Raw genomic sequence first — 887,062 nt, forward strand, 5'->3', positions numbered from 1 at the left:
GGTATGTAGCTTTTTATCTCACTTGTTCACTTCATGGACCCGTTGCTAAATGGTATGGACCGTTCATGCTCCTTTCTGTTTGTAGTTCGGTTCACGGAGCCTGAACCCTTTCAGGACTACATTTCCTACATCATCGGCTGGCACCACAGGACTCCCAGAGCAGCACTCGTGCAAAGCCTGTTAGGGCCTGTTTGGGCATGGAGTGGTGTTTGGTGCAGCTCGTGTGTCTCCTTCCCAGCACTGGGATCGTGTTGCCCTTTAAGAGCATGCAACCGCCAGATGCTTAATCCAGGGAATTTCTCCATTTGTTGGTCAATCGTAAGAGCTCGACATCGGCGCATATATGCCATAAAATACTTCTACATTGCTCTTAGCCCGACATCTCCCTCCTCTCTGCTCCCCCTAGTGTCACCTCAATCAGTACTTGGAAACCCCCTACTTTCAGCGTGATCTCAGAGCACTGTTGCAGGCTTCCTAATACCAGACATGGGGTGGCCAGGTGGTGCCATTTAGCAGATACTGTCTCTGAGGCCATGTTAGATATGATTTTAATTAGGGACAACTGGTTTATGGATGGCTGTTCAGCAGTTGTCCAAGTGCTGGCCCCCGCGAAGGCCATACTTTGGGTTAATTGCGGTGCAGACAGGGAGATGGTGTGATTTTTTTTTTTAAACAATCTGAGGTTGCCTCCTTCCCTCACAAATTCTAGAACATATTGAAGCTCATGGAAATTCCACTTCACACATTAGATTGGCATATACATGTGAAACGGTAGCACTCATGCTTTTACATGGTCAGCTCAGGCCCTTTGCATGTTTTCTCTTGCCTTTCAGCCTATTATTGGCCCCAAGTGTCATGGCTCTCTGCCTCCTCAGCCTCGCACGCTGAACAGGAAGCTGCCATAAGCTGCCATTGGTGAACTATTCTCAGATCTTACTAATTCAGATAGCCTGTTATGTCCAGTGTTTTTGGCGTCCTACAATCTGCCATCTTGAAGGCTCCTCATCTGGTTTCTCTGGTCTCTATTAGTAATAGCAGAGTCTGTTCGGGCATGCTGAAGGAAGTCCTAAAACTCTTTGTTCAGTGCTAAGAGATGCCTACATGAAGTACAATTATGTACAGCTATTAACAAACTTTAGGATCTTTTTTTCAGGTGTCCAAAATGATGTGGCCCCCCAGCCCCAGCAGTGGTGCCCCAAGAGCATCTAAAAATTGCATGATGATCGTAACTCTATTTTTAACATCAAGGATATTCAATCAGATCTAGCTATGTCAGGTTGGCCCAAACCTTCAAAAGCCTTTTGGGATCCCATGAAATCACCTATTTCCATGAGCTGAAATCGATATTATTACACACAGGATGAAACCAGAGGAAAAAACAATTCAAACACTATCCTGCATGACATACACAATTAGGAATTTTGTTACTGGCCAGCACTCGTCACACAGTAAAGTCCACGATCCTGAAGTATTTGATGACTCTATTATTATTAAGCAAGGCTTCTTGCCATTGGTGATGTGGACCTCAACTTCCTAGAAGATCCTTGCTTGGACACAAGTGAAATCTTCTTTCAACATCAACAGTAATTATGGTGCTTCTCTCTTAACCAGTCATATTATTTGTTGTAATGAACTCTTGCATATTATTACAGAGGTTGTAAATATTTTTTATCTATGAGGAGCTCCTCACACAAACATGTTTTGAGATGTATTGTGCTTAACATCGAGCATGAGTTTTACCATCACTATTTGTTAATATGTTGGGATACAATGAAGATCTTAGTTCAGGGTTATTTCTTAGTCCAAGACAGTTGTCACATTCTATAATGGCAATATCACATGTATTGTCACTGTGATTATTCTTAGCAGCCTAGTTGCCAGGATATCGTAAATAGATTTGACAATTTTAGCGCATTAACCTTGAATGACATTGGTGGCTTGAATTGTGATGTCTTTTCCTAACTCTTAACCCACTCTCCTCCGTCTCTAAATGGTGTGTTTGCTGCTCATGACCATATGATTATACTCCTAGAAATGCATTCAATTGTCTTTCCTTCTTTTCAACTGCAGACACAATTTCAAAATTGATCGTCCCAGGCCATCAATTTGTGCAAGTAAAATGGACTTTGCACGTGTAAGCTAAAAGGGTCCTGAGAGTGTCCAGAATGTTGCTTCAATGTCGGCCATTGCTAGCATACCCCAGTAACCGGTCCTATGTAATAATATCCTGGGAACAGACGAAAACTCAATTGGTAAAAATGAAGAGGTAAAAGGAACATATTTCACAGTAAAAACAACTGACATTTTCATTGAAGAAATTACTTTCGCTCCAAATATATTCATTTGTTTTAAGAATTAGTTTTTGGGTTTTTATTGACTTACCACCATAGGGGAATCTACTTCAGCCCTCGGGTCAAATTACCCCTGTACCTTTAACAATTACCTATAATTGTCTGGGAAATTATCATTTCACACCAGTGTAAAGTCCTCCAGGGACTGCAAGCACACACCCAGCCCTCTGCCACACTCCTCACCTGCTCTACCAAACCGCTCCTGGCCAGAAGTGTTCTTTTGATCTATTTTATTACCCCTTAATTAAATAATGATGCTAGATTAGTCTAACCTTATTTTTAGTAAAAGTTATTTTTGTTTCATTACTTTCAGATATTTGTATTGACTACCGAGCGCTTGAAATTCACTACTTTTCTTAATTGATCACTCCATTTGTCAGCTCTATTACTCAAAATGCCGGTGTGAGATTAATTTCTGAGAAGTTTTTAATCCTTACACCATAAAGAGGAAATCCCTACCTCGATCATCTCAACCTGACTCCCAGTTAGTCCAATTTACTGAAGGAGCGGGTTGATTGCTGACCCAGATCAGAAAATGCAAGAACACAGACCACTATGGATATCAATATAATGAAAAGGCGCATGCCCAGTAGGTCGAAACCTAGTGGTTGCAGCAACCTCGTTGTGGTTTCACTTGCATAACAACGCATTGCAAAGAAAGGATACAGCTGTGCATCAGCGATGCCCCATGCTAATGACTAATAAAAGTTTGTTCTACTTTATCTCTGGCAGTGCATACAGAATGTGCTACATAATGTCTAATGTCAAAGACACTGATCCCGTTAAGATCTGGAATACTGGATCTACCCGCCCTGCAAAAGCAGCGAGGTAGGGGATGTGCAACGCTTGCATAAACAAGACACCACAACTAATGTTATTGCTGAATGTGACTTTGGCTCGGCCGACATAACCTACCACAGGCAGCCACAGATGCGTAGAAATTGGATAATGAGCAAGACAACAAAAAGATACCAGTTGTATGCGGGCTGTGCTCGGTGTTCATATTTAAGGGAAGAGTCAGGGTGGCAGCGCCATCATAAGTCAGTACCATCTGCAGCACGAGCCAGTGGTATTTGCCTCCCTATGAACCTACTTACCAACAGGCTCAAAAGGCACAAGCGAGAGAGACGTTAAATCCTGCTAACATTCATTATGTAAAAAGATGAAGAAAAAAATCTTCAGGCCAGCCAACGCAGCAGAGTTCCACAAGCCTGTAATGGTGTGGCGCTAGTCCACCGAGCTAGTAGCACTTTGGTACTTGTTTCAGTTGCCGTCTTGGAACTTTAGCAGTTTTCCAGCTAATCGAATCTCAGTGTCTAGAATTCTATATATTAGAAAAGTTGCAAACCCGAATCAAGACACAAGAAAGGAATACGAAACTAAAATATTTATTTGATTTACAATTGTAACATAGAAAGTATCCAGAATCCTCCAGAGCGATGGCAGTAAAAGAAAGCACGGGATATTGAATTTTGCGTAGAATAACATTGCCTTTGACAATTTCCTACAACCAATTCTGAGAATTTTAACAGCTTTCTTTCTGACAATACAGTTTTGTTGTGTTCTTAATGAAATTGAGCAGTTGTATAACAAGCAAATAAACACTTGATATAGTCTGTGCAGGATTGTTCTGTGAGATGATTTATGTAATTGGTATTAAGCATTAATGCAAGTACCATCTTTTCGTCTGATTTTCTCAATTTATTATGATACAAATATGAGTTATGAACATATCACTTAAATGGGTGTAACTGCAAGATGGACTAACTTCACCTTCTTTGTGGATGAATCAGTTTTGTATGGCTGTGAACATGTCTCTTCATGGCCACTTCAGAACTATTGTCAGAGCAGTGGCTGAAGGATATCGCTTATAGGACTCCACTGGACTCTTGTTAACCTCCAAAACCTTTCTCGATTGCATGCCTGACCCTCTACAACATCATTTTTCCCAGTGGCCCGGTTTTAATATGTGCAGCATTTCATTTAAACAAAAATATCTCAAACCATCAATGTGAGTAATTTCAATGTCATCTCCCTATGCTGATTGGAAACGACCTTGGGAATAATGCATGGCAGGCATTATTGAGGATGCTGCAGTTTCTGTGCATGTGCTTAGTGCATTTCTATGTATGTACATTATATATATAGTTTTAACCTAGATGGCAAGCAATTAGTGCTGTAGACAAAGGGGAGAATGCAGAGAAAAGGGGACGAGGGGACATCAGACGGTCAAAGAGTGACAGTTGAATGTCTTGAGTTCCTTCCTGAAGCGCAGGAGAGATGGGGCTAATCTGATGACTGCTGATATGTTATTCCAGAGTACGGGAGCCGGGCAGGAGAAAGCCTATTTTCTGTTTCTTTCTTTATTGCATCTCATAGGTTCCACTCTGGTGATGCCTCGACTTCTCGTGCTGCTGAGGCCTACAAACTTGGGAAGCTTTTCAGCCAGGCAAGATTGTTCGTCAATTTCTTGTATGTGATGCAGGTCATTTGAAGGTCGTGCAGTCTTGCGGGGGTAATCAATGTAATTGGTAATGTAAGGTAGGGGTTGCAGACTGTTGGGGTGTCAGGTTAAATGCAGACGTTTCAGAGCAGGAGCACCCCTGTGTTCTCTATGTTCAGCTGTGTCTACTTTGCCTTGTACACTTGCTTATATCATCGTGAAGCTGCTGTGAATGAGGCAGCTGCTTTGATCTCTAAGTTACACACATGTAGTTCTGGGTCCCCACAGGAGTGATGTTGTCTGTCATTACTTTCGATGCTGCCCAAGAGCTTATTGCTGGGGCGAGGGAGGGGGGGGGGGTGGACGCGGAGGGTAAACCACAAGAGGACAACTGTGAAACAAAGTAACCCATGAGATTGGCGGGACTCGGGGTTAGCTAACCTTTTGGATGTAGCCCCCGAACTTCTATCCGGGTCAACTAAAAGACCCAGGGCTATAGCCCCCTCCCACCCCCCCCAGGCCTCCACTAGCGACACCTCTGGTCTGATGCCACGAGGGAGTGAAACATTCACTGGGCTGTGTCCATGATACCAGTGGAGAAAATGTAAAGGTCAGTCGCAAACTCGAGTCTCGCCCAGCTGCACTTACTATTCTACTGTATGGAATCCCAATGATCTATCACCATGGTGGCCCACTACTCACCAATCATTACGTTGGAATTTGGTTGTCAATATTCAACTTACTTTCCCTTTGATGATTGGCTAAATGGCACCTTCAGCCTTTCCATTAGGACTGATGCTATAAGCAGATGCCCTAGGGTCCGGCCTCTCAAAAGAAGCAGAGGTATCTTTAGTAGAAGCACAATGTTTTTGGTTTTTGACAAGTTAAGGAACAGAATAACCACCTACCTGATTGTCAGTCTTTGAAATGACTCACCATTCACCCTAAAACTAGAACAGCATAGCCTTCTGAGTGACCAAGTGCTTGGTAGCACTCATGATGAGACTACTTTGCGCCCCGATGATTCACCTACAGGCATAGCCCTAACCCCTCATACACCCACAGAGTGATCATTGTGTGGTTTAAGTGTGCGTCCCTAAGTGAGCGAGAAGCTGCCCGGACAGTGTTGCCTTTCTCACTGTGACATGTCTGGGGTTGCTTGTGTTTCTGTGCAGAGAGGATGTGGCCTAGGGGTTTGGTTTGGACTTCTCCCATTGGTGGCAGGGCCAAGATTGATTTGAGTACAGCAGCTCCCCATCTGCAAATGCGGACACCAGCAACAATGCTATGGAAGTTTGCACAGAGAAATGCGATACCTTATGATTTACTTTTTTACTTGAAGTGTTACCTCGTCAAAACATCTGGAGATGTAACCATTGTGGTGAACACAATAAATACTACATCAAGGAGCATTAAAAGATCTGAATATTAAGTAAGCAATGTATATGCTGGGCCATCCATTACTCAATGCACTGATTGATCAATGCTCACATCCGGGTGTAGCTTGCAAGTCACAGGTTCGAGCCTGGCACACCCTCCCTATGAGCGTTGGGTGATAGCACCTGGTATCAAGCGAGATTTCCGTTTTTGATAAGTTATGTAAGTTTTTCACTTAAAAGAAAACACTCTTATGATGCCTGAACTCAATAACCCGTTGAGGGATTACACTTTCCTGATGTGTACCCAGTGTGATTATAGATGTCCCCCTTGCACTTAGGTTTATGGACATCCAATCAGTGATGTATTACTGCCAATAGACCCTACACTCCCATCCGCCCTCCCAGTCTTCATTCCGATAGGTCAGGATTGGAAATTCCAACACAAATGGCATGGAGGGTCATTTGGGTTTTAATTCCCGAATATGTAATAGGACGAATATCAAAAGAAAGGCACTAGGGACCATTTTAAGTGAAAATAAGAACCATCAAATGGGATTCAGGAACTGTTTTATGTCTCCCACCCTAGCAATGTGTCTCATCCCATCTAACCATACATACTTCTTTAAAGTGCTTTATCGCTGCCTCCCAATCTAAATGTCATGACTGTGTATCATGGAGGCACATATACAGGAGAACTAAGCATACGGTATAGGCTCTGTTGGCAGTAACCTTGGTAATTTACCACTGGTGTAACATCTGGTCTCTTGGCCTCGCTTAGGGCATAAGCGGAGACCATTTCAGTGCAGGCGGCCATGGTGTTGTGGTGAGGCAATGGAAGACAGCATCTAGGAAGGTGCAGTCCCATGGCTTTCCTGGATGGAGCCATAGGGTTTAAAAATGCAATCCAGCCCGGCCAAAGGTTTAGGGCCTCTGGTCAGGCATTGCCGCCACCTCTCCAAACTCTGGCAGGGATCAACAACAGCAATTATGGGATAATCCTGGAGTGGCAGAGTGAGGAGAGACAACGTGGGGTCTACATCAGGAATAGGTCATGCTTTCTCCTGACCTCTTTTCACTGCTCCAACTCAACCAAAGGAAGGTGTATGGGTTGATAAGGTTGAGAAATGAGAGGTGGGGGGTTAGAGCTGACACCCACACTGATCTTAACTTTCAGGATGGCAGAACGAGCCCGAAATGAGACCCTATTTCCAAAATCTCAGGGACATAGTAGACATCTGCCACTGGTCTTGTTGTTGGTACGCCATAAAAGCAGTGCTATGCCAAGCCTTGGTTTTGGAACACACCTCATTTTGTATGGAAAATAGTCACGGTTTGTCTATCATACGACCCCAAGTATGCAACAGCTGCGAACAATTGCACAGCATGTGAAAACGGGTGAAGTGGCTGTTAGCTTGTTTGGGAGGAGTCTGTGTGCAGTAGAGACGAATCCTGAAAGCCCACATCGCCGTTCGTCTTCTGGCTGAAGAGCCCGTTATTTTAAAAATGCACGTCTCGTGACACTCCAGTCTCTGCGTCACGAGTCTCTTTTCTGACTGACTAGCAGCTCATTCCATCCGCTAAAGCATGCCCCCGGGTTTCTGTCGATCCGCGTGCCGCATACTCTGCGGAAAGTTCAAGAAACAGTACATTTTTTGGAATCCGTGTCATTGGTGCTCTCGGACCGGAAGCTTTCTGCAAGAACAAAACGAAGCAATAGCTTAGTAAAAAGGAAAATCAACAAAGGCCAACTTTGTTATACAGTATGAACTGCATTCTCTAGATTACCATGTGCATGCGTAATTAAATATTTGGTGGATTGTGTTGCTAAAGCATTTCAGCACTAGCAGAATGAGTCCCAGGGGTGTTGCTAGGTCTGGAAAAGATCCGGGGCTATGCTAATGTCTGAACTGTTGGGACTGGGGGCTAGCTAGGCTTTTGGTTGCAGCTCCTGAGATTCTATCCGGGCGGGGGCTACAACCAAAAGGCCAGGGGCTATAGCCCCCTTAGCCCTCCCCTAGCAACGCCTCTAGCAGAATCCATAACAAATATGCAGCTTTGAATCATAAAATTATGTCTTCTTAATTGAAATATAACAACATGAAACCGTGGTAAATAAAAGGGTAAGATATGTTATGGTGATTTTTTTGAAGAACCACAGTAGATAAATATTTCGAGATTTACAATTACGGTTAAATTATACTAGGTAAGGAAAAAAAACGTATTTGTTAATATGAAATTACCACATGGAATGGAGTTGTTATGGGGCGTTTTTAATTAAGTAGGGAAGCATTCATTCACTTCAATGAAACGCAGGAGCCACCTATATCTTTAGTTTCTATATTCTTTCTGTCGCCTCCTTTTCCCTTCTCGTGCATCATTTCCTTTCCTTCACTGCCCTTCCAATCATGGTCATAGAAAGAAGACACGTCACCCCCCCCCCTTTTTAAACAATAACTTTGGTATTTAACCCAGTTCCTCAATCCATCGCTTGGGTCGTCTTACCATGCTGGAAGAGCCGCTCTATGACTTTAGCAGGATAGTAGGGTTTATTGTCACAACTGTCTTCGGTGTCAATGTCACGATCAGCCTCTTCCAAGCTGCTTAGGTCAAGTTTATCCAAGTGGGATTCTTCACTTGCAATATCGCCCCATAAGGGGGCTTTCCTTGAAGAAGAATTTATCGTAATCTACGGACCTTTCTCGCTCAGCAGAATGTCTGTTATAATCAAAGGAAATGGGCTAAAAGGTAGGTCTTGTCTTTTTCAGCTGAGGCTGCCCCCTAACATAGAATCACCTGCCATGAATGGGGCTGGCCTTGCTCCCCTCTTCCTGTCGGCATATCTTTTCATTTAGCCGTTGTTATTGCACGTCCTTTAGATGATTATCATTCATGTTGGTTCCAGGCATGAGACATCCTGATCTGAATGTTTCAATAAAACATCAGTTTAGAGGTACATGTTCCAGTTGTGATATGAGGGGTATTCCTGTAATCCCTGAGTAACTTACACAGGGCTTGCAAAAGAGAGTCTTTGGTGAGACGGCATATCTGTAGTATCTGACTTTTACCAAAAAGCAAACCGTTTTTTTGTGTCAAACAAGCAGACCTTAAAATATGCTTGCCTGAGACCTGCAACATCTGGTCTGCTCTCTTGTGTCTACCAACCCTTCCACCCAAATGGCCTAGATAAGAAGAAAGATCAAGTAATGGGCTAAACGATACCAGCAGCTTGTGAGAAGGCAAAACTCACAGAAGATAGCACAGTGATGCAAGATAAATTAGATGATTTGACCAGAATCACTGAATCGGCTGCTGGCACATCCAGGATACAAATATGAACGCTGTAGTTACATAGTCTTGAATTTGGATACTTATTCACCTCTTAGACAGTTTATGCCATCGTTGGAGGCGATTGCTTAGGTTTTACAACACTCCATCTGAACACACCAATTTCTAGACCTTCACCATACAGATGATATGTTAGTTTTTATAGCAACCCCTGTTCTGCAAAACCAAGTACATATGCAGTCAGGTTGATAAGCCAGCGTTGCTGGAATGTGATATTCTAATTTTGCATATGAACACATATCTGTGCAATGGGTGCTTCACACACTGAGCTAACTTCTGAACCATTGTGGCACTCATTTTATCAACAGGCATTTCACCATTACCTATTGCACATGATCAACATAATTCCCATAGGAAGGAAAGAATGCTACAGAGTGGTGCCATAAGGAACACACAAACTATGTATACCACAGTGAACCCAGAAAGCAATACATGACGAATTGATCAAGCAGAATGCACTTGCCAAAACAGAAAGGCAATGGGTTTAGAGCCTTAGCAGTACCCTATAAAATATCCTGCTGACGTGTGCTATTTAAGACTGATGAACAATGGAATCTTACTTCTTCAGATCAGCTAGCCTTGTGGGGCCCCCTTCAAGGTGGGGGCCCTGGGCAAGTGCCCCTTTTGCCCTCCCATCAAAACGTCTCTGGATATGCCATTTCTGCAACCACTCCTTCCCCCCTGAAGCACTCCCTTGTCCACCCTCTTCTTAAGAAACCTTCTGCCGACCCGTCCTGCCCAGCTAATTATTGCCCAATCTCCATCACTCCTCCTTTCTCGGGCAAACTCCTGGAAAAGCTGGCCATCTCCCAGCTTAATTTTCACACTGAATCTGTTTGTTGTTTCCATGACCATCAGTCTGGCTTCAGAGCTGCCAGAAGCACGGAAACTGCTCTCCTGAACAGCCGTGAAGACCTGCTTTCCAACCTCGAATCCAACACCCCCTGTGTCCAAATTTTACTTGATCTCTCTTCTGCCTTTGACACGGTCAACCATGCCATCCTGCTCAACCGTCTCTGTGATAACCTGGTTATCACCGATCAGGCCCTGGCCTGGCTGACCTCTTTCCTCTCTGATCGACCCTCCCAGGTCCAACTTGGGTCCTTCCTCTCCTCCATCTCTATCTCTACCTGTGGTGTTCCCCAGGGGCCTCCAAACTCGATTCCAACACCCCCTGTGTCCAAATTTTACTTAATCTCTTTTCTGCCTTTGACACGGTCAACCATGCCATCCTGCTCAACCGTCTCTGTGATAACCTGGTTATCACCGATCAGGCCCTGGCCTGGCTGACCTCTTTCCTCTCTGATCGACCCTCCCAGGTCCAACTTGGGTCCTTCCTCTCCTCCATCTCTATCTCTACCTGTCGTGTTTCCCAGGGGCCTAACTTCTCACCCTGGCTTTTCAACCAATACATGGCACTTCTTGCCCACTGCATTGCCGCTCTCTGCCCTAACTTTCAGTGCTATGTGGATGACACTCAACTCATTTTCAGACTCCCTTACGCCACCTCGTCTCCTTCTCTCATCTCTGACTGTCTGTCTGCTATCCAGGAGTGGTGTGCCGCCAATGATCTCTGCCTTAATGCCAGTAAGACAGAGATTCTCCTCATCAGCACACCTGCTCCCTCCTTTCCTGTCACTCTCTGGCTGGCCTCTCTTGGCCCTCTTCCTGCTCCCACCTATGAGGCTAAAAACCTCAGGGTCATCTTCGACTCCACACTCTCCTTCTCTCCTCACATTTCTAAAGTCTCTAAGAAGTCACACTACCAACTGCACCTCCTCAAAGGTAGTCTTCCTTTCCTCTCCTTCCCCCAGAAGCTCACTGTCTCCAGAGCTCTGGTTCTCTCTAGGCTGGACTACTGCAACAGCCTCTTGCTATATCTGCCTGCTTCTATTCTCCACCCTCTGCAACTCATCCAGAACAGGACTGCAAGACTTGTCCTTGGCCTCAAGCCCATAGATCGTCGTAACTCTCCAGGACTGAAATCTCTGCACTGCCGTCCAGTGGCTGCGAGGATCAAGTTCATAACGCTCTGCATTGTCCACAAGGCCTCCTGGGGCCTTAATACCTTCAAGTCTCTCTTCCTACATATCTTCCATCTCAAGGTCTTCACTCATCTGCCTCCAACTCCCTCAGGGTCCGTCGCTTCTCCAAGCAACAAGTTGGTGGTAGACCTCTTTCTTCGGCTGGGGCCTCCCTCTGGAACAGCCTCCCATCTGCTCTGAAACTTGAGGAGAACCATCTCTAGTTCTGGAAGCACCTCAAGACCTTCCTCTTTGCTTCTGTTTTCTCTCCTCCTCTCCCCTGCTGATCGCCTGGCTGAAACTGCACTGGTTACCTGGCTACCCCCTGTTCTCACCCCCAGGTCCCCTCCCTGCCAGTTGCACACCTGCACTGTCCCCCCTGGCAACCATGCACTCGGGAGCTGTTTTTCTGTTTCCCTGCACCCCCCTACCAGCACTTGACACCTGATGGCTATACGTACCTTGCACTTGCCACCAGCTGGCCGTACTTTTTATTTATTGTTTTATTTATTTTACTGTTATCCTATGAACTGGACTTCCCCTGCCCCTTTTCCCCCCACACTTTACCCCTTCCCCCTCCCCTGCACTTGTACGATCTCAGTGTCACCTGGTCTAGTTAGATCGTTGTGTCTGTCCTCCCTCTTTTCCCCCTCCCTTGCCTCCTCGCGCCTTGAATCACTTGTGTATAGGTGCGTTATAAATGCCATATCATATATTATATCATGCACACCAGACATCTTTTCCAGCACTGGAATTACCGCATGTGATGCGGTCGAAGATATTATTTGAAGTTCCGAATATATGGATATTTCATCTATGGCTATCAGCACACATGGGTGCCGTTTGGTAGAGACCCAAATAGACTGATTGCCACTTCATCCCACACAGCTGCTAGTGATTGTCATTTGTAGTGGTTTCGGGATGTATGAAGAGCTAAACATTTACATATGGAGAAATTATTTAGTACCTCCTCTGTAGGAGTGTCCATTTTGTGATACCATACTTTTTGCCGTAGCAGCCGTTTTGTGGATACAATCCCCTGGTGCCCTTCATGAGCCAGCTGAATAATGATTTTGTTCTGTAGAGCGGTAGGTATCAGATTTCTGTTGTGCTTTAAAAAGATGCCCTGTGCTATTATGGAGAGCTCATCCTTTACCAGTGCAAAGATTTTAATTCTTTTTGGTCAGCCTTGCATCATTGTACAGATGGACCAGGCATGTCCTTCCACCTTTCCGGATTTGATGCAATCCTTCAAAGTACAGAGCACAGAGTCTTGCAATGATTCTTCGGCAATAACATATATGGAGAGCGCCTGAGGGTGTGCGTGATGTATCACATAATTGATGTATTGGTCAGCTTCTAACACTTTTGCATGATTTGTTATAGATAGTGGGTGCCAAGAGAGAAAATCTACTACATTGTTGTCCTTCCCGGGCATATGAACAATGATATTCCTGTAGCCGCAGTCCCCATCGTGATATTCATGGTGGCATTGTTGCATTTTCCATAAACTGTCGTTAACTCTTGATGGTCAGTTAGAATAGTACATTTACTGTAATATAAGAATAAGTGGTATTGTTCACAATCCCATACCACTGCAAGGCTCTCTTTTTCTGCCTGTGAATAGCCTTGTTCTTACTGAGACTTAGACTTGCATAGCAAACTATTTGACGTGGTGAAGAGGAGTCAGTCTTGTTTTGGGGTAGGATGGCAATCTGGCCCACTGGGCTGGTGTCTACCATGAGCTATGTGTGCAAATCAGGATCTTAGTAAGCCATACATGGAGCTAGGATAATGCCATCCATCCTTTGTCAAACAGAATGCCTGTTGACACCCCGAAGTCCATGCAAATTCACTGCCAGTTTTTGTGAGTAGATACAGAGGCATGCTGATGGAAGCACAATCTTTTATCTATCTCATACAGCAGCTGGCAATTCCCAAGAAAGAACGCACAGCAGACACATTAGTTGGGCTCAGTCTCGAAACTAGCACCTGTATCTTTTCGGAATCAGGTTGTAATCCTTTAACTGAGAAGATGTGATCGAAAAAGCTTAAAAAAGGATTTACAGAACTCACATTGATCAGCAATTGGAGTCAGATGAGCTTCCTCTAGGGCCATGCACACCCTGTGTATAGTGGCTTCATGAGCTTCCTGTGTGGCACCAAGGACTAAGATGTTGTTGCTGTATTTGGGACAATGTGGAATATGCTGAATTATCTTGCGGGTCTCCACTTGAAAGCCGAGTCTTTTGTTTCTAAAAAGGCCTATATGGGCTGCAAATGTTGTGATGTATCGCGATGGGGGATGTATCTACAGTTGATGATAACCTTTTTAAGGTCAGGTTTTGAGAAGACTCTTGCACCATGTAACAGGTGCATCATATCTGTCTTTCTTGGTGCCAAATGTCTCTGTCTCTCTGGATGACTTGATTGAGACTGTGCGTGTCAACACCCAAATGAATATGGCCTCCTTTTTGGGTGGGGGGGCACTGGTACTATGGCTGACACCCAAGGTTTGGGGCCACAAACTGGTTTGGTAACGTTGTGATCCAATAAAGCTTGTAGTTCTCATTCAACTTGTAGTTGAAGGTTCAGAAGTATGCCACGGTAATGTTGTCCAATTGGCTTCATCAATGTGAGACTTAATTTGTCGGTACTTCGGTTTTCCAAAGCTATACATATGTTGGGGAATCATTTTCTGACCATAGCTTTCGTGTTTGTAGTGTATGCTGCCATGAGTCGGTATAAAATGTTTATTAATCCAATATCTATGGCAGATTTAAAGCTGAGGATGCAGCTCTCCGCGACTGGCAGTTTTATACCATAGACGTTAATCTGACTCTTGCAGTCTTTGTATTCACATGTTGCTGAGAAAACTCATTTGCATGTAAAGGCAGAAGTTAAGCAATATGGGAAAATGTCTATGTTGGCAGTCTTGAGGGAAGGGGCATGAGTCATGGACTTGTATGCATTCCCATTAAACTACGTATCTATTCTGTCAACAAAAAAAAGAACTTTCGACTCTGTGATGCAGAACTTTCTGGTCGAGACACCTTGCACCTACCTTAAGAATTTATGCAACGGTAAGGTGAGAAGATTCATAATCCAATTAAGATTAGAATTTCTGCCTACGTTAGCAAAAATTGGTGCATGGAAAGATATTGCACATCAGGAACGAGTATACTGCATCTGAAAAACGTGAGTCGAAACCCAGAGACGCTTGCTTACGGATTGCGCTGGGCTACACAACCTTCATAGCAAAAGTTTCCAAAATGTACGATATAAAGTTGAAAACTATAAATCAGACCAAGCCTGGGGTATTTTATATTCAGGCAATAGTATAATATTAAATGTTCTCATTATCATATTTTGTTGAAGATCGAGAAAAGACTAGGCTTGTGAAACAGTCTTGTTTTATTGACATTTTTTTCTTGGATTTTATATGATGAATAATATTCTATCGACTCCTATGATTATGAAGAATGATTTTTTTAAAGATAAATCTAGTAATTTTTCTATTCAACCTTTCTTAGCATAATTGTTTTATATTTGTAAAAGTCATGTATTGTACTATTGTTGAATGTGTTTTCCATTTGTCCTTAAATGCTTAAATTGTAGTGTTAAAAGGTTTAATTAACCATATAATACTTTAAATAAAAAAATGTAAAAAAAGATCACATTCACTGTAGTCCCCATGTCAATAAGGAATGTTAGCGGGTTTCCATTGAGCTGTAATAGTATAAGTAGGCTGTGTTCAATCGCTGTGGAGTTAACCAATGTGAATACAAAACCCCTCTTCTTTTCACTAGTTAATGAAGATTCGGATTCCTGACATTGACGTGGCATGATTTCGATATATTGGATCTTCGGATGTGACTAACCTGATTGTGCTATTTCAGGGGGTCAACTAGTAAGATTCTGGGATCTGCGTTGTAGGTCTGTAGAGCGATATGTATGTGTTGGAGATTAATTCTGTAATTCAGGCGAGCATTTGCATGATTTATATGATTGCATATGCGTAGGCCTGGTCGGACGACTGCCCCCTCCTTGCATGTGGGGAGTCATGTTATACTGTGGATTTAAAATGGTTTCTCGACCACAGGCATCACAAGTGTTCCCCACTGCAGGGCACGCATCGTCATGAGGGATCACATAACCGCACCAGTAACTGGTACAGTTGAAAGAGTTTTCCGGCTTAGATGTGGTGCTAACTTGGCATATAAGTGCTATAGGAGTCTGACTTATCTTCATCTTGTCCATTGCATTGGTGTGTACTCCAGCAGCAATCACTGTCCGAGCCATTGTGAGGATTGCTTCTAGTGTTGTGTTTTTTTAAAGTAACCCTCAAAAAGCCTCTTCATTTCAATATTTATCAAAATCACAGTTTCAAATGGATACATAATCACATAAGTTGTCAAAGGTTTCACTCTTGGCTTGGGTGGTGGAGTGAAATACATGTCTTTCATAGTCCACATTCTTGGAAGAACTAATACCGTACCATACAGAGCAACTAAAGGTTGTCAAGGCATAATGCTTACATATTTTGAGATTGTTATTATGCAAAGCATTTATTCGATGTTCTGTTCATGTCTGATAAACCTCTTAATAAAATATGATATTGCCTTACCACAAATCTGTCCCATGTCTGTACCCTACAGAGAAAAGCTACGCATCCCCAAACTAGTCAAGCTAAAAGGTGCAGGAAAGTTACATACGTAGTGTTACAAAGCACTTGTATTGGGCCAACCAGCATATCTGGCAGCTAAGCTACAGTTATCATCCGGGGTCAAAGGAACCCCAAAACCTGCTTTTTAATGAAAGTGTAAAATGGTGCTGATGTGCGACTACCCGCAGAAAGTTGTTTTGTTGGCATCTGTGCTATTTTGATACAGATTCTAGATGGAGCTGGAATCTGTTTTCCACAAGTCCCAGCTCTATTCAGGGAATCTTCATGTGTCTTCTTCTCCCGCCTCAGCATCCTGAGGCCAGTGGGTGCAGAGGGACATATCCCCATACAGCAGCACAAATAAAGAGCCAATGGCGTGGTTGCATAATTGAAATGAACCTGCTGCTGATATGAGTCTTTATTACTGCATTGCTGCTGGAAGTACTTGTATCTATTCCATTATTCTTTTTTGCCAAGTTTAGCGGGCTACTACCTTTTTAGGAATGTTTTATTTTAGTCATTTGTTTTCAGGGAGAGAGCAGCTTGGCAATCTTTAGGAGATCACGTACGGCACTATGACACTGATTCGCCTTCATTCTGGTGGCAGAGTGAGACACAGGTCCTACCCCCCTCACTTCTGCCATTTGTGTGGCCGTGAAGCAGGCGTGTCAGAGGCCTGCCGGACACGCACTGTAGACAAGTGGGACTGCACCCGTCCCACCCAGAATCGCTGATACTCTTCCTGCACCTAATAAGAATCTTTCCGGGGGGGGTGGGTCTTGTTAATGGGTTCCGAGCAGATATTTCTCTGCAAATAAGAGAACCATTTGACTCCATTGAGTATTCAGACTTGCTGAGAAACGAGCAAGGAGCAATTGGGAAGCTCAAACAGCTGAACAGGAGTGAAATGTTTCCTACTCAGTGAGATCAGCAGCTAAGAGCTACTTAGCCGTCTAAAATGCAATACCAGAAAAGAGCCTGCATGTTTCTGTGTTCAATAGAAACATGGCTTGCGGAACGTAATGTATCCCCGTTAAAGATTTGGTCCACCCCAACTTTATAATTCTGTCCCATTTTTGCTTTGAAAAAAGAAGTAGCTGGGAGAGGTTAAATGAGAGTCTAACACCGAAGATATGATGAATCCACTGGATGATCTAGGCCTAGCACGTTTGGATCACAGGTTTGGCGGAACGGTAATTCCCCATTCCCCATTGGGCCCAATGGGGAATTTTCGGTGCAAATGCCGTTGGCGGTATTACCGTGCGGTAATTGCACTGAAAATCTGCAAATTCCGGGCAAATTTACCACCCGGTTGAAGCTGGGGTAAATTAAGCCAAACCCGTGATGGACCCTTAAATGCGGTGGTAATAGCGTTACCGCCACATTTAGGGGTTATCGCCAAACTCATGATGAGGCTCTAAGTCTTTTCACGTGACCTACAGATTTCAGGGATGCCTCTTCATTGTTCCCATTATCAGATCACTTTGGCTTTCTCATTTCTATTGCGCTGCTAAACCTAATTAATATTGTAAACTACTTGGATAATGTGTGACTAAATAGCGCGATTGGAATAGGGAGACTAAGGAAGCAGGTAGCATGAAACTAGACCTTATTGATAGAAATCCTGCATTACTTAATAACCTCCCACAGTACAATTTCGCTGGAGACACAAGTCACTGATTTAATAAATTGGAAATCCCCTTTTAGAAATGGTAGTCTAAACAAATGGTTCTCCCAGGAACTGAACATATTGCTAACGGGAATCTGGAAAGGAAATGAGGGAAAACATGTGTCCCTGGGTACAACATCCTACTTGACAGATAGACGCACATTTACAAACCTAATATTTTGATTGAAAAGAAGAAATCTGTCAGTAAAAGAATACGCAATGTTTCAATCATGCCCAGGCAGCTTTTCTCTATAACGAAAGGCCTAGGCAAGCAGCAGTCAATGACTGCCACCATAAATTCTTTCCCATTGTTTAGTGAACAATATTTCCCATTATTTTTACATAAGAATACAACAATAAGAACAGATTTTGCATATCAGCCAAAGCTTTGCTCCACATAGAACCCTCCTGAGGCTACCCTTTCCACTCCGAATCTTGGTTCCTTTTTTTTTTAGCCCCGCACATGAGAAACTTGGAGTTATTGATTAACTCTGACAGGTTCTCTGGGTCCCGATTGAAGCCTTCCCTCAGAAAGTCTTTAGAAAAATATATCAAATTTAAGAAAAGTATAGTCTCTCCCCTGATTTTAAATAGGGTGGAGTGGTACATTACGGCTAAAGGCAGAGGAAGGGCATGTATTGGAGATCAGATGTTCGCCATCCATTCCTCTTCCATCCAGTCAGTGTGTTGTGTTGAGGGTATCATGCAGGCTTACACTGAGTGGATTGACACGGAATCTGTCTCGGGTTTGCACCTGGTCAAGACCAGGCAAATGTCATAGAAATCCATCATTAAATGCCATCGGCAAATGGAAGTAGCGGTTACTTTTCCATGAGGCACTTTGCTTATCCACGCCACCTCGTGGACCTCTAATATTGCATGTAAGGGACCCCACCGGACTTAAGTGATAACTTTGATGGTCCCGAGCATTCCATTTCGATTTCCTATAAAACTGACCCTCTTGTGGCCAACTCTTCCCTAAGACTGAGGCGAGTCCCCGATCCATGCTGAAAAAAACCCATCTTTGGATCTACGTAATATGAGTAGTTCTAAACCTACCTAATAACTCCCGCTTATAACAAAACTACCAGAACACACAGTTACTACCAGAACACACAGTTACTACCAGAACACATAGTTAACATAGTTACCAGAACACACACTACCCTACTACATGATTGGACACTACTGCCATCCTCAAATCACTCTGGGAAGAGATGGATTATGGCAAGGCCATGGCTCTAATACTACCTGACGTTTCAGTGGCTTTTGGCAATGCTGATCGCTCGGTCCTCTTGAATCGTATCGAGGTAGCCAGTCTGAGAGGGTTGTGCTCAGTTGGATACGTTATTTTCACCTGAGCATACATTAGGCATTGTAAGTTGCTTCGTTCAGATCTTCTTTCATGCCTGTAAGATGCAGAGTACGTGGGGGTCTATGCAATCTCCTCGTGTTGTTAATCTGTATGTACATCCCCTGCTAAATTTGAATGGACAAACAGGCTTTATTCTCATGAACTATGCAGATGATGCCCAAATCTTTGCAAAGCTGTCCGTCAATGGAGATCTTACATCTGTAAGTTGACACTGTCTCACATCAATAAAATGCTGCATGATGGGAAACTATCTGAAGATCAACCCAAGTATAATAGAAGTTCATACTGTCAATGCTACATACAGCCCTTGGAATTATGTGTTTTAGCCCAAATATTTTGGTCTTTGCCCATCCCCAGTTACCACTATTGAGAATGTGGACATTCTCATGGGTGTCAAACTTATTCCAGTTTCTCAGATTTCTTCAGTGATGAAATTGTGCTTTTTTCCTTTTGAGTTGTTGAGGGAGCTTTTTTACTGCTGCCCAATTTTCCCCACAAGGTGTTGACGACCTTTCTTTTGTGTTCTCATGCTTGAATTTTGGCAAAAATCTACAACTTTCTGTTAAACGTATGCATCGGTTGCAGAGAGTCCAAATCACACCTGTCAGGCCCCTGCTAAATCCCTGTTAACTGCCATCCCTTTTTTGGCTGTTTATTTAGGCATCCTCCCTTTCCTCACCTTCCCCCAGATGCTTAATGTCTCCAGACTATTGTAACAGCCTCTTACTTAATCTGCCTTCTTCTTCTCTCCACCTCCTCCAGCTAATCCAGAATAGGGCTGCAAGATTTATCCTTGGCCTCAAGCTCAGGGACCATAACTCTCCAGCCCTAAAATCTCTTCACTGGCTCCCGGTTGCTGCAAGGATCAAATTTAAATCCCTCTGCACCTTCCACAAGGCCGTCTGGGGTCAGGGACCATGCTATCTGCAACTCGCCCTCACTAAATACTCTCCTTCCAGATCCTCTGTTCATCCTGCCCCAACTCTCTGCTTGTGAAGCGTTTTTCTAAGCATAGAGCAGGCGGCCGATCTTTCTCAACGTCTGGCTCCCTCCTCTGGAACAGCCTCCCCTTTTCTCTCCGTCTTGAGCTGGATCACCTCAAGTTTCCGCAAGCACCTCAAGACTTTCCTCTTCCCCTTTTCCCTGCTAAACCCCACAGTCGCAGTGATTGGTGGCCTGGGCCCTTATGTGTCCTTCTGGGTCCTAGCCTTCTGTCCAATCGTCCTCAGCATCCTCCCTCCCCCGCACTTTCCTTCGGGCACCACTGGCATGTGCTGTGTCACTGGCCTGCGGTTATTGTATTGGCTGATGACCCCTCTTCCAGCAAGTGGTCACCTCCTGGCACTTACCTGTTGCCTTTGCAACAGGCTATCTGGCACTTATACTCTCATTGGAATCCTCTACCTTTTAGCCCCTTAATCTTCTAGCACTTGCCCCCTCCTCCATCCCTTCTCTCTCCCTCTCTGCACTTGCACGCTTTCGAATGTTCACAAGGCCTGGTAGGACCGCCTCTCTATTCTACTCATGTTTGTCATCATGTTCCAAAGTCTTGTTGTTTCCCTGTTCGCCTTCCCTTTGCCCTGTGGACACTTTGAAACACACTTTCTTGATGTATAAGCGCCTTACAAATTTACAATAACTAAAATAAATAAATAAATTGCAAACCAGATCACGTTAAAATCCTTCTGCCTTGACCAGAGTCCACAATTCTTTCACACAGACATAAGCATAACACCCTTACGAGACAATTAAGATCACAGCACATAATCTAGCTGTGCCAAGATACCGGAAAGTAAGTGGGACTGGTTGGGAAATGCTGCTCAGTTTTGGTTTCCAGGAAATGGAATGAGGAACGAACATGAGCACTTTCTGTTTGATGGAAATTGGAGGCTCTACTTTTTCAGAACACATATAACAATCCCTAAAATGACACGATGCCCTTGGGTGACTCAGGGATACAGTTGGGGTTTCTGCCTGGGGAGCAAGCAGGCACTGGAACACAGGATCCATCCATATACCCCTGCCTGTTTACACCAGATGTGGAAAAGGATGCAGATCTGTGAGCCAGTAGTGGGTAGTGGGTAGACGACACTGCTCGGGGCCCCACATCCAACACATGTGGTTAGATATCCTCAGTGTTCCTTCCACATGCATTCTTTCTGGGCTGATGCACCACGTGCTTGGAATTCATTGTATGGCCCCCTGCAGATATGTTCCATGCTTGCTCCGTTTTGGAAAGCTATAAAAACACATTGCCAAAGCACACACTACCTTCAAAAGATATGTTCTGCTGTTTCCGAAGTATGCTACTTATATATTTTTATTTTTATTGTATTTTGGTACACCATTATCTATTTTCCTTGATTTGCTGAAATAAATGTACCTACATTTTGTAGGTGTTTGTTCAGAGCCCTGCTGCCTCCCGAGGCCAACTACATAATGATAACAGAATGGTTTTGTAAACCTGCAGAATATTTAGCTGGCTCCTAAGCAGCAGTGGACAACCTTTAGAGATATTCTTCACCAAAGTGCACAATACTATTACTGCTGTCAAGCTACATAAAGCCAAAGTTCTGGAACATTCTTTACGTCAAGCCTCATACTGCAGGTTAGTTAGATTGGGTAGATGACAATAGTGTGCAAGCTATTCCCAGATGTTAAAATAAAAGTGCTTAAACCATCCAGGGCCATATAAGTTGAATGCATGTAATGCTAACAAATCTGGAAAGGCATTTCAACTATACCAGGAAGTCAAAATACCCCAAGCAACCCATTGTTGGTTCATAAACTAAGTTCTCAGAGTGTATTTATGTATTTGATGGGGGCAGGGATGAGTTTTGCAGTGCTATCCTGTGGACACTTGGAAGCACACAGCTGTAAGCAATCAGACGGATATACATTATTATGTTCATTATGGTCATTATTATCGGGCACATTAGTATGATGGAATATCACGATGAGGCAAACCGATGCCCAGAGTTTCCTATCTAGGCCTCTTGAACCAATAACACGTTTAGGTACTTTTGACTGTGATGCGCCCAGATGAGGAACCTAAGATTCCTGTCCGTGGTATTCCAGAGAGATGGGCCTTGGTTCTAATGGCCTTGCCTCAATGCTTCTTCTATTTGAACCTAGACTTCTGTAGCAATCTGGATTCACTTATAGTGGGAGTGAGGCGAGGATTACTTGGTAAGAGCTGACATGATTCTAAGAAGAGATACTCAAACATATTTGAGGCCCATTAAATCAGGCGCATGCCCACGTTGAAACTGTATAGACTTCAACTTGATATTTTTGTAAACTCTTTGATTGTTGCAATTCCTTCCCCATGAGGCTATCAAACGGGCCCCTGGGCCCCTAAGAGTAGGGGATCATTGAAGGATGGGGAGGGACTGAGGAGCCTGCGAGGTCCCCTATGTGACTCATCTGTGACCTACTTCACATAGCGAATGGTGCTCGCTGGCCCCCATGGTCTCCCCAGTCCCATTCTCTAGCTAACAAATTGGTTCTTCCTCACATAAATACTCCCTTTCAAATACACACCTCAGCTGCCCCTCTCCTCACCCCAGGACTGTCTATGGGTTGTCAGCTTAGGAATTCAACATTTGCCTGTGGTCAGCCTCCCCAAAGTATAACTTCAAAAGCATACATATGCAGAAAGCGCCCAAACTGGCACAGCTCAGATTTAAAACATAATTATGATCCACACCTGAGTGCAATTAGGCATGGGCAGTTTGGCCAAACCCCTATGGAGCCTGTCATCTGGGGAAAAAGGTCTGTAAGCATTTTGGGAAGAAGATGGAGCATTGGTGATGTTCATGGTGAGCAGAGAGGGTAGAGGCGGAGCAGAAGAGAAAGGCTATGGCTGTACCAAGGTGGCCTGAAGAAGTACAGGAGTGAGATGGAGAAGAAGGAGTGGGTGGTACAGAGGGACAGCAAAGGAGACAGATGGCAGGAGGAGGGATTAAGAGAGGACAGGACATGAAACACAGATAACATGAGGTGATGGGAGGAACATAATGAGCAGGCCGATGGAGGGACTATCAGATGGGGAAAGTAGGAGCCCATTAGCGAGGGGTTTGGAAAATACATCAAGCGGAAGGAGGTGAAGAACACTGAGGAGGAAGATACCCACAAAAGGGCTGGAGAGCAATCAGCTGGAAAGGGGGAGAAGGATGAGGGGGAGGAGAGGAGCACTAGCAGAGAAGAGAAGGAAAGGAGCAGGCACACTACAAGCCTAGAAGGAAAGAGATAAAGAAGGGTGGCAGCATGAGCACATGGCAGGGTACTGTGGTAGCCCAGGAAGAGGCGAAGAAGCGACATAGTGGAGAAGAGTGGACAGGAGTTGTAGGAAAGCTCCCCATCAGTACAAGACTGTTGTTATTCCTCGGGTAAGTGTATGAGGCAGGATGTTGGGTATCATAGAACGGTGTCCAAGGGAAGGAGGAGAAAAGTGTAGATGGCTTGACTCCTTACAGAATCTTTGGGCCCTGTTGCCATACAGCCCTGCCCCGGTACAACCAGGTCAAAGCAGTCAGTTTGCTACACTGGCCAGCTCCTTGGTGGAATCTTTGGGACACATCCGGCTGGCATCTAGCCCTAGAATGACCTGATGATGATGATATGGAATAACACAGGTACAAATTGCAGGAGTATGCTTGCTGCCCCAGGAAACTCCCAGACAGATTCACTGGATTCAAAATTAATTTGCTACTCACAAATCTCCATCAGCCCGTCTGTTAACTTTGCCAGTCAACCCTAGACATTGTAACTCAAACCGATAACTGCTATCAGTGTGCCCAGTAAAAGTGGCAGCCAAGAGGCACCCCTCACTCACCTGGAGGTAGCATGGATACAATCGTTTATTGGGCCTACTGTGGAGACTTCCAGATAGTTAATCTTTAATCACAATCCCTTGGCCCAACTGCCCGGCCCACCTAAACTCAAGAAAACAATACCTCCCCACCCAAACGGACCTCTATCAAGCGCTATGCTTGCAGGAAAATTAGACACTTTGCAAAAATGTTATCAACATTCGGCACCAGTAGCAATGCACACAAGCTACTGCATGCCAGCCAAACAGGGGAGTAAGGAGGATGCTTCGTGGGTACACTCAGAATCACAAGAGTATACAGAAGAAGCCACAAAGAGAAACATATTGGCCAAGGGAAAGGGAATCACAAATATCACCTGCCATTCGAACTATATGGACAACCAGTGCTGGCCTTGCTTGATTCTGCAAGTAGGCAGATGGCTGTCCAAGTGGACATGGTGTACCTGAAGCAATTGACGCCCAAAACGTTACTGCCCAAGACATGCAACAATGAAGACCAGGACATCTATCCAAAAGCCCAACTTAACCTTTACACAAGCTTGCAGCAGTTTGAGGCAGAAGTCTCTGTAATGGCTGAGTTGCCTGAAGATGTAATTCTACGGGCTGTCCTTCCCCAATTTGATGCATGGATCCACCAAAGTCAAGAAGAGAACAGCAAAGGAGAAAGAGTGGACAGACTGTCACCCCAATCCAGAAATGGGCTGTTGAATGGGGAAACCCATGGGAACTTGGCAAAGGACAGGCCATTTTGAGAACCTATTATTTATTTCTCCAAACCCTGCAGAAAACTGTAGTCCTACAGAGGAATTCCCTCACAATCTTGGAGGGCGATATGAAGTTGGGGATATATGTGACAAAGCCCTTTGCCTGACTCTCGGGGTAGAGGGCGGGGTGGCTATGGGCCTCCATGTCACTGCCTGCTATGCAATGTTGGGCTTAGAGGATGTTGGGTCAGGATTAATTGACTCAGCCCAACATGCTACCGTCGTTTGGCAAATGGCTTGTCACATTAGTCCACAGCATACACCCAACCCCTTAAGCAACTCTCCAAACAGGATTAAGGTCACCAACACACACGCATCCTTGTGGCGCCATGGCTGAAAGACTTTACCCCCTAAAATGATTATGCATTCCCCATCATCTCCGGGACATGTTGGTGTAGCGCTTCACAGTACAGAGAGTATGTTATCAAGACAGTTAAAGAGGGAGGGTCTGCTATGTTCAGATTGTGACAGGAATATTGCCACAAGAATGCTGGAGACCAGAGGGTTCAAAGTGTGTAGTAAAATATCCTCCCCTCAATTATGCAACATATGTGGGTGATCACACACACCAAGAAACTCTTATTCCCTTCAGTCGCAATTACTGCAGAGCACTGCCATACGCAGATTCGAACCACAAAGCTTGGATTGAACAATCCCGCAGCAGGGAAACGCCAAGTGGAAATCTAAGATGGTAGCTGGCCTTAATCAAGGCATGCACCACAACGCTGAGAAGCTAGAGGTGGAGAAGTGGGAGAGATGGAAAGCCCATCAAGCAGCACACCTAGGCCAATCGTAATTAAAACCTCAGTGTGACCAACATTTGAGAGGCATGGGCGGTCCCAACCCCCTGTACAACCCATAAGCTGAGCAAGAGGATTGTGGATGTTTTGGGAAGGGGATGGAGAATTGGTGGAAGTTTGTGGCTAACAGCGAAGGACGTTGAAAGTGGAGCACTAAGGTGAAGCCTATAGAGAGGTGGTCAGAAGGAGGGATGGAAGGAGTAAGATGGTGAAAAAGGGAGGAGGTGGTACAGAGGAACAGCAGATGCGGGATGGCAGGAGGAAGAATTAAGGGAGTAGAAGCGACACATCTTGTGGAGGGAGTTGGAGAAGATACTTAGAGGAGAGAGTAGGAACATATTGAGGTATCAGTTAGAGTGAATATCAGGAGAGAGAAGGAGCCCATGAAGGAGGGATTTGGAAGCAGCATCAAGAGGAATCAGGTGAAGAACATTGCGGAGGAGGACACTAAAGAGGGGGATGAAGGAGGAGGAGGGGTGGTAACAGAGAGGCAAAGGAACAGGTATGCTACAAGCCTGAATGAAAAGAGTTAAGGAAGAATGGAAGTATAATCACATGTAAAGGCATAAAGGAGGTCCAAGAATATATAGTGGAGAGATATAGTGGAGACGAGAGGGCAAAATGTGTATTGGAGAACACCTTAGGTATGAAACAGTTGAAACTCATTGAGGAGTTAGATAAGGGTGGGTTGTCAGGGAGTTTGGACAGGAGCACAAAACAGGAAGGAGGGAAGGGTAACCTGACCTGTCCCACCTAGGGGTTTAGCTAGCTGGTCACCAGGGTTGTTTTGAGGCCTGTTGCCATATCACCCTTACCTGGTCCAATCAGTCAGTATGCTCGTCTGGCCAGCTCCCTAGTAGATGCTTTAGGCTCATACTGCTGTCATCAGGCCCTAGCTTCCTCATATTAGCTTATAGCATGCAAGCACACATAGGGCCCAGAAATGCAAGCAAAAAGCCTCCCAGGAGTTAAGGACAAAAAGCAGATGACCTGTGCTTAAAGAAAGAAGTGTGGATAGACAAAAATTGCCAAGATTGCGAGTGATTGGATAGGGTATCAACTGTGGAATGTCCCCCCTGGATTAAGGATTATGAGAGTCCTTTCATTGGTTTGTTCCCAAGGTGAAGAAAACAGACTGTTGAGTGCTATTCTTCTTAGTTGATCCACCATGGATTAAGAGGTAATGACGATCAGAGGATTATTGCCCACGGATAAACCATCCTGAACTATTGTATTCGGTTTCATGACTAAGATACAAACTCTACCTTCTTGGCCCCAGAGTCAGTTACTGAGGGAAGGTTGTTGGGTAAAGAGGAAAAGATTTCTAAAGATATATAATTAAGTTGACCAACACGTTGAATTCCCTAAATAAACCTTGAATTTTATATTAATCTCTGAGCCCGTCCGCTGTTGCTATCCATGTGACAATATTTGTGACAATATTCAAGCTGCGCATGCCTTTGCAATGTTACATGGACCGCTTTAGCCTTGACTATACTGAGGTGAAGTCCCTTAGGAGCTGGAATTTCCCAAGTGGAATATATTTCCAGGATACAGTTACCCAGCCAGCTGGCAATAGTCTTCTTGTTGGCCCTGTGCCCTGGAGTAAGGTCATAAGGTCGCCATATGTGATAAAGAGACGGTTTGAGGACTGAATCTCCTTGGGACTTTCGAGGGAGAGCTAGACAGCTCGACTAACATCAACTAACATCCAGTCCTTTCAGCTTCTGTCAGTGGGCTTGAGAAAAAAGAAAGGCTGATTGATTTGCTTTGGCAGGTGGAACTGAGGTAAAATAGCTAGGGTAAGTCCAGAACCCTACCCTCCTTTAGAATATGAGAAACAGACTGTCACAGCAGGAGGCCTAAATCTCACTAATCATGGGCGATGATTTAGCAGATGGTTTGAATAGCCCTGTTAGGGAGCGAAGAGGACAATGTTAAGGTCCAACAGAGGATGGGGAGCCTAAACCTGTGGAAGAAATTCCTTAAGAGCAGCACAATGGCCATTAATTACTTACCCTAAGGAACAATGGGAGTCTAATTAGATGCCTGATTTAGCCTGATTATAGTTCAAAGGCAAGACCTAGTGCAAAAAGCAAGCTGGTGGATTTCTCTGCCAATTCAGCTAACAGTCACAGCAGCGGATCCTCTTATTGAAACATTGAGACCTAGCCGTGTCTATTCTGCAGGCCTTCATGATAGCCATGTTATATTTGGAAAGATCAGGCTGTCTATAGATCAGGTCCTCAGCACCTCAGGTACTTGACCGCTAAGGACATGGATTGAGAGGATGGGTGAAGAATGAGGACTCCTGTCGGTGGCAGGAAATCCATCCACTCATGGAGAGGTTGTGAAAGGCTGGTGGAGAAGTCCTGGAAAACGTTTGGCCACCAAGAAGCTATGAATTGGCTACAGAATTCTACTAGTTTGAGCATTTGTTTGCTCACTCGTGGATTACTGTAACAGTGTGTGTATGGGTTGTCCTGAAGCAATTACAACAGATTTTAAACCATGCAGTTGCACTAATCTTGGAACTTAAATGATGCAACCATCTTCCAGCTGCTCTGAGGTCTTTGTATTGGCTGTCTATGGAACAGAGGGCTGTCTTTCAATATGTGTAACCTACATAGTCTACTGACCATGTTGACCCATATACCTAAGCATGCTGACATGACATTACACTATAACAATGACACACAATTTAAGATCGGCATCTGGAGGTAGGATGTGTGCGCCACAAGCTAACAAAACACGTATTGGGAGACAAGGTTGTGGGCTTTAACGAACCGGAGGTTTGGAATGAACTGAGCCCATTTTTAATGATTTCTTCATTATGTAAGATGCTACAATGCAAAGTCAACATGCGGCTTCAGGGCGCTGGGGAAAAAGACGGGTTCTGTTACCCTGCAAATAGAGTTAGTATTTAGAGCCTCATTACGAGTTGCACGGAAATTCGTCTTTGGGTGCCCAAAAATCCGAATACAGGCTTTGTGAAAAATTGCAAGTTGTATTGAAAACAATCTGCACTTATTTCCTGGGTTTACCACCTTAAACTCATAATAATGTAGAGGCCCAGATATTTCTGGACGCAGGAATGGTATTTACGGGATGGGGCATCGTGTGGGCTTGAATCTACCAAACTCCTTCTGAGGCCATCAGTGCTGATTTTCCATGGAGACAAGGTTTGTAGCCTGCCTTTCCTATAAAGAGTTCTTGGAAAGAGAGGACTGATTGAGAGGACCTCTCAGCAGAAGCCTCTGCATTCTAAGTTTTAACACCCGTTCATCACCTTCTGCCAATACATGGGCAGTGGAGAGTGGCTACTTGCTCTCCTGATAACGAGACAAATTATGAGGCCCACAGTAACAGAGAAAAGGGCCAAATCCTTGGTCTACCACACCATAGCATGACCCTGCATTATTATCATTGTATTTATTGAGCGCGTCCCTAGCTTCGAGAAGCAACGGAGTGCTTTACAGAGGTATACCACAGTACAGATGCATAACAGAGCGCTTTTCAGAGATAACAACAGAGCAGATATGCAGTGGGTGGGTGGCAATGTAATGGTCCTCTTTCAGCCTCGCCCCCCCATCAGAGAGCTATGCAGCGCAGGGTAAAAGCAGGAATACCACTCTCCTCTCCCACTGTCAGTGGAGAGGAGCACTTGTGGAGCACTAGACAATTGCTGTTCCCGTGGTTCACCTGGCTGGGAGGCTTTGATGTCTCTCCTTGTAACAAGCCTGGGGAATTAGGAAGGACGACAGCATGTGACACTGCCATAGTTGCCCAGTGCTGGCACACAGGAATAGGGTGAGGGCAGCAGTGCCCCTGCTCTCCCACTGCCACCCATGGCGACTGGCATATGTGATTACCTGCCATATGATATAAATACATTGAATGATGTTAGCACCTGGATATTTACTGAGAATCACTGGCATGTGTTGTGAGCACCTGGCATATATCATCACATCACTAGGTGGCCTTTTATGTAGGAAACTGCACATGTGATGGAATACCGAGCACAGGATGTGCTTCATGGGTATTTGATGAGATAACCTGGTATATTCTCTGAGTAACTTGCATTTGCTCAGAACACCTTGAGTATGCTGTGAGTTCCAGTCATATGATGTCAAAAACTGGAATAGAAAGTGAGACTCCATCGAACAATTATCACATCAGCAAGCAACTTTTGAATTCCTAAGCCAACTCGCCATGTTGCCTGCCCGTGGTAATTGGTGAAATCTAAATTGTATGATTAGTTTTCTCACTGGAAACTTATACACCAATGAAAAATAAGCAATCGTTTCAGATACAATGTTAAAGCCCAACCTATTGGCTTTGCCAATGCTTGTTTTTCTAAAACAAGTATCATAACTACATAAAAAACATGACATGTTTCCTTCGCTGAATGCACATGTGTAAAAAGGAGTGTTTTATGTAGGTCTGGAGTTCAGATCTTGTGGCCCAGTCTGATACATTTCAGCACCCACCGGTAAATGTTCCCTTTTTCTTTTTATAAAAGAGTTTGAAGTGCTAGTTGTTAAGACCAGAATTGAGATACTAGGACTTGATGAGACATTAACCACATACAAATACTTTCTATAATGTGAATACTTCAATTGTAAAAGAGCCATTGGTGGTAGAAGTGACCAGAGTGTGTTGCAGTGACTGTGGAACGTGTCTTACCGGCTAGATGTGGGTATCCCAGGCGGACCAGATCCTGATATAGATGTTTGATGGGGTTCTCATTTGCAAGGAGGGCACCGTTCAGCCAGATGAGCAGCATCCTGTTGCCATGCTCCTTGTAGCTCTTCGTTCCTGCATGACAGAGGACATGTGGGTTAAGCCAGGATACGCTATCTTGTCTCCTTCCCCAGCACATTCTCAGATACAGGAGGAATCAATGTTTATATGTGTAACAAGTCAGGGTTTTCTAAGCAGTTATTGCTTTTGCGAAATGAAACGTTCCTCAAAAGTGTGTTTTTGTTGTTGCAGTTTCTCGCTGGTAGAACACTACATTTAAAAGATGCTTTACGGTTCACTACGGAGAAATACAAACAGGTGTGTCGTAAATACCGGTAGTATATAAAAGAAGGTGTAAAACATGACGCACAATATATCCACAGGAATTGCACCTACACGTAAATCCGTATATTCCTTTAAAACATGTCTTTATTTAATTCATTATAACACTCTTAAAATGATCATATTACATAAAATTCATCATCCAACACACAAGATATAAAACATAAAAAAAGACTCAACTTTACAACACATAACAATCCCAAAAAATCGGGTTAAATCTGCTGATTTTTACATTGACTCCGTGTGGGACTCCACACTGAAGAAATTTCTTTTCAATATCAGTTTTATTAGTATTTCCTCAATAACCCAACTTGTACAAGTTTCTGTCCTAAGAGCACGTATTACTGTGGGACATTCATCAGGGGTACAGAAATTAAACGTTCCTCAAAAGTGTGTTTTTGTTGTTGCAGTTTCTCGCTGGTAGAACACTACATTTAAAAGATGCTTTACGGTTCACTACGGAGAAATACAAACAGGTGTGTCGTAAATACCAACATTGTTTAACACACTGCAGTAAAATGCTGTGCACATGCAACAGCGTTTCATTATTTCCAATCTGTATCTAAGAGTTAATGCATCCAAAAATAGTGATAGGCGCCCCTCTGCAAGAACGAGCACGGCTAAATGACCCGTTCTTTGGGAAGGTACCCACTCGAGAGTCCGCAGCCACTCTTTAGCGCACTGTGCCTTTCACAGATGGGAAATATCCATTTTCATATTAGTCTTTGTCCCGCCCACATAGGCAGTCCAGCACCAAAATGCTATGGCAATTCTCTTCCAAACAAGATTACCAACAGGAAGCCTATATACGTGTTTCAGCCTTGTTGGGCCTCATCAGCGAGGAGGAGCTGTGCCTCGCTGAGCACAGTGAGCAAGGGGTCCACATCTGGATGACCCTAGGAAACCTAGGGTGACTAAACCTAAGTCCCTTAAACAATCAAATAAATAGTCATAGGCACCTCTCTGCGCGAACGAACAATGCTAAATTACCTTGTTTTTTGGCAAGGTATCCACTCGAGAGTTCGCAGCCACACTTTAGCTCACTGTACCTTTCACAGAAGGGAAATATCCATTTACATATCAGTCTTTGTCCCGACGACATGAGCAGTCCAGCACCAAAATGCTATGGCATTTCCCTTCTGAACAAGAGTACCATCAGCAACCCCATACACGTGTTTCAGCCTTTTGAGCCTCATCAGTGTGGTGGAGCTGTGCCTCTCTGAGTACAGTGAGCAAGGGTTCCACGTCTGGATGACCTAGGAAACTCAGGGTGACTAAACCTAAGTCCCTTAAACAATCAAATAAATAGTCATAGGAGCCCCTATGAGAGAACAAACATGGCCAAATCAACTATTCTTTGGAAAGGTACCCACTCTAGAGTCTGCAGCCACACTTTAGCTCACTGTACCTCTCACAGAAGGGAAATATAACCATTTGCATATCAGTCTTTGTCCCGCCCACATGAGCAGTCCAGCACTGAAATGCAATGGCAATTCTCTTCTGAACAATAGTGAGGTATTATCCCGGTGGTAGAAGACACTCCTTTTGTCTCTGCTACATTGTGCCAGACATATGAGCAGGTCCACTCAATGTGCGAAGGCGAACAATGCCTTGGATCGAGGCTCACTGCCAAGCTTAAAAGTCTTTGATGAGGTTGAGAGTCAAATGGGTCAGTTTGCTTGACCAGTATACAGTGTCAGGTGTTAGCTTGGAGCCCGAGGACAGTCTTATTATTTCAGGTCAATTGTGAAGAGCATGTAGGTGGACACGATCCAGGTGAGTAGGTTTCACACTCAGGAAGGCGCATAGCAGGTCTATTTACCTTCTTTTTGTGCCCTTTGAACAGCCATGTTTTTAGGGCTTTCCGGAAGGTCACACGTTTAACCAGTGTGCAAAGTTGCCTGCATATGGAGTTCCCTAAGTTGGTGGCTAAGGATTTCGAAGGAAGTCCTGCTCTGGCATTTTCTATTGAAATGTGGAACTGTTACTGAAAAGGACTGATGTGGTGTAGAGACTCCACCAATTCTATGAGAATACTGGAGGCGAGCATTATGCTTCAATTTCTTTTATTACTACTCCTCAGCAGTTTCAACAAACTAATAACAAACATTGTAAAAATGTCCAAACCGACTTTTCTTTCTTAGAAGTACAATCCCCATAGTCTCTGTAGTCCATCTCCATCCATGCTCAGCTATGACCACTTCCTGTCCCTGAGCTCCTCCTCTCTTCTTTTACTGCTCTTCAAGCAGATAAGTACTATTTGATCTCATCTCCGATTTTGTAGATTAACATGTTGTTAGAATGATAGCAGCATTAGAATCATAAGAACAGTCAGTGTTATGAGGTTTTGTACGTATATTTGCTGATAGGCAGCGTGGTTGCCATTGCTCAGAACGCGCGCTATATGTAATTTGATTATTCAGAATAGATGCGTGCGGTTGCTTATTAACGGCGGTGCCATTCCATTTTGTCAGTTTCGGGCTTCCGCGACGCATCCACCCCGTGCCGCATGACCCGCACCCTGGGGGTTTGCCCAGCGCCCGCGGATGCCCTGTCAGCCCTCGGGAGAGGAGCGCCACGGCCCCCCGACCCCCTCCTTTAGGGGGAGGAGCTGGGAACCAGAAGCCGATCTCTGAGTTGCATTTGGAATTGCGACGCAGAGATCTGAGCACATTGGAAGCCGGGCCCGGCGGTGATTAATTTCGTGCTACATCACGTAGCAAAAGAAAGATAAGTTGGGCCAAATTAGGATTTATAAACATAATGCCCTTGCATTCCGCCGCTCGCCGCTCCCTGGGGAGTCACAGGGCAGCCTGCTAGCCAGAGCGAACACGGAGCAGAGAAGCTCCTTTGTGTCTAAACAACAAGAGGTTTCACCTCGACAGAAATACCAAGCACCTACAGAGTGCATACTGAACTTGAAAGCCCATCACAGGTGTTATGAACAACAGTGAGTCCGGTGCAGCCACATTTTCCCCAATATATAAATAAATAAATAAATATAATAATTAATTGGGAAATAAAGGACATTAATCCTACAATTTCACTGGAAGCACCCAACTAGTGAAGAGGGCATGCTAGGACACCTGTTTCAGGTAGATCAGGCACACAGCATTCTCCCAAATAATGTCAGAATTTGAATGGAGTGAAGAGGTGCAGCCTTTGGACTTGACGGCCAGCATCAAGGAGGTGCTGGGGAATTCACTAGAAGATGCAGTGGCTCAAGAGGTTAAGCCCCTGCAAGACGGGCTGGAGACCTTGGAAGCAATCCTACACCAGCCCAAGGATAGCACCATAGGGACTGAGCGCACGCCCTCTGAACCCTCTGAAACAGGATTTAAGGGGAGTACTAAGGCCCATGAGAGGGAATCCTCTAGTGACCCACAGGGCCCTTCGGATGGGGTGAAAGGAAAGGCCCCGGAGGTGGTCGACGCTGTTGCAAAGCTTAGAGAAGCATACTTGCAGCACCAGACAGTGCCGAACCTCACAACCCCCACTCCAGGGGAAGACATGTGTGGAGATGATGACCCAGGCTTGGAAGAAGAGCCGATTGAAGGTGACCTGCCCTCCCATGACGAGGAGGAAGCAGGAGAGGAGGATTGGGCCAAGCCCAGCGGGGGTAAGAAAGCCTGCAAGGAGAAACACCTTGAGGAGGAGGAGGAGGAAGGTATGTTCGACCTGGACAGTATCCAGAACCCGAGGTCCTCGGACTGGCAACCATCGCCCAGAGTTGCGCAGTACATGACCATAAGATTAAGAAAGGCCCTCGACAAGGAGATCAGACACCGCCTTCGCACAGAGTGCCCAAGGCCAGACCTTCCAGGTAAAGTGTCAGAGACCCCGAGTTAGACCCCAAAATGCTCACCTTCATTTCCAAGTCCAGCAAGGACCCCCGGAAAGCGATTGACATATCTAGGAAGAGCTGCCAGGAGAATGTTCTGGATTTAGCGGGGTCTCTAGCTAAGATCATGGACCTAGCTGAGAGAGCTAAAGACACAGGGGAGGAAGTGGACCCCGAGGCCCTAGCTCGCTGGGCACAGAGATCACCCTGTTTACTGGGTAACGCCAACTGCGCCATTGTCTCAGAAAGGAGGAGAGGATTGCTACTGGAGATAGATCCTATGCTCAGCGACCTCGCAGCATACGAGGCGCAAGGTCTCCTGTTTGGCGAGACTTTCGGAAAAGAAATGGCCCATTTCGTCGGTACCTATACTTCATTAGAGAAGGCACAAGCTTCAATCCAGAAAATCTTCCCTAACCGAGTTTTTGGCAGGACCGGTCGCCCCAGGAGTCGTGCGGCTGGTCGAATTCAAGGAGGCAGAAGACCCCCTAATCCCAGAGCGCAATACTGGGAGAACAGGCAGCAGGACTCCTTCTTCCCGGCCAGGGGACGTTTCCCTAGGGGACGCAGAAGAAGAGGAACAGGCGGAGGGCAAGGATTCCCACAAGGTGAGAATGGCTTATTACCCTCTGATGGGAGGGAGGACTGGTATGTTCTAGGGAAACTGGCGCGCGCTTTCCAGCGATGCTTGGATATTGCAAAGCGTAAGAGGCCTGCAACTGGAATTCATAGAGCCACAAGTACAAGCACGCAGACCGCACCAACAGCTCCTTGCAAGCGCAGAACAGAGTTGCCAGGACCATGAGCTAGCGCAGCTCGCCCAGAAGAACGCCACAGAGAGATGCCCAGGGACTTCCAGTTTCGTGAGCGACATGTTCCTAGTACACAGGAAAGAGAAGGACAGACCAGTAATAATCCTGAAGGAACTAAACAGCTGGGTAGTCTACCACCATTTCAAGATGGAAGGCATCCACCAGCTCCAAGACTCCCTCAGGGAGAGAGACTGGCTGACGAGATTGGACCTGAAGGATGCTTACCTGATGGTGCCGGTATTAGAAGAGTACAGAACGTTCCTAGCTTTTTGTTGGAAAGGGCAGTATTGGCAATTCAAGACAATGCCCTTCGGTCTTGCATCAGCTCCCTGGGCCTTTACCAAGCTGATAAAACCAGTAGCAGCAGCGATCCGAGAAAAGGGCATAAGGTTGATCATATACCTAGATGACCTGCTACTGCTAGTCGAAGACCGAGAGACGCTGGTTTACCAGACGAAATGGGTGCAGGATCTGCTTGTGTCTTTAGGATTCCTGGTAAATGTGGAGAAGTCAGACACAACGCCAGCACAGAGACTGGACTTCCTGGGATTTATCCTAGAGACCAGGAAAGCCACACTAGAGTTGCCAGCGCGAAAAATACGAGACATCAAAAGAGAAATCAGGGGATGTCTGCAGAAGAAGGTAGTTTCTCTCAGGACACTAGCGAGGATAGTGGGACTGCTAGCAGCCTCCATTCAAGCCATATTTCTAGGGCCCTTACAATATTGGGCTCTACAGAGACAGAGGATAAGACACTTACAGCAGGGATTAAGATATCATCAATTAGTGCCTTTGGATCAAGAATCCGTGACAGAACTGGAATGGTGGTTGAAGAATATGGACGCCTGGAATGGGCGGGCCATTTTCGGAGATCGGCCAGAGTCAGACGCCAGCCGCCTAGGCTGGGGAGCCCGATGCGGGGATCTGCAGACAGGAGGAAAGTGGAGTGAAGAAGAGCTTTGCCTGCACATAAACTGCCTGGAGCTGTTAGCAGGGTCCTTCGCGATCAAAGCCTTCACGAAGGGGAGAATGAAATTGTGTGTGTTGCTGAAGATGGACAACATCTCAGCCGTCCGCTACATAAACCACCCAGGCGGTACGAAGTCCAAGATGCTATCAGAGCTAGCGAAGGATTTTTGGCATTTTTGTCTTCAGTCGGAAACATGAGTGACAGCGGAATACCTGCCCAGAGAGCTGAACGTAGTAGTGGATTGGAACTTGCGCTACCTCACGCATTCCAGCGATTGGAGGCTGGATCCGACAGTATTTCGGAAGCTGAATCAGAAGTGGGGTCCACTACACATAGAACTCTTCGCATCTCGCCTAAATGCACAGACAGCTGAGTACCTGAGCTGGAGACTAGATCCGGGGGCGCAAGGGACGGATGCTTTCCTGCAAGAATAGAATAGAGGGCCGCACTATGCTTTTCCCCCATTCATGATGCTGAACAGAGTTCTAGCAAAGTGGCGGGGGGAGAGAGCAGAACTACTGTTAGTCGCACCACTATGAAAGTCACAAGTATGGTTTCCGACACTAATGGAACTATCAGTGGATCTGCCGAGGGTACTGCCAGAAGGAGAGCAACTGCTCACGGACCCAGTTGGGTTGTATCATTCTCTGAGAGGGACTCTCCCGCTCACTGCGTGCAGGATATCAGGAGACGCTGGGTGCTGCCAGGCCTTTCGACGCAATCTGCAGAGCTTATCGCGGAATCCTGGGCTCCTTCCACTAGAAGGAGCTACGACGTGGCTTGGGCCAAATGGTCTAGCTGGCGCAAAGGGAGAGGTGTTCATCCCATTTCAGCCCCTGTAGTGGTGATCCTGAACTTCCTAGTGCAATTATTGCTAGACGACAGAGCGCTCTGCAAGATAGGACTATACAGAGTCAGCGGGGCATTTGCCGATCGAAGGTGTACCAGCTGGTGAACACCCAGCAGTGATGAGGCTCATTCGAATCGCCAAGTTTAAAGTTCCCCCGGAGCCTCGTTATAATACAGTTTGGGATGTGACAGCAGTCCTCCAGCTTCTAGAAAGCTGGCCTGCAGATAGATACTTGTCTCTTAAGCAGTTATCAGGGAAGTTAGCGATGCTGTTATGCCTAATATCTTGTAAGCGCGTATCAGAAGTCAAACCGGTTGAGACAAATACGAGAGCCTTTGGGTCAGAAGGAGTCACTTTCTCGATAGTCAGGACGACTAAGACAGGAACCTCCTCAGTACACTATCCGTATTTTCCAAGCAGATCCAAAAGGTGTGTAGTGAGCTGCATCAAAGAGTATGAGTGTAGGACAGCAGAGTACAGAGCAGCAGGTACCACGCAATCACTCATAGCCCGTAGAAAACCTTTTCAGGGCGTATTGCTAGATTGGTGAAAGAAATCATGCATGCAGCGAACACTGATTTAGGGAAGTACGGAGCACATTCTGTACGTGGCACAGCGGCATCTAAAGCCTTTACGACAGGAGTATCATTCAGAGAGATTGTTAGCGGCAGATTGGGCTAGCAATCGTACCTTTAAGAAGTTTTACTTTAAGCCGACCGAGAGTCTAGCGGTTGCTGTGTTGGGAAGCTTTGAAGAAGCATAATACTCGCCTCCAGTCTTGTCATAGAATAAAGATTACCCCTGCTAACTGCGCTGGGAGTATTAATTCTATTAAAGACTAGGAAGCGAACATTAAATTCACGCCCATTCATGTATTGCTAATGATGATGTTTTGTATAATAATTGCAAAACATGGACGCCACCCTGATTCTTCTGCTTTGTATTATCCGTAGAGGAAGAGCAGAAGAACAATTGAGAAGAAAGGCTAGCGACTATGGTCAGTGGATAGTGCAGAGGAGGTCCCAAATACAGCCCACACTCCAACCATCCATTTGGAAGCACCAAGAAAGTCCACAGTGAGATATGTGACGTATGATGAGCAAATAAACCAGCAGAGAGTCACGGTAGGGCTCTGTCCTGTGCCTATTAGAAAAACAATGCCTATCGAAGTACCAGTATCAAGGAAACCATGGATAGTAAGGTATCCATTGAGGAAACCCTATAAACAAATGAAGCGAAATGAAGATCGCCTGAGTACAGTCCCTGAAGAAACCAAAAAGGTCCTAATGGAAGACGAATGGTGACGTCACGAGAACCCGGACTGACTCACATGTAGAAGAAATTACGACCAGAGAATGACGCAAAGAGACAAAATGCCATGAACAAGAATATCGTGAACTTAGAGTGTGAAGGCGATGTCAAATGTAAGAAGCTTTAGCTGTAAGCATGGCAAAGATATTTGACCAGTTTACACGTGTACATATGCTTGGAACCGCAAGAAAGCTAAGAGAATCGTGTGGCTTGCTGTGCTTAGTAGAGGGATAGTGCGGCAAGCGCCATATACATATCTACCTCAAATAAAGTACTTTATATGTAGTATACATCCACTTTTCACTAAAAGCAGAATCAAAAAAACTTACTAAGGCCATTCGAGAAAGGTTTTGCATTCAACGAAATCAGGAGCTGAACGACAGAAACCAAACTCAGCAGAGGGAACCAAGGTTGTATCCATCAAAATGAACGAACAGTGGCTACAATTAACTGAAGCAAGGACCAGAGTATGCTGCTTTGAAGGGGCAAGATAAGAAGGTGAAGGCAGGTGGTGGGTGAACATAAAATCAAATACACAAAATGTTGAAGAAAAGGCAAATCCACGGTGTCTGAATCACTTGACCAGCCGAACGAACAGAGCAAGACCCCCATACCTACACATTGGTGTGAGCCAGGAGAAGATATCTAGACAGAAGATGCAGTCTCAAGGCCAACCACAGCGAACTAATTGACACATAGCCACTAAGGTGATGATTGATTGGAGGAAGGCCGGGTGAGTTGAGGGGCACCCTGCACCTGGCCGACCATTCTGCGTGCTGCTAAGCAAAGTGAGAAAGTATGCATGGGGTTGGTGCCAACCCAATCACAGTAGACCAAGTAATCTAGGGTCCTATAGTTAGTAGAACCAATGGGACGTCGTACTTTTAGTGACGTCTGCAGTAGTCATTTTTGAAGGAAGGGCTTAGATGCCCACCTGACAGTGTTTACCCAATCCCCTCACTTCGTTACCATATTCAGATTTAGTACCTATAGTAAAGTTTCCTTTTCCGAACCAATAGAATTGCATGTCAACTTTTGAGTGTTACACGTCAATGATGACGAGTTTTTAGTATACATTTAAGGATTTTTATGAAGTTCATTGGAGTTGAAGCGAGAAGGAAGATCGCACCATTGCTGATATTCATGGCTCCCCGTTTTTTGTACTTGTCATTAAACGGACTCCCTTTGCCAAACCGTTGAGTTGTCCTTATTGATTGGTGTTGAAGTATATATCTGCACCCCCATCCATCTCACAGGTGCTGCTATCTTGCCTTAAAGTGCTTCTGAGCAAACTCTGACTCTATGGGCCGGTCGGTGGTCTTGGAGAACAATGTCGAGGAAGATCGACGTCTCTGTTTGGAGTGGTTTAAGTATTCGCTTTGTTGGCAGGACATAGTGTGGAGTTTGCAAGTGACAGTTCAGAGCACGTAAAAGAGAGGAGGAGCTCAGGGACAGCAAGTGGTCATAGCTGAGCATGGATGGAGATGGACTACAGAGACAATGGGGATTGTAGTTCTAAGAAAGATAAGTCACTGTGGACATTTTTACAGTGTTTGTTATTAGTTTGTTGAAACTGCTGAGGAGTAGTAATAAAAGAAGTTGAAGCATAATGCTCGCCTCCTAGTCTATAATAGAATGAATACTCCCTGCGCAATTAGCAGGGCTAATCTTTATTGTCTAGTACACACTTCTTCAGGGAAGTATTCCCTAAAAATATGGTAGTGATACACTAATCCCTACTTGCACCCATGTTCACACACAGTAATCACATTGATTCATATACAAGTAACTGTTGCAGCCTCTACTGCTCCACAGATTTCCTATAATACCCTAGGCCACACATTTGAGGCCAACACCGAGCTGACACTCAGGAGGGTAAAGTAGTTCACATATTGGAATGTCACTGTGCAGGCACGGACTCCTGGTATGCAGATATCCTCACTTGGGCTAAGGACAGTGGAGAAAACTCTGACCTTGCATCATGGAAGAAAATTGAACAACGGAAGGGGCTAGATTTCCATGCATTCCTAGCCATTGTTTCGGTGCCCGTTTTCTGTATAATTGGGTATGGTAATCCAGTGTACTAAGAGGCCCTCTGCGTGTGGACTCCTGTGGCACATAACTGTAGCATTAGTTGCGCATGGTGGGCTGATCAGCTTCAAAACAGTTGCATAGTGCTGCAGCAGTAGCTGTGCACGGTGGGCTGATCAGCTTCAAAACAGTTGCATAGTACTGTAGCAATAACTGTGCATGGTGGGCTGATCAACTTTGAAACAGTTGCATAGTGGTGAAGCAATAGCTGTGCACGGTGGGCTGATCAACTTCAACACAGTTGCCTAGTACTGTAGCAGTAGCTGTGCATGGTGGGCTGATCAACTTCGAAACAGTTGCATAGTACTGTAGCAGTAGCTGTGCATGGTAGGCTGATCAGCTTCTAAACAGTTCCAGTTACCGGCAACATCCCAAGGCATCAGATGGATCTCTTCAAAGGCCCAGATACCCGCAGCTAAGTGGTTAATTTATCGTGGCGTTTAGGTGAAGAGTGAATAATTACCCTACCGTCTCATGTTGTGGCACTGTTACTGCTGGCTTGTTAGCAATTTTGGAAACGAGGAGGGAGGCTTACATTAACAAATACCTGTATCAATGAAGTGCATGCCTTAGCGATAAAGCATGCAGAAGTAGCCCCAAAGTGACAGTCAGGCTGCTAGATAAAACAACATAAATAAATTAAAAAACACAATATTTTTAGGCAGTGCAAATATATAACAGCACTAGTTCATATACAGAATTGCAAATAAACATATATTAATGCAAGGATGACACATTTATGAGTTCTACACATATGCTGTCCTGCAAGCAAGCTGCTGAAAATATGTATCAGTATTATGAAGGTAACCCCAAACAAGACTGCATATGGTTCTTAAAGAGTATGATAGAGTCTATGACCGCCTGCCGAGGGCTGAGATTCCATAAATGAGTTCCACAGCATTGCTGTATATTTAGTTTTCTCTTTTGCCACTGTTGGGCTAAGCTAACTGGACCTCCTAAAATGTATTGATACCAGTTGGTTTCCCTAAGAAAGTGGTCCTGAATAACAAAGTTTTTCCATGTGATAATTGGGACGTACACCTGGAAAGAAATGTTACTAATGGATTCTTAAATTTCATCTGAATCACAAGGGGACCTCTCCAACGGTTAAGCATAACTCAATCTGTACATACAAATGCGTATGCTGCAATTTATTACCAGGTTTAACGATAGTGGGTGATGACAAAGGTTTGTCATGGATGGGTAAATCAAGTTGTTGCCTACCCTGTCATTCACAAGCATCCTACATTGTCGCACACCTCATAGTCTAGTTGCGAGTGGTGCAGCTGTTTTTTACAAAGGTCACCAATTCATGTAAGCATGTGGAATGACAGTGGCTATGGTCATGGCACAGCTATTTGCAGCCAGTAGGAAAACCTTTAAACTCAATGTTTATATGGCAGCAGTGCATATGAACACTGTGGCAAAGACCCCTACCTTTCACTGGGAATGCTGGATTGGGTGATCATAGGGTCCAGGTGCCAACACCCACGGCAGGATGCTGCGTCTGGTGACGGTATATGAGGGATCCCCTGGACCATGCCACCAAGCCCTGTGGCAGAGGACTGTCACAGGGCGCGTGTTGTGCTGGTTTAAGGGATGCAGCAAAGTATAATTCATCCTGCTGTTGTAAAGTCTTAGTTACTTATCTGTAACTGTATTTTACCAGCATTGGTATCTTTCATAGATTCAGATGCTTGAATATTCCCCGTTGTCAGACTGGGAATCTTCGGTGATAAAAATAATATATATATTTTTTTAATATACACACATTGCTACATAGCAATGCATGTACATAGCCCATTATGGCCCATGAGCCATTCTATTGTGTAGTCCCTCCACCTCACTTTGGTCCTTTATGGCCCCAACCAATGAGATAGCAGGGCTTAAGCCCCACCCCCAGCAGCCATCTTCAGATTTTGAACCCTAGAGACTACAGTATGATGGAGGCTAAGCATAGGAGCAGCCTCTCAGGGGAGGCGGGTGGGCAGGCGCATGTGAATCTATGAAAGATACCAATGCTGGAGAAATACAGTTACAGGTAAGTAACTAAGACTTCTCCAGCATTGGATTTTTCATAGATTCAGATGCTTGAATAGAATACCAAGCAGTTAAAACATGCAACCATAATAAACATATATGCATAAATACAGAAAAAATATATTTCTGATCAAACCTTTACCATGCAGCAACACAACGGTTACATATGGCGGGAAAGGTGGGAAAAAAGGAGGCTGGTCCTACCTTATGCAAAGAGATGGCGAGCACTGCCTGTCCAACTGCAGTTTCTTTGTTGGTATCTTCAGCCAGGCAGTAGTGTTTCACGAACGTGTGCAGAGTGCTCCACATGGCGGCACTGCATATGTCCTTCAAGGCCACCCTTGCGTGGAATGCTGCTGACGCTGCCCTCCCTCTGGTGGAGTGCGCTGATGGCGGTCTAGTTAGAGGGCCGCCTTTCATCTGATGGCAATGGGTGATGCAGGACGAATCCCAGCGTGCCAGACTTTGTTTAGAAATATGCTGCCCTTGGTACGGCGAGAGAAAGCAATGAACAGTCGGTTTGAGGAGCGGATCTCCTTGGTTCTCTGCAAGTAAAACTTCAAAACTCTCGCAACGTCCAGAGAGTGTAATGCTCTTTCTGCTTCAGAAGTGTGATTCTGGAAAAAGGTTGGCAAAACAATGCGTTCAGTGAGTGTCATTTCCGACAGCACCTTGGGAAGGAACTTAGGATGTGGTCTTAAAATGACACGGTCCCTCTAGAACAAAGTAAACAGAGGTTCAGACGGCAAAGCTTGCAACTCACTGATCCTTCTGGCTGATGTGATGGCTATCAAAAAAGCTTTTTTCCGAGACAAGAACTTCACGTCGCATCTGTGTATGGGTTCGAAGGGAGGTTCCATGAGGGCTGTCAAGACGGTGTTCAGGCTCCAGTTCGGGAATGGCGTAGGCGTAAGAGGATAAGTACGCATCAGCCCTTTCAGAAAGACTTTAACCGCCGGCAAAGAGAGCAAGGATAGCATCTCTGGAGTTGATGTGTACGCCGCTATGGCTGACAGATGGACCTTGATTGAGGACAATGAAAGCCCTGTTTTAGCTAGGCACAATAAGTAGGGTAGAACTTGGCCAACCAAAACAGTGAGAGGATCGATGGCAGATCTCTCGCACCACTTGGAAAATCGAGTCCACTTCCTGGTGTAGGTGACTCGTGTCGACGGGGCTCTTGCGGCCCTGATGATATCGCAACATTCTGATGGTAGCTTAAGATTCATCAGTTTATGCTGCTCAGGAACCATGCCTTGAGAGATAGACTCCTCGGATCGTGGTGGAGGACCTTGCGGTTCTGTTGCGTCTACAGATATTGATGCGCTTTGAGGCGAATCAGGGGCCGTCGGGATAGATTCAGCGTCGAGTACAAGACTTGTTGCGCCCAATCCGGCGCAATTAGGATCATTGAACAATTCTGTTCCTTCAGTCTGCGTAGTACCCTCTCAATGAGGGGAATGGGGGGAAAGGCATAGAGGAACTTTCCTGTCCAAGCCACTGACAAAGTGTCTCCCAGTGATTGATACTCCGGGTACCTCGAGGCGAACCTTTGACACTTCTTGTAGTCCTTGGTGGCAAGGTCGATCTGCGGATGGCCCCATAAGGCAAAAATCCGTTGGGTTTCCTTTTTGTCCAGCTCCACTTGTGAGACGACGTGTATTCTCTGCTTAGCTTGTCCGCTAGGACATTGTCCACTCCCGGAAGATGCTCTGCTTTGATCTGCACCCTGTTGTGCAAGGCCCACGCCCATAGCCGTTGGGCTTCTTGTGACAGGATCTCTGACCTCGTGCCTCCCTGCTTGTTTGTGTAGTGCATGGAGGTAGTGTTGTCTGTCTGGACTGTAAGTACCTGTCCAGCTACCACCGGCAGGAAAGCCTTCAGCACCCACCTTATGGCCCTGAGCTCTAACACATTGATGTGGAGTTGGGACTCTTGTGCCGACCAAGTGCTCTTGGTTTGGAGGTCCGCAAGGTGAGTGCCCTAGCCTGATAATGACGCGTCCGTCCTCAGCAGAAGGTTTGATGTTGGTGCTTGAAACGGCATCCCTTCTAGAAAATTCTGCGGAACATTCCACCATTGAAGAGCCTTGTGTAACGTCGATGGAATCTGGACGACGTCCTCCCAACATCCGAGAGCTTGCTTCCATTGGTGGTCTAGAGCCTCCTGAATCGGTCTCATGCGAAGCCTGAAATTTGGTATGAGGAATATGCACAAGGACATCATGGCCAGAAGGGATTTGTAAGAGTGTACAGATGTTGTCTCTTTCTCCAGGAAGCACGAGGTTGAGCGTAGAATCGCTGCTACCCTTTCTGCCGATGGTCTCACCCTGGGAATGCTGGTATCGAACTCGGCGCCCAGGAAGAGAGCTGTCTTGCAGGGAACGGGGCAGGACTTTGTGTTGTTTATGGAAAAACCTAACTCTTTTAGGCGGTTGATAGTTCTTAAAACTGCTGAGCCAGCCCTTGCAGCGGAATCTGCTTTTATCAACCAGTCGTCCAAGTATGGGAAGAGTTTCCGTTCCTGTCCTCCTGAGTTTTGCAGCTACTGGTGCCAAGTATTTTGTGAAAATTCTCGACGCTGATTTCGGCCCGAACTGGAGCTCTCGAAACTGAAAATTAAACTCTCCGACCGTGAACCTGAGGAACTGCTGTGAGCTGGATGGATCGGTATATTGAAGTATGCGTCCTCCAAGTCTAAAGTGGCCAAGAGGTTGTGCTTGTTTAACGAAGGAAGAACTCCTTGCAATGCTACTATCTTGAATGTTATGCGTTTGATATATTTGTTGAGTGCCCTCAGGTCCAATATGGGTCTCCATTGACCGTTTTTCTTTTTGATGAGGAAGGAGCGGGAGTAGAAACCCTTTCCCCTTTGGAGGTACGGCACTGGCTCTACCGCTGCTTTCTGGAGCAATTTTTGAACTTCGGACATGACCTGCCTTAACATATGCACCCTGCGCGAAGTTGGAGGCAGGGAAGGAAGTTGGTCTAGAAATTCTAAGGTGTGACCCTCTCGGATCACCTGCAACACCCATTTGTCCGATGTAATTGGCTGCCAGCGTTGGAAGAACTGGCTTACCCTTCCCCCCACCGGGGTGTGACGTTGAGGGAAAAGAATCAGATAGTCAGTTTTGTTTGCTTTGTGACTTCCCCTGGGCAGAGCCACGCCTGCCTCTATGGGAGTATCTGTTGGAGGATTGATACTTGTTTTATTGGTACGTGCTACCTTGCGCCTTCTGAGCATAAGAGGAGCAGCCGTACCCCTGTACTTAGAAGATGAGCCTCTAAAGGGGCGAAAAGACTGACGGTCCTTATCCTTGTCCTTTAAAGAACTGATGGCTCATGCTGTGTCTGTGTCTGATTTGATTCCCTTCAGGTGGTCGTCTATTTTCTTTCCGAAGAGCTCTTGTCCATCAAAGGGCATGTCCAATATCTGCGCTTGGACTTCAGACCTGAAATTAGTAGCCTTCATCCAGGCCTGTCTTCTGAGCACTGACATGGGCCATCTGTCTGAAGCCTAATTCGGCCACATCAACCGCTGCGTTGATCATATGATCCGAGGTTGCTTCACCATCGGCGATCATAGAACTAGCCTCTTCTTGGAGCTCTGGTGGTAACTGCTTAGCCAATTTGGACATGCAGAGCCAAAGCTTGTGATCAAATCTCGAGGTCATGGCCAGCGCATTACCCGCTCTGATGGTAAGCGACGCCAACACTGATACCTTCCTGCCCATGGCTTCTAGCTTACGCCCGTCCTTGTCCGGTGGTGCTGACAGCGGCGAAGCGGAATTGGCAAGTTTCTTCCTAGCTGCAACTGTGATAACTGAGTCCGGTTTTGTATGACCTCTTAGACAAAGCGGTGCAGACTCGGGTTCTTTATATTTCTTCTGTGGTCTGGACACCAGAGCCGGAGTAGACAAGGGCGTAGACAAGATCTTGGATCCGGACTCCCAGATGGTGTCGAGGAGAGGAATGGTGGTCACCGTCCTCCTGCGTTTGTCCCTGTGCTCATAAAGCACTGATTTCTTTTCCTCTGATGTAACCTGAATTTTGAACAATCCTGCAGCCTTCCCTATTATGGTGTGGAAAGAAACCAGATCATCCGGAGGTGAAGCATCGCCTGGGGAATCTCTCCTCCTGGGCTTCTCGACGATGTACTCACCCCACTCACTGGCTGCGTCAGGCTCCTGTGTAATTTCGCCTTCTTCTGGATCAGAGAATTCTCTAAAAGGATCCTCCTGCCAATCTGAGACTGAAACGGTAGACAACACCATTGTTGGATCCCTATCCGGAGATCGAGGTCTATTCGATGATGGTAGTGATGGGACCCTTGTCGGTGAAGCACTGTGAGTCCTGCTCCTAGACCTTCGAGGAGGCTCAGGTGATTGTGCTCTCTTCTGAGGTATACTCCCATGAGGTGAACTTCTTGATGTGCCTGGAATTGGAGACGTGTCTCTCCGACGGTTTTCCGGTTCTATGGAATCAGCCGGCCTGCTTTGCTCCCTTTTGACACCTGTAGAACTCATACATGATCCTCTGTATGGACAACATCAGTATCGGGTCATGAGGATAGTCGCCCTCTTCCGTAGAGGGCTGCCAAGGGGGACTTTGTTGCTTAGGGGAAGGACAAGGTCATTCTTCCACCACTTCTGCATCTGAAAATTCCTCCTGGAGAATTCCATCAGGAAGCCCTGGCATGTCCCCCAAAGGAGAAATGTGTCCTACCATTGGTTCAGCAGCCTCAAGGAAACTGTCCTCAATGACAGATGTCACCCTGATGTGATCGGAAGGTGCCTCAGGCTCCAATTCCTCCATAGATGCAAAAACTTGCGGTGTCGCTGACGATGTTATGGTCGATGGTACCTTCGTCGACGAGCATCCCGCCAACGGTAGTTCCGTCGACAAATGTGTCTTGGATGATCGCTCTCCTGTCGACGAGTGTTTCATCGACAAATGTGTTTTGGATGGTCGCTCCCCCGTCGACGAGTGCTGATGACGAGGATCTTGCCGTAGACGATGTCTTATGTTTAATCGTCGTCGATGAGGGTTTCGTCGATGGTCTGGCCGACAACGGGCCTTTATCCTTCCCATCGCTCGTGGATGGTTTCCCTGTCGATGAATGCCCCCCCCCAACCTCTGTTTTTTTGCAAACTCCTCCTTACCTTTGGAGGTAGATTTTGCTGATGAATGTGACTTCCTCTGGCTCGAGGAGTCCAGTGGAGGTAGAAAGGGTATTAACTCCAGCTTCCTCTTTCTTTTGGCAATGGGACAGGAACTCCTTTCCACTGAAGAGGACCTTCTCTTCGAAGGTTGCCTCTCAGATGGAATGCTGGAGTGTACAGGAGCTGTTCTGACAGACTCTTTGTCCGAAGATTGATCCCTGGCTTCCAGATGTAAAATAAGTCTTCTGTGCCTGTCCTGAAGGGTCTTGTTGGAAAAAGTCTTGCAAATATCGCATTTCTGAATGTCATGCGGATACAAGCAGTAAATGAAATGTTCAAGGGGGTCCTTCATGTAGACTAATTTCTTCTTGCACCTCGTGCAGTCCCTGAACAGGGAAGGCTTCTTGACGCGAAAGAGTGCATATGAAAAAAAAGAGGTGCGTAGAATGGGATGAGCGCGTAGAAGGTGATGAGCACGTAGAGGGGATGAATGCGTAGAAGGGGATGAATGCGTAGAGGGGGATGCATGCGTAGAGGGGCTGAGTGTGTAGAGGGGGCGAGTGCTTAGAGGGGGCGAGTGTGCAAAACAGATGAATGCATAGTGCATGCGTGGGTCAGACTGGAGCGTGCGGAGCGGACTGGAGCGCATGAGTGTGTCAAGTGAACCGGAGTGTGTGGAGCAGATTGTGATGCATGGAGTGGATAGGAGTGCATGGAACGGACTGGAGCACATTGAATTGCGTGACGTATATAGTGTATTGTATGACTTAGAATGCAGAGAACGCTTTAAAAGAGCATACAACCCATCATATCACACCACCACGCTTACTCTCCCCTCTACACCACCACTTAACTAGAACACAGAGATACTATGACACCATTCGGTATAACTGTTCTCATACCAACATCCACCGCATACTCCACATCCCTATAAGTAAAACACTGCTGGTTACACAACCCCCAGCCAGGCGTTCTCCTGAGGCCTAACACAGCCACACTCGGTCTGGATAAATCCTGCCAGACCGAACACATACTCCTGATCTCTCAACCACCACACCTACTGCTAAGAAGCAGCTATTACACGAATACCGCACCAGCTGCACACATACCCGGTGCTCACACGCACCCTTGACTCTCTCTACTGACCTGAACTTCGGTTCCCAAGGGCGTTCAACCTATCAGCGCCTTCAGACCATACCAATGGTATAAAAGGCGCTATATTAATGCAAAATAACAATAACAATAACAACAATAACAGCCTGAGATGCAGCGATTCTGAAGAGAAGGTTTACACAACGATTTTCGGTCAAAAACCACAGCTATTTGTCCCAAAAATTATCTGAAACCAAAGCCCCTTAGCAGGGGAACAAAGTAGAATATATTTGAAAAATATATTCCACACAAAAAGTAGAAAAAGAATTGAAGAGCTCAGAGAGCTTGAGGATTCCCTATGTCTGTTAGACTGCGGTGAAAAATCTGAAGATGGCTGCCGGGGGCGGAGCTTAAACCCTGCCACCTCATTGGTTGGGGCCATAAAGTACCAAAGTGAGGTTGAGGGACTACACAATAGAATGGCTCATAGGCCATAACGGCTATCTACATGCATTGCTATGTAGCAATGTGTGTATATTAAAACATTTTAATAATTATTTATATCACCAAGGATTCCCAGTCTGACGACGGGGAATATTCAAGCATCTGAATCTATGAAAGATCCAATGCTGGAGAAGTCCACAATACTGTGCCTCCTGATATGGGAGCAATGTAAGATTTATTCTTAATAATGAGTTACTGATGCCAGGTCCAATGGTGTTCAGTGGAGCAGAGAAGCTGCATCAGCAGAGCATTGATTCGCTGCATGAGGGCTTCCCGGTCGGCAGTGTGCATAATACACACATCCAATTTAAGATGGCAGATGAGCCTTTCGTGAGCTCGATCCACATGCCCCAGCAGGCCTGGCTGGCTGAACTCACCACAGGACCAGCGAAGCAGAGTTGATAAATAGACCAATCTCCATCTAAGACCCATCTTCAAAAGCAGGACCACTTGCATAGGATGAGCATGCCCGAGGGGGAGGAGTCAAGCCCCAATAAAATCCATGAACCCTGCGGCTTCAGTGAGTGTGTTAGGGGCTGGTGAGAGAGGTGCAGAGATTGTGGGAGAGCGCAGATTATTGCTGAGAGCAGGAAGTAAGTGGAAGGATTGTTGCTAATGAAGAACTGATTGAACGCAGAAAAGAAATGAGGTGGCTTGTCCATAATTGGCAACAGGGAATCGACCCACCCATTTTGCACGAGCCTCAAGGCAGCCCAGTCTTAACACCAAGCCCTCTATCAGCAGCTGCGGAAAGCAGCTGAGGGAGCGCTCCTGGGCAAGCTGGAATTGTCTAAGAGAAACGCAGCTTGCCTTTGACAATTCATACCTCAGCATGCATGCCCAATAGGCTATGCAAGGCCAGGGGCATTTTACTTCCCCATCCTTGCATCCCACATTGGGGATGCAGGCTGGGATACTGCATCTCTGAACGTGCATATGGAACGCTCCTTTACCTCCCTGCTTCCTGTTAATGCTGCATAGGAACCAGAGAACTGTTGCAGGATCATTTCCTCCTTTTGGCAGCTGAGCAGATTCTGAACCTTGTATATCACCAGGAGTTCCGCCGGCAGGCGATCGCCGGCCCCATCTAGGGCCGCCGTATTTAAGGTACTTGCATCCAGCACCTATTTCTTTTTGTTTCCCTGCACCTTGGAGCCACACTTCTCCCTTGATGGTCCCTTAATCCTGCGACCGGAGAGGCCTTTCCATCATGGCTGCCCCGTGCGGTCCGGAACAACAGTTGATCCAGCTGATCAGCCTCCTGGACGCCCACCTTCTGCCCCCATTGGCTGGGCACCTTGTACATCACCAGGAGTTCTGCCGGTGCCAGAGGCAATCGCCGCCCCCATCAAAGGGCCTCCTTCTAAGGGCCATATATTTCCCTGTCTGGCCCTGTCCGGGCTTGGAGACATGTGGGCCTTTTCCTTGTCCGGCATGTTTCTCCTCCTGCGACTCGGTTGTGCCCCTAGTGCTTCGTCCTCCTGTAGTTCTGTCTAAGGTAAGAGCACTGTGTGGCTGCTGACTGGTTTGCCTGTTCCACTCTGACTCTGAGGCTCTGGTGGTCGTTCAGCACTCTGAGGTTGCCCCGTCTCCTTGTGACTTTTCATCATGAGGTTTTCACATCCATGCACCCTCCGTTTTTAACTCATATGCAGCCTTTGTGACCCCACCATCCTTCGTGCTCCATCTCACCATGCATTGGCTGGTGTACCCTGCTCCTAAAAAAACTTGGCTCCTGCACCCTCTCACCCTGTTAAGTATGTGAGCAAACTTTTTCTACTAGCTCCTCTGCTTACACCTGAATCTAGTATTGCATTGTGCCCATTGTGCCATTGTGTTTTAGTTTGAATCTAGTTGTGTCTTTTACATCACTGCATCCTTTCTGCATTGCATTGTGCCCTGTTTTAATTCGAATCTAGATGTTTGAGCCTCTTACATCACTGCATCCTTTCTACATTGCACTGTGTCCCGTTTCAGTTTGAATCTAGATGGTTGTGCCTTTACATCACTCTATCCTTTCTGCATTGCATTATTCCCTGTTTTAATTCGAATCTAGATGGTTGTGCCTTTTACATCACTGCATCCTTTCTGCATTGCCTTGTGCCCCATTTTAATTCGAATCTAGATGTTTGAGCCTCTTACATCACTGCATCCTTTCTACATTGCACTGTGTCCCGTTTCAGTTTGAATCTAGATGGTTGTGCCTTTACATCACTCTATCCTTTCTGAATTGCATTATTCCCTGTTTTAATTCGAATCTAGATGGTTGTGCCTTTTACATCACTGCATGCTTTCTGCATTGCATTGTGCACTGTTTTAATTCGAATCTAGGTGGCCAGGTCTGTTGTAGTGCAGTCCCCCCTTCTACTTTCCTTTCTACATCTGCAGCCTCCTTGTTGTGCCTAGTGTTCCTCTCCCTGCCCCCCCTCCTCCTCTCCTAAATGTCTGATGCACTTATATCTATCAAAAATGCTGAGAGGCACGTCTGATGGACCCATTGCCTTGCTCTTCCTTACCGGATCTATGTGATTACCATGACCCCCAGAATTCCGACAGCCGAAAATGCAATTTAATTTGAAAACATTTTTCAACCCCCTTTACACCACATACATGTGCAAGGGGAGACCCCCCACATATTATTATATCACATGTAAGGGGGGGTCGGAAAAAGTAAGAGTCGGAATTCTGGGGTCGACATTTTGAGCCATTAACGTCCTTACCCTATCCTCCCCCTCCCTTCTCTTCTTTTTTATGTATCGCTCTTGCATTATTGAAACGACTGACAGGCACGTACAATAATCATGCCATGCGTTGTAATAAGCTTCTTTGTTCTCCTCTTTGTTCTATGTTGTTCCTCCAAATACATAGCACTTGACCATTCTGAATGTTCCAATGCCTATTAAGAATGTCACTCTGTTTTGCTTACCTATTCAGCCTTCCTGTGTTGGAGCACTTTGAAACGCTTGTTAAAGTGTATAGGTGCTATATAAATGACCAATAAATAAATAAGAGAGTGGCCCTCATTACGACCCTGGCGGAAATCGAAAAACGATGGCGGAAATGCAATACCGCCATCGAATAGCGCTCGGTGCGATTATGACCCGTCACCGTAAAGTACGATGCCATTAGCGACACCGTAGTGAACGCCAACGCTAACTGCACCAAGTACGCGCGCGCGCGCCATGCCAAACCGTAATTAGCACCATGGCGCAAGGGTACGCGAATTCCGACCCTAGCGGACATGTACTTAACGCCATCAAGCACGGCGGAAAGTACCATTCCGCCATGGTGAGAAGTACGGCATCGCGAATCAACCGTAAACGGCCCCACTGAGTGCCTGTACACCGCTCCCTGGCCACATAGTACAACTCCCCGTAGGTGCAACGAAGTCACAATGCAACCAGTGAAATGTACAAGTCACCCATGCATGCCAACGAACAAAAGAATCACAAGAGGGGCCAATGGGAGCTGCAGGGCACAGATGGCACGAATACAGAAGCTATACCAATGGACATGACCTCAGTCTCCCACCAAGAAACGCACGCAAACACAGGCACCTGTGACCAGCAATATTCCGATAATCACATCATTCCACCAATCCACCTGGCTGACCGGCATCTGTTACACAAAACCTAATCCCCCGCCCCTGAGCATGACATCATTCAAACAGTCATATTGGCAGCCCTCACCCCTGACCTCACTGGGCTTCGTAGGCAAACGCGCCCAGCACAGTACCACGCAACCGAAAACAATTTCATTCTCTGAATGTACAAATGGTGTGTGACTCCAACAGGATCATTACACATTGTTGTGCCCGATTCCCTGGATCAACCCATGATTCTATGGTCTTGAGGAACTCAACAATACCACGCTACATGGAGCGACACGCAGGGAACAGATCCTGGCTACTCGGTGAGTCTCATTTCATGCATGATGATGTGGGGTATGTGATGCGGCAATGACCTGGCAGGAAGGGGGGGGGTGCGTACGTAGCAATGGCATTCCACATAATTCGTTTATCGTCCACATACAGGTGATGCCGGACATCCACTGAAGAGATGGCTCCTCACACCAGTCCGGAACCCACGGGACCAGCATGAGGAGGACTACAACCATGCCCACTCACGTACCCGTGTAGTCATTGAACAGGCATTCGGCCTACTGAAGACCCGTTTCCGGTGCCTCAGCAGGTCTGGCGGGGCACTCCTGTACCGCCATGAGAAGGTTGCAAAGATGGTGATGGCATGTGTCATGCTACACAACATGTGCGTACGTAGAAATGTGCCCATGCCCCCTGACGCAGAACTGCAAGCACCTGAAGATGGTCATGATGAGGGTGGAGATGTGGCAGCACCTCAAGGAGTCTGCGAGGCACAGGAGGGCCGTGAAATTCGTCAGCATCTCATAGATGCATGCTTCTAGCACTCACGCCTGGTGGCTGATACATGGACACGGGACTCGTGGCACTGTGTGTGTCTGGTACATGCACAATATGGACTGTACGCCTATGATGGCCTAGTACACGAAGATCATTGTCCACACATCTCATTGGTTGATCGTGCATTGTTTATGGCATATGTGATATCATGTTGAACACCCTATCGACCCGCCACCCAAGTGAGCCCAACACACCCCCTCCACCCTCCTACCTCCCCCCCGAACACCAGTGTCCAAAGATGCTCATTGTCAGTGGGCAGTCGCTATTGCAAGCCCCCTCTGCGGGTATCAGGGGCACCCCTGCCTGTGGAGCGCAGGTTCCTCCCAGATCTACGTTGGGGGCTGCCCTGGACGGAACTTGCAACGGATGATGTCTCTGCCTGCTCACGTCCATGCATGTCCCTAAGGGTTTGTGAGAGCTCAGTGAGCACACGGCGCACTGCGGCAAGTTCGGCACATACGTCTTTGGACGTCGCATGCAGTTCCCCCCTGAGGCTCTCGGTGCTTCTCTCCATTTGGACTCTCAGGCTCTCGGTGCTACTCTCCATTTGGACTCTCAGGCTCTCGGTGCTACTCTCCATTTGTGCCCTAAGTGTCTCAGTTGATGTTTCTATGTCTGCCTTAGTGCCCCCACATCCATCGGCATGGTCCTTGAGGAGCGTGGCCAGTTGCTGCTGTTGCACGATTAACTGGTCGAGGGACTGTTGCCTGTGCTGTGCCATGGCCATTTGCGGTGGTGTCACAGAGGGGCTGTTCGCCTCATGTTGCCCTGCCACAGGGCTTGTGGGGGATGGCCAGTCGTCGTCTTGTGGGTGCCCCTGCGTGGTATCCTCATGGTGTACGGGATGGAACAGACAGGGGGATTGGGACAGGTCATGGATGGATCTGACTTCGACATCCCCGTCTTCTGTGTCGGAGCATGCTGCCATTAATGGGGTGTCACCTATGGTGCTGCTGCCACCAGAGGCAGTACCTTCTGTGGCATCCATTGGGGGGACCTGTGGTGGTGCTGTTGTGGGCATGCTGGCTGCTGGGGTGCCTGTTGATGTTCCCTCCTGTGTGCTGCCACCTGATTTGTGCTGCTGCCGTGTCTTGATGCGTGCAGCTGAGGTGGAGGGTCTTTGGCCGTCGGTCTTGGCCCTCTTTGCAGGTGTGCTGGTAGGGGTGTCCTGGAGCTCGTCGTTTGGATCGGACCCTGTGGTGGAGTAAAGGAGGGTGAGCGTTATTAATGGGTCTGTGGGAATTGGAATGGCAATGTATCACATGCATTGGGGTGGTACCTGAGGGTGATTTGGGTCGGGGCCTTGGAGGTGCTTTCATTTGTGTGTGGAGTGAGGGTGCAGTTGTTTGGCAGCCTGCAGTTAGGGTGTGCCTGCTGCACGTGTAGTGGGTGTTTTTGGGGTTTTTACTTATTTATGTATTTATTGTGAGTTTTAAAGTGCGCTATCAGGCCAATGTGTGTGGACGTTCTCCTGGCCATGTGTTGCTGTTGCGCTATGTGGACACATGTGAATCACATGATTGGACATTGTGGATTTGGCATGGTTTTATTTGGGCCACCTACCTGATTCTCCGGATGTCTGCACTCCTTTCTCCATCCCTCCGACTCCCTCTATGCTCTCCATTCCAATGGTGGAGGCACAGATTTCTTCCCAGGGGGTCAACTTGATGGGTGATTCCGATCCTCCCCCGGTGGCTGTAGCAATGTTGCGGTTGGCAGAAAGTATGCTACGGACGCGTATCCGCAGGTCGTCCCACCGCTTCCTGCATTGCTGTGGGTTGCGGGGTGCGGTCCCCACCACACTTACCCGCTGTGCCACCAGGGCCCATATGGCCTTCTTGTTCGCAAGTGCCGTCCTGGTCATTTGCGTGGAGAAGACGGCGGCGGCATTCTCCTGGAGGGTCTCTGTAAGCACGGTGAGTTCCTCACGGGAGAAGTGGACCTGCCGCTTGCGGTCGCACGCTTTCTTCGCTACTTTTCCCATTTTTCTTGGTTTCACTAGGGTGGATGACGGGTTGGGATGTGTCTCAGGGTGGTGTTTTTAGTGGTTGTGTGTATTTTGTGGTTTTATAGGTGTACGGCGTGTTGTTTCCCGTTCCGGGCCCATGTTTTTACTTCCGTTTCCGTATATTTACGGTCACCATACTTTCCGGTTGGCGCTCACTGCGGTGTCCGCTATGATGGGTGGCGGTATTGCACCGAGGGCGCCGTACGGCGGCGGTGTGGGCCGTTTTGGGGTCATTTCCGCCATCGCGGACTTTGCACTTCCGCCATGCCGTGGTGCTCGTGCCTGATGGGTCGGAATGGGCCGCACTTTGCTCCATCGTGCAATGGCGGAAACGCTATTTACGCTGTGGCGGTCCGGTCGGTCACTTTCCGCCAGGGTCGTAATGAGGGCCAGTGTCTGTTATGAGTGTGTGGGTGAAAGAGTTATGAATATAAAAGGGTGCGTGAGTGAATGTGTGTCGTGAAAATAACACCGCCTCTCACCAGGGAGAGGGTGCATTTTATTGATACACATTCACATAAACCATGATGCCGGCATAAAAATGCAATGCCAGAGGCAAAAAAACATAACCATACTGGCTGCAGCAATGCAGCCCAGTCTAGTTACATAACAACACTTATCATGTTTACATGATAAGTGTTGTTACATGACTGGACTGCATTGCTACAGCCAGCACGCTTACGTTTTCTTACTGTGGCACTGGCATGGCTTTTTTAACTGGGCATCATCGGCCCTTCTTGATGGATCGTCAGCAAAGTGTTAAACTGGGTAATTTCATCTCCCCAGAAATAAATGTAGGATGCCGAGTGCCACAGGGATCTTCTTTGTCCCCAATTCTCTTCAATATCTATATGCAACCTATGATGTCAATTATCTTTAAATTCCAACTTTCACACCATAGATATGCTGACGATATCCAGCTATATATGCGGATCGAAGACCCCAATCTACCACTGGATAACATCATGAAAAGCACTGAAGAGATTGCACAATGGATGTCCTTAAGTATACCCCAACCTAATCCCACAAAGACAGAGATTATACTTCTGGGCCCAAAATATCTCTTAAAGAAAGCAGAAGCAGTGCCTCCTCCTCCACAACTGTTTGGCCTACCCTCAACATATGTCACTAGGGCTAAGAACGTGGGCTTTCATCAACAAAGCAATACTGCTATTCAATCGGTTTACTAAAATCTTCGGCTAATTCGAGTGGCCCTCCCATTTCTGGATGAAAGAGATGTCCCATTAGTTGTGGGATCACGGGTTAACTTGATGCTGGACTATGCTAACTGTGAGAAATCTGAAAGTGTCTCTCTAGCTAGTCCCCCGGGATCTGTCATCCAGGTGTCCAGGACATGGCCATCGCTATTGGATTCAGTTCCTGGGGGTGGACCAGTGAGGAAGGATCAGTGAGAGGGGTCCTTGGGGAGTGGGACACCGATGGGTGAGACGCGGTATCCCCCTTCCTTTGACATCTTTTCCCCATCTTCTCACGTAGGACATTAAAAACTACTGCCCCCCCCCTTTTCCAACACAAACACTTTCGTACAACAAAAAGGACAAGGGACTAACATCAGAGCCGTTTACCTGACATGGCCCAATACAAGGGTCAGGCAAAGTCAGGCAATTGACCAGAATCACACACACCTGACAGTCCTTTCTCTTCCCCACAGGGATAAAGGAGTCTGAGAGCACAGTACGATCACAGCAGACAGCACTACAAGATGGCTAACCAGGTACGGCAGTTCAAGAGAAGAAGAAAGGCAGTGGGAATCGAGAGGGCGGCGAGGAGAGAAGCGACCTTGCCCTTTTCGTCCCAAGTCCGCAAAACCTTCATGGAAGAGGACATAAAACCGCGAAAAATAGCACAAGTGTCTTGCAGCAGATGTCAACGGTACACAGAGCAAGTTTACGCCGATAAGCAGGAGGGTGGGAAGCTAGCTGCAGCGGAAAACCGGCACCACGTGGGTGCTAACTCAAGAGACTCTGGTCAATCTCCATCTGAGCAAAACTACAGATACCAAAAGGCCATAGGAGAGCCACAGAAATAGGTCAAAGTGGTCATACAGAGGGTCTAGCAAAATCCCTGTACAATCTAAAGTCTTTGATCTACAAACAGTTAAGAAAAGCAAGGGAAGTGAATCCTGCATTGTTAAAATTAAAAAGTGAAGTGAATCCCGCCAATGTTGAAAGTAATGAAATGGCAAGAGTGAAGCAGAATGAGGGATGCCAGTAAAGAGGTGCAAAGTCTGAGGTCCCAAGGAAGAGTGTGTTGACAGAAGTTGAACCCGGCCGAGGGATGTGCACTTGAACTGTTTAAAAAACCATTAAGATTTGTGAATAAGGAAAAGCCATAGTGAACCCGACCGAGGGAGGCCAAGATTCAAGAGGGGTCAGCGCCCGGAAGAGGGGGACCTGAGGGTGGAGAATCCTCACCCTAAGTAAAACCAAAAAACAAACTTTAATTTGTTGAAGGAACTTTTATTTTGTTATTTCAGAAGACATCAGGTCCTCGAAGGCAAGAGACTTTCAAGTGAAACGAGACTTGGCTATGGACGGCCCCGATAGTTGAAAGCTGAACTGTCATCTTGTGCTGGGAGAGCTTGAGAGTTTGCTGTACTTCACGATCCCACCTTACATTGTGCTTAAAATGTGGGGAAGGGAGACCCAGGCTACCGCATCCTGGCATATTGTTTGAGAACACTTCTTTCTTATGAAAACTATCCCACACCCTTTTTATATTAGTTGTAAGGTTTGGCAATAGGTTTCTTAGTATAGGCCCTTTTTGTTTTGACACAACACCACTAGAACTGCCTTATTTTCATTTGACGGTTGACGCTTGCTCCCATTTTAGATTTCGGTTTAGATTAGGTATACATTTTTCAATATACACCCTTCAACTGTGATCATTTGTATCTGTCTTACTTGTTGCCACCATGAGTTCCTTACATAACTCTATATGCTAATATGCATCCCTAAGTATCAGCTCCAGAGATTGCAGGTTACCCAAAATGCAGCTGTTAGAATGATCTAGAAAATATCAAAATGTACTCCTCTGACGAACTACCGAACCTTATTACACTGGTTGGCGGTGGGTCAACAAATTGATTTTACGGTCCTCTGATGTTTAAATGTGTGAATGGACTGGCTCCCTTGTTCCTTGACAATAACATCTCTGCTTATCTGCAAGATCACTCCAATCAAAAGATAAAAAATTGGTAAGGTACCACTATCCTGTTTTTCAGACTACGGGACGCGCCTTTGGAACTCTTCGCCTTTTGAGATAAGGGACATCTCTTCATTGTTTTTATTTTGTAAACCATTCAAAACGTATCTATTTCAATAATGTACCCAATATCACATTTTACCATGAAAGCTATTTTAAGATCAGTGCCCAAATGCAGTTGGGTTTGCCAGGTGCGCATTATATATCACAAATACAAAATGCAAATCATGGTTAAAGCAAAGATTACTGTTTGTATGTGGCTAGATGGTCCTACATTTCTGCAGCCAGTCTTTTTATGTTTTCTTCCTGTGGCATGGAATTCTTGACTGAGCATCAAGGCTAAACTAACCAGGATGAGCGTTATTACGTTGCTAGACTGGCCTACGTTGCAGCTAGTCTGGATATATTTTCTAACTATGGCATGGCGTTTTGTACTGGCAAAGCCAATTGTAGCATGTTCTTATATGGTAATTCGGCATGTATTGGTGTGGCCTGCATGGACCGTTATCAGCACAGCCAGCACGAAAATGTTTTTTTTTTATACTGGAACACATTTTGGGCAAAGTCATCGTGAAAATGTGTTAGAAAATGCTCTGTACATTGCTGGTGACTTGCATCTATTGGATCTTTACATTTGCTACCCAACAAAACCAAACTGTGTGACTTTTGACCCAATTATTCACTGAAAGTATGCTGCAAAATTCACCATTTTAATCGAATATTTTTTAAATGTTCTACGGGGTGCGGGAGGGCTCCCCCGAACAACTCTTTGTTGGTTTAGTCTCTGTCACTTCGCTCAATCACTTACACACTTTCCTGAGAAAGATGTATGTCCCTACAATTAAGAAATTCACCAGCTGCCACTGGAGAGGAGGAGGACAGTATACAAGGGGGAAGATTGATGGGAACAACAAGGGGAGGAGTGTCAGTTGTAAACGGGTTGGATGAAAGACAATTGGAGAGGAGGAGGCAAGGAGTTGTGAGGGAGTGGTGGAAACAGCTTTGGACTCATGGCAAGGAGTTGTGAGGAGGGTGGTTCAATGAACATTGGAGAGGAGACGAGAAAAGGTTGTGAGGAGGGTGGAAGGAGCGTTCCAGATGGGCTTGGCTGGAGCTGTAAAGAAGAAGGTAGGAGTTGAGAGAAAGAGGATGAGAGACCCCCAAGGAGTGGGTTGAGTGTAATATCAGGAGGGAGATAGAAAGAAGTACAATGTAGAAGGTGGTAGTAACCCATAAGAGTGAAGCTAATGAGAGACACGAGAAGGAGGTCAGCGTAATTGTCACACAAGAGGCTAGATGAAGAGCTAAGGAAGTAGATGAGGAGAAACATGGAAGTAGGTAGACAAGGTTCAGGCTTTGGGGGACAGAGAAATGACACACAGTGTAACAAAGGGGGGACTAGGATAGCAATGGTCTGTTGGACACTTTGTGGGGTTCTGCGCCTGTCCAAATCACAACCCCAGAGTGTTGCAGGTGAGTCCTCCAGGGAGGATTCTTCCCCTGTACCCAGACAAAAAGCACATGACTGGATCCCACCCCGTTTCTTTTTTTAAACCAAAGACTGTTATACTGTTGTATCCACATGTGTTTGCCACAATACTATTGCAGCACTGTGCCATACTTGCCTCATGGAAAAGAGAGAGGGGTTGGTGTGTGCAAAGTAGAAAAAGGCACTGTATGCAGGGAGACGTGGGACAAGGGTGTTTTGCAGGGGGAAGCAGTGAGACTGAGAGTGTGATGTGGGAACTCCCTCTTCAAACACAAAATGAGCTCAGACAGCCAAAGAAAAGCACAATGCCCACTGGAAACAAGCCCAAAACATTGGAGTGGGAACGTTTTAGACTTGTCTTGAGGCGACATTGAGCTTCTGTAGGGAACACAATGGAAAACAAGCACTGGCGCATTGAAATCCGTGATGCAAAAGCATTGCAGCAAAGACATGTACCCTGCAGAAGGGTGTGCTAAACACACGGAACCCCTGTTGGTATTGAATCATACTAAGCCGAGTTCAAGGGGATGTCAATCCTGTGGTAAGTGGAGGTCAAGGAGAAAATATCCTGTGGGTGTTGAGGGCACCCCTTATTAAGTTGAATTACAGGAGATGCCATCCTGTTTTGGTCAGTGAACATTGTTTAAAGTTATCTATTGTTGTTTAGTTGGGCCAACACAGTTAATGTCCCTAACTAAGACTGCTTGAAATATACATATATCTTTGTCTACCTGTTATTGATTTTGCTCACCCTTGTGACAAAAAACAAGCCCACATTTTCAGTTATAAGTATTTTCTTGTTATTACAACCTATTGCATGTGAAATGTATGACACGAATAAATTAAGCTTATATTGGACCTAATTCTTTTTGAATATCATAACCAATTAAAATGACACCCACATGTATAAGCCTTAATTTGTAAACTGACCCCATACTGCCAAGGATGCATTATCATAATTACTATGTAACGCTTCCAGTGAAGGCTTCAGTGGTTTTAAGGTAGTAAAAGTGATCCAGTTATTTCAAGGTTCTGATTTTATTTTTGTTCAGCGCATCAAGTTGCAGGCCTCTTGCATAAAGGAAAATAATATATAGAAATGTGTACAAGAAAACGATAAAAGCACATTTAATGCATTTTGTGTAACCAAAAAATACATTTTGAAAAACCTCATATCAGAACTGACCTAAAATCTCAAATGGCCCCCTACCAATACCTAAAGAGCAAACAGTGCTATACATGCAGAACACCCGACTCAAAAATGTCTTTAGGACAAACATATTTTCGAAGTGGCCACAAAGAATTTGCCGACCAAGGCTTTTACTGATCACATACTACCAATTTCTTTTTCACTCGCCTCTTCTATTTGTCTCTGTCTCTCTCTCTCTCTCTCTCTCTCTCTCTCTCTCTATCTCTCTCTCTTTCTCTCTCTCTCTCTCTCTCTCTCTCTCTCTCTCTATATATATATGTAGTGTGAAAAAACTTTAGTTAAGAGAGAGTTATGGCGATCTGATTTAATGTGAAAAAACATAGCAGCAAAACCTTTGAAATTCAGTGAAAAAACCGTGGTTAAGAGAGTGTTAAGGTCATCCGATTTAACGCAACAAAACCCTTGAAATTCAGCACTAGCATTTCAAGCAAGTCCGCCGTAACATTGCCCCCCCGTTGCGCAGCATATGACCACAATGATGACATCACTAATTACATCAAACATGACATCACTGATATCACTAGTTTGATTCATTACATTTTGAAATATGACAACACTACTTTGTTACATACCATATATACATATTTCACATTTACACAGTACATTGCAATCGACCATATTTCATTAAATGTAATGTGCAGTATACAGTTGTAAGCACACAGACATTATATCAAAGAATACTGTATAAGCGAGTTAGGGAGAATTTTAATTTCTGTACCAATTAATTCTCTTTAACCTTAAAGACCCCCACTCTTTTGCTGGACTCAGGGCTTTTTAATTTTTTACTACTGAGTGAGTGGGACTTTTTTGTCACTCACTCATGTGTTTTCGTGACTATGTTTTTCTGTGTTTCTTACTGTATTATGGAGTCTGGTAAACTACATATGCATCTATTTTTGCATTGTGACACACAGCACCTTTTGTGCAGTGCCACTAAGAAGTCCCTTGGACTTCTCTTAATGTTTAACTACATTTTCTTGGGTGAACTACTGTTCCCAAGAATAATAAGATGCACTGGCGTAACAGGGTCCCCTACAGCCCCCGCGGTGCAGGGGGCCCGCAACCACATGTCCTGGGAGGGGGCCCCATTTTGAGTTAAAAAAAAGAAAAAAAATGTTTCCAATGTATTTTATTTTTTTACATTTCTTTTTTAATTCACTCTGCATTTATAAAGACATCTTTATGAAGGCAGAGTGAATACAAAAATATATATATTTTTTTAAGTTCGGTGCCTACTCCCACCCCATGAGATTAAGAGTCTAGACCGGAGGCCTTCATGTCATGGGGTGGAGGCAGCCCTATGACTTCAAAAATAAATCGTTTATTTTTGAAATCACTCTGCCTTCATAAAGAAATTATTTCTGTTATGGTTCAGTCCTTAACGGAAATAATTTCTTTATGAAGTCAGAGTAACTTCAAAAAGAAACAATTTATTTTTGAAGTATTATGGCTCCCTTCAACCTCATGACGGGTGCGTGTGTAAGTGTATGGTGAAAGAGTGCACAGCGGCGGTTGCTGCGCAGGGTCCAGTCAAGAGCACCCAGCAACCACTGACGCAAGTCAGGGCTTCCGTCCTAGTTCCACCTGCCACTCCCTTGGTCCAGTCCACCAGCGCCACTGCCACTACTGATCAGGGTGGCATTTGCCAGTCAGGGTCCGGACCACTGTCCTAGAGGAGGAAGGTTGCTCCTGCAGGAGAGGCTGGGACCCAAGACACGGCTCCGGCCTCCGGCATGTCGAGGAAGAAGCCTTTCGGCAAGCAGGAACTGGACTTCCTTGTGGGCTACGTGTCGGGACATGAACGTGAGATGCTAGTGGTCCCAAATTGTCACACTACGGCTGCCCAGCGTTTGAACCACTGGAAGCATGTTGCGGAGGGTATTAGTGCATTCGGACATGAGGTGCGCACAGCTCAGGAGTGCAAAAAGCGTTGGGATGACCTACGACGCTGTGCTAAGCTAAAGCGTGCCTCCAATTATACCATGACTTGGGTGACTGGCAGTGGGCCACCACCTGAGGAGGAAGAACCCACTCTGCACGAGTTGATCGCTGCGGAGTTCATCCCGGCAGAATTGGTCGAAGGAGTGGGAGAGATGCTGGATTTTGATGCCCTGCCCAGTGAGTGTTGTTGCGTGTTTGTCCAGGCCATGTGCGGTTTTGCTTGTGTGATGTGTTGTGCTTGACTGCCATTACATGCTATGTGTACATGGGTCTCATGTGCGAGTCATGCAATGCTTCACTAATGCGTGCCTGCTGTGCAGCATGTTGGACATGTACAGCAGACGGGGACTGTCCTCATCACCACACTTGCACACTACTCACATGCTAGTCACCTGGCTGCCCCTACGGTCCATGTTCCAGCTCACTGGCCCTTATTCATGTAGCCTGGGGTGTCCTTCCACTCAGCACTTGGACTATGTCATTGCATGACTGACATGCATGTGTCTTCTGCCTGCATGCGAGTACTCCACGTTGGCATGCTCCCTTGCCCCTCCACCCCCCTGCACCACTATTACACCATTGCACTGATGGGTAACATGTTGGACTACTGCAATGGCATGTTCAACGCTCCTGTGTACATGCACACTTCCCCCTGCCAACCTGCCAGACACATACTGTGGGGTACATCCTGTGTCCTTGACGCAGGGTGTCTCACTCGGACTGTGCAGATGGCAGAAGCTCTGCAGGGACATGAGTGCCCATTCATGCTCCATGTGCATTCCATGCATGCCCCTATGTGTCCTTGGCAGGATGATCATTGTAGTACGTGTCCAGGATGACATACATTTAATGGCATTTGATCATCCATTCCATGCTCACTCTGGCTCAGTCCTGCATCACGCACATGTTTAGGGTGTCATAGTCTGTGTGGGGCACAGGTCTCCCCCTGTTTCAGGCCCCCCCCTGTTTCAGGCCCCTTGACTCTGTTGAACTGGTGTAGTGCCTTCTGCACAAATGGGTGTACTACAGAGGGTTCATCATGTGTTCTGCTTACTGTCCCATTCTCATCTGCTGTGTTGTCAATTGACTCAAATGATGCAATTGACGCTACTCAACACTGTCTGCCAATACACAGCTCCCTCGTCAACCTTTCACTGCCATGCAATGCCTCCCTGCATTTTCACTAAGGAGGTTTGGGGGGTTGCCTGTAGCCATGCAACCCATTGCATGTACATTGCACGTGATGCCTGACCTTGCTCTCACACTGCCTTCATGTTTATTGATTGACATCATAATGTACTTGTTGATGTAGATAGTCAATAACGTACACATTCTGCACTGCATCAACCCAATTCTGAGCCATGTTACACTGTTCTACATGCCTACTCACTGCTGCAATGTCAAAGTGACCTGGCATGTATGGTCAGATTGTCATCCCTTCACTGTCATGAAAGGCATGGGCACAGTTGCATCCTGTGACACATGTACTCAGTATTGGAAGACCCGGGGGGTGTTTAGCAAAGTTGATTGGTCAATCTGCGGCATATACTAACTGGTATAGGCCGCAGATTGACTATAGCCTGCCAATCGGGTTGTAATGACTGTGGAGCTGCCTGCACGTGTGTATGTGTACACTTTCACATACATCAAAGCAAGCAGCGTTGTAGCTGCTTGCTTTGCTGTATAGGATGCTGTTCATAATCGCCATACGGCTGTATATGGACACAGGTGTTTTTGAACACTTTCACATGTACATATGCAAGCAGCTTCAACGTTGTGTAGTGCAACATTGCAGCTACTCACTTATGTGTGTGTGAAAGTGTTCATTTACAATATGTCCTCTGCAGCTTTTTTGTTGAATGACTAATATGTAGTTGATTAACGTTAATGCTGCTGAGATTTCAGCATAGCGCCAGTTATGTTCAACTGGCACAATCCTGAAGGTGTACTGTTGTGCAGTATGTGTACGCCCAGGCCCACTTAGCTAATGTGGTGGGGCCTGGCCGTGATGATTTGACACACTGAATAATGTTTTAGGGCACAATCAATGCACAATGTGCTCAATCAGGCCCTGAGGGGTGTTCTGGAGGCTTCATGGCCGGCAGCTCGGACCGTACTGGGTGTTATGGTCCCTCATGCCTGGTTGCAGGCCCTCACTTTGCTCGGGACATTCACTATGTCTACATGGCCCATGACACCCGGTACGGGCAGAGCTGCAGATGGATGAAGCTATATTGGTGATGATGATTTAGTGATGCATGTGTACATGCATATTACGTGTGTCATGGTGTGTTTGGATTCACTTGCAGCTGTGGCCATTTGGCTGTTCAGACATGCTTATGGTATGTGCCATCTCTTTGTTGCCATCTGTCATTTCTGCCTGTGACATGTGCCTGACAGAGGTGGTGTGTGATGGAGGAGATATACTACAATCACACTCAGGAACACACAGTTTCTTTAATGGGGTGGGTTAGGAAGAGCACAAATCTTTGTCTGAGCTTACAAGTGCATGTGGGTGCACTCCAGCGTGCTAAAAACACATGTTAAGCCACTCCGGGCTGTCTATGTGTCTGCCAGTATTCGGATGAAATTCTTGAGACTTTAATAGGTTTTCTCTGTCAGGCAGGTGCAAGTATGTTTTTTAAAAAACTGGAGGGTGAACATTATATTCTCCAGTGTCAGTGGCAACCCGGCAAAAGTGGGGGCCGTGGGGTGGTAGGCCACGGGAACCCACTTGTGCTCCAGACCATCGTGTCCAGGGCTGGCAATCAGTCTAGCCCTGAGGATGACTCTGAGCACAATGTTGAGTTGGATGCACGTCCTGTCCGTTCGTCGACAGTGAGTGATCCTGATGTGGACGATCTTCTGTCCGTGACACCTGCACTGAGGGGCCAGACAGTGTTGGAACCTCCGCCTGTGGTGGATCGGGACACACGGTCACATTCCACACCAGTTGCTGATGTACCTGGGGTATCACGTCAACGGAGGGATGTAGTCCTGCACCCGCGGGCGGTGCCAATCCAGCAAAGACCACGGCTCCTTGGACCCGCGAGTGTCATGCCCGGCAACGCGGTGGCCGTGCGCCACCGGGGTATACTGACTGGGAGCAATCCATGTGTGCCAATTCAGAACAACAGAGGGCAGCTATTGATAAGATCGCTCAGAGCATGGAACGTGTGGCCCAATCCGTGCTCCCCCCTGCTAGGCAGGTGCTGCTCCAGCAGCGGGCAGCGCAGTCCACGGCCCGCTCACTCAGGCTGGGCATAGCGGCCTCAGACAGGGCAGAGGCACACATGGAGGCCCTGAGGGATGACCATCAATCCCTCAGATCTACTCTGGGTGTGTTCAACATGTCCCAGAGGCAGCGGACAGAGGAGAGGTTGGAGCAGCTTGAGAATACCATCTCGGCTGAGCTACGTGCATGCCAGGAGGTGCTCCAGATGTCATGCGAGGCCATGCAGCAGTACTCTGTGTTACACGTGCTACCTTGCAAGAGGGAGCACGCGTATCACGTGATGTGCTGCATGCTGACCTACATGCCATCGCCGCACAGGACCAGGTTTACCAGTCCCGCAGACTTGCTGCCGTCGAGGGGCTGGTCAGGCAACTGTGCTATGTCCACCTTCTGTTTTCCATCCAGAGGGTGAGCAGGACGATGAATTATCTCCCACACAGGTCGGGCCATGCAGGCGTTGAGCCCATGACGTTTTCTTTTTATCTCAACATCATTGCATGTGGGTGTTGAGGTGCACCCTGTACCTCACCCCTCCTGGGTGCCTCCTCCCCCCCGGGTTTTATGTGGCGATTTTCTATTTTATTAGTTTAAAATTGTTTGTCTATTGTGCATTCATGTGATGGTGTGGTGCTTTGTGGCTTTTGAAAGCATCCACTGTCTGTTCCAGCTGGGCCATTCAAGCTTGTCTCATGTTTAATGTTTTATTATTATTTTTGTTTTTTCCTTCTCGCTCCGCACTCTCCTTTTCTTCCCCCTTCCATGCACTTCTCCCCCTTCTCCCTCTACCCTGCACTTGCACGTTCTCAATGTCAGTGGGCCTAGTAAGATCGTTGTTTTTGTTCTCCCCTGTTCCCTTTCCCTTGCCGTGCTCTGAAACACTTGTGTATGAGCGCGATAGAAATAAAATATCAATATCAATCTATGTGTTTGTGGCTTGGGGTCCTGACACATATGCCACTACTGCTTCCCCTTTCCATGGGCTTGCAAGGATGGTTCGGTGTGACAACAATTTACACAAGGGAACTGGACTTTCATCTTATCTGTGGCCTGTCTGCTGCTGTACTACTTGTGTTTACACCGCTAGTGGGGGTTATGGATGTTTTCTCCACGGTATGTCTGCAATCAATTTTGGTGAGTACATTTTTAAACTGTACATTTATTGAAGTTGATTATGATGTATTTTCATTTCTTGCCTGTATACGTGCTTGATGCACTTCATGCTGTAGACGGTAGCCTGCACCCATTAGCTGTCAAAGTCAACTGATGGTGGGAGGGGGCCGGGTGGTGACAATGTCAAGTTGGTACGTGTTGAGTTCAGCCCCTGGGGATTGTGGTAAAGGAGGATGCATTAGGAACGTGATCCAAGAAGCACAACTCACGGTCCAGTCCTCACCTGAGATGTCCGCCTATACTACTACTCCTCTCCGTTCCGTTTGGACGGCACTTTGCATCTGTCTTCCCTCTTGGACTTCGCTGCTGCCTGACGGCGCACTTTTCCTACTGGACTACAGCTCTTTTTCTTGTTTTTCACACTCTGGTGCCTTTAGTCCCTGTTTTTCTTCCTGCTACTGTTCTTGTTGCAGATCTGTCCGCCGTCTCTCGGGCAGTTATTTCCACGTACTCTTACACTGCCTGGGTTTGCTTCAGTACACTTCTGTTCCACAGCATCTCTCTGTTGCTCCTCCTGTCTTTCATCTATTGCATCCATACCTTTATGTTGACTTTGGGCTTTTACCAATGCTATTCAACAGTTGTGGCTCTTAACTTGCTGTCAGATGTTTCCGACTATCTCACATTCACTGTGCCTTTCCAGACTTGTGCTGTCTCTGCCTTTCTTCGTTCACACTATCAAGGATTGATTGGGTTTCAGCTCAACCATCCAGTTGTGCCAACCTCCTTGGTTATTTTCTACTCAAGTTCCAGCTCTACCCATCAGTTGTGCCATCCTTATTGATTATTGTGTACTCAAATTGCTACCCATCCTGGTGAACCACTGTTCAAGTGTGCTGCCTTGGTAGTTCTTCTATCATTCAGCTTGGACATGTGCTTGGCCATATTCTGCAACTTCAAGACATCTACTGGAGACTCTTCTAGGGTTTTTTGGTGCCTAGAGGCTTTTTCCCTGGTTTGGAGGTTTGGCTCCTTGGAGTTTTCTGCAATTTGGTATTTTTACCAGTCTAGGTGGCCTCTGAGTGTGCTGGACCCTATTTACACAAAAGAAAAAACAAGGAAACCAAGGGCAAGGGGGATCCTGAAGCCGGGTAGACTAGATGGAAGAAGCCGACGGACCCCAGACACAGTTCTTCTGAAGGTCATGGTGATGAGGAAATGAGGGAGGGGCTTTTGTTGTCGGACAGTACACTCGGGCTACAGTGATTGGGCTCTCTCTGACATTGTCATTGTGGGGTACTATGTACATGATGTATTCTGCTGGGCAATGGCTGTTCCTGTGTTGGGTTTACTTTTCAGGTGTCAGGGGATTGTTGTGGTTTGACATACTGGGGTGTCCACATGGGCAATGTTCACATGTGATGTGTACAGGACACTGAGGGTCACTTCATTTCACATGCATGTATTGAGTGCATGTCCCTACTGACACACACACTTACCCAATGCACCACCACACATACAACCACCCTTCCATGCCCACATGTGCACACAGATTGCCTTCTCTGGCATGCTATCTCCCTGCAGCGCATGATCACTTACCATTTGGGGATCGTGTACATGCATCACTGGGTTATTTTTGTTGCTTGTCCTTTTTATATGATGCTCAAGGTGTATCCCCAACACAATGGCTGCTCACTGTGCTGTGTGCTGAGCGGTGTGTTGCAGGAGACACACACAGCACACGATTTTGGGATTTGCGGATTTGGATTGGCCAATGTGCATGGCAACAGACATTCTGTCTTTTGTTGATGGTACCGCTGGTGGCATGCATTTGTGTATAACTTTGTATGTGTGGGAGGTTGTTGGTCAGTCATTTCATCTGATTCCATGTCAGGTGTGATTGTCTCAGGCCTCTTTCCATTTATCACGTGTCACTTTGTATATAATTGGCCATGTGTTGTGCTTTTGGTTTGCTCTTTTGCTGTTGCATGCCATGTCATGGTGTGGCCAACACGGGTGATGGGGGTTGGGAGGGTTTGGGTGACATACCAGTGATTTTCATGGCATGTTTTGCAGAAGGGTGGTGTGATATACACCTTGCATCTGTTCCTTTTGGTCAAACAGGATTGGTTATGTTTAAGTAGCTAGGGATGCACACAATGTAGCACTTCCGTGGCAAAATTCTCAGGGTGGTAAGGTTGTGACAGTTGATTGTCTCTTTGTCATCATCGATTGTCACCTGGTATGTGCCAGGCCTGTGTGCACTCCGCAGGGGTGGGAGTTTAGGTAAAAAATGTGGTCACAAGCTGGGTCCGGGCTGTCTCACCACGTGCCCTTTCCCCTCCCATGAGCAGCGCCTGTGGTTGGGGATGTAGGGGCACCACCATGTCCACCGGTACGCCCCGCCATGTTGCAACATTGTGCAGGACACATGCTGCCACAATGATCCTGCACACTACTGGGGGTGCATATAGTAGCCACCCGCCAGAGCGGCCAAGGGAGAGGAAGCGTGACTTGAGCACTCCGAATGTACGCTCCATTATGCCCCTGGTTGCAATATGGGCTGAGTTGTATCTTAACTGGGGTGGTGTGGTGTGGTTCTGTATTGGCGTCATCATGTGGTTGCTCAGAGGGTAGGCACTGTCCCCTGGGAGGTGAGAATGGTTGTCATTAGTTGGGTTTGTGTATTTGTCTGTGTGTGACATCCATGCATGTTCACAGACATTTGTACTCACCAATGAGCCATGTGTCGCCATGCTTCCCAGCTTCCAGGTCCCGGCTCAGGGCAGACATTCTGTATATGAAACTGTCATGGGTAGACCCAGGATAGTTTGCATAGACAGAGGTGATGATTCCATGGGCATCGCATACAACCTGTACGTTGATGGAATGCCAGTGCTTGCGGTTGCGGTAGATGTTCTCAGTGGCCCTAGGTGGACGTAGCGTCACATGAGTGCAATCTATGGCACCAAGCACTTTGGGGAAGTGTGCCACCCTGTAAAAGTCCTGGACCACGGCCTGCCTTTCTGCAGGTGTTGTGGGCATGTATATGTGCCTGCGGACTGAGGAGCGCACAGTCATGATTACCAACACCTGGCGTAGGCAGTGTGACTGCGTGGGCTGTGAGACACCCCCAACTATGGCAGTTGTCCGCTGAAATGACCCAGTGGCCAAAAAATGCAGGACATTGAGCACTTTTTCCAAGGGGCTCAGTGCTTGGGAGCACATGGTGGGTGATGTGAGGTCATCCTCCCACTCAGTGATCAGGTCTAGGATGATACGAGGTGGAAACCTATACCTGCCATAGACCTGGTTATCAGGCATCCCAAAAGGGCTGGTCCTGGGCACAGAAATGCGGGGCCTGGCTATTCTCCTCCTCCCGCGATGTCCCACGATCAGTGCTGCGAGAAATAGGACATTCATCGTAGCTGTATATATGTGTTTGTTGTTTGCACACACTTTTATACTGCGCTGGGACGCTTCTGCCTGCCTTCGTGTGGCAGACGTGTTTACGCATGTGCGTGTCTTTTGGTGTGCGTGGGTTTCCCCTATTTGATTCCATGAATACGTGTAGTTCGCGTGCGTGTGGGCGTTCCGTGTATTTCCCAGCAGTACTTCCCCAGTTCCGCCCTCATTTTCACATGTTGTTCCCATTCCGCATGTTCCGCCCCCTTTTTGGTGTGTGCGCTACACGTTGTGCGCTTTCGCTGGGCGCATCGCTGATGGCGTTCGGGATGTCGCAGTGACGTGTGCGCCTGTGTGCGCCACGCACGGATTTGGCGCACATCCCGGGAAAAACACGCACAGGGCCTTCCATGAATCACACGCGTGCGCGTGCGCTAGCTTTTTGAGCAACACATTTTGGCGCACTTTTATTCCATGAATTACCCCCTTAATGTTGGGATAAAATACTGCATGCATCCCTTTGGGAGAATCTAACTGTTTTTATAGAATATCAGTCTGTTCTGATCTAACCCTAACCTTTCCCTCCTTAATAACTCAATACTGCAAAGGTGATACAAAATAAGTGTTATACTGACCTCAAATGACGTCTCCCTTATGTGTAACATATGAATGAATTAATCACATGCTTTATTGTTCACTTTTTTAATTAAATCCTAATTTTGGATTAATGTTACTGCTAGTCACTGCTTTTTGAAGAATGCTTTAAATATCTGTGTGCATAAATAAATAAATATGTATTGTATAATGGAAAATGAAAAAAGCTAATAACAAAGCCAACTAATTTCTGTTACTATATGTCATCGACGAAGATACTTGCGCCAACTATTTCAAGGTTTTATTCGCTGATCCTGGGAACAAACAAAAATTGCTAAAATTAGAAAACAACATGAAAGATCTTAAATTTGACCGGGATGACATCTTGTCCATAATAAAAAAGCTAAGCACGTCTCGCGCCCCTGTCCCGGACGGCATAACCAAAGCTGCATTAAAATTGTTCCCGGAAATATGGGCAGACATATTAAGCATTATATACAAAACATTCGAATGAACAGGAACAATACCAGTATCATGGCAACAATCTATATTGATCCCAATTTTTAAAAAGGTAGATAGGGAGGATCCATCTAACTATAGACCATTAGTTTTGCTAGATTCTCCTGGCAAAATATATGCAAAAATAGTCTTACACGATATGCACAAATGGCTTACTCAAACACTACGAATTGATGCCGTACAATCCGGATATATTCCTGGAATTGGAACCGGGTCGACTTTATTGACATGGTAAAAGAACAAGCGAGAAGATCCAAACATTCCTTGTATCTCGCCTTTGTCGACTTTAGACAAGTTTTTGATTCCATACCTTGGAACAGATTATGGCATAAACTGGAGATAGCTGGCTGCCCCCAGTACTTAATAAACATAATACAACAATTATACTCAAACACATTGATAAGAGTGACACTTGATAAGCGAGGCTTGCTAACACAACTGATTCCAACTTTCCGCGGTCTCAAACAAGGATGTATCCTTGCAGCCACCCTATTTCATTTTTACATCAGTGACATTGGAGAACACCTAAGAACTGTACGATCTTTCCCCCCAAAAATGGGCTCACAAATAATAAGGTGGCTACTGTATGCGGATGACTTAGTCATCGCTGACCAGACCCCGATTGGGCTCCAAAAACAACTTTCAGCCCTACAAGAATATGCATCTGTAAACAATCTTGTAATAAATGTGGACAAAACAAACATCATGGAACTAACGTTTGGGAAAAGAAGAGCCAACATATCCAAATTCAAGTGGCGCATAAACACAAAGCTGTTGATAGCTACCAACGAATATGAATACCTAGGCTGTAACATTAATAACAACAAAAATGACAGCCGGTATTAATCCGAAATAAAAGAAAAAATGTAATCCTTGTGCTCTCAAGTGAAAATCATCCACAACAAATATGGGAAGTTTTCTCTTGCTCCAGTGTTAATTTATTATAAACAAAAAGTTATTCCATCTATTACCTATGGTGCACAATCGAAATGAATACAACACCAACTAGAATGGGACTTTATCGAAAGGCTTATTTTGGAAAAAAAACTAATCCCAGTACCTCGCTCTTACCCAATAGCAATGTTACAACATTAACTCGGTTTAATCTCACTCAAAACAAAAGTCAAATGGAACACAATTGCCTTATATAGAAAATATGTTTCAAAGGATTTATACCAAAACACTATAATCCCCATCATTGCGAATGCAATATAGTATGGTATCCACCAACAAATAAATGAATGGAGTGAATTCTGCAAACAAACAATGGAAAAAGCCGATATTAATATAAATACGCTCATAAAGAACCCATGGATCCACGACTGGCTAGAGACAAGAGAGAAATGTGTTAGCTACCAAAAATGGGATCCAAAGAATCACCCTTTAAAAAGATTTGACCAAATCCCAAATTACATAATGAAATATCCTGACAAACAATACTTTGCAAAGATTTCGAGATTACCTATGGCAAACAAGAATCATCACTGCCAAATGACAAAAGGAAAAAACACTATCTTCAAAATGCAGATATTGTAATTCTGAAATGTTCGACCAATCATTGGTACATTCAATAATATATTGTCAACGTTTAACAGAACTACGCAAAGAAACGTATGTTTTTGTAAATTATCGCTAACTAGATCACAAATTAATGTGGTCCGAGATAATTTTTGCTAATCATTTAGCATTAAATTTAGCGACTATAAGATTCCTAGAGAAACTACAACTAGAGCTTTAAGGATCTCATGGAACAAAAGAAATTGGAACATCTTTTAACTTTATTCAAAATGATTTTATTGTACCAATATTGTTGTATATATGCAAATATGAAATGTAAAAATGTAATGTGTTTTTCCTTTTAATGTAATTAAACGCAAAAGGCTAATAATAAGCCAAACGCGTATAAAAAAATAAACATAATTATATAACTTTAAGTGTGTAAGTGTTTACTTGGATACCTGTATTTACTGACTTCACTGTACAGCTCCTCAGCTCACATTACCCCTCTTAAAATAAGCCTGCCTGCTCGGTCACACTACCAACTTGTGTAGTACAGGCCTATATTAAAAAGTGGGTTACCTAATCCCAAGAGATAAGTCTTGTGTAGCCCCACACCAGTTGGGCTGCACTCATTCTGATCTAACAAAGTGTTTATGTACTTTGGAAGGAAATCTGTTATATTTGAATGGAAATTCATAATTAATTTTCAAAAGAAATGACTAAGAATATTAGAAATACAATAGCTAGGTCTATAATTAAATATTTACTTTCACATCTTCATTTCTTTTCTATAAATTGAATTATGTAGTTTAAATAACTGATTTCTTTTGCATATAAACCAAACTTCGAATAAGTAGATTGTATACTTCTGCAATGTGCACGGACGCATACTTTCTTTTATATGAGATTATTTTGCATAGATCTATAAAAATCTGTTCATGTAATGTTATTACGGTAAGAATTGTAAATGTAAGTGTGAATATTGACAACTTTCATAACACTTAAGCAATAAGCCCTGAGATGTGGGGACATTACTGCATCAGATGCGCTAATGCCCCCCCCCATCAAGGGGCTTATTGTTATTAGTACCCTGACCCATTAGAAAGGGGTAGTAATACTGTGTTCATTCAGTTGCGAGACACTCTGGCATTTCGCAACCAAAAAAAGTAGTTCCTTCTCCATTTCCATGGTGGCGTTCTGCAGAACGGGAGCGGACACGATGGGGACAAAATGGACCAGAAAGGAGAAGGTAAGTGAGGCGGGAGGGATAGGGAGGGAACTCTGTGGCAAAAGGGGTTGGGGCTGGGCTGGGCTGGGATGCTGAAGCCACACCATCGCCGGGTACTTATTACTATTAAACATGTTTCTATGTCTGTCTATTCTTATTTTTTACGACATCTACCTACTATATTATCTTTGAAATATCTGAAATAGATTTATCTGGATCAGGTACTTTTCCCTGCAATGAAGTATTGCAATTGCTTACTAATATATGAAATTCAAACCATTTGTATACCTTGTGTATGACTGTATTGTACCATGTAATGTTATTATTGTTATATGTAATAAATTAAAATGTGTATCAAAAGTGGGCAACAGCCGCAACACAAATATTGGAACTTATATAATCAGTAATATATAATGATGTTATTATTCATCTAATCAATGATGATTTCATTAATGTCATCATCGAGGCCATCAGGGAAGTCACCAGAGATGTCATTGTGGTCATACATTGCGCAACAGGGGGCACAAAGTTGAGATGGACTTGCTTGAAATGCAAGTGCTGAATTTCAAGGGTTTTGTTGCGTTAAAACTGATGACCTTAACTCTCTCTTGATCAAGAGTTTGTTGCTATGTTTTTTTCACGTTAAATCACCTTAACTCTCTCTCAACTAAAGTTTTTTAATGTCATTTCAAGGGTTTTGTTATACTATAGTTTCTTTGGGGCCCACTAGCCATGGCCTTCAGCCCTGGCCACTATACCTATTTATTTAATTTAAATGTATTTATTTAATTGTTTTTTTATAACGCGACTAATACCGTACCTGAGTTCGGTTTCTATCTAGGATTCGAAACTCTGTTGCTCTGCGTGCTCTTGCTTCCAAGAATAGCGCGTTACCCCTGTGCTATCCTCCGTTCACTTGTTACTTGTTACACCAATACGTTTCTTTGGCCACAGCTCCTGTACCTGTTGCACCAATAGGTTTCTTTCGGCCCCATGCACCAAATGTTTCCTTGCGGCACAAAGCCATACTTTGGTCTTTGGCCATACTTTGGGGCCCACTAGCCATGAACTTCAGCCATGACCATTGTCCACAGCCTTTGGCTGTGGCCACTGTACATGTTGCACCAATAGGTTTCTTTGGGACCCTCAGCCATGGCCAGTGGCCACGATCGAGCTGTACATGTTGCACAGACAGGTTTCTTTGGGGCCCAACAGCCATGTCTCTCTCTTAACAAATGGTTTTTCACTGAATTTCAAGGGTTTTGCTATTCCTTAGTTTTCTCAGGGCCCACCAGCCATCGCCTTCTGCTGTGGGCTCTGTAAATATTGTCCCAATAATTTTCTTTTGGGCCCAGTAGCCATGGCCGAATATGTTGCATATTTTCTTGAGGTCTCACTAGCTATGGCCTTCCGCAGTGGCCTTTGTACGTGTTGCACCAATATCTTTCTCTAGGGTCTACTAGCCATGGCACTGACCAGGTCACACCATTGATTTGTTACAAAGCACCCATTGCCCCCTGCCCAGTAGATGTAGGCAATGCAGATGTTAAAACTTTTTTTCTAACTGCTTATTCCCGTGATCATTTTACAGTAATCATTTCCAATAACAGAAATTCCTGCAGTTCGGCGAATCCCGCAATAACAGGAAAATTGCTCAGAATTAAAAGGTCTTCCATGTCCAAACAGGCACTCGGCATGTGTCCCCCTTCTTTTTTCCAGGTCCCCTCAATCCACTCAAATTGTTTTTCCCCTCCATAACCCTCTCCCACTAGCCCCATCATTCATTGCTTCCTGTGACACACATTTATTTCTGAGCGCGTCTTGCGGCATTGCCGGTGTAATCTCGTGAGATTCACGCGGTCTTCCACTGATCAACTGAGACATTTCTACCCGTAACTGGCTTCCCCACCCTCCGTAAAATCTCCAACTTCACATGGTGCCTTCTTTTCCATTCCCAACCTCTAGCCTATATTCCCGACCTCTAGCCTGACGTGATTGTTATTGCTATTGGTATTTTAACGCCTATGGCAGGTCATCCAAGTGTTGTCGTTCAAAACAATCAGTGTTCCCCTAGGGAGTGACTACATAAACAGGAGGGTTTTGAGTCTCATTCTGTTGTCAAGAACGTCATTACACACTGTAAGGTCTTGGGGGGGAGTTCATTCCAAAGTTTGGTCCATATGTGTCCAGTGGTTTTCACTGGCTATGGCTGTTCAAAAACTGCTCTTTTTCTTTATGAGTAAATGAATGGGAGTAGGCTGAAAACTGGGTTTGTTTGTTTTTAATAACCTTTTCATTTTTTGATGAATTGTTCCCAAAATGTCTTGTTTGGGGGGGGCCTTTGACACAGTTTTTGTTCCTTAAAGTTCATCTAAATCCATCCAGCAAGCCAAAAGTTATTAACACCTCTGCTGCAAAGCACCAAGACTGATACAATTGTTTTAAGAGCACCCCCTTCCCTGTCAAATATTTTAAAAACTACTGGATGGATTTACCCCAAACCAGGCAAGGAAATTAAGTCTTCTTATTTGGTCCAAATCTACCCATAGGTTTTCAAGCTACTTTTTATCCATGGGAAAATGAATGGTCTGAAAACCGTGGTGTTTTGTTTTCTTAATAACTTTTTCATGTTTTAACATACTATTCCCAAATTTACATTTCCAGTTTGGGTAGGTGGCCCTTGACTAACGTTTGTTTTTGAAAATGTCATTCAAATCCATCCAGCAAGTATGAAGTTATTAGCAATAGAATTTTGGGGGATATGGCTGCTTTTTCATTTCTGAAAAGCCTCTCAGCCTCTCTGCTGCAAAGCACCATGGGAAAAATGTAGCTATAATTTCGAAAGAAGGGAACACCCCTTTCCCCATCAAATATTTTAATAACGACTGGACAGAATAAACCCAAGCCCCTCCCGGAAATTGAGTTAATGCATCGTGCCAAAGTTGTTTCTCATTTGGCCCAATTCCGTCCAGTGGTTTTTGCCCTGTGCTGCGCAAAAATGTGGACTTTTCTCAATGGGAAAATAAGTGGGAGTAGGCCAAAAACAGTGTTGTTTTGCTTTTTTCCAGTTTGGGATTAGGGGTGGGGCGAGGAGTGAGGTCCGTGACAACCTTTCTGTTTGCAAAATATCAGCCAAATCCATCATGCAAGTCCAAAGTTATTAGCAATTACATTTTCGGGTTTCCTATGGATCATGCTTCTCACGTTAAATATAGTGCGGCGACTGCAGCACTATTATATATGTTATGTATAGCACTTTAGCTAATACAGAATAGTGCTAAAGTGAAGCATTTTCATTGATCCTTTGATCCTGTGTTGATGCACTGCAAGGGGAACAGAGTGGCCGTTCCTTTTCCTGTGAAAAGCAGAGAAGAGGGTGGAACCTCCAAATGACAACCCTCTCGAAATCTCAGGTGGAGTGAAACAGTTCAGGGTATTGCATTTCTGTGCTGTCTCAGCAGTGCAGGAAATTCGCCTTCCAAGTGCCTCAACCATGCAGTCGTGCACACTGTGATCACATTTATTGTCCTCGCCCACATTCTATTGAAAATCAGCCTCTTTGCCTTTGAAGCATTGGTCATGTAAAGTCACCAAGAGGTTCACTTTCATTGTGACTATGTGTGAATCTCCAAGCAAGTTTGACAGACGTTCTGCCACCTCCTCCACTGCATCTGCCTCACCATTTGCAACAGGATCAGTGTGACCATGTTAATCCGTATCAGCACTTCAATATGTGGCACAGTGGCTAGATTTGCCAAATGAACGTAACACAGAATTGACATTAGTCAGCAAATGCCATGATTAATGTCCTATCCATTGCTCAGGTGTGACTGTCGCAGTAGTCAAGTGTTGTAATGTACTTTCTTCCTGCTTTGTCTTCTGTGTATGCCTGTTGATGTCACGAGGTTCTGTTAGTCGCATCTGGAGTGATTGCTGACTGCTCAGTATTCTATGTGTGATAGTTGGAGAGTGGCTGGCTGTGAGAGAGGGTGAGCCCTTTCTTTAATTTCTTCCTTCATATCCCCCTTGGTGGTGCAAGTGCAGCACCAGTGTTAGTGCTAGCCCTTTAATTTATTTCCTCCGTGGTGTTGCTGAAGGCTGGGCTACATGGGCTTGCCAGCCCAGTGCTCTGATGGGGCTTTGGAAACTCTCTGTTTCCTCTGTGGCGGTGCGTTAGTTAATTTCAGGCAGGGACCTTCCCTCATTGAACTCCGGCCAGGCAAGCCCACCGGGGATAGTCAGTGTTTTGCCAGCGTACATCGTGCTGAGCCCCGGCCGCATAGGACATTGCGGCTGGGGTGCCACGCAGGTTCTGCTATTTCTGCTCTCCCCGTTTGGCCTCGGGGAGAGCGAATTATCCGCAGATCCCCGGCAGTGCTGGCGGTCTCCCTGGCTCCTCACCGCTGCCGTCTGGGATCTTTTTTTCTTCACCGCCTCCCCCGCCTGGCCACGGGATAGGGGGTTTCCCATCACGGCCATGCTCTTCACACGGGCCACACCATGCATCTGGTCTGGGACTTCTCTCACCTCCGGGCTGCCCGGTAGCCATTAGGCCACACTCCAGTTCGGGCTGCTGCCACGTGCAGCCCCGGACTGGGGTGTTACTTTAACCCGGGCCATACAGCACATGCTTCCTGGGACTTTGATGTCTTCTGGCCCGCCGGACTGGCCCCGTTACCTCACAGACCACGCTTGTTTCCTGGGGACCACCCCGCACAGGCGGTCTGGGGCTCAACTTCTCGCCGGGCTGCAGCTGGCAGATGCAGTCCGACTCATTAAAGAATGCCCTGGGGGGCTGCTCGAGGCTGCAACCCCCCCCCCCCCTCCCAGGGACCACAGCGCTTTTCTTCTTTTCTTTCCTTTCTCCTTTTCCTCAGAATATATCTTTTCTTTTGCTTCCCCCTCCACCAACTGTCACCCTCTAAGGTTTTCTTTTCATTTCAGTCCATGGGCCTCATATGGGTCCGGCGGTAACTGTGCCGGTGCTACCGGCAGGTTGCCACCGGACCCGTAATGATTTACTGGTGCCTGACTTCCGGGTAACACCGGGGGATTACAACCCTGGCGGATTGGAAAGTCAGGTGCCAGTACATTTTAATTCCCCATTCCCATAGGACTCTATGGGAGTGGGGACCAAGGAAACACCGGCACCGTTAATAACGGTGCCGGTGCTTCCATGAAAACTCTGTGGGCGGGTGCCGTTCTGCCCGGTAGGTCTGACCTGCCAAGTGGGATGGCACCCGCCTTCAGAGTTGTAATATGCTGGTCCGTAAACAACAGTGCCGGTAAGCTTACAGGCACCGTTGTTTCCGGACCGGCAGGCTCACAATGAGCCCCCATGTCTCTGTTGGTTGGCAAGGGAGACCATTGTTTCACAGTTCAGTGTTCCATGTGTCCCCCATGGTGGGGAACGTGGTACAGTCAGGTAAGTCCAGTTAAAACACTTAAGCATAAACATTTAATAAAGCTCCTGTGTCCTGTGATTATTTCTACTTTCATATATGTATAACCCCCTAGCTAACAGGGCCGCGGGTTAAACATAAAGTGAGAAAGACAGCACACAGTGAGAGAGAGAGAGAGGGAGAGCAAGCACTAGATCAGCATATATGTCGGGTACAGCTAGTTGTTACACCTATTATAAATGATCACAGTCTTTACAATAAGCCACACATATATTTTGTGTATATTAGTTGGTTCCTGGCTACCTGCATTGACTACAGGAACCAGAATCCCCTGAGGCCATATTTGGTACTAACAAGTAACACCTGAACAGACTGCCTCCCTGATGAGTGCAAGAGTCATTAAAGAGCTTGGAGGAGAAGATTACCTGGACTGTGGAAGGTTACTGACCTGGGAACGAGAGTGCGCCCCTCGCCCCCACTAGCTTGAAAAAAAAAAAAAAAAAAATATATATATATATATATATATAAAAACCTCAGTTAAGTTGCAGTTAAGTTGTGCAGCTTTAACGCAACAAAACCCTTGACATTCAGTGGATGGTGGAAGTCATGACCAGTAAAATTGCTCTTTTCATTTGTATTAATCTCATTTTGTTAACTCTCTCTTTTTACATAAAATGTTTTTCCCATAACCGCTTTTATATTTGCAATGTACTACAAATAACCCTGGTTATCTTTAAACGCTTGCAAATAACCCTGCTTATTTTCGTGTGACTGACTTTCATTCCCGATCCCATTTTCTATTATAACCCTGGATAACCCCTGTACAACCCCGGTTATGCGAAAATGTTCGAGCTCTGAACTTGATCCTCAACCTCTCCCAACTTCTCATGGTGACCTTTTTCCGCCTACTCACCTCTAGCCTGATGCCATTTCATCCTTTTTCCTCCTCCAATTGGCATTTTTTCCGCTTTTCACTTTCGGCTATAGCCCCCGCTATAACCCTGGTTCTCTTTCGCATCAAATTATTTGATAAAATGGTGGGTTTTTCATTTCTGAAAAGACTTGCTGATGAATTTTGGGACAAATATATAGCTATAATTATGAGAGAAGGGGGCACCCCCTTTTCAGTCAAATATTTTAACAACTACTTGACGGAATAACCCCAGATCCTTCCTGGAAATCGAGTCAACGGTTCGTGCCCAAGTTGTTTTGTACCTGGTCTAATTCAATACAGCAATTTATGCTGTGCACTGCACAGAGATTTTGACTCTTTCAAGTTCAGAAAATGAATAGGAGCAGGCTGAAAAACAGTGTTTTTTCCTTCTTGAATACATTTTTCATTTTTTAATGAATTTTTCTGAAGATTTTCAGTCTCGGGGGGCCGTGACAAACTTCTTTTTTTTTCTCGAAATATCAGCCAAATCCGTCTTGCAATTCAAAACTTTTTAGGAATTACATTTTTAGGTTTCACTTTCCTACTTTTACATTTCAGGTGAAAGGGTTATTTTCAAACCTTTTTAAACCCAACATAACTTTCTTGGTGCTGTGAAAACATCGCCAAATGTTCCAATCACAAGGCTGTCAGGACTATACTGCACTGATGATACCTAGTATGGGTGAAACCAGGTATGCAGATGTCCTGGCAGCCGTGCAAATGTCTTTCTTGGGTTGATTAAGCTATGTATAAAGTAGCATTGCCCTCTTAGACAAAGACAATTTACTGGAGAAAAAGGTTTGCGTTGTATCGTGCTTGGTGTGAATGCAGGTGCTAGGAAATGCCTGAGAAAATGTTGGTGTGTCTGAGAGAATGTTTGGTTGTGAGTGCAGGAGTGCCTGTCGTGAAGGTTCCGGAGGGTGTCAGTTGGAGAGACCCAGTCTGGGTGATGGGACCCAGTGGTTCATGCTTACCATCTTCATTTAACTGGAATAAAGCCTACTTGTGGAACCTACCCAAGATGACTAAGGATCATTGATTATTACAGTTTGTATTTGAGCTAATTTGCATACCCACAATGTCTTGCTGTTGTGGCTCAGAATTCCAGCGATGCCTACTAGGTCGTGTTGTGGAGTGTGTGACTTGGCTCAAATGGACTTTCCTACTTTCACATTTCAGATGAATGGTTTTTTTCAAACCTTTTTAAACTCAGCATGACTTTTGTGGTGTTGTGAAAACATGGCCAAATGCTCCAACCACAAGGCTGTCAGGACTATACTGCACTGATGATCCCTAATAAGGATGAAACCAGGTATGTAGTTCGTCTGACAGCCGTGTGAATGTTGGTTTTGGGTTGACTGAGCTGTGTATAAAGTAACACTGCCTTCTTAGACGAAGACAATTTCCTGGAGAAAAGGGTTTGCAATGCCTTGCTGTTGTGGCTCAGAACTGGAGGTGAACTTCCAGTGATGGTTACTAGGTGGCATTGTGGAATGTGTGACTTGGCTCATATGTACTTTCCTACTTATATTTGCCATGGTCGTTTTCTTGCATGCATATGTGCTACATACATTTTGCCTCATACTAGGCCAGAGGCATATCTACTAGTGTTAGTGTGTGACAGAGAGTGAGGGAGAAGGGGGAGAGGGAAAGGAACATACAGAACACTAAACTACAGTACTAGGCCTGTCGACATTTCAGATTGCTTGGTGGTTGGTCATCCAATGCGCCTATACATGAATATTTCAGGCACGGCCAAGGCAGGGAGGGGAGACAGAGGGAGGGAGGACGGACAGACAGACTTGCTAGGCCTAGTACATTTAAGGTTGTGCAAGTGCACAGAACAGGAAATGCGAGGGACGGGGAGGAGGACATGTGCCTAGTCCAGCAGGGGCCTTGGTTAAGTGTGGAGTGGTTGCCCCTCTCATGGAGCATATGGCAGTAGTGCCAAGTGGAGGGCAGAGGCTCAGAGGCAAGTGCACGGCTGGCGGGGAGCCTGGGACCTGTGAGGCTCTGGAGGTGCACCAGGCGACCAGTAAGAGAACTGAGCAGGTTGGGGAAGAGAAAAAAGGAGGGAAAGAAGTGAAGAGAAAGGAGGTTAGCAGGGAAGAGGGAGAGAAAAAGAGGAAGGTCTTGAGGAGTTTCCAGAATTTAAGGAGGTCCAGCTCAAGACGGAGAGTCAGGGAGTCTGTTCCAGAGGGAGGCACCTGCAGAGCATAAGGATCTACCCCCAAATCTCTGTTTGGAAAAAAAGCTCACCCACAGAGAGTTGGAGGAGAGGAGGCTGAGTGGAGGGCTCTGGAAGGAGAGTATTTGGGAAGAGAGTGTTGTAGATAGTAAGGGCCCCGGCCCCAGAAAGCCTTGTGTACTATGCAGAGGGACTTGAACTTGATCCTTGCAGCCACCGGGAGCCAGTGGACAGATTTCAGTGCCAGAGAGATGCAGTCCCTGGGCTTGTGGCCAAGGATAAGTCTCGTGGTTCTGTGCTGGATAAGTCGAATAGGTTATAGAGTGGAAGTAGGAAGATTCAGAAAGAAACTGCTGCAGTAGTCCAGTCTGGAGTGAGCCTCTGGGGGAAGGTAAGAAAAGGTAGAATACCTCTGAGGAGGTGCAGCTGGTAGTGAGACTCTTTGGACATGTCCGAGATGTGAGAACAGAAGGAGAGAGTAGAGTCGAAGTTGACCCCCAGATGTTTTGCCTTACTGGTGGGTGGGGGCGCAGGACCAAAGCAGACCGTCCAGAGTGAGAGTGGGAAAGTGGGAGCAGGGGTCCCAATGAGGACAATCTCTGTCTTGCTGGCATTAAGGCAGATATCATTAGCAGCACACCAGGACTGAATTGCGGACAGACAGTCAGGAATGAGCGAGGAGGAAGAAGAGGCAGAGGGTAGCCTGAAAGAGAGCTGTCTGTCATTCGCATAACGCTGAAAGTTGGAGGTGAAGGCAGAGATCTTGTGGGCCATAGGGGCCATGTAGACATTGAAAAACCAGGGGGATAGATTAGATCCCTGGGGGACACCACAAGTAGAGAGAGTGACAGCGGAGAGAAAGGACCCAAGTTCCACCTTGGGAGGACGGTCAGAGAAAAAGGATGCAGGGCACACCAGCGCCTGATCTGTGATGCCCAGGGTATCACGGAGATGGGAGATCAGGATGTAGTGGTTTACTGTATCAAAAGCAGATGAGAGGTCAAAGAGAATGAGGACAGAGGCAGGGTTAGAGTCAAGGTTTGAGAGCAGGACTTCACAGGTGTTCAGAAGAGCAGTTTCTGTGCCTTCAAGTGAGAGGAGAGGAGAGAAGAGAGTGATCAGTCCATAAGGCTGAAGTAGTGAGCGGGATAGAGAGGGATGTCTGTGGAGATGAGAGCATCGAAGGTGTGGCCAGCACTGTACATCGGACCAGAGGGTAGAAGAGAGAGAGAGAGAGAGAGAGAGAGAGACACATAGTTTGCAGAAAGCTCCTGAAGAGTCAGGAGAGTAAAGATGGATGTTGAGATCGCCCAGCAGGAGTTGGGAGGCAGAGAAAAGGACAGAAGATGCCAGGACAGCCCATTCCGAGAGGAAGTGGGTGGAATGGCCTAGCAGCTGATAGTTGGTGGCCAGAGTAAGAGAGGAGACAGGAGAGAGAGAGAGCCTGTCACAGTCCCTGGAATATACTTTATGGACTGTATCAAATATATTGCCATTGTCTAGCAATTTTGTATCAGCATTTTAATTTAGTACATTAGTGATTTAAATATGGCTTAATATTGATTAATGCAGGACTCATCCAGCTTCTAAGCGCTGGGCCAGGGATCTAACCTGCACTGCCCCTGAGCTGTCCTTCCAGTTTACGCAAATGTCATTCTAGTGCTTGTGAATTGGTGCAAACGCATGTGCAACATTGCGCAGCAGGATTGAACTTTATTGGGCTTTATAGGATTCAGCCATCATCGTGCAAAATATGCATCTTTACCTGTCCACTGCCCTTCTATCGCTTTGATCTGCGCCTCCGTAAAGTTCCACAAATAGGCCAATTTCTTCCACTCCTGTGGCTTTAAGCGGGTGTAAGAGAGATTCCAAAGGGCGGAACGGATATGGGCAGTCTGCGCAGAGTGGTCTTGTTTAAAGGAGAGGAGGGTGTTTTCCTCAGCTTTCTCTGTGGATTCCAGATATCTCTGAGGGAAACAGAATGCAAGACTAAAGTTCAGACACGTACACTCCAACAATCTATTGCAGCCTCCTTTTACCACTACAAGTCAAAACATGCATGCAAACCAGTAGGGGTGTTAGGATGACACAGAAAACCTTTATGCAATGCAATGAATAGTGTTGATATGTCTACATGCGCCTGTGTGTAAATTAATGGTGATGAGGTGTGAACAGAACCTATGAGATGGGCATGTAGCATGTCATGACAGTTCTTTTTCATTGTCAGTATCATTTTGTATGCATGTTTCATAAATTGACTACATGTGGCATGTCATTGCCATGACAGTTCATTTTCATTGTTAGTATCATTTTGTATGTACGTTTCATAAATTGACTACCTGTGTATGATTCTATGGCAAGGCTGGAGGCAAGCATTATGCTTCAACTTCTTTATTCACTCTTCAGCAGTTTCAACTATAAACATAAGAAAAACTGAAAAAGTGACTTTCCCTTCAGCACTTTCCTTTTCTTTGTTTTAAACTACAAGTCCCATGGTTTCTGTAGTCCTTCTAACACTATTCCATGTTATGACCACATCCTCTCCTTAAGCTCCTTCTCTTCTTTTCCTGCTCTTCAAGCAGATAAGTACATAACTACTCGGAGACGCAAGGTTAAGCTAATGAAGTTAGACAGGACAAACTGTCAGACCTAGGAGTAGGGAGACATATATGTAAGAATGTTAGATTAACAATAATAGAAGTGTGTAAGCAGTGACTGACAGATACGCTTTTCAGCATATGCCGAGCGACTAGCAGAACTAGTGTTTATCTCCACGCAGGCAGTGCGCGGGAGAGCAGACTAAACATAGGCCATAGAACGGGCTTTCCGTCCAGACGAATGTCGTTGATAAGGCTGAGGGAGGCGAGCCCCGTGTCGTACTCTCGGCACGGAAACCACACTTGAGTTTTCCACATCAGGGCTATCAGAATTAGCTCCGCCTTCTCTCGACGGCACTTCGCCAGGACTCTGCTCAGCAACGCAAAGGAGGGAAATGCGTAAATTGCGGCAAATGGCCGTGAATACAAAATATGGCTGCAAAGATGCTGTGGCAACCACCGGAACCACAACCCCCGCTCCCCTTAAATGGTATAATGGGGTACACCTTGTTTTCTCGAGGAAGGTTTCTGAATGCGACCCGGAGATGGCGTCTTATTGAAAAAAGGTTTGTGCGTTCAAGAAAAATTAAGTGCATGAGTCTCTCTTGCTGCTGAAACTGCCAGATGCATTTATTTTTCTGTTTTTGAAAGATATGCTCTTAGTCGGTGTATGATAATGAAGATTACAGTAAAATGGACGCTCACTGCAATTCATGAATTTTGCCAGCAATACCCCATGTTTGTGTTCATGAAAAGCTTTGAGTTAAACACGGCAGTTTTGTTAGTATGTAAAGTGAGACATGTATAACCTCTGGGCGCCACGAGAGGGCGCCCTAGTGCTCCTGCTGCCCATACTTTCTAGCATAGAATTGTAAAACCATTGCTAGGCATTTAAGCACATGCGCATTTTTAATTTGGGCGGACAACACAATGGCCATACATTCAGCTTACTTGAAACGAGTTTGTGAAAGTCGCTTGCATACAAATAAAAACCAACATGCCAAACAACAAGTCTAAAAAATGGATGAGCTTTGAGTAGTTGTATTTATTTATAATATGTATATTGCGCACGCCACAACCTCAATGACGTGAAGGCGTAGTTTGGACAATAAGGTCCAACAAAGGTTCAACAAAAGACGCGGGAAAGGAGATCAGAGGTGGGGGGCAAGGGGGCATAGGCACCAGGGGCGATGATAAGAGGAGTCTGTATGCATTCAATGATGAGATTGATTGATGAAAGGAGAAGGTGGGGCTTGCCTTTAATGTTAGTTGGGAGTTGCATTTTTCTTTCCTAACAGAACCATTTTTTTGTAGTACAGATAAGGAGAAATGGTATGAGAAGTTACATGGGAATGGTTCCTAGGTTAGGATGACCCAGGAGTTTGGAAGAACCTCTTGTGAACAACTTGCATAAAGTTCATATATTCAATTTACCAGTTTTCAAAGACATTATACATAGGGCCTCATTACGAGTCAGGCGTTAAGGGGTTAACGGCGCCGTAAACGGCGCCGACCCTTAACGCCTGATTCCGAGGTCCCTTTGCGCCATGGTGAGTTTAACGCCTGCTTTTTGCAGGCGTTAAAATCCATGGCGCTAAGGGACCATGGTGCTAATTACGCCACCGTATGGTGGCGTAATTAGCGCCTTCCCCACTCCCATTATGCCCTATGGGGCAAAAATTGGAATGGGGAAGGGTAAATGGGAAATGGGGATTTACCGCCCCACTCACCTTGGAATGGGGTGGTAAATCCGCCATCCACCATGGTGTAAACGTAGTTTACACCATGGTGGTAAGGGTACGACCCAGGTGGTAACTTACCGCCTGGGTCGTAATGAGGCCCGTAAGGTTCAATATTCCATTCTGTGTTCTTTTTCACAATAGCAGCCCGCTGTGGTCCCTTATGAATTCACACACCTTCATAGCCAGGACATTAAAATTGGGACACAAGAGTCATCGCGTTCTGAATGTTGTTGAACGTAGAATTTTATATGGGGTATAAATATATTAAATTAGCACCTCACTTGATGTGAAAGGCTTTAAAGGGGGTATCTATTGGAGGAGCCTGGCCCTCCCAGTGAGGGCCGGGTCACTTCCAGAAGTGCCTTTGGAGAAAGCCACTTTAGCACATACATCTTTAAGTGAACAGATCAACATGTTTAGCTTTTTGTTCATTTTAGGATATCTATTATCCATCAAAGAATATGTTAAAACTGTTGTGAAGAATAATTGAAGCAAACGATATAATGGGCCCCATTACTCGGTAGGCGGTAAGGGTTTACCGGTACCGGTATTTTACAGGTACCGGTAAACCCTTACCGCCTTACTACGAGGTCCCTTTGCGGGTTGGGGAATTTAACGCCTGCTTTTTGCAGGCGTTAAAATCCAACCCGCAAAGGGACCCAGGGAGCTAATTACGGTACCGCAATTTGCGGTACCGTAATTAGCGCCTTCCCCATTCCCATTGAGCCCTATGGGGCAAAAATGGGAATGGGGAAGGGCAATGGGGGAAGGGGGAATTACCGCCCCACCAACCTTGGAATAGGGCGGTAATTCCCCTTTCCACCAAGGCGGTGCCGGTATTTAACCGGCATGGACCAAGGTGCTATTTAGCACCTTGGTCCACCGCCATCCGTGTAATGAGGCCCAATGTGTCGTTGACTAACATCATTTGGACGCAGCTGTAGTGTAGAGGCCTGTGTAATTGGATGAGTCTCTGATCTGTTGTGTCTGACATTTGACCCTAAACCTCCGACCAGTAACATGTCAGATGTAAAAGCCTTTTATATATGAAAAGACCAACCCCTAAAAACGGGGGTGAGCGATGAATCCAGGAAACACCGGACCCCAGCATGCATGCTGCGACCAGCCATCTATCAACGTCTCCCTTCCCAAACTGCCCTTGCACTTATAGTCACGCTCAACTAGCAACTACACATCTTGCTGACACAAATACCTGCCAAGAAACATGTCTGCATAGATCACTGCTTGCAACTAGCCTTGGAAAGATACTCTAAAATGAAGCTGTGCTGAGAATGGCTATGTGTATACAGTGGGTGCTAGGGCAGGAGGGAGCCTGCCCGCTCGGCAGTTCCACAACAGGGACCTGTGATACACCCCCATCCCTTCCCGGAGCAACCAAGGAGAGGGCAGCATGATGTTTTCATGCGGCTCGACAGTGAATGCAGCAGTCATCTTAAAAGGAATGTTTGTGATTCACTGCTACCCGTCTGTTACTAAAGAAAACGGAATGTTGACACTTAACACAAAAATCTTTGGAGCGGTTAACATGTTACAATTTGGAAACATGTTTTCACGAATACATATTCTCTTTGGAAAGGTAACCATTTTCAAAATATGATCAAAATGATTTCATAACACGTAATGAAAAAATTAACAACATTATTTGTACGCCCTACATTTCAAAACAAATGACTTAGTTTTGTGAATCAAGGATTTTCCTCACAAGCTAACAATTAAGTGCATCTCCAATATGGCCACCAGCATGGAAGAGCTCAGACCTCAAAGACTTCCCATGCAAAGAGCTTGAGGGCGAGGAAAGACAGCAATGGGGTGGGACTAGTCATAGGGATTAGCACGGCAATGGGCAAGGAATGTGTGGGTTTATAACCAAACAACAGTATATATCCCTGCACAAATGTCATTTCTCTGTGCCCTTCTTCAAAAGCCTTTCTCCCTATGTATACATGAATCAGTATTTTACTGCAATAGTTTATGCTCACAGACGACACCTATAGCCCAAACTAATGTGCAACTGATAAAAAAAGAGCATAAATGGTCTATGCAAGGTATCTCTTTATATGCTTTTAGGACAGGTGGGTTAGCGTACCATACTTTCTGAAAGTGTTGCCCACTCCACTTTTGGGATTAACATTAACCTGTGTATGCACGGGCCTGTTGATAGTGTATAAATATGCCTGGGGGTCGTGGGGAATGGGCTGCAGTTAGGTATGGACAGAGCCCTCTGCAGTATATAAATCCACCTAGGCGGTCATGGGGAATGGGCTCTGGGTAGGCTTAGAATGTGATGTTCTGGAAATATGCAGGCTCTACCGGTTTTATAAACTTCAGACTGTCCAATGAGAATGCTTTATGAATGTTATAAGGGATATCCTTGGCAAGATATCCTCTTTAAAAAGGCTATCCATTAAATCATGCCACAATAGGTTTAATAACAAAACCAGACATTATCAAACCAACAGCCATTTTGGAATTCCTGTGTTTGGTGGTTGTTAATGCAGATATATGGCTGAAGATAATCAAAGGTGTTTGTTTAGGTAAAAATGGGTGCTGGGTGCTAACCACCCACCCATCAAGTTACTCGAGGGCCCTTAAAAAGTGTGGTGGGCCATTATCATGTTCCTGTGTAAGGCAGGAAAATGTAAAAAGTCCTGAGGTTCTTGGCCGGTATCAGTATTTCATTGCCATAGACCGCAGGTATATATTGTTGAGCAATTAAAAGAAGCATCAGAGAGATGAGTGGACCACAATGGTGTATTCAAAACTCCTCAATACTAGTACGTGAAGCAGTTATCACCTTGCTGGGCTCCTAACGTACAGTCATCATATATCATAATCTTCTTCTTATTTAATTTGTAGGAGGATAGAACTGTAGTATAGCAGAAATATGTGGAATCACAATCCATCTCGTGCCAGATCACAGTCCGAAAAGTAAGCTGACCGTTTCAGTGGAACTAGGCAGATGAACCACTTTCTTCAGGGCTGGGGAAGGCAGCATTAAATCATCTATTGCCTCCATGAGTTCTACCACAGCATAATTGGGCTGTTCTCAGGAGCGCTGGCCTCATGGTTAATGTTTCCCCTTGATTCTATTTAGTGGTCTTTCATACAAGAAGCAAAGTGTCCGTCTTCTTGGGGTGGGTGACCTTGGATGAGCCAATTGTTGTTTTGACTGTTTTGCTTGTGGAGACGGAATCGCGAGAGGCATCTAATCCTGAAACCGGGATTGCTCAACAATATATACCTGCGGTCTTGTTACGCTCACCTGATCTCCACAGGGGCGCCGAACGGAGCTGGACGATCCGGTGATGAGTGGTGTCTTGTGCTCCCCTCTGGCTTCGTTACGAAAGCAGGCTTCCCTAGAAAGTTAAATCACAGGTTACCCAACCATTTGGATGAGGGCAACTCCTGCCTCCCGTGGCGTCCTCTTGCACCCCCACTGCTATATCTCACCTTTGAGTTATGAATAGCGGGCTCTCCGTCCTGCCACTATTCACAGGGGTGCGTAGTAGTTCAAGGATCTAGTTACTTCACTGATCCTATTAAGTTCCAGACAACTGTGACTCAATGGTAAGTCTTATTCCAAAGATATGGATAGCTAAAGAGTTCAAGTTGTAAAAGGTCACTCTGTACCTTTCTTTACAGGTTTCTTCTTCGTGCTTACGATGGAGCGAGGTCCTTGATAGCTGGCTTCCCAAGGTAAGATTTTCGCCAGTGCTATGCAAAAGTCTTTCCACCCGGTATAGTTTTCTGCACAACTAACCTGCTGCTTTTATATTCTGCAGGGACGGAATCTCCTGGACAAAGGTTGCGTGATGAAGAATTGTGAGGCCGTGAAGATTGCTGCCTTCAGGTGAGAGCTGCCTTGCGCAGGATTATAAGTCTAAATGAGGCCTTCCCCACTGCACCGCTAACCTGATGCCTTCTTTTTGTTTTACAGATGCGGCAGTTCCGGAGTGGCGATCGGAAGATGGAGCGGTGATCGTGTGATGATGTTCCGATGGTTCGCTGGTAAGTATTAGCGTGGCGCTGATCTGCAATGAAGATCGCGTGTCTGCAAGGCTAATCTGGTGTCCTTTCCCTTTCAGCTCTGAAGAAGCGTGGACACCCAGCGGCCGCGAAGAAGAGTCAGGTAAGTATCTTGTTCTGCTCTCCTTTCTAACTCTTCCTTGCAGGTAGCTCGAGACAACTGGACGGGCGTGGCTGATAGCTGGCATGAAGCTGCAGACACGGTGAGCGTTACGCTGCAGGAGTGCAGAATAATGCGAAGCATGTTCTGTATGAAGGGTGTGGCTTATATAGTCTTCTGAAAGTAGTCCCCAGGTAAAGTAGTTCCAGCAAACACACCCAAGCAAATAGTCCCACGGCAAATAATCCCTTCAGCCTGCCTCAAATTGGTTCACACGTGCCTCACTGGGCCTGAAACGTGCCATGTTGGCGATGGCAGTATGAGCCCGGCACCAACTGCACCAGGACTGAGTCCAGGAAGCCCCTGCGAGATTCCTTGGAGCCTTTAAGGCCCCCATGGGACCCAACGCCTTAGGCAGGTTGGTCTGTACCTGATGTTTGAGGGGATGGACCGTGATAGGTCTATGGCGATGAAATACTGATACCAGCCAAGAACTCCAGGAGTTTTTACATTTTCCTGCCTTCCATAGGAACCAAATAAAGAATTAATGCTCCACTTGGAAGGCATGTTTTAAGATATGGTACAGGGGCAACACCAATCCAATCCATTTATGGAATCAAAAATTACTGAATGAACGAAACATATCCGAATCAGAATGTGTTACCATTATGAATGAGGGAAGATTCGGGTAACAGATTACCCCTCAGGTCCAACACGTGGGCCATTATCATCCCAACAGAGACCGTCACCAAAGGCATTATTGCCTTTAACATCCGCAACAAGGGGTAGATTAATAGCAGCATTTATTTAGGAAAAAATGCTTGCCAGTTTTGTTTCGCAAAAGACAAAGATGGCCACTGGAGAAAATAGAAAAAGTGAGAGAAAAAAGACGCTTGCCTCTTTCCTTTGAAACTGATATGGGGCATCAGAGATACAAAGTTAAAAAGTAAATGCATAAGTGTGGCAGAGGGTGGAAGCTGAAAGTCGAAGAGGAATGGGGATACAAGATGATGGAAGGAGCCAAGGTGAATGAAGAGGCTTTTTGCAAACATGCACTCTAAAGACTGAAGGGTTGCTACCTGCTGACAGCTGTGCCCGGCAAACGGCCAACCATTTACTATCAAGAAGCTGGAGAAAGCATCACTCTCATGCAGTGACATCTTCACAATTTCAATGGCCGCACATACTAACAATTCCATTTGCAAACACTGGCCATGCCAGGGCATACTGGCAAGTAACATACATGTCACCGGTGGGCAGCAAGGGCCTTTGGGGGATTTTGGAGGTGGCTTGCTGCTGTGCTCGTAGCAGCTAGGGAGCATGGAATGAAGGCTTTTTATAAGCAGATAAAGCCTGCATTCTCTGCTCCCGCACATTAGAAGGTTGCTCATGTAACTAGAGCAGGCATACAAATGGGCTGTCCAGTGAATGATGTGCCAATAGTTTCTAGAACACAATGAGACATGATCAGGCAAATGTCCATTTTGAGATCTTTATTGATGGGGATAAATGGATAAAGAGAACTTGAGTTGTTTCTTTAAAAGGACTAGCCAGTAAACAAGGTTCCAATCAATCGATTTCAAAGCCCAAGCCGATACTAGGAGGTTGTTTATGATGCATGGCTGGGTAAGGAGAATTGGAACTGTTTTATTTTACTTAATATACTCTCCAAAAACTATACAGTGAGTGATGTCACAATAGATTCCAATACTCTTCCAAACATCATCAAACATGGACATTCTGGAAATATGTTTTGATGACTGCTGATGATGCAAGGATGGATTAAAATGTGTAACAGTTTATTGAGAGACCACCATCAACACAGGGAGTTCCTTCCCTCCCCACTCAAGGTGTCACACAACAAACTATTTAACAGATTATTTACTTCAGTCCTACTTCATACGCATATCATGCCCCTTGGTTCCCTCGACCTGAGCTAACAATGAGCCAAGAACCAGGCCGGCGTACAGGACATATATTGGTATTTATTTAAATTTAAAGTAATAGAAATTCACAAGAAAATGTCAAACACCACTTTATCCGTGGCATAACACAATCAACTTCTCCCAGCATGAATGAATCTCAAAAGTGAGTTGAAAAAAACACAATCACAATTCTTCACTTTCAGCAAAGTTCACTTGAAAAAATAATTACACTGATCAATAGTGAAAGCAATTATCATGTAGTGTTGTGTGATTTTGATTTTCCTGTGGGCTTAAAAGGCTAGCAGTAGGATTTCAAGATTGGTACAAATACATATGTCAGTTATGATTTTGCCCACACTTTTGTTTTAAAATAAACGCATGGTGATTTTCAGACTCCCCCCCCCCTACTTTGTTCTGTATTGAGGAAGTCAGACAGAAAAATTGGAATGATTTGGTGAATTTTGGATTTCAGGCCCCCTTCCACTGAAAGGCCTGTGTTGGGGAAGCTGGAAAAAAGGTGGGACTGATTTGAGAACAAAGACACCCCTCTTGCTTAAATAAGTAGGGGTCAACAGGACAAGGATTACCCAATTAAGTTATAGGCTATAGTTTTCACACACTAGGAAGTGAGCTTTGTTGATTGTGAATTTTAACAAAATTCACCTGTAGTGTTCTGTCAAATGGGGAATTAATTAAATTAATATTTTTAGTTAAATAGGCTAAGGATCGTCACAATCCCCCTCACCCCCGCCCACTATAAAGGGAAAGGATTTAAGACAAGCAGACTCCCCCACTGTTTGGGTTCCAAGGGTTCAGTTCTACTTACATAGAAAGCCTCTGTTTTAAGTTCAGCAAAGCCAGCTGCATCTCAGGACACTCTGGAAAGATAGGGCAGGGGTCTGTCACTCCTCTCTCAAAGATGGCCTTCCACCCCCCCATAGGACCCAGTCCGCTTTGAGGCCTTCCTAGAAATAGACAGCTCCACTCAGATGCACTCTCAGGAATCTCCTCTGGTGTTTCCTTACAGCTGTCAGATGGTAAGTTTCAGCAGCCTTCATTGTCTTGCTGTCTGTCCCTGTCTGTGTGTGTCTTCCTCCTCCTACTGCAGTCCCCCTTAGATAGCTTTGATGACACCACCAATTTTACCATCTTGGGGGAGAACCCTGCAATAATGCACGAAACTAGGATTGGACAGTTACCCTTCTCTATCCTCCCAAACCCAGCCTCCAAGTCAGGATTGGTTTAGGGATCTGCAGCAATATATAGCAATTCCCATTTGTAATCGCCATTTGTTCCCCTTTCAAATTTTTGGCAAAAACTAGTTATGCATCACAACTTCATAAATGTACCAGCAACTGCCATAATGTACATATTTTCGGATTCAGCTAATCATGGGAATTAGATAAGCTGGCCACCAGATATGTACCATGTAGCATGGCCATGTGGCACATTTCCGCTGAACAGAGGTCCTACCGTGTCTTGAGGAGAGGTCCTTGAGACAAAGTCCTTAAGGTGGGGTAGAGAAGAAGTATGGAAGATCTTCCTCACCACGAAAACGATTCTTCAATACCATGTGACAAAGAGCGCTGCAGGCCGCACATGAGTCCCAGCGGTGGTTGGGCCCCAAACACTGAAGATTGAGTGCATGGGAGTCCGAGGCCCGGAATGAGCGGTTGCAAGAGGCAGATCTCATTAATCCTCTTGTGGCAGACATATGCCGGGGAGGTGAGGCCCCAAAGGGAAGTGAAATAAGGATTGAAAAACAAACAGGGAGCATGCAGTAAGCTAAAAAAGTCTCTGCTCTGGCTACCAGGTCCGACACTGTCTGTGCGGAAAAAAGGACTGAGGTGAGGCGCCAGAGTGCGGGGCCTCGGCGGGGCATTCCAACGCCCAAGGCCAATCCCTGCATTCTATACAAAATTTAAAGGGAAAGCTACGTTTTTCACTGCCAACGGTTCTGGTACCGTCCCCAAGTTGAGGGACGCCCACAAGGATGGAGGAAAGGGGGCAGGACGTATGAGTACTAGATACTGGGGACCGCCAAGCACTTATTTTGTTAACCGCACCTATCTGGGAATGTATTTAGCAGAACTACCTACCGGAAATCTATCTAGCAGAACCACCAACACCAGCACTAATAGCACTTATGAACTTGATCATTTCTCTGCAAATGTGCACTACGCTATCAGTCCAGGAAATTCCCTCGCTTGCTAATCCTACACATCTGTAAATCCCTGAGCAGAACTATATACCGAGGACCATCTAGCAATTATTCTTTGCTAATCCTACCTATCTGCGAATGTACTTAGGAGAACTACCTATCGTGGAACCCATCTAGCAGAACTACAAACCGAGGACGTGTCTAGAACCTATGCAGTAGGTGTAGATCTGTCCCATTGACATGCATTGGGACAGATCTGCCTGTCACCACCTGTCAGTCTTCGCCAAAGCAATTTGACCCACCAAGACACAGGGGGGACCTCAGCCTAACAGCCAAAGTGAGATTCCAACCCCTCGACAGGCACTGGAAGCTCAACAGGAACGGGGTCCCCCTGGAAAGGGAACTGGCCAAAATGACTGAGCTTAAAAGCCTGACTGTGTGACTTGGCTGAATTTCGGCTATTTGAAAATTCCTAGCGGCCGAAAATGTCTACCACATCACGCATTCGGTGCTGTGCGCTGCAGGGGTGTCCCCTGCACCCCTGCTCACTTTATTGTGCAGCCATCCCCCCCAAAATAATTGAAGGACCCTGCGGTGCCGGTTCCCGATCGGAAGTGAAAGGGAACAGGTGTTGCAGGGACACAAGATAAGTAAGGGTGTGGGTGGGGGCGGGGGCCAGGTTGTAAATGTTCAGGGGAGAAAAGACTGCAGATTATTTTGGAACAATAATCTTCAGTCTTTCAGAAAAATAATCTTCGGTCTTTTCTCTGTCGAACCTTTGGATCACAGGCTTTCAACCCTGATCCCCTGGAAAGCACACAGACACTCAAACACACCATTATGCTCACTCTTTTCTCTGCACCAACTAGCAATAGAATGCAGCTATACCCCTTAATTAATTCGGCCTAGCTGAACACATATGTATACACCTCCATCTCACACAACCACTGCACGACACCTAGCACTAGCATGCAGCTGCACACCACTTATTCCACACTGGCTGCATATATACCGAGTGACCCAAGCACATTTTACTACATTACTCTCTCCACTGACCTGGACTGCGGTCTCTGAGGGTGTTCAGCCCACAGAGCTTTGGAATCACACCATTGGTAAAAGGCACTATACAAATGCCAAATAACATAACATAACAAAAATGTGTCCACTACCTCCTCCTCTTGTCCCCTTTCCTAACTGGTGTGGTTGCATGACTGGTGCAGTTCTGTGAGCGCCTTGGTGGCATACTCAGACAAAGTGCCATGGTCCAGCTGTGCAGGCTATTTGACGAGGCACCGCTTCAGAGAGCTTCAAAGAACATCTATTTATGTGAGTGCACTTAGCGAGAAAACAAGGGGGGATGCAGGGGAAAATATATTTTTAAATTTGGGGGATTGTGCAAGAGGTGTATGGAGTCAGAGATGTTGTTGAGGTTGTTGAGTTTTGTTCGGTGTTAGGAGGTTAATTGAAACCGAATGAAAGTGAAAGATTTGTCTTATGAGACTTATGGTTTGATGAATTGTTATATGTTGTAAGTCCTTTTTTCCATTTCTTTTTGTTTATTATTTTTGGTAGTCAAAATAGTGAGAGGCGATCTTACCGTAGTCGGGGAAAAGCAGTGTTGTAGTAAAAAGCATTGTACTAGTGATAAAGAAGAGAGAGAGTGGTGTTGAAGTGGAAAACATTGCTCTCCTGTAAGAACCCAAGTTGAAACCGATTGCAAGAGGGCCGTTTCTTGCCCTCTTGCAATCGGTTTGTGCCCTCTTGAAATCGGTTTCAACTTGGGTTCTTACATTCAGAGCCAGCCACTTTCACAGAAACTATAGAACATCCAATCCGCTGAGGATTCTTCCCGACAAACGATAATTTCGATCACCCTTTGCCATGATCCTTGAAAGAACAAGTGGCACTACGTCATAGTATTCACAACGTGATATCGAGCATGAAGTATTTTGGTGATTTGTGACACCCACGGTGCCCTACCAACATTTGATTTTCTCAAAGACCAGGCTTCTAGAAAGCATATCCCAGGAGCATTGAGGATAAACTCCACTGTTGACACCACTCCCAAAATTCGGTATAGGTGATTTGTGCTAGAAGACATCTTCCACCAGATGACACTCCAGGGATAGGCATTATTTAAATCCTACCCTCATCCTGAAGAAGGTAGCCAAAGATTAGGCTAAACAACCTGCCATCATCAGATGACCGAAACATATGTAGATGTTGTTAAATAAGCAGAATGCTATTTGATTTAAATACATACTTAGAGTGGATATAGGTGTGAGGCAATTATTTAGTGATTGGGGGTCATTACGAGTTGGGCGGTAAGGGTTTACCGGCACCGGTAAGGATGCCGGTGCTGGTAAACCCTTACCGCCCTATTTGGAGGTCCCTTAGCGGGTCCCAGCAGGAACGGCTGGTCTGACCAGCCGTTCTTTGCGGGACCCGTTAAGTGACCTTGGACCTAATAACAGGCCCGCAATTTGCGGTCCCGTAATTAGCGCCTTCCCCATTCCCATTGAGCCCTATGGGGGCTCAAATGGGAATGGGGAATGGTTTACTGAAGTCCCCATTCAGTGAGACCGGACCCATGCCTACCTCCAAACTCGTACTGACCCCCATTGACTTTTTAGGGTCCTCAAACAACCCATGTTGTGTATATGTGTGCATTGAATGTGTATGTTTGAAAGTTTATATGGATGGTGGAATGAACAAGTGGATGTGTAACAAATGTGAATTAGTTTATCCGCTTTATGATATGAACAAACACTGTTAGGAACTGCTGAATTGGTTTAAATCAAACAGCCTTTTTTTGATACTAGCGACGTACAACTCGTTATGTAAGAGTGTTTCTCTATTCTCATTTGCCAAGGTCCATTGCATTAGTTTTTCATTTTTTTAATGGTTGCTGGTAGCCTTCAAGACTCATTTTGAGAATCAATCTTGATGACATCGATGTGGTGATGTCGTGGAACACGAGAGGGAATTTGCACTACGTAAGTGAAAATGGAATGCTTGCAAACATTGACCATTTTTGTATAGTTGCCCTACAAGAAACGTGGCTCTATGACCAATGTGATATTGACGGCCGTTGCACAATAAATACAAAGCTTAGGAACCAAGGGACTCAGAGGCCTACCGAAAGGAGGCCTACTGACCTCCATTAGGCACCCTTGGATGGGCTCTAATACAATCTGGTCTACTACCATGGTACTAGCCGTGTCTATAAGTTGCATTCACCCTAAGCTCTCTTCTCTCTTAGTAGTGAATATATATAATCCTCTGACTGGTACATATAATAAGGTAAACATTGCTACTGCCAGTAGGATCTTCAAAGAAAATGATCCCAATATACCTATTATAATACTCAGAGACCTGAATGCCAAGATTGTGTATTCGAATGAGCATGCTCTAGAAAGACAAGTAATGTTCTGTTCCTATAGAGCATGATATGATATGATATGATAGATTATTTATAACGCGCTTAATACCCAGAGGTTTCTAAGCGCGACCCAGGGATCGAACCTGTGTTGCTCCGTGTTGTCTTGTTTCCAAGTCGAGCACGCTGCCGCTGAGCTATCCTCCTGGGACGGCTTTTCCAACACACAAGGCACACCCTGGGCGAATCTGTTCCGTAAACATCGATTGATTATGTTAAATGGGAACTCTGTAAGCAATTGTAATTGCAGTGCTACACGAGTAAGTGGGCTTAGTTTATCAACAATTGATTATATAGTTATTAATGAGAGTGCCAACTTAGTGGCGATAGATATGGCAGTAGGTTATCATGAAGAAAGTCACCACCTTCCTCTATACCTAGCGCTACCAACTCTCAAGGAGACATCACTATCAATTAAATGATAATATAGGCATTAATATCACAGGCAACCATATTATTTGGAACCCCATTAAACGAGACAAAGTCAAAATGGTGGCAGAATGCGAGTTAAGCACATTCATAGAAAATACAGTCTCACTAATAGACAACTGCAAAGACAAAATGACCCAAACATTTGAACAGATGGTTGGAACAATCAAAGCAGTAACAATACAAAAACGTAAATATAAAAGTAATAGTGAGAGATGGAATACCAGCCATGCTAAGAAGAATACCTTTGATAGTGCTATTCATGAAGCTAAAAAAACCATTAAGAATAACGATCAGGGACTTTAAGAACTCCAAAACCAGAGATGCTACATGGAAAATAAAAGTAGACAAAAAACAGTATCAATTGTGGCTATGTCAGCACCAAATATTTAAAGCAAATGAAACTTGACACACTGTAGCTTCATTTGCAAAGAATAATAATAATCAGGGTATATGGGCTGTCATTAATGGTACAAAAAAGAAAACATTGCCTTTTTATAGTGTAAAGGAACAAAAATTGATTCTTCATGTAAAAAAGACATTGGGTGTGCAAGTAATTGTTAAGGAAGCTTTGCCAATCAATGTGGCAATCTGGAGTGGCAGTTATACCTTAGATAGTCTCACAAAACCGATTATGAATTTGCATAGCTCTAGGGCTGTAGGCCCTGACAGCACTTGCTATGCGCTAGTTTGGCTATGCCCGGAGAAGTGGGCACAAGTGCTGAACATTCTATTTCAGTGGCTAGGAAAACATGGCTAGAAAGTGTCATCCTACCTGTTGTGTACGTGGTACACGAAGCGCGCATGCGCGGCCCGCGGGCCGGCGCATGCGCGCCAGTTAATAAAGGCGGCGCCCGGGGCAGTTCGCGCCGGAGCGGCGGAACAGGCGGACGTCTCCAGTGTTCGTTCTTGCGCGGCACACCCGCGCGCAGGGGCCCAGATCTGGGGAGGGCCCACACTCCACCACAGTGCCCCCCGGGTCACAACACTGGCGACGAGGAGGTACGGTCCACTTCCGTGCCCGACGACCTCGGAGAGACGGAAGTCTGCCGTATTACGGACCCACGGAGCGCCGGCGGCCATCTTCTCTTTCACTCGCTCCCCGTCACACGTGGCGACAGTGGTTGCGGCCCGACTGGGTGCTCGTGCGCCACTCGCCAACGGCGTCGGAGAACACCGAAGAGCAATTTTTGGAACGCCCACAGTCCTGCAGGCGCAGGGCTGTGGCAATTGAGAAGAAAGAAGTGGATTTCGCACCCAACCCTGCCACGAGGCCAGGGCAAGCCACCCTCTCCCGAGACAGCCAACTGTGAGTACGTGGCGCTGAGATGGGTGAAGGAGCTGACGATGAGGGTGCCGCCGCCCCAATCCCTCGCAGAGCTCGTAGCTCCCTAGCCCCCATGCCGGAATTCGATACTACTGGCCCCCCTTCCAAGCTGGGCCCGAAGTGGCTATTGTGGGTCAAAAGACTAGATATGTTCTTCAGGGCATCTGGGGTGGACGATGATGACGCCAAAATTGCAACCATGATCTATTCGGCAGGCGCAGAAGTCCACAAGATCTACGACTCCCTCGTCATCCCCGTGGTCACATATGACGCAGTCAAGCAGGCACTAAAAGACCATTTTCTCCCCATGGCTAACGTAGATTTTGACAGGTTTGTCATGGGCGCTGAGAGACAATTGGACGATGAGCCCCTAGACAAATTCTGCGCCCGCCTGAGACACCTGGCGACCTCCTGCAGATGGGCCAACGAGGAGGAAATGGTCCGCAACCAACTACTACAGGGGTGCAGCTCCGGAAAACTTCGGAGGCAAGTATTGAGGGAGCCTGGCCTGACCCTCCAGCAAATTCTAGACCTGGGCAGAGCACATGAGCTGGCGGATGCCAGAGGCGCGAAAATGGACGCTGCCTCGCGGCCAGGACATAACGAAGACGCATTTGCAGTAGGACGGTCGGCTGCGGGTAGGTCGAGATGGGCGCCGAAAAGGCCTGACGCCACGTCCATACCAAGCAATGCCCCATCGTGCTCGTACTGTGGGTATGACCTCCCCCACAGCGGTGACTGCCCGGCGAAGTCGAGAACATGCGCCCGGTGTGGCACACCGGGGCACTTTGCCAGGATGTGCCGTGCGGCTTCCCCCGTTGCAGCAGTGAGAGGACCAGAGAGAGTTGGACGAGGAGGTGCTCGCAGAGTGAGAGGCATCTCCTCGATTGATCAGGGCCTGCAGGACCTGGATCTCGCGGAAGAAGAAGAGGAGGAGGAAGAAGTTTTCTTCATCTCCAGCATCGCGAAGGGTCCCGGCACGAGGCGCCAACCCACATGCACCGTCAACATCAATGACGTTCCCACCCCCATTCTTATCGACACTGGAGCTTCAGTCTGCGTGCTAGCCACCAAACATTATGTAGCCCTACCAGGCCCACCGGAACTGTCAACATCCACAGCAAGAATATATGCATTCGGTGGAGAAACTCCCTTACCCATCCAGGGTGCGTTTGTCGCCCCAGTCTCTCATGGACAAAACTCCATCAAAGCAAGATTCTTCGTCACCGACGTCAGCCCACATTCCTTGTTGAGCTGTGCAGCGTCAGAAGCGCTCGACATTGTCCATTTCACATTTGGGGTATACCACGCCGATCTGAAAAGCATGCTACACAAGTTCGAGAGTCTCTTCAAGGGCATCGGCAAACTGAACGCAGACCCCATCCGCCTGCACATCGACAAGTCTGTAAGGCCGACAGCCCTCAAACACCGCCGAATCCCTTTTCACCTGAGGGCCCAAGTGGAGGAGGAGCTGCAACAGTTGGTCGACCGAGACATCATCGAAAGGGTGGAAGGCCCCACCCCTTGGGTTTCGCCCATCGTAGTAGCCCCAAAGCCGAAACAGCCGGGGGCTGTACGCATCTGCGTGGACATGAGGCTCCCAAATGCCGCCATCAAAAGGGAACGCCACCTTACAACCACCCTAGATGACATCGTCGGTGAACTTCAAGGCGCCAAAGTCTTCTCCAAACTGGACCTCAGATCCGGTTACCATCAGTTGGAACTGCACCCCGAGTCGAGGTACATTACGACGTTCACGACGCACGAGGGGTTGTACCAGTACAAGAGACTTAACTTTGGGATCTCGTCCGCGGCTGAGGTCTTCCAGAATGCCATAAGAGGAGCCTTGTCCGGTCTGAAGGGTGTCATTAACATGTCCGACGACATCTTAGTCTTCGCCAGGTCGGAAAGTGAACACCTTAAACGGCTAGAGCGCACGTTTGAGAGGCTCCAGGCTGTAGGCCTAACCCTGCACCAAGAAAAGTGCGAATTCCTCAAGGGCCGGCTGGAATTCTTCGGGTTCACTTTCCATGCGGGTGGCATATCCCCAGACCCTGGAAAAGTAAAAGACATAAGAGATGCGCCTCCACCCACATCACCAGCGGAGGTTCGGAGCTTCTTAGGGATGGTCAACTACTGCGGCCGATTCATCAAAGACCTGGCCTCCCTGTCAGAACCACGGAGGGCACTTACCATGAATGACGTGGCTTGGCAGTGGACAGTGACTGAACAAAGATCCTTCAATGCCATCAAAGAAGCCCTGTCAGAGCAGGAGACAATGGCCTACTTCCACCCCAGCCGGGAATCAGAGATTGTGGTCGATGCCAGCCCTGTCGGACTAGGGGCAGTCCTCATGCAGGCTGACGAACTAGGGGCCATGAGACCCATAGCATACGCCAGCAAGGCCCTCACCGACACGGAAAGGCGGTATTCACAAATTGAAAGAGAGGCCCTTGCCATCCTATGGGGGTGCAAACACTTCAGAATCTACATCCTCGGCAAACCTGTTGTCGTGGTCACAGATCATAAACCCCTGATTCCCATCCTGTCTGGCACATCTTCCAAGCCGCCTCCCCGTATCGAGAGATGGATGCTGTCCCTCATCGAATACGGCGTCAAGTTGGTGTACCGCCCGGGCACTCATAACCCCGCGGACTACCTGTCCCGCCACCCAGGCACGAGGAACGCCCAGAATCCTGTAGAGATGTCAGACGCTGGAGACGCGGTGCATCTCGTCGTTGAATCAGCCCTGCCAGTGGCCCTGTCAAGAGAGGACATTGCGGATGACTCGAACTCTGACGAGGCATTCCTACGAGTGAAAAGAGCGGTAGCCACGGGGGAGTGGCGGGACGTCCTCCTAAACAATGCCAGAAGAAACCCTGAGGTGCAGAGAGACCTACAACTGCTGTGGAAGGCTCGACACGAACTCTCAGTGACCACGGACAGCCTGCTGCTGCGTGGAGACCAGATCGTGATCCCCAGGTCCCTGGTCATGAGAGTCCTCCAGTTAGCCCACACAGGGCATCAAGGAATGGCGAAGATGAAGGCGCGCCTGAGGCTGAAGGTCTGGTTCCCCGACCTGGAACACAGGGTGGCCGAATTCGTGAGGACCTGCATCCCCTGCCAGGCCACGGGTCCGGCGGAAAAGAGCCCGCCCATTCAAGCCATGGAACGGAGCGACGTGCCGTGGGGTACAGTACACGCAGACTTCAGCTCGACCGGTAGAGGTCTATACTTCTTCGTAGTCACAGACCAGTGGTCGAGGTACCCGGAGGTAGAACTCGTGGAATCCACCGCCAGCGATCACACCATCCTGGCCATGGACAAGATCTTCGCCACCCATGGTTTCCCACTTGAGATCTGCTCGGACAATGGAGCGCCGTTCCAAGGGCAGCGCTTTGCCAGATACTGCGCGGAACGAGGCATCAAGCACCGAAAGGTGACCCCGCTGTGGCCGAGGGCCAATGGAGAGGTTGAGCGTTTCATGCGGACGCTTAACAACATTTTTCGTATCTCTGTCAATGGTGGGGAAGACCTGCGCCACAACTTAATCGACTTTCTCCGTGAGTACCGGTCCACTCCACATCGGTCCACCGGAATCGCGCCCGCCGAGGCGCTGTTCAGGCGAATACCCAGAGGGCTGATACCGGAAGCGGGAGAACGACGCCCAGGAATGATCGATGACGCACAGGTGGCAGCAGACAGAGCCGCGAGAAACGAGAGTGAGACAACAAGGCGGAGGCTGCCGGAGAAAGAGATAGCAGTAGGAGACACCGTCCTTGTCCGGAACAGGAAACCGGAAGGGAAACTCTCAATGACTTATGAAACCCAACCAATGGGAGTAACTCACGTCAAAGGCTCCATGGTCACGGCTGCGAACGCGCGTGGGACGGTGACCAGAAATGTGTCCTTCTTCAAGCGCATAGGACCAATGGCCACGGAAGAAGAACCCGATCCCGGCCAAGGGCTGGCGGCAGAGGCGCCGCCGGAAAGCGTTGAACCGCCCGAAGATCCTGGGAGGCCAGAGAACCTCGAGAGGAGCCCGCCCAGATACCCCCGCAGGGAGGGGCGCCGCCCCCCACAAAGGTTCCAAGACTTCATTATGGACTCGGCAGCCTGAGTAACCAAGTCTGTTAAGTATAAAATGTTTCGAGCCATGTTGGCTCCCCATGTTTAATGTATTTGTTGTTTGAGGGGGAAAAGGAGGGATGTTGTGTACGTGGTACACGAAGCGCGCATGCGCGGCCCGCGGGCTGGCGCATGCGCGCCAGTTAATAAAGGCGGCGCCCGGGGCAGTTCGCGCTGGAGCGCCGGAACAGGCGGACGTCTCCAGTGTTCGTTCTTGCGCGGCACACCTGCGCGCAGGGGCCCAGATCTGGGGAGGGCCCACACTCCACCACAGTGCCCCCCGGGTCACAACACTACCCATCCACAAAAAAGGCAACTGGAAAGATCCAGTTAACTATGGATGCTGGCAATGTTAGACATCCCTGCCAAAATATTTGCAAAAATTCTTCTTGCGGGACTGAATCATTGGTTAGCAGCTCATCTCATCCTACAAGCTAATCAATCGGGATTTCGGGCGAAATCATCCACCATGCACAATATTGCTAACTTGGTGGCCACAGTTGAATACTTGTGGAAAAGACGTAAATTATCTGTTTTTGCCACTTTTATAGACTTCAGTGCAGCGTTCAATACCATAGTGAGGGAAAAACTGTGGATTAAGCTAAAAACATGGGGTATACCGGCTGAGCTGCCATCCATGATACAACTTTTACATACAGATACATCCATGGGAGTGCGCTTAGATGAAGAAGGAAAATGATCTGAATCTATAACAACATTGCGAGGAGTCAAACAAGGCTGCATCTTGGCCGCTGCGCTATTTAACCTATATTTAGCTGACCTTCCAATTGGCCTATATTCAACACCTTCTGATGACATCAAAACAGGCAACTCAAAACTAGGCTGGTTGGGTTATGCGGATGACCTTCTGTGTTTAGACTATGCCCCCAAAGGCCTACAGACTAAATTAAATGCTTTAGAAACGTTTGCAGTCGCAAATGGTCTAAAAATTAATATTGGAAAAACTAAAGTTACTACATTACTAGTTAAAACTAAATGCTCTTACCCTAAAAATTCAAAGTGGTCCATTAATAATTAGCAGATTGAATTTGTAGAGTGTTATAAATACTTAGGTGTGTTAATAGACTATAATCTGTCCTGGGAACAGCACTGGAATGAAACTAAAATGAAATGTATAAAGATTCCTATGACATCGAGCCATTTCATCGGGCGTCAAGGGGGTTTCTTTGTCAGCACAATATTACTGCTTTATTCTACTAAAGTTTTACCATGCTTACTATATGCTGCTGAAAATTGGGGCAAACATTTTAAAAATGAAATGAATAAGCTTGAAGCTAGCATTTTAAGGATTTTATTCAGAATGAAAAAAACTCTTCCCTGTGGATATATTTGATTGGACTGTGATTTGGTGAGCAGTAGTGATATCTTAGAATACAAAACCGCAATGCTATTTGTTAAACTGAGCACATTAGATAATGATACTTTTATTATTGAGCTGATGAATTGTTTTACCAAAATGGAAAATCATCATGATCTATGTCTATTACATTCTATGAGTACTGTGTATTTCAAATGGGCAAATGAAAATGCCCACATACGGTTGGAATATTCTCAAGTAAAGGTCAAGCAACTATTGAAAGTCTCAATACTTGATTATGGGAAAGAACCAGATATGATTAATCTTGATACAAAAGTTAATAGCTATTTATTTTTGGAATACTGATCGTATGCTTCCAGCAAACCTCAATATCAAGCTGCATTCCCAGATAATAATACTATTAGGCGTTATCTACTTTTCAAATTAAATATGTGAGATACACTACAAATAACGGGTGCAAAATGTGGTATCACAAGGGATCAAAGATTTTGTAGATTGTGTGGTACATCTGCAATAGATTCTGCAGCACATATTGTCAATGTGAGAGTCTTAACGCATTAAGAACGAAGCATTTGAAAGCATATGAAAACACTAGCAATACAGAAAATATGAATGGAATATGGGAATCTCTTTTACATGGAAACAATTTGAATCTTATTTTTCACATGATAAAGTTTTATTTAATGTTATCTATTTTAAGGGAATTGTCTGTCGGCATCCTTTTTTTATAAGAATTGTTTTTAATTTTAATTAATGTAAATTTGATATTATGTCTCTTTTAACTCATATGTGAATTTGGATTGTCTGATATTGTCAAATATATATAAAGCCTTTGTTGGCTGTGAACATATTTCAATAAAATGAATAATCACAAGCCCCACCAAAGGACAGCAGGGACAACAAGGACAATTTGAATCAAGTTTTGTACAGGATGGATGGATGGATGGCTATACTCCAGATCGGAGGGAAATAGGAGGTTTTCCAAGGTTTCCCGAGAGGGGGAGGAGGTGCATTTGGTGGATTTGGGGGCATGAGGATTAGGTTTGGCGGACAGATGGGAGGCCAGTTTGGAGGACCATATGGAGTCCAGTGTTGGTCCTGCAGGAGGATGGGACATTTGTCACCAGACTGTAGAATTATGCCATCATATTTTTATGACCCACGTGCCAATCCCAATGGACCAGCAAGTAGGTTTGCGGGTTATCCCTCGCAACAGATGCAACCTCCAACCATGCCATATGTCCCAGGTTCTGTACAGCCACATCAAGCACGGGTAGGACAGAACCCGCAGCCTGAGGCTACACAGACTTATGTGTCACTGTCAGTTGTGCCGGCACAGGCACCGGTACAGCCATGGGATAGGAATCCTTTGACTCAAGGTACAGTCACACATTATACTGCATTTTGGGAGGAAGTCCTTTCTCACTACCTGGTGCAAGCACATATCCTGTGTTTTAGCAGCAAGTCCTTTCCAACTCCCGGGTGCAATCATATATCCACAATAGGACAGCTCATAGAGACCTCTGACATGTCCTGTCTGTCAGAAAAAATGATGGACGCACAGGGATTCTCTGGGGCTTACCTGTCGGCTCCCTACACAGAGGATGTACCTATTAAGGTATTTATACAGGATTTATCAGCTCCATTGTTGTACAGTATATATACCCCAGTGAATCTCCTGGGCAGGGATCCTTTGAGCAAGTTTAATATGACAATCTAATTCACAGAAGAAGGTATAGTATGCTCAACTCTGTGTTTGTATCTAGCTAGGACAATGGTGTTTTTGCAAGAATGCTTTAGAGACAGCGTGACAAGTGGGTGCCCGTACATTCAGATATGTTCCTCTACGGAGTGATGGTGGTACTGTGATGGGTGCCTGGGATTAGAAACAGAGCATGGCGGGTAAAAGCTGAATTTTTATTTCATCCCGCAATTCCACAAGAGGTTGCGCCAGGCACCATAGTTACCATACGTTTAGGAGTGGTAGTTATCAAAAAGGACAAATTGCTTCTCTCAAGCACTGGTGAGGAAGGAGACGAGTGGCATACAGTTCTGTGCATCAATCCAATACTATCATTAAGGGTGTGCCTGAAGAACACTTGTTCGAGGATGTCGAGGGCACAGGATAGATGGTTTTTGAGATTGGTGTACCTTGCCAGATAATGATAGAGCATAGGGAGATACCTCAGACTATGGGCCTCATTACAACTCCGGCAGTAGCCGTGCCGGTAACAACGGCAGGCTGCCACCGGAGTTGTGTATTTTTTCCGGCGTCGGAAAACAGTCACTCCCCATTCCCATTTGAGTCCCATAGGACTCAATAGGAACGGGGAGGTGCTACCATCAAAGTGTGCGAGCGGGTGCCTTTCCGCCTGCCAGGTTAGACCTGGTGGGCGGAAAGGCACCCGCCCCACAAACTTGTACTCTGCCGGTCCGGTAACAACGGTGCCGGTAAACCTGTTGTTACCAGACCAGCAGGGTTGTATTGAGGCGCTATGTCTTTTGTCAGAACTACATTGCCATATTGTAAGAAAGATTTGGGGAAGGTACCTAGTCACTTATGGACTAGTAATATTCATGATTTGGGGTTGATGAAAAGCATAGGAGTAGTGTGGCTAAAGTTGAAACCTGGTGCAATATTGCCTCGTGTAAGACAATAACCCATGTTTAGGGCGGCAGATGAGCGGGATCTATGAGACCATTATGGCATTGTGGAAGCAAGGTATAATCGAGACTTCTGTGAGCTCATGCAACACGGCTATCTATCCTGTGAAGAAGGCAAAAGGGTCCAATTGGAGGATGGTGCAGGCTTTGCGTCCTTTGCATAATATCGTTGAGGCGGAGTTCCCAGTGATTCAGATTCCTGCTACCATTCTCTGTAAAATCCCTACTGGTTCTACCCACTTTACTGTAATTCATCTGAAGAATTAATTTTTTTAAGTTCCTTTGCACCCCGATTCTCAGTACCTTACTGCATTTACATATTGTGGCCAAAGATTTTAGCACACAAGATTACCACATGGTTATTGTGAATCTGTGAGTATTTTTAACAGGGTGGTTCAGATGGATTTGGGGAATTTGCATGTGCCTAGCATAGTTATTCAGTACGTGGACAATTTGCTAGTCTGTACCACTTCAGAGGAGCAGTGTCGAAGAGATTCAATAAGGTTTCTCACCCTGATTGCAGAGAAGGGGTACAAGCTGGATAAGGAGAAATTACAGTATTAACCAGGCAGAGGTAGTGTACCTGGGGCGAGTAATATCATCTGCAGGAAGAAAAGTGATGCCTGAGAGAGCAATTGCAGTTCAGAGTACACCACAGCCAGTTACCGTAAAACAGATGCAGCAGTTGTTGGAACTATTGTAGGTCTTGGATTTTCGACTATTCTAGTTACACAAGGCCCCTATTGCAAGGACTCAAGGGAGCACCGAAAGTAAAAGGTCTGATTAAGTGGTCGGAAGAGATGGTAACTTGTTTCTGTGAGCTTAAGGCTGCGATCAGTAATGCTACAGTCCTGGTGACACACAAAGCCATTCTATTTGTTTTCTCATTCAAATGGGCAGAGGATGACGGCGATCCACAACCAGAGAACATTGATAGGCCATAAGCCTCTGGCTTATTATAGCGGACTCTTAGATCCAGTTATGCAGGCTCATTTACCATGCAAGCAAGCTCTGGTGGCAGCGGCTTTTGTTACTCAAAAGTCTTCAACTATTACTATGGGCTGCCTTGTGACATTGTGGCCCTGATTCACAGAGTGCTTTCCAGTGGGGTTTTGACATTATAAAATGCTTCTGTGACTTAGACCCTGTATGATGAACATGTTCATGAACATGCCGTTTTTGTAATTTTGGAAAAGTCCAAATCGACTCTCAACATACAAAGAGCTTCAGTATTTATGGTCATCTTATCAAACGCATCTTTTGTCACATTGTCAATCCCGCAACATTTGTAGCTGACCCAGTGAAACCTGATGAAGGCATACCTGAGTGTGCGACCTATGAAGGAAAAGGAGTTGTGAGTACAGATGTCGATGAAGATGCACTAGAGGAAGGAGAGGTACTCTTTGTTGACAGTGCATCTCCTGGGCTGGGATCCTTTGAGCAAGTTTAATATGACGTTCTCATTCTCAGAAGAAGGTATAGTATGCTCAACTCTGGGTTTGTATCTAGCTAGCACAATGGTACCCAATACATGGAATACTTTTGCACAGAGGCATACAGGGTGCAGCAGTTGTGTGCCTTGGGGACATTGAATAACAACTCAGTGTGAAGAACTGATTCCGTTCGCATTATCCAATGCAGGTGGCGGAATTGGCTGCCCTCAGAGGCGCTAGAGATGAGAAAGGGGAAGGCAGTCACTATTCACTCAGACTGTCATTATGTCACCTCCACCGTGCAGTCAGGGTTGTTAAGATGGCATAAGAGAGGGTTTAGAAGATCGAATACGGAAGCCTATCCAGCATGCTGCATTACTGTCCAGACTAATCGAAGCACTAACAATGCCAGCAGAGGTACCTAGCCATTATCAAATGCACTGTGTATAATAACCAGACTGACCAAATAGCGCTGGGTAATGATTCAGCTGATAGAGCGGCAAAGGAGGCCACCTATTTATAATTTACAGATTCACAAATCATAGAACCCGTGTCCCAGCAGGTACAGTTACTAGTTCTTTACACTGCAGTTCCCTTAATTCAGATTATGGAAATGCACGAGCAAGCACTGAAGGACGAGAAGGATCTGTGGGACAAAAGGGGGTGTTCCCTGTCGCCCATCGATTTATTGTGGAGACAGGAGCTTACAGGTAAAGTAGTAATGCCCCTAGAGTTACTTACCGTTGCTCTGGAGCAGCTGCATTATCAGTTGCATAATTCTCAATGACAAATAGCGGACAACCTCCAGGAAGACTGGCTCATCCTGAATTTACAGGAACAGGCAAGTGAGTCCTGAAATCTGATAATGGGACCCACTTTTTTAATAGGCCTTTTGCAGAAATGACTTCTCTATTGGGCATAAAGCACAGGTTGTGTTTGGTGTATCACCAACAAGCCAACAGGATCATGGAGTGCATAAATGGCCTATTAAAGAGCCATCTAGCTAAGCTGTGTTTTAATTTGGAGAAGAATTGGGTGCATTACCTTCCCCTGGCTCTGTTTTACATAAACCAGCCAGAGAAGGAGCACCACTTGACTCCCAATGAGATAGTGACAAGAAGAAGAATGCATACACCACTTTCATCTGCACGTGCAGCATAAGATGCTCTGAAGTCCTTAGAAATCCTAGGAGAGGTGTTTAGGGGCTGCCTTTGGGACTCAACTCATGCTGCCAGACTTATATCTTCACAGGTTGCTTCCTCTCATCAACAGCAGGCTACAGCACAGGGCATCGATCAAGAGGCTGAAGTTCTACAATGGCTGCAACTGTTCCTTGGGGACTCAGTGTATATTCAGTCTTTCGTCCGAAGTTGGGACGATCAATGCTTCCATGGCCCCTGCAAGGTTGTGCATGCAACTCCCAGTGCGTTGAAGGTGGAGGGCAACAGATGCTGGATACACCTGTCTGATATCAGGAAGGATAGCAGCACTCCCTCACCCACATGAGAACTAAGCACAAAGGGAGATCAGTCGATAAATACTTAAGTTATGTATGCCCTGGAAGTCATAGTCATTCCAATTAGGGCTTCGTTGTGAACGACAGACAGTGGGCCTCTTTATGACATCGTCGGTGTCATTTTTTTTCCCGTCACCCGCGAATGGGCAATTACCGGTCATTACGGCCCTGCTGGACCTGGTAATTTCCCATTTGCAGGCACCAGACAAAAGATGCTTCCCATTCCCATTCGGCCCCATAGGGTGGAATGGTAATGAGGAGGTCGGATGCACCGGCACCGTTTATAACGGTGCCGGTGCATCCGACATGCTGTGCTCACGGGTGCCTTTCTGCCCGCCAGGTACAACCTGGCAGGCAGAAAGGCACCCGCGAGCACAATTCGTAGTTTGCCGGTCCGGGAACTATGGTACCGGCATGCATACCGGTACCGTAGTTCCAGGACCGGCTTCTCATTCTATGGCTAATTTCCCTCACCTAGTGAGTCCCCCAGCAGCTTTGCTGGATTTCTGCAGTTTATTTTTTCCACTTGGTAAGAGTGTGCCTCTTTTTCCCACTCTTACCAGTGTTTTGTCATATGTATTTCTACTTGTTGTGTGATCTTGGACTCTGGAGCACAGCACTCCATTAGCCCAACTTGTTGTTTGTGTTACACAGCACCTTCAGTGCAGTAACACCGGGTTGTCTCTAAGACTTCCCAATGACTCCTTTTTCTGGGGCTGACCACTGTCCCTCAGAAAAAGGTAAAGTTGCCATTAACTTTACATAGTCACTTTTAACTACAGACCCAGTACAACCCATCTTACATGGAGTACTGGAAAGGGTTAAATCCTACCCCTTGTTGTCTGTGCCTCTCTGAGCTTTGTTTTGCTCTTTTAACATTTAGACTTGGCTGGTGGCAGTGGTATCTACCCTAACCATTCTACCGCGATTATACTATATAAACGTGGTGTTGTTTTAGGCTATTATATTAGCCTCAAACATAAACCCACTTGACCAAATACTCTTTCTTTTGGCTCCGGTCGGGTTTATTCGCCATTTCTTTGTTAAAGTCCTTCTTGTGTTTTACTTTGCGCAGCAAACCAGGTTTGCCATCTTTGTTCACCGTCTTTTGGCGGGCTTCTGCCAAGAAGCCCTCCTCTGGGCGCCTGGGTGTCTAGGTGGGCTGAATGTGAGGGAGGGGTGTAGTCACCCTCTGCACAGGGTATCCTAGAAAACCCAAGTCACACTTTGCCATGATTGGCTGAGGTGGTTGTCTGGGCTGGACAACCCCCCTGCTGCGAGATTGACAAGCAGGCTGTGTGAATGGGGGATTTTCGCATAAAAGGCAGGACTCTTGGGCTGGAAGTCAGAGTCGCCACTGTAACTACAAGGAACCGAAGAGAAGCAGAGAAGACGACTGCTGCAACTATCCCGTCCCGGTGAAGCCCTGCTGCAGTCCTGAGCTATCTACCCTTTGACGACCAGAGAAGATCCAGTCCGGAGTCTTCTTCCCTTGAGCCTGGTGAGGTCAACCAGCTTATCTTCCACAGCCAGAGGATCCTCTTCTTGGTTGAAATCGCTGCACACTGCTGTAGTGGTCCGGATAGCCATCTGAAGAGCCTCTCCTGTTTTAAAGGAGAGCACCTTTTATTCACCGTCGCTGCTGCTGGCTTCATCCCTGTGTGGTGCAGACCCCTCCAGACGTCCTCCTTCTTGCCAAAGCTCCAGGAACCGTGGGTTTACAGGAAACTACCAGGAACAACTGCTGTGGCACCAGCTTCTTCTTTGAATAAGGTACTGTGTTCTGCTTTGAGGAACTAGGGTGAATCCCTTTTATCCTCCTCCAAGGCTTGCCCTTGTCTTCCCTCCTTCTTATAACTTTTGCTTCCTCTGTTGACAATATCCAAGTACTCCTGGCAATGTTGAATCTTGAACTGTCTGACTGTGTGATCCTCGACAACAGGAAGCCGGTTCACTTGACACTATCTCCGGCCTATTGACTTTTGTATTTCTGTCAGCGAGTGTTCTCTGATTCTGTCTGCCTTGACAAAAGTATTGCCTATAATTTTTGCCCCCAACTCTCTCTGGTTAACCCAGGTGCTAAGTGTGTTTTGTCCCGGTAACATTTCTCACCACAGATACACGTGTCTTTAATACGACCGAACTGTCAAAAAGTGATCGCATATGTGTTCCCGGTAACGTCTTTTGTTTCACAACAACAGTCTGCCAAAACATAAGGTACTTACCTTGAGCTATTCTGTGCCGAGAGAATTGGTTGTTTGTAGTGTATTTTACGTGTGGTTTTGAATTAATAGAAGTGCTGTGTTTTACAGATGGTTTAAAAATAAATGTACTTATATTTTTTATCTGAAACCTTGAGTCAGTGTTTGCTTGAGTCACAGTAATTGTGGTCCCTTTGTGTAATCTCTGCTCATATACTCTTGAGATACGCCTGGCTGCTCCGCTACTGCTACCACTTTAACATAGTAATATAGGCTTGTACCAAAGGTGAACTTGTATTACCACTTGTAGTCATAATTGTGTGCAGTGGTCCCTAAGGGCACTGCACAGGATTCTGCCTAACACCGGCAAACTTATAATGAGGCCCAGTGACTCTTTTGTTAATATTGCAAAGATAGTGGGAAAATATGAGTGCTAGGATGTATATTTGTTTGGTGTTTCTCTCTGTTTTCTTCTCTCTGTGTTTAGGTGTAACGAGTAACATAAAGGTTGATAATTGATAAAGTTGATAATGTTGGATGTAGGATGGCACAGGGGCAATGCACTAGTATTGGAAGCAAGACCGTGCAGAGCAACAGTGGTTCGAATCCCAGATCTGTGCTTAGAAACCGAACTCAGGTACAGTATTAAGGGAGTTTAAAAAAAACACTAAAATAAATAAGGATAATGGGCCTCATTACACGTTGTCCGGTAAAAATCAGAATTTTTACTGCCTGGCGCTATTAGCGTGACCGCCCTCGCAAGAGGCCGCTAATAGCGTCCCATTACGAGTTTGCAGACATGAGCATAGCGCCATGCCGTAAAAGTCCGTACCGCCATGTCGCAAAAGTCCCCAAAATGCCCCTTACCGGCTTCGACCAAAGTGCTGATAGCATCTCCGCCCCCACGCTACATGCAAATAGCGGTCCCCGCTATTAGCGGTCACCATAAAAAAGCGGAACCGGAAATAGCGTCATCGCACAGGAACGGGAAAGAGCACGGGGGCCATCTTTAAAAACACAATCCATTGCCATCCTCTGCATCCAGGACCTCTTTCCGGAGAACTCCGACAAGAAATCATTCAGGAAAGCCGGAAGATGCCCAAGGCGCTAATAAAATCTTCAGATCGTCAGCGGAAAGAAAAATTCTCAAATGAGGAGCTGATCACGGGACACTTGCAGCTAATGCTGAAGTTGTTTTCGCCAATGATATGCGGCGGGAGGCCATCAATAACAAAAAGGCCATCTGGCCCGAAGTTGCCCGCAAAGTCAGTGTGGTGGGCACTACCATCCGCAGTATCAAGGACTGCCGCAAGAGGTGGGACGACCTCCGGGTCAGTGTGCAGAACATACTAACGGCCAACCGTAACCTGGCAATGGCCACAGGAGGTGGCGCAGATTCCCCTTTGAAGCTGAAGGAGTGGGAGGAGACATGTGCCTCCACAATTGGAGTTGAATCCATAGAGGGAGTCGGAGATATGGAGCATGGTGTGGCCATTTCATCCGATGGAGGTGAGTGTATACATCAAACAATGCACAGTGAAGGGTGAGGGGTCCCCCAAATATATGTCCATGACCAGGCCATTGATCCAGCCACACACATACATGCATGCATCACCATATGCACGTGCAACAGAGAGCCATCCACGCATGACCAACCCGACATCCCCATTACTAGAATCAATGATAAAGAGGCCCCAATGCATAGAGCAGCATGACGTGAACATTCTGCATAAGGCACCTAGAACCATTAACGTTGATATACCCTATTTTTGTCCTCTACAGGATCACCGACAGACACTGAAGGCACATGCACTGCAACACGTACCCCCACAGCAGCCAAAAAGGCCAGGATGAATGAGACAGGTGACACCGCCACCACCTCTAGGGGAACTGGGAGGAGTGTCCATCAGCAGAGGCCCAAAGGCACCAGGAGCACCAGTTCCACACAGCCTGAGGGCACGGCTGCTGTTATTGCTGAACCCACGCCAGTGTGCCCCATCATAGGTGAAATGGGCACGGAGGGCACGCACTCCGCTGCCACCAGTTCAACTGGTGAGGCAGCAGCCACCGCACTGCTCACTGACAAGGAGGAGGCAATTGACATTCTAGAACAAAGCCATTCCCCCAGCCCGACACATTCCATTGCGGAAAGTCCAAGGGCAACGTCCAGATCAGGTAGCCATGGAGCACATGACACCCACACCTTTGAAGGTGCATGGAGCCCTCAGGTGTCCTCACCTGACGCCGCAGGCACGGACCAGGACGCAGCAGCCAGCCCAACATCACATACCACCCAACCTGACCTTGCAACCATCAGCCGGAGGCAGGCAGACATTACTGCTCTGGTCGCCCAGCATGTGGCCGAGACAGGCCGTCTGAGGGATGACCTCAGCAAATATGCAGGCCAAACAAGGGAGGCCATTGAGGCCTGCACTGACAGGATCTGCCAGGAAATGGGCCAACTCCGCCAGGCCATTAACCGTATTGGGGACATCACGGAGCGGCAATACCAACCCCCAACACGGGATCAACCGGACACCTCCTTCTCCTCGGGTTCCCAGCAGACAAGCCCCCTGCGCTGCTCTCTGCGCAACCTGAGGCGCCCCACGTCACAACCACCCAATGGTGGAGGAGGCCCTGTGGCTTAGGTCCAGCAAGGACTAGGTGGCACATGTGGAGCAGGACACGTAGACACTATAAGGCTCACATGGGGGTGTTGTGGGGGGAGGGGGGAGAGGGTGTTTTTTGGGGTATTGTGGGGGTGGGGGGAGAGGGTGTTTTTGGGGGTGTTGTGGGGGGAGAGGGTGTATTTGGGGGTGTTGTGGGGGGAGGGGGGAAGGGGCGTTTGCAAAGTTGGGGTCATGCAGATTTTTATCACATTATGTTCACAATACACTGTTCTGAAGTTGAAAACCAGGCGTCGTCTCCATCATTGTGTATGCGTCATTTATTGTGGACAGGGTCCTTTGTGGGCCTCAAAACATGCACCAGGGCAACAATACCCATCTCCATCCATGTAATTTCACCTTTGCACCTGATGAAATTCCTGATTCAGATGCTGACGCACATCGTGTGCCTCCTTGACATCGCCTCTTGCATGTCCCGCCGGAGCATTTCACCCATACTCAGCCCCATCCACATCATCCCCATCTGGTGGTTGCATGTCAATGTCAAGTGGCATAGGCACATTCCATCAGATGCACACTTTGTGATGCTCTACACATGCCATGGTTGTCATTGGAAGGCCGAATGACAGCTCTATCACGACACGGGTACGGGTATGTGCAATATTGTAGTCCTCTTCCTGCTGGTTCTGTGGGTTCCATACAGGGGTTAGGAGCCACCTCTTCAGTGGATAGCTGGCATCGCCTGTATGGTGTGAGGAATGGGTACCTGTTACGGGTCACCTCTGGTGCGGCCTGTTGTTGTTGGTGCTGCACTGCAATCATGTACTGAAGCCCATGTCATGATGATGGTATTGGGACCATCTTGGTGTGGGAAGGGGTGTGGGAAGGGGTGTGGTGTGCTCTTTTGTGCTGCGTGTCTCCATTGCCTCCACCTGTGCTGATTGTGTCCATCTGTGACAGATGGGAACACTTCTCAGGTCTCTTAACGGGTGCTTTTAGATGCCGTTATTTGCGCCATGCCGGTAAGGGGTTTTGGGGTCTTTTCCATGCCGCTAATGCCATGTCCGCATGGCTTGTGATGGCGTGATATTAGCGCCATTGCGCTTTTTCCGGTATGGGGGTCGCGTTCCCACGGCTTTGCCGTTATTAGTGGCACCGTACTTACCGGGTCCGCTAATAGCGGTGGGTCAGGGTCATGATTGGCTTGGGAAATTACCAGTACCGGTAATTCTTTACCGGTACCGGTATTCCCTTACCAGACAACGTGTAATGAGGCCCAATGTACCTAGTGTTGTAGAGTTTTATATAATGTTAATGCCTAGACCAAAAAGGCATATTGACCATGATCTAATTGAAGATGAAGGGGTGGGTCTGGATAGTACTGTGGATGAGCATGGCTTTGCCGCAGATAATATGTGATATAGTCATATGAGTAGGGTGAGGAGAGAACGCTTTGCAGATCTATTATATCTGCTCTATTATCTCCCATGCTTCTGGCATTCCCACAATTTCTAGTCCAAGCGAAGTTTCACCAAAGATAGCACAGTGGTTTGTACACCTAGCCTTATGCAGAGTACCAGGGCAATTTACAGGAGAGTCAGTCCGGGCATCGCTCATGTCTGTTGATAAAGATGTGTGTTCTAAAAAAGAAAAGAAGGTGCATGAAAATGTACAATGTAACCTGAGAGCACAATTGAAAAGCACAGATTCTGTTTTTTCACATAACCTATAGGACCAGGGGTAATGAGTTGGAGAGTGGGAGGAATGAGAGGGCTCACAGAAGAAGTAGTGGCACAGATTAGCAATGATTGCACTGAGACATGGAATCTGTATGTGAAATTTCTTACGTGGCTCAAGGAGCCAGAGAAACCTGTTAAGATCCAGTTACTTAAAGGTTTTTCTGTGTGTTTTAAGAGTGAGGGTGCTGTGCCTGTCGGCACAAACATGGACTGTAGTTGAGTCCTTCATTTCGCTGATCTTGCTGGAGGGACGTCTGTACTGCTTCATCTTTACTGGTCTTGCGGGCTCTCTGCATATCTCCAACTTCTTCCAGCTTGGCAGGCAGTGTGCAGTATCATTACACTGCACTCGGCAATCATGGTAGTGCCTGAAGCCCATTTGACAGTCTCAAGTACACCCCCTCGAGCCACCTCTGTGCATTTTCTGGCCCCTGTGCCCCTTGCATCCCTTTTTTCATCTAATGTGAATGGACTTAAGACTCTGAATGGACAGAAGAGAATTCAGCTTTTGAGAAGACATAAGTGAAGCAACTATCTGTCATCAACTTGTTCAGAGGCCTTAAAGAACATTCCAGATAGGTTTTGTCTCTTCAACAGGGCCGACAGAATTATGATACAGTAATACCTCCAAATCACAGTAGTAACAGGAATTCTGCCGGAAATTGGCAGTTTTACCGTTGTTGTACTGTTTTGGGTGCTGCTTATGCCCGTCTACTCATGAGTCGGTGCAAATTCCACCGGGATGCTCGGTGATACTGGTAATTTCGCATGTCAGAATTACCACAATTTTTTCCAATGAACTTGTAATGAGGGCCAATGTAAGATTCTGGAAGTTGCTACTCTCAGCCTCGCCGAGGATAAATGCAGTTATCCAGGATTACATTCCTGAGAATAAATGGTATGATCACTTTGAAGACCTATGTAGTGATATAAGAACTTATAATACACCTGCACAAGTAACCTTAATGATGGGGTTACCTCAAAATATCGCAGATCATCACATTGAATCCAAAAATGTCAAATTTGTAAAGCCCCATTCCTCTGCATATATATGGGGGAAATGGGTTAAGTTGATAATACAGGTGGCTGCGGGGGGGAACGGGGGGGGCTATCCCTGCTTATATGCAGTGAGGTGGAGTAAAAGATAAAGAAAATTCAGTATTTTCAGTTTCCCTGTGTTTTTCCCCGATATTTTCACATAAATCCACTTATGAAGGACCTCCCCCAGATCCATTGGTCTTCACATTGAAAGAGGTTATTCATTCCATTGAAGTGCAAAAAAGACAATGTTCCTGGTCTGATAAAATCCCTATGGAATGATACAAAACTGAGCAGTTTATTTGCTACAATTGTTTAATGCAATCAACAGCATAGTCCCAAATTCCTTGACCGCCGCTGAGATTATACCACTTCATAAGAAGGGGGAACGCAAGAGCCCATCTAATTATCACACTATCTCGTAACTTGATTCTGCAGGAAATATTTTTGCGAGGGCAGTGCATGGCCATCTAAACATTTGGGTGGATAACAATAACCTTGTTAACCATCTCCAAGCATGAGTTCAGCAACGTATAGGTAAAATCGATCAAAACTTCAGATTAATTATGTTGGTCGAGAAATAGGTATCGCTTAGAAGTAATGTTTTTCAACCTCCAGGCTTCTTTTGATAGTGTGCAACGTGCAAAACTATGGGAGACAGTCCTTAGATCACTAACTCTAAGCAGGCTTAAAAAACAGTTCACCTTATTTCAACATTTTTGTAAAAATAAGGGCTTGAAAATCAATTGTGACAAAACCAAATCTATGGTCTTCACAAGATAAAGGCTGACTTCTGGTTAATTGTAGATGAGACTGACATTGAGCAAGTGAAGCATTGTTATTATTTCGGTACAAGATGTTCAAACGCAGGAGAAGGGATTGTCATCTGGATGTGTTAAGTTGTCATGGTACTGTGGTGCAATTGCACAATTCACGAAGGAGCAAGTGAATTCTTTTATTTATTTATTTTATTATTTAAAGCACAGACCTAGCTCGAGAGCAGCGGAGCACTGTACAGACTGTGGGTAGCCGTCTTTTGGGCTGGCATCTTTTAACAGCAGCACAGTACCCTGAGGTCTGTGCGTTGGTATGTGCGTCCAGTGGAATTAGTCCTTGGTCAGGTATTGAAAGAGCCATGTTTTGAGAAATTTGCAAAATTGGAGAATTGAGAGGGCATTCTGAGCCGACACCGGGTTTGAGTTCCAGAGAGTCGGTGCATGACATGAGAAGGATTGTTTGTGGGTCCTCTCTTTGCGGACTAATTATGATTCAAGCTGGCTGGTCGATTTGCTGCGCCAGGAGTGTGTGCCACCAGATATGTGGAGCTTAGCCGCCAGGTAGGCTGGTGTGCTACTCGTGACTGCTTTGTAGATGATACATGCAGTCTTGAACAGTATCTTGGATTGGAGTGGAAGCCAATGTAGTTCGCGTAGGATGAGGGTAATTCGGTCAAGTTTCCGTGCTCCTGTAATAAGACGTGCTGCAGTGTTGTGGACTGCTTTTAGGAGAGCCAAGTGAACAGCTCGGAGTCCTGACAGGAGGCTATTTCCCACATCGATGTGCAAGACCACAAGGGCTTGCCCTACGGTCAGTAAGTCCTGCGGTGGGATAAAAGGTTTCATTTTTCAAAGGGTAGAGATTCTGAGCCAGGGTTTTTGGGCCTCCTTGGCTATATGTTTCTGGAAGGACAGATTTCTATCAATGGTGAAGCCTAAGGATTTTGCAGAGCCTGGGAGTTGTTGATCAAATCTTTTGAGGCGCATTTCACTGAACCATTATTGGACGAGTTGTTTTTTAGTGGGCGGCCCGATGGGGACGAATTCAGTCTTGGATGGGTTTAGTTTGATGTAGGCAGTCGACATCCAGGAATGGATGATGGCTGGGTAATCATGGAAACAAATGATGTCCTGTGCGCTATTTACTCTCATGTACAACTGAGTATCGTCTGCGTATTGATGGAGGGCTACATTGGGATCTTTGAGGAGAGTGCCCAGAGCCTCCATGTAAAGGTTGAAAAGTATTGGTGAGAGGATGGGGTCTTGGGGGACTCCGCAAGAGACTCAGAGTCAGTTAGAACGCAACAAGTACATCTGGACGGCCTGGTGTCTGCCTGAGAGGTAGGAGGTAAACCAATTCAGGACAGTGCCAGAGAATCCCATCCTGTCCTAGAAGGTGGCTGTATCGATGCTACACTTTGGGTGGAACCCTGACTGACAGTCATTTAGGAGGTGAAGTTGATTCTGGTGAATATTTGTGTTGCAACTACTTTTATCATGATTTTGCCAATAAACGGGAGGTTCGTAATGGGCCTGTAGTTGGCCATGTCATCTGGATCTAGGGTTGTTTTTTTCAAAAGAGGTCGTATGAGACCAGTCTTGAGGGTGTTCAGGAATTATCCTTCTGCATTGATGATGATGAGGAGTCTACTGAGCACCGGGCCCGTCAATTGTTTAATGAACGAGGCCGGAATGATATCATCATAGTAACAACTCAGTTTGAGGGAGCCACTCATTTTTAAGAGATCCGGGGTAAAGAGAGGAGAGAATTCAGTCCAGAGGGGCAGTGTGCATGCCGGAATGCAGGAAATGCTATTGCAGTGAAAGGTTGATTTGATAGTCTCTCCGATTATGTCTATTTTTTCAATAAAAAGTGTTTTTTTTGATGGCTCCGATTGAGCATTTTTTTTGGAGGCTATCTCGGGGGTGTACCATGGGGTGGAGGGTTTGGTATTAGCCTGCCTAGATTTTAGGGGACATGAGTGACCACCAGTTTCATAGCAGAGTTTCTGAATAATTCCAAGATGCCTGAGGCATCCCTATGGCCAGGAAGTCTGCAAAGTTTGATTCTAGCTCATTCCCCAAGAAGATTTTGAATGAGTGGCGTTGAGTGCGCTGGCGTGAGCCATAGTCGAGTGGGTGACTGATAATGGGATGGCGGCATGGGCAGACGAGTCAAGTGGGACAGGGGCTGCACAGGTGATGCAGGGGGATGATGTGAAGACTAAGTCTAGGGTGTTGCCTTTGTTGTGCGTGGGGGAAAACACAATTTACTTAAGGTCCATGGAAGCGGTCAGTGCGAAATGGGGCTGTAAGACCCACCCTATAGACATATAAACTGCAAGCAAGGCAGGCTGCCCTTTATGGAGCAGCACTTTGGGGTTAACTGTATTGTGAATCATTGGGTGTAATGGAAAATGGTTTCCTAAAGAGAATCATTGGTCTCCCGAATAGCTCCCCAACAATCCCCATGTAGTAGGAGTTACATGTGTGTCACTTCTGCTATATTGTGTCTCAGAGGCCTTTTTATACTGGATTAGACTTTGGAGCTCCCCTGGGTTAGGTAAATATAGAGACTCGCTGATTGATCTCCTAGGGCAAGAAGGTGAGCCTTGATACCATGGTGTTCTCATGTTAAAAACTTGTTTTTATGGAATTGGACATGCAGAGCTCTGGACAAACCTAACAGAAATCAATATATCTACTAAATCAATTGTATTAAGAGATTCCCATGCTAAGAGGAAAGTCAAACAGTTGGATAAAATTGCGAGCAGTGTGTCTGGTGGAGAACTGGTGGACAGACCGCTGTGCTCTTGCTCCTTTTTGCTTCATGAGGATTGTGTTTCCAGTCCGCTTTCTACAGCAACTAAAAAGTTTCCAGTTTCCATCTCCAAAAACACTGCGCATGCGCAGAGCGCTGTGCGGTGTGCGAGCAGTGTGTCTGGTGTCCGGAGTCGGGAGAAGCGGTAAGCGGGTCCTACCCCCTTTTGGCTTCTCCCCTTGTGCAGTGAATTTACAACAGTACTGTCCAAATCATTTAACTCACACACGCCCGAGTATAGCCTGCCCAGGTCGTCTACGAAAATAAACACAGCGCAGCCTCGTACCTCGGACTTAGCTTCTCTCTACTTTTCCGGACTTGCCACTTTTAATATGGCGCTGCCCACTCCATCCGAGGCAACCCTTGAGAAACGGTGGCTTTGAAGTGAAACCGTCTCAAATGAATTTGGGGGTGAAAGTCTCTTGTCGGCTGTACCCCGGATTGCTTTGGCTAATGACTCGGAAATGAGCCCGACTGTGGCGAATCCACCCAAGATCACTGCGGCTCAAAAATCCTCATTGACAACAAAACGCCATCAAACAACTACATCATTCTGCACTCAATCAGGTGGCGAAGATAAAATGGGTCAAGCATCGGGGTGTGGAGTGGATATATCGGTCTAGGGGGGAATTCCGCCCCCCGTGGACCCCTGGCAGGCGGATGGTGAGGGCGACGGTAAGAGCAAAAGTCAAAACCAAACGGCCGTCACGGAAGAAGAGCGAGTGATCAATCAAATAGATCTACAGACCCCCATCCGTTCCACCGTATGTAGTGGTCTCTTGCCCGAGGCGGTCGGAGGACGGCCTCGGCAGGAACCTCAACGCCTGGGGTCAGAAAACATGTCTCTCGCTTCCGAAGACTCCCGGTTACATCAACCTCAAAACCCCCTGACTGTAGAAAACGGGGTGGAAAATAAAATTGGAGATACCGAGATTCAGGTACCTCCACGAATAAATGCCCAAACAACTGTACTGATTCACAGAAGCACCAATCTACACAGTGGAAACCAAATACTACTTTCTCCATCAAACCGGCCTCTAAGATTCGCCTCTAGCGTCTCTTTGGCCTCGGACCAAGAAGATTTATCTATAATTTACGATCTTAGGACCTCAGATGAGGAAGCGTTCGAAGCTTGTTCGTCAAAAAAAGAAAGACCCCTGGACCAACCTCCAGCACCGCACAGATGGTGAATCAGACCCAGAAACCTGAAGACTTGGCGAATGTGACCACCCCTAAAGGAAAAAACCCAATCTTGGTAATGGCTTCCCTAAAGGCTCAGGGAAACTGTAAACAAGTTGAAAACGAGCCCGCCGTCCCTGCAACAATGGAGCCAAACACAAAAGGACCGACAAAAATAAAGTCGACTCCAAATAAAATATACACAAAAAAACAAAGAAAATTGGGACCCAAAAATCAAGGGAGTGCAAAGTATCTTTCAACTCCTCTAATATCGTCCTCCCTTAAAGAATACTTTCTGAACCAACACAAAAGGAAGTTGGATCATGATTCAGAACTTTCTGACGGAGAGATCTTGGAGGCGGTACAAGACCCCTTGCCTGCAAGCAAAGCCAGAAAGACCAATCAAAGTTTTTCAAGGCCGGACCCAAAACCAAAGGCACTAGGCCAAAAGGAAATGATTGTTGAAAAAACGACAAGCACAACAGCCCAGGACCTTTGTGCAGAGCTGCCTCCTCAGCTGCCAGCTCCTTCAAGCCCTCATAGCAGCAGTGAGAGGCCTCCTAGGTTAGAAGCAAAGGAAACATTAGCGGCTCCCCGGACTCAGGGGGTAGCTAGTCTTCCTTTGCCAAACACTCCATTAGAAGTACGGTTTTCTCCAAAACAGGCAGCGGGACAAATGGAAGATAGACACGCATGGACTAAAGCCCATATACCAGAACCCCCGCAAGGCCGTAAAGCAGAGGAGGAACTTCGTGCACAAGATCTATTACTGTCCACAGATAGAAGAAGTACAGACAGAGTCTCTGTCCATACTGGTGACAAGGGTTTCCACACGCCGGTCTCTACTCGAAGACTTAGTGAAATATCAGCGCCGGCTCAGAAGGACTCCCCCAACAAAAAAATATATCTGCTGCAAATAATGTCATCATTTACAATCGCCTTAAACCCCTTTGCTAAGCTCTATGAGTACATCAACAAAACTCTCAAAGATAACACCTCCATGTCATCGACAATGCTGGCTAAATTGACCTTCATTGAAGGCTTTATAACAGCCCTGGACAGAAAAAGCACGTTATCACAGGCGACTATGGAGAAAAAAATTGCCAAATTAGAAGCCCAATTTATGGAAAAGCATAACTCTGCTCAAATCCCATTACCTTCAATCTCTATTGGCTTACAGACTGGTGAAGGGCCTAGCCATAAGGACTTGGCACCCATTTTTGGAATGAAACCATCATGGAACCCATCTGTAATATCTGAATCGAGGACCAAAAAAGAGCGAACAGAGCAGGTGTTGCAAAAAACTAAACCAACTCAAACTCAACAAGCTAAAAACGCATTGATACTTGAACCAAAGAAAACTGAAGAAAAGTCATCCCACCCACTGCTGGTTTTAGGTTCCGGAACAAAAGGAAAGAAGCATGAAGAGACTAAAAGTAAGGAAAACTGAACGCTCTCAAATTATTCCATCTGCTAAATCAGATCATCAGCTTTTGCCTACATCTCCAAAAACGATTGAGGAATTTCAAGAAAATAGTGACCTAATGAACCTGTCCCAGCACCACGATAATTTAGAAGATTCTCAAACCATGGCTATATCACCCCAACCAAAAGCCAAATCAGCTCTAGCTGCTGTGGCAAAAACTATCTTATCGAATGACTCTGAAGAAGTGGAGGATGATAAAGAAGCTCCCATACAAAGGCGCCGGAGAACCGAGGCTGTTGAGGACCAAACGGAACCCAAAACTAATCACAAAATGAGTCTTAGAGATCAAAGACAAAATAAGGCGATGATCTCAGAAAAACAAACTGAACAACGTGAGATCGCCTGAAGGTCCACGAAGCATGCAGAAAACTCATGGGCGTCAAAAGGATCCAAGGACCTTGATGGAAAACTCGCAGGAACTACAGTTTATAAAATTGAACAAACGTCATCTAAAGAAGGGTACATGGTCCTAAATAGAAAAATGGTTCTCAAAACCGTAGCAAAAATTAAGAATTTACAACATCTGACGACAAATGATGTCAAGTTGGTGGAACCTTATCACCGGGACCATAGAGCAAAAGCATTTATTCATATAAAAACGAAGCCCTTGCAGAAATCACCTCAGAAGTTTCCAAAGATTTACATAAATTAGGATTTAACTTGTTCTCAGTATCCAAACAGGCAAGAAAGCAACCAGAAAAAGAAATTCGGAAGAGGGCTTCTCCGGCAAGGGCCCATTACATTTCAAGAACTGAAGCATTGTATAATCAAAATCGCAGGCAAGACTCCTCGAGAAGCAAAATTATTAGGCATCGGTTGCCGAGCAATGGCCACAAACACACCGATTGGAGAAAAGAAGACAATAGGTTCGAATCCTCATCAAAATGGGAAAACTCCGGTCGGACCCCGCATCACCGAAACCACTACAAAACCACGCGGACTCCAAAAGACAGAAACAACCCTATAGACAAATGGGAAGACTCCACGAAAAATCAAATGTGCCAGCAAAAGCGAAAAGTCTTAGAGGGGCCATGGAAGTGGTTGGCGGACACGTTTGGTCGATCCCATAAGAAATAGCAGCGAACAAGAAGTCCTTTAGAGCCTCCGACGTCTACAGTGAAATTGACCCTTAAATCGGCCAATAAAGAACTGGTTATGGCATCGTGGAACACTAGAGGCTTCAATCATTTGACTCGTCCGAGCGACATAAACTTAGGGAGTTTCGATATCCTGTGTTTACAGGAAACCTGGCTAACAGACCCCCGACATTAGATGGATTTACAATCGAAATTTCTCCAGCCTGTAGATCACTATTGGGAAGACCATCTTCGGGCCTTTTAACGGCTATTCGCACAGGCTCAGGGATTATGCCGAAAACTAAAATCGTTGAAGCATATGGTATGCTCAGAACCCTGACTTCATGGCAGCGCTATGACCCTGGGCAGGCTGCATGGATCACTTCAGACCTTGCGATAATAAACCTATACTGGAACTCGGAGAGAACATCATCAAAATAAATTTGCAGCACAGTGGCTGAAGCCATCGACACCATCACCGCAGACTTTGACATTGATAATCTCATAGTTTGCGGTGACTTAAATGCTAAATGCAAAACTCCTGCAATATCTGAAAAACCACTATCGACCCACTCTCTGAGAGACAAAAGAGGTTCTGCATGGTCTAAGTTGATGAAATCAAGAAACCTTTTCAATGCAGCCACGTTAAAAGGCTACAAACCCCAGATTCCTACGTGGGAAAGAGATAAATCCTCTGCTACCTTGGACTATATCTTTGTAACTGAAGGTCTGATTCCCTTTGTTTCATCTTTCAAAGTTGTGAGAACTCTGGAAAGCGATCACAATCTGCTATAATTAGCTTGGGGAGCACATGTACCGGAAAGGCCCATATACGCTTCAGAAGTAGAGTCAAACAAGCAACAATCCTGATTGCGCCTTACGGCTGAGAACATCAGAGCCATAAAGGACAGGTTGAGTACGGATCCTCAGTTCAGAACAACTAGCTCAGTTGCTAAAAGACTAGATTACACACCCTTACTGTCACCCCACAGGGTGACCTTCTCAGGAACAAAGGGTAAGAAACCCGCACATAATCATATCTATGACCGGTTGGTGGTGACCAAGAGACGTGAAGTAAGAAATTTGAAAAACTTCGCAATAAGGCACCAAACAGCAGAGGCATGGTCGAATACCAAAAGGGTGCAATCCACTATAAATCGTGGATAAAACATCACGCGGCGAGTTTGTATCAGAAGGACGCAGAAGCCATGCAGAAGTCCGTCGCCTCAAAAAATACAAGAGACTTTTGGAATTTATTAAAAACTACCAACGGGCTAAGAGCACCCTCTATCGCAAATGCAGACTCGGAACAAAACTGGACGTCGTACTTCAGCGCCCTTTTTCAGCCACCACCTACATCCGGGGATAGGAAAATCCAGCAGTCAGATGATCATTGGATCCCGCTGACCGACGTGGAAGATATCTTGAGAGTAATAACACAACTAAAAACCTCAAGAGCCCCGGAACCTGATGATCTGTCCAACATTGACATCAAAAAACATCCGGAAGAATGGGCCGCAGGAAATCTTTACTTACTGCCACAAAACCAAACAGATCCCGGCATCCTGGACGGAGGCGGTACTGGTCCCAATTTTTAAAAATGGATCTTAGGAAAATCCGTCCAACTATAGACCTATTGCACTGTTGGATATTTTGGGGAAAATATTTGCGACTTTGTTACTCACACATTTTCAGAAGTGGGCAAGAGCCTCTCCTGCAACTGATATTTTCCAGACGGGTTTCCAGAAGGGTACAGGGACGACGATAAACATCTTTATTCTAGACATCATCAAAGCAAGGGTGAAATCAGTTGCCCCTAAAGTTCATTTGGCCCTGGTCGATTTATCAAAGGCTTTTGATATGGTGGATCGCGAGAAACTCTGGGAAAAACTGAGAACCTGGAACTGCCCGACCCCTATTTTGGATCCAATTATGGCCTTACACACTCAAACTTCCATGCGGGTTCGCCTGAGCCAGCAAGGCCACCTGTCAAACAAAATTCTCACCAATCGTGGGGTTAAGCAAGGTTGCCCACTGGCCCCGGCTCTGTTCATTGCCTTTATAGGCGACTTCCAGTACACCGAAGAAAAAATACGCTCATTTCCGCCAAAAGTGGGATTGTCAAAAGTACCCAGGCTATGGTACGGGGACGACCTGATCCTGATGCACCAGACAAAAATAGGCTTACAGCGGCAATTATCAAATCTCTCTGCCTATATGAAAGAAAATAACTTAGAAATCAACACTCAGAAAACAAAAATTTAGCTTTTTACCAAATCGATAGTCGACCGTAAAACCCCATCGGCCTGGTTCCTGGAAAACAACAAGTTGGAAGTGGTCAATGAATATAAATATCTTGGGGTGTGGATTGACAATTCCCTGAGAGAAAACACCACTATTGAGGCTCTGTGGGATAAAACAAGAAACCTGACAGCCCAATTAAAAGCTGTTGATAGAAAATTTGGAAAGTTCTCATGGACACCAGTTTTGAATTTTTATAAGTCAAAAATAGTCCCTGCTCTAGCTTATGGAATGTGCGCAAATTTAAACCTTCCGGAAGAACTATGGCAAAAATTGGAAGGTTTTGTGTGGAAGACGGTATTGGGCCTCCCTAAGTCAGCCCCCATGGCGGCGATCCAACGGGACCTTGGTCTTACGTCCCTTGCCTCAACAGTGGAGCAAGGGGCACTTCAACTCTTTAGAAAAATTGTTTCGCCAGACGCCCTCCCCATCTTTCAGGTGGTAGCAGAAGAAATCCAAAGAGGAGGGTGTAAACCTCTAACTGTTTGGGTCAAGAAACGGAAAGGCAAACTGGAAGAGATAGCCTGCACGGAAGAGCTTCTAATCTCAAATCCTGGCAGAGTGAAAGACAAAATAGTACAGCAAGACTGGATCTTGACAAATGGAAAAATTCTGTCACATAAACTATTGAAAGATCTCCCGCCTGGACACAATAAACCAAAAACCCCACTGAAATATTGCGAAAAATTCCCTGAAAAAGCTTTGAGAAAAATGTTCATGCGAGCTTGGTTAAATACCCTACATACAAGGGAAATTTTGTCTATTAGATCAAAATCTACAATAGCCTCATGCCGACTATGTGAGAATCCTGCCCAACTTGAAACTGTGAGACACCTTCTGACGTCCTGCCCTGTGCTGTCTTCAGAAAGAGAGGCGTACTTGGCACCGCTACTATCCCATACATCTGTATTAAGTGAAGAGACAGGCTGGTGTCGGCTTATTTCTGGCGACTCTGCTAGATGGTCGAGGGCGCAGCCAAACTTTTGGACATTGCTTTAAAAAAAGCAAACTTGGGAAACCTCATATGTCAAATGGTCATAGATCAGTCTGTTGACGATAGCGGAGAATCTGACTTTTGACTTTTGAAAGAAAGAAATCGAGAGCGGTGTCCCAAGTAGCCGCATCAGACCTTTTCAGTAAGAAAGCTAAAAGTCTTTTGTAAAAATCTTTTATTGATTAAATGCAAATAAAAATAAATAAATAAATAAATAAACTGCAAGGATATGAAAAATATCTGGATTTGATGAAACCCAAGTTAATGCGTTCATTGTACAGTAAGTTTAGATTTGGGATTTTACCTCTTGCACATCACATGAACAGATGGGATAACAACGCAGGTGATAAATGCCCCTATTGTAAAGTCGTGATCGAAACTGTGGAACATTTTATTCTTACTTGACTGTTATATTTACACTTTAGAAAATTGTACTTGATACCATGATGTGTTCTTTATGGAGAAAGACTTGTCATGGAAGCCATGTGGCTCTGCAGAAGAACGGACGAAGAAACCACTGTGTTTGCTGTTGCCAAATACTTGCATAGAGCTTGGCGAAGGAGAATCTAATTGTCCAAGAAATAATGCAGAGCTCTCAAAATCGTAGTATTCAATCATCATATTGTTTTAATGTATTTCCTCATGGTTTTATATACGCCTGATATAACATTCTATTATCGATATAGAGTGAAAATCACTCTTTAGTTTTACAGAAAAAAAAGAAATAGAATTAGAAAGACCGCTCCGAGACCTCCCCGAGCAGTCTTTCTAAATTGACCTGTCATGCCCCTGCCATACACGAGTACGCGCAAGGGCTTACAGGAGCAGACGGGCCAGAGGGGAAGACGGAGGTTATGGGCATTGAAGGTAAGTGTATGTGTGCGTGTCTGTATCTGTGTGAAAGTGGAGGGGAATATGTGGGTCGTGGATGGGAAGGGGGCAAGCGTAAATGTGTTTACTGGGGGTTGCGAAAGAGTGTTTCTTGGGTGTATGGGAGGGAGCGGGTGAGTGAGTTCATGTATGTGCTTGTGTTTGAGTCCGTGTTTGACTGGCCTCTTCTACAGCATACACATGTAAATTGATCAAAGTCTGCAAACCCTTTCCCTCCAAAGAAATCTGCACGATCCTAGCTAGATCCCTCATCCTCTCTAAACTGGATTATTGCAATGCATTGTACCTAGGTGCAAGCAAGTACATTGTTAACAAAATCCAAATCCTTCAAAACAATGCGCTCAGAACAGCACTTGGCATTCCAAGGAGAGAGCATATCTCGGAGTTAAGAAGACAGAACAATTGGCTCACCACCAAAGACAAAATTACACTGAAAACTGTCCCATTAACTCATAAATGTCTTAATCATGCTGCTGCAATCTATTTCTCTGAGAGAATCATCAAAAACTCCACCTTACGACCTACAAGGACAGTCAACTCATTCTGTCTGATCGTTCTAGATTCGAACAAAAAAAAGCAGGGGAGAGCAGTTCCCCTGTTATGGCGGTGCAAAGCTGGAACTCCCTCCCTCCCTAAGAGCTGACTAACCTTTTCATAGCTTTAGGCGAAACACTATAAATTGGCTTGTAGCTAATGACCAGTGATACAACTGTAGAGTCAGAGCCTCGCCCATGTGTGGGTAGATGACTCCCTGGTATTGCAACCATTTCTTCTTACTGGCAATGTATGATCCTCGGTACCTGTACTGTTTGTATATATTTCTTGTTTGTGTATATACTCCTTGTTTTATTAAGCACAATTAACTGTAAATTGTGTAACTTACTGCATGTACCGTAAACATTGCAACTCATGCTGAATGTATACTTGTAATCCTATGTAAAAAGCGCCCAGATACATCCGGGTTTGGTGCATCATATAAATCAATAAACAATCAATCTGAGAAGAGGAAGTAGACAGAACAATTATATCTATACAAATAATAAAGCCCGATGCCCTATGGATTCCTAGACCTTTGCTATGATGAATTTAAGCCACTTTTGTTGGCCCCACTGTCTTCACTCCATTTCTCATAAACATACCCAATATGGCTGCATATTCAACTACATTGCTCTTAAAACTGAAGGAGAAAGCCACTGATTGCAGATCCTAGGGCCCATTTAATTTTCTGACCGTGAATGTCAAGATATATTCTAAAACTATGGCGACCCGCTTAATCCTGCCCTCTCTAATTGGGAGTGACAAAAATTGTTTCTTACTGATCAAAATGCCCATGATCTTATCTCATTTTACAAATATTTGTAGAGCGCGACATAGGCCCGGAGACATCTTGGCACTGAAGCAGACAAGGCAAGGTCAACCCGGGCAAAACAACCAGCAACTAAAAGAGGAAGGTCTTCAGAGCCCCCCAAAATGGAAAGTGAGCCTTGATGTTATGCAAGGCAAGAGGAAGAGCATTCCAGGCCTTGGCAGCCGTTACAGCAAAAGCCTGGCCTCCTAAGCAGACAAACCTAGCCCTAGGGAGCTGAATGGTCCTCAAGGCTTAGGAGCGAAGTGACCTGGCCGGTTTATAAAAACCAAACTTGGTCTGAAGAAATTCTACACCCACCCCATGGAGAGCCTTGTGCACTAGGCACAGAGACTTGAATCTAATCTGCTGCTCCACTAGGAGCCAATGAAGTTGGCGTGGGGGTTCGGATATATGGGCTCCAAAAGGGGGGCGGAGAACAGTCCTCGCTGCCGAGTTCTGCAACAGCTCGAGACGCTGAAGCAAATGATCCGGCAGAGCAAGATAAAGAGCATTGCAGTAGTCAATGTTGGAAATGACTAATGAAGAAACCACTGGGGCATGGAACTTCTGGGGGATAAAAGGCAGAAATGTCTGCAATGTCCAGAGTTTATAATGGGTTCTTTGGCAGACAGAAGAGATCTGATTAGTCATTGATAACGAGGCCGCAAATTTTCACCCCAAGATCTTTAAATGAGGACACTGAGATGGGGCAAAGTTCAAGACTTTCCGGCCAACACTCTGGGTTCCAGAACAGCAAGGGAGATGAAGTTACCACGACCAACACCTCAGTTTTTCCACCATTCAGCTTCAGCCAGTTAGACGCCATCCAATCCCCAATGGCCTGAAGACAGTTTTTCAAATGAGCCGCAGTTTCAGGTTGGCTGAGATCCAGTCGTACAATTAACTGCGTCTCCTCCGCATAAGAATAACACAAGAATCCAAAGACATGGATGATACGCAGAAGCAGTTAAATATAAAGATTAAACAAAGTGGGAGAAAGTGAATAACCCTGTGGGATGCCACAAAGAAGAGAAACCAGCTGAGAGCAAAAAGGAGGTAAGTAGACAGACTGAGAGCGCCCCGTCAAAAAAGAAGTAAACCAAGCTAACACCTGGCCAGAGATACCTATCGGGGTAAGCCGGGAGATGAGGGTAGGGTGGTCTATGGTATCAAAGACAGCTGAAAGATATAACAAAATCAGGGCCGCTACCACACCCTGATCCACTAAACGAGTCAGATTGTCAACACAGAGACACCATGATAATCTCACACGTGTCCTAAACCTGATATCTGGGAAACATATGGTGATATTGGCCTGGGATACCAGCAATGCCTTTGATAGGGTCAAACGGCATTACATTCTGAATATACTCAATGCTTGTGGCTTTACTCCAGCCTTTATCATTCTGAAATTGCTCCCTCTCCAAAGGGCCTGTTCAGTTCTAATTTATTTGGGGAATCCTGTGGATTTCTAACCAAAGCCCTACCTTATGACTTCTCCCAGGGTGCCAAGAGAGGGCAGACACTTTCTGGTCCAAATCCTGGGGGTGGTGTACTGTGGGAGGATCTCCTGGGTGGAGACAGGGCCCAGGATAGTGAGGAGATTCCATGGGATGAGACAAGGTATTTTCCCCAGATAAGGATACTCTTAATACCATTCCGGGAGAGATTGTAGCCTGTTGCCATTCTAAAGGTTTCCAGCCTATGGTTCAAACTAAGGTAATAAAACATAGGATTAAAACATCTAAATCTATCCCATCAAAAGAACAAATCTTTTGTATCGCTAAATGTCCTCCTCAATATCAAAGGTACATTACAGGGAGTAGTGAAAGTGTTACACCTTCCGTCTCTATCCATAATCCCCCTTTGAGAAACACCAAGGGAATTAAAACCATCTTTAAAAGTGGAAAAGAAGTGGAAAAGCCTAATTGACTTAAAATTAACTACATGTCCAGGAATCCCTCAGGGACTGTGAGAAAGAAGAGGTTTGAGGAGGTATGCAGAAATAAAGGATATGCAAGCAGGCCCAACAGCCTTTGCCAGGGTCAGGCAATAAACACTAAGGGCCTGCACCTGAAGCCAGTTGACCCGCCTGAGAGGCATAAAAGGCTGCAGCAGGAAGGAGCAGTAGGAAGAAGCTGGAACAGGAGCTGGAAGGTCGGCGGTAGTACCAGAAGAAGAAGCAGAGCACGAGACTAGCAGATCACAAGAAAGTGTGACCACTTAAGGGGCGCTGGGATTAGAGAGGAGCAGATTTCATCTGTAGGTTCTAACTTGGTCCTCTGTTCACAAACTCTGGCTGTGGCTGCACTGGAAGAAACGATGGAGTTGATGGTTTCCACAGGTGCGCCTAATTGCTATGACTGTAGAGCTGAGGTCATTGAGCTACCCAAGGCCCGTGTGCAGAAGAAAGCCGGGGGGAGTAGGAGGGAAGAAGACACCCCCCGTGGTCGAAGCCGGATCGGAGACACCCATATTGCTGAGGGGTGTGGGTCCCAAGAGTGCCTGAAGTAGCAGTAGCAGGAACAAAAATTGGGAAGTTGAAGCAGCCCGCAACCACAGTGATTTGGAGCTGGTGAGTGAAGCTCCATACTCATTAAAACTTCTGGCTGGTAACTGTAACCAGTTCAAATTGACACTTGTGTAGAAGTGGAAACGAGGAAAAGTGGTTTGTTGCTTGGAAAGTATTCACAACAAAGGAAATGTATGCAGTGCATGTTTAGCACAAGTTAAAGTGCCTGCATATAAAGAAAACTATTATTTTCCATTGTTCTATTAAAAATACTTGTGAGGTTGCGTGTCTCCAATTAAGAGGGAGAAAGAACATTGTCAGTAATCACTCGAGAGGTAGCAGCTGATTTTCCCAAATTGTTACATGAATACTTACATCAAGGTTGTGTGTAAGTAATTGTGATTCCTGATCCAACCACACTGAAGCAGCAGTCTGTACGTATAAAAGGGAATGCAAGTCTTTAAGTTGTAATTCTTCATCAAAGAGTGGTTGGGTGTACCTAATTGTGTTCCGCTAGTGAAACCAGACTATTTTAACATTCAGAATAAATACTTTGTAATTGTAGAAGTTGCTGAAGTCACGAGAAGACCGCCATTACCCAAGCCAGTAGACAGATCCTTTCTAAGGGGAAACCAGTCCTATTTAAGCAATATCCCTCGAGTGGCGGGGGCATTACCGACTCAGGTAATGCCCCGGGGCCCATAGTTATAGGCCCCCGGGGCATTACCAGAGTCGGTAATGCCCCCGTCATGAGGAGCATATAGCTATTAGTACCCGGCCCGCAAAAACTGCGTGACCAGGGCACTAAGAAAAAAAAAAGACACCAAAGAAAATGGCCGCCAGGAAAGGGAAAACAGAGTCTGTTTTCCATTTCCATGGCAGCCATCGGGAGCGGATGCGCTGGAAACAGAAGCGTTTCAAGCGCGTACACTCCCGAAAAAAAGAAGGTAAGTGCGGTTGGGAGGGCGGAATGGCGGGGAGGGGGAAAAAAAAGAAAAAAAGAAAATGTACCTGGGTCCCCGGCGGGGGACGATGGAAGCCTCCAGCCGTGTGGTGGTTTGGAGCGGGGATGGCCCCGCTCCGAGTCTCCACACAGCAGGATGCTGCCATCGTCCCCCGCCGGGACCCAGAGATAGAAGGTAAGTGGGGTGGGGAGGGCAGGGAGGAAAGGGAAGGGGAGGGGAGGGGGAAAAAAAAGCCTTACCTCAGTCCCCGGTAGGGGGCAAAGGTAGTCTCTCAGCCGTGGGAAGGCTCTGAGCGGTGATGGCCCCGCTTCGAGCATCCTCATTGGCTGAGGGGCTGCCACGTCCCCCGCCGGGGACAAAGGTAGTGGAATCCCGACTGAGGGATTCCCGGCGTGGTAATGACTCAGCAAGGGCCAATCAGAATGGCTCTTTCATTGTGATTGCGCCCTCGCCAGGTACTAATAAGATATAACCACTGATGTGTTGACATAGTTGAAGCTGTTACAAATCCAGTGTCCTCTGATACAAGGGTGACAAGGTTATCCAAGAATGGAAGAGTGGCAATACAGCTTTGGGGTAACTGCTGGAATCAAGAGGGTGTGTAGGGAGCTGGGTGCTTGTTAAAAGAACTGATCAACAATCTGTGAAGCTGAGACAGTTGAAGCTGAGAGAAAGAAGCACTCTAGAAGCTAAGACAGATTCTAGTGGTAGCTGTAAAACAGACAGAAGAGGCAAAGAGGCTGCTCCTTACTTATGGCATAGGAAAGAAGAGTGCCTTGCCTACTTTATTTTACTTAATGTAATTAACATTAATTTTCATTGTTTTTTTATTATGTGCTTAATACCGGAGTTCGGTTTTTAAGCGCACATCTAGGATTCAAACCTTTGTTGCTCTGCGTGGTCTTGCTTCCAAGACCAGCACGTCGTCCCTGTGCTATCCTCCATTCACTACTTGTGGAGTTTGAAGAGTCTTGTCTAAGTTGCCTAATACATTTCTAAAGTGGCAAGTTGCAGCACAGCTAACAGAACTGTGGTTGTCTATCATTGTGTCAGAGAACAATATATTGAATGCGGTTGAAGCAGTAATAGACTGTGTCGCAAAGGAGCCTACTTTCACAGCGCCATTAGTGGAACGGAGATTCCAGGAAGACAGCAACCCCTTTGGAAGTAGCATCCTGACAAGTTATACCAAAGACCCTGCATAGGTTACAAAAAGAAGGACAGTTGCTGAAGCAGAAGTGGTACTTTTGTTTTGAACTTTGTGAAGCCTATCCTAGATGGAGGTTATCCAGGATTCCCACTGGTGCTGTTTTCTTTGTGGAGATTGAAAGGGAACTTTTCAATGAACGGTTAAAGAAATGTTACCATTGGATTTTTGTTTGGGTGAACTTTTGTTTCTTTTGGAACTTTTCAAGAACTAATTCAAGACTTTATTTTTCTTTGGGAGATTGACTTTGTACATTCATGGGAAGGAGATCTTCTCAGGACAAGTGGCAGTTATTCAAGTCACTGGTTATTTGATAATCATTTATTTATGTTGTTTATGATTTGCTTTGAATGTTTTTTTGTTTAGTGGCTAGTTTTGTGTATGCTAGGAGATTTTCCTTTAGACCATAGACTAGGTACAGAACTCCCTGGAATAGTAGGCTTAGTTAGGTATTCTTTTCATTTTCCTTTAATAATAAAATGTCAAATACTGAGAAAACTACAAGCAGTTGTCCGCCTTGCTTTACAGAACCCTCACACTTACCTCTACTTTTTTAGGGATTTCACGAATGACCTTGAGATTTGGAGTAATCAAGCGATTTCTTGGATGGGGCAAATCATAGCTTTTAAAATTAATCTGATGCCCAGACGCTCACACACCTTCGTGGCCCTCCCTGCTAGGAATCCAGGGGCCTGAGGAGATGGACACCAACAGGAATTGCCTACATTTACATGGGCCAAAAAGCCAAAAATGTCTGTATGGGTTCTGATGAAGGGAGACCTGGGTAGAGGATTTCGGGGTTTACCAATGTCTTGAGGATTAAACAGATATCACAACTTTCCGGCCTATTTGACAGGAGTGGCATTAAACATACAACAAGATGAGTGGTCATTAAACAGGGGCTACTGAGCTTCCTTTACCCAGCTCCCCTTTCTGAGCACCAATAGCAAATCATTGGGTTGTGGGCCTTGTCACCTCCATCTGCACCTTCTTATATTATTGGAATTGGAGGGGTGGGTGACTGGGTCTGGACCCTTCATCCCCTGTCTTGGGCAATATGGACTTCTCATCAAGTCTTTCAAAGAGGTGTCTTAAAGCATAGGAATTAGATGGACTTAAAATAGTATCTCAGTTGTTTAATCTGGGAATCCTATTGACATTGTACTGCGCTTGAGCCTGTGGTCATAACAGTGAGTGATGGTGAGGTTGGAACTTATCTGGCTACTTAGAGACTCCTGTTACACATTTGCTAGCAGTGGCCAAATTGTCACTAGTACATTCTTTGAAGAATCCTGAGCGATCTAGTTTGAATATGTGGTGGTTTAAGACTTGGGAAATGTTGGCCCCAGATAAAGCGACCGCCCTGTTTATTGACTTCTATAGAGAAAGTCCAGGTGCCTTCAGACCTATATTGTTAAAGCATTTCTAATGAGATATTCTGGTTGGCTGGCAAAGTGATGGGGAGAGGATCAGATGGCTGCAAAGTTGAAGGGATACCATTGCTTTTCCTTGTTTTGCATAATGATGAGGTCTTCGAATGAACAAAACTGACCTTGGAAATAATAAATAAAGGTTTTTAAAAAAAGACAATGCTAAAGATGTTACCTGTGGTTATGTATTTATCAGTTTTACAAGTGCAGACCTAGCTCACCCCGGGCAGTGGTGCACTGTACAAAAAGAATATGCAATAATACATAATCAATATTACATGATCTCATACATTTGAAGGGCTAATTGAGCACCTGCATACAATTATCATTATTTAAAAGCCTCACATAACATCAGAAACACCAATATAAATGGTTTCATAAAATTACTCTCATATATCCCCTCCTTCTCCACTGTGGTTACTAGATTGGCAGTTTCTGTGGTGTGAAACTGCCGAATTTTACAGGTTGAAGAAGATGAGGAAATGTACTTTTAGTTTAATCTTTAAAATAGACAGAGTGGCCTGATGGCAGTTTGCTCAGGGAAGCCATCCAGGTGATAGTTGGGCATGCATAAACAGTGGAAACTGGATGCCTATGGTAGGCACAGATCTGGAAACTAACCCATTGTGGGTACCTGTAGGGAGTTTGGCACATAGGGGTATTTTTGGGTCAATGAAAGAGAAGTGGAGAACCATTTTTGTTAAGTGCATGCAACCAGTTAGAAATAGGAGATACAAAGATATTTAATTGTGCTGATTCATGGTGCACCCTGTACAAAACTCATAATTAAGCAATACGACCCGAGCCGGGGGGACATTACCACTAAAGATAATGCCCCGGGGCCCATAGTTCACAAAGGCCTTAATGAAGGGCCAGGGGCATTACCTGACTTGGTAATGCCCCCCACAGCTAGGGGTTTAGTTCTATTATTACCCCGGCCTGTTAGAGCAGGGTACTAATAGTGTCTTTATTTTAATTGTAAACCTGCAGTGTTTCTCATCTGAAAACAGAAGAAGAAAAAAGATCCCTGCCATGGAATGGAGTGAAGGGATTATATGTAGTCCCTTCTCCCTTTCCATGGCAGCAATGCAAAAAGAAAAAAAAAGTAAACAAAGAAGATGGCCGTCATGGAAAGACGAGAAGGGACACGCAATTTCCGTGGCAGCCATTAAAATATGAGAAAAAAAGGAAAGAAAAGATGGCGGCCACGTAATATACATAGCCCATTCTCCCTTTCCATGGTGGCCAGTTGTGAAAGGAACACTGAGGGACGCGGCTGCGACCAGTGCTTTATCGGGCTGTTAAAGGACCTGGCGAGGGCCAATCAGATTGTTTGTAACAATCTTATTGTCCCTCGCCGGGTACTAATGACATTTATTTACTGTGAGAGGAATCTAACCACTACTGCTTACTGCACCAGGTGACATCAGTATGCACTATGGTGCATGAAACCAAGTCAGGGTAAGTGGTGGGTTGGAATGCTATATACCTGCATTTAGAAAAGTATACATGCTTAACACAACATCCTGCTTCCCAAGTTTATGCTCTAATTAACATTTTTACATGTGAAGATATCTTTATAAATATTCCACTTTAAATATTTTTCCAGGTAATATAGGGAGCCAGCTGCCAGGAGTTTTCTGTAGGCCTTAGGCTAGGTTCTGCGTATTGTTTATTTTTCCTGAGATTGTCAAACAGCTCCCTGCAACTTTCCATTGTCTTGCTCCTTGATGTATATGGTTAAGAAATGTGTGCGATAAGGCTCTTTGGAAGATGAGATACGGGGGAATGTGTTATCACACTGAAGAAAAGGGATGGCCAGATGCAGAATTGTTTGTATATAGGTCTGCTGCCTGCAGCTCACTAGATGTCTTGCAGTACAACTTCCATCATCTCTCAACTATGACTATGCTGGTTAAGGCCTGTTGGGAGTAGTAAGAGCCAAATGTTACAGACCCCTAGTTTAAATGCTTCAGAAAGCCTGAGTTCTGGAAAATTCTGTACTGTGTTCCAATGTTGTAGGTTGAAGGGTATTTCTTAATGGTTAGGGTAAGACTCACAGGCTCAATAGTGACGATCATTGTATAAACAGGGTAACATTGTCCCCTTGTCACTTGTACCACAATGATGGGTTACAAGGCCTTTGGGGTTTCAAGCTAACAAGGGCTCATCAACTGTGAAGGAAATGGTCCCGACAGTGAGCCTGGTTAACTTTGAGTCGATTGTGAGGTACACCGCTGCAATTTGGTGACCCTAAACTTTGTATTTGAGATAAGCAAGATTGTTGGGTCTTATCCCTGGAGCACAGCCATACTGTGCTTCCTGCAAATGATAGAATGCCACCAACCAGGGTGTGCTTCTCACATTGGTCCAGGTGGGAGTCCTCACAACAAGGCAGATGTCACAGCGTCTCCTCTTTGGAGCTGGGATCCTGGGAATGCACACCAGGGAGTATGCCCTGTATACACTCTAGGGATTAGAGCTTTTGAAGAGTAAATATCAACAACAACACTGTGAACCAATTAAGGAAATTTGAGAAATCCAGGGGGTTCTATGCTGATTTATCAACAGTCATGTTTTTGATGGGTTTTTTTGCCAACATTTCTTTAGTAGAAAAACAAAATTTAGGCATTGCTTGTTTTCTTTTGGGGTGGGCTCCCCCCCCAACCTTCCCCATCCTGTATTAATTCAACACTATTCCCGATGCCACCCCACCCCTTATATATTTACATATCTAGAAGAACTAATGTAACACTCCAAGTATTTCTATCCCTAAGGTGCATGATTTCGGGGAATTATTCAAAATCTACTTGACCAAAACTCACAATTTCAGAAAAAGGACTTTAAAGTGAACTTGTCTAACTTTCAAGTTTGTGGGGTTTTAGTCTGCATTTTTGATAATCGTCAAATTTCACAATAATATTTAGTGTTGGCTGCAACAGCTTTAATGAATTTATGTTTTCCTTTATTGTTTTTGGTTTATTTAAACCTTTACAAAAATTGTTAAAACATCAATAAAATAACTTCTTTGAGTACAGTAAGTACAACATATACAAAATCATAAAACTCAATTCCCTTTCCTTTAAGCAACAGAAGTAAATTTCAAGCATGTTATTCAATCAATTTTGGAAAGGCTGTTATTCTAAGTTAGAGATATTTTTTTTAAAAATGCATTCACACTTATTTTCAATGCAACCGATTTTCCGTGGAGCATTTCATACCACAATTTTTCTCTATTAACATTTGAGATGTTATTTACAAATTGCGAAAAATATTCTATTCTAATTAATATTTACTGCATATTGGCTATGAGGATAACAGTTATAAGTCACAAAAGTTCAGGACAGATATAGAAGCTTTGATGTTACCTTAAATACAGATGTGTTACTGATGAATGATATGATATATGATATGAAAAGAAAGTCTGATAGTCTATTGGGTGTCATCTAAACACTCTTCCGACATCAATTGGCATTAAATATCACAACATTTTATTTGTTAAGAATTGAAATACACTAATATAAAATAGGCTGAAAGTAGTGAAGCTTAGGAATCAAGGTGTGATATATACACACATCATTGTGATCCTTAAAGAACTATTATAACATTACTCATCTGTGGTGTTCCTACTTGTGTTGTTTTAACATATTGTATATGTCTTATGCACAATGATCATTTTTATGATTGTTTTATGAAATGTATTAATTCTTAACCAATACAATTTTGTGATATTTAATGCCAATTGATGTAGGAAGAGTGTTTAGATGACACCCAATAGACTATCAGACTTTCTTTCCGTATGAAAAAATATATGCTCACAGGGCAAGAAGTTTGTTGATCCCTATCTGTGACTCAGAACCGTTTTTTGAGAATAGAGAATGATATATGATATGCCATGATAGGGCATTTATAATGCGCATATCTCTAATATGGCATCATAAGATTGTTATTTCACAGAGGTTTTTTTATTAGAATGTCCCAAATGTGGATATCATTATTTGAATGATGTATATTAATGTAAAGTATTATTTGTTTTCCATCTTTAGAACAAGTAGTAGACTCGTATTAGAAACAGATATTTCAGTAAAACCTTCAGTTAAGTCCACTGGGCATGTTTTCTTTTTTTTCTGCAGATAATGCCTCTAGTAAGACTGGCTGCGTAGACTTTTAAGGGCCTAGCACAGACATAGAAACAATAGCAGTAACATTCCCCTGAACAGCTACTTCTGGTATTTGCCACAGTTGAAAGAAGGAGGAGGCACTACATTCTTTGCTCAGGCTGCTTAGCTGTGGAACTTCTTTCCAGAATCAATCTGATTCATTGATGACCATCTTGTCTTTCATTAACCTCTGAAGATGCACCTCTACCCAGTTTACTTTTGTCTGGCTTGCATTCTATCCATCTGTAGCACCCCAAGATACCCCTATAGTTTATGTGCCCGTGCTCTATCTACAAAAGAAAAAAGATCTTTGTGCCATCACTTACGCACCAACTTCTCGCAATTGCATTAAGAAGGTCTCTATAAAATGCACGCTTCCCCTTTTGCCTTTTGTGTGGCCCGATATATTACTTTTTCCCCCGCTACCAAAGAGGTTCGTTCTCATCTTCTTGAAAGAATATCCATTCACACTTCCCTTCTAAAATGAACCCCTACTCGACCCTTTCTGCATTGATAATTCACCTCTAACAGGACTCCTATGGAACTCTATGATCCTGGAGGATGTAGTTACTGCCAAAATCGTGGTTTTTCTGGATTCGTCAGAGATTCTTGAACTGTATCACTCTCGCTTTTACTCAAATCACTGGACTGAAATAACCCTTTTGTCATTTGGAATAAAACTCTTACTTTAGCTGACAAAGGCCATATATCTTGTAATCTTGCAGGCTGTTTTGGCATGCAGTACTTCAAACCACCAACTTCTTTTAAAATAGTTAATGGTAGTCATCCACGTCAAGGGAATTTCTTTTGACTAGCTATACTCATTTTTAGGCAGATGTAGACAGCAAGTCCAGCTTGGCTTCTTTTGCTCTCATGTTGAATCACCTCTTTCCCCAGTTCTCTTTAATGCCTATACATTCCCCTTGCAGAAACTCCTCAATACCTTATGCCTTATGTGCCATGCGTATCGAGATGGTATTCAGATCATGATTTGTGTAGCTGGCCCTCAGCATGACCTTCTTCACTTTAATTTGATTGTATCAAGTAAATCAATGATGAGAGCAAGTGGACAAAAACTGGAGTCCTAGAGACAGAACTACTTCTCGTGGGCCCTTTAGCAGTCTACCTGCCACTCCTAATAGTTTGGATCATCTGCCAAAATTCCTACCAGGGTGAAAAACTATTTGGGATGCATATTTTGGTCTTAAATTGCAGAATAGTTCAGTAGTCAAAGGATCTTTATTTTACATTCCTCAACTTCAACTGGCTCACCCATACATTCCAAGCGATATTCATAAGGCAGTTGTAGGGTCTTTCAAACTACATTTTGTGAAATCTATTCATGTGGGCATTACTAGATAACAATGGGCCTCATTGCAAGTATGCCAGTCCAGAAAAAGGGTTGCTGGTAGCTCCGTACCGGCACCTTTTTCCGGACCGGCATGTTCTGAATTGCGATGCCGGTAACACAGGCACCACAAATGACCCACCGCATCCGGCAACACCGTTGCCAACATCTGCGGAGAGACACGTCAGCCGTGCCTGAGATACGGCATGGCATTAGTAAGTGCACATTATGAGCTCCACGCACACGCAAATACAGGCATGGACATGCTGGTATCACTGTGAAAACTGTGCCGGAGAAAACGGCATTGTGGACCAGGCGTTAAGTAGACTCAGGCATGTAGAAACATGCCACAGGTGTCCAAATTCAGCACAGGTGGTCCCAATGAGCACTGCTACAGCACAAAAGGCCCACTCCCACACTCCACACCCCTTCCAACACTACCATTCTAGCAGTAGCATTAGCAATACTGGAGCTGGAGGCCCTGCCTGCCTGCAGGCCTACTACCTGAGCCAAAGCCAGATCCACACCCTGTACCGGCTAAACAGAGCACCATCACTGCAATAGTGGACCTGATCCATGACGACATGGTCAGCCTGGTAAATATCTGCACAGCCATCCCCCCTTGCTCAAGGTAGTTTCTGTGCTACACCTCCCAGACACAGGCACATAACAACACACTGTGGGTGAGCTGCATGGGGTATTGCAACCCTGTTTTTCACATGTCCTGTTCCAGGTCATTGATGCCCTCCTGCATCACGTTGGAGACCACATCAGCCTGCCCAGGACTGCTGACCAGGTCAATTACATAACAATTGCATTCCATGTCCTTGCAGGTATGCCAAACGTGATCAGTGCTTTGGACTTCACACATGTGGAGCTGGTGGCCAGGCATGCTGTGGCGGCAGTCTACCGGAACAGAAAACTGTATCACTCACTGAAAGTGCAGATGGTGTGTGATGCCTGACACCTCATTACCCACTGCACGCTGCTGCACATCTCCTCTCAGGGCTGCAGGTGGATAGGGATTGTACTGCGCCCCCTGTGGCCATACCCTGTCTGCGCTGGCCCAACAGGAGGTTGCACACCCTCAAGCGCAGGTCATCCCACCTCTTGTGGCAGTCACACACAGTGCGGGGGTTTATGCCAACTGCTGTCACTTTCTGGGCAACCTCCTCCCAGATGGTCTTCTTACGGAGCTGTGCCTGCCTGCGTTGGTCAGTGCAGAACAGTTCGTCTGCATGTTGGACAATGGTGTCCGCCAACATGTTTAGCTCCGCCTCGCTAAAGCATGGCTTGCGCCTCTGGGTTGTACAGACTCTTGATGTCATGTTGCTCTATCAAAATCTGTGCTCAGGATTTAGGTCTGTGTCCTGTGCTCTCAGGATTGCAATGGATCATATTTTAGCAATGGCTGCCGGTCGATTTCCTGTTCCGGCGATCAATGTATTTCCAGCCAGGGTAATTGCAGCACCGTTATTACCGGTACCGGTGGACCCGGGAGCGTGTTGATGGATTCGGAGTCACCGGCACTGAGGGCGCCGGTGTTGGCATTTTGGGGGGGGGATTGGAATTACCAGCATGCCGGTGCCACTGTATCTGGCATGCAGGAATGCACGTGCACGCCAACACGGAATCATCTGGTAGTTCTGGCAGCAGGAGTTGGCGGATATGGTGGCACCAGCATGCCGGTAATTAGGATTTCTTACCGGCAAACTCGCAATGAGGCCCAATGTCAGTGTTTACAATCAGTACAAGACGTGGCAGTTTATCTAATGTGTGGATTTTGCAAATTAGATTCTGTCTCATCATTTCGATGCCAGATGCATTGGCTTTTTGTTGAAAAATAGGCTATGTTACAACCATGTTGCCTGGTTCTTAGGTGACTCCATTACATAGCTCCTCAATTGCTTGAATCTAAGATTGTTCCCTATATTCCCCCCAAGACATTTGTGCTCTTCGTGCTGCTTTGCAGATTGTCCTCCACTTAACCTGTAAAAGTACAGTCTAGAGATGTTTTTCAGCACAAGGACCTAAACTTTTTTTTAAATGTATTTATTGGTGTATAGTTTGTTGCAAGCTTTTACCAAACACAATTCCATTCATCAGTTACGAAAACAAAAAAACCTACATGAGCTTAATTTACATCACATTTCAGAATCTCTCCTCAATGAATACACTTTTCATTTATCCTTAAAATTGCTTTGTCTCTGGAAAAATATCCGTTAAAAAGTTCACCAAACCAAAAATGTGTTTCAAATCATTTACAAAATAAAAACGCTCCCACCACTCCTCGACATCAATCCACGGGGGGTCTGATATTAAATAGCGCAAGTGTTTTGTTGAAACAACTCAAAAGAAGATGTTTCAAATTTTCTGTGTGCATGCAACAAAATCTACACCCTGAATCGAAAGTTCCTTCTTGTCTCCTTGCAAAGAGAACTTCTTTTGAGTGTATTACGTTCATCCTAAATTGGAGAAATAGATTGCTCTGCACAGGACACAGAAATATTGTCAGATACATAGGTATTGTATTTAACAGTCTGACGTTTATTCTTGCCAATCCCCCCAATTTAGACAATTCCATTTGCTTTTCAGTTTGGTTCCAATCGGCACACCACAGTTTGAGTTTCGTTTTATTGGGATTTGTCTTCAATTGTCTTTCACGAGAGTTAATATCCTGTAATATATGTTTACAGTTTGGAAACCATGCTGATAGCACTGCATCGTAGGTGAAGTTAGGTTTCTTTTTTAAGATCTCAAATTGAGACGGGCTGTCTTCCAGTATGGATTTCCTAAAGAGATTAAGAGAGTGCCGTATGACTCTCCCCTACATGGAAACTAAACCCAAATCCTATCTGATTGCGACTTTTGGGAAAGAATTCGGAAGGCTTAATATCTTTTTCCAGAAGCAGCCCTCCAGCAAGTCCCACATTTTCCAAGATATCCTGAGAGACGCTTCTGACCAAATGTCAAGACTGGAATGACTTTCATCCTGTAAAATTCAATCACCGGAGACAAAGAGAATTTCCCATATTTTTGGTGGAATGCTTGTGTGAATTTACAAACATGCCTGGATATTTTGTCACTTTCACTGTTTGCAGATAGTCATTGCCGAATCTCCAGCGAAATGTCTTCTTCTTTCTACCTTGCATGTTTTGAAACACACACATTTCAGATTTTTCTACGTTGATTTCAAGATCATTCAAATCAGTGTAAGTCTGCAAGATGGCCAGGCCTCTTTGCAGACCAATTGGCCGTTGGGATAGCAAGACGAGATCGGTGGCATAGATCACCCAACCTAGTGAATCCCCATTCAATCTTGGTGGACATGTTACAGGATCATTTAGTTCATGTTTTAGGTCGGATATATATACAGGCTGAACAGTTCTGATACCAAGGAGCAGTGAAAATCTGATTTGATAAATGACAGGAAGAATCTAAACGGATTTGTATCCTAGTGTCTGAATGCAGTTCGATGATCGGAGCCACAAGATCATCTGGACAATTCTAGACTCTTAATTTTTCCCAGAGAAAAGACCTATTGACACTGTCGAAAGCCTGTTTTAGGTCGACAAAGGCTAGATATAAAGGTCTTCCTCATGTCAACGCTCAAATCTTTAGTGTATAGAGAAATAGGAAATTCAAGTTACATCCTACGCCTTGCACAAAGCCGGTCTGCCGTTTTTCATAATCGTAAAACGTCCTTTCATTGCCGGATTTTTCAATGCCTGCCACTTCAACATGCACTAATGTTCATCGAATTTTTTAGGAGGAGTGGGAAAGGGCAGATAAGGGTTTGGGGGGTAAGGGAATAGGTAAAATAGTTGGTGGAGTGGGGGTCTGGTGGACCCCCCCCACAATTTCTTTTTTTAAATGTGATGAACATTTCTCCATTGAAATGCCAGACTTTGAAAATTCCGGTGATGAAATGAGATGGAACCATCATAATTACCAGATTTTGTGTCCCAATTTTTAAGATGTTTCAATAGGGTTGTGGCAAACAGTTTTCCCAACACATCCAGCAGTGCAATTGGGCGATAATTTACAGGGTTCACTCGCTCTCCTTTTTTGAAAATTGGCACCAAGATTGCACATTTCCATGATGGCGGTAGACAGGCATGTGATAATACGTGTTTAAAAAAGAAGAAACAAAAGTCAGTCCAGTGTTCTGGATTTGTTTTTAAGATGTAATTTGAGAGACCATCACGTCCTGCCGCTCGAGAAGCACTTGCACATTTTATCAGAACTACTAAGTCATCTCGGTCTATTGGTATATTACATGTGGAACCCCTAGACGTGGCATTCATCGGGTCAACAGGATGTGCATTGCTGAAGAGCTGGCTGAAGCAAGTCACCCAGACATCCTCAGAGATGGGGTTACATTGCAACGCTTTATCTTGTGCCCTACATTGTTGTTTATTGCTCAAAACTGTCTGGAGTTCTTTCCTAGTGTGAGCCGCAGCATGTTCACCCCGTCATTCTGCACAAGGGTTGATTTGTGCTGTTTCAGCTAATTTTGGTAATGTTGCTTACGTTTCTTTATCTCTTCTGTTCTCGTCAACTTTGGACAGCTTCTCAGGCTTCTTATATCGTTCTTCAGGGCTTTTCTTTGAGGAACTATTATTGAGTCGTATTTATGTTTGTTGCTGTACTGCAGTTTGCCCGCTCCCTGGCTCTGTATCCTGTAGCTCTGGACAAGCGGGATATAGTCTGCTTCCCCTGTATTTCAGTTGATCAAAACTGTTAAATTTCTCTTCAGTATAGTATTTTCAGTAGCTCTTATTCTTAATCTACTGTGACCAGGTTCCACTTCGATTCCACCGATGTTCATCAATGGTTTTCTTAACATGGAGTAGTTCCACATAACCTCTATAATATCATGATCACTATTATTAGTTGTCACGATTCTCATGGAGGATATCTCATCTAAGATATTTGATGAGAGGAAGCTGTAGTCCAAAGTGGCGGAGGAGTATCCGCGATGCCATGTCACAGCTCTGGGGATGTCTCCCTGGATGTTCCCATTGAGCATGTGAAGGTCACGTTCATCCATGACCTGCATCTGGCTCAAAATCCTATCCCTCTTTTGTTTATGCCATGCCGGTTGACAGGCACCTTCTTTCATCTGTTTATTAGATGCGTGTTCTAGGCAATCCATGCTCAGGTCTACACAAATGATGATCTTTAGGTTTTTTTTAAATTTCATTTTTGTGTTATCTATCAGATTACTTATTTGATCTAAAGATGTCAAAGTTCTTATATTGACAGGGTTCCAATAGGTGTTTATTACTAACACCCATTCACACAGGGCTGAAGCTCTCTCATCTAGTGCAATCATTAAACCGTCAATATATGCATTGGGATTATATATTCCAGTTATCGTCCAATTCAGGCTGTTACTTATGATTGTAAGAAGACCTGACTTTGGATGTCCTCTTGGGCCTTTAATGGCTGGATTGAGCAAAACTGAAAAACCGTTGATCACTGGTTTTTCTCTCACCCAGGTCTCCTGGAGGCAGATAATGCCAGAGCTCAACCACTCCCACTCTGAATTATAAAAGAGGTGTACAAAACCTCTGGTGCTCCACAATGTTAATTTAATATTCAACTTTTGTTGTTTCTCTGAGTGTTATTTCATGGAGTGAGACGCCAAACTCTTTGTCAACCAGTCCCACAAATTACAGTCTAGGTTGCTTCCATCTTGATTTTTTTTATTTGTAATTCACAAAGGGTACTTCTAACCCCGCTGACTGAGTTTAACTTGATCTTTAAGTGGTGTTTATCATCAGAAGTAGAATCCTCTTCTCTGTCACGCTTAGCTTCCGGCATCTTATGATTGCCGTGCACGGAGACATTAGTGTTCAGTTCAGAGCAATGGTTCTCCTCTGTCTTCATAGTGCTCGAGTTCACCACTTTCTCCAAGGCGAGTTTCGACTTATTCTGGTCAAAGAGTTCAAAACCTAACACTCTTAAGTCCTGTTGCGCTGCTAAAATGTGCTTAAACACCATGTTTGATGGAATGTGTATATTAATAGGGTCTCATTTTTCTTCACAATGGAATTCGAGTATTTTAATGTCTCGTGAAGAGAGTGTTTGCAGGTTTGGAATCTGATGGAATAGCCCGAGAATGTTGTGTCTCTTCAGAATTAAGCCGTCATCAATATTTAGCATTCGCTTGAGCTCTAAAACGTTGTATGAGCTTTCTTTAACTTCTTTGGATTCTCTGGAAGATTGCCAGACCCTTTTACTGTCGTTTTCATTTTTTCTTGAGTAAGATTGCTTGTCGGGCAATCTATGTTGTGGACTCTGGTCGATTTGTTGATCATCCTTGAGCTCTCCCACTTTGAAGGAAACTTGTCTGTGCAGTGTGCCTCTTTGTAGTCTAGGACCCAATTGGTAATTTTTTCCGCTCTTTCTCTTCTTTCGGCCATAGGAATGAACAGTGGACTCAGCCCTTCTGCGCTCAATCGAGGATGCCCTTTTGGGGACTTGAGTGCACTAATCGACTCTGAGGGGCCTCCACTTGCTTCTATGATGTTACTGCTGATGGATACACAATCTTTGCTGTCATACACTGAGAGATCCATCAAGTCTAATTCAGTGGTTGAGACTTATTCTTCTTGAAAGGTCGCTTCCTGCTCTACCGCAGACATTTCCATATTGTCGAAAGTTGCCTGCAGCCTCTCGTTTCGATCATATGTCGTTGACCTCTTTTTAATGACGGGCTTTGATTGGGAAATTTGTTCTTTCACATGTAGATTTCTCAAGAAACTCTTAGCATTATTTGTATTTGAGCGTCTAGATGTTTTTATAGTTTTTGGTTTTTTCTTGAGAACCATTGTTTTTTTTTTTTTATTAGAGCTGTTTTGTTTTGGCTTAGCACCAAATATTGCAAAGTTCAAGGCTGATTCCGAAGAGGTCTCGACAATCAGAGACACTGAGTCAGCCTCAATTTCTGAGTCGATTATTTCTATACACCTCCCATGAGAGGCTTACGGCAACGGAGGCCTTGCCGTCCTGCTACTTGCTACTTTAATCCCCTCAGGAACAGGATCAGTGTTTTGCAGAGACACCTCTTTCAAGGGTATTTGAGGATTCAAGCTTTCTGCCAACGCTCCAAGCACAGTGGGAATCTCAATTTCATACACTTCATTAGCCTGAGGTAAAGCAGGTCATACCTGTGTTTTATGTTGCGGCAGGGTCTCGACACAGACACTCTGTGAGTTTATAGAAGTTCCAGAGAACTGAGGCTGATGTTGCATTGGACCGTGGCCATTGATCTGAATAGTGGTTTTTAGAATGTCTTATGATAAATTCAACAATAATTATTTTTCTTCTCTCAACAGAGTTAAAAGTTAATTTCGGGTGCTGATCTCGGCACCCATGTTCTTTTCCCAAACACTCTTAATTGTGTTCATAAACGATTCAATGAAAATTTATTTTGAGTTCATCATGGCAATTAAGGTTAGTTGGTCTCTAAAGTTGTCATTTTGAGTTTCTTAGAGTTTTTAAAACAGGTTCAGGGAGATGTTGATTGATGACATAATGATGGCTTGAGATGTGGCTGAATAAGGCTGTCCTGAGCTTTCACGCCTTGGGTCTCGCATGAATTTAGTGCCATGGGCGTACTTCCAAGGCCTCTACTCTTCCATTCCTTCCATCAAATTTGCCTCCGAATCGGATGATGACTGAATTGCAGTTGGTGTCCTCGATAGGTTAAGCCTCTGGTTCAGATTAGGAGCGTGACTCACAAGACCTTTATTCAGACAGTGAGTATCCTGTGCAGTTATGAATTTGATTGAAGGAAAAGTTCCCCACATTCGCCGCTCGACTTTCGTCTCTGTGTATGGGGGCCGGGTCCACAATACAGTTTGTCATATTATCTGCCACAGTAAACTTCTCCTGTGATGGCCTGAATATGACTTCAGGGAGCCTACTGGTATTCTCCATGACAGGAAGGTCAACGATGGCGGGCTGATACACTTCTTTGTGAATCAAAGCTGGCACCTCCAGAGCCGGTTATGTACATGCGACGACCGCCGTTTTGTCACGTCCTGTAGTACAGGTCGCTACACGCGGAGACAAGGGTGTCGAGATATTGGCTGGGCTGATAGATTCACGCTCAAACTCTACAATCGGGCCATTGGCAGAGACTGACTCAACCTGTGACCTATCCTCAAATCAGTGATCCCCCTCCTTTATTCCATGTGAAATTGGCTCTTCAGTACTTAGCACTTGAATTTCTGTTATTATTTGCATGTGAGAGTCCAAGTTACCAGCACCATTGCATGGGGTAGACTGAAGGTTACCAAGAGGAAGTAAGAGACTCACAACACTAGCCCCCGATAGTATGTCGGCATCAGAGATCTCCCGCAACTTAAAATCGCTGGTTGTGCATAGCAAAATGGTTTTCTTCCATGGGGAAGCGGTGGACAGTGATTTTGATCGCTTCCCTGGAAAGAACTTGCGACCAACAAATGGACCTTTTTCTTGTGCTTTGGTAATCAATAGGCCAGCAGTTTTAAAAATCAGAGCAATGGTGCGGGCAATATTATTTTCATCAAACTGAACAGGAAGAGCCTCACGCTCAATATTACCCTGGGAGCCTGGGTTAACAGGGTTGCCGGGGATGCCCTTAACCGAGGTCTCGGAAGAGGTTGCTTCACACAGGACGACTCCTACATTTTCACATAAGGAATTCATTGTGGCGCCTTGCTGGGCCGGGCTCACTGTACCCACCCCACCCCACCCACTGTGTTAAATGACACTGGACACACATTGGGAATTAAAGGCAGTTCATTTGGTGGATTTGGTGTGCTTACATCAGCCTGACACGGACCTTGGGAGCTTTGCGGTGTCCGCTTACTTGAATCATCAGCCATTTCCACAAATATGCTTCCGCCAGCAGTAGTAAGCAGGTTTGGCTGCGGGTATGGGCCAATTCCATGCTAGACGGAAGGGCAAAGAATTACGCGTCAGGACAGCAAACCAACTACATACAGTAACACATAAGTTCTAAATCTGCCTACATAAGCTCCTGGAAGCACCAGGAAACACAGACAACACACTCACGACGCTCCACGTTGGATTGAGGTGTTTGTCGTGTGACTCCTCCTTGATTAGAAGAGTGCAAAGAAAGACTGGACACCGCACTGCACAGCAGCAGAAAGAGTTTCAGGCTCAGGCAACACACTCCCGACACTCTGCGGCGTTCCGCGTTGGATCGGGATGTTTGTAGTGTGACTCCTCCTTGATTAGTAGAGTGCAAGGAAAGACTACACACTGCACCACACAGCAGCAGAAAGAGTTTCAGGCTCAGGAAACACGCTCACAACACTCTGAAACACTCTGCGTTGGGTCAGGGTGTTGGCAGTGTGACTCCTCCTTGATTAGTAGAGTACAAAGAAAGACTGCATACCACACCGCACAGCAGCAGAAAGAGTTTCAGGCTCAGGCAACACACTCACAACACTCCGCCTAAATTTTGAAACTTTGAAACTCACTCCCCATAGAAACTCATGTCATGTCATGTCCAATTTTGTGGCCTTTCGCAAATGAGTTAAAGCAGTTTTGTTCTGTTAAATGTTATTATCATGGAAAGCTCTCCATGAGTTGTTACTTGGGGAGTAACCCTTTTACCGAGCCTAAAGGCAATTTGCTTTGCTCGGTTTTTCAATTCACAGTTTAATACAAAAACTTAAATTAAATAAAATCAATCAAAGGTCATCAAACCTATAATGACATGTTTAAGAGTGGATTCCGTAGGCTACGAAAAATACTGTGCAAAGTCCAAAAGTGGATTGCGTAAATTACGAATAATACTGTGCAAAGTCAAAGAGTGGATTGGTTTGGCTACGAACGATACCGCGCAAAGTCTAAGAGTGGATTGGTAAGGCTACGAATAATTCCATATGCAAAGTTTAAAGGTGGATTGCGTAGGCCACGAATAATACCGTGCAAAGTCTAAGAGTGAATTAGGTAGGCTACGAATGATACCGTGTTGTGTACAATCTGTGTGAACATTTCTGTTGAAATTCTCATGTGGCAACAACTGAAAAGAGCACTGCTTCCCAAGACCTCAATAATGTACAAGAAAAAAACAAATCTCCCAGTTTATATATTCATGTTACCAGGCAGAAACACCACAAGAGTGATTTACCTTGAAAATGAAGATAACACCTGTCAATCAGAGAAAACATATTTTTTCTGTAAATAGCTGACGTGGGCTTGCAGGGAGTGTTTGGAAAAGGGCAGAATGTTGTTCTTGTGGGAAAGGCTGCTAACAGGTTGTAGTTTAAAGGTGTTGCAGAAATCCTCAGAGAAGGTTTCTTACCTCCAGCCAGACATAATATCGCTGTGCTTTGATAATCATATCAACGATGAGGGTGTGGTTCCCTCTGGACGCCACGGCCAGTGCGGTTTTACCTTGCTGAAGAAAGAAAGACGGAAAGAGTGAGTCACCGGGGGTAGGGAGAAGCAGTACAGACATTAAAAAAATCAACACGCTCTCCATTCTAGTTTTGCTTGCACTGGGTTAATGTTACCAGAAACTTCTACGCAAATCCCTTCTCTGGGCAGAGGATGGGGGATCACATTACATGGGGGCGCAACAAAACATGGTGGTTGATGCCAAAAGAGGCAGTGGCGTAACAGAATGTGAAAAGAGTGACCCCTGCAAAATGCAATGAGCAGAATGTGAGATTCCTGCAACCCAGAGACATGAACAGTTCTTGGGAAAATGTGGGAGCCAGTGAATACTGCAGTCGGGCCTATGCTGCATGGATGCCAGTTATGCCCCTTATACGAGGGTATGCATCAGTCTTGTTTTGCTTGCTGTACACCAAACTCAAAATATCAAATAAAACAAGCATGGCAAATCCAACCGTATTTATTTTTGTATCAAAATTGGATAGACATTTGTCGAGCACTGACATCATAAGCCCAGTTACTGACACCATTTGGCAGCTGTTACCAGTGCCATGTTGCACTCATATGCAAAGGCCGTACCTCTGAACTCACACATTTGACAGGTGTCACCCACCATGGAACCACTTCACTCGCTTGTCAAGCCCCTTAGACATCAATAGACTTAATTTAGCCTTGGACTGGAAAACCATAAGTCTTTTTAGAAAATGCAATGACCCATCCCCCCCGCTTCTGATTAATGGGATGAAAAACAAAATGAGGGAAAAAAATAACACAATAAATAGGTGGAAGAAGAACTGTAACCAGCTACTTAAGACACAGATATTTGTTCTATTTAAAGCGCTTAAGCGTAAGTGCTATATAATAAGACATCATTATCATTTGGCCTTGGACGTCTGCTGGTATTCACAGTAATTTGGTAATATGGGCATGTACACAATGTTATTAACGATACACATGGTGATCCATTCTTGGATGAAATGCACATCACAGTGATATTTTTTGCAGTGTACTCGGAACAGTGCTATGTTTTGCTATGTGATGCCACTTCGTGTTTTGTCAAGGCGTGAAAGGTCATGTTCCTTCGCTTCCTGTGATGTAATTTCAGGGAGGGCTCAAATTACATCACTTCCTGTGCTGTGATCAGAGGCCAAGAGTCATGTGATGTCACATGCACTACCCCTGGCCTTTTGGTGAAATGACGTCCCTGGAGCAGGGAAAGTGTAAGAAGGGGGAGCAGGGAAAAGATACAAACAAAAACAAAATCGTTCCTACTACATTGTGAGATAGTTCAGTGCGGGCAAGTGCAGTAACAGAAAAAGAGGGGAGAGTGGGAGCAAGGTAGTTATGTTATGTTATTTTGCATTTATATAGCGCCTTATATACGATTGGTATGGTCTGAAGGCGCTGGTACGCTGAACGCCCTTGGGAACCGAAGTTCAGGTCAGTAGAGAGTGTAGAGAGAGTCAAAGGCGCATGTGTGCACCGGGTATGTGTGCAGCTGGTGCGGTATTCGTGTAGTAGCTGCTTCTTAGAGGTGGGTGTGGTGGTTGAGGGATCAGGAGTATGTGTTCGTTCTGGCAGGATTTATCCAGACCGAAATGTGGCTGCGTTAGGCCTGAGGAGAACGCCTAGCTGGGGGCTGGGGGGGGTGTGTAACCAGCAGTGTTTACTTAGAATGATGGGGACTGAGCCGCAGATGTTGGTATGAGAACAGTTATACAGAATGGTGTCATAGTATCTCTGTGTTCTAGTTGAGTGGTGGTGTAACGAAGAGTGTAAGCGTGGGGTGGGATATGATGGGTTATATGCTCTTTCAAACGTTCCCTGCATTCCAAACCATACTATGTACGTCACGCAATTCTATGCGCTGCAGTCCGTTCTATGCACATTTATTAATTCCATGCGTCCCTGTCTGCCCTACACACTCTGGTCTGCTCGACGCACTCATGCACTCCAGTCCGCCCCCCGTGCTCTAGTCTGCCCCGCGCGCTCCAGTCTGCCCCACGCATGCACTCTTGTCTGCCCCACACATGCACTCCTGTCTTCCCCACGCATGCACTCCTGTCTGCCCCACGCATGCACTCCTGTCTGCCCCATGCATGCACTCCTGTCTGCCCCATGCATGCACTCCTTTCCGTCACATGCACTCCTGTCCACCACTAGCACTCCTGTCCGCCACTCACACTCCTGTCTGCCACATTTACTCTGATCCGTTTCGTGTATTCTAAGTTGTTTTATGCACTCCGTCCACATATTTCATCGGTACCATTTAGTGTATTCTAAGTTGTTTTATGCACTCCGTCCACAAATTTCACCCGTAACATCTTCATAATTCATCCGTTCCACCCACCTATTTCACACATTTCATCCACTTACGTCACCCGTTTCATCCACATACGGCACGCGATCCATCCATATACGGCACCCGTTCTATCCACATATGTCAGCCGTTCCATCAGCGTACGTCACCCGTTCCATCCACGTCCGGCACCCGTTACATAGATGTATGTGATCAATTCCATTCACATATATCATTTGTTCTATCCTTATAGAATCCATCTACATACTTTACACGTTCCGTCCATTCTACGCATTCAGGAGCTCTACGTACCTATCCATTCTACGCACTCATCAATACTGCATGCAATCTGCGCTCATTCGTTCTACATACTTATTCGCTCTACGCAACCTGTCCGTTCCACTCTAGGCACTCGTTCGCTCCCCTCTGCGCACTCATCTCCTCTGTGCACTCATCCCCTCTGCGCACTCATCCCCTCTGCACACTCATCTCCTCTGCACACTCATCCCCTCTGCGCACTCATCCCGTCTGCGCACTCATCCCCTCTAGGCACTCATCCCATCTAGGCACCCCTCTTTTCATATGCACTCATTCGCTCATATGCACTCGTCTGTTCTATATACTTGTTGACTCTACCCAGTAGTCTGTTCTAAGCAGTCCTCCACTCTACACATTCTTCTGCTCAGCTCATCAATCCTGCTCTGCTCATCCATCCGTTCCCCGCACTCATCTGCTCTACGTATTCACCCACCCTACGCAGTCACTTGCTCCCCGCACTCACCCGCTCCCCGCACGCACCAGCTCCCCGCACTCATCAGCTCCTCACACTCACCAGCTCCCCGCACACACCTGCTCCCCGCACGCATCCGCTCTCCGCACTCCTCCGCTCGCCAAACTCCTCCGCTTGCCGCACTCCTCCGCTCACCGCACTCCCCTGCACTTATCGGCTTCCCGCACTCATCTGCTCCCTGCGCTCATCCGCTCCCCACACTCATCCGCTCCCCGTACTCATCTGCTCCCTGCACTCATCTGCTCTCCTCACTCCTCTGCGCTATGTGCTCACCCGCTCTATGCACTCATCCGGTCTATGCACTCATCCGGTCTATGCACTTGTGCTTTCCACACATTCAACTCATCCGCTCCCCGCACTCATTCACTCGCCTCACTCATCCGCTCCCCGTGCTCATCCGCTCCCCGCGCTCATCCGCTCCCCATACTCTTCCGCTCCCCTCACTCATCCGCTCCCCTCACTCATCTGCTCTATGTACTCATCCGCTCTATGCACTAGTGCTTTCCACGCATTCAACTCATCTGCTCCCCGCGCTCATCCGCTCCCCACACTCATCTGCTCTATGCACTCATCCGCTCCCCACACTCATCCACTCTTTGCACTCAACCGCTCTATGCACTCATGTTTTCCACGCATTCAACAGCAATATGCACTCATCAGCCCTAATACGCAGTAATCTTGTTCTATATATTCATTTGCTCGCTACACTCATCTGCTCTCTACACTCATCTGCTCTCTAGACTCATCCGCTCTCTACACTCATCCGGTCTATATGCTCATCCGCTCTATAACCTCATCCGCTCTATGCACTCATCCGCTCTGTACACTCATCCGCTCTCTACACTCATCCGCCCTGTACACTCATCTGCCCTGTACACTCATCCGCTTTATCCACTCATCTGCTCTATCCACTCATCTGCTCTATCCACTCATCCGGTCTATATGCTCATCCGCTCTATAACCTCATCCGCTCATCCAATCTACACACTCTCCGCACATCCGTACTCATCTGCTATCCACACTCATCCGCTCTACATACTCATCCGCTCTACATTCTCATCCGCTCTACATACTCATCTGCTCTACATACTCATCCGCTCTACATGCTCATCCGCTCTACACGCTCATCCGCTCTGTAGATTCATCAGTTCTGCGCACTCCTGCGTTCTACTTGCTTCTCTGTATTTACGCACTCATCCGCTCTACAAGCTCGTTCGCTCTACACACCCAACCACTCTACACAGTAGTGAAGGGAAGAAACAGGGAAGAAGACAAACAATGTTGCTACCAGATCAGGAGACAATGCAGAGCATGCAGGTGCAGTACAGAAAGAGAGGAGAGTGGGAGGAGGGGAGGTGAAGGACAGGGGTGAGCAGGAAAGAAGACATACAATAGCATTCATTCTAGGTCTTGAGACAATTCAGAGCGTGCAAGTGCAGTAACAGAGAAGGTGTAGGTAGGGGTGGAAGTAGTAATGTTTGGGCAGGTGGGAGGAAAAGGGTACATTAAGTTCAAAGTGAGCAGGTTCAAACACAACACAGGGCTCAACATGACGAAACGGCATTGGAGAGGGTGCTCACTTTGGAAAAGCCTCACCGCAAGGTTATGGGGCTACAACAATAGGCAGATACAGGATGGGTGCTACTACAAAAGGCAGATACACATGGCTATAATACAACATTAGGATGGGTGCTACAACAATAGGCAGATACACATGGGTAAACTGCAGCATTAGGATGGGTGCACAATTTGGGAAAGCCTCAAAACAAGGTTATGAGGGCTACATGAATAGGCAGGTACAGTAGGTAGTGCAGCGCAGTGCTGAGGGTGGCAATCCAGTGCAACAGGTAACAAATAGCTAAAATGTATCCTGCAAGAGAGGTACAAGATTCATGGGGTGGGATGGATCATTATTGATTGAATCAGAGACGGAGCACATGGCCGCAAGAACAGCTGATGTGTGGCACAGGTAGCAGTGGCTATGGTGACAAGAGGTCATCAGCAACAACAGGCAGAAGAGGTAAGGCGGTGGACAGCCACGAGAGAGAAAATGGAACAACGAGCATCAAGAGGTACATACCAGGTAGGTTCTGGCAGGGAGCACAGTACAAAGAGATGAATCACAGTCAGTGAAACTGAGAGGGAATTGAGGGTGTGGGGTCCGGGTGTAGGAGACAGCGCTGGTGAAAAAGGCAGGCTGTTACCACAACTCGCACACACCTGCTAGCTAGAATGAAATTCATCAGGAGAGAGCCTTGCCGTGTGATTGTGAAGGTAAACAAATAATGTAGAGGGAATGGTTGGCACACCGGCCATGGCTGGCCAGGCCAGATAGGAGAAGGCTTTAGTGGGGGCAAGCTTTGCCTGCCGGCTCCCATATTTGGAGCTTTAAATGGCACCAGGCGACAGATCAAGTGTGTGTGGAGGAGGACAGTCAGAGTTGCCAACCTGGCTGAAATGAACACGGCAAAGGCAGTGGCCATTTTTAAAAGGTATTTAGGTCCCAAGCCACAATGGTAGTAGATTTAGTAGTGGCCTCAAACCCAGTAGGGCTTACCGTGGTACTGCATCTACTCCTTAGAATAGCCCAATATACACACAGGGCATGATTGTTGCTGCATTCGCTGATGTTCCGATGGTGTGAGCGAGGCCACAAGCCCATCCAGTTGAGGAACACAACTAGGGCCAGATAGGAGAAGGCCTTGGTGTTGGGCCTTAGTGTGGGCCAGCTTCGCCTGCCAGTTCAGATCGGTGGAGATTTACATGGCACTAGGTGACCAATCGAGTGCATGCAGAGGCAGGCATTCATGCTTTGGCGGCCTGGGTGACACGAACACAGCAAAGACGGGGCCATTTAAAAAAAAAAAAATGTCTTTATTGATTTTTAACAGGGTTTCACAAGAATCCTAACCATGCAAATCCCAAACATCTTATCCCTCCCTACTCTCCCTCTTCCTAACCTCCCCGTCCCTCCGCCAGTGCCACTAGTCCCTGATTGTTCATCTCTCAATGTCCATGGGTTACTATGGGTCATAAATGTATGCCTTGCCCCTTCACACCAATATCCAGTTTGCTTGTGAACTTGCTCATGGGGGTTTTAAGTTTTGCGTGGATGCCAGTTAGTTCAGCAGTTGCGTTCTCCCCCTCGGGCTCTATGTTTGTTCAGGTAAACTGCTTCCGCAAAGCCCAACCTGCGTAAGTCCTGGAGTAATTACCTCTGTGATGGTCCCTCAGGCCTTTTCTAAGCGATCGCTATTCGTGTTCGGCTAGCCCCAGTAAGAATCTTGCTACTTTAGTCTGTGTTTTATATTTCTTCCCCCTGGTAACAAACCCACAGACACACCTCATACGAACATTCATACCTGCTCCCCAATAATGTGTTCAGTCGTTCCAGCGCATCCCCCCAATACTTTGCGATCATCAGGCATTTCCAGACCATGTACCAAAGACCTACGTGATCCCTTCTGCATCTCGGGCAGGCGTGAGATGAAGATCGATTTATGGAGTGCAGTCTTTCGGGCATCAGGTACGCCCTATGCAAGTAATAATACTGGGTTAATTGGAATCATGCATTCCTGGATGTTTTCTTGACCTGTTCCCACATTTTTGCCCATTTCTCCTCCGTGATGGTGTGGCAGCCATTTTAAAAGGGATTTAGGTCTCAAGCCACAATGTTAGAAGATGGTGGTAGTGGTCTTAAGCCCAGCAGGGCTTACCTTGGTGCTCATCCTTAGCATAGCCCGATATACATGCAGGGCACAATTGTTGCTGCATCCGCTGATGTGTTGATGGTGAGAGCGAGGCCTCCGAGCCCCTCCAGCTGAGGAACACAACTAGGGCTAGATGTAGGATGGGTGCTACCTCATCTGGGTTGACTGACAGTTTTTTGCAGTGGCCTGGAACGGACAAGAGTCTGTAGACCTGATCGTATTTGTCCACATCCCTCATCACAATACCTCCCCCTTTGTCTGCAGCCTTCATTCAAATTTTAGGATCTTTCCAAAATTAATCTCTGGCTTGAAATTCAGCCTGAGGCGAATTAGGGGAAGGGGTCCTACGATGGCACTGAGTGATGCGTTTAACATCTGATAGTACCAATTTCTTGGATATTAGTACCTCTGCCAGCATAGTTAGATGTAAACTTAAACTTAATTCTAAGTCCAGTATTATCATGATCTTGTTCATGGATCCTGCCTGCAAAAAAGCTTTCCAATCTTATTTTCCGTAGGAATGATATGACTTCTCCAGTCAGGGTCATGGCACTAGGATTCTGGCTTGGCACAAAACTGAGCCACCATTTAAGGACAGTTATTTCATCCTCACTTAGATCTCGTGCTGAGAGATTAAAGATAGGCAATTGGTCATTTATCTGCGGTATGTCTGCTGTCGGGTATGAAATTCCTGCAGTTCATGGTCTTGAAATGTTTGTCCTTGTTGAAAGACCCTGTGGCCACGTTGGTTGCCCCTCTCTGGAAAAGGTCGACCACACAAATTGTGTCTGGGGCCTGATTGGTTCCTTGTCTCCGCCTCAAAACGACTGGGGGAAATGACCAAGAACGTTACCCATTTTTTCTTTCTAGCAAAATTGCTGGTGTTGCCTGAATGATATTTCCAGTTAAACTAAAATCCTTTTTCAGTTTCTTCATTTTTTTATAAATAATCTCAGATTTAAATTCAGCAAGATGTATATTTATTGCCTCAAGTTTATTCTTAGCCTCAGTAATTAAGCTATTTGTCAGGCAAGTCTGTTCCTGAATTCCTAAGTCTTCTGCAATTTTAACACTGGACTCATTGTGCTGTGGTTATTGTGAAAACTAACAAATCACGGCTACACTTAGCAACCACCTGGCCAAAGGATGTTTTATATTCTGGAACGTCTAAGAAGAGACAAGGGATGATTTTAACTTGTAGCCCACCACAATAATATTAGGCTTTAAGTATTCCTTGAGCAGATGTCCAAGCAGTTCACTATATACTGTAGTATTCCCATTTGCTCGGAGATTAAAATTGTCAAAAAAGGAAGGGCCACTGAGGAGGTCGGCAATCTGAGCCTCTGTGTAAGCCAAGGTCTCAGTGTCAGCCATACCACAGACACATGGGAACAGAGTGAACCACCAATTGTGCAACCACCAAATTACTTCACCACAAAAAATTCAAAAGCTTCTTGGAAGAAAACCTGCACAGCCCAAGGGCTGTGTGAAAGGACAATGGAAAATCAGGCATTTAGTAGGAAGGTGCCATTTTGTGAGTGGTTCAGAGTAGAGGATCGACAAGGAGGATAACAAGAACAGGTTGCAAGACACAGCAAACAATGGATCAAGGCAGGAGGGCCTCATTATGAGTCTGGAGGTAATATGGCTGTAATACTGCCCAGCTGTGCCTGCCGTGGCATGCATCGGAATTAGTGCTGTATCCCAACATGTCGGGAACTGGCACAGACCTCCGACGGTAACAGTAATTCCGCCAGGCGAAAACATCTGGACAGCGGAAGGTGGCATTTGGGGCATTAATCAACCAGAAAGTGACGGCCATAGGCATGGTCCCTGGGATGCAGAAGACTGTCGTAAAAGGTGAAATGACCTTTGAGTCAGAGTGTGCAGCCTCCTCTCCCAACACAGACAGGAGGCAATGGCCACAGGAGGTGGCACCATGGAGCCCCTTGCCCTCACCCCATGGGAGAAGGTGAGTACCATCTTCGACATGGAGGGTATAGAGGGAGTCAGTGTAGCAGAGGCTGGTGCCAGCAGCCAAGAGGCAGGAGGTGGGTCAGATTAGCCCCATGCACAGTGCAAATGACCAACCAAAAAATGTGTCCCGAAGGCCGCAAAGTGTGGTCGCTAAGTGTAGTGTAGTCTGCAGTGGAGTCGTGCTGGTTCATTGCTGCTGGGTCTTTCTTCGCTGTTACTTGGTTCTTGCCGCTCCTCCCATCATCCAGTCTCAGTTCAAATTGACCTCCACACTGTGAAGTGGGCCGCGAAGTGTGGTCGCTAAGTGTGGTGCAGTCTACAGTGGCGTTGTGCTGGTCCATTGCTGCTGGGTCTATCTTCGCTGTTACTGGATACTTGCAGCTCCTCCCATCATCCAGTCTCAGTTCAAATTGGCCTTCACGCCACAAAGTGTGGTCGCTAAGTCTGGTGCAGTCTGACCGCATTGGATTTTGAAAGGTACACCCTGCGCAAACTCTCCAGATTCGGTCTGAGTTGATAAATGACTTGTTTAGCACTTTACACCTTGTGAGCTTCTCTCATCATACCTACATATGTGGTGATTACCATACCAGTATCTGGTGGTCAGTCAAATAGTTGGAAAAAAAAAGTTGAATGACAAAAATGTTGAAAAAAAAATATCGAAAAAAAAAAGTCGAATGTATTATTTTTTTATTCATATGTATTTTTTGGGTTTGGTAAGTAAATAAAAGGGGTAAAATAAAAAAAAATTAAAAAGGGGGTTTGGGGGTAACCCCCCATTTCGAAAAGAAAAACATATTGAAAAAGAAATTCGACTTTTTTTTCGAATTTCTTTTTTCTATATTTTGACTTTCGACATTATTTTTGTTCGACTAAATGACTATGAACCGCAGTATCTAGAGACTGTGGGGCTGAGCCCTTTGATCTACATATAGCCATACCTTAAAACCCTTAAGTGAACTGCAATATTCAACTAAGAGACTACCCTAAGATCCTTATCAAGAAAACGAAGAGTGGGCGCATGTGATCATTTCCTTTTGTCTTTTTTACGGCAAGTTCATGAGTATTCAGTTTGCCAAATATATTGAATGCACATACGCATGACTGATTAATCCTCCGGTTCCTTATGCCCTCAAATTACCTCTGCAGTGGCACATTGGTGAATGACCTGCATGTCCCAAAGGTGGATTGTGTAGTCATGGAAGGTGGAAGCCCGGGCGAGCAACTGTCACTGTCCTTGAGAACTCTTAACCGGGAGGCACAAAACAAGCCATTATGATGTACGCTCAAGTCCATGCACAGGAAATTGACAACACAGCCCAAAAGGAGGGAAGGACTCAAATGAAAGCGGCTGAGCCAGGCATACTTTGACAGCCACCAACATCAAGCAGAAAATTAGTGACTTCTTAGCCTTGAGAAAGTGTCAGAGTATGGGATATTTAGACACCATAATATTATCAGGGGGTTTTACCCCCTTTCGGCAAGAGGGCTCTGAGTTAGAAGGTCAGAGCAGTACAGGGGTTGATCCTCCCCAGGTGGGGAGGCAAACCCTGATAGCAGTGAGTTTGTTGATATGATCTCCTCTGGGGAGTCCTACTCTAGAACACACTGCCTCACCGGTATTACATCCAAGGCAGGAGATCCAGGCACAGGGATCCAGGAGGAACACGGGCCTAATCTGAGTGAATCTGCAGCAAGTGATTCAACCCTAGCGGCACTGAATTCTGTTCTAAACTCACTGATAACTGTATTTGAACTCTTGAAATCAGAAGTTTAGGTCCACTCAGGAATCCTATTGGAACTTACGAAGGAGGTAGGCGCATGTGAATCCTCAATGGTAGGCCTGGGGAATGCTATAAACACCATGATAGTGCCCTACTTGAAGTCGTTAGGGGAGGGGGCTTTGAGTCAATCCAAATCCAAACTCTGCCCAGGGGGAAATCGTGGAAGCAAAGGCCAAGAGTGATAAGATTTGGGGAGGAGTCGCTCGGCTGTTCGTTATTAGATGGCCGCTAGTCCCCAGGCAGAGTAGAAAGCTTTAGAGCCCACCGAAGTTAGTCTTTGCGACAATTATTGATGATACCCCTCTTTCGAAGTCTGTTTTAGAGGGGTTCAGAAGGCTTGCACCAATTGAAGAGGAGGAGGGTTCAATTTCAATAACTGAAATGATACCTCCGCAGAACATACCCACCCACAAAGAGATTCCATTTGAGGCGGAACCAGAAGGTGGGGAGTGTCTAAAGCAATGCAACAGGGTGAAAGCTAAAAGAAGAAAAAAGAAACAAACACGGGAAGCGGCTGTTGGAGCCCCCAATGGGGAGAAAAACAAAGAACCAAACAGTGGGCAAACTCAAGAAAGCAGGCACTGCCAGCTTTTTTTGCACCATTAATTCCCCCCGCCCCCTTTGTGTATACAAGGCGAGTTGTGAAAAATAGGGAGCACACCAGACCGGTGGGAATGCAGGTCCAAGAGAAGGATCTTTTGGAAACTATAACTCCAGGTAGAGAGCCACAGGTTAGGAATGCGGCAGGCAGGACATGAATCCAAAGGTCACCTGGGCGCAGGTGATCAGCGCAACCATAGGAGTACAGACAGAAATGAAGGAGGCTCAGACGTCCAGCTCAGCAAACTATGCTCCTTGTGTGGGCAATGGAGAAATTGATCGGTCACTGAAAAATATGTCACCTGGAAATTCCTTCTGGGTCCCCGCCCTGATGACCTACAAGGCAACAAAATGTGCCCCAATCTTCCTGCCGAGAAAAAAGGTGGCCCAACAGCCCATGGAAAATAAGAATATACCTTCCATAGGGCCAGTAAAGAAACCAATTAAATGGGCCCCTATTTTCCAGCAAGCAAGGGAAGACTTTGTTCGAGGGAGCTGCTCTGGGTGTCCTCTCATTAACGCAAACTGGAGCCTCGGGCGAATTGGAGGAGAGCAAAGGGGGCTGTCCCAACCTAGAAAGGCTGACTCTGGGAGCAAGCAGGAGGGAAGGGACTGCCTTACTGGACTCACAAATAATGAGCAATGGAACAGTGGCTGAAGGGGAGCAGGCTCAGGTCCAGGAGGTAATATCCTGGGAGGAAGATCTGCCACCATTTGCCATACCGACACTGTGGTTAAAACTCAGGGAAAGACATGGAACATAAATCTCTAATAAATCAGGGAGCAATTTTGGCCTTTTTCAAGAAGATTCGAGACTTGTATCTGTTTACATCACATGATATTGAATATGTCTCTTTCCCACTTGAAGGCAATGTTTCAATAACAGAGATTGGCCTAAAATACAGGCTGTGAGCAAAGGCCATTTTGGCAGTCTCCAGTGATCTTAAAAAGCATGGTCTGGAAGTTTATACAGCCCTGCCGGAGAGGGAAATGAAGGCAACCGATGGGAGGACCGGCATGAGGGGGGAGGCCAGCCTGGGTAAAATGGATAATTGTCCATATACAAGTGAAGAGGTGTCTGTAGGGGGATCCTATCTATCAGAAAGACATTCACCTGATGGCATGGGCCCTGGTTCCTGAAATTCTTACCCAGGTTCTTCAGAAGTTAGGGGGCAGGGTGGAGCCCCATTATCAAAAAGGAGTGGTCTTTAGTGAGGTGGAACTCTCAGGGATCAAACTCCTTCAGGTCTAGTGACATGAAGGAGGCTATTTTTGGAGGGAATGATTTGGTCCTCCTCCAGGAAACATGGTTGCTGAAAACACTTGAATTGGATGGGTTCTCTACACTACACCAGGTGGCTACACGAGTGGGGGGAGACGCTTGGGAGGTTTGATAACCGCATCCCAGAAATCAGTATTTGCAGAAATGGGGTTAATCCATGTGGAGACTAAGGGAAAATTGGCAATAAAATTGGCTATACAGGCCAGGCCACTGAGCCCTTATCTGATAGTTATTAACATATAATGGGACCCCGCCAGTTCCGACCTCACAACATTTGTAGAGTCTCTAGCAGATTTAAGGACCATGGTCAATTTAGATTACCCTAACGTAAACATTCTCCTGGCTGGGGATCGCAACTCCCAATGTATAGATATGCCATTCTGCCGAGACAGATTGGGCAAGAAGAGATCATATGCCGTTGAAAGATGTTGAATCTCATTCCTTAACAAATGGAATTTCAGTATGGCAAATGCAGCAATAGAGGGGATTACCACCCTCATTGACCTGGAGAAGAGGAGGGCCAGCTCAGTCATTGACTATATCTTTCTTACCCACCACCTCTCTGAGAGTTGCATTAACCTTCAGGTGGAAGACGGCGGATCTAGTGATCATGGCCGCCTAGAGGAAACCTTGAGGAGTGACCATCATAGGGAAGGGATGTGTACCACCCAAATAGTTGTTGGCAATAATGGTAGATATGATATATGATATGATATGATATGGCATTTATAACGCGCCTATACACAGGTGTTTCAGGCATGACGAGGCAAGGGAGGGGAACAGAGGGAAGACAGACACTGATCCTACTAGGCCAGGTGTCATTCAGATCGCGCAAGTGCATGGAGAGGCGAGGGGAGAGAAGTGCGGGGTGGGAAGCGGGAGAGGACAGTGCAGTACATGGGATAAGAAAATAAATAACAATAGGCCAGCAGGTGGCAAGTGCAAGGGTAAGTGCAGACAACAGGTGTCAAGTGCTGGTAGTGGGACTGTAGGGACACAGAAAACAGTCCTCAAGGGTGGGGTTTCCAGGAGGGCAGTGCAGGAGTGCGACTGGCGGGGGAGGGGACCTGGGCCCGAGATCAGAGGGCGGCCAGGCAACCAGTGCAAAGTCAGTGTCACCCAGGAAGTCAGCAAGGGAGAGGAGGAGAAAAGCAGAAGCAAAGAGAAACGTTTTGAGGTGCTTCCGGAACCGAAGATGATTCTCCTCAAGTTTCAGGGAGGCCCAAGCCGAAGAAAGAGATCTACCACCAACTTGTTGCTTGGAGAAGCGACTGGCCCTGAGGGAGTTTGAGGCAGATGAGCGAAGAGCTCGAGAAGGAAGGTATTTAGGAAGAGAGAGTTGAGGATATTGAGGCCCCAAGCCCCACAAGGCCTTGTGGACGATGCAGAAGGTTTTGAACTTAATCCTCGCAGCCACAGGGAGCCAGTGCAGAGATTTCAGTCCTGGAGAGATACGATCCCGGGGCTTGAGGCCAAGGACAAGTCTTGCAGTCCTGTTCTGGATAAGTTGCAGCGGGCGGAGAGTAGAAGGAAGCAGATTTAGAAAGAGGCTATTGCAGTAGTCCAGCCTAGAGAGAACCAGAGCTCTGGAGACAGTGAGCTTCTGGGGGAAGGAGAGGAATGGAAGAATACCTCTGGGGAGGTGCTGTTGGTAGTGTGAACTCTTAGAGACGTCAGAGATGTGAGGAGAGAAAGAGAGTGTAGAGTCGAAGGTGAACACAAGGTTTTTAGCCACACAGGTGGTAGCAGGAAGAGGGCCAAGACAGGCCGGCCAGAGAGCTACAGGAAAGGAGGGAGCAGGTGTGCCAATGAGGAGAATCTCATTCTTACTGGCATTAAGGCAGAGGTCATTGGCGGCACACCACTCCTGCATAGTAGACAGACAGTCAGAGATGAGGGAAGTAGAGGAGGAGGCCGAGGGTAGTCTGAAAATGAGCTGGGTGTTATCCGGATAACACTGAAAGTTGGGGCAGAGAGTGGTGATACAGTGGGCCAGGAGTGCCAGGTATTGGTTGAACAGCAGGGAGTGAGGTTAGACCCCTGGGGGACACCACAAGTAGAGAAAAAGATAGCGGAGAGGAAGGACCCAATTTGGACCTGAGAGGGTCGGGCGCAGAGGAAAGAAGTCAGCCACGCCAGAGCCTGACCGGTGATACCCAGGTTATCACAGAGATGGTTGAGCAGGATGGCATGGTTGACAGTGTCAAAGGCAGAAGAGAGATCAAGCAGGATGAGGACGCAAGGGGTGTTAGAGTCCAGATTGGAGATCAGGTCTTCACGGATGTTCAGGAGAGCAGTTTCCGTGCTTCTGGCAGCTCTGAAGCCAGACTGATGGTCATGGAGACAACCAACAGATTCAGTGTGGAGATTAAGCTGGGAGATGGCCAGTTTCTCCAGGAGCTTGCCCAGGAAGGGAGTGATGGAGATTGGGCGATAGTTGGCCGGGCAGGAGGGGTCGGCAGTGGGTTTCCTAAGAAGAGGGTGCACAAGGGAGTGCTTCAGGGGGGATGGGAAGACTCCAGTGGTGAAGGAGTGATTGCAGAAATCAGCCAGGGCAGGAGCCAGGGAGTCGATGTGGTCCTTGATAGTTTTAGAGGAACAGGGAGTGAACCTGTTTCGAAGAGACTTTCATAGATCGGACTTGTCTAGAAACCTTGTCTGTAGAGAACATGGGAAAGGCATAGAAGGAGGGAGGAGAGGTGGCTGCAGAATGGCCAGAGGAAGAGCAGGGAGTGGGGGGAGGGGGGGGATGGGAGGAGAGAGAGGATAGGATGTCCTGAGGTTTAGAGATGAAGTGAGACGCCAGTGCCATACAGAGGGCCTGGGAGGGGACAAGAGAGGTAGAGACTGCAGCAGGATTGGCCAGTTCCTTGCAAATTTTAAAGAGTTCAGCCGAGTTGTTAGATGCCGCAGAGACGTGGGCTTGGATATGCGCTCTCTTCTTGGTTAGGACAGAGAGCCGGTATTGCCTTTGCAGCAGTCGGCAGGCCAGTTTGTCAGAGGATGTACATGCAGAGACATCTTTATGGGAGGGCAAAAGGGGCACTTGCCCCGAGCCCCCACTTTGCAGGGGGACCCCACAAGGCTGCATTATATTTAGAAACCAGTTTCCATTGTTGAGCAAACATAAATGGCACACGTTGGGATAGTTTACGGGCTGCTGTTGCTGCGGCTAAACCTATTGCCTGTCTGTTGTTGACAAGAACATTCTGCTCAGATTATTTAATCCTTTAATGCTTTCTTTTTTCACTGTGTATACATAGTTTGTGCATCCACAATAGCACATCTCCTGTAGCATGTTTACCTTTATGTGGGAACCCTAATGATCATGTGCAACAGCCAAAGTTGAAATGCATATTGATACATTTGAGTGCTGCGGTGGTGCAGAAGATAGCTCAGCGTGTTAAGCACTCATTGCTGAGATCTCTGTTCATATGCAAGATTACAAAACCAAATTCCAGCAAGGTCGACTCAGCCTTTCCTATGTCTGAAGTTGATAAACCTGTATGTCTATGTACTTTGCTTTGTAGCACAACAGGTGCTAATAACAGCAATGACCCTGCACCAGATAGTGGTTGCTATTAAAACAAAAAGCATCAGTATGGTGGGGGTCTAGAAATCAGAAGTTGGTTTCTTCAGTAAAGGTCGTTGTAAAACCTAGGTAGCCACCCCAAATGATCAGCATAATGTGTTAATTCAAGAGTGTGAAACCAAGACGTTCATTCGAGTGTCCTGGCTTTGTCAGCAGATGATACAGTCATCCTGGACAAATCCTTTATATAACTGACAGTACTGTGCTGTCTTCTGTGGAAAGGTTTGCCTTATTACATGCTGGTAGCATTACCTGATCTTTTTATTTAGATCATTTGAGTAGAAGGGGATCTACACAGAAGAAAAGGTACCAGATATTGAAGGCCTCTGGCAAGCATCTTTTAAAGTCTGCTCAATTGACACAAAAAACGGTTTGCTTTTTTGTACAATGCAAAGGGTTATCTGTGCGTTTATAAATAAATAACACTTTCACAAGCCTGTGTTTTGGGAATATTTATTTAAAGCTTTAAAATACAACAGAGAAACCCAGATAAAATCTTTTAAGATCACATCAATTAGTATGCTGATACTTAAATACTTTCCTTGATGATGGAGGAAATTAAGGTAGAAGCATCCTCATTTTTCATTATACGCTGAAATAAAATGTAGTTTAAAAAAAAAAACTGTCATGTTGGGTTATGTGACTTGTGTACTTTCCAAGTTGCTTGTATAAAATTAGATTATTTTACTTCATGGTAAGATCTGTAAAAGAAACTAGCAGAAATTGCCGAATGGGAACGAATCCCAGCGTCACTGCTTAACCAATGTGTGATCCTCATCTCATTTAATCTCATATTGCCTAACTTGTCAAAATTACCAGTCCCCAAACCTTTCAAAATGTCACCGCTCAAAAGGATTTAGTTCTCAGTGTATGGTCTTCAGAAAAGCCTCACACATGCTTCCAGTGGCTACAGTGTTAATTCCCCTATAACAATAGTGAGCATTTATATATTGCACACCACAACAACTTGTTTCTTTGCTCTCCAATGGTAACACTACTAGAAAAATATGCCTTCTAATCTCAGCCTGTGTGGATATGGACCCCTTCCTAGTAGCTTCTTATCTTCATCCAGTATTTATGCAATGGTAGGTGGAGCTTTCTCTTTGCCTCGAGTTGGTCTCTTGTATCCATGCTTGATCTCTTTTTCATTCTGTGTTCTTACTAATCTAAGTAGTCTGTCTATTCTCGATTATGTGCACCTTTTTCATGGGATCTGTGTCCTGCATTCATACTATGGGCAGTATCGCTTCCTTGTGGCTGCTATTGATGAAAAGTGTCCTGTACCTATGCTACTACAGAAGTACCTTTATCGTGGACTGCTAAAGTTGTCCTTGAAATGCTACTTCTTTTTCATTCTGATTACAGCAAGAATGAAGAGGGCACTGTGACTGAAAGGTCTTACCTATGCTTAGTTTGCGGGACAACATATCAAGCGATGAGTGGTGATCGTGATGGGGGGGGGGGTGCAACCAGATATTCGTATCCCTTCATTCTTTTGGTTTGGTGGAAGGGGGCCCCACAGGTGTCTGTGCCCGGGCCCCAAAAGTGATTAAGATGGCCCTGTGCACACGAAGCACGCCATTTCCTCTCGGCCACCCTACACTTGCGTTTTAGGGTGACAAGGTCTGTGTCATACCAGGAGTTGCACTTGGCTTTGGGCTTCAGGCAGATCCTCATGACAGGGGCAAGGATATCAAGAGTATCAGAAATAGCAGAGTGGAGAGTGGAGAGGGCTGTGTCAGGATGAGAGTCAGCCAAGGGGGGAGAGGGGTGGGGGAGAAGGTGGCGGCGAAGGCCTCAGCTGACACGCGCTTCCTGGGTCGGATGACCGAGAAGGTGGCTGTCAGTGATGGAAGTGGCTTGGCCTGGGGGGTAGGGAGGGTGAGATGGGAGCAGAAAGTGATCACTCCAGGACAGAGGAGTGGTGAGAGGGACAGAGAATGGAAGGTCTGTAGGAATAGATTGGTCGAATATGTGAGGGCTGGTACAGATTTTAATAATGGGCACCGGGAACTTGAGGAGGAAAAGAGGAACCATATCCTGATGAGTGGCTGTTGCCCAGGGAACTTTCATGATTTCCTGCGGATGTTCGATCGCCCTGCCACAATAGGGTCTCAAGCCCGTCCTCCTCGTAGCCATGTGTTTTATGAGGTGACCTGGATAAGGAAAAGGGAATTGCGTAAAGCAGCGATGGACCTGGAGATGAAACAATTGGAAATAGAGGAGTATTAAATAAGACTTGGGGTCCTACGGAGACAGTACTGGAACTGGTCACGTGGTCAGAGAGCGCTTCGATTCCAAAAAGATAGGGAAACAGATGCTGATAGCATTGAGTAATAACAATTCTCATAATTTGTGGGCTCTCCTTAATCAGGGATCGTCCCCCCAGGCTAGCCTCCAGGCGAAATGGTGTCATCATTTTGGTTGACTTTATAAGGGGCCCCCACCCACACCAGTTGTGTGATCCCAGACACATCATGGGAGATGGATTGTTCAGAGAGCAAAATAGCAGAATTAATTTGTAGGTCCTCTTCTTTTAGGGCAGCTGGCCCCAATGGTTTGTCTTACCAGGTCTGAAGGGTAATGTTGATATGTGGGCAAGGATTTTGTCTCTCCTCTTTCGTAAGATTCTGAAACAAAAATTGTTTCTATTGTCCTGGAAAACCTCAATAGTGATCTCAATTTTCAAGGGGGAGATCGAACAAAACCAGTGTACTATCGTCTGATCTCTGTACTGGATGTGGAAAGCAAGATATTTATGGGGTTACTGTTGTGAGATCTAGAACAATGGTTTAGGCAAAACAACATTCTATGAAGGTTCCATACAGGTTTTCAGAAAGGGCGCTCAATGGTTTTGAACGTGGCAGTTCTGGACATCTTAAGCATAAATTCATGGACAAAAGGTGTCCCTTTGCTCCTCTGAGCCTAGATGGACCTATCAAAAGCATTTGATATGGTTAATACGGAACACCTCTGGGAAAAGATGGCAAACTGGGGGGATCCCAGGACACCTCTTGGTTATGCTGTCCGGTCTAAATGAGGACATCCACCTGAGAGTGAGGTTGAATGGCATGGGACATTTGTCTGAGGAGATCAAGGTTGAGAGGGGAGTGAGACAGGGGTGTTTGGTGGCACAACTCCTATTTAACCTCTATTTGGTGGATTTGGGGGAGCTTTGTGTTCATCAGGATTGGCTAGCCCAAAGATTGGTCTTAGGCACGTAAAATGACATTGTCCTCCTGGACCATACTGCCGTATGATCCAGGAGGACAAAGGCAAATGATCTATTAAACCCAGAGAAGTCGAAGATAATGATTTTTAGTAGTCCGGGAAGCCGGGTTGTAAACTTTAACTGGACTCTGGGAGAACATATAATCCCGGTGGTGTACTTGGGCTTTGTCCTGTATGCCCCCCATCGTTTGCTAAAATTAAAATAGACTTCAATGGGAAGATTGTATAATTAACAGCACAAATGCATAAGGTTCTGGACACATTCTGTAAGTTCTCCATTAGGTTCTACATTGGCAAAATTGTTCCGACAATCCTTTATGGAGTGGAGATTAAGCCATTAGCCCGTAAACTAGGCTGGTCGAGACTGGAGGGCCAAATATGGAAAAGGGTGCCTACCACAAAGCTTGCCTATCACAAGTCTGAGATACAAGTCGGGACTACAGTCCCTACGATCACACGCTGAATGGAGGTTGACCTCCCTCCTTGAATGGATACTGAAGCCCAAAGACAATTCACTGTATGAGGACATGGTTGTGCACTTGGAACAGTGCTCATCACTGTTCCTCTCAAAATTAAAATCTTCTGTAGGTTTTTTTAATAGTGTGTGAAAGCGACATTGTGATGTTCTTGACTAATCCATTGAAGACGAAGGAAGCTTTGAAGTGCACTGATTGGATTGAGACAAACGATAGTATGTATAAGCTGGTTTTGGCTAAATCGTTTTCCCCCTGTGACAAAAAGTGGGTTACCTGCCCCGGTATCTGAGGCACTTCCCGAGTTGGAGTTTGAGGCATGCCTTTTTAAGAGTTTGAGTGAACCTTCTCCAAACAGGGGAAGGTATTATTTTACTGGGATAAGGCTCAGGAACTCCAAACGTTTTGCACACATTGTGAGATTCCCAGTCTCCATATGATTAGACATTATTTAATCGAATGTAGGGATACCTGGGATTTGAGTGTGAAATTCTTGGGTCAATTTATGCAACGGGATGAATGGTTATTATATGAAATGTTCTTGGAGAGGTTAATAATTGGCCATGAGACCGTGTTAATGACCCATGCCATCCAATTCCTCCAGGCATACGGTAAAGATTGTCCCATCACCACCTCTCTGGGCCCTGGCACTCCTGGAGGAGAAAAGGAACTCCGAAGCAAATCAGGAAGCAGAGGCAGGATTTTCAAAGTCAGCAAGTTTATTTTCTTCTAAGCAGGACACATCAACATACAGTTTACAGGACATCTCTGGGACTCTGCTAAAATCACTAGGCTCACCCTCCTTATATACACTCTAGGAAGGTTAGGTGACAGCCTGATAAAAAGTACAACCCCTTTCCTGCCTGTGATTCGTTGACTTATATGGCATGATCAATGTGAAGTCCCTCTTCCTACTTGTGATTCGTCGGCCTATCTGCCGCTCAGAACTAGTTTGAACAGGTTTTACTCACTCATTCTCCCACCATTGTCACCTGCTTGAACTTTTATTAAAAAAAGACTGTCCACTGAGATCATAATGAGTTTGAGAATTGATCATTTTGTCTGCTCAACCAAGCATCCATTTTGGAGTGCCTGACCTTGTCCCAAACCCAAAATGGCAGATCACTTATGAAATGACCAACCCAAATTTTACCTAAAACTTGGGACCTGCTCTGATTTGGATCTAGATCCTTTAATAATATATCATAACATGTACTATCTGGTACATTCTCTACTGTACATGACATTCTGACTATATAAAAATAGATTGTCCTTTAAAGTGCTTTCCTGCAGAGCACTATATTTCTAATTTCTGCAACATTTAGAATCACTGATCACCCCAATAGTTTATCATCATTCAGTTTGAGGTAGAGGGGATCTATCTCCACTACAGTCAGTCTAATAGGGAGGGGGCACTCATTCCTTTACAATACGGTCTTATAAAGATCTAAAGCTTTGAGGGCACTCACTCCCAAGTTTTACTGAATGCATCGCAACTTTGCTTCCTTTTTCTTTTTAGGAAAATGTGGTTTTAAAAATGTGGTATTTTTCCGTGTTTCTTTTAAAATGGTACATTGTAGAGGATTTGTTTTACATTTTTTTTATTTTTGTATTTGTGAAAAGGCGATGAGCGGCAATAAAAAAAGAAAAAAAAAGAATGTGTCCCTGAGCTCAGATTCGCCCAATAAACAGGGATAGATGCCAGCAGAATCAGCATCAGGCCTGACAGTCTGGGCGACCAGCTGGGGTGCCCCGGCCATGCAAGACTGGGGGGAGACCTCCAAGGGCACCCCATAGCTGGTGTGGAGTATGTAGGTGCGGCATGTGCCCTATTACAATTAAATGCACCATGCTCACCTGCTTGGCATGCCAGAAGGAGTGCCGGGTGCAAGTAATAACGATACAGTGCGGCTGACAAACCAGTATGGGACGGCCTTTGAAATATTGAATTGCCCTGGATGCCAGCAGATATCCATTAGAATACACCACACAATGTATACTGAGCCAGTTGCACCTGTATAGACAGGTTGCCTTGGCAGCACAAGCGGCAAAGAGAACCTGGCCAAGGGTCAGGCACACCAACCCTGCTGTGGTCACATTCACATGCAATTCACATGCAATGGCCCATGTACAATCATACCCTTCTGCCCACATGTGTGGTGTGTCCCTCAAACAAATAGCAGGTGTGACTTGCAAGCCAATGCACAGGAACGCACAATGCCTGACAGCATGTAATTTGTTCCCCTACAGGCTCTTAGCCCAGGATGAGGCAGAGGAGGAGAAGGAGGGTGAAGGCCCATTGATGACAGGGGCCTCCAGGGCGTCAGCTTCAACCACAACCCCTGAAGGGTCAGCCTACAGGAGGGGCAGACGTAAGGGAACCCATGGAACACCAGAGTCTAGCAAAACCAGACCTACCGGTGCCAGCATAGGTTCTGCGCCAGTTCCACTGACTGCAGAAATGGCAACCCCATTTGCACCCCAACAGCAGTTGTGACAGGTGGCGCAGCTGCTGGCAGGCGGCTGAAGCCACTGAGGAACAACCTACCCGACAGGCCCATGACACACACACATTTCCTGGACATGACAGCATTCAACCTGGGCAGCAGGGACAGTCATCTGAGGAAAACTCAGACAACCCCTCCTGTGGGTCCCAATGTTTCAGCACAAGCCCTCCCCCTAGCCCCAACCCATCCCACAGGCCACACTGGATCCCCCAATCATGTTGAGGCTGAAGGCAATGGAAAGACGCCAGGTGCAAATGGCGCCAATTGCCAATACACAATCCCTCCACCTCCAGGCCATCCCGGACTGCATCCAGAGTGCAACACGCCAGATTGTGCGGCACATGGAGCGTGACCGGGCCCAGGCAGCTGCTACATCTGCTGCACTACCAGTCTACAGGCAGCGTGTACGTGAGCTTACTGAGTGCATCTCTGCCTTTGTGGAGGCCATGCAGCAAAACATGGAGCTCACAATGCAACACATCCAGGGGCCAGGGTCAGTTCAGTTCGGCAACCCCAATGGAGGGTTCCTTGCCGAGCACCACAAGGTGACGTTCTGAGCAAATTCTGGCCCAGAAGTCGCTGGGGGAAGCCACGAAGGGGAAGAGGCCATGCAAGTGACTCTGAATTTGCAGTTAGGCACTAGGCTGTGTTGGGGTGGTGTTGAGGGTGGGGGAGGAAAAATAGTGTGTTGGAATGGTGTTGGGGGATAGGGTGTTGGGGTGGTGTTGGAGGGTTGGGGAGGAGATGAGTAACCATTTACACAATAAACCTTTGTTCATCTGAAGAAATGCCAGGACATTTCTGATTGTGTCCATGTTTTTAATCATAACTGTGACAACACATATACAGTGGTGCATGGCATGTGAATAGTAATTCCCTCAAAAGTAATTGTTCATCAGTTCCTGGCGAGCCAATCGTCCTGCCCTGACGTCATCCTGGCAAATGCGTCCAGACGCCTCTGCCACAGGCTGTGTCTCCTCAACCTCAGGGGGGTGGCATGTCCACATCAGGGGGTAGAGGGACATTCCTCTGGAATCAGATATTGTGCAGCATAGCACAGACCAGTACATTTCTTCCTACCTTTTCTGGCCTATACATTACTGGCCCTCCAGTACCTTCTAGGCAGTGGAAACAGGCTTTCAGGAGGCCAAAGGTCTGATCTATACAGACCCTGGTCCTGATGTGTACGTAATTGTAGGCCTACGATTGTGGCGTCTGTGGATCCCGCAAAGGTGTAATGAGCCATAGCAGCTGCGGGTATCCAGAGTCTCCCGCAAGCAGAAAGGTGAAAGGTGTCGGTGTATTGTGTAGGTGTTGCCATTCACTACATCATGGCTATGGGCATTATGTGCATGCATTTGGGGCTTCATTGCAATGCATGTCTTGCTTTCACTCTATGTGCATTTTGTATCTAGCAGTATTTGCAGTGTTGTGTCATCACATGCACCCAACTCTCTTGCAGCAGTTGTCATTTCCAGGGTCTATAACGGTCATGGAAAGGTGACATGGTGTCTGTTTTGGGCCTGTAGCTCTCGTGCATGTGCCGTGATGAATGGTTACTTGCAACTCATTGGGTTTCTGGTGTCAGCGGTGTGAGTACTTAGCTGTAGAACTGCCATGGTCACTGGTGTAGGTTGTCATGTTGCATGTTGTGTTACAATAATTGGGGCTCTATCATGTTACATTGGGGTTCCTGTACTCATGTCTGTGTGTTGGTAGCCCATGGTGTCAATGTGCATTTGTGTATTCATACAGCTTTGTCCGGCATGTACTTCTGTGGGATGAACACTGTCATTTGTGTGGGAAGAGGGCAGGTCCTACATGTACATGGCCTTGACAGAGCATGCATTTTGCTGTTATGCCAATGCACCACCTCCCTCCAAATACGCTTTGCTGCATTGCATCACCTTGACGTATTGTGTGATGGCACTTGTACTCACCCACTATCCACGTCTGTTGTCCTCTGTGCCTCTCCATGTACCCAGGCAGTGTACTATTGTGTAGGACCATGGCATCGTGGGTGGAACCAGGGAAGCGGGCATAGAGGTGCGTGATGTACAGGTCGGGATTGCAGGTCACCTGGACACTCAGTGAGTGGTAGTGCTTCCTGTTGCAGTACACCGCTTCATGTGCCTGGGGAGGCCACCAACGCAACATGGGTGCAATTAAGGGCTACAATCACATTTGGCATGTGTGCTATAGCATGAAACTGTTCCGGGATGGTGGGCAGAGTGATGTACCGTGAAACATGGCACAGGAGAGCTTCCAGCATCTGGCCAAGCACAAGACAAAATGTTGGCTGTGACATGCCGTGCAACATGGCCATGGAGTGCTGAAAGGTGCCAGTTCCTAGGAATTGCAGGGTGGACACTAGCTTTATCTGTCCTGAGGTTTATCCTGCTCTCAATGTCACATTGGATTGTGTTGAGCAGCTCACTTATGGTCTCCCTGTTAAGCCGGTACAGGGTTAATAGCTGGCTGTCCGTGAGAGTCCAGGGTCGGGACCTGACCCTGGCTATAGGCATTACCTTACATGGCGTCTCCTCCTCCACCTCTCTGCACCCTGTGCCCAGGGCAGGTTTTCCTACCTCTGTACTTCCAGGTGCAGCATGCAAAGCTCCGTGTCCCATCTTGCAATGGCTAGTGGCAGCATGGTGTTGGGAAGTGTGTTAGGAAAAGGTATGTGCCTTATGTAGCGCTTTTGAGTGGATTGTGTTTACATGCGGCTTAATTTGTGGCACCTATATGCATTTACCTCTACCTGGGGGCTGGAGGTAATTGCACTGTGGTTCTCGGCAGTATTAGCACTGCGTTTCGGCAGTACTTCCACCGTTTCAGGACTTGTGATGGGACGGTAATCGTGCCTGGTGTTTCAGCAGAAATTCTGCCGGCTGTATTTCCGCCAGCTGTAATTCCACCAGCTGTATCACAGTCGGTGGAATTACCGCAGACTAATATTTTGGCTGTACTGTAATTGTGTTGGTAAATCCATTACAGCCACTTTTAAGGAAAACTAGTAATGACCCCCTTAGCAATTAGTAATTAACTTATCCAATAGAGTATTGGCAATTTCAGAAACGGCAATGCTTAATAAAAGGTTTTCTTTTGCACCCAAAATATGTGCTATCTATATCAATTTCCAGATAGATCCCATTAAGTTTACAAGAAAACTGAAACTCAAGACGTTTTTCCTCCAACAAGTTAGAACTTATAAACCTACAGAAGAACTTCTGCCTAAAAGTGACTTAACATTTTCTGACACAGAAAACACACATTTAATACTAACCCTAGAACAAGACTGAGACATCAGTCCTCAACACATTTGTGAGGAATTAGAGATAAAACTGATAAATGTAGAGTTACGTGAATTTAAATCTACATCTAAATGTACACAGCTGTCCCCAGTAGATAGTGTAATAGAGACATTTCAAAAGGCAGTGGTAATGGAAATCCACAAGCAAATTGATAATGTCAAGACCAGGTCACACTTAACCTCTCCAAATGTAACTAAAGATGAGGAACGAGTGCTTTCGAATTTGACAAAGGATAAAAACATAGTGATCAAAGAGGCAGATAAAGGTGGGAATATAGTAGTGATGAATAGGCAAGACTACATAGACATGGGTAATGCTCATCTGCAAACACCGACCTGTTGTAAGAAACTCAAGGCTAACCCCAGTAGAGAAGTGATTACAGAGCTACAGGAACTTATTTTGAAATGGTACAGGAGAGGACATCTAACAGATAAAGAAACACGTTTTCTAAGTGTATCAGCACCCACCATGCCCCCCATATATTTCCTTCTTATGGTACATAAGACATTTGACATTTTACCAGAGCTACGCCCAATCATGAATGGAATAGGTTGGGCAACAGAGAGCCTGTCAGAATATATAGACAATGCTATCAGCAAACAGGTCATACAATTGCCTTCTTACATAAAAGACTTGACACTTGTTTTACAGATCTTCCAGGACATTGGGTGGCAACCAGATTACCTATTGGCCACTTTAGATGTTAATTAGTTATATAGGTCCATAGACCATGATTTGGCAATAAAGTATATTGATTTCACCTTTCCTAAATTCTCAGCCTCGTATTTCAAACATATTGATATGATCAGGGAATTTCTAGTGTTCACATTGGAACATAACAACTTCTTGCTGAATGATGAATTTTGTTTGCACACTAAAGGAGTAGCTATTGGGGCCAAATATGCCCCTTCTTTAGCAAATGTATTAATGGGAAAGTTTGAAGAATCACACATTTTATCAAACAAAGATTTCATCGGAAATGCCATTCTTTGGTGAAGGTTTATTGATGATGTTATCATAATTTGGCAGGGAGATGCTCATAGACTTAGTGAATTTGTTTCACATATCAATAATAACACCTTTTGTCTAGAACTGACCAGCCATAGCGACCCGTCAGCAATCAACTATTTAGACATACACATTTATGTTGAGAATGGGCAAATCTATACAAGGACATACAGAAAACCTACAGAGGTAAATTCCACTCTATATGCCACCAGCTGTAATAGAAAGTGCACGATCAACAACATTCCAGTTGGCGAATTTTACAGAGCCAGACGGAACTGCAATGATAATAAGGTTTTTGAACAAGAGTGTCAACTGTTAAGTACAAAATTCAGTGATAGAGGATACTCTCGAGCATGTGTTACTAAAGCATGTGATAAGATTAAAGGTACAGCAAGAGAACTAACTTTAAACTGAAATACAAATTCGAGAAACACTCACCAACTTTCAAAATCATTACCAGGTACACCAGAGACAGCAACATACTATATAAAATGGTACAGAAACACTTCTATTTATTATTGATCGATCCAGTTTGTAGACCATAAACCAGGGTTCACATTTACAAGAGTGCCAACCATTAAGGGGAAATAAAGCCCATCCTTTCTGAAATGTACAGATGCTAAAAAAACAAGTGGTACAGATTGGTTGCAACCGTTGAAGAATGGTTTCCATAAACGCGGGACCTGTAGTCTGTGCAGGTATGTCCATACTATTACTGATGTGTTCATTGATGAATCATGGTTGCAAGTGCACATTAACACGTTCATCAGTTGCCGCTCTAAATTTGTTGTCTATGTGATTATTTGTGTTTGTACACTGATAGCACAATCTGAGAGCTCCAAACACGGATCAGGGAGCATATGTCAAATTTAAATAACCCAGACCCAAGACTACCTTTAGAAATCTACTGGCAGGAACTCCACCAAATGGAAGACAAGAAAGATATGAAATTCATTGGACTTCAGCATGTAACCTGTGGAAAAAGAGGTGGAGACCAGAAACTGCTGCTTTGACAGATGGAATCCAGGCTAATCTGCAGACTGCAAAGTCAATATGTCGGTTTGAATAAGGAACACAAAATTAATGTGGCTTTATAAATGCTTTAAGAATAATGGGACATTAACTGGACATCCATCTTGCATGGCATATTTTCATGACAGGTCTATAGTCTGGTGTTCAGAACAGACAATGTGACACCTGACTCTTCTCAAGGATGTACTTGGTGATTGCACCAATATCCATGATGAACATGATGTGAAATAGACACAAAAAGACATGGCACAATCAATAATGGAGAATTGTTAATGAATAATGAAGTTTGGTGCTTTGAACATACTGTATAATGAAGTGTGGTGAAGATAAAATATTGGGGTATTCAGTACCATTCATAGACTTGGCACCATTTGTCGAGGTGTTTTGCTGTGAGCCTATTTGGAAAGTTTCAATTGACACTAAACTTACTTGTGACAGACTGTGGAATCAATTCGAGTGGCTTCCAGAATGCAACAATGATGCTGTATGAAATGTCTAAAGTAATGGATGTATAACACTAATGTATTCAAGGTATTGTGGGTTTCTCTTGAATAATAGCAAAATGAGAAAACATGAAGAAATATTATAGATGGTTTCCTGGGCCTTTTTATCCAGTGTGGTATCTAGCAATCTTCTCCAGTGTGGAGCAGACTTGCAGGGCAAACCACTCTGGCTCTACAGAGGCTACCTTGTTAGGAGGAATTTTCAAGTATGGCTAATTTCCCTTACGTAGTGAGTCCCTCAGCAGGTTTGCTGGATTTCTAGGATTTATTTTTTTCACCTGGTAAGAGTGTGAGCCTTTTTTTCCCACTCTTACATGTGTTTTGCTGTGTGTGTTTAACATGTTTGTGTTCATGGACTGTGGAGCCTCACCTACTCCACAGGCATCATCTTTTTACTATGTGTTACACAGCACCCTCAGTGCAGTGACACTGGGTTGTCTTTTAGACTTCCCAACTCAGACTCCATTTTCTGGGGCTGACTACTGTCCCCCAGAACATGTAAAGTTGCCATTAACTTTACTAGTCTCTTTTAAATCCACACACCCAGTACACTCCATCTTACATGGAGTACTGGAAAGGGTTAATACGTATCCCTTTTTGTCTGTTTCCCTTGGAGAATTGTTTTGCTCCCTTTCCATTAAGACTTGGCTGGTGGCAGTGGTAACTACCCTATTTTTCCTAACACAGTTATCTTAGATAACCATGGTATTGTTTTAGGCTATCTTGGTAGCCTCGAACTTAAACCCGCTTGACCATATTGTTTTTAATATTGTCCCGGCTGGGTTTAGTCGCCATTTCTTTTTGGAAAAGTATTTCTCGTGTTCGTCTCTACACGCCAAACCAGGTTTGGTTCCTTTGTTTACCGTCTTTTCGCAGGCTTCTGCACAGAAGCCCTCCTTTAGGCACCTGAAAGTCTGGGTAGGCAGGATGTGAGGGAGGGGTTTTAGGACCCCTGCCATGGGTTCCCTTGGTAACCCAAGTCGCACTCCTGTTTGATTGGCTGGGTGACTGTCCCCGCCAGGACAGCCACCCTGCTGTGTGATTGACAGCCAGGCTGAGTGAATGGGTGAAAACTGCATAAAAAGCAGATCTCTGGGGCTGGAAGAGCAGAGTCGCCACTGGAACGAGAGAACCGAAGAGGAGCTGACGGAAGAGGACCCCTGCCATGACTAAACCGCCCGGTGAAGCCCTGCTGCAGGTCTGAATCTTCAGACTCCAACGACAGAGAGGATCTTCCTAGAATCGTCTTCCCTTGAGCTGGTGGGACCAACCAGTTCACCCAAACTCCAAGCCAGGATCCCCTCTTCTGGTCGAATTCACTGTACAGAGCTACAGTGGGCCGGATAGCCAGGAAATCGGACCCTGCTTGGGTTTTAAGGAGCGCACCTTTTATTCGTTGCTTTGCTCTGCTGCTGGTTTCTTCCCTGGGTAGTGCAGGGCCCTCCAGTCTTCTTACTTTGTGTCAGTCTGACAGTCGCTTCTGGAACCGTGAGCCTGCTGAAACTACCAGAAACGTCCGCCGCAGCTACAGCTTCTTCTCCATTTAAGGTACTGTTCAACATCCGGTTGTTCGTTTCGTCCAGCCACGGTGGAAGGGTGGGAAACCTTTCGCCAATCTGAGGGCTTGTCCTTCTCTCCTCTTTAAGCTAACTTTTCTGCCGACCAACTTCGTTCTGAACTCTTGGCAAAGACTCAACCGCGAACTACCCTGAACTGTGTGATCTTGAGCAAAAGACTTTTGTCCTATTGACTTTGGCCCTAAGCCTATTTGACTTGATTCCATCACTGTAGTTCCTCTTTCTAGATTGCCCTGCTTACTTACCTGTTGGTACTGCTCCCTTTCTACCTAATTTTGTCTTTCCCTCCCTTTTTAATTAACAGAGTGCCATTTTGCTCCCACTTCATTTTGTGAGCTTAACTTGTCTGGAAACTATTTGGAGTGTTGTGGTGTATTAAGAGTGTGATTTTTTAACTGCTTTACTTTAGTGAAATGTTATACAACTGAAGAGTAAATAAATGTATATTCTATTACTTGGAAACCTTGAGTCAGTGTTTGCTTGAATCATAGTAACTGCTGTCCTTTGTGTAACTATTTGGTACTGCTCACTTGCTCTTGAGATAGGTCTGGTTGCTCAGCCATTGCTACCACTTTACTGTGTATTACGGGCTTGTACCAAAGGTGAATTTGTGCTACCACTTGTAGTCCCAAAGGGTACTGCATATAATTCTGCCTAACACTGGTGTACAGCGGTGAGGATCAAATATAGTAATTACACTTAGAGTGCTGCTATTACCTTTGATCAACTAACCACAAAGCTAACATCAATAAAAAGCACCATTAATCATGTCTGATATGGAAAGCTACAGTCAGGAGACCCTCCTTAGTTACGCTGTGGATTATTTAAAAAATCTGTGTAGAGAAAGGACCCTCTCTGCCAAAGGCAAAAAGTCTGAATTGGTTGAAAAGTTGTTAAAGAACCAAAGTCTGGGGACTGGGTCTGAAATGCCTAGCTCTCCAGCAAATGTGGAAAATAATGAGGATGATAATGTGTCTATTATTGATGAGTTAGAGGAAGTAGATGTGTCTCCTAATGTAGGCCTCACTGCTCCCTTACCTGCTCAGCAACCTCACCCTTTGTCCACTGGGACCCCATCAGGTCCTACACTCAGTCCTGAATTCATTGCTCTAGAAAAGATGAGGCTTGAACTGGAATTCAAACGTTTAAATGCTCAAACTGAACAAATGCACCTAGAATTTAAGCTCAGAGAAATGGGGTTGAATCATGAACTAGATATGAAAAGATTGTCTCTTGAAAATACTTCTCTCCCAGAGTCTTCTAGGTCTTCCAGTCCTAAGAGACTCTGTATGCCTAAAGAAATTGTGGGTATGTATGAGGTTAAGCTTGATGTTTTGGATTGGTTGGCAATGTTTGGATATAACCATGGGATTCCAGGTCTCACAAGGAATCAGTTGCTTCCCTGGCTCTTCTCTAGGCTACCCCCTGTTTTATCTGATGGAGTTGGGGAGGTAGATAGGATGGATTATGAGTGTGTGAAGCTAGCTTTAATTGCTAGATTTGGGAAGGCCCCTTCCCAGTACCTTACAAGGTTTAGGACCCTCAAAAAGCACAATGGTACCCCTTGGGCTAACTGGGTATGTGAATGTTTGAAAAAAGTAGATGCTTGGGTTAAGGCTTACAGAGTGAACACTTATGAACGTATGAGGAATCTTGTTATGTTGGAGTCAATTTATGATGCCTGCTCTCCTGAGCTCAGACAGCACTTGGCTGATTCTAAGGAGATAGATCCAAAGAAGTTAGCTAAGACTGCTGACTTGTGGGTTGTCAACAGCAGGGCTACTCACAAGGATTCTGGGGCAACTCAGAAGAAGGATGAGGGAAAGCAGCAAAAGAAAGATAACAAAGAGAATTATAATACCTCCAATCCAAAAGAGGGCCACAAACAGCAACATAAGGGTAAACCCCATGGGAAACCAAATCAGGCTAGTGCACCATCTAGACCCAAACCAGATGGAGGTCAGAACAAACCCACATTCATTAAGACATTTGGGAAATGTTATGCGTGTGGGTCAACTGACCATGTGAAAGGGGATCCCAGATGTAAGGATAAACCTTCAGGGGTCCACACTGTCTCCTTAGCCTTCTCCCCAGAGGAAGAAGTACATATGGCCAGTGGAAACTTTCACCTACTGGCTGATGACCCCATGAGAGTCTCAGCTACTGTTTCTTTAGTGTCCTTGGGCTTGTGGGAACAACACAATTTAGGTGTCTATAATTCCATCCCAGATAATACTAAAGAGTATTATAAAGATAGTGTTCTTGTGAATGGCCAGGAGACCCCTGCCATCAGATACACTGGAGCCAGCATAACTGTGGTGGATGAATCATTTTTCAAGGTGGAGGATGTTGCTAAGGCACCCAAACGCCTCACCAAGTTAGCTGGAGGCCCTGTGCAAATGCTTCCCCAGTTACCAGCTCTCATCCAGTGTAATTATATGACTGTCAAACTACCTGTGAGTGTGCAGAGTGAAGTGTCTGGGAGAGTCCTGTTGGGTAATGACCTGAAAACTCTTGGAGCTGTGTCAAGCACCCCCAGGCCTCCCAGTAAAAGGAGACAGGAGCTCACCAGGCCTGCAAGGGAGGGGACCTTGAGAGGCTCTCCAGAGGAGGTGATAGAGAAACCTATCACTCCCACTCCACATTAGTTGCTCACTGCTATTTAAAAAAGAATGAGGCAAAGGGGAAACCCAAGACCTTAAGGAAAAAGTCAGACAGCACCTCTGTGCTACCAACAAGGACATTCCCAAGATTGTCCAAAGTCACACCTGTGATTCCTCCACCTGCTGAGGCAGAGTGTGAGGTGCAACCTTGTGTGGTTGAGCCAGTTTCTGAGGAATCAGATCTGGAAGAAAACACTGTCTTAGTTGGAGATCTTGACCCTGTTGACCATCATGAGCTGCAATCTTTACTGGTAGAAGGTTGACCCAACAGGGCAGACTTCAGCAGAGGACAGAGAGAGTGTCCTACTCTTGAAGGTCTTTGACAACAGGCTGCTAACCAACTTGATGAGCAAGAAGTTGGGAAGCACAGGTTAAGCTGGGAAGATGGCCTCTTCTACAGTGAACTGACTGAGTCTATCCCTGGGGACTGCAAATGAATTGTAGTGCCCCTTGCCAATAGACTCCAGTTCCTACAGTTAGCCCATGAGATACCTTTGGCTGGTCACTTGAGCTTAAGGCTGGTCACTTGAGCTTAAAGAAGACCTAGGAAAGGCTCTCCCTCTACTTCTACTGGCCTAACATGGGTGCAGAAGTCGACAAATTCTGTAGGAGCTGTCACACTTGCCAAACCTCTGGCAAGAGCGGAGCCAAGAATGTGGCACCCCTGGTGCCTCTCCCAGTGGTGGGAGTTCCTTTTGAGAGGGTGGGCATTGACATTGTTGGTCCCCTTGACCCTCCCACAACTTCAGGGAACAGGTTTATCCTGGTTGTAGTAGACCATGCTACAAGATATCCAGAAGCTATACCTTTGAGAACTGTTACGGCTCAGGCTGTGGCTAAGGCTCTACTTGGTATTTGTACCAGAGTAGGGTTTCCTAAGGAAGTGATATCTAACAAGGGATCCTATTTTATGTCCCACTACAAGCAAACCATGTGGAAAAACTGTGGTATCACTTACAAGTTCTCTACAGCCTACCATCCACAGACAAATGGACTGGTAGAGAGGTTTAATCGTACTATGAAGAGCATGATAGGTGCTTTAGAGGAACCCTTAGAAGAAAGTGGGACATTCTACTGCCATGCCTTCTCTTTGCTTATAGAGAAGTCCCTCAGGAGGGAGTTGGTTACAGTCCCTTTGAGCTTCTCTATGGCCATCCAGTCAGAGGTCCTTTGGCCCTGATTAAGGTGGGGTTGGAGAGTGCTCCTTCCCCCACAACAGTAAGAGTGACTGATTATGTGATAGGTCTCTGGAGGAGAATGTCACACATGATGGCAGAAGCTAGTGATAACTGGAAAGCAGGTCAGGCTCTGGTCAAACATTGGCATGACCAGAAGGCCAGCATGGTTGAGTTTACTCAAGACCAGCTTGTATTAGGTATGGTGTCAACAAGGCAGAGGGCCTTGCAGGACAAATGGATAGGACCCTCCAAGGTTGTGGGCAAACTTGGAGAGGTGAACTATTTTGTGGACTTAGGCAGACCTAAGGAGGCTCCCAGAGTCGTTCACACCAACTGTTTGAAGGCATATGTCTCGAGACTAGAAGTGGGAGCTTTGCTTCTAGCTTCAGCTCAAGAGGAGGAAGAAAGTGAACCTCTACCTGACCTCCTCGGGGGCCAACCTTTGGATGAGAAAATAGAAGGAGTTCATCTCTCTTCTCAGCTGACTTCTGAACAACAGGAGGAGTGCAAAATTCTGTTGAATCAGTTTGCCTCCCTGTTTGCACTTTCACCAGGCTTGACCCCTTGGGGCCAGCATGATATTCTCACTGGTGACTGTTTACCTGTGAAAAGCAGAGGTTACAGAATGTCAGAACATGTGAGATCCCACATCAAAGGAGAGGTCAACAAGATGCTTGTTCTCGGGGTTATAGAGCCCTCTACAAGTTCATGGCCTAGCCCAGATGTTCTAGTACCGGAGCAGGCTCCAAGGAGTTGAGATTCTGGACCATAGAGCTCTAAATGCAGTCACTAGGACTGATGCCCATCCTTTGCCAAGGACAGATGAGCTGGTAGATAGACTTGGTTCAGCCAGGTACCTCAGTACATTTGATCTCACTTCAGGCTATTGGCAAATAGCCCTGACAAACCATGCCAAGGAGAAAAATGCATTCTTAACCCCAGCAGGCCTCTACCAGTTTAAGGTTATGCCTTTTGGATTAAAGAATGCAGCTGCTACATTCCAATGGATGGTCAATCAAGTTCTGAATGGGATGGAGGACTTCTGCATGGCATACTTGGATGACATTGCAGTGTTCAGCCTTACATGGAAAGAACATATTGATCACTTAGGATATGTTTTGCAGGCTCTTGGGTGGGCCCATCTGACCATAAAGGCAAGTAAATGTCAGATTGGTCAGAGCAAAGTGGTCTACCTTGGTCATGTGGTAGGAGGGGGTGAGATAAGGCCATTGCCCAGCAAAGTACATGCTGTGCAAAACTGGGCCACCACTACTACTACTACACCCAAGTGAGAGCTTTCCTAGGTCTCACTGGGTACTACAGGAATTTTATAGAGAACTATGGGACGATAGCTTCTCCCTTGAATGTGGTCTCCTCTCCAAAATTCCCTAATGAATTTCCCTGGATGAGAAAGTTAGGGAACACTCCATTTGCTTCATCAGTAGGAAATTGAAGGAACCAGAAACAAGGTGGGCAACCATGGAGCGTGAATGTTTTGCCATTGTGTGGTCTTTGAAGAAGTTTAGACCATACTTGTATGGATCTACCTTTGTGATTCAAACCGACCACCAAACCTTGAGATGGTTAATGCAAATGAAAGGGGAGAACCAAAAACTTCTGAGATGGTCAATCTGCCTGCAAGGGTTTGATTTCACCATTGCGCACAGAGCAGGATGTCACCATCAAAATTCTGATGGTCTCTGTAGGATGTTTTTAACCGACTAGAAGTAGAGATTCATCCAGGAGTGGATTAAATATTCCTGTCCCTTAGTCTGGGGGGGGAGTATTAGGGAGAATTCTCAAGTATGGTAATTTCCCTTACATAGTGAGTCCCTCAGCAGCTTTGCTGGATTTCTCTGATTTATTTTTTTCATCTGGTAAGAGTGTGAGCCTTTTTTTCCCACTCTTACATGTGTTTTGCTGTGTGTATTTAACATTTTTGTGTTCATGGACTGTGAAGCCTCACCTACTCCACAGGCATCATCTTTTTACTATGTGTTACACAGCACCCTCAGTGCAGTGACACAGGGTTGTCTTTTAGACTTCCCAGCTCAGACTCCATTTTCTGGGCTGACTATTGTCCCCCAGAACATGTAAAGTTGCCATTAACTTTACTAGTCTCTTTCTTTTAAATCCACAGACCCAGTACACACCATCTTACATGGAGTACTGGAAAGGGTTAATACTTATCCCTTTTTGTCTGCTTCCCTTGGAGCATTGTTTTGCTCCCTTTCAATTAAGACTTGGCTGGTGGCAGTAGTAACTACCCTATTTTTCCTACCGCGGTTATCTTAAATAACCATGGTATTGTTTTAGGCTATCTTGGTAGCCTCAAACTTCAACCCACTTGACCATATTGTTTTTAATATTGTCCCGGCTGGGTTTAGTCGCCATTTCTTTTTGGAAAAGTATTTCTCGTGTTCGTCTCTACACGCCAAACCAGGTTTGGTTCCTTTGTTCACCGTCTTTTCACGGGCTTCTGCACAGAAGCCCTCCTTTAGGCGCCTGAAAGTCTGGGTAGGCAGGATGTGAGGGAGGGGTTTTAGGACCCCTGCCATGGGTTCCCTTGGTAACACAAGTCGCACTCCTGTTTGATTGGCTGGGTGACTGTCCCCGCCAGGACAGCCACCCTGCTGTGTGATTGACAGCCAGGCTGAGTGAATGGTGGGAAAACTGCATAAAAAGCAGGTGTCTGGGTCTGAAAGAGCAGAGTCGCCACTGGAATGAGAAAACCAAAGAGGAGCTGACAGAATAGGACCCCTACCATGACTGAACCGCCCGGTGAAGCCCTGCTGCAGGTCCGAATCTTCAGACTCCAACAACAGAGAGGATCTTCCAAGAATCTTCTTCCCTTGAGCTGGTGGGACCAACCAGTTCACCCAAACTCCAAGCCAGGACCTCCTCTTCTGGTCGAATTCACTGTACAGAGCTACAGTGGGCCGGATAGCCAGGAAGGTCGGACCCTGCTTGGGTTTTAAGGAGCGCACCTTTTATTTGTTGCTTTGCTCTGCTGCTGGTTTCTTCCCTGGGTAGTGCAGGACCCTCCAGTCTTCCTACTTCGTGTCAGTCCGACATTCGATTCAGGAACCGTGAGCCTGCTGGAACTGCCAGGAATGTCTGCCGCAGCTACAGCTTCTTCTCCATTTAAGGTACTGTTCAACATTCGGTTGTTTGTTTCGTCCAGCCGCAGTGGAAGGTTGTGAAACCTTTCGCCAATTTGAGGGCTTGTGTCGTGTACGAGGAGGAGTTGGATGCTCAGGAGCCAGGCGGTACAGCAGATATGTTTGATCCAGAAGCTATCAGACACCCTAAATCCTCTGAATGGGTTCTGTCGCCTAGAGTTGCCGCCTATATGGCTCAGCATATACGAAAGCCTCTGGATAGGGAAGTAAGATCGCGTATGCGTTCAGAGTGCTCTAGACCAGATTTGCCAGGGAAACTGGCAGAGACACCTGAACTAGACCCCAAGATGGTTACTTTTGTCACAAAGAGTGCAAGAGATATACGTAAAGCATAGACAGCGCCTGGCGAGGATGCCAAGATGAGCTCCTCGATATTGCTGGCCCATTAGCAAAAATAATGGACCTGGCAGAAAAGGCTCATGACACTGGAACCCCAGTAGACGCCTACGCCCTAGCCAAATGGGCGCAAAGAGCCGTCTGTATTATGGGGAACGCGAACTGTGCTCTGTCCTCAGAGAGAAAGAGGGGAGTGCTTTTAAAGATTGACAATAAGCTAAGCGATTTGGCCTCTTACAAAGCAAGAGAAGGAGCCAAAGGCCTGCTCTTTGGCGAGGCATTTGCTAAAGAAATGTCACAGTTCGTGGGCACTTATTCAGCGCTGGAAAGAGCGCAAAGCTCGATTAAGAAAATCTTCCCCACTCAAGTTTTTTCTGGGACCGGACGTTACAGGGGTCGTACGTCCGGTCGGTTTAATTACCAACGCAGACCTGAAGGGCTGCGCACCCAAAACTGGGAAGGGAAACAGCAAGACGCATTCTTCCCTATGAGATCCAGATTTCCCAGAAATCGAAGAGGTAGAGGCTCCTACCGGCAACGCAATGCCTCAGGAGGTGAGTGCAAGGATTGTACGCGTTGGAGGGAGAACTCTCCAATTTTTGTGCGCTTGGCGAGCGTTATCACGCGATGCATGGGTGCTGCAAGCAGTAGAGGGACTGCGACTAGATTTTGTAGGGGACCCTATTCAGAAAACAAAACCTCATTCCATTCAAGTGTCCCGAAAGGAGGCAACATTGCTACACAACGAGATTTTCAATTTGGTAGACAAAAACGCTATAGAGAAAGATACACGAGGAGCACCAGGTTTACTCAGCAATATATTCCTAGTACACAGGGGTGACAAAGTACGACCGGTCATAAATCTAAAGAACCTTAACGAATGGATTGTGTACAATCACTTCAAGATGGGGGGCGTGGCTAACCGCCATGGTGAGAAGTCGGGTCTCCCGTGAGCTCTGCTTGATGTGCCACTGATAAGCTGTTTTTCTTGGGCTCGAAGGCATCCTCGGACCCTGCGAGCCACACCACTTGTTGCGTATCCCATCCTGAAACCCAGAGATCCTTTTCCCACGTCAGGGAGAGCCTGCAAGTATTGTTCCCCGCGAGCTGCGAACTGCCGCACCAGAAGCCAAGATGGTGGCTCCCGCGCACTGATTCCCTGGAGGGGCTAGAGCACGCAGACGTTGCTGGGGTTGCCACTATGCAGAGCTGCCACGAATCGGCGAACTGACACAGTGCGCCGGTGAGCTTGAGCGGGCCTCGATCGCTCCGATCCCGGAGGACCTACCCGAAGTGGGTGAGCCGCTCGAACGCGGGCGCGCCTGCTGCTGGCCCCGCCGAGGGACGCCGAGGAGAAAGCTGGGAGGACTGAAGTCAGACCAGCACCCCGGAGGTGAGCGGGCGCAAGGGGGGATCGAGTTGAACATTCGGCACAATAAGCTTGACTTAATCTATGGAATTTTGGGGTAAGCTCCCTCTCTCGGTGGCTGGGCGGGCGGGTCTCCTCAAGATGGTGGCGCTCCCCAGATTACTAACCTATTTCACCAACGTCCCCTTTAACATCCCCCCTCCATTCTTCAGAGACATTAACAAACTCTGTAGGGGATTCCTATGGTAGGGAGGTAGGCATAGGGTAGCGCTGGAAATTCTCCAAAGACCATACGAGAGGGGTGGATTGAAAGTCCTTAACTTTGAGCTATACTACCTGGAAAGCCACCTGAGGCATGTGATACAATGGATGGCCGATGAGACCACCACAGACACTCGACTCCTCCAACCATCCCTGCCCCGACTGTTACTCCGAGACTTACTATGGGTCGAGAAGGAGGCCCTGCGACATTATCCATACCTGGTTAAGCTAGGGACCCAGCTCTAGAAAAGGGCCTGCAGAACAGTGGGGGCAACAGACCCGCTCTCCCCGCAGATTCCCATCGAGGCAATCATGCCAAAACTTTCATGGGGCCAAATAGAAATGTGTGCCCAGTGGGAACCCTGCGGTGTGGCAGTACTGGGAGACCTTACTCAGGAACAGGAGCTTATGTCATTCACTGAACTTACCAAAGCCACAGGCATACCCACAGGCCAGTTTTTGCTCCACAGAGCAGTGATACAGGCTATAGGAACAGATGGCCGGAGGCTGCCGACCAGGTCATAGAGAACGAGATCATTGAGACAATGTTAGACACCGCTGAAGGAGGCTATGAAACCTCCAGAATATACAAAGCCTTGATGCTGGGTACGACCGGGAACGAACTCAAAAGCAGGGGGAGGTGGGAGACTGAACTAGGCCTGGAATTCGAAGACAAAGCATGGGAGGCAATAACCCATTATCACAAGAAAATCTCTAGAAATGCCAGTCTACAACACATCCAACTATACATCACCAATAGGGCCTATCTTACACCCGAAGCCATATCAAGGTTCAAGGGGACTGCAATCCAGACATGCCCCAAATGCAACGAGCCGAAGGTGGGAATGACCCATATGTTCTGGGGCTGTCCGGTGATTCAAGGTTTTTGGGCCCAAGTGAGGGAAAGGGTGGCAAACGCGGAGATCGAAGTGGAAGTTCACGAACCGGCAGCCTGCATATTGGGAAGATACAGGCAAAGCAGCAAGAACAAGCCCTTAAACAAACTTCGAGACTTGATATACATAACGGCAAAAAGACGCATAGCCATGGGATGGAAAAGCGCCAGAGGCCTGAGTGAGGCCCTTTGGTGGGGAGATCTCAAAAGATGGATAGCCGCTGAGACTGCTGCATGGGAAACAGCAATTCAGGTACAGAGGCTGGACTCCAGCGAGGAACTACTCCGTTGGGTAGCGTTAACTGTACCACTGCTCCACCCCGCGGCGCCAGACAATGCCTCGGACAGTATAGGTAGCCCCGGCCCGTCAGACGGCCCAGAGAGGACAGAGGATTCAACTGTGGTCCCGGAGGGAGGGGCGAGGGGTGGGATGGAAGGGGAATGTTGTTCCTTTTTGGAATTAAGCACATTGCAATGATGAACCGTTGATTGTTTGTTACACCTTGTTAAAAACCAATAAAGAAATTAAAAAAAAAAAAATCACTTCAAGATGGAGGGTATCCATCTACTTCGAGATCTCCTCCGATCGGGGGACTGGTTAGCATGATTAGATCTCAAAGATGCTTACCTGACAATCCCGATAGCGCAAGAGTTTCGGAAATATCTGTGATTTCTATGGGAAGGAGAGACATAGTGTTTCACGTGCCTTCCGTTCGGCCTAGCGTCAGCGCCCTGGGCCTTCACCAAACTGATGAAGCCCGTAGCAGCGGCCATAAGGGAGAGAGGTATTCGCATAATCGTCTACCTAGACGACATTCTCGTCATGGGCTCAGACAAATTGACACTATCCAAGAACGTGCAATGGATATTCACGCTCTTGATGTCTCTAGGATTATTGGTGAACTTGGACAAATCCCAGCTAGTACCAGTCCAACACATAGAGTTCCTAGGTTTCAGTATAGATACAGTCAAGGCGACCCTCGAGCTTCCACATCACAAAGTGAAAGCGATAAAGAAGGAGCTCAGAATAGTCATAGCGAAGAGGACTATATCCCTTTGAGTTCTAGCGAGAGTAGTAGGTCTTCTAGCAGCCTCGATTCAAGCAATCTTTCCAGGTCCGCTCCATTATCGAGCGTTACAGAGGCTCAAAATGAAGCATCTACAAGGAGGGCTAGGTTACCACCAGCTAGTAACCCTGGACCAGGAAGCAATCTCAGAACTCCACTGGTGGCTCTACAACATGGAAGCCTGGAATGGCCGAGCAATCTTTGGAGACACTCCAGACATCGTTATAGAATGGGACGCGAGCAGATCCGGGTGGGGAGCCAGGTGCGAGAACGTAGAGACAGGAGGAAAGTGGTCAGAAGAAGAACTAAAAATGCACATAAACTGTCTAGAACTATTAGCAGGCTCTTTTGCTGTACAAGACTTTACAAAAGACAAAGTACGATGTTGCGTACTGCTCAAAATAGACAAAATCTCGGCAGTACGATATATCAACAAACTAGGGGGAACAAAGTCAAGAATGCTAGTAGAATTAGCAAAAGACTTCTGGCATTACTGCCTGCAGAATCAGATCGCAGTCAGAGCAGATTATCTGCCAGGGACGCTGAACAAGGTAGCAGATTGGAACTCACGATATCTTGTAGACTCCAGCGATTGGAAACTACACCCAAGCGTGTTCAAGAAATTACAGGACCTCTGGGGCCCGGTACACATAGGGCCTCATTACACGGACGGCGGTAAGGGTTAACGGTCACCGTTAATGGCAACGGTGACCGTTAACCCTTACCGCCTTACTACGAGGTCCCTTAGCGGGTTGGTGCTTTAACGCCTGCTTATTGCAGGCGTTAAAAACCAACCCGCTAAGGGACCTCGGAGCTAATTACGGCACCGCAAAATTGCGGTGGCGTAATTAGCGCCTTCCCCATTTCCATAGAGCCCTATGGGGCAGAAATGGGAATGGGGAAGGGCAATGGCGGAAAGGGGATTTACCGCCCCTTCAACCTTGAAATGGGACGGTAAATCCACTTTCCGCCAAGGCGGTGCCGGTATTTTACCGGCATGAGCCATGGCGCTAATAGCACCATGGCTCACCGCCTACCGTGTAATGAGGCCCATAGATCTATTTGCGTCCAGACTGAACGCGCAGACTCAGATATATTACAGTTGGAGAATAGACCTGGGTGCAGCTGGCATGGATGCTTTTCTCCAACCATGGAACGGAGAGCTGAATTATGCTTTCCATCTGTTTCTCATGATCACGAGAGTGTTAGCGAAGGTTCGCAGGGAGCAAGCAGACCTAATAATAGTACTCCCCCTCTGGAAATCTCAGCCCTGGTTTCCAGTAGTGATGGAACTTTCTACGGATTTTCCGAGAATAGTTCCCCAGCAACCGGACCTTCTGCTAGACCCAGTCGGCAGGGTTCACCCGCTCATAACAATGGGCACATTACAGTTGGTAGTCTGCAAGGTTTCAGGAGAAAGTGGGAGTTGCCAGGCATTTCGCAACCTGCTGCAAACTGCATCAGAGATTCCTGGGCGCCTTCCATCATCAGGAGATATAACGCGGCATGGAAGAGCTGGGCCCGCTGGTGCACAGACAATAGTTTGGATCCCATTTCTGCCCCTGTAGTGCAGTTATTAAACTTTTTAGCACTGAAGTTTCAAGAAGGCAGCGCCTTTAGAACAATAGGAGTGCTGCGGTCCGCGATCTCTGCCGGACATGATCAAGTAGAAGGCAACTCCATAGGAGAACACCCCGCAGTTCTTCAACTGTTGAGAGGAATGAAGTTGAGAAAACCCCCAGAGCCAAAGTATTCAACGTTATGGGTGTAAAAGAAGTTTTCCAACTGTTTCTTAGATGGCCAGACAATAGAGATCTATCCCGATCACAACTCTCAGGCAAACTGGCAATGTTGTTGTGTCTCACGTCATGCAGAAGAGTATCCAATGTTAAAGCACTAGAGATACACAGGAAAATATTGCATCCAGAAGGGGTAGCCTTTACCATAGCTAAGCGAACAAAATCAGATTCTCGAGTGATCTCATATCCCTATTTTACAGAAAATAAAAAACTATGTGTAGCACAATGTATCAAAGATTACAAGACTGCTACAGCGCAGTTGAGGCCACGAGGCGTAACACAATTGCTAATAGCACGTAGGAAACCTTATCATGCAGTAGCAACAGCGACAATTGCGAGATGGGTGCGCGAAGTGATGCAATGGGCAGGCATAGACTTGTCCCAGTTTGGTGCGCATTCAGCTTGGGGCACGATGGCTTCTAGGGCCTTTTCAGCAGGGGTGCCGCTGCAGGATATAATGAAAGCGGCCGATTGGTCCTCTGAGTCTATGTTTAAGACATTTTATTTAAAGCCAGTGTCAGACTTAACGAATAGGGTGGTGGTTAGCTTTGAACAAGCATAATGCAAGCCTCCTGTCTTGTCATAGAATAAAGATTGCCCACGCTTACAGCTCAGGAAGTCTTCATTCTATTAAAGACAAGGAGGCGAGCATTATATCCCACCCAGAAAAGACAAAAGAGGATCTTATGATGCATCTATCAAATGTTCAACTTTGTCTTGTCACCCACCCTTATGAGTATTTATCCGTTTTGTTCCTAGGAGATGACCGGAAAGCAGCCTGATTGCAGACAGTGAAACATCATGGCAAACACTGCTACTTCGCTCAGGGATTCAGGGCAGTTCTCAGGGACGTCATTTGGGGGTCGCCAGAGGTCGCAACTGTAACCTCTGAGGTCTCCCTTGCGACCTCTAGAAAAAGAAAGAAAAAAAAGAGAAAAAAAAGTTTTTTTTTTTTTTGTAATGTAAGCTCATGGCCTGTGGACGATTGTGGCTCTTTAGTTCTGGAGTGGCTGGCTTTCTTGTTAAAGCCCCTTAAAAAAAGAAGAAAAGGAGTGATACAAGTCTAACACTTTCAGCACTGACCCTAAATAAGAAAGATTAGAAATACCAAATAATGTGTCTTTCTGGAATTCTATACAATATTTGCTAGACTCATTAAAGGTTTATTTCAGGCACACTTCAGGGGGTGAGTCACTGATTTAGTCTGTTCTTAAACACCTGAACTCAGCCTTCCATCCTTCTGAGGTTGATAAATGAGTACCAACACAGGTTGGGTGATATTAGGTGCATATTTTTTCTATATAAAGCGCTTAAGCGTAAGTGCTATATAATAACACATCATTATCATTTGGTCATGGACGTCTGCTTGCATTCACAGTAATTTGGTAATATGGGCCTATATACACTGATCTTAACAATACATATGGCGATCCATTCTTGTATGAAATGTACATCACATTATAGCAATATCGTAACCATATTTTTTGTAGTGTACAATGCTATGTGATATCACTTCCTGTTTCGTCAACGGGTGAAAGGTCGTGTTCCATCGCATCCCGCGATATCACTTTGGGGTGGGGTCAAATGACATCACTTCCTGTGATGTCACCAGGGGTCAAGGGTTGTGTGATGTCACTTTCGCTGCCCCTGGCATTTTGGTGAAATGACGTCCCTGGCAGTTCTGTTTCAAGAACTCTGTTCACAGTTATGTTGGAAGTTTTATTGTTGACCGTTCATAACAGGGTTGAATTCGCTACGGAAGATCTCCAAGGCAAAGAAAGAGGAAAGGACCTGGGACTCAGGGTTCTTATAGGATGACCTATCACCGGATTGGAGCATGGGATAGGGTCAGAACTACTACACTCCTGGAGGTGCATGGGAGTTTTAGTTTAAATGGAACTTAAAGAAGTAAACTCTAGAGGGGGAACTTTTAAACCTCAGATCGGCTATTTTTTAGTTCTGGAAGGGAAAAAAGCGCAAATGTTGAAGTTTAAAAGTGATAAATTGAAAAGCTGTTGTGGCAGTATTAAAGAAAGTAAAGCATAATGCTCGCCTCCTTGTCTTTAATAGAATGAAGACTTCCTGAGCTGTAAGCGTGTGACGTCACTTTATATATTTAAACAGTTTTCAACATGGCGTCCACTGTGAAAACACGCGTTAAACTGAGTGAGGCAGGGTGCTCGTAACAAAGCATCCGATATATTGAACGAGGGTACGCAGGACAATAGTTGATAAGTTGTTTCAAGGGGTGCAAGCCCTCAAATTATTATACATATGAGAATATATTTTGATCAGATGATCTACTCTCTTGTAGAATTTACAGAGCAAAAGCGCAACATGATTTCTTTAGATGACAAATAATTGCCTCACACATTTTGGTGAGTATCGTGAAACACCAATTCCTGTGCGCATATATTTGTTAAGAGAACTCGCAAATACAGGCCAATAAATGGTAAGGACATGAGCTATACACACCCAGAGCGCCTGGGGACCACTTCCGTTGGTGACGGTGTGCTGTATAAGTACCTTTAACATTTAACTATTATCAGGTGAGGTGCAGTGCACTTTTCCATTGCATTTCTTATATTACTTTAAAACATTTCACACAAGAAACTGCGGGGGGATTCTCTTAGCCAATGACATACTGACAGAGACCTCACAGCGATACATTAGAACAATGATCTCCTGCCTCACATTTTGAAACAGACATTGCATTCATAGGATTAGAGGCCATCAATGATCCATACCAGACGTACCCGTTCGGTCTTTCTTCTACCAAAAAAGACCATACAGCACATTGCTGTCAGTTATTCATATCAGTCCCACTGGAGGTAATGAACCACTAATTATCCTGGCACAAAGCGACTTTGGCACTGCTTAGCGGTTGAACCCCAACACCCATATATGCATATTATGCCAACATATGGTTGGAACACTGTCATCTTTAGCCTCAATGCTGACAATAGTAATACTAAGAATAATAAGTGCCCATGTCAGATTGAGAAGTGGTGAAGGAGTGTCTTACATTCACTTTGGCAAAGACAGTATACTTTCTGATATATATATATATATATATATATATATATATATATATATATATAATTATTTTCTTTCATATCTCCTCATTGTGTTCCACATTTTTCTTCTCTCCCTTCTCTTGTCACCTCTCCTTATCTCTTTTTGGCTTTTCTTTTATTTTTGAGAAATCATTTTGTTTTTATTGTATTTACTTTTATCAATGTAGAGACTGGTGGCAACGTTCGAAGTTATATGTAACATGTATTAGACAGACTTGCCATTGTACAGCCATGAAAAAGACCCTGTGAGGGTCGAAACACGTGTCTGCTAAAGCATAATTATTGTTATTTTGATGAGGGCAAGAGTATAACTATCTGGTCACAATAAACTCAGATTGTTCACATGGCACAAGCGCAGATGGAATGGTGTATTTTATAGAAACGTGTACATGTTGGTTGGGAGTAGTGTTGGTCGTAGTGTCTTTGCTGGCACCTGATAGGGCATTCCTTGGGATGGTCTTGACGCCACGCTACAGAGCATCAGTACAGCTTTCTGTAAATGAGATGTGGCACCAGAGTAACATGGTGCAATGTGTTGGTTGGCTTCAAGGTAACTCAGTGTGTTGAGCATATGCTGCTGGAATGTGTGTGTGTGTCCCGTACCTCGAACACGGTGGGGGAGACTCGGTGTCTTATCCTTCTGAAGTCAAAGCATTGAATGGCAATGCATTCGGTAAGAATAACACCTGTTATATGTATGTTTAGTGCTTTTGAATGCCATACGCTTGCCCTTTTGATTTTGGACACAGCTAATGACTGTGTGTGTGTCCTTCATACTGCAGTGTGCTAAGCAGCCGTAAACATTATTGAAGGGGATGGCAGGGGAGCGAGCAACAGAAAAGGGAGAAATAACAATGGTTCAGTAATCTTTATACAAGACATGTGATCTAAAGGTGTTGTCGCCGCCATTCTGATCCCTAAGCATCCGTTATGTCCTCTGTTAGCAGCAGACACTCGCAATAACACCAGGAAGTGTGTGCACAGAGTGGAGTGCCCCTTGTGTGGCCCCTGCCTTAGTGTACTCGAGGATGTATCCAGAGGTGAAGAGAGGTGGGCAAGTATCTGCTCCACTCTGGTGTCCTTGGCGTTGAGTGGCCACTCTTCTTTAGGAGCCTGAACCTTGCATGGAATGTTTAGCTGGTAGAACTGCAAACTAACATTCAGCCGACTGCTGGCACACGGCATTGCCCTCGCAGGCTGTCTGTTCGTCAGTGGCATCCATTAGGTATACTTCCGGTTTGCACTTTTGTATGCACCCTCTATTTCTTGCAAACACATCTTACTATAACCTGGGCATTTGTCAATTAGCTATGCCATTTGTATCAAACATTTCTCATTTGCAAGCCCCTTTCCTTTCCCCTCCAGTAAGGTGCTTCATGAGACATTTCTTTTGTTTTGGCATAACAAGGCCGCAGATTTATTTTTACATGTACATAACCACTGCAAACAGGTATTAAAATTAGATCCAAAAGGTGTGGCGACTGCTCCTCGTCCTGCTTCCCCCTTTACCTCCATGTTGAATTGCAGGCACAACTCCCCCAAGGCCTTCGAGCCTGAGAAACTGCCTGCCCCTGCAGGTCTTTGCGGACTGGGGGAGCGCCGTTTGTTGGGGGGGAAGCTGAGCCCCAATTGCTACTGCCAGATACCCCCGCCGTTTAGGCTCCCAGGAGGCGCTGTCTAGAATGGGCGAAGCCCCTTCCGGTTTAGCAATGGCTCATTTGGAGTCTTTGTCTTATCCTAGGTTGCCACAACCCGCCACGCCAAAGGTGGGTTACCGCCCACCGTGGCTCCCCCCTTTCCGGGCTTATAACTCCAGTCATTTTGTGCAGATATTCCAGAAAAACAAATCCATTCCTTGCTCCGACAAATGCACTCCATCTTTCAAGTAGTATTCCCTGTTTTTCAAGTTGATCAAACCATGTCTGATATGCTGAAAGCCTCTCCCTTTGCAAAACTTAGAAATGGCCCAATTCAACTTCCTTCTTGAATTCTCCACGGCTGCCTGACTCTCAGCTCCCCTCCATTCGTGTCTCGAAATGATTTCTGACCACACGATTTCAGTTTCTCCCATTACCACCGATAGCTCCTGTAAAGAAGACATCATTTCCTTGAGCAAGATCCCCCTCCCCAGACCAGCCAAGTCATTGCCCCCGAGGTGCACCACCAATACGTCGGGCCTCCGATGTTCCCTCAGGAGTCTGCGCACGTGCCCCTGTAGCTGTGCCCCTTTCATACCCGGCACTCCGTGCCACTGCACCCTGAATTCCCCGGCGGTCAACACCTCCTGCTTGGCTGTCCAGCTTGCCCTGGCCCTTGACACAAAAGGAATGGCTCACCACCCAGGTGGACCGTCGCCTTCCCTTCTTCGATGCTATTGCGAGGAGATAGGAGGGAAGAACCTTTTTTTTTTTTTTTCTCCAGGCCTGACCTACCGCTTACAACAACCAGACCTCCAGCACCAATCTGCTTGATTGCCTCTGCTCCCAGACCCATCCCTGCCGCCAATGTGGCTGCCCCTATCCTGAAGGAATGCGTCCCCTAAACTCCTTTCGAGAACCCTGCCTCCACCAGCGTCATGTCCAACACCTTTTTAAACTGAAACAGACTTAACGCTGACCCATCGTTATGTACTAGAAAAGGGGCCTCCTCCCCCGTGTGAATCCTCCAACTCAAATACTTGCTTACGCCTCCTACTGGACAAACCGGACTGTCCCGTGTACCCCCTAACACAATGCTTCTGCCTTTCCCCGTCTGATCGGTCTTGGGTCTCCTCATAAATATGTATAACCTCTCTCCTTGTACCCCTATATCACAGCTCCTAAGGAAACTTACGCTTTTACCCATCTTGTTGGCAGGCACCAGCTCGCTCACCCTTAAGGCCCCAAAATTGCCAGTGAGAAGGCTGCTGCGCACAATGCCTTTTCATAATCATCCCTACACACCACCACCAAACTCCTGATCAATTCGTGCAACTTCCCCACATCTATGGGCCGCCTCTCGTCGGGTTTAACTGTCGTCTGTTTGGCCCAGCCCCTCATTGCCATAACAATGTAATGCTCTTTGGTGGGCCCGGGCCTGCCCCCCAATTTATAGAAATGCGCCACTGCTGCTAGGTGGTAAGCCACCCAAGACCTGGACCTTCCTTGGTGCCAACACCATCCCGCAAAGGCCCGCACTGGCCTTTCCTTCTCACTCTCGGGCAAGATGTTGCTTTGAAAGGCCATGAATTGCTCCCAGCACCCTCTATATCTCAGCATTGTGCCTGGTGCTAGTGCTGTGTCGCTCAGCGAGCTCAGATCTCCCCAACCAATACCACCATTGTGTCTGGAGGGGTGTCATCCTTGTGCTTGCCTCTGGATGATTTTCCCGGAACTTTCCCCACTGTAAACGAGAAGGAGAGTCAGCGGCCACATTCTTAACCCCGGGCCGCTCCCCCGTGGGAAACCTCCAACTCAAATACCTGTTTACGCATCCTACTGGACAAACCGAGCTGTCCTGGGTACCTCCCAACATAATGCTTCTGCCTTACTGCACATTATTAACCTGCCTTCTGTGAACCAGTAGTGACACTGCACAATATTGCCACAAAAAAGAAGAATCTTTTAGATGTACACTCGAATAATACTTTAGCCTTCCTATAGTGCTACGAACCTTCGGGTATCAGAGCGCTGCTTATTATTACCCACGGTGTGCGGTGCTCATTTATCGATCCTGGAAGGATGAAAGGCTGAGTTTTGGCCCCGCCGTGATTCGAACCTGATGTCAAAGTGAGTGCTCTACTTGCTGTGCCACTTGACCGGCTTTGCCTCCTCCTGGTGTCAAACAACTCCCCTTTCGTTATTATTCAACCCGGGGAATAGCCCTTTGCCACCATGGGCTCCTTTCCACTGGCAGCCAGAGGCGTTGCTAGGGGGGAGTGGGGGGTGAAGCCCCTGGCCTTGTGCCCGTAGGCCCGGATAGAAGTACAGGAGCCACAGCCAGAAGACCCCACCGTCCCGACAGTACCGCAATTAGCAGAACCCTGGTTCTTTTTCCTGACCTAGCATCACGCATGCCGTCGGCACCTCAATGCCCCATAGCCATCCCCCATCTAAACCTGTGAAAACCTGCATAAGACCATACCGCCATCCGCGCAACTTATGTGAAACGCGGCAGGACCCAGTTCCGCTATTCCGGCAACTCCCTCTTGGACGAGGGGGATGCTTGGCTATGGTCACCGTAAACCATGGAGCAATGCCCAAAGAGCCGTACCCCGCGTGCCTTTGCAGACCCTGCCCCGCAGCAACAGGGGCGCTATATGAGACGTACCTTCCAACAACCAGCATGCCCCGCGAGTTCTGCCGCAGGTCTAATATTGTCTGACATCTGACCACATTTCTGGCATTTATTTCTTAATAAGCAAGTCCCTCAAACAGTCGCTAAATCTTACGGAAATGCACCGCAACAAAAAGGTGCTATCTGCAAAGTAGCTTCCAAAACCCAGCATGCCCCACAAGTTCTGCCGCAGATCATAATATTGTCTCACATCTGAGCCCTTTTCTGCCCACTATTCCTTAGTAAGCATGTTCCTTAAACAATCGCTAACTGTTAACGAACTGCTCTGCAACACAAAGGCGCTATATGAAAAGAGTCTTCCCCAAACCAGCCTGCCCTCGTAGGTTCTACCGCAGATTTTAATATTGTTCGACATCTGACCATATTTCTGGCAGTTATTTCTTAATAAGCCTGTTCCTCAAACAATCGGTAAATGTTACCGAAATGCACCGCGCCAAACAGGCGCTATATTAAAAGTACCTTCCAAAAACCAGCATGCCCCGCAAGTACGCCGTAGCTCTTACTATTGTCTAACATCCGCCCATATTCCGGCAATTCTTTCTTACTAAGCATGCTCCTCGGCAATCGCTAAATGTTACCGTAATGCAGCCCGAGCCGGACGCCCCTGCGCCTTCGCAGACCCAACCCCGCAAACTTGGCGCCCTGTGAATTTTGTACTTCAAAAACCCAGCATGCCCTGCATGCTCTGCTACCACATACTATCATCTGCCATCATACCCCTTTTCTGGCAAGTGTTTCTTAATAGCATGCTCCCCAACGAATCGTCCCATGTTACCGAAATGCAGCTTGCGCTGGGCACTTGACTACCCTCTAGTCTGACAACCAAAGACAATATTTGATAATTTAATCCTACCACCAGCTGCCGGACGTAACCCGACACCAAAGGCATACTTTGCGACCTACACTTCAACAACCAGAATGCAACGCAAGCTCTGCTGTAGTTCATACTCTTGAACAACATCCACCCACCTTCTGGCAATTATCTTGGCCCATTAAAGGTACCCGCTACAACTAAACGTCCTTCCGGCCGTCATCCTAATGTGCCAATCAAATGCCTTATTTGAGCCTGCCTCGTGCCATGATGTATAAACGCCTGCTAGCAACTGTCTTTGGCCGACTATCTTCCTTTTGCCCCTTTATCTCGCTTGTGACCGACATCACCCTCGTGCATAGAAAACATCCCCAAGCAAATGCATTTTTTTTTTTTTTTGCCCGCATCGCGCTGTTATACATAAACGCACTGTACTTGGCAGACTATCTTCCTCTCGCCCATTTTATTTTATTTATTTATTTTTTATTTTTATTTGTGACCCCACATCACCCTTTGTGACGCGCTGCTCCATTGTGGCTGCCTACCCACAGAGCAGCCATGCAAGCACTTAACCTCTAGGCCACTGCCGTTCACTACCACAAAGCCTGCTATGGTCACCACCCTGCCTAAATACAATACCAAGGTGACACTTGTAACGCATAGATACCATTTCACCCCGCCTGGTGACTGCTCCGTTATAATTTAGTAGTTTCCTTGAACTTACTTAAACATTTTTAATGCATTCCATTCGAAAATAACAAACCCACGACGGCGTACACCCACATTTGCGAACGCCTCCCCTGCTTAGCAGCCAACATTTTCCCCTTAATTCAACTTTGCACAATGGGTCGCATGGAAACGCGTTTCCGTGACCGTTTCCTAGCTCTCGATTGGACCACATATGATGAAAGCAAGCCACGCATTCAGGCATCCTTTTACCGGCTTTTATAATAAAATGTCTCGCAAAGTCCACCTCGACATATGCCGGGTGTACCTCCCAACTCGATGTTGGTGCATTCCAAAGAACGCCATTCATAGCTTCCGGCCTCACCCCCACCCCAGTTCCCTGGAGTGCATAGCAGTAGGTGACTGCAGATGCGGCCCTCTCTGCACGCATCCTTAATTTCCTACGCCCGCCCCCGTGCAATTAATCTGCACGAAACGCAACCCCTACATGCCTGGCTATTTACCTCTTTCCTTGTTAACGCTGAGTAATCTACGATCTCCTCTCTCCTGAACTGGCCAACACCTTCTCTGGAACCTCTGGAACTTCCAGTACCGGACCCCTTCCTTCACTGCGACCACACGAACCTCCTCACATGGTCACCGCAACACGAACAGGAAAGGCAAAACGAACATCCTTCTTGAAAACGAAATCCTCCGATTTTTGGCGGGCGCCCGGCTGCTGGAAGAGCTGCAAGTGCTCCTGTGCCGGGCGCCCGCCGCTTATGTAGCCCAAGCTCCTCCTTCTTCCTTTCTTACCCTTCGCGGGCTTTTGCGGGCTTTTTGGCGCCCTTTCCTCTGTTCACCTTGCCGCCCTTTCCTCTGTTCACCTTGCCGCCCTCTCCCCTGCCCCTGTGGGGGGAGGGACGAGAGAGCGGAAGGAGGACGGCCCCTGCCCCGGTTATCGGGGTGCCTCCTCCATTCTCTTCGTTCACCCGTTCGTCACCTTCACAATAGTGTTTTTATCACTCCGGCTTAGTGCCCAGGGCTTAGCAACCGCTACACCTGAGTAGACGTGGAAGGCCATCTATTAGTGTAAAGCTATTGGGTATTACCATAAAATAGCGAAAATAAAATCATGAATAAGCTATTAGTGCGCATTCGGCTGAAACAAAAATCATGAATCCCATAATACCGAACAAGGGCAGAGGGACCCCACTATACCGTCTTTTTAAGGTATAATGAGGTCAGGGGTAGCGGGGGAGTCCCCTGCATGCATGGGGGATATTGCGGCGGAAAAAGAAGAATTGAAAAAAAAAAACGGAAAAAGGACCCTGCAATGGAAGTCCCTACCCACTTTTGAGACAGGAGGCTTCCGTTGCAGGGTTGACCGGCGAGTCGAGGCACTGGCGAGAAGGTAAGTGAGCAGACAAAGGGTAAGTAAGGTTTGGAGAGTAGTGGGTAGAGGGAATGCAGAAATGTATGATCTATGTGATCACTGCGCGCCACCGTTTTCGTATTCGACATTTTCATCTTTGAAATTACAGGGCACACAGTGATCACATAGATCCGGCTATTGCCGTAAAAGATCATTGCCATGCTGTGAATTAGTGAGACTTGTACCGGATCTATGTGATCACTGGGACCGTGATCATTGCGACTGCTGAAAATGACGTGCGGGGGAGACCCCCGCATCCCCTCATATTACTATAACATCACATACTGCCCCCCCCACATATATATGTGGTGTAAGATGGGTGTTTAAAAAAAAAAGTCCGAAATTTCAGCCCTTGCAATTATGAGGGTGACATTTTGGGCCATTACCCTTGTACCTTTTGGCTAGGGTCCTTCGAGACACTATGGGCCTCATTACAAGTCCGGCGGTAACCGAGGCGGTAAACCCACCTGGTTACCGCTGGGCTCGTATTACCATTCCGCCTCCGTGATTCCCGGAATTACCGGGGCATTACAACCCCGGTTTTCCGGGAATCACGGAGGCGGAATGGTGTTAATCCCCATTCCTATTGAGTCCAATGGGGATCATGGAAACACCGGCAGCATCTCGTAATGCTGCCGGTGTTTCCTCGTCCGCCTGCAGGCGGGCGGTGTTAAACCCGCCAGGTCCAACCTGGCGGGAACATCACCTCCCGCCTGCAGGAGTCAGGATCAGGCGGTCCGGAAACAACGGTGGCGGCGGGTTTATCGCCACCGTTATTTCCGGACCGCCTGATTTGTAATGAGGCCCCATGTCTGCATACTCATCGGGAAAAGCAGTTTGTGAGGGTTATGATTCGGGAGGATAGCTCAGGGGCAACGTGCTCGCCTTGGAAGCAAGGCGACACGGAGCACCACAGGTTCAATCCCCGGGTCCGCTCTTAGAAACCTCTGGGTATTAAGCGCGTTATAAATAACCGATCATATCATATATCATATGTTGTGAGAGCAGGGACTGGCACTGAAGCAGATAGGGCTGGACAGCACAGACTGGCGGGTGGGTGAATCACTGGACGGGAGCAGGACAGAATTGATGAGGTAGGGTAGACACTGATGGGGTTGGGCTACAAATACCTCTGAAAGCAGGCTGGGAAACTAGAGGAGGATGGCGCATCCTGACTGGCAGCAGGTCAGGACGCTGAAGGAAGACTAGGAGATGGGAAAAGGTGGGATCACTCAGGGGTCCATGTAGCCAAATTGACTTTGTCTATTCAACCTACATTGAAGAGAGTACATTGAAATGGCCCTGCATCGTAAGACGGTCCACAATAGAAAACAGTGAACTACCATGATGCTATTCCAGCGCCATGATGCTACAGAAGCTCACATAGAAAGCTACCTCGTGAAGGGATACTACAGATCTGCTTCAATCTGTCCCTTTGGCTATTGCATTCTGGCGTGGTTTACATTTACCAATAGTGATAAAGGTGCCCTTTATGAAATGTCGGTAAACAGGCGCTGACCTATCGGTAGTTGGGTCAAAGGTCCTGCAATGGTCCAAGCTAAATTTATAAATCTGGCATAACATCGTCAATTGTCTGATACCTTATCCAAAGCATACAGGTCACAGCCGGCCTTCAGCAGCATTTCCACCAGCTCAACATTCCGAAGATCGGCCGCCAGATGGAGCGGGGTCTGCAGTCTCTGTAGCAAAAAGAAGAAAAAGGTAGAGATTTGTCGAGCTGCCTAGGTTTACAAAAGCAGACACACATATACAATAGGAAGTGGACGCCTTAGAGCCTTGTTGGAACCTAGTTGCGTTATTTGGGAAAAATAATTAGCTCTGTCTGTTTGACAGAGCCACACACATCACAGATTATTCCTAAAACATGTGTAAGTCTTCTTAAAATAACAATTCACCAGTTTGGATTGTTGTTCTCAGAAACGATAGATGGTTTCAGGAATAAATTGCATTTCTGGAGCTTGTTCGCAAGCAAATGTTCTTTCGTATTTTGTTGCAAGCTAAAACATGTTAGCTATTTGGTGATTTTTCTATGAAGGAGTAACGTGTCATTTAGGAATTGCATGCCGCTATTTGGGAGGTTTGTTAGAGAGGGGATGTTTATTCACTGGCTTAAGGTGAGAGTGAATATAATTTGTCTGAGGTACCTGGGGTTAGTTAGGAAACAACACCATACGTTGGATAGTAATGGGAAGACTGAAGGTCCAGTCGTCAGGAGATCTTTAGCTACAGCTGCATCAAATACAGATGTGCTTTTGGAGGAAACTTCAGAAAAAACAATATCTGCTACCAGTCAGACTATGGTCAAAGAGTAGAACCGTCCTTGGTCATTATTCTGAAGTTGAGTATACCTCAGGAAAGCATTTTGTATTTCAATTGTTAAGAGGCACTGAATAGATATGACAGAAATATCCACTAGACGGTAGAACCTGAAGATGCAGGTTTTGGGCTAAAGGAAATAGCAGAGAAGAATGTATTCAATGATGGAAAATGCAGAATGCATGTGTTTCGGCCAAATCTTAGCTCCTCAATCCCAATCTGCTGTATCCAGCCCACTGACCCTTCATTTATCCCCTCCCATTCCACCCGCTGCAACCTGCCCATTTCACTTTGGAATCCACTCCTTAATGGCAGCTCAAGTCCCAAGCTTCCTTCTTCCTAGCTGTGTATCAGCTGCTCCTCACCCTTTGTGGCTTCTCTAAAAGGGGGTTTCAACCCCCATACTTCACCATCCACTGATTGTCTACCCTGCCCCTACCAACACAGCCCCCCAAAATGCCCACCGCTCACCTCCCTTACTTACCCTCCACTGGTCATCATCCACTGGTCCCAGCCTGAAATCTCAACTTCCCTGCCATGCCAGTGGTCAACGCTGCCCCTCAATGTCTGCGTAGGTCATCTGCCGGGCACTGTTTCTGTTGCCTTTCCCTCCCTCTCGCTGTCCCAATGCTGCCCCCTGTATGGCTCATTCCTCACCACCACTCCAAATCCATACAACACCTTTTTTCTGGTGCCCTTCCTGCTACTTTTCTGTTTTAAGCTGTACCCTGCATAGGTCCTCTCCCCTTTATTTATTTATTTTATACAGGAGGAACAAGGCAAATTACAGGAGGAATTTTTGCAAAATTAACCTTCATTGATATTTCAAATATTGCATTACAAACAATCGTAAGACATCTCCTCCAAAGCCAACCCCCGTAGCTACCCTCGCCATGCCTGTTTCCCTCCCACCCAACCACCCCCCATGCATTAGTGGACTCCAAGAGTTACAAACCAGGTTCTCCGAACAGACATTTCGAGGGCCCTAGGCCTGCATTTCAACCAATTCTCAGTGGATCACATTTCCCCTGTAAACGTCCAGAATGTCAGGTAAAACATAGCTTTGTCATAACCGATAAGATCATCACGAACCTTTCTCCTCAGGGTCTACTTCCCACTTCCCCCTCATCTTCCATACTTCTCAAATAAGGGAAGCCATAGGCCCTCGATGGTGGACCCGGACTCATCCAAAATGTGTGTGAAGTATTCCGTATCGTATATTGTTCTGATCTTGGCCACCCATTCCCTTTTCCACCGGAATGCATGGATTTTTCCAGCCCTGGGCTAGGCAACATCTTACTGCCACCAGCATGATCTGCAGCATGTGCCCCTGTTGCTGCTCAGTTTCTTCCTCCAGCCATACCCCAAAGAGGAGGAGCCATGGCGAGAACTCTCTCTGGATCCCGTCCACCCCTTTTATCCACGTTAAGACCTCCCTCCAATATAGTTGTACCTCAGGATAACACCACCACATGTGGACTTAGTCCCCCTTCTCCCAGTGGCAATTCCAGCAGTGAGGGTCATATCCCTTGCACATCTTTGCTCTTACAGCTGGCGGGTTTTGCCATCTCTGTATCAGCTGCAGGGCCTGATGCCTGTATTGCAGGGAGATCGTAGAGCGTGCCACCCTCCTGCACATCAGCGCCCATAATGCATCACCAATGTCCTTCCCTAAATCATGACCCCATTTGACCCTGGCCACGAGTGGGTCCCTGGGTTCCGCCAGTAGGATCGCCCTGTATAGCCCGGCGATAAGTCCCTTGGAGCCTCTCCACGTTATCAGGAGCCGCTCAAAACCTGTCAGTTCTGCCACAACGGGTTTACAGCAGTGCCCCTTTCAGCTGCAGGTACCGGAATGGCGACAGCTTTGTCAGGCCCAGAGCCCCCTCCAACTGGTTTAGCACAATGAAGACACCCCCGTCCCAAATTTGCCCAGCTCTACTGAACCCTGCCTCGTACCAGGGCTGGAATGCCAACGGTTCCTCAATCCTATCCCCCAGGGGAGGGGCCCAAATATAACTCAAAGGCGACAGCCAAGTAGTTAGCCACCTGTTCTCCCCTTCCTCCTTCCAAATGGTCCATATGACCTCCAAAACCGGGTGAAGTAGCACCCTCTTCGGGATGTGAGAACTAGGCCCCCACAGCCACTCGCCTAGGGAGACCGGGGCCAGGATAGCGTTATCCATCTGTACCCATTGCTTATCAGGGAGCGGGTCTAAGTGGTCAACCAGGATCCTGAGCTGAGTCACCTTGTAGTAAGTCTTGAGATCCGGGAGGCCGACACCCACTTCCTCTTTTGGTAATATCAGCGTCCTATATGCTACCCTGTGTTTTGACCCAGCCCATAGGAATTTCAGCATTGCCCTCTTCACTTCGGCGAGAAAGGATGGCGGGATCACCAAGGGAGCATTTGGAATAAGAATAGAAATGTAGGTAGCACCACCATCTTAATACAATTTAAGCGCGCCATCCACAATAGTCCCAACCTCGCCTACCTCTCCATATCCCTTTTCACTGTTGCCCATAATGGCAGTAAGTTTCCAGGGAAAAGATCACCATAGTGCCATGTTAACTGTATCGCTAGATAATGGAAACAGTCCTCTCGTACCTGAAATGGCAACCTCACAGTATATGCCTTCTCTGTCTCGGAGAGCCCCCCTACTTCATAGGCCATCGATTTCCCCATATTAATTTTAAAGCCAGATAGTTCCCCATATCGTGCCAGGCTCTCTAAGAGAGGGTGCGAAGGAGTTCGGGGGGGGCGATTGCTCTGGTTTTCTGATATATAGCAGGGCATCAACTGCGAAGAGGCTAACCTTGCACTCAACTCCCCCTAGTGAGACTCCCCTTATTTCCTCCTTTTCCCTAATCCCTGCTGCCCATGTTTCCATTACAAATGCATAAAGCAGTGGGGTGAACGGACATCCTTGTTGCGTGCCCCGCTGTAGCGGGAAGGCTTGTTAGACACTCCCGTTGACCACCACCCTAGCCGTTGGACCCCAGCATAGAGCTGCTATCCATCCCTTCCATTTCGGGCCCATACCTATGGTCGAGAGGACCTCCCCCATGACGGCCCAGTTCACTGTGTCAAAAGCATTCTCTGCATCGAACGCCAGCAGCAGCGCCTCAGCCTCCCTCACCTCGGGGGGCTTAAGGACATGGAGTGTCCTTCGCATGTTGTCAGTGCCCTGCCTGTGTATTACGAAGCCCGCCTGGTCTGGATGGATCAAATTGGGCAGACAGGATTCTAAACGGGACGCCAGTACTCTAGCAAAAATGTTTGTGTCTACGTTGAGCAGGGAGATCGGCCTGTATGAACCACGGTCAGCCATATCCTTCCCCGGCTTTGGGATAACCATTATCAAAGCCTGAAGAAACATTGGAGGCACCATGCCCTCCCCCACAATAGAGTTAAATAACTTTGCCAAGGGTGTCACCAGTAAGGATTTGTACTGCTTGTAAAAGTCTGCGGTAAACCCGTCCTCCACCGGGGCCTTCCGCAATGCTCTTTTGATTACAAAAGAATGTACCATACATACGAAATCAGATTTGACGGGAAGCAGTAAGCTTCTTACAATGGTGTGAGTTTGAGGGGAATTCTGACCAGGTTGTGGAGGGGAGTAAACGAAACAATCACCAGGGACAATACATAAGTCAACATATATAGATTAAGAACAACCAACATTGGACATTTTTAAGTACAGACAAGTGGTAGGGCCAGCTGTGCTCGAGATGTGACCATGATGGGTGAAGTGCTACAGTGGAGGCAGAGGAAGTGAGGCACTGAGGCAGTTTAGAGGCAAGGGAAAAAAAGTTAGCTAGCAGGCAGATGAGAGGTAGATTAAGAGAGTAACTCTCAGGCGAGGAGGTAGGATTTTATTTTGGTTTTGAACAAATCCATGAGGAATGTTTCTCGGTAAGAGAATTCCATGCAAGTGGAGCAAGAAGAGAGAAAGAGCAGAAGCTAGAGGAAGCACAGGGAGGGCAAGGAGCCACAAGGGTAGTCGAGGAGGCAGAGCAGAGATTACGCGAAGGCTTGTAGAGTTGGATAGAGGAGGATAGATACAGTGGTGTCTTACCCTGGACACATTTGTGAACCAGGAGAAGACATTTTAATATGGCACGGTTTTGCATCATCATCCATCCAGCCTGGTGACGGTACGGTGTGAAGTGAGGGAGTTGATAGAGAGTCCTGGTATTGAAATTAATGATCTTGTTGAGAGGACAGAAAGCATTTGTTGGTGTCATGACCACTGGCCCCAAGGTGTCAGACCTAGCCCAACATCCTTGGAAGCAGGGTCATGATCCTCATTCCAGGCACCAGCCGGCCCCCGTAGGGGCCTTTTGGACCTTGTCCTGGCGCCAGGCTCATGCTCATAAAGGGACCCAGTCCCGGCACTGGAAGCGCCGGGCTCATATAAAAGGGATTGGTGCTTGGGTGGACTTACCTGCTGCAGACCATGCTGCCTTCCTATCTGCAGGATGAACTCTTCATCCAGTCCTGCTGGGACTACTTTAACTGCTGGGTGGGGCCAGCACCCCTCCCAAGAACCACATACTGGAACTCTTTTCTTACCTCTGGAGGCTGTGGAAGAAGACGCCTAAGCACTACTGAAGGCTATTTAAACCACACCCGATTGGTTTCACGTGCTTTGCGTTATTCTGCAATAGCAGCAGGACGCTCACCGTGTCGGCTCCAGCTGATCTTCTTCTATTGCACCTGAAAACAGGACAATCTTCTACTTACCTTCCTGAAATCCAGCTCCAGCCTTCCGTGACATCTGAAAAGGAAAACGAGAACATTAGAGTAGCACGAGAAAATACCAGAGCTGCTCTTACCACCCGTCGGCGCCTTCCAAGGCCCCGTGCCGCGATTCTTCGTTCTCCAGCCATCTGCAACAACAAAGATTACAGGTTAGCGATAACTCCATGATATCTGCTTACCTGTGCCACGGTCTCCGCGAGCTCCGTTCTGCGCCATTTGTCCGCACCTGTAAAATACAAGAAGGACATTATTAGAGCTCAGGACTCCATTTCTACTCACGTGCCTCAAGTGGTCCTCCGGCACGATCCTTCGGCATCAGTCTTCATCGCCGGTTGCACCGCGACCTGAAAGAAAAGGGGAAAAAGACATTTAAAAGTGCATTTAACTTCAGATGAACCTTTTGCTTGCCTGCAAAAAACTCCGGACTTTTCCACTTACCGAATCAACATACCGGACCTGCAAAGAGGCAAGATTCTGAAAGGACAATAAAAGACTCAAATAAGGCACTTACCGTTCGTGCAGCTAACGACGGTCTTGCCTTCTGGACTCTACCTCCGCAATAAAAGGCTGAACTATCGTCCAGTGAAGTAACTGGCTACAGCGCCCCTGCACAGACGCAGGATGGAGAGCGCCGCATTTACTTACCTAAGGTGAGCACGTGCGGCCTAGGGGAGTCGTAGGAGTGTCAGGAAGGGGAAAGGGCCGAAACCCCGTCAGGCAGACGTTAACCCCTGTTTCCTCTTTGCCCGCAGACATCTCACTCTTCGGATTAAGATCACAGTAAGGAGGGGGCCCTTCCAGGGTGGTGCCAAAGACCTGCGAGTGACTCTGGAAGGTTCGGAGAACGCCCAGACCAGACCCGCGCCTCCGAGGGATTCAGGTGAGCGTTACAGTTGGGGAGAAAAAAGAGGATGTTGGCACAGTAGTCCAGTTTAGAGAAGAGAAGAGTGGTTAATAGATTTTTTGGCAGTGTTACAAGGAAGGAGGGGCCTGATTTTCCTAATATTTCGGAGGTTGAGCGGAGCTGCTGTTCCAGCTTTAGAGATGAAAGCAGAGAAGGTTTGAGAAGGGTCATAGATGACACCAAGGTTTATAGCTGATGAAGAGTAAGGGCGAGTGTCACGTGGGAACTGGAGGCAGAGAGAGCTTTTGCCAGGGAAGAAGAGCACCTCTGTTTTGGTAGAGTTGAACATCAGAGAATGCATAGCCATCCAATAATTAAGCAGAGAGACAGTTATAAATGTTGATAGTGAGATCAGAGGGTTCAGGAAAAGAGAAAAAGATTTGGGTGTCGTCCGCGAAGAATTGGTACGAGAACCCAAAGGAGATTAGTGCCCCAAGAGCAGAAGTGTAGAGTATAAAGAGGAGCGGGCACAAGACAGAGCCTTGTTAAACACCAACAGTTGGAGGAGCAAGGTGAACGTTTTCTATGCAACATATGAGGAGTAAAAAAATGACAGAAAATCATTAAGACCAGTTCTAAACCTATGGGATTTAAACGATTAGCAGAGTTTGAAAGGAACACATCAATCGATTGACACTCTGATTGAAAAAATTGGAAAAAAGATGCATATTTAACGACACCGGTAAATCAACAGGATTAGGGTTATCTTCCGATTAGGGTGGGAGGGAAAACATGGAGGTTCACATGTGTCCATTTCAGATTTTGATTTGCTCCTTGGTGTTTTCCAATGGTAATGAGGGACGGGGTCAAGTGGTTTTGTGCAATAGACGTTACGTTAGGAACAAGTTACTTACCTGTAACTGTTGTTCTCCAGCATGGGTCTGGAATGGATTCACATGCTCATGAATATTTCCTGTCATCAGGTTGGGAATCCTCGGTAAAGAAAAAATCAGTATCAGTTTAGTTTCTAATCTGTCTTTCTTAGTAGTAACCAATCACAGGTCTCTGGGTCATACTGCCCCCAGCCAATGACTGCCCTCTCCCTAAGCCCTGCCCCTGGCAGCCATCCTCAGATTTGGTAGCACGTAAAGTGGCAGTTTGACCAAGTGAAGAGCCGCAGAGGGGAAGGAGGGAGGGTTCGCATGTGAATCCATGCCAGACCCATGCTGGTGAACAACAGTTAAGGTAAGTAACTTGTTCCTTCTCCAGCATGGGGTCTGGCATGGATTCACATGCTTATGAATATAAGAATACATAGCAGTACACACATGCACAACCACGGGAGGTGGCTAGGCTCAACGTTAAGCATTATATAAAACTCAACATTAAGCATCTGTTACCTCCTCACCAGGCTCACCTTAAGCGCTGGCCGACTCTGGACTCCTCCCTGGAATCCCGGTCGACGCAGTAGAATCTCGTGAAGGTGTGCATCGACCTCCACGTACCAGCCCTGCAGATGTCCAGAAGGGGCACACCAGACAAGAACGCCATGGTAGCAGCGATCGCTCTGGTCGAATGGGCTCTCGGGCGGCCGGGCAAAGGTCGGTTTGCCAACCGATGACAGTGCATGATGCAGCCGGAGAGCCACCTGGAAATGGAAACCTTCGAGACAGCTTTCCCTTGGTTCACAGGTCCAAAGTTCAAAAACAGCTGTGATGTCTTCCGAAAACTCTTCGTTCGGTCCACGTAGAACTTCAGCGCTATAGCTATATCCAGCGAGTGCAAAGTCCTCTCGGCCGGCGACGAAGGCGACGGGAAAAAGACTGGTAACACCAAGGGCTCGTTGAGATGGAAATCCGACGGCACCTTGGGCATGAAGGAGGGGTGCGTCCTCAGCACCACCCTCGTCTCGTGGAAAGTCAAGTATGGAGGCTTGCAGGAAAGGGCCTGAATCCCTCCCACGTGTTGTGCAGAGGTTATGGCCACAAGGAACGCTGTCTTCCATGACAGGAACTTCAATGGAGCTGAATGCAAGGGCTCGAATGGCGGGCCCATGAGCCTGGTCAGCACCACGTTGAGCTCCCACGCCGGGGCTGGAGCCTTCATTGGCAGGAACGATCAGAACAGTCCTTTCATAAACTCCTTCACCAGGCAATGAGACCACAGGGACGACCGTCCTGCAGTTCTGGTGTATCGGGAAATTGCTGCCAGATGTATCTTGATGGAAGCGTGAGCTAGTCCAGCTTTGGCCAGCGACAGTAAGTACGGTAGCACTTGAGGGGCTGTAATCCGTAGAGGGTTAATCTTCTGTGCACGGCACCAGAAAGAGAACCTCTTCCACTTGTTTCCGTAGCACTTGAGAGTTGAGGACGCCCTGGCCTTTGCAAGAACCTCTCTGCAGTCAGCCGGGATATCGTACCCTCCAAACTCTAGTGCTAAAGGAGCCAGGCCTGCAAGTTCAGCGACTCCGGGTCGTGATGAAGAATGGCGCCTCCTTCTCTAGAGGGAAGATCTGCATCCATCGACAGTTTGACTGGTGGGGACGCTGACAAGTCCAGAAGGTCCGAGAACCATATCTGTCTCGGCCACCTCGGTGCGACGAGGATCATCCTGCACTGGGATCTCTTGAGTTGGTTGATGAGCCTGAGCAGCAACGGCAATGGCGGGAACGCATATCAGGAACAGGCCGTCGCAGGGGAACGAGAAAGCATCACCCATGCTCCTCGGCTGGGGGAACCTGCTGGTGAACCTCTGGCACTTGGAGTTCGTCACCGTCGCGAACAGGTCGATTTGGGGTTTGCCCCATCGCTGGAAGAGTTCACCCACTTGATCCTGGCGTAGTTCCCACTCGTGGCACGAGCGCAGCTCCCTGCTGAGTGAGTCGGCGATGGTGTTTTTTATCCCTGCTAGATGAAAAGGCACCAGAAACATCCCTTGGGCAACGGCCCAGTGCCACAGATCCTCGTCTTCCTTGGACAGGGCTGGGGATCTGGTTCCTCCCTGCTTCCAGATGTAGAACATTGTGGTGGTGTTGTCGGTGAAGATCCTCACCACCTTGCCCTTGAGGAATGGGAGGAATGACTTGAGGGCCCAGAACACTACTCGGAGCTCCAGTATGTTGATGTGGAGCGGCCTCTCCTCCGGGAGCCACAGGCCTCTCACGTGAAGATCTCCGGTGTGCGCTCCCCACCCCTCCAGGGAGGCATCCGTCGTCACCGTCACCTGGTATGCTGGGGTCTGAAAGTCCGTGCCCGCGGCGAGATGCGCGCGGTTGCCCCACCATCGAATTGCATGGTGAAATACTTCGTTGAGCGAGATCTTGTCCTCGAAGCTGTCCGTTGCTCGCGTCCAACGGGCGTCGAGGAACTCTGCAGAGGATGCATCCAAAGCCTGCACAGGCGCACCAGATAGATGCAAGAGGACATCATCCCGAGAAGGGACTTGATGGACCTCACTATGGCCACGTCCGTGGCAAGCAGACACTGTAGCTTGCCCAGGATGGCCTGCGTTCCTTCCTCCGACGGCGAGGCCAACTGCGCTACTGTATCGAGCATGGCTCCCAGAAAGAGCGCGACCTGCGACGGAACCAGGTGGGATTTGGGGAAGTTGATGGAGAATCCCAGGTCAGTGAGCAGCCGGACGGTTTTTGCTGTGTGTTCGATGGCGAGTTGCCTTGTCCCTGCTCGGATGAGCCAGTCGTCCAGGTAGGGGTAGACGTGGATCCCTGGTGCTAGGCACTTGGTGAACACCCTGGGCGCCGACTTCAATCCGAATGGGAGGGCCTTGAACTGGTAGTGCCGCCCTTGGACTACGAACCTGAGAAACTTTCAGTGTCCTTTTAGGATGGGGATGTGAAAGTATGCATCCTCCAGATCCAACGACGATAGGAAGTCGCCTTCCTCCAGCTGGCCCAGCACGTGCTGGAGGGTGACCATCCAGAACTTCTGTGCCTTGATGTATTTGTTTAGCCGACGCAAGTCCAGGATGGGACGCCAACGTCCTGTCTTCTTTCTGATGAGGAAGTATCTTGAGTATACTCCGGAGCCCCGGAGCCTCTTTGGGACGAGCTCGATGGCTCCTTTCTTGAGCATCGCCCTTACCTCTAACAGCAGTTGAGGGATGTGGTTTTCCTTCCTGGCCACGGGCGGAATTCGGGGGCACTTCTTTAGAAATTCCAGAGTGTGCCCGTGGGCCAGGGCATCCAGCACCCAACGGTCGATGGAGATGGACTCCCACATGCTGACGAACTTTATCAGCCGGCCTCCCACCGGGGTGCTTCGGTGGGGGCCCGACGCGACGGCCGGTTCAGTCTTGCTGGGAAGCAGCCATGCCGCCTTGGCCTCCCTGGCGACGATGGCGAGATCCACCTGACTTGCCTCGTACCCTGTAGGCTTCTTGTGACGAGGAGTGGGCCGCCTGACGGTAGGTCGAGGAGCCGCTGCCAAATCCTTTGGAGGCACCTTGCTTGCCTCCGGAGTTCCAAAAGGGCTGCCGCTGTTGCTGCAGAACTCCCAAGGCCCGAGCCATCTCCATGTCGGTCTTGATGGCCTGCAGCAACTCATCCACAGTCTTTCCAAACAGATTGTTCCCGTCGAAGGGCACGTCCAAAACCTTGGCTTGCACGTCCTGGTGGAAATCCGTCACCTTGAGCCACCCCTGCTGTCGAAGGCAAACGCCGTTACCCCACTGGTGGAAACCGGTGTCGGCAATGTCCGTGGCCACAGTAATGGCGTGGTCCGACGCCACCTCACCCTCCTGTAGGATTGCCAGGGCCTCTGCCCTCTTGTCGTCTGGGAGGAAGTCCACCAGGGGGGCGATCTTGTACCACAATTCCCTGTCGTAGCGGGCCACAATCGCTAGGGCGTTGGCCACCTTAATCGTCGTCGCCGCCGACGAGATGACTCGTCGTCCCACGGCATCCAGCTTCTTTCCCTCACCGTCCGGTGGGGAAGTTGAGGATGAAGCCGATGCTCCCCCCGCTTTCTTCTTGGCTGCTGCTGAGATGACCGAATCCGGGGACAGCTGCACCCTAAGGCACAACGGGGTGGCGTCGGGTACCCGGTACTTCTTCTCATACCGGTCCCTCTTGGCAGGTGTCGTGGACGGGTTCTTGAGGAGGGCAAGTCCCTCGTCCCAGATGTCATCCAGCAACGGCACCATGAGGACCATCTTCCTCTTGGCCTCGCGCCGTTGGTAGAGGAAGCCTTACTTCTTCTCCTCAGGGCAGAGCTGAAAAAGCTTGGATGCCCTGGCAATCATGGCGTGGAAGGTCCAATCTCGTAGGGCGGGGACGCCCGAGGAATCGGAGACGGGAGGCTAGTCCGTCGTCACCGTCGTCGTCATCCATCCCCGTCGTGGCCGTGTCCGTTCCCGTGTCGTCCCTCGGGATCGGGGAAGGCGACAAAGGCTGAGAAGCCCATGAGGGCTGAAGAGGCACTGGATGAATTCTCCTCCTCTTGTTCGGTGGGCTTCCCGACGGACCTGATACAGCTGGGTCGTCCGTCAGGGGTAGGGGCAGTCTCGTCCTTATCCCCGTGCATAAGGCTTGGATTGCCGTCAAAATGGCCGCCGAGTTGTCCTGAGGCTCGGGTTGCGACAGGCGTGCTGGGAGCGACGGTTGTTCCTCCACGGGAACCTCGTCATCATTGCCACCCTCGCTCTCGTCGTCCCTCTCCTCAGGATTCCTCCCGTGGGGCTGGGCCTCTTCCAAATTCTCGGCCAGTTCCTCCTCGGAGGTTGTGTCCGTGTCCGTAACGGTCACCGCCTCCCCTCTTTTCCACCGGGGTCTTCACGGGGGTCTTCTCGATGGGCTTAAAAGAGGATTCCCTCCGCGGAGGCAGGGAAACTCTGGGCCCCGAGGTCGTCTCCACTGGGATAGCCTCCACAGGCTTCGCCAGGGCCGCAGCGACTCCCTCGATAGAGGCCTTAGCCGGGTGGATCAAGGCCTTTGCCGCCTTGAGCGAGCTTGAGGCCTTCACCTTAGGGGGAGGGTCACTGCCTCGCTTCCCCTTGGCCGGTTCCTTCGAGATCGACCGGGGCCTCTCCAGAAGCTTAGCCGGGTTCTCGGATTTTCTCTTCGCCGAGCCAGAGCGTTGGCTCGCGGTTGATGGCGTCAGTGAAGGTGCGCCCTGCCTGGCAGCTGAGGAGGCCGACCGTTCGGCGCTCCCGGTGCCCGCGTACTCGCAGTGCTTTGCCTTCTCTTGGGCCCCCGTCGCCGGGGCGCCCTCACAGGACTTAGAAGACCGCTCTGACTTCTTCTTCTCACCTGCTGGGCTCTTGCCTTCCAGCCAGTTGGAGAGGCGGGTCCGGCGATCCCTCATAGTCCGATCCGACATGTTCATGCAAAACATACAGTCCTTCTCCACGTGCGTTTTGTCCTCGTGGAGGCAGTAAAGGCATTTCTAATGCTCATCCTCCTTGAACACATTTTGTAGGTTGCATCCAGGGCAGATCCTGAACAGTTTGCTGGGAGTCGAGCTTCCCTTCTCCTGGGCCATGTTCTTCTTGTCCACGAGGTAGGCCTCAGAAACTTCTGGAATCCTCCAAGAAGCGTAACTCGACGTAAACCTCATCCTTGAGGTGCGTAGATAAATCCGAAACGGGTGCCTGTTGATCGGAAGTAGAAACGGTGGAGCTTGAGGCTCGATTAAACTGAAAAAGGAGATCTCTTTAAAAAAGCGCAAAACGCAGTAAAAGCTCGAGAGCTATAGCACGAGGACTCCCAACACTTGATCGTGCGGTAAAAATCTGAGGATGGCTGCCAGGGGCAGGGCTTAGGGAGAGGGCAGTCATTGGCTGGGGGCAGTATGACCCAGAGACCAGTGATTGGTTACTACTAAGAAAGACAGATCAGAAACGAAACTGATACTGATTTTTTCTTTACCAAGGATTCCCAGCCTGACGACGGGAAATATTCATGAGCATGTGAATCCATGCCAGACCCCATGCTGGAGAAATAGTTCACTTTGATTGTATTTTAATGATGTCCCAGGGCAGGGATAGTTTATGGGATTAAAGATGGCAGTGAGGTTATTTCATAAATTAGGTTTTCTGGTTAACAAGGATACACCAGGCTTAATACTATCCAGGGGGACTTAGTTTAGGGGTTTTGCGTTTGATACTTAGTCATGCGTCCTGGAGTGGCAACGGGACCTGCGCATTATAGAGATGATTGTGACATGATCGTGTGTTTGCAAAACAAGGCACCATCAAGAATGTTTGTGTGAATTGTGTGAATTGTAGGTGTGTTATTGTCCGGGCATATTTGCATTGTTTTGTGGTATTAAGGTACTGTGAGGTTGACGGAAGAACCCTAGCGGGGACATTTTGTTCTGTTATAGCACATAGAATGGTTGCTTAATGTTTGCAAGCATGCCAGAAATAGTAAGCAAGTCCGATTTCAGTGGGAGATGCTATGGGAAAGATGTGGAGATGTCACGGGCCGTTTTAAGTGGTCAACGCTGGAGAAGAATCTGCTAGAATCTTTGTAGATCTAGGGGCATCTCATGATGTGCACCAAAAAAGGTTTTCAGAATCTGGCCCATTATTTTATTTTGAACAGATATTGAAAAACACTAGCTGCAAATTGTTTTTAAGGAAAATAATAATAGGGTTATTTTGTTAAAAGTACAAATTGCATTACAGGGGATCACCAACATTAGAACTTACGTTCTGGTGGGTCCCCTGTGTGCAATTTTCTACTTTTACAAAATAGAGCGGAAAATGAAAGTGGTAAATCAGGTGAAACACTGCTCTCACAAGTGCTCAATCCGAGGCCCATATAGAGTTCACTTTGCCAATCCAACACCATGCAACTAAGGGGCGCAGATGCGCGATAACACATCCCTCACACATCACTGTGCACTCAGCGCGGGCAAAATCCTGTGCATGGGCAGTGTAGTTTCTATCCAGCACCCACCGCACAATGGAAAGAATGCAGGAGTGTGGTAATTTACCCTTTAGGGATATCAGTGATGGGACAAAGAAATAAATCAAGCAGAGGTCACATGACGAAACAGCAGGTCTTGTATCAGGGAAAAAAGGGTGCATCATATGTCGGCCGATATTACCGCTCTGGAGAACAGGAACTGTGCCTTGGTATTGCAAAGGTGGCCTATTCTAGGGTCTTCCACACTTCACTGTAATGTAAATACTTTTAGGAAAGTATTCCTCTAACTTCAACCACAAATGCTGTGTTGCCCCACAGTGTTTTTTCATATGCACTAAATACCTCCGGCTCACCTCCAGCTGTGCAAGCCACGCACAATCACTTTGCCGTACAGGCTTGTAAGGTATTTAAGCAACGTCTGCTCACCAATACCTTTTAAAACAAAAAGGTTTTATTTAACCTGCTGCCTTTATTGACATGAGCTGTTGTACTCGTGCCGTTCTGAATTGTAATTAAGTCTGTAATGCGAGTGGTAAAAATAAAAATGAAATAAAAAATATGCCATTTCTACCAGTCTCCTCCTGATGTTCCACATCAGCTAAACCCATGACTGTCTTCCTAGCTATCATCTCACTTTTAGGCCTTATGACATATGGAGCGGCTTTACTTCACCTGCTGTGTTTGGGTATTGCGAAATATAGGGAAGAAATTACAGTTTTACCTTGAATCACTATGATACCTTGTAATGAAACCCTATTCTATAATAGCACGCCTGTGTTCTGTATGAATCTGCCATTCTGAGCAAATAGAGCACTCTTTACTTGATCCCCACACTTCTAAGCACTGTAATAAGATGTTTTATACTAAGTCATTCAATGGTACTATTGATGGAAATGATCATCTGAGCCTGGAATCGAACATAGGATATTTCATCTGAAGTTCAGGTAAGGCAATACTGGAGCAAAACATTCTAAAACCAATCTACAGTGCACCCAATGTCTTGGACCAGCCTAGCCCCATCCAAGGCAGCTCACGTTGCATTTAGCTAAACCAGTCTCATTGCGCATGCATTGGTAAAGCTTTGTTGAGTCATCTTACCTGATCCAAGGCGTTTGTGTCATATTTTGCTTCGAGGAGGAAATTTACGACCGGCAAATGATCATTGGCAATGGCTCGATGAAGAGGGGAATCTTTCTGCTGCACAGTGGAAAATAAGAGCAGTAAGGAGGAGGCATCATTGCGTGCACACAGTGTGTATTTCAACTCTTTTTATTGGTAAGACCACAATAAAAGAACAGACAATGCATTCCAGATACCGTTTTGTAACCATGAATCCGGCCCATCCCCCATGATACCCTCCCATCAAAGAGCTAACCGCAAACCTGAAAAGACAAATGGTAATACACATTTACAAGTAGGGTAACTAAAGGAATGTGTCATCAGAGGAGTTGTGTTCATCCCTTAACACCCTTGCATGTATGTTTGACCATTGTCACAATCCTTTTTTTCACAAATCCAATCAAATAAGTTTAAAGTTCTCAGTCCCGTTGGGCACACTAACATGCCCATTTCTCCTTGAGCATATTTCAGAAAGGGCGCCCATTGCTTTGTGAATTTCCAATTTGTTTTATTTATAGTAGCCGTTATGTTTTCCATAGCTACTATTTGACCCAGATCATGGGTACTTCCATGAGTAGCAGCAGAACACCTCAAGTGGATAGGCTGAGAGAAGCGTTATTTCTGTTAATCTCCACTAATAAAGGAAGACATGCGCTCTAGCTGTCAGAGTCTGGACAGATTACTCTACAATGACAAGCTGCACTGAAAGCACCGGCATTGTATAGGCCAGTGGGTAGTTCAGGCAAGTGTGAGATAAGTGAATCCTTCAAGATATTGTTGGGCTACTTGAGGAAACACTGGAGACTGGTGAGTAGCGATATGCATGTTTGTGAAAGGTTGTTGAATGAAAAAAGTTGAGACAAGGAGTCATTGCAAGGAAGCAGTCACAAATGTGAATAGCTACAACACAACGATGTGAATACTGCCCTCCATACCTCCATATAGTTGAGAGTGGATCACAAAAATATCACAGCATGCAGAGGTCAGGTAATCCATGATTGTGTGTCTATAAAAGACATGTAGCACCTCTTCCTTTATCCACTTTTCATAATCACACCACAATGATTTATGATATGATATGATAGGTTATTTATAACCTGCTGAACACCCACAGGTTTCTAAGCATGGGCCCGGGGACCGAATCTGTGTTGCTCCATGCCGTCTTGCTTCCAAGGCGAGCACGTTGCCGCTGAGCTATCCTCCAGAGACCAATTAATTTAACAGCATGAAGGATTCATTATTTAATTGCATTTTTTTTTTATTTTGAATGTAAAAAAGCACTCTGACAGTAAATGTGTTTCTGCAGACTGCAAATTGCCTGGTTAGATTTTTATTTCTCATGATCCAATGTTCCAATGAAGTCCTAAATATGATCTAAGAAGAAGGCTTGTGTGAAATTGAGAAAAAAGAAAAATCTGGCACACATAACGTAATCAGTGGATTACCACTGAAAGCCACAATTCTGCTCTTCAGAGCTTGCACATTACTCAATGGATCTTCACATGTTGTGAACTGTAGAATCTAGCCTATTAAATGGGATTTATTTGAAAAAGAGGACTTTACAGAACATTGTGAAATAGCACCCAACATACTTTCAGGTGGAAAATGTGGTCCTCCTCTATTTAGTGGTTGTCTGTACTCACATGAGGAAAGTTGAAATGGTTATTTTTTCAGTAATACTTAACTTAGGCAGAAAATAAGTACGTGATTATTAAATGTGTACTTTCCATTGCATTTTATGTTTCCATCTTTGTATGTTAATATTCCCTGATATTCCACAAAGCTAGGAAGGTGTGGGAAAACCTTTCCTTCATGTAAGCTACGGAATGCTCTTGGTTCAACCCTACTGTAAGCCTACCAGGGTTAGCATATACCCATGCTATTTGGAACCTGAAAAGCTTTGCTGGCAGCCTATTTCCTGCCCATGCGCAGTAAGTTGCTGGATCATATTTGGATCCGGGGAGCATGATTCAGAACTACTTGCAATATGACATATGAGTAATCAATCCAACTCACAGATGTTTTTACAAGAACTTGATTTACCGTAGGCCCTCCCTAAAATCTTCCCAGCTATGTCTCAGTTGAATTGTTATTAAATTACACCAAAGGGGTATAACCCAGAAATGTTACCACAGCTGAAGCAATCATGTGTTATTCACTTCTCAGAGAAACAAACCTGAGTGAGTTTTAAAGCACTTCATGCAATCATCTGGAAGCACCAATAACCCAAGAAGAAGTCAAACAGGCAATGCAGTCATTGAAAAACACTAAATGTTGAGGCCCCAATGGCCGATCAGCCCCTTTTTATAACAGCATGGCACCCTTGCTGATAAACCACTTGAATAATTATCCAAGAGAGGGGATTCCAAAGAAGAGGCAGAAATTGTTCTGAGCACTAAACCAGGGGAACATCCAAAAGTATGCCAATCATTTATACTGATTGTGCTCCTAGACCTAGACATAAAGCTATTGACATGCATTTTAGCAGACAGAATGGAGCAATCTCTCCCGTTTCTAATAGATACAGAGAAATCTGGTTTAATTTCCCATAGAAATACATCGGACAGCATTAGGAAAATCCAAAATGAATAACTAAAGTTTTAATTAATTGTCTTAGATGCTAAAAGGCCTTTGATAGGGTGGGACTGGAGGTTTTAGAGGAAACACTGAAAAAAAGCATTTTTGACCCATTGGCGATGAAGATGATATTGGCGAATTACAACGTACCCTAGGCAAGTGTTTACGTACATAAGAAACCATCTAAATATATAGAAAAGGCTAGAGGAATAAGACAAGGCTGCCCCCTGTGTCCACTGCTCTTTGCCCTAACTATAGAACCCCTGGCAGAAAAGATAAGATTAAACATGCGATAAAAGGAATAACAATAGGAAAAGCAGAACACAAAATCACTCTCTTTGTGGTTGATGTAATCCTTTCCCTTACCGAACCAACAACTTCACAACAGACACTTATGGAAGAATTAGGGCTCTTTAACAAGGTTTTGGAATTCAAAATAAATTTATCAGAGTCAGGGATCTTAAACCTAAACTTGAGATGAGACCCCCTACAGGCCCTAAAAGAACAAGCACCGTTTCTCTGGGCAGAGAAACATGTAAAATATTTGGAAACAAATTGGACGTGGAACCCTGTCACTATAATCACCCTAATAATAATCTCAGAAAGGCCGGTGGATTTCCTACATAGTGCAGAAAACCCTGTGGGGAAACTCCGGGTTGGACTTTCCTGCACAGGAGTCCCACACTGTGCAGTAAATAATTAAAAAAGGGATGGGTTTGACAAAAGGCCTAGAATGCCTTTTGCGTGTGTTTTGTCCACCCCACCAATATAAGGGTGTATTTATGGAATTTCTGTTTTAATGCTGTTCCACTTCAGCTGGCAGGAGCTTAACAATTATGTTTTATATAATGCAATGTCCATAGTAGCAGTACTTTAATGTATTAACTATTCAAACACAGACAATTCTTTTCATCTTCTTTTTTACTATGTTCAACATGTGAATAAAATGATTAATATCAGTATTGATGTAGCCGGTGAAGGAAAAGGGTAGCTGTGAGTTCTTAGTGCAGTAATGAAGAAGAGCAGAACTTTGCAGGAAACCCTATGAAGCCTTATTTGACCGAGGCGTGGGAAGCCATAAGGCGAGCGCTTGTTATCAATGACTCCATGTTAGTTATTGCGATGTAAACATAGCCATTGCCTCATTGAATCACTCTAGTAGACACACACACACACACACACACACCCTCCCCCCACTGGTCACTCACCCATACATCTCCTCTCACATTGATTCACACTGTATTCCCCACACAGGCACCACCCACTAAGAACATTCACACACACACACAAACACAATCACATTCAAGTCCATTCACCCACCAGGCACTCCCCCATATATCTCACTCACACTGGCACCCACCCACCCACCCAGAACATTCGCACACACAGTCATATTCCTACTCACTCACCCATGAACCATCTCCCACATCCACTCACTCTGCATTCTCCATACAGGCACCCACCCAGTACATTCAAACACACACTATCACATTCATACTCATTCACCCATCATTCACTCCCCCATAAACCTTCTCTCACATCCACTCACACTGTATTCTCCAGACAAGAACGCACCCACCTCACCCAAAACATTCAAACACACACTATCACATTCCTGCTCATTCAACCAACAGTCACTCACCCATCACCCTTCTCTCATGTCCACTCACACTGCACAGTCCACACAGGAATGCATCCACCAAACCAGAACATTCAAACACACACTGTCACATTCGTTCACCCACCCGTAATCCTCCTCTCACACCCACTCACAATGCGTTCTCCACACAGGCACACACTCACCCTCCCAGAACCTTTAAATACACACTATCACATTAATACCCGTTCTCCTTCCTCTCACGGAATGCCCTTTCTACTTATTATGAAGGCTAATAGATCGATAAACAGTCTCCTATGCAGGGGCGTTGCTTGGGGGGGGGGGGGGCTAAGGGGGCTATAGCCCCTGATCTTTTGGTTGTAGCCCTGGATAGAATCTCAGGAGCTACAGCCAAAAGACTAGCTAGCCCCCAGTCCCAACAGTTCCGACATCAGCTTAGCCCCAGGTCTTTTCCAGACCTAGCAACTCCCCTGCTCCTATGGAACGCACTGACCCAGTATGCATGTTTAGCTGTGCAGTAAAAAAGATTTCAAGGATTTTGTAATAAAGAAAATGTTGGAGATTTGTTTGATAATTTGCATGGGCTTTGCAATCCAGGTGTGTTTTTTTAATCAGGTCTGTAATCACCGATTTGTTATTTTGATAACTCTCTACTTTACATTTCAGCAAAGGTAAATTCTGACTGACAATTGCTAAATCAAAGGTATTGTTATGGTATTTTGTGTAGTATTGTTATGGTAGGGTTAAGACTGCATACTTTCCAATTGCCAGTCCTGGAAGCCAGCTCTCTCCAATACTATGTTCTAAGCATTTCTTGTTATTATTACTGTTTTCTACAGCTTTCCTGTATGCAAATGCCTCCTTCCCCAGATGCACAGCACAAAGACTGCCAATTGGTTCACTGATGGTTGCAGCAGGTACGTCATCGGCAGACTTCAAATAGATCTATTCAGCACCTGCATGTGCGGCTCTTAATGAAATGTCTTCTGGGCAGAACATGAAGCTCGTTTTGAACATTAGTGAGTCACCTTGCAGATCACAGCACAAAAAGAACTTTTGACTTTAGAGTGCCATCACCACTAGCTAGCTCCCTTGCTCTATGCAATAGGAAATCCTACTATTTCAAGCAGAAATGCTGGTTCCTAGAAGCCCATGGTCACAAAGGAAGAACCACCTCAGGCGTGTGTGGCATTACAGAAACCTCTGTGTCAAGTCTTCAATGGATCCCCTCCTTCTGGTGGCCTAGAGGGGTAAAAGGAGGCAATACGACTTCCCGGTGACTTGCCTACCATTTCAATTATTAATTTCCCCCATATTAATGCACATTCTACTGGCTCCAAGGGATTTTCTGAAAGCATCAATACATTAAAACAATCACAACATGTATATGACAATTTGTGAAGAGAATTTGTATTTTCAAACTTCAATCACACGTTTCCTTAAATATGCATTACTCGTTTTATACTTAAAGCGTCATTAGACTCAAACTGCATCAATATATTTCACTAAAATATGTGCGCTTTTGCATATGTGTAACTGCACTCGCGGACGAGCATTCCTTAGTGTACATTTTGCAGTTCATAGCAAGGACACAATCTTGCCTGACAATAGGGCCATATGCATGCACGTGATACTCACATTAGGCCTGGGAGTGATGTCAATATTTTTACTCAGAAGAAATCCGACCAAACGTGTGTAGCCGCCCTGTGCTGCTGCATGCAAAGCGCTGCTGCCATCCTGAGAAGAAAATACAACAGGAATGCTGATCAGTGGAGAAAGGCAAAGCATAGCTAAAAGCAGATCGGATTTTTCTTTTTTAAAATGATCTTCCGAAAGTGTACTGAGGATAGGGAAAAAGGACCCCTCTCTTCAGCTAAAGAAAGACTGGGAGAGAGATGGGGGGTTCCCCTATTCACATCACACAGTGGGTATTTTCCCCTAGCACCCAGAGTTGCCCAGTCACTCCCTGCTGCCTCGGGCCAAGTGACTGCCATATACCACCTCGCTTTCTACCTTTGTGTTGTCTTCTCAAGTAATCACCATCAGTCTGAAGCTCGCCCTTTCGATGTTCTACAGGAAAGACGTGCAGGTGAAGATCTAAAAAACGATGGCATGATCCGGCGTTACTACCTCTGTAAGGGGCCTGAGTCTATACCTTAATGGACTTTACTCCCAGCTATTACTAGGTAGACTACATGATGACCAAGCATTCCAGCTCCATGAATTGAATTGTATTTATTTGTATTTTACATATACACACATTGCATAGAGTAGTCCTGAGGGCAGAATGCAGGAGCATTGGTGCGCCCTGTTAGTTTGGATAAGTGTGTGGGGTTGGGGGGACTTCTTCCATGGCCAGCGCATGGAGATTGTATTTGTATTGTGTTTATTTAGTGTGCGCACCTGGCCCACAGGCATCTGGGCGCATTTCTTATGGAGGGTAAAAGGGGAGGTACAGGCAGAAATACATTTACAATAATAGTACAGTGCAGTATTGGTAAGCAAATGTGCACTTTTTACAGAGGCAATATATCAAGGAAGCATATTTACAACAGCGTTACTAGCCTAAAGGTATGTGTGGCAGTTACATAATGGCTGTGATGTGCTCCTGCTTAATGAGCCAAGTTTTGACATTATTCTTGAATGCCAGGTAAGATGGTTCCGCTCTCAAGTAATCATCATCTGTCTGATGAGACCTATTTGAAGTTTTCCACTGAAGAGATGGCTTTGATGGCTGTGTTAGAACATTTCAGTGGAGTGGGGCAAGATGTGAAAAGGAGAACATTCCGGAGGAGGCCCAGGGGTGTGGGAATGATAGGTTAAGAGACGAGGAGCAGAGAGTTTGGGAGAGAGATCACAGTGGTATGCGTTCAGTGGGGTAGTGTGGCCAATACAATTGATGGATTTTCTGACAAGTATCGGGAATTTAAAGGGGGAGTGATTTTGTAAGGAGAGCCATCCGGTCGGTATGGTGAATGTAGAAAGAAGTAGGCGAGGATCTGGGGTGGTTGAAAAGAGTGTATGTCACAATGTTGAGGACTTTGCTGAGGGAAGCAAAATAATAGTAGGGTAGAGCAGTAGCCTAGGTTGCTGAGCTCAAGAGTAGAAATACATGATATGATATGGCATTTATAAAGCACCTATACACAAGTGTTTCAAGGCGCGACGAGGCAAGGGAGGGGAAACAAGGGGAAGACAGAGACAACGATCCTACTAGGCCAGGTGACGTTGGGATCGCACAAGTGCAGGGTGACATGTTTTTGATGTGGGGTGTGTAAGTTGTGGTTGGATTTTTGTAATGTATAGGAAATTGAGTCGTACTGCGGTGGGAGTGGCTATGATGAACTGGTATAGTTTCAGGTTCCCAACAAATGAACCCCAAGGTTGCGAGCGATGGAAGGGTGAGAAGGCCAGGGTGGAAAGAGTTTGGAGAAAGGAGGGTGAGCTTGACATTAGAGGCAGGGAGAAAGATGACTTCTGGCTTTGAAGTGTTTAGCAAAGAAGCATGTGGTTAGGCAGTTGTCTTTGCGTTTGGAGATTGCAGGTTTGAAGGAGCGGATGGAGAAGATGAATATCTGAATATCTTCAGTTAAGAGGCAATAGTTAAAGCCAAAAGAGAAAATTAGTTTGCTGAGGTAGAAGATATATAGAGAAGTGTGCCTAGGACTGATTCTAGAGGAACACAGCAAAGTGTGTTGGGGAGGAGCTGCTCGAGACCCACGAGGCTAGGGCTTCAATATGTAAAAAAAAACATTAGAAAAAGACAATCCTTCAGAATGAACCCTGCCTAGAAGGAACAGGATGATGCAAAGCCTGTTTAGATAGGGTGAGGCACCCATGTTGATTTTAACACTGTTGCAAGTGTGCCTGGGCGGACCCCACCTGTGGGCCTCCTCAGTGAATAAGAGGGAGTAGAGGCTAGGCGGCAGGTGCATGTTCACTCTGTCCACAGGCAATGTACGCATTTCAGTGAGAGGTTCTCTGACCATGGATGAATGTTCTCTTAGAATCGTCAGCAGTTTATCATGATTCCGTGTTGCCCATGAAGTAAGTGTCCTATCTTTTCAGTGTGTCCTCAGTTTCAATTTGTACAAATGCTTCCCCAATTTTGTCATGAATTTCTCAATCACTAGTGAGTTCATTATGAAAAAAGTGCTTAATAGCACCCTGAATAGCACCCAGGGATGTAATTAAACGGTGTGAATAGTAATGACTGTTGGGTTGTTTGTGGTGCTGACATTCAAGCACAGCTGGCAAACACGCCCAGAAGAATGTTACATTTGTGTTTTCATTATTGGTAGAGTACTAACGGAGTCTGTGATAGTATTTCATTGTGTTATTCAGAAGACAGTTTATGTGAACAGCAAAAGTCACTCATACAGATCAACTATATATACACAAACAGACACAGTCTCATGAACATACAGGTACATCCTTCCACATATACTTTATATGCTGAACACATCCCTACAGTCACACAGGCCGAGACACACACACACACCTTCTTTGTAAACACAAATAAATACGATAGGTAAATCTTACTGGAATCACCCCCAAAAGACCATATTTAAAATCCTGAATGGGAGATTTAGCCGAATTTCGGCCGTTTGAAAATTCCGAATGGCCGAAATGTTTAACCAAGTCCCCCATTCGGTGGCAAGGGCTGCAGGGGTGTCCCCTGCACCCTTGTTCACTATACTGTGAGTGGAAGTTGCGGGGGTATCCACCACAGCCGTTCCCGTAAAAACTAAAAAAAGAAAAAAGGAAAGGACCCCGAAGCGCCGATTCCCGATCACGGAAGTGAAAGGGAAAAGGCGTTTCTGGAACACAGCGAGTCGGCGGCACACAGCAAAGTGTGCTGCCGCAAGGTAAGTAGGGGGGTTCGGGTGGGAGCAACGGCAAAGTCTGAAATGTTCAGGGGAGAGAAGTCAGAAATTTATTTTTGGAAAAATAACTTTCAGCCTTTTCTCCCTTGAACATTTCAGCCAAGGGCTTCCAACCCAAATCCAATCTTACTTCCTCTCCATCTCGTCTGCCCCCGCTAAATTGGAGTATGTTGACAACGTTCCAAGACAATGCAAATTGGAAGCATGAGGAAAGCCAATTACATTGTTCAAGTGCACACCCCAATGTCACAGTTACCAGCAGGGCCCTTGACAGAGCTCCTTGCCATGTCTGGCAGAGAATGACTGGGCATTCCAGGTGATCAACGGTCTGTAGGAGACATGTTGAATTCGGTCCATAAATTACAAAAGGAAAGCTATGTCAATTATTTCGACCACATATATTATTATTGTTTTTTTTTAGAATATGTTGACCAGATAGAAGCTGGTATTGAGTTTATTTGCACTGGAAGTTGGGGCTGCTGCTTTGTTGGCTTAGGCCACTACACCAAGGGCCACTAAATTGCACATGTCCACCTAGGCCAGAAAATGTGTCCTCACCAGCAAGTGAGTGTACCTTTAGGATAGTTGACTATGCGGTTGAAGACAACCCTCTTGAAGATTTTAGAGTGGTAGGGGAGGAAAGTGACAGGTCTATAGACTGAGTGGTTGATGGGGTTAGCAGTTGGTTTATTTAGAAGGCGTATGACTGCGGCTGTTTTAGAACAGACTGGGAAGATACTAATTGAGCGAGACAGGTTGAATAAGGTGAACTGGTTAGCAGAGATGACGGGTTCCTTCTCAAGTTGGGTGCAAAGGGGTCAATTGGAGCACAAGTTGGTTTGAAGAGTGAAGGATGGGAAAACATTCAGTGGAGGAGGTGAGGGAGAAGCTAGATAGAGCGGAGAGAGTAGGGAAGATGAGAGGAGCTGAGAATGGGAAAGGAGATGGGAAATATAGAAGGATGGATAAGGTGTCCTGTTTTTTGGTAATTTTAGTGAAGAATTAAAAGGCAAAGTAATTGGTGAAACAAGAGGAGGAAATGGAGTGGTTCTTAGAGGCGAAAACATAGCTTGGAGGGTCATAAAGAGTTTGAGAGGGTACAAGTAAAGAGAGGAAATATGATTACTGCAATAGGAGGATTTGATTGTGTCAAGAGTTGTGGTCAGAATCAGAAGAGAAAGATGGGTTCAACGCAACTCAGTTATTGTGCCCAATAAGCCACGCGGAACGCCGCATTTAAGGATCAGTTGGGTATCCATGGCTGTATCTGAATGGCCTTGAGATTAATAAATCTTGCTATTATCAAGAAATTGGCTAAACCAAGAGCATGAATGAAGATATAAAAGATTAAAGAGTCCAATGGACCCAATGAGGAATGGGGATTTACCAATAACGCCAGACCGGCTGGTGCTAACGCTATTACAGTTGGGCGGTATTTCAGCCGGGATACCGTCCAACTCGTGATGAGGCCCGAAGACCTTTGAAAATACACCATGATACTCAAAACAAGTATCACTGAAAAACTACACAGTGTTCCAAATACCGCTACCTTGATTTTCAAAGTTATCCCCTTTTCATTGCCTCCTTTCTTTTCTGAAGTTTTCATTTGTGGGGGGGTATATATTTCAGTGTACTGTTGGTTACTGTTTAAAGCCATTTTCAGCTATAGACAGAAATTACTACAATTCAGTTTTTTTCAGCAGTTTTCCTGTTGGTTATAGTTCATTGTTCGAAGGAAAACTACTAACAGACTGTCCTAATCAATTCTTCGGATGTGGTCGATTACTCCGCTCCAGGATGGTGCACTACGCTTCCCCCACACTTAATGTAACCTTAATTTGTCTAGCCACTCTTCTCCCCGACTAAGCTACTCTGCTCTAAGATATCCTAGTACCTTACCCTACACTCACAAGTCTCACCCATCGCAGTTTCCTAAGGTCTGTCAGTTAGCACCTCAACATTAATTCAGTTATTCCAAAGTTCACCTCTTTGGGTCTATCACAACACCCACATCAAAGGCTAAACCAGACCAAGAGCACTGTCATTTATCAGATCTCAGGCTCCACTCTCTGGATAAACATATTCCCAAGTGTCCCTGCCAAATCTACACCAGTCAGCACCACAGGCTCCACATATGTCTCTCCCACTACCATCTACATCCACCACCTCCCTCTTTTCTTACAGGAACACGTAAATGAAGGCCATCACAAATGGCAGAAGGACACTACACAAGACCACTTTATGTTACATTTCATATTCATTCCATGTACAAGTTTTAATCCCACAAACACATTTATTTTAAAATATATAGCCAAAACTGCATTTATTTCAAAGGTATACAGATCACATTTAATCATATTTTCCGCATGGAAACATCAGACCTTACCATTGCTCTTTTTGTACATTTCAATAAATGTCAATGACCATTGCTGAAGACATGTACACGCAGACTTACAATACATATAAATTCTCCACTGCGTTCAAACACATACACACTCTTTCACACTTATACTCTTAATTCTGTACATCTGTTATCCAACCTATAGGATCAACAGCTTCATATGTGGTTGTTAACTAACCATTTACCTTCAGGTGATGTGACTTTCTTTCTTAGTAGCCCAATATCAATCTTGGATGTTATTTTAAAAGAATTACATTCTTTATTATGTCCCGACTAGTTTGACTGTTGGGCATCATTTTTCTTTATATACCAGTCAACCTCATTGCGTTTTCCTTAATCCTAGAGGTAGCAAGGTACCATTTATGTGCAGCAGTCATTTGAAGCTCTAATAGCACCTAAGAGAGTGGCAGCAACCAATCAGGAGGCTCGGAAAGCAGGTGTGTACCGACAGTATCAGCTTACATTCCTTGGTATGTTCCTGTGTCACTCCACAGCTGCGGACATTTTTTTTCTGGGTCTTGTCATCTCCACCCTCCTCATTGTCTCTGCCTCCGTTACGTCCTTTTCTACTTTGTGTGGCAGCCATTCTGTTTTGTTCACAAGAAATCAGGATTGCCCTATCATGGATCACCCGATTCCTTTGGGGGAAAAACACTATTAGCACCCCTAGACAGCCCTGGGGTGCAAATAGCGTTAAGCACCAAGGAGAGGTTGCGGGCTTGGCTGGTAACTAGGGGTGTACCAAATAGCATATTTGGCTGAAACTGAATAGTTGTTTTATTTAGTAAATCAAGTTCCAAATGAAAGTAATATTTCGAAGTATGTGCTCCCATCCATCATTTGCTTCTCTTTATTTTAATCAGCATATCATCCATATTTAAAGCACACAATCCAGAAAAGTACGGGTTAAGAAAAAAGCCGGGCCTTATGTACATGAGCATGTTACATATGCAAACCAGTGTTACTGAAAGTAAAAAGTAAAACATCTTTAGAATTGCAAAGGGCTAGATTGCAATGAACAAGATGGACACTGCCTTTTACAAATGCCATTATGAACTGCAATGTAGCTTACATAGAAAAACGAATTTTGAACCTTCCTTCCAGCTCACATAAAAAGGTTTCTCTTTGCTCATGCAGAAGTCGAGGGCACATCTGAGGTGAGAGACTCCATCTCCCTACTATTTATAAAGCGAGGACTCCCTCCCCCATGCCAAAAAAGGGAAAGGACGCTCTCAAAGAGGCAGATAGGATTGGAGCAGTGGTAATCACAAGTTGATAAGCGTGACGTGGCCAGTTTACAGCTCCTGGAAAAGCTGGTCATCTCTCAGCTTAGTCTTCACACTGAATCTATTGGTTGTCTCCATGACCATCAGTCTGGCTTCAGAGCTGCCAGAAGCACGGAAACTGCCCTCCTGAACATCCGTGAAGACCTGCTCTCCAACCTCAATTCCAACACCCCCTGTGTCCTCATCTTACTGGATCTCTCTTCTGCCTTTGACACAGTCAACCACGCCATCCTGCTCAACCGTCTCTGTGATAACCTAAGTATCACCGATCGGGCCCTGGCTTGGCCGACCTCTTTCCACTCTGATCGACCCTCCCAGGTTCAACTTGGATCCTTCCTCTCCTCTATCTCTGCCTGTGGTATTCCTCAGGGGTCTAACCTCTCTCGCTGGCTGTTCATATACCTGGCACTTCTTGGCCACCGCATTGCCGCTCTCTGCCCAAACTTTCAGTGCCGTGCGGATGATACCCAACTCATTGTCAGGCTCCCGTCTGCCACTTCTTCTCCTTTGCTCATCTCTGACTGTCTGTCTGCTATCCAGGAGTGGTGTGCCGCCAATGATCTCTGCCTTACTGCTAGTAATTCTCCTCATCGGCACACCTGCACCCTCCGTTCCTGTCACACTCTGGCTGGCCTCTCTTGGTCCTCTTCCTGCTCCCACCTGTGAGGCTAAAAACCTCAGGGTCATCTTCGACTCCACACTCTCCTTCTCTCCTCACATCTCTGACATCTCTAAGAAGTCAAACTACCAGCTGCACCTCCTCAGAGGTATTCGTCCTTTCCTCTCCTTCCCCCAGAAGCTCACTGTCTCCAGAACTCTGGTTCTCTCTTGGCTGGTCTACTGAAACAGCCTCTTTCTAAATCTGCCTGCTTCCACTCTCCATCCTCTGCAACTCATCCAGAACAGGACTGCGAGACTTGTCCTTGGCCTCAAGCCCAGGGATCGTATCTCTCCAGGACTGAAATCTCTGCGCTGGCTCCCTGTGGCCGTGAGGATTAAGTTCAAAACTCTCTGCACTGTCCACAAGGTCTTCTGGGGCTGGGGACCTCAATACCTTCAACTCTCTCTTCCTAAATATCTTCCTTCTCAAGCTCTTCGCTCATACGCCTCCAACTCCCTCAGGTTCAGTCTCTTCTCCAAGCAACAGGTTGGTGGTAGATTTCTTTCTTAGACTAGGGCCTACCTCTGGAACAGCCTCCCTGCCTCCCTGAAACGTGAGGAGAACCATCTCTGGTTCCGGAAGCACCTCAAAACCTTCCTCTTTGCTTCTGGTTTCTCTCCTCCTCTCCACTGCTGACCTCCTGGCTGAAACTGCACTGGGCACCTGGCTACCCTCGGATCTCAGGCCCAGGTCCCCTCCCCCACCAGTTGCATCCCTGCACTGCCTCCCTGGCATCCCCTACACTTGGGGACTGTTTTTGTATCCGTAGAGCCCCCTACCAGCACTTAACACCTGAGGTCTGCACTTACCCTTGCACTTACCTTTACTTATTGCTTTATTTATTATATTTATTTAACTGTTGTTCCCATGTACTGCACTGCCCCCTCCACCTCTCCCCGCACTTTCCATTCCCCCTTCCCCTGCACTTGCGTGATCTCAATGTCACCTGGCCTAGTAAGATCGTTGTCTCTGTCGTTGTTTCTGTCTTCCCTCTGTTCCCCCTCCCTTGCCTCATCGCGCCTTGAAACACTTGTGTATAGGCACGTTATAAATGCCATATCGTATCATATCATAACATACAAGTTTTAAGAAGACCCTTGCCTGTTGGGCAGTCGCTTAAGTCCACCAAATCTCAATCAACGTCCACTTACCCCACCTTCTTCCCAACCACACTAGAGGCTGTAAGACACTATTGCTTTTTTGTCTCTCACTCTTCAACCCTTCACCCCCCGCCCCATAAACACCACAGGATTCAGTGTTCTCAATTACTCTCTGTCTTCTGTCATGCCTTTCCTGTTGGGACAGACTAACCCGTAATGCTGAGAGATTTCCTAATAAGCAAGTTCTCCCAAGAGACCAACATCAGTTGGGAAATATCAGATGCATCCTGCGCTGTCTGACTGACATATCTCCAGCCCTTATTGGCATAGAAGAGAAAGCCCACCTGTTGGGAAGTTATTTACAAACATCCTCCCCTCCTACCAATTTCACCAACAGAGCAGATAGCGCTTAACAAAAACAAATCAGTTGGTTTCCTATATTACGCTTCATGCCGGATTCCAGTACTGTGACTGGATACTGAACCCATGCTGCTCATTGTCGTCTTGTTTACAAGATGACAAGATGAGAACGTTGCCCTTGGGCTATCCTTCCCAGTTGAAAATATCCCATTCAGAGTCCTCACACCTATCTCTCTGTACACCCCATGGCAGACTGGCCCACAGGGATCTCGATAGATTTACCAACACAAAGTTCCCCAAAGTCCTCTTAAACAGGGGCAGGTTATCCTGCCTGACATATGGCTGACTCCCACAGTTTTACTGGTCGCCACTACCTGTTATGAATTCACCATAGGCCTTTCCCATAGGAACAAACCATTCTCACGTCTCACTCCTCCTCACCACTCATTCTCTCCATTACACAATAATATTTACCATAGTCTAATATTAATCTTTAAAAGATTCAATTTTAGAGGCGCTCGATTGGGATGACTCAACTCAGATTGGGCATTTTTTTGTGTGGAAGTCACCTACTAGCTCCATAAAATGTGTATTCGGCTATCATCCCCCAGGACCAGCCAAAGCCTTTTTTGAACATTTGGATCAGTTCCTGATAGAGTCGGGCACCAAGCATAGGGAATTACGTGCCTCAGGAACTTCAATATCTGGATAGACGATTGTTCCATGCCTGATTCGAAGGAGCTCTGGGACATTGCAATTAATCATGATCTGAAACCCTTGAAAGTATCTGCATCACATATTTGGGGGTACTGTTGTGATGTTCATTTATGTAGAGGGGTGAGCACTAAACCAAATTATACTTTATCCATCTCTTGTTCGGACCACTTTGCGAGGATGTTCACACTTGGACACCTCGCAAGAGGGGCCGTACCTACTGGGAATATCCTGCTTTTTCAATACCGTAAACCCAAAGATTTGGATAAGATATCAGGTAAGGATCTTAGAAAGTCTTTGAATACCGTAGACACATCATGGGACTGTGACGATTTCTTTGACAAGGGAGCAGAGATCATGGGTAACATCTGTTACAGAGTGGCCCCATTTAGGTACAGAAAGAGGAAAAGAATCTCTAAACCTTGGTACACTCTAGATCTTCTCCTACTACGCAAGCATTGCAGAGCCATGGAAAATGAGTGGAGGAAACTTAGAACCTCAACTGATGCTGATAGAGTAAAGCAGGCCCTAAAATAAAATACAAATGCTATATTTAGAGCTAAGTCTGAATTTGTGAGCAAAATACCTGAGGCTTCAAAAAATCAATCGAGAGAATTTTTCTCAATTATTAACAACTTTGTGCAGCTAAAATTTCTATTTTCACCTATGGAACCCTCAACGGAGCAGGCCAATGCTTTGAACTCTTTTTTGTTAATAAAAAGATTGAGCTGATTCAGGAAAATATCCTACTCAGTGGTCAGCTTCACTCTGATGGTATATCTTTTATAACGATTTGCCTGGAGTAAAGGAGGTACGACCTTCCCCGAAAGGGGAGCCTTTTTCCTTCTCAGCAGTTATGGAAGACATGGTACTGGCACAACTAGAAAATCTAAAAACCTACTAATGTCTCACTTTTTACTATTACGGCAAGTGTGGCAAAACAGCTAGTGCCAGAGATTTCACCCTTCATGACACATGTGTAAATAAATCTTTGTCAGTCGACTCTGTAACTTTGGTGCTAAAAAAGGCCATGGTCACACCCCTTTTAAAAAATTTTAATTCGGACCCCGGAAGCTTTCAGAATTACCGACTGGTGACAGGCCTTCCCTCGCTGGTCAAAATACTGCAGAGGATTGTTACATCACATCCACAAGAATACATACAGAGAGAATTCATATTGGACCCCCTCCAATCTGGTTTCCGACCAGGGTTTGGGACTAAGACCGCATTGATGGCAGTTTGGGATGACCTCCTTGAGGAGGCATATCAAGGAGAATTATCTCTACTAGTCATGTTGGATCTCTCTGCAGCTTTTGATATGGTGGATCACTGTATTCTATTTAGATGGCTCAGGAAGATTGAATCGATTTGCTTCCTTTCTCTCAGTGCGGTAGCAACAGGTGAAAGTGGATGGGTTCACCTTAGGATCTCTTCCACAGGAGTGCAGAGTACCCCAGGGCTCAACTCTTTCCCCCCTTCTGTTTAATCTATACTTGCACCCCCTGATGGATTTACTTAGGAAGCATGAGGTCAAATTCCACTCCTATGCGGATGTCAACCAGGTGTTTATCAAAATAGGGAATGTGGAAGAAGCTTTTCAGATGGTCGAACAGTGCTTGATGGAGGTCAAGGGATGGATGACCTCTAGCTGACTTCTACTGAATAACAGCAAAATTGAAGTAGCAATGTTCGTGCCTAAACACCTTCTTGATCAAAGTAGGTGTCCTGGTCCACCCCTTTTTCTGGGCTCAGACCTACTGTTTGCCTCTAAAATAAAAAACGTAGGCTGCGTCTGGCAGGAAAATCTGGGGTGCATAGCCCAGGTGAGCACCAAAGTGCAGTCAATATTTGGCACCTTGCGCCTCCTGCGACAGGCTCTTTTGTTCATCTCGGCTGAGGATCATTCAGTGGTTGTGGGAGCCCTGGTGAATTCTTGTCTTGATTATTGCAACGGGTTGTTGGCAGACATCCCACTCACACAAGTCCAGTGCCTGCAAAAAGCTCAAAATGCTGCAGTGAGGCTGATCTTTTTAGTAAGGAAGTTCTCCTCGTTTTCAAGTAGACAGTGTTCCTTACATTGGCTCACTGTTAAGGATCTAATTGATTTTAAAATTGTATGCCTAGTTTTTAAATGTGTAAACATTTTGGCCCCACCATATTTATCTAAATAAATCAGCTGGTATCATCCAACTCAACAGCTATGATCAAGTGACAAACTTCTACTGCAAATTCCCCTCTCCAACTATGTGTCCAGAGAGCACCACAGATTCGGAGTATATGAGCCAAATTGTGGAGCAGGCTCCCTTTGGAGATTCAGGCCCTTAAATCTCTTAATCAGTTTTGCAGGGCTTTAAAACATCACCTATTTAAGTAATCTGGATGGGTGGGAAATAATAATGGAGTTTGATCACTTGGTTTGGACTGACTTTCTGGTAATATGTTTATGACTCTCCTTTAATGTTGTCAATTTTTAATCTGCGCCTAGACACAATTTATTTCGTTAAGTGCGCTATACAAATGTTTTAAAATCAAAAATCAAATTTAATCGGGAATCTTTTGCAATTGCAATCTAAGCTGCATTTCTGGCTCTCTTGGCTCTCTTGACATGTTACTATGCATTGAAATGAGAAGACCAAGTATTCAAATGGAGGAGGATAGCAAGAAATTATTCTTCTGGACTGAAATAGCTATTTTTCATCTGGAATTGTGCCAAATCCTTAATCAAAGCCGAGGTTCAGTATACCCTTACTGATAATGGCCCAGAGCACTCAGACCCACCATGGCTTAGGCTAGCGGGCTGTTACTGGCAAAGCGCGACTCCCTCCTGGGTACTTAATATAATAATAGCTATCAACCTGCATTAGATCATAGCAATGTTTCCCATAATGGTAGATTACGTGGCAGATCAGTGGAATTGGAAAAAGCGGGTCATTGGGAGAAGGGCAAATTTGAGTTTGGTTCCTGTAACTGATGTCCCCCAAAGAGGCATATCACAGTGGGCAACCAGCTGTTTCTTTCATTTTAGGGTAAAACCAATGGTTGTCAGGCATAACCAGTTGAAGAGTTCCAGGGGCCCATTCCAAAATTATCTCTAGCGAATCCCTTGCCTTCAGCTAGGAAAACCCATCTGCACATGTCAGCAACAAAAAATAATTCTTGTTGTGTGGTTTAAGTTTTTTCAAAGCAAAAGGGTAGTGGAAAAAAGGTATGTATACTTTTTTTGCGGCAAAAGCAGCTTCAGTTAGTGGAGTTTTGTATCCCCGGTGCCCTTAACTAATCAATTACTATATTATAAAGTATGGGAAGAATTATTGTGAAATTATCTGGATTCCAGGTCTCCTTGATGAACACAAGGTTATGAAAATGTTGCTTCAGTTGGGAATATATGCATGCTGTTGTGGAGTAAAAAGTGGTCCTCCTTAAAACTACAGACTACCTTAGGGAGAAGAAGGACATGGGCACAGGGATGAGGGAGGAGGACAAGGGGCCACCAAGGCCAGGGGGCAGAATTGGAGAGGGATTAAAGAGAAGGTTCACATATACCTCGGCTCCTGGTGATCTATATGCATGGAAATGGAACGTGAGAGAATGGTACAAGTGCTGTCCATTCCGGTGTAAGACCGAACAAAACAACTAGCGACGAGGAGGAAGCAGTCCCATGCCAGAGAAAGGGGAATATAGACGGCAGTCTGCCTGAATTTGAGGAAAGGAAAGAGGAAGGCAATCCGCTGACACAGACGGCAATCCGCTGCGGTAGGAGGATCAGGGCAGTCTGCCCGAATTTGATGAAAGGAAAAGGAAGGCAACCCACCCACACAGATGGCAGTCCGCCTCATGAGCAGCATCATGGCGATTTGCCCAGTTACACAGCCGGACCTGGTTAAAAAAAAAAGGTGGGCAATTTCCCTGACCAAGAAGACAATCTTGGCCTTGGATGATACATAGGGGCAGTCCGCCCAAAGGAAGGGGCACTCTGCCCCAATAAGCAGCAGGTCCCAGTACTCTTGGTCATCACTACGTCCATAGGCGTGGGCTCATGAGGTAGGGACATTTTCCCCCTTGGATATCTGGACCATATCAGCACCTTGTCACCTACTTCAAGTGCTGTTCTCGTAAACCTCTCTTGACATTATCTCGCTCATTTGCTCTTCTCCTTCGCTCCCACACCATGTCATCATTGATTACACCTGGGCTCCGGATTGGATGATCTAGAAACAGTCCTCTTGGGCAATGCTGGAACAGGGCCCCAGCTGGTGATACCTCAGTTAGGCAGTGCGGGGTGGAGCGGTATTCCACCAGGAACTGGTATAAAGCTTGTCGCTCACACTCTCCTTGTCCATGAACAATGCAGATTACTTTATTTAGGGTCCTAATCATCCTCTCTGCCCCCCCGTTTGCTCTCGGCGACACTGGAGTGATCTTGCGACGGCAGACTCCTAAGCGCTGAAAATACTCAGAGAACACTCTGCTCTGAAAAGGCGGTCCGTTGTCCATGCACACCTCATCGGGGTGCCCATGGGTGGCAAAGATTTTCTCGACAGCTGGTATTACGTCTTCGATAGAGGTGGACTCTATGAACTCCACTTCTGGATATCGTGACCATTGATCAACGAGCACCATAAAATGAGTGCCCCGGCAGGTGGAGCCAAAGTCCATATTTACAGTCCCCCAAGGAATGTCACTCCGTTCCATGAATTCGATGTGGGGCTCCCTTTGGCATGGCAACACTACCTGACATCACACACAGGCTCGGACAAACTCCTCCACTTTTTCCTCAAGTCCTGGAAACCACACTTTCATCTGAAGCCGGGCCTTGGTCTTGGCCATGCCCTGATGTCCCTTGTGAGCCAATTCCAGCACCCTCTGCACCAGACTAGAGGGGATGGCCACTCTTGATCCTTTGAGGATCATCCCATTGTCCATGAATGTCAACTCAGATCGCACTCACCACATTTTCTCCAGAGTCCTCCTTGCGTCATGGGTGCGCTTGTTTAGTTTCTCCAGGGCACGTTTCCACTCCACTTGCATCCCTGCTGACTTGAGTAGATGGAAACAGTCATCGTTTGCCAATGCCTCTTGAATCTCCTCCAGAGACATTGATGGAGGCATAGCCGCCGACAGTAGGGTAAGTAGGAATTCCTCTATCTCCCTTTCCTCGTCGTCATCCCCTGCTACCCTTGCTTCCGCCGTGTGACAGGAAAGGAAATCGGTAGCGTTGCTGCTCCCCGGGCAGTACACTAGTTCCAGGTCATACTCCTGTAGGGCAGGCAACCACCTCTCAATCCGAGCTGGGGGTTTGGATGACGAGCCCACCATAATTGGGAGAAGAGGCTTGTGGTCAGTGACCACTGTCAACGACTTGCCATACACGTACAAGTGAAAATGTTTACAGCCCCAGAGCATGGCTAGAGCTTCACGCGGGGAGGTCCTGTCTTCTTGGAACAAAAACCTAAATAACTCAATTTTCCTTTGCATGAATGCACATTTGTCCTCATGCAGCGTGAGCCCCAGCTGCCGAATCTGCGTGAGGACGCGCCCAAGGCGGTCCAGGTGTTCCTGCTCCGAGCTGGAGCAGACCATGATATCATTGCTGATATTGATAGCTCCTTTCGGTCCCCCCAGTGCACTGCGGATCATGTTCTGAAACACTTCTACGGAAGAAGAGATACTGAAGTTGACACGCTTGTACCGATACAATCCCTGATGAGTGGTAAATGTCGTAATGTATCGGGACCCGGGGTCAAGCACCAACTGGTGGTAACCTGACCTCAGGTCTACCTTTGAGAAAAATGTCGCCCCTTGGATATCCTTCAGGATGTCATGAAGCGTTGGGGCGATATGCTTTTCCCTTTTGATAGCCCTGTTTGTGAGTCGCATGTCCACACAAATTCTAATTGAGTCCGGTTGTTTAGGTTTTCTGGTGATCACAATCGGAGAAACCTATGGGATGGGACCTTCCACCTCCTCGATGATGTCCATGCTCACTAGGATTTCGAGCTCCTTCTCAACCATCACCCTCAGGTGAAATGGTACCCGCCTGTGCTTCAGTGCAGTTGGCTGTACCGTTGGGTCGATTTGTATGTGGACTGGCTCTCCCGTGAACTACCCTATCCCTGTGAACACAGTTGCGTATTTAGTCAACAAGGACTGAACATCCTGTATGCACTCTTCAAATGCAAAATGCACAATATGCAGGGCATCCGCTGCAGCACACCCCAGCAGGGTAAATTTGCTCACTCTGTTGACAAATACATTTTTATCTGATGGTGGTGCTTTCGAAGTCAAGCTGTGCCATAAAAACACCTTGCAGTGGCAGTGGGACTTCTACCCCGAATGTGTAAATTCGTACTTGCGTCTCCTTCAACGGCGGAGCACCTGTCAGTGCATTATAATGCTTGTCAGCCACGATGTTAACAGACACCCCAGTATCGATCATCAATGGGACCTGGGAGCTGCAAATGTTGACTTCAAATTTGGGTTGGCGCTGTTTTATGACCTTCAATTTGGTCATACTGGAAATGAGGAATACATCTTCTTCATCCGTATCCTCTCTGATCAGCTGTACTTTCTCACAGGAGTTCTCAGGCGGTAACTGATCGACCAGCGCGACCTACCGCGATTGTCTCTGGTTTTGTTGTCTCAGGCCCACCTGACTCCACAGGTGGGTAGAAAGTGCAGGTACTCGGCTCACTTGGGCAAAATGGTTGGTCACACCACATCTCCCACAGGTGTGGCCTTTTGCCGGTCAGTCACTGGAGTGAACTAGGAGGTACCTATAGTTGAGACATGGTGTTATCTCTGTGCCTCACCCTTCCTTCTTGTTCCACGGGCGGTGTTTGTCCGTCATCCTGAACTGCTGATGACCCACGGCGCAAGTCTCTTCCAGCTTGATTGACTTCATGACGATGCACATTCTGTCAGCTCTGACATCCGCCAGCTTATGGGAGCGCCCCAGTTCTAGAATGCGTACTAGAGTAATGCCTGTTTCACGCAGTATCTGTCGTCTCAACTTGATGGAGGTTCATCCTTAAATGATCTGTTGACAAATCTCGTGTTCTTCATCCAGCCAAGCACAAGTCGTGGCCATCCGCCGTAGCTCCAGTGATAGGCCTCAAGGGTTCTCCTTCTTTCTGCAGTGCATTCCTCTTGAGGACCTCTTGTAGTCAAGATTCGCCATGGGCGCAAAGTGTTCTTGGAGGGCAGTCTTGGCTGCATTGAACGACATGTCAGTGGGCCGTATAGTCTCACAAATATTGCTGACGCAGGGCCAGACGAATAATAGCTCCAGGAGCTTCTCCCAGGCAGCCCATCTGGGGCCTAAAGCTGAGGGGGCCCTGGAGACATCGAATTCTTGCAGGGGTGCAAGGGTCATTGAAGGGCATGGCATCCTAGACCTGCCGGTGCACCATCGTTTTCATCCGCCATGATGACTTGCACAGTAAGTCACTGTTCTCACTGTGGAAATGATGGTTCTTCCCACCCCCACCATTGCTGCGAAGACGCAAGGCAAACAACACCCCAGGCGAGACGCAGGAATTTGGCTGGGGCTGTATCTGGGCATACAAGCATTCCCGGCAGGAGCTGCAACCCAGACAGGGATGGTTGTGAGGCTAATCAAAAGAATATATATTTTTTTCCTTTGATGCTGTTCGTGGTGGTGATATGTGAGGTGCATTGAGGATGGAGCGCACAAGCACTCCTAGAGGGAGCTGCAACCCCTATGCAAACACTGGTCAACACAAGAGTCTATGGACAATCAACTGGCAGCCTGTATGTCCCTTGCAGTAGGCCCTCTAGGCACGCTATCTAAAACTGGCACTGTAGGGCTTAATGTGCAGAAGTGCAGTTCTGAGGATGTGCATTTCACGTGTTCTACCCTGAGCACACCAGGATTGATGGCCCTGATGCTGCAGGAGGAAGTCTCAGGAGCCAGTGGGCCTGAAATTGCACACTAACTTTACTGAACACCGCCGGTGTCCGAGGCATCCCACAGTGAGAAATTCCATTAGCGGCCGCTAACAGCACACAGGCGAAGCAGCGCTCCGGCCGGGGTGAGCTCCCTGTCTATTCCTCACCAACAAGGGCACGTCGTCGAGACACGGCACAGCGTGTCAGCGGGTCTGTAGCCACATGGTTGATGACCTGCTGTGGAGAACTGCCTCGTCGCCAATGTTGTAGGGGGGTGAGGCCGTGTACAGATGGACGTCCACCCTCAGCAATAAATCACACGGACACCTTGTCTTTGTTCGGGTCTCCGGTTGCACTGCCCTCCTGCACCGGATGTCCCATATTTATTATCTTGGCCTCGTGACTGAACACATCACATGGTCTTAAAGAGACACACAACAAAAGGGGAGGGGCTGAGTGAGTGAGACCCACCCAAAAACAGCAAATGGCCCCTTAAAAGTCTGTATTGGCATTTACAGATTGCACTGTTGCAGCTGAGCATGAGGAGCCTCTCTCCAGCTCCTCACAGGCATGTCAGGAAACAGGAAGCTCTCTCGCTTCCTGTTTCCCGGCTGCATGGAGGACTGGAGCCAGACGCCCAGAGATCAGCTGAGAAGGCGGAATTGTGTCAAGTCTGGAGGGAAACAGGTAGAAAAAGAAGCATTTTAGTCTGTGTGTATACATGTGTGAAACAATTGTGTGTATGGATTTAAGTATGCGTGTAGGTATGAATACATGCGTGTGAGGGGTATCTGTAGGTGGGGATATGTATGTAGGTGTTTCTGTGTAAGTGTGTGCCTACGAATGAATGCATTGTGAATGAGAATGTGGTGTGAATCACAGAAGATGTATGCGTATACCATTCTTTCATTGACAGCTTTTTTTCGATGGGTGTTTTAACAAAAAATGTTTCCCCGAAAGAACCCATTGAAAAATATAGGGGTGTGAAAGGGCATATAAAGGGGGGGTCAGGAAAAGTCAAAAAAGGAGCCCCCCAAAAATAAAAAAATATATTTTCAGATGGGTTTTTTCAACAGAATATTTTTGTTAAAAAAAACATCAAAAAAACAGCCATCGATGAACGAACATAGAACGGATGTATGGATGCATGACGGATGTGTGTTTAGGCGATGCTGGGGCCCAGTAGGGCATTGGAGCAAAAGCATTATTTTACAGGGCAATGGCATGTTTTACTGGGGTTGCAAGCCAACTTGATAAGTCTTGTTACTTGGGGGGAGCATTTGTGTAGCCAGCAAGAAAATCCTTTGTTAGTGTGGCATGACATTTTTACTGGTGTTAGGGGGCAAATACACCATGTTGAGTGTTCTTATATGGGGATGGGGGACAGCTGTGTCACGAGCTATGTTTTCTTTTTGTGGCATGGCTTTTTTGACTGCCATTAAGGCAAGGCCAACAGGAGTATGTTCTGAAGTGGGGATATTGGCATATTTTGGCATACCCAGCATGAACACACTTTTTTATAATATCATTACTGGCATTATGTGTTTATGTTGGAATGCCGACATGTGTAGAAGCACCAGCATGAACATGTATGTGAACAACCCACATGAACATATTTTTACACTGGCAGAATACGGCCATTTAATGAGCAATCGCATCATGAAAATTGATTGGAAAATGCTTGTGTGCATTGTTGGTGACTTGGCATCTGATGGATTATTTTCATGTCTTACCCTACAACCCAATTGTAAATTGTGTGGCCCTTTACCTAATTTGTCACAGAAAGTGTGCTGTAACATGCACAATCAGAAACCATTATTTAAAGAACTTTCTCTGTAGGAGAACTCACCCAAACCATCTTTGGTGGCTTCATGTGCCCTCAGACCTGCACATTCGGCGGGGTGCATAAAAAACACCCTTCCCTAGGCGGGCTCCCATTGTGGTGGGCCGAACAACGTTAACCTTAGGCCACATTTATTCGACAATCCTGGCTGCGCCTCTGATGGGCGCAGGGGAAGGTAACATATGAAATGGATTTTGTGGGGGGCAGAAAGTGTGGTATGGGGTACGGCTACCATTAAAAAAAATATCACAGTTAAATGTGGTGAAATATCTCAGGCGGAAAGATGTACAAGATCCTTTCTATCTATCAAACATAAAGATGTATGAAAATAAGAGGCTGGTGCCTTGAAATGGCTGCTTCCTGTGTCACAGTGTTATACATTGAGAATCGTGTATCCTTACCCTACACGCTGAAGTAACAGTCCTCTGATAGACAGAACTGTACTGACACAGGATGTCAGTGGCCGACAACCAGGATCTGACGGGCCTCATCACGACTTGGGCAGTAACGGTAAGGCTATTAGCGCGGGCGGTATTAGCCCTACCGCCGAACTCCCCGGCGCTAATAGCGCCGGATCACGAGTTTGGCGGTAATGTAAGTCCCCATTCCCCACTGAGCCCATTCGGGAATGCCCCATTCCCCATTGGGCTCAATGGGGAATCTTTGCGCTAATACCGCCAGCGGTAATAGCGCAAATTTTTGGCGGATTTCCCCCCAGCTCAGAGCTGGGGCGAAATCCGCCGAAGCCGTGATTCGGCGGACCCTTAAATCCGGCGGTAATAGCGCTACCGCCGGATTTAAGGGTTACCGCCGAAGTCGTGATGAGGCCCTATGTAGTATGGAACGTGGGAGCAGTGGCGTCTGGTTAACTTTTAAATTGGAGGGGAGTAAATGTTTCCCCAGAATATGCGGAAGTGGCCGAGCCTAGCAAGGGAGATCGAACCAAGAAAAAGGCTTCAATTGGGGTCTAACCATTATAAAATTATTAGAATAGTGGGTTAAAATCATGCATTTTTAGCACACTTTCTGTGAAAAATTAAGTAAAAAACCAGTTTGCAATGGGTTTGGTAGGGTAACACATGAACATATCCAATAGATGCAAGTCATTAACATTGCACATGAGCATTTTCGAGCTCATTTTCATGATGCCGTTGCACCAAACATATGTAAGCATAAAAAACATGTTCCTGTTGTCTGTGCCCATACATGTCCATGGAGGCTGCACCAATATATGCCAGTGTTACCATATAAGAACTTACTCTGGTTGGCTTTACCTGTACAAAATGCAATGGTGCAGTGAGAAAATATGTCCAAACCTGCCCACCAATGTGGGCCAGTACCATGTAGAAACACTTATCATGCTGCCTTCACCCTTGATACCCATTAAGAAATGCCATGCTACATTAATGAAACTTGTCCAGACCACATAGGAACCCTCATCATGCTCTTTTTTCACACTTGATGCCCAGTAACAAATGCCCTGTGTGAGAAACCTGAAGGTGTCTGCCTGACTAGTCCCCAGGGTCTGTCACCCAAGTGGCCAGGATACAGCCATCGTTATTGGATCCAGTTCCTGGGGGTGGACCAGTGCGGGAGGAGTGGGACACCGTTGGGTGAGACACAGTATTCCCCTTCTTATAACACCTTTTCCCCAGCCTACCACGTAGGATACTCAGACACACTAACCCCCCTTTCCAACACAAACACTTTCGCATACCACAAAAGACAACAGACTAACACCAGAGCCATCCACCTGACATGTCCCAACACAAGGGTCAGGCAAAGTCAGGCAATTGACCAGAAACACACACACCTGATGGCCCTTTCCCTTCCCCACAGGGATAAAAGGTGGAGCACAAGGGCACACAGAGAGCAAGGCAGACCGCACGACGAGACAGCTATCCAAGCACAGCAATTCTAAAGGAGGAGAAAGGCAGTGAGAACCAAAAGGGGCACACAGAGAGAAGCAACCTTGCCCTTTCCGACCCAGACCAGCGAAGCCTCCCTGAAAGGAATCATAAGACTGCGAACAATAGCCAACTTGTGTTGCAGCAGATGTTAACGGTACACTGAGCACGCCTACACTGATAATCAGAACAGGGAGAGACGCTTGCTACTGTGGTACCGGCGTTGACTCCAGAGACAAGAAAAGCCAAGCAGTTCATCACAGCTGGTGAGTCGAGGGGAGAGCTGATACGAAACCGAACTGTGTTGAACGAAAGTTGAAAAAGACAAATTAAGGAAAGTTCAAAGAACTGTTAACATTAAGGGAAAACCAGCTGCAGAGGGGTCTGGCACCGCGTGGGTGCTCATTCGAGAGACTCTGGTTGATCCTACGTTGATTGAAACTACTAGAAGGCCCTAGGAGAGCCGCAAGGATAAGGTCAAAGTGGTCATACAGGGGTCTAGCAAAATCCCCTGTACAGTCGAAAGTCTATGACCTACACGAAAGCTAAGGGAGAGAAATTCTGAAAAATTTGAAAAGAGAAAGAACTGTGTAATTAGCAAAGATTTTCAAGAGTGAACCTGACAGAGGGATGCTGATGGAAAGGGGCGAAGTCTGAAGTCCTTATAAACAGTGTGTTGACAAGAGTGAACCTGACTGAGGGATGTCCACAGTGAACTGTTTAAAAAGACATTACGACTTGTGAAAGCCACAGGTGAAATCGTTTGGAAAAAGCCATAGTGAACCTGACGGAGAGAGGCTGATATTCGAGAGGGGTCTGAGTCCGGAAGAGGGGGTTCCAGGGGTGAAGAATCATCACCCAAGTACCATCAGAAAGAATCTTTTATTTATAATTTTGAACATACCAGACTCTCGGAAGCAAGACATCTAACCACCAAATGTCCTGATTTTACAAGGAACGTTTTGTGGATCTGAGCCCAGAAGAGGGGGATCTAGGAGTGAAAAGCCATCACCCAACATACATTGGAAAGGAACTTTTTGTTTGTTAATTTTGAACACATCAGGTCCTCGGAAGCAAGAGACGTTTTATAGAACTGAGACTTAAACCCGGAAGGTTCTGATACCAGAACTGTGCTGTCGTCTCTTGCTGAGACAGCTTGAGTGTGTGCGGTGCTCTCCGGAGTCCCGCCGTGTCCCGTGCTCAAAACGTAGGGAAGGGAGACCCCGGTTACTACATACTGACGTATTATTTCTGCACACTTCTTCTTTCTTGTGAACATTATCCCATTATCCCAATAGGTATAGGCCCTTTTATTTGATAAGACGCCACTAGGACAGCCTTTGTTTTCATTTAATGGTCGTAGCTTGTGCCCATCTTAGATTTAGGTTTAGATTAGACGTTTATCTCACCCATTTCTACGGTTTGTTAAACACCCTGGAACTGTGATCACTTGTGTCTGTCTTTACTGTTGCCACCATGAGTTCCTTACACCTGCCACTGTGACGATGTGTCTAGATGGGAACCACCAATGTGGGCCAGTACCATGTAGGAACAATAGGAACAATCATTAATGATGCCTTCACCCCTGGTGCCCACTAAAACACGCCATACCACAGTAATGAAATATGCCCTAACTGGACTCACCAATGTGGGACAGTACACTGTAGGAACACTCATTATGTTGCCTTCACCCTTCATGCCCAGTTATAAATGGCATGCAACAGTAAAGAAACATGTGCAGACTGTGGCCACCAATGTGGGCCAGCAACAGGTGGGAACACTCATGATGATAACTTCACACTGATACATAATACAAAATACCCATCATCAGCAAAAGATATGTCCAGACTGGACCCACCAATAGTGTAACATAATGAGAGTTCCTAAGTGGTACTGGCATACAATGTGGGCCAGTACCATGTCATATCCTGGCATCCTCCGACCCCATTCATATTACTATTATTATTAGGGTATTTATTGAGCACGGTCCACAGGGGTGTAGCTAGGTCTATAAAATATCCGGGGCTAGGCCAATGCCAGGACTCAGGGCTAGCTAGCCTTTTTGTTGAAGCCCCTGAGCGTCTATCAAGGACTGCAACCAAAAGACTCGGAGCTGTAGCCCCTCAACCCCCGACCCACCAGCAATGCCTCTGAGCAAAGACCTAGCTTCAGGAAACAATAGAGCGCTTTACAATCATAGGGGGAAGAACAAGGTTAGGGAGGAGAGAAGCAAGGGAGTGGTGATATAACAACAGGGGCAGGAGAAGGCCAACTGCAGAAATATATCTAAATGTAACGAGAAGGGGAAACAGTGGGGATCTCAACACCCGGTCTCAGGTATGGTGGGGATTGGACAGTGTATGGATCTAGGAGTTAGGGAGGAGCCATTTCTTAAAGAGGAGGGTCTTGAACTCCTTCCTGAACTGTAGAGGAGATGTAACGAGTCGGATGTTGGTTGAGAGGAGGTTCCAGAGTTTTGGGGTGTAGAAAGAGAAGGCCGGCCTTCTGTTTTTTACTTCCTGCACTAGTGAAGTTCAAGTCTCTACATGTCCTTACTTCTAGTGGATTTGAAGATTATACAGAGCCTGTGCGCTTCAGTGAGGGTTGGGCCGATGTGACCAAATGTGCAGGGTCCTTCGATGAATCATACTGCAGCATGCAGGATACATCTCAGGGGAGCCTGGGTAGGCAACGTAAGGTCTTCCATAAGAGTATTACCATCACCCAGGTGGGAGAGGGCCAAGGCTTGGGCAGCAGATCTGAAGTTGTTTTCTGGGATGAAGGGCTTGATTTTCTGCAGGAGATAAAGTTGGTACAAAGCCATTTGTTTCTTCCTTGCTATGTGCTATTTGAAAGAGAGGTGTCTGTCAATGTCAACCCCAAGGTGCTTGGCACATGTGGCCAGCTGGGATATGAAGCCCTCAAGGTGCATAGCAGAGAGCCAGGTCTGGATGTTCGGGTGTTCGGTGTTGTTGGTCAGCAGTGGGAATTCAGTCTTAGAAGGGTTGAGCTTCAGGTAAACACTGGACATCCACGACTAGATCAATGAGAGGCAGGCCTTGTGGATGTCTTCAATGGAGGGTATCTTGAGGTAGAGCTGTGTGTCATCTGTGTATTGGTGGATATGGATGGTGTGCATTGCGAGGACAGTTCCAAGCTGTTACATGTAAAGACTGAAGATCACAGGGGAGAGGATGGGTCCGTGTGGGACTTCACAGGAGATGGGTAGAGTGATCTGGAGGAATCCATTTGTACAAACTGGTGTTGATTAGTAAGGTACGATTTCAACCAGCTGTGGACGATCTCACTGATCCCAATGCGGCGATGTAGATTGTCGGTGAGTGTCTGATGGTCTACTGTGTCAAATGCTGCTGAGAGGCCAAGGAGAACCAAGTAAGGATGGCCATCCTCATGGATTTTAAGGACATCATCGATCACCTTGATGCTAGCCTTTTCTGTACTGCATCTGGATCTGAAGCCATATTGGTAGAGCTGAAAGAGGTTGTTGGCTTTTACCTAGGAAGGGAAGATGGGTGATGGGGCAGTAGTTGCCGAGGTCATCAGGATTCAGTGATTGTCTCTTGAGAAGTGGGAGGATTTGCCCGGTCTTGAGAGTTGAGGGGAAGTTCCCTTGAGTTAAGGAGCTGTTGATGATTGTCAGGTAAGGGATGAGTGCTTCACTCAGAAGTGTCTTGAGTACAGAGGTAGGAAGGATGTCGTTCACCTTGATGTGACCTTGAGGGATACTAGAATTGCAGTGAGGTCTTCCATAGGGATTGCCTTTAAAGTTGCCAGGTTAGTTGTGGTTTTGCGAGATGGGATATGTAGTGTGCTGTCAGTTGTAGCGTAGGGGCCTATGGGTTGGGGGATCATGCTGATCTGATACCCCTAGGGTGAGGTGGGGTGTGCCAGGACATGACATTGCAGCCTCACTCCCTTTCCTGCACAGACACGCATGCACTAATGTGCATTCATTAATTCATTTTGCTCATCCTAACCCACATTATATATCCATTCATTTCTCCATTTGCTTGCACACATACAACAGACACTCATTCACTCATGCACAATTACACAATTACAGATACAAGCATACATACAAACAGACATATATAAGTTAATTTAAAAAAACATTCTCCTTATCTGCTGCCCCGGTTCCCTCGTCGTCGTCCACGGATGCCCTCTGGCTCCTTTACAGTATTAACAGAAACCAGGAAGCAGAGAGCTTCCTGGTTCCTGAGGGCCAGCGCTGGGGAGCCGGGGCATCTCACAAAACAACACTCAGGGAGGCCTAAATGTGCAGAAAGGCACAGCAGCACCCCCCAGACATATTTAGGCCTGCAGTTACCCAGACTGGGCCAATCAAGGGAAGCAAAATGCCCCTGGCCTTGCATGGCCCATTGGGCATGCGCGCTAAGGGACTTAAACAAAGGGAATCCATGTTTCCCGTTAACACTAGGGGCACTAGGGAGCGCTTTCCTTGGGCTGGCTTTGGCTAATCCATGATGGGTGATGGGCAGGTCAGCACCAAGTTGCCTAGTATGGAGGAGCCGCCCTTGCGTGGGAGGGACGTGGCATGCTGGGATGGCATTCTAGATGCTGAGGCCGTGTGAATTGCTCGACTCGGTGCTGCATCTCCTTAAATGTAATGCTGTGCTTTATGGCCGGAATAAAATACACAGAACCAGTGCTGGTCATTGGGCCGGCTCTCGCCAGATCCAAGATCCGGCACGAGATGTGAAGCCGGATCTCGGGATCCGGCCAGAGTCAGCCGCCCAAACACCAAACCCATCCTCTCCAGCTGGTTTTCGAGGAGAGATAAAAAAAAAAACAATCCCGCAATGGCATGGCGTAGGGGGGCGGAGCAGCTCATTGCCGCCATTAGCGCTCTTCTGGCTTCGCCCCCCTACGTAGCCACAACAGCAGGACACGGGAACAGACCTTCTTAAGGAAGGCTGTCCTGCACTTTCACAACGAGTTCTTAATGCAGGCACCACAGCCGGGCCCGCGAAGGTGGGGGCTGTGACAGCCGCCACCCTCGTGGGCCCGGCAGATCTAATTTGCCCTGTGCGAGGACAGTGCACGCAGAGTAGATTACTATTTGTGCTCAGTGCTCGCACAGGGCATTGCTTTGAATGCAAAATTCAGCGTTCCTGTGCTTTTATTTTAAATGAAACCGCTCCAGAACGGTTTCATTTTAAAATAGTGTAGGATGAAGTCCAAACTTGCACTTTTAGTGCACTGCACTGAACGTTTCCCTAAACAGCAGGCAGTCAGGCACATGTGTTTTGGGGTTTGTATTGTGGGTGGGAAGGTGCGTGGGTGGTGGTGGGGTTTGTGGGGAGTGGTAATGATATCATATTTTGGGTGCACCAGTACCATGGAAGTGGTTTAAAGTGGAATTGATATATAGCTTGAAAAAGAAGTAGCATGAAAGAAAGTGTGCTGTTTTAAACTATTATTTTGGACATTTCCTTTGATCGGAGGTCACCTGCTGGCTCCGCCCCTCTAAACCCCGCCTCCTCAGACACTGCCCACCCCCAAAACTCCGCCCCCACCCCGGGCCTTGTGGGATCCCCCACCAAATTATTTCCATTTACAGCACTGCACAGAACCACAAGCCTTCAGTATCCAAAGCTTTATTTCAATCCATAAATGATTAAACCGAAAGTACCCAAATAAATCCCTTCTGGGTTTCGAAAGTAGAACCCGCATAGGATTTATGGTGCCACCTGCGTAACAGCTGCTGCAGTGCACGACTGATACCTCAGTGGCGTCATGGGCTGCACTGGTGTTTGAGAATTCCCTCCTCACGGCTCCCTTGTTGCGTGTCAGCTGTACACACAATCGTATCTTTAGTTCACACAAGCCAGCTATGACTAATTAGACACCACAGTTAGCAAATGTACCTGTTTGACCACCTGTTTGACCAGAGACGTGCTGACAGTTTTCTTTGAAAACAACTCGAACGTTAATAGCAACCAACAACATACCGACACGCAGTCATCCCTAAACCAAAACACGTATTCAAGCAATTCACTCACAGCTGCCAGCTAGCAAACACGTCTACTAAAAGAGACGGTTAAAGACCTAGATAATTGAGGAAACGCCTAAGGGTTTTCCACAAGCAGAACACCATCTGCTACCTGCTAATCAGCAACGCTACTCAGACTACACGACCTGAAAGGCACTCCACAAGAATGCCCACTGGAATACATCCGACACCGACTGTCTAAATTAAATACACATGGTTATTGGATTAGACCAAACCCCTCCCTGCACATTCTGCAAAAACATGGCAATTTTTATTCAGACCCCACTGTTTACATACCACCATGTGTCGGAGGAGAGGAAGGTAGCAACACCCAACCCTTTCCTCCCGGTCCTACTACAATTGGAGCTACAACTAGACAGTGGCAGTCGGCCAAAGAATCGAAATAGCAGCCTGCAGCAAGTGGTTATTTAAATGGCAAACGTTGCACTTGATACATTCTTCTTAACAAAATACAAAGGTTGCTATGAGAAACCATGCAAATTCACATTGGAAGCAACTGGGAATACACCTGCTGAGCTGCTTTCTATCACTTCTGTGTGCTCTGCTGTGCTCTGTGTAGGCATCATGAAGAAAGAGGCAGACAACAAATTCCAGAATCAAAATCAATAAATGTTATTAAATTAAATGTCAGGATGGAGAAGGTCCTTACTTGCCCTATGCTAAGGTGGGATTTCCCTACCTAAATAAAACTAAGGAAAGTCTGAGTCAAAGAGTTCAACTTCGGAATCTGTCTGTGTCCAAAACCTATGCTTGCCCTCACACCTATAACCATAAAATGTGTAGGGATGTCAGCAACCAAAGAGAAAACCAGTGTTAAACACAAAGTCCTGAGCTTCTTCGAGCTTGCAGTGTTCTTTCAGCTCCCTTCCCCAAGTATAAAATAGTTCAACAAAGTAATGTCTCAAAATTTCCTGTAGAATGCACCACTCTTTTCAGGTCTCACGGTCTCCTTCCCCAAGTTCGGAATCGGAGTGCCCTTCCCCAAATTCCAAGTCACATAATTCCAACAGCCTGGAAGTGAAATGTTCCTTGTCTGAACTCAGGCTATGGCGCGCTATACAAATAATAAACTAAACTAAACTAAAAACTAAACTAAACTAACCCCAAGCTCAAATTGCCACACTTCAAAAGAAATTGTCCTTCCACATTTTAGTTAAACGTTGTTGTCAAATACACAGTTTGAATAATATTGTAGCTTTCATACATGTTGAAATAATGTCACTGCAAATCAGGCTTTAGTATCCGTTGGTTGACTGTTCCTTTCAACTGATATTATATTTCAGCATACTGTTACGTCTCGTTTTTGCCAACACTTACTTTGGACCAGGTGAGGAGGATTTCCTCCTTGTATTTTGCTTTGTGTTCCTCCAACATGGCTGCTGAAGCGCCATGCACCGTTGTAGTTCGTCCTGTGGGGGTGTGCAAGGAGGAGACGTCGTTTTCACGTCATCGTTGTATGCAGAGCCAAATCTACTTGTGCAATGGAAACAGGAGCAGTGGCGCGTTGCTACTCTCAGCAAGACGCTCGTGAGTTCGATCCGATCCTGGTACTGGATTTTCATCTTTGTTCTGTTCATGCTCTCACTCTTTTCCTTTGCTAACCTTCTTTCGTGTCACCTAGAACTCGCCCCTCCTTGCCTGTCGCAAGACTGCCACGGACCTGCTCTCCCTGCCTGCAAAGCCGTGCTCATGGGTAACGCCTCTTTGACAAAGTAACCGCGGTAACGTGTATACATTCACTGCAGCAGTGTTAACCATCTGTCTCTTTTTCCAGCTCCCAGAGAGTGCATCGCACCATGTGTGAGCCTTGCACCGACTCGCTGGCAGAATTCCATCGCAGACAGCAGTAATTCAAAGGCTCATACCTGCCGCTGACTACAATATAGTAAAATATAGTAGAAGTCCACCTATGCCCACAACAGGGTTTTCTTCCCATTCCCACATATCTTTTGGGGCTCATCATTTTTCAATTTGTCTATCAATCTGGATGTTTTACTTGAAAGATATGGAATAAATCAGCGGTAATACCCGATTAATCCCCAAAAGGCTCTAAAATCTTTCTTTGTTTTGGGAGGTTTCTTTTCCGGGAGGCCCTTACTTTCTACTGTTGTGTTTGGGCAGTGCCATTACCCACACAAAACCCTAGATATTTTACCACTGATTGGGCCAGCTTACATTTTCTGGGATTAGCGGTTAACCCCGCTTTTCTTAACACGCTCATGATAGTATAGCAGTGGTATAGAAGATCTTCCCATATCCCATGTCTTATTATGAATTACAATGTCATCTATAGATGCTCTGTAAAATTATGAGTATAGCTGTAAGAGCTTATCCATAAGTCTTTGAAATGTTGCAGGAGCACCATGTAGCCCAAAAGGTAGTACTTTAAATTGAAACACCCCTTCGGGGGTAGCGAAAGCAGTTCTTTCTTTACCAGGTCCATGTAAAGGGACTTGCCAATATCCTTTTGTAAGATCAAGTGTTGACAGATAGACAGCATTACCTAGCCAATCTATTCGATCATCAATAAGAGGCATTGGGTAAGCACTTCGACTTCTCTCTCTCCTTCACCCACCATATTTCTCTTACCTCTCGCGCCTGTCGCTACCACCTCTTCAATATTCGTAAAATCCGTTCCTCCCTCACCTTCCATGCAACTAAACTCTTAATTTCCTCCCTTATTTTCTCTCGACTTTTCTATTGCTCTTCCCTCCTTTTTGGACTCCCTGCCTCTCATCTCACTCTCCTGAAATCCCTCTACCACTCTGCCATCTGTACCCTCTGTCTTCTTGCCCCTTACAACTCCATTTCCTCTTTGCTCTCTTACCTTGGCTGGCTTCCCTTTCACTCCCAACTTAAATTTCACTTCCTTTGTCTCGTCTTTAAATCTCTTCATGCTCTTGCTACCCCCTATCTTTCCTCTCTCCTCTCTTTCTAAACTTCATCCCGCTCCCTCCATTCAGCTGGTCTCTTCTTGCTTACTGTTTCTCCCTCCCCTTGTGCCTCTTCTCGTTTCTGTTCCATTCAACTCTTTGCCCCCCTACACTGGAACTCTCTAGTCCTCTCTATCTGCTCCATTACCTCCTACTTCTCCTTCCGTGCCTCCTTAAATTCTCTTCTCCTTTCCCCGACCTGATTTTCTTCTTCACTTCCCTTTCACCTCTCGCTCACACTTACCCTTGCTCACTTGAAATTCCATCTTTCCATCTCCTCCCCTCATCTCCCCCTCTCAACTACTCCCTCCTTCAATCATTCTTTATTCTAGGAAAATTGTTCTACTTACTGTTTTTTAAAGGCTTGTCTCATTTTTGCAAATATGCTTCTGGTTTATATATGCTATGTATTCTTGTTGTTATATTGTAAAGCGCTTTGGCGTAAAGTGCTATAAAAATACAAAATCAAAGGCAGAGATGGCATTCAATTAATGAAAATATATACAGAATCTCCAACTTCCATTGGGTTTGGCCACCAGCACGATGGGTGAGGTCCAACGACTTTTAGAAGGTTCAATGATGTTAGCCTCTAGCATGGTTTTGACTTCCTGAATTTAAGTTTCCTTTCTAGCCTCAGGTAATCAATATGGTTTTAGGTGTACCTACGGGAGTGTGGACATGGTGATAAACATCCTTCAATCTCCAAGGTTCTTCCTGGAATACATTATTTCATTTTAAAAATGTGCACCATCCATGCTTGTTTGCCGGCCCTGCGAAGCCTTTTACCTTCCCCTTGACGCTTGCTCTTCCCAGCTCTTGTCTCCCCCCCTTCCTGATTGGCTAGTAGACCCGGAAAGGCTTCCCTTTCCTTTAAACACATTTGAGCTTTATTTCTATTTTAAGGCCATGCTGTGTGCTGCCCAAGGTAAGTTGCCCATGCGGCCCCTTTCCTTTTAAAACTCTACGCCATACGGCACTTGTTTGCAGGCCCTCTGAAGCCTATTGCCTTCTCCTAGCCCCCTCTCCTCCTCGCTCTCGCCTCCCCCTCCCTGATTGGCTAGTAGACCCAGAAAGGCTTCCATTTCCTTTAAACACATTCAAACTTTATTTCCATTCTAGGGCCGTGCTCGTGTGCTGCCCTTTTGATGGCTTTCCTAGAGAAGAGGACACACATAATGGTAAGAGGTTGCAAGGGGATGAGGCCCACATCACTACGAAACACCCTTTTGCATTAATGCTTTATCTGTCTGTATGTTCTTGGCAAAAAGAAAGGACTAAATACATGATCTGGTGTCTTGGCTATTCCCTGGCATCCAGTGGTTAAATGGAAAAGAAAAGGCCCAATACTGCTGGTCTCAAAGGTGTCAGGAACAGAAGCTGGTATGTTAGAGAATCCTGTGGGAACGGATGCCATTTCTTTACTTGATGCCACAAGAAGTTCTGTCTTGTTGGGAGTTAACCCCAGACAGTGTCAGTCATCCAGTTTTCTACTGCATTGAAAATCCCCTGTATTCTTGTAATACTAGACAACGGGTCTTTCCCAAGTCTAAAAACAAGTTGAGTATCATCAGCAAAGTTTTGAAAGTTGATATCAAATTTCACTAAAAGATCACAAAGTGCTTTTAAACAGATATTAATTAGCAATGACGATAAGCTGGAACCTTGGGGAAGTCCCCATTCAAATATTTAATCTTTGGAGTGGTAGGCCCCTATTTGTACTCTGGAAGATCTGCATGTGATAAATGAATGTGAGCCACTTTGCGGCATCTTCTGCAACATGCGCTATCTCTTTAACACAGCTTTGTAAAATATTATGGTCCAGGTCGAATACTGCGGACAAGTCCTGGACCATAAGAAGATCCATCACTCTATTGTAAATGATGTCGAGCCGGGAGTCTTTAAAGTTCAAAAGTGCCATCTCAGTACTCCCGGCTGGTCTGAATCCAGAATGACAATCCCCAAGCAGATTTTGTTGTTCAACAAAGTTGCTTAGATCAATAGTTGCCGCCTTAGCTAACACCTTTAAAAGAAAAGAAATGTTAGAGATGTTGTTTCTTAAGGCGATGTGTAACCTAAGACATCTTTTAGGTATGGGGAACTACAGCTTTGTCGAACGAGAAGTGCATTAGTGTAGCCAATATCGGACTTAAGGTAATGGAAAACTACTTTATAAGTATTGAAGAGCATGGGTCATCTGGATAACTGGTGGGTTTTAGACTCGTTATGATTGCGGAAACCTTGTGACAGGAGATTTCCGTGAAAATGAAGCTAAGTTCTGAAAAACGGAAATCAACATTCTCTTGGGTCATGTGTAATGATGGAGGAGGCTTGAAGGTAGTTGATGGCAGTAACACTCTAGATTGGATGTTAGTAATTTGTAAATGATGGCCTAAAAAGAGAGTAGACTGAAATGTGATTGTAAGTAAATCTACACAGAAAGAGGAAAGTATACCAATGTAAGAGTACTCAGTCTAATACTCATCACAGAGGCCTGGTGTAGCTTAGAGAGATATTATTATGAATTATATGCTTGCTGTCAGAATGGAGAAACCTGGTACACTAAAGCTGTAGTATACTTGCAGGCTAGCTTTCTGCAGGCTCATCACATGTTTTGCAATCTTGCCTGCTCTGCTAGGAGTGTCAATGAATCTCGAGCTTATGCAACTGCCTAAATGGGTGTATGAATAATTATCGAAAATGAGTTGGCTGAAAGTCTTTTTTGCAACCACAACTGCTCGCCCCCACCTACTACTCAGCCCTTATTTTTCGCTATGAGCAGTTGTATATTGGTGGTCACAATATGAAACTTTGAGGTCTGCTCCAAAAATTAATCCCTATACAAACCCTAATACCCATTTCCCTCTCCCTCAATGCCCTCCCTGTTCTCTCCAGTCTATCACCCATTACTCCTGCTGTACTACACATTCATCTAACACCCCTGCCCCATATCCACCTGTGACCCCCAGCCTTCCTCCTGGTTCCCTACCCACATTATGAACATACCCCCACGAATGCATTCCCACACCCCTCGCCCAAACCTGCCCAACTTTCCACCATACTCCCACCATGCATTCTCCCTCATACCCAAGCCCCCTCTCACATTAACAGCATAACCTGCCCTGTATTCCCCCCCTGCTCTCACACCAGTCCCCTTTCCCCCTTCCAATAATGCCCCCACCATGCATGCTCCCATCCTCCTGAGTCTAGCCCCGTCTTGCCTTCTAGTCGTCCACCAATTGGACCGGTTGACTTATTTTAAAGGGTTAACTAATCCAAACAGGTCCTCACTTGTTACCGATTAATTGTGTCCTTGATCTGTTATGTTCTAGCAATGGACCCAATATAGCTTGTCATGAAATTAAATACTGCTTAGTGTTGGTGGATATTTTCTTTGAGTCGGTGGAGGCCTATCCGTGTCAAAGAGCTGATTCTGTCACTATTGATCAAAAGCTTCTTACTCAATCTATACATCAATTTGGAATTCATGGAGTGATTCTAAAGAAACCTCCTGCTGATCTATCCTCTGCTTCTAATTTCCACCCCATCTCGCTCTTGCCTTATCTTTATAACATTCTTGAACGTATTGTTTACTCTCAGGTTTCTCTTTTTGTCTCTTGTAACTCCATTCTTCCATGCTTTCCTGCTGGCTTTTGTCCTGGCTATTTCACTGAGACTGCTCTCCTCTCTGTTCTGGACTCCCTACACTCTGCACGTCACTCTGAACACTATTCTCGTCTCATTCTTCTGAATCCTTCTGCAGCTTTTGACACTGTTGACCACATGCTTCTATTGTCTGCCCTCTATTCTTTTGGTTTTTCTGGTTCTATTCTATCTTGGTTCGGGTCATACCTGTCCTAGAGGACTTTCTCAGTCTCTTGGGCCGGGCTTCTTCCAAAACATTCCCGCTTACCTATGGTGTTCCTCAAGACTCTATCCTTGGTCCCTTCATCTTTTCTCTGTATACATCTCCACTGGCCGGTGTCATTTCGTCTTTTGGGCTATCTCACCATTTCTACTCTGATGACCCTCAACTCTTTGTATCTTTGCCACACTTTACCGAAGATATTCACAATAAGCTTAGCGCCTGTTTCCTTGCTATTAAATCTTTGATGATGGACCACTTCTTGGTAACCAATGCTGCTAAAACTGAAGTTTTTTTCTTTACTTCGACCACCATACCACCTCGACTTCCCCCCCATTCATATAATTTCCCCCAACTCAGTTACCTACTCCTTCTACGGCCTGTAATCCGGGTCTTTACTTAGACTCAGATATAGCCTTTACTGATCACATCTCTCTATCTGCCCGTTCCTGTCGATTCCACCTACACAACATTCTGAAAGCTTATCCTTTCATGACTTTTAAGGCCACTCAACTCCTGATGTCTGCCTTAATCTTTTCCTGGCTGTTCTACTGTTCTTCTACCCTCTTTGGACTTCCTTTATCTCATCCAGCCCCTCTGAAATCTGTGTTCAATGCCTCTATTTGTGTTCCATTTCTCCTTGCTCCTTGTGACTCTATTTCATCCTCTCTGGTTGATCTGCGATGGCTATCTTTACATCACAGTTTAAAATTACATTTTCTGTGCCTAGGTTTTAAATCCCTCCATCGCCTTGCACCCCCATACCTACCTCTCCTCTCTTATCTCACTGTATATTCCTTCTCGCTCACTCCGCTCTTCTTCCCATTCCCTTTTTGTCATTCTGCGCCCTCCCTGTGCTCAGTCTCGTTTTTGCTTTACACTGGAATGCTCATCATCTGTCTCTTCGTTCTCTCTCTCTCTCTCTCTATTCTACTTTCTGGGTCTTTTTGAGATCTTGGGCCTCATTACGCGGTAGGCGGTAGCCATGGCGCTAATAGCGCCATGGCTACCCCCTTACCGCATTCCGGGTCCGGGTTCCCGAAATAGGCACTTACCGGGTCATTCCAACCTTGGAAGACCCGGTAAGTCCCCATTCCGGGAACCATTCCCCATTCCCATTCGGGCCGCCATAGGGCTCAATGGGAATGGGGATGGAGCTAATAACAGTACCTCAATTTACGGTACCATTATTAGCTCTGACGTCCCTTAACGGGTCCCTTCCATAATGCCTGGTAAAGCCAGGCATTAAGGAAGGGACCCGCTAAGGGACTTCGGAATAGGGTGGTAAGGGATTACCGGCACCGGTGTCCTTACCGGTGCCAGTAGTCCCTTACCACCTACCTCGTAATGAGGCCCCTTATATTCTTTCTACTGGGTAAGAAGATTAATGTAAACACATAACTCTGCTGTGTTTCTATTTTATCTCCATTTTAATGTAGGGTTCTGCTCTCATGTACAGCGATTTGGTGTAAAGCGCTATATAAAAATTAAATAAGTACAAATATACATTGACAGTGGCAGAGGAACGCGTTCACTTGCTAGCTGGTTAGAGCTACCTCTGAAGCTTTTAATATCTCTCAGCATAATTAATGTGACTAGCACCCCCAATCTGATGGAGCAGTAGAACATTCAGAGATTTTAAGAGCTGCTTCTCCAAAGTATTTTTAGAGACTAGCCTTAGATGGCCTGAAGCATTACAGCTGATTTTGCTGCATATGCGAAAATAATCTGAATAAGAAGCATTGGCCGCCCCGGACGAGATTTTGTGTGGGTACCCTGCACACATTGTCAGAGCCCCTCCTTTAACAGCATGATGTTTGGATTTGCTTTTGGAAGAGGACACAATGATGAACTTTTGTAAGTCCCGCGTGTAGGCTATCAGATCTCTCTATTCACTGAACAAGGAAACACTGCCAAAACCTGCTGCTGGCCCCTGCCATTCCCTTATACCCAGGGAGTGAGTCTAACTGTGAGTGCATTAGAGGAGGTTGGCGCTCGAGCTGCAGTGTTGAAGACAGTTCCAGATCCTTCTCACCAAGCAAGCAACAATAATTGTGAGGAGCGCAGGACATTGGTCCATGCCTCTAACTGCCGGAAGATACAGCCTCTTCCTGAAGCATCAGAGTGGACAGCAATGGTACCAGAGTCCTCTGCTTTGGTCAATCCTGGGAGGGGCGTATCAGCAGGCCTGTCTGGACCTATTTCTGCTTCTGTAAACATCACTACTGAGAAGGGAGAAAAGTCTATAATGCCCCTTTGGAATAATGCTATTGCTTCAACGCAGGTCCCGCAGATGAATCCGTCAGTTGTGCAGTGTCATCATCAGCTAGTGCTGACTCAATCTAAGAAAGGGAGCAGCCACAATTTGCTTAAAAAATCAGTGCCGGGGGGGTTTATAGAGTCTCACCAAGGATACCTGCATGTGGACTTTGAGAGCTTTCTGTGACCGAAGGGACCTGTAGAGTTATTGTTGGGGGCAGGGGGATTGTGTGCAACAAGGGGATGTTTTAACCAGAGAAGGGAGATTCTTCTAATTGCTGTAATCGTATTGAAAATATTAATAAAAAGGAGAGCTTAAAAAATACAAATCTGTGGCTATATATCACAACACTTACACTGGGTGGCCCCGCTGGTCCTGGTTGACCAGTTCGATTAGCTTGCTACGAGCATTCAGAATTCATGGAGTTCTGATGAGTTTTGCTATCTTTTTGGAAACGTATTGCAACATTTTTTAATCAAATGTGTTTTAAAATGTTTAGAAAAGATGATTATTAATATCGTGCAAGCTCATGAAAAGCTTTTACTTGTGAAAACCTTACCTTAGAAGAGGTGCTTGAGAATGACACAGGTTTTTTGAGTTGATACTGCAAGGAGGTGTAAGTATGGATAGTATTTCGAGGTGTTATGCTAATGGTCACTAACCACAAAGGGAGAAAATCAGTGGAAGCAAATTACAGTTATATGTAAATGATTACATGAAAATAACAGAGACTAAAATGTGATTGTGAGTAAATTTAAACAGAAATTAGAAAAGTAGAGTGATGTAAGGGAACTCCTTAGACTCATCGCATGTACCTGATGTAGCTTAGAAATACTCCATTTTGAGTCATATGCTAGCTCTCAGAATGGAGGAAATAAACTTGGCACACTAAAGCTGCTGTATACTTGCATGCTTGGGACAGGCCAATAGTTGGATCATTGTGACTTTACAAAGTGGAACAGGCTGTCTCCGGTCAGATCTATAACTGTACATGAGACAACTGCTCTGCTTACCGGGGTAAAAAATCATGATCATACTTGAGGGAGTGCCAAACCTCACATGTATTTCCAGGCCCTTTAGCATAGATACAGAGCCCAATCCAAGCAACTGTACCGGGAACCACAACTCTGGGCAAATGGTGCTTAATCAGAAAGATCCTACACATATATTTCCAAATTCCATGGAAAGGATGGAGGCAAGCGTCATGCTTCCATTTCTTTACTGTAAAGTTCAGTAGCAAGAACTCAAGCAAATAAAGACTCAACATTCCATATGAACAGTTCAGTACCCCCCTTCCTTCTTGATTCATTTCCTAGAGTGATTGTGCTATTTTAAGGAAGGGCAAGACCTAGGCTTTGGGGTTTTGTGTGCATTTTCTTTTTAACTGTTGCACTTTCTTCTATTTTTCCCTAACCAGAACTCTGACTTTTCCTGGCGTACACTGACTGGAAGAGATCACTACTTTCACAAGAGATCCTTTAATCTGGACAAAAGGAGGGCATATAGGGCCATGCTCGTGTGCTGCCCAGGATAAATTGCCTCGGCAGCCCCTTTCATTTTAAAAATGAAAGCCATCTGTGCTTGCTTGCCGGCCCTCCAAAGCCCATTGCCTTCCCCCTCAACCCTGTACCTCCCAGCTCCCACCGCCCCCCACCCTGATTGGCTAGTACGCTGGAAAGGCCTCCCTTTCCTTTAAACACATTCAAGCTTTATTTCTATTCTAGGGCCTTGCTCGTGTGCTGCCCAAGCTAAGATGCCTCTGCGGCCCCTTTCATTTAAAGAATTGGCACCATTAGTGCTTGTTTGCAGCCCTGGTGTCTTCCCCTGGATCCTCACTACTCCCTGCTACCACTCTACTCTCCCTGATTGGCTAGTAGACCCGGAAAGGCTTCCCTTTCCTTTAAACACATTTAACATTTATTTCCATTCTATGGCCATGCTCGTGAGCTTTCCAAGGTAAGTTGCCTCTGCAGCCCCTTTCATTTACAAAATCTGTGCCATCCGCACTTGTTTGCAGGCCCTCAGAAGCCTGTTGCCTTCCCCTCGACCCCCGCTCCTCCCCACTCCCACCTTCCCAGCACCCCCCCACCCCCTGATTGGCTACTAGACCCGGAAAGGCTTCCCTTTATTGCCATTCTAGGGCCATGGTTGTGTGCTGCCCAGGGTAAATTGCACACTGCAGCTCCTTTCATTCTAAAAATCTGTGACATTTGCGCTTGTTTGCAGGCCCTCCGAAGCCTGTTGGCTTCACCTTGACCCCATCTCCTCCACGCCACCCACCTCCCTGATTGGCTAGTAGACCCAGGAAGCTCTCCTAATACAGGAGTCCAGGGGGTGTCGCTGCCCAGGCAGTCATCGGCTAAGGGCCAGGGTCAAAGGGCAGCTCCTGACTGAGCAGCTCCACTCTGTGTTTGCCCGTGTTCGCCTGGGACGCCTGACCCAGACTACTTACAGTGGCTGCTAAGGTTAGTGTGGTGTGGGAGGGGAGTACGGCCATTACTGCACTTCAGTAAAACCCCACCACTTATCACCTAAATTATCATATATCGAGTAACATCTAACCTAATTGTGTACTATTACTTCATTAGACTACAAAGGTTGGAATTTCAGTGGGTTCACATCACATTGGAGAATATAAGTGAGTTTTACTTTCTAAGTGCACTTCCCTCTGCTGTGTGTTTTGAAGTCTAGGTGCATTTTCCCTCCGCTGTTATCTTTCAAATATAGGTGGTTATCCCCCAGGGTGTTTTCTTTTACATTTAGGTGCATTTTACATCTGCTGTGTTCTTTCAAACCTGGGTGCATTTTCCCACTGCTGTGTCTTTAAATCTGAGTGCATTTTCCCACTGAAAAAAAGTGTTTTTTTCCCTCGGTTGTGCTCTTTTACATCAAGACGCATTTTACATCTGCTGTGTTCTGTCACACCTAGGTGCATTTTCCCTCTGCTGTGTTCTTTCAAATCAAGGTGCATTTTCCCACTGCTGTGTGTTTAAATCTGAGTGTATTGTCCCATTGCCATGAGTTCTGAATCAATGTGCTTTTCCCCTCGGCCGTGCACTTTCACATATAGGTGCATTTTAAATCTGCTATGTTCTGTAACATCTAGGTGTATTTTCCCCTCTGCTGTGTTCTTTTAAATCAAGGTGCATTTTCCCACTGCTGTGCTCTTTGACGTCTAGGTGCATTTTACATCTGCTGTTTCCTGTTACATCTAGGTGCATTTCCCCTCTGCTGTTTTCTTGTAAATCTGGGTGCATTTACCCACTGATGTGAGTTCTAAATCGAGGTGCATTTTCCCCTTGGCTGTGTTCTTTTAAATCTAGGTACAATTTTGCCTCTGCTGTGTACCTCTTAAATCTGGGTGCAAGTTCCATTTGCTGTGTGTTTAAAACTGGATGCATTTCCCCACTGCAGTGAGTTGTAAATCGAGGTGCATTCACACTCTGCTGTGTTCTTTTATTTTTTATTTTTGGTGGCAGAGGTTCACAACAAACACGCACGTTAAAGTGAACAGTGCAATAATATATACATGAACAGTATTGCAGTAACCACAAAGGCAAAGGCACGACCCGTGGGGAATTAAAAAAACACAGTGTTCCATGGCGATCAGGTGTTTCTTAATGGGGCCGGAGATGAGCCACTTTCAGATGTTCCTGCCTCTTTGTTGTAGAGGTAGCTGTTAAATGCCGTCCCTATGTTCTTGGGGCGGGAGTTAGCAGGGAGCATGGTGATGTATTCTTCTTCACAGTTATGAGACCATGTGAGCAAGTTTAACCACTTCTGAAACGTCGGGGGAAAGGAACTCTTCCAGCTTTGAAGTAAACATTTTTTGGCCACTATGCAGCTTATGTTGAGAAATTTAGCCATGCGTTTAACATCATCGGTTTTCCATATTCCAAACAATATCCCCAGTGGGTCAGGGTCAATTACAGTGTCAATCACCTCGGCAAGTGTTTAGGATACTTCCCCAAAAATTCCCCAATTCTCTGCAAGTCCAGAACATATGCAAATGATCAGGTTTCTCCGCCTTGCAGCGGGCACAGGAATATGTGGTAGAGTGGGCAAACTTATAAATCCTGAGAGGGGTATAGTAAAGCCAGTTTAGCAGTTTGTACTGCATGGCTTGAAAGCAGAAGTTGAGGGAGACTTTTTTGGTTTGCATTCACATTTTCCCCCACATTTGGTCAGAGATCTCAAGGCCCAGTTCCTCTGCCCATTCGTCGCGTGCCCTGGACACCTGAATTGGGGCGCCCTCTAATAGAATCTTATATAGAGAGGAAATGACTCTGCATGTGGTGCCGAATGCTGCCCAGAGCCTATAATATTGCAGGGTCTCTAGCGCGGACCCGGTGTGACTTGGCCTACATATTTGTGGGTCGATGAACCTGCCATCAGGGTAGAAGTCTGTCAGTGCTTCGTAGCCTAGTGTCCCCCAATGTCGAGCCAGAGCAGTGTCGTGTGTAGGCTCCAGCCCGGGAAAGGCCCACACAGGGAGCAATTTATAGTATGGGGGGGATTCCGTTGTTGGGTATAGCAGTTGATTCCAGGCACGTATGGTGATTCCAATTGGATTGATGGGGGAGTCAGGTGCATAGTGTTGGTGCATAATGAGGGACATTATGTTAATACCAGCTGCTGCAAGGATCTCCAGCTTTACGTGCGGGCGGGTCGGGGAGCTGGGGTACCAGTGAGTGGCATACTGGGCCTGTGCCGCACTCCAATAGCATCTTAGGTCTGAGGCAGTAAAGCCCCCCTTCTTGTATGGGAGCGTCATATCGGCCCATTTCTTGCGGACCGCCCCGGAGTGCCACAAAAACTGTGCGCATGATTATGTAGGCGCGTGAAGTATTTCCCCCCGGGCCATATGGGTATGTTACTGAAAATGTATAACAGTTTGGGAAGTACTACCATCTTGATGAGAGAGAGTCTCCAGCAAATGACAGTGGGAGAGGACACCATCGTGCCATTTTTGATTCAGCCATCTGTGCTGCAGCCAAATAGTTGTCTGTGAGCAAGACGGTCCTGTTCAATGACACCTGAACTCCCAGATATCTAACTCCGCTAGGAGACCAGAGGAGGGTTATTCAGTGATGGGAGTGGAGCTAGTGAGTGGGAGTACCTCGGATTTAGAATAATTAATTGTGAACCCTGAGGGGGTGCCTATGCGTGTGATGTCGCGTGGTATGGGGTCAAGATCGGTGGCCGGGTCCCTAATGTATAAGAGTATGTCATCTCCGTACAGAGATATGATTTCCGGGGTGTTTTTCAGCCTTATCCCCTTTTGGGAATGGCGTACTCTGATGTGGTCCGCCATAGGTTCTATCGCTAGAGCAAAAATGATCGGGGAGAATGGGCAACCCTGTCGGGTTCCCCTGAAAAGTGTGAAGAGAGTGGATGTCAGAGAGTTAACCCGAACCCTAGCCACTGGGGAGATGTATAATAGTTTGATATAACCAATCATGTTGGGGCCAATACCCATTGTCTCCAGCACCAGCCACATATACTTCCATGACACCATATCAAACGCTTTTTGAGCATTGAGCGTGGCCACAACTGCGTGCGCATCCTGGTCGATCCGGGCAATCGCATTGAATAGCCGCCTGATGCTATGAGAAGTGAACCTCCCCGGTACAAAGCCTGCTTGATCTTCGTGGACCAGATGTGTCATGATTGGGAGAAAACGGTTCGTTATCACCTTGGCGAAGATCTTGGTGTCTAAGTTCATGAGGGAGAGGGGCCTATATGAACCACACTCATCGCCGGGTTTGCCAGGCTTGAGCAACACCGTAATAACGGCTTCACGCAGGGATGGGGGGAGGACAGACATGCGGCGCAATTCATCCCAGACTTCCATTAATTTGGGGGCTAATATGGTTATGTGTTCCTGATAGAATTCAACCCTTAGCCCATCGTGACCCCGCGCTTTACCTTTAGGCAGGTCCGAGATGGCCCTGACAATCTCGTCCAGGATGATCGAGGAGTTCAGCTGTTCTCTAGTCAAGGAGGAGACTCCGGTTGTGGGTATTTGATCAAGGAAATCTTGCATATGTTGTTCAGTATGTTCAGGGGGTTGGGAGTATAGGGTAGTATAGAATTCAGTGAATACATCCAGTATTTGCTGGTCCGACCACTGTGTGATGCCTTGGCCATCCTTAATAGAGGTGATCTGGGTCTGGCCCCATTCCCCCTGATTAGAGTAACTAATGTTTTGCCGGGTCTATCCCCTTCCACGTATTTCCGAGCCGTCTTTGGGCAGCTAAAATAGTGGACCACTCTGGTGGCATGTGAATTGAATGTTTGGAGTTCTTCGCTAATTAAAGCAAGTTTAGCGGGGTCAGTTGCTGATGTGCATTCCTGTTCCAACTCACGTAACTTGGTTTGTGATCGACTAAGGGCGGCTCTTATTGTCTTTAACACTCCCGCTTCTCTGGACATGGACATCCCCCTGATGTATGCTTTGAATGCATCCCATCGGACGCCAAAAGAAGTGGCCTAGGGGGTGTTGTGCTCAAAAAAGGACTCAATATCAGCTAGAATTTCAGCCTTGAATACAATGGGCCTCATTACACGGTAGGCAGAGAACCATGGCGCTATTAGCGCCATGGTTCATGCCGGTAAAATACCGGCACCGCCTTGGTGGAAAGGGGAATTACCACCCCATTCCAAGGTTGGCGGGGCGGTAATTCCCCCTTCCACCATTGCCCTTCCCCATTCCCATTTTTGCCCCATAGGGCTCTATGGGAATGGGGAAGGCGCTAATTACGGTACCGCAAATTGCGGTACCGTAATTAGCTCCACTGGTCCCTTTGCGGGTTGGTTTTTAACGCCTGCAAAAAGCAGTAAAATACCGGTACCAGTAAACCCTTACCGCCTACCATGTAATGAGGCCCAATGTCCCTAAGGGCAGCGGATTTGAAGCGCCATGTGCTGATGGTTGGTGTAGGTGTTCCTAGCTCCACAGAGAGGGTAATTGGGGCGTGGTCAGATAATGTGCTTGTTAGTATCTGTGCTCCCTCCACCCTGCCCAACACCACACTCGACACCAGAAATAGGTCAATTCTGGAGGAGCTGTCATGGACGGAGGAATAGTAGATATATTCGTGCCGTAGAGGGTGCAATGTCCTCCAGGCGTCTCGGATGTTGAGTGTTGAGCAGTAAGTACGTAGTCTGCGTGCAACACTGGACAGGAGCCTGTGTGCAGTCCCGGTCCTGTCTAGATGGATGTCCATTATAAAGTTCATGTCCCCCCCATATGATCTGAATTCCCACGTATCCCAGCAGTATGGCACTACAGTGTCAAAAAATTCAGGGGCATCAACGTTGGGACCGTAGGTGTTCACAAGAAGGTACTCCCTATTTACCATGGTACAGTGTAACACGACATATCTATCATCGGGATCTATGTAGCTTTTATGTAGAACGAATTTGATGGATTTGTGAATGAGTGGCAGCACACCTCTGGCCTGTGTGGAATAAGAGGTGAAATATCTGTTAGATCCCCATGATGGTGCCATGCGTTTCTTGCAGCAACAGGATTTTGCAACCGTGTCTATTGCCGTAGGCCATTATTTTACGGCTCTTAGTGTGATTGCTCAATCCCCGGATATTCCAGGACATTATGGTAGTGGGCATTTCATTCACCTAAGGTACATCCCAGCTCACCCATCGTGGTGTGCACATGCAGTCCGTGCAGTCACTTTTGAGACACTTGAACATAGCGCAATCTGCCGGTCTGCCTCTGTTTTTCCAATGTAGCTCAACCCTACCCTACCTCCCCCCACCCTCGCCAACCAGTAACGACCAGCAGCACCCTTGCCCTCCCTTCCCCTCCAGCCTCTAACAATAGCCTAAGATGGGCGCCAGTGGGCCGATCCCAACGTTTCCTGCCCAACGGGGGCTCGTGCCAAGCAAAACTTCCAACATAGCTTTGCGACTGCAGTGGGGCACACTGCTGTGGGCCCAACGGGGGCCAGGAGCTAGAACTTTCCCCTTGATAACTGTTGCAACCGCAGTGGGGAGTGCTGTTGCCGTGCATCCGACTATGATAATAGCAATGAGGCACCAAGAGTGGTACTACTGGTAGGCAGTATAACAAGGCAAACATGTTTTACCAATGCACCACCTGGGCGGTGACTACGAAGTAGACTTAGAGCAGCCACAGGCATTGGCAGACGCGTCCAAGTCTTATGGGTATTGCCAGTGATAATTGTGTACAAGAGCATAATGAGCGATACTATGGCTGGCATGTCATGGGGTGAGAACTTCTAATAACAGTACAGGTGTCAGAGCAAGCAGTGATCGAGACACTATCAATACTAGTGAAGGGGAGGCACTGTTCCCACCCCAATGTTCTTACGCGATTCTAGGGATTCGGAATGCCTGAACGTTCGGGGGTCTGGGAATGGTCAGATGATAGAGCAATCATTATACCTGGGATCGTCAACCCAGCTGTGGGCAGCAATCCCATCATTGCGAACCCCACCCCCATGCAGGAGATGGCTGAGGAACTGCCCTTACCCTGATCATGAGTCCCATCAAGCCAGCATTTCAAACCCGCACAGAGTTAAGGAACAGTGGGCATCAACGTTCAGACCATGAGCACCCGAGAGAAGTCCGGGCCCGGCTTAGTCATTGTCCCTGTGTTCTTTAGCTGGGTTGTGGAGAGGAATCTGCGATTCGATGAACTTTACGGCTTCATGCGGGACCGTGAAAAAGTATAGTTTCTGCCTGAAGGTGAATTTGAGGCGAGCCCAGAAAGTGACGCCACTCCTGTTGGACTCCTACAGAGAAGTATTGGAAGATACGTACGATCTGCGAGCCGAGTCGAAGCTCACCCTTCTCTCGTGACAGGTGGAGGATGTGATCCCTATCCCGATAATTGAGGATCCTGGTGATGATAGGTCTGGGAAAGTCGCCAGGTTTAGGTCGCAGTGAGAGAGCCCGGTGGGCGCGTTCGATCGTGAAGAAGGGTGACAGGTCAAGACTATCGAGCAGTTCCTTGAGTACATTTTCAACTGCCATCTCCATACATCCTTTGAGGGCATTTTCAGGGACCCCGATAATTCGAACATTGTTACGACTCCAAATAGTCGCATTTTGCTCTGACCATTTTCATATCGCGTGTAAGTGTAGCAACAGTGTCTTGGAGTGTATGTATGGCATCTTCATTAGTTCCAATTCTGGATTCTGCCTCGGTGATCCTGGTACCAGCCTGATCGATCTGAGTTTTGAGTGGCGCAACATTGGCATTTATGTCATCCAATTTTTCATGAAAAGAGGCAAAGTTTTCGGCCATGGTTTCCATCATCGTGGCAAGGTCTGGGGTCGGTATGCCTGGGCGCGAGTCAGTCTCTTCCTTGTTAGCAGATGTGTGCCCAAGCTCCGACCGGGGCGTTGCCTTTGCAAATTTGCCCATGGCCCCCACCTTACTCCTACCGCGGGCCCTGTTTGACATTGCAGTTTAGTCAGTAGTTCCCTGCAGACTCACTTTGTCAGGAGCGTGGTCCCGGTGGGGAGAGCGCTGGTCGAATATGAGGCGGACAGGCCGCTGGGCGGCAGCTCGGCCGAGCAGGAGAGTGTACTTGTAGGAACAGCTAGCCAGGGACCAAGCGGCCGTTGAGGAGGCCCCAGTATATGAGTGCTGGTCACACGATGAGCCGCGTTCTGGGTAATGCAGGGCCCACCAGTGTGATTAGGAGTGGCGGTGGTAATGATGATGGGTGTGCCAGTTAGTAGCTGTAGTAGAAAGTTGTGCACTGGGCAGTAAGTGCAGCGGGGGCTGCGCTCTCCAGATCAGTGTGGGCTTGTCAAATGCAGGCCAGTCAACGCGGCGGGGAGAACACCGCAGCAAGGGTGTAAGGCCCCCAGCATGAAGAAGGAATAAGGGGGGCCCTGACAGCAGTGACAGCTGTGGCACGGCGCTGTGGCGCAGCCAGCCCAGAGGAGAGGAGCAGAATTAAGTTAGGCTCGGAGCCACCCGGACCCCGGGGTCTCGGTGTGTGGGCTACCCACAGCCCCGTACCTGAGTCTTTTTTCAGGGTCTCATCAGCATCCGGGGCGCAGGAGGAAATCCACCTCCTCCCAGCAGGTCGCAGGGGCTCAGGGCCGCAGCGCTGGGGCAGACAGCCCGCTCCATCAGACCACGCAGCCGCAAGGGTGACCACATCCCGGCCCGCAAGGCACCCAGGAGCGGATCGCGTGCCTGGCAGGGCAGCGGTCACAAAAGAAGGGGACCAAGGAGCATAGAGCCGGCCGGTCTGGGAACCCCAAGAGCCAGAGCAATGGGTGAGTGGTGGCTCTCAGGGTCGCGGTATCCACACCGCGCCCCGAGCGCAGATAATGTTTGTTGCGCCCCCGGCACCTGAGGGCCAGCGCCACAGCCGCGGTCCCCACCACCACAGCAGCCACAGAGGGGGGGGGGGGGTCAGGACCCACCCCGGCGGCCAGTACAATAAGTCCGCAGTTAGGGGGCGGCCAGCAGATGGCGGCCCCTTCAGATCAGGACGTGGCCGAGGGCCTCCCGTGCAGCGCCGCCACGGCCAGACCCGGCCGGCAATCAGGCCATGCACGTCTCCAGGCTGGCAAGCAGCAGTTTTGGGGTTACACAAGTCCGATTTCATCCAGGGTTGCAGGAGGACGTAGCCCAAGCCAGCAGCTGCACAGGGTATTAAGATTCACGAGGGCATGGACGAGATATAAGCCGTTGATGCCGGATTTCGTGTCAGGAATGCACAGAGCTCAGAGGCTAGGCAGCCATTTTCTGGCTGCTCAACAGCGCCCCACCCTCTGCTGTGTTCTAATTGTGCAAATCAGCCACAGTTTGCATTTGGCCTGATTTTGTGGGTTGACTACAGTTTGTATTTTGCCCCGGTTCTGTGGGTTGGCCACGGTTTGCACTTGGCCTAACTGTCGTAGTTAGTTACAGTTTGCATTTGGCCCGGTCTCTGTGGGTTGGCCAAGGTTTGCATTGGGCCTAATTGTGTGAGCTGACCACCATTGAAATTAGACTGTGTCAAGTTGCAACAGCTGACATTTAGCCTAACTGTGTAAGGTGCCCACATGCCTACAAGTATGTTTGCCTGCTTTACATCTGGCACAATTATATAGGTTTGTCTGTGTGCCCACTGCCGCACCCTGGGATAGGCTTGTATGGCTTTTGTATTGTGTGGGGTTTATGTGGGCCGCAACACTCAAAAAACAGGTAGTGTGGCATAAATTACAGTCTGCTGGACGCTACTTTCTGCTACGCTCAGAGATAGGTAGTATTTGGGGACAACCTGCCCTTTTTTAAACTATCTGGGATAGCGAGTCTTGCTCCTGGATGCACACAGGGATAGCCACTTTGTGACTCGCTGACCTGTGACCTGCCCTGCCCAACTAGGACCTTCCTTGCCCCTTCCCCTATCTGATACAGGTAGTAAGGATCTTCGTGACACCCATACAATACTAAGAAAACTCACACAATATAAAAGATACCCGAACAAGATAAAGAAACTCCTAAAATACTACAGAACCCGTAAACCAAACAACCACTCAGGAACCAGCAACCACTAACAACAAGGTCAACAAAATTCACTCAACATCAAACGAAGTCTAACGCCTCTGTGATCCAATAACATATACATCAAAAACCCAACAAAAGGAACCTGAAAGAAGAAGAAAAGGAAAGAAGGAAATTAAACCATAGAAAGAATTTCACATCAACAACTACCACACTTGGAACAAAGCCACAAGACCCTGCAAATAAAGAATAAACCTCAGACTCACAGGTAGGCACATGCAACTGTGAACTACAACAACGCATCCAAGTACTGATAGGAAAACCTAAGGAGCGACACAGGGAAAACCTCAAATAAGCAGGTACCACCTTTGGCACAAAGCCACAAGCATACACTTCAATAAAATAGAAAGCCACAGATTCACAGGAAGGCACTCACAACTGTGAAATACAGCAACTCATCCAAGTATCCAAAGGAAAACCACTAGAAGACATAGAAACTCAGAATGTGCCATGCCACAGGAGAGGACGATGTGCAAGGAATAATGGAATAAGAACACCCAAAATGGAATCACACCAGAATACCACGCTAAGAAACATTAACATAGCAAGGGAACGCACACCCATGTGCCTCACTGAAACAAGAGCCACCACGAAAACCAGACAAAAATCACTCTGCCTAACGCCTTACCTGTCAACAGACCACCAGACAGAGCAACAATCAGGAACACTAGATATATCAGCAGGATATCGAGACCCCAAGGGGAAAGGTGAGAAATACATAGAACAAAAACAATAGGAAACAAGACCTGCACACCATAAATTACAAAAAAACAAGTGAACAATTGGCACCATCAACCTGAAAGAGAAGAGGATCCAGAGAAAGACAGGAACCCAGTAGGAAACTTAACTGAACTACTTAACAGACCCAATAGAACATAACCTGAACCCAGATGACAATAATGTGCGTTGTCAAGAAGACTACCAGAAGACACAATCAAAGACAAAACAGGCCACAATAAAGAAATTAATACACTGCAACCTAATCAACACCAGATCTATGTCCAAACACACAACAGAGATCTATGATCTACTTTGCGATGGGAAGATAGACATCCTATTCATCACAGAGACCTGGCTAACTCAAAACTACAAAGTCATACTATACAGCTGCCTGCCTGACAACTTTAAGTCCATACAGGCAAACAGTAAAGGAAAGACAGGAGGAGGACTCACCGTGGCATAAAAGGAACATCTCAAAATAAGAAGAGCCGATCCGCTGAAAATTCCGAACTGCGAATCCCTCATCCTGCACCTGACCTGAGACCCGCACACCAACCTCACTATTATACTTGTATACAGGCCGCCGACCTACGATGCAACCTTCATAGAGACTATAGTAGAAGCTGTCACTAACATGGGCATTAAGCAAGACCACCTGATCATTCTCGGCGACTTTAACATATGGGTAGAAGAAGAGAAAGTAAAATCACAGAAAACACTAACCAAACAATCTGAGACAATGCAACTATGCCAAATGGTGAAAAGAGCAACGCACACAGTGGGGCACACCCTAGATGCAATATTCGCCAACAAAGATCTGATCACAAAAACAGCCCCACCTATCCAAATACTCTGGAGCAACCACATCATTATACCCTTTGTAGTCCAAATACCATAAAAAGCATCTAACAAGCCCAGAAATAATCCCCCGATATGGAAAAGAAACTGGAGAATCATCAAAAGCAGTGACCTAGACGAAAAACTAGAATCCTCAACACCATCGATCAACACCCTAAACGCAACTGAGATAGATGAAAGAACAGACTTAATCCAGAACTGGATCACAAAAAAATAGATAAAATCTCACCAGAAAAAACAGTCATCTCATCAAGAAAGAAATCGGTGGCTAGATGGTTCATGTCCCACCTCAAAGCAATTAAAAAAACAAACTGGAAACTAGAACAAAAATGGAGGAGAAACTACGACCAACACAATAGAATAACATTCCAAAAACAAATATAATCATACAAGGCAGAAATTCCCAAAGCAAAAAAGAAATACTACAACGAACGGATCACGAAAGCCAACAACACTCAGAAAGAATTGTTAAATATCATACACGAGATGAGAAACCCCCGGGTGCAAAAACACACCAATCCCCTCGCAATAACAATGCAACAATTTCACAGATCACTTTAAGAATAAAATCAGCAATATACAACGGATGATACAAAGTAGAACGACCCACCCGGCCACTCACCTCAACCAACCAACTGCTGACCCCACAGACCAGGCTGAAACTCTTTTCCCAAATCTCAAGGGAAAACTAAATCAGCCTGGTGACCAAAAGCAACAAGGCAGGCTCCCCAGCTAATCCCTATCCACCAGACATCTACGAAGGGATCCTCACAAAGGGAACAGCATCAGAATACTACCTAAACCTCTTCATGTCACTTTCAACAGGAAAGGTAGCGCAAGCCTTCAAATCAGCCCATCATCAAACCTCTCCTCAAAGATACAACGGATTATATTGAAGACCTCTCAAACTACAGACTCATCTCAAAGATTCCATACTCGGCAAAACTAATAGAGACATATGTTTGCGAACAAATACTGGAATACGTCGAAAAAAAACAGGTATTAGATTAGGCACAAGTAGGCTTTAGACCCATGAGAGAACAGAGATAGCACCACTCTCTATATGGGATGACCTAAAGACCAGTGCAGACTGCAACACGAGCTTGGCACTGATACTACTCGATCTCTCTGCAGCCTTCGAAACAGTGAACACTAATACCCTCCTCAAAAGACTTGAAGACATAGGGATTGGCAACACAGTGCTACTTTGAACAAAATCTTTCCTATCCAGATGAACCAATAGGGCAACAACTATTCAAATTTACACTGCTGAACACCACTTGAGCAGTGCCACAGGGCTCTTCCCTTTCCCCACTATAGTTCAACATCTATTTGATACCCCTTATCAACCTCATCAACCTCATCAAAAAACACGGCCTCATATGCTACAATTATGCAGATGATATACAAATCATCTAAAAAATGAACGTCAATGAAGAGGAAAACAACACGCTAACAGACTGTCTCAAGGAACTCTACCAATGGATGAACATTAATAACCTTAAAATTGACCTAGACAAAATGGAAATCATAATCCCACCCAACAACCAAGGAAACAAGCTGTAACATCCCATGGCCCACAGAACTGGGAACCCCACCTGCATATTTCAAAGTAGTCAAACTCCTTGAAATCCTAATGGAAAACGAGCTAACACTAGAACATGAAGTTAACAAGATAATTAAGAAATGCTTTTTACATCTACATACTATCAAAAATATACTACCCTTCTTTTCCTTCATGCACAAAACACTTGCCATCATCTCCCTCATCATCTCCAGAGTAGACTAAGCCAACAGCATATACCTTGGATTGCCAAAATACTTGCTGAGAAAACTACAATGAATACATAATGCAGCCGCCAGACTTCTCAAACTCTGCCGAAGACACCACATCACGCCAGCGATAAGGATGCTACATTGGCTCCCAGTTGCAAAAAACAAATCAACTTCAACACAATGTGCATAACACACAGAGCAATCCACAGCCAGAGAGCAGAAGTCATACAAAAGAAAATCACCATCTATAAACCAGCAAGTACACCTATATCCAGCAACAACATGTCTATAACCCAAATACTACGTGAGAAAAAGACTTGGAGGAACAGCCTTCTCTTGCATAGCCGTACAGCTCTGGGACTCCTTCCCGAAAGAAATATGAACTACGGAGGGCCATCTAAAATTCTGAAAACTTTAAAAAAAAACTGGCTCTTAAGCCTTGAAGGGGAGGAAAACACCTGAATAACAGCTGTGGAGCACGTAGCAAACACACAGAAAGGAACCCCACGAAACGGGTTACTAACCGAATATACCCAACATGAACCGAGACCAACCTAAGTTACCTATCCCCAGCAACACAATACTGAACTTGCTAAACCATGCAAACTCCAGCAAGAGAAACCTACCAGAAAAGCTGAAAATACAGCAACTAATATCCTTGAGAAAACCACCAATCTAATTATCTGATATCATACACTCACCAGCACTTAGCCTACTACCATAGGTTAACCTTATCCGGCATGTAGCCCAACTGGATAAACTGGACACTTTCTACGCTCAACCTGTATATGCAGCTTAGCCACACCCTGCATCTCGTATAGTAACATAACTAAGCCTTATACTCCCTGCTGCGCACTGAGACAGGCACTATTTAACATCTGTAGCGTGCAGGGTTGAGATGTTTTGTTGGGATGTTAAATGCTTCGCACTTTGATAAACTGTTGGGGCATGAAATGTATCACACCTATATGGATTAGTTTAGAGATGGGAACTGTGTCGCAGCAGGATGGATTGCAGGAGGGTGGAAGATGTGTCACACTTGGATGGGCAGCTGGGGCTGGGACGTGTTCCACACTTGCATCTAGTGTTGGGTATGGGAAGTGTGTCAAACTTGGATGGTGAGAAACGTGTCACGCTTAGACGGATTGCCTAGGGGCAGAAACTGTGGAGCACTTGGTTGGAATGTTGGGGACTGGGAATGTGTCTCCCTTGAATGGACTGCGGGGGGTGGGGAAGGCATTGCAATTGTATGAACTGTTGAGGGTGGGAATTGTATCACAAGTAGAGGGACTGTTGGGTGTAAGAAATGTATTGCCACTAACCAACTGCACTAAAAAGTCACCTTTCTGCATACGCACCCTCAAACTCTGAACTAAACACAACCACTCCTCTACCGCTCCACAAACCGCATGCACTTCACAACACCTGACATGTAAACAAACCATACACAATCACTCCTCAACACCACATGACGGCTACTGATCGAAAACGCACTAACGCTCAGTGACCGGTTTCTCCGAACTGAAGCTGCCAACTGCACCTCAAAGGTCTCTTGCGCTTCTCCCTCTCTATCCAACAAACAGAACCCGAAATCCTCCTTCCTTTGCAGACCCACCAGAGCACCAAGAGACCAAGCAAGTGGCAACAATGTGCGGTACAAAACCCGTTAACATTAACAATATAAAGCTTGCAGATAAATGGCAAGCAGAAATGCCAGCTTGACTGTACTTTACGAGCAGAGCTGCTAGCGGCTGAGACCAATGGATTGTCGAGTCATTGAGCTCTGGAAGGCACCCCAAAAGCAGAGATGGCTATGTGCTCTGACGGAGTATCAATTAGATGCATAGTCCTAAAGTAGGAGAAGAAATCGTTTTAACGGCAACCACGTGGAGATGAGGAGTTGAGTATTGGTTTCTGACCTATTTACCTCTGTCGCGCTATTGTATTCCCTTATACATCTTAACCTGCAAATCCTAGGACCAAATGGAAAGCTTGGTCTGGTGCACATCGTGTCACCCTCTTGATGTCCCTATAAAAAATGCTAAACTTAAACTCAATCTGGAGAAAACAACTCACGTGTCGAATACTTGTCAAAGCCTTCATGCTAAGGTATCCATTAACTGATCATTCATTAAATAAATGAAGCCCCCAGTTAACAGCACACGTGTCAGGTAATGAGGGAACGCAGGGTGAATAAGTCTCCAACCTTTTAGTAGACAACATACATATGGATGGTCTTCCACCAGAGCACTTTTTTGCCACTCATGCCTCGCAGAATTAGCTGATCAAGGTACTCCATTAGAGAAAAATGCCTTACATTTAGCAACACCCAAAAATTAATGATTTCCCTCATGGGGATGAAATAGGTTCAATTTAACAGCCACACCAGTCCGTTTAAGCTCGTCTGTAGCTGCTTGTCATGGCGTAGGCCCAGGAATCTTCTCCAAAAGGCCAGTCACTTGCCAATGTGGCGTGTCACCAATCAACCCACCAAACTCAGCAATCCCTCTACCCCAACTGGGTGGGCTTTGACCGTTGGGTTTGAGAAGAATGTCGAATAGTGGGGAAAAATAGAAGACAATCCATATAAATGTCCAGAGGAACTGGAAACCAAGTTTACAACTTCAAAAAGCAAGAGACTAGCACTAGCCCCATAAAGCCTGGCTAAACCTGTGCCTGAGTCCTGGTGATAATCCCTGCTGCCGAATTTGAAAAAAGCTTTAAAGAAATTACCCAAAGACTCAAACAAAAAGATCGGGAACCTGGGCATTAAGAAAAGAGGCAAAGAGATGTGTCTGATACAGCCCTCACATTGTCACCAAAGCCTAAAAATCTCTGGGATCTAAGTGCCAGTCGCAGATATCCCGGAGGTATCACTAACTGCAGACTGCCATTACAATGTCTAACCTGGGGAGATAATGTGCCCTAACAGGCAACTTCCTATCCAGACAGCAGTGCCAACATCCAATGAATCAATTCTGCCAGGTTTCTGGATCTGGTACTTACTAGGTAGTTAATGTACCAGGACCACTGACATTGTCTATTTCCAGCATAATGCAATAGTCCATCTACTCCACTGAAAATACTTGATTGTTCCCTCCATGCCCCAGTGCAACCCCCACCCTCACCTCTCCATTAACCGTTTGGTGGCTGGAAGAGACCTGCAGCCTTTACAAATACGCATGTTTTATGTGGTAGATCACCATCTATCTCCTGGTTTGGCTTATGCTGATTGCGGTCTAGACAACCTCCTTTCAGAGATCTGCACTATTAGCAAAGACAAGCTTTAGGCATTCACAGCTGGGGAGATGTACACTGGGGATAGCCACATGCTCCACAGCTTGCCTGGGCGCAGACCTCAAAGGGCCAGACTTTGGTGCAGGTATCGATGCACGGTCAATTCCAGATATTTTTCCCATAAGCCGAATAGAAGTGTTAGCACAAGGAAGAAATTCATCAGGTAGATCTCTGCTACATTATCTGGCTAAGGACCCCAGTTATGTGTAGTTCAGCGAGTCCATTGTGACTCGCAACATATCAATAATCAATTGCAACAGATAATGTCTGCATATCCCAGCAGCCACTGAGATATAACAAATATCATATGCTGCAAACAAATACACATTATGCTCCGAAAGCTTCCACGAGGGCCTGAAAACACTCTGGCGAGCGAGTCTCGCGAGAGCCTGGGGTGAACGGGATCTCGCTAGACTCAGCCGGGACACACAGGGCGAGAGTGAGAGAGGCGCGCAGACTGCAGTGGGACTTCGCAAGGGCAAAGCCAGTGACAAGGCGTTCCTTCAAGAGACCCTCAAAGGTGCAGAACTTGCCCTAGCAGCTGCAGATTAAGAAGTCTTAAAGAAGAAGATTTAGGGCCTGATTCACAGAATTATTATATAATGGCGTTTGGGCCTGATTCACAGAAGTATTATATAATGGCGTTTGGGCCTGATTCACAGAAGTATTATATAATGGCGTTTGGGCCTGATTCACAGAATTATTATATAATGGCGTTTGGGCCTGATTCACAGAAGTATTATATAATGGCGCAATCCTGTAGGAAAATGCTCTGTGAATCAGGCCCCAAATGTTTATTCTCAATTAGGGCTGTAACTGGTTAGTTTGTCACTTTAAATTAAAGAGATTAAATCTCCAGACATCACTCAACAGGCGTGAGGTCTCTTATTTAGAACAAACGGTTTATTTCGAAATTTTTCCATCTAAAAAAAAATTCCATCTAATACATTTAAAAAAAAAATGTGGGGGGTATCCCCCCTCTATACCACTGTTTTTTATCCTTTAAAATGCACCTGAACAAAAATTATCCCTTTAACCGTCAAAAACATTGCATTAGATGGACATTTTTTTGATGGAAACATTTCAATGGAATGGCATTAGATGCAATGGTATTCGATGCAATGACCAGATACCACAACAAACACATACCTTATTTGTAATGTTGATGTCACTTCCGGCATTTAGTAACTGCTCTGCACACTCTTCATGTCCTCCTTCCACTGTCAGATAAAAGGCCGTTTCTCCATTCTAGAGTAACACAAAAATGAAAGAGTGCACGTCAGTAAAGCACACGCTTTCAAATCGCACCTATTGTAAGCAAAGACAGACCTATTTAAATTCTACTTAGAAAAGCTATCACTACTTCACAACGGGTCGACTTGTCACTGGCCTTCATTACGACCCTGGCGGAGATCCATGGTGCAATATGCACCATGGAGCATGGCGGAAAGCTGTCGATACCGCCATGGGGGTTGGCGGATTTACCGCCCCATTCCGACCTTGGCGGGGCGGTAAATCCCCAATCCCCATTTTACCCTTCCCCATTCCCATTTTTGCCCCATAGGGTATAATGGGAGTGGGGAAGGCGTTAATTACGCCACCGTAAATTACGGTGGCGTAATTAACATCAAGGTCCCGTAGCGCCATGGATTTCTCCGCCCGGAAAAACCAGGCGGAAAAAGGCTCCATGGCGCTACGGGAACTCGTAGTAAGGCGGACGGGTCGGCCACGATTACCGCTGGCGTAAACCCACTCCGCCAGGGTCGTAATGAGGCCCACAATGTTTTATGGTGTTAGAACGGAAAAGAGAAAATAGTAGGACCAATGGACAGTCTCTTGCCCTGCTTCTACAGGCCGAGGAGCCTCTCCACGGGGTGTGGGACGGACAGCACACTGCCCATGCCCTCACAGCAGTACCTTTTCTCCATAATACTGCACTGGAGCCTCAGGGACAGAAATGGCAAGGCCAGCCTATGCTTTTGCTGGGCGGGCGGAAGAGCATGTTCTATGTAATACATCTATGCACTGGCGTGTGGTGCTTTTATCTGTTTATTTACCAGGCATGTGCTGCCACACATAAATAGTATGGGGCCAGAGATCTCAGTTTGTAGCTGTTCCCAATAAACTGTTAGTGTATAGAAATGCAGCTTTGTGACAAATAGTGCATTGGGCTAGTAACATACCTCAGAACAAGCAGTTGCATATTACACTAAGCCATCAAACTGGCCCTTCTTTGTTTAAAAAAAATGGCCCACACGGGGCCAGGCTGGGGAGATAACAAGCACTGGCAATGTCAACAGTTGGGGCTTTTGTGTAGGCATGGGAAAAGCACTTGCCAGGCACAGCCATGGTGGTATTCACTCATTGTTGGTAGAAGGTGCACAATGGTGTGGGTACCTCGGCATCTAATAGCAGTGGCTAGCAAAAGCCAAAAAATATTAGCTTTGCCACTGCTTGTTTTAAACAGGATTTCAGTGGCTTTGCCAATGCTTGTTTATTAGCAGGACTTCAGTGAATGGCATGCAGAGTGCTTATAAATCGAGTGGCTGAAGACAAGCCTGGTAAGACCTTTTTATTACACCAGTATCATATTTACAGCTCCAATTAAGTAATTAACTATTAGAAGACTGCTCTGAACAAACACTGGCAGGCCCTTTGAGTACAAAGTTTGATGGTAAGGCTTGATTAAAGCGAGCTCAAATAGTCCCTATGAGGTGGTGTTTTGGACGGGGAGGGGCAGGAACTTGGTGGGATTGGCCATAGGGATTAGCAGGGCCATGGGCAATCAATGGGTGGGCAAATATCCAACAATGCCTACAAGCTTTGCATTCCTCCTCATTTGCCATTTCTCCCTATCTGTACTCCAATGCAATAGTTTCAGCTTATAAGTGTGGCAAGCAACACCTAATAGCCCAAACTCAAAATGGTGTAATGTCTATTTGCATATGGTTTTTGACGGACATGTGTTAAAGTGCCGCAGTGGCAAACTGAATCAGGCACGGTGTCAGTGATGTAGCATAAATATATATTTCTCTACTGTGCATCTTCGGTCTCGTGTGCACACAATTTTATGATAGATCTGTACATAATATGCACCCCAAGTGAATGACCAATGATATCACGTATTTGATTGCATATTGTATTCCCCTTCGGAACCGACTGGACATTTTAAGGCTTTCTGTTCAATTTCTCAAATAAAATGAGCTATTGAATGGACCAATTCATTCAATTTCTTTAAAACCAAGTCATGCAAGAGATCCCTGCCAACCCCTCTTGTTGGGTTCAGGTATCCATGCTTTGCCTGCTCGTTCACAGGACTCAGAGAAAATATTTCTGCCCCCCCCCACTTTGAACAGTGAGTAGCTACCACTGAGTGCCACCACCAGCCCATTGTTCTCAGGGCTGCAGACATGTTTGCACCTATGAACAACAGCCTTAGAATGGCACACACAGCCATTCAAATGAATCTGAATCAGTTGATAATTACTTAAGTAATTGATGGAGCATGCCATCAAAACCATGGGGAAAAAATAAAACATTCCAGTTAAACACAGCTAAGGCTTAATGTGGTCTCATAACTAGTACTTGATTTTTCTTTGTGAATTATTTGTTTGATTTAATATGGTGATTAGTATTAGGGATCACCTTGTTTCCACCATTTCGTTTTACCAGATAAATGAACGGAGTGCACTCTCTAAAATAAAGTGATTGCCCAGGATCACATACGTTTAGGCAAGCGGGAAACCAGGATTAGAACTCATGTTATTCGGTTGCAAAGTCCACAACATGCTTTCTAGGCCATGAGCTTGAAGGCATTGTGATACTAGGCATACACTTTCAGCTTTATGAGGCCAATGGTTCTAATATGGGACCACATTTTTCTATTTTTCCAGTCGATATTGAAATGTATTGGGGGCCTAAAGTGGAGTACATGTATGTGTGAATATACTGCATGAGATTAATGTCTATATTTATCCCATTCCATATTTTCTATTTACCCCTTGATGTATGTGAAATATTGTATGTGATTCCAACCTGTAAGTAGGTTGTATTTTAAAAATAGTGGGTATTAAAAATACACTTGCCCAAAATACCTTAAACTGTCCATACACTAGATGATGTATTATATTTGAGTAAACCACCGCCCACCGTTGTATGTGATAAGGCAATTGGAAGTCACGGAGGCCTTTCCTCATGGGGCCAGGGAACTCTGAGGTGTCTTTCCGCATCGCTGAGTACTTTATTTCTACCGCAATATGCAGCGCAGACCCAATACCTACACCCCTCCTTTACTGCTCAACTTCATTCGATCCTCAGCGGAAATAGACATCTTTGAGCAGTTATATAGAAATATGCGAACCTGTATGCTGGCACTATATCAACAAATAGGCAACCTGTAATTTGTGGTCAACTAATATTTTAAGCAGTTTGACAATCTGTTTCATCGCCAGCTGACCACCTATTTTAAAATGTACATCTATACGCAGGTGCTTATTTGTGTAAAAACTGCAGCAGTGCACTAATTGTACAAGGTGGTATGTTTGTGTTTTCTTATTAGTTAATGACTGTGAAGTTCAGGGAGAAAAGATACATGAAAATAATTTGAAAAAGCAACAGTATTTTTTCAATTCACTATTAAGTGTCAATTGCCGCTCATTGTGGCAGCTTAAAATGTGATGCCAGAACTCTTCTCCCCAAAGGTCCCTTTACTTTGTACTAGGAGAACTGTAAATCTCCAAGCTAGCTGCTGTGCCAGCCTCCTTCCAAATTTTTCAGGAGTTGCAACATTCCTCATCATGCTGCTGAGAGGATCACTTTTATTGCCGAAGTCCATAAAAAACAAGCTTTGGCAAAGCTAACAGTTTTAGGTTTGAGTAGGCATAGGATATGCATTTGCCAGGCACAGCCATAATGGTACTACATAGCCAGAAGGAGATACCAGCTGTAAGAGCATGTGAGTACCTGGGCATATGATAGCAGTGCCTGGCAAGTGTCTACCTAATACGTACACGCAAGTAAAAAAATATGTTTTTTAGGACTTCAGTGCAGAAAACAGATGCAAGGAGACTAATTCTGTTATAATTCAAGTGGCTGAAGGCTCTCATGTTTGGATATGAGTATTACAGCAGTAGTATATTCACATCTCAAATTAAGCTATTTGTTCTAAGAAGAATGCTTTGAAATAACACTGTCAGGCTATTTACAGCACATAGTTTGATGTTACTGCATGAAAGAGCTACCTCAAAGATGAGTTTATGGTAGGGAACGGCAGGTTGGGGGTGGGAATGGATATAGGGATTAGCATGGCCCTGGTTAATCAATGGGTGAGTCAATAAACAAACACTATCCACAAGCTGTGTATCCCTCCTCGCATCCCATTTCGCACCTCTCATATTCCAATGCCATAATTTTGGTTTATAGGTGGTGTGTGAGCACCACTTAATAGCCAAAACTAAAAAGTGTGTTGACAAATTAGCATAAGGACTGTATAATACCTCCGGGAATGACATGGGAGGACACAAACACACAGCAACATAATACCAGTCTTTTTTAGGACATATGCGTGTACTCAGCAGAAGCGATTAATTCACTTGATTGGCAGTAGAACATGTTTCTATTCTGCTATAGAGTCATAGTCTACTTGCAGTGTTAGTTTCCTTTTATAGCAGTATAAATAGTAGAATGCAAGGTGTTGTAAACCTCATAAACAAAGCTAGCTGAACACCTTACGCATGAAAAGGAACTACTTGAGATCTCTGCAAACTGGCTACTACCTAAACGTTTTTAAGACACTCCAAGGAAGCCTGCGGTGTAGCCCCTGTTCCTAATCATTCTTAATCCCAAAGATGCACGTTGCTGTTATTCTTGATGAGATTGCATCTGCATTTCAACAGCAGTCAAGCAAAACGTCATCATACAAATGAAATATACCTCTTTGAACCATTCACTTATTTTATTTATTTTTATTTTTCTAGATTTCAGATGAATATTGAGAAGCCGGTATTGGGCAGTGTGGGGTTTGCCTTTGTTATGCATAGGTGCAGATGATAAATGCAGCACAGCAGAAACAGAAACCAGATAAGAACAAGCAAGTGCAAGTCTGCGATGCAGTGCTCAGCTCCACAGGCTCTCACTCCAGCCTTTTGTCCTAGGGAGACGTGTCTCCTCTTCAAATAAAGGGAACGGGCCCTGAATTTTCCACCAAAGATATCATGTACATTTCAAAAGCAGAACTATAGCAGGCCCCTGTGACATAACACAACACCCCAGTGTTCTAAGTGACAGTTTAACATTCATCTGCATGTTGCTGCGGAGCACCCAAATCTATTAGTACAAGCCCCATAAATTGCATAAACACCCTCTATTGTTTCCTCAAGATGCTACTGCCTAGTAGAAGATTTGCAAGGTGTGCTATATAGCTTTACTAAAACATAAACCGTTATGCTTTATTACACTACATTTATGACGTGCTGCCAGTTTCCCGCATTGCATATAGGGAATCCGTACACATTTCCGCAAAATAAAAAACAAACAGGAGAAAATGCTGAATATGACATTGGAAAAAATAATGAATGAAAATAATTTCGATCCAGGGAAGCGGGGGTGTCCCCCCGCACGACTTCATCAACATTCTTGGACTTCGAGGGTGACCCCCTCTTCCATAAAAGAAGGGCGCCGGTTCCCTTCTTTGTGCATGAAGGTAACCAGCGTCGCAGAGGTATGGCGAGGCAGCGTCACACTTCACTGTGTACTGCCAGAAGGTAACCAGAAGGTAAATTGGGGGGTGAGGGTTGCTTAAAATGACGGTGGGAGGAAAAACCAAAAGTTATTTTTGAAAAAATAACTTTCAGTTTTTCTCCCTCGGCCATTTCAAATTTGGTATATAGCAGTGCCTGGCAAAGCTTAAAATGTATGCACAGGCCAAAAATGTTGGCTTTGCCAATGCTTGTTTTAAACAGGAGTTCAGTGGCTTTGCAAATGCTTGTTTATTAGCAGGACGTCAGTGAACGACATGCATAGTGCTTATAAACCGAGTGGCTGAATGCAGGGCTGGTAAGACAACGTGTTTACAACTCCAAATAAGTCATTGGGTCTCATTATAAGTTTGCAGGTACGGTAACTACGGTACTGGTAAACTTGCCAGTACTGTAGTTACCAGACCGGCAAACTACGAGGTCTGACCTGGCAGGCGTACCGGTACCCGTGAGCAGTGCATGTCGGATACACCAGCACCATTCACGAATGGTGCCGGTGCATCTGACCTCCCCATTCCCATTGAGCCCTGTGGGGCTCCAATGGGAATGGCATACATGGTTGATATTACTTCCAAGGTGCTCAGTTTCTCTTGAAGTGTATCCGAAGCAAGAATGGTGTCTAGGATCTGCTTCTCTCCACCCCTCTTCCAGGTCGGGTTAGGTGTAATGTCCCCGTTACTGACCCATTGAGTAGTTTGATGTTCCTCAACTCAAGTTCACTCCTCCAGGATAGACCTCTCAAGACTGGTTCGGACGAACTTGGTGCTGGGTCTTTTATCAAGGCTAGATTTTTGTCAAAGCAATGAATGTTGAGATCATCACAGACGATAATTTTTAGGTAAAGCCAGATACTCCTGGGGTCATCTACCTTGTCAATTACCGTCTTTACAAAATGCTGAGCCAATTTTCGTTCCAATATAAATTGCAAATCATCAGCCACCTTACTGGTTGTTCCGGAGAGCTAGTCTTTTATAGTACGACAACATGTATCAAGGGTGTAACATTTTTCACTGTAATCACCTTTAGCCCACTGGAGTTCTTAATTACAGTGAAAAGGCCCGCCATTGGGCGTCCCTTCAGTCCTTTCACTGCTGGATTCAAATGTAAGGTAAATCCTTCCAGGATCAGGACTTCCCATAACCAGCTTTCCTGTAGGCAGGTCACCTCATATTGCGGTCACTTTTTCCAAACAAGTGCGTGAAGCCTCTGGTGGTCCAGCTTCCAAATGCAATATCTCGAGGCTCCACGTCTTCTCCAGACTTTCGTCATTATGAGCGTGATCCCGGGGTGCCCTCTAGCCAACTCCATCTAGCGACCTTGTGATGGTCCCACCTTTCCTCTTTAGTTCTCCTCTTTTCCAGTATAAGTCCATTGTTCTCCACCATAATTCGGAGGTTGGATGACCTGTTGATCCATGAGTTTTGAGCTGATTTTGTGTCAACTACCTTCTGGTTGTCACGCTAACCCCCCCCCCCCCCCCCCCCGGGGTTATGCTGTTTACTTTTCCTTAGCGATTGGGCAGGCAGAGTCCTTGTTCTTTCCACCCTCGGGGACTCATTTATTCTTGCCTCTTGTGTGTCCACTTCCTTTACTGAAAAACCCATTGTTGTTAATTTCTAAGCTGCCCTCAATAAGAGGTGCTTAATCTCAGCCGACAAGAACTAGATCACCACTTTGTCTTGTCTGCACTCCTCCAGAAATTCAATGAGATGAAGATCTTTGGAGCGGTTCTCAGTTAGGGATGGGAGGCAGTGGAGGACTCTTAAAACATTTGCTCAGTTCAGGATAAGGTCATCCTTTATGCACAATATCCTTCCCAAGCACAGTCTGGTAGTATCTTCTCCTCTTTTGGTGACTCAAGTATTTAGTGGTTCACTCCACTTAACCCCTTTGTGACCGTCCAACGCTTTCCTACTCCCATTCTGGCGATCTTGTCCAGTGGGAATGTTTCTCTTCTGTTCTAACGTCTTAAATACCACTCTAGTGTTTTTGGATCGTTGCCCATGTTGGTATTCCGGACTGAACGTCCGTATGAGGTCCGGTGAACATGCCATCTCCCTTTCTTCAGGTCTCATATCTGTATTCCCTGATGGTTCCGGGGTATTATTTACTTCATACTCAAACTGCCCTCCTTCCTCCACCACCTCTTCGTCTGTACCAACTTCGCTTTGCATATCTTCTATCAATGTACATTCCTGATCCTCAAATTTGAGATCACCCAGGTTTTGTTGAGTAGTCAACGAGTTAGGTGTGTCCTCTACCTCTTCATGTGAATTTGTTGATAGGTCAAGCAATTCCTCAATCTCGTCAATCTCAGTGACTTTCTGAGTTTGGGAGACAACTCTGCACGTTCATCGGACACCGAACCCTTCTTCACACTGTGTGCTTCGGGGGGGTTTGTGTTTATCAGAATTGTTATGTACCCCAGGTGGTTTTTTAGAAGTTCCTCGTAAAAGACTCAGAGCCAAATTTCTTATAAGAGTAATCTTATTGCTTCTTAATGTTTGTTTAGTTGCCCTCTGGTTCTGGCCAGTTTTGGTTGGCTGTTGACCTTTTTTAATAGGGGCTTTTATTTTTTTGTTTTGTTTATTCGCCACTGCTGACTTTATGGTCTCTCTTTGTGATTGGAGTGATTCTTCTGCATCCCGGTTAGTCTTTAACCATTCTTGTAATTTAGAGAAGATCTCGAAAGTCTTATTAGTTTTTGAATGCAATGATTTCCCCGTGGGGACCGAAGATCGAGTACTCGAAACAACATTCGTCCCTATACTAGGACGTGATCGTTCTATAACCCCTCCATAGTTGGGCCTTTATAGGGACTTTCATCATCCGCCTCATCAATGGATATTTGCAGGTTTAGTTGATCATTTGTCCTTGCACCCCTGCCACTGTCAGTCTTCACAGTAGATTCTTTACTAGAATAAGAGCGATCCTTGGCCTCTAGAATTTCATCGACTACTTTCGGATGGGGACTGGTTTTACCAAACGGCCGTTCCGATGTAGTCGAGATCTGTTGGTTAAGTCGAGCGGACCTCCTTTTGTTTTTTTCATGAATTATTGGGTCAAGTATACTCTGCAAAATATTGGTAATTTGATCCAAATTGTTTTCCAAATTACCCTGCAGGGCAGTGATAAACCCTTCTACATAAAGCATTTTTGAATGAAGCATCACCGTGATTGTGGTCTGGTCTTTAATCTGATCGGCCAAGTTCTCGTATAATTTCATGAAAGGAGCCTTCGTTGTAGAGAATGCAGCTATCATGCCTGCATCTATCATGGGTTTCTGCGCCGACTGCTCTTTAATTCGAGATGCTGCTAGATCTAATATCAGACCTCATCTGATAATGTTTTCTCCATGGTTGTATTAGCATCTCCCATATTTGAGGATAGTCTAGGGAGTTTGTTACTGGTTTCCGGGCATGTAGAAATTCTCTGGTGAATGGCTCCATTCTTGATTGACTCTTATTCTATGCTGGGAGTTCTGTCCACAAGCATTGTTCTTTTTTTCGTGAGGCTTCAGTGTTTAGAGCCCTCAACTTCAGGGCGCTCGGCACCCCTTTGGATCGGATTATAGTTGAGTCACCTTCCGCCACATGTCCCAGACCCGATCGGACCCTCTTCTGTTGATCCTTAGGGTCATTCAGACTTGTTTTCCAGAGGTGTCTTTTTGCCCACCCAGGACAGGTCGATCTGCTTCCCCTGCCCCTGCCTCATGTTGTATACTTGTAGTCACCACCTCTTTGTTGAAAGTTGACGGGGTTGGCTGTGCAATTAAGGGAAACTCTTCATTAGCCAAGCTGTCTTCCCCTCTCTTTGCCTCATTACTTGAAACCGCTGGTGTGGCCTTTCGTGAGTAGAAGAATCGCTGCTTAGGCTGCAGTGCAATTGGTGTCAAGCCCTGAGGTTTCCATACCGCTGTGTGAGTAATTAGGCCTTGTTTTTCCGATAGGCCTTCGTTGAGTGATTTCCCGAAGGTATAGACTTTCGTCACCTCCAAGCCTGCAGTGGAAGTGCAAGGTGTGGAGGCCTCTCCAGGCGCCCTTGTGATCTCTGTAGCCGCTGTATCACAGTCCTGCCGTCTAGATATAGAATCCGGCTGTTCAGCCCCTGTGTTCTCTTCTATCCCTCTTAGGACCTCAGTTGGTGTACTAGCATTGACCATTTTGATAGTGGGCTGTGGATCTGGTAATTGGTTGGTGTGGGTTTCCAGAATGTTACGAATCTGTTTTGGCTCCAATTTCGACCCTCACATTTATGGGACAACTGAATTGGGACGGATTAGCCATGGGGATCGAGATGGCTAATACCATGTCATTTTCAGCCCCCAACGGCCCTGGTGTCGGCGCGCTGCCAGAGTCGGAACACATTCCTAAATGTACGCAACAACAATGTCTCAATCTCGCACAGCCTTTCCGAGATGTTGATATTCCAATCGTTGCCTCGTGGATCAAAGGGCTTACGCCCCACAGTCTCCACGCCTGGGTTGCGTATGAGCCGTTGATAACTCTTTTGTTGCCTGCACATCAATAGCGTTCAATAAGTATTGTGTGTATCATGTATATCATGAATGCGGGTAACAGTGACTTGATCCGTAGAGCTATCAATCAGTGTGTCCAGCAGACTTCCTTCACAGACTTCACAGAGTCAGTGGGGAGTGAGCGATAGAGTACAAGCAAACGTCCGACAGCAACTGAATATTATAATTGCAAAGCTTGCTCCCACTGCTCACCTGCAAACTGCAGACTGCTACACCACTTTGGACCCCTTCCTGCAAGGTCTTGTAGTGAAAGTGGGGGTGGACCCCTTCCGCTCAACACTGCGACCCCAGGCTGGTTTAAAGGAACAGCACAGAGTAATTCAAGCAGCACAAATCAAATTACTGCAAAAAGAAAAAAACACTTTTCCAATGTAGCACCTTCCAAAGCAGCGTCTCCTCCTGCCGAAAGCTTCACCACGTTGGACCGCTTCCAAACCTATTTCCTTCCCTTGCACTCTAAATCAAACTAAGTAAAGTGGTGATCTTCTTGCTTCAGAAGAATGTCTCCCTTCTCTTGGATGATAAACCAAAGTTCACTTTCAGACAGTGGCGTGTCGTTAATGAGGGCATCTGGGGCAGAGCCCCCCCTTTCTTTCCCTGCTCTCTCCCCCGTATCATATGCTGCAGACAAGGCTCTGCCACTTCCAGTCTGCAAAGCAGTTTGGAAGAGCTCGGCTCATTGACTGTGCATGTGTGGTTGGAAGGGCGTTTTTCTGAACAGCCTCTTAGCCCCAGCCCCACATGCAAGAATCAGATAGCTGGGTGACCCTGGACGTGCTAAATCATGTCTTAGTTGGCCGTTTCAAGGCCTTGCCCTATGTTGATGGGGGCGAGGCCTTGAATCGCGAATGAGTCATTGACTCCCCCTCTATCCTTGCCTAACCTAGTTGTTGTGTGGTCAAGAAGGTGCTAAACCCAACCCAGCATGTGAGGGGCAATGACAGAGGGCAGGGCCAAAACAATCAAGAGGCACGCCTTCTACAAAGCTTCCACGAGGCAGCAGCACAATTCTCGTCTCTCTCAACGTGCTGAAGGGGCCTCAGGGAGGAGCTGACACAGCAGGCCTAGCTGCTACTGTGACAGTGCTGTTCCCAGGCCACACAACTAGCCTGTTACAGGCTGGCTGGGGAGCTCAGGAAACCTTAAATGAAAATCATCTAATTATGAATACTCCGCCGCAATTCAATTGCGTGGCAATTCTATATTAATGAACTCGGGTTCTGCAAGTTCATTAATATAGAATTGTGGGGAGTATTCATTATTCCGAACGAAAACAAAACTAATGAAAATGCTGATTACACACCAAGGCTGAGGCTCCAGCCTGGTCCCTCTGGCCTTGTAGCACAGCCCATGCTGTCAGTCTGCTTCTCTTTTCAGTGGCAAATAATCTGCATGAGGACTCTTTGCAAATATAAACCGCATGCTAAAACCTTTGTATTAGGGAGTGGGTATCAAAAGTCACTTGCTCTGTAATGCAACAATTGACATAGTTCAAAGATTGAATGGCTCCTGAGCATTTAAAAGTAGGGTCTGGAGGGGGTGGCAGTAGTAATTCGAGGCAGTGCTTAATTTGTGGGGATGTTTGCCGGGGCTCTGCCCTAGGACTTATTTATGAGCCACGGCACTCATTGTCTCAGACTCAAATTGATTATTAAGTAATGATGCCATAGTATCCATCAATCCTAATGAGCAGGTGTGAGCTCTAGTTTAACCCTGAATGTGTCAACACTGTGGGGAGCAGCTGTGGGTGGTGGCAGCAATGGTGGGGAACTTCCTACCCGAGGTGTCACAATCGTGCTAGAAAATATCTGGGCCCTGGGACTTAATTTCTCACAAATTAAACACTGGTTGAGGCCCTCTGCCTCATGGAGAAACAGTCACCAGTCAGTGCCTTAATTCCGATACCGAACCCTTTGCTGCACATAAGAAAATGCCATCACTGTACTTAACAAAGAAATCCTTATCACTTCATCAAACTTTGATAAACTCCAAATCTTAGTACTATATGTCATGTCGGGTATTGTAGTTTGGGAGGGGGCGGGCCCAGGGGAGCGGGGCAGGATGTGACACAAGGGAAAGGGAAGCCAGCTTGTAATAAAGACATGTTTGGGACCAGCTCTGGCTCTGTGCCTTTTCCCTTGTGTGCAGAGTGGTGGTTGTCGGTCCAGCGGGTTCTCCCAGAGTGGAAGGAACCCGACATTGGTGACGAGGAGGTGTCGCCCCATGTAGTGTTGCTTGTCCGAAAAGGATCCGGTACACGGCGTGAAGCCTGGTGGCTGACACACCCGCAGGAAGCAGAGTGGAGCGCAGCAGGGTTCCTGGCCATCAGGACTTGTCGGCTTTCAGCCGCGTGCCATGGCGGTGAGTGGAGCAGGGAAGAAAAAAATCCCCAGCAGCGGTGCTCGTGCCTCGTTAGACAACCGCTGACAGGCCCCAGTTCCAGCAGAGCTTGTGCCGAGAGTGGCAGCCGCTGATACACTAGAGGGCCACGTGGGGCATGTCTGTCACACGTGAGGGTGTGCTGTAGATCAACATGGGAACCATCCAGCACCTGCAGACCCAGGAAGTGCGGCGAGTGGTGCACGATGGGAGAGTGATCCGGTGAACTGTTCAGTGGGGATTGGGAGTATCTAGTGAGATAGCATCATGTCAGACCCTGTCATTCCGGCCACACTCCCCATGAAGTCACAGGCGCAAGGCTCCCACTGGGTGCAGGAGTCACTTGCTGTCCAGCTACCAGGGACATTTGATGTCTCTGACACCAGCAACATGGGACCACGATAGGCAGGGTGGATAAGAGACTTTGATCTGTATGTTGGGGCTGCAGGGTCCCTGGAAGACACCCAACAGCAATGCTTGCTGAAACTGGCGGTAGGTCCAGCCACAAGGGATATCATAGACAAACTGTCTACTGACTCCATTGACACCATTCAAGAACTGAAAGAGGCGTTGGCTACATACTTCACTCCACATATAAATGTGGATTACGAGAGACACCTGTTTCACAGTACCAAACAGTCAAAGGGCGAGACCATGGATGCATTTGTCATGAGGCTAAGGATTAAAATGAAACACTGTGACTTTGGGAATTATTCCAACACTGAAGCGTTGAGGTCCCAGATTATTGCAGGATATGAATCTCAGTCATTTCGGCGCAAGCTATTGCAAAAGTCCAGGAATCTGGATGAAATCCTGATGTTGGCTTGAGCAGAGAGATGGCGGTGGACTCTCAAGTGGAGAGTTCCAACAGTCCCAACAGTGCCTCGAGCCATCCGGAGGTGGTTCAGATTACAGAGGGAGCCAAGGGCTCAGAATGAACAATTCTGCTATAAATGTGGACACAAGTTCCCACATGAAGGAATGTGCCCACCGATAGGTCAAAGATGTTTCGCATCTCGAGAAGAGGGACATTTTAAATCTGTATGTCGCCATGCAAGAGAGATGGGGAAGAGAGCCTCTGGCCACTCAAGGGTGAAAAGCAGCACAACGGCGACACAAGCTTTGCAGATGGCAGCTCAGATCCATGGCAGGCACAAGGAGGAAGGGAGACAGGACAGGGAATCAGAGGACGAGAGACCAAGAAGAGAGCGAAGAGAGAGGCAGAGATATAAAGGTGTCTACACATGTTTAGAGCATCGCTCGAGGCGACATGTCCAATACCTCGTGGAACAGTCCTGATCGGAGACAGAGGTGAGCTCATCTGAGGGGAAACAAAGAAAGAAGGGCTGCTTATATGCACTAGGGAAAAAGGTGGCAACTGAACACAGCCCTACCCTACTCATGAACCTGAATGAAAAACCGATGGAATTTCTCATAGACACCGGCTCCATAGTTAATTTTATTAGTGAACAAATTTACAAGGAATTGCCCAGTATGCCCTGACTTTGTTCAGCCAGTGGGACATCTATCCTTATGGAGCCAAGTTTCCTCTGAAGTGCATAGGACAATTTGAGGGGAAATGTAGGTACAAGACACAGGAGAAAACCATTCCCATCCACGTGATCTCCGCTGTCATGGAATGTGGTTGCATATTAAGTTTCAAAACAGCTTTGGACATGGGCCTGATCAATGTTCTGTACAAACTCATGGTTCATAAATACATGGAAATGATAGACCAAATCAGCCAACTACATCCACTGCTGTTCACGGGAATCGGGAAGCTACGAAATCGACAAATCAAGCTGCACATTGACGAGTGTTCAACCCGTAGCACAGCATTAGAGGGGAATCCCCATAAACATCCAGCGGCAAATAGAGGAGGAGCTCCACCACCCCCTTGTGCAGGACCATAGAGCCAGCAGTGGGTCCCACCGCATGGGTTTTCCCCATTGCACCCGTTCCAAAGAAAGGCTCTGAGGCCATTCGCCTATGTGTAGATATGCAGAGGCCAAACCAGGCCATTAAAAGAGATAGACATCTGGCTCTGCGCATCACTGATATGATTTACTTAGTGAATAGGGCCAAGGTCTTCTCGAAGCTTGACTTGCAAAAGGGATACCATCAACTGGTCCTAAACCCAGAGACCAGGAACATTACTACTTTCATGACACATCTGGGGCTCCACAGATACAAAAGGTTAAGCTTTGGTGTGTCCTCAGCAGCTGAAATATTCCAAGTGGAAATCCATAACATAATTAAACACATCCCAAACTGTATAAACTGCAGCGACGACTTCTTAGTGTTCGGAACAGATGTCGAGAGGCACAACGACACTCTCTATGGGTCTTGAGGTGGCTAATCTCACACTAAAATAAGAAAAGTGTAAACACTCTGTTTCTGTGGGCACATCTTTTCCGAACATGGTATGATGGTATGACTCCAGACCCTGAGAAGGTAACGTCAACAAAACGCCACCTCCATCCAATGTCTCTGAGCGCTGATCCTTTTTAGGACTACAAGATTTTGCCACCATCAGTGAGCCCCTCCATGCACTCACCAAGCAGAACACAGCATTCAAGTAGTCTGCCGAGAGTCAACAAGCATTTGCAAACATCATGTATCGCACTGTGCAAGCAGAAAATACGTCATATTTTGACACAGACCGACCTCAGAACTAATAGTGGATGCAAGCCCAGTTGGGTTATGGGCAATTCTGGCTCAGAAAGACAAGGACAACTCGACACATGGGCACATCGTTTCCTATGCAAGCAGGACCTTGACAGAGACGGAACAGGCCTACTCGCAGGCGGTGAAGGAGAGCCTGTTGGTCGTCTGCGCTAATGAACAGTTTCATTTATTTCTATACGGCAAGCCTTTTAAAATGATCACCTATCACCAGGCTCTGCTGTTCCGATATGGGAATCCGCAGTCAATGATGCCACCATGCATTGCCAGGTGGGGTCTGAGGTTACAGGACTACGCATTTGAAACTGTGCACCAACCAGGAAAAGACAAGAATCCTGCCAATTTGTTGTCAAGACATCCTAGAGCAGGAGAGACACTGGAGCCTTTGGTGGCAGACAGATATATAAAATACCTAATTCAGCAGACCATTCCCCAAGGAATTCACCCCACCATATTCACTGAAGCGGGAGATGCTGACCCAGCCTATCAGATAGTCATTGAATGATTGCGGTCAGGACGATGGAGGAGGGCAAAGGAAAGGGGACGCCTGGAAATGGAGGCAGTGTGGAAAGCTGTGGAAGGTTTGCTACAAGCCAGAGAGGAACTTGCCCTGTCAGAACAGAACGTACTGCTCGAAGGACACAAACTGGTTGTACCTGCTCAGCTGCGAAAGAAGATCTTGGACATAGCCCACGAGGGACACAGAGGAGTTGTTTCCACCTACTAGGGGATGCTGAGAGAAAAGGTGTGGTTCCCTGGTCTTGACACCATGGTTGAGGAACTGTTACGTGAGTGTCCTACATGCTGTTTGATCACCCCTAAACGGCACCCTGAGCCTGTGAGCATGTTGGAACTTCCAAGAAGGGTCTGGGAAGTGGTAGTAGCTGACTTCTTTGGACAATCACACTTGACTTCTTAACATGAATGAACCCAATTCCCTTCTGCATTGCACGTGTCCAGGAAGCTTGACACGTGCCATGCGGGCTGGCAGGCTCCCAGTAATCCTCTGCTTCAGCCATACATGTTGTGGTGGGAGCTGCAGCAGGTTCACGAGCCTTGCTACTGTTCGTATCGATCTCTTTGGAAAGAAAGGTGCATGCTTATGTTCTGTCTCCCCACTGTGTATAGAGCTATTTGTAGGTCTCCTGGGTGACAGATGAGCCCAGTTTAACATCAGCCAAAAGGTAAAGGCAGCCTTTAACAGTTATGCAGGCATTGCCTTTAATTACGCCATGCGGCAGAAAACATCCATACAGTCAATATTTCGTCAACCCGGTAATGATGTAAGGTTTGCTTTTTAGAAAGATGCTGCATATATGCAATACATAATGCGCAAATAATCACTTTACTGTATATTAAGGGACATCATACTGTGATGTCCACGTGACCTCTCAAGATAATGAAGGGAGGAGGAGCCCGCCAATTTGGCAGTTCCCGCTCCAGTCACCCACAGAGCTGTGTCCGCGTCTCATTCCAGCGCTGGGAGCCAGAGCCCGCGCAGCGCCACTCCTCCAGCCCGCCCCGCGGCCTGGAGGACACCTCAGACTGGCGACGAGGCAGAATTCCAGGACCTCCCAACGACCGCGCCTCCTGGGGAACCCCATGGCCTGCTGAGCTACCTCACACATACAACACCAGCAAGCCCTGCTGGCTATGAATAATGGCACCACTGTAGCAAGCAAGGCTAGAGAGTTCTGAAAAGGACACGTCAAAAGGTTAAACTAAACAGATGCAAATATCTATTATGATGTGATTAACAAGATAGCTTAGTGAGTGTAGTTGTGATGTGATGTTTGAGAAGACAAATAGTTTAAATTATGCAGCATTTTGCAAAGGTTTAGGATATGTGAACCCTCAAACATTCAGTCTGTTCAAAGTTCGAAACCCCTGTATATGCACTTCCAGCATCTCCAATGTTCCTAGGGAGCTCAACACTGCAAGCTGAGCCACTCATAAACACTGTCGGAAAGGCCCTATAATGGATTTGTATGCACTCCATCCTATAGAAGTACAGAGTCCGAAGTAATAAAAGGGTGGCGGTGGCCATACATCTGTAAGAAAACAATCTACTTTTGAGGTCACACAAAATGGTCTGGGAGCCCCTCTACCAAGTACAAACGTGGGCAAATAACCTATTCTATGGGAATGTGCCCCCTTGGGAGGGTCCACAACCACGTTTTAGCTCACTGTACCTTCCACGGAGAAGAAATATCAATTTTCTTATCAGTCTGGTCCCACCCACCAACGCAGTCCAGCACTGAAATGCTAGGCTATTCAATGGCATGTTCTATTTGCATTTTTTATTTGCATTGACAGTGTGATTTCTTTTGGGCTGCAATTTCTGTGATTCAGATAGTTAATTTCTTCCTTTGTTCCGTCTTGCAGTAACATCACTTTAGTGGGCTTTTTCGAATGGACGTCTGTGTCACCTGTGGTGGGGAAGCACGCACTGGTAGTACGTTACTGTAATCGGGCAAGAAAAGGCTGTCATTTGCCTCGAGTCATCTAGTGCCAGATACGATACAAATGTAATCTGACATTTTCCTCTCTTCAACTACCCAGAGTTCTACACTGAAGCTCCCTCAACAGGGTCTTTGCTGCGATCGAGAGAATTCAGTCAAGCCAAAGTAAGACATGAATGCAGATGCTGACACTGCCCTGAAGAGACCATGTCTGTGGTTGGGAAATCAAAATACTTAACCACAGGGAGTTAAATGTATAAGTAGAATATGTTTCAACAATTTTTGTATTTGAATGTACAGGACCTATGTAGTATGCTATCTATTTAAGTGCGGTGTGGGTTTTGTTTAAGTACCCGGTCTATAAAGTGCAGCCTGGCAGCAAACAAGTAAACTACAAGCATTAAGCTCTTTCTGAAAACAAGAGATAGTTGATCTGTTATGTGTGTGTGAGGGCCACTGTTGCCGATACATTAGTCAGGTACAAACATTGCAATTGCAAGGCATGTTTGTGATTGCTTGTGGCATTTTACAAAGTAATAATAAACTGAAGAGCCGGGAACCCCTGCACTCTGGATTGGGGAAATGCAAGACTAATATTCAGAAATGAAAGTTCAAAGGACACAATTATCAAAATTATTTATTTTAGTTGAGACAAAAATATTGACTAAATAATGAAGAAATCATAAAACAATTCAATGCAGGTAAATGAAAACATCACAACTCATTCTCACATCTGAACAAGGCAGTGTGCCCTAGTGCCGACACTCATACTCCCTTCCCTGGCCTTTCTCATACTTTGCTTCCAGTCAACCAAGTTCACTACCCTGTCAGGTTCTGTGACTATGAAGAAAAATGATGATTTTTGTAGTTTTATCTTCTTTGATAGACTTGGTTTTCTCTTCTGCCATGTACTCTCATACGACCCAATGGCTAACAAGGTTTCTTTATGACTGTCAGGGTCCCAGAGCCTGCATTCTTGGCTCCTCCCACCTCTTTTGGCTTGCCATGGCGTTCTCGGGTACCCAGCACTCTGGCAACCCACGTAACTGTATTCTTGGTCCATTATGGTTCCGGTTCCTCCTGGGCGCCTGCGCTCGGCTGCAGGATTCCTGTGGCATTGGGAGACTTCCTTTGGTCTGCAGCGGCTCTGCAGTACCAATCTTCCTCTTGGTGGTGTGGTACTCTCTCTCTCCATGCTTCCCGGGTTTTAGGAGCACCTGCAGCCTCTGTCCGCACATTCGCTGTCTGGTCCTTCTGTCAATGACCGGCTCCGGACCTTCCAGCTCTGCGCTGAGTGTCCTGGTCTGCTTCTGCTTTGTGCCTGCCCTTGTGGGTTCCACCTGGGAGGCCATGGCTCTATCATGAGTCCGTCCTTTGTTTTTATGCTCCCGCAATGTCTGAATAAACTAGTATGCTAACTGTGGTTCCGCTGGGTGCTCTTCATGGCTCTGCATATCTTCTTTGTCCCAGTATTAAAGTATTAATATGATCACTCTCTATTGGGTTTGCTGGACTCTTCCTCATGCCAGTTTTCCAGCATACTTCAGGCAAGTAGTCCCTACTCTTCCTCCTCTCAGCGGTTCTCACAGGGGTTGAGCTGTCTACTCTACACAAGTAGTGGATGATGTGACAAACCTTGCTTTGTGATGGCGCTGGCAGTTGGTTGTTTAAACAAAGGTTGTAGCCTTGGATCGCTTGAGTTGTTGGATTTATGAAATAATGGAGAAAAGGACGCACCGAGGTTGAAAATTCCAAATCACAGAGCGTCCTTTGCATTCCACAGATTGGCTTAACAGCCCACCGCCCACAATTATTGGGAGGCTCTCCAGGCGCTCCATTCCTATTCAGGATCATTTACCCTTCTTCTGCCTTGATAAAGACTATGGTCGAAACGTGCAATGGCTTTTGTTTCACCTTCACCTGGCATATCTTGCTAGACCAGTGATCTAAGTGTGTTACCACATTAAACCCTTATTGAAGACAAGTCCGGATTTCTTTCTCCATTATTTCATAAATCCAACAACTCAAGCGATCCAAGGCTACAACCTTTGGTTAAACAACCAACTGCCAGCGCCATTGCAAAGCAAGGTTTTTCACGTCATCCAATAACTAAACCTCTGAGAACATTGGAGTTTTGGTTCCCCGACAAACCATGTGCCAGGACACAGGTACTACTATACTCACCAACTAACACTTGCCATTAGCGTAGGGGACCGCCATCCTTACAACTGCAACCTTTTGAACCTACTCTACACAAGTACATGGGAGTGTGGGTGACTGGTGTCTGTGCCCAAGGAATGTGGGTGAGGGAGGTCGGGATGTATTGTGAACATACCGAGTTCTCCGCGAAGAGTCATCCCTAGTGCCATATGAGGGGTCCTTCCCCATGAGATACTCCTGCTGAGTACCACCCCAAGGGGGACAATCGGGTAGCAGCCTCACCTCCCTGGCCTCATGGGAAGGGGCTCCCCCTAGGGGAGAAGTGACAACATCCAAGGATTCATCACAGTACTCATTTCAACACAACCATCAGTGGACTCGAACAAGGTGGTGATAAACCTCTGCTGAGCAAGTGATATATATGGTCTACGAGGGCACACTGTAAGTTAGTGAGGATTGGGCTTGCATTGTCACACTATCAATTAAAGCTTAAAATTGGGGTGCTTGTGGGAGCTGTAATTCCTTGATTGGTCTGCTACCTTATGATTGGAGGCGTTCCTGGGGGGTCTAGCACTCTCCCTTTATTTATTCCTTTCAGAGTTGCTATGTTGTGTTGTTTTTCTAGTTTGAGATCTTAATTTTGGGGAGTCTAGGGTTTGGGTCTTGATTGGGTGGAGGGAGTGATAAAGTCTCTAGAGAGAAGTCCATAGCCATAACTAACTATCACGTAACACAGCATAAAGGCTGTTGAAAGCCTGAAGTTATATATTACCCTGTGCTATTGCTCCTATGTATGTATGTAGGGTATCATTGCTGAACATCCGGGGTCTAAAAGAAACCTATAAATGCATACGCCTGCTCCGCCCTAGTAGAAGAGCAGCAAATTCAGGTAGCATGTGTTGCAGAGATGCGGCTATTATATAAGTGACACCCAGAGACTTCCCTCAAAACATTTCCTGGCACAGCAATTTTCCTCTGCTAAAGAGACATAAGCATTGACAAAGCCAATAGTTTTGGCATTTACTGCTGTTCTTTGCATTTTGCATTTTGTAGGCACCAGGGTGCAAGGAGAAGAGTGCAAAGTTTCAGAGGAGGTTGCGATAAGGGGTGCAGGTGTGTAAGAGAATGTGAAGGAAGGAGAATAGAGCAAGGGAGGAAACAATTGAGAGAGGGTGCCATCGATGATGAGCAAGAGGAAATATAAGCGAGAATGGTTGAGAGTGAGAGGGTCTGAAATAAAACAAGAGTGTAAGAGGAAGTATCAGATGGGCAGAGAGTGGTGGTCGGGTTGTAGAAATAGTGGTAGGGTGGGTGGTCAGGTGGGGCTAGAGAGTGGTAGGGTGAATGCCGAAGAAAAAGGGGAAGGCTGGAAATGGAAAGAATGGGAAATGTACGGACTCGCATTGACATTAATACACATGCAAAGATGCCTACTGAAAATGATGGAAGGGGACCATGATGGGGGTCTTGGTAAGATATTGGAATGGAAAAGTGTGTAAACTACCGTCCCACCACGTCTCCACCCACGTGTTATAGTTTAAATGCATGCAATATGTTTACATGAAAAATCTACCTGCAAAGTTATCAAAATAAATGCCATAAAATGTCAATGAGCAATGTACATGTGGACTCGGACTGCACTTTTGATAGCACGCTTTCCTCTAAACTGCTGTCAGTTTGACACCGCTCGGATGTGCTGCATTCGAAGATTCCATTACAACAAAGCATTTAACTGCACTGTAATAAACCTCCCATTGGCCACACTCAAGAAAAGAAGAGTGGAATAAGTGAGGTTTCCCCAGAGCCACAGCTTCAAGTATTTTTTTACTGTGTGCAACGTCCATTTTCACACATATTCAGTCCTATTGTGCAAGGTTTCCACCTTTGCTCCATAGGGACATGTGTCCCGACCTGACTTCATCTGAACTAACGTCAGAAACAACAGTAGCCACACGTGGAGCGGTTGGCCTTCGTTATGCAATATATGTGGGTTTAAAAGAGAAAGTATGTACATTCTAGCAATCAGATGAAACTCTGCACTATCAGGATTAACAATTGTTTTTCTTCATAATGACACACAGAGGTACCTCAACTTGTGTTCCAAAACGCTCTCCTTTTCATCACCGAATATTTGGGGAAATTCATCGAACATGCACCATCATATCTTGTCCAGTTAGCGGTGCAGAAAAAGGGGATGAAGGGATTAGGGGGTGCAAAAACTCAGCCCGCACCGAAGACCGCTCGTTACAGTCCACTGAGTCCCAGATTCCCAGCTCTATGGCAGCATAGACACAAACAAAATATTTTATGCGGCCACGGGTGAGCAGCCAGAGTACACAGGAAGCAGCAGTGCTATTGTCAGTCTAGAAAATGGATACCTCTCATGATTGACGGCAAACGTATTTTGGTGGCCGAAGGCCAACCGTCTCATGCACGATACGATAGAAATACAGGTTTCTGAGTTTACCAATGAACGGCCATTTTGAAGTAACAAGGATCGCCATTTTGTTTTCTAACAATTGCTCATTGCTTTCTGTTCAAATTGCTTTGCAGCACATTTTCTGGTTACACTGCTCGACTGTTAATATTGTTGTCTGAACGTGACAGGACAAGGCCGCAGGGCCGCGAGGCTAATAAGAGTTTGTTGAAACACAACGTAGGCAGCGCCGGGAAGGAATGCCCGGCTCCCTCCCGAATGTAGCCTTGAAGCAGAGCCGCAGGGCATTTAATCATTTCACAGCTGCCAGCCAGTCTCGTTATATGGTAGAATATGTTAGAATAAAGCAGCTAAAGGCTTGAATTATGCTCTTCTTACGGCCCCCCTTTATCAAGCCCTGTAGAGCGTGTCGGCTCCCAGGACACGAATAGCACCTCATAGATAGCAAGGTCTGGAATGCGACTCTTCCCCCGTATGTAGCTTGGTTCCAAGAACAAGGAAAAGATGTCTCCGCACTTGCAAAGTTGCATATTGTTACTAGAATAGATATTTGAAGGTGTCATATTCGTCGAAAGTGTCCATCATCAAACGGAGTTCAAAGAAACCAAATAAAGGGGGGTGTTAAACATGTCACAGCTGATTGCATGATATGCATTTTGTATATATGTAACTGATGTACGTAATTCGCTCTCTTGCGTCCCTCGAGGTCTAGAGATACACGTCGCGGGGCGTGAGACCGAGTTGGCCAACTGAGACTATTTGCTTTGCAATAAACCCTAGCTTTGGGAATACAACCCCGTGTCTGGCGTATCTATCGTGTGTGGTGACTTGCCTTCTTTCCATAGACGTGAGGGACCCCCAGGGGCCCCTTTCAAGATGGCGCCTGAATAGGGACCCTCCCCCACTTGTTCCATTGTGTACCTTGTAATTGAGTAAAGGCGGAGAACGATGAGGACGGGACGATCGAGCCGGGATCAAGAGGTGTTCAGGGCGCCCTGTAGAAGTGATGAGAGATTCCTTTGCAGATCTGCACACACCTGATCCCTGATCGACATATCTGGCTAGAGAACAAGGAGGCGAGGGTCCAGAAACGAGGCGGAAGCCAAGAAACGCAGACACAACGTCATTGGTTGCGTCAGTATACAGACGAATTGTGTCCTGGAGGACAAATTGATTTATCAGGTGAGTCATTCCCCGATTCAAAGTAATCCTTATATTGGTTGAGAGTTGACTTTGCAAAATCAAACATCCTAGGTAAGGTTGATTAACCAGGGGGAAGGTTGAAACATGCCTGGGGTATTGTCCACCCTAGCAGGGGTTTTCCGCTGTGATAGACAATCTTTGGAAGATGGCCAAATTGCACCACCTGGGGGAACGCCGGCGTATGAGATGTATGTAAAGTATGGTGTGGGAGCGATAATATTCTGTGAAACTTGGCATAGGCAAACCAGAAAGCAACAAGACCATCAGTGGCCGATAAATGGTAGTTTTGAGATAGCGAGAATAGATCATTTGGAAAGAGTGTTGATAAGAAAGAAAGCGCGTCCCGCAACATTTGATATTGTTAAGGACTGGAGAAGGGAAGCAATGCTCCGATTTAGAAGTAGACTGAAGCATGCGCGCAGGCATAAATCAAAGGGTGAAGTAGCGGAAGAAAAGGAGGAGGAGGAGTGGACTGAGAGTCTAAGAAGGTCAGGTAGACGTGACCAGTTAAATATAGAAAAAATATACCCACAACGAGAATTGAACATAGCAGATGAAGTCATGGAAAACATATTGATCCATACGAAACAAGGCCCAAGATCAGAAGCGAGGCCAAACACGTCAGTAACTATTGCCCAAACCCCTCCCGAAGCTCAGACTCTCCCTCCTGCAGCTCAAGCCCTCCCACAACCACAGACCGCGCACGTAATAATTCCTATTAGCCAACCAGGCCCACAGCAGACTTTCCCCGGTCCCATTGTCCCATCCGCACCTCCCGCCTTAGATACAGACTCGGTACCGTCTGTCCCTCCAGGGGTTGAAGTTGAAACCGCGGGGGCGAAAGGCGGGACTGAACAAAGTGGATGCACAAGGGTAACTCGCAGTGCGATCAGCAAAGAAAGGAAGGTGGAATTGCAGCAACAGGCAGAATGTATATAGACGGGAATGATGGGACGGCAGCATTGGCTTCGATGTATGACTTCCAAAGGAGCAATGAAAGACTGGAATGTATGGGTGAATATTTGGTCGAGAGATGGAAACAGTGAATTGGGAAATTACCACCGCAGCGATTGTTACACTTTAGTACATTAGCACGTTGTCGACAAAGAGATGAAGAAATGAGGGTACATATGTATGGACTTTTTGAACTGAAAAATTAATTGGATAATGAATATGCTGAAATGTTTACTGCACCTGGGTACAGGGGTAAGGATATCGGGAGAAATAGAAAGGAGGCGGTAGAGCCATATATACAGCGATGACATTCGATGTCAGTACAGAGGGGCGACAAATTGAAAGTATGTATACGAGAAGCGTTCAGATGGATGTCGGATCTCAGTATTCCCACAATGGAGATACATGAGATATTTGATGAATATTCCATGCCTATGAAAAGAAAAGCACTGCAGTCGATGGCTGAACATTTACTAGACAAAGATATAAAAAACGACAAGGCCAGCCCACCCGAAATAATGGCAGTATATAAGAGAGCACTTGAGCGAGGGACAGGAGAGACAGCCCTATCGCTTGATCTGGGAATATTATTGCACATGAGAGAAGGGGGAGGGACAGTAAGTGGGACATTTCCTATGAGGGAGGTCCCACCTACCTTTGTGCCTAAAACAGAGGTTCCCGCAACAGGCAACGTAGCAGCGCAGGTAATGCAAGCCCATTATACCACCCAGTACGTGCATGTCCCCTTTTCCAGACAGGAGGTGAACAACATAAAGCAGACGATTCTCGATATAAGAAAGAATCCTGTAGGATTTTACAAGGAAATAGAGTCCTGCCTGCAATCATCCGTGCTTACCATGGGTGACATAGACCTAATAATCCCAGTGATCCTGCCAACAGACATATGGAAGCAAATAAGAAAGGTGGATGACGCAACGGCCTATGGCGCCACATGGGCGGACTTGGTAATAGAAGACAGGAATAAAGTGGTTGGAGGGACACCAGGAGCGAACATGGTAGCATTACCAGCACTCATAATACAGAAATGAAAAGAAATTGTCCCAGAGAAAAGAATTCAATGGGACAAGTTGACTGCATGTGTGCAAGGCAAGGATGAGTTAGCAACAGATTATTTCAATAGATTCGAGGAAGTATTCGCAGACTTCAGTGGGCAGGATGTGAGCTCGGAAGCGGGGAAGAGGCTATTTGTTGATAAATATGTGAGGGGGTTGAGACTTCCAATTCAGAACCTAATAATGACATCAGAAAGTGCATGGCAAGCAAAAACGCTGGGTGAAGTATTACACATGGCCCAATATTATGAGATGAGAGTGAATGTGGGAAAGGACCAGGAGGAGGAAGATAGAGTAAATCTGAAAACAAGGGTGTTACTGCAGCAAGTAGCAGGACATAATAGAGGAAGAGGGAACGCACATGGGAGGAGTAATTTGAATATGCATGGGGGCCCATTGGGACCAAATCAGTGTGCATACTGTAAGGAGGAAGGACACTGGCGAGCGCAATGTCCACATTTACAGAATAGAAATGGACCCGGTCAGAGAAGACAGCACAGAGGGCACCAAGTAGCGAATGGACCAAATCGGAATAGTATGCAGCAGCACCACAATAATGAAGGTAATCAAAACCAAGGCCAAAACCAAAGTGCTCCTAACCAGAGTCAGGGTCAGCAAAACCAACAATATGGGAATCAGAGTGGGGGAAATAGAGGAAAGAATGGGAACATTTTCAATACGCAGCCAAATACGTATTATAGTAATAGTAGTGACTGCACATCGGACGATGTGTTATTTCCCCAATAGGACAGCCCAGGGCAGGGGTCGGAACCAGTGTCCATTCCCGTGAATCAGAGAGGACCCTATGTAGAAATGGGAGTCGGGAATAAGGAGCACCGCTTCCTTATAGATACAGGAGCGCAAAAGTGTTCAATAGACCATACTTGGTTCCGGATATACCACTGTCAGGGCAAAAGAATGTTTCCGTAGGGTTCGCAGGTACACCAGTCATAAACCCAGTGTCCCGACCAGTCCCAGTTAGTATAGGACCATTCACTGAACATTGTCCTTTCCTTTTAACAGACAATTGTGGGGAGAACTTGTTGGGATTGAATTTATTGAAAAAGCTAGGTGCGATTATACATTGTACGTCAGACGGGGTGTTTCTAACGATTTGGCCACAAAATGCCCCTGTGTCAGAATTCATGTCAGAAACCTTGCCAGGAGAGTTAAGAGAAGTGCCAACCTGTATATGGGCGATGCATGACAACGATATAGGATGCTTGAAGATAGAGCCAGTGAGGATCATTTTGAAAGAAGGAGTTACACTGCCAAGAATTCCCCAGTATAAAATTTCGGCTAACGGAGAGAAAGGATTGAAAAGTATTGTTTCAGATTTGGTGAAATTAGGGGTAATTGAAGAAATTACAGGTAGTACATGTAACAGCCCGATTCTTCCAGTGTTTAAGAAAGGAGGCAATGAAGTACCATATTGTTTCATAATTGATTTGCGCGCACTAAACAAAGTAGTAGATCCACAATTTCCTTTGGTCCCAGACGTCACTACAATATTGACAATGATACCTGCCTCAGCAGAATACTTTAGCGTACTTGATCTAAAAAACGCTTTCGTTAGCATTCCGGTGGACAAGGACAGTAGATATTTGTTCGCGTTCACATTAGGGGGACGATCATTCACATTCATGCGCATTCCACAAGGTTATACGGAAAGTCAGAGTATTTACAGTAGAGCGTTAAAAGAGCAGCTAGACATGCTAGAATTACCAGTGGGGTGTGTACTATTGCAATATATAGATGATCTGTTGATCGCTGCTGATACAGAAGAGATTTGTAAAAAGAGCACCGTATTACTACTGTCACACCTAGCGGCACATGGCCATAAAGCTAGTTTGAAGAAGTTTCAATATAATCGAAAGGAGGTAGCTTATTTGGGCTACATACTTTCGAAAGAGGGGAGAAGGCTAACGCCAGAACGCATAGAAAGTATTTCTTGTATGCCTATTCCAAAGACACAGAAAGGAGTCAGAGCCATAATAGGCATGGCTTCTTATTGCCGGCAGTGGATCGGTAATTTTGCGTTAATTGTGAGGCCAATGGTGCTATTAACTAGGAAGGATGCAGTGATGCCTTTGCAATGGAATGAAGAATGTCAGAGAGCGTTTGATCAATTGAAAACTGCATTATGTTCTGCTCCAGTTTTGGGCACGCTAAATTATGAAAATGTTTTTAGATTATTTGTATGCGAGAATGAAGGATGTGCATTAGCTGTTTTGACACAGGAACAAGGTGGAAGAAATAGGCCGTGCGGCTATTTTTCTTCTGCGCTGGACCCTGTAGCGCGCGCACTACCAAGATGTTTGCGATCTGTCGCGGCGGCTGCTGCATCGGTGAAACAAACGGAAGGGATGGTATTGGGGCATACTTTCATTATGATGGTGCCACATGCCATAGATGTCCTATTAAATAGGACACAGACGTAACACCTGACCTCTGCTAGACTGACAAGATATGAAATTATCTTATTCGCGCCCCATATCCAAATTATGAGGTGTAGCGCTTTGAATCCTGCAGAATTAATGCCGCTGCCCATAAAAGAAATTGGTGACAACGAATCACCACCCCATGATTGCTTAATGGTCACTGAGGAAGAAATGAAGGGGAGAGTTGATTTAAGTGAGACCCCACAAAAAGAGCCAGATGGAGAGTTATTTTGTGACGGCTCTTGTTTTAAACTACCTGATGGCACGACAACTGCCGCTTACGCTATCACTACCCTAGAGAACGTTGTAGAAAGCAAAAGAATTCCCTACAACTCGGCACAAGCTGCAGAAATAATAGCATTGACCAGAGCCTGTGAGATTTCTGAAAATTTGAACGTGAATATCTATACTGATAGTCAGTATGCTTTTGGGGTGGTTCATAACTTTGGTCGACTCTGGGCTGAGAGAGGTTTCTTGACATCACATGGGGCCAGAATTGAACATGGCCCCTTGATTGTACGATTGCTGTCTGCACTTACGTTTCCAAAGCGCCTAGCAATAGTGAAATGCGAGGCACATAAAAAGGTAACATGCAAAGTGGGAGAGGGAAACGCATTTGCAGACAGAATTGCTAAACAAACTGCCACTGATTTGAATAATGAAATGATGACAGTTCAGACTGAGGAAGTACCCCTGTATGATAGAAGATGGAATTGCCACTGTCAAAGAAATGCAGGCCGACGCCACGGCCAATGAGATACAAGGGTGGGCAGAGGGCTCTGCTGAGTTAGATTTAGAGGGTTGTTTAGTGGACAAGGAAACTAAAAACTGGATGTTGCCAAATTCTTATGTGACTGCAATGGTCACAATGGCTCACAGCCCTACTCACATCTGTGCGAAAAAAAATAATACAGCTCCTATCTACGGTATGGCAGAATGCAAACATAAAGAAAAATGCAGAGAGGTTGGTGCAGAACTGTATAACGTGTTTACAACACAATGTAGGAAAGGGAACTGTGACTCCAATAGGCAGTTTTGACCCGCCCTCTATGCCTTGTGAGGTAATCCATTTTGATTTCATAGAGATGGAGAGGTGCCAAAACTTGAAATATGTCTTAGTGGTGATCTGTGCATTCAGCAAGTGAGTGGAGGCATATCCCTTAAAAGACTGCACAGCAATGAGTACGGCAAAAGTAATGCTTAAAGAATACTTTTCCCGTTTTGGCTTGCCCCGTGTCATATGGTCAGATAATGGTCCACATTTTGTGGGCGCAGTGGTGTTACAGATATGTGCGGGTCTTCAGATTGATAAGAGATTTCATAGTTCAAGGAATCCGAGTTCGGCCGGTCTTGTTGAGAGGCACAACGGAATCCTCAAGTCAAAAATTAGCAAGATATGTGCAGGGAGCAAGTTGAGTTGGGTGGATGCATTACCGATAGCGCTATTGTGCATGCATACGTCTGTACAGGCTAGAACTGGGCTCTCCCTATATGAGATCGTGATGGGAAGACCGGCGAATGTTTGGTGCGCACCTCAGTCAAGGCGACTGGGTGAAGTGGAACATCCTGTACTTAGCACTTATTGTGGCCTTTTAATGCAGAAATTGCGTTTGATTCATCAGCAGGTGCAGGATTCTCTACCCGTAAGATATACTGGTCCAGGGCACATGCTGGAGCCAGGCGACTGGGTGCTGCTAAAGAACTTTGAGAGAAAATCGTCGTTAGCACCCAGGTGGCGTGGCCCCTGTCAAGTGCTTCTGGCAACGCAGACGGCAATACGGGTGGATGGGAGGAAGTCGTGGATCCATGCCACCCATGCCAAAAAGATCCCATCTCCACTGAAAGATTTGCCCAATCCGGACGACCAAAAAGAGACAGCGGTCCCAGAAACGAAAGAAACTGCTGCCAGTCCACCGCCGCTAAAAGCGGAAAGCAGAAAGTGAGAATCGAAACAAAGCCTGAAGAGATTGCCAAATAGGGGGAAGGGCAAAGAGTGCCCCAACTTTGCCCAGCAGAACCTATATCACTGCTGGCCGATACTAAATTCCGCTCATGGACTGAGAAGGAACTAGAGGTGCAGAGGAGAGAAGCGTCAGAATTGGGCAAATCTGACAATTCGAGACTTGCGGCTCCTCGGTGCGATCATAAAAAGTACATGTGTCCTGAACCAGAGCGGACAAGCTGGGCGCAATGGTACTAGGGCAATAGAGAACTGTTCAGAGTATAAGGGAGAATAAGTGATCTTGCCTAGAACGAATAAGCAAACCAGGCTGCAAAAGGCTGGCAGACTAAACTGTTGACACTTCCTTTGAATTTATCGACATCCGGACAAGTGCGATGAAGAGAGATAGCCACGACAAACGTTGTCAGGAAGAAGAAGGACGGTGGAAAAATGTCGAGAAAGGTTTCAGTCTCCTCCTGCACCACGGCTGAGAATGAGTTAGTTATAAAGACTGTAAACTTAGGGAAAAATATGGTAAAAAAAATGGTATGCTGGCTTTGACGATAATAATGTGCTTCATGAGTGTGGTAGCACCAATAACGACAGCGTTGGTGTTATGATATGTGGAATCTATACACCCATTGGGAATGTTTTTACCAATAGTTAATATATCCACTAATGAAAGCCCGGTTCAGGTGATTACTTATACCTTGTCCCCAATGGAAGAAAGACACAGAGAAGGGTATGGGAACAATACGCTGTTACTCATCATGAATATGACGCATGCAATTCTAAAGAAAAATAATTGTTGGATATGCGCCCATTTACCGCGGCATGCAGGGAAAGGAATAGGGTCGTATGTACAACCATTGCCATTAAGTTCTGCATGCAGTGCATCTTTAAGTGCAATGTTCTATGGAAAGTGGAATAAGAGTAGTACGGGTCAATTAGACAGAACAAACATGAATGAGTTTGAGGAAATAATTATGAGGCCTGTCGGTTGTTCCATATTCCATAAAGCACCAGTGATGACCCCAGAACCTACGAGAAAAAGTACGCAAAAAATAACACAACAAAATAGACAAGATAGATTGTCCCCCCCCAGTTAAAACATCTGTGATGACGTTTCGTGTAAGAACAGACAGGAACAAAGATGCAGTTCCCCCTTCTTACACAGTGAATTATAACCCAAGAACTGTCCCTTTTTGTCTAAAAAAGAAAGGTTCCTATTCAGTAGGAACATTTACTGGATGCATGAATACAGTGGTATTAAAATGGGAAATAGAACCAGTATATGTGGGAGATCCAGTCTATTTTATATGTGGAGAGAAAGCATATCCTTGGTTGCCCAGAAACTGGGGAGGTACATGTTACCTAGGTCTACTGTTCCCGGGAGTGTTCCTCTTAGAAACAGCAGACATGGCCAGACTATCCAGATCTAGAACCAAAAGGAGTAGCAAAGGTGTTTTGATAGCGACTGACGTAGCAAAATCATTCATTCCATTCTTGTCCCAGATAGTGAACTCCGATAACATAAGGCAGATGTCCAGAATATTAAAAGATACCATAAACACAACGACAGATATACTATTTAACATGACGATGGAAGAAAAAGGAATCAGGTTAATGATGCTGCAAAATAGAATGGCTCTCGATGTGATCCTGGTTGATCGTGGGGGAATTTGCAAGATTGTGGGATCAGCGTGCGGTGTATTTGTAGATGACTATTCCCCTACGATTTTTGAAGCAATAAAGAAAATGCATGTCCTAAGCTCCGAACTCCCTACTGGAGAAGGGGGGCTAGGGAATAGAGTCCTGGTTTTGGGGAATACTGTGTTCTTGGGGATGGAAGTTGATCTCGATATTAGTAGTAGTGTTTGGAATATTCATAACGTGCTGTTGTTGCATACACTGCCTACCGTTAGTTTGCACTGAGGTAACTGAGGGATGTAAGAAGGGATGTATGCATATGAAAACAAAAAGAAAACAAACTTAAGGCCGGGATGACAGAGACGCACTTGAAATAAAAACAGTGAAAGAATGAATGGCTATAGATATTAATGAAGATGATGTTGCTTATAATAGCATGCAAGATTCCGACATAAGTGCTTCAGACTTATCGTCATCAGAGGAGGATACAATAGATGAATGAGACGTTTGGCATACGGCCAAAGGAGGGTTTGTCAGTCTAGAAAAATGGATACCGCTCATGATTGACGGCAAACGTATTTTGGTGGCCGAAGGCCAACCGTCTCATGCACGATACGATAGAAATGCAGGTTTCCGAGTTTACCAATGAACGGCCATTTTGAAGTAACAAGGATCGCCATTTTGTTTTCTAACAATTGCTCATTGCTTTGTGTTCAAATTGCTTTGCAGCACATTTTCTGCTTACACTGCTCGACTGTTAATAATGTTGTCTGAATGTGAAAGGACAAGGCCGCAGGGCCGCGAGGCTAATAAGAGTTCGTTGAAACACAACGTAGGCAGCGCCGGGAAGGAATGCCCGGCTCCCTCCCGAATGTAGCCTTGAAGCAGAGCCGCAGGGCATTAATCATTTCACAGCTGCCAGCCAGTCTCGTTATATGGTAGAATATGTTAGAATAAAGCAGCTAAAGGCTTGAATTATGCTCTTCTTACGGCCCCCCTTTACCGAGCCCTGTAGAGCGTGTCGGCTCTAGGGACACGAATAGCACCTCATAGATAGCAAGGTCTGGAATGTGGCTCTTCCCCCGTATGTAGCTTGCGTCCAAGAATAGAAGCACTGTGTTCTGTTCAACAAGGAAAAGATGTCTCTGCACTTGCAAGATGCATATTGTTACTAGAATAGATATTTGAAGGTGTCATATTCGTCGAAAGTGTCCATCATCAAACTGAGTTCAAAGAAACCCAATAAAGGGGGGTGTTAAACATGTCACAGCTGATTGCATGATATGCATTTTGTAAATATGTAACTGATGTATGTAATTCGCTCTCTTGCGTCCCTGGAGGTCTAGAGATACACGTCGCGGGGCGTGAGACCGAGTTGGCCAACTGAGACTATTTGCTTTGCAATAAACCCTAGCTTTGGGAATACAACCTCGTGTCTGGCGTATCTATCGTGTGTGGTGACTTGCCTTGTTTCCATAGAAGTGAGGGACCCCTGGGGGCCCCTTTCACTATCCCTAGATGGAGATGATGATACATCAAACAAGCATTTTACAGCAGTGAATTCTTCCAGCCTTATAAGGAGACCTGTGGAGAAATAACTATAATTTGTAAAGTTTTTAGTGATTATAAAATAAATATTGATAAATATATCCTTTTTATGGATAGAGTCCTCATGTTTTCATGATAAATATATTAGGGATTTTTAAAATGTGTGTAATGGATTCCTTTTTTACAACAAAATCAAAATAATGATATAAAATTGTACAATTTAATAGCTTACTTTTATCAAAACATAACATTCTAATGTGATATACCAACACAAAACTGTAAACAACTAAATTTCAAGATCGCGGCTCTGTAGAAAAGAAAATGGCTGACCACTTCAGCACAGTAAAGAGTGGAAAAAGGGTTGTGGTTTAAGTTGGAGATGGGTGGGAATCGGCAGAAAATCAAATAGATCTGACGTAGAGATGGGCGTTAAATAACATCACAATCCATCCTCATATGTCACCTCCATTGAAAAGCATTAGAGACCCTCATTCAAAGTCCCTATATGAAGCTCTTATGTTAAAGCTCTTATTTTAATGATATGATATGATATGATATGGCATTTGTAACGCGCCTATACACAAGTGTTTCAAGGCGCGACGAGGCAGGGAGGGGGGAACAAGGGGAAGACAACGATCCTACTAGGCCAGGTGTCATTCAGACCGCGCAAGTGCAGGGGTAGGGGGAAGGGAAAAAGTGCAAGGGGAAGGGGGAGGGGGGAGTGCAGTACAAATAAGTAGAATTGAAATAAAATAATAAATAAATAGGGCCAGCTGGTGGCAAGTGCAAGGTAAGTGCAGACAAGTGCTGGGGGGGGGGCTGTAGTGATACATAGACAGTCCCGCAGTGCAGGGGTTGCCAGGGAGGCAGTGCAAGTGAAGAGTGACTGGGCCCAGGACAGAGGTCGGTGAGAGTGGCCCAGTTGCAGAATCAGTGCAGTTTTGGTGAAGAATTTAGCAGGGGAGAGGGAGAGAGAAAGCAGAAGTGAAGAGGAAGGTTTTGAGGTGCTTCCGGAACCGGAGATGGTTCTCCTCAAGTTTCAGGGAGGCAGGAAGGCTGTTCCAGAGGGAGGCCCCTGCCGCGGAGAGAGATCTACCCCCAGCTCGTTGCTTCGAGAAGCGGCTGACCCTGAGGGAGTTGGAGACGGATGAGCGTAGGGCTCGGGAAGGAAGATATTTAGGAAGAGAGAGTTGAAGGTATTTAGGCCCCAGGCCCCAGAAGGCCTTGTGGACAATGCAGAGGGTTTTGAACTTAATCCTCGCAGCCACTGGGAGCCAGTTTAGAGATTTCAGTCCTGGAGAGATACGGTCCCTGGGCTTGAGGCCAAGGACAAGTCTCGCAGTTCTGTTCTGGATGAGTTGCAGAGGGCGGAGAGTGGAGGCAGGCAGATTAAGACAGAGGCTGTTACAGTAGTCCAGCTTCGAGAGAACCAGGGCTCGGGAGACAGTGAGCTTCTGGGGGAAGGAGAGGAAGGGAAGAATACCTCTGAGGAGGTGCAGCTGGTAATGTGACTTCTTAGAGACGTCAGATATATGAGGAGAGAAGGAGAGTGTGGAGTCGAAGATGACCCCGAGGTTTTTTGCCTTGCAGGTAGGAGCAGGAAGAGGGCCAAGGGAGGCCGGCCAGAGAGCTGCAGGGAAGGAGAGAGTGGGTGTGCCGATGAGTAGGATTTCAGTCTTACTAGCATTAAGGCAGAGGTCATTGGCAGCACACCATTCCTGGATAGCAGACAGATAGTCAGAGATGAGGGAGGGAGAGGAGGAGGCCGAGGGTACCCTGAAAATGAGCTGGGTATCGTCCGCATAGCACTGAAAGTTGGGGCAGAGGGCGGCGATGCGGTGGGCAAGGAGTGCCAGATACTGGTTGAAAAGCCAGGGAGAGAGATTAGATCCCTGGGGAACGCCACAGGTGGAGAAAAGGATGTCAGAGAGGAAGGACCCAAGTTGGACCTGGGAGGGTCGATTGGAAAGGAAAGAGGTCAGCCACGCCAGAGCCTGACCAGTGATACCCAGGTTATCACGGAGACGGTTGAGCAGGATGGCATGGTTGACAGTGTTAAAGGCAGAAGAGAGATCGAGCAGAATGAGAACACACGGAGTGTTGGAGTCGAGGTTCAAGAGCAGGTCCTCACGGATGTTCAGGAGAGCAGTTTCCGTGCTTCTGGCCGCTCTGGAGCCAGATTGATGGTCATGGAGACTATCAACAGCTTCAGCATGGAGGTTAAGCTGGGAGATGGCCAGTTTCTCCAGGAGCTTGCCCAGGAAGGGAGTGATGGAGATTGGGCGATAGTTAGCCGGACAGGAGGGGTCGGCAGAGGGTTTCTTAAGGAGAGGGTGCACAAGGGAGTGCTTGAGAGGGGATGGGAAGACTCCAGAGGCGAAGGAGTGGTTGCAAAAGTCAGCCAGGGCAGGAGCCAGGGAGTCAATGTGGTCCTTGATAGTTTTGGAGGAACAGGGGTGAATCTGTTTAGACGAGACTTTCATAGATCGGACTTGTCTGGAAACCTTGTCAGCAGAAAAAAGGAGAAAGGCAGAGAAGGAGGGAGGAGGGGTGGCTGCAGAAGGGCCAGAGGAAGAGCTGGGAAGAGAGGGGGGAGGTGATAGGAGGAGAGTGAGGACAGGATGTCCTGAGTTTTAGAGATGAAGTGGGAGGCCAGTGCAGTGCAGAGGGCCTGGGAGGGGACAGGAGAGGTAGAGACTGCAGCAGGGTTGGCAAGCTCCTTGCAGATTTTAAAGAGTTCAGCCGAGTTGTTAGATGCCGCAGAGATGCGGGCTTGGATAAGGGCTCTCTTCTTGGTGAGAACAGAGAGACGGTATTGCCTTTGGAGCAGGCGGCAGGCCAGTTTGTCAGAGGATGAACATGAAGCACGCCATTTCCTCTCTGCCACCCTGCACTTGCGTTTTAGGGTGACGAGATCCGAATCATACCAGGAGTTACATTTGGCTTTGGGCTTCAGGTGGATTTTCATGACAGGGGCAAGGATATCAAGAGTATCAGATATAGCAGAGTGGAGCAAGGAGAGGGCTGTGTCAGGGTGGGAGTCAGCCGAAGGGGGAGGGGGGGGCGAGAAGGTGGCAGCGAAAGCCGCAACTGACACGCGCTTCATGGGTCGGATGACCGAGAAGGTGGGTGGCAATGATGAGGGTGGCTTTGCCTGTGGGGTAGGGAGGGTGAGGTGGGAGGAGAGGAGAAAGTGATCACTCCAGGAGAGACAATAGTTTTGGCTTAAAGGTAGAGCTTTCAGTGCCACCTAATAATCAAAACTAAAAAGGAGGAGTTGGAATCCTATTGGCTGTGGGTTTTCCATTCGCTCTCAAAGAGCAAACCGTAGACAAACAGGGATGGTAGTTAATGTTGAGGGGGAATTGGAGGATGAGGATCTGACAGTGGCCACAGTATATGAACCAAAAGAGGGACCAAATGTCTTTTTTTAGGTGCTTCCTGCTCTCACTCCAGGATCCATCCACTTTAACACAGTGCTACGTGCATTCACATCCCACCCATTTCAGGATGGTAACATACCGTCTTTTTCATAGTAAATGCAATTTAGACATTTTTAAATTAAATAAGCAGCTTAAACATAGGGCCTCATTAGGACCCTGGCGGTAAGGGGTTTGCGCCAGCGTTAGCTGCGCCGACCCCTTACCGCCAACTACGAGTTCCCATAGCGCCATGGTCATTTTTCCGCCCGCTTTTTGCGGGCGTAAAAATCCATGGCGCTATGGGACCTTGGTGTTAATTACGCCACCGTAATTTACGGTGGCGTAATTAACTCCTTCCCCACTCCCATTATACCCTATGGGGCCGAAATGGGAATGGGGAAGGGTAAATGGGTCAATGGGGACTTACCGCCCCGCCGACCTCGGAATGGGGCGGTAAGTCCACCATCCGCCATGGCGTAAACGGACTTTACGCCATGGCCGGAAAGTCCGTCGATGGCGGAAAAAATCCGCCAGGGTCGTAATGAGGGCCATAGATGTTCAGACCTATTACAAACTTTGAGAAACTTTTTTTTTTGTCTACAACTCCGAAAGGGTTGATTTTCAACATTGACTGCATCATTTCTATTGAGAGGGATTTGAAACCAGATGCATTCATAGATGTTTGGCCTAGAGACTTGCAGCAGGCTTTATCGGATCTAGATTGGAAACACATTTGATTTAGGGTGCAGAGATCATCAGTAGGCATGCAACAGAAGTAACAACAATATAAAATTACTTAGAGGTGCTACCAGACTCCTGAAAATATGAAACCTTTTGATCATTCTAACAAGGGATTATGCTGGAGGAGTTGTGTGGGTTTGGGCTCCTTTCTCCACATATGGTGGACCTGTCCAAAGCAGGTTACATTTTGGGAATTAATCATAAAAGAAATACCTCCAATGGTAGGCAGAGGATCACAGTTTTATCCAGCGGTGCCCCTGTTGGCAGACCTGCAGATCTGATGATTTGGAGTACCCATTGGATAGTACTTTTGGAGATTTGGTCAATAAATGCTTATTAGCAGCTAAATTAGCGATTACATCCTGCTGGACATCTGAAAAGATCCCGGATGTGTACGTCGGGTTGGTACTTAAAGCTATGGTCTATTTGGGAAATAATAAAAAAAAATCCCCTTTATAATGTTGGGAAGCGTGGGGCGGGTCGTCCCAGGCCCCCAAGAGGTTTTAAATGCTGCAAAGGCCTAAGACGGTAAGGTTGATGCTTGGGGAGCATATAAAGGGGGGGGCGTGGATAGGAGTTATATTTGGGGATAGAGTATAGCAAGAATGGATGTATATTGTATAAGACACAAAATGCCTTCTTGGAATATAGCAGCCATCTTTAAATCGAGGCATGGTGCTGCGCTGCCGCCAGGACAGTAGGCCCAGGCACAGAACAAAGAGATTCATGTGTGAATGTGGGAGCGGGGTGCAGCTGAGGCAGGAGTGGGACAGGCCAGGCTGACACAGATTCATAAACCTCTCATTGTCTCAGATCGTTAGCACATGTAACCTAGAAGAAATTTTCCCTGCAAGGCCATGATGGGGCCAAGAGTTCCCGGCATACAGCTATCCCATGAGAAGGAGGGCACGAGCCTCTGCCACAGCCCAGCCCAAATCCAAAGTTATAGTGCCCAGATGCACTTTGAAAATGCTATTATTTTAGTCTGTACGTAAACATGGAAATTCCTTTTCGCAATCAGCGCCAAGATGCCCTCAGGCATATATGCGCTGAATACATTCTTTTAACATAACATAACATGTCCCTGTCCTGAGACCCTAACATTCCAGAGCCTCAGCCAGCCCAATAACCCAGACCATAAAACTATTTGACCATCCATTAGTTATAAAGATCACAGAAGAACATCCGAGGCCCCTGTGATTTGTGCTGCGAGGTGCCAGGGAAGGAAAGTAACAGATTTAAAGGCAAGGGTGGGAAGACTTGGAATGGTGCCGACGCGTCTGGCATCGAGCTGGGGTTTGCTGATATAAGACGACCTTGAATGTAGCCTCTGCGCCCATATAAGCGGTACCAGGTGCACATTAGGCCACTGATAGGGCAGACTGTGAATCTCACTCTTAATTGGTCTTTATCAAATCCGGCACCTGATGATGCCGCAAGAAGAACCCCATGTCAAAGAAGATGGACAATAGAAGCTGGGACCAATGACCTGGCATCCCATATGGAGCAGGCCGCCTATGTATAGGGTCGCACCAACCAGCTCCGTGGATTTGTACCCTATGTGATGTACATCATTATGATGCTTTTTGCTCTTATACGCTGCCATCCATGTTGGTTTCGTAAGAGCGCTCTGTGGCAGATTTTTGCTATCACGTACCTGACTTTTTATGAGAATAAACCTTGTTCTCCTTGCAAGAGGTGTGCCAGGCTTTTTTCCCTAGTGGGTTGTATTTTCTCTGGTGTGAGAGCTGAGGAGCTTCTCTACATTTCTGGTGACCCTGAGGTGATCCCAGATTCTTCACAAAAGACAGAGGCCTCCAGCCCGCATCTCTGGAGGGGCCGTGCCCACTTGCAGTGGCCAGTCCAAAGCGCGCAACCCGCAGTGGTGTACAGGAGCCGTTTTGAAAGAATTCCTATTTGCTCTTTAAACAGACCCTCCAGTTTATAGCAATTTTGCGATCCCGCAAAATGCCGTGAAAACGGCCGTTTTGCGCAAAATGCTGTGAAAACGGCCGTTTTGCGCAAAATGCTGCGAAAACGGCCGTTTTGTGCAAAAACAGCATCTTTAAAAAAAACATTTTTTTTTTTACATTTTATTTAAAGTAATTTGCAAAAATTACTGTTTTGAAAAAAATAATACTCAGGGTGCCAGGTTCTCAACTTTTTTTTACACAAGAAATGCGCTAACACATCTCATCACTTGAGCCCCAAAAAAGTGCTGCCCAATCCACAAGGGACACATGAATGGGCACATTTTATATGCGCACCCATTCAGATGACCTTTTTCACCTCCTTGATCAAATAAAGTGGCGTTTCTGTCAATTTAAAAGCGCATCCCTCATTTCCAAGCAAGATGCACTTTTAAATGTGCAGAAATTGTACGCGCACGGGATGTGGGGCTGCCACTGCATGACAGGGTCTTTCCTGATCCTGTCATGCATATCTTTTAAGGTATGAACCGCTGCTGTGTCGCTTTCATTTCTGTTCCTCAAACAGGATAAAAATGCATTTTTTGGGTCGCATTTTACAGCAGCAGGCACCTGGCGGGCCTGTCCCTGTGAAAGGCGCTGGGAGCTTGCAGAACACTGTCGGGAGAACGATTCTATTCAAAGTACTGCCCATTTTGATGACAAAAATCTAACGAATGTTACAATTTGACCTATTTCGTCCAGTACTATTCGATCGTTTTTTTATAAATATTGAACATGTGTTGCGGGGGTGTCACCCGCTCCCCATGTTCAGTATTTTTGGTCTAGGGTGGTTGCAGAAGTGTTTTGCCCTTTTTCCTCAAAATTGGAGGCAGGGACAGAAAAAAAAGAAAATAACAAAAAAGGGACCCTGCAGAGTCAGATCCGACCCACGTTAGAGGGACGGATCTGGCACCACAGGGCTGCAGGGGAAGCGGCAGCTACCAAGCAGTTAAGTAGGGGAGAGGGTGGGGTGGTGGTGAAAGGTACATTTTGGGTTGTTTGGCTGAAGTGCAAATTAATTTGCAGCAATTCCACTGCGAATAATTACACTTCGGTCAAACAACCCAGAACACCATTCAAGGCAGCTAGCCAGCGCACAATTTGTGCTACAGCTCAAGCCTGTGGAAATGCGCCGGTCACCTTTGAGAATAAGGTGACCTGCTCATTTCCAAAAATGGGTTGTCTAAAAATAGCACATCCTCAGTTCTTTTTTTAAATGCCCCATTATTTGAGGAACTGGGTCAAAATCTATATTTTTAAAAAAAATTAAAAAATTGTTACACTATGAGAGAGAGGGAGAGTGATGGGTGAGATGTGCAGTGATAGGCAAGAAAGCAGAGGGAGAGTAGTGGGTCAGGGGAGGAAGCGCTGCACAAGAGAGCAGAGGAAGCAGTGAGGCGGTGGGCCAGAAATCTGAGAGCGAGCAGAGGTACAGAAAGTAGAGGGAGCGTGTGGTCAGTGAGCCAGAAAGCAGAGAGGAAGCGGTTGGCCAGAAAGAGGCAGTGAGCTGCAGATTGGGAAAAAGGATGAGGGAAGAGTGCGATAGAATGGGAGAAAGGATGCAAGATGCAGAAGCAGCACAAAAGAATGAAGGACTGTATATTGCGGGAGGAATTGTAGAGTGTAAAGGTTTGAGTTGGGAGTATGATTTGGAGTATGGCAGGGGCTGGGCAGTGCAAATTGTGACTTGACAATGTGACATAGCACGTGAGTATTTGTATGACAGAGTGAGAGGTTAAGGAATGTAAGCTGTGATGGAGAGTTGGTGAGATGTGTGTTGGTGAGAGAGGTGTGTGGGTGTTTGGGGGATTGGAGAACATGGAAGGGGAATATTTTCAGCATTACAATTGATAATGATCAATTTAGTTAATACTATTAAATAGGCATGAACATTAAACCAGAAATGTAGCCAAATCAAACATTGTTCTGCCAAGCCAGAGACATCTGGGACTCTTCCTATTAAATTAATACAAAAGATACATAGTAATGATACCCTGGCTCTCTTGTAGCCTTGCACTCTGCCTATTTCCTGCAAAGTGGCAATCTTACACCCTCCAGTTAATACAAAATGTCCCTAAAAAATGCCGCAATAAATAAAGGTTTGTGCCGCAAAATTTGCCATTTCATGCCACAAAATTTGCCATTTCATGCCGCAAAATCCTGGAAGGTCTGTTTAAAGCGGGGTGTGGCTCCTAGGAAGGTGCAGGCCAATATTGGAGACCCCATGATGGAGGAGCTCGGGCGAACTCGCATATCTAAGTACAACTCTAGCGGGCGTCAACAACGAGGGGGCAAACTGGGAAATAGTGTGGGTGAAGTGTGCAAGAGAAGAGGAGCGAGGGCGAATAGTGAGTTGGTGTGCAATTGATTTGAGGAGTGTGTAATGGCCATGTGATGACTTTTTATGGTTTTATATTTATTGTTATAAGTATTCTGCTATAAGAATATGAGGGAAGAAATAAAAGTGTGGAATCCTTTCAGAGCTAGGAGAGAAGGTGGCACTATATCGTTTATTTGTGAAACGAAGATGCAATATTAGGGGCTCTGTATAAGTAGAGAGCTCGGATTCCTGTGCCGAGTATATATCGGGTGGCGGAATGAGATGAAGTAGTGGTTGTTGTTTTAGTGTATTGAATATTATTTGTGAAATAGGTGGAGGCTGAGGGAGGGCCTGCGGAAGTAGTGCGAGTGTGGAGAGTGAAGAGTGGGAGAGCGTGTGTTGGGGTGGGAGTGAAAACAGGGGCCGACTGGGGAGCAGGGACAGAGGACTGGTTGTTGCAGTTGGACAAATTGTGTATAACTCATAACGTAAAGAGATATTGAACGTAACGATCATTGCTATGGGGGAATGTCTCCACTGGAGTATATGTATAGTGCTTTGCCGATGTACAGGGGCAAAATCGAAAAATATCACAAACAATGGTTGTCAGAGACACAGGGAGGGCCAGAGCAGGGTACAAATGACAGCGGGTATTGGACCATATGCCCATGTTCCTAGCAGCCAAATACAAGGGTAAGAAGCTTCAGTGGAGAAAAGACATTTTAGATCTATGGAAAACAGTAGGGGACATAGAGGACATGGATGAGTGCAGGTCCCAGAGTGGCGACAGCCCTGCCCTAAGTACAGTTCAAGTCCCAGCCCCCGGGGCAGCAGAACAACACTTGGCTGGAAGGAGGAACTACCCACTTGCCACCCAACCAGCCACGGGGTACACAATCCCAACGTATGTACAGGCATCCGTCACGGTGCCAACCCCATACAACACAAATGACACGGCACCCAATACCGCAACACCACGAGACACTAAGCAGCAGAAGGATTTACAGGATGTATTAGAAGCGGTGCAAGTGGAGCTAGGAAGGTTGAGGGCCCTCAGGGAAGGGGAAGAAAACAAGGGTATGGGTTAGATGAATGGATGGCTGGTGATATTCTATTCAGGCTGGACAGCACTGCCATAAAAGACGTGCACATCGAGAAAGGGAAAAGTAATGAACGAGGAGCGGAGAGTGTAGGCTATGGGATGGTGAGGTCCGACATGGATGCAGGCGGCGAGTTGTTAGATGGGGAATGGGCACCACTAATTAGAGGATGAAGAAGAGACGCCAGCAACTACTCCATACGTGGAGAGTTTATGGCCTGAACAGGTGAGGAGCAGGTTTGGGCAGTTAGCAGAGGTTCGGAAAAAAGGACGTGAGAAGCAGAAAGTAAGGCGAGGAATGGGCACACAGCTGCTGCTGCCACCCAAAGGCTCTGGAGGGTGCAGTATGTGCGTGGGGCCAAATTGACAAGAACAACTTAATAAAAGTGCTCCTGCCCCTTACTTCAGGGGACGGGAAATGGATATATGCTTTTAAGAAGCACACTGCAGGGATTCCGTTGGCAGTGGGGTCATAAATACATTTGCATGTAGTTATTGTGGGAGATCGGCTTCAAACGTGTGGGTTAAGGCTGGATACACAGGAGTGAAATGGGGCTCCCTTTAACAACATCAGAGTACAGGTATGGGATGCCTTGTGGTGAACATATCCCAACACACAGGACTTACAGTCCATAATGCAATACACCATGGGGGATGATGAAGACCCCACGCAGTATATTTTAAAAGTGCTGGAGATATGGTGAGCAGAGACGGGAGACCAGTGGGACTGATAAGTTCCTCTTTTCTAATTTGTCATCAATAGGGGATTGCCCAAAGAGATAAAGAAGGCACTCGAAAAGATAGTGGGTATTTAGGCAAAGGGGTAAGTCGAAATACAAATTATAATTATACCCCCTTGAAAGAGGGTCAAAGAAAGGGAAAAAGAAACAGCACAGGAGGAAATGAAACTGGTACAAAAGGAATTGGCTAAAATAGCCGTAGAAGAGGTGTTGGCAGCAGTGACACAAACAGACTCTGCAGAGAAGGCAGCTGAGAGGGCGGATGTGAGGATAGCAGCATTTTGGCGCAGAGGGGGCCAAGGACAGTGCGGCAGTGGACCACAGCAACAGCACCGCGAATGGTATCAAGGAGCTCAGCAGCAGGGAACAGGAGGGTACCAAGGGGGAGGAAGGGGGCTCGGAGGTATGGGACCGAGAGGAGTCAGGGACAGTACAATGTTGGGCATGTGGGAAGTAGGGTCACTATGCCAGAGAGTGCAGGAACAGAATGGGGGCAGCGTACAATACATACACCCCTGCAGCCTCATGCCACAACCACCACCAGTTCAATTCCTGGCCCCAATGGCCATTTCCATCCCATACAAAATATATCAGGCATATACGCAGCTACCTCCAAGATCCCCACAAGCACAGCTGCTTGCCCCGCCCAAAGCCCAAATGCAAGCAACCCCATAACACCAATCATACGGAGGGCCAGCACCTCCAACCAACGCAGTTCCAAATGGGACAGTGGCACCATACAGGTGGGTGAGTGTGAGGAAACCCTTTCACCTTTCCAGGATCAAACAAATACCCTGACAAGGACAGCCCACATAGAGCTCTTGTGTGCCCAGTCCTGTCTATGACTACCCACCATGACGAGGAACCCTTGGGGGACGCTGAGATAAGTAACAAACAATTCACCTTTCTGGTCGACACAGGTGCCACTAAATCATGCATCAGTGAAGGAAACTTCCCATTATCAGGTGAAACTCTTGACACGTAGGGCTTCTCTGGGGCTGTCACCACAGTTCCATACACAGAAGAGGTAACAATCAAAATAGGAAGAGAAGTGGTGCATGCACCCTTGCTATATTCGGAAACCTCCCCAGTCATTTTGCTTGGGCCTGACCTCCTGAGCAAATAGAATATGACCATCTCATTCACAAATAGGGGGATAGTGTGCGCTACTCCAGGGATGTGCGCGATGAGAGCAATGGTGATAATACATGCAAGAGGAAGTGGTGGTTCGCAGCAACCCAGCTGACCCAGATATGTTTGTGTACAGAATTATGGTTTTGCTTGATGCAGTGCCCCAAATTGGTAAAGCATGTTGGTGAGTGCCGTCTGATTTCATCTTTAGGCCTGTTGTGACCCCAGAGCTTGTGGCAGGGATGATACTATATTTGGATTTGCAGGGTCTGGTGGTGTCTGCGAAAAGAATTGTTATCTGAACTGATTCAGATGGGTGCGAGTGGTGCACTGTGTGGGTGTATCGATCCTACTATGCCCCTCAGAGAGGTGACAGATGAAGAGTTGTTCGAGGACCGGGTTAATGTTGGAGAAATAGTGTTGGCAATTTGTATCCCTTTTGAAATCATGGTGCAATATCGTAGGGTGCAATGTTCTTTGATGGCCCGTGTTGCCCCGCCCACCTTCACTGACAAAGATCTAGAGCAGGTCTCCTAGCGACAGTGGACAACCAACACCCACAATGCAGGGCTGATGCAGGGAATGAACCCGATAAGAATAACGCTCAAACTAGGCACGGTGCTACCCCGAATAATGCAATATCCCCTGTCAAAAGAAGCAGAAGAAGGGATACGAGACACCATCACAGCACTTTTAATTAGGGGGATTATCGTACCTTCCACCTCCCCAAGTAACACAGCTATATACACAATATAAAAGCCAAATGGGGGGAGTTGGAGAATGGTTCAGGATCTCTGCCCCCTAAACAATATAGTACATGAGGAATTTCCTGTAGTTCCTAACCCTGTGACCATCTTGTGCAGCATCCCCAAACACGTGACACATTTCACATTGGTGGATCTGAAGAATGCTTTCTTCTCCATATCTCTGCAACCAGACTCACAACATCTCACCGCGTTCACGCATAGCGAAATGCACTTTGAACACACAAGACTGCCACAAGGATACTGCACGTCTCCCAGCACCCTCAACAGAATATTACACGCAGAGGTAGGAAAAATCAACATGCCCAGTACCATCATTCAATATGTGGGCAATCCGCTAGTGTGAAGTGATAATGAACAGCAGTGCAGAAGTGATTTGTTCACCCTCTTGCAGCTATTAGCATACAAGGAGTAAAAGGCGGACAGGGCCAAACTACAATACTGTCTCCAAGAGGTACTTTACCTAGCACAGTTGATATCAGTTCACTGGAAAAAGATCATACCAGAATGTGCTGCATCAGTTTGCAGTACCCCACAGTCCAGGATGGATAAAGAGATCCAGAAGTTCCTGGAGCTGTGTAACTATTGCAGGGCATGGAGTCTGGATTACCCTGCGTACACAAGACCACTATTGCAGGGCCTTAAGGAGGCACAAAAGGCAGACAAAAGGATTGTATGACAGAGGAAATGCTTACAAATTCCAAGGATCTGAAGGAGGTTATATGCAACGCATCAGTGTTAGTGACTCATCATTGCACTGTAGGGAAGGCATGGTATCAAAGTAAGACACACACAAGTGATCACAGTTCAAGGGTGTTTATTGAACTGTAAGCGATATTCAATCAACACCACAGCTAAGTCAATGCCTAGTCTGGGATGCTGAGGAAAACCCTTATTGATGTATTTTTATATCCAGTTCAGTACTCTGGATGACAACCCTTGTATAACACCCCCCTCTTAGAATCCCCCTGACCCCACTGAGCCAAGAAGTAGGTTTGTTTTGCAAATTAAAAGGTTTATTTGGACAATTCAACAATATATATCTATCACACTTTTATAATATATTAATATCTGATAGTACACTGAGACATATGATGTGGATCCACAATGGGTAATGTTACCATGGTACACTTGATTACTTAGGAGTAGTATAGAGGATGAGGTAGCTGAGAATGCTTTATGGTTTCAAGGAAATGCAATGAGGAATAAAATGCAGTACAGAAATACTTGATATGATTTTAGCAAAAGATAAGATAATCACTTTTTCTCTGGCAATTCACCCCCCTCCCCTATGCAATGTAAGAAATGGAAGGAGATGGAAAGAGGAGCACACAGTTCTCAGGAATGCAATCAAATACAATACAAAATCCAGTTCCCCCCTCAAGCTTTGGGAAAACAGGGATGAGTTTTAAACACAGGCGAATTACTTTAATGTGGTTTGCAAGGAAGTGAAAAGGTGCTAAAATTGCTTTTAATTCTCTCTAGAGGTTCAGGGTAGGTGATGGCTACTTTATATTAGTTCAGGCTCACTTTAACAATGCTCTGAGTTATTACCAAGTTGCAAACCGATTTTAACAAAAGAAAGAATGGAGCTGCTATTTTGACAAGTGGAGAAATTGAGCCAAAATCGCAAATCGCGGTAAATTTCGCGAGTGCGTAAATCGTGATTGCGGAAAAAGTATAAGGAGTAGGAAGTCTGTTCTGGACAAACGGTTCCAGAGATACGGACGATTAAATAAAGGTAGTTTTCGGATTTAAAGTAAACTCAAAATGACAGGTGACAGCTTGCAGCTGCAGAATTGACAGGTGACAGTTGTGCAGCTTTAAAAATGACAGATGACACGATTTCTAGGAGGCTGTTCTACTTAGGTTAAAATAGTTTGGATTAGATTATTTTAACTAAGAGATTGGTTCTGCACAGTTCTGCTAGGTACTCACAATATAAATTTGAACTAGGCCTCGTCACGGATCTGGTCAACACGTCCAGCTGCGGTTCTGTCTGCTCGACGGGTCAATCAGGCACCGGTTCTGCTCACAGCGATCTGGGTCAGCTCTGCTCTGCTGGTCTAGCCTCTCTGGATTCTGGATGTAACACTGCTTTCTGGGTACTGCTACAGGTTCTTGCAAAAATTCTCGGCAAAAATTCAAACAGCTTGCCCGGCTGTTGGATAGTTTGGTTAGTTTTGAGGCCTGCTGAAGAGGATTCAGCTGGTGGATTCAGGCCTCTCTGCTACAAATTCTGGAGTTAATTTCTGCTACAGGTTCTGGAGATTGATGGATTTGAAGTCTGGATCTCTGGATGTGAAGTCGTCGGTCAGCATGCTCCGCAGCAAATGGAATTGAATGTCTCTACCTGTCCCAGCAGTCTCTTTTTATGTGTTTTGAAAATGGGTGTGTGCCTGGGCCTAGCTAAGCCTGCCCCTCTCTACTTGTCATTGGCCCAATTCTCCCCTCTCGCATGATTGGGGGAAGGAAATGGATTGTCATCATGATGAGGTCTGTTTATGGGTCAGAGGATCCTCCCCTGGTCAGTTTGCCCACAAATCTATATTTGATTCAAATACATCTTTCCCAGATATACAATTTGTTGAAATTACATGTACACATTATATATTCCTTATGGTCCATGCTTGTCCGCCTCTGATCTTCCTGGGGGCTTGCATTAAAAAATGACAACATTTTGCACTTTTTAACTGGTTTTGCAATATCGGACATTTACCCAAAATTACACACATGTGCGCAAGGAGTATGGACATTAATTGATGAAGTGTCAGATTTTTAACATGCAGACATTTGGAGTAAGACCCTATTTTCCGCTAGCAACCCCCCAGAATACACCACAGGGTCCTAACGCCTCTTAAAATGTTCACAGAAAAATCACAAAAATAATGATATTACTTATATAATTCTGACAAGTACGCACTATGAGTTATCTATCTTTTTTAAATTATGCTCGCGTCAAAAAGGGGTGTGGCTTCCCACATCACAGGGTGGAATAACTGGTTTATCCACTTCCCCCAAGCCAGCTTGTTCACAGAGGCACAGCTGCCCCCAGTTTCTCCCAAGAGGAAGCTATTTTACGACGCCCCCAATATAACATTTGCCTGAGTCAAGGAAGTTGCATTGTTCTGTCCCCTCCAGTTCCCAGGTGCTCCACCCCTAATCTAATCAGAGAGGTGAACTTCTTTTGGCAAGGGGCAGCAGGATGCAGCTAGGCCTGGGAAGAGTGGCTGTTGATCCAGTTTCAACTTCTGTCGGGGGTAGTTGTCAGGCAGAATTCCGTTTCATTAAGCTAGGTTTCAGCTAAATGTCACTTTTTGTTCCCAGTTTTCTACATTCAAATCAAACTGACAATTTTAACCTATACATTAAATAATTACTTCCTTCAAGACATTTCAGAATATAGTTTTACATTGTGTCCACCTCTTAGCAAGTCTTTCCTTGGTCTGGTTTTGTTTCATTTGTTCAGTTTTACACAAATGTCTGGTGGTTTTAAAACGCCGGCTTTCTGATAGTGGTGAGTACTGGTAATGCAACCATTTTTGGGATTAAGAAAATGAATTCCCCACAGTTCTGAGTTGCTTTTTGGCAATCAGCATTGCCATTCCCAATGGTTTCAGGCTACTGTGTGTGTAGCCCAATGGTGGTTTTAGGCAGTGCCCTCCTGTGCTCACAACATAGGCAAAAACGGGTGGCAGCCTATTCTTCATGTTTTCCGTGTGCACTCTCTGGGGAGTTCTGGCCATCATGATGTTTTCCATGCCAGTACTGCACAGTTTTATGGTAGGGCTTGGATGCATGGGTAAAAACATCCCACAGAACTTTTATCTGTCATGGTGCGTGCTCCAAAACCCCTGGAACTGATGGGCCCACCCCATTCATTGACACCCAATAGGGCTTATCAAGCCCCAAAGGAGCGTCCCAGAACCTCCTGGACTCATTGGCGCCAGGCTCATAAGATGGTTTGAACCATATGGACTACTTACTCAGCCTATTGAGGCTGAGCCTTTCTGCATATCCAGGGCGTGACCGAGGGACTACTTTACCTGAAAAGCAGGATGTGGTAAAGGGACTACTTGCCTGGAACTACTTGCAAGGCTATTTAAGCCACACCCTGCAGGCAGAGCACGCTTCGCGTTATTCTGTACTCCTGCAGCGTAACGCTCACCGTGTCTGCTCTGTCCTCGAACTTCTACAGCCACGACCGTTCTGGGATTTCCATCCATCGGTGCCTGAAAGAAGAAAGAGAGAAGAACAGGTGTTATTACAGCGACAAAGGTCTTACCTGCAATTCTCATCCATCGGTCTCGCCTTCAGCTGATCTTCGGGTCGCCGTCCTTGTTGAGAAGAGGGCTTCCGCACAGGCCTCCAATACTCACCCGCGCATCTGCATTCCTCCGGAATACGTAGGAGCGGTTCTTCCATCCATCATCCTGGGGCCGCGCCGTGCCTGCATAGAAAGAACAGAAAACAGCAGGTTAGTCACGCACAAAACAAAAACGAACAATTATTCAGCCATCCAGCGCCACTCACCCACGCTAATGCTCACCTGGAGGTAACCTGCCCAGCATCCTACAAGAGTCAAATGTTCATCCAAACTTCCGTACGAATCCACGCCTGCAAGAAAGACGGTCCCAGACATGGCCTGCACCCCTGCCCTTCAATTTGAAGCACCAGTAAAGTACTTGCCAAGGTACGAGACGTATGAGGAGCAGATGAACCAATAAAGAGCTGCGCTGGGACTGTGCCCAGTGTACATTAGAAGAGCAGTACCTGTTGAAGCGCCCATAACCAGACAGCCCTGGGCTGCAAGGTACCCCATCAGACAACCATATCAGCCACTGATACAAAACGATGAGTATGTACAGAATGTACATGAAAAGACACAACGAACCCTGATGGAAGGCCAATGGTAATGAGACGAGGGCCTGGATAGACTCGAACATGGAAAAGGTTACATGCCAGTGCGAGCAGCCATTAAAATGGACACAAGAGACACGAAAGTGAAACAATGCAGAAAACGTAAAAGAATCATAGCCATGAACCCAGATGGAAGACTCAAACCAGCTAATGTGTGTAAATAGGCTTGAAACGCAAGATGCTAAGAAATCGATACTACTTGCAATGCTTAGTAGAAGAGTAGAGCGGCAAGCGCCAACTATATATCTACCTCAGTAAAGCACAATGTACACGTGCGACTCCATTTTGTAAAAGCAGAAGTACGCCCAGGCGGCTAAGGCCTAACTAGTCGGGTTTCACATCCGAGCCCAAGCCAGGGGACAGAGCGGAATCGAAACTCAACAAAGGACGGCTCAGGCCTGGGAAATGGAGGTCAACCCAAGAAAGGGAGGTGAGCTTCAGCTAAGGAGAATTGAAAATTCAGAGCATACCAGTCTGCCATGTGAAGGTCAAGATAAGGAGGCCCGGGCAGGTGGCGGGACTACAAGGAGAATTAAATACACGAAAAGCTGGAAAATAAAGCAGATTCATGGTGAAGTAACACGTGATCAGCCAGGCATCAAGATGTACCACCGCCTGATGTCCCGAGGATGCCATAACTTTTCCCGATAAGAGACTACAGTTTTGAGGCCATCCTCAGCCAACTAATTGACACATCGCCCTAAAACACTGATTGATGGAAAGGAGGCAGGGTGAATCCTGGGGCACTAGGCACCTGGGTGTCCATTCTGCATGCTGCAAATTAAAGTGGAGATTTATGCTTAGGGGTGTAACTTGCCCAATCCACATGCTCTGTTCCCATATACAGATATAACACCTATACTTAAGTTACCTTTCCTAACCAATTATATTGCATGATGATTTTTTATAGAATTAGACGAGTTTTGCCTATAACAATGACTGTTTGACTGAAGTTCGAGGAAGTCGGAGCGAGACAGGTGATCGCAATGCTGCTGATTTCCATTTGTTTCTCTATTTGATTAAACAGACTTCCCTTTGCCAAACTACTGAGTCCTCATTATTGAGTCGTGTTGGAGTAAGTGAATCCTGCACCCCGGACCTCACATGGTGCAGCTATCTTGTATTACAGGTACCAGAGGGTGCGTACTGATCTATGGGCCCGTCAGTGTAATTACGCCCCTCTGGACACCTATACCAAGCATCCATTGGCATAGAGACTTGCCTGTTTAATCCAGACATTCCAGACACAGCAACAGCCACTCTGGACCAGTGAAGTAACTGTGTCCGGGGAAAGACTGAGCTTACTGCGCCCCTGCTGAAAGTCAAGCAGGACAGAGAGCCAACCTCACAAAACTCAAAGGTGAGCCAGAAGAGGAGTTGGGCATCAGGAGGTTGAAGGAGGTGGGGCCAATCCAGCCCCACTCAATATATAATATCTTGTTTCAACATTGCAGACAAACGCCTCCTGGGGTGATAACAGGGGAGAGGACATCATCATACCAACAGACCTACGCCAGTGCAGACATCATTCGGATGGCTACGTGCTACGCCCCCGTGGAGACCAGGTGAGCGTGACAGAAAGCAAAGCCTTCTACAAAATCTCTACCTGGGCGTCATGGAAACCGATGAGACAGACCAACTAGCCCAGCTTTTGGGGGAACTCAGGGCCGAGGTACATTCGGCCCAGCAGGAGACCAATGCTTTAAGGAGAGAATTGATCGTGGCCAAAGATCATACCGATGAGCTCGCTAGACAATTGCTTCAATCCCAGGCGGGGCAAACACCGTTACCAGGATTGGGGTCAACGGTTCCGACTACACCCAGCAATCCAGTTCAAGTAGTCCTTCCAGGAGCCATACCTTTGGCACCTCCAGAACGCTTTGCAGGAGACCCAAAAAGGTATGAGGTCTTTATAAACCAGTGCCAACTACATTTCCTATGTAGGCCAGGGGCCTTTCCAAATGACCAATCTAAGGTAGCCTTTGTATTGTCGTATTTCAGTGGCAGTGCTGCGGACTGGTCGGTACCTCTAGTCAATCGGGACGATTGTTACGCTCACCTGGTTCCCACAGGGGCGTCGATCGGACCCGGACAGCTGCGGTCTCCACCAACGTGATGCGTAGTGAAGAGATGACAGTCTGGACTGGCCCACCTAATCTTGTCTGCTGGACTCGTAGAAGTATTCTCCTGCAAGTGGAGAAAGGGATTTAGCCACCTGTGGACTTTAGTGATGGCCCCCCAACAGTTCTCGTTCTCCCCACTAATCACCTCCGATATTCTCTTTTGGTAACCTCACCTTATGTTTTTAACTGATGAGCTCTCCATTCTGCATGGCATGCAGGGGCGCGTAGATACCAGTTACTTCACTGGGTTGAAGGTACCGGAAGAGTTCTGGAGGAATATTGACTCCAGTGTCTATAAAGTTCAAAGAGTTCAATATGTCCGATGTTCACTCTTGTTCCATTCCCTCGTTAGGTTGCAGCTGGAGGCATCTGATGGCGTTCAGGTCTGTATTACCAAACACTGTCCGGTAAAAGTTGCATGAGTTTAACTTGCTGTTTTCTCTCCCTTTATAGGTGCGGCATAGGAAGATGCGGCGAATTAAAGAATAATACCTCTGGTGGTAAAGCAGGTAAGCCTATGGTGGCAAAGAGATTGTCCTTGTTGGTTTTCTCGGCTCACCTTGTTATTCCTTTTGTTTTCCCCCCAGGTGCTGGGTTTCGATGAAGAAAATGACGGAAGCAGCGCCGAGTCGAAAGATCCGGTGGACTGGTGAGTATAACGCGGCGCTGCTGCTGGCGAAGCGACGCGTGCTGAAATAATGTCCTTTCCAGGCTCGGAGATGTGCTGGGTCCGGAATCAGGTAAGGAATCAAATAATGTCTGTGATCTAACCTCTTCTCCTTTCTTTGCCTTTTGTCTAGGAGCTCCGGATTCGAGGCGGACGTGGCAGAAGACTGGATGCTGACTTGCAGACACGGTGAGCACCACGCTGCTGGATGCAGAATAACGCAAAGCATGGGCTGCTGTTCGGGCGTGGTTTAAATAGCCTGCAAAGTAGTTCCAGGTAAGAAGTTCCCCAGAACCACACCCGAGTGAAAAATAGTCCCTGTAATAAAATAGTCCCATCCAGGCCTGACGTTGGCTTGGACTCATTTGCAGCATGGTCTGCATAAGGTTAGTAAAGTCTATGAGCCTGGTGCCAGACTGATTTCTATGATGAGCCTGGCGCCTAAGGTTGCCAGGACTGAATCCAAACAGCCCCCAGCTGGGACTGTTGGGGTTTTAATGAGTATCTGGATGCCTGCTCCCGGGGCTGATGGACTCGATCTGGATGCCTGGGGGTAGGCATCATGACAACGATCCCATCTTGCGAGACTTCCAGAGGTTCCAAATGAACATGGAGAAGTTGTTTGCCCGCCACTCTCAGGGTCAGGCATTGGATAATGAACTCTTGTCCCTAAGCCAAGGCAACCAAGATCTGTTGACGTACATCGCAACCTTTAATAGACTGATAGTAGAAACCGATTGGCCAGATGACAAAAGAACAACTCTGTTTTACTGTGGTTTAAGAGGGGAGTTAAAGGATGTTTTAGCTCAAGTGGTCAACCCTCCCAGTGATTGTGCGGAATACATAGATTTGGTGGTTCAGCTTGATCATAGACTACAGAACCGTAAGGCAGATCGAGCTAGAATGGACACTCGGGTTTTTGTGCGCCCAAAGGAGAATGCATCCAAAACCACCGACTTGGCCAAACCCATGCAGATTGGAGGAGTGCGTGGGCCGTTATCCAAGGCTGAAAGAGATAGAAGAAGACAACAACAGCTGTGTTTGTATTGCGGCTCAGCCGGCCATTTCCTCCGAGACTGCCTCGTAAAACCACCCAAGAGGGCAGTTGGGGTTGCTGGCAAAGTGGAAACGGAGCCGGAGTCGGAAAACTTCCTCGCCCGACAATCGTAGAAGTCCGCTTGTCGAGCGAAAAGAAGGACTCTCAGACCTCGCACCTAGTCTTGCCAATGATCCTCATAAATCACCAACAGCCGTCCCGAATGCATGCAGTCAGAGCATATATTGATAGTGGAGCCATTGGAAATTATATGGATCAAGAATTGGCTACAAGGATGAATCTTCCTCTGTGCGAAAAGGCAACAACAGATTTAGTCACCACTGTCGACGGAACTGAGATCGCTTCGGGTCCACTCAACAACAGAGATGACACTTTTGTGCCAAGACGGATATCGGGAAGACATTGTGTTCGATCTAATCAAGACTCCACAATTTCAAATAATTCTGGGAATGCCATGGCTAGAATCACACAATCCTTGCATCAACTGGCGTGCTAAGAGGCTGACCTTCTCAGTCGAATGTGCTTGTACCTGTTATCAAACAAAGGAACCTTTGGTTAAGGAAGTGACAACAATCATGAGTCTGACTAACCGCTACCTCCGGTATACCAAGACTATCAGGATGTTTTCCAGAAGGATCAAGCTAATACTCTTCCTCCCCATAGATCGTACGACTGTCAGATAGACCTGGCGCACAGATTCCATGTGGGCGAATCTATGCACTCACGGAACCTGAAAATCTGCATCTAAAAAAGTATCTGGACCAGTACCTGGCTAACGGCTTTATCCGCCCATCCAAGTCCCTGGCAGCCTCGCCCTTATTCTTCATGCCTAAAAAGTAAGGAGACCTTAGGACTTGCATTGATTACCGCGCATTGAACCAAGTCACAGTTAAAAACCGTTACCCCTTGCCACTAATTCCTGAACTATTGGACCAAGTTAAAGATGCCCGAATTTATACCAAGCTTGATCTTCAAGGGGCAAATCATCTGGTACGAATCAAGAAAGGGGACGAATGGAAGACCGCCTTCCGCACCAAATACGGGCTATTCGAATACCAAGTGATGCCCTTTGGCCTTTGTAACGCCCCTGCGGCGTTCCAGTATTTCATGAATGACGTCCTGCGAGAATTGATTGATGTGTGTGTCGTAGTATACATAGACGATATTTTGGTATATTGATCGTCTGAACAGGAACATGTGAACCACGTCCGTGCTGTTCTGGACAAACTTCGACAACACAGACTATTTGCAAAACTGGAAAAATGCTTCTTCCATGTTACGGAGGTCGAGTTCCTTGGGTTTGTCCTAACCCTACATGGTGTACGCATGGATTTGCGGAAGGCTGACGCCATTCTCAACTGGCCTTCTCCAACCCCAATTAAAGGAGTTCAGAGTATGCTCGGATTTGCGAACTTCTATCGTCGCTTCATTCCAGGCTTCTCACAGCTAGTACATCCCATCACCTCTCTACTGCGAAAGAACAAACATTTTCAATGGTCAGAGGAGGCAGAAAGAGCCTTTCAGGACTTAAAACAAAAATTCATCTCAGCCCGTTCCTGAAACACCCACGTCCAGACTTACCGTACGTGGTTGAGACCGACGCTTCCAGTTCGGCAATGGGAGCGGTCCTCTCATAAAAAGATCCTGAAACGGGTCAACTCCACCCAGTGGCCTTCTGGTCACGGAAATTCACGGCACCAGCATTGAATTATGCCATTACGGACAAGGAACTTCTGGCCATTAAGGCAGCCTTCAAGGCTTGGCAGCATTACCTTCTAGGAGCAAGACATACAATTACAGTAATCACTGATTACCGCAATCTACAGTACTTGAAGGTGGCAAAGGCTCAATCATCCCGCCAACTCCGATGGGCATTATTTTTTGCTGAATTCGACTTTGTGATTACTTACTGACCTGGTTGTGGAAATGGCAAGGCAGATGGGGAAGAAGAGAAATCCACCAACCCAGACCCAGTGCCCATCATTCCCGAAGTAAAAATCTTAGGAATAACAACGTCTCTAACCTTAGATGACATCCACGAAGAAATCACACATCTCATGGATGCTGACACTCTGAGAGATTGGCCTACCAAAAGTGTTCACCATTCAGTCTCAAACCACTTACCATATTTTCAGGGACGTCTCTACCTACCAAATAGAAAACTTCGGGAAAGGGTCATCTCAAACTACCACGAATCACTGGTGGAAGGTCATCCGGGGATAGCGAAGACCGAAGCTAAGATCAAGCGACAATTTTAGTGGCCAACTTGGCGTAGGGACATCAAACAATTTGTATAATCCTGTGGAGTTTGTGCACAAAACAAGGCCCTAAAGAAGAAATCTCCAGGTCAACTGCAACCATTGCAGTTGACCTGGCGATTCCACCTATGCATTGGCATACACTATCTCTTGACTTTATAACTGACCTTCCTCCTTGTAATGGGTTCAACACAATTTTGGTGGTGGTGGACTTGTTTTCTAAAATGGCTCATTTCATCCCACTAAAGGGGTTACCCTCAGCTTCATTCCTAGCTAACGAATTCTTAGAACAAATAGTCCGAATTCATGGATTCCCATCCATCCTGATTTCAGATCGTGGCAGCCAATTTATCTTACATTTTTGGAAAAAATGTTGCGAGCTAGCGCAAATTGACGTAAGACTCTCCACCAGCCACCATCCCCAGACTGACGGTCAGACTGAGAGGACCAACCAGACTTTAGAACAATACCTCAGATGTATGTTACACCAAACGGAAAGCACTTGGAAGGACATGTTATGGATAGCCGAATACGCCTACAACAATTCCCTGCACTCCAGCATTGGACAGGGCCCTTTCTATACCATCTACGGGATACATCCACGAACCTCTAATCTTGATCCTCCTGAACTCCTGGAAATGCCAGCAGTAAGAAGTTTGCACACTACTATTACTCAAGCCTTCAAACAAGCAACTGATCAGCTGAGACACGCTAAAGAAAGATACAAGAGGTCGGCAGACATGCATAGAAGTGAAGCTCCAAAGTATAAAGTTGGAGATGAAGTCTGGCTGGCGGAAAAGCACATACCAATGAAAGGAACCCGTACCTTCAATCCCAAATATGTAGGTCCATACACCATTAAGCCCATCATTAATCCGGTAGCTATGAAACTTGATTTAACTCCACACATGAGGATTCATCCCGTGTTTCATGTCTCACTTTTGAAGCCAGTGCAACCAGGAACCCGAGTACTGAAACCACCAAGACCGATCATGGTCGATGGAGAACCTGAATATGAAGTTAAGGACATCCTGGACTCAAAAATCATCAAATCAAAACTATTTTATCTAATAGACTGGAAAGGATATGGACCACATGAAAGATCGTGGGAACCTAGTGATCATATTCATGCACCACGATTGCTGAAAAGGTTTCATCATAATTACCCGAACAAACCGGTGGGAGAACGCGTTGTTAGGGGAGACTTGGGGGGGAGTGCTGTCATGGTGCGTGCTCCAAAACCCCTGGAACTGATGGGCCCACCCCATTCATTGACACCCAATAGGGCTTATCAAGCCCCAAAGGAGAGTCCCAGAAGCTCCTGGACTCAGTCCTGGCGCCAGGCTCATAAGATGGTTTGAACCATATGGACTACTTACTCAGCCTAGTGAGGCTGAGCCTTTCTGCATATCCAGGGCGTGACCGAGGGACTACTTTACCTGAAAGGCAGGGTGTGGTAAAGGGACTACTTGCCTGGAACTACTTGCAAGGCTATTTAAGCCACACCCTGCAGGCAGAGCGCGCTTTGCGTTATTCTGCACTCCTACAGCGTAATGCTCACCGTGTCTGCTACAGCCACGCCCGTTCTGAGATTTCCATCCATCGGTGCCTGAAAGAAGAAAGAGAGAAGAACAGGTGTTATTACAGCGACAAAGGCCTTACCTGCAATTCTCATCCATCGGTCTCGCCTTCAGCTGATCGTCGGATCGCCGTCCTTGTTGGGAAGAGGGCATCCGCACAGGCACTCACCCGCGCATCTGCATTCCTCTGGAATACATTGGAGTGGTTATTCCATCCATCATCCTGGGGCCGTGCCGCGCCTGTATAGAAAGAACAGAAAACAGCAGGTTAGTCGCGCACAAAACAAAAACAAACAATTATTCAGCCATCCAGCGCCACTCACCCGCGCTAATACTCACCTGGAGGTAACCTGGCCAGCATCCTAGGAGAGTCAAATCTTCATCCAAACCTCCGTACGAATCCGTGCCTGCAAGAAAGACAAAACATGTTTAAACCTTGGGAAATAAAGACATTCAGCCTCATTACGACCCAGGCGGAAAACCATGGGGCTAATAGCACCATGGTCCATGCCGGTAACTTACCGACTCTGCCATGGAGAAAGGGGGAATTACCACCCCATTACAAGGCTGGTGGGGCGGTAATTCCCCCTTCCTCCATGGCCCTTCCCCATTCCCATTTTTGTCCCATAGGGCTCAATGGGAATGGGGAAGGCACTAAGTACGGTACCGCAAATTGCGGTACCGTACTTAGCACCAAGGTCCCTTTGCGGGTCCCTACTTTAACGGCTGGTGTATACCCGCCGTTAAGGTCAGGTCCCGCAAAGGGACCTCGTAATCAGGCACTAATGGGTTAACGACACCGCAGCCTTTTACGGCGCCGTTAACCCAATAGCGCCAGGGTCGTAATGAGGCCCATTGAGCACCTATACCAAGCATCCATTGGCATAGAGACTTACCTGCTTAATCCAGATATTCCAGGCACAGCAACAGCCACTCTGGACCAGTGAAGTAACTGTGTCCGAGGAAAGACTGAGCTTACTGCGCCCCTGCTGAAAGTCAAGCAGGACGGAGAGCCAACCTCACAAAACTCAAAGGTGAGCCAGAAGAGGAGTTGGGCATCAGGAGGTTGAAGGAGGTGGGACCAATCCAGCCCCACTCAATAGCTAATATCTTGTTTCAACATTGCAGACAAACGCCTCCTGGGGTGAAAACAGGGGAGAGGATATCATCATACCACCAGAGCCATGCCAGTGCAGACATCATTCGGACGGCTATGTGCTATGCCCCCGTGGAGACCAGGTGAGCGTGACATTATTAAGGGTGTACAAAATGCCTATCTAACCCTAAATATACGATGAGAGCAAGCTACAACCATCAAATAATAATTATACAGTTCTAGTAGACTCTAGTCAAATAAAAAGGGCCTATACTAAAATAAACTATTGCCAGTCCTTACCGCAATGCTACAAAATAGTGTGGGATAATGTTCACAAAAAGAAAAAAGTGTTCACAAAACGATAAGTCAGGATGTTTAGGCTAATGGCCTCACTTCCCCACGTTTTTAGCACAGGACAAGGCGGGTCACTCAAGCACAGCACATTCCTGGGACTCTTTGGCACCAGGTCACAGTTCCTTTCACCAACATCAGGGCCTTCTGTGCCCAAGTCTCTTTCACGTAAATTCTCTTGCTTCAGAGATCCTGATGTACCAAAACAATAAAGAAATGTTCCTTTTCCAATATTCACATCGGGTGATTTACTCTTCACCCTGGATCCCCCTCAGCCGGGCTCCGATCCTTCTTTCACCATTAGCCTCCCTTAGTCAGATTCAGACCAACTTTTATTTGTAAGCATCCCTCATTCTGGTTCACATTTGCCTCAACAATCTTCTTGGGTGTATTACTGTTCACCCCAATTCGTAGGCATTCCTCAGTCGGGTTCACATTTGCCACTACAATTAGTCCCCCTCTACCGGGCTCAGATCAATCTCAGTTTACAGACCATCGAAGAAGTTCGAATGTGCATGGGATTCAACATAACCCACTGCAGGACCACTATTTATCTAGTACCTATCCCAGTTTCACAGAGTTCAATTGTATACCAGTTCTCTTTCTTCATACAATGTTGACACTTGCAACCTTGAGCACAACACAGTCCGGTCTGCTATCATTTTCTCCAACTCCCCGGCTCTGCTGAACTCAATGGCATTGCTTTGCTGTCGGATTCAAGGACGGTACCACGGGCAATCGTTTCTCCCCACCCTGGCTATCAGCGCAGGAGGGCCCTGTGTACCTTTGACACACGCCACACCATTCATCAGCTGCAATTCACGGTCTTATGTTTCTTTTCTTTGAGGTTTCTTGAAGGTCGCAGTACTAGGTTGAAAAGGGCAAGGGTAATTTCCTCCTTTTCGTCCTCTCTGATCTCACCGCCTTTCTCCTCGGTTTAAACTGCCCTCTCGGAATTGCTGCTTCTTCGCTTGTTCTGCCTTGCTCAGAGTGTGCTTTCGTGCTCTGCTTCTTATCTGTGTGGTGAAGTGTGATGGAAGTCCGGTGTGTGTAATTAGCAGTAATTGCCTGACTCTGCCTGACCCTTGGGTTGGGACATGGCAGCTATACGGCTCTGGTGTTAGTTCGTTGTTGCTCACGATGAACTTCCCATGAGAAAGTGTTCATGTCGGAAAAGGGGGGGGTTGAGTTTCTAGGTATCCTACTTGGTAGGATGGGGAAAGAGTGTTATAAGAAAGGGGATACCACATCTCGCCCTTCGGTGTCCCACTTCCACTCCCCGAAGACCGCCCATCCAGGTCATCCTCCCGCCATGGTCCACCCTCAGGAACTGGTTCCAATTGCGATGGCCGTGTGCTGGCCACCTGGATGACAGATCCCCGGGGACTAGTGTGTGAAACACCTTCAGGTTTCTCACAGCACCCAACAGTTGTATCTGTTTTCCCAATCGAATGGCCAAATGATGACTGTGGTGCTCACGCAAAAAAGCACGATGGGCCACAAGCCATTGGCCTATTACAGTGGTGTGCTAGATTCAGTGATGCAAGGTCAGTTCCCCTGCAAACAGGCATTTGCTACTGCAGCATTTGCAATTGAAAAGCGTTCCACAATTGTCATGAGTTTCTCAGTAACACTGTAAGTAGAGCACGCAATGTTTGCCATCCTGCCATCCTTGAGCGATCCAAATGAACTTTGACCACACAGCGGGCATCCGCATATGAGATTATCCTGTCCAGCCCACACATACTCATAGTGAGGTGTAAGACTGTAAATCCTGCCACATTTCTCATAGAAATGTGCACTGGCAAAGATTTGGCCATGCATGACTGTGTGACATTTGAAGGAGAGGAGGAAGGCATTCCCAAAGCACAAGATTGCGCACTTGAGGGATGGGGGGGTCATCTTCGTTGATGGGTCAGCAACTATTGACCAGGGGATAGGCTTGAGACATACAGGTGCGGCAGTAATAGACAGAGAATATGAAATAATTGTCCAGAAAAGATTGTCCATGCATTATTTGGCTCAAGCTGCGGAGCTTATCGCGCTCATTGAGGTGCTCCTGGTGTCTCAGGGATGACAGGTAACAGTGTACTCTGATTCCGCCAATGTCACCACCATGGTGCACTCTGGCCTAGCATAATGGAAGAGGAGGAGGTTTAGGAGGCTGACGGATCCCCAGTACAGCATGCTGCATTACTAGACAAGCGGATAGATGCACTCTTGCAGCCTTACATTGTGGCAGTGGTAAAATGCACTGCCCATACAAATGACACCGACAAGGTCTCCTTCTGTAATGGAGCTGCGGGTGCAGTGGCCAAACAAGCTGCATGTCTCCCTGCGGCCAATGTTTCAGAATATCCAGTGGTGGTACGAGGTCGAGCTCAATTACCAGAGTCATATATTCCACTGCCAATTGCTTAAATTATCGAACTACAGGGACAGGCCCCCCAGGAAGAAAAGGATCTGTGGGTGAAAAGAGGGTGTAAGCAGTCCCCAATAGATTTGTTGTGGTAGCAGGAAATGACCTGAACAGTAGTCATGTCGCAGGAATTGCTACTGGTCACTTTCGATCAGTTGCACTATCCGCCAAACGTGTCAAAAAATCATATTGCTGCAGATGTACAGGAGGACAGGTTCGTCGCCAATCTGCAGGAGTTATCAAAAATGGTGATTAAGTATACTACGTGCCAATCTTACAGCACTGGACACACGTTGAGAACAATCCGAGGTACTTTGCCCCGGTCTACTGGGCCGTTCCGTGAATTACATACAGACTACGCCGACATGGGAGAAAGGTGCAATAAAAGCGGTTGTGTGCCCCTTCTAATGATGGGTGGAGGCAGGTCCTTGTGCCCATCCGGATTCTAAGTGTGCCGCCAAATGTTTTGCTTAGGGAAGTTTCCCATCGATGGGTAGTGTGCGATGTGTTAAGATCCGACAACGGCACTCACTTTTTCAATGAGCTGATTAAAGAGATAACAGCATTTCTGGGCATTAAGCATCGAATGTGCACAATTTACCACTCCCAGGCCAAGGGGGTCCGAGGGAGGGTCAACGGTCTGTTAAAAGGGAAGCTGTCCAAGCTGTGCACCACGTTGCAAAAAAACTGGGTTCACTGCTTGCGCTGTCCAGTCATTTGGTCAAAAGACATTTGGTCGAAAGCCAAATGGTCGACGGAATTTGGTCGAAAGCCAAATGGTTGAATTTTTTTTTATTTATATATATATTTTTTAGGTTTTCGTTTAGGGAAAAAAAGGGTTTTTTAGAAAAAAAAGAGGTTTAGGGGGGACCCTCCAAATAAAAAAAAAACATTAAAATACAAAAAAAAAAAATTCGACCATTTATCTTTCGACCAAATGGTGTCCACCATTTGTCCTGTCGACCTTTTTTTTCGACCAAATGACTGGTAACCACTGCTTGCCTCTGGCATTGTTAATCGTACGCACACATCCCTGTAAGGATCATCATTTATCACTGCTTGGGGTGGTGACTGGGTGGCGTATGCAAACGCCCTTATCTCCCATAAGGAAGGCATTGGATACTCATAGGGCTGCATCCATTCTGGGGGACGAATTCAAGGCTTACTCGTCTGCCTTAACGAAAGCAATAACCTTTTATTTCTCAACACATTCACGATCTGGAGATACAACCAGCGCTGCAACTACCTCAGTGACGTCACCACTGCTTAAGCTGCTCTCCAACGACCTGCTCTATGTTAGATTTGATGTCCATCGGTGGATCGAGTCTAGGTACAATGGTCCATACACTATTGTCTATGCCACTCCCTTGGTGATAAAATGAAGGGAGCTGCGGTATTGGGTGCATCTTTTGGACATCTGGAAAGGCAACAAATGCCACACTCCCCACACAAATTGAGTATGGGCCTCATTTCACAGACAGCGGTAACCATGGCGCTATTAGCGCCATGGTTGCCGCCGGTATTTTATTTGAGTCCGCCATGGTGAATGGTGGAATTACCGCCCTATTCCAAGGTGTGTGGGGGCGGTAATTCCCCATTCACCATGGCCCTTCCCCATTCCCATTTTTGCCCCCATAGAGCTCAATGGGAATGGGGAAGGCAGTAATTACGGTACCACAAATTGCGGTACCGTAATCACCTCCGAGGTCCCTTTGTGGGTCCCGTCCTTAACGGCTGGTAAAACCAGCCGTTAAGGTAGGGTCCCACAAAGGGACCTCGTAGTAAGGCGGTAAGGGTTCACCGGCACTGTTACCCTTACCGATACTGGTAAACCCTTACCGCCATCCGTGTAATGAGGCCCAATATGTCAGAAGGTGCCAAAATTCACACCGACTGAACTACTGGTGCCACTGTTTGAACATATTGTTGAATATAGTTGCATATTCGTTTTTTAAAGACATTGGGCCTCATTACAAGTCTGCTGGTCCGGAATTAAGCGTGCCGGTAGCAACGTACCGGCACCCTTTCCAGACCGGCAGACTATAACTGTGCCTGCTGGGCCTCTGCGCCCGGCATATCTGACCTGCCGTGTGCAGTGGCCCCGGTAGGCACAGTTGTCACGGAAGCCCCGGCACTGTTAGCAACAGTGCTGGTGCTGCCGTATGGCCACTCCCATAGAGTCCTACTGGACTCTATGGGAATGGGGAACAACATTTTCCGCTGCCTGAGATACTGGGCCACCGGGACTTGTAATGTTCTGGTCACACCAGGATCTCAGGTGGCAGAAACAGTGTTACGGGGTTAGCGGCAATGGCGGGTCACTGCCAAACTTGTAATGAGGACCATAATTTTAATTTGTTCTTTTTTTACAAGCGGTTTCCAACATCCCAACGCTGCTAAGCACATTTTGCACATTATATAAATACCTATCTCTCTCTCTCTCTCTCTCTCTCTCTCTCTCTTTCTCTATCTCTCTCTCTCTCCCCCTTTTTCAGTATAATAAAAGATGAATTCTCATGTGCATTTCTTTGGCAAAGAACAAAGTCGGCGGCCAAATGGTCGCTCTATGGTAGCTACATGTTCCTCCACATACACGTGTGTCATGCATTGTGTTGCTGGACTATTTGCCTTATCAATGTTTATATTAGGGATTTATTTGGGAGGTAGTTTTATATGTGGAGATCATATAAAAGGGTGGGGGGCAAAAGAACGTTATTTAATGTTTCCGCCAAACTGTCCCCTTGTAATGCTGACAAGAGTATTATACATGCCTCATATGGTGAAAATGTAAATAACAATGCACCTCTCGGTCATGGTCATACGAATGGCACCACAATACGAATGAAGAAGTTCACGGAAATGGTTATGCCACAGTTTTTTCACATATTGTTTTCTAACATTAGTGCAAGGTTGAACATGTTACACAATAGTGTTTTCAGGCGTTTAAAAAGACAACTGCGAAGACCCAAGTTCGATGAATGAAGGGGATGCATATAGACTTTTTTTTTAACACGGATTATACCTGTCCGACTACCCTGAGACTTATAGGGCATCTAATTATAAAACGTAACGGCATAAAGTAGAGTTTGTGCAGATAATACTGCGCAGAGGACTCGGTTTTCAAAATGACAGTTTCTTAGTCGTAAAATGAGAGCGCAAGAATCCTTGAATAAGCAAAATCCAATCATCTGGAAAGTGGTTTATTGTGGTCACAGCTGACACGTGTTTCGGCCAATAAGGCAGTCCTCAAGGCAAAAATCGAATCGGGTTGACTCCCTAGTGAGAGAGAGTTCATGAATGACGGTCACGTAGTGGCCGGGATTCATAGCAAGATCCTAATCAGTTAGACAATGTGTGTACCGGAAAATGGGCGATGCAAAGTGTCATGATTAATTAAGCACAACGTGTTAGTTCTCCTGTATATGCGTATCAATACCTGAATGAAAAGGAAAGGGGGGAACCCCCTTGCAAGCGCCGCGAATGCGGGGCTGACGGGTGATAGCCTAGAAAACGGATTTTTGATTTATGTGAGCTGAAACATTGAGCTCCGCCAATTGTTTCTAGGCAACCTTTCTGTTTCACTCTTATGTCTCTTCATCTCTGTGGGAGGGGAGATGGCGGCAGACGCATGCGCATATGACAAATGATTCCGCTTCGGCCAAATATCTTTTCGCATAGGAATAGCAGTGCACATGAACCGGGGGAGAGTAAAGGGAACCATGAGAGTGCATATTCTGTTTGGGAACAAACAATATTGTTGTGGCCTACGTAAGGACTACACACAACAGTCTTGATGATGAATGTATTCTCTTCTTACATACAGAGCCAGCATCCAGCCCTGTCCTGTATGTTAACATCACAAGCATACATATATCTAGGCCCAGCTGGAATCACCTGTGTATTGCATATGGTGTTTAGTCCTTGGCAAAGCTGTTGGTCTTTAAGGGGAGCGCTGGGCTGCTGTGTTGCTTGCTGGCTCGGTGTGCGAGGCGTCCCTTCCTCTACAAATATATTCTGAAATACATAACATAAACCCCACACACACCACTCCCAGTCTCTCTCTTACTACTCTCACACACACCACGCACCCTTGCCCTCGCCCACACACTTCACTCATGTGCCCCCCCCCGACACACACACACACACCAACCCCCAAGTGAATCTGCCATGTACTGTGGAGCGAGTTAAAGTTTATTTTGTAGTGCAGTTTTTGTTAGTAATGATTAAACAGCAGCTTTGTACTAAGTGTGTATACCTTAACATCGACATTCCCAACGTGTGTAGACTTGAACTGTTGTTTTAGTGTGTTTCTAGTAACTTTAACTTTGTAATTCTCACTATTACTACACATTACCTTTATCTTAAAACTGATAAAAAAATATGTTCCACTATTTATATGACAATGTGGCGACATAAGTATTGTTGGACTGTATACATCACCACACAATAGGGGGCAACCATTTTGTTTTTCATGATTCTTTTCTTCTTACATCTAAGCACATGGAACCAGGGCGTTGAACATCCAGGCTTACTTACCTCATTTTCTTCATTCACATCTCCCCACTGGTATATCAGAACCTCAACCACCTCACTGTGACCGTTTTTTGCTGCCAGGTGGAGAACCGTGTTTCCTTCCTTTAAATACAAATATTGGACAAGTAAATATCAGAGGTTGGGAAATAATGTTGACATAAGTTACGAAGCGTGCACTGATAAGATATGGCACTTAGATATAGTGGAATCTGCAAGCCAAGAAAACTGTATAATAACTCATGGAATGTTGGTAGCCTAGTATTGGTTCGCTGTCAAAGTCTACTGATCACACTGCCTTAAAAGACCATAATAAACCAGTACCCTTTTCAATAGCTAAGAAATCTATATTTGCAAATCCTCTCTGCACAAAGTGTGTATCCAAGACTACATGTTACCTGCATAGCCACTAACATTTAAAAAAAACACAGCTGCCCACTGAGTACCTCATAAGGTGACAGGGGTGTCATTTAGCTATTGCTAGGGTTACCAGCTGCGAGCACTGGGGACTTCCTCAGTACCCTGGCATTGACCTTGTCGCCCCTAATTCAGCAATCGCAAGGGCAGTGCCAAACCAGTAAAGAGTGTAAAGAAAGTAAAGCGGCCTCTGATGAGCGCCTTGCTTGCATTCGGTCGCTCCCACGCGTGTTTATTCCAGTCGAATATCAGAAGGTCCCTAATGGCTGCTGAGAGGCAAGAGGGAGGGCAAAGGGTGAGAACTCCTCTTACTACACTCACTGACTCAGCTGGACATTGGCGATGCTGGGCATGCAGCAAAGGCAGAAGCAAGGGTGAAACACAGCACATTGTCCAGGCAATCTATCCAGGTAAGTGTGGGAAAGGGGGCACATGAGCATGAGGGCAGATGGGTGAGGGTTAGAATAGCACATGTCTTACCGTACCATATGTACGGTGGCTGGGCTGACAGGCAGATAGGTGGGTTTTAAGGGCTACGTTTTTTGATCCTGCACCTCACATATGATGGCAGCAATGTGGCATGTGAGGCTGGTCCTTACTCTTGATGGCAACACTATTGGCGTCATTCCGAGTGGGGCGGTAAGGTATACCGGGCACCGGTAAGGAGACCGGTGCCGGTAATCCCTTAGAGCCCTACTACGAGTTCCCTTAGCGGGTCCCTCCTTTAACGCCTGGTCTGACATAATGAGGCCCATCACGCTGAGCTATTAACTGCCATTGGGTAGCATTACTGGGGCACTTGAGACTGCACTTGGCATATACTGGCAGCACCCAGATATATGAGCCTGCCCCTTTCATGTGGTGACAATACCATGAATATGAATAATTAAAGGCCATTGGAAGGCATTACTGGGGCATTTGAGGCTGCACTTTGCATATGATGGCAGTACCCACACAAGTGAAGTTGCATGTCACATGTGGTAACCAAACTATGCTCGCGACTCGTTACCTGTTATTTTGGGATATTTAAGTCTGTGCATGGCAAATGATGGCAGCAACTGGACGTGTCAGGCTGACCCTTACATGTGGTGGTAATACTTTGAATAGCAGCATTAACTGGCATGGTATGGGGTTGCTGGGGCAATGCATATGAAGGCAGCAACTGGACATGTGAGGCGGCGCGGCACATTTGATGTAATGGCCACACTATGCATATGAGTTCATTACTGGCATTAAGATGGCATACCCGCTGCACGAGGGGCTGTGCTTGGCATACGATGGAGGCATCTGCACTTCTGAGGCTCAAATATGGTGACTATACCAAACATATGAAACATTAACTGGCATTTCTTAGGCACCGAAGGATGCAATGGTCATATTCTTGGTACATTGATATGTCAGACTGTCTCTTACATGTTATGATTATATGTGACATGTGAGTCTATAATAAAATGCATAACGCGCCCAGCTTGTGATTCCCCATATCATGCCAACGCCATACACTGCTCCTGAACTTCTTCTCCTCCTTTGTCTTATACAGTACCAATGGTTTGGCAAAATGTGGGCGCTTACGCCCCCCAAAAGCACCAAAGCCAAAACAAACATAAACTGAGTGAGCTTCCCTTCCAACTGCTCTCCCTCTTTCCCAATTCAATTGGGTTACCAACTCTCCAGACACCACACTTGTAACCCGATCCCTTTGGAGGAATGGATGAAAATGTCCCTTTAATACCCCTTTTGAGGTGACAACCTCTCTGCTGGAAAGATAGCTCAGCGAGTTATGTGTTTGCCTCAGAGATCTGTGTTCTAATCCCAATGGCACCAACTCAGCATTTCATCCATCCTTAATGAATACATTATTCACCATTCAAGTGGGTAATACATTGATAGACTTACTACATGGGTTAGATGTGGGAGGACTACAACATTAGGCTCCATATGAAAACGTGCTTTGGCTGCTGGGATGTGTAGTTATGCTCTTCACATTAGATGTAGTATGGAAAGTTCCACCACAAGGCCATTTATGAAAAAGCCACAAGCCACACCACGGTCAAAGAGCTTCTGACTAAACATTTTCACAGTAGAAAAAAATGAAAATACCTTCTTCTCTAGTTTTTTATTGTGGAAAAGCGAGTGGAATTAGGCAAATAAAAGTAATGAGTACCATCTGTAATTCCTAAAGTCTTCGGCACGCGCCAGTAACACTGCAGACCTGCAAGCACGTGGGGTGAGACCGCACCTACAATCTGGTACCATAGTGAGCCATGTAGGAGGAAGTCATTCCGGCCAAAGTCCCGACGTCCTGGTCTGGAATGTTTCCTCGAGCAAGGGGTGAGTCATTATCACTCCAATTACCAGTAGCACTTGACTTAACTGATACCAGCAACCTGGGCTCCAGGTGGGTGCGCGCGATAAGAGACTTTAATGTATACATAGATTTCATGGAGACTCTGGATGATCACAGGAAAAAGACTCTGCTCACTCTTGCAGTGGGAGCTGCAGTCCGAAACATACTGTATGAACTTTCTGACAACACAATGCCTCGTTTGATTAATTGAAAGCAGCACTATCCCAATAGTTTGAACCCCTCCCCAACTTAGATTACGAAAGACACATCTTGGACACCACCATCAAGGAAAAAGGTACGCACATTTTGTTGCGTCGCTTAGAATCAGGGTCAAGCACTGTGAGTTTAATTGCTATTCCAACGACGAGGTGTTGAGGTTACGAATTATAGCGGGCTGCGAGTCAGCCCTGTTTAAAAAAAAGGTTACTTCAAAAACCTTGCACATTGGAAGAAATCCTGACAATGGCTCGTACAGAATCTGCAATTGACGTACAGCTGGGGACCATGAAATAACAAAAGTTAATTTTATCTTGTCAGAAAAAACAGTCTGTCATAAACAAGATCTCCCCAGCAACTGCTTGGGCTTCCATGAACAAACACATGGATAGATTCTGCTTCCGGAGTTGACGTACAGCTGGGGACCATGAAATAACAAAAGTTAATTTTATCTTGTCAGAAAAAACAGTCTGTCATAAACAAGATCTCCCCAGCAACTGCTTGGGCTTCCATGAACAAACACATGGATAGATTCTGCTTCCGGAGCGGATATGAATTCCCCATACAAGAGGGTATGTGTCCTGCAATCGGGCAAGGGTGCTCAGCATGCGCTGGGGAACATCACTTCAAGGTGGTTTGTGGAAATGCTCCTCAGGCGTCACATCCGTTGTCGCCTCCTCGTCCGCTCCGCATCTGCAATAGAGAGATGAAGCCTCCAGACAGCCAACGGAGGGAAGAAGATACAAACATCGCGCTTTGGGCACTAGAAAATATCACTCTGGGTGGGAATATAGGTCTCCAGAAGAAGACAGCACAGATGTCCCTGGCACAGTGTTAGATACATGGAAATGAGGTCACCATCAAGGAGCGAGTCCAGTTCTACTTAAGATGGAATTTGAAAGAAAGGATATGTGTGGGTGTTGAGCAATCAGTAGGCTACCGAGCACACTGCCATACTCATTCAGGTAAGTGACGTTCCTACTGAATTCTTGGTGGACACATAGGGCGACGGTCAATGTCTTCAGTGAGGACGTGCATGACAAACTACCGAAAGACCCTCTGCTATGCCCGTCTGAAGTGGACATATATCCATGTCCCTCACAAACTCCCCTGCCAAGTCGTGGGAACTTTTCAGCCACATCCAACGGCAAATCTCACTCAGCGTGCATTCAACTTCATGTACTTAAAGCCGCGGATGACAGCAGGAGCATCCTGAGCTTTAAGACCGCATTGGATATGGGGCTGGTACATATTCAATACAACCTGATGGCACATATACACAGCCATGTCATAAAACATTGAACAACTATTCCTGTCGCTTTTCAAAGGTCTGGCGAAAAACTCAAACACTGTCTATTGCCATTGCACATTGACAAATCTATCTAGCTTATTACTCAACATTATAGGGGCATCCCCATCAACGTACAGCATCAAGTGGAGAAATTGTTGGATCAAGCTATCACTGAGCCGGTCATAGGGCCTACCCCATGGGTATACCTGATAGTCCCCATTCACAAGAAAGGCATTGACAGGTCCATTCTCCTGTGCATTGATATGTGACAACAGAATGAAGTGATTCAAAGAGAATGCCATCTAGTGCCGAGGATCACAGACATGATTCACCTTCTGAATGGGGCAGCAGGGTTTTTAACCTCATCTGTAACAAAGGCTACCATCAGATGGACCTGGCCCCAGAATCATGATACATAACGACATCTATGACTCATCTTGGCCTGTTCCGTTACAAGCGCCTATGTTTTAGCGTTTCTTCCGTGGCTGAAATTTTTCAGGAGGAGAGCCATAATGTCATCACACACATACCCAAATGCATAAACAACTGTATTGTATTGTTTGATAATTTATAGAGCACGAACAAAGACAATAAAAGGCATCAAGGCGCTTGTGAGGGCAAATCCAAGACTGGATTACAACACATGAGACTTTAGGTTCTTCCGAAATTGAAGATATTCAGCAGTGTTACGGAGGTCCACTAGCAAGGCGTTCCAAAGCATAGGGGCTAACACCATGAAAGATCTTCCTCCAGCCCGGGCACGGCGGAATCTGGGGCTACACAGCAGAGATTGAATGGCAGAACAAAGAAATCTATTAGGATTATAGGAAGTGAGCTTAGACCGTAGAAATTCTGCACCAGCATTTTGAGTGGCTCCGTGCACAAGGCAAAGGATCTTGAACTTAACCCGGCTCCTAATAGGAAGCCAGTGCAGTTGACATAGTAGGTCCTGAGAGTGCGACAGTCTAGGAGCACCCAAAGCAAGATAGGCAGCTGCATTCTGAAGAGTCTGCAGGTGTTGTAACAAAGCCTCCGGTTCACCAAGATAGATTCCAGAAAGGAGGAAAACCTCTGATGCAGAGAGCCTGACACTCCCACCTTCTGAAGACATTGAAGTAAGTTCTGATGGTCAACAGTATCAAAAGCTGTGGAGAGGTCGAGGAGAATCCAAGCTCCCACCTCTCCACGGTCTTCAAGCAGGGCAATGTCATCCATGAGAGCAACCATCACAGATTCTGTGGTCATACAGGGGCGGAAGCCTGACTGAAAAGGATGTAGTAGCTGAAAATTGAGGGGTCACAATTGACTCCATCAGTTTCATAATAGCCGCAAGTAACAGTTATTCTCCACTACTGCTGGGTCAAGAAGTGCTTTTTTAGTAGTGGAGAAATGACTGCATGTTTGAGGGGCCCTGGAATAAGCCCAGCCAAAAAGGAGTGTTGCAGAGCAGCAGTCAAACGAGAAATGGACTTATCAGAAATCGCTTGAATGATAGGAACAGGGATTGGGTCAGTAGGAGAGGCGGATGTAAGTTTCAGCAGTGATGTGGGTACCATCCTCTCTGTCACTGTGCTGAATTGAAAAGCACAGTGACGATACTCGTGTTTGGCAAGTCAATGGATCATCATGACCCCATGTTAGACCAGGTTGTGCATGGCACTGGAGGCTGCCTATCTCATGCTCAACAAGAAAAGTGTGAATTCAGGATAGGCACACTCACATTATTTGAACATATATTTTCCAATGAGGGCATACAACCTGACCCTGACATAGTGGCAGCCCTCAATGACACCCAGAGGCCTGTAAACGTGTCAGATCTTCACTCGTTTCTAGTGTTGCCAAGCTATTGTTCTCATTACAGGCAGGATTTTGAAACCATAAGCGCACCTCCGCATGAACCCACCAAAGCCCAGGCGGCGTTTCAGTGGACGACACAGTGCCAGGAGGTGTTTGAATCCATTTGGCGCAGGATGACATCAGTTTAGGACATGGTATATTTTGATTGGGACAGATCGACCGACTTAACAGTGGACACTAGCCCAGTGGGTTTGTGGGACATACTGGCATAGTATGATCCAGCATCACCACAAAGCAAGCATATTGTGTCATACGTGAGCAGGAGCTTGTCTGTCACCAATCTAGGTGAGAAGGAGGATCTGGCGGTGGTCTGGGCCTGTGACATTTAGATTTATTCATATATGGGAATGTCTTTACCATTGCCATGAATCTGCAAGCTCTGCTGACCATCTACGGCAGCCTAAAGGCACGGATGTAACTAAGGATTTCTAGCTGGGGCCTGAGACTCCAGCATTATGATTTCATTATCATTCACAGACCAGGGAAGGATGACAAACACGTTGATTCTTTATCTAGACTGAAAACTTCAGGTTTGAACCGTCCATAGCTGATGCCTATATTACGTCATCCAACGAGCAAAACCGTTCTGCCTGGATTTGGCCACCCTACAACAAGAATCAGAAGGTGATCCTGCTTTGGCCATCCTGTCACTGTATCACCAAAGAGAAGTTGAAGCATGCCAAAAATATGGTGAGTCAGGAAGGGGTGGGGGGTAAGAGATGAAGTAGCAAGTTTACTGTTGGTGCAGGACGAGTTAACTGTCACAGAATATCACACTCTCCTGAAAGGCTGCAAAATAGTGATTCACACCTCACTACGTCAACAAATAATCAATGTTGTACATGAGGGCCATGGGGGAATTGTGTCGACTAAACAGATGCTAAGAGAGAAGGTGTGGTTCCCGCGGCTAGACACAAGAGTGGAAGAAACTCTGAAGAACTGTCCCACTTGTGCTGCATCGCCACAAACTCCTCCAAGTCTGCTACAGATGTCACTGCTGCCCAGACACATTTTGAAGGAAGTAGCGATTGCCATCTTTGGGCTGGTATGGGGACGGCCTATATGTGCTGGTTGTGGTGGATGAATACTCTTGATTCCCAGAGCTACAGATAGTGTCTTCAACTGTAACTTCAAGTGTCATACCTGCATTGGATATAATCTTCACGGCCTAGGCCATATCACAAATTGTGAAGTTGTAAAATGGTCCTCCTTTATGAACTTTGCTGCTTACATGGATTTCAAACATTGCAAGATCGCACCATCGTGGTCTAATGCCAATGGCACTGTCAAAAGCTTTATGGCCAATGTTAAAAGAGACCTCCATATTTAACACCTTACTAATCGTCCACTGGAGCAGATTTTGTATCAGTTGCTGCGAGATTACAGAAACATGCCACACAGCACCACGAGGATGTGCTTGTCAGAGATAATGTTTGGCCGAATGATTCGGACACGACTGCCACATGGGAGGTCAGGAGATGACCAGTTTAAAGAGGATTTGCAACTACGAGAGAAAGATGAGGCTGCTAAGAACTAAAGTAAACAATGCGCGGACAAGGGTAGGGGAGGCAGAGAGTGTGACATTCAAATTGGAGACTGAATCACTGTAAGGCATTCCCAGAGAAAGAAGGAGATGTCGCTGTTTCATCCGGAACTGCTTGCGGTCACGCACAAATATGGTACAATGATAACGACTGGTGACTCTGGCAGGGTAGTCACAAGGAATGTGTCTCATTTCAAGGCATATGAAGGTGCAAGGGGTGTTCAGAGGATTAGGGAAGTACCGGACAAGGGTGATGGGGATTCGGATGCCTCCTACTTAGGTGACTGTAAACTGTTGGATGGAGAGCAAGATCGTGTCTCAAGGACATCACCACTGAAGACCATCGAACAATCTCGAGAGGCATGCCCCACATTCTCCTGAATTAGACCTGTCGGGTTGATTGAAGAAATGGGTAATGTGGACTGTAGGTTTAAAAGGAGGGAAGTTATAATGTCAGTTTTTGTATTGTGCAGACAGTCCTCCTCGTTATGTTAGGGAAGGATCTGCGTTTGGACCACATGGAAGCGAAGTGATGTCATGGGGAGGGACCTGGTGGTTTGGTCAATTGAATAAAATGAAGGAGTTGGAAACCATCCTCTGTTTGGTCCGTGATTTCTTGTGAGCACGAAAATCTAGGGGTGCCCATAGCTAGCCATCAAATACACTAGTATTGGGCTTAACCTCCATGTGTCCAACCAAAGAATTCAGTGAACCCAGACCTTCTTGGATGATCTGATAGTTCAATGGTACTGAATATGTGCAGTGTTTAAAGTGTGAGCTGTAGCGCAGGTCGAGCCTGGGGTGCCAGAATCAGGCTTCTTAGGACTTTACACTCGAGGCTGGTTGGAGTGTACTGTACACAGCCCTGAGTCCATAGGTTAAAGCCATCATGTTGAAGGGGCTGTTTGGGGCTGGTGTGGTAGAAGGTGTGGTGGGTACAGTCTGTTAGATGTCCCAGACATGTTTTTTCGTGACACTTCAAATGAATGTCTTTTTTGTCTGTGTCCTTTTATCCCGATTCAATCTATAGCAAAGTCAATAATGCTGGTGTTTGCAATTGTTCATTGCATTGTTGGTATTTATAGGCAAGAATGCCGGCAATACTTGGGCCCTGCATACCTTCCAATTCCTAACATGCCTGCAAGTTAGTGTTTGCAGAAACCTAACATCAGTACTAGGGTTAGCAAAAAGAATGTGAGTTCACCATGGCGTACAGAAGCCTTTTTTAATATGTTTATCTCTGATATTCTGTGCCTTGAAATAGTGATGCTTAGACATGTATTGAATTCTTATGTCTGTGGGGATTCTGAAAGTGATGCTGGTGGGTTTAGCTGGGAGCTTGGATAGGGGAGGCCAGGGTGTGTGGGAGTGATCTATGGAGGCTATGCGGGGTGTGCATGCAGGGGTGAGCTAGCAGGGGTAGGGTGGGTGAGGGGAAATAGGTCTGGGTAGGGTGGGTGAGGGGAAATAGGTCTGGGTAGGGTGAATTTAGGCAGGGGTAGGGTGGGTGAGGGGAAATAGGTCTGGGTAGGGTGAGTTTAGGCAGGGGTAGGGTGGGTGAGGGGAAATAGGTCTGGGTAGGGTGAGTTTAGGCAGGGGTAGGGTGGGTGGGGGGAAATAGGTCTGGGTAGGGTGAGCTAGCAGGGGTGGGGTGGGTGAGGGGAAATAGGTCTGGGTAGGGTGAGCTAGCAGGGGCAGGGTGGGTGAGGGGAAATAGGTCTGGGTAGGGTGAGCTAGCAGGGGTAGGGTGGGTGAGGGGAAATAGGTCTGGGTAGGGTGAGCTAGCAGGGGTAGGGTGGGTGAGGGGAAATAGGTCTGGGTAGGGTGAGTTTAGGCAGGGGTAGGGTGGAGTAGGCAGGCATGGGGTAGACAGGTGTGAGAAAGGATGTGGTCATGTGGAGTTAGACATGTGTGGGCTAGGATGTATGTTGGCAGTCATGGGAAAGGGTGGGCTCATTAGGCATGGGGCAGGAAGATGATGGGTAGAGTGGGAATAGGCAGGTCTGGTGGGTGGGGGCAGACGATTGTGGGATATGAAAGGCATATGTAGGCATGTGGTCGGCTGGTGTGGAGAAGGGTGGAGGCAGGCAGACATGAGGTGAGGTGGATGCAGGTAGGCGCAGTGTGTAGCACGGTGGGAGAAGGCAGGTGTGGACTGTCAGGGAATATGGTGGTTTTAGCAATTGTGCGTTATGGCAGGAGTAGGCAGGCATAGGGTAGAGATGCATGTGGTAATGTGGGGTTGGCAGGTGTGGTGTAGGTGGCCATATGCAGGTATGGGGTAGAGTGCGGCAGACAGGTGTGAGGCTGGGAGGTATGAAGTAGTGTTATGATAGGTTGGGCTGGCTTGCATAGGGTAGAATAGGGATAGGCAGGGAGGTCTGGGGTGGGATTGGTGTAGGCAGGCATGGGGTTAGGAGGGGGTAGGCAGGTCCTGGAGCCCAATGGGGGTGGGCAGATTCGGGATATGATTGGGCAAGGCATGCGTGGGGCATCATGGGGTAAGGAAGCATGGGGTAGGGTGAGGTGTGGTAACCATTTGTGAGGTAGGGTGAGGTGGAGGTAGGCAGGTGTGTGGTAGGGTGTGAGTAGGCAGGTAGTAGGCAGTACGAGGTAACAGCTGTGCAGTATGTGGAGGGTTGGAAGATGGGAGAAAAGATAGGATGTGGTAAGCAGGCACGGGGTTGGGTGGTGTAGGGTAGGGTGTGTGTAGGATGGCATGGGTTATGGTAGTGGTAGGCTGGCATGGGATTGGGGTCAACAGCTATGGGGTAAGGCAGCTCTAGGTAGGTGTGGGGTAGGGTGGGTATAGGTAGGCATGGTGTAGGGTAGGGTGGGGTTAGGAAGGTATTGTGTAGAAGAGTGTTGGTAGGCAGGCATGGGGAAGGATGGGTGTAAACAGGCATGGGGCCGGGTACGCAGGTATGGAATAGGGTGACATTTGGCTGCAGTGGGTGTAAGTAGTGGTGGGGTACGGTGGGGTCAGCAAGCATGGGTTAGGGTTGTGCAAGGTGGGAGTAGGTTGGATCTGGGTATGGTGGGGTTAGCCAGGTGTTGGATAGGGTTGGGGTCTGAAGGTAAGGGGTGAGTTTAGGGTGGGTTTAGCAGGAATGGGTAGGGGTGAGTGTCTACCTCAGTGGAGTAAATTAGGGTTAAGCAGGTTTGGGCAGAGTGTGCACGGGCAAGTATTTGGTATTGTGAGTGCAGGCAGGCTAGGGGTTGGTAACTGTGGGGTAAGGTGGGTTAGAGTGGGGTATGCAGGGGTGAGGTGGGTTTAGGTAGGTGTAGGGTAGGTTAGGGTATGCGTAGGCAAGTGTAGGGTTAGAAAGACATGTGTTAGGGTAGGGTCTGGGTAGGAAGGCATGGTGCTAGGTGGGGTAGATAGGTGTGGGGCAGGCGTGTGGCAGGGTTTAATTAGGTAAACAACGGGTAAGGTGGGTGGGGTCAGGTGTAGGGTGGGGATAGGCAGGCATGGGGTATTGTGAGAGTATGTAATTGTGAAGTATGGCGATGTGGGGTTGGGTTAGGCAGGTGTGGGGTAGGGTGCAAGTCAGCAGTTATGGAGTAGGGCAGGGATAGCATGGGACTTGACAGGCATTGAGGTGGTTGGCCAGGTGTGAGGGACCATGGGGAATGGGGAATGGTGGAGGTATGCAGGCCTGAGGTTGAGTAGCGTGGCTGTAGGCAAGCATGAGGTGTAGAGGGATATGGTGTGGGTAGGCAGGTGGGGGTATCTAGACACGGACAGGATAGAGTAGGCAATTGTGGGTCATGCCAGATGGTGGTAGGAGAGCATGGGGTAGGGAGGAAGTAGTTAAGCATAGTGTAGGGTGTATAAGTAGGCAGGCGTGGAGTAGGGTGTGAATAGGAAGGCATAGGGTAGACAGGTGTGGGGTGTAATATGGTAGGGTGGGGGTAGAATGGGGGGCCGACGCCATGGGATAGGTTAGGCAGGCTTGGGGTGCTACAGGTCAGGGTGGGGGTAGGACGGCATGAGGAAGGGTGTGGGTAGGCAGGCATGGGGTAGGTGGGCAAAGGCAGGTATGGGTTAGGGTTGCAGTAGGCAGACCCTGGGTAGGGCGACTTAGGGTTGTTGGAGCAGGCATGGGGTAGGGTGGGGTAGGCAGGTGCGGGGTGTGTAGGAAGGCATTGGGATGGATGTGGTAAAGTTGGGGTTGGCAGGTGTGTGGTAGGGTGAGCGTATGCAGGCATAGAGTGAGGCAGAGTGGACAGGGGGCAATAGGTTGAGATAGGCAGGCGTGGGTTAGGATGCAGCAAGGTGCAATGTGTGGGGTAGGGCGGATGTAGGTAGCTTTGGAGTAGGATGTGGGTAGGCAGGTATGGGGTAGGGTGGGTGTAGTCAGGCATGTTGTAGGGTTGGTATAAGCAGGTGTGGGGTTGGCAGGTGTGGGCTAGGGTGGAGGTATGCAGGTCTGAGATGAGGTTGGTGTAGATATGGTTGGGTTAGGGTGTAGGCAGACAAGCATTGAGTAGGCTGCAGATAGGCTGGCGGGGGCAGGGTGGGCTAGCCAGGCATGGGGCAGGGTAGTGGTAGGTAAGTGTGGTACAGTGAAGGGTAAGCAGGTTTGAAGTAGGCAGTAGCAGGGGAGGTTGGGATAGGATTGTGGCAAGGACACATTGGCTAGGGTGGATGTAGGCAGGTGTGAGATAGGGAGGGATAGAGTGAGTGTGGGTATTCATGGGGTAGGGTGTGGATAGACTTTTAATCCCAGTTACAGGCTAGCATGTTAGTTATATAGTCACCATTTGCAAGCTGCAGCCTTCCATTCCAATGTACTGCCATTCTATACTATGGGTTCCTTCTTTTCGCAGGTAGAGTTTGACCTGCACCTCAACGGTCACTTACAGTAAGGGAATGTGCCTCAATGCCAGTGGGAAGAGGAGGCTTGTGCACAGAGGATTCCTCAGCCAGTCACGGTGCTACAAAGTCAGAGGCCTTATATCGTTCTTAACATAACCGAAACCTTTACATAGCAATGTAGGCAGCAGTACTACTCTAACCAATGCAATATTAGATGCCATTGGTACACAATGTAATGATATGCAATGTATCGACCAACTAAGGACATATGGCTGCAGGTTATGCACATATCTCTGAGGCAAGCGCTGAACTCACGGAACTATCTCACCTAACGGGTTAGGAAGATGAACAGTTTGATATGTAGCCTATTTCTTCAAAGGAGGGGTGCACTCTATATTTTGATAGATATAAACTGTGACTACAAATAAAAACAAATACAACTCTGTACAAGTCATCTTGGAACCTAGAATGAGCAACTTAATGTGCTCCAAAGCTTTGTTTTTTAATGTCTTGCAGGCATTCATTTTGTAATATGTCTCTGTGTTTGTTTGATTCAATGTCCTGTTAGCAATGATCAAACACCAGCTCCCTCCAGCATGCTTGCAGGCACTGTTTAGCTAGAGGGCGTTTGTGTTTGTTTGCTGCTTTCTACAGACACGCTGTGGTGTTGTAACTTTCCTAAGGCTGCACACCTGTATAGCTGAATGCCTGGGAACATGGCATAGGTAGCCTTTTATGGCAATGTTTGCCCGGTTTCGGACCATCGGTGAGTAAACGGGGAAGACAATGTTGGAAAGATGGGGCATGGAGAGAGGGCAGTGTAGGGAGGAGGAGAAACCTATCACGGCAGACAGCGCCATGGGATGTTTCGGGTTCTGGGAAGTGTACACGTATTACAATGGGATGAGAGCTTTAATCCGGGCATCATGCCTGATAATGTTTTTCATGGCCACAAGGGTACATGAGTTCTGGGCGAGGCAAGGAGTTCAGGGCTTCAGGTAATGGGACCTAGCATGCCAGCAAGGAGGTCAGTCCGGAATAGGACGAAATGACGGAGGTCAAAAGGTCAGAGTACCAAAAGTCCGACCCCCATTTGTTCGCATATGTATATGTGGGAGGGGTAAAGTTAATATAAAATGTATAGGTGTAAGGTGGGGAGGCTGTGGGGGGGTCTTCCCCCACCAGAGGTGTTGCTGGGGGGCTGAGTGGGATATAGCCTCAGGTCTTTTGGTTGTAGCCCCGGATAGAAGCTCAGGGGCTACAACCAAAAGGCTATAGCTAGCCCCGAATCCCGTCAGTCCCGACATTAGCTTAGCCCCTGATCTTTTCCAGACCTAGCAACACCCCTGCCCCCCCCCACATATATATATGCAAACAAACGGGGGCTGGGGGGAAACAGACTTTTGATGGTCGGACTTTTCAACTCAGTCATTTCACGCAGATTTGTCTATCCTTTGGGACAGCAAAATCTAAACGAGAGGAGGGAAAGAAATGGGATTGGGCACCATTGGTTGCAACAGGTGGCCCTTCACTGTGTGCCATAAAGGGTACTGGGACATTTCTAGAGTTTGGGGCCCATGTGCTAGGAGTGCTGTTTGGGCATTACATTGTTTCTATCTTTCCAGCATTCAGCTCCAGGGTGGCATGGGAAAACATTTGCAGACATTTGGGCACCCACATCAGATAAGGAGACCTGCTGCTTCCGGGTCTGTGAGACAAAAGATTGTGCGAGAATGGGCGGTAAGGAACCTGTGGAGGCGGAGCTCCAGTGGCTAGAATGCCCCCACGAGGACAGGCATGTGTGAGAGTGTGCGGCGGTAAATTGCTAATGGTTTGTTTCTTGCCTTCTTAACTGGCCACAATTTAAGGGGGCAGCAATATTAAAGAGATCTGGTTAGTAGCCCCTTCCACCAAGAAGGGGTTCTGAAGTACACAAGGAAAGCAACAGAGTTTCAGTTTCGAAGCAGGTACTATTTTCTGGTTAGGCAAGAGCTGATTCAGACTGGCATATAGGGAAACGGCAATGCTTCAAGTGTTGGCTCAACATGTTAGAGTGGGACCGTTTTTTGGGGCAAAATGAGCCAGTTTGGTGGTCGAAATGCGCCAGTTTGGTGATGTACTTCACTGTGCAGCTAATAGTTTTGATCAGTGGTATTTTACACATATTCTTAAAAATGCACAATCTTCAACACAGTTTATCCAACAAATCTCCCTTGGGTATTAATAAAACGCCTCATTCCGAGGCTGGCGGTAAGGGTTAACGGTCACCGTTAATGGCAACGGTGACCGTTAACACTTACCACCATATTCCGAGTTCCCTTTTGCGGGTTGGCATTTAACGCCTCCTTTTAGCAGGCGTTAAAAATCCAACCCGCAAAGGGACCTTGGAGTAAATTACGGCACCGTAATTTACGGTGCCGTAATTTACTCCTTCCCCATTCCCATTGAGCCCTATGGGGGCAGGAATGGGGATGGGGAACCGGTATGGTGAATGGGGAATTACCGGTCCCTCCATCCTTGGAATGGACCGGTAATTACTCCATTCACCATGCCGGATTTCCATGGAGTAAATAGCTCCATGGTTGCTTTCCATGGTGCTATTTACTCCATGGATAGCGCCAGCCTCGGAATGAGGCCCAGTGTGTTCAAAAATGGAGAGAAAAACTGCCATTTGTGAGTGTGGAAGACTTTTTCATTGTTGGCCAAGCCAATTTTGCGCCCCAGATGGACACTGGGTTAGGAGTAGCATACGCTGAAGCCCACGAGGAAAGCGCTGGATGGTAAACACCCCAGGTCAGGTGGAACCATTATACACCTTCAGTCGAATTACTTTCTGTGGCTGCCCTGGGAGGCGTTCATTAAAAGTGTGAAGAGGGCCCGATAGGAAGTTAGGGCCAGGTGGCAGGACAATTAAGCAACAGTGGCAAGGGTACTGCTCATGCCCAGGAAGTTATGGCTGTCATGAGGCAGGCTGTGGCCGTTATCAAGGCACACGAGGATGGTAAGAGTGTGGACACAAGTCTTTGTGCAATGGAAGGTAGTCAGTGGAAAAAAACAGCTCGGGATACGATGTGATGTTCCCTAGTGGCGGAGCGAGGGTGGGGTGGGGGAGCGGCTGCCCTCCTTGGCTTCCGCCCAGTGCACCCCCAGCTTCCCACTGGCACCCTATTTATTTATTTATTTATTTATTTATTTATTACGCGCTGGAGACAAAGGCCCTGAGGCATAGGAGCGCTGAATTATTATCTGCCCCCCGCTGGCACCAAAGGATGTCTCCGCTACTGATGTTCCCACCCGTTCCGGGCAGAAGGTGGAACGGCTGCTGCTCCTGGAGCCTTAAGTACACCCGCATAGAGCGGGGATTGGGTGGAGGGGCTTATAAAAGGACAAAGGCTAATGTGGGTGGGCCGAAGCACTGTATTCTGCCGCCTGAAGAGATGTTAAATTGTTATCGTTGGTTAAGCTGTTTGAGGGGTTCAAGTTGTAAAGGAAATGCGGGAGTCACTCACAGTTCCAGATTGGGTGGGAGGTCCCAGTCTAGCATTCTAGGGTGGTTGCCTGACAGGGGGGCTGGAGATCGCATATATCAGGTGGAGAGTAGAGGGAGGTTTGAGTGAGGCTGGCGACAGTCTTAGAAAGAAGATGCACTCGTTATATTGGAATCATCCGTGTATAGGGCAATCTCATGAGCTGACTTGCCTTACAGTCAAGCAGGGATGTCCAACTCCAGGCCTCCAGGGCCGTAATCCTGACGGGTTTTCGGGATATCCCACATTAATATTCATGACACAAAATGTGCATACATTTATAATCATTGCATGTCAATTTATCTCATGACTATTAATGATAGGTATCCTGAAAATCCAAAATGTCTGGCCTTCAAAGCCTGGAGTTGGACAACCCTGCATTAAAGCAAACTTTTTTTTATAAATTAGGCTGTGAATGTGCCCTTCTCCTCACCACATCCTTCTGAATGTATTTAATTTGAAATTTTGGTCATCGCTTGCTCTACTCAGAGGGTCTCGGACTGCTTAAAAAGTTGAAAAGGTGGGAGGTGAAACAGAAGTCACAAAATATTTTCCAGATTGGATAGGAAGATTAGGATAGAGAGCGGGGGTCGGGTCCAAAAGTGTCTTGGTGAACAACTGTTGTGTCGTCTACATATGAACAAGGTTAGAGTTTGAAAACCTAAAATTGCTTTGACCGTGCATTTTCTAACAAAGATGTTCCAACACTGAGGACAAAATGGCTGACAGTTTTACTAACAAGGACAGACAGGCAAGGGTAGCACTGTTGACATCTTCCAAGAGTCTTCATTCCTTTCATGTGTTTTCTGGTGGCATCACATGTAAACTGAGCCTTTGTCTCCTACGTGTAATACATGCCATGTGCAGGTGTAATACATTAAACATTCCGTCCAACCATGGACCGATACATACGTTGCCCCTGGGAGTTATGATTGCTTACCTTGTCTTTGTCGTTTGTGAACAATGCCAGTTCTATGAGAGCATTTACCATTTCAAGATGGCCTTTCTCGGCTGCCAGGTGGAACGGCCTTTTGCCCTTCTGCAAAGAACAACCAGAAAAATGTCACATAAAATTCAACTACTTGCGCTTTAAATACAGGCCAAACACTCGCACACTGTCACTGCCAATTGGACCCCCTTCCGACTTTTGTTTTAACTAATAATGCTATGCATCCTGGGAGGGCTGATTATGCATAGTAGCAAAGCAAAACTACAGGTCCCAGCATGCAATTTGCTGCTGGATAAAAGCTGGGACTAGATGTTATGTTAAAGGTATTTATAAAGCGCTCCGCCACCAACGGAATTGGTCCCCAGGCTCTCTGGCGGATCTGTAAACAAGAAGGCGGGCGGGTGGGTTAGTCGGGTGGAGAGGGAGTAGGAGAGTGGGAGAAGTGGTGTGCTGTTGGCGTTTCAGTTCGGTTTCCACCGTGCGCTGAGCTTTGGTGCAAGTAGCGGACAGGGCGAGACCTTGTGTCTGTTGGTGTTGTAGATGAAGGGGACTCATGCTAGGAAACTAGAAGTCCATACTGGAAGACTCAGTCAACAGAACTAAAGGTACAACCCTTTTCGCTTTTGCGACTCAGGTCATACAAGGGTCTTAGCATGCGCACCCGTGCGTGTGCAGGAGGGGCAGGACTATTGTCACTGGAGTAATCATACGATGCCCTACATCTGAAGCCACTGCATGCGGCATGGAAGTGAATAGACATTCTCGTGAGAAATAGTGCCCCGGCCCCATAGCCATTGGGTTCATGGGGGGGGAGGGGGAGGGGTACCTCCTGCCCCTGTGCTCTTTTAACAACAGCAGAAGGTGTGTCTTTTTGCCCCCTCTGTGAATCGCAAAGTGAAAGTTTCCTCTACAAATACGAAAAAAAAGTCTAAAAGTAGGCGTAAGAGCTGGGTAGCAGGGCTTTTGGCTCCTCTCCTGCTGGGTGCAGGCTTTGTGAAGTGTTACCAAGCATCTTGCAATATAAGCAGGGTGCCAAACTGACTAACAGCTGTCAATGAGCCTTTATGGAGAAGGGGTGGAGGGGTAAATCTGTGTGGCTGACCTGTGAACAGTAATTGTGCACTGAAGGGCTGTGCAACTCCCTCTCCTCTATAGTTTTCATGTTCGTTCATTAGTTTCTCCTTTTTCTCTTTTGCATTCATTCTTTCCTATCTCTTTCATTCGGATAAAAAAAGATTCTGTCCACCTCACCTATCAAACCTCCCTTTTTCTTTGCCCCTCCCACTCGACCATGACGTTTCTGCACTTTCACAAAGGGTGAGTAAGCCCACCTCCTGCCCCCATTCCTCATCAACTTCCCATGGGAGCCTTTCTAGTTCCCTCGCTCTCCTTTTGGTACCCGCATCTTCATCTGCAGAGGTAAGGCAGCAAGCATCCTGGCATATAGAGGACTCATGTACCTGCAGAGGGACATTCTTTCCATTGCGCAGTATAACTGAGTGCCATCCACACCGCTTCCTCTTGTGGGGTGCAGGGAAAAATTGGCGGTAACAAAATTACTGCCACTTTCGCACACCGCCATACTATGAGTATGGCCCTGGAGTGGGGGGTTTACCTCCAGCATCATGCTGGAGATTAATCCTCCCACTTTCCGCCATAAATCAGCAAAATTGGCAGAATTACCACAGCAGTATTTCGGCCAAAAATGCCCCATAGAGTCTAATGGACTCTCCACAAACTGGGATGAACTACGCAGCCGCCACTTGCAATCTGGCATTAATTCCGCCAGACCAAGTGGCGGTAATGGTAATTCTGTTGGTCGGTAATCCAGTGAATTTACCGCTGGAATACGGCCCAACTCGTAATGAAGCCCACAGTCCCCTGTTCCCTATGAGGATGCTGCCATCCTACCAGGAACTGTGAGTGCTGTGCTTTGCTGAAGGTGAGGCGTGAGGCCTGATTACAACTTTACATATTTCTCCTTCTCAAGGGTGGAATTTAATTCTAATACTGAAAGGGTTTGTAGTAGCATTTACCATCCCGGAAGATAGAGGTATGCCTGCAGTAAGCTGAATGGTATGCATTTTATTTGAAAGTAACGAGGACAAGCCACCATTATTATAGGTCAGAATATTAATATAAGTAGCCACCTCTTATAGACATCTGTTTTAACCCAAAGGCCACAGGTTTAAATTCCAATAATGTAGCTTGGAATGTTAACGCACCTGCTGCAGAACTCTGTGTGCAACCAGAGGGTGCTGCTGCCTAAGAGACTGGGAGAGAGAAATTGACGGACAGAGATGGAGGGAAAAACGAATGGGAAGAGGAAGAGACACGAAATAGAGAGGAAGGAAGGTAGGTAAAGACAGGGAGAAAGAGAGGGCGGGAGATAGGAATGCAGAGGGCATAGGGGGAAGGGAGGGCAGTTTGGCCAGGAACAGTGAAAGAGAGCAGGTCAGTGGCTTTGGGAAGAGAGGTGAGCAAGGAAGAAAGAATAAGGGATGATATAGGGAATGACATGTAAAGAGAGAGGGAGGGATGAGAAGAAAGGCGAGAGATTGAGGGAAACTGAAGAGTGTAAGTGGGAGAGAGGAAAGGGAAGAGGAGTGAAAACTATTGCAATAGCATGAAAAATGGGAACTGTACACTGCAGACCCCTGAACAAGAGCCTGAGAGTGGAATCCCATTTAATAATGTCTGAAGAATTAAAGGTGTGCACCTTTTATTCAACATATATGCTATAATTGAGCTATAGAACAGTAGAAAATCCGAAGCAAAAGAGAAGCAAGAACAATAGTGTGGCAACATCAATCTACAATCTTCCCATCTGCTGTCGATTTTATATTTTATATTCCAACCACTCCTCCTTCACCTTTCATCCCCCCCACTCACTTAACATCCACTCCTTCTTACCACCATTCCTGTTTACCACCACTCCAATGCAGTACCAGCACCCTCATTATGTCTTCTTGGCCTGGCTTGGAAGATCAAGGATGACCCTTTCTCTTCTCTGCATGGGCTGAGCACTATGGTCGCCACCCTTATTCCATCTCAGTTTGTGTGCACTCAACAATGCCTATCTAAACACTGTGGCTACTATCAGCAGGCTCAGAAGGAGCACCATGAGGATCTGGCATCTTGTAATAAAAGACAGTCCCCTCCTCCCCCAGAGTACTACAGCATGGAATGGGACAGTTTGTAATTTAAGGACTGTCATTTCAAAGCATAACATTATATTTTTTTCTACATTTTAAAGCACATGTTTAATTGGATTGAGTGTATGAGGTAGGGCTAGTATTCAGGAGGGAACACGGTGCAAAAGCAACTGCAAATTTAACCAATATCCTTAGCGGACATACACATTTGCAAACATCTGTAAATTTGTATTGTGAATATAAATGGTGAGGCTTTTTTAGAATATCATACACGTCAAACCGAATAACTTCTAAAGGCACCTCATTTTGACTGGTAAGGCACAATGAAATCGATTGATTTGCCCAGGAGCACACATTTTGCTAATGTGGTGAAGTCGGAATTTGAGATTAGTCTGAAATGTAGATACTTGACCAGATATCTTCCCAGCTCAAATTCGTACAAATATGTTTTAATGTTTGGATTTGAAAACCTAAAATAATACTCAATTTTTTCAGATGACTATAAAAGTGCATGTCACATGATAAAGCAACTTGACAACGTAAACTTTATTGCATAAACGTGATGACTAAAATGTGCATAGGGGTAACATTGTCTTGCAGGCTAAATTGCATGGGGTGGGCACTTCTGTTTACACTTTTGAGCAAAAGGGCCCTTTGTTGCTATTTTAATTGTTTCCACCACTAAGCGGAAAAGTAAATTGTAAAACACAGGGGAAACAGCCTTCACTCTTCACTTTTCCACTACATGGCTAGAAAAGTGTACATGGACCTCGAAACAAACAATTATGGGAGCCATCTACAACGGATTTCTTTGGAATCTGCCTACTTTACCAGGTGTATGATATGATATGGCATTTATAACAGGCCTATACACAAATGTTTCAAGGCGCGATGAGGCAAGGGGGGAGGGCAGAGGGAAGACAGAGACAACAATCTTACTAGGGCAGGTGACATTGTGATCGCGCAAGTGCAGGGGAGCAGGGACGGGGAAAAGTGTGGGGGAAAGTGGGATGGGCAGTGCAGTACAAAGGATAAACAGTAAAATAAGTAAGACAATAAATAAATAAACAATAACTAACACAATAAATAAAAGTGCGGCCAGCTGGTGGCAAGTGCAGGGGTAAGAGCATACAACAGGTGTCAAGTGCTGGTAGGGGGTTGTAGGGATACAGAAACAGCCCCCGAGTGCAAGAGTTGCTAGGGGGGGCAGTGCAGGTCTGCAACTGGCAGGGGGACACCTGGGCCTGAGATCAGAGGGTAGCTAGGTAAAAAGTGCAGTTTCAGTTTAAGCCAGGAGATCAGCAGGGGAGAGGAGGAGAGAAAGCAGAAGCAAAGAGGAAGGTCTTGAGGTGCTTCCGGAACCGGAGATGGTTCTCCTCAAGTTTCAGAGCGGAAGGGAGGCTGTTTCAGAGGGAGGCCCCAGCCAAAGAGACAGATCTACCACCAAATCGTTGCTTGGAGAAGCGACTGTCCCTGAAGGAGTTGGAGGCGGATGAGCAAAGAGCTTGAGAAGGAAGATATTTAGAAAGAGAGAGTTGAAGGTGTTCAGGCCCAAGAAGGCCTTGTGGACGTGCAGAGGGTTTTGAACGTAATCCTTGCTGCCACTGGGATCCAGTGCAGAGATTTTAGTCCTGGAGAGATACGATCCCTGGGCTTGAGGCCAAGGCAAGTCTCTCAATCCTGTTCTGGATGAGTTGCAGAGAGTAGAAGCAGGCAGATTTAGAAAGAGACTGTTGCAGTAGTCCAGCCTGGAGAGAACCAGAGCTCTGGAGACAATGAGCTTCTGGGGGCAGGCGGATTCCATCATTATCTAGTGCTTTTCTAACAGTATATAAAAACAGGTAGATTTGGCAGGGGGACCTGGAAGAGCAGACAACTGTGCTAGGTCTACTTGCCAAACTGTACAAAAATCCTGCAGGTGTCAAAAGTGGCAATAAATGCTTTTACCGCCAGTTTTTAAAAAAAAATTTTTTTTATTGATTTACCTGTTAAAAAACTACTTTTCAATACACAAACAATTTTTTGATATAATCATCAAAATAACAACAGAATTTACAGAATTCATATTAGAATGTACAGACTCAAGCAGCATAAATGTTATTGCCATTCATCTAGTAGATAAATGCTTTTACCGCCAGTTTTTCATCTCTGCACGACTTGGAAGCTGACACCTAATGATTGTATCTTTTTTTCCCAACCATGAATGTTAATCCTGCAAGGTCCAGAATTAAAATTAATAAACTACAAAAAAAAAGTCCACAGACGCAAAGTGAAATGCAAGCTTGCAGCTTGTTCTGTGCCCTCATCATTTCTAATAATTCTGCTACAACACTTACATTGCTTATTAAAACCTTGTATAATTCTAAAAAAAAGGTTCCACGGCAATGATCACTGCCAGTTACTTGTTCCCATCACTAATCTCTTCCAGTTGTAAATGTCTGATGGTGAGACATGCTAAAAAGATAAGATCTCACAGCAAGGCCACGTGCACGCCTGGATGTCTTTGATGTGAGAGAGGCATTTGGCCCCTGCCCGACTGTTAAACCCGACTCTGGCGCAGAGGTATTTTCGTCCAATGTATTCAGGAGGATTACAACTTGTTGGTGGAATTCTTGAAGTTAAGAATCTAGTATTGGCGAAATAAAAAAAACTCAGCCCCATACTAAAAACCAAACGTGGGCATCCATGCCCCCACCTCCCACATATGCAAATATATACATGAGGATGCTGAGTGCCCCTCTTCATGATCTCCCCATGAAGATTTAGGCCTAAAACTATAAACGCCAACACCACAGAAATGAACGGTCTGTCTGTGTGTCAGTATCCAATTCATTTAATTAAAGAGGAACAGATAAGGTTCTCTTTGGCAGCATATTCTATGTTTTCATCAACGCAGCAGACATTGTTCAGTGGAAATGCACTGGAAATAGGCCTAATTGGTTACATGTTTTTATAACAAATCATTTTATAACGAATGCACATATAACGAAAATTATATAACGACAAAACATAACAAATAGTTTTCTTCTTTTTTTTCTTTTTTTTTGTTGGGGGTGTCCCTCCAAACCCCTGTTTCCTACCCCTAAAAACCCACCCCAACCATTACCCCACAAGATTTAACTCTTTACCCCACCCACATACATTTTCGTTGTTTTTCATTATTTATTTTTCCATTTTATTTCTTGATTTAACTGTATTTTACCAGTTTTTACAAAATTGCATTTGTGTATGATCCTTTTCTTCACTTTATTTTAGTTTGAAATTATCAATCCCTTTTTCAAACCATACGTTATTTGTGTTGCAGGTCCAGGCTGTTAATAACATTTCCGACTGCATGTTTTTAGTTATATGATTTTCGTTATATATTCATTCTATATAACATTTTCGTTATAAAGACTGTATAGCAGCCTCATCCTCTAAACCGGGAGCGTAAACACTGGTGGAAGGAGAGGGATAACATCACATAATGTTTTTCCACTGTAAGGGTAGAGAATGCCTTCTTGACAACGCACCCGACCATCATACTTACTTCCGATTCTGAGAATAACACCAACAACCTTGAATGAATGCCTCTTTCTCCAACAGTTGACACCTAAAAGGTCCACTGCCCTCGTTGGCCCACTTAGCCACAATTCAGAAGATCTCATGATAAATAACTACAATTACTAACAGGCAGGTCTTGGAAATGCGCCGGCATGGCGTGACTTGAATGGAAAGATTGCTAGAAAACAACTAAACGAATATAAACCACAATCACTAGAATACTACGCTACCGGTTACCTGAGATATGTGTCAGATGAAATATGTGTTGCACACAAATGTGCTTTGACTATGAACAGTGTGCAAATGCACTTTAAATCATTTAAATGAGGAAGCTAAGAAGTTTGTAAATAGTGCTATGAGAATTCACTTTCTTTCTTAATGTTGGACTTGTATAAGTACATGCCTGGCTGAAACGTGTCCAATGCAACAACTGGCTAACGGCCACAATCAAACACAACTTTTTCAAAGACATTATTTTGCCACTAGAGCGGTATGGTCCCTCTCTACCTGTATCCCCTTTTCTTCCTGGACATTTGCTTGTGCATACGAAGATCTCTTGTTGATGCCCTGTCAATTCACTTCCTGGTCCAGTAAAAGTCACCTCTGAAGTTGCTCTGCTTCTGAACAACTTCCCTGGGCATCCTTGAGGCCTTGGCACCCTCCCCGTCCTCTTCAGTTTACTAGAGCTTGGTTTGCCTGTTGAAGATGCCAGCCAGGTTCTCTCCTTGAGTTTCCAGGGAACTATGCCATCCCACCCATGGCATTTCTATCCATAGCAGATACCCTGAGATGAAGCATTCCACAAATCCTAAGCAACAGCCGCTTCCTCTGTTCACTAAGGTACAGTTTTAAAGATGCTTCTTTCCTTGGTATGGCGCTCACAATGCAGCTGATCACAACTATCAGAAACAGAACCCATTTAGAGACAGGAAACAAACTTTCAATGTTCAAACTGCATTATAGCCTTGTAGGTCACACAAGCGAAACCACATATTCAATTATTTGGCAGTTTGAGTTTTTGTTTCATGCGTATTGCTCACGATGGATGCAATGTTTTTATATAACTTTGTATTGTTCTCAAAGTAGACACATTTCTGCCTCTTGAGTGCCATGGGCTTTGCCCTCAACATGATCACCTTTACATGCACAGATCACAAACAATAGACGTACTCTCTTTTCTTCCCCAACTTCCCAGTCACCCTTGGTATCTTCTAAAAATTCTCTTTTCCCCTCCCGCCCAAGGTCTTCAATGCCTTCCCTGATTCCCTTGCAAACCTGATCTCATCATTTGGGAACCACTAGTACAGCTGGGAGATGATGCCCAATCATATTTAAGCAATAAACCCAAAACGAAGGCGGTGGGGGTTATTAGCGCTTCAGGTAATGCCCCGGGTCCCATAGTTAGTTACAGGCCCGAGTACTATAAGTACTCTGGCCCATGAGACTGTTATGTAGTGAGCCAGAGACAGAAAGGAGTGGTAACAGATATTTATTTAATGCCAGTAGTTTTCACGACGCTCAGTTAAATATGTCACTTATATTTCATAAGGCAGAATCAGTAACATAGGACTTTCTCCATGATTTTAAACATTCTTCGATAAAGTTTGTCAAGGGCCAACCAGAGCGAGCCGGGTTTCAACTTAAATGCAGTCCATAAAGCCTTTCCTTAAAAAAAATGCAATTCGCACCTTAATAATATGTATGGAAAACCTCCTCGAAGCCGAACGCACTTCGTACTGGATTAGAGCGTTTTCTCTGCACGCCTTCTACTCCACTGCTTGTTTCAAAACCTTTCCCCGGCTTGCTGATGGCTCTCCAGGATGCAGTCATTCCTTGCTGGCCTCGGGCTTGGAATTACTTAAACAAACAAAACGTCCGGTGTCTGTTTTCACACTGGAATCTCCTTTTACTCAGGAGCCTTCATCCGCTGAGCATTCGGTCTGCAAACCAGGTATGGAGCACTTCGGTGTGTTTTTCGTTTCCTTCTAATATGCCCACCGATATGGGGAACTGGCCTCATACCAGTCCGAGTTCGCTCTGTCAGCCTCCTTTCACTCCTGCAAGGCGAGAGAGAAGTTGAGTTGTTTTCACCTGTTTTTAACTCCCGTGGCCCTCCTCCCCAGCAATTAACATCGGGCGTTCCTCGCCATGTGTTTCTCACCCCTGAGGCTAATTCTCCTCCTCCCTGCTTAACCCTCGCATAGCCTGCCTTATTTTTAACTCCTGCCTGCAAGCGTTCCTCGTTATATGGAAACGTGGTTTTCCGTCTTCCCCATCTCATTTCTTTACCCCTTTTCAGGCTTTTATGTTGAACATGCATCGGCTGGGGCATTCTGCGATATGTAGATTGGGTCTTTGTTTGTTCACTCGTGTCCCTTCTATTTTGCCTAGTAGTTGGCTGGTGGGGCATTCTGGGATATGTAGTTTTTCCACTTTTGACTCTTATACTTAGTATTTTGGTATCTTGTGGGACAATTGGCTTGTCCTCTTCACTGCTGTTTTTCCCCGCAATGCTGGCCGCTACTGTTTCCCCATCACAGAGACCGGGTTACCAAAAGCATCTTTTTTCAGTTGCGAGGCGCTCTGGCGTTTACCAACCAAAAAAAGAAAAATAAATGGCCACCATGGAATGGTGATACAAAGTCTGTTCTCCATTTCCATGGTGGCCAATTAAAAGAGTTAAAAAATGGTAAACAAAGAAGATGGCCACCATGGAACAGAAGAAGGGACTACACATAGTCCCAGCTCCATTTCCATGGTGGCCATTAAAAAAATTGAAAAAAAAGAAAACAAATACAATGGCCTCCATGGAAAAAGGCGAAAAGATAACACATAGGGCCTCATTACGACCCTGGCGCTAAGTGAAAAACGATGGCGGTAAATGGTTACCGCCATCGTTTTCCGCCAGGTCCGATCATGACCCGTGACCGTTAACTACGATGCCATTAGCGGCATCGTAGTTAACGCTGGCGCTAACTGCGCTAAGGGTGCGCGCACGCGACCGCCCACACCGTACTTCGCGCCATGGCGGAAAGGTACACAAATGCCGACCCAAGCGGACATGCACCTAACGCCATCACCCAGCCCGTTAAGTACCTTACCGCCATGGTGCAAATAACGCCATCGCGAACCAACCGTAAAGGGCCATGTTAAGTGAATGCAGCTGCCACAGGTGCACAGAAACAGCACAGGTGAAGGCAATACAGACTCAGGGAAGCACAAAAAGAGCACACCCCACCCCTTCCCACACCCAGTCACACTCCACAATGATGCCAATACGACTAGCAATGTTGGGGCTGGAGGACCTGATAGCAATGCATGTGTTACAACAGCAACAACAACAACAACAGGCAGCACAGAGGAGACGCAGGAGGAGAAGGAGGGCAAGGCAGGCCCAGCAAGCCCCACCAGCACAGCCAGTGCCACCATGCAGGCAGCCCCCAATCCCACGCATCAGAGCCAATCCATTCAACCTCACTGCTGAGCAGATCCACACCCTGTACCGTTTGGACCGGGACACCATCACCGCCATCGTAGACATGACACACAACGACATCGTCAGCATGATAGAAAGTCCAACCGCCATCCCCCCCCTACTGAAGGTAGTGTCTGTACTCCACTTCCTGGCCACAGGCACCTACCAGCACACAGTGGGGCACCTGCATGGCATTTCACAACCATTATTCTCACGAACACTCATCCAAGTGCTCGATGCCCTCCTCAAGCACACAGATGACCACATCTCATTACCATGGACTGCCCAGGAGATTGCAAACACCAAAGTGGGTTTCCATGCACTAGCCGGCATACCCGGTTGCATTGGTGCCATCGACTGCACCCATGTGGAATTGGTGGTTCCACGTGCCATGGAGGTACCGTACCGCAACCAGAAACAGTTCCACTCAATCAACGTGCAAATGGTCTGTGACTCCAACAAGATCATCACACATTGTTGTGCCCGATTCCCCGGATCAACCCATGATTCTATGGTCCTGAGGAACTCCACAATACCACGCTACATGGAGCGACATGCAGGCCCAAGATCCTGGCTACTCGGTGAGTCCAATGTCATGGAAGTGGGCAGGTGAATGACGTACCGATGCATACTCCACCTGGCAGAAAGGGGGGGGGATGATGCATACTCCACCTGGCAGAAAGGGGGGGGTGATGCATACTCCACCTGGCAGAAAGGGGGGGGGGTGATGCATACTCCACCTGGCAGAAAGGGGGGGGGATGATGCATACTCCACCTGGCTGTGAGTAACACAGAGAACGGAGACAGCGGATGGGCACTCACAATGCACACAACCCCTCTGCATACAATGGGTGATGGCATGCAAAACAGGCCATGGGAGCCATGAGCATATACTGGTTGCATTGTGTGAATCAATCAGTGCATGTAGAAGTGAGCCAAAGTAACAGTTGGATGCGAGCCATGGTGGAACATCATGTTCCTGATCAGACAACATGACTGACACATACATTCTCGCCTACATACAGGTGATGCAGGCTATGCCCTGAAGAGGTGGCTCCTTACACCAGTCCGGAACCCGCAGAACCAGCACGAGGAGGACTTCAACCGTGCACATACACGTACTCGTGTGGTCATAGAGCAGACATTTGGCCTATTGAAGGCACGGTTCCGAAGCCTCAGCAGGTCTGGTGGCGCACTCCTGTATGGCCATGAGAAGGTGGCAAAGATCGTCATGGCATGTGTCATGCTACACAATATGTGCGTCAGACGGAATGTGCCCCTGCCCCCTGACGCAGAACTGCAACCACCTGACGATGAGGATGAGGAGGGTGCAGATGGGGCGGCACCCCATGGAGGAGGCGATGCACAGGAGGGGCGTGCAATGCGCCAAAGTATCAACGACCACTGCTTCTAGCACACACGGCTGGTGTTTATCACATGGAGACTGCACTTGGGGCACTGTGTGTCTCTGGGACATGCACACTGTGGACTGTACACCAATAAAGCACACATACGCAATGAAAATGTCCACACATTACTTTTTTTGAAAGAAAAAAGTGTATTGAAACTATGAAATGTCGTGTCACACCCCCTCCCACCTCCCCCCTGCACACCCCAACACACCCCCTCCCACCTCCCCCTGCACACCCCAACACACCCCCTCCCACCTCCCCCCTGCACACCCCAACACACCCCCTCCCACCTCCCCCCTGCACACCCCAACACACCCCCTCCCACCTCCCCCTGCACACCCCAACACACCCCCTCCCACCTCCCCCCTGCACACCCCAACACACCCCCTCTAGGTGTCAACAGATGCCTGTGACAGTGGCCACAGGCTGTTACAAGCCCCCTCTCCCGGCCCCCGGGGCACCCCTGGCTGTGGAGCGCAGGTTACGTCCAGAACGTCGCACGGGGCTGCTCTGTGCAGAACTGGCAGTGGAGGATGTCCCTGGCTGCCCCTGTGCATGCACATCCGGTAGGGTGTGGGTGTGCCCAGTGAGCGCACGACGCAAGGCGGCAAGTTCCGCACAGATGTCCCTGGACATGGCCTGCATGGCATCCCTCAGGGTGGCAGTGCTCTGTGCTACTTCGGCCCTTAGGGTCTCCGTGGCCTGTTCAATGGCAGACCTAGCCCCCACACATTCCGCGGCATGCTCATTCAGCATCGTGGACAGTTGATGCTGCCGTTCTGTGATGTCCTCGAGGGACTGCTGGCCCTGATGGCCCATGGCCGGTGCTGGTGGAGTGATGGAGGGGCTGCTCCCCTCCTGTGGAGTGTGGACAGGGCATGGGGTGGAAGGCCACTCCTCTACCTCTGTGTGCCCCTGTGTGTGATCCTCATGGGGGCTGGCGTCTGAGAAACAGGGGGAATGTAGTAGGTCAGTGGGGCTTCTGACCTCGTGCTCCATGTCTGAGTCTGAGCATGCAGCTGTTGCAGCTGTCTCACCGATGTTGCTGCTGGCTGCTGACCCCGTGCCTTCTGTGGCAGGCAATGTCGGTGGAGGTGGAGCAGCTGCTGCTGGCCTGCTGCCTACAGGGGTGCTTGCCGGTGGGACGTCAGGTATGCTTGCAGTGGGACCTGCTTGTAGTGGGGTCTGCCTCACTGCAGCTGAGGTTGAGGGTGCAGGGACGTTATTGATGGCCTTCTTGGCTCTCTTCGGCGCAGGGGTGTCCTGGTCCTCTGGGTGTGAATCTGTGCCTGTGGTGGAGCAAAGGAGGGAGGGCGTTATTGATGGGTCTGCGGACTTTGGAATGACAATGATTGACATTATTCTGGTCAGTAGATGAGGCAGATTTCAGGCAGTGCCATGCAGGTTGGTCCGCCAATGACCTCTGCCTCAACGCCAGTAAGACTGAGATTCTACTCATCGGCACACCCACTCCCTCCTTCCCTGCAGCTCTCTGGCCGGCCTCCCTTGGCCCCCTTCCTGCCCCTACCTGCAAGGCTAAAAACCTCGGGGTCATCTTCGACTCCACACTCTCCTTCTCTCCTCATATATCTGACGTCTCTAAGAAGTCACACTACCAGCTGCACCTCCTCAGAGGTATTCTTCCCTTCCTCTCCTTCCCCCAGAAGCTCACTGTCTCCCGAGCCCTGGTTCTCTCAAGGCTGGACTACTGTAACAGCCTCTATCTTAATCTGCCTGCCTCCACTCTCCGCCCTCTGCAACTTATCCAGAACAGAACTGCGAGACTTGTCCTTGGCCTCAAGCCCAGGGACCGTATCTCTCCAGGACTGAAATCTCTTCACTGGCTCCCAGTGGCTGCGAGGATTAAGTTCAAAACCCTCTGCATTGTCCACAAGGCCTTCTGGGGCCTGGGACCTAAATACCTTCAACTCTCTCTTCCTAAATATCTTCCTTCACGAGCCCTTCGCTCATCCGTCTCCAACTCCCTCATGGTCAGCCGCTTCTCGAAGCAACGAGCTGGGGGTAGATCTCTCTCCGCAGCAGGGGCCTCCCTCTGGAACAGCCTTCCTCCCTCCCTGAAACTTGAGGAGAACCATCTCCGGTTCCGGAAGCACCTCAAAACCTTCCTCTTCGCTTCTGCCTTCTCTCTCCCTCTCCCCTGCTAATCCTGCTTAACTCCCCACTGAATTCAGCACTAAACCTGCATCTGGGCCACTCTCAGCAACCTCGGTCCAGGGCCCAGCCACTCTCCACTTGCACTGCCTCCCTGGCTCCCCCTGCACTGTGGGACTGTCACTGTATCCCTACAGCCCCCTTCCCAGCACTTGCTCTGCACTTACCTCGCACTTGCCACCAGCTGGCCCTTTTTATTTATTATTTTTTTTTTTGACGCTACTTGTACTGCACTTCCCTCCCACCTCCTCCCCCTGCACTTCCTCCTTTTCCCCTTACCTCTGCACTTGCGCGATCTGAATGACACCTGGCCTAGTAGGATCGTTTGTCTGTCTTCCCCTTGTTTCCCTCCCTCCCTGCCTCGTCGCGCCTTGAAACACTTGTGTATAGGCGCGTTACAAATACCATATCATATCATATCATATCATATTAGTGTGGAATGTGGATGCAGGTATGCGGGTGCCAGCAGTGCATACAGGGTGGTGCTTGCATGTGGCTATGGACAGTGTTGATATGTGTTGCATTTACACTCTAGGGCAACCTTGTGCTACACATGATTGGACTGCAGTGACTATGGCATGTCTTGGTTGAGGCACCTACCTTCATCGCCTGATGTCGGAGCTCCCCTTTCCATCCCTCCGACGCCTTCAATGGATTCCATGCCAATCGTGGTAGCACAGATCTCCTCCCACGGTTGGAGTTTTAGGGGGGATTCCGACCCTCCACCGGTACCCAGGGCAAGGTTGCGGTTTGCAGAGATGACGGCTCTGACCCGTATGCGTAGGTCATCCCAGCGCTTCCTGCACTGCTGTGGGGTGCGGGGTACGGTTCCCACCGCGCTGACGCGCTCAGCCACCAGGGCCCAGATGGCCTTCTTCTTCCCTATGGCTGTCCTGGTCATTTCCGGGGAGAAAACGACACCTGCGTTGTCTTGCAGGGTCTCCGTAAGCATGCAGAGTTCCTCCCGGCTGAATCTCTCCTGGCGCTGGCGGTCACATGCCTTTTTCACAGCTTTTGGCATTTTCGGGTACTTGGATGGGTGGGTGATAGGTTGGGACAGGTGTCAGGGTTGGGTCTGGTGTTGTTCGGTAGGATGGCAATGGATTGTGTTTTTAAAGATGGCCGACGGGCTGTTTCCCGTTCCGGCGCGATGACGCTATTTCCGGTTCTGCTTTTTACGGCCGCCGCAAATTGCGGTGGCCGCTACTTACGGTGGCCGCTACTTACGGTGGACGCTACTTACGGTGGACGCTACTTACGGTGGCGGAAGTGCACCTTGCTCGCTTTACGATGCCGGTAGGGGCCTTTTCCACCATGGCGTTAATTGCATTACCACCATGGCGTAATGCTCGTGCGCGATGGGTCGTAATGTGGTGCTCTTTACGCCATCGGCCCACGGCGTAAACGCTCATTACGCCATGGCGGTAATGACGGACGATTACCGCCTGGATCGTAATGAGGCCCTAGTCCCTTCTCGCTTTCCATAGAGACCACTCGAGGAAGGAACACAGAGGGACGCGGTGGCGACCTGTGCCTTGTCAGATTGGTAAGGACCCAGTGAGGGCCAATCAGATAGTTTGTAATAATCAGATTGTCCCTTGCCGGGTACTAATGAAGATTAGCAAAACTCCTAGTGAAAAATCCTTCCTGTTCCCAGCGTCCTCCTTGCTGGGTGAACACGAAACACCTCAACCCTTACCAGGCCAAGACAGAGATTGTGATCAGTGGCTACCTCTCTCGTACCCTCCCCAGCATCCTTTGGCCTGCTAGAGTGTCTTCTACACTGTATCTGCATCTTGTATTTGCATACCATAAACTGCATCTTCACTAACCAAGCCTTCCCCTGTGAAGTGCAAGCATTTCTGGCCATAGTAATACTGTGTTTGAACAACGCCAGAGGATACACTTCAGCCCCGCTGCCTACAATATCTCCCTGATTTGTTAACCTTGCACTGGCTGCAGGTGACACAAAGGGTGGACTTCAATACACTCTGCATTGCGCATAAGAGGTATCCATTGACTCAAAGTTGAAATTTCTCAAGAGTATATTCTGAAACTGCCTACCCAATCTATCTCTGCATTTATTCCACTGCGTGTGTGTGTGTGTGTGTCTGCTTTACTAATTTGTATTTAGAAGTGCAAGCATTTCTGGCCATAGTAATACTGTGTTTGAACAACGCTAGAGGATACACTTCAGCCCCGCTGCCTATAATATCTCCCTGATTTGTTAACCTTGCACTGGCTGCAGGTGACACAAAGGGTGGACTTCAATACACTCTGCATTGCACATCAGAGGTAACCATTGACTCAAAGTTGAATTTCTCAAGAGTATATTCTGAATCTACTTGCCCAATCGATCTCTGCATTTATTCCACTGCGTGTGTGTGTGTGTGTGTGTCTGCTTTAGTAATTTGTGTTTAGAAGTGCAAGCATTTCTGGCCATAGTAATACTGTGTTTGAACAACGCCAGAGGATACACTTCAGCCCCGCTGCCTACAATATCTCCCTAATTTGTTAACCTTGCACTGGCTGCAGGTGAAACAAAGGGTGGACTTCAATACACTCTGCATTGCGCATCAGAGGTATCCATTGACTCAAAGTTGAATTTCTCAAGAGTGTATTCTGAAACTACCTGCCCAATCGATCTCTGCATTTATTCCACTGCGTGTGTGTGTGTGTGTGTGTGTGTGTGTGTGTGTGTCTGCTTTAGTAATTTGTGTTTAGAAGTGCAAGCATTTCTGGCCATAGTAATACTGTGTTTGAACAACGCTAGAGGATACACTTCAGCCCCGCTGCCTACAATATCTCCCTGATTTGTTAACCTTGCACTGGCTGCAGGTGACACAAAGGATGGACTTCAATACACTCTGCATTGCACATCAGAGGTAACCATTGACTCAAAGTTGAATTTCTCAAGAGTATATTCTGAATCTACCTGCCCAATCGATCTCTGCATTTATTCCACTGCGCGTGCGTGCGTGTGTGTGTGTGTCTGCTTTAGTAATTTGTGTTTAGGTGGAAGATCCTTCATGTCCGCCCATCTCTAGAACGGGTTGCCATCAACGTCCATTCTATCTTAGACCCCCTGGCTTCCATGACGAAACCTTTGCTTAGTTTACAATACCACTGCTTCGGCTACAAGAGAACACTACACCATAGACCCACCCAAATCACAAACAATCCTCAATTCTTTAAACCCAGCATGACCTGCCCTTCTGCAGGCTCCTCCGACATGTGCCATATTCCTGGCTACTGCCATCTACTGTATGGTCCATCCCTTGGACCAGAGGCTCTGCTAAGACATCCAATAAAGAGCATGAGCATGAGCTTTATTCCTGCAACCACCCACATTGCAGGAAATCACTCTACCTGAGAAGGAGTCACACCCAATCACCCACAGCTGGCAGTCCATAGCAATGGCGAACATTGCTCTTCAAAAGAAACTTCTCAAATGTGCCTTGAAAGCCCAGAAAGGATAAGGACAGGGCAACTAGATAGACTTCTCGAGGGGCTTCAGTCGCTTGACCATTGGAGACAGGCTTGTAATGATCTTAAACAATACAGAGGGACCTATTTTGAGCAACTTAAGATGCTGAAGGTTGCTTTTAGCATATGAAGCAGTTTAGTACATGGTGTTTGTAAAGTGTGACTTTACTATTTACACGACCTTCTAGCGCTGCATATACTATGTTTTATTGTGTAGGCAATCTTTCAGCGACTGAGAAGTTAAGTATTTAATACCAGCTGGCCACCTGTACCGATGTGTAATGGGCAGGTTTGTTTTTTGTGGTCAGCAGAGTAGCATTCACCATGAAGGCCTGAAAAAAGACTTTCCCAAAAATATTATGGCAAGATGAAAGGAGTGTTGATTTCGTCATCGTATTCACAATAGAAAGAGAAGCCACGCGCACCACGCTAAGGCGCTGAAACCCAGGGCCTAGCCAACAAAAGCTACACCAATGCCAACGTGACACGAGCGAGCGAAGGATGAACAGACGACACACACAGTTCGAGCACATGTGTGTACAGGGCCATTTACAACATACCAGGGGCCAGATAAAACGGGGCGTACTGCTCCAAGGCTATTGAGAACCAACAGCAGGCAATGTTGCAACGGTGTAGGGCGGTTTCACAATGACAATGCCGCAGGCTGAGCAGTGGAGAGATGACTTTTTGGATGGGTCGGTTGGTGCAAATGTAATATCCAAATTGGCTGGCACAGTTGCAACATTGCTTGCTTTCAGAGCGCATTATTCAACATAACCCTGGCCCAACCAACTGTTCAATTATCCCAGAGGGTTCACTTCTGGTTGCATCAATGTAATCAACGACAAGGCTGAAAACAACCACATTAGTCACGTTTCAGCAACTGCATGTAATTATTGCTCCCATAAAAGTATCACGGTGATTTAAGGTATGAAATCAGAAATCAATTTCAAAATGTGTGGTGTGTTTTCATATAGATTAGGGCAGAAGCAAATAAAGTGCCCTCGTGCTGTCCTTCTACACGAGTGTCGAGCAATTGTACAAAGGTTTTGGCCAATTTTACACTGACATTGACTGACCAGTAAATAAAATTAAACTTGCACGGACTGAACAGTGAAACAATGACATTTTTCACTGGTTAGTCGGTACCACATTTCTCTGCAATGCGGTCAAAATGACTGGCACCGCTAGAATGCAAGCAGTCAGGCTACTGGACTTTAAAAAAGTAACAAAAGTTTAGAAAAATACGATATGCAAATTGGGTTGGTCTGGACCCTGAGTTTATGCCACAATAATTGTGCATGGCAATATTGACGTGTTTTGATGAATCCACTCCTCATTCATATCACGATACCCTTAGCGCCATCCCAGCGCCCACACTCCTGCATGAGTACACCCAAATAAACTGCAAGGATGCTGGTCACAGGATCATTCCTACCAACAGGTGCATTTAAACAATTGCTCCAGAACGCAAATACACAATCCCTTTGGAAATTCGGGAAATAGAATTGTGAAAATACGCAAATACGAGCAAAAAGTAATCCCGGAAATGGCCTGTGCATCCAGAATACGCTATTAGTGCGGAAGCATGCGGACACGAGATATTCCACCGAGTTCAGGTTCCTGAGTCCTTTGGCACAACCACATGTGTGTTTATTTCATAACATGTTCAAGTGGAGTATAGCCAGTGCTGGAATTGGAAATAATTTACTCTCAGAACTCCCTCCTCATGGAACCCAAGCCCGGCGATTTGCATAAAAGCAAAGAGCATTTTGGTCACGTAAGAATGCCCACAATTTTAAACTTCAAACATGTCTGTAATAGTGATTCGGTAAAAAACTCTTTTGAGCAAATAATGGAAGATGGCTCTTCTCTTTTCATTGGTCATACACTCACCCTAACCAAAGAAATGTCTGTAAATTGCAAGACATATATACCAATTTGAACAGCTGCTGAACAGGCTGTGAGGCTTAGGCTGTGAGGCTTTGGCTGTTTCTGCATTTAGTCTGATGTGCAGCCAACGTTGGATTGGCCCGTCGGCCATTCAGCCTGTGGCCGGGCCAAAATTAAGTTCAGGTGGGCCGTTTTGGTAAGAAAGGGTTTAATGTAACGTACATTACTTTAAGTAACGTAATTTACATTAATCTCATCTCACGATGCTCAGAGCCTCAGAATGAATGCTGCAGCAGGCAAGCCTACTGCTGGGACACCATGTGTTACTATTTAGTAACATGAGTCCCGGGCAGGCCCACGAGCATTTGCAACAAGTTGCGAATTGCTTCTTCCTGCCTTAGGACAGGCTCCTCCCCGCCTCGTGTATGTGTCACTGAGACAAACTGTTAGAGCAGAAGGCGGCTGCAGAAAATTGGTGGGAGGACACACTCCATTGGCAGGGGGCTATGTACTCGATACAGCAGCAACAGGCCCCCCCTGCAGCTGCAGATGTCCTTACAGCAGCAGCAGCAGCATGGCACCCCTCGGGGCTGGGCCTGGGCCCCAGACCAGAGAAGCAGGGGCCCGGCCCACCAAGCCCGCCACCAACCCAATGGAAGATGAAGCGGAAGCGGCCCATGAACGCCTTCATTGTGTGGTCGATGGCCCAGACCAAGACAACCCCAAAATGCACAACTCTGAGATCAGCAGGCGTCTGGGCTGGGCGCCGAGTGCAAGCTGCTGTTGGACGCCGGGAAGCGCCCTTCATTGATGAGGCCAAGCGCCTGTAGGCCATCCACGCACATGAAGCACTACCCAGACTACAAGTGAAGCCACGTCGCAAGAGCAAGGCGGCGCTCAAGACATGCAGGGCGACAGGTTACCAGCAGCAGTACCACCACCGCTATGAGCTCTCCAGCCTGCAGTACCCACCCCCCAGGCCTGGCCTAGGCGCATAGCTTCATGAACGACGGTGGTCCCTACAGGTAAGACTCATTCCCCCCACCTGCTTGAGATGAGCACCCACCCAAGGATTCCGGGCCCCTGAGAGAAGCGCACTCTCCCTTGGTGATTGCAGAGCAAGTGCACCCTCAGGATTCGGGGGTTGGCAGAAGAGGGTCACAGGCTCCCCCACCCCTTCCCCCAACATGCATCCCTGTGATTGCAGAGAAAGTGGAAAGTGCACGCTGAGGGTGCAGGGATCCCTGGAAGAGGGGCACGTGTCGCTCACCCCACCCCCGTGATTAAAGAACAAGTGCACCCTCAGTGTGCGGGGGTCCCCGGAAGAGTGGCACATAGCACCCCCCCCCTTCTGATTAAATAGCAACAGACGGAAACACGGCTATCGTCCCATCCTACTATCACCAATTCTCCACGATGCCCTAGGCACCAGAGAGAAGCCCAACACCCCCACCCCTCAACCGACATTACATATTATGAAGTGCACATTCAGGGTACCAGAGAACCTCGGAGAGGTGTAAACTCCACTGCACGACCCTCTCAGCTGCGATTACAAAGGAGATCATCCAGGGATCCCGGGGTCCCCAAAGAGTAGCCCAGATCACTGCCCCTTCCGCATAGGACAGAGCAAGTGCTCAACCGGGGTGCCCAGGACCCCCGGAGAAAAGCACAGCAGAGCCCCCAACTCACAGCTGTGCCCAGGATCCCCAGAGAAAAGCATAGCCCTACCTCTAACTCTGTGCCCAGGAACCCCCGGAGAGAGGCATAGCCCTGCCCCCAACTCTCAGCTTTACCCTTATCATGTAGCGCCTTGAAATCGGGACAGAATTGTGTCTGAGTCTGGATTTCTAGGCTGCCCACTTAAGTAAATCCTGGATTTTTGGAGTTATTGGGGTGGGGGGCTTGCATATGATGCTGAAGGTGTGCTATCACCCCCTACCTCTGCTCCCACCCTGCCTCTCACCCTTTAGAACGTATGATGAGATCACTGTCTGTCAGCGCTCTGCACGAGCGCTCTGGACTTAACCAGTAGTCATGGACCACAGTCTATCAGGTGCCCCACTCTCAACATCAATTGAATGTGCTAATAAAGGTTGCATGCAGTCCCTCAACTTCCTATTACTCATGCGAGTCACTAGTGTGCAGTATTTGTGGAGGGTCAGGAAACGTTTGGATGAGAGGGTGGGGCAGAACATGTCTGAGTCAAGCAGGACACTTCTAAGTGCACAGGGTGCTTCTGTTCAACAGTGTTTCTCTTTCTCTCTCTCTTTCTCTCTCAGGAAATTAATGTTCCCAGGCAGTCGTCAAGTTTGGGTTTTATAAAAATGGACAACAATATGTATTTAAAAAAGGCCCTCTCCAAAGAGGTTTAGACAACCTGTGGTGACCTGCATCGGGGTAGTAATTCAACGAACCATCAGCCCATTCCTGGCGCACGCTACCTGCCACCGCCAGGACAAAGGGAGCAACGGGACAAGTGCCAGCAGCAGAGCCACAAGCCAGTGCAGGAAAGGGTAACACGTCTGGCCGCAATAAATCAGAGCTACTGCTAATTGAGCCATTGTTATATTCAAATATTAGCAGCTGCACTGAAAAGAAGTAGCTTGGTAGCCCATCAATGTAGAGGGCCCTATTTGAGTGTGTTCATCTGTGGCACTATTTAAGAATTCCCTTCTCTGAAGCATACATTTTATTATGTTTGCTATTATGACAGAGAAAATAGACTACAGATCACTTGGATGCATTGCATTGGTGGAAAAATGATGTCCATGGTGTGCAAACACAAAGAGCACATGAACATGGCAGATATCACGTCATATAATTCTTCATAACATAATATGGTTGCCATAACAAAATAACATTGCTGCCAACATCTCCCAGTTTCACGCGGCGCACCTCGAGCCAGGCCTGGTATTACTCATTGCATGCTGGGATGTTTTGGTCCATTCCCAAAATGGCAAAAACGAAACTGCAAGTCCCAGCATTCAATGAGGGAAAACAGGACTGGCCTGAGGTGTCGTCCGGCCCAGTACGGTAGTCGCCTGTCTGTTTCCATTTCCTTCCCACTCTCCCCCTCCCTTCCTTATCTATGTTTTAGCTCTTGCACTATCTGAAATGTCGTCAGGCCGAGCAAGTTCATTTCACAACATCCTTACTATTCATGGCCTGTAAGAATGTCATTGTATTTTCTCTTGTTCCCTCTCTTGCCTTGAAGTGCTTTGAAACACATTGTGTATAGGCGCTATATAAGTAAACTATCAGGAGTGGCTGTGAGCTGGGATTCACCAGGGCGGGTGAGGTGGATGAGCAGCCGTGAACATGAACTTTTTATGATGGTGCAGGGCGGCATCTGGGAAGCCGGGTGAGTTGTCGGTGGGTTGCCGATGCTCTGGTCTTCGGCTCCACATTGGAGTGGTGGGAAGATTCAGAAAAGCGATGGCAGATACACTTTTTTGAACCAGCATGGAGACAGTGTTTTGTCTAATATGAAAATGGAACTTCTGCTGCCCCAGACAGAAGCTCTGGTGTTTGTAATAGGGGAGACATCATTAAAGGGTTTGCCCAGGGCCGGACTGAGGCATACAAAGTGTCTCACAGTTGCACAGGGCAATTTATCCGGGTGTGAGTTTTTAGGATAGCATTTTCTGTAAAGTCGTGAATTGAAGGGATTCACGGATGATGGTTTGAGGGCCACTTTTTTTGAGCCGACGGGTGGGCCACTTCTTTGAGGTGAGGGGTCGGCCACTTTTTTTTGGGTGTCTGGGCCTATTTCTTGTCCCAGTCCAACAATTGCTTGAAGAGTAGTCCATAACTACTGGTTAAGTCCAGAGCGCTCGTGCAGAGCGCTGACAGACAGTGATCTCATCATACGTTCTAAAGGGTGAGAGGCAGGGTGGGAGCAGAGGTAGGGGGTGATAGCACACCTTCCGCGTTATATGCAAGCCCCCCACCCCAATAACTCCAAAAATCCAGGATTTACTTAAGTGGGCAGCCTAGAAATCCAGGCTCGGCGCAATTCTATCCCAATCTCAAGGCGCTACATGACAAGGGTAAAGCTGAGAGTTGGGGGCAGGGCTTTGCCTCTCTCCGGGGGGTTCCTGGGCACAGAGTTGGAGGCAGGGCTATGCTCTTCTCTGGGGGTCCTGGGCACAGCTGAGAGTTGGGGGCTCTGCTGTGCTTTTCTCCGGGGGTCCTGGGCACCCCGGGCGAGCACTTGCTCTGTCCTATGCAGAAGGAGCAGTGATCTGGGCTACTCTTTGGGGACCCCGGGATCCCTGGATGATCTCCTTTGTAATCGCAGCTGAGAGGGTCGTGCAGTGGAGTTTACACCTCTCCGAGGTTCTCTGGCACCCTGAATGTGCACTTCATAATATGTAATGACGGTTGAGGGGTGGGGGTGTTGGGCTTCTCTCTGGTGCCCAGGGCATCCTGGAGAATTGGTGATAGTAGGATGGGACGATAGCCGTGTTTCCGTCTGTTGCTATTTAATAAGAAGGGGGGTGCTATGTGCCACTCTTCCGGGGACCCCCGCACACTGAGGGTGCACTTGTTCTTTAATCACGGGGGTGGGGTGAGCGATATGTGCCGCTCTTCCAGGGATCCCTGCACCCTCAGTGTTCACTTTCCACTTGCTCTGCAATCACGGGGATGCATGTTGGGGAAAGGGAGTGGGGGAGCCTGTGACCCTCTTCTGCCAACCCCCAAATCCTGAGGGTGCACTTGCTCTGCAATCACCAGGGGAGAGTGCGCTTCTCTCGGGGGCCCAGAATCCTTGGGTGGGTGCTCGTCTCAAGCAGGTGGGGGGGAATTAGTCTTACCTGTAGGGACCACCGTCATTCATGAAGCTCTGTGCCTGGGCCAGGCCTGGGGGGTGGGTACTGCAGGCTGGAGAGCTCGTAGCGGTGGTGGTACTGCTGCTGGTAACCTGTTGGCCCATGGCAGCGGGTCGCCCTGCATGTCTTGAGCGCCACCTTGCTCTTGCGACGTGGCTTCACTTGTAGTCCGGGTAGTGCTTCATGTGCGTGGATGGCCTGCAGGCGCTTGGCCTCATCCATGAAGGGCCGCTTCCCGGCGTCCAACAGCAGCTTGTACTCGGCACCAAGCCCAGGCGCTTGCTGATCTCAGAGTTGTGCATTTTGGGGTTGTCCTGGTCTGGGCCATCGACCACACAATGAAGGCGTTCATGGGCCGGTTCCGCTTCACCTTCCATGGGGTTGGTGGCAGGCTTGGTGGGCCGGGCCCCCGCTTCTCTGGTCCAGGGCTCAGGCCCAGCCCCAGCCCTGAGGGGTGTCATGCTGCTGCTGCTGTAATGGTATCTGCAGCTGCAGGGGGGCCTGTTGCTGCTCTATTGAGTACATAACCCCCTGTCAATGGAGTGTGTCCTCCCACCAATTTTCTGCAGCCGCCTTTTGCTCTAACAGTTTGTCTCAGTGCCACAAACACAAAGCGGGGAGGAGCCTGCCTGGAGGCAGGAAGAAGCAATTTGCAACTTGTTGCAAATGCTCGCGGGCCTGCCCGGGACCAGAGGCGTAGCCAGGATTGTTCAACATGTGGGGCCTGAAGCCAATATAGTTGGGCACACTCCAAGGAAAGCTCCCCCACAGATGAAAGGCAAGGTTTGTCCCTCCCCCCGACCACCAAAGATTTATTAGGAAAAAGCGTGCATTTTAGCTGCAAATATTAGCTAAGATAATGGATCAAAAATTGGATGAGCTTTGTAGATCTAATGAGTTAACAAATAGTAAGCTTCCCCAAACAGACTTCCATAAGACATCAAATTCATAGTTTAAAAATTATTAGATAAACATGATTTATCCAGATGCATGACCAGTGTTCGAATCCTGGACACAGGACAGCTTGCAGAAAGTGAAGAGTTTTTTCTAAATATGCACATTAGGGATAGCATCCGCCCTTTCAAAAAAGTGGATGGATCCCTTCCACCCACGTGGTCCCTCGACTTGTGCCCTGATTTAAATGCTTTGGGGTCAGGCACATAAGTTATTGGTTGGGCTGGGATGAAAACATGCTAATTTCTTAAAATAAAGCAAATAATGATATACACTTGTTCACAATTGGGTTAATTGTGTGCCCCAACACTAAATATATCACTGATGTTTCAAAAGTATCTACAAAGTCACTACTAGTGAACACACATTCCCAGAACAGTTTTGCCCAAGATCACAAGGAACTGCAAGGCAATCAATCCCATCACTTTTGAATACCTATCAAAGCAGGGAAGGAATTGAGCCGGAACAAGGCAGAGCTGCGCTCTGGAAAATATTGTGTTGCCAGATGCCATTCCTTGGGGACCCGTGGCCCATGCCCTCTCAAACGTGAGGAAGCTCTCTGCCCCCGACTGCCCAAGTTTCCTGAATGCTGTACTTTTGAAGTCTCAATGTGTGCAGCAAGCAACGATATGCGATGCCTTATCAAGCTGATCTGAAAGTTGTCCTTTGCTTACCAGAACAGTCCACACGCAATCAATGAAATGACTCAAAGTTGTATGCGTGTCTCACGCTTTGCACACCTTTAATTGTCATGTTCAATATTCTGACAGAACAAATAACCATTATACAAGTGCGCATAGCATGCTCAGGAGGAATGCACATTTGAATTAATATCAGACATGTTTGATACATTGGTGGCCATTCTTATGTTCCCAAAATGCACTTCGTTTTTATGCAAGGCAGCAGCATCTGTTATTACTGGCACCCACATTCAACACCTACCTCCACCCCTCATTACCACTCACACCACTGACAAAATTTCCCCGGCCCCCGCTCCTGCAACGACCATTGAGCAGACTGGGCGGTCTTTAGCCCCGACAAAAAAATGTTAGGACTATTACTAGGGACTTTTGTCCCTTTAGAAATGGGAATGGGAGAGAGAGAATGATCAAAAGTGAGAAGGGTGGATAAAGTTGCATGTTTTATGAAACAATGATGATGGTGGCTTTAAAACCCAATGGGGATTCGTTAGGCTCACATAAATCTGCATGATGCTATTGTGACTTTGCATGCAGAATGGGGAGAATAAAACTAAAGCCATACATTTATTGCTCAATAGATGTCTAGGACAATGGGGGTCACTATGAGTCTGGCGGCAGCCGTGGCGGTAAATACCGCCAGAGTCATGAATTTTCCGGCAGCCCGCAATGGGCAATTACTGGGGCATTACAGCCCCGGCAGACCCAGTAATCGCCCGTTCCTGGGCACCGGAAAATGTTAGTCTCCATTATCATTTGAGTCCCATTGGACGCAATGGGAATGGGGAGGACGGATGCACCGGCACCATTCATGAATGGTGCCGGTGCATCCGTCAAGGTCTGCGAGCGGGTGCCTTTCTGCGGTATCTGATCAATCCATCGAATACTAATGCATCTAACACCATACCATCGAATTATAAGCAACGAAATGCCATTCCGTCGAATGTCCATTTCGTTGAATATAATTCGATGGATCCATCGAAATTAGTAATATAAAACTGTGGGTTAGATTAGGGTTAGGGTTTGGGTTAGGGGTTAGTGTTGGGGCTAGGTTTAGATTAGGGTTAGGGTTAGGGTTTGGGTTAGGGTTTGAGGTTATGGTTGGGGTTAGGGTTAGATTAAGAGTTGGGTTAGGGGTTAGGGTCTAGTGTTAGATTAAGGTTTACATTAGGGTTAGTGTTTGGGTTAGGGTTGGGGCTAGGGTTAGATTAAGGGTTAGATTAGGGTTAGGGGTTGGGTTAGGGTTTGAGGTTAGGGTTGGGGCTAGGGTTAGATTCAGAGTTGGGTTAGGTTTATTGTTAGATTAAGGTTTACATTAGAGTTAGGGTTTGGGATAGTGTTAGGGTTACGGCTACGGTTAGGGTTAGGGTAGGGGGGTGGGAATGGGTTTGGGGGGGCTTAAAGGGGGAACCCCCCCAATACACAAAAAAAACATGAAAACGTTACACGGAGTTGGCCAGTGCCAACATGTCAGCACTGGACAGCTCCATGTAACGTTTTAACGTTACAAAAAAATGCTACCTTTTACATGTAAAAGTGCATTTCCATTCAAACCATTCCATTTATATTTTCAATGGACTGGTTTCAATGGAAAGGCACTTTTACTTGTAAAAGATGGCCTGTCGACTATTTTATAGTCGATGAATCTTTTTCGATGCATCGATTTTGATGCATTGACTAAAAAACCCTTTCCGTCCCCCCAGTTCTGACCTAACAGGCAGAAGGGCACCCGCTCGCAGACTCGTAGTTTTCCAGTCCACTAACAACGGTACCGGCAAGCTTACCGGTACCGTGGTTACCGGACCGTCAAACTTGTAATGAGGCCCAATGTATATAGTTCATAGTTAGTTTACTATGAAAGGCTAGTTTATTCTGTAATGTGGTTTGCTTCCAAGGCATTGATATAAATAAATAATTATTTAAGCAGATGAAATGCAAAGCAAAACCTAAATAAACATCTATATCAACTAAGCCTGGGAACATGTGCTCAGTTGCTTAAATTGTCCGCATCCCAGTTTCACCATTTAACCAAAGTGTGTGATCCTGGACAAATCATTTAATCACACTGTGGGCCTCATTACGAGTATGGAGGTAATCATGGTGCTATTAGCGCCATGACTACCTCCCATACCGGTACCGAGTCCTCCCTGGTTCAATGGGGACTTACCGATCTATTCCGTCCTTTGCAGGACCGGTAAGTCCCCATTGAAAAAGTCATTCCCCATTCCCATTTCAGTCCCCATAGGGCTCAATGGGAAGGCTCTAATAACGGTACCGCAAATTGTGGTACCGTTATTAGCTCTGAAGTCCCTTAACGGACCCCATCCATAACGCCTGGTAAAACCAGGCGTTAAGGAAGGGTCCCGCTAAGGGACCTCGGAATAGGGCGCAAAGGGATTACCGCAACAATGTCCTTAACGGTGCCCGGTATCCCTTTGCGCCCACCTCGTAATGAGGCCCTGTTTCTTATCTACAGCTCTGTAAGCGATTCTGATTCACTTCAAAGCGTATGTTAATATATCAGGCTATTATAAAAAATAAAACGAATGCCTATGGAGTTGCTCCATATATAATAAAAGCGCAATTTAGGTATTTTGCACCGCAAAGTTATTTGCCACTTAGTCACTTGATCTCACGTCCATAGTGCGTCCAAGTATCAAAGACTGATTATGCTTCTCAGGGGTGTTGCTAGGTCTGGAAAAGATCAGGGGCTAAGCTAATGTTCTGAACGGGCGGGACTCGGGGCTAGATAGCATTTTGGTTGTAGCACCTGAGCTTCTATCCGGGGCTACAACCAAAAGACCCGGGGCTATAGCCCCTTTAGCCCCCCGCCCCTAGCAACGCTGCTGATGCTTCTTGTAATGCCCTTTTCTATGAAGTCACATCTGTTGGTGCAATCCATATGCAAAGTAAGAGGTTTGCATTTATTTTGCTCCAGAGCGCCTGGAAGAGCTCCAATAGATGAGTTTCTTGCATCTGTTATGATCCTGCAGTTTAACTTTTTTGTTATGTTTTAAAATGCCATCTCCCACTAATGTTAAAACAAAAGTAGATTGGGGCAGAGAGAGGTGGGCGGTTTGTGGGTGTGTATGAGACTGTACGCAATTGCGTCCACTTTATTTGTGGGAAAAAGTCACTCTAGCAGGCCTTTTTTCGTGGCTTTTCCCGCTTCCCTCCCCCATCACTTGCAATGCTGGATACTTTCCTGCACCCGGGGCTGTGATTGAAGGAGGGCAATGAGCGGCATGAAGGCGCTCACAGAATGATGCGCTGCGAGGCCTATTAGCCCCCCTCACTGCCGAAAGTCTTGGGAACTTAATGCACACTTGGTTGGTTGACATCTATGCAGTATCTATCCTTACAGCAGTAGTACTGACAGATGTTGCATAGATGCCTACTTTATTCAGTCAACCCCGGACCCATGAGCATACATTCACTCAGACACACTTGCACACACACACACTATACTAACTCTCTGCTAACAACATGCACACACAAGAAAACCACAGTCCCTCAGTCACAAGTCACTCACTCAATGTTTACATAGACATAACAGACACTACACACATAACAAACACGTAGGCACCAGCATTCATGACACGCAGGCATATACACATAACATTAAAATAATGCTCGGCTCACTGCTGACGCTGCAGTGCTTACCTTCAGAAGAAGAGTCTTCTTCTTCGGTCGGTCGGCACAGGCACAGTGGCAGCAGCGGCCTGGACACGGAGCTGCTCGCACACATAGAGCAGCTGCCAGAGAAAGAGACGGCAGGGGGACGCGATTTTGCAATCTGGAGACCTGTTTTCCTAAAAATAAAACAAGGAGCTGGTGCCCTGCCCGGTGCTTCTGTGCAGGCATGGTTGGCCTGGGGCTGACCTTTGCATGGAAAAAGTTGTTACGTTGCAGCCTGCGCTGAGCGCGGCAGGCGTGCGCTCCAAATACTTAAAAAAAAAAGTTTGCACTGGCCTCCTCCCTCGCAAAGCAATGTGAAGCGGAGGGAGGAGGGGTGCAACAACAACAAAACAAAAAAATGCTGTGGAGAGTCGGCGCCACTCCAGCTCAGAGCATTGCGGGCATTTAGAATTTTTGGGTGGGCCTTGCCCGCTCAGGCCCTACCCTGTCTACGCCTCTGCCCAGGACCCATGTTACTAAAAAGTAACATGTGGTGTCCCAGCAGTAGGCTCGCCTGCTGCAGCATTCACTCTGAGGCTCTGAGCAGGATGAGATGAGATTAATGTAAATTACGCTACTTAAAGTAACGTACGTTACATTAAGCCCTTTCATACCAAACTGGCCCAGGCCTGGGTGCCACGAACCGGCCCACCTGAACTTAGTTTCGGCCCGGCCATGGTCCGAATGGCCGACGGGCCAATCCAACACTGGTTGTCAGTGATATTATGCCCCCATACATTATGTTACTGTTCTTTCTTTGTCCTTCCTGAGTTACTGGTCACTTACCAGGTCCCGTAGTCACACTGGGTTTCTTATTGTTAGGAGTGGGCTTGAGCTTGGCATCCATTTTGCTGAGCGAACCACCTACACTCCTTTTGGTGAGGGGTGGCTATCACATACTGAAAGTTGTTTTTTCTCAGCTTTCCTGTTTGCCTGCCTTGGTATCCGCCATATTTCCTTCTTTGGGGCAGATTAGAATTCCACAACTCATCCGGGGCCTTCTCCCTTGGCCATCGATTGCCAGGCTTCCTTATGTAGAGCTACACAGGAACCTTTTGGCCTCCAAGTATCGTAGGTAGTTGATTGACCTTTGTGTGGAACATTGGTATCCTCTTGGCTCTAGCAAATTCATAGAATGTAATGAGATATCCCTAGGAATCGGCAATCTGCTTGGACGGTATAACAATGGGTACGCAGAGGGTTAGTTTGCCTCATAATCGTCCCCATAGCTTTACAACACAGAGGGCCTCATTACTATGCCTCCAAAAAGGGTTGGATTTACTGTGGCGGAATTACCCCTCAAGGTAAATCCGATGAAATCCCCATGGAGTCCTATAGATACGCTGCCTTTGCCCCACCCATAATCCTGCAGTACATCCACATGACCGAGTGGAGGTAATTACAGAGTTCTTCCACTAGAGAGTATAGAATGGGGTGCATAAGCATCTCAGGTTCGAGAGGGTGAGTTGCCTCCTTACAACATGCATATGTGTGTTGTTCCACTCTCATTCCTGGCCCTCAGCCACATAGGTCTTTTGATTTTGCGATTCTGATTAGACTGTATTTTCGAGGCAATGTTGTTGCCCTTCTTGCTATGTTCCGATGTTGATGTGAATGAGATGTACTTTTTCTTTTCTAGCAGCTTACTGTTCGGGGGGTTTGTAGCTTATCATGTTCTTTATGGGGGGTTTCTCTTTTTGATCACACATTTCCAATCTATGGCTGACCCACATTCCTAGTTCCATACAGGTTTTTTCATTGTGGTTCCGAGTGATAGTTTAAACATAGAGGACTTCTTCTTTGGTGCCTCCAGAGAGTCTGTCATTCTTTTCATTATGTTGCACTTTGTCCATGCTTTGTAGGAGCGGCATGCCCTTCTTAACGGGCCCTCCTTCAGACTGCCTTTCCTCCACTTTCTCTCTCGCTTCTATCAGCACTCTTTAAAGGGCCTCATTACAAGTCTGGTGGTATCTCGGCAGTAAATCCACGGAGATACTACCGAACTGAATTACCGTAACTGCCACTTAGTCTGGCGGTATTACCGTAAGGTTACAAGGGGTGGTAGGTAGGCGGTGTTAGTCTGCATTAATTGGAGTTCATAGGGCTCCATGGTGGATTAGGGCGGTATTACCGCTCAGAGTAATTTCACTGATTTTGTGGAATTTGGGCGATAAGGCAGAGGAATTACCTCCAGCTCCACCTTACCCCCAAACTCGTAGTTGGGCGGTGCCGTAATGCAGCAGTATACGGTATTATCCCCGTATTACAGCCAATTTTTATTGCACTGCCCAAAACAGAATGAGGCTGGTGTTTCAGAATTGAAGATTTGTCATTCCTTACCTTTACCTCTTTCATTCCCCTTTTCCCTGACTCCTCTGTGCTTGAGAAGATCCGTAGAGCCCCAGTCTGTGGGCAGTGTGGGAGGGTCAAGAGTATCTCCGTTAACATGTTTTTTGTCTTGAAGTACACCAAGGCGTTTCTTCCCTCACACACTCTCCTATACAGATCAGGCACCCCTCAAGGGCACCCTTTAGGGCCTTCTGCTTTACCTTCTAATGCTGGGGCCGGCATGCCTCTGTGCCTTCCCTTTGACTGACCAGCTCCTCATATCTTGCCTTTTTCCTCTACTCTAAAAGCGGGCCAGAGGCTCCCTTATTCCTTCGATTCTCACAGTGGATCACTGACCATCACTGGTGAGTAGTGGTGGATTGGTAAAATGCTATAAGACGAATGAAGAGAATGTGCCTGATGGTGGAATAGAAGGCATCGGTGTTGGTATGCTAATATGCTAAAATGTGGGGATGTTGATTTATAATGTCTTCTCTGTAAATGTGCACCTTTTTAAACCTCACTCCCACCCTTCCTGTTTGGTGGGCTTGTGAGCTCCTTGCAAAGGGCATGCAGTCCACGGCCTCGCCCCTAGCCTCGGCCACTCGACCGTACCCCCACCTCTACACTCGCTGACAGACCATCACAGAAGCTCTAGCGGTTGTTGCAGCTCACAAATGGACCACACTGCTGTGTTCCCCGAGCTGCTGACCGTTTTGTTCCCCCAATCCCTGGTGGGCCTCGTGCTTCTTTATACTTCATTCTATAGGTGCTCTTCCACCTAATGGTTGCAGATGTCTGACCTGGCATAGTAATAGCAAGAAACAGCAAGAAACAGGATGCCGTTCTCAGTCCTCAGAACAGCAGCCTCGTTGACTCTGCCAGGGTGTAATGGGTAAGAAGACCACCACATGATTAAACACTGCTGCGAGGTCCAGGAGAATCATAAGCCAGGCCAGTCTGAGTGAGTACGTGGGAGTCACCGAGAAAGTCTGTCCTGTCCCTATTGTGTGCCCCATGCTGACTCTCCACCCACAAAATGGAAAACGATCTCCTTTGTGCTTCTTCCATGCAAAGCACCCATTTTACGGACTGTTCCGAACTGTGTAGTTCCCATATTTAAGCCCTCTTGAAATTATATAAATACAAAAAAATGAAAATGCAATAAAATGCCATATTGTAGTAGTCTTTCTGCTGCAACCTCCTCAGAACTTTAGTTGGCAGGTGCCAAACCTTCGTATTTACTAATTGGTCATTTGCAAACAAATGCGTATGGCTGTGCCCAAAAGGCCCATTGCTAGTACTGTTTTGAAGTCTGCCAAATTGTAAGGTTGCAAAGACTAATTTTCAGCACATTGGGAAACATTCTCTAAGAGAGAGTTAAATCAACAGGTTCGAGTGGGAGCACAGAGGCCACAGCGCATTTACACAGTCTGGTTCCCAGAGTAAGATTTCCATTTCAAGCATGCCATTGCATCAGCAAGATCAGCTTGCAGAACTGATCGAAATCTCCTTTTCATTTTGCATCTGAATCAGCAGCAGATCAATACTGTCTGCATCGAGATGGTTTAAGAGGACCCTCTTCTAGAGGACAATTAATCTGCATTTTCTTGACCGGATTTGTTGTCCTAAAGTATTCAATTGATATTAAAATAGCGAGTTAGAACATGATGGGTAGACAATTCACCTTTCTGCAGACATTTCATCCAGGGATGTCATTACACCAAAATGTCAGAGGTAGTGAAAGTGACATCATATGACCCTTGAACTCTGATGATATCATAGGAAGTGATGTAATTTTACCCCGCCCTCAAGTGACATCACAGGAAGTAAGGACACACAACCTTTAGATGCGTCTAAAACCTGTGTTTCCAGGCACTCTCGTTTCAGCCAGATATAAGAACCTGGGCACAGAGGGAGGCTTGATTTGTACATTATCACACATTTGGCGAATGTAATTTTCCAGATTTGACGTGGAGCCTATATGTAAAACATAGATAATGCAGTACTTGTAACAAGGTAACCAAAATCTCTAACGCAAGCTACAGCTAGATCTATAGATCAATGGGCACGTTATCTATGTCATTGATGTGTTATACAAGCCAAAGAACCACTGCCCTGGGGAGGCGTGCACTGTCTGTTTACCCAGGAGAAAAATACTGCACGAGCAAGGCCTGAAAATTAAATCATTGACCAGGATTTAGTATCCCAATAATTCCCTGGTTATAAATGTATCTATGAGTCAGCTACGACTACGATAGAAGAAACCTATTGTGTGGGTGTAAGCTGAGGCCATCTGTCTCTGTAAGCATTTATCTTTAAGTTATGTGACAAGCAACCACATGTTGTGCCTCCCAACCCAGAGCCGTATATTAACACCTTAATGTCTTAGGCTTTGCTACATGACTCTTCTTCAATCTTTTTTTAACAGGGTGAGGTGTGGGGAGGGGAGCTGCACTTTCCTCAAGAGTGGGGCTCATTGGCCCTCATTACGACCCTGGCGGAAATCGAAAAACGATGGCGGAAATGCAATACCGCCATCGAATAGCGCTCGGTGCGACTATGACCCGTCACCGCAAAGTACGAAGCCATTAGCGACACCGTAGTGAACGCCAACGCTAACTGCACCAAGCACGCGCGCGCCATGCCAAACCGCAAACACCACCATGGTGCAACGGTACGCCAATTCCGACCCTAGCGGACATGTACCTAACGCCATCAGGCATGGCGTAATGTACCATTCCGCCATGGCGAGAAGTACGGCATCGCGAATCAACCGTAAACGGCCCCACTGAGTGCCTGTACACCGCTCCCTGCCCACAAAGTACAACTCCCCGTAGGTGCAATGAAGCCACAATGCAACCATTGAAATGTACAAGTCACCCATGCATGCCAACGAACAAAAGAAACACAAGAGGGGCCAATGGGAGCTGCAGGGCACAGATGGCACGAATACAGAAGCCATCCCAATGGACATGACCACAGTCCCCCACCAAGAAACGCACGCAAACACAGGCACCTGTGACCAGCAATATTCCGAAAATCACATCATTCCACCAGTCCACCTGGCTGACCGGCATCTGTTACACAAAACCCAATCCCCCGCCCCTGAGCATGACAACATTCAAACTGTCATATTGGCAGCCCCCATCCCTGACCTCACTGGGCTTCGTAGGCAAACGCGCACAGCACAGTACCACGCAACTAAACCCCGAAGCTGGAACCCAATGCAGATCTCCTCACAATACATCGCCCCCCAAATAGGCATATGCCACATCACTTGCAAAGAAAAACGCTACACGGGCCAAATCAGAATAGAAATTTTATGCACATCAAAATCACCAAGCCCATACAGCCATCAGGCCATGAACTCCAAAACACTAATCACCATTGTGGGCTGCTTCCGCAAGAAATGACCAGCCACTACCTGTGTGTCGCCCTGTTCCCCCATGGTACACAGAGCCACATTCACGTACGAAAAGGCAACATGGAAGCGCACAGAACCGCAGGGCCGTCCCAATGGGGAGGCACTAGTCCAGCTGAAAGGCCGAAATGTTGCTCCGAGCCACCAGTACTGCGTAAGGGCATGTGGGCCATTGGCGATCGTCCCATAAGATCGTAATGCTGCTCCACTGATTAACACGAAGCAGCAGGTGTTCGGAGTAAAATCCATCTGCAGGAGTGGCATACAGATGGCAGTGGCAAAAGGGGAGGAGATACCTGTGAACCAAAAGAAAAGAAAAAGAACAGAATGGCCATCAGAACTACATTCCAACAACTCACTTCAATAATCACACGAAATCCACAGCCAATCTGCATGCTAGCCCACTCAAAAGGATCATCACCACCCCAAAACCACTTGCGACTCATAACCATCTATATCGAGGTGCAAACACCATCACAAACGAGTGTACCTGTGCATGCGTCTGTCAAAACAGATTCCATCAGATGGGAATGTTAACGTGCATGGACACAAGTGTCTGAGGGCGCCTCGAGACAGGGAGGGCTCAACAAGGCCAGATGGACGATGGTCCCACTATGGCAGCCCTGCATCACATAGCGTAGGGGAGGCGGATAGATCCCAAGAAGCCCTGTACATGGCAAACTCTGTATCAAATCACCTGCCCATGCATCCATCCATCATTCCCTCATCCCGGGATCAAAATGCCTGAATAATTACTCACATAACATTAGAAACATCCATTGAGTCTGTGCGTTATGCAGCCTGCTAAATCCACAGTGCCCCAGCCCGTAATTCCAGTGTTGTGAAGTAACATGTATTTGGGAACGGACGGCCTCATCGCCCACGTAGCTATTGCGCATCCCAAACTATTCATATCAATCATTGCTCCCTCGCCATGGGCCCTGTCTCAAGGACATAGAACAATAGAACGTTATATTTGCAGTCAGACCTGTGGGCATCTCCTCGCCGCTAGCTGGAAACCGAAAGCGCCGCCCTTCGAATTCCTCATTTGCAACATCACGTCGAAAAGGCATCTGTGGCCGTTTGAAATCACTAATTATTCCATCGAGTGCGGCTGTGTGTGAAAATGGCAACTGCCTTCACCCACGAATGGGACGCCCCGCCCGTCGTTGCAACTCGGTACAGTGATGCATGAGGGCCCACCGTTACTCGAGTACTACGTTCCACTGACCCCTCACAAGTCTGTTCGCGACTGCACAGATAGTATGTGAAACAATGGGACCACAGCAGAATGAACATATCAACCAATCTTACACGGCCATCGGGTACAAATACATGATTGCAATAGCAAGATACAATTCCCCGAATTGCAGCGTTGTGCGCGGGACGTGCTCGGCCAAAGGGGAGAGCAGTTTGCACAGGTGGAATCAATCACCACAGGTGGAGGCCATACAGCCTGAAAACACATAAATTGCACAGCCAGTCTCCTCCCACAACCACACCGAAATGCTACCGGCAGGACTCGCGATGTTGGCCCTGGGGGACCTGATAGCACTGCAAGTGCTCCGACTCCAAGAAGAAGACGAACACCAACTACAACCAGCCGCACGGAGGAGACGCAGGAGGAGGAGGAGGCCAAGGCAGGGCCAGCAAGGCCCACCAGCACAGCCACTACCACCACGCAGGCAGCCCGCAATCCCACGCCTCCGAGCACATCCGTTCAACCTCACTGATGAGCAGATCCACACCCTCTACCGTCTGGACCGGGACACCATAGCCGCCATTGTGGACATGACACAGGCTGACCTTGTCAGCATGATAGATAGCCCAACCGCCATCCCACCCCTACTGAAGGTGGTGTCTGTACTACACTTCCTGGCCACAGGCACCTACCAGCACACAGTCGGACAGTTGCATGGCATTTCTCAGCCACTGTTCTCACGGACACTATTGCAAGTGCTCGATGCCCTCCTGCAGCACGCAGACGACTACATCTCTCTACCACGCTCGGAGCAGGAAATAACCAACACAGAAGTGGGATTCCATGCACTTGCCGGCATACCGGGTTGCATTGGTGCCATCGACTGCACCCATGTTGAATTGGTCGTCCCACATGCCATGGAGGCCCAGTACCGCAACCGAAAACAATTTCATTCCCTGAATGTACAGATGGTGTGTGACTCCAACAGGATCATTACACATTGTTGTGCCCGATTCCCTGGATCAACCCATGATTCTATGGTCTTGAGGAACTCTACAATACCACGCTACATGGAGCGACACGCAGGGAACAGATCCTGGCTACTCGGTGAGTCTCATTACATGCATGATGATGTGGGGTATGTGAATTGGCAATGACCTGCCAGGAAGGGGGGGGGGGGTGTGCGTACGTATCAATGGCATTCCACATCATACGTTTCTCGTCCACATACAGGTGATGCTGGATATCCACTGAAGAGATGGCTCCTCACACCAGTCCGGAACCCACGGGACCAGCATGAGGAGGACTACAACCATGCCCACTCACGTACCCGTGTAGTCATTGAACAGGCATTCGGCCTACTGAAGACTCGTTTCCGCTGCCTCAGCAGGTCTGGCGGGGCACTCCTGTACCGCCATGAGAAGGTTGCAAAGATGGTGATGGCATGTGTCATGCTCCACAACATGTGCGTACGTAGAAATGTGCCCATGCCCCCTGACGCAGAACTGCAAGCACCTGATGATGGTCATGATGAGGGTGGGGATGTGGCAGCACCTCATGGAGTCTGCGAGGCACCGGAGGCCCGTGACATTCGTCAGCATCTCATTGATGTATGCTTCTAGCACTCACGCCTGGTGGCTGATACATGGACACGGGACTCGTGGCACTGCGTGTGTCTGGGACATGCACAATATGGACTGTACGCCTATGATGGCCTAGTACACAAAGATCAATGTCCACACTTCTCATTGGTTGATCGTGCACTTTTTATGGCATATGTGATATCATGTTGAACACCCTATCGACCCGCCACCCAAGTGAGCCCAACACACCCCCTCCACCCTCCTACCTCCCCCCCGAACACCAGTGTCCAAAGATGCTCATTGTCAGTGGGCTGTCGCTATTGCATGCCCCCTCTGCGGGTATCAGGGGCACCCCTGCCTGTGGAGCGCAGGTTCCTTCCAGATCTACGTTGGGGGCTGCCCTGGACGGAACTTGCAACGGATGATGTGTCTGCCTGCTCACGTCCATGCATGTCCCTAAGGGTTTGCGAGAGCTCAGTGAGCACACGGCGCACTGCGGCAAGTTCGGCACATACGTCTTTGGACGTCGCATGCAGTTCCCCCCTCAGGCTCTCGGTGCTTCTCTCAATTTGTGCCCTTAGCGTCTCTGTACCTCTCTCCATTTCTGCCCTAAGTGTCTCAGTTGATGTTTCTATGTCTGCCTTAGTGCCCCCACATTCATCGGCATGGTCCTTGAGGAGTGTGGCCAGTTGCTGCTGTTGTTCGATCAACTGGTCGAGGGACTGTTGCCTCTGCTGGGCCATGGCCATTTGCGGGGGTGTCACAGAGGGGCTGTTGTCCTCATGTTGCCTTGCCACAGGGCTTGTGGGGGATGGCCAGTCGTCGTCTTGTGGGTGCCCCTGCGTGGTATCCTCATGTTGTACGGGATGGGACAGACAGGGGGATTGGGACAGGTCATGGATGGATCTGACTTCGGCATCCCCGTTTTCTGTGTCCGAGCATGCTGCCATCAATGGGGTGTCACCTATGGTGCTGCTGCCACCAGAGGCAGTGCCTTCTGTGGCATCCATTGGGGGGACCTGTGGTGGTGGTGTTGTGGGCATGCTGGCTGCTGGGGTGCCTGTTGATGTTCCCTCCTCTGTGCTGCCACCTGATTTGTGCTGCTGCCGTGTCTTGATGCGTGCAGCTGAGGTGGAGGGTCTCTGGCCGTTGGTCTTGGCCCTCTTTGCAGGTGTGCTGGTAGGGGTGTCCTGTAGCTCGTCGTTTGGATCGGACCCTGTGGTGGAGTAAAGGAGGGCGAGGGTTATTGATGGGTCTGTGGGAATTGGAATGGCATTGTATCACATGCTTTGGGGTGGTACCTGAGGGTGATTTGGGTCGGGGCCTTGGAGGTGCTTTGATTTGTGTGTGGAGTGAGGGTGCAGTTGTTTGGCAGCCTGCAGTTAGGGTGTGCCTGCTGCACGTGTAGTGCGTGTATTAGGGGTTTTTAATTATTTATGTATTTATTGTGGGTTTTAACGTGCGCTTTCAGGCCGATGTGTGTGGACGTTCTCCTGGACATGTGTTTCTGTTGCACTATGTGGACGCATGGTACTTCACATGGATGGACTGTGTGGATTTGGCATTGTTTTATCTGGCCCACCTACCTGAATCTTCGGATGTCTGCACTCCTTTCTCCATCCCTCCGACTCCCTCTATGCTCTCCATTCCGATGGTGGAGGCACAGATTTCTTCCCAGGGGGTCAACTTGATGGGTGATTCAGGACCTCCCCCGGTGGCTGTGGCAATGTTGCGGTTGGCAGAGAGTATGCTGCGGACGCGTATCCGCAGGTCGTCCCATCGCTTGCGGCATTGCTGTGGGGTGCGGGGTGCGGTCCCCACCGCACTTACCCGCTGTGCCACCAGAGCCCATATGGCCTTCTTGTTTGCAAGTGCCGTCCTGGTCATTTGCGTGGAGAAGACGACGGCAGCATTCTCCTGGAGGGTCTCTGTTAGCACGGTGAGTTCCTCACGGGAGAAGTGGACCTGCCGCTTGCGGTCGCACGCTTTCTTCGCTACTTTTCCCATTTTTCTTGGTTTCGCTAGGGTGGTTGACGGGTTGGGGTGTGTTTCAGGGTAGTGATTTTAGTGGTTGTGTGGTTTTAGTGTTTTTATAGGTGTACGCCGGGATGTTTCCCGTTCCGGGCCCATGTTTTAACTTCCGTTTCCGTATATTTCCGGGCACCGTACTTTCCGGTAGGCGCACACTGCGGTGACCGCTAAGAGGGGTGGCGGTATTGCACCTAGGGCGCCGTACGGCGGCGGTGTGGGCCGTTTTGGGGTCATTTCCGCCATCGCGGACTTTGCACTTCCGCCGTGGCGTGGTGCTCGTGCCCGATGGGTTGGAATGGGCCGCACTTTGCTCCTTCGTGCAATGGCGGAAACGCTATTTACGCTGTGGCGCTCCGGTCAGTCGCTTTCCGCCAGGGTCGTAATGAGGGCCATTGCATCTATGATTTTCAGATCTCTATGTGCGAGGTACATTATTCTAAAAACCCCCATCCCCAGGACCAGCTGATGAATGAAGCTGCCACAAAGCTCTTTCCAAGAAGGGGTTTGAGTGTGGAGGGGTGGGTCACTCCACGGCTCTCTCACTTCTGAGACTATGTCCAAAGCTTATTCTCTTAAACAGTGATGCACCAGAGCAGAGTCCTGGTCGAGCTTGCGGCTCCTATCAGCCATTCACATCACACTTGAAAGCATTCAAGGTGAGCAGAACCCAATCAGTGGCGTAGCACAAAATTTGGGGGCCCCACTGCGAGTCATGCTGAGAACCCCCCCAAAATGTTTTGAATAATGGGTTAAAATGTTGCATTACACAGCACACTTTCTGTGAACATTTGGGTAGAAGACCAGACAGTTTGTAATCGATTTTGTAGGGTGTAGGTTAACTCATGGAAAAAAGTACAATAGATGCAAGTCACCAAAAGTGCACAAGCGCCTTTCACAATTCATTGTCATGCCGGTTCTTTCAATATATGCCAGTATAATATTTATGCTGGCTGTGCCCATACATTTCCATGCTGGCTCCACCAACATATGCTAGTATTCCCATATAAGAACATATTCATGTTCTCTTTGAGATTTTTTTTTATAGTATCATTACTGGCACTAGGCACAACGTTGCCAATATATGCCAGTACTTCTATGTAAAAAAATACTCCAGTTGGTTTGGCCATTAAAAGTGACATGTCACAATAAGAAAATATGTCCAAACTGGTTCCAATGTAAGCCAGTCAAGACCCATGAGAGCACTTATTATTCTTGCTTCATCATTGATGCTCAGTTAATAAAATGTCATGGTATAGTAAGAAATATACAGGCCACTACACCAAAACATCAGTCTGTCAGTCCAGAAAAACCAAACACCCCTTGAGGGTCCGGAAATGAATGATAATTGATTGGCCGAAGACCAACCGCCTCAGTTACAGTGTAAGAATATATATTCATTAGTCATTAGTTATTACGTAGCTATTAGTTCAACTAGAGTGAAGCCATTTTAAGATGACCAGAATCGCCATTTTGTTTTATCTCTCTGCTCTCTCTAACGTTGCCACTTTGCCTCATGTAAAACTGCTTTGCTGTAGATATTATTTCGCTTCAATGGTCCAAGGCTAAGAAACATGTTGAAACATTACACTGGAGAGCCAGACAGAAATGCCCGATTCCCTCCCTCACATATCCTTGAAGACAGGGAGCAAGGCATTTAATCAGTACACGAATGCCAGCAAGTCTCCTGAAAGAATAGTAATGTACAAAACTAGCATTTAAAGAGTTGAATTATGATCTTCTTTACGGCCCCCCTTTCTGAGCCCAGTGAGGCCCAGGAGAGCGGGCTGACCTCTAGAGCGAGAATCAAAACTAAGAGGTAGAGAGGTCTGGTATGTGCTAGTCTCCTACGCGCAGCTTGCCCATGGAAAACAATAACGCTGTGTTCTTGCAAATAAAGAATGGTGTCTGTAAAATTGAAGATTGCAAACCATTACTAAATATGGTGGTCTAAGGTGTCATATTTGTGGCACTGGTCAATCATCGCCTCTAATTCAAAGGGAAATGAATTGGGGGCGGCATCAAATGTGTCATTACTGATTGTAAGATGCTCCGTTTGTATATATGTAACTGATGTACGTTTCACGCTCTCTTGCGTCCCTCGAGGTCTGTTAGACACACGTCGCGAGGCGTGGGACCACTTGGCCAACTGGGACTTCTTTGTATGTAATAAACCCTAGATTTTGGGAACGAACCTCATGTCTGGCGTATCTATTCGTGTGTGGTGACTGTGCCTTGTTTCCACATCCGAGGGTCCCTCAGGGGCCCCTTCAAGTCTAGAGAGGTAATACTACTTATCATGCTTGTTTTATCAAAGATGTCGAGTAGTAAATGTCATGCCACAGTAAGCGATGGCTAGACTGGCTGTACCCAAATGCCAGTCTAGCCAGGTAATGACACACATGAACTTGGCATTGCCTAAAATACCAGCAACACATACAAAGTCAATAGAGAATGTGTCAAAAATGCTCTAGTGATCCCCAGTCTCCCAGGACCTCACACACACACACAGGCATCCGCTTTCACCCACCCATACATTTCTCACATTCATTCACACTGCATTCTCCACACAGACACGTACCCATCCAGGACACTGAAATACACTATCACATTCATACTCATTCACCCACCAGTCAGTCACTCATACGCCTTCTCTTACATCCACTCTCACTGCATTCTCTACACAGGCACACACCAACATGCCCACCCAGAACATGCAAACACACACTACCATATTCATGCTCATTCACCCACCAGTCACTCACTCATACACCTTCTCTTACATCCATTCTTACTGCATTATCTACACGGGCACACACCCAGAACATTAAAACACACACAGTAATACATTTCATCTCATTCACCCACCACTCACTGACCCATAACACATACATACAGCTGTCAAAATATACATCACATTTTTAAAATAAAAAGCCTTCATACCTGTTTTTCCAGCTTCAGTCCGTTACTCCAGAACACCCTTGACTCCTCTCTGCTGCTCACAAACAGGAGCCAGTAGGCTGGGAGAGCTTCCTGGTTCCTGTAGATGAGCCGTAAGTAAGCCGGAGGAGATGGGGTTGGAGCTGAACCTAGCATGTGACACGTGCCACATGTCACGGTCAGGTCCAACCCGTACTGAGCACTTCCTTCCCGTGCTGCCTTCACTCAGATGAGTGAGGACTGTGCCGGCCTGCCCACCATACCTCGTGTGGCAGAGGGTAGCAAGGAAGATTGCAGAGGTGGCAAGGGAGGACACAGGGGTCATGGCTGCGACACCTAGCGACTCCCAAATGACATCCCTGATTTTATTAATACTCTGGGATTTCTGTGAGAAACATCCTGTTGAGTAATTCGGATTAGTGGATCTGAGTGATTCCATCGAGTATTTTACATCGAAGATGATATCATCGTTTATTTTTATTTTAGGATATTTCACCGTAAATGGAGATCCCCGCAGCCCTGCCATCCCTCCACCTTTATAATTGCACGAACCCATTGCCTTGCATACATTTGAGACGAAATTCATCCAAATAAATTCAATGAAATAGTTTTCGATACATTCTCCTCCAATGCAATCTACCTATACCGGATCATTTTAAAAGCAATTCAATCACAAGTGGTTTAGTTCACAAAAGGAAAAGTGAAAGCTTAAAGATTGGAAGAAGGGGGTGCATCCAGATGAGGCTTATGCATGGGCGGGCTCTATGAGCTTTGAATGGCAATACTGAAAGGCGGGTTTGACTGTCATGTATGCTGTTCTGTTCTTCATGTCTGGGTGGCTCTATACATAAAATGTGGACAGCCCATCTCATTTATGGATTTGGCCATTAACCTGGTCTGCTCTGGAGGTATGGCTCCAGTGACCGGAAATCCAGAACGTTCTTGAAATTACACTTCACCCTCCAAAGCCAAATATGTTGCAATTCAACAAACCCAGAATAGAACGAACATTAGGATTCTCTTAAGGATCCTCTGTCGTTGTTCATCATGTGATCGTCCAGATCTTTTGGACGTCAACTCCCATGAACCCTAGCCCGAATATTCAGAGGGGAAGGATCGTCAAATGTGATCATCTCACATTTCCTTGTGCGGATCGAACGAGCTGCACCTGCGTTCAGTAGGGAGTACTGTATGAGAACCTCTGAAGGCATCCAACGGAAAAGGCTAATGCAACGGAATAAAACACTGAGTAAAGTGCCATTAATCATCCCACCAACAGGAACAGCTATTAAGTAGGTTTCACTGGAAAATAATCAAATGTCTTTCAATAAAAATAACACTGCTTACACTGCTTATGAGGATATTTAGCGTGTCTTCAGCTTTATCTTACCTTGTCAGGCTTGTCCAATGGTTGCAGTTGAAGATCTTTGATAAGATATTCCACTATCTGAACCTTATTGTTCTGTGCTGCCAGGTGCAGTGCATTCATGCCATCCTTAAGGAAACATAGACATAGACATAGATTAGTGTATTTTTTATGACATGTATTTATATTGGGCCTCATTACAAGTCCGGCGGTAACCGTGCCGGTAAAACCGGCAGGTTGCCGCCGGACTTGTAAATTTTACCGGCACCTAGCTTGCCGGTAACACTGCGGGATTCCAACCCCGGCGATCCGGGAATTCAGGCGCCGGTAAAATGTTGTGCCCCATTCCCATAGAGTCCGATATGACTCTATGGGAGTGGGGACCACGGAAGCCACGGCACTGTTAATAACGATGCCAATGCTTCCATGACGGTCTGCCTACCATGGCTGATGTGCCCGGCAGGGTCATACCTGTCGGGCACAGCGGCTCCGGCAGGCGGACTTCTACTGTGCCAGTCCAGAAACAATGGTGCCGATAAGCTTACCAGCACCGTTGTTTCCGGACCGGCGCAGTAGTAATGAGGCCCATTTTCTTCACACAATTTGCCTCACTCAAGTCTCTGCACTATCAGTGAGCTTCACAATCCCCCAGAAAAAAACATCCCAAGGAACAACTAGACACTGCATGAAAGGCGGCAACAATATACAAGAGTCTGCTGCCTCTTCTAGGATTAACCCTTTACCATTTACACGTACATGTAAACAATCATGCCAGAAATATTTAGTTATGTAGTATTTTAATTTAAAAAGAATAACAAATATTAGAATAAAATACAAAACATACAGCAAGGGGAGCTACAACCTAAGTGACACATTCCCACTGAACTGTTAAAACATTATTAAAATCTGTGAAAAATGAATACAACTCATTCAATGAATATAGTGCAACACCTCCAAACATTTATCTAAAATGAGTGGTGGTTTTTGACAAATTTGTGATTGCTTTCCATACCATTTCGCGCCTTGAAACACCTGTGTATAGGCGCGTTATAAATGCCATATCATATCATATCATACCTCAGTTTGAGCAACACATATCCTGAGGGAGTGCACCTCATACACATCAACCATTATGTATCCATGAGTGACCTATCCATTTGATTTATTGTATTAATTAAAAAGCACTTGCTCAGAGTTTCTGTGGCTGTGCAAGCAAATATTAAATGATGAGTAGTTTCAATTACTCCAACAAGGGAACATAAAACAGCAATGGCGTAGCTCTCTTGGGGTACCATTCTGGGAACCCATAACTTCCCCTTATTCAAACTAGTTAAAACGTAATATTTTGAACATGTGATGCTTAGTTGGACAGGGGTTAATAGTCAGATATTTGGCAAGAGATCGCTTGGCTGGAATAATTTTAAAAATAGGGAAAGCTCACCTATTATGTTTTAAAGTCAACTGATCCCACTGGTAACCAACCGTTGACATGTTTTGTTGAACTATAATCGTAAGTGAATGGAAAATGTCAAAGCTATCTCATTTAAGATTTACATGGGTTAGCATGGCAAAGAATTGAGTTGAATACCAACATATATTGACACATTTAATCAGAAAAATAGCGTAGGGGAGTATGCTTACAACAGAATGATCAGCTTCCGCACAAATCTTACACAAAACAGTAAGTAGCATTATAGTGCCAAGCTTTTGGGAGATAAAAGGCCAGAACTAAGCAGATATGTTTCGAAAGGGGCTTTCTGTAGGTAGGCCGCAGGTCATCCATCATAGTATCATCTCCAGACTCTTCCTCCTGGTGGTATCATAGATGGACAAGATCCATGTAAAATACTGGGCACAACTTTGCCACAAAAAGGTTGATCAAAGGGCTGATAACAAGGCTGCCATAGCTGAGACTGAAACCTCAAAGTACAAACATAACTTGTGGCACAGCTTTGTTTAATAACCAAGTAATATTATAAGATTGAATATAAGATGAAATCTTACCTGGCGACTTGCCGATTCTATGTCTGCTGGAGCAACAGCACAGCTCAACTCACTGCTCTAACTGTTGGTGTTCCACAAGGCTCTGCCTTCGGTCTGCTCCTCTTTACACTAATCTCCTCCTTTAGGTTTTCGTACCAACTCTTCACTGACGCCACACAAATCCTCTTCTCTTTTCCTGAACTCTCCTCTGATCTTTCTATCAAAATTCCAACTGTCTCTCTGCCATTAAATATTGGATGACTTTGCACTCTCTGATGTTAAACTCAACCAAAACAGATGTGCTCTTCTTCCCTGCCAAATGCTTTCTCTCATCCTCTGCCTTTCCAGTTCCCACCTGACACTCTCCCCTACTCTTCATCAGCTAGAAACCTCAGCATCATTTATGACCCTTCTCACACCTCCTCTACTTTCATCTTCAAAACTGCAACAGAAGCTCGTCTCAACTTCCTAAATATTATGACAATCAGGCATTTCCTTCCTTTCAACACAGTCAAAAATCTCTTAACCACTCTTATCTTCTCGAAACTGGATTACTGTGGTAGCATTCTCTTTGGTCTGCCCAACTATGCTTTCTGACCTCTCGACAAGATCATTAACTTTGCTACCAGGATTCTCTTTGAACTCTCTCACTTCACAACTATGTCCTCATACCGTCACCAGGCTGGATAGCTGAAGATTGAAAACAGGGCTAGATTTACATTTCTTCTCCTGGATCAGAAATATGTCCACGGTAAGGCACCACTGTATCTAGCCTCTTCTATCCCACTTTACAAGCCTTCTCGTAATCCGAATTGGCCAAAATCTGCAAAAAGAATTCACTGACAGGCAGCTTTCACCGAAAGTGAGCCTGTCGGGAACTGCACATGTGTTCACTGTGCAGTGCACAATGAGGAGGGGGAACTCCAAGGCAGGCAAAAGTGAGCTAAGGATTGGTTTGGGGGGGAGGTTGCGTATATGTCTGTATATATGTGTGTATGTCATACATGTGTGTGGTTAGGAATGGTGGGCTTGTGTTTGTCGGAAAAGGGGTGCAGGACAGGGATGTCAGGGGAGGGGGCAGAGGAGATGACTGTGCCTGGGGGGGGAGTGTAACAGGGATGGTACTGATGTTGCAGGGATGTCCCACGCTTTTGAAATGGAGGGGCAAGGGGACATGGAAATAAAGAGATGGTTCCCCGTAGTGCCAAAATCGGTCCTGGGCAAACGGGATGCGATGAACTCAGCCTGCAGGGAAACAACATAAATCCTCGTCATATCCGCTCTGCCTCCTCGACTAACCTTGTGGCACCTGAGCTTCCTCTCACTTCCGCTCTTTCTCTCTTCTTGCTCCACTTACATGGAATTCTCTCCCCCAGACTTCTGAGAACCAGCCTATGTGCACTTAAAAATGTCTAATGTTGGTTGTCCTTAATTTGTGTATGTCCACTTACGTATTGTCCCCAGTGACTCTTCCATTTACTCCCCTCCACAATCAGAATATGCCTCAAACTCACCCCATTGCAAGAAGCTCAATGCTTCCCGTCAAATCAGATTCCTAATCTACTGTACATTCTTTTGCGATCAAAAAGTATTGTTTCTCCCATTATATAAATAAATATGTGTTTTCTTAGATTTTATTAAATATTATGGACAACTCTTGAGTCCAATGGGGTGGCCAGTCTAAGGTGGTCCCTAAGTCTTGCCTTAACCTCCATGTGGACTTCCACCTCTCTTACCCAGGCCTCCTATTCCCAAATGAGTCCAATTTCATCACACTACTGCCAGGTAACCCTATTGACTATAACTTTCCTAGAGATAACGGGAGGCCTAGTCAAGGGAGGGAGGGGATCCCCCTCCCAAGCACGGTGCTGGGATGCATGACAGGTGACCTTTTCCTTTCCTTACCTGTGCCGACGGTCTGGAGAACACCATGGGAACTGTGCCGCGGCGAGGGAAGGGGAGAAAGAGATAGAGCTGCAGCCGGGCTACTGCAGGGCTTGCTGTGCCACGAGATGCTGGGACAGCAACCCTGTGGGATGCAGAAAAAGGAAAGGATGCCACGGGAAGTGGCAGAATCAATGGTGTCGGCCCTACCACCACTAACCCACCAGGGATTATCATTTATAATAAAATCTCCACTAGGCGATCAGGGAAATCCACTAAATCACCAGTGGTTGTAGTATTAAAAGCCCAAGAGACCTGGGCTTCGCTTGGAAAAAAAGGGGAGGGATTTATTAGCCCTCTTTAAACCCTCTCACAGCCATTCCTGTCACACCCCCATAAGTTATGTAAGTGATTGTATGGGATAAGTAGCCAATTCTGGGAGGGAGTGGGTTATTTAAGGAAGTGTGTATAGGTGTAGGTTTGTTGGGTGAGGACAGAACATGATGGAGGGCGTGCGAGAGACCAGTGGTGGCGATAGCGTTTGGAGTGCAGAGGCTATTGTTAAGGAGGGGGTCGGTGGAGTGTTTGTGTGTGAGAGAGGAGAGTGTGAGTATTAGAGGTAGAGTAGGAGTAATGGCCGAGATGGATAGTAGTAGGAGCAGAAGTAGCAGTAGTAGTTGTTGGGATTAAAGGTAGGAGGTGGCGGGAGTAGTGAGGTAGTAGGGGGTGAGCGGGGCACCATATCCCCGGGTTCTGAAACAGTGAGAGCGGTGTGCAGAGCACCATATCCCTGAGGGTCTCAGAGCAATAAAGGTAGTAGAGCGGTAGTAGTACTAGCAGAATAGGAACAGTAGTGGAGGGAAAGTGGGAAGAGCGACCGTGAGTGGGAGAATTGGAGTAGCTATTGGCATTGAGTGAGATAGAAATTATAACAAGGGGAATAACCAGAGGTGGGAGAGTAGCTTGAGAGGAAGGAGGGGAAAGGAAACAACTGAGGTAGAGGGATAGTTGGAAGTACAAGAGGTAGTAAAGAATATGAGTGGGAAAGGAAGTAAGATCGAAGGGTGGAGGTGCAAAGGCGGAGTAAGAGATTGGAGGGACAGTGACATAGTGAGAGGAGAACAGTTGTTGAGATCAGTACAGTAAAGGGTCAGGTGCGAAAGGTTGTGAAAGGAGTGTGCATGACGCAGGGTGAAAGAAGGCACCATTCCCTATTCCCGGAGACTAACCAACGATAGGAGAGGGAAAGCTAGAAGTCCCCTAGGGAGGCAGGTAGCCAACAACTTAGGGAAAACACCTGTAGCGGTAGTCAGAGGAACAGATAGGTGGTACAGATCGGTAGTTTACTAACAACCTGGTAGGGATGTCTGGGGCTGGGAGGTGGTTCCCAGGCCCGGGGGAAGTTGAGAGAGTAAAGGGACAGGGCCGGGCCTAGCACCAATATTCCCATCCCATTAGGCCCTGAAGAATCATAAGAGAGAGAGAAACAGCCACTGTGTCAATTAAGTTCAATAAACACACTTGAACTTTTCCAAAGAGTCAGCGTGGTTATTTGTGGTGGGCCGCCCCATCACAGTAGTCTGTCAATAAAGTATCAATAAGGTATCAGCCATGTCTGCAATCCATTTCTCAATACGACAGTAAGAAGATGCACTAAAAAGCACTGAGATGTTTAGGCTCAGTCTACCCCCAGTGGGCCCTTCTTTAAGATTACAATGAGTATACCATGGGTCTGGGATGATAGCTGCTATGCTAAGTATTTTGTGCAGGGCTGGGAGATTCCATGTGATATTATTTTCGAATATTGAAGGCCACATTCTAAAAAGATGATTATTTTCAGCCGATTTGGTGCAGCCTTCAATATTAATTCATCTCACTTTTGGGGGGTTTCACCCCCCCCCCTCACGAACCTCCCTGCTAACACATCCCTCCCGCCCTCACCCTTTAAGTTAGGGAATTTCACTCTGAACCCCCCTTTTTTATACTTCATCCTCCCCGTCTTAACCTTTACTCTCTAACCCTCTCCCCATCTCCCCTCTCAAGCAGACATATACACATACACACAACCACAATCACACACACTTATTCGCCCACCGCCACCTTCCTTCCACACAGCAAACATTCCTGCTCCACCCACACACACACTTACACTTCCCTTCTCCCTCCCATGCTACAAACCCCTCAACATATACACACACAAGACACACACTTAGCTTCCTCACCTGTGGCTTCCATCTTCCGGGCCGGCAGTGCCTGTCAGCCCCTGAGCGCACTCGTGTCCAGCAGGGATGTGTCAGTTAGATTTAGAAAGACCACTCTGAGCGGTCTCAGAGCAGTCTTTCTAAATCAGTCTTTTAAATTTTCTAGAAAATTAAAATGACCATTTCACTTAATATCAGCGGGCGGTAGCACCACATAGTGGGATCAATTTTGAGAGTAGGTTACACAACACATACGGGCATGGGGATCTTGAAGGTTTTAAGGTGGGAATTATGTGTATAATATCCTAACCCAAAGCAAACAGTGCAAAATAGACACCCCTTCCTAATTGGAGATTTTGCCTAGTTTGCAAGCATGTTCGACTTGGAGTAGGATTTGCAAAACCATGTCTAGGACCTTTGTTTAGTTTATCAATTAGACTCCAGAACTGGCATCTAACATTTGAGACCACAAGCCAAACCTAATTTGTTTTTTTATAGTTGATTTTATAAACTGTTTTAGTCTTACTAATAAGAATGAAATGGGCATACAAAGGAGAATCTTTGCTATTCACTACATTTCGTGTGGATCTTTTACTGGCCTGGATCGCTAGATCATGAAAGGGATGCAATTTAATGGTGGTGTGTGGAGTATTTTTATCCACGCCACTGCGCCACACTGCACCCCTTTGTCAATGGGGAAAGAAAACTGCCAAAAATGGGGGCAATAACCCCTGTGCGCACTAAATCTGCAGAATTGCGCAGGAATCATTGATGTCATCTGTCATCTGTCACCTGAAACAAGACCAGAGAAGGGCCTAATCCGAAAATGCCCTTAAAAATTCTGTCATTTTCCCAGAGAATCATGGAAAGGAAAGTGTGCTGAAATCATGGATTCTCCAGGCAGTCAGAGGAATCCAGGTCTCACTGCCTGGCAGCTGCTTAAGGAAACTAGCTGTCAAACCCATTTAAAGGTGTTTCTTTTTCTGGAAGAAAATTGCAGAATCCACTATTTCAAGCATGTTTGTGAAGAGCTAATTCTTTTAAAATGTTTAAATCCTTTATAAACTATGCTTATATGTTATATTTGAAATGAAAAGACTTTAATGTCAAGGAGCCCAGTCTGGGACTAATCCACTATTGAATTCTGATCCGACAGCCTGGCCTGGGAAATATGACATCTCCGCTTGACACTTCCTTGAGAACAGGAAGGCTAATGGCTGTTGATGGTTCCTGCATAATGCCAGCAAACAACACAATGGGGCCGCATTAGACTTTTGTCTGCTGGCTGACCAAAGAACAAAAGACAGGCTGCGCATTGACCTCTGCCAGGAGGGACAGGATGTGGAGGAGGTTCTCAGTGAACTTCAAAGGACTGGACAGCTGCTGCCTAGAAAGGGGAGGTTACACAGAAGGACTTTGCTGTGAAATCCTTATTTTGATAAAAAATGTAAAACTCTTTAACTGAGCAACCTAAAGAGGGATAAATCTGAAACTTGGTAGACATTAAACTAATTTCAGCCTTGTGATTTGAAGACATTGAGGAAACTCGTACCATTTAAGGGACCAAAGTTATGAAAAATTTCTGATTGTGGCAAAACTATTAATGTTTCAAACTTACATGATCCACTGATAAGCGCCCAGACCCAGAGATGTATCAAATTAGAAATGATTAATCCAAAGTGTTATGGGTAAAATTGATAAAAATCCATAGAATGACCAATACAGCTCTCACAAAGATGGGAAGTGAATGTAAATGTATACAATCGAATATAAAGTATATGGGCCTCATTACGAGTCACCCGGTATGGAAATAACGGTGGCGGTAAACCCGCCGCCACCATTATTTCCATACTGGGTGATCTTGAGTCCTGCAGGCGGAGGTGTCATTCTCGCCAGGTCTGGCCTGGCGGGTTTAACACCGTCCGCTTGCAGGCGGACGTGGAAACACTGGCACCATCGCGGGATGGTGCCAGTGTTTCCATGGTCCCCATTCCCATTGAGTCCTACGGGACTCAATGGGAATGGGCATTTACCGAATTCCGCCTCCGGAATTCCAGGGTCACCGGGGTTGTAATCACGGAGGCGGAATGGTAATACGAGTCCGGCGGTAACCGAGCTGGAAAAACCAGCAGGTTACTGCCGGGCTCGTAATGAGGTCCAATGTGTGCAATTTTATGAGGGTACATAATGGTAGAAATGTACATTTGTGCAAAAGTATGTTTTGGGTCAAAATCCAGGTGGGAGTTCCTAAATCCTATCATAAAATGACAGCTCTGTTCAGGCTGCCAAACAAAACAAAGCACATGCCTGTAGCCACTCACAACCATGGGGGTGTGTTTTGAAGTTCTGACCATGCTGTAAACTTTGTAATGGATAAATATAGGTGTTTCACTACACATAGGGGGACTGCTTCCAGAACACACTGCTTCCAGAACCCATCCAGATGTCCGCGCAGCACCTTATTCCAGAACTTTTCATCTTGTAGCTGCTGCAGAATTCTTTGAAAGATCCAGATTTCTTTGCAGAATCCAGACTCTAGCATTGCAAAATTATTGCTAGCCTGACCCAATTTCAAACATCCCAAACCTGAAGGGATTTAATTCTGATTCAGCTTGGCTTGCTACCTTTATGGCTTGCCCGCTGAAAACTTGCATCCTGCTATCTACCGTGTCCAGTAACCAGAAGGGGCCCATCCAAATCCAGTCTGAGGTGCAGTCCAAATTGACCAGAACCGCCTTGCTGATCCAATCCCGCTAGAGGTGCCCTGCTGCCAGTAGACCAGATCCAATTCATTGACCAGAGCTGACGGTCCAATTTAATAACTTCTTCTGTAAGTATTAATGGGAAGAACAGTGACCCATAATATATTTGCATTGTATTATCCCTATCTCAACCCATCCCATCTTTAATTCAGAACTCCAGTATTGTTAGAATCCTTCTTGCACTGATTGTCTCACCTGTGTTCCAAAACCATAACTCCCTAGTGATTCTGGATAACTAAAGTAAATCCCAGGAAGAGGTAGAGTATCCACAATGGGACGGGTTACGCTGATCACGTGACTGTAAGATCCATATGTGGCATTCTCTTTTTCATAGTCGTAACATAGCGTAATCAAACACATCTGCCATTTTCAGAAGCGCAGTTCTGTTTTCATTTTCGGGTCTATTTTGCAAAAATGCCTCTCACTAAAACCTCTATAACTCCTTCAGTTTTAAAGATAGAAATGACATTTCAACTCTCACTGGTACCTAACATCCTTAGCTACATCCACAATTAAAACCCGCGGAACAGTGTATTTGACCCGTTTTTCTTCAATATCATATAGTAAAAGTTTGCCGCGGATTTGCAAAATTCACAAGTTTACACGTGTCTTTTCCCCATTTCAAAGTGCTTTTTCCATCCCATCCTGATATGAAGTGTGTACTGTTGTTTATCTTATAACTCATGTATGTTAGGACCTGATTAGTGCTGCTTTCCTTAGAATTTCTATCCATTTAAGCATTCTTGCACCCTTTTGCAGTATTTCACAAAGCCAGTTTTCATCTGTCAGTTTAAAAGTGTCATTTGGCCCAACGGTTTTCTCTCTGGTTGGGGAGGGAAGATTGCCTATAAACTTTAGACCTTGTCTTTTATTCCTGAATACCTGCTGGTTACTCACATTGGTGTAGGATTGCTCAATTGTATTTAAACAAAACTTTGCAGGGGGAATATTCACCTAAACGCTATCTGTGTGCAAAACAAACTGTTCATTTTCCCTGTGTTTTCTATTTTACCTCCTTATAAGTGAATTCAATTGCTTTGCTTATTTGTGAATTGTATTGTCACCCTTTGGTTAATTGCTGCCCCATATATATATATATATATATATATATATATATATATATATATATATATATATGCTGTTGAGATTTTCAGCCTTATTCCACATCTTCTCATTACTCTTTTTCCGCTTTCCTTTCGTGGTACCTCTTCCTTTTTACCCTTCCTTATCTTTCTTTTTATTTCCCCTGCTTTGTATTCAGGCTGCTGTGCACTTTGCACTTTATTGGTTATTCTTGCACTAGGCACTTTATTCTGTCCATATATACAGCCATTCATGACTTGAATTTTCCCGTTTTTTAACCCCATATGCATGATGAACTCCCTGAGTATATGTATACATTGTGATACTACTGACCATGAGATTTCATGCATTTAGCAAACGTATGGACCTAGCGCACTTTCTAAATTCAACTCGGTGGACTAATTATTGAGACAGTATGACTTAGCCGAGTATGCCAACAATAACGGCATTAGTTTTCTCTAATGGCCCATCATAAAGGGTTTTCATTTGACAGCGGCATTTGCTGTGGTTTTATCCATTGCATGTTTGTATTTTACACGCATTGTACACGCATAGTTTTCCGTCTCTTTTTTTAGTTCCCACTTTATTGAATTTTGCGGCTGTGCAGGCTATTTGTCAGTTTGAAATTGGTGATTGCTGATTGATATCATACAGTGTTGCATTTTATTTATTTGATGATACATCAAAGAACATGCTGCCATTTGCACATTCCAATATGGCCGCCAAGTGAATCATACATTGTATTGTTGTGTGTCTAGGTCCTCTCTATGCACTGTTACCATAGAGTTCAAGCGTTGCTTAAATGAGTCCTCCATCTATGTTCTCCCTACTTACGTGATCAAGCGGTCGGAGGTCCGCGAAACGCGTCGTTGTGCTCTTCAGGTTCACCTCTCTGATGCACTTTGATTAAATAAAGGACATTTGGTGCTAACTGTTTTTGCCGTCTGAGCCCTTCATTTGCTGACGACTGGATTTTCCTGATTCAGCTGCTTTGTGGAGTGCAATCCATTGGTTTTGCCCTGTTCCGGGCTGAACTTTCGTTTGGAAATATATATATATTTATATATATATATATAATAAACCTATGTGTGATTTGAATATTAAAATAAATAAATAAATATTTATTTACCTTTACAAACTAGCCTGATTCCTGGTTCAGTGTGACCTGGGGGGTATTTTGTGAAGGGTGTGATATGAGTGGTATATCGTTCAGAATATTGAACTTATTGACAAAAATAAAATAAGGGTTTCATTTGCGCAATACATGCAAGGCGAGACTTGGGTGTGTGCCTGATTGAAATCCCTTACAGGTGTGTCTGGAATTTCAGTCAGTCAGTCAAACAAGTTTATTCGGATGCAAAGATCCATCAAACATAAGAAACAATATCACATACATCCATAAAATATCACAATTCATAAATAATTCCTTAAAATCAAGTGCAAAAGACCATATCATACATTCTTGAATCGAACCACTATAAAAACAATTCCTCCAACATTCCACCATTTCATTAAGGACCTCCCTCTCCCTGGAGCCTCATCAGCCCCTTTCTAAAGTACATTGCTCTCTTCAGAAAAGAGAGCAGGGCCCAAGCAGTGCAAACAAGAGTCCGCACTCAAAAGAAATGTGAGTGCTACTTTATAGTGGCGGATCTCTGCCTTCTTTAGTGCAGGTATCAAAGGTACTCTTCGTATCCTTGCATATCCAATACAGAATAGCAATACATGAGCCAAGTCTTCACGCAGATGTTCACACACCGGACAACTAGCGGAGTCTGAAAACCCTTTCCAATTAGCTGTGTTCCCTTGCAGAAGGAGGCAGTCAAACCTTGCCATTGTTATTAGCCACCAATCTTTTTTGCGTGAACTCTAGGTTAAATATGGTTGAATCACAGAGGTCCTACTGATCATAGTATGAAATTGGCCAGATTTATTTCCATACTCTAAGAGTGTTCTCTTCCTCGAGACATCCTAACCCAACACAGATTTATGGCTGTTCCCCTCTGCCTTAGTTACTAATACAACAGGCGGGAAAAGAGCACTATGTTTGGCCTCCCCAAGGGCTTTGAAAATGTAGCCAAGCCAAGGAATCCTTTGCAATTTAGTTTGGATAGATGAATGTAATGTTGTGCTTTTGTTAATATCCAGCCCACCAATTTTTCAAAGGAGTTGCAATAGAGGTTCTTACCTATAGACGTTGAACCTACTAACGCCTACATCCACAAACGAACAAAGCCAAAGTCATGAAGCCAGAGCGCAATCTTGTGCAAAACCCGATTGTTCCATTTAATACTAATACATCTACTTTTAACCCTCAAAACTGTAGGAGCATCATTAAGTATAGAAATGTTTGTTGGATATTTCCAATTACAGGTTACAAGTTCTCATGACCATTTCCAAAGATGTTCTCTTCGGAAATAGCACAAGTGCACACGTATGACTGCGGCTACATTGGCAAATGACCAGGTGAAAGAGGCAGAAATATCTTCTTGCAATCTTCCCTTAAGCATTCCTTTTTGTTGTTGTAAAATCTGTTTTTATTTTCAAAACATTCTCAAACGTACATGTATGTTAATGTTAATGTTAAAGGATATTTGTACCGCGCACTATCACCACCGGAGTGGTCCCCTGACGCTCTATATCATGAAGCATCTTTACTGTATCGGGGCGGGCCCCATATATCAGAGTCTACCATTTAAAAAACAACATTGTGACTAAACTGGCCACCAACCTTTTTATTTTTCCCTTCTACCGCCCTCTAACCCCCTGACGTGCTCATACTTCAGTGATTTTTGTGATTTTCTTTGTGTGGTTTTTGAGGTTTTTGCTGGCACTGGCTTCATTTGTTGTAGGCTCCTTGTGGCAGAATCTTTAAAGTGGGTTATGATTGACAATATTCTGTTTTAACGGTAATGGATGTTCACCCCGGCCCGACTAGGTTCAATTCCTTTTTTCGATGGTTACCAGTTCGCTCCTATAACATGGGTGGGAGGGGGCTAGTAGTTGGGAGGGCTGGAGAGGAATAGAGGGTGGGGGGGGTTACTCATATGTATTGTTCCAGCAGTTCCCAGAATCGCCCACACCTTGCTGCGTCCACCATTGGTAGTAGGTGGGTGGGCTGGAGAGGAATGTGGTCCATTCTGCTGTAGTGGGTGGTGATCTTGTTTTCCAGTGTATGAGCAATCATTTGTGCGCCGTCAAGAGCATCAACCCCATAAATCTGCGCGTCAGTGCACCTGCGTGCCATTCAGTTCTATTTGTGCCAAATAGCATAGTGTTGGGTGCGTGTGCGATATCCGCCCCGCCTATATCTGAGATTTGCTTATGTACCATACACAAGAACGGGGTGAGAGCAGGGCATGACCATATCATGTGGCCCATGCTGCCTCTATTATCACAGCCTCTCCAGCATACAGCTGTGGGGGACCAGCCCATTCCATAAAGTTTGGTGTAATATAAGGTTGAATTATTTTGAATTGGATTTCCCTATTTTTGATGTTCAAAGAGACTGTCGGGTTAGCCGTAAAGTAGTCATATATGTTTGCGGTATCAATCAGTATGCCTAGATCTTCTGTCCATGTTGCCATCAGGGTGTGGTTTCTGCTCAAATTGTTAGGTAGCGTCATGTTATAAAATGTGCGTAGATGTGGGAAGGTAGTAAGATCTTGTTCCATCTCAAGCTCACACAGGACTGTGGGGTTCTGGCGAGTCGTTTCCGATGTATGTTTGAGGATTGCAGCCTGTATTGTGTGGTAGCAGAGCCAGTTGCCCTGTTCCAGCCCCAATATTGGCCGGCTGCTTAAAATTGCAGCAGGGTGTCCCCATCACAGTTATCCATGATCCTCACTTTAGCCCATTCTACGTCCTGTCTGGGGTGTACATTTTGTTTGAGCCCATATGTTAATATCGCCTGTACACTTGACCAAGATGGCGTTTTCTGAATTGGTAACCCTTGTGCAGATCGTACCCAGTGCCACTGTCTAATTGTTGGTCCCAGGATTGGGTGAGTCTTAAGTTGCGGCAGAAGTCTGGTCATAGGGATGGCCATAGTCTACATAGGGGTCAGTGGGAGCATCAGGGCAAGTTCCATGGCCATCCAGCTGGTGTTATCGCTTGTGTCCAGCCATCACTTTACCCAGCAGACCTGGGCTGCCTGGTAGTCTGCCGTCTGTTTTGCCTCAAGCAGTATACTGAGGCGGAGTCACGCTTTTGTACCCCTCCATATTCATTTTGCGATAGCCTTGTATAATTCTCTGAGCATTTTAGGCAAGGGACTGATGGGCAGCATCATGGTTAAGTAGACCAGCTTGGGTAATGAATTCATCTATAGGGCGTTGATCCTGTCTGTCAGGGAAAGGGCAAGAGTGTCCCACCTGCCCAAATCAGATTTGATCTTGTCTAGGACCTGTGGGTAGTTCAAATCTCAGAGCTTGCCGAGGATAGCGCTTATGTTGATCCCTAGGTATTTGATATGATGAGTTTGCAATGTAAAAGGAGCAACCCCGCCAGGGTCCCATGGGATATCTGCACTTAGTGTTAGGACCTCCAATTTTCTCCATTTCATCTTGTAACCTGCCATTGGGCCGAATTTCTGGAGTAGGGCCCGTATGTATGGCAGAGAGTAGGGCATTTGCTTATGTATAACAGAAGATCGCCTGCATACAAGGAGACGCAGTGTTCCTCGTGCCCTGATATATGCCTGTCTATCTGTGTTCATTGCGAAGTTTGATGGCTATTCGCTCAATAGAGAGCACATACAGAAAAGGCGATAAAGGGTATCCCTGTCTTGTTCCAGATTGGAGATTGAACGGGGGGAGGCTATGCCATTGGTGATTACTGATCCTGTGGGGCCGGTGTATAGCAATTTGATCAGCTGTAATAGGTATGGGGGGAGGCCGTATCTGGCTAGGGCGAGGAACATAAAATTCCATTACACTTTGTTGAACGCTTTTTCTGCGTCTACTGTGAGGACCATGTCCTCCGGGTCTCTGTCGCCGGCCAGAATATGTAGTAGTCTGCACTTCAGTGCCTATTGCGGATAAACCCTGTTTGGTCTTTGTGGTTCAGGCATGAGAGAATCCCTTCTATCCATTGTGCCAGACATTTCACTAGTATCTTATCGTCTGCGTTAATCAGCGACATTGGCTGGTATGAGCTGCATATTTCTGGATCTCAGCCACTTTTATGGAATACTATTATACTTGCCGCTAACATTGATCGGGGAAGTTGTCTTTGGTTTATTGCCTCTTTAAATACTGCTTCTAGTTTGGGGGTTATTGTTTCACTCATAGATTTATAGAGGTCGATGGAGATCCCGGCTGGTCCTGATGCTTTCCCTGGGGAGAGCGAAGAGATTGCATGTTTATTTATACTGTTGTAATGGGGGCGTTTAGTTCATCTACACGATCTCCGGGTATTTGTGGTAGTGTCAGTGAGTCAAGAAACGCGGTCATGTTTTGAGTTGAGCAGGTGTCTAATGCTGTATATAATTCTTGGTAGCATTCTGCAAATCGGTTGTTGATTTGGTCGCCTCCTACTAGTAATTGGCCGCTGGCATCTCTAATGGAGACAATCGTTTGTGCTGCCTGTTTTTGTTTAAGTGTAGTGCCATCATATGTAGCTGTCAATCGCTTCCAGATAGTATGCCTGTGACCAGCTCATGAAGGATTTCTGTACTCTTGCAGCAGAGAGTTGCTTAATTTCCGCTCTTAATTTTCTAAGCTGGGGTTGAAGTTGACTGTCCCTGGTCTGTTTGTGTCGCGTTTCTATTGTGCTGAGTTCCCTCGTCAATTGGGCTTCTGTCTCCCCCCATGCCTTGAGTTTATGCGACCACCAAGATATTCATTGGCCTCTTAGGGATTGGCCTCTTAGGAAGGCCTTGAAAGAGTCCCAGCACTTATGGTGTGAGTATCCCAGGGCAAGGTTTGATTCCCAGAAGAGGTCTGAGTCTACTTGTAGATGGTCGTTAAGATCTGGGTATTTGAGCATGCGTAGCTTTAGGCGCCATGTCAGGGTTTTGCGTATTGTGTCTGGGAGTGCTATGTGTAGGTGTACTGAGGCATGATCTGAAAAGGTGGTTGGGAGTATCGTGCAGTCCGTGGCTATATTTACAATGTTGACGGGGGCCATCCAGTAATCTATTCTACAATAGCTGAGGTGTCGATGAGAATAGACTGTATAGTCCCGATGGTTCACATGTACGTGTCGCCAAAGATGTCTTTCAGTCGTAAATCTTTCATCAGCTCTTGGAGGGCTATTTGTTTCCTGTGAGTTGTTTGGTTGCCGGTAGTGGTGCTCTCACGGTCTGTGATAGAGTCCAGGGTGACGTTTAAGTCTCCTCCCACTATGGTTATGTTCCCCATGTATTGCGCGCAGGTTGCAAATGTGCGTGTAAAGAAGGACGGGGTGTCAGTCATGGGGTGGGATGTTTAGTAGTGTGATAGGGTGGTGGTGTACCCGGCCCTGGATCAGAACATACCTCACCTCCTCATCGCTGCAGATATTCTGTACATGCATCTGGACCTGCCTATGAATAAGAATAGAAACCCCCCTTTTCCCTTGACATGGTGAGTGGGCTGCCGTTCCTACCCACCAGCGCTCTAGTTTTTTTAATTCAATTTCATTTAAATGGGTTTCCTGCAAAAATACAATGTCCCCTTGGAGGTCTCTCAGAAGGTTCATCATTCGCCTACGGTTTATGGGGTGCCCCAACCCTTGGATATTACGGCTTATCAGTGTAATCTGAGCCACTGTACGTTAATGTGGGTAGCCTTGTCGCCTGTATTGTTGTGTTTGTAATGTTTGAGCACATCAGAAATTTTATTCCCCGACCAATTGTCAGAACAGGAACATGTACAGAAAAATAACTATAAACATAAACATGAGAATACACTGGAACATTGGGAGGGCCAACCATACGGCACCTACCCATTACTTGGCCTAGAAGCCCATATATGGGTTTTATGGGTGCAGACCATATGGTCCCTGCCCTTCCCGACATATTGTGGTCTTAGGGTTCATCTGCCAGACAAATGCTGGCCGCCGGTGACGAAGGTTGCATCTGTGTGGTACCCTTCACTTATCACCATGGTGTGCGCCTAATGTGCAGTCTATTTCTGCTGCAAGGAGGATTGTGGTGCTCAACATGTAGCATCCATCGTCTTGTTTGCTTTCTGCAGCTTATTGACCGTGGGGTGATCCTTAGGTTCTTTCAATGTGTCGCTCCTGTGTGTGTGGGAGTTTTGTAGGAGCAGGGGTCTTCCCTTGATAGCCTTCATTGTCTACAAGTCTTATTACTGTGCTGGGTTGTCCCCACCTTCACCCATTTGTTTTTTTCCATCCGGGCCCTCTGCATGTTCTTTTCCATTTCCCCCAGGTTTGTTGTCGACCTGAGCGGCGTGAGGGGGAGCGGTTTGTTCGTTTGGGTTCTGCGGTTCACCGTACAAAGTCTGTTGTCACTAGGTTCTGCTGTTGCAGGAAGCGCCATGCTGTCTCTGGGTCCTCAAAGGAGTGCCACTGCCTGTCTAGCTGGATGCACCAAATTGCCGGGAATTTAAAATAGTGCCTGTGATCAGTGGACTTTAGAGCCTTGAAGATTGGGTTGAGGGCCTTTCGTCTTCTAGACACTTCCATTGAGTAGTCATTGTATATCCTAAAATCCGCTTCCTCTATTTGTACTGGGGTCGCATCTCTGTAGACCTTTCGGATGACCATCTTAAGTTGAAAATTCCGTAGCCTCATTGTAATTATGCGCAGGAGCTCCCTCTGGGGTGGTTTGGGGATGGGAGCTCGGTGGACTCTTGATGAGCATATTCAGTTCACTATGGGAGAGTAATGTCAGCTTACCGTTCACCCACAGGTGCGTTTCAGAAGGTCATCATCGCAGGCGGGCACAGTTTTCGTGTAAATCGTGTGCACATTTAACCATGGTTCATTTTCAGTGTACGCGACTTGCTTCTAAGAACAGGAGAGGGGTTATGGACCCAGCACACCTGAGTACACTCCGATCTCCCTCAACCAATCATATCATTATCCCGTTGGAAATTAGTTCATGCAGAGCGCTCAGTGCCACCACTTGTCCTGTTGGGGTTCACATGGACCCTTAAAAAATCTTTCAGCACCTGTGCAATTCCCCCTCACGCTGTAAGGGTGCATAGACATTGACATTAACACATTAGTGCTCATCATGGAAATGCCTGCAGTGTTACATTAAAGCGTAAGAGGTTTACGCATGCTTCTGTGACGTTTCACTGCAAAGGGTGATCTTCAATTACTTCTGAGGTGGAGCCGGGGTTTGGATTGAAATGTATGATCCCACCGCTGCCACCTTCTCCACCTGACAGATGTAGGAACATCTCCGCAAACATTTGATTTTGATGCTGGCGGAGTTGCTATGGATTTCAATGAAATCCAACAGCTTTTTGAACATGCAAAAAGTAGGAGGATTCTATATTAGTACCCGGCGAGGGCGCAATCAAAATGAAAGGACCATTCTGATTGGCCTTCGCCGGGGCATTACCCGGCTGGGAATCTCTCGGATTCACGCCTCTGGCCCCGGCAGGGGGCGTGGTAGCCCCTCCGGGCCTTCACACGGCTGGAGTCCACCTTCGTCCCCCGCCAGGGATTCAGGTATGTTTTTTTTTGTACTCCCCCCTCCTCGCCCTCCCACCCCAACTTACCTTCTGTCTGCTTTGTCTCCAGGGGGGGACGAGGGCAGCCTCCAGCCGTGTGGAGACTCGGAGCGGGAATCCACGTGGCTGGAGGCTTCCATCGTACCCCACCGGGGACTCAGGTATGTTTTTTTTCATTTTTTTTTCCCATCCCTTCATACCACCCTCCCAACCCCACTTACCTTCTTCTCTTTATTTCTTCGGGAGCGAATGCGCTGGGAACAGAAGTGTTTCCAATGCGTCTGCTCCCGATGGCCGCCATGGAAAAGGAAAACAGACTCCCTTTTCCCTTTCCCGGCGGCCATTTTCTTGGTCATTTTTTTTTTTCTTTCCCGAAACGCCGCAGTGTTTGAGGACAAAAAAATAATGCTTTTAGTGCTCCGGTCACGGAGATCTTGCGGGCCGGGCTACTAATAGCTATATGCCCCACATGGTGGGGGCATTACCAACTCTGGTAATGCCCCAGGGCCTTCGTTAAGGCCCTTGCTTCGCTCGGGCCTATAACTATGGGCCCCGGGGCATTATCTGAGTCGGTAATGCCTCCGCCGCTCAGGGGGATATAGCTTGAATTTGAATTTTGAATTTTGAAGCACTTGTAAATACGCACACAATGAACTAAATCGTATCCTGGCACAGATGGAACAAAACAATGAAAAACAGAGGGCCGAGAGGACCGACTGAATCTATTAAATACAACACAGACTAAAAAATAATCCAAGATCGTAAGTTTATTTAAAAAGATATGTTTTGAGACCTGCTCTAAAACTCATCAAAGAGTTAGCTTGTCTTAGGTATAACGGGAGACTATTCCACAATCTGGGTCCAGTCACTGAGAAGCACCGGTCTCCTCTAGAACTGCACTTCATCTTAGGAATTACAAGGAGTTGATCCTCCGACCTAAGAGTATGGGTGGGTTGGTATTGTTTGCTTAAGTAAGACATGTATCGTTTGCTTAAGTAATACATGTAAATACACCATGCCATGCATGTACATGGTGGGAGGCATTTTTGGTGCAGTTTGCAAATGGCGCATATGTCACATGCAAACACAGGTCTGCCCTAATTTCTGGGTTACATTACCAACTATGCGGAAAACTGATCAATATTGTGTGGAGGGGTGTATATGCATGGAAGGGCCCGCGTTTGCGGTCTCCTCTGTGCAATATCTGTGTACTTTAAAAGTGAGAGCAAAGCTGTAATTTACACAAGCATGCAGAGTGCGGGTGATGGCGGTCTTGTTCAACAACGTCTTCCATACCGCTACATTACACAGCGCTGCTTAGGGTTCCCGCTTGGCAACAATGTATTCATCTTGGTTACACCCTAACATATAGACGCATTGGAACACTCATCTTCCTTCGCGCTTTTGTACACTTATCTCACTCTTCCTTTTTAAATCCATGGAGCAGGCGCCATATGCCGGTGTCTCTATGGACACTCTACTGGACTATTTTAAATAAAGAACAGTTGGAGTCTCTTTTGGGAGATCAGTTTGCTTGCAGCCATCCTGCTTAGACTAGGCTGCACCTCTATGGAGATCTCAATATTCGAGAGATCGGTTTTCAGAGCATTGTTCTCCTATTTTCTAGGGCATGGGTGACCTTCCGTGGGAGGACCTATTCTTTTTAGGGTGTAGTTGGAAACCTGTGGAGGACCAGTTCAATTAAGGGGCAGCTAGAACATGGTCGACCCACGTGGAAGGACTAGCTCATATCCTGTTTTAGGCCATGGAGTGGAGTAGCAGACGCCTCTCCTTTGGGGCACGGAACTAAGAAGCTTGTAGGTAAAACCTAGGACAGCGCCGGTTCTGCCCCTCACAAGAAGAATGCGGCAGGCTTATTAAGGAGCATGGTTCTCTCAGCAGACATTTACAACGCAGTTGCCCGAACAGAAGCAAATATTTCCTGTTCACGTTTATATCTGCATGGGTTTCAGATCAGGCGTGGCCTCCGCATAATCTGCTCTATGTTTTTATTCCAGGAAAACAGACTGACATGTATGTTTATGGCATGATGAGCACTGCGAAAGAAATTAAAACAGCATAGGAACTTCTATAGACCCAGCATCCCTTCACATCTAGGAGACACGAAGCCACGGGCTTTCAGTAAAGAGGTATGCAATGTCGGAATGATTTCTAATACAGGCAAAACAGTATGTGTGCACATCTGAAAACCGCCCAGAGGTCGAAATCAGGGGGCTCAGATTCAGGGGGGAGTGCCCTGTGATCAAATCATTATAGATTCTGATATGCTTCTATAAGAAGAAATTCAATAACAACTGCCGACCAGGTGCATGATCATATAGAAAAATGCACACAAAATGTACAACTACTGCTAACCAAGGACAACGTTTAAAAAAAGAAAACAATTAAATGGAGGGGAGCGCCAAATCGGTCCCCTCCATGCAATTTTCATTAATTCCAAAACGTAACGTAGTAGAAAAAAAAGGTAAATTAGGAATCCATTGGTATTACGCCTGCATGAAAATGTCATGCTGGTGTGAAGCCAAAGGTTTTTGCGGATATGCAAGGTGGCATATGTCCCGCTGCGTGACTCCACCCTGCCTGCAGAAACAATGAGAATCCCCCTGAGGATTCAAAAGTGTTAAAGCACGTCTGTGTCTAGCACCTTTTTCTTTATAAATCTGTTTATTATTTTCAATAAAACCACATAAGAAACATCAATGGTCGCTCGAGCTTGGTTACAGCATATCAATAATATCAGACAATGCATAGAATACATAAGTATCCCCGGCTAGCAGGGAGAGGATGGTGCCAGGCTACAGTTCCTTCGATGTGTGGAGTGATGTCCACCCACTAGGGCAGTTCATATTCACTTCTCACACAGTACCCGTCCATCTCCCCCAGACCTTCTGAAACTTCCCGGGGCAACGCCTGGCATTATATATTAGCTTTTCAAGGGACGCACATCTGTTCACCTCATTGGCCCGGAGGCTGAGGCTTAGTCTTTCCACAGAGCCCCACGTTGCAGCTGTAAGTCTCTTCCCCAGCCCCAGTGCCACAGCGAGAAATGTCTTTTCATGTCTGGTGAATTCCACCACTCACCAGATTCCCAGTGTCACCAGTTTCAGGTCCTGTGGAACTGAAGACCCCAACACCCCAGATATCTTACAGATGCACCTCCGCCAGAAGTCCTGAATTAAGTCACAGCTCCACACCATGTGGAAGAAGCTACCTTCTGCCATCCCGCATCTCAGGCATAACCCATTGTCCACTACCCCCCACCTTGCCATTGCCGTAGTAATATGCCTGATGTAGTATTTTGTATTACATTAAGCGAAGCCTGGCATCTATTCCGTTGTCCTGTGTGAACAATAAATGCTTCCACCCACTCCTCGGGCTACAATGTACCCACCTCTCTCTCCCATTTCTCTTTAAACTGGGACAACTTCTGGGCCCGAAAGCCATGAGGACATGGTATAGCATGGAGGTGACCTTAGTTGGAATTCGTTTTGGGAGAATATTAGCCTCTGGGGGGAGCAGTTTAGGACCTCCTCCAACACGGGAAACTAAGAGCCAATGGCACGCGTTAATTGCAGGTGTCTGTAGTAGTCCTTATTGGGCAGTTTAAACTTCTCCTGCAGAACCCCAAATGCCAGAAGATCCCCCTCCTGTACTATGTCCACAAGGGTGCTAATCCCTTGTACCTCCGAGTTCACAAAGTGACCCATTTTCAGGACCTTGCGGTTATGCCCTTTGCTCCAGAGTGGCTGGTCCAGTGTTTGTCTCCCACCCCAGCCTATGTGGTGATGAACTTCTAGCCAGGTTTGACGAATGTGTTGCATCATCTCCGGGAGTTCCACAGTCCCCTTCCCGTCTCTGTATAGTACGTGCAGGGGTGTAGGTCCCATTCTCCTTTTCTCCCATCCCTATGTGTGGGAGCCCAGGGTCACCATGAAGCCAGTCGTTCACCAACCCCAATTGTGTCATCCAGTAATAGGTGCAGAGACTGGGCAGACCAATTCCCCCCTCCCAAACTGAGCGCTGCAGGGTTTTGAGAGCAATGCAGGGTTGTTCCCCCCGCCCCCAGAGTTGTCCCCGGAGGATGCCATCAATAGATGTAAAGATCACCTTGGGGATGGGAAGTGGGGTGTTCTGGAGGATGTAGAGGAATCTCGGGAACATCTTAAAGAGTGCCGCCTTACCCATTAGCATTAGTGGGAGGGATTGCCAGTGGATCACATCGGCTGAGAATCTTTCTATCACCGGTTGTAGGTTGAGGCGTAGGAAGCCGCCTGGGTCTGGGTCTATTCAGATGCCTAAATATTTGAAGTCAGAGACCAAATCGAGTATGGGCACTGTCTGGGGATGGCCCTATATTCCCCACAAAAGAGGAGAGAGGACTGTCTTTTGTTTGTTCACCCTAAGTCCACAGAACCTCTGGTATTCTGTGACGATATGTGTCACCACAGGGCAGGAGGTCACATAACTACTTAAATAGATAAGGAGATTGTCTGCATAGAGCCAGACCCGGTCTTCCCCCCAGCCGCCATGGCCATGTCAATCCCGACCATTCCTCTGCCGCCCTAGGTTTTATCGCCAGCGGCTCTACGGCAAGCGTAAAAAGCAGGGGGGAGAAGGGACAGCCCTATCTGGTCCCCTGACACAATGCGAAAGCCCTGGAGACACCCCATTCACCTGCACCACTGCTTCAGGAGAATAATACAGGAGTCTGACCCAAGACATACATCTATCCCCAGATCCCATATGGCCCATCATGTCCCCATAAGGCATCCCACCCTACCGAATCGAATGCCTTCTCAAACTCCACGGCTAACAGTGCTACTGGGTCTGATATCGCTGAGGCCTGGTCAATGGCAAACTGCACCCTGAGCAGATTCATCCAAGTGGACCTGGAAGGCATGAATCCACATTGGTCTGGGTGTATCAGGGAGTCTATCAAACCTAGTAGCCTGTAGGCTAAGACCCATGCCAGGACCTTAGTCTCTCCATTAATTAGCGATATTGGCCTGTAGGAGGCACAGAGGTTTGGTGGTTTCCCAGGTTTAGGGATAACTACAATACATGCCTTCCTGAGGTCTGGGAGGAGTTGCCCGCTCTTTCTGCTTTCTATGAAAATACAGTGCATATACCCTATCAATGGTTCACCTAGTCGATTACAGGTTTTCACCAGAAAACCGTTGGGTCCCAGGGTCTTGCCAGACTGGAGCTGGGACAGTGCTGCTGCCACCTCCTTCACTGTGATTTCGGCCTCGAGATCCAGCATCTACTATTCCGAGAAGCGGGGGATCGTTATCGAGTAGAGGATATTTGATCCGTCCTTCTCGATTGCTAGCGCCTGGGGGGAGTAGAGGTCTTAATAGAAGATCGCGAATGCCCAAGCCATGTCTGAGTCTTCTGTTATCATCCCTCCCCCGGCGTCCTGTATGGCTCGTACTTGTCCCTTACACCTGTCCTGTCTTTTCAGCAAGGCCAAGGTTTTCCCAGCCTTGTCTCCCATTTCGTGTATTTGGCTACGTACCGTCCAATGGGCTACCCATGCATTGTCTAGTGCCACGTTTTTTAAGGCCTCCTGCACTGAGACTAGAACTTCTCGTGAAGCTGGGACCCCGACTCGAGGAACTCCTCCTCCTTCCTTAACGCCAGCTCCTCTGCCTCCTGTATTGGACGGGCATGTTTTTGACGGTGCGCCGACACAAGAGAGAGAGCCTCCCCTCGAAGAACCGCCTTGTAGCTTTCCCATAGTGTGATTGGGCTGTCAACTGAGCCCTCGTTTAGAGCAAAATATTCCACCATCCTATTGGATAGACCCTCCATCACCTCCAGCATAGCCAAGTAGTATGCGTTGAGGCACCAGGCTATGCTAGGTTTCTTTTGCCCATCTTTCAATACCATGACTAGGGGTAGTGAGCCGAGATGCCTCTCGCCAGAACTTTCGCAGACAACAACTTGTGTGCCATGCACTGTGGGGCAAAGAAGTAATCTATCCTGGATAGAGACTTGTGTGCATTGGAGAAGAACGAGAACCCAGATTCTGCGCCATGTAGTGCCCTCCATGCGTCCACCAGTCCCAGCATGATCATGAAAGAGTGTAGCTTGGTTGGGAGGTTGAGGTTTCTTTTGCCCGTGTGTGATCTGTCCCTACCCATTTCCATGACTTCGTTGAAGTCCCCCCACAGCACCTACATGTCCGCTTGGTCAGTCATTATTGTCATTTGGAGATCATTCAGGAGTTCAAGCGTGAGGGGCGGGGTTGCGTATACTGCCACGATACCCCAACTATTCCCCCACATATCCCCGGTTACCACCACAAACTGCCCTCTCGAGTCTGCCTGCACCATCCTCAGTTGAAATGGTACCGTCTTGTGTATGAGAACCATCATCCCCCTTGCCCCTCTCAAGAAACCTGCATTATAGACCAGTGCGTAATTGGACCTCTTGAAGTACCTGAATTCTGTGCCGACCAAATGTGTTTCTGTTAGGAGGGCAATGTCCGGTGAATGCCTGTTGAGGAATTGGAGTGCCAATCTCTGTTTAATGCTGGAGCCTAGCCCATTGACCTTCCATGTCAACAGAGATACCCCCCATCATGTGCCATTGGAATCCCAGAGATGTGTCTTGTGTGCCCTGTGGGGTAGTGTCTTTACCCCTATTCCTGGGGCTCCCAAGCCAACCCACACACCCTCTGCCAGTCGGTGTAGTATATGCCTGTGCTGTCCACCCTGCCTCCCTGGTGAGCTAAGCGACCAGCGAAACTGAACTGTAAGAAAGAACACCCCTATGCCCCCACCCTGTGCCTCCCCCCAACCAGAAGCACCTGTCGCCCTGATTCCACATCAAGCGGACGTGAGGTAGACCAGTTCAACCCAACTCTTAAGCCCCAATCAGCAAGCTTTGATACTGACCAGTATCCCACCTCCCCACACTTCCTCAACACAAACCAGCTCAACCCAACTCGTGAAACCACAAACTGTAGTGCGAGCCAGCATACCCCAACCCCACACTCCTCCCATTAACTGTAGAACACCCCCCACCCTGCACTTCCCCCAAAGAGAAGTACCTGTCGCCCGAACCTACATAAACCATGAAAACATGTTTGGGGTTGCCTCCAAGATCCAGCCTAGCTCTTCCTAGTCCCCTGCCAGGGGACGCTTCATAAAGGATTCCTATCAGTAGCAGTCTTGAACCTCAGAATGTCCCTTGGGCTCCTTCCATCGCTTAACTTCACTCAACTTCGTCAATGCGCGATTTCTGCATGTCAAACAAGATTGGAGACATCTCCATGCAGTCACCCCAAATGGGGCGATTCATTGGTGTCCCTGAGCGTGGGCCGGAGAGGATATGTGTCTCCAGCCAGTCCCAGGCTTCCTTTTAAGCATTGCTGGAAATAAGAGTGCATACTTGATGTTGAGTGACATTAGCTTCTTCTTCACCGAGTCAAAGGACTGTCTCGGTCTAGGTACTTCCCTCGTGAAGTCTGGTAAAAGGCCAATTCGGTTACCATTGTAAGTGATCGGGCCCGTCACCCTTGCCATTTGTAGAAGTGTGTCTCGGTCGCTGTAGTTTAGGAGGCACACTATCACTGTGCATGGGGGGAACCAGTCACAGAACGTCTCGTTGGGATAGCTCCATACAGTGTCCCTCCTCCCTCTCCGGAAGCCCAAGTATGCAGAGGTTATTGCGATGGGACCCACCTTCATTATACTCTGCGCGATTCTTCAGGGTGACAAGTTTCTGTGACATCTTCGCCAGCTGAACCTCCATCTTTATAAGTGCATCCTCACTGTCCAATATGCGCTGCTCTGTCTCTCCCACCCGTGAAGTTAAATTGTGCAGATCTTGCTGTAGTAAGGAGACCTCTGAGGCCGAACCATCAATTGTGGTTTCAACTGAAGACCTGGAATCACCTATGGCGGCCATAATGTCTGAGAGTGATATATTCTGCCCCTCTCTAGTATTTTTCCTACCTGCAGTCACCTGCTCCTGTGCTGCGGAAGAGGGTGTAGGGACCCTTGTTGTGTAGCGGTCCATTTTATTCTGCACAGTCCCTTTCCGGGGCGTGACTTTCATCAAATCCACGTCCCAAGCATACAGCCGCTGCCTTTAACCCTCCAGATTCTCCTCACCTCTTGTAGGCAATCGGCACCACACTCCGTGTTTTCACATGCGGCAGAAGGTAGCGGAGTTCCTAAGTGTAGAGGCAGGTCAGTGGGTGCAACCAGCGCAAATCACCAGCCTAAAGTTTTAAAAGATCTCAATGTGTCTTTCTCCACTCCTACTTGGAGATGGTCAAACCATGGGCTACCCGTACCTCTTTGCAGGGACCCTTAGCAGTCTAGGATGAGCCAGTAGGGATTCCGTCTCAGGGTCCATGTGGTGGGGGCCTGCGCACTCTGCACCTCACAGCCACAGCAGTTTCAGGGCACTCTGCACCTTCCACCGGTTGCCATTAGCTCCTAAGCCCCACACAGATGTCTCTGCAGTTCCACGTCACACTCTACTGTAGTCAGGGTCTCTGGGCGCTCCCCCAGTACACTTCCCAATCACACCTGCATGGTGCTCGAGTCTATCGCTGCGTGTCTCGTGTGCCTTTCACCATCAGCAACTGGTATTCATGAGGCAGGGTATGGGGCTCACAGTACAAGGCAGCTCCAGTCCCTAGTGCCCCTCGATCGTGCTACAAAACAGTAGGGGTCATTCCGAGGTTGGTGCTAAGGGAAAAACGATGCCGGTAAAGGAATACCGGCATCGATTATCGCTATAGGATATTCTGACCTACCAGACCGCTATTAACGGCATTGTAAAGTACGGAGCTGTTAATAACGGTCAGGGCGCGCGCACATGACCCACCATGCCGGCATTAGCGACATGCCGTAAACGAGTAGATCCCAAGTGAGGCGGAGATGCAAATAACGGCCTCATGAAGTCGGAAAAAGTACTTACTGTTTTGCCGTAAATACCGGCATCGCCAAACTACCGTTAAATGCCCTGAGTAATGTTCCCAACTGCCACAGGTGCACACAATCAGCACAGGTGGAGGTAATGGAGTCTGGCCCAGTACAAAAGGAGCACACCCACACACCACACCCCCTCCCACACCAAGATGATTCCAATAGTAGTAGCATTACTGGAGCTGGAGGACTTGCTTGAATTGCCACAACATCAACAACAACAACAGCAGCCACCACAGAGGAGACGCAGGAGGAGAAGGAGGGTGAGACAGGTCCAGTATGCCCCACCAGTGCAGACACCGTTACCACGCCGGCAACCCCCAATCCCTCGCATCAGAGACAGTCCTTTCAATTTAACCCCAGAGCAGATCCACACCCTGTAGCTTCTGGACAGGGACACCATAACCACCATAGTGGACCTGATACACGACGACATAGTGTGCCTCATTGAAATACGCACCGCCATCCCCCCTCTACTGAAGGCAGTGTCTGTGCTTCCACTTCCTTGCAACAGGCACCTACCGGCACACAGTGGGGCACATGCATGGCATATCTCAACCCTTTTTTACCAGGATACTGAATCAAGTGCTGGATGCCGTTCACAAGCACACAAGGGACTACATATCCCTACCACGGACTCCCCATGAGATATTTGATACAAAAGTTGCCTTCCATGCACTGGCAGGCATGCCAAATTGTGTAGGTGCCCTCGACTGCACACACGTGGAGTTGGTGGTCCCGCATGCCATGGAGGTGGTGTACCGCAACCGCAAGCAATACCACTCCATCAATGTGCAGATGGTATGTGATGCAAGCAAGATCATCACACATATCCAGGATCGACTCATGACTCTTTGGTCCTGCGGAACTCCACGCTACCACGTTTCATAGAGTGAAATGCTGGATGACGTGCCTGGCTGCTTGGTAAGTAGCAGGACTGGCACATGGCATTGAAAAGGGGGGAGAGATGCACACAACACCATGCTGCCAATGTTGATGTGACTGTACAATGTGCACATCACCAAACATTGTGCCCAAAACATCACAAACCGTACAAGACACACCAATCCCATATGAATGAAGTAAGGTCGACACCTATCACGACATGACTAACTGGAAACCACCCCACATCCCACAACACGTGCACCACCCATCAGCGACCCTCACCCTCCGTAACTCCATCCTGCACCATGCAGTGCATATGCACCATGTTGCTGTCTCCAGCATATCACCACACAGGAAATGCATCCCTGGGAATGCATCAAACTGAACCTACTAGGGAATCCACTGTCTGGCACAGGGCCAGCACACTCACAGGAGTGCTGCATGTCACCATGGGAATGATCAATGCTGATTGCCCAATATTGCACAGACTACTGCCAACGCACCCCCTAAGTAAATCTCATAGGACACAACACCTCACTAATTTGACACTAACACAGCTGTATGCATACACGATGCATGTGCAACAAGACGGCAGTGAACACCATGTATCATCTTCAAGATGCAACCCACACCATTAGACCATGGCACAGGACACATGGAGGGACAGAAAATGGCATCAATGCATCCAGGGACAAGTGCATGTGGGCAACGATAACCTGCTGGCATGTGTGACTAGTACCGCTGTCCCTCATGATTCCCCTGATGTTTACCTTCATTTTCCTCTCATACAGGTGATAGTGGCTATACCTTGAAGCCGTGGCACCTCACCCCTGTCCGAAACCCACAAGACAGGCACGAGGTGGACTACAATCGTTTCCATACCCGTACCCGTCTGGTCATCGAGCAGACCTTTGGCCTGTTGAAGGCACGATTTCGCTGCTTCAGCCGGTCGGGTGGGGCACTCCTCTACAGGCATGAGAAGGTGGCCAAGATCATCATGGCATGTGTAATGCTGCACAATATGTGCATCTGCCGGAACGTGCCCCTGCCCCCTGACATTGAACTGCTACCACCTGATGAAGATGAAGGGGAAGATGAAGATGTGGCAGGACATCATCACGCTGCCGATGCACAGGAGGGACGTGCTGTGCACCAGTCAGTCATTGCACAATATTTCTGACACACATGTCAGCAGAGGATGACATGATGGTTGGACAGAGGACACTGGGTGTGTGGGTACAGGTACCCTATGCACTGTAAATGATTAAATGACACATGCGCATTGATGAATGTCCACTCAGGTCTTCTTTTTCAAACAACCGGTGTATTGAATGTAACAATATAAACGTAAGTGACAAAACCCTCCACCACCCTCACCCCCCTGCACCTCCCCCCACAACTCCCCCACACACCCTCACCCCTTCCCCACCCCCCACAACTCCTCCACACACACTCACCCCTCCCCCCACAACTCCCCCACACACCCTCACCCCCCTCCTGCTCCACCCACAACTCCCCCACACACCCTCACCTCCCTCCACCTACCCCCACAACTCCCTCACACAAGTTCCATTGAGTCCCCGAAGCCTACATGAGGCTGCAATAACATTCACTCGGCACTCCCTGAGCCAGGGGGTGGCATGTCCCGGCGGTGCTGTGCACGGACCGACGATCGGAGAGGGCTTGTTTGGGTGGAACAGCAGGACAACAGTGTGGCCTCCAGCTGAGGTTGTGAGGCGGGATGTCCTGCCTCCAAGGCATCCCCGATGTGCCCTAGCACCTGCCTGAGGTCCGAGACCTCCTCGCAGAGGCGGCTGGTGTTGTCTGTAATGGACCGGCCTAGTGCAGCTAACTCTGTACGCCACTCCTCTCTGGCCTGGCGGTTGTCCTGTACAAACGAGTGCAGTGAGCAGGTCAGTCCGCTGCGGCCCTGCGGGTGCCCCTGTGGATGTGCTGGGAACCTGGCTGTCATGCCCAGCCTGCTCATCGTCCCCAACACTGAAAACTGTACTGAGATGTCCCTGGGTGTGGTCATGGCCGGACTGCTCTGGAGTAGTGGTGTTCCCGGTATCGATCGATGATACTTGGGGGGGATGCAATTTGGATTGGGGTATGGACCACATCCATAATGTTGTCCTCCATGGTGCCCCAGATGTCCTCCTGGCTGTCATCCACTGTCAGGGGTGCCGTGGCTGCCACCTCCCTAGCCACACTAGACTCCTCCGAATGGGGTGTCTCGCAGGTGTCTCCTGGCAGGACAGTGGGTGGGGGTGGTGGTGCTGTGCCCTCCACGGGCCATGGTGGTACAGGTGCAATGTGTACCTGCAGTGGCTTGGTTGCTGGTACACGGCGCCCACTGGTTTGTCCCCTGGAGGTTGACGGCCGGTCGCTGTCCTCCTGGGACCTCTTCCTGGGTGTGGCCTCCTGCTCATCGCTGTCATGGTCACTGTCTGTGGGGGTGGAAGAGAGGGACGGCATGAGTGATGTTTTGATAGGCATCATACATACATTGGGACAATTGCTCATCCACACAATTGTGGGTAATAGGCATTTGTGTTGGGAAGGGCACGTCATTTCATACATGGGTGGTTGATGCAGGCATATGTCGGCGTAACTCATGTTGGCCAGGAACAGTGCTGTCTGACATGCATACTATTTTGGTCATGCACGCTGTGTGCCTTGTGGAATATCCTACTTTGTGTGGTATGTGTCATGTACGATATTGCCTTGCACCAGGCATCATCATGTGTCTCTGATGCTCCGGCCTACTTTACAGGAAGTGTGTGTGTGTGTGGCCGACCATGGCATGACTTTTTGTACTGACATTGGTGTTGACTTTCATCAGATTTGGCATAGCAGTGTTTATTTTGGACACTCACATCCATCGCCAGATGTAGTGTCGCCACACTTCATCTCGCCTACGTCTTCAATGGATTCCGTCCCAATCATGCTTGCGCATGTGTCCTCCCACGGGGTGAGCTTTATGGGTGAACTTGGTCCTCCTCCAGTTTCCTTGGCCTGGCTGTGATAGACGGATAATATGTTGTCGTCCCATCGCTTACGGCAGTCTTTTACTGTGCAGGCTATGTTGCCCACTGCACTAACCTTCTGGGCAAGAAGTTCCCAGATCTCTTTTTTACGTAGCATTGCCTCTCTCCTCATGTTGCTGGAGAAGACTGTGCCAGCATGCTCGTGCAAAGTGTCCACAAGCATCTGGAGCTCGTCCTGATTAAATCTTTCCTTTCTGAGGCGGGCAGATCCATTCTTCAGGGCCTTCGGCATTCTTATCTTGTAGGACGAAGTTTTCTGACGATCAGCAGTGTCCCAGGGGTCCTATGTGCTGAGGGTGGCAATGGATTGTGTTTTAAAGATGTCCGCTAATTACAATCACCGCTATTTACGGTCACCGCTAATGACGCATTGAGCTATGTCGGTAGTGTTATCTGCACTTAGCTTGATGCTGGTAAGGGCTTTTTGGTAGCCTTTTGTCGCATAGCGCTAGGTACCTTATCGGCATGGCGCAAAGCTTGTGCCCGCGAAGTTGTAATAGTCCTCTATTAGCAGACTGGTGCCAGCACGGACACGCTATTTGCGCCATGCCAGTAAGGGACGTTACTTACCTCCAAACTCGGAATGAGGGCCAGTGTGTCCCTCAGTATCCAGCTCTGTAGTTCCTTACGTGTCCCGGCGTGTTTTACATATGATGCAACACACAGGGTTATACAGAGCTCAGCAACGTTATCCCCAGTGGGTTCCACACTCACTGCCTGCGGCCCGGGCAGTTCTCCACCGCCTCCTCCAATCACCCCCTCAACGGGATCTCCAGCACAGCGTCAGACCCCCTGCACCACTGCAGCTCCTTCTCCCACTGTTAGCCTGCATTCATCTATGATAGTTTAGCATGAGCTAATCCATTCATTCATCAATTTATTCATTCATTCTTTCTTGTATTCATTTAGTATGAATTATTGTTTGTTTTGATCTTAGATCGATATTTGCTAATAGTCATGTAATTAGGTATATTTAGCTTGTTGTTTTGTAGAATGCACATTGTAGTGTGTTTCGAGGCGCTAGAGAATGTGCTTTGTGTCTTGTCCATATGAATTTGGCTTTTTGCTGAGCGCAGAGAGAGAATTGAGTTTGCAGACGAACACACAGTGGAAGTGATGTTTCCATAATAAAATGATTCTCGGTAGACTGTTAGAGAAAACAGCATTGGCTGACTGCAGAGAAATGTTTTGGTTTCTGCAGATGAGACTGTCTCGATGTGAGAGAGAAAGAATTTTAGTGATATGCTTGCTGTTCTGTTCTTCGAATAAAGGACATGTCACCATAAACTAGTACAGTATGATTATGCTATGCTGGCTGAAATTATGTACGCACATGCATAGTATAGGATGCACGTAGTTTGAAATGGAATGCTTTCTACGCACACAAATGAAAAATGAATGTGTCATTGTTCTGTATGAGAGTAGGTTGCTGTTCTGTTCGGTAGGTTGGGTTAGGTTAGGTTCCGCGAGCTAGAGGGAGGAGGCTGTCTCACAACTGGTTGAGAGAGCAAGGAGACATTCTCACAGTTTTAGTCTTGGAGGCTGTCTGTGTGGGTGTAGATAGAGCTGCTGGGATGGTTGGGGGTTGCTGGGATGCTAAATGCACTCATTACTAGAGAGTGCTCTGCTTGTTAGTAATTAGTGACATTTTGAAATGCATGGAATAAAGATGCATTTTGCTTTGAAATAATCTGATTCCTGTGTCTCTGTAATCTCTTGTTATATTTTGTTTCCATAGCATAGCATTTTTAGAATTCACACCACCTCACTGGGGGCTCCGCTCCGTCCCCGAGTATCGGAGAGTATATACTGAGCAGGAGCTCTCCTTCTGGGGACCATCTCTCAGATGTCAGCTTGGCTCCTCGAACCACCAGTCACTGCTTTAGTCACTGCCAGGCTAGAGCTCCCTCCGTTCCGGACACAAAGCCAAGATGGCAAACAGCACTTCCGTCCTCAGCTGTTCAGTGGAGTCAAAGTAAGGTTCCCGGGCTCCGTTTTTCTCTGTTTTTGCTGGGGAGATGAGCCAATCTGTAGTCGTATCAAATGGCAGTGCAGTAATCTATTTTCCGCTGCTGCCGAAAGATTTTTTCGGAAAGATTACAGTAGCCCTGACAGGGCAGTTCAGATTCACGTCTACATGAGCCGGTTGCTCAACAGCACCCAGTTTAGCACCTTTTCAATGCTGACAAAGTGATGGCAGGGTGGAGATCCTTAATATAAAGAGGAGGGTGCAGGACCGCGCCCACAGTGCAAATGGTACAGTACAAGCTTGTCATCGAACATTATCACCTGGAATTATCTATTATCCAGCCCCTCCCAAGGCCGTTAATTGGAGCATTTACGTGATAAAATGCGGGACGACAATCTGTAAAAGTCTGAATAACAGCTTTCTGGGTGGACGAGTGACAGTAAGTAGAGTTACTGATGCTTTGTTATTCATACATGTTGCTCCTTTTCCTGGCTCTCTGCCATCCAGAGGGCAGACATTCTACTGTTTGACATATTTTGATATCCAGCACAATTGATTTCCCAAGAGTACTGTATAATCGAGCTTTTAGTGTAATTGCCAAAGCATTAGCTAACAGCACCAGAAACAGCTAGCCCCAAAATAAGTATTTGGAAAAGTATGTCAGAGTACAGACCTTCTATTATCTGACATATTTTGTTATCCGGCACCAGTGATTCCCCGAGAATGCTGGATAACAAAAATGTTAGTGTAATTGCCAAACCATTAGATTGAGTATCAGTAACAGATGGCATCAAAATAACTACTTGGAATTTTTCAATATTGCAGTTGGTACTTGTTGATAAGGTTTGGGGTGTTTGGATGGGTGTCACTCGAAACACTCAAAGATGAGTGTCTTATGCAATGAAGAAACTATTGCAAAACATATTTGATTGACATAAAGCAACCACCAATTAGCTGCATGTCTGAGGCACATGGCACATGTTTCCCAACTCAAGAGATGCTGACCAACAGTGCCCAGCACTAAAAGATGTAAAAGAAAATATAAATACCACTGACCTCATTTATGGCCTTTTGATTAGCACCAGCTTTAATCAGTAAAATCAGAATGTTTAGATCTGCGGCCCAGGCAGCAAGATGGATCGGCATCAAACCGTGCTAAGAGAAAAGAACATATTGCATGTAACAAAACAATAGCAAAACCACAACCGTTTTTTAAATGAAAATTCTGAATGAATGAGCTCAATCAGTCGATCATTTGAATAGCTTTAAACCCAAAAGTTGCAAATGTGTTGGGATGGAGCTAGCAACTTCCTTCATTCCCAAGCACTTTACAATCAGGCAAAACATCTGTTGACTGCTTCTAGGCACTACAAAAGACCAGGGGGGAGGAGGGGAACAAAGAAAGCTTTTTCATGCAAATATAATCATATATACACACATGGGTGGGCACTTTATTATTTAAATATAAGGTGCAAATAACTATTAGCTGACTAAATTGGTAAATGTTAATTTCTTTTTAGTTTTTCTCAAAGCACGGTAGAAGCAGGCTCTCTGCCAAAAGGAATGTGGCCTGCACTAAAAATGGATCGCAGAGCTCATGCGGTGTTGGATCACTGAGGCTAGCTCTGGTAGACCAGCACGTAACTCAGCAGCTGTATGCTGTCTGTCAAAAGCCAATGCATGCTAAAATAAAATGTTACATGCTCAATGCACGACATGTAGAAATATGAAAACTAGGGTTAACAGAAATTACAGGGCCAGATACAAATATGAGGAAAATTAATGAGGTATGCAGAGAATGACTGGAAAATGTTTTTGTACATTAAATATTCATAGATGGCAAAATGAAGCTACAGTGTATTTTTGCATAGGCTAGCAATATGTAAGGAAAGGAACACTGGAGCATCCCTTGTATGGAACTAGGACAAGTTGGGAGAAAGCCATGCCCATATCCAGAGACACCACTACAGCAAGTTAAGAGTATATAAGCTCCTGCCTGGCACCAGTATGGAGGAGCTTGGAACGGAAGAGGGACAGAGGCCATTCAGGGAGCAGAATTATTTGCCCCATCCTCATTTCTGTAAAGATTACATTTGCTATCCTTGCAAGATAGACTCTTGGCCTTATTTCCCTAGAGGGGCATACTTCACTCTGGTGTGAGCATGATTAAGGGGTACCCCTGTAAAATGGGCAAGCCTTACAATGAAAATGTTCCAAATACTTTATTTTAATCTTTTCATTGGATCTACTCGGACCGTTTAATATTAGAGGGATGAGGGATATGTATTTGTTGGTAGTGTTATCCAAATCGCCAGACGCCTTTGTCTTGAAGGATGTGAGTTCTAGTAGCATTATCAATTTTCTGGAACCTTTGTTTTGGGGAAAGGTTTCCCAGGAAGATGTTTATCGGATAATGGTCCACTATTGGTGTCTAGGGAATGTAAAGCTTTTTTTGGAGAAGTGTGGGATAGAGCAGGTAACCATGGTTCTGTATCACCCACAACAGAATGGCTGCATCGAAACATTCATATGCACCCTTATAGATGTCATTAGAATTGCAGTTGCCACAGGTTGTGATAGGATTTGCGCAGTCATGGAAAGGACGTTTCAGTATAAGCTGGCACCACACACAGTAACAGGGGTAACCCCATTTGAATTGCTGAGAGGCGGAAAGTCCAACACTCATTTGTACCCTGGTTGGATGGGCAGATAGAGGTGTGGGGGTGCCAATGTGGGCAAGGTGTGTAAGAGAATTCTGGAGAGCGAGGAGAAATCGAAAAAGGAAAATTTGATGTTAAAAACTGTTGAAGGAGTGTGAGTGTGAAACCGGGTGATGTGAACAAACTGAAATTTCTGGTGAAGGTGAATAAAGGAGACTCTAGATTTTCCAAGGAAATGGAGGTTGTCAAGGATTTGGGTGTGTTGGTTATCGTCAAGGGTGGTGGTGTCTGGAGCAAAGAAAGGATCGCGGTCATCAGGAGAGGAAATGTTGGGTGTGTTGGGTGGAAGGAAGGGAGGTGTTAGGAGTGTGTGTCTCTATAGAACCTGGAACCTCAGGGTGAGCGTGGAGTGTGTTGAGGTTCTGCACATTGACCTCATGTGTCCGGCAGCCTCTTCTTAACGCACGCAAAGATGACATAAGCCAAAGTTTCACTTCCACATCTACGGCAGCGACATAGTCATGTCATCCCTATTCATTTTCAGTGTTCCATCCAGCTGCTTGCACCATTATATGCTCTGGTTGCAGAACATACATCTAGGCCTAGTGCATGGGCACCCTTTATTGCATCTTTGTGATAATCCTAGTAGAGTTCCCCTGGTTCAATTATTGATGAAAGTTTAGAAAGACACTTCTTATCCTCTGAATAGCTTCAGGCATCTTCAGTAGTTTTCTTCAAAATTGATTAACAGACCAATTAGCTACTGTGAAAAAGATCTAACAGTGGGTTATTCTCTTCTAGCGCTTCAGCATCAAAGTAGATGATATTTTGAAAACATTTGTAGTGGACAGAGTGCCATCAATTAGGTGTTTCCATATGAAATGTAGTAGTGAATCTTTTGCCCAAAATGCATCTCGCAGTAATCTGGAAGAGATTTTTTGGATCTGTGTTATTAATGCGACTAAAAAATGCTGAAAACCAAAATACGTTTTCATTTTTTCAATTCACACAGTTATGTGGGGGGGTACCCCCTGCAGCCGCCCATAATCTCCTTACAGAATTAATTAGCCTTACCCACCCCCCACATATAACTGCACCAAAATTGGGAGAAAAAAACATGGCATTTTGGTATTCAGTATTTTTGTCAGCACTGATACCAATTATTCTTGCTTTAGTTGATGCCAGGCCTAATTCTAATTAATCAGGAAAGAGAAATGTAGTTTGCATGCAGTTGAGACTTACCCAGTTTACCGTCATCCAAGCCTCTTTGGAGTTAAGGAGTCCCTAAATATGATACACATTGTCAGCAGGCTTACATGTCAGTCTCAATATAACCTGGGTGTCATCCGCATAATTATGGAATGACACCCATTCCTGCACTAGCAGGTTGTGAAGCGGCTTGATGTAAACATTGAATAATGTTGGTGAAAGGCAGGAACCGTGGCGGACCCCATAATTCAAAATTACTGAATATGAATCATAACTCCTTAGATTGACAGAAGATGTCCTATTGTAAAGGAAAGAAGAGTACAATTTCTTAGCGGAACAGTCACGTTTTAATGCAATGGTCCAGCAACACTAAATGGCCAAACTTATCAAATACAGCCGATAGATCAAACAACATCAGCACACTTAGCCCATCAGCTTCTATTAACTGTAATACATCTACCCTTACATCCAGGAGAGCAGTTTCCATGCCCTGATCATACCAGAAAACTGATTGGTGAACTCCTAGAACCTTGACAATCTCAATGTACTGCTGTAGCTGGAGAGAGGCGGTTTTATCCATAATTTTCAAGAAGAATGGACAATTAGAAATAGGCCCATAACTAGAACAAACAGCTGGGGGGCGTGGCTTACTGCCATGCAGTGAATATGTGCCTCGTAGCAGCTCCTACTTGATCCTGCACTGACCCGTAGAAAGCAGCAATAAAAAGAAGTATATAGGGCTCTGAATGGGTGAAATAGCAGTGATTGCACTGGGGATGATATGCGGTGTGCTCCGAGTCCCAGACAGCGTGGAAGGACGCCTACTCCAAGCCGCGGTCGCCCGAGAAGAAGAGGCAAGATGGCGGCTGGCAGAAAGTAACGGTGACACAGATTCTCCTGTGAAGAAGCCAAGAGGGCTGGTGGACCTGCACGAGGAGAGGAAGAGCGGTAGTGCGAAAGAGAACCCAACTCACCAGAAGACCAGAAGACCACGAGAAGACTGACGGTCAAAAGCGGAGAAGTGCAGACCCCTGCATACCCAGCAGACCGGTGAGGCGGGACAGGAAGGAGAGCAACTTATAACCCCTCCAAGCTATGGACAGAATCGCCAGACCGAAAGGAACCAACAGAACACACGCTGTAAGGTGTGCGAGTGGCAAGAAGTGGGAAGAAGCACTGCACAGCAAAAAGGCGAGTACAGGGCCAAATGAAATTATAAGGGAGCCCTCGGAAGCCACCAATATAAATACACAATGTAACCAGGACGTCAACATAGCAAGGCCTGGTAGAGGGGCACAGAGCAAGAAAGTGAGACGACATGGGGGAGGGGCAGTGGGAGAAGGTGCAAGAAGCCACTAGCAGCAGAATAAACAAAAGGTAGGAGAACGCTAGAAAAGGAGGACATAAGGAATGCTGTCATAGGAGCAGGGCAGAACCAAGTCCCACACTAGCAGGCAAGGGGGCCTAAGCTCAGGACTGGCCTACAGCACTGGCCGACAGTGTAGGAAGAGCCAAGAGGAGTGAGAAGTGGAACAACTCTCAGTGAAGACAGCGTAATTGGTAGTGGGGCACAATGACACAGGGTGCTGAGGATCAGGAAGGATTCCCTGCTAAGAAGCCTAAATGCACTCGAGACCAAGCAAGTAGATAGTAAATAAGGCAAGCCGAGACAAAAGAAGAACCTACCCACAACATGGTGACCGAAGGCAACAAAGCAAAAGGCAAACAGAGTACCATGGAATCTTTCACCAAAGGACAAGACAGCTCTAAAGGTGGAACGCTGAAAGAACCGGCTGCAGGTACGGAAGACACGCTGGACAAGGGAGATCAGCAAATACTGGCCACCATTGCAGCAGTGAAGACAGTCTTGGAAGCAAAGATCGATCCAGTAATGATGGAGGTGGGACTGCTGAGACAAGACGCACCTTCACTAGCACAACGCATGGGACAGCTGGAAGTGCAAGTGAAGGACAACACTAAGGAAATGGCACAAGCAACAGTGGACGTCAAAATACTGCAGAAAAAAAATTGCTTTAGGATAGAAATGATGACGCAGAGGGTCGCGCTCGCAGGAACAACATTAGGATCCTAGGACTGCTTGAAGGCCTGGAGGGAACCGACCCCACTAACTATGCTGAAAATGTGCTGCTGCAAGAATTGGGACCAGGGAATCTCACACAGGGATTCACGGTGGAGCGCGCACACCAATCCTTAGTTGGAAACCACCACCGGGTGCACCTCCACGGCTCATCATCGCCAACATATTAAATTACAAAAACAGAGAGAAGATTTTGGCATTCTCGAGAACAGGGAGCACTATTCAAGGGGCCTCGGTCAAACTGGCAACATACCCGGACTACACCTTTCAAGTGCAGAAACAGAGGGCCCAGTTAATTGCAACAAAGGAGAAATTGAGGAAGGCGGGACTGAAATACATGTTAATTTATCCAGCCAGGCTACATAATGGTTGACTACCATTCTTCGACAACCCAAAAGAAGCGCAAGACTGGATGGACAGTGCGAAATGGCATCACCGGAAAGGGATTGAACGCAACACGTGTTTGGGTAAAGAACAAGCTCTGTGAGATAAGACCGTCCGAAGAGGGCGGTGACCCTGATAATTAAGAATTGAGTTAAGTTCTCAAGAGCCCGACATTAAGGGCGCAATTGGAATAGGGGAGGAGATCGAACCTGACACTAAACATAAAGGTTGCTGTCCCAGAACAGCGGCTTTGGAGCAGGAGCACATGAGGCAGAGACACAGGGCCTCATTACGAGTCCGGTGTTAACCGAGGCGGTAAAACCGCCTGGTTAACGCCAGACTCGTATTACCATTCCTCCTCCGTGATTCCCGGAATTACCGTGGCATTACAACCCTGGTTTTCCGGGAATCACGGAGGCGGAATGGTGTAAATCCCCATTCCCATTGAGTCCTATGGGACTCGATGGAAATGGGGATCATGGGAACACCGGCAGCATCTCGTAATGCTGCCAGTGTTTCCTCATCCGCCTGCATGCGGGAGGTGTTAAACCCGCCAGGTCAGACCTGGCGGGAACATCACCTCCCGCCTGCAGGGTTCGGACTCAGGCGGTCCAGAAACAACGGTGGCGGCGGGTTTACCGCCACCGTTATTTCCGGACCGCCTGGATCGTAATGAGGCCCACAGTCTTCAGAGGAGAAGTGTCACTGGACAGGGGGACACTCCAACTTCCCCGTACAGTTCAGTTAGGGTACGCTATAAGTACCCACCGGTTGGGCACCAAATGCCTGGTTGGCTGAGTAGGAGGGGAGGGAGCAGAAGCGGGCTGGCCCAAGCATGCATTGCATAGCTTGATGGTTAAAGTTGGGAAAGGGACAGTTGGGCAAAGGGGGATGGGGGGGTTGTTAATTGGTATGAGGGAAAAGCCAGATAGAGTATTCCCAGGTCCTGTCAGACATGGAGTCATCATTTTGAGAACTGATACACAGGTAGGGGGTTAACAAATGAGGACAACTAGCTATGTATATAATGGCAGGTAGTATTAAAGTAAGACCTGGAACATTCAAGGTCTCATAACTATGTGAAGAGACACAGAATAATTACATACCTGCTCAGGAATAAGATAGGAGTTGCCCTACTACAGGAGACGCACCTCAACAAAACCAGACAAGACAAGCTTGCCCAGAAATGGGGAGGTTTGGTAGCGGGAGCCACACACTTGGCTTATGCAACAGGGGTTCTCATTTGGGTAGCCCCCGACAGTCCCACTGAAGATACAACCTACCAATACTGATGTTGAAGGCAGGATGGTATTGAAACATGGCACCCTGGAAAATAGGGAAATATGTATAGTAAACACTTATGCACCGAACCAGGATGCTACAACATTTTTCCGTTCCCTATATGCAAGATTAGGTCTGTACAGAAATGGAGTCCTAATGTCGGGAGGGGACTTCAATTGCACACTAAATCCCTAAGTAGACAGGTCAGACAACAAGTACAGAAGACCTGCACCGCCTGCAAAGGTTTTGAACACCCTCCTGCAAGCCTTCAACCTTGTGGATATATGGAGGACACTCCACCCATTAGTGAGAGATTACTCACACCACTCCACTCTGCACAAAGTCAATACAAGACTAGATTACTTATTTACTGGAGTGGAAAACATGAGGGAATTTGAGAAGGCAGAATATAAAGCAAGAGTATTGTCAGATCATACCCCATTAGAAATGAAGTGGGTTATAACGGCACCCAGACCGGTAATACCAACTTGGATACTTCGTAGTGAGACCCTATTAGACATGACGACGTTCAAAGAACATGTGCAGAAACACAAAGAGGAATTCTTTAAGATTAATGAGGGAAGTGTTAAAGCTGTAGGTACTCTATGGGAGACATTCAAATTGGTGAGCATAGGAGAAATGATAGCCAAAGCAGGAGGGGTACGCAAAGCTATCACTTAAGAACTAAACAGAATTGAACAAGAATTAGGTGAGGTAGAGAGAAGGAACAGTGCAGGACAGGACAATTGGGATGAAGAAATACAATTAAGACAGGATTGTCTGATGCAATGGGAGAGACCAGGCAAATTCTGCTGTGCAAAACATTTAGAGAAGACACATGCAGAAGGGGATCAACCAGGCAAACTGATAGCATGGTTATACAAGAACGACAGTAGGAAAATGCCAATACACTCAGTCCAGAATAAGGAGGGCATCATGTGCAATACTCAGATGGGGGTGAACATGACATTCTATGAATATTACAGCGCGCTGTATGAAGATACCTGTGATGGGGCGAAACCGAGAACTACAGGAGAAACTGGATCTCATAACCTTATCACAACTAGAGATAGAGAAAGTGCAGATGTTAGAAGAACCTATAACGGCCAAGGAGGTTATGGCCATAATCAGAGCACTGCCCTCAGGTAAAGCACGGGCATGGACGGACTACCTAGCAAATTCTAAAAGGAATACACGGACAGCCTAACAACGGTCCTGCTGAGAGTATACAATGAAGCGTTTGAAACAGGGATGCTCCCAGAAAGTATGAGAGAAGCAGTGATAATATCTCTTCCTGAGCCTAATAAAGAGTCAACAGACTGTGGCTCCTACAGTCCCCTGTCCCGATTGAAACAGGACAACAAAATCCTTACGCCATTATTGGCATATAGGCTCAGGAGAGTAATAACAGAGCTAATACACTCTGACCAAACGGGATATGTGCCAACAAGGAACATTGCCTGGAACCTAAGGAGATTACATCACATTATTAGCAATACACAAGACTGGAACGAATACTGCGCGGTGGCCTCGCTAGCCGCAATGAAGGCATTTGATTCGGTCCATTGGGATTGGCTCTACGCGAGAATGGAGAAACTAGGCTTTGAGCCCAAGTATATGCAATGGACAGTGGTCGAAGTGAGCGGGAGCGGTTGGGAGCGGTGCTCCTCTACTTTTTTAAATTACGTTTTACAGCTCCGTTTTCCGTTCCGGAACGGTTTCATTTTAAGATAACAGTGTAGGAAGAAGCTGAAACTTGCACATTCAGTGCACTACACTGAACGTTCCCTCAAACAGCAGGCAAATGTGTTTGGGGGTTTGTATTGTGTGTCGGAGGGGGCAGGGCAATGGGGTTTGTGTGGAGCGGGGCTGGCTAGCATGGAACCTAGTTCAACTACTTCTTTTCTTACACTTCGACCACTGGCAATGGATAAAACTGATTTACACTAAACCTATGGCTACGGTCAGAACAGTGAGCATCTTCTCTGACAGATGGGAATTACTGAAAGGTACCAGACAGGGCTGCCCACTGTCCCTGATGCTTTATGTCATAGCAATGGAACCAATAGCGGCATTCCTGCAGCAAGAATTCCAAGAAGCAGGAGTCAGGATAGATGGGGTGTGGCATACAGTGTCCATGTATGCAGACAACATGTTATTGGGCCTCATTACACGATAGGAGGTAACCATGCCGCTATTAGCGGCATGGCTACTCCCTTACTGCATACCGGGTCCGGGTAGGCGGTATGGGGACTTACCGGGTCATTCCGACCCTGGAGGACCCGGTAACTCCCCATTCAAAATACCATTCCCATTCCCATTTCAGCCCCCATAGGGCTCAAAGGGAATGGGGAAGGAGCTAATAACGGTACCGCAGTTTGTGGTACCGTTATTAGCTCTGAAGTCCCTCAGCGGGTCCCGTCCTTAACACCTGTTCAGACCAGGCGTTAAGGACGGGACCTGCTGAGGGACCTCGTAGTAGGGCGCTAAGGGATTTCCGGCACTGGTGACCTTACCGGTGCCGGTAATCCCTTAGCGCCTACCGTGTAATGAGGCCCATTGTCTTTACAAAACCCTGAGGAGAACCCACAACACATATTAGATGTATTGGATAACTTTAATGGGTTGTCCGGAGTTACGATTAACAAGAAAAAATCCTGTTTATTCCCACTAGCCAAACTTGCTGAGGAAAGTAGAGTGAAACTTACCAACACTAGCACTCCCATGGGAGACAGATACCTTCCAATATCTAGGGCTGGATATCTACCACATTGCAAAACAAGAACACATACACAATACCTTAAAAGCGCTAGAGGGATTAGTGAATTTAATAACATTTTGGGGGAAGTTACCATTGTCAGTAATGGCGAGAGCAGCATTGCTAAAAATGGTAGCACTGCTCAGGATGCTACTTTGCTTTGGGAACATCCCCTACAACATCCTTAAACAATTCTTTACAAGGCTAGAAAAAGAGTGTAGGAGTTTTCTGTGACGAATTTCAAGCTATATTACCTTGCATGCCAGATGCAGTAGGTGGTCGGCTGGCTAGCGGATGAACCTACATTAGATACCGCACTCCTACAGCCAATGATACAACACCTACACCTAAAATACTTATTATGGGTAACCCCACCAGAACCACAGGAATACCCACACCTGGTGAAACTGGGCATGCAAATGTGGCATAGAACCTGTAAAAAACTCAAGATCAAAGATCCGATATCACCACAGATACCCCTAACAGCGGTAATGAATGATAGAGGGATGAGGGCCAGTGTGCAACTTCACGCAGAGACGTGCAGGATTATTACTATTGGGGATTTGAGGGGGGATGGGACCTATTAGGTTTTCAAGAACTACAGGAATTATCAGGAATACATGGAGGACAATTCCTTCTATACCGATCTATCGTGAACATGATTAAAATAAGTCCTCTCTCGCACTTGCCCCAGGGCCCTACACCCCACCCTCCCTCACTGCACTTGAGAAATAACCCAAGAGAGTGGGTCTCTCCATACTTACCCCAGCCTCCACCAACCGGGTGCACTTGTTCCTCCCCCTCCCTGTGACCGTCTGTGCACTTGCACAATCCAAATGCACCGTGCCTGAAGATCGTTCTCCCTTGTCTTTACCCCTTAATTGCAATGGTAAAACTGCAGAATCACCGTCAGGCCTATTTGCTGTGTCTCAACTGTTAAATATATTATATGCACTTACTCTGCCCGTGCAGACTATTATCGTCTCAGAATTTGAAGGGCTCTGAGCGACTGTTGTTTTTTCCCCATGTTCCCATCCTCCTTGAGCGCTTTGAAACACTTGCCTGTGTATCGGCTCTGTATAAATAAACAATACCATACCATACCATACCATGGCCATCAATTGGGGGGGACACGATATGTTGCGAAGAAGTGGAAACAATAATAAATATCTCAGAAGGCGGGCATAATCTATCAACGCTATCGGCCTCATTACGAGTATGGAGGTAGCCATGCTGCTTTTAGCGGCATGGCTACCCCCATACCGGACACCGGGTCCGGGTTCCTGGAACAGGGAATTACCGGGCCATTCTGACTTTGGAGGGGCCGGTAATTCCCTTTCCTGGGACCCGGACCCGGTACATCCCCATTCCCATTTGAGCCCCCATAGAGCTCAATGGGAAAGGGGAGTGTGCTAACAACGGGCCCGTTAATGACGGGCCCGTTGTTTGCATCCTGGTCTGCTAGCGGGTCCCGCTAAAGACGTCTGGTTTTACCAGATGTCCTTAGCGGGACCCGCAAGCAGACCTCGTAATGAGGCAGTAGAGGGTTAACGCGCCGGCAGCTCTACCGGTGCCGTTAACCCTCTACCGCACTTGTTGTAATGAGGCCCTATATGTTGTGTGTAAGGAACTCAAGGTGACAACAGTAAAGACAGACACAAGTGATCACAGTTCAAGGATGTTTATTGAACTATAAATGCAGGGTGGAAAAACACCTTAACTCAGTGGTCTTCAAACTTTTTTGGCCAGGGCCCCCCTGAGCAAAATTTGGGCAGGTCGGGACCCCCCAGAAATGCCAAATGGACAGTATATATTGCGCGCCGCCACCTGCTCCCATCAAAGTCGCTGGGCTCCCTCATCCCACTCCTATCCAGTCGCTGGTCTCTCCCCACCCCATCACACACCCAGGGCTCTCCCCACTCTGCTCCCATCACTATCCCATGGTTCCCGCCCATTGTGCTCCCACCATAGTCCCTCGGTTCCCCCATCCCGTTCCCAACACAGTCTGAGGGCCAGTGGCGGCTGGTGAATCTTTTTTAAGCGGAGGGGCATTAAGGGGAGGTTCGGGGGGGTTTCCCCCTGTGAATTTTTTTTTAAATAATAGGTTAAAATGTTGCATTGTAGAGCATACTTTTAACAAAAAATGGGTACATAGCCAAACAGTTTGCAATTGTTGCTGGGAGTCCAGGGGGCAGGCATTGATATTTTATTTCTATCGCGCTCGTACACAAGTGTTTCAGAGCGTGACAAGGCAAGGGAGGGGAACAGAGGAGAATAAAACAGCGATCTTACTAGGCCCAGTGACATTGAGAACGCGCAAGTGTGAGGGGAAAAGTGCATGGAAGGGGGGAGAAGTGGAAAGTGCGAAGCAGAGGAGAAACAGATAAATAACAATAAATAAATAATAAAGGCAACAAACAGTGGTAGTGCAGCCAGCAATTTGCAAGTGCTACGTTTAAGGCAGCAGACAGGGTAGGTCTGATAAGTGCAGGAAGAAAGATGGTTCTCCTCAAGTTTTAGAGTGGCAGGGCGCTGTTCCAGAGGGAGGCCCCAGCCGAAGACGGAGATCTACCCCCAGCTCGTTTCTTTGATAAACGACTGACCCTGAGGGAGTTGGAGGTAGAGGAGTGAAGAGCTCGAGAGGGGAGGTATTTGCGGAGGAATAGCTGAAGGTATTTTGGACCGAGGCCCCAGAAAGCCTTGTGGACAAGGCAGAGGGTTTTGAATGATAGATGTCCGGTAAAAAGATACCATCCCTGTCCCCTGGGCCCCACTGGTCCTAACACAATGAACATGATTATGTGTATATGCAAGGCGCTGCACATTCATACAGCAATCACTCTATCATTCACATGAGCATCCATCACCATACACTCACTCATAACGCATCCATACACATGTTTAAATAAAAACAATGAACATAAACGTACCTTCTGCATTGGCCTGTGTGTGGGTGCTGCTCCAGCTGCTCTGTCCGTATGTGCGAGGAGGCGCAGGAGCTCCCCCTCGGACATACAGACATGCAGTGCCCCAGCCAGCATTTCCAATGAGCTATGCAATGCTGGCGAAGCAAAACGCCCCAGCACTTGCATGGCTCAGTGAGCATGTGCGGCTGGGGAACTAAACTGAACTGTCAAAGGGAAACAGTGTTTCCCTTTGACAGTTCAGCCAGCCCAGGAGCACTCCATTAGCTGGATAAAGCAGCTGAGGGAGTGCTCACTGTTTCACTGGGCTGGCTCCTTAGCTCCTCCATAATGGGTGAGGGGCCCCTATGCAGTTAGTAATGTTGACCATTGTTGCTGAATATATCACAATTTACTTACATTTTAACACAAAGCACCCCTTTGGGTACTATTGAAACAGTGGGCTTCATAACTACTCTGGCGGTGGCTGTGCCGGTAAAACCGGGTCTGGCACCCGCGAATGGGCAATTACTAGGTCATGCCGAGTTAGGCGGACATGATAATTGCCCTTTCGAAGGTGCCGGTAGATCCCCATTCCCATTTGAGCCCCATATGGCTCAAATGGGAAGGGGGAGCTCGGATGCACCGGCACCATTAATAACGGTGCCGGTGCATCCGACGAGCTGAGGTCAGACCTGGCGGGGGCTGTCAAGCACCCACGAGCACAACTCTTACTATGGCGGAACGGTAGCAACGGTGCCGGTAGCTTACCAGCACCGTTGTTACTGGTCCGCCATAGTAGTAATGAGGCCCAGTCTGTGACTAAAGGAATGAATATCCATTTACAACTGTGGGTCACTTTTTCATTGTTGCCTGAGACAGTTTCATGCTTCAGCCCGCCCATGTGGGCCACCCCTGCCCATTTCTTCCAATCTAAAAAAAAAAAAAATCTTTTTTCATGCTGAGCTCTCAGGGCCCCCCTGGGATGCACCCACGGACCCCTAGGGGGTCGCGACCCACAGTTTGAATACCACTGCCTTAACTAAACCTAAAGCTAAGATCGGAGCAAGCATCAACCATCAAATGAAAATAAAACAGTCCTTGTGGCGTTGTGTCAAAATAAAAAGCCTAAACTAAGAAAAACCTATTGCCAATTACTTACGCTAAATACAAAAGTTGTGTGGGATAGTTTTCAAGAAAATGAAAGAAGTGTTCTCAAATAATATGTCAGGATGCACTGGCGTGGATCTCGCTTCCCCACGTTTGGAGGGGGAAGGTGGTAAGGTGGGACCTTGGGGCACAGCACACACTCGAGCTTTCCCAGCACAAGTCGATCGTTCTGTCCAGTTATCAGGTTCTTCAATGGTTTAAAAGTCTCATTCCAATAAAAAGTCTCTTTCCCTTGAGGGCCTGATGGTTCCAACAAACAAACACAAAAATTCTGTTTCACAAATACATTTGAGTGATGGCTTCACACCTGAGTGCCCTTCTTCTGGGCGCTGACCCCACAGACAATTTGGGTGGAGGTTTCACCCCTGGGTCCCCCTCTTCCAGGCGCTGACCCCTCGAAAGTCACTTTCAACAAATCAAATGAACAGTTTGTTTCCCAATGTGATAGTTTCAACAAAACGAACACACAGTTCTGTTCGATAAATGCTTTGGGTGATGGTTTCACCCCTGGGTCCTCCTCTTCCAGGCGCTGACCTCTCAGACACTTTGGATGATAGTTGTTCACGCCTGGATCTCCCTTGGTCGGGCTCAGACCCAAAATGTCATGCAGAACAGTGTACTTCTCCTGTCTTGGTTTCTCCCTTGGTCGGGCTCGGACTCCAAATGACATAGGGGACAGTGTACTTCTCCTGTCTTCTTTTTAGTGGGATTCACTTCCCTTGGCTTTTCAATGTCGTTTCAAACAGTTCATAGTGGACATCTCTCAGCCGGGTTCACGGTTGTCAACACATTGTTTCTTGGGACTTTACACTTGCCCCCTTTTCCGTCAGCATCCCTCTTCCGGGTTTACATTTGCCAACTTCACATTCATATTCGCTTGTGGAATTCACTTCCCTTGCTTTCCCAAGTTCGTAGATCAAAGGCTTTCAACTGTACAGGGATTTTGCTCGACCTCCTGTATGACCACTTTGACTTAACTTGCGGCTCTCCTACTGGCCTTCTGGTTTCTGTAGTTTCAATCAAGTTTGGGTCGACCAGTGTCTCTCAAATTAGCACCCTCTTGGTGCTGGTTCCCTCCGCAGCTGGTCATCCCTTACACAAACTCACAGTTCTTTTGAACTTCCTTCAAATGATCACCTTCATTCAACACAGTCCGGCTTTTCTCAGTTCTCCCCCTCGACTCACCGGCTTTGATGAATCGCTTGGCGTTTCTCTCCACTGGAGTCAAAGCCAGTACCACAATCGCGGGAGCTTCCCTCGCTCCTGCTTATTCGCATAAGCTTGCCCCGTGTACCGTTGACATCTGCTGCAAGATACTTGCGCTATTGTTTGCGGTCTTATGTCCTCTTCCATGAAAGTTCTGCAGGCCTGGGACGAAAAGGGCAAGGCCACTTCTCTCCTCGCCACCCTCTCGATTTCCATTGCCTTTCTCCTTCTCTTGAACTGCCATACCTGGTTTGCTGTGCCATTGTGCTGTCTGCCTTGTTCGTACTGTATTCTTTTGCTCCACCTTTTATCCATGTGGGGAAAAGGAAGGGCTGTCAGATGTGTATGATCTTAGGCAATTGCCTGACTTTGCCTGACCCTTGTGTCGGGACATGTCAGGTAAACAGTTGTATTGCAAGTTTGTTGTCTTTCATATGGTAAAACAGTGTTATAGGAAATTAAAGCCTTTCTTCTAGGTGGGTAGGTGATTTCGGAAGGGTGGGTTTTGAGGGTGTGTGGGAACTGTAATTGTTGGTCACTTTTCGACTGGGAGTTTGGAAAGTTGCAATCAGAGGAACGGGATTGGTAAGGTTTGTGGGGCAGAAATAAACAAGGGGATTGCGGGAACTGTAGTTTTTTACCTGAGCAGGTTGGGAGTGTGGGAAATAATAATCAGGTACGGGACGAAAAATCTTCGGGAGTATTCGGATAGGGAACAGGAAAACAAGGATTCTGAGAAAGATGGGTTCTGAATGTAACGGCATGTGTAATGGATTCACCAGAAGAGGAGGGGATGGTGGGTTTTTGAAAAGGAAGTTTATCGGATGTAAGCGAAGTCGAGTTGATACAGCCCATAAAAGCCTCAGGACCTCATCTTCCTCATCACTTTCTCTGGTATAGTACCGTGTCTCACCTGGGGCATTCCCCAGAGCACAACCCCGTGCTCCCCTAACTAGGTGATCCTCCCTCGCTCGTCCACCCCCAGGGTTGGGATCTGAGAGCGCCAGCCCTTCCCTGGCCACCTGAATAAGGGACTCCCGAGGTCTACCTGGGAAAATACCCTCAGGTTTCTCATATGTTAAAAGACAACCACTCAAGAGGGGAACTGCAAATTAGGGCCGGATGGGAATCAGATCTGGGAAAGACCTTTAAGGACAAGGAATGGCTGAAGGTAACTAATTATCACAAGAAGGTTTCCAGAAATGCGAGATTGCAGTTGATATAAATGTATGTAACACAGAGAGCTTACTTAACACTGAAAACGATAGCTGGGTTTAAAGGTGCAGATAGACAGATTTGTCCCAAATGTAAGGTTGTAAATGCTGCAAGGTTGCATGTGTTTTGGGAATGTGCCATCGTAAGGAAGTTCTGGGGGGAAATTGCACACAAAATGTCCAAAGGGGACATAGAATTAGACATCCATACCCCGAAGGCATGTATCCTGGGACTCTTCCCAAGGGGTAAGAATGGGAAAGCGCTGGGGAAACTGAAAGACTTAGCATATGTAGTGGCCAAACGTTATATAGCCATGAACTGGAAGTCAGAGACGGGTCCGCCTGTAGAGGTGGTGGAGGGATTTGCAGAAATTGACAATAGAAGAGACGGTGGTATGGAAACAGGCGATTGGTGGGCAGAAACAAGACCCTGTGGAAGACATGTTACAAGGCATAGAATTTACACTAACTTTATCCAACTCAAGAATGGGAATAGACGAGGATTAGCGTTGCAAGAAGAAGGGTACGAATTAGCAACGGAGCGGTGTACATGGACAAGAGAAGGGTTGAAGAAGATATGATAGGTTATTTATAACGTGCTTAATACCCAGAGGTTTCTAAGCACTGACACAGGGATCGAACCTGTGGTGCTTTGTGTAGTCTTGCTTCCAAGGCGAGCACGTTGACGCTGAGCTATCCTTCCGAGACTGAGAGGATACTTGATTGTTGCTAGTTACAGGGAAGGGGGTAGGAAGCAGGTAATGTTTAGTAAAGGGTGTTGCATGACAGTTCACAGCCAAACTAGTAATTGTTCACTTATATACCTGAGAAATGTTAACACATGTATATTGTTGTGATAAAAATGGAAAAGTAATAAAATAAATATATTTTTTTTAAAACTAGAACAAACAGCTGGGTCAAGGGAAGATAATTTCAGCAACAGCAACCTAAGTTCTTTTAAGAGCATCAGAAATAATAATAAGTACATTTATTTAGATAATTGGAGCGAACAAATCAGAATCTACTTTAACCATCGTAGGGGGGCAAGGGTCTTTTGGACAATTTGTAAGGTTGAGGTTAGTTACAATCGAGCAAATATCGCCAGAGCCAACAGGATGAAAAGAAAAACCTGATGCAAAAGTAAGTGTATGATGATTAGTACAAGATGAACCAGTTGTAAAGTCAACGGCTGCATGAGGACACACACAGTGTACCATTACAGAGTTTATCAATTATATTTACAACGAAGGACTCTAAATCATCATACCAATGCTTATATGGAGGAGGGTATATTGGGTGCAAATTGTTTTGCTAACATGTGTTAGGATTTGATTTTGTCTGCAGTCAGTACAGTGGCATTATAGTATGATTTGTTTGGCCGCTTTGACAGCCAATTTGTATTCTTTGCATAGGGTTTTTAGTAGCTTGGTTTTTACTGAAATTGTTTTTTTTTCTCTGCATCCTTTCAATTACCTATTTTGTAATGTAAGTGAGTGCAGTTTGGCGGAGTACCAGTTTGCGCCATTCTTAGGGCCCGATTCTTAACTGGTGTTAAGTATCGAAAAGGTCATTAAAAAGGTTAACAATTTTTTTGGTACTTAACACCTATTCTGAAGGTGGCGCATTCTTCCGAAGCCAGTAGGAATGCGCCACATTCGGAATACATGTGGTGGTTGCTAGGATGGATTGGAAACCAACCTAGCAACCGCCACATTCGTTACCTGCCTTTTTAGACTGGTATTCTTGTTGCACTCCTCCAGTTTTATATGTGCGCTAAAGTTGCGCACATAAATGGTACCATTTTGGTGCTGTAATTCCGAAGGAGTGCCACAAAAAGCCTTGTTGCACTGCAGGGTGCATATGAACACTTTCATACACACCAAAGCAAGCAGCTTCAACGTTGCAGTATGCAACGTTGAAGCTGCTTGCTTTGGTATATATGAAAGTGTTCATATGCACCCCAGGTGTATATGAACACTGTCATATACACCAAATTAAGCAGCTTCAACGTTGTATCCTGCAACGTTGAAGCTGCTTACTTTGGTGTATATCAAAGTGTTCATACACATTCATGGTCTTGCCAGCAGTTTTGTAAAATAACAAATATGTTGTTATTGAACAAAAATGCTGCAGAGATTTCAGGATTGTGCCTGTTAAGCCGAAAACAGGCGCAATGCTGAAGGTGCACTGTCGTGCACTACGAGCATGCCCAGGCCCACTTGAGAATAGTGGTGGAGCCTCGGCATCCTGATTTGGCGCAGTGAATCGTGCTCTTTAGCACATTCACTGCGCCAAGTTAAGAATCGGGCCATTAGTATTCCTAAACCACTATTTTTAACAGGTCCACTGAGTCGATGACTCATAAAAGTCTGGTTGCAATGGTCAATTAGATCAAAGAGTGGGTCAATAGTCTGTAAAGCAGCACCAATTGTGAATGCATGTCAAGAACACGGTAGAAGAACCGTTGTCCGACATATGAGTTCCCCATGTGTATGGATGAAAAGATGTTGAGGAGATACAATTGTGTTTCATCACCCCTGAAGAATGTCAAGCATATTGCGTGTATGAAAGAAACAAGTTGGGTATAGGCATGAATATTATCACTTGCGGTAATATCGATATTTAAATATCAGGTGTATCTCTGATTTTGACATTTGGACAGACAGAGGTATAGTTAATTAGTGGAAAGTTCTATTTTTAGATTGTAGGGTCTCCTTTTATGATAATAGTTAGAAGTGTGGACACTTTTTTTGTTGTATTGTTTGGCACTACTAAATGACAAATTGCCTCTTTGTTTATATTGTGAGTGCATAGAAACAGTTAAGTTTTAATGGCAAACTATGCAATCACATAAACATCAAAAACATTGGAAACAGAACGAGAAGGATAAAATGCCTAATCTTAGGTAAACAAGAAAAGTAACTTTGCATTATCACAAGCCGGCCTTTGGCCTTTTGGGCTACATTTACTAATAGATGCTTAACATTTCTAAAATGCTCCTATTATGGGGCAAAACTGCATTAAAAAAACAGTGGCTGCTTTGGCAGACAGTATATCTTCCCAGCTGGCCGGTTAACCCAGTTGGAAAGGGATTGCACAAGGTAACCCCTCTCCTCTTGCAGGAGCGGTATAACTGGTTCCGCCTGTTTTCTGCTCATGGTTTCATTTCCAACCAGCTTTGAGTGTAGTGCTGGGGGGTGTAAATAACACTGCTGTGTGCAAGGTAGTTATGTACTGTGAAAAACCAGAGTGTGTCTCACCCTCTAGTCCCTGGGGATCTCTCTCTCAGGGGGCCAGGGCACGGCCATCGCCTTTGGCTCCAGACCCTAGGAGTGAAACAGTGCCGGAGGATCATTTGGGTGAGGGGTCTCCAGGGAGTGGGGGTGAGGCAGCCGATGTTGAGATGTGGTATTTCCCCTTTTGTGTAAATCCAACCCCTCCCCCCTGCCCCGGACGCTCTGCTCGTACTTGTGTTCCACCTTGCTCAGAGTGTGTCTCTAGGTTCCGCCTTTTATCCGTGTGAGGAGAGCTAACTGGAATCAGGTGTATGCACTTGAAGTCAAGTAACTGATCTTATCTGATTCGAGTAGCGGACATCTCCAGTACGATGTATAAGAGTTAGTCTTGTTACACTCCGTCACCTTCTTCCTCGGCCTAGCGTTTGTGCAGAAAGAGGGGAGTTCGGACATCGGATCCTAAAACATAGGAGGTATGTATATAAAAGGAAAATCAGTGTTCGACAAAGAATAAATGTGACTGAATCAGCTCTCCTCTCCACGTCTAGCGAGCATGGAATAAGGCAGTCTCTATAGGCAAGATGACACACTCTGGCCTTCCACGTTAAAGGCTCTTGTTACACATTTCATTGTACAAGAGATAGGGCAGGCATTAGGTTTTGTTTGCATAGGTCATTTTGATTTGACAGACACAACTAAGTCTGTTTTCTTCATTATTTGATGGTCGAGAAAACTCCCATCGTAGTTATAGGGCAAAGTAGGAGTTTTTTCCAAACCCCACCAAGTTAATAAAGGTTTTACAAATTGTATCTTATGTATCAGTGTAGTTGAGGAAGTGGGTGGGTAGAATATGCATGGGATGTGCCATCACATTTAGCTCTTCCAAGTGGAGCCAGGCAGCGTGCTCATCAATCAGTTCTGCATGGCCTCCAGTGCTGCCTTTTACATTTACTCAACTTCGAACAACCATGCTTGCATCCTCAAATTGGCTCTGCGTTGTAGCGATGCAGCAGAGTCTTGTCACCTGCCTGGACCGAGCACTAATGCACCACATGCTCTCCTCCAAAATTGCAACCTCATACACTGCATCAAACCACCAGGACTTTGCATTGGATCCAGATTTGAACCGCTGGATCATCGAATCACGTATCATCCCGAACCAGTGGTATTCATCGCCTTGAGACACTGTCAATCGTCAAACTGCTCCTGGTGGTCCCTTCAACGTGCACTGCCCAACGTTGCTTCTGAACTGCACAGAGCACCCGCTCAACCTGACACAATGACTAGCCACCTGAGCCAAGACGACTCAATGCTTTCAACACCAATTCAACCCGCAGACACAGATGCTTGAGGTCTGGTTTAGCACTGTCAACTGTCAAACATTGGATTAAGGTACTCTAGACTTACGCTGTCTCCCAGGCCCACCGTTTGAGAATGGCTAAGTCTCTCTTGCACCTTTTTCCATTGAAGACATATCCTTTTAAAATCATTGTGGTTGCTTATTGCGTGTTCACCCCTCCTTCATTACCTAGAGTGCCGCTCTTTCTGTCTAGTTCATGTTTTGCGTTCTTTCTACCCGGGAGGGTTTTGTATAGTGTTATTGTAGTTAGTTATTTTTACATATGGTGTATTTCATTAATATATATATATATATTTTTATAGAACCTTGATTGGATATAACTTTATTTTTGACTTTTGTACTTTGCTGTTTGGGTTGCTACTCTTTCACATTCACACCCCTTGTGAGAGTATAGTTTTCCCTCAGCCCAAGTTACCAGAAAAGGCGATGGCGGTGCACCTGTTTTACCTTTCTGACTGGGATCACTGCTGGTTTGTAGAAACGTGTGTTGTGTAGGCGGTTCAGCCACTACTCATCGTTATACTCCTGCAGAGCATAAGTCATTTTGTTACAGTAATATACTGTCCTAGCTGTTCCCAGCGTTACATATGCTGTCCTATCATATCTTAAAGATTAATATCAGTCGGTAATTCATAGGGTAACTTCTTTCCCCCTTCTTAAATTTCAGAATTAGCACTGATCGCGTCCAGGAAGGGGGAGTAGGTCCCTGTGACTTATTAATGGTCATTGAAAAGGCTAAATGTATCAGATGGAATGAAAGGTATGTGCGGTATAAGAACAGTATCTAAGTGCCATCGATCACAAGGGCCTCTATGATGTGTCTTTGTAGATGCGTAATTGTCAACCTTGTACCATTGCAGAGTCCCAGTGATGGCATGAGATTGCGTAGTAGCATAATTACAGCACTTACTTTCAGTTTTAGCTCATGAGGAGGCATTCGTCCTACATTGTTTCACTCTTTAGAGACTGAAACGTTGAGCTAGTAATTAACTGTTCATTGACACTGGAACCACTGTGCCCTGTGTGAAGAGATTTGGGTGTAGAAAGAAGTAACTTCCAAATGTTTGCGATAGTGGAAGGTAAAGGTGACCACGTAGAACCATGCTCATCCTGTTTGCTGAAATGGTAGCTGTTGTTGAAGTGGGTGGACTTTGCAGAGGGCAACCTAAAACTGATAAATTGCATCAGCTGAGTACAGAAACATACCTAATATTTATAGATATTATGTATATGTATAGATGGATAACAAAAATGTCTGCCTAGCTCTATGCTAACACCCTGTTTAACTGACTGGTGGTAACATTAAACAAAATCGAAGCATCGAAGGGCACTCAGAGGTTGATAAAGATGGTTTGACAGTGGAAACATAGATCCTGGCTGTCCTGCATTCACAATGCTGTGAATTCCACTGCAGGGGCCCTAGGACAGGGGCAATCATTTCAGATTCTGCTCGCCAAGCCTAGAGAGGTTAGGTGCTGAGTGGCAGATCCTGGTCCACAGCAGGAGTCACCCTCAATGTGCCCTGTGAGTGGGTAGGAAGCACAGCTTGCCACTGCCTTGGAATCCTCCTTATTCACCGCAATGGCTAAGAACTTTAGAAAGCCCAGCTCTCCCAAAAGAGATTCAAATCATTCTTCCTTAAGTCTTGAAGTCTAAAGTGAATCAACGTAGGAGTGGGAGACTCCCCCATTTATAGACAAAAGCCTACAGGTGATTGGACTAAAGCAAATCTGCTTTAAGGAGTCCAATTCCTGTCCTTGAAATAAGTGGTTTTTGCCTTCTGACATCATACCCAAAGTCCTTTGTGCTAAAGATAGTATGCAAGACAAGAAGGAAATAAGTATAGAGAGAGAAACAAGATGGTAGAATCTTCTTCCAACTATGCTGATCATCTTCTGTCTACACTAACTCTGCTCACTTCCCTTGATCATAGCATCAAAGGCCCTTTTGATATGATGCACCCTGGTGTGAGGCTTGTCCTTTTCGAATGGGTGTGCCCTTTGATTCATGTTTGCCAGGACAGCTTCTGCTGAGAGGCTGTCCTGCTGGAGAGAGGTGTTACCAGGCCTCACAAAGGATCACAGGAGAGGCTTTTTTGTTCCGTGTCCTTCCCTGGAAGCTGGTAGGGCCAGGCTGTCTGACCAGAATACACATAGCCCTTCCTCAGCTGAGCTGGTTTCACAGTGCTGACACATATATGATATTAAATGTATGTTGCTTCAATAATTATAACAGATACTAGCCACCATACCCTGGACTCAGGTATGTTTTATATTTAAAGTTTACATCTGCCACCAGGTTAGAAACTCTCATAATTATGTGGTTTGGGAACAGATGGGCATATCCTAAATGCAGCCACTGCAATGTAGTGGTGACCTGACTGTCACAGCAGCTATCAAACAGGCACCTGTCACCTCTGAACCCTTTTCTGTGCCACTGGAGAGCAGGAGCTGCAGATCAGGAGACTGATGCAGCATGATACAGGTGGCTACTATGCTTTTGGAATGGAGCTTATGAAAGTGGGATCTGGTTATCAGATCACCAATTCTGAGATGGAATTACCTGCATAAGTCTATGAATTAATACCCAAAAGAATCCAGGGCATCTACACCATCTTGCCAGATGGCAATTCCTCATAGTTACTCCATTATGTCTAACAAGATTTTGTTTTTTTTCCAAAGCAGGTGCAGCTGCAAAACACTGTTCACAATTATACTGTCACATTTCTAACAGGTGATCCATTCTAGTTTTCTGATAACTTGCTGTGATGAATCATGCAGTGTCCTCACAGAAGTCACCTCCCAGGTGGCCAGGAGACGGCAGCCGCTACCTGATCCTAGCCCTGGGGGTGGTATTAGTCAGATGGATCACCTGCGAGGAAAAGGCCACTAAGGGAATAGGATAACTCCATCAGGAAGGACGCAGTATTCATCTTCTTCAGAGGGTGAGATTTCCATAATAGCGGAATACCTAATGGCTTGTTGTCGGATTAAGATTTCCCTTCCCAGAATTACCATAATTGTTAGCAGTGAGAAGCCTTATAATCAATTATGGGAATGATATATGTAGAGATCAGAGCCTTAATAGGCTTCTGAACCATTATTTCCCCTTTGGTTGGAACTATAAAATCATGACCCACCCATTAATTCCTCTAAAACCCTCTCCTAAAGGTGTATTCTATAAGCAGAATCAATTAAATAAAAAGAACATTGAAGTCTTTGATGATAAGAAGAACAAGAACATTAGGGACTTTAAGTCCCCTAATGCTCCAGGTACTGGGACGAAGAAGAGGGGCTCAGAACTGCAGTATGCATTCTAGTGCTTCTGATGGCCAACATCTGAGCAGGACTTTCAAATATTTAAAGCCCCTTCAGGTGTAGGCCATCAGAAGCAGTAGAAGAAGTTGCCAGCAGCAGTCGCAGAAGCAGAGAAATTAGACACGGGGACCGCTGCTGTATTTGTAATGGATTGCAGTGCTGAGAGAGTCGTAGAAGTTGGAGACCTGAAGTGAAGAGGTCATGCAGCGGGAACCAGTGTGTTGACAGGCTGTCCTGTGGGAGAGAGAAGCTCTCCTTATCCTGTACCCTACTACGGTGGCTTGCGATCACCGGAGCGTGTAAGGAGCACGACAGGCTGCCTTTCTGAAAGGCGCAGAAAGCAGAAGTGCAACTGGAGTTGTCAGAAGCTTGGGACCCAACAGAAGAAGCCAAAGCAGCAGCCGCAGCAGGTCGAACGGACGCACAGGGAGAGGCCGCTGAGTTGGCCTTCATTAGGTGACCCTGGGGAGCTCAGTGGCAGACCGTTGGCTATTCGCAAGTATTTTGAATGGCAAACTGATGAAAGAAAGCAATGTTGGTGTGATAATCATATTGAGAGAAAGCGAGAGGTAAACAGAAATATTAATCACCATTGTCAAAGTAAAGAAGCTGCAATATTGCACCAAGATTGTAACTATCATTGCCACAGTAAAGAGGAGACAATGGGGGTCATTACGAGTATGGCGGTAGGGGGTTAACGGCACCGGTAAGGATGCCGGTGCCGTTAACCCCCTACTGCCACATTTCGAGGTCCCTTAGCGGGTCCCACCAGAAACGGCTGGTTCAACCAGCCACTCTTAGCGGGACCCGCTAAGGGACCATGGAGCTAATAACGGGCCCGCAATTTGCGGGCCCGTTATTAGCTCCTTCCCCATTCCCATTGAGCCATATGGGGGCTCAATGGGAATGGGGACTTACCGGGTCCGCATAGGTCGGAATGTCCCCATTCCAACTACCCGGACCCGAGTTTGGAGGATAGCACCATGGCTGCCTCCAAACTCGGAATGACCCCCAATATATGAACAAGACAACAACCAGTATTTCCCAAGCCAAAGAAAGGCAATTAGAGATAGAAGAGGATACCATTTCCCTAATAGGCTATAAAGACGGAGACTATCTGAAAGGGAAGAGGACAACCAGCATTGCCTAAGCCAAAGAGAGGCAACTGTAGACATAAAGGGAAACAGCTTCAAGAGAGAATCTTAAATACAAGACATTACCAGCACTTAAATGGTGTTGTAGTAGGAACACAAATGTGGCAGGAGAGAACCCCTCCTTGTAGAAAGTATTAAGGGTGAGAGGAGTGTAACCGCCATTGATGTGGCAAACAATTCAGTGGAACAAACAGTATCAATGGGTGTTGCATCCAAATGGAAAACGCTGTGAATCTCAATGTTGTGGAAAGTCAAAGACTTTTCTAAAGGTGATGCAAGCCTCACCAAGGTACTACTAGTTGTGTTAGGAGTTTTATCCTGGCAGGCGAGTATACCAGGAAAGAGATTCTTAGTGTTAGTCCTGGCAGGGTAGTGGACCAGGAAGAAGACATTGAAACACTGCATTGAGGTGAAATATTGTGGTGGAAAGCAAATGGCAAGGCCACTAATGTGTTAATGATGAACTGTAATAAAACCATCCTGACAAAACATTGTTGTTGGTGAAGAAGAAATGTAAAAGTAGTCGTTCTTCAAAGAGGAATTATTCTGAAGTGTAATGAACTTTGTTTAACAATAAGGCAAGCCAAGTGCCAAGTGAAAAACTCTTGGAGTAAAGGAACTTTGTGTTGGAAGCAGAACTTGGCTATTGAAAGAAACTTTGTGTTTGAAGCAGAACCTAGCTAATGAAAGGAACTTTGTGTTGGTTTTGAAGCAGATGTTAGGTATTGAAAATAACTTTCCTGTCTGGTACTTTTATTTGAGAAAACCTGCATTAATCCTGGGGAAGGTAATCCAACCCTGGTTACATGATATTTGATTATAAAGTTAATTTTGAAATATACTGTTCTTTTGTTGAGTTTGAACAACCAAATAAACCTGTATAATCATGTTGCATGTATAACTGTGAGGGACAGATACCTTTTGGTGTTAAAGTGTTTTCCTATAGTCTTAGTTTAATAGGCAGGGATATCCTTGATAGGGTAGGGAAGGCAAGGCGTTTGTCACACCCATAAATTTAACAAAATGGCTCCTTGTCAACAGAATCTATCAAGTTGTCCGCCTCGCATTTCTGACTTGTCACATTGCAGATGACTGCAATACAAAAAAGAAAAATATACTTTTCTAAGCATGATGCAATATTTTCTATTCAGAAATAGTTAGATACTTCAACAATCCTGGCTCATTAAGTCCTATAGAGCTTGTCTCAGACCACCAATGCTGGAAATAAGAAAGAAGCACAAGCAGCCTTCAAACACATCATCAGAAAACTGTGAAAGTAAATTGTGCACAATTTCTTGTACCTTAAATACTTTTATTCCAAATCCAGAGTAAATGTCATAAAGATGTGGCTAGGATTCCATGTAAAAAATCATGGAGAATATTGCAACCAAATGTATGAGCTTCTCGGTGATGGCCCCACTGTAACTGTGTGTCTGTGTGTCTTCGGGGTGTAGCTTCAGCTGGTTCAGCCCACTAGTGTTATTGCTGCCCGCCAATATGCATGGTGAGCGTGACCGACCTCTATAGATCCTCAAGATATCTGCAGAGTCCTGAGGCATCCGGCAGCCAGTGTTCTGATGGTATTAAGTCCTTGGGCCACATTCCGAGTATGGCGGTACAGGGTTAACGGCATCGGTAAGGATGCCGGTGCTGTTAACCCCCTACTGCCATATTCCGAGGTGCCTTTGCGGGTCCCACCAGGAACGGCTGGTCTGACCAGCCGTTCTTAGCGGGACCTGTTAAGGGACCTTGAAGCTAATAACGGGCCAGCTATTAGCACCATGGCTGCCTCCAAACCTGGGTCCGGTGTCTCTGAATGGGGGCTTACCGGGTCATTCCAACCTTGGAGGACCCGGTAAGTCCCCATTCAGAAAACCATTCCCCATTCCCTAATAGCACCATGGCTGCCTCCAAACTTGTAATGACCCCCCCTTGTCTTGTTTGTTGTACAGCCTCTTAGAACATGGCACTTAGTTACCACCGTCCTGGATTTTTCTTGACTGACACAGGCACGGATCATGTACGGAGCTGCAGAGGCACATAAATTGGCGTGGTGGAGTGGTGAGGGCAGGGCTGTGAGGAGCTCTGAAGGTGATTAGCTATGATGCTAATCACTCTCTGATGCCTCCATTATTAAAACAATATTATTATTACATAATTAGATGCTAGGCTCTTTTGGGCTAATCAAGCCAGTTTAATTATTAATCCTCTGATTTTTATGTTGTGACAAGAATTCGCTCCTGGGAAAAAAGATCTATACTCCAAGTTTGTGCTTATGAATTTAGGGGCAGAGTCTAAAAAACATGTAATGGGCAAAGATGCACCTTTGCCATTACACACCTTACTCGAGATGTTAAATTCTCTGAAAATGATTGAAACATGTGCCTTGTACAAGGGAGCAAATATTTGCGCTTAAAAAGTGTGTAAATAAAGTGCACAAAATGTACATTATGTTAAACATATGACAATGTGTCCAAAAACAAGTGCATGTAGTGAGGGGCACCTAAAACAGGCACACATGATGTCACATATATGATGATGTGCCCAAAAACACTTGATCATTTGAGGTGTGGCAAAAACAAGTGCAAATGCCAATAGAAAGTGGAGAAAACCAGGAAGTTCAGAGATACACTGCAGGGAACACTGGTCGGCCACAACTTTGCATCCACCAAGTTGAGTAGGAATTCTGCTGATGAAGGTGAGGAAAAGTGGTGAACAAGAACTCCACAGAGGAGGAGGTAGAGGTCATGGTGATTTCATGAATACACATAAGGACAACCTCTTCAGCCTCAAAGGCCAATGTCCCAGCCTTGTAGTCAGGACGGCACTCTGGGACGTACTGACAACCATTGTTAATGCCGCATTGCACGAAGAGCATTCCAGGAAGTGAAGAAGCGCTGGGGGGACATGCAGTGTAGGACCAAACAGAAACTGGTGGCATGTTCACAGAAGGAGGACCGTCCAGGCGAAGGCACCCAGACCCCAATGAAGGAGGCTGTTGCTGCCATGGTCCCCACAGTGGCATCGGTCAGCATTGGGGGACCAGATACAGCTGCAATACCACCAGGTGAGCTATATGAATGGATCAATGCCTGTGTGTGTATGTACATGTGATAGATGTGGTCCTTGTAAAAATGTTACCAATGTGTGGCACTCATTCATCACACACCATGGCCTGTAGAGCAGAATGTAATTTCCCTGGGATGATGATGATGTGTCCCGCATGCCTATTACACTCTGTAAAGGCATTGTGACAGAGAAACAAACAACAGACTTTAAAGTTTGGAATATACACTTTTATTTTAAACAAAAAGGAGGTTGGAAAAGGCCTAACTTGTCCTATGCTAGGGTGGGATTGCCCAACCTAAATAAAAGTAAGGATAGTCTGTGTCAGGAGAGCCAAAGCAAATAGCTGTTTGTGTCCAAAACCTATACTTGCCCTCCCATCTATTAGTATGCAATGTGCAGGGATGTCAGCATCAAAATGATAAGTGTTCAAATAAAGGTTCAGAGCTTCTTCCAGCTCTTGGTTTTCAAAGGGTTTCTCTTCCCCAGGGTTCAAATAGTTCACAGTGCAAAAAGGGGGCACCTTCCCAAAGCATGCAAGCCTTTCAACCACTTCAAAACAACTAAATTACTTCGGATAATTCCAAGCTCTTCTGATTTGTTTACCTTTCACCAATTTCATAGAGTTCAGTTCCTTAATTTCAGATCACACAAGAAGTCCTTATAGTCAATCACAAGCTTATTTGTGAATGCTTTCAGTGCCTTTTCCATAGATGTGTGTACTGAGTCTCGGGGCAGTTGCTGGACCACACTGTCCACTTATTAGAGGTCACACCACCGACAAACCTTGCTTGCTTCTTCTTCATATACAGGTTGCCAGCTTTACAGTGGTACTTGCTTCATTCTCATCTCACATCCTCATGATGCTTTTGACAGCGTTTACTTGTTGCACTTTCACATACTCTCCTGGCGCTTGACACTGCTTGTTCACTCAAGTTACACAAAACTGCTTTGTTTCATAACGGTATTCAAGTGTACTTGCTTTCTTTCATAGCAATATTAAAAGATTGGTTCCATTTCAGATGGGTAGTCAAAATACTAGTTTTTATTCAGATTGGTATTCAATATGCTTCCTTTTGCTTCCATTAACTTTCTTATAAGTCTTACATGTTTGCCTGCCATCCTGGTGTCCCCCTTCCTAGGCTGACTCACCAGTTGGTGCTTACGGCATCCCAGTAAGGCTTCCAGCTGCCGCAAGCTCTCTCTTGCTCGTGCAGCGCCTCGGTACGTCCCTGCAGCGGCTCTTCGTGGCTTCACTCCCAACTCTGATGCATCTCTCGCAGCTCGGGCCTCACTCCACAGCTTTGCCTGGTCACGCCGGTTCCATATTACACCACAGGCCTCCAATTTTCTTTAACCTCACTTCCCACTGCATACACATCTTTCCAGGTTCCTCAAGCACTCCGTCTGCCATGCCGCCTTCCAGGAGAGGTCTGCTCTCGTCCAGCAGTCCGTAGACCTGCTTCCACAGCTGACTCCATGTTTACTGTTCTTCCTGCTTTTAAACCTCTCACCAGGTTTGTTGGACCAAAAAGGACTAGACCGCAATTACTGTTTTGGGAGTTCTGCATTGCTCTTGTTTGCCTCCTCCTTATCCCGCACCTAACTGGTGTGTGTGTGTGTGTGTGTGTGAAAGTCAATAAAGGGAGAATGTATAGCTCTGGTTTATCTCTTCCTCATCCCAGTATTTAACTAGCGGTTCCTGGGAGATGACCTACTCGAAAAATAGGACAGGGACTGGTAATAGTCCACAAAGGCCTGGGGAATATTGGTCTCATTATAAAAGGGAAATGGGGGATACCGTGTCTCACCTAAGGGTGCCTCATCCCCAATCCCGAGGTCTCCTCCACCCAGGTGATCCACCTTTGTATATCCACCCCAGAGTCAGACCCGATAGCGACAGCCTTTCCTTGGCCACCTGGGAGGAGGATATATGGGGGAAAGAAGTGAGGACGCCCTTAGACTCCTCACAACACCCTCACAACTCCCTCACATGACACACCCACCAACGTATATACATGTACATTTATTGCAATGACATGTGGGTCAATAGTAAACCATTTTGATTGGTGTGTTATACCATCAGCACACCACCTTTGACCCACTCTAAGTAGCATGCTCAGTAGATTAGCATGCATGTATGTTGATCTTAATGACATGCATTTTTTATACAGATGCCAGGTTTCTGGACGTTTTAGGTTCTGGCAGGCACAATGGTGGATGAACTGTCCCTCAACAGTCCGTGCTTAGTATGCAAATTGTTTCAACCCTCTCCCATTAGGCTCTTCATCAGGTCCCCAAATGCCATGCGTACTTTCCACACTAGTACCCATGTCTAAAACACAATGGCCCTCATTACGACCCTGGCGGAGGACCATGGTGCAATTTGCACCATGGTCCATGGTGCAGAGCTGCCAACTCCGCCATGGGGGTTGGCGGACTTACCGCCCCATTCCGACCTTGGCGGGGCGGTAAGTCCCCAATCCCCATTTACCCTTCCCCATTCCCATTTTTGCCCCATAGGGTATAATGGGAGTGGGGAAGGTGTTAATTACGCCACCGTAAATTACGGTGGCGTAATTAACAACAAGTCCCGTAGCGCCATGGATTTTTCCGCCTGCAAAAAGCAGGCGAAAAAATCACCATGGCGCTACGGGAACTCGTAGTCTGGCGGAAAGGTACGCCATGCTTTACGCCGGCGTAAACCCCTTTCTGCCAGGGTCCTAATGAGGGCCAATCAAATCAAAAAGCATAGTTGAATTTATAGAATGCTGAAAAACACTCTTTTGCCCGTTTCCTTCCTCTTTACTCCCCTATAAAAGAAAATACATGAGCCATGCTATGCTCTTACTTTGGTCCCACAGGGCAAGAGAATCTTCAGCCTTCACCCAGCTACAAATAGGCAATGGAACGAACCCCCCGTGACCTTCCCCTGGGACTTACCCTCAAACAGCCTAAAGCACCAATAGGTTATTGTGCTAGACCCATTGAATCCAATGGCAGTTCTGAGAGGTTTGCGTGAGCTATCCACAGGGTCGGACTAGGGCATAAAATTGGCTCTGGCACCAATGAGAAAGTGGGACACAACCACAAATGGTATGTTGTTACTTTTGCGACAGACTGGTCTAAAAAGTACCCAAAGGGGAGACTTTTTTTTAGTAATGCGTTGCAAATTGTGCACTTTAAAGAATACGTGTTCAGTAATTCTGATCAAAACTACTAGCTGCATGGTAGAGTACCTCATCAAATTGGCCCACTTTGGCTAAAAAATGAGTTTGCTCTTAGACCAGCAAAACTGGCCCACACTCGCATGTTGGGCATTCACTTCGGGCATTGCCCTATTGCACTGTAGGCCAGTCCGAGCCTGGCTAGCCATGTTACCTGTTTTGACAAGAATAAATTAGCTTTTGACTACCTTTGAGCACGTTTTTATATTTATATTTTATTTTATATATTTATATAGCGCCGACTGCCCACGGGCATCGGGGCGCTTACAAAAAGACATGTACATGCTCAAGATAGAGCCAGAAGAGGCGACGGGACGGCAGACAGATTTATAACGGTTAGCTGATTCAGAGTGGCCTAGACGAGGGATTACTTGAAGAGCTCTGTTTTAAGTTTTTTGCGAAAGACCAGAAGGTTGGACTCCAATCTAAGGTGCTTAGGTAATTTGTTCCAGTTGGAGGCTGCTCGGTTCGGGAAAGCTCTGCCCAAGCCGAGTTCTTTCTTGAATTTCAGGGGTGTTATCAATCCATTTGCCTCTGATCTTAATGCCCTACGAGGATGGTAAAATGTGAGTTTGGACTTCATGTAGGCAGGTGCTTTGCCATATAAGCACTTGTGAGTAAGGCACATAGACTTGAATTAAATACGTTCCTCTATTCTCATCCAGTGAAGGTCTCGTCTAGCTTCACTTATATGTTCACTTCTTGATTTCATTTTGACCATTCTGATCGCGTTGTTCTGGACTAGTTGGCCTGAATTTTTGGATGTTATGCTTACTAGCTCCTACCAGGAGAGCATTACCATAGTCTAGACGTGACATGACGGTCGCTCTTGCAATTGTGGCACTGTTTTTCTCACTCAATAGTGGTCTGATGGCTTTAAGTAGCCAGATGTAGTAGTTGCAATTTTTACTAACAAAGGTCGCCTGGGCATCAGAATTGAGAGATGCTTCCAGCGTCATGCCTAAAGTTTTAACCTTGTCTGTCACAGGTATAAGGATCTCTTTGATTTTGAAAGCCTGATATTCCGCGGAAAGTTTGGCACGTGCCTGAGTAGAACCGAATACCATTAATTCGGTTTTGTTTGCGTTCAGGCACATCCAGTTATTGTCCATCCAGTCTTCGATGTTACCATAGAGTGTATTTAGAGTCTTACTATCTTTAGCGTAATCCCCAGTCAGTTCCAGGACCAGCTGAGTATCATCAGCATAGTTGGTGAAGAATATCTGGAGTTGTTGTAGTAGCTCACATAGAAGCCGGATGTACAGATTAAAAAGTAAAGGGGATAGACTAGCTCCCTGTGGAACCCCGCAAAAGATGTTAAATTCGGAGGAGAATTTGTCACCCCAGTGTAATCTGGATATTCTGTTTTCTAAAAAGGATGTTAACCAGCTTATAGATTCCTTGGAACAATTTGCGACCTTCTCCAGTGCTTGTTGCAAGAGCTGGTGGTCAAGCAGGTCGAAGGCGGCACTCAGATCTAACAATATTAGTAAACCAGCCTTTCCCTGATCCATAATTTCCAGCATTTTGGACTGTAAATCCAGCATGGCGGTTTCAGTGCTGTGCGCAGCTCTAAAGCCAGATTGTTGAGGGTGTAAGATCACATGGCTTTCTACATATTCTTGGAGTTGGGCTGTTGCTATTTTGTCTAGTACTTTAAGTGTAAAATTACAATTAGTGATGGGTCTTAGGTTGTTAGGGTCGCGAGGATCAAGGGTAGGTTTTTTAATCAAGGGTGTGACGGTAACCTTTTTTATATTGTTGGGTACTACTTGGTCCCGAAATGAGGTGTTGACAATTCTAGTATAGAGTGGCGCAAAGATTTCGGGATGTTGTAGGATGATCTTGGGAGGAAGTAGGTTTTCAGCGCAGGAGGATGGTTTCATGGTTGCTAACGTTTTTAACATAGTTTCTGAAGAGATGGATTGAAATTGAAACTTCTCCTTGTCCATTGCGGTTAGTTGTTCTGTAGGTAAACTGTGTTGCGGTTTATTGGCCTGTGATAATGTAATTCGTTCTCTGGCTTTGGATATTTTATTTGCAAATGCAGCCTGAGTGTTTTCGCATTCGGTTTGTGAGGGAATAAATTCAGGGGCCAACGCCTTAGGTTTTTCTAAGGATTTGAGAATGTCAAATAGCTTACTGGCTGAATTGGATGACGCTTCAATTTGACTATTGAAATAGTTCTTTTTCGCCTCGTTGATCTTAGTTTTGTAGGATTTTTCTAGTGACTTCCAGCTTGTTTTGTGGTCCTCAGTTTGGTTTTTTTGCCATTCAACTTCACTATGCTTTTTTTCTTTCTTGAGAGAGATGAGTTCACGCGAAAACCATTTTTGATGGTTAAGGTTGAGTCTTACAGTTTTTTCTCGATTGGGTGCTTTCTGATTGATTAACGTGAGCATCTGCTGATCGTATTTTTTGATTATGGTGTCACAAGAATCTTTTTCATTGATGTCCGCTAAGATGCTATTGATGCAGAGTTGTAAGTCTGCTTTATCAATATTTTTAAAGTTTCTGGACAGAACTTTACTTGCCTTGTTAGCCGTTTTTGTTTGTTGGGATAGGTAGGTGCATATCAAAAACTATTTTATAATGGTCAGACCATATGCCAATCACTCCTGATACATAAAACAAAAGATAAGATAATTAAAAATTGCGACACTCGCATCATGCAACACGCAGCAGCAGTGAGAAAATACACGCCACGGGAAGCTGATGTGTTCTCTTACCTTATCTGCGATGTTCACGTGAGCCTGGTGCTTGAGGAGAAACTCCACTGCCGTATAATGGTTTCCCGCCACAGCAAAATGGAGCGCCGTGCGCCTCAACTGCAGAGAAAAAGAAACAGGACAGGGTTACGGACCATTGCAGATATTCATTTTTAGCAGTTTACTGGAGACTGGAGGAAAACTGCTGTGCGATCGGCAAAGGAGGAGGAACATCGTGAAGACTAAGGGCCTGATTCACACAACGTTTTCGGATTGCGCCATTATATAACACATCCAAGAATCAGGCCCTTAGTGGGTCTGTAGTGTACAGGGTCAGACTGGGGCATAAATTGTCTCGGGCAACAGTGAACAAATGGCCCACATTTGCAAATGGCAATTCATTCCTTTTGTGACAGACTGTTTGAATAGTACTTATGGGGGAGTTTTTTTGACAAAATGTGATGCAAATTGTGCAATTTAAATAATATGTATTCAGCACCGATGGTAAAAACTACTAGCCGCAGAGTGAAGTAACTCATCAAACTGGCCCACATTGGCCAAAAAAGTGGCCCGATTTGACCAGAAAAACTGGCCCACGGTAGCATTTTGCTTTTCTGGTCGGGCATTGACATAATACTCTATAGGCCAGTCCGAGACTGGTAGTGTACACGCCTCTGGAGTGTTTTATCACAAGAACGTACAGAACTGCTTTAGGGCGTGACGCAGGGTTTCTTGGCGCAGTTTCAGTAGGTAGGGCCAAGTGCCATTAACTGAGCAAAGAGCCCCGTTTTAAAGGCTTTTGAACCTGCAGGTGCTCGCATTCCCTGCCAATGGTGAGAAGCAGCAGATTCCAAGGCAACCAGTGACCTGTGTTATATGTCCAGAGCTTGTAAGCTAGTATATACAATTTCAAACAGGGCTTATGAGTCAAACATTTGCAATCATGGCTTATATTGTCGTATTTCCATAGCAGAGCATAGCTCATGCAACATGCTATCTACTACGTCCTAGGTGTGCTGAAGACGGCGATTCAATGCGAGTGCGAGTGTACATCAAGGAAAATGCAGTATCCATAATTAGTTAAAGGCATTCATGGCAGTGATCTGATGTAAAAATAGTAAATAAGATTCTCCAGAAGGTAGTGAGCCGGCAAGAACATGTCTCAAGGACAAATTGCCATGGATGGTAATGAGAAGATCCAATCAGTGTGGGACTGGGGACTGAGGTCTGGTGCAGGGACCTATAGCCTATGGGACGCTGCTCCTCGCCCATAGATCAAGATGACCAACTTCCTAGAAGGAAGTTTTAAAGCCATTGCTGGCTGATCATGGGGAGGCAGAATATGACCTGAATTTCCAAGTGGCTGAGGCCACATGGTTTGCGGTGAATCTGAGAATCATCTGCATACATGTCAAAACTGTTCTGAAACATATAGGAAGCTTGGCTGCAATTATAATTGGAAAAAGGGCAAGATTGCAGAGCCATCCCCCACCCCCCCCCGACCACACCTGGGAATCTGTAGGAGCAGCAGACACTTTCAACCAATACTTGGAATAAAACTCATCCTTTTATATATCCATGTGACAAAAGTATGCAGGAACACCACATATCTATTGACAGTTCTGAGCGGTTTGCGTGAGCTATCCACAGGGTCAGACTGGGGCATAAAATTGGCTCAGGCACCAATGAAAAAGTGGGCCCTAATCACAACTGGCACTGTGTTCCTTTTGAGACAGACTGGTCTAAAAAGTACCCACTGCCCTCCTTCCATAAGATACCATATCTAAACACGCCATCATACCCATAAAGCATGAACATTTCAAACCCAAACAGGGATTCAATAATGTCCAGATCATCTACCCATCTACCTCGAGCCCAAGCGCCAGATATGGAGTGAAAAACCTCTGCTTGTCCATCCTCAGAAAATACCCTCAAACTCTCATTCTGGACCATCCCTTGGGAAAAGCAGGACAGATATGCTATTCTATACTCCAGCGTTTCCATCCTAGTATAAAGTCTTTTGTAACATCCTAGATATATCCAGAGAGTCAAATATTCTTTATGGACACTGACTCTTTATTTGCAACAACCACTGTGGTCACCATAGCCTTTTTGCCAATGACACTGTAATGATCCAACAACGGATAAATATGTGAAAGAGGTCAATCAAAAATGTCAATCCTTTCTGACCACCAAAAAGTCCAATCCACCGAATATGCCTTCCTAATAACCTCTGAGTTCCATGAACGGCCCAGAGAGGCTTCCAAGAGGGAAGAGGCTGATCCATGGCAGAGGAGCTAGCCTGCTATAAAACGACAGTCACTATGAGCATGTGTGGGTGTTTGAAGGTCGTTGGAGGAGAGCAGACAAAGCAGTTGTGGTTGAGAAGGAAACATAAAAGAGAGCTTGGATAGCAGTGGATGGAAGGAGAAGTAGAAGAGGATTGGAAGGAGGAAGGAATACAGGAGGTGGCAGGAGGAAATATCAGGAAGGTGGTTGGTAGGAGCAGGAGGAGAGTGGATGTTTTAAGAAGGAGGTGAAGGGAGGAGGCAGAAGAAAGACGTTTGAGAGGAAGGAGGTTAGAAGGAAACATTCTATAGGGAGGAGAAAAGGAGAGTGCAGAGGGAGGTTGGTGGTAACATGAAACGACATGTGGAGGAGATGAAAAGATGAGTCAAGAAGGAGGCAAAGAGGAGCATTAGGAAAGAAGAGAACAAAGGTAAAATCAAGAGAGGAGTCAAGAAGTGGGCAAAGTCAGAACATCAGGGGAGGTTGGAGTGAAGTCAGGAGATGAGTTAAGGAGCTGAGGTGAATATCAGAGAGGGGGCTTCGATGAGAAGTCAAGAGAGGAGCTGAAGAGGGAAAGCAGAGGAATATCAGAGAGGAGGTTGGAGGTGAAGTTAATAGAGGAGCTGAGGAGAAAAAGAAGAGAAACATCAAAAGGGAGGTTGGAGGTAAAGGCAAGAGATGAGAAAAAAGGAGACACGTGCAAACCCTTAGTCTAAAGGTTGTGATTTGAGGAGGCATGCATGTGATGTAGCATCGAGGAGGTGGAAGAGATTTAGGGAGGAGATGAAAGCACTGGAGATGCAGAATAGTTTGCTTAAGGCACAAGACTATTAATGCTCACCCAGGAGGTAGATGAGGACGGGGTGTTGGGAATAAGAGCCAGGACCCTGAGACACAGAGGTGGAGAAAGCACTAACAGCTTCCTGCAAAGATACTCAAGTTACCAGCCTATTTCTGGAAGCCCTGGGTCCTGTCCTGCTATTATCCAGCCTCAGCCTCTGCCATTAACCAGGCTTAATGTGCACGCATATTAACAGCCTGAGATTAGGCAGAGGTCTCCCAGGAGTCAAGGATGAGAAGCAGAGGACCTAGATATGCAGACCTCAGAGTTAAGAATGAAGAGTGGGGACACTTAACCCCCCAAGACTACGAGTGACTGAGAAGGGGTGGTGTGCCCCAGGAAGAGGCCCAGATTGAGAGGTATAAAACCCAGGGATCTGCTGTTTAACCCTAAGGAGAACCCATCCTGTTTGTTGTAAACGTTATTTGCACAAGAGAAACCATGCAGTTGATTTCATTTACTCGTTGTTCAGGAGAAGCCCTTCTGAGATATGGAAGGTCGTTTCAAGGGTTTATTTATTTTGCCCAACTTTGTAGCTAACCCTACTAGATCTTCCTTTAATATATTAGTCTGGCGTCCATCCTTAATCTACATGGCACAAGCCAATAAAACTGCACACCTGAGACCACATCCAAGTCTACCAGTCGGATCACCTGCACATTTGATAGAGTAAAATCTATATGACAGTAAGGAGCCCAAAACATGTGGCTGTCACGATGCCCGCTCCCGGGGAGCCGGCTCAGGCCCTGCGTCCCCGAAAGCGGACATCAAGTCCCCGGGGAAGGTCCCAGCAACCCCTTATAGGGGCCCTTTGGACAGCGTCCTGGCTCCTATGGCGCCAGGCTCATAGAAAACGTCAGTCCTGGCGCCATGGGCGCCAGCTCATTATGAAAGTGTTTGGGTGCACTTACCTGATGCAGACCATGCTGCAGAACCCCGGCCTCCTTGAGGCCTGAAAGGAACTACTTTACCTGTGGGACTCATTTACCACCCGGGCGTGGTCGGGGAAGGATACATACCTGATTGGAGGAAGGACACATTCTAGGAACTTCTTCCAAGGCTATTTAAACCACACCCGATCAGCCACACGTGCTTCGCGTTGTTCTGCATCTAGCAGCTGGACGCTCACCGTGTCTGCTCCTGCATCTTGACTTCTGCCACACCTGCCAGCATCCTGAATCACCTGCAAAGGAAGGGAACAAGAGAACAGAAGAAGGAAAAGGCCTCACCTGCTACATCTGCATCCCAGAGACATTTCGCCGACAATCCTGAAAAGGAAGACATTTATTTTTAAAAGCACATCGCATCGATCGCTGCAGCGCCGCATTCTACTCACCTTTACAGGGCGCCTCCATGTTCAGCAGCGACCATCCAGATTCGCAGTCGCGCCCCCGCGCCTAGGGAGAAAAAGACAAGAACAAAGGTGAGAGAAAGAAGGGAAAAGGGAAGCTAAAACTCCATGTCAAGACTTACCTGTTGGGTCATTCCCTTTTCATTTCGGGTCCGCGCCGCATCCAGGCATTTTCGGACCCCGGCCCCTAAGGGGAAAAAGACATCAGCGTTAATGAGTGAATGAAAAGACATTACCAAAACACTCATTAAAGACTTACCTGATTTCCACAAGGATTTCACCGCTCACCTCGGGTCGGTGCCTGTTCCCCGGCATTCCGTACCCCGGCCCCTATGGGGAAAAGACATTAGCATTAGAACATTAATGCATGGACACAAGGGGAACCACTTATAGAAAAACTTACCTGGAAGCCAAGCAAGTTTGGTTCTCACCCATCCGAAAATCCAGTGACGTAACTAGATACCAACGCGCCCCTGCATCAGAAGAAGGATGGAGAGCTCGTCCTTCCAGACCCTAAGGGGAGACGCTACGGGGAAGCACAGAAGGGTTTTGAGGAGGGTGAGAGGGGTAAGTGGGAGGCCGATTGCATTACCCCGCAGACAGTTAACTCCCTATTCTCACCTACAGAAGGATACTTCTGCGAGTCAGACAAGGCAGATCTGGGGCCCGGTCCAGTCCGTCTTCCGAACCCTGCGCATCACCTTAGACGAGGTCACAGCAGCGCGAACCAGGCCAGCGCCCCCGTGGGAGTCAGGTGAGCGTTACAGAACGCGAAGCCTTCCTACAAATTCCCAGCCAGGCGCTATGGAAACTTCTGAGACTGATCAGTTGGCCCAATTACTGGGGGAATTACGGGCCGAAGTACATGCCGCTCGTCAAGAGACTAATGCCCTCAAGAGGGAATTAATAATATCAAAGGAAAGAACTGATGACCTGGCCAGACAGCTTTTGCAAGGTCAAGCTGGACAAACTCCTCTACCCTGTTCCGGAGGGCACCCCGCTCCTGTGGTTCCCAGTAACCCTGTGCAGATTAATCTACCTGGAAACATGCCGCTGGCCCCACCTGAACGCTTTGCTGGGGACCCCAAACGATTCGCCGTATTCATGAATCAGTGTCGTTTGCACTTCCTATGCAGACCTGGGGCCTTCCCTAATGATCAGACCAGAGTAGCTTTTGTATTGTCATATCTCAGCGGCTGCGCTGCCGATTGGTCAGTTCCACTGGTTACTCAAGATGACCCGATTCTCCGTGATTTTCAAGGATTTCAAGCAAGCATGGAAAGGTTATTTGCTCGACACTCTCAGGGGCAGGCTCTGGATGACAAACTTCTATCCCTGCGACAGGGCAATCAGGACCTCCTATCCTATATTGCAACCTTTAATAGACTAATTGTTGAAACGGGATGGCCAGAGGATAAAAGAGTCACGTTATTTTATCGAGGTCTACGCGGAGAACTTAAAGATGTCTTGGCCCAAGTTGTAAATCCGCCCCAAGAATGCACAGAATATATAGACTTAGTGGTCCAATTGGATCACAGACTTCAAAACAGAAAAACAGATCGGTCCAGGTTTGAGACCCGGGTGTTGGTCAAGACCCACGCTAACCCCAAGGGAGTTGATGTCTCTGAGCCTATGCAAATTGGAGGGGTTAAAGAACCCTTAACTCAAAAGGAACGTGAAAGGAGGCGGCAGTTAAAATTATGTCTTTATTGTGGGAACTCTGGACACTTTCTACGAGATTGCCCGGCAAAACCGCCCCGAAAAGCGGTAGCAGCCGCTGATAAAAACCATGAAGACTCTGTTTCGGGAAACGACTCAGCCCGACAAGCGTAGGGGTCCGCTTGCCGAGCTTGAAAATTAACTCTCAGACCTCGCATTTCATTGTGCCAATGGTTCTCGTAGATCCAGAAAAGCCTAAGCGGTTGCATGCAATAAAGGCATACATCGATAGTGGGGCTATTGGAAACTATGTGGATCGTGAATTGGCCTCTAGGATTAACCTCCCTCTCCGTCCTAAAACCAGCAAAGATGTCATCAACACAGTCGATGGAACTGAAATTGTCTCTGGACCGGTAACACATTCCACTACTGGGGTGACTCTTATTGGTCCTGACGGCCATCGGGAGGCAGTTGTGTTTGATGTAATCAAGGCTCCACAGTTTCAGGTTATTCTTGGAATTCCATGGTTAGAGACACATAATCCTCGAATTGATTGGCGAGCTAAGAGAATAACCTTCCCGGATTGTGCACAAACATGCTACCCAGAAAACCTGAAGATTAATCTAGCATCTGTAACCTCTGCCTCCATACAATTACCTCCGGAATACCAGGACTTTCAGGACGTCTTCCAAAAGGAACAGGCCAACACGTTACCTCCTCACCGATCGTACGATTGCCAAATCGATCTGGTGCCCGGTGCACAACCCCCTTGTAGCAGGATTTATGCCCTTACCGAACCTGAGAACCTGCATTTGAGACAATATTTGGATCAATACCTCGCCAATGGTTTTGAAGGCGACCTTAGAACTTGTATCGATTACCGCGCATTGAACCAGATAACGGTTAAAAACCGTTATCCTCTGCCTCTGATCCCTGAACTCCTTGACCAGGTGAAGGACGCTTGCATATACACCAAGTTAGATCCCCGGGGGGCATATCATCTGGTGCGAGTAAAAGAAGGCGACGAATGGAAAACAGCCTTCCGTACAAAACATGGATTATTCGAATACCAGGTAATGCCTTTCGGGTTGTGCAATGCGCCTGCTGCCTTCCAATTCTTCATGAATGATGTCCTTCGGGAACTCATCGATGTTTGTGTTGTCGTCTATATCGATGACATTCTAGTGTACTCCTCTTCGGAATCTGATCACAGAAAACACGTTAGGGCAGTTCTGGAAAAACTGCGCCAACACAAACTATTTGCTAAACTGGAGAAATGTGTTTTCCATACCACAGAAGTTGAGTTTCTCGGTTTCATCCTGACACCCAAAGGAGTCCGAATGGACTCAAGAAAAGTGGATGCCATCCTCAAATGGCCATCACCTAGCTCTGTAAAAGGGGTTCAAAGCATGCTCGGCTTTGCCAATTTCTATTGCAGGTTTATCCCGGAATTTTCACGCATAGTACAACCCATTACTGCACTCTTGAGGAAAAATAAACGTTTTGAATGGTCTGAAGAAGCCGAGCAGGCCTTCCAGGATTTAAAAGCTAAGTTTACCTCCGCACCTATATTGAAACACCCACGTCCAGATCTCCCGTATGTCGTCGAAACGGACGCATCCAGCCTAGCCATGGGAGCAGTTCTGTCTCAAAGAGATCCTGAAACCAACCAACTGCATCCCGTAGCATTTTGGTCCAGAAAATTCTCGGCACCAGAGATTAATTACGCAATCACTGACAAAGAACTGTTAGCCATAAAGTCCGCTTTTAAAGCCTGGCGGCATTACCTACTTGGCGCTCGACATACCATCACGGTGATCACTGATCACCGGAATTTACAGTATTTGAAAACCGTCAAGGCTCAGTCATCACGGCAGCTCCGATGGGCTTTGTTTTTCGCTGAATTTGATTTCGTGATTACCTATCGACCTGGCTGCAAGAACGGCAAAGCAGACGCCTTATCCCGAATTGGAATGGGAGAATCTGATACAAACTCAGAACCAGTACCAATAATTCCCGAACAGAGAATTCTAGGCATGACTTTGTTACAGACGCTTGAAGACATTCAAGTCAGAGTGAAACAACTCCTTGACCCTACAGTCCTTCAGGATTGGATACAAAAGGGATCAGACTTTACCATAGATAATGGTTTACCTTATTACCAAGGATGCTTATTCCTGCCGCACAAGGATTTACACAAACTAGTTATTTCAGGTTATCATGATACATTAATAGAGGGACACCCCGGTATTGCCAAGACAATGGAAAAGGTGAAACGACAATTCTGGTGGCCCTCTTGGCGAAAAGATGTTAAATCTTTTGTGATGTCCTGTGGTGTTTGCGCCCAAAATAAAGGTCAAAAGAAAAGACCAGCCGGTCTCCTTCAACCTCTAGACATACCGCCAGCACCCTGGCACACCCTATCAATGGATTTTATTACGGACTTGCCTCCTTGTTCGGGATACAATACCATTCTGGTAATTGTGGATTTGTTTTCCAAAATGGCCCACTTCATTCCTTTGAAAGGTTTACCTTCAGCTTCTGTCCTAGCCAAAGAATTCCTCGAAAATATTGTTCGGCTACATGGATTCCCATCTATACTAATCTCTGACCGGGGAAGCCAATTCATTTCCCACTTCTGGCGCAAATGTTGTCAAATGGCACAAATCGACGTAAGATTATCGACCAGTCACCACCCTCAGACCGATGGTCAGACCGAGAGGACAAATCAGACCCTTGAGCAGTACTTACGGTGTATGTTACAGCAATCTGAAAGCAACTGGAAAGACATTCTTTGGATAGCCGAATACGCATATAATAATTCGGTACACTCTGGAACTGGCCATAGTCCTTTTTATACCTTGTTTGGACATCACCCTCGAACCTCAAACCTCGACTCACCTCAGAACCTCGGAGTGCCCGCAGTAGAACATCTGCATTCTACCATTACCCGAGCCTTCAAAGAGGCAACCACGCATTTACAACAAGCCAAGAGAAAATACAAGGAGAATGCTGACCTACATCGGAGTGAAGCACCTCCGTATCAGATTGGGGATCAAGTGTGGTTAGCTACCAGACATTTACCGCTCAAAGGGCCTCGAACTTTTAACCCAAAATATCTGGGACCTTATTCTATTACGGCAATAATTAACCCAGTAGCGGTTAAACTTGATTTACCAGCTAATATGCGAATTCACCCTGTTTTTCATGTGTCACTTCTGAAACCAGTGGTACCCGGAACCCGACTACTCAAACCTCCAGAACCTATTCAAATAGATGGGGAACCCGAATTCGAAGTGAAGAACATTTTAGATTCAAGAATGTTTAGGTCAAAGCTTTTCTACCTAAATGATTGGAAGGGGTACGGACCTCAGGAGAGGTCGTGGGAACCCAGTGACCATGTGCATGCACCTCGATTAGTCAGGAAATTCCACCGACTCTTCCCAAACAAACCAAAACCCCCGGAGGGAACAACCTTGGGAGGGGCCTTGGGGGGGAGTGCTGTCACGATGCCCGCTCCCGGGGAGCCGGCTCAGGCCCTGCGTCCCCGAAAGCGGACATCAAGTCCCCGGGGAAGGTCCCAGCAACCCCTTATAGGGGCCCTTTGGACAGCGTCCTGGCGCCTATGGCGCCAGGCTCATAGAAAACGTCAGTCCTGGCGCCATGGGCGCCAGGCTCATTATGAAAGTGTTTGGGTGCACTTACCTGATGCAGACCATGCTGCAGAACCCCGGCCTCCTTGAGGCCTGAAAGGAACTACTTTACCTGTGGGTCTCATTTACCACCCGGGCGTGGTCGGGGAAGGATACATACCTGATTGGAGGAAGGACACATTCTAGGAACTTCTTCCAAGGCTATTTAAACCACACCCGATCAGCCACACGTGCTTCGCGTTGTTCTGCATCTAGCAGCTGGACGCTCACCGTGTCTGCTCCTGCATCTTGACTTCTGCCACACCTGCCAGCATCCTGAATCACCTGCAAAGGAAGGGAACAAGAGAACAGAAGAAGGAAAAGGCCTCACCTGCTAAATCTGCATCCCAGAGACATTTCGCCGACAATCCTGAAAAGGAAGACATTTATTTTTAAAAGCACATCGCATCGATCGCTGCAGCGCCGCATTCTACTCACCTTTACAGGGCGCCTCCATGTTCAGCAGCGACCATCCGGATTCGCAGTCGCGCCCCCGCGCCTAGGGAGAAAAAGACAAGAACAAAGGTGAGAGAAAGAAGGGAAAAGGGAAGCTAAAACTCCATGTCAAGACTTACCTGTTGGGTCATTGCCTTTTCATTTCGGGTCCGCGCCGCATCCAGGCATTTTCGGACCCCGGCCCCTATGGGGAAAAGACATTAGCATTAGAACATTAATGCATGGACACAAGGGGAACCACTTATAGAAAAAAATTACCTGGAAGCCAAGCAAGTTTGGTTCTCACCCATCCGAAAATCCAGTGACGTAACTGGATACCAACGCGCCCCTGCATCAGAAGCAGGATGGAGAGCTCGTCCTTCCAGACCCTAAGGTGAGACGCTACGGGGAAGCACAGAAGGGTTTTGAGGAGGGTGAGAGGGGTAAGTGGGAGGCCGATTGCATTACCCCGCAGACATTTAACCCCCTATTCTCACCTACAGAAGGATACTTCTGCGAGTCAGACAAGCCAGATCTGGGGCCCGGTCCAGTCCGTCTTCCGAACCCTGCGCATCACCTTAGACGAGGTCACAGCAGCGCGAACCAGGCCAGCGCCCCCGTGGGAGTCAGGTGAGCGGTACAGTGGATTAGAAACCTAAAAAGCAGGAACTTGTGACCTTTAGCAGCGTCAACATGGTTTGGCTCTAGCGATGACACAACTGACTTCAACTCACTCATGACCACTTACTATGAAACCATGACTGAAATCCTGCATGTAGTTCCTCTGGTTGGGGGAGTGGAGTGGGGCGGTGAAAGGAGCTGGGGCACAGGAGAAATGAGTTGTGGGACCCTCCATTTTAGAGAGGTGCATAAGATCTTGGGGACAGGGTCCGTGTTTGTGATTTCTGGTCCTGCATGGTAAAATAAGCCGAATTTTACAAATTGAATCGGACAAAGTAGACTTGCCTGCTGAGGCATCCTTTCTGGCAAACAACAGGAATCCCACAAGTGGATTCTAACAGACGAATATCAGCAAAATCATTTCTGTCAGGGGATGCAGATTGTCTATTCACCTTTGCCTTCTAAGCCTAGGTCACTTAGACCTCTCTTTTACACCACACCTCTCTTACACCACACGAAACTAGAAACCTCTGACTACCTGCAACTTTTGGCCTTGCCATGGTTACCTACATGTCTTTCCTCTTTGCTCAGAAGCCCCACTCCTCTTCCTCGTCATCCTCCCCCATTTAGCAGCCTGGCCATACATATCAAATACCACCCGTTGTCCAAAATGTTTATACTCTACGTGTCCATGATCTTACCCTACGCTGATATGCAGTCAGCAATTTGATTCTCCTCTCTCATGCATGGCATAGTAGAGCCCAAGTATTGCCCTCCGTTACTTTTGAGATTACTATGTATTCCTTTTCAATCTTTTAATATGTAATGTCAGCCTAATAGTAAATGGATTTCTCACTCTGACATGCAGCATAGTAGCAATCGAACATGTACCTACACTGTGCAGTAGCCCACCTACCAATTACAAAGGAGGTAAGTGCTTTCTCCCACTTGAACGTTGCTCTTAACCCCTCTGGAGCCTAGGCTGTGCTGTGTAAAACTTCCCAAATAGCATGAATGAATACCATAAATGTGAGTCAGTGGGGAGTCCCCATTTTATTATGGAGTCGCAGTGTGCTGGAAATTTCAATTCCTAAGGTTGGTTCTTAGTTCCTTTAATTAATACATTGATTGTTTGATTGATTTCTCGACAGACCTGTGATTTGCTTATGGCCTTGAGGACTTGAGGTCTGGAAAGAAAGAAACAGGTACTCTTTGTCAAGCCATCAGTTTTGGGTCTGAGTGTGCTTTTTTCTCAATCAGTTTACACACATATTCTGACATTAACAGTCGCCACCTTATTCCTTTGTGAAAACTGCTTCCAGGCGTACGTTATGGACAGACATAGGACAAACCCGCCTGGCATAACAAGTGAATTCTTTGTAAATCATCCCTTTAGTTGTAAAACATCCAAATGTAACTTCCGGTGGCGGCGATCGCAGTTAACATAGTATAAATAACGAACAAAGAAATAAGACTTATTTCTAAAACACCTTTACAATTAGTGAATACAGGTAGTTAATTTGTTGTGGGCATGTTGGGCTTCCTCACTCATAGGCACCATTAGCACAGCCCCCTCCCCCAGACACACCCTTTCTATTTTTTTAAGTTTACACTTTTATTGTGTTCATATTCATGACATGAAAGTAAACCCCTGTCAATGCAAAACAATTGACCATATGCCAAATGTTAACAAAATATACAGATGAAACATAATAGGAAACATAGCACGTCTCAATTAAACCACATACATATTCTCTAATTAAATAGAATAAGTAGAAGGAGTGAACATACTAAATAATAAAACCTTAATTATCATTATTAGTAGAATGTACAATAGAAAGTGAAATTATCACACTCTGTAGACATGTCTGACTATAACATGGAAGTCCATAATTTGGAAAAATAAACAAGAAGATATAACTTCCAGAATATTAATTATATAAACACATGAACCTATAAAACATAAAGGTGTAAGACAGAGACACACAGATGGGGAGAGAAGATGCACAACAGATATAATATCCCAAGCATCAAAATCATATCATGAAAATAGAGAACGCAAAAAATAAAGTGAACATGTATTGAAATTGCACTCTATCTATAAATATAGTATATTAAATCTAGAATATAACAATGGTGAGGAATGAGATAAGAAAGAGAGTCAGGCATTCCATTTGGTGTTATTTTTCGATAATAAAGTTGTGGAAGTTGCAAGGCATTTTTGTAATCAGTTTCTTATACAAAAACCATTCCACCGTGCCCTAATTGTAATATTTTGAAATTGTTTCCAATTAGCAGTAATGGCTTGAATACAAACTAACACAAATAGATCAAGGAAGGCAAAGCAATTATTTGTTCACAGATGTTCCAATATCCATGCTACCTAACAAGATATTTGCAAAAAGTGAGAGACTTGCCAAACAGGTTTGGCACGGTACAGAATTAGCACAGATAATAAAAATGAAATGAGAACCTCCATCAACACTGTTACCGATTGACTCGTATCAATCACATTGATTCTGTTCAGTGACAGTCTACAACCAGTGGATGGTGTTTTATATGGTGGTTTATACCACAGCGTTTGCTGCTGCAGATATTGCCCTGAAGAAGGATCCAATGGGTCCAAAACGAATTGGCCACTGGCAACTACTAGCAGTGTTCTATAAAGCCAACATAGTTGTACTTACATAGTATTGGTGTAGCATTTTGGATGTACATACCAGTACTAATGTATGAGGTTGAATGTAATACTCTGAAGTAATAGTGTGACTTTGTTGGCTTAAGGTGTGCAATCAATTCTCAGCAAAGGCTGTGTGCCTAGGTCCTGTTGTAGAACGTATGCCTCTCAACCACTTTGTCAAAAGTAGCTTTATCCATTATGGATATGCCAGACACCAGTAGATAATCATATAACTTTGACCAAATGTGGAGGGTTTTAATGATTTTCATTTCAGATGGAAGGATGGGAGATTTCCATGTCTTCTATTTTACAGGACTGTATGATTTGCTTTAGCCCAGGGTGATTTTCAAATATAGAGGTACCACTGCTAAAAGTCACCTGGAAGTTACAGGGATGAACAAGACCATGGGCCTCATTACGAGCATGGAGGTAAAAACTGAGTCATTACCGGCATGGTGTAATAGCGTGTCCGTGCACCCTTGACGCCGCTAATAGCGGCAGATTATGAGTGCGCGAGCATGCACGAACCCCCATGCCGGTTATGGCAGCACCACCATGCCAGTAAAGGCCCTCCAACCCCCCGATAGCGCCATCAAGGGATCCACCGATACCGCCTCCGCCAAGGAGCCACCCCTTAATAATGACACGGTAATACCACCATGCAAATACCGGACTCATAATACCGGACCCGGAAATAACGTCATCGCGTCGGAATGGGAAATGCGCCGGTGGCCATCTTAAAAAACACAATCCATTGCAATCCTCTCGATCCAGCAATGCAACAGAGTGGAGAGCAGTGCCAAACCATTCAGCATGTCCAAAGCAACCCGCAAGACCACCCCCCGCCTGTGCCAGACGTGCTTCTCCAACAAGGAGCTCAACATGCTGGCTGATACTCTTGCAGCCCATGCAGATGAGGTGTTCGCAAACAACCTCAAAAGGGAAGTACAAATCAGAAAAAAATAAATATGGGAGGAGGTTGCGCGTAAGGTGACAGCGGTTGGCCCCACCCCCCACATGGTCAAAGACTGTAAGAAGCGATGGGATGACCTATGTCTTCAGGTGCGTAACATCTTGGCATCCAATCGCAGGGAGGCCGTGGCCACAGGCGAGGATGCCCACTCTCCTGTAAAACTGACGCGATGGGAAGTGACCTGCAGCACCACCCTAAATATGGAGTCCATTGAGGGCTTTGGTGAAATGGAGAGGGGTGTGGCGACATCGGGAGATGGAGGCGAGTGACCCCGCAAACCCCAGTAGGCCAAAACATGACGTAGTACAACAGATGTGAAAGTGAGCCAAGCCAATGCATGGGCCATCATACACACATATACAGATCCATGTCCAGATGGAGGCCCAAACCCTGGCACAATGAAATGCATGCTGCGTGCCAATCCCATAACCAACAGACACCCTACACACAGGGATCATTCACATGTCACACATGACACAAACCCCAATACAAGGGCATGCCACCTGGTACACATCAGTACCGAATGGAGAAGCCACGGCTTATGCCAACATACCCCCCCATTGAAAGTACCCTGTGTGACACACCTATAAGAATGCAATGCATGAGAAATGAAATACTGTACAGCACCAACTCATGCATCTTGCATGAAACACCATCACTGATGCCCCTCATCTCTTGTTCCCCCACAGGCACTAATTATGAAAGTGAAGGGAATGACCCTGCACCAAGGGCTCCAACACAGTCCTAGTCATCCAGGGCCAGACCAGAGGGCACTTGCCTTCCACCTCTGGGGCAGCACCGTGGGCCAGAGTGCAACCCAGGGCACCAGTGCAGGCCAGGCCGGCTGAGGAGGAGAGTACAGCAGCCCACTGGACTGCAAATACAGAGTCGGCAACAATAGCAGAGGGAGAGGCTTATGGTACGCAGTCCACTGCAACCAGTTCCGTAGGTGAGGCAGCAGCCACAGCCCCCCTCAGCGATGCGGAGGTGCACACAGAGGAATACGAGGACACTGACGGCACCATCCATGTCGAATGTCCCCATACACCAAGCCCTCAGTCCACTCCCCACCATTCCACACAGGGCACACCATCAAGCCCCAGGCATAAACCAGTGGTTCTACTGCGGAGTCCGCATCTGTCCAGCAACTCACAAGCCAGCCCTGCCATGGTCCACCCAGCCAAAGCACCGTCCACCTCACAGCCCACACTGACATGGAGGCACGCCTGTCGAGGGTAAAAGCCAGGCAGGACTCAATGATTGAACTGGTGCGCCAGTATGTGGCCGAGGGTGAGCAAACACTCTGTGAAATACGGGAGGCGAATGCTGCTATCATTACGGCCATCAATTCGAGTGCAATACTCATCCGTGACAGTTTGGGGGCCATGACACAGGTCCTTAGCAGGATGCTGGAACACATGCAGCAGAAACAACCTGCACCGGCTGTGCCAAATCCATCCACCTCCACCCCATCGACCACACCTGTGAGCTCGACTCCCTCAAGCACTGTGCAGATGATGAGGCGCAGTGCAAGGCACACAGAAATGCCTCCCCCAGACACGAAAAGAAGCGGGAAATAGCCAGTCCAACCACATCGTGTGTGGGATGACAATGGGTGAGGGGGGAAATGGTGTTGGTGGTGTTGAGGGGGTTATGGGGGTCTTTGGGGGTGGGTATGGGGTGTTTGGTGGGGTAGGGGATGTTTGGGTGTTTTGGGGGGAGGGCATGTGAGTGGTGGAGGGGGGAAGCACTCTATTGTTAGTATTCCTAATACACCAGTTGTGTTCAAAATCATTTCATGACTGGACATTGTTCATTTCGTGTGTGTTTATTCTATTCATGACAGCGCACAGTGCCCAACTCCCCACACACCCTGTGCCCATGTCCACATGGTCCCAGTGCTCAGCGTAGTACTAACACATAGCCATCTACGTCCCTGTGGCTCAGAAGTAATCGTCAATCACTGATTGTCGTACAGCATGGCCATCTTGTGCATCACAAACTGCCAGGGGTGCTGCTTCTCCTCCATCATCATCCTCACCCGGTGCATGCATGTCAATGTCTGGTGGCAGTGGTACGTTTCTCTGGATGCACATGTTGTGCAGCATGACATAGACCTTGGTGATCTTTGCCACCTTCTCAGGCCCATAAAGGAGTGCTCCACCATACCTGCTTAGGCAGCGGAACCGTACCTTCAACAAGCCAAAGGTCTGCTCAATCACAACACGTGTACGGGTATGAACCCGATTGTACTCCTCTTCGTGCCTGTTCTGTGGGTTCCGTACAGCGGTAAGTAGCCACGGATTCAAGGGATGGCCACCATCACCTGCATGGGAGCACAAAGAGGTATGTGTGAGTCAATATCTAACCTCACACCTATAGGATTCATGGCCATGGCTGCAGCTATTTGGTGTTGACATGTCCATGGATGCATGCACACAGGTACATTTGATGCATTGTGTACTGTACTATGGTCTGCTGGTGTGGATTGCGTTGTACAGATGATGCAGGGTGTTTACTTGCATGCTGATGCGGATGTACTGTGGATGTGGAACGATGTCTTGCCACCCATAATTGCGGTGTATGGTACTCTGTACCTATTCAAGTTAGCGGCATTGCCACAGCTGTAGTCATGTTCAGTCATCCATCGCTTGGCATACCCATAGTGGCCTGCTTGTGCGTCTGGCATGCTCTCATTGATGTGCAGAATTGGTTTTATGTATGCCATTGATGTGTCATGTTCAGGTTGGGGTGTTCAGGACAACAGTGTTTAGCTGTGAGTGCATTGTCCACTCAACGTCCATTCCCACCCAGGTGGAGTATGCACCTCCCCATTCCCACCCAGGTGGAGTATGCATCCCGTTCATTCCCACCCAGGTGGAGTATGCATCTCCCCCATTCCCACCCAGGTGGAGTATTTGACCCCCCCATTCCCACCCAAGTGGAGTATGCACCCCCCCATTCCCACCCAGGTGGAGGATGCACCCCAGCATTCCCACCCAGGTGGAGTATGCATCCCCCCAAATTCGCACCCAGATGGAGTATGCAACCCCCCATTCCCACCCAGGTGGAGTATGCATCCCCCCCATTCCCACCAGGTGGAGTATGCACCCCCGCATTCCCACCCAGTTGGTGCATACATCCCCCACCTCACAACCCCAATGCACTGCCATGGCCCAGTCAGGCAATTTACCAAGCAGCCAGGCACGTCGTCCAGCATGTCGCTACTTGTAGAGAGGTAGCGGGGAGATACGCAGCACCATGGCATCATGTGTAGATCCGGGATATCGGGCACAACAATGTGTGATGATCTTGCTGGAGTCACGTACCATCTGCACATTGATGGAGTGGTATTGCTTGCGATTGCGGTACACTGTGTCATTGCCATGAGGGGCCACCAATTCTACATGGGTGCAGTCGAGGCCACCGACGCAATTGGGCATGCCTGCCAGTGCATGGAAGCCGACTTTGGTGTCAGTGACCTCCTCGACAGTCCGTGGTAGGAAAATGTGGATGCTTGCATACTTCAGGAGGGAATCAAGCACTTGGGTCAGCATGCGGGAAAAGATTGGTTGTGATATGCCATGAAGCTGCTCCACTGTGTGCTGGTATGTGCCTGGGGCCAGGAAGTGGAGCACAGACACCACCTTTTGTAGAGAGGGGATGGCAGTGCGGATTTCTATCAGGCTGACGATGTCGTAGTGTATCATGTCTACTATGGTGGTGATGGTGTCCCGATCCAACCGATACAGGGTGTGGATCTGCTCAGGGGTTAGATTGAATTGACTGGCTCTGATGCAAGGGATTGGTGCCTGTCTACGTGGTACCACTGGCTGCACTGGTGGAACTTGCTGGCCATGTCTCACCCTCCTTCTCCTCCTGCGTCTCCTCTGTGCTGCCGGTTGTTGTAGTTGTTATAGTTGTTGTTGTTGTTGCTGTTGTAGCAGTATAGGCATGTCCTCCAGCCTCATGATTGCAACAGCTAGCGGGATCATTTTGGTGTAGGAAAGTGTGTGGTGTGTGGGTGTGCTCCTTTTGTACTGAGACAGGCTCCATTGACTCCACCTGTGCTAGTTGCCTACACTGCAGGTTGCTATTTACGGGTGGTCCGCGATGCCTGTATTGGTGCCGTCGTGCAGGCACTTGCTTCCGCCTTCGGGATGCTGGTAAGTGCATGGCCGCGTAACTTGTGATGTCCTCCTGTTAGCGGCATGGCTGTATTTCCGCCGTGAAGGGGCGCGTGTATGCGCGCATGCCGGTGCGAAGGGGCACGGAATGGACGGTAGTGGTATTGCCGGGTTGTCGGCTCGTAATGGCCCAGACCCGTTAATGATGCCGGTAGTACCATTCCGCCTTCCTTTTTTCATTACCTCCATGCTCGTAATGAGGCCCCATATCTAGCATTAAGTTGACTCAGGGCAGGATGAAAACGTAAGAATTCTCTTCTCTACAAAGCAGTAGTTCTGGAGACATCTTGCAAAATAAAAATCATATGTCCATTCGAAATTATTTGTTTAGTTGCTTTGATTTCCTATTATCATCTGAACTTGTGTACATTCCAGCGACAAGCAGATTAAAGTTCTAGGGTTATGCTTCTTATGCATTGAAGAAGGGTTGGGACAATCTTACGAGTTCTCTGGATGTTTAGAGGTACCGTTTTAGGTAATGCTAGAATCTTAAGAAGTAAGCTTGCCAAAAAATGAATAGGGTCTTCTCGTGAATTGCAACAATGCAAGGGTTATTACGACTGCTACAATTTTTCAATTTCTCAGTATGTTTCTGGAGATCACTTAGGGCTGTTCCAAGTTTCAGAACTTTATTAGAGACATCTTCAGCGTTGCTAATTCCTTTCTCCACTTCTTCAATCCTAGTTTCAAAGGAAGACCACCGATCATCTAGTTGCTACAAATTAGCAAATCTGTCCCTTCCACAAAGGGTTTAAGTTCCCTTAGTTCCGGCAGGATGGCTAGCATGGTAGGATCAGAAGGAGGCTTTAGGAGGATGAAAGTCATTTGTGGGTCTTTTTAGAGCACTTGCAGAAGAGAGAGCTGTATCCTTTCGCACATTTCCCTCATGAGAGTCCGTAATGTTAAACCATCAGCCCTCGGAGACAGATTCCTTTCTGTATAAAGAGGCCTAGATGACTGTGATTCCTAACATTCTAATGTACATCAAAAATGTCAATTAGATTAGTATAGATCCATGCAACAAAATATCATACCATGGGCAAAGCTCCCGGTCCTCAGTAAACCGGGTGAGTAGCTCAGGGGCAGGTGCGCAACGTCATTGAGCTGACCGGGCTGAAGCCCACACAAAATGTTAGCTCCTGTGCCCCTTAACAGTTGAAAGGATCAGGAACATGCTTCTGGGCGCATTTTGTTTCTTCCGAGGCAAATCTACTATCTGCTCGGCTCGGAGGATCAAGAATCTCCCGTTTCCTGAGTCACAGCCTCCCTGAGACACACAGGCTACGTCCCTGGCTCTGCAGCCAGTGCCGTAATGAACTTGACAACACGTTTCGTTTGTCATCAGCAGCATAGCCTTTCTTATGCATGATGGTGAATTTCCAACTCAAAGACCACCAGTCACCTTGCAAATCTGTGACAGTTAAAGCAACACAATAAAGCACCCTTTGAAATTGTGGGCATACCCATAATGTCTAATAGCTTGATATGCTAAAAAGTAAAGTTTGCTTTGATGTCCTTAGTTGAATGTTCTTAAAACCATACATAACAATACGCTGAAGGTTTGTGATGAATCTCCAAACCTAAGTGAGTTTAAGACACAATTTATTTTATTGTGTGTCTTAAAGCGCTGAAAATAAACTGGGTAAATAGATATTTTGCATTTTGCATCTTATAGTTTTCTATTCAGGATGTCGAAAATAAAGGTACACTGAAATTATTTTGGCCCAACATGCTGCTATAAGGATTTATATATTGTCAGGATGCTTTACTATGCAATTTGTGTATTTTGAAAGTAAACTCTGTAGGACAATATTATTGTAGGCCTTGACACCCAAACCTTAAATATTTGTTCCAAGTAAAGCGTGGAAGAAGGTGGACATGCGGAAATTGCAGAGTGGGTTAAAATCCCTGCTTTGCTGTTTAGCATAAGTGTGTGATCCTGGGCAAATAATGTAACATCACCCTGACTTCAACTGCAAAAATTGGATTGCTTCTAAGTGATTACGTGTCCACCCTTCCTATAGGACAGTTTTCATACGTGTTGGGACACATTGGTGTACCCTGGTGCTCCTCTGCTAGTGGCTCCAACACTCTCACATATAATTGCATTATTGCTGCACTGGCCCTCCCCCAGTCTCGTAACACTTGATTTGACAGGCAGACATATGGCCTCATTATGAGAATTAAGGTAATGAAAAAAGGAAGGCGGAATGGTAATAGCGGCATCGTTAACGGGTCCGGTGCATTCAGACCCAACAACACGCCAATACCGGCACCGCCTGTACTGTGCCCCCTCATACCGACATGTGCGCCTACACGCGCCCCTTTGGGGAGCAAATACCGGCATGCCGGTAATGGGAGAACATCACAACCCACGCGGACATGCAAATACCGGCATCCCGAAGGCAGTAGTCAGGGGCTGCACAATGCCGGCCATACAGGCATCGCGGACCACCTGCAATCAGCAATCAAGCCAACTGCCATGGGTGCACACAATCACCACAGGTGGACTCAATGGAGTCTGTCCCAGTATAAAAGGAGTACACCAACACACCACACCCCTTCCTACACCAAAATGCTACCACTAGCTGTTGCAATCATGGCGCTTGAGGACATGCCTATACTGCTACAACTACAGCAACAACAGCAACTACTACAACAACAACAACAGCAGCAACAACAGGCAGCACAGAGGTGACACAGGAGGAGAAGGAGGGTGAGACAGGCCCAGCAATTACCACAGGTGCAGCCAGTAGTCCCTCGTAGGCAGCCGCCAATCCCTCGCATCAGACCCAGTCCATTCAATCTAACCCCTGAGCAGATCCACACCCTGTACCGGTTGGACAGGGACACCATCACCACCATAGTGGACATGATAGGCAACGACATTGCCAGCCATATAGAAATACACACTGCTTTCCCCCCGCTACTAAAGTTGATGTCTGTGCTCCACTTCCTGGCCACAGGCACCTACCAGCACAGAGTGGGCCAGCTGCATGGCATTTCACAACCACTATTTTCACGCATGCTGACCCAAGTGCTGGATGCCCTCCTGAAGCACGCTAGCACGCACATATCCCAGCCACGGACTGCCCAGGAGATAGCCGACACCAAAGTAGGCTTCATGCACTGGCAGGCATGCCCAATTGTGTTGGTGCCCTGGACTGCACCCATGTCGAATTGGTTGTCCCCCATGCCGTAGAGGTGGTGTACCGTAATCGCAAGCAATACCACTCCATCAATCTGCAGATGGTATGTGACTCCAGCAAGATCATCACACATTGCTGCACCCGTTTTCCCAGATCAACGCATGATGCCATGGTGCTGCGCAACTCTACGCTACGCCGTCACATGGAGCGACATGCTGGACCAGGTGCCTGGCTGCTTGGTGAGTTGCATGAGTGGGCCATGGCAGTGCATTGGGGTAGGGATGTGTTGCGATGCATACCCCACCTGGGTGGGAATGGGGGGGAATGCACACCCCACCTGGGTGGGAATGGACGGTAAGTGGAGAATGCATGCAGAACTAATGACACCTGACCTGAACCCCCCAACCCCAACAGGACACATCATTGGCACACATCGGACCATTAACGCATATCAATGACCACATGTAAGATGCACAACCTGACCCCCATGTGTATGTCAAGCAATGCATCACTTAACAGGATTGCAACTGTGCCAATGTGGCTAATGTGTCCATGCACAGTTTAGTATACACAGCATAAATGGGAGGCTAAACATTGTCGTACAACCACAGTACATCCCCCTCAGCATGCATCATTTCACCCTGCATCATCTATTGAATGCCATCCAGACTACCACACCTCATAGCAGTATAGTATGCATCTAGATGACATTCGTGCATACATACAGGGACATGTGCATGTCCACACCAAATAGCTGCGGCCATGACTGTGATTCCTGAACGTGGCAGCTCAGAGTGACACACACCTATTTGTATTTGCTTACAGGTGATGGAGGATATCCCTTGAGGCCATGGCTCCTTACCCCTTTGTGGAACCTGCAGAACAGCCATGAAGAGGAGTACAATCGGGTACACACGCATACCTGTGTTGTGATTGAGCAGACCTTTGGTCTGTTGAAGGCACGGTTCCGCTGCCTAAGCAGGTCTGGTGGAGCACTCCTTTATAGGCCTGAGAAGGTGGCATGCACCGGGTGAGGATGATGAGGATGGAGTACGTGATGCACAGGATGGCCATGGAGTACGCCAATCACTGATTCACGAATACTTCTGAACCACAGGGACTTTGACAGACATGTGTCAGTGACCCACGGGATCCATATGGACATGCACACAGGGAATGTTGGGATTTGGGCACTGAACACCGTCATACAATAAATGGATACACACCAAATCAACAATGTCCAGCCATTATGTTTTTCTTCAGTGAACTCCCAAACCCCCCCAGTGAACTCCCAAACCCCCCAATGAACTCCACCAAATGCTCCCATTCACCCCCATGTGTCCCACTCCCATTGTCCGCCCTCACTACTTGTGGGACTTTTTGCTGTCCGGGGGCAGCATTTCGGTGTGCCTTGCACTCCTTCTGGTAAGACGCACAGGGCTGGTGGGGACTGAGGAAGCAGGTGTGGTGGCTGATGAGGAGTCGGTGGCAGGTTCCATGCCTGCTGCAAGGCGTGGCCGCTGCATGTGGAGCAGGATTGATGTTAGTACCTGTGTTATTGCCCCCAGACAGTCCATCAGCACTGCCAACGCATTCACTGCGGCTGTGTTGGCGGTGATAGCGGCAGTGGTCCCCGCTATGGCAGTGGCTATTTCCCGCCTGGTGTCCTCGCCATCTGCTATGTATTGCCCCAGGAGCTCTAACATGGACTCCTGTGGGACCTCCACCCTCGCCAGATGTGACTCGAGGGTGTTGGTGGGAGCAGGAGTGGTGGGTGGTGTACTCAAGGGGCCTGCATTTTCAGTGCTGTCCTCCAGGAAGGGGCTCAGGTCCGAATCATGGAGGCAGGGATCAGCACTAGGTGGGCGAGGGCTGAATTCGGGGTGGGGGGGTGTACACGGGGCTTGGGTGGGTGGACATGACTCCCTCCTGGTCCACCTTCTCCTCCAAGTCATCTTCAGTGGTGGCCAGTGTTACTAGGGACTCCCCTTCCACTGGTGTGGGTGTGGGCTGCTGTTCCCTGGCTGTGTCAGGCACACTGGCAGTAGGTGTGGCCTGCTTGGCTGCCCCGGTGGTGGTGGTGGCGGTAGCCCTTTTCTGTGTGCGGGACGTGGATGCCCTCGTGGTGGTATCTTGGCTGGTATCTTCTCCATCGCTGCCTAGGGGGGTAGAAGAGATGCAGGGCATCAGTGATGGTGTTACATGCCAGAAGCATACTATGGTGCTGTTCATTATTCATTTAATCATGCACTCATGTCTTACAGGTGTGTCACACAGGGTAGTCTGAGGGGGCATTTTGGCATTTGCTGCATGGCAGGTGGCATGCCGTTGATTTGGGGTTTGTGTGGTGTTTTACATGGGCACGGTCCATGTGTGTTGGCTGTGTGTTGGTTATGGGATTGGCACTCAGCATGCATTTCTGTCTGGCAGGATTTGGCCCGCCATCTGGACTTGGATGTGTTCATGTGGGTGTTGGGACATGCATTGCCTAGCCTCGACTCTCGTCCACATCACTTGTGCTACGTCATGGTTTCCCCTACAGGGATCTGCAGGGTCACTCACCTCCTTCTGGTGATGATGCCGCACCAGTCTCCATCTCCCCAAATCCCTTGATGGACTCTGAATTAATGAAGGTGCTTGCGGTCTCCTCTCAGGTGGTCATTTTGGCAGGAGAGTGGGGACCCCCGCCTGTGGCCATGGCCTCCCTCCTGTTGCTTGTCATGATATTACGGACCCTTAAGCGGAGGTCATCCCACCTCTTCCTGCAGTCCTTGACACTACGTGGGGTGGTTCCTACAGCCAACACCTTGCGGGCTACCTCCTGTCAGATGTCCTTCTTCTGCTGCTGCACCTCACACTTCAGGTTCTGGGATCTGATGAGATCTGCATGTGCAGCAAGGGTGTCCGCTAGCATATTTAATTCAGCGTCAGAAAAGCGCTGTTTCCGCAGCCGGGGGGTGCTCTTCCGGGTTGCCTTGGACATTATGGAAGTATTGGCACAGAGCTCTCCAGGAAACAACTGGCGGTTTGGGAGAATTGCAATGGATTGTGTTTTTAAAGATGGCCGCCGGCCCGTTCCGATGCGATGATGCAATGACGTTATTTCCGGGTCCGGTATTACGAGCCCGGTATTAGCATGTTGGTATTACCGGGTCGGTATTTAGCGGTTCCTCCTAGGCGGTGGCGGTATCGGCGGGTCCCTTGATGGCGCTATCGGGGGGTTGGAGTGCCTTTTGCGGCATGCCGGTATGGCCATTACCGGCATGGGGGTTCGCGTGTGCTCGCACACTCGTAATCACCCACTATTAGCGGCGTCATATGAGCACGGACCCGCTCGTTCCGCCATGCCGGTAATGACCCCGTTTTTACGCGCTACTCGTAATGAGGCCCATAGTCTCACCAGCCAGTCAGTGCACCAGAGATTCTAGTATAGAGGACTAACTGTGGTTGAACCAACCATAAATGTTCTCCCCTGTTGCTCCCAGCCACTGAAGTTGCTTGGTCCGCCCAGAGTACTGCCCCACACTCTGCTATGTCCTGTTATGCTATCATAGTGAGTCTTTCATTGCATACCATCTGCCATTTTCACACTTCCTAGGACCATCAGGATCTGCAAGTGGGTGTTTTCAGACTTAAAGGAGAGAGTTAACTGATTGTAACATTGAAGCTGCACTAGAATAGTCTCATTACAATGAGTAAAGAAGTTAGATGCCCTTACACAAGTAGGTTTCCCACTCCTTCACTGTCTCTGAAGTTAGCGTCACTCCCAAAACGTAAAGGGTTAGTCCCCACCTAAATTGCAGCCTACGTGCACCCCTGGATGCGAGCAATTGCATTTTGTTAGGCAGAGTGTGAGGGGAGCCTTTCCCCGATACTGGCGGTGTTAAAGGTTTACTGTGTTTGTTCAGAAAAATGTACTTGAGCAAACGCAGTAAAACTTTAAAGCTGCTATTTTCAATAAAGACTTCCATTGCCTCTCTGCATATTGTGCTATAAAATATACTATTTGATAGTATGGGAGGGCCGGATAGAATCGTGGGGGCGGAACCTCCAAGTTTGCCCCACCTATTTTCCCCATATGTAGGTTTTATTGCGACCCTGCTCAGGAGCAAAGCACTCACCTTAGAAACAAGACAACGTTGAGCAACACTGGTTCGATCCCCGGGTCCGCTCCTGGGAACGATCTAGGTATTAAGCGCATTATAAATAACCAATTACAAAGCAAGCGCAGGAAATCAGTCATGCAGACTGTACTACTTTCATGCAGATGCCAGTAAACGGAGAGGCAAAGCCTGTTCAATCTGAGTTTTAGGAAGGCACCCAGAGAAAGCATCATGCAGAGAATATCACATTTTACTAAAACGGTAAAGTCATCAGCGTCTGTAATTGACCGAAGCTGTTACACTACGTAAAACGCATTACCTCACAGCTGGAGCGACTGTCAATTAAAGAGATGCGTCATGAACAGCTGCCTCGAGGGCACACTTATGCGCCGCCCTGGCGTACTCGTAAAATGGTCCCGCTGACAAGAGATGACGGGCCGCACCTTCCCAAAAAATACCACCAACCGGTCCCTCAGAGTCACCAGGAGATTCCGCTAATATGTTGTGCTCTACTCTGCAGGCACTGGTGCCGGTATTGCCCGTGTTAAGATGGCGGCAGAGCGGGAACCAGCCGCCCGCCGCCCGGCGCCAAGTCACGCTCACAGACACACCTTTTTAAGCAGCAAAAATGCATCCGACACTGCAGTAGTAAATTATGTGAATCAGGTGCATGCCAGTTTGTGGACTAATCATAGCTTGCACATTCGCAGTTGTCATAACAGCAATAAGCCTGGTGAGTTGGACCCGTCGCTTATAAAACACTGGCCATATTGAACAACTAGTTAGGCAGGGACGTCATTTAGGGGTCACCAAAGGTCGCAAATGCAACCTCTGTGTCTGATGTCTCCCTTTGCGACCTCTGTGCCCTCGTTGTGACCTCTAAAAAAATGTTTTTAAAAAAAACCTTTTTTTTAATGCAAGCTCCTGGGCTGTGGCCCCCACGTGGCTCTTTACTTCTGGAGTGACTGGCTTTCTTGTTCAGGCCCCTTAAAAAAGAAGAAAAATAAGAACAGGAGTGCCACAAGTCTAACACTTTCAGCACTGACCCTAAATAAGAAAGAATAGGAATGCCAAATAATGTGCCTTTCTGGAATTCTATACAATAATTGCTGGATTCATTAAAGGTTTATTTCAGGCACACTTCAGGGGGTGAGTCACTGATTTAGTCTGTTCTTAAATGCCTCAACTCAGTCATTCATCGTTCTGAGGTCGAAAAATGAGTACCAACAAAGGTTGGGTGATATTGGGTGTATATTTTTCCTATATAAAGTGCTTAAGCATAAGTGCTATATAATAACGCATCATTATCATTTGGCCTTGGACGTCTGCTAGCATTCACAGTAATTTGGTAATATGGGCCTATACACACTGATCTTAACGATAAATATGGCGATCCATTCTGGTATGAAATGTACATCACATATTAGTGATATTGTAACCATATTTTTCGCAGTGTACAATACTATGTGATGCCACTTCCTGTTTTGTCAACGGGTGAAAGGTTGTGTTCCATCACTTCCGCCTATATCACTTCGGGGAGGGGTCATATTGCCATCACTTTCTGTGATGTCATCAGGGGTCAAGGGTCTTGTGATGTCACTTCCACTACTACTGACATTTTGGTGAAATGACGTCCCTGTAGTTAGGGTGACCAGATTTAAAAAGTAAAAAACTAAATCCAACTAACATAAAAGTTGGATTAACTCTTGAAAGTGGCTGTCAGTGCAATACTCATCAGTAGTCGTTGGAGGAGAAGGGGTTTTAAGTGTTACTGTTCAAATAAACACATATTATAATTAATTTATCACAAACTAACACACTCTTAAGTTGTTAAATGCAGCATTTCTTCTGTGCGAGATTGTGCATCCCTGCCTGCCAGCTATGAAGACCTACTACAAAAAGCCGGACCACTGAGGATTCCATTGGAAACATAATCTTGAGAAAGGGGGACAGAGCACCAAAAACTGGGACGTCTGGTCACCCTACAACTAGTCAACCCCAGTTAGTTAAAAAACAGTACACTGGCACCGCTTACCGTGTTTTCATCTCGGGCGTTTTACATGTTGTTATATTTAAAGTGTAGTTTGCACCGTGGCCATTTTTTATACCAGTTTTTGTTTTTTTAACTACATGTGTGTTGTTTATTTTAACTACATGTGTGTTGTTTATTTGAGGGAGGGGGCTGGGGGTAGTGGTGGGTGGCAGGGAGAGGTGGGTGGGGTAGATGGGGGAAGCCCCAATTAACAAAAAGGTGAAAAGAGCCACAGTGATTTGACCCCAAGATATGCAAATGTACATACAATGTGTCTGTTTTCTGCTGAGCCAAAAATGGCCCTTCTGGCCACTTCACAGTGTGGATTCAAGCATTAGGTAGATTTCGAACCTCGACTTGCTGCATCGCTGCCCCTCCTGGAATGTCCTGCCATCCTCCCCCCCAGGGCCATCTTAAGCACTTTTGGGACCCTGGGCACGGACATCTTTGGGCCCCCCCCACCAAACCAAATGAATTAAGGGATCAAGAATACTGGTCGCGGTCCCGCCCCCACTCGCTCTCATAACCTATAGGTTGACATGCTGTCTCGCAGCATAAAAAGCACGTTTACTCCCTTTAAGTCCCCTTACCCTCTTCATTCTTGCTCTAATCAGAATGATAAACAAGTAGCATTTGAAGACAAACAGCTGTCTACGAACAAGTTACTGTTCTAGGACATACAGGATCATTTTTATCAATAGCATCCAGGAAGGTATGCAGCCTGTAGTATTAATGCAGGACCGTATGTAAAAGGTTTAGGGAGTGGCAATATTGAGAGATTAGGCACTACAAGATTAAATGAGATGTCCAGGCTCACACATTGGTTAAGGGGAGAAGGGGCGAAGCTAGGATGTGTGCCAACGCTGCAATTCCTGCATTTGAACACTTTCTGTTCCAGTTCTTCCCATCAACTAAAACAATCTCATTTTATAAAAACAGAATTGGAAAGTACACAAATGACATCATCAAACATGACCATTTTTAAACAAAATATTATAGAAGGGAGTTATGCAAAATGGGAATGGTTATAGTTTCATTCTCTCCATCATCAAGGGAAGTATATAAGTACTAGCATACCAATCAATGTGATTTAACACATTTAATCTGGGTTTCTCTTTTGTATTTTAAAGCTTTAAATATTTCCAAAACAATGGCTTGTGACAGTTTCATTTTTAAAAACGTGCATAAAACCTTCAACATTTACCAAAAAGCAAACCGTCTTTTGTCAAACAAGCAGACCTTACAATATGCTTGCCTGAGGCCTGCAACATTTGGTCTGCTCTCTTCTGTCTACCAACCCTTTCACCCAAATGGCCTACATAAGGAGAAAGATCAAGTAACTGGCTAAACAATTCCAGCAGCATGCAGGAAGGCAAACCTCACAGAAGTCAGCCCAGTAATGTAAGAAATATTGGATGATTTGACCAGGATCACTGTACGACTGCTGGCAAATCTAGGATACAAGCATGAATGCTTTTGTTCCATAGTCTTGAATTTGGAAACTTATTAACCACTTGGACTAACAGTTTATGCCATCGTTGGAGGTGATTGCCCAGGTTTTATAACACCCCATCTGAACAAACCAATTTCTAGACCTTCACCATACGGATTATATGTTAGTTTTTATAGCAATCCCTATCTGGTGCAGGTACATTGCTGATAATAGCAGATGTTGTTCTGCAAAACCAAGTACATATGCAGACAGGTTTATAAACTTTAGACATAGGAAAGGCTCAGCCACACTTGCTGGAATGTGATATTCTGATTTTGCTTATGAACACATATCTCTGCAGTGGGTGCTTGACACACGGAGCTAACTTCTGAACCATTGTGGCACTCAATTTATCAATATGTTTTCTATTGCCCATGATCAACATCATTCACACAGGAAGGAAAGAATGCTACAGAGTTTTGCCGTAAGAAACACACCAACTATGTATACCACAGTAAACACAGAAAGCAATACATGATGAATTGATCAAGGTAGAAAGTACTTGTTAAAACAGAAAGGCAATGGTTTAGACCCTCAGCTGCACCCCATAAAATATCCTGACGTGTGCTATTTAGGACTGGTGAACAATGGAATCTTACATCTTCAGATTAAGCAGCTTTGTGGGGCCTCCTCCAAGGTGGGGGTCCTGGGCAAGTGCCCCTTTTGCCCTCCCATAAAAACGTCTCGGTTCCCCCCTGTCCAGGGGAATACTGCTGAATCTCACCCCTTCCCCCAGCACTAGCAGCAGGACAGCTTCAGTGGCTCCTCCACCTCGCTGCTGCCGCTCCTGACAACCCACCCCATTCGTGATTATTCCGCTGCAGCACCGGCAGTGCAACTCCAGCTGCCTGACTGCCTTATCGCTGCAGGACTGGCAGGAGCTGAGTGGCCCGCGTTGACTTTTCCCTGTGATGTAAGAGCTCGCGCTGTAGGGACAGTTCCTCTGTGCAGGGGAACATCCGCTGCAAGAATAGCGCTTTGAGTAAGCGAACAACTCCCAAGGCACACAGATCCTGTAGCAGCAATGTGTGAAATGACTAGATATACCACAAGAATACTCTTGTGCAAGGAGAGTTTGTTGAGCACAAGCAACACATCAGTGCATGCTGCAAGGAATGCCGTTGTGATCTTGCTCAAGAAGGCATGGTGCAGGGACCGCAGCAATGCCCACACGCCCGCCTGCTCCGGTAGTTGTACAGGAGAAAGGAAGCCTCCGTGAAAAGGAGTTACTGATCCATCGCTGCCCACCCACTATTGCTTCCTCCATAGGGGCCGAGCATGCAGGTTGAAATGGGGAGCAGCAATAATCCTGGGATGCAGAACTCGAGAGAAGGCATCCAATCCTGCCTGAGCTCCCAGAAAGGCAAGAGATGGGGCACGCAATGGAGGTCTTCAGGGGTCAGCAACTGTCTCTGATGCCCTCTGTTTGCCCCTCTGTTTCCTCAGCTCATGCCCCTGCCTTCCTGCTCTTCTCGCTCTTGCTGCTGCCCCTGATCTTAGCTGCTCCTCTTGACCTTTCCTGCTCTGCCTGACCTTTCTTGCACCCCACAGACTCTTCCTATGCCGCATGAAGCTGATTTATTTGATGCCTAACCCTTACATGTTCACATACCTCGGTGTCTGTGCCATCTGCAAGTGCGAGCCTATCCAGGGCTTTACTCCTGCAAATGCTGGCCCTTGCATCTCCTACCTTTTCTCTCCAAACGCCCTGAAATTCCATCCCTGGCATCCACTGACATCCTGCATCAATTACCATTGTCCAGGACCTTTCGTCACACTGCTCCCTCTTCACACTGACCTTTCCGTGCCCCCACGTCCTCATATAGTTGTCCATCGTTTCACCAGGGGGTATTTCTTTATGAAATCTACAACTGCACTATTTGCTGAGGAAGCTAAAGCAGATGCTATCGTTTGTGCAGATATCCGAGTCTGATTCGTCTGTGCTGTGTTTCATACACTCAACGGCAGAATGACTTGACTGACAATGCCAGTGGCGTACTGGGCAGCTGGGTTACATTTGAGCTCATCAGGCATCCGGTCACTTCCGGTCTCACCTTGTTTTACAAGCAAACGGCCAGCCATTCTACCAATTTGTACACAAACACATAGTGACATCTACTTTTTCAAGATCTGGCATACGGTTCCCGGCCGACTCACACTACCACAAACATTCCTCTTCTGGGTACATCATCACTTCGAATCTCTATTTAAAACTTTACCCACTTTCCCGTCTGCTTTTCTTATCCCCACTCCTCAGTCCTCTACAGACTGCGGTCAGATTATCCCTGGCTGGACACAACACATCAAGACGCTCTGAGACAGTGACAGCAGTGTTTTGAAGTAATATAATTGTAATTGGTTGTTTGTAAAGTGCTTAATACCTAGAGGTTTCTAAGCACAGACCCAGGGATTGAACCTGTGTTGCTCTGCTCATCTTGCTTCCAAGGCGAGTGCGTTGCCCCTGAGCTATCGGCCGAGACTAAAAGCTGCATAGCATACACTGCATATATGTGTATCAAAATCATCACGTGCAAATACAAAAGACTATGAGTGCCTGGTGTGAGGGATAAGAAATGAGAAGCGGACACAAAGTGGTAGTGTTTTCCCTATCCAAATGAGAGTTTCCCTACGAAAGAAACTAAAACTAAAGATCCGTCTGTGTCTCGTCCTCAACATTTTATACACTATCATTGTGTCCAAAACAAACTAATCTGACCCTCACACTAGAAATTAACCACTAAGCGTATCAGGAAATATCCCTGACTTAAGTATGGTAAAAAGTGTTCATAATTAAGCAAGTCAGTAAATATAACATAATAATCCTTGGATCCAGAGGGTGGTTCCCTTACTCTGGATATTTCAGGTAAGATGTCCAAATGGGTCTTTTTCAAACAATAGTTTCTTAATGATGGCAAAAGTGTCTCTTTCACACAACAATTTCTTAAGGATGGCAAAAGTGTCTCTTTTAAAACACAACTTCTTAAGGGTGCGCTGCTGGTACACTCCCCTGCCAGGAATCCTTCAGTAGGCTCTTTAGATCCCCTGGTATACTCTCCTGCCAGGTATCCTTTCACAATGTCTTATTCTTCTGCATGTTTCAAATGGAAAGCCTGGTGTACTCTCCTGCCAGGAATCCTCTTCTGGGGTCTTGCAAAACCCCTGGTATGCTTCTCTGCCATGTATCTTTCCCCCAATGGCTCACATCCTGGTGTGCTTCTGTGCGAGCCGAAAGCGATTAGTTAAAAAACAGTGCTAGTGCTCCAACCGAGAAACTATCTGTATTTCATATTGCCCATGCAGTGAGTTTAAAAATAAAAACCAATGATGACATGAGAAAAATATACGTAATGACATCATTAAGTGAACATTAAAACCATACTTCACACCGAACCAAGTGGCAATGGAGAGAAGTAAATATAGATGTCATTATGTGAACACATTAGCCATGCTCAATGCCGGGTCAGGCAGCTAAGAGAAAAGTAGGCAGAGGCCGAGGACTAATTTCTAACCCAGATCAATGGTATATAACTTACCATATAGTCAGTTGCTAAGGTTAGGAGGACCATCTCATAATCTTGTTAAAGAATCTGAGGCTCTGACTAATAGATAATCATCTAGAGGCTATCTACCAGAAGTGATTTCAAAAGCTCAATCTAAAGCTCTCTAGGAAAGATAGACAGGATCTTCTCAGAGCTAGAGATTCCCAGACTCCTTTGCTGTACATTTCTAAGAAGTCCAAAAAAGGCACACACATTTCTAGAATCATAAAGAACAATTGGGACTTATTCCACCATTATACACAACTTCTTTGCCTATTCCCCAAACGCCCTATGATGGCCTTTAGAAGAGGACAGATCTTGAGGGACAAACTGGTTAAGGCAGAACGAACCACACAGAAACAGAGATTTATGGGTAAAACGAAACCTGCCATTTTGCCATGCTTAACTGCAGTAGCTGTAATAACGTTGTTAAGGGCAGTCACATTTTACATCCACTTTCGAGCAAAAAAATCAAACACCTACATTACAGTACACCCCTTAAATCAAATGTCATATATGCCATCAAATGCCTGTGCAGACTTTTGTATATGGGACAAACAACTAGGAAGGTGAGAGAACGGTGGGTGGAACAAATGTCTAATGTTAGAATACTTAATCAGAAGTCCACTATTGCCAGACATTTCATGGACAAAGGACATAACATCTCACAGATGCATTTTAGAATTCTAGAAGCTATCAAGTGTTCCACAAGGGGTGATGGCATGGTGAATAGATTGCTCCAACATGAGCCATTCTGGATTGAAATGTTAAACACGATTTCACCGAGGGGTATGAATGAGGAATTCTCACTCCACTGTTTCATTTGAATGGTTGCCTTGTGTGTGATTAAGTTGGATTGACTTCATCAATTTGGCATTAGATGTCTTTATGGTAACATCCATCTCTGTTTAACATTGTTTTCCTTATGTTTGTGGAAACCAATTTCTTTTATGTATGATGATCTAACTTTTGTCATAGGAACCTTTTTTGTGTTTCTAATCATGGATCATGTGAGCCATTTACATGTTGTTTCACATCTAGAAAAACTAGTGATTATTGAATATCTACTATGGTACACAATGGTATTTTATGTTGCTTGGTATTCCAAAGATTGTTATGTATATATAATTTGATTTATTTTTCGTTAGACTACACACTCTATGAACGTGCTGTGTGTTCTACCATTGGCTACGTTATTGTTGTATGCACAATGGTTGCTGGCAAATGTCTGAACTCCTGGGAATTTGACATTTTACTGGGATATGTAAATTGTGCTCTGATTATGTAGATTGTACGTTCTCTGCAAGCCCATTATTGCTATTTTAAGATTTGATGTGCTAACAATAATCTCCTGTGGAACCTCTTCAGTTTTATTTATGGTTTTGCTGTATATTATTCTTTCATCATGGGTACCACTATATCAGTTCAATTTGGTATTCCATGGTGAACAGAATCCTAGTACTTGTTGAAGCTTTCCCTGCTTCATGTGTGCACGAGTTACATTTTCGGTGTATAATGTCCTTGTCCTGCAGTCCTCTGCCTGTGTCTACTTTTCCCTTAGCTTAGCTGCCCGACTCGGCATTGAACACAGCTAATGCATTCACGTAAAGACGTCTATATTTACTTTTACCGCCTTGTTCGGTATGAAGCATGGTTTCTAATGTTGACGCATTGATGTCATTGTGATGTGTGACCCTCCCATGTGTATTACCCTTTTAAGGAGATGTGTCCCTCCCACATGTATTGTCCTTTTAAGATGGGCCATGACTGTGTCATGGCCCAAGCTAATAAAGGAGCTCATGCAGGCTCGTGCAGCAGAACGGCTGCAGACTCCAACTATGGAACTCCTGTTGTCTCTGTCTCTCATTCTGGGCATGCAGGCCTACACCGTGTGAGCATGGTCCTGCAGCTCTGGCCTGCATGCCCCACGCTGTGTGATCACGGCCCTGCATGTCCCTGCTGGTCTGGGCCCCCCAGACCAGCCTGGTGCCCTGGGTCCAGCCCAGGCACCCACCATCCAGGATGTTACCAGCATCCACAGTGGTCCGGCACCCAGGCTGTGTCCCCTCAGACTCACAGGGCCCCGCCCTGCAACTACCTATAAGTCCGGGTGACCCCGGCACACCAGCATGGTCCTGGGCCCCCCAGCACCAGTGAGGCCGGCCGCGTGACCGCCGCCGGCCCCACAATAGTCATTACGTATATTTTTCTCATCATGTGATTTCTGGTATTTACTTTTAAATTCATTACATGGGGAATATGAAATAAAGATAGCTACTCAGTTGGAGCACTACCACTGTTTTTTAACTAGTCTCTTTGGGCTCGCACCGGATCGTCATTGCAAGATCGGTAAGCTATTTCACCATCTTTTTTCCTACACACAGCTGCCCATTTTAGTCATGTTTCTCCTTTTAAAAACATTTTCCTGAATCCAGTGAAAGCTGGGACTCTTTTATCAAGTGGTGTCCAGGTAATTTAAAACATGTGTGTGTTTTTTGCACTGAAGATGTTTTTTTTCTGAAGTTGCTGATTCTCTTGTTAGTTCTCTGGCAAATGTTATAGGCCTAAATAATTGTTTATCAAAATCTGTTAGATATGTACCTTCTTTCACAGATCATTAAGAAATGCTATTGTATTGTTTGATTATTATTGTGGATAAGCCCTGATGAAGGGAGACACTCTCCTGAAACGCGTTGGGATTGTCCCTCTTGAAAAATTCAGTTTTGCTGCACGTGTTAGGTAATGTATGTGAGTTTGAGTTTTCAGTTGTGCTCTAATGCATATGTAATCTGGTATATGTAAACTGTTTTACAGAGTCTGCTGAGCAAAATAAAAGTAAAAAAAAGAAAATTAAAGAACAAAGTGTGTTAGAAAATTTGACGCATTGAAATCTTGCTTTGTTCAATAACCGGGTTTATATTTACCCAGGTTAAATTCATTCATACTGTATTTACTACTGACTGTTCATACAGTTATAGGATTTATACGGGACAGGGGTTTCTAATTCTGTTTGAGACCATTGTTGCTGCTTGTGGAAGTTGTAGTCTACATGTCAGCACTACTGTTACCACCCTGCACCCGAATGTTCTTCAAGTGCCTTAGTAAGATAGAGTAAGTGTGTGCATACTGGGTGTGCACTTGGGTATATTTCTATTTATACACTGGGACCAGTCAGCATGAACATGTGTTCTTATTCTCACAATAATGGTGCAGTGCACAGCCAGAAAGAACATGTTATTACATTAGCTTGCTAAAAATATCTTTGACAGCCACCATGAAAATGTTTCCTTGCAGCAATACTGGCATATATTTGGGCACAGACAGTATTCTGTGTTCTTTGCAGGGCAATGCTACCATTTCTTGTTGAGACAGACCTCATGGTTTTTTCTCTAAAAGAGCAAGCCTGGAAATGTGATGGAAATGGTCCTGTGTATTTTTGGTCACTTGTCATCATATTTGTGTTCCGTGGCACCCACTGTCACATTCATCAGATCAGACTCCCACACTCCTCCTCCCGATAGGCATACAGCAGACACAGTCACTCACACTCGCAGATTCAAAACCAAAAATCCAGCAGTGGCACACGTATGCTGCGCACACTAACAAAACGCACAGCTGCACAATGCACAACTCTCAAACATGCACAGTTCCCCACCACATTGGCCCCCACACCTCTGCTCCTGATAGCAGAGGAAGTAACATACCCCCAAAGCTGAAGCGCGCTCGAAGACACCTGCAACCACTGCAGGTGAAAGGTAGTGTGCACAGCGTCTACTGGGCACCACAACAATGGATAGGAGACCACCCAATGCCAATGATGGAGGGGTATGAGTGCAATGTTACGACCACAGATCAACTGATGTGGCAAGGCTAAAATGGCATCAAAGAAAAACAGGCACTTGCAGCCCCTGCGGCTAACAATGGCAGTGTATGGGGTCAACAGTCAACCAAATGGGTAACATCGAAGCACTGAAAAGAGAGAAATTGCACATCCCATGGCAGGAATCCACAGGGTCACCTAGCACACTACTGCAAGGAAGAAAGGCCACCCAAAGATGACAAAAATTGAATGAGCATAAGACATACAATACGTCTCACTTCAATGAACAGTAACTCTGACTACATGGAGGGAAACGGTATCAAACTAAGTGGACCACTAAAATGATAAAGAGAAGTTGAAAAGCAAATACAAATCACAGCACAAATTACTCCATTAAGGAGGCTTGTTATGTTTGGGTGACACACAAAGGCACCCTGATGTGTCTCATAACAATGCAAACATTAACTACCCTGACACCACAAAACTGTCATACCAGTGCACGCATGGCATCCCACTCACAGCAACCACAGCCCTTTGCTGTAAGTCCAGGGATACCTGTGCATGTCACCACCGCACCAGCATACACATACTAGACACGCAAGGTAGCATGCAAGTCTACATTACTGCATATAGTTCATGAGCCAGGCATCTCACCACACATTTAAAACTAGGGACACCCCATAGGTACCATCACATGCACAGCAAGCGCAACAGTATTTTGCAAAAAGAAGAATACACAGGCGTGCCTCCACCAAACCGGTGTGAACCACTCTTTTTTGCAACCAATATATTTCCCCAGCTATACAAAACCAGGAAACAATGCAGATGACCAAGGAGGAGATGTAACATGCTATCAGTTTAATGCAAGATATGCGTCCTGACACACAATGTTCATTTAGGGGTCACGGTCAATCCAACCAATACAGGAACCAAGGAGAGCATATTAAGTAAGGCAAAAAAAGCTCTCAATTGGTAATTAGTTATGATGACTATGCAGGGTGGAATATTAGTTCTCACTTGCCCAGAGCAAGCACATCTCTTTGGTTAGGGGGCCTGGTTCGAATTTCTGGACCAAGGACTTGATTTGATTCGTCATCATACAATGGTGCACCAGAGATAAGGCATCGCTCTATAACTGTTGCCACAGTCCCTTCTTCAGTAGTGTAGGTAATGTCTCTTCGACATCCTCTGCAAGAGGTTCACTATACCCGACTCCCTCTGAGGCGTTCTTCACTTACTTACTGGCTTTGAACTTGTTAGTCATGCCCTGTGTGAAGAATCCTGTGATGGCATCCCTTCTCCCCGAGGGGGAGACCCTTTCCATGAGGCCAGGGAGGTGGGGCCACTACCCGAGAGTCCCCCACCCAGGTGGATCTCATGGGGAGGGATTCCCCCTCTGGGATACAGAGAGGACATCATGGGTTAAATCGGTATAGTGCACAAATACCCACCTTTCTTCCCTCACCTTCTTTTTCATCCTCTGGTCACACCCATGTATTTTTGCTGTACCCTTAGCACCACTAGCACTGAGAAAAGGAAGATCAGGACTGAATCCACTGAACTATTCCCTCAGCATGCTGGGACGGGGAAGATCAAGACTGACTCCACTGAACTGCCATCTCAATATACTGAGACAAGGAAGAAGTTCTGCACCACAAAGAACTCAAAAGACAATCGCATTGAGCAGTCTAGCTTTTGTGTTCCATTGAACTCAAAAAGTGAAGAAGGACTAACCGCATTGTCAGGCTCTCCCCGGAGCAAGGCAAGCACCGATGGAAGAGTTGAACTTGCAGCTACTGACTGGGATGTGGTGGAAGGAGAGACTGCATCCCTACCTGCTAGGAAGAGGACTGAGGACTGAAGGCTGGAAGAGGCTAAGGCTCCTGGTATGTAAGAGCACTGCCAAAGACGGTCTAGTAGGTACGTGCAGCTAGGCTCCCAGGCAGTGCTGGGGAACCGCATACAGCAATGCGTGAACAAGAAGCCGCATAGACGAACCACCGAGATATACGAGGAAGATATACGAGGAAGCCCGAGACTGAGGTGAGAGACCGCAAACCCATACAGAAGGTACGGCGGTGGCCCGGGGACCACAAATGCACTACAGAGGCCAATATAAAGGGGGTCTGGGACCGGAGAGAGAGAGAAACACAGAAATAGGGGTCTCGGACACGAGAAGCCAATGTAAAAGAATCTGGGAATCGAGAGAAACACAGAAACAGAGGTCTGGGACCCGAGAAGCCAATACAAAGGGGTCTGGGACCCGAGAGAGAGAAATACAGAGACAGGGGTCTCAGACCCGAGAAGCCAATACAAAGGTGCCTGGGGCCCAAGAAAGAGAAACACAGAAACAGGGGTCTGGGACCCGAGATGCCAATGTGAAGGGGTGAAAGACCAGAGAAAGAGAAACCAATGTGAAGGGGCCTGGGATCCAAGGATAAGAATGTGTAACGACAGGGTCAAGGACCCTCTGGAGGAGAAACAGTATTCCTGGCAGGGGTTTGTACCTGGGATACTGTATAGAACTAGTCAAGTACACACACAGAGTCAGTATTCCTGGCAAGGGAGTGTATCAGGGATACTGGGAAGAATCAGTCAAGCATACTCAGGAGTAAAAGACCAGTGGTCGAAGTAGGAAGGAGCGGTTGGGAGCAGTGCTCCTCTACTTTTTTAAATAAAGTTTTACCGTTTCTATACATTTATTTTTAAAAGAAACTAGGTCCTCCAACAAGCCCACTTCTTCATCAGAGTACTTTGTAAGGTCGAATACCAGGTTGGTCCAAGTGAGTCAATGGAGGGGCTTCCCAGGGGTGTGAGAAAATCAAGGGGAAGGAAGACATTCCCCCTTCTTTGTGGAACTGTGTAAACAATATCCTGAGAAAGGCCAGGATGGCATTCCCCCTACTTTATGGAACTGCAAATTTACGCCTGAGAAAGGCCAGGGTAGGAAAACATTCCCCTACTTGTGAACTGTGTTCGTACAGAAGAAGGGAAGTAATTCTTCTGAACTCAGAACATACTGATCCAATTTAGTTAATTTATAAGTGTAAGGCATAGAAGTAGGATTTGGACACAGGACGGTGGACTTTTTAGCTACGGACATTCTGACAGCTCCCTAGTTTTTGTTGGGGCATGGCAAGTTAGGGATAGTTAGGTTTCCTTTTTTCTTTTGGTTTAAATACAAATCTTTGCCCAAAGGCATCCCACCTATGTCGGTCTCCTCCTTCCACACCCTTACCCCTGCTTCTCAATCTCGATTGCCTGGGCCACCCATTTCCTCTAACTTGGCTCACTGACCAGTTCAACAATACATTCCACATCTGAGTTACCAGAAACTCTGGCACCCGGAAGGCACCCAGCGTGCAGCGTCACCTCGTGTGGTGATGTTGCGATGGGGTTTGTTTCACAGAATGTGCCTTAAGTGCTGCATGACCCCCAACAATGATGTCATCTGTTTACGAGGGTTGCTGCAGAGTGCGGCGCTTGGTGGCCCCTCATACTCCCTGCTCATCTCCTCGACCAAGGGTGAAATGTGTGGCTGCCACGTGGTACCATGCCCCAGACACCACCCCACTCATTCCTCCAGGGGAAGGCACAACCCAGCTGAGAACAGCAGGCTAGCACAAGGTCCTCCACCTGATACTGTGAACATAGAGTGTTGGCAAGGGGACATCAGGAGTGTGGAATATGCATCCCACAGACTCTCCTCCAGGACTGCTTCATGCTTGCTGTCAACAGCGAAACATAAATAGACATACAACAGGGTCAACTTGGGCAGTACATGTTATAATGATGATGTGCAAGCGTCCCTGGACCACTCACACTCAGGAAACGTCAGGTAGTGGCGGACATTTCTTTATTGGTGTTACTTCAATCAGGTAGGTACAGGTCCACAGGTAAGTCGGAAGCTAGAGAAAGAAGACCCACCAGAGCTTCCATTCATCACCTGCTCGGATACGAACTGATGCATCTGGACCTTCCATGCCTGCACGCGCGCACCATCCATTCAGGGCTCCACCAGGCCTACATGACGTCATCAGGCCAGACTCCAACAGCATGCCTTTGTAAGTTATGCAACTGCGTTTGATATATGTCATGCTATGTTATGTTAATTGGTTGATATGCTATGCACATCAGCACAGTAGTGGTCTTACTGCCCCAAAACCTTGTCCGTGTGGGCGAACTGTGAACCCACACAAGCTGTAACCCAGACCCCTGTCTGTGGGGTGAAAAGGAAAGGGGAAAAAGGTAAACAGGAAATGGCAAAGAGGAAGAAACTTGGTTCACTTGGTCAACTTGATAAACAAAAACAGACAGAAATAGGTCACAACAAAAATGCAAACATAACACAAGGTTGAGTGATACTAATTGCTGAGATGCATGTTTCATAGTGTGGGTTTAAACTAAAAAATGTCATGAAAACAATCAGGAACTGCCCACACTGGACAAGTCAATTATCTTGTCAGTTAGCAGTGCAATGTATTGTTTGTTTTATTTTAAATCGAGTTATGGATGTGTGATGGCCTTGAGTTGTGCTCAATAGTACCTGTGAGTTGGGGGCGGGGGGGGGGAGGGCTAAGAACTAGGTATGCATAATGAATTCCCAATGTATACCAATAGAGAAGCCGTAATTAGTTTTGTGAATCAATCAGCAGTCCTACTGTGGATTTACTGTACTTCCCCATGAGTAAAAAAAAAAAAACGAATCTTCAAGGAGCAAGTGACGCATACTTCTAACAAGGCTTTATGAATCTGAATCTGAATGAATTAACGGGAAAGAAACGAATGGGATAAAACGCAGAAAAGGGGGTTGAAAAAAAAATGAATTCCAAAAATGTTGATCAAGGGGAGCGGGGATTGCGGGGTGTCACCTGCTCCCCTTGATCGACATTCCAAAACTTGTGGGTGTTGCAGGGGTGTCCCCGCTTCCATAAAGAGGAAAGTGGGGGACAAGTAAACTTTTAACAAAAGAAATTTACTAAAGGAAAGGACCCTGCGCACCGGTTCCCTTCCATGTGCATGAAGGGAACCGGCATCGCAGGGGGATTGCGGAGGCGGCGAAGGTAAGGGGGTGAGGGGCGAGTGGGTGGTCCGAAATGTCCGTCGGAGACAAAACCGGAAGTTCTTTTTTTTGTAAATCACTTTCATTTTTGCCTCCTTCGGTCATTTCACGGTGATCCTTGTGAATCCTGCCCTCGATGGTTATACCAGATGACCCAATTATTATTATTATTATTTTATTGCTTATTACGCACAACACACCCTTGGGCCTCAGTGCGCACATAGAAGACAGACGATCCAAAAGAGAAAGCCAGGGTCTGGAAATAAGGAAGGCATCCTAATCCTTGGAGTTATTATGGGGGTCCAAAACCTTATGCTGTCAGGGTAAGGATGTGGGGATGTCTTAGAAACCAACTGAAAGAGAAGAGCCTTCACCCATTTAACGTCTATCTTAGGAGATATGTTAGTTTCTATTGGAAGCCAGCACACTAAGCATTGCTGACATGAAATAGGACCTCGAACTCCTCTTTATTTAGAAGAAAAGTGTTCTGGGAAAAACGACCAGAGTGACATGGTGTATAAATAAACGCACTTTTATGTATTTTTAATATTATTTTTGGTATTTATTTAGTGGGAATCTAGCTTTGATAAGCAACTGAGTTGTGTACATTGGTAAGGGTTGCAGGTATACATTAGATGGTTACCAGTGGGCACAATCCTAACAACATAGTGGGGCTCATTCTGAGCCTGCCGGTTCAGAAACAACGGTGCCGGTTAGTTTACCGGCACCGCTGTTTCCAGACCGGCATATTACAGGTCTGCCTGCCGGAGCCGCTGTGACCGACAGGTCTGACCCTGCCGGGCACAGCAGCCATGGTAGGCAGACCGTCACAGAAGCACCGGCACTATTAACAATGGTGCTGAGGCTTCCGTGGTCCCCACTCCCATAGAGTCTCTATAGGAATGGGGATTTATAATTTACCAGCGCCTGATTTTCCGGTCCACCAGGGTTGTAATCCCGCGGTGTTGCCGGGAAGTCAGGCACTGGTAGATCTTTACGGGTCTGGCGGAAACCCCTCGGTATCACCGGCACGGTTACCGCCAGACCCGCAATGTGGCCCAGTGTTTATGTCTAGCAAGCCATTAAGGGTAGCTGGGAATAGTGATTTACAGTTTGTGGGGAACATGTAACAGCGCTGAGGGCAGGCGTGGGGTGGAACAGGTATATGTGCTTGCAAGGGTCATCGTCAAGAGGGGTGAGGGGGGTTTCTTACAGGGTGTAAAGAAGGTGCTCCTGAAGAGGAAGGTCAGGATTCATTTCTGAATTTCGTGAGGGTGGGAACACGCCTCTTTTTGATGGGTATGAGGTTCCACGGTCTTCGGCACAGTTCAAAGACTTTCCAAAAACCCTCTGTAGGTTTCCGATCACCAAAGCCACTCCACCACCAACACGGCAGCCTCTAACAGAAGGAAATACCTCTTAGAAGTAGCAAAGCATTGTACCAAACCCTCACCCAACCCTGAGGTGTCAGCAATTCAAGAAAAATGCGATGGAATCAACATGTTAACCCTGCACCCCAGCATGCACACTGCCCCTCTGGAGTGAATTGTCTCCTCTCTCTGCCCCAGAGTTCCTAAAAAAACTCACCTTCCCAAAACCTACCACCTACTCTGACTATATCATCCCAGCCTCCATCGATAAACAATGATTGGCCCGGCACTCAATGCACTTAATAATGCCTCCCTCGCTGAAGAGTCATTCCCAGACACCCTCAAGACTGGTCTCATATGACTTCTTTTTAAAAAAGCGGACCCTAGACCAAGACAACCTGGCCAACTACAACGAGGGGACGATGTTCCTGTGACACTGCCACCACATGCATGGTTGGGAAGAAGCCCAGTACCAACAAGCCCTGCCCCATCCCATATACCACCGGTGTAGCAGAAATGCGCCAACATCAGATGGCTATTCGTGCACAGCTAATATCTATGAAGTCCATATTGGGTGAAGGACTGCAGTCCCTAGTCAGAGAGATTTGAGAGCTGAGGTACAGCCAGATGCACACGGCCCACAGGATAAGGCTGCAAGATTGGAAAAAGTAGTCGCTACGCAAATACTCGCTAGAATCAAACTACATCTCCTAAATGACTATCAGTCAGGATATCGCCCCAAGTGTAGCATCGAGACAGCCAGCATTGATGTGATGGATAATGCCCTCCAAATCATGAATATGGGCAGCTTATACATCTTGGTCTTCTTTTACCTCTCTTTTATCTCTCAGCTTCATTCGACACCGTCTACCACAGCATCCTCCTCTCCCTCCTCTCTCTCCCCACTGACAGGATAGGATTCTCTTACAGTGTCCTGAATTGGGTTACCTCCTATCTATCGAGTAGACACCAGGCCGTCCATACTTTGCATTATAACTGACTCCCAGGCTCCTACAAAATCCGCCAAGTCTCCACCCTCTCACAGATCCTTTTTAACATTTATATGGAGCCTCTGGGCACACTCCTGAAAGTTCCCAATATAGCCATCCACCAATGTGCAGACAATACTCAGTTGTACATAAGAGTAAAAAGCCCACAGGACATCAGTCATCTTCGAGATTACCTAGCCATCATCCAGCCCTCGATGTCAACTTGCCTACCTCAAACATAACCCCTCCAAGACTGAAGTTGTCCTAATCAGTCCTCTGCTAAACAACAACTCGTTAAACAATGACTCAACGATATGCATCCAGACGGATTTCATCCACAACTCTGGATTTCAGCAAAATCCATAGGCTTTACCATCAACAGCAGCCTTTCCTACATTGGAACACAGAGCCAAGAAGCCCCAAATGGACTGGCTCTAAATCTCCACACTTTGCAAAATTAAACCCTTTTTACCAGCACATGACTTCTGGATTGTAGTGCATACCCTTGTGGTCTTGCACATCAATAGGGAAAAGCCCTCTCACTATGCTCCCCTAAAAGCAGTCCACCACGTGGCAGCACTCCTTATTATGGGTGCACCTAAATTTGAATGAATAACCCCCATCCTACGCAAAACTACATTGGCTTCCTCTCCAGGCCAGGCTACTGTACATGACTGTGCTAATAAACCAACCAGCTCAAATCAGAACTCACATGCATAGAGAGGAGGCACAAATATTCATTCTCTTGTCACCCAACCACCCTCTGGAACTCGATCCGGTATCAGCTCGAAATTCCACCGCTATTCTCCAAGTTTGCAAATCTCTCAATGTGGATTTTTCAACAACACCTAACAAAGTGCTAACCCTAATGGATGTACATACAATTGCGCAGACCGCAATTCACAGTACTGCACTACTGGTAAAAGATGACACCCCAAATGCTCGCTACCCATGCCCTGTACAGTGCTCCCCTGCCCTCGAGCTAGTTCCACACTTTAAACAATAAATTAAAACAAAATAAGCCTCTTTGTAGTTTGCAGTCAGGAAATCAACCCTTTTCAACATGTATTATATTAATATCATGTGTAGTAATAGGTGTTGACATTACCTAATTTAATAGCACTCAATTTATCAACTTTGAAAGGACTAAGATCTGAGTCAGGATTTGAACCTGTGACTGCAGGCTGCAATGGGTGTACTTCTAAGCAACCGATCACAATGATCACTCAATCCATACCATGTGGAGGACGGGCCAAAAGGAACCCCTAGAGTCTGCACTTAAACATCTACTTTGACTTCCAAAGAAATCTAATGTAACAATATAATAAAAGGCCAGATGTATGTTTGTCCCTGTACGTTTGTCTGATGTAGTCCTAGCTTCGCCTGTTGTCACCGCTAGAGGGAGCTGTTAACTTCAGATGTATAGAGACAACACTAATTTGCATAGCTTTGACTGTTGTCACTGCTAGAGGGAGCTGTAGGCTTAGGATATATAGTGGTCCTACTGTGTTGATGAAAACCTGCACTCTGCCCGAACGCATAGAATGCTCCGCTAGAAGAAGCTCTTGGCTTAGGACGTATAGAGACAATGGCAATTTGCATAGCTTCGCTGGTTTCACCCCTAGAGAGAGCTGCAGCCTTAGGATATATAGTGGTCCTAATGTGTTGATGAAAATCTGCACGTTGGCCTGCGTACACAGGCCTGTACGCCAGTAAGAATAAAGTTTAAGGTCTCTTGATCATCTGCCTAAGGGGTACTAGGCCATACACCAAGATTTATTTGACCTTTTGACTTCTGGGTCTCTTCCGTTATCCGCCTAATCAAATGTGGGTACACGAGGGTTAGAGGTCAGCTACTGGCAGCGAGAGGTGATTGACTTTGGACCTATCTACTTATAGCAATATAGCACCCAAGCAACCCTAACCTCTCCAGATCTCATGTTTTTTTTCTTCTGAGTCCTTGGTGATCCAAGGCACATTGCTGGCTAAGTCTACGGTTTTGATGAGCCACATTTCTTGTATTCCATGCAAAGCTGGCTTTTATCAAAGATAACAGCCCCAAAGAGTAGAGCTGTGAAGAGCACCGCATCGGTACCATATGGAATCATCCAAAACAAGTCTGCAAACAGGAGAACATTGATATTTCAATTGTAGACTTGCTTCCTTAAGCAATACAAAAAAGGGTAGCAGGCGCCCCTCTCTAGAAAGAACACGGCATGGTAACCTGTTATGTGGTTTTTACCCACTTTGAGAGTCTGCAGCCATCGCTTTTTGCTCACTGTACTTTTCACAAAGGAGGAATACCTATTTGCATATCAGTCTTTGTCCCGCCCACAAGGGCAGTCCAGCACCAAGAATACCAACAGCAACCCCAGACACGTGTTTCAGCCTTGTTGGGCCTTGCTGATGAGGTGCAGCTGTGCCGCTCTGAGCACAGTGAGCAAGGGTTCCACATCTGGATTCCCCCAGGTAACTTAGGGTGACCAACCCCAAGTTCCTTGCAACAATACAAAAAAAGGGTAGCAGGCGCCCCTCTCTAGAAAGAACATGGCATGGTAACCTGTTCTGTGGTTTTTACCCACTTTGAGAGTCTGCAGCCATCGCTTTTTGCTCACTGTACTTTTCACAAAGGAGGAATACCTATTTGCATATCAGTCTTTGTCCCGCCCACAAGGGCAGTCCAGCACCAAGAATACCAACAGCAACCCCAGACACGTGTTTCAGCCTTGTTGGGCCTTGCTGATGAGGTGCAGCTGTGCCGCTCTGAGCACAGTGAGCAAGGGTTCCACATCTGGATTCCCCCAGGTAACTTAGGGTGACCAACCCCAAGTTCCTTGCAACAATACAAAAAAAGGGTAGCAGGCGCCCCTCTCTAGAAAGAACATGGCATGGTAACCTGTTCTGTGGTTTTTACCCACTTTGGGAGTCTGCAGCCATCGCTTTTTGCTCAGTGTACTTTTCACAAAGGAGGAATACCTATTTGCATATCAGTCTTTGTCCCGCCCACAAGGGCAGTCCAGCACCGAAATGCCAGGCAAACCTCCTTTGAACAAGAGTACCAACAGCAACCCCAGACACGTGTTTCAGCCTTGTTGGGCCTCATCGATGAGGTGCAGCTGTGCCTCTCTGAGCACAGTGAGCAAGGGATTCCACATCTGGATTCCCCCAGGTAACTTAGGGTGACCAACCCCAAGTTCCTTGCAACAATACAAAAAATGTAGCAGGAGCCCCTCCCAAGAAGGAACATGGCATGATAAGCTGTTTTGTGGTTTTTTCCCCACTGCTTCCTTAAGCAGCTGACAAATTATGGAACAGTGACCTTCAATTTCTAGGATCAGGGCAAGAGTGGTCTTGGCAGACAGACTCGCCACCAGTGTGTAATGCCTCCTCTCGGCTCATCAAACGTCTGCTTAGCTTTAGTGATCGTGGACGTTACTTTTTTCCTACATATCTCTGGTGCTTGGTGTCAGCGCGCGGCTCACACACTTGAGACATGCTTTCAGGAGTGAATGCATCAATCGAGGAAGCTGTTGCTGTGCAGTTCGTGCATAATATTGACAGGAGCGTGTTGCTAGGAACTTAACAATCAGACTTTTGATCGGCACATAACACTGAGTGAGTGAGTCACCCAGCTCGTTTTGTATTATGGGTGTTGGTGCTACTGCGGAACTCCGGGAGAGCCCTACTGCTTCCACGGGATCCCTCTGTGACCTTTGACCGTGGCGCGCTCGAGCTTGTCAGTGAGGGACCAACAGCCTTACAGAAAAGCAGTGTACCGCCCACTTGCATTCTATGGAAAATGGGCAAATAACCCCGAAACAGAAAATAGAGAGCAAAACTACTTCTAACAAAATCCAGTAAACACACAGCACCTAATGTATGACCATCAGAGAATGGGGATTGTCGCACCGTTTCTGAAACTTTATCCATGTAAACAGTTGAGGGGGGAATTTCTGAGAATCAGATCCAACATTCGTCCCACAGGTGAGATTTTATTGCGCAGAGGAACTATAGAAAAACATCAAGCCCACTGCAGATTTTGCGGGGATGTGAATTGAGCGGAAACAAGGAAGCGCCTGTTTTTTAAAGTGTACAGCTCTGAATTTTCTGCGCATTCTGTATTTTAGGAATTTGGTTCACAGATTGGACTTCATTGATCCTGGGAAATTGTGGAATAGACTGTTGAGTGGGTATCCCACGTCTGTGGCGATGGCAATTGCAGTATAGGGCGTTATTAAGAGTCTTACATTTAGAACAAAATATTTGTGCACTCTAGATAGATGAATTATAATGTATTCTTTTCAATACACTTTAAAAAATAAAAAAAACAATCTTTGGCCCTCAGACTCATGCTGACATGAGCAACACAAATCAAAGCGGCCTGGGGTGTGATAGGTCCGGCGCGAGCCAGACCATTTTAAAGCATATTTTTTGGCATACCCCAACCTAAAATAATTCTTTCCATTCTGTTGTCAGCTGCAAACCCACTAAGGCATATAAAGGAGTAGCAAACTTCTAAACCCATAGTTATCCTGAGAAGGGTCCTATCAAGGTTGTCAAGCGGGCCTCTTCCTGACGACGTAAAGGCCCAGTGATGGCGGTGGTGCTGTCAAAGATATCGAGTACGAGAAGTGACATCCTGACAAAAAAATCTCTCATCCAAGAAAGACACGCAAGGCCCTTAAACCCTAGAGATTGTGAGTGATTTGCAGGGGACGACGCAAAGAAAATGGAGGAGGCACCCCGATAATCCGGGCGGTGTCCTCCACCTGTCCTCCCACCCTTGGACGAGGGGGAAGTGCCGGCGAAAAGCGCGGCAGAGAATGGAAAAGCCAGTGAAGGGCTGCAAAGGAAAGGGGCGGGGCGACCCCTTTATAACGGGCGGGCGCCTTACCAGTGTTGCCATGTCCGCGTATTATAAGCGACTTTGGGCTTGTTTTTGCCCAAAGTCGCTTATAATATTTGCAGGTCGCTTGTCGTGGTTTGTGTCCGCGTTTTCCCTTAAATGTGTGCTTATTGTTCCATTTGTTTGCCAGTCCCTGTCTGGCTTGGCCCCATTTACAAAAAAGAAAAAAAAATAATAATATGAAAGACTAACATCCCGTCCTCCCGTAACCAGTTATACACACGCTGTGAGGCCCGGGCTGATTGCCTTTCTAATGTGAAGTCCCACGCAGCTTTCTGGACGGGGCTGTCTGCAGCCCCTTAACAACTTGCAAGTACTCCTTTCTTTTATTACCAGCTCTCCCATTGTAGGTTGTGTGGAGGCATATTGCATTGATGGGCTCTTTCAATATGAGAGACCCTTTGAAGACGTGTTACCTAGCCAAGAGGTAAACACAGGGTATTTACGGTAACATGTAGTTTAGTCATGATGGAAACAAGCATTGGCAATGACAATAGTTTGGGGTTTTGTGTAGGCATGGGAAAGGCCCTTGGTAGGCACTGCTGTCTTTAGTTTTATGAACGGTAGCAGATGCAAAATGGTGCAAGTACCTGGGCATCTAATGGCAGTGCCTGGCAAATGGCGGATATGTTTACAAAAGCCAAAAACTGTTAACATTACTTCACTTAAAGACACACACAGTGCTTTTAACTTGATTGGCTGAAGGCAGACAAGGTTAAGACATTTCTATTACACCATTAGCATTTACAGCTCAAATTAAGTCATCATTGAGTGCAAAGTTTAATGTTAAGGCTTGATTAAAGAGAGCTCAAAGAGTTCCCATGAGAAGGTGTTTTGGGCGGGGAGGGGCAAGAACAGGGTTGGGGATTAGCATGGCAATGGGCAGTCAATGGGTGGGCTAGTGATTTACTAGAGGAGCAAGTCATGAGGGAGCCAATGACCAGAGGGGTGATGGACTATATGAACCAAGGACCAGAGGAGAGCGATCAACCAGGTTGCCCAATACCAGAAGGACGACGGTGGGGGGGCCATGTCACGCGTGTCGCCATGAGCTAGTACTGGATTTTCACTTTGCATAGTGGTCCTTGTAGGCCCATACTTATAATGGTAAGATGTAAAATACCAGTCCTAGCATTTAACAGGAAATGCCTGGACTGTCTCAGTGTCATGAAGTACATGAGGCTACTTGACAGGTACCTGCAATGGAGCCAAGGACCAGAGGTGAGTGACGAATCAAGGACCAGAGTAGCCAAGGATCCAAAAAGCCAATGATGTGCTTTTATAAATTGCACACATACAAGAAATTAAAAGACACCAATTGTTAGAAAATAACGATTTTAATAAATGCTTTTTGTTAACATATTATGTTTGTGCTCTCTGTATGTATTTTTTGCGTTATAGTTTTTTTTTTCAACTTCTGAGAACTTTCCACGTTGTTTTAGAGGTGCGCTTGTTTTTTCAGCGTATTTGGTTGGTAGGCAGCTTGTTTTAAAGAAGCATTCAGCTTATTTTTTCCTTCTGACCTGGCAACACTGCTCCTTACTGCAAGCAGCATCCAGCCTCTGCAGAAGGACGACCGCCCGTATTGCCAAAGAGAGGATTTTGTTTTGGTTCGTGCTCGTTCGAGTGAAGGAAGAGGTTCCGGAGTTACTGACCAGGTTCCTGTTGAAGAAATGGAAATTATCATGTTCGAGCGATGGAAGTGTTCCTGCCAAGGCGAGGTCCTGAGTATGCAGTGCTCTCCTAAAAAGCGTGGAGTGCGGGTCATTATGGGGAGGTGCTTTGTAAAGCATGGGGAGTACATTGCCGTGGGAGCCTATATTTAGGTTGGTACGCTGGGTCGTCGCGGGTTTGCAGTTGTTTGAATCTGCTTTAAGGTTGCTGTGTGTGCTGGGGGAAGGTTAGGGGCAAGCCCCGGGCGGTTACTGCGTCGGGTGTGCTGGGGGAAGGTTAGAGGCAAGCCCCAGGCAGTTGCTGTTGCTTGTGTCCTGTGCAATAGTCTCGGTGTTATCGAGCGGAGGGCATGGTTTTCAAATAACAACAGAAGCTTCCACCGAATGCGCCCGCCCCACCCCCCGAGTTGTTATCATCCCCCACTGGTAGCGAGAGGGATAAGTACTGTTGGGGGCTGTCCCGGTCCACCGGGCAGCCCCACACTCGGGTCGGGTGGCACCCGACAACATAGACACTCGGCGGCGCCCATGCCGCGTACTCAGGGGTGGGGGCTCATCCCACCCGCTCCGGGACACCGGAGCTCCACACACGTGGCCAGGTCCACCTGGCCACCGCGGCCCCGGCTCTGAGGGCACCCAGGCCGGGGTCGCTCCCCAACCCGCCTCACATGGTTGGGGGACCCACAGGGACGGCGTTGCCCGGCAGGGGCACCGTCCGGTCGGCGTTGCCCGGCAGGGGCACCGTCCTCCAGCTGGGCCCCGACCTTGGGCCCAGCACACGTGGCGAGGCACCCCCCAGGCACCAACACAACACACCACGCGGAGTCAGGTTCACTCGTGACTGCCGAGCCGGAAGCGGCTCGGACCTTTTATTATGTTGGTCACATGGGCAACCATGTGACCACACAACTCCCTGGAACGTACCATGGCCCCTCACAGGGGTGCCATGCAACAAGTACCCAGTCCTGGCTGGCGGGAGACTGTGTTGGGATTTAGGGTTCTGTACTGCTGGGGGAGTGGTTGCAAGCATGGCGTGGGGCTCCACTGGCCACAAGGCGTGCAATATGTAGCTGGAGGCTGGGGCAGGCAGGTACCACCATAATAGCTCATTGGGTAGAGCATGTGGATACCAGCATTAAGGTCCTTGGTTTAAGACGCCTCACAGGGATGTGAAAGCGGAGGACTGAAAGTCAGTTTCTGAAAATGTATCAACTGCCAACAGGTTTGCCATTTGCCTTTTGTTATCAGCTTGCAAGGGCTTTGTGACGAAATGGAAGGTACCCGGCTGTTGGTTGATTGAGCGCAGTTAATGTATGGAGGGCGGTGCGGTGTATGGAAGGCTTAAGTTATGGCAAGCGTTGGTTTTAAATCCTGCAGGTCGCGGAGCTGCACATTGTTTTCTGGACACCAATTTTTGTAACGTTGGGTTCAGGTTTACATGCCTGTCGTGCCAGGGGAATAGTTTACACTCCAGGGCAGTCACACCTCGAATTGTGCTAGTTTTGACACAGCTAATGGTTGGGGCCAAGAGAGATTATTAGATTATGGCATTTTCGCGGGTCACCTGCTACAGGAGACCAGTGGCGCAAATGATAAGGACTTGGATTTGCACTGCAAGAAGCTTGAGTTCTAATCCCGCTATCGGTGTGTCATTGTTATTAAATGGTTGAAACGGGCCGGGCCGACTAAAGATGTATATTTTAAATGTGCAGAGCAATTATGATGTAGGGTCTTGGGGCCGATTTTGGCGCGCCCTGAGGGGGAGCTGCACGGAGGCTGTATGAGAGACAGGCGCGGTGCGTTTGTATGATAAAACATGATGTAGTAAGGATAGGAAGGAGGCGGGCGCTGTCCCGCAAGGCAGCTGTGTTGTTCACGATGACCCTGCGAGTGCGGCACGCTGGTCGCGGCGGGAAACAAGGAAATGGCCCCTTTTAGGAGTAAAGTGAGTTTAGGGGAGGAGCGGTCACTCTGGTAGTTTTGTTGGCTCACCCAGCACGGTTTGGGGGCCTTATGGGCAACGACGTGGAGGGGCGACCTGCCCATAAAGGGTTTTTCCCAGGGCGGTTTTCAGCACTGCATGGGTAGTGGCGTGAGCATGCCGCCGTCTTCCGGTATTTTCTTGCATTAGGCTGGAACGGTTCGCCGCGATGCGAAAGGGTGGTACAGCTGGGCGTAAATTGCAAATAACGCGCACACACGCTGGGAAGGAAAATACATTATACGGGGAAGCACGGGGCTGCCAAGTGTGGACTAATGGTAAGACCTAGGGGTGCACAACGGTTTAGGGCTGCAAGTTACCATAAGATCAATGGGAGAGTGCTCCATCCGGGTTAGGGCATGAGACCTGAGGTAACTGGGATGCGACAGGAAGCAATGACGAGCGCCGCAAGGAAATTATTTCAAAATGACAATGTAAGCAATTTTGCAGGGCTCTTTCCATTATATGGGGGAACGCCACGAGGATGGTAATGGAGTTGGCGCGATAAGCTTTACGGCATGACTCTTTTATGGTATGTGTGGTATTGCTGAAGGGCGTCGGAAGCACTGTTGCATTACTGTGCCATTGCATATTGGTGCACCTCAAGGTAGGGTAACAATGGCCCTCTGAGCATTATGGCGTGGATCGTTCGAGTGGCTGTGGAAGCGACTCGAGGAAATTGGTTCAAATGGCACTGTGAGAATTAGGTAGGACGCTTTTCATTAGTATGGGGAAGCGCCACGAGGCGGACATTGCATAAGGGCACTATAAGCTTTTATTGCATGCCTCTTTCCATTGGATGGGGGGTACGGCGGATTGGCACCATAAGCATTATGGCATTACTTGTCCATTGACGGGTGCAACACTAGGAGGGGAGTACAAAATGGCATTGAGAGCATTATGGCGCGACCCTTTTCAGTGGGTGTTATTACGGAATGGGGTGATAAGCGTTATTGCAGGACTCTTTCCAGTATATAAGGGAACGCCACGAAGCAGTATGTCACGACTCTTTTTCATGGGGTGGGAGCGCCACAAGGCGGGTATGACAAGGATGGCACCAGAGGCTTTAGGGCAGGGCGTTTTTCCAGAAACAGTCCAATAGGGGGCAATAGTCGCCATCCCTCGTCCCCACTCGCCACCGGCGGGGGGCGGGGTCCAAGTAGAGGATTGGCAGGCTGTGGGCGGGAAGGAGTTAGACGTCACAGGCGCAGGCTAAAAGCATATGACAAATTGTGCAGAATAAAGAGAGTGTACTAGTGGCCCTGTCACTGAACCACACACAGAATGGTTTATAGGACGGTGACGGGAGAGGGGAAGGGGGGATATTGCTCCCTCCTGGAGGTGAGAAGACAGAAAGCAACACAGGGCAAGCACCACGTCCACCCCCAGAAGAGCCGCTGGGTACTAAGCGTGTTACAAGTAGCCGACTAAATAAGGGGGCAGATTGGACCAGGCAATTTGGCATTGGGATCGAGTGGCTTGAATCCACTAGGAGTAGGTCAAAGGATTGGGTCAATTTTATTGGATTGGGTCTATTTTATTACTCACATGGGAGATGTTTGGTGGTTGTTGAATAGTTAGCCCAAGGGAGACTGTTCACCCAGGCACAGCATGGGTGGCGGCAGTAAGCAGGCATGTGCACCAGGGGGCGAGCATTCAATGTTACACGGCACAGGATACGGGGCAACGCCAGATGGAGTCTGATTGGCCAAGCCAGCATGACCCTTTTCCTTTTTCCTTCGGCCAGAATCACACAGCATAAAGTGCTTGGAAAGTGTTCAGAAGGGCAGTTAACCATGTTTTTAAGGAAATCAAAAACCGATCACGAAGGGAAAGGGTACACAGTGGCTCTACAACCCATTGTAGGGAGGATAGTTTGCCCAGTTAGGGCCTTGGTGGGCTTCCTCGAGCAGAGGATGCCTTCAGGGGGCGGGGACTCCGCTACTCTTTCACCGGGATGGGTCCGCACTGAGTCGCTTCCAGTTTAGAAGGGTTATGGATATGGCCTTGGGGAAAATTGGGCACTCATTCATTGAGTGTTTGGGACTCATTCATTTAGGATAGTGGCAGCCACGTCAGTTGCAGCGATAGGCCTGGGCGCAGTAGAGCTCAAGCAGATTGCGAGATGGAGGTCTGTGTGTTTTAAGAGATACATCAGACCAGAGAAAGTGTAAGGTTGACATGCTGCCTTCGCATCCCACTAGCACCAGCCCGGAGGAGAAGGAGATCTATCTTGGTGAAAGGACACTCATTTGTGTCTAGGGCAGGTGCAAGCTGGATGGCGGAGCGGGAGGAACTGACGGCCGGCGAGTTCAGGATTGGGTGGCACGGGGTGCCAGGAATGAAATGGGCGCAACTGCAGGGGCAGGTGCGCAAATTGCTGGGGAAGCAGCAAAAGCCAGACATATTGGTCTTACATATGGGAGGTAACGATTTGACAAGCCTGGGGAGGGGGTCATTGATGAGAGAAATGATGTTCTCATTACAGGAACTAGCATGACAACTGGGAGAAACGGAAATCTTCTGATCGGAAATGATCCCGAGACCAGAGTGGAGAGGTGCGGATAATCACGCAGCCGTCGAAAAATCCAGGAGAAAGCTGAATTGTGCAATGGCCAAATTCTGCAGAGGCAGAGGATTTGGGCAGATCAGGCACTGCCTGATTAACTTGAAATACCTAAGTATTACCGCACTTGTCACCAATGGGGATGGATCTTTTCTACTGGAATCTTGGCACCAAAATCCTAGAGATGTGAGGGAAGGAGAAGAGGGAGCCACGGTGGGCGGTAACCCACCGGTGGCGTGGCGGTGTTTGGGCGACCAAGCACAAGAGACAGACTCCGGATGAGCCAGGACAAAGCCGGAAGGGTCTTTGCTTTTCTCAGACCAGCACCCCTTGGGAGCCTAAGCGGCAGGGGTGTCGGGGGAAACAACAAGGGCTCAGCTTCCCCCAAGGAAACGGCACTCTCCCCTCCCAGGAACACCTGCATGGGCAGGCGAGGCTCAGGCACAAAGGGTTGGGAGAGTTGGGCCTACACTGGTCTTTTGGAAAGAAAGGGGGAAGCAGGTTGTGGGACACGGAGCAGTCACCGCATCTTCAGAGTTATTTCCACTAGTGTTTGCAGTGTGGTTTTTTATGATGTTGTGGAAAATAAATCTGCGGCCACTTTATGCCAAAACAAAAACAAGACTCATTCTACACATTTGTGGGGGGGGGAGTGGAATGAGCATGTACTATGTAATGGCTCCAAATGGACGGATGCACAGGTTATGCAGGTGACGACGGGAGACGCAAAGAAAATGGAGGAGGCACCCCGATAACCCGGGCGGTTTCCTCCTCCGGTTCCCCCCACCTTGGATGAGGGGATGGTGCCGGCGAAAATCACGGCAGAGAACGGAAAAGCCCGCGAAGGGCTACGGATGAGCCAGGACAAAGCCGGAAGGGTCTTCGCTCTTCACAGACCAGCACCCCTTGGGAGCCTAAGCGGCAGGGGCGTCTGTGGGAACAACAAGGGCTCAACTTCCCCCAAGGAAACAGCACTCTCCCCGCCCAGGAACACCTGTATGCGCAGGCGAGGCTCAGGCGCAAAGGGTTGGGAGAGTTGGGCCTACACTGGACATTTGGAAAGAAAGGGGGAAGTAGGTTGTGGGACACGGAGCAGTCTCCGCATCTTCAGTTATTTACACTGTGTGCAGTGTGGTTTTTTATGATGTTGTGGAAAATAAATCTGCGGCCACTTTATGCCAAAACAAAAACAAGATTCATTCTACACATTTCTGGGGGGGAGAAGTGGAATGAGCATGTACTATGTAATGGGTCCAAATGGACGGATGCACGGGTTATGTACTTGCCATCAGGAAGGCGAGACCTTAGGGAGTGAAGGACAGACTGAGGACCACGGCTGTGAAAGGAAGTTCATTTTGTTTTGCTGTGCTCAGTATCTGAGTTGAACCTAATTCATTTGATTTGTGTTGACTTTGAGTTCCGTATTGATCCTTCGACATATGTATGACAAGGGGCACACTGTGGTAATTGTTTTCTTAGTTCTATGGATTATATATAGATGGACACATCATGACAATTTTTTTTCTTGTTTGAAATTTGCAGTTGTCGTCTTAATTATCCTTTATTTGTGAACTTTGCTCAGTAATACCACGCGTTGTTCTTAGTCACAATATTCCCTGCACCAAGAAACTGATCAAAAATGATCACGCGTTCACAGGCACAAGTATTTTGAACATTAATTTTGACTTCTGAAAGACAAATGCCGCTCTGTACCAAAATATTGTCATACATTCAGTTTGTGGGTGAACAAAGGCAGACAAATGGGTCCTGGCTTTTTGCGCGATGCTCTTTTGCCCTTAGGGACAGTTTCTCATTTTTCTGCATTTCTTTAAAGGATAAGTGAATAATAAGCTGCAGGTACAATCTCCATGAACAAGGACCAGGACATGGAGAACCGAGAAAGATGAATTGCCAGGTTCTTGCGCGGGCGTTCAGCCGTAAGGGTGCACGAGGCTGAAGTCGAAGTCTCTGCAATCCCTTTCCCGCTTTAACTAGAAGGGCAACGCTGGAACGGCAACAGGTCAGCGGCACGCGCAGCTTCATCCCAGTCAGGAAGTAAGCGCAACAGCAAGCAGAAGGAAGTCACAAGATTAAACGCAGCTCAAGTGGACACAAATCGAAAACGCTTCCACGGAAGTCAATATTTTTATCAGCAATCTTCACTTTTTTGGCACACAACTAACACGAGGTGTTGTTTATAATGTTTGCTGGGGTGTGTATAGTGACTGTAGTGGTGTCATGTTAATGCTACACCAGCACAAACAAAAGTTAATGGGATAAGGTTGAATAACAAATGTCCCGTGTGTTGTGACCCCAGCACGACACCTCGAAGTGCGTGCTGAGTCACATGTGCATGGTCACCTGTGAGTGACCATCTTAATAAAAGGGTCGAGTGGTAGCCTCAACGGGGAGACCATCAAATGGGAGAGCAGCAGCCGCTACCTCGGTGTGACCCTGGACAGCAAACTCAACTGGGAAAGCCACATCGAGAATACTCAGCAGAAGGCAACAGGAAAGATGGCAGCGCTGTACCCACTCCTGAAGAGCAAGTCCATGCCCCTCCGGACAAAGATCAACGTCTACAAGGCGATCATCAGACCAACCCTGACTTATGCCTCACCAGCATGGATGACCTGCCATGAGCGACACCGGAAGAGTCTTCAGATAGTCCAGAACAAGGCCCTGCGGATATCATCTGGAGCTCCAATCTTCACAAGGATAGCAGACCTTCACAGAGACCTGGACATCGAGATGTTGGATGAACATCTAGCGAAGCTGAGTAAGAACTTCTGCCAAGAACTGGATCAGAACCCGAACCCTCTGATCAGAAGACTCACTGCCACCACTGCAAACCCCTTCGACCGCTACCCGCGGCCCATCACTGCGAAGACCCAGTGAAACCAGCCCTACTGTGACAAGACCACACAGACCAAGAAGAATACAAACCCACGACTACACACTCAACCCGAGAAGATGGAGTAATGAGGCTCAAGCCTCGGTATCCAAAAAATCACCGCTGATGGATAAAAATCTATCAGCAAGAAGAAGAACAAGCGCGCCGCTCGGCAGTTCCTGTACCAGTAATTGGTGTGTGTGTGTCCTGCTTGCAGCCGGGCAGGGCCGGTTGCGTCATGGACCAGTCAGGCCACCCTGCATCGCAGGGCACCCTCACTACGTTGGGGCTGGCACCCCCTATAACATCTGGCAGTGAGGTCTGGCCCGGCCCGTGCATGCGTCCATCATCCAAAAAAAAAATAGGAAAAGGAATGGACGCGGGGTCTGTAGGAGGAGCAGAGCCATACCCAGCATGCCCCGAGAGCCACAGCCGGGTCATGGATGTCAGCCCCCTGTGGCAGCGACAGTGTCCCGCGGCCCTTCAGACAGCCGCACTTGTGATGTAAGTCTCCCGCCTGGGGGGAGCAAAGCAACAAGGCTCCCCGCAAGAACATTTCAAATCCTCCCGCCTTGGGGAGAGTAGGAGCACACCACCATGCAGCAAGTTGCCGCAACTAAAAATGAAGTCTCCCGTCTGGGGGAGGGAGAAGGGTGGGCCGCTGCGCCACCATACAGACATACAATGTTATGTACTCCTGCCTGGGGGAGGGGAACAGACCGCTGCCGCCACCTTGGAGATAAGCTCTCACCTGGGGGTGGGGGAGGAGCGAGTGCATGCTTGTGCGCCGCAGGACAAAAAAGCAATGCTCCCGCCTGGGGAGGGAGAGCGCACGGCCCGGTCTCTGACTGCGCTGCCAAAGGAAAAACAAAAATTAAGCACATTTCTCCCACCTGGGGTGAAGATAATTCAGCATGCTTGCTGCCATGAGCAGGAATGAGCTACTGCCCAGTAGAGAAAAAGCGGTGCACACCGCCATCAAATACAGCACTGGTAAGTCTCCTGCCTGGGGGTGATGGAATAGGAGCAGGGATCCCTCTGGACGCTCCTATCCGGAGAGGACACGAAGGGGGAGCTACACCCTGGCTATGTAGGGTTGACACCTGCTGCAAGTGAGTTCCTGTCCAGGGGAGAAAAACAGCCTGTGCTGCCCCATCCTCACAAATACTCCTGACTGGGGAAGAACCAATACAGGTGAGTTAAGCTCCTGGCTGGGGGAGAGCAGTCAGCACATGCTGCCACAAGGACATTAGGTACTCCTGCCTGGGGGGCGAGCATGCAGCCATGCTGCCACAAGGACATTGTGTACTCCTGCCTAGGGGAGATCAAGCGGCACATGCTGCCACTGGGACGATAGGACTCCTGTCTGGGAAGAGCAAGCAGTCCATTCCACGACAGCGCTACATGACCCTGACTGGCGCAAAAGCCAGAGGAGCACCCTGGCCCACTGGATACTGGAAGCAGGTGCTCCTGACAAGGGAAGAGGTGCACTGCCTCAATCAAGACACTCCCATCAAGGGAGAGGTGCACTGCCTAAAGCAACTCCAGCCTGGAAGAGATGCCTGGGAGACGAAGCGTGGCTCGGCAGGAACCGGCGCGACTGTGGCTTTTGCCGGAAGCCTTGCGGCCAACAGCCAGGAGCAGGTAATGCATTGGGGCACGTCCCCAACACATAACGGCCAAGAGTGGCATGGCAAGAACCACCGCTGCAGTGGCTGTACCCCGGAGCCAACGACAGTGAGTGAACACTCCTGCCTGGAATAGAGTCATGAGATGGCACGACCTGGACCGCTGGTCATCCTGCAACTCATCATCACGACAGCTAAGGGATCTCTCACGCCTGGAAGGGAGCCCACAGATGGCACGACATGGACCACTGCCCATCCTGAACCCAAGCACCACACGTCCCTGCTACGATGCTGGCATGACCGCGGCTCTCCCCAATGGAGAGTACCTGTGAGGTCGGGAAAAAGGTGAGCATGAATGCGAGTGTGGACCAAAAAGGCTGCCGTCAGAACCTGCCTGGGAGAGAAGAAGAGGGCGGCAACAACTGGTGCTGCTACAGCTTCCCGCAAGCCACCACAGTGACTCTGCCGATCCTTACGGCCGACGGGCCAGGAGCGGGCCACGCAGTCGGGTACGTCCCCACCACCAACAACAGAGAGCAGTGCGGCAAGCTCTGCCGCCGCAGTGGCCATACACCCGAGGCAAGCTGGAAAGAACTCCTGCCTGGGGGAGTCAACAAGTGGACAACAGCCTCAGCCAAGCCGCGGTTCTCCCCAAAGAGAGTGCTCGTGCGGCCAGGCAAAAGGCAATCCAGGAAGAACTCCTGACTGGGGGATCCTGACCATGGCGCAGCTCTTGCTGCCGCTGTATCTACAGAAGTCCAAGGTAACAAGCAGTGGGAAGAGCTGAGCACTACGCAGCTTCAGTCGCTGTATGCGCCAACTCAAGCAGAGGGAACCTCAACAGAAAGGGACTGCCACCACGGCGGTACCAAGTAAGAATTTCACCTGAAGGGGGAACCTGGCCATTGGTCTGCCTGCTGCCATCCAGTGGTTCCTAACCTGGAGAGCGACACCAGGAGAGTGTCAGCCACTTGCCCCTATCCGCATGGGGAAGAGAGGGCCCGAGAGACTCCAGACTACGGTTTGCCGCAAGGGACTAAGACCACCCAAGTCCGCTGAAGGAGCACCCGACAGCAGACGGCCCAGAGACCTGTTGACAAGACGACAGCCGATGTGGCCCCCGGTATCCCCGGAGTGCGGCTTTGGCGGCTAGTGGCGCACTTTCCATCATGGGCGAGCTGACACAGAGGGACTGCCCTTTGACCATCTGCCGATGTGGCCCAGTATCCCCAGTGTGGCTTCTCCGTCCAGTGGGGCCATCCCCACTGCCATATTGGACTAATAAAGTTTGCAGTAACGAAGCTTTAAGATCTTAGATCCAAAGGTGTGTCACCCACCAATGTATGTATGTGAATGACAATGCTTCCTAACAACCCATGCGGTCGGCCCAGCTCTCTAGTTGTTATAACACATGCCATCTTAAATGGTAATCATTTGTTTGTCTTTACCCTTGGCATGGGATGTTGTACGGTGTGTGCTGAGTCAGATGTGCATGGTCACGTGTGAGCGACCGTATCAATAAAAGGGCCAAGCGGTTTCCTGCTCGGCAGTTCCTGTACCAGTAATTGGTTTGTGTGTGTGTGTCCTTCTTGCAGCCGGGCAGGGCTGGCTGAGTCATGGCCCAGTCGGGCCGCCCTGCATCGCAGGGTACCCTCACTACAGTGGGGCCAGCACCCCTTGCCCCATAACACCGGGCAAACACATTTTCACCCGCCAAATGGAACACACATTGTAAACAGAATTTTGTTTTACAGAGGAGAACTAATGTTGTATCATGTTAAACCTAGGCTCTATTCACTGTTACTTTCTACATGCATGTTACTAATGCCCGCAAGGCATTGAAACGTTTTTGTGGCACATGACAGTAAATCACTCTTTGTTATGCTTGAAAATGCAAATGTTGAATCATGTCAAATCGAATCACAATTTTACTTTTTATTATTATACACCTTATCAATGCCCAGACGGCAACGAGACATTCCAAACATCGATGCAATGACATCATCACAGCGTGATGATATCACACGCACGCGATTTTAGCAGCACATTTTGGTAAAATAAATACGAGGCGCTGTAGACAGTGTCTCCACACTATATCCTGCTGGAATTTCTGGTGCAGAGTTTCACAGCTAAGGCAAGGCAAGTGCTGACTAAAGAGTACTTAAGTAATCCAGGATTTCTATCTAAATGAAAATACTTACCAGAGATACATACATCTCTAACTGACTCCTATTAGTACAGCATCTCCTTGCATCTATTGCTTCTAGGCACTTGAGGGCACGCACCCCAAGGTACCTCCCTATCTTTTATTTAGGTCATGATAGGGTCATTCTTTTTTTTCCATATACATATGTTCATACTCTACGTATGTATGTACTTTATTTTCTATTAGGTGTGATTCCCAGAGCCATTTTTCTACCATTGACAGGTATGCATTTTTGAGTTTAGGACACATCAAATGCAGTTAAACGCCTGTGTAGATGTAGATACAAGATAGATGCTTTTGTTTCTGTATGTATTGTTTGTAGAATCAGCCCTGACGATGGACACAGTGGCAAATTCGGGTCCGGGTCCGGGTAGGCGGAATGGGGACTTACCGGGACATTCCGACCTATGCGGACCCGGTAAGTCCCCATGCTGAATACCATTCCCCAATAGCAAGCCCGTTATTTGCTCCCCGGTCCCCTAACGGGACCTGCTAAGGACGTCCGGTCTGACCAGACGTTTTCAGCGTGTCCCGCTAGGAAACCTCGGAATAGGGCGGTAAGGGGAAACCCCTTACCGCCCACCTCGGAAGGACCCCCAGTGTCTGAAATGCATTGGCTAGAGATTCTGCCACTCAAGCAATGATGAAAGGGCAGCACCAATAAAGATGGTGTTAAGAAAAGAAAATGAAGCTATTTCGACATCCAGGTGAAGACAGCGTCTACTCAGATTTAGAGCTGTAGATCGGTGTGTGTGTCTGTGTCAGCATGCACATGCTTGTGTCAGCCCATGTGCTTGTAAATGCCCATATTTTTCTTGTTTTATCTGGGAGAAGTCATGAAAGGTGCTGTGTGTATAGAATAGCACTGTGCATCAGACTCCACGCCTTAGCTTTCTAGTTTACAAGTAATAATCTTTTGTCCATATGTGGCATACTGTAGTACCAAACGTATCGTACCAGGCTAGTTTAAAAGGAGTAGATGCTGAACGCTGTTCTTAGGAGGCAATGGCAGGACAGGGAAGCACATTGATATTTACTTCCGGTGACATATACTTCTAGAAAACAAACCATTTTAGCAGATCATTTTGATTGCATGTCTTGAGCAGATCAATGGGATTTAACAAATAAGACTATTGTCATAGAGGTTCTACGCAGTATGTTCTTTGTTTTAAATTTAAAACAGATCCCTGCGAGCATTTCAGTGTGCTGAACTGGTAATTGAATTAGATGCTTTGCAAATCACTCGGGTGCTTCCATACTGTTAATGATTCACTGTGTGAGTCATGCAGGAATCCACCTGCACATTTACTAACTTTATTTGAAAGGTTTGCAATTTTTCACACCCAGCTCGGGGCACTGTAGAAAATTATATCAATAAAAGAAAACCACAGATCATCCTGGAAAAAAGAAAACAAGAGCAAATCATGATGCATAAAAGGAAAGCAGAAGAAGAGCTTTGGCATGAGCCCAACCATTTTAGCACCACGCAGGTGTTGCTACTCTCCCTTATTGAAACAGCATCACATTTACTCCACACCTCTTCTCAATGATCAACAATTGGCCCTTCGCTAACGATACACTTGAGGGTGTATACGAAGTAAGCAATTTCGGTTTCAGAACCCACCATCTGCAGATGACACATCTTGGGCCTCAAATTAACAAGCGGGGGCCTAGGAGTCCCTCTGCCAGACATTAGTCCTGGTTATGAGAGACTTACCCAGAGTCTTTAGCTCACTATCTTTCACAGAGAAGAAATATCCCAAACATATCAGTCTTTGTCCTGCCCTGGGGCAGTCCAGTACCGAAATGCCAGGAAATTCTCCTCTGAACCAGAGTACCAATAGCAACCCCAGACACGTGTTTCGGTCTGGTTGGACCTCATCAGTAGGGTGGAGCTGTGCCTCTCTAAGAAAAGTGAGCAAAGGGTCCACGTCTGGATTCCCCTAGTAACTTAGGGTGAGACCCAACGTTTCTCAAATATGCAAATTAACAAGGGGGGGTCCTGGGAGTCCCTCTGGCAGACATTAGTCCTGGTTACGAGAGACTTACCCAGAGTCTTTAGCTCACTATCTTTCACAGAGATGGGCCTCTTCATCTTTAACCTCAAACCCTCACTCAATTCCTGTATTATAGAGAATTTGACCACACCAGTGTCCTCATGAATGCCATTGAACACAAGTGAAATTTGTTGCAGATAAATCTGATTCCTTGATCTCGCTCCGAATCATGACTCATTTCTCCTGCGATTTTTGTCAATAAAAAACTAGGCTTCCTGTTTTCCTCTTCAAAACACTTTGAATCCCTTTCTGCCTCCTCCCACTTCACGTCTACACCAATTTCCCTTACACTGTCTGGAAGGAGACATCAGGTTGCACTTCTATCCTTCTTGCTACCTAGGTAGGGGTCAGACATTTCACAGAATCTGGAAATCACATTGAGATGCGCTCAATTGCCCAGAGGCTCGCCCTGTAGCTAGAAGGAAAAGCTCCAGATGGAAAAATTATCTGCTAAAAGACATCCATCAAAGAATTCGTTTGGAACCAGTGCAACAAGGACCCAGTAAGCACCAAAGATATGGCACTCATAGAGATGAGGAACATGGGAGTCATTTTGAGGTGTCTCCTTTCCTGCCACTTACTCATTAGATGTTACTTCTGAACCATAGGACAGAAGCAACACGTTCCTTCCAAGATGGTTTGGGAATCGCCTAACATTGAACCTAAAATATCAAAAAAATATCCTAACAATCAAAAAATATATATAAGCAATACAACAAAGCATGTCATACATCTGACATTTGCAAATAAACATACTGGAAAGTAGAGGTCACATCCCAGCCACTACTAGAGATGCCAGCATCTACCGCACAACCCAATGTTGTTCTCTATAAAACCACATCCCAGTTGTAGCATCTCCAACACAATTGCCAGGAAGGGTGAAGCAGACCGTGTTGAGTCACTGCTGATGCTGCATGCCACCAGGAGGATTGTGGGTCATGGTGCTCACATGTGAACTATTTGTAGTTGCAGTGGTTCAAATTTCTATCTGTTCATTGCCATCAAACCTCATTGCTCCAATCTCTAGTTCTCCTAGGGTAGTTCTCCTTGACCGCTCTGCATCATTTGACACAGTAGACCACCAGACACTCACCGACAATCTACAAAGCTGCATGGGGATCACCAAGATCATCTTTAACTGGTTCAAATCCTACCTTGCTAATCGGGTCCAGATCAACAACTCTAACCATCACCTGTGGACTCGCACAAGGATCCATCCTGCCCCTTCAATCTTTACATGGAACCTTTCAGAACCCTCCTCACTCTGCACTACATACACATACACCAATATGCAGATGACATGAAGCTCTACCTCTGTAACGCTCACCTGATTCCCGTAGAGGCGCCGGTCTTGACTGGGCGTATACCGTATCTTCAAAGGTGATGTGTAACACACGGCTGGCTCTTTGGGCTGGACCTCTGTGCACTGTATGTCTGACTTGAAGGGTAAGATGTCTGCAGATAGAAAATATGGGATTAAGGAACTGGGTTATTGAATGTCTCTCTCTTCTTCCCTTTCTCTTCTCCTGTAGAACCCCAAAGGTTAACGCTCTCACCTTAGGTAAGTGAACGCCGTGCTCTCCATCTGCCTCGGGGCAGGGTGCTGTAACCAGTTTCTTCACTGGATAAGGGGAGCAGGCCTCTTGACTTCAGAGGACTGCTGTCCGTCGTTTACTGCACGAACGGTAAGTTTCGAGTAATTCTAATGTCTTTAGTAATGATGTTTCTGGTTTTGCAGGGTTCCGGCGATGGCGGATGACGGGCTGAAGTGAGTTGAAGATGGAGCCCGTGTGATGAATAGAAGCGCCTGGAAGCACGTAAGTAAGCGCTTGTTGCCTGCTTCACAATGCGCTCTAACTGTCTTTTTATTTTGCAGGTACAAGTTCGGAGCGGCTGCAGGGTGCCGGAATACCCACTGGGTTAGATGTGGAAAGGAGTAATGGCACGTGAGTATTAAAGTTCCCCAATGTCTTTAAACGCACCTTGTTTTGTCTTTCAGATGCGGGATGCAGCGCCGAAGGCCTCCGGAGCGTGCGAAGAGTTGGTAAGCTTTTGTCTTTCAGATGCCGGAATGCAGTGTGAAGACCTCCGGAGCGCACGAAGAGTAGGTAAGCCTTTGTCTTTCAGATGCCGGAATGCAGCGCGAGGCGTTGGTGACAGCCGATGGACCAGGTAAGTGAAGAGCTGTCACTGAAGACCGTAATGCTAACCTGTTCTTTCTTGTCTTTATAGGTGTTGCTGAAGACTGGATTCAGGATGGTAAGCCTTTTTCCTTAGGCCCAGGATCAGATGCAGAAGACACGATGAGCGTTCTGCTGCAGAGGATGCAGAATAACGCAAAGCAAGATTCATCCATCGGGTGTGGTTTAAATAGCCTCCTGTAGTGCTTAGGTGTCTCCTTCCACGGCCACGCCTAGGTAAGAAAAGAGTTCCTGCTTTCCAGAAGAGTTCCAGTGTTCTGAATCTAGGGAGTGGCTCCTGCCCCACCCAACAGGAAAAGTAGTTCCAAACAGAAGAGGATCAGAGGCTCAACTGGCAGGCAAGTAAGCAGCATGGTCTGCTGCAGATAAGTCCACCCAAGCATTATGAGCCCGGCGCTTCCAGCGCTGGGACTGGGCATATTTATGAGCCTGGTGCCACTGGCGCCAGGACTGGGTCCAAAAGGTCACAATTGGGACTGGTTGGCACTCGGAACCTGGGTTATGGATCTGCTTCCAAGGGAGTTGGGAAAACCCTGACCTTTTGGAAGCAGAGATCATGACAACCTCAAGATATCCTCTATCAAAGACATCCTCACATTGATCCAGTCCTGGAAGTCCAGTGCTTACCTGAAGCTCAACCCCTCCAAGACTAAATTCCTATTGCTGACTAACACCACCGAACACCCTCATATCCAGACCTGCCTGTCTGCAAAGAACCTCAAAGGCTTCACACCGCAGCTGGCCACCAGTGCCAAGTCCCTTGAGTTCAACATTGACAGACACTTCACGTTCAAACAGCACACAGCAAGGAAGACACAAACGGCTTCCTACCAACTTTCTCTCCTGCAGAAAATCAAGCCCCTCATCCCCGATAACAACTTCAGAGCCGCTGTCCAAGCGTTGGTCCTCTCCCACCTGAATCGTGGCCATGCCCTTTTGGAATGCCTTACAGCAGCTACTGTGGCACCCCTGAGATGTGTCTTGCAAGATGCAACAACACTCATCTAAGGACTCTGCAAATTCAACCACATCACCCTGACGCTCATTGAGCTGCACTGGCTCCCGTTGCAAACTCGTATCATCTTCAAATCCTGTTGTATCATCTACAAGGCTGTCACCCTGAAGTCTTCAAGCCACCTCACTGAGATACACAGTATCTCTGGAGGCCTGCGATCCACCAGAAGTAATGAAATATGCAGACTTGACCTCTGATGGTTCAGGAAGGAAAGAAACGGAAGACTGGCCTATGCTCCAATACTCTGCAGGAATGGTGTGCCATGGCATGTTAAGACTAGACAATGCACATTCCAATTGTGACGTTATTGAACTGGCAGAGTGTGCAGCACACACACCCACACACCAGTTCTAGAGATGGGAATGTATTTTCCTGCATGTTTCTCTTTCATTAATGCCACTGTCTGTGCAGTGCTTACTTTTCAATCTCAAGGCTGAAATAATCCCCACAATGTTCTGGCAAATCATTTATGTAAATTGAGACTTCTATTGAATTTTCAGTTCCATTGAACCCTGAGGGTATTTCCCTACTGATGAACTATTGTTTTAAAATAAAAAAAGCTTTAAGAAGCCCCTTAGCAGCACATACTGCAGGTAGCGTTTGCAGTAATTATCGAACTTTTAAAGGAGAAGACCCTGTCATAACTAGCAATACTGCATGAGGAACACTTGAGTGTTTTTTTTACATTTTAAATATCCTCCAATAATTTAAAAAACGGATGAGAACTCTGCTATCTAGCCTTTCAGAATCTAAAACAATTTCACCCCGGTTTTAATACGAGATCACCAGCCCCTATTACTCTTTATTTAAATGCTACACATTATTTAAATATGTTAAAATATACTCCAGGGAAAGGGTTTTCTGGACCTGAAGGAGATTAATTGTTGAATGTTTTAATACAATTTCCTACGGAACTCTATATCTAAGCACTGAAGGCCGTTCGTACCCCCACTGCTCACAGAATGCAGCCAATTTCTATTCCCTCTGTGCTGCATTTTATCATTTTTCTTTATTCAAGTAGCCCTTGCAAAGCACTATTAAAACAATACCTGTTTTTGTAACTAAAGAAAGTTGCAAACTCGTATTACCATTCCGCCTTCGTGACTCCCGGAAATACCAGGGCATTACGACCCTGGTGTCCCGGGAATTCCGGAGGCGGAATTCGGTTAATCCCCATTCCCATTGAGTCCTACAGGACTCAATGGGAATGGGGAAGTGGAAACACCGGCACCATCTCGTGATGGTGCTGGTGTTTCCACGTCTGTCTGCAGGCGGGCGGTGTTAAACCCGCCAGGTCAGACCTGGCGGGAACATAACCTCCTGCCTGCAGGAGTTGGGATCGGGCGGTCTGGAATTAACAGTGGTGGCGGGTTTACAGCCACTGTTATTTCCAGACCGCCCGACCTGTAATGAGGCCCAATGACTCAATGCTAGTCATTGTCCCTATACCACTTATTATTGCTAATATCTGTATACCATGCTTTATAACGGACAGAGGGGCCCATCTATGTTGACCTCGGATATTCCCCACCTGGCCAGTCTTCTTTGCCCATTTCTTTATTCGTTGGCTCAGGGCCAGAGGTCCGGATTAATTCCAAACCTTCCAGCCATCACAACTTTTGTTTTGCAAAAGTGTTCACCACACATACTTGGATGTTGGATTATTGAATCTACTTCTAGGTAACCAGTAACAACCTCTTTCCCAAATCCCCAAATGTAAGGGTACACACTATTATTATTATCATTAGGGCATTTATTGAGCGCAGACCTAGCTCCGGGAAGCAGCAGAGCGCTTTCCAAGCATAGGAGATGACCACAGTGGAGGAAGCTTCAATGGGATTTCTCCATTAAAAACGCTTTGTGAATTCGGCCTAATACATTACCACCGGGCCAGGAGGACTTACAATGCTGATGCTTACTTTGCAATATGCTGTGTATTGGTGCGGATGGAAAATCGTATTTGAATATTTCGGTGAGATGATTAGCATGCTGTAAAAGCTGTCTTCTTTCAAGTTCTAATGACAAAAGATTTCTACTGGATCCGGTTGCAGACACAACAGTATTTTGATACCTTTTAAAGTTCTGTGTAGAACATTCTAGTTGTTTCTTGGAATGTTTTAGTTAGTGTCTAATATGGTCTAATGGGAACATTTTGTATTTTTAAGTATGCATTACAATTTATATTGTTTGGTGTGAGCAAAGCGGTAAAAAGCTTGTGCCGCTTTCAGGCCTATTTTTTGCATGCAAGGGAAACTCAGAGTGTTGGGACTCATCTTTTCCATTTGGAAGAGGGTGCTTGGTGCTAATGCGCACCTCGCTTTATCTGTTAGTTGTGAGATAGAAGTGAGATACTGCATGATAATGATTTAAAATACAGTTGTAACTTTTTTTCATGTGTGACTGGATGTTGCATAATTTTTTATTCTCATGCATAGGTGAAAACTAATTTTAACCCCTAGAAAAAAAAATTACTTGCAAAATAAGGAGGACAATACTTCCACGTCAAAAAGTATCCAGCGCTTTGGGTGTAGTGAATCCCTTTAAAATGGACGGAATTCCCAGATCATAGATAAAGGAATACAGGTTGGGGTAAATAGCTGCAGGTCTGCACTCTATTTTTATCAGAATGATCTGTGACAAAGACATGCAGATATTTGTTAACAATTAAGAATCATTTTATTTATATGTGACAGTGCCTACGGCCAATGTTAAAGCCAATATTTCAGCATGCTATGGTGACCCTATATTGAATTCCACATTCTGACTCTATATTCTTTTTGTATTTATTTAGAGACACCATATATTCTAACCGTGGGATTGCACGGCCGTCAGACGCTGAGGATGTGGTGACCGTGTCACTAGATGAGAATTTTTTTGTGCTTTACCAAGGGTAATTGGAATGGGTACCCCAACATCTTATCAGAATGTTGTTGTTTTTTGCTTTTGCCCAGGGCCAGCTGAGTCTGGAGGCCTACGGCAGAGCGGAGGTTTTTTTTTTATTCAGTAAAGGCCACAGGAATCTGGTGCCTACGTTGGCACAGAATGGGGTTTATTGCCTCAGCCATGGATTTCCAAACAGGACCCCAACTACCAACAAACCATGGGGGGACTTGACGCCTGCCAACACATGAATGTTTCATCAAAAGGGCATGGAACTTGCAACGACACTCTGCTTGTCTTGGTGGACAGCACCATTTTTTTTATTGTGGAGCATTGTTTTACAGGGGCGGTGATGAGGCCGCCATATGACGGATGATTAATTACAATGCTTGAAGATATGGCATGTGTCTCTCACACACACACACAGACACTGGGTGGGGATTTTTTGTACAGTGTTTAATATATATAAGTTGGAGCACATTTTGGGGTAGTTATTAACTGTGTGTATTTATAGAGCGACCGTTCTTGCAGTTTTGCACACCACGAGCAACCAGTGGTTATTTTGCCCAATGCATCAGAGTTTGCTTTATCAGCCCCAAAAGGAGGAAATGTGGAGTCAGCGGAGAATTAAGCCTGTATTGAAGTTTGCTCGTAGATATCTGTATGTGGTGTATTAACCCATAAGTATATTATCACTCTGCATTATCATTCAATTGCCCAACATCACGTCCATCTGGTTGAACATGGTGGCTATGGGATATGCGATCGTGGCTACGCGTGTGGTAGCCGCGATGACTGTTCCGTCCACCTTTGTTATTTTACAGGTTAGATGCAGCAGAGTATCGTTTAAATCCAGACACGTCTGTCAACCCCGATACAGTGAATTCTATGGGGACTAGCCACAATAGAGTCGCCATAGGTGAGACCTTCATGAAAAAACTGTTATTGATGCTAGCCTGGGTCAGGGGGTACAGTGAAGGGATCAAGCTCTGATTTCACACACTCCCCGGAGGCTCCGTGAAAGAAGACCATTGTTCTTTAAAAGATATCACTGCCCTTGTGTCTTTTAGGGATAACTCGCTTCTTCTTAATTGGATGCCCGCGTCGGGCCCTCAAGCAGCTTTTCTTGGTGGGTTTTGAGGGGCTGCGCAGATGGGACACCTCTTAATGTTCCTATGTGGTCTATAAACGAAGCCTGAGCTGTCCTGACCTTCCTTTTTCTTTTTGGAGAGATGCTCGTCAACTGCTGCTGTCACACTGCCCATGACATCTTTTGCAATATTGGTGGCTGCCGTTTTCATGTGCGGTTTAGCAAATACGAAGCTGCAGCATGGGAAGGGCATTGCACATCTGAAGAGACTTCTAAAGATACTGCTGATCCCCACTCCATAAATTACAGGGCTCCTGCTAAAATATAGCTGATCGTTGTAGTCGACCCGGCTCAGGTAATATTCCATATAGACCCCAGAGTGCCCATAGTTCTTCACCACTGCAGTTGTAATGCTGTTTTATTAGTCTTACAGCCTGAGCAGTCTGAAGTGAAGCCACAGCCCGATTTTCCCAAATTTAAATGATACAAACTGTCCTTGATCGTCTCTTATCTGTATGTTGTCGGTGTCGAAAGCTGTAAAAACCCTGGCGCACTTATTGTCACACAATTCGTCTTCACTTCTAACGTGTTGCACGGTTTCCAGTGTGTTACAGATGTGTCTGGGCTCTGCAGAAAAACCTTCTGCTGATGCACGTCTAGCTGTAGCGCATCCATTAAATATCAAATATCAAAGCGGGTCTAGCTGTAATGTCTTGTCACCATACTGGTATGATTGATATGGCTTGTGGATGACTCTAACAAGTTACTGTATATTCAGGTAATACGACTCTGTGAACCGTTCCGGTGAGAGACTGGGAGTTTCTTTTTCTTTAATGATAAACGTGGCTTCCCCTTCGCCTAAAGTATCACACAAGCTGACGTACTGAACTTGAGCGAGTGCCACAGTCCATTGTCCCTCCAAATGTATGGGTTCAGCCAGCTTAATGGTGAAGTTGGATATTTTGTTCCCTGGGAATATCTCAGCTGTGGCATTGCTGGGAGCATAATGTAAAATGTGTAGACTCAATGCCTTTCCCGTTATACACCCATGTCCTCTAAAGAGTCCACTCAATTGTTGAATTTGTTAGGCCATCCCAACCATTTGACTAGATATTGCTTCCTAGCTCCACAACCTTTACTCTTTTTCTATTCTATAAACTCACTGTTGTTCTTTATTGACTTTCTGGATCTCCTCCCTGTAAAAAACAACTTGAACAGCCTTCCCCGAATAATCAATTAGACTGTATATATAAAGAACCTCCGCTGAGTCACCCCATCTATGATAAAGATCTTGTTGCTGTAGATCTTCTCATACCCCTTTGAAAAAACAGCCTTGTGTTTCGAGATCTGCACATGATCCCCCTTTTTAAGGGGCATTTGTGTCACCTTTTTAAAAAAGTCATTTGCTGTACAGTTTTTTTCAGACATCCAAGGAATTCTGGGGAGTTAAAGCAGCAGATGTGGTTTTAATAGATCTATGAGGCGTGCTGTTGTACACATTTATAAATGAGGGTAACTGTTAGGACTCGTTCCAACTCATGGTCCTTATGGGAACAATGGAGGAGGAGAAATCCAAACAGAGTTTTTACGCCCTCAAGAATGTGCTCCATTCACTACACCAATGGATCCACAGACAGCAATTTTGGCCTTCTCTTAAGAACAGTGTGTTATAGCTTAAACAAGAGGATCAGACGGTAAGCAAGTTGCGTCGCTTCGCCTTTTTGGCTTGGACGCTTGTGTCACAGATCCTACCATGCTTCTCGCTGTTTTTGTCTTGCCCACCTACCGCGGTGTACCAGCTCCTCCGTTACGCTGCTCATTGCCGAACCCCTTTCCTTGTGTCAGGCTTCGCTGGGCTCCTCCCAACTTCCAGCCACTGACACTCTCGTCATTTCCCCGCTTTGGTTTCCCGGGTCTGGGGCGTCTCTCTGCTCGCTGCTTGGATAAAACCTTGCTTGCCTCACTTTCTCCTTTACTAATTTTTCCCTTCTTCCTTGTTTCCTTGCTGTTCCCCTGCCAACCTGCCACCATCTCCAGATAGCTGCTTTGCTATATTCTGCAGCAACATATCAAATCACCAAGGACTGCCTTTCTGCATTGCTGGACAACAAAGCATCTCCGAAGGAGCTGACTACTCTTCATCATCTACTGTTTTTTTTCCCACATGTTTTTCCCCTAAATCTGGGCTAAGCCCGATGAGCACTCATCTCCTAGTTTTCAGTTTCTGGAGGTGAATTTTTATTGAGGCTTTGTCCAATATCATCAATTCAGAGAAGGCTCTACGAATTGCCAGCATCAGACCAGGTCAGTCAGTGCTAAACTTAGAATCCTTACATTAACGCCTCCACATATCAACCAGTGTTTTGAACTGTGAAGAAACGCCAGAGACGTGTTTTGAAGGTGCATATAAAATGTTGTACAATAGAGGCTTTAACTTCGGAGTGTGTTATGAAGTGATGTACCCAGTGTTGTTTTAGAAGACGCCGTCACGGTTTATTAAAAAACTCCTCACCGGTGTCTGTCTTTACTTTATTGTTTACTCGACCACTGTTAAATATGCATTTAAAAGCCATCGCTACACCGGGTCGCGTCTAGTTTTTTAAAGCCTCAACATAGGCGTATTTTGGTAGGACGTTGATGAAAGCAAGAATATAGCAAAAACCGTTTTATCTCCCTGGAACTGGCTCATCTCCATAATATCTGCCTGCCATTGTTGATCGATGTCAGATACCATGGTAATTTGTCGTTTAAAATGTGTTTGGGCCAGCTTGTGCAGCGCATAGGCCTTCTGCTCAGCAAGCCATGTCTCGAGAGCGCTGCATGACACATTATCACCATCCTTTCAACCCCTCCATAACTACCAACACCCCCTTTGTCGAAATATATATATATTTTTTAATAAAGTATTTTATTATTATTATTATAGTACAACGATCACAAAAATCAACAAAAGCAAAACAACACAAAGACTGTCATGGTCATCAATAATCAACAGAGGTAATACACATCTCACCAAAAGTCAAATGTCTTTCTCAGTACATATATTAGCGTGTAATACTAAATACCCAGTGCACGTATCCCCGCATGTAGGAGGGGTTCTCAGGTCGCTTCTTCTTCCCATCTATCCCATATTTTCAAGGCCTTGTTGGGACAGCCTCGTGCTAAGTAGATCCTATGCTCCATCATAGCGCATGCGTCCATATCCGATTTCCATTTGTCCAATGTCGGGGAGACACGGGCTCCCCATTTCTGCGCTATATTGTGCTTAATCAGTCCCATCGCCGTATGCAGGAGCAACCTCTCCCACTTGTTAGCTTCGACTTCATCAGGCACACCCAGGAGTAAGGCCTTCGGGTCCAGTGGTATGGTATGGGTCAGAACTCGGGAGAGTTCCCTACAGCATGCATTCCAAAAGGTTTGTATCCGGGGGCATGCCCACAAGATGTGAATGAAGGTTCCCTCCTCCTCTCCGCATCGCAGACAATTCGGGTTTGGAGCCCGTTTCCAGCCGTATAGGCGCGTCCTGGGGTAATATACCCGGTGCAGTATTTTCAGCTGCACAAGTCGGAGCCTAGAGGATATAGCGATTTCTCGGGGATGCATGAGGACTTGTATCTAGTCCTCTGGATCTATTTCCCTCACATCCGCTTCCCATTTCGCCTTCAGCTCATTCAATTCAGGGGTGGCAAAGGAAGATATGGCATTATAAAGGATGGAAGTGCATTTGGTGGGAATGTACGCCGGGAGGATATTACGCTCTATAGGGGTGTACTCCGGTACCAGTGTGTCTGCTGTTAAATAGGGTCGTAAGGTGTGGGCCAGGCGTATGTAATGATATCGTTCCGTGTTTGGGATCTGAAATTGTAGTTGCAGGTCGTCAAATGGGGTCAGTTTCCCATCTGTGAGCATATCCCCAACTCTAATGACTCCTGCTCTCACCCATTTGGGCCATGGCTCAAACTTCCGGATTTCATCTAGGTTATTATTTTGCCAGAGGGGTTGTGCGGTGGTAACTTTGTTTTCCCACCCAATGAATCGATGTGCCTGTCTCCATACCATGATAAGGTGTGTTGTGGTTGTGGGTGGGGGAGTTCTCGGAAGGGGTTGATAGAGGAGGGACAGCAGATCTGTGTTCTGTATAGTGGCTATCTCAGCGCGTATATGAGGTAAGTCTCGATTTCCATGAAGAAGGTTATTAACTACTGCCAGTTGTGATGCCCAATAGTAAGTTTGGAGACGGGGAACTCCTATTCCTCCCTCCCAGACCGATCTCTGTAGTGTAGTTAGCGCGATTCGTGACTGGCCTCCCCCCCATATGAGATCTCTGAGAAGTGTCTCCACTTGGTGAAATTCTAGGTCTGGGATTTTGAGTGGGGCATTCTGAAGGATGTAAAGGAATCTGGGGAGGGTCATCATTTTAAAGAGTGCTGCTCTTCCCATAAGTGTCAGGAGGAGGAATTTCCAGTGTTGGACATCGATAATGAGACGATCTGTGATCGGTCGGAGATTGTGTTCTATATAAGTTGTCAAGTCCCCGGATATCCATATTCCCAGATATCGAAAGCCCTGTCGTTCCACTCGGTACGGGCATTCCTGGGGGATTGCTTGTTCTCCACCCTTTACAGGAAAGAAAACTGATTTATCCCAGTTGATTCTGAGTCCGCTGAATTCACCAAAGCGGATGAGCAGTTGTGTTACAATAGTGGAGGACCTTGGCGGGTCTCCTAGATATACAAGGAGATCATCTGCGTAGAGAGATGTATGATCATCATATCCCTCTGGCCATCTAAACCCCGTCCAGGCAGTATTTTGACGAAGCCAAAGAGCCAGTGGTTCGATTGCAAGGGCGAAAAGAAGGGGGGACAACGGGCATCCCTGCCGTGTACCCCGACCCAGAGGGAAGGACCTGGAGGACCATCCATTTACTTTCACCTCAGCCTGGATGTTAGTATAAAGTAACTTCACCCCTCCCAGAAAGTCTTCTCCGAATCCCATACGGCGCATGACTTCCCAAAGGCTGTCCCATCGCATGGAATCGAACGCCTTTTCGAAATCGATAGCCAACAGGGCCAAAGGTCCGTCTATAATCGGGGATCTCTCCAGCGCCAGATGGTGACGGCGTAAATTCATCCGAGTCGATTTGCAAGGCATAAATCCACATTGGTCCGGATGGACCAGGGTGGGTGCAACCAGTTGTAATCGGTTCGCTAGTAGCTTAGCGAGAACCTTAGCCTCCCCGTTAATCAGTGATATAGGTCTATAGGAAGCACATTTGTGTGGAGGTTTATCAGGTTTGGGAATGACCACGATGGTTGCCTTGCAGAGATCCGGTGGGAGAGTCCCCTGTTCCCCGGCCACGAGAAACATTCTATGCAGGGGAGCCGCCATTTTATCTGCCCCTAGCTTTTGCCAGGTTTCAACAGGGAATCCATTCGGGCCTGGTGCCTTCCCTGATTGGAGTTGAGATAGCGCTTCTGAAATCTCAGCCTCCGATAAGGCAGAGTCCAGATGGTCCCTCTGCTGCTCAGAGAGAGTCGGCACCGTTACCGCATCTAAGAGGGAGGGGTTTAGCGGAGAGGTTGGGGCTCGGTACAAGTCTGCATAAAAAGCTGTGAAGGCCTCAGCAATCCCAGCGTCTGAGTGATAGCTGTTGCCCTGTGGTGTAACTATTTCCCGGACATGGCGCTATCCTTCATCCCTTTTCTGCAGCCAGGCGAGCAATTTACCCGCCTTGTCCCCTAGTTCGTACACCCTCGCTTTAGCCTGCCAATGGGCCTGCTTGGCGTCATCCATCGCTCTGTTCCGAAGGCGCACTTGGGCGAGTTGGAGAGATCGATGAGTCTCGGGTGTGGGATCACAGATGTGTTTAGTCTCCCAGTTACTCACTTCCCTCTCGGTCTCTAGTAGTTCCTGGAGCCGGGTTTTCCGTTTATGTGTCGTCCAAGAGAGAATCTCACCCCTGAGCACTGTTTTATATGCCTCCCATAAAGTCACAGGGTCATCTACTGATTCCTCATTAATTCCGAAATATTCGGCAGATACTTCCTCTAGGCGATCTATCAGTTCTGGGAACCCTAGATAGTAGCTATTAAGTCTCCACGTTCTAGGGGAGAGGGGACCCTGCATACGTATTTCCACTACGAGTGGTGAGTGGTCCGAGATGCCTCGAGGGAGCAACTCTGCGGACATTGCCCTGTAAAGGTCGGTGTGTGGTAGGAAGAAATAATCCAGTCTCGACATAGAACCGTGGGCACCGGAGTGGAAAGAATATTCCCTAACATCCGGGTGTAACTCCCTCCATTCATCTAGGAGCCCAAGTGCAGATGTAAAGTTGGCTAATCTGGTAGGGGTATCTGGGCTACGATTCCGGAGTTGGGAACGGTCAATGTTATTGTTCATGGTGTCATTGAAATCTCCCCCTAAGATGAGTGCCTCAGGGTGATGTTTCCCTATAAGGGTGGTAAGGTCATCCAGTAACTCCTGTCCCAGCCCAGGTGGAGAATAGATTGAGGCAATTGCCACCGTTTGACCCCAGATCGTTCCCAAAATGAACACGTATCGGCCCCTGGGATCTTGTTCTACAGTTTGTTGGATAAATGGGATGCGTTTGTGTAAAAGAATGAGGGTGCCTCTGGAGCCCATTGTGTACCCCGCATGAAAGGCAAGGCGATAGTTGGTTCTCCGAAAGAAGACACAGTGTGATCCGGCCAGGTGGGTTTCTGTTAGGAGAGCCACATCAGAGGAATGCCTATTTAAGAATTGCATGATAAGACGCCGTTTAATTCCTGAGCCCATCCCATTCACGTTGCAAGTGAGGAATTTCAGAGATTTAGTGTGTCGCATAAGTGATTTACAAGTTTGTGCGGGGGACATTTATTACGCATGATGGGGCTTTCCAGGGTATAGTGAGCAGTGGAAGGTGGCGGTATAACTCCCGCCCTTGCCAAAGGAGCGGGGGTGCACTGCGGGGTGGTACAGAGCGTCCTCAACAAAGGACAGTGGTTCGTTTGACCTATGAGCATGTGACAGTCTTGAAATAACAAACAAAGTTTTGAATTTTCCCAACTCCCCCCCACCCTATACTCCACCCCAACACGAAGTACCTGTCGCCCGAACATTGCTGAACCTTCAATTTAAGGTGTCAGATCAAAAACCAGACCCTTGGATAGAGTCCAAAGAAGCAAGAAAGAGAGAAAAAGGGGGGGAGAGAAGAACAAGTGGGCTTGACCAGTGGAGGGATCAGAGCTTCCCCCAGAGTTCCTCTCTTGCGCCCAGTGTCAACATCTTCCGTGGTGGACAGATTATGCGTCGGGATCGGAGGCGCGGAAAGCACACGCCTATATGTTAGAGCACTGCTCCTAGGCCCCGGAGTAAGGGACAACAGTTTGTTCAGTGTCCTCCTTGTTCCGCCGCTGGCTCCAGGATCTCCTGTCCCTCCCGGTCTGGGTTTCTCCTCGGGGAGGCCCGCCTAGGTCCCGGTCGGGGTCTCCCTCTCGGTCTCCTTGGTCTTGCAGTCCAATCGCCTTCTATGTGAGCCATTGCCCAATTCCAGGCCTCTTGTGGGTCGTTAAAGTGAACAGTGGTTCCTTTATGATACATTTTAAGTTGGGCCGGGAAGAGCAGGCCGTATTTCACATTCAGTTGAGCCAGTTGTCTCTTAAGTGGTTCAAACGATTGTCGTGCCCGCTGCACTTCTCGGGTATAGTCCGGGAAGAAGGCGATTCTGGAGCCGTTATGGGTGATCGACCCTTGCGAGCGTGACAGTTGCAGGAGGGCGTCCCTGTCCCGGTAGTTGAGCAGGCGGGCGATGAGAGTACGGGGCGGAGCACCCGGGGGCGGTTTGCCCGAAGGCATCCTATGAGCCCTCTCCACTGAAAAGAACTTTGAGAAGGATTGGGCCTCGAAGATGTCCACGAGCCATTGTTCCAGGAACAGTTCCATGCATTGTCCCTCTTCCCCCTCCGGCAGGCCCAGGATGCGGACGTTGTTGCGGCGGGACCTTCCTTCTCCCTCATCCACTCTTGATTCAAGGGTTTTTAAGCGGCTTAAGGCTTGGGACAGTTGACGAGTGATCCCTCCAATGTTGTCTTCTGCTTCAGAGATGCAGTGTTCCGCCTCTCCTGTTCTGGAAGTCAGCTTCTGCAAATCGTGGCGCAGGAAGGAGACATCCGCCGCAATACTGTCTATTTTAGTCTCCATAGAGGATCGGGAGTTGGCGATGGCCGCCATTACGTCATGTAAGGAGAGAGAGCCGTCCCCCGTGGGGGAGTTCGGTCGTGTTGCTGGGCCCGCCGTGGCCGGGGCAGTAGCGACGGCAAACTGATCTATACTGCTCTGTGTGGATGGTTTCTTCTGCCTGTCTTTCCCCATATTTCCGGAGGCTGTGCCCGGCACAATGGGTCGGATGGTATTGTTTATGTTCGGTTGGAGTGCTCGACCCTCCCAGGTGTGTGATGTTGCAGCCCCGTAGCGAGTCAGATGGGTCCCAGGGCATCCTCCAGTAGGTTAATATGGCAGCGTACTTTGAGCGCCTGGGGCTAGTTGCCCCTTATCGTGCCTTCACAGAACGTTCACAGAACGCGCGGACCTCTGGCGTTTCTAACAGTTCACCCAAGAAGTAGTGGTCCTCTAGTGGTTTCTCATCCACTATACGGTGCGTTATGACCTGTGTTTCGCCAGGAGCAGTTGCCAGGTGGGGCTTGCACCACAGATTATGGTCACGAGACCCTACGAAGGCCCTTGCCGTTACACCAGGCTCTAGCCGGGCTCGGCCCTCTTCGCTGGATTGTAGGGCGCTTCCGTGCCTCACACCTCCTTCCTCGTGGGGAAGAATCACCCCTTTTCTATGTATATTTTCTCCCCCCCAGTGGTTGGTTCGTCAGGGGGGGGGCGAGAGGGTCTAAAGGAGGAGGGGGCCCCACTCACTTGTTATGGCCTGGGGTTATGTCCAATGCAGCCTCCGGTCCTCTTCTGAAAGCCGTTCTTCATGTGGTAGTGCGGGGAGGGGGGAGAGGTCACGCCAGGTTCCAGCTCCCCTTTGGAGTTGCAGAGGACCGCTTGGATCACGGCACCAATGTCATCCGTAAAATGGTGTCAGCAGATGGATGCATATGGATGCGCCACCGTAGATGCCGGCTCCCAGGGGAGGGGAGGGAGCACCGGCCGATGCAACCATAGTACGGTTGGGGAGCCTCGCTTACTGTTTTCCGTCGCTCCGGCTCTCAGGGCTGCAGTCCTCAGTATACGCGGCCAACACCGCTCTCCGCAGTCCTCTCTGCTGGCGCTCGCGTTGCGCTAGGCAGCGCCGGTTCCCAGCCGGCAGATATGAGGCCGCAGCTCCCCGCTTCCCCGCCACTCCTACTGGGTGCTGCCGGAGGTCCCCGCCGGGTCCGCAGCACACCTCCTCCTCAGCAGGCAGGCACGGGGGGTTCAGTGCTTCTCCTTTGGAGCGGTCCGCTGCCACACGGTGGAGGCGTTTTCTCCCACCGCAGGGGCCTCTGTCCTCTAGAGGCCACGAGTCGCGGCGGCCATCTTGGAAGCGCCTCACGCGTCTTACGCGCTGAAAGTGTTTCTCGATTTACAGCCTCAAAACACAGGATTTGCAAGTTGAGACTTGCCACGGAGCCGCTACAGACATTCGCCCAGTTGTGCTTGAAATTTTGGGTCTCCGCGTCCCATCAGGCAGGATAATCTTATCAGGATGTTTTCGGCGGCAAGAAGAGCTCACGGGACTCACGTCTTCTGAGCTTGCATGTCGGCCACGCCGTCGTAATATATTTTTGACAGGTTTATGCCAGCCTTGTTCACCCTATAGCCGCTGAACATAAAGACAGAACTAGGTTTTCTAAAGAACTCATTTTATTAACATTTACACCATCAATTTTGCTTCAAATTGTATTCACATTAAATAGTTTGGATTTGTCAGCTGCTGGACAGTGATCCTGTGGCCTTTAAATTCTGCAGTATGCACAATTACTTCATAGACACACTTTCCTTCACTGCTTCAATAAGGGCGCATGGCGACATTCCATAGGCGTTCATTTTTGATTTCCTGCGAGTAAGCATAAATATATATGTAAATTATCCATAGTCTCACTGTTCGTAGGTCAGTTAACGGGTCACCATGACCATTGCTCTGTCCTAATGATTTAGATATACTTTCATACCCTTCCATTAGCGAACCGCTTTTTCAATGGTGCTTCTAACACACATCGAACACTTCCATCTAAACTGCTCCATTTCCAAAAGGGGATTATCCACCGCTTGTATAGTCCAAAGCGTTTTAGTAACACATTGTTCAGTCCCTTTCCCAACCCTTAGCCGAGTTAGGGGTTGTATCAGCCACGTCATTTCTACAAGATGTTTAGGGCTCAACACGTTACATATTTTACATAGTGCTTTATCCGCATAAGATATTTCCAAACATTCATGAGCTTGCTGTTGAGGATCAGCAACTTTATGCCTGTGGCGCCATCTGTAGAAGTGTTTTATGCTTCTGCCACTACAGCTGTAAAACCCTGAATAGCTTGCATATCAACACGGGGGAGAACCCACAATTCCGTATCATATAACGGTCTCCATTAGCGAGGTACATTCCTCACACAGTCTATTAACACGGTCAGGTTTTCAATTTCATCTGAACAGCAAACACAATATCAATTCCAGAGGCGCAGCACCGGGGGGACCCATGCCCGACTTAGGAGAGCCATCATGCTGGTTTCCCCCCTCACCTCACCGTGGGAGTTATATTGTGCAATTGGAGGGGAGTTGGTTCCTGGCTACCAGCATTGACTACAGCTACCAGAATTCCCTGAGGCCAAAATTGGTACTAATCAGCAACACCTGAACAGACTGCCTCCCTGAAGATGGCAAGAGACATGAAAGCACTTGGAGGCGAAAAGCAACTGAACTGCAGAAGGTACACAAGGCTGGGAACAAGAGTGCGTGCCTCACCCCCCTTTTTTCTAAATATTGATTTGGGAGTCCCGGGCTCCAGAGGCGCAGCACCGGGGTGACCCATGTCCCACTTAGGAGAGCCATAATGCTGGTTTCCTCCCTCCCCCCACCATGGGATTTATATTGCGCAATTGGAGGGGAGTTGGTTCCTGGCTACCAGCATTGACTACAGCTACCAGAATTCCCTGACGCCAAAATTGGTACTAATCAGCAGCACCTGAACAGACTGCCTCCCTGAAGATTGCAAGAGGCATGAAAGCGCTTGGAGGAGAAGAGCAACTGAACTGCAGAAGGTACATAAAGCTCGGAACTGGAGTGCGCGCCTCATCCCCCTTTTTTCTAAACAATCAATATTGACTTTATCATTAAGGCTATTGGCCTCCATTAGAAAAATACAGTCTTTTCACAGGCTATGATCGTAATCCCCCGGGTTTTCAAGTTAATTTGAACAATAAAAACACAATATATATTGATAGTCGCCGCCCTGAGGGTGGATTTTCTCTCCGACATCATAACAGCATCATTCTGCATAACCGTGGACTCATAGTAATTGTCTTCAGAGCGCACTTCATCTGCGAATGGTCGTCCGAGCTCCATGACCAGTGGGTGCTCCAGAACCACATTGTCATCTCAGGTAACGATTTCCAGATTAACCGTGGTTATGGGTACATCCCCCATAATGTTTTGAAGGAAATCTCCAACAGACTGCCCCATAACCATGACAATGAGCGGCGACTCGCTGTTGACAGAAAATGTAGTCATGTTCTCCAAAAGCTCCCCGGTTTCTCAGTCCACCATCAAACCCAGAGTGTCCTCCATCTCATCATGTCCCATAAAACTATAAGGGATATAACTATATTTGGAATTGTCTGTACTTCCGGGGGTTTTCTTCTGTGATGAATCTGATGGTGTCATCATTCCTTTTCCTGCCGAGACCTCCTCCCATGTAGCCAGGGGACGGCAGCCGCTACCTGATCCTGACCCTGGTGGCGGTTATATGAGGGAGGATCACATTGGGGGGAGATAACCTACGGGAAGGTATAAGGCCGCCATTGGATGACACATGGTATCCCAATTTTCTTATGTGGATAAACATTCCCTCCTGAATGCTCTAATGGCATATTGTCATACCTCCCCTGTTCCACCTACGAATGTTGCAAACTTTTTGTCAAGATCCATAGGCCAACCCTCAAAATATAAGTTGCCGTGTGAAATTGCTGGAAACAACTTCCCAGACTCCACATGCCAACCCACCAGAAACTGACTTGCCATCTAAAACAACTGAGACCAATCACCCAGGATTTTCAGGCAACTTATCAAGAATGGACTACCATTCCCACAACCACAAAAATACTGGGACGAGGAAGAGGGGTGGGGTAATGCAGAGCAAAGGAGACCAGAAGCACAGGCAGCGCTCTAGTCATTCAGAGTGCACACCTGTGCTTGGGACATTTAAATCACAGAAGCGGGAAGCTATGACAGACTGTTGGCGAGAGAGAGCTGATGCTCTCTATGGGAACCCAGAGGATGACAGGCAGAGAAGCTCAGCGGAGTCAACCAGTTTGAGAACAGAGAAAAGGAAAGCTGCTCGAAGCAGAGTTTGTATTTATGTATTTATTTATTGAGCATTTGTTAGGTGTCCATACAACAGAATGGTATTTCCAGGTGCCACAAGGCACAGTGGGGATGGAACAAGGGGAGTGAAGAACAATGGCAAAAACAGTAAAGATACACTGTGGTCCTACTAGGCCTTGTGACATTCGGACGTGCAAGTGCAGTGAAGAGAAGTGCAGGAGATAGGGATGGGTGTGGGGTGCGGAAGGGGACAAGTGATGGTGGGGGCCCGGGAGGGAAGTGCCAAGGGGAGCCAAGGCACGCGGCCTCAGGCTAAGTCCTAGGGCGCCCGAATCCCAAAGATGGGATGCACAGCCACCAGGCAGGGGGCCCGGAAGGGGCAGTGCTGAGGGGTGGTGGGTGCTGGTGTCGACTGGGTAGAGGGCCTGGAATCCTGTGAGATTCATGAGGTCCTGGCCACTGGTCTCAGTGGCAATGGGGTGATTAGCAAGGAAGAGAAAGAGGTAGAGAAAAGCAGAGTTTTGATAATCTTCCAGAACATAAGGAGGTCCGGCTGAAGTGTGATAGGGGCAGGGAGGCTGTTCCAAAAGGCGGCACTAGCTGAAAAGAGAAATCTGCCCCCCACACTCTGCTTGGAAAAGCATTTGACAATCAGAGAGTTGGAGTTAGATGAGCAGAGCGGTCTAGCAGGATGGTATTTAGGGAAGAAATGTTGGAAATAGAGTGGTCCCAGGACCCAGAAAGCCTTGTGGATGATGCAGAGCGTCTTGAATTTGATCCTTGCGGCCACCAGGAGCCAGTGGAGAGATTTTAGGGCTGGAGAGATACAGTACCTAGGCTTAAGGCCAAGGACAAGTCTTGCAGCCCCATTCTGGATTAGCTGAAGTGGCATAGGGAGGAAAGGGAGAGATTGAGGAAGAAGCTGTTGCAGTAGTCCAGCCTTGAGAGGACCAGAGCTATGAAGGCATTGTACTCCTGTGGGAAGGTGAAGAACGGGAGAATGCCTCTAAGGAGGGGAAGATGGAGTGGGCCTTCTTGGCCAGGACCAAGATGTGAGGGATGAAGGAGAGAGTGGAGTCAAGGATGGCCCCAAGGTTTCTGGCCTCCCAGGAGGGTGAGGCTAGAGGGCCCAACAAGGTTGGCCAGAGGGAAGGAGGAAACAGGTTGCAGGTGTCCCAATGAGAAGGATCTCTGTCTTACTGGCATTAAGGCAGAGATTGTTCGCCACACATCATGCCTGGATGGCGTACACACAGTGGGGGATGAGAGAGGAGGAATAGGAGGTGATAGAGGGAAGTTTGAAGGAAAGCTGTGTGTCATCAGCATAACACTAGAAGACATGCTGCATGAATGCCAGAAGTCATCGGAGGACTCCTCCGCGTTTGCAGGTGTCACGAGGCAGCGTTTCACTTACCAGAGTCCCGTAAGAAGCAGACTAGCCCCACTGAATCCGCGAAGAACAGGAATGCAGATGGAAAATGGTCACGAGAGAGAAAGCAGCAAAAAACTGTTCCCGGCTGGCTGCGGCATGAACAAGGAATGCCTTCAAGAGCCGGTGAGTCCACCCAGACACAAACGAGACAGTGGGGGATATTGGCGGCCACGCTAAATATAAATAATTGGGAATAATGGAATCGAGAGAGAAAGAGAAAAAGAGCATTTTGTAAAAACCCAAGAAAGAAATGGTGAAAGAACATTTTACAAAAAGGGAAAGTGATCCAGAAAAGAGAGACTTGCAAATCTGAAAATGCAGACAATAATGTTTATAAAAAAAAACAGACAAGCCAGTATATATAAAGCAGAATATATTGGCCAAAAAGGCAGACATACAGGACTTTCAAGTTGGCAAGAGTGATCAAGAGCACATCAGTGAAAAGCCCTGGCAGGAGGATATCCCAGGCAGTTACAAGTGTTTGTTTACAAGATGCCCTGGCAGGAGAGCATACCAGGCAGTCACAAGAGTGTGAAGGAAGTCCTTGTACAGAAGTATGCAAGGCATGGACAAGCTGAGTAGGGTACAAAAGGTAAATGTTCCAGAGAAGGATATTTCAGGACCAGCCCAAAAGGACTGTGTGAATCCAAAGAATAAGAAGAACTGGCAGGAGAGTACACTACGTATCCTGACAAGAGAAATACAATCATTTTGTGGATAACCTTTGTTGCTGAATCAAGAGAAACACCAGGAACTGTTACTTGTGAATAATTAAGACTGTGAAGAACAATACAGGCGAAGGGAAGCACCCTCTGGAACAAGGATGCCTATCCCTGAAAGACTTTTTGTTGAAGTTATACATCTTTCCTTTCTGAATATTTCTAAAGCACTGAAGGCCAAAGACATTACCCTTTTCACCTTATAAATAATCTGGTTGAAATGTGAGTGCAATAATAGTACTTTGGTCATGGGACGGTTTTGTTTTGGACATTCTGACACTGGCAGATCCCTAATTTTAGGTAGGGAAACACCTCTAGAGCAGGGACAGTGAAGCATGACCCCACCCCCTTTTCTTTTAAATAAATGTCTTTCGCCAAAACCATGTCTAATTTGTGTCCGTATTTAATTTATGACTCCTCGCACTTCCCCTCATCGTAACTGTAGCGGTTCATAATCACAGTTTCCTCCGCACCACGCTGAATAGCCCCTGGGAAGCCGGAAGAGCATATGTATTTTCCAGGCCCACCACAAAAGCTAAATAGCTGTGTTGTAAGCCCCTCCCCCAGTCCCATCATAGCCTTGGAACTGCCCTTAGACCTATTTATAGCCTGTGCAGTTTATAGCAGAATTATAGCAAAGATTTTGGTGATTCTTTTATATCACAAATTTATATTAAACATTCTTGTGATTCTTACCCAATTCATATCAAATTTATATCTACTTTATAATCAAATTAATCAAATATAATCAAATTTATATCTACTTTATAATCAAATTTATATCAAAGTGTTTATCAAAATGTATATCCAATTTATATCACAATTATTGGGGTTCAATCACATTTATATCAAATTTATTTAAAACATGTTGGGGGCCAAAACATGTGTATCAAAATGATTGGGGGACAATCACATTTAAAGTGGTTCAAGGGGCATGGTTGGGGGTGAGAAAAGGTGCAGGGCAATGTGTCAAATGTAACATTGAGATGAAAAGTACCCCCTTGTACTACTGTTATGTCCTCCAGTGCCTGCCCCTGGTTAATATTCCCAACATACCCCTTCCCCAGGTATACGTTGTTCAATACAACAGTGATATTACGTAAAATAACTTTACCCTATAACTGCCTCCACTCTCTGTTAATACCTACTTTGTTCTAAATGACACCTTGTTCTTCAAGATAATACAATGCAAAACACAATGTCATTAGGTGGGCGATGTCACTACCACTACACCTGGCCTGGAAATAGGAAGAGAAAAGCTAGATGTCACTGCTGATGGATTAACAGGCGACTTGAGAAGAAGTAAAGGTTGATAATTAGTTGTATTGGTGAACCTGCCAATTAGCAGCCAATTGACCTGGAGTAAGGGGGCCAAGCTGCACCTCATCTACACACCAACAGGCAGCTGAAAAGATAAGTTTTGTGTTTGTACCAGAGGCTGTGAGTGATGCCAGGGAGAGACTTTTAGCAGAGGTTTACTTTAAATCTGGGACCCTTTGAGCAACTGGAGCGATTGCATTCGCAACCAATATGTGAGTTACAGGTTTGTGCATATATGTTAAGGAACCTGAATAAATAACGGTTAGAATCCATTCTTGGTTTGTCCCCCTTGTGGCGACCACTCTGCCTTATGACACACCCAAATCAGCAAGATAGTGGTTTCCTGCTTTAGCCACATTAGCCAGTTAAGGAAACTTCTCTACCTTTTCCCATTCAGTCGTCAGGTCCAGCTGGCTAATGAAGTTTTCCTAATGCAAACTCCAATGGGTGATTACCCTGGTGTTAACATTGAGGTCACATAACATGAGCACTACTTGCAACTTCATTACTCTTCAAGCCTAGACCCTGCCCCCACACCAAGGAGCTGGAAGCGGGATAAAGCATGTCTGTGGTAAGTTAACTCCTTTTATAGATGTGTGTCTTTGGCGACAAGTTCAATTTTAAAGTGACAAAGCCTTTAGTTTGTAAAGAGTAATGCTTCCTTAGGCAATACGTACCTATCATCAGGTCCATTTTGCGTCTTCTTCCTATGGCAAAGTCCGAGCTAAAGCAATGGAGGGAATGAGTGAGTAGCAGCAGACTATTACTGCACAGGTGTGTTGGCCTCCGTATGGCAGAACAGAAAAAGGCAGCCGGAAGTAGCTGAAACCCTAATTTGCCACTTTGTAAAGCTATTAAGATGTCTTTGGAAGTAAGGGGCTAATGTTGCTGAAAGGGGATGAGATAGTAAGAAGTAGCATGATGCTGGACACTGCAAGGCCAGACAGAGTGTATGACCTGATGGTGCTTGCAAAGGCAGCTGGTAACGTGCATGCTGATAAACACACTTTAAATATCCTGAGTTAAAGAATTTGCTTTATAAGACTTTCAACAAGGGTGGGGTGGCTTGACCGTTTCAAATGAAAACACTGAAAGGCCCAGGCGCCGTTCCTGAGAAGCATACCTTACAACCCATAGTAATCATAAAAGTAAATACGCGGAACCCTTTCTTATCTATAGGGCAAATAATTCTCCTACTGATACAAAATGCTGCCTCTTTTCCACAAAACCGCAACAGTGGACATGAATAACCCATTTCACACGCGTACAAGAGTCAACAAAACCTGCATACCCACAGGCCAAATGCCATTGCTTGCCTCCAGCTGGACCATACAAGTATCTCTTAAACCACAGCAGGACTGCGAGTAAAGCTCGGGGCCCCGCAATTTCATTATAGCGAAATATCAGCTATAACAACTGAAGGAGGCCTTCGCAGTACACCTGACAGAGCAGAGAGTAAGGTAACAGAACGCATACCACGCGAAGGCACCACTAAAACGGCCATTATATGAGGTAACACTTTGCTGTGTATGTTAGTAGCTTTCTGAGTAAAGCACACACATTCTCTTTTCTTCATCCCTCTCACTGGGCCTCATTCTGAGTGGGGCGGTAAGGGATCCTGGCACCGGCAAGGAGACCGGTGGCGGTAATCCCTTACCGCCCTACTACGAGTTCCTTAGCGGGTCCCTCCTTTAAAGCCTGGTCTGACCAGGCGTTATGGACGGGAGCTGTTAAGGGAATTCAGAGCCAATAACGGTACCGCAATTTTCGGTACCGTTATTAGCGCCTTCCCCATTCCCATTGAGCCCTATGGGGGCTCAATGGGAATGGGGAATGGCTTTTTCAATGGGGACTTTCCGGTCCCGCAAAGGTCGGACTACACCGGTAAGTCCCCATTGAACCATGCCGGTACCGTTATTGGAGGCAGTCATGGTGCAGATAGCGCCATGACTACCTCCAATCTCGGAATGAGGCCCACTGTGTCTAATGAGCCCTTAAGAGCCCAATGTTCGTGAACAGCACGTGATTTATGTTTATCTAATTGTCGGGGCCCTTTCCAGAGTTACCCTCACTAAGTGGATGTTTTGTTTAATTGAAGAACTTTATAGAACTTGATTACTTTAAAGTGACGTTTATTGGATGTGTTGGAGTCTTTACAGGATGTGTACCTTTTTAGTGACTCTGCACTGCTCTCATTTCATAAGGGGGTGTGGCGGACCAACAAGACACGCGAGACATGATAAGTTTCAAAGAGTTCGTTGTTGTCCAGATTGGTAATGGAATACACGTGTATTGGTCCCTGGGGTTTCTCTCTAAAGGGGTGCAAAGTTGTACTCTGGGAGCAATCTAGCCATGTAAATGACGGGATAAACTCTTGTGCGTTAGGGTTCTCGCTCTGCTGGCGGGGAAGGAAGTCTTTCTCTGGATCTTTGTTCTAAGCAAAGCCTCGGGATTATAGAACCCAGCTTGTTTCTTGACGGTGACAATCTTAGGTGAGGTTACGATATTGCCATCAGGTGCATATGGGCCACACTAATCTTTGGGTGAGTGAGTGAGTCAACTCCTTTCAAGGGAGTTGTTTGGGCCTGGGCCGGATACCCTCTGCTCACAAAGGTTTCTTTTTAAACGGATATGTTTGAAAGCACATATACCAACTACATTAACGAATAAAAGGTAGTTTTTATGCCGTTCCAAAGGCTCCAAACTACACAACCCACATGCCTCCAGTAGCAGCATAATGTCATGTCCAACATTGGCTTAGAAGACATCCTTCAAGTCTTGTGGCAACTGTCAGCTCTCCTCTCCCTACACTCATCCTCTCTATACAACTGCAGTTCACCTTAGGCTAGACAGAGCAAATACCACCTAATGTGCACATTTTTCTTCCCCCAAATTCTTTTTGAAAATAAGGCCACAATTGCCATCCCCAAACACTGCCTAAGGAACATAGGACTTGAGTCGCGTGATACCGCCCATGTTTGCTTCTTCGTGCCCCACCCGCTTGTGCCAGAATACTTCTGAACCCCTGGATGCAATAAATGAGGCAGACCCTCAGTGCAGCTGCAGGTATCGAACCCTAGTAAAGGGCTTCTTCACTGCTGTATTGTTAATGCAAGCCCTTGTGTAGAGCATGCTCCCCGTCTCCAGGAACCACCCATCAGTGCAGCATCTCCTCCTCCACCAATTGTGCAACAAAGGGCAGCATACTCTTGAGAACCCGAGTTCAAATACTTTGTGGATACTCATTTTTGGGTAAGTTGTATTACTCTAGTGGGGAGACTTAGTTGCCAGAATAATAGACTATTATCTAAGGACCCTTTACTCGCCATCTCTCCAGCAATTGGATGCTTTCTAGCTGCAGAATGTGCTTTCAGTTCGTTCCACACCTCTCATGATAAGATCATCATGGCCGTTTTTCCTATTAGTTTGGCCTATTAAGTGGCGCTTACACCACCTAAAAGCCACAACTATTGTATTTGAGTACAGATAGGGAGAATGGCATATGAGAAGGGGCACACAGCTTGTAAGTGTTGTTTGGGTATTTGACCACCCATTGACGGCCCATGGCCATGCTAATCCCCATGGCTATCCCCATCCAGTTCCTGCTCCTCCAAGCCCAAAACACCTCCTCATGGGAACTCTTTGAGCTCGCTTGAATCAAGCCTTACCATTAAACATAGCACTCAAAGTGCCTGCCAGTGTTTTTTCAAAGCAGTCTTCTGAGAGTTAATGACTTAACTGGAACCAGGTCTACCTTCAGCCACTGGATTTATAAGCACTATGCGGGCCTCATTACGAGTCTGCCGGTCTGGAAATAAGGGTGCCGGTAGCAAGGCACCGGCACCTTTGCCGGCCCGGCAGACAACAACTCTGCTTTCCTGGACCTGCCGGGTGCAACGGCTCCGAAAGCAGAGTTGTCACAGAAGCACCAGTAATGTTGGCAACGGTGCCAGTGCTTCCGTGTCCCCACTCCCATGGAGTCCTATGGGGCTCCATGGGAATGAGGACTGATATTTTCCACCGCCTTATATCCCGGACCGCCGAGACTTGTCCCGGTGGCACGGGATATCAGGCGGTGGAAAAAGTGTTTCAGTCTGGTGGTAACCCACCGGTAGAACCAGCAGGTTACAGCCGGACTTGTGCTGAGGCCCTGTGTGTCCTTCACTGAAGTCCTGTGAAAAACAAGCATTGGCAAAGCCAACAGTTTTGGCTTGTGTATAAGTATAAGCATTTGGCAGGCACTGCTATTAGATGCCCAGGTACTTTGACAATTTGTCACCTGGCACCATCAATGACCAGTAAGTACCATTACAGTAGTGCCTGGCAAGGGCCTTTTCCATGCCTACTGGGGGGCTGTACCCCTAATTACCTCAACCTAAGCAGGGCCACCATCTCCCAAACGAGTGCACATTTTGTACGTAAAGCAAGTTTATTGTACAATTGTCCTGAGAGCAGTTAGGTAGTGTTGTGGAACCAAACTAACCCAAGTCTCAACGAACCACATAAGTTGATACATTTTATATATTTTTGCAACAGTTAAAACACTCTCAGATACTTTATTACTATCCACCCTCCACATGTGATTGGATAAACCCCCTTCAAAGAAATCCCATCTTTCTCCACTTCCTACAATCTAATTGGTAGCGGTTATCTTAACTACCATCTTCAGCTGATGTGTAGAACACACCTCCTTTTAGGATTTGTCCGCAGTAGGTCATGATATCATCCGTTACACATGACAGTTAAACATTTGTGTGAAAACATAATTCATTACCAGTAACAACTGGCCTAAGCACTTTTAACCTTAACTCTTAATTGCACATGGTGTGCATAAATTCTTCAAGCGATATGAAGAAGGCTAAGTAAACCAGTTTTTCTTTGAAGTAGCAATAACTATCTCATTCCCCCCCCCCCGCACCCTGGCTCCCTGTCTCCATCAGAACATTTTGTCGCACAGGGCACATCTTGAGAATACAATTGAAACTCCTAGGTTTAAATCAATTTAGCCTCAAGCATTGTTTCACCCCATGCTTTACTGCTGATCAAAACCAAATAGCGAGAACCCTCTGTCAAGCTCCCACGAATTCAGTAGATTATATCTGCTATCTGCGATACTTATCAGACCATGAGAATTATGGCCGGCTCCTTCAGCTGAGCTGACCATCGCTAAGGTTGTAGTTACTTATTCACCCATTCTCTGGCCTCTGAAACTACACAGAACCAGTTTCTCAAGAGTCAACCCCCAAGCCTGCAAAACCAGAACTTCCCAGTTACCTAAACTACATTGCACAAACTGCTAGCTCCAACATCCAAATTAATTCATTAAAAAGCCCACTACATACAGATTTATATAAACCTCCTTTGTATCATCCTCAGTGTGCATGTGTAATAAATATTATTTCTCCTTTACCATGGGTTTTCAGGCTTCCTCGCCGCATGCACATAAAAAAATAATAATCTTCCAGTCTCTACATACTTTAGAGCACCCTTTGTGGGAATCGTGTTCACGTTGCATTTGGTGGTTTTAACATTTTATCTTTCTGCACGCGTGCACATTTACTATGGATCAGTTCTAAACAAAAAGTAACACTAAACGTAACATATCCCATCCATAATTAACTACACTGGATACAGATGAAATTGCAACATCACGCTCAGATCACCGCACCCCCAGTCAGTCAATATGAAACGCACAACATGAACCCTTCATGGTCATGGGGACCTTTCCTGACCACTCCAACATTACACAAAAGCCCAAAGTGTTGGCATTACCAATGCTTGTTTTGTGTAGTTTGTGGGACTGTTATATTATTAATAAGAAGAGCAAAAAGCATTTCTTCATGATAGGAGAGCTATGAAATCCTTTCTCTCTGCTGTGTCCTCGTGAATGCCACCTTTGATCTGGTTTCTTACACTCTTTTATATGCGTCTGTGTGGTCTTGTTTCCCTAACAGAGTTCTCCTGTGCAGCCCTCCTTTAGTCCCTCTTAATGGTGACTGTGACTAATAGGCCAGAGCACACCTCTGGGGCTTTAAACGGGCCACCGCCATTTTGGGATCTGAAGCTCGTCATCCGTTTGTGATAAGATTGCCTTTCCTTCACTGGGCTTCCAGGCCGAGGCTCAGGCCCATGGCAGTGAGCAAATACAGGCCCATTGCACCTGTGGCTTATTTACCCATGGATCAGGAAGAAGGGCAGCATGGATTGGCAGAGAACCATCCTGACTAAGCGGCCAGGGGTCTCCCCTGTCTATGAGGAGCAGAACTCTCCTGATTATTATGGCCACTCTGGGGAACCCATCTATTACCTTCTCCAAGTAATTCGGAGAACTGGCCGGAAGGTCCTGGCAGGTCACCTTTCCTCGTCCTGGGAGTCGTGTGTAGCTCTTGGGGCGGGGTTAGGATGCTGACTTCGTCACGAATGGTTGGAGGTTTGCTTAGTGTTATCTTTCTGAATGGCTCCTACTACACTATATTACACTATTTCCCAATACATTGGGCCTCCTTACAAATCGCCCGGTATGGAAACAACAGTGGCGGTAAACCCGCCACCACCGTTGTTTCCATGCCGGGCGATCACAACGCCTGCAGGCGGGAGGTGATGTTCCCGCCAGGTCTGACCTGGCGGGTTTAACACCGCCCGCCTGCAGGCGGACGAGGAAACACCGGCAGCATTACGAGATGCTGCCGGTGTTTCCATGATCCCCATTCCCATTGAGTCCCACAGGACTCAATGGGAATGGGGATTAACACCATTCCGCCTCCGTGATTCCTGGAAAACCGGGGTTGTAATGCCCCAGTAATTCCAGGAATCACGGAGGCGGAATGGTAATACGAGTCCGGCGGTAACCAGGCGGTTTTACCGCCTCGGTTACTGCCGGACTCGTAATGAGGCCCAATGTATAGGAATTTGGTGACAATTACAAGTTACTGCCCTCTGTAGCTATGCTCACAGCAGCAATTCTTTTTATTACGTGTTCTTCAATTGTGTTCACATGTACAATTCTATAAAAATGATGTGGAAAAAAATATATTTTCCTTCGCTGGTGGCTTTGTATCACACTTTCCCCATCTCAACCTCAGTACCAGTGGAACCTAAAAACTGCTGCCCTGCCTTCATGCTATTGAACAGTATTAACAAAAGCTGTGCAGGCAGAAACTGTCAGGACAACCAAACTCGGGGGATGGTTTCCTAAGCATCAGAGATGTTTCACATTCCTTCCATCTATGCAAAGTAGAACCATGTTCAGAAATACTCTAAGCAAACAAAGCATCAAGAAGAACTCAATGAGGCTGGTGGAGATTAAGTAAACAATGAACATAGTGTTTCTGTATCTGATTTATATTCTGTGCCCAGCCATTAGTTTGCCTTATATATATATATTATATATATATATAATGAGAACACTTATTTGAAGTTATCGCCTGTGATCGACCATTGAGGTAAAGCATCTCGAGAAGAACCACACAAGCCAGTGCGAGAGCTAAAGATAACCTCTTTAAAGATGGAAAATGTGTCCATGTGACCATAATAGCGGAGCACCATAGAGAGTTATGTAACTCTGCAACAGGATCTCTAGCAGTGGTACGTCACACCTCTAGCGCTATCTGCAAGGCTCACAAAAACCCAAAGACATACGCTAGATACACACAGGATTGGAACAGACATATTTATAAAGATCAGGCGGCAAAGCTGGCCGTTTAAAGGACTGTCATACCAACTCTAAAGGAGGCTTCTCTACTCTACGTGTAGTAGGAGCAATGTCATCTCACAAACACATGATCCTTACCTTCAATTCTCCATCAGGCCCAAACTGGGCATGGCTCAACATATAGAGTTTATTCTTCAAAGTCAATTGTACAGAGGACTGCCCAGAAGTAAAACATTACAACTCATTAACCCTTACAAGGAAAGAATGCACTGAGCCAACCATTGGTTCAAGAGCAAGAGGAGCTTGGTACAGAGCAACACGGTGGTCCAAACTCCATACATCTCCTAGACATCTTCATCATTACTATGACCTGGAACACATTCATCACAAAATCTTATTTGAGGCAAAGTTAGCCGCCAGCTTTGAAGACTATTCCCACTGTGCACGTTATGCAGCAGTTAACGATTCCTCAGATCTGTCCTAAGTCATATCGAATGACATTCATTGCCAACAATTCACTCCGCATAGCAGAATCATTTATATTACAAAAGGGCAGGCTAAGTGACAGATTAACAATATGATGCCAAATGAGCAATTCTTCTTGAACCTGAAACGAAATAGCTCTCGTACCCGCATACGAAGCCTAGGCAACAATACTAAATTGCTTTCAAGGGTCAAGATGCAAACCAGGGCAGAGAGTGGATCTGAGCGGTTTACTGTGGTCTTCCCTTGCCTGCCTGAGTCTTTCTATGTTGTTCATAGAGAAAGGTGGTGTCACCCCTGCTGCATCTCAGGAGAATTGTACTAAGGCAAGTTTCCGTGCAGAGCGCGGTGCAGAGAGTGGAGCCGCGCTGTTAGCTGTGGTCTTCCCTTGCCTGCCTGAGTCTTTCTACACTGTTCGTGGAGGAAGGTCGAGTCACCCCCGCTGCATCTCAGGAGAATTGTTCTGAAGGCCAATTGCTGCACGGAGAGTGAAGCTGAGAGATTTATTGTGGTTCACAGTGATTCACAACTTCACGGTAAACGCTATTTGCCATCTATAAAATTGTTTACACAGTGACCCTGAGCAGAGGATTAAGTGTGCTCTGTATAAAATTGCTATGTTGCAAAGTTTGGTCTCCACAGCCTTTCAAAACACTCTGACATGACATTACGAGATGAAATGGTGGAGATGGCAAAGGAGTTGCAACTTCCCAAATCGCTGCTGGCGATTACAGTAAATTGTGCACACATTGCAACGCAAGCAAAAATCGTAACACATCAACAGGACACAGTGACAATTGTAAACGTCTTGACGTCAGAGTAGGGACTTTTACGGTCTGACGAGACACTGAAAGAATCAGAAATCTTCAAGGGGGCACGCTGCGAGAGAACAAGCAGCTCGCCTGTCGTCGGACTATGTGTCAATTAGAGCTGCTGATAGGCAGGAGGAGAGAGCAGTGCACGGTGGAGCTTTCCTGCCCTCTTAATACTCATATGGGGAAGATGGAGAAAGGGATAGCGAATCAAGTACTTCGTATGTTTCCACGCCCCGACTGACATCAAGACGAAGCTCCTTTTGCCCCTAAGGCACAGACGGCGTGGTCAACCCTTAACCAGGTGATATCAACCTTTGCTGGTTTATATGAAGACATTAAAGCTGAGGTGAGATTACAGACAATTGTATTGGGGGTAATCCAAAATAAATTGGATATTCTGGGTAACTGTCGGATCTAGAGAAAATGTGTTCCCATCTCACTTTCATGAAAGGTCTGTTTTGTCCCAAGCCGTGTGCATTTGTGAAAAGGCTAGCCCAGAGATCGTGATGAATAAGGCACAGCCTTCTTGTAGTAAATGCGTAAATGGGAGGATGGGGCATTCATTCCACTACCCTCCAACCGAAATACGAGAAGTGATAAGGCGATTACAGAGTTGCCATTGACTGTGGTAGCAGTGGAAATCCAAAGTACAACGCCAGGGAGGGGTCAGTAAGAAGGCGTCCGGAAAAAGAAAAATGTGACCAGATCACCTAATAAAATAACAAAAGAGATGAAGAAGAAATAATCATCAAAAATGTTCCCTGGTAAATCTCAGAGAAATGTAACTATTCCTGAGGTATTGGCGACGAATAAACAATAAAATGGCCATTGTGATTGACAATCTATCTGGAGAGGAGGAGGAGTCTCCAGTGATGTGTCGGGAGGTAGTCATTGTACTGGTGTATACAATTATGGCGGGGGGGCTTGAATCCAGCGGAAGTGCCAACAAAACGTTCTTCTTACACTCAATGTGATGGCGTACTCAGCGGGGGAGTATCACCGAAGCTGTCAGTAAAAGCGGGCCGAACAGAGCCCATGGTGGGCTTACGGGCTAAGGAAGTTCGCTCGTGTTACACGCAGTATAACGCGGCACAAAATGAAGAAGTAAAGCTGAAGTCTCCGGTGAAAGTCGGAATTAAATGGCCTGCAGTAGGGCCCTCCTCTATTTTGACCGCCTAATTGACAGCAACAGATTGTGACTAAGGGCACTAGTAACTGTGAAGAGGTGAGAGGTTTTGAGGAGCGAGCCCCTGTGGTGTTTTTAAATGGGCCCTATCCATCCTCATCCCATGTGCTGAGCAGTGTTTTTTGGTGCAGACTGACCGGCCGTATGAAGCACCCAAAATGGTGCATTGTCCTGAAAGGGTTAATGCAGATATAATGGATACAATTGGGGCACAATATATCCAGGAGAAGCTGTGTGCTCGAGGGAGCTCTTTCCTTAAGGGATATCATGAGCAAGGTGATGTATGTTCAGTGTAATCATTTTGTGTCCTCAAACGGGTGAAGGGAAGGGAAGTAAGCAATCCTTTACGAGGGGCGGCGCAGGAAAAAGAGATTAAGAAGAAAAATGCAAGTTACAAAATACTGAATCAGTGCTTCCCAATGAGGAAGTTACTTTTAAGATCTCTTTGGAAAGCATTTTTTGTATTGGTGGTCAATTATCCTTAATCGATCAGGAGTGCTAACTCTGTTCTCATAAATTCTTAATTTGAGTGTTATTTCTACGCAACATATTGAAAGCATAGGATTTATGGATCCACAGAGAACGGACAAGGTGGTGCTTGGTTTAGAATCCCGAGTTGTTTACGAACTGCGGTTGAGGGAAGCAATAACCTTGAGACAAATTGGGTTCTTGATCACTCCTTTGGAATCAGGGTCAGACCCAATTAGAAAGAATGGTGACACGTTAATGAGCAATGGCAATTTCACTACTCTTACTTTTATGAATGATAACCCAAATATGAAAAGACTTGTTCATTTGGATACTAGGAAGACAGAATATGGAAATATTCATCAGCATTGGTCTTGGGTCGCATCTTCCGTAAATAACCATCATCATTCAGAGGTTTCCACTCAGAGGCTCTAGCGTCATCCCATCATAACTTGGTGTCTGGGAATTCAAGGGGTCACGGCCACCTGTTCACGAATCCAGAGGTGGGTGTTGATTTGTATTCAGGAGTCCTGCTTGATGAAATCAACAGCTTGGGGTGGGTATTCAGTGGTATCACAATTAGCGACAAAAGGCCCCAAAGGGAGACCAAAAAGGGGTATTATTACTATGCTGAAATTAATGAGCGGTTTTGTAGATGTTAAGAAATACGACATTAGAGAAGGTTTGTTGGGAACGGAATAGGGTACCTTTGAACATGGCACTCTAGTGCATTTTTTAATTTTCAACATTTATTGGCATGAAGAAATCTGTCAACTGGAATTTATTTTGGCCATTTTAGTAAGGTTCACCATAGAATGGATGGAGAAGCATGTAAATGGTCATGTGACTGTTCTTGGCCATCTCAATTCTACCTGCATTCAGGCAGAGGATGATAGAAACATAACAAGCAGTGTTGCTTTGATATTTAAGGAGTCTTTTATTAGTGCCTTGTATATTCCAGATAATGGAAGTAAATGTCAAAGCTGCCTAAATAATCTAGGACTTTATCATCTGAATGAGGTTGTAGAAGGGGACCCTGGAGGCCTCCACACACAGAATAGAGGTTCCCAGAGTTCAACTCTGGACTACATCTTTGTAGATGATTATATGCTGCGGGAAGTTCAAACGTTTGGAGATCGCACGGAATGGTTGGAGTGACCATAGCATGTTGAGATGTTAATTTGTTCACCAGTATGTGCGGAAGAGGGTGTATTTTGAGGACAGTGTGTCTACCCATGCAGCTACAAACAGAATTGTTTGGAACCAGCGTAAGATCGAACAGATGAATACAGAAATAGGGGTGGCAGTGACAACTGCGAGTTACAATTGCTAACTTTTACACATAATACTTTCAATGTGTTTTGCTTGACTCTATTAATCGAATGCTAGGGGGTGCTAATACTAGGAAAAGATCAAAGTGCCCAGTTCATAAAAAGTCCAACAATATGATGAGGCCTTGGTTAGGAAGAAAATGGAAATGAGGGCCAGTATCCGAGTTATTAATAGAACTAAAATGTATGGTACAGCCAACTTGGGGAGAAGTAAAAAGATCAGTCAAACATACAGGAACTGGGTAAACAATAATCTGGCTCAATTGACACAAGCTGCTGCAGAGGAAATGCTGGGTCACATGCAAAAGAAGGACTCTAGATCTTTCTGGGCTTTAATGAATGACCAGCATAAGGGAACCAGGGATCAGGAACAGATTTGGTGAAGTATTTCCAAGAATTATATGCAGACCCTAAATTCCAAGTTCCATCGATTATGGGTAGCAAAAGGGAAGAAACCAGTTTAGAGGATTCTACGGATTATGACCCAGGTTATGTGTATAAGGCTATTAAGAGTAGGCAGTAATTCGAGAGCTCTGGGTCCAAGTCAGACTTCGAATCGACTTTTTAAGAGTGCACAGAGAGAATGGGCGGGAATCCTAAAAATGCTTTATGATGATATTTTGACTAATATCTTTCCAACCTCTTGGCAGACAGCCTATATTATGCCAATATACAAGAATGGCTGTAGATTTGACCCTAGGAATTACCGACCCATTTCAATACTCGATTCTGATAGCAAAATATGAGCAAGTTTGATTTTGAAACATCTGGAATTCTGGACGTATGGTAAAGGCTTGATAACAAAAAATGAAATAGGGTTCCGTAAGCTACACGGGATAAAAATTAATGGGTTCATTCTGGGATACTATAAGGAGCTTGTAGTAAAAGGAAAATATGAAATAATTCACCTGGCAGCCATTGATTTGTCATACACTTTTGATAAGATATTGAGAATGAGATTATGGGGAAAATGATCAAACTGGGGAATACCTGCAGGTTTGTTAAAACTGACGGCTAAATTACACAAAGGTTCGAATGTTAGTGTCAACGATTTCTTGCTGATAGATTGTACGGGTAGAAGGTTGCAATGATTATTGGCTGCCTTTGAAGTCTTTGCTAATGATAACTGCTTAAAGATTATCCCCAGGAAAACTAAGATACTGTCACTAGCTAAAAAGAAAGCAGTGCTATGCTGGTCTTTGAACGGCTAAACTTTGAGTAGGGTTAATTCTTTGGTTTACTTGGGTTTTTCCCATTAAGGGTTCCCCCGATAAAGCACACATTATTAGTTATTTAAGAGAGAAAGCAGAGTCTCTTATTACCCAGATGAAATTAATCAAAAGTGAAAGTTGTACATTTTCGTTTATACCCCTAATTATTTTTTTTAGGGGAAAGTAAGCCCTAAGCTATTTTATGGCATCGAGTTGTGGAAAGATTGGGCAATGGACTGCCCAACTGTGCTGGGAGGTGTCAAAGGTCAGTGTCATATGTTGATATTATATCGTACATTTTTGGAAGCCCCAGATAGTACATTATATAGCAATATTGCTGAAATGGTGGAGAAGAGATTGGTTCCAACTCTGATGGACTATGTTGAACGTTGTACTGCAATACTTCTGGTTAATGGCTTTTCCAATGTTGATTTGCTGAATGACCCAAATAGGGTTAAAAGATCTATGCTCAATCAGGATTGGTGCATACATTTAGAACGGTTGCATGCCTACACAAGTTTGAGCCATCTACAGGGGGGAACACAAGCGGAGAGGCATTACTGCCCATTATTTAGAAATCTTTCCTTGTGGTAGGACAAGGGAGGACTTCCTCCACTTGCGTTGGAACCTGTACTCTACAGGAGAAGTGCTATTAAGACGGATCTTGTACAAAAGACTGGGGCAGAATGTAGATTTTTCAAGCAAAGTAAACTGGTTGAAACCCTTGAGCATCTACTGGTTGAGTGCCCGAGTCTATGAACACAGAGGTATTTGCACTTTAAAAAGTTTTCTGACAACTGTATTAGTATTGATTTTAGGTCATTTTGAGAAATATGTGCACTTGGCCACCGAGTATCGAATGTTATATCAGTGGTGAATTTTCGGAATTGTTTGAAATTAAATGAATAAGGGTTTTAGTAGTGTATGGTATAATTGATTGGGGAATTTTAATGCTGACAGAAATTCGATTTATGAATTGTTTGCAGTAATAGTCTCGGATGAAATAGGTATTTTTAATGTATGTTGGTTTTATCTGCTTGATGATATTCATGAATTGTATAGTTTGTGTTGATTATATTGTTAAGGTTGAATACGTTTTTAACCAATAAACAATAAAAGTAAAGGTCTTCTATGTAATGATAAGGCCTTCTCTATGTGATTAAGTCACTGAAAGCTTGTCAACAAATGATCCTGCACTTAAAGGTGACTAATCCTAGAGGCATGGCATGAATGATTGTGGATAGGTTGGACATAGCAATGCAAGAGATAGCCATTCCAAGACAGCAGCAGACAACTTCTTAGAATCCCTAAACAGCCTTACAGAAGAGAGGGTAACCCCAACTATTCAGTATTCCCCATCTCAAATTCACACATTTCTCGTGATTCCCTGATTTAGTATTGTAGTAATTCCCAAACGTTTGATAAATGTCTTTGGTGTTTAGGCACAGAACGTGAACAACTCAAAATATTGTTTGAAAAGAAAATCACACATAGCTTCAGGATTTCAGAACAAGACAACATAATCAGGGAAATGCACAGTCCAAATGGCATTACGCGATGCTCATGATGTCCACATGGCCTTCTGAAAGCGGCCTTCCATATCATCGTATCGCAGCAGCTCATCTTATATGCAAAACGAGGCAGGGCTAGACTTGCTCCCCCTGTAAATCCAATTGACTAACAAGTGATTGCAGTTTGTAGAAGGGCAAAGGGTACTCATACAAAGGCAAGCGAGGAAAATCATTTGTTATGTTATTGAAACCCTGGTAATCCGCAGGGGGAATATTTCAAGGACTTATTGACTGCAAAGTAAGTGTATCACAGCCAATGATTTTAAATGTAAAATAAGGCTATTGTACACATTTCTTGGAAATAAAACATACTTTTCTCACTGTCTGACTCGTTATGCATTCACGCAAATGGAACCACTGAACCTGGCTCTACATGAATAGTACACCCAGGCTTCCTGTAAGGAGGAAGAGCAGACTTATTTACTTTCTGAAAAAGATCCAGAAACTCATAAAACGAGGAGGAGGAGGCTCATAATGTCCCTTCATTAGCCCAATTCTACATTTCTGTCCCCAGCCTCAGGTTGAGGTCGTTCAGTTTATGTACCTCTAACAACAGAATCCCTAAAATTAAAGGAAAATAGGGAGATCAGATCAAAAAGACAGGAATCCAGTCTGGTTACCAACTGTACTCTTAACAGACTTCTTGACTATTAACAGGCCCACATATCAATTATTAGTCCATGAACGGCACGGAACAGATCCACCTGGGCCTTTGGAATAACTGAAAAACATAACGAGGTAGCCCATGTCTAATACATGTCCCAGGCACAATAATCAAATAACAGATTGCATTGAATTGTACGCAAAAGAACACTTGTTTTTTTGCATCAATAAAGATCCAATCCCAGTAGGATTGGCACATCGCTCTCTAAAAGGCTTGCACAACTTCCACCCTCAATTCTCTTTATGCCCAGTGGTAAATGGTTTGGCACTCTACAGGTTGGACTAAGGAAATATCCTTCTGGTTGACTAAAATACCATTTAACTTTATGAAAAGTGATTGAGCACGCAGCTTCACTTTGGATTACTGGCAGACACTGATAGTCACAACATCCTGCTCACCACATTGTATTCCCATTGAAGCCTGACACATCTTCAGAATGGCCTGCCCGTTCTTCCAGCCTGTACATCCGAATTTCCTGAAATATCTGGTGGACAAACCTACCATTTCTAGGGACTCCAGACCTTCATAGCGAAGAGAAACTTGGCTAGACACTCGGATACCTCAAGAGACCACACAGTTTGAAGCAATCTTTCTCTGGCTGTGCTTCAATAATATAGACATTTCTTCCTTCGGACCTGTATGTTGCCCTTCCCTCATCGTCTTTTGAGTAGGATGAAAGAGCCACGTCCTCAAATCAAACCTTTCAATCAGCTCATCCTTTTTATCATCTATCTAGCTAAGGCTCTCGACTTTCTTCCCTTGCCACACAAATCACTATGATATGATATGATATATGATATGATATGATATGGCATTTATAACGCGCCTATACACAAGTGTTTGAAGGCGCAACGAGGCAAGGGAGGGAGACAAAGGGAGGACGGACAACGATCCTACTAGGTCAGGTGTCATTCAGATCGTGCAAGGTCAGGGGGAGAGGGCAGGGATAGTGCAGTACATGGGAAAAGATGATAACAATAAGTAAGTAACGGCCAACAAGTGGCAAGTGCAAGGGTAAGTGCATAGATCAGGTGTCGAGGGCTGGTAGGGGGCCTGTAGAGATACAGAAACAGTCCCCAAGTGCGGGGGTTGCCAGGTGGGCAGTGCAGTTGTGTGACGCTGGCGGGGGAGAGACCTGGGCCCGAGATCAGAGGGTGTCCAGGTACCCAGTGCAGTTCCGGTTACAGCCAGGAGGTCAGCAGAGGAGAGGAGGAGAAAAGGCAGAAGCAAAGAGAAAGGTTTTGAGGTGCTTTCAGAACCGAAGATGGTTCTCCTCAAGTTCAAGGGAGGCTGTTCCACACGGAGGCGCCAGCCGAGGAAAGAGATCTACCATCAACTCATTGCTTGGAGAAGTGACTGACCCAGAGGGAATTGGAGGCGGAAGTGCAAAGAGTTCGAGAAGGAAGATACTTAGGATAAGAGAGTTGAAGGTGTTGAGGCCTCAGGCCCTAGAAGGCCTTGTGGACAATGCAGAGGGTTTTGAACTTAATCCTCGCAGCCACTGGGAGCCAGTGCAGAGATTTCAGTCCTGGAGAGATACGATCCCTGGGCTTGAGGCGAAGGACAAGTCTCACAGTCCTGTTCTGGATAATCCTGTGACCAGCCTTGTCTTCTCACTTCGTCACAATATCTGTCTCCCTCACTTGTCTGTGGAGCCCTGCAGCCACATTCCTATCCTCCTTTACCGTTCATCCAAGTCTATTTGAACTGCCCCTATCTGTAACTTTAACATAAAACCCAGTGCCGCTCACATTTGATGGCTATGTCCCGCTATCTCAGTTTGCTAACACCCGTGCTTCTACAATCAAAGTCCTACCACCCACACAGAATTAGATATCAGACCTCCAGTGTCATAGTGCATACACCCATGCTGCCCAAAATTACTGGACACTTAGTCTCCTTAGTTTTCTCATATGCATTACTTTAATGTACACGTCCATGCTGCTACATTTAATTCTTATTTGACCCCCACACTTCTCTTGCAAATGTTCATATCTCAATGTATATGAGCCAGTCCCCCACAACGAACATGATATGATTTAATGTAATATGGACACATGGCCCTCTTTACTGGGATATGGCCCACGCTTTTACTGTCTTCTCTCTCTTCCCTCCCTGGCATGTCCTTTAATGAGCTGCTCCCTCCTCGGTTCTTCTCTTCCTTCTGCTCTTTTGTACCATTGTTGGTGGTCTCAAGTGCCCCTCTATTCCCCAATTGCCCCATGTGTTTCCGTTTTCAAATTAGCCCAATTAGAAAGATAAAACCTTATCACCCAGCCTCTCCTTCCGCAAATTAAAAAGGTGCCCTCTTTTCCTCACAGTTGGCGTGGGTGTTCAGAGCAATCCCCAATAAGACGTCCCGTGATGCCATAATTTCAGTGTTGACAGAGAGCCATATATGCCAACACTGCTCGTGCTTCCACGGAGACAGACCATGGATGGAAATAGTAGGCATCGGTCGTTTGAATTGTGAGAATTGGGCCCGCACTAGAGCAGGGTCACTTCTTCTCATAGGGACCTTTGCAGAAGACGATGATACCTCAAGATATTCTCCCGTACACCTTTCCTTTCGTCATTTCTGAGTCAAAGATCAATCTGTGGGACCTACTCAGTCAATGTCGGGGGGTACTTCACTCATACATTGTTGGGTGTCCTGACCCACGTTTGAGCTATCATGCTGCAACATTTGGTGCTGTGGGCTTAGAAAATCCAAGATGGCCAAAAAGCCCACATGTGCGCCAAAATCCAGGAGAAAATGGTTGCCTAACTTGCCACCCACCAGTGCGAGCAGGATGGGCTGGGGTGCCATGAGTGAAATGTGTGCCAAAGGAAAAACCGCACTTTAAAATCACCTTTTGTTTCTCTGAATGCTAGCTCAAAATGCCTAATTTCAAACATTGCAACACATCCAAAAATCTTACTGAACACCAGCGGACATCTGGCAGAATGAAGTATGTGTGCATACTAAATCTGGGAAGATGAAGAGCCCAAAACAATGTTCATAACAAAACTGGCTGAGCTATGCATGTCAGCAGCCTAACTGAAACTGGATTAAAACCACCAAAATCGAAATGTTTAAATTAACTGAGTGACCTACTTTTGAGTGTCACATAGTTTGTAACTGTTAAAATGTCATAGTTTAGAACTTAGAATCAGCATTCTAGCTGCATGTGTAAACATTGTTAGTTTTATTTGAATGCAGAAAACTGGGTAACTAAAAGTGACATTAGCTGGGGCCTGGCTTAAGGAACTGGATTCTGCCTGACAACTTTCCCCCAATTGGAGTGAAACTGGATCCACAGCAGTTCTCAGGCCTGGCTGCATTCTGAGGGGAGGTTACCCCTCTCTGATTGAATTACCAAGGGACTGCTAGAGACTAAACAAAGGACCCAGGCAGAGGGTTTATTGGGGGGAGGCCATAAATGGCTTCCTCTTGAACAATGGGCCTTCCAGGGAGCCCAGGCAGATGGTTTATTAGGGGGACCGTAAAATAGCTTCCTCTTGGCAGAAGCTGGGAGGGGCAGGGTCTCTAAGCTTGGCAGAAACTGGATAAACTGGTTTCTCCACCATGTGACCTGGGAAGACACACCCCTGTTGGCCAGAATATGATTTTAAGAAAGATGTATAACTCATGGTGCGGACTTGTCAAAATTATTTAAATGATACCATAATTCTTGTGATTTTTCTGTGCACGTTTTAAGACGCGTTGGGAATTTGTGTGATGTTCTGGGGCAAAACCCTGCTATTTATGTATACTACAGTCTCTGGCCCTCATTACGACCCTGGCGGAGTGGGTTTACGCCAGCGGTATTCGCGGCGGACCCGTCCGCCCTACTACGAGTTCCCGTAGCGCCATGGAGCGGTTTCCGCCTGGTTTTTCCGGGCGGAGAAATCCATGGCGCTACGGGACCTTGTTGTTAATTACGCCACCGTATTTTACGGTGGCGTAATTAACGCCTTCCCCACTCCCATTATACCCTATGGGGCAGAAATGGGAATGGGGAAGGGTAAAATGGGGAATGGGGATTTACCGCCCCGCCAAGGTCGGAATGGGGCGGTAAATCCGCCAACCCCCATGGCGGTATCGGCAGCTTTCCGCCGTGCTCCATGGTGCATATTGCACCACGATCTCCGCCAGGGTCGTAATGAGGGCCTCTGTGTTTAAGCTAGAGACATGGGAATTTACTGGAGTATGTATGGACAGGCCGTGTACATGTGTATAAATCTGGAGAAAAATCCGATGTTGCAGAACCCACTAAAAAGCACAAAATGTGCCATTTCTGAATGCAAGCCCCCAGGAAGAGCAGAGTTTGAACAGGGTATACCTCATGTGATATGTGATGGGTGCATGTAATTTCAAACCACTGTGTATCTATGAAATATGTCTTTAGGTCAAATATAGATTGTGTGTAATTTGACAGGGGAGTGTCCTTTCTGCAAGCCATTAAATGACATCGCTCTGATACTCCACTTCTTTTCCCCAATCAAGAGAGAAAGGAAAGCTTGACCAATGGGCAGTTGAGAGAGGGGCTGGCTAGTGATGCTGCACACACACCCACTTTCAAAAGACATAAAAAGAGCCACTGGAAGCTAGAGAGGACATTCAAATCCCGTTGCTGCAACGCGCTCTGCCGGACCATACAACATTCAGAAGATACCAGATTCAACACTTAGACTTTAAAACTCCAAAGAACTTGATTCAGAACTCAAAGCAAGGGCCTAAACCCACAAACTGAGAACTCTTCTCAGTAGGCCTCAGCATCCAGCAAACCTAACAGCGGTAGCAGCATCCCGGAGCCGTGCAGATCAGCGCTGGGTCTAGAGAAAGCTGTGCAGAAAGATCCAGAAGCAGGTCTGTACCCAGAGAAAGCAGAGCAGTATCCAGAACCAGAGGCCAGAGATCCAGAGTGACCCAGACCGCTGTTAGCAGAACCAGAGAGCTGACCCAGATCACTGTTAAGTGCCGAGACCAGAACCGGAGTCCAGTCCAAAACCTGACCAGATCCGTGGCGAGGCCTAATTCAAAAATAAATGGTGAGTACCTAGCAGAACTGTGCAGAACCAATCTCTTAGTTAAAATTATCTAATCCAAACTATTTTAATCTAACCAGAACTGCCTCCTAACTGTCACCTGTCATTTGCAAAGCTGTCACCTGTCATTTTCTAGCAAATTTTACCGCGATTTGCGATTTGGTTAAAAATCCAGCCACGTGTAACCATCAGCAGTCATCTCTTTCCTTGCTAAAAATTCGTTTGCCTCTTAAGAACCATCCTAGATCCTTGCTAAGGTGAGCCTGAACTCATCCCAAGTATATTTCACTCACCCTGAACCTCCTAAAGGGAATTAAAACCATTTTCAGCATATTCCTGACTTCATTGCCAGCACATATAAAAGCATTTTGGGCCTGTGTTTTAAACTTCTGTAGTCTAAGCTTGCTGGGGTGAACTGAATTACATTTGATTGCATTTCTGAGAACTGTGTGCTTTCCTTCCATTTCCTTGCATTGCATAAAGGGGATGAGTGGATTGCCAGAGAAAAGTGATTACATTGTTTTGTTGAAATCATATCAAGTTATTTTCTGTACTGCATTTTCATTCCACCTTGCATCCATTTGAAACCATAAAAGTATTGTTGCTATCTTATCCATCCTATAACCACTCATCATTGATTATAAAGAAGTGTGCTAGTGCCAGACTATCCATTATTGATTACTGCTCAGATTAAGTGTGATATTCAATTATTAATTTATTATAAGGTGTGATATAAATATATATTGTTTAAATTATCAAATAAACCTTTTAAACTTGCAAAACAGAACTACTTCTTGGCTCAGTGGGGTCAGGGGGATTCCAAGAGAGGGGTGTTATATAGGGGTAGTCATCCAGAACTCATGAACTGGACATAAAGATATATCAATAAGGGTTTCCATTCAGTATCCCAGACTAGGCATTGACTTAGCTGTAGTGCTGGATTGAATCCTCTTACAACATACTCATACTTTCCCTCCTTATTACGTCCTCTATGAAGCAAGATAGGAGTTATTTCCTTCAACTGGCTCTCAGCAGTCAACTGTTTAAGCCTATGAGTGTTTGAATGAACATTCATTGCCCTCTGCCACAAGCCGCACAAACCACATGCAGCATGTAGCGGATGACTATGCATCTAGCCTGGTAAACATTGGATATGAAAATTTGCTAAAAAGAAGATATAGTTATATGCCATCAAAGGCATAGCTCAATAATACATCAAAGTATTGTCTAAACAAGCAACCACATATTGCTTCAGGATAGCAAAACATTTGCAGTCCATTAACCTTTCAAAAAACAGTCAGGTCGTTATATAATCCCACCCCAGCCAACGGTTTAGAATGCTCAAAAAGACTGTTTCCCTAATTTCCTTGTAAATTAACCTTACACATCTCTTTCGCCTTCGCTGAAAATGTATACATACTGAGTCCTGAGAAAAGGGCAGCCCTTGACCTTAGCCACTGTGCCCACCCTGTCGGCAGTAAAGAGAAAAGCACTATGATGGGAGGTCTACAAAGAAAAGGATCAAGGCTGAAAATAAGTCCCCTGGAGTTTCAGAGCCCAAAGGATCAAGAACCCACTGGTGAGGAGCCCACCAGCAAACATGATGCTCTGAAATGGTGTGGTGCATATCCACCCAGGCACTGGCTGCGCGCTCATACACGCTATAATGGCCATGTGACAGGAAGAGTGAATGGGCAATGATTATCATAGGAGGACCGGAAGGATCTGACCAACCGCACGAGTCAGCCAGAAGGAACTTAAGGTGGCCTGCATCTTGTAGCAAAAAATAAAATTTAGCATTCTGTTACCATCATCCCCTGGACTGATGCCTCGCTTGAACCTTAAAAACCAGCAAACACTTCCATTGGTACAACAACAGCAGGTACCTGCACTGTGATACCGGTCTCAACGGCGAGGTTCACCAAGTACGTTATGGTGCACAAAACCACTCTAATGTCCCCGACTCTCAAGGCCACTAAGTAGAAGTTGTTGAGCTGCCACATTTGACCTCGCACAAAGGCATGATAATTGGTAAGATTGCCACATGTTTTAGGGGCTCTGAAAGGTATAAAAGGCAAATGATTTCATAACAATATAACAATTGTAATGAATGACCTTTCTATTAAAAAAAGAAAACAGGGGATATTGAATATCCCTTGAAACCTTTGCTATTGACATCGATTTTGCATCCAAATAACAGATCGGGCGAACTGTACACTTACGTACTCAGAATGTGTTGAAAAGGACTTTTGTATTAATGAAAAAATGCCTTCATATTTCTCCACCTGTCTAGGCGTTACTTGTTAAACACTCATAAGCGATTGTGCAAATTAATAGTATTAAGTTGCATGCTAAATGTATTTGCCATCATTCAGAAGATTCCGGTACCCCAAGAAAATGAGGAAGACATCAATAATAAATGTCATGAACTTAAAGCATGTGTATGGATGTCATTTAAGGGTAGTTAGGAGTACCAGCTGGTGTGGGTATAATTTTAGGGAGAACAAGGGTGTTTGTCCCCCCAACTTTCGTTGCACACCATTTTGTCCCCCTCATTTTGCAGGGCCCCCTCTCTCTCACACAGAAGAAATTCAGCATTTTACAACTTATGATGGTGTTAGTTTCAGGGACGTCATTTCACCAAAATGACAGGGGTAGCAGAAGTGACATCACACAGCCCTTGGCCTCTGATGACATCACAGGAAGTGATGTCATTTGACCCCCCCTGAAGTGATATCGCGGGAAGCGATGGAACACGACCTTTCACCCCTTGACAAAACAGGAAGTGGCATCACATAGCATTGTTCCTTAGTACACTACGAAAAATATGGTTGCAATATCACTATAATGTGATCTACATTTCATACAAGAATGGATCGCCATATGTATTGTTAATATCATTGTGTACAGGCCCATATTACCAAATTACTGTGAATGCAAGCAGACGTCCATGGCCTAATGATAATGATAGCACTTAAGCTTAAGCGCTTTATATAGAATAAATATACACCTAATATCAACCAACCTGTGTTAGTATTCATTCATCGACCTCAGAAGGATGAAAGGCTGAGTTGAGGTGTTTAAAAATAGACTAAATCAGTGACTCACCCCCTGAAGTGTGACTGAAATAAACCTTTAATGAGTCGAACAATTATTGTACAGAATACCAGAAAGACACATTATTTGGTATTCCTATTCTTTCTTATTTAGGGTCAGTGCTTAAAGTGTTAGACCCCTGTTCTTTTTTTTGAAGAGGGAGCCACATGGTGTTGGCCACAGCCCAGGAGCTTGCATTACAAAAAACATAAAAACAAAAAAGAAATGTTTATATTTTTTAATTGTTTTTAGGGGTAGCAATGGAGACCACAGGGGTAGCAAGGGGGACCTCAGAGGTCGCAGTTGGGACCTCAGAGGTCGCAGTTGCGACCTCTGGCGACCCCTAAATGACGTCCCTGGTTAGTTTGTGATAAATTAATTACAATATGTGTTTATTTGAACAGTAATACTTAAATCCCCTTCTCCTCCAAACGCTAGTGCCTTGACAGCCACTTTCATGAGTTAGTCCTACTTTTATGTTAGTTGCCGTGTCCCATTTATTTTCTTTTTAAATCTGGTCAACCTACAATAAACATGCGTATTTTACCCAACAAGCTTCAATACATGTGTCTTATATATTTTCAGATTGGTTTAGAATGTAGTTTGGTGCTTCACATATCAGCTATATTACACACAAACAACTGCTTTTCCAAGTGAAAGAACACAATGCAGCACTCATTCTTTGGTTATGTAGAATTAATGAGGGGGAAACAGGATACAGTGAAACATTCACAAATCCCAGCTTCTCCAATTGACCAATATGTGTGAGGCTGGGAAAATCACTTTACCTCAAAAGGACAAATGTTCCTAACCGTCTCAAACTGAGATCTGCAAAGTAATTCAGTTTAGTTGGTACCATTATATAAAAACATTCCGAATCATTTGCCTACCATCTCATACCTTACCTGACATAGAATGCAGGATTTGCGGGATTGAGATTGATGTTGGCAATGATCACACACACACTATTGTGAGTGCCCCTACGCTTCACTCTAAAACCAGGGAACGTGTATACAACAATCAAAAACATGTTTCAGATAACATAATACTAATCACATTCATCCAATTTCAATGTCTTAATTAATTCAAAAAAGGTTATTGAAATTGAAATCCAATAATGAAAATGTACTCAAAAATGATAACAGTTGATTTTGATAGGAGAAAACTCTAAATCATTCATTATGTACACATGTTTTATTCTAAATGTATTAAACAACAATACTATGTATAAATACACTGATAAATAAACAATTAATTAAATATTTCTACATTTAGATAAGCATTCCAATTAAGTAACTCGAAATCATACAGAAAAATGGAACTGATTAATCTGGTTAATCACTGACAATAAATAAAGTTAACCAATAGTTCATGTTTACAATCAAAGTGAAAGTACTTCTATGTTAATCGTGAGTAACATTTCTTTTGATTACATTTTCAGAATTGGGCGTTTTTGTTTGATTTTTTTTTTTTTTAATGACTTTAGACATAAGAATTAGATCATCATGATTGGTATTATGTTCTCTCAGACATGTATTCATTGTTGTTGACAATGATCACAGCACCTGAGCTTATGAGGTTAAAACCTGCATATGGTTTCTCCACATGGTGTATGAGGCTTAGCTGGGTAAACGATTGCACCAGCACCATTGAGGTATATGATATTGTGCTTAGCATGTAACAGCAGTGCCTGGCACGTGAGGCAGAATTTTGCACATTATGGGCTGCATCGCGAGTGTGGCCTGAGACCTTAAATGCATCAGTAACGGTATTACCGCCGCATTTAAGGGCTGGCCAAATCACGAGTTGAGCGCAAAATGACAATTTTCAGGTCTTTTTTTGGCGCTATTACCTATGGACCCAATGGGGATTTACTGCCCCCCTCCCCCCAACTCGTAATCCCGTGCAAATTGGCCAGGTCTGAGTGGCAGTAGCGCTATTCGCGTTGGGCGGTATCGTACCACCAGGATACAGCCCAACTCGTGATGAGGCCCTATGGCTATACCTGGCATGTGAAGGTTGATCCTGGCATATGACTGCTCTGCTGGGGGTGCCCCCGGCAGATGATGACTGTATCGATTATATGTAAATACAGTAGCACCATAGTTAACATATTGTTGGAAACTAAAATAGCCTTTGGTCTGCTTTAGTACTATTTGTTATTTTATTAATTGTACACTTATAAGAGTGTTTTTTACTTTTGCAATGTCATTTCCGATGATTTAACCACGACCAAAGGTCATATGGCATCACTTCCTGTTATAGTTTGAGGGCCAAAGTTCATATGATACGATTCTTATGATGTCATCAGTTATGGGACGTCACTTCTGCTTCCCCAAGCATCTTGATGAATTGACGTCCCTGGTGATTTATCACTTAACATCTTAGGGCCTACATGCGCTCACTCATGTGTGCATTATAAAATGTTATTTGAAGACCGTACATCAGGGGGTAATACCAATTTTGGCATAGCGATAAAGTGGCGGTAATTTCATAATTAACACTTTTTTGGTCAGTTACGCAATTACCTAAATTTTTCCACCGGAAATCGCCAGTGGACTTCATAAATGGGGACGAACACCGCCCTATGATTTTTGACGTAAATAGGTGGAATTAACACCAAAATACCTCCAAAATAGGAATGAACCCCATTGTCTTGCTCAAAGATGGCTCGCCCAGATCCCACATAAAAGTGAACTCATATTATTATCATTGTCCTGCAAACGTGTATTGAGATACTATTTTCAAAAAACAAACCCAGACATAACTCTAATTCTTAAAGGTTGTAAACTTTAGCTCGAAAGTAAACAATGTTGAATGCTGCTTTTGTCACAATACCCTGGTTCATGGACACATCAGTCAGTGGTGCACTGTGGATGCAATAGGACATTGCTCTATTTGGTGCTCCAGGAATCAAACTTGTGCAACTTGTAAGTACGCCAACCACAGCAGGGCATGGAATAGGCAGAAGGAAGTCATTGCCAACCCCACTGCTGTGTAACGAGGCAGTGGAACACACATAATTAACTCGATGCCAAAGTCTGAAGAACAGTCGAGGAAGCAGAGGAGAACTACACACTTTCCTGCTCCATCATGGCAGCCAGTAGCTGGGAGCACTCGTCTTCCTAGTTCCCAAGAACAATAGCAAGTGTTACATAACCAATCATCTGCTCATTGCTGGATATTTGGGAATGGGCCATCTTAATAATCATGCTATCCCAGTTTCTTGATGGATTCCATAGCTGCCCGCTTACCATTATGTTCCCTTTCGGAAGTGCTCTTTGGCATTGCTATGTATGGTTTCACTTCCGGATGAATCTCACACATGGGTTCACGCTGTGGGCCAGTGCCGTATATAAGCTTCCGTTCAGTGAACATTACTTTCTGATGTTGGGGGCAGTACCAGGACCTTGTCGTATATCTTGATTATGGGTAGTTGGGCTTGTTGATCAAAAAGTCAATCCTGCTTTTCCTGAACTTGATGCATGCGTTGATTCACAATCCTGTGCACTAGCTTTATCCACTCGCTTGTTATTTTGGATGAAGTGAGTCCTGTTCAAAGTTGGGCCACCTTGGTCCTACCAATTGGTCCTTTTCAACATTTCACAGACATCCCAACGCTCACTTCCGGAGTTGAGTTTGAAGGGAGCGAGCCTTCTCTTCAAACTCATCCGGGGCTTGGAGAGTCTTCCAGACTGCAGACAGGGCCCACAGTATCAGGTCATACTGATTGCTCCATTCTTCATCCACCAGCCTCCTAAGGAGGTTCTTCGAGATTTGATTGAAGTGTTCAACCAAGCTAGCCATTTGAGGGCAATAGACAGTGCTGAGAGTTTGAATATGCAGCAACATGTTGCCTTCCCACATAAGGACGAACAGAACCTTGGATCATTGCTCTGTTAGGCTCTCATTCGGTAAGCCCACACTTGAGAAAAGGGGGGATTTGATTTTTAAGCATTTGTTGTGTTGTTACTTTCTAAAAGAATGGCCTCTGGATGGCACTGGAGCGGGTACTGGTACTACATGATGCATAGGCAATGGAGCAGGCAGCAATGCCGAATGGTATGCAGGAACCCTCACCACCATGTGTTAGGAAAGATTTCATATTTTATGTAATTTTCCCTCCATGTGGCAACCCCCAAACATTTTGCTGCTGTTTTACACCCTGATCTAGACTTTGCCAGAGAAGCGCAGCCTTTCGCCGCACTCCTCTGGGCTTTCGCTCAATTCTTACGGGAAAATTGACATGCCCTTAAAACAGTCAGTACTGGGAGACTTTGTTTCCCTTAGTCCTTTCCTCATGTTGCAGCTTTTGTGCAAAGAGTGCACTGTAACTTACTTTACCGCGCTCTTGGGTCTCTAGTCATTCCAAAGGCCCTAGAAACTCTCGCTGGACTTATTATGAACTGTGCAAGTGTGTCACAGACAGGACTGCTGGCAGCTATCGTTTCTCTTGTGTTTTGAACCCTTTTTTGCCATGTTATCAGCGCTTACCGCGTTTGGCACAAATGAGTGGCCTGACTCCAAAATGGCCATGCCACAAGGTTCTTTGTCCTGTCCTCTGACCGTCTTGCCCCTTCACCATTCACAGGTCGAGCCGACCCAGGTCTGTCCTTATTTGGTCATGCATTTTCCCGCGAAATCCAACGCTTTCGCGGGCTTCTGAATGCCTTGTGTGGCACCCATCTCTTTCTCGAGCCATGAGCCAGGATGTGGGCTGGGATGTCTCTTCCCAATACACATCCTGGGTGCAAGAGAGTCTGGAGTGTCCTGAATGCCTGGGACCACCGTGGTCCGTGATAGGTCCGTGTATGGTGTGAGTGTTTGTGAGCAGATCTCCCATTGGGTCCTCTAGGTTTTGGCACGAAGGGAACTTTGGATAAGAGGAGGCTGAAAACACCACTACCATGTCGATCTCCTGAGTTCATACCGAACAAGGGATAAGGAGCCAAGTAGCCTGCAACAAGAAGCTGAGTCAAGGAACCGCTGGTGACCCGCTGAAGGTTTGGCACCCTGAGCCGCTGTCGTCCTGCGAAACCCCTCTGCATCTGGTCATCCTAGAAGGTCTGCAAAGGTGCTTCGACCCATTGGAATAGTGGGATCAACTATTCCCGGCACCTTCATCAAACCCTGCAAGTAAGCCTCTTCGGAAGTGTCCCTGGGCCAACCAGTGGACTGACCAGCTTACGCAGGATGTTTTGCTCTGTCACCGCCGCCGTTTCGGGGAAGCCCTCGAAACTTGGACTACTGCTTGCTCGGCGTCCAAGGCACCCTCACACCAAATTTCATACACTTGGCATTCCCAGGTCTGAAGTGAGACGAGTGCGCCCGGACCAGAGTAAACGCGGTTGCCGTGTTGCCCTGCTGTGGTAACAACCTGTGCACGTTCGCTGTATTTGGGAGACCCTCGACCCTGCATCCTGCTACACAGAATCTACACGGTGTCGAGACGTCCTGATTATCGCAGCTGAACCTGGCAGCAACGTGAACTGAACTGGAGAAATCTGGGTCTGCCTGCGTCGGGGACCGGTGAGTAGTCCATAACCCAACTGGTGGCCCCTTGCGCAGGAGCCCGTTTCTTTTCTACCGCTGTTGCGAAATAGCGACTCTATTCCACACTCTCACCCTGCCTCTGCCCACAAGTGGAGGCCTTGCTTGAGTAGTGGGGACTTGTTCTTCATCACTTCATTCACCTTCCTGAACTGCCTGAGACCCTTGAAGAGACCCTACTTTATCCATTGGCACCAGCGCGTGCAGGTACTTCTGAGCATAAGGCTCCTCTCTTCGTAGGGCTAAGACTTCCTCCTAGTTAGGTGTATTTCTGGTGTCGAACTGGGTCTAATGATTACTGGCACTGCCTGTTTTCCTCCCCATCTAGGTGGTCTCCATATTACATGCTCATAACTCCTTAGACCCCTCAGCCTTGTATATATTGTATTGATTGTGATGTGTTGGTTTACTTTAGTATTATTGTGATTCTTTGCTATGGTCGATGTTACAAAGGCCTTGTAATAAATGTGTCTATATTTTTAATATAACACCTGTCTGGAGTAACTTGTAAGTGTCCTTGCTTTGTGTGCTCATTGAGGTCTTTCAGTCACCCTCTCCCCTCTTGAGACTTAGTCTTGACCGCCGCCATCGCTACCCTGATTGGTGTGGCTTGTCCAGAGTTCCCGTGTTCCAAGAAACTAGGCTGGCCTTCTGAACCTCTGCCCCTCCTGGTCCGAGTTCAGAAAGCCATCTTAACACCACGGGGATCTGACAGTTTGTGAAAATGCTAACGATGCAGCAGGCTGTGGAGCCATCTGAGACACAGGCAACAAAGGAGGCTAGGCGTGGGTAGGTGGCAGCACTGGGCCCACAGCAACAGGAGAAACCAGAATAGGGTCAGAAGAGAGTAGTTCAGGGAGTGACAATTGTTAGGGACACCGGAGAAGCAACTCTACTGAGCGTTTTGGGTCTCTTATGGTGACTGTGATGAACATAAGAAACATAGCTGACACAATGTTACCTTACCTGTTTGTTCTCCCACGCACACATGAATGCTAGCATCTACCCTGCATGACTAACATCCACATTGCATTATGAGATCTGACAGCAGGCTGTGCCCATCACAGGAGGCCATCTGATGCCATCACCCAAAAGCCAATTGATGTTGCATTTGATGGACATCATAAATGTGGGACTATACAGTGAGTCCACTACAGCAAGACATCTTACCATGCTACACGCACCAAGCATGCCCCACAAACACCCTAATGTGAGGTGGCACCATCATGAGTCTGAAAGCTACCGGCTGGATCCCAGAGACAAAAACACCAGGGTTTCTCGGAGCGGGGTAGGGCTACTTTTACATCCTTGGAGGGACTTTTAATTGAGCTGAATTACGAGAATTCTGAAAGCTTTAAGCTTTCAATGGAAGCCTCGAGACAGGAGACCTCACATATTTGGGTAGGACAAGGAAGGCGTGGTGATATGCATCCTTCAATCATGATTTCAGGTGTACGCCTGGTTCATAAAGGTGAAGGAACATGCATCTTCAAGGAAGAAAAATATGTTTACACAAGTTCACACCACATCAATTAACTCCTACTGCATCCAGGGTGGTTGTAAAGGTTTTTATATATCTAGGATAAAGGGCATGTTGTTGACTCGCTTCTTGCCCACAGCACCGCGACGCAACACAAACAATCTAATTGAACCTAACACCCCCGTGTTTGTGACACAGCTGGCCTGTCACCAGCTTCCAACTTTTGTTCACCCACACAAGTATGTTTAGAAGCAAAAGTAATATTGCTCAACAATATGAATGCAACGCAACCTCTTTGTTACAATTGTCTTATTGCACATGAAATGGGCACACCATGTGCCTATTTCGAACAAACACGAAAGCGAGCCAGTCTACCATGGAATTCCAGCCGTGCAGTGTCACCGTTCACAAGTGACTTTAAGGGCGTGGTACTTGTCTTCTGTAAACTGGACAATATGTCATGCGGAACCACTATCCAATGCTTCTCTTGCTTATGGTATACCCACGCGCCACTAAAACTGCAGGAATCTAAGGTCTGACCTGGCATTCATCTCTGATGCCATGAAAAAAGGTCTCTCATGTGTTGCACATAATGGGGGGCTCTCACCCTTTTTAAGATCTGGCTGTATAGTCATGCTTTAACTCTCTGCTGAATCATAACGACGTCAGCTGCTCTGATAATGCAGAGGGAGTGTATTGTGGTGAACGCTCTATTACACTGGCTGCCTCTTTGGAGTTGCGAGTGGAGATGTTTCAGTTGGGGGAAGATTTGTTGAACTATTTTCAAGTGCTTCTGTTCTTTTTATGTTCCTTGGTACACTGATATGATTCCGACGTTGCATTGTGTTAGCCTGCTGGTGTTTGTAGTATTGTTGTCTTTGGCTTTCACTGACCATGACGTTAAAGAATATAATGAGGTTCCAATCCATAATGGCCACCAGATTGAGCCTGACCTCCTTAAATTCCAGAAACTCAGCAAGACTTTCAACTTCTCTTCCTCTTTCTCTTTCCCTCTCCCTTGCTAACCTCCTTCCTCCTCTCCACTGCTCCCCTCCTTTCTTCTCATCCCCAACCTGCCCAGTCAGCTGACTGGTCGCCTGGTGCACCTCCAGAGCCTCACACGGCCCAGCCCCCCCTCACTGCCGCCACTCCCGCTGCCAGTCCCTCACTCTGCCTTGCACTACTGCACTCGGAATACATTCCATGAGAGTGGCACCCACCCTGCACTTAACCCTGGCCGTTGCTGGTCGGGCACACTTGTCCCTCGCACTTCTATCGGCGCACTTGCACGACCTTGCTTGCTGCACTGGGTTGAGTATGTTTGTCTGTCATGTCCTCCTCTATCTCCCCTCCCTTGCTGCCTTCCTTCCCATAGTTCCACCAGACTTTTATCTTTTTATGTTCCCCCCCCCCATGCTAGTTAATGCTGTTAGATCATTCAGAATCTTCAAGGCATAAGAATGACGTCGATAGCCCCTTGTTCCCTTCCCACCTTAAAGCGCTTTAAAGCACTTCACTTGTGTATAAGCGCTTTACAAACAAACAATTACAATTCTGTAGACAATTTTGCTCAGTTGTTTCATAATGGCAGCCATGATGGATTTGGAGCCTTGTAACATGAACCTTTATAAGGTTCCCAATTCATAATGGTAATCGTTAGTTACAAGGAAGACTAGTGCTGGGCCTGTCCTGTCTCACATGCTGTGGTCATGAGAAGGGCAGAGATGCAGGCACCCATCTCTTTCTCGAGCCATGAGCCATGATCTTTTTATGTCATACCCCAAAACAATTTCAATTGATGCCCTCTCTGTAAGTTTGCAACCGCATTTGCTGACAATGGGGAAAGAGTGATGCTATTAGGGGGCTCCTTGACTAACATACAGCAGGGTGAGGCATAAACCCAACCAGGGGCAGGGACATGGAGAGAATCTTTAAAGCTACATCATCCTCGTTTGCTCTAAATTATTCCTATGTGTTATTTCATTGCTGTCGAACTCACGACCAGCCTTGCTATCACTTTGTATGCATGCTTCGCCATCCCTAGCCAGGGATCAATTGCATTAAAGGCAATATTACTTAATTGCAACATCCTTTAAATATTGCCTCGATAAGGCTAGATACAGTCATCAACAGAATCATCAACAGATGATATGAACTGTCTGCACCAGTGACACATGCAACTTTGTCATACTACCAAGACTAGGCTAGCTATCCAGTGCATGTGTGTGTGTGTATTTGTGTATCCAGACTTACAGCACAGCATCTACCCGCAAGCCAGTCCCAGTATGCTAAGTACAACAAAGATAACAGTTATACCCCCCACTGAGAAGGTGTGCGTGGCATGGAGGGATCTGCCACTGACCAGATGCTATCTCCAACGAGCCAGCCCACTTCGTCGCATCCATTCACCGCATCTGGCAAAGGGCCTTTTCACTGCATTTGCAGGGTAAAGAACATATATTGTGGATGTGTATGGTAGAGGCGGGCATGCAAGGAAGGTCTGGGAGCTTGCCTCCGATAAACAAAGGTGCAAACAATTTGGTTAAACGGCCACAGCGATGAGGTGACCCAGATCAATCTCCATGTTTGCAAACCAGCAATTGCCTACTTGGATGCGCGCATGTAAAGAGTGGGAAGGGCCCATTCTGGTGATTACTTGTTGGATTTTAAGGACTTTAAAACACAGACGAAGGAATAAAGAAGGGAGAAAGGCTCTTTGTGCAATATCCCTGAGGAATGGAAGGGACACTTGCTGAGAGAATTAAGGAGCTTGTTTTCAGCTGAGGTGCCGAGATCCAGGAGACCAAGGGACACACAGGGAGACAGTGTGACTGGCGGTGCCTCACAAGACTTCAGCTCGAGGGAAGAGGTGAAAGGAGCTCTAGGGTTAAGAGGTTCTTGAAGAAGAGCCCCTAGCATTTCCAAAACCAGGAGGTGGTACTGACTGTTGCTGAGCAGATCTTACGATACATTAAAGCAAGCATCAAGCAGTCAAGCCACTGCGGAACGTCTAGTGGATCCCGCATGTTCCCATGCAAGGGACTGCTCACTGAGCCATAGAGCCTTGCTTCGTACTGTAAGACAGCCAAGACAGCCGAGCCGGACACTTTGAGGACATTGTCATTGGCACAGAGCACTGGTGAACCAAGCCCAATCGCAAACCTGGAGCAGTCTAATTCTAAACCGATGTATACCACTGAGCCACTGATCGAGCCCGTTGAGCTGCCCATCTTTTAACTGAGAACTTTCAAGCTCATCGAGCAGCCTCACTTGAAGACACCACCATGGTTCAGAATACCGTCGAGCCAATTCGAAATCATGAAACCACAGCTCAAGCCTGCATAAAGCACCAAAAAGACCAGCTCGAAGCTGCCATTCCCCCAAAACTACGGCAGTGAACTATTAGATGAGGCGTCAGTCTCAGGAATAGTAAGTACCCTGACCACCAGACCTTACTCTGAGCCCTAGCCACTAGTTTAGACCCCTATAATTTCCTCCACCCAAATAATGCTTTAAACCCTTTGTTTTATTATGTTTTCTCTTTCCCACACTGGATTACGGGTCCCACCTATCCAAACTGCCCATTGTTCTGCCCATTGTAGATATGAATTCTGCATACACTATTTCTATTTCTTTTAGGGGTGTGTTGTTAGTGCAACTGTACTGAGCTACGTCTCCAGAGTATGCCCTGTGCTCTGTCGTTGCTACCATCGGCAGATGTGTAGATCTGAGTAACCATTATGACTGAAACACCTGTGAGCAAGTGCTGACACAAGCGTATGCATTGTGCAGAGAAGCCTTTGTCTCCCCCTCCTCTTTTTCTTGCCAAAACAGGAGTTAATCACAAAACTCCTATCCCTGAGAGTGGGTTGGGCATTGGAAGCAGCTTATGCTGGCATGGACTTCTTTGGTGTGGAAAGCAGGCACCGTAAAACACAGTAACATAACAAGGATGCAGTCCAACCCCTCACCACTACCGCTTTCACCAAGTTCCTGGCTTGGCCAGTGCTTTCACCAGCCCTGCCACCACCCAAGAGTTGAGACAATTCTCCTCTTGGTAAATCAAGCCCCGAGTAGAGGAATCGCCTGCCTTACCTACATCACGCGTCCTAAGCTGCATGGTGGCTGCATGCCCACATTTATGAGGGATAGATTTCCCTGGGCAGTGATCTCATAGAATAAACGGTTAAATGACATTTCCCAAACTGAGAACTCATACACTTACATATGTCTAGGAAGTATGAATAGGCTGAGGCCTTTAACAAATAGTCCAGCAGTACACAGGAACCTGGCAAAGGATTGTGTGGGCAAGGAATGCAGCATGAAAAGGGGTCACAGAACAATGGCACACAAGTTAAACTGTTCGAAGCAAACTGTATCCCTTTTTCTGTAGCTTACTTGAACATTAAAGCCCCCTGTGCCATGCAGGATTTAATGTGTGTCAAAAGCGACACCACAAAACAAGTGAACCTTTCCGACGCCGTTACTGCTGCTAGCTGCCTGGTATTCGAATTAGTCTGGAAGCCCGTGGCTTCTGATTCTGTCAAAACCAAATTCCGCTGTAGTTTTAACCATTAAAGCTAACTAAATGAAAAGACTTATTTTTTCAAAATCAAACCAATTCCCCCATCTGGAAACACTAGCTTTGCCTCAGCCAGCGAATAGCAAGAAGAGGTATCCGTAGAAATGACCGCAACTAGAAAATCGGACAGAGAAATGACCGCAATTAGAAAATCATCTTTTCAACGAGTTTTATCGTACATTTGGGACATTTTTCTTAAATATGTGTGGGGTGGGGGAAGGGTAATAGCTAAGGTGAGGGGGGGAGAAGGAGGGGCAGCAGGGATCCCCCCCCCCAATATAAAAAAACAAAAAAGATGTGGTAATTTCTCCATTCAATCTTTTCATAGACATCCGCGAGAAGACGAGCCGGTTGGTTCTTTTACTTATATTTAAAAAAAAGATTGGCCCTCATTACGACCCTGGCGGAAATCGAAAAACGATGGCGGAAATGCAATACCGCCATCGAATAGCGCTCGGTGCGATTATGACCCGTCACCGTAAAGTACGATGCCATTAGCGACACCGTAGTGAACGCCAACGCTAACTGCACCAAGTACGCGCGCGCGCGCCATGCCAAACCGTAATAAGCACCATGGCGCAAGGGTACGCGAATTCCGACCCTAGCGGACATGTACTTAACGCCATCAAGCACGGCGGAAAGTACCATTCCGCCATGGTGAGAAGTACGGCATCGCGAATCAACCGTAAACGGCCCCACTGAGTGCCTGTACACCGCTCCCTGGCCACATAGTACAACTCCCCGTAGGTGCAACGAAGTCACAATGCAACCAGTGAAATGTACAAGTCACCCATGCATGCCAACGAACAAAAGAATCACAAGAGGGGCCAATGGGAGCTGCAGGGCACAGATGGCACGAATACAGAAGCTATACCAATGGACATGACCCCAGTCTCCCACCAAGAAACGCACGCAAACACAGGCACCTGTGACCAGCAACATTCCGATAATCACATCATTCCACCAATCCACCTGGCTGACCGGCATCTGTTACACAAAACCTAATCCCCCGCCCCTGAGCATGACATCATCCAAACAGTCATATTGGCAGCCCTCACCCCTGACCTCACTGGGCTTCGTAGGCAAACGCGCCCAGCACAGTACCACGCAACTATACTCCGAAGCTGGAACCCAATGCAGATCTCCTCACAATACATCGCTCCCCAAATAGGAATATGCCACATCACTTGCAAAGAAGAACGCTACACGGCCCATATCAGAATAGAAATTTAATGCACAACAAATTCACCAAGCCCATACAGCCATCAGGCCATGAACTCCAAAACACATTTCACCATTGTGGGCTGCATCCGCAATAAATGACCAGCTACTTCTTGTGTGACGCCCTGTTCCTTCATGGTACACAGGGGCTACATTCTCGTACGAAAAGGCAACATGGAAGCGCCTAGAACCGCAGGGCCGTCCCAATAGGGAGGCACTAGTCCAGCTGAAAGGCCGAAATGTTGCTCCTAGCCACTAGTACTGCGTAAGGGCATGTGGCCCATTGGCGATCGTCCCATAAGATCGTAATGCTGCTCCACTGATTAACACGAAGCAGCAGGTGTCGGGAGTAAAACCCATCTGCAGGAGTGGCATACAGATGGCAGTGGCAAAAGGGGAGGAGATACCTGTCAACCAAAAGAAAAGAAAAAGAAAAGAATGGCCATCAGAACTACATTCGAACAACTCACTTCAATGATCACACTAGATCCACAGCCATATGCATGCTAGCCCACTCCAAAGGATCATCACCACCCCAAAACCACTTGCGACTCATAACTATCCATATCGAGGTGAAAACACCATCACAAACGAGTGTACCTGTGCATGCGTCTGTGAAAACAGAATCCATCAGATGGGATTGGTAACGTGCATGGACACAAGTGTCTGAAGGCGCGTCGAGACAGGGAGGGCTCAACAAGGCCAGATAGACGATGGTCCCACTATGGCAGCCCTGCATCACATAGCGCAGGGGAGGCGGACAGATTCCAAGAAGCCCTGTACATGGCAAACACTGTTTCAAATCATCTGCCCATGCATCCATTCATCATTCCCTCATCCCGTAATGATAACGCCTGTTTCCATACTCACATAACATGTGAGAATTCCATTGAGTCTGTGCGTTATGCAGCCTGCAAAATCCACTGTGCCCCAGCCCGTAATTCCAGTGTTGTGAAGTAACATGTATTTGGGAACGTCCGGCCTCATCATCCACTTCGCTATTGCGCATCCCAAACTATTCATATCAATCATTGCATCCTCGCCATGGCCCCTGTCCCAAGGACACTGAACAATAGAACGTTATATTTGCAGTCAGACCTGTGGGCATCTCCTCGCCGCTAGCTGAAGACCGAAAGCGCCGCCCTTCGAATTCCTCATTTGCAACATCACGTCGAAAAGGCATCTGTGGCCGCTTGAAATCACAAATTAATCCATCTAGTGCGGCTGTGTGTGAAAATGGCAACTGCCTTCACCCACAAATGGGACGCCCCGCCCGTCGGTGCAACTCGGTACAGTGATGCATGAGGCCCCACCGTTACTCGAGTACTACGTTCCACTGACCCTTCACAAGTCTGTTCGCGACTGCAAAGAATGCATGTGAAACAATGGGACCATAGCCGAATGAACATATCAACCAATGTTACACGGCCATCGGGTACTAATACATGATTGTAATAGCAAGATGCCATTCCTCGAATTGCAGCGTTGTGTGCGGGACGTGCTCGCCCAAAGGGGAGAGCAGCTTGCACAGGTGGAATGAATCACCACAGGTGGAGGCCATACAGCCTGAAAACACATAAATTGCACGCCCAGTCTCCTCCCACAACCACTCCGAAATGCTACCGGCAGGACTCGCGATGTTGGCCCTGGGGGACCTGATAGCACTGCAAGTACTCCAACTCCAAGAAGAAGACGAACACCAACTACAACCGGCCGCACGGAGGAGACGCAGGAGGAGGAGGAGGGCAAGGCAGGGCCAGCAAGGGCTGCCAGCACAGCCACTACCACCACGCAGGCAGCCCGCAATCCCACGCCTCCGAGCACATCCGTTCAACCTCACTGATGAGCAGATCCACACCCTCTACCGTTTGGACCGGGACACCATAGCCGCCATTGTGGACATGACACAGGCTGACCTTGTCAGCATGATAGATAGCCCAACCGCCATCCCACCCCTACTGAAGGTGGTGTCTGTGCTCCACTTCCTGGCCACAGGCACCTACCAGCACACAGTCGGACAGTTGCATGGCATTTCTCAGCCACTGTTCTCACGGACACTATTGCAAGTGCTCGATGCCCTCCTGCAGCACGCAGACGACTACATCTCTCTACCACGCTCGGAGCAGGAAATTACCAACACAAAAGTGGGATTCCATGCACTTGGCGGCATACCGGGTTGCATTGGTGCCATCGACTGCACCCATGTGGAATTGGTCGTCCCACATGCCATGGAGGCCCAGTACCGCAACCGAAAACAATTTCATTCACTGAATGTACAAATGGTGTGTGACTCCAACAGGATCATTACACATTGTTGTGCCCGATTCCCTGGATCAACCCATGATTCTATGGTCTTGAGGAACTCTACAATACCACCCTACATGGAGCGACACGCAGGGAACAGATCCTGGCTACTCGGTGAGTCTCATTTCATGCATGATGATGTGGGGTATGTGATGCGGCAATGACCTGGCAGGAAGGGGGGGGGGGTGCGTACGTAGCAATGGCATTCCACATAATTCGTTTATCGTCCACATACAGGTGATGCCGGATATCCACTGAAGAGATGGCTCCTCACACCAGTCCGGAACCCACGGGACCAGCATGAGGAGGACTACAACCATGCCCACTCACGTACCCGTGTAGTCATTGAACAGGCATTCGGCCTACTGAAGACTCGTTTCCGGTGCCTCAGCAGGTCTGGCGGGGCACCCCTGTACCGCCATGAGAAGGTTGCAAAGATGGTGATGGCATGTGTCATGCTCCACAACATGTGCGTACGTAGAAATGTGCCCATGCCCCCTGACGCAGAACTGCAAGCACCTGAAGATGGTCATGATGAGGGTGGGGATGTGGCAGCACCTCAAGGAGTCTGCGAGGCACAGGAGGGCCGTGAAATTCGTCAGCATCTCATAGATGCATGCTTCTAGCACTCACGCCTGGTGGCTGATACATGGACACGGGACTCGTGGCACTGTGTGTGTCTGGTACATGCACAATATGGACTGTACGCCTATGATGGCCTAGTACACAAAGATCATTGTCCACACATCTCATTGTTTGATCGTGCATTGTTTATGGCATATGTGATATCATGTGGAACACCCTATCGACCCGCCACCCAAGTGAGCCCAACACACCCCCTCCACCCTCCCACCTCCCCCCCGAACACCAGTGTCCAAAGATGCTCATTGTCAGTGGGCAGTCGCTATTGCAAGCCCCCTCTGCGGGTATCAGGGGCACCCCTGCCTGTGGAGCGCAGGTTCCTCCCAGATCTACGTTGGGGGCTGCCCTGGACGGAACTTGCAACGGATGATGTCTCTGCCTGCTCACGTCCATGCATGTCCCTAAGGGTTTGTGAGAGCTCAGTGAGCACACGGCGCACTGCGGCAAGTTCGGCACATACGTCTTTGGACGTCGCATGCAGTTCCCCCCTCAGGCTCTCGGTGCTTCTCTCCATTTGGACTCTCAGGCTCTCGGTGCTACTCTCCATTTGTGCCCTAAGTGTCTCAGTTGATGTTTCTATGTCTGCCTTAGTGCCCCCACATCCATCGGCATGGTCCTTGAGGAGCGTGGCCAGTTGCTGCTGTTGCACGATTAACTGGTCGAGGGACTGTTGCCTCTGCTGGGCCATGGCCATTTGCGGTGGTGTCACAGAGGGGCTGTTCGCCTCATGTTGCCCTGCCACAGGGCTTGTGGGGGATGGCCAGTCGTCGTCTTGTGGGTGCCCCTGCGTGGTATCCTCATGGTGTACGGGATGGAACAGACAGGGGGATTGGGACAGGTCATGGATGGATCTGACTTCGACATCCCCGTCTTCTGTGTCGCAGCATGCTGCCATTAATGGGGTGTCACCTATGGTGCTGCTGCCACCAGAGGCAGTACCTTCTGTGGCATCCATTGGGGGGACCTGTGGTGGTGCTGTTGTGGGCATGCTGGCTGCTGGGGTGCCTGTTGATGTTCCCTCCTGTGTGCTGCCACTTGATATGTGCTGCTGCCGTGTCTTGATGCGTGCAGCTGAGGTGGAGGGTCTTTGGCCGTCGGTCTTGGCCCTCTTTGCAGGTGTGCTGGTAGGGGTGTCCTGAAGCTCGTCGTTTGGATCGGACCCTGTGGTGGAGTAAAGGAGGGCGAGCGTTATTAATGGGTCTGTGGGAATTGGAATGGCAATGTATCACATGCATTGGGGTGGTACCTGAGGGTGATTTGGGTCGGGGCCTTGGAGGTGCTTTCATTTGTGTGTGGAGTGAGGGTGCAGTTGTTTGGCAGCCTGCAGTTAGGGTGTGCCTGCTGCACGTGTAGTGGGTGTTTTTGGGGTTTTTACTTATTTATGTATTTATTGTGTGTTTTAAAGTGCGCTATCAGGCCAATGTGTGTGGACGTTCTCCTGGCCATGTGTTGCTGTTGCGCTATGTGGACACATGTGAGTCACATGATTGGACATTGTGGATTTGGCATGGTTTTATTTGGGCCACCTACCTGATTCTCCGGATGTCTGCACTCCTTTCTCCATCCCTCCGACTCCCTCTATGCTCTCCATTCCAATGGTGGAGGCACAGATTTCTTCCCAGGGGGTCAACTTGATGGGTGATTCCGACCCTCCCCCGGTGGCTGTGGCAATGTTGCGGTTGGCAGAAAGTATGCTACGGACGCGTATCCGCAGGTCGTCCCACCGCTTCCTGCATTGCTGTGGGTTGCGGGGTGCGGTCCCCACCGCACTTACCCGCTGTGCCACCAGGGCCCATATGGCCTTCTTGTTCGCAAGTGCCGTCCTGGTCATTTGCGTGGAGAAGACGGCGGCGGCATTCTCCTGGAGGGTCTCTGTGAGTACGGTGAGTTCCTCACGGGAGAAGTGGACCTGCCGCTTGCGGTCGCACGCTTTCTTGGCTACTTTTCCCATTTTTCTTGGTTTCACTATGGTGGATGACGGGTTGGGATGTGTCTCAGGGTGGTGTTTTTAGTGGTTGTGTGTATTTTGTGGTTTTATAGGTGTACGGGGTGTTGTTTCCCGTTCCGGGCCCATGTTTTTACTTTCGTTTCCGTATATTTACGGTCGCCGTACTTTCCGGTTGGCGCTCACTGCGGTGTCCGCTATGATGGGTGGCGGTATTGCACCTAGGGCGCCGTACGGCGGCGGTGTGGGCCGTTTTGGGGTCATTTCCGCCATCGCGGACTTTGCACTTCCGCCATGGCGTGGTGCTCGTGCCCGATGGGTCGGAATGGGCCGCACTTTGCTCCATCGTGCAATGGCGGAAACCCTATTTACGCTGTGGCGGTCCGGTCAGTCACTTTCCGCAAGGGTCGTAATGAGGGCCATTGTGTGGTAAGCTCCTCAGTGTGATCAAGGCCAAACCGACTTTCACACTGTTTCTGAGGGTCCAAACTATGAACGAATACTTGCAGACAGAAGGCCCTGGTGTGCCATACAGGCTCCATACAGTCTCCATAGAGTCTCTGCACTGACCACTGGGAAAACAGCTTTCAGATCTACCTGTATTGTGAGTTCCAGGACACTTAGGAGCCTATAGACTGCCAGGAGAAGTGAAGCATAGGTAGTCCACTCCCATCACATAGTGCCATAAGAGAATCCACGGCATAAAAGCCTGACTCCCAACTAATAACATGCACTGCTGTCGAACTGACCTCCGATGGAATTCATGGGCTTTTTAGTGTCATTTGGGCTGACTGCTTCTGATGATGGCGTGCGAGGAAATGAGTGTGCACTGCGAAAGCAAGCCAGAATTCACAGGAAGACAATTTGGGCCGCATATTATATTTGATATGATATGATATGGCATTTATAACGTGCCTATACACAAGTGTCTCAAGGCGCAAAAAGGCAAGGGAGGGGGAACAGAGGGAAAACAGACAACGATCCTACTAGGCCAGGTGTCATTCAGATCACGCAAGTGCACGGGAAGAGGAAGGAGGAAATGCAGGGGGATGGGGGGAGGGGATAGTGCAGTACATGAGATAATAAAATAAATAACAAAAGTAAAAGTACGGCCAGCAGATGGCAACTGCAAGGGTAAGTGCAGACATCAGGTGTCAAGTGCTGGTAGTGGGACTGTAGGGAGACAGAAAAACAGTCCCAAAGTGCGGGGTTGCCAGGAAGGCAGTGCAGGAGTGCGACTGGCGGGGCAGGGGACCTGGGCCCGAGATCAGAGGGTGGCCAGGTAACCAGTGCAGTTTCAGTATCAGCCAGGAAGTCAGCAGGGGAGAAGAGGAGAAAAAGCAGAAGCAAAGAAAAAGGTTTTGAGGTGCTTCCGGAACCAGAGATGATTCATCACAAGTTTGATTAACTGTTCCAGCCACTTGGTCCGGCAGAATTACTGCCAGATTACAAGTGGGGGTATGGCCGTTTTAATCCCCATTTATGGAGTCCTTGGGGATTTACGAAGAATTACCACCAGCATTTTGCTGGAGGTTTGTCCTCTGTCTCACCACCAAACCTATAGTAGGGCGGCGAGGTAATACGACTGTAATGGAGTTATTGCATTACCGCTCATTTTTCCCGGAACCGCCGTATTTGTAATAAGGCCCTTTGTGTGGTTCTCTGGGCAGGTAATAGTAGCTGTGGGGACTTGGAAAGTGTGCCAAAGGACCAGATCATGGTCCCTGGTGAAGAGTGAAGAGGATATTGGGATTCATAATGTGTTTGTCAGTAAATCTGCTGAATTACTGCCAAAATTCTTTACCGTTACTGCCACTCCGTGGATTTACCAGTGAATAACGAGTGGGGAATCAGTGGGGTAAATCCCATGGGGATTTTGGCAAAATTACCACAAGTACTAATTCCGCTTTTTTAAATCTTAAAGTTGAGGATTTACCTCCAGCATCATGCTGTAAATAAATCCTCCATTCGAAGTTCAAACTCAGAATTTGGCGGTTCAGAAAAATATGGTGGTAAGTCCATTACTGCCAAAAATAGTAGCAGTAATGGTATTACCTTCTCTTTTATCCACATTGCCACACTTGTAATGAGGCCCAATAGTTTCTTAGCTATTGTTGGAGCTTCCAAAATAAGGGGTCTGTGGTCCCAAAAGTGTCTTAAGGGGTGCGCAAAAGTATGCCTACTTTCATCCTTGTCACAACATATGTCTTGCCTCCTGTTGGCCTGTGTCACATTGAGAGTGTTACCCACCGAATATGAGTTAAGTCAAATCACAGAGTAATGTTTATTAATACATTCTCCATCCACATTTGAGGCATGCCTAGAAACCCTCCATCCCTCTGCCTTGTCCACAAGGCCTTCTGGGGCCTCAGTACCTCCAACTCTCTCTTCTTAAATACCTTCCTACTCGAGCTCTTCGCTCCTCCACCTCCAACTCCCTCAGGGCCAGTCGCTTCTCCAAGCAACGAGTTGGTGGTAGATCTCTTTCTTTGGCTGGGGCCTCCCTCTGGAACAGCCTCCCTGCCTCTCTGAAACTTGAGGAGAACCATCTCCGGTTCCGGAAGCACCTCAAGACCTTCCTCTTTTCTTCTGCCATCTCTCTTCCTCTCCCCTGCTGATTTCCTGTCTAATACTGCACTGGTCACATGGCTACCCCCTGATTTCGGGCCCAGGTCCCTGCCCGCCCAGTTGCACACCCACACTGTCTCCCGGCAACCTTTGCACTTGAGTCTGTATCTGTAACCCTACAGTCCCCCTACCTGCACTTTTGAACACCTGCTTTCTGCACTTACCCTTGCACCTGCCACCTGCTGGCCGCTCTTCTTGATATTGTTTTGATCCCATGTACAGCACTGCCTCCGCCCCTTTCGCCTGGCACTTTTCCCATTCCCCCCGCTCCTGCACTTGCGCAATCTCTATGTCACTTGGCCTAGTAAGATCGTTGTCTCTGTCCTCCCTCTGTTCCCCCTTCCTTGCCTCGTCATGCCTTGAACCACTTGTGTATAGGCGTGTTACAAATGCCATGTCATATCCTTAGGCATGGTGTCGCTTGGTGCACCTGTTCCAAAGAGCTACAATCCTTTCATGTTTGCCTTCTCATCTCCACCAAGATCTAGCCTTGCCTGAGGGTGGCAAGGACTCCTTGGTTTGTTTACTAAAAAGATTATAGGTTGCAAGTGGGTTTGTCACGAGCTTACTGCACTCAATTGATTCATTTAAGTACAGGCTAAACTCTCCAACCTGTTTTACATGCAAGAAATAAGGATGTGAATACTGTCATTTGGTATTTACATAGGCACAATGATAGTGGTACAATCTAAAAGTCTCATTATAGAAATGTAGACATAAGATCATTAATTGAATATTGTTCCTTTTAGCATTTACGAGTCACGTCCAGTAAATATAACTGCAGTGGTAAATACATGTTTTTATGTAAATAAGATTGAGCATCCAAATGGATATGCATTTTATAGACATATGCAATCACAGTGGAAATTATTCCAAAGCATGTGAAAGCTTTATATATAAGATAAAATCAACACAAATACAGCTTTCATCCACTAGAGGGCACTAAGTCCTACATCCACAAAGGAGTGCTTTGGTGTTTAATGAATTTGGTGCTGTGCCGTACTTGGCTTTTAGAAAAACACACTACAAACCCAGGGACGTAGTGGGTGAACTCTTGTCAATGTAGATAAGGTTTACCCATGTTATAGAAAGGCGCACTAGCGCAACTAAACACAAGTATATGTATAAGAAATTTATGTTTTTAAATAAGGAGATGCAACGTGGAGCGAGGAGCTCTTTGCCAATTTACTCGCATTTCAAAATGGCATTTAGTTTATGGCCAGTGCGCTGTGTTCATAGTGAACACAATGACTATGTAGTCATTCCATCATGGCGGCCCGCTCTATACACTTTTCAATGCGGCATTAAGCGATCACATGATCGGAGATAATGAGAGGGGGGAGGAGCTGCCCGCTCGAGTTGCTTTCCTTAAGTTTTAAATGGGATGTGTTTACACGGATGTGGAGTTTGATCAGCCTGAGGAAGCTTGGTAGATCCAGGCGGAACGCGTGGCGACTTTTCCACCCTGGAGGGTGAGTGTTGTTTAACCTGCTTGCCATGGGGAGGTTTCTGACTTATACCTACCCTTTTTTGCACATTTGCATAGTTGGTTGTTTGTTTTTATAAAGAATAAAAACGAAGCATTTTGTAAGAAGGTGTTTTGGTCTTGAGTGCTGGGAACACTTTTGGCATGTTTTGTAGGGTTTTTTTTGTAGTGTTACAACCCTCAATTTACATGTGTTTTTTATACGTTAAGGAGCTCAGTCAAAGCTTCTTTTCCCTAGCACCAGCTACGAGTTAGGCAGTGCACTAAATTTGGCTAATTTGTTTTTACATATATATATATATATATATATATATATATATATATATATATATATATTATGCCTTTGCGCTGGCACAAGGCATAGTTAAGGTTAAGACGATGTCTGTTGGGCGTTTCAGAAAATAACTTTTCTCAATAGCGTTTGAATGGTTGCAATAAAAAATCTGAAAATATTCCAGAGTAATATTTCGAGACAGCTGACTATGCATGCTAAATCAGGGAACTGCTGTTGTATAAGTGTCTTAAGGGGGTGCACAAAGGTTCATCTGCTGGTCGTCTGTCTTGCCTCCTGCTGGCCTGTGTCACATTGAGAGTGTTACCCACCGAATATGAGTAAAGTCAAATCACAGAGCAATATTTGTTAACATGTTCTCCATCCATATTGGAGGTATGCCTAGAAACCCTCCATCCCTAAGCATGGCACCGCTTGCTGCACCTGTTCTAAAGAACATTTGGTCCTTTCTTGTTTGCCTTCTCAGCTCCACCAAGATCAAGCCTTGCCTAAGGGAGGCAAGGACTTCTTGGTGTGTTTACTAAAACGATTATAGGTTGCAAGCGGGTTTGTCATGAGCTTACTGCAGTCAATTGATTAATTTAAGTACTGGGTAAACTCTGCTGAATTCTATGGTCCTGACCTATTTTACAGGCAAGAAATAGGACCTCATTCTGAGGCTGGCGCAAAGGGTTTACGGGCACCGGTAAGGACACCCGTGCCGGTAATCCCTTTGCGACCTATTCCGAGGTCCCTTAGCGGGCCCGTCCTTAACGCCTGGTTTTACCAGGTGTTATGGACGGGGCCCGTTAAGGGACTTCAGAGCTAATAACGGTACTGCAATTTGCGGTACCGTTATTAGTGCCTTACCCCTTCCCTTTGAGCCCTATGGGGGCTGAAATGGAAATGGGGAATGGCTTTTTCAATGGGGACTTACCGGTCCCGCCAAGGTCGTCAATTTCTTCAGTCAGCTTGGACATTTTGGAACTATCTGCCTTCCCTGTCAGTGCTTGCACTGTCCTGATGTCACGTTAATCCGCAGGGAAGTGTTTCCGTGGCGTCAGGAGTTGGTCCACATTCATACCTGTTCTTATCAGGACTGGGTGGAGATTGCTTCCTTGCGTCACTTTCTCTTCATTCGACTTCCTGAACAAACAGCCTGGCTTCTGCAGTTCTACCATCTCCTGGAAATACAGGTACGCAACGTTCACGTGACGCCCACCTTAACAGTGCCTGAGCCTCCTCATCATCTGAAAAAACTCCTTCCGACCCTCAAAATCAGTATTGATTACTGTTTCCAAAATGTCAAAAGACAACAAACAGCAGTCAATGTGAACAATGCTTGCTTTCGCTGTGTAGGAGAGCTAGGCATAGCAGATTCAGCCCATGTCTGAGCGACAGTACCCCCAGATGGTCTGGAAACAGCTGAAGATTTGGTCGCTGACGAGACCATCATCGACAGAGTTGTCATTAATGAGGCTATCATTGCCGTGGACGTGGTCTCAGTCAAGCAGATGCCGTCGATGGAGTGGTTGATGACAACGCCATCGTCGGAGTGGTAGACAGGGTCATCAATGGAGTGGTGCATCAAGACGTGCATCGTTTATGGGCCGTCAGTGGGACTGCGGCTAAACAGCTTTTGTCCACGAATCCTTCATGGATGAAAAGTGACTGGTGGATGCTGCAGGCATTGTTGAAGGTACCATCAATGAAGCCATTGCTGTGGTCTTCATTGGCCCAGCCTGCTATTGGAAAGATTTGTGTGGTATGCTTGTCTCTTCCGGGCCAGTCTGAGCATGTGCAGCATATCGCTTCTTCAAGCTTTTCCCACAGGAAGCCTTGAGGGGAGATTTCAGGATTTGATGAAGCATTACAACATATTGAAGATTGTTTACAGAATTGAGGATTTGTTGACCCATTGCAATACATTGGAAAGAATCAATGAGAACGTTACAATAAATTGCGGATCTGTTCAATGAAGATTTTATTATTCAACTAATTTATTGTTGAAGTCATGAGGAACTATTCAATGAACTATTTGAAAAATACTTGATTAAGGAACATTGATTTAAGTACCACCTTTGAACATTTGGAAGATTGAACATACCAAAAACTGTCCCGAGTGGAAAAGCTTTTTTGATAACTAAAACACTTTAAGAAAAAAACAGAAAGACCCCCATTATATTAATATGAAACGATTTCATCAATAAACTGTATTATCCATATTTCATTTCCAGACAATGTACTATAGAAATACATTACACTATTTCCCTTCTTAAATGAAACTTAAACGTGTGTTGCTCCTTCTTTTGAAAAAGCATTGATACATACATTCTTAATGAAATTGCAAATAATTATCCGCGCAATCTGATAAAATTGTTATATAGTGGAAATTATTGTAGGAATTTCTAGTGGATTCGATGCAGAATTCAGACAAGAGATCATAATATAACAAGTAGCGCACAGGGAGAATTATAATCCTGTTACTCAGATTTCAACTGTGCCTTCTGGAGATAATCATTATCTCTCACCCCCGTTTCTCTTCTAAAAGTGATCCCTGCTTGATTTCCCTAACTTTTTACAGGTCAACGTCTTGTATTTTGTCAGTCTCACAAATGATAAAACAACATGTTTTGTAAGTGGGGGAGTTTTCCTGAGGAGGCCCAAACAAAGGTTATTCTCATCATGTCTACCCAATGAACAACAAATATTGTGGGGAAGGCTTGGTAAGTTTGCTTGATATAACAGCTATTATTTTTGGCACATTTTTTGACAATTCAGATTTGGTTCCAATTGTTGCAGGCACATATGTATCATTTTGAACATAGAGAGATGGACTGCCCACCCACATGATCAACACTGTGTGATCCTGGGCATATCACAACATGTCCACTAGTATGCCAACTTTAATCGCCTATTCAATTGTGAAAATTAAGGCGACATGGCAAATGCATATCTCGAGGTTGCTCCATTTTGCACATCTGCCAATCGTGGATTTCGACCTGCTTGTGGCATGGAAACAGTGAATGTCAGTATTATGGATGATATGCCAACAAGTGGTCCAAGGATGGGGCACATCATTGGGAGCCGCAGTGTTTCACATCATTATTACAGTTTGCATCTCAATGGAGTGAAACTGGCCGCAAGAGTGAGGGGTCAAGCAAAGCACATGCAGACCATTGGAAAGTCAATCAAGAGAGTGTTGCCATGAGGCTCCCCACTTCACCAGTTCCAAGCACTGCCATGAAAGCCTTAGGGATCATACTCAAGTTGGAGTGTCAGTTCCGGCAGTGCTTGCACACTGAAGGACGGAATGAGCACCGACGCACGGGACAAAATTCTTTCCCAACAAGAAAACAGGTGCACCGACTCCATACCTCTAAACTCACCCACCTTCGACACTTCCAGTAAGCCCCATATCCATTCATAAACTTCAGAGAACTCCAACCCACCAAAAACAAAAACATCTGAGTTCATCCATCTTGGGGTCTCAATAAGGGAGAGTTGTGCGACCCGAGTAGTCTCAACGCAAGGAGTTTTGGTTCTTCTCTAAACCAAAAATCTGTCATTGAAAAAAAACAATAACATTTGCTTTGTAGCTGGGCTATACATACCTAATGGGGAAATACACCATGACCATCACACTCTAATGAACTGTGACGTAAGCAGCTTCGTTGTAAGGTAGGGCTGGTGCAATCATCTTAACCGGGGATTCCTGGATATGCAAAATCCGTTACATGCAAGGGGCGTTGGTTACTTTGTAGCATCGGGATGGTGGGCATCCACAACTAAAAAGGATGGCGCAGTGAGCTAAGAACCGGCACATTTATATATACTTTTAAAAGTAATAACAAGTTTAATCTACTAAGATTGCTATGCCTTCACATGTTTGATTTACTGAGCTACATTTGCAGGAGTTATCTCCGCCAAATTATTCATGCTCGAACCAGTTTGAGGGCAAACTCAAACCACTCTAATTTTAGGGGGTTTGCGGTTCCTAGAACTCTCAAACATTTTCAGCGATTATTGGCTGAAAAATGTAATGGGTTCAAAGCAGACAAGGGCCCGGCAAAGCAGACTAACCTTCAGACCCCTGCTGGACTTTGCTTTTATTTAATTTCAATATCAAACACCCACTCAAGCTAGAAATAGAAAAATACTTTGTCTATATTAAAAAGAAGCGTCTTGCGCCGAAAAAAGAATAAAACTTGTTTCCATTTCCGCAAGCATGGGAAAAGGAAGGGTGGTTAGAAGCGAACTTTGGAATGGTTCGCGGCTTCTGCGAGTGACACACATGTTTTTGTAGCCACCAGATTTTTAACAGGATCAACTGGCACTATTTAGGTGCCATTTATGTGGTGGTTCTAACAACTGTAGGAAAGCCCCTGAATGCTCACACCAGATAAAATACACACCACTAAGGAAAAAGACCCAAGCCAAGTATGTTATTCTTAAACAATAGGATTGCACCAGCAAAGTGCTCTGCTGCCGCCAAATGTTCTGCCAAAATCTGCATGAGCAGAACATTAAGAATGTACATTGAGTCATCAGTGACGTCATCACATACAATAGAAACCCGCATGGCTTGTTGGTGATACCCTATAAATAGGCTACCTGCTCCATAGTGGATGCCAGGCAATTGCCCAAGTCCCTTCTGCCATCTTCTTCCAGGTGGGTGATGCTGCATTCGTCATCGGTCATGGAGTGGCGGCTAACTGCCCATTTTCGGGCACAGTAAACAATACATCTCTATCTATGTAGCAGTGCACCTGGTACAAGCAGACAGAGGCCCGGGGGAAAAGCCAAGGTCATACTAACTCACAAACCTCACTCTATCCCAGACAGGCTGGCACCGCTCCCAGGTCTTCCACCCTTGTTCTGAGCTATAACTTCATCCCTCCCTGTACCTCGCAGCACAAATCACATGACCTAGTAGTGAAGGCAAGAAAGCCCTGCTTTCTGATCTTTCTTGATTGATCGGGGGTCTAACAGTTTTATGATCAGTGGTCTGGGGCTGGCTGGTACCTTGGTATTCAGGAGTCGTAAGGCTAGGGCATTTGGGTGCTATAACATAGAGTCGGGGCTGGAGGCCTGTGCCCTCCTTCTCATGGGATTGTGTCATACAAAGACGCTCAGCACTCCTCCCGTGGCCTTGCAGGGCACATTCCTCCCAGAGCACGAATACTGGCATCTCTTAAGAAAATGAAGTTTATGGATCTCTGTGGCTCTGGCCTTTCTCATCAGTTCCTGGGATACAACCTATTCCTTTTCTCCTGTCCGCGGCCTGCGAGACGTGTTTAGGCCTTACGTTTCAATATGGCTACTAATATCTAAGATGGCGTTTGTTCCTGCATGTGCACTATATCTACAAAGTATATAATAATGTGATTCTGTAACAGACTTTAAGAGAACCCGCCAGGTCTCTTATTACATTGCACAAACTTAGCCTTATTCTGAACTGCTTAGGGGTGTGGGAAGGTAATATCCCCTAGCCATAATTACATCCTTTCGTGCTATTACATGCATTTCGGAATGTAACTCTTCAAGCCCCTCCACACCCAGCACACACTGTAGTATTATTTAATCCCCCTATCTATGTGGCGAAAGAGGCGTGGCTAGGGATGTCCCATGAATGAACTAAGAGACATTTCAGCCTGTTCTATGTACTATACAAAGGGTGCATTTTGTTATAAATGGAGCAACACTGTAGTCTATTAAATTATGCATGATTGAGTCTTTTTTATGATGCACATTTAGGAATATCCCTTTTGGGTGGCCCCAATTTTGGCAGCTGGCAGAAATTAAGACAGGGCAATTTAAAGTGATTTGTCCAGGATCACGGTCAAGTGCATACGCTGGAATTTGAGCCTATGTTTCTTGGTTCCACATTTTGCAATTCAAACACTGGCCTCTGTCTCATCCCATTCAATATGTACTAGTATATCAACATATAACGCTGCATAGTTGTCTTGAAAAGCTATCCTTTGTTCAATAAAGTTGCAGTGAAAACATTAAACCACATGGCAAATGAAGCTAAAAATATATACCAATTATTTTCGAAACGTGTTAGGCAAAGCAAGTATTATTCTCTCCAAAAGGGCAAAAGAACACACAAGAGAGTGTGCATCCACAAACGTACATGGCAATCCAGCAAATTATGTGATTTAAAAAAGAAAGGGTGGTGTCCTCCACAATACAATTTCAAATAAAAGGAAGCGAAGCAACTGTGTGTATGCTGAAAGCAGTGAGCTCCAATAATTTACCACAGATGTTCGAGAAATTGGGAAACTTGGTGGAAATACTTCTAAAATATGATTTGTCATTGACTAGTGTAGTGTGTTCAGGTGTGCGTATGTGCATTTATAAGGCATTTCCAAATATGCAGGACAGTGATGGTAACATAGCCCAGTGGTTTGAACGCCCACTACAGAGATCTGAATCGATGAATGGCCAACGTGGTATTTTATAATGAAATGTCTATAAAATCATTAACATTATGTCAGGCTATAATATTACCTAAGCTCAAAAGACCCCGAGGTCGGCTGAGCGGAGCGGAGTGGGTTGAGTGTAGTAGTCCCTGCAGTCCAACCGGGCTAAGCAGGTGAACGGCGACACAGCATCGACATTTGGATTTGAAAGACGCGCAACTGGTGAGTCACTAGTTCAACCTGTGTCCTGTGACAGCTGCAATTATACAGGAGTGCTGTAAATCACTAAGCCTACTACATCGATTTACAGCCATACAAGTGAAGCCTCGCCAGCTCCACCACACAACCCCTGCTCCCCATAACAACACCTAAGACTGTGACGGAAACCAAGCCGGGAGACTGTAGGTCTAGACCCTTTGATTCCCAGCTTGGTCTGTTCCCAGAATGAGAGGGAAAGCCAAGAGGTATGCGTTGAGAAGTGGCAAAGCACCATCTTCTGACAATCCAGACATGCGCATCAGGGCGCATCAGTCAACCTGCTTGGTCCCCATGAAACGAGGGAAAAATCCCTCATTTTCTCATGAGCACCCCCAAGAGTCATTCGGTCAAGTCATCAAAGAAGGGTGGGCTGTCACAACACCATAGTCATTGTAAGCAAAATGACAACAGGCACTGAGAATGCTGAAAACTCAGAAACTGAACTATCAGGACAAGTGTTGTCACAGATAGAGCAACAAGCAAACACTACCATCTTTGACGCTTGTGTGAGCCTGGAAAAAGTAATACAGGCAACTGTAAATCTAAGAGTTTGTCTGAGCGTGTCCTCAGGCATATTCAAAACACAAGATGAATTGAGCAACATGATACCTGACACATTTTTGCCAGACGGAGACAGAACAGATGAATCCTTGGTGATGAAAGACCGAAGTTCTTACCTTTTCAGGGCAACATGTCTAGCTGTAACAACTCAATAGACGGCGCTTTTACTTCTCTTGCTGCCCTAAACCTGGTCCTGCAATCATTCATACACCTATACGACACTGTGGCTCACAATGTAAGGATGAACACTCAGGGCCTCATTATGACTCTGGCGGTAGCCGTGCCGGTAAAAACGGCATGGCTGCCGCTGGAGTCATTTTTTGGGGACTTACCGGGGCATTACAGTCCCAGCGGTCCCAGTAATTCTCCATTGCTGGGCACCGGAAAAAAATACTCCCCATTCCCATTCGAGTCCCATTGGACTCAATGGGAATGGGGAGGACGGAAGCACTGGCACTGTGTGCAACAGTTCTGGTGCTTCCGTCAAAGTCTACGGCCGGGTGCCGTTCCTCCCGCCAAGTCAGACCTGTAGTACTCGGAGTATGCCGCTCCGGAAGCAACGGTGCAGGTAGTTTACCGGCATCATTGTTACTGGACCGGCATACTCGTAATGAGGCCCACAGTCTCTGAATGAACTAAGGTCACTCTTGGTGAACGCAGTGAAGCCGGTGGCACCGACCTGTACTAACTCCCCCGAGTTCCTATCAGCCTCTGAAACATGTCAAAAACAGATGGAATTCAAAGTGACGGAGGAAATTGAAGTAACACCACCTGAAACCAGGACCTCAGACAGAGTTCCAACAAAGCAGAAAAAACATGAAACCTCACGTAAGGAGAAAAAAACCAAGAACATTAAAGCAGGTTTGAAAACTTCAAATAAAGGATTGTGCACATTTCTGCGCAATTTAGCTTTCACACGAACAAAGCTAAATCGCAAAAAGCCCTCAGATGAAACCATCGACATAACAGACGAAAGTCAGAAAACGATGAGGCAGTAAAAGCTTCAAAGCAAACAATGGAAGCGCCCACTGACAGAGACTCAAAAGTAAAAAGCAATTCCTGCGATAATGTTAAGTGTACCGCGACTTCAATAGTTGACTCCCTGAGTGTCTCGATGAAAAAAAAACAGGAAACAAAGTGCAGCACTAATAAGATATCAAGAGAAGACACAAATCGAAACAACATACCCCAACCGCTCCCAAAGCAGTAACAGCAGGTTACAGGGAGGCATCTCCTCCAATCAAGTTTATCAAGATCTGGAAATTCATCAAAAAAGTCTTAGAAGCCACTCAACAGCCAAACAAGTACAAAAGGCAATGAACAACAGTAGTCTCTTTTGACAGGCAACTGAGTATTTCCTGATTTTTGAGTCGATTTGTGAATCTGACTGCCTGGTCCCCTTAAACAGAAGCAGACTGCTCACCCTGTTAACCTCAATCCCACAATTGAGCACAATATCATCGGAAGATATAAAGCTTGTTCATCTATTTGATTATGATCATCTGGGAAAGTGCACTTCTCATATCCACTCTAAAACAGTGAAGAAGTTAGTAATTGAGTAACAGGAGGAAATCCTACTACAGGGCTACAAATGCTATTATGCAACACAATCTGCAAAGATTAATCCACATCCAGAGAAACCCATGATCTAAGTAACTCGTTATTTCGACAAAGACTACCAGTGCGAAGTTAGTCAGAATCAAGAAGCGTCAACCTGGGGTTGGATTTCCTCTGCCCTACCAACCACAATCCGAAACAGACCAGGCTTAATCTACTACCTGACACATTCTTATTTGAAACTCCAGAGGATATAACTCTGTCTTAAATGATAACTCCATTGTAAAGTGGGAAAACTGTAACATTACAACTCCTGTGTGGGATGGCTTTGTAATTATAAGTAAATTTGCAAATAAAGGTCTCATAGGTAGACCAAGGGGAGGGCTCCCAACAGCTGTAAGGGTAAATACGGCCCTCACGGCTACAGAAATCACCACTAAGTCTGACGCGATATTAGCCACGACGATCACAGACACAACGGCAACCACCGGATGTATCCTTAGCACTGATAATTGACATATATTTTAACTCACTGAACACAACTCACGATGGCATCTTGAACGAAATTGAAGATTTGCTAATTACATGGCTTAATCAAACCCCACAAGGCTGCCTTGTGATATCAGGGGATATTAATTGTCAGTTTTCAGTCACTGAATTTGACTGGGACGATCTAGCCGGTGAGGGGAAAACTGTACAAACAACACACACAGTGGGAAAAGCCAACCTGGGAGGGATCTGGTCAACATTTCTCTCAAGGTGGGCCTTTACCCAAACAAATGTATCAAACGGAGGCCTTGTCAAAGATACACCAACATGATCAAATGCTTTTGCGTCTTCGGTCATCAAATACATCTTTGTTAAACATTTTGAGGAGGAGGAAGTGGGACCGCTGGACATAGTGAAAGCGAAGACCAGCGACCACTTAATGCAAAAAATTTCTCGAATAATAGGAGGATTTAAGGTTGAAGTGACCCAATGTTAAAAAAATCACTGGTAGTCTCCAACTCGAGAAACATGGTGGCTCAGTACTGCCATAACTCGAGCGAGGTGAATTTAGACATATTAGAGTGGTGGAATACATTGAATAGTAATGAAAAACGTGCACAATCCTCCCCTGAGAACTTCACCAAATGAATAGCTAGACTCATGAGACCGAGAGAAAAACAGCCCTCCACACGACTACATTTGCGTTGTCATCCCCACAGGATCAAACAAGATACTAATATACAAAGCCATAAACGCACAATGCGGATAGAGATTAGGAAGCTGCTCAAATGAAGAGATAGGACCTGGGCAGACAAAGCTGATGAAAATAAGACCCTAAAACAGAGTTACATAAATGTGTGTAAATTACATAACACCCAAAAATATATCGAGAACATTCAGGAACTGTTACATAAAATCTTGAAACAGGACACACAAGCAATTTGGTGGACGCTAAACAACAAAAACAAGCAACAGACAGTGGCTCAGGCTACAGATGTTAGTGAGGGGGCATGGGTAGAGTATTTCTCAACAAAGTACTACGCCAACAGTGATGCCTCAGATCAATCGATATGTCACAGATCCATTACACCCTCCCACTCTCTCACATTTGATTGAATTGATATTGAAATTATAACAGGCAAGTTAAAGAATTCAAGAGCGAGTGGTCCAGATGGAGTAATGAATGGCATCTTTAAGGACAACCCAGAACTTTGGGCAGACATCCTGTTTCATTTAGTCACTCACGTAACCCAAGAGAATACCTGCCCAATGTCATCGTCAGACTCAATACTTGTCCCAATTTTTAAAAAGGGGAGTAGAACAATCTCAGTACTGGATACATCCTCCAAAGTATTTGCAAACATAGTATTAAAGGAACTAACAGCGTGGACAGAGAAAAGCCATTGACTAAGCCCATTACAGGTAGGCTATAGAAAGGGTATAGGCACAGTATCAGTGGCCTTGCTTTGAAGGCGTGTCTGTCAGACGTAGGGCCACATTCTGGGCGCTCCTTAAATGTTGCAGTGATTGACCTGTCCTCTGCGTTTGACAACGTGGACACCTCGAGGTTACGGGAGAAGTTGTCAGAGTGGGGAATAGATCCATCTCTCCTAAGCATGATAGGACTGCTATACTCTAACAATGCCACGAGGGTCAGGCTAAACACACTAGGAGAACTACCCCGTAAATTAAACTTTAAAAAATCAGTGAGACAGGTGTGTACTAGCCCCACCCTATTTAACTTGTATTTGGCGGATTTGTGGGATAACACTGAGGAGTGGGGGGGGTCTTGTTCCAACATGGTCAGGATTGAAACTGAGGTGTATCGCCTTTGCCGATGACATCCTACTTATGGATTACACCCCGGCCGGCCTCCAACTACAACATCTGGCAGTTGAAAATTATCCCAAAGCTAACTCACTGCAAATTAACACTGAAAAATCGTATGTCATGGTTAGCACTACAAAAAGAAAGTGTAAGGAGTGCTCCTGGACGTCGAACAATGTGACAATATGACGAGTTGACTTGGGTTTCGGGGTTGCTGTCAAAAAACGGTGCAAGACACAAGTGGGGAGGATAGAAGAGAAAACCCTGCTGTGTATGTCGTTGCTGAAAATGATAAAGCGAAAAGTGCACTTCTACTCTCTGGCTCCATTGATTGGGCCTCATTACAAGTTCTCCGGTCCGGAATGCGGTGATTCCATGACGACGGTAATAAAGTTTCCGCGTCCGCAAGGTTGCGGAAAGATCGGCTGATTACGGGCTGTCGGTCGCGCGCACCACACGGATGCAGAAATGGTGTCACCGTCGCCACTTAAACACCCACGGAAATGGACATAGCGGCCCCACAAGCAGTGTAAAAACCGTGTCCGCCGCCGTCCTCACGGACACGGAAGCGGAAATACCATGACCGCGAATACCGGAAATAGAGAGGCGGCCATCATATAAAGCACAATCCACTGCCATGCAGAGTCAGCACAGGCTAAATCTGCACACTATGAAGCCAAAAAGGACCACCAGCATGGCAGCCAGGATCCCTGCCCAGAGACAACGCAAACAGCGCTTCAGCGAGGCGGAGCTCACTTTATTGGGGGACCACATAGTGCAGCATGCCGAGATGCTGTTTAGTGCAGTTCAACGGCATGCAACACAGCAGCGCAGGAAGGATGTGTGGGCCGAAGCTGCACGCAAGTGCACAGCTGTGGGCGTGACTACAAGGAGCGTAAAGGACTGCAACAAGAGGTGGGACGACCTCAGACTGAGGGTGCGTAACATGATTGCAACACACCGGCAACGCAGCAATGGCACAGGTGGAGGGCCCCCTTCCCCACTGAGGCTGCAGACATGGGAGGAGCGCTGCAGTAGTGTCCTCCACCTTGAGGCCATCCATGGGATTGGGGAGGCTGAGGCAGGAGTGAGCCCTCCTGCAGATGCTGGTAAGTGCACAAATATGAATGCCATATGAGTACTTGTTGAGGGCAGGAGTGCTCCAAAGGACCCATTAACAACCCCCCCCCCCCAGCCAGTGCATGAGTGCCCCAAAGGACCCATTAACAACCCCCTCAGCCAGTGCATGAGTGCCCCAAAGGAACCATTACCAACCCCCCCCTGCCAGTGCATTAATGCCCCAAAGGACCCATTAACAACCCCCCCCCAGCCAGTGCATGAGTGCCCCAAAGGACCCAATCATGACCCAGACGATGATCAACATCCCTACAAATCATGACCGTCAACAATCATATGCATGTAAATCATATGTTCACTGATCAACCTGTCTGATGCATGCGATGCACACATCAGGTAACACCACATACCTAATAGCATGCCCTCTGTGTCCCCACAGCCATTTCAAGTGACAGTGACACCGCACAACAGGCGAGGCAATCGGCACATGCACATGTGCAAGCCAGCGCCCCTGTCCAGGAGGATGACACTAGCAGCTTAGTAACTCTGCCACCAGCTGCATCTGGTACGCATGTACTGGCCACCAGCACCACCATCTCCACGCTGCCTGCTGCCACACAGGTGCCATGGGCACCCATCATGTCTACACAACCCACCCCAGAAAATATCTGCACTGCGGAGGAGGCCGCAGGCAGCGACAACAGTGCCCCAGCACTGCAGTCAGGTGTAGGGTCACAGGGGGAGGTGCCCAACCTGGATGACTTGGCATCCTTCCATGACCTCCAGTTCAGCCCAACATCAATACGCAGTCCGATGAGGTCGCCAACCCCCTCAATGGCTGTGCTGAATGCCCGCATGCAGCGGATGGAGGACCAGCAGGCTCCCCTCACCCAGCTAGTGTAAAGGCAGCTTGAGGAGTCCAGGCTGCAGAGGGAGAGCTACAGCACATCTGTGCGTCGGCTCTCCAGGTTAATTGGACACTTTGCCACCACCATAGTGACCCTGGCACGCTATGTGCGGGAGGGCAGTAACAACACTTCTAGTATTGCCGAGTCCATGTTGCTTGCCCAGCAGGCATATCTGGGACGTTTGCCACCAATGCCAGCAACAGTGCCATCCACTAGCACCACCTCATCCAGCTCCACCTCTGCCAGCCCACAGAGCCGCTCAAGTCGCCTAACAGGGCCCTCTGGCAAGGATGCCCGTGCGCAGAAGCACACACGCAAATGATGGCATGTGTGTTTGGCACTGCAGGACACATAGGTACAAGAAGGATGTAAGGGGGTGGGTACGTTTGGGTGGTGTGGGAGGTCCATTGGGGGCTAGTGATTTGGGGCTTGGTTGGGGGTGGGTACGTTTGGGTGGTGGGTGGGCACGGGTGTACAGCTTCCCTACCCAATGCACCTTCTTCCCTTTTGTAATGTTAAAAATGATATCATCATTGAAAAAAACATTCATGAGTAGACATCCATCATTTCATTTGCAGTCCATCAATTTATTAACTGGCATCGTCATATCCATGCAATGCTGTCAACCAGGAGGAGGTGCAGCCATCCCATCCCCATCCCCATCTCCATCCCCATCTTCATCCTCTGCATCTGGGGGCAGCAGAATGTTCCTGCGCAAGCACAGATTGTGCAGCATGGCACAAACGAGCGTGATTTTATCCGTCTTCACTGGGCTATAGAGCAGTGAACCGCCAGATCTGCTCAAACAGCGGAACCGGGCCTTCAGTAGTCCAAATGTCCTCTCAATCATGCCACGTGTGAGGACGTGTGCCCTGTTGTACGCCTCCTCATGCCTGTTCCTTGCCCTCCGTACAGGCGTCATCAGCCATGGCGTGAGTGCATATCCAGCATCACCTATATGGGAAATAGATGTGGGGGATATGTCAGTGTTTGTTGTATCATGTCTTCATCAGATACAGTGCAATCATTTGTCATTGATCATTCATCCATATGTGGCAAGCAGTGGTTGGACCGGTGGTTGATTGCCACTCCTGGGTCATTGTAGTGGACGTTGGCATCTGGACATTGACCAACGAATTGATGTGCATGTGTAGTTGCCCCTGCGGGAAATATTGGTTGGTAAGCATGGCATTGTGCAGTGATGTACACACATGGCGGAGTCAATCAATTGACTGTGATGATGTTGTTGATGCAGGATGTCTCATGTGCAGGCATCATGTGCATAGGGGGGGGCATTGGTGCATATTGTGGGTGGATGTATTGAGTGGCTCCAGGTGTATGGGCCAGTGGTAGTATTGGCTGTGTGTGTCATGTGGCATGGTGTGTACGGGCACACAGTGGCAACCAGTCATGTGTAGCTTTGTGATGTGTGGGTTGTGCTTACTATTCACTCAATGGGCGGGGGGGTGATGCATGTGCAGTCGTAGCAGCCCAATCACATAGGTCCTTGCCCTGGACACACACCCCACTTCCACTCCACAGGGACTGTGCATTGGCAGTTCTACTCACCCAATAGCCATGTACTTTGTCCAGCGTAGTGTTCCATGTACCGTGGCAATCTCGAATTGCGCAGAACATTTGAGTCATGTGTTGTTCCCGGGAAACGTGCGCAGCAATGTGTTATCACTTGTGCGGCATCACATACCATATGTACATTCAGTGAGCGGTACATTTTCCTATTGCGGTACACCATCTCGATAGCACGTGGTACTGTCAGCTCTATGTGGGTGCTGTCTACTGCGCCTATGCAATTTGGCATGCCTGCAATGGCATGGAAGGCCAACTTGGTGGAAATGACCTGGGCAGGGGTACGGGGTAGGGCGATGTGTTCAGACACATGGCGCAACAGTGCATCCAGTACCTGTACCAGTGTTTTGGAGAAACAGGGTTGCGAAAGCCCATGCAGCTCACCAACTGTGTGCTGATAAGTTCCAGTGCCAAGGAAATGCAGTACCGACACCACCTTCAGGAGGGGGGGATGGCGGTAGTGATGTCAATGTGGCTGCTGATGTCGTCCTCTATCATGGTGGTGATATACATGATTGTTGGACGGTCCAGCCGGTATAATGTGTGGATCTGTCCTGGGGTCAGGTTCCAGGGTGAGGCCCTGATGCAGGGTATTGCAGGCTGCCTGCGGGGTCGTGCCGGCTGGACAATAGGGTTTGGCAGGTGTACAGGGTTCGCTAAGTGCCACCTGCGCCTCCTCCGCCGCCTCCTCCTCCTCCTCTGCACCATTACTGCCATCATGTGCAGTGCTGCCTGTTGGTTCAATAGCCCCAGTCCCAATGCTACTAGAGCTGCTGCCTGCATAGTTCTGTTTGGATTTGGCCTTAGTGTGGCCCTTTTGTAGGCTCCCAGTGGCCTGCTGGGTCAAGCTGGGCTCATTTGGTGCACCTGTGGCCTGATTCAGATCACCAGGCACTGTTTAACGTCATGTTCGCGGTGGCGGCGATACCGCCACCGTGGTCAAGGTTTTAGCACTATTTTTGTGGCGGTGTTTCCATGTCCATGCTACTCGTAATGCTTGCAGTGTTTCATATTGCCGGTAACGGGGGGGGGTTTTCCGTGCAGGCGAAGTTTACGGGTGCCTTGACTCTGCGGTGGCGGTTTATGGTGGTGGTATTTCCGGGTCCGTATGTCATAATTTGGCGATCGCGAAAAACGGAGCCGGTATGGTTATAACGGCAGCGTTAAGTCTAGAGTGTATTGTTTTTTGTTGATAAATATTACTGATAGGTAATCTTTTGATGCTTTTGAGGGAAAGATATTGAAACAAGTTTTGGGTCTTCCGACCTTGGTTCCAAAGTATCATCAGATTGGAACTAGACCTAACATCATTGTGGTTTCAGTACATCAGCAGGACTATAGCCGTGGTCGACAGACCATAATTGGGTTCTATTTAAATGCCATACTGGCACAAGACACAAACCCATTTTTGAAAATCTAAGGAAAAGATGAACATTGGTTGATCTGCATGTTTCAGAATCTGAAGCAGTTGTCAAGAGTATAATCAAAAGATGGGATGATCCATGGACCTGTCAGATCTCTGCCGCTTAAAATTGTATGCAGGGAAGGGTTTACTCTATCTTCCAGCTAAAAACCTAAAATTGTACCTAGTATAGTTTCCGTCCAGATATCGCGATTGATTTTTAATGTTTAGGCTGAATTGTCTTCCCCCGCTAGAGGTCCTTGGCCCGAAAGTAGGAGTTAAGAGAGAATTATGTACCTGTAGAATGTGTAGCTCAGACTCGATTGAGTCACTGTTTCACTTGGTGATGTCATGTCCGGCATTTCTCAACCTTAGGAGGTGAAGTTTTGAACGGTTTATTTATTCAACCTCTGCTGTTCTAACAGATGATTTATGGTATTGATTAATGACCACATCTCATACACCATTATTGTTAGCATTGGTAAACATGTTAATTGATTTTATTTTAGAAATTGATAAAGTCATGGAACAAGGAACTCTTAACTTAAACAAAGTATGTGAACTTTAACATACCTATTTTTAACAGAATTGTGGAAGAATATCAATAAGCTTCTAGAAGCCATCCATTTAAATGAATATTTGATCTACATGTGTTTTTCTGTTTTATTACTGGACTGTTTGTAATGTCTTGATTTTGAAGATGTTTTCATTATGTGATTGTGTAAATGTACATTTTGTACAATAAAAAACAAATAAAAAAATAATTATAATAATAAGATTGTCTATTAATGGAATATTGAGACAAAGAATTGGGGCCTGTTTCTGAGGGGTACACATCTTAGCACTGTGTACATGAAACAGGCTCACTTTCCGTAAACTGCCATCTATTAGGTCTGATCCCTCATACTCATGGAAAAATGTAAATCCAGATACTGGCCTACTGAGCGATGAACTACTGCCAGGGTCATATCTTAGCTAAGAGTGTAAACATGTTTTTTTTCCCAATAAGCCACGCGAAGCAGCAATGAAGCTTCGATTGCATACCCACAGAATAGTAATCTACATGCAAAGTTACCCCTCAGTGAGAACATTTTTGAAAGTCAACAAAACTGATAATCTTGACAAACAACTGCCTACTTTTCCCATCAACCACCACAACTCCATCATTAAAAGTCACATCTCAAAAATATGCAGAAACAGAGCACATGGCAGCTTGAGATTTCTGTTAACTACTTAGTGTTTTTTATTATCAAGATAAAATATGTTGCTTTCATCATTGTTTGAAACAGGCATTCAGTTTGTCGTTGCCCATTTTGTGAATAAAGTGTGCTGTTCCACAAAGCAAAACATATTATACTTTAAAACAGACAGAAAGCTATTTAGAGTTATTTACTGTTTGTTCTGCACAGTCATCAACGACAGGGAGTGGCTAGGCCCAAGCGCAACGAACAGTATTCTGTGTATTAGGATTAGGCCCTTTGCAAGTGCGCGAACGCCACCCCCACCCTGGTCAGGTCTTCCATTGTTCAGAAAGTTGCAGGCCCTCGCGCCTGAAGGAACGCCCCTAAACGCTCACACCTGAAAAAATACAACCCGTTAGGGAAAAAGGCCTAAGTTTTTATTTCTACAAAAATAAGTGCATAAGCAAAGAACTCTGCTGCTTTGAAATGTTCTTCCAAAAAGTTTACAAGCAGTAGCTTAAAAGGAGACACAGCGCCATAGATCATGTCATTGTATACAGTGGAATCCTGTGTGGCTGGTTGGTGCACCCTATACATGGTCGGCCTGCTCCATAGGGGATGCCAGGTCATTTGTCCCAGGCCAGTCCGTCCGTCTTACATCACGTGGGATCTGCTGGGCTCATCATCTCCAGGGAACCAAGGTCAAAGAATCAATTAGCTTGAATTTCGAACAGTGCTACTCTATCATTATACAGTGCACGTGGCATGATGAAGGGCTAGCACAGGGGGAATCTCAAGGTCACACTAACCCACACATACTTCACTCATTCGATCGTGCCTCTCGGCCTCCAAGGCTTCCGCCCTTTCTTTTGAGCTATAATATATCCCTCCCCATACCTTGCATTACAAATCATGTAATTATGAAATAAAGGTGGGACAATTTTGCTCTTAGATCTTTTATGGATGGTTGGTTTATGGTCAGTGGTTTGTGGTCAACTGGTATCTCGGAATTCAGGGGTCTTGGGACTAGGGCAATTGTAGGGGCAATAACTCGTAGTTGGCTGGGTGGGGGTCTGAGGCCTGCTCTGGCCTGTTTGTGATAACATGTACGCAAAGACGCCCCGTACTGTCTCTTGGCCTTGCAGGGCACATTCTTCCTAGAACAAACATATTGGCAACAATTTTAGAACAAAGAAGGGTTTCTGAGGAATTTAGCAGCATGGGCCTTTCTAATCAATGCTTGGGCCTATCTGAATTTACCCTTCGGGCTTGCGTCCTGTGTCTCACTCCATGGCCATGCAGGCCCCATGCTTCGACTATGGCTATTTAATAGCAGCAAAAAAGCGTCTGCTTATATACATGCACAACATCTAAATATCTAAATTGCGTACTATTTATGATTGTGTGCGGTCCGTTAGGACGCCCCTCTGGTCTATTATAGTTCTTACAATGGGGCTTGCCTCACCCTAAAGCGGCTAGGGGGTGGGATGGGATTGCTTCCTTCCCAACACACCTGGGAAGAATGCGCCCTGCAAGGTCATGAGAAGGGAGCGGAGCACCTCTTGGCAGTACCATCCCACAGAACAGATGGCAAGGCCCTCCTGCCCCCAACAATTCCCACATGAGAAATAGAGCTTTGGCATGCTTTCATCCCATGATCCCCACATGCCACAGTACCACCCCAGCCCGGACCAACCACCACATAACCTTTACACCCCTCGATCAATCACTAAGATCAGAAGGCAAAGCTATCGTGCCTTCAGGAATGGGTCACGTGATTTGTGCAGCAAAGTGCAGGGTGGCATCAGAATTATGGCTGAACACTAAGGTGGAGGACCTTGGGAGTTGCTGACCTGTCTCGGAACGAGTGAAGGGTGTGTAAGTGTGACCTTGGTTCTCCCCCAAGCACATCCCAGTATCTGCCAGGTGCATTGATACAATCGTAAGAATAACACTGTGTGCTAGAGTAGCTAATTAATTGCTAGGTCAGCTCCCCACGGTTGACGAGCCCAGCAGCACCACGTGAACCAAAATGAACAGATGAAGACAGACCAATGGCCTGGCATCCCATATGGAGCATGCCCTATATCTACAGGACTCTGCCAATCCGTATCATACAATTATACTGTATACTATGACATCTTTAGGGTTGCTTTTTGTGCTTATAATGTGCTAAACATGCCAACGGAACTCAGAACGTTCCGCGGCAGCAGAGTTCTTTGCTGATGTACTCCTATTTTTGCAGAAACAAATACCTGTTATCCTTGCAAGAGTGTCTTAGGCCTTTTTCCCTAGTGGGCTGTATTTTCTCTGGTGTAAGCGTGCAGGGGTCTGCCTTCACCTATCACGCAGTGACATCTGCCACTTTACCAGAAGATTTGGAATGTTGACCTTGTCCTTACTGGCATTTCCTCTTAATCACTGCCTCTTGGTCAGCACTCGATAAACAATAGAGCACAGCAAGAAACTTTAATGTGCCACGGAAGTCATGACTGCTCCATACAGATAAGCTGCCACAGCCAGAAAAGCCTCCTACACCCGATAGGGGCAGAAATCGGACTGGCTCCATAATTGCAGGGGATCCCACCCCACACACTCCTTGCCAAGCTGTGCCGCTGTCCACAATGTGCCCATCCATGTTGCTTAGTACTTTTGGGCGGAATTGCAACTTTAAAACCATCAACTTAAAACAAATCTGACCATCGGATATTTGGGGCAAGGTGCTCATCGCAGATCCCACAACTGTGCCCTTGACAGCCCTGCCCTCCTGCCCTAACACAGAAGAAAGACACCCCATTTGAAAAGGTTCCACACATTTTAAACCCCTGCGTAGCCTTCAAAAGGGATTAATTTAAAGTAAATGGTTTTCGCACATTTCATCTCAAAGTTAACCTTTGCATCAAAAGGTGTTTAAACGTAAGGCCTAACATCTGTAGCAACATAAAAAAGGCCAATGTTACAAACTGAAGTACAGGCACAGGCCAACGCCACGCGACCCCTCCCAGGGGGAAGCACAAGTAAGTATCTCTGAGTGGATTCCGAGTTGCCTCTGAAAGGCTCTTAACAGGAGTTGGGGGTGCCGTGTTATTGCCCCCTGATTCCTATGGCCGCCTTTACAGGTGTTGACAGGGACTGCCCCAGGTGGCATGCATGGTCAAGCGACCCTGTAACTTCCCACAGGGGGTTTCACTGCCAGTCCAGGTAGAAACTGCACCAGCCAGCACAAAGCGGCATAGCGAGGGGAGAGCCGGCGACTACAGACAGAGGGTTGAGGGCTGAAATACTGGCCAGACCTGAATGGCAACATAGCACGAATAGCTAGAAGGTTGTTTCCAGGTGCACAAGGCATTCTATGCCATGTCTGAGAGGAGAGTGTGCAGTCACAACATACGTTTGCGTACTTTTTACACGAATACACGACTCCATACCTGAATCTAGTTCTCATGTACAACTAAACATTAGTCACTGGGTGCGGTCAATGCCTGAAGTGGCGAATACAGCAGCAGAACCAGTCAGTCACAGACGTGCTGGATACCTCTCTTTTCTAGTTTTAAACCATTGCCTGTGTATTTAAATATCTTTAAATGTGGCACTCCCATTTGATTGACAATCCCCACTGAGTTAAGTGTTTACACAATGCCGCCATGTCCACTGAGCAGCCATCCCTTTTGAGCATTAAACATGTTGCTCTTTTTTCTTCGCTATTGATTTATGTAATTATTGAGCGGTTTTAGTGCAGTGCCAAGATGGCGCCTGCTTGACAGCTAACAGCACTCCCTTGCTGGAACTTGGGCAAAGGTCCGTCTTGGATATAAGTTCTCCAACGAAGGACATATACATGCTATTATTGGTGTAAGTGTTGGTTTGGAGGGAAGGGATAAGAGAGTTTTGGCATATTACACGTGTGCCGTGGCATAGAATCCACTGCTATGCGTAGTGAGGAGAATCTAAGAGGAGTCTTCTTTTCCCCCCAAGATCTCGCAACCTCCCCCTTTGGGGTGCGGCACGCTGGACTAATCTCTGTACTGTGGTGGCCATGCATGCAGAGGTTATCAAAAAGATTGGATCAGTAGAACGGGATGACGCTGGTTAAATTTAATACATATCACATTTTATTCAATAAACTCATGACGAAGAAAAATTCATCTTGATATCATACAATCTCATAAAAAACAGTCAATTCGTACCATCACTCATAACCACATACAAGACTCATTCAGACATTCAAATATAAAACACCCTAGTGTTTATTACATCAATAGATATTGGAAATATTGTTACACCACATAATTTCAGTTATCATATTCAACAATGACCCAGTCCATAATATCAGGTGTCGTTGTGTAACTGGTATAAAATTTGACCAGATATCTCTCACAGAAAGAACGTCGACACGAGTTTCGATCAGAGACCTTCTTCAGGACGTCAGGCTAGAAGCGAATACTCCGCCCTGTTCTTAACGTATATGGGCCAGTAGTCAATCCCCAAGTTACAATTCTCAGGATAGTGAATGTGACAGCAGGAATTAATCCTCCACTGGCATCAGTATGTATGTTCAGCGAGCACCATGGTGCTGTTTGAAGCTCTTCCAGAGGAATGAGACTCCCAAAGGATCCTCCTGGACCCCGCGTGATGTATTAGCATTTATTCTTTTAACTGCCAGTCACATAATAAACAATTATAGAATCAGAGAAAAATGTAAATGATGATTGTGTTTAAACACACACTTAACAAGACACAAGTATTTTACTTTATGTGGGTTGGTATTTGTAAATGACAAACAGTTAGGTGTAACCACCCACCAATTGGTATTTGTAAATCACACTTCTGCCGTATTGAGTACATCCATCAACCACAATAAGCCGTTGTGAGTTGCAACTTCAACCCATATACATTTACAGCAGGGGGAGCAGAGGTCTGTGGTGGCAACAGTGGGTGGGGAGCTGTCCATCTTGATGTGTAATGAGCGTGTTAGAAAATATTTGAACCCCAGCACTTATTTATTTTACAATTTAAGCACTTGCTGTATCTGAAGACACCTGCATTACCAGTGTATGAATCGCCCCGCCAATGTCTGCACATTTCACATGTCATTCACTTGGCTGAAACTGCAATGGTTACCTGGCTACCCTCTGATCTCGGGCTCAGGTCCCCTCCCCACCAGTTGCATACATGCACTGCCCCCCTGGCATCCCTTGCACTCGGGGACTGTTCTGTATCCCTACAGCCTCCTACCTGCACTTAACACCTGATGTCTGCACTTACCTTTGCATCTTGCCACCTGCTGGCCGCACCTTTATTTATTGTCTTATTTATCTTACAAATAACAAGGGGGGTCCTGAAAGATAGTGAGCTAAAGACTCTGGGTAAGGCTCTTGTAACCAGGACTCATGTCTGGCACAGTGTCTCCCAGGACCCCCCTTGTTATTTGCATATTTCAAGTAACTTTGGGTTTCATCCATGGTTACTAGGGGAATCCAGACGTGGACCCCTTGCTCACTATTCTTAGAGAGGCACAGCTACACCCTACTGATGAGGTTCAACCAGACTGAAACAGGTGTCTGGGGTTGCTGTTGGTACTCTTGTTCAGAGGAGAATTGCCTTACATTTCGGTGCTGGACTGCCCCAGGGCAGGACAAAGACTGATATATTTAGGATATTTCTCTTCTGTGAAAGATAGTGAGCTAAAGACTCTGGGTAAGGCTCTTGTAACCAGGACTCATGTCTGGCAGAGAGTCTCCCAGGACCCCCCTTGTTATTTGCTTATTTATCTTACAGTTTTATCCTATGCACTGCACTAACCCCACCGCATCCCCCTCGCCGCACCTTTCCCCTTCCCCCCTGCACTTGCGCGATCTCAATGTCACCTGGCTTAGTAAGATTGCTGCCTCTGTCTTCCCTCTGTTCCCCCTCCCTTGCCTTGTTTGCGCCTTGAAACACTTGTGTATAGGCGCGTTATAAATGCCATATCATATCATATCATTGTCATTACGGTCCTGAGTGTGAGTTGGTGGACTTTTTATCAGAAATACCACTGGCAGTAAATAACTCGGATGGTATTTCTTCAAGCCCACCCTAGTCTTTCTTCGCCACTGGCAGAGGTAGTATTTCTGGAATAGCACCAGAGGTATTCCAGAAACACCAGTTTCTACCCATTCCCACCTTCAGCATGAAGATGGAAGTGTTCTGATCTTGATGGTCATGCCGATTATTGAATACCTCTGTCCCCAAGTACCACTCAGACAGAATGACCAAATACTGTCTGTGCAATCTTTGAGGCCACAGGTGTGGTGAGCCGTCAACTGGAACCAGGAAACGCCGGAAGAACCCCTTTGACCGCTGTAAGGCAATAGACGGTTATCAACTAATGCAATATGGACACAGCAATACGGAACTGATTGTAGCAAGGCTTACCTAGATGAGCTGTGGGTCAGGTCGTTATGCACTAGGGGCAACCAGCAGGGACAGTGGGCCGGGTTTCAGAGAGGCTTGGGTAGTAGTTCCACACCTGGGCAAGTTGGCACAAGAGGAGTCCAAAGAGGAGTCCAAAAACACATAATGGGGTCAAAACCAGTTCAAAGCACAAGGTCCAAGCAAAGGGATAGTCTGTTTAAGCAATCCGTGGAGGAGGTGCAGGGTCGAATATCTTTAGAAGTAAGCAAGAAGAGTTCCAGGGCAAAGGTAACAGATGAAGCCAAGAAGAAGTAGAGTATCCAAAAAACAGTCCGTGGTCGTAGAGCCAGTGAATCCTTGATGAAAACGATAACGCCAAACAGTCCTTACGAGAAGCAGCTGAGAAGCGCTGCCACCGTGGTTTCCGGCGCTTTTGACTGTTAGTTGTAGTCACATGATGCAAAAACGCGGCTGCGTGGGAAAATCACGTGATGGCAGAGGATGAACGTGATTGGCAGCAGTTCACCTCACGTGACGCGTGAATCGCCATGTTCTTCGGCGGTGCTGCAAAGCATACGAGAGTTTCCACGGGAGTTGCCAGGACAATGAAGGTCGGAAAACACCTGGAAAACCAGTCATCTTTCTCCAGTGTCGAGCAGAAGGTCGTGTTCTTGTGCCCCGATGTGCAGCGAAAGATGTGCCAGGTAAACGCGGGCTGATCATGGGTTGCCTAGTGGGTTGCCTAGTAGTGGGCACACTGGGAGACGTGACAGGAAGTGGATAATGTACACTAGTGGTATACACAACTACTATATTAATACTGACCCTTTATCGCACACATGTATCTACTGTATTGAAGGAAAGCAGATGTGCTTCCCTTGTGCACAGTGAAAAGGCATTTTCTTTTTTGTTGCCATTTGGGGCTCATTACGAGTTGGGCGGTTTTCCAGTGGTAAATCTGCTACAAATACCACCCAACAGAATTACTGTTACCGCCACTTGGGTGGCAGAATTACCACCGGATTACAAGTGGCAGTGGCAGAGTTAATCCCCAGTTTTTGAGAGTCCATTCGACTTTAAGGGCCATTTTTGGTGGAATTACTGTGCAGTAATTCCACCGATTTAGCTGATTTTCAGCAGAAAGTGGGAGGATTTACCCCCAGTATGGTGCTGAAAGTAAATGCCCCCTCCAGGGCAAAACTCGTAGTATGGCAGAGCAGGAAAAGAGGCAGTAATTCATTGCCGCCTATATTTTCTGGCACTGCCATACTGATAATGAGCCCCTTTATCTTTTAGGTGGAGGGGAAATGTGATGAAAATCCACTGGAGGTATTCCTCCAAACGCTGAATACAGCGGATGGCATATTCGGTGGTATACAGGGCCATAATTATCTCACACAGTTCTCAGGTGGTACTTTTCAGTACACATTCACTTCATATGCTCCTCCCCTTTCCAGTTTCTAAAGAGAGCACCTTCAGATTTACAATTATTAAGAAAATTACTCTTTGTATTTTTTTTATTTTACTGCTGGTTGCTCCTTATAATAAACACTGTTTGATGTGTATATTCATGTATTCATTCATTACACAAGACCCAGGCAATGATTTAAATGTAATATTTCTTTATGTTCAAACCGCTGGGCTCCTTTTTTACGGCAGGTCTGGTAGGGCTGACTCTTGCTGCCTCATCACGAGTTTGGCAGTAACCCTTAAATGTGGCAGTAACACTCTTACCGCTGCATTGAAGGGTCTGCCAAATCATGGGTTTGGCAGGATTTACCCCGAGCTCTGAGCTGGGGGCAAAGTCGCCACAATAGCGACGTAAATTCCCCATTGGGCCCAATGGGGAAAGGGGAATTCCCAAATGGGCGCAATGGGGAATGGGAATTTACTGTTCCGCCAAACCCGTGATCCGTCGCTAATAGCGTCAGGGGGTTTGGCGGTAATGCTAATTACCGCTGGGGATACCGCCCAACTCGTGATGAGGCCCTTGATGTTAGGTACAACATCCTTTCATCACGGGACATTTTTTCGCAGGGCTTTTTACTGCAAATTTATAAACAAAAAAACCCATCACATTGTTTTTTGGGGGGTTAAAAAATTATATATATGGGATGTGGGTGTTTGGGAATAGATAAAAACTGAAAGGGAATGGGTGTTGCGGGGGAGGCTGCTCAAAAATAAATTCGATGGGTTTTTTTGTTAAAAAATCTGTGTTAAGAAAAACCCAGGAAAAAACATCCTGCAATGAAATGACATGGAACCTGATGTTATACTATACATGCAGGCGTTATTTGCTCTAAAATGATATACCTTTGACATTTTCTTCCTCTGCACCTTAAATAAAGTAGAGAAGGGATGCTGTGTGCATTTCACCGAAGGAGGTGTGGCATATATTTACCCACTCAGCAGTACTTCCCCACACCACAAAGCTGCACTTCAGCAGAACCAGCAAAATGGCTGCACTGGCTCCTGTGAGCACCTTTGCCTCACACCAAAACTGCTTTTTGCAGCGACAAAAGGAGGGCTGCACTGTTTTGCCATTGGGCAAGATGGAACAGGGAGCACCCTGAGAAAGGCTACTAGGGTGGGTTCTTGTTGGTATTAAAGAAATTGAGTGAAAAAGCAGCGCTGCTTTGCTGCAAGCCCAAAGTTCCCATTGAAAAAGGGAATATTTCACCTTTACAAGAATGCTGCTCTGACGCTATTTTTCCCTGTTCTTCATCACACTACCTTTATCAAAAAGACCATGTCATGCCCAGCCATATTCACATTGTGCTCCATCAGAAAGGAGCCTTATTCCTGAATGGCAGGCTGTGCCAGCCAAATCTGAGAAAATCAACAAAAGCTTCACTTCAGATGCACGGAAAAACGCTTAGATTTTGCAACAAAATGTCAAAACCACTGCTTGAAAAGGAAATCATAGCTTTCTGTGCACATGTCAATTTCATGAAGACTTTTGCCTTGTACAGACTGTTGTGTAAAACAAGCTGACTGTGGCAGCAAAACAATATTGGGAAGTCGGATGGAAAAACTGAATTTGAAAGGAAAATGCTAGCAGCTTGCACCACATGTGTCAAAATAAGCTTTTGCAAACCAAAGAAGGAAATGCCTGTTTTAAAAGGACTATTTTGAACAAAAACCTATCCTTGCCTAGCAATGTAAAAAGGGGGTTTTGCTGTGAAATACACATAGGAGACAGTTTTCTTCAGCAGGTTTTCTTCTAAATCAGAGCAAAAATAAATTAAATACATTAAACTGCATTGGCAACCTGGGAGAAACCAGCCCAAGACAGGTTTCTGCTTGGGGGGGATGCTAGAAAGAGAAGGCCATTCACCGTAGATCCTAACACGCAAGTGATAAGTGCTACCTTTTGCATAGATCATAAGTCATTAGCGATATTGTGTTTAAATAAATTAATTTTCCCTAATGAAAAGGGTTACACTGCTTGAAGGGTTACAACTGCAGCGTAACTTTTACATTCATGGGTGGTATTCCTCTTTTCTTAGCCATTAAATCTAGTGTAAGTAAAATTTGTCTTCCATTTTAAAACCGATTTTCACTTTTTTACTGCTATATTTTCCTAAAAACGAACCTCACTCAACCTTCCAAATCTCCCTCAATTCACCAGCTGGAGACCTATTTTCACCTCTATATTGTCCCTGTGCTATATATCTATCCCCCAGCCCATTAACCACATTGAGAATTCAAGTATTTCACCTGTTTTTCCTCAAATTCGTTTGTGTCATTTTAAACGGGAATTGAGAAAATTGCAACTTTCCAACGTGTCATTCGGCAACAGCATGTTCTAATTTTCCACTTGTTTTTGAATTGTATGCTTCTTGTTGATCCCTTGCCTTGTGATTGCTAGGGTTTATGCATTATTGTTGTCATGAGAAAAGATTTAACTGCACATTCATTATTTATTTGTCAATTTCCGAGGGTCAATTCAAGCTATTACCAAGGGTTTGAGGGAAGGTCGGATTTTGATTCTGTTCGCTGCCTCTTATCCCCGACTACCTGCTGCTTCTTTCTATCCACTCAGAATTTGGTTAGTTGTAGGTTGAGGGAACATTGCAGGGGGAACCTTAACTTGGGTGCTATCTATCCTAATTCAAAAAGTGCTCCTATTCAATTGGGCTTTGGATATGTTCTACTAGAGGGTTAACCAAGTGCATTGCTTCCATTCCCATTGTAATTATCACCCTATTGGTGATTGCTGCCCAATATTAAAATGTGTGTGATTTTTGTGAATTTTCAAAATAAATAAATATTGTATTTTTCGCCAACGAGCCTGGTTCCAGGTCCATTGTGACCCAGGGTACTTGTAAAAGGGGGTGTGAGACCGGTCATGTATCGGCTCAATTTGAATTCATTGAAATTAAAGAAAAAGCATTCCTATTGAGCGCCACATCACAGGATAAGACCAAGTGTCCTGGTCGGGTGTGTGACGCCCGATTGGTATCCTTAACAGAGGCATCTGACACTTTGCCCCGCCCGACCTTCCAGTCAGGGATTTGCGCAAATACAATCCTCTCTAAATTCCTTACCTGGAAAGTACAGCTTCTGCTGTCATCATTTTCCAGGTGCAACTTTTGTGCACAGCAGACTCCAAATAACCAGGACAACACTATTCCAGTCATGGCCTTTCATTTAACAACTTGTTTACAAGGGGACCAAACTTCTACTTGGCAGGACCTGCCCGAAAAAAAAAACAATAATATCAGAAAGGGGGGAGCAGGAAACCTTAGCCTGTGTAATTTACTGTGTATGCAGACTCGGTGCTTTCCTCAAGACCCACTTAGCAGGAGTCAGAGAAACAACTAACTATCCCTGACGTGAGTGTACCGCACCCTAGTGCATGGTGACGGGCCGCCTATCTGAAAAGTGGAGAGAAAAAGAAAAAAAACAGCAATTTCCAGACTGTCATTAGTAACTGATGTGTACTTAGTGAAATGTGGTAATTTTATAACCAAGAACACAACAAAGAGCTAATAAAGGACAATAGTACTGCACACAAGTTTACCAAAAAGTTCAAATGGGAACAGGTGTTGAGCAAATAGTCTTTATTAACCTCATACGTATGTACCCTGAGGTATCACAAGCCCAATCTTAAAAATCCCAGGCCATTAGATGAATTAGATCTGGTCAGTATGGGTGGCGTATTTAGTCTCATGCCATCCCTCACAGGTTGGTTGACCGGTTTCGGCAATAGTACAGTAATTAGTGTCGCCTTCTTCAGGACCGTAGATAGCTATTCAGACTACAGTCTCTGTTTTGAATACTTTGAACATGCTGTTTAGTACCTCTATGACTGCATTACCATCTGTGCTGTAGTATTACCTTTTATTCTATATACTTGCTACTGCTCAAGCAATAGGGATATCCAGGTAGATTGTACTCCCTGTTATAATGACACAGGAATATGTGACCTCATATAGCACCAGTTGCCCTTTCTTGATAGTAGCATTCTCTACTTTATTGCAGAAGGAGACAGAAACACAAAAGCACAACCCATGCTTATCAAAGTCCGCAAATGTAGAACTTGCATAGTTACATCACAGTCCTTAACCGAATTTCACTTACTCGAAAAAAAAACTTGTAATAAGGGAGACTTCCTACTCGTGACCACTGCTCCTTGTAGGACACCCTACAAGAGATGGTTTGCACATTATTAATTCCTGAATTTAGCTGCAAGGGCAGCCAGTGTCAGTTCGCTCGTCTCACTTGTAGCAAAACACAGCTAGAGACTCCTACTTATTGGGGTAGTAGCATTTGCATACACTGAGTCTGCATACTTTCATTTAATGAAGCATGGCATTCTGGGAGCTGTAGTACTGGCTCAGTTCAATTCCAATAATTGCAATGGCACACCTGATAACAAAGACATGTAAAAGGTACGCTCAGGAGTGCACAAGTGGTGTCTGGGTGAATTTGTGTAGGTACGGCAGCTAGGTATATAAAACAATACTGCTAAGTACTTCGACTAGGCTAGTCTGCTGTCTTTACCGTCATACTTGTGGAGGTGGGGGCGGAATGTTGGTATCCAGTGATTTAAACGGAAAAAAACAAAGAATAACTTTAAAACAATAATAACAAAAAAATATTGAATTTTTGTTTCTAATGTATATGGGGTAATGGGTTCAAACGGGTGGGCAGAGGGTTGAGGTGCGTTTAAAAGCATAGGGAAACAGGTATTTTTTCGTTATAAAAGTTTCGTTATTGAAGCATTCTCTGTAATTTTATGGGGTCCCATTTTCGTTGCGCGACTGATGCTAAGGGCAACATTGTTGCACCCCTGGCAGTGCTCAATGCTTCCCTCATTTGGAGAAGTGCCACCCCTGGCTTTCAAGAGGTGCCAGACGGTCCTCCACCAGCGACAGTCACAGTAGTAGTTGTGTTTGGAGAGTGTGAGGTGAACCCATAGAACTCAAACTGTGAGGCCCCCAAAGGGGCCATTCCACTTGAGTCTCTTGCTAAATACCCACATTCATTCTATGGCAAATGCCTCTTTCCACCATTTAAGACGACGTCAGAAAAGGACTCCCTTCCTCCCAGCTTATAATAAAGCTAGTGTTAATTCCTGGAGGAACTACTGCAATGCCATCTATGAACTGCTTCAAAAAGCAAGATAGCTTGCCTTAAGAAGCCCAAAAGGCAGTGGCGGCAACTGGCTATATAATATTGGTTCACGTGTCTTAGGCCAGGACAATGCTCCACTGGATATCGATGGCCAGTCAGATGCACATGAAAACATTGACCCTTTCTTGGAGGTGCTGAAGAAGACTAGCCCGCAAATACTGGGCTCAAAGCATCCACTCAACTATGCCTTCAAGGTGCTGGAGATGAAGGCGTGAACATTTCAAGTTGACAAGCACTCCCAGCTTCAATGAAATCATTACATATCAGAAGACTCCTTTCAAAGAACACTGGCAGTCCCTAAACAGCACAAAGTTTAGCATCACGGCTCCCCCACCGTTTCTCCGGCTCTACCAGAAATGTCGTCAGGCCTAGTACGGTAGTCGCCTGTCTGTTTCCATTTCCTTCCCTCTCTCCCCCTCCCTTCCTCATCTATGTCTTAGCACTTGCACTATCTGAAATGTCGCCAGGCTGAGTACAATAGTTAATTTCACATCCTTACTGTTCATGACCTCTAAAAATGTCATTGTATTTTCCCTTGTTCCCTCCCTCCCTTCTTCCCTCCCTTGAATTGAAGCGCTTTTAAACACATTGGCCCTCATTACGAGCATGGCGGCCTGGGAAGTACAATACCCGTAAGCATGCTGGTACCTTCCTTCCCGGACCGCCATACTATGGGCTCTGCTCGCGGGAACCGTTTCACACGCCAGGTTTTCCTGGCGGGTGTAACAGCACCCGCGAGCAGAGCATGTCGGATGCACCGGCACAACTCTGCATGTGCCGGTGCATCCGACATCCCCATCCCCATTCAGACCTATGGGGCAGAATGGGGATGGGGAGGCCCTTGATTCCGGCACCTGAAAATGGGCAATTACCGGGTCTGCCGAACTCGGCATGACCCGGTTCATGCCCAGTCACGGGTGCCGGAAAAAATGCAACTCCGGCAGCAGCCGTGCCGTTTTTAAAGGCACGGCTGCCGCCAGAGTTGTAATGAGGGCCATTGTGTATAGGCACTATATAAATAAACGATCATATCATATTTTATCATATCATAGAACTAGCTCTAATAGATCCCAGAAAGGATGTGTTTTCAGCTGTTTGGGGCAGGTATTAATACACCCGGAAGCTGTGTATCCATTGTCACACACCCCCAACCCTACCCTAATGCAGTAGTTTTAGCTTAAAGGGGTAAATTGAGTACCATCCAATAACCAATACTACATAGGAGAGGATACAGACAATTAATGTGAAGGGGCATCAACGACGGGATGTGACTCCTGCGAGACCTGAGGAGCCAGGGCCAGCCCTAGGCACCGGCCTTCAGAGCCATGGCCCAGGGTCCTGTGGTAATAGGGGCCCTACAGGCAGGCACTAGCTGCCATTTGGAGGGCTGCGCTGTGTCCGGCAAGATGTTGTTTTGTCTGTCCCATCATTCTCATCATAGCCGTGTTGCCGGTCGACTCAAAGCGCCCTGTGACTATCTAGAAACATACCCCAAGTCAGCAGCCCAGACTCATCAGGTGCTGCACAGCAGGTCTGACTGGGGCCTCATGAATACAGCGTATCGCTCTCTTCGCTATGGAGAGCCATAGCTCCCAACCGTTTGTGTCGCCAACGCAGGTGAAAATACCCGAGCGAGAGCCGGTAGAAGTGAATGGGCGTATGCAGGGCTTGGCGGGTGAGTCAGCTGCTTGCAGGTGAGTTGAGAGCTATGGGAGAGCTTTTAAAGTGGAAGCAATTCATGAGTGCTGGTTCATTTAAGTAGCCGTTCTTTTAGACAGGTTGTTCTCAACGTTTTTGTTGAAAGACCTGAAAAGTTGAATTTCTATTTAGAAAACACACACAAAGCACCAGTTAGCAACCTAAATCAATGCCTGTTTCCATGACAATTACAGTATCCCATGCATCTTTTTGAAATATCTCCTTAATATTTATGTGTTCTTAAGTGGCACACCAAAAAGCATTTCTTTTTGTTGAAAGTCACATTTTCCTCTCATCCCTTATGAAACAACCATGGCTTTGTCAAACAATGAAAAACAGCCAGATTACCTATTTACATAGCCAACATGTATCTTGCTATTCTGTGGGCAAACAGCAAAGAGTGGGGGGTCTATGTCCTGATATGGCCGGGTTTGAGGATGAGCTGAATCGCATATCACCGGCGGGACTTCAGCGTCAGCTGAGGGGTCTGGAAAAATACATGAATCTAAATCACCTCCAGATCAATTTTATGAAATCATACGTTATGGTGAGCACTACACTCAGGAAAATCACTCACTATGTATGGAAATTAACTAACAATCCAATCCAGAAAGTGGAATCAATATGCTATTTGGGTATCACAATATCGGTTATAAAACAGTGAATATCTTAAAGTAAGATTAGAGGAGAAAATGTGCTCATGTACCTCATTGTTGAAGGTTACTAAAGGGAAACTGTGCCTACTCCCTAATTCCATGTATAGAGCTCTATAGAGCCGAGGTTACACCTGTTATTCTGTATGGCTGTGAATTATGGAATGTAAGTGACAGGAAGTTCTTTGATGTTATGGAATCTAAAATCCTAAAGCGTGCTCTGGGGCTTCCAGTCTCAGTTCCAATCAGTGCCATCAGATTCGAGCTGGGATTGACTTCTTGGTGATCACGTATATCAGAAGGAGTCTGTCACTTTCAATGACATTAGAGCAGGCAAGCAAATCCTCGCTGGGGTTTTATGTGAGGTCACTACTTGTAAAAGTATCAAATCCGTACCTACACAAATTCAGGAGACGATGGGAAAACTTCTGTGCGATTGTAGAGCTTAATGGCCTGGAGCCAGAAAGCAGTTTGAAGAAGAAGATCAAATGTTGCAGTGGTGCGATGGATCGTAACGATCTAGGCAGGTTGAAATTCTTTTTTTTTTAAAATATATTTTATTAGTTTCATAACATAAAAGAACAGAACTAGCATCAGTGGTAATAGATCAGGTGCATCAACAATAAAGCCCGCAACTTCCACCCCTTTGGTCCCCCCCTCCAAGACCACGGTTAGTTCATTGTTCCCCTCGAGTCCGTGCCAGGGTCGCTTTCCCCCTCAGGCTCGCCTTCCTGCGACTCAGGGTGGAGCAAGGGTACCGTTAGGGCCACCCAACGGTGTAGCTCCTCACTAGAGTCTAGTCTCTGCACTTGGATCGCCATCTCCCATGCCGCTGTCTCAGCTGTTATCCACTTCGAAAGATCTCCCCACCATAGGGGCATAGGCGGGCCTCTGGGGCTTTTCCACCCCATAGCTTTGCGCCTTTTGGCCGTTATATATATAAGGTTTCTGAGCTTATTTAGGGGTTTGTTTTTCCTGCTGCGTCTATACCTGCTCAGAATACATGCCGAGGGTTCGTCCACTTCAATATCAATGTCTGCCCTGGCCACTCTTTCCTTCACTTGTGACCAGAACTCTCTAATCACTGGGCATCCCCAGAACATATGGGTCATACCAACCTTGGGCTCCCTGCATTTGGGACATAATTGGGTACCAGCGCCGGTGAATTTTGATATAGCTTCCGGGGTGAGGTACGCTCTGTTCATGATATATAGTTGAATGAGCTGCAAGCGGGAGTTTCAAGAGATTTTTTTGTGGTAGTGGGTTATATCACCCCAAACTTTGTCTTCAAAAATAAGGTTCAATTCAGTCTCCCATTTGTTCCGGCATTTGAGGTCGACCTTGGTGGTGCCCCATAGTAGGGCCTCATAAATACGTGAGGTTTCGTGGCCCCCTTCAGCAGCGTTCAGTATAGTTTTAATACATTCGTCTTCCTCAGTCTGGACGACTGCGACCGGCTCTGCTATTCAAGGCCTGTATGACCGCTCTGTGCAGCAGAAATTGCCTGCCAGGAGGCCCGTGGCATCGCAGATGTCTGAGAAGGTTAAAACCTTTCGTTCTTGGATCAGGTCACCCAGTGTGGCCACCCGGAAGGGCTCCCATTGTGTACGAGTCTCAAATTGCCCCCAGGAATGATTAGACATGAGTGCTGCAATGGGGATCTGTGGGGAGTACGGGTCTACGGAACCGACTAGCTTGCAGGCCCTTTTCCAAAGTTGGATCCCCAACTTGAGGAGGTAAGGGCAATGTTCAAGGGCACCCTTTCTGGTCCATAGTATGTCTCTGAGTAGCATCCGGGGGAGGGCCGGTTGGATGAGGCGAGTGTCAGTTGTGTTCTCATCGGCCATCCTCTGCACGTGTCTCAACTGGCTAGCTAGGAAGTAGAGTCTCCAATGCCACTCTGTGCCTGCCGCCCTGTCAGAGGAAGCCCCTGCAGAGTTTGTTGAGGTCTTTGAAGGAGGAGGGGGGGGTGTTGAAGGGAACATTAGTGAAATTATGCAATAGGCGGGGAAGGGCGACCATCTTAAGGAGTCCCGCCCTCCCGGCCACCGAAAGCGGGAGCCGCCCCCAAAATTCCATGGATTTCGTGAGAGAGTCTTTCGCCTTAACGGTGTTAAGAATATGTTCCGTACCAGGGTTTCGGTGTATAGTTATCCCCAAATATTTGAAGGATGTCACCCGCCATTTGAGGTCTAGAGGGGGGAGAGATCCATATTCTTCACTGTGTAGTGCAGCTAGAGGGTAGAGGCAAGATTTGCTCCTATTGATCTGGATCCCGGTTTGCTTGTGAAAGCAGTCCAGGGTTTCTAAGATGTAGGGCAGGAGGTGTTCAGGGTCTTGCAGGTCCAAAAGGGTGTCATCAGCGTACATAGAGACGAGGTGAGTCGTTCCATCTATTTTAATGCCCCCATCCCCATATTCCTGTCTCAGGTAGGCTGCCACAGGTTCCGCGGCAATGATGTACAATATGGGGGACAGTGGGCAAGCTTGCCGGGTGCCCCTGTGTAGGGACCATTTTGCGGAATAGGTTCTATTGGTGCGTACCCTTGCAGTTGGGTTGGCGTAAACCAGCTGAGTCCATTTCAGAAACACAGGGCCTATCCCCATTTTGGTCATGGTAGCATACAATCATTCCCACCTCACGGAATCAAAAGCTTTGGTGGCGTCCAGTGACGCCACTGCAAGTTTCTGTGGTCTACCCTCGGTACTATAAATGACATGGTGTAGCCTACGCAGGTTCTCCGTGATGGATCGTCAGTGGGATCACTCTACGTAGTCTGTTAGCCAGCAGTGCAGTAAGGATCTTGCAGTCTACGTTTAGCATGGAGAGGGACCTATATGAGCCACAGTCTGCCCCATCCTTCCCTGGTTTGAGCAGGGGTATTATCATGGCCTAGCTCAGGAAGTCCGGGGGGGGCGCCACGCTCGAAGGCCTCATTAAAGACCTGGGACAATATAGGGGCGAGTGTTTCCTCGTAGGTCTTATAGAACTCCCCGGGGAGGCCTTCTGAAACCGGGGTTTTCCCTGCTGGTAGCAATATAATTACCACCCTGACCTCGTCGGGAGTGACGGGCTCGTCAAGGGTCTCAGCCATGTGCGAGTCCAATTTAGGCAAGTCGATGACGTCGAGGGCGTCTTCGATCCCAGTATCAGAAGGGGGCGGGTTCTCGGAGTACAAGTTACGATAGAAGTTAGAGAAAACTGAATTGATTTCCTGTTGGGTGTGCACGGTAGTGCCGTCTGGTGTGACTATGTGGCAAATAGGTGGCCTGGGGGTTTCCCTTTTATAGAGCCAAGCTAGGAGTTTCCCCGGTTAGTCCCCCAGGGCATGGATTCTCTCTGTGTGCTTGGCGTGGCTCAATCTACCTAGGGCTTCCCAATGCGTTAGGCAGGTTTGTCTAAGTTCGGTAATTCTATGTAAATGATCAGGGGATGGGTCAACCCTGCCTTCAAGGACACACAGGTCTCTCTCGGCTCGCTCCAGCAGGGTTGTGATGGATCTCTGGGCACCCCCAACCGCTGCAATCATCTCGCCCCTCATGACCACCTTATATGCCTCCCAGGTAGTGCTCATGTATTTAACGCTATGTAGATTATTCTGCCAGTATTCTTCAGTACTGTCCCTTATGCGCTCTCTGAATGCGGTGTCAAGTAAGGCTTCAGCTCTCAATCTCCACGTGGGTATAGGGGGTCTTGGTGGGAACACCTCCCAGGTGACCAACAGAGGAGAGTGATCGGACAGTACCCTCGGTAGATAGTGCGCGTCAACAAACGCAGACTGTTGTGTCTGGCTGAGAAAAAAATAGTCTAGCCTAGTATGCACGGCATGCGGTGGGGCGTAGAATGAATACTCGCGTTGTTCCAGGTGTTGGTCCCTCCAGATATCACTAAGTTGCAAGTGTTGGACTAATTTGGAGAGTATTTTGCCCGGGGGGGGAGGGGCGATCGTGCTTGTTGTCGGATCTATCCAGCAGAGGGTCCAGGGTGCAATTATGGTTGCCTCCCCATATCATGATTTTGTCCATATATGGGGTGAGTCGTGTATAGAGGGAGTGGAAGAAGACAGTAGCGTTGTGGTTGGGCGTGTAAGTACTAACTAGGCATAACTCCTTACCCTCGATAGAGCCACAAACCACAACCATCCTCCCCTCATTGTCAGATTTAGGGGCAATCCAAATCAGGACCCCTCTGGCATAGGAGGAGTAAGCGGAACCCACTAGGGTGCCGCGCCAGGTTTTGGCTAGAGCATCTAGTTTTTTGGCAGTAAGGTGAGTCTCTTGAAGCATGGCAATACCGACCTTGCATCTCTTCAAGTAGGCGTGGACGCGACGTTGTTTGCCGAAGCTATTCAGGCCTCTTACGTTCCAAGTGACGATCTTTACTGAGTCAGCCATAGGTGTCACGTGGACAGTCATATGGGGCGAGCAGGGCTCGGGGTCTTGTTGGTGCAGCAATGCGTGTAGTGGGCTCCCGTGGTCTCAGTGTTTTCCGTTTATAACCTGGCTTGAGTTCCCAACTTTGGTGCCAGCATCTCCCATCCCTCCCCCCAATAACTGTAAAATCCCAAAAACTTAACAAACAGTTCAAACTGAAAACAGGTCCAGCGGGGTTCCCCCCGTTAAGACTACCCCGTTTCCGCTCCATTCGACCTGACATAGGTCTCGTGGTGCCCTACAAGCGGGTGTATCACACCCGAGAAAAAAACTAGTCTGGGGTTTGAAGAATTTACATTCGATTCCCAGCGGTGCTCTCTTACATGATCATTACTGCTGCTCAATGCTGCGGTGCGCCCTTTATCTTCAACGTCAGGGATCTGCTCCCTATCCATCCAGTCACGGATCTCAGCAGGGGTGTCTAATAGGTATGTTTTTGTTATTGCGTATTACTTTTAGTCTAGCCGGGTACAGGAGCATATAGCGCAACCCGGCCTTCTTCAACCTGGCTTTAGAGTAAATGAATTGCGCTCTTTGCATATGCACCTGAAATGTATAGTCAGGGTTAATAGCAATCTTCGCAGAATCCCTCTGTATTTGGCCACCAGACCTCGAGAAAGCCAATATAGTCTCTCTGTCCTTATAATTTAGCACTTTTGCTATCATTGGTCTGGGTGGGGCGCCGGGGGCCGGTGTTTTGGTAAGCGAGCAATGTGCTCTTTCGATTGTAAAACCCTGTGAGAGCTTGCCTGCTCCAATCTCCTGAATCAGGAGGTTCTCGACGAAGTTTGTGGGGTCCGCTCCTTCAATGCCCTCGGGCAGCCCCAAGAGTCTGATGTTATTACGGCGTGCCCGCCCTTCCGCCTCCTCAGCCCTGTCCTCCAGATTTTCACCCTTTGTTGTAGTGCATTGACATCCTTTAGGAGCAGAAGTTTTGCCTCCGTATTTTCACAGACCTGGGTTTCAAGAACCTCGGTCCTGCCGGATATATCGCGGACGTCCTGCTGCAGGAGGCCCAAGTCTATGGCTACTGCATCTATTTTACTTTCCATTTTGGTTTGAAGGGTCATAATGGCTTGAAGGATCTGGGAGTTGGCTGGTGGTTCGTCTGTTCCCACAGAGGGGTCCTGGATCACCCCTGTCTCACTTTTTCTAGCAGTGTCAGGTCCCGTGGGCCCTCCGGCCGTGTAGGTTTCCATCGTGGTCTGGCGCTGTTTGGCTTTGGCGCCCGTCCCAGACATCCCTCCCGTGCCAACAGGTGATGCCGCAATTCCACCGTTAGTAATGCGCTGCAGCCTTTAATTTGAGTAAGAGTTGGGGTGGCAGCACCGCACCGAGGGGTTGGCGCTTGTTGCGGGTGTGCTTTCCAAAGCCCGCGGGGCAGGAGCGCAGGCCCGTTGTTGGGGTCCTGTCAACACGCAGTAGACTGTTTGTGCTAGTTCACCATGCTCTGTGGAGCGCACCCGGAGCCGGCCCGCAGCTGCTCTGTGGTGGGCTGGTCAAGTGCAGGCCAGGCCAACACGCCGTACGGTGTGTCCAGTGGTCAGTGCCGGTGGACCTCCCAGCTGCTGAGATATGGTGTATTCCCCCTTCCAGGGCTCTACCCGCAGTGTACCTCTGTCTGTGGGAGGGGGGAGCAGGAGCCGCGATATGACGGGCAGGCGTGTTCATGTTTCTAGGGCTCCTCACCTCTTGAGACCGCCCGGAGGGGCAGCCCCGAACTTCGGCACTGGGCCCTGGGTTCCACCGTGCCAGCTGTCTGTTGGAGCGCTTCCGCGATTCCGGCTCATCCAACTGAGTCCCCGTCTCCGGTGGCAGCTGCTCCGTTCCACGCTGCAAACTCGTCGCGGCCGGCTTTGCGCTGCTCCGTCCAGGCGCCGTCCCACGCCGCTCCAACTGCCGGTGCCCTGCTCGCAGCCTCCGTTCAGGCGAGCTGCTAGGATCACTGCGGCTACGCCTATCCTTACCCAGTCCTATGAGCGCCGTGTGGCGGGCAGCTCAGGAGCGGCGCCTCCCTCGTCTCCCTCGTCTCTTCGTGCCCGGCACCTCCCGACCGTCTGGGGCCGCTGGCCTGGCCCAGCTCCTTAGCCAAGCCTCTCGGGGGGAGCCCAGTGCACAGGGGCCCAGTGTCTGCGACCACGTACTTTCAGTGCCAGCTGTCGGCCGCGTGCAGGGATCAATGCTCTGCACTCCGGAGATCACCAGCTGAACCGGCACGGTCTGTGGTTCCACCCGGGTGGCCCTGGTGCGGCACTGATATTTAGGTGCTGGCCGCCATTTTCCCTCGGTTCCGCGGCATACGTCGGATGGTGTCCCGGTCTCCACTGGGCGTTCAGAGCCACGGAGCCACCCCAGGTGGGTCTTTTGGGTGTATAATGTGGATCGTGGCAGCTTGGAGGGTTATTGTGCTTAGAAAAATCAAGTTTGTCAGCAAATGTTGATCACATCTTGCGGAGCTTGCTAGGGATGCGTCCTCTTCACATGGCGGTTAGCCACGCCCCCCTTGAAATTCTATTCTTGGAAAGAACGTTTTCATTTACCATTAATTGAGCTAAGACCCTACCTAGTAAGATATCCATCATCCACATTCCGGCATTAGTATCTGAAATTCAGATTGTCTGCCTACCATGGAGTTTATGGGTCCTAGGCTTGGCCTTCCTAGTGAAAAGCCAATGTGTAGCGTCTGTGGTCTGGGTGCTGCAGAGTCTTTATTCCATCTTGTGATGTGTTGCCCCATATTTCTGGACTTGAGAATTAAAAACCTGGGGCGATTCGTACACTCAACCTCGCAGATACTAACCCAGAACTATGGGGTAGGCTCATGACTGGTTCACATGTGTCCCTGACCATAGCCCTGGTTAGAATGTTGATGGTCACCTTTGCAGACTGACCAGGGTGTGATGGATCTTGCTGCTACTGATGATGTTAAAATACAGAGTTTTCCGTCGTAGTTCATACAGTTTACTAGTAAAGACTCTCAGAGATTCTGAAGTACCGTGGCAGTAGGTGTTATGCTAAACATTCTGTGTGTTGGGAAATATCTTTTTCTTTTTATCATTGTTCACATTTTATTGTGCTTCTGTTTTAAATGTGTTCAGTCTACTTGATATACCCGAGTGTATACAAAAATATTTGTGTAAATGTACTTTTTGTACTGAAAAACACAAAATAAAAAAGTACATATTTTTTTTCTGACTATACATTTTGCATATACATCTACAAAACGCACAGGCATTATTTTGCCTTCTGCTGAATTGCATTCTGGCATTAGTAATCTTCCACACAACATAAGGGAAACTAACTTCACAATCATACTCTTTTTGCTTGACATATTCATTTAAATGTATATTTATTTGTCTGAGTACTTTATTACATTTGTGTATTTTTCAAGTCAGCTTCATATAATATTGTATTGTTGAAAGTCAAACTTGGGGATAAGGGTGGGAGGGCATATCAGTCATGATCATTAGCTGGGATGTGGGAAGAGAGATTACTGGCCTGGAAATTGGAGGGATTGGGTTCCCTGGACCTGTGCTGATTTTCAAGCCACACATCGAGTCCCACTTTTTCCAGAGGACCTTTGCTACAGACCACATGAAATTGTCATGTCTTGTATATGGGATTTTGCCTTGCAGAGAATATATCAGTATTGATTATTGGATTTAAAAGGTGCAAACTTATAGGAACATTTTCTGTGAGGTTATTTTTCAGATGGTGACGATTGATTTTTAGAAAGGCAAATGCTCATTTTTCCTGACCACTTTCTTCTCTTAAAATGAACCAACTGAATTAAATGTGCAGATTTCACTTCAAGATGTGTTCACTTCCTGTATGTATATCAATGAGCCTCTGCTTCCCCACGTTTTTTAGGTCTTGAGCTCTCGTGATTTTGTTAACCCTTGAAGAACTTTGAAAACTGCTTACTCTCACTGCCTCACAGCTGTTCCGGTAACTGGGGTCTGCTTCAATCACATTATACTTTGCCCAGGTCAGCCCAGGCCCAATCCCTGTTGTGACATCCTTGAAATCTGCGGTCACAGCTGGAGACATTCTGTAGGTATATAGCTTAAAATAATAATAGCTTTGGTTGAACATCCATTCAAAATAATACTCTGCATTTCTGAATGAAAAGCATTTTGTTACACTGGACAATGTGGCCAAATATATACAACACGAAAATAAAAGCAATTGAGAAACTCCTATAAGCACAAATGTTTACTTCAATTAGCAGAACACAATCACGCTATTTTGCACTGCATTCCAATGTCAAATGGAGTTTTTTAAACAAAGTTGCAAAAGGTCCCGTGGCAAACTATATTTCTTCCAACTACAGCTAAGTAGATGTGTGTGTGTGCGTGCGAGTGCCTGAGTTCCAGACTGGTCTCAAATCTTCCTTTTCCAGTTAACCAAAGTGTGTGATCCGGGGCAGGTCATTTTCTCAAAATGTTCATGTCTGCCAAAATTAGAACTCTCTAAAACGTATTCACTCATACAGCCTGCTGCTCTCCTCACATCGCAGACCATGCCAAGAAGGCCCACTATCAGCTGCACCTCCTCATGGGCATTCTCCCTTTCCTCACCATCCCCAAGTAACTCAATATCTCCAGAGCGGTGGTCCTCGCTAGGCCGTACTACTGCAACAGCCTCTTCCTTAATCTTCCTTTATCCTCCCTTCGCCCCCCACAAGTAATCCAGAAATTAGGACTGCAAGACTTATCCTTGGCCTCAAGCCCAGGGACCGCATCTCTCCAGCCCTAAAATCTCTCCACTGGCTCCGGGTTGCTGCTTGAATCAAGTTCAAGACCCTCTGCAACATCCACAAGGCTTTCTGTGGCGTTGGACTCTGCTACATCCAACTCTCTCACCCTAAATACCAACCTACTAGAGCCCTTCGGTCTTCTAGCTCCAACTCTCTGTAGATCAGGCGCTTCTCTAAGCAGAGAGTGGGGGTGGGTTGGTCTCTCTCCTCCGCAGGAGCCTCCCTCTGGAATGGTCTCCCTGCTCCTCCCAGACTTGAGACAAATCTCCTTAAGTTCCAGAAACTCCTCAAGACCCTCCTTTTCTCTTCTTCCTTCCCTCTCCCCTGCTAACGCCCCCATCTGTCGGAGTGACTGACTGTCTTGGTTCCCTCTGAGTTCTACAGGGCACCAGCCCCACCACCCCCCCACCCAGTCCACCCCTCTTCCTCGCACTTAGCATGTGGACCCTCACCTCCTGCACCTCATGCAATCGCCGACACTTGCCCTTCTGGCCTCTCCTTAGCACTCTCCTAGCCCCGTGGCCCTCCTCCCAACCTTCTTCCCCCCCTTTCACATGCACTCTCTCCTCTTGCCCTGCACTCCCCTTCCTGTCCTAGCACTTTGCAGTTTGCACAAACTGCACTCCCCCCTCCCTCGCACTTCTTGTTACTGCACTTGCACGATCTGAATGTCACAAGGCCTAGTAGGACCGTTATTTTTATCTTTCTCCCTTGTTCCCCTCCCCCTTGTTTGTCTTGTGGCACCTTCAAACACCATTTGTTGTTATAGGTGCCTTACAAATATACAATAAATAAATACAAATAAATACAAAAAAGCCTTACTCCTGATATTGCTAGATATGTAATAGCTAGCCCTGAGAATGCATACACTGGACATCCTAGTGTATTTGCTTCCTCACTTGCCCACTTCTTTGTATGAAACTTTACATAAACACATTGAGTATGAGACTTATTCTGTGCCATCATTTAATATGCCCCCGCACATATCTTTTGCTGCCCAGGGCATCACAAATCCTAGAGCTGATTTCCCTGGGATCTACCTGAAGCCCAATCTCACCTAAGTGACATGAGCGTGTAAGCATAAAGTCATTTATTCATTCATGAGTCCATGTACGCCCTGAGTCATGCCTGGGCTGAAGCTTCTGCATTATTGTGTGCTAAGAAAGCATCCTTACGGAATACGCCTTTGACAGGCCACTTGGAGTCTACAATGGAGCACTCTTCCCTGGGAGCAGAGACTCACGTTATTCTCGGCATTGGGATTGACGTTCTCCTTCAGCAGTTCTTCCATGGCGTCCACATTATTCGCTTTTGCGGCATTGTGAAAATACATCTCATTGCGTAGCACTGAAACAAACCAAGAAATACATGACGTGTTACGGCGAGTAGGAAAGATCTTGCAACTCATTTAAGTAACGTACCAAAGATGCCAAATGGGCGTTTATCTAAGAGGTTACAGGCAGTCTTCTTCCAATTACCTACTTTGGCTTGTAAATATTACTGAGCACTCAGCCTGCAATATCAGCAACACTCTGTACACCTGAAACTATTTCTATGTAGCCCACAATCTATTTATTACTTGAGTTTTGGTAATGGCGAACCGCATTCAGCAATGGGTTACTCGGATATCAGTGGTACAAAGGGACTGCCAGGAGCTCTGTTATGCCAGCCACTTGCTGGCGGAAATACTGTGGAGATGATCCGCAAAAGAAATCTCCCCCAAACAAATCTCACACATGAGCACCAAAGTCACCACCCACTGGAATATGTCCAATGTCTCAGCATGACTTATACCTCAGGGAGATCTGAATACATTTATCCAAGGAATAGAGGTTTTAGTATTTGCTTCTCTCTTCTGAAGATTTCTGATCAATAACACATAGACTGCTAGCATCCTGGATTTTTTTAGGGCAAGCTTCAGAAACCTCTGATTCTCCAGACATTTTGGACTGCAACTCCCATCAGCCTGAGTCAGCAAAGTTATTGAAATTTAGAGCTTGAGATTACTTTGAAAAAGATTGAACTACAATAAACACACTCAAAATAAATGTTACATTCTATATACATATGTGAATGTTAACACCAATGACCCCTAAAGACTTAGAATCATTTTCTGGTGGCAGACCAGCACTCCATGAATGGCACTGACTACTCTTGTACTCCCAATTTCTAGTTGAGGTCTAGCCATGGGGGATTTTCAATTATATTAAATTATAGCTCAACTAAGCTCTAAATAACTGTTTCCCACTGTAAGGAACTCATGGTGGCAACAGGAAAGACAGACACAAGTGATCACAGTTCAAGGGTGTTTATGAAACTGTGAATGCACGGGGGAAAAACACCTAACCTAAACCTAAATCTAAGATCAGAGCAAGCTTCGCCCATCAAACGAAAAATAAGGCAGTCCTTCTGGCACCTTGTCAAATTAAAAGGCCTATATAAATAAAAACCTATTGCCAAATCCTTACAACTAATTTACAGAAAGAGTGTGGGATAGGGTCTTAAATAAAGAAAGAAGGGTTCACAAATAATAAGTCAGGATGTGATTGCCAGGGGTATCCCTTCCCCACATTTTGAGCACGGGACAAGATGGATTTCCTCAGCACAGTAAATGCTTCAGCTTTTCCAACACGAGCCGACAGTTACGTACCAGCTATCAGGTTCTTCAATGGTAAAGTCTCTTTTCGATAAAAAGTATCTTGCCTTTGAGGGCCTAATGTATTCAATAGCGAAACAAACAAACAAAGAGTTCCTTTCCAAAAAGACATTGGGTGATGACTTTTCACCCCTGGATCTCCCTCAGTCGGGCTCGGATACAAACGCCAAGGGGGGTAATCCACTTCCCATGGTCTTATTAGACTTCTTGCATTCACAAATTATAATGTCTTGTTAAAGAGTTCTTCAGGCTTTGCCCCTTTTTGTCGGCTTTGCTCTGCCGGGATCACTCCTGCCAACGTTTGCAAAACAGTTCACTGTGGACATCCCTTGGTCAAGTTCACTCCTGTCAACACACTGGTCATAAGGACTTCAGGCCTCGCCCACTTTTGTTAGCATCCCTCTGCTGGGTTCACTCTTGCCAACTTTTACTAAACAGTTCACTGTGGACATACCTCGGTCGGGTTCACTCTTGTCAACATACTCCATTGGACTTTAGATTTCGGCCCTTCTTGTTAGCATCATTCCACCGGGTTCACTCTTGTCAACCTTTGTAAAACACTGTTCATGTGCTAATTTCACCAAGTGGGATTAATTTCCCTCTGCTTCACAATCGTCTGTCGGTCAAAGACTTTCGAAGGTACAGAGGATTTTACAAAACCACTCTGACTTTTTTTCGCCTTTTCCCCAGGTCCTCTGGTTACAGTCGTTTCTACCATTGTGTAATCGCCCAGAGTTTCCCTCGTGAGCATCCACGTGGTGCCAGACTCCACTGTTGCTTGTTTTCCCCCTGTTTTATCAATAGCTCTTTAAGCCTTTCAAAGTTCAAATTAGCCATTTGCTCCTTTTCGATCAACATAGTTCGGTTTATCGACTCTTCCCCTCGACTCACCGGCTGTGATGAACCGCTTGGCCTTCTTTCTCTTTGTAGTCAAGGTTAGTACCCCAGAAACAAGGGTATATCCCCAGCATGGTAATCAGCGGAGGAGGGTCTTGTGTACCGTTGACATCTGCTGCAACACATGCTGGCTATTGTTTGCGGTCTTATGATTTCATCTGTGGAGGTTTTACGGGCCTTGGTTGGAAAGGGCAAGTTTGCTTCTCTCCTACATCCCTCTCGGTATGTACCGTCTTTCTCCTCCCCTTGAACTGCCATGGTGAGTTAGCTCTCACGTTGTGCGGTCTGCCTTGCTCGTCCTGTGCTCTTGTGCTTTTATCCCTGTGGGGAAAGGAAAGGGTCCTCCGGTGTGTGTGATTCTGATCAATTGCCTGACTCTCCCTGGCCATTGGGTTGGGACACAGCAGGTGAACAGCTCTGGAATTAGTCTGTTGTTTTCTGTGGTGCAGAAATGTGTTTGTGTCGGAAGAGGGGGGATTAGAGTGTTAGAGTATCATACGGGATATAGAGAGGAAGAGGTGTTGGATGGGACTATAACCCTCGTACTAGAGAAGTTTGTAGTGATCTCGGATGGGTGGTTTTTGTAGGGTTTGTGAAATGAGTAAGAGGGTTTGTAGGAACTGTAATTGTTGGTCACATTCGACTAGGAGTATGGAAAATGACAATCAGTGCCACGGGATTGCTAGGGTTTATGAAAAAAATGGGGATAGCCAGGATCGGGATCTGAACAAAGTGGATTGTGGGAACGATAGTGTTTTGTCAAGGTAGATTGGGTGTTCTACAAAGAATAATTATAGGGACATATAGAAGAATGTTTGGGAGTATTCGGGCGGGGACCTGGAAAATAGGGAGTATAGGAGAGATAGTGTCTGGGTGCAACTGGGTTTGGGATTCTAGAGCATTTGTTATTTACAGAGATGTTATGGGATTTGGTCAAGAGAGATTCAATGGGAGAAAGGGAGGCAGATGTAGTACAGCCTACAACGGCCTCAGAGATCTCGTCCTCCTCTCTTTCTTCCCCAGTATAACACTGCGTCTCACCTTGGATATTCCCTCAAGCATAACCCCGGGCCCTCCTACCTAGGTGATCCTCCCTCGCTCGTCCACCTCCAGAGTTGGGATCTGAGAGCGCCTGCCGGTCCCTGGCCACATGAATAAGGGATTCTCAAGAGTCTATTCAAAGGAGAATTTGAAAGGAAACATAAAAGGAGAATTTGAAAGGAAACACGCAACGAAACACCCCAGACTATCACAAAAAGTAGTCAAATGGCAGAAGTATATAGATGATATTTTTATCATATGGAATGAGAGTGCAGCTGAAATGATGGAGTACTGTGAATATCTCAACAGAAATGAATTTGGCTTTGAGTTCAGAATTGAAACCAGTAAAACAGAAGTGACATTCTTGGACCAATATATCTACATAGAGGATGGGAAATTGGAAACAAGAATATTCAGAAAAGAGACAAGAGTTAATGAAACATTGCATGCCAAAAGCTGTCATCTTCAGAAAACTATACGTAACATTCAATAGGAGAATTCACAAGAGCCAAAGGGAACTGCAGCCAAACTAAGACATACAAATCAGAAAGTAAAACCATCAAAGAAAGATTCGAGTCAAGAGGATACGGGGCAGACTGCATAAAACAAGTCATGAGCAAAATAGACAGCGGGAACAGAGATGATTACCTCAAACTAAAGAAGAAATGTATACAGAACGTCCAGAGACATAAGTTAACAAACCGCCCGAAAAGAACTACTCACATGCTCGAGCGCATTTCACAAACCTTGAATCCAAGTACCAATCTAACCACAAATCTACCCCCTGGCACTGGGAATGTAACCCAACTGCCAGGGGGCACACTGTGATGAAAATATCACAACGAATACTGTCGAGAACTATTTCCCTCAGCACATATGGCACCAACAATACCCAATGAAGTGGGCACGGGCCATTCACAATGACAATCAAAGACTAATGACATGATTTTTTCAAGATGCACAGCAACAGAGATAGCACTCACTGAACTATCTCAGACCGAGAACACGAGAACAAAAGAAAGCGGCAAGGTAACGAATCAAAGGATTCTTTACCTTGAACCTTGAAGCTTGATTTATGAAATTACCTGTCACTAAGAAATTAGATCACAGGATCTCCCTTATTAAAGAAATAGCTCACAAATAGGCACTGTGAAGTGCATGCAATCACCAAGGCACAGGGGAACATCCAATAGGGTAGCTCATGCTATTACCACACAGAAACTAAATAAATGGCAAATAAAATCGATAAAACTCAATTAAATGCCTAGCATGGTTTATATGAATAACGGATCCTAACTAAAAAGTTACAATAATCCAAGTTCATTCTCTTAAACCAAAGGGATTGATATAAGCTGCTACAGACAAGACTGGCAAATGGCAGAAGATGGATTGCATGCAGGTGCAGCCATCCAATCTTTCATCAGGACCCCAGAATAGTGAATTATCACTCGCTACCAAAGGGGAGCCTCTTGCTTACAACTCAGTGACTGAGAAATCAGCTAATACCTTAACTGCATGGTGCTTCCTTCCTGTACACCAGCAGCTAAGACTAAACAAACTTCTCCAAACCTTAACTCCTCAGAACCACGGAAGTCTGTTCATTCAGGAACTACAAGAAACGGAAACCCCTAATTTCTGAAACCAACACAATCTATGCGTGTGTTATCTCAAAGAAATGTATGCATAAAATGTAAATTGTAATCAAATTGACACACCAAACAAAGTATCAAGTGCCTTGACAAAGCCCATGGAAGGGCGAAACAATAGCACGTGAGGAGAAATGTTGGCACATGTATTTAAGAATGACACAATTTCACCTAAAAAGCCACCACAAGCACAAATACAATAATGAATACCACAAAGTGAAGAATTTTGCTTTTCTATGATGAATGTGGAATTAACTGAATTAAAACATAGCATTGTGTAAAAACACCAACAAGTGTGTACCTCACAATCATTACAATATTGTGAATCTGTAAGGACTACCGATTTTGAATGCGCATAGCCTCACATAGGAACCCCCCTTTTTTTCACATAAATAACAGGACGACTGGTGGATATCGGTCTCTATGGAGCCAAGCAGCCACTGACCTCCAACTAACTTCGATCAGTCAGGTTTCAAGTGAATACAAGAACACAAAGGAACACAAAGAGACCAACAGTGGGTAGATCGCACGTACGTAGCAAGAAACGTTCATGATAACATCATTGGTTTGACATTGTCGGTAACGCCGGACCTTACAAAAACGTTAAAAAGAACTAAATCCAATTACTGAGAAGGTGTGGTGTGATTTTGTTGATGAACTGTATTACAATCCCTCATTCAAAACGTCAGTAACTAGAGATCATGTGGGCCATAGTAAAGAAACATCTTTGGGCTTTGATAAAGAAGACTTAGTGAGTATTATCAAAGGGTTAAAACCATCTCGTGCCCCAGGACCGGATGATATTCCTAACACCCTTTTTAAATCAAACCCTCAGTGTTGGGAAAATGTGTCGTGGAAAGAACAGCTATGATACCAGAGAATTGGTTAAAATCTATCTTGGTCCCGGTCTGCAAAAAGGGTGACAGGCTGGACCCCGCAAATTAGAGGTTACTTGCGTTGATGGACACCTCACAAAAAATATTTGCTGCAGTACTTCTTAAGAAACTGACTTATGGGCCCAGGAAAATAGGTTATTGCAACCCTTCCAGACGGGCTTTAGGAAAAACCACTCCACCCTTAACAAAGTATGTGCTGTTTAGTATCTGCTGGTGGAAGTGGACTGTGGACAGAAGATATTATGTTATTTCATTGATTACAGCAAAGCCTTTGATTTAGTATCAAGGGCATTGCTTTGGGACAAGCTTGAAAATTGGGGGATTGACCCCCAGCTGCTCTTTTTAATTAAATCTCTTCACACAAACCCTTTGGTCTCAGTTGTCCTCCTCGGGTGAATTCGCACATTAAAGATTGACTAATCGCGGTCTGAAAAGGGTTGAGCATTGGCACCCATGCTTTGTAACCTATATGTGGCAGACCTGGAGGGACACCTTAAGGCTGTTAGAAATTTTCCACAAAAAATGTATGGAAGGCAGGTCTCTTGGTTGACCTATGTGGACGACACTTTGTTATTGGACAAAAAACTGATAGGCTTCCAACAATCTATTGCAGCCCTTCTCACCTCCGCACAAAATAACTTTATGATTATAAATATATCTAAGACTAAAGTTATGTACTGGGGTGACTCAAACATACACCAAGGGCAACAGCGATTTAGCTGGACGCTCAAGACATGGTAATCCAAACAACAAAGGATTAAACCTATTTGGACTTTTCAATCTGTTCCGAACCCTCAAATACTTATTTTGGGGAGGTCATACTCCCGAAGGTTTGGAAAAAAATTCCAGTCATGAAACAATATATAGCCAGAAAAGGGGTGCACAATATTGTTGCGATGCTGGAGATTTATAAAGTCAGCATTGTTCCGGGACTGTTATACGCCTGCTTTTATTAAAGCATAAGCATGTACAATGGCTTAGAACTGCAGAGGTCACGAATTCTGCGCTCATTTATTAATTTGCAACAATCCGTCCCCGTGGAAGCCTTGTGAATGGAGTATGGCTTTGTTTCTTTGGAGTCGCAATGGCTAGTCCAGAGAACGTTGCTGTACCTGAAATTGAGATTCTATCCTGAGTACCAAAATGAATGAATGGCGCATATGGGGAAAGGTTATGAGGAGGGCACAAACAATGACTTCCTTATAGAACTATGAACAACCACCATTAACTTTCTTGCAGCACTCTACCTAACCAATGAGGCCCTCTTCTATTCTCCTAGTACTGAATTGTTAATAAAAAGGAAGTCTAGGGAATGGGATATCATGAACAACATTGAAAAGCTGACAGCTAAGAAAATGTACACAGACTTTGCCTCACAAGGTTTCACGCTGAACACTCCTTGGTCCTATTTGACAAAACTTTGCTCCTCTACTCGTAAGCGTTTTATATTATATCTAATATTGAATATTCTCCCTAGGGGTGCTATGTGCAACATACCCTTTGAGAGGCGGACTTGCCATTTTTATAAGGAAGCGGTGGAAACAAGTCGCCACCAGCTGCCCGGCACTGTGTCTCACTACATTAAGGGATATAGCACCATGGTAAACTGCATAGATCACATACACTAAGATCAATTTTGGAACCCACTATATCTGGCTGAATCAGTGGTCATGACCTCAGCAGCTTACTCCATTTGGAGTATAATCTTGCTGACATGAACTTGATTTGGTATGAGATTTTATATTGAAGCCTTTGAAATTAGTATTGATAAGGGCTTGGAATAGTAGCCTGTGTTATCCATTCAGATGTTGCTGATAAGTTGACACCCTGACATCTGATAACAAATTCTAAGATGATTTAGGATGTTTTGATACCCAGGAATAGTAAAAACGTATTGTAAAGTTTTATTGGTGTATTGTGATTTAAAGATGAAATGTAATGGTTTTATCTGTTAATTATTTATTGTGTATTGCTTAAGGCGGTTTATAGTCATAATGTCGAAAAAAAAATGTCGACAGACAAAAATGTCGAAAAAAAAATGTCGAAAATAATAATGTCGACATCCTATACTTATAATGTAAAAAGTCATTTTTTCGAAAAAAAAATGTCGACATTTTTTTTTGACATTATGACTATAAACCCTTAAAACTATCAACACCTCACCCAACACCCCCCTGCCACCCCCCCCCCACACCCCCCAACCACCCTTTCACCCCTCACACTCAACACATACCATTTATTTATTTATTTATTTATTAAATAAATAAATAAACTAAAAAAGGATCATTTACTATGGGGGGGGTCCCCCCCAACCCCCCTCACCCAACACCCCCATGCCACCCCCCCCCACACCCCCCAACCACCCTTTCACCCCTCACACTCAACACATACCAATTATTTATTTATTTATTCAATAAATAAATAAACTAAAAAAGGATCATTTACTATGGGGGGGGTCCCCCCCAACCCCCCCTCACCCAACACCCCCCTGCCACCCCCCAACACCCCCCCAACCACCCTTTCACCCCTCATACTCAACACACACCAATTATTTATTTATTTATTTATTTATTCAATAATTAAATAAATAAAAATTGTATTTACTATGGGGGGTCCCCCTCAACCCCCCCTTCACCCAACACCCCCCTGCCACCCCCCCACACCCCTCCAACCACCCCTCATACTCACCACATCATATATATATTTATTTATTTATTTATGCATGCACTAAGTTAAATTTCGAAAAAATATCGAAAAATGTCGACATTTTTGTTTGTCGACATTATTGTTTTTCGACATTAATTTGTCGACATTTTGACTGTCGACATTATTGATGTCGACATTATGACTGCACACCGCTTAAGGCTTGTTCAATAGCCAAATGGAAATATTTTGTTTTTGAGTATAAGAGGAAAGGTCTGTGAAGAATATTCAGCAGACACTTTCTTTCCAGGAAGGGACGTAACGTTCATACTCCAATCCTATTTACGTCCTTTATCATTAAGTTCTACTTTCAACTTCTTAAAGCCCATATTCCAGGCAGGAGTCCAATTAATTAATTGATGGGAAATGTAAGTAGGATAAAAAGTCTATTTCAACAAATACACCATTCCAGTTGTTCTATACATCATGATTTCCTTCTGAATAACAAAATGTTTCTATGTAGTCTCAAAGTGCCAATAAATGATACTCCCTTAGTTCCAACACACACTTGTTTGAAGTTGGCTTGGTATTTGTTATTTCAGTGAAATCTATTCTTCTATCTTGTAGCATAATCAATAGGAAAGTGACATCTCTATTGGCACAGGGCCCTGAAACCGCACGCCGATCTTTTCCACTCACATTCTTTTTCTCATCTAGCAATGCTAGTTTTCTCCAGCAAAACACCTGCGGGTACTTTGTGACTCTCAGTTAAATCCACCCATATCAAAGCAAGAACCAAAGCTGCTTTGTTCCAACTACATTTAATAATACGTACTCAGGAACATACAGTAGCCATGTTGTCTTCATGGCTTTGTTGTAGACCCATTAGTTCATTGTCGGGTAGACTATGCTAACTTCCTTTTTCAGCGACTACTAAATGAAGATGTACAGCTAATCTTGGGAATATGGGAGAAAGATCACATTACCTGAGGCGGTCGCTCCATTTGTAGCACATGACCTGGGGTTATGGCAGCTGTTTTAGTAAATTGAGCTCTGTACTCTTTACCAAGCTTTAAGGCTCTACGTTTGCAGATGATTTTGAAATGGGGCATGTGTGAGAAACCTAGAGGTATTCTCCCATTAAGACCCAAAGAGTCATCTATTTAGGTGGCCAGAGGAGGGCCATCGCTCTTGGATCCCAACCCTGGGGGTGGACAAACGAGGGAGGATCACCTGAGTAGGGGAATCCGGGGTTGCCTTTGTGGGAATCCCCTGGGCAAGACGCGGTATACTAACAGGGTGACAGAAGGGGAGGAAGACGTCCCGGACGCCTTCATGGGATATGTTGATTCCCGTCACCCTAATCCAGGTATTATTTTCTCTGAATCTAATCCCGCCATTAATGACTCAAGGACGGGCGGGGGTCAATTGCCCACGGTGTGGAAGGAAGAGAAACTAATTAAAGCCAAGCCAGGAGTCTGATGTTCATATCCATTCATCCACTACCAATTTAAAACACAGGGAATACCATCAAAACCCAGGCTTTTATAATCAATCATTAGTAATATGGAAGGCAGCAACCATCCCCTTAAGGGAAAACCAGGCTAAAGGGATTCCCTATGTCCATTATAGATTCCCTGATAAAATAGTAGGCAATAGATGCATCCTCCAAAACCCTTCCATCACCCCCTCCCCATTTCCAACAAATACTGAGATGAAATAGAGGCAGCCGGGAGTAGTGAAGATTACCCATAGAAATAGCACGGGGAGTGTAAGGGAAGCCAGCTGTAGAAAGAACTTAAGTTGTCCCATTGACAGGCATTTACTAATTACCACTCACACCTGACTCCACTTGACTGTTTTTCCAACTATAAAAGGTGTGGTTCTACACAGGTGAAAGAGCAAGCTGGGGATGTTGTTTGGACCAGAGAAGCCAAGGAGCAGAGAACAGCAGGATTGATGGCCCAGAGGAGAACAGCCTGCCGAGATACTTGCCCAGTGTTTGTGAGGGGCGGCAGTGTGGCTAGGGAGCCGTGTTTCCAGAGAGCCAGAGCAAAGCACCCTGCAGGCTGCTGTTGGCGGTCAGAACATTGCTTGTTCCCTTGGGACCTGTGCCGGCCCCAAGGGCACAACCACGAGGGACCACTTGTCACTGTGCTGCTGCTCGGGTGAGACTCGTAAAAGTAAGAGAGAGAGAGAGAGACTCGGGAGCATGCAGCTGACTGAAGCGGAGCAGACGCAAGGATTGCATAAAGCGGCACGGAGCAGAAAAGAAGAAAGTGAAAGGAAAGTAGTAAATCAGATAGATTGACAGAAGAGTGATGAGATCAAGAAAAAGTAAGAGAAAGAAAGAAAGCAGAGCGGACAAGGTTTGCGAAGTGAAAGGACTATAATAAAGAGGGTGCGAGCCAACCGAAACGAGAGAAAAGGGTGCAAGCGACCCGGCAGAGAGGAAAGTGTGCAAGTGTGCACGGGAAAGCTGAAAAAGGTGCCAGTGGGCACGGAAAGGTAAAGAAAGTGCAAGTGTGCATGGGAAAGCTGGAAAAGGTGCCAATGGGCAGGGAAAGGTAAAGAAAGTGCAAACGTGCATGGGAAAGCAGGAAAAGGTGCTAGTGGGCACGGAAAGGTAAAGAAAATGCAAGTGTGCACGGGAAAGCTGGAAAAGGTGCCAATGGGCACGGAAAGGTAAAGAAAGCGCAAGTGTGCACGGGAAAGCTGGAAAAGGTGCCAATGGGCATGGAAAGATAAAGAAAGCGCAAGTGTGCACGGGAAAGCTGGAAAAGGTGCCAATGGGCATGGAAAGGTAAAGAAAGTGCAAGTTTGCATGGGAAAGCTGGAAAAGGTGCCAATGGGCATGGAAAGGATGGGCATGGAAAGGTAAAGAACGTGCAAGTGTGCACAGGAAAGCTAAAGAAGGAGTAAAGAACCGGGCGTTTTCAAAAATCTCTGATGCTACCCCTTTGAAAGAACTGTATATGAAAGAAAGGTACATCCTGACAAACTGAACTCGTGTTTTGAAACTCAAGAGGGGCCGGGAACCCCAAGGTATTAAAGACATTGACATTGTTTGAACTACAGAGGTCCTATGAACAGTCCCTTTTGATTGACATCATCCTTTTGAAGCTGAACACCCTACATCTGGTGAGAAGAATATCTGAAACCAATAATGGTTTTCCTATGTTTGTTGAACCGCCATTTTTTTCTTTTAAAAGACTTCCTAACACATTTTTGTCAAGGAGACAGGGCAAGCATAGGTTAAGACACCGGCAGAGTTGTATTTTGGACTTCCAGACTCCAACAGCCCTTAGAAACATCAGTTGAGGGAACCATCCCTTTAGTGTTAGGGCCAGTTAGGCATTACACCAACCCAGGAACGTTAGTAAATGAAGGTTTTCAAACTATTATCTTCGAGTTTGTGTCGCTCTTGGTACCATGCCTGTCTGACACATGCCACTCATGTCTCAAAGGCTCACACAAGTCCTAAATGATTTCAATGTCTTGCACTGATACTTTCAGAAATTGTAAATGTGAAATAGCACTGCTTAGCAAACGTTGCTTTTATTTCCTACCAGTGCCAAGAACTCTGGTCTGCAAAGGGATTTTGTCACAGACTTATCAGGGACACTATAACAAAATAGGTCAATGATGGACAATTCCACTGGCAGAAGCAATCTTTGGAAATCTTCAAATTCATTGGAAAATGTTTCCAACGTGACCACAGGAAATCCACGTTGTTTACAACACAGTATGAAAGGAAGGTGAACAACACATGTGAAAAGAAAAAAAATACACATTATTGAGAGCATCTAGTGATGTTCTAGTCCGGATGTGTAAAATAAAGCTATAAGCCTATTTTTGCTGGACATGTTTGTAGAATTATTGAAATAACGTGAGGGTAGTGTTGTATGTAATCTGTATACTTTAAAATGCATTGCTATAACACTATTAATCTTGTCAAACCCAAACCTTAACAAATACTTATATTAAATATTCATGGGAAGATTTGTGGCCAACTGCTTAAATCACCAACTGTGCTCAAATCCTGATTTTGCCACTCAGCCAAAGTTTGTGATCCTGGGCAAATCATTTATTCTCACTGTGCCTTTTCTGCAAGAATTGGAAGTCGTGAGAAATAAAAAAAATCTTCCTTAATAATGGGACAGATTTACAGGGTAATTTTCCAATCTCCCAGAGTGGAAAAGAGTTTTTAAAAATCATGTGTACAAGATGTATCCTTTTCTTTCAATCTCATTTGTCCCTCCAAGAGGTTTTCAAGGATTTCACTGGTTGGGGTGGTTACCCATCACAAAACGTACCTGCCCATCACCCCATGCGCTCCATCTTTAAAAAAAGAATGCCAACCTGTAAACGTTTGATTCTGATGATGGCGGATACGCCGTAGGTTCCTATGGCATCCGCCAGCTTTTGGCAACTGGTAAAACCCCGGGCGGCCCTGCCCTAAGGCCGGTCCTAATTACTAGCTGGGCCATGCGGGTAGGGAATCCCTGCTCGCCGTCTGGCATCACACAAATCGTCACGCTACGGGTTCATGGGCGGCGCCAGGCTAGGGCTTGGGAGGGGTGAAGCCCTCCCACTTTGAGGCAGAAAGGATCCCTTGCATGTGATACCCAGACCATGACTCCAATGGCAGGAGCCTGTCCAGTTTCTCGCCTCATGACAGCAGGGGCAGCAGCAGCAAACAGTAGCAGAGGGGACACAAGCCTTCCCAAGCAATAGAAGACCCACAGCGCCTGATTCACAGAACGTTTTCCTATGGGATTGCGCCATTATAAAGCTCTTCTGTGAACCAGGCCCACATGGTCTTCAAACTGTGCGGCCCACAGAGCCTTTCTCACCTAGTCCTATCCATCAGTGCGGTCATGGCAACAGAGCTGACTGTTGCAGCTCAGCCCTAACAGACTCTTCCAAATGCAGGGTGCCAAGCTCCCTGAGCACCTTCAAAGGTATGAAAAGCTGTTGGGTGCTTCAGGCACAGTAGGGGCGGGGCTGGGCTGGCAGCCTTACTGTGTCTTTGGTTTTTATCATGCAGTAAATAGCCAAAGATAGGCAGCGACAATTCTGCAAAGTTTGGTTGATCGAAGTAGAAATGGTAAATTTAGCAGCTAAATGCCAAAGCGTCACAGAGCTCCCCATTCCCAATTAAACTGACAGCCTTTCCAGAAAAAAACAATGATGCTGAACACCTACTTAAAACCGTTGAGATCATGATGTCCCATTATTTTCTGGGGCTGTACTTTTTAAATACATCATCAAGCTGCACGCAGGTGTCAATGACTCGCAAAAACAATACATCTTCATCAGAAGGATTCATTTAGACTGTGCCTTTAAGCATAGAAATATAAACCAGAACACAAAACCTGTACCTGCATCCCCATCTGTTTTGCCTGCCTTTGGATTTATTAGAGAAAAGGTGAAAACCAGAGCCGGTGCTAGGATTTCTGCACATAGACATGTGCAGCATTAGATGTGCACGCTATATAATTGGCAAATGCACTGACAATGCTACAGGTGGCATCACAGAAAATGAAATCAGTGGGAGCAAACTCAGTCTTTTGTATAACATAGTCTTATGAGATGTCCAGAAATTACAAAGAGGGTTGCCAGGAGAAAAATAGCTGTTATGCGCATATAAATGGTCACTATTGTCATTTTATAAAGAGCAAGACTAGTATAGACCATAAAACCCCTGATAGTGGCAACTGGGAAATAAAAGGCGTTTCTTTTGGGAACTCCCAATTTTGGCAGGTAATAATTTGTCCAGGATCACACATTTTAGTTAAGTGGTGAAGCCAGGATTTGAGGCCAGATTACGGTTTACCACATATCTTCTCAGCACTAGTTGGTACAGTTATGTCTTCACGTTTGATTTAAGGCAATGACTTGAAAAGGGCCCAAATCACAAAATAGAGCAAGTTAATATGCACATACATCCTTGTAGAAAAATGTTAAGAAAAATAAAGGCAATTGCATCTTAGGTTCCCCTTTTAGAAGAGAATACAAATGCCATAACCGAAATTAATCAGAGACTAAAACCTCTCTTCTTGTTTTTGAAACTGTACTTTCAAGCCCCACAAAAAATGAACATACCTCTCAACCTATTGAGACTCCTAGGGAGGTAGAATCCGGTGTTTTTGTTTTAAGCGGGTGAGAGCCCACTGAAGAGTATTGAGGGCTATGGGGCTTGCCAGCGGTGGGAACTAAGTGCAGGCTGTGTGACAACTTCAGGTGAGTTGGGAGGTAAGAAATTAAACTGTGCAATAAGGTCGCCAGCTTGTAGTCAGTGATTGACACAAGCATGAAGATTGCTACCATGCATAATGTCAAGAAAGTGCGAAGTTCCACAAACATACTTTTGGGTTAAACTTGCAGAGATCATTTAAATGAAGATAACAATTTTAAAATGCGGGTTTGATTAGACAACTAAACAAATGGCCACATCAAGCACTTTTTTTAGTCATAATTAGAAGTAGGCATGCATCTTATTTGCCATCTATTAGTGGCATTTATCTTGGAGAATGGTTGCTCAAACCATCCGTTAACAGTGTCCAGAACAGTGTCCAGGGCACAGGCGTGTATCAGGCGCATGTCATCGGCTGTACCCTTGCGTGCATCCGTGCACGGGCTTTAGAAAGTGCACATGTAGCTGGGAAGCAGCAGAGCACTGTGCATGGGGGACGCACCCAGGGCCCTACAGGAATAGTGGGAGGTAGCTGCGGCAGCTGGAATGGACAGGCGAATCAGGTGAGGAAGGGTTCCAGCGCGCGAAAGGTGGACCAATCAGCTCTTCGCTCAAAGACTGTGGCGCCAAAGGTGGACCAATCAGCTCTTCGCTTAAAGACTGCGGCGGAGGGCTGCGAGGCCGACTCTATTTGTTTGTGTGTGGTGGAAGGCTGCGCTGGGGGTCGAAGAAGAGTACTGGCAATGATTGGGGAGGTGGGTGGACCAACCGTTAGAAAAGCTTCACTATTTAGGTGTCTTTCCTTTCTTTTTGAGGAGTAAACCAAGATGGAGTAGCCCCAACTGGCATTCTCACCTTTACACTAAAATGGCGACAGAGACTTCAACTAGTTCATAACATGTTGGAATCAAGGCACTACTGCCAAATGTACACTTTCAAACTGTATCCTACAGACTCCTGCTGCAGTTCATCACAACTCAATTCACCATTTTGCTTATCAAATCTATGCCCCCTTCTTCTTCTCCACGGGTTTCTCTCACACGCCCGGGTCCCAGAGCTCCAATCTTGAAATGACGCAGGACCCTTTTAAAAACCTGGATCCTCACTGAGTGAGAGATTGAATGAGTGGAGGTGGGAGAGAGTGGGACATAGAGGGGAGATAAAGAGACAGAGAAAGAGGCACGGAGAAATACTGACAGGAACACACAGAGAGACGGGCACACCCAGAGAGACGTAGAGCTATACAGTTTGCCCACGTGGTGTATACATTGGTCACCCAGACTAGGCATTATTCTTTGTGTACTGGACCAACTGCAGTGCTCTGGAGAAGGGTAGTAAGGGAGACAAAATACAGTACAGGAGATGAAAATAGAGCAGACAAAAAGGAGGAGAAAGGAGACAGATTGGGAGGGAGAGAAGAGAAAGAACAAAAGGGAGTGAAAGACAAACAACATGAAAGAGGGCCAGAAAGTAAATGTAGGTAGGGTCGATCCAAGCAACTGAACGAAACAAAAAACTGAGTGAAGAGACAAAATGGACTGGAGGGAGAACCAAGAGACCCTGAATAAGAGGGAGAGCAGCGAGACTTGCAGGCGTAAAGGGAGAAACTAGACAAAATGAAAAGTAAGGATGGGAGGAAAAGGAGTGATAAGAAAGGGAACAGGAAGGTATGACAAAGACAGACGATACTACATAGTAAGGGAATGAAGGCAAAAGGGAATATGAGAAAGACTGAGGAAGAGTACAGACGGGACATCCGAACGCGGGAGAGAGGGAAGTGCAACAGAACAGGGGTGGGATAGAAAGAACAGAGGAGAAGGTGTGAAGACTTTAGAGGTAGTGGAGAAAGCAGGGGAGGGTGAGTTCTGACAGAGAGAAGAAGGCAGTGCAAATTTAGTATCCAAAACGAAAAGGACATGAGTTCTGAGCGAGCCTGCTCTATACTGTGTACAATCCATCCTCAGTGATCGGTCTTTGAATCTTTTCAGTTAGAAACATATGCTCCCTCCCACCCACCTGCCATGAAACAATCTGAGCCAAGTGGTCTGATGAGCTGGCCTCAGCACATCTTCAATCCTTCTGCAGCAGAAGGATGCTTTTCAATGCTCGTGGTGTCGCCCCCCTAGGTACGCATTTCCACCCTCCTACCAAACCAAATGTCATCTTGCACTCAATCGACCTTTCACAAGCAGCCCAGCTTGTCCTCCCCTTTAATGTTTAGTGGTATGCATTGGAGTGGGTGAAGGTGGCATCTTGGCATGCCATCACCCGCATCCAACCCCTGGGTAAGGGGTTGCTAAACATACCGTGTGCATGCATCCCATGCCACCTGCCAGCTAATCCCATGAGGGGGCCCACCTGTACAAACATGCCTTCAATGGCACCTTGGCATGAAAACGTTGGAAGACCATTGCCCCAAGTTGAAGCTAAAGGCTTAACTGCTGGCCTTGTCGTTTAGATGGCTAAGCCTCCCGCGATTAGCATCTTTCTGGAAGAGCCTCGGGGTTGGGGTGAAAGGTGCATCTAAGGGGCCAAAGGGAGTTGAAATGGCCATGCAGCCTCTTTGGCTGAGAGGAAGGGAGTGGGGCCGATAGTGCAATGGGTTTAAGGGCCCACTCACTACCTGCTATCAAAACTTCCACCCAGCCCCCTCGAGATGTTGAGGCTGGCTCCGCCGCTGCATGGGCTGGTGACAGACATTCTCTTTTACTTCTTACACTGTGCTCACAGATCCAAAAGCCGGTAGCACCGGCGGGTACAGCAATAATGCAGCGTGCCTTTATAGTGTGCTGTGTTTAAAGCTGTGAATGATCAGGCGCGGTGCCATCTACGTCACACGCACCTCATACGGGTAGCCACACATGCTTCCCTATGACCCAGGCCCGGGGCCGCATGAAATGCGGGACGATAGAGGGTCTGGGATTTTAGGCGCGGGGTGGGGGAAAACGGCGCGAAAGCGTAGGGAGGAGCGTCCGAACGGCACCACGAGAAACAAAATCCCAGGAAGGGCAGGAAACAGCACCTGGGAAGGTGCGAAATGTAACAGCAAGTGGTCAGGGGGGTAACCCCGCCACCCCCAGGAAGGAACAAAAGGCTGGGGGGGTATTAGTAAGCCAGGAAAAGGAGAGGCGGCACAAACCAGATAAGAGCTCACCTCTCTCGGGTAGGCTCCTGGTGCCTGGAGAAGGGGAAGGAAAAACGTTTGCTCTTGCGGGATCACGCATTTTTCTATCTCTCTAATTTTTTCTATTCGCAGTGGCTACAACGGTGCCAGAGCAGGAGCGACCCGGAAGTACCAGCGGCGAACGAACCCAAGACTTTCGCCGCGGGCAAACGAGAAACGTGGCCGGCAGAATTCAGACGAGAAGGATGGCGGAAGGAAGAGCGAAAAGGGCCCAAGAGTTCTCAGAATGGGCGAGAAAGGCAGAGAAGGAGTATGGGGCACAATGGGTGCTGGAGGTGATGCAGAAAGAAGAAAGAGCAAAGGCAACGTCGCCTCTGCTGTTCATGGAGCCCAGCAGCAGCAAAGGAGAAGACAAAGTGCTGCAAGGACAGAAAAGGGGAAGAGCGGAATCAAAGAGAGCAGAAGAACAGATGGAAGCACCGACCAAGAGAAAGAAAAAAAGATAAAAAGAAAGGTACTGTGAATAATAATGTTGGGAATAAAATAGTAAAAATGTTAAAAAATTGCGTCACGGTTTCGGGTAAGTCGCCCAGAGCCAATGACAAGATGAGCAGATGGGGAAAGAGATCCAGGGAGGAACAGCAAGGGAGTTCCTCAGCTGAAACAAGCAGTGATGACGAAGGAAGGGATCATCTAAGGGCTTGGGTAAAATGGAGAGGAGTGGTGAGCAAGGAAAACAGAGAGGAGCAAGGGGGGCAGGGGCAGAAGCCAGGGAAGCCCCGGTCCTGGCACCACAAGAGGCACCAGCAGAGCCCAGGGAAACCCCGGTCCCGGCACCACCAGGGGCACCAGTAGTCCCGGTGCCGCAAGGGGCACCAATGATCCCGACACCGCAGGGTGCACCGGCAGGGCCAAACATAGGGGCAGGAGCCACACCACCGGGGGCAGCACCGACGGTGGCAGCGGCAGAAAATGAGGGGCCACTCATGATGAAATATGGCAGGCCAACCATGGGTAAAGACGCACAGGGCAGGTCGATGAAAGCGATGGCTTGGTACATAAATGACAAAGTAAAGGAAAAAATATGGAGGAAGGAATTGATCGATATCTTTACATTGTTAGATTGTCAAAAGAGGGGGATGAATGTGGCTCTCGAGGACATGAAGGAGGACGAAAAAAGCTTACTGAAAAAGGGGCCAGTGGTAAGGAGTTTTGACAACTGGATGTTGGCCTTCACCATAATGTCTACAATTATATTACAAAAATTCCCGGAAGACGGGGTAGCATTAGTTGCGTATCAACAGAGGGTGCTGAAGGTACACGCAGCATTTGGAGGGGACGCATGGCTGGAGTATGACCATGAGTTCAGAAAGGAGATGGACTGCTTTCCGGATATGGGCTGGGATGAAGAAAACCTTAACCTCTACATATTTAACATGCTAAAGGAGAAATGGGATTCCAAGGAGCGGAGCACAGGGGGACAGCAGAGAAGGCAGTATTGGCAGAACGATTACAGAGCGGATCATAGATCCAGTAGCAGAAAGTACGAATCCAGCTCTGACAGAAATAAAGACCAGAGTTTTCAGAGCAGAAATTACGGGTCACAGAGAGGGTGGCAGAGCAGCCTGCCCCTGACAACAGAGGGGGGGCAGTGGGGGCACGGGGACAGCACGAGCAGAACCAGGTCAATGCAGGAGTTTTGAAAAGGGGTTACCCTGTAGCTGGGGATGGAAGTGCAAGTTCAGCCACAAGTGCGAGAGATGCAAGGGTGACCACAGCAGCTCCAAATGCACAAGGGCCGCAGCTCCAAGCGGCAGAAGAGATGAGACGCGGAAATAAGAATGGGGGCGGGAAAGGGGCCACGCCGGTAAAAATCGAGAGGATGGAAAGGTGGCTCCAGAAATACCCCAACCAAGAAGCGGCAGAACAAATCAGACAAGGCTTCAGAGAAGGTTTTAACATCCCGTTTACCGGGCAAGGAGCGCAAGACATTCCTAGGAATCTAAAATCAGCAATCGAAAACAGGGATATAGTGACCGGTAAGATCAGGAAAGAAGTAGAACTGGGGAGGGTAGAGGGCCCCTTCACGACCTTACCATTCGAAGAATTTATATGTTCACCACTAGGGCTGGTGCCGAAAAAAGACAAAGGGGAATACAGGCTGATACATCACCTATCCTACCCCCCGGGGGCCTCGGTGAACGACGGCATCGCCCAGAGCGAGGCGACGGTATCATATTCTGACTTCGAGGAGGCAGTGGAATTGGTCAGGAAAGCGGGGGAAGGGGCATGGATGGCGAAAGCAGACATTAAATCAGCATTTCGCCTGTTGCCAGTCAACAGCGGATCACAAAGATTGTTATGTATGCATTGGGAGGGGGAATATTTCATCGACAAATGCCTCCCGATGGGATGCGCAATCTCATGCGCATATTTCGAGAGGGTAAGTTCATTTTTACAATGGGCAGTAACACAGGAGAGGAGGGAGTCCATGATGGTACATTACCTGGACGATTTCTTATTCGTCGGGCCCAAAGGTTCGGAGCTATGCAAGGCAACCCTGGAGAAATTTGTGCAAATAACAAGCGAGTGGGGTTTTCCTCTGGCGGAAGAGAAAACGATGGGCCCAACGCATATTATCCAATTCCTAGGTATAGAAATTGACTCAAACAAGGGAAGGTGTCGGATCCCGGAGGACAAGGTGACGGAGCTGCTGAAGACAATAAAGGAACTACAAGGAAGAAACAAAGCGATGGTGAGAGAATTGCAAGCGCTGGCAGGAAAACTAAACTTCGTAGGAAGAGTCAAACCACAGGGGAAGGTGTTCCAGAGAAGTATTGAGCAGAAAACGAGAGGTGCTACCAAGGGGCACCACAGAGTCAGGCTAGGGGGAGGAATCAAGAGAGACCTGGAAGTATGGGCAGAATTTCTAAAATACTTCAAGGGGGCGGTAATATGGCGCTCACCAGTGAACGAAGAAGGTAAAAGAGTGTTGTTCACCGATGCAGCGGGTGGCTTTGGTTTTGGCACAATACTGGGAAAAAAATGGTGTGCAGGCAAGTGGCCAAAATTATGGCAAGTGGCGGAATGGACAAAAAACAACCCTGCTGGAGCTCTTCCCGATATGGGTCGCGTTATGCGCATGGGGGGAAGAGCTAGGGAACAAAGAGTTGGCAGTATGGTCAGATAACATGGCGGTGGGGCACGTGTTAAACAAAGGAAGTGCGTCATGTATAATAGTATTAGAATTAATGCGGGCAATCACATTGGAAAGCCTAAAAATGAATGCATGCATAAAGGCGAGGCATATCGCTGGGGAGGAAAATGTGGTGGCTGATGCAATCTCTCGCTTTCAGTGGGAGAAATTCAGGGAGCTGAGACCGGACGCCGACAAGGAAAGAACGCCCACGCCGCGGAAGGCATGGGTCCCGTTGGAGGCACTAGAAAGGAAAGCACGGTTGGCCACAAGGTCGACCCAAAAGAAGTGGGAGAAGAACGGAGAAAAGAAAGGGTCATCGGCAAGCTGGCCAGAAATGCTGTGACGTACAAAAGGGTAAGCAGTACAAAAAGCATGTAAAAAATGTGTTGGTGGAAACAGATGTAAAAAAGGTGGAAAAAATTTCAACTGAAAAAATGTGTGAATTTCTTGAAGGGGCATTTGCCAAAGGCAAAAAGAAAATCTGGGCAGCAGGGCACTTGGCGGCGGTGGCATATACCACAAAAGTGGCGGGCATACCGGACCCGACCGACAGCGCCAAGATAAAATACGCCATGAGGGGATGGGCGAAGTTAGAGGGGAAGAAACCAGATAGCAGAAGGCCGGTAAATTTTGGGAAATTGATAATTCTGTTAAAAGTGCTACAAGACACATGCAGCAGCACATACGAAACCGCGCTGTTCAGGGCAGCATTTGCGCTAGCATACTATGGGGCTTTCAGAATAGGGGAACTGGTGGCCAGGAATACGGTGGCAGGAGACGGCCTGGCAAGGACAGACGTTAGTATGGGAAGCAAGGGGATGTCTATAATGCTAAGGAAATCGAAGACAGACCAAACGGGGAAGGGGAGAGCAATAGATCTCAATTGCCTCAGAGAGAAGGACCACTGTCCCAGATGCATCACCCAAGAATTCCTAGATCGGCGACCAGATGTCGATGGACAGTTATTAATTCATAGGGACGGCAGTGCACTCAGCAGGTACCAGTTTCAGGCAGTATTGAAACAGGCGGTGGCGAAAGCAGGATGGGATCCAGCCGAATTTGGGACACACTCTTTCAGGATAGGGGCAGCAACCTCTGCGTGGGCGGGGGGCCTGGGAGCAAAGGGGGTGAGAAGAATTGGGAGATGGAAGTCGCAATGTTTTAAAAAATACATAAGGGAGGAACTGATATGACAGTTATCTCCCCCGTTTCCACAGAGGCCCGACCATACAAATCGGCATGGATAGTGGGGCACTCTTTCGTGACCCGGGCGGGCAGGTGGCTGGAAGAGGTGAAGCAAGGACTACATTTCAGGAGCACAATTACGTCCTGGTGGGGCCTCCCGGCGATGCACTGGGAGGACATCCACGACAGGCTGTCGGACCTGATAGGTTTCAGGGATCCCCCCCCCCCCCCCCCGAGTACCTGGTTATACATCTCGGGCGAAACAAACTGGTGAGCGCCAACAGGGGTAAATTACAAAGGAACATTTGCGAGTCGCTGCATAGCATAGCCCGCAGCTGGTGGAAAGCCGAGATTTTTATGTCAGAGATAATACCAAGAAGGGTCTGGCATGGGGCACAGAAGAGGCACGCAATTGAGATAACCAGGAAGAAACTAAATAAACCAGTAGAAAAGTACTGCAAGAGCACAGGGCTGCATTTCATAAGACATGGCTTACACCGGAACAATCCGGACATGTTTCACCAGGAGGGGGTGCACCTATCAAGGAAAGGGATGGGGGGGTTTTCCAACAATATTTTTAGGGCCCTCCAAGAACGGGGTTGTAGGTAAGGTGCTTGTGGGGGTGACCTGAGCAGGCGTAAGGAACCCCCGCTCAGGTGTGGCAGCATGTGCCCAGGAACGAAGGCCCAGGGATAACAAGGACGACTCAGGAGGAGCCTTGGGCAACTTCAGGACTGGACACAATGTGCCCAAAAGCATATGGCAATGTAATTATTTTGTTGTTTTGTATTTTCTGTAAGAAAATAAAATGCCTACGGCCTACAACTTTTCCATACACATAAGTTGTCTGTGATGTATTACTTAGGTAGGTATCTTTTAAGAGAAGCAAAGTGAACCCACACTACTCAGCCTAAACCTGCTGTACAACTTGTACACTGAGGTTGGGGGGGGGGGGTTATGGCGTGCAAACCCCTGGGGTTACTGGAGTGTGTTAATGGCCCTTCACAGCCGTACTTCATTGGCCCTCTGTCCTCCATGGCGGGCCTGGCGCAGAACCCCACTCCTTCACTCTGCCATGGACACGGTGACGCAGTATATCGTAGAGCAGAGGAATCCTCACACGCGGCCACGGGCCGCCCGCCCTGCCACTCAAAGGAACGGCGCCGCGGTGATTGTGTGCACCTTGCGCGGGTGTCACGCAGGGCATCTGTAGGCTGACTTGCAGGCACGCATTGTGATGGTGGGCGCGGCTGCCTTTGGCAGACGGCTCTTCTGCACACCCTGTGCTCGCAAGTCAACGGAAAAACGTGTAGGTGCACTCGTCGCACCCCTTCCCCTCCGGTGCTGCTCTAATGGCAACCTGAAGTACTACCATGAATTCCATAACAACATCCAAGAATCTGTTTGCCCAACGCGCCCAGCGGCCTGTCCCAAACTCCAGAAGCCAATGTCCACTTAGATCCTGCGAGAATTCATGCATTGGAAATGTGCCAATTCCAAAAAGCAACCATCACCCAACATAGCACAGCGCTGCGAGGCGCTATAAGTGGGCAAGTAGCTTCAGGGGAGAGACTTAACGACGCGCCTCATCAACTAGCGCTGAAAGCGCAGCGACATGATGGTGGTAAAGGCTGCACGGCGCGCACCCCTCCCCGGGCCCCGCCACCTGTGCCCGCTGCGGTTGCCCCGGCCTCGGGGCCACTTACGGATCTCCTGGGTGGCTCCCTCCCGGGGCGCCCTTTCCTTGCTCCTCGAGAAAGGTAAGATTCCGCTCAGGGGGTTCCCGTTCTTGTGGTCGCCGAAGCCCTTCATGACGCCGCCCCCGGTCGCCTCCTGTGGAGCAGCAGCGGCGGCCGGACTGCACCCGGCGCTCTCACGTTGCCAGGTTGTGTGCGCAGGTAGGCAGGGCAGGGCAGGGACGGCCGCTGCGCGCAGCCACCTCCAAAACCACCGGCAGCAAACAGGTTCGCTAAGACTGCTGTTGACTCTGTTGCAAAGAAAATACCTCACTGTCAGCATGCAACAGCGCACGCCGAAATTGGGCTGCTGCACCTACGCGCAGGAAGACCACCCCCACTCACGTACTTATTTTTTAAAACGTTCTTTCTGTTAATTCTTCCTAAGTGCTCCACTTAACTTTATTTCACATATGTGTTTAGGGCAGAGTTATCCCGTTAGCGCTCAGCTATCTGACTTGCTCCTAACATTTTTAAAATCATTATCTAACGCCCTACGATTGGGTGATCTTAATTATTGACTAGGGGATAATGCTGACCCTCAGCCAAGTCATTAGAGAGAGGACTGGCAAACTTGGGGTTTTCCCAATATATTGACATACCAACGCATGACTGGCTTGGTGGCCTCAGCACCAGCTAGCATAGATGTGAGTCCCTGCCCACGGTCGGGCCACTTTTTCATCCACTTCAAGATTAAAGCTGAAAAAGTTGCCCATAACAAGAAACTCCCCCTTAGTACTACGCGCTGTCGAAACTTAGCAGCCCTGGATCCTTGGATCTCTGCTATGAAAAGCTTGATTAAGGACGACTCCTCAGTTGCCGATATCACTACTGCTTATCAGGATACTCTCCAAAAGGCAGTTCATATCTTAGCCCCCATTTCAAATAAAAAGTTAGTGCAAGGGGAAACCAATTTGTGGTTTACCTGTGATTTGCAAGAGTTAAAGACTATCAAAATCAAGGCCCCCTACCTTTGGGGAAAGTCCCTGTCAGATGCTGACAACGAAACCCATAACAGACACGTCAGTCTACACAAAAAAGCCGCTATTACAGCAAAAAGAGCTTTCCTTGATGACCCGATTGCCAAAGCCCAGTCAAAACCTAAGGAGCTATTCAAGGTATTCAAAGAATTAGAAACAAAAAGAATAGTACTCAGGACACCATTATTAGAGATGCTAAATGGTGTAATCAGGTACAAGAGGCTATGGATGCTAAGCTTAATAACATTAATAAAGGTGTCTTAGAAGCTAGAGCAACTTTATTGCACAAGGACCATAACAATACTACTGTACCATCCAAATGCTGGAGAGAAGATGAACTCTTCTCCTTTGAACATATCTCGGAGGCAGACCTCACAGCAATAATACAAAACCTTAAACCATCTAACTGTGAGGTAGCTGTCTGCCCCGCTCTAGCTATTAAAGCTTGTGCTACCTCACTAATGCCTACCTTTTGTAAATTTGTTAATTCTTCTTTCAGAGACTGCTCTGTACCAACTTGCACCAAACATTCATGGGTGACCCCGTTATTGAATAAACCTGGCCTCTCACCCGATGATCCACTTAATTACAGCCCAATTTCTAATTCCCCATTTTCACTGAAGGTCCTTGATAGAGTTGCATACACTCAATTATTGGCTCATCTGAGAAACACTAACATCTTGAATAAGAGACAATCGGCTTCCGGAAAAAGCATGGTACTGAGTCTGCTCTGCTGGATTTAAAATCCAGACTCCTTCGTCATATGGATCAAGGGAACTGATGCTATTGGACCTGTCGGCCGCCTTTGACCTGGTAGACCATACAGTGTTGGTCTCAAGGCTGAGAGAGGTGGCGGGTTTCTCAGCATCGGCAACCGACTGGGTCACCTCCTTTTTGAAAGATCAGCAATGGAGAGTGAGTAATAACCTTGCAGACTCAAACACTAAGGAGTTGACACTAGGAGTCCCACAAGGAGCCTGTCTTTCTCCTATCTTTTATAACATCTTCACGGTACCTTTCTTGGACTTCCTGGATACCAATAACATAGAATTTACAAACTATGCTGATGACACCCAATGCATTATCCCTATTAGGGGTGTCTTCCTGGATGATGAAAAAACATCAATAGGATTTACCTTCTCATACAAAGCTGGATGGATTCCAATGGATTGTCCCTTAACACAAGTAAGATTGAGCTCATGCTTGTGGGTACTGATTCTAAAAATCCGCAAATTGGGAGACCAATACTCCCAATATTTGATTGACGAATGCACTATAAAAGTCAAGAAAAAGGTAAAGACGCTAGGGATATATCTTGACTGCAATCTCAACAAGAAGGCGCAGGCCAGCAGCCTTGTTTGCTCATCTGCCTACTATATTAAACTACTATCTCATGCTCGCCCCTTTCTTTCACAAAGAAGTAGGGAAACCCTAGCGAGAGCGCTGATTAGTTCGAGAATAGACTACTGCAGTAGCCTCCTGATCGGTCTTCCCAACTGCGAATTGAATAGATTGCAAGTGGTGCAAAACAACGCAGTCAGGGTTGTTCTGGACCAGAAGAGATCAGATCACATATCTAAGGCCAGAAAGGAGCTACATTGGCTGCCTATTAGAGAAAGAATTCTCTTCCAGTTCTTGTCCTTTTCATTCAATTGCATTAAAAACTCGGGTCCTAGTTATCTCAATGATGAGTTAATGCTAAAGACGAGTAAATACAGCCTAAGATCGAACAATCACTTTCAGCTAACTGTTCCAGCTTGCAGCAGATTGTCGCAGGCTAAGGCTGGAGCTTTCTATTCAGTGGCACCTATTGCCTGGAATAATCTCCCTATCAATCTCAGAGATGAAAACTCCAATAGAATTTTTAGAAAAGGTCTGAAGACTTGCTTGTTTAACTGAATAATGTCATGGTCTCTATCGTCAGTCTTCCTCGTTCACTACTCTTCTCCTGCAGCTTTTAGCCACTTTGTTTTTGTTTATGTCAGCGCCCTTAAGCCCTAGGGTCAGTGGTTTTGCACTATACACATCATAAATAATAATAAATAAATAATAAATAAATTAGTAGGTTCTGTATCTTTGCCTAGTCTCACGCGATTCTAAAGTGATAGATAGAAATTACTGATGCATACAATCAGTGAGTGAATGGATCCACTAGGGACAACCGGCCATGTTCGTTGGCCCGGTCGGAGCCTGCGACAGACCGGGGACCAGGCTAAATTGCTCATGAGGGTGGCACAGTAAGGGGCCCACCCAGAACGCTGACGCTGATCTTGCAGGACAAAAGATTAAGCATCCTGCTGTGCCGGTGGGTGCTCCTGAGATGTTCGGTTGGCTGCTCTCTGCAAACTTGGTGCCCATGGCAAAACACCAGAATGCCTCCACCGCCCACCCTGACTGGCATACGTTCCTTCAAACTACACCTCTGTGTCATGCGACAAAACCCCTCCTCAATATGAATAAATAATTGCTACATAAGTGAAGCTGATTTCAATACATTGTAATGCAAGAACTTTACAGAAGAAATCTAATGTGAAAACACAGCTGTTGCTGTCCAAGTAAATGTTTTTCTGTCACCTGCTCTTAGGGAAGGCTTTGCCTGAATGCAGTTTCAAACTATCAATAATGGCACACTATGGTGTGACCACCATGCTGGAGCCTGAGGGCACACTGCCCACAGGCCCTGTGTTGCAGGTGTTCTGTTCATACCACCTCACTTGTGTTCTGTTCATACCACCTCACTTGTATTTCACAAGGGGCAATACTAGACTAACCACCATATGAATTATTTTCTGATGGAAGGTTATCATTCCAAGATGGAGAATCTGGTACACTCTTTCAAAATACCTCTGTGAGAGTGGGAAAGGGGATAAATAGCACCAGTGAGGCTTCCTGTATGCTTTGCATTAGACCACAAAGTGTTTCATGACTATAACAGTGATCAGAGATCCCTCTATTGGATAAACAAGTCTGTGATTAAAGGATTGTATGTGTAAATCTCTAAATTCATAACAGATGCATAGCTTGGTGCTCACATAACTGTTCACAACACTCATCCTAACATTACAATGTAACCATAAACCATACATATCCATTTGGACAGCTTAGGTTTTGGATGCAAGAATGAAATTGCTGCAACATCAGCCACTCAAATGGGGTAGAAGGGATCTTTTGCGTCTTCTTCCTGAAGAATTTTAGATGAGGAAGGGCTGGGTTTCAGCGTGAGAATGTCCAACCCCCAATACAGTACATCTTTTGGGAATTATATCTATAGACAAGACAGGATACCGTAGAAGAGAGACCCAATAAACAATGCACAGAAAGGTTACACAGAAAAGATTGTACCTCTTACAAACTTTAGCCTGACCAGTAATAAGCTGATGAAGCGTTTTAAAGAAAACTGGCTTCTAAGGCATGCTAAAGAATCCACAGTTCCTCAGCCACTACCTCCTCACTATTATGCAGGCCTCAGGGGTTAGTTCTGCAAATTCAAGTAGGCCAATGCTTTATCTAACAGAGCTGGCATTAGCATCTATTATTAGTACTGGCTGCAGCTAGTGAAAGTCATGGTGTGGCAGTGTAGAAAGGGCGTTTGGCCTAGTGGATGTACAATTTGAGACAACTTCTTTGATCGCTTTATGCGTTTAAGTGTGGGCACAGTATGACATGGTCATCAGAGCCACATACATAAACCGTTCCAGTATGCTATTGTATGGACATTGGACACAGCAGACAAAAACAGGCATATGTGCTGTTACACACGGAAGCACCAAAAAGATGCCATTAACCAACAGGATGGTGGGTTGTGCAGCGCACAAAACATTGCTGCACACATATCACTGCATTGATTTTCCATGGACTACTGTTTGCACGGTGACATACAATGAACTCTACTTTTCTAATCAAGGTGCCAAGTGACATTGAGTTGTCATCTGGTGTGCAGCCTAGGCAGTGGCTGGCTTTCCTGCGGCCAAGGCATAAGCATCTAGCCCGCATTGTCCCCAACCCACTGCGTGCAATATTTAACTATCTTGTCCTTATACCGGGACAATGCTTTACATAAATGCATATGGGGAGTGTCTCCCATGATGGCACTTCACAATTAAACTGCTGATACCAGACCTTAAGGTAACCCCAAACTTACTACCTATCCACTCCTCCTTCTTTCTCCCAAGAATATTTTCTCTCCTAATCCCAACACTTCTAAGTCTCCTCCCAACTTTTCCTTTCTCATACCAACTACCTGGACATGCCCCACAAAAGCCACCTGGCTCTGGACCATGCTCTTTTGGTCCAAACCTCAACTTCACATCCTCCACAATATAAACCAATGTACACAAAACTTCAGTTGTTACAAACGAAACCACTTTACCTCCTATTGCCGGTGCCAGCAATCACTAAACATATGGACATACCATAATATAATAAGTCCATCTTCCCATCTAGTGAGATATCTTCTCCTCTTATTATACCCCGTAAGGGGCTTTCAACCCACTGTTCTGTGTTCTTGTGTTTGGATATCCCACTACTCAATAGTCCCTTGTGCAAGGTTTGTTGCGTCGTCTTCTGCAACCTTGTCACAAGTATTCCGTTATAATCAATCATTTCGTAGTGTCCAAATTTACAAACAATTCCCTCCCTGTTTTACCCCCATTTTGCCAGGTCGATGATCTATACTTACATACGTGGATTGGACGAAGGTGTCTGGTATCGGCCCTCCCTCCATTAGCCAGTCGTCTTCACCTGGCAGGGAACCCAGCAGGGATCGGACAGAGATTTCTCCAAAGGCACTCCTGTCGACCTCTCTCAGTTCACGCATAATACCGGTCTCTACAGGTCACCTCGCAGTTCTTCAGGGTATTACAGGGAACTTCGACAGTCCGAGTGCCTTGGCCAACCATCCGAACCGCTACCATATGTAATAATAGTCTAGGAAACCCCAGTTTAAGCAGAAATGGTAGGCTGGGAAATCAAAGATTGAAAAACGGAAATAGTCAAGGTAAATGGCAAAAACCAGCTTTATTGACAATACCCATAAAGCATGGACAGCATACAAACAAAACAGTTGTGAGCTCTCAGCTCTTCTCGGGCATGACAATAGTTTAAAAACTGAAAATAACTCATCATTGACCTCACATTACATCCTTGGTTACAAACATCGACGCGGTTGGGGTTTGGTTAAGGGACTAGACTATATACCCATTATAGATGGGTGAGTCGTCTAATTGGTTATTGTATATCTGATGGCTCTACCTGAGACCACCTCTAAATTGATAATAGAGAATACATGTAATCTTTAAGGCAGTTTATTGGTTAGTGCAACATATACTGATCAGCATAACAATGAAGTTTCTATTGGTTGGCACCTTACATTCCAATCTTCAGCAAGTGACAGATCATCAACACATGAACCAAAATAGGAGTAGGGGGAGGAAGGTCCACAAGCTGCTTGTTTATTTCAAGAAGAATATCATCCTCCATCTTCTAGGTCATGAGCCAGAGTAATCCGCTTGGTAGTTGACCTTGTATGGAGCCCTGTGTCTAAAAATGTGCATGTGGGGCAAGGCAGGTGTCTCATCTGTGTCTGCACTAATGAAAAAACACTGTTCTTGAATTATGGGTCACGTGTGAGAAGACCATGTTCTGAATTATTTCACCCCGCAATTATTGAGTTTTTAGCTAATATGACCACAAGAGTTATTTCTTATGTAAAAACGAGGGACTTAGTCAATCATTCCTTGAATAGTTTTAGCTCATAATTAGTCGGCACCTGGCATTCAAAGGCTTGTTGTTCTTCAATTACTCTAAGAGAAATATGTCTTGTGTCTAGGGAAATGTTATCTCTTGTTTTCCTCTGAACCATCCACACCCCCCTTAATATTTCAGTAACTTTGGAAGGGGCCGCGCAGCTTGTGCCTGCGCCCTGCCGATGGGTATTTCAGTGACTTCAGCAGGTTACGTTTTCATGATGCTTCAAGGTCTCTATTCCTTTCAATGCGTGTTGCGACTTCCATTTAAAGGATAGTTCCGGGACTTTTTTTTTATTGTCCCTACGGTTCGGCCATGTGTTTTTAAGCATAAATCGGTAGATCGTAGAAAACTTTCCTATGGACCTTACCCGACTTTTCGTCCATTAACGCACTCGAAATCAGCCGCCATTTTGTGATAATCCTATCATTTCCCCCCATCGACCTGGCTCACCTGCGTTTGCGGCACTTAATCATATCCCCCGCCCCTGAAACAGACTTTATCAAAACATTCATATTCCCCGCCTCTATCCGTGACGTGACTGTGCTGCGTAGGCAAACGCGCCCAGGCGTCTTCTACGCGACTCCACACAGAACCCGGAAACCAACACAGATCAGCTCACAACACAGCGCGCCACAATTCGGAATATGAAACTGTACTTTTAAATCAAACCGCAAGATTGTAAATTTGGTAAAGTACATTTATTTGACATCAAATGTTTAGAGAATATTCAGCGATTTGCATTTTTATTTGCTCACGTTCCAAAAAGTTCGTTTTGAGGCACGCGATGTTCCTTTGCTGTACACAGGGTCTTAGATCATCTCACAATACAGCCCCTGAGCCTGACATCAGCAGACGCGTACCGCCCATTTCCCAACGCCAAAGCACGTTTCGTGTCAACAATCGCTGCGCCTCAGCTAATGAAGTGTCGCCATGGAAATGGCAGGACGCCTCTTTCCTCAATAAGTATAAACACACCGTTTCACAACACACAGCAGCAGATTTTCGATTCCATTACTGTCTCTGTGTTACTTTGAGTATTCTGTGACTCGTTTCTGTGCTCTGGTCAGCTACCTTCGCCGCTTCTAGGCCTTGTGAACACCTGTACCATCTCTGTAAATTATTTTACTTTCTTTACCACACAATGGCTACAATAATGCCGTATATGTACGAGCCCGAGTGCACCGAGGAGGAACTACTGGAAAGGCAAGCACGCGAAAACGATGGGGATTCGGACGGCAGTTGGTAGGACCAGTCAACGGATGAAGAGCCTGGACCATGTCGCATGGACGGCGTCTCCACCTGGTGCACGTGCAATCGGTGCGAGCTAATGCCAACTGAGGAGGAGAACTGCTGCTGCCGTGAAAATTCCGGGTGCTTGGCCTACATTTCGGAAGGCGAGCCAAGTCCGCAATGCATCACCGAGCTGCCAGAGTTCAGGGAAGCCTGCCTCTCACGGACCGTGCTGAGGATGATGATGGTGCTTATGCACAAACTTCGCGGCACTGTTCGTCCGCGTTATCCGAGTAACGAGTAAGTATACTCTGGTTGTGATGTCAGTGATGCCACTACTATTTCATGGTCGTCTCCCACATATAAAATTACATCTACATATCATTCGAACGCATGTAAATTGGTTCCATATTGTGCATTTTCTAGATAGAATTTTTTTCAAAGCAGAATGACATTTTTTACCAGAATCGACATTGATAAGAAAGTTTTGTCATTTTAATACAGTTTGCATCTTTCTTTTTCACAGGTGGTACAGGCTGGTGTCCTATCGTTGCTTTACTTGGTGGCTTCATGGGAGGCTCGGACACCGCGTTCGGAGAGTAATACCTGCCTGTGCGGTACTTGCCATTAGACAACATTTCCCCAGCGACAGTGGACAATACCGCGGATTTTCCCTGGATGTGCTGCAACCGGAACTTTACAATGTGTAATGTTTATTATTTATGTTCAATTGAAATTAAGATCTAAAATAAAACCCAACATATATTTTAACAATGGTTGTTTTGATTTTTTAAATGAATCTAGTGTGTCTCCATTGAATAGTCTTCCTGTGCCTTGTCTTGTCACACCACATGTCTCCGGCCAGCATCCTGCCTCACGCTGGCCGCCCACCTTCAATCCACATAACCGTTGAACCCATATGCAGCAGACATACATATGTTATTTTGCGGGTTGGCATCAAGCCTCCCGGCCTTGCCTCCTCCCCCAAAAATACTTACCACACCACTTTGTTCAAGCGTTGGCAATAAAAGGCCGTTGGATTTTATTGATACAAAACATGGTTATAGGTAAATAATCAATATGGTTGATCATAATAAATCATCCTTTTGGGCACCGGGTACAGAGATGACCCCCTCTGGCCCGTGCCGCCTTGCCACCACAGGCCAGCCTGCTGCTGACTAACTGCCTAGGCATCCAGGGTCTCCAGGGTGAACTGCACCCATATATTCTCCTGGGAGGGTGAGGTATTTATAAACTCACCCCCCTGCCTTCCATGTACTAGATCCTGCAGCCTGCCTCTTACATGCAGTTAGATGGCCTCTCCTTGGTGAGGCCCTGCGGCAAACGAGTCTTGTCTGCACGACCACCGCCCCAATCCACCCCCCGCCCTATCAAAGGCAGTTCGCACCGGGGTACTTGCGCTGGCAAGTGGAGCTGTCAGGGAGCGATAAAGGCCAAGAGGTGCCAAAGACCATGTACACTTCAAAGTGGTCTATAGAGCATGGGTTGTTGTTCCCATGTCTACCTCCAGAACCCGTGTCTCCTGCCAAGCATCCCCCCTCACGCTGGACGCCCCCCTGCAATCCACATAAGTGTGTCTCCATTCACGAGTCTTCCTGTGTCTTGTCTGCACGACCACCGCCCCAATCCACCCCCCGCCCTATCAAAGGCAGTTCGCACCGCGGTACTTGCGCTGGCAAGTGGAGCTGTCAGGGAGCGATAAAGGCCAAGAGGTGCCAAAGACCATGTACACTTCAAAGTGGTCTATAGAGCATGGGTTGTTGTTCCCATGTCTACCTCCAGACCCCGTGTCTCCTGCCAAGCATCCCCCCTCACGCTGGATGCCCCCCTGCAAACCGCATAATGCCACGACATATACACGTCATTCGAATTCTTTATAACCCACTTCATATTTCTAATGAGAACTTCTTTGCGCTTTGCTAGTCAACCCGTGAAGGTGCTGGTTATCTGCTCTTCGTCTCTGTGAACTTCCGTGACCACTTCGAGCAAACTCATCAGTTTGCAACCTGTGAACTGCTCCCTGTTCTACGACAAGAAACTACTCTGATCCCTGCATCTAACTGTTTGTTCGTCAAGGTAAGGCCATGTACCATAATCATTTTGCGTCCATTTTTTAATTTATATCTATTTGCTAGTAGTCATCAAATTGCATCCATGTTTTCTTTTCGTTCAAGACAGTACATGCAAGGAACTAGTCACATGTTCTGAGTTTAGTCAAATTATTTTTCTATTTTTTTAAAGTTATTCAAATACTTATCCGCATGTGAATAACGTGTATAGTTCCAAGAACCAAAACGAACCTTGCATTGAACCTTTTATGTGTTATTTAATTTTTTAACACATTGGTATTCATAGAGAATTGTTGATCTTTACTTTTCAGAACTTTCCACAATGCCTGCCTGTTCCATTGGCGGTTGCCCTTCGAAGACCCATAATAAATCTGAAGGTACTATAATGCATGTTTTCCCTAAGACAATAGATCAGATAAGAGAATGGGTCCGATATTGCGGATATCCACCGTCTGAGCTTGAAAGTAGAGTCCTAGAAGTCTTTGCGGACAAGAGGGGTGATCGATACCGCATCTGCAGCAGGCACTTTAGCTCAGACATGTACTCCACATCATTGCTAATAAAGAAGAAAACACAGCGAGCGACGCGAAAATTGCTCTCAACCGCTATTCCCACTCTATTCGTCCACATCCCTCCACTGGTGAGTCAAGTTTACGGATTTAGCTCTCGGCCTTGCAGTAGTGTGTAGCATTAGCTAACAATAATTTCCCCATTTATGTATCCACTCAATATGAAGGCGGAAGATTCTCCATCCGTGTCGTTATTGCAGTCATCAGCCACTTCAAGCGCCTATCGGGTAATCTTACTTAGCTATTCTGCCACTGACTTGTTTTAGGCATGTAAATCAATAGTTTTAATTTATCGTGTAATTATTTTACCTAATGGTACACCCTAGTACTCGTCCTCTAGTCTTTCTTTTCAGTTATAATTATTGTTATCCAAAATAATGCAAGTACTGTCTTTCAGGGAGATGCTGAGGAGTCCAACGCATTGACGACAACCGTTGATGTCACTCAGATGCTCGAGGTACGTTTCCGGACAGTTCCATCGATGGAGATCATCAGATCTTGCATTCTTGTAGCGTGATTGTTACACACAATGTTTCTTTCGTTTTTAGCCATTGATATGTCCTTCTGTCGTCGCCCTCCTAGGTGTCTTCTTTTTTCAATATTGTGTTCATTACTAATGGAAGTCCTATGTTTCAGGGAGTCGATGGAGCATTAGTCCAAGAAGAAGGGGGAGCATGCAGTTACGGGTCGGCGCAACAGCTTGCAGAAGTGTGCACCGCAGTTACAGCGTCCCTTGATGTTCTTATGCATTTCGAGGTATGGATACTGACAGTTCGATCAAGCAAGATCATATGACGTGATTACATCCGCTATACTTCCTTCTTTATTAACGCAAGTACTATGTTTCAGGGAGATGACGGAGCTTCTTCTACAAGAACATCACCCCTAGTAGTTGATGCAGATCTCTGGGTGGTGACACTTCCAACGATCGAGCAAATCGAATCATATTTAGATATCCATTATTTATTTTAGACAACTGATCATTTGTGCAGGTCTATTTAGATGAGCCGTTGACGCCTGCACAAAGTTTATGTTCTTTTTAACAAAATAGAAAACCATACTAATGCAATTACTGTGTTTCAGGGAGTTGCTGAAGCGTCATCTTCAATAATATCATCAATGGAAGTCTATGCGGAGCCCGAGGTATGGATCTTGACAGTTCCATCTAACTAGATCAACAATGCGTGAATAATTGTCGTTTGAATGTTCTACACAATGCGTTCATTCGTGTTTTGCTATTGAGATGTACGTGGGTATTGGTCCCCAAGTACATTTTGTGTTTTCAATATTATTATACATACTAATGAAAGTTCGATGTTTCAGGGAGTCGATGGAGCGTCAGCGCGTGATGGATGTGCTTATGAAAATATAGTCGTTGCAGCGCAAGAGGAAGTGGAGACATGCACACACGAGTCGGAGCAACAGCGTCCAGATGTTGAAGTTCGAGGCAAGAAAGTTTCAAAGAAAAGAAAGCAAAAGAAGGTTAGTGTCCTGGTCACTATATTATGTTGTTTTTCACTGTTAATAGTTCAATACTGTAAGTTGTGTTTAAACTGAACATCCCTTTTCCAATCTGTCCTCTAGTTGCGAGTGGGTGTACGAACTAGATCTACACAGACAGTGAAGCGAACGAGAGATGTTGCTTGTCAAACCTTTTGCCAGGGACTTCAGACTGGAGATGCATCGTGCCAATGGGAAGAATATGAAGTGATTGACAACGGAGCTATACCACCACCAGCCATTGATAGTGAATGTCCTCCTAGTAGTTCGGATGCAGTCGGAGATCAATTCACAGAATCCACACCCGCAAAAACTAAGACCGCGAGAAAGTTGAAGAAATTGTTTTATTCTCCCATCGCCGGAGAAGGAACAGATGTTGCAATGGAAGAGAATGAAATGGACGACAATGAAACACCATCAATATCACTGAACATAGCGGAAGACGATATCAGAGATTGTACCTTTAATGTGAGTGACATGTCCTCAACGTTACAGGCCGAAGCAGCTGGGATGCAGAGTGACAGTATAAGGAAAGAGGCCAAATTCATTGTATTCGATAGTTGTTTGATTGATATTATTATTAAGATGAAATGTGGGCATTCGGTTGGTGGGGAAGTATGTGGGGAGCCATTGATTAATGTGACTCGTGCAATTCGAGGCACTAACCTTAAAATACATGCCACCTGTACACAATATAATCCGTTCTCATGGTCTGCACAACCCATGCTGGGGCAACTGCCAGCAGGCAATCTACTTTGTGCAGCGGCCGTACTTTTTAGTGGTTCAAGTTTTAAAAAGTTAGAGTATTTCTTTCAGTTTGTGGGAATCCATTTCATTGCGAAAACTCAGTTCTACAAATACCAAACCGATTATCTATTTCCAGCCATTAGCGAAGCTTGGAGAATGGAAAAAATGTCTATTGAAAGTACATTCGCGGGCAAACGGTTCAGGCTAGCCGGTGATGGACAGTGCGACAGCCCAGGATTTTCAGCCAAGTACTGCACCTACCACTTTCAGGACATGGAAAGTAAGAAAATTGTGAGTTCGGTGGTCGTGCAGGTGTCACAAAGTACATCCTCAGTGGCCATGGAGAAAGTTGGCTTTGTAGCATCATTGCAAGAACTACAATCGCGGGGAATGGTGATCGACCTGATAGCCACGGACAGACACGTTTCAATTGCCAAGACAATGAGAGAAGAGTACAAAAATATAAATCACCAATTTGACGTATGGCATCTTGCAAAAACAATCAATAAAAAAATGTCGGCTGCAGGTAAAAAAAAAGATATGCAAGGTATTTCACAGTGGTCCAAGTCAATCAGCAACCATCTTTGGTGGAGCTCAAAAACATGTGAAGGGTCGTTGGAAATTCTACTGGAAAAATGGCGGTCAGTAATGCTACACTGTAGCAACGTTCACCGCTGGACCACAAACCAACATTTCCACAATTGTGAACATGGCCATTTGTCCACAGAGGAGGCACGGAAGAAGAAGTGGTTGATTCCTTCATCACCCACTCACAAAGCCATTGAAAAGATTTTATTTGATAAAACTATAACAAGAGATTTGAGGGGACTCACGGAATTCTGCCACACAGGAGATTTGGAGGTGTTCCACAATATGTGCCTAAAGTACAGGCCAAAACGATTGCATTTTGGCATGGAGGGCATGATAAATCGGACTCTTCTAGCGGTCTTGGCACATAACCATAATGTTGGCTGTCAACAAAGTAGGACGACCGGAACTTTAGGGACGCTTCGCTACAATAAGGCCTTCACTAAAAGAAGTAAACAATGGGTGATCAAACCAGTGTTTGAGGATATGCAATATGAGTTTATTGAGAGACTTATTGTTGATGTCCTAGATAGGCACATACATGGAGTTGTGAACGAACCTGTGCAGGGGACAACTGCATTGCCACCCAACATTGCCTCTGTTCCATGTCCACCTAAAGCAGAGCTCATTGAGAAATACACATCACGGTTTAAATGATTGTAATTTGATTGTCTGTTCTCTCGAGTCTCCTCATGTTGCAGGCCCATTGAATATGTGTATCTATGTAATGTGTAAATAAAAGTGATTGCTCAGTGTACATGCAATGTGTCTCTCCACCCTTGCCCCTCCCTTCACCGTGCAGTAGTGCGAACCACCCGGGTGTCACCTGTGACTTTGCTCTCGAGTCTCCTCATGTCGCAGGCCCATTGAATATGTGTAGCTATGTATTGTGTAAATAAAAGTGATTGCTCAGTGTACATGCAATGTGTCTATCCAACCTTGTTCATTTGCGCATTAAATTAAACCAAACAGTAATATAAATCATTTTTCAAAAAATATAGAATGTCTCCGTATTTATGGTTCTCTGGGGCTGCAAAGCACGCAGACAAAATGCAAAGATGGAGTGTAAATTTCAAGTCCTGTGAGATGGCCTTACACTGAATGTAGCTAACTAGGAATGTGTGCTCGTTCAAAGTGAAGGTCAGCTGCTTTGATTTTTTGCTCGGGTGCCGGAATGGCCCACAACTCAGTATAAGGTTCTATTGTTATTTGACCTTGACAGGCCGGGACCATCCCGAAAGACTTCTTTTTGGGGGTGTGGTGCAATAACGTAAGAAACGATAATGAATAAAATTTCAGAAACGATAGCCATTTAATGTTCGTTCATTAGAAGAAATAACGTCGGCATAGAAGGAGTGGTATTTCGGGGCTGCCCTACGCACAGACACAATGGAAAATGCAAATATAATGTAAGTAACTCTTTAGATGAGTTTATACCGCAATTTAATTACTATACAGTAGCTTTAAAGACGGGTTAAGTTGTACTTGTTCGTTCTATGTGGCATATTGTTTTGTACCGCGCACTATCTTGAGGAGAACCATCTCCTTTTACGGAAGCACCTCAAAACCTTCCTCTTTGCTTCTGCTTTCTCTCTCCCTCTCCCCTGCTACAACTGGTCCACTGTCTGCGACCACGGTCCTGGGCCCTTTCACTCTCCACCTGCACTGCCTCCCTGTCAACCCCTGCACTGGGGGACTGTCTCAGTATCCTACAGCCCCCCCTTCCCAGCACTTGTTCTGCACTTACCTTGCACTCGCCACCAGCTGGCCCTATGTATTTATTATTTTATGCTACTTACCTTGTACTCCACTTCCCCCCTCCCCTTCCCCTTGCACTTTTACCTTCCCCCTACCCCTGCACTTGCGCGATCTGAATGACACCTGGCCTAGTAGGATCGTTGTCTGTCTTCTCCTTGTTCCCCCCCCCTCCCTGCCTCGCCACGCCTTGAAACACTTGTGTATAGGCGCGTTGCAAATGCCATATTATATCATATCAGTGACGAAGTGGTCCACTGGCGCTCAGGCGGCTCTGAAAAAGGCGGAGGAGAGGGGGTGGGTTACTGGAAATAACGTATAATACCCAGTTGCACTGTCCTAGCTATGAAATAATTTCCCGACCTAATATATAAAATGAATAATTTTAATAAAGATCTGATGGTGAGACTAATTTCATTTTTTATGTTTTTAAAACAGGTACATCCTTCATTATTGTCTGTGTCACGAGTACCAGACATCGGCGGATGGCTTTTACAACCGCCAGTTGCTTCTCCGCGTGAACAACGTTACCACCCTGACCATTTTATGGGACGATCGCCAAGTACAAGTATGCCCTTACGCGGTACTAATGGCTAGATGCAACATACATACCGTTGTGGTGGCCTAGTGCCTCGTTGTTGGAACAGCCATGCGATTATCAGTGCGACCGAAGAGCTTATTTTATCGTAAACCAACACCCTGTGTACTGCACACGAACATCGCTTGCCTCAAGACGAACTATTTTGGATCGAGAGCAAATAAAAATGCAAATCGCTGAATATTCTCTAAACATTTGATGTCAAATAAATGTACTTTACCAAATTTACAATCTTGCGGTTTGATTTAAAAGTACAGTTTCATATTCCGAATTGTGGCGCGCTGTGTTGTGAGCTGATCTGTGTTGGTTTCCGGGTTCTGTGTGGAGTCGCGTAGAAGACGCCTGGGCGCGTTTGCCTACGCAGCACAGTCACGTCACGGATAGAGGCGGGGAATATGAATGTTTTGATAAAGTCTGTTTCAGGGGCGGGGGATATGATTTAGTGCCGCAAACGCAGGTGAGCCAGGTCGATGGGGGGAAATGATAGGATTATCACAAAATGGCGGCTGATTTCGAGAGCGTTAATGGACGAAAAGTCAGGTAAGGTCCATAGGAAAGTTTTCTACGATCTACCGATTTATGCTTAAAAACACATGGCCGAACTGTAGGGACAATAAAAAAAAAGTCCCGGAACTATCCTTTAACAAAGATGGCAGGCCTTTACTGTTGCATTTCTAAATGAGTAAACTATATACGTATATTGTTCATGTTGCATTTCATCTTATACATTACTTATGTTATGTTCTTCGTGTCTTTATGGTGCAAGCGATATTCTTTGTGTAAAAATGCACGTTTGAACTAGTGTCTGTGTTTCTTCATGGTAAGTACATATTTGCTTTGTGTCTATTGTATGTGCGTGTTTCAGTTAACAGTGCGTTTGTTTATTCTTGCCATCTTCAGTTACATCAGGTCCATCTCTTCCTGTATTGGTCTTGGATAAGGCTGGTATGGTTGCCTTAGTGCATAGCAATTCTCTCCTTTATGATATTGGGGCACAGGAGTGGCAGTTGCCATGAATGATGAATTCATCTGTCTCTCGAACACCCTCATCTCCAACACGTGCAGTACAGCCGCTGGTACATCGTGGCAGGGCCCTTGTTCCTAGCACCGAGGAGGAGGAGGAGCACAACATGGCCGATGCATCTTCATGCTTCAGCTCAGAGCCACCACAAAGCCCACACAGCCTACTACCTCTGCCTGTGACTAACATGTCAGCAGTACGGGCGAGGCTGGATGCCATTGAGTGCCACCAGGCATCCATAGAGGCACTTGCAGGACAACGGCTCCATGAAATGCAGGCCATGCAGGACTGCCTGCAAGTGTGTACCCGCAAGATTGCCTGGTCACTCAGCCATGCCACCGACACCATGGTCTCACCGGGACAGAGTGTGCATGAGCATACAGAGTCATCCTCAGCCTCTGCTGAGTCACTCAACCAAGCCATCCAGCTCATCCTGCAGTTCTTCCGGGCTCAGGGGTCAGAGCCCTCCACCGCTGTGACCCCCATATAGAGCTTCCCACCCAGCAACCCAAGGCGCTGCTCACAGCGCCACACCACTTCCAAGGATCAGGAGAAGGGTCCCATACCCAAGAGGGGCAGGAAATAACTGTTGGACACTGCAAGGGCGTATTGAGAGGGAACCTGGGGAGGGTTGTTGGGGATGGCTCTTGGGGAGGGTGGATGCAGTCTTTGGAAAGGTCAATTCACCTCTAAACATACAGATATGATCCACTTGATTCAATGCTAGGACATTCCTTATTGTGTGCAAATGTTTAATGTGAGAAGTGGCCATTTACAAAGGTGCAAGGGAAGTGCTATGAGATGGCGCTCAGAAAATATTGTCTATCAATTCTTGGTGAGCCAGGCACCCCTCGCTGGCCTCTGCTCACTGAGTGCATGCATGCACAGAACTTGCAGGCACTGTGTCATACTCTTGAGTGGTGGCATGTCCACATCTGAGGGCAGAGGAATGTTCTGCTGTATGCAGATATTGTGCAACCTTGCACATGCAAGGAGAATCTGTCCCACCTTATCGAGCCTATACATGAGGCCCCTTCCAGAGCGGTGTAAACAGCGAAAGCAGGTCTTCAAAAGGCCAAAGGTGCGCTCGACACACATCCTAGTCTGTACATGTTCCTAGTTGTATGCAACCTCCCGTAGCCTCTGGGGATTCCTCACTGGAGTTATTAGCCACAGAAGCTGGGGGTATCCAGAGTCACCTGCGAGGGCAAAGTACATAGGTGTCAATCATGATGATCTGTGTATGCATTGCCTGTAACAACAGCACCTCAGTAGATAGTCTTTGCATGCATGTCACATGTTTCATTGCACAACACAATTTCACATTCCAGTCCTTGCATGTAGAGTCAACTACTCAGGGGGTGTGTTTAGTCTGTCATCGTACGTCTTGCACACAGCTCATAGCCAACACTAATTTCTTTCATGATCTGTGATTGACAGGGCAGCATGCCATCGTGGGTGGTTAGGCCCTGTGCATTGCTCCCATACATGATTCCTGATGCGAGTCTTGGTTACATGTGCAGGTTGTCTGTGTGGATTCCATGATGGATTCAAATACATGGTGACCTGAGTATATGTCATGTCAACTGCCAGTGTCATGTCCCTTAGTTGCAGTTTAACAAAATGTAATTCCATGTGCTGCAGTGGTCTTTACACCTTTACATGACGGACACCCCAGGAGCTCAAGTGTTGTGTGTGGGCCATGCACCCAGTCATTCCCCACCCCCCTCAGGTCGCACAAAGGGTATCTGGGGCAGCCAGGCTATTCAGAATTGCAGAGAGTCGTTGGGGCAACTACAATCCTTGTGTAACATTGTACTGTGTGATTTTACTTTAAATGGACGGTAACCTTGGTCGTTGGCAATTTTGCCAACTGTGCTCTTTACCGTTTTCCCGGACTCTTTGGCCCCCCTGGACTTTCTTTGGACACCTCTAGGTGGTCCCACCCCTCGCCCCCATTGGCAGCCCATAGATGTTGTGTGATGTTGTATTGTGGTGCCTGTAGTCCAGTGTGTGTAGTTGGCCTATTGGGGTAACATGCCTTGGCCATTTACTGCTGCATTGTGAGGCATGCCCTACTCCTGTGGGTTGCATTCTGTCATGTGCGGGCTGTGCAGGTGGGTCCTGCATGTACAGGGCCTTGTCAGGCTATGCAATCTCCATGTGTGTTAACCCCCCACCACATTTCATGTCATTCGATATTGGTTGAATACATGTTCCATCACACCATTGTCAAGGCCTGCTGGCCTCTGTGCCCCTCCTTGTATGCCGCCAGCATACTGTTCCACAGGACCATGGCATCATGGGTGAATCTTGGAAGCAGGCACAGCAGTGCGTGATGGTGAGGCAAGGATCACAGGTGACCTGGACATTGAGCGAGTGGAACTGCTTGCGATTCTGGTAGATCTCATCTGATGCCAAGGGTGCAAGAAACTCTACATGGGTACAGCCCAGGGCTGCTAGCACAGTGGGCATGTGTGCCACAACGTAAAATCGTGCCTTTGTGGCATTCACCTGTGCTGGGATGGTGGGTAGGGTGATATGCTGTGACACATGGCGCAGCAGTGCTTCCAGCATGTGACTGAGCACATTCAAGAATGTGGGCTGGGAGATGTCATGCACTGTGCCCACAGTGTGCTGGAATGTGCCAGTCGCAAGAAAGTGCAGGACCGACACCAGCTTCACCAGTGGTTGTATGGCTGTCCTAATGTTGATCCTGGTTCCAGTTTCCTCCCGGATCAGGGTCAGCAGCTCAGCGATTGCCTCCCTGTGCAGCCGGTACAGGATGAGTATCAGGCTGACTGTGAGGGTCCATGGTGAGGCCCAGAACCAGGGTATGGGTGCTCGCCTTGAATGGCATCTCCTCCTCACCCTCCTCCTCATCTCCTCTGCTACATGTTCCCTGGGTTGGTCCTACAGCACCTGCAGCTCAATGTTCAGCTGGAGCAGCTGCATGTCTATGCGCACACACACCAGTGACAGCATGGTGGTGTTGGGATGTGTGTTTCGGGAAGGTTTGGGCCTTTTGCGCCCTTCATGTAGGCACTGGGTGCACCTGAATGCATTGGGTGGACCTGTAGCTTAATTAGCATCACCTGTATTCATTTACCTGCTGCTTTCAAGTGGCAGTATCTCTGCCTTGCTTTTGCCGGTATTGCCAGCAAGAAACGGCAGTGTTGCTGACATTTCCCAACTCGTAATGCAGCGGCAATAAGATAGTGATGGTAATACCGGCTATGGTTATAGTGTCGTTGGATAAACCGCTGCCGACTCGTGATTCACTGGTTATAGTAAAAGTGGGGTTAACCAGAATTATCGCCACTTTTACCATATACCGGTATACTCATAATGAGCCCCAATGTCCCTTCCTTGCCAGCTATCATTGGATAGCTCGTTATACTTGAATTTTGAAACCCAAATACGTTTATGCAGCTGCTCACCCCCCAATTCTAAGTGTTAATGTAAAATATTAAAGTAACTACTACATACATTCTTTAGTTTGTAAATTCTCTAACATTTGCCCCTTTTCTGCTGAGGACATCGATCAAAACATGGACAATCTGCAGGACTGATAACCTCTATAGCTATAAATCATGTGCCACATTTACAAATATTTTCTTTTTTTCCGTGGCTGTCGGTCTAGATGCATTGTCATGTATTTTTACTTTAAGTGCCACTAGTCACGTTACAATGACAAGATACACTTAAAATGATCTATCCTTTCTCTGTCCACTGCAGCTTCCTCCATACTGTAACGCTCACCTGGTATCCACGGGGACCTCACTCAGCCTTTTCTGACCTCTTACGACCTCAAACCCTTCCCTGGAGTCTACTTGACTGGAGACTGGGCCTGAAACACAGGATTGGTAGAGTTTAACTCCCTATTGTCTCTGTGTGCTTGAACCCCTTCTTCCCCGGGGTCCAACCCGTCCCTTTCATCCACAGCTCACCTTGTTTTCTTGGAAAGTGTGCTCTCCGTCCTGCTTTCAGCACAGGGGCGCATTGATTGATACGGACTCGTTGCTGCCTAGTTACTTCACTGGCAAGAGTCTTTTGAACAGTTCTCTAACTTCGTTCCTTTCCTTCCATAGATGATGGCCGGCGTCCGGGAATGGGGGCATGCTGCTGAGATGACTAGCGCTGAAGGTGAGTGAGAGCGCGATGCACCCCTTTCGTTTTTGTATTGAACTGAGTTCTTTTTCTGTGTCTTTTAGGTGCCGCGACGTTTTCAGCGTGGATGCCGGTTATGAAGAAGAAATGCGGTGAGTAAGCGCAGTATGCGGCGCCTAAAGATGTTTCCACACTAACCTGGAGTGTCTTTTCCCTCTTGCAGATGGATGAGAAGTTCCGGAGACAGTATTCCCCCAGAGCGGCTGGGATTCAGGTAAGCATTTGAAGCTCGTACAGTCTTTAAAAATAAGCGAAGATTTGCTGAATGCTTACTAATGCCTTTTTTCTGTTCTTTTCCCTTTTCCTTAGGAAGCGGCATGCCGGGATGGGAATGACACCGCCGAAGATGCCCGCAGAACAGAAGGAGCGATGAATGATGGGCAGAAGCGCTGCAAGGTAAGGTTGTTCCTAACAGTGTTCTTGTTCTTGCAGGAGCTGAGCGCAGAAGAAAGATGCAGGCCTGCTGGAGACCGATCCGAACACGGTGTCACGCTGCAGGTGCAGAAAACACAAAGCATGTTTCTCAGCCTGGGCGTGGCTTAAATAGTCTCTGGGTATCCCAGGTGTCTCTGGGCTGAACCACACCCAAAAGACTAGACTGCACATGCAGTTCTGGGAACCGAAATATGTGGGTGCATCAATCTTGTCCCCATCAATGCACTACAAGTCCAATCCCCAATGTTATCCTATGGGAGTGAGTGAGTCTGGTGCCACAAGCACCAAGTCTGACTCCAAATGGGTCTTAGGAGGGATGGAAAGGCCCTTGAGGGCCATGTAGGTGATCGTGGCCTGGCTCCAGCCTGACATCTTGGAGGGCTGGGGACATAAGGGGCAGGAATCATGACAAATACATCTATGTCTCCATCTGACAAACTTAAGTCATTCACTGCGATATTATCCTTTTGTATATTCAATTTGGTTGTATGTGCCTCCTTATGTTTCAAGAGATACTCTATGTTGGGATCTATGAGACATGTGTTTCTTTGGAATAACTCTATTGTTTTCACTCTTCCTTCTCATAATTCACCATTTACATTAAACAATGTTAGTCTGTCAACTGTTACCACGTTAGCCTTGGGTACTGTTTATAAAGAACACACTGTGCTGCAATGGCCTTACTACAAATGATCCATGACTCAGGTGTGTGAATGTATCATTTTCTACACATGTACTAACTAACCACCTATGCTTGATTAATTAGTAGTGTGCAAACATCTCAGGTTTTGGATTACTTTTTGGCATCTAACATCCTTCTGTAACCCTCTGATCTGTCTGTAACCCACATAAAGCATTTTTTGCGTCAGGTATGAATGGATTTCCTGGGCACATGTCATTTTGCTCCTTGAACTTTATGCAAGTATGTCATTTTGGAATTAGGTACAAACCCATCTACATTATGTACCTTTTGATTTGATATATCAATTCTGAGGTGATTTACAGAATGCTCAATAAAAACCCAATCTCAATTCGCTCTATATCTATGTACAGGGGAATCACACTTCCCATCTCAAATGCAATTTCTTCTTGAATTGGTTCTATTTCCCCCGCGTTATCCATGCCATCATTTGCTGGGTGATGTCATCTGACACAAAATACAAATGAATGTGCCCCTGTATCAACTGAGATACTGTGTCTTGAATTTCTCGTAAAAGGTTTGTTAATAACACTTCCATCGGATTTACAAAATTCATCATATCCTGCAATAACAGATGCTGTCTGACCATTACACTTATACTATGCTCTAATAGCGTTGACTGATCATTCAGGGTTGCAATAGTTTGATTCACATACTGAACCAATTCCTTCTTTCCACTTTAATTTGGTCTAATCTTTGCTGTATGATCCTTAAATCCTCGCCTAATTATCGGCCTTGTCATCTAGTGTGTTCACTGATACTGCATTTGCTGTTGACACAGTTGTCCCAACAATAGTCCCGATTATGGTGACTACAATTGGCGATATTAAAAATCCTGCCATTCTATGCTCCCTTTTTTTCTTAGCACTTGCTTCATTTATGAATATCTTTTACAATTGAGCCAATATCTATTTTACTGCTCTTTGAGCTCCTTCCCTACGTATCTGAAGCCACTTTTTCACTTGAACATATTTTGGGCCTCATCAGGGATGGGGTTGAGCGGTAAAAATGCACTGGTAACTCTATTACCACTGCATTACTGCTTTGCCTAATCCTGAGTTTAGGCAGAAAGTGGGAGGTTTACCTCCAGCTTTTTGCTGGAGGTAAAAACCTCCCATTTCCACCCATTTTCAGCGCTATTACCACCAGTGGTAATAGTGTCAAAAAGCACCATAGAGTCCTATGGACTCAGAATAAATTGGGATTAACAGTGCCACTGCAACTCAGTATCCAGCGCAAATTGCACCGGACAGCATTGCAGTAACACTAAAAGCAGTGGGCGGTATCCCAGAGCATTTACCTCCGGGATACCACCCAACTTGTGATGAGGCCCTTAATCGCTGTAAAATGTAAACTTCTTTCTAAAATCATATCAGGATCCACAATAGTATAAATATTTTGATGTAATAATGGCCTGTTTACTAAAATGAATCCGGGTTCATCCTCTATTACAATGCCTGATGCTGGCCCCAGCTCGAGCACAACTTGTCCGTCTGCACGTGTGGATGGTGTCCATGTTGCTATGCACATGATAACTAAAATGTTTTAAAAATCTAGTTGATCTTGTTCTCTTCTTCTTTCCCTGTAGCGTGGAGTGGCGTCTTGTCATCTGGTCTTCTCCATGTCCACCAGTCTTTTTCCTTCTCTAGGACTCCTCCTTTTCTCGTCCTGGCTCCATTATGGGCATTGGGCTGCTGAAAACCTTTTTGGAGGAAAGCGAATTACTCATTTCTATAACAGAGAAAAGAGATGGACAGGTTAATGATCAAGTACTAATAATTATATCCAAGTTTTATTTTTAAATGACTGTATATCAACATTTTATCCATTCTTCCATGTACACTAAGCATAATATTTACCTGTTACGATTAATCCTTTGCCTCTTAAATCCCTGTCCAGCCCATCGTGAACCATAATACTCACTTATATCATGATGCAGCTCTATTTCGGATGTAACCAGTATGCCTTTTAACCCTCATTTGTTCCATCTGGCTGTTCTATTATTTTCATCTCATGTTTTGGGTGGAATGGCTTGATTTGATTTACGTGGACAAACTTCCACAGGGAGATTGCCTTCCTTCATTAGTATTCTATAGACCACGGGTGATATTTTGTTCACAATTTTAAATGGACGACGCCAGGATGCCACGAATATAGAATTCTTATTTTTTCCTTTCGCAAAATTTTAATATATATATACTTGGTCACCAATCTCATTTTCTTTAATGGTTGATTTTCTGTCACAGTAAGAGTTGTCACTGCAGCTGCTCTTTCTAGATTTCTCTCCGTGAATGCAAATGTGTGTTGCAAATGCTTCCTCAATTCTTCCACATATTCATGAATTGTGGATGCATTTTCTTAAGACTTGCCCATTGGTCCTGTACAACAAATGCAGGGAAAGTACAATTTTACTGCATGTGTCCCAACTAGACCCTGCTTCAGCCACAAACATTTTTAGGATATCGATTATTGTCCTATTGCATCCCTCCACTCCCCCCTACCCCCGGAGGATGGACGATATGAAATATATAACTCTTCACCCCTAAAACCTGCCACAGCTTGGTCATTACTACACTTGTAAAATGACTCCCACAGTCTGACTCTATTCTCTGGGTTAATCCAAACCTGGAAAATATGTGATTCACCATTAAGTGGCTGCCTGTCTGTGCACTACAATCAGGAGCAGGTATGCATTCCAACCATTTTTACATTAAACATGTAACCGTCAGCATATATTTGTTTCCTGTGTTGATCTTTGAACTGGTCCAATGAAATTGATTTGTAAATCTGAACATGGTAGAGTCAATCCTCTGTTCATTAAGGGTGCTTCCTGTGCTGGGGAGCTGGGTTGGATTTGTGCACACACCAAACAACCACGCATATACAATTACACATCTTGGGACATATGCAGTCAAGAATTGGACTCCCTCAATATCTCACATTTTCTGAGTGCCTCTGTGCCCCACTGTTATTGCATCATGGGCATGATATAACTTAAGCCCTGAAACGAAACAGGGACCACACACTGAACATGACCTGAAACAGATTTTCAAATCAACAAATCCGTCCAGCAACTGAAGCTGTTTTGTACTTTTCATCAACACGCTTAATTCCTCTCTGCCCTTGCAGTCCTCCCCTGTAATGGGATTATTCTTGTCACACCCCTGGAGTATCTTGCAACTCCTTTGTGACCACAGAAGCCAAATGCAGTTGACCTCTTCCACCTTGGTTGGCACTGGCTCTTGATTCTAGTATCCACAACTAACCTCGAGGCAGCCAATGGGGGGAAGAGGGTTATGGAGAAGTTGTGGATAGGTTGGGGGTGTTTAGGGTAACTAGGAAAAGGTTTAGGGTTCTTGAATTGGATATATATGGGAGGTAAAGGGAAAAATCATGCCCATCATGGAACACAGTTATGTAACATGAAAAGACCCCCTGCACCTAATCCTCACAGCCGTACAACACCCTTCTTAATTAGGATATTCCCACTAGAACCTGTATTACACACCTTTCATTCCTAATCCAGCGACTAACATAAGCACATGATGTGTCATCAGGATAACCTCCTGATTACAGCTGTAGCACACAACATGAAGAGGGACATACATCAGGAAAACTCCATATATATTTACATACATTAATTAGCACCCCAACTGATCCTCCGGACACCCCTTGCTTTACCACCTGGCAGAGGTGGTTTCCATAGGATGCGCTTAGGACTTGTATCGTGACTTGAACATGTTTACCCCCTTAGGAGTTGACAAGAGCAAGCAACCACAACAATACATTGCATCCCTCACACTTCATTTTGCATACAAAGAAAAGTTCAGAACCAAAATCTCTGCTTTCCGCAGTTTGCAGAAATTACATTTCATGAGGGTGCTACAGCGTAGCACGTATGGCAGCAAAGAAACACCCAGTGCCTCCCCGCTCCGTGGCGTGCACTAATTAGCGTTCATGAAAATAATAGCGTTGAGACACTCGTATCATTGGATTGTTTTACAGTCTTCCCTAGAGCTCTTCACCCCTTCCCAGATCACCCACATGCACTTAACTGAGGCATGGGGGGCAAGGGCACCTCCCTAGGTAATCCAGCTCACACATTGAGCGGTCACACCACCATCACCATCAGGCTGACGTGTGCCTCCATGAGGGACAGAGGGGTAGTCGAGACTCCACCAACTGTCACCGTGTTCTGGACCTTTTCCACCACTGGGGGCCTGGGTCCATCAGCTCCGCAACCTGCTCTCCTCCAGCCCGTGCCTGCAACACCAACAATCACTAACAAACAGCACGGGCTGGGGAGGGGTTTAAATAACATGCAGGGCATGCACATGCGCATATCCTAAAAAAACGCATGCCCTCACAGGAAATGTAGTTTTCTGGCTTTTGCAGTTTGCAGATAGGCCTGCCGTGCTCCCAACCTGCCCTTTTTCCTCACAATTCTCTGCATCTAAAATATGATTGTAAAACATATCTACGATTGGGTCTTCCTTTTGTGCTTTAATCAAATCATGGTGATCAGGTGTGTCAAAGCTCCATTGAACTACTGGTTGGTTGTCTACCCCTTGAGATTTGAGTGTGTCACCACATCTACTTGCATCTCACCGAGCAAGTGTTTAATGGGAAATATCTCTCCCATTACTGCCCCAATTTTTGACAATTGATCAGCCTTATCATTCCCTCCCTTATCTCCTACTAGCGTTTTGGCGTGTCCCCTTATTTTTCTCTAGTGGATTTTCATCTCATTCTCTGAAACAAGATTGTCGATGGTCTGGGGTCTGGATTAGCTTGTACGCTTGATTTTTTTTAAATTACAAGTGACCATCCCTCCCACTTTCCATCCTGGTCGAGATTACACAAATCTGTTCTAGGCATATTCAGAGGCTGGGACAATCACTATCTCTTTTAACTTGTTTTCTTCCGTTGTGGACATTGCCCTGTATATGTTAACCAACTCTGCTACCTGACTCACACGTTTCCGATTCCTGTAACTAACTCCTTTTCAGGGGCTTCATTCACATGATAGGCACAACTATCCACATATACGTTTGGCGATTTTTATATTTTTCTTCATCAAATGCTTTGTGTGGTGAATTTTCACATTTAACCAAGTCAATTTCTAATTCTATATTTTCTGTGGTTCCCACAAATGCGCAATCATGTAGTCTGAAGGCCCATGGGCCACTGGAATCCTTGTAGTGCCAATTTCCATGAGTTGATTCTTGATTGGGCTAGGTTTCCTGACCCGATCCTTTTACTTTGTAAAAATATAGCGGTTGATGTGCAGTTTCATCAATTACTTCTTGAATAATGGGATGGAAATGGTGTAATGCCCAAACGGTTGTTAACAGTGCTTTTTCACATTCATTGAACTTAGTTTCTACCTATGACAATGCTTTGCGAGCATAAGCAGTGGTCTTGTGTTATTCGAGTTGTGCTTCCAATACAAAGCCGCTGACATGCATAGGTCCATGAATGCTATCTCTATAAAGACATCTTGATTCTTCTTTGAATAAGCCAAACATGGGGCCCTTGACAAACAATCTTTTAATTTAGATACCACATCATGCTGTTCCTGTCCCCATTTCCAGGGCACACCTCGTCTCCGTAGCTTAGCCAATGGTTGTGTGATTTCTGCATAATCTTCATTACATTTTCTATTGTAGCTTGTCATCCCTAATAAACCTTTCAAACCCTTCAAATTGGTGCGATCCTTCAACCTTTGAATAGCGTCTACCTTTTTGTTCTGCAGGTTTAACCTCTGGTCTGTGATTTCTTCTCCCAAGAAACTTACCCTTTTCCTGCACCACTGTTGCTTCAGCAATAATATTTTTGCCCCGGCTCTTTGTAACTGAGTACATGTCTTATTTCACTGAAATGGCTTTCTATGTCCTCATTCTTAATCAGGATATCATCCAAATAATCCACAGTTCCTATCTCGGCTGCATCAGGAAATGCCTTATTTAGAAAGATTCTAAACTCGCTCCTGCTATTGATTTAGCCAAAAGGAACCCTTTGCCATGCACATTTCTTTCCTTGGAAGGTGAACAAGAATAGGTTTCATATGTCCCTTGCTAATGACACACACCAATACTGAGCAGTCAAATCCAAGGTGGTAAATATACTTGACCCTTGTATCTTTGCAAGGCCCTGATCAATGAATTGAAGTGGCAACCTTGACACAGATACCCTCTTATTAAGTGGCAAAAAAAGAAAATTGAAGGAATCTGTAACATTGCACCAATTCGAATTGTATTTGATTCTTGTATTCATTGACAATCCCTCTATTTTATTCTTGTATTCATTAACAGTCCCTCAACATGCGTTTCCCCACCTTTATGTGGTGGTTCATCAGGAGGGTACAGTGACTTGCTCTAAATGATAAACAGAAAAATGACTTTAAGTCAGTCAAACCGAAGTATTCTAATTGTATATATAGTTGAAAAATATCCACATTTCAAACTCAGCTTCAAATTAAGTTTCTATACTCACTCGAGAGTACTGTTACGCTGTGGCAAAATGGAGTCCAAATTTAGGGACTAATTTAAGCATTTGGAAGAAATCAATCTTTTCTGTTGTTGTCTGTACTCAAAGTTAAAGGATGGTACCTAGAAAAAATACTTCGCTAGTTTATTAAACTTTCTAGCTTATTGTTGGATTATCAGTTATTTGTGCTTGCAAAATCTTGGTTTCAAATTAACAAATTATGGTTCTTACTTTTTTTTTTTTTGGTCATGGGTTTCCCTTAAATACCTTGTCCTTGCGGCATGTTAAGCGCATTAGGACTAAGATGACCACTATTTATAGCAGTGTGATGATGCAATCGCGTTAGTTGTGCGCTTTCGCGTCATCGTGCAGTCCGTCATCTTGCTTTGGGCTAGGTCTTCTTTTCAAATGTCTGTAACAGAGAAATTTACACTATTTAGGTTCCAATGTTTATAAATGTGCCACTGTGCTATTACGTTATGAGTTGAATAAAGTTCTGCATTGCGAGAAGTTTATTAACTTACAGCAATCTTGATCTTTTTGCTCTGTATTTCTTAAATTATGAAGGATAATGTTACCAATTTGAAAGCTGTGTTTGAAAAAAGAAAGAAATGATCCATACATGTTCCTACACATGTACAGAATGAACAAAAAACCTTTAGTTGAAGAATGGATGCATGAAGCTGATAAAAGTTAAATTGATACATTACAATCATGGATATGTAACAGGCATTATGATTAGATGATCACAAATTGTGGCTCATTTACGTATCAAAATTAAGTCCTGCTTGGCAAGTGTCTAGTAAATTTATCCAAGGTAAAATATATCAAAATGTCTCCTACTGCAAGGTCGCGGGCCAGCCAGTGAAGAGTAAGACATAGGTGGGGGTCACCAAGGCCATTCGGAAAGGGCGTCAGACAGCATGAGAGGGGGAGCAAAAGAACTTTGGAGTTGGGGTATGCGGCCATGACCTGGGGCCCACTTCTGAACCAGAAATGAGAGCAACACCCAAGCAGCAGAGGGGCGTGGAGAAAGTAGCAAACAGTCTGCAAGTATCGCAGTGGGGCAGTGAGAGGGGTGGGCAGCCTTAGCTGTGGTCGCAGTGGGAGACCAGGCATGCCTCAGCCGGAAAGCATGGCAAAAGACAAAAAGGCAGGAAAGTGACTCAGCAAAGCAGAATGGACCAATTCACAGCCGGTGGCCAGGTGCCCTCACAGCCTGTTGCCCCATGCACTTCTACCATTGAGGCTTGGTCCCAGGACCCGGCCATCTTGCTCAGAGACATTATGGGGGCCATTGCTGAGCCCAGGTCCGCATTGGAGGAAAAAAGCGATGGGCTCTCCTCAGAGGTATTTTTTCTGTGATAAGACTTGCAAGCTTTCCTCAAGAGTGGGGGAAGTGGAACAGAGAATTATTGACACAGAAGATGCTGTGAAGAAAACGGAAAAGCAACCTTCAGTGGTAACGCAGAGGCTCAAGACCCTGGAGGACTGTGCGAAGGACAGCGAAGGGAGGTTGAGGCAAAACAACATCAACATCCACATTTTGGGGCTTCCGGAGAAAGCTGAGGAACCCTGTATGGAACTCTTTCTGGAGCAATGTCTCTCAGACCTTATGGCACTGAGGAATTTTTCCAACTTCTTTTCAATTGAAACAGCAAGCAGGTTACCCACAGGCAGGCCTGTCCCTGGTGTGCACCCGCAGACAGTGATTGCAAGGCTCCTGAATTATCGGTATAAACAAAAGGGTAGGAAAGCTCCTAATGCCTCATTCTAAGGGCTAACATAACTGAATTTTATACAAAAACTAAATGAGGATGTCATTTGAATATAGATGAAGTAATTTATTCAAACATTATTTTTCTTTTTTGGAAGCCGCCATAGCTGGGTTATAATTATATTGACAACACAATATTCACTTAATAAAAACATAGTTAGAAATATATACACAATATGCATACACCATATACATATATCTAGACCAAACCTCTTAAAGTTCAAAGTGCAATGTGCAATGGACAGTGATTGATTACTTATATTAACCACAATCTTCCCGAGGGAAGAATGTATCGAATGTCAAAAGAAGATGGGAGAACAAATACCTATGCCCCCCAAAAAAGGCGTAGGCCAACAATAAAATCACCCACAATGAAAACACCTCTACATAAGTGTCATACATAAAACAACCAAAAAGTCTACTAGGTGAGACAGCTGGGAAACCCACTGTCTTTCAGATTCTGATGGGCTCTCCGAAGGGTATAAGTGAATTCCCCTTCCTCCTAGTTTCAACACCTCTCCTGTTTAGGAAATGTTTTCTTCAGGACTTGTTGTCCTTGTTGGTGTTCATAGCCAATCGTGCATTGACGTGGTCAGATCTAGAGACATCACCCAACCGCTCCAGTGTCTTCAACAAAGTCTGGACGCATTTTCACAAAAGTTCCCGATTAATATGGAGTCAGCTGACACTTGACTGCAACATGAAGACCGTATGAAAATCAGCTGTTTCATTGAAAGAAATGAATTCCCAACGACATGAAAGGAAAAAATGCACTTCCAATCTAACTATCGGGACATGGATGCGCTCCTGCAAATGGCCGGGAACACTGGTCCAATCACATTCAACGGCTCCCGAATTGGGTTTTTCCCAGACGACACAAGGGAAGTCCAGCAGGTATGGCAGTCATTTCACTCAATAAAGAGGAAGCGGCTCGCAAGCGGCATCAAGATTGCCCTCTTCTTCCCCTCGGAGCTTCAAGTATATCACAGGGTGAAGGAACTTCTGTTCAGAACACTTAGGAAAGCATTGGAAGTGGTATGAGACCAACATTCAGACAGCATTGGCCCGGACCACTTGGAAGGGGACACAGCAGCAGGAGACAGAGCATGCAACATCCTCAGGCCGTTGTATTTGCAAGACTCAACCACCGCTGAGGAGAGGGGCAACTCCTCGGACAGGGTGGAAGACGGCTGACTGGCGCTGGTAGTTGGTGTAGGACGAGTCAATGGACAGATCAGCTCTTTAAAAATGATGTACTTCAGCAAAATAGGCCTCTTTTTGGCAGATCACCCGGCCTAGGGCCCAGGAGAGGCTTTATTGCTATTGTTTTGCTGCCTCAGTGGGCGCTCCATGCATGTTTGTGGTAGTTAGCCCATGCAGGATTTGCACGGGCTCTGGGCGACAGGTTCTTCAGTTGTGGGGGAAGTGCTGGGTGGAGGAAGTGGGGGGGTTGAACGTTCCACCTTGGTTAATGTTGGTTCACCTTGCTTGGCAGGGGCATGGGGAGAAGGCAGAAATGCCTGGAGCTACATCCAGAGTCTCCAAAGAAGGATCGGTGACCGGGCCCTGGTATATGGCTTGCAAGGGGAATGGCACATAACACAGGGTTCACGCTCCTAACGTGGAACATTAATGGTCTGTGCTCCAATATTAAGCACAGGCTTGTCCTTCAATTTCTTAACAGACATTCACCCGACTTTGCCCTCCTCACTGAGACACACCTGGCGTTTCTTCATGAGATCCAACTATAGGACTGCCTTCCATGCAGGTTTTGCCAGGGGCACACGGGGCACAGTGATTCTAATTCACAAGAAAGTGCCATTCTCGCTTATTGATGTGCGCCTGGATTCCAGGGGGAGGTTCGTATTGATCCTGAGGAAGCTATACGGGGGAGGAGGGAGGATTATGCAACGTCCCCCCCGCTTACGCAGGAGCAGCTTAGCGAACTTCAGAAGCTCATTGTGCTGGCACAGGCGGATATGTGGTTCGTGAGCCAAGCCTCTACCTTCCCGGGTCCTCTAGCCTTACTCTCAGTAGACTTCGAGAAGGCATTTGACTCAGTATATTGGGATGAGCAGTGGGATATAAAAGAGGGCATAGGATTTGGGGAGAACTACCTGGGTGGGTACACCTGTTGTATAACTCGCCGATGGCGGAAGTTACGGTTAATGGCATCTCCTCACAGAAACTCCCCCTGTGATGGCAGGGCTGTCCCTTCTCTGCCTTACTCTTTACGCTGGCAGTGGAGCTGCTGGCGGCAGAGCTCAGAGCCAGCCAGGATTGTGTGGGTTTCAGATGGCCATGGGGAAGAGAGGAGCGGGTCTCACTATACGCGGATGACCTGCTAATATATACAGGTGATCCAACTAAGTCCTGTTCAGTAGTGACGCAATTCCTGAATGAATACCAGGGGTTCAGCGGCCTCACGGCCAAATGGCAGAAATCTGTTCTGTTTCCTATACAGGGAGGGGACGGGGCAGTTCCACAGGCCTGCCCATACCAGATTTCGACTGCGGGATTTAGGTATATAGGGATCCAGCTGGGCAGGCCACTATCTGATTTTTTGGGGCTAAATGTGCAACCGATAATCGAAAAATGAATGCTCCATGCTACACAATGGCAGAATCTTCCACTGAGTTTGCTGGGCAAGGCAGCCCTTATTAAGAAGATTTTCTTGCCCAGGTTCTTATATGTGCTGCGGAATGCCCCACCTCCGGTCCCCAGGTTGGTCTTTCAGAGGATTGAAAGGGATCTCGGGGTGCTCCTGTGGGGGGGCAGAAGGGTGCACAAAATGTTAAAGGAGGTTTATAGTCCTTTCATATATGTTTAAAGAGGAATTATTAATAACTCGTATACAATGCTGTAACATCATGAAACATTTTCACTAATAATAGCCATTGTAATTCACTGAAAAAACTTTGTTAAAGTGATGTTATGTTTAAGTTGCACTAATCAAAACCTACGAAATTCACTGCAAAAACATTTTTAAAGGGACGTTATGGTTGCAAGGTAAAATTGAAAAGCCAAAGAAATTCGCCTATTATGGTAAGCTTTGCAACCATAACTCATGCCACCACCATTCACTGCTAAGACTAACACCCAGGACATCAAATGGCATCATTGATGACATCATTGGTGACATCACATATGAAATCAATCCTGATGGAAAGTCCCTGCAAGGGGTTCTGTTTAGAGTGCCGCTAGCAACATATGAAGGGTGATCAGAAGACCTCTCATGAACTACTATATGTATCACAAAATCTACTTATTGAGACTGAAACGTTCTACTGACGTTTTGTTGTTAATACAGCAATCTAATAAAACATGCACATAGGCAATGGCTGTAGCATGGACCATAGAAGTACAGTATTTTTGATCTGGTATGTTTGGCCAGTAGAATCATAAGTCCACACCTATCATAATCTTGACTAATGTTGAACTAGGGGTCAACAGCTGGCAATACAAGAATTACTACACATGTGTTAGAATAGAGATTAACAACTTGGTGGGAGGAGCCAGCCGATGAGGTGGCTAGGAACGCGGGCTGAAACCGGCAATCTCAGCCTGCGTTCCATGCCAACTGACAGTCGGTTCCCCGACCATCGCCCCCCCAACCCTTCCTCCTTCTTTTTTTGTTTTTTTTCCCACCCCCACTTACCTTATTTCTGTGGCAATGAGTGCTGTCGCCGCAGCTGCTCCTTCTCGGCTAACGCAGGCCACCATGAAAAGGGAGGAGGGGCTCCGTATGAAAGTGACTTCTCTTCAGCTGCTCCCGGGGGTCCAAGAAGGTAAAACACTGCAAACTCTGCATCCAGCAGTCCTCGATGACGAAGTTCTGCTATCCGGTCCCGAGATACAACTTGCAGAGTGCATCCACCATCTCACCTGTGTCTGGCAGGTGACCCATTGCTCTCAAAGTTTTTAGCTACACTTATCTCCGGCAGGTGGCCCATAGCTTTTAAAGATTTTTTGCTACACTTGTCTCCAGCAGGTGACCCATTGCTCTCAATGGTTTTGCTACACTTGTCTCTGGCAGGTGACCCATCACTCTCAAATGTTTTGCTACACTTGTCTCCGGCTGGTGGCCCATCGCTCTCAAAGGTTTTTCAGCTCCAGGCATCTGTCAGCATCGTCTTTATGGGGATCCTGAGCATTTGCATCCTCATCTATCCTGCCTACTGGGTCCGGTGATGATGGACACCCTTTGGAACTTTTGGGCATAAGGCCCCAATCTCTGTAGGGTTGGACTGCTAAAGCTAGGAATATTACTGCTATTACATTAGTTTATGTGGAGTATTTGCACCATGTTGCTGTATTTACCATGATATTTGCTCTACCCCACCATAGATACCCCATCTTACACCCAGACACCAACACCTTCCTCTAATGAATGCTTCTGATTGCAATATATGCTCCCACAATCCTATTTACGCCAGTGGGGGGGGTTCCCTTCATCCCTGTCCCGTTCTATATTGCTGAATGGTGTTATGACCTCTGGATAAATGACTCTTGGTGTCCCAATATGAGGCATCCCTTTCCCCAGGGGACTCTTCGACCCCAGCTACACCAATACTTTACCACCTAGGATACGACTGCATTTGTTCCACATGCTCTGATTTCTTTCACCACGCTAGGCACGGTGCCTTCTATGGGTATTACACCGGCAACCCAATTGCTTAACAGAAGTGTTACCACAACCACCAGTAACAACACTGCTGCCAGTAAAATAGGACGATTTCATAGTAATAGTACCAACATAGCTCTCTACACCCTCAGGGGGTTATATTTCCTTTGTGGGGCTAGGACATACCAATGGCTCCCAGCTAACTGGACTGTTCAGTGCACCATTGGGTTCATTCGCCCAGCAATCCACCAGCAGTGCCTTTTTCCACAAGGTCGCTACACACCTCACTGCGCCAATCGCGACGCCTGGACATGGTTCAAAGGCCTCGTAGGGTTCCTGATTCTGAGCATTGGCACTACAACTAACAGGGCTGATCTTCATGCCCTATCACTTCTCCTCGAACAGGTAGCTAACAACACTGCCAAAGGTATACGGATACGGGAGAGCGAACAAGACATACTCAGAACGATGGTCCTCCGGAATAGACTGGCGCTTGATTATTTACTGACTGCCCAAGGGGATACCTGTAAAATTATAGGAAGCAAGATTGGGCCAAAGAGTTGGAACCGTCCTGCGCTAAGCTCCAGCTATTTAGTGCTGCTCTGGATGGTGGTGCAAGGTCACAGGTTATGGTTGTGGTGAAGCCCACACCTCCTTGCATGATTGGATAGGGACGTTTTCCTGGCTACCTCACAGTTTTACATTTTGAAAAAGTAGATTCTCCATGCTCCATGCATTTTGACAAGTGCAGGTTTATTTCTCAATTTGAGTGTGGACTCATAGTCCCAGTTGTGGTCAGCCGACACGTGTTTTGACCTTGTGGATCTTTATCAAGGCTGAGGTTAATTTAAAATTACACACATATTCAACAGTTGGTTTGAAATTCGTGACATGTGAGTGCAGCGTGAGAAAACGGTGATGTTGTATCCAATTGAGTGCAAAACATAAGTACACAATAAATTATGAAACATTAGTGCACATTGATATTGGGATACATATTATTTGTACAATAATTGTTGTCATATACACATTGGTCATGGCCAGCAGAGAAAAGGAGAGAAGAGAGGGGGAAGAAGGGAGAACAGAACTGTGTTAGATTGGTACAGTTGATACTTCTTGTTACGTTTCGTTCAGTTTCTTTTGGATTTGTCTCACCTAGGGTATTGGTTGGGTCTTGCCCCTGGTGGGGTCCTGTATGTGGTCTATGCAGGTCCTGTGTGTTCACAGCTGGGGTCCTCAGTGGGTCTATTGGTAAATGGAGGAGCAGCATTAATGAGGGATTTGGCATGGGTTGAGGTTCTACGTGGTGAGGTGTATGTGAAGTGCTAGTGCCTAGTGATAAGACAGACACCATTGGTGGTGGCATCTCTCCCATCCTCGAATTGGGTGCCTATTTCCCCCTGATCTGATTATGCATCATGTGTGAGGATTGTGCAGGAGTGAATTGTTGGAAGCCGGTGGTCATCCGTTAGGTGCCAGGTCTCCATCGTTTGATGGTGGCCTGGTGTGGTGTTTGAGTGCATTAGCGATTGTGGTTAATCATTAATTGAAGGTGCTGCAGTACTTAGCAGTCTTCTGGGAGACAAGGTGCAACGTCAGCCTGATGCTCATCAGGAGCCCGTGCTGTGCCAGGTCTCCATCGTGGATGGCGGACTGATGAGATTCTTGGTGCCAGTGTGCACCGTCAGCCTAGTGCTGGTTATACAGCTCATGCTGGGTGGGGAGGTAGTGCTGTGGTCTGACCCGGATGCATCTTATTCTGTGTCCCGAGTGCCTGTGCATCATTGTCAGTCGTTATAGGCTGTGAGTTGATTGTATTTGTGCAGAGTGATAGTGCCAGTGCACATTTTTCGAGACGACAAAGACTATCAGGAAGATAGAATATTTTCGTATCAAGCCAAATGCCAGTCTCGACACTAAGCCCAAAACAGATATCACCCCTCCTATAAATAGCACCAACTACCCTTGCTTCAAATTCTCAAAAGTATCTACTATTGAGACAGAAAAAATCATACTGTCACTCAAACCATCTAATTGCCAGGGGGATCAATGTCCACCTCAACTGATAAAGGACGCAGCTAGAGACCTGGCTCCCTTTATCTCAAAACTCATTAATGCCTCATTCGCTACAGGGTCCATACCAAGCAACCTAAAAGAATCTTGGGTACTCCCTTTGCTCAAAAAACAGACACTAGACCCTGCCATACCCACAAACTACCGCCCAATCACCACTGTGCCATTCCTCTTAAAAATCATAGACAAAGTGGCGTACTCACAAATACAGAAACACCTTGAAAACAACAATTTATTAGGAGTACGGCAGTCTGGCTTCCGTCCCCAGCATGGAACCGAAACTGCCCTCTTAGACCTAAAAGCGCAAATTGACGAGCTAAGGGATCAAGGCAAACCAGCCTTACTCCTCCTCCTGGATTTATCAGCCGCATTTGACCTTGTTGACCACAAGGTCCTCTGCAGGCACCTTGATACAGCCGCACACTTCTCAGAAGAAGCCACAAAATGGATCCAATCCATCCTCAATAACAGGACAATGAGAGTCTTCTCCACCACTGCGGCAGCAGACTCCATCCCCATTACATGTGGTGTGCCCAAAAGCATCCTGTGTTTCGCCTACACTCTATAACATCTTCACTAAGCCCCTTTTCGATAATCTGGACCTTCTTGGTATCACCTACACTAATTATGCAGATGATACCCAGATTCTCCTACCACTTACCGGTGATTACGACAAGGATTTGGCCTTGGTGAACAGAGTGTATCTCATCATCCAGGCATGGATGGCCACACACGGTCTATGCCTGAATGATGACAAAACTGAAATCATCATCCTGGGCACACCACCCACCCTCAAAAAACTGGGCCCCAACTACTCCTCCTTCAATATCGACAACAACCAAATCACAACCGCCCACGCGGTTAAAACTCTGGGTTTCTACCTGGACTCCACCCTTTCTTTCAACAAGCAGGTCAATGTGATGGCTTCAGCAACCGCCTACACCTGCAAATTGATAAGAGCAGGCAAACCCTTCCTATCAAACGATAGCTGCATCACACTCGCTAGAGCGCTCGTGTTATCAAAACTGGACTACTGCAATTCGCTCTATATTGGGGCTAACAAGGAAGTCATCAAAAGAATTCAAATTCTGCAAAACAACCCTCTTAGAGCAGCACTTTGCATTCCCAGGAGAGCCCACATCACCACACTCAGACGAGCTAACAACTGGCTCTCTACTCAGGAGAAAATCCAACTAAAAGTTGCCTCTTTGGTCCACAAATGCCTTAACAACGCCGCACCGCAGTACCTCTCTGCCAGATTCACCAAACTAAAACCAACACGACTTACTAGAACTGCTAACTCCAATAACCTATCCATACCTAGAGTCAAACTGACTAAAGTCGGCGGCTGCAGCTTTCAGGTGAAAGCAGCTCAACTCTGGAACGCCCTACCATCCACCTTGAAGACTGACCAACCCTACCCCACCTTCCGACACAACCTTATAACGTGGATCAAAAATGCAGATACACTTTAGATCATCTACTGCCTGGACATATTCAAGCCTAGGAATCTCTGCCTAGGACCGTAAACACATGCTTTTACACTCCACATGCTGTATATTCCTGTATATTTTGTGTATACTCCTGTATATTTTGTTGTACATTATTCTTGTTGCTCTATTTTTGCTATTTTTGCCATGTGATCTTGTAACAAAGTTTTGAGCTGTCGTATAAAATGCGCCCGGTTACCCTTGGGTCTGGTGCGCAATATAAGTAATAAAACAAACAAACAAACAAACAAATATAACCAGGAAAAAAAAATCCCGGGAAAGCACATCAAACAGCTAACCAGCAAGCTCTGAGGTTGAAAGCGACCCAGAAGAAAGATCTGACCAAAGTGAGAGCGCGACTGATGAACAAACAAAAAAGCTCTCTTTTTTAGAACAAATCAAGCGTCACAAAAGGGCAAACTGCACCAAACCGCAATAAATAAAACTGTATGTTTTGCAGTGCCATTAACAAATACAGGAACCCCAACAGAAGAGAGAGAGGCGGAAGAACTAATAAACAGCGCAAACGAGTTAGAATAAGAAATAGATCAAAGATGGACATGGTCTCAATCACAGACACAAATGGGAAAGAGGAGCAACAAAATTCAGTAATGAACCTTTCAAACAAAGAATTGACACTAACAGAGATCCTAGTACTTAACAAGGGTCTTTCCTTTTCACCATCAAGACACAAACATTTTGTGGACATCCAAATTGAACTTTTCAAGTTCACACGACGACTCAAACTCAAAAACTTTTTTGCAACTAAACCAATGATATATAAACCACAGGAACCAAGAAAACAACCAGGCGCCCTAACTCTAGGTGACCTAGATGGTATATATGTGCTCAGCACTCTGGATGAAGACAATACTACCGGTAAAAAAGACTGTATGACAGAACTAGCAATAGAGAATGTGGCAATGAATATCCCAAAACTAAAAAATAAATCAAGATTCACGTCTCAGCTATTTGCAGAAAATTCTATAGACACTTTTCAGCAAGCGGTCATAACAGACCTGCACAAACTAGAAGATCAAGGAGGCTCAAACCCCTAAAAAAAAAGCCAACCTTAGCAAAACAGAACTCACCACCTTGCAACAACTACGCAATGAGAACAACATAATAGATTTGTCTTAATAGTTCTAAAATGGAACTTATGACCTTTGGAAGCGCTAAAGCCTTAAAAAACCTTGGCTCGGACTATTCCACCTTCACTATAAAAGACTCCACCATTAAGGTATCAAATAAGGTCAAAACCCTAGGTATTTATTTACAATCTTCCCTAGGTGCAGAAGCCCAAACCACTTATTTAAAGCGAAATTGTCAATATTATCAAAGGCTTCTCTGCCAGATCAGACCATTTCTTAACATCAAGAACAGTGCCACGATAGGGAGAGCTACCATCCTGTCTCGCTTGGACTATGGTAACGCGTTAATGCTTGGCGCTAGCAATAATTGCCTGAAACAATGCCAGATTATTCAGAATAATGCTGTCAGGTCCATCACTAACAAATCTAAGCGAGAACACATCACCAAGGACAGAAATGATCTCCATTGGTTGGCAGTGAAGGAACGGATCCTGTTTAAATCACTAACCCTAACCCACCGATGTCTCTACGGCACGGCACCAGCATACCTTAAGAAAAAGTTCAGGTGGTATGAGCCAAGTCGTAACTTGAGATCCGCCAAGCAAGGACTGATAAATCCTAGCCTTCCAGGCAAAGCCTCTGGTCTCGGTCGAGCTTTTCCGAGTTTGGCAACTTCCCACTGGAACAAACTGCTTTGCAGCCTTAGACTGGAAAGCAACACCCAACTCTTTAGGAGGCATCTGAAGACCTTTCTCTTCAAATAACTAGGCAATTTCTACACCGAATCATGTTGCCATCTTTCTGGCCCCCTCTCTTTACTTTCTTTTGTGTCGTCTTGTTAATCTTCGTCCTCGTGTCTTTTTCGCGCCCTGATGCTTGCGAGCTACGGCGCGTTACAAATAAATAAATAAATAAAATAAAATAATAAAGGAGGCGGACAAGGGTGGAAACATTGTAGTGATGAACAAACAGGACTAAATAGAAATGGCAGAGAGCCACCTAAGCCTACCTGATAACTACATTAAATTAAAGAGCAATCCGCATACGAGCATGTTGAAAGAACACGAACAGCTTCTGAAAAGTTACCAAACAAGAGGGCTCATCACAGATGATGAATTCAACTATCTCAAGATCAGTCATCCAATCATGCCAACTCTTTATTTCCTGCCCAAGATCCACAAAGCTTTTGAATGGATACCAGAAGGAAGACCAATAATGAGCGGAATAGGAGGACTTACAGAACAACTAGCACGATGCGTCAACAATGTCATACAGCCACTAGTTATTACAATACCAACATACCTGAAGGACGTGATGCATACTCTTAAAATATTAGCAGAAATTTAATTGAAACCAGGATTCCTTTTGGCCACACTAGATGTAAAAGCGCTATACACTTCCATAGATCACAAGCCAGCTATACAGAGTAAGGGATACCTATTAGCAGACAAATCACCTTCATACTACGAACAGTTGAAAAATGGCAAAATAATGTTTAAAATTCTCACTAGACAACATTGTTTTCATCTTCAATGGTGAGTATTACATTCACACAAGAGGAATAGAAATGGGTGCACGCTATGCACCAGCCCTAGCTAATTGCTTCATGCACTCCTATGAGAGAAAACATGCCATGACCAATCAAAGATTCACGGAACAGATCGTCCAGTGGTTCTGCTACACTTATGACATCATCCTAATATGGAAAGGAACACCAGAACAACTAAATGAGTGCGTCCATTATCCTAACATCAACACATTCGGAATTGAGCTCACAAGCCATATCAGCCCTACCAGGATAGACTTCCTGGACTTAACAATAATGATAAATGACAACAAACTAACTATCAAAACATACCGCAAACCCACAGAAGTGAATTTGATACTTCATGCAAGCAGCTGCCACGGGAAAACTGTCATCAAAAACATCACTCAAGGGGAATACATTGGAGCTAGATGCAACTGCAACACTGAGGAACATTTTGAAGAAGAATGCTGCCTGCTGGACCAAAAGTTCACCAGCAGAGAATATATTCAGCATCTAACCTTGGGAAGGCAACAAGCAAAACAATTTCTATGTCAAGAGAAACCTTACTAACACCCAAAGATAAGCGAACGAGTAAGGATACTACCATAAGATTTGTGACCCGATTCAACACAGACAGCCACAAAGTGCAAAAAATTCTGACAAGACATTGGGAACTTTTAATGATGGACAAACATATCAGACCAAGTCTGGGACCATATCCAAGCTTATCATTCAGCAGAGCACCAACACTGCGCAATATACTAAGCCCTTCCTTTCTGGCCCAAAAAAATATAGCCGCCACAGATTGGCTCCGATCAAGTGCCCCCATAGGGTTCACAAAATGTGGTTCATGCTCTTTGTGCACATAAGCCAAAAAATCAATTTGCAACCTTCAAGGACTGTCCAACTTTTTAATTACTGAACACATAAACTGCAGAACATAGTATATGATTTACGCACTTATATGCATATGTGAAGAAATCTATATCAGAAGTACCATCCGAGAAGTACGCATCAGAATCCGGGAACACCTGAGCAGCATCCACTCACAGGATTGAAAACTACCCATGGCGAACGACTGGCAGCAGAAACATCCCATGGAAGATAAGTGACAGATACAATTCATTGGACTATGAACAGTCAAGAATGGACCGAGAGAAGGAAACAGATAGCACAAACTATGTCAAGACGAATCAAGATGAATTAGCCATTTCAGATATGTAAAAAATGGCCTAAATTCCAATCATGATTTCAATGTTTTCTTGTGATATAACGTATACTATGCCACACCTTCCTCCTCACTCCACTATGCCAGCCGTTTAGCTGAAGAGCCTACTGACCGACTAAACCATACTACAACAGATGTAAACCCCTGATCCTTCCTTTAAAAGACCCAGCAGGGCCTCCGTCCAAACAGCTTGGACATGAACCCCTCAACTGATACCCAGCTGGGACAGTACCAATAAAACCTCTCTATAAACGTGGGAGCCCACTTCAGCAAGCCACCCCTTCAATGCCGGGGGACATCTACAAGACAAACCTACCTACATATGAGGGAGCCGACCTCAGCAAGCCACCCCCTCAATGACAAGGGAACCCACAAGACAAACCATGTCCCCCCTCCCATACAATGCCATTGACACCAGTTAACACCCTGGGCAATCACCCAGCCATCACATACACATTAACATGGTCAACATGATCAAGTGTAACTACCAATCGATGCCCAGACCAACAGTTATAACCACGACACTCACAAAACTCTAACACTCCACACAACAGAAGAGTGGTATGCACATGACCCACTCAGTGCATGCACATAAAATTCTGCCATACCACACATGCCACAAGTTATGAGATATCCTGGATTGTCCTGGCACAGACAAGAACCCACGATCAAGGGTTGCTTCGCCAACCGTAACATAATAATTCACACTACAATGTCATATTTATAAACACAGCGCTTGCACTTCACCCACCAAGATAGCATATCAGGGAGCTACGCTCCCTCAACCAGTGACCGGCAATCAACCGAGGAAGCAACAGCTCTGACAGCTACTCCGTTCATAAGGTAAGCAAATCCCAGCCCCATTATGGCACACCAGGACAGCCCTGCCAGCACTTACATGGCAACTGGCACCCACTTCTAAATGAATTGGGAATCTGTCAAAGCGCAGACTAGCCCACCAACTTAGCAGCGACAACTAGTGTTGCTCACTCCCATAGACACGGCAGCCTCACGCATCGGCTTAAGCAATGGGACCGAGAGCCACCGCCCTGATAAATGCAGATAGGCACTGGCACTATCACTCTGCACAAATACAGTCAACCCACAGCATATAACGGCTGACAATGATGCACTGGCACTCGGGACACATAATAAGACCCATTCGGGTCGGACCACGGCACTACCTCACCGCCAAGCACAAGCTGTATAACCAGCACTAGGCTGACGGTACACACTGGCACCAAGAATCTCACCAGGCCACCGTCACGAGACCTGGCACAGCACGGGTTCCTGATCAGCATCAGGCTGACGTTGCACCTTGTCTCCCAGAAGACTGCTAAGTAGTGCAGCACCTTCAACGAACGATCAACCATAATCGCTAATACACTCAAACACCACACCACGCCGCTATGAAACGATGGAGACCTGGCACCAAACGGATGACCACCGGCTTCCAACACCTCACTACAACACCTCACTCCCACACAATTCTCACACATGATGCAGAATCAGATCAGGGGGAAATAGGCAACCAATTCGAGGACGGGAGTGATGCCACCACCAATGGTGTCTGTCTTATCAATAGGCACTAGCACTTCACGTGCAATTCACCACATAGAACCTCCACCCATGCCAAACCCCTAATTAATGCTGCTCCTCCACTTACGAATACGCCCATTGAGGACCCTAGCTGTGAACACACAGGACCTGCATAGACCAGATACGGGACCCCACCTGCGGCAAGACCCAGCCAATACCCTAGGTAAGACAAATCGAAAAGAAACTGAACAAAATGTAACAAGACGTATCAACTATACCAATCTAACATGTTTCTGTTCTCCCTTCTTCCCCCTCTCTTCTCCCCTTTTCTCTACTGGCCCTGACCAATGTATATTTGAAAACAATAATTGTACAAATAATATGTATCACAATATCAATGTACACTAATGTTTCATAATTAATTGCATACTTATGTTTTGCACTCAATTAAATACAACATCACAGTTTTCACACTCTGCACTCACATGTCACTTCGCACACATGTCACAAATTTCAAACAAACTGTTGGATATGTGTGTAAGTTTAAATTAACCTCAGCCTTGATAAAGACCCACGAGGTTGAAAGACGTGTCGGCTGACCACAATTGGGACTATAAGTCCACACTCAAATGAATAAATAAACCTGCACATGTCAAAACGCAAGAATCGTGGAGAATCTACTTTTTCCAAATTTAAAACTGCGAGGTAGCCAGGAAAACACCCCTATCCTGTAAAATTATAGGACAAGAATGCTGCACATGGGTACCGGATAACTCCTCCCAGGTTGAAGACATCATAAAACACCTCCAAGGGGTTGGTACCACATTGTACAGTACAAATAAGGATTATGCCGGGTCAGTTTGTTCAGTTTCTTTTCGATTTTGTTAACTTGGATTCAAATGAATTTTGGTACACTAGGTTCTTCCATTCTACGTGGTATTTTAATTATTGCTGTTATAATTGCTGCCTTTTCAATGATAGTTTTTCTTATTTGCTGCCTTCTATCATGCTGTGCTAAACAGGTGTCTCACTTGCCCACTGAGGCTAGACTGATGCCACTTGAAATAGAGAAGTTTCACATTACGGAGGACGCCTCAAAAGATGCCTCTAATGAACAGGAGATGGTAGATGTTTTAGGTCACATGTCCAACACCCAATGGGTTGATCTTTTGAAATAGCAATCCTGCTCCCTGTGGTCTACACTCTGTTCAGGGATGACCAAACAGGGGGTTGATGAGGCAGGATTGCTATGCTATTCTATGATGTGCAGGATTGCTATGCTATGATAGTCAGGATTGCTATGATGTGCAGGATGGTTATGCTATGATATGCAGGATAGCTATTCTATGTTATGCAATACTATGTTATGTTATGCATTGCAATGCTATGAGGCTCTCCCATACAGTTAGGCCTCAGACCCTCCATGTCACCTCCCTCTGTCTCTCTGTGCCTCCTCTACACACAGCACCCCAGACAGGCCCAACTCCCTCCTACGGCAGAGGACACGTCAGACCTTCCCTTCCGCTTATTCTCTACAAGTTTGGGATTAGCCCCATATATGGGAGGTAACAGAAGGGGTTTCTATGGATGCTGCTTAATCATAATACCACACGCTGCGTCACAAGGTCACAAGTAAGGTGTTGACAGTTCTTGCCAAATGTCTGCAATGTCGTGCCAAGTAACACCCCAATTGTAAAAGTACATAAACATTTTTGTGTTTTCCTATGATATGCAATATAAACCAACACTCTTAGGTGGGGGGCCGGTAGAGTGAGCTCCTTGTGCTGACTGCCCGAACACTTGCATGCTGCATGCTGTTTTCCCTGCTCATAAGTCTGTATGCTGTGTATTTGCGATATAAATACATGAAGCTTGATTTACTACCCGTCTGTCTGATCTCCTTATTTGCTGCAAAGTGAGGCTGGCCGAGGAGGTTTTATCTTGGCCATTGCAATGCTTAATAACTTTTGAGCTGTAGGATAGATCAATATGTGTTTGAGATTCCAATGTTAGGGCCTGGGCCCCAGAGGACTGGAAAGTTTCTACAGCATCAAAAAAAGGGTGTGTTTTTCACATTTCCATTTATTTTCCTATAGGAAGAATGACAATTTTTGGCTCGTGTGCACTGCCCAAACCACGGGACGAATTTGCGCCAAATAATAAACAAGTTGGGCATGAAGCACTCGAAAGAAATCCTTTCTTATTTTGGCGCAAATCAACGGTCATTTTTATTCTTCGGTACAGAGCAGGGTGCCTCTGTAGCCAAAATGTGGTTCTATCTCCCATGATTCCCTCCATCACCAATCTGCACTTCAGCAGTTACCAGCAAAATGGCTGCGCTGGCAATGTTGAGCACTATCGCCTTGCCTTAAAAACTGCGTTTTGGAGTCACCAAAATAATGGCTGCACTGTCAAGCACATACGGGGCAAGATGGAACCAGGAAAACACCAAGAAAGGCTGCCAGTGTGTTTCCTGATGTGCACCAAAGAAGAGAATAAAAAGCAGCGCTGCTTTGCTGCTAGCTCAGAATTTCCCATTGAAAAAGGAAATATTTTACATTTAAAATGATGTCTTCCGAATGCCCTTTTTCATTTGTTCAACAATAGACAGTCCTGATCCAGTGAGACCGAGCTATGCCCAGCCATATTCAGGTTGTGCTCCAGCTAAAGATAGCATTTCTCATTGAATGACAGGCTGTGTCAGGAAAAATCTGTGAAATGACAAACAACTTTACTCCCAGCCATACAGAAAAATGCTTGACTTTTTGCTACAAAATATCCCAGATAAACTCTTCAAAAGAAACCCTATCCCTCTGTGCATATGTCAATTTCAAGGGATCTTTCTTTTTTTGACGGATGCTTGTGCATTGGAAACATTACTGGGGCTTTTGAAAAATTCAGAAAATGGATGTAAGAAGGCTGCATTTGAAAGTGACATCTCAGCAGAATTAACCATGTGTAAAAATTGTTCCTTTTGCAAACAACAAAAATGTCTGTTTAAAAGTGTAATGTTGAATAAGGCCCTGACCTTGCCTAGCAATGTAAAAGGGGGTTTTGCTTGAAAACATATATGGGATGTTTTATTTCAACAGACTTGCTTCTGATTCAGAAATTATTTTATAAATAAATGAATAAATGCATTTGCTGTACTGGGGAACCAGCAAAATAGGTTTTCCTGCTTGGCTTCAAAGGACATGTGTTTGCTGGGAACAGGAGTTGCCTTCCCCCAAAAGGGACCACCCCCTTGGCAACTCTGAGTGGACCAAGAGGAAGCATATCACACGCTCATCAGACTTTGTGCCTGGGCTTGGGCCTGTTACAATAGAGCTCCAGGACAGTTAGGTGTGAAATTACAAATAGCACCTCCCCTCAACTTCAACTGGGGGGGCTTCAATGCCAACCCCAGAGCAGCCTTGGAAGTTATGTCCTATTTGGGAGACAATGCTGGCCATCAGGCTCAAAAGACTATTTTAATTAGTAAACTTTAAGACTGTTATTTCTGCTATTGGACAATGCAGTAATGTGAAAGTATTACAGTTTAAATGCAATTTTTGGGACTTTAAATTAAGACGTGGTAGCCTTCACTAGCATATTGGGGGACAGAAATGACAGAAAGTTGGATATTTTGAGGAAAGTGTATATGGTGTCACTTTGAAATTCAATGCTAACATGCCTTATGATAATATGCACATATGTATAACATTATAGCATTGAAAGTGAAACATTTCCAAATGAAAATCATGAAAAATTATTAGTAGGATGAAACAATGTTGTATAGGCCTAAGAGTTGGACTGCCGTCACTGTGTGAAATATGTAATCTGCCTATGTAAGTTTCAAAAATGCCACAACTGTAAAAAGGTGCATGTTTGTGGCATAACTGGTTTTAGCAAAAGTAACTGTGGGATGATCCTAAACATTGTAAAGCACACATCATAAATCTGATGTCATGCCCCTGAAACCCAACCAGCTGACAGCAAGGTTGTAACAATCACCCCTGACCAATCCAGTTGTTAGAGGCATGCCCAGCCCAAGCCTGCCCACCCGTATAATCCTGTGATGTCATCCGTCTTATAAAAAGGGGGAGCTCACAGTGACAAAGGACACACTCTTCTGAATTTTCCAGCTCATGTGCATTCTGCGTATCCAGACATTCCAGATTCATCCTGCAGATTCCAGACTCCACTACCTGAAAAGGGATAGTTGATCCAGGTCCTCCTATCCAGGCAGAACCACCCTTCAGAACTAAACCCCATACCAAAATCCCACTAACACAGGGAGAAAGAGGGAAAAGCTGTGGTACCCTTTTTGGAGAGTATCCTGTGAGCGACCTGCATGCCGCTGTACCGTGACTATACGTTTGCCCAGCTGTTTTCTGTTAGGAGAGTCCGCTGCTATGAACAGATATTGCCTTGCTGTCAAGAAACTCGGTTGGCTGTCCCAAAATCCCAAACTCAAGCTCTGATTGTGAGTATTACCCCATCCCATAGCAACACATAGTATACCCCAACTTGATACCTTGTCTTTGTTCCACCTTCTAAGTAATCCCATCCATACCCTGATAACTTGTTGAAGATATTCTGAATGCTCTGTGTATTCTGTTCCTTGATTTCCTAGTGTTAGCGCAATTCTTTCATTCATCCTTAGTCATTTTTTGAATAATTTAATTAATTCCCACATAGAGCTGAACGTGGTGTGAAAAGGTTAACCTTACAAATTAACCTTGGAGCGTATCGTGTCTTTCTTTAACAATCTAGCCACTAAATTTAGTTTAAGTGAAACTTGTCCTTTCCTTTTTAAACTGATTTTTGCTTTTAACTGCTTTTATTTTAAAACCGAATTTCTTTTCACCTTGAAAATCTCATCCAGTTATCGTGCTAGAGTCACTCTTTTACTTTTATATCATCCCTGTGATGTGTATCTATCACCCAGCCTAAACACAGCATTCCGATTCTGTCTATTTCATCCGTTTTTCAAAACAATTTTTACATTTCAACCTGTGTAATTTAGCAAATGCAAATTCTGTGCGCATGATTCTGGCTGCACTGTGTTGTCACTTCAAAGTTGATTTTTTAATTGTATGCCCTTTGTTGGTACCTTGCCTGGTAGTTGCTAGTGTTATTACATCTCTGATGCTGTGATAACTCATATTTACCTCATTTATTCATCCGCACATTTAAATTCATTATTTATCAATTCCGAGTGTCATTCACGCAATTGCAAAGGTTTTTAAATCCTGATTCTGCCTCCCATTTCGTTAGGGAAGGTCGGATTTTAATTCCATTTGCTACCTAGTATCCCTGACTCGTTGCTGTTCCTTTCTATCCACTCAATTAATGAAGGTTTGAGGGAGTATTGCAGGGGGAACTCTTAACTTGGGTGCTATCTACCTGAACAGTAAAATTGTTCCTATTCGTCTGTGCTTTGAATATGTTCTAGTAGAAGGTCAACCAAGTGTATGTCATCAGTTTACATTGTAATTATCACCCCATTGGTGATTGCTGCCCATTATAAAAATTTTATGATTTTCTTTTAATTTAAAATAAATAAATAAATATTGTGTTCCCACCAACCGGCCTGGTTCATGATCCATTGTGACCCAGGGTATTTGTAAAAGGGAGTGTGAGGCGAGACGGGTTGGGTGCCAGCTCAATCTGAATTCTAGGAAATAAAGAAAAAGTATTCTAATTGAGTGCTACATCCTAGGCTAAGGGCAAGGGCCCTGGCCCGGTGTGTGACGCTCAATTAGAATCCTTTACGGCTTGGGGGCTCGTCCGGGATTGGGTAAGTGTTGCCACCCATGGCAGCTTAACACAGCAGGCTAACATTCAGGTAGTGATACTTTGTGTGGCTAGAAAGCTGTGTTATGCTGTAAAAAGTGTCTCCTCAAACATAGACCCTAAGTACCAGGCCTGTGAATAAAATTAAAGCAAAATCAACCCCAAACCAGACAAAAAGCAACCTAATACAGGTTACCCTTATATAAATAAATTAATAAAGAAACAACACTTTCCAAAATGATCACAGTAGAGACAAATATGGCCAGGGAGCACCTTCTGCACAAATTATTTGTCAGAATGGAATGGCAGCAGCAAGCTTTGAGCGAGTTGTACATGACTCCAAAAATTAAAGAGAAGCAGATTAAAATTGTCAGAATCACAGCCTACATGTATCCCCATATGGGGGTGATGCAGGCAAAAAATGAAGAAAATAGAACTCCTGTGCAAAACCAATCTGAACTCTTAACTCAAATCCAGACTGAGCTAAAATCTGCAGATAAAAAATTGCAAAAGAGCCAGGATTTTGGGTTTGGATTGGAAAATTACATTAAACAACTAAAAGAGGACTTGGTTCTACAACAACTGAATAAATCTGACTAAGAGGCCCAATTAGATGCATTCAAAGAGGAGTGTCAGGCTGAATCAAAACATGAAATATAACAGGGCCTGTTCAGAGCAGACAACCGCTTTACCAAAACAGGTTGAAAAATTGGAAGAGGAGAATAATACATTAATTAGTAAAGAACTCCACTTCCAAGCAGAATTTGATAAAGAACGTCAGAAATCAAATGCTATCAAGCAACAAAGGGATGACCTGGCTGAACAGAGGGGCACCCTAAATCTGGAGAAAGATGCCCTCTTTCAGGAAGTGAGCAACCTAAAAACAGATTTACAGGAAAGAGAGTTAGGCCTCCAGAAACTAAATGAATTGAAAAATGAATGTGAAAAGTTAATGGAGCACACCAGACGAGTAGAAGGTGCTCTGGAAGGGAACACCCAAACTAAAAATGTGCAAAGTCAGGAGGTGAATCTCCTGCAACAAAAATTGTCTCATTGTTCCCAAACCATACAGGCAGTGCAAAAAGACAATGGGGCCCTCTGTGAGGAGAACAAGGGACTCCACAAGCAGGTGGCAGCTCAAGAGCGGGTCATAGATGCCAGTCAAGTGCTTATAGCGGAGCAAAAAGCTCAGACTTTCTCTATTATCAAGAGGTAGGGGCTGAAAAGGAGAAGCTAGGGAGGTTGGAGAGAGATTATGCCAGGCAAAACCCAAACTTGAGGGACCCTGAACAAGTAGAGAGGGACAGGGCTACTCCTGATGCCAGTGGGATGCCCTCTGTACTAAGGGACTCAAACACATTTAAATACTTTGTGCACTACTGACTTCATGTCTACTGGTTCACATGAGCCAGAAACCATAATGGAGCTGACAGGTCAGCGCCCCTCAGAAATTGATGGACGGGCGTCCCTGTATAGATACAAAAATATTTTGGTTGATTTCTCTGACCAGTAAGCCACCTATGAGGAGAAAGTCAGGGTATTAGATCTGCAAGAGCAGTATCTCCAAAGAGACTGTTTGGTTCGATTTGCACAAAACAGCAGGAAATCAGGCTCCACACAATCAGGGCAGTGGGGGGTTCCTCCGCCAACCTTGGAAGCAGGGAGGAGTCAGAACACTATTCTCCTGTGTGCCACAGGGGAGAAGAAACTAGAACCCACCATTCTGCGAGCCCCTCACAAACTCAAAGAATCAGGGAGCGCCTAGAAGATCATGAGGGGTCCTAAAACAGTAGAGCCTCTGAGTCTGAGGACGAGCGGACTCAGGTAACGCGGCAAAAGAAGGCAAATAAACAGAGGCGAGTTATGGTGAAAGACCCCATTAGGCAGATCAAGGTGATTAGGAATTTTATAACACTGTACCACAAAAACACAAAATATTCTGTTTGGGAGCATTTGGAACTCTATGAACAAATGATGGACACTTTTCACCTTAAAGATAGCCAGAACTGCATAGATTATGCCAAATGGACGTTCTCTCCAGAGTACTCCAGCTTCTTTGCTGGACTGGAAGACCAAAACCATTCAAGATGGTCCAGCTATAGGGTAGCCATCTTGAAACACTTTTCCGCCCACAGAAACCCCCAAGAGGCTTGCAAAGGGGCCTACAATTTGCAATGCAGAGAGGATCAGGCCCCACTAGAATTTGTGCAGGAGCTAAAACGCGCCTTTGCACAAACCACCAGGAGTGTGCGCATGGATAGCAGAGAGTTTATAACTACCTACTTTCATGCGCTCCCAAAATACATCATGACCCAGCTGGTGAGGGATTTTCATGATAAAAGGACCCTGGACTGGGTAATAGAGGAGGCTACCCAGATCTATGAAGTCCAAAAACCTGCAGAAAATAAAAATCAGGTAAAAAAACCCAAACCAACCAACACCCCTGCTGCTGCTAAGGTGGCGGAGGTAAAGGTTCCCAATTTGTACCTAGAAATGGGGGGGCTAAAAATGCATCTACCCAAAACCAGCAAAATCAGAGGCAAAGAAGGCCTTCTAACCAATCAGCAACAGGTGGCAGTCAGGGAGGTAACCCCACCAATGGGACCCCTAACTCTGCTGATTATATAAGTCCCAGATACAAGGGCAACCAGCCTATTTTGAGGTATGTATGGACTCCCCCAGCCCAAAGGGGGGGGCCCAACCAGGTAAGTACTGTCCCTGGAAACTTCTCTCCTAATTTCCCTCAAGAGGGCAGTAATTCCCCAAATCCTGGGTTAAGATTCTTTCCCCGGTATCCACAAAAGCCCAACCTGCAGGACAACCCTTTTTTCTTTACCCGCTTTCAGGAGCCCAGACTACCCAATCCGGGAGGCCAAGGGTGGAGGGTTACAAAAATCCCCAATTCCCAGGGATAGTTACCCTTCCTGCGAACAACTAGGTGTGAACAGAGACCCCCGGTACCAGCTGGAACGGGTGTTCCGAATGGAGCGACAGGTCCAGAACCTAACACAGGATCTAATTTGCATGTTGAAGGTTCAGGATAACCCTCAGATGAACATGGCAGCTCAGAACCCTGCAAGCCAAGGGTCTGGCACCCCAGAACAATGACGGGGAGAGAACCCCGATAACTCACCGGTTCCCGAGGAGGCAACAGGAGGGAAGAGGGGTGTAAAGCCCTAGAGGAAGCTTCCTTCCTCAACTGTGAAAAGCAACTGGACACCCCAGAACCGGAACAAAAATCTCTTGCCCCTGAAAATCTACAACCCAGGGAACAGAGGGTAGATAGGAGAAATAAAGACATCAAGAAGGCCCATTTTGTGGAGGAAGTTAGTGTCCTCCATTTTGAAGGGGAAGAATTCTGGGGAAAAATGTTCTCCTTCAGGGATGGGGGAATTCCTCCCGAAGAAAAATGTGTCCCAAGAGATCTGATTGAAGACTGGGTGGTGTGGTGACTGATTCAGAGTCACCCATCCCAGAACCCCAGAATGGTCATCCTCAGAGAAAAATATTAATAGAAGGATCCTCCCCACAAACTGGTTCTAGGGACTGCCTCCAGGTTAGAGAGGGCAGCACCGGGCTATGGGAAAAAGGGGATTCCAAAATCACATCTATTTCAGTATGTCAAATTTTTATTACAGATACCCAGACTGCGGCACAAAAAATTGTCCAAAACTCCACCGTGTCGGAGTCCAAAATAAAAAAATTGACCACCCAACTTGCCCAAAATGCCCATTACCTTTGCCCTCTTGAGGAGAAGGAAGGGGGAGATTCTATGCCCCTGTTCTAGTGCAAGGGCAAAGCGCATTTTCGGCACTGGTGGACACTGTATCCCAAGCCACTCTTCTGTCAAAAAGGGCTTTTGAGCAGCTAAATTCAGGAAGGGGGAGAGACACCAGATACCTCTCACCCCTCTTTCTGGGCAACTCCAGAACTTCAACGGGAATGAAATTCCTGTCGAAGGGACTGCAGAGTTGGAAATTAAAATCGGGCATCATAGTCGTGACTCCAGAGGGGACCCCCCTGTCTATTATGGAATGACGTCCTTCGCAGGTTGTCGCCCCTAAAAGACTGCGTGAATAAGGTCCTCTTGACTAACCGGCCAATAAAATTAAAACAGAGTGTCAACCATGTTAGTTTAAATGGCATATGCCACATGGTTGAACAAAAATCTGATCATATTGAGTTTCATTTCCAGAATAATCAAGTACCCGACGTTACAGTGATTGCTGTAGGACAACAAAGTGGTGATGGGAACTGCTCTGCATTCATGAAAATCAACCTTTCTTCCAGTTTTATGTAGCATTTCACACTGGAAGGAAATACTTTGAAATTTTATACTGATTCACAATCTGAAAATCCCAATTCTATAGTCAAAAGTGATGAAAAACCGGCTCAAAGTTTAGCGGACACTCAGAAAATGAGAGAACAGTTGTGCCTCCCTATTCAGTTAAATGAGGGGAATGAGCCTGTTCTCGCCAGAGTGTGCGTGAACAACAGAAAGAGCTTCATTAGCAGGTGTATGCTCATAATTTTCTATAGGTGACAAAAGCATAGAACATAATTGTTGGGTCGTGCGAGAAGTCCCTGCTGCATTCTATTAAGGCAGTGACATTCTCAATCGGTTTGCAATTAATTTGGACCTGATAAATTACAGTCCCGACTAGGGGGCAATCCCATGGGCTTTGATGATTCAGAAAAAGCATTTAGGTCAGCCCATTTGCTGCCGTATGCGGTTGAAGTTCAAACTGGAGAGGAGGTCACCACCCCAGGACGGACCCGACAATTCCCACTTGAATTAAAAATTTAAAAGAGGACAGAAACTGCAAAATCCTGACGCCTATGGACATCTCAATGCCCATCTCCAACTGCAGGGGCTGGGGTTAAACCCAACACCATTAGTCAATGTAGAACACAACACCATTCCAATATTGATGGAGAACAGTGACCACAGGAGTAACACTCTGGGTGCAGGCACCATTATTGCAATGATCTAGGAACCAAACTGATAGGACTAATACCCAATGACTGCTTTGACAATGACAGTGACAATGACATACCTCCAGACAGGATCTTCTCCCGGCAAGGGGGAATTTCCTGGTGTACTCTTCCTGCCCTAATGGGGAGGAAGAGAGGACCTGTGACTTCAGGCAGGATGAGGTGATATTCCAGGTCCACAATCACTGCCTCTCCTAACTGAAACCCTCTGTCCAGGTCAATACTCTAAAGAGAGACCTCTCCACCCAGATGCAGGAGGCCGTTAGATAGCAAAACCCGAAGTCTTTCCAGGCTTCAGGCAAATGGTTGAAGAGCGTGTCAACCTCCCTGATGCCTGTGAGACTGGGGAGCAAAAGCAAAAGTTGAAACAGGTGTTCTTAGATTTCCAAGATATCTTTGCTGTGGACTCGTACAACTGTGGTTGCACCGAGATACATACTACCACAATTCCCACAGACACTGGAATAACTCCTGTGTTTGTGAAGCAATATCGCTTGCCTCTCGCATCCATGGAGTCCCTGACAGAAATAATCAAAAACCTTGAGTCCCGTGGGATAATTCGTCCAGTCCACAGCACCTTTAATAATCCAGTGCTGGGGATTTTAAAACCAAATGGCCAATGGAGACTCTGCGCCGACCTTAGCTAAATAAATGGGTTCACATGTCCCGATGGCCTCTCCCCTAAATTGACCAAGTGCTGGCCCAGATCCAGGGATCAAAGGTATGCACTGCCATTGACCTGACAAATGGGTACTGGACCGTACCCGTCAGTAGGGAGGACCAATACAAGCTGGCCTGTACCTTCGGGGGACAGCAGTACACGTGGACCCGGACTCTTTTCGGAAACATAAACTCCAGCAACAAATTCAATATCTTCCTACACAAGGCCGTGCCCAGCTTGGGTGAAAGGGGTAGCCTGGCCTTTGTGTATGATGTCTTGATAAAAAGCTCAACTATGGAGAAATCTGTTATGTTCTGACCCAGTTGAGGATTGCTGGAAGCGAAACTGTCCTTCCAAAAGGCACAGTGGTGCAGGAACCGTGTCAACTTCTTGGGACATGAAACACCAGACACACACCAGCTGTTGCCAGCTGATAGCCCTATGCTGCACTCCTGATGGGAAAACAAGTCCCCAAGGTTATTTGAATTATTTAAATTATCTCGTGAACACCATCCAACTCCAGCCAGGAGAAGTCTTAAGTCACGAGAGACCCCACTATCGATTAAATTACAATGCAACAAGCCTTCACTGTGTTCATAAGCTATTCATATGATGAACAGGGTATATGAAGCATCTGTCTATCTGCTTGTCTACAGAGAAGCACCACAAAGCTGAGACAAAACAGTTTATAGACAGATACATTATTTTTATATGTAAGTTAGACAATTTCACCAATAAGCGCATTCAAATATTGCACCCACACTATTAACTCATAGTGTGGAAATCATTAGAAACAAAAATAATTATACATTCACATAATATCAAACAATGACAATATTCTGAGCTCAATCATAGTCCTCAAAAGCACCCAAATGTTCTCAGAATATCATTCGTGAAGTAGCACATTTAAACATGGAATTATTATGTGGCCAGGTACAGAAAAGTAGCCACTTTAACTCAATTGTCCTTCTGGGCAGTATAATTCTTTCTGCTCAGAATCTCCTAAACACAACCATGTGTACCGACGCGTTTCGGATTACGCAACAATCCTTCTTCAGGGCGGGATGTGTTAAAGTTTCAAAGTTGTTCATTAATTCCTACAAAAGGGAAGGATAACCTAATTAGACTTCTGTGTCAAACAAGAGATTTCATAGGTAACTCTCAAGGAAAAAGTAAAACTAACCTCATTCCTGTGTATGTAGCAACAACCGGGAACAGCCTGTATGGTAAAATATGCAAAAGTGGATTGTAAAGATTTGTTCTCAAACATGATTCAACTTTTTGACTAGTACTGTTAGAGTTTAGTGTACTCACTCGGAAGGAAGACCAGTGCCTCTCCCCGGGTGAAAACAATGGTGATGGGCTGGGCTATCCAGTGGGCGGTGGCTGAGGGCAAAAAGAGGAAATGAGTACTTTAATATGTGATCAAAAGTTTTGTGCTTATAACACTCTTAAACTAGGTAAAAAAGAGGTAATCACAAACTCACTTTCCAGAGGAAAGCTTGTTAGGATAACTCATTTCCAAGCTGTTCTCTGATATTTCATTGTACACCTGACCGCCAGTATGTGCATACAACGAAGTGTAGCTCATGTCTGGCTTTACTCACTACGCTCCTCCACAACTGTTGGACTGAGATACTGTCCATACCCCCAGAGGGATATGGCGCTCGTATGGGTTACCAATTAACATTAACTTAAAGGCTCACGCCGGCTCTTGTGTGCTCGTGTGCAAATGCAACATGCTCACTAGTTGGAAAATATAAATGTGCCTGAGCATGTTTAGAGTGCAAAAGCCCTCTCTAATGGTATACTGCTATAGTGTATCGGGTGCCCGTCAACCTATGCACGGGACTGTTGTCGCTCTGGGTGTCTCATTAAGCACACTCACCATAGTAAAATATGAAACTCCCGGTTCAACCACGCAGCTCGTAGCCAAGACCAACTGCTCGGGAGTATTCTGTTTATATGGTCGTCATAGAGGCGACGCGCATGCGCGTCTCGGCTCCAGACTTCCATCTTGGTGTGGGACACGGTGACCGCAGTGCAAGACTCGTGGTACACTGTTCCCATACACTTTCACTCGTGGTACAGCTGGTACCTAAGCGGGTGTCTGCTAGGTAAGTAACGGTGCCAGTATTAAAACAAATATATAAATGGGGGCGATAAGCACCCTGACCTATTCCATATTGATTGAGTATGTAGGGAAGGCAGACGGGTCATAGGGGACAATAGAGAGTGTCAGAGGAGGGGGGAGAATGGGGGAGGGGGGCATCTGGTCAAATACCCTATGGTGCCCCTACCTATCGCTGCTAATACAGCTAAGTTAGTAGTAGGTAAATTACTTCACGGCGGGAGAAGGGGCGAACAGCAATATACTGCTCCAAGCCCCAAGATCCCGCAAGATAATTAGGGTGACCCACGGGGAAACCAGTCACTCTCAATACCACTAGGGACACTCATAAGTACAGTACGATGATTAAGACTCACAATAAGATACCTGACATAATAACATATCTAGGGAAAAAGAGAAGAAAAAAACTCTCCATGCATATGCAATTTATCCTGCGGATTCAAGACCGCTCACATTCTGATTTGACAGTCTGCTGACTCCCTGTTACCAGGCTCGACATCGAACTCCCGGTGCCTCTGCCGTTCACAATCTGGAAAGCCCCCCCAAACTATCACCAATAAACAGTTTTTACATTAATTTAAATACACCTCAACTCCTTATGTCTATCCATAATCATGAATCATGTTTTAGATCTGACCTCAAGAGTAGTGCCGAAAATACATAAAGGCACATGTCTGACAATTATTATAAACAGTCTATATGCAACTTGACACAAATGACTAAAAGCACAACAGAAGACCTTAAAGAAAACACATGAGGTCAAATTCACTGTTCATTCCTCTCGGACTCAAACCGTCCAACTTCTTGGGACATGAAATATCTTCTGAGGGACTCTGTCCCCAGGAGAAGGCAGTGGAAGCACTTCTAAAACTAAAAGAACCCACAACTCTGCGTGAGCTAAGAAACCCCCTTGGACTGACTAATTACAGCAGGAAGTTAATTGAGGATTACGCAGATGTCACAAGACCCCTGATCCATCTGTTGAAGGGGGTGGTCAAGTGGGAGTGGGGTCCAGAACAAGCCGAGGCAGTAAAGTAAATCAAAAGAAGTCCCTCACAAGTGCCTTGTCTAGCTTACACTGTCAAAAACAAGGAGTTCTTCTTGGAGACAGGGCTCTTGAATATATGCTTAACAGCAGTATTACATCAAAAGCATGACAAGATCAATAAAGTCATCTCCTATGCAAGCAAAACTTTATCCTCTGTGGAGGAAAAATTCAACGATTGTGAGAAGGCACTCCTGGCAACGGTGTGGGCACTACAAATTACCACCTGTTTATCCAGGGCTAACACATCATAGTGAAGACTCCACACCAGCCTTTGCAATACCTCCAAAGTGACAGAATCCGGGCCGGAAATGTGAGTAATTCCAGAATTACTTCCTGGATTCTGTCAATGCAAGGCTTTCCTGTGGAGGTCAGATATGGCCAAAACAAGAAGAGTCGCCCCGTGCAAGGTCTGGCTGAATTGCATGATTGTGTCATAGAAAACTGTCTTGAGGACGAAAGTCTTAAAACCCAGGCCTACATGAAGGCGTGCCCGAATTCCCTGCACAAAGTCTATGAAGAAGACAAGTGCCAGGGAATGCCCACAGTTTATGTGGATGGCTGCTCCTACCATGTTGACAACAACGAGGAAAAGGAACTGGTGGTGAATGATGCTGCGGAACCCTCCACTGGGTACAAAATCGGTCCCCGCAGTAGTCAAGTGGTAGAGTTGATGGCAGTTCATCAGGCCATCCTGACTGCCTTCCAACACCAACTCCACAAACTGGTCATAATCACGGATTCAGATTATGTCCAAAAAGGATTTGTGGAACACTTGGTTAAATGCTGTGTGCTAATAACAAACCACTCAAACATGGCAAGCTAATACAAAATAGTGATGATCTGGTCACCTCTAATGGGATGACCATCTATTGGTGGAAGATCAAGGGTCATTCCAGAATAGAGGGGCCAAACAAAACTGGAAATGACCTAGCTGATCAACTGGCCAAAACTAGAGCCATCCAGGGGGATCTCCTTGAGATCAAATCCCTGTTGGGGGAAATATAGGTCACTGCTGTGACTAGGCACCAGACAAATACTCACAATAAACTCTCAACTGCCCAGTGGAGTAAGGAGACCCCAGATGCTGATTTAATCACGGCACAAAAAGGGAATCCGATTATTGGGAAATTTTATCAACACATTGAGGACCCTGAGAACATTCCTCTGACGGATACCGATTACATTGGGAAAGAGGACCTCAGGGTGTTGATGAAGTGTCCAAAAATGTTCTGAATCCAAGAAAGTTTGTTGGTAAGGAGATCCATCTCTGGTTGTGACCAGTGGGTGGTACCTTCCTTATTCCGAAGCCTGATGCTCAGTCACACCCATGATGCAGCCACAGCTGGTCATCAGGGGTTTCACACTACTCTAGAAATCTTGCGGGAGGTTGCATACTGGCCACACATGGGGCAGGACTGGAGAAAAAGATGTGTATTGCTAACCGCCAGCCCAGAGTGCACTCCAAAGGGAGAAAAGAATCCCAAATACATTAGTGTAGCTGATAGGCATCATACATGTTCAAATTTAGAAGTTTGGGGTTGCATCACTCAATACATTTTTTACAATATTGTAAATAAGGCAGTTCAATAACACAGATTCATGCAGAAGGAAAAAGAACCCTCCACTATTTTTTTTAATTAGATAAGGCATCAAACAATTTGATTTATAAATATTAACAAAAAGGAAATTCACAGGATTTGTATAACAAAAGAATTGCACAATTTGTGTAACAAAAAATTCACTAACAGAAATTCTCATATGTCCATATTGCCTTCCTTTGGTCATAAAGAAAAAAGTTCTTTTGGTTGAAATTCACCAATCCCAAAAAGTACCAAGTTTGTATTATGTCTTTTATTGCCAACGTGTTTCGGACTATACATCAGTCCATCTTCAGGGCAGATGATACTATTAGTTCCAAAACATGAGTTCATACACACCTTCGATCCCTAAGGCAAAGTGTACAAAAGGGCCAGCTATTAGTGTTCTGGTCAAAACCTAATTTCACAGTTTACAACTGAACAATTGTGAATGGGGCAGGACCTCGACCAATATTGGAAGGGGGGTCTGGTGGGTGCACAATTTCAGCCAACTTCACTCGCACACCAAGCTGCCCTCCAGAAGAGGGGGATGACTCGGCCTTGGTCAGATTTACAAGTAGATTTCATCGGGCCCATGATTCGCTCCTCTAGGGGGAACAAGTACATGTTAACAGTAACATGCTTGTTTACCAAATGAGTGGAATGCCTCCCGGCTCCAAATTGCAAGACAGAAACGGCAGCTGCCCTGATCAATCACATCTTCTCATGTTTTGGCCTATCCCAAAGGATTGAGTCAGACCGAGGAAGTCACTTCAGCAGCGAAGTGATGACAAAGATGTGGGAGATACTTGGGGTAAAAAAAGAAACTTCACATTGCATACCACTGTCCTCTAGTGGGGGAGTTGAGAGGTATAATAAAACAATCATGAGCATTCTAAAAAAGTTTGTGGTAGATTCAGGGCCAAGTTGGGACATCCAATTACCGTTTGTCCTGATGGCCATCAGATCGACACCATCTTCTGTGACCAAGATGTCTCCCTTTGAGCTAATGACTGGACGAAGGATGGTACTACCTCGTAATCTGCTCCACAGAACACAAGAGCAGACACTGATAAACGCCTCCACAACACATGAGTATGCTGAGAATCTAAGAAAACACCTTCAACATGCTTTTGCATATGCTCAGCGGAATCGTGAAAAATCTGCTGAGGGGATGAAGACTCAATATGACTTAAAAACCAAAAAGGAATACCAAATAGGAGATAGGGTCTACTTCTACTTTCCAAAGAAACCAGACCAAGAAGCGAGAATTTCTCCCTAGCTGACGCGGTCCTTTTGAAATTGTAGATAAAATTTCACCTGTCGCTTACAGAATCCGCATCCCCAAAGGAGAATTGGCAGAAGAGAATGGGTCCATATTAATCAGTTAAAGAGTTGTCACCCAAGACACACTTTGCGGCTGATTGAGGAGCCAAGAGAAAGTCAAATAGAGGAGACATCTGGAGAATGAGAACAGGAAAAAGAAGAACCAGAAGGGAACAGGTAGGTTCATAGGTATATCTATCTAACAGGGAGTCATTTTCTTCATTGTCAGTGCAAACGGGTATCACCAAAAGCCCTAGGAAAAATATCAATAGTTATCTATGTCTTGTAAGAAATTATTTGTTGTTATTGTCCGAGTGCTTGACTGACCATAAGTGTCATGATTCCTGACCCTCATGTCCCCAGCCCTCCAAGATGTCAGGCTGGAGCCAGGCCACGATCACCTATATGGCCCTCAAGGGATTCTCCATCCCTCCAAAGACCCACTTGGAGTCAGACTTGGCGCTTGTGGCACCAGACTCACTCACTCCCATAGGATAACATTGGGGATTGGCCTTGTAGTGCATTGATGGGGACAAGATGGATGCCCCCACATATTTTGGTTCCCAGAAGTGCATGTGCAGTCTAGTATTTTGGGTGTGGGTCAGCCCAGAGACACCTGGGATACCCAGAGACTATTTAAGCCATGCCCAGGCTGAGAAACATGCTTTGTGTTTTCTGCACCTGCAACGTGACACTCACCGTGTTGGGATCGGTCTCCAGTAGGCCTGCATCTTTCTTCTGCGCTCAGCTCCTGCAAGAACAAGAACACCGTTAGGAACAGCCTTACCTTGCGGCGCTTCTGCCCATCATTCATCGCTCCTTCTGTTCTGCGGGCATCTTCGGTGGTGTCATTCCCATCCCGGCACGCCACTTCCTAAGGAAAAGGGAAAAGAACAGAGAAAAGGCATTAGTAAGCATTCAGCAAATCTTTGCTTATTTTTTAAAGACTGTATGAGCTTCAAACGCTTACCTGAATCCCAGCCGCTCTGGGGGAACTCTGTCTCTGGAACTTCTCAGCCATCTGCAAGAGGGAAAAGACACTCCAGGTTAGCGTGGAAACATCTAGAGGCGCCGCATACCGTGCTTACTCACCGCATTTCTTCTTCATAACCGCCATCCACGCTGAAAATGTCGCTGCACCTAAAAGACACAGAAAAAGAACTCAGTTCAATACAAATACGAAAGGGTGCATTGCACATCACGCTCTCACTCACCTTCAGCGCTACTCATCTCAGCAGCACGTTGCCATCCCTGGACGCCGGCCATCAACTAAGGAAGGAAAGGAACGAAGTTAGAGAACTGTTCAAAAGACTCATTATACGTACCTGTCGGACTCTTGCCAGTGAAGTAACTAGGCAGCAATGAGCCCGCATCAATCAACGCGCCCCTGCGCTGAAAGCAGGACAGAGAGCACACTTTCCAAGAAAACAAGGTGAGCTGTGGATCAAAGGGAGGGGTTGGACCCCGGGGAAGAAGGGGTTCAAGCACACAGAGACAATAGGGAGTTAAACTCTACCAATCCTGTGTTTCAGGCCCAGTCTCCAGTCGAGTAGACTCCAGAGAAGGGTTTGAGGTCGTAAGAGGTCAGAGCAGGCTGAGTGACGTCCCCGTGGATACCAGGTGAGCGTTACAGTAAGGTATGTGTGCCCCACTGCTGTCAACCTTCGGGAAGACAGTCGGTGGGAAAATGTTGTAACCTGTCTTTATTCATCCATTAGATTAGTACTGATTCCGCTCATGATTACCAAGGAGGACTTTCCTGGGGGCCCGGAAAAGAAATACTGAAGGAAAATGTGGGGATGTCGCTCGACATTCCATGTAAAGACCGAAGGAAAATCTGTGAATGTCGCTCCACACTCCAAGGAAAGAGCGAAGGAAAATCTGTGGGCGTCGCTCTACACTCCAACAAAAGACAATGGGAGGACCGTGGCATACCACTCCCTGATGGAAGGACTCCACGTGATGAACCCCAATTTGCCCTACTCTCCCTCAACAAGAAGTCTCAGGAGAGTCGGGGGAATTTGTTGGGTACATTTACCTACCCAGCAGAATTCCTCTCCATCACCAATCTGCACTTCAGCAGTTACCAGCAAAATGGCCACACTGGCAGTGTTGAGCACTATCGCCTTGCCTTAAAAACTGCATTTTGGAGTCACCAAAATAATGGCTGCACTGTCTTTGCCAAGCACATATGGGGCAAGATGGAACCGGGAACACACCAAGAAAGGCTGCCAGTGTGTTTCCTGATGTGCACCAAAGAAGGGAATGAAAAGCAGTGCTGCTTTACTGGTAGCTCAGAATTTCCCATTGAAAAGGGAAATATTTTACATTTAAAATGATGCCACCGTGATGCCCTTTTTCATCTGTTCAACAATGCACAGTCCTGATCCAGTGAGACCTAGCTATGCCGAGCCATATTCAGGTTGTGCCTCAGCTAAAAATAGCATTCCTCACTGAATGACAGGCTGTGTCAGGAAAAATCTGTGAAATCACAAACAACTTTACTCCCAGCCATACGGAAAAACACTTGACTTTTTGCTACAAAATATCCCAGATAAACTCTTCAAAAGAAACCCTATCTCTGTGTGTATATGACAGTTTCAAGGAAACTTTATTTTGACAGATGCTTGTGCATTGGAAATATGACTGGGGCTTTGGAACGATTCAGAAATAGGATGTAAGAAGGCCGCATTTGAAAGTGACATCGCAGCAGAATTAACCATGTGTAAAAATGGTGGCTTTTGCAAACAAGAAAAATGTCTATTTAAAAGTGTAATGTTGAATAAGGCCCTGACCTTGCCTAGAAATGTAAAGGGGGTTTTGCTTGAAAACATATATGGGATGTTGTATTTCAACAGACTTGCTTCTGATTCAGAAAGAAATTAGTAAATAAATGAATAAATGCATTTGCTGTACTGGGGAACCAGCAAAACAGGTTTTCCTGCTTGGCTTCAAAGGACATTTGTTTGCTGGGAACAGGAGTTGCCTTCCCCCAAAAGGGACCACCTCCTTGGCAACTCTGAATGGACCAAGAGGAAGCATATCACACGCTTGTCAGATTTTGTGTCTGGGATTGGGCCTGTTACAATAGAGTTCCAGGATACTTAGGTGTGAAATTGCAAATAATACCTTCCCTCAACTTCAACTGGGGGGCTTCAAAGCCACTTCCAGAGCAGCCTTAGAAGTTATGCCCTTATTTGGGAGACAATGCTGGCCTTCTGGCTCAAAAGACTATTTTAATTAATAAACTTTACGACAGTTATTTCTGCTATTGGACAACACAGTAATGTGAAAGTGTTACAGTTTAAATGCAATTTTTGGGACTTTAAATTAAGACGTGGTAGCCTTCACTAGCATATTGGGGACAGAAATGGCAGATAATATTCTGAGAAAAGTGTATATGGTGCCACTTTGAAATTCAATACTAACATGCCTAATGATAATATGTACATATGTATAAAATTATAGATTTGTAAGTGAAATATTTCCCACTGAAAATCACGTAAAATTATTAGAAGGATGAAACAATGTAATACAGGCCTGGGAGTTGGACTGCCATGCTCTGTGTGAAATATGTACTCTGCCTATGCAAGTTTCAAAAGTGCCACACTGTAAAAAGGTGCATGTTTGTGGCATAACTGGTTTTAGCAAAAATAACTGTGGGATGATCCTATACATTGTAAAGCACACATCATAAATCTGATGTCATACCCCTGAAACCCAACCGGCTGACAGCAAGGTGGTAACAATCACCCCTGACCAATCCAGTTGTTAGAGGCATGCCCAGCCTAACCCTGCCCCACCGTATAATCCTGTGATGTCATCCGTCTTATAAAAAAAAGGGGGATCTCAGACAGACAAAGGACACACTCTTCTAAATTGTCCAGCTCCTATGTATCTTGCGTATCGGGACATTCCAGAGTCACCCTGCAGATTCCAGACTCCACTGCCAGAAAAGGGAGAGTTGATCCAGGCCCTCCTTTACAGGCAGAACCAACCTTCAGAACTAAACCCCATACCAAAATCCCACTAACTCAGGGAGAAAGGGGGAAAAGCTGTGGTATCCTTTTCGGAGTGTATCCTGTGACCAGTCCGACCTTTTGCCCCACTACCTGCATGCCACTGTGCTGTGAACAGACATTTGCCCAGCTGTTTTCTGTTAGGGGAGCCCGGCGCTGTGACCAGTGACCAGATATTGCCTCGCTGTCCAGAAACTCAGTTGGCTGTCCCAAAATCCCAAACTCAAGCGCTGATTGTATTACCCCATCCCATAGCAACACATAGTATACCCAAACTTGATACCTTGTCTTTGTTCCACCTTCTAAGTAATCCAATCCATACCCTGATAACTTGTTGAAGATAGTCTGAATCCTCTGTGTATGCTATTCCTTGATTTTCTAGTGTTCGCACAATTCTTCCATTCATTTCTGTCTTGCGTAAGTCCTTAGTCATATTTTGAATAATTTAATTAATTCCCACATAGAGCTGAACGCAGGGTGAAAAGGTTAACCTTGCAAATTAACCCTGGAGCAGACCGTATCTTTCTTAAACAATCTAGCCACTAAATCTAGCTTAAGTGAAACTTGTCCTTTCCTTTTTAAACCGATTTTTGCTTTTAACTGCTTTTATTTTAAAATCAAATTTCCTTTCACCTTGAAAATCTCATCCAGTTATCCAGCTAGAGTCACTCTTTTACTTTTATATCATCCCTGTGATGTGCATATATCAACCATTCACGCAATTGCAAATGTTTTTAAACCCGAATTTGCCTCCCATTGCGTGAGGGAAGGTTGGATTTTAATTCCGTTTGCTGCCTAGTATCCCTGACTCCTTGCTGCTTCTTTCTATCCACTCAAAAGTCGAGTAGGTGAAGTTTGAGGGAGCATTACAGGGGGAAATCTTAACTCGGGTGCTATCTACCCGAACAGTAGAATTGCTCCTATTCATCTGTGCTTTGGATATGTTCTAGTAGAAGGTCAACCAAGTGTCTGTCATCAGTTTACATTGTAATTATCACCCCATTGGTGATTGCTGCCCAATTTTAAAATTGTGTGATTTTCTTTGAATTTAAAATAATTAAATATTGTATTCCCACCAACCGGCCTGGTTCATGGTCCATTGTGACCCAGGGTATTTGTAAAAGGGGGTGTGAGACGGGTTGGGTGCCAGCTCAACCTGACTTCTAGGAAATAAAGAAAAAGTATTAGAATTGAGCGCTACATCATAGGCTAAGGGGTGTCCAAAGTTCCGAAAAAATAGTTTCGACAGGTAAAAGTTTCGACACAAAAGTGCCGAAAACAAAAGTTTTTTTTTTGTTTGTTTAAATAGTAAAGGGTTTATTTTAATTTGGTATAGTTAAATAGGTGTTTAAAAAAAACAGGGGTTTGGGGCGGACCCCCCCATAAAAATAAAAACATTTAAAAAAATTCTAAACTTTTCTTCAACACTTTTGTGTCGGAACTTTCACCAGTCGAAACTTTGACTGTCGAAACAGTCACTATGAACCGGCTAAGGGCAAGGCCAGTGTCCAAAGTTCATGGGGCTTGGGCAAATCAGAGTAGACATTTGTCCTTGCCTGAGGCCAGGCCCACTGTATCACTATTTTTGTACCTACATGTTGACACTTTGGAAGAAATAAACACAGGTCAGATTTGCAAAAGCATGCTTGCTGATGCTCCTCCTGCATCTTTTCTGCAAACCCATTCAGCACTTCAGGCTGTAGCCACATGCAGATTTTTTTCCTCCTTTCAAGCCTATCCTGATTTTGAATATTTCACCACGTAGCTGATCCCTGGTGGCCATGCCGACCTTAACCCCATTGCCCGTCCGTGGTGGCAATGGACAGTGGCCAGACTGTCCGGTGCATGGACATGCCCCAAACAATCTGGCCACTGTCTACGGCCCCATGCTATGCCTCCGGCACAAAAGTCATAGCACTATTTTTTGCACCTGTCTTTGCCTGGTGCCAGGCCCACTGCCCGCTTTAACCACAAAGCCAGGCCCTGGTGGCAATGGGCAGACATTCCGGGGGCAGCTACATCACTATTTTTCACACCTACATTTTGACACCTTTCAAAAAATAAAACAGGAAAGATTTGCAAAAGTGTTCTTTCCGGTCCTTGCCAATGCTCCTTGGACAAGTTTGCTGCAAATTTGTCAAGCACTTCGGGCTGTAATCGCAAACATAATTTGGTCTCCCTTTCAAGCATATGCCTATTTTGAAAAATGTTTGTGCCCCTCTTGACAATATCCCTTCACACTTTGCACAAACATTCAAAGTTGGGTCTATAATCTTTTTGAAAACCTTTGTGTGGATTCGACAAATGGCACCAAAATTATAAGCCATCCAAAAATATTGTGAACCCCCACTAATTTTTGCCCCTCTTAACGAAACAGCACCAAACTTTGCAACAACATTAAAAGTTGGGTAAAAAGTTTTATTGCAAAAGTTATAATTCGTATAACTGTTCTTCACCGACCATGTAATGCACACACATGAATGTCCTCGAACATTTGTCAAGTTCGCAAACATCACAGCACCGTCCCCGAATACCTGAAGAAAAAAACTTGTCATGTTTGCAAACTACAGGCACAGTTCAAGAATCCAACATAACATCTGTTCAAAATGTTTTGAGTTAAGCTTGTCATGACTTCACACATATGCTGAATTTCAAGGGTTTTGTTGTGTTAAATCTGTGCAACTTAACTGCACCTTAACTAATGTTTTTTCAATGAGATATATTACAGGTGCTGCAGTAGCGACCCTGTAGTTATGATAGTATGTGTCCACTGTACAAGTTCCCCCAATAGGTTTCTTTTGAACCTACTAGTTCGCCTCGGCCGAAATACACATCCTTCGGGCCCACTAGCAAGGGTCTACGGTCATGCCCAATGTATCTTATAAAACACTAACTTTCTTTCCCGTTCAGTAGCCAACCAGCCATGGCCTTTGTACATGACCATTGGCCCTGGCCTTCGGACCGTGGACACTGTGCATGTTCCTAGAAATAACTTTCTTTGGGGCCCACTAGCCATAGCTGCCCACTGCCTTCATTTGTGGACACATTACTAGGTTTCTTTGAAGCCCACTAGCTTTGAGGGCCACTAGCCATGGCCTTCGGTCGTGGACACTCTACATGTTGCTCCAATAGGTTTCCTAAATGGGTCCACTAGCCATGGCTGTCGGCTATGGCCACACCACTGGGTTTCTTTTGGGCACACTAGCCATGGACTACGGCCGTGTCCCCTTGACATGTTGCCCCAATACGTTTCCTAAACGGGCCCACTAGCCATGGCCATTCCACTGGGTTTCCTTTGGGCACACTGGCCATGGCCACTTTCCATATTGCACCATTAGGTTCCCTAAAGTAACCTACTAGCCATAGCCTTTGGCCACACCCATTACCCCCACTTCACTGTAGACAAAGGGTTCTACTTTTTGGGGAATTAATCTCATTTTTTTAACTTTCTCTTTTTAAAAAAAACCTGTGGTTAGTAAGAGCAATGCACTACCATACTTGCGGTTATCAAAAAAATGCATGCAAAATCCAAAACACTACCCTGCCCTCTCAGGCACTTATGAAGTGCCCCCCACCCCCGTTATGATTCTCCCCCAGGTCCTTTTTCCCTCCCTAGCCCTCTCCCAATCCACCCAAAAACTTGTTTTGTGTGATGCACTTTAATTCCCGATCGCGTCTTCTATTGTGTCTGCGGTTATCCTGCAGGTTGCCTGTGCTATTTCCACGGTTATACGAAAACGTTTGACCTCCTAACTTGGTCCTCAGCCCACTCCCCACCTCTAGCCTGATGCTATGTCATCCCTTTTCCCCCTCCATATTGCTTTTTTCCACTTTTCGTATTCAACTAATGACAGAATAACCATGGTTATCGTGCAGATCTAACAACAACAAAAAAGTGCAGGTTTTCATTTCTGAAAAGCCGCTCTGATGCATTGTGGTACACATATATAGCTATATTTTTGGGAGAATAGGGCACCCCCTTCCCTATCAAATATTTTTAACAAGCGGGGCACTAGTGAATCTAGCCAAGATGGCCGCGAACCGTTAATCCCACAAGCACTCTAATCACTCCAGAACTGATTGTGACGTTTCTGGATTTCAGAAAACAGCTAAAGACCATCCTGTTCGCATAATAAAATAGGCATCGCTACTCCCTCTTATGGCACCTGGATGCCTTCGTGCTTTGGCGCCTTACAAATGACTTAACATAAAATAGCATAACAAAGACTGGAGGGGGTTGCCTGTTGTCCTACCCACTATATGGTTGGGGTAGAGGCACAGAAGCACCCCACCCAAGGCTCTCAAATGGTAGCAATGGACAAGCAACCAAGGCTGAGACTCAAGGTAAGTGATGTCCCACCACCCCAAAGTACCTGGGAAGCAAAAGCTCATCGCAGTACCTTGGGTGCCTTGCAAGGTGAAGTTGTGCAGTCTCACAGCTTTACTCGAGGATGCACCCGTCCCTGGAAGAAGAAGTCAATGGGTCATTGCTGTCAAGCAGGTGAAGGACTAAGCAGTGTGGTAAAGACAGCAGTGAAGATCTGTTGCAGTGGTCTCCTTGGTAAAGTTGCTACGTTGACTGTGGATGATCCACGGAGATGAAACTTACTGTGGACCTCAACAAGTCTTGGGAGGTGAGGATGAGTTCTTTGGTTTCTGTTGATGACCTTCAGTTGTGGCGGGTGCAGTGGCAGAAGTAGGTTTCGGTAGTTCGTGGTTTGCCCCTGTTCGGTTTTTTGGTGCAGCAGCCGCAGCACGGATGACAGGATGGCTTCTGGTGATTTGGACTTAAGTACTGGACCTCTCTGTGGGCCACCATCAAGATTGGACCCTTGGGACTCGTTATTTGGTTCGGAATGGCTGGAAACCCACTGGCAAGCACTTCTCTGTAGGCAGCAATAATGGACTTCCTCAGCTGTGGAAAAGTGGTGTTGTGGTTGCAGTGCCACTTGAAGATTTCTTCAACCAATTGGAACTTGTCAAGCTCTGGGCGATGAGCAGCACTATGTCAGGGTACCCCTTCTTCTAGACGCCACACAGCAATCTGGCTTTCCAACGGTCACAAACAGCCTCCAGACCCTCGACAATGCTGGTGGACTTATTGGGCTCAACATGTCTGGCCACTCTTCTTCAAGACCCACTAAGATACCTCTGCAAGAGAGCAGGCGCTCAGGACTGGTTTTCAGGACACTTAGGGTGTAGAACAGCAGTTGCACAATGTCCCCTTGTAGCTACGGGAAAAGGTCACCTGTCCAGGTCCTCTCTTGATCAGTCTTTGAATCAGCACAGCAGCCTTTAGATTCTGTGAAGAGTTGCATCAGCAAGCTTCTTCCTCCAGTTGGATTCAGGATACGCCTCCAGGAAAACTTCAAGCTTCTGACACAGAGTTAAGTGAGGGGTCTTCCAGTCAGCCAATCACACATTAGTGCATTCATCATGCAGCGCCCAATCAGGCTCACAGACATTCAGGTCATTCACCCAAAACCAGACACTCAAAACAATGGATGTGTATGTGTGACAGCTCCAAGCCTTTCAAAGCACAAACTGCATTCACTCCAGTTTCTGACAGGGCTGTCTCAGGCTGACCACACGTATTATGACACACAGCCAAAACCAGGCACCCAAAAGACAGAATGTGATTTGACTCCTCTCTCCATTCAGTCAGGTCCCACCCCTTGGGTGAACCCAAAACAAGCAGTCACTGGAAAGGCTCCTACCGGTTTAGCAGGGGCAGCCCCAGAGCCATATATGGTCCTCCCACCCAACATCCAATCAGGGGGAAGGGAACAGAGCCAAGGTTTCTCAGGACTTTGAGAAACAGGAAAGGAAGGCAGTGGTAGAAGCTATCTTACTGATTCCTATGAAATCCACTGATTCCTATGGAAGGGCCTGGGTGCCCCACAATGGGGGAGACCCAGAGCTCCTGCGAAATCAGTATGTTGCTGCCATCAGCCCTTACCCTGTTCTGTGGGTCAACACACAGGTGCCCCAAAACACACACTAGGGGTACCAAGGTGTACCCCAACTCATGGGTGCCATAGGGGTATCCCCATGGGTCTTGTTCACTAACACTAAAACGTGAAGAGCTGCACTGCCAGGGTTCTAGACTAGACTGCTGTGCAGAAAACAGACAGAAAACATAGACTGAGGGAGCAGTGGGGCAAGGGAGAGGAGGCTCTGTCCCTCCAACGCATTTCCAGCATTACACCTGGACAACGGGCGTGCTACCAGAACACCACATTCTTTCCCAAGGTTCCTTCTGCCAAATTGCCAGCACGATCACAATAGGAAAAAACTCCAGGAAAGTGTCAATTTGCACCAATCCCCCTGCCCCCCTCCCAAGACCATTCCTTCGGCCAACGCACCATGCACCACTTTGATACCAGGATTTCAATTCCAATTCCAGGTGCACTAGGCCCAGTTAGCATAGCAGTGCCCCAAATTCCATTATGCTCAATTAGGACAATGTGCCATGTTTGATTTTCCTCAATAAGGTCAGGTACTATTATGGCAAGTTTCAACAACAGTGCCAGATTCGAGTGTGCCTAGTTAGCACAATATGGACACATTACAGTGCAGTGCTGGAAGCAGCGTATGTGCAGGGGTGTAAGGGCCTGTAGGGAACTCTTGAGATTTCCCGCTATGACTCTGCACCCTGTGGCTCTTTTGTGTGGTAACCTATTATAGTTCCAGATTTTCTCATAGGCTAAGTGCTGAGCTTGCTGGAAATGTGCAAAATGGGGCCAATTTGAAAATCATTCCCAGTGTCTCCTTTGGGTCTCAGGCCACCCCTGTGTGTGTGTGTATGGATGTGTAGATGCTGCAACTGTACTTTGTTAGAATACATGAGAAATAATATTGATCTCAATAAAACAAATACATTGTTGTGCTAAATGCTTGATGATAGAAAAGGATAGCAAAGTCTATATTGCAACATGGCCGCTCTATTTGTAATAGACAAACAACACCAACAGGTTCTGAATGACTCCTTATAACCATTACACTCTCACGCCAGTAGCTTATCCAGAATAGGTGTCATTTTTCGACACCTATAAGCCACAACTAAAAAGACCTGCACACGTCCTCCCATCTCATAAAGGTATGGTACACAAGCTGCAGTAGTTGCCCCATCACCATCTGGTTTCAATAAAACAGATCGTCTTGTGTGTGATGTTTTTATTGGGACTGCAATTGAGTGCAAGAAAATAGAACAAAGGAAAAAAAAGTGTCCCCTTCACTTTTGCACGACAGAAATTGAAATATAATAGGTTGCCTCCCTTTTCAAACACAAAGGTAAACATAGGCATGAGGGAGCTGGCACCGAGTTCCTGCACTTCATCAGCCCATCTGTGAAGTCAAGCCAACTGCTGCAACAAAGAAGTGACACGAAAAAGCCAGACTCTTCTAACCCTCACCACAAACTCAAAGCACTGAGAGCTTGACTTTTATTTAACTGCTTTGTAGATGGTGTAAAGTCATAGTACGTCGAAATTGAAGCAAGATATGTTTATACAACTTTAATAATGTGTTTACTGAACCCCAGGACCAATGAGTTCCCAGGCATCTTCTGCCACCCCAGTGACATTCCTACCTTTGATATTTCATTCAGGAGTCATAGGGCCTAATTCCGAGGTCGGCGGTAACCCGCTGGTGCCACATGTGGGTTTCTGCCGACCCGGAAACAGTGAATCTGCCGTCTGACTTCCCAGTGCCACCTGGACATTACAAGTCCCAGCAGTGCGGGGAGTCAGGCGGCAGATGCGATAACTCCCCATTCCAGCGGAGTCCCATAGGATTACATGGGAGTGGGGAGACAGAAGCACTGGCACTGTTGCTAACGGTGCCAGTGCTTCCGTGAAAAGCACTGCCTGCAGCGGCCCCTGCGGGCAGACTCGTAGTGTGTGCCACACTTGAAATGAGGCCTATAGTCGGTTCTGAAAACATATTCTTTGACTGTCATTTTTATTATTGTCATCTGGGCCCTCGATACAGAAACTTGGCACCAGGACAAGTGCAAAGTTTCTTTTTATTGGCACCTGTGAAAAAAATCTGCCCGATTGGAAGGCAAGTGTGTCTCCTTTTTAGGACCCTCGTCCAGGATTTCAGCCAATTCATACTGTGCCTTTGAATGTGAAGAGGCCGAAAGACCTAAGGTGTCAACTACCTTTGCATCAGATGCTGGAAAATGGTCTGAGGCGTGTGTGGGGTGGCAGCAGGAGGCATGTTCACCTCTGGCAGGGTATCGAGGCACTTGCCTCCTGCAAGTTGGCAGCAGGGCCTACTAGGTCCCCTTGTTCCCCATAAAACTCCTCTGGGAAGTCCCTGTCTTCCCTATGGTGGAGGGGCTCCAGCCCAAAAGGGACTTGGTCACCTTCCACGTCAGAGATGTCCTACAAATGGAACATGTATGCAATTCTATGGAGCAAAGAAAGTCTCTTGTGACTCTGGTGTCAATCAGAGCCACGTAAGAGGGACTTGAGATCAGAAAACTGATGTCCAGAGATGAAATGGTGTGACCCTTAGACAGAACAGAATCACGTCTGCTTGTGCATTCCCTATCGGCTTGTCCCAGCGCGGTGCAATTTGTTGGCTTGGCTGAAGCTGCCGCAGCCATCGGTGTCACTGCCACTGGCATCACGACCAATGTCGCCAGTGCGGGGGCAGTTGTTGAGCATCTTCAATCTGAATGCCCCCGAATCCTCCAGATGGGAGAACTAGGTGGGAAAATGTACCCTTGCGGCCTGTAAGGAAGGCATTGTATCAACAGTAAGACAGACACAAGTGATCAGAGTTCAAGGGTGTTTATTGAACTTCAAAAAGGGTTTGAAAAACGCCTATCTAATCCTAAATCTAAAGATGGGAGCAAGCTACGCCCATCAAATAATAATAACGCAGTCCTAGTGGTGTCTTGTCAAAACAAAAAGGGCTATACTAAAAAACCTATTGACAATCCTTACCTCTAAATACAAATAGTGTGGGCAACAAGGTTATGTAAAAGAAAGAAGTGCTCAAGAAATTATATGTCAGCACATTCAGGCCGTTGGCCTCCCTGCCCCATGTTTTCAGCATGGGACAAGGCAGCACACTAGAACTTTAGCACAGTCTCTGGCTTGTTTTAGCACGACGGTGCAGTTCAAACAATAGCATCCGGGTCTATCGTGCCCAAGTCTCATTGTCTTTACAAGTCTCCTCTTTCAGAGGGCGTGATGTGACAAAAAAAGAATGAGTTCTTTTCCTCTCAGGATTTCACACGTACTCAATTTCTCTGCTGATTCACTATTCACCTCGAAGCCCCCTGAGCCGGGCTCAGATCCCCTTCAATTGATATTGATATTTTATTTCTATCGTGCTCGTACACAAGTGTTTCACAATGTTAGACAATGTTCGTAGGATTTTCATTTATCCAATTTCTCTGATTCACCCCGTGTACCCCTCAGCCAGGCTCAGATCCTTTTTAACACAATGTTCGATCGGTCTCCCTCCGCCGGACTCAGACCAATCTAATTCACTTTAACACAAACTTGCTTTAACCCCAAAGCTTTCAATTGATCTCCCTGGTTCGGGCTTGGACCAGCTTTATCTACTTTGTCAACAACTTTCTTGGCAGTATCAACATCGAAGAATTTCGATTGTGCTCAGGATTTTGCTTGACCCGCTGCAGGACCACTTCGATGCACAGTTGTTTGCCACTCTTTCACCTTTGTCAACCCTCAGTTGTATACCTTTGAATAAGCATGCCCGCGGTGCCGGACCACTCTGTCAAAGGTATCGCATCTTGGTTTCAAAGTTCAATTACCCATCTGTTGTTCATTTTTACTTGGTTATCACATGCGTTTCATACACTATTAATTTCCGCGCTCACCATACAATGTTGCTGTTTGCAGCCTTGGCTTAAACACAGACCGGTCTGGTATCAGTCTCCCCCAACTCACTTGCTGGGTTGATTTTATTGGTGCTGATTTGTTGTAGGAGCCAAGGACAGTACCATGGCAACAGGTGATTCTCACCACCTTGATTATCGACACGGGAGGGCCCAGGGTACCTCCAACAAACTATGCAGGATTCTTCAGCCTAGTTTCATGGTTTTACGCGTTCTATTCTCGAGGTTTCGTGAAAGTAACGGTCCTCGTCGAAAAGGTCAAGTACACTTCCATTCTGTTTTGCTGTCTTTCTCCTCGTGTTAAACTGCCATCTTGGAACTGCTGCTTCCTTGTGTGTTTCGTCTTGCTCAGAGTGTGTTCTCATGCTCTGCCTTTCATCCATATGAGGAAGTGTAATGGAAGTCAGGTGTGTGTGATGGTCAGTAATTGCCTGACCCTACCTGACCACTGTATTGGGACATGTCAGGTATACGGCTCGGGTGTTAGGCCGTTTTTTCGCTCATAGCAAGCTGTCTGTGAGAAAGTGTTTGTGTTGTGAAGGGCAGGCTGGGTTGAGTTTCTAAATATCCTACCTGGTAGGATGGGGGTGTCCCACTCCCTGAAGACCCCTCACCCAGGTGATCCTCCTGCCCTGGTCCACCCCCAGGAACTGGATTCAAAAGCGATGGCCGTGTCCTGGCCACCTGGATGACTGGTCCCCGGGGACTGGCGGGTGAGACACCTTCAGATTTCTCACAGGCCTCTGTCTCCGGGATGTCCTTGGAGTGTCGATTCTTCTTCTTCGACGACGAAGAAGAGTGGTGTTTTACAAAGAACTGCTAGGGTACCTAGACCTCTTGCAGTTTTTCTTCTTCTTGTTGTCCTGGACTGGTGACCGTTCCTCAATGCAGTGGTACACAACTGACAACCTTGAATGGGTTAGTTGATCACTTCTCTCCTTATGGAGGAAGGTAAACAGTTTTGCCTCACAATCTCGAAATGCCTTTGGGTGCATTGAATTGGCAAAATGTGCAGTCATGTTGGTCGTGACCTTCACCAAGAAAGTAAACGGAAATGCAATGCAGGTCCAAAACGGACATCCGACACCTGCAGCCCACACAGGATTTGGAAACCAGAAGACTTCATCGGATTTGGCATCATGACGAGTATGAAGAATGGAAGCTAAGAATTCAAGATAACAAATAGTTTTTAGAGCACTGCTCCTAAAGCGAGCAGAGTGCGTGGAAAAAAACAACTGAAGTCACAGGGAATGGCACCTCTATATACTGCCTATGACATATCCACCGCAAGGCATGTAGGGGGATTGTTCAGAGCCGTGCTGATGAGGAATCTGTGGGAGTAAGCAGTCCATTAGAAGAGCTTAGTAATAGCTCTATTAATGTTTGTCTGTTAACACCTAGACCTGGCATGGCCATATGTGGGGGATTTGTGTGAGTAGAGTATGCCATAGAAGATTTTAGCAGGGAGTCAATTAGTCAGGGACAAAAGTAGAGGAGACAAAATGAGGTGTACAAATAGTGCCGCAAAGAAAAACATTGGGCGTCCCTGCCATGCTGGTTAAAATGAGGACAGTAGGTCACCAAAGAATAAGTAGACTCCTCTATGCAGACAACCTAATTCTGATAGATCAGACGCCAGTAGGCCTACAACGGCAGCTCGAAAACCTTTTGTCTTATGCTACAACTAACAATCTTGAAGTAAACAAAGGAAAAACTAAAATAGTAATTTTTGAAAGAACAGCTAGGGAATCAGACAAAAGCAAATGGTATTACGATTCATCAGAGATTGAAAAGGTTCAAAGCTTCAAATACCTGGGCATTACATTGGACAGCTCTAAAAAAGATCTAGCCATGCAGGAAGCCCTCCATTCAAAAGTCAGATTACTGGCGAGTAAAGGCAAAGCGATCGACTGAAAATTCTGAAGGTTTTCTACGATTCCAGCTTTAGATTTCTATAAAATGAAAGCAGTACCTTCACCAACGTACAGAGCGGAAGCTGTTACTACTACCGTCCGACATATGGCCAAAACTGGAAGCCTATTATTGGAGAACAGTGCTGGGTCTTCCCTCATCTACGCCAGTAGCTTCGATCCGCAGAGAGCTGAGCCTCCTGTCTCTTCAAGGGACCATGAACTGTAACTCGTTGAGACTATATAGGAAATGCCTGCTACCAACGAGCCCCCTGCTGTATCAACTAATAAAAACTGAGTTGGCATCGGGCACTAACAAGGCGCTGTAAACCTGGAGAGAAGATATGCTCGCCCTTCTGAAATCGATTGAGAGCAACAAGGAGGAATTGCTCCATAACCCTACAAAGATCCAGAGGAAACTCAAAGATCTAGACTGGATACAGACCCTGTCAAAAGCATCTGAAAACAAACTAACTCTTCACTTGCCTGCCAACACAAAAAAATTGAATGAACTGCAGGGCTACATTAAGCAATTCCCGATCAGGCAAACCAGGAACTGCCTCCTAAGAGCAAGGCTTAATCTCCTACCAATGAATGAAATCAAAGCAACCATAGGCCTTTCAGATACAAGCGACTGCAGACTATGCCATAAGAAAAACAAAACAGAAACTATTCGCCATCTTCTCGTTAGTTGTACAGAAACAAAACAACTAAGGACATCTTACATGCAACACTTCACGGCTTACCCATCGTTGGAGTCGGAACTGTGCTGGTGGTCGAGGATGATCAGTGGCGATAAGCCGACATGGTTAATGGCTACATCAAAAATACTACATCATGTGATGATCCAACTTGAAAATTTGCTTTATGCTATGGAAACAAATAACGGAACCTGCTAAACAAAACACGATCATCCTCAAAGCGGTCTGCTCCCTCCGTACCATTTTGTAGATTTACTTCAAAAGAAAACGTCAAAAGGGCCGAGGCAAGGCTGAAAACCCGAGTCAACCTCAAGAAATTTTAACCTAGAAATTAACAGAAGAAAGAAAGCGTTTTGTAAAAATCATTTATTTGATTAAAACACAAAAAAAAATGTAAAAAAAATGAGGACAATGTTAGAAATTTGTGGTAGAACTTGTTTTATATGTGAAGGTTGTGCAGGGTCAACTATGAAGGAGTAGATTTTGCAATGGTCTTTGGCAGCGGGTTGTGTGTGCATCTTGGTATTTTACTATAATTTAAGAAGAGTGCCTTCTGATCCAAATGATTCCATGCTTCAATAGACTTTGTCGGTGGGTTGCGTGTAGGTTGTTGTTTTTGTTTAATGTAATAGGAACATCTTCTATTGCAGCAAAGTTGGACATACCTCGATTGAGGTATTGGCACTGGTCTAGTGATGGAGTTAAATGAATAGCCAAGTTTTTCACCATTTTCTCAAGTTCAGCTGTTCTTTTGTCCAGAACATTTGGGCAGAGGATTTCAGAGCTTAGCTGCTAGGAGGGAGTAGGAAGATCCTGTGTGCAGTTTGTGGTTGAAGCGTGGCACCATTACCTGTGCATCATTGCTGAATTGAAGTGTTTTTGATGCTGTGTAGTGGGAGAATTCCTTTGTAAAGGATTCTCGTCCTCTGCCATGGTAGGCGATATGCAGAGTTTTGAAGTGGATCCACTTTTTGATTGGAAGCCAGTGCATTGTGCGCAGTGCGGGGGTGATGTGGTCAAACCTATGCAGGTTTGGGAGTGATCTGGCTGCCTAATTTTGGTCTCAGATAGAGAATGTTGGAGATGTCCATTCTTGATAATATCAGTGTGATAGGTTCCATGGTTTTGTGCATGAAGATCAGGTAGGGTATGATCCGTTGGATGGTATGGAGTTCGGGGAAGCAGCTTCTTATGTTGACTTTAACGTGTGGTTCTAGTGTAAGGTCACTGTCCATTATAATGCCAATGTCCTTCATAATTGAAATGGAACATGGACAGAATCCCATACATCGAGCCAGAGGATTAATATCAGGTTAGGCTGTGTCATGCCACAGATCATGAGTTCTGTTTTGATTAGGTTGAATTTAAGTCTGTTTGTCCATATGTGTGTGAGGCCCAGTGTGACCTCTGGTGGGTCATCTGTGAGTTAGTAAACACTGCATGTGTCATCTGCCTGGTTGAATCATGTGAGACCCAAGTTGTTGATAAGCTCGAGAAGAGGGATCATGTATATACTGAAGAAAAGAGGCGAGAGGCAGGAACATTGGGGTACTCTACACACTAGGTTGTGAGGGTATAACCTGAAAGGGGATAGAAGTCTGGCTGTTCTTTCAGTAAGGAAAGAGGCAATGCCGCAAAGGGCAATTCCCTTTATTTTAATGTTCTCTAATCTTTTCAGTATGATCTCTTGACTAATGTTATCAAAGTTACCCTAAATGGCCAGTAGGATGAGTGAACTGGGTGAGTGGTTATCAACGTTGTTTTTTAGTATGTCCCATTTTGACCGAAATGTGAATTCTGGTCCTCTCAATGATCTGAATCTGTTTTGTGCTTCATGGAGGAAGTTATTTCCAACATATTCCATAGCTGTTGGTAGATGAATTTCCCAAGGACTTTGGCAATGAAAGGGATGGTCCCCCACTTGATGTAGGCATTGAGCAGAGCTAGCAAGCTAGGTACTAGTCGTGGTTGCTAGGTTATCTACTTGCAGATGATGGTAGGGGTGATGGGTCTTACCAATAGCAGGTTGGTGGGCTGGCATTGTGTCCACGTAAAGGGGCGGTTCAGAGTAATTCACACCCCTGTCACAACCACTGAAGCTGAATGGAGAACGACCCACCCACCTTAGTTGGCACGGGTTCCTGACTTTTCCAAGAACAGGGCACCAAGAGGCAGCTAATGGGGGAAAGAGGGTTAGGGAGAGGTTGTGTATAGGGAAGGGAGTTTAATGGACACCAGAAAGGGGTTTAGGAAGAGGTATTGGATAGGTATGGGGGAAGAAACCTTCACTTAGATGTATGATCTTAAGGCATTGCCCCTCGCCTGAAATCTTGCACCCTCTTGATTGTGGCAACATATTCTCAACCTACTAACTAAACGTGAAGTCTTAAACCCTAGGTAAAGTACACATAATGCTCTGTTCTATACTGAGAGCGAACACATGCCACACATAACATATGCAATATATAATGGAAAGCATTGACAAACATATAGCAGTTGAATGGTGCAACAAGTAGCAAACATTTACATATGCTGAAAGCAAGACATAACATATAGCTGTGGCAAGCTGTTGTAGAAGATTATTCTACAAGGGGGCAACAGTTACAGCCAACAGCACTCAAGGTCCATGCTCCTTGATAACATGTTTCCTCAAAGGTTACCTTCGTATCTGCTACCTTGCTCTGTCTCCAGCTCTAAAAGAGAAAAGGTGCAGCTTGAAGTCCTTATACACTCTGACCATATGTCTAATCATTCCCCACCCACTCAATGCCACCACTTCTCTTTGACCCCAGAACACTGCGAGTCGCGTTGCCAGAGTTTGAAGTAACAAGTGTCTACAGAGGGATGTACACCAGAGCAGCGTGCAGGAAAGTAACACCATCACAGCGTTGCTTTTGTGGGTGCAGCATAAGTCACACAGCAGAGCTGCAGGTAAGGAACGCCGCTGCAGCAGTTTGGAAGTGCGCTGGAGGCAAGCCGCCAGAGAGGGAGTACGGGTAAGTAACACCGTTGCTGCAGTGTATTGAAGTATGCAGGAGACACGCCGCCAGAGCGAAGTGTATGTAAAACCACTGCACAGTATATCGAAGCGTGCTGAAGGCAAACCACCTGAACAGTGGTGCAGGTAACAAACATAGCTGCTGCAGTGTTCTGAAGCGTGCTGGAGGCAAGCCGACGGAAGGTAGTTCTATATAAGCGAGCCGTGAGAGGCCCCACATACGGAGTGCTGCCTTGCCCATGTACGTCAATTACCTGCAACTGACATGGGCCAAAGCGGGCCTTAAACAGAGCCTCTGGTTGGTCTTCTCCAGCCGTTCTTAAAGAGAACTAAGCTGCCGACACTTCCAGTTACCCAATGGGGGAATGAGGTTCAAGTTAGGGAAGGGAGGGGGAACTCAGTTTGGAGAATGAACAGATGCTTGCTTTTGACTAACTTTTCCCCAACTCTTTTTTTTGTCCTTTCGTTTTTTTTTTTATTCCTGTCTTTTCTCTCACTCTCTTTATTTTTTGGTTTATATATTCAAAAATAGTAAAAGACTTAATTGCAGGAAAATGCCAGATCTGTTATTGATTAAGCTCAGTTTCTCCATTCGCATGTATCCAACTGTGCATTGCAATTTCATGCCAATAAAACAACATATTCAAGAAAAGAAAAGTATTGCCATTGTGATATTAAACTGCAACATCATCCTAGGTGCCAGTTCTCCGATTATTCATTTCTAAGTTCGTAACATTTCCATTTCCATTTATTAAGTTGGTGCCCAGGAGAAAAATAAAGGAAGAGTAAAGCATTGCGTGATCACTATGTTTTGAGGGAACAATCTGGAACTTTAAACATTTGATAAAAAAAGATTTACAAACATATAGGGCCTCATTACGAGGTGGGCGGTAAGGGATTACCGGCACCGGTAAGGGCACCGGTGCCGGTAATCCCTTTACGCCCTACTACGAGGTCCCTTAGCGGGTCCCTTCTATAACGCCTGGTTTTACCAGGCCTTATGGAAGGGACCCGTTAAGGGTCTTCAGAGCTAATAACGGTACCGCAATTTGCGGCCCTATGGGGGCTGAAATGGGAATGGGGAATGGCTTTTTCAATGGGGACTTACCAGTCCCGCAAAGATCGGAATAGACCGGTAAGTCCCCATTGAACGGGACCGGACACGGTACCAGTATTGGAGGTAGTCATGGCGCTAATAGCGTCATGACTACCTCCAACCTCGTAATGAGGCCCATAGTCTATAGTTGAACTGCTCGTTCCTCTTGAGCAGGTCGGTTGAGACGGAGTGACCAGCTCTGCAGATAACGTGCATACTGCGCTTTTTTACGCATATAATTATGGCAAATACACATGATTTCATTTTCTACTGCGTACAGTGTACGCTTTGATTTATTCATTAAACAACATACTTTCCACCACTAGATGGCACTGTAGCGTTTCTTTTGTCAGCAGCATAGCCTTTCTCCAGTACACCCCTTTTTGGTGCCGCCGATTCGGCGCAGGGGCCGTTCGGACGTGGCTGATATTACAGCCATGTCTAAACTCCCTCACGACAATTTTAAAAGCATGATTCCTATGATTCCATAAAACCTATCGTCCTGCACACACTGCCCACCACACCCCCTCACACAGACCTGCGGGTGGGTGTGGGCATGTTTTGATCAGAGATCACAGAATCCGGGGTGTGGGGCCTTTAGCAATCAAGATTGCGCCTAGCTCAATACGTCCGTCACGGCCACATCTTCAGAGAGGCGCCCGCGGCAATTTGAAATGAATGAGGCTGTCGTGTTCCTCTAATCATTCAGAACATCTGTCTCAGTCTTTTCTTTTTGTTTGGGTAAGCCGAGTCTGTTCTCTGGTGGGCACCAGAAGAAACCCCTCTGCCAGAATGCGGAGGAGGAGAGTGTAGACAGACCTGCACACCGAGGTCTCCTATTATTCCCCATGCACACACGCCCGAATATACACTCATTTATAGGGAGTAAACAGATCCATCATAACCACCGGCGATGCTCTTGGCAGCCTTCAATGGCATTGCATGCAGATCAGGCTGGCTCTTGCCACCAGCCAGCCGTTAGAACACGATGCGCAAACATGGCTGGGGTTGCTGAGAGCCACGGCTCATCAGTTTGGACTGGATTGACCCTATTGGTGGCAGGACCAAGACAGACGGAAAAGCTGGCAGAAAATGATCGTACTGAAGGATTGCCCCGTCCAATGACAGCAGTTATGATTAATTAGAATCCTTTCACCCATTGCTTCTTATCTCTGATTTCCGTTCCAGAATTACATTTCTCATGGGCAATCCTTACTTGCGTCATCCTACCCTTTTGTAATGGTCTTTGTGAAGTACTCTACTTGGTTGGTGCACCTGCTGCAGTGATCTGGGTGTAAACTGCTGCCAGGGCACATGTTCTATCCTAGAGGGGCAGGCAACATGTGGTTTCCCTTCTGAGGGAGTTGCAAGGAGTTGGCTCATGCCCTCCTGTCTGAAGAGGAACTGGATGAGAGTGTGGGGGGGGCAGGTTGCAGTCATGCCCCCCCGCCCCAGGGGAGCAGCAGGCGGAACCCCCTCCCCCAGGTCCTGGATGGTGGGAGGGAGGCAAGCATACCCCATGGCCGAGAAGAATGTCCTACTAACAAACAGGGCAATAGGGCCAGAAGGAAGTGGTCAGTTTCATCATTACTGTACTGGAACCTCACGTTTATTAATCCAGGTGGGAGGCGGGGGGCGGGGGTGTAGAGCACACTGTGTTGGTAATTAAAAGCTGCCCGCACGTAGAATGATTAATCAAGGTAGGTGCAGGCTGTAACGTGAGTGTGAAAGCCAGGTCCCAGCGCCTCCTTCTAAACAGGGCTCATTTGAGATGTCTTTGATCCCGTCCTGGTTTATAGATGTGTGAGAACATCACATCCTCTTATCCGTAGTTTTTTATGCACAATGTAAACAGATGTTGCATTCGCACCAAAACACGATTTAAATCCATGCAATTGGCAGTTTTCAGTTTAAGGCTATTGTATAACAAGGGGGGTGGTTACCGCCGTTCAAATTTAGACAATTCTCAAATTATAGAATGTTATATTTGAAGGGAACTTGGGTGGTGTGTCAAAGTAATCACCCTATTCCAGATTTGCAAGAGCTTGAACATGGACTCGCATTTTTCTAAGAAACAGAAAACAGATCAAATCATGTCAATTGTTGTGCACCCTTTTCAATCAGGGGACATGTGTTTATTTACATGTAGTCTAAAAGAAAATCACATAAACATCTTCAGGCAAGAAGAACTCATTGTGCGACCTGTTGCCGTGGTGTATGGATCAAAGAAAAATAGACAATGTTGAACACTAGGATTGTCCTCATTCAAAGCAAAGAATAGATTCTATGTTCAGGAGTGCGACCAACATTTATATTTAGTTAGAAGGATATTTACTTTACATGAACCTGTCTGCAAAAAATGGTAGGTTCTTAATATTTGAACCAAAAATATTGTTATAAAAAGCATGTATATACACAAATGTGCTACTACTGTGGTCTGCTGTCAGAGCTAAAGTACTCTCTAGTGCAGTCAGTATTTATGGCATCAGGGTAGAATACAATTGTACCAAACAGAAAATTCACACGGAAAGTTAAGTACATTGTGTGCTATGGGCGCCATTAGGTAGCTGTGTACAAAACATTGCGGTCAAGAGAAAAACAGGGGAAATACAAATCTCAAGTGCGGTATTTACAGAATCTGACCTTTTACAATTAAATTAGACAAGCTTAGGTCTGTTGTTTTGTAATGAAGTCTTGCACATTAGTGGGGTGATGGCCAATTCTTGGTCTACGTCGGGAAATTAACAATCCCTGATGTTTGACTGGAGGCAGGCTCAAGCCTGCTGCAGTGACGTTTCGGCTATAAGATTTGCAACCTTCTTCTGGGCCAGAAGGATTGTAGAGGCCTACAGTAATGTGTAAGAAAAGAGATAGATGTGTTTTAGGTAAATGACATGCTCGGGACAAGGCATCCACGGCAAGTGCAATAAAAACAACAGTTAAAAGAAAAGAACACTGGAATACACATGCAGAGGTGCATTCTGGTCTAAAAGGGATTAAAACCAACTGACCTTGAAAATGTCCGGGCTGGGGAAGGGAAGGAGGAGGACCAAGCTTGTACTCGACTGTGTAGAATGAGATCCAGTGTTTGGGTGTGTAGATGACCCAGTTTAGACGTACAGGAAAATAACTGTAGGGCCATGTGGTGTCCGTTGGCAGGGCTGCAGTGATAGCACACCGTGGGGGGAAACAAAAAGAGAGAAAAAAATTGTGTCCTAGGGTGCTGCTGAATCATAACTTAGGTGCAAGTAAAAAGAGCATTTAGATTCTAGTAGTCTATAATTTCTAGCATACCTCTGATTAACATCCCAGGTTCAGAGGAGTTTTTGTGGGACTGGTGCAGGGATGAGTCCGTATTTCTGGGAGAGCAGTCAACAGGTCCTGAGCAGGCGCCACAAGAAGCCTTCGTTACATGGTGCTTCTAAAGAGAAGGGGAGAGCTGTTGTAAGCAAGGAGCCTGGGGGCAAAAACGAATTGCCGGTATTGTGTGTGCGCAGACTGATAGAGGGCTGTTAGATAGTGCAGCTTACCTGCATTCAATTAATAGATTAAGCTCACACGCGTGCTGCTGCCATCCGCTGGTGTACGTGCTGTCTGTGAGCTCGAGCACCAGTGAAGGTACTGTTGTGCGCATGCGTTAAAGAGCAGTGCGCACATCGGTACGGAGAGCTGAGCATCGTGGCGCTCGCGTTGGGGGTTAGTGAAGTGGCTCAGGGACAGTGTCTCTAGTGTCCCTAGTGAAGAGCCACTAGTCTCCCTGTGCATGCGCCCGGGGGCATCAATCGATACTGTGTAGTGTTCAGCCGCGGAAGCTGCCTGGCTGGAGGTATGGCAGTATAAACAGATGGTCTGAACATGAAATACGGACTAAAAAGATGTTTGTGCAAATTTTAGAAGTTTGTATGTGTTATGCCTAGTAAACAGAGTTTTAGGATATAAGAACCAATGTGTCAGTACTGAACAATGTACTATGGAAGGTGCGGGTAACTGAGACATGGTGGGCTGGGCTGTGCCAATGTATGGGTCAGAGCATGTGCCTAAGTTGGAAATGCTGTAGGGCCATGATCTCTTTGGGTCCAACCCAACTGAGAGAGGATGGCCAGATTTGGGCAAAAAGCACAAATTGTGGGCTGGGATATCAATTGTAATGGTAGTTGTCGGACGGGGAGGCTTCATTTAGTCCGTGTTCAATTGTGTGCAATTTGTACATACACCAAGCCTCTTTGTAGTTGAGGGCATTTTGGATGTTGGATGTTGGAGGTGTACTGGATTTTATCAAGGACCCACCATTTCAATTGTTCCTGTGTATGTTTGAATTCCATGTAGTGGGAGACTAGTGGTGCTGTGATAGAGTGGCATCTTATTTTGGAGCGATGTTCCCCAATGCGTTTATGTACTGATCTTGTTGTTTGGCCTACATATCGGAGCCCGCAGGGACACTCAATGGCATATCTTACATTTGGAGTTTTGCAATTAGTGAATTGCCTGAGCGTCCAGTCCTGACCTTCGATTTTAAAGGATTTGATTTTACTTGTATATTTACAGACTGTGCAATTGCCACAGGGGTGGTGGCATGTCGGTGTTCTGAGATCCCACACTCCTGTTCTGGTAGGTTTCTTGGGCAGGCGAGCATGAGTGAGCCATTCACTGAGGTTTTTTGACCTTTTGAGTGCCATCCTGGGTATTGGTTCGTCTGGGAGGTTTTGATGGACCAGTGGCCAGAATTGTTTAATGATTTTTTTGATCCTGTTAGTGTCTGGTCCAAAGGTGGTCACACAGATGATACGATCTTCTGGTGTGCCATGATCCTTGGGTTGGAGCAACGTCTCCCTGGGGATACATAGGACTCTTTTACGAGTGTTTTTCACTAGCTTTTTGGGGTAGCCTCGAGCCACGAGTTTACTTTCAGGATGTGATGCATGCTGGCGATATTGTTGTGTTTCTGAACAGTTCCTGCGTACTCTGAGAAATTGGCCGAATGGTAAATTGGTTCTCAGACTTTGTGGGTGGTTGCTGTTGAAATGGAGCAATGTGTTATGGTCGGTTTCTTTCCCGTATAGTGTGCATTGAAGCCTGTTGTTGTCTGTGGTGATTGTTAAGTCCAGGAAGTTGATAGCTGTTCGGCTGGTGTTCAAGGTGAATTGAATTTCTGCTACTTGAGTGTTCAGCCATGTGTGAAACATAGTGAGTTCTGGTATGGTTCCCTTCCAGACAAACAGAATGTCGTCTATGTCTCTGTACCAATTGAAGATCTTGTCCAGAAATGGGTTCTGTTGATTGAGTACAAAGGAAGCTTCATATTCTGCCATAAAAATAATCGCAAGACTCGGAGCAAAAGCCGCTCCCATGGCGGTGCCACTGATCTGTAAGTAAAATGTTTCTTCGAAGGTGAAGACATTTCTTGTCAAAGCAATTTCCAACAGTTCGAGAATGAAATTGACAGGGACTCTGCTTTGCTCCATGTGGTGAGTGAGGTGGTGTCTTATGCACTCCAGGGCTGCTGTCTGGGGAATGCTTGTATAAAGAGCTTTAATATCCAGTGTGACAAGGGTGTCGTAGCTGCTGTCGAAAGGAAGATTTTCAAAGATGTTAATTGTAGACATAATATCTTTCAAATATGTCGGTGTGAGTTGGCACAGAGGCTTGAGAAAGAAGTCTATGAATTTACACAGGGGTTCTAGAATGGACCCACAACCTGAAACGATGGGTCTTCCAAGTGGGTTGGTGGCATCCTTGTGAATCTTTGGAAGTGCATAAAATGCCGGGGTTCTTCCCTCAGAGGTGTTAAGGAACGTTTCTTCATCCTGTGTGATCCAGTTTTGTTCTCGGGCGTAGCTGGTAATGGTGGAAATTTCTTGTTGGATGGCCTGGGTCGGGTCTTGACTTAGTTTTCATCTTCAAAGAGTGTAGCGACCATCCCTTTGTATTGGCTCAAACTTTGTATTACTATACCACCGCCTTTATCAGCTGTCTTGATGACAATGTTGTTGTTCGATGATAATTGCCTGAGGGCTTGCTGTTCTCCATTCGAGAGGTTGTGGCGGAGTGGTTTTTGTTGCTTCTGGAGTTTTTTAATTTCCTGTATGATGCATTTCTCAAAGCTTATGAGAGCTGGTTTGGTCTCATTGTCACTAGGGCAAAAAGTAGATTTAGGTTTCAAGCCTGTGCTTTCTTCCATGATGGGAGGCTCAGAGTCTTGAAAAAAGGTTTTTAGACGAGTTTTCCGGAAGAAACTATGGAGCTCATTTTCCAATGTAAACCAATTGGTAGGGTTGGTGGGTACGTGTGAAAGCCCTCTGCCAAGGACGGCTGTTTCTTCGTCTGAAAGATTATGATCTGAGAGGGTAAAGATTGGTAAGGAGTTGCTGTTGGCTAACGTAGTCGGTTCCGGCGGCGTCCTTGTGGCAGATGCCACTGTGGGTACATTTGCATTGGTGGGGGGCCCCAGAACATGTTGCCGGGACCCCCTCTGCCTAAAAAAGGCGGCTGTTGTTGGAAATATGGGGGTCTAGGTTGGGAATAGGGTCTGGTTGGCTGATTTGGATCTCCTGAACCTGACCCGGAGCTTGAGGTATCAGAGAACGTGACCCATCTTCTTCTTTGTCTTGCTGAACCTGCATTGCTTTGAGCTCTCTCCTTTTCCTTGTTTTCTTTGAATTCAGGTGCTAGATAAGGGTACACCTTTTCCAATTTAAACTCATTAATATCTTTAGCTAGTTTTTTGTGTTTTTTCTCCAATGTGTCTGACATAAATTGGTCCATGATTTTATTAATATCTGTTACGCTCACCTGGTGTCCACGGGGGCGTCGATCTGAACTGGGCTGTTGTTACCTCTTCCAGCGACACACGGGGCGCCGAAATGATGGACTGGACTGGACCACCCAGCTTAGCTTGTTTTGCCCGTATGAATATTCTTCTGTAATGGAGAAAAGGGAATTAGCCACCTGCAGGGACTGGGCGCCAACCCCACCTTCACCCACTCCTACGATCTCTTCCCACAAATTACTTCCGAACTCTTGCTATGTTCTCACCTGATAGTTTGGAAAGATGAGCTCTCCATCCTGCCTCGAGTGCAGGGGCGCATAGATGACCAGTTACTTCACTGGTGTGGGATGTTGGAGAGTTGCAGAACGGTATTGACTCCGTAAGGAAATAGTTTGAAAAAGAGTTCAAAAACGTCTGGCCTTCACTCTGTCCAAATTCCCTAGGTTGCCTTAATAGTTCTTGAGAAGAGTTCCAAGTGGCAACCAGTAAGATGCAGGTAAGTGTTTATGGATACTTGCTCTTTTGTGTTGCTTTTGTTTCCCCTTTGGGGCTGGGGTACGGCGGAGAAGCTGTGGAGGCCGCGCCGACCCGAGATGAGTTAAGTACCCCCTGTGGTATCAGGTAAGTCCTGGGGATTGCCTTTATTGTCTGGGAATGCTCCCTTGCTCACCTTATTGTCTTTATTTCCACAGGTGTTGGAGAGCGGCCGCTGGATGCTGAAAAGCGCGATGGAATGCAGAGGATTGCTTCAGGTGAGTTCCCGCGCGGCGCTGCTGGATGAGAAGCGGCGCACGTCTGATGATTTCTTCCTTCTAGGTCAGAGCCAAGAAGATTCAGGATTCAGGTAAGGATTGCAGGTAAAACTCTGGTTCTAACCTTCCCTCTGCTTTCTTTCAGGTTTTCAGGAGCTCCGGCATCCAGGCGGGCGTGGCTGAAGTCTGGAAGCTGCTGCAGGCACTGTGAGCATTACGCTGCAAGTGCAGAATAACGCGAAGCATGGGTTGCTGTCAGGGCGTGGTTTAAATAGCCTTGGAAGTAGTTCCAGGTAAGTATCCTTCCGCGGCCCCACCCGAGTAAAAAATAGTTCCTAGGGAAAAATAGTCCCTCCTAGGCCTCATTTGACTTCTGGTCACTGGCAGCATGGTCTGTCCCAGGTAAGTTAGCAGCATGGTCTGCTTCAGGTAAGTCCTTGACCATGAGCCTGGCGCCCATGCCGCCAGGACTGATTCTGAACTTATGAGCCTGGCGCCTTAGGCGCCAGGACTGCACCCAAATAGCCCCTAATTGGGGTTCATGGGCTTGCATTAAATGGCATGATGCCTGCTTCCGGGGTAGCTGGGCCAAACCTGGTTTCCCGGGGGCAGGCATCGTGACAGCACTCCCCCTCAAGGCCCCTCCTAAAGTCGTTCTTCCTCTGGGCTTTGGTTTGTTAGGGAACTCCCGGTGGAATTTCTTCACCAATTGGGGTGCGTGCACATGGTCACTACTTTCCCAGGACCTTTCTTGGGGTCCGTATCCTTTCCAATCGATTAGGTAAAAGAGTTTTGACCTAACCCTCTTGGAGTCCAAGATGTCTTTAACTTCAAATTCAGGTTCCCCGTCAATGAGGATGGGATCTGGTGGTTTGGTTAATCTAGTTCCTGGTTGGACTGGTTTCAAGAGAGAGACATGGAAGACGGGATGAATTTGCATATGGGCGGGCAGGTCCAACTTGACGGCCACTGGATTGATAATGGTTTTGATCGAGTAGGGTCCCAAATATCTAGGATTAAAGGTTTGTGTTCCCTTGAGTGGGATGTGTTTAGTAGATAGCCATACTTGGTCTCCTATCTGGTATTGTGGTGCTTCCCTCCTAAGTTCATCAGCGTTTTTCTTGTATTTATCCTTAGCTCTCTGTAAATGTTCTGTTGCTTCCTTGAAGGTTTGTGTAATGACGGTGTGGAGATGGTCTACTGCAGGCATCTCCAAACGTTGGGGCGAATCCAAGTCTGAGGTTCGAGGATGATGTCCATATATAGTATAAAAGGGGCTGTGTCCAGTTCCTGAGTGTACTGAATTATTGTACGCATATTCAGCGATCCATAAGATGTCTTTCCAATTGCTCTCAGACTGATGTAGCATACAACGCAGGTACTGTTCAAGAGTCTGATTGGTCCTCTCAGTTTGACCATCGGTCTGGGGGTGGTGACTAGTTGGAAGCCTAACATCTATTTGTGCCAGTGGCAACATTTTCTCCAGAAGTGTGAGATGAATTGACTCCCTCGGTCGGAAATTAACACGGATGGGAAGCCGTGTAGGCGAACGATGTTTTCAAGGAACTCCTTGGCCAGGGCTGCAGCTGAAGGTATCCCTTTTAATGGAATAAAGTGGGCCATTTTAGAAAAAAGATCCACAATAACTAGGATAGTGTTGAAACCATGGCACGGGGGTAAGTCCGTGATAAAGTCTAATGACAAGGTGTGCCAAGGAATCGGTGGGATGTCCATAGGTTGTAATAGACCAGCTGGTCTTCTTTTTTGACTCTTGTTTTGGGCACAAATGCCACAAGATAGGACAAACGACTTAATGTCCTTTCGCCAGGTGGGCCACCAAAATTGTTTCTTGATTCTAGCTTCCGTTTTTGTAATACCAGGATGCCCCTCCATTAACGTGTCATGGTAACGCGAGACGACTAGCTCTTGTAGTTCCTTTTGTGGCAGAAATAGACCTCCTCAGTAATATGGTAGCTCATTGGTGACGGAGAAGTCTGGGCCTTTCTTAGCCCAGTCTTGTAAGGCAAGAGGATCAAAGAGTTGTCGGATAATTCCTTGAATGTCTTCCAGCGTCTGTACAGATGTTATGCCAAGAATTCGCTGTTCAGGAATTATAGGTAGGGGTTCCAGGGTCACTTCTGCTTCTCCCATCCCTATTCGGGATAAGGCGTCTGCTTTACCATTCTTACAACCAGGCCGATAGGTTATTACAAAATCAAATTCGGCAAAGAATAGTGCCCAACGGAGTTGGCGAGAAGACTGGGCCTTAGCTGTCTTTAGATATTGTAAATTTCGGTGATCGGTGGTGACTGTAATGGTATGTCTGGCTCCGTGTAGATAATGCTGCCAAGCCTTGAAAGTGGACTTGATAGCTAACAGCTCCTTATCAGTAATGGCATAGTTTAATTCAGGAATCGAGAACTTTTTTGACCAAAAGGCCACTGGGTGAATCTGGTTAGTTTCGGGGTCCTTTTGAGAGAGGACGGCTCCCATTGCCAAGCTGGATGCATCAGTCTCCACAATGTACGGGAGTTCAGGACATGGGTGCCTTAGGACTGGTGCAGATGTGAATTTAGCCTTTAGCTCTTGAAAGGCACTTTCCGCTTCGTCTGTCCACATAAAGCGTTTGTTTTTTCGTAAGAGCGCCGTAATCAGGGTCGGACTGGCCCTTTCGGTCTTTCGGCCCGTGGCCCAACGGCTTTGGGGTCCCCTGGGGCCGGTTTTCCGGCAGCCACCTCTGGGCCGTTTTTTTTTTATTGGCAGGCCGGGCCAGCAGCCCCCCGGGCCCGGCCTAGTGTGTGTGTGTGTGCGCTGCAGTGTGCCGAGCCGCGGCGTCGCGAGTATTCGCGGCCTGCGGCCAAATCAGGGGATGGCCGGATGGGGGGGGGCCGGGGCTGGAGGAGTGAGTCGCCTCGCCTGCCCTGGGTTGGGCGAGCCAGCCAGTCAGTGGAGGGCGGGAGGCGGGAGGCGGGAGCCAGGAGGGGGAGTGAGAGTCTGCTCTGCTCTGCACAATCATCATAGCAAGGTAACATTAGTCAGTTACCTTGCTTTGATGAGTGCATCTGCATCATGCATGCATCATAATTTATGATGCATGCAGATGCATGTGCATAATTCACAGGCCGGTGGGCCTGGGGCCTGGCCAGGCCGGCGGCATGCCGCCGCCCGCCCAGTGCCACTGCAGGGGGCCGTTACGCCTGCCGTCAGCTCACGAGCCTCTGGCCTGCGGCTGCGGCGGGCGCGGCCACAGAGAGAACAACTTGTTTAGTTGTTTAATCTGTGGTGGGACTCGGGAGCCGGAGGGAGGCAGGCTGAAGCAATTGCAAACACAAAGCAATTGTAACACCTGCCTCCCTCCTCCCCTCCGAGTCCTCCTGACCCTGGGGGGTGCAGCCTGCTTGCAGGCTGACTGAGGGCTCCGCTGAGCTGGGGCCGAGCCTGGCACTGTAAAACACAGTGACACATTTCACACTTGCTTTCAACTTTGCTGCAGGAAGTAAGTAACACTTCTTTGCAAAGTTGAAAGCAACTGTCTTCAAATTGTGCGCCTGGGGGCTGGCTGGCCTGGGCCCCCGGCCGCCGGTGCCGTGGACGGATCGGACCCATTGACCCAATGAAAATTCGGCTGGGCAGGCAGTGCCTGCCCACCCAATTTGCCGCCAAATCGGCGAAATCGCCAATGCATACATTATGCTACTGGCTGGGCTGCTGCTATATGAGCCCCAGTGCCCCACAAGCACACACCGTCACACACCGTCTGCAGTGGACCTCGAGACCGACAGTGCCAGTGCCCACAGCCACAGCCCACACAGGACAGGAGGACCACAGCAGCACTGAGGCGGCCGGCCAGCAGACAGACAGTGGAGTGCCCAGTGCCAGTGCCGGCCACACAGACAGCAGGCAGCAGCCCAGCCAACAGCCAGCCAACTGAGGTAAGGACTGGACTGGAGTGGGACTACTGTGAGCATTGAGCAACGTAAACATTAGGGCAGAGTCTAACAAGTGCCTGTGTGTCTCAGCCACACCGTCCCTTTTCAGGGGCTTTCCCTGCCATGCCATGCCATGTGAGTGTGCCTGGGGTGGGGGCGGGGGGTGCATGCAGGTCTGCTGTGAAGTGATATCCATTTCATACAAGAATGGATCACCATATGTATCATTAATATCAGCGCATATGGGCCAATTTACCAAATTACTGTGAATGCAAGCAGATGTCCAAGGCCAAATGATAATGTTGTGTTATTATATAGCACTTACTTGTAAGAGCTTCATATAGACCAAATATACCTACAAAGTCACCCAACCTGGGTTGGTATTCACTTAATTAACCTCAGCAGGATAAAAGGCTGAGTTGACCTGACCTCTCTCTCTGGTAGCTGAACCTGCAACCTGCAGAGCACACGCACATTGCAGCAGTGAGCGCTGAACCCAGTTAGTTATTTTACCGGCTATAGCTATCAGAAAACTAGCCACTTAAGAAACACAGAGCCACGCCGTTAATGACCCTGGCAACTGCTCAATTATTGGTGCAGAACCGCGATGCTTCAAGGGGATATCACTGCTCTACTTTGTTTCTTCAAAACGTTTCTCAGAGCCTAAATACTGAAGAGCTAAGTGCCTGACCACTAATCTCATTTTAATGAGGGGGGCATGGAGGACAGAGCGCCTTGCTGATGGCTTGCAGTTGTTTAGCATTGACTCTGCGAGCACCGGATAGGCAGGGGTGCAATTTAAGTGCAAGCACTCAACGACATTCATTTAGCCTAGCGGTTGAATTTAGTAGCTATGGCCGCTGACTGGCGCCTCATTAAGCACCGTTAAGGGCACAGCAGCGTGCAACCAGTTAATCTGTAAAGCAGTACGTTTTCTGCCACCCGTTAGTCTGCCATTCTGGTTGAGGCTTTGCGGGCAGAGTTTGCAAGTACATCCACCAGCTTTAGACGGATCGAGATTGTAGCCTGTCTGAAACATTGGAATGTATAGGGTGTCACATGACCTGGGCCAAATAAACAGAAAGAAGCATGTGATATGCAGCCGCTGACGTGCCAACGGGCTGCGACCCGATTACAAATGCATGCCGATGTGCCCCGTTCCAGGCGGAGATGCTAGTCCAGTGGTTAAGTTAACTTTGAATTTTGGGTCTTTTAGTCCTGGGTTTATAATGAAGAAATCAGGGACTCTCAGCCACATGGTGCTGACCACAGCCCAGGAGCCCCAATTTTAAATTAGGGGTAGCAAGGGAGACCACAGGGGTAGCAAGGGAGGCTTCAGGGGTCACCAGGCAGACCCCTGGCAACCCATACATGAGTTGACATCCCTGCCAGATGTGGTTTGATTTACAAATACGCGTTTCATAAAATGTGTATGCAATGGTCACCATATGTGCAGTTAGATACATAATTGTGTCGGCTGACGCCTCACGTTCGGTTTAGCTATATTTTATTTTATTTTGCACAATGTTTAATTCCAGTGTCCTCCATAATACAAATAGAGTTTGGTTGTGCCGTTGACCAGGGCAATGATGTGTATTATTACATAGCACTTCATGCCGGACACCTCCCTGCTAAGGTGAGAGGCACTGCTGCTGCCCACTTGCTGCCTCTATACACCGTCCCTTTCCAGGGGCTTTCCCTGCCATGCCATGCCATGTGAGTGTGCCTGGGGTGGGGGGTGGGGGGGTGCATGCAGGTCTGCTGTGAAGTGATATACATTTCATACAAGAATGGATCACCATATGTATCATTAATATCAGCGCATATGGGCCAATTTACCAAATTACTGTGAATGCAAGCAGATGTCTAAGGCCAAATGATAATGTTGTGTTATTATATAGCACTTACTTGTAAGAGCTTCATATAGACCAAATATACCTACAAAGTCACCCAACCTGTGTTGGTACTCACTTATCAACCTCAGGAGGATAAAAGGCTGAGTTAACCTGACCTCTCTCTCTGGGAGCTGAACCTGCAACCTGCAGAGCACACGCACATTGCAGCAGTGAGCGCTGAACCCACTGAGCTATCTTACCGGCTATAGCTATCAGAAAACTAGCCACTTAAGAAACACAGAGCCACATGCTGCTGACCACAGCCCAGGAGCCCCAATTTTAAATTAGGGGTAGCAAGGGAGACCACAGGGGTAGCAAGGGAGGCTTCAGGGGTCACCAGGCAGACCCCTGGCAACCCCTGCATGAGTTGACATCCCTGCCAGATGTGGTTTGATTTACAAATACCCGTTTCATAAAATGTGTATGCAATGGTCACCATATGTGCAGTGAGATACATAATTGTGTCGGCTGACGCCTCACGTTCGATTTAGCTATATTTTATTTTATTTTGCACAATGTTTAATTCCAGTGTCCTCCATAATACAAATAGAGTTCGGTTGTGCCGTTGACCAGGGCAATGATGTGTATTATTACATAGCACTTAATGCCGGACACCTCCCTGCTAAGGTGAGAGGCACTGCTGCTGCCCACTTGCTGCCTCTGATCCTCTGATCCTGGGTTTACCGTGCAGGTCTGCTGTGCCAGTGATGCGCACACACACTCGGCACTCGCACATCCCGCAGACCCATCCCTCTTCATTACCCTCGTGCCACGGAGATTAATGCATAATAGCGGCCTCCGGTTTGGACACAGAGAATCAAAGCAATTGGAGAACCAATTCATGACTTCCAACATGTTGGTCAATGGTCAGTTGCCAATCCCTGGCAAAATGGCACTCTAGTAGGCCACTAGCACTCCCTAAAAGATGTGCATCTACGCTGTTTAATAATTATTAGATACTGATGTGCATTATGACAGACAGTGAAGCCCTCTGCAGAAAGGCAACTAACCTCTCTGTGGCACCAAAGGCAAACGTTATCATGCGATCACATGGATCCCATTAACTCAGTAGAACAAGACATAACACAGGTTTCTGATTGGCTTATGAATCCCAAATGCAGGAATGATGTGATGCACCCCCGCTTGAGCAGCTCGTACTGCCCCAGTGTGGTGTGGTCGTGCGGCTGCATCTGCTTGCTGGGTGCCAGCTCCAAGCAACTTGTTTTTCAAACACATTGCAACGCATAACGCCCAGATCTACAGCTTAATATTTAGCCTGGGATTCGCAAACCTTTCTTTAGTCACCATTCCATTATATGTGTAGGCGTAAGCAGCGCATTCCTTTCAATGGTGCATGACGTTACCTGAAGTGCCGGATGGGGCTCCCCCAGACCCTTGGGCTCACCCCATACTCTGAGCCCCCTTTCTCAAACCCTTTCCTTCCCTCGGTTCACACGTGTATACCTTGTGTAGACAGTAGACCCCTGCAGCCTGACACGGGGTGGTACCTCTGCCCCAGGGGCTCTCCCCGACACCGGAGCCCCCCTTTCCTCCTTGTTCCCTTCCCCCTCTCTCTCTATTACCCTCTCACCGAACAAACGAGTCGAATCTTCCCGAGTCGGGTAATTCCCCAGTCCTGGTCCCAATTCCATCTCAAGTCTTTCCATCTTTCCTTCTTCTTTGACCAAAGGCTTTCTGTCCATTTGTTTTAAAATGTTCAATATTCTTCCTTTTCTCTCATCAAATGTTACTAAGTTTCCTCTGCACACCTGCCTTTTATAGTTTCCATCGTCTTTTAATTTCTCTCTCTTCAGACTCACCTTTTTTTGTCCTTAAGCTATCTTGCAAACTTCTGTTTCCGTTTATTTTTCTAATTTTACCTTCTCTTTTGTGTTAATATTTATCAATTTCAAACTATTTTCCTACCCTGCTAAGTCACCAAGTGTTTGTTTCTGATTTCATTTTCCTTTCATTGTGTATATCCCTACTCCATAGTCCAAACTTATTTTTCTTTAGACCCCACCCTTACTGTACACTTCCTCTGCCTGCATACACCCACTCTCTTTTTGCCTCCTGCCTGAGTACCAAAAGCATACCCGTGTTCTTCCCCAGCCCCCACCAGGGCCCATCAATCGCTCATTTTGCACTTGTTTGCCCATCTAGACCTTACCCTCCTCCCTAGGCTGCATCTCAGGTTCTGCCCTTATTGGCCTGCCTTGCCCCAGCCCAACTCCCCAGGCTCCATCTCTCCTCCCTTGTTGGTCTCTCTCGTGCCCCAGGGCAGGCTCTATCTCTGTGCACCTCAAATGTTGTGTATGTTTGTGTGTGTCCAGCATGGACTCTGCTATGTTTACACTCTGTTTCCATCATGTGACAAGCTGTTTCTGTAATTCTTTGCCACATTGTAAGTTTGGCGGTATCAACTATGGTAATACCGCTCAACTGAATTCCTCTTACTGCATGCGGCTACGATAATACTACAACTGATTTAGGGTTGGTGCAGTATAAGTTATTGCCCGCTTTTGAGGCCAATTGAACTGCATTGGGGACATGTGGTAATACTGCATGGGGCAAGACCTCCATTGAAGATGAGGCAACAAGCAGGCAGCATATGCATGGGCTGCAAAGGCCATTATTGTGTGTTTCGGCAAGATAGGCGCTACTCTGGAATGCCACCTGTTACCACCATACTTATAGTGAGGCCGACAGTGGCAGACTGGCCCATAAGGAACTTGGGAACACTCCAGAGGGGCCTATGCCTCTGGGGACCTGTCTGGGGCTGATCCAGTTACAAGCTTTATTTTTCCACCATCCGACAAGTATGTCATAATTTTTTCACTGGTCTATTGCAAGACTGAGCTCAGCCGTTCTTGGTGAGGGCAGCAGTCAGAATTAGGTGGCACAGCCATGGGCCAATGTATTGCCCTACTGCCATGCTTTCATGCTTAGTCTCCCTACCTTTCCGCATCAGTTTCCAGTGTTACATGCCTTTCGAAACGGAGCCTATAGTATGGACATTGTGAGCTAAGGGGGGTGGGGTGGGGCTGGGCATGTTGAAGGCTATAGCTGTACCAGTTCCGGTGATGAGTGCGAGGAGTTTGGGTTGTAAAAGCTACTGGACGTGAGCAGTAGCTCGCTGTCCCTGTTAATGGAAATGGTGTTACCTTGCGCTATCTATTGCCTGACATATGTGGGAATTTGCTCCTCTACCTGTTACTAAATGGGTGCAGCAACGTTCACAGAGAATGATCAGGAGCCGATTTGTGTTTGAACTAGCTTTACCATAGCTGGGAGCAGGCTGTACCAGTTATGCTGTACGGCTCCTTGGGCATCAGAGCTGGTTGTATTTGTTGGGCAATGTGGGCATGAGCGAAATGTAACCGTATCCGTTTTGGAAGCTGGCTGTACCTGTTCATTGGCATGAATAGTTAGGTAAAGAGTATTGCATGCTGCTACATTGCTCTCAAAGCATTTAGGCTTCCTTGATAGAGATGGATTGTGGCCCTGCCCATGGTAAACATGACTTTTTTTTCTGTGGGTAGGGGTTGCAACTGGGGGAAAAGATGAGGGAAAAAGTGTCAGTACTGAAAAGTCAGTTGAGCTGGGAGCAGCCTCGGACTGGCCTGTAGGACTATAGGCCCAGGGCCAACCAAAAACACAAAATGCTGGTGTGGGACCGTTTTATTGGCCAAAGTGGGACCCTTGTTGGCCCATGTGGGCCAGTTTGATGAGTTAATTCACACTGCGACTAGTAGTTTTGACCAGTGTTGCTTGCTGAATAAATATTCTTTAAAATATACAATTTGCATGTCACTTTATCAAAAAGCTCCGCCTGGGTACTATTCAAACAGTATCACAAAAGGAATGAAAAGCCATTTGCAACTGCGGGCCACTTTATCTTTGGTGCCTGAGATAATTGAATGGCCCAGTCTGACCCCGGATGATAGCTAGCCTTTGTTGCTGACTGTGTGCAGTTCGGAAGCACCCCACAGTGTCTTTGTCGAGGGCATAGGGGCATTGGTATCCCGAAAGGGGCCACTTTTTTTGAGGCGAGGGGTGGGCCACTTTTTTGAGGCGAGGGGTGGGCCACTTTTTTTTTGTTGTCCGGGCCTATTTCTTGTCCCAGTCCGACCCTGGCCGTAATGGGATGAACTATATGCGAAAAGTTTGGGATAAACCTGCGGTAAAAGTTGGCAAAGCCGAGCATGCTTTGCACACCTTTGACAGAACTTGGCGAAGGCCATTTGAGAATTGCATCCACCTTTCGTGTATCCATCCTGATTCCTCTCAGGGTTAGGATAAATCCTAGGAATTCCACTTCGGTGGTGTGAAAAATGCATTTTTCCAATTTGGCATAAAGTTTGTGCTGGCGTAATTTTTCTAAAACTGCTCGGACGTGTTTGATATGATCAGATTCTGATGAAGAATATCCTAGGATGTCATCAATATAAACGACAACGCAAACATTGATGAGTTCTCTAAGGATATCGTTCATGAAGAACTGGAAGGCTGCTGGTGCATTGCAAAGTCCGAAAGGCATCACCTGGTACTCAAATAGTCCGTACTTAGTGCGAAAAGCTGTTTTCCATTCATCGCCCTCTTTGACACGTACCAAATGATATGCCCCCCGGAGGTCGAGTTTAGTATAAATGCAAGCTTCTTTCACTTGGTCTAGTAATTCTGGGATCAAAGGCAACGGGTACCGATTTTTAATGGTTATCTGGTTCAGTGCGCAATAGTCTATGCATGTTCTGAGGTCACCTTCTTTTTTGGGCACGAAGAACAAAGCGGATGATCCAGGGGACTTAGACGGGCGAATAAAACCATTAGCAAGGTACTGGTCCAGTTATTGGCGTAGGTGAAGGTTTTCGGGCTCCGTAAGGGCATAGATTCTGATGCAAGGGGGTTGTGCGCCTGGGATGAGATCTATTTGGCAATCATACGATCTGTGCGGAGGTAAGGTGTTTGCCTGTTCTTTTTGGAAGACATCTTGAAACTCTTGATATTCCGCAGGTAATTGCATGGCAGCTGGGGTTACAGAAGCCAGGGCTGTGTTCTGAGATTTCCTCCTGGGGTAACAGGTGTGCGCACATTCTGGGAAGGTGATTCTCTTCTCTCGCCAATCAATGCAGGGATTATGTTTTTCCAACCAAGGTATCCACAGTATTACTTGGAACTGCGGGGCCTTGATTAAATCAAACACCAAAGCCTCTCGGTGCCCATCCTGCGCCAGCAATGTCATCTCTGTGGTGGAGTGAGTTACGGGACCAAAGGCAATTTCCGTTCCATCAACTGTGGTGATGACATCTAAGGTGGTTTTTTGGGCGAGAGGTAGGTTCATCCTGGAAGCCAATTCACGGTCCACATAGTTTCCTATGGCTCCACTATCAACGTATGCTTTTACCGCATGCATCCGAGATGGCTGTTCTGGATCTACGAGGACCATTGGAATGATGAAATGCGAGGTCTGAGTGTCCTTCTTTAAGCTCGGCAAGCGGACCTCTACGCTTGCCGGGCGAGATCGTTTCCCCAGAGTTTTTATCTGCTGCCCCCACGACCTTCTTAGGCGGTTTTATAGGACAGTTCTGCAGAAAATGACCAGCATTCCCGCAATATAAGCATAGCTGCAATTGCCGTCTCCTTTCTCTCTCTTTTTGAGTCAAGGGTCCTCTCACCCCACCGATTTGCATAGGTTCTGAGGCTTCTGCACCCTTGGAACTGACGTGGGTCTTGACCAACACTCTGTTCTCAAACTTGGCTCGATCGGCCTTCCTATTTTGAAGTCTGTGATCTAGTTGGACCACTAGGTTGATGTATTCCGCACAATCTTGAGGCGGGTTCACAATTTGGGCCAAGACAACTTTGAGTTCTCCTCGAAGCCCTCGATGGAACAATGTGATTCGTTTAACTTCAGGCCATTCGGTTTCTACTATTAGTCTATTAAAGGTTGCAATGTAAAAAAGAAGATCCTGATTCCCCTGTCGTAGGGACAAAATTATGTTATCCAGGGCCTGACCCTGGGAGTGTCGGGCAAAAAGTCTTTCCATGCTTCTTTGAAACCCCTGGAAATCCCGAAGAATTGGGTCATCCTGATTAACTAGAGGAATGGACCAATCTGCTGCACTGCCGCTGAGATAGGACAGTACAAAGGCTACCTTGGCTTGATCACTTGGGAATGCTGCAGGTCTGCATAAAAAGTGTAAGCGGCACTGATTCATGAATACAGCAAACCTTTTAGGGTCTCCGGCAAAACATTTGGGCGGAGCCAATGGAACAGTTCCTGGCAAATTTATTTGTACTGGGTTACTTGATGGTACAGGAGCTGGACTAACCCCGAGTCCAGGTAGTGGTGTTTGCCCCGCCTGGTTTTGCAATAACTGTCTGGCCAAATCATCTGTCCGTTCCTTTGAAACTATCAGTTCCCTTCTAAGGGCATTAGTTTCTTGGCGGGCGGAGTGCACATCAGCTCTTAGCTCCCCTAATAATTGGGCTAACTGATCCGTCTCTGAGGTCTCCATAACGCCCAGGTGGCCTTTTGTGGGTAGGCTTTGCATTCTGTTACGCTCACCTGGTGTCCACGGGGGAGTCGATCTGAACTGGGCTGTTGTTACCTCTTCCAGCGACACACGGGGCGCCGAAATGATGGACTGGACCGGACCACCCAGCTTAGCTTGTTTTGCCCGTATGAATATTCTTCTGTAATGGAGAAAAGGGAATTAGCCACCTGCGGGGACTGGGCGCTAACCCCACCTTCCCCCACTCCTGCAATCTCTTCCCACAAATTACTTCCGAACTCTTGCTATGTTCTCACCTGATAGTTTGGAAAGATGAGCTCTCCATCCTGCCTCGAGCGCAGGGGCGCGTAGATGACCAGTTACTTCACTGGTGTGGGATGTTGGAGAGTTGCAGAACAGTATTGACTCCGTAAGGAAATAGTTTGAAAAAGAGTTCAAAAACGTCTGGCCTTCACTCTGTCCAAATTCCCTAGGTTGCCTTAATAATTCTTGAGAAGAGTTCCAAGTGGCAACCAGTAAGATGCAGGTAAGTGTTTATGGATTCTGTTCAGTTCGATAATGATGACCTGGTCTAACCTGTGACCTTTTCCTTTTGCAGGCGCTGAATCGGTGGAGGTTCCGGTGATTGCAGCCTCAGGCAGTTACCAGGTAAGTCTGTAGCGGAATTCGGTTTCCCCTACTTGCTCTTTTGTGTTGCTTTTGTTTCCCCTTTGGGGCTGGGGTACGGCGGAGAAGCTGTGGAGGCCGCGCCGACCCGAGATGAGTTAAGTACCCCCTGTGGTATCAGGTAAGTCCTGGGGATTGCCTTTATTGTCTGGGAATGCTCCCTTGCTCACCTTATTGTCTTTATTTCCACAGGTGTTGGAGAGCGGCCGCTGGATGCTGAAAAGCGCGATGGAATGCGGAGGATTGCTTCAGGTGAGTTCCCGCGCGGCGCTGCTGGATGCGAAGCGGTGCACGTCTGATGATTTCTTCCTTCTAGGTCAGAGCCAAGAAGATTCAGGTAAGGATTGCAGGTAAAACTCCGGTTCTAACCTTCCCTCTGCTTTCTTTCAGGTTTTCAGGAGCTCTGGCATACAGGCGGGCGTGGCTGAAGACTGGAAGCTGCTGCAGGCACGGTGAGCGTTATGCTGCAGGTGCAGAATAACGCGAAGCATGGGTTGCTGTCAGGGCGTGGTTTAAATAGCCTTGGAAGTACTTCCAGGTAAGTATCCTTCCGCGGCCCCACCCGAGTAAAAAATAGTTCCTAGGGAACAATAGTCCCTCCTAGGCCTCATTTGACTTCTGGTCACTGGCAGCATGGTCTGCCCCAGGTAAATTAGCAGCATGGTCTGCTTCAGGTAAGTCCTTGACCATGAGCCTGGCGCCCATGGCGCCAGGACTGATTCTGAACTTATGAGCCTGGCGCCATAGGCACCAGGACTGCACCCAAATAGCCCCTAATTGGGGTTCATGGGCTTGCATTAAATGGCATGATGCCTGCTTCCGGGGTAGCTGGGCCAAACCTGGTTTCCCGGGGGCAGGCATCGTGACAATATCTTTCAATTTTTCTTTGGCATTATCCAATGCAGTGTTACTTAGGAATTTCCATTCTTCTTTTTCTAAGTCTAGTTGAATGCGAAGATGGATCCGTTGCGCCATCGTGATGGTTAGAACCATCAGGTCTCTGCTGCATTTTGTTGCGATTTGGCTAAAACCTAGCATATACTCTTGGTCTTCAAGAAATAAAGCTGGTTCATTGCGTACGGTCAGGCCCATTGGCACTAGGTTGGCTTTTAAGTATTCCCTAAGAAAATGGCCATGTACCTCAGTACGAAAACATTTCTTTTCTAGTTTTAAAAGTTCGTCTCCTGAGGCAGTGGAAGTGGTAATTTGTAGTGCACCTAACAGCGAAGGGCCCTGTATGATTGCATTTATTTGGTCCTCTGTGAAGCTCATGGTGTGGTCCATTGTGTAAACGTAGTAGAATAAGTGGGGTGGGAGGGGTTGGGGGTTTTGCCGGACAGTCTGGGTTAGAAGGAGAGAAAATTCCCCAGTTGGTCAAGTAGCTAGTCTCTAAATAGAGCAGAACAATGCTCAGAGGAAAGCTTATTGAGCTGGGCCCTATTACAGCAGGTGCTGCATCAAAAGGGTGTTTTAACAAAAGGGGGAAGCCATACTGGCGGAACCTGAGGCTAAGTACAAAACTGTATAACAAGGGGGGTGGTTACCGCCGTTCAAATTTAGACAATTCTCAAATTATAGAATGTTATATTTGAAGGGAACTTGGGTGGTGTGTCAAAGTAATCACCCTATTCCAGATTTGCAAGAGCTTGAACATGGACTCGCATTTTTCTAAGAAACAGAAAACAGATCAAATCATGTCAATTGTTGTGCACCCTTTTCAATCAGGGGACATGTGTTTATTTACATGTAGTCTAAAAGAAAATCACATAAACATCTTCAGGCAAGAAGAACTGATTGTGCAACCTGTTGCCGTGGTGTATGGATCAAAGAAAAATAGACAATGTTGAACACTAGTTAGTGCCTCTCCCAACATTTGAAGGGTTAGCCCCAGCCTACATTTTAGCCTAGGTGCACCCCTGGATGTGCGCACTTGCATTTTGATAGGCAGGGAGGTGAGGGAAGTCTTTCCCCCAAACTGGCGGTGTTAGTTTTACTGGGTGTGCTCAGAAAAATGTACTTGAACAAATGCAGTAAATGTAGGTTTTGTTGTGCCCCTGCATGGGAGAGAGGTCAGGTAGGTCGGCTTACTCTCATAAGCCACCAGCCACCCCCACCTCTCACCTCAAAGTGCTGAAATAAAGGGGCGGGAGCCAACAAATTTGCAATTATTCCTGTACTTGCTGGCTGTTGGAAACCTGCTCTGTAATGTATCATTTATAAAGTTATGCTGGCTGTAGTAAGACGTGTGCTTGCTGTTGGGCTATACCACGAGGGATGGGCCATTACCCCATGCAGGGATGAAAGGTTACATTAGCCTGAACTGAATACATTTGCAAATAGCACATGCAGGGAGGCCATGTGCCACTGGCGCATGCAGAAAAGATATGCTCAGTTAGCATGTGCAGAGAGGAGATGTGCTGCTGCATGTGTACGGAAGCTATGCTAATAACAGGTCGAAAGGGAGTATGTGTTCTTACATAGCACTTTTAGCCAAATTCCTTCTGCTTTTAAGCACTGTGGCAACGGTTATTATCCCATTTCGAATGGTACTTAATTTATTACAGCAAAACACATCAGAATGCCAGGGGAGCACTGTTGGGCATTGTGGTGGGGGCTGGCAAGGACATTTCCGAGTCAGGCTGAATAAGGAAAGGGGAGGGGGATAATCGGATACATTTGGCCCCAGTACGTTTTGTCAATTCCAGCACTTTATTTTATTTATTTATTTATTTTCATTTATAAAGCGCGCAACTGCCCTAGGGCATCGTGGCGCTGTTACATCATATTCACTTGGGTGCAGGCAAAAAGCAGTGTATAGTTCCTGTTCAGGGTCATAACGTATTAGGCGATAAGAGGGTCATACATATTAGGCGATAGACAGTTCCTTGGTTACAGTGGAACAAACAGTTATTTGAATAATATGGTTTTCAGAGACTTTCTAAAGGCTAGGAGTGATGTTTCCTTCCTGAGTTTGGGGGGTAGTAGGTTCCAGGATTTTGGTGCCAATACTTCAAAGCTAGTACCGCCGGCTTTGGCTCTGTTAAAGACAGGGACCGCGAGTTGGTCAGAGTAGAGTTCTCGCTTGGGTCTGAGTGATTGTGAAGGGTGTATCCGATCAGCTAGGTATTGGGGCGCTGATTGGGAGAGACATCTGTGTGTGATTGTGAGCGCCTTAAACAGTATGCGTTCTTTGATAGGGAGCCAGTGGGCATCTTGTCTGGCCTGGGAGATATGCTCTCTCCTGGGGATACTGAGAGCAGCTCGGAGAGCATTTTGTGCGATTTGTAGCCTGTTAATGTTCTTGGCAGAAGTACGTAGCAGAAGGACATTGCAATAGTCCAGTTTGGCTCCTTTTGTGGCTCTGGCAATGTTGAGACAGTTCTTGGCAGAGAGGTAGGGTTTTACCGCGTTGATGATTTTAGTAGTGTGAGCTGCTGATGAGGAGATGTAGCTGACTTTTCTATTCATGGAGAGCGTGGAGTCAAGAAAGACTCAGAGTGTTTTCACTGAAGTTGAGACTGGGATGATCGTGTTTTCAATGCTGAAATTGCTGTATTTGGTGTCCAGTTTTTTTAGGGTTTCCTTGGGGCCTACAATTAGGAGTTCCATTTTATCCCCGTTAAGGCATAGGCCGTTTGCTGCCATCTTGGCCTGGATGATTGCATATGTCTGCTGTAGTGTTCTGTGGTCTTTCTCGTAGTCACCAGATAGAGGGAGAAGGATTTGTGTGTCGTCGGCATAATTGGTGAATGTTATGCCGAGAGATTCCAGGTCATTAAATAATGGTAGGGTGAAGAGGTTATAGAGGGTTGGCGAGGTGCATGATCCTTGAGGCACTCCACAACTGACGGGCGAGGGAGTGGCCGATGCCTGGTCTGAGAAGACCCTCATGGCACAGCCCTCTAAGAAGGAGATTGTCCATGTAGTGGCTTCGTGAGAGAAGTGGGCAGTGTTAATGAGGTGGTGTCCTAGTGTTTTGTGGTCGACCAAGTCGAACACTGCTGATAGGTCAAGGAGCAGGAGAAGCGCGGCTTTACCTTTGTCCATGTTTTCTAGGAGCTGATTTTTTAAGTCTAGCAAGGCTGATTCTGCGCTGTGCCGTGGGCGAAACCCCGGTTGTCTCTTGCCAAGGATGTTGTGCAATTCCAAGTAGGCTTGTATCTGTAGGTAAGCTGCTTTATCAAGAATTTTGAGGAGGAATGGCACGGTGGTGATCGGTCTGTAATTGTTGGGGGAGTCTGGATCAAATGTGGGCTTTTTTAGCAGTGGTCGAACCCAGGCTTCCTTAAGGGAAGAGAGTACAGTGCCCGAGGTGAGTGACGCATTAATAAAGGCTGTAAAGAAAGGTGCTAGGGATACAGCACAGCACAGTCCTTGATTATGTTAGCAGGGCAAATATCGCCTTTGCATAGCAAAGGTTTGAGGTGCTTAACGATTTCTATGACTTCAGGGATGGTTACTTCTCTGAAAGTAAAGGGTGTGGGGGGATTTGGGTGTGCGGCGGGGGAGATTTGAGGCTTGGTGTCATTCTGAGTAGGTGGTGAGGCTTTGGGTAGGTTGTTGAGGTTGGTTTTAATTTTCTCTTGGAGTAGGTTGATTTTACCTAGCATAGCGTGTTGGATGTTGTTACACCATTTTTCATCCTTTACGGTCAGATGTGTAGACGTAGGGGGAACAGTAAATTCATTGAATATGGCAAATAACTCCTTGGATTGGGATTTAGCATTGTTAATTCTGGAATTGTAGGCAGTGGCTTTGGCTGTGGCTATGGCATTTTTGTACTGTTTGGCGATTGATAGGTAGGACTCTCTAGTGAGGGTGGAGGGGCTGGATTGCCAGTTTTTCAGGGCTTGTCTTTTTTGAGCTTTTAAGTCAAGTAGGTCTTGATTGTACCAAGAGTTTGAGTGCTTGGTATTTTGGGCTCTTTTATTTTCTAGTGGGGCGATGCTGTCAACTACCTCTTTGATGACTGAATTGTAGAGATTAACCAATTCTGTGGGATTATTGGGTAGAGGTTGTGCAAGGGCTGATGCTTCGAGAAGGAGGAGGATTCTTTCTTTGGTGAGCATTTTCTTGGAGCTAGCTAGAATGGCAGGCATTGTCATGATGCCTACCCCCGGAGCACCAGGCCAGGCCCAGCACCCCCGGGAGCAGGCATCACGCCCCCGGGTAAAACCCCAACGGCCCTTTATAGGGGCTCTTTGGACTCTGTCCTGGCGCCGTTGGCGCCAGGCTCATGTTGGACATCAGTCCTGGCGCCATAGGCGCCAGGCTCATAAAGGGAAGTGTTTGGTGCACTTACCTGAAGCAGACCATGCTGCACACTCACCTGATGCAGACCATGCTGCATGAAGAACCAAGCCAAATGAGGCTTAGGAGGGACTATTTTTCTGAAGGAACTATTCTGTTACTTGGGTGGGGCTGTGGAAGAATACTCACCTGGAACTTCTTCCAAGGGTATTTAAGCCACACCCGGACAGCCACACGTGCTTCGCGTTGTTCTGCATCCCAGCAGCTGAACGCTCACTGTGTCTGCTCCTGCACCTGGACTCCAGCCACGCCCGCCTCGAACCTGGAACACTTGTAAGGGAATAAGAGAAGAGAAAGGTGAAAACCAAGAACTATTTCAACCTTCTTACCTGCATCCGGAATCTTCACGCCAGCATTCCTGAAGGAAGACTTCCATTTAAAAGCACTGCGTTGCTCGCTGCAGCGCCGCGCTTCACTCACCTGTTCCCGAGACGCTGCCCGGCTCCATCGCGGCTCTCAGTGCCGGTCGCCACATCTCTGCACCGCACCTAAGGGAGAGAAGAAGAGACAAAAGGTGATCAAGGGAACACAAGAGGAAAGCCGGATTTTCAGCCATATTACTTACCGGCTATTCTTGGTGAGACATTCCACATTTCGGGTCGGCGCCACATCTCTGGCAGGTACCGCACCCCGGCCCCTATGGGGAAAGGACAAAAGACATTACTGGGGAATTATAAAGACATTTAGAGGGGTCGCCCTCATCACTGACTCACCTGATTTTACCCTGGCAATTTAAACCCTCAACGCATCGCCTTTGTTCTGCACCTGAAATAAAGGATAGAAAAAGACAACATAAAAGGAGGCTCACACTTGAACTTTTGCATCTTCATACTTACGGTGTATCGCTCAGTAAAGTCAAGTGGATTTGCCAGCGCCATTCTGAAAACCAGGAAAGTAACTGGACGAACGCGCGCCCCTGCACCAGAAGCAGGATGGAGAGTTCATCCTTCCAAACCATAAGGTGAGCTTAAACCGGAGGTTTTGGAGGAAGTCAGAGGAGAACGAAGGGGGAAAGGGGGGAGCAAGCACATTATTCAGCAGACAGTTAATCCCCTTTCTCATCTGCAGAAGGATATTCCTACGGGCCAGACAAGCAAGATTTGGGGGTCCTGTTCAATCGGTGGTCCGAATTCTGTGCATCACGCTTGAAGAGGCCACAGCAACCCAGACCAGACCAGCGCCTCCGTGGGAGCCAGGTGAGCGTTACAGGCATAGGGTTTAGATGTATAGGTATTTTGGCTGGTAAGAGGAAGTGTAGAAGGTGGTGGTCGGTCCAGGGGCGAGGAGTGTTGGAGCTGATGTCCGCACCAACGTTGTGATCGGCTAGCCAGTCTAGTATGCAACCTTTTATGTGGGTTGCGCTGTCAACTTTTTGGATGAAACCCAGGTCAAGAAGAGATTTGGCGAAGGCTTTGCCTTTTTTATCTTTGGGATCCTGGAAGCCAAGGTTGAAATCTCCTAGAAGGATGGCTCTGGATCTGGTTTTGAGGTTGCTACCAATGAAGTGTAGGAGAGTGGCTTGGAAGTCCAGCAGAGGGCCAGGGGGGTGGTAGACTAGGTGTAATGTGATGGTGTTGTTAGGGGAGAAGGAGATTTTTACCGAGAGTGCATCAAAGTGGTCTGAGGTGGCGGATTTGATTTGTCTAGCTTTGAGTGATAGTAACTTGTGTGAACGGCCATTCTTCATTATTGCATTTCTTGTAAGAAAGAAGCGACTCCTCTGCGGTCTTCCCTCTGTGCCACACCCATCAAGGCTGCGTCACGTAATTGGAACTTGGGAAGTGCAGGCCGCCCTCCTGCCAAGTAGCTTTCCACCCTTTATTTGGATGCAACGTTTTAGCCTGTGCAGAAGGGAGCCCTGCCGTTAAGACTGGCAGAGGGGAGATGTGCTGTTATAGCATGGGCAGAGGAGATGTTACGTTAGCACTCACAGAGTGCTTGCCACTCTGTTTCCCTACCTAACGAGCCCTCCAGCCTCTTTTCCTTTGCAGGTGGGGAGCAGGTGCAAGTGGATCTAGGTCACCTGGCCTAAGCCCCACCCACCTGGTGCCTTCCTGCTTGCCGCTCCTTTTCACCACTTAGCAAGCCACGCCCACCTGGTGCCTTCCTGCTTGCCGCTCTTTTTCACCACTTAGCAAGCCACGCCCACTTGGTGCCTTCCTGCTTGCCTCTCTGTTTCCCTACTTAAGGAGCCCCCCAGCTTATTTTCCTTTGCAGATGGGGAGCAGGTGCAAATTAATCTAGGTCACCTGGCCTAAGCCCCGCCCACCTGGTGCCTTCCTGCCTGCCGCTCTTTTTCACCACTTAGCAAGCCCTGCCCAACTGGTGCCTTCCTGCTTGCTGCTCTTTTTCACCACTTAGCAAGCCCCGCCCACCTGGTGCCTTCCTGCTTGACGCTCTTTTTCACCACTTAGCAAGCCACGCCCACCTGGTGCCTTCCTGCTTGCCGCTCTGTTTCCCTACTTAAGGAGCCCTCCATCTTCTTTTCCTTTGCAGATGGGGAGCAGGTGCAAGTGGATCTAGGTCACCTGGCCTAAGCCCCGCCCACCTGGTGCCTTCCTGCCTGCTGCTCTTTTTCACCAGTTAGCAAGCCCCGCCCACCTGGTGCCTTCCTTCACCATCACCGTCTTGTGCCAATGCTGGATTTGACTTTTATGGACTTCGTTCATTCACGGTGCGTCACTCTTTCTCAACTCTCATGCTGGACATCCTTTGCATCTTGTACTCATGGAGGCTCTGAATCATGCCGTTCCCATTTTCATCTTGTATCCTGGCTTGCAACATTATGTGTTACTACTGACTTCTGCAATTGTATTCGCTCTCCCCTCTTGCTTCTCCACTCTTTTTGGCTGCTTACTCTCTGTTCTCTCCTCCTTTCCCTTCTCCCTTTTCCTGTCTCCTCCCCTTACTTTCTTCTATCCACTTACTCTATCAGAATTGTCCCTGGACCTAATATGATAGCAACCTCATCTGTTTCCTCCACACTCCCATTATTGTTTTTTTCCTCCCCACCACCCCTCCAGCACTATCTGAAATGTCGTCAGGCCTAGTATGATAGTCGCTTGTTTTGTTCCTCCCCTCCCTTTCTGCACCCCTCTCCCTCACCTTTTGTTTTTTTCCAGCTCTACCAGAAATGTCGTCAGGCCTAGTACGGTAGTCGACTGTCTGTTTCCATTTCCTTCCCACTCTCCCCCTCCCTTCCTTATCTATGTCTTAGCTCTTGCACTATCTGAAATGTCGTCAGGCTGAGTACGATAGTTAATTTCACATCCTTACTGTTCATGGCCTGTAAGAATGTGGTTGCATTTTCCCTTGTTCCCTCCCTTGCCTTGAAGCGCTTTGAAACACATTGTGTATAGGCGCTATATAAATAAACGATCATATCATATAAGAAATGTTCCCATAGTACGTACTTAGTAAAGATGTGTCATTTGCACGTGCCATGGAACAGAAGGGCAATTAGCATGCAGAGCCGAGATGTGATGTTAGCATGCAGAGCCGAGATGTGCTGTTAGCATGCAGAGCCGAGATGTGCTGTTGGCCTCTGAATAGACAGGATGTGGAGTTTGTACATGCTAACTGCACATCCCGTCGCTGCACAGGATGTGCAGTTAGTACATGCAGGCAAGGGATGTGCAGTTAGCATGTGCAGAGAGGATACGTCCCATTAGCATGTGCGTAGAAGGCATGTCGTTAGCATGCACATCTCCTCTGTGCGCATGGGCGCAGTTATCACACTTGTACAGAGAGTTGTCCCACTAGTATGTGTGCAGAGAAGATGCACCATTAGCAGACGAGAAGAGATGTGCCAATAGCATGCGCAGAGAAGAAATTCGAGGTCACTATGGGTAGAGATATGTCCTGTTAACGTGTACAAATATCAGGCTTGCTAAACAGAACATGTTCTATCAATATGTGAAAACAATGTCTGCCATTAGCATATGCATAGAGATGTGCTGTTAGCATGCGCACAGTGTAAAGGTGCAATTTACACATGCAAATGGCACATTTGCTCTTCAAATGCTAACGGCACATCTCTGAAAATGCTGAAAGTAGATGTGCCTTTACCATGTGCACAGAGTACGTGGCGTACTCGTTAGTATGTGTCAAGAGGAGATGCGTAGCTACCATGTTCAGGGAGGATATATGCCATTATCAAGTGGAGTGATGTGCTGTTACTATGTGCCCAGACAGGATGTGCCATTTGCATGTGGAGTGAAGGACTCTGCACAAGCCAGACAACTTTGATCTACAACGCTTTTGGTCTATGGGTCTGATTTTACGTATGCATTGGGTGTATATGTTGGATAGGTTTTACTCTCTTGCAGAGGAGAAAACTCATTTTTACTCTCTTGAAATTGCATTTACTCTCTAATTTGAAAAATCATGCGTGAAATACTCCCACATCAATATCGTATCTGGAAGGAAGAAAATATCACAAGGCATTCGATTTAAAAAATGTGATTTGTTATTGAAAAGGTGTGCATGGTCTCTAGTGTTCTATGAGATTAATGATATAAAATGACGAGACAAAAGAACATTGCCTCAATTTGCGCTCATAGGACCCAAAAATGATTTATCAAGACCTGCAGTTGTTGAAGACCAATCCACCATGATTTATGTTTTTTGTGCAGGGACCTCTGTGAAGAGAATGTCTCTTTTCATAGAAAATGCATCGTTTAATAGGGAAATGCGAACATCGTTGGCTCTACTAAGGTTTGACAGCAAGTTGTGCGCTTATTATTTCCCCATGGCTATGTGGGTTTGGTTGTCATGGAAATTGATATCAAAGTGCATGATGTGAAGGGAGTGGGCCTCTTCTAACAGAAGAGCAGAGGAATGACTTGGGTTTAAGTGCAAAGCAACTATGTCCACTCAGTTGTACCTGATAAATTCCACTTGAATTATAATCCCCCACCCGAGGAGACCAGGTGTGGGTGGGAAATTTCATGGAAAATCTGTAAAACAGTCTGTTTAAAGGACTTTATTTTTTTTAATTAAACGCGTTCTAAACAGACAGCTGTAGATGAGATAGATTTGGTAGTTGCCTGTTCTGGTTTCTTAGAAGGAGAATCTACAATTCTAGTAAGGCGGTTTTGTTTTAGGAAGTTGAGTCTTCTTTCTTCCCAAGTATGGAAATTGTCCATATGGACCTTGCTCCTAGACTCTCCTTTTTCAGTTGGCGTGTGCCTCACTTGGGATACCTTCCAAAGAGTTGTATATAGAGTTTTGGTTCATAAAGAGAAATCCTCTTTCCTCTAGCGTGTTGAATTTGGGTGTAGTACTTATAAACCAAGGGACATCAGCCCTAGGTACCCGCATGATGCCTTGAGTGGCACTCTCTTTAGATTTAGTGGGGGATTTTGGTAGAGGCACTTGCTCCTCAGATGAATATAAATTGGGAGCTTTATCGCATTTCTCAGAAGAAGATGGTAACATCTCAATATTTAGGGCTTCCTCATATTCAGGGCTTCCCCACTCTGTCTCCTCTTTGGCTACCTTTCTCTCTCCTCCTTCCTCCCCTGTCCCTCCTTGGACTCCTTCTACACCTCCACAGGGCGTACCTCTGATCTGTTCCCCTTCTCTCCCCTCCCCGGAAGTCCTTCAAGGATGGCAAACTTAACCATATTGCCACTCTCAACTCTCGGTCAGCCATCAAACACTCCTCTGAAATCTGCCGCCTCCTGGAAGAACTTGACCTCGATGTCCTCTGTCTCACCGAGACATGGTTCACGGCCAGCTCTGTCAGGAGCTTTGACACTCTCCTCCCTGATGGCTACTAGATGCACTCCGCACCCAGATGAACCCTGTCAAGAGGGGTTGTAGCCCTGATCTTCCCAGAGTGGATTCCTGCCTCTGTCATTCCTATACACAGTGCTCCAGATAAGATATTGATGTGGGAGTATTTTATGCATGATTTTTCAAATTAGAGAGTAAATGGAATTTCAAGAGAGTAAAAATGAGTTTTCTCCTCTGCAAGAAAGTAAAACGTATCCAACACATACAAGCATATGTAAAATCAGACCCATAGGCCAAAAGAGTTGTAGATCAAAGTTGTCTGGCTTGTGCAGAGTCCTTCACTCCACATGCAAACGGCACATCCCGTCTGGGCACATAGTAACAGCACATCACTCCACTTGATAATGGCATATATCCTCCCTGAACATGGTAGCTACGCATCTCCTCTTGATACATACTAACGAGTACGCCACATACTCTGTGCACATGGTAAAAGCACATCTTCTTTCAGCATTTTCAGAGATGTGCCGTTAGCATTTGAACGGCAAATGTGTCATTTGCATGTGTAAATTGCACCTTTACACTGTGCGCATGCTAACAGCACATCTCTATGCATATGCTAATGGCAGACATTGTTTTCACGTATTGATAGAACATGTTCTGTTTAGCAAGCCTGATATTTGTACACGTTAACAGGACATATCTCTACCCATAGTGACCTCCAATTTCTTCTCTGCGCATGCTATTGGCACATCTCTTCTCGTCTGCTAATGGTGCATCTTCTCTGCGCACATACTAGTGGGACAACTCTCTGTACATGTGTGATAATTGCGCCCATGTGCACAGAGGAGATGTGCATGCTAACGACATGCCTTCTACGCACATGTTAATGGGACGTATCCTCTCTGCACATGCTAACTGCACATCCCTTGCCTGCATGTACTAACTGCACATCCTGTGCAGCGACGGGATGTGCAGTTAGCATGTGCAAACTCCACATCCTGTCTATGCAGAGGCCAACAGCACATCTCGGCTCTGCATGCTAGCAGCACATCTCGGCTCTGCATGCTAGCAGCACATCTCGGCTCTGCATGCTAACAGCCCATCTCGGTTCTGCATGCTAATTGCCCTTCTGTTCCATGGCACGTGCAAATGACACATCTTTACTAAGTATGTACTATGGGGACATTTCTTATATGATATGATCGTTTATTTATAAAGCGCCTATACACAATGTGTTTCAAAGCGCTTCAAGGCAAGGGAGGGAACAAGGGAAAATGCAACCACATTCTTACAGGCCATGAACAGTAAGGATGTGAAATTAACTATCGTACTCAGCCTGACGACATTTCAGAGCAAGAGCTAAGACATAGATAAGGAAGGGAGGGGGAGAGTGGGAAGAAATGGAAACAGACAGGCGACTACCGTACTAGGCCTGACGGCATTTCTGGTAGAGGCGGAGAAAAACAAAGTACGTACTGCTAATGCTAATCCCCCTTCTGTTCCATGGCACGTGCAAATGACACATCTTTACTAAGTATGTACTATGGGGATATTTCTTATATATGATCGTTTATTTATATAGCGCCTACACACAATGTGTTTCAAAGCACTTCAAGGCAAGGGAGGGAACAAGGGAAAATACAACCACATTCTTACAGGCCATGAACAGTAAGGATGTGAAATAAACTATCGTACTCAGCCTGACGACATTTCAGAGCAAGAGCTAAGACATAGATAAGGAAGGGAGGGGGAGAGTGGGAAGGAAATGGAAACAGACAGGTGACTACCGTACTAGGCCTGACGACATTTCTGGTTGAGCCGGAGAAAAACAAAAGGTGAGGGAGAGGTTTGCAGAAAGGGGGGGGAGGAACAAAACAAGCGACTATCATACTAGGCCTGACGACATTTCAGATAGTGCTCGAGGGGTGGTGGGGAGGAAAAAAACAATAATGGGAGGGTGGAGGAAACAGACGAGGTTGCTATCATATTAGGTCCAGGGACAATTCTGATAGGGTAAGTGCATAGAAGAAAGTAAGGGGAGGAGACAGGAAAAGGGAGAAGGGAAAGGAGGAGAGAACAGAGAGTAAGCAGCCAAAAAGAGTGGAGAAGCAAGAGTGGAGAGCGAATTCAATTTCAGAAGTCAGTAGTAACACATAATGTTGCAAGCCAGGATACAAGATGAAAATGGGAACAGTATGATTCAGGGCCACCATGAGTACAAGATGCAAAGGATGTCCAGCATGAGAGTTGAGAAAGAGTGACGCACCGTGAATGAATGAATGAAGTCCATAAAAGTCAAATCCGGCATTGGCCACAAGACTGTGATGGTGAAGGAAGGCACCAGGTGGGCGGGGCTTGCTAAATGGTGAAAAAGAGCAGCAGGCAGGAAGGCAACAGGTGGGCGGGGCTTAGGCCAGGTGACCTAGATCCACCTGCACCTGCTCCCCATCTGCAAAGGAAAAGAAGCTGGAGGGCTCCTTAAGTAGGGAAACAGAGCGGCAAGCAGGAAGGCACCAGGTGGGCGTGGCTTGCTAAGTGGTGAAAAAGAGCAGCAAGCAGGAAGGCACCAGGTGGGCGGGGCTTGCTAAGTGGTGAAAAAGAGCAGCAAGCAGGAAGGCACCAGTTGGGCAGGGCTTGCTAAGTGGTGAAAAAGAGCGGCAGGCAGGAAGGCACCACGTGGGCGGGGCTTAGGCCAGGTGACCTAGATCCACTTGCTAGGTCCTAGATCCTAGGGTTTGTAACTACCAACATACATAACCGATTCAAATTCCGAGAGGAGTTCTCTGACTTTATCAGAAAGATCCATTTAAAGCAATTTTTCGACGATAAAATTGACAATAGTGAACTAGATAGTGGTTTGCACAGGAAATCTGACTTCTGCCCCCCAACACGAACACAAACGGCTGAAGCCAGAGTTTTTGAAAGCAGGGTGATGCAAGAAGTCGCCATGTTGGAAGAAAAAACTAAAAAGAGAAAACGTTCCAAAATCTTACCCGGACAGAAAAAGCCACCCTTAAGACATTGTTATTCAATGATTCGATAATCATCCGAAAAGCAGATAAAGGTGGGGCCACGGTGGTTTTGAATAGGAAAGACTATGTAGGCGAATGTATGAATCAACTAGGTGATAATAACAACTATCAACAACTGGAAGGAAATCCAACGCAAAAACTGGAAAGATTGATCCATCAAAAAGTGACAAAAGCAGAAGAAAGAAGATGGATAACAAAAAAAGAGGCGACTGTAACGCTCACCTGATTCCCACGGAGGCGCTGGTCTTGGCAGGAAGCTGAAGGTAGGCCCTTCAGGGGAATGAAGTGAGCCATCTTGGAGAATAGAACCACGACTACTAAAATGGTATTATACCCTGAGCATGGAGGTAAGTCTGTGATGAAATCCATGGACAGGGTATGCCATGGACAAGGAGGGATGTCTAGTGGGTGTAAGAGACCGGCTGGTTTCTCCTTCTGACTCTTATTCTGGGCACACACACCGCAGGAGATTACAAAGTCTCTAATATCCTTCTTCCATGACGGCCACCAGAAATGTCTTTTGACCTTTTCCATGGTTTTGGTTATGCCAGGGTGACCCTCCATTAGTGAATCGTGATAACAGGAGATTACCTGTTTTTGTATTTTCTGACTGGTCAAGTACAATCGTCCTCGAAAATATGGTAGGTCTCGATCCACTGAGAATTCTTTTCCCTTTAATTGCCAGTCCTGTAAGTCGGCCGGAGTTAAAAGTGATTTGACTGTAGTCTTAATGTCTTCAAAGGATTGAGCGCTGACCAAGCCCAAAATCCTTTGTTCTGGGATTATGGGTATTGGTTCTGGATTGGTCAAATGTTCATCTATTCCCATCCGGGAGAGGGCATCTGCTTTTCCATTTTTACTGCCTGGACGATAAGTAATTATAAAGTCAAACTCAGCCAAAAACAGAGCCCAGCGAAGCTGCCTGGAAGACTGAACTTTGGCTGTCTTCAGATACTGTAAGTTGCGGTGATCAGTCATTACGGTGACTGTGTGTCTGGCTCCCAAAAGATAATGCCGCCAGGCTTTAAAGGCCGATCTGATAGCTAAAAGTTCCTTGTCTGTAATTGAATAGTTGATCTCGGGAGCCGAGAATTTGCGGGACCAAAAGGCTACAGGATGTAATTGGTGTGTGACCGGATCCCTTTGTGATAAAACTGCCCCCATAGCAAGACTAGAAGCATCTGTTTCTACGATGTAGGGGAGTTCTGGGCGAGGATGTTTTAGAACAGGTGCAGAAATGAATTTAGTCTTTAAGTCCTGAAAAGCTTGTTCTGCCTCGGTAGACCACTCAAAACGTTTGTTTTTCTTTAACAGAGCGGTGATGGGCTGGACTATTCGAGAGAATTCAGGGATGAATCTGTGGTAAAAGTTAGCGAAGCCTAACATGCTTTGAACTCCTTTTACAGAGGTTGGTGAAGGCCACTTGATGATTGCATTGACTTTCTTTGAATCCATATGGACTCAGTTAGGTTACAATATGAATCCCAGGAACTCAACTTCAGTTACGTTGAAAACGCATTTTTCGAGCTTAGCAAAAAGGTTATGTTGACGTAATCTCTCGAGGACCTCTCTAACGTGTTTCCGATGTTCTTCTTCAGATGATGAATAGACGAGGATGTCATCAATGTAGACAACAACACACACATCAATGAGTTCTCTAAGGACATCATTCATAAAATACTGGAAGGCGGCAGGAGCGTTGCAAAGTCCAAAGGGCATAACTTGATATTCAAACAGCCCATACTTGGTGCGGAAGGCCGTCTTCCATTCATCGCCCTCTTTTATTCGTACCAAATGGTAGGCTCCTCTGAGATCCAACTTTGTATATATACATGCGTCTTTGACTTGGTCCAGGAGTTCAGGGATCAAAGGTAACGGGTATCTGTTTTTAACGGTGATTTGATTCAGGGCGCGGTAATCTATACAAGTCCTAAGGTCTCCTTCCTTTTTCGGAACGAAGAACAAAGCCGAGGAAGCTGGAGATTTTGCAGGACGGATAAACCCGTTAGCTAGGTATTGGTCCAGATATTGTCTGAGGTGAAGATTCTCTGGCTCGGTGAGGGCATAAATCCTACTGCAAGGAGGAGTTGTTCCGGGTAGCAGATCTATTTGACAGTCGTAAGACCTATGAGGAGGCAGGGTGTTAGCTTGGTCCTTCTGAAAGACGTCTTGGAATTCCTGGTATTCGGGAGGTAATTTGGGAACCTCAGAAGAGAATGATCTGGAACTGAGGGGCCTTGATCACATCGAACACTATTTTCTCCCGGTGTCCATCTTGGCTCACTAACGTCACTTTTTGGGTGGCGTGCGTTACTGGTCCGGAGGCTATCTCCGTGCCATCCACTGTAGTAATGACGTCTTTTACTGCCTTAGGGACAAGAGGTGGATTCATCCTTGATACCATTTCACGGTCCACATAATTACCGATTGCTCCGCTGTCGATGTAAGCTTCAATTGCATGCAAACGATCCGGACGTTCAGGACTAATGAGGACCATAGGCACCACGAAATGCGAGGTCACGGGACAGATTTTAACGCTCGGCAAGAGGACCTCTACACTTGTCGGGCTAGGTCGTTTCCCTGCTCAGAATTTGTGGTACAGGTATCTGCGGCTCCAACAGCCTTCTTAGCTGGTTTCACTGGACAGTCTCGAAGAAAGTGCCCCGAGTTTCCGCAATAGAGGCATAATTGCAGCTGTCTTCTTCTTTCCCGCTCCTTTTGGGTTAACGGTCCTTTCATGCCCCCTATTTGCATGGGTTCCACAGTGTCAGCTCCCCTAGTAGAGGTCTGTGGTTTAGAAAACATTCGGGTATCAAATTTGGAACGATCAGCCTTCCTGTTCTGTAATCTGTGGTCCAATTGGACAACTAAGTCAATATAGTCTGAGCATTCTTGTGGAGGATTCACAACTTGAGCTAACACATCCTTGAGCTCTCCACGCAGGCCTCTGTAGAAGAGCGTTATTCTCTTATCCTCAGGCCATTGAGTTTCCACTATAAGTCTGTTGAATGAGGCTATATAAGTCAAGAGGTCTTGATTACCCTGTCGTAACGAAAAAAGTTCATTGTCCAAGGCCTGCCCTTGTGCATGTCTTGCGAACAGTTTCTCCATGCTGGACTGGAAGGCCTGGAAATCATGCAGAACCAGATCATCCTGAGTGACTAAAGGGATCGACCAATCTGCCACTGAGATAAGAAAGCACGAAAGCCACCTTGGTCTGATCTGTTGGGAAGGCAGCTGGTCGACATAAGAAGTGTAGGCGGCACTGGTTAATGAACACTGCAAATTTCTTTGGGTCACCAGAAAAGCGTTCGGGCGGAGCCAAGGGCACATTCCTGGGTAGATTGATTTGCACTGGATTTAAGGATGATGCAGAAGGATAACTTCCTCCTGGAGCGGGCAAAGGTGTCTGTCCTGCCTGCATTTGTAGCAATTGCCTAGCGAGGTCCTCTGTTCGCTCCTTGGAAATTATCAGCTCTCTTCTTAGAGAGTTTGTTTCCTGACAAGCTGCATGTACTTCTGCTCTTAGTTCCCCAAGCAACTGGGCTAATTGATCAATGTCTGAGGTTTCCACTGCGCCTGGGTAGGAGTTTTGCGGTGGGCTTCGTGTTCTGTAACGCTCACCTGATTCCCACGGAGGCGCTGGTCTTGGCAGGAAGGTGTCTGTGACCCGAAAAGTGATGTGCAGGACTCGATTTGCTTCTGGGGCCGAACTTCTTCGCACTGTGTGTCGAACTCGAAGAGTGAGATTTCTGCAGGTGAAAGAATATGGGGGTTAATGAACTGGGTTGTTGAATGTCCCTCTCTCTCTCTTCCTAGCTTCACCGTAGAGCCCCCAGGTCAACGTGCTCACCTTAGATAGGTGAATGCTGGACTCTCCATCTGCGTCTGGTGCAGGGTGTCGTTGCCAGTTCCTTCGCTGGTGAAACATAGGCCTCTTGACATCAGAGGATCGCTACCGTCGTTAACTGCACGAGCGGTGAGTTTCCGGACACCTTTTTAGTCCTTATAGTCTTTAGGTGCGTGGGCACGTTAATATAGAACAGGACTCTGTATAATGCTTTTTCCTATTTGTCTTGCAGGGCTCTTGAGATAGGAGATGGCGTGAAGAGAGCCGAAGTTGGAGCCAGAGCCTTGGAATGAAGCGCTTGGAAATGCGTAAGTAAATGCAAGCGCTCTAACTGTCTCTTTTCCCTTGCAGCTGTGAGTTCGTGCTGAAGAGATGCTGGAAAACGCCGGAGTATTTGCAGGCGTTCTATTGTGGCGAGCGCGATGGACGTGAGTAAATACCTGTCTAATGTCTCTTCGTTTGTCTTTCAGATGCTGGGTTGCAGTGTTGAAGAAATCCGGAATTCGCGGAGTGCCGGTAAGTAATAACAATGCTTTTGTCTTCACAGGCAGAGGTGCAGCGTGAAGAAATGTTCGCTGCCGATGGATCAGGTGAGGAAAGCGCTGCGTGTAAAGGTTGCCGTGCTAACCTGTTGTTTCTTGTCTTTGCAGGTGCTGCTGAATACTGGATACAGGAGTGGTAAGTATTGTTCTTGCAGGTTCAGGATCGGAAGGAAGAAAGGCTGGAACAGACTCGGTGAGCGTTCTGCTGCAGATGCAGAATAACGCGAAGCACGTTTGTTCAATCGGGTGTGGTTTAAATAGCCTTGGAGTGATGAGGCGTCTTCCTCCACGGCCCCGCCTAGCTAAGAAAAGAGTTCCAGTTTCAGAAGAGTTCCCGTGTTGTATCCAGGGAGTGGAGCTTGCCCCACCCAGGTAAGAAAGTAGTTCCTGTTCACAGAGGATTCCTATGTGGCTGGTAGGCAAGCAGCATGGTCTGCTGCAGGTAAGTCCACCCAAGCATCTTCATACTTATTATGAGCCCGGCGCTTCCAGTGCCGGGACCGATGGCTTTGATGAGCCTGGTGCCACCGGCGCCAGGACAAGGTCCAAAAGGTCCCAGTGGGGACCGGCTGGTGCCTAAGATAACGGTTAGGGGCCTGCTTCCAAGGACGTTGGGCTGTTCCTGACTCCTTGGAAGCAGTGATCATGACAGCGACCTTCCTAATAGTGGATAAACCAAGGATTCCACAATTCTACACACTACCAAAAATACATAAGTCCCTTACTAGACCACCAGGAAGACCAATAGTGTCTGGGTGCGATTCAATTTTGGAGCCATTATCCAAATTCGCAGACCATTTTATGCAACCGATGGTCAGGGAAATGGCTTCTTTTCTAAAAGATACCACGCTGATCATAAAAGAAATTGAAGGCAGACCATTTGACAATACTATCAAAATTTTGATCAGTCTAGATGTAATAGCCCTCTACACGAATATACCACAGAGAGCATCACTTGAAGTGTTGTAAGAAAGATTATTTACGGAAACAATAAACACCAACACCCCAGTTTCCTTCATTATGTGGTGTGCCGAAATGGCACTGACGGAAAGCTATTTTCATTTCAATGGCATTTTCTACAAACAAATACAGGGCACAGCCATGGGTGCTACTTTGGCTCCGAGCATTGCAAATCTCTACATGGAGGCCTTTGAAAAACACTGCATCTACAGTGATACCAATCCATATAAAACGAACATACTGTTATGGAAAAGGTATATAGATGACGTGCTGATCATTTGGAGAGGAGAAGAAAATATCGCAAGCATGTTTTTCGATTGGATTAATAAACAAAACCAACATCTAAAATTCACGGAGAACTCAAGTAAGGTAGAGATCAACTATCTCGATGTCACCATCAAAGTGGACCCACAGAAGGGAGAACTTTATGTAAAACCTCATAAAAAACCCACTGACCGCAATGCCCTGTTACACTATACAAGCTTTCACCCGATTCACACACGCGATAATTTACCTTTTGGCCAGTTTCTAAGGCTAAAAAAGAACAGTACCAACAATGCAGACTATAAAGAGGGAGCCCAGAAACTGAGAACCAATTTACATAAAAGAGGTTATCCAACAAAGCTGACAAAAAAGGCCATGAAGAGAGCTGATAACAATAACAGAGAGGCAATTCTCGAACAAAATCCCAGAGAGAAAAATAAAGATAACCTAGTGTTTGTTAACACTTACAGCAATCTCTCGAATAGAATTCAAAAAATTATCCATCGCAATTGGGGAATCCTTGAGAAAGGGAAAGTACCATTACAGAGACCTCTGATGGCATTTCGAAGGAGTAGGTCAATAAAAGATCAGATCATGCGAAATGACATTACTAAACAGATTAGACCACAACCGACCCTAACAGAAACATGGGGGATGCGGGCACCAGAGGGACACTATCCGTATGGATCCTGTGTTTGTTGTCAACAAACCAAAAAAACAACGGAAATAGACCTAGGTCTTAAAAGTCCATGGAAACAAAAAGTTCTGAGGAACTGCAACTCTTGTTTTGTAGTCTACGTGATCTGGTGCCCCTGTAAAAAGATATATATAGGGAAGACGGAAAGAAAAATTAAAATCCGTATCACAGAACATAAAAGTTGCATAAAACATAGAGTGCATTCTGCCCCTTTAGTTGGACACTTTATAGAGATGTTACACAAAGTGGAAGATTTGAGATGGTCGATTGTGTATTTGGTGAGGCCAACGAATGATATAAATCTTGACAGAAGAAAGCTAGCTCAGAAAGAGAAAGAACTGATTTTTCTAACTAAAAGTACAGAATTAGGTCTGAATGAGAAAATAGAATGACAATTTACCTTCTTCCCTAATGAGACTCAGAATCAGTTAAATAGTTCGAGGTATAAATGAGACAAAGGGGAGAAAAGGTATCAGCACGTGTTAAGAGGCATAGATGACAACGGTAAGAAGGGCATAAGAAACTAACCGAAATAAAATAAGGATCAGTTTATCTGACAAGACTACGTTGGGCATGACTGCATTCCATCACTTAAAGGTGTCCACAGTCGAATAGAAGAACAGCCCGTTAAGACATACTAAACACAATTGGAGATATGCAAGTAGGCACTTTAGATTGGGACCCAAGTCATGTGAGTCTGACGAATATTAGGTAGGTAAGAAAACCCACATTTAGGGTTAAAAAATGTTTTTTATAGCCCAGCCCATATAGTGTTGACAACCACGATTAAACAACATGATGTTGATGACCTCGTAATAATGGCAGATTTTAGTTATTTAAAATAATTCCAATATGGATGTGCTAATCTGTCAATATCTAAAAACCACGTGGAAACGGATTGTCTATTTTTAGACTAGAATCCAGAATTATTTACATCTCCCCATGCTGACAAACAAAACATGAACCAAAATATAGTCACGAGAAACCTGTGAAGAGACTCCAGCAAACGCGGGTGTTGTTTCGCACGAATGGTGCACGAGGTCGCGCCGCGTTGGTCTGGCCGTGTAATGGAGCCATCGAGTGAAGCCAATAGGCGGCCGAAGGCAGGAAATGACAAATCAGGAATAAATAAAAAAGCGAGTAACCGGCGTTGCGTCTTAGAATCACGTGACAAGAAGGTCACATGGCTGGTCAGACACAATAAAAAGTGACGATTGACAACACAAAAGAAAGCAGGTGAAAAACGAAGATAGAAAGAGACGCTACCGGCGGAGCAGACGGTGGACGTTCCGAAGAGGAGCAGGGAAAGCCGAATTTTGAGTCCTGGAAAGAGCAGGATTAGAATGAGAACTCAAAGGTAAGAGTGGCTCAATTAATAGAGCGACCAGAATTTTACCAAATTGCTCGAATGCTCAAAAGATTAAAGTGCTGTGCCCGCTGTGTTTTTCTGTTTTAGAAAAATATATGCGGATGGCCTGCATCATAGATATTGTTAGAGGACTCGACCCGGTCCGGCCAGCAAAAATACACACTGCGGGAGCCGCTAATTATTACCAAGACCAGGGACCGGATATACAAAATTACTCAGTATGATAAGTGTTGAAATGGCTTGATCCATGGTGGCAGTAACTAGCAGGATAAAAATGGGCAAGGAAAACCTATGGCAATTAATCAATGTTTCCTTATTAGGGGCAGCTCTAAAAGGTCCCTTAGACGACAAAAGGTGGTGAGCATCCCCTTCGAGACATCACAGCAATCTGGAAAAGTGGACACAGAAGTAGAGGGGCTACCCTAAAACGAAAAGAAATAAGAAATGAGCGAAATAAAGGTAATGCATTAAGACAAATTTTAGACATCCAACAATGCACGATATATGTATAGTGAGTGTCACAGCAGTTTGACTTATTTTATGAAGGGTAATATAAGATCTACCAAGAATGAATTATTAATGTGAAACCTGTACGGCGCAAGATACAAGTACAGTGAGTGTCACAGCATTTTGATTGATTTGATGAAGGGCGATATAAGATCTACCAAGAATAAACTACTCATGTGAAACCTGCACTTAGCAAGATAGAGATATGATGTCAAAACAGATGTGAAGAAGGAGCTAGTAGAAATAATTACTCCTTTCTGCTGCTATTAGATGCAGTAGGTTGTACATAATAAAAATGTCAACCGGAATGTCTTTGAGTACTAAAATTCGACTATCCCACACTTATCCGTCTGATGGTTGGACCTTAAGAAGAGAGTAATGGGATCCCATTGAAAGCCGATCCCTCGAAAAAACCTAAAAGAAGACAAACATAATTGTACATGTCAATGGAATGTGGTATAATTTTACCCCTGAAGAATTTCCTTGTTAGTAGTATGAAAGTGTGAAAGGAATGAAACATGTTGGGTATGGTATGAATGCAGTATGTAAGTAAGCATGGGTGATATGAACACAAAGTGAAATGTTTTATGGACTGGGATGTACTTCTCTAAAAAAAGAGGAGAGCAAACAACAGATCCTTATGAAATTACTATTCTTAAAATTGTTAAATAATGGAGTACTACAGGATATTGAATGTGCACAGCTAAATTGAAAATTATTGAAAAAATGTTTGTTGTTTATAAATTGTTTGATAAATTATGCAAAAATGTCCTAGAATTGTAGCTGTGAAAAGAGGAAAATTTTTTTTTTACTGAAGATATGCTATTAAAAAATAATTATTTTTGATACAAATCGGTGTAGTATATGAGAATTTAATGATTGCTAATCATATATATAAAAAGGAATAACCACAAATGGATTTGGGGAAGCAAGTGACCCTGTGAACATAGTGTATTGTTAAACAAATGTTTTGGTAGAGGGCTGTTCACAAGTGGTCGTTGAAAATATTACCTCTGGTCTCTCTAAGTTAGTTGTGCTAGATCCACTTGCACCTGCTCCCCACCTGCAAAGGAAAAGAGGCTGGAGGGCTCGTTAGGTAGGGAAACAAAGCGGCAAGCACTCTGTGAGTGCTAACGTAGCATCTCCTCTGCCCATGCTATAACAGCACATCTCCCCTCTGCCAGTCTTAACGGCAGGGCTCCCTTCTGCACAGGCGAAAACGTTGCATCCAAAGAAAGGGTGGAAAGCTACTGGGCAGGAGGGCGGCCTGCACTTCCCAAGTTCCAATTACGTGACGCAGCCTTGATGGGTGTGGCACAGAGGGAAGACCGCAGAGGAGTCGCTTCTTTCTTACAAGAAATGCAATAATGAAGAATGACCGTTCATACAAGTTACTATCACTCAAAGCTAGACAAATCAAATCCGCCACCTCAGACCACTTTGATGCACTCTCGGTAAAAATCTCCTTCTCCCCTACGACACCATCACATTACACCTAGTCTACCGCCCCCCGGCCCTCTGCGGGACTTCCAAGCCACACTCCTACACCTCATTGGTAGCAACCTCAAAACCAGCTCCATAGCCATCCTTCTCGGAGATTTCAGCCTTGGCATCCAGGATCCCAAAGATAAAAAAGGCAAAGCCTTTGCCAAATCTCTTCTTGACCTGGGTTTCATCCAAAAAGTTGACAGCCCAACCCACATCAAAGGTTGCATACTAGACTGGCTGGCCGATCACAACGTTGGTGCGGACATAAGCTCCAACACTCCTCGCCCCTGGAACGACCACAACCATCTACACTTCCTCATACCTGCCAAAATAACTATACATCTAAACCCTATGCCTGCCACTCTAGCTAGATCCAAAAAAATGCTCACCAAAGAAAGAATCCTCCCCCTTCTTGAAGCATCAGCCCTTGCACAACCTCTACCCAATAATCCCACAGAATTGGTTAATCTCTACAACTCAGTCATCAAAGTCAGCATCGCCCCACTAGAAAATAAAAGAGCCAAAAAGACCAAGCACTCAAACTCTTGGTACAATCAAGACCTAATTGACTTAAAAGCTCAAAAAAGACAAGCCCTGAAAAACTGGCAATCCAGCCCCTCCACCCTCACTAGGGAGTCATACCTATCAATCGCCAAACAGTACAAAAATGCCATAGCCACAGCCAAAGCCACTGCCTACAATTCCAGAATTAACGATGCTAAATCCCAATCCAAGTTATTTGCCATATTCAATGAACTTACTGTTCCCCCTACGTCTACACATCAGACCGTAAAGGATGAAAAATGGTGTAACAACAACCAACTCCAAGAGAAAATTAAAACCAACCTCAACAGCCTACCCAAAGCCTCACCACCTACTCAGAATGACACCAAGCCTCAAATCTCCCCCGCCGCACACCCAAATCACCCCACACCCTTTACTTTGAGAGAAGTAACCATCCCTAAAGTCATAGAAATCGTTAAGCACCTCAAACCTTTGCTATGCAAAGGCGATATTTGCCCTGCTAACATCATCAAGGACTGTGCTGTATCCCTAGCACCTTTCTTTACAGCCTTTATTAATGCATCACTCACCTCGGGCACTGTAGTCTCTTCCCTTAAGGAAGCCTGGGTTCGACCACTGCTAAAAAAGCCCACACTTGATCCAGACTCCCCCAACAATTACAGACCGATCACCACCGTGCCATTCCTCCTCAAAATTCTTGATAAAGCAGCTTACCTACAGATACAAGCCTACTTGGAATTGCACAACATCCTGGGCAAGAGACAATCGGGGTTTCGCCCACGGCAAGGCACAGAATCAGCCTTGCTAGACTTAAAAAATCAGCTCCTAGAAAACATGGACAAAGGTAAAGCCGCGCTTCTCCTGCTCCTTGACCTATCAGCAGTGTTCGACTTGGTCGACCACAAAACACTAGGACATCACCTCATTAACGCTGACCACTTCTCTCACAAAGCCACTACATGGACAATCTCCTTCTTAGAGGGCCGTGCCATGAGGGTCTTCTCAGACCAGGCATCGGCCACTCCCTCGCCCATCAGTTGTGGAGTGCCTCAAGGCTCATGCACCTCGCCAACCCTCTATAACCTCTTCACCCTACCATTATCTAATGACCTGGAATCTCTCAGCATAACATTCACCAATTATGCCGATGACACACAAATCCTTCTCCCTCTATCTGGTGACTACGATTAAGACCTCAGAACACTACAGCAGACATATGCAATCATCCAGGCGTGGATGGCAGCAAACGGCCTATGCCTTAACGGGGATAAAACGGAACTCCTAATTGAAGGCCCCAAGGAAACCCTAAAAAACTGGACACCAAATACAGCAATTTCAGCATTGAAAACACGATCATCCCAGTCTCAACTGCAGTGAAAACACTCTGAGTCTTTCTTGACTCCATGCTCTCCATGAATAGACAAGTCAGCTACATCTCCTCATCAGCAGCTCACACTACTAAAATCATCAACGCGGTAAAACCCTACCACTCTGCCAAGAACTGTCTCAACATTGCCAGAGCCACCATAGGAGCCAAACTGAACTATTGCAATGTCCTTCTGCTAGGTACTTCTGCCAAGAACATTAACATGCTACATTCAAATCGCACAAAAGAATGCTTTCCGAGCTGCTCTCAGTATCCCCAGGAGAGAGCATATCTCCCAGGCCAGACAAGATGCCCACTGGCTCCCTATCAAAGAACGCATACTGTTCAAGGCGCTCACAATCAAACACAGATGTCTCTCCCAATCAGCGCCCCAATACCTAGCTGATCGGATACACCCTTCACAATCACTCAGACCCAAGCGAGAACTCTACTCTGACCAACTTGCGGTCCCTGTCTTTAACAGAGCCAAAGCCGGCGGTACTAGCTTTGAAGTATTGGCACCAAAATCCTGGAACCTACTACCCCCCAAACTCAGGAAGGAAACATCACTCCTAGCCTTTAGAAAGTCTCTGAAAACCATATTATTCAAATAACTGTTTGTTCCACTGTAACCAAGGAACTGTCTATCGCCTAATATGTATGACCCTCTTATCGCCTAATACGTTATGACCCTGAACAGGAACTATACACTGCTTTTTGCCTGCACCCAAGTGAATATGATGTAACAGCGCCACGATGCCCTAGGGCAGTTGCGCGCTTTATAAATGGAAATATATAAATAAATAAAATAAAGTGCTGGAATTGACAAAATGTACTGGGGCCAAATGTACCCGATTTTCCCCCTCCCCTTTCCTTATTCAGCCTGACTCGAAAATGTCCTCGCCAGCCCCCACCACAATGCCCAACAGTGCTCCCCTGGCATTCTGATGTGTTTTGCTGTAATAAATTAAGTACCATTCGAAATGGGATAATAACCATTGCCACAGTGCTTAAAAGCAGAAGGAATTTGGCTAAAAGTGCTATGTAAGAACACATACTCCCTTTCGACCTGTTATTAGCATAGCTTCCGTACACATGCAGCAGCACATCTCCTCTCTGCACATGCTAACTGAGCATATCTTTTCTGCATGCGCCAGTGGCACATGGCCTCCCTGCATGTGCTATTTGCAAATGTATTCAGTTCAGGCTAATGTAACCTTTCATCCCTGCATGGGGTAATGGCCCATCCCTCGTGGTATAGCCCAACAGCAAGCACACGTCTTACTACAGCCAGCATAACTTTATAAATTATACATTACAGAGCAGGTTTCCAACAGCCAGCAAGTAAAGGAATAATTGCAAATTTGTTGGCTCCCGCCCCTTTATTTCAGCACTTTGAGGTGAGAGGTGGGGGTGGCTGGTGGCTTATGAGAGTAAGCCGACCTACCTGACCTCTCTCCCATGCAGGGGCACAACAAAACCTACATTTCGGGGGGCAAGAGGGGGGAATTAAGTTGTGATGGGAGGGGCCGCTTCAGAAAATAGGCAGGGCAAACTTGGAGGCTCTGCCCCCACTGTTCCACCCCACTCCTCACATGGTCTGTTGTGGGGATGAACTACTTAATAGTATATTTTAAAGCCCAATATGCAGAGGTTATGGAAGACTTTCTTGAAAGTAACAGCTTTAAAGTTTTACTGCATTTGTTCAAGTACATTTTTCTGAGCACACACAGTAAAACTAACACCGCCAGTTTGGGGGAAAGACTTCCCTCACCTCCCTGCCTATCAAAATGCAAGTGCGCACATCCAGGGGTGCACGTAGGCTAAAATGTAGGCTGGGGCTAACCCTTCAAATGTTGGGAGAGGCACTAACTTCAGTCAGAGACTGTGGAGGAATGGCAAACTTACTTGTGTAGGGGCATCTAACTTCTTTACTCATTGTAATAAGAATATTCTAGTGCAGCTTCAATGTTACAATCAGTTAACTGCTCTCTCTTTTTGAGTTTGAAACACCCACTTCTTGCAGAACCTGAAGGTCCTAGAAAGTGTGAAAATGGCAGATGGTGTGCAATGAAAGACTCAATATCCTAGCATATCGGGGCATTGCAGAGTGTGGGGCAGTACTCTGGACAGCTCAAGCACCTTCAGTGGCTGGGAGCAACAGGGGAGAAAATGTAATGTTGGTTCTACCACAGTCCGCTATACTAGAATCTCTGGTGCACTGACTGGCTGGTGACCCTATGTCTGCATGTCAAATCCAGTGTTACAAGAATAGGCGAGGGCCAGTGCAGCAATAATGCAATTCTATGCAGCAGTATTGGAGCCACTAGCAGAGGAGCACCAGTATACACCAATGTGTCCCTACACTTATTAAAACTGTCCTTTTGTAAGGGTGTAAACTTATATGCACTCCAATGTTTGCAATTGAAGTCAGGGTGAGATTACCCTGCAGCTCCCTGCGCTCTGAACCCTCACTGACCGACTTTCGGAAAACCCTGAAAACGACCCTGTTCATCTAACAATTTCATGGCCTAGCCCTCATAATTGTATTGTATGATGTATTATGTGATATATCTGATCACAGGTCACTGCCTTACTGTAACCCAAGGCACAACCTGCTCACATTGTAACTAAGTCTTCCTTGCAAGTAACAGTGCCACAATGCCCCTGGGCTGCCTGCGCGCTATATAAATTTAATAAATAAATAAATAAATAAATAAATAAATAAATAAATTATTTGCCCAGTATCACACACTTACGCTAAACAGCAAAGCTGGGATTTTAACCCGCTCTTTCAATTTGGGCATGGCCACCTTCTTCCGCGCTTTACTTGGAACAAAACCTTTAGTTTTGGGTGTCAAGACCTACAATAATAATGTCCTATAGAGTTTACCTGCATAGTAAAGCATCATAACATGTAAATCCCCATAGCAGCATTTTGTGCCAAAATAATATCATTGTACCTTTATTTTCCACATCCTGCATGGAAAACTAGAAGATGCGTCACAAACTTCCAGTGTGTTATGTATGGTTAGAGAATATTCAACTTAGGACATCAAAGCAAACCTTACTTTTTAGCATATCAGTCTATTAGATGTTATGGGTATGAACACATTTTAAAAGGGTGCATGCTTTATTGTGTTGCTCGCTTAGCTGTCACAGATTTTGTCTTTCAGTTGGAAATTTGCCATCATGTGTAAGAAAGGCGGGGCAGGATGATTAGCCGCGCCCGCTTCGGCGCAGGAGACAATTGGGCGCACCCAGTTCGGCACTGGGACGTTTAGATGCAGGGATCTTTTGGCGCGAGGGAGGGGATACGCGAGCGAGGGATAGTGTCATCACTTTTTTTTTCCGAGGGAGTGATAGTGTGATTATCTTTTCTAGAGGGATAGTTCACCTTTCGTCCAGTGCACACTGACCACCCTCACACAGACCGCCCCCTCCACTTCGTAGTGCTGGGTGTGGAGATATAGGGTGCTGAGATGGTGGGTGTGGGGGGGGGGGCTCAGAGGCTTGTTGTGGAAATGTGGTGGGCTCGGAGAATGGGGAAGAGGGTGCTAAGGCGGGCTGTGGAGAGGAGTGGGGCTCAGCGGCTGGGTGTGGAGATGAGGGTGATGGGAGGCTTTGTGTGAGGGAAGAGGGTGCCAAGAAGGGGGGCATGGACAGGAGCGGGCTCAGAGGCCTGGTTTATGTATGGTGTGCAGTGGCTTGTACTATTTCCCCCTGTACCCCGCAATGCCAGCTTGACAGCCTTCAATAAAGGCATGACGGGTCCTGCGCTGCGTGTCAGCCAATGTATTTTTTTCTTTGGCTCTTTGTTTTGCCCAGTGATGTATTTCGTCTAGAAAGCAATGAATGCCATGGGAAGCAATGTGCAACTCACAGTGAAATGCCAACCAGCCGGGCAAACGCTTGTTTAACTTGAGCCCTATAGAAGGTATAGTCCCTGCCAGATCATTTGTCCCTCGTGCTAACTTCGCATTCCAATCAGCATTACCAGCAAAGTGTTTAGCCTTAAACTGAAAACTACCAATTGCATGGATTTAAATCGTGTTTTGTGGGAATGCAACATCTGTTCACATTGTGCATAAAAAACAACGGATAAGAGGATGTGATGTTCTCACACATGTATAAACCAGGACGGGATCAAAGACATCTCAAAGGAGCCCTGTTTAGAGGGAGGCGCTGGGACCTGGCTTTCACACTCACGTTACAGCCTGCACCTACCTTGATTAATCATTCTACGTGCGGGCAGCTTTTTATTACCAACACGGTGTGCTCTACACCCCCGCCCCCCCGCCTCTCACCTGGATTAATAAACGTGAGGTCTCAGTACAGTAATGATGACACTGACCACTTCCCTCTGGCCATATTGCCCTGTTTGTTAGTAGGACGTTCTTCTCGGCCATGGGGTATGCAGGCCTCCCTCCCACCATCCAGGACCTGGGGGCGGGCGGGGGGTGTTCCACCTGCTGCTGCCCTGGGGCGGAGGGCATGACTGTAACCTTCTCCCCCCCCCCCCCCCACACTCCCATCCAGTTCCTCCTCAGACAGGAGGGCATGAGCCAACTCATTGGAACTCCCTCAGAAGGGAGAGCACGTGTTGCCTCCCCCTCTAGGATAGAACTTGTGCCCTGGCAGCAGCTTACACCCAGATCACTGCAGCAGGTGCACCAACCAAGTAGAGTACTTCATAAAGACCATTAAAATGCCCTATTGTCTGGGGCTTTCTTCTTAAGGGTAGGATGACGCAAGTAAGGATTGCCCATGAGAAATGTAATTCTGGAACAGAAAGCAGAGATAAGAAGCAATGGGTGAAAGGCTTCGAATTAATCATAACCACCGTCATTGGACGGGGCAATCCTTCAGTACGATAATTTTTTGCCAGCTTTTCCATCTGTCTTGGTCCTGCAACCAATTGGGTCAATCCAGTCCAAACTGATGAGCCGTGGCCCTCAGCAACCCCAGCCATGTTTGCGCATCGTGTGGTGGCAAGAGCCAGCCTGATCTGCATGCAGTGCCATTGAAGGCTGCCAAGAGAATCGCCGGTGGTTATGATAGATCTGTGTACTCCCTATAAATGAGTGTATATTCGGGCGTGTGTGCATGGGGAATAATAGGAGACCTCGGTGTGCAGGTCTGTCTACACTCTCCTCCTCCGCATCCTGGCAGAGGGGTTTCTTCTGGTGCCCACCAGAGAACAGACTCGGCTTACCCAAACAAAAAGAAAAGACTGAGACAGATGTCCTGAATGATTAGAGGAACACGACAGCCTCATTCATTTCAAATTGCCGCGGGCGCAGCTCTGAAGATGTGGCCGTGACGGACGTATTGAGCTAGGCGCAATCTTGATTGTTAAAGGCCCCCCCAGCCCGGATTCTGTGATCTCTGATCAAAACATGCCCACACCAACCCGCAGGTCTGTGTGAGGGGGTGCAGTGGGCAGTGTGTGCAGGACGATAGGTTTTATGGAATCATAGGAATCATGCTTTTAAAATTGGCGTGAGGGAGTTTAGACATGGCTGCAATATCAGCCACGTCCGAAGGGCCCCTGCGCTGAATCGGCGGCACCAAAAAGGGGTGTACTGAAGAAAGGCTATGCTGCTGACAAAAGAAATGCTACAGTGCCTTCTAGTGGTGGAAAGTATGTTATTTAATGAATAAATCAAAGCGTACACTGTACGCACTAGAAAATGAAATCATGTGTATTTGCCATAATTATATGCTTAAAAAGGCTTGATACGCACGTTATCTGCAGGCCAGCCTATACAGACCTACTCCTCATTTAAATGCCTTGTCTGCAGGCTTTCTCTCCCTCCTGGCCACTCTCTTACTGTCGCTATCATCTATCAGCCTCCTTCCTCTCTGAGTGGGCGGACCGCTCCTCCTCCCACCTAGCCTCAACCACTCAACTCCTCCTTATTGGGGACATCAACATCCATCTGGATGCTCCCTGTTCCTCCTCTGGACTCTTTCGTGACCTCTGCGATTCTCTCTCTCTTTCTATTTTTCCCACCGGCCCGACTCACTCTGCACTGCACACGCTGGATGTTCTGATTTCCTCCGACCTCCCCCTCTCCATCCCATTGACCACTCCCCTCTCCTGGAGTGATCACTGCTTCCTTTCCTCCTATCTCTCCCTCTCTACCCCTCAACCCAAGCAAACTCCAACACAGCCACATACCTTCTCTGTCATCCAACCCATGAAATGTGTGTCAGTTTAGGCTTTTGCCACCACTTTCTTTCCCCCTTTCTCTCCCCCTCCTCCTCTGGCTAACTCACATCCCGACACAGCCCTTTCCGATACTCTGGATGTTCTTGCCCCCGTCATGAGGATCCGCTTCAAGCCCAAAGCCAAGTACAACTCTTGGTACGATTCCGACCAAGCTACCCTTAAATGCGAGTGTAGAGTGGCTGAGAGGAAATGGAGGGCTTCTTGTACATTCTCTGACAAACTAGCCTGCCGCCTGCTCCAAAGGCAATACCGGCTCCTTGTCCGTACCGAGAAGAGACCCCACATCCAATCCCGCACCTCTGCAGCATCTAACAACTCGGCCAAACTCTTTAAAATCTGCAAGGAGCTGGCCAACCCTGCTGCAGTCTCTACCTCTCCTGTCGCCTCCCAGGCCCTTTGCACAGCCCTTGCCTCCATTTCATGTAAAACACCCAGGACATCCTTTCCACCCTCTCCTCCTCATCACCCTTCTCTATCTGCTAACTCTGGTCCCCCTGCATTTTCCCCCCTCCCTCTTTCTCTTCCTTTCCTCTATTCTACCCTGACGAGGTTTCTAGACAAGTCTGATCTATGAAAGTCTCATCAAAACAGGTTCTTCCCTGTTCATCTAAAACCATCAAGGACCACATTGACACCATTGCTCTTGCTCTGGCCGACTTCTGCAACCTCTCCTTTGCCTCTGGAACCTTCCCCTACACTCTGAAGCACTCTCTTGTGCACCCTCTCTCAAGAAACCCACAGCCAACCCCTCATGCACAGCTAACTATCGCCCGATCCTGGGCAAACTCCTGCAAAAGCTGGCCATCTCCCAGCTTAATCTTCACACCGAGTCTCGTTGATCACCAGTCTGGCTTTAGAGCTGTCAGAAGCACGGCCACTGCCCTCCTGAACATCCGTGAAGACCTGCTCTCCAACCTCTCTCTTCTGCCTTTAACACAGTTAACCATGCCATCCTGCTCAACCGTCTCCAGGATAACCTGTGTATCACTGATCAGGCCCTGGTCTGGCTGACCTCTTTCCTCTCTGATCGACCCTCCGAGGTCCAACTTGGGTCCTTCCTTTCCTCTATCTCACTCTCTACCGGTGGTGTTCCCCAGGGGTCTAACCTCTCTCCGTGGCTCTTCAACCAATACCTGTCACCCCTTGCCCACCGCATTGCCACTCTCTGCTCCAACTTTCAGTGCTATGCGGATGACACGCAGCTTGTTTTCAGGCTTCCCTCTGCCACCTCTTCTCCTTCTCTCATCTCTGACTGTCTGTCTGCTATCCAGGAGTGGTGTGCCGCCAACAATCTCTGCCTGAATGCCAGTAAGATGGAGATTTGCCTCATCGGCACACCTGCATCCTCCTTTCCTATCACTCTCTGGCCGGCCTCCCTTGGCCCCCTTCCTGCTCCCACCTGTGAGGCTAAGAACCTCAGGGTCATCTTCGACTCCACACTCTCCTTCTCTCCTCATATCTGTGATGTCTCTAAGAGTCAAACTACCAATTGCACCTTCTCAAAGGTATTCTTCCTTTCCTCTTCTCCCCCCAGAAGATTACTGTCTCTAGAGCTCTGGCTCACTAGGCTTGACTGACACAGCCTCTTTCTAAATCTGCCTGCTTCTACTCTCCGCCCTCTGAAACTCATCCAGAACAGGACTGCGCAACTTGTCTTTGGCCTCAAGCCCTGGGATTGTAATTCTCCAGCCCTGAAATCTCTTCATTGGCTCCCAGTGGCTGCAAGGATTAAATTCAAGACCCTTTGCATTGGCCACAAGGCTTTCTGGGGAATGGGTCCAAAATACCTTCAACTCTCCCTCCGTATATACCTTCCGACTCGAGCTTTCCAACTCCCTCAGGGTCAATCGCTTCGCCAAGCAACGAGTTGGGGGTAGATCTCTTTCCCCGGCTGGCGCCTCCCTCTGGAACAGCTTCCCTGCCACTCTGAAACTTGAGGAGAACCATCTCTGATTCAGGAAGCACCTCAAGACCTTCCTCTTTGCTTCTCCCTTCGCTCTTCATCTCCCCTGATAATCTGTCTGCTTTGCACTGTGCACTGTGGTTACCCTCTGATTTTGGGCCAGGTCTCTGCCCACTCAGCCACACACCCACACTGCCTCCTGGCAATCCTTGCACTTGGGTCTGTATCTGTTACCCTACAGTCCCCTTACCTGCACTTATCAGACACCCTTTGTCTGCGCCTTAAACCTTGCACTTGCCACTTTGCTGGCTGCACTACCAGTTGTTGTTTTTTATCCCTTGTCAGCACTTTCCACTTCTCCCCTCTCCCTTGTGCTTTCCCCCTTCTCTCTCCCCCGCACATGCGCGTTCTCAATGTCACTGGGCTTAGTATGATCGTTGTTATGTCCTCCCTTGTTCCCCTCCCTTGCCTCGTTGCGCTCTGAAACACTTGTGTATGAGCGCGATACAAATAAAATATCATATTATATGATTTCATGAGTAACTGCATAACATGCTCAGTTTTACAGGATCAACAGAGCAATCTGCTTGTTCCCCTATGGCTTTAAATAATGCGTTATGGTAGATTTAGCTGGCATTTTCGAATTCTGTAACAATCTGCTCTTTTTTTGGTTGGAAGAAGTGTTTGATTCTGGCTTAGGAATATTTTTACCCTACATAGAAAGTGCAGAGGATCCTTCAAATGAATGTTGTGATAAAAGGATTGATGCTTGTCTCGAAGGAATTTTCGAGTACCTTTACTTTTTTTGTTTTGGGATTTTTTCCTTTTTGTTTTCAGGCAGTAAAGTTTTTGTGTTTTTCACCTTGATCATATTTTGGCTTTCTTCAGTTGATTTCTTGGTAAAGGAACACTCAGAGAAAACAGATTGTTGAATCACTGGTGGCAACGTTGGGGTTGCAGATTGGTTCAGTAGCTGGAAGAGTAATCTGCCCAACACTAAGGTTTGCCCCTTCATAGCTTCAGCGTAGAAGGTGGGGGCCCGATTTTGAGTTTTAGCACATATGAACCCTTCTAGAAATAGAATTTAGCATTGAAGGATGTTAAAAGTGTTTTCTATTGTTTAAACTCCTCATATATATGTTCATGAAGTTTTACAAGGGAGTTCAACACAAAATTAAGAGCAAGAAAAGAGGGTTGGCCAAAAATAATCGTTTCGCCCAATGGTTTGATGAGCTTTGGTGAGTGAGCCAAAGAGGGTGACAGCTCATATGAAAATCTTGAGGGGCCAAAAGACCTGCTGGTCTTACTGTTTCCAGAGTTAATAGATTTTGAGACTCCAAAAAATGCACACCCTTTGTGCTTGCCAAAACCGATGTTCTCGGCACTGAGCCTGTTGTAAAAACAGCAGAGGTTTTTGTGGACAATGTGATGAGCTTGCTAGGACGAACATCAGAAGTAGGATTCTCATCCAGTGAAGTGCACTGTTTAGGAGGTTGTTCACCCATGGCTCAAGCAATTCCATAATGGAAGCATCACCTAAGTTATACAGAATGTCAGTGATTTTGCTTTGGGTGAGAACATGTATTTTTTTCGCTACTTTCTTATGTTGTTTCCGGTGTAAAGCAGATTCCCCCCTCTACTACATTTGAGTAGGAAGTGGCTGAGTGCTAGGGGTCACAATCAGCCGGTGGAATGCGGGAATCAAAGTGGGGGTGACAGCCCTACGTTTTTACCAGTAACAAGTACATGATGCTGAGCAACAAAACAGTGGGGCAAGAAGATGGTAATATTTTGCTTAGATTACTGAGAAATTGAGTCGCTGTCACTCCGGCTGCAGGGCTGACTCCACAGCTGCAAGGCTGACCCCACAGCGAATCACACCCACAGTGCACCCATCGTCAGGCAGTTTTTTTAAAGTCTCTCTCCAAGCATGCAGTGGAAAAAGTAGGTTATTGCAGGAGATTCACCACAGCCTGCTGACTGCACTTAGCTGCAACTTGCGCTCCACGCGGCATGCTGATAGCTGAGGGCTGGCATGACGCAGCAATCACAGGACGCCAAGACGAATTGTCCAATGGGTGAAAACAAAGTTCCTTAGCAGGAACAGTAGCAGTGTGGCTTTTGGTGTTGACTGCATTGAGCCGTATTTGCGACTACGCACATGCTCCACGTGGCGTGCTGGTACCGGAGGGCTGGCAGGGTGGAGCAACCAAAGGAGCGCAAGAGGAAGCGTCCAATGAGTGAAAACAAAGATCCTTAGCAGTAGCAGTGTGGCCTTTGGTGCTGACTGCACTTAGCCGCACTTGTGGACGTGTGCATGGTCTGCACGGCGTGCTGGTACCTGTGGGCTGGTGGAGCAATCACTGGTTGGCAAAACAAAGCGTCCAATTGGTGAAGAAAAAGGGCCTCATTACACGTCAGGCTGTAGGGGTTTACCGGTACCGGTAAGGGCACCGGTAAACCCCTACCGCCTTACTACGAGTTCCCTTTGCGGGACCCTACTTTAACAGCTGGAATTACCGTCCCCGCTCACCTTGGAGTAGGTAATTCTGCCATCCACCAAGGCGGACATGGTAAAATACCGGCGGCAACCATGGCACTAATAGCGCCATTGTTACCGCCTACCGTGTAATGAGGCCCAAAGATCCTTAGCAGGAGCATTAGCCACACAATCTGTGGATCATGACTCCAAACCGTGGCGCCACTTGAGTGTGAATTTTAACTCTCTGCCCACAAGACAAAATATGCTGGTAGCCATTGGTGACTTCTTGTGCTATCCAGTGGTTGACATGGTCACCTCCGCTGCAGCCACTGGCGTCCACCCTAAGCTTGAAATGATATTAGTCCTACACAATCTATGTGAGATTCTAAAGATAGACAAGCAGCTGCCTTCCAAAGTAGCAGGATCAGGAAACTCATTGACGACTTCGGAATTACAGACACTGCCATCACCCCATGCCAGCCACAAGCAAACATTCACAGTTGCTGTGCACTTAAATCCAAATACCCACAAATACAGAGAGAGAACAAGTGAGTACAATTAGCCTACAAAGAATGTTATCCAGAGAGCATATACAAACCAGTATGAAATTGTTTTGATTATATGAAAGGGCAACAAAACATGTCATTTAATATTTTTGTTTAGATATTTAGATGCGTTAATTGCTGACCCTCCAGGTGAACCATTAGATATTAATGGAGAAACACGTGTTGAGGGAGATGCGCATCAATATCAAATAAAAGGATATGTGATGTAACAGCCAATTACAAACTGAAACTGAAGTGAATCATTGAAATATGAAGCAACATTCAAACTCTAATTGAAGAGGAAACTAAGGATTAAAAACCCATTGAAATGGTAACATGACTTTTCTTGTGATAAATCCAAGCAATATAGGAGGGGCCCAATCTTCAAGGTTACTCAAGGTCCTTTCAACAAGTCAATGGTGATGCTGAGAGACTCATGCAGAACCTGAAAAAGACGCTGATTATTGCTCATGAACAACCAGCTTATTCTAGCGAGATCTTCCTATACATTGTTGAGGGAGTATTAATCTACAGCACACACATCCACATGGAAAGTGCCATTGACGAGCCAGCCTCCGAGAACCACCATCCCCACATACTCCTACAAAAGCTTATCAGGAGGTGCGCCAATGCAAGTCCTGAAACAGTCCCAGAGAACGCTTGCAGCAAGGAGACTGGTATGCCTGTGGGCGACCGTGTTAGTGAAAAGGCAGGAAGATCACTGGCAAGTCCAACATGCCATCTCTGAGGTAGCCAAATAAGTGACCATGGTCAAGGCTCATCTACAGTGACATGGAGTGCGCCCCACTTCTAGAGAGTGAAACCAAGAATGGAAATAGGAACCCCCTTCCAACCACAGCATGAATGCCAAGAATTCATTCCCACAAGCCAATCAAGTTGCGAAACCCCATGAAAGTGAGACAATGATGGAGCATGAAACCCAGAAAGAACAGTTGCCCTTCAACTACAAAATCTGATAGAACTGAACACGCCATGACAGGATCATTTAAGGGCTACATAATTGACTGATATTTAATGGAACACCATCAATGGTTAAAACTGTTTTCGATTGTTGTTACATTTTGGGGAGGGATGTGATGCTTAGTGAGACTGTCGTTCCACACATGGGCCAGATACAGGGCCAGAAAGCACACAGTGAGCATCCCTCTCGACTTTCACTGAGGCACTCTAAAGCAGGCCCCCAATCTAAGTGGAAGTTCTAGACAATGTCATTGTCAAATGGTAGGATAACCTTGTAATGGCTTTTGCCATGATTGGGTGCATTTATGTCAAGAATAGTCACATGACTACAGTCTCGCACTCATGGGTTTCATAAGCTGCCCAGTAACTCATGCACAGTGCCAACTCCAAGTAGGCATCAGAGAAATGATAGTTACTTCTGATTTACCGCCCTCCCTATTACTATTCTTCATCAAAGTCCTTCTTACATGAAGGTAATGCACCTTCCAGAGAGAACTACCAGTGAATGCTTTTCCAAAACTAGGAAATGTTTCAATGATCCCCCAGAGGTCTGCAACCTTTGGTTCTCTGGATGTTTTGGACTACAACTACCATCAACCCTGGCCAGCACTGTCAATAGCAAGGGCTCCTGGGAATTATAGTCCAACCCATCTGTTGAACTAAAGGTTGCAGACCCCTTCCCTAGTCGGATGATGAACCTCCTCGTCTCCTGCTCCTCCAGTTGTTTTCTGTACATGACGGAGACCATAGATGGCAGGGGCATGGGCTGTTGCCAGCTTCAGCTGGATAACTTTCAGGTAAGCCAGGTCACTATGGCCATGCTGTTTCAGGCTTTTAAACCAGCCTCAAGTCATAGAGTTGTGAGATTATACCAACCGGCTGCCACATCATTGCACATCCCATTTGCAGTCACTCAGCTGGGATAATGAATCACGCATGGTTTCAGTTGTAATAGTCTCAAGGATCCTGGCGTACTGGATCCACAAGATTGTAAGCGCACGCACACGCTCACCATTGCACACAATTGGCCTCATCACGACTTGGGCGGTAACGGTAACGCTATTAGCGCGGGTATTAGCCCTACCGCCGAACTCCCCGGCGCTAATAGCGCCGGATCACGAGTTCGGCTGTAATGTAAGTCCCCATTCCCCACTGAGCCCATTCGGGAATGCCCCATTCCCCATCAGGCTCAATGGGGAATCTTCACGCTAATACCGCCGGCGGATTTCCCGCCGGCAGTAATAGCGCGAATTTTCGGCGGATTTCCCCCCAGCTCAGAGCTGGGGCGAAATCCGCCAAAGCCCTGATTCGGCGGACCCTTAAATCCGGCGGTAATAGCGCTACCGCCGGATTTAAGGGTTACCGCCGAAGTCGTGATGAGGCCCAATGAGTGGTCACACAGATGTGCACCAGAGTCCTCAACAATATCGTACCAATTGCATGAATAGTTTTGTTTGTGATAATACCCATGGATAAGAAAGTCATATTAGAATGATGGTGCTGGATTCTGGATAGCTGTTCGCAAATTGTGGAAAACAGACAAAGGGGCTAATCATGAGTTGCGCTGTGTGCAGTAAAAGTTTCAGCAACGGAATTACCACCACTTTTACCACACCACCAAATTAGCGGTGGGCACTAATAGCGCCAGTGGAATTAGCACCGACATTTGGTGGAATGAGCTATGGCGCTAATTCTGCCAGCGGGAATACGGCTAAGATACAACATGGCATTCCTGTTATATTATAAGTTGAAATAATGCCGAAATGCAGCCGGAAATGGGCGGTAATTCTTCCAAAAACAAAGTGCAGTTACCTACACCCAAAGTGTGGAGGTAAATGCATACAGGTGATGAAAACCAAGTCACAGGTGCACCCAATTCACTCTGAAAGAGTGCATAAGGCCCACAAATGACCCAAACACAGTTGGACATTTTAACAAGCATGTGTCTTAGAAATTAAAAACACACTTTTTATGGATATCACGATGCTTCAGATTTCGTATAAAGAAACACAGAGCCCAACATTGAATTTCATGTACAATGTTTTTGAAACATACATGTTAACTAAATGTATAATTATTATTATTTTTATTTTATTTATTTGTATATAATCTTTTTAGATTTCTACAAAGACATTGTCATAGATAGACAAAGAAGAAAAGAGTTGTGAAGTTTGGCGGCTTCTACTGTTCCAAACTTGATCGAGTTAGAGAAGGTGTTATAAATAGGTGAGAGTAACCAGAAGCTTCTATTCAGGTGTGTTTTCGTGTTGAGGTTGTTTTGCCTTCTCCATAGCTATGATCAAGAGTTTTGGCCGTCGCTATTAGCCATCTAGTTTGGGCTCCTGTGATGAGATGGTTCCACCATGTGTCTTCGTCATCCACAAAGGAGTTTATGAGTAGAGGGCCAGAAAGGGCTTTCCTTTCTTGTTCCATTGCCGGACAGGACATCAGGAGATGTCTGATTGATTCTATGTTTTGCGGATCTTTGCAAAGTCGACAGGCTTTCTCTTTACTGGCTGTTCTGATTGCTAGAATTTCCTGCTTAGGTAGCAGGTTGAGGCGTGCTTTCAATAGAGTTTTCATTAGAAGTTTGCTCGGGTATTGTGTACAATACATCATGGGTTCTTTAAGTTTGTTGAGTGTCGGTGGCAGGTGACTTAACAGTTTGTTTGAGACTGCTTTCTTGTTGGTGTTTATCCAGTCTAACCATTCCATTTTTGATTTGATTCTTAGTGGGTTTTGGAGTAGTTCTTCTTCGGAGCAGGCTATCTCCTGTAGTGTTTGTTTTTGCGTCTTGACCCAGTCGTTTAGGAACTGGTTTCTTCCTTTGGCGATTTCCTCAGCGATCACACGGTAGATTTGGAGGCTCTATGGGTGTTGAATTTTTCTGAAGAGTTGCATTGTACTTTGGGCCACAACTGCGTTAAGTGAAAGTAGACCTAGTTCACGTTTTATTGCAGCAGAAGATGTAGATTTAGGAAGTCCTAGGACTGCTCTCCAGATGAAACCTTCCAATTTTGTCCACAGCGTGGACAGGATTGCTGGTGTTGCATCCATGCCGTAGGTCAATGACGGGATCACTTTTGCCTTGTAGAACTGTATAGCCGGTAACAAGCTAAATTTGCCGTATTTCCTGTCAACTGCTCGTAGTTGGCGGTTAGGTTCTTGGTCTTTGTCCATAGTATTTGCTGCATACTCAGTGCTTTCTTGGAGCTGTCGATTTCGACACCCAGGTACTTGAATGTTGAGACAATTTCTATTTTCGACTGGTGTAAGTTCTCTTTCTTTTTGTTCCCTGGTTTTTGATAGATCAAAATTTTAGTTTTGTTGATCTCAAGGTTATTGTCCTTGGTGTATTGCACAAGGTTATCGAGTTGGCGTTGAAGACCAACCTGCGTATGATCCAGTTTTATCAGGTCATCAGCATATAGAAGTCTGGAGACCCTTACGTTTCCGACTTTGGGTGGAAAGGACCTAATTTTGGCTTGAGAGTCTTTGAAGTCGCCAAGGAAGGATATGAAAAGAGCGGGAGCCAATGGACAGCCCTGCTTCACTCCGCGGTGAGATGAAATGGGGTCAGAAAGTAGGCCTTGATGGTTCAGACGAACAGAGACGCTGGTATTAGAATGGAGGGCGATTATAGGATCAAGGATTTCCTCGGGACAATTCCACGCCTTTAGTTTGACCCACAGTTTTTGGCTGTCGACTCTATCAAAAGCCCGAGATAGGTTGACGAATGCTAGAAAAACTTGCGGTGCTCCTGACAGGACTTTTTCTTTCATGATGTTCAAGATCATTATATTGGCGCCTGTGCTGGCGTTCTTCTGGAACCCCGTTTGAAGGTGTTTAGCGCTAGGTGATGACCGTGCCCATTTCTGAAAGTGGCTCAAAAGGATTGTTGCAAAGACCTTACCGATAACATTGAGAAGGGCTATAGGCCGGTAGTTGGATGGCTCATCTCTGATGCCCTTTTTGAAGATCGGGACGATGATTGCTCGGGTCCAGGAATCTGGGATTATCTTCTTTTTTTTGCAGTCCTTAAAGATCCTGCTCATTATAGCTGACCAGTCGTCTGGATATTGTTTTAGGTCAGAGTTTCCGAGCCCATCAGGTCCTGGTGCTCTCGACAGTTGCAGCCTTACAATGACTTCTTTTATTTCTTCTTCATCTGAGAGGTCCACCCAGTTTCCATTTGCCGGTTGATTTGGATCAGTAATCTTTGTGGGGGCCTCGAAGAGTCGGGAAAAGTGGTTGGTCCAGTTTTAGATTCTGAGACTGAGTTGATCATTTGGTAGTTGGGAAGTTGACTGGATTTGTTGATGAGTGACCAGAATTCCCGAGGTTTTTTGTTGGTTAGTGCCTTAAGCATGTTTTCTGCATCTGTCTGGTAGAGAGCAAGTCTGGTGTTTCTTAGCCACTGTTTGTATTTTTTCATCTCAGTGCGATAAGATTCCCACAACTTTGTTGTGTTTAAGGCAACTGCTTCTTTCTTTAGTTTCCTTAGGAATCTTCGTTTGGTTACTAAATTCGTGTTGTACGTATGGTTATGGTTCGATGTAGGATTATGGTGCTGTCTTCTAGGCTTTTTGAAGGCTAGTAGCAGAGGAATGTTGCTATCTCTAAAAGTTGCGTCTTTGGCTTCGGTGTTGGACGTTAGGCTTTTGTATTTGTCCGACAACTTTCAGATGTCTGTGGCAAGTGGGTAATGTATAATTATATGTGAGTTGCTCACACGAAGTCCTTCCAAACTCCTGGGTCATCTCAACCCAGGAACCATTCTCATATTATTTATATACCTCACTGTGCAGGTAAGGGCATTTTGGCAACAGGACTACAAAACTAACTTACGATTACATAATGATTTTAAAAGATTCCCTTTGAAAAATATTTAAAAAGCGGTGCCGACTCAACCATGCTCTTCCAAACACATTTTCCAACACCATGCTGCCACTAGCCGTTGCAAACTGCGACATGCAGCACCTTCTGCTCTACACTGAGATGTAAAGGCAGGAACAGCACCACAGAGCACATGGAGCAGAAAAGAGGAAGAGACGCCATGCAAGGCAAGCGCCCATTCCCAGGGACAGTCCCTCACCCTAAGCATTAACTTGTGTCCAGCTGATAACTCTGTACCGGCAAAACAGGGAGATCCTTGCAGAGCTACTCTTCAAGATCCACAACGACATCCACAGCGGGATCAACAACACAATTGCCTTAACCCCTCTGCTGAATCTGGTGCTTCATTTTCTTACAACTGGCACATACCAGCACACTCTGGGCATGCTGCATGCCATGTTTCAGCTCATATTTTCATTTGGGCTTGGGCAGGTGCTGGAAGCACTCCTGTGCCATGCATCCCAGCTCATCCTAGCATTTCCCTGCCTACAAACCTCACACAGACAATTGCCACAAAGGCATGTTTTTACACAGAAGCCCACCTCCCCAATGTAATTGCCCCTCTGGACTGCACCCATGTGGCAACGGTTGCCCACCTACCCCCAGGCAGAGGCATACTGCAACAGGAAGCAGTATCGCTCAATGAATATCAAGGTCATCTGTGATGCTGACCTTATGATCACACACTGCTGCGTCCACTATCCTGGTTCCACCAAAGACGCCATGGTTGTGCGGAAGAGTAGACTGCATGCATACATGGAGAGCCACATAGGTCAACCATCATGGATACTGTGTGAGCACAAGTGCCATCATACTTTATATAATCTTGCAGCACAAGTGAAATACAATGTGAAGGGGGGACCAGGGCATTACCACTACTGATCCATGCCCTGGGCATGCAGGACCTGTCATCTAGCCTGCACATGGCATCCAGCAATCCACATGAGTAGGCCCGGCAGAAAAATGCAGTAGTATCTCTGCAATGCATATTTCCCCCAACAAGTAAGTAATAAACAAACAGAGGACTACAGGAACCATAATGCATAGGGAACACATACCTACACAGCCAATGCCACAGTTCAACACTGCACAATAACAATGCAACACTGGCAGACAGTGATTGCATGTAATCTGCAAACCATGCAGTCGAAGCCATATCGGAAGGAACGTAGAAACCACAAACATGCATGATATCAGTGCACAGGCCCAACACAGACAACATGCACTTTGCAAATCCGATCACAGGCCATTTATCTCACAACTGGTGTGTGAGAGCTCTGTGCACGGTGTATCTCAAAGTGACAATTCATATGTACCACCATAGTATAGAACACTACTTTCAATTACTGGGGTGGAAAACCATGTTGTAAAACAATGCACCATTACTCCTTCAGGTCGGTGTCCATCAACATGCCAGACATCCTCCATGCACTGGGACTGACATCTGTGCCCTTTGCACTTGGAGGTGACTCTGGTCACCCTCAGCTCCCATGGCCGATTTCACCTGTGCGCAATCAACGTACACCACAGGAGGTGGCCTACAATGAGGCAAACCTCAGAAACAGGCTTTGCATTGAGCAGGAATTTGGCCTGAAAAGGCGTTTGCAGTGTCTACACTGGACAGGAGGGGCCCTGATGAACCGGCCAGCGAAGGTTGGCTAATAATGTGTTGTCTGTGCCATACTGGACATCTGCCTCAGGCAAAGTGTACCCCTGCCCCTGATGAGGACATGCCTGCCCCAGTGGACAATGATGGACTGTCTGCAGATGAAGCATTGACACACAGTGAGCGTGACAAAGGCAGGGACGGAAATCTGGAGTGGCAAGAACGGACAATTATTTGTAGACACATTACTTTTCACCTGCTTCTCATTTTTGTATATAGCGATGTTTTGAATATATCACTTTCACACAAAAAGAATTTTCCTTACATTTGTTCACATGAAATTGTTTTGTATTGTGTACTGTGCAGAACATCCATCCCCAAGACCCATACCCATCCCCAACACCCAAAACATCCATCCCCAAGACCCATACTCATCCCCAACACCCAAAACATCCATCCCCAAGACCCATACCCATCCCCAACACCCAAAACATCCATCCCCAAGACCCATACCCATCCCCAACACCCACAATATCCATCCCCAAGACCCATACCCATCCCCAACACCCAAAACATCCATCCCCAAGTCCCATACCCATCCCCAACACCCAAAACTTCCATCCCCAAGACCCATACCCATCCCCAACACCCCAAACATCCATCCCCAAGACCCATACCCATCCCCAACACCTAAAACATCCATCCCCAAGACCCATACCCATCCCCAACACCCAAAACATCCATCCCCAAGACCCATACCCATCCCCAACACCCAAAATATCCATCCCCAAGACCCATACCCATCCCCAACACCCAAAACATCCATCCCCAAGTCCCATACCCATCCCCAACACCCAAAACTTCCATCCCCAAGACCCATACCCATCCCCAACACCCCAAACATCCATCCCCAAGACCCATACCCATCCCCAACACCCAAAACATCCATCCCCAAGACCCATACCCATCCCCAACACCCATAGCCACGCACCTTCCTTGTGCCAAGTGAAATAGTGTCAAAATCATACGAGTCATTTTCGTGGCCTCTTGCCAGCCTGCTTGGGCAGGGCACGGGCCACATTGCACAAGGAGCAGTGCTGTGGGCTCCCAGCCATTCACCCCTCTGTGGGGGGGACGCAAGTGGAAGGCTCAGGCGCCTGAGCCCGGATGTGTTGCAGGGTGAGGGGCATGTTGGTGTGCATAGATTCGGCAAATGCCAAAAGAAACTCTGTGAGCTCACTCACCCACTGAGCCACAGCTGTGTTTTCAGCTGCACCCATGACAATTGGCGGCACTGGCGATCCAATGATCGTGCTAGCGTGAGGAGCTCGCACAGTGGCCCTTATGGCCTGCAGATGCTGCATCTGTATCTCCGCCATGTATTCTATGTTCATCTGATGGTGGTCCATAGTGTCCAGCCCCCTCAAGATGACATATAGTGAATGGCTGGTTGTTGGTCCTCAGGGATTACCAAAGAGGTTGGCTGTGGTGTGGCAGTTGCAGGTGCTGTACCTTCAGCTGCATGTGGTGTGTTTCCATCAGGTGCTGTGCCAGCTGTGTCATGTGCACTGCTGGTGGAGGGGCTACTGGGCACACTTGTGTGGACTGTGGCTGTCTCACCACTTGGCACGGCTGCCATGGCGTTGCTGTGCTCTGGCGCATCGCTCTTGCTCTTCCCATAGCTGGCCTGTGCAAGGATGGGGTTGATGGAGGTCCCCTGGGAAGTAGTGGGCCATGCCTCATCCGCCAGAGTCGAGTGTGAACCTGTTGGGTGGACAAGGACATGCTGTCAGTCATCATGCACACTTGTACGTACGTGGGCTAGCAAAACACTCATGCAACATGATGTATGGTCATCCTAAACGCATTTTGTTCGATGGGCAGGGACGGTTTCAGGCCAATGAGAATGGCTCATGCAAGGTGGGAGTAGTGTCTGCTGAGGGTGTCCATTGCCTGTTGGACTGCCAATATGGCTTGTACATGAGGTTGCGCAAGGAGAAAACTTTGTCACTTGGGCGTTCATGGCACACAGGGTGCTTTTCATGTTTGCATGGCCTCCGTTGCACATTTCCCCCTACAGTGCATGTGTATTTCCACAGTATCCCGCCTTCCCTTGCAAACGCATGTGGTAGAAATTCCTTTGAACACATTGCCATGTGCTTGACCATTCCCCATGTCATTTGGGCCCATCTATGCTGGTGGAGCCATGCTTTGGGGGTGAGCTTTTGGCCAGTGCATTCTCATGGGAGAGTGAACCCTCACACTCACCAGCATCAGCTTAGCCCCACTTCTGCACTCCCAAAGCACAACTCTCTCCCTTCAATTTGGAGGATGCTGCTATTCTTTTCCTCCCATGGGGTTAGGACAAGCGGCTTGTCTGTGCCACCTCCTGCGGCAGAAGTGTCATATCTATGTTTTGCAAGGAGGCAATGGACCTTGGCCTTCATGTCATTTCAAAGGCAGTAGACATTGAGGTATGACATACATCATGTGCTTAATTGGTGAGCGCATTGATGAGTCTACCAGATGTTCGTTCTTGATAAATGAGAACCAACTTCAGTTGGGTGATGTTGAATGTAAATATGTTCTGTGTAAAGTGCTTTGGTGAAATCGCTATATAAATAACCAATTTTCTAGATAGCAACTAATGAATTGTGAATAATAATGGTGTAACTCTCACTTGAAGTGGATTAGCTTTATAGATCTGCAGAGAGGGGACTACATTCCAAGAAATCCTAAAGCATTGAGAAGTGGTCCTATAACATGGCTGACACCTCTCATCCAGCACTGGCTATTCATTCAACAGCAACTTGCATTCTGGGACTTGTAGTTTAGCTTTTCTTAAACGTATGTACCCCAAATCAAATGCATTGGTTTAAAAGCAAACACTGACCACTTGTCAGCTTCTTTCCATCCACTGCCTCCTTATATGGTGGTTGTGAATCAGAGATGTATGATAATACATGTTGCTTGCTTTTTGCTTTATTGAAAACAGATGTCCAGCATAATGTCTTGCATATCTGTAAATAAAATGTGTAGTTCTGACAAAACAAGCAGGCAGCTTTGTAGATGCCTTTAAATATAAAGTGAACCTGTTATTTCACAAATGAAACAAATAGCTTGGGAGACTTGTTGTCTGGGCTTTCCTTTAACAGCCACACATAACAGCCCGTACGTTGCCTCGTTGTATGAAGAGATGGAGCATTGCAAATGAAAGGGTCACTTAAGGTGCCCCATGACCCATTTTACATTAGTTAATGCCTATTGGGTGGCCCTTATCTGACAACAGAACTGTAAAACAAGGAAGACCATTTTGCTCTGGCTGACGCACCTGTAAAGCCAGTCCCTTGCACCGGCTTCTGTGTCTTCAAACTCTGAATGCCGCCTCAGGACACAGACACAATTCGGATGGATTGTCTGTTAACCAGACAAAGCTCTCAAAATGCAGTCAATCCGGACAAAATCCGGGCAGGTGGCAACCCTACAGGAAACACAGATGCCTTCAACAAGCGCTCAGCACAACGAGCCTTCCCCTGGACCATAGTTACAACAAAATCCACCAACATTCATTGCAACCCGAGCCACTGCACACAAAACTGGGAACGCACACCAGAAGCTGCAACATAGTGAACAACTAAGATGCATGAACCCCAGCGAGCGATACAGGATCAATGTATCTGATCGGAATCTACTCAACAACCAACAGCAGACCCAAAGCCCCACCAATGCACCACCAAATATATTGACATGTGCCACCTACTAATGAAGTATTGTGCTTTTATACTGCGCCAAATCACCATATCAGGCTCAAAGCGCCTATCCCTGTCCGAGTGTTTGGACGCATTTTGTTCCCGCGGCCGCCCCGCGATCACCAGACCCAGGTCTCAATAAAATGAAAATAGCAGAAGGTAGATTGGAATGAAGGGATAGGAAGAAAAATTCGGATGGAAGGAAGTTGAAGGGAGCGTGTGATATGGAAAGTATGATTTGAAAGATCTGAAAAATTAATTGTAAATAAAATTGCCCATTTCCCGGATCCCTCAGAAATAATTATAGGTCACATCTATATACAATGCAACTATGTGCTCCACACCAGATAAGCATTCCTTGTCCAGTCAAACGCTTTCTTTCTCGATGTAATGGTAAGAGGCTCTATCGCTAAAGCACATTGCAATAGGGACGAGGGGCAACCCTGACGCGTCTCTCTTTCCCTCAATTCTCCTATAAATGAACGATTCCAAGTCATTTCATCGCGGGATGTTTATTCGTGGGTTTTTTTACCACGAGTTTTCTTACGAAAACCCGCTTTTCTTTCATTTGTATTTATTCCCAAACAACTACACCCCATATATATAATTTACTAATCCCCCCTAAAAAAATGTTTTAAAACAAAATTTGCGGCAAAAAACCCAGCGAAAAAACATCCCGCAACGAAAGGACGTCGTACCAAATGAACACCTGTTTTAACCCTAGCTATATGTTTTGAATATAATAATCTCACCACTCTTGAGAAAACCAGGTCCTAGATTCATCACATCCATTGCGCAGAACACAAATGGCATGTGCACTTTATCCTTTAGCAGTGAACTCGGGCACAATAACTCCGGATCGTGAAGAAGTGGGCGTGGCACTATGCCTCTTGAAACAATTACAAATAGCGAGCTAGGTGCTATATCCATATGAATAGATAATGTGGCAAATAAGCGGTTGTGCTCTATATTCCTGTAACTTTGAGTATCAGCCAGGAAACAAGGCACTATATATCTCGGTCATTGTAACCTGAGCAGATAAGCAGTTGGTCGCTATATGTTAGGGTATGTTCAAGGTTCTTATACCGCTCGCTGTCACCACCTCCGTGGGCCCTTGGCATTCTGGCGGATTTGTAAAGCAAGAGGGTAAGGGGGCGGGGGGGTTAAGTTAGTAGGACTGAGCAGGAGAAAAGAGCAATATAGCTGTGATGTGCTGTTGGAAGCTTCAGTTCGGTTTACACCGTTTGCTGAACATAAGTGTGTGCGGTTTGTTGTGCTGTAGAGGTGTGGTTGGGTTTGGTTCAGAGGTGTATGCAGAAGGGTGAGTTTTTTTTCAGTAGGGTTGGTTAGTGGCGACAACCAATCCTAACATCTGTTTTGACTGTGGCCCGTGTGCCCTCCCCTGTTGTAAGTTCTGTGGTGCTACACTTATTACTCCTATTTTGTGTGCAGAAGAGTGGGTCCTGAATCGGCCGTTCAGTGGTGGTACCCTGCCACCCACAGCGTGCAGACCAAGTGCTGCCCACATCCCCTCCCCATTAGCACCCTCACCACCAAAATACATACTATATTTTCCCAGCTGAGGCTCTGACCCATCTTTGCTTTAAGCTCACGGGCCCTTCCATAGGTGTAACGCTCACCTGATTCCCACAGAGGCGCAGGTCTGGCTTTGAGTGCTGATGCTTCTTCAACGGTGAAGCGCAGGACTCTGAAGATGGACAGGAAGGGCCCCTCTACTCTGGCTTCTCCGGCTCGCAGGAATATTCCCCTGTGCGTGAAAAGGGAGTATTACCTACTGACTGAGGTATGCTCAAGCCTCCCACTCTCTTCCAACCCTCCACGATACCCTTCCACGATTCCCCGTGAAGTCTCACCTTAGGGTCAGGAAGGATGAGCTCTCCATCCTGCTTCTGATGCAGGGGCGCGTTGAAACCCAGTTACTTCACTGGATTGAGGATTGATGGGAGTTCAGGTAAGCTTGACTATTCAGGTAAGCCTCTGTAAAAGTTCTGTTGCAAGTTCAAAAGTCCAAGCTTAATAATAATGTTCATTGTCTTTTTCCCCTTAGGGGCCGGGGTTCGGAATGCCGGAGATATGGCACCGACCCGAAGTGAAACGTGCAGTTCCAGTAAATGACAGGTAAGTTCTGGATGAGCGCTCGGGTAATGTCTTTGCATTCGCTCATTCAATGTCTTTGTCTTTTTTCCCCCTAGGGGCCGGGGTCCGGATGCCTGGAAGCGGCAAGACCCGAAATGAAATGGGAATGACTCAACAGGTAAGACTTAGAAGGAAACTGAGCTTTTCCTATTCCCTTCCTTCTCTCACCTTGTTCTTGTCTTTCTCTCTAGGCTCTGGGAAGTGGCTGTGGATCCGGATGATTGCTGCTGAAGATGGTGGCGTCCAGGAAAGGTGAGTGAAATGCAGCGCTGCAGCGATCGTAGCGAAATGCTTTTAAAATGATGTCTTCCTTTTCAGGATCGTCGGTGTGATGTCTCTGTGGTGCTGATTTAGCAGGTAAGGTCTTTTGTCTCCCTTTGCAGGTGACCCAGGATACTGACAGGCGTGGCTGAGGTCCAGATGCAGGAGCTGACACGGTGAGCGTCCAGCTGCGAGGAGCAGAACAACGCGAAGCGTCAGTTGCTGATCGGGTGTGGTTTAAATAGCTTTGGAAGAAGTTCCAAGTGTGTATCCTTCCTCCGATCAGGTATGTATCCTTCCCCGACCACACCCGGGTGGAAAGTAATCCCACAGGTAAAGTAGTTCCATTCAGGCCTCAAGAGGGCCTGGATGTGGCAGCATGGTCTGCATCAGGTAAGTGCACATTAAAACACTTGAACACATGTCTAGCTTTATGAGCCTGGCGCCTAAGGCGCCAGGACAGAGGTCCAACATGAGCCTGGCGCCTATGGCGCCAGGACTGCGTCCAAAGGGCCCCAGCTTGGGCCCGCTGGCACTCCCCTGGGGGAAATGATGCCTGCCTCTGGGGTTGCTGGGTCGGACCTGGCTCCTTGGAGGTAGGCATCATGACAATAGGGAGCAAGCAAAGTAAACAGTTGGTGCTTCATTGCTGACCCTACCCATGCTTGGAAAGACTAAAAAAAGGTATAGGCGAAGTGTTTTATAAATATATATATTCAACGAAAAAACTTTAGTTGCATGGACATTAAGGTGAGAACTTAACACAACAAAACCCCTGAAATTCAGCTAAAGCCACCTTAACTTCGCTCCCTCAGTTCAACAGCCTATGACCACAACAATGACATCACTGATGACATCACTAATTACATTACAACAGTAACCGGCATTAAGGATGGCCTTCAGCCATGGTCAGTGTGCATAGCGAAATATATTTTAACACATTGATGGGTACTTATCATGGCCTTCAGTCACGGACACTGGGAAACGTCTCCACCCTTGTGCACTGTATATTTGAAAACACTAACAGGCCACCAACCATAGACTTTGGCCTTCAACAGTGGCTACAGCGTTCAGCTGTGTCCACTCTATATTATATACACTAATCAGCCACTGGCCATGGGCTCTAGCATAATAGTGGCCACAATCTTTGGCTGTGCCCACTATATATTCTAATATATAAATGGGCCACTAGCCATGGCCTTTGACCATGAGCAGTTTGTACATCTTCTGGCCGTGTCCGCTGTATATTTTAAAATACTTACATGCCATAAGCGATGGACTTCACACGTGCCCACTGTGTACTATACAACACTAACGAGCCCCTATCTATGGCCTTCGGCCGTGCCCACTGTATATTATGCACACTAACCAGCCACTAGCCATGGTCTTGCCGACTGTATATTCTAACATTGATGGGCACTAGCGGTGGCCACTTACTACAGCTTTCAACGTTGCCCACTGTATATTATAAAACAGTGACGGGCCACTAGGCATGGCTTTTAACCATGAACATTGGAATTCTGCAGCACTAAATGAGCACTAGCTCTGGTGTTTGGTGATGGCCAAGGACCATGGCCAAGTCCATGGCCTAAATTGTCATTAAGAAAATCAAAGTTTGCATAAACTAACTTATTAATCATGTTATGTTTAATGCCATTATTGATGTAATCTGTTATATACAATGTAATCAGTGAGGTCATCAGTGATGCAATTTGTGATATTATCAGTGTTCTCCTAAAACACGTAATTAGTGATGTCATCTGTGATGCCATCATTGTTTTCATAGGCAGCGCAACAGGGGCTGCGAAGTTGAGGTGGCTTTAGCTGAATTTCAGGGGTTTCTTTATTTTAAGTTTTCCCCTTAACGTCTATGCAACTAAAGTTTTTCCTTGAATTTCGGGTTTTTGTTTCAAGGTATTTCTCACCTTAACGTCCCTGCAACTCAAGTTTTTTTCCTTGAATACTAAGGGTTTTGTTATTCCATAGATTTGTTCCGCACATGGCCAGTGGCCACGGCCTACGGCCGTGCCCACTGTATGATATTATATGATATGATAAGGTATTTATAACGCGGCTATACACAAGTGATTCAAGGAGCGACAAGGCAAGGGAGGGGGACACAGGGAAGACAGAGACAATGATCTTACTAGGCCAAGTGACATTGAGATTGCGCAAGTGCAGGGGAGAGGGGAGGGGAAAGTGCAAGGGGAAAAGGGAGGGGGCAGTGCAGTACATGGGAACAAACAATAATAGGTGCAGCCAACGGGTGGGGAGTGCAAGGGTAAGTGCAGACAGCAGGTGTCCAAAGTGCAGGTAGGGGAGCTGTAGGGTTACAGATACAGACCCAAGTGCAAGGGATGCCGGGGGCACGGGGGCAGTGCAGGTGTGCAACTGGGCAGGAAGGGGACTTGGGCCCGAGATCAGAGGGTAGCCAGGTGACCAGTGCAGTTCCAGCCAGGAATTCAGTAGGGGAGAGGAAGAGAGAAGGCAGAAGCAAAGAGGAAGTCTTAAGGTGCTTCCGGAACCCGAGATGGTTCTCCTCAAGTTTCAGAGAGGCAGGGAGGCTGTTGCAGAGGGAGGCCCTAGCCGAAGAAAGAGATCTACCAGTTTAAGGCAGAGGAGCGAAGAGCTTGAGTAGGAAGGTATTTACGAAGAGAGAGTTGGAGGTATTGAGGCCCCAGGCCCAAGAAGGCCTTGTGGACAATGCAGAGGGTCTTGAACTTACTCCTCGCAGCCACTGCGAGCCAGTGCAGACATTTCAGTGCTCTAGAGAAACGATCCCTGGGCTTGAGGTCAAGGACAAGTTTTGTAGTCCTGTTCTGGATGAGTTGCAGAGGGCAGAGGGCAGAGAGCAGCAGCAGGCAGATTTAGAAAGAGGCTGTTGCAGTAGTCCAGCCTAGAGAGAACCAGATCTCTGGAGACAATGAGCTTCTGGGGGAAGGAGAGGAAAGGAAGAATACCTCAGAGGAGGTTCAGTTGGTAGTGTGACTTCTTAGAGACGTCAGAGATATGAGGAGAAAAGGAGAGTGTGGAGTCGAAGATGACCTGGAGGTTCTTAGCCTCACAGGTGGGAGCAGGAAGAGGGCCAAGGGAGGCTGGCCAGAGAGTAACAGGAAAGGAGGGTGCAGGTGTGCCAATGAGGAGAATCTCTGTCTTACTGGCATTAAGGCAGAGATCGTTTGCGGAACACCACTCCTGGATAGCAGACAGTCAGAGATGAGAGAAGGAGAAGAGGTGGCAGAAGGGAGCCTGAAAAAGGGCCTGTATGTTTTAGAACACTCCCAGACCACTAGCCATGGCCTTCAGCCATGGCCAGTCCATTTTAAAACACTACCAGACTACTAGCCGTGGCATTTGGCCATTCCCACTGTCCATTTTAGAACACTACCAGACCACTAGCCATGGCCGTTGGGCACAGCCACTCTATATTTTAAAACACTTGCAACCCATCACACAAAGACATTCATCAATCCCAAACTGATATTGACCTGTTTTGGCAGTGGTATTGTTATGTACAAATTATTGCAGGCATTGAGAACTTACAATGTTTTAGGCAATGTGCAGTGAGATAACATGATTTGTCGAGGATCACACACTTTGGTTAAGCAGCGTGCTACAAGCCCCTTGTTTTATGGCCGGTCTCTTGGTGACTGTTGTGCTTCATCGCACAACCCCAACTATCCGCATTTAAGCAGCACGGAAAAGGGAAATAGGACCAGCTGCAAGAATAACATATGCCCAGATACTTTTGCCCCCATGGAAAAAAATCAAAAGCTGGCACCCATAAATATATGCACAGTAAGTGAACATATATCTTAAAGTGAAATTTACAAATGTAGTTCAATAGACCTACTCCTTAGAGGAAAGTGTGCAAGACAAAATAGCATTAGACTTTAAAAAACAGTAATGAACATGTGGGGCAACGCCCAGCGATCAGACCAAGAAAATACAACCCGCTAGGGAAAAAGACTAAGTGCACCCGCTTCTGCAAGCCATATAGTCATCCACCTCTAAAACAATGTATAGAAAACATTCAAACAGAACTGCTAGTAACCTCATTAACGACAGTAAGTCAGTCAGCACTAAAAAGTAAGCCCAATCTTTCAAAAAATAAAAGTCCAAAAAGATGTAGAAATTAAACTAGACCTAAGAATGAACCTAACACTATATTTACCAATGTTAACATAGCCACAGTAAAACATTCCAGAAAGTCAAATTTACCAAACAAATTCCACCGTAGAGTTCTTAACAATCTCATAAAAAAAATGTAAAAAGTCATGTTATAAGCTTAAAAATGACTGCAGGAAAACTAATCCTCGAAACTCTAATTGACAGCGCATTTTAATTAAAGAAAACGTTCTTTATATTGATTTGAAACACAATAGAACCACTAAATTAATCAATAAATTAAAAAAAGTACTTCTAAACATGCACAATGTCAATATAGATACCTTTTAAAACCTCAGTGAAGGAGAATGGTTTCACACAAGCGGCACTGAACCAAATTTAAATGAAGACACTGATAAACAAGAGCAAATAAATCAAATTGCCATAGATAATAATGGGTGGGGCTATGAAGTGGTAGGAGACACCATTATGGCAAAAGAAACCCTTATAGAAAACACTTCCCCAAACTTTCAACCAAATATCCTTTTGTCCAAACAAGCCATCCAGTGTACAACTGGACCTGCAGCTCAATATGTAACGTATGCCAACAATCATTAAAATCTTTCCGAGAATTGCTTAATCATTAAGTAAAATACAAAAGTGGAATCAAAACTTTACAAATCATGGACTCCTGCCCAGTACGCATCCAACTGGACTATGCTGACATTCATTAGCCTGCATTTGAGAACTACTTGCAAAAGCACCTTACATCACATGAAAATGTTAGCAACATACCATTCTGTGATACAAAACCTTGTCCATAGACATTACTATGCAAAAAGTTCTGCACTAGAACTGCAAAAATGAAATAACATTCTCCTACATGGTACTGCCAAAGAACTAATTCGAGAAATAGAACACATCCAAAGTAAATATTTTGGAACTGAAGTTGACTTGGGAAATTCAGTAACTTTAGAAAACATTAGCAAAAACCTCACAAACACCAACCTCCTTACAAACACATACAAAAAAGAAATAGCAACGTTTCAAAACACATCTGTTGAAATATCAGACAAAATATGTGTCTTTTATTGTAGAAGGTATTTTAAAAAGAGTAAAGAAATTGTAGATATGGCCTAGAAAATAGAGAACTATGAGGAATCCCAAAGGTTCCAATTAGCTTTATATCTAACAGCTGGGCATAAATACAAAATGACTGACCACTAAATAGCATGCACAAACGGCAATACAAAGATTGACAATAACCAAATGCCATGACGGGCTATTACTAATAACTTAGAAATCTTTCCACTTCCAAAAACTCACAAAGAACTTGTATGAAAGCATCATCATCCAAACAGTACACCCATTTCAAGCTATAATACGTCTTCAACCCAAAACTGCCAAATTGACTCCATCCAAGTTACTAAAAGGCATTTGTGGCAAAGTCCTATATTTTCCATTAGATCTTAAAGAAAATGTAGAAACTCTGGGAGTACGACGGCCAATAGAACAATCTTTGATTGTACTAGTTAATGGTGTACGAACAAAAGACAAAATAGTTTGGCAACAACTAGTCGACTAAAACAAAGTTAGACAAGCCCTATAATATCGTTAATGGTGTACGAACAAAAGAAAAAATAATTTGGCAACCACTAGTTGACTTAAACAAAGTTAGACAAGACCGACACTATCTTAAAGAAAATAATGAATACTACAGAGATATAAACATAGAGGAAAACTTAAGAGAAACCACCCAAATAATTGAAGATTCACCCCAAACTGGCCAATTTGAACATGTGGCTCCAGTTACTGCAGCCAACATTTTAGACCAGTATACAATTCATCCACTACATTCCAAAAACACCATAGAAGATGCACTAGAAACATATCAAATGCGTCAAGCCAAAGGATCTCCAATGAGCACATGGGAGAAAAGTGTAGAAGCACTTTCTTTTCCTCTACTCATTCCTACAAGAAAAGGAGGAAGCTAGGATGAAAGATCCACACAAATTAGTGCATCAGAATATCCTCTTTACGAATGTATTCTGAAGACCTAAGATTCACAAAAAATGTACAATACATTTTCCACCTCCTCTTCAAAAGCGAGCTACCAAATGTTATGGAGTTGCACACACAGGCTCAAATTTCTTAAACATGTCAGCTACCCAACTGCTTCAAACGATAAAAGACAAAGATGAAGTTTTGCAGTCAAGTATCACAAATCTCTTGGCAAACATGCGTGGTACAAAGGAATACTGGTTCCGATGTCACACTGATGTACATTGTATTCTAAGGGACCTCGTCCCACCAACATGGTTTGTTACTTTAAGTTGTGCAGAATATGCATGGGATAACTTGCAAATGCACTGCAAATCAAAATAAAGAGGGAATAGACATAAAAACACCAGGAGAACTCTGTTTTCTTGACCCGTCCATGTTTCAAGATACTTTCACCATTGCTTTATTGCCATGCTGCACTTCATTTGCAATAAAACTATCCCTTCATTCAGAGTAGTAGAACACTTCTTTTGGAGAAAAGAATATCAATCCAGAGGAGCACCACATCATCCACATGCTTTTGTGGATTATAGATGCTCCCACATTTGGCCATGACAGTGATGACACTTAAAAATACATCACCTCTGAAATCCCTTTAGAAACCGGACATAGTGACCTACGTACACAAATCATACACTTCCAAAAACATAAGTGTGGCAAATACTGCCTACGTCGATATAAAAACAAAGGTAAATACTATATCAAATGTCACTTTGGCTTCCCAAGACCAGTTTCTACCAAAGGACAAGTAAAAAGATTGGTGTGTTCAGTCTTCTGTTAGACACAGTGTAAAACGGAAATCCCTTAAAACACATACATCATTAAAAGAGACGAGGGATCCAAGTACATCGATGAATACAATGAGATAATTGCCGTCATGTGGAATGCAAATATAGGCATACAATACACTTTAGACAATACCACTGCAGTTGCAAGATATGCCACAGCCTATCTCACGAAAAGCTGAGAAGACAGATCTAAAAGACCTTTGGGATGATATATCATCTGACAAAACCCTGTCATAACAATGTTACAGCTATGGTATAAAAATGCTGTCACATAGAGAATGCGGGTACTACAAAGCCACAGACTGTTTAACAGGTACATACTTATATGGGAAATCTGAAAACATTGTCTGGCTAAACCTTGGCCGAGCTTTATCACGGAAAATGGTACTAAAAACCAGCAAAGAGATATAAACAATAGCCACACATGATCCCAACAGCCAGGACATTTAAAACAACTATTTAAATGACAGATACTATCCAAACAGAAGTACTGCCTTGGAAAACATGTGCCTGTAGGACATAGCCCAAAACTACTCCTACAAAAACAATGTTATGGCAGATGAGACAACTTGCAAATATTCAGTCTCAACTTGTGAAGTGAGTCTTGTAAAACTTACCAAGCCCAACCTAATTAATCATATAAAGTCATTGTTTAAATCTCCACAACATAGAGACCTTTATTACATGGCCCTACTGCAACTTTTCAAACCTTGGAGAAAAGAAGACAAATAATTAGGTAACCATGACTCATTTGAAACTGCATTCAAGGCAAATGAAAGCAGTATATAAAATGTCAATTTCAAACAATACAAACAAATGTTGGAAATTAAGGCCAACAAGAGGAAGACATTGAAACTCTACTAGATAAAGACACTCCTGGAGACAGTCAACCTTCTCTTATGTATCAATCAAAACAATCTGAACAATCTGAAGAAGACTTGTCAGTGCTCAAATCACAGCTAAATGATGAACAAATCACCATTTACCTACAAATCAAACATACACTTAAAATGTTAACTAAAACCTGTATCTGTAAAAATTATAAACCTCTGCTTCTGTATGAAAGTGGTGAAGCTGATTCTGGCAAAACCTTCTTAATTCAAATAAGCAGGGCATTTCTACAAGACTTAACAACCAACAACCTTTCAGCTGTTGTAACAGCCCCCACAGGTCTAGCTGCCTACAACATAGGAAGTGTAGCATTACACCGACTACTTCTCCTCCCAGTAGAACCCCAAAACAAATTAGAATACTACACATAATCAGCAGAAGCTGCTACTGAGGTATGCATAATTCTGCAACAAATGAAAGTCCTCCTGGTTGATGAAGTAAAAATGGTTTCCAACCTCATGCTGGCTTTAATTCATATCAGAATGCAAGAAGTCACAAAAAACGACTACAAATAACTGTTTGGAGGAAAACAAGTTATTGTTTTTCGGACACCTCATACAATTAATACCAGTAAAAGCTCAAACCATTTTCAAAACATTAGGACACAAACAATGCCGCAATACACTTGGCATCATTGGCAATGTAAATATCTGGTAACATTGTCGCTACACTGAACTAACTTAAAACATGCGCCAGTCTGCAGAACCAACCTATGCTAACATTTGAAAAAGCATTAGAACTGGCCTGCTTAGTAAAGATACAAAATCCATATTAAAATCTAGAGTAATCCATGAACTCTATGGATAAAAGACATCTGCACCTGATGTCATTGAACAGTTAACTCAACAGAATCTAAAATACATGTGCTTAATGCCAATACTTGCAAGCTGTAGCCAATTCAATGATACAATGATGAAAAACAAAATGCAACCCCTAGTGCATATGAGCTACACAGACAAACTAGAAGTGCACGGATGACACTCCCTATGTGTCAACAAGCAACAGCACAACTAAATAGTTTAGAAAAATGTATCTCCAACACAGCTGGATTAGCAAAACAAACTCTGTATCTAAACTGCAGAGTCATTCGAAAACTTACCCTTGACATAGAACAAGGTTTAGTCAATGGAGTAATTGGTGCAGTTGTTGGATTCCAAACATATCCACATGATGATAACATTAAATTTGTCTTCAGTTTGTCAACATCCACTTTGACAATTTTAGAGAAGTTAAAAGAATATGCTGCCCAATAGCATATTTCATTCTGTTCAAAAGACATGCATGTACGCAGAGAACAATTCTCTTTATCTCTTGCATATGCTGTCACTATTCACAAGGTCTAACTCTAGACCACGCACTTTCTGACAGTGACAGCACAGTCTTCAAAGAAGCTATGAGTAATGTAGCACTTTTACATCTCTGTACATTCGATGGTCTATTCCTAGTTAACTTCGACGCGAAAAAAGTCAAGGCTGATATTTCTTGCATCCTAGAATACAACAGGCTACGTGCACTGTACACTCCCCGTCTAGATATGTACCCTGTATCTCAAAAATCAAAACCTTTAAAAAGTAAACGAACAAAAACAGAAGCTATATGAGATCTCCCTGCAATACCACTAAAAAAACAAAGAACAACTGCTGCTCCATCAAATAATACAAGCACAAAACTCTCCAGTCCAAAAACAACTGCACGTCATCAAAAGACAGAGACAAATATGTCTTGTTGAAAAAGGACTGCAGTCTCATCAAAGGATACAGAGGCACACCTCTCTAGTCCATTTACATTCTGCAATACAGCTGGAGTAAATTGCTATGCAAATGTAGCAATCCATCTTCTCTTCCAATTGCCTCCAATTATTTACAACATTTGCTTATACGGCTCAGACCAGTTGTGTTTGAAAATGCTCGTCCTTCCTACAAAAGCCACAAATAATCCTGACAGCACCTACAGTGTGTCAGGTATAAGGCAATAATTGGACTACTGTGCAGGAATGGTATAATTCACCATAAACCCACAGGAAGATCCACAATAATTCCTAATGTACTTACAAGTACTAGAAACCAAAAACATCCCTATAAATGAAATCTTGCAGCTTTTATACACGTGGAAACATACATGCACTCTCTGCAACCATGTTTCACAAGAGCACACCCCTAATGAACGATTTGTGTATGTATCCATACCAAATTCTGATTGCATTCCATTTCACCAGCTTCTGCAGAATGCAAATCATAGCATATTATGCTCTTTTTGCAATTCAGACAATCACTCCAGCATACAAATAAACTCACATGGCCAACATGTCATACTAATGCTTCTAAGGTACAATGCAGATGGCTTTACACATGGCCAAGTATCTCTTGGGAAGACAACCTTCACAACAGTGGGCATGATCTACCACACTGGTGCCACAACCACTTCACATCACTATACTGCATATGTCAAAAGAAGTGGTTGGTTTGAATGTAACAACACTTCCCTTACTCCAAAACATAGGTTGCCAGCAAATCTAACAAATGCCTAGCTAATATGCTTGCAACCCAAATTTACTCACTAAAGTATACTACAATGCACAGTTAGAATATGCCAACGAGTACTTACATAATACACCCATAGTATTACGATAGTACTAGCAAAATCCAATACAGTTAGAATACGCCAATGGGTATCTAATTACTTTAAACATACCATTCATTACAACACACTTCAAATATGACATCACACATATGCTTACATAATATATCCTTAGTACCACAAACATGTATTATGTAACAAGTATATACTTTAAAACCATGTAAATGCCACAAACTGTATGTAAATACAGTAGGTATTTTGTAATCCACCATGGTTTTTCCCAAAGACCCAATGATTACTTAAAATGAATACAACAAAAGTATACCACGCACAAATGCTGTACCAAAAATAGTACATATAATGTACTATTTAATTAAATGTTTTAAAGTATCTTGTTTAACTAATTATACTTTTTTTTCTTCACAGAGAAACAACCACAGATTCCAGCCTTCTTGCCATATTCAAGTAACTATCCACACCCAGTATCAATATCTCTCAGCATATTACTGTAGCCATAATTACTAAGGACAAAGTATTATGCATTTCACCAGCTTCTACTATTGTACATTAAAGTCTTCTTACAATATTCAAGAAAGCATCCATCCCCACTATCAATATACTACTGTAGCCAAAATCAATAAGGACAGCATATTGTAACCATATGCAGTGTCCAAAATTGTGGTAGTATTATAAATACCATATAGACTTCAATGATATCATTACACCATATACACTTCCCCTAGAGTCGGTCTAATTACTACACACATATTACTATGGCCGTGACCAGTGTCCAGATTCATGGGGGCATGGTCTGCGATCATGTCGCCAAGAATCTGGCCACTGGCCAAGGCCAAAACAATGGAATTGAATCATATCATAAATACGCACAATACACTTTCAAATAACATGACTCACTCAGGAACCCTCCCAATTCCAATAGCGTCCGCAGACACATGTTCGTGGACAAATGTTCGTGATCACTGATTGAAGTAGCCTGCAGACAGTACAATTGACTGAGTACTTGCTAGCAGCTGCACAGCCTTTTTCACCTTTAAAGACAGCTCCATATTAACTTTTGCCCACTCCCCCACCCTTCCCAGACACTCTTTCAGCCACAAAATAACCCGAAATGTATTTTAAAAATTCTTTCCTCACTGTGCTGTCCGCGGACCACGGCTGTGGTCACGGATGCAACATGGTGAATGTTTGCAAAACCTTTCACGCAGGGCATGTTTTTCAACAACTAATCAGCGTGCGCATTTGATGTCCGCGAGCACCATGCAGCTCCCTGATTGATCAGAGGCGTGTGAGTACACCGAATCAGGAAATTAGTTTGCAGACCGGACGAAGATATCACACATTTCTTTTACCTACATTTTGCCCATTTAAAAAAAAAAAAACAACTGGCTGGGTTTACACCAAGCATGCGTTAATGACCAAGCCACCGTTCCTCGTGCATGTTTGCTGCAAATTCATCCAGCAGTTTGGGCTGTAGGCATGACCACATTTTTTTCCCATTATGTCTATGAGGATTTCAAAAGTTTTAGGACCCCCTATAACTTTGCCCCCACTGGACGAAATCGCACCACTCCGAGGTGGCCATATACTTGTTTTGCAAAGTTTGGTGAGTATTCGTCGAACAGCACCAAAGTTATAAGCCACCCCAAAACTGCTCTTCCAATGAGTTAATCAACCTAACCATAACTACACAGCAGCTACTGCAGGCCATGTAAAACAAACAAAAAAAACATATATATATATATATATATATATATATTAAGGGTGTGGAAGGTGGAGACTGATATACAGGTGACATTTATTTTTAAAGAAATAAAGTGAAAACCCCATCTTTCCCCAACTCTAAGGAAGGGTTTCCCTGCCTCAACTAAAACACTAAGATAAATGCCAGTGTCAAAGTCCTACTTTTATACCCGTTTGACTGATTATGAACCAATACATGTTGGGCAGGCACTATATGTCTATGAAACACCAGGGTACCCTGAAATTAGAAAGGAGAGCAGGCAGAACGAATAGTAGAAAACACAAATACTCCTTAATGGTCCACTAAACAAACTGTAATGTTGTTATAACTCTGATCTTTATTAAGACAAAACCCTGTGCAACACGGTCATTGTTTCTAAATGGGCAGCCATCCGTCTGGGAAAAAGAATGAATACTAACCCTAGAAAAAACATAATGATAAACATGACCTGAAAGGATAATTTACCAAAAAGGTGCTGCAAGATGATCAAACTACTATTTAACTTCTTTTTATTCATTACACTCAGTCACATTATATAAAAATATATTTGTGTGTTAAAAAACAAATACATACATGAAAACAAACAAACAAAAACAGAATAAAAAAATGCCCACTCATATTCACTCATAGAGATGTCTAGTTCATTAGTTCATCACACAGCCCAAGGTACTATACCTTCTGGAATGATGTATACATACACATATGATTTGAAAAGCACAGTTCAATTGTACAGCCCCACACAAAGGACCATATACCATCTCAAAGAAGGGAGACTAGTGACGGTGATGCAAACCCTGTCAGAGTGGAGGCAGCGGACGTTGTGGATTGCTGTGTGCTGCTGTTGATCGGAGCGCAAGGAGCCTCAACCTAGGAACAGAGCAACATTGACACTTGTAAGTGGGAAGACTGGACAGGGAGGGTACAGGCTGAATTACAATCTGTCAAGCAGTGAGCTGTGCCTGGGGCCTCTCTGGTGAAGCGCTTGAGACCCAGGGACAGGGCCTGGGGGAACTGCTGCATCCAGGAGGGAGAGCAGGGTGATAAGAAAGCTTAGGAAGGCGACAAAGCTGAAACCGCAGAATGCAACTTGAGTACAGCAAGGTAACCTGCCTGGCCAGCGGCGGCACAGCCGGGGGTCCCATTTTGTCTACAAGAGGGAGCTGAGGCCAGCCGGCGAAGGCTGGAGGCTCGCTCCTGAGGACAGACGATCCACATTTTCTGGGAGAATCTGGCTATCTGGGGGGGGGGGTGGCGGCTTGACCTGCCCTGGAGTTGCAGTGCTGCCCTTAGATGCTGGATAAGAAACATAACAGCAAGGGAAGGCAGATGGTCATGGAGGCCTACACCAGAAAGGAGGGGGACAGCTCGAGTAAACATGGGACCGTGGTGGGGGAGGCAAACCCGTTGCAGGTGAGTCCACAAGAGGAAGGTCCGATTTTGGCAGCATTAGTGGCATTAAAGGCATCGATGGAGCACAACATTGATACTGTCATTGTGGATTTGGGCCTGCTGCGGCAAGATGTTATGGGGCTTGCGGAGTGCCTGGGAATGGCTGAACTACGGGTGCAAGACAACACGGCTACCATCGCTGATACCCGGACACGGTTAGAAGACTTGATCAACAGGGTGAAGACCAAGGAACAACGCGTGGAAGATGCAGAAGGGAGGGCCCACAGGACCAAAATTCGGACCCTTGGCATCCCGGAGCTCTACAGAGCCTGATAATCGTGAAGATCATGAACTATAAGGACAGGGAGCGGATACTTGCCTTCTCCAGAGAGGGAGGAACCATCACTAGGGGCTCTTCCAAATTGGCGATAGACTCAGACTACTGATTAGTCGAGAGAAGACTTGCTTGTTCCCAATGGGTGGCCTGAGAGGTCTTCGAGATGACCAGCTGCCGGACCTGGGGTTGCGGTGGTCCTTACGGACGTTCAGGTACTTCAGAGCAAATATTAGGCATGACCTGGCTGATACGCACAAGCGGAACATGCAGGTGGCAATGGATGGTCTATAAAAAAACCATGCGCTTTTGGAAGAAACTGCCATTGTCATTGGGGGGCAGGGCATCCCTAATGAAGATGGTGGTGCTGCCACGAATGCTGTATTACTTGGGAAATGTGCCATAGGATGTACCGGGGAAGTTCTTTCGAGGGGCTGATAGTATCACCAGGGAATTTCTATAGGGAGGAAAGAGAAATCGAATTGCGTTTAGCACATTACAAAGGTACTATGTAAAGGGAGGAATCAAAGTGCCCAATTTCAAGTTATATTATGTAGCAGGACAGCTGCAGTTTGTTAGAGACTGGATGGCAGACGAAACCTCACTATACACACAGCTCTTACAGCCTTGGGTGAAACCTTATTATTTGAAGGAGATACTATGGGTAGTTGAGAAGAGCCTTCCACGAGACCTGCACCTACTGTGAGAAACCAAAGGGTGTCTCATCTGCTAGTCCCGGGGATCTCTCAGGTGGCCAGGGCAAGGCCATCGCCTTTGGATCCAGCCCTTGGGGGTGAACAAGTTGCGGAAAAATCACCTGAGAGAGGGGTCTTTTAGGAGTGGGGGTGAGGCAGCTGGTGGCAAGACGCAGTATTCCTCCTTTTCCCATACCCATGATTCCTCATTACATAGGATTCTCTGGTGTTCCAACCCCCCCCTTTTCACACAAACACTGGGACGAGGAAGAGGGCGACATCGCATTGGACATATCCCTCTAATTGGGTCAGGCAAAGTCAGGCATTTGACTGTAAGTGCATAAATCTGATACCAAATAGTTGTTCTCACACGGATAAAAGGTGTAAAATAGAGACACACTCTGAGCAAGGTAGAACGTGAGTAAGAGCAGAACCTCTGGGGCGAAGGCAATCCTACTGGAGCAGAGCAATGGACCGTGGGACGAGAGCCATGGGTGGAGAAACCCAGGTGTACCCTGCAAGAGGTTGTTGCATTAAAAAGGCCACAAAAGACACGTGGAGAAGGGCAAATCCCAAACAAGAATGCTACATTGTGTTTCAAGGATGCCAGCAATCCTCTCAGGTGAACGGCAGAGTTGGGAGGCGAGGTCAAGACTGTGATATTAACCTTGACTCGTAAACTGGAAGACAGTAAAGACAAGAAAGAAACACACAGAGCCAGTGAGTTGACAAACAACGTGTGAGACCAGTGTGTGCTAAAGAAAGATTGAAGTGGCAACATTATATCGCACAATTGAAGGCTGCATGTGTGTGGATGAGACATAAAGAAAGGCAGACCTGCGAGTGAACCTTGAAGTTACCATGGCTGTAAAGTCAGTGATACTGAGTAACCGAGTAGTCCGGTGAAAGGAAGTAGCCCACTCGAAAGTCTCGTGCATTGGGAGAATAAAGGGGTAGACACTGTCAGGGACTTACTACAGGAAGGGAAGGTAGTTGATTTTGAGGTCATAGCCCAGGAGTGCGGTATCGCCAGAGGCACTTCTTGATGCACATGTGGCTGGCTAGGGTAATTACAAAGAGGTGGCCTGAAGCACGGACTGGGATTGAAAATTATAGTGTGCTAGAGACGATGTATGACATGTCGGAACCGGGCCATGTGGTATCACGTCTGTATGAGTTACTGATGGGCCAGCGAGGAGGGGAAGAGCTAAGAGTGCCAGCAAGCTGGGAGTTGGACCTGAGTAGAACATTCACGGACGCAGAGTGGACTATAGCTCTTCTTAACATGAAACGTGTCTCGAGGAATACTAGATTTCAGCTTATTCAACTGTATCTGACACACTGCACGCTGGAATGCTTCATATGTTCTGGCCCTGTCCTGTGATCAAAACCTTCTGGGCATCCATTGTGGATAGGGTAGCCAAAGGTGAAGATGAAATTAGTGACTGGTGAAAGGGAGTTATGTTAGCACAAGTATGACACTGACACAAGAGGTACAAGTTCAAAACCTTCATTCAATGTTCGGGGTTTAGAAAAACTTCTGCTTTGCCCTATAGCTATGATGGAAGTAGTCTCTACCATCAAATAATAAAGAAAACACAGTCCTAGTCAGTCTTTGTCAAATCAAAATGGCCTATACTAACAAAACCTAATGCCTGCCCTATCTCTTATACAAAAAATGTGTAATGGGGAATATGTATGCAAAGGAAAATCAGTGTTATAACAAAGGATCCAGGTGGCTGAGTCAGCTCTCCTCCCCACATTGGACAGCATGAAGTAAGGTGGCCCCTGTAGACAGGATGACGCACTCTCGCTCAGGTTCTCAAAACGAAGGCAGTTCAAAACGTGGATCGAGGCCCGCCTGGCCTTCCACGTTATAGTCACTTATTCCAGCATTCCAAAGTTCTTTCACAGTTCATCAAAAAAGTTCACAGTACGACAGAAAGTTCACATAGGTCTCCCTCCATCGGGCTCAGACCTCTCAAAGCTTTAACAATTCACATAGGTCTCCCTCAGCCAGGCTCCAACCTCTCAATCAACAAGTACCTGATTCAACACAGGTCTCTCTCAGCTGGTTTATACCTCGCAATCAGAGCACTTGCAGGGGTTCCCTTCCCCAAGCTTAATTCATATTCGTTAGAGGTTCCCTTCCCCTAACTTATCACATTCCGGTCTCCCTCAGTCTGGCTCGGACCTTTTCCTGATGTCGGAGACTTTCAAATGTGCGAGGTTTTTCACTATAAACCTCTGCAGGACCACTTTGACTTTTTCTTCAGCTCACACTCTTATATTATTTGCCCCAGTGTCTCTTGGTCTTGGTAGTTCAGTACCATAAGCACAAAAGTTCAAAGAAATCCTTCTCTTCAAGCATTCACCTTTTCACTTTTTGCCTGGGTTACTTTGACCACTACGCATTTCAGAGTTTGTTCACTTTGCTGCTTATTAACAAAATATTTCACATTTCGTGGAGACTTTCGAGTGGGCTAGTTCCTTTCACCGAACTGTTCCGCTACTTTGTATCACTGGCTTCGGAGTTCTCATCCACTTAAAAGTTCATTACTGGTAAGCTTTCTTTCATGTCTCATCAGCATGTGCAAAACCTTCACTTGTGAGATATATTGTTGCGGCTTCAATCTTTCCTTGACACAAACTGGACTTCATGGCCTTTTATGTCTTTCACTAACTCTTGTCTCTGCGGCTTTGATTCACGAGTCAAGATTAATACCACAGGCTTAGCCTCACCTCCCCAACTATGTCGTTCACACGGGAGGATCGCTGGTGTCCTTGAAACATAATGCAGGTTTCTTCTCATCTGCAATTTGGCTTTCTCTACGCCTCCTTCACGGTTTCCCGGAAGCAACAACCTTCTGCAGGGATCCTCAGGGTCTCCCTATGCTTTGCTCTAGTCCCTCGATTGGTCCTCCTACTCCAGTAGGTTCGCCTTTGCCCGGAAGATCTGCTCCTTCTCGTGTTCAACCTTGCCCAGTGTGTCTCTATGTTCCGCCTTTTATCCGTGTGGGGAGAGCGGATAGGTATCAGATGTATGTGATTAAAGTCAAGTGCCTGACTTTGCCTGACCCGATTAGCGGGACATGTCCAATTTAATGCGCAGTTGTTTGCTGAGTTTTTGCAGTCAAGGCAGGAGGTGCTGCCAGTGTCTACTCAGCATGATTGCAGCCTTTCTACAGTGCCAGTTTGGGAAGAGGAGGAGACTGATTAAAAAACAACCCCCAAAGTGGAGCATTTGCAGAGTTGTTTGCTGAGTTTTTTGCAGTTGAGGCAGGCTGGGCAGGAAGGCACGTCCATGGAAAAGGTAAACGGAGGAAGGTTTGCTGCACCTATTCCATCAGAAACAAACATCCATGCGGCAGCTGAACTCGACGCAGACGGCGAAAGTATGCCTACGTCAAGAAACAGACGGTCCCTGCCGGCAACGTTCCAGTCAACACAAGCTGAGGTGAGCCAAAACGGGGAGGCAACAGATAGCCAGTATGTGGCCGCCCAAAGACTAACCCACCCGTTCAAAATTGATGTGCTGATAGGTGCGAGCACAGGGTTACTAATAGACAGTATGGCAAATGCCTGGGTAACATATTCCAACATTGCATCACCCCTTCACCCACGTATACAGGACACTGAAACATTAATGAGCTATGATGCTGCCGTATTAGGAACACCTATAAACGGAGACCAGAACATTACGGATATTACAGGGCACAAAGATGGAATCTTGCCATTGTTTGGCCTTGATGCTCGACTCGAAATCGGGTTGGAGGGGCACACAGACATGGGAACAAGTGTGCAGGCTGGCGCCGTACAGATTGCACCCTTAACTCTGGGCACTGTTCTGATACCAGAGAGCGTTTCTGGTGATAATGACGCTGTTATATCATCTATTGAGTAACAGAGTGTAAGGAGCAGTGTGAAAATTGCTTCTAAGAGAACCTCCCCTCAAACAACAGCACCAAAGAAAGATTTACGCTGGGGTCTATTTTCTAGTACCCAGCAAGGTGTCGAAAGAGGGGGTCGTCTCTACAAGTACGTGGGAAGTGCAGGGCGTCCTGATATTGACAGAGGACCGCCGTCGGTGCACAATTACACCTTTCATCAATCAGAACGGAACATATGGAAGCCCTCGGGGTTAACCAACAAGAACAACTTCAACGGACACTGTTTTTTATCGGGATTCATTACTAATATCTACACCAGCCAAGTCAGGTAAAGACAATGGCCCTCATTACAAGTTCGACGATCCGGAATCCGGTTTTACCGTAAAGGTGGTGACACCGTTTACGCGACCGCAAGTATGCAGAAGTAAGGTGTGATTACGGTTTGTCATTCGCACGCCCCAGGCCATTGTGGAAACGGTGTCACCGCCCTAACGCAAACACCCACGGAGACGGATGCACTGGGTACAATGGCAGTGGTACATCTGTTTCCGTCATGTTCATACCGGATAAAAAAATACTGGTGCTGGTAACACTGGGATCGCGAAAACTGGAAAGAGAGCGACGGCATTATTTAAAGCACAATCCACTCCAATCCTCAATAACCACAAGGCCTACAGCTCCTCTGACTGCTGACTAACAACATCCATGATGACATCAAGGATTCAGCCACCCGTCAGCGCAAATCCCGCTTCAGCGAGGTGGAACTGACAGTACTCGTGGAGCACATTGTGGACAATGCAGCGATGTTGATGAGTGCAGATCAGAGGCGTAGCACACATCAGAAGTAAAAGGGTATCTGGTCAACGGCTGCACAGAAGTGCACAGCTGTTGGTGTCACAGTGTGCACGGTGAAGGACTGTCACAAGCGGGAGGACGATCTGCGGCTGCCGGTCAGGAACCTGCTGGCAGCACACAGGCAGCACTGCAATCCCACAGGAGGGGGGCCACATTCCCCACTGAAAATGCAGACATGGGAGGAGAGGTGCAGCAGCATCATGGACATTGAAGGAATTGAGGGTTTAGGAGGAGCTGAGGTGGGAATACACACACCCAGCGATGCGGGTAAGTACACAGAGTGCAAAGACATGAGAGTGAATGAAGGAAGACCAGCAAGCCCCCCCACCCCCTGGCCCCAGCCAGGTCCACATAGGCACACAACACAACCACCATTGAGCCCACCCCCCAGCACACCCTCAACCCCCCCAGCCAGATCCACATAGGCACACAACACAACCACCATTGAGCCCACCCCTCCTTAACCCCCTCCCAGCCAGGTCCACATAGGCACACAACACAACCACCATTGAGCCCACCACACCAAGCACACCCTGACCCCCCCAAGCCAGGTCCACATAGGAACACAACACAACCACCATTGAGCCCACCACACCCTCACCCCCCCCCCCCAGCCAGGTCCACATAGGCACACACCACAACCACCATTGAGTCAAGCACACCCAGCACCCCCATGTTGCAACACCACCCGAAGATCCAGGCAGCATGCAACTCAGTGCAAGCCCTGATTCACATACCTCAGTGCAGCACCCATCAATGAGTGTAATTGCAAGTGGATGAAGCATGAGGAGTGTGATGTGTGTGACTGGCCCATACACATCCTGTCACACCACTAAGGGCATGCTCTACAATCCACCACAGGTACATCGACCAACAGTGAAGAGGAAGAACAGCCGGCATCAAGGGGGACAGCACAAGGCCGTCGGACGACACACCCCAAGCAAGCCACCGCCAGCACCTCTGTCTGTCACGCTCACCTTAGCTCTGCAGGAGTATCAGGATCCTCTGTGTAAGATCGGTTCTTGGGCTGCTTCTTTGGATGACTGGATGGCTGTTTCTAAATCAGGAAGTGAACATAGGGCAGTGGTAAGTACTTAGGGTCTGTGCTAACTCTCCCAACCACCCCTCTGCAGCCTCCCACTGTGTATGCACTGTGTGTTCGCTCACCTTGGTTGATTAATTGGTGGGCTCTCCATCCTGCTTTTCTGTTTTTCTCAGCACGGGCGCTTTGTCCAGCACTTACTTCACTGATGTCGATGAAGCATTCTTTAACTAGTTCAATTCTTTGCTTGCTTTAATCCCTGATTGGGTGTGACTTGATTGGGCTGGTAAAATCTTGATTGTGGCACCTGCCGTATAGCGGTCTCTGAGGATTTCCTTCAGTATGTCCTTGTTGAAGTTTCCCCCCAATGTAATGCTCTGTATAATGTCCTTGTACTTCAGTGTGTGTGTCTTACGCATGTGGCTTTGTTTGTCTTCTGCAGGTTCCAGCAGGCGGGGAGTTGCTAGAGCCGTGTATGCTGGACGTGGAGCAGAAATCACTGTGGGACAGGAGCCGGCGTTGCAGGAGCAGGAGCTGATGGTTCGTGGAAGCGCTGGAGTGCCAGAAGGAGATGGCGAGGGGCCGGCGCCGCAGGAGCAGGAGCCGACGGTTTGTGGAAGCACCAGAGCGCCAGCAGCGGCTGAAGAGGGGACGGAGACTCGTGTGCACTCAGAGCGCCTGGAGGAGCTGCAGAAGTGCAGGCGTTCCGCGGGAGCAAAGGAACACCTGGAGATGCCGTGGATAAGACGAGGCTCCAATCAGGAAAGTAGTAACCTTGACAGGATTCAGGGCGCGCACGGGACGTGAAGAGCAGCGAGAGTCCAACTCTTGCTAATGCTGCCCCGGAGCTGCGGTAAGCGTGCCATTGCCTCTGAGCAAAATAACGCTAAGCACGGAATTCTATCTGGGTGTGGCTTATATAGCCAGCCACACCCAGCAACTAGACTGCTTTCTTGGTTCCTTTGGAATAAAGTTCCTCCATGTTAGTGTTCCAAGAATGCCATGCCCTAGACCAACTGGGCGGTTTTATAGTTATCCATTTCGGAATGTCCAATGACACTATGTGCCCCAAGGGAGGTTGGAGGATATTTTCTATGTGAGATGTGTATTCAAGAGGTGAGCGCTATTGGAATCGTGACAGTCAGCCATGCTTCCGCCACGGTGCAGGTGCACGACACCACAGACACCACCATCCCTGCTGTGCCTGCAGAACACCATGCGGCACCATCCAATCCCCCAGCAGCCACTTCCAGTACAGCCACAATTGCCTGTACCCCGATAAGCGACAATTAGAGTGGCAGCCTACAAAGTGTGCACGTACAGCATGGCGCTGATGAGCCCACAAATAGCAATGAGGGGGCTCAACACCACGCCCGATCAGCATGGTGCTGATGAGCCCACAAATGGCAATGAGGGGGCCAACACCACGCCCTATCAGCTGGGCACATTCAGCCCCATTGGAGTTCACAGTCTGATGCGCTCCCCCACACCTTCCCTCAAAGACCTCACCACCCGGCTAGAGCACATAGAACAGTGCCAGGATACCCTCACACAACTTGTGGACCACCAGCTGCAGGAGGCAAGGCTCCAAAGGGAGGATGCACGACTGCAGCGAGAGAGCACTACCACCTCTGTGTGTTGTCGCTCACGAGCTATTGGGCGATTTGCAACAACTAACATGGTGTTGTCACAGAGGGTCAGGGAGGGACACAACATCATGTCGAACATTGCCGAGACAATGTTGGTTGCCCAGCAGGCCTTCCTGGGCTGTGTGCCACCACCAAACCCCACCGTGCCCTCCACCAGCAGCACTCCCACAAGCTTTGTGGCCAGCAGCCCCCGGAGGCGGTCCTCACAGCTGGCAGGTTCGACAGGGAAGGACAACCATGGGCCCAAATGTGGCAGGAAATAGGCTGTACATTGTGGGACTTGAACTCACACAAGTCTTGATGGTGTTCGGGTTGTCGGGTGGGTATGTTTGGGAGGTGGAGGTGGGCCCTGAAGAGGTCAGCTAGTTGGGGCCTGGTCGGGGGGTGGGTACGTTGGGGAGGTGGGGGTGGGCCTTGAAGGGGTTAGCTAGTTGGGGCCTGGTCAGGGAATGGGTACATTGGGGAGGTGGGGGTAGGCACGTGTAGACTTCATCCGTATAATTAACCTTTTTGACCTATAAATTAGAAAATACACTGGTGTGCAAATGGGAAAGACTAGTGGACAATCTTATTTTGTGTCTAAATAATTCATTTACTGTAGTGCTAAGACATGAAGTGCTGAATGTGTGCATTTAGTATATCAGAAGAAATTGCGTATGAGTGCTTCATGTGCATGTTGTCCATCTATGGCACCCCGGCCTGGTAGTGCTCTCATCCCATCATCATCTTCATCCTCATCCTCATCTGCTGGCTCATTGTCCGGGAGTAGTGCAATGTTCCTGCTTATGCACAGATTGTGCAGCATCTCACATGCAATAACTATTTTTCTGGGCTTCACCGGGCTGTACTGCAATGCGCCACCAGATCTGTTCAGGCAGCGCAACCTGGCTTTCAGCAGTCCAAAGATGTGCTCTATCACGCCACATGTCCGTATGTGTGCCCGGTTGTAGGCGTCCTCGTGCCTGTTCCGTGGCCGTCGTATGGGTGCATCATCAGGTATGGCGTGAGTGCATATCCGGCATCACCTGCATGGGAGTGATAGTGAGGGCACGTTACTGTGTGTGGTATTCATATGCAGTCCACAGATGCACTTTCAGGTATTCAGATGTTTGACTCATCTATTGTTCACACCTGGATCACATTTACATGATGAGTCCTGTAATGCATACATTCGTGGAGTGATGTCAGGCAGGAACATGTTGCAATCATCACTATGGACTTGTGTTCAGATACGGTGGTTGTCCCATGCATTGTAAGATGAGGGGCAATTCTGCATCAAGCACACACATAAAACTGAGAAGTTGTGACCACTGCGCATGGCACAAGATGCACCCATCATGTGCATGGGAGTGGCACATTTGAATTGGGGGTGGGAAGTACACACATCCTCATGTTGACATTGCATGCTGTGCCACCCCATGGCTGGGGTACACATAAAGATGGCAGGGCATGTTTGGCCCTCACATGGCATGGTGCAAATTTCAAGTTACATTGATGAGCTGTGTGGTATCTGGTGCTCATATCCCTCCCTACCGCCCAATTACACAGGGCTCATGCATTGCCAGGCCTACTCACCCAACAGCCATGTGCCTTGTCCAGCATGACGTTCCATGTAACGTGGCAATGTGGAATTCCGCAATACCATTGAGTCGTGTATGGACCTCGTGTATGGACCCCGGGAATCGTGCACAGCAATGCTTGATGATTTGTTGGGCATCGCAAACCATCTGGACGTTCAGTGAGTGGAATTGCTTCTGATTGCGATACACCGCCTCAATTGCATGTCTGACAGTCAACTCCAAGTGTGTGCAATCTAATGTGCCTATGCAATTGGGCATGCCGGCAATGGCATGGAAGGCCACTTTGGTGGCAATGACCTGGACAGGGGTATGGGGTATTCCAATGTATTCTGACGCATGGCACAGCAGCGCATCCAGTACCTGGATGAGGATCCTTGAATAACAGGGTTGTGACAGCCCGTGCAACTCCCCAGCCGTGTGCTGATAGATTCCAGTGGCGAGGAAATGCAGTATGAAGACTACCTTCAGCAGGGGGGAGATTGCAGTACGGATGCCAATGCGGCTGCTGATGTCCTCTTCAATAAGGGTGACGATTGCCATGATGGAGGCCCTGTCAAGCCAGTACAATGTATGGATTTGTCCTGGGATCAGGTTCCAGGGTGAGGCCCTGATGCAGGGTTTTGCTGGCTGCCTGTGGGGTGGTACCTGTTGCACATTGATGTTTAGGGTGGCCACCGGGTTCCTGATTTGCCTCCTGCGCCTATGCCGCCTCCTCCTCTGCCTCAGTGCTGCTTCAATCTCCACTGCTGCTTGCAGGTTCTCTAGGCCAACTGCTGCTAGGACGGATGACAGCAAGGTTGTGTTGCAATTTGTCTTGAGTGTAGGCCTTTTGCAGGCTCCCAGTGGCCTATGATGTGCAGCGTGCCTGATTGTGCACACCTTGGGCTTGTTGCAGCTCACTTGCCACTGTTTAACGCCATGTCCGCGTTTCCGGCGGTACCGGCACAGTGTTCACAGTGTTTCCATGTCTGTGGTACTCGTAATGTGCCTGTTATTGCACGTTGCCGGTGATTGGGGGTACGCCACCGACTAGTCCCGCTGGTTCCGTGCATGGTGATACCGGGTGCCTTGCGCCATGGGGTCAGTTTTGCGGTGATGGTGTTTCCACCATTGCGGCTCTTAATAAGCCGATCCGGTAAATGGTGCCAGTACGGTTGTACCATCACCGTTAAATCAGGACCGGCTAACTTGTAATGAGGCCCAATGTCTCTTGTGAGATCCCTGATCAACTACTATTGGAAAGTACCTTAGCAGTAAAACAAGCAGGTGGTTGCCTCACAAGAAATTATTGAAGCAACCCTGCTAATCCAAATTTACGAATGTTCCAATCAAAAGACATAATCAAGATCAACAACCAGTGTTTGGGGGTTTGACAGCAAGACAGAAAACCCCTTTGGCACTTAGCAACTCCTCCTCGTTACTACAGGCTGAATAAACCAAAATGGGCCACACAAAAGAGGGAGAATGGACTCAGGGGGAGATCCTGCTGAGGGTATGGTGGAGAAAAAACAGTCAATTTACCACCCACACTGAGAACGATGCCCAGAGAATTAACCATACAAAGTTGCAAGTGGAGAATAGCGGGGACATGGATTTTATGACAATTTCAACTTTAACAGCAATTATGGCCCCGTTTATGAAATTGTATGAACAGATGGGGGACCAACTCAAGGACCAAAATACCATGCTGGCAATGCTACATTCCAAGATGGTATTTGTGGAGGTTTTCATTACAAGACTTCAGAATGACTTAGGAAACAGTACAGCAAAAGTTGCCAGTCTATTACATACTATACTTAACCCTAAAATCAAGGAGAAACAAAACAGGCGAGCGTCAAGAGCTTTTGACCAGCCGGATCTGCGCTACCCTGATTCATCAGCTCTAAACCCTGGTTTCCCTGGGACAACCCAGTTGGACACAGTGGTATTCTGCGAGGGTTCACCTAAAACCTTAGATGAAACCAGGGGGATAGGAATCCTCCACCATTAATCTGGGACAGAAACACAACTAGCTCTCAACTGGGGGTTCTACTACAACAGACGGATGACACTGAAAAGAGGAGTGTTACAATGAGATCAGAGGTCCAAGTCTTAGACATAGACTTGGAGGTGGATGTCCAAACAGTGGATCAAGGGCCGGTGGCCCTGCTAAATGACACAGAGCAACCAAATGACTCTGAGATGGAGACTAAACAATTGCAGAAGTTATGTTCAATTTTTGCAAAAGCTAAAACAAACCAAAAAGAAAAGATAAATAAAATAAAAAGTTTAGGGAAAAAACAACACAATGAGAATGAATTTAAGCGAATATTCATCATGGATAAGAAAAAACCTATCAACAAAAACTAAGAATTTGCCACCAAAACTTAAATCGAATGGAAGCCGGACCTTTATCAAAAATATTACTTTACCGAAAACTCATATACAAAAAAGAACGTTGGGACCAAGTTGCTCCTCCTTGGAAAAAAACAATGATAAAAAACAAAGTAAACTTCAGGAAGTCAACGTAAAAGATTCAGTTGAGAACGAGGATGAGAAAGATGAAACGGACACAATTGATTTGTTGGATCTATCGACTTATTCTGTATCTGATCAAGTCTCAGATGATGAAAACAAAACTCCAGAGTTTGACCATCTTACTGATGAACCAGACTTACTAGACCAGGACGTATCCCTGAAGCTAAATCCGAGACCAGATTGGGATAAGAGGCCAGTAGAGGCGAAGCATTTAATAACAAAGAGCCATCAAGGAGTAGAACCTGGAACTAGATTTCTAGAACAAGCGGTACAGCAAAGAAACTCCTGTGCGAGTTGGCATGATGAGGAGGTGGCACTTCCTGCGAAGGACATGACCGATAATCTTCGGGTAACTAACACTGTCAATATCTGAAACATAAATGATAATCTACCAGAATCTGAGAATAATCCACAATCGAGAAATTCCACACGAGAAAACCGGACAGGAAGTAGATCTCAAACTTTATTGGCCAATGTTGTCACCCTAACATCTAACACTCTAAAAACAACAAAAGAAAGAGGAAAAACATTGGACGGGGAGTTTGTATTTGTATTTGTATTTTATTTATTTATAACGCGCGAACCAACAGGCCCGGAGGCATCAGGACGCAATTTGTACAAGGTTACAGATATGCAGGTATAACAGAGAATCATTACACATGGGTTCCGATATGCAAGTCTAACAAAGAATCATTATATACATTTGCAAGAGGATATTATATACATATGTACAGTAGTTTCAGTGCCGATAGGTGATAGTAGCGGTCGGCAAGTCAGGGTAGGTCGGGAAGAGGCGCGAAGCCGGCCTTAAAGCTGGTTGAAAAGCCAAGATCTAGTATTGGCTTTGAAGGTATTGAAAGAGTCTTCCGCTCTAATTGAAACAGGGAGGGAGTTCCATAACTTGGAAGCTAAGACGGGGAAACTTGAGCCCCCTGCTTTTTGCAATTTAAATCTGGGGATCGCTAGACAGTGGGATTGGGCTGTTCTTAGAGGTCGTGAGGTAGAGTGGCGCGATAGTCGACTACCAAGGTAGATCGGGGCTTTGTTGGCTAGGCATTTGTGCGTAAGGGCGAGTGTTTTGAGTGAGATTCTCTGTTTGACAGGTAGCCAATTTAACTTACTTCTGGTTTCTGTGATGTGGTGGTGTCGGGGAATGTTTAAAGCAGCACGAATGGCGTTGTTTTGTGTCGTTTGAAGTCTGTTCAGGTTCTCTTGGCTGGTGCCAAGATAAAGAGCACTGCAATAATCAATTTTAGCCATAATGAGGGTTCTCGCTAGCGTAACGCTGTTAGACGTAGTGAGGAATGGTCTGCAAGCTGCGATAAGTTTGCATGTGTATGCAGACGCAGATCTGACAGCATTAGTTTGTCGGGTTAATGAGAGTGTGGCATCAAGGTAGAAACCTAGCGTTTTGGTATCTTTTGAGACACGAATGATATTACCATCTATGTTGAATGACTGATAGGACGGCTCTAGTCTGCTCAGGCGTTGTGCAGTGCCCAAGATCAGGAGCTCCGTCTTGTCATCATTCAAGCACAACTGATGTTGGGCCATCCAGGCTTGGATGACCAAGTAGACGTCGTTAAGGGCCTTGGTGTCACCTAGATAATCACCAGTGATGGGGATGAGTATCTGGGTGTCGTCCGCATAGTTGGTATAGGAGACACCCAGATAGTCAAGCACATCAAAGAGTGGTTTCGTGAAAATGTTGTAAAGTGTAGGTGACACACAAGATCCCTGAGGAACGCCGCAGTGAATCGGGGAAGGGTCCGCGGCTGCGGATGGGGCAAAGACTCTCATGGATCTGTTGCTCAGGAAAGATTTGATCCAAGCCGCAGCTGAGGAAGAGAAGTTGGCAGCTGAATGGAGGTGCTCGCACAGGATCTGATGGTTGACCAGATCGAATGCGGCTGAAAGGTCGAGAAGTAGTAGCAATGCTAGTTTGCCTTGATCCTTTAGAACCTCGATTTGAGTTTTAAGGTCTAATAATGCGGTCTCTGTCCCGTGTCTGGGGCGGAAACCAGATTGTCGTAGACCTAGCAAGTTATTAGTTTCCAAGTAATTTTGGATCTGAAAGTATGCGGCACGGTCTAGGATCTTGAGCAGAAATGGTACAGTGGTGATAGGTCGGAAGTTAGTGGGAATGTTAGGGTCTAGGGAAGGTTTTTTAAGCAGTGGGATAACCCAAGCGTCCTTCAGATTGTCTGGGACAATACCTGTTTGAAAGGAGGAGTTGATGAAGGCCGTGATGAATGGGGCCAACTCATGCGCTGAGTCCTTGATAGTAGGGGCTGGGCACGGGTCACCTTGGCAGTTAGTTGGCTTAATTCTAAGAATTATATTTTCTACCTCTGCCACGGTAAGTGGAGAGAATGCGAATGGTGTGATATTGGTAGAGTCTGGCAAGGGGGCCTTAGTGAGGGAATGAACGTGGTTGTCGCGCTTCAGGCTGTCCTGTTTATCTTTGATTTTGTCTTGTAGTGTGGAGATTTTATTTAGTAAGGCTGCTTGGATGTTGGCACACCATTTACTATCTTTCACGCATGTGACAGGGGGGGCGACTGGAGTTTCAAGCTCTCTTAGGATTTTAAAGAGTTCCTTGGTGTTCGAGTCGGCTTGAATAATGCGGTTGTTGAAAGATTCCTTTTTAGCCGTGATGATGGCATCTTTGTAGGAGAGTGAGGCTAGAAGGAAACTGTCTTTATGCTCGTCTGAGGGGTGGCTTTTCCATCGATTTTCGGCACAGCGTTTGGCTTTGCGGAGCAATCTTAACTGTGGTGTGAAACCAAATAGGTCGACAAACAAGGAAAAACAAAGTGACTATATAGCGACATCTCATGAGATGGAGGAAAATCCTCACTTAGAGCAAGAGGTAGAATATATTACATCTTCTTTGAAATTACCTGAATTGACAATAAGAAAAAGTAATCTAGAGAATGCTAAGGGAAACCGCTACACAAAAAACCGCCATGAAAGAATCGACCAGGGGGAGAATAAAAGATGATTCCACCTTAACCTCCAAGATGGTTTATTATTGAAAAGAATGCTACCTGTAGATGACGGTTTGATACTGAACAGAGCCAATGTGATTAGATTATTTCATCACGTTCCTAGCCTAAGATTACTGGCATCAGATGACTTGGTAATAGTGGAATTCCTTGAGGAAGGAAGAACAGATAGAGTGGTTCTCTATCCATCAACTCTCTTGATCAGGCAACTCCTAAAAGATGAAGCCAGTCGCCTGAGATCCTTGGATTTTGACCTTACCAAAACAAGACCTCAAAGAAGAGAATGCAAAATAACATCGCCAAGATCAAGAGGAAAACTGCTTCAACTCAGCCTGTGCAGGTACAAAGGGGTTCCGGTGAAAGAAAGGGGTTTAAACAGATACAGATCTCCCAGACGAACGCTCGGGGGTATGACGAGGGATCGACTGATCAATCCAAATTCAAGAAACCTCAGGAAAACGAGGGAACGTATGAAAAGAAATGGCTGGCGGGTATATTGGCCATGAAGATCAAGTCTACATAGTGTTACGGTCCTTCAGAAGACAAAACTCTGACATTGGCAAGCTGGAACAACGGGGGTTTTTCCCACTTGTTTGCCTCAGGGGATCTGAAAATTGGAAAACAGGATATTATATGTCTCCAGGAGACATGGCTGTGAGAACCGCCCATCTTGGACGGTTACCCAGTTTATCTAAATTCAGCCTTTAAAGGCCGTAAAGGAAGACCAATATCAGGCCTTATGATAGCAATACAACACCAGCTTCAGTTTGCCCTTTTGAACGAATTATCACCTAACCCATACATCCAACTAGTGGTGGGCAGGGTAACTGCAGGCAAGGAAAGGGTTGAGTAAAGCTTGAATCTGATTAATCTATATTGAAATCCTGCAAATGTGGATTGTTTAAATTTCACAGACCAGGTGGCAGATTTGATTGACACTCAAAGAGCTAAATGGAAAGACCTGTGGTTCATCTTGTGTGGTGCTTTAAATTGCATCTGCCTGGATACAACGGCTGCAGAAAGAAGGGGATCGATCTGGATAAAAACTCTCAGTCCAAGGGAGATAGTAATCTTGAATGGAAACATCCAGGGGGATATGCCTGGGAAGATAACCAGAAAGGGGAAGCAAGGGGGTCATATCCTTGATTATATTTGTATATCACGAAACATGCTTAGGGCAGTACAAACTGTGACAGTAATAACTATGCCCACAAGTGATCACAATTTATTAAGTATGGCTTGTGACCCTGTTTACCAGCTTAAGAATGAAGCGTATGTTGAAGAACTGGGAGTCACAATTGGCCAGAATAGAATCAATGCAAACAAAATCGCAGACTTCAGTGAAAAACTAAATTTTGCGATATTCCATCTAAAAACCAACAGGCCTGAGCAGAGATTAGATTATTCATGTCTATTCAATGCCTTCGAAATTAAGAAGGGGAAAGTGAACAGACCACAGATGTGTCATTGTCATGTCTATGATGCAACGGTCAGGGACAAAAAGAAGATCTTGAACCGTAAAATCCATGGTTTAAAAAAGATCACTCGATTAAGGTCTGAGCGTCAATTCATAAATTAAGACAACAACACTGGAATTGGCTGAAATTTTATAAGAAAACCCTTTTACAAAAGGATGCCGAAGAAATGCTCTGAAAGATCAGAACTTGTAACACGGCTGAAATTTGGGCAACTATTAATCAGCTAGACACTCCATAGGAAGCCCTGTTGCTGAATCCCATCTCAGCAACGACATGGATGGAGCACTTCGCCAAGTTCCATGATTCAGATCAACAGGATCCGGCATTGATTCTACCAAAAAGCAAGGAGTGAAAGAATCTAAATATAGATTTTCAATCTATATATGAGATTATCAAAAAAATCTAGCAACTCGCGAGCCCTTGGATCCGACGGGATGACTAACGCGATGTTAAAACAAGACATACATCAATGGTCCAGTTTTTTGCTCATTTTATTTGAGCACATTGTCAAATCGCAAAGGATTCCCATATCATGGAAGTCATTGGTGATAATTCCTATCTATAAGAACGGAGAAAGGTCGGATCCAAATAATTATCGGGCAATTGCGTTGCTAGACGTTGCCGGAAAGATTTTTGCATCACTGATCTTGAAGCTTGTGGTGAAGTGGACTGTTACAACTGGCCAAAGGGATGAATGGCAAGCTGGATTTGTAAAAGGTATCAGAACATCTTTCAATATCTTCATTATAAACATTCTGAAGACCCGAGTAGAGAGGAGTAAAGAGAAGAAAATCTTTATTGCATTTATAGATCTAACGCAGGCCTTCGATACAGTCTCAAGTCCCAAGCTATGGAATAAGCTTGGACAGTGGGGTTGTCCTAATGAACTTTTGGCACCAATTCAAGAACTTTATTCAGAGACCATTGTGAGAGTGAGGATGAATGGCTCAGGGTCAGTAACAAGGGAAATTCCAACAAATATTGGGCTAAAGCCAGGTTGCCCGCTGGCACCTGAGCTGTTCAACCTGTTCATATCTGACATATATCAAGCGGTTGAAGATTTTCGATGCATTCCACTGAAAATTGCAAATATGGGGATAGGACAACTATTATACGTGGATGATGTCGTCCTGGTGGATCAAACGCCAGTTGGCCTCCAAAGGCAATTGGATGCTTTACAAACCTATGTAAACTCAAATGGACTTAAAATAAATCCAAAAAAATCAAGGACAATGCTTTGCTTTTCGGTGACGCTTTGGGATATGGACGGAAAAAACCCAAGACTTGGTACCTGCTGGGTGAGAAAATGCCAGTAGTGAAGTCATTCACCTACCTTGGTGTTTGCTTAAACACAAGTAAAAGCAACGCCAAGATTAGAATCCCTGAGAAGGAAAGCAAAGAGCTTAGCAGGGCAAGGAGGAATCCTGCTTCGAAGATTATGCGGATTCTCAATCTCCCCGATTAATTTTATAGGATGAAAGTGGTGCCCCTCCTAACATACGGAGCAGAAACTTCTTTCACTTTTGGGGCAGAGAATTGGCTAAAGATTTAAGGCATCTTCTGGAAGAAAGTACTTTGTCTTCCAAAAAGTACTCCAATTCAGTCAATTCGTATGGAACTGGGTCTAACATCCTTAAAGGCCATAATAACATGGAAATCTCTCGCACTCTATAGGAAGTGCATTGAAGAACGGCCAAAGGGAGGTTTTGTGGTACTAAAAAAGGCTTTAGAAGGGACAACAGAGACCACCCTCTTGGAATGGAAAGTTATCTGCCAAGCTATAACATCAGACCTGGGCGAATCCAAAGACACATTTTTATACAACCCGGATAATGATAAAGTGTATATGCGAGAATGGATTCTAACGCAGGATGAAAGACAACGATATAAACTATATGGGAGACACCTACAAGAATCAAGACATTTAAATTCCTTGCCAAAATATCTTCTACTTTTCCCGAACTGGGATCATAGAGAGCAGTTCATGAAATTTCCTTTGAATCTATTTCCCACCAGAGAAATACTAAGGTTTAGAGAAGCCTTTCCAGGATCTTTGACATGTAGATTATATCAAGTAGAACCTATGAGGGAGTCAATAAAGCATCTGGTATTGAAATGCTCTGCAACATGGGATTTGAGAATGAAACACATGAAAGAAATAATAATCAAGTATGGCTCTAGATCTGCGGACGAATGGTGGCAAATATAAGTGGAGGGAAACAGAGTTGCAATAACCTTGGCACTTACTAAACTGCTTATCTTAATATTCAAGCGGATTGATGTAACAAACGTATAAGCAGCTCTCAAATTGTTGCAGACGGACATATCAACTATATGTTACTGGACTTATTCAAATTACTCAGATTTTAATTGTAAATATTAAAAATGGCAAAAGGTTTTTCTGTAATGTTTAACCATATAAAGCCAATAAAATAAAAAATTAGAAAATAAAAATGCTTGGGTGTGAGTCTGTCTTTCCCCAGAGCGTGCTGTCTGTGGGAAAGTGTTTGTGTAGGGAAGGGGGTGGGGGGAGTTTAAGTCTCAAGGATGGGGCATGGGTACGGGAAATGGGGTAATACTGCATCTCACCATCGGCTGGCTCACCCCCACTAAACGAAGACCCCTCACCCAGGTGATCCTCCGGCACTAGTCCACCCCCAGGGTCTGGATCCAAAGGCGATGGCCATGCCCTGGCCACCCGAGAGATCCCCAGGGGCTATTAGGTGAGACCCTTTGGTTTCTCACACTGGCCACCTGAGGCTTGTCTACTAGGCAGGTTTCCCCCGAGGGAAAAATGACAGGGAGAGAGAGAAGAGCACTGCACATTTAACGAAAATTAAGAACCTTATGTGTATATTGGCAAAGCGCTGAATCGCCATGGCCTGGAAGTCAGCGGCCGGTCCAAGTATCGATACATAGTGGGGAGATTTATGCAGGTGAGCAATAGCAGGGACAGTAATATGGGATAGTGCAGTGCATAGAGGTTTGAGAGAGGTAAGCATACTGTCTTGGAATATCCGTACCCAGGCAATGTTCAACTCCCCAGATGGAACGCAAAGCACGCAGAATGAGACTTGGCAATCTCCCCAATAGAATAGCACGGGGCAGAAAAAGGGGGTGGTGCAGCGAATAACCTCGGGGGGGGGGGGTCTGTCTGATTTGTGGGAGAAGTGGCAAAGGGAAGATAGTTTGGAGGAAAGGGCTGTGGTGGCCATGTACAAGATAATTCAGTTGAACGCTGTCCCAATGGTTTGGACTACCCCCAAGAAGAGACTTCAGACCATCTGGCATACATATGAGGTACGAGATGCTGCAGAAGCCTGGGACAATTGTGAAACCAATTTGACTATAGGCTTCAACGGGATGCACACTGACCGCATTGAATACTGTGCTGTACCCTGAGATGTGGGGAAAGTTGGGGGGAGGGAGGGAGGTTGGGTTAGGTTGTTTGTTGACTGTTACATTTGCAAAAAAACAATAAAAACATTTTTTTTTTTAAAAGTGTGTTACAAGGCCAACTATAGGACTAACCGGTGCCAATACTTCAACAATATCACAAGAGCCAAACTGTTGCTACAGGCAATGGCCATGTAAGGTAAAGGTCCCAAATTGATGGAGAACTAGTTTCGACAATAAAGTCTTCTTCAGGGCCGAAAATCAGGAACCATTTCAACCGTGACTGGACATAACAATGTGTGTGAATTCGAAGATTTCAATACTGAAGTCACAGGACAATCCATTCAACAGAACCAACAAAATGAACTACTGACATCTTTAGAAAGCACCTTGGTGTCTTGAAAAATCACCACATGAAAAAACCAACACACAGTACACCATGCACCAAAAGTGACCTAGGAAATCCAACAAACCACAGTCATGCTTACCCTAAGGCGAATCTATTTCAGCGGCAGCAAACCCCATAGCAAACGTGAAGTTATCACTCATCCAGAACAGCAATACAAAAGAACCAAATTAGGGCTACATGGCGAGGGCCCTAGTACCATGCCAACAAAGGCATGGACAAAAGGCATTACCTTAAATAAATAGTGGAAGCCTATAATTTTACAAACTTGTGTATCCGGTCATGCTGTGATCTGGTAATTAAGTATTGAAATACAAAATGAATCAATTCCAAACTACGGCTCACATCGCCAAATCATGACCTAGTTCTGAAAAACATTGTGTATCAACTGAACATATCTTAAACGCTTACCGCTGATGCTGCAACAGATACTCCAAAGGGGAAAGAACAGGGCCCAATTCTTAGCTGAAGGGAACATGGGTGAAACGCTGTATTACTGTATGACTGTAAATAAGTACGTACACATGTCGGGACGAAATTCCGTACCTAATCCCTTAGCCAATGAGTGATTAGCTACCTCTTGCGGTACGACGGAGTGAGAGTGTCATAATGAGTGACGGCCATTACTGTCGTACCAGACACTCCTATGTAGTCAGTATGCAGCTTGCAGAACTCGTATCACACAATCCTAAAAGGATAAAGCCAGCTGAACAAATAGATCTCTCAGAACCACAATGCGAAATACAGAGCAATTATTTTGAAGAAACCAGATTTGTTATAGAATGATTTCAAAGTTCACACAACATAGCCTATCACAGAGGATAGATAAAAAGGTCCTAGTAAATAGCAAGGACGCCAATATTACTAACTCCAAAATGTCATTGGTGAAACCCAAATCAAGAGGATCGCGAAAGTGTTTATACCCCAGAAAGCAAAATGAGCCTTAAAAAAAACAGATCAAAATCATGTTTGATTGTGACAATGAGATAGCTGAGAAACTGAGGGGAAAGGATGCTGAGAGGTGTAACAATGGAGAATAAGAAAATTGGAGTTGGATTGCAGGTTCCTTAAATACAAGGTGTGACAGCTAACATTAAAAACAAAAGAAGATGTTACAATACAGATGGGTTTCGTGTAACACAAACAGATGGTTTGCCCATCTGTTTGAGAACACCTTAACACACCAAAGAACCTTAGACATTATATGTCTTCAAGCGGCAGGGTTGCAAACCCCCCCATGTATGGAAGGCTATGAAACAGCCTTAAACCCAGCCTTAAACCATGCCATTAAACAGGCAAAGGGCCATCCGATGGCCGGACTAATAACTATGGTCCAAATTGAAAGGGGTCTTCGCATAGTGAGATCGGATAACCCATCACCTTATATCCAATTGTCGATTATAGAGTTTAAACAACAAAAGGACGATAAAAATGTGAAAATACACGTCATCAACGTCTATTGGCAACATAAGGCAATAGATGATTGGGTCTTCTTGGATTTAATCTATGACTTGATTGATGAGATCATGATCAATGGAAAAAATAAACCTAATATCATATTATGTGGCGACATTAACTTGGAAATTTTTACTTTAGAATACTGCGAGGCTAGAAAGGGGAGTAAAGAAAAGAAACAGACCCCGATAAAAATTACATGGGAAAACGAGATGGCAGTGAGAGAAATGTCGCTAATGAATGGAAAGACCAGGGGAGATATGCCCCCTAAACCAACCTGGGAAAGGGATGAGTCCATTTCAATACTGGACTATTTCTATGTCTCTGATTAATTGGTCGGGAAAATACATAAGCTTAATGTGACACCTATGCTAGAAAGCAATCATAACTTAGTGAAAATCGAAATATCTGACCTGAACAAGATCGCTGATGTTAAATGGCAACACAGTTTAAATGTAGTGTCAGGAAGAAACAGTCTAAGAATGAACAGGGCCAAAATCACTAAGTTAACAAATACTCTATGTGAGCATGAAAAAAAGAACGAACTGGACCCGATCGAATATTCAACAGTTCTACAACTGTTCGAACAATGTCAACTTTGGTGTAATAAACCAAGTTTCAAATACCAACACGTCAGCGATCCTGATGTCATCAATAAAAAAAGAGAATTGAGGAGGAAAATCTGAGAAATTAAGAACTCTGTTAAAGAAAATCAAAACTCTGAAATAAAAAGGGTGAAATCGAGTTATAGAAACTGACTGCAGTCCCATAAACATATTATGTTGCAGAGAGATGCTGAAAATATCTTACGGGTAATAGCAGAAAAAGATCCAAGAGCGCTTTGGTCAATTATCAACAACATTGATGTACCACAACAAGCAATCCAATGTAACATGTGGATGGAGGCCCAATGGACAGACCACTATACCGCACTGTTTGAAAAGACAAGTCAAAACAAATTTGAAGGTCAGGAGGTGGAAGGTGGTTGGGAAATAATGATCACTAAAGAAGACATGCTAGCGAACATCAAGAAAATCAGTACGTCGAGGGCTCTTGGCCCGGATGGTCTGACAAACCAAACACTGAAAGAGCATCCTGAAGAGTGGACAGACTTCTGCGTACATTTATTTAAGAATATTTTGAAAGAACGCAGGATCCCGACGTCATGGAAGAGTGCTATTATGGTGCCTATTTTTAAAAAGGGAGTAAGATCGAACCCAAGAACCTATAGGCCGATAGCCCTCCTGGATGTCGTGGGGAAGATTTTTGGCACACAATTGTTAAACCACCTTATAAAATGGTCCCAGAATACTAGAAATATCGACGTCTGTCAAACAGGTTTTGTAAGGGAGGTTGGATGCAGTCTTAACCTATTGCTAATTAACCTGCTAAAAATGGAGGCGATTAAGAAAAAAATGACCGGGACTGGTGGTGATCTGTTAAAGAAAATAATAAATCCAATCCCCTCTGATCAGTGGGTACAACATGTTAAGAGTAAGTTTTACAATCCTAACATCTACTCTCATCGCAACACGGATATGCAGAACCTTGGCCACTCCCTATGAACTTTAAAAGTATAAAACAAGTCATTGTAAATTCTAAGAGATCCAATGCACCTGGTCCAAACAGCCTAGCAAACTCTGTCTTGAAAAAAGACCCAGATAACTGGGCCCAGATTCTTCTAAATCTCTTTTCCTGGTGTCTGTCGCTCTTGCACCGTGCCGACGACATGGCAAAAGTCGGTGTTGATCCCGGTTCACAAGAAAGGTGAACGTAGGGAGGTAACCAATTACCGACTTTTGTTCATGTTGGATGCTACGGGCAAGGTTTTTGCGACATTGGTGCTTAGAGAGCTGGAGTCCTGGATAGTTGCTGAACAAGTTCTTCATCATGCCCAGACGGGATTTATACCAGGGGCTAGCACCACTCATACCATCAGAGTGCTAGATTCATTGATTAATACCACAATGAGCAACAAAGATTCTACTCTATATATGCTATTTGTCGATTTCACTAGCGCGTTTGACCAGGTCATAAGAGAAAACATTTGGTCTAAGTTGATCAGCCTTAATTGTCTCGACTGGTTAGTTCAGAACTTAAAAGCACTACATAGTGAAAAAAGCACCAAGGTAAGACTCAACAACGAAGGTGCTGTGACTGAACCTATTACTATTAATATGGGAATAAAGTAGTGATGTGGAGTTGCGCCTATGTTATATAATCTTTACATCTCTGACTTACTCCTTCATATGGGATTAAGGTCAAATCGCCCCCCTAGGTTGGGGCCAATTCCAATGGTAGGTATGCTCTATGCAGATGACCTGATACTGTTCGACAGAACAATATCGGGCATCAAGTGCTTGCTAGAGGAACTTGCACAGTACTCCTCTGAGCTGGGCTTGGCCATTAACTTGAGGAAGACTAAGGTAATGCGGATCAGTAGTAAGAGCTCCATCCGTCTGGTTATTGAATCTAGCTTGGGTTTGATCGAGTTTGCTGATTCCTACCCTTACTTGGGCTTGGAGTTTGATATAACACCTAATTACAATAGGATAATTGCATGTAAAAAAAGATGAGCTAATATATTAACACTACAGGCGTGCAAATTCTCAAGAGGGAATGCAGGTTTTAGCTTGGCAGGCACTATAAAGTTCTATCAGCAGTGCTTTGTCCCAGCTATACTCTATGGCCTCGAAGCGTTGGCTATGCAGGACTTAAACTGGCTCAATATCCTAGAAGGTCAATATTGGCTAGCAGTGTTAGGTCTGGGTCCATCATTCTCCATGCAATACCTGAGACTTGAGCTAGGTCTAACTTCTTTGAGTGGTATGGCCTTGCGTGCCCGGGGAGTTTTCTACTTAAAATCTGTTTCTGCACCGAAATGTAAACTGTTCGCGATAGTGGTAAATAACTATGATGTCGAGAAGGTTAAGCGGGGAGATAACTTTAAAACATTGAATGAATCACTTTTCCTTGAGATTGGTTGGATTCACGCAGAAAAGAAAATACGACCATTTATTCATTTGAAAAAATCTTTTATGCGTAAACTAAATCACTGGGACTGGTGTGAAACCTACTCTCACCTTGAAAGATTGAAAGGGTATGACGCTGTGGTTAATGTAATACACAGGTACATGAGAACGCAGCCCTATCTATTACTATGCCCTGATCCGGCAGTAAGAGATTTCCTGGTAAGGCTTCGAACAAACCAACTTCAGGTCCTCGCTATTACGGGTGTCCAACAGGGCTTAGTTTTAAATGATAGGACCTGCCATATCTGTAAGAATCCAAGCACCCTGGAAACTGCCGGACATGTTCTTACCTCTTGCCCCAAATTGGGTCCACTATCTATGAATTTATTGGGAAAACCTGTCCATAGTTATGAGAGTATCGTTGGAGATTCCTTTTGGGTCTACTGTCTTAACTCATATACAATATCTTCCCAACTTGCCCTGTACAGAGTGTGGATTCAGGTTAGAAAATTATTGCCACCAACTTAATTTAGTATGGCTGAATTGACTAGACCTGTTTTACTGTTGTTGAAATTGATTTACATGGGAAGCACTGATAATGTGATTTTTAGATATGTGTACACCAGTGTAATTGTATTAGAGATATTAGAGATTCCTATTTTATATGTGTAATTTTTTACATGTATTCTTACAGTGTGAAGAAATATGAAGTTTTATGAAGTTTTGTACTTTTGTAAATTTTTATAATTATGAAAGATGTGTTTCATTGTTCTGTTTTATTACCTTTTCTGGAACACTGTAATGTTTTGTGTAATGTTTTGTGTAAAGTTCTAATATTTGGACTAAATCACAATAAATTATTATTATAAAAATATACCTAGCCTTTGTTGATTTAGCGCAAGCTTTTGACAGTGTGGATCGTGAGTTATTATGGGCCAAGTTGGCGGGAAGAACTGTCCTAATAGTTTATTGAACGCAATTCAGGAACTCTATTCTAACACCAAGATTAAAATTTGATTAGATCAGAAGGAATCTCTCTCGGCGGCAATAACATCTAGAGGTGTTAAACAGGGTTGCCCCCTCGGTGCAACCCTTTTTAACCTATTTATTAAAGATGTAGGGAGAGAAATTGAGGAAGTTAGAGCATTTGCGCCAAATATCAATGGGAATCCGCTGAGCTACATGTTGTACGCCGACGATATAGTATTTCTAGATCTAACACTGATCGGCCTACAGCAGAAGCTCTCTGCGTTGTGACAATATACAGAAGAAAATGGTCTTGCGATAAATGCAAAGAAACTTGAGATTCTAGTACTACAAAATCTAGAGGGAATAAAAAGAAAGACTAGGAAGATTGGTCAAGAACCTGTAAAATGTACGAACCAGACACAATATTTGGGTCTATCAATCAATCCCCATGTAACAGATGACCCTATGGTTAAAAGAATCAAAAGCAAATGTAAACTTTTGGTACAGGGAGTCATAATAAATACAAAGCTAGGTAAATTCTTACTGAAACAAGTAGTGGAATTTTACAAAGTCAAGGTCATATCAACCCTGACATTTGGTTGCTAAACAATGTTGGGGTGTCCTTACTCAACATGGTCTGCATGTGAAAATATATTTGGAGGAGAATCCTACAATTGTCCAGAGGTACCCCCATGGCTTGTATTAGATACAATCTAGGCTTAACCTAGATTATTGCAAGATTTTTGTGGAATATGCTCTCCATTTACAGGAAAGTTATTGGAGCCGACAACCTTCCTCAGTAATAAATCGTGAGTGTACCTGCAAAGGAAGTAAGTGAGTCTGTCTTCGATAAATGGAAAGAAATTTGTGAGATGCTCCTGGATCAACTAAATGCGAATAAAGAAATCTTGATAGGTAACCCGAATTCTGTAAAAAAATGATTGTGGGACCAAAACTGGTGTGAAACATCAGAGCAAAGAGCTATGCATAGGTGCATGGCAAAAGCCACACCTGAAAAGAGAGCAAGAAATACACTTCGTAAGTATTTAGAAATATTTCCATGTAACAAGAAGAGAAACATTTTCATGAAGCTACGTTTAAATTTATTCCGAACAAAATAAGTTCTCAACTTGAGAAACAGTATATCGGATGATAACTCTCAATGCAGGTTCTGTGATGCATGCAAAGAAACACTGAAACATCTAGTGTTGTATTGCAGGAAGCTCAGAGATATCAGAACCAAATACATGGGTAGTGAATTCGCCAAAAGACCGCATTTAAATGGCAAGGAATGGTGGAATGTGATGGCTGAATGGATGGATAAAAAACTAACCTTCGCACTAACATTCTACCTAGAACAACTCGAAATGAGGTTAACACCTGAAGATCGATGATTTGCCAAGATCCCATCTGAAAAAGACTTACGAGGCCCTTGAGCATTTTGTTTGTTGAGGATTTGTGTTTTAATTGTGGTTATTAGTGCTTTTAGTTTAAATAATTAATTGGTTGAGTTGCCCGGAAACATGACTTTAGAAACAGTATATTTTAAAAGTTTGTAATAAACTGTATACAATTAAAAAAAAAGAAAAAAATAAACAGAAACCCAAATGATGCCATACAAGTCAAGCCCATTAAAAAAAAACTATGCCTGCGAATGGAAACCTAACAGGTACCAGAAAACTTAAACTTTAACAGCCATGTAGAACATTCCATTCCAAGTATTCATTAAGTCCCACCACATGAGATAGAAGATGGTATATACAGAATTGTGTCCTCTCGGACAGCTTTAGTTCAATAGCACTTCCACTGGCGTTCGCCTTGACTTTCTCAATCACAAGCCATCTCAAATCATTTTCATTATGTGCGGTTTCCATATAGTGAGCCACCAAAGGTGCACTGGCAGTCTGTGTGCAAATGTTTATGTTTATTGAATTTACATAGCGCTTTAAGCCAAATTGCTTTACAATATAACAACAGGTACAAAAGTGAGAGAAGCATATTCACAAACATGAACAGGTCATTAGAGCAATAAGTAGAACTATTTACAAGGGGGGGAGGGTGTGGATAGGGTAGAGGAGGGGGTAGGTGAAGGGAGTTACGGTGTAGGATTTGAGGTGGGGGGAGGCGGAAGGGAAGGGGTGATCAGTGTCCTCATTTCCTTTAAGTAGTATTTGTTAATAATTTAAGGTCAGAGGGATGGAGAGAGGATGGGGGAAAGGAGAGGGCAAGGGTAGGAGAGGAGGGGTAGGGAAGGGAAGTCGGGGGGAAGTGTAAAAGATGGGCTTTCAGGGAGTGGCGGAAGAATGAGTAGGTAGGGGTGGAGCGGATGGAGAGCAGGAGGGAGTTCCAGTGTACGGGGGCCAATAGTTGGAAGGAGGGAAAGCGTGAGGAGGCACAATGGGCTGGGGGTACAGTGAGGAGGTAGAGGTTTGCTGAGCGCAGAGAGCGGGAGGGGGAGTAAAATGAGAGGAGGGAGGAAAGGTAGGGGGCGCCAGGTCATGGAGAGATTTGTAGACAAGACAGAGGAATTGAAATTTCAGTTGTGAGAGGAAGGGAAGCCAGCCAAGATGAGAGAGAGAGGAAGAAATAGAGTCTTGAGGGCCGAGGTGGTATAGGGTACGGATAGAGGAGTGGTAGATGGATTTTAGGGGAGTTAGGAGAGAGACAGGGAGTCCAAAGAAAATGAGGGAGGAGATTAGGAGTTTGGAAGCATGGAATGTGAGAGAGGTGCAGATCCTGCGGATGTTATAGAGGTGGTACTGACGGGCGCGAGAGGTTAGAGAGATGTGGTTGGAGAAGGAGAGAGAGGAGTCAAGGTGGAGGCCGAGATTGCGGGCATGGGAAGATATGGGGAGGTTGTTCGGTGGAAAGTGGATGAAGGGAGGAGGAGAAGGGGAGAGAGTGTTAGGAGGGAAGAAAAGCACCTCAGTCTTGTCAGTGTTCAGGGAAAGAAAGTGGGATGACATCCAATCTTTAATGGGCGTGAGGCAGGAAGAAAGAGTAAGGTGGAGGTCAGATGTGAAGGAAGAGAAGGAAAGAAAGAGTTGGGTGTCATCAGCATAAAAGTGGTGGGAAATGCCGAAAAAAGAAATCACTGGGGAGAGAAGGGAGGTATAGAGAGAGAAAAGAAAGGGCCCCAGTACGGAACCCTGAGGGACGCCATAGTTCAGGGGGAGGCTGGAGGAGGTGCGGCCGCCCCAGGAGACAGTGAAGGATCGATTGGAGAGGTAAGAGGTGAGCCAGGAGAGAACAGAGTCTTTGAAGCCGAAGGAGGACAGAGTGCTAAGAAGTAAGGGGTGATCCACGGTATCAAAAGCTGCAGAAAGATCAAGGAGGATGAGAATTGAAGATTGCTTAGTGTTAGGCAGAAACCTGTGCAGTTACTTTAGGGAACACTGCAAAAGATTTAGGACTACAGGTGTTAGCAGTAAACCCACTTGGTAGCAGTCTGCACCACCCAGATTTACCTGGTAGCTGTGGCTGAGCAGTCAGACTTCCCTCAAGAAGAGTTAGGCAGTATGCAAAGTATACACAATAGGCACCCAGACACAATAATACAAACAAACACTGACCAGAGCTTTGGTATCAAAGTATATAAATATTTATTTAAAAACACACTGTTTGAAACACTCCAGCACTCTTATTGTAAAACACTCTAAACACAGTTACTATTATAATATACACACCCCTTATTCCTCATCAGATAAGTCTTAGTAAAACACCACTTATTTTCATACAGAGGTGAGCGCTTAACTAGATGGCACTCCAATAGGTTTGTGAAAAAGGGAGGGAAACAAACAGAATATGGGAAAGGTACACCACTATAAGATTTAGGAACACTGTTAGCAAGGCAGAAGAGCAAAAGTCATTGGTGAGCCAAAGTCCAAAGGCTGGGCCCACTCTTAGAGAGAGCAGAGCACAAATGCGCCCAAGATCACACAGTTACACTAGGCTTAGAAAGTCTTGCACAGAGCTCAGAAAGAGTTTAGAGAGGCTCAGAAAAGTTTAGCCAGGGTGTCCCAGGCTAACCCAGGTTCGGAAGCCGGGGGCTAAATCTACCCCGTACAGTCGGTGGCAAGGGAAGCCAGGTGGGACACGGTACCTTAAGTGGGAAGGATCCTCCAGCGGTGGCAGTTGTTCCTGGCAGTGGGTGAAAGTCGCGTCATCATCCAGGGGAAGAGAAGATCTCAACTTGGAGGAAAGATGAAGGTCGTTGCACTGCCAGGGAAGAAACCAGCCGCAGAGTTTTCCGGTTAAAGTTAGTTTGTAATTCGCGGTCGTGGTAAAACGTGGTATCCCGGTTGCCGGTGTGCTTGGCACAGGCAAGGCGGCCACGAGATACGTCGGGAAGGTGAAAAGACAGTGAAACTGGTTATCCCCACCAGTCAAAGGAAGAAGACTCTCCGGCGGGAGATCTCCTCTGTCGTTGGGAAAAGTGGTGAGACGGTCCAGCAGGGCTCCACCGGTGGTGTCGTCGTGGCAGGCCGGCTCAGCTTCTCCCTCGTCGGATTCTTAGGTCCTGTGGCGACTTCTGAAGTTCCAGTCCCCAAAGCCCTGCTTTTATGCACAAAACCCCCATTCACTCAGCCTAGCTGTCACTCAAACATGCTAACTGGTGAGCCGGCCGGCTCACCACTTGGGCCAATCAGGACGGAGTGCGACTTGAGTTGCCTAGGCAACTCAGTCCAGGGTGCCTAAATCCCCCTCCACCCCTCCTAAGTACCCCAGACAGAGTGGCACCACTTTGGAGGGCTTCTGTGGAGAAGCCCGCCAAAAAGTCGAACAAAGGGCTCGACTTGGGTTGGAGTCACAGAAGAGAACACAAACGCCATTTTAGAACCGAGTTTTGGCAAAAAATACCAACCGGAGAATTAATATTAATTAAATAAACCGGCGGTATGTTCGAGGCTATCGTAATTAAATAAATAAAGATAGTAGCCTCGAACAATGGAAAAATCCCATAGAGAAATATTTGCGGTTCAATATAAAAAGTAGTATCCACTGCCACCAGCCAAAACTCGATCAGGGGTGACCGAGACGTGCCCCCTCGACTAACAGACCCCGGGGCAATTGAATTGCCCCAGCCAGTACGTCCACAATATGATGGTTTGTACTGGTTCTGTTCAGAATTTAAGACTAGTAAAGTCAATGGTGACTTTACATGCCCTGGGAGACAGTAGTCAGTCCCAGGGTATGGAGTCTATACTGGGGGGCCACTATGACACCCCTGTGTTACTGCACTGAGGGTGCTGTGTAACACACATCACAAAAACACATGAAGCGCCATGGAGTAAAAGACCCCATAGCCCATTAAACACATCTAGAGTCAAAGAAACACACTCAAATCATGCCCAAGAGTGAGGGTAAAAGAGTCTCACTCTTGGCAGGAGAAAGAAATAAACCCCAAAAATCCAGCAAAGCTGCTGGGGGACTCACTAGGTTAGGAAATTCAGCCTAAACAGAGAATTCTCCCTAACACTTAGCATAGCGAGCAGTGGGGAGAGAGTTGAGGACATAGGTGAGGGCTGTCTCAGTGGAGTGTTTAGGGCGGAAACCAGATTGAGAGGCGGGGAGGAGGGAGTGGGAAGAGACGAAAGCAGAAAGTTGAGAGTAAGCAAGGCGCTCAAGGAGCTAAGAAATAAGGGGAGAAGGGAGATTGGCCGGAAGTTGGAGGGAAGAAGAGGGTTAGCAGAAGGTTTCTTCAGGATGGGGATTATGGTAGCATGTTTGAAAGCTGAAGGAAAGGTGGCGGAGGAGAGACAGATGTTGAAGAAGGTGGTTAGGCAGGGAACAAGGAGGGGGTACATTTTGGGGATGAGGGAGGTGGGGATGGGGTCAGAGGGGGCAGCAGTAGGGTGAGTTTTGCACAGGAGGTGGGAAACACATGCAGAGGTGATGGGAGAAAAGGTGGACAAGTTGGTAGAGTTGGGGGAGGGGGGAGAAGGAAGAAGAGGAGAGGATGTTCTGGCAAAGAGAGAGGATTTTGGATGAGAAGAAGTTGGCGAAGTCAGAGGGAGAGAGGGGGGAGTTCGTGGAAGGGTCAGAAGCGGGAGGAGAGAGAAGCCGAGAGAGGGTTTGGAAGATAGGGCGAGGATGAGAGGCTTGTGAGTGGAGGAGGCTAGAGTAGTAGGCGTGTTTGGCAGATGAGAGGCAAGAGTCGTAGAGAGAGTGATATGAGAAATAAGAGGATTGATTAGTCAGAGAAGGGGATTTGATACAGCGTCGTTCGAGGGGTCGGAGGAGGCGGCGCATGGACAGAAGGTGTGAAGAGAACCAGGGTTGGGAAGGTTTGTGAGAAGGGGAGAAGGGAGTGAGAGGTTAGAGTTGGTCAAGACTGGAGGTTAAAGAGGAGGACAGTGTGGAGAAGGCGTTGTCTGCAGAGAGGGAAGCAAAATCAGAGAGAGGGGTAAGGGAGGAAGAACATGAGTCATGGAAGAGAGTAGGGTTAAAGTTGCAGAGGTCACGACGAGAGAAGGAGGGAGAGGAGGGAGAGGTGGGGGAAGATAGGGGGGAGGAGTGAGGGGGAAGGAGAGCAAAGCGTGGTCGGAGAGATAGTTGGGAAGAGACGATACGGAGGAGGAAGAGTAAGAAGAGAGAAAGATGAGATCAAGTATGGAGCCAGAGGAGTGGGTAGGGGTGGTATGAAGGGGAGAGAGGAGATAGGAGTCAGTAATGAGAGAAGAGGAGAAGAAGGAGATGTGGATGAGAGAGGGAGGTTAAAGTCGCCAAGGACTGAGAGAGGAGAAGGAGAGATGCGAGAGAGAAGATGGTCAAGAGCAATTAAATTAATTTAAATTAATTAAAGAGCAATGTGTGAGCAATGCTCTTTAATTCTGTATAGGCGGGTCTCATTGTTTTTACAACATAATACATTTTGCACGGACATATTACATATATCCCATTTTTCGTTTTACAATTTGTGTGATGTTTGAGCAACCATACTTTGTTGGCATGTGTAAATTCAGTAGTTTTAATATTGAACAATTATGAGACATAATGATGAATTACCACATGGATAGTGCCCACATTAAGGTGGCAATCCCCAATTGAGACCAAATGTCAGTTTTACAGTCTTCATGCTTTCTTGAGGCTTGTACCAAGGACTGTCGCACATTGGCACCTCTTTTAAATGCAAAAAGCGGTTTTGAAAGCTCAGGATCAACTATTTGCAATGTATGCTAGTGTTTATTAAGGCACAATTCTAGAGTGTCGTCCTTTGTCTGAAAGATTGTTATATTAATATATATGGTTGTATACAATGGTTTTGAACCATGGATGCTATAACAAAAAACCTTTTTAACAAAAAATGAATACATTTATATTTTGAATAAGACCTTTTTGAGACAAAGAATGGGCCACGAACAACTGGTCTGACCTCCGAAACTCGGATGTGCGAGCCACATAGAAGCTTAACGCTCTCTTCGGGTCAAAGCAGCGGAACCGCTCTTCCTCTTTTGAGGGATGAGGAGGGTTAAAACAAGCAAATAGATAGACTGGGACAGGGGAAACTCAGGAATCACCTTACGAAGGAGCCCCGGCCTGACATTGAGAGAGACTTTCTCACTAAAGAACCTTAGAGAAGGAGGTTTACAGGTCGTTAACCCTCCTGGCAGATGTGATTGCCACCAGGAAGGCTGTCTTAAGGGATAACAGCCATAAAGAACATAAGTGCATAGGCTCAAACAGAGCAGCCATCAAGTAGATCAAAACCAGATTTAGATCCCAATCTGAAAGAACAAAGGGGGTTGGCAGAAACTTATTAAGAAGGCCCTTCAGGAATTGAGCCATGACCGTAATATTAAACAAGGAACCTTGGTCTGGGGACCTCTTGAACACAGATAGCGCTGCCAAATACCCTTTGACTGTGTTAACCTGAAGGCCTGAAAAGGCCAGTGACAGAAGGAACTCAATCTCTGCAGTGAGGGGTCAATCTTGCGTTCCCTGCACCACGCCTCAAATCTTCTCCACCTGCACGCATACAGAGATTTTGTAGAAGGTCTGCGTGCAGCCAGCAACACCTCAAGTATCTCCTCTGAGAGGTCCCAGACATCATACCTCATCCTCTCAAGAGCCACGCATGTAGGTTGAGGGAATCTGGGGTTGGGTGGAGCACTCATTCCTCTGACTGGGTCAGGAGATTCAGAAGCTGAGGCAACCGTTGAGGTGGACAGATGGTCAAATCCAAGAGATCGGAGTACCACATCCTTCTTGCCCAATCCGGGGCGACAAAGATCATGGTCGCTCAAAGTCTCTTCAACCTCCTGAGAACCCAAGGAATGATGGGAATTGGGGGGAAGGCATAGTGGAGAGGGAAGGTCCAATCCACCAGAAACGTGTCCCCCAGTGTGCGGTTTGCTGGGAATTCCCCTAAGCAAAACTGTTTGCATTTCCTGTTGGACTCCGTGGCAAACAGATCCACTGCTGGGGTACCCCAGAGAGTGAAGACCTCCTCTAGGACTTCCTGGCATACTTGCCACTTGTGTGAGACCGTGCTCTGCCTGTTCATAGCATCCGCCAAGGTGTTCTCCGTCCCCACCAGATGAACTGCCGAGATCGAGATTTTGTTCTCCCGTAACCAGAACCACAGCTGTATTGCCTCTGAGCAGAGGGGGCCGGAGAGCACACCACCCTGCTTGTTGAGGTAGTGCGTGGCCACTGTGTTGTCCGTCAGGGTGAGGACATGTTTCCCTATGAGAGACAGGGCAAAGGTCCTCAGGGCTAACCTGGTGGCCCACAACTCCAGCCTCTTGATGCGCCACCTTGCTTCTGATGGAGACCAGAGGCAGCTCATCTGCAAATCCTCGCAGTGGGTGCCCCAACCCTTCAGAGACGCATCCATGACCACTCGGGCATGAGGCCAAGAAGACCACAAGGGTTCCCCCGCCATGAGATTGCTTTGCGTGTTCCACCAGCCGAGTGCGGAGAGTACCCATCTGGACACAGAGGTGATTCGTGAGTGCTCCTAGGTACTGAGACCATGGGTCCCTCAGTAGCTACTGAAGAGAACTCATATGCAGCCTGGCCTCTGGCATTACAAAAATACAAGCTACTGGTAGGGTGGCATGCTTCCGAAACAAATGCACCATCTGGGCTATATTGCTGACCCTCTCTTCAGGAGGAAAAGTCTTCCCTACCCGAGTGTCTAGGGCTGCTCCAATAAACTGGAGTCGCTGAACTGGTGTCAAATGGGACTTCTTCAAGTTGGGGGAGAAGCCCAGCCTGTGCAGTAGTAGGCACGTGTCTTCCAGATGAGACAAAACTTGCCCTGCAGACTTTCCCCGGATCAGCCAGTTATCCAGGTACGGAAATACATGGAGCCCAGTTCTCCAGAGGTGAGCCGCGACTACCGTCATGACCTTGGTGATGACCCTTGGAGTGGAGGTCAACCCAAAGGGCAGAACCTTGAACTGGTAGTGCTTGTCCCCTATGAGAAACCTTTGGACCTCCCTGTGCTTTTGGTGTATTGGTAAATGGAAATAAGCGTCCTGTAGATCTATCGACACCAGCCAGTCCTGAAATTCGAGAGCGTGGAGAATTTCTCCCAACATCACCATCCTGAATGTGTCTTTCCTTAAGAACTTGTTTAGAGTGCTGAGGTCCAGAATGGGACAGAACCCTCCTCCCTTCTTGGGTACCAGAAATACTTGTAATACCAGCCCAATGTTCTCTGTTCGGGAGGTACCTCTTCCGTGGCACCGTTCGACAACAGTGCTCTCAGATCTTCCTGGAGCTCCTGTCCCGGTTGGATTGGGGGAGGTAGGGGTCTGTCCGGTATTCTCTTTAGAAAGGGCAAACAATAAACCCACTGAATCAACTGCAGAGCCCAGGCATTAGAGGTTATCTCCTACCAATGAGGCCAATGCCCTGCCAACGGACCATCGACTGGTGCATCGTGGGAGGGTAAATCAAAGCGGCTTAGAGGGCACGGGCGTCCCTGCCGCTGTTGCTGCTTGTTGGCCTCTAGAGGCCCCTCTGCCCCTTCCGGGAAGTGGGCAGTGCCTCTGGTCCCTGCCTGACTTGCAGGGGCTGTGCCTTCCTGCCATAGGGTATGTAAATGCCTATAGCCTCTGCCTCTGAAGGCAGTCTTGGCCGGCAGCACCGCTAAGCCCAGTGATTTAGCAGTCAACTTGGATTCTTTTAACTTTTCCAAGGATTCGTCAGCTTTCTGACCAAAAGGCATGTCTCCCTCAAAGGGCATATCCAGCAACCTGCTCTGAATATTCAAGGAGAATCAAGTTTTTAGGTAAGCCTGCAGCCTCATTACCACTGCTGAACCCATTCCTCAGCCAACGCAGTCCGCTACATCCAGGCCCGTTTGCAATTACTGCTTGGCTACCTCCTTCCCATCCTCCACCAGCTGTAAAAATCTGTCCCACATGGCACCCTCAGGGACGAATTCGGCAGCATGTTCCAAAGCTTTCCACAAGTCGAAGGAGTATTTTGCGAATCCACAGGTTATGCTTGTGACATTGAGCACCATGCTGCCAGAGGTGCACTCCTTTTCTGGCCAATGTGTCTGATTTCCTTCCCTCTCTGTCTGTAGGCAGATTGGAAGTGGATGCTGCTGGCCTGGTGGAAATAGGGGCAACCTGTGTAACCAACCTATCTGGAAAAGGGTGTGTGGCAAGGAAAGTAGGGTCTCCTCTTGCCGGCCAATATTTCCCTGTAAAATTGGCGTTTACAGGGGGAATAGTGCAAGAGTGCAGCCATAAGGAAGATAAAGGGTTCGCAATGGCTGGGTTAAATGGCATGTTATGCTAAACTGTGGGACCCTCATCCAAGAGATCAGTGAGCTCATACTCTGGAAGAGGTGTGGTAGATGCCTTCAATCCAAGGGTGTCAACAACCCAGTCAACCCAAGCCCTGAATTTGACATTAGCATGAGTATAGGGCTACTTCTGCTGCAACTCAAGGTCTGGAGAAGTATCCAGGCCACTAGTGTCAGGTAAACCTTAAGCCAGGGTCAATAAATTGGCCTGGTCGTTGAAATAATCGATGCTGCCGGCTCCTGTGTAAACGGGGTTGGCTTGATCATCAATGCCAAAAATGGACAGCATCGAGTCAAAGAGCCCCGATCTTGATAATGGCACAAATGAACCATCGCTGACTGTCAGTGCCAAGGGCTTGACCACCGACTGAGTAGGCTTCAAAGCTAAAGGGGCTTTCGATACCAATGTTTCCTTTGGCGCCGAGGGGTGCTTGGACAACCGATCAACGCTGTGAGCATCGCCTTGTGGCCTTCCGGGAATTTATGCCTAGTGGGTGTGATGCTCAAAGGCGTTTTTGATGTTGACGGAGTGGCTGGCTTGGGGTTAGGAGCACCAAGCACCGCTTTTGCCACCAAAGATTGCTGGGGGGGGGGCCAGAGCCGAACCTCCAGCAGCTTGCGGTTCAAACATTTCTATTGAGTGGTTGGCCCAGCAGAGGGCTTACCTCATTCCAACGACGAGCTGGACTTGCGAGGAAGATGTTGAGGAATGCCTCCTGGAATGAGACCATTTCTTGGTCCGGACGAGAGATCGCACCAGAGATTTGGCGTATTGTCGGCCGAAAGTCAGTTTCCTGGCTCTCTCACATGGTGACTTCAGCTGCATATTTGCACGCAATGCGCAGACCTCTCCACAGACAGATGTCATGTGGGACGGTCACAGACACTTTGGCCTCCTTATAGCGG

General features: G+C 46.3%; 1 protein-coding gene across 2 annotated transcripts; it reads right to left on the reverse strand.

Annotated features, from left to right (window-relative positions):
* Positions 1 to 3,723: 3,723 nt before the first annotated feature.
* Positions 3,724 to 682,741, reverse strand: ANKDD1B (ankyrin repeat and death domain containing 1B). 2 transcript variants are annotated; one of them, XM_069627461.1, is made up of 15 exons: positions 682,458 to 682,741; positions 658,509 to 658,612; positions 482,435 to 482,533; positions 448,519 to 448,617; positions 414,071 to 414,175; positions 369,870 to 369,968; positions 352,916 to 353,014; positions 286,645 to 286,743; positions 230,747 to 230,845; positions 224,893 to 224,991; positions 209,562 to 209,660; positions 155,113 to 155,208; positions 85,599 to 85,800; positions 30,337 to 30,468; positions 3,724 to 7,865 (listed from the first exon to the last, which is right to left on the reverse strand). In XM_069627461.1, exons 1-15 carry the CDS (start codon positions 682,561 to 682,563, stop codon positions 7,807 to 7,809), a joined length of 1,596 nt encoding a protein of 531 aa, XP_069483562.1. In that variant the 5' UTR covers positions 682,564 to 682,741; the 3' UTR covers positions 3,724 to 7,806. The 2 variants fall into 2 exon arrangements, with proteins under 2 accessions (XP_069483562.1, XP_069483563.1); XM_069627462.1 differs by lacking the exons at positions 658,509 to 658,612; positions 682,458 to 682,741 and adding an exon at positions 508,837 to 508,931.
* Between the last annotated feature and the right edge of the window lie 204,321 nt (positions 682,742 to 887,062).

This window comes from Ambystoma mexicanum, chromosome 6p (genome assembly GCF_040938575.1).
Source record: "Ambystoma mexicanum isolate Mex_15411 chromosome 6p, UKY_AmexF1_1, whole genome shotgun sequence".
In the NCBI taxonomy this organism is placed as follows: Eukaryota; Metazoa; Chordata; class Amphibia; order Caudata; family Ambystomatidae; genus Ambystoma; species Ambystoma mexicanum.

Bases quoted from the DNA above. Each gene is read 5' to 3' on its own strand.
- ANKDD1B (XM_069627461.1), bottom strand. From the start codon at position 682,563: ATGAAGGGCTTCGGCGACCACAAGAACGGGAACCCCCTGAGCGGAATC. The intron at 369,969-414,070 runs GTAAGATAAAGC...TGTTCTTTGCAG, and splicing joins CATTGGACAAGCCTGACAAG to AAGGGCAAAAGGCCGTTCCA. The intron at 155,209-209,561 runs GTATCAGACAAT...TTCTTTCTTCAG, and splicing joins ACCTGTATGCTTTGGATAAG to CAAGGTAAAACCGCACTGGC.